This window comes from Ambystoma mexicanum, chromosome 11 (assembly GCF_040938575.1).
Source record: "Ambystoma mexicanum isolate Mex_15411 chromosome 11, UKY_AmexF1_1, whole genome shotgun sequence".
In the NCBI taxonomy this organism is placed as follows: Eukaryota; Metazoa; Chordata; class Amphibia; order Caudata; family Ambystomatidae; genus Ambystoma; species Ambystoma mexicanum.
Window position 1 is genome coordinate 55,230,385 of NC_090934.1, and position 1,153,433 is coordinate 56,383,817.

The window sequence follows — 1,153,433 nt, forward strand, 5'->3', positions numbered from 1 at the left end:
TAGGGAGGAGGCAGATTGTCATCAGGTGTGCTGCCCCAGGTGCTGTCAATTAGCCTGCCTCAGAACAGGGCAGGGCTGTATATAAGCAGCTGCCTCCAGGAGCACAGTGTCTTGCATCTTGAGATCTCCCCGCTCCTGTTTGCCTTGACCCGCTACTTTGTATGCTGTTCCTGTTGCTGCATTATCCTGTTTTGATCCAGTGCCCTTTCCGGGCTCCCTGCCTTGCAGCCGATCACGCTCTGCTGCCTTCTACCTACAGCCCTTATCCTCTGGGCTTCCTGCCTCGCAGCCTACTACAGTCCTCTGCAGCCCTCTACAGCCAGCGGCCCTGCTCCTCTGGGCTCACTCCTTGCTGCCCTGCTCTTCTGGGCTCCTTGCCTTGCAGCCTGCAATCCTCTGCTGTCTCCAAGCCCTTGTCCTCTGGGCTTCCTGCCCTGCAGCCTGCCTCTCTCCAGCTGCCTACAGTCCTTGTCCTCTGGGCTCCCTGCCCTACAGCCTGCAACCCTCTGCTGTCTCCAAGCCCTTGTCCTCTGGGCTCCCTAACTTCCAGCCTGGACCTCTTCGCTGCCTACAGCCCTTGTCCTCTGGGCTCCTTCCTTGCAGCCTGCTCCCTCCGCTGCCTACAGCCCGTGTCCTCTGGACTCCCTGCCTTGCGGCTTGCTACACTCCTTTGCAGTACAGCCTGTTTTACACTTAGCTGCCTACAGCCCTGCTCCTCTGGGCTCCCTACCTTGCGGCCCTATTCTTTTGGGCTCTCTGTCTGTTGCCTCCTACTAATCTCTCTCTGTCCTGTTCTTCTGGACTCCCTGCCTTGCAGCCTACTACAATCCTCCGCAGTCCACTACAGTTTGCCTGAACCTAGTCCCACTCTTGACTGCAGTCCTGCTTCCTACTTTGCAGCCCTTCTGTTTTCCTGACTGCTGCTCCCTTGTTCTCTTCCTTGAGTCCTCTGTACTCCACCTTAGGTTATCTACTTCAGTCTAACTGCCTTTCCTTCATTTCCTTCTGCTAGATTGCTCATTGACTTCCTTTTCGCTGGATATATCTGTTCTTGTCTTCTCATGTGTCTTATGTAATCCCTTTGTACAGAGCTTGCCTGTTGGTTTCCGGCAGGCAACCTCTGCCCCTTCCCTTGTCGCTTTTTCAGTGTTACAGACACCCACTGCTGTTGTTCCCAGCCATGAGCATACAGCGTGGGCCTGTGTTATAGCAATCTGTGCAGAAGGCTGGAGTTTCCTAAGGTTTCGTGGAACACTCTTTCCCATTTCAGCATACACCCCAAGAGGGAATCCAGTTTGTTTGTACCTTTGTATCTTTTGCCCCTTTTGGCTCACAGCTACAGTTTCCTACTCTTCTTTCTTGTTTAACTCCCTGCTGTGTGTGCTTATCTGCGACCTTACTTCGGCACAGCCACCCAAAATCTACCTGGGTACCCTGTGCCACTCTTGACAGAGTGCCATTCCTGACAGTTTCATATGGTGTCATAATCGGGTAGCTGTTTGTAAAACAGGAATGGGTGCCTCCTCCCTCTGTTCCCAGGTTTACCGGAGCATGTCTAAGAAATCTCTTGGTTCTCTACTGTAAAGTATTTCAAAAGGAGAGAAGCCAGTTGATGCCTGAGGGGACTTTCTCACTGCAAATAGGGCCATGGGGATGATACTATCCTTTCCATCCACATCCAACAGTTTTCTCAAAATCATCTTAAGGGTTTTGTTAAATCTCTTTACCAATCCATGCATTTGGGGGTCGTAATCTGATGTTCTTAAGGTGGAAATATGTAGTAGTTGACTTCACCTATGAGTTTGCTCATAAAATTGGATCCTTGATCTGTTAAAATTTCCTTGTGGACACCAACCTTAGAAACAAATGGTGGTAGGTGTTTTAAGATTTCCTGGGCTGCATTGTTCGCAATGGGGAACGTCTCTGGGTATCGGGTAGCGTAATCAACGATCACAAGAATATATTTCTTACCCAGTCTAGAGGTTTCCAATGGTCCAACGATATCCACCCCTATTCGGGAGAAAGGGATTTCTATGATCGATAAGGAGTCTATAGGGGCATGTAAGGGAATATAAATGCGCTGGTTTTCTGGCATTGTTCACATGTCTGAATAAAGTACTTTATGTCAGCGTGGATACCTGGCCAGTAGAATTTGACACTGATGTGAGCTTGGGTTTTCGACTGTCCTAAATGTCCCACTGTCAACTGAGAATGTGCAATCTCTAGTATGATCTTGCAATGGGTTTTGGTGAATACTAATTAAGTTTTACTTTGGCCTTCTCTGGAGGTATCCATTCTATATAGAAATCCCTGTTTCAGGAAGAAGAAAGGGTGCCTCTTTGCTTATCCTTCTCCCTTGGGGCTCACTTGTAAGAAAGCCTCTGCAGGTGCTGGATCATTTCGCTGGGCGAAGGCTAAATCAGGAAGTATGGTAGGTTCTTCTTCCCTCTTTGCCTCATTGATGGGTGGTTCATCATCCTCTCCAAAGCCTAAGCTACATCTCTCAGTGTCTTCTTCTGGTTCACTTTCTTCCTTAAAACAGGGAAATAGAGCCCTCTCAAGAATTCCCTTTGCACTTGTGTCCCCACAATGTATTTCAAATGGATTTTTGCCATCGTTCTGCAGGAGAACCTTTATGTCTCCCTGGAAGTCAGGATCTCTGACGCCCGCTGGGACATCCAGACCAAACTTCCAGTCTAGGCCAGTTTTGGGCCAATCTCTTATAACAACCCTCAGGGGGTATTAAGACCAAGTGTGTGGGAATCATCCCTCTTATCCCTGGAGGGATAGTAGCTTCCCTTGCCTTCCCTTCTGCCAGCTGGCTATAAAAATAAAGGCTTTTTCTCTTCTGCACCCGTCTTCTGCACAATTGTGTATGTCTGTCCATAAAAGGCTTGTATTGAGTTATGACTGAAAAAGTGACATCTTCAACAACTGTGCCTGTTATATCCTGTTTACATCATTATGTGTAGGCACATTATCGTTCAGTGTAGGAAGACAGACTAGACAGCCTGTAAGCACTATACCCGTTAAATCCTGTTTACATTATTCAATGTAGGTAGACACACCAGGCGGACAGATTGTTATAAATGTACCCCTTACATCCTGTTTATATCACTCAGCATAGGCAGACAAACCAGACAGACCGTACTCCCTGTGCTCATTATAGCCTGTTCACATCATTCATTGTAGCACACACACACCCCACGGACAGACTGTAGTCACTGTACCCATTATATCCTGTTTATATCACTCACCAGAGGCAGACACATCAGACAGACTGTACTTACTGTGCCCATTTTATCCTGTTAACATCATTCAGTGTAGGTACACACACCACACAAACAGACTGTAATTACAGTACCCGTTATATACCGTTTATACCACTCAGCATAGGCAGACACACCAGACAGAATGCAATCACTGTACCCATTATATACTGCTTACATCATTCAGTGTAGGCAGACATTCACCGCACAGACACTGTAATCACTGTACCCATTATATCCTGACTGTAACCACTGTACCCATTATATACTGTTTACATCATTCACTGTAGGCAGACACAGCAGACAGACTGTAATCACTGTACCCGTTATATCCTGTTTGTATCATTCTCTCAGTGTTGGCAGACACAGGCAGAGTGAAAACACCACACTCATTGGAGCATATGCTTAGTGATTGCACACAAGGAGAGACTCCAAACAATGCACACTGTAATTTGTGGGCAGACAAGCAGATTGTAAAACCAACACTATTCATATCACATTTGCTATTTGAGCAGCCATAGGTGGAGACACCATTGTAGCATTTGCTTAGTGTAGGCAGACTAGAAGCACTGAATATTTAAAGATATGCTTAGTTTAGGCAGACACACCAGACACACTGTAATCGCTGTACCCGTTATATACTGTTTAAATCATTCTCTTAGTGTAGGCAGACACAGGCAGACTGAAAACACTGAACTCGTTGTATAATGCTGTTGTTGCTGACTGGCAAAGCAAAAATCAAACCAATGCACTTTGTTTCATATGCTTAGTTTAGGCAGACACCACAGGCAGACCGTAATCACTGTGCCCCTTATATCCTGATTACATCATTCAGTGTAGAAAGACACACCAGACAGACTGTAATCACATTACACATTATATCATGTTTATATCATTCAGTGTAGGTGCCCCAACTACACAGACAGAATGTAATCACAGTACCTATTATTATTCAGTGTAGGCAGACACACCAAACAGACGGTAATCACAGTACCCGTTATATCCTATTTATGTCATTCAGTGTAGGTACGCACACCACACAGACAGACTGTAATCACAATACCCATTATTATTCTGTGTAGGCAGACACACCAGAAAGACTGCATTCACTGTACCTGTTATATCCTGTTTACATCATTCTCTCATTGTATGATGTTGCTGGTGCTGACTGGCGAAGCAAAACTCAAAACAGTGCCCTTTGATTCATATGCTTAGTTTAGGCAGACACACAGCAGAAAGATTGCAAATGTTGCACTCTCTGCCACCTGCTTAATGGAGGCAGTATAGGGGAGGCATGGTATCACAAGTATGACATGACACAATGGATACCATTTGTAAAACCTTTATTGAAATTGTTGGCGTTGTACAGCTGTCTGTGAGAGGGGAATAGTTGCCTTTTCTCTCTCTTGCCAGGTTTCCCAGAGTATTCCTAAGACATCTCTTGGTTCTCTAACGTAAAGTAATTCAAAAGGATAGAATCCGGTGGAGGCCTGAAGGGTCTTTCTTACTGCAAATAGAGCCCATGGGATCATGCGATCCAAGTCCTTCCCCTCCTCATCTACCAATGTTCTCAGAATCATTGAAAGGGTTTTGTTAAATCTCTCTATAAATCTGTCCATTTGGGGGTGGTAAATTGAGGTTCTTAAGGTGATAATGTGTATATCATTCTATTCCTTGACTTCACCATAGGTCTACTCATAAACGTGGATCCCTGATCTGTTAGAATTGCCTTGGGGCAACCAACCCTAGAAAGGAATGGTAGTAGGTGTTTTAAAATTTGCTGGGTTTTATTGTTCCGCATGGGGGAAACCTCTGGATACCGGGTCGTGTAATTAACAATTACGAGAATATATTCATTACCCAATCTAGAGTTTTACAACGGTCCAATGATATCCATCCCAGTTTGGGAGAAAGGGACTTCTATTATCGGTACGGCGTCTAGAGGGGCATGTAAGGGAACATGTGTGCTGGTTTTTGTGATGCTGGAAATGCATCGGAGGGACAGGGCCTCTGTATCCTTGTACTTAACTGCTTTTTATCGTGCGTGCTGTTGTGTTTTCCACGCAGGAGTTCATGGTGGACTCCTGGCGGTGCAGCTCTCTCTTTTGGTTTTGTGTACAGACCCATGGGATACCCTTATGACACGCTTGGGTGGGGTACAACCCTGCACCCCTAGTGTATGATTTTGGGCACCTGTGTGTGGCCCACAGAGCAGGGTATGGGCTGGTGGCAGCTCTGTGCTGAATTGACTGGTGCCCTGAGCGTCTTTCATTTTGAGATGCCCAGGCCCTGTCATTGGAGTCAGTAGATTCCTGATGGAAACAAGATGGCCCCCGTGGCCTCTTGCCTTCCGTCGCCTGTTACCTTGATCTTCCGGAAGTTCCGGGAAACCCTGACTCAGTCCCTTCCCCCTGACTGGCTGTTGGGTGGGAGTTCCATATATGGTAGTGTGGGGAAGTGCCGACCAAACTGGCTGCAGCCTTCCCAACGACCGTATGTTGTGGGTACACCTGTTTGTGGGACCTGGGTGAATGGAATGTGTGATGAAAATACTCTTGTTGTGAATGTCTGGTATCTGGTGTTTGACACAATGACTGAGACAGCCCTGCCTGAAACTGGTATGAATGCAGTGTGTAGTGTTGAATGGTGTGGTACTTGTCCGAATCCACATTCTGTGTTGTGAGTGTATGGATGGAGAAGAATGGCCTGAATGCACTGTGCGCCTGATTGGCTGAATGACTGCTGAATGCCCTTCTGAGCGATTGGTTGCCTGAGTGTGACCCAGCTGAAGGAATGAGAGATCAACTAGTATATTTGGGGGCCTCTCACTGCTAGAAATCATTCAGAAGCTGAAGAGAAACTGGAGTTGAAGCTGAAGCTTGACCTTGAAGCCCTGCTGGAAGAGAAGAATTGCTGTTGCTCTACTTCGCCGATCTGAAAGCGGTTGTCTCCAAGAACTGATCCAAGAGAGGACCTGGTAAGGAGACCTCTGCCCGAGCTATGAGGGACCATCGTGCACCAGCTGATCTTTGCCAAAGCTCCCTGGTAGACAGACCTACGAAAGGCTGCCGACCGGAGACAGGGACTGCCACGGAATCCCAAGGAGAAGCGCCCGGACTGTTGTCTGTCACCGTCGACGACCGCCGTCGCCGGTCAGAGCCGCAGTGCTCCCGTTGCCTAAGAACATTTGATCCAAGGACGCTCTCGTCTGCACCGTCGTCCAATTTGTCCCAACAGAGAAATTTGAGGCCGCCGACGCACCGAGGAGCATCCCCCAGTGGGTTTCCCACCACCTAAAGACCACAGAGACACCGGACGACTCAACGCCCTTGCTGAGCCACAGTTCTTCAAACTCTTTGGGGCCCTAAACTATTGACATTGAGGTGCCCCGCACGCCTCTTCCTTGCAGGATGTCTACGCTCCGTTGTCGATGAACACCGCTAGGAACGAAGCTGCCATTGACAGATGTTTGACGACCAGTGGCTCCTGCCTTAAAGGGAGTGCACTCAAGAAGGGCCGTCGATTTCCTAACGAGGAACTCTACTACACCAGGTATTTTGGGGTTGCTGAACTATTGGGAAGACTTTTGTGAACAATATATGGACTGGGCTTGTGATATATTGTTATTCTACAGGTTGCCCAGGTGGGGGGATCTCCACAGCGAACTGTGTCTAAACGGTAGGGGCCAGTATTCTGCCAATTATTCTAACCAACTGCTTTCCTCTTATATATATTGTTGGTTTCCTTTACAAACTGATTTGTGTGACATTTAACTGTACAGTTGATGCACTTTAAAGAGATCTAATAGTGATTGTGGTACACGTAGAACTGTATAGATTTGCCGTTGTAGATAACCGAGTACCCGACCCGTGACTCCTGCCTTAAACGGAGGGCACTCAAGCTCAAGAGGGGCCGTCGATTCCCCGACGAGGAACGCTACAACACCAAGGTACTTAGGGGTTGCAGAACTATTGGAAAGTCTAGTTGAACAATATATGGACTGGGCTTGTGATACATCTTTGCTTTATAGGTTGCCCAGGAGGGGGGATCGCCACACAGAACTGTGTCTAGGTATCGGGGCCAGTATTATGCCAAGTGTTCAACCAGCTTCCTTTCCTTCCTCTCTCTACTGCTGGTTTCCTCTTTATTCTGATCTGTGTGTCATTCTAACTGTATGTACTTTAATAAGATCTAATAACGTTAGTGGTACCACCTTAGACCTGTATATATTTACCATTGCTGATTTTCGGAGTACAAAGTGAGTTATCGTGATATTGCACAAAACTGTGAACATTAATTATATAAAGTCTGTGTTTTAACTAATACAGTGTGCTGACATTCCTTTCTGGATGCTTGGGGACTACACTGTACTTAAGAACCAGCCCGCCTCACCTCTTGAGAAGCTAGGCCCTGACTGCTCGTCCATTGCAACCAACAATAGAGAAACTTGGCTGGGGTCCTCTGTGCCTCTCCTCTACCATATAGAGAGCAGGAGTACAGACACCCCTCTCCAGTCTTTACAGTCTTCTGGCATATATCACATGTCTGAATGAAGTTCTTTATGTCAGCATGGATAACTGGCCAGTAGAATTTCCCACTGATGTGAGCTTGGGTTTTAGATTGTCCTAAATGTCCCCCTGTCAAATGAGAATCTGCAATCTCTAGCACAATCTTGCGATGGGTTTTGGGTATTACTAACTGAGTTTTACTTAAGCCTTCTCTGGAGGTTTCAATTCTATATGATAATCCCAGTTTCAGGAAGAAAAAGGGGCTACCCTTTTCTTGACCATCTCCCTCAGGAATCACTTGTAAGAAAGCCTCTGCATGTGCTGGACCATTTTGCTGGGCGTAGGCTGGATCGGGAAGGATGGAAGGTTCTTCTTCCCTTTTTTGCCTCAGTGATAGTTTCATCAGCCGCTCCAAAGCCTAAGCTACCTCTCTCAGTTTCTTCTGGTTCACGTTCTTCCTTAAAACAGGGAAATAGATCCTTCTTAAGAATTCCCTGTTCAATTTTGTCCCCACAGTGTATTTCAAATGGAATTTCGCCATGGTTCTGTGGGAGAACCGTTATGTCTCCCCGAAAGACTGGCTCTATGATGTCTGCTAGGACAGCTAGACCAAACTTCCAGCCAGGCCAGATTTTGGAGGCAATCTTATATAACAACCAGCAGGTGGTATTAGGACTTAGTCTGTGGAAATCATCCCTCTGTTCCCAGGAGGGATAGTGGCTTCTCTGCTGCTACAAATATCAAAGCCTATGGATTCTTTCGTGGCGGTAGAGGCGTCTGAGACTCTGTGACTAAGTTTCTGGAATTTTAGGGTCTTCCAATTTGTCTCAATTGAGTCATATCACGCTGCTGACACCATATGTAGGGGAGACATGGCATCACAAGTATGACACTGACACAATAGGTACAATTTGTAAAACCTTTATTGAAATTGTTGGGGTAGGACAAACTCCTAATTTACCCTATAACCAAAATGGGAGTAGTCTCGACTATCAAATAATAAATATTGCAGTCCTAGTGGAGTCTGTCAAATCAAAATGGCCTATGCTAACAAAACCTAATGCCTGCCCTTTCTCTTGTACAAAAAAGTGTAAAAAGGAGAAATGTATGCAAAAAGGAAAAATCGGTGTTCAAATGAATAAATATGGTTGAACCAGCTCTCCTCCTCTCGTTAGACCTCACAGAGTAAGGCTGTCCCTGGAGGTAAGGTGGCACACTGTGGCTCAGTTTGCAACACAATAAACAGTTCCAAAACGTGGATTAAAGCCTGTCTAGCCTTCCACATTAATGTCTCTTTTCTTAACTTCAAAAATAATGTTTATGTCGAGCTCTGACCTCACCATACAGTTCTCGTAGGTCCCCTTCTGTCGGGCACAGACTTCTCACCATACAGTTCTGCTAGGTGCCCCTCTGGCGGGCTAAAATCTCTCACGATAAACTTCAACACAAACTTGCAAGGGGGCTCCCTTCCCCAAGCATGTTTCACTTTGAGTCACCCTCTTTTGGCTTGGACCACTTTCGAATGTCTAAGACTTTCGAATGTATGTGGCTTTCTTTACAGACCACTGCAGGACCACTTCGACCCAAAGTTTACAGTTCAACTTTTACTTTCCTCTTTTCTATGAGTTAAACTTCCTCATTCCAGTTTTGCTATTCATTTGCTTTTTTGTTTCAAACAATTTACGTGTCACAGATACTTTTGAGGGGGCTACTTCCTATGCAGGACTACTCCGTTACTTACTATCTCTGATTTCGCACCTGTCTTTTACGTCAAAGTTCATTCACAGGTCTGACTTTCCTCGCATCTCATTCACACGCGTGCAGCCTTCTCCTGCGATAAAATGTTGCTGCTTCAAACTTTACCACACCGTTCTTTTAGGTTGCTTGCCTACTCACCGGCTGTGTGCGTCTCATCTTGGTCTTGCGATTCCCAATTCATGAGTCAAGGTTAGTACCTCAGGCTTGGTCTCAGCTCCCCAACTCTGGCGTTCACCCGGGAGGGTCGCGGGTTTCTTTGAAACACAATGTAGTCTTCACTTGTGGGATCTGGCCTTCTCTGCGTGTCTCTTGTGGCCTGTCGAGGCAATGACCTCCAGTAGGGAACTCTTGGGGTTTTCGACCCGCTGCTCTCATCCCTTGGTCCGTCGGTAAGCTACAGTAGGACTGCCTTTGTGAAGGGAAGTCGTGCTCGTACTCGTGTTCTGCCTTGCACAGATTGTGTCTTTGGGTTCTGCCTTTTATTTGTGTGAGGAGAGCTAATTGGTGTCAGGTGGATGCACTTAGAATAAAGTGCCTGACGTAATTAGAACCCTAAGCTTTTGCGTTGGCCCATATCCCTACAGTGATTAGATATGGACATCCAGCACAAGCCCGGCTCCCATCATGGAAATGCAGGTTACTTCTGTCAGTACTTTCCCCTTGATGACGAACCAAGCCCTCAGTAGCGTGTTGGTTCATATGTTGAGGCTGAGGGGGAGTGTGAAAAATTCGACAATCCGCATAGGGAGTGCACACTCGACTGGGCTTATTTGAAATATTATAATGAAAAGGAATGTTGAGTGATGTACCTCTGGAAAATGTGTGGGGCTAATCCGCACACATTTTCCTATGCTCGCTGGACAGCAAACACATAATCACGTGTACTCTGTGTGGACACAGCCTACAGGCACAGTCCTCCTGTCATGTTCAGCTGGAATGTGACAGCCATGGGTACATCAAAGCATCTCAAGTAGGGGGAAGGCAAAACCATTCTCCTGCCATGGCCAGCCTCATTAACTGACAAAGGCTCCAAGTATCCGCCCTACCCTTTGTCCGCCTTGATGGTGGTGGTGCTTACTGATGAGAGTTAATTGAAGCAGGCCTGTTAGAGGCTTGGTCGCAGAGGAAACCCAACACCTTTTTGATATGCATCTGTGTCAATCTGAAGTTAGCTAATGTCCAGTGAACTGTCATGTTTGGGAGAACTGTTTACAGTAGGCAGCCCCGGCAGGGGGAGTCCCTTTCAGATGGTAGAAGTATGTGATTTGATGGAGACAGAATATCTGTTCTCACCACAACTTAAAGGGAAACCTGCGCTTTGATCAGGAACCACAGAGAGCTCAATTAACCAGAGAGACCCTTTGATCCACAACAGACCGGAAAATGGGTGGGACTTAGTAGCCCATGTTTTTACGCCTTTACCTTTCCTGTTGCAAAGCACACTGGTTATCACCTCACGCATAATAGAAGATAGTTGGTGGGGACCCATGGTTGGTTCATTAATGTAGGCTTAGCCTGTACCAATCACTGGGGCCCATTTAGCTTTAAAAGAGTGCTGACCTTAGCAGATCGTCTGAAGACTATGCAAGGGGTTAGAAAAAGGACTCATTTGGACCCTCGCTGAAGGTACAGTCTGCCTTACAGATTCCGCTAGTAAAGGAAGGCCAGGATATCCAAGAGGGAAGCAAAATCCCTCCCCTAAACATCTCCCAGGGAACACAGGGAGATACAGAACTCAGAGGACCCGTTCAGCAGCTCCAGATCCAGTACCCAGCCAGCACACAGCGTGCTCTGCTAGGTTCTGCCAGTAAGCTTCCTAGGTGGGAAGTGCCAGAGAGTCTCTGAATAAAGGACAAGTCAAACACTCTCCTCAGCTTTGGGCCGTCCGCCTTAAAGTATGACACAAGCCCAGCGAATAGGCTAGGAGGACTTCCACAAGAAGTTTCAACCAGCGCCCATCTTTTAAAGGACATCTTGAAGGCAGTCGAGCCCCTCCAGCTGCAACCGACTGCACTGCTGACTGGTGTCACGCTGCAGTCGCTCACACCATCTGAGACGCATCAGCCAGTGCTTCAGACCCACCAACCAAAACTGAGATGATTCCTGACCCTGAGCCGCCGTGTAGGCCAGCCTGCAGCCATCCGTCCAGCCTCGTACGCGGAACAAACTGCTTACTGATACCCGAAGATGTCTCCCATCTTTAACTCTGTTGCAGAAGCTGCAAAGTGCCCTGAATCCGCCTCTGCACTGTCGAGCACCAGGAACTTCTACAAGCAAAAGGTAAATTGTGGTTCTGTCCCCCTGGTCCTTCTCCAAAGGCCTCTAGTGATATGTTACGACCCATTGCTCCCTGTGTGCTGAAACCAAGTATCCTTGATCTATTGAGATTAATTACTTTACCAACTACACTCTTGTCAGTATACAGAGTGCATCCCTTTTCCTTCTTGAAACGGTATGTCCGCTGCATTCCTTTACAGGGTGGGTTGTATTTTGTAGTGTGCTAGAACTGTCTGTTGTATAATAAAGTAGATATTGTTATACAACATTGACTGGACAGTCCCTTTTACCCTTGGGTAATAATTGTATTTTCACTGTGTTCCAACTAACCAGCGATCCACGACCTTGAGGAGATAAGCCTGCCGTTCCGTACGCGTTACCAAAATTGGACAAGGAGGTTTATAATGTACTTGTGTTTGAAATCTGTTTGGATCGCTTCTGGTGTACTAGAGGTGTAGGGCTGATTGATGGTTTAAAAAACGATATTCTTCCCTGGACCACTAGTTCCCCGGAAGTTGATTCGTAACAGTCTCCAGTGAGTCTCCTTTTCTCAACTGCCAAATCAAAGATCCTTGTTGCACACAGTGTAACATGTATTTATTTAAGAGAGAGAGACAAAGAAAATGAGAGAGGGGCGTGAGAGAGAGAGAGAGAGAGAGAGACACACAAACATGAAGTGAGTGAGAGAGAAAGAGAAAGAGAGAGAGGGAGAGAGGGATGGCTTCACTAATGGGAGCTGTCTGCAGGTTTCAATGGTGGGATTTTGCGGAGGAGAGCGTTTTGTGTTTCCCTATGAATGCGATTTGCCTTTTATGGTTTGCTAAATCTGGCTGCTTAATTGCTGCTGCTAGCGAAGCTGCTCGCCATTCTACTTCCTCCTGCTCCCTGGCGCCCCATTGTGATTCTGCTTCCAGGGGTGCCACTGATCTTGCTCCCATGCGCCCGCTGCAGTTCTGCTAGCCCTGGAGCTTTTTCACTCTGCTCTTGCCTTGGTACCCACTGCTGCCTGCTTCCTTATGCCTTCCCCCATCTTTAGACAATGTGAGTTATAGGACCAAACACTGCCCACTGTCCGCTGCTAGGAACACCAGCCCATTCCAGAGTGACTTAGTATGTATTTTTTTTTTTTTGTGTTTAATTGTGGTTAGACAATTTTTACAAGTAGAGCGACAATGAGTGTCCTGATTATGTCTCTGCGATCAGACTTCTGTGTTTTCTTCCTGTGGAGCTAAGGATTTAGCCTTTCCTTCTAGGTCTAAGCTCTGGAGGAATTTGGCTGTTGCTATAGTCAGGGATGTAGAGTTTCCGCTCATCATCCAATTCCACCAGTCTTCTTCGTTTATTGTGAGATGTTTGAGTCTGTGTGGTCGGAAGTAAATGGATCTGAATTTTGTTGTCCCTGGGCAAAGTAAGTGAAGGTGTCGCACTGTCTCGATGTTATTTGTGGTCGTACAGTAGCGGCAGATGTTATCCTTTGATTGTTTCCGGAGAAATAGGACTTCATTCGTTTTCAGAACGTTTAGATGGGCTATTAAGAAAGTTATGCCGAGTAATTTGTCTGGGAACTTCTTCAGGTACTTTCTAACCTCGTCCACATTTTGCGTGTTGACTATCAGGAGTACCGAAGATATGTACTCTCTTGCTTTTTCTAGAGTTTCGATCCAGTCCCAGATTTTCAATTTTTTTTTACTTTGTCAGGGATGCGTTCAAGATCCCATTCCAAGCATCCGATTTTTTCCACCAGCTCAAGTTGGCTTTTAAACCATGCGGCCATCATCCTGTTTTTCCCACTCGTCATTTCTTTATGGATGATGTCAAAAATTATTGGCCGAGGTTTTCTTAAGATTTTCTCCAGGAAAAGCATGCTGATCCTCTCGAATACAGACTTCACTGATGACAGACACAATTCCCCACTTATTACTGCCATGGGAGTCAAGGTTGGAAGTTTCAGTACATTGCGTCAAAATAGGCCTTTGAGTTTTACACAATGTGTGGGCGGGAGTTGAGCCATTGCCTCTGCGCCTTATGTTATTGCTGGTGTTGCTGGTGTTGCTTTCGCTTTGAAGAAGTTTATTACTGGTAGGAGTGAACATTTAGAAAACTTTCTTTCTAAAGTCGAGGCTTGGGCTGCAAGTGTTTTTGTCCTTGCAAAAAAGGTGCTCCTGCATGGTAATTTCAATTCTGCTTCGGGAGATTTTGACCCCCAGATAGGTGAAGCTTTCCACCGTTTCCAGTTTCTCTGAGTTTGTGAACCAGTGTGGTCTTCTTGTTGGTTTTATTGATTTTTTCGATGATCGTGAGCTTGGTTTTGTTTGTGTTGAGGTCGAGATCATTTTTTGTAACGCTCACCTGGTTCCCTCGGAGGCGCGGGTCTTGACTGGGCGGTGAAACCGTCTTCAATGTTAGGCGTAGGATTCGTTTGGCTCCCGGATTTGGCCCCTTTCTCACCGAAAGTTTGACCTGAAGGGTGAGGTGTCTGCAAGTGGAAAATCAAGATATTAGTGGCTGGAAGGTTGGGAGAAGTTCCAAGCCCCTCTCTCCATCTCTCCCCGTGGTACTTGGTTGATTGTTGTGCTCACCTTAAATAGGTGAATGCTGGGCTCTCCATCCTGCGTCTTGTGCAGGGGCGCTGGGTCCAGTTACTTCTCTGGATATGAGTTCAGCCTCTTGATTGCAGAGGGTAAGTTGAGAGCGATGCCGCCGTTTGCTGCACGAGCGTGACTTGTAAGTATTAAAGTTCCCTTCAGATTGCTCTCTTCAAATGTCTTATCTCCTTAATGTCTATGTCTTTTCCTTTTCAGATGCCGTCGGTGCCGAAGATGATGCTCCCCCAGGTTCGTGGCAGTGAGCGTAACAAGAAGATGGAGAATACGAAGGCACGTAAGTAGAAAGGCTGCTCTAGGGCTGTAGAATGCACCTTAATGTCTCTTTTGTCTTTGCAGTTGCCGGAATGCAGCGCAAGGAGAGTTGGAGCGAGTGTAACACAGGTAAGCAGTTTTGTAACTAAGCGTTACTAACCAATGTTCTTTGTCTTTGCAGGCCCGATGCCGGACGAGAAATGCAGAAAAAAAACGCCTTGGATGCTGCCGATGGATCGGGTAAGTTGAAGCGCTAACTTTGCCTTTGCCTAACCTGTGCCTTTTGTTTTGCAGGAGCTGCTAAAGACTGAAGATTGGTTCCCAGAAGGTAATTTTCGTATTCACAGGATCCAGAGCTGAAGATTCGCTGGAGCTGACACGGTGAGCGTCCTGCTGCAGATGCAGAATAACGCGAAGCACGTTGCACCAATCGGGTGTGGTTTAAATAGTCCATAGGAGTGCTTAGGTGTCTTCTTCCACAGCCTCGCCCAGGCAAAAAGAGTTCCTGCTTCCAGAAGGGTTCCAGCATCAATGATCCAGGGAGTGGTGCCTGCCCCACCCAGAAGGAAAAGTAGTCCCTGCCAGAAGAGAGTGAAACATCATCTTGCTGGTAAGTAAGCAGCATGGTCTGCTGCAGGTAGGTCCACCCAAGCACTTTCACACTTGTTATGAGCCCGGCGCTTCCTGTGCCGGGACGGGTCCATTCTATGAGCCTGGCACCACCGGTGCCAGGACAAGGTCCAAAAGGTCCCTATTGGGACTTGCTGGTGCCGATAGTATATGTTATGAGCCTGCTTCCAAGGGTGTTGGGTAGATCCTGACTCTTTGGAAGCAGTGGTCATGACATTTTTCTTTAAGTAGGCCGAGAGACGGTCTAGCTGGCGCTGTAGGCCGATAGCCGTTTGGTCCAAGAGAATTATATCGTCCGCGTAGAGGAGTCTTGTAACCTTGGACTCCCCTATTGTGGGAGGAAAGAAACGGGTGTCGTTTTCAGTGTCCACGATGTCGGCCACGTAAGCTTTGTACAGTGCTGGAGCCAAAGGGCAGCCCTGCTTAACCCCTCTGGCTGTATTTATTGGGGTTGGCAGCTGGCCAGCTGCGTTTAAACACATTGAGGTGTCGCTATACAGTGCTTTGATTGGTTCCAAAATTGAGAGTGGACATCTTGATTTTTCCAATTTGCCCCCCAATTTTTTTCTGTTTACGTGGTTGAATGCCTGGACCAGGTCTATTGAGGCTATGAATATTGTTGGGTGGCCTTCCGTCACTCTCGCCTTTAGGATGCTGATCAGCATGATGTTGATAGATGTGCCAAGGTTCTTTTCAAAGCCTGATTGGTACGGGGCTGCTGTTTTTGACTCCTTCTGCAAAACCGTCGCAAATAGCTGTTAGGCAGAATCCCGTGCAGTGCCCTTAGGGACCACTACACACAATTAAGGATACAGGTGGCAATACAAGTTTTACCTTTGGTACAAGCCTGTACTACTATGTTAAAGTGGTAGCAGTAGTGGAGCAGCCAGGCTTATCTCAAGAGTATATGAGCAGTAGCAGAGATTACACAGAGGGACCACAATTACCGTGACTCAAGCAAACACTGAGGTTTCAGGTAAAAAAATATAAGTACATTTATTTTTAAACCGGTTGTTATAAACACAACACTTCTATTAATTCAAAATCACACGTAAAATACACTACAACCAACCAATTCACTGTGGTACACTCTAACTCAAGGTAAGTATCCTATGTTTTAACAGACCGGTGTTGCGAAACAAAAGACGTTGCTGGGAATACACTTGCGATCACTTTTTGACAGTAATGACAGTTTGGTCTTACTAAAGAAACACGTATCCACAGCAAGAAATGTTACCAGGGCAAAAACACACTTAGCACCTGAGTTAACCATAGAGAGTTGGGGGCAAAAATCATAGGCAATACTTTTGTCAAGGCAGACAGAATCAGAGAACACCCGTTGACAGCAATTAAAGAGTCAATAGGCCGGTGCCATTGTCAAGTGGAACCGGGTTCCTGTTGTCGAGGATCACACAGTCGGACAGTTCACGATTCAACGTATCCAGGAGTACTTAGATATTGTCAACAGAGGAAGCAAAAGTTATAAGAAGGAGGGAAGACAAGGGCAAGCCTTGGAGATGAAGAAAAGGGATTCACCCTAATTTCTCAAGCAGAACACAGTACCTTATTCAATGAAGAGGCTGGTGCCACGGCAGTAGTTCCTGGTAGTTTCCTGCAGACCCACGGTTACTGGAGCTTCAGGACGAAGGAGGACGTTGGGAGGGGTCTGCACCACACAGGGATGAAGCCGGCAGCAGCGACGGTGAATAAAAAGTGCGCTCCTTAAAAACAGAAGAGGCTCTTCAGATGACTATCCGGACCACTACAGCTGTGTGCAGCGATTTCGACCAAGAAGAGGATCCTCTGGCTGTAGAAGGTGAGCTAGTTATCCCCACCAGGCTCAAGGGAAGAAGACTCCAGACTGGATCTTCTCTGGTCGTCGAAGGGTAGATAGCTCAGGACTGCAGCAGGACTTCAGTAGTTGCAGCAGCCGTCTTCTTCTCCGCTTCTCTTCGGTTCTGTGTAGTTCCAGTGGCGACTCTGACAACTCTAGCCCAAGAGACCTGCCTTTTATGCCAAAATCCCCCATTCACACAGCCTGGCTGTCAATCACGCAGCAGGGGGGTTGTCCAGCCCAGACAACCACCTCAGCCAATCATGGCAGAGTGCGACTTGGGTTTCCTAGGATACCCTGTGCAGGGGGTGACTACAACCCTCCCTCACATTCAGCCCACCTAGACACCCAGGCGCCTAGAGGAGGGCTTCTTGGCAGAAGTTCGCCAAAAGACAGTGAACAAAGAAGGCAAACCTGGTTTGCCGCGCAAAGTAAAACACAAGAAGGACTTTAACAAAAAGAAATGGTGAATAAACCCGACCGGAGCCGAAAGAAAAAGTATTTGGTCAAGCGGGTTTAAGTTCGAGGCTAATATAAAAGCCTAAAACAATACCATGTGTATAATTGCGGTAAAATAGTTAGGGTAGATACCACTGCCACCAGCCAAGTCGAAATATTAAAAGAGCGAAACATGCTCTAGGAGGTACAGATAAAAAGAGCTAAGGATTAACCCTTTCCAGTACTCCATGTAAGATGGGGTGTACAGGATCTGTGGTTAAATGACTAAGTAAAGTTAATGGCAACATTACCCTTTTCTGGGGGACAGTAGTCAGCCCCAGAAACGGAGTTGGTGGGAAGTCTAAAAGACAACCCTGTGTCACTGCACTGAAGGTGCTGTGTAACACACAAAAGAAGGGGGTTACTGAAGTGGCGTACTCCACAGTACACAATCACAAAATCAGATGAAATACACATGGCAAAACATAGGTAAGAGTGGGGGGAAAGCTCACACTCTTACCAAGTGAAAAAATAACTCCAGAAATCCAGCGAAGCTGCTGAGGGACTCACTAGGTAAGGGAAATTCTCCCTAACATAGCTTACCTATAACATCAAGTAAAGCCATTGGTCTGTCGTTTTTAAGGTCATTCTTTTGTCCCTTCTTGTAAATTGGGACTATGTTGGCCGTTTTCCGAGATCCAGGGATGTTTCTTGTGGCGAGGCATCTGTTAAAGATCTCTATGATCAGTACTGCCCAGTCTTCCGGGGCCTCCGTTAGGTGAATGTTAGAGATTCCATCAGGGCCCGAGGCTCTGGAGTTTTTTCAGCATCTTTATCTTTTTCAGAATGATTGATTTGTTGTATGTTATAACCCAGTCACAAGAGACGTGGCTTATCGCTTCGGGTTCACTGGGAGTTAGCTGTTTGAACAGGTTAGTATAGTGCGTCAACCACTTTTTATCGCTGACACTGTTTAGTATGGCTATGTCTGTGGATATTGTTGTGCTTTTGATTATGGACCAAAAGTCTTTGGAGTTTCTGCTACAGACTGCTCGTAGCATTGTCTCTGCGTCGTGTTGGTATGATTCCCATCGAGAAGTTTTTAACCAAGATTAGTAACTTTTTTTTTGTTCAACAGCAAAGGTTACGTTCTCTCGGGTAGGGTGTGTTTGAGCACGTTGTAAGGCTTTTCTTGAATTTGCTTTCCTTGTCCTTAGTTCCTCGCTGTATTTATGAAGATGTGGGTTTTCCGGGCCGCTTCTTATTGACCTGTGATGTAGGTGGAATGCACCGTGGGGGTCCAGTAGATGTTTAGTAGTAAGATAAGATCACACTTTGTACTCATAGGTGACCTCCGATTTTTTCCCATTCCAAGAGAGTTGCTTGGATGGTGGAAGATGATACCAGGCTGCGTACTATTCGCAAACTCCCTCCTGTACGGACTGCTGTTAGGAGGCCCGATGTCGGACGACCTTTCGTTCCTTTGTGTGCCGGGCAGAGTAGGGTCTCAAAGCCCTCTATACTCGGAGGAAGCTGAAGCCAGATTTCTTGTAGGCTTAAAAGGTCAAATTGGCCTATGTTAATCTCGCCGACCTGTGTGAGGTGAGTATGGCCTCTTGTATTCCATGATCCAATGGAGAGTCTTTGTTGTAAAATTTTACCCTTGGATAGTTCTCTTTTGGAACTGGTGGAGATTGTTGTTGGTTGCTATTTCCTAGTGTAACGCGCCAGTGCTGCTGGAATCCATGCCCACACTTTGAATCTTTGTCGGTGTTCTTTTGTTGCTCTGTTGTTTTATTGGCTAAAGTTGAGTTTTCCCTATTTTTTTCATTGCTGTTTGGCATGAGGCTTGGACCTGTCGTTTTCTCTCTGTGTCTCTTGTTTGGTTTCCCTTGCCCAGCACTTGTTGATTTTTCTAGTGGTTGGTTTTTCACGATCGATGTGGAGTTAATCAGATCTTTCCCACCATGTTCCTTAGACTCGTAAAGCCGATTTCTTGCAGCTTGCTTTGAGTTATGTGAGTCGTGTCCTCTCTATTCCGCCGTTGTTTAACGAAGATGGTATCACATCTTTTGAATTTCCCTGGCCGTCAGAAACAGTAGTTTCTTAACTGTTTGAGATGTGTTTATGGGCGAATTCTACCACCTTTATATCGTCACTTCGGATCCGATCTTCATTCATGATTATTGTCAAACAGCCTCAACTTGCTCTTCTGTTTCTCCTGTGTTTGATCGTTTTTCTAGCTTTAATGTTCTTGTTGATTGGCTCTTTTGTGTGAAGAGAGCTGAAGCTTGTGTTTGATTAGAGGCTGAGTGTGAAGGAGGACGGGGGTTTCTTTGGTTATATCGATTTCTTTTGTCAGGAGATTTTGCTTCAGAACTTTGGTCGCCATTGGTGTGGAGTAGGTAGGTTTCTCTATAATTCTCTTACTGGTGGAGTGATTTTCTCTGTATTTTCTATCGCTGTTAGGCGTACCTTCGTTGGGCTTTGAGCCGAATGGTCTACGAGTTGTTCCTCTTCTTGGACTTGCAGGATGATGTTCACTGTGTTTTTTTTCCCTGTTAGACTTGCCTTTGTTTAACTTCAGGCCTGACTGTCGGCGGAGCGTTCTCCTTTCTGGACTGATCCGGTTTCTTTCATGGCTTATTTCATTAATTTTTTTTGTTGCAATTTTAGTGCTGATGTGTGATCTCCTGATCGATTCTTCCTTGAGGCATGCGGTGGAGGTCCATCGTCCGCAAATGACACCTTCTTCTTTCTCACTATTTGAATGGGAATTTCTGATTCCGAGTTTTCTATGGAGTAGACACTGATATTAGATAAGTCAATCGTGTTGTCTCCGAGTTCTTCATGGGGCTCTTTTCTGTCGCACCTTGGGGACAGTGGATTCTCATGATTCAGAGATTTTTTTTCTAGATTGGTTATCCATTTTGTTAAGGTCTTGTTTGATTCGACGGTGTTCTCCGTTTGGTGCTTTCCATGTCGCGATTTTGGGTTGTTAGTTGCTGGAGTCGTTTTTTTATGATGCGTCAGTACAATTGGGTTACTGTCATTCTCCTTTGCTCCTTATGATGGGATTGGTTTTCTGTTAGTACCTCCTCGGTTCTGCTTAAAGTTATGTTTGTTCTGCTCCGAACTGTGATCTTTGTGACCGTGTTTTCCATCTGGTTTTTGGGTGTGATTCGAGGACTTGCGTTGTCGTGCCTTTCAGGCATTGAATTATAATTGCTCCTCTCTGGTTGTGCTTTGTGTAGTCTTGGCTTCTCTCTGTGGTTTCTCCTTCATATTGTTAATTTTCTTCTCTTGGGGTGTCTCCGAGTTCCTATGTTGAAGATTCACCCGAGTGTCCCACATGTTAGAATCCTTAATCTCCACCGCTTGGTCTTTCTCTTTGGTTCTTTCTAAATTGTGAACTTGGTGAGTTTGTGTTCCAGTAGTGACAGACTTTTTTTAAACTGGAAAACCTCTTGTCTCTGTTGATCCAGCAGAATAATGGGTGTTAGTGGTTTCTCAGTAATTGTGCCCTGTTCTCTTGTGTTCACCTTCCAGGCTTCTACGGCCATGATATAGCCATCCAAATGAGTCAGCTTGGAACTCATGGAGGCTATAATGGATGTGTGATCCTTTAATGTTTCATTCAGTGATTCGTATAGCTTTCCGAAGGGGGCCAACCCGTCCAAGTCTATGGTCACTGCAGCCATTATGGCGAAGATGTCACATTTTTTACCCAGCAAGTTTTTTTCAGTTGCCTTAGAGGTTTCTTTTTCCAATTTCCCTTTTGTTGGAGTAGAAAGAGAGGATTGAGATATGTCCATGGGAGAATCTTCTCTGAAGTGTGGCAGTGTCAGTTTAGGGCGATAATTCGCCTCTCTTTGTTTAGTGATTGTCACCTCGTTGTTGTTTGGAGTGACTTCTGCCGGTGCATCTTCGTTGCGACCTGCTGTGTGGAAAAATGTGGCCTCTGGTGTGGTGTCTTGTTTATGCAGGTCCTGATAGGCCATCCTGTTGTCGTGATCCTTAATGGCCGTGTTGCCGTTAAGATCTGTTGATTTTGTTGCTTGGGGGCCCCCTTGTGTCCCAGAGGAACAGTCAGGGCTTGAGAGTGAGAATTCTCACCTTAAGTAGTTGATGTCTTGGCTTGTCCTAAGTACCATCGTACTGGGGTGGGTAGTAACCCGCTTGCGGGTGTCTGTTCCATGTCTGTTTGCCTGAGGGTTTTCTCTCGCGGTGAAGGTTGGATTCCCTCAAGTATTTCTGCGTCTGATAATTCGAATTGATTAATGGATGGAGGTTTGCCTAATTTATTGAAAAACCTGCCCATTGGATTGTTTGTAAGAGACGAGTTTGAACTCCAGTTTCTAAGTTGGGTTTTCTTGACAGCCCTTTGGTATGGCGTTGTTGAAAAGTTTTATTGGTTTTGTCAGTCTGTGTCTTTGTGGGCTCTGTGCTTCAAGGATTTTGTGTGTTCTTGACCTGTAAAAGTTTCTTTCACTTTTTTGCCAAGAGGGTGAATGAGTTGATGTACTATTAATCTCCCTCGGAATGGTCTCACCCGCAGGCTTGTCTATGGCAGAGTTGGTCTACACTTTTACCCGGTTGTATTCTCTCAGCATGTTGAGATCGTCTGTATCTGGGTCATCGTGATCATCCGAGTTGATTATGGTTATGTTAAGTAGGTGGTTTTCTTTAAAGTTAGTTAAATCTAGGTGTGGGCTCGATAGTTCGCCCCTTGCTGTTACTGGGAGTACTTCGTTCTCAAAAGTTGGACAGGGATTAAATAATGGTTGCTCCATTTCGCTGTCATTAGTTGTTTCCTTTGAGTTTAAAAGGTTGTTAAGCACTTTCTCTTTATTGACATTCGGTATGTTTGTGCGCTGCTCAGTAAGAGGTTTTGCAGTGACTTTGGTGTGTTCTATAGTGGAGGGGGACGACAGGTCTGGACGCTGTTGGCCGACGTCCTCTCCCTTCGCTGTGATCACACCTTTATTCTCCACCGGAATAGAGCCTGGATGTTCCTCCGATGGCTCACAGAGCCAGCTTGCGAGGGGCGGGCTGTTACGATCTCCCATTCCTGCGTTAGCCGCCGCCCCCTCGGCGATCTTTGGATCCTCCGATTGGTCGCTCTCTGTTGCCGGAGAACCTCTCTCTTTCGAGCATGGTTCGTCGGAGGAGGAGGAGACCGAGAGTCCGGAGATGCGAGTCGAACCGCAAGTCTAATTGCCACCTCGAGGTAGGTTGTGTTTGTGTGGGGACATCAGGGGGGTATTGGAGGGAAGCACTTGATCGCCAGAGAGTCACTGTTCCGTTTAGGGTTGATGACTAGTAGCTCCGAAGAGTCAGATCTATTTCTGATGTCGCAGGTTAGATTCCGAAGGGATGAGGAGTTGGAAGGTTAACGAGAGTTGGGTTGAACATAGGGGGCTTTGTGATCTGGTCTTTCCAGGGGGTCATTCGTTGTGTAGCAGACACTTCTCAAGGGGTGGCCCCCATCCTCTAGTGTGTCCGATGCGTCTTCCAGTATGAGACCGTTCTTCGTGTTCCTGTTCTCGCTCACGATCACCTTCTCTCCCGATTCAGTCACGCTCTCTTTGGAATTAGTCTTGTCGGAGAAGGCTGCCATCCTGTCCAGCTGCCAGACTGCCAGACTGCACCTCCACGCAGCCTTCTGCAGCCGCACTGCACCCAAAAAGGGTTTTTAAACCCTCCGCCTACTATGAAAGGCAAAGAAAGACTGGGCTTCTCACAGCAGAAAAGAAAGAGAGCTTTCTGCCAGACTGCACCTCCTTGCAGCTCTCTAGGATGTATTCTCACAGCTACCTTACACTATCAGGATGTCAGCATGCCCACACAGGATGGTTTCTGTAACGGCACATCAAAGTCTCCACTTCTCTGCTACCTGCACTAGAAAGTTCCTCCTTCACACAATAGGCATAACTAAGCTACTTTTGTACATGGCATTTGAATAACCCTTACAAAAGACATCAAAGGAGAACGTTGCAGCCGTCCTAACCACCTTCCATGTTACAGTCGCGGTCATCACTCCTCCAAGCCACCCCTCTGGACACAGGCCCCTCAAGTGCGCTTGACATGAACCACCTAAAATCAGAACCGTTCACAGCCCCCTGTTTTTTCCGAATTGCATGCATCAACTGAACAGCAAAGGTAGCTTGCATGTTCCCATTTTCTGGACTAGCCAAACCCAGCCCCCCTCTGCTTCCGATCCACCCAGAGCACCCAGGGGTTGTGTAAATGTAGCTGAGCAGGGTATGAACCCCAATAACAGATCTACAAGGTCTTGAATGAGATGCACGTGCCTGCTAGCGCGAGGCGAGTACAATGCAGCGCCATGGGGTGCAGATCCTGGATAGCGGACATCTATAAATGAAGGGCCCATGCCAGCTGTAGTGTTCCCCTGGTGTCAATTTGAAAAAAGAAAAATTGTGCAACCAATTATTAAGCTTATCCCTGGCGACAGTACTTAAATTAAATGTCTTATTATTTGTTTAAATGTTGTCTGCATGAGTAATCCTCAAATCCATGTGTGGCTGCTAGACAGAAACTATTTAAACTGAAATAATGTGAGATATATATTTTTACTCCAATGCGACAACCTTATGAGTTAAATTGAGTTCGGTGAGTATTCAAGATGTAATATAGTAAAAAACAAGTTCAGAAAATATATAATAATCTTCACAATCCAATGCTGTTGTTCTGTTTAGTTGTTTATTGCAAATTCCACATGTTATTTTTCACTCTCAATTTCCAATGTCTATTTCGCATTCTCATTTCCAATGTCAATTTCACACTCTCTACACATGTTTCCCCATCGCTCTTTGCAATGGTTCTTCAGGAGAGTAGATTCTAATCAGGTTACCTTTTAAATAGAAAGAATATATATAAAAATAAGGAAAAAACCAATATCACCTTTGTGTTTTACAAATAAGTTTGATTCATATCATAATGGATATACAGTGCTTACATTACTCACCTAAATAAATCCTTCAAGAAAAACTTTTTTTAAGGTACTTTCACTTGTTCCAAATTTGTTCTGTGAATCAATCTTTATTTCTATTGACTGTTTAATTTTGTATAATAATTTATTTTGATCAGCTCACTGCTGCTGACTCCTTTCAAATTCTGTAGAGACAGAGAAGTCTTAACTAAATTATTTAAGTTAAACTGTCTAGTTTTCTATTTAGAAAGAATGGCTTTGGAGTCTAGTTTGATAACCACCAATTAGAGCTAAATATTCTCACCTGGTGTTATATGCGATCCAGGAAGGACTGGAAACCCAGGGTGAACATGGCAAATCTTGCATGCGAGCAGAATCCCCTATAGGGGCTGTGAATATTACAAAGGAGTGGGTGCACTGCACTGGAGTAGCGGGGGGCCAGGCAGCCCCTGCAGTGCAGGGGGACCCTCTGCCACATGTTATGGCAGGGGGCCCCCTGGGACTTCAAAAAGAAAAAGTTTATTTTTGAAGTCATTCTGCTTCATAAAGAAATTATTTCCATTACGATTCCATAATAGGCCTCAACGTCATGGAGTGGGGGGAACCCCAAGTCATAGGACCCACCCACCCCTCCCCATGAAATGGAGGCCTCCAGATCCTCTGCAAATGACAGGAACAAGCGTTTCTGGTTGCTGCGTGGATCTGAAGGCCTCATTCCCTGGACTAACAGATCCAAAAAGGTAAGAAAATGTATTTTGTTTAAATGTGTGTGTGTGCATGCAAGTTAGTGTGTGTACATATGTATATAATGTAATGAGTGTGAATGCATGATGTGTGGGGTGGCTGCCTGGGTGTGCATGTGAGTATATGGTGAAAGTGTGCAGATGTAAATGTATGGGTGCTGGGTGCGTGTAACTGTATGGCGAATGGTGTGTGTGCATCCTCATCCCAGTACTTGTGTATGTCATGTTATTTTAAAGGATATTTATGTCGTGCAGTACTGGAGTGGTCCCCTGGTGCTCTGGGGGATCTGAAAAGCAAGAGGGTAGGGTAAGTTAGGAGAAAAGAGTGGGAAAAAGCACAAGAGAGCTGTGATGTGCTGTTGACAGCTTCAGTTCCATTTACACGGTTCGCTGAGCCTATGTGTGATTTTTTTCAGTCGGTTGATATCATGTGCTGTTGTGCGAGGCTATATGTGGTTTGTTTCATTGTTGGGGCATTTTGCCTCCTACAAAAGTACTGGGATGAGTTAGAGGGATATGGCGGTAATGCCTGGCTTAGTTACCTGTAATCTTCACTATTCCTAGTCCCCCTCTTCCTCGTCCCAGTACTTACCTATGATGCAAGGTGCCTCATATGTAAGCAGTGGGATGAGGAAGAGGGACGTGGAGGTAATTCTGGGCACAGGAGCTGATTTTGTGGTTTGGGGTACGGGGCGGGAGGGAGAGGGGATGCATGTGTGAGGGTGTGAGTGTGGTGGGATTGTGTGCTAAATTGTAATGGTCATCCATGGTTGTGCGCTAAATTGTAATGGTCATCCATGTCCAGGCTAAGCAGGCATGATATGTGTTATTAGTGGCTAGACAGGCAATTTGGTACAGCCAGTCAAGTAATTTCTTACTTTGGTTTGACTTTTTTTTTTTTACTTGGCATCTCTGATAAAGCATTCCTGCTCAGTGTAATTACCTGGCTAGGCTGGCATTTGGGTGCTGCCAGCCTAGCCGTTTCTTACTCTGGCATTGTATATTTTTCTAGGCATCTGTGATAAAATGACCATGATACGCGTTATTGCTTTGAGAGCCATTTTGGTGTAACCAGTCTAGGCCTGTCTTAATGTGGCCTGGCATATTTTACTGTAATATGTTATTAGGTGTCTAGACTTGTCTACATTGTGCAGCCAGTTGGACATGTTTCCATTGTGTCATGGTATTTTTAATACCAAAACATTAAATGATTTAAAGCATCAACGTTCCTGTGCACTGTTGGTGACTTGCATGTATTGGATTTTTGGATTTGTGTAACCCTACAATACAATTTGAAACGCTTGGCCTTTTTACTCAATTTTTCTCAGAAAGTGTGCTGTATAATGCTTTAAAATACACATTTATATCTTTCTCCTAGTGAAGTGCACGGCAAGTGTGGTTGTCTAGGCTAGCCTAGAGCATGGCGCAACCCGTGATTTGTTGCCAAGCTGGGGTCTGGGAGCCCCCTCAGCATGGCTCGCACGGGGGGTCCCCAGAGTTTGTGCCATGCCACTAGCACTGATCTTTTTACTGACACCAGGGTTTCTTTTGGTAGACATGTTCTTAGTAGAGTGAGTGCACACAACCGGTGGGTTGTTTGCGCTATAATAGGGATGTTACTGTTAACACCATTGAAGGCCGCAGTTCTCATTGGGCTCGGTTTATTTTGGTTAATTTCGTATAATTTCCCCAGGTTATGTTCCAGTGCATGGAGTTACGGTTTAAGTTTGCTGTTCCTACACTGGCTTCCTACTAAATGTGAAACTGTGTTTTTGATGATCGCATGTTCTATTTCCTTTTTCTGTTAATTGTTTTGATGTTCGATTTGTGAAAAGTTCTTTGAACTATAACACAATTTAAAAAAAAAGGGAATGAGGTCAGGTTTTTAATCAGGCTACATCATTTAAGCCAATTGCATAGCGCCATAATACGCAAGGGTCGAACTTTCCGTAGTCGAGGGGCCTGACGTGAAACGTTGGCACCACACAAGGTGGACCAAAGACATTCTCAATATCTTGTGAGTCTAGGAACACACTCAACATGGGGGAAGATGCCCTACACGTAAGGTTAGTGCCACAGATGGCCTTCTGGTCTATACAGAGGCCTTATTACGAATTTGACGGAGCGGTAAAAAAAAAGGTGCAATCGATTTACTGCCAATTACACTGCACCGCTATCTTATGAGGGGGGAAATTATGTGCGGTAGAAACCTCCAGCACTTGGTGTGCCTTTCTCCTCCCTAGTACCCCCGAACAGTGGACGATTTACGATTCCCGTCTCGGGAGGATAGCTCAGGGGCAACGCGCTCGCCTTGGAAGCAAGACGACGCGGAGCAACACAGGTTCGATCCCCGGGTCCGCTCCTAGAAACCTCTGGGTATTAAGCGCGTTATAAATAACCTATCATATCATGTTATGGGTACTTATGCCGTGCACTGTCAACACCTGCGTTGTCCTATGGCGCTCACTGCAGCATTTACTGTTCTCAGTAAATCCTCCAAATCCCGAAGGAAGATTACCACCGTCCCGCTGCCACTCGTAGCACCTCCTGCCACGGTGCTGGTACTACCGCTGCCGCACAATCCCACCAGCGGTGAAGCCCCACAAGACACAATGGTCTCTGATAGAAACACCCCTAGCTGAACCCCACATTGGAGAATGGGCCCTTCCTCCGAATTTGCAGAAGACATAGCTCCCAACCTTTTTTGTCTTCAAGGCGGGTGAAAACACCCGATTTTCTTTTTGGCGGGTGAGAGGCCCATAGACGTGAATGGCCGCCTCAGGGACTTGGCGGGTGATTCATCTGCTTTCAAGGCGGGTGACACCCGCCAAAAGCGGGTGAGTTGAGAGCTATGAGAAGACCACCCAACATTCTTTTGAGTGCATTGTGACCAGTGGAGTAGCCATGCTGAAAATGTTGTGGGGGACATGACATCTGAAGAAAAGGTGACCCAGCCAAATGAATGGGGACAAAATGGTGTGCCATGAAAGTTGGGGGGGACAAACACCCCTGTCCCCCCCTAAAATTACGCCCATTATTGTGACAACTGCCTCCAAGGAATGTTCTAGTGGGTGGGTGTTACGTGGTACATTTCTGATTCTGCACTTTCTTTTGGTTCGAGATACATCACATCTGAAGCAGGAACACTGGCCTAATGATTTGACATAAGGACTGGCCTAAACATCTAACAGCCATGAAAGCAGATGTCGCAGAGCACAACCAGCCCAGCTAGCTGTGGAATGCCGCAGGCCTCGCAGAGACGGGCATGAACAGCCCTCCCTTCGAGAATGTACGCAGTTCGGATGCTGCTGGCTCAAGTCCCAAGGTTGATAAGAGCCTGACTTGCAAAGACAATCTGAAGTTACGAAATGTACTTGTTTGCCTTTTCTTCGGCGAAATGAACTATTGTTATGAATACGTACGGCTAATGGGAGGAGATTAATATGTAGCTTTGCATTGTACATAAGTATGAGCCAGGCCTGGGTGGGGGCAGAGTCGATGCAGCCCTCCAGAGCCTGGTGTGTGTGTTAACATTACAGCACTTTTACAACCCCACTTCTGGCTTTGTGGGTTATTTGTGTCCGTGTGCCAAGTGCCTGGAATGCCTGAGTGAGACGGTGCGAGGGAGCTGGATTTGCACTAGTATCGGGGAGAGCAGGACGAACGATTGTAACATATGGTGCCGAAACCCGGGAGCTCTTCTGTTCATCAAGTGCACAGAGATAACAGCAATACAACGGGTAAGTGAAAACATTTTCGCGGACCCTGTTGCATGTTGCGGTAGTGGAATTTGGGGAATTTGGAGTCTTCAGGGACTCTAGGAATAATACAAAGATAGGGCAGAGCATTCTTAGGCACCTGTAATACAGTCAGAGCACCGGGGCGTGGAGAGTGGGTGTAGGGTCGATGCTGTAGAGGGCACAGAGTGGGAGGTCTGTCTGAAGGTTGAGTAAAAGAGGAATAAAAAGAGGAATAAAACCTAGGGCAGAGCATTCTTAGGCACCTGTAATACAGTCAGAGCACCGGGGCGTGGAGAGTGGGTGTAGGGTCGATGCTGTAGAGGGCACAGAGTGGGAGGTCTGTCTGAAGGTTGAGTAAAAGAGGAATAAAAAGAGGAATAAAACCTAGGGCAGAGCATTCTTAGGCACCTGTAATACAGTCAGAGCACCGGGGCGTGGAGAGTGGGTGTAGGGTCGATGCTGTAGAGGGCACAGAGTGGGAGGTCTGTCTGAAGGTTGAGTAAAAGAGGAATAAAAGAGATTAAAGAATACAGATTACAGAATACAGTTTCAGTGGCAACATGGCAGATGCCGGTCCACTGACAAGGCAAGAGGCGGGTGAAGATCTGTCATATAAGTCGGGGGCAAGGGCTGTGCTGGAAAGGCTGAAGAGCATGTTGCACAATTGGGATGTGATCCCCCAGTCGGTACAAAGGAAGAAGGAGTTTGGGGCTGCCCACGAACATCAGTTACAAAGGGTGGTGAAGGGAATGGACAAGGGAGGAAGTGCTGAATCACAAGAAAAGGTAGAGAGTGATCAGAGACGCTCAGATTTTGAAGTAATGCTTACACAAAAGTTCATGATCGGCACAAGATGGCAGCTGCTAGTAGAGATAAGGAGGGTGGTTGAAGGGAATGTGGAGGAAAGGTTAAGATCCGCCAAGGGGTGGGCAGAGATTGTGAATGCAGCTGATGACGCATGGCTGAAAATGAAAAAAACAGTGTTAGTAAAGGAGGGGGAGGAGAGAGGACACACAGAGGGGCAGGAATGTGAGGTGCCAGCACCAGTGCCTTTGGGGGTTGGGGTGGATGACGCACAACGCTGTGGGGATGGCTCTATGTATTTCCGAGAAAGGGAAGGAAGTGGGGGAAGATACCGGAGGGAGGACATTTTGGAAGAGAGAGATGCAATGACTGATTTGGCAAACGGGGTCCTGACAAAATGGGGGAAGGCATGTCCAGACAAAGGGGCAATAAATAAACTGAATTTCAGAAGGACAGGTGACTGTGCAGTGTGCACCTTAGACAAGGAATTGAACAAGATGCTAGTGAAAGGTGTAGTGTCAAGCGAATACATGCCAGAGAATGTCAAATCACAACAAGACGCTTTCAGGGCATGTGCACCAGAGAAGCACATTGACAGGCCCACATATGAAGTTGGTGGTCAGTGTCAGCGTGACTTAATAGTGTTTGGGGGGGAAAGAGCAAAGCATGGTGAAGCACAATCAGTGGTGCTGCATCTGGGAAGAAAGATGGTAACTGCATCTGAGCGAGAGTGGCCCGTGGCACCTGACAATGATCCACAGCCAGAGCTAATGGCATCCATAGAAGATAAGGAGTGTCATTTGATGGAGGGGCCACAGCTTGAAGTGGTGGAGATTATCCTACAGAAGAGCAAGAAGCAGGATCAAAGGAAATGTGAGCGCCTCCTGGGTATTTGGAAAGCAGAGGATGAACTAATCATTCAGCTTCTCAATGCAGAGAAAGGGCAAGACAATGCATTTCAGTGCCCGACAGAGAGGGCCTGGGGGCCCACAGCAAAAGATGAGTGGCAGGAGCACATGGACATTTGTGTGGCTCAATGGAAGAACAAACAGAAAGAGGTGCCAAAGAAGGAGCAGTTCAAACAGATGGATGCGAAAGACACACAGTGGCAAGACTGGCTGTCATTTGTTCTCCATGGACTGCTGAGAGAGTTTTCAGCGACCAGGTATTCACCATGCAAGATGCTACTTGGGAAAAATATGACAAGCACTGACAAGTGGCTGCTGACACTGACTGCGGGTGCACCTAGGGAATGGGAGGTACTAGAGGGTTACTATCTATTGGAAAGTAAGGGAGAGTTTGACTTGGACAGTGCAAACAAACATGACAGGCACATGTATGTGGTGTTGCTGAATGTGAGAGTGACAGGGATGCTCAGAGCTGGAAAGGGCGGGACATGTAGTTATGTTTGTTTTTGGTGTTTTAGATGCACTATAGATTATGGCTGAGGTTAATAGGTGGCAGTGTTTATGCAATACAGTACAGTGAAGGGCTTTAGATGAGTAAAGACATAAATAAGCTGTCTTAGTTTGGTAATGTTTTTTTATTTTTCTGCTTCTTTATTGAGTAAGAATAGTTTTATTACAATGTGCTTATGTAGAAGTAGTGCCAGGGTTTTCGTTAGTGATTGATAGATAAAATAAGAAGAGATGAAAAAAAAGTGGGCACATGTTACGTGGTACATTTCTGATTCTGCACTTTCTTTTGGTTCGAGATACATCACATCTGAAGCAGGAACACTGGCCTAATGATTTGACATAAGGACTGGCCTAAACATCTAACAGCCATGAAAGCAGATGTCGCAGAGCACAACCAGCCCAGCTAGCTGTGGAATGCCGCAGGCCTCGCAGAGACGGGCATGAACAGCCCTCCCTTCGAGAATGTACACAGTTCGGATGCTGCTGGCTCAAGTCCCAAGGTTGATAAGAGCCTGACTTGCAAAGACAATCTGAAGTTACGAAATGTACTTGTTTGCCTTTTCTTCGGCGAAATGAACTATTGTTATGAATACGTACGGCTAATGGGAGGAGATTAATATGTAGCTTTGCATTGTACATAAGTATGAGCCAGGCCTGGGTGGGGGCAGAGTCGATGCAGCCCTCCAGAGCCTGGTGTGTGTGTTAACATTACAGCACTTTTACAACCCCACTTCTGGCTTTGTGGGTTATTTGTGTCCGTGTGCCAAGTGCCTGGAATGCCTGAGTGAGACGGTGCGAGGGAGCTGGATTTGCACTAGTATCGGGGAGAGCAGGACGAACGATTGTAACAGTGGGTGAAGCCAGCAGCAGCAGCAGCTCGGGGAGAGCTTTGCATAACAGGAAGTGTTTGTAAGAGGAGTAACTTGTGCAGACGTTTTCTAGCTGGAACCTCTTCAAGAGAGTGCAACATGTTGGAAGGCTGATATGAGGCGCATGCGCAGCAGCGCCGCCTGCCAGAGGGAAAGGGGTTTAAGGGGGAACGTCGAGAGGATGAGTGGCGCTTTCCTCAGCGGTTGCAGAATCAGTGCCACGTGGGCCTGCACAGGGCTCTTCGTTTATTTGTTTTAAGCCCAATCTTGGAGGTTTTTTTTAATATATGGCCGCTTTAAACCCAGTCAGCAGATTGGAAGAGCAGGGGCTTTGAGCTGTCTGGGCCGCAATCCTCCCTAGACTGAAAGTGTGTTTTTTCCATCTCTCGCTGAGGATGTCTGTAACTTTGAGCTGTTTACCCCCGGGACCTCCACGATTGCAACACTTTCCACCGCTTCTTTGTATGGGGGATGGGTGAGCAGAACAGGGCCATTGCACAGAGCAAAACGCGGGAGAATTCCGAAGGCAATGGACTAAGCAAAGAGGGGGGGGTCACAGTAAGAGAGCGCTGGAGCGCACTATTCAAAGATAGATATTCACAAGAGACCTCGCACCGCCATTACCCAGTGCAAGGGAGGGGACTGCAGTGCACAGGAAGACAGTCACCACAGTCCACGTCCATTGCCTAGTGCAAGGCACAGAACTGTCCCTGCTTCCGCACACATTTCTGGGACAGGCACAAGAGTGCACAGCCACTACCTAGTGCAAAGGAAAGGACTGACCGTGCACAAGGAGCACACCTCTCTAGGATAGACAGTCACAAGAGAGCACGGCGACAACCCAGTGCCAAGGAGAGGACTGACCGTGCACAAGGAGCACACCTCTCTAGGATAGACAGTCACAAGAGAGCACGGCGACTACCCAGTGCCAAAGAGAGGACTGACCGTGCACAAGGAGCACACGTCTCTAGGATAGACAGTCACAAGAGAGCACGGCGACTAGCCAGTGCCAAGGAGAGGACTGCCTGTGCACAAGGAGCACACTACTCTAGGATAGACAGTCACAAGAGAGCACAGCGACAACCCAGTGCAAGTGCAGGGACTGCCTGTGCACCAGCAGCGCACTGTTCTAGGATAGTCACACAAGAGCACTGCCATTACCCAGTGCATGGGAGTGCACTGTCCATGCCCCAGCAGAGCACTAGGAAAGACAGTCACCACAGTCCACATCCATTGCCTAGTGCAAGGCACGGAACTGTCCCTACTTCAGCACACATATCTGGGAGAGACAATCGCAAAAGAGCGCGGCCACTAACCAGTGCAAGGGAGGGGATTGCCGTGCACCAGGAGCATACTGTTCTAGGATAGCTAGTCACAAGAGAACACTGCCATTACCCAGTGAAAGGGAGGGGGCTGCACGTGCATCAGCAGCACACTGTTCTAGGATAGACAGTCACAGGAGAGCACTGATGCACACTATTCTAGGGGAGGCAGTAACAAGAGAGCACAGTGTAGTGGGGTGAAATATAAGTCTGATACTCAGGTAAGGGTAGTGAACTTCTCAACTAAGTTCCTGTGACAAGGCATATACGTCAGGTAAGTCCAAGGGTAAGTAAGTAGGAAGGTACATAGGAGACATCCACCGGACTCCACTCACACAGGCTGCTTCACTCCGACTGACATTCATAGACCTTGCAGGGGCACTCACACCACAACATTCCACAGGCAATCCTTCCACCAGGCATTCTCTCAAGGAAGCATCCATGCAGGACCAAGGCAGGGAACACACGACACAACACATGTCCCTCCTCAACAGAAACCAAATAAAGGAACCAAAAGAAGAGCAAGGGAAATACACAGGGAAATGCGATCACAGTATGAAACAAACAACACTCTGGCCACCTCCACTCCAAACTCTAATCCAAATCCCACTCACTCCATTCAGAAGAACAAGGAGGACCGCTCCCACCTACCAACAACCTACAATGAAGTCAAACAACCATACAAAATACTCACTGTCGCAGGTCTAACAACAGACACTCAGACAGAGGAACCAGCCCTTACTCTGAACACACCACCATGCCACACAGTCCCAAAACTGCACCTTTTTTCATACTGCTGCCAAGAACAAAGGTGCACTGAAACACAGCACACCCTTCATCTTCTAGTAATCTAAACCAGAACAAATAATCAATGCTCAAAATGCACAGAGCACCGGCATTCAATGCCCTGCATGGCAGGTGGAGAGGACTACCCCATAAGGTACCTGCGTCCAACTCCCCAAGGCACGGGCAGGAAACCCCCTCAAGTGCAGTGTCCAACACCCCAATATTAGTGCCATGGGTGGCAGAAAACACCTATAAAATGTGTGCCGGGTTCTAAAACCCCCAACATTGGCATGGGTGGCAAAACACCCCAATAAAAATGTGTGCTGGATTCCAAACCCCAATACTTATGGCACGGGTGGCAAAACACTGCAGAGGAGCAGCCAACTGCCCCTGCAGGAAGTCCTGCCCCCCTACTACCTGTATGCTGCAAGCCTGAAAATAAAGGTATCCACTAAAAATAAAACCTTCCAGATGTACTCCCGAAGAGATGACAATCTCTTGGAGGAGATCCCCGAAGGAATATGAAAAAAGAGAGAAAGAGAAGTTGGTGCCATCACAAGAAACGAGTGTAATGCACAAAGAAGACTGCCTGAAGAAGAGAATGTATGGACCTTGAAGTAACGAAGCAAGTAAACTTTCATATGCGAAACGAAGATTGCATGTGTGAAAAGCACTGTAGAAAATGCAAATCATTGTATAACTGTGCAGATGCAGCAAGGCAAGTAGACTACGTGATCATAGAAGCTGGCTATATGTAGTGAATAGACTGCACGTGAAGCCGCCATTATATAAGCTGGACATCAGTGTCACAATTTCAGTAAGTTCAAACCTATGAAGAGAAGGACTTGAAGATGCGTGGCAGCAGAGAATTAGCTGGGAGCATGGAAGAATCGAGAAGGGCTGTCTGGCCTGGTGTCAAGACTGAAGGCAGCCAAGAACGGTTATCTGCTCTTGAAGGCAGAGAACGTGAGAAACGGAATCATTCCTTGTTAAAGTACAAAGAAGGAACACAATGAGTGCCAAGTTTTATTCATTCAAAACAATTAAATGCTGCAAAATGGGCCAAATTGCAGTGTCCTGTCACGTGAGCCCAGGATGGAAATAGAGTCGGGCATGGAGTTCTAGAACTATGATAAGTGTGTGCTCACACGCCCTTATATTCCCAGAGATGAGAATACATTGCAAGGCCAAGTTCAGAGACAAACTGCATGGCAGAAGGCATGGGTGATGAGAGATGTTGGGCTAATTGGGCGGGGAGGTACAGTCAAGTCCACCTCCTGGCACCTGGGTCTAAGATCACATGCTGCTAAGTGAACTGAATGTTCCAGAAGGGCACAAGTGTGCCAACTAATTGTAGAGTGCCATATAATGAAGGACCTTATAGTTTGAGAGCCAATGGAGTACTGTGTTTTTAATAAAAGATGAAGATGACTTGCACTAGGGGAGGGCATGAGTTGTCCACCTGACTGTAGAGACCCAATCACAACCCAACCCCTTATAGAAAGTATAGATGTTCCCCTTGAGCCAACCACAAAGCCTGTAGGTTTTTCTTATTTACCACTTTGTATGACATCACGTATGATGAAGACATACTATAAAAGTATTGTTTTTTATGAAATGCTTTGAGAGAACGTTGTGCGATGTCCGTTGATGTCCATTGTAACTCCCTGTTTTAGATAATTGATAATACAACAGTAAAAGGACTTTGCCATCTTCCTGAGTTGGTCTGATTATTGGTGTAAGGAGTTAATCTGTTTCCCAACCACCTGCATGACACGCTACCTGACAAGGCCCCTAAGCTCATGTGGTAGCAGTGGTAGGGTGGTTCAGACCCATTGACCATCTAGCCGGAAGATCGAGGGCTTACTGTGGAGAGCGGCCGAATAGAAATCTTGCAAGACAAGCCGAGACGGTGGGCAGGGTTCCTCTTTGAAGAAATCCCTACCCAGTTTCTACATGCGCTCTGCGGACAAAAGGCAAAAGTGGTTGGTTGGAGGAGGAGACAATACCGAAGGCCTTGAGCCAAATGCCCGAATGGTAAGTAGACTGAGGGGAATTGCAAATTAAGGGAATGGGGTTGTGGTAATTTAAAAGTAACAGGAAATATTGTGTGGAGACAGAGATAGAAGCACCGAGAAGCCTGACCCAAGGTGGTCTAATAAAAGTTGTCTCACACTCTAGTGAGAGTCACTAGGCTACGTATGAACAGGTTCACATAAGGAGACGACTTAAATCCTGTGACAGGATATTTGATTAGGTGTGAGAAGAAAAAAAGTGATCCCAGACTATTTTTAGCAAATGTGTAAAGTCGACTAGTCTGTCTGTGTTATGTGTTGAGCTACAGGGTTGAAAAAGTGACAAAAGTTTTGAAGGAATTGAAACGAAGTTAAGGAGCTAAAAAGACTATCTAGGAAAGTGGCTGCTACCAATCCAGAGATAGACACAGATATTTGGAAAGATAGAGAAAAAAGGTGATACCGATGTTTATTAATGTGTAATGTTGATTAGTCTGCATATTGTTTGTTGAGTAAAAATATCAAAGAGCAATAGAAGTTGTGAAGTAATTGAAAAAAGTTGAGGAGCAATAGTGATTAATCCTAGCAAAGTGATTGGTACCAATCAAAAGGTAGAGGCAGCTAACTAAGAAATTAGAGGCTTGAGCGGCGAGTGATTTTGCACGCTCATATTTGTTATTTTAAAGGCATTGAAAAAGTGGTGATTTAAGCAAAAGTATAAAGGTTATTTCATAAATCTGGTAAATATTGACAGCCAATTGAGACTCGTCACAATGGGAGATACTCCCCTGATGCATTTATGTAAAACATTGCCAAAACACATGCCCAAGCGCAAACAGTATAGTGCGGAATGGGAGAAAGGCATGGCAGATAAGATGTTCATGCCGTGGCAACAAAGGGGATCACTGTCAAAAGCCGTATTGCAACACATGACCACATACTTTCACGCTGAGTACACGGGGAAGATATTGGAGAAAAAATTAGCGATTCGAGAGCTTTGGGAAATGTACCAGGGAGCAAAGGAAGATCCACCACCTGAGGAGTGAATGCTTAGCCAGTGTAAGGAAGAAGGTGTTGAGTCCTCAGCTCCCTTCACCTTACCTGTGGTAAATGGTCCTAGTGCAGAAAAAGTAGGGTTGTACCCTCTAAAGGAACCGAAAGCAGCGACGGGGTATAGTAATCCAAAATACGAACCGCCTGCTTATAGCAGTGACAATAGTCCAGAGGAGAATAAGAGAAAAGAGGAGATCTTTAAGATCATACAAAATAAAGAAGAGAAGAGTGTGCGATCAAACGCATCAACAGAATTAGAAAGAGAGATTAAGAGATGGAAAGGGGAAAAGGACAAAGCTGATGAGGTCACATTCATGCAGAATGAATGGATGGGAGGACGGATATTACTCAAGCTAGATGGGAAAAGCATTGAGGAAGTAAGGCAAAGAGAAGATAAGGACGAAGAGGATAGAAAAGAAAGAGAACGACAAAAGAGGTTGAAGGAAGATGAACACAAAAGAAAAAGCAAGGAATGACAAGACCAGATGTATCAGGAGGAGCACGAGAAAAAACAGGAGCGGGCAGAGGAGCAAAGATAGTATGACAATAGGCAGAGAGCAATAGAAGATAGGGATAGAAAAGAAAGGAAGAGAGAGGAGGAGGAAGCACAGAAATGACGGGACAAAGCAATACAGAGACGAAGAGAAGAGGAGGAAAGGCGAGCAGAAGTGAGGAGAAAAAATCAAAGACAAGAAGAGGAGAGCACTAGAAGGGAAGCGAGAAAACAAAGTGAATTTGATGAAGAGTTAGAACGAAGAAACACAGCGGAATTTTGAGATTAGCCTTGTTCATAAGGAACCAGTAGAGCCAAGCCCAGCAATACGATGGGACATAATAGAAGAGTTTCTTCCGTTAAAGGGAGCAACGTCAGGGGCATCTAGAGTAGCATTAGAAGAAGAAAACTTTGATATAGGAAGTATCGGAGACAGGATCGATAAAGCCTATTAAGGAAGGTAGCAAATCTGGAAGCCGAGTGAAGGGAGATCAGTCCCTAGTATTGTAATCACAAAGCGAAGAAGAAAATCCATTTAGCCTCGAGGATAGAGCTTAATCCTTAAGCAGACTGACCTTCGATAAAGGTGAATGAGACAAGAGTCACATAAGTTGGTGACTCGACATGTCAAGTGAGGAAAAATAACCCTTCCTTGGGGAAGAGGAAGGAAGCGCGAGTGCCCCTGAGGGAAGCCTGCAGACGGACAAAGAAGTAAGATGGTCCGATCTAAAGAAACCTAAGGATAGGACGCCAGATCCCAGAGAATATCCAGAGCGTCCCAGAGGACGATTGTATTAGTGAGAAGGGAGGATAATTTTACCACATTTAATGTCAGGGGTTGCCCAAGCAAGTACAGAGGAAAATGAAGAAACAAGTGGGAATGGAAGTGCCATTCCGTGGGCTGAGATACAGCTGACAATAGTGCATCACTGTCGTCTATTACAGGAGAAAAACAAGAAGAAAGACGAGGCTAGTAAAATTGAGGAAGCCAAGTTGGTTCAGAAGAATAGTTTTACAAAGGTAGCGGACGCCCCTCTCTCGCAAGAACAGACATGATAACCTGTTCAGTGGTTATTAACCACTTGAGAGTTCGCAGCCACTGCTTTTACTCACTGTACCTTTCACAGATGGGAAATATCCATTTGCATATCAGTCTTTGTCCTGCCCAGGGGCAGTCCAGCACCGAAATACAATGGCAATTCCAACCTGAACGAGAGTACCACCAGCAACCCCATACACGTGTTTCACCCTTGTTGGGGATCATCAGTGAGGTGAAGCTGATGCCTCTCTAAGCACAGTGAGAGGGAGACCACGTCTGGTTGCCCCCAGGAGACCTAGGGTTACCAATCCCAGGTTCCTTAAAAAATAGTTTTACAAAGGTAGCGGGCGCCCCTCTCTCGCAAGAACAGACATGATAACCTGTTCAGTGGTTATTAACCACTTGAGAGTTCGCAGCCACTGCTTTTACTCACTGTGCCTTTCACAGATGGGAAATATCCATTTGCATATCAGTCTTTGTCCTGCCCAGGGGCAGTCCAGCACCGAAATACAATGGCAATTCCAATCTGAACGAGAGTACCACCAGCAACCCCATACACGTGTTTCACCCTTGTTGGGGATCATCAGTGAGGTGAAGCTGATGCCTCTCTAAGCACAGTGAGAGGGAGACCACGTCTGGTTGCCCCCAGGAGACCTAGGGTTACCAATCCCAGGTTCCTTAAAAAATAGTTTTACAAAGGTAGCGGGCGCCCCTCTCTCGCAAGAACATACATGATAACCTGTTCAGTGGTTATTAACCACTTGAGAGTTCGCAGCCACTGCTTTTACTCACTGTGCCTTTCACAGATGGGAAATATCCATTTGCATATCAGTCTTTGTCCTGCCCAGGGGCAGTCCAGCACCGAAATACAATGGCAATTCCAATCTGAACGAGAGTACCACCAGCAACCCCATACACGTGTTTCACCCTTGTTGGGGATCATCAGTGAGGTGAAGCTGATGCCTCTCTAAGCACAGTGAGAGGGAGACCACGTCTGGTTGCCCCCAGGAGACCTAGGGTTACCAATCCCAGGTTCCTTAAAAAATAGTTTTACAAAGGTAGCGGGCGCCCCTCTCTCGCAAGAACAGACATGATAACCTGTTCAGTGGTTATTAACCACTTGAGAGTTCGCAGCCACTGCTTTTACTCACTGTGCCTTTCACAGATGGGAAATATCCATTTGCATATCAGTCTTTGTCCTGCCCAGGGGCAGTCCAGCACCGAAATACAATGGCAATTCCAATCTGAACGAGAGTACCACCAGCAACCCCATACACGTGTTTCACCCTTGTTGGGGATCATCAGTGAGGTGAAGCTGATGCCTCTCTAAGCACAGTGAGAGGGAGACCACGTCTGGTTGCCCCCAGGAGACCTAGGGTTACCAATCCCAGGTTCCTTAAAAAATAGTTTTACAAAGGTAGCGGGCGCCCCTCTCTCGCAAGAACAGACATGATAACCTGTTCAGTGGTTATTAACCACTTGAGAGTTCGCAGCCACTGCTTTTACTCACTGTGCCTTTCACAGATGGGAAATATCCATTTGCATATCAGTCTTTGTCCTGCCCAGGGGCAGTCCAGCACCGAAATACAATGGCAATTCCAATCTGAACGAGAGTACCACCAGCAACCCCATACACGTGTTTCACCCTTGTTGGGGATCATCAGTGAGGTGACGCTGATGCCTCTCTAAGCACAGTGAGAGGGAGACCACGTCTGGTTGCCCCCAGAAGACCTAGGGTTACCAATCCCAGGTTCCTTAAAAAATAGTTTTACAAAGGTAGCGGGAGCCCCTCTCTCGCAAGAACAGACATGATAACCTGTTCAGTGGTTACTAACCACTTGAGAGTTCGCAGCCACTGCTTTTACTCACTGTGCCTTTCACAGATGGGAAATATGCATTTGCATATCAGTCTTTGTCCTGCCCAGGGGCAGTCCAGCACCGAAATACAATGGCAATTCCAATCTGAACGAGAGTACCACCAGCAACCCCATACACGTGTTTCACCCTTGTTGGGGATCATCAGTGAGGTGAAGCTGATGCCTCTCTAAGCACAGTGAGAGGGAGACCACGTCTGGTTGCCCCCAGGAGACCTAGGGTTACCAATCCCAGGCTCCTTAAAAAATAGTTTTGTTCTGTCGAGAGAGGGGCGCCCGCTACCTTTGTAAACTAAATTTCAAGGAACCTGGGATTGGTAACCCTAGGTCTCCTGGGGGCAACCAGACGTGGTCTCCCTCTCACTGTGCTTCGAGAGGCATCAGCTTCACCTCACTGATGATCCCCAACAAGGGTGAAACACGTGTATGGGGTTGCTGGTGGTACTCTCGTTCAGGTTGGAATTGCCATTGCATTTCGGTGCTGGACTGCCCCTGGGTAGGACAAAGACTGATATGCAAATGGATATATTTCCCATCTGTGAAAGGCACAGTGAGTAAAAGCAGTGGCTGCGAACTCTCAAGTGGTTAATAACCACTGAACAGGTTATCAGGCCTTGTTCTGTCGAGAGAGGGGCGCCCGCTACCTTTGTAAACTAAATTTCAAGGAACCTGGGATTGGTAACCCTAGGTCTCCTGGGGGCAACCAGACGTGGTCTCCCTCTCACTGTGCTTAGAGAGGCATCAGCTTCACCTCACTGATGATCCTCAACAAGGGTGAAACACGTGTATGGGGTTGCTGGTGGTACTCTCGTTCAGGTTGGAATTGCCATTGCATTTTGGTGCTGGACTGCCCCTGGGTAGGACAAAGACTGATATGCAAATGGATATTTCCCATCTGTGAAAGGCACAGTGAGTAAAAGCAGTGGCTGCGAACTCTCAAGTGGTTAATAACCACTGAACAGGTTATCAGGCCTTGTTCTGTCGAGAGAGGGGCGACCGCTACCTTTGTAAACTAAATTTCAAGGAACCTGGGATTGGTAACCCTAGGTCTCCTGGGGGCAACCAGACGTGGTCTCCCTCTCACTGTGCTTAGAGAGGCATCAGCTTCACCTCACTGATGATCCCCAACAAGGGTGAAACACGTGTATGGGGTTGCTGGTGGTACTCTCGTTCAGGTTGGAATTGCCATTGCATTTCGGTGCTGGACTGCCCCTGGGTAGGACAAAGACTGATATGCAAATGGATATTTCCCATCTGTGAAAGGCACAGTGAGTAAAAGCAGTGGCTGCGAACTCTCAAGTGGTTAATAACCACTGAACAGGTTATCAGGCCTTGTTCTGTCGAGAGAGGGGCGCCCGCTACCTTTGTAAACTACATTTCAAGGAACCTGGGATTGGTAACCCTAGGTCTCCTGGGGGCAACAAGACGTGGTCTCCCTCTCACTGTGCTTAGAGAGGCATCAGCTTCACCTCACTGATGATCCCCAACAAGGGTGAAACACGTGTATGGGGTTGCTGGTGGTACTCTCGTCCAGGTTGGAATTGCCATTGCATTTCGGTGCTGGACTGCCCCTGGGTAGGACAAAGACTGATATGCAAATAGATATTTCCCATCTGTGAAAGGCACAGTGAGTAAAGGCAGTGGCTGCGAACTCTCAAGTGGTTAATAACCACTGAACAGGTTATCAGGCCTTGTTCTGTCGAGAGAGGGGCGCCCGCTACCTTTGTAAACTAAATTTCAAGGAACCTGGGATTGGTAACCCTAGGTCTCCTGGGGGCAACCAGACGTGGTCTCCCTCTCACTGTGCTTAGAGAGGCATCAGCTTCACCTCACTGATGATCCCCAACAAGGGTGAAACACGTGTATGGGGTTGCTGGTGGTACTCTCGTTCAGGTTGGAATTGCCATTGCATTTCGGTGCTGGACTGCCCCTGGGTAGGACAAAGACTGATATGCAAATGGGAATTTCCCATCTGTGAAAGGCACAGTGAGTAAAAGCAGTGGCTGCGAACTCTCAAGTGGTTAATAACCGCTGAACAGGTTATCAGGCCTTGTTCTGTCGAGAGAGGGGCGCCCGCTACCTTTGTAAACTAAATTTCAAGGAACCTGGGATTGGTAACCCTAGGTCTCCTGGGGGCAATCAGACGTGGTCTCCCTCTCACTGTGCTTAGAGAGGCATCAGCTTCACCTCACTGATGATCCCCAACAAGGGTGAAACACGTGTATGGGTTGCTGGTGGTACTCTCGTTCAGGTTGGAATTGCCATTGCATTTCGGTGCTGGACTGCCCCTGGGTAGGACAAAGACTGATATGCAAATGGATATTTCCCATCTGTGAAAGGCACAGTGAGTAAAAGCAGTGGCTGCGAACTCTCAAGTGGTTAATAACCACTGAACAGGTTATCAGGCCTTGTTCTGTCGAGAGAGGGGTGCCCGCTACCTTTGTAAACTAAATTTCAAGGAACCTGGGATTGGTAACCCTAGGTCTCCTGGGGGCAACCAGACGTGGTCTCCCTCTCACTGTGCTTAGAGAGGCATCAGCTTCACCTCACTGATGATCCCCAACAAGGGTGAAAAACGTGTATGGGGTTGCTGGTGGTACTCTCGTTCAGGTTGGAATTGCCATTGCATTTCGGTGCTGGACTGCCCCTGGGTAGGACAAAGACTGATATGCAAATGGATATTTCCCATCTGTGAAAGGCACAGTGAGTAAAAGCAGTGGCTGCGAACTCTCAAGTGGTTAATAACCACTGAACAGGTTATCAGGCCTTGTTCTGTCGAGAGAGGGGTGCCCGCTACCTTTGTAAACTAAATTTCAAGGAACCTGGGATTGGTAACCCTAGGTCTCCTGGGGGCAACCAGACGTGGACTCCCTCTCACTGTGCTTAGAGAGGCATCAGCTTCACCTCACTGATGATCCCCAACAAGGGTGAAACACGTGTATGGGGTTGCTGGTGGTACTCTCGTTCAGGTTGGAATTGCCATTGCATTTCGGTGCTGGACTGCCCCTGGGTAGGACAAAGACTGATATGCAAATGGATATTTCCCATCTGTGAAAGGCACAGTGAGTAAAAGCAGTGGCTGCGAACTCTCAAGTGGTTAATAACCACTGAACAGGTTATCAGGCCTTGTTCTGTCGAGAGAGGGGCGCCCGCTACCTTTGTAAACTTGGTTCAGAAGAAATTGACCAAATTTGCCATAGAAGGGGCGGTATTGGGCAAATAATCAACGCCCGATGGACCAAAGAGGGAATGGGTTCATGCCATAAGGCAGAGGTATGGGATATAGAGGAAGGGGTGAATTTCAAAACAATCAAGGTGGGTTTCAAAATGTGCAGAATGAGAATCAGAATGCGCAAGAAGGATTCAACCAAAGGAGATTAGTGAGGCTGACTTCCCCTGTATTTTGGACTTGTGGGATGAAAGGACACATTGCACGCATGTGTGGGAGCCAATGGAATGTACATAATGGCCCATTTTTAAGAGGGGTAGACAGCTTATCCTTCACCATATAACACGAAAACTAGGGAAGGGTTTTCCCAAGATCAGACAGTGTATCAGACACAAGCGCTGTGAATGCATCGAACACAGCAACCAGAGCAAGTGCAAATGAATCCACCACAAGGGCAGTCGCAACACGCCCCCATGCAGACACAACAGTATGCAAACACGGGACAATTATTGACACTTATAATAGGAGATGCCACTGTGGTAAGAGGAAATCCTTTCACAGGTATAGGGGAATGCATGTACCCACAATAGGACAGCTCACAGGGCGACTTGATGTGTTCAGGAGTATTGGCGAGGAACCAACGGTTGATGTGATGATAGGAGGCAAATCTTCTCTTTTTTTTAGTAGACACTGGGGCTACTCGTTCATGTACACAAGAGGGCAAATTTCCAATGTCGGGAAGTGTCATGAATGCTCAATGGTGCTCTGGAGCTACGAATTGAGTTCCTTTTACTGATGAATTACCAGTCTCTAAAGGAGAATGTGACATGTCTGTTCCATTGTTGTATTCACGACAGACATTATTTAACATTTTAGGAAGAGATTTGATGACAAAACGTAACAAGACCATTTCATTTACAGACGAGGGAATAGTGTGTTCCACTCTCGGAATACACTACTTAAATGTGGGCAAATTCATACTGGCGTTCACAGGGCACATGGCTTCTGCAAGGCATTCCAGTAGAGCAAGAGGTTTTTCTTTATGGGGTGAGTAGTCTACTAACATGGCTACCTGGTTTAGTGGGAAAGACTGTGAAGATACCTGACAAATTCTTGTTCATACCACAGATACCTATGGACGAAGAGGGGGACAGACTTTCCCTCTAGATTTAGAAGCAGCCATAGTACGAAGGAAAATGTTGATGCTCGAAGGAACGGATGATGAGGGTAGACCATGGCGGACAGTAACAGCTCTCGAAGAAGGGTGCAGGTTGACTGACATTACTGATGTTGATATGTTTAGAGAAGACCCAACAGACAATCAAGTAGTGTTCTTTATGAGCATTACATACTGGATAAGAATAGAGAAGACGGAAATCCCACAGCGAATGCAATAATGCGTCAGTTTCGGGCATTTTCTGAAGAGGTCTTGCAGAAAGTGCCCACCGTCCTTATGACATAGGATTATTAAAGGGATTAGGGGAAGTTAAAATAAAGCTGAAGCCAGTAGTGATTTTATCTCGAGCAAGACGGTACCCCATGTTTCGAGAGGCAGATGAGGGTATATTTCAGACTATGTGAGCACTAATGAAACAAGGTATTCTGGTGCCATCAGAATCGCTGTGCAACACTGCAGTGTGTCCTATCAAAAAATCAAAGGGAGGGTCATTGAAATTCATACAAGACATGAGACCTATTAACCAGATTGTAGAGGCTTAGTTTCTTTTAGTTCCTAACTCAGTGACAATACTATGCAGTATCCCAGTAGAAGCACGATATTTCACAGTGCTTGATTTGAAAAATGCATTTTTCTCAATCCTGTTGCACAAGGACTCACAAGACTTGACTTCATGTACGTTTCACCAAACTCGTCTAAAACACACTTGTTTACCCCAGAGGTACTTTGAGTCTCCATCAATCTTTAACAGGGTCCTATATATGGACCTAGGCAATGTCAATTTCAAAAGTGCGGTGATACAATACATAGATGACATTTTAATTTGTAGCACTACAGAAGATGAGTGCTGGCAGGACTCAATTCAGTTGATGACTATTTTAGCAGACAAAGGATCAACATAGACAAGGAGAAGCTCCAATATTGTGTTCTACGTAGGACAGTTGATTTCACATGAGGGCAAAAAGGTGACAACTGAAAGAGCTGAGGCAATTATGAAAACTGCAAACCACACATAGTAAAGCAGATGCAACAATTTTAGGGTCTATGCAATTATATTAGATCCTCAGTGTTTGGCTACAGTTCATATAAAAGACCACTTTTGCAGGCTTTAAAGAAAGCACAGGTGAACAAAGTATAAATAGAATGGACTGAGGAGATGGAGGAAGTGTTTCAGGAATTGAAGAAAGCAAATTGTAGAACCCCTGTTTTATGAATTGTCAATTGTGTGGAGGAATTTTATTTATTTTCTCACACAAATGGGACAGTCATGACAGCAGTGCTTACACAGATGACTACATTGGGGTACAAGCCTCTAGCGTATTATAGTGGGATTTAAAACCCAGTTATAAGAGGACACTTTCCTTGCGAACAGTCATTGGCAGCTGCCGCATTCGCAATTGAGAAGTCTACAAGTATTGTTATGGGCTGATCTATGACTCTCTTCGTGGAGCAAGCTCTGTTTGCCATTTTAGAGAAACCCAAAAGTACATTGACATCTCGGAGAGCCTCAGCCGTGGAAGATAGATTTTGAACCCAATGATCAAAATTGTCAGATGTAAAATAGTGAATCCTGCCACATTTGTATCTGAGCCAGTAACAGAAGGTGATCATGTGCATGACTGTGCAAATTATGTTGAATTTTATGAAATAAGTTGCGTGAAAGAAAATGCTTTGCCAGGAGGGGACATTCTCTTTATTGATGGTTCTTTGAAAATTGATCAGACTAGTGGAGAAAGACATCCTGGTGCAGCTGTAGTAAGGCATAGATTAAATGGGGAATTTGAGATAGTAGCAATTGCCAGGCTACCGTCTCACTTTTGAGTGTAAGCAGCAGAATTGGTAGCGCTTATTGTTGCGCTCGAGAAACACAAAGGGCAGGAAGTGATGGTATACAGTGACTTTGCCTATGTGACGTCAACCGTACACACAGGGCTAGCATGTTTGAAAAGGATGGGCTACTTCAGAGTGGACAGCAATTCAGTGCAGCACGCATCTTTCTTGGACAGGCTTATTAAGGCACTACAATTCGCAGTAGCCATAGCGGTCATTAAATGCGCCGCTCACACTAACCAAATAGATTATATTTTGTGCGGGAATCAAACTGTAGACGCAGAAGCCAAAAGGGTTGCGTATTCCCCAGATATCTCAAGCTTTGACATTCAAAATGTCAAAAAGAAAGTAGTCACGATTATGGTAATGCAAGAAGGGTTTAATCATTTGCCAAAAACCCAATTAATGAAGATTCAATGGAGTGCACCGCAGGAAGAGCAAGAGTTATGGAAATGAAGGGGGTGTTCTTTATCCCCCACAGAAGCATTATGCGACAGGATAGCACTCGAAAGCCGGTAATGCCAGTAGAATTGTTAAAGATAGACAGTCTTGCTGCAATGATTGCGGAAGACTGGTTCATTACATAATTTGTTAGAGCATATTCCTTTTTTTGTAGCGAATTGCATTGTGTGTCAAAGGTTTACGGCTGAGCATACACTGAGAATTGATAGAGGAGCAATACCTCAGCTGAATGGTCCTTTTCAGCATTTACATATTGATTATGTTGACATGCTGCAAGTATGTAATGGATACAGGTATCTTATAGTGGTGGTGTGTCCCTTCTCTAGGTGGATCGAGACGGTTCCGTGTACACACCCTGGTGCCACTTGCGCAGCAAAGGTTTTAGTACATGAAGTCTTCCCAAGATGGGGTGCGTGTGAAGCGCTGAGATCCGATAGTGGCCCACATTTTGTTAAGGAAGTGTTCGAACAGATATGCCTATTATTGAGTATTAAACACAAGTTTCTTCTGCTTATCACCTGCAAACACAGGATATGTGAGAGACTCAATGGTCTCCTTAAAGAAAATATTGCAACAATCAAGCTAACTTTGAATAAGGGATTGCTATGTTGTCTGCCATTAGCTTTATATGCAGTAAGGAATCAGCCTGGTTCAGAATACCACCTCCCCATGAACTAGTTAGTGGGAGGCTAATGAGAATGCCTCTTACACCTCTATCGATGAGTAGAAGTGATGCCCAGAGTACAGCAAAACTGTTAGATGATGCACTGCACAATTATTTGACATATATGACCTGAGCACCTCCCTCATTTCAGGTCAACTGCAGCGTCAGGGGGGGTCGGCCTCAGAACACAGATGAAAACAATCCAGCAAACAAATCTCCTGAATTTTTATCAGCACCTAAATTGTTTTCTGGTGACTCCGTTCTGATCAAAACCTTCACCCAAAAGTGGTTTCAGTGGCCCCATTATCATTGAGAATATAGCCCCCTCAGCAGTAAAAGTCCAAGGCAGGTGAGCTTGGCTTCACTTGAATGACATGAAATTGTACAACGGTGAGACCGCCCCTCCTCGATGACAGAGATGAAGGACGATAAACCAACCAGCTGATAATGCAAATTTTGCATTTTGGACTGTGACTCATTTGGACATTCCTTATAGATATTACAGTGGGAGTGCAAACCTTTGCTAAGAGTCACAGGAATCCTGAAAAAATTAATGTTTAGAAATTACATGCATATGTTAAAGTTATGCCTAAATGACAGTTCCTAGTTAAGATCTGGAAACAACAGCAATACCCTGATTCCTTTCTCACTGAGTATCTATTTGGTTAGCCCCATGGTCCTGACCGATGGGGATGAACACAGGCTCATATTTGCTGTTTTTGTATTTATCCTTCAAGCTTATCCTGCTCTTCTCAGAAGAAACGTTGATGTTTGCACTTTTTTCCAGGATCCTAAAAATAGCCCTGTGATTAGGAGGTTGTTCATTGTAATCATTGTGGGTATACTGTAACGCCAAAAGACATTGCAATTGCAGGAGTAAAATAGTGTTTCTTTCTCCTTAAATGATTACAGTAGAAATGAGGAATGATGAGGCAAACACAATTTTAGGGAATGAACAAGCACGACCAGGAGAACACTACTCTAGGATAGAAAGTCACAAGAGCATAGCCAGTACCCAGTGCAAGGGAGATGACTGCCCATGCACCAGGATCACACTACTCTATGATAGACAGTCACAAGAGAGCACTGATGCACAGTATTATAGCCACTACCCAGTGCAAGGCAGAAGACTGCCTGTGCACCAGGAGCACACTACTCTAGGATAGAAGGTCACAAGAGAGCTCTGCCATTACCCAGTGCATGGGAGGGCACTGTTCATGCACCAGTAGTGCACTAGGGAAGACAGCCACCACAGCCCACGTCCATTGCTTAGTGCAAGGGACAGAAGTGTCCCTGCTTCAGCACACATTTATGGGAGAGACAATCTCAAAAGAGGGCGGCCACTAACCAGTGCAGGGGAGAGGACTGCCCATGCACCAGGAGCTCACTGTTCTAGGATAGACAGTCACAAGAGAGTGCAGCCATTACCCAGTGAAAGGGAGGGGACTGCACATGCATCAGCAGCACACTATTCTAGGACAGTCACAAGAGAGCACTAATGCACACTATTCTGGGGGAGGCAGTCACAAGAGAGCATAGTGTAGCGGGGTGAAATGAAAGTCTGATACTCAGGTAAGGGTAGTGAACTTCTCAACTAAGTTCTAGTGACAAGGCATATACATCAGGTAAGTCCATGGGTAAGTGCGTATGAAGGTACATAGGAGACATCCACCGGCCTCCACTCGCACAGGCTGATTCACTCCAACTGACATTCATAGAACTTCCAGGGGCACTCACACCACAACATTCCACAGACATAAAACTCCACCAGGCATTCTCTTAAGGAAGCATTCATGCAGGTCCAAGGCAGGGAACACAAGACACAACCCATCTCCCTCCTCAACAGAAACCAAATAAAGGAACAAAAAGAAGAGCAAGGGAAATACACAGGGAAATGCGACCACAGTATAAAACCAACAACACTCTGGTCACCTCCACTCCAAACTCTAATCCAAATCCCAGGAGGACCGCTCCCATCTACCTACGACCTACAATGAAGTCAAACAACCGTACACAATACTCACTGTCTGTCGCAGGTCTAACAACAGACACTCAAACAGAGGAACCAGCCCTAACTCTGGACACGCCACCATAACACACAGTCCCAAAACTGTACCTTTATTCATACTGCTGCCAAGAACAAAGGTGCACTGAAATACAGCACACCCTTCAACTTATAGTATTTCAAACCAGAACAAATAATCAATGCTCAAAATGCACTGAGTACCGGCACCCACTCCGTGCATGGCAGGTGGAGAGGACTACCCCCTAAGGAACCGGCATCCAACTCCCCAAGGCACGGGCAGGAAACCCCCTCAAGTGCGGTATCCAACACCCCAATATTAGTGCTATGGGTGGCAAAACACCCCTATAAAATCATGTGCTGGTTTCCAAACCCCAATATCGATGGCATGGGTGGCAAAACACTGCAGAGGAGCAGCCAACTGCCCCTGCAGGGAGTCCTGCCCCCCAACTACCTATGTGCTGGAAGCCTGAAAAAAAAGGTATCCACTAAGAAAACCCTGCCAGATGTACTCCCGCAGGAATATGAAAAAGAGAGAAAGAGAAGTTGGTGACGTCACAAGAAACGAGCGGGACGCACAAAGAAGACTGGCTAAAGAAGAGAATGTATGGACCTTATAGAAACTGATGACGAAGTAAAGAATCAAGTAAACTTGCATGTTTTGAAATGAAGATTGCATGTGTGAAAAGCACTGTAGAAAATGCACATTGTTCCATAACTGTACAGATGCGGCAACGCAAGTAGACTAAGTGTTCATAGAAGCTGGCTATACGTAGTGAATACACTGCAGGTGAAGCCGCCATTATATAGAAGCTGGATATTGGTGTCACAATTTTAGTAAGTTCAAACCCATGAAGCCAAGGGCTGAAATCTGTGTCGCAGCAGAGAATTAGCTAGGAGCATGGAAGAATCGAGAAGGGCTGTCTGGCCTGGTGTCAAAAATGAAGGCAGCCAAGACAGGTTATCTATTCCTGAAGGCAGAGAACATGAGAAACTGAATCATTCCTTGTTAAGGTACAAAGAAAGAACACCATAAGTGCTAAGTTTTATTAATTCAATACAATTAAATAATGCAAAATGGGCCAAATTGCGGTCTCCCGTCATGTGAGCCCAGTATGGAAATAGAGTTGGGCACAAAGTTCTAGAACTATGATAAGCATGTGCTCACCATCCCTTATATTCCCAGAGATGAGAATACATTGCATGGCCAAGTTCAAAGACAATCTTCATGGCAGATGGCAGGGGTGACAAGAGATGTTGGACTAATTGGGTGGTGAGGTACAGCCAAGTCCACCTCCTGTCACCTGAGTCTGAGCTTGCATGTTGCTAAGTGAGCTGAATGTCCCAGAAGGGCACGAGCCTGCCAACCAATTGTAGAGGGCCATATAACAAAGGGCCTTATAGTTTGAGAGCCAATGGAGTACTGTGTTTTTAATAACTGACTTGCACCAGGGGTGGGCATGAGTTGTCCACCTGACTGTAGAGACCCAATCACAACCTGACCCCTTTTAGAAAGTATACTTAGATGTTCCCCTTGAGACAACCACAACTCCCCATAGGTTTTTCTTATTTGCCACATAGTATGATGTCACGTATGATGAGTTTTTACTATAAAAGTGTTGTTTTTTATGAAATGCTTTGAGAGAACTCTGTGTGATGTCTGTTGATGTCCGTTGTAACTCCCGGTTTTAGATAATTGATAATAAACAGTAAAAGTACATTGCCACCTTCCTGAGTTGGTCTCATTATTGGTGTAAGGAATGTGTCTGTTTTCCATCCACCTGCATGTGACGTTACCTAACAAGGGCCCTAAGCTCAACTCCCCTCTAAAACTTGTGACGGGCTCCAAAACCCAATACTTGTGGCATGGGTGACAGAATAACCCTATAAAACATGTGCTGCATTCTAAACCCCCAAAACTTGTGGCATGGGTGGCAGAACATCCCTATAAACGTATGCGGGGTTCCAAAACCCAATACTTGAGGCACGAATGGCAGAACACCCCTACAAAATGTGTGCCAGCTTCCAAACCTCAATACTTGTGGCACGGGTGGCAGAACACCCCTATAAAAAGTGTGCCAGCTCCCAATCCCCCAAAAATGGTTACAAGGCAAAACTTCCAGCATTCTCCAAATGCCCATCATGTGTATGTTACATCCATAACCCTCAACCATACACTCAGGGTGATAAATTGCAATCCAAAAATTGAAACTCTAAACATTTTGCAAAAATAATACCCTAACTTTAAAGTCCATAACGTACACGTTAGTCCTGTGGAACAAAACATAAGTGCAAGTTACATCTCTGTTAATTAATGCACTGTTGTCACAACTAATGATCATAAAACATTGCAACTGTTCTAAACAGAGGACACATCAACCACACCAAGAAACATTTCAACCACAACCAAACAAAAGAGAATTGAGCCAAACATTACCAGGCAGGACCCAAAACATATCACAGGTCTCATATCACATGCAATAACCAAGTCAGTATTCTCTGTTCTATACTGAAAGCTCTTGGAAAAACGCCAAAAAATCAGGATCAAGTTCATCCAAAACCATGAGATGTTTGCTCTCAGAATCCTCAAGGGTAGATCCACAACAGCTACAATATCCCCAAGTCTCCCTCCAATGAGCAGACGCCTCCTCTGATGCTGAACAGCATTCAGGGTACAAAACAAAATGCTTGCAATAGTACCTTTTTTTCGATCAATGTGAGTGCTCACTGTCTCACCATTGTCCATGCTCACCTCCTGAACTGCAATCTTGATCAGGCCATTGTGCCCCATAGCATTGAAACTCTCTTCTTGCTCAATCTCCTTCTCAGGGACCTCCCCGACAGCCATTCTCCTCTTTTTAGGAATTGGTGGGCAATGCCTGTCCTGCTCAAGCGAGCCTGCTGTGTCCACAAGACCGAAAAGCACAGATCCCTCATCACGATCATCAAACGCTCTTCTCCTTTCATTTTGTTCTTCGTTCTTCATGGTTCTTCGCTGGTTATTAGAGCAAAGAACCTCTCTATGGCGCTGATAATGTGGAGACGTTGTGGCGGTTGCAATGGTGGCCGATGTCATCACTCCACACAACGCTTTGTTAGGAGTGGAGCTCCTGCTACGCAACATTGCTGCTTTCATCAGCCTAACGAGAAAGGCACTATAAATACCTGCGGCACACCCAAAAGTCCACTAACGAAAGTACCACCGCAGGGAACCCTTGGATGTCCTCTTGGGCCGGCACCAGCACCGCAGATGAGCTTCTCCCTCCTCAAAAGAAACTAAGATAAAGGTACGTAAAGAAGCGCAAGGGAAATGCACAAGGAAATGCGACCAAAGTATATCCAACAACACTCTGGTCGGCTCCACTCCAAACTCCAAAATCCTCCCCATCCTCGTCGCCAGTGTAGCGGGGTGAAATTAGAGTGTGATACTCAGGTAAGGGAAGTAAACTTCTTTACAAAGTTCTAGTGGCAAGGTATATACATCAGGTAAGTCCAAGGGTAAGTAAGTAGGAATGTAAACAGGAAACAAGAGAGTGCCTGCACCAGTGCACTATTCTAGCAAAGACAGAAACAAGAGAGTGCCTGCACCATCGCACTATTCTAGCATAGACGGGCACAAGAGAGTGCCTGTCTCTCCTAGAACAGTGTGCTGGTTCAGGCACTGTTCTATCTCTTCCTCTGGGTAATCATGGTACTCTCTTGTGCCTTACTATGCTAGAGTATTGTGCTCCTGTAGAGACAAACCTCTCTCTTCGTCTTGGTAATGGTGGTACTCTCTTGTTCCTGTCTATTCTAGAATAGTGAGCAAAGCAAAAACATGAGACAGCGCCACAAGCAAGTTAAACTAGGACCCAAAAACAGTGGTATCAAGACACACACAAACAAGAGATAAAGGTCAGAAATAAAAAAATTACTCACAACTGCTCGAGGGTGCGGATGCCGACAAAAGGTAAGAGCCCCTCCATTAATTGGCCCCCCTCATTGCTAGCGAGCAGGCTTTCATGCCTTCGAACCCGCACAGTAGCCCTGCCTGCCCACGCGGCTCCCCCATCCCGGCTCTACAGAAATGACCGCCTATGCACAAGGATAACCCTCTCCTCAGCCGCTCTGCATGTCCCAACCACCCTCTGGTGGACCCCGGCCTGGCACTGCCACCCTGCCACTTCCTCCTTGCGCGTAACGCCGAGTAGGAATGAACTATGCCCCTCTGCAGGACGCCAGTCATCAGCACTAACCCTTATAAAATAACCCACCGACTCTATTATGGCCAATGACGTATTTGCAGCCGCTAACACCAATGCTGCTGTATCTGCAAGCGCCCTTAGCACAACCATCGCTGAGCATAGTATGGGCTCCACTATTGCTAATGCTACATGTACTGTGACGCCAAATGTATGCACAGACCCACTTGATATGTGTGCCCCCAGCACTGCCATTGCTGAACCAGGTATAGGCACCACTATTGCCAATGCTGAATGCACTGTGACGCCAAATGTATGCACAGACCCACTTGATGTGTGTGCCCCTAGCACTGTCCCAGGTGCCACCACCTATGCTTCCAGAACCACTACTGACCTGGCTGCCACCCCTATCACCCTAGCTTGTGTTACACACACCAACTCTCCCTTGGATTGTCCTCAGGCGGATGTTACTAACTACAAACCTACCACACCCACCCCCTCTAGCGCAGGGATTCCAAGCAAGCCTTCCACACTCAAGTGTGCCCTCATCAATGCGCGAGCCCTCCCGGCACACGCTCTAGATATCCATGGCCTTCTCTGCAAATCTAACCTCGACCTATTATTCATTAGCGAAACATGGCTCCACGAAGCCGCATGCCCAGCACTAGCCACTGCCCTGCCCGATGGATACACAATTTTCAGACAAGACCGGAAATCACAAAAAGGGGGGGTTGCATTGATAGCAAAGCAATCCATCCCCATCAGAAGAATCTATGGAGACCCGTCGCACAATTGCGACTACATGCTCATCAAAATCAACCCCTCACCGAGCTGCACCATTACCGTCCACGTTACCTACCGCCCACCAGGACCAGCGGGAGAATTCAAGGAAGGACTCCAACACGCCATCAGCAACAACCTCAAGAAATCCACCATGTCCATCCTCCTGGGTGATATGAACCTTGGTCTTAATGACCCCACAGACGGGAATGCTGGCGCCTTCAATAACGCCCTCACAACACTAGGATTCAAACAAGAAGTGCTAAAAAACCAACCCACAACAAAGGCCTCATCCTGGATTGGATCGCCCAACATAACTGTCAGGTATCGACTCCTATCATCTCTCCCATTCCATGGTCGGACCACTCCATTATCCACTTCAATCTCAACCATACCAGAACTCCTACCACCTCTCAAGAAATTCTGCCGCCCGCCCTCACCAGGAGCGCCAAGCAACTCACCAAGGAAAGACTACTTCCTTACCTCCAGGTTCCCGAACTCAAACACCCATTTACCAACAACCCAGACACCCTTGCATCAACCTACAACGCCATTATCACCAAGGCCATAGACATCATTACACCTCTTATACATCGGAAAGCCAATCCCACCAAAAAAAGTAACTCATGGATCACCCAGGATCTCTTGAAACTACGCTCACAAAACGATTGGCTCTCACAGCTTGGCAAACAAACCCTAATGACACCGCCAAACAAGCTTTTAAAAACATCGCCAAACAATACAAGTCCGCCATCATCACAGCCAAAGCCAACTCCTTTAATACCAGGATTGCCAACGCTAAATCAGGATCCAGAGAAATCTTCGCAATCTTCAGAGAATTGGGGACTCCCACTCCCCCCTCCAACCCTTGAATAAAGACAAAGATTGTTGTAACGGCATTCAAGAAGCCATGCTCAACAAGCTGAATACTCTCCAAGAAAAAATCATCAGTCTCCAAAAAGCCTTTTCGCAAGAACTATCTGACCTACACCAGAACACTCCATCTGCAATCCCAGCTTTCTCATTCCAGGAGATGACAGAAAAGGAAGTCCTAACCATACTCAACTCAGTCAAACCTTCCAACTGCAAAGGCGACTTGTGTCCGGCCCAGCTCATCAAGGACAGCGCTCCCGCATTGGCACCGTTCTTCACAGCCTTCATCAACGCTTTGTTCAAATCCAACCAAGTGCCATCCTGCCTCAAAGAAGCATGGGTCCGCCCACTGTTGAAAAAACCAACACTAGACCCCAAGATGGCAGGGAACTACAGGCCCATCACGACAGTTAAGATCCTTCTTAAGATTTTGGATAAAGCCGCATAACTCCAAGTACAGAATTACCTCGAAGCTCATCACCTGCTTGGTCTCCAGCAATCCGGCTTCCGCCCCAACTCTTGGTACAGAAACCACATTATTGAACCTTAAGAGCCAAATTGATGACCTCAGAGACTTAGGCAGACCAGCTCTTCTACTTCTACTGGACCTCTCCGCGGCTTTCGGCTTGGTCGACCATGACACCCTCTTTTACCACCTCTCTACAGCGGGCAACTTTTCACTAGATGCCAACGCCTGGATCGCAGCCTTCCTTAGGGGCAGAGAAATGAATGTCTTCTCTGACCTAGCCTGCGCCCAACCACATTTAATTAAGTGCGGTGTCCCGCAAGGGCCTTGCATATCTCCTACATTGTACAGCCTATTCACAAGGTCACTATTCAATTATCTCGATTCAATGGGCATCACATACACCAACTACGCGGACGATACACAAGTCATCATCCCTCTTACAGCCGACTACGAGGCCAACCAAAAAACCCTTAACTCCATCTACACCACCATCCAAACCTGGATGGCTGAAAACTGGCTTTGCCTCAACAGCGAAAAGACAGAACTACTTATCATCGGATCGCCAGTCACAATAAACAAAATGGGATCTCAATATGACACCTTCATCATCGACAACTGCCACATCTCGGTCTCCAAAGCAGTCAAAACCCTAGGAGTTTACCTGGACTCTAACCTCACCATGGATAGACAGGTGAATGCAATCTCCTCAGCAGCAGCCTACCACTCGAAACGTATCACTACCGCAAGGCCCTTCCTCTCGCAGCAAAACTCCCTCACTATCGCCAGAGCAATCACAGGTTCCCGCCTAGACTACTGCAATGCACTTCTACTACGCACCTCAGCTAAAAACATCAAAAATCTTCAAACGGTGCAGAACAATGCCCTCAGAGCAGCCACTGGAATCTCTAAAAGAGACCACATCTCAGCCACCAGGAAATCCGTCCATTGGCTTCCCATCAAGGAACGGATTCTCTTCAAATCACTGGCACTCACTCACAAATGTCGCCACGACACAGCACCTCGCTACCTTGCGCAAAGATTCTCTGGTCCCTCGTCAAACAGACCAACCAGATCCAGCCTTACCAACAGACTATCAATTCCAAAAAGCATTAAGACCAGAGCAGGTGGCGCTAGCTTCCCAGTCCTCGCAGCCACCAACTGGAACCTGTTACCCACCTCTATCAGAGGCATCGTGTCCCACCTGGGCTTCCGAAAAGCAATAAAAACTATTTTGTTTGTGTAAACCCCACTCTGACCTGGTACTGGATATACGCACTTCTCACCTGTCAGTGCTCACCTTGCCAACTGTATAACTTATGAAAGGCAACCTTCCATGTCCAGGCTATTGTTAGACACACTCTCTCTGTAACATTCACTGTCTATTGCATATTGCACTGTAACTAAGTCATTTTCTTGAAACAGCGCCCTGATGCCTCTGGGCTGTGTGGCGCTTTACAAATGCAAAAATAAGATAAATGAATCTCAAGAGTTAGTGTACCATATGAAAAAAAATGTGTTTAATGCTCAATAAATGCAAACGACAAAAATGCAGAACAACAGGTAAAAAAGAAAATCTTAATGTTAAGTGACAAGAAAACCACTGTGTAAGATTGAAGGAGAGTGAGACGGTGCCCGAACTGGAACACCAAAATATTTTCAAATAAAGTTACTGCCTCACATCAGAACTGGAGCAGCACCTCACCTGGTACAACCATTTTTTGCTTTAGGCCACTCTGACTGTGATTTTTAATGGACGGTCAGCGATAGGGTTAGTGCCTGCACCAGCACACTAGTCTAGTGTAGTGGGTAGTTATTGACTGGAGAGCATGTTCAAGCTCTGCCCGCCTGCCTTCCTCAGAAGAAACGAAATTACAAGGTAATAAAGGAAACATTTGAAACTGCACTTTAAATTCTCCTGGAAATGCAGCTGGCACAAAGGATAGTTAGTTTGCCCTACACAAGTAAGGAACAGATAAGGCATTATCTTGCACAGTTAGGATGTTTTAAAATAGAATAGATTAGGTGACAGGACAGTGTGTACACAAGCTAGGGACTCAATACACAAGTAGATAAGGTTGCTGCTCCCATAGGAAGAGAAATAATGTGACAGGCATGCACCAGGAAATCAGTAGATAGGAAAGCAAATGTGTCCTGCAGAGGATAGCAACGTGAAAAGCAGTTGCCATTTTAAACTGCACAAGCACAGCAGAGAATAAAGCCGGTACCTTTAAGAGGCCATGCAGCTAAGCACGCTGTTTGAAACAAATACATTTATTAAGGAAAAATGTGGTAGTGGCTGGGAATTATTGCCTCAAAGGAATGTCAAAAGCCGAGGACACCAAGTTTACATAACTGAACAAGACACGAGTATCTGGGCACTGAACATTCAACCATTAAGGTAAATCAGTTAAGACAACATATCAGACTATTTGAAGTCCATGGGACGAACTGAGCATCTCAGGAAATTTTCTAAGTAGCTAACAGATTAATGTCTCAAGACATTGGCTAAGCATGTGTTGGGAATGAGCCAGGGTCCTCACGCACCCCCAAGCACATTAGAACTAGGCAAGACCTCTAATACGTGGTACGGTAGATGCAGACTTCCCCTCCCTTCCCAGATATAATGCCGCTTGTGCTAAAAATGTTCCTCACTAGAGCCAAGCGCTGGCAGCACACGAAGTGACTCACCAGCTGTTTACTGTCCATCAAGGGTCCATGCTTTAAAAATGCAAATTAATAATAATAATAATAATAATAATAATAATAATAATATTATTAAATAAATGCAGGCTATGAATAGGGGATTTACATGCTCTGTACGACAAAATGCAGAAGGGGACAGATTATGAAAATAAGGTGTGAATGAGATGAGGGGGCCCAGATAACATTAGCAGGAGGAGTGAAATATGGACAGAATGAATGAAAATGAGTTATACAAATGTTTATTTCTTCCCTTGGGCTAGGTTTGTAAAAGTCTGCAGGGATGCAGTGTGTTTCTGTATAAGGCAACAAAATGTAGAGCAGGATGTTCTGACAGAAATCGCTGACAATGAAGAAAGGAAGGCTTTGGAGCATCCCTTGTATGGAAGCAGGGCGGATTGGGATGAACCCATAGCCCATATCCAGTGACGCCACTACAGCAAGATAGGCCTATATAAACTCCTGCCTGACACCACTTTGGCAGGTAAAAGGAATGGATGAGGGACAGGATAAGACCGTTCAGGCAGCAGAGTGCTTTGCTACCATCCTCATTTTTGTAAGATTAAACTTGTTATCCTTACAAGATAGACTTTTGGCCTTATTTCCCTAGAGTGGTGTATTTATTCTGGCGTGAGTGTAATTAAGGACACCCTTACAAGTGGTGACACCGACGTGACATCAGTTGTCCACCGTACTTTACAAAGACCCCAGTCTAGTCATCAGGAAGGAGTCATGCCCATCTACAGAGACTCGTCCCCTAAATCAAAAAACATGTGTTTCCTGAGTGGTTTTAGTAGGAGCCATTTTAAAAGAAATCCTCTCTACTTACTGAAGCAGGGCATGGATCCAGAAAGAAAGACAGGCCAGTAGTGGAACTTCCTACTGAGGAAACTCTTGTAAGAGATAACAACAAGAGGACATGTATGTATGACAGTATGTTGGTGTGAAATGATGAAGTAGGAGGTCAATACATTGAATAGGACTTTTGGTGATGTGTTATGGTATAGATTGAATAGATTTCAGGTTATGTGGTAAGGTATAGATTAGATGGGAGGTGGGTTAAGTAATGAAATTGTCACATATTTCTGGTTTTCTACTTTTTATATTGGAAAAAGGGAGCCTCAGCGTATAAAACAGAGAAGTAAGGGATAGGTTGAGAAGGTAGTACCACACAGTATTATTTTATGACGATAAAAGCAATGGGATCATCAGCATATTAAAAAAGCTGGGAAGGTGGTACTACGAGGACATGAGAAAAAAAGGAGTGGCTCTGTATAAGGAATGGGCCTGGATTTTAGTCAATTATTTACTTGCTGTCTTTTGTGGTTAAAAAAGGAAGGAAGGTGGATGAGTCGCGGTGTGTGTGTGTTTGTGAAAAAGTGGAAAAGAAGGAAGGGGGAAAAGTGGGTTGATCTGTATTTTTGTGTAAGAAGCAGCAGCGTATACAGCATAGCATTAAGGTCTAAGTGAAGCATTAGGGATGGGTGCAACATTATGGGGGAAGAAACCCCAATAAAACATGTGTATAGGGCACTGTATTGTGATAGGATAGACAAATATCATAAACCATAGGCTTTGGAAATAAAGGAACGGGAGATGTCCTGCTAGTGGCCAGAGCGGGGCTCCCATAACAGAAACAGGCTAGAAAAAATGTCCATCTTGTTAGCAGGAAAATATAAGGGGAAACAAATTACAAAAAAAGGAAAGACATTTTAGATCTCTGGTGATTATTCTAGGATACAATATGATATGATAAGTTATTTATAACGCACTTAATGCCCAGAGGTTTCTAAGCACGGATATGGAAGATCAGGAAGATAAAAAAGAGATCCAAAGTAAGGGGATATACCCTGTAATTCCTAATCCTGCATTAGGGCATGCAAATCCAGTCTATAAGACTCTGGTGGTAGAGAGTTTGTCAACAACAGGATTAGCAACCGGGGGGGGGGACTCAAGAACTTTTGCACCTCCACCTCCATATGACCCATCCACAAGCGCTGACATGCCTGTAGCATCAGTGTACACAGGGGGTTCACGAGCAGATACAAACAACAAGTTAAGATCATTGCGGGAAAGGTTAGTCAGGTTACAAGAATCTGAAGAAATGCCACCATAAATAATGGTACCGGTGCAGAAAATGGGGGATTGGAAGTCAGGTGATTGTTTTAGTTAGACTCAACCCTGGGGCAATAGGAAATGTTTGTTTTGAAAAAGATGATGGGAAGAGGGTTTGGACGATCCTGGGACAAGAAGTAGGACAAGCAAGGGAAAATGCAAGTGTAGATCAAGATGGCAGAAATAATGAAAGGGCAGGGCAAAAAGAGATCAAGGAGAGGAGGCAGTGAGAAACCCATACCGTCACAGGAGGCAGTGAGAAAGGATACACCAAGGAATAGACCAGATTTAATAGTGGTAGTACAAGATAAGAAGAATGCTAAAAAAAAGAGGTAGAAAACAGAATAGACATGCTGATCCCTCTTATACATATAGGAGTAGGGAAAACGCAGTATGTGCTATGACCTCAAATGGACAAAATAATTTTATTAAAACTCTCCCCCAGTTTAGAGCCGGAGCCAGAAATAGATCTATGAATTTGAGAAACAAACAACATGGGTAGCCTTAGCACTAGGAGACCTTTAGAGTTTACTGGTCGACATAGTTGGGGACCAGGCTGGGGACATACGGGCAAGTGCTGGGTGCCCTGGGGTAAGTCTTGCAGATAATGAACATGATGGAGCAGCCTTTAATGAAGTAAGGGCAAGGGTATGGGGTGCCCTACGAAAGATGTACCCAGATACCCCTGATTTGCATTCTTTAATGCAGTGCATGATGGGTGATGATGAGGACCCAGATAGGTTTATTGTTAAGTTACAGAAATGTGGAGAGTTGAGACAGGAGGGCAATGGGACCATTTTGTACAATTGTTTCTATTTTATCATGAAGAGGGGATTACAAAAAGAGGTCCAAAAGGCACTAGATAAAATTGTGGGAGTTGAAGCCAAAGGGTGGGCAGAGATACAAAGTATAATAGTCCACCATTGTAAGAGAATCAAGGAGTGGGACAGGTAGACAGCCCAGAAGCAGCAAACAGACGAGGCAAAACTAGTGGAAAAGAAACTAAATAAGGTTGTCATCCAAGCACCGATGACGGCACCGTCTCAGGGGAAAGGACAGGAGACAGTCAACAAATTGTGAATACCACATGTGTGGCACTATGGGGCGAAGAAGGAGAGGGACAATGGGGTGGGGAGGACAGTACCCCAACCCACAGTGGCATTATGAAAGAGCACCAAGGGGAAGAAGAGGATTTTGAGGAGCAAGAATAGAATGCTTTGGGGGGATAGGGCCCTGGGGAGGAGGACTGGGAACATCACAGTGCTGGTATCACGGGAGATGGGGGTATTTCGCAAGGGAATACAGGAACAGGCTGGAATGGGATTTAATTATAGGCCATCCCCTCCAGGACAAGTTTTCAAAGGGCCTCAAGGAATGGGAGACTAGCAATTTGGGGGAGGGAGTCAAAATCAGTTCCCTTATGGGGCTGACAGTCAAGGGCCACATGGGCAACCACTGCAGCAGGGTGGGGGAACACCGTTCAACAGGATGGCAGGGAGAAGAGGTGCCCCATTCCAAGGAGTTATAATGGGAGGGGGCAGCACTTTTCCATTCCCCGGGACAAATACATATTCTGATTAGGACAGCCCACTGAGAGCACTATCGTGTCCAATCCTATTCACAACCGCACACCCTGAAGAGGAGCCCTTGGTGGAGGCGGAAATAGGAAACATGCAATTTACATTTATGGTGGATTCAGGTGCAACTAAATTATGCATTATGGAGAGGAACTTTCCATTATCAGGTCAAACTCTTGACACATAGGAATTCTCTGGGGCTATTTCTACGGTTCCATACACTGAGGGGCTGGATATAAAAGTGGGTGGGAAGGTAGTACGAGCCACCTTGTTATATTCAGAGAGTTTGCTGTCAAATTGTTGGGTAGGGATCTGCTCAGTAAACTAAATGTAACGGCATCATTCACAGATCAAGGGGTAGTGTGTACCACTCCAGGGATGTGTGTGGCTCATGCAATGGTAATAATCAATGCAATGGCACAGGAGTTAGTAGTGCAAGGGGCTCCTGTGGACCCGGACATATTTGTCTATGGTATCAAGGTACTAGCAAAAGCAGTGCCTCAAATTGCAACAAAATGTGGCGAGTGCCCACAGACTTTATTTTCCGACCCATTGTGCCACACGAGATGGTGGCTGGGACAATATTGTCATTAGATTTGCAAGGACTTGTAGTGTCAGACAAAAGAGTAGTCCTGATTGGAACTGACCAGGACGAGTGCGATTGGCGCACAGTACTATGTGTAGATCTGACAGTACAATTCAAGGAAATAACTGATGAGGAGTTATTTCAGGATAGTGAGCAAAATGGGGAGATCATTTTGGAAATCTGCATCATGGTGCAGTATAGGAAGGTACAGTGCCCCTTATGGCAGTGGTGACCCTGTCTTTATTTTTTGAGGAGGACATGCGATATGTGTCAGCACAGTTATGGCCTATTAATCCATATGATGTTGGATTACTGAGAGATGTGACTTCAGAACAGATTACATTGAAGTCAGGAGCAGTACTCCCGAGGGTGCGACAGTACCCATTGTGAAGGGAAGCAGATGAAGGGATAAAAGGCAGTATAAAGGCTTTATTAGGGCAAGGGATTGTTGAGCCATCCACGTCCCCATGTAATACAGTCATATACCTATTCAAGAAAGCAACAGGTGGTAGTTGGAGGATGATCCAGGATCTACATCTTCTTAATGACATGGTGCAGAAGGAGTTTCCACGAGTTCCAAATCCAGCGACAATACTATGTAGCATTCCCAAGACAGCGATGTACTTCACAGTGGTGGATCTGAACAATGTGTTCTTCTCAATCCACTTCACCCTGATTCATGTTATCTCACTACATTTACACAAGGTCAACAGCGCTTTGAGCACACAAGATTGCCTCAAGGGTACTGAGAAAGTCGAAATATTTTCAATAGAGTACTTCATGCCAATATTCAGGTGCTTAGCACAATCATCCTGTATGTGAATGATCTGCTGGTATGTAGTGAAAATGAACATCAGTGCAGGAAGGATTCTAATGCATCTTTGCAATTGCTGGCTCATAAAGGGTACAAGGCAGATAAAAAGAAGCTACAATACTGCCAACAGAAGGTACTATACTTGGGGCAACTTATTTCTGCAAACAGGAATAAAATATGACCGGATAGGCCGGCGGCAGTACACGCCACCCCTAGGCCAAAGACTGTCAAGGAAATGCAGTGGTTTTTGGGTCTATGTAATTATTATAGGGCATGGATCCTAGACTACACAGCCTACACAAGGCTGCTGTTACAAAGTCTCTGAAGGACAGTAGACAAAAAAATGTAAATTGGAATGGACTGAAGAAATGAATAGACAATTTGAGGACTTGAAAGAAGCTATTTGTATGGCCCCTGTTTAAGCAAGTCCGGATTATACACAGGTGTTTTATTTATTTTCCCAGTCTGATGGACGACTCATGACAGCAGTATTGATAAAAAGAGCACAATGGGCCACCATAAGCCATTGGCTTATTATAGTGGAACGCTCGACTCAGTCATGCATGGACAGTTTGCATGTGAACAAGCATTCGCAGCGGCTGCATTTGCTATAGAGAAAAGTTCTACAATTGTCATGGGGTGCTCTGTTACCTTGTTTGTGGAACATTCACTATTCACCATTTTGGAAAGATCTAAATCGACCTTGACAACTCAGAGATCCTCTGCATATGAGATTATCATATCCAAACCTCATATTCATATAGTAAGGTGTAGGACGGTGAATCGCGTCACATTTTTGACAGAGGCATCCACTGATGATGACTTGAAAACGCATGACTGTGCTACATATGAGGTTGAACAGGAGGGTAAGTCAAAGGCTAGAGACAGTGCATTGACAGAATGAGACATACTGTATGTTGATGGGTCATCAACAATTGACTAGGAGATTGGACAGAGGCATACAGGGGCGGCAGTGGTGCACGGTAAAGGGTGGGGGAGCATGAAGTTCTGATCGTGAAAAGATTACCTGTGCATTATTCAGCTCAGGCAGCGGAACTTGTCACTCTCATCAAGGCATTGAGAGCTTGCAAAGCTCAATTGGTAGATAAAAAATATAATTAAGGAAGCAGACTGCAGTAGAGGATCCATGCCAGCGTGGTGTGTAGTGACACACCCCTGATTTTTCTTTTTTCATGTTTTCATTTTTTCTTGTTCTTTTATTTTATAGCCTTGATTTTTCAATTTTTGCAGGTCTAAAATCTGGTCGGCCCTGATGAGAAAAGGGTTTCAGGCAGATGGACTGATTGAGTACAGCAAAGAAACAATGTGTGCGCAAATATGATCCTAATACATCACAAATCTGGCATGGATTGCAACGATGGAGAAGCCAGTGCGAATACATAGAGACACGGACTGTGAACTTTTTTTTAGCAATGAAGGAACAGTTCCTGTTGGCGCAAACACACAGTGCAACCACACTCTTGTGATCCCTGATATGATGAAAAGGTACGGGAACAGTGATGGATTACTACTGTGTTTGTGGCCGACAAGCCTACTTGCATCTCCCACCATCTCCGGATGGGTCACTATCCCACGTCATTGAGGCGGTTCACTATCTAGATGTTCAAGTGAAGAAAGAAGGTGGAGTTCAGAACACGGATTGGCTATCGCTTGCCTTTGATTGGGTCCCGTCATGGCTGGGGGCAGCAGTAAAAATACTGATGCCTTTTATCGTATTCTTCTTGGTCCTCTTCTGCACGTGTCAATTGGGTCTACGATGATGTGTCAATATAGTTACTAATTGTGTAAAGATGATGGTGTCAATTGGGGGATCTAAAACACCTTGCGATACAATAAACAGCAAAACTCAAACTGATATTTCTGGTGTAGTAGAGATGTCGGTGGGGATGAGTTTGTTACGGAACCATGGTCCTCCTGCCCCACAAGGTGATTTAGAATTAGGCAAGACCTTTTTAGGCACTATAAGGGACTAGGGGGAGGAGGGGCACTGGGAAGGCTCTCTCATGCAGATATAATCATATACACAGATATGGGCAGGCACTGAAGAAGCACATGGGCAGACACTGAAGAAGGCAGTTACTGTTTAAATATAAACCACAATTAACTATTAGATGAATATATTTATGTCAGATCCTATGCATTGTAAAATCTTAGTACGGTAGAAGCAAACTTCCCCTGCCTTCCCGTAAATAATGCAGCTTGTGCAAAAAATTGACTACAGGCTTCCGCTGTGGTTTGTCACTAGAGCCAAGCACTGGCAGCACACAAAGTGACTCACCAGCTCTCTACTGTCCATCAAGGGTCCATGCAGGCTAAGAAAAGGGCATTTACATGCTCTGTACGACAAAATGCCAAAGGGGACAGATTATGAAAATAAGGTGTGAATGAGATTGCAGGGCCCAGATAACATTAGCAGGAGGAGTGAAATATGGACAGAATTAATTACAAATAATTATACAAATGTTTCATTTTTCCCTTGGGCTAGGCCTCAAGGTTTGTAAAAGTCTGCAGGGCTGCAGTGTGTTTCTATATAAGGCAACAAAATGCAGAGCAGTATGTTCTGACAGAAATCCCTGACACTGAAGAAAGGAAGGCTCTGGTGCATCCCTTGTATGGAAGCAGGATGGATTGGGATGGAGCCTTAGCCCACATCCAGTGACGCCACTGCAGCAAGATAGGCATATATAAACTCCTTCCTTGGACCACTTTGGCAGGAAAAAGGAATGGATGAGGGACAATAGAAGACCTTTCAGGCAGCAGAGTCCTTTGCTACGAACCTCATTTTTGTAAGTTTAAACTTGTTATCCTTACAAGATAGACTTTTGGCCTTATTTCCCTAGAGGAGTGTATTCATTCTGGTGTGAGCATAATTAGGACGTGGCTAAAAAGACAAAAAAATTGCTGCAATGAAATTGTAACGCTCACCTGATTCCCACGGAGGCGCTGGTCCCGGCTGAACTGTTATAGTCTCTTCAATTGAGAAGCGTAGAGCTCGGATGACTCTCTGGACTGGGCTTCCTCTTTTTGACCGTCTGGCTTGCAGGGTAAGGTTTCTGCAGGCGGAAGAAAAAAGGGTTAATGACCGTTTCGGCTGGACTTCCTCCTCACTAATCGCCAACTCTCCGAAAGTCCAATGTCCTGGTGAGCTCTCACCTTAGGCGTATAAATGCTGGGCTCTCCATCCTGCGACTTATGCAGGGGTTCGTAGGTTCCAGTTACGTCACTGGAGGTCCTCAAAGTCTTTTGTGGCCTTAGAAGTGGCACAGGTGCTGAGATGCCAAAAGGTGATGCCGCCGTTACTGCACGAGCGGATGCCAGTAGGTATAAAGAGTTTATAGTCTTGAAGAGATGGGCACCTTTAATGAAGTCTTTGCATTGTCTCTTTCAGGTGCCTGGATGCTGAGGGCGTGGTCACTGAGAGCGCGACACGTGCGGTTGTACGTAGGTATGGGAATTTCAATGACACCTCAATAATGTCCCTTGTTTTCTGTTTTCAGGTCTTGAGATGTTGCGGGCGTTGTTCGTCCGTTGCCGTTGCACGTGCGAAGCACGTGAGCATAATGATCTGTGACCTTATTATAGCACCTCTAACAATGTTCTTTTCTTATTTGCAGGTGTCGGGACCTTGCGGGCGTTTTACCAGTCGCGGATGCACGTGGGGAAACACGTAAGTGTTAGGCTTTCTTGCAGTCTTTAATGGCACTTAAATAATGTCTTTTCTTGTTTTCAGGTGCCGGGCTGCTGCGGTTGAAGAGATCGTAATACGCGCACAAAAGCAGGTAAGAAAAGTAAATGCGAACGCCTTCACCCGATTCCTACTTAACAATGTTCTTTGTCTTTACAGGTGCCGTTAGGCTGCTGAAGAGAAGGCCGCAAAGAATCCGTGAAAGCACAGATGGATCAGGTAAGCGAGCGCGGCTGCGAACGTGTTGCAACTTGCTAACCTTATGTTTCTTTTGCTTGCAGGTTCTGCCGGTGTCTGGATTCCTGGATGGTAAGTATAGTTCTCTTGTCTTTCTTCCACAGGTTGCTGAGCTGAAGCTGGAGATGTCACTGGAATGCTGGAGCTGACTCGGTGAGCGTCCTGCTGCAGATGCAGAATAATGCGAAGCACGTTTTCCCAATCGGGTGTGGTTTAAATAGTGTTGGAGTGACTGGGTGTCTTCTTCCTCAGCCTCGCCCAGGTAAAAGAGTTCCTGTGTTCCAGAGCTAAGGAGTGGCACCAGCCCCACCCAGGTAAGAAAGTAGTCCCAGTTCAGGGAATAGTTCCTCCCAGCAGAAGGCTGGGGACTTCATCCTGCCAGCATTTGCAAAGGTGAGTATGCAGCATGGTCTGCTACAGGTAGGTCCACCCAAGCACCTTTGCAAGAATTATGAGCCCGGCGCCCCTGGCGCCGGGACTGAGGTTCCTTATGAGCCTGGCACCAGAGGCGCCAGGACATGGTCCAAAGGGCCCCAATAGGGGCTTGCTGGAGCCGGGGACGAGGGTCGTGAGCCTGCTTCCGGGGATGCTGGGCTTGACTTGGCTTCTCGGGAGCAGTGCTCATGACAGAAATCTTAACATGGTAGAAGTAGCATGATTCATAATAACATGACTCATAATGCCCGCCCGTCCTGCGATTGGCCATAAGGGAACTGATTTTGACCCCCTTCCATGCTCCTGGTTCCCCTTTCCTCCTTCCTCTCGCCTCCCTGCCCGTCCCGTGATTGGCTATGTGCAGCCTGGCTTGGTTGGAGTTCGCCAGCGCTCCCTGCACACCTGATTTCTTCCTGGCATTGCAGGTGAGCGCGGCACTCCTGGGAGCCTCAGACCCTTGCCTCCATTTTTGTGTTTGCCCACCGGCCTGTGCCTTTGTCCACAATTCATTCTGTGCAGCTGGTTGCCCTTCCCTCCCTCGTCCCACCTCCCTGCCTGCCCCCGTCCCGTGATTGGCTTTGTGCAGCCTGGCTTGGTTGGAGTTCGCCAGCGCTCCCTGCACGCCTGATTTCATCCTGGTGTTGCAGGTGAGCGCAGCACTCCTGGGACCCTCGGCCCCTTGCCTCCATTTTTGTGTTTGCCCCCCGGCCCCTGCCTTTGTCCACAATTCCTCCCTTGCCCTTGGTTCCCCTTCCCTCCCTCCTCCCACCGCCCTGCCCACCCCCTCACCCAGATTGTATCTTCCAGCACTCTTAAGACACCTTCCCAAGGCAGCCCCCTGTCCGGCAGCCGCTTCGACTAATGGCCCCAAGGCAAAGGGTGGCTCCTATATTGGCAGCTCCAAGATGTGTCTGCGTGTGTCTGCAGGGGAAGCCAGTGAAGCCAGCAGCTAACAGACACCAACACAAACTGTTAGTGTGGCATGGTTGTGTTTTAGAGCAATTACTCTACTCCGGAATTCCCCTGCCACTCTACCTTACCTTTCCATAACATAGACTGCCATAAACTTACACCAGGCATACTTAGAAAGATCTGTGACTATCAGCCTGAATCTATTCATGACAGGATTGTAAAATGTTCCCTTTCATTGCATACTAACTTACCTGTCAATGTCAACAAATGCCACACCTGGACAGAATTGTGAACTTAGCCTGTGCCGCACTTAGATGGAATTGTGAACTTTAGCCTGCATCACATCTAGATAGAAATGTAAATTATAGCATGTGCCACACTTAGATGAAACTGTGAACCTTTGCCTGCACTTCACTTAGATGGAATTGTGAACTTTAGCCAGCATCACATCTAGATAGAATTGGGAATGCTAGCCTGCCCCACACTTAAATGGAATTGTGAACTTTAGCCAGCGCAACACTTAGGCAAAATTGTGAACTTTAGCCTGTGTCACATCTAGATAGAAATGTGAATGATAGCATGTGCCACACTTAGATGAAATCATGAACACTAGCCTATGTCGCATCTAGATAGAAATGTGAATGATAGCATAAGCCACACTTAGATGAAATTGTAAATGTTAACATGTGCCACACTTAGATGAAATCCTGAACTTTAGCCTGTGTCGCATCTAGATAGAATTGTGAATGTTAGCATGTTTCTCACTTAGATGGAATTATGAACTTTTGTCTGTGTCACAGCTAGATAGAAATGTAAATGATAGCATGTACCACACTTAGATTAAATTGTAAATGTTAATATGTGCCTCACTTAGATGGAATCATGAACACTAGCCTGTGTCGCATCTACATAGAAAAATTAATGTTAGCATGCTCCACACTTAGATGGAATTGTGAACACTAGCCTGCATCCCATCTCGATAGAATTGGTAATGCTAGTATGTGCCTCATTTAGATTAAATCACTAACTTTAGCCTGCGTCCATCTAGATAGAAATGTGAATGATAACATTTGCCACAATTAGATGGAATTGTGAACTTGAGCCTGTGCCACATCTAGATAGAAATGTGAAGGATAGCATGTGCCACATGTAGATGAAATTGTGAACGTTGGCATGTGCCACTCGTAGATGGAATCGTGAACTTTAGCCTGCGCCACACTTAGAAGAATTTGTGAACTTTAGCCTGCGTCACATCTAGATAGAAATGTGAATAGCATGTGCCACACGTAGATTAAATTGTGAACGTTAGCATGCGCCACTCTCAGATGAAATTATGAATGCTAGCCAGTACCGAATCTAGATAGAAATGCAAGGACATTCACGCCAACGGTGTTAACCGAGCTGAGGCTGCTAGCGGCACGTCGCTGCTCTCCTGCACTTTCCCGCTTGTTCCTACTGGCTCACCCCCCTTCCCTTTCAGAACCGCCAGAGCGCCAGGAGACAACTCGGATGGTGATGGTGCGCGGTGCAGGTGTCCAATAACATTAGCCTATGCCAGACCCACACAGAATTGTGATTGTTAGCAATGCTTCACCTTACTTAGAATTGTGGACATTAGCCTACGCCAGACCCACACAGAATGTGAATATTAGCAATGCTTCACCTTCTAAGAATTGTTGACATTAGCCTATGCCAGACCCACACAGAATTGTGAATGTTGGCTGTGCCTCTCCTGCTCAGAATTGTAGACATTAGCCACGCCAGACCCAGATAGGATTGTGAATGTTAGCTATTCCTCTCGTACCTAGAATTGTGAACATTTGCCTGATTGAGTAGACAAATCAGAAAATGGACGGAGTGGACTGAATGAATGGGGCGGAATGGAATGCGTGGAACCGGCTGTAACCGCCCACGCATTGTATCACAGTACACCTGTTTCCCATTTTGTAGCCATTTATCTGTATCCCCTATATGTGCTATCTATCTGTATCCCTATATATATCTGTATCCCATATCTACCTGTATCCACCATGTTGCTGTATATCTGTATGTCGCTATGTACGTCCGCACCGTCCTGCTCACGTGCCTGGTCTCAGGCACTTTTACTGATAACCACCATATCACACCACTACGCTTACTCTCTACTATACACCATCATTCAACTAGAACGCAGCTATACCCCTGATTATTCGGCCTAGCTGTTCACATACGAACACGACCCCATGAACACCTCATCACCCTAATAAAACGCAGCTAGCTGAGCACATTCCGGCCAGCTGTTCACATAGGCGTTCCTCGGGTCTAATGCAGCCAGAACCCAGTCTAGGTGTCCACCCACCAGACAGAACACATCCGACTGATTTCATCAGCACCACACCTATCGCTTGGTAGCAGCGATCATCCAACAACTTCACCAGCTGCATACATATCCCGTGCACCCACACACCTTACAACAGTCTCTCTCTCTACTGACTTGAACTACGGTTCCCAAGGGCGTTCAACCTACCAGCGCTTTGAGGTCATACCAATAGTATAGAAGTAACATAACATAACATAACATTTCATAATGCGCCAAGAACAGAATGCCACGTTTGCTATTGTAAGAGAAGGAAGGGCCAAACAACTGGAATTTGGTCAAGTTCAAAGTCCCTGAAACTCAGAGACATCATGTTGGAGATAACATGGGCTGTATTTTTTAAATTTAGAACAAAGGCGATACCCTTGTCCTCTCTTCCCATCTACATACAAATGTCATCATGCCGCCAGTTCACGGAGAGTGTGACCGCATGTTAACCGATAAGCATATGTAGTTTTCACTGCAGAAGTAATGTAGAGCTTACCAGTAATATCCAAGCACGATGAGGTTGTACATTTTATGGGATGTTTTATGGGTGGGACCTTAGAGAGTTACCCAAGCAGTAGGGTGGGACATATAGATACTATATGTAGCTTAGCAATCAGGACCAATGAGTAGTAGAGATCAAGAGTAGCAGACATCAAGATAACACATTTGCATTATGTAAACTGTGTGTTTCTGTTCAAACATGGAGAAGGATTTGAGAGAGAGAGCTTTGCTGTTGATCTTGTTATCTCCCCAGCTTTGCCAGCGAGAGGACTATTCATGCACGGAATGCATAACCCTAAACCAGAGCCCAGTGTTTTAGACCTGAGCGGAGCACCTCCATAACACATCACCCCAGCTCTCGCCCAGCTTTACTGGCTCACTGAATTGCCTTCAAAGGACGCTGCATTGTTTTCAAAGCCATCCACCACAAAACCCCATCACACCTTCACGGCAATCTCAAACCCATCCCCCACACAAATACCACCCAATCCCACAATTACGGCTTCACATTACACTATGCAAACTAACATGCACACAATGCAAGCATGTACCCCCTGGGCAAGCAGGTCATAGGACACCTTACCACTTCACATCCGAGCTGCACCCTCCATCACCACTTTCAGAAAGAGCCTCAAAACATACTTGTTTCCCCTCACATAACCCTGCGCCCGTCCCCTGCCACCACTTGTCTATGGTAATCTTTGTATCCTATCCTGAAAACATTTTAGAACTTCAGTTTCACCCACCACCAACCTTTTTAACCTTTGAACCTAATATGGCGCTCAGAGACCCTTTGGGTAGAGCCAGCACTGAACACAAATACAAATAAATTTAAATAACTCGAGCTAGAGAGCATCACACATGTACACATGCGCGCATTTGCTGCGCCCATGTTCCATGCTGCCAAACGAACCTGTGGCGTCGCAAGCAGATTCTGCAAAGTGATCCCCTTGTCAAGCATCACTCAACCCTCATCCCACGTCAGCTGTCAGGCACCCTGACCCCTGAGGCCTATGTACCCACTCCATCAAGCGCTGATTTCTGCTGCACGTGGGCCATCCTGCTGCAGGGCAGGCGGTGCTTGGGTGCGCGCACATCTCCTTCTGGACACGCCACGCTCTTCACATGCTCACGCCATCCCCTGATGCCCTCGCCACCAGTAGCTGCTTTGCTGCGGGTCTCATTTATTCATTGCACACACAGCGACCTTTAGCTGCCTTCATTAGCTCCTGGTTCCTTGTCTTTGCGGATGCAGGGTTGCCCTTTCTAGCCCCCCTTTTCTTCATGTGTTTTATTCTGAGGGCGACGGGGGCCTTGTTTTTACCAGAGAGAAATCTCCAGACATATTGCCTCTTGGACTGGAGAGCACTTGTAAAGTGTCGTCGTTTCCAGAGCGTGACACATCTCTGGCGAACCCCCACCTCCTCTGTGAATGTGTCCTGCCCAGGGCTGGTGCCCGCCGCTGCTGCATCCAGGGGCGAAGTCCTCACAAAGGGCAGCGGAGGGTGTGGTGTGTGCAAGGTTTCTCTGAATTGCCAGATTTTCGGTATGGAGTTTCTGCTTGTTTTTTTTTCACACTCACCAAGAGGGTCGCTTTGTGTAACACTGGTCTGGAAGAACGGGGTTGGCATAACGTTCTGCGGGGTCCAGACAAGCTCCCCCGCCCCCCGCACGTGTGTGCTCTGAGGACTACGGGCATGTGGCGCGTTATACAAAATAAAAAATAAGAATAATAAAAACGTGTCTTTTTTTATTTATTTTTATTTATAGTTACAAAGTAACTTTTACAAAAACTTGTAGTACCAGACAATACAAAAAGCACAATCATAACATAAACAATCTACTGCAATTTGTTTAAAACGTATAAAGAACAGTACAAAAAGAAAAAATAAATAATATATAAAAACCTAAAAAGATACAATTCATTCTAATAAAACCATTTTACGAAATATAGAATACACAAATTTCTGCGTCAGTATACAAATCGTCCAAACTCATTGTTTCTAGTTATTCCCAAAACATAGATTTCCCCTGGGAAACAAATACGGGACTGATCTCATGTTAGAATCACAGATGATTTCCATAGGGTTTTATAATTTGCAGCACATTTTCAGGAATCTTACAACCGCGATCTGTAGAGTCACTCTTTTCCCATTTAACATGTCTGACCATAGAGGCTCCAGATCGACACGCTCAGTGTTGGGCACAAACTTACTAATGATACGTTCTTCTCTAAGGCCATCACATATCGTCAACAAATGGCACAAGGATTCAACAATGTCTTTTTGTTTACAGAACTTACATGATGATTGTCCCTTAGGATTGCTATTTCTAATGTCCATAATCTCCCCCGTGTCCAGCACGTTGAATCGGAACCTCATAAATGTCTGCCCTCATTCTCGGTTCGGAAATTTAAGTAGATATGGAGCAGGCTCACCCATCTTTTTATGACTATTTACAATTTGGTAATAAAGTTTGGTCCTCTGTATCTCCTCTACAGTGAGGTTCCAGTCTGCATGTAGTAGCAATATTTTCACTTTCAGAGGATTTTTAATTAAAAGGTCTCTTGATACTCCCAAATTATCAAGTACATTGTTGACTTCCTCCATCAGATCCCTCAAGTATTTTGATGAATGAGCACCATTCTTGATGCCCCTTCCCAGAACATTATAAAGTGTGCGTTCATGGCTCGACAACAATTTTCGATATAGGCACAGTCTTCTCCATTCAAGGACACTCCTCAATGAATGAAGACCTAGCTCATACCGAATTGCCCCTATTGGAATGCATTTTGGAAGACATCTTACCATGGATCTCACTAACTTTGTTTCATACTTTCCGACCTCATTTCTGCACCAAGACGGTACGAGCTCCAATCCATAGCAGAACTGAGCTACTATTTTATTATTATACAGCCGAAGACTTTGTAGAAAGGAAAACCTACCATATTTCAGATCAATTTTACGAAGTTGGACGATCATATTTCCAACCTTAGCGTCCAAATAATCCCTTAGCTTTGCTTTTTTTTGTCTCCAAATACAGGGTATCCAAGATATCTAAAGGATGCACATATTGGACGTTTTTTATGGTTTAAAAACCACAAGCAAAGTTTAGGATTTTTCTTACTAGAAAGGCATAATATCACCGTCTTGGTGTGGTTAATTTTGAGGGCGTTTGTATGAATGTATTTATTGAAGGCTGATAGGAGTCGCTGAAGACCAATGGGAGTATGGTCATATAAGGTGACATCGCCAGCATATGCAGTCCATATTAACCTACTGCCTTCGATTTTAGGCGAAAACACCTTGAGATTTACAAAACTGTTACCGAAGTCAGAAAAGTAGAGGTTAAATAAGGTTGGAGCATATATGCACCCTTGCCTTAAACCATTAGTGACCAAAATTTCCTGAGATAGACTACCCTTGGCGCTGAGTCGTACTCTCAATCTAGAGTTCTCGTGCATACAGTGGAGGATTGATAACAGCGCAGGGGGCATTCCCAGAGAATCCAATTTGGCCCACAAAATTGATCTGTCTACAAGATCGAATGCAGCAGTCAGGTCAATTGAGGCCACATAAATAGGAGGGTTTCCAGAAATCCATGCAGAGTTTTGCAGAATGTTTATTATTAGACCTCCTGCATCAGTGCTTACACTCTTCCTGAAGCCTACTGATATGGCGATAGAATGTTAAATCTGTCAATCCAAGTCTGAATGTGCTCCAGGACAATGCCTGCAAAGATCTTTGAGTCGACATCTAGGAGGGCTACAGGCCTATAGCTGCCTGGGGAAGCCCTATCCCCTTTTTTGTATATGGGAATAATGTAGGACTTTTTCCAACTGATTGGAAGAATCCTCGTGAGCAGAACATCCTTAAATAAAAGGAATAACATGTTTGCCCATAGTGTTGCATTGCCCTTCATAACGTTATTACAAAGCTGATTTGGCCCCGGGGCCCTAGAGGATGAGCATTTGATAATTTTACTTTCGACATCTTCAACCCCAAAAGAGATGTTCCATGGGGGATTTACAATGTACGCTGGAGGTCTCCAAGTTCCAGTTGAAGTAGAGTATAAAGCTCCAAAGTGGCCTTGCCATTTCTCTGCATTTACACATGCAGTTAGTACTTTAGACTGTGCGTACCCGGACTTATTTATCAGGGTCCAGAACCTGCGTGAATTCGCTTCCCCAAGCGAGGCCAACATATCCACGGCGTCCGCCTGGTATAGTTGTGCACGCAAGCATCTGGCTTTCGTCTTCCATTTATTTTTTAGGCAATTAAATTCCCTCCACTCTATCTCAGTTTTAATTTGTTTATGAGAGCATAAGAAGCCGCGTATTTCACGACTTCGATCTTTTTTCAGACTTTGCATCTCGTCAGAAAACACATGTTTATGAGGCCCTTGTCTCCTTACAGCTAATTTATTGTTTTTTTTCCCAAGTTTGACTGAACCACGGATGAGATGTACCCCGAAGAGGAGTTGTGAGTGTATAGCAGTTTTTTATGACAAAAGATAGAGCAATCGAAATCCTCCAGAAAACACATATTTATTTTGTCTATGTTGGTTTTGTGCCAAACAATTCTATTATGTTGGGCATTAAGGAGTACCGGTACATCATAGGTGAAATCCTCCGCCATGCTTTCAGTTATCGCAATTGTAATGGTTAACATCTTATGATCGCTTTCCACAGAGTCGATCAAGGTAAACCCATCAATAAGTGGAAAGGTTTTAGTACAAGCGAAAATGTAGTCTATAGTAGAACTCCACTTGCCGCTTGACCATGTGGTGGTATCTCCTGTACCCGCCATTAAATTGTTTGCACATTGCATCCCACAGCGTTCGAGGAATAAAGGCCAAAGGGTCCCCTGTGCAACTTTCCGCGAGGGTCTCCCTACGTTTTTGCATACACTCTCAACTCCCATATGGCCCGCATCATCAGTACAGATTTCTGAGTTGAAGTCTCCACATATAATACAATACAGATCGGCCTCCAATTCGAGGCATTCCTCAATCGTGGAGTCAATCGGCTCAATAAAAGTCTTTATGTCCTGTCCTGGTTGCCAATATATATTAATAATTAGTAGGTGTTTCGAGGAGCACTTCCCATCCAACTTTATGAGCACCCCTATACAGCCACTGTTTATTTGAAAATTCTTAATAGTGTTGAGGTTAGAGTTGTTTTTGATGGCGATTAATAGGCCCCCCACAGGTCTACCCAATGGTGGTTTTGGGGCTAGTTCTTGAAAGGTCGTAAAGCCATCTAATGATATTACGTTCACTGCCCAAGTTTCTTGAATACATAGTATGGAGTAGTTGCGGAGCTCCGAACAAGCCTTAACCGAATATAGTAACGGGTGGGATCCTCTAGAATTCCATGACAACAGATTTAACTTAGGAGTACTTTAGGTGGAGTTTTTCAGTACTTGTATCTTCACCAAAGATTCCTTCAAGGATTCTGCCAACATTTTAAGTTCTGCCACTTCTTTTAGTACTTTCCCAGGAAGGGTGCTGGATCCATCTGTATTATTTTCATATGCTCTCAGAGGGTGTGTCGATTGGTCCCGATCCCAATGAGGTTCTACACCTTTGCTAAAATCAACTATATCGTACCCAAATCTTTGTAGGGCTGCTCCTTCAACTTCGTATGTTCGTATGTTACTCTTGAGTAGAAAACGATCCTCACACAGTCGTATCTTGTGGGATGGATAAAATCGACAAGCTTGATGTCCCCCGATGTTATTAGGGAGAGACGTGGAATTTTGTTAAACAGGGATAAGATTCTCCCTCGATGTAGTGAAGGAGGCCCTCCTACTGTAAGTACAAAGTTCAGCATTACGCTAGGGTCTGCTATGAACTTTGGTTCCCTCCAGTCTCTGTTATCCTCGGTCCAGACATTTTGGGACACAATCTTTGAATCTTCCCATTTCGATTGTGTATCGAATTTTCGATTCCTCCCGTCCCCCCCTCGGGTTACAGGCAGAATAGTCTGCCCGTTGTTGAGGACTCTTACACTTTCGCTTTCTTTATCCCGATTCCACAGATCACATTTTTCTTTAATTTTATCTTCAAATTCCTTTTCTCCAAAGCCAAAAAGACCACCCCCCTCACTAATCTTAGTCACTATAGCAGCGTTTGCCCGAGTCGTTATTGACTCTGCTTCCTGTATTGCTGCTGTATTAGAGACGTTGTACCGGACTTTCGGTACGGAGACCATTTCTTCATGGGGGGATAGGGCTTTAGTTGTTTCTATACCCAATACAATTTGTCACTCTCCTGTTTGTCTTCCTCATGCTCACGCTCCAATTGTGTCATAAGGGCCGGTAAAGGGGTGCCGTAGTTAGGGGGATGCTGGAGAAGTTTAAGTAGCGCTTCTTACACCAGTTTTTTTATGTCATCACTTGGAACCGTGGGGTGTACATTTACTTTACATCCCTACTGTCCCTATCTCTTGCAGCATCACTCCCCTCTTTCGGATCAAAGGTGCAGGCATTATCTGTCTCCTTAAGAAGCACCGCATTTAAGGATTGCCCCTTATCTGTTTCATCATTTACGCTCAAGGCCCTTTCTTTAATTTTTGTATTAAAGAATTGTTGAATACTTTGCATATCTTTGCTTACTTCAGTTTTAGTCGAGTTTGGTGTATTTTTTTACTCCGTTTTCTTCTTTTTATTAGTTTCACTTTTTTTGTTTGGAGGTATAATTTGTTCCTTTATGGTTCATAGCCTCTGAAAGTGCATTTGAAGCTTCCCCGAATTCGAGCCCCCGGAAATCCACCACGGGAGGTTGCAGGGGATTACCCTCCTCCATCTTGCCCGGGCTGCCTGGTGCTACCTTTACTTCAAGGGCCAACTTACTTTCCTCATTTAGTTGGGTGAAGTCAGGGATTCCCACTTCCCCCGATAGAGTGCAGATATCTTTGATATTTGAGATAGAATTTTTTATTTTAGTAGCAGGTTGATTTTGTGTTTTCTTGATTTGCATTTCTTTAGCTACACCCTCACTCCTTGCTCTTCTTTTGAGGGCCCTTGCTCTCATTTTCTTTTCTCTACGAGATATAACGTGCACAAAAGGACGGTCTGCCTCCACATTTGATTCTTTATTCTGGGAATGATTCAGTTCGTTATCCAAGGCAGCCTCCTCTGCCATTACTTTCAATAGTGCAGAGGGGCTGTCAAATGTATTCCTAGCACTTACGTCAAGGATAGTTGTTTCTAAGTTCCCACTAGATTCAGGTGTGCCAGCCCTAGTAGTTTCCACCAATTTTATTTTTTCTGAATTGATTAGTATAAGTCTCAGTAATTCCTGCATCTCTACCGACTTATTCTCTAACACTGGATACATTTTCCTAACTTCAGGAGTATCTTTAGTCAATTCTATGTTCTCCTTAGGCAGTTTACTATTTGTCCAAGGATTTGTGCATTTGTTTAATTCAGAATTCATGCCGTCTTTTTCCATCTCCTCTATTTGGGACCCTACCTCATATTTCGGCATTTGTTCTTTTAGGGGTTGCGGGGCAGAGTAGAGGCTTTGGGCATGTACAAATCCCTCCAGCCTACTGAGTTTTTCAGAACATTCCGACAACATATGTCTCAGTTCTTGTATGTCACTGTGGGTCCTTTCATGGCCCTTATCCAAAAGGTTCAGAATCCTAGTAAGAACAGGAAAGCATTCCAGTTTAGCTTTGTTCTCCTCCACCGAGGATTCATGACCTAACTCATTGGGAGTCAAGCCCATATATTCATAGTTTTGGGGAATCACAGGTAGGGTAGGGCTTGAAAATGAGTGGACACCTGGATTAGATGCCCCCATACTACCAGGACTAAACATATTGCTTACTTCTTTCATTGGATATTCATCTGGGCACAGAATCTCCTCCGGTCTACCCACCAGGGGTTTGTGGAGATGTACATTGTCGAGGCCTCCCCCCCCTTGCCCTTACCGGCGTTGAGGGGCCAATTGAGAGTCAATTTCGCCGAAACCACAGGGGCAAGGAGGGATGTATCCTGGTGTGGTGTAAGGGGAGAAGTATTATCCAAATTTAGTACAGACGGTCTTACTGGGGGCTCATGGCCACTTAAGACACGATTGTGTTTAGGAGCCTCAGTACCGCCTAAAGTATTGGAATCTTCCATAGGATCGCTAAGAGGGGCACCAATAAGAATTGGAAGCGGGGGGAAATCAATACTGCTCAAATCCCACTTTTCCGCCACCTCCTCTCTCAATTTATCCTTTAATTCACTTGTGCTCATTTTACCGTCCAATGATACGGATGTTAAGGAATTATGGGGGTTTAGTGAGTTTGGGAATACCAAGGTTCCACTGGCAATTGGTGTAGGTTTTTTCCCCTGTTTTGTATTTTTTTTTTTTGGGTCTCCACACAGCGTAGGTATCATCCCACTCCTTAGGATTCCTACCATGCTCTAGGGTGGACAGCACAGAGTAACCTTAAGTGCGGAGCTTAGTATCACTAATGATTTGATAGAGTACTCTTTAACTCACATATACTTAGATCAGATTGAAACTATCAACATCCATACATACATCCCTTTCATTCAATCCCAGCTACAGGTAATGCATCTTTAAAGATGCAAGAATGGCAAGAAAAGAAGTTTCGCTGCTGTCATAAAGTGCAGGTCACCTCTAAGAACCTAATCATAACTAGAGATGAGCGGAAAACAAGAGTGCACAATTTTACAAAGGACAGTGACACGGAAGTGAAATACACGCAAACAGCTCAGCACAGCGCTTTCACATGCAGCGCATGAACGACGTGTGCACTACCAACTGGGAATATATGACGATTTCACATTTGTACTTTTGGGAACATTGTAATACGCACAGGTCCCCATTAGACAATTTCTCTAGCAATATTTGTCAAAGTAAGCCAGACTAATGGGAGCTTTTGGCGTCCTAAACGTCTGCAATTCCAATTTGCCAAGACCCCTGAGCCCCGCACCGCCCACCGTGAACCGTAAACAGTGTACTTGCTGGGTGCGCGCGCGGGTGCGCTGGCAGAGGTGATCATATTAAAAAACGTATGTGCCTCGGAGGCGGGGCCAGCAGGTTAAGACCTTTGAGTGACAAAAGAAAAAAAGAGGGATTACACACTATTCACTAATATTCATTAGACACCCCCCACGCAACCCGTTGTTAGCAACGTGCATACTCAGACACCTTTTACTATTTCGATGGGCCAGGCAGTCCAGTGTTACTGTGAAGTACGTCCTCCCTATGGACAGACAGCAACACGGCCACTCCAATGCGAAGGTTCAGAGGACAGCGGCGCAGATCCCACGAAGTCCTCCCACACAGTAAACAGTACTTAGTGTACTTGTTGGGTGCGCGTCTTTTTGGAAGAAAAAGAGTCTCCTCACATTGAATACACAGGAGAGATCACTACTGGATTATCCGTTTGCATCGATCAGAATTGAAATCCGTATCTGAGCAATAATAACTAGTTCCCCAGGCTGTATTGAGTAGTAACGGCGCCCGCGGGCATCGAGGCGCTGTTACAGAAATTGATTTAGTTTTTATTTGCGTAATAGTATTATTTTTTTTGTCTTAGTTGCGTATTTATAAAGCACTTAAATACCCAGAGATGTCTAAGTGCGGACCCGGTGATCGAACCTGTGTTGCTTCATGTCGTCTTGCTTCCAAGGCGAACACGTTGCCACTGAGCTATCCTCCCGAGACATATTGAGGGCGTTTAACAAGGGTCTCCAGGCCGTTAGATCCCAACGGTTACTGTTGCTACTAGCGCACGGGTTAAAGTCCTCGGGTGCTAGAAGCCATTTTTCTTTGAAACAATGGATTGCGCAGTAAGCGAAGAACCCTGTGTTTCATAGCAATACTCCACAGCATGGCCTGAATCAAGTGCAGCTTGATGTGCGAGTGCTGTATGGGTGGGGTTAAAGAGGCCCCGCACTCCTCTCGTTCCCGGGCTCCTCCTCTTCCTCCTGACATGACGTCACCTTAAAGGGCCGCGTCTAACTTTAATTTCCCTCATAACAGGTGGGATGTCTGTGGCGTGTTTAGAGCTGTCAATGTGTTGCCTTATCGTTATATCTTGTAGGATGGAAGCTGTTGATGGCGTGGCAGGTGCCAGGGAATGATGGTACTGCGGGATCTGGCAGGCGAGCGATGCTGCCGCACTGCTTTGTGACTTGGAAGAGCGCTCTACTCTTCTCGGAAATTCCCACAATAGCTTTGGCTGTAGTGATGAGTGACCTGTATGCTCATTGGAGGCTTCTCAGGGTGATGAGGTCTTCTGGTCGGTGGGATTTTCTACAGAAGTCTTCTTTCTGCAAATGGCGAGCTTGCTTTTGAGAAGTTCCTCCGTGTACCAAAGCCCTGAGGGCTTATGTTTAGTGAGTCGAAATCACAGTAACTCAAAGGTGTTGGTGGCCTCAGGGTGAAGTTGAGTGTGCTAAGCTGGGCATCAACATTCTCCAAGGTGGTGGTCTCAGGATGAGGTTGAGTGTGCCAAGCTGCGCGTCCACATTCTCCAAGGTGTCAGACATGTCAGCCAAGGTGATGAAGTTTCATCCAGTAAAGAGTAAAGAAATCAAACAAGAATCCAACCAAACCACCTTTTGGAAGGTGTTCGTGGAAGCTGCAGGATTATTGTTACTTTCCATCTATTGGTTGATTTCTCGCTCTGCCCCATGGCCCAAGTAATTCATAAGTACCAGCTGGGCTGTCAGATCAATGACGATGATGTATACATTACTCTAAACATTGGAATTGTCAGGTGCAATCAGAACATCAACACATGCTGGCTGGATCACATTATTCATTGGAGGATGTGGAAGGGTTTTGAAGGATCCAAATGCGATATTCTTCTCTGGGGGAGGCAGCTGGAAACACCTTCCACTTAAATGTCTTATTACACGGGGTAACCCACCAGCCCAATCCCAGAAGGAAAGAAACTTTGGAGTTTTTTGAGATGCAGAGCCGGCCTTCACCCCTCGTGGTAATGCAGTTATCAATGGCTCCAATTTCCAATTATCGATGATAGGTAGAATTTGGCCACTTCTGCAAACAAAACATGGGTATGATCTGTCCAGTGGTGGCTTGGAAGAACTACTGCAGTCAGGTGCACTCAGGTCTTCCAAATGCATGGACTGACAGGCTCTAGAGACTGCAAAGCCAGGATGCTAACTCGCTCTTCGACCTGAACCAACGGGGCCATCAGACCAGTGTTAAACCCTGACACTTGCTCCAGCTGGAATATAGGGCTAGAGCTGAAACATGCATAAGGCCCGCTGAAGCAAATCCCCAGGAAACCTACAGAAACTGGCCTTGCATTATATATCAGACAGATATGTATCTACATCAATATCTCAGACCCTCTGGTAGGAAAACTCAAAAGACAAAAGCCCACCATAATGCCCTGACAGTCCAGGGACCAAGAGTTTAGGAGACTCTACAGCAGACATTGAGGGAATAAACAAATGACCTCAAGACCAAAATTCCCCGCCCTGCCAAATGATGCAAATTCCGGTTCAACAAAGAACTCATTGCTCTTCGACGAAACAAAAGAGCGCTGGAGCACTTACATAAAAAGTGTACAACTACAGACACGACAAAGGCATATTGTCATGATTCCTGCCCCTCATGTCCCCAGCCCTCCAAGATGTCAGGCTGGAGCCAGGCCACGATCACCTAAATGGCCCTCAAGGGCCTCTCGATTTCTCCAAAGACCCACTTGGAGTCAGACTTGGCGCTTGTGGCACCAGACTCACTCACTCCCATAGGATAACATTGGGGATTGGACTTGTAGTGCATTGATGGGGACAAGATGGATGCCCCCACATATTTCGGTTCCCAGAACTGCATGTGCGGTCTAGTGTTTTGGGTGTGGTTCAGCCCAGAGACACCTGGGATACCCAGAGACTATTTAAGCCACGGCCAGGCTGAGAAACATGCTTTGTGTTTTCTGCACCTTCAGCGTGACACTCACCGTGTTCGGATCGGTCTCTAGTAGGCCTGCATCTTTCTTCTGCGCTCAGCTCCTGCAAGAAAAAGAACACTGTTAGGGACAGCGTTATCTTGCGGTGCTTCTGCCCATCATTCATCGCTCCTTCTGTTCTGCGGGCATCTTCGGCGGTGTCATTCCCATCCCGGCACGCCACTTCCTAAAGAACAGAGAAAAGAACAGAAAAAAGGCATTAGTAAGCATTCAGCAAATCTTTGCTTATTTGTAAAGACTGTACGAGCTACAAACGCTTACCTGAATCCCAGCCGCTCTGGGGGAACTCTGTCTCCGGAACTTCTCATCCATCTGCAAGAGGGAAAAGACACTCCAGGTTAGCGTGGAAACATCTAGAGGCGCTGCATACCGTGCTTACTCACCGCATTTCTTCTTCATAACCGGCATCCACGCTGAAAACGCTGCGGCACCTAAAAGACACAGAAAAAGAACTCAGTTCAATACAAATACGAAAGGGTCGCATTGCGCATCGCGCTCTCACTCCCCTTCAGCGCTACTCATCTCAGCAGCATGTCGCCATCCCCGGATGCCGGCCATCATCTAAGGAAGGAAAGGAACGAAGTTAGAGAACTGTTCAAAAGACTCATTATACTTACCTCTCGGACTCTTGCCAGTGAAGTAACTAGGCAGCAACGAGCCCGCATCAATCAACGCGCCCCTGCGCTGAAAGCAGGACGGAGAGCACACTTTACAAAAAAACAAGGTGAGCTGTGGATCAAAGGGAAGGGTTGGACCCCGGGGAAGAAGGGGTTCACGCACACAGAGACAATAGGGAGTTAAGCTCTACCAATCCTGTGTTTCAGGCCCAGTCTCCAGTCGAGTAGACTCCAGAGAAGGGTTTGAGGTCGTAAGAGGTCAGAAAAGGCTGAGTGACATCCCCGTGGATACCAGGTGAGCGTTACAGAACACAAAGCCTCACATCAAAATCCACCTGGGCGTCATGGAAACGTCAGAAACCGACCAGTTAGCCCACATGTTGGGGCAGCTACGTTCCGAAGTACATGCAGCCAGGCATGAGACCAACACCCTGAGGAGAGAGCTGATAGTAGCCAAAGAACGCACTGATGATTTAAGCCAGCAACTTCTCCAGTCACAAACAGGGCATGCACCATTGCCGGGAAGCATGCCCTTGATGCTAGCGCCATCAGCCAATCCCGTTCAGAAAACCCTTCCCGGGGCAGTTGCCTTGGCCCCGCCCGAACGATTTACGGGGGATCCCAAGAGGTTTGCAACGTTCATGAACCAGTGCCGCCTGCACTTCCTTTGTAGACCAGGGGCCATTCCGAATGACCAATCACGGGTCGCTTTTGTGCTATCCTACCTGAGTGGTAGCGCCGCGGACTGATCTGTACCCTTTGTGGCCCAAGACGATCCTTTGCTGCATGACTTCAGGGGGTTTCAGCAGGAGATGGAAAAGCTGTTCGCCCGTCGTATTCATGGGCAGGCATTAGACAACGAACTTCTGTCCCTACGCCAAGGGAATCAAGACCTATTAACATACATAGCCATGTTCAATAGACTCCTAGTTGAAGCAGAATGGCCAGTGGAGAAGAGAACCTCGTTATTTCATCAGGGTTGCGGGGGGAGCTCAAGGATGTTCTCGCACAAGTAGTGAACCCCCCGAAAGACTGCTCAAAATTCATTGACCTTGTTGTTCAACTTGATTATAGGTTGCGGGAATGAAGAACAGATCAAACCAGACCGGACCCTTGCCTTATGTATGTGCGTTCAAAGGACAAAATTGCCCGCACAACGGAAGGTTCAGGAGAACCAATGCAAATCGGGGGGGTCAGATCCCCCTTGACTAAAGCCGAAAGGGATAACAGGAGACAGCAGCAGTTATGTCTGTACTGTGGAAGGTCAGGTCATTTATTTAAAGAGTGCCCTGTGAAGCCACCGAGGAGGACAGTAGGGGCCACGGACAAGGAAGATACCATCAACGAATCTGAAAACTCCCCAGCCCGGCAAGTGTAGGGGTCCACTTGTCGAGCGAAAAAAGTGAACTACAGACCTCCCATTTTGCACTATCTGTGGTCTTGATCAATCACCAACAACCATCTCGGATGCACGCAGTAAGAGCATACATTGACAGTGGAGCCTTTAATAATTACATCGACCAGGATCTTGCGGCATAGATGGGGCTTCCGTTATGCCCTAAATCAACCACCGACACTGTTACCACTGTCAACAGCACGGAAATAGCTTCTGGTCCAGTATCCCAATGCACTGCAGCTTTAACCCTTCTGTTCCAGGATGGACACCAAGAATCTATCGTTTTCGACCGCATAAAGGCACCACAGTTCCGGTTGATTTTGGGAATACCATGGTTGGTAGCTCACAATCCTCGAATAGATTGGCGAGCAAAAGAAATGGCCTTTCCTGAGACTTGCGCCCACACATGTTATCGCCAAGAGAAACAACCAATAGACACTAGAACCTCCACGCTTGCGACTGTGGCAATCGGCACCCTACCAAGTGAATACCAGGACTTTCAAGATGTCTTTCAGAAAGAACAGGCTAATACCCTGCCACCGCATAGACCATACGATTGCCAAATCAACCTGATTTCCGGCGCACAATTCCCTTGTGGGCAAATTTACGCACTCACGGAACCAGAAACCAGCACCTGAAGGCCCATCTTGACCAATACCTGGCCAACGGGTTCATCCGTCCCTCGAAGTCTCCAGCAGCCAGTCCTCTATTCTTCGTACCGGAAAAGGAGGGGGAACTTGAGAACGTGCATCGACTATCGCACACTGAAGCAGATTACCATAAAAAAACGCTACCCTCTGCCACTGATCCCTGAATTGCTTGATCAAGTCAAAGATGCCCAAATCTACAGAAAACTAGACCTGAAGGGGGCATATCACCTTGTTCGCGTAAAACAAGGGGACGAATGGAAAACCGCTTTTCGCACCAAATACGGCTTGTACGAATATCAAGTAATGCCCTTTGGCCTTTGCAACGCGCCTGCAGCATTTCAATACTTCATGAACGATGTCCTACGGGAATTGATTGATGTCTGTGCTCTAGTGTACATCGACGATATTCTAGTATATTCCGCATCAAAGCAGGACCATGTTAAACACGTCCGATCCGTATTGGAGAAACTCTGTCAACAACAGCTCTACGCCAAGCTCGAAAAGTGCTCATTCCACGACTTCGAGGTGGAATTCCTGGGCTTTATTCTCAGCCCGAATGGAATCCGAATGGATGTACACAAGGAAGATGCTATCCTGAACTGGCCATCCCCAAATTCATTCAAGGGGGTTCAAAGTATTCTGGGTTTTGCAAACTTCTACCGCTGGTTCATCCCAGGATTTTTTCAAATCGTGCATCCCATCACGTCATTGCTAAGGAAAAGCAACAAAAAGTTCCAGTGGACAACAGAAGCCGAGGAAGCTTTCCAGGAATTCAAAGCAAGATTCACATCTGCCCCAATCTTACGCCACCCTCGCCCTGATCTCCCATACCTGGTGGAAACGGATGCCTCAAGCATGGCTATGGGAGCCGTCCTCTCACAAAAGGACCCCGAAACGGGCCAGGTACACCCTGTTGCCTTCTGGTCGCGTTAATTCACACCCACTGAACTCAATTACTCTATCACAGACAAAGAACTCCTGGCCATTAAGTCAGCCTTTACGGCATGGTGGCACTACCTCTTGGGCGCCAGACACACAATCACCGTAATAACTGACCACCGGAACCTCCAGTACCTACAAATGGCAAAGGCCCAATCCTCATGACAACTACGTTGGGCTCTTTTTTTTGCTGGATATGACTACGTGATTACATTTTGACCAGGGGTGAAAAACGGGAAGGCCGATGCCCTTTCCCGTATGGGGGTGAAAGAGCAAGGGTATCAGACCCCTGACCCAATAGCAATCATCCCGAGTGACAAGCTCCTAGGAATCACAGCAACCATAACTCAGAAAGAATTACATTAAGAAATCCAAAACCTGATGAGTCCGGAGAAATTACAAGCGTGGAGTGCACAAGGAGAACATTACATGATAAAAGATCAGTTGCCCTACTTCAGGAATCGTTTATTCTTACCAAACCAAGAACTTCGAGAACAAGTCATGTCCGGTTATCATGATTCCTTGATCGAGGGCCACCCCGGAATCGCTAAAACCCTAGCCAAGGTAAAACGAAATTATTGGTGGCCCACGTGGCGTAAAGACATTATCCAATTCATCCTATCTTGTGGAGTGTGTGCTCAAAACAAGTCATCCAGCAGAAACCGGCTGGGCTATTACAACCATTGGAAATCCATCCAGCACCCTAGCACACGTTGTCCCTCGATTTTATTACTGACTTACCACCCAGTCAAGGGTTTAACACTATTCTTGTGGTTGTGGACCTATTTTCAAAAAGGGCACATTTCATTCCTCTTAAGGGGCTCCCAAATGCTTCTACTCTGGCAAAGGTATTTCTTGAAGGCATCTTACGGCTCCATGGGTTTCCTTCAGTTTTGGTTTCAGACTGAGGTACTCAATTTGTATCTAACTTCTGGAGAAAATGCTGCTCTATGGCCCAGATCGACATCCGGCTATCCACCAGTCACCATCCCCAAACGGATGGTCAAGCTGAGAGGACAAATCAGACGCTCGAGCAGTATCTGCGTTGCATGTTACACCAAGCTGAAGGAAGCTGGTTCGACCTGTTATGGATAGCTGAATATGCTTATAATAATTGCCTACACACCTGCACTGGGCAGACACCCTTTTATACCATGTATGGCAGGCACCCACGTACTTCTGAGTTGGACGTTCCTACAATCCTGGAAATGCCAGCAGTCAAAACCTTGCACACGACCATTTCTCAAACCTTTAAAAGGGCAGCTGAACACCTACTTCAAGCTAAGAATCGCCAAAAGAAGTTTTCTGATCAACACCGAGCAAAGGCCCCCAACTACCAAGTGGGAGACAAAGTCTGGCTGGCGTCTAAACACGTGTCCATTAAAGGAACCCGAAATTTCTGTCCAAGATACGTGGGTCCATTCACCGTCACCTCCGTGATAAATCCTGTGGCGGTCAGACTAGCTCTGCCATCAAACATGCAGATTCATCCTGTGTTCCAAGTATCTCTCCTTAAACCTGTTCAACCTGGGTCCCGGGTAGCAATGCCACCGCAGCCAGTAGTAGTCGCCGGGGAGCCAGAATTCGAAGTCAAGGACATCCTGGATTCAAAGTATGTCAGATCCAAATTATACTACTTAGTAGACTGGAAGGGGTAAGGTCCACAAGACAGGACATGGGAGCCTTGTGAGTACATCCATGCACCTCGCTTGCTTAGACGATTTCATCAAAACCATCCAAACAAACCAGGACCAGACAGAAGAGCCACCTTGAGAGGGGCCTTGGCGGGCAGTGGTGTCATGATTCCTGCCCCTCATGTCCCCAGCCCTCCAAGATGTCAGGCTGGAGCCAGACCACTATCACCTACATGGCCCTCAAGGGCCACTCCATCCCTCCAAAGACCCACTTGGAGTCAGACTTGGCGCTTGTGGCACCAGACTCACTCACTCCCATAGGATAACATTGGGGATTGGACTTGTAGTGCATTGATGGGGACAAGATGGACGTCCCCACATATTTCGTTTCCCAGAACTGCATGTGCAGTCTAGTCTTTTGGGTGTGGTTCAGCCTAGAGACACCTGGGATACCCAGAGACTATTTAAGCCACGCCCAGGCTGAGAAACATGCTTTGTGTTTTCTGCACCTGCAGCTTGACACTCACCGTGTTCGGATCGGTCTCCAGTAGGCCTGCATCTTTCTTCTGCGCTCAGCTCCTGCAAGAACAAGAACACCGTTAGGGACAGCCTTACCTTGCGGCGCTTCTGCCCATCATTCATCGCTCCTTTTGTTCTGCGGGTATCTTCGGCGGTGTCATTCCCATTCCGGCACGCCGTTTCCTAAGGAAAAGGGAAAAGAAGAGAAAAAAGGCATTAGTAAGCATTCAGCAAATCTTTGCTTATTTTTTAAGACTGTACGAGCTTCAAACGCTTACCTGAATCCCATCCGCTCTGGAGGAACTCTGTCTCCGGAACTTCTCATCCATCTGCAAGAGGGAAAAGACACTCCAGGTTATTGTGGAAACATCTAGAGGCGCTGCATACCGCGCTTACTCACTGCATTTCTTCTTCATAACCGGCATCCACGCTGAAAACGCTGCGGCACCTAAAAGACACAGAAAAAGAACTCAGTTCAATACAAATACGAAAGGGTGCATTGCGCATCACGCTCTCACTCACCTTCAGCGCTACTCATCTCAGCAGCATGTCGCCATCCCCGGACGCCGGCCATCATCTAAGGAAGGAAAGGAACGAAGTTAGAGAACTGTTCAAAAGACTCATTATACTTACCTGTTGAACTCTTGCCAGTGAAGTAACTAGGCAGCAACGAGCCCGCATCAATCAACGCGCCCCTGCGCTAAAAGCAGGACGGAGAGCACACTTTGCAAAAAAACAAGGTGAGCTGTGGATCAAAGGGAAGGGTTGGACCCCGGGGAAGAAGGGGTTCAAGCACACAGAGACAATAGGGAGTTAAACTCTACCAATCCTGTGTTTCAGGCCCAGTCTCCAGTCGAGTAGACTCCAGGGAAGGGTTTGAGGTCGTAAGAGGTCAGAACAGGCTGAGTGACGTCCCCGTGGATACCAGGTGAGTGTTACACATATCTTGAAGCCAACAAAATCTACAAAACAGCTGTTATTACCCACAAAGCTGCCTCTCTGAACTCCCGCATAAACAACGCTGCCTCAAACAGCAAATAATTATTCTCTATTCTTAGAGAATTAGAAGCCCTTACCTCCTCCATCACCTCTAGCAACTAAAGCAAAGTTTGGTGTAGAACCATCCAGAATGCAGTAGCGTCAAAAATCACTACACTACAAAACAAAATACAATCGAAAAGGAAATTACTGGCCCTCAAAAATATGCCCTCCCTGACACCCATCAACATGGCCTGTAAAACAGCTCCTCAATTCAACTTCACAACTGTCTCCCAAGACTTAATTCTGAATACTACGCTGAAGCCGACAAACTTCAAAGGTGATAGCTTTCCAGCTCGACTTGTCAAACTCCCACTCTAGCCCCCATCATCAGAAACCTCATTAATGCCTCATTTATCACTAACTTGGTCCCCGCTAGCATCAAAGAAGCATGGGTCACCCCACTCCTAAAGAAACCATCCTTGGAACCAGATACTCTGAGCAACTACAGACCCATTACTACGGTTCGCTTCCTCCTAAAAATAATTGACAAAATTGCCTACTCTCAAGCCCAACAATATCTAGAAAGCCACCAACTACTAGGAGCCAGACAGTCAGGCTTCCGGCCAAAGCACAGCACTGAAACGGCCCTACTGGACCTCAAAATCCAGATGGATCTCATAAGAGACTCTGGGAAACTATGCATCCTCCTACTACTGGAATTGTCTTCTGCTTTTGATTTGGTGCAACATGACAAACTATGCAACCGCTTCTGTCAAAAAAGTTCAACTTCTCCACAGATGCTACCTAATGGGTCGACTCATTCCTATCGGAACATACTTCTAGAGTCTCCATTGTCAAACAGTCCGCCGACCCTATTCCAGTACCTCTAGGAGTCCCTCAAGGTTCCTGTCTATCTCTCACTCTATATAACGCCTAGACCAAACTCCTATTCGCAGCACTCACTGCCATGGGAGTCAGCTGCACCAATTTTGCTCACATTACCCAGATCCTCATCCCCATCATGGGTGACTATGATCAAGACAACGCAAACATTGATAAAATATACCCCATCCTACAAAACTGGATGGCCACAAACAGCCTATGCCTCAATGATGATAAAACTGAGATACTCATTGTTGGCTCCCCCACCCGATTAAAAACCCTTCACCCTGATTATGTGACCATAACCATCAACGGAACACCCATCCCAGTGCTCAACCAGGTCAAAACGTTGGACGTCTTCTTAGACTCTAACCTTATCATGACCAGACACATTACCGGTGCAGCTACTGCCGGGGTCGTAATGATGCCCGATATCTCTCACATCAGGAGAGAAGCCCACTGGATTCCCATCCAAGCCAGAATCCATTTCAAAGCCCTCCTCATCACACATAAATGTATCACTAACGATGCCCCCGCTTACCTAAACAATAGCATCGGCCAAAAAAGGTCCGCCAGACCCCTCAGATCGGGTCACACACCTATTCACCCCAAGATTCAAGACCGCCAGCTTCCCAGTTGCTGCTCCCATGATTTGGAACGCCCTGCCTATGCATATCAGACACAAGCCCTCCCACCAGCGCTTTGAGAGCCTCATCAAAACATGGCTATTCAACAAATTCTAATCAGACCCAATATATCGTGTAAATCTGGACTGTTACTGTAACTTTGCTTGTCACAATTTAAATGTACTGTTTACTACCTAATCCTGTTCTGTACTGTAACATCCTCTGTAACCAGATAAACTCACCTATGTAACCCACGCAGTGATAGCCCTGGGTTTGGGTGTTTAATAAATGCAATAAATAAACAAACAAATAAATAAATAAATAAATACATAGCTGATCTTATACTCGGAAAGATGCTGAGGACCAAAGGTGTCAATGAAGCATTAGAGGAACAGCTGACATGATAGAGTGGTCAATGAGTGAATCAAACTGGGCAGGATTTTTATCACAACCCAATTAGTTATGAGTGGAAGGTTTCAATTTATTCTGAACCACTGGCACTGCTCTGGGCAACCTTCCAAACCACCGTTTTTTGGCCCATCTTCGCCATTGCAAAAGTGGTCCAGCCATATGCAAATCAGTCAGGTATTGCCACCAATTTGAGCACCCCTGGCCGAACTGCTAGGCCATGTCCCCTCTGCCCAGAAACACAGGAAACCCCAGACATGTTTCGGTCTTGTTGGGCCTCATCAGGTGCAGCTTGGGTTTGTAGGCTGCAGGATATCATTGATGACGCCCAACAAGGCTGCATATTTTTTGAGGATGCTTGTGGTCTCGTGCAGAAGGGATGTGGCCAAGCAATTCTGGCTGGACTGCACCTTTTGGGGTAGGACCAAGCCTGATTAGCATATGGTCTTTCCTCTTTGTAATGGCTTGACAGTCAAAGAACGATGGTCCAAGAGCAATGGCAGAAGTTAGGATTTATTCCAAACCTTCCAGCCATCTCCTCTTATGTTTTGCGTTTGTCACCGCTAGTGGGACAGGTCCCGTGCCTGCCTGGCCTAGAGACCGGAGGTATTCCTCACTGATGAGGCCCAACAAGACCGAAACATGTTTGTGGATGCATGTGGTCTCGTGCAGAAGGGATGTGACCGAGCAGTTTGGGCTGGACGTCCCCTTTTGGGTGGGACCAAGCCTGATTTGCATATGGTCTTTCCCCTTTTGTAATGGCTTGGCAGGTGAAGAACGATGGTCTGGACGGTTGCCCACAGCCACAGCAATGCCAGAGGTTAAGAATAATTCGAAACCTTCCGGCCGCCTTCACCTCTTTTGTTTTGCGTAGGATTTAATCACAGACACTGCAGCCAGAGCGACTGGTTGCACTCCATTTCCTCCTTTACCCCCATCTCTCGCTGACCCTTCGACCGCTTTTTCGCTTGCTATCATGTATGTTCTCATCACATCACTGCCGACCTCTGATAAGAAACTGGCATCACTACTGCTCTGTAATCAATGATAACGCTCCGGTGGGGACCCTGCTGCTTGAGGCAGCAGAGAGCAGAACTCCAGCTGCCACTGCAGCACTTCATTAAAGCTGTGGCAAGCGTTTCAAATTCCTTTCTTATAAAATCGCTGCCTGTGAGATTTTAGAGTCATTTTCTGATAAGGAACTGTTCATATTAGTATATTTATTTTATGCCTGGTTGCTATTGCTTATGTTAAAGCACAAAATAAACACTTTTTTAGATGCATTTTATTAAACTGCCTCACCTATTTTTCTGTAACATGTTAGAAGCTGCATATCTTTTTTTTAAAAATCCAGATTGATTATATGTATCAGCAGCTGGCAGGTATTAAAGGGGATGACAATGCATGGCCATTTGTTATAGGAAATAATATATCCCCCTACCGTAAGTGAAAAGAAAAGAATATTGAAAGTCATGCTTGTGCACACAAGGGCGGTGTCACATATTCCTGAAATAAATAAATATTTCTGGTTGACCACTTCAACCTCCAAAGGAACCTTAAGGACTTCCGGGACGTCTTCACTTCTACAGAAAACTCCCCAATTACTTCCGGGTGACCTATTCTCTGGATAAGCAGGGGGTGTGAAACATGTGGCTTCTCAGATGTTTTAGCATACAACTCCCGTGATCCTTCACTATTGACTAGGCTGGCTGGGGTTGATGGGATTTATAGTTCAAAACAACTAGAGAGTTAAAGGATTCAGGTCCCTGCTCTCGAGCAACTTTAGCAGTGAGGTTGAATGCATGACCTTTCATGGCATGTGTGGCTGAGACCCAGTGCAGAGACACCCCAGGTGCATTAAATATCTCATTGCCACCCCCAGCCATGAAGCGAGGATCTCCGACCCAATGACTCCTCTTTCACCATCTTCCATGACCAATGAAGGGGCTGCGCAGTCTCAGCATCGGACGAGAGACATTTCTCATTCTTGATGGTTGTGTCTGTACTTCTCATACTTGTCTCTTTGCATAGAACATTTCTGAACACATCCGAGCTGGTGATTGGCTCATTTAGGGACTGCAGAAGGAAAAGATTTAGGATTGAGTGCCAGGAACTCCACCTCTTTCCGTTCCTTCTGGAACTAGAATTGTGTGGCATACCCCATCTCAACATGCACCCAGTGAGTGAACAATAGCCCTTCCGCTGTCTGTCTTCTTCTTACTGGTAGATTTTATCCATCAGCAATGATCTTTGGATACCGAGGTTTGAGCCTCATTACTCCATCTTCTCGGATTGAGTGTTGAGTCTCATTACTCCATACTCTCGGGTTGAGTGTTGAACCTCATTACTCCATCCTCTCTACTGAGGCTTGAGCCTCATTATTCAATCCTCTCGGGTTGAGAGTTTGTAGTCGTGGGTAAGGATTCTTCTTGGTCTGTGTGGACTTGTCACAGTAGGGCTGAGTGTGTAGTCGTGGGTTAGGACTCTTCATGGTCTGTGTGGACTTGTCACATTAGGGCTGAGTGTGTAGTCGTGGGTAAGGATTCTTCTTGGTCTGTGTGGACCTGTCACAGTCGGGCTGAGTGTGTAGTCGTGGGTTAGGATTCTTCTTGGTCTGTGTGGACTTGTCACAGTAGGGCTGAGTGTGTAGTCGTGGGTTAGGACTCTTCATGGTCTGTGTGGACTTGTCACATTAGGGCTGAGTGTGTAGTCGTGGGTAAGGATTCTTCTTGGTCTGTGTGGACCTGTCACAGTTGGGCTGAGTGTGTAGTCGTGGGTTAGGATTCTTCTTGGTCTGTGTGGACTTGTCACAGTAGGGTTGAGTGTGTAGTCGTGGGTTAGGATTCTTCTTGGTCTGTGTGGACCTGTCACAGTCGGGCTGAGTGTGTAGTCGTGGGTTAAGATTCTTCATGGTCTGTGTGGACTTGTCACAGTCGGGCTGAGTGTATAGTCGTGGGTTAGGACTCTTCTTGGTCTGTGTGGACCTGTCACAGTCGGGCTGAGTGTGTAGTCGTGGGTTAGGACTCTTCATGGTCTGTGTGGACTTGTCACAGTAGGGCTGAGTGTGTAGTCGTGGGTTAGGATTCTTCTTGGTCTGTGTGGACCTGTCACAGTCGGGCTGAGTGTGTAGTCGTGGGTTAGGATTCTTCTTGGTCTGTGTGGACTTGTCACAGTAGGGTTGAGTGTGTAGTCGTGGGTTAGGATTCTTCTTGGTCTGTGTGGACCTGTCACAGTCGGGCTGAGTGTGTAGTCGTGGGTTAAGATTCTTCATGGTCTGTGTGGACTTGTCACAGTCGGGCTGAGTGTATAGTCGTGGGTTAGGACTCTTCTTGGTCTGTGTGGACTTGTCACAGTCGGGCTGAGTGTGTAGTCGTGGGTTAGGACTCTTCATGGTCTGTGTGGACTTGTCACAGTAGGGCTGAGTGTGTAGTCGTGGGTTAGGATTCTTCATGGTCTGTGTAGACTTGTCACAGTAGGGTTGAGAGTGTGTAGTTGTGGGTTAGGACTCTTCATGGTCTGTGTGGACTTGTCACAGTAGGGCTGAGTGTGTAGTCCTGGGTTAGGATTCTTCGTGGTCTGTGTGGACTTGTCACAGTAGGGCTGAGTGTGTAGTCATGGGTTAGGATTCTTCTTGGTCTGTGTGGACTTGTCACAATAGGGCTGAGGACATAGTCGTGGGTTAGGACTCTTCATGGTCTGTGTAGACCTGTCACAGTAGGGTTGAGAGTGTGTAGTTGTGGGTTAGAACTCTTCATGGTCTGTGTGGACTTGTCACAGTAGGGCTGAGTGTGTAGTTGTGGGTTAGGATTCTCAATGGTCTGTGTGGACGTGTCACAGTAGGGCTGAGTGTGTAGTCATGGGTTAGGATTCTTCATGGTCTGTGTGGACTTGTCACAGTAGGGCTGAGTGTGTAGTCGTGGGTTGGGATTCTCCATGGTCTGTGGACTTGTCACAGTAGTTCTCAGTGTGTAGTCATGGGTTAGGACTCTTCTTGGTCTGTGTGGACTTGTCACAGTAGGGCTGAGTGTGTAGTCATGGGTTAGGACTCTTCTTGGTCTGTGTGGACTTGTCACAGTAGGGCTGAGTGTGTAGTTGTGGGTTAGGATTCTTCATGGTCTGTGTGGACTTGTCACAGTAGGGCTGAGTGTGTAGTCGTGGGTTATGACTCCTCTTGGTCTGTGTGGACTTGTCACAGTAGGATGAGGGTGTAGTCATGGTTTGGATTTCTTCCTTGTCTGTGTGGACTTGTCACAGTAGGGCTGAGAGTGTAGTCATGGGTTAGAATTCTTCATGGTCTGTGTGGACTTGTCACAGTAGGGCTGAGTGCGTAGTCATGGGTATTCTTCTTGGTTTGTGTGGACTTGTCACAGTCAGGCTGATTATGTAGTTGTGGGTTAGGACTCTTCATGGTCTGTGTGTACTTGTCACAGTAGGGCTGAGTGTGTACTCCTGGGTTAGGACTTTTCTTGGTCTGTGTGGACTTGTCACAGTAGGGCTGAGGGTGTAGTCGTGGGTTAGTACTCTCCATGGTCTGTGTGGACTTGTCACAGTAGGGCTGAGTGTGTAGTCGTGGGTTAGGAGTCCTCTTGGTCTGTGTGGACTTGTCACAGTAGGGCTGAGTGTGTAGTCGTGGGTTGGGTTTCTTCTTGGTCTGTGTGGACTTGTCACAGTCGGGCTGAGTTTGTAGTCGTGGGTTAGGACTCTTCATGGTCTGTGTGGACTTGTCACAGTAGGGCTGAATGGGTAGTCGTGGGTTAGGACTCTTCATGGTCTGTGTGGACTTGTCACATTAGGGCTGAGTGTGTAGTCGTGGGTTAGACTTCTTCATGGTCTGTGTGGACTTGTCACAGTAGGGCTGAGTATGTAGTCGTGGGTTAGGACTCTTCATGGTCTGTGTGGACTTGTCACAGTAGGGCTGAGTATCTAGTTGTGGGTTAGGACTCTTCATGGTCTGTGTGGACTTGTCACAGTAGGGCTGAGTGTGTAGTCGTGGGTTAGGACTCTTCATGGTCTGTGTGGACTTGTCACAGTAGGGCTGAGTATCTAGTTGTGGGTTAGGACTCTTCATGGTCTGTGTGGACTTGTCACAGTAGGGCTGAGTATCTAGTTGTGGGTTAGGACTCTTCATGGTCTGTGTGGACTTGTCACAGTAGGGCTGAGTATGTAGTCATTGGTTACGTTTCTTCTTGGTCTGTGTGGACTTGTCACATTAAGGCTGGTTTCACAGGGTCTTCACTGTGATGAATTCACCCCTTTTATAGTAGTCAGGTCTGTCCACGTGGAAAATCCTCTGCCCCCATATTATAAGGGCTCTAAGCCAATAGCATTACAAAAGGTAACAGCATAAAACACTAAACAGAACAAAAACTTTCAATATTATTTTAAAAGGTCTACTTTTCTAAACAAATATGCTTATATACTGATTGGCAGGTAGACCGAAGTAGTCAGAACAATGAGGGATGTTAGGCTGCGAGCACAAAATAGAGAGTCCATCTTCAAACCTTTCAGGGAGAACGCAGAGTTTCAGAGTGACAGTTAACTAAACAGTTGTTTTTTTGTCTCTGTTTATCAACATCTACCTAATCCCTTGCTCATGCTCTTCTAAAATACCACAATCTTAAGTGAAATTAGCCAAGGAAGCAGTGCTGTATGTAATTGAGTTATGCACCAACTTTAATTCAGTCCTGAAGAAGCACCTTGAGTTGTGAAACATGTGTTGATTCATGCACAACTGTGCCCAATCTGCACGTATCACAGCAATGGGATGATGTGCATATAACGTGTTTGGAGTATAAATACGAATGACTGACCCAAGGAACATACATCTTAATATGAAAAACATTTATTTTCAGAGCTAAGGTCCAAACCTTTGCTCCAATTGTGTGCATATTTTGTTTGAATGCATTTATTTGGTTAAAGCATATTGAAGAGGCACTCCACAGGGGTGTCCCATAAGACTTTTGACAATGCTTGGTTAAACAACCATGAGATCGGTTGTGGGTGGTGAACTACATGCTGTAACGTGGTGTGGCATTTTGTAACGAATCAACATCCGGGGTATCAGTGGTCCAGGGATGAATATCAGTTTCTAAACCGTCAAGCAGCCCCACACCTCTAGTCCACCAGAAGGGATCCGAACAGATCGAGAAACACAAGCAAATTATAAACCTCCTTGTCCAATTTTGGTAGCGTGGACGGCACAGCAGGCTTATCTCTGCAAGGGTGTGGATCATTGGTTAGTTCTAACACAGCGAAAATACAATTATTACCAAATGATAAAAGGGACTGTTCAGTCAAGGTTGTATACACATATATACTTTATTATTATCACAACAGACAGTTCTAGCAACACTACAAAATACAACCCACCCTGTAAAAGAATGCAGAGGACAGACAGTTTCACGAAGGAAAGGGATGCACTCTGAATACTGACAATATGGTATTCAGTAAAGTAATGTATCCCAAAAGATCAATGATACTTGGCTTCAGCACAAAGGGAGCAATGGGTTGTAAAAAGGCCTTCGAAGAAGGACCAGGGGCACAGAAACACAATGTACACTGTGCTTGTAGAGGTTCTTGGTGCTCAACAGGGTCGAGTCGGTTTCAGGGAGCTTTTCAGCTTCTGCGACACAGTTCAAGACGGGAGGCAGCTGTAGGTATCTGACTTTAGGCAGTATGGCAACTGAGGCCGGACAGATGGCTGCAGGCTGGCCTACATGGCGGCTCTGTGTCAGGAATCGTTGTCTTTGTGCTGCTTGGTGGTACTGAAGACCTGGTCGAGGCATCTCAGATGACGTTAGCGACTGCAGCATGCCAACAGTCAGTGGTTCAGTCGGTTGCAGCTCGAGGGGCTCGACTGACTCGAAAATGTCCCTTAATGTAGACGCTGGTTGATGCACTCCATCTAGCTTCTTCACTTGGCTTGTGTCGTCCTTTAAGGAGGATGGCCTAAAGCTGAAGAGAGTGTTGCAGGAAACGGCCTTGTCCTTGGTTTGGTTCAGAGACTCTCTGGCCCTTCCCATCTAGGAAACTTGCTTGCAGAGCCTAGCAGTGCATGCTATGTGCTGGCTGGTTACCGGTTCTGGTGCTGCTGGAAGGGTCCTCTGGGTTCATTATCTCCCTCTGTTCCCTGGGGGATGTTTAGGAGAGGGAATCTTGACTCTCTCTTTGGAAATCCTGGCCTTCCTTCACTAGTGGAAGTTGTAAGGCAGACTGTACCTTCAGCCAGGGTCCAAATTAGTTCTTCTTGTTACTCCTTGCAAAGTCTTCAGATGATCTGCCAAAAGATGGGCTCAACCCTCTTTTAAAGGCAAATGTGCCCCAGTGATTGGTGTAGGCTAAGCCTACTGTACGGGTGTCTATTCCAGCCACTGGTTCCGTTGCTAGCCCGTTGCAGCTGGCTCGTCCCAAGTATGGCGAGTCGTGCAGAGCCATCCTTTGAATACCCTTGTGTGACACGCTGCTAGAGGGACAGTACACTGATGGTTGCCTTCCTGTGAGAAAGTGCATCTCCCACGTTGGGAACAGGCTTCTTAATAAAGCCTTAACTTACCTTCTCGCTCTTGCTTCTTTCTTCCTGGTGTCCCCTGGACAAATGGTGCTCCCAGCACCTACCTTAATGAACCAATCCTTGGTCCCCACCAACAATCTTCTGTTATGTGCGAGGTCATAACTAGAGTGCTTTGCAACAGGAAAGGTAAAGGGGTGAAAACATGTACTTCAAAGTCCCACACATCTTCCTGTCTGTTATGGATGAAAGGGTCTCTCTGGTTAATTGAGCTCAGCATGGTTTCTGATTAAAGGCAGGTCTCCCTTGGAGTTGTGGTGAGAACAGACTTTCTGTCTCCATCAAATGACATACTGCTTCCCTCTGAATGGTGTCATCCTGCGGAGATTGCCTACTGTAAACACATGTACCAGACGTGACAGCTCACTGTCATTGATACTAAGAGGTGACAAATGGCTTCAGGTTGACACAGATGCATATGAAAGGTGTTGGGGGTTCCTGTCTTTTGTTAGCACTGCGACCAGGGCTCTCATGGGCCTGCTTAAATTAACCCTCGGTATGCATCAATCACTGCCACCAGCAGGGCCACAAAGCACCGGACGGATCCATTGAGCCATTGTTATTTAATTAGGATGGCCATGGCAGGAGGAAGGTTTTGCTCTCTCCCTTTTGAGATGCCTTGATGTATTCCTGGGTGTCACAATCCAACTAAATGTGCCAGGGAGGACTGCGCCTGTAGACTGTGTCCACCCAGAGTAAACAGGTCTATGTGTATGTTCTGAAGTGAGCATAGGAAAATGTGTGTGGATTAGCCCCACACATTTTCCAGAGGTTGATCTACCATCATTCAATTTCATATAAAATTTCAAGAAAGCCCAGGTGAAGTGCACATCCACTGTGCAGATGGTTGAATTCCTCACATGCCCCCCACCCTGAACATGTGACCCACCACCCTACTGATGGTTTGGTACATGATCAAGGCGAAAGTACTGACTAATGCCATCTGTATTTCCAGCCTGGTTTGTACTGGATGTCCATATCTAAACCCTGTAGGGTTATGGCCCAACGCAGAAGCTTAGGGTTCTCCCCTTCCATGGCCATTAACCATCGAAGAGGCTGGTGGTCTGTCTGGATCGTAATGTGTGACCCAAAGATGTAGAGTTTCAGCATTTTATGGCCCACATGACCGGGTATGACTCTTTTTCAACAACATCCCAGTTCCTTTCCCTTTTTATTAATCGCCCTCTAATGTAGGCGACAGGTTGCACTACCCCTTCAGAGTTCAGCTGCACTAACACTGCTCCAATCCCAAAATCACAGTCGTCTGTCTGGATAATAAACTCCTGACCATAGTCTGGCACTTTCCGACCTGTGGCCCTGCACAATCCATCCTTTAAATCCTGAAAGGAGGTAAGGAGGTTTACAGGCAGGGTCCAAGTTGCCTTCTTCAGCATCATTCAGGGGCATGGCAATGGTCCCATACCCCTTGATGAACGACTGGTAGCTCCCGGTGAGACCTAGAAAGGCTCTCACCTGTGGCTCTGTGGTGGGGATGTCCGAATCCTTCACAGCCTGTACTTTCGCTTTGAGGGGTTGTTTCTTACCCCGCTGACCAGGTGGCCTAGATAAGTCACGGTGCCCTGTCTATCTGGCACTTTGTGGCCTTGATAGTCCGACCTGCATTCTGCAGTGCCTGAAGCACTTCTTTCAGGTGGGATAAGTGATCCTCCCACGTGTGGCTGAACACATCAATGTTGTCTAAATAGTTTTCCAGACTAGACAAAGGCTGGTTAACCATCTGCTGAAAAGTGTCAGTGGCATTCTTCAATCCGAAGGGCATCACAGTGAACTGATAATATCACTCTGGAGTTGAGAATGCCGACCTCTTTCTCACTCCATCTATCAAGCTGGCCTACTAGTACCCTGCCATGAGGTGAAAGGTACTCATGTACTTGGCAGCACCAAGCTTATGAATGAGCTCATCTACAAGAGGAATGGGGAGAGCATCTGTCTTCGTGACAGAATTGAGTGTCCTGTAATCCACACAAAAGTGAACTTCAGTCTTCCTACCAATGGACTAGCCCAGGGGCTGTGGGATGGCTCTATCACCTTTTTGGACAACATCTAGGAAAAATCCTCCTTGGTGGTGTCCCTGACTTTCTTAGATATCCAGTGAATTCTGCTCTTCACCGGCTTACTGTCTCCAGTGTCCACATCAGGGTGCACCAATCGGCACGACCAGGAGTCTGAAAAAACAGACCGGCTAACTGCTCCAGTAAATGGCTACAGTCTGTTGCTGTTCTGACAGGTCCTTTGCAAGGTTAACACCTTCAACTGACCCATTTGTGGCTTCCGTGTGCATGAGGTCTGGGAGGGGATCAGTCTCCTCCTCAGTCTCTCCGTCAGTCACTGATGCACTGATGCCATCACCAAGTCATCCCGGCTATAATGGGGTTTTAGCCGGTTAATGTGAAAGACCCTGCACATCTGTTTAGGTACTTTCACGTAAATGACATAATTCACTTCACTGACTTTTTCCAGCACACAGTACAGCCCAGTCCACTTTTTCTGAAGAGAACTGGGTTTGACAGGTTCCATAATCCACACCCACTTGACTGGAGAATAGTATGACACTGTGGCCGTCTGGTCGTGCCAGTGTTTCACCAGCTCTTGACTGGCCTTTAGGTTTCTCAGTGACTGTTCCATGTACTTTGCCCTGCTAGGCCTAAGGCCAAGTACATAGTCCATCACATCTCGTGTACGGAATGAGGGGTTGCCCTCCCATCCTTCTTTTACTAGATAGAGCAGACCTTGTACAGGGTGTCCAAACAGAAGCTCAAATGGGCTAAACCCTACTTGGTTTTGTGGCACCTCCCTGTAGGCGAACAGAAGGCATGGCAGGAGAATATTCCATTTTCTCCTCAGGCGCGCTTCCAAGCCACCTATAATGCCTTTCAGGGTCTTGTTGACCCGCTCAACAAGCCAATTTGTTTGTGGAAGGAAGGGTGTAGAGAACCGATGGGTGACTCCACACTCTTCCCACATAGCCTTCATATACGCTGATATTTAATTTGATCCCCTGTCAGAAACGGCTTCCTTAGGGAATCTGTACAGAGGAGCGGGGTTACACTAACGGGCCCATAGATCAGTGCACACCCTCTAGTACCTTTAAGACAAGATAGCTGCACCATGTGAGGACTGGGGTGCAGGATTCACTTACTCCAACACGACTCAATAATGAGGACTCAGTAATTTGGCAAAGGGAAGTCCGTTTAATGACAAGTACATCAAACAGGGAAGCAGTTAGGAATCAGCATTGCTTTGTGTGACTACCCGTCTAGCTCCGACTTCCCCGAACTTCAGTCGAACAGCAATAGTTATAGGCAAAACTCGTCATCACCTACGTCTAATTCTACAAAAACTCAAAACGCAATACAATTGGTTAGGAAAGGTAACCTAGGTATAGGTGCTATATCTGTATATGATAATAGGGCATGCGGATTGGATAACTCTTATCGGGTGGGCGTCTATGCCCATCCCACTACATCACATGTGATGACGTCACTACATGTACGACGTCTTATTGGTTCTACTATCTATAGGACTCCAGATAACTTGGTCCATTGTGATTGGGCAGGTTACACCCCTAGACATAAATCCCCATTTTAACTAGCGGCATGCAGAATGGACACCCATGTGCCTGGTGTCCCAAGTTACACCCTGCCTCCCTTCCATCAATCAGTATCTTAGGGCTATGTGTCAATTAGTTGGCTGGGTATGGCCTCAAAACTATAGCCTCTTATTGGGACAAGTTATGGCATCCTCGGGTCCTGGATGACATCAGGCGGTGGTACTTCTTTGCGCCTGGCTGGTGACGTGTTAGTTCACCATGAATCTGAGCCTCACCACCTGCATGGGCTCCCCTTATCTTGACCTTCAAGAGGCAGGCTGGTATGCTCTGAAGTTTGAGTCTTGTTAGCTGACTCTCTCCTCCCTTCCTCTGGATGACCTTGATTTCCTAGGCATGAGCCGCTCTTTGTTGAGTGTCGATTCCGCTCCCTCTCTTGCCTCTGGTTGGGTTACGAAACTTGGCCTGTCAGGCCTCTGGCAACCTGGGTACATTTCTGCTTTTACAAAATGGAGTCGCGCTTGTATAATGTGCCTTATTGAGGTAGATATATAGTTGGCGCTTGCCGCTCTAATCTTCTACTAACCATTGCAAGCAGTATTGTTTCTTTAGCCTCTTGCGTCCCAAGCCTATTTACACATGTTTAACAGGTCGGTTGCTTCCATCTTGTCTCGTAGCAATGTTTCCTCACGTTTTAACAGTGTCTCTTCTCTGTGTCCATTATATTTATTTTCGTAGTTACTCGCACTGGCGTGCTTGTCTTTGATAGCCGCTTTTGTTCATTCACGAGTCTGTTCAGGTCCTTGTGTCATTTCCACTGGCCTTCCATTAGGGCTCTTTGGGTCTCTTCATGGACCGTCTGTAGCTACTCTTCATTTCGTATTAGCGGCTGGGACGTCTGTCTGATGGGGTACCGTGTTGCCCAGGGTTGTCTGGTTATGGGCGTTTTAACAGGTATGGATCTTCTGATGTATACTGGGCAGAGTCCCAGTGCAGCTCTTTGTTGATTCATTTGCTCCTCATACGTCACATACCTTAGCGAGTATGCTCCTGGTACCTCAAACTGAGGGGATGGGGTGCAGGCCATATCCAGGACCTCCTCTACACTCCCCTCTCTGGTCGGTTCATCGACCACTTCTGCAGTCTCTTTTGCACTTATTTCCTTTGGTTCTTCAGTGTCATATTCATCGTCATCAGGGTTTGTACATGATGGTATGAATGTGTGAGTCTTTGGAGTCCATATTTTTATCACCCCTTTCAAACTCCCTGCTGTTTTCACATGTTCGTCTTTGTTCAATGTCATTAGCTGACAATGTCCATTTGGACTGCAGTAGATCCATTTCCATTCATATCTTCTTCGTTTCTTAGGATATGTGAACCTTGTTCCTTCTGGCACAAATTTGCTGGCCTTCACAAAGTCTCTTATTTCTTCATCAGTCAGGTCTCTGGGTTTCCACCCTGGCTCGACATCAACCATTATTTTCATCCCTATGGCTTTCTTCGCAGTTTTCTGGCACTGTGTAATGATTATCTTGATAACACAGAATCCTAGCAAACCCATTGCTAGTAAAGCTCCCAGAAACTTGAATATATCTGCCATCCATTGTGGGACCCATGAGAACAGGGCTCCAAACCAGCTGTCATCGTCCACTTCATCACTTTCATCGATCATTTGGTTTTTCAAGTTTGTCAACATACTTATGGCCTCTGTTAAGGTTCCGTTTTCTTCATCGTGTGATGGTATAAATGTGCAACATGATTCTACTATTTTTGCACAAACACCTCCATCCATTGCTGTGATCATGTCAAACACATATCTGTTTTGGAGGGTCATCAGTCTGATTGCTCTCAGCTCTTCTTAGATCGCGTTTAATCCTTTTATAGTGGTATTGATGGTCTACAATAACTCCCATCTGGTTATCTGCAACCATTTAGCATTCACTCCAATTTGGATGTGGGGCAGGAGTAGTGTTGTGAATACTGTTGAGGTGAGGCTGAATAGCCTGTGTTCGTATGGGATTGCATGGAATGCCTCTTCTGATTTGGTAGAAAAGTAGTTTTTTCTCTTCATCCTGGTACCAGTTCCACAGATCTCCTTCTTCTTAGATGAGCATTTGCTTTCGGGAAACTGTCCACCTTCAGGTCATTCTTAGGGATCACTAGCGCGGGAACGTGGATGTTCACCAGTGTGCATATGCCTCCCCAGTTTTTCAGCAGCCTTATGTATGCCTTGGATCCACACGCCCCGTAATGGTCCATAATAACTGCGGTTCCTTGTGTCAATCCTGGGGCTTCAAAGATTTGTCCGCAGTTTAGATTCTCTCCCATCTTCCTTGTGCCATTGTTTCTGAAGCATAGTTTCGGGCTCTCCAGTGGCACTATCTGCAGGGGTCCCCCTCTATCTTCGACCCATGTTAGTAACTTTTCTAGCTTTGGCCATAGGGTTTTGCACAGTTTTTGAGAGTTTTCTATTGCTTCCTTGCAGGCTCCAAGGACCATCGAAGCTCGGAAGATCACTACTCCTTCTTCCCATCCATTTGGGGAAACCACTTTTCCCCAGATCTGCATTTGGACTCTGTTCTTCCAGATGTGTGCCTCATCTGCAGTTTTTCCTTGAATGTTCAGTCTCGGGTTTGTCACCCATCGTGTTCCTGATCCTTTGACGTCATGATTCTCATATCGGATCACGTGATTCCTGGTGTGTGTCCTGTTTCTTGTTTTAATGTCCTGGACGTAGCCATCTTTGTCTGGGTAGTCCTTTTAGGTGGCCCATATCAGTGAAGCGTCTCTTCACATAAATTGCCCTCTGGCGTTGCACATTGCTACGTGTGACATACAGTGTGCTATGGGGACATCAATTTCTACAGCCATGAAGATTTCGGATTTGCCCATGCTGTACGGCAGGAGAGCAGAGACGAAGCATTCTCCTTCTGACTGGCTTCGTCCTACTTCCTTCATGTGCTGGTACCATATGTTGTTTCCGAGATGGGCTGTGCTGTCCAGGTAATCATTGAGTTCATTGATGTCTTCATGTGGGTTTCTCTTAATCCTCAATGTCCTTTTGTAGTTAGCTTATCACCACATCTCTAAATGCGTCTATATGACTCTTTCTTGTTGGAGGATTCTCGGGCATGCTTGTTAGCGGAGCGGGTTTCATTACCTGTATCGCTGTGGTAGGAGAAGGTTTTGCGTTTCTTTTCCTTTCCTTTTGTAATGTATCATCGAGGTTCTCTGGCCGCCATTGGCTCAGCAACTCCCCACGTGTGGCTGTGTCGTAGATCTGGTGCTTGTTAGCAGTGTTCGAGCAGGCGTGCTCGTTATTACAGTTTCTGTAGTTCTATTTTTCAGCTCCTCGTGCAGTTTCTTTGCTCTGACTATGAATGGGACCAAATAATCTAACAGCATTGCGTTTTCTCTGTGAGTACCTTTGTGGCTATTTCTGTTCTTTCGAGAGATTTTGCTATGCGCTCTCTCTTGGGTTTCTCACTTGACTTCTCTTGGTTACTTCCACTATTTTCTGGAACTGGTTGTTCGGCAGGCTGTCTCCCCTTCTCTGCAGCCTTCGTTGGAGGCCCTGTAGCCATTGAGACTTGCCCTTGTCTGTGTGCATCCTGTGTGTGGGTGCGTGCAGTGGTCAATGCAGCGTTTTCATTCATTCCGTGTTGACCCTGTCTCCAGCTTTTCTCTTCATTTGTTACCTAAAATGTCTGAATCACTGCTAATTACATTTAATTTCAGTTCGTTAATTTTACCATCAAGTTTTCTTGGGACTGGAATGACTATATAGGGTCTGGGTGCTTTCGTAGGCCCCAGACGTTCATTATCTGGTGGGTGTACTGAGATTGGAACACTTCGTGCATTAATAAAGAAGGCAGTTCTGATAGTTAATGATAGAAAGACAATGATGATTACTACGCATATACACATAATAGATTTGTAGGACATCTGGCAGCATTTCCTTCCAGGGAAGCAGAGGCGCCCCTGTGCTGGTGGTAAAACCAGGTTACTGTTCTGTGCCCCCATTTCAAACAGGTCCATAGTCAGTTATTTATTCCTCTTCTTGCACAGATCTCGTAGCTCAAGATTTCATTGCTATAAAAGTGACAAGTGCTTTACAAATGTCCCCCCTCTTGTGGGTGCGGTCGGTGATCTCTGGCTATGCAGTACAGTTCCTTTTGCTAGACTATGGAAAAGGGTTAGGCTTGCAATCTTGGTACATCACATTCATAATGCATATCTATAGTAGGTAAGGTCTCAGTGCACTCCTCGAATTTGCTTCGGTCCTGAGGACATGCTGGAACCAGTTCAATGCGAAGGAATGACAAGATGGAACTGCTAAAAATCACACAAAAATAAAATGTTGTAAAAACAAAAATAAAATTAAAATAAGAGTGAACATAAAAATAAAATAAAAATGTGGAAAAATAGAGGAAAAAGTAAAAAGAAAAATAGGACGGTGTAGTTATTTTCTCTACTCTCCTCGATCTGTCCTGTGGCGGAAAGTTGAAAAACTGTGTCTCTGTCCTCAGTTTGTCCCACAGCGAAAGTCTTAGTGGAATCTCCTGAGGTACTCTCACTGGAAGTTGGATAGCTCCACCTGGAGCATTATGCCATGGAGGAGTGTGTCCATGTGTGGGGCATTGGCCGGATCTTTCAGGAAGGTGATGACGTCAACATCTGCAGGCCTCACCACCATTTCCGGATAGTCTGTGACAAGTCTAAGCAGGACGCTGTGCGCCAGCCGGGTGTCTTCGGGTGATAGGGACATTTGTGCTGTTTTGGCTGGGTCCTGATCATTAGTTTTTCTTTTGATTTGCACAGTCTCTGCACTTTCCTGTTGCGTGGACTACCACGAGGTGATTTAATTTAGTCCACAGCTGGTTCAATTTAGCTAGGTTTCTTGGGTCTCTGATGAAAGTGCCTGTATCAGTTGTTCTACTGACAAGTCCTGGGCATTTCTCTATTATTTGAAAAAACAAATTAAATGTGAGTTCATCAATGTCTACTGGCGATGGAAGCATCTGTGTCCTTATCACCGTACTCGGGCAGTACAATGAAGGCTTCCGCGATGACAGTCAGTAGTTGCCAGATTATTTTCTTGTTGGCTGGATCTTGGACAAAGTCTGTGACACTGGTAACTCTCCCTACAAGCGATGGATATGTCTCTAGCACTAACTGAAAACAGGACAGCACATCTCTTGTAATATTCCTGTTGGGGGATGTCATATGTTCTGCAAAACAAAGTCTGGGTGTTGGTTGATTCAGGTGACTGTGTGATGTTCTTAACTTTTGCTCTTAGTTCATCAAAGTCTTGTTTACTTAAAATGCTTGGATATGGCTTGATTCAAAAGTTCGTATCATGTTGCAGTTTAGATGTGCGATTCTCTTCTTCACCGTTGCAATTACAATGCACAGAGTGTTCCTTATGTCCTTATCTCCCTTTGCTTGGAGAAACTGTCCAGTTTTATGCCACAACGTGCATCCGGGTTCTTTGTCTTGATTTTCCTGCTCATGCGTCCTTCTTCCTCGTTATAGCTTTCGTCTACATGTGCTGAGGTTCTTCCCCGTTGTCTGTGGTTTCTTCGTGGTTAGATACACTTGGGGGCTCTCTCCTATATAAGGTTTAATGTCATTTATGAAGATCCATGCCCTTCTGCCCTGGAGGTTGACAGTGGACAGGGTGCAGTCCTCTATGGTGAAATGGCCATTGAATCGTGGCTCATCCCACCTCTTCCTGGTAAAGTTCCTTACGAGCACATTGTCGCCAGGGAAGACGAGGGGCGCATGTCGACTTTGCGCGGTGTCTGCTTCAGCACTTGTTGATGTGTCTTGTGCTGCACTGTCCCCTGTTCGCCGTCGCTGCAGCTGGCCTGAAATGACAGAGGCGCTGGATGTCATACAGTTGAGGTACTCCTGCATCTCTGTTCCCAGAACCTCTCTAGTCGGCTGGGCATCACATCTAGCTCTATCTCGGGGGTAAGAGGGGTTCTCATCCTTTTGCCTGTGACTATCTTGTGCGGTGTGAGATGATGGTCGGAGCCTGGTCGGTTCCGAAGTGCATACAATGCCAGTGGTAGACAGTGCAACCATCCCTTTTTTAATGTGAGCTTCAACTTGGCTATCCTCTCCTTTAACAGGCCATTGCCGTTCACATATCCCATTCCCCTCCGGGTGATACGCTGACGAGAACTTGTACCAAGTGACAAGCTAATCTGTTCAAAAACTGAATTAACAAAGCGGGCCCCATTATCTGATCTCATTACCTCGCACACCCCCCATCTAGGGAACACTTCCCTCACCAGAAACTTGGCTGCACAGGTAGCGTCGGGGTGTGTACAGGGAATTGCTTCTATCCATCTAGAGAATGGATACACCACCACAATTAAATACCTGTACCCATTGCACACTTGAATCATATCGACATAATCGATGTGTAAGTGCTGAAATGGTCAATTTGGCCTGGGGATAACTCCTCTCACTACTTTTAATGCGTGCCCAGTGGTGAGTTTCTGGCAGATTATGCAGTTCACCATAAAAAATGCAACGTGCTCCGCTAAATTCGGTGTGAACCAGTCTTCTGCAAGCATTGCAGCTAGATTTTCTTTTGACATGTGGATGGGGTAGTGCAGTTGTTCTAATGCTACCTTTAGCAGGGCGGCAGGCATCACTGGTTTACCAGTGCTGTCTTGCCTCCACAACCCGTCAGAGGGCTTTAAGGAACACCCTTGACGCTTCCATAAATTGTTCTCCTCCTAAGGTACCTCCACTTGGAGTTCTATTAGCTGGATCTGCCCCATGTTACTATAAGCCTCAGGTGTGGTTCCTGCTACCATCATCCTCTCATGGGTACGTGCCACCTCCACGTCCATGATTGTTTCATTTTTGGATGCCATGCGCTTGGCTTCCGTGTCCGCTTCATGGTTTCCACATGACACGAAATCTGTCCCCTTGGTTTGGGCAGCGCATTTCACGACCGCTATGCCCACTGGGAGCTGTAGTGCTTTTATCAACCTGTCCAATAAGGCTGCGTGTTGCACTGGCGTGCCGTCCGCTCGAAGGTAGCCCCTCCTTTTCCAGCGCGCTAGACCTGCATGTACTGTGGACATCACATAGGCGGAGTCACTGTACACAGTTACTTCCTGGTCTGCATGATTTTCAATGGCGAGTATCAGTGCCAATAGTTATGCAGCTTGCGCAGAATAGTGAGAGGGTATTCACGCACTGATGAGTACTTAGAACTCTCCATTCGCTGGGTGTTTTACCACGGCCACGCCTGTATATCTTTGTCCATCTTCTTGATCGATTCTTGACGAACCGTCAATGAACACGATTTCGCCACCTGCCAGGGCATTTTCCTTTACCCTGGGGATTTCATCATAGAATTTCTCATAATTCGCACAGTCATGTATAGGTTCTCCCTCTGTGACTGGCTCTGCTATGAATGTGGCTGGGTTCACAGTTCTACATCGCACTATTTTGATCGATGGGTTAGAGATAATCACCTCATATGCGAATGACCTCTGAGATGTCAGCATGCCCTTTGGTTTTTCTAATATGGCGAATAACGAGTGCTCGACGTACAATGTCATGGAACACCCCATCACAATGGATGACTCCTTTTCAATGGCGAACGCGGCAGCAGCTACATTTTGTTTGCATGGGAAGTGGCCTTTCATGACCGGGTCCAAACTCCTGCTGTAATACGCTAGGGGCTTGTACCCCAGTGAGATTCGCTGAGCAAGTACTGCCGTCATAAAATTGCCATCGGTATGTGAGAACAGGTAGAATTCCTCTGCATAATTAGGAATCCCGAGCACTGGAGTCGCACAAATTGCCCCCTTAAGTTCTGCAAACCCCTTCTCCATTGCCTCAGTACATTCAATTTCTCCTTTTGTTGCCTGGGCCTTCTTCAAAGCCTGAAGCAAGGGCTTGGTATACGAGCTGTAGTCGAAAACCCATGCTCTGACATAATTGCACAGGCCTAAGAAGCTTTGCAATTGTTTTATCGTGAGTGGTTTAGCCGTGTTCATGATAGCTTCAGGCCTTTCTGGGGTTACCTTTTTCCCTTCGTGTGAGATTAGCTGGCCTATGTACAGCACCTCTCACTGACAGTATTGTAATTGTTCCTTATCAACTTTATATCCTTTCTCAGCCAGGATAGTCAGTAGCTGGACAGAGTCGCGCCTGCATTGTTCCTCGGTGATGCTGCAGATCAGAATGTCATCCACATACTGCAACACAACACTGTCTACTGCAATATTGCTTAGGTCCACCTGAAGGACTCTGTTGAAAATGGATGGAGACTCACAGTACCCCCGTGGCAAACTCATGCTTTTCAGGTGCATTTGTCTGAAAGTAAATGACGTCAGGTCTTGAGAGTCACGGTGCAACGGGATTGAGAAAAACACATTTTTCAAGTCAATCACTGTGAAATATTTTGCCTCAGTGGCTATGTTGCATAGGATTGTGCATGGATTAGGGACTAGAGGGAATTCGGCTTTAACTATATTGTTTAATGCTCTTAAATCTTGGATGAAACGCCAAGACCCTCCCTTTGATTTCTTGACATGGTAAATCACTGTTTTGCAAGGTGATTCTGACGTCACTAGAATGCCCTGCTCCATCATGGCGGAAATTGTCTTCGTGATTCCTTCATCTGCCTCTCTGGACATAGGACATTGTCGTGCTCTTGGTAAAATTGCTCCTGGTTTCAGTTTAATTTTCACTTCACCTGCCCCCCCACAGGAGGCCTACGTCATATGGCCCTGTAGTCCATACCGGGGCAGGCACTTGGGCCATGTGGTCATCAAAGTATTCTGGACGTATCAGCGCCAACATCATTCTCTGTGGCACCTCTCGTTTGATATTTTTTTTTTTTTAAATATAGTTTTTATTGACATTTTTTAAGGTTATTACAACAAACATATCATTTCAATTCGGTTCCATTCCCAGAAAAAAGTTCAGTCAATAATTTGTAAACATTTTAGTCCACCTTTTGTCATCTATTGCCATGCCCAAATCTTTTTCCCATTGTGTCCCTGCTGGCGGGGGATCCCTAGGTATCGAGAGCTAGAGGAGCTTGTACAAAAGGGATATGACCCCCCTGGAGCCCTGTGTGGAGATGATCATTTTCTCAAAGTCCGTGAGTTCCCTCCTGAGGGTGTCCCCCTAGGGTTCAGAGAGAACTCCCTTCAGTTGAAGGTAACGGAAAGGTGAAAGCTTGCCCAGCCCCAGGGCTGCCTCCAGATCAAGAAGGGGCATGAAGGAGCCGCCCAACCACAAATGGCATGCCCTAGCGAGGCCCGCCTCGTACCACCTCTGATACACGGCTGGCTCCGCCACTTTGGCCAGGAATGGTGGCGCCCAAATGCAACTCAACGGAGAGGGCCAGGTTGTGAGCCATCTGTAGTAACTCCCCTCCTTCCAGACAGACCACAGAACACCCAGTACTGGGTGGTCCAGAACCTGCCTGGGGATGTGTGTTCTAGGGACCCACAGCCACTCGTCGAGCGTGACCGGGGGCGAGTAGCCTATTATCCAGTGCCACCCATTGCTTTTCTGACCCTGGGTTGAAATGGTCGACCAAAATCCTCAGCTGGGAGGCCCTGTAGTATGTGTCAAAATCTGGGAATCCCACCCCTCCGTCTTCCTTGGGCCTCGTTAGGACGTCGTAGGAAATCCTATGTTTCTTTCCCGCCCAGAGGAACCTGAGCAGGGTGTGTTTCATTGACTGGAGGAACGCAGCGGGGACCTGAGTGGGGAACATCTGGAAGAGGAATAGGAATTTGAGAAGTACCACCATTTTGATCAGGTTGAGTCGTGGCATCCATGAGAACCCCGAGACCGCCCACCTCTCTACATCTCTCTTGACCTGTGTCCACAAAGGGGTGAAATTGCTCAGGAAGAGGTCCTTTGGGTCAGGTGTGATTTGAATTCCCAAGTGTCGGAACCCCTCTCTCTGCAATTGGAAGGGGAGACCCTCCACATACTCCTTCTCGGTGTCCGGTAGTCGACCCCCCATAAAAGCCACAGATTTGCCCATAACCTTGTACCCCGAGAGGCTCCCATAACGCTCCAGTGCCCGCAACACATGAGGGATCGTCTGTGACGGTTTAGTAACATAGAGGAGAGCGTCATCGGCGAACAAGCTGATCTTACAGTGGGAACCGCCCATCTGAACTCCAGAGATAGCCTCATTGTTACGCACCGAGATCGCCCAGGGCTCCATGACAAGAGCGTATATCAGGGGTATAGTGGACAACCCTGTCTCGTTCCTCGCCCTAGGGGAAAGGCCTCTGATTCCATCCCATTGGTGGCCCCCTGGCCATGGGGGCGTAATATAGTGCCGCCAACCATCCCAACCACCTCTGACCCATCCCTATTGCCGAGAGGACCTCCCCCATGAAGGCCCAACTAACCCGGTCAAAGGCCTTTTCTGCGTCCAGGGACAGCAGGAGGACCCCCTCATCCTGGGTTTGCCTTGAATGCAGCACATGGAGGGTTTTGCGCATGTTGTCTGAGGCTTATCTATTTAATATGAAGCCCGTCTGATCTGGGTGGACAAGGCGGGGCAAGCATTTCTCCAGGCGAGTGGCCAGGATCCTGGCAAAGATTTTAGCATCGAGGTTCAAGAGGGAGATGGGTCTATAGGCGCCGCACTCTGTCGGGTCTTTTCCTGGCTTGGGGATTACCGAGATGAGGGCCTGTAGGAATGTGGGGGGGGTCGTCTCTTTGTTGCGGATTTGGTTAAACAATTTGGCCAAGGGTTCCATCAGTATGGGCTGGAATTGTTTGTAGAAATCAGCCGTATATCCATCTCCCCCCGGGGCCTTCCCTGCTTTAAGTCTCTTGATAGCTGCCTCCACCTCCTCCACCGCTATATCTCGCTCCAAGCCCTGCAGTTCGGCCTCCGTTAAGTGGGGCAGCCGGTGTTCCTCCAGATAAGCCCGGATCTCCTCCAGCGATTCCCCCTCTTGTTTTGTGTACAGGTCCCTATAAAATTTTGCAAAGGAGCCCACTATCTCTGCCTTTTTATTGAGGACCGTACCCTCCCCATCTTTAATAGGCCCAACCCTTCTCTACAGTCTGCAACCCCTGGCTCTACGTGCCAGTAGGGCCCCACCCTATCCCCCTTTTCATAGTACCTTTGTCGCGTGTATCTCAGTTTCTTGACCACCTCCCCTATGAGGACCGTGTGTAGAGCCTGGCGCTTCTCACGCATTTCTGATAGGAGGGACTCCCTGTCAGCCCCCGCCTGGGTAAGCCTACCCCGCAGGCTCTTGAGTTCCGTCTGTATCTTGGCCTCAATGAGCCCTCTTTCCCGCTTACGCCTGGAACCCTTGGCTATGAGGAGACCACGAAAGGTGGCCTTCGCCACCTCCCACACTGTCACCATATCCGTCTCCCCATTGTCGTTTGTCTCAAAATACGCCTCCATTTCGCCTCTCAGGAAGTCCCTGAAGACCGGATCCCTCAGGAGCGTATCATTGCACCTCCACCGGCCTGACCTGGGGGACAGGGGGAGCGACCAGTCCGCCACAAGAAGCTCATGGTCAGACCACATTATTGCCTCAACCCTTGGGGCTGTAGCTACCCCACTCTCCTCTTTAGAAGTTAGAAGGAAATCAATTCTGGTGTAGGTGTGGTGTGGGGGGGAGAAGAATGTGTATCCCCCGGGCTCCGGGTGTGCCACTCGCCAGATGTCCTCCCAGTAATGTTCCCTCAGAAGGGTCTGGAACATTAGGTTATCTTTAGTTATCCCTTTCGGTTCCGTTGCCCCTGCCGTCCACCAGTCCAGCCCGGGGTCTATTATAAGATTGAAGTCTCCCCCCAGTATCATGGCCCCTTCAGCCCATTCATCCATTACCCCTAGGATCTGGGTTAGGAAACCTATCTGGCCTGAGTTGGGAGCGTAGAGGGTGGCCAGGGTTATGCGTTCCCCTTCGTAAGTACCTTTAATCCCCAGGAACCTCCCCCCAAAGCCTCTCTTGGTTTCTGTATTAGTAAGGTGGAATGTTTTGCTTAAGAGAATCCCCACCCCTTCCTTCTTCGAGCTTCTGTGGGAGGCCCAGAAGTTGGCTCCAATTTCCCTCCCCCTGATGGGTGATTCCTTCCCCTGTCTGTAATGGGTTTCTTGGAGGAACAGCACCATTAGCCGCTGTTTGCAGAACATATTACTGGTCAGTGAACTCTTGTTTTGAGAGTTGAGGCCCTTGACATTGAGTGTGCCTATCTTGCCTTCAACCATTGTCATCTAGGTAGTCCATCTCTAACTTCACCGTAGTGTAATGCTTGCGTGCGGCCTGCTGTAAAATAGAAGATTCTTGTTCGGACTGGCTAGTCCCCCCACCGCCCCGTAAACCCCTCTAGGTGTTACCGTTTTGACCTTGATGATGGTCGTTCTCCCCCCTCCCCCCTGTCCCTTACCCACTCCCCCTCCCTGCCTCCCCCCCATCTTGAGGCATTCGTCCATGTCACCCGATCTCCTTCGGGGACAGTCAACGAACCACCAAGGACACTACCCCAGCCCCGGGTAGTGTGAACATGTGGATAACCCATTCTCTTCAAATCAGAATGTACGTGTGTGAACCTTTAAACCAAACATGTGGGACATGACCTTGCTCTCGATGTCCCCCACCTACCCCCGTGTCCCCAGGCGCGGACCCGACGCACAGGTCCATCGAACAAGACAATAAACATTGTGGAAAGAAAAACAGTGAACAGACCCAAAACTCCCCACGGGCCTAGCTCGGCGCCAACGTGGCGCTCCTTCATGTGGCCCATAGACACCGGCCCTAGAGAGCCAGCGACATAGCCCCCAGCGACCGTGGTCACTGGGAAATCTCATGCTCAAGTGATGAAGTGGTGTTGCTGTCATTTCAGGTGGTCCTCAGAGGCCGATGATGGGTGCCTGGTTTTTTGGAACTTGCGTGCCCCCTTGACCTTGGTCTTGCCACTGGGTTGCCCCAGTCTGTCGGGGCCCCACAGTGGGTTCCTGGCCTCACCCCCTGAACCACCGGACGGGCCGGCACTGTCTCCCACCAGGTCACCAGTGGCCCGCAGAATGTCCTCCTCCGTCACCAGGTGGTGTCTTTCCCCCGACCACTCGAATGCCAAGTAGAAGGGGTGGCCCCAGCGATACCTGACCCCCTTACCCTGTAACCATCTGGTGAGGGCTCTGCATTTCTTTCTCATTGCGAGGGTGAGGGCTGAGAGGTCCTGGTAGATTGCCACCTTAGAGAATCCATATTGGATATCACCGAAGTTCCTCGCTTTCTCCAGGATCCTGGCTTTGTCCTTATAGTAATGCAGTCGGGCCAGCACTGACCTCGGGCCTCTACCTCCTCCGCCGGCTCGATGCACCCTGTCGAGTTTAATCTTGATGTCGGCCTCCGCCCCCATGACGACTCTTATGATATCGTGAACCTTGCCTTCCAGTGCCTGCGGGCTCTCCCCTTCGGACTCCACAAGGCCAAAAATGCGCAAGTTGTTCCTCCTTTCCCTGTTCTCCATGTCATCCACCTTGAACCGTAATTCCTCCTCCCTACGATGTACCTCTTGGAACCTGGCCTCCATTTGCGTCTCCAGGATCGCCGTGGAGAGCTGGTTGTTCTCGACTCCCTCCACGCGGTCTTCCAGGGTGGTGACTTTAGTGGTAAGGTCGGCCAACTTAGCACCCATGTCGGTCCGAATCCCACATTTCTCCTCCAAGATCATCTGGATGTGTCGGGAGGTGGCACTAATGGAGACCCGGCGGCCATTTTGTCCCCCCCGGCTGCAAACTGGTACTTAGAAAGGGCCTCCTTCCAACTCATGGGGCGCTGGTTGTGGCAGAGTATGGCAAGTCACTGCCGCCGGGCCCACGGCTGCGGTAGGACTCGTGTAGGGGGAGAAACCGGGAGAATCCAGAGCTATCCACGGTGGGGAGGTGCCCTCGGAGTGACTGTCTATGGATGTGCCAGCCGAATAACTCAGGGGTTTCAGCGCCAGTGGGAGAGCGGGTTTATCCCCCACCCGTGGTTAGGGAAACCATTGTATAGCTGGTCGTGGTAGTGGGGTCCCCTGTGGCAGGGTATGGGGGGGCCCTTTAGTCAAGCGGTGCTCATGGGGGCCAATTCATGAAGTCCTGGCCCTAGGGCCTCTCACCTGGAACGTGCCGTCTCCAGTGTCCCCCAGTCGGATGTAGTGTGGGCGCGCTCCCGCGACGGCCCGTGCTGGGGAGCTCTGGTGTGCGGTTTGGCAGGCCCGTTCAACCCCGTGGATGGGTAGAGTGCCCGGGCGATGTGGGTCCACGATCAGCTCCTCAGGTGTCTTCGTTCAATGTCGAGCGTGTCCTCACGTCGGCCCCGCACCGCCTCGCCGTGCCTGGGCGCGGGGTGCCAGTGGCCTCGGGGCGCGGCGGAACCTCTAGGGTCCCCTGCCCCCGACTTCTCCTTGCTCCAAGTGGGTACACCCCCCGCAGGCGGCTGCGGTGTTTCCCCGCTCCTATGCTCTGCTGCGGCCTTGGCGTGCCTTGGTGCGCACCGCCTGAGTGTTGCTCAGGACCACAGGGGGAGGGGCCGCGGAGACCTCGGGCAGCCGAACTTGGCCCTTGGGTGTCGTAGAAACTCCTGGTTTGGACCCCCTGGGGGGGGCAAGGGTTCACACGGCCTTTTTTGAGAGGCTTGTGAGGGATGGGCTCCTTCTTCCTGCTCAACTCCGCAAGTTTCCAGGGGCTGGGTGCGGAGCTATCGGCTCAGGCGGCCATCTTGCCTGCGCCCCCTGGTGGCCTCTCGTTTGATCATTTTGACCCAAAATATGAGACTTACTTCCACCCTTGTCTCTTCAAGGTCAGGGTGTTCTTCGAACAGATCGTTATCGGTGACGTCAGTTACTCAATACCCTTCTTCGATGGCGATAATAGCACACCATTGTCTGCCTTCGTCATCATATCCTTCGACCATTACCACTTTCTCTCGCACTGCGGCAGATTGTATAGTTAAGGGAAATACTTGTCCCTCCTCTTCGTGCATGGGTGTTCTGGGTCTGAATAGAAACTCATTAGGTGTCCTCATAGTTCTATCTGCGAGGCCTGGCAATCCCGCCATGAGCACTCGCACCCCATATGCGAAGACTTCTGGCTCTAACGGTATAGCTCTCATGGCTATGCGTCCTGAGTATGCTCATATCGTTTCGCACACGTTTGAATAATGCATTCCTGGAGTGGAGCATAATATACCGTTCTCGGTAAACGAGATTGTCATATTTAACTTAGTCATTAAGTCCCGACCCAGGATGTTTACTGGGGTCTGGCATGAATATAATAGGGGTACATTTATTTCACGCTCTCCCACAGAGACTGGGAGTGCGTCTGTAAAGGGAACTCTACTGTGAGCTCCCGTGAAACTCTGAGTATCTATGGCCTCGCCGGACAAGGAAAACTTGCCTTCTCGTATGCACGAGCGCGTCGCACCCGTGTCAACTAAGAAGGAATTTTCTTTACCCCCTATGATGACATTCACCCTAGGTTCCTTATTAGGGTCTGGTGTCACTGATAGGATAGAACACATCAGAGTCCCCCGTGAGCTGTCCTATTTCATATATAAGTTCATCCCACTGTATACTTGGTGATGTCCCCCAGCCCCAGGGTTGATGCCTCCTCCGGAGCTAGTGCCCTGTGACATTTGCGGTAGTGTCTGTTGGGATTGTCCCTGTGGTACGTTCCCCATGTGCAGGGGTTGAACCACTTGCGGTGCACCTTGCTGCAAACCTGCAGCCTGCTGCTGCACTGTGTGATTTTGTGCAGTGCCCTGCTGCGGGACGTTAGGCTGATTCATCATGCCTGCCCCCATCCCTTGGCTATTTTGCCACATGCCTTGGCTTCTGCACACATGTGCCACATGTCCTGTCATTCCACACAGCCAACACACTGGCGGTGGTCGGGCCATCTGTCCATCTGGCGTAGATGGACTGCCCATCTGCGCGTTCTGAAAGCCACTTTGAGTATTCTGAAAGCCTCCCTGGTTACCTTGAAACCCACCCTGATTACTCTGCCATCTTCGTCCTCCAAAACCCCTTCCCCTTGGATAAAATCCTGCGCTACCTTGGTTATTCTGGGATGGGTTTGCTACTGATTGCATGCTTGGTTCAGCTGGGCTTGTCAGCATGGCTCCCTCGAGAGCATACTTTGAGAGTTTCTTTTGCACCAGCTTTGCTTCCTCACCCTTACGAGTTCGCTCCTTCTTCCAGTTCTTTTCTTACAACAATCTGCAGTAGTGTGCAATTGTCAACTGTATTTCACCCATGGTTTTGCTTCTACTCCTACCAATTTTTTTGAGCTGCTTGTGCACCGTTTTAGGCAACCCGTGGCATAATATATGGTAGAATACAGTAATAGATTCCGTCCAAGACTCATGCGTTTCGAGCACCCACGCGTCTTGGAAATTCTGGATATAAATCAACGGATCCTCTGATTCTTTCATTTTCTGAGTCATTATAGCTCCCATATCTGAAGTGTCTGGATATAGCGTTTGCAGCGCTTTCCACACTGCTGCTCTACAATTATTAAATGGCGCTCCGTCATGGGAGGATTCGATTATGGTTAGCTAGGGTAGCCTGCCCATTTCCATACATCGTCTGCTCTTTCACCAAGTATGGCGATTAGGAGGCCCTTAATGTTCCCTATAGCTAAGGTGACACCCCTCGTCATTTTCTCTAACTCATGTATCCACTTCCCGGCTCCCGATGTCAGCATTGGAAGCTTATTTTTTAGGTTCTCTCGGTCCATGTGTGGCCATGTAATATATTGTGGCCTTGCTCCCCCTTTTCTAGCAACGGGAATTGGAATGTGCAGTCTTCCTTTTCCTTCCCCATAGCTCCTCTGTCTACCACTGGGGTAGAATTCCCACCATGCCGTCTTCCTGGCAATGCCCTTAATCTGTCTGCATAGGTAGGTGCTGACACCCCCCTCTGACCGTGGGGTGTTCCATCATGTCGATGGACTGCACAGCAGACTTTGGTGTCCTACTTGTGGACTCGCTAGCGTCTGACCATCGTACCCCTCGGTCCCCTGGGTGCCGTTTTTCGCACTGTCTCCCTTCCTCGAGTGCCACATCCTCCATTTCCCCACTTGAGTCAGATCCTAAATACTCCCAGTTTACACAACTCCTTGCATCTTCTTCGTTCTGCCCAATCTCCAGCCTGTCTACTGACAGTCCCCTGCTCCCACTATTTCGAGTGACATCCTCAGTGTCATATAGCTGAGTGCTCTCCAAGCGCTCATCTTTCCTTCCCCCATCGGATATCTGTTCTAGCCCCATCTCATCGTATATTTTATCAATCGTTTCCCCGATGCTTCTGGTGTCGAAGTCATCTTCAATATTTGTCCCACTTATACCCTATACCAAGTCGCTCGCAGGAAAGAATTCTTCTATTTCTTCCCATTCTACAACAGGATTGGGTTTTTTAACTTCCCGCTTAAAATATTCTAGATCTCGTGCCCTCTGTCTGCGCTTATGTTCCATTTCCTCATTTACTTCCTTGCGCTTCCTCGCTTCTTCTCTAGCCTTGTCTACTTCCCTCATCCTTTCGTTTCTACGTTCCTTTGCCCTTCTAATTTCCTCCTCTTCTCTTCTCTTCGCTCTCTTCTCATGTACCCTTTGCTCTTTTTCCATCCTTTGCTTAGTCTGTCTGTACTGGTCGTAGGCTGCCTCTTTTTTGCGATTGAGCTGTTTCTCTTGCTCTTCGTGATATAGCTGTTCTCGCTTCAGCCTATCCTTCCTTCTTGTCCTTTCATCCCTTACTTCCATCTCTTTTTCTCTTGCGTCTCATCTGACCTACCTCTTGGCCTTATATCATCACTTCCTTGTCCATCCAACTTCAGCAATATCTGACCTCCCATCCATTCGTCTTTCGCGAATGCTATCTCATCAATTCTACTTTCATTTCCCTTTCGTTTACTTGCCTCTCTCTCCGTATCAGGAGGTGCACAATTCTGTGCCCGATCTTTTCCTTCATCTTCGCATCTCTCCTTGTCCCTTGGGACCGCGGAGGAAATATTGTTTTCCCGTTCCCTTCGCTTATTGTCGGCACTACTGTATGTAGGCGACTCAAATGCGGGGTTGCTATACCCCGTGGCTGCCTTAAGTTCCCTTAGTGGGTAAAGCCCCTCTGTCTTACTCGCTTCAATTACTAGCTCAGGCGGGGCTGGTGGCGCGGTAGGCTTCTCACCCCCGTCCGTACATAGATTTAGTATCCAGTCTGTGGGTGGTTCTTCCACCTTCGTCTCTTCAAACATCTTCCACAATTCTAGAATAGCAAGACGTTTCTCTAGCTTCTTGTCTGTATATGTGGCATGTAGAAAAGTCGTCATATGTTGTAAGACGGCTTTAGATAAGGACCCATTCTGTTGCCAAGGCATAAACATCTTGTGGGCAGTACCCTTAACCCACTCTGTGCTATACTTTTTTAGTTTAGGAGCATGCTTAGGTAGTTGCATGCACAGATGCGCAAGTGGGGTGACCTCCTCCATTTTCGATTCCGCTACCAACAATATTTATACAGTTTGTTATCTTTCTACTGGTATGAGCGAGCACCAGATACGCAAGCTCCAAACCAATCTTTTCCCGCCAAAATGTTTGCTACCAATTAACTCAAAACCATCAATTAATTGGCGATTTCCTCTCAGTTTCAGAATCGCGTAAAACCAAATTTCATTTCGGACAATCAACGAAACAGTTCTATTACAATTGACGTACAACAGAACACATATGACAGACACTTGACATACTAGACAGACACCAGCTGGTCATACATATACCTGCCTTCTAATCAATAACCCGTCATGGAGTTTAAACAAACTCCTTTGATGCGTCTTTAAACGTCACCGTAGTCTAATTGTCCCTTATTACATGGGCTATGAGTTCACATTTCTTCTGACCGTTGTATTAAAGCGCAGGAACAAGGCGAATCCTTACGTTTTTATCTCAGGTGCCCCCCTGGTAATCCTTCATTTTTATCTCAGGTGTCCCCCTGGAACCCCTTGTTTTTTGCTCGGGTTTCTCCCCGGTATCCACTCTTTATCTCTTATGCTTGAGTCATTACCCCCTATATATATATATATATACAGTCTTCTCTACTTCTGACTATTTTAATTTTTTCTACGCCAACCACCGTTACCTTTTCCTTACTTGCTCTAATGCCAACAAGACATTTGCCAAAGTAACGGGTTTATTGTTTCACTCACCGCTCGCATCTTTTCCTCTCTGGAACTTCGGGATCACCGCCCCTTTCTCTTCCAGCCTTTTAAGGTTTTTTCATCCGATTGGCTGCCCGTGGGAATGAGAAGGGTTATGCTTGGAAAGGCGGGTTCCTTCAGACCCACTGCAGATTTTTTTATGGACTTACTCTATCATTGTCCACGGGGAGCTTCACAGTCTACTCAGCCGGAATGGTGAAACGACTTGTGATATTGCCGAAGGCCCAGAGCTACTTCGTGCCATCGGTCTATAGGTGTTTTATAACTATATTAATCAATAATCAATGGCCGAAACCATCCTCACGCTACCAAGTGTACAGAGGAGCGGTGTTACACTGACGGGTCCATAGATCAGTGTGAACCCTCTAGTACCTTTAAGACAAGATAGCTGCACCATGTGAGGACTGGGGGTGCAGGATTCACTTACTCCAACACGACTCAATAATGAGGACTCAGTAATTTGGCAAAGGGAAGTCCGTTTAATGACAAGTACATCAAACAGGGAAGCAGTTAGGAATCAGCATTGTTTCGACCACCCGTCTCGCTCCGATTTCCTTGAACTTCAGTCGAACAGCAATAGTTATAGGCAAAACTCGTCATCACTGACGTCTAATTCTACAAAAACTCGACATGCAATACAATTGGATAGGAAAGGTAACTTAAGTATAGGTGCTATATCTGTATATGATAATAGGGCATGCTGATTGGATAACTCTTATCGGGTGGGCATCTACGCCCATCCCACTACATCACATGTGATTGACGTCACTACATGTACGACGTCTTATTAGTTCTACTATCTATAAGACTCAAGATAACTTGGTCCATTGTGATTGGGCAGGTTACACCCCTGGACATGAATCCCTATTTTAATTAGCGGCATGCAGAATGGATACCCATGTGCCTGGTGTCCCAAGTTTCACCCTGCCTCCCTTCCATCAATCAGTATCTCACGGCTATGTGTCAATTAGTTCGCTGGGTATGGCCTCGAAACTGTAGCCTCTTATCGGGAAAAGTAATGGCATCCTCGGGTCCTGGATGACATCAGAAGGTGGTACTTCTTCGCGCCTGGCTGGTCACGTGTTAGTTCACCATGGATCTGCTTCAGTTTCCAGCTTTTATTGCATGTAATTCTGTTTCAGCCTCTCCACCTGCATGGGCCCACCTTATCTTGACCTTCATGGGGCAGGCTGGTATGCTCTGAAGTTTGAGTCTTGTTAGCTGACGCTCTCCTCCCTTCCTCTGGATGACCTCGATTTCCTAGGCATGAGACACTCTTTGTTGAGTTTTGATTCCGCTCCCTCTCTTGCCTCTGGCTGGGTTATGAAACTTGCCCTGTCAGGCCTCTGGCAACCAGGGTACATTTCTGCTTTTACAAAATGGAGTCACACTTGTATAATGTGCCTTATTGAGGTAGATATATAGTTGGCACTTGCCGCTCTAATCTGCTACTAAGCATTGCAAGTAGTGTCGTTTCTATAGCCTTGTGCGTTCCAAGCCTATTTGCACATGTTTAACAGGTCGGTTGCTTCCATCTTGTCTCGTAGCAACGTTTCCTCACATTTTAACATTGTCTCTTCTCTGTGTCCATTATATTTATTTTCGTAGTTACTCGCACTGGCGTGCTTGTCTTTGATAACCGCTTTTGTTCATTCACGAGTCCATTCAGGTCCTTGTGTCATTTCCACTGGCCTTCCAATAGGGCTCTTTGGGTCTCTTCATGGACCATCTGTAGGTACTCTTTGTTTCGCATCAGCGGCTGGTACGTGTCTGATGGGGTACCATGCTGCCCAGGGTTGCCTGGTTATGGGCGCTTCAACAGGTATAGATCTTCTGATGTATACTGGGCAGAGTCTCCTCATATGTCACATACCTTGGCGAGTACGATCCTGGTACCTCGAACTGAGGGGCTGGGGTGCAGGCCATATCCGGGACCTCCTCTACAAATCCAACACGGAACAATATCCCAAACTGAGCCTTCACAACCACAGCGGCTTTGATGCTCCTGAGAGGGATAGCCTGAGGGTATCTTGTGGCATGGTCTACCATCACCAAGATGTACCTTTTCCATGAGTTGGTTTGAGGATCCAAAGGACCCAGAAAATCCATGCCTATTCTCTCGAAAGGCTGCCCAACCACGGGTAGTGGAATTATGCGGGCCTTTATGGCACAACCTGATTTGCCAAAAACTTGACAAGTCAGGCAGGATCAGACAAATTCCTTAACCTTTAGGCTGAACTGCAGCCAGTAAAATTGTTTAGACAACCGGTCCGATCTCTTAGTCATTCCATGTGACCCGCTAAAGGAATTTGGTAAGCCAAATCCAAAAGGAACTTTCTGTGGAACTGGAGAATCGCCAACCTTCTGGTGCCTTCGCACTCAGAGTCTTTTGGCTCACTGTACCGGAGTCCATCCTCCCAGTACACTTTGAACAGTCCATGGGTCTCGCCCTTGGCCTGCTCCTCCACCTGCTTCTGCAGACTTGCCAGAGTGTCACACTCTTTCTGGGATGTGAAGTAGTCAGTCTGACCTGGGCCCCAAGCTGATGCAAACTCATCCAGCTTGGGCAGGCCCTTCAAATCTGTGCCCACCTCGTCCTCCACCTCAGGTTCCTGCACTGCACGAGGCAACTCTGAAGTCACTGTGTTCCCTGCTACCAATGGAGGGTACTCAGTGGCTACTGGCCCCTCTCCCTCAGAAGTAGGTGAATCAGCAGTCTGTGGAACTGCACTAACGGCTAACCGCCATGCCGGTCCTTCCAACAAGCCCTCTGGAAGCACTCCAGGCCCTAGGGCTTTCAGAGCATTCAATCTGGCATTCTCATTGGCCCTTGATCGTGTAGTCACTGCAACTATCTTGCGATCAGGAAGATCACTACCCAACAGACATGGGACAGGGATGGAGTCTTTCACCGCTACATGGCGCTGGGTCTTTTCACCTCGCCAGCTGAACTCTACTATCACCAAGTGGCACTTACTATTTCCGTAAAACATACTTACGCTGCAATCAGGCCCATCAATATAGTGGCCTGGCTGTACCCACTGCCGGGTGACAGCAGTGACGTTAGCTGCTGTGTCTCGGACCGCAAGAGTTTTGTGTCCATTGATATACATATGTTCTTGATAGAGTTGAGTATTATTGGGAACTGGGATCTCTTCTTGAGACCCGGCACCATTCCCACTCAGTGTAACCAACCCACATTCAGCCACTCCTTGACCTAGTGGGAAGTCCTCCTCTATGAGGCCCACACTAATAATGGCCTCTTCCATAAGTCCAACATTCACTATGGCTTTCTTGTGTAAGCCCTTGCAAGCAGGATCCCCTTTCCTATGGCCCAGCTCCTTACACACTCCTTTGGGTGGTGAGAACGCAGGTGCTCCAGTGTTAAGGGTGCCTGTGCTCTACTTTTCCGGTTTGCACGGCTGAACTAGAGTTTTGGGATTTCCCTTTGTTCTTTTGAGGAAATGATTTCTAATAGGATTGGGATGGACCTTTGTCCTTTCCATCCTTGTTTACTTTTTCGTCTGAAGATTTCTCTTCCGGTGTGGGTTAGCTCGCTTGAGCCTTTTTCTGGACTTGAGTACTCACAAACCTATCGTCAGCCTTTGCAAGCTCCCTAGGTTCTCTGATAGACTTGTCCACAACATGCTGATATAGGTCAACCTAACAATTCTTCAATACATGCTCACACACAATCGAATTGTACATTCCTTTAAATGTGTCAACTCTGTTACCAGCCACCCACCCGTTAGATATTTCAATGACAAGTGTGTGAACACTTCAAATGTCTTCCTGCTTTTCTTTCCAAGCTCTCTGAAGTTCTTGAGATACTGTTCTGGGGTTTCACAGAACTTCCTGAGGAGTTTTGCCTTCATGCTCTCATAAACGGGCCTTTCCTCAGGAGTTAACTAAAGAATTGCATCAGTCCCTGGTGTCGGTGAGTGGCTCATCAGGACTGCACCCCACAGTACCTCATCCCCTTCCTGTAGCTGGAAAGCGAGCTTGAGCGCTTCAAACCAGTGAACAATATCCGTGCCCACTTCATAGGCCTGTACTAAGTCTTTGGGGATGTGCCGTCGGGGCTTATCCCTGCACTATGGTTTGAGCCGCTACCGCTACTTTTGCTAGTGGTGGATCTGTTGGCCTCCTTCTTCTCTTCAAGCACCTGGTTGTACAGCTCTATGGTGACCTTGTCTGCCTGTTTCTGTTCCTCTAGTGCTAGTCTTCTTTCCTTGAGCAGGAGCTTTCTAACCGTTACCTCGTTAATAGCTGGAACAATTACTGAGCCACTTAGAGACTGTGCTGAGGCCTGGGGCTTGTGGGATGTTACACTAGCCCCTGTCCTCACTGGAACTCTTGAGTGTTGAGAAATCACACTTGCCCCCGACGGGATAGTTGGCGTTATAAACACCGCTCATGCTGTCTTCCTCGTCATATTTCACTTTCACCTCCAGAAGGTCTTTTCTGTTGAGGTACACAGGGCCTACCCGATCCCCTGGGGTTTTTCCCCCTACTGCCCTCAGTTCTACACAAGCTTGGAGGCTGGTCAGCAACTCAGGTTTATTAACATTAGTGCTGTGGGGAAGTCCCCTCTCTTGACATAGGACACAAAGGACATCCTTGTGCATGCCTTTTACAGTCTCCATATCAAGATCCATGATTATAACAAATACCTAGCAGTGTCTACATTTTGCCTGCAACAGTACTTGTAGAAGTTCTTGGTGCTCGACAGGGTCGAGTCGGTTTCGGGGCGCTTTGCAGCTCTGCGACAGAGTTCAAGACGGGAGACAGCTGCTGGTATCAGGCGGTAGGAAGTTTGGCGAGCGAGGCTGGACAGGCGGCAGCAGGTTGGTCTAAACGGCATCCGGGGTAAGGAATCATTGTGTCAGTGCTGGTTGGTTGGTCTGAAGCACTGGTCAAGGCGTCTCGGACGACATTAGCGACTTCGGCGGGACAACAGTCAGTGGTACAGTTGGTTGCAGCTCGAGGGGCTCGATTGATTCGAAAAAATGTTGAGCATATTGCCCTTTAAACGTGCATGCAATGGATGGGGATGCAGAACAACTCTGACCCCAAATAATAAATGGAAAAGGTGCTGATTTACTAACAATTATCTAAAACAGGGAGATCGAATGGACATCAACCAACGTTCGCTCGAGCTCTCAGTGAATTTCTCATTAAAAAATCCTTATATGAAAAAAATACATCAGACGTGACGTCATACTACGTGGCAAATAAGAAAAACCTACGAGGCATTGTGATACGTTCAAGGGGAACTTCTAAGTATACTTTCTATAATGTCTGGGATTGTGATTGGCTGTCTACTGTCAGGTGGACAATTTATGCCTACCTCTAAAACATGTCTTCTTCAACACTATTAAGTACACGGTATATCATTGGCTCTCAAACTATAAGAGCCTTCATTATACGGCCCTCTATAATTGGTTTGCACGCTCGTGCCATGTCTGGAACATTTGGTTCACTTAGCAGAACGTAAGCTCAGACCGAGGTGCCAGGAGGTGGACTTGATTTTACCTCCAAACCCAATTAGCCCAACATTTCTCATCACCCATGCCTTCTGCCATGAAGATTGTCTTTCAACTTGGCCTTGCAGAGTATTCTTGTCTCTGGGAATCTAAAGGAGTGTGAGCACGCACTATTGTTGTTCTGCTACAACACGCGCAACTCTATTTCCATCCTTGGCTCATGTGACAGGAGACCACGATTTGGTCTATTTTGCAGAATTACATGTCTTAAATGCATAAAACTTGGCACGCATGGTGTTCTTTCTTTGCACCGTAACAGGGGATGACTCAGCTTTGCACGTTCACTGCCTTCAAGAATAGATAATTGACAATGGCTGCTTCAGCTTTGATAGCAGGTCAAACAGCCTCGCCATTCGTTTCCACAATCTCAGCTTATTCTCGCTGCAACACAGTTTTCGCATTTTCTCTCCATGGGTCCTGGCTTACTAAATTCATGACACCGATGACCAGTTTCTATACAATGGCGGATTTGCCTTCAGTCTATTCACTACATTAGCCAGCTTCTAAGATTACTTCATCTATTTGCATTACAGCATCTGTACAGTTATTGAATGGCTTGCATTTTCTGCAGTGCTTCACACACGTGCAATCTTCTTTTCACATATGAAAGTTTACTCGATTCTTAACTCATCATCAGTTTCTGTAAGATCCATGCATTCTCTTCAATCAGTATTCTCAGGGCGTCACGCTCATCTTTCGTGATGCACCAGCTCCTCTTTTTGCTCCTTTTTATATTCCTTCAGGGAGTTCCTCTCTCAGATTAACATCTCTTCGGGGATACATTTGATAAGGCTGTCTGAGTGGGTACCTTCTTTCGAATACTTGCTGTGGTATGGTCACAACTGCTGGTGTTAAGCACAGCACAATCTCAGGCTTCCAACATATAGGAGGCAGGGGTGCGGGATTTCCTGCAGAGGCATGTAACTGCTCCTCTACAATGTCCTTTATGGCGGATGCTGGTTGATGCTTGTCAATGCACTCTTCCTAGCTTCTTCACTTGGCTTGTGTTGTCCTTTAAGGCAGACGGCCCAAAGCTGAGGAGAGTGTTGCAGGCAGCTGCCTTGTCCTTGGTTTGGTTCAGAGACTCTCTGGCGATTCCCACCTAGGAAGCTTGCTTGCAGAGTCTAGCAGGGCATGCTGTGTGCTGTCTGGGGAAAGGTTCTGGAGCTGCTGGAAGGTCCTCTGGATTCAGGATCTCCCCCTGTTCCCTGGGAGATGTTTAGGGAAGGGATCATGCTTCCCTCTTTGGAAATCTTGGCCTTCCTTCACTGGCGGAAGTTGTAAGGGTCCCCAGCAACAAATCACTCTTCGGTTATGCCTGACGTCATAACCAGAGTGATTTGAAACAGGAAAGGTATAGGGGGAAAATGGTATAATACTAAGCCCCACCCTTCTTCCTGTCTGTTGAGGATCAACGGGTCTCTCTGCTTAATTGAGCTCTCTGTGGTTCCTGATTAAAGGCAGGCCTCCCTTGAAGTTGTGGTGAGAACAGACTTTCTGTCTCCATCAAATCACACACTCCTACCTTATGAATGGGGTCCCCCTGCGGGGGTTGCCTACTGTAAACACATGTACCAGAAATGACAGCTCACTGTAATTGAAACTAAAAGGTGGGAGATAGCTTCAGGTTGACACAGATGCATGTCAAAGGTGTTGGGGTTTCTGGTCTTTTGTTAGCCCTGCGACCAGGACTCTTGGGGGCTTGCTTAAATTAACTCTCATCAGTATGTGTCACTGCCACCAGCAGGGCCAACAAAGATAGGGAGGGTCCATTGAGCCGTTGTTATTTAATTAGGCTGGCCATGGCAGGAGGAAGGTCTTTCCCTACCCCTTGTAACGCTCACCTGATTCCCACGGAGGCGCCGGTCTTGGCAGGATGGTGTCTGTGACTTGAAAAGTGAAGTGCAGGACTCGATTGGCTTCCGGGGCTGGGCCTCTTCGCACTGTGTGTCTAACTCGAAGAGTGAGATATCTGCAGGTGAAAGAATATGGGGCTAATGATCTGGGGTTGTCGGATGTCTCTCTCTCTTTCCCTTCCTCACTTTTCCGTGGAGCCCCAAGGTCAACGTGCTCACCTTAGATAGGTGAATGCTGGACTCTCCATCTGCGTCTGGTGCAGGGTGCCGTTGCCAGTTCCTTCACTGGGTGAAACGTAGGCCTCTTGACTTCAGAGGAGTGCTACCGTCGTTAACTGCACGAACGGTGAGTTTCCGGACACCTTTTAAGTCCTTACAGTCTTTAGGTGCGTGGGCACGTTAATATGGAACAGGGCTCTGTATAATGTCTCTTTCTATTTGTCTTGTAGGGCTCTTGAGGTAGAAGATGGTGTGAAGAGAGCCGAAGTTCGAGCCAGCGCCTTGGAATGAAGCGCTTGGAAATGCGTAAGTAAATGCCAGTTGCTTGCTTTTCAAAAGCTCTCTAACTGTCTCTTTTCTCTTGCAGCTGTGAGTTCGGGTGCTGAAGAGACGCTGGAAAACGCAGGAGTATTTGCAGGCGCACTATTGTGGCGGGCGCGATGGCGCGTAAGTAAAATACCTGTCTAATGTCTCTTCTTTTGTCTTTCAGGTGCAGGATTGCAGCGTTGAAGAAAACCGGAATTCGCGGAGTGCCGGTAAGTAATTCCTCACAGGAATAACTATGCTTTTGTCTTCACAGGCGGAGGAGCAGCGTGAAGAGATGGTAGCTGCCGATGGATCAGGTGAGGAAAGCGCTGCGCGTGAAGGTTGCCGTGCTAACCTGTTGTTTCTTGTCTTTGCAGGTGCTACTGAAGGCTGGATACAGGAATGGTAAGCGTTTGTTCTCGCAGGTTCAGGATCGGAAAGAAGAAAACTGGAACTGACACGGTGAGCGTTCTGCTGCAGATGCAGAATAACGCGAAGCACGTTTCATCAATCGGGTGTGGTTTAAATAGCCTAGGAGTGATGAGGCGTCTTCCTCCACGGCCTCGCCTAGGTAAGAAAAGAGTTCCTGTTACAGAAGAGTTCCAGTGTTGTATCGAGGGAGTGGAGCTTGCCCCACCCAGGTAAGAAAGTAGTCCCGGCTCACAGAGGATTCCTATGTGGCTGGTAAGTAAGCAGCATGGTCTGCTGCAGGTAAGTTCACCCAAGCATCTTCATACAAATTATGAGCCTGGCGCTTCCAGTGCCGAGACCAGTGACTTTGATGAGCCTGGTGCCACCGGCGCCAGGACAAGGTCCAAAAGGTCCCAGTGGGGACCGGCTGGTGCCTAGGATGAAGGTTAGGGGCCTGCTTCCAAGGACGTTGGGCTGGTCCTAGCTCCTTGGAAGCAGTGATCATGACAGCACCCCCCCTCAAGGCCCCTCCCAAGCGTGTCTTCTCCGGGGGTTTTGGCTTGTTGGGGTGATTCAGATGGAATTTCTTGACCAGACGAGGTGCGTGGACATGTTCTGAGGGTTCCCAAGACCTTTCCTGGGGGCCGTATCCTTTCCAATCAACCAGGTAATATAATTTAGATTTGGAGATTTTGGAGTCTAGGATGTTCTTTACTTCGAACTCAAGTTCTCCATCCACTAGAACAGGTTCTGGGAGTTCGGTCAATCGGGTTTCTGGTTGTACTAGTTTTAGTAGGGAGACATGGAATACTGGATGTATTTTCATATGCGAAGGCAATTCCAATTTGACAGCCACCGGATTAATTATGGCAGAGATGAGATAGGGTCCTAGGTATCTCGGGATGAAGGTACGGGGTCCTTTTAGAGGCAGGTGCTTAGTGGATAACCAGACCTGATCTCCCACTGCGTAGTGAGGGGCCTCTTTACGGTGTTGATCCGCTCCTTTCTTGTATAGAGCTTTAGCTCTTTGCAGATGGGCAGTGGCTTCTTTAAAAGCACGAGTGATCACCGAGTGCAAGTGATCCACAGCAGGTGTTTCGAATTCTTGGGGAGGATCCAGGTTAGAGGTCCTAGGATGGTTTCCGTATAATAGGAAGAAGGGAGTTTTCCCGGTTCCAGAATGGGTCGAATTGTTATAAGCGTATTCAGCGATCCAAAGGATATCCTTCCAAGGGTTTTCAGTTTGTTGGAGCATGCAACGTAAATATTGCTCCAGAGTTTGATTTGTCCTCTCGGTTTGTCCGTCAGTTTGGGGATGGTGACTGGTTGAAAGTCTCACATCAATTTGGGCTAAGCGACAGCAACTTCGCCAAAAGTGGGAGATGAATTGACTTCCCCTATCGGAGACCAAAACCGAGGGAAAACCGTGTAACCGAACGATGTTTTCTAAGAATTCTCGGGCTAACACTGAAGCTGAAGGTAGGCCCTTCACGGGAATGAAGTGAGCCATCTTGGAGAATAGATCCACGACTACTAAAATGGTATTATACCCTGAGCATGGAGGTAAGTCCGTGATGAAATCCATGGACAGGGTATGCCATGGACAGGGAGGGATGTCCAGTGGGTGTAAGAGGCCGGCAGGTTTCTCCTTCTGACTTTTATTCTGAGCACACACACCGCAGGAGATTACAAAGTCTCTAATATCCTTCTTCCATGATGGCCACCAGAAATGTCTTTTGACCTTTTCCATGGTTTTGGTAATGCCAGGGTGACCCTCCATTAATGAGTCGTGATAACAGGAGATTACCTGTTTTTGTATTTTCTCACAGGGCAAGTACAATCGTCCTCGGAAATATGGTAGGTCTTGCTCCACTGAGAAATCCTTCCCCTTGAATTGCCAGTCCTGTAATTCTGCCGGAGTTAGGAGTGATTTGACTGTGGTCTCGATGTCTTCAAGGGATTGAGCGCTGACCAAGCCCAAAATCCTTTGTTCTGGGATTATGGGTATTGGTTCAGGATTGGTCAAGTGTTCATCTATTCCCATCCGGGAGAGGGCATCTGCTTTTCTGTTTTTACTGCCTGGTCGATAAGTAATTATAAAGTCAAACTCAGCCAAAAACAGAGCCCAGCAGAGCTGCCTGGAAGACTGAGCTTTGGCCGTCTTCAGATATTGTAGGTTGCGGTGATCTGTCATTACGGTAACTGTGTGTCTGGCTCCCAAAAGATAATGCCGCCAGGCCTTAAAGGCCGATCTGATAGCTAAAAGTTCCTTGTCTGTAATTGAATAGTTGATCTCGGGAGCCGAGAATTTGCGGGACCAAAAGGCTACAGGATGTAATTGGTGTGTGACCGGATCTCTTTGTGATAAAACTGCCCCCATAGCAAGACTAGAAGCATCTGTTTCTACGATGTAGGGGAGTTCTGGGCGAGGATGTTTTAGAACAGGTGCAGAGATGAATTTAGCTTTTAAGTCCTGAAAAGCTTGTTGCGCCTCGGTAGACCACTCAAAACGTTTGTTTTTCTTTAACAGAGCGGTGATGGGCTGGACTATTCGAGAGAATTCAGGAATGAACCTGCGGTAAAAGTTAGCGAAGCCTAACATGCTTTGAACTCCTTTTACAGAGGTTGGTGAAGGCCACTTAATGATTGCATCGACTTTCTTTGAATCCATATGAACTCCGTTAGGCGACAATATGAATCCCAGGAACTCAACTTCAGTTACGTTGAAAACGCATTTTTCAAGCTTAGCAAAAAGGTTATGTTGACGTAATCTCTCGAGGACCTCTTTAACGTGTTTCCGATGTTCCTCTTCAGATGATGAATAGACGAGGATGTCATCAATGTAGACAACAACACACACATCTATGAGTTCTCTAAGGACATAATTCATAAAATACTGGAAGGCGGCAGGAGCGTTGCATAGTCCAAAGGGCATAACTTGATATTCAAACAGCCCATACTTGGTGCGGAAGGCCGTCTTCCATTCATCGCCCTCTTTTATTCGTACCAAGTGGTAGGCTCCTCTGAGATCCAACTTTGTATATATACATGCGTCTTTGACTTGGTCCAGGAGTTCAGGGTTCAAAGGTAACGGGTATCTGTTTTTAACGGTGATTCGATTCAGGGCGCGGTAATCTATACAAGTTCTAAGGTCCCCTTCCTTTTTCGGAACGAAGAACAAAGTCGAGGAAGCTGGAGATTTTGAAGGACGGATAAACCCGTTAGCTAGGTATTGGTCCAGATATTGTCTGAGGTGAAGATTCTCTGGCTCGGTGAGGGCATAAATCCTACTGCAAGGAGGAGTTGATCCGGGTATCAGATCTATTTGACAGTCGTAAGACCTATGAGGAGGCAGGATGTTAGCTTGGTCCTTCCGAAAGACGTCTTGGAATTCCTGGTATTCGGGAGGTAGTTTGGGAAGCTCAGAAGAGATTGCCGCCAGTGAAACATCAGGCCGAGGATAACAAGTGGAGATACATTCTGGAAACTGAACCGTCTTTGCTCGCCAATCGATCTGAGGATTGTGCTTCTCTAACCAAGGAATTCCCAGAATGATCTGGAACTGAGGGGCCTTGATCACATCGAACACAATTTTCTCCCGGTGTCCATCTTGGCTCACTAACGTCACTTCTTGGGTGGCGTGAGTTACTGGTCTGGAGGCTATCTCCGTGCCATCCACTGTAGTAATGACGTCTTTTACTGCCTTAGGGACAAGAGGTAGATTCATCCTTGATACCATTTCACGGTCCACATAATTACCGATTGCTCTGCTGTCGATGTAAGCTTCAATTGCATGCAAACGATCCGGACGTTCATGGCTAATGAGGACCATAGGCACCACGAAATGCGAGGTCACAGAACAGATTTTAACGCTCGGCAAGAGGACCTCTACACTTGTCGGGATAGGTCGTTTCCCTGCTCAGAATTTGTGGTACAGGTATCTGCGGCTCCTACAGCCTTCTTAGCTGGTTTCACTGGACAATTCGAAGAAAGTGCCCCGAGTTTCCGCAATAGAGGCATAATTGCAGCTGTCTTCTCCTTTCTCGCTCTTTTTGGGTTAAAGGTCCTTTCATGCCCCCTATTTGCATGGGTTTCACAGTGTCAGCTCCCCTAGTAGAGGTCTGCGGTTTAGAAAACACTCGGGTATCAAATTTGGAACGATCAGCCTTCCTGTTCTGTAGTCTGTGGTCCAATTGAACAACTAGGTCAATATAGTCTGAGCATTCTTGTGGAGGATTCACAACTTGAGCTAACACATCTTTGAGCTCTCCACGCAGGCCTCTGTAGAAAAGCGTTATTCTTTTATCCTCAGGCCATTGAGTTTCCACTATAAGTCTGTTGAATGATGCAATGTAAGTCAAGAGGTCTTGATTACCCTGTCGTAACGAAAGGAGTTCATTGTCCAAGGCCTGCCCTTGTGCATGTCTTGCGAACAGTTTCTCCATGCTGGACTGGAAGGCCTGGAAATCATGAAGAACCGGATTATCCTGAGTTACTAAAGGGATCGACCAGTCTGCGGCACTGCCACTGAGATAAGAAAGCACAAAAGCCACCTTGGCCTGATCTGTTGGGAAGGCAGCTGGTCTACATAAGAAGTGTAGGCGGCACTGGTTAATGAACACTGCAAATCTCTTTGGGTCACCAGAAAAGCGTTCGGGCGGAGCCAAGGGCACATTACCGGGTAGATTGATTTGCACTGGATTTGAGGAGGATGCTGAAGGATAATTTCCTCCTGGAGCGGGCAAAGGTGTTTGTCCTGCCTGCGTTTGTAGCAATTGTCTAGCGAGGTCCTCTGTTCGCTCCTTGGATATAATCAGCTCTCTTCTTAGAGTGTTTGTTTCCTGACGAGCTGCATGAACTTCTGCTCTTAGTTCCCCAAGCAACTGGGCCAATTGATCAGTATCCGAGGTTTCCATTGCGCCTGGGTAGGAGTTTTGCGGTGGGCTTCGTGTTCTGTAACGCTCACCTGATTCCAACGGAGGCGCCGGTCTTGGCAGGATGGTGTCTGTGACTCGAAAAGTGAAGTGCAGGACTCGATTGGCTTCCGGGGCTGGGCCTCTTCGCAGTGTGTGTCTAACTCGAAGAGTGAGATATCTGCAGGTGAAAGAATATGGGGTTAATGATCTGGGGTTGTCGGATGTCTCTCTCTCTTTCCCTTCCTCACTTTTCCGTGGAGCCCCAAGGTCAACGTGCTCACCTTAGATAGGTGAATGCTGGACTCTCCATCTGCGTCTGGTGCAGGGCGCCGTTGCCAGTTCCTTCACTGGGTGAAACGCAGGCCTCTTGACTTCAGAGGAGTGCTACCGTCGTTAACTGCACGAACGGTGAGTTTCCGGACACCTTTTAAGTCCTTACAGTCTTTAGGTGCGTGGGCACGTTAATATGGAACAGGGCTCTGTATAATGTCTCTTTCTATTTGTCTTGTAGGGCTCTTGAGGTAGAAGATGGTGTGAAGAGAGCCGAAGTTCGAGCCAGCGCCTTGGAATGAAACGCTTGGAAATGCGTAAGTAAATGCCAGTTGCTTGCTTTTCAAAAGCTCTCTAACTGTCTCTTTTCTCTTGCAGCTGTGAGTTCGGGTGCTGAAGAGACGCTGGAAAACGCCAGAGTATTTGCAGGCGCCCTATTGTGGCGGGCGCGATGGCGCGTAAGTAAAATACCTGTCTAATGTCTCTTCTTTTGTCTTTCAGGTGCAGGATTGCAGCGTTGAAGAAAACCGGAATTCGCGGAGTGCCGGTAAGTAATTCCCCACAGGAATAACTATGCTTTTGTCTTCACAGGCGGAGGAGCAGCGTGAAGAGATGGTAGCTGCCGATGGATCAGGTGAGGAAAGCGCTGCGCGTGAAGGTTGCCATGCTAACCTGTTGTTTCTTGTCTTTGCAGGTGCTACTGAAGGCTGGATACAGGAATGGTAAGCGTTTGTTCTCGCAGGTTCAGGATCGGAAAGAAGAAAACTGGAACTGACACGGTGAGCGTTCTGCTGCAGATGCAGAATAACGCGAAGCACGTTTCATCAATCGGGTGTGGTTTAAATAGCCTAGGAGTGATGAGGCATCTTCCTCCACATCCTCGCCTAGGTAAGAAAAGAGTTCCTGCTCCAGAAGAGTTCCAGTGTTGTATCCAGGGAGTGGAGCTTGCCCCACCCAGGTAAGAAAGTAGTCCCGGCTCACAGAGGATTCCTATGTGGCTGGTAAGTAAGCAACATGGTCTGCTGCAGGTAAGTCCACCCAAGCATCTTCATACAAATTATGAGCCTGGCGCTTCCAGTGCCGGGACCAGTGACTTTGATGAGCCTGGTGCCACCAGCGCCAGGACAAGGTCCAAAAAGTCCCAGTGGGGACCGGCTGGTGCCTAGGATGAAGCTTAGGGGCCTGCTTCCAAGGACGTTGGGCTGGTCCTAGCTCCTTGGAAGCAGTGATCATGACACCCTTTTGAGATGCCTTGATGTACTCCTGGGTGTCACATTCCAACTAAATTTGACAGGGAGGACTGTGCCTGTAGACTGTGTCCACATAGAGTGCACAGGTGTATGTGTATGTCGTGTAGTGAGCATAGGAAAATGTGTGCGGATTAGCCTCACACATTTTCCGAAGGTTGATCTACCATCATTCAAGTTCATATAAAATATCAAATAAAATATCAAAAAAGCCCCAGCGAGTGCACACCCACCGTGCGGATGGTCGAATTAGTCACACATATATAGAGTTCTTCGAGGACTCAACAGACTGCCACATAACTTGGAACTGGTGTGGTATTGATGGGAGGTCCATGAGATGGAGGAGGTGGGGGGCTCATATTAAGGTGGTAGATTTTGGTTAAATGAGCCGAATTGCTGCTATGAAGGAAGGGGAGCTCAGAATGAAGAACCACCGGCATGGCGTGTTGCTGCTTGGAATCTGGGGGCAGTGTGGCAGTGTTGGGTTAGATTGCGGAAGAAAAGGCAGTGGTTTAGAAACTAGAGTACTGTGGGAGGTGGAAGGCGATACCATTGGAGAATCTGAGCACGAGTGCAAGAACCTTGTCATTTCAATCAGTAGATCTATATTGTTGCATTAGAACAATAGTAACAGGCGTGAAAGCCAAGCGGCCTCATATACACACACACATGTTTTATGTCCAGTTAATAGAAGGTCAAGGGATGTTCAATTAGCTGGAAAGGTCCAATATGGCTGAACGCGTGACAGTGGGAGGATCGGCTTTGGTTAAGCAGAGATTTCTGCCTTAAGATAGCAGTGATCGATAGACTGAGTCTCTGAAAAAAAGCGTCCTGCAGATCAATTAACATTGTTACAGGACACCTGGCAGATCTCTGTTTAAAAGATAGCACTGCTTAATTGCAAAGGTCATGGGTTCCTGTGGGCTTAAGAGGTTCCGGAAATGCTTTCATTATTACAGGAAAAGAAGGGGAAAACAGCAATGAGGAATACAGGGAAAAGGCAGTATTGTTCATATAGACATATCTGACCTTAGCAGAGCATGTTGTTGCAACATGGGTAGAGGGTCCCCCACTGGCCCTCCCCCTACTACCTGGGCCATAATGCCTGCATGCGCATACAGGAACTTGGTGTACAAGAAATCCTGGTTTTAAGATAGAATCAAGCAGCAAACAGCTAAGGCTAGACAGATGACAGGTTAAGTGCTTGCCACTGGCATGGGCCAAGTCTGTACTACACAAATTTGAATCAAGGCGCTTCCACCAAGTCCTTCATCCTTCTGCTGTTTACAAATTGAGCCCTGTCGAATTGGTTCAAACTGGCAGGTATTATTGGAGTGATTGGAAGTGTGAAAAAGCAGGCAGACAGCACTTTATAAAATCCAGTATCATTATTATAATGACACATTTAAGGGAGTTTCAAATAATCAGAGAAAAGCACATATGTCCTGCATGCTTTCATCATAAACTGGGCATTTGTGCATCTTTGTACCAACACATTTGCTCATTCTCTTTGGCACTTTCGATATCCCACCCATTAAGGTGCAGAATGAGACATGTCTTCTTTGTTGACATAAAAAGGCTGCAGATTTATTTTCAAAACATAATAAACTCAAAACACTGCAAACAATCTTTGTGAAAATAGTTCTGAAGGTGCAGAGACTGCTCCGTGTCCAAAACTTGATTCCCCTTTTCACAATAGGACCAAGTTACGTTAACCCTTCTTGTCTGAGCCCCGCCTGCCGTTGCAGGTGTTACTGGGCTGGGGGATTGCCATTTATTCTGGGGAAGCTGAGCCCTCATTGCTACCACCAGTGCCCTGCCACTTAGATCCCCCCAAGAAGCGCTGGTCCCGAGAAGAGCAAAGACCCTGCCGGCTTTCCCATGGCTCATTCGGAGTCTGTCTCTTGCCACTGGTCGCCAAAACACTGTCACGCCAAAGGTGGTTTCACGGCCACTGCGGGTCCCCCTTTCCTACTTCATAATTCCAGTAGCTTCATGCACAAATTCCAGTAAAACAGATCCATGCCCGATGGTGACAAATGTTCTCCACCCTTCAAATAATATTTCAAATGGATCGGGGTGTGCCTGATCTGGGGGAAACCTCTGCCCCTGCAACATTTTACCATTGCCCCATCCAGTTTTCTCCTCGATTTTTCCACCACTGAATGACTCTCAGCGCCCCTCCATTCCGGTCTTAGAATGATCTCAGACCACAAGATCTCGGTCTCGCCCAACTGCGAGGATTCCTGCAACAAAAACATCATCTCCCTCATTAAAGCACCCCTCCCCAAGCTTGTCAAATCATTGCCATCTAAATGTATAATTAAGACTTCAGGCCTGTGCTGCTTCAGGTCCTTCGGTGCGGCGGGAGTCCTTCTGCTCGAGCTGGATTCTCCTGCAGCAGTAGACTGGCCAGTTTATATGCAGCCTGGCGCGCCCCCTCGTATTGTTGCGTTTCACAGGCTCTTCCTTGGGTTTGGTGCGCATCTTGCCCTTCAGGCTGTATTCAGCATACCTTCCCCCTTAACCAGGGCGAAGGGACGAGGACCCTGCCCAGGTTATTAGGGTGCCTCCTCCAACTTTCACGTCGTCACCGCCATGCTGGTACACAACAGGTGCCTTCTTCTAAGTTGCCTAACTGGAAGCACCAAGCTACTGTAGCCCCACGTGTCAGTGCCACAGCCACCCGGGCCACCTCTGGTCGGAGACAGTGTATTGAGTCCCACCCATTAGGTTCCTTGCTGCTTTGGTGCTACCAGGCGACCGCAACAGATACCGCCACAATCTCGAAGACCTTTCTAACTTTTGCTTTATGTGCACTAGCGCAGAATGAGGAGATCAAGCCCACGTAAAGGTGTTTCTACAAAGAGGATCAGAGGCAAACTTGGGATAAGGTGACTACAAAGGAGCATTCTTGGACTGGGTGGCGTATTCGGGGGCTGGGGGGGTGGCGGGGAAAGAATAGGAACAGAAATAAAGGGACAGGGACTGGGGGGAGCATTAATATTACTAACATTGAATTGAAGCCTGAGGCCAGCATTTACATTTTACACGTTACGTTGAGTAGCCCTGAGGGCAGAGTGCAGGAGGGGTGGGCTGTTAGGAGTTTGGGGGTCTCCTTCTATTGCTTGCAGGTGGAGTTTAAGCCCCGTTTAAAGGCCTGGGTGGGCAGATCTGTGTGTGTTTAGCAGTAGCAGAATGGAGAGGGGAGCGAAGGAGCAGAGGGGGGGGGGCTGGCTCTGTGGGGACACAGGCAGCATTACTGCACAGGCTCGTGAAATGCACTCAGAGGCAGAATGCAGCGAAAGTCCTTCTTTTTCACCAGCCTTCCCTTTCACCACTTTCCACGTGAAACCCATACTTTGGGTGTGGTGTACGTGGACGGAGTCAATTTAAGAGGTTATTCTCGTTTGCAAATATTATGCATTTTTCACCCTCTAATACATATGCTGGGCAAGCAAGACATGTTAGAACATGACCACATGTGCACATGTGAGAGGGGGACTCACCGCGCAGAGACTACTTGTTGGTCGTAAAGTGGGGAAAAGGACGAAAGACAGACATGTCAGGTAAGATGCATCTTGTCTGGTCGGAGCGCAGGTGATAAATATTCCCTGTCCGTTACAGACCAGGGGTGCTTGGGGGGTGGAAGGTACATTTGAGTAAGGCACGCGTCACTGCTTTTCCGTGCGTTCTCTCTATTTATGAACATCACATCTTTCCTAGACAGCAACAAGTCTCTGATTTATAGAGAAACAGGCAAAGTCTTCCCACACTTCTAGGCTTCGACAAAGGGAAATTCGGCCCCTGTATGTCCCAGGCCTAGTGAATTTCTGGAGGGCCTCTGCCCACCTGGTAAGAGCATAATTCAGCGCGCCCTGCGTCTGACAGAATTCCAAGCTGCTGCCTTCAAGATGGCCGACCTGTTGGGACAGGTCTGGGGAATTCTGTGGCCTCGAGCCCTCGAGGGGAGCTGCGAGCCACGACTGAAGGGAGAGGGCAACCCAAGGTGAGGGTCATTTGTAGTTGCCATCACTGTACTCTTTAAACGATAACAGTTTTTTAAAAAAAACAGTTAAGGCACATGGGAGATTTATTGTGGTAAAATACAGTTCGAAAGAAGGGCAGGAGAGAGGGTCTCGGTAGACTCGCCAGATCTGGGAGAGCGTAGAGTCAGTGTGTTATCGTTGTGGGGAATGGCAGTGTGATAGAGGAGAGCATGTGAGGGTTATGGAGTGTGATAGAAATTAGTGTGAGTGGAGAGGTAGTGTGACAGGCAGTGGCGTCACCAGGAATTAAATTTAGGAGGGGTATGTTGTGGGGGAAACCCTGGCCCACACTGCGTTGTTCCGTGAGCCCCAGGCCCCCGCTGTGGAAAGGGCTCACATGGAGACATACGCCAGGCTCGGGCTCCCCGGTCGCAATGTCGCAACTGGAAACGCCCCTTTTATTTATAGGGCATGCAGCGGAGTGCAGCGTCACTCCGCCGTGTGCCATTCCCTTAAAAGGGCAGCATCACCATCCTCCTTTTTCATGAGGACAACAAGTAACAAACCCCAACTGGGCATGACTACAATTAAACTCTACAACACACTAACCCCTTTAACCCAAAAGCCTAAATCGCCATTTATTCACAGCCACCCCCCACCCGAGCTGGGCGGGCCCATCCGGGTCGGACTCCATCATGGCTCCAATACAAAGTCACTGAAGCAAGCAGGTTTCCCTCGCCCTGTCCTCAGGGGGTACCTCCTGCTCGCCTCGGGGATGGGAGTCTCGCTGTCCGTTGGCATTCTCACTGGAGACCGAGGGAGGGGCTCCGAACCCCCACCCTCGTTGGGTATATCCGCAATATCCTAATCTCGGGGCACCTCGGCCCAGGGCTCCCCCAGTTTCGTGAAGAAGCTGACGTTCCTGTGACCGAGGCTCGGCCGTCTGACGCAGTGATGGAACACTTGACTGCTACCATGTCCAGCGGCTCTGGTTCATATGTTAGTGACAGTTTCCCGCGAGGGTGCCTGTTTCTTTTTAGCACCTCATCCCGGGCAAAAGTTGTTGAGGGCGGAGACCCCTCCTTTCATTCTCCTGCTCAGTCCGTAGTTGCCGCTCCAGCTCCACCCGTTGAGTGTCGATGACTCCAGGCTCCTTTTCCCCCACATCCAGCAGCATCCCTCTCGGGCACCGCTTGAACAGGGCTTCAGCTGGAGCAACCCCTGTTGAGGTATGCAGGGTTGTTCGATATACCCGCAAGAACTGGTAGAGGGCCAAGCACTGTCATTGACCTTGCGCAATCCAGAAGACCTTGTTTACTGTGCGCATCATCCTTTCAGCCTCTCCATTAGCCCTTGGCCACAGCAGTGTGACCTTCCTATGATGCACTCCATAGCCTTCCATCAGGGCAGCAAAGTGTTCACCTTGGAATGGAGCCCCATTGTCAGAACAGAGTACTGTAGGCAGACCATGAGCCACAAACACCTTCTCCATCGCCACCACCACATGTTCAAAGGCCACCAATTGGGTGAACTCCACCTCCGGATACCTGGAGTACTCATCCACCACCACCAGGAAATGCGTTCCCTGGGACGTGGACCCAAAGTCAGCGTGGACAACCTCCCAGGGAAGAGTGCCGCGGGGCATGGCTTCGATGGCAGGTTCCCTCTGGGTGGGCGACGTCGCTTGGCACCACACACAGGAAGCTACCTATTCGTCCACCCGTTTCTCAAGTTCAGGGAACCACACCTTCAGACGTAGCCGGGCCTTGGTCTTTGCAGCCCATTGATGGCCTTGGTGTGCCAGGCCGATCACCTCATGGACTTGAGCCTGCGAGACCACTATCCGATCTCCTCTCAGCAATAGTCCCTTCTCCGAGAACGACAATTCCTCCCACACTCTCCACAGCTGCTCGAGCACCACCTTTGCTTCCTGCGTGCGCCCAACCAGCCACTCCAGGACACTCTTCCACGACCCTTGCTGCAGTGCCGCTCTGAGGATGCAGAAACACTTGTCATTCGCAGCCGCCACTTCCAGTTCTTCGAGTGGCAGGGCATTTGGGGTGGACGCTTCAACCACCAGCTGTATATGATCACCGGCCTCTTCCGCACATGCGTCAGCCTCACTGTCCTGGAAATTCCTGGATGGTGAGAGAGGTAGTCGGCTGCATTGTTTGCACCCAGCCGATACACCTACGAGACCCCGTATTCCAGCAGGGCCAGCATCCACCTCTCAATCCTCGCTGGTGGTTATGAGGACGAGCCAGCCAGAATCAGCAGCAGGGGCTTGTGGTCCATCACAACGGTCACCGGCCTTCCCTGGATGTACAGCCGGAAATGCCTGCACCCCCAAGAAACGCCAGCACTTCTCGTTCTATCTGAGAATACCATTGCTCAGTCTCGGTCAGAGCCTTGCTGGCATAGGCCACGGGGCGGCCGCTGGAGTCATGTCCCACTTGCGTTAGTACTGCTCCCAGGTCAAATGGGCTGGCGTCCACAACGATTTCAGACTGCAGGCAGGGTCAAAGAAGGTAATCATATCTTTCTCTGTAAGGGTGCTTTTAATGTCCTTGAAAGCAGCCTGTTCCAACGGTCCCCACTGCCACGCAAGTCTCTTTTTTGGTGAGGGCGGCCCGTAGTGGCTCAGACCTGGATGCCAGATTTTTGATAAAGCGGCCACAATAAGTGACCATTCCCAGGAAGCTTCTCACCTCAGACACATTCTATGGAGGTCTTGCATCCTTTATGGAGGTCTCGCATCATTATGTCCTTTACTTTCCTGGGGTCTGGGGATACCCCTCCCTTGTTGAACATGAATCCAAAGAACTCTATGTTCGTTCTCAGGAACTCACATTTTCCGCGGTGGAGTGTCAGGCCCAATGATTTCAGCCTCTCAAAGGTTTTCGCCGGTCTCTGCAGGTGGGCCACTTCTGACTTGGCGAACACCAGGATGTCCTCACTGATGTTCAGCACACCCTCTAGGTCTGCCAGGGCCCCTCTGATAATGTTTTGAAATACCTCAGCCGCGGAGGAAACACCGAAGCTGAGTTGCTTGTACCGGCATACACCACGGTGGGTCGTGAAAGTCGTGATGTACCTCGACTCTGGATGCAGGAGGACATGGTGATATCTAGCCCTGAGGTCAAGCTTTGAAAAGAAGCAAGCTCCCTGCAGCTCTGCGATGATATCGTCAATAGTTGGTGTGAGATGACGTTCTCTCCTTATCGCCTTGTTGGGCAGCCTGATATCCACACAGATTCTTACCGAATCGGGTTGCTTGGGTTTCTTGGCAACCACAATTGGGGACACCCAGGTTGTTGGACCTTCCACCTCCTCGATGATGTCAAGGTTTACCAGGTTATCCAGCTCCTTGTCCACCAACTCCCTCAGATGGAAGCCTACAGTGTTTGAGGGTAATTGGCTGCACCGACTCATCGATGTGCAGTCTCACTGGATCACCAACCATGCAACCAATCCTTTGAAACAGGCCTGCATATTTCTCCAGCAGCGTTTGTATATCTTCCACATATGGAGTATGCAAAGCTCACCAGTCCGAGGGGTTCTGCCACCGCTTAATAAGGTGTTGGTATGGACGGGTGTTATGTAAAAACGTGCTTTGATCTTCGAGCTCCCATGTGCACCCGCGCCTCAAATGCACCGTCCAGGGAAATGGGATGTGAGCCCCCAAACGTGAAAATGCAAACTTTTGGGGTTAAGAGTCTGGAGGGGCAAGGCATGGCATCATAATGCTCACGGGCCATGACGTTGACTGATGCCCCAGTGTCCACCAGCACCGATACAGGAGAGTCATTAACAGCCATGATGCACCTCGGCTGTCTTCGGCCCTTGGACTGGAGGACGTCAATACTCGAGACGAAAAAGATATTTTCCTCTTCCTCCTTCTCATCAGGTTGGGTACTCTCCACACCGTGTTCCACCTGGGCAACATTGGGAGGGTGGGACTGTCTGAAGAAACCTGATCGCGCTGGGCCTCTTGGCATCATCACAGGCAGGGATGCTCTGCACACCCTTGCAAAGTGATCCATCACTCCACACCATCCGCACGGCCTCCCTGCAGCTGGGCACTCAACAGGGTGGGGCAGGTCATACCCGCACTTCTGGCATGTCTTTTCCGGCTTACTGGCCCTGTCGCAGAAGTTTCCAGCCGGTCTCCGGGCACCCCTGCCGCCAAGACCCACAGCATAGACCTCGTCTGACTTGGCCACGCGAGACCCCGCTTCCATCCTTGATGCACGCACCTCGGACATCTCCTGGCAGCGGCCCATCTCCAGAATGCGAGCAAGTGTGATCCCAGGTTCTTTCAGCACCTGTCTCCTCAACTTGCCTGAGGAGTACCCCTGAATGAGCTGATTTCTGACCATGTCATCGGTGTTGTCCCATGCACATGCCACTGACAGTCTCCTTAGACGACCATGAAAAGTGTTGAGAGCCTCGTCTTCTTTCTGTTTAGTGGACAACATGATGAACCGCTCGTAGTCCGCATTGGCCAGTGGAAGTAAATAGTTGTGCAGGGCTGTCTTTGCCGCGGCATAGGTGGTGTCTGTGGGCTGGAGGGTATCAAAAATCTCATGTACAGCCGGTCCTGCGGCATACAACAATGTGGCCAGCTTGCTGTCATCACTGGTTTCCATCGTTGACCGAAAGTACATGTCAAGGCAATCAATCCATCGCCTCCATCTAGGCCCCAGGCTGGATGGGGGCCAGACACATCAAACTCGGGTATGGGTGGGAGAGCTGCCGGGGCCCTCATCTGGGCCATTGATGGAGGTGGAGGTGGGAGTACTCTTTGTTGTTGGGCCACTGCCCGCACCCCGTCCTGGTTTGCTGGATTACTCATGGGTCAAAGCACACAAGCACCCCTTCAGCATTCCAAAAGGGGCCACAACTCACCCAGCTTGCATCTTCTCCTCACAGACACCTTGATCTTCCACCTTCCACACCAGGATCAAAGCCACACAGGCCTCCTTGATCTTCAAAACTCCCCACCTGTTTTGTACCAGCGCACACAGCACTCACCAGATTCCAGTAGGAAGAATAGTCCAGTGGCAAGTCACCAGATTGTCCAGCACAGAGGAGTGTCCAGAAATTGAGCCAGGGAGGCCTAGGGTAGAAGTCTCAGGACAGCCAGTCTCTCCTCAGTGCCTCACCTTCACTCTGTGATTTACACCTCGGAAATCGCCATAAATTGAATTTCCAATGACATGGTATGTCCATGTAGGAATAGCAATCCGCTCTTCAGATTTCCAAAAATTGTGCCTGGATGGCACTCACAGGCCCCTCCGGAGCTCTGTGAAACCTCTGTGTATGAGGGACAAAATGGCTGCCGCCGTGTGGTCCACACCCTCCCTCAAGCGTGGAACGAGAGAAATCCTTCCCTCGTTCAAACGAAAAATTATTTAAATTAATCACCGCCGGATCCGGGCATGTCTTTGGCCTCGTCGCCTCTGTTGTGGGGGAAACCCTGGCCCCCTCTGCGTTGTTCTGTGAGCCCCAGGCCCCCGCTGTGGAAAGGACTCACACAGAGACAGGCTTTGGCTCCCCAGTCACACTGTTGCCGCCGGGAACGCCCCTTTTATTTATTGGGCATGTGGCAGAGTGCAACGTCACTCCGCCGCATGCTATTCCCTTAAAGGGGGAACACCACAGAGTATACAGAGGGGGCCAAAAACAAAAGTAGGGGGGGTACAGATAAATGCTGGGGGGCCACCTATGAAAGGAAATGTGTGACATCACAAGCACTCCTGCAGAGGCATTTGTGCACACCAACCACGCACACCCCACTGCACCTTCCCTCCCATCAGAATGCAGGCACGAACCATTCAGTGACTAATGGCCCATCATTAGGAGTTTTGTAGGCTACATTCTGATTGGAGGGGCTTGTTTTAGCTGCACAGGGAACTGAACTGTTTTGATTGTTGTGCTTATAAGTCAAGCCGAGTGCTTATGAAGACTTATGACAGCCTCCGTTCACTATTTCTGCACAACGATACATCCTGTTGTTCAGCTCCTGTGTTGTGTTGCGTTGACAGTGCAGAGAATGCAGCCCAGCTGAGGTAGGGGGGCACAAGGGTGGGCCCAGGATTTCAGAGGGGGGGCCCAGGCCCCCCAGCTCCCTCCTAGCAACGCCACCGGAGAGGAAAGTCAATATAATAGAGTGTGATAGGAAAGCTGTTTGATGGGAGAGGAAATGTAGTAGGAAATGGGGCAAAGTAGAGGCAGTGTGAATAGAAAGCAGTGTGATAAGAGATGAAGTGTGATGTTAGAGGAAGTGCAACTAGAGAGACATTGTACTACTAGTGGAAGTGCAATGGGAAAGCAGTGTGATCGCAAAGGCAGTGAAATAGGAAACCGGAATAGAAGATACACTGCCATAGAGATGCAGTCTGATGGGAAGTGATGGAACAGGAAGGGATGGTACAGGAAGTGATGGAACAGGAAGTGTGCTGGGCAAGGCCTGTAATAGAAGAGAGTGTCATAGAAGTGCGAGTGCAATAGGAGAGACAATGTTGTAGGGGAGGGAGTGTGATAGGAGTAGTAGTGTGAAATGAGGAGTATATACACATGTGTGTAGTTGTGTATATGACATATGTATGCATGTATCTATCCAAATGCAGTATGGATGGCTGTGTTAATTGGTTGCATGCACACACTTTCACCACTAGATGGCAATTCATTTCACTATGGAAACAGACATGATGGGGCTGTCCAGGATTGGACTGTTTTACGCTGGATTAATCTAGTGCATGAGCTTTCATGTCTCTACAATACAGCAATTACCGCACAGCATTTCCACAGGGGTCGTTCTGTTGCTCGTTGACGTATCTCTCCATTGTTTTTCTGGGATCCTGGATTGCAGCCTTCCTTATGTTAGATGTGCCCCCCTCCTTGACGCCCTATTCTGCCCTTCACCATTGCCACCTTCATTGTTCTTAGGGGGGATTTCTGCCTTGGATTGACGTGTCTTCTGGTGCTATGTTGGCCTCCGGAGATGGTGACTTTCTCTTGAAGCTAGAGTGCTGTTTTGGGTGTGTCTGCTTTGTAAGGGGTGCAGGCTGTATTGAACATGATGCATGCTTAAAGGGGTACTCAGTGCATTCCCTCGACAATCGGCGGGAAGGTATGCAATTGATTTTTTTTTTTTGTCCTTGGTCCTTGATGAGGCGTGCTGCCGCATGTTGGACACCTTTCAGCCAGGCCAAGGTGGGATCTGGAACTCCTGCCAGAACGGTAGTACCACCATCCAGATTGGAGACAAACAGGGCTTAGGCAAGTGTTCTGAAACTCAGGACAGGGATGAAAGGTTTGAGTTTGTTGAGGAGTGCCAGCTGGTACCATGCTGTAGAGGAGCAGCTGAATGGCTCTGCAGGAAGTCCGCCCCTATTCTGCCTACATGAGACATGTGCAATTCCAGTACACTAAGCAAGCCCTACATGATGTATTCCCTAAGAGATGACGGTCTCCTGAGGGAGAACCATGAAGAAGTGTGAAGATTTGAAGGAAAGAGGCTGGTGACTTCCCAAGAGATGGTTGTGACACACTAAGAAGGATGACCAAAGAAGAAAAGGCATGGATCTTATGGAACCTGATGGCGAAGTAAAGAATTAAGAAGACGTTCATGTGCAGAATCAAGATTGCACGTGTGAGAAGCACTGCAGAACATGCAAGCCATTTTATAACTGTACAGATGCTGTAATGCAAGTAGGCTACGTAATCGTAAAGGCTGGCTACACATAGTGAATAGACTGCAGGCGGTGCTGCCAATATATACATGTGTATATAGAATCTGGATATTCGATGTCATAATTTTAGTAAGCTCAACCCAGGGAGAAAGAAGGATTGATAGCTGTGTGTGTGTGTCGCAGGAGAGAAATAAGCCGTAGCGTGAAGATGGACCAAAGGAAAACTGCTTGGCCTGGCATCAAAGGCTAGGGCAGCCAAAACTGGTTATCAGTCCTTGAAGAACAGTGGATGTTAGAACACTGAGGCATCCCTTGCTAAGTTGCAAAGAGAGAACACCATGAGTGCCAAATTCCTTTATTCAAGACAATTAAATGCTATAAAATGGGTAGATTCACAGTCTCTGATCATGAGCGATGAGAGATGTTAGGCTAATTGGGTGGGGAGGTACGGTCAGGTGTACTAGCTTATGTGCTGCTAGAGAATCGAATGCTCCAGAAGGGTGCAAGCATGCCAGCCAATTGTAGGAGGTCATATAACGTAGTTTGAGAGCCAATGGTGTTTATAATAACTGTTGAAGATGACTTGTACTAAGGGAGGGCATAAATTGCCCACCTGACTATAAAGACTCAATCACGATCCAATCCCTATCGAATGTATACTTAGATATTCCCCTTGAGCCTATCACAATCCCATGTAGGTTTTTCTTAGTTTGCCATGTAGTATGACGACACGTATGACAGGTTTTTGCTATAAAAGTATTGTATTTTATGAAAGGCTTTGACATCATGCTGTGCGACGTTCGGTTATGTCTTTTGTGCTCCCTGGTTTAGATAATTGATAATAAAACAGAGACATTTGCCAACTTCCTGAGTCAGTCTTATTGCTTGGTGTGAGAGTTATTCTCCATCCCATCTATCGTATGGTGTGTTCGCTCGATTAAAAGGACCATATGGGTTCAATGCTGCTTGGGTATTCTCTGCAATATGTACAGATGGTCTGAAAATCCCAAGTCTCAAGCAAAACAGACAGGCCGGGAAGTCCTGCACCCAATAACGGAATAGCCAAGGTAATTGACAAAAGACTGTTTCATAAAAAATCAGCATAAGCATAAAACAAGAACAAAACACCACAGGTCTCCACACTCTCATGGATTTTCACATCAATCCATAGCTTATTGCTAGAAAATATGGCATTGTTGACATTGCATTTACAAAAACGTACAGGAAGGTGGGATTGGTTAAGGGATTCGTCTACATATGGAATATATGCTTGTCAGTGTTTTCGTTGGATACCATCGTAATAGCAGTTTATTGGCTAATGCAACAGTGGCAAGATAGCATTATTGGAGAGTGAGAATTGGTTGTCTTTGGCCTCACCAATCTTTGATATTTGGCAGGTCATCAGCACATGAGCAAAAATAGTGGTGGGGGAGAGACAAAAAGGAACCACTTCTTTCAATTAAGTAAGACACCATCCCAGATTACCTAGATCACAAGCCATGACATCTAGCTTTGAACTTTTCCTCGTGCGGCATCTCTGTACTGAGACATTTTGGGGAGATGAGGCAGGTGCATATCTGTTTTTGGCACTAATGAATGGACACTGTCCTCTAGTTGTGAGTCACGTGTGAGGAGACCACGTTTTGAATTATTCTGCTCAGCTTTTACCATGAATTAGGCTCCCATTTATATATTATGGGTGCTACCACTCTCCTTGGCTTCCAAAGACTTAGTCATGCTACTCTTCATGCATTGTTAAGCTTTTAATTAGCTGGCACCTGGCACTCAAAATTGGTTTTACTTAATCTAAGAGAGATGCCTTACGCTTGAGAATGATTATCTTCCATTCTACTTTAGAGCTGGCCAAACTTCCTTTTCTGCAATATCCACGGAAGGGGGCTGCATAGCCACTGTCTGGCCTGTATGAGTCTGTGTTTCAGCCACTTCAGCAAATTGAATGTCCCTGCAGCTTCGAGGTGTCTCTGGATTCTAAATTCACTCTAACGTAGCAGCGCCGTCCATTTTCTCCACAGTGGCCACACGTTACTTGTACACTTCGGTGTCAAGCAACCTTTACATATATTCTTATCTGTCTGGCATTTCAATGTATGCCCTGATTATGATATGTTTCTCGAGTCTAGTGAATGCAGGTCACATTCTTCATGTCTAGGTGCGCGTTTGACCTAGTGCCCGTATATCTATCTTCATGGTGAGTGCATTCCTGCTTCTTGTCTCGTGCATCTACGTGTGTCAGTCTGGCGTGAGGTCACTTGCTCTCGTCATCTCTAATTACAGAAGGCTCATGTCTTCTTGAGCATTCAGATTAATCTCTGCTACGATAGTTCTAGGATAAGGTTGGTAGGGTGCCTTAGTGAAAAGCGTCTCTCGTACATGCAGTGTAGAGGTGGGAAAGCAGTTGATGCCATGAATGACATATTCCTGCCGGTCCTACAGTAATGAGGAGGGGGAAGGACAGATGTGATGAATGATGCGTTCATTTGCTTCTCGACAAATGTATGTTTTTAATGATAAGGCACAATCGATGGGAAAGCTGAGAGAGCTTGTCCTGGCTGACAGGTGACGTGGGAATCATTTAAGCTTTATTTCAATCAGTGTTAGGAGACCTATCTTCACTGGAAGAACAGGTTTATGTGGGATGGCGGAGTAAGGACTCTTACTAGGAGGTGCCATGATTGGAGCTATAGACTTTTATTTTATACACAAAGACAAACCTATCTTTCCCTATGTCAAGGGGGGTTCCCTTCCTGAACCTAGAAAATACATGGGTGCACATCAGGATGTCAGTGAAAAGTAAAGTATGTACCGTCCTCTGTCTCAAATCAACTACTCTGTCCCTGCCACTAGACAACATAAACCATGTTCAGTCAAATGCTCCAAACAACACCAGGAGAATGGCTCGCTACTCCTGGTCGCATGATCCACTTTTGCGTAGTTTCCACTGGTCTCGCTTGATATAGAGTAAGATTACACAATGTCCTAAGAACAGGGGAATGACTCCGTTCTCCTATTCAACATAGAAGAGTTTTTCAAACTGACTTTTGGTGATTTCTTCTGTAAACCCCACAATTGCTTCTCAGTTCTTCCCACAAACTTCTCAATGCCAATGTCGAGATTTTATTCCCATTTTTGGTAGTCTCTAGGTCTTCTTGAGGCAATCTATCTTTCACCAATTCTCTGTGAGTTTCACCATTGTAACAAAGGAGATGATTCCCGAGTCTTTCTTGACTCTTGGTGCCTTCTACGGTGCCCCTGTGATGAAGGAGATTACTACTGATGCCCTCTGGCTTGATACTCTGTCCTGTGTCAGCACTGTGATGAAGGAGATTGAGACACTCTTGCTTGAAAAGACATTTATTTCACCACTGTGACAAAGGAGATTACTCCTAATGAACTCTTGCTTGTTATAACTTTTGTTGTCACGACTGTGACAAAGGAGATTACTCATGAGACACCCTTGCTTGTCATGAATTTCTTTATCACCACTGTGACAATGAAGATTACTTTTTGATGCCCTCTTGCTTGATACTCTGTTCTTTGTCACCACTTTGATGAAGGTGATTGAGACACTATTGCTTGAAATGCCTTTTATTTCACCACTGCGATGAAGAAGATTAGTCCTAATGCACTCTTGCTTGTTATGACTTTTCTTGTCACGACTGTGATGAAGGAGATTACGCCTGAGACACTCTTGATTGTTATGACTTTCTTTGTCACCACTGTGATGAAGGAGATTACTCCCCAGACACCATTGCTTGTTATGACTTTCTTTGTCACCACTGTGATGAAGGAGATTACTCCTGATGTACTCTTTTTTGATACTGCATGGGAACTGCCCCAGAATCCATCCGACCTTCTTGCCATTCCCGGTGCCTGCTTCTGCTTGGGGATACAGCTCCGGTTCTTCCCAGGGTTGTGGGGGCTCAGTTCTGCGGTTCTCGTTCTCTGCACGGTTCCATGGCAGGTTTCGGCTGGTGGTCTCTGCATTTTCTCTGGCCCAAACGATTCACTTTTCTGTGGTCACGCAACCACAATGACTTTTGCAGTCTTGGTTTGAGACGACTTCCTGCCGTCACACTGGATCTTTGTCCCAAGAGTCCCAGCTTCAGCGTGCCTCCAATACTCCCGGTTTGAATATCCCAGGCTTACCTGGTGTTCTGCTGCTTTCCAGGATCTCTCTTCCCTTGTCTGACTTTGCTTTGCACTTTATATATGTGGCTGCGCCCGTGCGTAACTTGAACTCTAAGTTGCAATGTTTCGGCGGAAATCTTCATGTCTCTCAAAGGCCACCTTGTCACAGTATTTAGTGAAGTCTGCATGTTGTTAATTTAAATGTTTCCTTCACTCTGCCTCATCCCAGTATTCTCCACATTTGTGACAGCTGTGGCTTTAGCATTTAACATGGTATTTCTGTCATTTGGTGAGGAGGGAGGAGGCAACCAAGGTAAGGTATTTTGACATAGGGTGTCATGTGGGTGATTCTTAAAACTATAAGCATCCCACCGCTGCCACCAGAGTAAAGCACTGGAGGGGGGGCGTCTGTTCTCCTGCTCTCTATATGGCAGAGGAGAGGCACAGAGCACCCCAACCAAGATTCTCTATTCGGTAGCTATGGTTGAGCAAGCAAGGCTTAAGCTCTCGGGAGGTGATGCAGGCTGGTTATTAAGTACAGTGTAGTCCCCAAGCACTGACAAAGGAATGTCCACACACTATGTTAGTGAAAACACAGTCTTTATATAAATAAGGGTCACGTTATGTACACAATCACAATAACACACTTTGTGCTCTGACAATTCCAAAATGGTAAATATATACAGTTCTAGGTGGTACCACGATTACTCTGATTCCATTAAAATGCATCAACTGTACTTAGTTAAAATAGCATACTGTAGTAGAGGAGGTCCGAGTCATGGCCTGCACCCCATCCCCTCATTTCGAGGTACCAGGAGCATACTCGCCAAGGTATGTGACGTATGACAAGCAAATGAATCAACAAAGAGCTGCACTGGGACTCTGCCCTGTATACATCAGAAGTTCCATACCTGTTGAAGCGCACATAACAGACAACCCTGGTCAGCACGGTACCCTATCAGACAGCCGTACCAGCCGCTGATAGGAAACAAAGAGTACCTACAGACGGTCCATGAAGAGACCTAAAGAGCCCTAATGGAAGGCCAGTGGAAATGACACAAGGGCCTGAACATAATTGTGAATGAACAAAAGCGGCTATCGAAGACAAGCACGCCAGTGCGAGTAACTACGAAAATAAATGTAATGGACACAGAGAAGAGACAATGTTAAAACGTAAGGAAACATTGCTACGAGACAAGATGGAAGCAACCGACCAGTTAAACATGTCTAAATAGGCTTGGAACACAAGTGGCTAAAGAAACGATACTGCTTGCAATGCTTAGTAGAAGATTAGAGCGCAAGCGCCAACTATATATCTACCTCAATAAGACACATTATGCAAGTTCAACTCCATTTTGTAAAAGCAGAAATGTATCCAGGCTGCCAGAAGCCTGACAGGCCAAGTTTCGTAAACCAGCCAGAGGCAGGAGAAGGAGCGGAATCGAAACTCAACAAAGAGCGGCTCATGCCTAGGAAATCAAAGTCATCCAGAGGAAGGGAGTAGAGCGTCAGCTAACAAGACGCAAACTTCAGAGCATACCAGCCTGCCCCATGAAGGTCAAGTTAAGGGGGCCCATGCAGGTGGTGAGGCTGAAACAGAATTAAATGCAATAAAAGCTGGAAACTGAAGCAGATTCATGGTGAACTAACACGTGACCAGCCAGGCGCGAAGAAGTACCACCCCCTGATGTCATCCAGGACCCGAGGATGCCATAACTTTTCCCGATAAGATGCTGCAGTTTCGAGGCCATACCCAGCCAACTAATTGACACATAGCCCTAAGATATTGGTTGATGGAAAGGAGGCAGGGTGAAACTTGGGACAACGGGCACATGGGTGTCCATTCTGCATGCTGCTAATTAAAATGGGGATTTATGTCTAGGGGTATAACCTGCCCAATCACAATGGACCAAGTTTTCTGGAGTCCTATAGATAGTAGAACCAATAAGACGTTGTACCTGTAGTGACATCAATCACGTGTGATGTAGTGGGATGGGCGCAGACGCCCACCCGATTAGAGTTATCCAATCCGCATGCCCTATTATCATATACAGATATAGCACCTATACTTAAGTTACCTTTCCTAACCAATTGTATTGCATGTCAAGTTTTGGTAGAATTAGACGTCAGTGATGACGAGTTTTGCCTATAACTATTGCTGTTCGACTGAAGTTCGAGGAAGTTGGAGCGAGACTGGTGATCGCAATGCTGCTGATTTCCATTTGTTTCTCTGTTGGATGTACTTGTCACTAAACGGATGTCCCTTTGCCAAATTACTGAGTCCTCATTATTGAGTCGTGTTAGAGTAAGTGAATCCTGCACCCCCAGTCCTCACCTGGTGCAGCTATCTTGTCTTACAGGTACTAGAGGGTGCACACTGATCTATGGGCCCGTCAGTGAAACCCCACTCCTCAGTTCACTTGGTAGCAGAGGATGGTTTCGGCCATTGATTATTGATTAATATAGTGTTAAGAAACCTATAGACCGACGGCACAAAGTAACTCTGGGCCTTCGGCAATATCACGAGTCCTTTCGCCATTACGGCTGAGTAAACTGAGAAGCGCCCCGTGGACAATGATTGCCTCCACGGTCTCGTGGGACAAGGAGAGACGCGAAGATGAAGGAAAAGATTGGGCACGGAGTGTGCACCTCCTGATAAGGAGAGAGAGGGAAGTAAACGAAAGGGAAATGAAGTTAGAATTGATGAGATAGCATTCGTGAAAGACGAATGGATGGGAGGTCAGATATTGCTGAAATTGGATGGAAAAGGAAGGGATGATATAAGGCCAAGAGAGAGGTCAGATGAGATGCAAAGGAGAGAGAGAAAAGGAGATGGAAGTAAGGGATGAAAGGACAAGAAGGAAGGATAGGCTGAAGCGAGAACAATGATATCGCGAAGAGCAAGAAAAAAAGCTCGATCGCAACCAGAAGGCAGCCTATGACCAGTACAAACAGAATAAGCAAAGGTTGGAAGAAGAGCAAAGAGCATGTGAGAAGAAAGTGAAGAGAAGAGAAGATGAGGAAATCAGAAGAGCAAAGGAACGTAGAAACGAAAGGACGCAGGAAGTGGATAAGGCTAGAGAAGAAGCGAGGAAGCTCAAGGAAGTAAATGAGGAAATGGAACGTAAGCGCAGACAGAGGCCACGAGATCTAGAATATTTGGAGTGGGAAGTTAAAAAACCCAATCCTGTTGTAGAATGGGAAGACATAGAAAAATTCTTTCCTGCACACGACTCGGTGTAAGGAATAAGTGGGACAAATATTGAAGATGACTTTGACACCCGAAGTATCGGGGAGCAGATCGATAATATATATGATGAGATGGGGTTGGAACAAATATCCCAAGGTGGAAGGGAAGATGAACGCCTGGAGAGCACTCAGCTATATGAAGCTGAAGTAGTGGGAGCAGGGGACTGTCCCTAGACAGGCTGGCGATTGGGCAGAACGAAGAAGATGCAAGGAGCTGTGTAAACTGGGAGTATTCAGAATCTGACTCTGGTGGGGAAATGGAGGATATGGCACATGAGGAAGGGAGACGGTGCAGTAAACGGCTCCCAGGGGACCGAGGGGTGCGATGGTCAGATGCTAGCGAGTCAGCAATTATCACACTGAAGTCTGCCGTGCAGTCCGGCCGACATAAAGGAACACCCCATGGTCAGGGGGGGTCAGCACCTACCTATGCAGACAGATTAAGGGCATTGCCAGGAAGACGGCAAGGCAGGAATGCCACCCCAGCGGTAGACAGAGGAGCTATGGGGAAGGAAAAGGAAGACTGCGCATTAAAATTCCGTTGCTAGAATAGGGGGGAGCAAGACCACAATATATTCCATGGCCACACATGGACCGAGAGAACCTTAAAAATAAGCTTCCAATGCTGACATCGGGAGCCGGAAAGTGGATACATGAGTTAGAGAAAATGACGGGGGGTGTAACCTTAGCTATAGGAGACATTAAGGGACTCCTAATCGCCATACTTGGTGAAAGAGCAGACGATGTATGGAAACGGGCAGGCTACCCTTGGGTAACCATAATTGACACCTCCCATGAAGGAGCTCCATTTAATAATTGTAGAGCAGTGGTGTGGAAAGTGCTGTAAATGCTATATCCAGACACTTCAGATATGGGAGCTATAATGACTCGGAAAATGAAAGAGTCACAGGATCCGTTGATTTATATCCAGAATTTTCAAGATGCGTGGGTGCTCGAAACGCATGCGTCTTGGACAAAATCTATCCCTGTATTCTACCACATATTATGCCAGGGGTTGCTGAACCGGTGCAGAAGCAGCTCAAAAAATTGGTAGGAGTAGAAGCAAAACCATGGGCGAAATACAGTTGACAATTGCACACTACTGCAGACTGTTGCAAGAAAAGAACCGGAAGAAGGAGGCAACTCGTAAGGGTGTGGAAGCAAAGCTGGTGCAAAAGAAACTCTCAAAGTATGCTCTCGAGGGAGCTATGCTGACAAGCCCAGCTGAACCAATCATGCAATCAGTAGCTAACCCATCCCAGAATAACCAAGGTAGCGCAGGATTTTACCCGAGGGGAAGGGGTTTTGGAGGAAGAGGATGGCAGAGTAATCAGGATGGGTTTCGAGGTAACCAGGGAGGCTTTCAGAATAATCAAAGTGGCTTTCAGAACACGCAGATAGGAAGTCTAGCTACGCCAGATGGACAGATGGCTCGACCAACGCCAGTGTGTTGGCTGTGTGGAATGACAGGAGATGTGGCGTACGTGTGCAGAAGCCAAGGGATGGGGGCAGGCATGGTGAATCGGCCTGCCGTCCCGCAGCAGGGCAGTGCACAAAATCACACAGTGCAGCAGCAGGCGCCAGGCCTGCAGCAAGGTGCACAGCAAGTGGTTCAACCCTTGCACTTGGGGAACGTACCGCAGGGACAATCCCAGCAGGCACCACCGCAAATGTCTCAGGGCACTAGCTCCGGAGGGCGAGTCAACCCTGGGGCTGGGGGAAATCAGCAAGTATACAGTGAGCCGAACTTATATATGAAATCGGACAGCTCACGGCGGCCTCTGATGTGTTCTATCCTATCAGTGACACCAGACCCTAATAGGGAACCTAGGGTGAATGTCGTCATAGGGGGTAAAGAATATTCCTTCTTAGTTGACACGGGTGCGACATGCTCGTGCATACGAGAAGGCAAGTTTTCCTTGTCCGGCGTGGCCATAGATACTCAGAGTTTCACGGGAGCTCACAGTAGAGTTCAATTTACTGACACACTCCCAGTCTCTTTGGGAGAGCGCAAAATGAATTTACCCTTATAATATTCACGTCAGACCCCAGTAAACATCCAGGGTCGGGACTTAATGATTAAGTTGAATATGACAATCTCGTTTACCGAGAACGGTATAGTGTGCTCCACTCCAGGAATGCATTATTCTAACGTGTGCAAAATGATCAGAGCATACTCAGGACGCATAGCCATGAGGGCTATACCGTTAGAGCCAGAAGTCTTCGCATATGGGGTGCAGGTGCTAATGGCGGGATTGCCAGGCCTCGCAGATAGAACTATGAGGACACCTGATGAGTTCCTATTCAGACCCAGAATACCTATGCACGAATAGGAGGGACAAGTATTTCCCTTAATGATACAATCTGCCGCAGTGCGAGGGAATGTGGTATTGGTCGAAGGATATGATGACAAAGACAGACAATGGTGTGCGATTATCGCCATCGAAGAAGGGTATAGAGTAACTGACGTCACCAATGACGATCTGTCCGAAGAACACCCTGACCTAGAAGAGACAAGGGTGGAAGTAAGTCTCATATTTTGGGTTAAAATGATCAAACGGGAGGTGCCACAGAAAATGATGTTGGCGCTGATACGTCCAGAAAACTTTGATGACGACATGGCCCAAGTGCCTGCCGCGGTATGGACTACAGGGCCCTATGACGTAGGCCTCCTGAGGGGGGCAGGTGAAGTGAAAATTAAACTGAAACTAGGAGCAATTTTACCCACAGCACGACAATATCCTATGTCCAGAGAGGCAGATGAAGGAATCGCGATGAAAATTTACGCCATGATGTAGCAGGGCATACTAGTGACGTCAGAATCACCTTGCAACACAGTGATTTACCCTGTCAAGAAATGAAAGGGAGGGTCCTGGCATTTAATCCAAGATTTAAGAGCATTAAATGATTTAGTTGAAGCCGAATTCCCTCTATTCCATAATCCATCCACAATTCTATGCAACATACCCACTGAGGCAAAATATTTCAAAGTGATTGACTTGAAAAATGCGTTTTTCTCAATCCCGTTGCACCCTGACTCTCAAGACCTGACGTCATTTACTTTCAGACAAATGCACCTGAAAAGCACGAGGTTGCCACTGTAACGCTCACCTGGTATCCACGGGGACGTCACTCAGCCTGTTCTGACCTCTTACGACCTCAAACCCTTCCCTGGAGGCTATTCGACTGGAGACTGGGCCTTGTTTTCTTGGATAGTGTGCTCTCTGTCCTGCCTTCAGCGCAGGGGCGCGTTGTTTGATGTGGGCTCGTTGCTGCCTAGTTACTTCACTGGCAAGAGTCTGACAGGTAAGTATAATGAGTCTTTTGAACAGTTCTCTAACTTCGTTCCTTTTCTTCCTTAGATGATGGCTGGCGTCCGGTGATGGCGATGTGCTGCTGAGATGAGTAGCGCTGAAGGTGAGTGAGAGCGTGATGCGTGATGCACCCCTTTCGTATTTGCATTGAACTGAGTTCTTTTTCTGTGTCTTTTAGGTGACGGGACGTTTTCAGCGTGGATGTCGGTTATGAAGAACAAATGCGGTGAGTAAGTGCAGTATGCGGTGCCTCTAGATGTTTCCACGCTAACCTGGAGTGTCTTTTCCCTCTTGCAGATGGATGAGAAGTTCCAGAGACAGAGTTCCCCCAGAGCGGCTGGGATTCAGGTAAGCGTTTGAAGCTCGAACAGTATTTAAAAATAAGTGAAGATTTGCAGAATGCTTACTAATGCCTTTTTTCTGTTCTTTTCCCTTTTCCTTAGGAAGCGGCGTGCTGGAATGGGAATGACACCACCGAAGATGCCCGCAGAACAGAAGGAGCGATGACTGATGGGCAGAAGCGCTGCAAGGTAAGGCTGTTCCTAACGGTGTTCTTGTTCTTGCAGGAGCTGAGCGCAGAAGGAAGATGCAGGCCTACTGGAGACCGATCCGAACACGGTGAGTGTCACGCTGCAGGTGCAGAAAACGCAAAGCATGTTTCTCAGCCTGGGTGTGGCTTAGCTAGTCTCTGGGTATCCCAGGTGCCTCTGGGCTGAACCACACCTAAAAGACTAGAGCGCACATGCATTTCTGGGAACTGAAATATGTGGCGGCATCCATCTTGTCCCTATCAATGCACTACAAGTCCAATCCCCAATGTTCTCCTACGGGAGTGAGTGAGTCTGGTGCCACAGCGCCAAGTCTGACTCCAAGTGGGTCTTTGAAGGGATGGAGAGGCCCTTGAGGGCCATGTAGGTGATCGTGGCCTGGCTCCAGCCTGACATCTTGGAGGGCTGGGGACATGAGGGGCAGGAATCATGACAGCCACAGGGGTATTGTGAGTCTCCATCCATTTTCAACAGAGTCCTGCAGATGGACCTAAGCAATATTGCAGTAGACAGTGTTGTTTAGCAGTATGTGGATGACATTCTGATCTGCAGCATCACTGAGGAACAATGCAGGTGCGACTCTGTCCAGCTACTGACTATCCTGGCTAAGAAAGGATATAAAGGTGATAAGGAAAAGTTACAATACTGTCAGCAAGAGGTGCTGTACATAGGCCAGCTAATCTCACATCAAGGGAAAAAGGTAACCCCAGAAAGGGCTGAAGCTATCATGAACACGGCTAAACCACTCACGATAAAACAAATACAAAGCTTCTTAGGCCTGTGCAATTATGTCAGAGCATGGGTTTTCGACTACAGCTTGTATACCTCGCTCTTGCTTCAGGCTTTGAAGAAGGCCTAGGCAACAAAAGGAGAAATTGAATGGACTGAGGCAATGGAGAAGGGGTTTGCAAAACTTAAGGGGGCAATTTGTGTGGCCCCAGTTCTCGGGATTCCTAATTATGCAGAGGAATTCTACCTGTTCTCACATACCGATGGCAATTTTATGACAGCAGTACTCGCTCAGAGAACCTCACTGGGGTACAAGCCCCTAGCGTATTACAGCAGGAGTTTGGACCCGGTCATGAAAGGCCATTTCCCATGCGAACAAAATCTAGCTGCTGCCGCATTCGCCATTGGAAAGGCGTCATCCATTGTGATGGGGTGCTCCATGACATTGTACGTCGAGCACTCGTTATTCACCATATTAGAAAAAACAAAGGGCACTCTGACATCTCAGAGGGCATCCGCATATGAAGTGATTATCTCTAACCCATTGATCAAAATAGTGCAATGTAAAACTGTGAACCCAGCCACATTCATTGCTGAGCCAGCCACAGAGGGAGAACCTATACATGACTGTGCGAATTATGAGGAATTCTATGATGAAATCCCCAGGGTAAAGGAAAATGCCCTGGCAGGTGGCGAAATCGTGTTCATTGTCATTGACGGTCTATGTGACGTCCACAGTACATGCAGGTCTAGCATGCTGGAAAAGGAGGGGCTACCTCCGAGTGGACGGCACACCAATGCAACACGCAGCCTTATTGGACAGGTTGATAAAAGCACTACAGCTCCCAGTGGGAATAGCGGTTGTGAAATGCGCCACCCACACCAAGGGGACAGATTTCGAATGACGTGGAAATCATGAAGCGGACACGGAAGCCAAGCGCATGGCATCCAAAAATGAAATAATCATGGACGTGGAGGTCGCACGTACCCATGAGAGGATGATGGTAGCACGAGCCACACCTGAGGCCTATAGTAACATGGGGCAGACTCAGCTAATGGAACTCCAAGGGGAGGCACCTCAGGAGGAGAACAATTTGTGGAAGCCTCGATGGTGTTCCTTAAAGCCCTCTGACGGGTTGTGGAGGCAAGACAGCACTGGTAAACCAGTAATGCCTGTCGCCCTGCTAAAGGTAGCATTAGAACAACTGCACTACCCCATCCACATGTCAAAAGAAAATCTAGCTGCAACGCGCGCAGAAGACTGTTTCACGCTGAATTTAGCGGAGCACATTGCCTTTTTCATGGTGAACTGCATAATCTGCCAGCAATTCACCGCTGGGCACACATTAAAAGTAGTGAGAGGAGTTATCCCCAGGCAAAATGGACCATTTCAGCACTTACACATCGATTATGTCGATATGATTCAAGTGTGCAATGGGTACAGGTATTTAATTGTGGTGGTGTGTCCATTCTCTAGATGGATAGAAGCAGGTCCCTGTACACACCCCAATGCTACCTGCGCTGCCAAGTTTCTGGTGAGGGAAGTGTTCCCTAGATGGGGGGTGTGCGAAGTAATGAGATCAGATAATGTGGCCAACTTTGTAAATTCAGTTTTTGAACAGATTAGCTTGTTTCTTGGTATAAAGCACAAGTTCTCGTCAGCGTATCACCCGGAGGGGAATGGAATATGGGAACGGCTCAATGGCCTGTTAAAGGAGAGAATAGCCAAGTTGAAGCTCACATTAAAAAAGGGATGGTTGCACTGCCTACCACTGGCATTGTATGCACTTCGGAACCGACCAGGCTCTGACCATCATCTCACGCCGCACAAGATAGTCACAGGCAGAAGGATGAGGAACCTCTTTCCCCCGAGATAGAGCTAGATGTGATGCCCAGCCAACTAGAGAGGTTCTGGGAACAGAGATGCAGGAGTACCTTAACTGTATGACATCCAGCACCTCTTTTATTTCAGGCCAGCTGCAGCGATGGCGAAAAGGGGACAGCGCAGCACAAAACGCATCAGGAAGTGCTGAAGCAGACAGACACCGCACAAAGTGACAATGTGCTCGTAAGGAACTTTACCAGGAAGAGGTGGGATGAGCCACGATTCAATGGCCCTTTCATCGTAGAGGACTGCACCCCTTCCGCCATCAAGCTCCAGGGCAGAAGGGCATGGATCTTCATAAATGACATTAAACCTTATATAGGAGAGAGCCCCCAAGCTGCATCTAACCACGAAGAAACCACAGACAACAGGGAAGAACCTCTGCACGTGGAGACAAGATCCATGACGAGGAAGAAGGACGCATGAGCAGCGAAATAAAGCCGAAAAGAACTCAGTTTTAAAGTGTGGCTTTTAAAGAAGATATTTTCGCAAACCAGTGAAAGATAATAAAGGACATAAAACAAACACCCTGTGATCCTAGTTGAAGGGTAAAGAGAAGCACATCCAAAGCCACGACAACTTTGATCAAATTAACTTTTGAAAGCACGTCATGCCCAAGTAGTGCCAAGAATCAAGACTCTGATAGACTGCAAATAAAATATGTTCTGAAAGTGTAACAAAGTATCCTAAAGTAACCACTGTCAAGACTTTGTTCACAGAACTCATGGTATCTCCTAGCAGAAGCCTCAAGTGGGATGTGCTTACGTATTTTCAATTGGTGGTGCTGTCATACCCGTCACTCATAGGGAGAGAGACCAGTGTCACAGACTTTATTCAAGATCCTGCAAACAAGAAGGTAATTTGTCTTCTGCTTACTGTCATCGCGGCAGCCTTCGCCGAGCTACCCGAGCAGAGCAAAGAGGACACAAATGCTTCCACCACCAGTAGACATTGATGAACTCACATTTAATTTGTTCTTTCAAATAATCGAGAAATGCCCAGGACTTGTTGGGAGAACAACTGACACACGCACTTTCATCAGAGACCCAAGAAACCTAGCTAAAATGAACCAGCTGTGGACTAAACTATATCACCTCGTGGTAGTCCACACAACAGGAAGGTGCAGAGACTGTGCAAATCAAAAGAAAAACGAATGACCAGGACCCCGCCAACACAGGACAAATGTCCCTATCACCCGAAGACACCCGGCTGGCGCACAACGTCCTGCTTAGACTAGTCACAGACTATCCAGAGATGGTGGGAAGGCCTGCAGATGTTGATATCATCACCTTCCGTAGAGATCCGGCCAACGCCCCACACATGGGCACACTCCTCCACGGCATAATGCTCCAGGTGGAGCTATCAAACTTCCAGAGAGAGTACCTTAGGAGATTCCAGTAAGACTTTCTCTATGGGACAGATCGAGGATAGAGACACAGTCCTTCTACTACTCAGCCGCAGGACAGATCGAGCAGAGCAAAGACAAGAACTACACCATCCTATTTTTTCATTGTATTTTCCCTCTACTTTTCCTTATTTTTTTTATTTTTTTTATTTTTCATTTTTATTTTTAATTTTCATGTTCACTTTTATTTTTATTTTTACAACATTTTATTTTTGTGTGATTTTTAGCAGTTTCATCTTTTCATTCCTTCACATTGAACAGGTTCCAGCATGTCCTCAGGACCAAGGCAAAGTCGAGGAATGCACTGGGTTTTTACCTACTGTAAATATGTATTATGAATGTGATATACCAAAAGTTGCTAGCCTAACCCTTTTTCCATAGTCTGGCACAGGAACTGTACTGCATACCCAGAGATTACCGATTGCACCCGCAAGAGGGGGGACACATGAAAAAGCATTCGTCACTTTAATAGTAATGAACTCTTGAGCTACCAGATCAGTGCAAGAAGAGGAATAAATAACTGACTATGGACTTGTTTGAAATGGAGGCACAGAACAGTAACCTGGTTTTAACACCCCCCCGCTTCCCTGGAAGGAAATGCTGCCAGATGTCCTACAAGTCTATTGTGTGTATATGCGTAGTAATTATCATTGTCTTTCTATCGTTGACTATCAGAACTGTTTTCTTTATTGGTGCACAAAGTGTCCCAATCTCAGTGCACCCACCAGATAATGAGCGTCTGGGGCCTACGAAAGCTCCCAGGCCCTATATAGTCATCCCAGTCCCAAGAAAACCTGATGGTAAAGTTAACAAACTCAAATTAAATATAATTAGTGGGGTTCAGACACACCTGAGGTAACGAATGACGAGAAAAGCTGGAGACAGGGTCAGCACTGAATGAATGAAAACACGGCACTGACCACTGCACGCACCCACACACAGGATGCACACAGACAAGGGCAAGTGTCATTGGCTACAGGGCCTCCAACGAAGGCTGCAGAGAAGGGGAGACAACCTGCCGAACAATCAGTTCCAGAAAATAGTGGAAGTAACCAAGAGAAGTCAAGTGAGGAACCCAAGAGAGAGGGCATAGCAAAATCCCTCGAAAGAACAGAAATAGCCACAAAGGAACTCATAGAGAAAACACAAGCACTGATAGATTATTTGTTCTCTTTCATAGTCAGAGCAAAGAAATTGCACGAGGAGCTGAAAAATAGAATTACAGAGACTTTAATAATGAGCACGCCAGCTCGAACACTGCTAACAAGCACCAGATCTACGACACAGCCACATGTTGGGGAGTTAGTGAGCCAATGGCGGCCGGAGAACCTTGATAAAACATTACAAAAGGAAAGGAAAAGAAACGCAAAACCTTCTCCTACCACAGCGATACAGGTAGTGAAACCCGCTCCGCTAACAAGCATGCCCAAGAATCCTCCAACAAGAAAGAGTCATATAGACGCATTTAGAGATGTGGTTATAGCTAACTACAAAAGGACATTGAGGATTAAGAGAAACCCACATGAAGACAACAATGAACTCAATGATTACCTGGACAGCACAGCCCATCTCGGAAACAACATATGGTACCAGCACATGAAGGAAGTAGGACGAAGTGAGTCAGAAGGAGAATGCTTCGTCTGTGCTCTCCTGTCGTACAGCATGGGCAAATCCAAGATCTTCGTGGCTGTAGAAATTGATGTACCCACAGCACACTGTATGTCACATGTAGCAATGTGCAACACCAGAGGGCAATTTTTGGGAAGAGAAGCCTTGTTGGTATGGGCCAACGAAAAGGACTACCCGGACGAAGATGGCTACGTCCAGGACATTAAGACAAGAAACAGGGCGCACACAAGGAATCACGTGATCAGATACGAGAATCCTGATGTCAAAGGATCAGGAATACGATGGGTAATAAACCCAAGATTGAACGTTCAAGGAAAAACTGCAGAAGAGGCTCAAATCTGGAAGAACAGAGGCCAAATGCAGATTTGGGGAACAGTGGTCTTCCCAGATGGATGGGAAGAAGGAGTAGTAATCTGCCGAGCCTGGATGGTCCTTGGAGCATGCCGAGAAGCAATAGAGAATTCGCAGAGGTTATGCAAAGCTCTGTGGCCAAAACTGGTAAAGCTGCTAACATGGGTCGAAGACACAGGAGGACCCCTGCAGATAGTACCACTAGAAAGCCCAAAGCTATGCTTCCAAAATAATGGCACGAGGAAGATGGGAGAGAATGTAAACTGCAGACAAATCTTTGAAGCCCCAGGAATGACACAAGGAACTGCAGTTATAATGGACCATTATTGGGCGTGTGGATCCAAGGCATACATAAGGCTGCCGAAAAACTGGGGAGGCATATGCACACTAATAAACGCCCATGTTCCTGCGCTAGTGATCCCTAAGAATGACCTGAAGTTGGAAAGTTTCCTGAAAGCAGATGCTCATCTAAGAAGAAGGAGATCTGTGGAACTGGTATCCAGGATGAAGAGAGAAAATTACTTTTCTACCAAATCAGAAGAGGCATTCCATGCAATCCCATACGAACACAGGCTGTTCAGCCTCACCTCAACAGTGTTCACCACGATGCTCTTGCCACACATCCAAATTGGAGTGAATGCTAAATGGTTGCAGATAACCAGATGGTAGTTATTGCAGACCATCAATACCACCCTAAAAGATTTAACACGATCAAAGAAGAGCTGAGAGCAATCAGACTGATGACCCTCCAAAACAGATATGTGCTTGACATGATCACAGAAATGGATGGAGGTGTTTGTGCAAAACTCGGAGAAACATGTTGCACATTTATACCATCACACGATGAAGAAAACGGAACCTTAACAGAGGCCATAAGTATGTTGACAAACTTGAAGAACCAGATGATCGATGAAAGTGATGAAGTGGACGAGGACAGCTGGTTTGGAGCCCTGTTCTCATGGGTCCCACAATGGATGGCATATATATTCAAGTTTCTGGGAGCTTTACTAGCAATGGTACTGCTTTGATTCTGTGTTATCAAGATAATCATTACACAGTGGCAGAAAACTGTGAAGAAAGCCATAGGGATGAAAGTAATGGTTGAAGTCAAGCCGGGGTGGAAGCCGAGAGAACTGACTGATGAAGAAATAAGAAACGTTGTGAAGGCCAGTAAATTTGCACCAGAAGGAACAAAGATCACATATCCTAAGAAACAAAGAAGATATGAAGGAAAATGGATCTACTGCAGTCCAAATGAACAATGTCAGCTAATGACATGGAACAAAGACGAACATGTGAAAACAGCAGGGAGTGTGAAAGAGGTGATAAAAATATGGACTCCAAAGACTCACACATTCACACCATCATGTACAAACCTTCAAGATGATGAATATGACACAGAAGAATCAAAAGAAATAAATACATAAGAGGTTGTAGAAGTGGTCGATGAACCGACCAGAGGGGGAGTGTAGAGGAGGTCCCAGTCACCCCTTTTCGTGAGGTTAATGCTAGTTCTGTCCTTCCGCGTATTCTTCGCTGCCTTTCCTGACTCCTTGCCTCCCTTCTGTCTCGCTCTCCCCCTCTTCGCAGTTCGCTTACCTTTCTCTCTGCCTTTCACTCTGTATTGTCCGCTCTGCTTCCTTCCGACTTTACCGGTCCTCTACACTCCGGCTCTCTACCCATGCAGGGCTCTGATCTCTCCTTCCTTTCTCTGGGAACCTTACCCGCCCGCTTCTTGCGCTTCCTGTGCTCCGGTCTGTCTCTCTCTTCTGTCCTCTTACCGGAGCTTTGTGGGCTATTTTTTGTTGTCCCGCTCCAAGGGGCAAGGGGCAGTTCTTGTCCGCCAAGCAGTATCCGCCATACTGCTTCCACCACCCTGACAAGCATCCAAGAGGTTTCTTCTGCCTTTGGGGATTTTTCCTCTGTTTGGACTCCAGTGGGAAGGGGCCCCTCTTGCATGCCATCATCTGAAAGTCAGTAGAGTGGCTTTGAACTGAGGGAGTCCCTACCTCTACGAAAGAAGACACAAGAACAAGAAGAAAGGTGGGAAGAGAATCCAAGACTTCACTACAGTAACAGGTGAGGAGGAGAGGGAAGAAGGTCTCAGCGACGAACCTGATTTCTGTGTGGATCATTTTCCAAGTGCCAGACCTGATAGTCGTGACAGTTTGCAAAAAAGAAAGGATACCACAATGGCAACAGCGGAACAGCTACAGGAGGTAGTAAATGCTGTGCAAAGCTTAACCCAGGAAGTCCAGGATTTGAAGACTGAAAATGCTAATCTCCGACAGGCAGTAGCTGTTCGGGATCAACAACGCACAGAATTACCCCCAATGCCTCTAACATCTGGGAAATATGATGGATCCCCTCAAAAGTTTAAGGACTTCATGGAAGCCTGTATAATCCACTTTACTTTCTGCCCACAAACCTATCCTACTGATCAAGCCCGTATAGGTTTTCTGATCTCGAATCTTACCGGCAATGCACTGGCATGGGCCACTCCTTTGGTCACCAGCGCTAGCCCTTTACTACAGGATTATGGCGCCTTTACAGCACAATTTAAGTCTGCTTTTGAAAGACAGGAATCAGCTCAAGTAGCCAGTGAAGAACTACTGGACATAGGATAGGGCACCTCTGATCTACTTACCTACATTGCCCATTTCAAACGAGTCTCTGCAGAGACTGGTTGGCTGGACTCTGCTCAATATGCCATCTTTCGAAGAGGACTTAGAGAAGAGTTAAAAGATGAGCTGGCTTGTTCCCCAAGACCTGCTACCTTTGCCGACTTGTTGTCCACGGTTCTACAGATTGACTTTCGTCTCAGTGAGAGACGGTCCGAACGAAGAAAGAATCGGGACATCTCATTTTAGATGGAAACCCCTGGTCCGAGCCCCTCCTCACCTTCTTCTACCAAGGATGAACCAATGCAAATTGGGACCATGAGGGGACCCTTGAATGCCGAAGAGAGGAAGAGGAGAAAGGACAACAGCCTATGCATGTACTGCGGATTGATAAACATCTGCTTTGGGACTGTTCTCAAGTGCCTCCTCGCCGATCGGGAAACAACCTTCCTCGGAGCTAGAAGGGGCGAGTCTCTGAGGAAGACGTTCAAGCCCCTACGTTTCTCTGTCAGTTACCACTGCGGTGCCTTCAGATGACAATCGCCTCATGGTGGTGGGAATCCAGCTTCAGTCCAAGGAAAGGAAGATCGAGGAAGTAGCCATTGTCGACTGTGTTGCAGCTGGTCGTTTTATGGACATTTCTTGGGCTAAGAAGATGGGAATAGAAACACTGGAAAAGGAAGAAAACCAAAAGGTAGAGGGAGTGGATGGCAAACCTTTGTGTTCAGGCCTAATCACTCATTCCACTGCACCTTTGGTAATGACGGTGATGCATCATACGGAAACCATACAGTTCGACTTCATTATTGCTGCCCACTTCTCAGTCATCTTGGGTATTTCATGGCTCAGAAGACATAACCCCTCTATTGATTGGATGCAGAATCAGATAACCTTCACCTCAGACTACTGTAATCAGACATGCCTTCAGACTTTGAACTACACTACAGTTGACACTTCTATGTCCTCACCCAAAGCACGGACAACTCTGGGAATACATACCATTCCCACCTTCCTGCACAAATTCAACAAAGTATTCTGTGATGAATGACCACAAGCTCTACCACTGCACTGGCGAGAGGATTGCGCCATCGATCTAGTACCATAGGCATTAGTCCCATTTGGTCGGATGTTTTCTCGTTCCATCAAAGAGAAGGAGATCCTGCGGAAATACTTAGATGAAAATCTTCATAATGACCTCATACAACCTTCTCGCTCCCCAGCAGGGGCTTCATTGTTTTTTGTTCCCAAGAAGGACACCCATGAGCTTCACCCTTGTATTGACTACCGTGGCCTCAACCGTGTCACGGTGCGAGACAGATACCCCATTTCCCTCATAAAGGACATTCTGGAAGCAGTACAAGGAGCGGTGATATTTTCCAAGTTGGATCTCCGGAGAGTTTACCATCTCTTACGTGTCCGTGTGGGGGATGAATGGAAGACGGCTTTCCATACCCCGTACGGGCATTTTGAATACCGAGTCATGCCATTCGGCCTTGTTAACGCCCCGGCTGTCTTTCAGAGATTCATGGACCGTATATTTTCTGATCTCCTATATCACAACACAGTCATCTACCTTGACGATATTCTGGTCTATTCCGCCTCTGAGGTGGATCACCGAGAACATCTTTGTCAGGTAGTTCAATGCCTTAAAGAACACCATCTTCTAGTCAATCCCAACAAATGCATTTTTCAGGCACCCACAGTCCCATACTTGGGTTTCATACTGTCCAGCGCAGGCATTCAGATGGATCCTTGCAAGGTCACTTCAATCCTGGAGTGGCCTGTTCGTACGTCTGTAAAAGACATTCAGAGGTTCGTGGGGTTAAGCAATTTCTACCGGAAGTTCATTGCCTGGTTCTCCAAGATTGTGTTGCCCATCACTTCCCTGCTCAATAAGACTGCGGTTCCTTTCATTTGAACCGAGCAAGCCAATCAAGCCTTTGCAAGGCTTAAACACTCCTTTTGCTCTGCACCTGTTTTGCGACAGCCAGACCAGAACATACCCTTCGTGGTAGCGACTGATGCCTCAGCAGCAGCTTTGGGAGCTGTGCTTTGCAAGAACACAATGGCTTTGAACATCCGGTGGCCTACCTTTCAAAGACTCTGACGCCCAGTCAGAAGAACTATTCTGTTTTTGAAAAAGAACTGCTGGCCATAAAGATGGCATGTGAAGAGTGGCATCATCTACTCCAAGGGGCCACTCATCCTTTCATCATAAGAACCAACCACAAGAACTTAAGGGTGTCACAGCAGATGGAATGTGTCGATTCCCGGCAGGCCAGGTGGGCACATTTTTTTGGCCAATATAACTTTGCCATAACCTACTTGCCTGGAACCAAGAACGTTCTGGCGGATGCGCTCTCTCGAGGTCCGGTCCCGGGTGTCATTTTGGACTACTCACCCGAACACATGTTTGCCCCCAACCAGGTAATCAGTATGGTCTCGTTATTTCTACAAAGAGTCAAAAAGGCCACGATCCCCGATCCTTTCCTGCCCTCCCTAACCGCTCAGGACGCCATCACCATGAAAGATGGATTACTTTTTGTTAACCAACGACTGTTTCTTCCGAACTCCTCTACCAGACTGAAAGCCCTTCAATGGCGCCATGACAGACCAGTGGCAGATCACTGTGGGGACTCCAACACCATGGATTTACTCAAAAAACTGTTTTGGTGGCCTGGCATGCTGACAGAAGTCAAGAGTTATGTTCGTTCTTGCCTGGTATGTTGTAGATCCAAGTACAACACCCTGAAACCCATAGGTCTGTTACAACACGACCCTCTTCCAACCAGACCATGGGAGACCATCACGACAGATTTTATTGTGGAACTGCCACCCTCGGAGGGGTGCAGATGCATCATGGTAACCATAGACACTTTCACTAAAATGGCTCACTTTTGCCCCCTGCCTGGAATACCCACCGCGGCCGAAATGGCCACAATATTTATCCGAGATGTCTTTCGTCTTCATGGTCTCCCTACTAAGATTATATCAGACAGAGGTTGTCAGTATACCTCACACTTCTGGAAGACACTCTGCACCAAACTGGGTATTCAGTGGGCCTTGTCATCAGGGTTTCACCCTCAGACGAATGGCCACACAGAGAGACTGAACGCCTCTTTAGAACAATACCTCCAATGTTTTATAAATCATCAGCAAGACAACTGGGCGGCGTTGTTGCCCTTGGCTGAATTTTCCTATAATAATAGCAAACACAGTGCCACTTCTCTTAGTCCTTTTTTTGCTCCTATGGTATCCATCCTCAAGCCCTTTTACCAGGTGATCTACAAGCCACTTCCATCCCTTGGGTAGACGCCCTACTGACTGACATCACTGAAGCACACAAGACGGCTTACAAGAGTCTTGAAGACGCCCGCCTTCGTTACTGCACTCAGGCCAATCCCCATCGCCTCCATTCCCCCTTGTGGCAGAAGGGCACTAAGGTTTGGCTTTCGATGAAGTACCTGCCTCGATGGTTGTGGAGTTCCAAGCTGTCACCTAGTTTCTTGGGCCCGTATCCCATTTCGGAGCAGATCAGTTCTATTGCATATTGATTGGACCTACCTACTCATATGAAACACATTCACCTAGTGTTTCATTCATCATTACTTAAGGAATGTCTGACAAATCCTTATACCCGACCCTGCCCAAAGTCAAGGTCTCCACTTAGTATCCAGACCGAGGAGTATGAAGTGGCTTCTTTGCAGGACTCCAGATACAGAAGGGGCAGATTGGAATACCTCATTCATTGGAAGGGTTTCCCTCATACTGAGGACTCTTTGGAACCTCCATCCCACGTTCATGCACCTGTCCTAGTCCGGAGATTCCATCGTTCCCATCCCTGCAAGCCGGGTGGTCTCTCCTTGGGATGGGGGGGCATACTGTCACACGCGATTCTCCTGTCGCATTTGGCCTGCTAAGCGACTGTTTCACCGGTAGGGTTTTCCATCACGCTCCCGTTCTTCCAGGTGTGCAGGTCTAGTCATTCCAGCTATGCTCTTCCTTCCGCCTTTTAGCTCCTCCCCCTCCACTCTAGCGTTGCGTTGCAACTCACTGTTTACCCCTTTTTGTGAGGTTAACACTAGTTCTGTCCTTCCGCGTATTCTTCGCTGCCTTTCCTGACTCCTTGCCTCCCTTCTGTCTCGCTCTCCCCCTCTTCACAGTTTGCTTACCTTTCTCTCTGCCTTTCACTCTGTATTGTCCGCTCTGCTTCCTTCTGACTTTACCAGACCTCTACACTCCGGCTCTCTACCTGTGCTGGGCTCCGATATCTCCTACCTTTCTCCGGGAACCTTACCCGCCCACTTCTTGCGCTTCCTGTGCTCCGGTCTGTCTCTCTCTTCTATCCTCTTACCGGAGCTTTCCGGGCTACTTGTCTTTTCCTGCTCCAAGGGGGAAGGGGCAGTTCTTGTCCCGCTGTTCCTTTCTAGTGCTTCCCTTTGTATTTTGGACTCTCTCCATCGCAATTGAAGCCTATACTCACCCGAGGCCCGTTCTGCCTCCGAAGACTTCTTCTGCATCCGTTGCCTGCTGGGAGATCGTACTTCTATCACCATCCACCTTACTAGGTCCACCGCCCAGACAAGCATCCAAGAGGTTTTTTCTGCGTTTGGGCTTTTTCCTCTGTTTGGACTCCAGCGGGAAGGGGCCCCTCTTGCATGCCATCATCTGAAAGGCAGCACAGTGGCTTTGAACCGAGGGAAGCCCTATCTCTATGAAAGATGACACAAGAACAAGAAGAAAGGTGGGAAGAGAATCCAAGACTTCACTTCAGTAACAGGTGAGGAGGAGGAGGGGGGGGGGGAAGGTCTCAGTGACGAACCTGATTTCTGTGTGGATAATTTTCCAAGTGCCGGACCTGATAGTCGTGACACATATGAATCAAAACAGCAAAACAATATCAGCCATAGACTTAGGAGAAAAACAATTTGGTTAGACAATTGGCAGGATATTGGGCCCCTACCACTAGGCACAGTTCTGTATGAGGATCCCCTCAACTGGACAACCTGTAAATGAAGATATAACACAAGCCCAGTCCAGATATTGTCTATTAAGGTCTTATCTCCTTGTATAAAAGTTCTACTGCCCCAAAGTACCTGGTTTCGTAGGGTTCTTCGGTGAGTCGCTGACAGGCCCTTCTTGAACGCACTCCCTTTCAGGTAGGAGCTGCGGGTCGTCATGATTTGGTGAGGAAAAAGGTGAACGCTGTTTTCGGGGAAGCAGCTTCAATCCTCACAGTGCTCGTTGATGAAAGCTTGTGAACGTCCTGTGAAGAAGAGGCGTGCGGTGCACCTCGACGACGATATTTTGTTGCCGCACAGAGTCAATGAAGAACTTTGGCTCAGCAAGGGTGTTGGGTCGTCGGCATCTAGCGTCGGTGAATGGGACGTGACCACGGCTGGCTTCAGTAGCTTCGCCAGCATCTCTAAGGTCTTCGGGTGGCGGAAAACCCACCAGCGGATTCTCTTCAGTCGTCAGCGGACTTGACTTTCTCCAGCACGACGAAAGTGGTCAACGGTGATGAACAAGGGAGTCCTTGGATCAAAGGTTCTTAGGCAAAGGGAGCACTGCGGCTCCGGTCAGCAACGGCGGTCGCCGACAGTGGACTGCTGCCCGGTGCTTCTCTTCGTTCTCCTCGGCAGTCCCCTTTTCAGGTCGGCAGCCTTTCATAGGGCTGTCTACCAGTGAGCTTTGGCAAAGATCAGCTGGCGCACCATGGTCCCTCATAGCTCGGGAAGAGGTCTCCTAGCTAGGTCCTCTCTTGGATCAGTTCCTTGACAGTCACGCAGCTTTCAGATTAGTGAAGGACGGCAGCAACAGTTCTTCTTCTTCCAGTGGGCTTCAAGGTTAAGCATCAAGTATCAACTTCAGCTTCTGAACAATTTCTATCAGTGAGAGGCCCCCAGATATACTGTCGATCTCTCATTCACTCGGATGGGTCACACTCAGGCAATCAATCATTCAGAAGGAAATTCAAGCAGGCAGGCAGCCAATCAGGCACACAGTGCATTCAGGCCATTCCTCTCCATCCAGACACTCACAACAAGGAATGTGTATTGGGACAAGCACACAGCCATTCAACACTGCACACAGCATTTATACCAGTTTCGGGCAGGGCTGTCTCAGTTATTGTGTCAAACACCAGATACTAGACACACATAACATAGAAAGCGTATTCGTCAAACACTCCATTCACCCAGGTACCACCCCACAGCCGTACCCACAACATACAGTCATTGGGAAGGCTCCAGCCAGTCTGGCCTGGACTTCCCTACAATACCATATTTGGAACGTCCACCCAACAGCCAGTCAGGGGGAAGGGACAGAGACAGGGGTTCCTGGGACTTCGGGAAACAAGGTAGCATGTGATGGAAAGCACAAGGCCACATGTACCATATTGTCTCCTTCAGGAATCCACTTATTCCAATGACAGGGCCTGGGCATCCCAAAATGGAGGATGTTCAGGGCACCTGTCAATTCAGCACGGAGCTGCCACCAGCCCATACCCTGCACTGTGGGCCACATACAGGTGCCCAAAATCATACACTAGGAGTACAGGGTTGTACTCCCACCCATACGTGCCATATGGGTATCCCAAGGGTCTGTTCACCAAACCAAATACAGGAACAGCCACACCGCCAGGAGTCCCACGTGAACTCCTGCGAGGAAAACAAGTCATAACACGTGATACAAAGCAATAAAGGACAAGGATTCGGAGGCCCTGTCCCTCCGATGCATTTCCAGCATCACAGACATTCCCACATGATGTCACACGATGTTACCTCCAGTAGAGTCATCAGCTGTGTGATAGAGGGTAATTAACGTGTTAGGGTGATATTCCCACTTGCTGTCATACAGTGCATCCTTAAGCAGAGTCATCAGCTGCGTGATGGAGAGCCATTAACACCCCAGTGTGACATTCCCACATGATTTCACATGATGTTGCCTCCAGTAGAGTCATCAGCTGTGTGATAGAGGGCAATTAACGCGTTAGGGTGATATTCCCACTTGCTGTCATACACTGCATCCTTAAGCAGAGTCATCAGCTGTGTGATGGAAGGCCATTAACACATCAGTGTGACATTCCCACCTGCCTTCCCAGTATTACCTCAAGCAGAGAATACAAGCTGAGACCTAGAGGGTCATTAACACGTAGTTATATGTATTTGTATTTGTAGAGCATTTTTGCCAAAACACTTTGACAGTGAAATGAATAAATTAAATCATAACAAACGGTATAAAAGTTACAGTAAAAGAGTTACGAGTTAGTAGACTGCGGAAGACAGGGAAGATACAGTAACAGTGCCGGGGATAATGAATGACAACAGAGTTGCGAATTAGCAGACAGCAGAAGACATGGAAGATACAGTAACAGTGCTGGGGATTAGGAATGACAACAGAGTTGCGAGTTAACAGACAGCGGAAGGCATGGAAGATACAGTAACAGTGCCGGGGATTAGGAATGACAACAGAGTTGCGAGTTAGCAGACAGCGGAAGACATGGAAGATACAGTAATAGTGCCGGGGATTAGGAATGACAACAGAGTTGCGAGTTAGCAGACTGTGGAAGACATGGAAGATACAGTTACAATGCCGGGGATAATGAATAATAACATAGTTGGGAGTTAGCAGACTGCGGAAGACATGTTATGTTATGTTATGTTAACGGTACATATATAGCACACTGTCACCAACAGAATTGGTCCCCAGGCGCTCTGGAGGATCTGTAAATGAGAAGGTGGGATGGGTTAGTAAGGTGAAGAGGGCATAGGATAGTGGGAGGAGTGGTGTACCGTTGGCAGCTTCAACTCGGTAGACACCGGGTGCTGAGCTTTGGTGCGAGTATTGGATCGGTGTCAGTCTGAGTGTGCTGTTGGTGCGGCTTATGTTCTGTTGCAGTGTGGTGAAGTGTGTGCAGCTGGTTGTGCGAGAGATAGTTGTGTGAGTTTTTTTAAGTACGCAGAGAGTTCGAGTTTATATTGGTTAGTGGGTTTTGTGACATTTAACATGCAAGCATTCACAGTTCTTTCTAAGTGTGGCACTTGCTGCCCTACACAATTCAGTCTGAGTGTGGAACTCACCAACCCTAACAATACCATCCAGATACCGCACAAGCCAATGTTCATAATTCTATCCAAGTGTGGCACATGCCAACATTCTCAATTCCTTGTAAGTGTAATGCTTGGCAATTTTCGTAATTCCGGCTAGGTGTGGCACTCGCTAACATTCACAATCCTGTCTAGATACGGCGCAGGCTAATATTCTCAACTTTAAGTGTGTCATATGTTAACATTCACAATCCTGTCTAGATACAGCGCAGGCTAGTGTTCTCAATTCTAAGATGAAGATTTTGCCCTTCTGACATAACGCCGAGAATGCTCTACTCTAGATGAAGTGGAGGGGACAGTTAAGAGAAATGGTCGATGTCCCCCTCCGCTGTACAGCACCTCCCACTCAAATATAACCCCTTCCCTCAAAAAGTCCTATTAAATGCATCACCCGTGTTTGAGGCAAAGCCTTTTCTGAATGGGTGCGCCTTTTGGATCTTGTTCCGAGGTCAGCTTCCTGTGGACTGGCAGTCTTCAGGGGTAGGCATTAGCACCCCTGCAAAGGAACAAGAGCAATCCAAGGCTACCATCATGCTAGAAGTCACGAGGCCTAGCCTGCCTGGTAAGAATACACAACCCCTCCCACAGCGTGGGCTCACAGGTTGGTCTGGTAAATTGCTGTGGCTGCAATAATGAGAACGTACCCAGATACATCTCATTCAAATATTCTGCCACCAGGAATGAGGGTAGGGTTTGGGAACAGGTACACTGCAGCTGTCAAATTGGCACCTGTGACCTCTGAACCTGTTGTGCCACTGGAAGGGCCGATGCTGACATCAGGATACTGATGAACAAGTGCACACTATGCTTTCGCCATGGAGTGTATGAAAAGGGAATCCGATCAGATGTACCTTTCAGAGTTGTAAGGACCTGCATCATTTTTATTTTTAACCCATCTACACCCTTATCATAGTAATGTTGTGGGTGGTGATTTTGAAGCCCCATGTGCAGCAAGATCGAGACTCTGGGTAGATAAAAAGGGGCAAACTGAATTTATACCAGCGTGCACACAAAGTGAATCTGATCTGGAAGAAATTAAAAATCTAAAAATAGGTCAATTGAACGGCTGCCAATAGTAGTCACCATTGGAATACAATGAAAACATATTGGAGATTATTTTGAGGCAGAAACAAGACAGGCTCCACAGATTTACTAAATAAAAATAGCAGTTATTCAGATTATTAGTTGACATACCTGAATAATCTAGAAACACTTCAAGCAGTATGGGGCTTTATGTAGCAGTATGGGGCTTTATGTAGCAGTGTGGGGCTTTATGTAGCAGTATGGGGCTTTATGTAGCAGTGTGGGGCTTTATGTAGCAGTGTGGGGCTTCATGTAGCAGTATGGGGCTTTATGTAGCAGTGTGAGGCTTCATGTAGCAGTATGGGGCTTCATTTAGCAGTGTGGGGCTTCATGTAGCAGTGTGGGGCTTCATGTAGCAGTATGGGGCTTTATGTAGCAGTATGGGGCTTTATGTAGCGGTATGGGGGTTTATGTAGCAGTGTGGGGCTTTATGTAGCAGTGTGGGGCTTTATGTAGCAGTGTGGGGCTTCATGTAGCAGTATGGGGTTTCATTTAGCAGTGTGGGGCTTCATGTAGCAGTATGGGGCTTTATGTAGCGGTATGGGGGTTTATGTAGCAGTGTGGGGCTTTATGTAGCAGTGTGGGGCTTTATGTAGCAGTGTGGGGCTTCATGTAGCTGTATGGGGCTTTATGTAGCAGTGTGAGGCTTCATGTAGCAGTATGGGGCTTCATTTAGCAGTGTGGGGCTTCATGTAGCAGTATGGGGCTTTATGTAGCAGTATGGGGCTTTATGTAGCAGTATGGGGCTTTATGTAGCAGTGTGGGGCTTCATGTAGCAGTATGGGGCTTCATGTAGCAGTATGGGGCTTTATGTAGCAGTATGGGGCTTTATGTAGCAGTGTGGGGCTTCATGTAGCAGTATGGGGCTTTATGTAGCGGTATGGGGGTTTATGTAGCAGTGTGGGGCTTTATGTAGCAGTGTGGGGCTTTATGTAGCAGTGTGGGGCTTCATGTAGCAGTATGGGGCTTTATGTAGCAGTATGGGGCTTTATGTAGCAGTATGCGGCTTATGTAGCACACTAGCCTTCGTGCCCAGGAGCCATGAACTAATTTGACACGAGCTTGTGCCAAAACAAAGCTCGACATCTGTAGCATTAGTTCTGTGTTACAGGATCCATTGTTTGCGTGCTTATTTGAGAATACAGGTCTCATACCCAGTATGTTTTGTAAAGCTGGGATAGCCTTTAGTTGGGGGTTTCTGGTGGACGAGACTGCAGCAACAGGTCCCAGTAAACCCTTAGCTTTCTGTAGTTTAAGCCCCAGTGAATGTCTCCAAAATGTGCTCCAGGCTAATTGTACTGGGACACGCTTATGGAAACCTATTTCTCCTCTGATGGGTGCAGTGAGGTAACATATGGTTGTAGGCCCTGTGGGGTGAGAACAGTGTATTTTACTCATGTTTGATCTCAGTAGAGGGGCTCCCACACTCTAAACTGGTAACACTTGCTTTTCCATGGGCAGCCTCATTTAGTATATGCCCTTTGCAGGCATTGCTCCTTTGCTCCAGTCTAGCTTTGACTGTTGGTTTTGCATACGAGGGCACTGCAAATATAGTATCCATCTCCATGATTAATATGGCATGTAAACATTAAAACAGATGTGCGCTGACAAAACGCACACAGACTGCCGAACAACACATCTGTCACCATTATCGTAAAAAGAAAAGTTCACAACTTCTTAGGCCTCCCCCCCCCTTCTAAAGAAGGGTCTGTGGATTGACATTACAGCAGAGAAATAAAATGGAAAATGATTTTCAATAGCAGTGTCAGATTTCAAATGGATACAAATGAATGGATCCACAGAATGCATTTCAGAATATATTAATACCTTGTCCATAACTTCTGGCTCCGGATCTTCGATTGGATCAGCCCATTCGACAGTTACAACATTACCCCAGACTTTTACTTTGCCACTCATTAATCTACGACGAGCTTGAGCAGCAGTTTTGTGATCTTCATACTCGAGGAAGAAAAAGCCCCTATTATTTTTCTTGTCATCTGGCAGATGGTACAATATGACGTCTGTAAGACCTTCTGTCTATGAAAAATACAGTAACAGTGCCGGGGATTAGGAATGACAACAGAGTTGCGAGTTAGCAGACAGCGGAAGACATGGAAGATACAGTAACAGTGCCGGAGATAATGAATGACAACAGAGTGACGAGTTAACAGACTGCGGAAGACATGGAAGATACAGTAATAGTGCCGGGGATAATGAATGACAACAGAGTTGCGAGATAGGAGACAGCGGAAGACATGGAAGATACAGTAACAGTGCCGGAGATAATGAATGACAACAGAGTGACGAGTTAACAGACTGCAGAAGGCATGGAAGATACAGTAACAGTGCCAGGATAATGAATGACAACAGAGTGATGAGTTAGCAGACTGCGGAAGACATGGAAGATACAGTAACAGTGCCGGGGATAATGAATGACAACAGAGTTGCGAGTTAGCAGACGGCAGAAGACATGGAAGATACAGTAACAGTGCCGGAGATAATGAATGACAACAGAGTGACGAGTTAACAGACTGCGGAAGACATGGAAGATACAGTAATAGTGCCGGGGATAATGAATGACAACAGAGTTGCGAGATAGGAGACAGCGGAAGACATGGAAGATACAGTAACAGTGCCGGAGATAATGAATGACAACAGAGTGACGAGTTAACAGACTGCAGAAGGCATGGAAGATACAGTAACAGTGCCGGGATAATGAATGACAACAGAGTGATGAGTTAGCAGACTGCGGAAGACATGGAAGATACAGTAACAGTGCCGGGGATAATGAATGACAACAGAGTTACGAGTTAGCAGACGGCAGAAGACATGGAAGATACAGTAACAGTGCCGGAGATAATGAATGACAACAGAGTGACGAGTTAACAGACTGCGGAAGACATGGAAGATACAGTAATAGTGCCGGGGATAATGAATGACAACAGAGTTGCGAGATAGGAGACAGCGGAAGACATGGAAGATACAGTAACAGTGCCGGAGATAATGAATGACAACAGAGTGACGAGTTAACAGACTGCAGAAGGCATGGAAGATACAGTAACAGTGCCGGGATAATGAATGACAACAGAGTGATGAGTTAGCAGACTGCGGAAGACATGGAAGATACTGTAACAGTGCCAGGGATAATGAATGACAACAGAGTTGCGAGTTAGCAGACGGCAGAAGACATGGAAGATACAGTAACAGTGCCGGAGATAATGAATGACAACAGAGTGACGAGTTAACAGACTGCAGAAGGCATGGAAGATACAGTAACAGTGCCGGGATAATGAATGACAACAGAGTGACGAGTTAACAGACTGCGGAAGACATGGAAGATACAGTAACAGTGCCGGGATAATGAATGACAACAGAGTTGCGAGTTAGCAGACTGCGGAAGACATGGAAGATACAGTAACAGTGCCGGGCATAATGAATGACAACAGAGTTGTGAGTTAGCAGACGGCAGAAGACATGGAAGATACAGTAACAGTGCCGGAGATAATGAATGACAACAGAGTGACGAGTTAACAGACTGCGGAAGACATGGAAGATACAGTAACAGTGCCAGGGATAATGAATGACAACAGAGTTGCGAGTTAGCAGACGGCAGAAGACATGGAAGATACAGTAACAGTGCCGGGGATAATGAATCACACCAGAGTGACAAGTTAACAGACTGCAGAAGACAGGAATGATAGCGAGCTGAATGGGCAGTGGACGAGATGTGAAGGGAAAAGAGAGAGAAGGGTCGAAGATGACTCTGAGATTACGGGAAGAGGGTGAGAAGGAAAGGAGGTAAGAGGGAAGTAAATGCCAGAGGAGGGTGAATGTGGAGAAAGGGAAATAGAGGGGAAATAAAGGGCTTTGGTCTTAGCCAGCTTGAGATGTAGGAAGCCAGCAGCCATCCATGCCTTGACACCAGAGAGGCAGGAGGAGACACTGGTGGGAAGAGAAGAAGAGAGGGAAGAAGAGGAAACAAACATCTGCCCGTCATCTGCATATAAATGGCAAGGAAGACTATAAGAACTGATAAATGTAAAGCAAGGAATGGGATATAGTGAGAAACAAAGAGGGCCAAGGATAGAATCCTGCAGAACTCCAAAAAGAAGTGGACGAGCAGAAAAATGCTGATCCGTCCAGGAAACGGAGTAGAAGCCGTTGGAAAGATAGGCCTCAACCCATTTAAGGACAGGCCCAGACAGACCAAGAGAAGAGAGAGAGGAAAGAAGGATAGAGTGGTCGACAGCATCAAAGGCGGCAGCGGGATCCAAGATGATGAGAATTGAAGATAAGTCATTGTGATGAGTGGAAAGTCATGAGTTAGAGACTTGTAAAAGTGCAGTTTCAGTGCAGTGGGCAGGGCGGTCGCCAGAGTGTAGAGGGGGCAGAAGCGAGTGGAGGTGTAAGAAGGATGAGAGCTGAGAGTAGACAGCGCTTACTAGAAGCATGGATAGAAAAGGAAGACGGGACATAGGACAGCAATTGGACGGCAAGGAAGGATCAAGGGTATGCTTTTTAGTAGAGGGATAGGAACTGCGTGCTTGAATGAAGATGGAAAAATAGAGGAGGAAACAGAGAGATCAACAGGAGATGTTGGGTAAGGAAGCAAGATGGGGAGATGGAAGGAATCAGGGAGGAAGGAATGGGATTGAGTTGGGAAGCAGTAGGGTGAACCCAGGCTACACAAGAAGAAGTATCAGGGTCTGTACGGAGGGTAAAGGTAGAGAACGAGGAAAGGGAAGGACGAGGAGTGGGGGGGGGTGGAGGACCAAGAGGCCGGGTAAGGACAGGATGGTAGAGGAGGAGACACAGAAGAAGACGCGGGACTGGGGAGGGAGAGGGATGAGCACAAGGAAGGTGCAAAGGTTTGAGGTGAAAAATCTGCAAAACCAGCAGCCGAAAGGTTGGAGGAAAGAGCAGGGTCAGGAGGACGGACAGAAAGAATAGAGGTCAGCAGAGGGCGATGAGAGTAAGGGATGAGAAGCACTGTTTCCTGGCTGACAGGAAGTGAGAGCCGCAGGAAGAAGGGAGAGGAGTGAGAAGCAGAGAGTGTCTGGGATATTGGACTTGTTCCTCCGGCACTCAGGGAAAGCCCAGGCTGGGTCAGTGTGACATCCCAACCTGCTGTCACACACTGTTACTTCAGCTGTGTGATGGAGTCCCATTAACACGTCAGTGTGACACTCCCACCTGCTACCACAGTGTATTACCTCAAGCAGGGTCATCAGCTGTGTGACACAGTGCCATTAGTATGTCAGTGTGACACTCCCACCTGCTGTCACAGTCTTGCCTCAAGCAGGGCCATCAGCTGTGTGATGGAGGGCCATTAACACGTCCGTGTGACACTCCCACCTGCTGCCACACAGTGTTACCTCAAGCAGGGCCATCAGCTGTGTGACACAGTGCCATTAACACGTAAGTGTGACACTCCCACCAGATGTCACATTCTTACCTCCAGCAGAGCCATCAGCTGTGTGATGGAGGGCCATTAACACGTCAGTGTGACACTCCCACCTGCTGCCACACAGTGTTACCTCAAGCAGGGCCATCAGCTGTGTGACACAGTGCCATTAACACGTAAGTGTGACACTCCCACCGGATGTCACATTCTTACCTCCAGCAGAGCCATCAGCTGTGCGATGGAGGGCCATTAACACGTCAGTGTGACACTCCCACCTGCTGCCACACAGTGCTACCTTAAGCAGGGTCATCAGCTGTGTGACACAGTGCCATTAGTATGTCAGTGTGACACTCCCACCTGCTGTCACAGTCTTGCCTCAAGCAGGGCCATCAGCTGTGCGATGGAGGGCCATTTACACGTCAGTGTGACACTCCCACCTGCTGCCACACATTGTTACCTCAAGCAGGGTCATCAGCTGTATGACACAGTGCCATTTGTATGTCACGGTGACATTCTCACATACTGTCACACACTGTTAACTTGCAGTCATCAGCTGTGTGCCCTGCTGTCACAGTCTTACCTCCAGCAGCTCTGCTGGAGGCCCGTTAACACGTCAGTGTGACACGCCCACCTGCTGTCATAGTCTTAACTCAAGCAGAGCCATCAGCTGCGTGACGGAGGGCCGTCAACACGCCAGTGTGACACTGCCACCTGTCACAGTCTTACCTCCAGCAGATCTACTCTATAAATTAATCTGTAAAGGATGATCCGTTTCGTAAAACACTGCATTCCAACTTCTCTCAAGAGATAGATGCTTCTTAAGGTGGTTGTTGTGTGAATTTTAATTGATCAAAGGTTTCTAGTTTAGGGGAGAGGTGAGAGGTGAGTGCCTTGGCCACCGGGTGAATGAAGCATGTTGATCTGCCGGCTGGCCTTGAAACATGTAGAACACATGCAGTGTAACAGCGCTTAGAGCTTTCACGCGGCTGCATTTTCTCATAGATTGAAATTCAACTTGTGTTTATAAGTCAGACATATTTATCACTGAAAACTTCCTGCCCTGCGTTGATGGGTTTTTTTTTAGCATAAAGGGACCTTTTTTGGAAGCACGTTTGCAGTAAAATTACAACAGCCTCAATTATTCGTTCTATGGGTGAGAAATGCCCAGGACACAAATGAACACAATTGTAAATTTACTGAACAAAAATAAAACAAGTTACAAAATAAAAACATGTTCAAATACTGAAAACCACCAGTTGGTGTAAAGTACGGTATGTTTGCCTTTTTGTGGGACTGCCAGTTGTATTCACATAAATCATACCAATGCTGCTTGCAATATATGAGGTGATATGACATGTATAACGCACCTGTGCCCACGTGTTTCGAGGCTCGACAAGACAATGGGTCTGGGGGGTACAGAGAGAGGACAAAACAACGATCTTTCTAGGCCTTGTGTAAGTCAGATCGCGCAAGTGCAGGGAAGGGGAAGGGGAGATGTGCCACGGGGTGGGGGAGGGGGGAGAGAGAAGTGCAGGTAGTCAAAAGTGCCGCTAGGGGGTGGCTCGGTGCAGGTAAACAAGAAGTGCAGCCAACGGGTGGCTAATAAGTGCAGAGCGAGGGGACTGTAGGGTTACAGACACAGACCACAAGAGCAGGGGGCCCAAGAGGCAGTGTGGGGCGCAGCTGTACAGGCAGGAGCCTGGGCCCGAGTTCTGAGGGTGACCAGGAGACCAGTGCACGGGGCAGTCAGGTGCATCAGCAGGAGAGAGGAAGAGAGGACGCGGAAGCGAAGAGGAAGGTCTTGAGGTGCTTCCAGAACCAGAGGTGGTTCTGCTCAAGTTTCAGAGAGGTAGGGAGGCTCTGTGCTCCAACCTCACTGTAAATCACACGATGTAAAAGCATCCTATTTCCACTGGCTTCAGAAACTGGGCTCCCCTAGAAGTGATTCTGTGACACGTGAACTGTGCAAGATTCCTCATTCATGTGTGGCTCATTAGACTGTGGTGTTTGCTCGAGAATAATAATAATAATAATAATGTGCCTCTTACATGGTGCACATCACAGGCTGGGCCGCCCCTTAGCATGATCAATGTTCATGCACCGTCACGTGTGAGCGTTGTTGCCCTCCAACCACAAAGGTTTAATAACCAATGAAGTGATACATTACTTGGCTGCGTCTGGACTGTATGTGGAGTTCAGCCTGATTTAATCCTAGCACCCCCATCTGTCTTGGGGTGTGCATTTTAGGCAATGGGGAAGCCTGCCTAATCCTGATGCTAGCTACCTTCAACACATTGCTTTAATGTTCTGCCCTCTCTCCCACCATCCAGAATAATTTTTTGCCTGCTGAGGGAATTGGGTAGCTCCTCTACAGCGTATCCCCGCTACCAGCTGTTTGCCACTTACCCGTCCCCTCCCTGACAGGAGGGCATGGTCCAACTCAGTGTTGCTCCTTATATCAGCCTCAAAAGGATGAAATTATTTGCCGGCGCATCCAGTATACCATCTTGTGACCCTTGTGATCGTGTGACCCTCAGATTCCACACGACGCTACAGGTGCATTAACCAACTGAGGTACCATACCAATTATATTCAGATTATCTATTTTGTGGGTTTACCTTCTTCCGGATAAGTGAAAAATAAGGTTTGATGTATGTGAAAAGTAATTCAGGATGTGAAAGCAGATCAGAATCCAATGTAATGCAAAGCAATCCAGCTGGGTTGGTGTAGCGGGACTTTGGCGGTTGCCATGTCCTTCTTGTGCAAGAGGTCTGTCTTATGAACACGCCGTTATCTGTCGGATACACTATAACATTGAAAAGATCTATAGAGGGTATCATGGGCTGTCCCTACAGAGGCCCATTATTAGGATTTAATAATGCACACTCTTCTGTCCCTCACAATGTAATGGGGTTGGAGCCGCGACTATGTCTTGGAATACGGATCCAATACTGGTTATAAACGTGTATTGGAACCCGATCAGAACTTCTCAACGTTTGCTTTTCACACAGATCATGGACCTTTTGAGTGACTGGTATTCCACGGCCATATCCAATGGAGTGAGGCTATTTATTTATTTATTTCATTTGTATGGCACGCTCAAACCCTGAGGCATCTGGGCGCTAGCGGGCAATCTTAATTGTTCCTGCATGGAAGAGCCCCAGCCACCCTTCACAAGTGGCAAGCCATGACTTGGCTTAATGGCTGCATGGGACCTTTGCAGAGAAAATGGCAACATTAGCAGAGATTTTCCCAGTCAGCCATCTTGGCATCGGGAGCCCAGTTTTAGCGCCATTGGCTACATGTTCCTTTCGCATTAACTTTTTAATAGCGGTGGCACATTACACATTCAAACAAATGACAATAGTGACAGAGCCAAACTTACTTGCCTTGTCCCTCAATATGCTGAAACAACACTCCCTCACATGGGTGTAATTTTAGGGGTTGGGGCAAGGGCGTTTGCCCCTTTCAGCTTTTGTTGCCCACCATTATGTCCCACTCTTTTGGCAGGGGCCCCTTTCATTTAGCTGTCACGTCCCCCCCCAACATTTTCAGCAAAGTTACTCCACAGCGTCCCTCGCAGTCCCCTCGCTGAATAATTCTGTGGTTTATCACCCTGGAACTGGACGCCAATGGTCCTTGCGCTTGAACAAGACATTCAATGTGAAACTCTGCACTCTGACAACTACAACAAGCAAATTAAGAAAGTCGTCTGTCACACAAACTCCAATGAAAAACCAACTAAATGTTTAAATGTCCTAAAACAATGTATTCGACAACACAGAGTTTGTTGAGGGCAAACACTCACTACTGATGAGATAAATAAAAACTGAATGAAAATTCATAAAATGGAAATGCATACTAGAGATGGCAAATATTCCCATCAGGATGTGCTCGGAGTGAGCGCTTTACATCTCAGTGCGCCCGCTTTAATTTAAAAGTTATTTCTTGTGGGGGAACATCTTTTCATTTTTTTGCAGCATCGTAGCCTGCTGCATTCAATCACTTCTTGTTTTCTCCCTCCTTCTCACACACCCTGCCCAACCCTAATTTGGCATACTTCCCTACTTTAGTGAACCCAGCATGGTGCCACTGCCCTTGCAGCCCCCCCAGCAAATGGCCCTGAGACAAAGGGCAGCTCCTGCAGTAGCAGCTCCAGATTGTGTTTGCCAGGGTTCGCCAGTGGCGCCTGCAGCACAGCCATCAACCAGCAGTGGCTCACATGGTATGTGGGTTGGGGGAACAGCAATCACAGCTCCCTATTAAACGGTATTACTCCCATTAGCAAAATGCTTTGTCGCCCATACGCATGTTATCTATATCGTGCATGTAGGCCTTTGTCTTAGCCATTTCTGATAGTTAGGCCTCTATCCAGAATGGGTGTTATTTGTATTGCTGTTGTATTTTTGAGATTTATACTATTTTCCCTTGATATCACAGACCTGGCACTGGCCTTGTTTACCTCCTTCCTCTCTGACCAACCATCCCAGTTTCAATGGGGCCCTTTTCTCTCCTCTATCACACTCTCCACCTGTGGCGTCCCTCAGGGCTCTATTCCCTCACCATGGCTCTTCAAAATCTACCTTGCCCCACTAGCCCATTTGATCTCCGCCTTCTGTCCTAACTTCCAGTGTTAGGGACGACACTCAGTTCTCCTTCAAGCTTCCCTCCACTGCTTCCTCTCCTTCCTCTCTCATTCCAGACTGTCTGAGTTCTATACAGGCATAGTGTGCTGCTAACGATATCTGCCTTAATGCCAGTAAGTCTGAGATCCATCTCGTTGGGACCCCGGCTCCCTCTTTCCCTCCTACTCTCTGTCCACCGTACATGGCCCCCCACTCACCTGTGAGGCAAAAAACCTTGGTGTCTTCTTCGACTCCTCGCTCTCCTTCTCTCTACACATCACAGACCTGCCAAGAATGCCCAGTTCCAGCTGAACCTCCTCAGATGCATTCTCCCTTTCCACAGGTTCCCCCAGAAACTCAATGTCTCCAGAGCTCTGGTCCTCTCTGGGATGGACTACTGCAACTGCCTCTTCATCAATCTGCCTAAATCATCTGTTTGCCCCCTTCAACTAATCCAGAATAGGACTGCAAGCCTTATCCTGGGCCTCAAGCCCAGGGACCACATCTTTCCAGCCCTAGAATCTCTCCACTGTCTCCAAGTTGCTGTGAGGATCAAGTTCAAGACCCTCTGCATCATCCACAAGGCTTTCTGGGGCCTGGGGCCCTGCTACTTCATACTCTCTCTCCCTAAATACCTCCCTGCTAGAGTGCTCCAGTCTTCTACCCCCTACTCTAGGCAGATCAGTCACTTTTCCAAGCAGAGAGTGGGGGTGTGGGGGTAGATCCTTCTCTTTCGTAGGTGCCTCCTTCTGGAATGGCCTCTTCGTCCCTCTCAAACTTGAAACTTGAGCCAGATGTTCTTAAGTTCCGGAAGCTTCTCAAGACTCAAGACCTTCCTTTTCTTTTCTTGCTTCTCTCTCTCTCTCTTCTGCTAATATCCATCTCTGCCTCGTTTTGACTGGCTGCCTGGTTCTTTAAGATTCACACAGGGCACCAGGCCATCCACAACCAGTGTACCCCTGATTCCCCTAACTTGCACTTGCCCTACCGGAATCTCTACCCCTGCACTAGCCTGGCTGAGCCTGCACCCCTTGAGCCCATCCAACCCGTTCCTTGCACTTAGCTTGTGGACCTTCTTTGTCCTGCACTCTCTACAGTCACCAGGCACTTGTCCTCCTGGCCTCCCGTTACCACTTGCCTAGCCCTTGGGACCTTCTGCCTCCCCCCACCAAGCTATTGTGCGCTCACCACTCTGACCTGCACATCTTTTCCCTCCTGAGCATTAGCGCATTCCACTCTCCGGCACTCCCCCCTTCCTCATCCCCCATCCTCCACTCGCACTTCTTGTTACTGCACTTGCACGATGCGAATTAAAGAAGGCCTAGTAGGACCATTTTTGTTTTGTGCATCCCTGTTCCCTCTCCGTTTGTCTTGTTGCACCTTGAAACACCATTTGCTGTATAGACGCATTATAAATACCCAATGAATAAATGGGTTTAATGCTCTAGTCTGCAATAATTCTAAAGGTTATAATTAAGCAATATGCCCCGAGCGGCCAGGGCATTACCGAGTCAGGTAATGCCCCGTGGCCCATAGTTATAGGCCCGAGCGAAGCAAGATCTGCGCGACCAGGGAACTAAAAGCACGTTTTTCTGTCCCAAAAGGCTGCAGCTTTTCGGAACAGAAAGAATATAATAATAACGACCAAGAAAATAGCTGCCGGAAAAGGGAAAACAGAGTCCATTTTCCCTTTCCATGGCCATCAACGGGAGCGGACGCCCTGGGAACAGAATTGTTCCCAGCGCGTTCCGCTCCCGAAAGACGACAGAGAATAAGGTAAGTGGGGTTGGGAGGTAGAGGTGGGGGAGGGAAAAGCCCCCCCTGGCGGGGGGCGAAGGCAGCTTCTCAGCCGTGGGGAAGCTCGGAGCGGGGATGGCCCTGCTTTGAGCCTCCTCATTAGCCGAGGGGCTACCACGCCCCCCGCCGTTGACAAGGTGGCGGGACTCCCGGACGATAATCGAGGGATTCTCGGCCCGGGTAAAGACCTGGCGAGAGCCAATCAGAATGCGTGTTTTATTCTGCTTGACTCTCGCCGAGTACTAGTAAATTATATAGACTGTCCTCAAGCGTCAGTCAGCTTAATCCTATTTTGGAAGTAGTTTCGGGCAGGTTCTATTTGACAAAATTAGACTTCCAATTGGGCCCCAATACAATATGTGATATGAACACATTTTCATATTGTCAGAAGTGCTTTCAGCCCCAAGAAATAGAGGTAACTATTCTGAAGGCTAATAAATAAAAAGGCATGGGCCTAGACATTGTACTTAAACTCTCGTTAAAAGCAAATCCATCTTTATGGCCCATCATCCTGAGCAATTTCTTCCCTGATATAAAAATCAGACACTAGGCCTCATTAACAGTGTGGCGTTCTGGAAATAAGCTTACCGGCACCCTTGTTTCCTGACCACCACACTACGAGTCTGCCTGCCGGGGCTGCTGCGCCCAGCAGGTGTGACCCTGGCAGGCGCAGCGGCCCCGGCAGGCAGAGTTGCCATGGAAGCACTGGCACCGTCAGTGATACTGCCGGTGCTTCTGATTGCCCATTCCCATGGAGTCCTGTGGGACGTCATGGGAATGGGGACTTACACGATCTGCTGCCTGGCTTCCCGCTTCGCCAGGACTTGTAATATCCTGGTGGCACTGAGAATCTAGCCAGCAGATCCGGTGTTATGGGTCGGCGACAAACCGCCGGTCGCACCGTCGGTACCGCCGACCTCGTAATGAGTCATACTATCTTCCCAAAACCTGGCGCCAAAGCTTTGTTGTTCCCATTTACAAGAAAATCCCAAGAGAAAATCCGGAGAACTATTGCCTGATACCTCTGCTTGATTCCAGCAGAAAGATCTTCACCTCAGGGTTCTAGAGAAGTGGGCTTTAGATGATATTATAATTTCAAGATGCAAGACTGGCTTTAGAAAGAGCACTGGGTACACTTTGAATGGTCTCAGTGTTATCCTTCTGCAGCTTTGAGCTTGAGCAAAAGGAGGAGACCTGCTGCACATGGCCTGTGTCATCCTCTCATTGGCATTTGCTTGTGTTGGCAGAATCTGCCTTTGGAATAAACTATTGAAATGGGACATTCCAGGAGGCCTACTAAACATCTTAATCCTCCTTCACACAGATAGAATCGTCCAGGTGTGCCTTTTTAATGGATGGTAACATTACAAAGGAAATACCTACGACCTTAGGGCTTAGACAGGGATGTGCACTAGAGCCGTGTCTTTTCATGTATATGTTTTCCCTTGGCATACTGGAGGGTTGCATATGGGGACAATCTTAACATCTTCCCCAGTACTTGCCAGTAACCTTAATTCGAATTGAGTTGGGCCTCTAATCTCAAGAGTCCATTATACTTTATAAGGGATTGATGTTACTGTCTAAGATTTTGACTCTGCCGTCCAATTCATTATACGTCAACTTGAAGGCTGCATACTTGACCAGCGAGGTATCTCACCTAACAGAGATCTACGAGGACAGCCTGGTAGCTTTAGAAACTATAGGCTCTAACCTCGAAGATTGAATGCTTAATAAGCTCAAAGTCAACATATCTTTATGGAACAGGTGTGTCCGACATGAAAATGTACTAAAATATAAGGTGTACGCACTCTATAAATATATAATTAGCAGATTCAACACTTCACCAAGCACGCAAAAAAGGCCGAACGTGGCTGTGATGTAATATATAATCACATTTAAGAACTGAAGATCACATCTCCCTAAACGTACTGGGAATTGTCCCTACAAATTCATATGCAACATTATCCGAAATCACAAAATCTCTCAAGTATTAAATAATAAAATATGCATTGAGGTACTGACCCATCATCAAGACCAACTACCTACTATTTGAGGATATAGGATCGAATATACTGCATGCCTTGAAAAAGACCTGGCGTTGAAACACGGGTTGGCTGTCAATTCACCATAAATACCAACCAACAAGTCATATTCTTTGGATGTTTTTTGGGATATTTGATTCCTAGATGTATTGATTTAACATTTGTAGAGCGTGCCAAACCCGTGGGTATCGGGGCGCTGGACAGCAGGCAATACACATTACAAGATTTACCACAGGCCACACTGGAAGACATAGGCTTAACATATGTCAGATTAAACATAATTTACAGTCATGAAGTATTTCCAGATACAGTAAACCCGTAAGTATAAGCAGATACAGTCATCATCACTAATGCTTACATGCACAGTCTTATTCACATAAGTAATTAACAGATGTAGTAAGCAGAACTATTTACAGAAGCAGTATTATTGTAAAGTGAAGGTACTATAAGCATAGAGGCAATGTTTGACGAGTACTCTCCCTGAGGATGGCTACCGATTGGATGTGAAGAGCCAGGCCTTAAGTTTTCTACAAAATGAGGCATGCGAGGGGTCGGCTCTGATGTCTAAAGGTAGATAATTGCTCTGCAATGAATTTGGTTTCTTTGATATGATAGCGCCTTTCGATATTTGCTCACTGAACCCCGGACCTGGGGCCCTTTAAGAAGAGGTAGCAATACTTGGAGATGGATGGGGATGCAGAATTTACTCATACATCAATAATCAAACCGACTCAGGAAGTTGGCAAAACTTAGTACTGTTTCATTAACAAGTATCTAAAACAGGGAGTTACAACTGACATCAATGGATGTTCACTCGAATTCTCTCAACGTATCACATGAAAAAACACACATTTTCTTTGACCTATCTTCTTTTGTTAAGACAAATTAATTTAATTTTTTTAATAATGTTGTATTGTCAGTGCAAAATGTATAATTGATGAAGTTTTCAATTGTTCAAATGCGTGTGCTTTTGTAAACCTAATCACAATAACAAATTTGAAAATGAGAGTGAGTTTTTTTACAGCTGAGTGGCCTTTTTGCTCTTAAAATGGGATGCATGCAAGGCTTTGAATGAATCATGACAACCTTCATTGCTCTGGGAAGATGTACATGCCATTATTTTTTATCCAGTTTGCCCAATTACAGACGGGGGCCAGCTAATGTTGCAAATCAATCTTGGCCTGGCACTAATCTGCAGTATTTAAGGTTCCCAAAGCAATGCTCGTGGTTATGATTAATTTAAAACCTTGCATCCATCCCTTTTCATTTTTTTGTGGAAAGCAGAATATCATTAAACAAACAAGGCCTAGCCAATGTCACCCTCAAGCGTGTGCCAGTTGTAGAGGAGGTCCCAGACATAGCATACACCCCAGCCCCACAGTTTGAGGTACCAGGAACGGACTCCCCAAGGTACGTGACATACAAGGAGAAATTGAACCAACAGAGAGCTGCACTGAGCCTATGCCCAGTGTCCATCAGAAGAGCAATACCTGTTGAAGAGCTTTTAACCAGACAACCATGGGCAGCTCGGTACCCACTGAGACAACCGTACCAGCAGCTGACACGAAATGAAGACTACTTACAAACTATCCCCGAAGAGACCCAAAGAGTCTTAATTGAGGGCAAATGGTGATGACATAAGAGCCCAGACGAACGTACAGATGAACATAAACGACGAACGAAAGATGACACACAAGGGCGAAATACAAAGAATAACGATGTAATGGACGTATAAGAAGAAACAATGTTGATACATAAAGAGACGTAAGGAAACGTAGCTGTGAAGCAAGATGGAAGTCTTCAACCTGCTAACGCTTGTAAATAGGCTTGGAATGCACGAAGCTAAGAAAGCGGAGCTGCTTGCAATGCTTAGTAGAAGAATAGAGCGGCATGCGCCAATTATATATCTACCTCAATGAAGCACAGTATACAAGTGTGATTCCATTTTGTAAAAGCATAATTAAACCCAGGCAGCAAAGGGCTAACAAGGCTAAGATTCATATTCCAGCCAAAGCCAAAGGAAAGAGCGGTATCAAAACTCAGTATGAAGCAGCTCATGCCTGGGAATTCAAGGTCAACCTAAGGAAGGGAGGAGAGCGGCAACCTCGAAGAATCAAAACTTCAGAGCATACCAGCCAGCCATTGAAGGTCGAAATAAAGAGGCCCCAGGCAGGTGGCGCGGCTACGGGAGAATCAAATACACGAATACAAGGAAAATGAAGCAGATTCATGGTGAACAGACACGTGACCAGCCAAGGGTGAAGAGGTACCAATGTCTGATGTCACCCAGAACCCGAGGATGCCATAACTTCTCCTGATAAGAAACTACAGTTTCGAGGCCATCCTCAGCCAACTAATTGACACATTGCCCTAAAAGTACTGATTGATGGAAGGGAGGCAGGGTGAATCTAGGGGCACTCCGCATCTGTGTGTCCCTTCTGCATGCTGCTAATTAAAGTGGAGATTTATGCTTAGGGGTGTAACCTACCCAATCACAATGGACCAAATAATCTAGGGTCCTATAGCTTGTAGAACCAATAAGACGTTGTAGGTGTAGTGACGTCTATCACGAGTGATGTAGACGGATGGGTCCACCCGATAAGAGTTATCCAATCCTCACGCTCTGTTACCATATACAGATATAGCACCTATACTTAAGTTACCTTTTCCAACCAATAGAATTGCATGTCAAATTTATGAGTGTTACACGTCAATGATGACGAGAATTTACTATAACAGTTACTGTTTGCATGAAGAATGTGGAAGTTGAAGCGAGACAGATGATCGCAACACTGCTGATTTCCATTTGTTTCCCCGTTTTTTGTACTTGTCATTAAACGGACCTCCCTTTGCCAAACCATTGAGTTGTCCTTATTGAATTGTGTCAGAGTACGAGAATCCTGCACCCCCATCCTCCTCAAGGTGCAGCTATCTTGTCTTACAGGTACCCGAGGGTGAGCTCTGACCTATGGGCCCGTCAGAGGACACTCCGCCCTCCTGTACACTTGGCAGCAAGAGGATGGTTATGACCATCAAGTATTGATTAACTATTGATGAGACACCTATTGACTGACAGCACGAAGTAACTCTAGGCCTTCGGCAATATCACAAGTCCTTCGCCATTCGGCTGAGTAGACTGAGGACAATGACAGTGTAAGTCCATAAAATCTGCACTGGGTCTGAAGGAACCTGCCTTACAGAGCATAACGCTTCTCATTCCTAGTCGATCGGATGAAAAGACCGGAGAGGAGGTAACGAAGATCCAGAGAGTAACCATGCGAGCGGTGAGAGAACGAAAAAGATTCAATATTTTTGCAAACATTTTGTAGGCATTAGAACAAGTAAGGGAAAAGGTAACGGAGGGTGGCGGGAAATAAAATAATCAGAAGTAGAGAAGACTGTATATATATAAGGGGATAATGACTCATGTATAATAGAGAAAAACAGTGGTTACCGGGATAGATACCCGAGAGAAAAACAGTGGTTACCAGGAGGGCACCCGAGAGAAAACAGAGGTTACCGGGAGGACACCTGAGAGAAAACTGAGGATACCAGGAAGGACATCTGAGATAAAAAAGTAAGAGGATTCGCCTTGTTACTGCGCTTTAATATAGCGGTCAGAAGAAACGTGAATTTATAGTCCCACATAATAGGGAAAAATGAGGCTACTATGACGAATAAAGACGTCATAAAAGAGGTTTGTTTAAACTCCATGTCGGAGTATTGATTAGAAGGCAGAGATATATGTGTCCAGCTGGTGCCTGTCTGGTCTGTCAAGTGTCTGTCATGTGTGTTCTGTTATATGTCAAATGGAGAGAACTGTATCATTGATTGTTTGAAATGAAGTTTGGGTTTTACGCGATTCTGTAGCTGAGAGGGAATCGCACATGGATTGATGGTCTTTAATAAATTTATGATATAAAATTTGGAGGGAAACGATTGGATTGGAGCTTGCAGTATTTGGTGATCGCTCGTATTGGTGGGAGTATTGAAAGTGCATGATAATATTGTTGAAAACAGAATTCAAGCATGGAGGATATTACACCACTCGCCCACTTATGTAAGCAACTGCCTAAACATGCACCTAACCTTAAGAAATATAGTGCTGAGTGGGTTAAGGGTACCGCCCACAAGATGTTTATGCCTTGGCCACAGAACGGGTCCCTATCCAAAGCCGTCTTACAGCATATGACGACTTATCTTCATGCCACCTATACAGGTAAAAAACTAAAGAAACGCCTCGCTGTTCTAGAACTTTGGAAAATGTTCGAACAGCCAAAGGAGGAGGAGCCACATGGATATTAAACGTATGCACGGAGGGGGGTGAGACACCTACCGCGCCACCAGCCCCGCCTGAGCCCCGCCTGAGCCCCGCCTGAGCCAGAGATCGAGGGAAGTAAGTCAGAGGGACTCTACCCATTAAGAGAGCTTAAGGCAGCCACCGGGTATAGCAACCCCGCATATGAGTCACCTACTTATAGTAGTGACGAAATTAAAGGGAAGGATCAGGAAATTAATGTTACCTCCACTGTCCCGAGGGACAAGGAGAGACGCAATGGTGAAAGGACGGACCAGGCACAGATTGGTGCACCTCTCGAGAAAGTGAGAAAAGGAAAGAAGTGGAAAGGAAGTGAAGACAGAACTGATGAGATAGCATTCACAAAAGACGAATGGATGGGAGGACAGACAGTATTGAAACTCGATGGGAAAGGAGGTTAGGATGTGAGACAGAGAGAGAAGTCTGATGAGATACAAAGAAGGGAAAAAGAAAAGGAGAAGGAAATAAGGGACGAAAGGATAAAAAGGAAAGATAGGCTGAGGCGAGAACAGCTATATCGTGAAGAGCAAGAAAAACAGCTTGTTCGCAAACAGAAGGAATCCTATGACCAGTACAGACAGAATCAGCAAAGTTTGGAAGAAGAGCAAAGAGTACGTTAAAAAAGGATAAAGAGGCAAAAGGATGAGGAAGTTAGAAGGGTAAATGAATGTAGGAATGAAAGAAAAGGGGAAGAAGAAAGGACTAGAGAAGACACGAGGAGACGCAAGGAAGTTGACGATGATATAGAACGTATGCGTAGACAGAGGGCACGCGATCTTGAATATTTGGAGCAGGAAGTCAAAAAACCCAATCCTGTTGTAGAATGGGAAGATGTTGAAGAATTCTTTCCCACGTACAACTCAGTACCGGGCATGAGTGGGGCAAATATTGAAGATGACTTCGACACCAGAAGCATCGGGGAAACGATCGATAAAATATAGGATGAAATGGGATTGGAGCCAACATCCCACGGGGAAAGGGAAGATGAGTGCTTGGAGTTATATGATACAGAGGAGGTCACCCGAAGTAGTGGGAGCGGGAGATTGTCCCTGGACAAGCTAGAAATGAGTAAGAACACTGATGATGCAAGGAGTTGTGTGAATTCGGATCAATGTCCGACTCCGGAGGGGAAATGGAGGACGAGATGAATGAAGAAGGGAGACGGTGTGAGAAGCGGCTCCCAAGGGACAAAGGGGTACGATGGTCAGACGCCAGTGGGTCTGCATCTAGGGCATCAGAGTCTGCTCCGCAGCCTGGCCTACATCAAGGAACACCCCACGGTCAGAGGGGGGTGTCAGCATCTGCCTATGTAGACAGATTGAGGACATTGCCAGGTAGACGGCGATGTGGAAATGCTACTTCAGCAATAGACAGGAGAGCCATGGGGAAGGAGAAGGAAGACTCCACATTCCAATTCCCGCTGCTAGAAAAAGGGGGAATAAAACCACAATATATTCCATGGCCACACATGGATTGAGAGAACCTAAAAAACAAGCTTCCAATGCTGACATCGGGAGCCGGGAAGTGGATACACGAGTTAGAGAAAATGACAGGGGTGTCTCGTTAGCTGTAGGGGACATTAAGGGCCTACTAATCGCTATACTTGGTGAGAGAGCAGACGATGTGTGGACAAGAGCAGGGTACCCTGGCGAAACCATAATTAACACTACCCATGATGGAGCACCATTTAATAACTGTAGAGCAGTAGTGTGGAAAGCGCTACGAGTGTTGTACCCAGACACTTCCGATATGGGAGCTATAATTGTGAAAACAGAAAAAGAATATTGAGGCTGAGTACCCCAAAAAGGAAATACACCGAACACGGGTTACAAAGGAACATACAAAGTACTTTATTTTATACTGAATCCAGTTACAAAAACAGAGAAAAATCAGATAGCTATCGGCCCTCAGTACAACACAACGAACTCCAGCGTGGTTCAGTGTGTTCAGTGAGAGACGCTGTACATTAGAATGCATTTGCCTTTTATACATTTGGTGGGCGCGATGCCCAGCCCCACTTCGAGTTAATATTCCTTTTAATACATCACCGATCTAGGGTTCGTGCCAAGTCTCAAATAACCGCATATAACTGGTTTGCCTTTAATACATGTATCAACAAGCATATGCAATAACTGTGTATTCTAAAGTTTTCCATGCAGGCCTTCTTAAACATTAATACAATGTAGTTAAACAGATGTTCTTCGTTCAGTATTTGAATACATTGTCTCAACATATGCTCGTGGATTAGTTTCATTGCACAAGTAATCCTTCTGCACATAGGTCAACGAAGGACAAGGTCTCAGTTCACGACCTCAACAAGTGGCCTGCAGGCAAATTACACATTAGCTATGTACAGAGGTCAAGACGGCCATGTTGTATTCTGCAATGACATCGTCCACCATTTTAGCTCACAGGGTGACTTTTACAACACAAATCCTAAAATGGTGGTTTGACCTAAAATGGCGGCTTACATGGATTTAAGGTCAGGACCTTGCAACACAGATTTCTTCCGCAAGCGACTTTCGAGCAGCTTGGCGTAGGCCAATATTAAATATATTTATTACAATAGGAGGCACAATATACTTTCTATTTTGACAAACTCTCCTTTTGGCCTATGCCAAGTGCTAAAAACTACTTTGGATCTCCTTGCAAATAACTCCATGCATCATTGTCCATGCACCCTGAATCACTATCAGAAATATCTATTGCCATTAGGTCTTTTGCTAAAATATCCTTCAATATGTATTCTTTGTAAGTCTTATCTGGGGCATACACTTTATGTCCTATCGAACCTATCGCTCGTGCGCAACATCCCCCTAGTATCGAACCCATACCAGGCAGACACTGAATACAGCAACAAAGAAACAACAGTATTGCCAAAACAATCAATAAGACTGAAAGCACCTTCCAACCCCAAGAAGTCCCAGAACCAAGCGCTAAGATCCCAGTTTCCCTCGGGAACATGCACTTCGGAACTAAGGACGTGCAGATTCTGTATTGCCTTGAAGATAGTTGGGGAGGAATCTGGTACGAAAACACAGCAAGCGGACCCCACTAATTTGAATACTCCACCACGCTCAGCTAGAATGACATCTAATGCCCTTCGATTTTGAAGTGCTACTAATCTTATTGCCTTTTGTTCTAACGTCATTTTATAGAGTATGTCCGTGGTCCGGTTGATGTTTCTCCAGTACTCTCGCTAGTTTTCTGATATCTTCTGAATTCGCTATCTACCCCCAAAATGGCACAACTGATTTAGCTATATCTCCCAAAACTTGTGCTGGGTGTCGCCAGTCCCATCCCGCCGTGGACAAGCCTTCGAAACTTCTTTTGTACTAGCTATAAACACCCCAGGTAACAGGATCCCTAAATAACAGGTTCCCTGACAATCTCTGGGCAACCATGGGAATGCTACATTACTGCAGACAAAGTAGACAGGTTCGCCTACAAACAAAGGTCTGTTCTCCCCAGTCAAATTTGCAACGTTGACACAACCTAAAAAATTTCCCATTGACTGAGTTCAATTCCTCTGTATGCAGTTTGTCAGAAGGCCTAATAGAAGCAACATTTGGTTTACTCCTATTTGCAAAAAGGCGAGCATCCCAAGGGAGTCAAGACACGTTTCTCAAAACTATTCAAATTGGTGCCATCAAAGTTCCCTGAGATGCTATCATTCCATCGGCCAAAGAACAGTGCTCTAAGAGAAGCATAGCAGGCAGTTGTCAACGGTAAAGGATGAATATACCAACCTAGCCCCTGATCCCCGTGTTGTGGTAAATGTGAGCAGACCCAGCAGTTGGATTTATTAAAAATGGCATGTGTAGCATTCATGATAAGTAGCAGAGTGTTATTGTGGTACCTTCGTCTGTGCTGGGAATCCCGAGGGAATAACGTATGCAAATGTACAAAGGGAGTAGGAACAATGGGTGCACTTTCAGTAGGCAACAAAAGTTCTAAAGAGTGAGTTTCCTCGAGGTACCATAATCCTAAGGCAGCGACTATTAAAAAACCAAATATCATTATAAGAATACAGCAATACGTTTTCGGGTCCCAGGCATTTTGTCCATTGTCCCAATTCTTCTCCCCCTTATTTACAAATCCCATACGAGCGGTAGCGGTGGCGGGCATCGTAGTCTTCAGATGGAAACCCCAATGTTCGTTGCTGGCGACCCCCCGGTTGCGCGGCTTCTTAGTCCTTCCACAACACTTAGCCAACAGAATCCCCTTTCTCAAATTTGGGCAAAAGCAAGCCCTTGATGACTATTTTCCTTCTCCGAATGTACAGCCGAACCGTGCCGTAAGTCTATCTTCATGGTCGCAGGTTGTATCATACTTTTCCTGGTACTGATTGATCCGGAAACAATATGTCGTCACTTCCTGCTGGAAGCAATGTGTCGGAGGAAAGTGAAGGGGCTGAATTTAAAACAGCCGTTTCCGGGTGCAAAATTTGTGGAGAGTGTGGAGACAAAATGGCAGCTTGCCCAAGCCTCCTGGGCTCAAAGATATTCTCCGACACACTCTCAGTGCTGCTTACTGCTTTGGGATCATTGGTTGCAGTATCAGCAAGGGGTTCTGTTTCTTTTGTAGCGTGTGGCACAGGGCGAGGAAGTTTCTTGATGTGCGACGCGTGGATCCAGTTCTTTCGTCCAGCTACCCGCACCGCTGTCTGGGTGACCAACAGGACTAGGAATGGCCCACGCCAACGAGGCGCGAGGCAGGAGGTGCGCTCAAATTATTTGACGAGCACCCAACTCCCAGGCCGTATTCCGTGGCCCGGGCCCTTGTATCGCACAGGTAAAGCCTCTCGTACCTTGTGATAAATCAAATACAGGTTTTTAGTCAATTGGCTACAATAATCTGAAAGTAGTACATTCTTTAAAGTTTGACATTTTGGAAGGTTCCAAATATTGGTAGGTCTCCCCGTTACCACCTCTTAGACTCTTCCATTGTGGCATCAGCTTGGATATTCCGTACCGACCCGACACCTTAATCCATTACATAGGCATCTACAGTCTCCCTTGAAACATACATCTCCGTGAAGAGATCTGTGGCAGTTTGTCTAGCTATCTGATCAGCGAAAGCATTCCCTTTTCCAATATCATCTACAATCTTTCGATGTGCTGCACATTTCATAACTGCTAACTGAGTAGGGAGTGCAAACGCTGAGAGTAGTTGCACTATTAGGGAGCGATGTTGAATCTTGGTGCCATGCGAAGTTAGGAACCCTCTTTCTGACCAAAGTCTCCCAAAGTTGTGAACCACCCCAAAGGCATACTGACTATCAGTATATATATTTACTGCAAGCCCATCGCAAAGTTCACAAGCTCGGGTCAATGCTATAATCTCTGCGGCCTGTGCAGAATTATGCATGATTCTCTCAGTTTCCACAATCGTACTCAATGTAGTTATTGCATAAGTGGCTGTGGATGTACCATCCAGAAGTTTAAAGCAGGAGCCGTCACAAAACAGCTCTCCTTGCAGATTATCCAAAGGAGTATCTTTCAAATCGATTCTACCCTTTGTTTCTTGTTCGGTCGTATACAAACAATCATGTGACTCTTCATCGCCGCAAGTAGTATCTTGCGGAAAAGGTAGGAGTTCAGCCGGATTAAGGACACAACACCTCTTAATTTGAATGTGAGGAGCAAACAAGATCAATTCATATCTTGTCAACCGTGCAGAAGTGAGGTATTGCGTTTGAGTTCGGTTGAATAGAACATCTACAGAGTGAGGCACCATCAGGGTTAGATCATGGCCTAGGATCATTTCCTCACTCTGTTTTACAGACGCGGCAGCAGCAGCGACAGAGCGCAAACATCTTGGCAAAGCGCATGCTACAGGATCAAGGGCGGAAGAATAGTAACCGCACAGCCTATTCTTCCCTCCATGTTCCTGCGTTAATACAGCCAAAGCACATCCATCACATTCATGCACAAACAACACAAAGGCCTTTTCATAGTTTGGTGTACCCAAAACTCGTGCAGAGCATAATGCAGTCTTAAGCAAGTCAAACGACTGCTGGTGTACCGCGTTCCATGGCAATGGCGAAGAAATGCCCTTCTTTGTCAAAGCCACCATCGGTTTGATCACTAGTGAGAAATTCAGGATCCACAACCTACAGTAAGAAGCCATACCTATCAAGGCCCTAACTTCCTTCTGTGTATTTGGGACAGACATGCCAGAAATGTGTTTTATTCTTTCAGGTGTCAATCTTCTTCCCTCCTTTGACAGGAGATAGCCTAAATAGGCGACCTCCTGACAACAATATTGACATTTTTTAAGCGAAGCTTTGTGACCATGCTTAGCTAGATGGGTAAGCAATAACACAGTGCCCTCCTTACAGGCACTCTCAGAGTCAGCAGCTAGAAGCAAATCGTCAACGTACTGAAGCAAAGCACAGGTAGAGGGCAATTTAAGGGTATCAAGTTGTTCTTTCAAAGCCCTACTATAAATGCTAGGACTCTCTGTGTACCCTTGAGGTGCACGAGTAAATGTAAACGAGCATCCCCCTAGGGTGAACGCGAACAAATATCTACTATCCTTGTGTATAGGAATACTAAAGAACGCATACTTTAAGTCCACAACACTAAAGTAAGTAGCTGTAGCTGGAATCATGGTTAGGATTGTTGTTACATCAGGCACAATGGGAAATTGTTTTGCCACAACTTTATTAATGGCACGTAAATCAATTATAAAACAGAATGGAATTACATTATCGCCTTTCTTGAACACGGGTAAAATCAGACTATTACACAAACTTCCTGAAATTTCTTCAATCACACCGCGATGCACAAAATCGGAAACAATACATTTCAAAGCTCGCTCGCCCTCAACCGAAATCTTATACTGGGGAATGCGTGGCAGCTCAATTCCATGTTTCAAAACTATTTTAAGAGGCTCAATCTGTAAAACACCGACATCATTGTCGTCAACAGCCCACTAGCTCTCTGATACATCAATGAATTCTGGAGGCAAAGGTCTAGTCAAAAATTGCGAGGCAGAAAATTGCTGCGGTGAAATCGTCAAGCGCACTGCATCAGAAGAACAATAAATCACTGCATTTAATTCTTTTAACAAATTCAACCCCATCAAGTTCTCTCCGCAACCCGAAGTCAACAGAAATGGACACTGTTCCGTAAAGGGACCCAAATAAATAGGTACCGGCATAGAAACCGGACAAACAACTGGTGTACCGGAAAACCCTACAGAAACATTGGTTTGCCCTGACAGTGGAATGTTTGGAACCCGCGAATGATCAATGGAACACTTCTGTGCTCCAGTGTCTATCAAAAACTGATGTTTTCTATTTCCCACCACCATTTCAACGTAGGGACCTCTCTGATTGACGGGAATAGGTGTAGGTTCCAAACCCTGCTTCGGGCAATCCTAACGAAACAGAATATCATCAAACGGAAGCTCTTCAGATAAATATGCAGCAGAAGGATGATCAAATATATTCCTGGTGTCCGCACTCGGAGTCTGATTGTCCTGCGAAAAAGGTTGCTGAGGGTCCTGTGTAAACTGACCTCTACCAGGGCCCCCTACGCCGGGCGACCTCTGGATCGCCTACCCATATTACCAAATGTATTATTCGACCTTTGTTGAAGGACGGGGCATTGTACTCGCCAATGACCCTCTCGACGACAATAAGCACACTGGTTAATATTCACAGGACCCAAGGGCACATTCCCCTGCGGGACATACTGACCTCTAACCTCAGAACTACCCCATCTGTGGCCCCTAACAATTTGCTGCAATAGCACTTTAGTTTTTAAATCGCCTTTCCGTTTTTCAATCCTATCTTTTTCATTATTGACACGGTTCTCATAGTACTGAGCCACGTGCAGTACTTCTGATTGTGACTGGATGTCAGGCAGTAATCCATGTACAAATTCGTCCACAAATAATCTTTTCCCAGACTCTGTGCATAAGTCTTGTCCACTGAAATCCGAGAATACCTGTTTGAACCGATTAAAGAACTCGGTAGCACCTTCAGACTTTTCTTGGACACAGGCCGTAAGCTTGTCCCAAATAATTCTCTTTTCGGGAATTATGGTTTTTAATTTAGCAATGATGCTATCAGGCAGAGTTAATATCACCTGTTGCGGTCTTTCGCCAGCTGGCCTTTCCCCATCTATTCTGGTTATATTCGCCCATGTATCTCCCAACCAGGGTACATCGTCAATAGTTCTAACTTGTTTCCATAAATCTACGGGCAGGAGTACAGGAAACAACAAATCAATGTCACCTAATGTGAACACTGAGGACTGCAAAACGGATTCTATCTCTTTATAGAACCCTGTCGGATTTTTCCTAATATCGGGGATAGATTGCCTAATAGTATTCACTTCCGGTCTTGAGAACGGGACGTGAACAAACTGTGATACATAATGTGCAGGAATGTTCACAGCGACTATATTATTTACAGCATTGGCCGCAACCTCAACCTTCGGGACAAATGTCGGAGGAACCTCTCTCATAGGCAACTGAGAAATAGGTGACTCCGAACGCTTACTAAGCAACAGAGCCAAGTGGAGCCCTAAGGCAGTCGAAGAAGTGTCAAGTGAAAACGCTCTCTTATAAATGCTCAATAACTCTGTGGGACAACTAATCTTCCTTTTTACACATTCATCCTGCAGGTATTCTACCATTACCTGTATCACTTTCCTCTGCATTTCTAACGTATATTGACTATATGTGTCATATACCTCAACTCGAGTTATCGTTATGTCTGAAATCCATCTAATTGCGTCTTTCTTACAAATTCGCATTTCCTCCGATATCGGTTTACGACACGGAAGGAACCGTTTCTGTACATACATATTCTCCTCTTCATCATCCTCTTTCTGTAACTTTTCTAACTCCTTTCTATACCCAAATAACCTCTCGACATGCTCATTTACCTTCTCTACAGTGTCTCTAGAAAGCGCTAGAGTGTTTAGATACCTTAACCCTTGCGGAACTTCCACATTATTTAATCTTCCCCACATTATACATAACTGAATCCCTAAACCTTCAATAAAAATATTTTTCTCAGGAAAATTATCCGTATTACAAAGTGTGGCAAAAACACTAGCTTGATCATCCTTCTCCATACAATGCTTAGCCCATGCAATTCTTCTCCGGCGGTACAGTATTGCGAGTAACAACTTTTGTTCCTGTACCTCGATCGATTACAAGCGGCTCAAGACCACTTGGAAGAGAGGGAGCAGGCAAATTCGATGGAGGTACTATAACTGATTTGATAAAAAGAGGCAGAGGAGCAGGTGGAGGGACACAAACCGGAGGAATAGGAACAACAGGTTGAGCAGGAAGAGCAGGAATAACAGCAGGGTGACTTACAGCAATGGGAAGAGAAACATACGGAGGTGGCGCAGTGGCACCAGGCCTTCGTTCATTTAATATTTTGTCAATAAACTCATCAGAAATATGAAGATCTTTAGAAGGATAGACTTTCTGAATTCCAAGTGAGAAAGCCCTATCCATATTTTTAGTCGCCTCAGACTGTTTGTTTTCGGTATATAACAATGCTTTTTCAGCATTTGTTTTATGACGATGTGCATGTTTCTCTCTACCTTTAAGTTGTTGCAATGCTTCTTTTTTCCAATTCTGCAAAACATCAAACGCTGCAGGTCTAGCCTTTTTCTTTAACAAGACTGACTCCAAATATTCAATACGAGGGATCTCAAAACTACCATTGATTGGCCACTGTAGTTCGGAGGCATGTCTGGTTTGTCTGTGCCAAATATCATTAAATACTATACTTCCAATGCCATAATTACAATACATAGTACATGCCAGCGACCCCTCCTGTGGTGTGGGACGGCTAAATTCCAAAGATTGTCTATCACTGCGGAATAATGCCCTAAAGCAGGTAGACAATTTCCCAGGCATATCTTAAATTCTTGGTGTTACCTGGTCAATAATTGTGTCTGCAGATACAATGCGCCAAAATTCAAATTGTCAGGGTTAAATTAAGAATCGGGTCACGACTCACCTGACCAAACCTAAGGAGGACCAATCGGTACTTCTAAGAATCTTACCTAACTAATCTTACCTCGTGTATGGAGATTTCGGCAAATCTGCCCGCCTCGATAAGTGGACCCTCGTCAAGATGCCGTCTCGGACCACACGCTTATCGTCCAAGGATCAGGTCGTGCAGCGCTGCTGAGGTGTCGCGTCTCGTTCAGGGGGCCTCTTATGTCACACCGTCCGATCCTGGTCCGATAGCGTGCGTCAACCTTCAACAATCCGACATCAATCTTGAGGGTCCCTATTCGGGCGCCAACTGTGAAAACAGAAAAAGAATATCGAGGCTGAGTACCCCAAAAGGAAATACACCGAACACGGTTTACAAAGGAACATACAAAGTACTTTATTTTATACTGAATCCAGTTACAAAAACAGAGCAAAATCAGATGGCTATCGGCCCCCAGTACAACACAACGAACTCCAGCGTGGTTCAGTGTGTTCAGTGAGAGACGCTGTACATTAGAATGCGTTCGCTTTTTATACATTTGGTGGGCGCGATGCCCATCCCCACTTCGGGTTAATATTCCTTTTAATACATCACCGATCTAGGGTTCGTGCCAAGTCTCAAATAACCGCATATAACTGGTTTGCCTTTAATACATGTATCAACAAGCGTATGCAATAACTGTGTATTCTAAAGTTTTCCATGCAGGCCTTCTTAAACATTAATACAATGTAGTTAAACAGATGTTCTTCGTTCAGTATTTGAATACATTGTCTCAACATATGCTCGTGGATTAGTTTCATTGCACAAGTAGTCCTTCTACACATAGGTCAACGAAGGACAAGGTCTCAGTTCACGACCTCAACAAGTGGCCTGCAGGCAAATTACACATTAGCTATGTACAGAGGTCAAGACAGCCATGTTGTATTCTGCAATGAAATTGTCCACCATTTTAGCTCACAGGGTGACTTTTACACGACGAATCCTAAAATGGCGGTTTGACCTAAAATGGCAGTTTACATGGATTTAAGGTCAGGACCTTGCAACACAGATTTCTTCCGCAAGCGACTTTTGAGCAACTTGGCGTAGGCCAATATTAAATATATTTATTACAATAGGAGGCACGATATACTTTCTATTTCGACAAAATGACTCAAAAATGAAAGGGTCCGAAGATCTGTTGATTTATATCCAGAATTTTCAGGATGCGTGGGTGCTCAAAACGCATGAATCTTGGACAAAATCTATCCCTGTATTCTACCATATATTGTGCCAAGGGTTAACAGAACCAGTGCAAAAACAGCTCAAGAAATTGGTAGGAGTAGAAGCTAAACCATGTGCCGAAATACATTTGGCTATTGCACATTACTGTAGATTATTGCAAGAAAAGAATCGAAAAAAGGAGGCAACTCGTAAGGGTGCGGAAGCGAAGCTGGTGCAAAAGAAACTCTCAAAGTATGCTCTCGAAGGAGCTATGCTGACCAGCCTAGCTGAATCAAACGCACAACAGGCGACTAACACGTTGCAGAATAACCAGGGTAACGCAGTATTTTACCCCAGGGGAAGGGGATTCGGAGTAAGAGGATGGTAGAGTAATCAGAGAGGTTTCCAGAATAATCAAAGAGGCTTTCAAAACGTGCAGATGGGCAATCCATATATGTCATGTGGACAGAGATCCCGACCACCACCAGTATGTTGGCTGTGTTGTATGACAGGGCATGTGGCACGCGCATGCACAAGCGAAGCCAAGGCACGTGGCAAAATGGAAAAGGAATGGAAGTAGGCACGGTGAATCCGCCTACTATCCCACAACAGGGCAGTGCACAAAATCACACAGTACAGCAGCAAGCACCAGGCTTGCAGCAGGGTGCGCAACAAGGGGTTTAACCATTGAACATGGGGAACCCGCCACAAGGGCAATCCCAACAGGCACCACCACAAAAGTCTCAGGGCACAAACTCTGGAATGGGAGGCAACCCTGGGAATGGAGAAAATACACAAGCATACACCGGACCAAACTTATACATGAAATAGACCAGCTCACTGGGAACCCTGATGTGTTCTATCCTATCAGTGACACCAGATCCTAACAGGGAACCAAGGGTAAATGTCGTCATAGGGGGGAAAGAAAATTCCTTCTTAGTTGACACGGGTGCAATACGCTCGTGCATATGAGAAGGCAAGTTTTCCTTGTCCGGCCAGGCCATAGATACTCAGAATTTTACAGGAGCTCACAGCAGAGTTCCCTTTACGGACAATCTCCCAGTCTCCGTAGGAGATTGTGAGATGAATGTACCTTTGTTATATTCACGTCAGACCCCAGTAAACATTTTGGGTCGGGACTTAATGACAACGTTGAATTTGACTATATCGTTCACAGAGAAGGGCATAGTATGCTCCACACCAGGAATGCATTATTCAAACATGTGCGAAATGATTAGAGCATACTCCGGACATATAGCCATGAGAGCGATACCGTTAGAACCAGAAGCCTTCGCATATGGCATATGTGTGCTTATGGCGGGGTTGCCGGGTCCTGCAGGTAGGACCATGAGAACCCCTGACGAGTTTCTATTCAGACCAAGAATACCCATGCTTGAAGAAGGGGGACAAGTATTTCCCTTAACAATACATATTGCGGCAGTACGGGGGAAGGTAGAAATGGTCGAAGGGTTCGACGACGAAGGCAGACAATGGTGTGCATTTATAGCCATTGAAGAAGGGTATCAAGTGACTGACATCACCGATGACGATCTTTTCGAAGAACACCCTGACTTAGAAGAGATGAGGGTGGAAATAAGTCTCATATTCTGGGTCAAAATGATCAAACGAGAAGTACCACACAGAATGATGTTAGCATTGATCCGTCCCACATACTTTGATGACGATATGGCCCAGGTGCCTACCTCAGTATGGACTACAGGGCCCTATGATGTAGGCCTCCTTAAAGGGGCAGGGTAAGTGAAAATTAAACTAAAACCAGGAGCAATTTTACCAAGAGCACGACAATATCCCATGTCCAGAGAAGCGGATGAAGGGATCGCGAAGACAATCTCCGCCATGATGGATCAGGGCATCCTAGTGACATCAGAATCACCCTGTAATACAGTGATTTATCCCGACAAGAAATCAAAACTAGGATCTTGGTGTTTAAATCCAAGATTTAAGAGCATTAAATGATATTGTTGAAGCCGAGTTCCCTATAGTCCCTAATCCATCTACGGTCTTGTGTAACATACCGATCGAGGCGAAATACTTCACGGTGATTGATTTGAAAAATGCTTTTTTCTCAATCCCGTTACACCGCGACTCGCAAGATCTGACGTCATTTACATTCAGACATATGCGTCTAAAGAGCACGAGATTGCCACAGGGGTATTGTGAGTCCCCGTCCATTTTCAACAGAGTCCTGCAAATGGACCTAAGCAATATTGCAGTAGACAATGTTGTTTTGCAGTATGTGGATGACATTCTGATCTGCAGCAGCACTGAAGAGCAATGCAGGTACGATTCAGTCCAGCTACTGACCATATTGGCAGAGAAAGGATATAAGGTTGACAATGAATAGCTGCAATACCATCAACAAGAGGTGTTGTACATAGGCCAGGTAATTTCACATGAAGGAAAAAAGGGGACCCCAGAAAGGGCTGAAGCCATCATGAACACGGCTAAGCCACTCACGATAAAGCAAATGCAGAGCTTTTTAGGCCTCTGCAACTATGTTAGAGCATGGGTCTTCGACTACAGCTCATATACAAAGCCCTTACTCCAGGCCCTAAGAAGGCCCAAGTGACAAAGGAACAGATTGAACAGACTGAGGCAATGGACAAAGGGTTCACAGAACTCAAGAGAGCAATTTGCATGGCTCCAGTTCTCGGGATTCCTAATTATGTAGAGGAATTCTACCTGTTCCCTCACACAGATGGCAGAGTTATGATGGCAGTGCTCGCTCAAAAAACCTTGTTGGGGTACAAGCCCCTGGCATATTATAGTGGAAATCTGGACCCAGTGATTAGAGGCCAGTTCCCATGCGAACAAAGCTTAGCTGCCGCAGCATTTGCCATAGAGAAGGCGACAACCATTATAATGGGATGCTCCATGACGGTTTACGTCGAGCACTTATTATTCGCCATCTTGGAGAAACCAAAAGACACATTATCACAGAGGGATTCTGCCTATGAAGTGATTATATCTAATCCATTGATCAAAATAGTTTGATGTAAAACTGTAAACCCAGCTACGTTCATGGTTGAGCCAGTCACCGAACGCGACCCGATACATGATTGCGCAAACTATGAAGAATTCTATGATGAAATCCCCAGGGTGAAGAAAATGCCCTGGTGGGGGGTGAGATCATTTTCATTGACGCTTCTTCGAGAATCGACCAAGAAGATGGGCAAAGATACACAGGCGTTGCCGTAATGAAACACATAGCAAACAGAGAATTTCAAATACTCGTCAGTGCACGAATACCATCTCATTATTCAGCACAGGCGCAGAACTATTGGCGTTGATACTCGCCATTGAGAATCACGCAGATCAGGAAGTAACGGTGTACAGCGACTCTGCCTATGTGACGTCAACAGTGCATGCAGGTTTAGCGTGCTGGAAAAGAAGGGGTTACCTCCTAGCGGACGGCACACCAGTGCAGCATGCAGCCTTATTGGACAGGCTGATAAAGGCACTGCAGCCCCCAGTAGGTGTAGCGGTCGTGAAATGCGCTGCCCATACTCACGGGACAGATTTTGTGTCATGCGGAAATCAAGCAGCAGACACAGAAGCCAAGTGTCTGGCATCCAAGAATGAAATGATCATGGAAGTAGAAGTGGCACGCACCCATGAACGAATGATGGTAGCTCGAGCTACCCCAGAAGCCTACAGTAATATGGGGCAGATTCAACTGATGGAGATTCAAGGGGAAGCACCACAGAATGAAATAAACCTGTGGAAGCATCAAGGGTGTTCTTTAAACCCCTCAGATGGGTTGTGGTGGCAAAACAGCACTGGTAAACCAGTAATGCCTGTTGCCCTACTAAAAATAGCACTGGAACAACTACATTACCCATTTCACATGACAAAAGAAAATCTAGCTGCAACGCTCGCAGAAGACTGGTTATACCGAATTTAGCGGAGCATGTTGCATTCTTCATGGTGAACTGCATAATCTGCCAGCAATTCACCGCTGGGCACACATTAAAAGTAATGAGAGGAGTCATCCCCCGGCCAAATGGGCCTTTTCAGTACTTACATATTGATTATGTTGACATGATTCAAGTGTGTAACAGGTACAGGTATTTAATTGTAGTGGTGTGTCCATTCTCTAGATGGATAGAAGCAGGTCCCTGTACACACCCAGACTCAACCTGTGCTGCCAAATTCCTGGTGAGGGAAGTGTTCCCTAGATGGGGGGTGTGCGAGGTGATGAGATCAGACGATGGGGCTCATTTTGTAAACTCTGTCTTTGAGCAGATTAGTTTGCTGCTTTGTTAGAACTGATATAATATTGTTTCGTCCTCATCGTATATGTTGGCCTATGCCCAGTCGCTTTGTGAAGAAACCCATATTACAAGGTCGTGACCTCAAGTGAATCAAGCCTCCATTTTAGGTTAGAACCGCCATTTTAGTTTTTGTACAAAGTCACCCTGTAGTCTAAAATGGCCGTCTCGTGTGCTCTTGTTCTTGCCTTAACCTCTTCAACCTCTGTAGGAGGGTTAATGTCCAACCTGCCTTCAGGCTACATGTTAGGGTCATGTAGACCTTGTCCTTTGTTGACCTCAGGATCAGGGGATCACTTGAATTAGCAAATGTTAAACTACAAGTATACAAGAACAGTAATGCTATCCAAATACGATATGCAAAACATTTGTTTGACCTGTATTAAAATGATATGTAAAGAGTGTAATGTTAAATTAAAGAATAATAGAGTGTGTTAGTAAATGTATTCAAAAGTAACCCGCATGCACGAGATATGTAAATTAGGAAAGTGAACCTGGTGCGACCCTAGCCCAATGTATTATTAACTTGTAAGAGGCTGGACATCATTATAACAAACTGTATAAATATGCCGATGTCCAGCTAGCAAATTCTGCTCACTGCTCACATTGAACCCTGCTGGTGGTCTCTGTGATATATTGACAGCCAAATAGCTATTTGTGTACTCTGTGCAATACTGTTCAGTTTTGTAATAAAGATTCTGGGAATCTTTACAAGCCTGTGTCGGTGTATTTTCCTTTGCTTGGTGTAACAGCCGTAATATTGTATTTTTTTCTGATTCCACAGATGGCACTTGAACAGGGACCCTCAAGATTGACTTCGTCTCGTTGAAGGTTGGCTCGGCTATCGGACCGGGATCGGACGGTGCCAACAGAAACGGCCACTCTAGACGAGAAGCGAATTCCTCGACGAAACTGCACGATCCGATCCCTGAACGGTGAGCTGTAGCCCGAGACGACGTCTTGACGAGGGTCCATACATTCGAGGTGGGTAAATTTGCCGAAAATCACCAGACACGTGGGTCCTTAGCATTGTCCTTAGTAACCCGATCAGGCCTCCCAGTCCTTTGGTCAGGTGAATCGTGTCCCGATTCTTAATCTAACCCTGACAATTTGAATTTGGAGCATTGTACTCGCGAGCACAATTATTTAACCAGGTAACACCAGAACTTTGATATGTCTGGGAAATTGTCTGCCTGCTTTAGGGCATTATTCCGCAGCGACAGACAATCTTTGGAAGATAGCCGTCCCGCACCACAGGAGGGGTTGCCGGCATGTACTATGTACTGTAAGAAAGGCTTTGGTAGTATAGCATTTAATGACATTTGGCACAGACAGACATAATTCTAATCTCCGGTGGCCAACCAATGGTAGTTTTGAAATCCCTCGTATAGAATATTCAGAGTCTGTATTAGTAAAGAAAAAGGCTAGACCTGCAGCATTTGACGCATTGCACAGTTTGAAAACAGAAGCTTTGCAGCAACAAAAGAGTAGAGAGAAACATATGCGTAGACATATGACAAGTGTCGAAAAAGCACGGTTATATGATCAAAATAAACAATTGGAGTCGGTTAGGAACACGGACAGGGCGTTTCAATTAGGCATTCAAAAAATCTACCCTTCAAAATATTTTCATACGTCAGATGAATTGATTAATAAACTTTTGCATGAACGAAGGCCAGATGCCTCCGCGCCACCCCCGTATGTCCCTCCTCCCGGCGCTTTGCCCCTTCCCATTGTTATTCCCCCTCCTATAGTTCCTCCGGTCCTCCCTGTTGTTCATCCTGTTGTTCTTCCAGCCGTCGCTCCTTTGCCTGCCAACCTGCCTCCACCTGTTGATATTCAGAATGTGCCTACTCTTCCTCTTCCAAGTGATTCTGCATCGCTTGTAGTAGACCAGGGAGCGGGATCAAGGGTTGTGACTCGTAATACTGTGTCCCCAGAAAAAAAGAATGAATGGATCGCTTGGGCTAAACATTGTATGGAGAAGAGTGAACAAGCTGATGTTTTTTCCACACTCGAAAATTTAAAAGGTATTCCTGAGAAAAATGTTTTTATTGAAGGATTAGGGACTCATTTGAGTATAATATGGAATAGATTAAATGATGTAGATTTCCCACAGGGGTTACGGGATTTGAATGCCTTAGCGTTGTCCAGAGATACTGCGGAGAAGGTATATGAGCATGTTGAGAGGATTTTTGAGTATAGTAAGGAGTTGGAAGGGTTGCAGAATGAGGAAGCAGATGGTGATAGTTTAGGTATTATGTACTTACAGAAACGGTTTTCTCCTCGTCATGAATTAAAAGGTGAGGAAGCACGAATTTGTATAAAGGATGCGATAAGATGGATTTCAGATATGTCGATAACTCCAGATGAAGTATATGACACATATAGTCAGTATACATTAGAAATGCAAAAGAAGGTGATGAAGGTGATGGTAGAATACCTGCAGAATGAGTGTGTAAATAGGAAGATTTGTTGTCCCGCAGAATTGTTGAGTGTTTATAAGAGAGCTTTTTCGGTTGATACTTCTTCTACTGCTTTAGCGCTCGACTTGGCTCTGATGCTTAGTAAGCGTTCGGAGTTGCCTACATCTCAGTTGCCTATGAGAGAGGTTCCTCCAACATTTGTCCCAAAGGTTGAGATTCCGGCTAATGTTGCAACCGGTGCAGCTGCTCAAGATATTCCTGCACATTATGTGTCACAGTTTGTTCACGTCCCGTTTTCAAGACAGGAAATGAACACCATAAAGCAATCTATTCCCGATATAAGAAAGAATCCGACCGGGTTCTATAAAGAAATAGAGTCGGTCTTACAGTCGTCGGTATTCACCTTAAGTGATATTGACCTATAATTTCCCGTACTCCTGCCAGTCGATTAGTGGAAACGGATTAGGACTATAGATGACATACCTGGGTTGGGAGATACATGAGATAACATGGTTAGGCTAGATAGAGAAAGACCAGCTGGCGAACGCGACCGCCTCAAGTGATATTAACCTTGCCTGGTAGAAATATTGTAAAATTGAAAACTATGGTTCCTGAAAAAAGAATCATTTGGGACAAGCTTACGGCCTGTGTCCAAGGAAAGTCTGAGGGTGCTACCGATTTCTTCAATCGGTTCGAGCAGGTATTCTCAGATTTCAGTGGACAAGACTTAGGCACAGAGTCAGGGAAAAGGCTGTTTGTCGACAAATTTGTACGTGGATTGCTGTCTGACATCCAGTTACAGATTATGTCTTCTGAAAGCTCTTGGCAGGCGAAGTCTCAATCAGAAGTACTGCATATGGCTCAGTACTATGAAAATCGTGTAAATACTGAAAAGGAAAAACTTGAGAAAAAAAAGGGTGACCTGAAAACAAAAGTTTTATTACAACAGATTGTTAGAAGCCCTAGAGGGGGTAACCAATTTAGAGGTCAGTACATTCCACAGGGAAATGCGCCCTTGGCTCCGGTAACCATTAACCAGTGTGCCTATTGTCGGCAGGAAGGCCACTGGCACACACAAAATGTCCGATCTTGCAGCACAGGTCATTTGGGAACATGGGTAGATGATCCAGAGGTCGCCCAGGTGCCGGGGACCCTGGCAGAGGTCAGTTCGCACCAGAACCATGGCAACCTCCCTCACAAGATAAGCAAGTTTCGAATGTGGATAATAGAAACATTTTTGAAAACCCTTCAGTCGTGTATCTCTCTGAAGAGCTTCCTTTTGATAATATTCTGTTTCGCTAGGATTGCCCGAAGCAGGATTTGGAACCTACGCCTATTCCCGTTCATCAGAAAGGCCCCTATGTTGAGATGGCGGTGGGAAATAGGAAGCATCTATTTTTAGTAGAAACGGGAGCACAGAAATGTTTCATTGATCATTCACAGGTTATAAATATTCCCCTGTCAGGGCAGTCCAACGTTTCCGTAGGGTTTTCAGGCACACCTGTAGTTTGTCCGGTCTCTTTACCGGTACCGATAACACTGGGTCCCTTCACGGAACAGTGTCCATTTCTACTTACTACAAACTGTGGGGAGAACTTGCTGGGGCTAAATTTGTTGAAGGCATTGCATGCAGTAATATATTGTTCACCGGATGGAGTTCGGTTAACAATTTCACCTCAGCAATCACTCGCCTCTCAGTTTTTGACTCGACCTTTACCGCCAGAATTTAGTAATGTCCCAGAATGCTTATGGGCAATTGATGATAATGATGTGGGCATTCTTCAAATTGAACCTGTTAAAATTATTTTGAAACATGGAGTAAAATTGCCTCACATCCCGCAATATAAGATCTCAGTTGAAGGCGAACAGACTTTGATATGTACAGTTTCTGATTTTGTACATCATGGAGGAGATTACGGGTAGCCTATGTAACAGCCCCATTTTGCCAGTATACAAAAAAGGTAAAAAAGGTGATAATGCAATTCCCTTTCGTTTTATAATTGATTTACGTGCCATTAACAAAATTGTGGCTCCTCAATTTCCTATTGTACCTGATGTTACAACGATACTAACCATGATTCCAGCTTCTGCCACTCATTTTAGCGTTGTTGATCTTAAAAACGTGTTTTTCAGTATTCCCATACACAAGGATAGCAGGTATTTGTTCGCGTTTACCCTAGGTGGACGCTCGTTTATATTCACTCGCACACCACAAGGGTACACTGAGAGTCCAAGTATTTATAGTAGGGCATTGAAAGAGCAGCTTGATACTCTCGAGTTGCCTACTACTTGCACATTACTACAGTATGTAGATGACCTCCTCTTGGCTGCTAATTCTGAGAGCGTCTGTAAAGAAGGCAGCGTGTTGTTGCTTTGTCATCTAGCGAAACATGGCCACAAAGCTTCACTTAAAAAATTCCAATATTGTTGTCAGGAGGTGGCCTATTTAGGCTACCTCCTGTCAAAGGAGGGACGATGGTTGACACCTGAACGAATAAAGACTATTTCTGGCATGTCTGTCCCAAATACGCAGAAGGAAGTTAGAGCCCTGATAGGTATGGCTTCTTACTGTAGATTGTGGATCCCTAACTTTTCGTTAACGATTAAACCAATGCTGGCTTTGACAAAGAAGGGCATTTCTTTGCCATTGCCATGGACTTTGGAACACCAGACAGCATTTGATTTGCTGAAATCCACGCTGTGTTCAGTGCCGGTTTTAGGAACTCCGAATTATGACAAGGCCTTTGTATTGTTTGTGCATGAACGTGATGGATGTGCTTTGGCTGTATTAACGCAGGAGCATGGAGCGAAGAATAGGCCGTGCGGTTACTATTCCTCCGCCATTGATCCTGTAGCATGCGCTTTGCCAAGAGGTTTGTGTGCTGTTGCTGCTGCTGCTGCGTCTGTAAAACAGAGTGAGTGAATGGTCCTGGGTCATGCGTTAACCCTAATGGTACCTCACTCTGTAGGTATTTTATTGAATAGAACTCAAACGCAACACCTCACTTCTGCACGATTGGCAAGATATGAACTAATCTTGTTTGCCCCCCAAATTCAAATTCAGAGGTGTTGTGTATTAAATCCGTCTGAACTAATAATACCTGTCTCGCAAGATACTGTTGATGGTGACGAAACGTCATACGATTGCCTTTTTGTGACAGAACAAGAGACTAAGGGCAGAATTGATCTGAAAGACACGCCTTTGGATAGCCCACAAGGAGAGCTATTTTGTGATGGCTCTTGTTTTAAACTTCCAGACGGTACATCCACGGATGCTTATGCTGTCACTACTTTAAGCACGATTGTGGAAACTAAAAGAATTATGCATAATTCCGCGCAGGCCGCAGAAATTATAGCGTTAACTCGAGCTTGTTAAATTTCTGATGGGCTTACAGTAAATATATATACTGATAGTCAGTATGCTTTTGGGGTGGTCCACAATTTCGGTAGACTTTGGAAAGAACGAGGTTTCTTGACCTCGCATGGAACGAAAATCCAGCATGGCACTTTAATAGTGCGATTACTTTCAGCACTCACACTCCCTGTTCAGTTAGCTATTATCAAATGTTCAGCACATCAAAAGGTTATAGATGATATAGGAAAAGGAAATGCTTTCGCTGATCAGATAGCTAAACAAACTGCCACTGATTTTAGTTCAGAAATGTATGCTGTAAGAGAGACTGTAAATATTTGCACTTGGGTGAAAGTATTGATGCAGTAAAAGACATTCAAGCAGATGCTACCATAGAGGAAACTAAGAGATGGATCGAGGGTGCAGGGAGATTGGATGATGATGGGTGTTGGGTGGACAATATTGAAGGAAAATGGTTACTCCCTGACGCCAACATTACAATGATGGTTATTATGGCTCATGGTCCCACACATGTTTGGGCGCGTAAATTTACAAAAATGCTACACAGTGTATGGGCCAATGATAAGATTTTCAAAACCGCAGAGCGTTTTGTCCAAGGGTGCATGATCTGCTTGCAGCATAATGTAGGAAAAGGTACCTCGACTCCTAGAGGAAGTTTCGCTCCACCTTCTGTCCCGTTTGAGGTTATTCACTTTGATTTTATTGAAATGGAACGTTGTAACAATCTTAAATATGTATTGGTTGTCATTTGTGCCTTTAGTAAGTGTGTTGAGGCCTTCCCGGTTAGAGATGCAACGGCCATAACCACGGCAAAAAACTCTGTTGAAAGAGTGTTTTCCTAGGTTCGGGCTGCCGAGAGTCATCTGGTCAGATAATGGGCCACACGTTATCGCTACTGTAATCCTACAAATTTGCAAAGGATTACAGATTGACAAATGGTTCCATTCAGCCAGACATGCCCAAAGTGCCGGATTAGTGGAAAGACATAACAGCATTATAAAAAACAAACTCGTAAAACGTGTGCTGGCACCAAGCTAAAATGGGAACAACCCCTCAAACTAAGACTGGGCTCTCTCCCTTTGAGGTGGTAATGGGGAGACCTGCTAATATTTGGGGTTTGCCAAAAAGCAGTTCGCTGCGGGACATAGAAAATGTGCTTCTTTCAGATTACTGTAACCAGTTGACTAAAAATCTGTTTTCAATTTATCACCAGGTGTGAGAGGCATTACCTGTACACTACGAGGGTCCCGGTCACAGTCTATGACCGGGGGACTGGATCCTCATGAAGGTTTTTGAGAGGTTGTCTTGCCTTGCACCTCGGTGGAGGGGTCCCTGCCAAGTCCTGCTAGTCACTCAGACTGCCGCGCGGGTAGCGGGTCGTAAGAACTGAATTCATGCAACGCACACCAAACGGATCCCATAGCCCATGCCATACGATACAGAAGATACAGAATCCATTCCCACTGCTGTAAGTAGCATGCCTGAAACAGCAACAAGGGAGAATCGGAGAATCGGAGACCACTTTAGAATCCGCAAGGCCAGACAAAAAGGCCATCTTGTCTCCGCACTCCCCAACAGTGGAACTTCCAGATCAATCCTTTTCTGATCCCATTTCCGTTCATTCGCCACTTCCAGGAGGAAGTGACGACACTTTGTCCTCATCAGAAACTGTGAAATATAATTTGCGTCCAAGGAAGTAAACGTACAGCATGGTCTGACTGTGCGATTGGGAAAAAAATCATTTGAGGGCTTGTCTTTTGGCCCGATTGTACGGGAAGATTCTGTTGGCTAAGGGTTGTAGGAAAGACATTAAGAAGACGTGCAACTGGAGTCGCCAGCAAACAAACAATTGGTGTTTTTTTGGTTGAAGACTACAATGCCTGCACCCGCTACCGCTCGTACCGAACTTTTAGATAAAAATGTGACTAGCAGAGACAATAATCAAACATGTAAAGGGACCCCCAATGTGTATTGTTGCTTTTTTGTGATAATTACTGGATTTTTAGTAACTGTTCGTTTTGGGTTATGGTATCTGGAGGAAGCATATCTGTTAGAGGACTTTTTACCTATTGAAAATGTATCTGTTGTCCCCAATCCTTCCGTGCAATTGCATACTTTGTCGCCTAGAGATTCTTTGCATAGACGGAACTATCAGAATAATACCCTTTTGTTAATCATGAATGCCACTCATGCAATTTTTAATAGGACCAATTGTTGGATCTGTTCGCATTTACCGCAACATGGGGATAAGGGGCTAGGTTGGTATATTCATCCTTTACCTTTGACAACTGCCTGTTACGCTTCTCTTAGAGCACTATTTTTTTATCGATGGAATGACAGCATCTCAGGGAACTTTGATGGCACAAATTTAAATAACTTTGAAAAGCATGTTTTGATGCCCCTGGGTTGCTCGCTTTCTGCAAATAGAAGTAAGCCAAACGTTGCTTCTGTTAGGCCCTCTGATAGATTGTCCCGTCCTTTTCAGTCTTTAATCTCTTTCAAAATGGCTCCTGTAGGCAATAAGGATGCCACGCCTCTATCTTATTCTGTTAATCATAGCCCCGATTCAGTATCCTTCTGCATACAGAGGAATGGAACACGGTCAATGGGTAATTTTAGAAAGTGCGCCAACGTTACGAATTTGACTAGTGAAAACAGACCTCTGTACGTAGGCGAACCTGTCTATTTTGTTTGCGGTAATGTGGCATTTCCATGGTTGCCCAGGGATTGGCAAGGAACCTGCTATTTAGGGATTCTACTACCTGGGGATTGTATTGCTAGTACTGCAGATGTTTCGAAAACTCGTCCACAACGAGGTGTGAAAGGGGATACTCCAGCGCAGACTCTAGGAGATATCATGAAATCCTTTGTGCCATTTTTTGGGCAAATTACGAATTCAGAAGATATCAGGGGAAAAGCGAGAGTATTGGAGAGAACCATCAATCGGACCACTGACATACTCTATAATATGACGTTAGAACAGAAAGCGATAAGATTAGTGGCTCTTCAGAACCGGATGGCATTAGATGTCATTCTGGGCGAACGTGGAGGAGTATGTAAATTAGTGGGGTCCGCTTGCTGCATTTACGTACCAGATTCCTCTCTGACGATCTTTAGGGCTATCCAAAATCTACATGTTCTTAGTTCAGAAGTATGTGTTCCCGAGGGGAACTGGGAACTTAGTGCATGGTTTTGGGACCTCCTACGGTCATGGGGATGGAAGTTGTTCTCGGCCCTGCTGATTATCTTGGGAAGTTTTCTGTTTCTTTGCTGTTGTATACAGTGTCTCCCTGGTATATGCTCAGTATTAGGGGGATGTTGCGCGCAATCAACAAGTGTACTAGGGCATAAAATATACGCCCTAGAGAAGGTTTCCAAAGAGTATGTGTTAAAAGAAACTCTGGTGTCAGATCTAATGGCAATAGATATGTCGGACAATGATTCGGGATGTATAGATGTTGAAATGTGGAGTTAGTCGCAAAGTGATTGAAGGTAGTTTAGCGCTTGGCATAGGCCAAAAGGAGGGTTTGTTAGAACTGATATAATATTGTTTCGTCCTCATCGTATATCTTGGCCTATGCCCAGTCGCTTTGTGAAGAAACCCGTATTAGAAGGTCGTGACCTCAAGTGAATCAAGCCTCCATTTTAGGTTAGAACCGCCATTTTAGTTTTTGTACAAAGTCACCCTGTAGTCTAAAATGCCCGTCTCGTGTGCTCTTGTTCTTGCCTTAACCTCTTCAACCTCTGTAGAAGGGTTAATGTCCAACCTGCCTTCAGGCTACATGTTAGGGTCATGTAGACCTTGTCCTTTGTTGACCTCGGGATCTGGGGATTACTTGAATTAGCAAATGTTAAACTACAAGTATACAAGAACAGTAATGCTATCCAAATACGATATGCAAAACATTTGTTTGACCTGTATTAAAACGATACGTAAAGAGTGTAACGATAAATTAAAGAATAATACAGTGTGTTAGTAAATGTATTCAAAAGTAAACCGCATGCACGAGATATGTAAATTAGGAAAGTGAACCTCGCGCGACCCTAGCCCAATGTATTATTAACTTCTAAGAGGCTGGACATCATTATAACAAACTGTATAAATACGCTGATGTCCAGCTAGCAAATTCTGCTCACTGCTCACATTGAACCCTGCTGGTGATCTATGTGATATATTGACAGCCAAATAGCTATTTGTGTACTCTGTTCAATACTGTTCAGTTTTGTAATAAAGATTCTGGGAATCTTTACAAGCCTGTGTCAGTGTATTTTCCTTTGCTTGGTGTAACAGCCGTAATATTGTTTTTTTTGTATTCCACAGCTTGGTATAAAGCATAAGTTCTCATCGGCGTATCATAGGAAGGTAATGGTCGTTGTGAGAGGCTCAACGGCTTGCTAAAGGAAAGGATAGCCAAATTGAAGCTTACTCTAAAGAACGGATGGTTGCACTGCCTTCCACTGGCATTGTATGCTCTTCGGAACCAAACAGGCTCAGACCATCATCTGACGCCGCCCGAGGAAGAAGAATGAACACACCCCTTACCCCACGAAATAGAGCTAGATGTGATGCCCAGTCAACTCGAGTGGTCCTGAGAACCGAATTGTCGGAATACCTGAACTGCATGACATCATGCCTTCTTATTGTTTCAGACCAAGTACAGCGACAACGAAAAGGGTGCAGCACAACACGAGGCGCAGAAGGAGGTGCTGAAACAGACACAGTTCAAGGTCTATGTGCATCAATCATCTTCCCGGGTGATGCCGTGTTGGTAAAGAACCACACAAGAAAAAGGTGGGACGAGCCAAGATTCAACGGCCCTTTCATTTTCAAGGACTGCACTCCATCAGCAGTTAAATTACAAGGCAGGTGAGCATGGATCTTACTTAATGACATTAAACCCTATATCGGTGAGATCCCTCTAGCTGCACCCCACCACGAAGAAATCACAGACAACGGGGAAGAACCTCAGCACGTGCAGACGAGATCCATGACGAGGAAGAAGGAAGCATGAGCAGCAAAGCCAAGACAAAAGAACTCTGTTTGAAAATTGTTGCTTTAAACTGGACATTTCCGCTAAGCAAAAAAGGGATAAGGACATAATTGACACTCTGTGGATATAAGTTGCAGGGTGAAGAAGATAATTGCGCATCTAAGCCACAACACACAGATGATACGAACTTTTGAATCAAGCCATACTTAAGCATTGTTGAAAAACAAAACTCTGAGAGACTGTGAGCAAAGACTTTCCGTGTAAGATCATAAAACAGGTCCTGAAGCAACCAACACCAAGACTTTGCTTCGCAGAATTCATGGTATCTCCCAGCATAAAATTTCACATGGGATGTACTCACCTACTTGTAGTTAGTGGTATTATCATATCCGTCACTTATAGGGAGAGTAACCTGTGTCACAGACTTTGTTCGAGATCCTGCTAACAAGAAAGTAATCCGGCAACCATTGACTGTCATCGCGGAAGCCTTCACTGAGCTGCCCGAATACAATGATAAGGACACAAATGCTTCCACCACAAGTGATCATAGATGAAATCACGTACACGCTTATCTTTCATATCATAGAGGAGTGCCCAGGACTCGTCGGGAGAACCACGGACACACTCACGTACATTAGAGATCCAAGAAACACTGAACATTTGAACCAACTGTGGATCAAGCTCAACTACGTAGTGGCTATTCACACAGCAGGAAAGTGTAAAGACCGTTTATGTCAAAAGAAAGGCCTATGATCTAGAAACCAGCAAAGCAGGACAATGTCCCTGTCACCCGAGGACAGCCGGCTGGCTCACAATGTCCTCTTCCGTCTAGTCACTGACTATCCAGAAATAGTGGGGAGACCTGCCGAGGTTGACGTCATCACCTTCATCAGAGATCCAGCCAATGTTGCACACATGGGAACACTTCTCCATGGGATCATGCTCCAAGTGGAGCTGTCCAACTAATAACGAGAATATCTACAGAGATTCCAGTCAAACCTTTCCACCGAGGGACAGATCCAAGAGACAGAGACACAACACTGTTCCTCATCTTTCCGCCGAGGGACAGATCGAGGGGACAGAGACAAAGTTCTTCATCTTTCTGTCGTGGGACAGATCCAAAAGAGCAGAGACGAGAACTTCACCGTTTTGTTTTATTTATATTTTTGTTTTCATTTTTATTTTTATTTTTGTTTAATTTTGAGTGATACCACTTTTTCCATTTTTCTGCATTTGAACAGGTACCAGTATGTCCTCAGGACTGAAGCAGATTCGGGGAGTGCATTGAGAACTTACGTATTTTGAATATGCATAATGAATGTGATGTACCAAAGGTGTTAGTCTAATCTTTTTCTATAACCCAGTATGACAACTATTTCACATAACCAGAGACAATCGTTCACCACAAGAGGGGGACACTCGAGAAGCACTTGACACTTTATGATATAAATCTTTTGAGAAACAAGAACGGAGTAAGTGGAAAAAAAAAGAAACACTGACAATTGACTCATGATTGAAATGGGGGCCCAGAACAGTAACTTGGTCTTCCCACAAACAGAGGGGCACCCACGCTTCCCAGGAGGAAAATGCTGCAAGCTGTCGTACCGATCAATCATATGCATATGCATAGTAATTATAATTGTTTTTCTGTGATTAACAATCAGAACTGCATTTTTCATTGGTGGACGAAGTGTCCCAATTTCAGTGCATCCACCGGATAAGGTACGCATTAGTCCCACAAATGCCCCTAGACCCTATATAGTAATTCCAGTCCCAAGAAAATCTGATGGTAAAGTAAACAACCTAAAATGTAATGTAATTTGCAGTGATTCATACACACTCGAGGTAATGAATGAAGAGAAAAGCTGGAGACAGGGTCAGCGCGAAATGAATGAAAATGTAGCACTGACCACTACACGCACACAAACGCTGCATGCACACGAACAAGGGCAAGTATCAATGGCTCCAGAACCCCAAATGATGGCAACAGGAAGTACGAGACTGCCTACCAAACAATCGGTCCCAGAAAATAGTGGAAGTGACCAAGAAGAAGCAAGTGAAAGACCAACTAAGGAAGACATAACAAAAGCCCTCAAGAAGACGGAGGCTGCTACAAGAGAATTTACTGCAAAGACACATATGCTGATAGATCATTTATTCCCGTTTATAGCTAAAGCAAAGAAACTACACGAGGAGCTGAAAAATGAAACTACAGAGACTAGAGTGACAAGCATACCAGTTCCAACGAAAACGGCAAACACCAGGCCCACGATATGACCTTACGTTGAGCCGATGACAAACGGATGGTGGATGAAGGCACTCTATGAAAAAATACAAGAGGAGAAGAAAAGAAATGCAAAACCGCCTCTTATCACAGCGATACAGACAATGAAACCTGCTTCACCAACAAGCATGCCTGAGAGTCCTCTAGCAAGGAAAAGACACACCAACAAATTTGCAGATGTAGTTATGGCTAACTACAGAAAGACACTAAGAATTAAGAGAAGCCCACATGAAGATAACAATGAACTGAACGAGAACCTGGACAGCACAGCACATCTAGGAAATAACATTTGGTACCAACACATGAAAGAGGTCGGAAGAAGTGAGGCTGAAGGAGAATGCTACGTCTGTGCACTCCTACCATACAGCATGGGAAAATCCAAGATCTTCGTAGCTATAGAAATTGATGTCCCGACCGCACACTGTTTGTCACACGTAGAGGACAGTTTATGGGAAGAGATGCCTCATTGATATGGACAACAGAAACAGCATATCCTGATGAAGATGACTATATCCAGGACATTAAGACAAGAAACAGAGCCCATACCAGGAATCACGTGCTCAGGTATGCAAAGCCAGAAGCGCAAGGAGCAGGAACAAGATGGGAGATAAACCCGAGACTAAACGTCCAAGGAAAGACTCCAGAAGAAGACCAAATTTGGAAGAATAGAGGCCAGATGCAGATTTGGGGAACAGTGCTTTCTCCAAACGGATGGGAGAAAGGAGTAGTGATATGCTGAGCATGGATGGTCCTTGGAGCCTGCAAGGAAGCAAAGGAAAACTCACAAAAACTGTGCAAACCTTGATGGCCAAAGTTGGTGAAGTTGCTAATGTGGGTCGAAGACAGAGGAGGACCCCTGCAGATAGTGCCACTGGAAAGCCAAAATTGTGCTTCAAGAGCAGTGGTATGAGGAAGATGGGAGAAAATCAAAACTGCGAACGAATCTTTGAAGTTCCCGGAATGACTCAGGGAACCGCAGTAATTATGGACCATTACTGAGCATGTGAATACAAAGCATACATAAGGCTGCCGAACAACTGGGGAGGCATATGCACGATAGTGAACGTCCACGTTCCTGCAATAGTAATCCCGAAAAGTGACCTGACTATGGACAGTTTCCCGAAAGCACATGCTCACCTAAGGAAGAGGAAGTCTGCGGGACTGGTATCCCGAATGAAGAGGGAAAATTAATTTTCTGCCAAATTGGAAGAAGCATTTTATGCAATCCCATACGAACACAGGCTGTTTAGCCTCACCTCATCAGTATTCACAACAATACTCCACAACAATACTGCCACATATCCAAGTTGGAGTAAATACGAAATGGTTGCAGATAACCAGTGGGAGTTATTGCAGACCATCAACACCACCATAAAAGGATTCAACGCAATCAAAGAAGAATTGAGAGCAATCCAATTGATGACCCTCCAGAACAGATATGTACTAGACATGATCACAGCGATGGATGGGGGTGTTTGCGCAAACATTGGAGAATCATGTTGCACGTTTACACCTTCGCATGACGAAGAAAATGAAACTTTAACTGAAGCCATAAGTATGCTGACAAACCTGCAGAACCAGATGATCAATGAAACTGACGAGGTTGATGACAACAGCTGGTTTGGAACACTATTTCTACGGGTCCCACAATGGATGGCAGACATATTCAAAATTCTGGGAGCCCTGCTAGTAATGATACTACTAGGATTTTGTGTTATCAAGATAATTGTCACACAACGCCGGAAGACTGCGAAGAAAGCCATTGCAATGAAGATCGTGGTCGATGTCAAACCAGGATGGAAGCCCAGAGACCTGACTGATGAAGAAATCAGAGACTGTGTGAGGGCTCGTGAATTTGCGCCAGAAGGAACAAAGTTTGTGTATCCCAGAAAACGACGAAGGTACGAAGTGAAGTGGATCTATTGCAGCCCAAATGAACAATGTCAGCTCATGACATGGAACAAAGACGAACATGTAAAAACAGCAGGAAGTTTGAAAGGAGTAATAAAAACATGGACTCCAAAGATAAATACACACCATTGTGTAGAAACTCAGAAGAGGATGAACAAGAAGCAGAAAAGCGAAATAAGACAAACCCAAAGGAGGATGCAGAAGTGGTTGATGAACCGACCAGAGTGGGGAGTGTAGAGGATGTCGCAGACATAGCATACACCCCAGCCCCACAGTTTGAGGTACCAGGAACAGACTCGCCAAGGTACGTGACGTACGAGGAGCAATTGAACCAACAGAGAGCTGCACTGAGCCTATGCCCAGTGCCCATCAGAAGAGCAATACCTGTTGAATTGCCTATAACCAGACAACCATGGGCAGCTCAGTACCCACTGAGACAACTGTACCAGCAGTTGACACGAAAGGAAGACTACTTACAAACTATCCCGGAAGAGACCCAAAGAGTCTTAATGGAGGGCAAATGGTGATGACATAAGAGCCCAGACAGACGTACAGATGAACATACACGACGAACGAAAGATGACACACAAGGGCGAAATACAAAGAATAACGATGTAATGGTTGTATAAGAAGAAACGATGTTGATACATAAAGAGACGTAAGGAAACGTAGCTGTGAAGCAAGATGGAAGTCTTCAACCAGCTAACGCTTGTAAAAATAGGCTTGGAACGCACAAAGCTAAGAAACCGGAACTGCTTGCATTGCTTAGTAGAAGAATAGAGCGGCATGTGCCAATTATATATCTACATCAATGAAGCACAGTATACAACTGCGACTCCATTTTGTAAAAGCAGAATTAAACCCAGGCAGCAAAGGGCTAACAAGGCCAAGATTCATATTCCAGCTAAAGCCAAAGGAAAGAGTGGAATTGAAACTCAGTAAGAAGCAGCTCATGCCTGGGAATTTGAGGTCAACCTTAGGAAGGTAGGAGAGCGGCAGCCTCAGAGAATCGAAACTTCAGAGCATACCAGCCAGCCATTGAAGGTCGAGATAAAGGGGCCCCAGGCAGGTGGCGCGGCTACGGGAGAATCAAGTACACAAATACAAGGAAAATGAAGCAGATTCACGGTGAAGAGACACGTGACCAACCAAGGGCGAAGAGGTACCAACGTCTGATGTCACCCAGAACCCGAGGATGCCATAACTTTCTCAGATAAGAAGCTACAGTTTCGAGGCCATCCTCAGCCAACTAATTGACACATAGCCCTAAAAGTACTGATTGATGGATGGGAGGCAGGGTGAATCTAGGGGCACTCCGCATCTGGGTGTCCAGTCAAGTGGAGATTTATGCCTAGGGGTGTAACCCACCCAATCACAATGGACCAAATAATCTAGGGTCCCATAGCTTGTAGAACCAATAAGACGTCGTAGTCGTAGTGACGTCTATCATGAGTGATGTAGAGGGATAGGTGTAGCCGCCCACGCGATAAGAGTTATCCAATCCTCACGCCCTGTTACCATATACAGATCTAGCACCTATACTTAAGTTACTTTTTCCAACCAATAAGATTGCATGTCAAACTTATGAGTGTTACACGTCAATGATGACGAGAATTTACTATAAAAGTTACTGTTTGCATGAAGAATGTGGAAGTTGAAGCGAGACAGGCGATCGCATCACTGCTGATTTCCATTTGTTTCCCCATTTTTTGTAGTTGTCATTAAACAGACTTCCCTTTGCCAAACCTTTGAGTTGTCCTTATTGAATTGTGTCGGAGTACGAGAATCCTGCACCCCCATCCTCCTCAGGGTGCAGCTATCTTGTCCTATCTTGTCTTACAGGTACTCGAGGGTGAGTTTTGACCTATGGGCCCGTCAGAGGACGCTATGCCTCCTGTACACAGTAAAGTCACCTCCTGCGGTGCCACTTCTCATGACATCACCTGTCCCTCCTTCCTCTCAAACCCATGTTGGGGGCTGTGGCCGCCATTGTCCTCGTTTCGTGTGATATGAACAGTTATGATGGATTGAATTCAAGCCCTTTAAGAGCTGACCTCGTGAGGGAAATGAAGATATATTCCAAGAGGAACCACTGGATAGGCCACAGAGACTATATGGCTGACTCTGCCCCAACCCCATAGTTCCTTCGTGGACTCTGCCATGCCACGGGACGCTGGCTCGCCGTGGCTCAGGTCGGAAGTGAACACGGCCCAGCCCCCCTTCAGGACTTTGCAGAGACAGTTGGGGGATTACAATGGCTGTTGCTTTTAAACTCTCTCCTCCGGGGACTCCGCCGCCTCCGCCCGGCCGCCTGGATGCACTCCCTGCCCGGCCCATCCGTGATTTATGGAACAGGTTGCGCTCTCTCTTTTTATGGAAATTGCTGAATGTGGAACATTTATTTTCCACCAATGAACTTGAGGAATTGTCCCACCAAGAAATTTGAGGAGACAGCCAATGAGTGAGGTCGAGGCCGGGGTGGTGGAGAGGAGGAGTGGGGGGGCAGGCACTAGTTTCTGCAAGCAGCCCGGCCGGCACGGATTTCTCTGCCTGACTCCCGAGGAAGCCTGCGAGCTGGAGAGGGAGGCAGAGTCTGGCATTCCCGGCCCCCAGCCCCAGGCTCGGCTTCCTGCCCCAGCTGAGTCTGATTACATCTCTTGGCATTCCAGCGCCGTCTCCCGGCCCCCGAGTCATCCAGCGAGCAGGCTGAAGGCAGCTCAGACAGGACCAGCGCGGGGGCAGATCTGAGCGCATCGGAGGGGCACTGCCCACCTACCTACCACACCAGGGCCCGGCAGCGTCTAGAGCACCCCTCACTCCTGACCTCTGGGGTTAGGGCCCAGGAGGACTACGGAGAAGGGGGCACTGCCCCACAAGTCAAGGGCTGCTTCCACCTGGAGGAGAAGACACCAGTCCCTGTCCCCAGCATGCCCAGTGCCCATCTGTGACCAGTTGAACGGGCAGGAAGGTAAGAGCAGCACCACTTATACCCACAAGGTCTGAAGGCCCGGCCACTTCTGGCTGGGCTTCTGGGCACTCGCTGGGCAGAGCTTTTATGATGCTGGTAACTCTCGTGACGTCTGCCAGGGATGAGCTCATCCAGCAAGTTACTTAGGCTGCATGGGCACTCGTGACACACATGAAGGGCTACCCATTACTCTTGGGCACTTTTTAAAGAAATGAAGGGTTGCCTGTGGCTTCTTGGCACATATGACTGACACGAAGGGCTCTACACAGCTCCTTGGCATCTCCCACAGGAATGAAAGCCTGCCCGTGTCTTCTTGGCACTCCAGAAAGACATGCATGGCGCGTCATAGCTCCTGGCACACCTGGCAGAATGTACCGACTGCTCGTTGCTCCTGGGCACATCTTAACTACACGAAGGGTGTCATGATTAGCTGCGAGACCCACCTGACAGAAAGGGAACAATCCAGGCAACTCCTGGGCACATCTGGGAATACTCGGGCCCAAGTAGCTCGCGGGTTCATCTAGCTGCAGACTCTACGATAACCGCTGGGCACATCTGCCAGACTTCATGGTCTTCACATAACACCTGGGCACATCTGACAGAAATGAAGGGCTAGTCCTTGGTATATATGATAAAAAATGAAGGGGTCCCATTGGCCCCTGGGCACATCTGGGAATACTCGGGTTCGGGTAGCTCGCGGGTTCATCTAGCAGAACACTAAGATAACCGCTGGGCACATCTGGATGACTCCATGGTCTTCACATAACCTACGGGCACATCTGGCAGAAATGAAGGGCAGGTCCGTGGTGTATATGATAGAAATGAAGGGGTCCCCTTGGCCCCTGGGCACATGTGTGAGAAATGAAGGGCTGTACGTGACCCCTGGGCACACTGGGGGGCATTCTAAGGCTGCGGGTATCTCCTGTGCTCATCTAGCAGAACTCAGGGGCAGGGTTAACTCATCTGTATACCACTGGGAACATCTGGAAGAGAGCATGGTATTCAGGCAACATCTGGGTATATCTAGCAGGACTGGGCGACCACTGATAACGCGTGGGCATGGTTGACAGATTTCTTAGGATGTCAGTAACTCCTGTGACGTCTGCGGAGGTGCACAGATGCGGGTAATTCTCTGGCGCATCTGGCAGAGTTCTGAGGATGTCAGTAACTCCTGTGACATCTGGTAGCGATGCACGTAACTCTCTGGCACATCTGGCAGAGTTCTCAGGATGTCAGTAACTCCTGTGACATCTGGCAGAGGTTCATGGATGCAGGTAATTCTCTGGCACATCTGGCAGAGTTCTCAGGATGTCAGTAACTCCTGTGACATCTGGTAGCGATGCATGTAACTCTCTGGCACATCTGGCAGAGTTCTCAGGATGTCAGTAACCCCTGTGACATCTGGCAGAGGTTCATGGATGCAGGTAATTCTCTGGCACATCTGGCAGGGTTCTGAGGATGTCAGTAACTCCTGTGACATCTGGTAGCGATGCACGTAAGTCTCTGGCACATCTGGCAGAGTTCTCAGGATGTCAGTAACTCCTGTGACATCTGGTAGCGATGCAGGTACCTCTCTGGCACATCTGGCAGAGTTCTGGGGATTTCATAACTCCTGTGACATCTGGCAGAGGTTCATGGATGCAGGTAATTCTCTGGCACATCTGGCAGAGTTCTGAGGATGTCAGTAACTCCTGTGACATCTGGTAGCGATGCAGGTACCTCTCTGGCACATCTGGCAGAGTTCTGGGGATTTCATAACTCCTGTGACATCTGGCAGAGGTTCATGAATGCAGGTAATTCTCTGGCACATCTGGCAGAGTTCTGAGGATGTCAGTAACTCCTGTGACATCTGATAATGATGCAGGTAACTCTCTGGCACATCCGGCAGAGTTCTCAGGATGTCAGTAACTCCTGTGACATCTGGCAGAGTTCACGGATTAACTCTGGAACACCTGGCAGATGTCTGAGGATGTTAGTTACTCCTGTGACATCTGGAAAAGGTGCCCGGATGGAGGTAACTCTCTGGCACATCTGGCAAAGCTCTGGGGATATCAGTAACTCATGTGACATCTGGTAGAGATGGAGGTAACTTTCTGGCACGTCTGGCAGAGTTCTCATGGTGTCAGTAACTCCTGTGACATCTGGCAGATATGCAGGTAACTCTCTGGCACACCTCTTAAAGTTATCAGGGTATCAGTAACTCCTGTGAAAGCTGGCAGAGGTGCACGGATGCAAGCAATTCTCTGGCACATCTGGTAGAGTTCCCAGGCTGCAGGTAGACCGTGTGCAAATCTGCCAGAATGTGTAGGCTTCACGTGGCTCCTCGTCACATCTGGCAGATCCCTTTAGCTGACATCACCTCCTATGCACCCCAGATAATGTTCTTCAGCTTCCAGGCACTTGTTGGCACAACTAGAAGCGTTCCTAGGGTACTGATGATTGCTGCAACATCTGGAGGGCACTTAACCTCTATGTAAATCCTGGGGAAATGTGCCAGATTTCATCTGCTGCAGATAACTACTGGACCATCTAGCAGAACCCTTAGGTTGCAGGCACATCCTGGGGATATGTGCCAGATTCCATGTGCTGCAGATAACTGCTGGGCCATCTAGTAGAGCCCCTAGGTTGCAGATAAATCCTGGGGATATGTGCCAGATTCCATGTGCTGCAGATAACTGCCGGGCCATCTAGCAGGGCTCTTAGGTTGCAGGTAAATCCTGGGGATATGTGGCAGATTCCATGTGCTGCAGATAACTGCTGGGCCATCTAGCAGAGCCCTTAGGTTGCAGGTAAATCCTGGGGATATGCGCCAGATTCCATGTGCTGCAGATAACTGCTGGGCAATCTGGCAGAGCCCCTAGGTTGCAGGTTAATCCTGGGCATATCTGGTACAGATACTGATATGCATGTAACACCTGGCCGCTTCTGGCAGTGCACTTTGGTTATGGGTGCCTGGCAGTGTTATTTGGGTTTAAAACACTGCTCGTACACACCTGGCATAGTCTTCCAGGTACTACAAAGTCCTATGAGAACCTGTCAGTATTCCTTGGGTACGGGAGAGTCCTATGAGCACCTGGCCATACTCTTTGGGTACGGGAGAGTCCTATGAGCACCTGACCGTACTCTTTGGGTACGGGAAAGTCCTATGAGCACCTGGCTGTACTCTTTGGGTACGGGAGAGTCCTATGAGCACCTAGTAGTATTCTTTGGGAACAGGAAAGTCCTATGAGCACCTGGCCATATTATTTGGGTACGGGAACGTCCTATGAGCACCTGGCCGTACTCTTTGGTTATGGGAAAGTCCTATGAGCACCTGGCCGTACTCTTTGGGTACAGGAGAGTCCTATGAGCACCTGGCCATACTCTTTGGGTACGGGAGAGTCCTATGAGCACCTGGCCGTACTCTTTGGGAACGGGAGAGTCCTATGAGCACCTGGCCGTACTCTTTGGGTACAGGAGAGTCCTATGAGCACCTGGCCGTACTCTTTGGGTACGGGAGAGTCCTATGAGCACCTGGCCATACTCTTTGGGTACGGGAGAGTCCTATGAGCACCTGGCCGTACTCTTTGGGAACGGGAGAGTCCTATGAGCACCTGGCCGTACTCTTTGGGTACAGGAGAGTCCTATGAGCACCTGGCCGTACTCTTTGGGTACGGGAGAGTCCTATGAGCACCTGGCCATACTCTTTGGGTACGGGAGAGTCCTATGAGCACCTGGCCGTACTCTTTGGGTACGGGAAAGTCCTATGAGCACCTGGCAGTACTCTTTGGATACGGGAGAGTCCTATGAGCACCTAGTAGTATTCTTAGTCCTATGAACACCTGGTAGTATTCTTTGGGTACGGGAAAGTCCTATGAGCACCTGGCCATACTCTTTGGGTACGGGAGAGTCCTATGAGCACCTGGTCGTACTCTTTGGTATGGGAGAGTCCTCTGAGCGTCTGCCAGTATTCTTTGCTTACGGGTAGCTTCTGCAGGCTTCCCTCTGACTGTGTACCAAAGCCTGGTCCTCGAAAGTACAGGGCGACTTGCTACGCCCTGAGTACAGGCTGCCCTGCTCCTGCCACGGGGGGCTTCGTGGGTCTCGCGGATTGCGTGCACGGCAGTGTATGGCCTGTTCAACATTGCATGCCACCCTTTCATGGTGGGTGCCTTGGTGCCAGGCTGCCTCTCCATAGACACATTGAAAGGAGTTCTACGTGCCCACCTGTAGCCCAGCAGCATGCTGAAGCAAAGGGCACACGGATGGCATCAGTGCTACACTGATTATGTACAGAAAGCCCCTCTTCGTCACCTTGCATCAGGGACTGCGCCTAGCGCCTACACTGACAGAGAATGCAGCACACAAGTACCGGAGGAGCTACAGGACTTCGAGGCGCTGCGCCGTATGCCTTGCTGCTTCTCTAGGACCCAGAACAAGTACAGGCCTCGGCGGACGGGAGGGGGCAAGGGGGGGCAGCTGAACTGCCACCTCAACTCACTGCAAACAAGCAATTTGGCACAAGTTTGAAGAAATTGACCTTTCCTCGTCGTAGAGGTGGAGATGGGGGGGGGGATAAAACGTGGTTCATATCGCGCGTCAGTGGCGTGTCCTGACCCCTTGACCCTTGAGTCATAAGTGGAGCACTGACTTACGCAGGGGTGGCATGAAGTACGAGCACGCACACACATACTGATCACAGTTTAGGATAGTGGGATGGCACCTGGGGTGGCCAATCAGATTCCAGGGGCAGCACGTGCCACTCCAGGCCTCTCAGATGCGCTTAAAGTCATTCATAAAATCCTGCCCCGAACACGATATAACGAAGGCAACATGACCCCCGTGCTCTCCATGTCATTCAGGCGAAATATCCAGCCTCTGTGAAAGACCCCGGGAAGCTCTCTGTGCCCCCTACCCCCCCCCCCCCCCCCTTAGTGGGTGATCCTGCAGCGCCGAAGACTCCCACAGCCTGTGATAGCAGCTGGATCATGTTCGCATCGCATTGCATCCTGGGAAGGGAGTTACACTAGCAGGTCCAGACATACCTTCCAGGAGGGCCTCAGCCCATTCCATGATACAAGGCAGCCCAAGAGCGGCCACCCCCTCATCATTTCATCTAAATCCGATGGCCCACACCCAAAAGAGGTCACGGCTTCTCGCCCTCTGCACCTGTGCTATGGAATCAAACCCGCACCCCCCCCCCCCCCACCTCCCACCCACCAGTGGACCGCCAATCTGAAAACCTCCCCCATTTCAGGACATCCCTCAAGGATGTACTTTAAAGTGCCATTTTTCACTGAAACTCCACTTCAGTTTGGGGGGAAAGGTATCTGGGTTCACAGTGTGTGCTGTACACATGTCCAGCACACATGAGCGTCCTAGGAGAGGCCAGCACTCTGCGACTCAGCCAGCGGGAAGATGCGGGGGTCGAGCCCAAATGCAACATCTTCACATCCGTCCATGTGTCCAGACTTGGGTGGTGTAACCCCTAAACCTGGCATATATCCCAATCCTAAATGCGTTCAATTGTACGAGATATTGAAAGTGAGGCATGTGGGCGCGAAATGATCGGCTCAAGATCACACCGTGTTTTCCATGGTGGCAGCTGAGATTAGACCTCAGCTCTCCTCTCTGGGTCCACTCCGTGCGCCCGTGCACTTTACCCACGTTGCAGCAGGCCACACTGTTCCTGCTGGACAGACATCCATGTGAAAAAACGCTGACTGCGATTATTTTAGAACAAAAAAAATACGCTCCCAGTCTTGGTAACTTCAGAGCAGAGTGATGGAGTCTGTGGGCGAAAACCCGCAGAACGTCAATTCCGCCCCAATTCTGCTGAGTTGGCAGAAAGAGGGCCTGGCCCGTCCTTCCGTGAGAGCGCGCGCTGCCGCACATGGCTTTAATTGGGAATCTGATGAGGGATGAGGGGTGGGGGATGGGCACTGGATTCCCATCCACTAGTCATGTGGTAGGCAGGTCTACAGCCCCACCGCCATCTTTGATTCCTAGTGAAGAGATCTTGGGGTGCATGAGTGACACCCCACTGCCCCAGGGTCAGGGACACTTTCGCGTCGGGGTGCATGGGCTTCGGGGGGCCGGAGTGTTCCATGAAATTGGGGCGGCCTCTGCCTGATACGGGAAGGGCTGGATTTCCCCCCTAACTTTTTCCATAGGGTACAAACTTCCCTTTTCGGATGTTTCCCCTTTCAGACACCGCTCGGAAGCTCCATGTTCGCTTCTATTTATTTTGTTGTTTTTAAAGATGCCACCCTCTGGTTGAAACCACCTGAGCCTGCCACCATTCTGAATTTTTTTCCACATTAAAATCACCGATCATCCCCTCGCAGAGACCGGCTTCCTGCCGCCTCCGAAATCATGTGTTTTAGATGTGCTTGTTTGCCGGCCCTATGCTTTACAGATGTGTGCATATATGAGAACTTAACGCAACAAAACCCCTGAAATGCAGCTAAAGCCACCCTAACGTCACGCCCCCTGTTGCTCATTGAAGATAAAGTTTGACTGCAGAGACCTGACACCCAGGCATGCCATGAATGCATCGTTCTGAATTGCATTGCATGGACACTACCAATATGAAGACGATTCAAGTGTGTATAATACTGGCAACAAGGCAACAACATTCCCAACAACAACTACCACCCCCAACACCAACAACAACCACCACCCCCACCCCCATCCCGTAAAACAACTACCACCCGCCATCCCCAGCAACAACTACCACTCGAGGACCCCTGGATGCAGTCACGCATGGCCTCGGCATGCCCCAAATGTTCCAGTGCAATGATGCACGTTTCTGCCTGCCTCTGTTCGGTCCCAGGCGGCCTGGAGTGTTGGGGCAGGCACTGGCAGTGGTGTTTGCATTTGGACATGTTCCTCGTGCTGGGCATAACCCTGGCCTGATCGTCTGATGAGTCTCCCCTATAGCGCAGGGCACGGGTGGACATCACACTGGGACGGTGCTGTGTGCAGTGGTGAGAGGCTGTGCAGGGGTGAGGACTCGGGTGTAAAATTGCGGATGGGGGAGGTGGCTGGATGCAGGGGAGGCACCCTCGTACTGGTCTACATCCGTTCCTGCAGTGGCCTGCTGTGATTGCTGGCTGTCAGCCTCACCCTGACCCACCTGTGCGTCCGCAGTCGAGGCCGATGTGGCACTGTCCTGGAATCTTTTTATTGGTACAGATTGCACACCTGGGGTCTGTGTTGGCCCTGTGGGCTTGACCGACTGGGCGGCAGGAGTGTCTGTCGGTGGCCTGGTGCCTCTTCTTGGGTGGCAGACTCCCACTCCCTGAACTGCCTTGGCCTGGCTGCCAGTGGTTGTTGCTGGCGTCGTGGACGGTCCAGCCTCCTGGGACATTTCCTGTGTGTCTTGAGTTCCTATTAGGAAAAATTGACATGTGCGTTACCACATTGTTGCTGATGTACTTTGGAAAACAATATTCACTGTCCCTTGTGCTATGTCGTCATGGTATGTTTGGCCTCCTCGGGGGGCTGTCATCATCTGTCCGCCACTGTGCACATGGCATACACTGCGTATAAACGGCTAGGTGTGGGTTGGCCGGCTAGATTTAGAGGCGCATCAAAGGGATTAGTTGGCCATGGACTGTCCTGTGCAGTGGTGTGCCTGGATTGTTGGTGGCAGGTATCTGGTGGTGCAGTCAGGTGGGTGGAGTTCATTTGGTTGTGTGTGGGTAAGGTGGGAATGTTGTCAGATGTGTACGCCTCAGTGTGCCTGTGCATGGGCCAGGGACAAGTTGAATGGTTGCATGGTGGCTATTTTTACAAAGGTAGCGGGCGCCCCTCTCTCGCAAGAACAGACATGATAACCTGTTCAGTGGTTATTAACCACTTGAGAGTTCGCAGCCACTGCTTTTACTCACTGTGCCTTTCACAGATGGGAAATATCCATTTGCATATCAGTCTTTGTCCTGCCCAGGGGCAGTCCAGCACCGAAATACAATGGCAATTCCAATCTAAACGAGAGTACCACCAGCAACCCCATACACGTGTTTCACCCTTGTTGGGGATCATCAGTGAGGTGAAGCTGATGCCTCTCTAAGCACAGTGAGAGGGAGACCACGTCTGGTTGCCCCCAGGAGACCTAGGGTTACCAATCCCAGGTTCCTTAAAAAATAGTTTTACAAAGGTAGCGGGCGCCCCTCTCTCGCAAGAACAGACATGATAACCTGTTCAGTGGTTATTAACCACTTGAGAGTTCGCAGCCACTGCTTTTACTCACTGTGCCTTTCACAGATGGGAAATATCCATTTGCATATCAGTCTTTGTCCTGCCCAGGGGCAGTCCAGCACCGAAATACAATGGCAATTCCAATCTGAACGAGAGTACCACCAGCAACCCCATACACGTGTTTCACCCTTGTTGGGGATCATCAGTGAGGTGAAGCTGATGCCTCTCTAAGCACAGTGAGAGGGAGACCACGTCTGGTTGCCCCCAGGAGACCTAGGGTTACCAATCCCAGGTTCCTTAAAAAATAGTTTTACAAAGGTAGCGGGCGCCCCTCTCTCGCAAGAACAGACATGATAACCTGTTCAGTGGTTATTAACCACTTGAGAGTTCGCAGCCACTGCTTTTACTCACTGTGCCTTTCACAGATGGGAAATATCCATTTGCATATCAGTCTTTGTCCTGCCCAGGGGCAGTCCAGCACCGAAATACAATGGCAATTCCAATCTGAACGAGAGTACCACCAGCAACCCCATACACGTGTTTCACCCTTGTTGGGGATCATCAGTGAGGTGAAGCTGATGCCTCTCTAAGCACAGTGAGAGGGAGACCACGTCTGGTTGCCCCCAGGAGACCTAGGGTTACCAATCCCAGGTTCCTTAAAAAATAGTTTTACAAAGGTAGCGGGCGCCCCTCTCTCGCAAGAACAGACATGATAACCTGTTCAGTGGTTATTAACCACTTGAGAGTTCGCAGCCACTGCTTTTACTCACTGTGCCTTTCACAGATGGGAAATATCCATTTGCATATCAGTCTTTGTCCTGCCCAGGGGCAGTCCAGCACCGAAATACAATGGCAATTCCAATCTGAACGAGAGTACCACCAGCAACCCCATACACGTGTTTCACCCTTGTTGGGGATCATCAGTGAGGTGAAGCTGATGCCTCTCTAAGCACAGTGAGAGGGAGACCACGTCTGGTTGCCCCCAGGAGACCTAGGGTTACCAATCCCAGGTTCCTTAAAAAATAGTTTTACAAAGGTAGCGGGCGCCCCTCTCTCGCAAGAACAGACATGATAACCTGTTCAGTGGTTATTAACCACTTGAGAGTTCGCAGCCACTGCTTTTACTCACTGTGCCTTTCACAGATGGGAAATATCCATTTGCATATCAGTCTTTGTCCTGCCCAGGGGCAGTCCAGCACCGAAATACAATGGCAATTCCAATCTGAACGAGAGTACCACCAGCAACCCCATACACGTGTTTGGGGTTGCTGATGGTACTCTTGTTCAGAGAGGAATTGCCATAGCATTTCGGTGCTGGACTGCCCTTGTGGGCGGGACAAAGACTGATATGCAAATGGATATTTCCCATCTGTGAAGGTACAGTGAGCAAAAAGCAATGGCTGCGAACTCTCAATGTGGTTAATAACCACTGAACAGGTTATCATGCCTTGTTCTTTCGAGAGAGGGGCGCCTGCTACCTTTTTTATATTTTTGAAAGGAACTTGGGGTTGGTCACCTTAGGTTACCTGGGGGCAACCAGACGTGGACTCCCTGCTCTCTGTGCTTAGAGAGGCTCAGCTTCACCTCACTGATGATGCCCAACAAGGCTGAAACACGTGTATGGGGTTGCTGATGGTACTCTTGTTCAGAGAGGAATTGCCATAGCGTTTCGGTGCTGGACTGCCCTTGTGGGCGGGACAAAGACTGATATGCAAATGGATATTTCCCATCTGTGAAGGTACAGTGAGCAAAAAGCAATGGCTGCGAACTCTCAATGTGGTTAATAACCACTGAACAGGTTATCATGCCTTGTTCTTTCGAGAGAGGGGCGCCTGCTACCTTTTTTATATTTTTGAAAGGAACTTGGGGTTGGTCACCTTAGGTTACCTGGGGGCAACCAGACGTGGACTCCCTGCTCTCTGTGCTTAGAGAGGCTCAGCTTCACCTCACTGATGATGCCCAACAAGGCTGAAACACGTGTATGGGGTTGCTGATGGTACTCTTGTTCAGAGAGGAATTGCCATAGCATTTCGGTGCTGGACTGCCCTTGTGGGCGGGACAAAGACTGATATGCAAATGGATATTTCCCATCTGTGAAGGTACAGTGAGCAAAAAGCAATGGCTGCGAACTCTCAATGTGGTTAATAACCACTGAACAGGTTATCATGCCTTGTTCTTTCGAGAGAGGGGCGCCTGCTACCTTTTTTATATTTTTGAAAGGAACTTGGGGTTGGTCACCTTAGGTTACCTGGGGGCAACCAGACGTGGACTCCCTGCTCTCTGTGCTTAGAGAGGCTCAGCTTCACCTCACTGATGATGCCCAACAAGGCTGAAACACGTGTATGGGGTTGTTGATGGTACTCTTGTTCAGAGAGGAATTGCCATAGCATTTCGGTGCTGGACTGCCCTTGTGGGCGGGACAAAGACTGATATGCAAATGGATATTTCCCATCTGTGAAGGTACAGTGAGCAAAAAGCAATGGCTGCGAACTCTCAATGTGGTTAATAACCACTGAACCGGTTATCATGCCTTTTTCTTTTGAGAGAGGGGCGCCTGCTACCTTTTTTATATTTTTGAAAGGAACTTGGGGTTGGTCACCTTAGGTTACCTGGGGGCAACCAGACGTGGACTCCCTGCTCTCTGTGCTTAGAGAGGCTCAGCTTCACCTCACTGATGATGCCCAACAAGGCTGAAACACGTGTATGGGGTTGCTGATGGTACTCTTGTTCAGAGAGGAATTGCCATAGCATTTCGGTGCTGGACTGCCCTTGTGGGCGGGACAAAGACTGATATGCAAATGGATATTTCCCATCTGTGAAGGTACAGTGAGCAAAAAGCAATGGCTGCGAACTCTCAATGTGGTTAATAACCACTGAACCGGTTATCATGCCTTTTTCTTTCGAGAGAGGGGCGCCTGCTACCTTTTTTATATTTTTGAAAGGAACTTGGGGTTGGTCACCTTAGGTTACCTGGGGGCAACCAGACGTGGACTCCCTGCTCTCTGTGCTTAGAGAGGCTCAGCTTCACCTCACTGATGATGCCCAACAAGGCTGAAACACGTGTATGGGGTTGCTGATGGTACTCTTGTTCAGAGAGGAATTGCCATAGCATTTCGGTGCTGGACTGCCCTTGTGGGCGGGACAAAGACTGATATGCAAATGGATATTTCCCATCTGTGAAGGTACAGTGAGCAAAAAGCAATGGCTGCGAACTCTCAATGTGGTTAATAACCACTGAACAGGTTATCATACCTTGTTCTTTCGAGAGAGGGGCGCCTGCTACCTTTTTTATATTGCATGGTGGCTATGTTGACTGTGCATGGGTGGCATGTCAGGGCGGGGTCTGGTGGTCACTGGTTGCTGTCAATGGGGCCTGGAGCCTCACATGGATTGGGTTTGCTTTCTGGGGGTCACGCTGCTTGCTTGAATGGCAGTGTGGGTTTTCGAGCATGCCTGCAGGTGTGTGCAGTCATTGTTGCATGTTTCACTGTGGTACTCGCCAGATTCACCTTGGCTGCTGGCTTCTAGCTCTTCCGTGCCCATGCTCTCGATCCCGACCATGTGCAGTATCCCACTGACCATCTCCGCTCAGAGTGTCAGTAGCAGGGGTTCTACTGTGCCGCCTCCAGTGGCAGCAGTATCCCGGTGGTGATTGGAGATGAGGGTCCTGATCCCGGCCTTGAGGTCATTCCACCTCTTCTTCATGGCCTCTACATCACGTTGTACATGCCCTACGGCCACCACCTTGTCCCTGATTTCAGCCCATATGTTTTTCTTGCGGTGTTGGCTGGTCTTCCTCTGTAATGCCCCATATAGCTCATCAGAGTTGGCAACCACTTGCTCTGCCAACACCGTGAGCTCCTGCTCATTGAATGTGGGCTTCCACTGCCTCATATCGGGCACCCTGCCTTTGCCCTTTTTTGTGGACATGTTTGGCCTTAGCTGGGTGTCTGGATGGCACTCCTATCTTGAGATATTGGATGGATTGTGTTTTTCAAAAAGGCAGCTGTGGATCTTCCTTTTATAGCGATGACGAATTTCCGCCCGCATGATTAACGCAGGTGGAATTTCGACGGACTGCCATGGCGGTAATGGTAATTCTGCCATTTCTTGTCAGATTTCCCTTGTACCACAGAGTTTTAAGTGGTATCTCCGCTAGGCAGAATTAACGTTACCACCATGGTATGTGCACGTGTCCGCCAGGTTGTAGTTCAGTGCTGAATCCGCGGCTATGCATGGTGGTAACGTTAAATCTGCCTAACTCGTAATGAAACCCAGTGTCTTTTTTGTGTTGTAATTTTTATTATTTTACATTATTTGCGTCCAACCACAAGAGTAGCAGCAGTGACGTTATCGTTTGGGTTTCCGAATCTATCGGCACAGAGGAAGAACGCAACTGGAATGAAAACCACTGCAGACAGATGCCGCTACGTTAAAGTAAAAAAAAAAAATACTGTTCACGAAGAGATAGTTTGCACATTCTACAACAAAACTCCACTGTTATGCTGAATCATCTAGTGCAAGTCCACTGGATGACGTTGATGATGACTATTGGAAATCGCACGAACATCACAAAAGAAGAAATCCTTTCCTTGCGTAGATGGTGATCAGCACCACCTGCAGCACCTCCATGCACCAGTGCAACTTCATCACCAACTGCAAATGAAGCCTCAACTTCAGCAGCAGTGCCAAATGCAAAGCCTCCTACTTTACCCAGTGCTGATATTTCCATGATGCAAGTCATGTGTAGGCGATGCTTCTAATGGATATCCAAGGGAGGTGCTGCATTTAAGGAATGGGAGGGGTTAATCAATGAATACCAGATTACCTGTCGTCCTTTTTTTTAAGTGCCATTTTTTCCCCCCCTTTCAATGACCTATCACAAAGACTAGGAACATCAATAATGAGAAACCATCTAGTGCAAATGGTGGCTTTTATACTTTCTAAAATGAATTCCAAATAAAAAAAGAGGACTATATTTATTTGAATTTCCAGCCAGGGGCATCGAGGCACTGTTACGATAAGGTAGGTTAGTTACAGGGTACGGCGTTGCTTACTGATTACATTAGGCGTACCAATGTATTGACAGGACATGGAATTGCTTACTGGTTACTTTAGGAATAGCAATGATGTAGAAAGGTTATAGAGGTGATGATGAAGCATATAAGGTATACAATGTCGGATCGATCATGTTGCAAGAGTACATGAGGCGGGAGTAACAGGAGTTTTAATTAAACCGGCAACTTTTTATTTCCTTGTGGAATGGTACGCGGGATGAGATGTTTCTCAGACTCGGAGGAAGAGCGTTCCATTGAGTTGCTGCAATGAAGGGGACACTCCGGCCCGGGCTCTGAAGACTTTGGGTACAACGAGGAGGCTGGCAAAGGGGGTTCTTGTAGGTCTGTCGGTGGTGGGTCTCATGATTCTCTGTGCAAGATAGTCCGGTGGTGTGTGGTGAAGACACTAGCAAGTGAGAGAGAGTGCTCTGAAGAGAATACATTCTTTTACGGGTAGCCAGTATATATATTTATAAAACAACTAAAATGGATGACACATTTTCCCCACAAACTATCACAAACAGCTACACAAATAGACATGTAATAACAACCAATAACAAACAATGAAACTCACAGAAATCTATTTTTCCCCACCCACCATCTTTCATAGCCGCAGCCATTAGACTCGACTGCAGATCCTGCTTTTTATCTGCGGCTACAAGTACATTTTTTCAAACCCCAAATCAAACTAAGCCAACCTTCAAAACTCCAAATAAAATAAGAGAACACCTAACCAGCTCAAATAACAAACATAAATAATATTCTGTGCTGCATCATCCACATAACAATACTATTATTGCACAGAAAATGTATGTTTATAGACGCGGCTACAAATATAACCGCGTCTATGGGTAAAACCAATTTAATGGTGAAAAACATTGACGTGCATGCACACGTCCTATTCATAGACCCGATTATACAATATCCCTACCTGACCGTTTGCTGATAGCCACGGCTATTCGCAAAAACAATGGATTTAAAATTGTATTTGCACTCCACCAAACTCAAAACAAGTGTCCCCAACATGCCTACCATCCCCCTCCACTTCTCATGGTACTCCTCTACTCCCGTAGTCCCTTACAAACTCCAAAACACTCAATGCATCTAAATGCTACCCCATCCAAAATTTAAGATAGCCGCAACTACCACACGTCCACAAACACACGACGTGCCAAGTGGCATCATATAGCCACAGCTGCATGGGGGCAGGGGCTGCTATCTACCTGGGGATAGCAATGCCGGGCACTTGGTGGCTCCTGGATAGCCGTAAATAATTACAACAGCACCATCAACCAATTAGAAACTACAAAACACAGACATCATACAAACACTGCGCGTACAAACTAGCAATCATTTTCCTGGAAGCAGTGAAAGGCTGCAGATATCATGGCTGGCTTGAAAACTGTGTGGCCGATCGGAGACAGTTGACTGTTTTGGTTACTGGCTTTTTGTGAGAAACAAAATATTAGCATGAACCCAGGTTTGAGAGATTTCACACTAAAATATTTTGGATTGCGGGAAATGCATTGGTTTCAAGTTTTCCAAAAATTGTTCAGTCTGAAAAGGACACCCAGACATCATATTAATTCATTGTGGAGGCAATAATTTGGGGAATGTATGCAGTGTGTCCCTTTCTTGAATGATCAAATAAGACATGGCAAAACAAATTGAACTATTTCCTCACACCAGCTTCATGTTTTCCAATCTGATTCCGAGGCAAACATGGAGATGGACCACCAGATTTAATGGTAACATTGAGAAATCCCAGAGAACTGTTAATAAAGCAGTTTCAGCATTCAGGAGAGACCACAACCAATTATGGATTTCGAACAACAACGTACAATTCTACATGGACAATTTCTATAGACCTAACGGAGTACACCTAACTAATGAAGGAAATGCAGTGGTCCTTCAAAACATCAAAATAGCAGTTCAGATGTGCAAAAATACTACACTCAGTGCACCCCAAAACAGTCTTTTTTAAGGACAACTTGTGACATACAAATACATAAATACAATAACATAAAAAAGTTTATATTATACCCGTGGTTACATTTCATTGACTTTGATCATAGCCGCGTTTACTGAAATTTGCTAAAAAGCAGGCCTCACTTCAAGTTTTATACTACAATACAACTTAAAAGATCACTAAAGAATAACACTACTCATGTACTTATATAAAGTAGCTGACATTTTTTTTCTCCAAAGTCTCACATGTACAAAAGCCTGAAAACACACAGCCAAAATAAAAAAGAGTCCCAAATAACTACCAGATCATGCCAGTGATGTTTCACCCTGTCATCCCTACACCTATACAAACAACTTTAAAAAAAGAAATGAAACACTGACACCCCAAAATATGTAGTTGTGGTAACAGAACTACTCGTACCCGCGGCTATCTGTAGTCTTGTGTAACCTCGGATAAAGCCAAGAATATAGACAAAAAGGATTTTAAAAAAGAATGCTTTCCTGCCACCCCAGCACCTCAGCAAGTGCCCCCCTCACCTGTGCCTGCTCCCCCACTCCCCAGATGGCCTCCTCACCTCCACTGCCCTCCCCCTCTTCCCCATAACACACGCTGTTTCTGTGACGCAGTTTGCTTTCATACGTCGGCTATTCGTGGCTATAGACAAGGCTTCGGAAAGCTTTGTGTTACAAACTCAGTCCCTAGACACCCTCCAACTCCAAAATGTCCCTTGGTGCTCTCTAGCCTCCCCCCTGCCTCCGAACCACCTCTAGCCTGATGGCATTTCCATGTTTTTTTACCTTAAAATAGCTTTTATTCTGCATTTCAATTTCCCATATCCTCTGCTATAGCCACAGATATTGCTTGCATCGAAAGAAAAACAAGATGGCGGTCATTTTCATTTCTAAAAACCCAAAATATCACTATCAATTTTTGGGAAGGGGACACTCCCTTCTCCATCAAATATTTAAAACTATTGCGCCGAATAACCTCAAACCAAGCATGGATCGCGAGTTAACGCTTTGTGCCCAAATTGTGTCGTCCTGGTCCAAATCCGTCCAGCGGTTTTGGCTGTGCGCTTTGGCAACTATTTACCTTCTTTGTCTATGGGAAAATGAATGGCAAGTAGGCCACAACTTCGGAGAAAAAAAATGTTTTGTCTTCATAATACATTTCTTAGCGTTTTGACGTATCTTTACGAAACCTTGCAGTCTAGGGGGGAGGGGGGTTGTGGAGTTGCGAGTCACTAATCACTTTTGAAATTTCGGTCAATTCCGTTACTCAAATCAAAAGATATTAACAATAGAATTTAAAGGGGTTCTTATGGGACTCTGACTCTCCTTAACTATAGGGCAGCTGTCGCCACCCTATAATATAATATATATATATATATATATATATATATATATATATATATATGTATATATTCAGTGAAAAAACATTGCTAAAGGGTCGTTATGGTTACAAGTAAAACCAAAAAAGAAACAGAAGTTCACCAGTTATGGTAAGCTAAGCAACCATATCCCGTGACGCCATCATGCACTGCTAAGATTAACACCAAGGACATCAAAGATGACATCACTGATGACATCACATATCGAGGGCACTTGTTTTTGTTGAGTGACACTTGTAGGCCAGGTGTTTTTGTTCACTGACAGTGAGAATATGAAAATTCAAAAGGTGCTATATAGCTAAACATTAACCTTGTCATATGTTCTTAAAGTACTTTCCTTAGGGTTTGGTTTCAGCCCATGGTGCACATACACAGGCCAATAAGAAAGCCTCAAACACACAATTCATTTGTATACATAAATATGAACTTTAATGTTATTGACATTTTCTGGTGATGTTGTTTCTTTCTTCCTTACTTTAGTTTCTCTGTATGTGCCTCTGATTTGTATGTATTGTTTGTACTAACACAAGTGTGTAGTAAGTCTTGAATTGTTAGCTAGTTATTACATGTTTAACATTTCTCAAAACTCTGATAAGTTATCATTCATTATTTTACTATCCAAAATTACCAGATTGAAAATAATGTACTTCTATGGTGCATGCTGCAGCCATTGCCTATGTGTATGTATAATTAGGTTCCTGTATTTAAAATAACACTCCAATACAATGTTTTGTTTAGATGAGTACATTCTTTAGATCTCCCACTCACCACTGACATCTTATTACCAACATCATGCACACAATCCCTTAGAGGGACTTTTCATCAAAATTGATTTCATTTGTGATGTCATCTTTGATGTCCTGGGTGTTAGTCTTAGCAGTGCACGGTGGTGGCGCAAGATATGGTTCCTTATCTTACGGTAACTGGCAGATTTCTGGGGGGCTTTGGTTTACTTGTAAACTAAGGTTTTTCACTGAATGTTCTTCAGATCTGGAAAGTTTCACCTTAATACTGTTCCATTTCCCACCTTCTAGCAACACTTGTAAAACTTTTATGAACTTTTTGTAACTTTTTATACCGTTTTTTGTTCGCCGATGTGCACGAACGTCTGACGTCATCGCAGACTTTCCAGATGGTGTCACATTGCTAGGTGCGCGCGGTGTGATGACATGTTCGTAAACGCAAAACTGCATTTGTAGCTGATCTTGGAAGTTTCAAACTGAAAATGTACCATGGCACAGCTCCTAGACCTATATTTTCTGATTTTCCATCTACAATCCAGAAGGGAACACATACTTGGAAGAATATTACAACTGCTATTTAACCTCAGAAATGGCAACAGCCATGGCCTTTCCTCTTCCCCGGGAGCCACCACCAACACCACCACCACCAGCTGGAGGGCTTGACAACGGAAAAAGCGCAACCAAGCAGAAAAGAATCAAGAGAACTAGGAAGATGACATAGAAGAAATGCTTACCTCCGTCACCCACAGAGAAGCATGGGTGTGGCCACACTTTAGCACCGTTGGGTTCTGCCAAAGGCTAAGGCTACCAAGGTCAAATGCACTTAGTACACTTAGGGCCTCATTACACGGGAGGCGGTAACCATGGCACTATTAGCGCCATTGTTGCCGCCGGTATTTTACCGAGTCCACCATGGTGAATGGTGGAATTACCGACCCATTCCAAGGTGTGCGGGGCGGTAATTCCCCATTCACCATGGCACTTCCCCATTCCCATTTTTGCCCCCATAGGGCTCAATGGGAATGGGGAAGGCAGTAATTACGGTACCACAATTTGTGGTACCGTAATTACCTCCAAGGTCCCTTTGCGGGTCCCGTCCTTAATGGCTGGTAAAACCAGCCGTTAAGGTAGGGACCCGCGAAGGGACCTCATAGTAAGGCGGTAAGGGATTACCGGTACCGGTAATCCCTTACCGCCATCCGTGTAATGAGGCCCACAGTTGCGGACAACCTGGGCAGTACTCCTACGGGACCACCTCCATGCGCCGTCACATCAAATCTCACCATTGGGATGCTCTGAGAAAGGCTGTTCCTTTCTCAGGAAGTAATAGGCTGTCTTCCTCCACCTCATTGTCCTCAACTAATACTGCCACCACACAGACTACTGTGGGGCACACAATCCCACCAGCTACCGTGCAAGCCATAAAATAAACTATTGATCCACTTCTTTCCAAGACAACAGTACTCTGTATATACTGCAATACACCACTCTGCCAAGGTGAGCAGTTGCAAAGTACTTTCAAGGCAGTAATCAAGGAGCATGAGAAATACTGCCCCCTACCTTATATTTAAAACCTGTGCAACATATTCCCTTGTCCACCTGCCCCTCCATATCTGGGGTTGATGCCCATTCCCTCCTCTCCCTTCCCACCTGGCCTCTCCTACAAAAAATACAAATATAAATAAAAAAAACACCCGAAACAAGTTCTTTAGGAACCACCTACCACAGTTAAAAAAAAAACAATTTTCTGTCCCAAATACTTTTCTCTAGCATACAATAAGGACCATAATCCAAGGACCCTCATATCTATCTGAGATCTCCCTCCGCAGTCCCCTTTCCAGGCCATGAATCATTAAAAAACCATGATTGCACGTGCACACAATCGCACAAGGCACCCCTTCTACTTATTTTACTGTTATGTTTGGAAAACTCCCTCACTGCCTGCTTTTAAACATACACACATCTATCCACCAATTAGTTCAGAAACCTCTACATATAACCCCATCGACACATTAAACTTCCACACACCAACTGCCAGTTAAGAATGTTCTAGAAATCTTTTTCATCTGAATTTTCCTTGCTTATCCAAAACAATTGTACACACTGCTGCTATAAATGCACAAATGTATTGTGCAGTAAGAGAAGTGCATGAATGGAAAAAGGAGTAGGGATTGCCAAGAATTGATAGGGTCCCAGAAGGAAAGTGCCAAATGATGGCAAAGTGGAACGCCACTGCCTAACTGCTGGGGCAGAGTGGTCTCATGGGTAGAGTACACAGCCACCAGGCGGCACACTCGCAAGGGCAGTGCTAAAGGGATGGGCTTCACTAGTGTCCACTAGATATAGGGCCAGCAACCTGTCAGGTTCATGAGGGACCCGACCACCAGTTTCAGTGGCAGTGATATAAGTTACCAGGGAAAGGATTAAGTAAAACAGAGAAAGGAAAGCACAGGTTTTTAAAGTTTCCAAAACTTAAGGAAGTCCAGCTCAAGTACAAGACAAGCAGGAAGGCTGTTCCAAACAGAGGCACCGACCAAAGAGAGACACATGCCTCCTGCTCTCTGTTTCAAAAAGCATTTTGAACTGGATGATCTCCAAACAGCTCGTTAAGATGAGTAGCAGTACCCTCGAGATAGATGGGGATGCAGATTCATACTCTTGCATCAAATAATCAAGACAACTCAATAGTTCGGCAAAGTGAGTCTGTTTCATAAAACGGGGAGAACAATATACATCAGCAATCGCTCAATCTTCTTGCTTGCCTTACTTTTAGAAAAAACACAATATTTATGGCAAAAACTCGTCATTGCTGATGTACAACCTGCGTACGTACTAACGTCATTCAACGTGGAAAACTTAAAATCCTAACATGCAACGTGATTGGTTATAGGAAGGTAACTTAATATCGGTACTATATCTGTATATGGTTATGGGGAGAGAGGATTGGATGATCAATGTCAGGTGGGGCAATTAAGCCCTCCCTTCAAAATGGCCACTATGAACATCACTAAAAGTACAACGTCCAATTGGCTCTACTCACTATAGGACCCTAGATTACATGGTCCACTATGATTAGGTTGGCATCAACCTGTCAGGGTCCGGCTTGAACGAATTCCACAGGAGCTGATGCTGGCCCCACAGACCCTCACTAGGAGTTCACCTCTCAACCCTAAAGTAAAGCTGAGCTGAGAACCCCAAGAAAGGGAAAGGGGAATTTGGATAAAATAACAACGGAGCCACTGCAGCCCTGCAACCGTCTGGTAGGCTCTGGTATCTGTAGTAAACAAATACACTTAGTTACTTATACATTAGTGTAGACTTCTTATCTTAAATTATTTTGGAAACAACAACGACTTAGAGGTTAATTATCTGCATGGAGTATAGAACAATTGTAGTTCTTTAGAGTATATTGTCACTAGCCATACAAGTCTCTTTAGAATCCTAAGTAATGACTCTTGCAAGCAGTTCACTGACTTACATATTCTTGTTTGCTTCTTAAGAACATTAAACTCTATGAGATTTGAGTTTTAAATGCTTTTAAAAACAATGCAGTCTTTTCTAATGAAGTATTGAATTCATTTTGCGTGAAGGTTACTTAAATGAAACTCGTTAACTTTCTTGAATGCTGCTGCTCCTGCGTCTATGTGTGAATCTTTCCTTTTTTCAAGTGCAAAAGTTTTGGGATGAACACGCGAATTCACAAGGCGTGAAAATTGTCCTCACGCTGAAAAAAACACACGCGCACCGTATTAAAGAGAAAACACGTAAACGCGCTAAAAGCATACGCACCTTAAATAATTCACGTACGCGTGTAAAACATGCATGCGATGAAAAATCACACGCAACGTAAAACATGCATGCGATGAAAAATCACACGCAACGTAAAATTGGACTCGCGCTCTATCGCAACCAAACACCAGCTGTCGTACACAATGTCACTCATGCGAAAATTGTACACGCGCTAAAAACAACTAGCGCTCTGTAAAAATGGGCTTGCGCTCTATCGCTCTGCATATCCGCGCACTCCCATAACGACGTTGCTATAGTCACGAGGCCCAACGCGCGCGCTAAACAGTCTTGAAACACTTTCCATGTAATTTATAAACTCAAAACTTGCGCGCACAGTCTTTACACTTGTCTGCTTACTGTATTTAAACTGTACACTTCCCTCAGTTAATTTTAAAGTTTTTAACAATTTAACTTCTGATTAGAAAAGTGGAAATTCTCTGTGAAAATGTTTAAGCTTTAAAAAGAACGATCCCACCTGAGGTCTTCTTGTTCACTCTGGCTCAGCAAACGATTCTCTTACTTCTCTAGTAAATCTTCTGAACTCTGAAATGCCTTACTTAAGGAGCTTAACAAATGTAAAACCAGCCACTGAATTTCTTTTGATGAAAGGCAGTTTAGAATCTTGCTCACCACACAAGAATCAAACCCATTGTCCTTTCCACCAATCAGGCAAACCAAACATATCATTGTTCCTTTGACCAATCAGATTAAGTTTCTTTCTCTCCATCTTGACTTGGGCAAGCACAATGTTAATTCTATGTACAAACTCTTTCTGACTACTACTCAGCCAATTCTATGTACATACTCTTTCTGATTACTAATCCAGCCAGCCCTGACACAACCCCACTCATACCTTTCCACCTACGTCTAGCAGCACACAGAAAGAACAACCAGGTGCAGAGAAGCTCTTCTGCACCCCAACTTCCCACCAATTATGCTACAATCAATCATCACTTCAGTAGTCATGTGTCAATTACTTCTTTGTAGTTTGGCCTTGAGTCTGCTCTGTGCTCTGAGAACGTTTAAGAAGTATGGGCATGGCGAGGATCCATGCGTAGGTGTGAAATTCTCACTCTTCCAGCCTGTCTTTGTTACGTGATGGGACACCGTGAAATCAGCTTTTCTCTGTGCCTTTTTGTATATTTCATTTAATTCTACCAGTTCTCTGACGTCTGTGGCTTATTTTGACATTTCTGTTATCTTCTCTACTTAATTGTATCCAATGACGGCTTATTCCAGCCAGATAAGACCTTGGCTTCTTGGCATGGTCATCCTTAGCTGAGTTTTGCTCTCTCTCGAATCTCGATTTTCTTCCTGTGACACACTCCATTTGAGGCCTTTTGTAACCTTTGTTCAATTCTGCTCGTATGCATAGTGGGCTTTCATTGATACATAAAGTGCTTCTTGAGGTATATACTTGTAAACGTTGGCACTTACCGCAATTTATTGACTATTTAAGCATAAGCTAGCTTCACAATTTCTTTGCCCCTTGCAGTTACTTACATCTGTACACGTTTAAACTAACTAAATATCTTCATCATGTATGTGGCATAGGTTTCTTCATCTTGAGCCCACAATGTTACTTATCCATGGTATCTTCTCTATATTTTGCCTCTTGTCAGTATTCTCAGGTTCTTATACCTTCTATAGGTGTGTCAGTCGGATTTCTTATGATGTCACCATTCATCTTCCTTCATTATCTTCTTTGCTTCTTCGCATATTTTATTCAGACAACCATTATATTGTCTTGAATGTAGATATGGCCTTTTCAATGGATACCTTACTGTCCAGGTTTTCTTAGGTGTCAGTATATTAATAGGTGCTGTTATACTGATAGGCACTGGGCAGAGCCCATGTGCTGCGGCTCTGCTGATTTAACTGTTCTTCACACGTCACATACTATGGTGTGAACTCAATAGGCAATGGGAGGGGGGCAACTTGAGTGGGGGCGACACTTGACACTTCCTCTTCAATTTGACAAGCAGCGAATGGAGTTACAAGAGCGGAAGGCTTTAGCAGGGCAGTATTTAAGGTGAACAAGTTGGAGATATTGTAGTGCCTGGCCCCAGAAAGCTTTGTCAATGATACAGAAGATTTCAAATTTCATCTTTGCAACCACCAGGAGCCAATGTACACATTCCAGGGCTACAGCGATACGATCGCTGGCCTTCAGGCCAAGGATAAGATGTGCAGCCCTATTTTACATTTGCTGAAGGGGGCTAAGAAAACAAAGGGGGATGTTAAGGAAGAGGCTGTTGCAGTCTTCAGCCTACATAGCACCAGGGCTAGAGCCAATAATCTTCTGTGGGAAAGTGAGGAACGGTAGAATGCCTACAAGGAGATTTAGCTGAAAGTGGGATTTCTTTACAAGCTCCATATTATAACGACTAAAGGAAATAGAGAACATAAAGATGACCCCAAGGTATTTAGCCTCACAAGATGGTGCAAGTAAAGGGTCCAAAGAGGGCGACCAGAGGGAAGGAGAAAAATAGGGCACAAGTGTCACAATAAGAAGGATCTCTGTCTTACTGGCATTGAGACTGAGATTGCCGCACACAATGCCTTGATGGCAGTCAAACAATCAGGGATACAAAAAGAGGAGAAGAAATTAGCTGGGGTAAGATTAAGGAAAGCTGTGCGTCATCAACTTAACACTGGAAATTAGAAAAGAACATGGACAACAGATGAGCCATAGGGAAGAAACACATATTGAAGAGCCACAATCATAGGATAGAACCCTAGACAGTGAGGTGGTGGAGCACAAACGGCCCAGTTGCAGCTGGGAAGGGAGCTTAGTGAGAAAAACAAGTCAGCCAGTCCAGTGCCCGGTCCATGATGCTAAAGGTATCATGTAACCATTTAATGCGGATACAATGGTTGACCGTGGGAAAGGTGGAGAAGACATCAATGATCACTGTCCTTAATTGTACTACAATCATAAATACCATATAGACTTCAATTACATCATTCCACCATATTACAAATGCTATATACTCCCCCTACAGTACTTATATTACTATACACGTATTACTATAGTGTGTGTGCCCAGTGACTAGATTCTTGGGGACATGGCCTACTGAAGCAGCCCTGTAGTTATCTTTAAGTTGCTCAACTCAATGGAAGAGCAATTTTTGGGTGGCTTATAACTTTGCCCCCCCTGGATGAATCATGAAAAAACATTGAAAACAAGTATATTGCCCCATCAGAATGATTCTGCAATGTTTTGTGTGGTTTTGTCCGGGGGGGTGGCAAACTTCTGGGGTGTCCCAAATATTCAGGAAATCCTCATAGATGAAATAGAAACAAAATGTTGCTCATGCCTACAGCCCAAACCGTGGAAAAGGAATTTCCCCAAATGTGCGCTAGGAGTGGCAGCTTGGTCCTGAAAGCGTGCTTTTGTAAATTTGGTGTAAATCTGTCAAGCATTTTTTTTTTTAAATAGCACTAAATGTAGGTAAAAACTATTAGTGATATCTGGGTTTGGTTTGCGGGCCCACTTCCTTATTTGGGGTCCGCTGTCACGTCTGGGGCAATCAGGGGGTGACGGTCTGTCTGCGGACATCATACGCGCCTGCTAATTGGATGCTCAAAAGCGTGCGGTGCGTCAAGTTTTTGGATCGATCACCATGTTGGATCCATGGACAGCTGCCAGTGCCTGCGGATAGCTAAGTGGGGAAAAAGTCTGGAAAACACACTTGGAGTTATTTGGTTGTCGAAAGAGGGGCTAGAATATAGTTTATGTGGAGCTGTTTTTAAAGGTGAAAAAAGTGGGTGCAGGTGCAACCCAGTACGCGGACACCACGGTCATCTACTGACAGCACTGTGAACGAACATGTGAATGAACAGCTTGGAAAACCCATTTGGGGTTATTTGATGGCTGAACGAGGGCCTAGAAAGGGTGGGAGAGTGGAATAAAAATGACATGGAGCTCTTTTTATAGGTGAAAAGGGGGTTTGCATGTGCCGTCGAGTCCATGGTCAATTCTTACTCCATTATATGGATGATGGGGGTTCTGGGTGAATTTTGTTATTTGAAGGTCTATTGTACATCCTTGTTATATGGTATAATTCAATTGTGGTGGTTGCGGCCACTTGCAACACATAGTATAGTAATATGTGTATTGTAGATATAGGTACTTTAGGAGGAGTGTACAGTATTTGTAGTATGGTGGAATGATATCATTAAAGTCTATATGGTATTTATGATTGTAGCACAATTGAGGATAGTGTTCTTTCATGTGTCCCCCGCCTTTCACATGGTGAACCATTGTATTAAATGGTTACATGATACCTTTAGCATTATGGACCGGGCACTGGACTGGCTGATCTGTTTTTCTCACTAACGGCCCTTACCAGCTGCAACTGGGCTGTCTGTACTCCACCACCTCACTGTGTACCTGCAAAGTACCCCCCGGTTTTATTCTATGATTGTGGCTCTTCCATCTCTATTTCGTTCCTCTGGCTGACTTGATGGTCTTCTTCTTCTTCTCTCATTTCTAGTGTTATGTTAATGACACGCAGCTTTCCTTAAACTTCCATGAACTTATTTCTTCTCCACATTTTTTGTTATACCTGATTGTCCGCCATCCAAGCATTGTGTGCGGCTAACAATCTCTGTCTCAATGGCAGTAAAACAGAGATCTTTCTTATGGTAACACCTGTGCCCTGTTTTTCTCCTACCCTCTGGCTGCCGTCTTTGGGCCCTCTACTCTCACTATCCTGTGAGGCCAAAAATCATGGTGTCATTTTTAAGTACTCTCTCTGTTTTACTCCTTACATTTTCGAGCTTGTAAAGAAAGCCCATGCTTCTCGCTTGACCTCCTTACAGGCATTGTACCGTTCCTCTCCTTCCCCCAGAAGCTAAAGGTCTGTAGAGCCCTGGTCCTGTGTAGGCTGGAATACTGCAACAGCATCTTCCTTAACCTCCCCCTTTGTTGTTTTTGCTCCTTCCGGATAATCTAGAATATGGCTACAAGACTGGTTCTAGGTCAAAGGATCGACAGTAAAAGGGTCGAGAGGTCAAAGGATCGATACCAAAGGGTCGACAGGTCAAAGGATCGAATTTTCATTTTTTTTCCCACATTTTTTTGTGTTGCTAAAAACACTTTTTTTCCCCCCCAAAAAATAAACCCACTAATTCGATCCTTTGACCTGTCGACCCTTTGGTGTCGATTCTTTGACCTGTCGACCCTTTATATTCGATCCTTTGACTAGACACCTACAAGATTTATACTTGGCGTCAAGCCCAGGGATCGTATCGCTGCAGCCCTAAAATGTGTACAATGGCTTCTGCTAATTGCAAGGATGAAATTAGGGATCCTTCGTATAATTGACAAGGCTTTTTGAGGCCTGGGACTGCAATATGTCAAACTTTGATTGAGTAAAAACTGCCCTGCTAGAGCCCTCCGCTGCTGTAACTCCAATACTCTGCTTGTGAAATGCTTTTTGAAACTGAGAACAAGAGGCATGTCTCTCTCTCTTCGACCGGTGCCTCTGTTTGGAACAGCCTTCCTGCTCCTCTTATGCTTGAGCTGACTTCCTTAAGTTCCGGAATTTTTGGAGAACTCTGCTTTTGTGTTCCTATTCTGCTGACGTATACCACTGCCACTAATACTGGAGGTCTGGTCCCTCGTGAACCTCACAGGTTCCAGGCCCTATATCTAGTCGACACCAGTACATCCTCACCCTTCAGCAGTGCCCTTGCGGGTCTAACACGTGGTGGCTGTGTACCATACCTTTTGGACTCCTCCGCCACAGTATATAGCTAGTGGGGTCCCACCTTGGCATGTGTTGGCACTTTCCTCTAGGTTCCTATCAGCACTTGGTAATCCATACCCCTTTTTCCATTCATGCACTTGCTTTATTGCACATTGCATATGGTTATTTATAGTAGCAGTGTGTACAATCTTTTTGTATAAGCACAGAGAGTGCATATGCAAATGATTTGTTGAACATTTTTAATTGGCAGTTGGTGTGTGGAAGTTTAATATGTTGATCGGGTTAAATGTAGAGTTTTTTTAACTGATTGCTGGATTGATGTGGAAGTTTGTAAGCAGGCAATGAGGGAGTGTTACAAACACCAGAGTAAAAAGGGTAATAGGGCTGTCCTCTGCGACGGTGTGCACGTGCACTTCATGTTTTTTAATAACGAATGGCGTGGAGAGGGATGGGCAGAGATCGCGCATAATCATAAAGGATCATCATCCTTATTATATACTAGAGAAAAGTGTTTTGGACAGAACATTTCTCTGTGTTTTTTTCTTTTTCTCTGGTATATAATTGTCCAATATTTACGTTAGAATAGTATAAAAAGCTAATGGGAATGTTGGAGAATCTTATTGAGTCCAACAACTTTACTGAAAAATGTAAAGTAAATGGAGCCTATAAGCTTTTTTTTTTTTCTACTTCTATTTTTCAACTGTGAAAGCTGGTTCCTAAAGGAACCTTTTCTTGTGTTTTTTGATTTTGTATTTCTCTTTCTTTTTTTGTTGTTGCAGGAGAGGTTACGAAGTAAGGTGGGGGAGGGAAATAAGGGAAGGGACACCAACCACAGATAGGGAGGGGCAGGTGGACAGGGGAAAATGTTGGGCATGCGTAAAATCTAAGCTATGCAGCAGTGTTTCTCATGCTCCCTGATTACAGCCTCGAAAGCACTGCGGAATTGCTGCCCCCTGCAGAGTGTTGTGTTGCAGTATGTACAGAGTGCTGTTGTCTTGGAAAGATATGGCTCAAAAGCCTCTTTTAGGGCTTGCAAGGTAGCTGGTGGGATTTTGGTCCCCACCAAAGAAGTCTGTGTGGTGGCAGCATTGGTTGAGGAAGATGAGGTAGACAAAGACAGCCTTTTACTTCCTGAAAAAGCAACAGCCTTTCTGAGGGCATTCTGGTGCTTGGATTTGGTGCGGTGACGCAAGGAGGTTGTCCCATAGGAGTACTGGCAAGGTTGTCTGCTACTAGTTGCCCTCAGTGCATTTGACCTCAGTAGCTTTAGCCTTTGGTACACCCAATGGTGGTAAAGAACTGCCACACCCACGATTCTCTCTGGATGCTGGAGATAGGCATTTCATTCACCTCATTTTCCTGGTCCTTTTCATTTTTTTCTGCATTAGTGCGCTTTTTCCGTTGTCTAGGCCCTCCAGCTGGTGGTGGTGGTAGTGGCTCCTGGGGAGGGGAGATAATACCTGACGCCATTTTTGAAGATAAATAGCAGTTGGGCTAATATTCTTGCAAGTATGTGCTCTGTTTGCAAATAGATAATAAGTGTTTGAGTACAAATGGCTGTTGGAAGCCTTTGTGGTCAAGCATGATTCAACTAAAACTAAGCAAATAAAAAAAAAAAACATGCATATGACGAACTTGTAGTTGGTAGACGAAAACAATATAGAGCGGATCTCATATGTATAAAAAAGGACAACAGTAGAGAGAGAGATGAACTCCTGAGGAAGTGTCGGCAAACATATAAAAACTGGCTGCGTTCAACCCGCTACTTGAGACTACAAAGAGATGCTGAACAAATGCTAGCCGCAATATCCACAAATAATACAAGAAGTACGTGGGACCCACTTAACAACAGGGACCTCAACCAATCGGCAATAGGTGTCAACCAAGTCTCAGAAGAAAATTGGTTTCAGCACTACACTGCATTATATGCAGGGAAAAATGAGGAAAAAGTCACCAAGGTGAAGCCTGACGACATACCATGGGCCCTGGATTTTGATAGAGACGATATCCTAATCCTAATAAAAAAACTGAGTACTTCCAGGGCAGCAGGCCCAGACGGCATCTCTAATAAAATGCTGAAATAAAACTGTGAAGACTGGTCTGATCTAATATACATACTATTTCAACAAATAAAAAAAGCTAGACAAATACCAACCACGTGGACTGAGGCCTACATTGTACCGATTTACAAAAAAGGAGATCGGGGAAACCCCAGAAATTACAGGCCGATTGCGTTATTAGACTCAATTGGCAAGTTATTTGCGTCCCTTCTACTAAGGGACCTAAAAATATGGGCATCTCAGGCTAAAATCTTGGATGAAAGGCAAACAGCCTTCGTAAGTGGTGTTGGCACCGCCCTGAATCTATTCCTGATCAACCTGCTGAAGGCAAAGGCGCTAGAGGGGAAAAGAAACGATCTACTTGGCCTTTATAAACCTCGAACAAGCGTTTGATGGGATAAATAGAGAGCGCCTGTGGTCAAAAAATGAGAAACTGGGGTTGCCCTACGGATCTGCTAGAAGCAATTCAAGCCCTCTATACTGATACCTCAATTCAAATCCAAGCTACACCAAACGGAGGGCTATCTAAGAAGATCAAAACGTCACAGGGAACAAAACAGGGATGCATGTTAGCCCCTTTCCTCTTTGTCCTACATATGGCAGACATGAAGATCACCCAAGATCAGATCCGCGCCTTCCCTCTGAAGATAAATGGAACCGAGATACCATGGATGATATATGCAGATGACGCGGTATTTGTAGACCAGACACCAATAGGACTACAAAGATGGATCGAGGCCTTCAACAAATACTTAAAAGATAATGACATGAAGATCAATGTCAAAAAATCTATGATCCTAACCATGAAGTCATGTTGTGGAAGAAAAAGTGCAGGGAAAATCCAGACGTGGTCATTGGAAAAAGAAACATTGGAGGAGGTGGGAACTACAATGTATTTTGGTATAACGATAAAAACTGTAATGAACAGGCGCATTACGCATTAATCCGGGAAAAACTAACAACCCTGACTAACCAAGGAACATGTATACATCGTAGATATGGCAAATTTTCCTTGACGCCGATAGTAACTTTTTATAAGCAAAAAGTGGTGGCCGTAATCACGTATGGAGCAGAGGCACTATTAGCCTTAAAATGGGAAGTATGGAACATATGCAAGGGCTATTTTTGGCGAAAGATCTTGCGCCTTTAAAATTTGTTACCGCTAGAGCTCATAAGAACAGAGCTAAGGCTACAATCTGTGGCCTCAATTGCGCTATGGAAATCCTTATCCCTTTATAGAAAGTGTATCCTCAACAATCCGTGTCAGCCTTTTGAAATGTTAGCACAGACGGAGCTACCAAATGAAGACACAATGTTCCTCAACTGGAAAAAGAGATGCAAAGCAAGCTTGGAACAGGTAAATGTCTCGGAAGATACCCTGAAGTGCAACCCAGATAGAGCCAAAAGAATTATTCGGGAAAAGGACTGGGATGAAACACAGGAGAAAAGACTGAAAAGAAACCTGTGTTATAATATTATCTGGGAAAAAAAGGCTTAAATAGACTTCCACATTACCTGCTGAAATTCCCATCTAACCACTACAGAGACTTGTTGATGCGCTGCAGACTTAACATATGGCATTGCAGAGAGGTAAAATGGATAAGAAGGATCATTGAAAAAACAAAAGCTTACTGCAAGTTCTGTAAGAATAAAGACCAACTAGACTCTGTCAGGCACGTGATGCTAGCCTGCCCGAACTTGGAATCGAAAAGACAGGCTTATAGGGCAGTTATATTAGTAACATCACTGAGGAGACGGAAGAAGAATAGTGGGAGCGGCTACTGGCTGTTAAAAAGGTCAGTAGAACCTTAGACGCATTCAAATTTGTCGAATCCCTAAAATTGGACCATGAGGAAGTCAGTCCTGGACTGTGAGTCAACTCCAGCAGGCCGATTAGATTGAACAAACTAATATCGGCAAATCTTAACCTATTTTGAAGAACATTGGAGATGTCCATTTTATGATGATGAATTTGAAAATTGAGGAATGTTAAAGGTTTAAATTTGATTAACCAATAAAAAATAAATAAAAAAATAAGTAAGAATAGGTGTAGGAGTTGTGCAAAGGTACATTTTAGCTTGAAACTTCCTAGACCAGCTACAAATGCAGTTTCAAACTGTTTGCAAAGCACAGACCCATCGTGAAGCGCGCAGCCATTCGTGAATATGCCATTATGCCGTATGCACGGGCGTAGTTCCGTGACACTGTCCTGAAAGTCAGCAATGACGTCCAACATTAGCAAACGTCAGCAAACACAAACACAGTGGAAAAAGTTGGGAAAAGTTTACAGTAGTGTTGAAAATGTTGCTTGGAGATGGGGAATGGCACAGTTCTAACTTCAAACTTTCTACATCGGCCAAAAATGTTGCTATATTGGGGGGGTATAATATTAGGAAGTTGTAGCAAATTAGGGTGCAATGGTAAAAAGCCCATGAAAATCAGTGAAGAAATGTTGTTAAATGGACGTTATGGTTAAGCTGCACTAATAAAAACATATGCAATTCAATAAAGAATGTGTTAAAGGGCGTTATGGTTACAAGCAAAACCGAAAACCATCAGAAATTCACCAGTTATGGTAAGTTAAGCAACCATAACTCACACCACCACTGTACACTGCTAAGGCTAGCACCCCAGACGTCTAAGATGACATCACAAATTAAATCAATTTTGATGAAAAGTCCCTACAAGGGGTTGTGTTTACAATGTTGGTAGCATAATGTCAGGGGTGGTTAGCGCACCTATTATTAAGTAGTTGATGTATTAAATAATGTACTCATGTAAACAAAATGTTGTATAGCTGTGTTGTTGCTAATAGAGGAAGATAGTGATACCTGCCTTACCTTGCCCAATTCTCCATCTCTAGACACTGGGGTAAGCCTGGTGTTATTGTTCAGCGTACAGCGGCGCTGCATCATCTTTTCCAGAAAGAAAAAAAATATTTTATTTCTTTGAAATGCATTATTTACTGTGCTCGATTTCAAAAGCACCCTGAAGCTGCATTTCCTACATTTCCAGCTTCTTTTCACTCATTTTGCCATTTGAATATTGCCAATTGCATTGTGCTGGGGCATTCCAGGATGGCTGTACTTTTTTCCATCTAATCTTCAATCTTGGCCTGGCCCTTCTCCCCCCCTCCCATTGGTTGCAATTAGTCTTTAAGCCAATCATTGCAACCCGGAGGCAGGAGCCGGCCATTAACATCCAAAGCCCACATTGAAGGCCCGTGTCTGCTTCCAGAATGCTACATGAGTCTATTGACACAACCCAACCCTCCATGTGGTTGCTACCTCACATAGCTATGCAAATGGACTACCAAGACTCTCTTACTTCACTTACCATGGGTTAGTTCCCTGCTCTCTGATGACCCTTTTTCTCTTCTTGGGTCCTTTTACTTCCTTCTCTGCTTGTTCTCATAGTTCTCCTTGTTATGCTCTCGAATGCACTTGTTTCTGCTCTCACCCGTAACCTCTGATTCATACCTCAATTCTATACCTACTGTGCCTTTGCATTTTACTTTGAAAGTCAAACTTGGGTGTTGTTTTGCATTTAACTTTGAGAGTCAAACTTGGGTGTGTTTTGCATTTAACATTGGCCATTGATTGTAACCTGCTAGCCCAGTGACTGTTCCATACCGCTGTACTTGCATACTCCTCCCACTGCCTCCTCCCTCTTCCCACCCATGGTGTTATCTGTTTCTCCTATCTATTCCAACTGCTTCTCTATCAACTATATCCTTCCCTTCTCACTAAGTCTGGAAAGAACAAGTATAAAAAGGATATCTTGGCCTCCAACCCAGGTCTCCCCATCGCTGATACCTATTCCAGCGCCTCTTCCAGACAGACCCTCACCGACATCCTCTTTGTTGTTACTTCACAAGATCTATGGACCCCTCATATGATCTCTGTGCTCTGTCCTGTCTCCTCCTCTCCCATTAATGGTGGAATCCTCATGGAATTCTTCGACTCCTCCAAAGTCACCATTAATGTCTTCCTAAATGGCACTGTCATGGTCCAAGGGCCTCAGGCCAATCTTCTTCTCTTCGATAGGCGGTTCCCTTGCCTCATCAACTCCCTTTCATTTCCGGCTGTCCCCTCCTCTCTTCCATTAGCTACCTTGCCCTCTCTTCCCTCCTCCTCTGCCTCACTTTGGGCTCACTTGTGTATTAGCGCGATAGAAATAAAATATCAATTCAATTAAGGCTGGCAACCTTCTTCATCTTGCCACTCTCAACTCTCGCTCTGCTGTCAAACACTCCTCTGACATCGGCCACCTCCTTGACAAACAGGACCTTGTTGTCTTCGGTCTTATTGAGAAATGGTTCACGGCCAGCTTTGTCACAAGCTTTGGCACTCTCCTCTCTGATGGCTACAAGATCCTCTCTGCACCCAGATCCACACGGCCTGGAGGGGGTGTAGCCCTGATCTTTCCTGAGTGGATTCCTGCCACTATCATTCCACTCAGATTTACTCCTCTTTCGAATGCCTTGTCTGCAGGTTCTCTCTCTCTGCTAGCCACTCTCTTACTTTTCTCTCTGAGTGGGCTGACCTCTCCTCCTCCCTCCTGGCCTCAACCACTAAACTCCTCCTCCTTGGTGACCTCAACATCCATCTCGATTCTCCACGTTCCTCAACTGTGCTCTTTCGCGACCTCTGCGATTCCCTCTCCCTCTCTATCCTCCCCTCTGGCCCGACTCACTCTGCTGGACACACACTTGATGTCTTGATCTCCTCTGGTGTCCTCTGGTGTCCCTCTCTCTATCCCTCTGACCACTCCTCTCTCCTGGAGTGACCACAGCCTCCTCTCCTCTAATCTCTCCCTCTTTGCCCCCCAAGCCAAGCATACCCCAACATTGCCACCTACCTTCTCAGACATCCGGCCCATGAAGCATGTGTCAGTTGAGGCTTTCGCTGCCACCTTCTCTCCCCCCCTCTCCTGCTCTGGCTGACTCACACCCAGACACAGCACTGTCCCTTCTCTACTTTCTTCTATTTCTGATATTCTTGGTGCTCTTGCCCCTGTCATGAGGATCCGTTTAAAGTCCAAAGCCAAGTGCCATTCTTGGTATGACTCCGACCTAGCTACACTTAAACGTAAGTGCAGGGCGGCTGAGTGGAAAGGGAGGGCTTCTTGCTCATCCTCTAACAAACTGGCCTGTCGGCTGCTCCAAGGGCAATACTGACTCTCTGTCCTCACCAAGAAGAGAGTCCACATTCAAGCCCGTGTCTCTTCGGCATCTAATAACTCGGCCAAACTCTTTCAAATCTGCAAGGAGCTGGCCTATCCCGTGGCAGCCTCTTTCCCTTCACCTGCCTCCCGGACTCTTTGCAATGCCCTTGCCTCTCATTTTATCTCAAAAACCCAGGACATCCTGTCCACCCTCTCCTCCCTACCACCTCCAATCCCCTCTCTGTATGTGCTTGCTGACCCTCCTTCAACCACCCCCCACCCTCTTTCTCATCCTTTCCTCCAAATTGATACCCTCGCTCCGGCCCTTGCTGATTTTTGCAACCTCTCCTTTGCCTCAGGATCCTTCCCCTCCCTTCTGAAGCACTCCTGTGCATCCTCTTCTCAAGAAACACACAGCTGATCTGTAACGCTCACCTGATTCCCGTAGAGGCGCCGGTCTTGACTGGGCGTATACCGTATCTTCTAAGGTGATGTGTAACACACGGCTGGCTCTTTGGGCTGGACCCCTGTGCACTGCATGTCTGAATCGAAGGGTAAGGTGTCTGCAGATAGAAAATATGGGATTAATTAACTGGTTCTTGAATGTCTCTCTCTTCTTCCCTTTCTCTTCCCCTGTAGAACCCCAAAGGTTAACGCGCTCACCTTAGGTAAGTGAACGCCGTGCTCTCCATCTGCTTCGGAGCAGGGTGCTGAAACCAGTTTCTTCACTGGATAAGGGGAGCAGGCCTCTTGACTTCAGAGGACTGCTGTCCGTCGTTTACTTCACGAACGGTAAGTTTCGAGTAATTCAAATGTCTTTAAAAGTCTTTAGTAATGTTGTATCTTGTTTTGCAGGGTTCCGGCGATGGCGAATGAGGGGCTGAAGTGAGTTTTAAGATGGAGCCCGTGTGATGAATAGAAGCGCCTGGAAGCACGTAAGTAAGCGCTTGCTGCCTGCTTCACGACGCGCTCTAACTGTCTTTTTCCTTTGCAGGTACAAGTTCGGAGCGGCTGCAGGTTGCCGGAATACCCACTGGGTTAGATGTGAAAGGAGTAATTGCACGTGAGTATTAAAGTTCCCCAAAGTCTTTAAACGCACCTTGTTTTATCTTTCAGATGCGGGATGCAGCGCCGAAGGCCTCCGGAGCGTGCGAAGAATTGGTAAGCCTTTGTCTTTCAGATGCCGGAATGCAGCGCGAGGCGTTGGTGACAGCCGATGGATCAGGTAAGTGGAGAGCTGTCACTGAAGACCGTAATGCTAACCTGTTCTTTCTTGTCTTTATAGGTGTTGCTGAAGACTGGATTCAGGATGGTAAGCCTTTTTCCTTAGGCCCAGGATCAGATGCAGAAGACACGATGAGCGTTCTGCTGCAGAGGATGCAGAATAACGCAAAGCAAGATTCATCCATCGGGTGTGGTTTAAATAGCCTCCTGTAGTGCTTAGGTCTCTCCTTCCACAGCCACGCCTAGGAAAGAAAAGAGTTCCTGCTTTCCAGAAGAGTTCCAGGGTTCTGAACCTAGGGAGTGGCTCCTGCCCCACCCAACAGGAGAAGTAGTCCCAAACAGAAGAGGATCAGAGGCTCAACTGGCAGGTAAGTAAGCAGCATGGTCTGCCGCAGGTAAGTCCACCCAAGCATTATGAGCCCGGCGCTTCCAGCGCTGGGACTGGGCACATTTATGAGCCTGGCGCCACCGGCGCCAGGACAGGGTCCAAAAGGTCCCAATTGGGACCGGCTGGCGCTCGGAACCTGGGTTATGGGTCTGCTTCCAAGGGAGTTGGGCAAGTCCTGACCTCTTGGAAGCAGAGATCATGACAGTACCCCCCCTCAAGGCCCCTCCCAAACCGGGCTTCTCCGGGGGTTTGGGTTTGTCAGGAAATGTTCGATGAAATTTTTCGATTAGGCGAGGAGCGTGGACATATTCAGCAGGTTCCCAGGATCTCTCTTGGGGGCCGTAGCCTTTCCAGTCAATTAGGTAAAATAGTTTAGATTTGGAGATCTTGGAGTCCAGAATGCTTTTGACTTCAAACTCGAGTTCTCCATCAACTAGGATAGGTTTTGGAGATTTAGTTAGTCGGGTTTGAGGTTGCACGGGTTTTCATAGAGAGACGTGGAAGACCGGATGTATCTTCATGTGCGGGGGCAAGTCCAACTTGACCGCTACTGGGTTTACTATGGTAGTGATGGAATAGGGACCAAGGTATCTTGGGTTGAATGTACGTGGCCCTTTTAGAGGTAGATATTTGGTAGATAACCAGACTTGATCCCCTACTTGATATTGAGGGGCTTCCTTCCGATATTGATCTGCTCCTTTCTTGTATTGTTCTTTAGCCCTTTGAAGGTGAGAAACAACTTCCTTAAAGGCTTGGGTGACTGTAGCATGCAGGTAGTCTACTGCTGGTGTTTCAAGATCTTGGAGGGGATCCAACTCCGAGGTTCGAGGGTGACTGCCGTATAAAAGAAAAAACGGGGTTTTCCCAGTTCCCGAATGGACAGAGTTATTGTAAGCATATTCGGCTATCCAAAGGATGTCTTTCCAAGTTTTTTCAGTTTGTTGCAGCATGCAGCGTAAATACTGTTCCAGAGTTTGATTGGTCCTCTCGGTTTGTCCGTCGGTCTGAGGGTGGTGACTGGTCGATAGTCTCACATCAATTTGAGCCGACCGACAGCAACTTTGCCAAAAATGAGAAATAAATTGACTACCTCGATCCGATATTAGAACCGAAGGAAAACCGTGCAGTCGGACGATGTTTTCCAGAAATTCTCGGGCCAGAGTTGCTGCTGTTGGCAAGCCTTTGAGCGGAATGAAATGCGCCATCTTGGAGAATAAGTCCACGATTACTAGAATCGTATTGTATCCGGAGCATGGAGGTAGATCGGTGATGAAGTCCATAGAAAGCGTATGCCAAGGGCGAGGTGGGGTGTCAATAGGGCGTAAGAGGCCTGCTGGTCTTTCCTTTTGACTCTTGTTTTGGGCGCATACTCCACAGGACATTATAAAGTCTCTGATATCTTTTTTCCAAGACGGCCACCAGAAGTAGCGCTTGATCTTTTCTGAAGTCTTGGTCATACCGGGATGCCCTTCCATTAAAGAATCGTGATAACAAGAGATTACTTTTTTCTGTAAATCTGTGCTGGGCAGGTATAATCGTTCTTGGAAATACAATAAGTTGTCCTTTACTGCAAAGTCCTTTCCCTTTAAATGCCAATTCTGTATGTCTGCTGGAGTTACAAGTTGCCTGGCTTTATCCTTAACTTCCTCTATGGATTGTGTGGCGATTACACCCAGGATTCTTTGTTCGGGAATGATTGGTACAGGTTTAGGGTTGATCAAGTGTTCTTCCACTCCCATTCGAGAAAGGGCATCGGCTTTACCGTTTTTTGTACCAGGTCGATAGGTAATTATGAAGTCAAATTCGGCAAAGAATAATGCCCAACGGAGTTGTCTAGAGGATTGGGCTTTTGCAGTTTTCAAATATTGCAGGTTTCGGTGATCCGTAATCACAATAACGGTGTGTCGGGCCCCCAGCAGATAATGCCGCCAAGCCTTAAAAGCAGACTTGATAGCCAGAAGCTCCTTGTCAGTAATCGTGTAATTGATTTCAGGAGGCGAGAATTTGCGGGACCAAAATGCCACAGGATGCAACTGATTGGTTACCGGGTCCTTTTGTGATAGAACTGCCCCCATGGCAAGGCTTGAAGCATCAGTTTCCACGATGTAGGGGAGTTCGGGGCGAGGGTGTTTTAAGATTGGTGCAGAGATAAATGTAGTCTTCAAATCCTGGAAAGCTTGTTCCGCCTCGGTAGACCATTCAAAACGTTTGTTTTTCTTTAACAAGGCAGTGATGGGCTGGACTATTCGAGAGAATTCGGGGATAAACCTGCGGTAAAAGTTAGCGAAGCCTAACATGCTTTGCACACCTTTTACGGAGGATGGTGATGGCCATTTGAGAACTGCATCGACCTTCTTTGAATCCATACGCACTCCGCTAGGTGATAATATGAATCCCAAGAATTCAACTTCAGTTACGTTGAAAACACATTTTTCCAACTTAGCGAAAAGTTTGTGTTGACGCAATCTTTCGAGGACCATTTTTACATGTTTCCGATGTTCAGAATCCGATGAAGAATAAACGAGGATGTCGTCAATGTAAACAACAACACACACATCTATGAGCTCTCTGAGGACATCGTTCATAAAATATTGAAAGGTGGCCGGGGCATTGCAAAGTCCGAAGGGCATGACCTGATATTCAAATAGCCCATATTTGGTGCGGAAGGCCGTCTTCCATTCATCGCCCTCTTTTATTCGAACCAAATGGTAGGCTCCTCTAAGGTCCAACTTTGTATATATGCATGCTTTTCTGACCTGGTCCAGGAGTTCAGGGATCAAAGGTAACGGATATCTATTCTTGACGGTGATCTGGTTCAGGGAGCGATAATCTATACAAGTTCTAAGGTCTCCTTCCTTTTTTGGAACGAAGAACAAAGCTGAAGAAGCAGGGGACTTGGAAGGACGAATAAACCCATTTGCCAGGTATTGATCCAGGTATTGACGAAGGTGAAGGTTCTCAGGCTCGGTGAGGGCATAAATTCTACTACAAGGAGGAGTAGATCCAGGTATCAGGTCTATCTGGCAGTCATAAGACCTATGAGGAGGTAGAGAGTTAGCCTGATCCTTCCGGAAAACATCTTGGTATTCTTGGTATTCGGGAGGTAACCGAGGAGTCTCTGAAGAAGTGGCTGCCAGTGCAACACCAGGTGGAGGATGACAAGTAGAGACACATTCTGGAAACTGGACCGTTCTTGCTTGCCAATCGATCAGAGGATTGTGTTTCTCTAACCAAGGAATTCCTAGAATAACCTGAAACTGAGGGGCCTTGATCACATCAAACACGATCTTCTCATGGTGTCCATCTTGATTTACGAGCGTCACTTCTTGAGTGGTATGCGTTACTGGTCCGGAGGCTATCTCCGTTCCATCCACCGTAGTAATGACGTCCTTTACAGCCTTGGGACAAAGAGTTAGATTCATCCTCAAAACCATTTCATGATCCACATAATTGCCGATGGCACCGCTGTCGACGTAAGCTTCAATTGCATGTAATCGATCCGGATTATCAGGGCTAATGAGGACCATAGGTATCACGAAATGCGAGGTCACGGAACTGGTTTTCACGCTCGGCAAGAGGACCTCTATTCTTGTCGGGCGAGGTCGTTTCCCTGCTCAGAGTTTGTAACTTTGGTAAATGCAGCTCCTACTGCCTTCTTGGCAGGTTTCACCGGACAGTCTCGAAGAGAGTGCCCTGAGTTTCCGCAATAGAGGCATAATTGCAACTGTTTTCTCCTTTCCCGCTCCTTTTGTGTTAGAGGACCTTTCAGGCCCCCTATTTGCATGGGTTCCCCAGAGTCTACTCTTTTGGAAGGAGTTGGCGGTTTGGAAAATACTCGAGCATCAAACTTGGAACGATCGGCCTTCCTGTTCTGCAGTCTGTGATCTATTTGCACAACTAAATCTATATAGTCCGAACAATCTTGTGGGGGTTTCACTACTTGGGCTAACACATCTTTGAGCTCTCCACGTAGAACTCTATAAAACAGCGTAATCCTTTTGTCCTCAGGCCATTGAGTTTCCACTATCAGTCTGTTGAAAGATGCAATATAAGCCAAAAGGTCTTGATTACCTTGTCGCAACGAAAGAAGCTCATTGTCCAAAGCCTGCCCCTGTGAATGTCTTGCGAAAAGTTTTTCCATACTGAGCTGAAAAGCTTGAAAATCATGGAGGACCGGATCATCTTGATTTACTAGAGGGATCGACCAGTCTGCCGCATTGCCACTAAGGTACGAAAGCACGAAAGCTACTTTAGCTTGATCAGTTGGAAATGCTGCTGGCCGGCATAAGAAATGCAACCGGCACTGATTGATAAATACTGCAAACCTTTTTGGGTCACCAGAAAATCGTTCGGGCGTAGCCAGAGGTACATTCCCAGGTAGGTTGATCTGCACTGGATTCATAGAGGATGTAGAAGTAAGATTTCCCCCAGATGCGGGTAACGGGGTCTGTCCGGCTTGTGACTGTAGCAATTGTCTAGCGAGATCATCTGTTCGCTCCTTGGAAATAATCAGTTCGCTTCTTAGAGCGTTCGTTTCCTGACGGGCTGCATGCACTTCTGCCCTTAGTTCCCCAAGTAACTGGGCTAGCTGGTCGGTATCCGAGGTTTCCATAGCGCCTGGACGGGAGTTTTGTGGTAGGCTTTGCGTTCTGTAACGCTCACCTGATTCCCGTAGAGGCGCCGGTCTTGACTGGGCGTATACCGTATCTTCTAAGGTGATGTGTAACACACGGCTGGCTCTTTGGGCTGGACCCCTGTGCACTGTATGTCTGACTCGAAGGGTAAGGTGTCTGCAGATAGAAAATATGGGATTAATGAACTGGTTCTTGAATGTCTCTCTTTTCTTCCCTTTCTCTTCCCCTGTAGAACCCCAAAGGTTAACGCGCTCACCTTAGGTAAGTGAACGCCGTGCTCTCCATCTGCTTCGGAGCAGGGTGCTGAAACCAGTTTCTTCACTGGATAAGGGGAGCAGGCCTCTTGACTTCAGAGGACTGCTGTCCGTTGTTTACTTCACGAACGGTAAGTTTCGAGTAATTCAAATGTCTTTAAAAGTCTTTAGTAATGTTGTATCTTGTTTTGCAGGGTTCCGGCGATGGCGAATGAGGGGCTGAAGTGAGTTTTAAGATGGAGCCCGTGTGATGAATAGAAGCGCCTGGAAGCACGTAAGTAAGCGCTTGCTGCCTGCTTCACGACGCGCTCTAACTGTCTTTTTCCTTTGCAGGTACAAGTTCGGAGCGGCTGCAGGTTGCCGGAATACCCACTGGGTTAGATGTGAAAGGAGTAATTGCACGTGAGTATTAAAGTTCCCCAAAGTCTTTAAACGCACCTTGTTTTATCTTTCAGATGCGGGATGCAGCGCCGAAGGCCTCCGGAGCGTGCGAAGAATTGGTAAGCCTTTGTCTTTCAGATGCCGGAATGCATCGCGAGGCGTTGGTGACAGCCGATGGATCAGGTAAGTGGAGAGCTGTCACTGAAGACCGTAATGCTAACCTGTTCTTTCTTGTCTTTATAGGTGTTGCTGAAGACTGGATTCAGGATGGTAAGCCTTTTTCCTTAGGCCCAGGATCAGATGCAGAAGACACGATGAGCGTTCTGCTGCGGAGGATGCAGAATAATGCAAAGCAAGATTCATCCATCGGGTGTGGTTTAAATAGCCTCCTGTAGTGCTTAGGTCCCTCCTTCCACAGCCACGCCTAGGAAAGAAAAGAGTTCCTGCTTTCCAGAAGAGTTCCAGGGTTCTGAACCTAGGGAGTGGCTCCTGCCCCACCCAACAGGAAAAGTAGTCCCAAACAGAAGAGGATCAGAGGCTCAACTGGCAGGTAAGTAAGCAGCATGGTCTGCCGCAGGTAAGTCCACCCAAGCATTATGAGCCCGGCGCTTCCAGCGCTGGGACTGGGCACATTTATGAGCCTGGCGCCACCGGCGCCAGGACAGGGTCCAAAAGGTCCCAATTGGGACCGGATGGCGCTCGGAACCTGGGTTATGGGTCTGCTTCCAAGGGAGTTGGGCAAGTCCCGACCTCTTGGAAGCAGAGATCATGACATGATCCTTCTTGCTCCGGCTAACTATCACCCAATTTCCATTACTCCCTTTCTGGGTATACTCCTGGAAAAACGGGCCATCTCTCAGCTTAACCTTCGTTCCGATTCTGTTGGCTCTCTCCATGACGACCAGTCTGGCTTCAGAGCTTCCAGAAGCACGGAAACTACTCTCCTGAACATCCGTGAAGATCTGCTCTCCAACCTTGATTCTAACATTCACTCTGTCCTCATCCTACTTGATCTCTCTTCTGCCTTTCACACAGTCAACCATATCACCCTGCTCAACCATCTCTGTGATAACCTGGGTATCAATGATCAGGCTCTGGCCTGGCTGACCGCTTTCCTCTCTGACCAATCCTCCCAGGTCCAACTTGGGTCCTTCCTATCATCTGTCTCCCTCTCTACCTGTGGTGTTCCCCTGGGGTCTAACCTCTTGCCCTGGCTTTTCAACCAACACCTGGCAACTCTTGCCCACTGCATTGCCATTTTCTGCTCAAATGTCCAGTGCTACACTGATGACACTCAACTCATTTTCAGGCTACCCTCGGTCACCTCCTCTCTTTCTCTCATCTCTGATTGCCTAACTGCCATTCAAGTTTGGTGTGCCACCAATGATCTTTGTCTAAATGCCAACAAGACTGAGATCCTCCTCATCAGAACACCTTCACATCCTTTCCCCTCACTCTCTGGCTGGCCTCCCGTGGCCCTCCTACCCCTACCTGCGAGGCTAAGAACCTCAGGGTCATCTTTGGCTCTACACTTTCCTTCTCCGCCCACATCTCTGATGTCTTTAAAAAGTCAAACTTCCTACTGCACCTCCTCTGAAGTAGTCTGCCTTTCCTCTCCTTCCCCCAGAAGCTCATTGTCTCCCAAGCTCTGGTTCTCTCCAGGTTGGACTATTGCAACAGCCTCTTTCTAAATCTTCCTGCCTCTACTCTCCGCCCTTTACAACGTATCCAGAACAGGACTGCAAGACTTGTCCTTGGCCTCAAGCCCTGGGATTGTATCTCGCCAGCTCTAAAATCCCTTCATTGGCTCCCAGTGGATGCAAGGATTAAATGCAAAACCCTCTGCATTGTCCAGAAGGGTTTCTGGGGCCTGGGTCCAAAATAACTCCAACTATCCCTCCGTAAATACCTCCCCTCTCAAGCTCTTTGCTCCTCTGCCTGTAACTCCCTCAGGGTCAGTCGTTTTTCAAAGAAACGAGCTGGGGTTAGATCTCTGTATTCGGTTGGGGCCTCCCTTTGGAACAGCCTCCCTGCCACTCTGAAACTTGAGGAGAAATATCTCTGGTTCCGGAAGCACCTCAAGACCTTCCTCTTTGCTTCTGCCTTCACCCCCCCTCTCTCCTGCTGAGCTGTTTCTCTCTAGGCACTGTGCACCTGGCCACCCTCTGTCCTCAGGGACGAGTACCTGCTCACCCTGCCACCCTCCTGCACTGCCTTCGGGCCACCCCATTGCGCTGGGTTCTGCATCTGTACCCATACAGTCCCCCACCCCCTCTCTTTTCTTTCTGCACTTATCAGACATACCCTGTCTGCTGCCTTAAACACAGCACTTGCCACTTGTTGGCTGCACTACCACTGTTTATTGCCTTTATCATTTATTTATTTTTATTTATTAATTATTATTTATCTGTTTCTCCTGTGCTCCGTACTTTCCACTTCTCCACCCTTCCATGCACTTTCCCCTTTCCCCCTCCCATGCACTTGCACATTCTCAACGTCACTGGGCCTAGTAAAATCGTTGTTTTGTTCTCCCCTGTTCCCCTCCCTTGCCGCGCTCTGAAACTCTTCTGTACGAGTGCAATATAAATCAAATATTATATCATATCATATCACACACATAGGTAATGGCTGCAGCATGCACCATAGAAGTACAGTATGTTTAATTTGGCAATGTTGGCAACTAAAATAATGAATGCTACTTTAGCAGAGTGTTTAGTATGTTAAACATGGAATAAATAGAAATGATTCAAGACTTACTACATTCTTGTGTTAGCACAAACAATACATATGCACTATACATACGAATTAGAGGCACATACAGGGAAAGCAAAGTAAGCAAAAAAGAAACATCACCATAAAAAGTTCATCATTATGTATACAGGTGAATTGTGTGTTTGAAGCCTGCGTATTGCTCAGTATATTTGCACCATGATCTGATCCAAACCCTAACGAAAGTGGTTCAAAAACATACAAATAGGTTAATGTCTACGTGTATACCACCTTTTCAGTTTCATATTTTCACAGTCAGTAAACAAAACCACCTGGCCTACATATGCCAGTGACCAAAAACAAGTGGGCCAAATATGTGATGTCATCAGTGATGTGATCAATGACATTTGTGATGTCATCTTTGATGTCCGGGGTGCTAGACTTAGCAGTGCACGCTCGGGGCGTGAGTTATGGTTGCTTAGCTTTCCATAACTGGTGAATTTCTGGGGGTTTTCGATTTTACTTGTAACCATAACGTCAATTTAACAATGTTTTTTTATTGGATTTCATAGTTTGTTTTTTTTGTGCAACTTATCCATATCGTCCATTTAACAAAGTAACATGCATATACTGAAACCTCAACTTTATTCCAATCGAAAAGAATCCTCATGTTATCCTCCTTCGAAGGGTGAAAGGCTAGCTCATCTAAGTTGTCCTACCATGTGATGTGGTTTGCACAATATCACAGAGTGCATCAGGTGGCCGCTGGGATTTAACCCCGTAAGATGCACTATCCACACCTACCTGCAAGCTTTCCTTTCCAAACAGCTTTTTACATACCACCCACCCCCACTTCTCCCCTCCAGGTCCTCTGGCAGCTAGCGCCTTAAAATGGCTTTTCTTTCATTCTACTATCAAAGCTCCTGGCCTCTTGGCTGACTTCCATAATACGGGAAGGGGCACCCAGGCCCCATTTCAAGTACATGTGACCTAGAAGATGATGAGGGACTGGGCCATTGTCCTCTTGAGGCGGAAGCCCTCTGCCTCTTTGTGGGGGCAATGCAGGGCAACTCCTGTGATGGCCAGGGCAGCACTAGTGCATCCCCAGTACTGCCAGGTTCACTGGCCGTGGCACCGCGCCCTGCCTCGGGTGTAAATGTACCTTCATGTCTGGCCAAAGTGCACTCATGTGGGCCCTGGCTTCGCTAGCACCGTGCCATGTGCCAAGCATGGCACCCTACGGCTTATCAGTGGCTGTTCTAGTAAAGGAGCGAAGCTGGCACGCTGTGTAAGATACAACGCTTGGCTTGGCATGCAGTACTGTCCACACGCATTCAATGGGCCCCAACCATGCCATTATGAGAGGGTTAGGCCGCACCATGCCCCAGAGTGATGCATTTAAACCTCCGGTGGGTGCCACTCAAGGTGAGTGATACCTGATTACTCTCAGAGGGCGGAGGTTCTCGGCTGGCAGGGAGTCACACCCCCATCGCTTGGGGCTGAGCGCTCCTGTGAGAGCCTGTTTCAGTGGGCGAGGCACACCAGGAAAACGTTGCCAATGGAAACAGGAACGCCAGGCTTCGGATCACCTAGGGATAAAGTCATTTCACGTTTAGTATCAAGCCAGGATGCAATCAGGAATCCCATAAAACATTAACGACAGGCACAGTGATGCCAAGCAAGTGTTGCCTAGCAACAGAGACATGCCAAGCAAGGACGCAAAGCAACTACAGCCTAGCGAGTAATGTCAAGCAGGCATGCAAAGCAAGTACTGCATAGTGATAGATTAATGTCAAGCAAGGATGCAAAGCAAGTACAGACTAGCAATAGAGTAATGTCAAGCAGGGATGCAAAGCAAGTACTGCCTAGTGATAGACCATTGTAAAGCAGGGATGCAAAGCAAGTACAGCATAGCAACACAGTAATGCCAAGCAGGGATGTCAAGCAAGCACAGCCTAGTGATAGAATCATATCAAGCAAGGACGCAAAGCAACTACAGCCTAGCAACAGAGTAAAGCCAAGCAGGGATTAAAAGCAAGTACAGCCTAACAATAGAGACATGCCAATCATGGACACAAAGCAAGTCCAGCCTAGCAATAGAGTAATGTCAAGCAGGGATGAAAAGCAGGTATAACCTAGCAATAGAGACATGCCAAGCAAGGACGCAAAGCAAGTACAGCCTAGCAATAGAGTCATGTCAAGCAGGGATACAAAGGAAGTACAGCTTAGAAATAGAGACATGTCAAGTAAGGACACAAAGCAAGTAAAGCCTAGCAGTAGAGTAATGTCAAGTAGGGATGAAAAGCAAGTACAGCCTAGCAATAGAGTCATGTCAAGCAGGGAGGCAAAGCAAGTATTGCCTAGCAATAGAGTAATGTCATGCAGTGATGTAAAGCAAGTACAACCTGGTGAATGAGACATGTCAAGCAGGGATTAAAAGCAAGTACAGCCTAACAATAGAGACATGCCAATCATGGACACAAAGCAAGTCCAGCCTAGCAATAGAGTAATGTCAAGCAGGGATGAAAAACAGGTATAACCTAGCAATATAGACATGCCAAGCAAGGACGCAAAGCAAGTACAGCCTAGCAATAGAGTCATGTCAAGCAGGGATACAAAGGAAGTACAGCTTAGAAATAGAGACATGTCAAGTAAGGACACAAAGCAAGTAAAGCCTAGCAGTAGAGTAATGTCAAGTAGGGATGAAAAGCAAGTACAGCCTAGCAATAGAGTCATGTCAAGCAGGGAGGCAAAGCAAGTATTGCCTAGCAATAGAGTAATGTCATGCAGTGATGTAAAGCAAGTACAACCTGGTGATAGAGACATGCCAAGCAAGGATGCAAAGCAAGTACAGCCTAGCAATAGAGTAATGTCAAGCAGGCATGAAAATCAAGTACATCCTAGCAATAGTCGTGTCAAGCAGGGACATAAAGCAAGTACGGCCTAGCAAGCAGGGATGTACAGCAAGTACAGCCTAGCGATAGAGTCATGGCAAGCAGGGATACCAAGCAAGTGTTGCATAGCAATAGAGTTATGTCAGGCAGGGATGTAAAGCAAGTACAGCCTGGTGATAGTGTCATGCTAAGCAGGGATGCCAAGCAAGTACAGTCTAACAATAGAGCCATGCCAAGCAAGGACGCAAAGCAACTACAGCCTAGCAATAGAGTAATGTTGAGCAAGGTTGTAAAGCAAGTACTGCTTAGTGATAGATTATTGTAGATTATTGTCAAGCAAGGATGCAAAGCAAGTACTGCCTAGTGATAGATTCATGTCAAGCAGGGCTGCAAAGCAAGTACTGCCTAGTGATAGATTAATGTCAAGCAGGGATGCAAGGCAAGTACTGCCTAGCGACAGAGTCATGCCAAGCCGGGATGCCAAGCAAGTGTTGCCTAGCGACAGACACATTCCAAGCAAGGACGCAAAGCAAATACAGCCTAGCGATAGAGACATGTCAAGCAAGGATGCAAAGCAAGTACGGCCTAGTGATAGACTAATGTCAAGCAGGGATGCAAAGCAAGTACTGCCTAGTGATAGATTAATGTCAAGCAGGGATGCAAAGCAAGAACTGCCTAGTGACAGATACATTTCAAGCAGGGATGCAAAGCAAGTAGAGCCTAGCAATAGACTAATGTCAAGCAGGGATGAAAAGCAATTACAGCCTAACAATAGAGACATGCCAATCAAGGACGCAAAGCAAGTCCAGCCTAGCAATAGAGTAATGTCAAGCAGGGATGAAAAGCAGGTACAGGCTAGCAATAGAGACATGCCAAGCAAGGACGCAAAGCAAGTACAGCCTAGCAATAGAGTCATGTCAATCAGGGATGCAAAGCAAGTACAGCTTAGAAATAGAGACATCTCAAGCAAGGACGCAAAGCAAGTACAGCCTAGCAGTAGAGTAATGTCAAGTAGGGATGAAAAGAAAGTACAGACTAGCGATAGAGTCATATCAAGCAAAGAGGCAAAGCAAGTACTGCCTAGCAATAGAGTAATGTCATGCAGGGATGTAAAGCAAGTACAGCCTGGTGATAGAGACATGCCAAGCAAGGACACAAAGCAAGTACAGCCTAGCAACAGAGTAATGTCAAGCAGGCATGAAAATCAAGTACATCCTAGCAATAGTCATGTCAAGCAGGGACGTAAAGCAAGTACTGCCTAGCAAGCAGGGATGTACAGCAAGTACAGCCTTGCGATAGATTCGTGGCAAGCAGAGATGCCAAGCAAGTGTTGCATAGCAATAGAGTAATGACAAGCAGGGATGTAAAGCAAGTACAGCCTGGTGATAGTGTCATCCTAAGCAGGGATGCCAAGCAAGTACAGTCTAAAGATAGAGCAATGTTGAGCAAGGATGCAAAGAAAGTACTGCCTAGTGATAGATTATTGTCAAGCAAGGATGCACAGAAAGTACTGCCTAGTGATAGATAAATGTCAAGCAGCGATGCAAAGCAAATAGAGCCTAGCAATAGACTAATGTCAAGCAGGGATGTAAAGCAAGTACAGCCTTGCGATAGAGTAATGTCAAGCAGAGATGCAAAGCAAATATTGCATAGCAATAGAGACATGCCAAGCAAGGATGCAAAGCAACTACAGTCTAGCGATAGAGTCATGCCAAGCAAGGACGCAAAGCAACTACAGTCTAGCGATCAAGTCACGCCAAGCAAGGATGCAAAGCAAGGACTGCCTGGCGATAGAGTCATGTCAAGCAAGGACGCAAAGCAAGTCCAGCCTAACAATAGAGTCATGTCAAGCAAGGACGCAAAGCAACTACAGCCTAGCGATAGAGTAATGTCAAGCAGGGATTAAAAGCAAGTACAGCCTAACAATAGAGTAATACAAGCAGGGATGAAAAGCAGGTACAACCTAGCAATAGAGACATGCCAAGCAAGGACGCAAAGCAAGTACAGCCTAGCATTAGAGTCATGTCAAGCAGGGATGCAAAGGAAGTACAGCTTAGAAATAGAGACATGTCAAGCAAGGACACAAAGCAAATACAGCCTAGCAGTAGAGTAATGTCAAGTAGGGATGAAAAGAAAGTACAGCCTAGCGATAGAGTCATGTCAAGCAGGGAGGCAAAGCAAGTACTGCCTAGCAATAGAGTAATGTCATGCAAGGATGTAAAGCAAGTACAGCCTGGTGATAGAGACATGCCAAGCAAGGACGCAAAGCAAGTACAGCCTAGCAATAGAGTAATGTCAAGCAAGCATGAAAATCCAGTACATCCTATCAATACTCATGTCAAGCAGGCACGTAAAGTAAGTACTGCCTAGCAAGCAGGGATGTACAGCAAGTACAACCTTGCGATAGATTCATGGCAAGCAGAGATGCCAAGCAAGTGTTGCATAGCAATAGAGTAATGTCAAGCAGGGATGTAAAGCAAGTACAGCCTGGTGATAGTGTCATGCTAAGCAGGGATGCCAAGCAAGTACAGTCTAACGATAGAGCCATGCCAAGCAATGACACAAAGCAACTACAGCCTAGCAATAGAGTAATGTTGAGCAAGGTTGTAAAGCAAGTACTGCCTAGTGATAGATTCATGTCAAGCAGGGATGCAAAGCAAGTACTACCTAGTGATAGATTCATGTCAAGCAGGGATGCAAAGCAAGTACTGCCTAGTGATAGATTAATGTCAAGCAGTGATGCAAGGCAAATACTGCCTAGCGACAGAGTCATGCCAAGCAGGGATGCCCAGCATGTGTTGCCTAGCAACAGACACATTCCAAGCAAGGGCGCAAAGCAAATACAGCCTAGCGTAGAGACATGTCAAGCAAGGATGCAAAGCAAGTACAGTCTAGCGATAGAGTCATGTCAAGCAGGGATGCAAAGCAAGTACGGCCTAGTGATAGACTAATGTCAAGCTGGGATGCAAAGCAAGTACTGCTTAGTGATAGATTAATGTCAAGCAGGGATGCAAAGCAAGTACTGCCTAGTGACAGATACATTTCAAGCAGGGTTGCAAAGCAAGTAGAGCCTAGCAATAGACTAATGTCAAGCAGGGATGTAAAGCAAGTACAGCCTTGTGATAGAGTAATGTCAAGCATGGATGCAAAGCATATATTGCATAGCAATAGAGACATGCTAAGCAAGGATGCACAGAAACTACGGTCTAACGATAGAGTCATGCCAAGCAAGAATGCAAAGCAACTACAGTCTAGCGATTGAGTCACGCCAAGCAAGGATGCAAAGCAAAGACAGCCTAGCAATAGGGTCCTGTCAAGCAGGGATGCAAAGCAAGTACAGCCTAACAATAGAGTCATGTCAAGCAAGGACGTAAAGCAACTACAGCCTAGTGATAGAGTAATGTCAAGCAGGGATGAAAAGCAAGTACAGCTAGCGATAGAGTAATGTCAAGCAAGGATGCAAAGCAGGAACAGCCTAGCAATAGAGTAATGTCAAGCAGGGATTCAAAGCAAGTGCACCTAGCAACAGAGTAATGGCAAGAAGGGATGTACAGCAAGTACAGCCTTGCGATAGATTCATGGCAAGCAGAGATGCCAAGCAAGTGTTGCATTGCAATAGAGTAATGTCAAGTAGGGATGTAAAGCAAGTACAGCCTGGTGATAGTGTCATGCTAAGCAGGAATGCCAAGCAAGTACAGTCTAAAGATATAGCCATGCCAAGCAAGGACGCAAAGCTACTACAGCCTAGCAATAGAGTAATGTTGAGCAAGGTTGCAAAGCAAGTACTGCCTAGTGATAGATAAATGTCAAGCAGCGATGCAAAGCAAGTAGAGCCTAGCAATAGACTAATGTCAAGCAGGGATGTAAAGCAAGTACAGCCTTGCAGTAGAGTAATGTCAAGTAGGGATTAAAAGCAATTACAGCCTAACAATAGAGACATGCCAATCAAGGACGCAAAGCAAGTCCAGCCTAGCAATAGAGTCATGTCAAGCAGGGATGCAAAGCAAGTACAGCTTAGAAATAGTGACATGTCAAGCAAGGACACAAAGCAAGTACAGCCTAGCAGTAGAGTAATGTCAAGTAGGGATGAAAAGCAAGTACTGCCTAGCAATAGAGTAATGTCATGCAGGGATGTAAAGCAAGTACCGCCTGGTGATAGAGACATGCCAAGCAAGGACGCAAAGCAAGTACAGCCTAGCAATAGAGTAATGTCAAGCAGGCATGAAAATCAAGTACATCCTAGCAATAGTCATGTCAAGCAGAGACGTAAAGCAAGTAATGCCTAGCAAGCAGTGATGTACAGCAAGTACAGCCTAGCGATAGAGTCATGGCAAGCATGGATGCCAGGCAAGTGTTGCATAGCAATAGAGTAATGTCAAGCAGGGATGTAAAGCAAGTACAGCCTAGTGATAGTGTCATGCTAAGCAGGGATGCCAAGCAAGTACAGTCTATTGATAGAGCCATGCCAAGCAAGGACACAAAGCAACTACAGCCTAGCAATAGAGTAATGTTGAGCAAGGTTGTAAAGCAAGTTCTGCTTAGTGATAGATTATTGTAGATTATTGTCAAGCAAGGATGCAAAGCAAGTACTTCCTAGTGATAGATTCATGTCAAGCAGGGATGCAAGGCAAGTACTGCCTAGCGATAGAGTCATGCCAAGCAGGGATGCCAAGCAAATGTTGCCTAGCGACAGAGACATTCCAAGCAAGGACGCAAAGCAACTACAGCCTAGCGATAGAGACATGTCAAGCAAGGATGCAAAGCAAGTACAGCCTAGCGATAGAGTCATGTTAAGCAGGGATGCAAAGCAAGTACGGCCTAGTGATAGACTAATGTCAAGCAGGGATGCATTGCAAGTACTGCCTAGTTATAGATTAATGTAAAGCAGGGATACAAAGCAAGTACTGCCTAGTGACAGATACATTTCAAGCAGGGATGCAAAGCAAGTAGAGCCTAGCAATAGACTGTCAAGCAGGGATGTAAAGCAAGTACAGCCTTGCGATAGATTAATGTAAAGCAGGGATGCAAAACAAGTACTGCCTAGTGACAGATACATTTCAAGCAGTGATGCAAAGCAAGTAGAGCCTAGCAATAGACTAATGTCAAGCAGGGATGTAAAGCAAGTACAGCCTTGCGATAGAGTAATGTCAAGCAGGGATGCAAAGCATATATTGCATAGCAATAGAGACATGCTAAGCAAGAGTGCAAAGAAACTACAGTCTAGCGATAGAGTCATGCCAAGCAAGAACGCAAAGCAACTACAGTCTAGCGATCGAGTCACGCCAAGCAAGGATGCAAAGCAAAGACAGCCTAGCAATCGAGTCATGTCAAAGCAAGTACAGCCTTGCGATAGAGTAGTGTCAAGCAGGGATGCAAAGCATATATTGCATAGCAATAGAGACATGCTAAGCAAGGGTGCAAAGAAACTACAGTCTAGCGATAGAGTCATGCCAAGCAAGAACGCAAAGCAACTACAGTCTAGCGATCGAGTCACGCCAAGCAAGGATGCAAAGCAAAGACAACCTAGCAATCGAGTCATGTCAAGCAGGGATGCAATGCAAGTACAGCTAGCAATAGAGTAATGTCATGCAGGGATGTAAAGCAAGTACCGCCTGGTGATAGAGACATGCCAAGCAAGGACGCAAAGCAAGTACAGCCTAGCAATAGAGTAATGTCAAGCAGGCATGAAAATCAAGGACATCCTAGCAATAGTCATGACAAGCAGGGACGTAAAGCAAGTAATGCCTAGCAAGCAGTGATGTACAGCAAGTACAGCCTAGAGATAGAGTCATGGCAAGCAGGGATGCCAAGCAAGTGTTGCATAGCAATAGAGTAATGTCAAGCAGGGACGTAAAGCAAGTACAGCCTGGTGATAGTGTCATGCTAAGCAGGGATGCCAAGCAAGTACAGTCTATTGATAGAGCCATGCCAAGCAAGGACGCAAAGCAACTACAGCCTAGCAATAGAGTAATATTGAGCAAGGTTGTAAAGCAAGTTCTGCTTAGTGATAGATTATTGTAGATTATTGTCAAGCAAGTATGCAAAGCAAGTACTTCCTAGTGATAGATTAATGTCAAGCAGGGATGCAAAGCAAGTACTGCCTAGCGATAGAGTCATGCGAGCAGGGATGCCAAGCAAGTGTTGCCTAGCGACAGAGACATTCCAAGCAAGGACGCAAAGCAACTACAGCCTAGCGATAGAGACATGTCAAGCAAGGATGCAAAGCAAGTACAGCCTAGCGATAGAGTCATGTCAAGCAGGGATGCAAAGCAAGTACGGCCTAGTGATAGACTAATGTCAAGCAGGGATGCAAAGCAAGTACTGCCTAGTTATAGATTAATGTAAAGCAGGGATGCAAAGCAAGTACTGCCTAGTGACAGATACATTTCAAGCAGGGATGCAAAGCAAGTAGAGCCTAGCAATAGACTAATGTCAAGCAGGGATGTAAAGCAAGTACAGCCTTGCGATAGAGTAATGTCAAGCAGGGATGCAAAGCATATATTGCATAGCAATAGAGACATGCTAAGCAAGGGTGCAAAGAAACTACAGTCTAGCGATAGAGTCATGCCAAGCAAGAACGCAAATCAACTACAGTCTAGCGATCGAGTCACGCCAAGCAAGGATGCAAAGCAAAGACAGCCTAGCAATCGAGTCATGTCAAGCAGGGATGCAATGCAAGTACAGCTAGTGATAGAGTAATGTCAAGCAAGGATGCAAAGCAAGAACAGCCTAGCAATTGAGTCATGTCAAGCAGGGATTCAAAGCAAGTACTCCTAGCAACAGAGTAATGCCAAGAAGGGATGTAAAGCAAGTACAGCCTAGCAATAGAATCATGTCAAGCAAGCACGCAAAGCAACTACAGCTAGCGATAGAGTAATGTCAAGCAAGGATGCAAAGCAAGAACACCTAGCAACAGAGTAATGCCAAGAAGGGATGTAAAGCAAGTACAGCCTAACAATAGAGTCATGTCAAGCAAGGACGTAATGCAACTACAGCCTAGTGATAGAGTAATGTCAAGCAGGGATGAAAAGCAATTACAGCTAGCGATAGAGTAATGTCAAGCAAGGATGCAAAGCAAGAACAGCCTAGCAATAGAGTCATGTCAAGCAGGGATTCAAAGCAAGTACTCCTAGCAACAGAGTAATGCCAAGAAGGGATGTAAAGCAAGTACAGCCTAGCAATAGAATCATGTCAAGCAAGCACGCAAAGCAACTACAGCTAGCGATAGAGTAATGTCAAGCAAGGATGCAAAGCAAGAACACCTAGCAACAGAGTAATGCCAAGAAGGGATGTAAAGCAAGTACAGCCTAACAATAGAGTCATGTCAAGCAAGGACGTAATGCAACTACAGCCTAGTGATAGAGTAATGTCAAGCAGGGATGAAAAGCAATTACAGCTAGCGATCGAGTCACGCCAAGCAAGGATGCAAAGCAAAGACAGCCTAGCAATCGAGTCATGTCAAGCAGGGATGCAATGCAAGTACAGCTAGCAATAGAGTAATGTCATGCAGGGATGTAAAGCAAGTACCGCCTGGTGATAGAGACATGCCAAGCAAGGACACAAAGCAAGTACAGCCTAGCAATAGAGTAATGTCAAGCAGGCATGAAAATCAAGGACATCCTAGCAATAGTCATGTCAAGCAGGGACGTAAAGCAAGTAATGCCTAGCAAGCAGTGATGTACAGCAAGTACAGCCTAGCGATAGAGTCATGGCAAGCAGGGATGCCAGGCAAGTGTTGCATAGCAATAGAGTAATGTCAAGCAGGGATGTAAAGCAAGTACAGCCTGGTGATATTGTCATGCTAAGCAGGGATGCCAAGCAAGTACAGTCTATTGTTAGAGCCATGCCAAGCAAGGACACAAAGCAACTACAGCCTAGCAATAGAGTAATGTTGAGCAAGGTTGTAAAGCAAGTTCTGCTTAGTGATAGATTATTGTAGATTATTGTCAAGCAAGGATGCAAAGCAAGTACTTCCTAGTGATAGATTCATGTCAAGCAGGGATGCAAGGCAAGTACTGCCTAGCGATAGAGTCATGCCAAGCAGGGATGCCAAGCAAGTGTTGCCTAGCGACAGAGACATTCCAAGCAAGGACGCCAAGCAACTACAGCCTAGCGATAGAGACATGTCAAGCAAGGATGCAAAGCAAGTACAGCCTAGAGATAGAGTCATGTCAAGCAGGGATGCAAAGCAAGCACGGCCTAGTGATAGACTAATGTCAAGCAGGGATGCAAAGCAAGTACTGCCTAGTTATAGATTAATGTAAAGCAGGGATACAAAGCAAGTTCTGCCTAGTGACAGATACATTTCAAGCAGGGATGCAAAGCAAGTAGAGCCTAGCAATAGACTAATGTCAAGCAGGGATGTAAAGCAAGTACAGCCTTGCGATAGATTAATGTAAAGCAGGGATGCAAAACAAGTACTGCCTAGTGACAGATACATTTCAAGCAGTGATGCAAAGCAAGTAGAGCCTAGCAATAGACTAATGTCAAGCAGGGATGTAAAGCAAGTACAGCCTTGCGATAGAGTAATGTCAAGCAGGGATGGAAAGCATATATTGCATAGCAATAGAGACATGCTAATCAAGAGTGCAAAGAAACTACAGTCTAGCGATAGAGTCATGCCAAGCAAGAACGCAAAGCAACTACAGTCTAGCGATCGAGTCACGCCAAGCAAGGATGCAAAGCAAAGACAGCCTAGCAATCGAGTCATGTCAAAGCAAGTACAGCCTTGCGATAGAGTAGTGTCAAGCAGGGATGCAAAGCATATATTGCATAGCAATAGAGACATGCTAAGCAAGGGTGCAAAGAAACTACAGTCTAGCGATAGAGTCATGCCAAGCAAGAACGCAAAGCAACTACAGTCTAGCGATCGATTCACGCCAAGCAAGGATGCAAAGCAAAGACAGCCTAGCAATCGAGTCATGTCAAGCAGGGATGCAATGCAAGTACAGCTAGCAATAGAGTAATGTCATGCAGGGATGTAAAGCAAGTACCGCCTGGTGATAGAGACATGCCAAGCAAGGACGCAAAGCAAGTACAGCCTAGCAATAGAGTAATGTCAAGCAGGCATGAAAATCAAGGACATCCTAGCAATAGTCATGTCAAGCAGGAACGTAAAGCAAGTAATGCCTAGCAAGCAGTGATGTACAGCAAGTACAGCCTAGAGATAGAGTCATGGCAAGCAGGGATGCCAAGCAAGTGTTGCATAGCAATAGAGTAATGTCAAGCAGGGATGTAAAGCAAGTACAGCCTGGTGATAGTGTCATGCTAAGCAGGGATGCCAAGCAAGTACAGTCTATTGATAGAGCCATGCCAAGCAAGGACGCAAAGCAACTACAGCCTAGCAATAGAGTAATATTGAGCAAGGTTGTAAAGCAAGTTCTGCTTAGTGATAGATTATTGTAGATTATTGTCAAGCAAGGATGCAAAGCAAGTACTTCCTAGTGATAGATTCATGTCAAGCAGGGATGCAAAGCAAGTACTGCCTAGCGATAGAGTCATGCAAGCAGGGATGCCAAGCAAGTGTTGCCTAGCGACAGAGACATTCCAAGCAAGGACGCAAAGCAACTACAGCCTAGCGATAGAGACATGTCAAGCAAGGATGCAAAGCAAGTACAGCCTAGCGATAGAGTCATGTCAAGCAGGGATGCAAAGCAAGTACGGCCTAGTGATAGACTAATGTCAAGCAGGGATGCAAAGCAAGTACTGCCTAGTTATAGATTAATGTAAAGCAGGGATGTAAAGCAAGTACTGCCTAGTGACAGATACATTTCAAGCAGGGATGCAAAGCAAGTAGAGCCTAGCAATAGACTAATGTCAAGCAGGGATGTAAAGCAAGTACAGCCTTGCGATAGAGTAATGTCAAGCAGGGATGCAAAGCATATATTGCATAGCAATAGAGACATGCTAAGCAAGGGTGCAAAGAAACTACAGTCTAGCGATAGAGTCATGCCAAGCAAGAACGCAAAGCAACTACAGTCTAGCGATCGAGTCACGCCAAGCAAGGATGCAAAGCAAAGACAGCCTAGCAATCGAGTCATGTCAAGCAGGGATGCAATGCAAGTACAGCTAGTGATAGAGTAATGTCAAGCAAGGATGCAAAGCAAGAACAGCCTAGCAATTGAGTCATGTCAAGCAGGGATTCAAAGCAAGTACTCCTAGCAACAGAGTAATGCCAAGAAGGGATGTAAAGCAAGTACAGCCTAGCAATAGAATCATGTCAAGCAAGCACGCAAAGCAACTACAGCTAGCGATAGAGTAATGTCAAGCAAGGATGCAAAGCAAGAACACCTAGCAACAGAGTAATGCCAAGAAGGGATGTAAAGCAAGTACAGCCTAACAATAGAGTCATGTCAAGCAAGGACGTAATGCAACTACAGCCTAGTGATAGAGTAATGTCAAGCAGGGATGAAAAGCAATTACAGCTAGCGATAGAGTAATGTCAAGCAAGGATGCAAAGCAAGAACAGCCTAGCAATAGAGTCATGTCAAGCAGGGATTCAAAGCAAGTACTCCTAGCAACAGAGTAATGCCAAGAAGGGATGTAAAGCAAGTACAGCCTAGCAATAGAATCATGTCAAGCAAGCACGCAAAGCAACTACAACTAGCGATAGAGTAATGTCAAGCAAGGATGCAAAGCAAGAACACCTAGCAACAGAGTAATGCCAAGAAGGGATGTAAAGCAAGTACAGCCTAACAATAGAGTCATGTCAAGCAAGGACGTAATGCAACTACAGCCTAGTGATAGAGTAATGTCAAGCAGGGATGAAAAGCAATTACAGCTAGCGATCGAGTCACGCCAAGCAAGGATGCAAAGCAAAGACAGCCTAGCAATCGAGTCATGTCAAGCAGGGATGCAATGCAAGTACAGCTAGCAATAGAGTAATGTCATGCAGGGATGTAAAGCAAGTACCGCCTGGTGATAGAGACATGCCAAGCAAGGACACAAAGCAAGTACAGCCTAGCAATAGAGTAATGTCAAGCAGGCATGAAAATCAAGGACATCCTAGCAATAGTCATGTCAAGCAGGGACGTAAAGCAAGTAATGCCTAGCAAGCAGTGATGTACAGCAAGTACAGCCTAGCGATAGAGTCATGGCAAGCAGGGATGCCAGGCAAGTGTTGCATAGCAATAGAGTAATGTCAAGCAGGGATGTAAAGCAAGTACAGCCTGGTGATATTGTCATGCTAAGCAGGGATGCCAAGCAAGTACAGTCTATTGTTAGAGCCATGCCAAGCAAGGACACAAAGCAACTACAGCCTAGCAATAGAGTAATGTTGAGCAAGGTTGTAAAGCAACTTCTGCTTAGTGATAGATTATTGTAGATTATTGTCAAGCAAGGATGCAAAGCAAGTACTTCCTAGTGATAGATTCATGTCAAGCAGGGATGCAAGGCAAGTACTGCCTAGCGATAGAGTCATGCCAAGCAGGGATGCCAAGCAAGTGTTGCCTAGCGACAGAGACATTCCAAGCAAGGACGCAAAGCAACTACAGCCTAGCGATAGAGACATGTCAAGCAAGGATGCAAAGCAAGTACAGCCTAGCGATAGAGTCATGTCAAGCAGGGATGCAAAGCAAGTACGGCCTAGTGATAGACTAATGTCAAGCAGGGATGCAAAGCAAGTACTGCCTAGTTATAGATTAATGTAAAACAGGGATACAAAGCAAGTACTGCCTAGTGACAGATACATTTCAAGCAGGGATGCAAAGCAGTAGAGCCTAGCAATAGACTAATGTCAAGCAGGGATGTAAAGCAAGTACAGCCTTGCGATAGATTAATGTAAAGCAGGGATGCAAAACAAGTACTGCCTAGTGACAGATCCATTTCAAGCAGTGATGCAAAGCAAGTAGAGCCTAGCAATAGACTAATGTCAAGCAGGGATGTAAAGCAAGTACAGCCTTGCGATAGAGTAATGTCAAGCAGGGATGCAAAGCATATATTGCATAGCAATAGAGACATGCTAAGCAAGAGTGCAAAGAAACTACAGTCTAGCGATAGAGTCATGCCAAGCAAGAAGGCAAAGCAACTACAGTCTAGCGATCGAGTCACGCCAAGCAAGGATGCAAAGCAAAGACAGCCTAGCAATCGAGTCATGTCAAAGCAAGTACAGCCTTGCGATAGAGTAGTGTCAAGCAGGGATGCAAAGCATATATTGCATAGCAATAGAGACATGCTAAGCAAGGGTGCAAAGAAACTACAGTCTAGCGATAGAGTCATGCCAAGCAAGAACGCAAAGCAACTACAGTCTAGCGATCGAGTCACGCCAAGCAAGGATGCAAAGCAAAGACAGCCTAGCAATGGAGTCATGTCAAGCAGGGATGCAATGCAAGTACAGCTAGCAATAGAGTAATGTCATGCAGGGATGTAAAGCAAGTACCGCCTGGTGATAGAGACATGCCAAGCAAGGACGCAAAGCAAGTACAGCCTAGCAATAGAGTAATGTCAAGCAGGCATGAAAATCAAGGACATCCTAGCAATAGTCATGTCAAGCAGGGACGTAAAGCAAGTAATGCCTAGCAAGCAGTGATGTACAGCAAGTACAGCCTAGAGATAGAGTCATGGCAAGCAGGGATGCCAAGCAAGTGTTGCATAGCAATAGAGTAATGTCAAGCAGGGATGTAAAGCAAGTACAGCCTGGTGATAGTGTCATGCTAAGCAAGGATGCCAAGCAAGTACAGTCTATTGATAGAGCCATGCCAAGCAAGGACGCAAAGCAACTACAGCCTAGCAATAGAGTAATATTGAGCAAGGTTGTAAAGCAAGTTCTGCTTAGTGATAGATTATTGTAGATTATTGTCAAGCAAGGATGCAAAGCAAGTACTTCCTAGTGACAGATACATTTCAAGCAGGGATGCAAAGCAAGTAGAGCCTAGCAATAGACTAATGTCAAGCAGGGATGTAAAGCAAGTACAGCCTTGCGATAGAGTAATGTCAAGCAGGGATGCAAAGCATATATTGCATAGCAATAGAGACATGCTAAGCAAGGGTGCAAAGAAACTACAGTCTAGCGATAGAGTCATGCCAAGCAAGAACGCAAAGCAACTACAGTCTAGCGATCGAGTCACGCCAAGCAAGGATGCAAAGCAAAGACAGCCTAGCAATCGAGTCATGTCAAGCAGGGATGCAATGCAAGTACAGCTAGTGATAGAGTAATGTCAAGCAAGGATGCAAAGCAAGAACAGCCTAGCAATTGAGTCATGTCAAGCAGGGATTCAAAGCAAGTACTCCTAGCAACAGAGTAATGCCAAGAAGGGATGTAAAGCAAGTACAGCCTAGCAATAGAATCATGTCAAGCAAGCACGCAAAGCAACTACAGCTAGTGATAGAGCAATGTCAAGCAAGGATGCAAAGCAAGAACACCTAGCAACAGAGTAATGCCAAGAAGGGATGTAAAGCAAGTACAGCCTAACAATAGAGTCATGTCAAGCAAGGACGTAATGCAACTACAGCCTAGTGATAGAGTAATGTCAAGCAGGGATGAAAAGCAATTACAGCTGGCGATAGAGTAATGTCAAGCAAGGATGCAAAGCAAGAACAGCCTAGCAATAGAGTCATGTCAAGCAGGGATTCAAAGCAAGTACTCCTAGCAACAGAGTAATGCCAAGAAGGGATGTAAAGCAAGTACAGCCTAACAATAGAGTCATGTCAAGCAAGGACGTAATGCAACTACAGCCTAGTGATAGAGTAATGTCAAGCAGGGATGAAAAGCAATTACAGCTAGCGATAGAGTAATGTCAAGCAAGGATGCAAAGCAGGAACAGCCTAGCAATAGAGTCATGTCAAGCAGGGATTCAAAGGAAGGACTCCTAGCAACAGAGTAATGCCAAGAAGGGATGTAAAGCAAGTACAGCCTAGCAATAGAGTCATGTCAAGCAGGGATTCAAAGCAAGTACTCCTAGCAACAGAGTAATGCCAAGAAGGGATGTAAAGCAAGTACAGCCTAACAATAGAGTCATGTCAAGCAAGGACGTAATGCAACTACAGCCTAGTGATAGAGTAATGTCAAGCAGGGATGAAAAGCAACTACAGCCTAGCAATAGAGTCATGTCAAGCAGGGATTCAAAGCAAGTACACCTAGCAACAGAGTAATGCCAAGAAGGGATGTAAAGCAAGTACAGCCTAGCAAAAGAGGCATGCCAATCAAGGACGCAAAGCAGGTCCAGACTAGAAATAGAGTAATGTCAAGCAGGGATGAAACGTAAGTACAGCCTAGCAATAGAGACATGTCAAGCAAGGGCGCAATGCAAGTACAGGACTCAGAGGTGCATCTTGTTTCTGAGCCCAGGCAAAGCTCATTGTCTGTGCTGCAGCCCATCAAAGGCAGAGCAGGCTGTGGACGAGCTGGTGCACATGGTTCATTGACACCCAAGAGCAGAACCCAGACGGGGGACATTTTTGGAACATACACGGGTTTTGTATTTGGTTTTTGGAAATTCATATGGTGCCCGACTACGGCAAGCCGGAGGAGGATGCCAGTGTATTTGCAATGTGCTTAGCGAAGCAGCCATGGTTGCTGCACGATTCCACATGCAGTGCATTCCTGCATGTCTCTCAAGGGTTGGCCAAGGCCGCCCGCCACTCATGAGCAACTCTTGTAGGTTACACATTTAAATCTAGGGTTCCAGTTGTGATGCAAGGTGGAGTTTGTGCTGGGCATCGTTCACCATTTGCATGACCTCTCGGCATTGCCAGTGTTGTCTGTGGACGAGCTGCACTTCTCATGGGTTGGGCTCGCCTCAGAGTGAAAGCTCTGGGGGCATTGAGTTTGGGGGCAGGATGGTCAGGTTTTAGGGATTTCAGTGGCTGCTCAGGATCAGAGCGTCGCCTTCTTTCACTTGCTCTGTCCGATAACTTCGAGGCCTTCTTCGCCTCTTGGGTGCCAGCATGAGAAGGGTATCAGGTAATATAATCCCCACCAATAATATCGCCATATATAGGGTCGTCGGGAATGGCCATAGGCAATATTATAAGTGGGGATCATTTTTGGGGTAAATGGGAGCGAGGGTTGCGGGGGTGTCCCAGCTACCTTTAAAATAATATGGTGGCTGTGAGGGTGTCCCCCACAGGTTTAAGGGGTTAATATTGCCACAAAAATATGGCGCCATTCTTGTATGTTAATATTTTCGTGGGGATATTAACACATGGAGCCGTGAGAAGGTCAGGCTTGTATTATTCCTTACTTGAATTGAGGATGTGTGTGCAAGCCTAGTGAGTTTAAGTTTGTTAGGTCTTCTGGGTGGTCAGATAAGTATGGCAGGGAAGTGGCTTGTCCTCACGTAGGTTCTTAAGCTTTGAGTTTCTTTGAGCAAGGGGGTACTCTGTGGTGATGAGGTTTGAAGCCTTCGGTGTCTCCTGTGCGTGAACGTGGGAGACCTGGTGGTGTGTATCTTTGTGGCTCTGTTCTTGAATTTTTGGGATCTCCTGGGTAGGCATGGGAAATGTGGAGGTGAAGTTGGATGACCTCGTGGAGTTTCCTGTGGGGGCAGTGTTGCCTTTTCTTCAGCCCAGAGTGGTCAGACCTTGGTGCTTTAGGCAACTCCCGGATGGCGGTGTTGGTGTGAGTTTTTTTGTCACTTGGTTTCAGTGGCTCAGGCTGATCAGCTGTGAGCCTTCTTTGGATCCTGGGAGTCAGTGTGAGAAGGTCTGGTGTGTATCACTAGTTACTCGGGTTGTGGAGGTGTGTTGCAAGCTTATAATCCTGATTTTATGTTTGTCAGTTCACCTTGGTGGTCAGGTATGTATGGCAGCTTGTCCCCATATAGGTTCCTTCGGGAAGTAGCTTTGCCGTTCCCTCAAACCTCGCTGGGCATATAAATGGCAGGTAGTCTCAGAAGCTGGTCAGGCTTTGGGCGCTCTGCGACTTCAAGTTGTGAGCGTCAGTGTGACTTTTCTCATTTGTTTCAGCAGGGGGTCGTTTTTGGTGGTCAGGCATGGAGCCTTTGGTGATTTTTAGATGCCAGCATGGGAACTCTGCTTTGTTTATTTGGGGCTCTGGTTGTGAGCTTGTGTGACAGTACTATGTTCTTGAGTTTGTTGTGGGGACTCCTGGGAGGTGAGGAGAAATGTGAAGGTGAAGTTGGTTACCCTTGTGGAATTTCTTGGGAAGACCGGTGTGTTGCCATTTCCTCAATCCCCAGTATGCATACTGAGATTGGGTAGTTGGAACAGGGTGGCCAGGATTTGGTCTTCATAACACCATGGTGTCAATGTAGGTGCATTGGTGGGGTCTCCTGGCAGGTCAGGAGAAATATGGAGGTGTAGTGGGTTGGCCTCACTGTGAGGATTTCAACTATCTGCACGGTGGGTGTGCGCTCACCTGCTATTGATGCATGTTCCTCAGGTGAGGAGAGCAAGCTTACGGTTACTATACTAGTGATGCATGCTGGTCGGGCGAGGAGAGCAAGCTTACGGTTACTATACTAGTGATGCATGCTGGTCGGGCGAGGAGAGCAAGCTTACGGTTACTATACTAGTGATGCATGCTGGTTGGGGGAGGAAAGCAAGCTTACGGTTACTATACTAGTGATGCATGCTGGTCGGGCGAGGAGAGCAAGCTTACGGTTACTATACTAGTGATGCATGCTGGTCGGGCGAGGAGAGCAAGCTTACGGTTACTATACTAGTGATGCATGCTGGTTGGGGGAGGAAAGCAAGCTTACAGTTACTATACTAGTGATGCATGCTGGTCGGGTGAGGAGAGCAAGCTTACGGTTACTATACTATTGATGCATGCTGGTTGGGGGAGGAAAGCAAGCTTACGGTTACTATACTAGTGATGCATGCTGGTCAGGCGAGGAGAGCAAGCTTACGATTACTATACTATTGATGCATGCTGGTTGGGGGAGGAAAGCAAGCTTACGGTTACTGTGCTATTGATGCATGCTGGTCGGGCAAGGAGAGCAAGCTTACGGTTACTCGGCTATTGATGCTTGCTGGTCGGGTGAGGAGAGCAAGCTTACGGTTACTATACTAGTGATGCATGCTGGTCGGGCGAGGAGAGCAAGCTTACGGTTACTATACTAGTGATGCATGCTGGTCGGGCGAGGAGAGCAAGCTTACGATTACTCGGCTATTGATGCATGCTGGTCGGGCGAGGAGAGCAAGCTTACGGTTACTATACTATTGATGCATGCTGGTCGGGCGAGGAGAGCAAGCTTACGGTTACTATACTATTGATGCATGCTGGTCGGGCGAGGAGAGCAAGCTTACGGTTACTATACTATTGATGCATGCTGGTCGGGCGAGGAGAGCAAGCTTACGGTTACTATACTATTGATGCATGCTGGTCGGGCGAGGAGAGCAAGCTTACGGTTACTATACTATTGATGCATGCTGGTTGGGGGAGGAAAGCAAGCTTATGGTTACTATACTAGTGATGCATGCTGGTCAGGCGAGGAGAGCAAGCTTACAGTTACTATACTAGTGATGCATGCTGGTTGGTGAGGAGAGCAAGCTTACGGTTACTATACTAGTGATGCATGCTGGTCGGGCGAGGAGAGCAAGCTTACGGTTACTATACTAGTGATGCATGCTGGTTGGGGGAGGAAAGCAAGCTTACGGTTACTATACTATTGATGCATGCTGGTTGGGGGAGGAAAGCAAGCTTATGGTTACTATACTAGTGATGCATGCTGGTCAGGCGAGGAGAGCAAGCTTACAGTTACTATACTAGTGATGCATGCTGGTTGGTGAGGAGAGCAAGCTTACGGTTACTATACTAGTGATGCATGCTGGTTGGGGGAGGAAAGCAAGCTTATGGTTACTATACTAGTGATGCATGCTGGTTGGGGGAGGAAAGCAAGCTTATGGTTACTATACTAGTGATGCATGCTGGTCAGGCGAGGAGAGCAAGCTTACAGTTACTATACTAGTGATGCATGCTGGTTGGGGGAGGAAAGCAAGCTTATGGTTACTATACTAGTGATGCATGCTGGTCAGGCGAGGAGAGCAAGCTTACGGTTACTATATTAGCGATGCATGCTGGTCGGGCGAGGAGAGCAAGCTTGCGGTTACTGTGCTATTGATGCATGCTGGTCGGGCGAGGAGAGCAAGCTTACAGATACTATACTATTGATGCATGCTGGTTGGTGAGGAGAGCAAGCTTACGGTTACTATACTAGTGATGCATGCTGTTCGGGCGAGGAGAGCAAGCTTACGGTTACTATACTATTGATGCATGCTGGTTGGGGGAGGAAAGCAAGCTTACGGTTACTATACTAGTGATGCATGCTGGTCGGGCGAGGAGAGCAAGCTTACGGTTACTCGGCTATTGATGCATGCTGGTCGGGTGAGGAGAGCAAGCTTACAGTTACTATACTATTGATGCATGCTGGTTGGTGAGGAGAGCAAGCTTACGGTTACTATACTATTGATGCTTGCTGGTCGGGTGAGGAGAGCAAGCTTACAGTTACTATACTATTGATGCATGCTGGTCGGGTGAGGAGAGCAAGCTTACGGTTACTATACTAGTGATGCATGCTGGTCGGGCGAGGAGAGCAAGCTTACGGTTACTATACTATTGATGCATGCTGGTCGGGCGAGGAGAGCAAGCTTACGGTTACTGTGCTATTGATGCATGCTGGTCGGGTGAGGAGAGCAAGCTTACGGTTACTGTGCTATTGATGCATGCTGGTCGGGTGAGGAGAGCAAGCTTACAGTTACTATACTATTGATGCATGCTGGTCGGGCGAGGAGAGCAAGCTTACGGTTACTGTGCTATTGATGCATGCTGGTCGGGCGAGGAGAACAAGCTTACGGTTACTATATTAGTGATGCATGCTGGTCGGGCGAGGAGAGCAAGCTTACGGTTAGTTGGGTGTAACTGCGCTCTGAGTGTGAACAAGCTTCTAGGTGTTCTTTGTCTGGGCATCAGGTGAGAGTTTGTGTGGTGACCCAGTCGGGTACAAGCATCGACTTCAGGGTTGTGGTCAAGGATGTTGGGCATGGAATGCTTCAGTGTTCCAGTGGCATGGAGGGATGGGGTGTCTGTTAGAGTGGGAGGCTAGGGGGCTGGTTGATTTTTAATAGAGGGTTGCCAGATGCAATGCTGCAGATGTTCTTCCACCAATCGGGTCTACCGATGGGAATGCTGTTGTGATACTGCCCCTACAGGTACAGCTGGGCATTGCATCTTTTGTAGTAGTCCATGTTTTTAGTTGTCTGGCCTTCAAGGCCTTAGCTCTCTGGCCTGACGATCTGCCTCTTACACGGCGCGTCCTGGTCTGCTCTGCGCCTGCATGAGTGCATATTTGCCTGCTCAGGAAGGTCCTGCGTGTCTTGGAAGAGAAGTCAGTATTGTGCTGACTCTAGGACGCGTGACTTTCTAGCGTCTGGTGGAGAGCCAGGTCTTGAGTGCTTTCTGGAAGCTAAGGAGGTCCTGTCTCTTGCAGATTCACTTGAGTCTGGCCCAGGAAGGCTGCCTTGCTGAAAGTATGGCTTCTTAGTATCTGAGAGACCTGGTGGCTTGGCACCTGACCTAGTCTTATGAAACTCTGCAAGACATTGACACTTGGAAAATCTTCACTCTGACCGCTGCCCCTGGTCTGGGGTTTAAAGTGGAACTCCCTTGCCCAGCCCTTGTTATCCACATTGAGGGTACTTTTGCATCCTGTGAGTTACCACCCAGAAGCCGCCCCACTTCTTTAGTCAATTCAGCAGAGGGCTCTTGGGTCTAGCTTACTCTGTTTCACCCACAGTGCTTTGAGATCGCTCAACAGCAATGTAAGTGCTATGGAAACAGCCAACCTAACATTGCACAACCTAGGACCATGCGTCTGTATGTGAAGATGCTGCATACAGGGTTTTAGTGACTGTTATGGCCTTGTATCTGGTGGCTGAGTTATAGACAGCCACTGCTGTGACCCTAAGGCCGTCCAGATGCTGCTGTGGCTGAGGAAAGTCCCCACTGTAGGTCAGCAGCCCAGAGATGCATTCAATCTCATTGGGTGCATCCCTCGAGGGCACCCTCAGACCTCAGCTGAGGGGAGATAATGAGATGGGATGACTCTCCAATGCCTGCTCCCCAATCTCTCCGCTCAGTGAGAGTCGCTGAGGGGTGCAAGAGGGCCCAGGTGTTATGGGATTTTTATACTGCACACTGTCACCGCCTGCATGGTCCCTTGGTGCACTGGCGGATCTGTAAAGCAAGAGGGTGAGGTGTGGGAGTTCAGTTAGTAGGACGGAGCGAGTTAAGTGCAAGTGAGCTGTGATGTGCTGTTGGCAGCTTCAGTTTGGGTTTTCACCATTCGCTGGGCGTAGGTGTGAATTTTCAGTTGGTAGCCGACATGTGCTGTTGTGTGAGGCTATGTGTGGTTTGTTTTGTTGTTGTGGTGTAGTTCAGTGCGTGCGGTTTGTTATGCTGTAAAGTTATGGTTGTGTTTAGAGTTTGAGAGGTGTATGGCTCGGGAGGATAGCTCAGGGGCAACGTCTACGGAGCAACACAGGTTCGATCCCCAGGTCCGCACTTAGAAACCTCTGGGTATGAAGCGAGTTATAAATAAACAATCATATCTGCAGATGAAGAGGGATGAGTTTTTTAGTGGGGTTGGTTAGTGGCGATACTTTATCGCACCCCTCAGATTAGGCCGCTGTGGGCTGGAAGGCTGCCATCACTCAGCGCATAATAGAAGCCTCTGAATGATACCTGGCGAGCTTCTATAGAAGCTTGCGGCAGAAACTCAGCAAAGTCTGTTCAAAGAGGTTAAGGGACTAATTCACAGTAGCATTTTATAATGGCAAAAACCTATTGGAAAACGCCCTGTGAATTAGGCGCTAAATATGGTTCGCCAACACGTGAAATGGAGGATTACGTTTCACCAATTTCATAAATTTGGTAAAATTATATTTGGTCACTTAATTCCGCAAAAATGGCTTTTGTGGGTTTCAAAATATGCAAAATTGCAGGAAAAAAGTCAAGAAATGAACTGTTGCCAGATACTTTCTTAGAACGCTCTGCGCTAAGAAATCGACAATGGGAGTAAGAAAGAAAGAAAGAAAGAAAGAAAGAAAGAAAGAAAGAAAGAAAGAAAGAAAGAAAGAAAGAAAGAAAGAAAATCAACAATGGGAGTAAGAAAGAAAGCAAAAAAGAAAGAAAGAAAAGAAAGAAAAACGAAAGAAAGAAAATCGACAATGGGAGAAAGAAAGAAAGAAAGAAAGAAAGAAAGAAAGAAAGAAAGAAAGAAAGAATCGATAATGAAAGTTTATCTGCATTTTTCCCTGAAATAACGAAGTTGAAAACTCAAGTAACGAGTTTTAAACTGGAGACTTGCACTCATTTTGCTTAGATGAATAAGGGGTATGAAAATTAATTGAAAACTGTTTGCTAGTGTTTTTGAATTATTCTGTTGATAAAAATAAATCCGGCCCTTTTTCTTGTGCAATCATTTTCGGCAATTTCGCCAGTGGTGCATTCAGAGGAGAAATACATCAGAAGGTTCTCAATTTTGCAAAGTAAACAAATATATACATGTTCCCCATCTACTGTGGCAGAATGTGTATTGTGCACATCTGTGGTAACATTCGTCGTTTGCCTGATGCTGGGCACCCAGACCCATTTTGGGCAATGCTGCATGGGCATCCCACAACCGAGGCAGGGTAACTGCTGTTACCATCGGCAGCTGGGAGAGGGGCAGCCCCAACCTCCCTGTGCCTGCTCCTCTCCTCCCCCCAGCAACGGAGACACGCAGTCTCGGCAGCACAAAGCCACGGAAGGGTAAGGTGCGAACAGTCATCGCACCCTTCCTCCAAACAGCAAGGTGCTAAGCGGCATAAGGAAAACAACCGTCAGGCAGGACCCAGGTTCAAAAGAACTGCCCCCACCAGGGTCAGACAGTCGGCTATCCGCCGGGCGGGGGGGGGTGGGGGGGCTGTGACAACAGCAGCCCCACCACATACACAACAAAGACCCAGGACCTCCCTGGGTCCTATAAAGATGAGCAGCAAGCTCAGAGGAAACACAGAACCCTCTGATCAGAAGACTCACTGCCACCACTGCGAACCCCTTGGACCGCTACCCGCGGCCCATCACTGCGAAGACCCTGTGAAACCAGCCCTACTGTGACAAGACCACACAGACCAAGAAGAATACGAACCCACGACTACATACTCAACCCAAGAAGATGGAGTAATGAGGCTCAAGCTTCGGTATCCAAAAAATCACCGCTGATGGATAAAAATCTATCAGCAAGAAGAAGAAGAAGCGCTCGGGTCAGAGTAAACACAGTCTGTCTGTGGACCCTGAACGGGGACCCAAGCAAACAGGAGGTTCACTGTTTACTCCGTGTCTTCCAAATCTTCTTGCTTCTTTACCACAGAACCCGCCCACCCTACAAAAAGGGGAGAGGAACAAAAAGAAGTACAAGGTACTGTACGGTGCCCACAACAAGTCGTGGGACACAAGAAGGCGGCACGGGTCCGAGGGGGTAACCTCAGGACCCGGTGCCCAAAAGTATGATACCATCATGATATGTGATATTGTGTATTTGCCATAACTCATATCTGTACAATAAAATCCTACGGCCTTTTATTGCCAACACTTGACACAAGTTGTGAGCCTATCATTACGGGAGAGGGTTTGGGGTTCGGCCAATACTAATGCATGCATATGGGTTCAGCAGTTATGGATGAGCTGTGAACAAACTTCCAAAACTCGGTGTGAGCTGCTGCTTATCAGCCAAGGCGTGGCCTTCAACAACCTGCTCACAATGGAGAGAACAGCACTCAATATTCACACAGAAACACCCTTCCATTTCAGAATTGAGTAGGGCACACACACAGCCCACCACACACACAGTCCCCCCTGCGCCGGCCAGTTATACATTGAGAAGAGCTGCTTCCCCACAGGACAATTGTTGGCTACAACAAACCAATTCAGCAGAACATTGTGAAAATAACAGATAAGTGCTCACCCACTAGCGAAATGTAACACACACGGCTAATCCACCAGCGAATCGAGCAGGTGCCAGACATGTCTGCATCATGCAGACATGCACACATCCCCCAGAGAACTGAACACGCCACAGACCCATCACCAACCACCGAGGCTGTTGCATTACTCAGACACTCTGACCTCCACCAGAGAATTGTGCATGGCACACGCACACACCCATAGTACATCCTCCACCAGAACGTTGTGCATAAGAAATACGCACGCCCTGCCAACCGAGGAGTGCGCGCAACACAAGGAGATGTTCTCCCACTAAGGAAGGTGCGTAACGCAAACACAAATGGCACCCCCGCCCCCCCCCCCCCCCCCCACAGCAGAGAGACTAGATTCGCAGGAGCCTTGCATAATGACCCAATCCCATTGGAAAAGGTTCTGTGAATCAGGCCCCCTAAACCCATTCACCAGAGAATTTCGCATAACAGCCCCACCACGCACGACACTTGTAACCAGGCTGCCAGGCTGGGCAGACATTTTACAAATTCAAAACGCAGACACACACACACACCAATTCTCTGCTGCCACAGTGGCAAGGAACCACGCAAGTGGCATGAGAACCTTTAACATTGCATCACACATATACAGACTGCCAGTACACTAGGCACGTGCACTTCACACACGTGGATTGCGCAACAGACGCCGCCTTCCCCTTGGCAAGCCTTAGGGAGCGGCGCCGCCGCTTGCAGTGGCTTCATTCTGAGGCCCCCCCCCCCCTCCCCAAGGCCATGAGCCGCCCGGGCTGACAAGGGCACCTCTGTGGAAGGGGCAGGCGGGCGGGAGGGAGATACTCGACATTATCTCACGCCGGGTTATCTCGCTTTTAATGAATGTTATCCTGGGAGCACAAACTTCGCCGACTCGTCGCCTCGGTGGGTACATTATCTAGAAAGGGGTCTCTCCAGGTCTGAGGTCTAAATGGAGCCGTCACTCGTTGAAACGCAATGAATGCAGAAGGCGCTCTGGGCGAGCAGCGCTGGAGTGAAGGCCCGCCACCCTGGAGGGTAATTAGCTGGCATTAGGGATGTTGCAAGCAGTTCTAGCCGAGGACTCTGAGCCCTGAGCCTCCCCTTCGATGCTGGCCTTGATGGAGGGCCCCGGGCTCCCCCGCTCCCACCTTCCGCATTCTCGGACGCTCCATCTGAGGAGGAGAATGCAGCGCATTGCGTGGGGGCGCAGGCGCAAGCTCTCTCATACACACTCATGCAAACGCACCACATGCATCGCACACACACAGGCATGCACGCGCGCACACAGTGCCCGAGTCATGGTATTAAGTGCGTGTAAAAGGGGGATTTACCTGACATTCTTCCCTCAAATCCCCATTCGCCAAACAGGGATTTGCGGCCAGAATGGCACGCAAATCCCCGTATTGCACGCAAATAAATCCATGAATCAGCGCAGATGCCCCCATACATAGATACAGACACGACACGTGCAAACACACAGGCACACACACACGCACAGCCACTGACGCATTCACACAGATATGCACAGATAAACATACACAGATGCAAACACACTCACCCAAGTACACAGACATGAACGCACGCACAGATACAGGCATGCACATGTGCAAACAAAACACAGACACATACATGCACATATGCACACACAGACACACATGCAAACACAGAAAGCAAGGGTGTAGGAAGCTGTGATGTTATATCATGTTATGCTGAGCTCTGCTATATTGTGCTAGTGGGATCTAGAACACACACAGCACTGCCCTTTGCATGGTCTCCATTCGCTGTGATGGACCTGCGGAAGAGCAGGGAGGGGTTCAGGTACTGGACAGGGAGTGAGGAGGCAGGGTCCGGGTGCTGTTGATGGATGATTGACAAGATGAGGAAAGTTGAGGGAGAGAAGGGTGAGCTATGGGGTGATTGGAGAGATGGGTGGGGTATTGCTAGATGAGTGGCAAGAAGGGTGAGTGTCAAGAAGGGGGAGTGTGTGCAGACTAGGTGGAGAGAAGAGTGAGCTATTGGGTGATTGGAGAGATGGGTGGGGTATTGCTAGATGGGTGGGGAAAAGGCAGAGTGTCAAGAAGGGTGAGTGATTGCAGACTAGGTGAAGAGAAGTGTGGGCTGTTGGGTGATTGGAGAGATGGGTGGGGTATTGCTAGATGGGTGGGGAAAAGGCAGAGTGTCAAGAAGGGTGAGTGATTGCAGACTAGGTGAAGAGAAGTGTGGGCTGTTGGGTGATTGGAGAGATGGGTGGGGTATTGCTAGATGGGTGGGGAAAAGGCAGAGTGTCAAGAAGGGTGAGTGATTGCAGACTAGGCGAAGAGAAGTGTGGGCTGTTGGGGGATTGGAGAGATGGGTGGGGTATTGCTAGATGAGTGGCAAGAAGGGTGAGTGTCAAGAAGGGTGAGTGATTGCAGACTAGGTGAAGAGAAGTGTGGGCTGTTGGGTGATTGGAGAGATGGGTGGGGTATTGCTAGATGGGTGGGGAAAAGGCAGAGTGTCAAGAAGGGTGAGTGATTGCAGACTAGGCGAAGAGAAGTGTGGGCTGTTGGGGGTTTGGAGAGATGGGTGAGGTATTGCTAGATGGGTGGGGAAAAGGCTGAGTGTCAAGAAGGGTGAGTGATTGCAGACTAGGCGAAGAGAAGTGTGGGCTGTTGGGGGATTGGAGAGATGGGTGGGGTATTGCTAGATGAGTGGCAAGAAGGCAGAGTGTCAAGAAGGGTGAGTGATTGCAGACTAGGTGAAGAGAAGTGTGGGCTGTTGGGGGTTTGGAGAGATGGGTGAGGTATTGCTAGATGGGTGGGGAAAAGGTAGAGTGTCAAGAAGGGTGAGTGATTGCAGACTAGGCGAAGAGAAGTGTGGGCTGTTGGGGGATTGGAGAGATGGGTGGGGTATTGCTAGATGAGTGGCAAGAAGGCTGAGTGTCAAGAAGGGTGAGTGATTGCAGACTAGGTGAAGAGAAGTGTGGGCTGTTGGGGGATTGGAGAGATGGGTGGGGTATTGCTAGATGGGTGGGGAAAAGGCAGAGTGTCAAGAAGGGTGAGTGATTGCAGACTAGGTGAAGAGAAGTGTGGGCTGTTGGGGGATTGGAGAGATGGGTGGGGTATTGCTAGATGAGTGGCAAGAAGGCAGAGTGTCAAGAAGGGTGAGTGATTGCAGACTAGGTGAAGAGAAGTGTGGGCTGTTGGGGGATTGGAGAGATGGGTGGGGTATTGCTAGATGGGTGGGGAAAAGGCAGAGTGTCAAGAAGGGTGAGTGATTGCAGACTAGGTGAAGAGAAGTGTGGGCTGTTGGGGGATTGGAGAGATGCGCGAGGTATTGCTAGATGGGCGGGGAGAAGGCAGAGTGTCAAGAAGGGGGAGTGTGTGCAGACTAGGTGAAGAGAAGTGTGGGCTGTTGGGGGATTGGAGAGATGGGCGAGGTATTGCTAGATGGGCGGGGAGAAGGCCCAGTGATTTCTGTAGTGTTTATGAATGGTTGAAGAGAAGGGTGAACTTCACTGAATACGGTGAGTGATTACTTGGTTGGTGAAGAGGGGTGAGCCACTGCAGGATGGGGGAACCATTTCTGGAGGAGTGGGGAGAAGCATGATCGATATATTTGAGATTTAGGGCCTCATTACACAGAAGGCGGTAATGGTTAACGGCCACCGTTAATGGTAACGGTGGCCGTTAACCATTACCGCCTTACTACGAGGTCCCTTAGCGGGTTGGTGCTTTAACACCTGCTTTTTGCAGGCGTTAAAAACCAACCCGCTAAGGGACCTCGGAGCTAATTACGGCACCGCAAAATTGCGGTGCCGTAATTAGCGCCTTCCCCATTCCCATAGAGCCCTATGGGGCAGAAATGGGAATGGGGAAGGGCAATGGCGGAAGGGGGATTTACCGCCCCTCCAACCTTGGAATGGGGCGGTAAATCCCCTTTCCGCCAAGGCGGTGCCGGTAATATACTGGCATGGTCCAGGGTGCTAATAGCGCCATGGCTCACCACCTTCCGTGTAATGAGGCCCTTAATGTTGGATGGTTGTTGAAAGTGGTAAGGGATTCTTTGAAGTCTTAATAGAGGTGGGAGAGATTTCTGAGCAGTGGGATACAGGCCGAAGGGAATGGTGGATGACTGGGGCCTGAGGGAGGAAATACTGTGGGGGTAATGGAAGGGACAGCCAGGGACATGAGAGCAGGATGGGAGGGTTAACATGCTATTGAGGTTAGGAGTGAGCCAAAGGATGCTGGCCAGATGGTGAAAGTTATGAGCACTTTTTAGGAGGATCAAAGAGAGGGCTAGTTGAAAGAAGAAAGAGAAGTTGAGGGGTGCTAGATAGAAGTAATTGGAGGGATGATGTCTCCTTGGCTGGTGGGAATGAACAGTGGCAGAATTCATGGTGATGCATAGTGGCTCTGGCAGGGTCCAAAGTGGAGAAAAGTTGAGATTTTTGAGAGAGTGTCCATTGAGAGGCTCTGATTGGACAACACAACTGCCAGTTTGTGATAAACTCTCTGAGACCCTTGATTAGAGAAGAGTACCTCCCTTGAAATAAGCAAGCAAAGCAAAGCGACACTCAGGTGCGATGATATAAATGATAAACTCAAATCTTCATAAGAGCTACGGAAATAAATACATTTTACGGCAAATTGTGATCAATTACAGAGTGTGCCGCTGCATGCATGGTGAGGTGGGGCATTGGTGGCGTGGGATAATGCACAGTGGCAAATCAGCTATGTTGGCATATATTGAGCACGCTGACCCTCTGACACCTGGCTTCTCTTCCTTCCTAGGTGCTGCGGCAGCAGGTATCGGGTGCCGGGCCCACCTCAGGCACCATGTGGTTCGCGTGGGCCTTGATGCTGTGTCTGCTTGGATCCTGCAGTGCGGGCGCGCTGCACACCTTACGGGCAGGTAGGTTGCAGCTCATTTCCTGAACATGTCTTCCCTCTTCCTCATCCTACACCTTCAGCAGCATATCCCAATCATGTCACGCTCCTGCTTTCTGTGGCCACCTGCTTATCTAGCGATGTGGGCACAATATGGGGAGACCTAACCAGTCGTTTGCTTGCGCTGCCACGTCCCACTGCAACCTCACTGCTACAGTCCTGAGGCTACCAAGAACTAAACTTCACTTCACCACAGAGAGTGAAAGACGGCTTAGAGCATTGCCAATAACAGAGGTGTCTATTACTCAACGAAATAGAGCTCATTTCATCAATGTGATAAGGATGAAATGCAGAGATGGCCTTCCCAGAATCCTGACATATACATGCTGTTGCACAAAGATCTCTGGAAAGATACGTGTCATACTTGTCATCAACATGTGTGATCCCGGCTGAGGATGCGATACCCTGCATATTGGCAAGCATCAGATGTAGATATTGGGTACCTGGGATCAATATGGCTAAAAAAGGAACCACACCTCTGTGCTCTGTCCACTGTGTGGTGCTAGACGCAAACCACAATGCGCATGCCCAGGCTTTAGCCACACCCGACACGTCGCATAATCAACTGACCTGCAGTGTTGCCACTGAATGACGTGACGCGTGGTGGCATACTGTGCAGTGCTCAAGCTTTGTTGTGCGCACTTGCCAACCAGATCCTTGGTAGTGTAGAGGATTGGACACTCAAGTTTGATAACAGAGAGCAGCTTCGAGAGCTGGGTTGGGATCTCTCCACTACTGCGCTTTTTTCTTTTTTGTTTACATTTTTTTGCCAAAGTGGGCAATGTAAAAATGGGCACTGTAAAGACATCTCAAAAATAAAACATTGATCTGGGATTAGTCATTCCACACTGGTAGTGAGCACGTGTTTCCTAAAGCAGGGCCCCAGGACGATCAGTCGGTCTGAAGTTGCTGTCTCTGGGGCAGGTTGCTTTACTGTGTTGTTTGTTCTGTTGATAAGCTCATGTATGCTTCAATGTACTTCCTAACCAGTGCATTGTAGTCTAAAGAGTCCTATATTGACTTTAAGAAGTGGGAGCTATGTCGTGCGCTGGATTTCAATCTCTGAGCCAATGCTCTCCCTTTATTTCTTTTTAAATGTAAACTGCTATGACCTAAATGTCCTACATTAAAAACACACAGTTTGATTGACATGTGTGTGTTGATTTAAAAATAGGTTTCAAACGGCAATAAGTGACATTTTGAAAATAATTTAAGGAAGTGAGCATTGGTCTGCTCCAGGGGGACTGAGCTTCAGCACTCGCTGAGACCGATAACCAGCACTTTGAGATAATCACACATCAGTTTAGTTGCTGATAGTTTACTATGAATTGTCACCCATGGAATTTTGGGAACCCAATCAGATTGTGGAGGGCGAGGACATAATCTGCAGCACAAAGCCTGCATTACTCGCCCCTCTATTGCCGTGCCAATGTCCGCCATCTTTATTGTTGTCCATCGCCGACACCTCGTTCCTGCAGCTGCTACATCTGCCTTCCTCACTTCCTGTTTCGATACTTTTCCTAGTCGCAGCCCCGCCCAGAGCGTGCCCCTCCATCACCCAGCTCCTGAAGGCTCACCCTCTTGCTGTTTGCGCAGGCAGTCTAATGTCGTGCCACACGCGTGCCCACCGCATTGCTCCTTAACTTGCTCGCATTGCATTTGCTGATCAGCACTCACTCTCCCTCTGGACCTGAGGCTCCCCAATAATACCCTTGTTTCCCTCGGGCCATTACTTCAGGTCTGCTGGCCATCACCACACTGGACCGCCCTTCACAGATTCTACGTTCGCTTTATTGTTATTGATGTGGGGGGGGGGGGGGAATCATCAAAGTCCCTTCATGAATGCAATCGGATGTGCTGTCACCCCATGTGTGCTGACAAACTGTGCTGTTCATCTACCCATGTACTTGCATTATAGCCAGAGTATTGGTAGCAAGAGGTTTGAACACTTTACCTGGGAAAGGGTAGAGCCATGGGAGCTGGGTTTGAACCTTGCCACCAGTTCTCTTCTTTTAGTGTTGGTCCTATTTCTTCCAGTAGGGCGTGCATATGATGCTTATCCATATCTAACATACACACATATCTCACCAGGCAGCTGTTTTAGGTCTTTAGAGATAAGGTGGCGCGCTTGTCATACTCCATGTGGGGTGGCCCTGTGAGCGAAGGCTGGAGACTTTCGGACGGTGCCTCGCTAGGAAGGTCACACCTACTTTAGGCATTGCTGTACCTGCAAGGGCGCACTCTCCCATAGCTGTGCTCAAAGCTGGCCACTGCCTGCGATGAGGCGGAGCGGCTTTGGGACCCGAACAGAAGGTGCAATGGATCAGCAATGATAGTACACGCCAGGAGCTTTGATATATGTGAGGGGGGAACACAGATCAGAACAGCAGAAGCCAGGTACTCTTCTGTGGGGATCACGGCTTGCAGACCCCACGCCACCAGGCAACTCTCAGTGAGAGGCAATGGGGTGAGGTCAGCAGATCACTTGGGACACCAGGGTGGGATTAAGATGCTAAAAAAAGCAAGGGGAATTAGTGAGGCCTACATCTGGTCAGTGGAAGGATGCAGTCATGGAAAGATGCAGCCATGATCACCCAAGCCCTTCATGATAGCTGTGAGGGAGAATGAGGGACAGAGAGGCAATCTGGACAGACTAGCAGTGAGGGAGAATGAGGGAGAGAGAAGCAATCTGAACAGTGGAAGGATGCACCCATGATCACCCAAGCCCGTCATGATAGCTGTGAGGGAGAATGAGGGACAGAGAGGCAATCTGGACAGACTAGCAGTGAGGGAGAATGAGGGAGAGAGAAGCAATCTGAACAGTGGAAGGATGCACCCATGATCACCCAAGCCCGTCATGATAGCTGTGAGGGAGAATGAGGGACAGAGAGGCAATCTGTACAGGCTAGCTGTGAGGGAGAATGAGGGACAGAGAATCAATCTGAACAGTGGAAGGATGCACCCATGATCACCCAAGCCCTTCATGATAGCTGTGAGGGAGAATGAGGCACAGAGAGGCAATCTGGACAGGCTAGCAGTGAGGGAGAATGAGGGAGAGAGAAGCAATCTGAACAGTGGAAGGATGCACCCATGATCACCCAAGCCCTTCATGATAGCTGTGAGGGAGAATAGGGGACAGAGAGGCAATCTGGACAGGATAGCAGTGAGGGAGAATGAGGGAGAGAGAAGCAATCTGAACAGTGGAAGGATGCAAGCCCGTCATGATAGCTGTGAGGGAGAATGAGGGAAAGAGAGGCAATCTGGACAGGCTAGCTGTAAGGGAGAATGAGGGACAGCGAATCAATCTGAACAGTCTAGCTGTGAGTGAGAATGAGGAACAGAGAGGCAATCTGAACAGGCTAGCTGTGAGGGAGAATGAGGGACAGAGAGACAATCTAAACAGCCTGGCTGTGAGGGAGAATGAGGGACAGAGAGGCAAGCTGAACAGGCTAGCTGTGAGGGAGAATGAGGGACAGAGAGGCAATCTGAGCAGGCTAGCTGTGGGGGAGGATGAGGGACAGAGAGGAAATCTGAACAGGCTAGCTGTGAGGGAGAATGAGGGACAGAGAGGCAATCTGAACAGGCTAGCTGTGAGGGAGAATGAGGGACAGAGAGGTAATCTGAACAGGCTAGCTGTGAGGGAGAATGAGGGACAGAGAGGCAATCTGAGCAGGCTAGCTGTGTGGGAGAATGAGGGACAGAGAGGCAATCTGAGCAGGCTAGCTGTGTGGGAGAATGAGGGACAGAGAGGCAATCTGAGCAGGCTAGCTGTGAGGGAGAATGAGGGACAGAGAGGCAATCTGATCAGGCTAGCTGTGTGGGAGAATGAGGGACAGAGAGGCAATCTGAGCAGGCTAGCTGTGAGGGAGAAGGAGGTACAGAGAGGCAATCTGAGCAGGCTAGCTGTGTGGGAGAATGAGGGACAGAGAGGCAATCTGAGCAGGCTAGCTGTGTGGGAGAATGAAGGACAGAGAGGCAATCTGAGCAGGCTAGCTGTGAGGGAGATTGGGGGACAGAGGGGCAATCTGAACAGGCTACTGCTGGATGAAAGTGGAAAGCAGGCGGCAAGATGAAAAAGAGAGAAACTCAAGAGATCAGTAAAGTCTAAGTGACCTCCTCGCACCTTACAGCGTACACCTTAACAGTCAGATCGCGACTTTCCTCATCAAGGGGCGACTTATCAAGGAACAGAGGCTGCAGAACTCCCCATCTACTCAATAAATACGTTTGGGGCAATCATGGGCGTAATTTTAGGGGGGCACGGGGGTGTTTGTCTCCCCAACTTTCATGGACGCCATTTTGTCTCCATTCATTTGGCTGGGGCACCTTTTCTTCAGATGTCATGCCCCCCCCCCCCAACATTGTCAGCAAAGTTACTCCACTGGGAGCAATCGATTTGATGTGAGCATAGTTAAATAGCAAACCACATTAGCTAAGCTTTAATAATGATATTAAAACAGAGATTTCATGTCGTATACCTTTAGTCCTGGCATTTTAAAGACATGCCATTTGCATTCCTGTACACATTAAGAATGCATGATTGCCAGCACCCCTCCCAGGGGGGGTTTGTTCCCAACGGGGGTGTACTTGGCACACTTCTCTTTAAGCTCTGCCCCTTGATCTCTGTAAACGAACCTCTTCATTTGCCTTCACCTATCACCTGTTTGCAAGTGGCATCCAAATCCTTTTTTTTCTATGCCCCACACCCCTGAACTATCCTTCGATACACCTGTCTCCCCCCCCCCCCCATGTATGACACTTCACTGCCTTATTCACAGCCCTTTCACGAGGAAAGCCGTATAGCGTTTTTCTTTCCCTCTCCCTCCTAACCCTATGCCCCCAGTGTTGGCAACAGTGGACTTTTGTTGACTCCGCCCCCGAGGTCAGGTGAAACCCATTGAATATTGCGTTTAGTTGTGCATTTTTTTTTCTGTCTTCTTTTTCACAAGCACTGACTTCGTATGTGCATGAGTTTTTAAATGTATTTCGGTTACATGTGCATAGTCCCTGATGTAAACTGCATTGAAATTGAATGCTTAACCCTTGCTTTCTACGCTTGTGCTCTGCCAACTTGATTACTGCTCCAGCCAGTATATGGGCGATCTAATCAGGGACTTCATTTAGGGGTCACCGACCCCTGAGGGCTCCCTTGCTACCCATGTGGTCTCCCTTCCTACCCCTACATTTCTTTTTGTTTGTAAAGGTATTTTTTGTTTTTTACAAATTGACACTCTTGGTCTGTGGACAATGCCATGTAGCTCTGTTTCTGGACTGGCTGGCTTTCTTGTTCAGGCTTCTTAAAAAAACAGGGGGTTCCACACAAGTGTAACACTTTGAGCAGTGACCCTAAATAAGAAAGAATAGGAATAACAAATAATTTGTCTTTCTCAAATTCTATACAATAATTGCTAGACTCATTAAGGGTTTAGTTCAAGCACCCTCCAGTCTGTTTAAGTCTGTTCTTAAACACCTCAAATTCACAATGCAGACACAAACTTCCAAAAAGCATTTAGAGTAGAATAAGCATCCATTCCGCACTATGTATTTTGCTTTTCGCAAGTTGCAGTTATAGCATTTTTTTTTGCCGATACATATGCTGATCTATTCTTGTATGAAATGTTTATCACGTTACAGTGATATTGTAACAATTTCTTTGATAGTGTACTTTGGAACAATGCTGTGTGATGGCACTTCCTGTTTTGTCAAGGGGTAAAAGGTTGTGTTCCATTGCTTCCTGTGATGTCACTTCGGGGTGGGGTCCAATGACATCACTTCCTATGATGTCATCAGAGGGTCAAGGGTCATGGGATTTCACTTTCGCTACCCCTGACGTTTTGGTGAAATGACGTCCCTGGGGATCTTCTCTTCTCCTTCATCCTCTCAACAGAATCCTCAACCTTGAAACGCAGGCTCAGTAACCTCTCGTTTTATAATCCCGCCTCAATTGGCTGCCTGCATGTGGCATGGCTCTTCATGCAGCCCGTCTCTCTCCTATTCACCCTCATTCTATTTGGGCAGCCCCCCAAGCCTCACCCTGGCGCACTCTGTGCCCCCTTCTTTCCCACCTGCACCCAGCACTCTCAAGCCTGGCACACTCGTCCATTTCCCATCCCCCAGTCTTCTGCAGCCCCATTCTCCTTCACCCTTCTTGATCCCAACAACTGGGACCCTCTAAACCCTCACCTTCCAACCAATCCCCACACCACTGTCAATGGTAAAAAACAGAGCCGTCTTAACAGGTGGGCAACCGGGCCCCCATCCTCTGAGGACCCACACCTGGCACAGTGATGCAAACAAGCCAGAGCACCTTTATTTAACGGAACATAAGCAACACTTCATGATGTTGTGTAGTGTGATGCTGAGACTATAAGTCTAATGCCTGGCACTTATATATAACAATCACAATCGTGCCTGCTCAATTAATCCTATAAAGCCCCCTGCGTTCACTGTAGCATAACACACAGTTGTTGCATTCCCTACAACACAAATTGTGTAGCGTTGTCCCTTCACTTTGTGGAATGTATTCTCCTGCCTTAACCGGAGTTGACATGCATGTTGATACGTGTATGGTTAAGAAGCTATCTCAGTGTGTTAAGCACCTGCTGGAGAGATATATGTTTACTTGTCAGATCAGAGAACTACCACATCTTGGCAAGGCTGACTCAGCTTTTCCTCTCTCTGAGGTTGATCAACTTGAGTGCATACACTTTGGTGACTGGAGCACCTACTGTACTACAAAACAATGCACCTGTACCAATGTACCTTCACTAACAGAGCATGAGTATGGTGCAAACGAGGCATCTACAGAGTGTGCAGCCTGGCCTGGCATTGTGATATATCTACCGACTTCCCAGAGCACAGTGCCCTAGGGTGGTGATGTGGTGAGGCAGCCACAGTGCAGAGTGTCAGAGAACCAAAGTTTATAGCTTGACAATACTGTGTTTCTGCTGTGCAATCAATCTTAAGTGAAATGTTTCGCACATGTGAAATTGCATTAGTGCAAGTGCAAATGACATTTCCACTAGTTCAATGTAATTGTGCATGTACAAATGCCATTTGTGCTGCGTGGTTTTTTTTGGTAATTTGATGGCAGGTGCAATTTGTTTTGCCCACCTGCTACTCTTCCTTTCCATGTCAGTCATTTGAGTGAGAGGGGGCGTGTACAGGGAAGAGACCAACCCAATGTCAGATTTCTCTGGCATGCCTACGTTCAGATCCGCTTACATGACACACAACACAGCATGTCAAATGCTCTCCTTTACATCAGGAATTCCAAGTAGCAAGTCTGTTCCAAACAATGACTATAAGCCGGTGAACATGTTGCTCATTTTTATTTTGTTGTGTGTATTTAAGACTTTGAAAAACAGCACTAACACCAGATGTGATTTCTTAAGGTCACCTCCATACACGATGGAGAAAGCGAAGCTCCAATCATGCTACTTCTGTGTAACATGTTTCTATATGGATTCCTTTTATAATGTTGCCATGTCTGTGTATCGTGCTATGTTATGGGGTGTTGCCATGCTTTTATGCTGCACCAGATCGCCACTGTCGTAGTTTCAGGCCGCATAGGATTGTCTAAGGTATGGCGTACTCTGCCCCTTGCACCGGTATCCAGACCGTATTCTGTGGGAATTGAATGCTATGAACCCAGGGAGGGATGTGGGGGGTGGGGAGGGGCAATGTTTTGTGAAATCATGAGCTCTGGTCAGCCCTGTTAGATGAACCATAGTTCAGAGAAAGGGAGGAGGCGGTTATGTCTTAAAGTGTTGTGATAACTGGATTGTGTTTCCAAGTCAGATCCTGAGGCTTAAGTTAGTACACAATGTGGCATTGGTGCACGACTGACTTGCAAGTGTGCTTGGGCGATCCTGCACGTTTGGTGGCTGATCTGACTGGGGAAGCTCTATAAGTTCCACCCCAGGTATAACTCCAGAATGCTAATTCTGAGACTGGCAAGACTGGCACAAGAGTGGCATAGTTAGGAAAAGACTGTGGTTAAATGTGGCTGCTGCTGGTGGCAGGAGGTAAGGGACTGGAGTGGTCAAACTAGTATGGTAGAAATGAAAAAGCCTGGCACCTTGATGCCAACAGGGTGGTATTAAGAGTTGTTTCTCTGCCATTTTAGACCTTGTTTATCTCACGGTGGGTGTGTGACTAGACACATTAGGCAGGGAGCGAGAGGGCCCGATGCCGTTTACTCTGTCTCCGGTGACAGGCTGGCACAGTTCTCTCCTCTCACGCTACCAGGAACGACTGTGACACGCCTGGCTGCTTGCATTTGACATGTGCACTTTCCAAGTCAGTGATGTACATTCTCATGGCACACATGCGCAGAGTTATAAGAAGGGTCTTTATCATGTGACGCTGAATATTCCCAGTCACTTAATAACAAAGGTGTGATTTAAAAGAGTACATTAATGATAACAACTAAGACTAGGCAACCTGTTCTAAAAGGCCCACCCTTGATATTGAGACGTTGCTAGTGTTTCTCCTTAAACAATGCTTTATCAAGGCTTAGTTACGGAAACTGATCCTTTCCCTTAAGCAAGGCTTTATCAAGACTTTATTAAGGAAACTGCTCCTTTCCCTTAAACGCGGCTTTATCAAGGGTTTATTAAGGAAACTGCTCCTTTCCCTTAAACACGGCTTTATCAAGGGTTTATTAAGGAAACAGATCCTTTCCCTTAAGCAAGGCTTTATCAAGACTCTATTATGGAAACTGCTGCTTTCCCTTAAGCAAGGCTTTATCAAGGCTTCGTTAAGGAAACTGCTCCTTTTCCTTCACCAAGGCTTTATCAAGGCTTAGTTAAAGAACCTGCTCCTTTCCCTTAAGCAAGGCTTTATCAAGACTTTATTACGGAAACTGATCCTTTCCCTTAAGCAAGGCTTTATCAAGACTTTATTAAGGAAACTGCTCCTTTCCCTTAAACAAGGCTTTATGAAGGGTTTATTAAGGAAACTGCTCCTTTCCCTTAAACATGGCTTTATCAAGACTTTATATTACGGAAACTGCTCCTTTCCCTTAAACAAGGCTTTATTAAGGAAACTGCTCCTTAACTGTAACCAAGGCTTTATCAATGCTTAGTTACCAAAACTGTTCCTTTTCCTTCAACAGGGCTTTATCAAGGCTTAGTTAAGGAAACTGATCCTTTTCCCCGAACAAGGCTTTATCAAGAATTAGTTAAGGAAACAAACTGCTCCTTTTCCCTAAACAAGGTTTTATCAAGGATTAGTTAAGGAAACTGCTCCTTTTCCTTAAACAAGGCTTAGTTGAGAAACTGCTCATTTTTCCTTGAACAAGACGTTATCAGGACTTATTGAAGGGAACTGCTCCTTTTCCTTAAATAAGGCTTTATCAAGACTTAGTTAAGGAAACTGATCCTTTCCCTAAACAAGGCTTTATCGAGGCTTAGTGACGGAAACTGCTCCTTTTCCTTGAACAAGGCTTTATCAAGGCTTAGTTAAAGAAACTGTTCCTACCCTTTAAACAGGGCTTTATCAAGGCTTCATTAAGGAAACTGCTCCTTTCCCTTAAACAAGGCCTGCTCCCCCCTGCAGAGTGGTGTGTTGCAGTATATACATAGACAGCCTCTTTTATCGCTTGCAAGGCAGCTGGTGGGATTTTGTGTCCCACAGAAGTAGGCTGTGTGGTTACAGTATTGGTTGAGGAAGATGAGGTGAAGGAAGACAGCCTACTACTTGCTAAGCAAGGAACAGCTTTTCTGAGATCATTGTAGTGGTTGGATTTGGTGTGGCAGCGTATGGAGTTGGTCCCGTAGGAGTACTGTCTATGTAATCCGCGACTGAGTACAACTTGCACTCAGTGCATTTCAGTTTGGCAGCATGGGCCTTTGGTACATTCCCAACAGCGGTAAAGACCTGCCACGCCCATGATTCTCTCTTGGTGCTAGAGGTAGGCACTTCCTCTACCTCAACTTCTTAGTCCTCATCATTGCGTTTTGAAGTACTGTGCTTTTTTGGTGTGTTGATCCTCCAGCTGGTGGTGGTGGTGGTGGTGGCTCTTGGGGAGGAGGAATGGCAATAGCTGATGCCATTTTTAAGATAAATAGCAGTTTTGCTAATATTCTTCCACTTATGTGCTGTGTGCTAGATTGTTAATGGATAATGAGTATTAGTAGGTGTAGGAGCTTTGCAAGGGTACATTTTGAGCTTCAAAGTTCCTAGATGAGCTCAAAAATGCAGTTCCAAACTGTTTGCGAAGTACGAACAAGTACAGGAAGTGTGGATGCGTTTGTTGACAGGTCATCAAGCTGCGTACGAGCGCGTGGTCACGTAACACTATCCGAAAAAGTCAGCAATGACATCAGATGTTTGCGAACGCTGATGAACACAAAAACAGTGGAAAAAGTTGCAAAAAGTGTGTAAAGCGTAAATAACAATGCTAGAAAGTGTGGAATAGCAGAATTTAAGGGGAAACTTTGTAAATTGGACAGAAATGTTGCTATATTTGGGTAACTATGATATTACTAAGTTGTAGGAAATTAGCATGCACTGGTAAAAACCCATTAAATTTGCTAAATAAAACGTTATTAAAGGGGCATTATTGTTAAGTTGCACTAATAAAAACCTATGAAATTCACTGAAATAACTTTGTTAAAGGGGCGTAATGGTTCCAAGTAAAACCAAACAGCCCCAGAAATTCACCAGTTATGGTAAGCTAAGCGCCCATAACTTGTGCCACCACTGTGCACTGCTAAGACTAACACCCAGGCCATGACAGATGACATCACAAATGTTATTGATGACATCACTGATGACATCACATATTAAATTAATTTTAATAAACACCCCCTAGAAGGGTTTGAGATTATTATGTTGGAAACAAAATGTTAGGGGTGATTGGGAGACCTATCATGAACCACTTAATGTATTAAAGAATGCACTCGTGTAAACAAATCATTATATTCTAATGTTGTCAGTAGAGGAACCTAATTATACATACACATTGGCAATGGCTGCAGCATGCGCCGTAGAAGTACACTCGTTTTTTTTTATCTGGTCATTTCCAATAGTGAAATAATAAATGCAAATTTATGAGAGTTTTAATTAATGTTAAAGTTGGAATAAATAGGTAACAATTGAAAACTTATCACACCCTTGTGTAAGTAGAAATAATACATACAAAAACACACAATGCATACAAATCAGAGGCACATACAGGGAAACTAAAGTAAGGAAGAAAGAAACAACATCACCAAAAAATGACAATAGCATTAGAGTTAATCATCATGTGCACATATACATTGTATGTTTGAGGCCTGCTTATTGCCCCATGTATGTGCACTATGAGCTCAGATTAAACTCTAAGGAAAGTACTTTAAAAACATATTAAAAAAATATATATATATATATAACCTTTAAAATTTGGGAAATTCTCTTTGTCAGTAAACACAAAAAAAAATGGAAAATTATGTCAGTAAACAAAAACAAGTGGCCCAGATATGTGATGTCATCAGTGATGTCATCAATGACATTTGTGATGTCATCTTTAATGTCCTGGGTGTTAGTCTTAGCAGTGCACGGTGGTGGCGTGAGTTATGGTTGCTTAGCTTAATATAACTAGTGAATCTATAGGGGTTTTCAGTTTTACTTGTAATCAAAACGTTCCTTTAACAAAGTGCTTTCAGTGAATTTCATAGGTATGTATTAGTGAAACTTAACCATTCCTCCAATCCGTGGTAGGCTGTATAACGCCTGCAGGAGTCCTTCACCTCAAAGCACTTCATGGGCACCGGCGTGGCTGTAAGAGAGGCAGCTCTTGCTCCAGCAGCAGGTCACCCCCACTGTCCTATGGGTATGTTTAGGGAGCAGAGCTTGCCTTTGACTTGGAGCACTCCATCTTCACCTCACTGGTAGGGTGCTTCTTGCACTCCAAGATTGAATCAAAGAAGGAGCTGGAGATCCCCCTCTTTTATAGGCAAAAGTCCACAGGTGATTGGCTAAAATCAAGCTTGCTTTAAGTTACGGAGAGGAACAAGATGGTGAATTGTGCAAATGGGATTACCACAATAAATGATCTCAGGCCTAAATAACCAGACAAACTCAAAGAATATGGCAAAATACTACTTTATCATCAGTTCAATAAAGTAGGGAACCCTGGTGAACAGATTGTAGCTCACACACTCTCAATGCTTTTTGGTTACACAAAAGGTTGTATAACTCAACATACGTGAGCTATGACATCATACTGCGTGGCTAACAGTAAAAACCTACTGAGTGGAGGGATTGATTAAGGGAAACATTTACATATAGATTGCGTAAGTGTTAGTATCATCACTGGATGCCTCTTATCTGGTATGCAGGCCTTGAACCACCCTAACTACATAAAATACAGATAACGTAATAGCAGCAGCTGATAGGCCCGGGCAACCATGTATGATATGGTTATTAGCAGCACGTAAGTAATGAAACTTATGTGCAAGGGAACAATGTCAGACAACTGCCTTTCTTAGCTAATTAGCCTAACATCTCTCATCAGTTAGGCCCTAAGCCAAAGCTTCTTCTCTGTAGTTGACCTTGCTGACTCTTCTCTTCCTTAGAACTTTAAAGGGAGTGAAGGTACTTTGCTATCTTCACCTGGAGCTTTATGAATAGGTCTTGTCTTCTGGTGCTTATACTACGTGAGAGGAGACCATGTTTTTTGTCCATTATGTCCTTCTTTTTAATGCTATTTGATTCAATTATATTGGGTGCTATAACCCTCCTTGGCCTCTGGAGACTTGATTGCTCATTCTGCATGTGCTTTCTGCATCTTTAATTGAACAATACTTGGGACTCGCAATTGTTCACTCCTTTACTTAATCTAAGAGAAATATATGCTGCAAACATAGTTTATCCTCTTCAACTCCTTTTGAGCCACTTACTTGCTCTTGTTGTGGCATCCTTGATTCTGAGCCAAGAAAATACCTTTGTTATTGCACAAATTTGTATTCCTGCCTGACAGCATTACGGCCTTGGGTTCCCTTCTCGAGGCTTCTTTCTTACTATTATACAAGGCTGACACCCATTTTCTTAGCATGGCTGCTTTACTTGCGTACTATTTCCTACTTTAGCAAGCTCCTATATATCTCATCTACCTTGCTTTTCTGCATATATACATTTATTACATCTCTTGTCAGTTTTCTTATTGTATATATTTTCTTCTTCACTTCAATCATATCTTCATTCTTTAGATATCCATGCATCGCGTTCAGGGCATCCACGTATCTTCTCTCTTTAGTGGCGTCACATCTGCCAGACTTTAATTATAGTTCTTCTATGTCCAGTGGTGTCAGAAGACTTCCTTCTACCGCATCAGTTTGAGGGTACATTCGATATGGTTGTCTGAGAGCATAACGTCTCTCATACCTTGGATGTGGTATTGGGATGATACCAGGTGTGCTTTCTCATTGTTCTTCCATTATGTCAGATGTGAGGGAATGGGGTCTATAAATGACATGTACATCTGCCTCTCTACAGAATCTATCCCCAACTGTACTGAGATCCCTTTGGCTAAAATAACCGCCCCAACCCCTTCTCAGATCTATAGTATCAAAGGTCCTTTGGAATACAACAACCTGGGAAAGAGTGATCATTTTGTGTAGGGTGTGCCCGTTGACCCCTGCTTACCAGGACAGGTCTTGCTGAGGGGCTATCCTGCCGGAGGTAGGTGTTTCCAGACCTCACAAAAGATCAAAAGAGGGGCACGGTCTTTGATTTTCTTGTCCTGGCTTCTTGATTTGAAAACCTGAGGTCAGGAACTGCTGTCGTAAGCAGCACTGGAGCATGCGGCTTGACGGCCAGGTGTTTGTGGTTCCTTTCCTCTAACCGCCTGCTTCCATGGAGTGCCGTGTCTCCTACACTCGAGTTGCGGTGCAGCGCTCGGAGTCTGGGCTTGGTTTGGCTGAGGTACAGGCGAAGGAGCCGAAGGAGACTGCGTCTTCGGCACAGGAGATGCAGTCTTTTTGACGGGGACGAAGAACTTGATCGATCTATGGTATCCCCGATGCCAAGTATGGAGTCTAGAATGAAGGTCGAGGGGTTATCAGGAAGAGCACACTGATGCACCGGTGGACGCCGTAGAGGATAATCTGAAAATATTACGAATATACCCACATCTGTGGCAGTGCCAGTACACCCCCCAAGTAAAAGGGCAGAGATTGTTTCTTTAGGGCATCTCCCGCAGCCACCAACGGGTCACCCAAGGACGGGTGGAGAACTAAATGTGCAACTTGAGCCAGAGAAATGATGCTCTATTATTCGGGAGTTAAATCAATGCAGAAGCTTTGTGGACTTTTGTGCCTGGATGAATACTATTGCTACATCTGCTGCCAGTTCCTGCCGGATAAGGTAGACCATTTTTCTCAAGTGGTTCAGAAACCTGACTCGGTGGATCAGCACAGCCAGGCGGAGTTTGGGTTTTCTGTGTGCTCTCCATCTGAAAAACAATCTTCCAAAAAACAAGAGACTACATTTGTCTACCTGCATTGCCAGACTGCCTTTGGGGTGAATGTGAGCTCCCCATCTGGGGGGGATCCTTTTAAATCAGAAGGGGCTGAATCTATCTCCACAGTGCCCTCATCCATCCCTCCTGCAGGAGCTGCACTCCCTTCACCGCGCCGCCCAGATCGCTTTGTAAGAAAGTCTTGCTGTTCTTAGGACCTGCGTGTAGGCAAACCCATATGCTCACGATGGAGGATAAAACTCTAGAATTTCTGATGGACAAAGGGAACTTCATAATCACCAACGTGGAGAAACCGCCAGGGCATGAGTCCAAGGAAGCGTCAAGAAACAAAATGCTGGCGTGCCTTTGCCATGCGCCTTGAAACACAATTCTGCTGTTTAGTGCCCATTACAAATAACCAATAATAAAAATACACTGGCGCGAGGATTATCAGAACGTCAGACTTTAAGATCCTTCATAGAATTGAGCTGGATAGAAGTGTACGCAAGAAAACAGAGATTGCATGTGGTGGGAGTGTGGGAGGGGTAGCAACCTCCCACACTTTCTTGAGTTGATTTTTTTCTGATAGATCACCTAATTTGAAATTGATCATTGATTCTATGTAATAGCTAGCTCATTAGATGTGCTGACTGATTTGCTGTTTTTTTGTTTTTGTTTCTTCGCCTCTGTACTTTTTTTGTAGTTATGCGTTATACGTAATACATAAATTAAACACATTTAAATAAAGATGCTCTTGTCCTGCCTGCTGGCAGAGACAGGCGGTCTGACCTGAATCACAGATGCAGGGAACAGGTGCAGGCTATGCTTTTATCATGGAGCGTACTGAAAGTGGGGGGTTAGGAGGGTCTGTTTAGCAGGCCAGTCTTTCTGAGATGAAATGACCAGCATCATTTAATTAATTAATACGAATCAAAAAAAGCCAGGGCTTCTACACCCTTGCCAAATGTCAATTCCTCACAGTGATCACTCCATCGGATCATCTGTGGTATCTGCTTGGCACACCGGGGTGTAGCCACGTCGACAGCCTCGTCTTCTGCACCGCCATTTAGAAGGGATGTCATGCATCGCGCCACGTGGGGTCCTTCCACGCCACCATCTTGGATTGTTACCAGTCGACTCTACAGAGCACGCGCTGGGAAGGCGGCAGGCGCTCTCAGCGTTCACCCGCAGCGTCGCGTGGTAGCTGAAAAGGACATTTTAATTGCTACCAGGCCCCCTCCCTAGAGGAATGAGATGGCAGACCCAGAGCTTGCGTGGCACTCTCTAGAGAATACAATTAAAAACAAATATCATCAAAGGGGTCGTCTCTTTGGGGCTCCAGTTAGCCAAGCAAGCCTTCTCTCAAGAGGAGGGATAATACTGGCACCCCCTTGATTCAGTTCCTGTTTTTTTCTCTTTTCTGCTATAGATGCTTCTGACCTCAAAGCACCCTGATCATCCCCATGTGTCAGGGCCACGGGCTTCTCGCTCCTTCACAACTGGATCACAACTGGAAGGTATCCGTGGAGCCAGAGAAAACATGGAGCTTATTTTTCCCCAAAATGCGTGCATTGTGTAATCTTGAAACAAAGATACCCTACGCTGTTGTTTAATAGAGGTAAATCACTTTGCAGTAAATTACTGTGCCAAAATGACCGTGCATCGGTAAAATAGGTAACTGTATGTTGAGGGGTACAGGGTGTAGGGGTTTGGGTCAGTGTTGGGGAGGTGGTGGGCAGAGGGGGTATGTGGGCCATTAAAAGAATCAAATGGAAGGCCACGAGGTCATTTCAGCGATGCAAAATACCATGAAGTCCTTTACTTCAATGAGACCAACAGTACACGCCCGGTCACTTTCCCTAGGTGTAGCTCTCAGTTGTGTAGAGCCAGCAGTTCACGCCCGATCACCTTCCCTAGGTGTAGCTCTCAATTGTGTAGAGCCAACAGTACACGCCCGATCACCTTCCCTAGGTGTAGCTCTCAGTTGTGTAGAGCCAGCAGTACACGCCCAGTCACCTTCCCTAGGTGTAGCTCTCAGTTGTGTAGGGCCAGCAGTACACGCCCGATCACCTTCCCTAGGTGTAGCTCTCAGTTGTGTAGAGCCAACAGTACACGCCCAGTCACCTTCCCTAGGTGTAGCTCTCAGTTGTGTAGAGCCAACAGTACATGCCCAATCACCTTCCCTAGGTGTAGCTCTCAGTTGTGTAGAGCCAGCAGTTCACGCCCAATCACCTTCCCTAGGTGTAGCTCTCAATTGTGTAGAGCCAGCAGTACACGCCCGATCACCTTCCCTAGGTGTAGCTCTCAGTTGTGTAGGGCCAGCAGTACACGCCCGATCACCTTCCCTAGGTGTAGCTCTCAGTTGTGTAGAGCCAACAGTACACGCCCAGTCACCTTCCCTAGGTGTAGCTCTCAGTTGTGTAGGGCCAGCAGTACACACCCGATCACCTTCCCTAGGTGTAGCTCTCAGTTGTGTAGAGCCAACAGTACACGCCCGGTCACCTTCCCTAGGTGTAGCTCTCAGTTGTGTAGGGGCAACAGTACATGCCACGATCACTTCCCTAGGTGTAGCTCTCAGTTGTGTAGCGCCAACAGTACACGCCTGGTCACCTTCCCTAGGTGTAGCTCTCAGTTGTGTAGAGCCAACAGTACACGCCCGGTCACCTTCCCTAGGTGTAGCTCTCAGTTGTGTAGCGCCAACAGTACACGCCCGGTCACCTTCCCTAGGTGTAGCTAGCTCTCAGTTGTAAATAAAAAGGAAGCAGCGAGGACATGGCATGGCACCCACATGCCCTTAAAAGTAGCAGAGGAGGCCCCTGGGTCAGGCCTGCATTCATAAAGTATTCTTTCTGCATTGCTCGCTGGTCTCTTGGTCACACAAACAGAAACACTGAACACCAAGGTGAACATACAGCCCGAGGGGCAGAGGTTAACACGCGCTGCCGAATATTGACTAAAGGTGTGTGTGGTCTCATAAACGCTGTGTGTGCATGTGTCAACGTGTAGTCGACTCCCGTGCATGTGCATGTGTGATCTGTGAGTGCACTTGTGAATCTGTGCCCGTGCATTTATGATATGATATGGCATTTATAACACGCCTATACACAAGTGTTTCAAGGCGCGACGAGGCACGGAAGGGGGAACAGAGGGAAGACAAACAACGATCCTACTACTAGACCAGGTGTCATTCAGATTGCGCAAGTGCATGTGAAGGGGACGGAGGAGAAGTGCGGGGGGGGGAGAGGACAGTGCAGTATATGGGATAAGAAAATAAATAAACAATGGGTAAAAGTATGGCCAGCAGGTGGTAAGTGCAAGGGTAAGTGCAGCCGTCAAGGTGTCAAGTGCTGGTAGTGGGACTGTTGGGATACAGAAAACTGTCCCCTAGTGCAGGGGTTGCCAGGAAGGCAGTGCAGGAGTCCGACTGGCGGGGGAGGGGACCTTGGCCCGAGATCAGAGGGTGGCCAGGTAACCAGTGCAGTTTCAGTGTTAGCCAGGAAGTGCGCAAGGGAGAGGTGGAGAAAAAGCAGATGGAAAGAGAAAGGTTTTGAGGTGCTTACGGAACCGAAGATGATTCTCCTCAAGTTTCAGGGAGGCTTTTCCAGAGGGAGGCCCCAGCCGAAGAAAGAGATCTACCACCTACTCGTTCCTTGGAGAAGCGACTGACCCTGAGGGAGTTTGAGGCAGATGAGCAAAGAGCTTGAGAAGGAAAGTATTTAGGAAGAGAAAGTTGAAGGTATTGAGGCCTGAGGCCCCAGAAGGCCTTGTGGACAATGCAGAGGGTTTTGAACTTAATCCTCGCAGCCACTGGGAGACAATGCAGAGATTTCAGTCCTGGAGAGATATGATCCCTAGGCTTGAGGCCAAGGACAAATCTCGCAGTCCTGTTCTGGATGAGTTGCAGAGGGCGGAGAGTAGAGGCAGGCAGATTTAGATAGAGGCTGTTCCAGTAGTCCAGCCTAGAGAGAAACAGATCTCTGGAGACATTGAGCTTCTGGGGGAAAGAGAGGAAAGGAAGAATACCTCTGAGGAGGTGCAGCTGGTAGTGTGACTTCTTAGAGACGTCAGAGATGTGAGGGGAGAAGGAGAGTGTAGAGTCGAAGATGAACCCGAGGTTTTTAGCCTTGCAGGTGGGAGCAGGAAGAGGGCCAACAGAGGCCGGCCAGAGAGCGACAGAAAAGGAGTGAGCGGGTGTGCCGATGAGGAGAATCTCAGTCTTACTGGCATTAAGGCAGAGGTCATTGGCGGCACACCACTGCGGGATAGCAGGCAGTCAGTCAGAGATGACTGAAGTAGAGGAGGGGGCATCTGTGAGTGCACTTGATAAATCTGTGCCCGTACATTTGTAATCAGAATCTGTGCATGCCCGTTTGTGGGAATTTGACCGTGTGTGATCTCTGTGTGCACGTGAGTCTATTCATGTCTTGGGCAGTGTGGTGGATTGGGATCTTGGCTAGCAGAGCACAGCAGAGCAGGAGCTTCTGTGCATCTCATTGGCTGGAAAGGATGCAATAGCAGTTAATAGCTGCACCGTCTGCGAGAGCCGGATATGGTATCCCTGAACAGCTTCTGTCTCCTCTCTCCAGCTTCCCTCTTCCCTTCGCTGTGGTGGGTGGGCTGGCGTAGATGGGGCCCTTTCATCCCGATGACCCGGGGTCAAGAGGGCGTGGCCACGTCTGCGCACAGGGCATCCTCTTGGCCTGGTGGTGCCTGGTGACGCATGCAGGCGCATAGCGGCACGTGGCGGGATGCACGTGGCAGGGGCCTCGAGGAACAGAGGCCTCTGCAGTGGAACTGCTCAAGAGGTCATGGGTTCGGCTCCTTTGAGGGATCTCCCGCGAGATCCAGCCGGATCCACACTCCACGAGCTGAGGCGCGTCCACTGGGGGTTTAGGGAAGGGATGGCAGACAGATGCTGATAGGATAACCGGGTGCGTGAGGACAGTCTCTCGCGCGGCGCTTTACACGCCCTGGAGAGTACAGGCCTCAGCTGTGTTCTTCCACCATCCCCCAACACTTGGGGCGAGGGGGGAGGGGTGGAGGAGGGCGAGCTAGACAGCAGATAGCTAGCTAAGGCCACGTCACCACCGTATGTGTCGTCATTGTGCAACGTGCTCTTAGTGAGAACATCAGCACTGCAGAGAGCCCACGTGAAGGCGTGTGACCGACCACCGTGGTACCTCCCTCCCTGGCTTTTGAAATTGTCTCCGCTGATTGGAGTACAGTGTGTGAGTGATGCACTTTAAGTCTATAGGAGGTTAGTGAGTGATGCTCTCTGGCTGTACAAGACACTGAGCGGGGGGTGCTCTCTGGCTGTATAGGCACTGAGCGGGGGGTGCTCTCAGGATCTATATACGGTGGGTAATGCTCTCTTGCCCAATTCAGCACGCAGTGAGTGATGTTCTCTGGACAATAAAGCGAGTCTATAAGGTGCTGGGTGGGCGATGCTCTCTGTGTCTATAAGGTGCCGTGTGAGCGATGCTCTCTGTGTCTATAAGGTGCTGGGTGAGTGATGCTCTCTGTGTCTATAAGGTGCTGGGTGAGTGATGCTCTCTGTGTCTATAAGGTGCTGGGTGAGTAATGCTCTCTGTGTCTATAAGGTTCTGGGTGAGTGATGTTCTCTGTGTCTATAAGGTGCTGGGTGAGTGATGCTCTCTGTGTCTATAAGGTGCTGGGTGAGTGATGCTCTCTGTGTCTATAAGGTGCTGGGTGAGTAATGCTCTCTGTGTCTATAAGGTTCTGGGTGAGTGATGTTCTCTGTGTCTATAAGGTGCTGGGTGAGTGATGCTCTCTGTGTCTATAAGGTGCTGGGTGAGTAATGCTCTCTGTGTCTATAAGGTTCTGGGTGAGTAATGCTCTCTGTGTCTATAAGGTTCTGGGTGACTGATTCTCTCTGTGTCTATAAGGTGCTGGGTGAGTGATGCTCTCTGTGTCTATAAGGTTCTGGGTGACTGATTCTCTCTGTGTCTATAAGGTTCTGGGTGGGCGATGCTCTCTGTGTCTATAAGGTGCCGTGTGAGCGATGCTCTCTGTGTCTATAAGGTTCTGGGTGGGCGATGCTTTCTGTGTCTATAAGGTTCTGGGTGAGTGATGCTCTCTGTGTCTATAAGGTGCTGGGTGAGTGATGCTTTCTGTGTCTATAAGGTTCTGGGTGAGTGATGCTTTCTGTGTCTATAAGGTGCTGGGTGAGTGATGCTTTCTGTGTCTATAAGGTTCTGGGTGAGTGATGCTCTCTGTGTCTATAAGGTTCTGGGTGAGTGATGCTCTCTGTGTCTATAAGGTTCTGGGTGAGTGATGCTCTCTGTGTCTATAAGGTGCTGGGTGAGCGATGCTCTCTGTGTCTATAAGGTTCTGGGTGGGCGATGCTCTCTGTGTCTATAAGGTGCCGTGTGAGCGATGCTCTCTGTGTCTATAAGGTGCCGGGTGGGCGATGCTTTCTGTGTCTATAAGGTGCTGGGTGGGCGATGCTCTCTGTGTCTATAAGGTGCTGGGTGAGTAATGCTTTCTGTGTCTATAAGGTGCTGGGTGAGTGATGCTCTCTGTGTCTATAAGGTGCTGGGTGGGCGATGCTCTCTGTGTCTATAAGGTGCTGGGTGAGTGATGCTCTCTGTGTCTATAAGGTGCTGGGTGAGTGATGCTCTCTGTTTCTATAAGGTGCTGGGTGAGTGATGCTCTCTGTGTCTATAAGGTTCTGGGTGAGTGATGCTCTCTGTGTCTATAAGGTGCTGGGTGAGTGATGCTCTCGGTGTCTGGGTGAGTAATGCTCTCTGTGTCTATAAGGTTCTGGGTGAGTGATGCTCTCTGTGTCTATAAGGTGAGTGATGCTCTCTGTGTCTATAAGGTTCTGGGTGAGTGATGCTCTCTGTGTCTATAAGGTTCTGGGTGAGTGATGCTCTCGGTGTCTGGGTGATTGATGCTCTCTGTGTCTATAAGGTTCTGGGTGAGTGATGCTCTCTGTGTCTATAAGATGCTGGATGAGTGATGCTCTCTGTGTCTATAAGATGCTGGATGAGTGATGCTCTCTGTGTCTATAAGGAGCTGGGTGAGTAATGCTCTCTGTGTCTATAAGGTGCTGGGCGAGTAATGCTCTCTGTGTCTATAAGGTTCTGGGTGACTGATTCTCTCTGTGTCTATAAGGTGCTGGGTGAGTAATGTTCTCTGTGTCTATAAGGTGCTGGGCGAGTAATGCTCTCTGTGTCTATAAGGTTCTGGGTGACTGATTCTCTCTGTGTCTATAAGGTGCTGGGTGAGTAATGCTCTCTGTGTCTATAAGGTTCTGGGTGAGTAATGCTCTCTGTGTCTATAAGGTGCTGGGCGAGTAATGCTCTCTGTGTCTATAAGGTGCTGGGTGAGTAATGCTCTCTGTGTCTATAAGGTGCTGGGTGAGTAATGCTCTCTGTGTCTATAAGGTGCTGGGTGAGTAATGCTCTCTGTGTCTATAAGGTGCTGGGCGAGTAATGCTCTCTGTGTCTATAAGGTTCTGGGTGAGTGATGCTCTCTGTGTCTATAAGGTGAGTGATGCTCTCTGTGTCTATAAGGTTCTGGGTGAGTAATGCTCTCTGTGTCTATAAGGTGCTGGGTGAGTGATGCTCTCTGTGTCTATAAGGTGCTGGGCGAGTAATGCTCTCTGTGTCTATAAGGTTCTGGGTGAGTAATGCTCTCTGTGTCTATAAGGTGCTGGGCGAGTAATGCTCTCTGTGTCTATAAGGTGCTGGGCGAGTAATGCTCTCTGTGTCTATAAGGTTCTGGGTGAGTAATGCTCTCTGTGTCTATAAGGTGCTGGGCGAGTAATGCTCTCTGTGTCTATAAGGTTCTGGGTGAGTAATGCTCTCTGTGTCTATAAGGTGCTGGGCGAGTAATGCTCTCTGTGTCTATAAGGTTCTGGGTGAGTAATGCTCTCTGTGTCTATAAGGTGCTGGGTGAGTGATGCTCTCTGTGTCTATAAGGTGCTGGGCGAGTAATGCTCTCTGTGTCTATAAGGTTCTGGGTGAGTAATGCTCTCTGTGTCTATAAGGTGCTGGGCAAGTAATGCTCTCTGTGTCTATAAGGTTCTGGGTGAGTAATGCTCTCTGTGTCTATAAGGTGCTGGGTGAGTGATGCTCTCTGTGTCTATAAGGTGCTGGGCGAGTAATGCTCTCTGTGTCTATAAGGTTCTGGGTGAGTAATGCTCTCTGTGTCTATAAGGTGCTGGGCGAGTAATGCTCTCTGTGTCTATAAGGTTCTGGGTGAGTAATGCTCTCTGTGTCTATAAGGTGCTGGGTGAGTGATGCTCTCTGTGTCTATAAGGTGCTGGGCGAGTAATGCTCTCTGTGTCTATAAGGTTCTGGGTGAGTAATGTTCTCTGTGTCTATAAGGTGCTGGGCGAGTAATGCTCTCTGTGTCTATAAGGTTCTGGGTGACTGATTCTCTCTGTGTCTATAAGGTGCTGGGTGAGTAATGCTCTCTGTGTCTATAAGGTTCTGGGTGAGTAATGCTCTCTGTGTCTATAAGGTGCTGGGCGAGTAATGCTCTCTGTGTCTATAAGGTGCTGGGTGAGTAATGCTCTCTGTGTCTATAAGGTGCTGGGTGAGTAATGCTCTCTGTGTCTATAAGGTGCTGGGTGAGTAATGCTCTCTGTGTCTATAAGGTGCTGGGCGAGTAATGCTCTCTGTGTCTATAAGGTTCTGGGTGAGTGATGCTCTCTGTGTCTATAAGGTGAGTGATGCTCTCTGTGTCTATAAGGTTCTGGGTGAGTAATGCTCTCTGTGTCTATAAGGTGCTGGGTGAGTGATGCTCTCTGTGTCTATAAGGTGCTGGGCGAGTAATGCTCTCTGTGTCTATAAGGTGCTGGGTGAGTGATGCTCTCGGTGTCTGGGTGAGTAATGCTCTCTGTGTCTATAAGGTTCTGGGTGAGTGATGCTCTCTGTGTCTATAAGGTGAGTGATGCTCTCTGTGTCTATAAGGTTCTGGGTGAGTAATGCTCTCTGTGTCTATAAGGTGCTGGGTGAGTGATGCTCTCTGTGTCTATAAGGTGCTGGGCGAGTAATGCTCTCTGTGTCTATAAGGTTCTGGGTGAGTAATGCTCTCTGTGTCTATAAGATGCTGGATGAGTAATGCTCTCTGTGTCTATAAGGTTCTGGGTGAGTGATGCTCTCTGTGTCTATAAGGTGCTGGGTGAGTAATGCTTTCTGTGTCTATAAGGTTCTGGGTGACTGATTCTCTCTGTGTCTATAAGGTGCTGGGTGAGTAATGCTCTCTGTGTCTATAAGGTGCTGGGCGAGTAATGCTCTCTGTGTCTATAAGATGCTGGATGAGTAATGCTCTCTGTGTCTATAAGGTGCTGGGTGAGTGATGCTCTCGGTGTCTGGGTGAGTAATGCTCTCTGTGTCTATAAGGTTCTGGGTGACTGATTCTCTCTGTGTCTATAAGGTGCTGGGTGAGTAATGCTCTCTGTGTCTATAAGGTGCTGGGCGAGTAATGCTCTCTGTGTCTATAAGGTTCTGGGTGACTGATTCTCTCTGTGTCTATAAGGTGCTGGGTGAGTGATGCTCTCTGTGTCTATAAGGTGCTGGGCGAGTAATGCTCTCTGTGTCTATAAGGTGCTGGGCGAGTAATGCTCTCTGTGTCTATAAGATGCTGGGTGAGTGATGCTCTCTGTGTCTATAAGGTGAGTGATGCTCTCTGTGTTTATAAGGTTCTGGGTGAGTGATGCTCTCTGTGTCTATAAGGTTCTGGGTGAGTGATGCTCTCGGTGTCTGGGTGATTGATGCTCTCTGTGTCTATAAGGTTCTGGGTGAGTGATGCTCTCTGTGTCTATAAGATGCTGGATGAGTGATGCTCTCTGTGTCTATAAGGTGCTGGGTGAGTAATGCTCTCTGTGTCTATAAGGTTCTGGGTGACTGATTCTCTCTGTGTCTATAAGGTGCTGGGTGAGTAATGCTCTCTGTGTCTATAAGGTGCTGGGTGAGTAATGCTCTCTGTGTCTATAAGGTGCTGGGCGAGTAATGCTCTCTGTGTCTATAAGGTTCTGGGTGACTGATTCTCTCTGTGTCTATAAGGTGCTGGGTGAGTGATGCTCTCTGTGTCTATAAGGTGCTGGGCGAGTAATGCTCTCTGTGTCTATAAGGTGCTGGGCGAGTAATGCTCTCTGTGTCTATAAGATGCTGGGTGAGTGATGCTCTCTGTGTCTATAAGGTGAGTGATGCTCTCTGTGTCTATAAGGTTCTGGGTGAGTGATGCTCTCTGTGTCTATAAGGTTCTGGGTGAGTGATGCTCTCGGTGTCTGGGTGATTGATGCTCTCTGTGTCTATAAGGTTCTGGGTGAGTGATGCTCTCTGTGTCTATAAGATGCTGGATGAGTGATGCTCTCTGTGTCTATAAGGTGCTGGGCGAGTAATGCTCTCTGTGTCTATAAGATGCTGGGTGAGTGATGCTCTCTGTGTCTATAAGGTGCTGGGTGAGTAATGCTCTCTGTGTCTATAAGGTGCTGGGTGAGTAATGCTCTCTGTGTCTATAAGGTGCTGGGCGAGTAATGCTCTCTGTGTCTATAAGGTGCTGGGCGAGTAATGCTCTCTGTGTCTATAAGGTGATGGGTGAGTAATGCTCTCTGTGTCTATAAGGTGCTGGGCGAGTAATGCTCTCTGTGTCTATAAGGTGCTGGGTGAGTAATGCTCTCTGTGTCTATAAGATGCTGGGTGAGTGATGCTCTCTGTGTCTATAAGGTGCTGGGTGAGTGATGCTCTCTGTGTCTATAAGGTGCTGGGTGAGTGATGCTCTCTGTGTCTATAAGGTGCTGGATGAGTAATGCTCTCTGTGTCTATAAGGTGCTGGGTGAGTGATGCTCTCTGTGTCTATAAGGTGAGTGATTCTCTCTGTGTCTATAAGGTGCTGGGTGAGTGATTCTCTCTGTGTCTATAAGGTGCTGGGTGAGTAATGCTCTCTGTGTCTATAAGATGCTGGGCGAGTAATGCTCTCTGTGTCTATAAGGTGAGTGATTCTCTCTGTGTCTATAAGGTTCTGGGTGAGTGATTCTCTCTGTGTCTATAAGGTGCTGGGTGAGTAATGCTCTCTGTGTCTATAAGATGCTGGGCGAGTAATGCTCTCTGTGTCTATAAGGTGCTGGGCGAGTAATGCTCTCTGTGTCTATAAGGTGCTGGGTGAGTGATGCTCTCTGTGTCTATAAGGTGCTGGGTGAGTGATGCTCTCTGTGTCTATAAGGTGCTGGGCGAGTAATGCTCTCTGTGTCTATAAGGTGCTGGGTGAGTGATGCTCTCTGTGTCTATAAGGTGCTGGGTGAGTGATGCTCTCTGTGTCTATAAGGTGCTGGGTGAGTGATGCTCTCTGTGTCTATAAGGTGCTGGGTGAGTGATGCTCTCTGTGTCTATAAGGTGCTGGATGAGTAATGCTCTCTGTGTCTATAAGGTGCTGGGTGAGTGATGCTCTCTGTGTCTATAAGGTGAGTGATTCTCTCTGTGTCTATAAGGTGCTGGGTGAGTGATTCTCTCTGTGTCTATAAGGTGCTGGGTGAGTAATGCTCTCTGTGTCTATAAGATGCTGGGCGAGTAATGCTCTCTGTGTCTATAAGGTGAGTGATTCTCTCTGTGTCTATAAGGTTCTGGGTGAGTGATTCTCTCTGTGTCTATAAGGTGCTGGGTGAGTAATGCTCTCTGTGTCTATAAGATGCTGGGCGAGTAATGCTCTCTGTGTCTATAAGGTGCTGGGCGAGTAATGCTCTCTGTGTCTATAAGGTGCTGGGTGAGTGATGCTCTCTGTGTCTATAAGGTGCTGGGTGAGTGATGCTCTCTGTGTCTATAAGGTGCTGGGTGAGTAATGCTCTCTGTGTCTATAAGGTGCTGGGTGAGTGATGCTCTCTGTGTCTATAAGGTGCTGGGTGAGTGATGCTCTCTGTGTCTATAAGGTGCTGGGTGAGTGATGCTCTCTGTGTCTATAAGGTGCTGGGCGAGTAATGCTCTCTGTGTCTATAAGGTGCTGGGTGAGTGATGCTCTCTGTGTCTATAAGGTGCTGGGTGAGTAATGCTCTCTGTGTCTATAAGATGCTGGGCGAGTAATGCTCTCTGTGTCTATAAGATGCTGGGCGAGTAATGCTCTCTGTGTCTATAAGGTGCTGGGCGAGTAATGCTCTCTGTGTCTATAAGGTGCTGGGTGAGTGATGCTCTCTGTGTCTATAAGGTGCTGGGTGAGTAATGCTCTCTGTGTCTATAAGATGCTGGGCGAGTAATGCTCTCTGTGTCTATAAGGTGCTGGGCGAGTAATGCTCTCTGTGTCTATAAGGTGCTGGGCGAGTGATGCTCTCTGTGTCTATAAGGTGCTGGGTGAGTGATGCTCTCTGTGTCTATAAGGTGCTGGGCGAGTAATGCTCTCTGTGTCTATAAGGTGCTGGGTGAGTGATGCTCTCTGTGTCTATAAGGTGCTGGGTGAGTGATGCTCTCTGTGTCTATAAGGTGCTGGGCGAGTAATGCTCTCTGTGTCTATAAGGTGCTGGGTGAGTGATGCTCTCTGTGTCTATAAGGTGCTGGGTGAGTGATGCTCTCTGTGTCTATAAGGTGCTGGGTGAGTGATGCTCTCTGTGTCTATAAGGTGCTGGGTGAGTAATGCTCTCTGTGTCTATAAGATGCTGGGCGAGTAATGCTCTCTGTGTCTATAAGGTGCTGGGCGAGTAATGCTCTCTGTGTCTATAAGGTGCTGGGTGAGTGATGCTCTCTGTGTCTATAAGGTGCTGGGTGAGTGATGCTCTCTGTGTCTATAAGGTGCTGGGCGAGTAATGCTCTCTGTGTCTATAAGGTGCTGGGTGAGTGATGCTCTCTGTGTCTATAAGGTGCTGGGTGAGTGATGCTCTCTGTGTCTATAAGGTGCTGGGCGAGTAATGCTCTCTGTGTCTATAAGGTGCTGGGTGAGTGATGCTCTCTGTGTCTATAAGGTGCTGGGTGAGTGATGCTCTCTGTGTCTATAAGGTGCTGGGTGAGTGATGCTCTCTGTGTCTATAAGGTGCTGGGTGAGTGATGCTCTCTGTGTCTATAAGGTGCTGGGTGAGTGATGCTCTCTGTGTCTATAAGGTGCTGGGCGAGTAATGCTCTCTGTGTCTATAAGGTGCTGGGTGAGTGATGCTCTCTGTGTCTATAAGGTGCTGGGTGAGTGATGCTCTCTGTGTCTATAAGGTGCTGGGTGAGTGATGCTCTCTGTGTCTATAAGGTGCTGGGCGAGTAATGCTCTCTGTGTCTATAAGGTGCTGGGTGAGTGATGCTCTCTGTGTCTATAAGGTGCTGGGTGAGTGATGCTCTCTGTGTCTATAAGGTGCTGGGTGAGTGATGCTCTCTGTGTCTATAAGGTGCTGGGTGAGTGATGCTCTCTGTGTCTATAAGGTGAGTGATGCTCTCTGTGTCTATAAGGTGCTGGGCGAGTAATGCTCTCTGTGTCTATAAGGTGCTGGGTGAGTGATGCTCTCTGTGTCTATAAGGTGCTGGGTGAGTGATGCTCTCTGTGTCTATAAGGTGATGGGTGAGTGATGCTCTCTGTGTCTATAAGGTGCTGGGTGAGTGATGCTCTCTGTGTCTATAAGGTGCTGGGCGAGTAATGCTCTCTGTGTCTATAAGGTGCTGGGTGAGTGATGCTCTCTGTGTCTATAAGGTGCTGGGTGAGTGATGCTCTCTGTGTCTATAAGGTGCTGGGCGAGTAATGCTCTCTGTGTCTATAAGGTGCTGGGTGAGTGATGCTCTCTGTGTCTATAAGGTGCTGGGTGAGTGATGCTCTCTGTGTCTATAAGGTGCTGGGTGAGTGATGCTCTCTGTGTCTATAAGGTGCTGGGTGAGTGATGCTCTCTGTGTCTATAAGGTGCTGGGTGAGTGATGCTCTCTGTGTCTATAAGGTGCTGGGTGAGTGATGCTCTCTGTGTCTATAAGGTGCTGGGCGAGTAATGCTCTCTGTGTCTATAAGGTGCTGGGTGAGTGATGCTCTCTGTGTCTATAAGGTGCTGGGTGAGTGATGCTCTCTGTGTCTATAAGGTGCTGGGTGAGTGATGCTCTCTGTGTCTATAAGGTGCTGGGCGAGTAATGCTCTCTGTGTCTATAAGGTGCTGGGTGAGTGATGCTCTCTGTGTCTATAAGGTGCTGGGTGAGTGATGCTCTCTGTGTCTATAAGGTGCTGGGTGAGTGATGCTCTCTGTGTCTATAAGGTGCTGGGTGAGTGATGCTCTCTGTGTCTATAAGGTGAGTGATGCTCTCTGTGTCTATAAGGTGCTGGGCGAGTAATGCTCTCTGTGTCTATAAGGTGCTGGGTGAGTGATGCTCTCTGTGTCTATAAGGTGCTGGGTGAGTGATGCTCTCTGTGTCTATAAGGTGATGGGTGAGTGATGCTCTCTGTGTCTATAAGGTGCTGGGTGAGTGATGCTCTCTGTGTCTATAAGGTGCTGGGTGAGTGATGCTCTCTGTGTCTATAAGGTGATGGGTGAGTGATGCTCTCTGTGTCTATAAGGTGCTGGGTGAGTGATGCTCTCTGTGTCTATAAGGTGCTGGGTGAGTGATGCTCTCTGTGTCTATAAGATGCTGGGTGAGTGATGCTCTCTGTGTCTATAAGGTGCTGGGTGAGTGATGCTCTCTGTGTCTATAAGGTGCTGGGTGAGTGATGCTCTCTGTGTCTATAAGGTGCTGGGTGAGTGATGCTCTCTGTGTCTATAAGATGCTGGGTGAGTGATGCTCTCTGTGTCTATAAGGTGCTGGGTGAGTGATGCTCTCTGTGTCTATAAGGTGCTGGGTGAGTGATGCTCTCTGTGTCTATAGGGTGCTGGGTGAGTGATGCTCTCTGTGTCTATAAGGTGCTGGGCGAGTAATGCTCTCTGTGTCTATAAGGTGCTGGGCGAGTGATGCTCTCTGTGTCTATAAGGTGCTGGGCGAGTGATGCTCTCTGTGTCTATAAGGTGCTGGGTGAGTGATGCTCTCTGTGTCTATAAGGTGCTGGGCGAGTAATGCTCTCTGTGTCTATAAGGTGCTGGGTGAGTGATGCTCTCTGTGTCTATAAGGTGCTGGGTGAGTGATGCTCTCTGTGTCTATAAGGTGCTGGGTGAGTGATGCTCTCTGTGTCTATAAGGTGCTGGGTGAGTGATGCTCTCTGTGTCTATAAGGTGCTGGGTGAGTGATGCTCTCTGTGTCTATAAGGTGCTGGGTGAGTGATGCTCTCTGTGTCTATAAGGTGATGGGTGAGTGATGCTCTCTGTGTCTATAAGGTGCTGGGTGAGTGATGCTCTCTGTGTCTATAAGGTGCTGGGTGAGTGATGCTCTCTGTGTCTATAAGGTGAGTGATGCTCTCTGTGTCTATAAGGTGCTGGGCGAGTAATGCTCTCTGTGTCTATAAGGTGCTGGGTGAGTGATGCTCTCTGTGTCTATAAGGTGCTGGGTGAGTGATGCTCTCTGTGTCTATAAGGTAATGGGTGAGTGATGCTCTCTGTGTCTATAAGGTGCTGGGTGAGTGATGCTCTCTGTGTCTATAAGGTGCTGGGTGAGTGATGCTCTCTGTGTCTATAAGGTGATGGGTGAGTGATGCTCTCTGTGTCTATAAGGTGCTGGGTGAGTGATGCTCTCTGTGTCTATAAGGTGCTGGGTGAGTGATGCTCTCTGTGTCTATAAGATGCTGGGTGAGTGATGCTCTCTGTGTCTATAAGGTGCTGGGTGAGTGATGCTCTCTGTGTCTATAAGGTGCTGGGTGAGTGATGCTCTCTGTGTCTATAAGGTGCTGGGTGAGTGATGCTCTCTGTGTCTATAAGATGCTGGGTGAGTGATGCTCTCTGTGTCTATAAGGTGCTGGGTGAGTGATGCTCTCTGTGTCTATAAGGTGCTGGGTGAGTGATGCTCTCTGTGTCTATAAGGTGCTGGGTGAGTGATGCTCTCTGTGTCTATAAGGTGCTGGGCGAGTAATGCTCTCTGTGTCTATAAGGTGCTGGGTGAGTGATGCTCTCTGTGTCTATAAGGTGCTGGGTGAGTGATGCTCTCTGTGTCTATAAGGTGCTGGGTGAGTGATGCTCTCTGTGTCTATAAGGTGCTGGGCGAGTAATGCTCTCTGTTTCTATAAGGTGCTGGGTGAGTGATGCTCTCTGTGTCTATAAGGTGCTGGGTGAGTGATGCTCTCTGTGTCTATAAGGTGCTGGGTGAGTGATGCTCTCTGTGTCTATAAGGTGCTGGGTGAGTGATGCTCTCTGTGTCTATAAGGTGAGTGATGCTCTCTGTGTCTATAAGGTGCTGGGCGAGTAATGCTCTCTGTGTCTATAAGGTGCTGGGTGAGTGATGCTCTCTGTGTCTATAAGGTGCTGGGTGAGTGATGCTCTCTGTGTCTATAAGGTGATGGGTGAGTGATGCTCTCTGTGTCTATAAGGTGCTGGGTGAGTGATGCTCTCTGTGTCTATAAGGTGCTGGGTGAGTGATGCTCTCTGTGTCTATAAGGTGCTGGGTGAGTGATGCTCTCTGTGTCTATAAGGTTCTGGGCGAGTGAATATATTTTTGCCACCAAACCTGCGGAACAGGTGCTGTTTATGGTGGTCGAAGTTCTGTGCCTGGCACGTGATGCTACCTACCCTGAGGTCTACCGCCTGCCTAACGCAACCATTTGCCATCTCTCCGCTGCAAGACCTGTCCTTGACTTGCCTCCTAGATTCTAAGGTTGGGAATGCGCCTCTCCCCCGCCCACATCTCTTTCCCAGCGCTCAGAGCTCAATGCCAGTTCTGGGGGCAACACATCTGCCAGGCCCGGTGCCCAGGGAGGAATCTCCCTTCTGCTTAAGCCTGTCCGGGGGATCTGTCTCCTTTTCTATGAGACCCCAGTGGGAATCCCACCAGGGGGCATACGTTGCAGCTCTTTACGCCTCCTATTATAGACGTTTTATGATGATTTTCTGCTGAAACAGGAAGACCTCTTGGCTGTGTTCTTGGCAGCTTCCTTTCGCCCTCTCTTGGGAGTCCTCTAGGCCCTCATGCCTGGAGGTGGTGAGAGTCATTCCCAGCCTAGTGACTGCCACTTTATAGTCTGTTACACCTCAAATGAAATTTCAACACCAATTGTAACCCTGTTTGACCTCATGCCCCCTCTCTCTCTCTCTCTTTCTGTCTCAGTCTCTTATTCTCTCTCTCTGTTGCTCTCTTTCTGGCACTCCCTCTTTGTGTGTTTCTGTAAGCGTGTTCCTCTCTCTTTCCCCTCCCACGTCTCTCCCTTTCTCCCACTCTCGCCATCTCTCTCCCTCCCTGCCTCGCCCCGTGTCTCGTGCTCTTTCCTTCTCTCTGTCCCTCTCTTTCTATCTCTTCTCTTTTTCTTCCCCTCCTTTTCTCTCGCACCCTCCATTCTCTTCCCTTCTCTGCCTTACCCCCGCCGCCCTCTAGCCATCTCGCTCTCTTCTGCCTCTCTCTATTTTTCTTCCCCCATTTGTCTCTCTCTTTCTCTCGTACTCTCCCATCTCGCACCCTCTCTGCCTTACTCCCGCACCCCTCTCTCCATCTCACTCTCTCCCTCTCTCTTCTGCCTCTCTGTTTCTTTCCCCCATTTCTCTCTCTCTTTCTCTCGTACTCTCGCCATCTCTCGTCTCCCTGACTCACTCTGTCTCTCGTGCTCCATTTATTTCTCTCTCTCTCTCCCTCTTTCTCTTTTTCTTTCCCCCATGCATCTCTCTCTCCTATCTCGTACTGTCCCATGTCTCCCCCTCTCTGCCTCCCCCCCCTTGCCCCTCCTCCCAGTGCTTGCTTGGCTGGCCTCCTGGAGATGCAAGTGTTGCCAAAACCTGCAAATGAAATCACACACTTTGCCATTCATGTGTACACTGGGCGCGGGCTTCCGGCGGTGTTGCTGCATTTTCCATTTTTTTCTGCAGCCGCTGAGGTTTCTCGTTTGCAGGACTTGGGGTTTCTGCTCGTCTTTGGGGTTTGAAACCCTTGCCCCTTCTGGAGAATTCTCCACAGTCGTGTTTCCTTATTTGCTCATGTTTGGGGCAGTGCAGGAGGAATTGGGCATCGGTTTACACACGCTCGAGGTCAGACTTGCTCTGCGCGATACCCCCCCCCCACTCTCTCTTACACACACTCACACACTCATAAGCACATGTCTCTTTCTCTCCCCTCTTCCCTCCCTCTTCCTCTCCCTCTTCCTATATATCGCTCGTTCTTTCTTTCTCTCCATACACGGTCTCTAAATATCTCAATGCATCCTCCTCACTCTCTTTCTCTCCCTCCTTTTGCTCTCTTCACCCCCTCTCTCTCCCACACCCTCTGTCTCTCTAGACACAAGCTCAATATGACTGTCTCTCTTCCTGCTCTAATACCCCACCCCCCTGTGCCTCAACCTCCTCTACACGTTCTATTCTCTGTGACCCCTTCTGATTCCTTTTTTCTTTTCCCCCTTGCACCCCAGCTGTCTACCCTCCATTCTCACAGATGGAATCTACCTCCACCCCACAGATCCCCTAAAGATCCCCCTGACTGCACCCCTTATAGACCTCTGCTGAGAGGCCGGGCCACTGTTTGTAGCATCAGGGCACTGCTCCAGTGAGTACTGGTCCGTTTGGTGTCAAAAACATCCAGGCTGTTCAGAGAAAAAGTCTGGTTTCACTTTGCAAGTTACACAAATAAGTGTGCATTCATTTGCTGCCAATACTGTCTTAATCCATTACACTCTGCACAGCATGAGAAGCAACCCAAAAACCTCCACCAGAAAACACAACGCTTGAATTCAAACAAGTATATATTGTTTCATTAAATGCTGAAAGAAGATCTCACGCATAAGCTTCTGCCTAACCCAGGCAGCAAAAAAGACAATGGACTTGACAAACTTAATCAGAAAACATATGGAAACAATTTATTTCTAGAAAAGCAGAAAAACATATTTTCAACGAACATACCGTAATGAAGCAACTTAAAAAGGGTTACGTAAAGCCTGCTTCCCCTACGGCTGGTCCTCTGCTGCCGACTCAAATGCTTAACTTGTGTTCTTATGTGATTAACAATAATTGTTATAGATAAGATTTGAAACTAATGTCGGGTCTCGCTGGAGTAGGTGGAGGGAAAGACACGAACCACCATAGTGTGCACAAAGAAGGAAAAAAACCTCCCGGAGACTTGTGCCAAATGGAAGTAACTTGGAGATGGTCACAAATATCCAACTGCCCTTACTGATGACAAGTGCTACATGCCAGAAAATAATCGTGTGGTTTATGATTTATACTTTTGTCTAATGACTATGAATACATGCAACATGATATGAATGTGTTAGCACTATGCACGTAACGCTGTGTCGTTTTATTTGATTTTGATGCATTTTTTTTTTCATTTTCCTGTTTTACTGATTTCATTTGTACCAATTGCTGGCGTAAGAATGTTACCTTGCCCTGATTTGAGAAAGGCTAACCAGCCGAAACACGTGTCATCAGTAAGGGCAGCTGTGACAATTAAAATCTCCAAGTTACTTCCATTTGGAGCAAATCTCAGGGAGATTTTTTTCGTTCTTTAAAAAGGGATACATTAAAGGGATTAAAGCAAAAGGAAAGGAAAAAAGACTGAATAATGATGACTCCTTGCCAGAATACCAATTGCGGGAAAGATACAAAGTCAATAGAAAATGAAGACGAAAACGAATGTACTGAAAGGTTGGAATGTTCAGGCTTACCAGCATGGTAGAAGTGCCGCATGGTAGAAGTGCCACATGGTAGAAGTGCTGCATGGTAGAAGTGCCACATGGTGAAGTGCCGCATGGTAGAAGTGCCGCATGGTAGAAGTGCCACATGGTAGAAGTGCTGCATGGTAGAAGTGCCACATGGTGAAGTGCCGCATGGTAGAAGTGCCACATGGTAGAAGTGCTACATGTTAGACCTTGATTTTGCTCAATGATCTTGAAAGCCTTGCACATCAACGACACATGATTTGCAGACGGCTTTTCACATTCACACAAATGCAGTGTGTGCGCATTTAGTACATTCTGTTTCGTCTTCATTTTCTGTCGAATTTGTATTTCCCACAGTTGGTGTTCTGGCAACGTTCCATCACTATTTCACTCTTGCCTTTTGCTTTAATCCCTTTTTCTAATATGTCACTTTTTAAGTTATTTATACCTACTTCGGTTCATTACAATATGTTTGTTGAAAATATTGCTATGCTTTGCTAGAAATGGATTGTTCACGTGTTTTGTGTTTAAGTTTGTCAAGTCCATTGTCTTTTTTGCTGCCTGGGTTATGCAGAAGCTTATGCATGAGACTCGCCTGGGTTATGCAGAAGCTTATGCATGAGGCTCGCCTGGGTTATGCAGAAGCTTATGCAGAAGCTTATGGATGAGACTCGCCTGGGTTATGCAGAAGCTTATGCATGAGGCTCGCCTGGGTTATGCAGAAGCTTATGCATGAGACTCGCTTGGGTAATGCAGAAGCTTATGCATGAGGCTCGCCTGGGTTATGCAGAAGCTTATGCATGAGGCTCGCCTGTGTATGCAGAAGCTTATGCATGAGACTCGCCTGGGTTATTCAGAAGCGTATGCATGAGACTCGCCTGGGTTATGCAGAAGCTTATGCAGAAGCTTATGGATGAGACTCGCCTGGGTTATGCAGAAGCTTATGCATGAGGCTCGCCTGGGTTATGCAGAAGCTTATGCATGAGACTCGCTTGGGTAATGCAGAAGCTTATGCATGAGGCTCGCCTGGGTTATGCAGAAGCTTATGCATGAGGCTCGTCTGGGTATGCAGAAGCTTATGCATGAGACTCGCCTGGGTTATTCAGAAGCGTATGCATGAGACTCGCCTGGGTTATGCAGGAGCTTATGCATGAGGCTCGCCTGGGTTATGCAGAAGCTTATGCATGAGGCACGCTTGGGTTATGCAGAAGCTTATGCATGAGAGTTGCCTGGGTTATGCAGAAGCTTATGCATGAGGCTCACCTGGGTTATGCAGAAGCTTATACATGAGGCTCGCCTGGGTTATGCAGAAGCTTATGCATGAGTTCGGCTGGGTTATGCAGAAGCTTATGCATGAGGCTCGCCTGGGTTATGCAGAAGTTTATGCATGAGACTCTCCTTGGTTATGCAGAAGCTTATACATGAGGCTCGCATGGGTTATGCAGAAGCTTATGCATGAGGCTCGCCTGGGTTATGCAGAAGCTTATGCCTGAGACTCGCCTGGGTTATGCAGAAGCTTATGCATGAGGCTCGCCTGGGTTATGCAGGAGCTTATGCATGAGGCTCGCCTGGGTTATGCAGAAGCTTATGCATGAGGCACGCTTGGGTTATGCAGAAGCTTATGCATGAGAGTTGCCTGGGTTATGCAGAAGCTTATGCATGAGGCTCACCTGGGTTATGCAGAAGCTTATACATGAGGCTCGCCTGGGTTATGCAGAAGCTTATGCATGAGTTCGGCTGGGTTATGCAGAAGCTTATGCATGAGGCTCGCCTGGGTTATGCAGAAGTTTATGCATGAGACTCTCCTTGGTTATGCAGAAGCTTATGGATGAGACTCTCCTGGGTTATGCAGAAGCTTATGCATGAGGCTCGCCTGCGTTATGCAGAAGCTTATGCATGAGGCTCGCCTGGGTTATGCAGAAGCTTATGCATGAGACTCTTCTTTGAGCACTTAATGAACAAAAAAAATATCCATGTTTGAATTCAAGTGTTTTGTTTTGCGGTGGACGCTTTTGCGTTACTGTTTAGTTTGGATTACCCCAACTTTCACTGAGATATGGGGTTGCCCTTTGGTTTAGACAAAAAGCATGAGAGACTGTACTCTCTTCCTGTCACCCTATTTCCTCCCTGCCCCACTGTATCCTCACTACCTGTCACCGTGAATCCTCATTGCCCGTCTTTCCTGTCGCAGTACATCCATATTGCCTGTCCCACTGTACCCTTACTGCCTGTCACCCTGTATCCTCCCTGTTCCACTGTACCCTCACTGCCTGTCACCCTGTATCTTCCCTGTCCCACTCTACCCTCACTGCCTGTCACCCTGTATCTTCCCTGTCCCACTCTACCCTCACTGCCTGTCACTCTGTATCCTCCCTGTTCCACTGTACCCTTACTGCCTGTCACCCTGTATCTTCCCTGTCCCACTGTACCCTCACTGCCTGTCATCCTGTATCCTTCCTGTTCCACTGTACCCTCACTGCCTGTCACCCTGTATCTTCCCTGTCCCACTGTACCCTCACTGCCTGTCACCCTGTATCCTCCCTGTTCCACTGTACCCTCACTGCCTGTCACCCTGTATCTTCCCTGTCCCACTCTACCCTCACTGCCTGTCATCCTGTATCTTCCCTGTCTCCCTCTACATCCATATTGCCTGTCCCACTGTACCCTTACTGCCTGTCACCCTGTATCCTCCCTGTTCCACTGTACCCTCACTGCCTGTCACCCTGTATCTTCCCTGTCCCACTCTACCCTCACTGCCTGTCACCCTGTATCTTCCCTGTCCCACTCTACCCTCACTGCCTGTCACTCTGTATCCTCCCTGTTCCACTGTACCCTTAACTGCCTGTCACCCTGTATCTTCCCTGTCCCACTGTACCCTCACTGCCTGTCATCCTGTATCCTCCCTGTTCCACTGTACCCTCACTGCCTGTCACCCTGTATCTTCCCTGTCCCACTGTACCCTCACTGCCTGTCATGTATCCTCCCTGTTCCACTGTACCCTCACTGCCTGTCACCCTGTATCTTCCCTGTCCCACTCTACCCTCACTGCCTGTCATCCTGTATCTTCCCTGTCTCCCTCTACCCTCACTGCCTGTCATCCTGTATCTTCCCTGTCCCACTGTACCCTAACTGCCTGTCATCCTGTATCTTCCCTGTCCCACTGTACTCTCACTGCCTGTCGTCCTGTATCCTCCCTGCCCCCCTCTACCCTCACTGCCTGTCACCCTGTATCTTCCCTGTCCCACTGTACCCTAACTGCCTGTCATCCTGTATCTTCCCTGTCCCACTGTACCCTTACTGCCTGTCACCCTGTATCCTCCCTGCCCCACTGTATCCTCACTACCTGTCACAGTGAATCCTCATTGCCCGTCTTTCCTGTCGCAGTACATCCATATTGCCTGTCCCACTGTACCCTTACTGCCTGTCACCCTGTATCTTCCCTGTCCCACTCTACCCTCACTGCCTGTCCTCCTGTATCCTCCCTGTTCCACTGTACCCTTACTGCCTGTCACCCTGTATCCTCCCTGCTCCACTGTACCCTCACTGCCTGTCACCCTGCATCTTCCCTGTCCCACTCTACCCTCACTGCCTGTCACCCAATATCTTCCCTGTCCCACTGTACCCTCACTGCCTGTCACCCTGTACCCACCCTGTTCCACTGTACCCTCACTGCCTGCCACCCTGTATCTTCCCTGTCCCACTCTACCCTCACTGCCTGTCACCCTGTATCCTCCCTGTTCCACTGTACCCTCACTGCCTGTCACCCTGTACCCTCCCTGTTCCACTGTACCCTCACTGCCTGCCACCCTGTATCTTCCCTGTCCCACTCTACCCTTACTGCCTGTCACCCTGTATCTTCCCTGTCCCCCTCTACCCTCACTGCCTGTCACCTTGTATCCTCTATGTTCCACTGTACCCTTACTGCCTGTCACCCTGTATCTTCCCTGTCCCCCTCTACCCTCACTGCCTGTCACCTTGTATCCTCCCTGTTCCACTGTACCCTTACTGCCTGTCACCCTGTATCTTCCCTGTCCCGCTGTACCCTCACTGCCTGTCACCCTGTATCCTCCCTGTTCCACTGTACCCTCACTGCCTGTCACCCTGTATCTTCCCTGTCCCACTCTACCCTCACTGCCTGTCATCCTGTATCTTCCCTGTCCCCCTCTACCCTCACTGCCTGTCACCCTGTATCTTCCCTGTCCCACTCTACCCTCACTGCCTGTCACCTTGTATCCTCCCTGTCCCACTGTACCCTCACTGCCTGTCACTCTGTATCCTCCCTGTTCCACTGTACCCTTACTGCCTGTCACCCTGTATCTTCCCTGTTCCACTGTACCCTCACTGCCTGTCACCCTGTACCCTCCCTGTGCCACTGTACCCTCACTGCCTGTCACCCTGTATCTTCCCTGTCCCCCTCTACCCTCACTGCCTGTCACCTTGTATCCTCCCTGTCCCACTGTACCCTCACTGCCTGTCACTCTGTATCCTCCCTGTTCCACTGTACCCTCACTGCCTGTCATCCTGTATCTTCCCTGTCCCACTGTACCCTCACTGCCTGCCACCTGGTATCCTCTCTGTCCCACTGTATTCTCACTGCCTGTCACCCCGAATCCTCATCGTCCGTGTTTCCTGTAACAGTACACCCATATTCTCGGGAGGATAGCTCAAGGGCAGTGTGCTCGCCTTGCAGGCAAGACGACACGGAGCAGCACAGGTTCGATCCGCGGGTCCACGCTTAGAAACCTCTGGGTATTCAGCGCATTATAAATAACCCATCATATCATATCATATCATATCATCTTGCCTGTCCCACTGTACCCTCACTGCCTGTCATCCTGTATCCTCCCTGTTCCACTGTACCCTTACTGCCTGTCACCCTGTATCCTCCCTGTTCCACTGTACCCTCACTGCCTGCCACCCTGTATCCTCCCTGTTCCACTGTACCCTCACTGCCTGTCACCCTGCATCTTCCCTGTCCCACTCTACCCTCACTGCCTGTCACCCTGTATCTTCCCTGTTCCACTGTACCCTCACTGCCTGTCACCCTGTACCCTCCCTGTTCCACTGTACCCTCACTGCCTGCCACCCTGTATCTTCCCTGTCCCACTCTACCCTCACTGCCTGTCACCCTGTATCTTCCCTGTCCCCCTCTACCCTCACTGCCTGTCACCCTGTATCTTCCCTGTCCCCCTCTACCCTCACTGCCTGTCACCTTGTATCCTCCCTGTTCCACTGTACCCTTACTGCCTGTCACCCTGTATCTTCCCTGTCCCCCTCTACCCTCACTGCCTGTCACCTTGTATCCTCCCTGTTCCACTGTACCCTTACTGCCTGTCACCCTGTATCTTCCCTGTCCCCCTCTACCCTCACTGCCTGTCACCTTGTATCCTCCCTGTTCCACTGTACCCTTACTGCCTGTCACCCTGTATCTTCCCTGTCCCACTGTACCCTCACTGCCTGTCACCCTGTATCCTCCCTGTTCCACTGTACCCTCACTGCCTGTCACCCTGTATCTTCCCTGTCCCACTCTACCCTCACTGCCTGTCATCCTGTATCTTCCTTTTCCCCCTCTACCCTCACTGCCTGTCACCCTGTATCTTCCCTGTCCCACTCTACCCTCACTGCCTGTCACCTTGTATCCTCCCTGTCCCACTGTACCCTCACTGCCTGTCACTCTGTATCCTCCCTGTTCCACTGTACCCTTACTGCCTGTCACCCTGTATCTTCCCTGTTCCACTGTACCCTCACTGCCTGTCACCCTGTATCCTCCCTGTTCCACTGTACCCTCACTGCCTGTCACCCTGTATCTTCCCTGTCCCACTCTACCCTCACTGCCTGTCATCCTGTATCTTTCCTGTCCGCCTCTACCCTCACTGCCTGTCACCCTGTATCCTCCCTGTTCCACTGTACCCTCACTGCCTGTCACCCTGTATCCTCCCTGTTCCACTGTACCCTCACTGCCTGTCATCCTGTATCTTCCCTGTCCCACTGTACCCTCACTGCCTGCCACCTGGTATCCTCTCTGTCCCACTGTATTCTCACTGCCTGTCACCCCGAATCCTCATCGTCCGTGTTTCCTGTAACAGTACACCCATATTCTCGAGAGGATAGCTCAAGGGCAGTGTGCTCGCCTTGCAGGCAATTCGACACGGAGCAGCACAGGTTCGATCCGCGGGTCCGCGCTTAGAAACCTCTGGGTATTAAGCGCATTATAAATAACCCATCATATCATATCATATCATATCATCTTCCCTGTCCCACTGTACCCTCACTTCCTGTCATCTGTATCTGCCCTGTCCCACCGTACCCTCACTGCCTGTCATCCTGTATCTTTTCTGTCCCCCTGTCCCCTCACTGCCTGTCTTCCTGTATCCTCCCTGTCCCACTGCGTCCTCACTGCCTGTTACCGTGAATCCTCATTGCCAGTCTTTCCTGTCGCAGTACATCCATATTGCCTGTCACACTATATTCTCCTTGTCTGTCAACCTGTATCCTGATTGCTTGTCACAATATATCCTCTTTGCATGTCACACTATATCCTCATTCCATACCACATTGTATCCTCAGTGCCTGGCCCACTGTACCACCATTGCCTCTCAACCTGTATCCTCATTGCCTGTCATTTTATAGCCATATGTCCTGTCACACTATATCCTCACTGCCTGTTACCCTGTATCCTCATTGCCTGTCACAGACTATCCTCAGTGACTGTCACACTGTATCCTCATTTCCTGCCACATTATATCCTCACTGCCTAGCACACGGTATCCTCACTTCTTGTCTCCTTTTATACTCATTGCCTGGAACACATTATCCTCACTGCGCGTCACCCTGTACACTCATCACCTGTCTTGCTTGTCACACTTTATCATCACTGCCTGTCACACTGTGTCATCATTGTGTGTCACAATGTATACTCACTGCCTTTCATACTATAGCCTCACTGCCTATCACATTGCATCCTCACTTCCTGTCACATTGCATCTTCATTGCCTGTCTCACTGTAGCCTCCTTGCATGCCACAGTTTCCTCATTGCTTGACACACTCTACCCTCATTGCCTCTCACACGGTATCTTCATTGCCTGTAATGCGGTATCCTCAATGCCTATCACATTGTATCCTCATTGCTCACACCCTGCATCCTCATTGTCTGTCACCAGATCTGGGGCATTAGTGAGGAATTATTACATAGCATCTTTACAAAAAAATAAATAAAAAATAAACTTGTTTTAGGGGCGCAGTGCAAACCTAACTCTGGGGCCTTTCGGGCTAGTTAAGTGACCCTGGGTGGAATTGATTGCATTGCAATGTACATATCCGGTGACGTTACAGAAGGTTATAACCAGAAAGGCAGGTATCCTGCGGCCCACAGGAAACTCGGGACTTAAGAAGCATATCCTGAAAGCAATAGTGCCCATGGGAAACATGTCAAGGTGCAATTCTAGAAACATGTGTCGTCATGTAATACATAGTAGATCAAATGCATGATGTAGACCGCAGAGCAGCAATATGAACCAAAAGACAGAAATAAGGAGCACTGCAAACATACTCTTGCCACAGAACTAAAATGCACGTCATTACATTGAAAAACCAAAGAAATGAATCGGAAGATGAAGAACGCGAAGTAAAAATGATTTTCCGCACAGTAGGAAATTACATCAAATGTAATTCCCCAGAGAGGGGAGGACTTGGGTCATCTGTAATATACGCCGATGACCTGTTCATATTGGACCACTCTTTCACAGGCTTGCTCAGTTCTCTGGAAGCTCTGGGCAGAGATGACAGAGAGAATTATCTCGAGATAAATTATTCTACATCTAAAACAATGCTTTATAATTCTCGGAAGATTAGTCAAGTCATCGAGTATGTTCCTAGTTATAGTTACCTGGGAATAGAACTGGGCTTAACGGGCCGTTATAGCGAATCGCTCTCCATAAAATCTAGGAGAGCGCGGCAGTTGACTAACCTGTTTTCTAACTTTGACGGACAGACGTCCGGATACAGCTGGGCCGGTATCGGGAAGCTGTATATGCAGTGTTTCTGCCCGGCTATACTTTACTGACTGGAAGCCTTAGTCCTCCCCTATTTATGACTGGTTAAATGTGCTGGAGAGTCGATTCTAGAAGCAATACTCAAGTTCCCCAGGCCAATATCTATGCAGGTACTAAGATTGGAGTTGGGTTTGACATCACTTAAGACAATGGCCTTGAAGCATAGAGGTGACCTATACTTAAAATCGCAGTTCTTTTCCCTTTGGCCCTGTCCTGACTACCGTGTAGGTTATCAGGGAAAATAAGCTAAAATGAAGGGTGCACATTTTGTTTCTGTAAAGGAAGCAGTGTTTCGAACTATTAATAGGTCACCTCGGGCGTGTACTAGTGAGGAAAAGTAGGACTATTATAAGCTCAAAAGGTCTTTTAGCAACAAAATTCTACTTTAGGATTTGAACCTCAACTTCTCTCACTTTAAAAACTTGAATTCGTACTCAATGGTGGGGCGACTCTCTTAGTCATTCTTATAAACTCAAAAATATTTGTTGGAATGCCCTGATTCAAAAGTCAGAAGATTCACTCTGTACCAACCAGTTGCCGGTCCTTTCAATCTAGTTGATAGCCATCAAAGTGTGCATTCCCACAGATTCCTGAGACTCCTAGCTATGTAATGACTAGGTGTCCAAAATGAGGAAACGTGTATATGTCCAACTTGGGAAAATGTGTCTGCATCTATAATGAAATCAAGAGGAAACATTTCTGGTTTCATGGTATGAACTCTGGCTTGTTACATTTGCTGATTACATCATATCAAATCTGGGCAATAGTAGAAACATCTCGGACTTTAGAATCTCCTCGAGTGCAAGTATGTGTTGGTGTATTCTGTTGCTTGTTATTTTACTGGAAGATATGTGTGTATTATTAATTTTGTTTCAGTTTTGAATATTTTATATGGTTTTTATTTTGTCTTAAGGAATGATATGTGAAAAGTTCGAAATGAGCTAAACAGTTAAAAATCAATTGTAAAAAAAAAAATGTAAAAAGAAAGGCAGGTATCCTGTAGCCCACAAGAAACTCAGGAATTAAAAAGCATATACTGAAAACAACAGTGCCCGTGGGTAAAATGTAAATGCACAATTCTAGAACAATGTATAATCATATATCAGAAATATAATCCAAAAGTTGTATCCAAATGTAGATATTGTGCTAAATGTGTACTGAGTATGTTCGTTATTGAATGGACTAGAAAAAACATTATTTATAGAAATGCCAAGAGATGTTTCTAAATAACACTATGTCATCATAGACCGTAACTTGGACACAAACCTTCAGCTGACATATGTTTCGTACTGTATCCCGATGTTTCCGTTGATGTAATTTACTTTGTGGATATTACTTCGAAAATACTTTGAATTTTATATGCATTTGTGGGATATGGTGTTAAAGGGGTGTGTGGAGGGGGTTAAGGTGGGGGAGGTAGTGAAAGAGAAGGGGGCATGGGGGAGGTCTCACCCCACACTTTTTTTTCTATACTATCATAGTGCATTACATCGAAGTAATGTAATTCTTTGATAGACCATGGAGACCATTGGAGAAGGAGCCTTCTGGCCACCATCCCCCGGACCAGAAGGACGTTGCTGAAGGAATACCGCCACCTGCCTCTCTGTCCTATGATCTGCAGGTTCTACGATCAGGTCCTGGAAGCTGTGGTGCCCAAGCCTTCAAGATGAGATGGGCCAAATGGACTCATACGGACCAGTCATGACTTCTCATCAGGAGTGCTCCTCCAAGCGGGGAGCACGGTGGCCAGAATGCAGGAAGATATTATGTACAACGTTGCACAACGGTTGAATTGGGATTCTGTCGACGAGTGGGAGAGTCAGAAATATGTTCAACGTTGGGAAGTCCGCGGGTATTGCCAAGAACCGATATGTTAAAGGCCAGCACCAGTCTGATTTATGGCAACATCTGTCGTGCATTTGTTTTCCGTCGCTCGTAGGAGAGAAAGAGAGAATTTAATAACCAAGAAGACTGAGAGCAACCTCCGAAATCACTTTGTTTTGCAGCCCCTGCTGCTGCCTCCTGACCTCCTTCCAGCCCATCCTTTATGAGAATTCTCAAGTGCAATGGCCCTCTGCTGGACACTCCACGGATTTTATGGATTATTCCCCTTGATTGGTTGCCATTCCCAACAAAACAACTGTGGCGTGCGGACAACTGCTGCTATATTTTTAGTATAATTCACTCATGTAAGATATAAAAGATCAAGGATGTCTGTGGAAATCAGCTGGAAGAATACACATTCACCACTGGTTGGAAGAGCAGTTGGAGATGCAGTTGGAGATGCACAGAGAGGCGGTGCTCGCGTGTTAGATGGATGACAAAAAAGAGGAACGTTTATCAAAAACAATCGGTTACAGTTCTCAGTGCCCACCATAAGACCTCTGAGGTCCAGAGGAACAACCAGCCACCTGATCTGGCTTCCCCCCAAAACTCATGAGTTCTGGGGGAAAGTGACTAAAAGAGTCAGCCTCCCCCTGGAGAGCAACATCCACAGGCAGCCTTCCAGTTTTATATGCGCCCTGCGGAGTCTACCCCAGCCAATGAAAGCCTGGATCTTCAGTGGTGTGATAGAGATGCCCATGAACACTAGGGGGGCACTCTGACATTGAATGTTGTGTAGTTAGATCCTGCACTGAAAGACTTTGGTGATCGCCGCTTGGCATACTATGGCCCTCTTCTTTCTAGTTCATTGCCTTAGCCCCTTCCAATAAATGTCCATCTTACTTGGGACCCACCCTCTGTCTACTGCATGTGCCTCCATGCACTTCTTCCTGTAGTTCTTGGTGCTCCCTGATTCTGTTTTGGTTGCACCACTTCGGGAGTTAGTTGTCATAATCCAATCCAGCAAAACGAAAGAGTTGATGGCTGGAAGGCTTAGAATTAATTTTAACCTCTGGCATCACTCTGGGCAACCCTTCAGACTATCGTTCTTCACCTGCCAAGACATTACAAAAGAGGAAAGTCCATAGGCAAATCAGGCTTTGTCCCACCCCCAAATGGCCAGTCCTGTGGCAACTGCATTGTCAAATACCTTTTGCACGAGACCACAAGCATCCTCAGACATGTTTTGGCCTTGTTGTGTATCATCAGTGAGGAGTAGCTTGCGTCTCTAGGCCCAGCAGGCACAGGACCGACGTCTGGGCATACCCGTCCCACTCGGGGTGACAAAGCAAAACAAAGAGGTCATGGCTGGAGGTTTTAGAATTAATTTTAACCTCTGGCATCACTCTGGGCAACCCTTCAGACTATCGATCTTCACCTGCCAAGCCATTACAAAAGGGAAAAGACCATATGCAAATCAGGCTTGGTCCCACCCCAAATGGCCAGTCCTGTGGCAACTGCATGGTCAGATCCCTTTTGCACGAGACCACAAGCATCCTCAGACATGTTTTGGCCTTGTTGTGTATCATCAGTGAGGAGTAGCTTCCGTCTCTAGGCCCAGCAGGCACAGGACCCATGCCTGGGGATACCCGTCCCACTCGGGGTGACAAAGCAAAACAAAGAGTTGATGGCTGGAAGTTTTAGAATTAATCTTAAACCTCTGGCAATTTCTCGGGGCAACCCTCCAGATGACTGTACTTTGCCTGCCTAGCCATTACAGAAAGGGGGCGGAACATATGCAAATCAGGCTTGCTCCCACGCCAAACCATTCATATTTCCGAGCTCGCCTGACGTGGATTCGGGCAGCTGTAACTTGCATATGCTGCACTGTTCACGCCTCTCTCTGCCATCACTAATACATAGTTTGAACATATATAAAACGGAAGACCTCAGTACACGGTGTCCGCTGGTGGTGTAACCAGGGAAAAGAAGTCACTGCACGCTGATAATAACGACCACTGGCCTTCTCCAGGGCTCGAAAAAGAGGGGAGCTGGGAGCCATTCAGCTCCTACTTGTAGCCGCGAAGAGCTTGCTTAGGTGGCCACCAACAGCCTCCGGAGCTACTTTTGGCTCCCCAGGCCAACAAATGCCAAACAAACACAACTAAGTGAATTTACAATCTACAAATACACCTTACGACACATCTATTTGGCATTTAAAACATAAGCAGTCATGAATTATGGACACAGTGATATGTTTGCACCTTATGCAGAAGGGAGATTTGTGGAACGCTATGTACTAGCTCCTTGTTCCCCAGTGGTAGCTCCTGGTCACTGGTTAATGTTGGATACCCAGGAGCTGTTTTTGAGCTCCTGCTTATCCAGTCCCAATGTCGAGCCCGGCTTCTCCTTCCCGCATAAGCGCATAGGGCTGGATATACATATACTCGGGAACCGCAGCAAGGGGCTTATTTATGACTCTTATTATGCACAGAAAGGACTTAGAAAGGGAGGGAAGGCATGACAGCCTCTGAACCGCCGTGCCCGTGTCTACATTAGTGTTGGGTGCAAGGTACTCATTGAAAGCACAATTCAGCATGGCCCGCCTAGGAGGTCTGTCCTGTTAAATTGATGGACATACACATCTTCCCCTGCCAAAGAATTAGCAATAAGCGTGGCAACACTTCAGCTTGCGATGCTGCTGTCTCAAAGTTCTGACAATGCATAACAATACTGGGGCCTCTGGGTGCTCACTGTTCTAAGACACACATATTCTGCACAACTTAGTAAGAAGCACACATCTTATTTTAGCTCACATGAGTGATGTGCTTGGCATCCTGGAATGTGTCAATCAGAGACACATTTTCCTTTCATTCGCAGATCTGTCTCATGCCGCGCTGAATACCTCAGTCTCCTGGCACTAAACGTGCGGCACTCACACTTGGAATTCACCCCTCCTGTGCCCAGGTATCTGGTCGTCAAACATGCCGTGGCTTGACCCCGGATTTTTTCCCAGGTCTTCTGAAAATCCACGTCAAACAGAGCTTCAGGCTTTAGGCAGGAATTCCGAGTAGCAGGCCGAGCTTTTAACTGCCCCCTCAGAGGCATTCTTCCCTTCAGTCATGGCTCTTTGGCAAGGGTGGGCATTTGATCTCTGGTTCTCGTTCAGGAGATAAAGTGGCATTGTCGGATTCATCGGGGACAATGATGAGGGCGTGCCTCCAAAATCTTACAGGTGGGGGAGGTGATATATGGCGTACTTAGGTCTCCTACCTCCTTTATTGACACGATAGGGCAAGGCCAGCCTGGCACAGACAGAGAGGGAATGGGGAAGCAAATACTGACTGGCAGAACACGGCCACAATGCTCAGAATACCGGGACTCCAGAAAGAACAAACCCGACTCTATAAGAAGAAATTAGCACAACCTCAGTGACAGATTTGCCTGTACCTGCACAGAAAACAACAATGGAATAGGGAGAACTGGTCTGCAGCTATGTGCACTACAAGGCTACGAAAACAGTAAGTGGTTTTCTCACTTTTACCTTAATTTGCAACGTCTGTTTTACATCAACAAAAATGAACGCTCGTTGTTTTTGTTCTTCTTTAAACCATGCAGCCATGAACAGGGTGAACATCTCTTCGCTTTCTTTCTTCGACTTGGAATGTTTTTACAGGCATGACTGGAAATGAACACAGGTTCTCTATGTTTTCCCAACCCACGTAGCTCGTGCAGCTGCTGCCTCCAAACAAGGCTAGAACTAGCCTGCAAGCCCTCGCCCAAAGATGTGGAAAACCCACAGACGCGCAGCAGGCCTTGGGATACAGGGCACTGACAAACCTAGGGGAATTGTAAGCCCAAAGTCCCTTTTCAGGGCCAAAAAGGGGTTTCCACCAACATGACACTTGATTTACAACCAGCAGGACTCCTGTCCTGGCCTCCCCCCTCAGACCCCAAATCACTGGGAACAAACTCACCCACGATCCTGTGCAGGAGCAGAGAACACACATTGAGAGCTATATTTCTAGGTAAGCTATCTTCAAGCACACCCTTTTATGGAGAAAGTAAGCTTATTTGGTCTATATTTCCCACTGGAAAAAGGGCAACACATTGCTTACATGAAGACTAAACAGTTCCAAAGCCAAAGCAAATGGTGTAAAATATCCAAACCAGCACCACACAGCACTACAGAAACAGTGGGCAGGACTCAATACAATGAAATGAGCGACATCTAGTGGTGATTAGAGGTACAGCACCAGAACCACAGGAATGAATCACCCAATGGGGGGTCTATGTAAAAGTATGAGCAACAGCACCTATTAACAGACAGAGGTTGCTGCACCAGGGTTAAGCAAAGCACATACATCATAGCAGAGGCATAGTAAGGGCAGGTGAAGAGGGAAAGAAGGGGGATCTGTAGGGGCAAGACCAGGCCAGACAGTAGAGAACCCAGGTAGGGTGGCAAAGGAGTGGGGTATGCCCAGGGCCTGGCGGACCCTCCTAAGCGTAGCTAACTGGAGGCTAGGAATACTCCCCCATGGAGCAGGGTGATCACACAAAGTTAGGGACCACAGCACCTGCGCGGATCCCTACAGTGGCAGCAAACTAGCTCACAGAAGCACTCTGGGCCGGCCATGTGGCAGGCATCCAGCATCAGTGGGGCAGGCCTCAGGCAGGCCTGACAGCAGCAGTGGGGCAGGCCTCAGGCAGGCCTGACAGCAGCACACAGGCTGGTGCAGAATCTCTCCAGAAGATCTCAAGCATCCCAAGCTCGGGTGCTGAGGGGTAAAAATAGCCCTGGGGGTCACAGCAAGTGGATGCGGTGGCAGGGGGCTACCGGGGCAGTCACCCTAACTAGAAAGAGGTAGCAACAGCTGATATATACATAATAAAGTGACAACTGAAGGATGGGCATTAAAACATCAACTCTAATATTAAAAGGACACAAATGAACAACTAGAGAAATTCATCAACACTTAATTGTCCATAAATTAAATAAATAAATGCAGGTTCGTGTAACTGACATCCTGTAATTAGGCACAGGTGGTGTTTCTCTTCCTGAGGAGGGGTGTGTACTGGAACCGTCCTACGTCACAGGATAGGGAGAGTAGGAAATAAGTAACATTTGCCAACTATCACAACTGAAAAGTCTGGCAAACAAGATGTGACGGATGGGCTGAGCATAAAAGCTGGTGCACTGGAAAACGCCACCCATTGAAAGCAATGCAGGCCATTGAACATAACGACAGTCCGTAAAACATACTGGCTGTATATAGAGATTAATGTAATGTAAAAGCACATTTTACATGAATGTTTTTGCTTTTGACCCCAAATCATATTTGCAATACATATTCTGTATGCCTTTTGTATGGTCCCCCTGCACCCAAGGATCTATAAGTCAAACGATGCATATGGGTGACTGTCCCAAAATCCACCTCTTCGGGGTCTGGGGCTAACAGGTCGTTGTCCTGGGGTCCAGGCACAATTCTTAGCACTGGTCTCTTTTTTGGGGTGTTATAAACGTGAGCTCCAAACTACTGCATGTTTTGTGGCATCCAGCTTGGAAAGATGCCCACATGGGAATAAATGATTGGTGAGATTTAAGCCACCTCCCCCTTTAGGTCGCCAATCTGACCATGTTGGCAAACTCCCTGCAACAGTTTTCTCAGCAATGTGTCAAGATTGAAGTGCCAACACAGTGGGTGTGGCATAACTAAATGTCCTGCCATAGGTCCTACCAATATCTTGTACCTCTTGTTAAACAGTGAGGGCCCTCTCAACTGCTCCTTCCTACATCAATGGAGCCTTTGCTTAGACAATAAGCGTGACCACTACATTCCAGCCACGAGGCAGGGGACATCATTCTATTCTCGGTCCCCTTTGAATCAATGCCAGTGGTTGTGTTTATTGGTTATATAAAGCAGCCAGGCACACACACACGCGCGCATACACACAGTGGCATACATACGTACAATGTTTATGGCACTCGAACTGAGGGAGTTACCATGTATTGAGAGGAGTTATGTCGAGAAAAGCCACGTTTTCAGGCATTAGCATAATTGACATAAAAAACATTTCACCTAAAACATTTGATAGAATTTTCTCGATCTTTTTTGGGTCTAATTTAATTAATTATATATATGGGGGTGGGTAAGGGTATAGATTAGGTTGAGGGGAAGTGGAGCGAGGGCGAGGGGAGGGCGGGTAGGGTCTTCCCTTGCATTTCAGTCCGAAAAAAAGGTCAAATGAATTTGATCAAATGTGATTAGGTCATAAGCCTGCACTAAATCTTTGGGACGTGGTGCTGGGGTTTATTCCTGGCACCCTGTTCCGCTCCACTACGGCTGCTTTCGCTAGAGATGAATCTGTTGGCCTTCTTCTCTTTGAGCGCCAGCTTGCGCGGCTCTATGGTGACCTTGTTCCACTCTTTCTGTTCCTCTAGCGCTAGTCTCCTCTCCTCCAGCAGGAGCTTTCTAGCTGCTACATTGTATACCACCGGAACAATTACTGCGCCACTTATCGGCTGTGCTGAGGCCTGGGACCTGCTGGATGCCGCACTGGCCCCTGATCTCACCGACACTCGGGAGTGTTGGGAAACCACACTTGCCCCAGAGACATGGTTGGCAAGAAACACTATTCATGCTGTCTTCCTCATCGTCTTCTACTACCCCTCCCGGAAGGTCTACTTCATACCGGTACACAGGGCCGAGCCCGTACCCTGGGGTCTTCTCCCCAAGTGCCCTTGGTTCTACCCAAGCTTGTAGGCTGGTCAGTAGCTCAGGTTTATTAACCTTAGTGCTGTGGGGAAGTCCCCTCTCTTGCCATAGGATATGCCAAACTTACTTACTCATGACTTTCACAGTCTCTATGTCAAGATCCATGATTATTACACAATACCTAGCAGTGTCTAAACGTTGCCTGCAACAGTACTTTTATCATTGGGTGTCTTAGCTGTACACAAGGCTCCAACTATATCCCACCTTGCCACCAATGTGACAAATCGACGTCCGGGGAAACAGTGGTCCAGAGGTAAACCATCAATCAGTCCCACACCTCTAGTTCACTAAAGAGATCAGAAGAGATTGGAACAAAAAAAACCAAAAAAAAGTTATAAACTTCATTGTCCAATTTTGGTAACGTGAACAGAATGGCAGGCTTATCTCTGAAAGGTTGTGGATCGTTGGTTATTTGCAACACAGCGAAAATACAATTATTACACAATGATAAAAGGGACTGTCCAGTCAATGTCGTATCAAAAATATCTACTTTATTTATAACACGACAGACAGTTCTAGCAACACTATGAAATACAACCCACCCTGTAAAGGAATGCAGAGAACAGACAGTTTCAAAGAGGAAAAAGGGATGCCGTATGAATACTGACAGGAGGGTAGTCAGTATGGTTAATAATGACAACAGTTTACGATTTCTTGGCTTCAGCACAAAGGGAGCAATGGGTTTTAATATGTCTCTAGGGGGCTTCTGGGATTGGCCAGGGGGACAAAACCACAATGTAACTTGGGCTGTCGATGTGCTTAGTGCCCGACATGGTCAAGTTAGCTTCATCAAAGTGCTATTCAGGCTTCTGTGACAGAGTTCAAGATGGGAGTCAGTTGCGGGTTTCAGGCAGCACGATTGTTCAGCGAGTGAAGCTTGATGAACAGCTGCTGGCTGGCCTACATGGCGGCTCAGGGTCAGGAATCAGTGTCTCAGTGTTGATCGGCGGTTCAAAGAACTGGTCGAGTTGTCTCGGATGTCCTTAAGTGACTGCAGCATAATCATGGTCATTGTTGCAGTGGGTTTCAGCTCTAGGAACTGGACTGGCTTGAAAATGTCATGTAAGGCAGACGTTGGTAGATGCTCGTCGAGGCACTTCTCCCATTTCTTCAATGAGCTTGTGTCATCCTTTAAGGTGGATGGCTCCAAGCTCAGGAGTGTGTTGCAGGCAGCTGCCTTGTCTTTGGTTGTAGGTTCAGAGACCTTCAGGCGCTTCCCACCTAGGAAGCTTGCAGCAGAGCCTAACAGGGCACACTTTGTGCTGGCTGGGTACTGGTTCTGGAGCTGCTGGAGGGTCCTGTGTGGTCTTTATCCCTTTTTCACTGGCAGAAGATGTAAGGCAGATTGTATCTTCATCCAGGGTCAAATGATGAGTTCTTCTTGCTGGTCCCTGAAAAGTCTTCAGATGTTGTGCCAAAAGAGGAGTTTAGCCTGGTGTAAGCTAAGTCTACCTTAATGAATCAATTCTGGGGTCTCTACCTACAATCTCCTGTATGCATGATGTCAACACCAGAGTGCTTTGCAAAAGGAAACGTAAAGGGGTGAAAACGTGATACGAGGTCCCATCCATTTTCCTGTCTGTTGTTGATCAAAGAGTCTCTTTGGTTAATGGATCTCTCTGTGGTTCCTGATTAAAGCGGCAGGTCTACCTTGAAGCTGCAGTGAGACCAGACTCACTGGCTCCTTCAAACCACATTTTCATACCTGATTAATGGGGTCTCCCTACCGGGGAGTCCTACTGTAAACACGCAGTCCCAGACATGAACATTCACTATCAATGGTACTGGGGGCAGGAGCTAACTTCAAGTTGCCACACACAGCTACATATTAAATGTTGTTGGGTTTTCCTGTCTCCCTGGTTAGCCTCTGCAGCCAGGCAACATGTGGGTTTGTTTAAAGTACACTCTATCTGTATGTTAATCACTTCCACCAGATGCAGGGCCTAACAAAAGAGTAGGGCGGATCGATGGAACCTTTGTTGCTTAATCAGGTTGGCCAGGCAGTGGGAAGCTTGGTCTTCCCCCTTCCTGGAGAGGACATAGTGTACTGCCTATCATATTCCAACTAAATATGGCAGGGCGGACTGTGCCTGTAGGCTGTTTCCACAAACTATGCATTTGTTGTGGTGTGAGCATAGGAAAATGTGTGTGGATTAACCCAACACACATTTTCCTGAGGTTGGTCTACCATCATTCCATTTAATTGAACATTTAAAAAAAGCTCAGGTGAGCACACACCAACCATGCGGATGGCCGAATTCCTCACACTGGGGGACATTAGATGAAAAAGATGGGGTGGGCAGATGAGAATGCTTGAATCATGAAATGTCCCAGTGTAGAAGAGCTGTTCTTCTAGCACATCTGTATCCATCACTGAGGGCCATCTTGTGTGCTAGATAAACTGGCCGGCCTAACACGACTAGACCATAGTTAATTCAGTATATCTTGAACAATGCTCTAGACTCAGCAGTGGTCTTTACATATGTTTGGCCTGGGCCCCCATGTGCAAAATGTGGGTAGGCTGGGACCACCCCCAAAAATGCCAAATGGACAGTAAGTCCAAATGGTTATGTATTATCTTGTGCTGTCACTGCACCCTGCTCCCAGTATAGTCCCTCGACTCCCCCACCTGCTCCCATCACAGTCTCTGGACTCCCTCATCCCACTTCTGGCCCAGTCCCTGGGCTCCTCCCATCCCACCACAGACCCCGAGCTCTCCTCACTGTGCTCCCACCAACGTCCCTGGGCTCTCCCCATCCTCCTCCCACCACTATCCCATGGCTCCCCCCATCCTGCTCCCACCACGGCCCTGGGCTCCCCTCATCCTACTCCAAACACTATCCCATGGCTCCCCCATCCTGCTCCCACCACGGCCCTGGGCTCCCCCCATCCTACTCCAAACATTATCCCATGGCTCCCCCATCCTGCTCCCACCAAAGTCCCTGGGCTCCCCCCACCCAGCTCCCACCACTATCCCATGGCTCCCCATCCTGCTCCCACCACAGTCCATGGGCTCCCCCCACTCTTCTCCCAGCACAATCCTAGGGCCAGTGACAGCTGCTGAATTTTTTAGGTGGAGGGGCATAAATATTTCCCCCAGATATATCATAGCGACCAAGCCTAGTGAAGGAGCCTGAACCGATCAAGGAGTGTTCAGGGGTTCTTCTCCTGGGAAATGTGTTAAAATAATGGGTTAAAATGCTGCATTTTAGAACAGACTTTTTAAATTAACCCTGTTTACCACTCTTATGTCCCATCTCTAAACTGCACAGCTTATTAACAAGTCTTTCAAGAGCAAGGGTCACCATGTGAGGCGGTAGAAGGAAAGAAGTTGCAGCGTGTTTACACATCTCTTTGTAGGTGTCAGGGTGGATGTTTCCTTATTCAGGCTCACTTGTTTTGGACCTGCAATGACGTCCTCTCTCAGTATCTGTGCACTCACAGTTGGGCTGTCAAGCACCTAGCATTAGACCGGTCACTACCATTTCAATATAGAAAGGGTACCTTCACTGTAGGGCTAATACACATGCGTTTCCTGTGTCAGGCATACTCGCCTGCCTCACTCTTGAAATGACAGAGGTAGTTCAACATTTTAGTGATGGTGCCCTGTCCTGAGTGAGGGCCTCCATTTCACACCTCACCCACTGCCATCAGCACTTTTATGCATTGCAGTGGTAGCATTCCTCTCTGATTTGATGGCACTTGCATTTGTAATGTTGCAGTAGTTGTTATGTATAGGTTGTACTTGTGTCAGTCCCACCGAGGATTGCCTTTCCGTATTGCAGTAGTGGTGTCCTGTGTGAGGTGGACTTGCATCATTCTTGCGCTGAAGGACGCATTTCAATATTTTAATACAGGTGGTTTGTCCTGGTTGAGCTGCTTGTTTTCATCCTGCTGTGTGAGTCGCCTTTTAGTATTGCAGTGCTGGTGTGATGGTGGCTTGTTCAATCCTTCAGTGATGATCGCTATTCAGTATTTTATTGCCCATGTCATGGTCTGGATGAGGCATCTGTGGGGCCCTCCCGTGTTTTGAGGTGCACTTGTTTTAGTCCCGCATCCATTGCCACCTTTCAATTTTGCAATGCTGGTGTCCTGTGTGAGTGAAACGGATTGCAGTCATGTTGTTGGTGTCACCCTCGAGCATTGCCGTCATGGTGTCCTGTCTGGTACAAGGCACACTTGTCTCCGTCCCCCCAGTGGAGGTGTCCTCTCTGGTGTGACTTGACATCATTTGTTTTCAGTTAAAGCCACCTAATGAATAGTGGGGTGCCTGAGCAGGTTTCCCCTTTGAAATCTCTGTTGCAGAAATTAAAGTTGCACCTAATTGTGATCAACAGTGCTCCCTGATTTCCAATGGAAAAAGCCCCACTAAACCTATTGTCAATATATGACACCTAGAGAGCAAGTACCCTGTGCTAAGAAATGAACGCCTGGCACCATACGGCTTCTTATCATTCACCCTATATATCAAACAACATTCTGAAGTGGCTGCCGGCGACATCAAGGTACAATATAAAACTCCTGATATTTGAGCTGAATGAATAATTCAATAAATGTCTCTCTCTTTTCTATACAATGCGCTAAGACGCAGTCTTTACAAACCTAAGCTGACATGATTAAACACGTAGTGATAAAGCCCACAGTGTTGGGTTTTGGTGTGGAAAGGAGATAGGCCTTTGCAGGCACTACCTTAACAGTGGTGTCTGTCCATAAGATGGCGACAGCTGGCGAATCGTGCGAGTACCTGAGCATATGCATGCCAGTGGTTGGCAGTGGTTGGCAAACTAATAGCTATAAAAGAGCCAACAGTGGTTTTGCCAGAGCTGTTTTGTTTGGCATTTTTTGTGACAAAAAAAATTATTAAAGCAGATTTACATTTTTTTTTTAAAGCTTTGAAAAAATGTCAGCCCCAGAATTTAAAAATGTTTGATCAAGCATATGAAAGTGGGTATCCCTTAGCTTGCTCAGCGATTGCCCTGTTTTTATGGTGCTCCTCAAATCGTAACTCACTTAACTATGTCATAGTTTAACAGAACATGCTAGATCCAATGGCCAATAGTGTAGAGAACTACAGTACTGTATGTTGTGGTCATTATACTATGGGCCTCATCACGAGCTGGGCGGTATCCCGGCTAAAAGCGTTCACGCCACCCGGTAGAATCTAGACAGAAAGAAATGTAGTGTAATGATAGCCATATGCAGATAAATGGTACTATTACACACGGTATTCATTGCAAGCTGAAGACCAGAGTGTTTTTAGTCTAGAATCTCGAGTCCAGATTCTGCAACCCCCTGGACATGACGCCGCGGCCCCCGGGGTTTGTGCCCCACAGTTTGAATATCGCTAGTGGAGCAGGAGCCAATGATGAGTGATTAATATGGGGCTTGTGTGGCCAAACTTACGCATGCCCGAAATAAGGCAGACGGCTGCACGGAGAACCGACTTTAGAGCGGCCAAGGATGCAGTAGGAGAGCCCACAAAGACAACAGTGCCACTGTCCACAAGAAGAAAATGACTACAGCGAGGGCGGCTAAGTGAAGTCTGAGGGAGAAATAAAGGGTTTCATCTTTTGAAGGGATGTCTGAAAAAAATAGGCGTGTAATTTAAGTTAACTTTAGAATCAAGAGCGAAACCAAGAGACTTGACTTAACAGAAGTCACCAGGGAGGTAAAGATGACGAAAGAGGTTAATGGAACCGGCCACTCTGGAAGGAGTCCACAGGAGGAAGAGTGAAAGGAAGCCAAAAGAAATGTGATCTTCGAGGCATTGAGTTTAAGTGAAAAATCAGACATCCAGTCCTCAATGGCACCAAAACAGTCCCTCGGGTTGGTATCTTGCTTGCCGACAAGTTAGATTTGTGTGTTGCTAGAAAACTGGTAAGCACAGCGACGTATTATGGACCTCAGGTCTCCCAGCAGGTACATGTAGATATTGAATAACGTGGGAGCTAGGAATGAGCCCTGGGGGACACCTCACTGCATGGGATTTAAGGTAGACCTTGTTGATCTGAACTGATCAAACTGTACGATAAATCAGAAAGTGGGAGATCCAGTCCAGGACCGACCTGTGCAAACCCACACATGCAGATGAGATGTCAATCAAAACCTGTGACTTATCAAATGAGAGATCTAGAAGAACCAGAAGCCAGCACGCGCAGCCAGCACGCGCAGCCGGCATGAGCAGCACACCCTCCTCCACCTGAAGGGTATCGGTCTTAGTGCTACACCAGGGACAGTAGCCAGATGGACAGGACCACAGTAAAGAGTGATTGGATAAGTGTTGGGAAAGCTGAACTGGGACTCATTTCCCAAAAAGGGCAATGTGGCGGTAGGGCGAGAGTTGGCACTCTTTGGTGAATCCAGCCCAGGTGTTTGTTAGTACTGAAGGACTCGAGCCTGCTTTAAAGAATTAGGGAAAACTCCCTGAGAGAGAAGCATTATCCAAGGCACGCATCGAGAAAAAACATTAGTCACGTGGGCAGAATGGGGGAGGGAGGAGGCGTCAGATTGCAATGTACCCTTCATAGAAGACAGTAGATTGGGAACGAAACAAGGGGTCACATTAAAGGCGGCAGAACAATTAGATATGTTCGTTTTAAAAGCAAAATCCTTTTGCGATCTTATCCGTGAAATAGGTTTTAAACTCGTTTACTTGATCAGTAAGAAACAATATGGTCTTAGAAGAGGGATTATCATATTGCCTAATCATCCCACATACATATTAATAACATATTATCAGACAGGAGCTGGAGAGATTGAGAAAGAACGAGAAAGAGAGAAACTGAGGCCACACTGAGGGAAAGAGAAAGAGACAGAGGGAAAGAGCGAGGGGGGAGAGAGAGAAACTATGACAGAGAGAGAGAGGGGAGGATAGAGAGAGAGAGAGAGAGAGAGAGAGAGGGGGTAGAAAGAGATAGAGAGTGAGGGAGAGAGAGAGGGAGGCAGGGAGGGAGAGAGAGAGAGGGGGGAGGCAGGGGAAGGAGGGGGAGAGAGAGTGGGGGGCAGAACGAGAGAAAGAGAGTGAGGGAGAGAGGGAGGCAGGGAGGGAGAGAGAGGGAGAGAGAGATGGGGAGGGAGAGAAGGAGAGAGAGGGAGGGAGAGAGAGAAAGGGAGGGGGAGAGAGAATGAGAGGGCAGAAAGAGAAAGAGATAGAGAGTGAGGGAGAAAGAAAGAGAGGCAGGGAAAGAGGGAGAACGCGAGAGAGGGAGGGAGAGAGAGAGGGAGGGGGAGAGAGAGGGGGCAGAAAGAGAAGGAGATAGAGAGTGAGGGAGAGACAAAGAGAGGGAGGCAGAGAGGGAGGAAGGGGGAGAGAGAGGGAGGGAGGAGGAGCGAGGGTGAGGGGGAAGAGAGAGAGAGAGAGAAAGAGGGAGAGAGAGAGAGAGAGAGAGAGGGCAGAAAAAGAAAGAGATAGAGAGTGAGGCAGAGAGAAAGAGTGGGAGGCAGGGATGGAGGGAGAGAATGCGGGAGGGTGAGAGAGAGGGAGAGAGAGGGAGGGGGAGATAGAGAGAGAGGGGGACAGAAGGAGAAAGAGATAGAGAGTGAGGGAGAGAGAAAGAGAGGGAGGCAGGGAGGGAAGGAGAGAGAGGGAAAGGGAGAGTGAGAGAGGGAGGGGGGAGAGAGAGAAAGAGGGAGAGAAAAAGAGGAAGGACAGAAAGCGAAAGAGATAGTGAGGGAGAGAGAAAGAGATGGAGGTAAGGGGAAGGGTAGAGAGGGGGAGGGGGAGAGAGTGAGAGGGAGGGGAAGAAAGAGAAGTAGATAGAGCGTGAGGGAGAGAGAAAGAGATGAAGGCAGGGAAGGAGGGAGAGAGGGAGGGAGGGAGAGGGAGAGAGAGAGATGGGGGAGATAGAGGGGGGAGAAAGAGAAAGAGAAAGAGATAGTGTAGCAGTTAGGGTTCTTTATATATATGTAGGGACCAGACTAGAGGCAGATATATATATATATATATATATATATATATATATATATATATATATATATATATATATATATATATATATATATATATATATATAAAGAAGTTAACTTTATTTGTTAAAGGGAAGTTATGGGAAGAGGGTAGGAGCACAAGGTATAAACATCTTCCTTCATCTCTCTCCCATCCTGTGTGTCCCAACCGTCTCCACTGGAACCTTGATGTAGTGTAGGTTCCAGTCACCAGGCAACATTCCGATACTTGCATCTGTGCACCAATACAAGCAGCCTACTACAGATAGAGAGTGAGGGAGAGAGAAAGAGGGAGGCAGGGAGGGAGGGAGAAAGAGAGAGAGGGAGTGAGGCAGAGAGTGAGAGAGGGAGCGGGAGAGAGAGAGGGGGGCAGAAAGAGAAGGAGATAGAGAGTGTGGGAGAGACAAAGAGGGGGAGGCAGAGAGGGAGGAAGAGGGATGAGGGAGAGGGGGTGGGAGGGAAAGAGAAAGAGAGAGGGGGCATAAAGAGAATGAGATAGAGAGTGAGGGAGAGAGAAAGAGAGGGAGAGAGAGAGGGAGGGTGGGAGAGAGAGAGAGGCGGTGAGATAGAGATAGAGGGGTAGAAAGAGATAGTGAGGGAGAGAGAAAGAGAGGGAGATAGGGAGGGAGGGAAAGAGGGAAGGAGGGAGGGAGGGAAAGAGAGAGAGAAGGAGAGAGAGAGAGGGGGCAGAAAGAGAAAGGGATAGTGAGGGAGAGAGAAAGAGATGGAGACAGGGAGGGAGGGAAAGAGGGAAAGAGGGTGGGAGGGAGGGAAGGAGAGAGAGGGGGGGGAGAGAGAGAGAGGGGCAGAAAGAGAACGAGCTTGAGAGTGAGGGAGAGAGAAAGAGAGGGAGGCAGGAAGGGAGGTAGGGAGAGGGGGAGGGAGGGGGAAAGAGAGAGTGAGAGGGCAGACAAAGAAACAGATAGAGAGTGAGGGAGAGGGAAAGAGATGGAGGCAGGGGGAGACAGTGGGACGGAGGGGTGAGAGAGAGAGGGGCGGCAGAAAGAGAACTAGCTAGAGAGTGAGGGAGAGAGAAGACAGGGAGGGAGTGAGAGAGAGGAAGAGAGATGGAGAGAGAGAGGGGGAGTGGGAGAGAGAGAGAGGGCAGCAAGAGAAAGAGAGTGAGGGCAAGAGAAAGAGGGGGGTGTGGGGAGGGAGAAAGAGGGAAGGAGGGAGGGCGAGAGAGAGAGGGGGGAGAGAGGGAGGGGAGAGAGAGAGTGGGAGGGAGAGAGAGGGGAAGGGAGGGGGAGAGAGAGAGGGAGCAAAAAGAGAAAGAGTTAGAGAGTGAGGGGGAAAGAAAGAGGGAGGGAGGGAGGGATAGAGAGGGAGGGAGGGAGAGAGAGAGAGAGGGGAGCCGAAAGAGAGAGATAGAGAGTGGGGGAGAGAGAAAGAGAGGGAGGCAGGGAGGGAGGGAGGGAGAGAGAAAGAGAAAGGGGGAGGGGAGGGAAAGAGAGCGAGAAGGAAGGAGAAAGAGAGTGAGGGAGAGGGCGAGCTATCCAGAGAGGGGCCGCCCCCAGCCCTCCCGAGTCCACACCGAGGCTTTGAGCAGCGTGGCGCGGGGCCCAGCAGGGCTTCGCGGGAGATGGCGCACGGACGCTACTGTAATGTCTGCGCTGAGATTCTTTGAAGATTCATATAGGGTTGCAGAACTCTTGTAAACAACAGATGGGTTCGTGAATCATTTGCGTGTTGCAACAATTGTGATGTAAGTGGGGGCCCACGGAGGGGGCCGCGGAGGATGGCGAGGACAAGTTGGGAAACATAGAGGAGCAGAGAAACTGAGGGCTGGGATGATGAGGCAAACTTTCAAACACAGGGAGGATGCGAGCAAGAAAGAGAAAAACATAATGTGTGTGAAGCGAAGTGAAGAGAGTGAGAGAAAGAGAGAACACGCGGGGGAGAGAGAGAGAGAGCAAGAAACAGGGGGGACTCGGGTAGAGACACAGAGGGAGAGAAAACGGGTGAAAGTGAATGAAGGAAAGTAGGTTCAAGAAAAGAAAAAAATAAACAGAATGACAGAGGAAGATCCCACAGACGCTGAATAAGAAAGAGAAAGATGGAGAGAACAAGATAGAACCAAAGGAGTGAAAGTGTGAAAAAGACAGAAAAAGTGCAAGAGAGAGAGAGAGAGGAGATATACAGAAATATAGTGAATGGCTAGACTAACAAATAGGAGAGAAACATGAGAAAGTGGCAGAACGTGTGACGCTAACAAAGACTGGGTAGAGGTGTCACGCAAAAGTGTAAACATGAGAGAAAAGAAGAAGGTCACAGGAGCAAAGAGAGTGAAAGGGAGAAAGAGGCAGAAAGAGACCTGCCTGGGACACTGAAACAGACGATAGAACGAAAGGGGTTGAGGGGTGGGTAGATTGAGGTTTCAGTACCACTCTATAGGCAAAATGTGTTCATAAAAACATATCATTCCCCTAGTTTGCTTACGTATGTTTATGTGAGAATAGAAAGAATATCAGTTTACAGTATTCCTAGCTAGCACAAGATTGCCAGTCTCCAGCATGGCCACTTAGTACATCAATACCCGTTTACATTATGGCCAGTTACACATCAATGCCATCCCTCAGCATGCCCACCTAGTACATCAATACCAGTTTACATTATGGCGAGCTAGCTCATCATTGCCATCCCTCAGCATGCCCACTTAGTACATCAATACCAGTTTACATTATGGCCAGTTAGCACATCATTGCCACCCCTCAGCATGACCACCTAGTACATCAATACCAGTTTACATTATGGCCAGTTAGCACATCATTGCCACCCCTCAGCATGACCACCTAGTACATCAATACTAGTTTACATTATTGTCAGTTAGCACATCACTGCCATTCCTCAGAATGACCACCAAGTACATCAATAACAGTTTACATTATGGCCAGTTGGCACATCATTGCCATCCCTCAGCATGACCACCTAGTACATCAATACTAGTTTACATTATGGCCAGTTAGCACATCATTGCATTCCTCAGCATGACCACCTAGTACATCAATACCAGTTTACATTGTGGCCAGTTAGCACATCATTGCCATCCCTCAGCATGACCACCTAGTACATCAATACTAGTTTACATTATGGCCAGTTAGCACATCATTGCCATTCCTCAGCATGACCACCTAGTACATCAATACCAGTTTACATTATGGCCAGTTAGCACATCATTGCCACCCCTGAGCATGCTCACTTAGTACATCAGTACCAGTTTACATTATGGCCAGTTAGCACATCATTGCCATCCCTCAGTATGTCCACTTAGTGCAATAATACCAATTTACATTATGAACAGTTTTCATAATATCTTTGGCTAAGTTGGCACATCATGCCCAATTCCAGTATACTGGCTGTTTTGATAATAATCCATTTCAGGTAAGCATTGGCGTTACTAGAAAGTAGTATTGGAGGGGCAAACCGGGGGTCACAAATACAACAAGGGGGCTGTGGCACTTCAAACAAGGGTCAACAGGCCAAACTGGTTAAAATATCTATATTTTAGAAAGCTGGTTAAAACTATTGTGACATTAAGCATGTTCAGTTTAAGACAATACAAGTTTTGCATCAAGTTAATAAACATCCTATAAAGCAAACATTCCATATGCACTCAGCAAGACAGTGCTTTCTGTTAACTTAAGGAGACATCCCTCCCAGCACAGCTTCAACAAATGTGTGCTTAGAGGTGCGATTTAGCTGAAGTGACATCGCTTCTAGCTCAGCTTTAAATAATAGCCAGTCAAAAAGGCGCAGTTTTACAGAAGAGATATCACTCATACTCCAGTTTCAAATGGTAGTCAAGGACAGTCTGTCTAACACATGAAATATCACCTGCGGTCACAAGGGGAAGGAGGGCTCCCATGGCTCTTTAGAAATGGCTGCAGGAATTTCCCTTTTCCCCCATTGAATCGTCTACAGTTTTCAGTTTCTGAATGTACACATCAGTGGCGGGTGGTGATTTTTTTTATTGGAGGGGCATTCATATTTCACCCAAATATGCCAGAGTGACCAAGTTTAGCAAGGGATTTTGAACCAATAAAGAGGGGTTTTTGGGGTATCCCCAAAAATATTTTTTAAAAAAAATAATGGTGTAAAAAGGTGCATTTTGCAGCTCCAATTTTAGAACAAATAAGTAAAAAGCCAAAGTTTAAAATTGGTTTTGTAGGGTAACCTATGGAAAAATCCAACAGATGCAAGTCACCAACAGTGCAGAGGCGCGTTTCCCAACACATTTTCATGATGCCTTTTCGCACAGTATGTGCCAGTATAAAACATTTCACACAGGCTGTGCCCATACATGTTCATGCTGGCTTCACCAACACATGCCAGTATTCCAAAATAAGAACATATTCATGTTTTGTTTGCGCATAATGCCAGTAATGATACTATAAGAAAACATGTCCATGCTTCTTGTGCCAATGTATGACAGTATCGCCACATAAGAACATGCTTCAGTTGTCTGTACTATTAAAAATGCCATGCCACAGTATTAAAATATGTACAAACTTATCATGCTTGCTTTATCAAAGATGCCCAATACAAAATGTCATACCGCAATAAGGAATTGCTAGACTGACTGTGCCAAAATACCAGTCTAGCCATGCAATAACACTTATCATGCTTTTGCAAAGATGCCTAATATATAATGTCATGCCACAGTAAAAATCGGCTAGACTTGCTGCACCAAAATACCAGACTAGCTACATAATAACACTTATGAAATGTCTGCCTATAATTACCAATGATTTAGCAAGTAACATCTGGGTTAAACATTACACAAATGTATAAATAAAATCCCTATCGGAACCTTTAATAAAGATAGAATCTGGAACCATGGATTGGGACATAAAAATACACGCACATGAGATTGGTGAAGCCTTAATGCAGCTAAAAAATTTGCGCGCCCCGGGGCCAGATCTAATCACAAACGTTATGCTAAAACAAAACGTTCTAGAGTGGTCAGTTTTCATCGAGACCTTATTCAATCGAATAGCGACAACTAAACAAATACCAGCATCATGGTTAAAGGCCGTTGTGGTCCCGATCTACAAGAAGGGCGATCGGGATGATCCAAACAACTATCGACCGATCGCCCTCCTAGACACCATAGGTAAGGTCTGTGGATCCTTCTTGAGGAAGAAGCTCGTAAAATGGGCAAATACATCAAAAATTGTTGATCCTAGACAAACAGGATTTCCCTCTGGTGTTGGAGTCGATGTCAATTTCTGTCTACTAAGTATTTTAAAAATGGAAACCATCAAGGCAGGTCAACCAACGGCTGTCTCTAGCATTCACAGATATGAAACAGGCCTTTGATGGCATAAGTCGCCTCAAGTTATGGCTTTAACTAATGGCATGGGGATGCCCCGCAACCTTACTCGAACCAATAATAGCTCTTCACACCAACACAACAATTTGTGTTAGGCTCAATAACAGCGGAGAAATGTCTGAGCCTATCATAACAGAAAAAGGAGTAAAACAAGGGTGCCATCCTGGTCTCCGAACTCTTCAAATTGTTCATTGCCGATCTACCAATCCAACTAAATGAGGCCAACTCATTTCCTCCAAAATTGAATAAAACGCCAATATCTTGCATAACATATGCCAAAGACATAGTACTATTAGATCAGACTCAAGTTGGGCTGCAACGGCAGCTAAGTAAACTGTTTGAATACTTGACCAACAATGAACTCGAAATAAACACGACTAAAACGAAGATAATGGCAATCGGCCCTAAAGGAAACAAGAAAGATCATGCTTTTCGATGGAAAATCAACGGCGAAATGATAGAAAAGGTAGCTTCAATAAAATATCTAGGCATTCAATCCAACAACTCTATTTGTGAAGGACCGTGGATTGATGATCTAAAAAAACGGATGAAGAAGTTGGCACTGCAAGGAGCAAAAATAGAGAAAGAATACGGAAAATTCTCGTTGGAACCTGTCCTACTTTTCTATGTTAAAAAAGTAGTGCCAACAATAACATTTGGTGCCGAGGGCGGGTGGAATATCCCTGAATCAACCTGGCACTTACTGGAGGGCCTTTTTGGCGTAGAGTGTTGAATTTACTTAGACATGTTCCATTGATTGCTCTGAGGCACGAATTATCATTGAACTCACTACATTCAAAGTCACATGGAAATCATTTACAACATAGAGGAGAGGAAAAAGATCTTAATGCCTCCAATTCCAGCATATGAGATTTTCAAGTTGAAAACTGGAAATCAAATGGCCCTACTAAAAGAATGGTATATAAAACTAAATGACATTTTAGCAGCAGCGCCCATAAAAGAATCGGAACTACAGCTAACACCACAAATTGCAAAAAAAAAGTTTGAGCAGTGAAGCTGGATTGTCAACAAGGAAAAACGAGATAAACTGAAGTCATTAGGAACTATACAGTCCAGTGAATATAAACTTAATGTGCCACCAAGATTCTTGACACGGTGTCCTTCAAAACATCATCGTACGCAGTTCCTGAGATTGAAACTAAACGCATTAAGTACCAAAGAAACATTATGGCGAAGGAAAGATAAAACAACACAAGACGGCACCTGCAGGTTCTGAAACCTTGTCATTGAAACAAGCAAACACTTAATAAGAGAGTGCACTGAAACCTTTAAATAGCATAAAATTCCTTTGGAAACATTTGCCCCATTGAACAATGGCATTGAAGGGTGGTGGAAACACCTTTTAGAGGGCCAACATGTAAAATTAGTCTGCGCGGTAGTAGACTATCTGGACATGTTGTTGAAAGAACAACCAGTGAAACTGAATACAAAAATTGACACATAGCACAATGCAAAAAACTGAAGAAACAATGGGTATAATGAACTACTGACAAAATGGAAAATTGTAACAAAAGTTTAATATAATTTTGTATAAAACTGAAAGTTTTACAATAAAAAAAATATAACACTTATCAGGCTTGCTTTATCAAAGATGCCCAATACAAAATTGCATACCACATTAAGGAATGACTAGACTGGCTGCACAAAAATGCCAGTCTAGCCATGTAATAATACTTATCATGCTTTTTAATTTATTAATTTAATATATTTCTAACATGCTGGAACAAGGCTTTCAGGCATAGAAGCACAGAGATAGAGCACAAGCGACAATTAACATAAAAGGCAGGGGTTACACAATTTAAATCATCAGGCGAGAACCTATAGGAAGTCAGATCTGGGGCAAGGCATTCCAAAGACGTGGAGCTGCTACAAAAGAAAAAAAAAACATCCTTCTAGTACCAGAGAAAGCTTGGCTATGGGAGTTTGTAGTAAGCCTGAGTTATTGATGGCAGACTTTGCCTGGCGGGAAGCCATGCCAGCTGCTTGGCCAAATACGCAGGACTTTTCCCAAAGAGACAAGCATGGGTGGTGCACAATGTACGGAACAGACTCCGTTTTTGAATAGGAAACATTGACATTGACACATGATCCAATCTCCGTAGGCCAGTGACCACTCGGACCACATTATTTTGTACAACCTGCAGGTGGTTGAGCTCACCTTTACCCATGCCCTGAAGAAGGCTGGAACAATAGTCACGACGGAAACCTATTATTGCACGGGCTAAGGTGGCACTATCAGCTGAGTGCAGGAATGGTCTGATTTGCACAAGCAGCTTAACGTAACATGATGACCAACAAACAAGGCTGCAGATTTGCACTTTGATCGTAAGCCTTTGATAAATTAAAACACCCAGGGTTTTTACTATAGGTAGGTTAGCCAGATCACATCATGCAACCTGAAAGGAGCAGTAGGCCGCGTCCATTTTACGTAAATTGTGCGCTATGCCAACAATCATGATTTTGGTCTAAGTGTTGTTAAGAGCTCGACTATTTTCCAGCATCCACCGATGAATCAGGTTGAAGGTGTTCGTTACGATCAGCGTGTCTGACACATGATTGCCAGTGAGAGGAATAAGACAATGGGTGTCATCCACATAGTTTGCGTACATAAGATGTGAAACAACGTCAGGGACACACAAGACCCTTGTGGTACCCCACACACTAACACATAGCCCTCGGCCATGACATCTACATGGTAGACTCTGGCCCTTTGGTTGATAGAAATGAGAGATCCCAGCTAGATGCCTCTCTGGAGAAGGTGGCCGAGTCTTGCAATCTAGCAGCAAGGATAGCATGGTTTGTTTGTTTGTTTATTTATTTGGTATGGCGCGCAAAACCCAGAGGTAACAGGTGCATAGGGTCAAACGTCCCCGTAAGGTCTAAGAACATCAAAAGAGCGGGTTTGCCCTTATCAGAGTGCTGCAGGATGGTTGCTTTAAGATCCAGGAGGGTGGGTCCAGTGCAGTGGTTGCTTCTAAAGCCATATTGTTTAAGTCCTAAGATGTTATGAAGGCTTAGGAAGTTTTGAATTTGCTGGTGATCCACCTTGTCCAAAATCTTCAATAAGAATGGGGAGTTTGTTAAGGGGTGATAATTACATGCCAAATCTGAGTAAGGCAACGTTTATTTTTTTTTTTAAAGGGGCGAGACGCATGCCTGTTTGATGACTGTTGGAAACATATTCTCCCTAAACGACAGAGTGACACATTTAGTAATCAGCTGAACAAGTGATACCACACAGGCCTTCACAATAGCAGCCGTGCAGACACCGCCTTTGATGTTCGTTGGCTTGATCTTCGTCAGGATAGCGAGAGGATCAGCTGTAGCTACCTTTGAGAACTTAAAGAGAGGTCGAAGAATGTCTGATTTTCACACGTGCATTGAGGGGGTTGCCTTTTAGGGAGCCCAAATAGTTAGCAATTGTTAGGCAGAATCCTGTGCAGTGCCCTTAGGGACCACTGCACAAAACTAAAACTACAAGTGGCAATACAAGTTCACCTTTGGTACAAGCCCGTGCTACACAGAAAGAGTGGTAGCAATGGCTGAGCAGCCAGACTTATCTCAAGAGCAAATGAGCAGTAGTAGAGATTACACAAAGGACCACAATTACTGTGACTCAGGCAAACACTGACTCAAGATTTCAGGTAAAAAAATATAAGTACATTTATTTTTAAACCATCTGTTCACAAAACACTTCTAGTAAAATAAAACCACACTTCAAATATACTTCACACAACCAATTCCCCTTGTGCAGAACAATTCAAGGTAAGTACCTTAGGATTTCACAGACCGGTGTTGGGAAACAAAGACGTTACCGGGAGTACATATGCAATCACTTTGACAGTAATGACAGTTCGTTCTTACTAAAGATAAGCGTACCCACGGGAAGAAATGTAACCGTAGTCAAACACACTTAGCACATGAATTCACACAAGAAAATTGGGGATAAAAATCATAGGCAATACTTTTGTCAAGGCAGATAGAATCAGAGGGCACCTTCTAACCAGTAGATAAAAGTCAATAGGCCTGCGCCAGTGTCAAGTGTAACAGGGGTCCTGTTGCCGAGGATCACACGGTTAGTACAGTTCACGATTCGAGATTGCCAGGAGTACTTAGATATTGTCACGAAAGGAGGCAAAAGTTATTAGAGGGAAGGAAGAACAGGACAAGCCTTTGGCTGAGGAAGAAGGGTTCACCCCAATTCCTCGAAGTCAGACACAGTACCTTATTCGGTGAAGAAAGCTGGTGCCACGGCAGGTGTTCCTGGTAGTTCCTGCAGACTCACGGTTCCTGGAGCTTCAGTCATGGAGACAAGAAGGAGGACGTCTGGAGCGATCTGCACTACCCAGGGATGAAGCCAGCAGCAGCGAAGCAACGATGAATAAAAGGTGCGCTCCTTTAAAACAGGAGAGGCTCTTCAGATGGCTATCCGGACCACTACAGCTATGTGCAGCGATTTCGACCACAAAGAGGGTCCTCTGGCTGTGGAAGATGAGCTGGTTGATCCCACCATGCTCAAGGGAAGAAGACTCCAGACTGGATCTTCTCTGTCGTTGAAGGGTAAATAGCTCAGGACTGCAGCAGGGCTTCACCAGGACTCGGGAGTTGCAACACCAGTCTTCTTCTCCGCTTCTCTTCGGTTCCTTGCAGTTCCAGTGGCGACTCTGTCTTCCAGCCCAAGAGTCCTGCCTTTTATGCCAAAATCCCCCATTCACAAAGCCTGGCTGTCAATCACTCAGCAGGGGGGTTGTCTGGCCCGGACAACCACCTCAGCCAATCGACACAAAGTGCGACTTGGGTCTCCAAGGTGACCCTGTGCAGGGGGTGACTGAACCTCTCCCTCACATCCAGCCCACCTAAACACCCAGACGCCAAAGGAGGGCTTCTGGACAGAAACCCGCCAAAGGTCGGCGAACAAATAAGGCAAACCTGGTTTGGCGCGAAAAGTAAAACACAAGAAGGCCATAAACAAAAAGAAATGGCGACTAAACCCGACTGGAGCCCAAATAAAAAGTATTTGGTCAAGCGGGTTAAAGTTCGAGGCTAATATAATTAGCCAAAAATGGTAACACGTTTATATAGTATAATCACTGTAGAAAAGTTAGGGTAGATACCACTGCCACCAGCCAAGTCTAAATGTCAAGAGAGCAAAACAAAGCGCAAAGAGGCACAGACAAAAAGGGGTAGGAATTAACCCTTTCCAATACTCCTTTTTAAAAAAAAAAATTATTTAGCATTTTTAAAGCGCTCACACAGCCCACAGGCATCGAGGCGTGTTTTTTTAGTTGCGTAATTGTTTTTTTTTTGTCTTAGTTGCATATTTATAACACGCTTAAACACCCAGAGGTTTCTAAGCCCGGATGCAGGGATCAAACCTTTATTGCTTCGTGTCGTCTTGCTTCCAAGGTGCGCACGTTGCTGTTAAGCTATCCTCCTGGGAGATGGACCCAGTACACCCCATTTAACATGGGGTGTAGTGGGTCTATAGTTAAAAGCGACTATGTTAAGTTAATGGCAACTTTACATGTTTCTGGGGGACAGTAGTTAGCCCCAGAAAAATGGAGTCAGTGGGAAGTCTCAAAGACACCCCTGTGTCACTGCACTGAAGGTGCTGTGTAACACACACAAATGTGGGGTTCATGGAGTGGTGTGGCTCCAGAATCCAAGATCACACAAGTAGAAATACACATGGCAAAACACATGTAAGAGTGGGGAAAAAGGCTCACACTCTTACCAAGTGGAAAAAATAAACCCCTGAAATCCAGCAAAGCTGCTGAGGGACTCACTATGTGAGGGAAATTAGCCATAAATGAGAATTCTCCCTAACAGCAATGTCACCCTTGATCTTCTCAATCATATGCATCATGAAGTTCTGAATGTTGGTACACCAATGAATGTCTTTCAAGACTGTGAAAACGGTAGACCAGGGCTCTTCTAGCTCTCTTAAGATCTCAACTATTTTAAGAGTTCCTAATTATTAGAAGAAGCCCCTTTAATTCTTCTTTCGTATGAGTTTCTTGGCAGAGCAGATGGAATTTTTATGTGCCTTGACTGTCACTGTGTAACTAGTTTTATAGTCCACATTTTTCTGGCATTTAATATTTTGAACTTCTGGGGTTTACCATGTTTTAGATGGTTGAGACTTCACTGTTCTTAGTTTTAGTGGTGCAAGACTGTTAACATCATGAGTCATCATCTCCTCGTAGGCCATGGCCAACTCGGTAGAAGAATCATAGCTGGAAAGATTATTCACTACAGGGACAAAGAAGAAAGGCATAGCATACGGAGTAAGTTTGCACAAGTTGCGGCACAATACCGTAGCAGGGGGGTCTCTTGCTTTCTTAGATGGCAGAATCTGTGGTAGTTTATCAAAGATGCCCAATACAAAATGGCATACCACAATAAGAAATGGCTAGACTGGCTGCACATAAATGCTTGTCAATCTACATGAAAACACTTATGCTTGCTTTATCAGAGATGCCCAATAGAAAATGCCATGCCACAGTAAGAACTGGCTACACTGGATGTATTAAAATGCCAGTCTAACTACATCATAACAATAGTCATGCTTGCTTTATCAAAGATGTCCAATGCAAACTGGCATACCACAATAAGGAATGACTAGACTGGCTGCACCAAAATGCCAGTCTACAGGCAATAACATGTGTCATACTTGCTTTATCAAAGATGCCTAATATGAAATGGCATACCACAATTTGAAATGGCTAGACTGCCATCACCAAAAATGCAAGTCAATCTACATAATAACACTTAAGATTGCTTCATTAAAGATGCCCAATAGAAAATAACACGCTACAGTAAGAAATGGCTAGACTGGCTGCATTCAAATGCTAGTTTAGCTACGTAATACCACTTATCATGTTTGCTTTATCATAGATGGCAGTAAAAAATGCCATGCCGGACCTTTAGCTCCCCAACTCCTTGCACACACACAATGTGATTATGTGGCATGCAACATGCTGAGGTCCCAAATGGCAGGCATGGTATTTTCTTTTACAAGGCATCTATCACAGATACCTAGTAAATAAATCTACCATGTCTGTCCATTCGGCCTACCAATGCCTTGAACTGATTTTAGCCAGTGTGGGGGGTGGAACAACCCCCCTCCCATTAAAATCATCCTGACAGCCCAACACAAACACACTTGCTCACACAATTGCACAGTCGCACGTGCACCAATAATCATACACTCATTCATTACAGACAACACAAGTATATATGCATACATAAGTTGACATACCTTGTGCCCTTGTCTTGAAGTTTCCTCCCGGTGCTCCAGCTCCTGCATAACACAAACAGGAATCAGGAAGCAACGAGCGCATCATGGTTCATGCACATGCGTGCAAGAGCCGGAGTGCTGATGATGAAGGGCCCTGCTCCGTTTGTATGTGTGGGGATATCCAAATATGCAGTTCCCCAGCAAGCATCCCATGTGGGCTATGTAAGGTTGGGGAAGCAACATGCTCCGGCTTTGCATGGCCCATTGGACATGAGCGGCTGCGGAACAGAACTGTCAAACAGAAACGTTTGACTGTTCAAGCCAGCATAGGAGCTCTCACACAGCTACAAATAACAGCAGAGTGAGTGCTCAAAGTGTGCACTGGGCTGGCTTCACCATAATGGGCAAGAATGGCTGTGGGTTGGTGTCACCTTGCTGTTTGTGGAAGAGCCACCACTGGCAACACCCTCAATGAATCTATGCATAGGGCCATTGTGCCTGGAGAGTAAATACTGCCTACTTTGCCTACTTTGAAGCTATGTACATGAACTGCACTGTTGGTAACACAGTGATTTTGAGCGCATTAATGGATCCATAGACATGCCCTACAGTGAAAGGATATCAGTGTAGCTCAGCAGGTTGAGTGACCGTTGCTTAGATGTTATATATTTAAAACCGTCTGTAAATAGTATGACTTTTTACAATGTATTATATAAAAACAGGTGCTATAAAATGTGTTAGTATTACACACAAGGGAAAAAACTCAAAAGGGGACAAATGAGTAGTAAACTGAATACACAGAGGGGAGTCCCCCAAATGAACCACTTAGAACAATGATTCCATAGCCAGTTTTCTTTTTTTAATTTTGACCTGGCCACACTTATAGGGCTTCTGATTAGCCTCAAAAACAGCACACAGATATGTTTAGACAATTATTTATAATGTATTAAGTAGGCCATGGCTTTACAACATTCACCATAAAACACGTATTAAACATGTTTATAATTTTACAGATAAAACAAGCACAATAGAAGAATAACATTGAAGAAATTCATAAATTCACACTTGTTATCTATCCACCAAGTCTAACACTTTACATATGACAATACATTATTTGCATTCATATTATTCACTGCACGTTTTGTAAACAACATGTCAGAACTAACAGGAACAAATCCCTGAACTGGTAGGTAGGTGACAACGTGAAATGAATGCGCGCACGGACTGGTGGCACACTTGGGACTATGCACTTTAGAAAAGACACTATGAAGTCCTATCTTGCTAGCCCTGTAATTTTGGGCTTACTGCACAAAAACACCCAGACTCGCTTGTAGTGGAAAAGGTCGCTTTAATGTGACAAGCCAAAGCTCACAAATAACCGCTATCCTGGCTCCCTGGCCTTACAGACTAACACAAAATGTTTTAACAACCAAACCAATTTAATAATTAAACACTTTCAGTTCCCCCAACAATTAAATAATTAAATCAGTTCCACTTCCTCCCTACCTATCCCTTGGTCGCTACCATCTCCTAACCATCTTCTCAAGGCATCCCGCTTTCTCCTCAGGGCCATGCCCCACCATCTTCAATACCTGTTCCCCCGGGGTAGCCCTTTTGTGCAAACAGCACCAGCCCCATTATTTCCCACGCTATTACCCCATTGCGCTTCACTCTCCCCTCATCTAAAGGGGCCATGCCCCGGAAACCCACAACCTCAGTATCCTTGAACTCCCCTCTACACAAAACTCCTCCTCCTATGACCTGCAGCCAGGCTGACCTGCCACATCAGCAATGGAAACTTTACATCATAACTTCTCCAACTAATGTCCCAGCCTGTCACAAGAAAACTGCCAACCAAAGCCCCACCCCACCCCCCACCACCCCAGCCCTTCAACTCTAAGCATAAGAACCCATGAACCTCTTGAGAGGGAAAACAACCGCAAAATGTGCACCCTTGCCGTCCTAGAAAAGAGGGTGGGCGGGTGGGGACAAACGCTCGTCCTAACCGTCGCCTGCTTCAGTTCCCTCCCTACCCCCTTAAATACCCTTGTGGGCACGCTATGGTCAGGCCAGCTCGTGAAAATCAAAAGTTGGCATCCATGAACCCACAGTTTAATTTTCTAAAAACTGCTGCCAGCACAACAGGAGCCTTTATTTGTGATTAAGCAGTTTGACAAACATATACCAGCTTTAGAAATATATCCTGTAATAAAACACAAAGGAATGGGCAAAAAAAAAAAAAAAAGGATTTTTGTGTGGTAGTCGGACAAAAAAAGAAACACATTTTAAAGAAAACTAGTGAATGTAAGTTTAAGAAGCATGTTTCAGTTTGGAAATGTTGTTTGTTTTTTTTCTACACAAGAGTAAGCTGCACATTTTGAAAACAATAGCCTTCCCAGCCTGTGGGTAGCCTGCTTTTAGCAGTGATGGCCCCGCCCCAGTGATAATTGTGGCCCATTGATTTCCATGGGGTCCCTTTTGCCAGAAATAACCCAGAAAAAGGCACTATTAGCTATGTCTTTATTACCATTAGCATAATAAAACTGTGTAAACACAAAAACAATCAAAACCACTTTGCATAGTTAAGAAGCCCTTTTTGGATTATGGTACTGAACCAATTCTCAGATCAAACAACTGTCAAAAAAGAAAAAAACACTGGGTGAGGCCATCCAGTTTGAATGATCTGCTGACCAAATTTAACATATTTAGAACCTCTAATTAACCAACAACATTGTAGAGAAGGGGCCAAGTACCCCCACCTCAAGCACCACTCCCATGTTGCCTATATGTGGGCAGCCAGAGTGTGAGACACGTGCAGTACAAGTTAAAATACCAATACCAAGGAGAATCCTGGAAGCAAGGTTCCCATTGAGAAAACTATACCGGAATACGTGACAGTATGATGGCCATTTGAATGAAATCCCAAAGGAAGTGTGAAAGCTGAGCAAAAGGGAAGATTGGTGACACCAAATGAAGCAAGGCTAACGCACCCAGAAGAGAAGAGATGCAGAGGCAAGAGAACATAGACATTCTATCGGCGTTAAGAAAGTCTCGAAGATAAGCAACATTTCAGGCTCGAGATGAAGATGCTTATGCTACAGAAATAATGATGCTATTAAGTCCTTTTACACGTGTACAGATGCAAGAAATGCAAGCAGACAAAGTATTCTTAAGGCCAGCTAAGTAAATAGATTGTGGTATGCACCAAACATACGTATAGGAACAAATGAACTAAGGCCGATTTCACTATGCACTTTAGCAGCGCTAGAACCAGAAAAAGAAGGCTTTTCCAGTGTGTCGCAGCTGAAAAGTATTTGAATTGTAGGAGTGAATCAAAGAGAGGCGATGCCGGATCAGCACTAAGAAGTCAAGGCCGCTCTGGGCCTGAATAATCAGACAGTAGTTACAAACGTGTGAAAAGAACAAAATCCTGTTCAGAAGAGAGGCAGTCACGTGGACGAGTGACTATAGATAATCATGACATGCTACACCAACTCCAGGAGACAGAGTATGCTGTACTCCCTTGTATTCTCCAGAGCAAAGAACGTTTCCAAGGCCACGTTCAAAGCGTTAATTGAAGAGTAGACTGCAAGGATGATGCTAGATGACATACTAATTGGTGGGAAGCTATGGTCAAGACCAGCCTACCAGCACCTGGGGGCCAGCCTGCGTGCTGCTGGCGTATGTGGAAAAGTACAGTGAGGTACAAGGGTGCCAACCAATTATAGAGGACCACATAATAGGGAGCCCTATAGTTTATGTAACCAATGGGACGGCATGTATTTGATGACGTTCATAGTTACCTCTATGAGGGGAGGGCTTAGCTTCCCCACTTGATGTTAGAGACTCAATCACTTTCCCAGACAAGTATGGAATGCATGACCTAGATGTTCCATTTTAACCAATAACTTTCCCAAGTAGGTTTTTGTAGTTTGCAACGCAGGATGAAGTCAATGATGATGAGTGTTTACTATATAACCTGCATTTTTATGAAACTTGCTGAGTGAGAAGATCCCGTCGATGCTCATTGTAACTCCCTGTTTTAGACAATTACTAATAAAACAGGTGTGATTTGTCAACTTCCTGAGTTAGTTTGATTATTGATGTTTGAGCATCTTCTGCATTCCCATCCATCTCAAAGTATTGCTACCTCGTCTTAATGAGTGCACAGAGCAGCATATCTAACAGCGGTTTCGACAAAACCTTCAGAAAGAGATACAGGCATCAAAAGGAGTCCTGTATTTTAGAAAGGCCAATACCAAACTAAATGCATATAACAAGGTCAATGCCTAGAGCTCAAATTCACTCATCTGCTCAGATGCAACCAATCTGTATGTCGCATTCGTAAAACAGCATAACGTGGGAAGCTGTGCACTTTTGAAAAACCTGCAGGGAGTGGTGTGACCACCCCAATCGCCAAAACCTGGGGGCAGAAAAAAACAAGTGTAATTATATCCTGTGTTGGAGGAATCTTACTTTGTGACCAATGTTATAAATTCAAATGATTGTGGTAAAGAGTGACCGCCATGCAACGCTTACATTAACTGATTTTAGTCACGAGGCAACACAGTGTCCAGCAATATAATATCCAACACGACGCAAGGTTTGGCGTGCCGTCTTCCTCTCCGTAAAACCGGAACTCCCTAAGGCTGCCATGGTTATAGCCACTACTGGTCTAACCACTAGACCTTCAAGCTACTATTCGCAAGACCTGCTTGGCATCCATATCGAATCACGCCATAAACAGAAACACAGTGTTGCGCAAAACTGCATCGCAAGTGAAGTCAATACAAACCACCATATTAGAGTGATAGGCTGATGGTGAAATATAATGGTGTGTATCATAATAGACGAGGGGTTTTACACATCCCATGAAATAATAAATACCTAACTGTGAATGCCTGGCGCAATGAATTTAAGCCAAGAGGACAGACCGGCGCAGGTCCTAGTTAAGACCATTCTCAAGACCCTCCTTTTCTCTTCCTCCTTCCTTCTCCCCCCTCACTTGCTAACTCCACCTGCTGCTGTGACTGGTTCCTGTGTCCCTCATGAGTCCTACTGCGGCCAGGCCCTTCTTCACCAGACATCCCCAGCAGCCCTTTACCAGCACTTGCCCTCGGGCAGCCTTTCCTGACTAGCCTACTGAACCCGGCCCACCACTGTCCTGGCACTATTTGAATCACACCCATGTTTCCCCTGGCACTTGCCCTCCTGGGCTCCCGTTATCACTTGCCCAGCCACATTAGCTTCCTCCTTTCAGCACTTCTCCCTCTCCCCCTCTCCCTATACCATCCCTTTGTCCTGATCTGCCCCCTAACCCTGCACTTGCAGGAGCCGAATGTCACAAGGCCTAGTAGGACAATTATTGTTGATTTCTCTTCCGTCCCCACTCCCCTCTCTTGTTGTGTTGCGCATAGAAACACTTTTGCTGTGTAGGTGCCTTACAAATTTTCTATAAATAAATAAATAAATAAATAAATAAATATATATGTGCACGAACATTGTGTCGAGGTTTGTTACAGGTCATTGCAAAAATGAGGCCGGTCTGGCTTTAGTTGGCCAATGACCATCCATTTGATGTCACCTTCTCTGCGATTCTCTTGTAGAAAGTGCTGTACAAGTGGTGCTGATAAGGTGCCACTGGGGATGCGTGACCGGTCCTAATGGACATCTTTTGTGTGGTCAGGCCAATATATAAAAGAGCACACTGGCCCTACATAACAAGAATCACATTTGAGGAATTAGATTTTGTGAAATTATTCAAATCCCACTGAAAGTCCCTGTGTATAAGGACTGTGCTTTTAGGTTTATAGGACACACCCCACAATTACCACATGGGTAGCGCCCCACGCCAGGGCCCAGACATCAACCCAATGAGGCCTCCAAGATATCATTACGGGTATGGCGAGGTGGGAAAAAAGTGACCGTAACGGAATTACCACCAATTTTCACGCTGTCCCATACTGCGACTTTGGCACTAGAGTGGGGGATTTACTTGGTGGCGTGCTCTACTGGATGGTATCAGCCCTTACCTTTCCTCAGGACTTTACGTCAGTCTCATGGGCAGTTACTGGCCATTACAGCCTGCCACATTGGGCTTTTAATAGGAAAGCATGCTCCATGTTTACAAATACAACATATTGTCAGTTTGACAAACCCAATCAACGCGCGATTCAATAGCCAAGGGCAGTGCTGGATTTATACTCCAACCAGAAATCCAGGGTGCGAAATATCCAGTTTGCCCATCAATTGACAAATACATTATAATCCAATTTAAATAAACCCGAAACATTCGAAGTTTGAACTATCTCTGTATATTCCCAGTTTGACCAGTCCAAGTAAACTCACAGTTTCCCCATTGCAGTCTGTGTGGTTTCCAGTATGCCCCCAGATTGCACCATTGCAGTCTGTGTGATTTCCAGTATGCCCCCAGATTGAACCATTGCAGTCTGTGCGGTTTCCAGTAGGCCCCCAGATTGAACCATTGCAGTCTGTGTGATTTCCAGTATGCCCCCAGATTGAACCATTGCAGTCTGTGTAGTTTCCAGTATGCCCCCAGATTGCTAATCCTAATCGACTCCCTGTTTCACATTCCTAGTCTTTACAATAAGACTATATTCTTAAATTGGCATGCCATTATATTACCAGGTTGATACGCCCAGTATAAACCCAGTTTGCCTATCACTAGTTTAATGAATGCAACATGCTCATACTTGAAACTAGCCAGCACTGCCCCAGTGTGTGACTTTACTTTAGACAAGTGCAATAGACTCCCACTTTGACATTCCCAGCATATTTCCCATATTCCCAGCATATTGCCAATATAGCGGCTAATGAGGTACTCTACCACACCTACAATTGTACCGCTTCCAAATCAAATGTGATACCACCTGTGCCCACCACCGAAAATGAGCCCCCCAGTGTAGAATCTGTGATGTGCAACCATGCCCACCACCCCACCCACTCTCCTCACAAACCCCCCCCCAGCCATCACTGAACCCCATCTTAAAGGAGCCATGATTAACGCTAGATCTATCAATGCCCACGCTCTAGACATCCATGACCTCCTAACCACCCATGACCTCGATCTGCTCATGATCTCAGAAACATGGCTACAAGAGGCCTCCGGCCCGGCGCTCGCACTCGCACTACCCCCTGGATATCCCATCACTAGACAAGATCGCCTCTCTAAAGGTGGAGGTGTAGCAATTATTGCCAAGACCACCTCTCTATTAGAAAGGTAGAAAAATCCTTGCACAACAACAGTGACTACCTTCAAGTCAAAATCAACCTCTCTCCCCACTGTACCATTGCTGTTCACACTGTCTACCACCCTCCAGGCCCAACAGGAGACTTCCAAGACTCTCACATCGGCTTCTCTCTGACAACCTTAAAAAACACTTGAAAGCCATTCTCCTTGGGGATGTCAACCTAGGCCTCCTGGATAGCAAGGACTTAGCAGGCAAATCCCTTGATTCAGCCCTCAAGGTTCTAGGCTACAAGAACACCGTCTTTAGCCCAACTCACACCCAGGGCAGAACTCTCGTCTGGATCGCGCAGCATAACTGCTCACTCATCATCACTGGAAACACTCCCACCCCGTGGTCTGACCACCATATCATCACCTTTAGCATTCTCATCACCAGCCCCTCCATCCCGGCACCCCAACCCCTGCCACCCTGCCTCGCAAGAAGCTCCCGCAGCTCACTAAGGAAAGGCTACTGCCCTTCCTCCAAGGCCCAGCCTTCAGGCCTTCTTTCTCCACAGACCAGAAACACTTGCAACAGCCTATGATGCTGCCATCAAAGCAGCTATCAACTCCATTGCCCCTCGCAAACCCCGCAAATCCAAACCCACCACCCACTCCAACTCCTGGTTCACCCCGGACCTCCTTGCACTCCGCAACGAAAAAAGGCTGCTCTTACACAGTGGCAAACGTCTCACTCTGACAAAGACAAGATGACCTTTAAAGCCTGCTCCACTAAATATAAAAAGGCAATCACCCAAGCAAAGGCCAAATCTTTTGAATCCATAATATCTGAAGCCCAATCTAGCACAAAATAAATCTTTGCCATTTTCAGGGAGCTAGAGACACCTACCCCCGTCCCCGAGAACTTCACCAAAGACAAAGCTTGGTGTGATGATATACAAACAGCCATGCTAACTAAATTGAGCCTTCTCGAACACAAAATACTAGCCACTAAACAAGCCCTACCCAATACACATATCCCTGTCCCACCACCAGCCCCGGACCCCCCCCAACCCTTTTCCTTCAAACCCATTCAGGAAAAAGACATCATCAACATAATGAGGACCATCAAACCCTCTAACTGCAAAGGTGATGCATGCCCAGCCACCATTGTCAAGGACTGCACTGAAGCGCTAGCTCCCTTCCTTACAGCCTTTGTAAATGCCTCCTTTGCCACAAGGAAAGTCCCCACCTCCCTCAAGGAAGCCTGGGTCTGCCCTCTCTTAAAAAAAAAAACTCTCAATCCCACCTCCCCCAACAACTATAGACCTATCACCACTGTCCCATTCCTCCTCAAAACACTGGACAATGCAGCCTACCAGCAGGTTCAACACTTCATTGAAGAGAACAAACTCCTAGGACTCTGCCAATCTGGTTTCTGCCCCAGACACGGGACTGAAACCGCCCTACATGACCTGAAAAACCAGGTGGACGATGCCGGATACATGGGCAAACCAGCACTTCAATTACTTCTTGACCTATCCGCGGCTTTCGACCTCGTGGATCACGACGTCTGATGCCACCACCTCTCCTCATCTGCCAAATTCTCCCCTGACGCCACAGCATGGATCACCTCCTTCTTACAAGACAGAACCATGCAAGTATTCTCAGATCTAGCCTCCGTCTCACCAGCCATCATACCCTCTGGTGTGCCCCAAGGCTCCTGCCTTTCACCCACCCTCTACAACATCTTCACACAACCCCTTTTCCTCATCCTCGACGCTATGGGCATTTCCTACACTAAGTACGCCGATGACACACAGATCCTCCTAACCCTCACCGGTAACTATGACACTGACTCAACTCAACAACCTCTACAACACCATCCAAGCCTGGATGGCAGACAATGGACTATGCCTCAACTCCAACAAGACTGAACTCCTCCTGGTAGGCTCACCCGACACACTAAAAAATCTAGACTCCCAATTCAGTCATTTCACCATCGACTCCATCAAAATACCTGTCCTAGAATCAGTCAAAACTCTTAGAGTCTACTTGGACTCCAACCTATCCATGGATAGACAAGTCAACGCAATAGCCTCCGCAGCTGCATATCACGCTAATCTTATGAACGCAGTCAGGCCCTTTCTCTCCAAAGAGAACTGCACAAACATAGCCAGAGCCATCACTGGGTCTAGGCTTGACTACTGCAATGTACTCTTTATAGGCACCTCCAATAAAAACCTAGAGAGGCTACAAGTCATACAGAATAGTGCTTTCCGGGCAGCCCAAGGCATTGCCACAAGAGAACACATCTCGGAGGCCAGAAAACTAGCCCACTGGCTCTCAATAAAGGAAAAGATTGTCTTCAAAGCTCTGACACTGACCCACAAGTGCATTCACCTCACTGCTTCTGCTTACCTCTCTCAAAGGATCCGCCCCGTCTCCTCTACAAGGCCAACCAGATCACCATATACCAACATGCTCTCTGTGCCACTAGTAGAAAGAGCCAGAGCGGGCGGATCCAGCTTCCCATATCTCGCACCCACTCACTGGAACGCCCTACCTCCCACAATCTGAGGTGAGGCCTCCCTCAGCGCCTTCCGCAAAGCTATGAAAACCATCCTCTTCACATAAGGTGCGTCGCATCAGTTGAATACCTATCATATGACCCACTGCATAAGCTGTAATGTAATGACCAATTGTACCAGTCGGAATATCAGTATTATGCCTGTTAGTATTCATAATGTTCCATTGAATGCTACTATTCCTGTGCCCTTGTAACTAAGCTCTTGCAAGTAACAGCGCTTCAATGACCTTGGGCTGCTTGCGCGCTAAATAAATATAAATATAAATAAATAAATAAAATGAATAATTAAATTCCCAATTTGAAAGTCTAAGAACAGCCCCAGCTTGCCCAATCCCAGTATACTGTTAGAAAACCCCAGTATGCAGCACAGAGAATTCCCAAGGTCCTCTGCTGTGGGAGAAACACTGCTTTTTGCAGCTCAGACTGGAAACGCACAGTACAGATCCCTGCCCACCAGGGAACACGAGGGAAAGAAGTGTGATGAGGCCCAGGACGCCACACAGTGGATTTACACATACCTGTAGGCAAAAAAGAGCACAATTAGCACTGCTGTTGGTGCCTAAAAACCGGAGAAATAGAATGGGGGTCATTACAACCCAGGCGCTAATTGCGCCAACTTTACCACCATGGAGTAAACTATGTTTACACCATGGTGGATGGCGGATTTACCGCCCCATTCCAAGGTGAGTGGGGCGGTAAATCCCCATTTCCCATTTTCCCTTCCCCATTCCCATTTTTGCCCCATAGGGCATAATGGGAGTGGGGAAGGCGCTAATTACGCCACCGTAAATTACGGTGGCGTAATTAGCATCATGGCAGGTTAGCGCCATGGATTTTAACGGCCGCTAAAAGCAGCCGTTAAAATCAGAATAGGCGTTAAGGGTTAACAACGGCGTTAACCCTTAACGCCTGGGTCGTAATGAGACCCAATGTGTGTGAGAGAGAGAGAAGGAGAAACAGAGTGCTCATTGGAGGCCGCTGATATGGAAAGAGGCAGCGCTAGAGTACTGGGCGGCCTCTGGCACACGCATTGGGAAGTGATGTCACGGGAAATGAAAGGTCAAATTAAATATATTATTTATACTGTGCAGCGCTATATGCAAATGTCATTCAAATTTCACAATTGAACAAAGTGCAGAGAACAAATACGCATTATCCAAGAGAACAGAAGTTTCCTATTACATTGATGGCTTTTAGATCTAAGAATCTTTAACAGCCGCAGAACGTCATTGTACAACATTTTAGTTATAGATGGCGAGCTATTCGTTTGGTCTTGTGACTTAGGCCCCCATTCTCAACCTGGTGTTAAGTACCGAAAAGGTTGTTAAAAAGGTTAAAGACCTTTTCAGTACTTAAGAACTATTCTGAAGGTGGTGAATTTTCCAAAGTCGGAAGGAGTGTGCCACTTTCGGAATACATGTTGTTGCTAGGATGGGTTGGAAACCAACCTTGCAACTGCCACATTCGTTACCTAGCTTTTTGGAAGGGTATTCTTGTGGCACTCCTCCAGTTTAATATGTGCGCTAAAATGGCGCACATATACGGTACCATTTTGGTGCTTATATTGGAGGAGTGCCACAAGAAGCCTTGTTTGGCGTGTATGAAAGTGTTCATATACACCACTATACACCCGTGTGGTGTATATGAACACCTTCATATACACCAAAGCAAGCAGCTTCAACGTTGTATTCTGAAACGTTGAAGCTGCTTGCTTTGTTGTGTATGAAAGTGTTCATATACACCCTGCACTGGCACCGGCCTCTTTTGGCACTCCTCAGTCCAAGGACACCAAAATGGTACCGTATATGTGTGCTATTTTAGCGCACATATTAAACTGGAGGGATGCCACAAGAATACCCTTCAAAAAAGCCAGGTTATGAATGTGACGGTTGGTTTCCAACCCATCCTAGCAACCGCTACATGTATTTCGAAAGTGGCGCATTCCTACCGACGTCGGAAGAATGCGCCATCTTCAGAATAGGTCTTTAGTACCGAGAAAGTTGTTAACCCTTTTAACTACCTTTTCGGTACTTAATGCCAGGATGAGAATCGGGGCCTGAGTGGGCACTATCCGCCCACGTAGTCTCTCGACTTGTGCCCTGGAAACAGGCATTTTTAATGCAGTCCCCCGCTGTTCACAGACCCTCCCCTCTCTTTATTACTATGGTATTTAATGAGCATGGACCTAGCATTGAGGAGCAGTGCAACGCTTTACAGAGCTATATGCCAGTACAGATACACAACAGAGCGCTTTACAGAGGTCACAACAGTACAGATGCATAACGGAGTACTTTACAGAGGTCACAACAGTACAGATGCATAACGGAGTACTTTACAGAGGTCACAACAGTACAGATGTATAACAGAGCACTTTACAGAGGTGTACAACAGTACTGATGCATAACAGAGCACTTTACAGAGGTGTACAACAGTACAGATGCATAACTGAGTACTTTACAGAGTTATACAACAGTACAGATGCATAACAGAGTACTTTACAGAGGTATACAACAGTACAGATGCATAACGGAGCGCTTTACAGAGGTGTACAACAGTACTGATGCATAACAGAGCGCTTTACAGAGGTCACAACAGTACAGATGCATAACGGAGTACTTTACAGAGGTCACAACAGTACAGATGCATAACGGAGTACTTTACAGAGGTCACAACAGTACAGATGCATAACAGAGCACTTTACAGAGGTGTACAACAGTGCCGATGCATAACAGAGCACTTTACAGAGGTGTACAACAGTACGGATGAGTAACAGAGTACTTTCCAGAGGTATACAACAGTACAGATGCATGACGGAGTACTTTACAGAGGTATACAACAGTACAGATGCATAATGGAGTACTTTACAGAGGTGTACAACAGTACCGATGCATAACAGAGCGCTTTTCAGAGGTGTACAACAGTACCGATGCATAACAGAGTGCTTTTCAGAGGTCACAACAGTACAGATGCATAACAGAGGACTTTACAGAGGTATACAACAGTACAGATGCATAACGGAGTGCTTTACAGAGGTATACAACAGTACAGATGCATGATGGACCACTTTTTAGGGGTGTAGAACAGTACAGATATGCAACGGAGCGCTTTACAGAGGTATACACAGTACAGATGCATAACAGAGCACATTACAGAGGTATAGAACAGTACAGATACACAACAGACCATTTTACAGAGGTATACAACAGGAGGGATGCATTTAGGTGTGCTTTACAGGGGTATACACTATTACAGATACGGAACAGGAGTGCTCTACAGAGGTATACAACAGTACAGATGCAGAACAGAGCATTTTACAGAGGTATACAACAGGAGAGATGCATTTTGGAGTGCTTTACAGAGGTTACAACATTACAGGTGAATAATGGTGCGCTTTTCAGAGGTAACAACAGAACAGATATACAGCAGGGGTAGGATAAAGACGGGCACAGTGGAGGGGTACAGCTGCACAGGGTGGTGAGGACGGGTAGCATCTAGAGAGGGAGGTTGCACGAGGGGCGATGTGCTGGCCTGGGTGTTGAGGAGGAGAAACTCCTTGAAAAGGTGGGTCTTGAGTTCTTTCTGTCAGTAGCCAAAAGGTCCTATACTTCTACGCATAAGCAGCCGGAACAACAGGTTCTACAATATAACACCTGACAACCTCCCAACTGAGTACAAATGGTGAAGCGGAGTGTGAGCTACGCCTCAGAGAGGAGTGCCTAAAATAGCTACTGGTGTCCTTCCTAGTAAGGACTCTGGGGGGTGCAGTGTGCATACAGGCATTACATTTCTACCAGTCACATAGGAGCAAGCACAAAAGACAGTGAACAAGGAGTGGTGCTCCTGATGCTGTGGAATACAACTCCCATCAGTCCTAGCCAGCCTGGTCGATGGTGAGGGATCCTGGGAGTTACAGTCCAAAGCACCCGATGTGCTAATCATGGTTGACCCCTGTTCCTAATCCCTTGGAAAGGATTCAAGGTGAGAGTAAAATAAACCTGTTGGGCCCAAGAATACTTCTAGAAGTTGGAAAAGACTTCCGGAGTAAATGGAGTCCCATGCTTATTAGTGCTTCATGAGCTTACCTGCTTCCATGTCTCAATGGATAACCCAGTAAACCATTCCCCCCCCCCCCCTGGCACTTCTCCCACTCCCTCTTCCCTGAACTTGCAGGATATGAATGACACAAGGCCTATTAAGATCGTTATTTTGTCCTCCCTTTGTTTTCCCCTCCATGTCTTGTCACACCTAGAAACACTTGTGTACAGGCGCGTTATAAATGCCACATCACATCATATCATATCATATCATATCACTGCAATCCAGGTGCAGAGACAGATAAACAGGGGAGGGGCCTGCAATACCCAGGGTACAGAGCCTGTGAATGTGGCAGGCTGGGGGAGTTCTCCAGTGCTGAGGGAAAGTACGTTAACTCAGCTGTAGAAGGTTAGTTCTGAAAACGTGTAAAGAAGTCGAGGTGGGGGAAAGTGTAGGTGGAGCTATAGAGAAGTGTTGCAAGAGCAGAGTAAGACTGATGATGTGCAAGGTGCAGTTCTGTAGCCAGGATGTCACTCTAGGGTGCGCATGCACCGTATCCGCCTGGGAGTAGGGCATGGGTCCACCGTAAACTAAGGGGGACATATTTATTTAAATGAAGTGTTTATTTCTGTACAGAGGCGTTGCTAGGTTGGGGCTGGGAAGGTGATAGCCCTGGGTCTTTTGATTGTAGCCTCGGATAGAAGCACAGCGGCTGCAACCTAAAGGCTAGCTAGCCCTGAGACCCGACAATCCCGACATTAGCGTAGCCCCGGATCTTTTCCAGACCTAGCAACACCCCTGCTTCTGTGTACACCCACAAGCGAGCCGACGTTTAAACTTGGGAAGGCCATTTTAACAGCATTATAATGTACATTTTTCCCAACTAATTGGTACTTATCTTATCGACTGTGTAAGAATGAAAATCAAGAAGGACCCATGCAGAATTTGAGCCACTGCGTGCACAGCCCGCAAAGATCTAAGGTGATCTATGCATATCTGAGCCTGGCCCAATGAGATGAGCCCCAACCATTCAAGGCACCCCTCCCCAGCCCTCTCCGCTGTACTCTCTCTGTATTCTACCGCCTTTTAGTATGATGTGATATGATGTGGCATTTATAACACGCCTGCACACAAGTGTTTCTAGGCGCGAATACTGAGATCCACTGCTTGGCAGCTCGGTTAGTGCTAGCTAAATAATTATTAAGGCACTTGTTCTCTTCTGCGGCACAACAGTGATATGCACGTGCAATCGCTGTAGAGTGTGAGCGTTCTAAAGCTGGTATTGCAGACTAATCACTGTTCCCTTTTCTAATCCACCGACTTCACTCACAGGAAACACTCAAATCATGGTCCGAATGCCCTGCCATTCTTATTAGGTCAATCAGACTTTCTGCATAGTTTTTTTTTTTTTAATGCAGGACTTCAAGTCCCAGAATGCAATGTGGTGTGAGCCTAAAAGCCAAGACTGGTTGATTATTTCGCACCTGCATGGGATAACTTGAGATCTTGCCCAATGAACTCTACTACTTTCAAGACTTGGACACACCCCAGAAGAGCCGGCGTTTTTTTGAACTCGTAATGTAGATAGATAATGGTTATGCATAAGGTGCAACATATTTGAAGGTCCATTAAAAAAGTTGACCATGTTTTTGTGCATAAACAAACAAATATGCACTGTCATCAGCTTTCATGAAAGGGCTATGACCAGAAGGGCAGGCTTGGCTCTGCTACAATCAGGATGGCCTTTGCCCCTCATGCCCTACAGTGTCTATGGCACTGGGTAGGTGACTCCGGTAGACTAGTGGCATCTAGCAATACGCCGTAAGGAGTGCCAGGAATGTGAGGAAAGCAAGCCAGTGGCATTTATAAGGACTTTTGAGTGCCCTAACCACTAATAATAATAATAATGCATCCTGGCTTTACAACTGACTCTGTGGATGACCTTGGACAGTTCATCTTCCTTACATATTTTTTTCATCTAACAGTGATCAGTCCTCTTTGTTTCCACTCCGTAACCCTTGCGGGTACATAACCTGTTAGTAAGTACACACAGTGCAAATAGCAGGAGGTTTGAGGGGAAGAGTTTGTAGAGCGCGGTGGTGGAAGAAAAGTAAAAATGAACATGGGTTTTAATCGTAGGTGATAGTGAGGGAAGTCAGTGAGGTGGGGTTAGGGAGCATCTGTTCACGGTACGTGCTCTATTGAGCCGTACGCTATGAGTTGCACGCCCCAGAGTATAAACTATGTGCTCCATTGGGCCTTATGCTATGAGTTGCACGCTCCACAGTATGACCTACATGCTCTATTGGGCCTTATGCTATGAGTTGCACGCTCCACAGTATCAGCTAAATGCACTATTGGGCCTTAGGCTATGAGTTGCACGCTCCACGGTATGAGCTACGTGCTCTATTGGACCTTATGGTGTGAGTTGCACGCTCCATAGTATGAGCTAAGCGCTCTATTGGACCTTATGCTATGAGTTGCACGCTCCACAGTATGAGCTAAGCGCTCTATTGGACCTTATGCTATGAGTTGCACGCTCCACAGTATGAGCTACGCATGCTTTTGGGCCTTATGCTATGAGTTGCATGCTCCACAGTATGAGCTACGTGCTCTACTGTGTCTTACGCTATGAGTTGCACGCTCCACGGTATGAGTAACGTGCTCTATTGGACCTTACGCTATGACTTGCACGCTCCACAGTATGAGCTACATATGCTTTTGGGCCTTATGCTATGAGTTGCATGCTCCACAGTATGAGCTACGTGCTCTACTGTGTCTTACGCTATGAGTTGCACGCTCCACGGTATGAGTAACGTGCTCTATTGTACCTTACGCTATGACTTGCACGCTCCACAGTATGAGCTACATATGCTTTTGGGCCTTATGCTATGAGTTGCATGCTCCACAGTATCTGCTACATGCACTATTGGGCTTTATGCTATAAGTTGCATGCTCCACAGTATGAGCTACGTGCTCTATTGGACCTTACGCTATGACTTGCACGCTCCACAGTATGAGTTACGTGCTCTATTGGACCTTACGGTATGAGTTGCACACTCCACAGTATGAGCTACGTGTTCTGTTGGACCTTACGCTATGACTTGCACGCTCCACAGTATGAGTTACGTGCTCTATTGGACCTTACGGTATGAGTTGCACGCTCCACAGTATGAGCTATGTGCTCTATTGGGCCTTGCGCTATGGGTTGCACACTCCACGGTATGAGCTATGTGCTCTATTGGGCTTTACTGAAGGGCACGTGGTTTGTGTATTCATTTCTGGATGGGGGACTGGGCCCTTCTATATGAAGGGATTGGCCCCTATGACTTTGACACCTGCACTTTGGTTGCATGATGGCCTGAGTTTCTAAGTTGGAGAATCCTGGTGCATGGTGGGGTACAACCCCAGCGAGAATCTTGTGCCCTGGACCCATAAGGCCATGCGCTTGACACAGAGGTCTTTGAGCGTAATCATGGACTCCACTTGGAGCCAGTGGGGTGAGCTTACAGCGGGTTCAAAATGCACCTCATATTTCCCTCTCTGAAGTTTATTGCGTCACTCTATGCGCAGGTGAGTGTAAAGTACACTCAGGAAGTCCACCGGGGGTGTTGCTAGGCCTGGAAAAGATCTGGGGCTATGCTCATGGCGGGAAACAGGGCTAGCTAACCTTTTGGTTGTAGCTCCTGAGAATCTATCCAGGGCTACAAGCAAAAGACCCAGGGCTATAGCCCCCTAAGCCCCCCTCTAGCAACGCCTCTACGCCTGGACCAGAGATCAGGTGAGCTCCACTTGGTAGTTGGTTATGAAGACTGGTGGCAGACTCTGGAGTTTGGGTGGCTTGAAGGGATCACACTTTACCACTATGTTTTTGGGAGGAGGGAACTCCTTAAGATCAGGGCAATATGTTCACTCTAAGACGGCGGCCGTTGCCCGGGTTGTTGGCACTTGTTTACAGTATCCCATTGTATCCGGCACCGCCCCAGTGCCAGAATCCCTGCTATAATTTAACGAAAGGTAGCTTTCCTCGATCGGGCAGTGCATGAGTTCCAAGCAGTCTGTGCAGCTCGCTGTATCCCTAATGAAGGCATCACTAATGCACATCTGGCACTGCAGGGGGCATTACAGCCTGTAACCTGTTCCAAGCGACGCGCGTAAATGTTGAGTTAACGGAGTAACTAGGAGGGTCAGTGGGTTGCGTCCTGGATCTGGAAGATCCGATTGGCCTGGCCGTGACTCGTGCTATTAACAGACCCCTGAAGCTGTCCTGTTACCCATTTCTATAGTGTTTTGGAGTTAATGTGGAATGTTCGATAACGCTTTGGGATCGATGACGAGTTTCCTCAGCAGATTAGTGATACTTGCATGTTTCAATGTGTTTGGAAGCATGTTCCTGATGGAAGAAGCAATCATAAGTTCTGTAACGTCAACCCTGAGAGTTGGGAAGAACCCCAAGATGCGTGTTGCTAGAGACAGCTCTGCTGACTCATCAAAGGCTTGACATTTGGTTGGTATTTTATGATATGATATGATATGGCATTTATAACACACCTATACACAAGTGTTTCAAGGCGCGAAGACCTATCCACATTCATGGCTGTGTGTAATCGCTGCATGTACCGGAGCAGAGCTATAAGGATGGTACAGCGATGAATTCTTTAGACTTGACACAGCCAACAACATGTTGTTGGGTAACACAATGTACTTTTCAGTTCTACTGGAATTAATCCGTTCAAGGATGGTGGTGAATCTTCTTAGGCTCATATATGATGTTCAATACACTTTGATTCATAGATAATGTTGAATACTCTTAGGTTCTTGGCCGCTTTTGAATACAGTTGGGTTAATGGCCGATGTTGGAATCTCCTAATTTCATGGACAATGTTGAATACTCAGGTTCTTAGATGAATACTCTCCGGTTCATAGACAAAGTCAAATACGCTTCGGTTTGTGGACATTTCATGGATGATGTTGCACACACTTGGGTTCATGGATATTGTTGAATACTCTTGGGTTCATGGACGATGTTGAATCCTCTTCAGATTACGGGCCATGTTGAATACTCTTGGGTTCACGGCTGATTTTGGATACTCCTCATTTCATGGACATTGTTGAATAGTCAGGTTCATGGATGATGTTGAATGTGCTTTGGTTTATGGACATTCAATGGACGATGTTGGTTGAACACGCTTTTTCATTGATTAAGCCTCTGAGTTTTCTTTTATATCACTCTTTATGCCGGAGACCAGTCTCTAAGCGTGGGATCAGGTTTTGAACCATGGGGTACAAAACACGATCCTGCGATGCTCTGAATTGTCTTCCTTCTAAGACAAATACATTGCCCCTGACCTATCATCCTGCCCCAATTGATGTTGCTGAACACACTTGGGTTCATGAGTGAGGCTGAATACTCTTGAGTTCATGGACGATGTTGAATTCTATTAGGTTCCTGGACATCTCAGAGATGATGATGAGCACTCTGGGTTCATGGATGTTGTTGAGCACCCTTGGGCTCATGGATGATGTTGAACAAACTTGGGTTCATGGATGGTGTTGAACACTCTTGGGTTCATGGACGATGTTGAATACTATTAGGTTCCTGGACATCTCATAAATGATGATGAGCACTCTGGGTTCATGGATGGTGTTGAACACACTTGGGTTCATGGATGAAGCTGAATACTCTTGGGTTCATGGACGATGTTGAACACTCTTGGGTTCATGGACGATATTGAACACTCTTGGGTTCATGGACAATGTTGAATGCTATTAGGTTCCTGGAAATCTCATAGATGATGATGAGCACTCTGGGGTTCATGGATGGTGTTGAACACACTTGGGTTCATGGATGAAGCTGAATACTCTTGGGTTCATGGACGATGTTGAACACTCTTGGGTTCATGGACGATATTGAACACTCTTGGGTTCATGGACGATGTTGAATGCTATTAGGTTCCTGGAAATCTCATAGATGATGAGGAGCACTCTGGGGTTCATGGATGGTGTTGAACACATTTGGGTTTATAGATGATGATGAGCACTCTTGGGCTCATGGATGGTGTTGAACACACTTGGGTTTATAGATGATGATGAGCACTCTTGGGTTCATGGATGGTGTTGAACACACTTGGGTTCAAAGATGATGATGAGTATTCTTGGGTTCATCGATGATGTTGAACACTCTTGAGTTCATGGACGATGTTGAATGCTATTAGCTTCCTGGACATCTCATAGATGATGATGAGCACTCTTTGGTTCATGGATGGTGTTGAATCCTCCTCGGTTTATGGATGATGTTGAACACTCTTGGGTTCATGGACGATGTTGAATACTATTAGGTTCCTGGACATCTCATAAATGATGAGGAGCACTCTGGGTTTATGGATGGTGTTGAACACACTTGGGTTCATGGACGATGTTGAATGATATTAGCTTCCTGGACATCTCATAGATGATGAGGAGCACTCTGGGTTCATGGATGGTGTTGAACACACTTGGGTTCATGGACGATGTTGAATGCTATTAGCTTCCTGGACATCTCATAGATGATGATGAGTACTCTTGGCTTCATGGATGATGTTGAATCCTCCTCGGTTTATGGACGATGCTGAGCAGTCTTGGCTTCATGGATGATGTTGAATCCTCCTCGGTTTATGGACGATGCTGAGTACTCTTGGCTTCATGGATGATGTTGAATGCTCTTCTACTTTAGCTGCTTCACTCATATGATCAGAGTTGTATGTCCTTTTTGTCCACCTGGAGGCCTTAGAATAGATCTGAAGGTGGAATTTGTCTTGAGCAAGGTCGACACAGCATTGGACTGACACTATTGGCACTTAAAATTACAGTCCATGCAGTTAGAAATGCCCAATTGTACCAGTGATTGGGGACTTTCATCTGTTTCCATTGTATTCTTCAGAGCAGGTATTTCTGTCGAAAGCATTCGGTGTAAAGCTTGTGAGATATCCTCTGGGTTCATTGCAGAGCTTACTGCAGGTGCTACAGTCCCAACCTCCAGATCTTCCTTGACTCACTGACTGCTGAAAAGTGGAATGTTGGGATACTTTTAACAATTTCTCAGTGATCCAGGGTCCAGTCTAAAGTTTTCAGGGACTTGTGCAATCTTGTGTCTCTGCAAGTTTCCCATGCCACTCGCTGGCCTTTGGTAGTATTGACCGTGCCAATGAAATTGGAGAGACTGGTGGCAGCTGGCAAAGCCAGAGGCAACCCTCCTAAAAGGATTCAAGGATATCTGACACCTCGGAAGACAACATTGTCTGGCAGATCCTGACTTCTGGGATCTTCCTGATCCCTCCGTGCTGTGGAAGGTCTATGCTGCCCCTGTCTTTGCCAAGCCGGCCACACGAGTGTGCCCCCAATCATATGCTGTGGACGCTCGGCTTTGATCCTGGTCTACTCCAACTACTGCTGCTCCCCTCCTCTGCTCAAGTTCCCCAAGACCATCAGAAGCTGGATGCAGGGCAGTCTCTTTCCCCGGAACAGAGTAAAGACTGATTGCCACGAGGTAAACTGAAATTCCAGCACTAGTGACGGAACCATATACTCAGCCAATCAAAGTGTGCAGTCTTGGTGTCCCTCTGTAGCGAGGCATGAATCTTGAAGCTCTGTTCCGGAACTATATGTACTGATGGGCTCCATCAAGACGCCGGGTGCCTCTGGTGCCTCGCCAGACACTCCACCCCCTATCATCCGTGCAGCGTTCAATGCAAGGCGAGACTACCTCAATGAGCTGTACTCTGGCTCACCGGGGGAATTAACTCAAACTCTAGAGTGCACAGGATGTGGAAGGCAGACTTACCTCTGGACACATAAAGTCTGACCATGTCTCACAGGCCAGGACTTCCAAGCGCTGGCTCCCAGTGGATGCCTTAATCAACTATAAGCTGAACTGGCTGGCCTTCAAGTGCCCACCCCCGGTGGCAGATCTGCAATGGAAGACACGTCCCTCTGAAATGCCAGGCCACCCACGACCCTTCCTCAGGCTCTGAAGCAGAGGCCTGTGGCACCTCTCTTGGTCCTAGAGACCCTGTTAAGATAACCCTCATTGCATAAGTATGACCAATGGTCCCTAATGATCACTGCACGAGGTGGGTCTGATTGGACGGGTCTACTCCGGGCACTGGCGATCATGCCCACTCCCCCCCCCCCCCATGCACATTCCTCCCTCATGACGTCCGATAGACGGGGTCGTTTTAATGGCGTATTCTTTCCTTCTTTTTGTATGTGGGCCCGGGGCTGGAACACGCAGAGAATCTATTCTCGGCCCTCTCGCATGTTTCTCCGACCACACGTTTTCTCGGCACTGAACACAGATTCCCATTGTGTGCTGGGATTCCGATCTCCTGAATAATATCGACTGCAGTGGGATGCTAAATCGGGGGGGGAGGGGTGGGGTATTCTCATCAGGGGTCATGGCCTAAATGTGTGTGTACTTAGGCCACGCTCCCTAACAAGAGCCCCCCCCTCCAATGGGGGCCACCAGGTGGGCGCACCAAAGGTGTGACACCAGTGTGCCCCAGCTCTCACAGGCAGCCCTTTCATTCAAGGGGCCGCGTGGTTAAAAACCAGGGCTCCTTGAATGAAACGACTGCCTGCTGCATGATGACTCTGTACTCGGGAACAGGAGGAGGACTAGGCTGCCCAGTCACTCCTTTGGTTTCCAAGTAAAGAGTCATCACACATCATGGAGCTTCGTTTAAATGTCTTCAGGTTGCATGGGGACCCTTTACTCGGAAACAAAAGGAGAGACTGGGCCTCCAGCCCTCCTTCTGTTTCGGAGTTCAAAGTCATCTGGCAGCCGTGTAGCGGAAGCCATGGTTACACTGGCTGTCTGCAGATGTCAGTAGCTTCGAAGTGCTGACACCTGCAGGCACTCTGTGAAACTGTGCAGCGCAGCGGCTACACGGCTGCCTGAGGGGTCGGCATGGTTGGGCAGTTGGGGTGGACTCCAGCTTGGGAGCTGTTTCTAGAGACTGCCAGAGCTTGGCACTGCTAGCCCCGGCTCACTTAAAGCCCTGATTGACGCCATAAAAACATGATAACCTTTCATCAAAGCATCTACATCTTTAAAAACCCAGAGCCCACCTTTGACCTCTAACCCAGTGGTCTTCACACTTTTTCATACCGAGCCCATCCCTAGAGTAAAAATATTGTTCCTGGCCCCTCACTCCCTCACCTAGGAGTTGGCCCCACCAGAGGGCCCAAAGGATGTCCACGGGAAGGACCAGGCTCTTTGAAATATAAGCATATTTTCTACTGCTTATATTTTCTATTAAAAGCAGTCACATGTATTCATATTAAATCAGACATCTTAATCCTTTTTTAAAGGTGTGATTACTCAGCTTCAGAGCACCACGCACAAACAAGCCATGTTTCAACAGGCAGACACTTTCAGTAAGATGGAAAAACTGAACACAGAATCAGCCAAAGCCTCAGATATGTTTTACACGTGTCCATACTGGTATATATGTCTTGCAATTTACAGATATGTTTATATTAGGATGAGTTTTGTGACCAATTAAAACCCCAGAATTGAACTTCCACTCAAAAGTGTTTCTTACTGAATTACTGTGACATGTTTCAAATGTAAAATTGTAGACATTCTTATGTTCCCATAATGCTCTTTGATTTTATGCAAATCGCCTGGATAGGTTCCATGAAGAGATACTATATTGCATGACCTGGCCTGTGTCCACGTCCCTCGCCTCGGCCCAGCACCTCCTTCCCATGGACCCGCCCCTCAAAGGATGAGAGGAGTTCCCCCAGTAAATATGTTCCATTTCCGGCACTGGGCAGTTATAGGGGACCCCTTCTCTTTTGTGGGTAAAACAGTAAACATATCACAGTGGCACTGCTCCATACGGGAGGGGTGAAACAGTGAGTGCAGTGGAACCTCTCTGCTCGCATGTGGGAGTAGTTCCCCCCACCCCCTCAACTCTCCTGTCTGTAGTTCCTGCGAGCGCAGGGAGTAGCACAGCGCCAGGCATATAGTGCAAGCCCCCCACCCAGTGTGTCTCAGTCTATCTGGGCGCTTTGCCGCTGTTCTCTTCAGATACCGGATGATTAAGCACTGATGGACACACAACAAAGGCCCTCCAGGTTCTGCTGCAGGAATGAGTTCCAGACGCCTGGCTTGGCTCCTGAATTGATGTTGGACCTAGGCCTCAGCTCCTCAAAGTGAGAGATCTGTGTTCTAGGAGCACTAGTCTGTTATTGAATCTACTTGGGATGACACACCAGGGCACAGAACCAACGTCAGGCCTCTCCCGGTGCCTGAGAGAGACCTTCCGTACCTTCTGGTGTACTTAGACTACTGTATACCTTACCTGGACCACTCAGAGAGGATACGACACTTCCATGGTGGAAACGGACGGCATCATGATGGCAAAGGACTGCTCTGTGATGGGAAGCGATTGCTCCATGATTGTTAGGACCTGCTGCAGGATGGTAGGAGGCCGTTTCTTGATGACAAGGAACGACTCCGCGATGGCAAGGGGCTTCTCTAGGATATCGTGGGAGTACTCCATCAAGGTGGTATAATCCCCATGAAGATACCAGATTGCTTTGTGATAGCCCTGGACTGCTCCATGATGGTGAGAGTTGCCTCCATGATGGCATCTCATTGCTCCGTGATGGCATCCGACTCCTCTCTGATGTTGTAGGGCTGCTCCATGGTGCCATCAGAGTCCGCTCTGATGGGTTAGGACTGCTCTGTGATGGTATCAGACTGCTCTCTAATGGGTTAGGACTGCTCCATGATGTTATCAGCGTCCTCGCTGATGGATTTGGAGTGTTCTATGATGATATCAGAGTGTACTCTGATGGTTAGGGGTGCTCCATGATGGTGTCAGAGTCCTCTCTGATGGGTTTGAGGTGCTCCATGATCATATCACAGTGTACTCTGATTGTGTAGGTCTGCTTCATGCTGGTATCAGAGTCTTCTCAGATAGAGTAAGACTGCTCCATGCTGGTATCAGAGCCCTCTCCAATGGGTTTGGAGTGCCACATGATGGCATCCGAGTCCTCTACTATGGCTTTGAAGTGCCCCATTATGATATCAGAGTGTACTCTGATGGTTAGGGGTGCTCCATGATGGTGTCAGAGTCCTCTCTGATGGGTTTGGGGTGCTCCATGATCATATCACAGTGTACTCTGATTGTGTAGGTCTGCTTCATGGTGGTATCAGAGTCTTCTCAGATAGTGTAAAACTGCTCCATGCTGGTATCAGAGCCCTCTCCAATGGGTTTGGAGTGCCACATGATGGCATCCGAGTCCTCTACTATGGCTTTGAAGTGCCCCATTATGATATCAGAGTGTACTCTGATGGTTAGGGGTGCTCCATGATGGTGTCAGAGTCCTCTCTGATGGGTTTGGGGTGCTCCATGATCATATCACAGTGTACTCTGATTGTGTAGGTCTGCTTCATGGTGGTATCAGAGTCTTCTCAGATAGTGTAAAACTGCTCCATGCTGGTATCAGAGTTCTCTGTGATGGGTTTGGAGTGCCACATGATGGCATCCGAGTCCTCTATGATGGCTTTGAAGTGCCCCATTATGATATCAGAGTGTACGCTGGTGGTTAGGGCTGCTCCATGATGGTGTCAGAGTCCTCTCTGATTGGTGTGGAGTGCCACATGATGAGATCAGACTATTCTGCGATTGTGTAGGACTGCTCCATGATGGCATCAGAGTCTTCTCTGATGGGTTTGAACTTCTCCATGATGGTGTCAGAGTCCTCTCCGATGGGTTAGGAGTGCTACATGATGATATAAGACTACTCTAGGATTGTGTAGGGCTGCTCCATGATGGCATCAGAGTCCTCTCTGATGGGTGTGTATGGCTCCATGATGGTATGGGAGTCCTCTCTGATGGATTCAGACTGCTCCGTGATGATTTCAGGGTCCTCTCTGATGGATTTGACGTGCTCCATGATATCAGAGTGTGCTCTGATTGTGTAGGACTGCTCCATAATGGTATCACAGTCCTCTCTGATGGAATTGGAATGCCACATGATGATATCAGAGTGTGCTCTGATTGTGTAGGACTGCTCCATGATGGTATCAGAGTCCTCTCTGATGGAATTGGAATGCCACATGATGATATCAGAGTGTACTCTGATTGTGTAGGACTGCTCCATGATGGTGAGTCCTCCCTGGTGGGTTTGCACTTCTCTATGAGGATTTCAGTGTCCTCTCTGATGGGTTTGGAGTGCTTCATGATGATATCAACGTGTACTCTGATTGTCTAGGATGGTTCCATGATGGTATCAGAGTCCTCTCTGATGGGTTTGGACTGCTCCATGATGGTATCACAGTCCTCGCTCATCTGTTGCAAGTGCTCCATGATGATATCAGAGTGTACTCTGATTGTGTAGGACTGCTCCATAAAGGTGTCAGAGTCCTCTCTGATGGGGTTGGATTGCTCCATGATGGTATTGGAGTCCTCTCTGGTGGGTTTGAAGTGCTACATGATCATATCAGAGTGTACTCCGATTGCGTAGGACTGGTTCATGATGGGACTAGAGTCCCCCCTGGTGGGTTTGGACGTCTCTATGAGGATGTCAGTGCCCTCTCTGATGGGTTTGGAGTGCTTCTTGATGATATCAGAGTGTACTCTGATTGTGTAGGACCGCTTCATGATGGTGTCAGAGTCCTCTCTGATTGGTTTGGAGTACCACATGATGATATCATACTGGTCTCAGATTGTGTAAAACTTCTCCATGATGGTATCAGAGTCCTCACTAATGGATTTGGACTGCTCCATGAAGATATGATATGATATGATATGGAATTCATAACGCTCAATGATGGTTTCAGAGTCCTCTCTGATTGGTTAGGAGTGCCACATGATGATTTCAGACTGCTCTCAGACTGTGTAGGACTGTTCCATGGTGGTTTCAGAATCCTCTCTGATGGATTTGGAGTGCCACACGTTTAAGAACTGATGCCTAGCAAGGTTTGGTCTAAATAATGGCGGTACTTCTGCTCTTTCTCTGCCATGTTAGTGTTCTTCGCATCTTGCACGCCGTCATTCATCATTACCTGCCTTTGTATACTGCAGCCCCTCCCTACCTGCCCATCTCTATACTACTTATGTACCCCTGTCTGGGCATTCTGCAACCTTTCCCTGCTTCTATGAATTCACACTACTCCTCGCCCTTCTTGTGTCGCACAACCTATTCTACTCTTATGGCGGCTACAAGATCATTCATGTTTTACTAGCAATTCACTGAACCTTTTTCAGTTTATTCTTTCGTTCATGATTGGGGACGAATGGGAGCGGTGCCAGACCCAGTGTGACTCTCATCTCCAGCATCACACTTTGGCAGCCTCTCGTCTCTGTTAGGTTTAAGAAGGAGGTTAGGGTTAGCATTAGAGTTAAAGCTACAGTTTAGGTTAGTCCTCAGACCAGGGTTTGGTTAGGGCTAATTTTAGGTTTAAGGATGAGGTTAGGCCAACAATTTGGATTAGTCCTAAGACTAGGGTTTGGTTAGGGTTCATTTACTGTTTACGAATGGGGTAAGGGTTAGCATTAGGGTTAGAGCTACATCTTGCGTTAGTCCTAAGATTAGGACTTAGTTCGGGCTAATTTTAGGTTCCAGGATGAGGTTAAGGCTAACATTTGGGTTAGTCCTAAGATTTGAGTTTGGGAAAGGTTATTTATAGGTTTAAGGATGAGGTTAGGGCTACAGTTTGGTTTAGTCCTAAATTAATGGTTTGCTTAGGGTTATATCTTAGGTTTAAGAATGAGGTCAGGGTTAAGGCTACAGTTTGGTGCAATCCTAATACTCGAGTTTGGTTATAGTTAATTTTAGGTTTAACAATGACGTTAGACATAGGGTTAATGATTAGGGTAATCTTAGAGTTAGAGTTTAAGTATAAGGTTAAGGTTAGGGTTAGGGTTAGGTATAGGGTTAGCCTTAAGTATAGGGTTAGAGTTTGCTGGGTTAGAAATTGTTCGATTTTACTCATACTGCAGCCATGTATATTCAAAGCTGGCATTCTGCAGAAGGTGTGTAAGCCAAGACCAGAGTGGTTCTCCTGTGGTGTGTAGTCCATCAAGACAGTGGGGAGGAACCGCCACTCAACTCTGGCAAAGCATCAACAAGCACTAAATGTATACACAGAAATGTGTAATCTGCAATGGCTGTCACACTTCTACCATTTGGAGTTCCGAGGGTGGAATTCCCTTGGAGACGCTCACCACTTCATCAGTTTAAAATTCAAAATATGTAGTTAGGGTGTACACGTAAACGTGTTGCCTGTGGTCTGGTCATCCCCTGGTGTGAGATTCCATTAGAGTGAATCATGCAGTTGAGACTGTGTTGGCGGGTGTCTCTTTGGCGCCCCGTTAGTGACTTGTCCGCATATTGCACTCAAAGTCCCAGCAAGCACCTCTTTCTGGAGAGAGGAACAGTCAGAAATTGATAACTGAACAGGTAGTAACTGCTCTTTCTCTTTCTCTTCAGGTCACCAGTGTCCTAGTTTGCAGCAGGACGGACTGAAGGTGGACCAGACCCTGGGCAATGTGTCAGGTATGCTTCCATGTGGGGAACAGAGGGAGAGGGGGTGCCCGGTGAAAATATGTCAATGCATGACCTACGTCTCACAGAATCTTCTACACATAATCTTTGTTGGAACACTGACAATCCCTGTACACACCCTCACTGCACAGACAATCTTCTCAAACCTCAACATTAGATGTTTTTACACTGACATCCCAATATTGAAAGCTCTTCAGAAGTGACCCCCCCCCACCCATTCCAACTGCCTTCGGTTATTTCCACCCCCCCACACCAGGGACCCTTTGGACATCCAAGGTCCTGGAGAAGGTGGTCACTGGGCACCTCCATGATATTCTAGCGTCTGCACATATCCTGGATTGAAACAATTATTCATTATTCTCCCCACCCAGAGCGCTTTCAGTGTTAATGGTGCAACACTGCTGCAAAGTTGTGCTTACTTTCAGGCTCACACTGTTAGACCTGAAAACTTACAGATGTGCTCTCACAGAACAACCCATAGCTCATGAAACAGGGAAGCTAAATACAGAAACAGCCACCGCTCTACATACATGTTGCAGCTGTCCAAACTGGTAAATATGTCCTGAAATTCACAGACATTGTATTGTTAGGGTGAGTATTGTGACCAAAGTAAATAGCAAAGACCAACTTCCATTGTTTCCTCAAAAGGGTTACTTGCTAAATCACTAGAAGACGTGCTTAAAATGTTGAATTATGGGCTGTTTTATGTTCCCATAATGCTCTTTTCTTTTATGCAAATTGCCAAGATTGAGTTCTGTGAAGAGATATTGTGTTGTGTGACCGGTTCTGGGGCCCCTCCGATCAGTCCCTCCCTTTCCTCGCCCGCCTCTCCAAGGAGGAGAGGGTTCCCCCAGTAAATGTTTCCCATTTCCAGCATTGATGGCATTCCCAGCCAATGCGAGGAGAGACACCGTTCATCTCTTCCTTATCAACTCACCACTTGATTATATTAACCCCTATGCTGCTAGTGTCCCCGTTTGCTAGCTTCAGCTTCTCCCGTTAGGGCAGGATGCTGCAGTGCAGCAGGTCTGTGGTCTCTGGAAATTAGACTCCACCTCTTTGTCAAATCATCAACTACACAGGTTCCCTGTGCACAGGTGAGTGCAGTTGAAGACGCGCTGTTTGCTCTTGAAGCATCTGCACCACCTGACCCCAGTGGTCCAATACTATTGGTCTAATTGGGTTTGTACTGCTCCACCCCCATAATTTCAGGTTTTTGCTCAGTGATGTCATTTCACCAAAATGCCAAGGGTAGCGGAAGTGACATCCCATGACCCTTGACCTCTGATGACATCCCATGAAGTGATGCCATTTGATCCTGCCCCCAAGTGACATCATGGGTAGTAATGGCACACGACCTTCAGCTGCGTCTAACAGGTTCCTAGTGACTGTTTCAACAGTCAAGGTTTCGACTGACAAAGGTTCTGACACAAAAGTGTCAAAAAAAAAGTTTCACATTTTTTTTTAAATTATTTTTTATGGGGGTTCGCCCCCTTAAACTCCTGTTTTTCGTTTTTTTAAACACTTATTTAACTATACTAAATTAAAATGAACCCTTTAATATTAAAAAAAATGCATTCAAAACTTTTATTTTCGGTACTTTTGTTTCTGAACTTTTGTTATTCGAAACTATTGATAGGAAACTTTGCCTGGACACTGTCTAACACCTGTGTTTCATTTCAGTCACATATAAGAACCGAGGCATAGAGGGAGGCGTGATTTGTCCATGATCACATGTTTCGGAAAAGTCATTTTCTAGATTCGACATGGGGCCTATATATAAAACATATATAATGCAGTACTTGTAACAGGGTAACCAAAATCCCTAACGCAGGCCAAATACACAGACTCGTGGTCTGTGGCATGGATGTGTTAAACAAGCCAAAAAAGCACTGACCTGGGGAGGTGTGTGCTGTCTGTTTACCCAGGACCAAAATGCTGCACAAGCAAATCCTCAAAATTAAATCATTGACCAGGATTTAGTATCAAACTAAATTCTCTGGTTATAAATGAATCTATGAGTCAGCTATCACTACGATCGAAGAGACCTATTGTGTGGCAGTAAGCTGAGGCCATCTGTCGCTGTGTGCATTTATCTTTAAGTTATGTGACAGGCAATCCCCTACAACCCAGAGCCGACCTAAACACCTTAATGTCCTAGGCTTTGATACAGGACTCTTCTTCAAACTTTTTTTAGCAGGGTGAGTTGTGGGGCTGCACTTCCCTCGAGAATGGGGCTCAATGCATTCACGATGATTTTCAGAGCTCTATGAGCGAGATGTGTTATTAGATGACCCTCCTCCCACAGGACCGGCCCATGAATGAAACTTCTACAAAGCCCTTTCCAAGGAGTTTGAATGGGAAGGGGTGATTCACTAAAGCGCTTATTTTCTTAAACAGTGTTGCACCAAAGCAGGGTCCTGGTCGGGTTTGCAGCCCCTCTCAACCATTCACATCACACTTGAATGCGTTCAAGCTGAGCTGAGCCCAATCAGTGGCGTAGCACAACATTTGGGGGCCCCCAGATAGCTATGTCGAGGGCCACTCCCTTCCCCCGAGCTCCTTAACAAAGCACAGGGCACGCCACACCCACGTGTGCGCAATGGCCATGATGATTATGCCCCTGCAGGGGCATGCACTACTCCAAGTGAAAGAAATACATATGTTTTTAATCAAAGCTTAAATGTTTTACCTAGCGTAGAAAGGGGTGGCGCATGGTCCCCAAATATACCAGCCACCAGTGGTGGCTGGTGAGTTGTTTTATTGGGGGGTGTAAATATTTGCCACACATATGCGATTGCGACCGAGCGTAGCGAGGGGTACCCACACTAAAAAAAACGGGTTTGGAGGGATAAGGGGATTAACCCCCCTCCTATGAGAAAATGTTTAGAATAATGGGTTAAAATGGTGCATTACACAGCATACTTTCTGTGAAAATTTGGGTAAAAGGTCAGACAGTTTGCAATTGGTTTTGTAGGGTGTAGGGTAACTCATGAAAAAAGTACAATAGATGCAAGTCACCAAAAGTGCACAAGTGCATTTCCCAATGCATTATCATGCCGGTCCCTGCAATATCTGCAAGTATAAAAAACATTTGTATGCTGGCTGTGCCCATACATTTCCATTCTGACTCCAGCAACATATGCTAGTATTCCCATATAAGAACATGCTCATGTTTGCTTTAAAATGTTTCTATAGTATCATTACTGGCACTAGGCAGAAAGCTGGCTCTGGCAATATATGCCAGCACTCCGATGTAAGAAAAAACACCTGTTGGTTTGGCCATTAAAACCGACATTAAACAATAAGAAAACATTTCCAAACTGGTTCCAAAGTAAGCTAGTCTAGACCCATAAGAACACTTATCCTTGCTTAATCATAGATGCTCAGTTAATGAAAAGCCATGCTACAGTAAGAAACATATAGGCCGCTACACCAAAACATCAGTCTAGTGAGGTAATACTAATTATCATGCTTGCTTTATCAAAGTTGCTGAGTAATACATGTCATGCCACAGTAAGCAATGGCTAGACTGACTGCACCAAAATGCCAGTCTAGCCAGGTAATGCATATGAACTTGGCTTTGCCCGAAAATGCCAGTAACACATGCAAAGTCAATAATGGATGTGTCAAAAATGCTCTAGTGATCCTCAGTCTCCCCGGCCCGGACCTTACACACACACACACACACACACACACACACACACACACACACACACACACACACACACACACACACACACACACACACACACACACACACACACACACACACACACACACACACACACACACACACACACACACACACACACACACACACACACACACACACACACACACACACACACACACACACACACACACACACACACACACACACACACACACACACACACACACACACACACACACACACACACACACACACACACACACACACACACACACACACACACACACACACACACACACACACACACACACACACACACACACACACACACACACACACACACACACACACACACACACACACACACGCATCCCCCTTGACCCACACATACATCTCCTCTCACATTCATTCACACTGCATTCTCCACACAGGCACACACACACCCAGAACATTCAAACACACACACTGCAACATGTCATCTCATTCTCCACCACTCACTGACCCATAGCCCATACATACTTCTGACACACACGTTACAAATGCAAAATACACATCACATAAAAAAAAAAAGTCTTACCTGTTTTTCCAAATTTGGTCCGTCACCCTCAACTCCTCCATGCTGCTCATAAACAGGACCCAGGAAGCTTCCTGGTTCCTGTATATGAACCCCGAGTAAGCCGGAGTTTAAGGGGTTGGAGCTGAACATGGTATGTGACACGTGCCACATGTCACGGTCAGCTCCAACCCCTACTGAGCGCTTCCTTTTTGGGCTGCAAGCCAGGGGTGTTGCTAGGTCTGGAAAAGACCAGGGCTACGCTGATGTCAGAACTTTTGGGACTGGGGGCTAGCTAGTCTTTTGACTGTAGCTCCGGAGATTCTATCCGGGCTACAACCAAAAGATCAGGGGCTATAGCCCCCTTATCCCCCCCCTAGCAACGCCTCTGCTGCAAGCCCCAGCCTAGCCTTCACCCTGATGGATGAGGACTGGGTTGCCCTCCGGTCCTGCAGACCTGATGTGGCGCCCCTCCACCCCTGCTATTCCAGTGCCCAGGAGCTTCCAGTTAAATGATTATCATTTCTTTTTTAATCCAAGGGTAGCAAGTCAGACCACAGGTATTGCGCCTGCGACTCCTGGCGACCCCCAAATGACATCCCTGCTTTTGCTCCTGGTACCCCGCTGATCTGCTATGCTCTCTCAGTGACAGGCTGCCAAAGATCTGCTCTGTGGCCGGCACGTACACAAGGGTCGGGCAATCCTTTAAAACAGGGTTTGTTGGTAATGCCTTTTCATTTGCATGAATGCATGTGATTGGACATGTGATGGGGCTTTGCCAAACAAAGGGCAACACACAGAGCCTTGTATTTAGCAAATGAGTGCCTTCTTTCAAGTAAGACAATTCACGTCTGCTTCTCTGACATGCAAAAAAGGTTTGCTTTTAAGTGAATATTGACATTTTCTTAACATTATCCATAACAAGCTCTGAGATTTGCCAAACATGTACTATATGCAGGTGACCACATCACAGAATTGCCTTTGTTGTGGTGCCTGTAAGTGCTGAGAGTATAGTGGTGTCAGGGTGAGGAAAAAGAAGCTGCAATGGGGCTCACTTGGCTAAACAGTTCTATGAGGATGTACACATATTGCACGATTGTTTTTAAATGATGTCTGCACTTGCAAGTTAATTCTTTAACACAGTGTGATTGCAGTACTTGAAAGCCAAACATTAATTGTGCGCACCAATTAGAGGTCGGAACCAATGTTGGCAAGAGCCTGCATTGCAGAGGAGCGTAAAAGCCAGGCCTCACTGCTTAAGCAAAGTGTGTGATCCTGGGCACATAACTTGATCTCACTGTGATGTGATGCATCTGTAAGAATAGGACTCTCTAAAAGTGCTTCAATTCAGACTTTTAAAAAAGGACCCATTTACAAGTTCGGGATCTTCTGAGGACCACCTAAGGGTCAGCACACATGTTATCTATGAAACCAGAGGCACCAGAAGCTTTTCAGCTTCAGCTCAAGCCCCTCGCTTCTGAAAGACATTCACGTGGGAGACCCGTCTTCGCCAAACTCACTCAGTTTTTCTGGAATATTCTTGTTATTTGGGCACTTTGTGTTCCCATTTGGTTGTTCCCTGGTTCTCATGTGCATGTTATAAAAACCCTAATCACATGCAATGCGCTGGTATTTCCTGCCCCCAACAATGCAAGCACTGTACTGACGATCCCTGCCAATATAGCACGAAAGGCACCGACAATCCACGCACACTGCACTGTGAAGGAGTGGACCTCCTGCACTGGCAGTGCTTCTAACAGCATCTGCACTGGGAAGGCGTACAAACTCCTGCTCTGGCAACGCTTGTATTGCCACACACACTGCACTGGGAAGGCGTGCAAATTCCTGCTCTGGCAATGCATGCACCACCACCCACACTGCACTGGGAAGGCGTGCAAACTCCTGCACTGGCAATGCTTGCATCACCACCCACACTGCACTGGGAAGGCATGTGTCCTCCTGCACTGGCAATGCTTGTAATATCACCCACACTTCACTGTCAAGGCATGCAAACTCCTCATTGACAATGCTTGCATTACCACCCACACTGCACTGGGAAGGAGTGGAACCTCCTCCACTGGCAGTGCTTCTAACAGCATCCACACTGCACTGCCAAAGCATGCTAACTCCTGCACTGGCAATGCTTGCATCACCACACACACACTGCACTGGGAAGGCATACAAACTCCTGCTCTGGCAATGCTTGCATCACCACGCACACTGCACTGGGAAGGAGTGGAACCTCCTGCACTGGCAGTGCTTCTAACAGAATCCACACTGCACTGCCAAAGCATGCTAACTCCTGCACTGGCAATGCTTGCATCACCACCCACACTGCACTGGGAAGGCATGCAAATTCCTGCTCTGGCAATGCTTGCACCACCACCCACACTGCACTGGGAAGGCATGCACACTCCTGCACTGGCAATGCTTGCATCACCACCCACAATGCACTGGGAAGGCATGTGTCCTCCTGCACAGGCAATGCTTGTAACACCACGCACACTACACTGGGAAAGCACCTAACCTCTTGCACTGGAAATGCTTGTGACATCACACATACTGGACAGGGAAGGTCGAAATGTCACCCACAGTGCATTAAGGCGCAATACAGCTTGACACCCTCCTTCCATAAGCACCCCCCTACCCTCAGCTCATTGAAGCCTCCTCTATCCCTGATAGGAGGCTTCTTGTGTCTGATCTCTCCCTCATTGGATCTCTCCCGCAGAAGCTCACTGTCTCCAGAGTCCTGGTTCTCTCTAGGCTGGACTACTGGCACAGCCTCTTTCTTAATCTGCCTGCCTCTACTCTTTGCGCTTTACCCCTAATTCCATAAAAGGACTGCAAGACATATCCTTGGCCTCAAGCCCAGGGATCATATCCCTGTGGCTGGAAGGATCAATTTCTAGACCCTCTGCGTCACCCACAAGGCTTTCTGGGGCCAGGGACCACACTACATCCAGCTTTCTCTTCCTAAGCATCTTCCTTCACGAGCCCTCGGCTCATCCAACTCCAACTCTCTGAGGGTCAGACACTTCTCCCGGCAGAGAGTGGGGGGTAGATCTCTCTCCTCAGCTGGGGCCTCACTCTGGAGCAGCCTCCCTGCCTCTCTCAAACTTGAGCAGGGCCACCTAAGGTTCCGGAAGCAACTCAAGACCTTCCTTTTCGCTTCTGCTTTCTCTCTCCCTCTCCCCTGCTGATGCCCATATGTGCTGCCCATTCTGATTACCTAGTCTCCCACTGAACCTACAGGACCAGGCTCCTGCACAACCAGTTGCCCTTGCGGTGCGTCTGGGCCTCCCAACCACTTAGGGACTGTATCTGCAACCCTACAGTCCCCTGACAACCTGCACTTATGAGCCACTTCCCTGGCAGCACTTACGCGTTCCATTGCTCTCCCCCCCAGCACTTCTCTCCCTCCCACGCCCTCGCACTTGCGCGATCTGAATCACACAAGGCCTAGTAAGATCGTTGTTTTGTCCTCCTTCTGTCCTCCCCTCCTTGTCTTGTCGCGCCTAGAAACACTTGTGTACAGGCGCGTTATAAATGACTTGTCATATCATATCATGGCTGCTCTTGCTTTCTTCCATGCAGGGTTTAACCTTATTCGGAGATTCTCCCTCATGAAACTTCCCTCCATAAAGAAGATCCGTAACCCAAAGGGGCCGGTCATCCTGCGCCTGGGGAGCACGCCGCTTGTGAAGCCCACGGAGTGAGTACTACATCACCTGTTGGCCTGTGTGAGGTTGGGGAGTGCATATTAATGTGCAGGCGCTTATCATCAGCAGTTCTGAGTAGCAGCACGTGGTGATCGTGTTAGATCAGAGCTTGAGAAGTGCCAGAGCATCAGGGCTACTATGAAGACAGCATGTCACACTTCACTCATGTTTAGTGCAGGGCCCGAAGGAATGTCTGCTCTCATTATCCCCACCTTGAAATCTTTGCACTGGCTCCTAATGGAGAAAATATTTGTCTGCAACACTCGTTGTTTGACGCACAGAGCGTGGCCCTTTCTGGGGGCAAGAAAAGTGATGGCTTACGGTCGCACTGTTGCTTGCAGGGCACTGGGGCAGCTTTTCGCTGTCAAGGACAGTAACATCCTATCTCGCACTGGTGGAGTTCTACCATTCCTCGTCTTTTGGGGTTTTGAATTTCAAGCAGGAAGAATAAAAGAGGGCGGTTCAAGGTCTCCTATAGAGACCTGTCAAATAACTTCTTAACACGTCTCTGTTTTCAGCTGAGCATTTACAATGGGAAGAGAATAGTGGTAGGGCCTGCAGGCACAGCAAAGAGCGGGGATGGGCAATTAGCGGTGTGTGTGTGGCAAGTGTGAATGGCAAATGAGAGAGGCGCAATTCAAGCTGCAAAATCTGAAAAAAATGACTACAAGCAGATGATCGACTATCATGCATTGTCTTTCACTGTCTGTCTTTAAGCCTTGAAGGTATAGTTGCGAAACACAGTGGATACTTTTTCGACACCTTTATTTTCATGCGGTTGCTCATAGTTTTCCATTCAGGATGAGGAAAATAAAGCTGCAATCATACTCTTTTCACTTAACAGGCCTGTATGAAGATGTATATATGTTTAAGTTTGTTTATTATGGGATTGCTGTTCTGCTTGTGGCCTGAGCTATAATACGGAGCATTATTTCATAATCCAGAACTTATCAAATAGTTACATCTTCTAGAGCTGGGAAGGCATGCGGCCTAGTGCCTTGAATCCCAGCTTTAGCTCTTCACTAATCACTGGACTTTGCCAAAATAGGCAGCCCCTACAAGTGGGTCCGTTCTTAATGTACGCTATTTAAAAAAGGCATAATTCTTCGTTTACCGGACTACAGTGTTACCCCACAAATTATATCAGTGGTCGTTCATATATTGCACATCACAGTTATTTGTCTCTTGGCTTTGTAGTGGCATCTGCTGGCAATGCCACTTCCCATGGTCCCCTCAAGTATCAAAGACTGATGCCACTTCTTGTATTGTCTTTTTCTGTGACATCACTTCCGATGATGTCAATACATATGTAAATATGGGGTTCTCTAGGTGTTTGCTGCATGCGACCCTGGAATTACTCTGTCCATCTCAGGGAAGAAATCTAACCAGGCCGGGCCCTGTATTTATAGCAATCCTACACTCTCATCATGTTCAGCTGTGCATTCCTTGTGAGAAACGGAAAAAAGGCTATCTGCCCTCACACAAGAAATCCTTTGTGAAAACACATGCTTGTGCATAAAGGCTTCCATTTTAGTTTATGGTATTAAGCAAAGAAGCCAGAGACTGCACGGGGAGAAAGAGGTTTGGAAGAGGGGTTGGCAAGCGAACATTGAAGGGACACTATCTAAAGAGGGGGTGAAATGGCAGTAATTATGGCATTGCAGTTGGCAAGTGGGCACATTTCCATTTCTGTGTGCATTTTGGGGGATCATTAAATGTCTAGTTGTCTTTGAAAATCATTGTTTCTAGTATTTGAATCCAACTGAAAGCAACCAAGACTACATCTCCCAGAAAGCATTGATTTGCTAAGGGGCTGTAAATAAGTATCCTGATGGCAAGGAGTCATCTAACCACCCTATGGTGGGAACTGGGACACAGAAAAAGCAAAGGTTTGCTCGAGTTTGGGGAAAAGCTAGACTTGTTTTTTTGTTGCTACTCTGCAGGTTTTAGGCAATGGACTTGCACAATCTAGGGGTTTGAATGAGGTTAGTGGATGAGAGCCGAGTTAGATTAGAACACTGGTAAGGTGCTTTGTCATTAATCTTTGGTTATATATGTTTCAGGGTACATGTGTGGCATGTACTGAGAAAAACGTGATAGATGCGGGTAGAAAACAGGTAGTGACAACAGGCTCAGACTGGCCTATATGGCAGCAGGGAATGCCAGAACCAAAAATTCAAAATGCTAATGTGGGACAGTTTTTTAGGTCAGAGTGGGACACATTTTTGCCCAATGTGGGCCCGTTTCATAAGTGACCAACTTCACTATGCGCCTAGTAGTTTTGACTATTGTTGCCGAATAAACATTCTTTAAATTGCACGTTTTGCAACACATTTCACCGACCCCCCCCCCGGTACTATTCAAGCAGTCTGTCACAAAAGGCAGGAATTGCCTTTTGTATCTGTGGGTACGTTGCCGTTGATGCCTGGCACAATTGTATGCCCCAGTCCAACCCTGGTGACAAAACCCACAATGTGTGCTTGTACACAGTGAACGTTTGCCTTTGTTGGAACATGTTCACCAAACAAAGAAACGTGTGTTGTTTCCAAATGCGAGTGTGCCCCGAGGATATTGTTAATACTCACAGTCACTGTTGCTAATTGTGAGAGGAGCGTCAGTAAATTACAACATATGAAAACATATCTGCAGCCTTCCATGGCGTAAGGCAAATTGCTGGCGTTTGTCATATTTTTATTTGAGAGTAAAATGATTTATTACACGGTATCAGCGAACACAGTACATCTGGAAACACGTTCTACTCTAGGTAGGTGTGGTGTGCATAGACAATGAACATATACATGAGATAATAAACATTGCTGTCTCCTTTGCTGTGCTCACTTATCACTGTTAAGGCCTTTGTTTAGAAGTTGAGAAATCCGTCTTTTGTTTCTATTGTAATGATGTCATGATGCTGGGTGTGTAGCTGGGCTAGCTAGGTGATGTTGGCTGCAGCATGTGGCCTGACTCTAGCCGCGCGACTTGAGTGTTGGGACTGGCTGAGATACGAACTCACCCCTGTGTGGTGGCCCGCCTCCGGTCACCGGGGCGGGCCACGGGTCGTGTCGGACCCTGCAGCGCCAGGATCACCAGGGCACTGATATCAGGGCCGAGGTTCACCCCAGCAATGGCGGCCTAGGCACTGGAGGCACCCAGGCAATGCCACAAACCAGGCCGCGTCCATGCGGTCCTTGGACCCCTTAACAAAGACACAGACACAAGTTGCTGCTTCCAGGGCCTCTGCTGCACTGGGACCAACACACAGCATCCTGCCTGCTTGCTCTACTACTGAGAAATTGAAAACAAAAATACTAAAAATATTTGCCTGCCGGGGCAGTGTCTGCCTGACTTCCGGTCCCGTCTCTGGGCTGGGGTGTGGCACAGGATATTGCGGCACGTGACTCCCAGTCATCCCTCCTTTCATCTCTCCCTCCCGCACTCCATTGAAAGGTTGGGGTCATCAAAGCCTGCCCCCTCAAAACAGACGTTTTGTCCAATGCTGATAAACCACCATCATGGAATATGGCGGCCCCTGCCTGCTCCCCGGGCGCACCTATGAGTTTCCCATCTCTCTTAGCACTTCCGCCCGCTGCTGCCGGTGCGTGCCCCGCCAGCATCAATGCTGCAGCCAGCCCGAGGGCGGCCCCAGCACCATGATTGGTCGAAAGGGATGGTGGAAACGCAAGGGTCCTTTGTTGTTGGGGGTACATAGGAAGAATGCGGTCTTTTGCTGTGCGAGGGGTGGCCGCAGACCAAGCAGGGATCTTTTTTGTGATGTCAGCTATGGGTTTAGTGGGGAGTTCCGTATTTGAATGTGCCAGACTCTTGCACTGCGTTCCCCTTTGTCCACTCTGGCTCCGCCGCGCCCGCGAGTTCCCCGGATTCCCTGCATATAGTTGGAACTCAGTTCAGTGCCGGAGGTGGCTTTTGGTGCAGGGTAGGGAGGAAAGCTCCGGAAGTTGCACCAAGATTCTAAATGATTCATGGGTGAGCCCCCTCATGATGGGGGTGGGGGTGAATACTTTCAGTGGAAGGTCCTAAATCAGTGTGAATGATTGTGCGTGGAAAGGGACCCCAAGAGAAGGAAGGGGTTTCGAGAGTTACGGGGATTTGCAACAAGGCTAATACCGGGGGGTTGGGGTTTGGGGGGGGGGTTTGCCTAATGCTCCTCCAGCTCCTGATACTGCTCTTATCTCTTCCCTCTCTGCTGATGACCGAGCATCTTACTTTCTCTCCAAAGTCACTGTTCTCCGCGCTGCCATCGCACATTCAATGTCTTCCCAATCTTTCTCTTCCCTACCTTCTCCTTGGCTTTCCTGCTCCCCCTTCTTTCAATGCCTCTTCTGAATCTGAGGTTGCGGTATTCATGGCTACGCACATCCCACTCTGCCCCTCTTGATCCCCCTCCTTTGTCTCTCGTTTTCAAAGTCTATCCCCTCCTTCCCTTCCTTACTTCCCTGTTTAACTTGTCAGTCCAACGCTCTGCGTTTCCTTCTTCCTTCAAAAACGTCACAATCATTCCTATTCTCCAAAAACCTTCCTTGGACTCTTCTCTTCCTGCAAATTATCAACCTATATCTCTTTCTCTTTCTACCTAACTCGCTAAACTTCTGGGACGTGTAGTTTATTCTCAAGTCTCTTCTTGAATCGCATCTAACTCTTTGCTTCCTCTTTTTCAATCTGGCTTCCATCTCCACCATTCCACTGAGACGGCGTTACTCTACGTCTGTGACTCTCTCCTCTCTGCTCGCTATGCTAAGCATTGTACACTGCCAATCCTTCTTGACTTGTCGGCAGCTTGCGACACTGCCGATAACTCTCTCTGGCTTACTTCTCTCTCGTCTCTTGCGTTCTCCGGTTCTGTGCTTAGCTGGTTTGCATCTTATCTGATGGCACCTGCTGCATCACCTGTGCCGGTATCAATTCTCTCTCTTTCCCGCTACATCACAGTGTTCCTCAAGGTTTGGTCCTGGGTCCCCTTTTACTTTCTCTTCACTTGTGCTCTTGCTTCTATCATCTCCTATTTCGGGGTGTCCCACCACTTCTACGCTGACTACACCCAGCTCGTAACCTGGTAGTCTACCTTGATTCTCCTCTTCCCTCTCTTCCCTTCACTTGTCATACTTCCTCGCTCTCTCTCTGCTGTCATGCTCATCTGTTAAATATACGCAAAGCCAGGCCTTTTGTTTCCTTCCAGGTTGCTAAGCTCCTTGTCTTCTCTCTAATGTCTTCACCCTCTTTCTATTGCTCCACCTTGCATTTTGGTCTTCCTTTCTGCCACCTTAGTCCTCGTAAATCTATCTATAACTCCTCAATCCATCTTCTATTCTCTGTTTCTCCTTGCAAGGCAGTTACCCCTGCTGTCTCTAGTCTTAGCTGGCTGTTCGTTCATTTTTCGTCTTAAATAACATTTTCTCTGCCTTGTTTTCAAGTCCTTTTGCAATCTCTCCCCTCCTTATCTGTCTTCTCCTGTTTCAATCTACTCCCCTTGTCGCTTTCCCTGCTATCAATCCTTGTTCCTCCTAGCGGCACTTCATTCTCCTTGTACCTAGAGTACAAGTCTAGCCCTAGTTGGAAAAAGTCAGCCCTTGCTGTCTGCAGCATCCACGGATGTGACGCAGCTTTGTGCAAATCCATCTGCTGCCATGTGCCTCTAACTTGGCCGTCCATGTCTTCTCGACCTGACTTGTGTTCCCCAGCACAACCATTTCTCCAAGTTTCTAGTTCAACTTTCTATTCTACTCTGATGCTGGTAACATATTTCAGGTTCACTTCTGTTTTTATTGGTATGCCTCCAGAAAGCAATCCTTTTACTTCCAGACCTACCTTTACTCACAATTACGACAATCCTATTTACCCTCCACGTTCTACTAACGCTGCAGTCATTGATCTTGGTTTATGGAACGCAAGATCAGCCTGCAACAAGTCCTCTGCCGTACTGGACCTCGTCCTAAAACACAATTTACACATTCTCTGTATCACAGAAACATGGATTCCTCCGTACAACACTACAGTCCTTGCCTCTCTGACCACCTTGCAGACTTCGTTTTGCCATGTTCCCCGTCCCATTGCTCGTGGAGGCGGTATTAGCGTCCTCTATCAATCTTCTTTCTCACTTATTTCTTCGTCTTTGGTTTTCCCTACTTACTTGTATTTGAATTCTCTTGTATCTTTTCAAAACTCTATCCAATTTCTTTTCTTTTATCTACTGACCTCCTGGCCCTGTTGGATCTTTTTCTGATGACATTGATCATTTTCTTTCCTATATTCTTCCTACCTCCACCCCTTTAATTCTGTTGCATCATTTCAATTTTCACCTTTCGTCGACACACTCCACTCTCCCTTTTCTCTCAATTCTTGACTCTCACTTTCTCCACCCCCCTCTCTAATCCTCTATCCCATGCTTCTAGTTCCTGTCTTGATCTTATCTTTACTTCATCCTTTTTGCCTTCACCTGTGTCCTCTCGCCCAGTCTATCTTTCTGATCACTATCTTCTTTCTGTGTCATTGTTTCCTCAAGTTTCCTCGCATTCATCTGCTTTCTCTCCCATGTCATCATTTTATCTGTGATTTACGTAACTTTAACTCCTCACTCTTTACCTCCGCTTGTACTTCTGTCCTTCCTCCACATTCCTCTTTCTCATTCCTAACACCTGGTGAGCCCGCTTCTTCCATCTCCTCATCTCTTTCTTCCTCACTTGACTCGCTTTACTCCTTATTGCCTTTCCCTACGACTCACTACGCCTTCTTAACCATGGCTTTCCTCTCATCTCTGTTCCATGCGCCGTTCTCTCTATGTCATCTTGAAAGATGCTGTCTCAAGACCAAATCTAGAGTGGATCATTCCTCATGCTTTTCCTATCATGTTGTCTATAACAACTGTTTATCCTCTGCTTAGCATCTCTACTTTTCTGATCTCCTGCTCACTCAGTCTGCCCACCCTAGGAGACCTTTTCAAATTCTTTCTCAGCTTCTTACTCCTCCTACCCTTGATTACTCTGTTAATTCTACTTTGTCAGCCTCTGACTTTGCCCAATTCTTCTCCTCTAAGGTAGCTTCTCTTCCCAATGACATTGAATCTTTCATTTCGTCTGAAGTTGCGACTTCTTTTACCAGTTTCCTCCACCTCCATTTCTTGTTTTCAACCTATCTCTTATGCTGATACTTCTCTTCTACTGGCCAAAGCCCACCCTACTCCCTCTCCTTCTTACCCAATACCGTCTGCACTCATTCTTAAAGTTTACCCTCCATGAATGTCTTACCTTACCTCCTTCTTCAATATCTGTCCCTCAAATTCCACTTTCCCTGTGTCTTTTAAGCATGCCACCATTATGCCAATTTTAAAGAAACCTACCGTTGACTTATTAATTGTTTCAAATGTTCGTCCTATTTCCGTGCTACCACATCTTTCTAAATTACTTGAACGGTTGGTTTACTCTCAAGTCTCTACCTTTGTCTCGAACTCTTGCTATTCTTCTTATATTGCGCTAGTACTGCTATTCTTCCTTGCACTAGTACTGCAACCCTCTATCATCTAACCTAGTGCCTGTACAACCTTAAGTGCTTCGGAGCGCTACTGCCTTCGCCCACGATTGACTGTGCCTGCTATATGCCTCACAGCACCATCGCGCACTTTCTTGCCTCATATGTCGTGTACTTTATAACTGAAATTGAGCCTGCTTGCCCGCACTTGCTGCTAGCGTATCTGCATCTACGCATCTGCACCGCCTAGATTTGTTGGGCCTACACTTGCTGCCAGTGCATATGCACTGCCTAATTTCGCCATGCATTAATTGAATCTGTGACTATCTGCCGACACCTGTTGCTAGTACATCTGCATGGCCTATAATTGGTGTGCCTTCTAAGTGACACAGATACCGCTCTGCCCACATTTGTGACTAACTCAGTGTCCTATTGCTCCTGCCTGTGCACCTACACTACGTCCACACTGTGTCAGCTCATTCAAAAAGTACATCCCAGCCACATATGCAGCAACTGATGATTGCCAACCTCCAACCAGGCCACCCACCACCAACAAAATGTTCCTACCAGGCATCTACTCATTACTGTTGAGAATTATTCTCCACCTTATCAATTCCTCATGCCTGCCTAGGTCCACCCTGAGCTTGGCCACCACTGGCACCACTCCACCACCCCCCATAGAGCCCTACGCCACAAACATGCTGCCCCAACTCTCCCTACCATGGAGCTTTTCCGAAAGAAACACCAGATTACGTTCCAGATTAACTAAACTGCACAAGCCTTGAGCCAGGGACTCGACCCAGTCCAAACTGACTAACCGTTCCACTACCATTAGCACCTGTGCCAACCTTACGTTGGGAAGACCCAAGTCCAGCCCACCTAACACCACGCCCAAACATAAAACTCACAATACAGCTACCATCCCCACCCCCACTAAGACTACTGCCGCACCCATAAAAGGCGCCCTCATTAACGCACGCTCTATAATAGCCCATGCTACAGATATAGCGGACCTCATTCTAGCAGAAGACCTAGACTTCTTAGCCATAACGGAGTACTGGCTACACTCAGCCACAGGACCAGCCCTCTCGTTAGCCATCCCCGACGACTACACCATCCTCTGAGCAGACAGAACAGAATCTAGAGGCGGTGGCCTTGCCATAATTGCCAAAACACATCTCAACATTAGACTTGACTCTGCTACCCACCTCTCATCCTGCGAATCACTCACAGCTAAGCTGCCTACCACCAACTCCCAAACGATAACCATCCATCTACTCTACTGACCTCCCAGACTCTTAGGATCCTTCGAGGAAGACCTTAGCACCATCCTCACCAACAACCTAAAAAACTCCTCCCAGAGCCTCCTCCTAGGAGACTTCAACCTAGGCTTTAAAGACCCCAAAGACCACCAGGCTACCCTTATCAACAATACTATTTCCGAATTAGGCTTCACCCAAAAAGTATCTAACCCCACCCATAATAAGGGAGAACCCTCGACTGGGTAGCAGACTACAACTGTGCAGCCTCCATCACCAATAACTCCCCTCAACCTTGGTCCAACCACCATCTCCTCTCCTTCACCCTTGAAGCCTTGAGCCCCATCACCAACAATCTGCTAGCCTCAGCCATCCCTACGAGAAGTAAGAAAAACATCACAGTGGAAAAATTGATCCCTCTCATCCTCCCTACACTTAACCAACTCCCTGCCACCTCCAACCCGTACGACCTTGTAGATGGTTATAATAAAAGCATGCGCACAGCCTTAGACACCATTGCACCATTAAAACTAAGAAAATGTAAACCGAAAAAGCATCTGAATCACTGGTTCTCTTATCACCTTAAAACCCTCAGACAAGAAAAACGCAAAAAGGAACAAGCCTGGAGACAATCTCCCACAGACCATAACAAATTATTGCTCAACAAAATATCGTCCAACTACAAAAAAGAGTTTATAGCTGCCAAACAAGAGTCCTACAACCAGAGAATTGCACAATCCAACTCCAGTACCAAAGAGCTGTTCACGATCATTAAAGAACTGTGCTAATTCCAGACACTTGCGTGAAGGACAAACAATGGTGTACCAGCGTCCAAAATGCCCTAAACAATAAAGTGACAGGCCTTCAAACTAAAATTAAAAATTAGAAAGGAACCCACTCGGGAGTCCGCAGCCATACTTTAGGTCACTGAACCTTTCACAGTAGGGAAATGTCCATTTGCATATCAGACTTGGTCCCACCCACATGGGCAGTCCAGCACTGACATGCCATGGCAATTCTCTTCTGAACAAGAGTACCAAGAGCAACGCCTTACACGTGTTTCAGCCTTGTTGGGCCTCATCAGTGAGGTGGAGCTGTGCCTCTCTGAGCACAGTGAGCAAGGTTCCACGTCTGCCATGGCATTATGTTGCTGGACTGTCCATGTGGACGGGACAAAGACTGATATGCAAATGGTTATTCCTCCTCTGTGAAAGGTACAGTGAGCTAAAGTGTGGCTGCGGACTTTCGAGTGGGTACCTTCCCAAAGAACAGCTCAATTGGCCTTGTTCGTTCTCGTAGAGGGGCACCTATGACTAATTTCTGGTTATCTTTTCATACTCAACTTAGATTTAATTTTCTCTGTCTTGTCTTTAAATGCCTCTATGATCTTGCTCCCAACTATCTCTCTGTTCTGGTATCAGTCTATACCCCTTCTCGTTCTCTCCATTTCTCTTCTCAATTTCTCTTGATGGCACCTTGACCGCCTTGTGCTCAATCTCATTTCCGTACATTCAAGCTTCTAGCTCCTCTTCACTGGAACACTCTTCCTTACTCCCTTCATTCTATTTCTGTCTATTCTTTATTTCGTAACTCACTGAACTCTCATTGATTGATTGTTTCTCTGTATTTTTTTGCCTACTCATTTTATTGTATCGTTCCCTGTTCTCTGTATAGCGCCTTGGTTTAAGGCACTTTATAAAACATAAATAAATACAAATACAAATAGAGTGGCTCTCGCTGGTCCTCGCTTCCGGCCCTTCTACACAGGAGGGGGCTACCACTTGCCCTTCGTCCCCTTCTTAACCTGTGTTTTGTGCACGCTTTCGTGATCACATGCTTTCCTCCTGAATTAGACTCATTCATCATGATCATATGTCATTTGCTGTACTGTGTGTTTGAAAACAAAATGTGTTCACTGCTTTGGCAGACAGCGCTCTATAAATTGAAAATAAATACAAAAAAAACACAAATAGCATGCAAAATTGCACTTTTCATGGTGCAATGTTTTCTGCACTATTAGTGATAATACCGTTCAAAATAGCATTTTCAGCAGTGCAAAGTTTCTGGAATCTGGCCCCAGAAGGTGAGGCACGCAAGCCAGCACTTGCACTCACCTGAAGTTAAAAGATGCACGCTTCGGCCAGTGAGTGGTGTGAGAGTGTGCAGACAGAGCATGCAAGCCATGGCACTTTACCTGAAAGATGCCCGGATTAATGGAACACTCAAGAGCCGCACAGTGGCGAGATTGTGCTTTATAGTGGCGCTCAGAATGTGCGCTGGTGATCGGGCGGAAGAGGGGGGATTTGTAACACCCATCGCCCTTCCACTTCCCCCGGAGACCCTTACATCTGAGATCGTCCCCTCAGAACTCAGACTAGCCCGGAGCTGTGTAAAGGGCAGATGGCCGCCATTATTGCTACTGTGGTCAGTGCCATTGTATGAAATTGCCTTCCAGTATCTCACTTTCTGGAGATGTGTAGCATGGATGGGCTGAGCATACTTTATTGGAGTGGACACTACCCTGGCCTTGAGATTTTTAAGAGTAGCCCCTTTTTTGGATGCTAACTAGTCCTTCCCTTTTGAAGTGCATTCAGCCTTCTTTTGTACCTCGCCATTGTGAGAGGATTTAGGGTGCAGTGAGCGTTTATAAAGTCATATGGCGAATGGGGTGCCCGCTTCCATTGCATTCACTGCCTGAAGGTCTGACAAACCTTGATTGGAGTGATCACTCCTCTGGCCTTCTTCTCCTGGAGTCTGGCTCTTCCCCTGGCCATCTTACCCTGCTGGCTGGAACACCTTGAAAGCGGTGGACCCTCCCCCTGGCAGCCTTCTTCCAGACTCTAGCTCCCCTTGAATGGGGTGGACTCTCCCCCTGGCCCCCTTCCCTTGTAGGCTGCACACCCACAATTAGGTGAACTCTTCTGGCGCTCTTCCCCTGGAAGCTGATTCACCTTGAATGGGGTGAACCCTTCCCTGAACCTCTTCTCCCAGAGACTGCCTCCCCTTGTATTGGGTGGACTCTCAATGTGGGACTCTTCTCCTGGAGACTGAATGTCCTTGAATAGAGTGTACTCTTAATGTAGCCCTCTTCTTCTGGAGACTGGCTCAACTTGAATGGGGTGGTCTATTTCCCTGGCCTTCTTTTCCTGGAGGTTGGCACTGGCCCTCCTCTCCTGAAGTCTGGCACCCCTTGAATGGGGAACACTTTTCCCCTGGCCCTTTTCTCCTAGGTGCTGCTTCCACTTGTATGGCATTGACTCTTCCCCTTGCCCTCTTCTCCCAAAGGCTAGCTGCCCTTGAATGGTGTGGACTCTTCCCCTGGCCCCCTTATTCTAAAGTTTGCCTCCCCTTGAATTTAGTGGACTCTTCTCGTGGAGACTGGCTCCCCTCGAATGGAATGGACCTTTCCACTGGCCGTTATCTCCTGGAGTCTGGCTCCCCTTGAATGGGGTGGACTCTTCCACTGGCCCGTCTCTCCGGGAGTCTGGCTCCTCTTGAATGGGATGGACTCTTCCATCCATCTGCCCTCTTCTCCCAGACGCTGGCTCCCCTTGAATGGATTGGACTCTTCTTCTGGAAACTGGCTCTCCTTAAATGAAGTGGGCTCTTCAACCGATTCTCTTTTCTTGGAGGCTGGCTCACCTTGCATGGGGTGGGCTCTTCCCCTTGCCCTCACCTCGTAGAGGCTGGTTTGCCTTGAATGGGGTGGACTCTTCCACTTGCCCTCCTCTCCTGGAGTATGACTCCCCTTGAATGGAGTGGACTCTTCCACTTGCCCTCCTCTCCTGGAGTATGACTCCCCTTGAATGGAGTGGACTCTTCCACTTGCCCTCCTCTCCTGGAGTATGACTCCCCTTGAATGGAGTGGACTCTTCCACTTGCCGTCCTCTCCTGGAGTATGACTCCCCTTGAATGGAGTGGACTCTTCCACTTGCCCTCCTCTCCTGGAGTATGACTCCCCTTGAATGGGGTGGACTCTTCTCCTTACCGTTGTATCAGGGGTCCTCCGATCCCACTGTATAGAAATCGTAATCAAAAAGGAGCACACACTGGGCAAGAAGCAGCGCAGTTTATTACAGCTGAGCGAGCAGAAATCAAACAGAACAGTGGACAGGAACTGATTGATGAGAGCTGACATCTGGGCAAAGAGCTAGCATTCGTTTTATGCTACAAAATACAATGGTCAAGATACTAAGAAACACTTGCAATTCAGTATGTTCATATTTTCGTTGTTTCCCAAGAATCTAATTGGCTAGGCTACGTCATATCCTTAATGCTAAGCGTTTGTAAGTGAAATGTGATTGGAGCAAACAGATCAACAGTATCCCAACTCATTGCCTCCCCATGTGGCGCCACATTGCTTCTCACCACTCCCAGGGACAGTTTGCAATTAGTAGAATAATATTTGAGCCGACCGCCGGAACTTTATAAAACTGCAATTGGTCAGCACCATTGGGAACGGAACACAAGACACCCTGCTTCTGATGAGAAGGGAGACATTTACACGATACCTGTTGGATAACAGCTGTCACAACCTTGTGGTGGATACTTTGAAGGCTGGCCACCTCCCAGGGACACAGAGACTTACCAGTTGATTGGTCCTTCCAGGCACGCTACTCCATTCAGTGTTCCTTTCCCATAGCCACCCGCTGATAGGCACTTGTGGCCATGTGAACGGGTGACTGGCTCAGGTCCACTTCCCATCTACCCACGTGTGCTCGTAGGATTGGCTTGCCGCCCTGTCATTTCATCACCCAGTGTTGTCTTGGCTGCTTCAGTCTGACCAGGATGCGCAGCTCAAGCTCCTTCCGATGCCACCCTGGCCCGTCGTAGGTTGATCATGTGTTCAGTGCAGGTTTCCCGGCAAAGCCCTGCCTGGGGGCATGCCTGCTAAATGTGTTTATCTGGGACTTTCCAATATATAAAAATATCATACAAGAGTTCCCCGGGCCTATGTTATGCTATGTTATATAAACTTGTAGAGCGCACGTTTGTCCAAAGGCATCATGGCGCTAGTATGGCATGCACATTGTGTCCCTAGCTCTCTCATTTCCCTGCAAGACTTTCTTTCATGGTGTGACTGCAGTTCATTGGTTCACCTGTGTCTTCCTCCCCCCTGGGAGTTGCCCCATCCCCTCTTGTTTACTCCCGCAGGTGGTAGGTGCGCCCCTATCTTGCACTGAATAAGCACCTTTAATATGCCATCTTCTCCGAGATGCTGGCTCCTCTTCAATGGGGTGGACTCTTCCCCTTGCCCTCTTTTGGTTGAGGCTGGCTCACCTTGCATGGGGTTGACTCTTCCACTGGCCCTCCTCCCCTGGAGTATGGCTCCTCTTGAATACGGGTGGACTCTTCCCCTGGCCCTCTTATCCTGGAGTCTGCCTCCTTTGGAAGGGAGTGGACTCTTCTCCTGGAGAAGGGCCCCACTTCAATGGAGTGGCCTCTCCTACTGACCCTCTTTTAACGGCTGGCTCACCTTGCATGGAATGGACTTCTCCACTTTCCCATTCGCCTGGAGTCGGGCTCCCCTTGGATGGGCTGGACTCTTCCTCTGGCCCTTTACTCCCAGACGCTGCCTCCCCTTGAATGGAGGGGAATCTTCTCCTGGAGGATGGCTCCCCTTGAATGGGGTGTACCGTTCCTGTAACCCTCTTCAGCTGGAGTCTGGCTCCCCTTGAATGGGGTGCTTCTCATGGCCCTCTTCTGTTAGAGACGGTCCCACCTTGAATGGGGTGGCATCGTCCCCTGGCCCTCTCAGGAGGCTGCTTTGAACCGGGTCGGTGCCACTCACGTACCTTTAAAGATGCTGGGATCCAGAGCTGCTTGGAGAGCTGAATGGCATTGCATAGATGGTTGGAGGTGGCGTGTGTTGGTTGAGGGGTCTCATTGGGTGCAGCCTCACATAGCCCAGTTTGCACACATTCATGGTTTTTCAAGCTTGTTGCCAAACGTAAAGGGGTGGTTAGGGACAAAAGACTCAGAAGCCTCAAGGTGCTTCTCGAAGTTGCTTTATTCTGGTTTCACGTCAGAGGTCAGAGGTTACAGGTTCAAGATGGGGAGACAGTAGAGAGAGGCACAGACACAGAGCACACATCTCATTCAGCTCCTAGGTATCAACAGACTCCAATGGAACATTTACTGATGCCGTCTCCTAGGCAACCACTGAACATTCCATGCAGCTCCTTCAGCACTCATTGATGGGATGCAACAGATATTTTATTTTAGCTCTATGTTTGTTTGCACTTTTTGCTAGACTCTCACAGGCCTGCCAAGGCTCTGCCCCTTTCCCTACCCTCATTGCTCCGCCCCTTCCTCTGCAATCCTAGACTATTTTTCCATTTACCACACTGACACTACCAATCAAATTAATTCAAAGGCACACACACTTCAAATAAAACTACAGAACTACAGGGGGAAACCAAGGGCCTCATTCTAACCTTTCGGGTATCCTGGTGGTAAACCCGCCGGGATACCGGCAAAGGCTATCACGTTTCCGGCACTCAGTCGGTAGCACAGCTAGCGTATTCCTAGTGCCAGAGTGAAGGTTTTAAGCCCCATTCATGGAGTCTGATAGGACTCCATGAGGGGAGTTGACACCATTACCGGTAATGACGGCTTATTTTGCCGGTGGGGACCTGTCTTACCTCCAGAACTCAGGTTCCCCACCGGCAAACCTGTTGTCGACTGTTTCAGTAAAGTGCCGGTACACATCAATACTGGAGTTATTTTACCGGACCAGCTGACCAGGAATGAGGCCCAATGTTCGGTCAAGCTTCGGCATCTGGGACTCTGCAGTAAATTCCCAGCAGATGCAATCATTGACAACTAAGGCTTGCACAGGATGTTCACATTTCAGCAAATCTCAATGCCAGAAGCATATACATGAAGAGGATGGCAAGGGCCAAGGTGCATACTGTACCCCTCAAACACTTGGTTTAAAGGCACACAATACCATTTAAATACTCTATAGAAGAAAACATACTGTACCACTTAAATACTCTGCAGAAAAGCATCCTGCACCACATAAATACTCTGTCGGAAAGCATACTGTACCTCCTAAACACTCTCTGGAAAACCATTCTGTACCCTTTAATACGCTAAGGAAAAGCATACTGTACCCCTTCAAAACTCTATAGAAAAAAATATACTCTACCACTTAAATACTCTAAAGAAAAGCATACTGTACCCCTTAAATACTGAATAGAAAATACATTTTGTACCCTTTAAATACTCTAAAGAAAAGCTTACAATGCCCCTAAAATACTGTATAGAAAAACATTCTGTACCACTTAAATGTGTTGTAGAAAAGCATGTTGTACCGCTAAAACACTCTATAGAAAATAATGCTGTACCCAGCCCTACAGATAAGGGGTGTATCGGCCACTTTTACGCCCTAAAAATAGGCAAATACTCCTGAAAAATAAAAATAGGGAGTAACAGTACTCCCAACAAAAAAAGGAAGCAGACATGTAGGATCTTGTGCCCCTGCTTGCACACACATGCAGCTCCATTGATATGTTTGGACCAGTAGTGCACATAGTACAATAGAAAGAAACTACTATAAATGCCTGATCAGACGAAGTAAACATGCATCTTTTAAGGTGCCTGAATAACTGGGTTCAAAGAAATAATTATTACAAAAACATTTCAGTTTTCCACTTAAATTATTTTTACTTGCTTATAAAAGATACTCTCATTGGGAATTTGACTTCGATTTTTACTCCCTAAAAATCATTTTACTCTCAACAAGATAGGGAGTAAAATACTCCCACTTCCAAATCTTATCTGAAGCGCTGGCTGTACCCTTTAAATACTCTAAAGAAAAACATACTGTACCACTTAAATACTTTGTAGAAATGAATACTGTACACATTAAATACTCTGTTGAAAAACATTCTGTACCCTTTAAATACTCTAAAGAAAGGCATACTGTACTCCTTCAATACTCTATAGAAAAAACATTGTATACCCTTTAAATACTCTGAAGTAAAGCATACCGTACCATTTAAATATTCTAAAGAGAAGCATACTGTACCCCTTAAATACTCCATAGAAAAACATGATGTACCCTTTAAATACTCTAAAGAAAATCATACAATACCCCTTAAATACTCTATAGCAAAACATTATGTACCACTTAAATGTTCTGTAGAAAGGCATTCTGTTCAACTTAAACACTATATAGAAAACAATACGTGTACCCTTTAAATACTCTAAATACAATCATACTGTACCCCTTTAATACTCTATAGAAAACAAGTATGTACCACTTAAATGTTCTGTAGAAAGCATACTGTACCCCTTAAATACTCTCTCGAAAACCATTCTGTACCCTTTAAATACTCTAAAGAAAAGCATACTGTACCCCTAAAAACACATTCTATACCCTTGAAATACTCTAAATAAAAGCATACTGTACCCCTTAAACACTCTATAGAAAACAATTATGTACCCTTTAAACACTCTAAAGAAAAGAATACTGTACCACTTAAATTCTTTGTAGCAATGAATACTCTACACCTTAAATACTCTGTAGAAAAACATTCGGTATCCTTTAAATACTTTAAAGAAAAGCATACTCTACCCCTTATATTTTTTTTATTGTATATGGTTATGAAATAACCTTTCACAATCAACAAATTCATCTTGTCGCAAACACTTATACAGTTTTTCCTCAATTCAGGTTAAATTCCAATAAGAACTATTTCCAGAACATTAAAAAAAAAAAATTGAAATACATATCCTTTTCTTTAAATGTAACCAATTACAATTTTTTTGAAAAACCCAACCCAAAGGAAGATGCTAAGAGAAGGAGGAGGATGAAGCGGAGGATAAATGAAAGAGAGGAAAGGAGAAAGGGAGAGGTGGAGGAGGAGGCGGGTAGAGACAGATAATGAACCAAGCAAGATATAGAACTAGATGGCATTCAGACTTCCACATTTTTTGAGTCATAAGTTTTGCCGATTGCCAGAAGACAAGTTGACCCTTCTTACCGAGGGCTTAAAGCCCCAACTTGCAGCTCTCCGGCATTTTTATCACTGCTATTGAGACTGTCCTTCTATCAATATTTCCCATAGTTGATTTTGTGCCCAATATGTTGTCTCGGATACATATTTGCCAAATAATTGCTGTCTAGCCCATCTAGTTCCTTCACACTCCATCATTAGATGTTTGATTGGTTTTCTGGATTTCTACACATATAACAAAGGTTTACAGCCAATTCCACCATTCCTCTTTTTGCTAACACTTTGCCAGTATGTAGTAAATTCAATCTCAACCTTAGGAATTTGCTCCTAATTCTCCAGTTGGGAAATTTAATCAAGTATTTGCTTAGAAAACCCAACTTTCGATCCATTTTTTGTAGGGGGTTGGGGTGGGACCCTGGTCTTACTTTTCCAATAGTCTGTATCCAATCCCTTTCCTCCCATTTCCTTTTTGCCTTTGTTTGGTTCTCTTGCAGCAACTCGGACTCTATATCTGCCTCTGCAAGTAATTCTTTCACCATTAAATTTAATTAACCCAGAAGTTTTGATCTACCCCCCTCTGCGTGCTTCCTCATGTCTGTATACAGTGAGTTGTCCTGAGCTGTCACAATTTGCTGTTGAAATGTTATCAGTTTCCAACCAGCTTGGCATTTTAAGGATCTGAGGCCCAGCTCGAATCTAAGATTGTCCATCGCCAGCAGGGGTGTTGCTAGGTCTTGAAATAATCCGGGGCTACGCTAATGTCAGGATTGTCAAGACTCGGGGCTAGCTAGCCTTTTGGTTGTAGGCCCTGAAATTTTATCCGGGGCTACAACCAAAAGACCTGGGGCTATAGCCCCCTCAGCCCCCCCCCCTAGAAACGCCTCTGATCGCCAGGCTCATTGGCAAACCCAAAGCCTTTTTCCACAATAGGCCTTCCCATTTCTGCCACGCGGTATTCCATAACAGGGATTTTGCTTCAAGACCGGATAGCAGAAATAGAATTACTTTTTCCTGATAGAATTTCAGTACGGGGATGATGGAAAATTACACATACTTACACAGAATCTTCCTCATCTGTGCTGCAAGGGGTTTATTTTCAATTCGATGTCCAACTCCACCTTGCAAATTGCCGGGTACGCATAGATTTTGTATCCCAATTAAACCAGGTCCTCCACCCTTGTTTTTACCCGCCGCCTTGACCAAATGGGGAAGGCAATTTTTTTATTTATTTTTTGCCTGAAGACCATTATCTTGGATTTATTTGGATTTAGAGAGAGTCCATTTTCAGCCGCATAATGGTGCAGCCCATTGAGTAGACGTTGTAACCCAATGGCCGTTCTATCTAGGACCACCACATCGTCTGCATAGGCAAGCCAGTGAATTTTTGTCCCATTTAACACTGAATTCGCCAATGCAAATGGCGCTAGGTAGTCCCCCGTGTCTGTTGTATACATGTTGAAGAAAAAGGGGGCCCCTAGGCACCCCTGCCTAACCCCTCAGTTCACTCTGACTGGTTTGGTCATGTGCCCCTCTGCATCCAATCTCACTCTGATCTCATTCTCTCTGTGAAACTCAATGAGCATCCCATCCCCAACAGACCTCCACCCCTTAAATACTCCATAGAAAAAACATTCTGTACCCTTAAAATGCCCTGCAGAAGAGCACCCTAAATTTCTTAAATGCACTATATATATATATATATATATATATATATTTCTTTTTTAGAATTGTCAGTCGGGAAAGAAAGCCAGCTCTGAAAACGTAAAGGAGGAAACCCAGTACAGACCTTAAAAGGGAATCAACTGCCCCCGCCCCAACCCCCTTTTTCTCTCAAGGAACCCCACAAGTAATGAGGCCGCTAATAAGCTGGAAAAGGGGTATCAATCTTCTAATAGGGTGCTTCTCTTACCTCCTGTACACGATATCCTCCTGAATGTTGAAAGTGTGAATCCTATTCCCACCCCCATCTCACCCTCCCACCCACCCCCTATGGATTCATGGATTTCTGCCGAGTTCTTCCCATGGGAATTTCCTCAGGTCAAGTGCTTCACCAAGAAGTGAAGTGAGCATAACCGGTTTTCATGCATGTTGAAAGGAGGAGTCATCATTGTCTCCGCCAACGGCACCCAGGGTATAGGGTCTCGCAAATAAACCATCTATTGGTCCTTGTTTCCCGCCATTGTCCACGCATCCTTAGGCCTCACAGCCTTGGCACTGCTTCCAGGACTCTGGCATCTGTCTTCTTGCCCTCCGTGCGGCCCATGTGCGGCCCCCGTGCAGACCCGTGCAGCCCCAGGTTAAGGGGCTTTCGGATGAGTGACCTGGCTTATGTATTTAGGAAGGAGAGGAGGTGTTTGGGGGTGAAGGTGACGTGTGCCTCTGGCCAATGGGGGAGCTCGCATCCCGTTACCTGGCGTTTAGATCGCCAGTCTGATCCTAGTCTTGTCCTATACGCCGCCCCTCCCCCCTCCACAGGCATCCCTCCTCTACTCCAGGGTGAGAACAAGCAGTAGCTGACATCATTGCCAACACCCCACGCTCAGAACACACCCCTATGGCGTCACAATCACTCTGACGTCACAATCAGTTTCACCTGCCTCAGCTCTAGAACCTGCAAAACAGACCCTTTGACTCTGCTGTAATGTCCCGGCAGCGCCTCGGCCCAGGAGCGGGGTTCCCCAGACTCTATTCCTGCAGCCCCTCACCCCCCCTCTCTTCAACTCCCCCGACTCATTGCACAGTACTCCTCCTCGCCTCGATCCGGCCAACTACCCATCTGTGCCAGTCTCCTTCAGACTTCGACGTCAGTTCCTTCTCCCGCTTGCCCTGGATGTGGCATCACACACCGTGCTGGGGGTGTGACTCGTGAGTGATGTCCAGCCCCAGGCCCTGGTGTGACCACTCATTGGTTCAGACACACTTACCCCCTTTCCCTGGAGCTCCTGGCGCCTCCCATCGCTGCTCAAAGGCTGCAGGCTTTTCTTCTCCCCTGTGCCCCTCTTTGGGGAAGCGGACCCTCTTCTCTCCTTTCTCCTTGGACCTCTTGGAGCCTGACACCCCACTGGAAGCCACCCACTGCTGGCTTTCAGCATCCTCTGGCCGAAGCTTGGCTCCACCGGCATCGCAGGAGTTAAAGATCCAGGTATGCAACTCAAACCACATTAGAGAACGATATCACATATCTTGGTTTTTCCTTTATTTAATTTCTTTTTTTATAAAAATATGAGTATCAATCCATGACAACAGTTTGGGGTTTATAATAGCGCCCCACTTGCTGTTAAAGTTGCATTTGCACACTCACCCCTCCCTTCCTCCTCGCGGCTGCCAAGGGGAAGAGAAATTGTCAAGAAGGTTTTCTGTGGTGTTTCTCCCCTTCCACCTGTGGGCATGGCATGGCATGGGGAGAGTGTGCGCATGCGCTGTTTCCACCGCACTGGCAGGCATGCAGGAGCCGCCGCCTGCAGCCTCAGCCTCTAGGACTGCCCCCGGGGGCACGGGCGCCCAGCCCCGAGGGGGTGCCAGGGAGGAGGGTGGGGCATCTGCCTCCCTCGGCAGTCTTTTCATCGAAAAATCGTTAATTGAAAGATTTTTCAATGAAAAATGTTAATTGAAATAATTTTTCATCGAAAAACATCTTTCAATTCATATTTTTTATCGAAAATGTATGTATGTATATTTGGTTGAGTTAAAGGGTTACATTCGGAAAACGGGTTTTGGGGGTCTCCCCAGTTAAAAAAATAATTATTTTGGAATGTTTGGGGTGGTTTAAAGGGCGGAAAACAGCAATTAAAAAAAAAACACATTCGTGATAGAGGGTTTCGATGAAAAGTGGTATTAAACTACATTAGGTGAAAAAAAATCGTTGAAAGAAATTCGATTGGAACATCTCTTCAATGAAAATAAATTGATGGAAAGACATGTAGGGCTTGCCATGCTGCTAGCGTGATCGAGTCATGGCGCTAGCATCCCTCGTCATCCATATGAACACCAAGCCCCCCTATAAAGTGGCGATCGTGCCCGAGTGGTATTACTCTGCCTGATCCGGCCAGTGAAGTGGGGGAAACAGCCCGCGGCTATTGCTGAGGCAGTACCAGAGGGGACAGTGCCAGAGGGGACAGTGCCAGAGGGGGCAGTACCAGAGGGGACAGTGCCAGAGGGGACAGTGCCAGAGGGGGCAGTACCAGAGGGGGCAGTGCCAGAGGGGGCAGTACCAGAGGGGGCATTGCAGAGCGGGAAGTACCACAGGGGACAGTGCCAGAGTGGGCAGTACCAGAGGGGACAGTGCCAGAGGGGGCAGTACCAGAGGGGGCAGTGCCAGAGGGGACAGTGCCAGAGGGAGCAGTGTCAGAGGGGGCAGTACGAGAGGTGGCAGTACCACAGGGGACAGTGCCAGAGTGGACAGTGCCAGAGGGGGCAGTACCAGAAGGGGCAGTGCCAGAGGGGGCAGTGCCAGAGGGGGCACCAGGTGGGACGGTCTGGCCGGGGTTTTACCGCACAGGTGGAGGAGGTGAACGGTCATGGTGCTTCTACCTTGTCATGTGGCCCCCTAAATCCTTATTTAAACCCAAACTGTGTGTCATTTTGAACTAATGACGAGGGTAGCAGACCCCGTTGGAGGTCACCTTCCCTTGGGGGTCACCTTCCCTCCCTGCCAGCGCTTTACCATTCAGTGCCAGGGCAGCCAGCCCTTTGGGAGGTTAATAGGGACCGTGGCAGGGCATGGATGGGAGTGGGTGGGATGTGCAACACAAGTGGGTGTCCTGGACTGATTTTCATTGTGTTTTCTATAGAGTCAAAACCTGTTTTGACTTTAGTTTACATGTAAGTGACGTGAGGGAAGGAGGGGTGAGGGGGTTGGGAGGTTTTCCCATTGCAAGCTCTAGAAACTCCTGAAAAGGTGCTGTTCTGTTTTTTCTTTCGTTCTGAACCCAGATATGAACACTGATCAGTGGTCGAAGAGTAAGAAAATACGTAGTGGAACTATGGTCCCTGGTGGCCTGCTCCCACTCCCCACTAACGCCATCACCACACCCCCTGCCACGCGCAGTCGAAACTCCCAAACAAACACACCTGTTGTGAATCTCCGGTGCGGTGCACTGAAGAGCAAGTTTCACCTTCTTCCTACAGTTTTATTTTAAAACGAAACCATTCCGGAATGGTTTCTTTTTAAAATAAAAATATAGGAACAATAAAATCATTAATATGATATGATAGTTTATTTATATAGCGCCTATAAACAATATGTTTCAAAGCGCTTCAAGGCATGGGAGGGAACAAGGGAAAATACAATGACATTCTTACAGGCCATGAACAGTAAGGATGTGAAATTAACTTTCGAACTCGGCTTGACGACATTTCAGATGGTGCTGCAGGGGGAGAACATGTAAGGGGAGGGGGGAGGAGAAAGACGAGTTTGTTATCACCCTAGGTCCAGGGATAATTCTAATAGAGTAAGTGCATAGAAGAAAGTAACAAAGGAGGGGAGGAGATAGGAAAAGGGGGAAGGGAGAGGAGTAGAGAACAGAGAGTAAGCAGTCAAAAAGAGTGGAGAAGCAGGAGGGGAGAGTGAATACAATTGCAGAAGTCAGTAGTAACACATAATGTTGCAAGCCTGGATACAAGATGAAGATGGAAACAGCATGATTCAGGGCCACCATGAGTGCAAAGGAAGTCCAGCATGAGAGTTGAGAAAGAGTGACGCACCGTGAATCAATGAAGTCCATAGAAGTCAGATCCAGCATTGGCCACAAGACAGTGATGATGAAACCAGAATGTATCAGGACAGACTCCTGCAGAAGTAGGCAGGAGGGGGACGGAGGGGGACGGAGGGGGAACAAGGTAGAAGAATCAAGCAAAACAGGCAACACCTTTTAAAAAAGTAGAGGTGCACCGCTCCCGCCCTTTTCGACCACTGACATTGATGCTGTTGAACTGTCTGTTTCTCCTTCTCCCATCTTTAGAGAACACCAATAGCACTGAGACCTTTACGATGTCCCAAAAATATGAAATGTAAGGGAAGAAGAGAAAGTTGTGACTTTTTAATACAGCACCACAGTTTTGTCAAATCGACCCCTTTTCCTCTCCAGGTCGACAATGCCTGACGTTTGTGCTGGCAACGCGCAGGATCGCAATAGCATGAAAGGACTGTCAGGACCCCAAGTACGACAAGCGGCTGGAAGATCTTAAGGAGTGGGCTCTGGCGGAAACTGGAGGTGTGGATGAAAACCAGAGATAGGGCAGAGGGGATAAAGGATGAGTCTGGCGGTAGCCATGCCAGAAATACTGGCTGGCTGCCGCCAGACCGGTAATGCCATTCCGCCTCTGTGATTATCGGAATCACTGTGGCATTACAACCCCGGTGACCCGGTAATTCTAGAGGCGGAATTCTGTAAACCCCCATTCCTATGGAGTCCTACATGACTCCATGGGGATGGGGACAATGGAAACACTGGTTCCGTTTATGACGGAGAAAGTGCTTCCATGTCCGCCTGCAGGCGGGTGGTGTTATTTCAGCCAGGTCAGACCTGGCGCGAGTGACACTTCCAGCCTGCAGGGCTCGGAATCAGCCGGTCCGGTACCACGGTGGCGGCGGATTTACCACCACCGTTGTTTCCGGACCGGCTGACTTGTAATGAGGCCCGATGTGTTTATGGCATGCAGTGCCCTGACAAACTTGTTGTTTTGGCCTGAAGAACCCACGCCAGACTCCTGTTTAGTTATCCACCTTTCAGGTAGGCTGGGGCAACATTGAACCCACCATGAATTCTACCGAGCGACGCAGAGAATAAACTCCATCAGACCAGAGGACAGAATCCACGCCACTTCTACGAAACCAAGAAACCAGCCAGGACATACGGCTACGTATCACACTCCATGCTTATGGAAGATAGTCGTAAGCAAGGCCACCCGCCCGTAGGCATCTGCAAGTCGCTGTATGCTGTGATTATGGAATTGAGACACAAAGACAACCAGAGCAGGGCATGGTACTATTTGGAGAGGAGGGGCTGAGGGGAGTTCGAATTAGTGACCATTATTTTGAGGATCCAAGGGTGGAAGGGAAGGGACCATTTGGGAGGTGGGGGTGAGGGGAGCTGGAGGGACACAGCTCATTGTTGGCAGAGTGCGCCCGGCTCTACACAGTCAAGATGTTTGAACAGACATGACGCTTTCTATTATTAAGAAACAAAATAATAAAATATGATTGAAAAAATGGTTGATAATGACTGGACGTGAACAATCAATGAATAGGAATGGAAAATGGGCAAACATTAATGTCAAAATGATACACAGAGCCAAGGAATAAGACATCGAGTTTCATCCAGTTCTTTTAACAACACAAGAATGAAAGGAATATGAGATTCTCTGCCTAAAATGGAGCCCTTGGAGCAAAACAGGCTCCTCCTAGAAGCCACTGCGCACCCACCCACGAGTGGGAAAGCAGCACATTGGTTTACTGCTTAACAGCTCCACAGTGGCCGAAAAGAAGAGATTTGCTTTAAACAGCCCATCAAGTAAATATAAGCTTTAACTGCAGAAAAAGAACAGCTCCCAAACTATGAAAATGGATGGTTGTAAAAAGTAGTGCAAGTGTTACAGTAACACATATTAGCAGTAGGAACCTGTCCCTGTTAGCTCCTGCTCACTTCGACCTCTAGCTACACCGGAGCGTGCACAACAGTTTCACTCACTGATTCTCAATAGAAGAAATGCAATGGCTTGTTGAAATCAATGCTTGGGTTTTCTTTGGGTAGCGTGGCCGAACCCAAGGCAGAACTACTCAAGAGATACTGAGAGATGCAGTAAATATTACCTTAATGAAATAACACCACCAGGATACAGTTATGGTATAAAGAATGCAACACCCAAGTAGATCTAGTGACCATGTTTTACTTTCATTGGGGAGATGACTTAGGACCCCCGCAGTCAAGCAGGTCCATGATGGGGCTACTATTCACATACCTTTCCCTTGCCCAATGCCTTTTTTATACATTTGTATGGCAGGAATCGCGCGGAACCCCCCCTCATCATATTACACAGAGGAAGGTGATTCAGAACAGTCACTCTAAAGGGATTCCAAAAATGTGCAACGTATTCTAAACAGATGTAAAATAAAGGCCAGGAAATGTCCAAATACAGCCCCTTTAGCAGAGCAAGATTCTGTGCCGAAAGTGGCTGGGATGGGGTGAGCTTCCATCCTGGCAAAGGTTGGAGTCTTCCAAAAAATATTAGAGTATCCTCGAGAAAAGGGTTAGAGTACAGTTGCAGGAAAAGGTGTACACGGCAGAAAAGTGTTTGTGTAGCTTGCAAAGATAAAATTAGAGTACCTTGCAGAAAAAGATCAGTGTATCTTGAAGGAAAGCACCTTGTAGAAAGAACATTTGAGCACCTTACAGAAAAAAGATTGAAATACTTTGCTGGAAAGGTTTAGAGTACTTTGCAGGAAAGACTTGCAGACCTTACAGGGAAGGATTAGAGTACATTGCAGGAAAGGATTAGAGTACAGTTGCAGGAAAAGGTAAGAATTCCGTTTAAGAAAAGATTAGCAGACCTTCCAAAATACTCCTAGAGTTTCTTGTAGGAAAGGATTAGAATAATGTCCAGGGAAGTGTGACGAATCAACTTCTGGGGCACAAGTGGTCCGGGGATGAATATCCGCTTCTAACCCATCAATCAGCCCCATACCTCTAGTACACCAAAAGAGATCCGAACAGAGTGGAAACACAAGTAAATTATAAACCTCCTTGTCCAATGTTGGTACATGGACGGAACAGCAGACTTATCTCTACAAGGTCGTGGATCGTTGATTAGTTGCAACACAGCGAACATATAATTATTTCCCAATGATAAAAGGCACTGTCCAGTCAAGGTTGTATAAATATATCTACTTTATTATTATCACAACAGTTCTAGCAACACTAAAAAATACAACCAACCCTGTAAAGGAACACAGAGGACAGGCAGTTTCACAAAGGAAAGGGAAAAGGTGTTGAAAGAAGGGGGATACTGCGTATCACCCGTCGGTGTCCCACTCCCCAAGGGCCCCCCCATCCAGGTGTTCCTCCCTCACTAATACACCCCCAGGAGCTGGATCTAAAAGCGATGGCTGTGTCCTGGCCACCTGGATGACAGATCCCAGAGAAGTAGTTAGGGAGACCCCTCCAGGTTCTTCACATACCCTTCCTCCATGCGATGTAGGCACATTTGTTTCACAGGGGAACTGGGAAAGAAAATCTACATTTCCCTGGTCATTTCCTTTTCTGTGTTTTACAGTATAACAATAGAGTTATAGGTCTAGAAACCATTGCATGACGCAAGGGTTGGAGTCATTGCATTGGCTAATCCAAACTAGCAGTGAATGGTCTGTAACAAGTGTGAACTTTCATCCCAATAAGTAGTAATTAAGATGGATAATGGCCCACTTGATGGCCAGGGCCTTCAATTCCAAAAGAGTTTTTTTTTTTTTTCATATGGGAACAACTTGCGGCTGGTGAATAGTATGGGATGTTCCAATACATTGCAAACCTGGGACAGGACAGCTCCTAACCCTGTAAGGGAGGCATCTGTCTGTAAGACAAACTCCTTAGAGAAGCCGATTGCCTTTAGGATTGGGTTCTGACACAGTGTCTGCTTCAAGGTATTATAACATATCTTATCCTCGTCATTCCAATGAATTTTCTGGGCTTCGGCATTCTTAAGTTTATCTGTCAGCCGGGCTGTTTTGTCTGAAAAGTTAGGGATCAACCTTCGGTAGTATCCTATTAACCCGAGAAAAGCTATGAGATCTCTTTTGGTCTTGGGAATTGGAGTATCTAAGACTGCTTTTGTTGGGGTTGTACATTCCTGTTCCCTGTGAAGAAGCCGAGATATTTTACGGCTGTTTGGGCCAATCTGCACTTAGCTGGATTAGCAGTTAGACCTGCATTTCTGAGGACTTTCATGATGGTATAAAGATGGAAGGGATGGCCCTCCCAAGTTTTACTATAAATGACAATATTGTTAATATAAGCTCCACAGAACTCAGAATAGGGTTGTAGGATTTGATCCATGAGGCGTTGCAAAGTGGCTGGCACACTGTGTAGACCGAAAGGGAGGACTTTAAATTAATAATCCTAGCAGCATTGAATAGGCTGTCTTCTCCTTATCTTGTCCATATACAGGAACTTGCCAGTACCCCTTAGTTAAGTCTAAGGGGTACTGGAAAGGGTCGAAAGAAAGGTGGGGGCTCTGAGTTTATCAATTAGATAGGCAATCGAGGGCATGGTATAGGCATCAAAATCTGATATGGCATTAACTTGACGTAAGTCTATACAGAATCTCCAGGAATGGTCAGGTTTAGTGACCAACATGATAGGAGAGGACCATGGACTTGAGGAGGGCTCAATAATGTTGGCTTTTAACATTTTGTTGTATCACAACGGATGGGTAACCCCTAAACCATGGAACTGGGGAGCAACAAAGTAGCACGAAAAAACCCCAGGAGGGGAAAAGGGTTCACATGGAAAAGTACTGTATTAGTTGGAGTACTCAATTATAAAAAATATAGAGGCAAAGAAGAGGAGGAAGCTCAGACATAGATATTCACATTTTAATTTTTAATTTATTATCATTATAAAATCGCATAATATATAAACATCAAAACAACAATAAAATGGAACAATTAATTTTTGTATAAAATTGTTATCAAATCTCATGCCTCGAAATATTCAGACACAATTAAGCTACCACAATTCATAACCTTGTATTAATCAAGGTAAAAACATCGCTGTCTCATTTATAAGTTTCATTCAAAAAAATGGAATTGCTGTAAACACAATTAATAATTGGATAAAGTGCTAATTGCAAACGAATGCTAAATACCAACAAGGAAATAAAGTGCTGGATGCAAAAAAAGTGCTAAGTGCCAAAGGCACTTTTTATTAATTGTGTTTACAGCAATTCCATTTTTTTGAATGAAACTTATAAATGAGACAGCGATGTTTTTACCTTGATTAATACAAGGTTATGAATTGTGGTAGCTTAATTGTGTCTGAATATTTCGAGGCATGAGATTTGATAACAATTTTATACAAAAATTAATTGTTCCATTTTATTGTTGTTTTGATGTTTATATATTATGCGATTTTATAATGATAATAAATTAAAAATTAAAATGTGAATATCTATGTCTGAGCTTCCTCCTCTTCTTTGCCTCTATATTTTTTATAATTGAGTACTCCAACTAATACAGTACTTTTCCATGTGAACCCTTTTCCCCTCCTGGGGTTTTTTCGTGCTGCTTTTAACATTTTGTTGCCTTCCTCAATCACTACCTGTTAACGGGCTTCCAGGAGTCGATATGGTTTTAACTGTACCACTATACATTTAGGTGTTCTAATATAGTGGTATGTAACTTTTTACTCTTCCTGGTTTTTCTGAGAATACATTGGGGAATTAAATGATTACGTCTTTTAGATCTTGTTGGTGTTGAGTAGATAACTCAGAAATAATTAAATCAAAGTTATCTATGTCTTCTGGAACCAGACAAGTTGGCACTTTGGCATGCATGGCTGACGGGTTCTCTTTCCACTCATTCAAGAGATTTACATGATATAATTGTATTTTCTGTTTTCTATCCAGCTGGGCTACTTTATAAGTACTGGTTCCTGTTTGTACTACTATCGCATAAGGTCAGTGCCATTTGGAGACAAGCGTGTTCACTGAGGTTGGTAAGAGGACCAGTACGTTCTGTTCTGTGGAAAATGATCTTAAATTCACTTTTTTGTCGTAAGCAGTCTTTTGTTGGCTCTGGGCTTTTTCCATATGAGTACAAATTAAGTCTCGGACTAATTTAATATGTTCTCGTATTCTGGTGGTGGTTTGCAAGATGGGAATAGGGGCCCCTCACGTTCTTCCCAGGTTTCCCAAAGCATATCCAGGACATCTCTCTGCTCTCTTCTAAAGAGCAACTCAAAGGGAGATAAGCCTGTGGAAGCTTGTGGGGTTTTCCTCACTGTAAATAGTGTCCATGGGATCATTTGGTCCCAGTCTTTCCCGTGCTTGTCTACCAGTTTTCATAGAATTCGTTTTAGGGTTTTATTGAATCTTTCTACCAAGCCATCGGTCTGGGGATGGCATACATAAATTCACAAGGTGGTAATGTTGAGTATCTCTTTGACTTCGGCCATAAGCGTACTCATAAAATTCGAGCCCTAGGCCGTTAGTATTTCCTTGGGAAAACCTACCTTGGCGATATATGGTAGAAGATGTTTAATGATCTGCTGGGTAGTATTATTTCACATTGGGAATGCCTTGGGATATTGGGTTGCATAATCCATGATCACCAGGACATATTTGTTACCTAATCTGGATGTTTCAATTGGTCCAATATGTCCATACCAATTCTTGAAAGGGGGATTTCTATGATCAGCAATGGGTTGAGAGGGGCAGGTGATGGGATGTGCGTGCTTGTCTTTTGACATATTTCGCACATCTGGATGAAAGGTTTTACATCGGCATGGATACCTGGCCAGTAAAACTTTCCACTAATATGTGCCTGTGTTTTAAATTGTCCTAAATGCTCTCTGGTAAGATGGGAATGCGCGATTTCCAGTACAACCATTCAGTGACTTTTCTGTATTACCAATTATGTTTTTACCATACCTTCTGGGGAGGTTTATCTTCTGTAGGGAAATCCTTGTTCTATAAAGAAAAAGGGACTCCTCTTCTCTATCCTTCTTCTTCCGGAATTGCCTGTAAAAATGCTTCAGCGAGAGCTGGATAATGTTTCTGGGCAAATGCTGGGTCGGGATAGATGGTGGATTCTTCTCCCTTCCTTTCTTCGATGTTAATCAATTTATCAGCTTCCTCAAAGCCTAAGTTACCTCTTTCTGTTTTGTCTGGTTCCCCTTCTTTAAACTGAGGAAGTAAAGCTCTTTCCAAAATGCCCTGGGCAATTTGATCCCCCCGACGTACCTCAAAAGGGATCTCACCATGGTTTTATAAGAGAACCTTCATATCTCCCTGAAAGTCGGGATCAATAATGCCTGCTAAGATGTCTATCCCAAACTTCCATGCTAAGCCAGCTTTTGGGGCCAGTCAAATGTAACAACCTAGAGGGGGCATCAAAAGCAAGTCTGTAGCAATCATTCCTCTTTTCCCAGGGGGAATAATAGCTTCCCTACTGCTACAGATATCAAGCCCGATTATTCCTTGGTGGCGATAGATGGGCTAGAGGCTCTCTGAGTACGTTTTTGAAATTGTAGGGTTCCCCAATTATGTCAATTGAGTCACATACCACCACTGACACCATATGTTAGGAACTCATGGAGGCAACAGTAAAGACAGACACAAGTGATCACAGTTCAAAGGTGTTTATTAAACTGCAAAAAGCATGGTGGAAAAATGCCTAACCTAAATCTAAGATGGGAGAAAGCTTCGACCATCAAATTAAAAATAAAGCAGTCCTTGTGGTGTCTTGTCAAAGTAAAAATGCCTATAATAAAAAAACAATTGCTACATCCTTACAACTAGTTATAGGAAGAGTGTGGAATAGAGTTTTTAATTAAGAAAGAATTGTTCACAAATAATAAGTCAGGATGTGATTGCCGAGGGCCTTCCTTCGCCACGTTTTGAGCATGGGACAAAGTGGATCTCATGAGCACAGCACACACTCGAGCCTTCCCAGCATGAGTCAACAGCTCTGTACCAGCTATCAGGTTCTTCGATGGCCAAGTCTCTTTTCAATAAAAGTCTCTTGCCTTTGAAGACCTGATGTATTCAATTTTACAAACAAACAAAAAGTTCCTCTTCTAATGTACATTGGGGTGATGCCTTTCCACCCCCTGGTTCTCCCTCTGCCAGGTTCGGATCCTAATGCCAAGGGGGACAATCCACTTCCCCTGGTCTTTCAATCCTTCTTGCACTCACAAACCTTAATGTCTTTTCAAACATTTTACTTTGGACATCCCTCCATTGGTTCATTCCCGTCAACACACTATTCATGGGACTTCAGACTTCGTCCCTTCTTGTTAGCATCCCTCTGCAGGGTTCACTCTTGTCAACTTTTTTTCAACGCAATTTTCATGTACTAATTTCACCATGCAGGATTCATTTCCCTTAGCTGTCACAAACATCTGCCAGACAAAGACTTTTGACGGAACATAGGATTTTATAAGACCCCTGTATGACCACTTTGACCTCTCGTTGCCTCTTCCCAAGGCCTTCTGGTTATGGTAGTCCCTACCATTGGGTAATCGCCCAGAGGTTTCTGCGTGAACACCCAAATGGTGCCAGATGCCTCTGTTGCTGGTTTCCCCCCTCCTTTATCAATTGTTTCTTTAAACCTTTCAAAGTTCAAATTAGCCATTGGCTACTTTTCGTTCAACACAGTTTGGTGTTTTATCGACTCTCCTCTGGACTCACCGGCTGTGATGACCCACTGGGCTATCTCTCTCTCTGTAGTCAAAGTTGGTACCTCTGAGACAAGTCTCTCCCGGCTTGGAACTCAGCAGAGTAGGGTCTTGTGTACTGCAGACAGGGAAAGGTTGCTTCTCTCCTTGTCACTCTCTCGGTATGTGCCATTTTCCTCTTGAACTGCCATGCTGGATTAGCTCTTACTTCTTGCGGTCTGCCTTGCTCATCCTGTGCTCTCATTCTCCACCTTTTATCCCTGCAGGGAAGGTAAAGGGCTGCCAGATGTGTGTGGTTCTGGTCAATTGCATGCCTTTGCCTGACCCTTGTATTGGGACATGTCAGGTAAACGGCTCTGATGTTAGTCTGTTGTCTTTCATTTTGTGTGAAAGTGTTCATGTTGGGAAAGGGGGGGGGGCATTTACTTGGAATATCCTATGTGGTAGGATGGGGAAAAGGTGTTGAAAGAAGGGGGATATCAAGTCTCACCCACCGGTGTCCCACTCCCACTCCCACTCCCCAAGGACCTCCCATCCAGGTGATCCTCTCTCAATGGTGCACCCCCAGGAACTGGATCCAGTAGCAATGGCCGTGTCCTGGCCACCTGGATGACAGATTCCTGGGGACTAGATAGGGAGACACCTTCAGGCGTCTCACAGACCCCTACAGCTCTGATAAACTGGACAATAAACACAAAGAACAGAGCAAAGACAGGCTACATCGCTCGCTACCTCTCCAGATACGAGTGCATGGTAAGCAAAAATGTCCCCAACCCGGTGTACACCATGGATGATGCCCCAACCAGAATCAGGGACAAGTGAGAATCCATCACCTTCTACACGCCCTACATCACCAAAAACTGGAACAACGAATGGGCACCTACACAATTTACCACCCGGAACAAGCCGAAACAAAACAACCAACCCTGCCCTAAACCTTATCAATCTACTCAACGAAGACACTGGTCACCAAAGAACCACACCGCCCAACAGGCTCAACAAGGAAAAACCCACCAGCAACGGCATCTCAACTGACAACACATTGGGCCAAACAAACAATACAAACAACAAGCAAAAAGGAAAATCAAATAAACTACACTGCAGCCTCCTCAACGTTAGAGCCATGGCAAAACACTCAATAGAAATCCATGACTTTCTAAGCAAAGGAGGCACAGACATGCTCTTTCTCACAGAAACCTGTTTATCAGGCAACTATAAAATCATTGCGAATGGAGCAATACTGAAAAATTATAAACTAATACACTCCAACAGAGAAAATCAAAGAGGAGCCGGAATCGCAATCATACACAAAGAACAGATCTGAGCATCTCAACTCATCACAACTGATGCAGAAGACTTTGAATCCCTCCTCATCAAGACAGAACTCCACAATCAAACCAACATAGTATTCCTCATGATCTACAGACCATTTTCTTACAAGCCAAAACTAGCGGACGTGGACGCCATGCTATCAACACACCACGGCAACCAAGTCATACTGGGAGACTTTAACATGTGGTTTGAAAAATAATATAATTTCACAGCAAGCTCAGTCTGTGCACTCCTGGAAACTCTGCATTTCAAACAAATAGTAAATGTATCCACCCACGACGCTGGACACACCCTGGATGTAATTTTCTGCAGGGAAGGACTATGCGCATCCATGCCACCTACACCAATGGTATGGAGCGACCACTACTTAATACCATTCTTCATCGCATACCATATCTGCCTACCGGCCGGGAAGGGCCGTCTCCATGCCAGCAAGAAAAGAAACTGGAAGAACCTGGATCTGGAGGCCATAACAAACCTTCTAGACTCAACCGTCCCAAGCGAAACAACACCCACCAAAACAACCATAGACACAGCAGAAAACACGTTCAACAATTGGATCACCAAGGCCCTTGGCCAACTGGCACCAGCAAAAACATTCAAAGCAACACCCCAAAAACTGCCAGAAAAATGGTTCACAGAAGAACTGAAAGAACAAAAAAAAATCAATCACAAAATGGAAAACAATGTAGAACAATGCACTCAACAAGACAAAAAAACGTCAAAGACAACTTAAATATACAAATCACCTGTCCTCAAAGCAAAAATGCTCTACTAAGCTACAAGGATAGATTCGGCACACATTCCACAGAAAGAACTCTTCAAAATCATCAAAGAGACGACAAAAAAACGTTCTTCCTGCAAGAATTCCATCACCCCAACATAAGCACTTTGTGATAACATCACCAACCACCTAGCAGCATAAATAGACACAATCCATGAAACCATCAACCTAGCTCGAGGAAATACAACCATGACTGCCGGACCACAAGCATTGGGCGAGACGCAGATTTTATCAAAACTCTCCTGCTTAGAACCAATCACTGAAGAAAACTTTGCCACACTGATCAAGGACATCAACCTTGCAGGATCCCCAAGGGAGCCCTGCCCCCCTGACATCTTCATAGGAATCCTCAACCACAGGACCTCAGCGATACACTACCGGAACCTAATTAATCTATCACTCAAAAGAGGAATAGTACTGGCTTCCTTCAAATCAGCATACATTAATCCACTGATAAAAAAGGAATCAGAAAGCTCAGAAGACGTGAGCAACTACAGACCGATATCCGACCTACCCAACCGAACAAGGATCGTGGAGAACGACGTCTACAAAATTCGTCTTAAATATGTTGAAACAGAAGGAATACTTGACCGGTCACAAGTTGGCAACAGACCAATGGGAGGAACAGAATCAGCACTCCTATCGATATGGGATGACCTGAAAATAAACACAGATGGTGATACCCAATCGACCCTCATACTATTGGACTTATCAGCAGCTTTTGACACAATCGGGTCACGCATCACAAATAAAAAGACTGATGGAATGTGGCATACAGGGATCAGCAATAAAGTGGCTTACTTCATTCCTAACTAACTGAACTGAAAGAACCTACCTACCACCATTCACCTCAAACACAAAAAATATATCCTGCACAGTCCCACAGGGATACAGCCCCTCTCCTCTGCTTTTCAACATCTACACGTGCCCACTAATAAAAATCATTCAAACCCACAGACTTACAGCCTATAACAACGCAGACGACAAACAACTGATTGTGAAAACAAACAGAACCCAGGAACAAAATAACAGCTTCAACAACTGCCTCACAGACATTGCCAATTGGATGACAATGAACAAACCTTAAACTGAACCCGGCAATAATGGAAATAAAAATGCTGTCACCCGCAGGATTAAACGGGGAGGCACCCACAACTGGACTGTCCGATCGGCATGGGAACGCAACCAGAGACTACCGACGTAGTAAACTACCTAGGAATACTCATGGACAATGGACCATGCCTGGAACTGCAAATCATTGCAATGACCAAAAAATGCTTCTTCATCCTAAGAATACTTAGAGGATTACTCCCATACCTCTCCTGTCCTCGCAGAACCCTCACAATCATATCCCTGATACTCACAAGAATTGACTATGCAAAGAGCCTGTACCGAGGAATGCCGGAAACACTTACCAAGAAACTCCAAAGGGTGCAAAATACAGCAGCCACGATCCTATTAAGACAAAACAGAAGAGACCACATCACTCCAGCATTGAAAAGTCTACATTGCTTACCTGTAAAAAAAAACACATCAAATTCAAAGCACGCCCCCGTTCCACCACTGATAGTAATTTAGGACTCAGAGCTAGATTAGCTAAAATGTATGAGCCCCTCGCACGTTCTATGCCCACCTTACAGAGACTAAGAACCACGATTGCCCGGCACAGCTTACCTACCCTTAAACTTAACTCATCCCAGAACTCCAACCTCATACCTCCACACAGTCCCTCCAATCAGGGTAATCCTGAACTAACTGAAGATCACCCTCAAATCACAATTACCAAAACCACTGCGAGTCCCCAAATCAAGGGAGCTCTAATCAACGCTAGATTGTTAGTAGCTCACGCAACAGAAATTGCAGACTTGATCCTCAAAGAAGACCTCAACCTCCTTGCTATTACGAGACTTGGTTACATCCTGCAGCTGGCACAATGCTCATGCTTGCAGTCCCAGATAATTATTACATCTTGAGACAGGACCAACCCAACTCCAGAGGAGGGGGTATTGCTATTATACACAAACGTAGTCTAACCATGAGAACTGTCACTACTATCAAAGTCCTCTCTTGCGAACTACTCTCTGTTAAAGTCTCTCTTACCAATTCTCAAACTCTTAACATCCACCTGATATATCGTCCCCCAGGCCCAATAGGTACTTTCGATGAAGACATTAACACTATACTATCCAGCACCCTTAAATGTTCCACCCAAGTACTCACCCTTGGGAACTTCAATATGGGCTACAATGACCCGGAAGACCAAACTGCCAATACTACACTTAATACCTTCTCCGAATTAGGATTTACCCAAAGATGTATGTAACCTACACATGCCAAAGGCAGAAAACTCGATTTGGTGGCTGACTATAACTGTCTAGCTAACATCACCGACATCTCACCATTAGCCTGGACTGACCACCATTCAATATCGTTCATGCTCTCTACCGTCAGTCCTCCACCCTTGCCTTTCAGTAGGGCCCCACCCACACTCACCAGAAACAAGAAAAGTATCACTGTGGAGAGACTTATCCCGAACTTACACCCCACACTCAACACACTCTCTCACAACCTGGATCCGGAGACCTTGGTTGAAGAATACAATACAATAAAATCATATCCACCTCACTGGATTTAATCGCTCCCCTCAAACTTAGACCAAGCAAGCCCAAAATGCATCTGAACAAATGGTACACACCATTCCGAAAAAATTTAAGACAGCAAAAAAGAAACTGCGAAGCCACTTGGAAAAATCACCCTTCAGTAGCTAATAAATCTAAACTTACTAAACTAGCGCCCCTTTACAAAAAAGAAATCTACCGTGCCAAACAATCCTCCTTTGACTCCCGTATATCCCAACCAAAATCAAACATGAAGGAACTATTCTCTATCCTTAAAGAAGTAGAAACCCCTATTGCACCACCAGATACTTGTACTAAAGATAAAAATTGGTGTTCAGAAATTCCAAATGCCTTAGCCAATAAGATTGCTACTTTACAAAATAAAATTTCATGCGAAAAAGCCTCCTTGAATGACCCTCCCACTTCCAAATCGCCTGAGAAGCTTACTTTAAGGGAAACTACCCACTTCAATTTATCTAAAGTCACCACACTTGAAGTAGAAAAAATCATCTTGTCACTAAAACCGTCCAATTGTCAGGGCGATTTGTGCCCTGCACAACTCATTAAAGATGCTGCCCGTGACCTCTCAACTTTCATCACAAAATTAATCAACGTCTCCTTCTCCACTGGCTCTATCCCCACCAACTTAAAACAATCCTGGGTACTTCCACTACTAAAAAAGCCCACACTTGACCCAGCCACGCCTACAAACTATAGACCCATAACGACCGTACCATTTCTTCTAAAAAATACTGGATAAGGTCGCTTACGTGCAAATACAGAAGTACCTGCAAGAACATCACCTACTACGAGCTAGGCAATCAGGCTTCCGTCCTCAACATGGGACTGAGGCTGCCCTCATTGACCTTAAAGCACAGATCGAGAAGCTTAGAGACAATGGCCAAGCCGCCTTACGCCTCCTCCTAGACCTCTCAGCAGCATTTGACCTGGTCGATCACTCTGTCTTATGCACACGCCTACACACATCAGCTCACTTTTCTGTTGAGGCCATCACATGGATTAGATCTTTTCTCAACAGCAGAACTGTGAGAGTTTTTTCACCCACAGCTGCAGCAGACCCCACACCCATCACCTGCGGCGTGCCACAGGGCTCTTGTGTCACCCCCACTTTGTACAACATATTTACCAAGCCCCTTTTCGATGATTTGGATCATCTCGGTATCACCTACACTAATTACGCAGATAATGCCCAGATCCTCCTTCCGCTTTCTGGAGATTATGGGAAGGTTTTGGCCTTGGTAAATAGAGTGTACATCATCATCCAGGCATGGATGACCACTCATGGACTATGCCTGAATGATGATAAAACAGAACTGATAATTCTAGGTACTACCGCCAGCCTAAAGAATTTGGGTCCAGCCTATTGTTCTTTCATGATCGATGGCAATAGTATTAAAGTGGGACAAGAGGTCAAAACCGTAGGCTTTTATTTGGACTCCACCTTCTCCTTCAACAGACAGGTGAACTCCCTACCCTCATCATCGGCCTACACCTGTAAATTGATCCGTGCAGCCAAACCCTTTCTGTCCGACACTAGCTGCTTGACCCTCGCTAGAGCCCTCATACTGTCCCGCCTGGACTACTGTAACGCTCTCTATCTTGGATCCTCCAAAGCCACCACCAGTAAACTTCAAACTCTCCAGAACAACGCCCTTAGAGCGGCACTGGGCAACTCCAGAAGAGAGCATATCACAGTATACTGCCAACAGAATAACTGGCTTTCTGTTAATGACAATATCCTCCTAAAAACTGCCTCACTCACCCACAAATCCCTCAATAACGCTGCCTCCATCTATTTAATCGACATATTCCATAGACAGACCTCACTGAGACCCACAAGAACAGCATATAAAGACTGCCTTTCTGTCCCCAATTTTAAACGTTCCACTATAGGGGGCAACAGCTTCCCAGTGAAAGCAGCTAAACTGTGGAACTCTTTACCGCCAACCCTCAGAATGGACTCCCACTATCATAACTTCCGATCTAAGGTTGTTTAATGGTTGAAAACGTAGGCCTCCCAACATAGCCAGGTGCCTAGTCTTTCATACGCCTGTAGACTGTACTGCCTATTGCCTGTAATTATTGTTCCCGACTTGTATATATGTATATATTCTGATATTACTGTGTGTTATATATTCTTGCTGTTGTAATTAAGCTTCGCAATTTCATGTAAATGCTGCGCACTGTTGCCTGAGGGTATGCTCGCGCATTACAAATAATAAAACAAACAAACAAACTCTGAATCGCCCACAAAGCCTTGCACAGACAAGGAGCGGAATTCCTCCAAGACAAGATTAGTCCGTATAGTTAAGGGAGGGAACTAAGATCCAGCAACAACCAACAAATTGAGGCAAAATTCTATGAAAAAAGGACATTCGGTGTGACAGTGTTCTCACGTGTAATTGCTAACATCTGGAACACCATGCCCAAAGAAATTAGAACCACAAAAGACCACATGACCTTCAGGAAACAACTCAAAACCTGGCTGTTCAACAGACAATGACAACCTCGAAGGGACACTGGCAATAATAACATCACAGACAAACAACTAGAGAGGAGACGAGATTGGCCAATGAACCACAACCAAGAACCTGGCTAGGTACCATCAAGCGTCAACCAAGGAGCTGCACCAGAGGCTCCAACAAACCGACAAACTTACTAACCCATTTCCCTTTCCTGCTCCTCCAACATACCTGGCACCACTACACCAGACCTTCCTGATTAAAGCAGCAGGTTTCCCACGAAGCTGCAGCGAGACCAGACTTTCTGGCTCCGTCAAACCACATACTTGTGCCTTCTGAATTGGGTCCCCTACAGAGATGATTACTGTAAACACGCAGTCCCAGACATGACATTTCACTGTCAATAGATACTGAGGGTGGGAGCTATCTTCAGGTTGACAAACGGCATATGAAAGGGTGTTGGTGATTCCTGTCTCCTTTGTTAGCCTCTGCAGCCAGGTCCCATGCCTGTTTGAATTAAACTCTGACTAGTATGTGAATGATGCCACCAGCTGCTAGGGCTCAACGAAAGGAAAGGGATGATCCATGGAGCCTTAGTTATTTAATTAGGATGGTCATGTCAGGGGTAAGGGTTGGCCTTCCCCCTTCTGGAGATGCAGTGTGTACTCCACCTGACAGATCCTAACTAAATATGACATGGGGGCAGCACCTGTAGGCTGTGTCCACACAGATTACACAGGTCTATGCGTATGTCATGCAGTGAGCATAGGAAAATGTGTGTGGAGCGGATTAACCCGAAACATTTTCCAGAGGTTGATTTGCCATCATTCAATTTCATCTCAAATTTTAAAAAGCCTAGATGAGTGCACACCCACAATGCGGATGGTCGTATTCCTCACTGCAGGACCAGACACACAAGCACAAACACAGGCTCAAATACACACACACACACAAAGACACACACACACACACACAGACACACAGACACACACACACACGCACAGACACACACATACGCACAGGCACACACACCCACAGACACACACACACCCCCCTCCACATCAAGCATTCTCAGTGTGACATGTTCCCAGCAAGTGGAATTCTGCAGCAGATGCCCACCTCACATACCCTGATGAATGTCCAACTTGCAATACAAGTATTCATCAGTGACAGTCGCAATATATCGGGCAAAGGAGAATTGGATGAAATAGTAAAAGCAGAGACTCAGCTTTTATGAGATGTGCAAAGAGAGATGACAACAGGTTAGTAATTTCACTCCCTGGCTGGCTCCCTTTATCTCTCCTCCACTCCCTGATCCTTAACTAGACCTGGGCACATCCGGTATTAGCCCAGAGGGGCGAGTACTAGCCTGCTTGATATTATTAGTATTATTATTAGTATTATTATTATTAAATCTGGACCCTTTCTTTTCTGCTAACATCTAAAAAGACCACTAAATGAATTTCTCCTTAAACCTTTTGAACACGTAGATGGGTGGCGCTTTGCTTAATTTTCTGCAACTATGTCAGAACTTCCCTGAACACTAATCCTCTTTCTATTTTTTAACCCATAAAGAAACAAGTTAATTAATTCAGCTGTATTTCGGTGATTAGCATAAACGCCAGCATGTTAAAAACAAATACATAAAAACACATCAAGCTCGACATATGGTGAAAACCAGTCACAAGGATTTACAGGATAAAAACACAATTTAAACACCATTTTCCATAGCCTTCAAATGGTTATAAGGGCACAATAGCATTCCAAAGCGCCAGTGCGCCAGAGGTGCATGCTAGTTTGAGTTGGGCTACATCCTTACATTCAGTCAATGGAAAAGTCGCAAGGCTATTGCCCAGTCCTTTTGGGTAAGCCCACCTGTAGGGCTCAAGCCCATTCTAGAACCATTGGACGGAGAATATGCCTGGAGAGAAGTCCCTTTTACTAGAGCGTGTCACAAACCGCTCCGGCGATTCAATTTCATGTGGCATCAGGATGACGAGGGATGCCTTCAATAACAATGATTAGCCCCATGAAACGCCGACCAATGCTTGCAACATTGGGGATTTCACAGATGTGTACCTCCTTTGCCAGGCCCTAATCCAGAACCCAACCTGTGCTGTAAGTGGCAAGGCGGTCTTTCGCTGCCAGGCATAGCGTTACAGTCTCCGTAGTGGTGGTGATTGCGCTCTGTGCAAAAAGCGGTTTCAGGGATCCTCTCCTCCGGTCAGCATATCTAGGGTACAGAAGCAGAACGTTCACAGTGTCTTCCCTAGCGCTTGAACCGGGGGGCCGGGGGGCAGAGCGGGCTGAGATTAGCATTGCACCTGGACCTCGTGGCAGCTAAGGGCAGTATGCCCAGGCGGGCCTTTACAGAGAGAGCCCTCATCACCTCAGGATACTTTAGGTCCAGGTAGTCTTCATAGCCCTGATTCTGCTTCATGGCCCAGTATCCTGAACATTGGGATGAGATCTGCACTCTCCTTTCAATTTCAAGTTCATTGTCGAAAAGAAGGGTAAGACTCTGCCAAGCACTATTAGTACGCCTACCCTATGCCATCAAACTAAATTACTAACGTATTTTAGTAAAGTCTCCTTTGAACCTCTGAGGTGCGCTAACTCTCAGCAAAGTCTTTTCGCATATTTCCTTTCCTACGTTGACATAAAGCATCCTCTTGTCTAGCGTGGGACTGGTTTGAGAGTGGTACCCTGCTATATATATGATATGGGGTTCACACTACTCCCCAGTGCCAGGAAGGGTGTTCAGAATGGGGTCGTGATTACTGGCTTCTATGTGATAATGTCACCAGGAAAAGGTTGTCAGCGAGTTGTTTATTTTTCCTGATCTCTGAGAAGCCTTCCCCTCTATGACTCGTATTATTTAGTATTTCAAACTCCAATCCTAGAATATTTGGGGAAAGTGTGTGATTTCCTATAGGGTGCAAATTTGGGTAACTGTCGCCCCCTGATGACCTTTTCCTTGGTGAAAATCTCACCAGATGCTGTTTATTGTGTAGTAGAGTGTTAGGTTCTGAAATGCCCAATGTTCCCAGGAGCTGCTGAGCCCCACAGACCCTCAGCGATGGTAAGGCTGGCAGTGAATGCTACAGCTGCATACAGAACCCCCCGTGGGAAAAGGGGAATGGGACAACCTTTTTTTTTTTAAAAAAACACAGCCTTTTCTTCTCCGACTTCCTGACTTGTTATAGAGATATGCAGCACGGCAGAGAGAACAGGGAAAATAAACTATGAACTCAGATAACTTAACCTGTCTACAAGTTGTTCTTAGTTCCCAAACTCCCTCTTCCCAGATCTTCTAGTACCACTGAATGGTTCATGTCCTTTTATTGTGGAAATAACAGTGACGTACAATTACAATGTGGAGTTAATATTGCATGAACAAACATTGAAATGCCTTTTACAGTGCACATTGTAAAAATACCTTTTTTCAGGGGGAGGCGGGGCCTGAACTCCTCTTAACTCTCCTACTCCGAAACTTTTCTTGTCTGCCTCCCCTTTATCCCAATGTTAACCTAAATCTGTTTTTTACACCCAAAACCCACCCCTATCATAACCTTTTCTGTTCTTTATTTCGATATTTTTTCTGCTTTTAGGTATTTGTTACCCACTCTGTTATCTCTTGCAATATTTTTTCATTCATTGTAAATTCATTCTTTAATATTTCCTGCAATATTATCACTGGATACCCGTGTGAATCTCCTCGAAAGCCTGGAGGTACGAGGACACCTTGTTTTGCCTTTTTCTTCCTCCAGAAGAACTGTCTGTCTATTGTGTATTATGTTCTGTGAGTTTAATGTGCATATAAATTCATTATAAATATATACTAAACTTATTTGCAATTATAATTCCAACTTGCCAGTAGTTGGTAAATAAGGTAAAATACAACACCTTTCTTATTCCTAAGAATGCATTCTTTGGAACTAGGGTGAAGTTCCTTTGGGTTTGAGGTTGTATTTTGTGTATGACCAGTGTCCTTTTCTGTAGCTCTCCTGTTTACGCAGAGCTTAAATCTCCTTCTTGCGCTCCGTAACAATGTCTTCCCCGCCGGGCGACCAAACTATACAAGAGCTTAAAATGCATGCTCCGGCTATCTGCTGGATTGGCGCTCACTTCTCTCCAGCGCCAGCGAGTAGTGCCACCAGAAAGTTTCTCACTTTGGTCCACGAGCTGGAGAAGATACACAGCGGATATACACAAGCAAGCAGCGGAGCAAGCATCCTGCTTGTAGTGCGCAAACTCACATGAGACGTCGAGGAAGTTGCCCGCTACGACGCGCCGTTCCCTGATAAACCGAACGTCGACTCCGCTACTGCACTCTTATAGCAAGGCAGCTCAAAAGTAAATAAACGGCCATATCATACAAGCAGCAAAAAATATTTTTTAGAGTGTTGTCTTTCGGAGAAATGATGAGCATATATCAGTTCACTTCAATTTCCCATCAAGCTGCGATCCCTCTGTATGCTTCTGAAATTGTCCTACGACGGTGACTCTCCTGTACTGTAACGATTCTTAATCACTGAGATTTTCATTAGTGACTTGTCATAAGGGGCCTTCTTCAAGAGCCCCAAGGAAAAAGGACCTGCTTGTAGAAATACTACAAGGGAAGGCAGATTAGAAGAATCACTCATAGGTTTTCCGTCCTGCCCCACTCTTCCAGTTCCTATAACTCTGGACTCGTATCGCCATTGGTTTGGGAACTAGAGTCCCCACTTACAGAGGGTGAATGGAAGGTTCTAATTTACTCCACAATCAACCTCCAAACCACTTTCCTTGGCACTATCTTCCCGATTTACTAAATCACTTGCTTCCACTACCGGTGAAACATCCCCCTACGCTTTGTACTGGGACTGAGTGCCTAATTCATGGAACTTTTAGCGTGGTGCCAAGTCACTTTGCAGTGCCAACAAACACCATGCTTCACAGAGCAGTGCAAAGTGTCTTTTTGAAGTGCAAAGTCACTTTGCACTGCAAAAGTACTCTTTGCACCGTGATGCAGGCCCATTGAGCGCACTGCAAAGAGTACTTTCGCACTGCAAAAATGCACTTCGCAGAGCTCTGGATTCAGGGTCTTTGTTGGCGGTGCAAACTCACTTTGCACCGCGCTCTAGAAGCTCCATAAATTAGGCCCTACATCGTTGCAGGACCTGACAGGAGTGAAAAAAGCATGCTTAAAAATGTTATGCATGCGTGTTACTCTACTCCACACCCTCATTCATTTGCATGGAGGAGAGGGGGCATGGAACGTAATGACTTTTTCCGCCACCCCCATCCTTTTTGGGCCAGCATAATGTTTTCATGCTGGCACAAATGCTGTAGCTGTCTATGAAATCTGACGGATCTTTACGTCAGCGGAAACAAAGCAGATGCCATAGGAATCCCTTGTACACACTGTCGGCCATATGTAAATGGAAGGCGGCCTTTGCTCAGTTTGCACTGCAAAGTGCAAAAGTGGGTGTAAGGGCAGTTATGCCTAAATTGTACTGATAGTTTTAGTACGCTGTAGTGCAAGTGAGTAGACCTGCAGAGAGGGCTCCTGTTTGTACCTAAATGCACAGTAACAGGTTCCCTCTGTGCAATGTAAGCTTTGGAGGCAAATAACCTCGCTGTGCTGGAAAGACTGTTTACTCTTTTCTGAATTTCCGTGTGATTCATGACGCTTGCAGAGAGCCTTGCGCACACTTCTGACGCTGCACCGTGCAGCTAGCGGAGCTGGAATCCTTTCTTCTGCCTTTGCGCTTTCTGCAACTGTATCGACGCAGGCGATAGCTTCACGCAGGGGTGTTGCTAGGTCTGGAAAAGACCCGGGGCTACACTAATGTCGGGACTCTCAGGACTTGGGGCTAGCTAGCCTTTTGGTTGAAAACCCTTCAAACCTAAACTTTGACGCGGCTTTGAGTACATTTTCAAAGGGGGCTTGTCTTCCTAACAACATCGATTAGCTCAGAACTTGTCCCACCAAGAATCCTTTATAAAAATTGTGCACAGCTCAGAAGAGGCGAGCGGCCTAAACGTCCAGGTCTTTAGGCGAAGGACCGAGGACCTGCTCCATGACCATCTAAGGACGGAAGGCAGTTATAAGTTTGGCACTTGGACACTTCTCAGTTCATACATCCCCACTCTTACTTTTCTGGTAACCATGTATTACTAACAGCGCCTGCAGCATAACTTTTAAAGTAATAACAAGTGTCCATATAGCCGGCTTATTCCCTGTGGCTTAAAAGGCTGCAGGGTAATTCTATGCCTAAGCAATCAGCATCTAATCAGTTGTACTTCATGACTGTCAATAATGCAAATCACCTCTGGTTAAATGCTGCCCTCCTTCCATCTCGGGGCCGCACAAATGCAAAAGAGGGTCCTGCAGAGGCGGGTCGCCTTTAAATACCTGGAGAGGGGCCAGCCCCCTACTGGATGCCTTCTTCTCTTCCGGCTGCAGCCACCCCCTTCCGATTCTCCGGGCCTTAGTTTGTTTGCGCGGGCTTCTGCTCTTTCCTTTGTTCAGCCTCCAGGGCTGCGGCCACGGTTAAGCTTGTGCCTCCTCCAGGGTCGGCTCCGCCTCCCACGTCGCCATCGCTATTGAACTCTTGTCTCGGGAGGAAATCTCAGCGGCAACGTGCTTGCCTTGGAAGCAAGACGACACGGAGCAACACAGGTTCGTTCCCTGGGTCTGCACTTAGAAACCTCTGGGTATTAAGCGCGTTATAAATAACCTATCATATCATATCTAAGCAGAGTTCGAGAGTGCTTGTCTGAAAGGTCTCATGCACACTAAGCCTGGATGACCTTTACAGCCATCTTGCAATGGGCCATGCCCAACTTCTTGGAAAGAAAACCTAGACTAAGAAAATTGCCTTAGGTAGCTTCCCATGCAAGCAGTCACACTATTCAGGCCCAACCCATAAAGATATTCTAATGCTGTGGCCCTGGGCATGAGTGAGCAAGACCCACCCACCTTATGCATAACGGCCCGCCTAGTGCCCTTCGCGGACCGAAGGACCTGGCACAGGGTGGGCTATATCCAGCCTGCCCATCATCGCCCGATGCCCAGCGTATCCTACCACTGTTCAGAGCAGTGTGGCATTACCCTGCATAACCAGGGCTTTAGGGTGCAGTGGACCCCACCAGGCTTGCTTGCTGGGCTGTTCCACTCTCTTCCTGTAGAGCGACGGTCACATTGTGCTTTAGTAGTCTTCATTCCACCCACTGGTGGAAATGGCAAAAAATTGGTGGGGGATCCCACAAGGGCCGGGGTGGGGGCGGCGTTTAAGGGGGCAGTGCCCGAGGAGACGGGATGAAGGGGCGGAACTGGCAGTTGACCTCCGATCAAAGGAAATGTCCAAAATAATAATAATTTTCCAAACTATATATCAATTCCACTTTAAACCACTTCCATGGCACTGGCGATGAGTTACTTCACTATGCCGATAATAGTTTTGACCAGTGTTGCTCAGTAAGTATTCTTTAAAATGCACAATTTGCATCCCATTTTTTTTTTTTTAAACTCCCCCTTGGCTACTTTTCAAACACAGTAATTTCTCTTTGCCATAAGCAACGTTGTCCTCTACTTGAACCACACCCGGCACAGCTCCTGCAGCTCCCCTCTGAAAGCAATTGGGTGGCTGCATCGTGTGTGATGTTAATAGCGGTATTTATTTATGCAATGTTTGCTAATACAGGTATCCGACAAACATTGCATGAATAAATAAATAAATAAACCGGTTCCATGTATCCGACAAACATGAAATAAATAAATAAACCGGGTTGTGGCTGAGGACTGTAACTTCCTCTTGTGAGAGTTTGCATGGGGTCACGAGAGGAAGCTGCAGCTTACTTGGGGGCACTTTTTCTTCTCTTTCTTATTCTTACTTTTTTTTCTCCCCAGCGCAGATCTGGGGTTTGGGGCGGCTGACTCTGGCCGGTTCCCGAGATCCGGCTACTCATCTGGTGCTGGGTCTCGGATCCGGCGACAGCCGGCCCAATGACCAGCACTGATTCCACCGCATCAACCTTCATCCTGAACTAGCGGCGGGCTAGTGTGGCGTGTGTCTCGCCGCTCAGAGTTGGCGCCTGAAACAGGCAGAAGCCAAGTAAGTCACGTGTTTCGTCCGCCTTCCAGGACGCTGTGCACTTCTGTGTGCGCTCCTTGGCGCCTGGCCTAGACCGGAGAAATTAAAGACCAGATTTATGGCATTTCAAAGCTCGGTTTCCTCAGGATGTCGCAGACGAATGTCAGTGCTTCATGTCTCCCGGCGGCTGACGTGCAGATGAGTCAGAAGGAGGCCAGGGGGGAGGCTCGAGCAAGCGGACCCCCACTCTGCACTCGTTTGTTCTGGAACACTCACAAATTAAGTAAAAAATATACTTTGAATCGGGTTCCAGCTGGACCTAGGAAATCTGGCAAAGCGCTCCCTTTACTGTCTGAGAGAGATCTCTATGCGTTGTCCTTTCCGTGACTTAGGAAGTTAGATCCATGCTTCAAGGAGTGTCCAAAACTTCCATCAATCTTAGACAGCTCAGCCCTTTCTGTTTCCACCAGTGCCCATCACTGATCCCAGCCCTTCCAGTGCCCCTCATCAGCCTCCATGCCTTGCATGGCCCATCACTGATCCCAGCCCTTCCAGTGTCCCTCATCAGCCTCCAGTCCTTGCATGGTCCATCAGTGATCCCAGCCCTTCCAGTGTCGATCATCAGCTTCCAGGCCTTGCATGGTCCATCACCAGTCCCAGCCCTTCCAGTGTCGATCGTCAGCTTCCAGGCCTTGCACGGCCCATCACTGGTCCCAGCCCTTCCAGTGTCCATCGTTAGCCTCCAGTCCTTGCATGGTCCATCAATGTTCCCAGCCCTTCCAGTGTCCATCGTCAGCTTCCGAGCCTTGCTTGGTCCATCAATGGTCCCAGCCCTTCCAGTGTCGATCGTCAGCTTCCAGGCCTTGCGTGGTCCATCAATGGTCCCAGCCCTTCCAGTGTCGATCTTCAGCTTCCAGGCCTTGCGTGGTCCATCAATGGTCCCAGCCCTTCCAGTGTCGATCGTCAGCTTCCAGGCCTTGCATGGTCCATCAATGGTCCCAGCCCTTCCAGTGTCGATCGTCAGCTTCCAAGCCTTGCATGGTCCATCAATGGTCCCAGCCCTTCCAGTGTCGATCGTCAGCTTCCAAGCCTTGCATGGTCCATCACTGATCCCAGCCCTTCCAGTGTCGATCGTCAGCCTCCAGGCCTTGCATGGTCCATCACTGATCCCAGCCCTTCCAGTGTCGATCGTCAGCCTCCAGGCCTTGCATGGTCCATCACTGATCCCAGCCCTTCCAGTGTCGATCGTCAGCCTCCAGGCCTTGCATGGTCCATCACTGATCCCAGCCCTTCCAGTGTCGATCGTCAGCTTCCAAGCCTTGCATGGTCCATCACTGATCCCAGCCCTTCCAGTGTCGATCGTCAGCCTCCAGGCCTTGCATGGTCCATCACTGATCCCAGCCCTTCCAGTGTCGATCGTCAGCCTCCAGGCCTTGCGTGGTCCATCAATGGTCCCAGCCCTTCCAGTGTCGATCGTCAGCTTCCAAGTCTTGCATGGTCAATCAATGGTCCCAGCCCTTCCAGTGTCCCTCATCAGCCTCCATGCCTTCCATGGTCCATCACTGGTCCCAGCCCTTCCAGTGTCGATCGTCAGCCTCCAGGCCTTGCATGGTCAATCAATGGTCCCAGCCCTTCCAGTCTCCCTCATCAGCCTCCATGCCTTCCATGGTCCATCACTGGTCCCAGCCCTTCCAGTGTCTGTCGTCAGCCTCCAATCCTTGCATGGCCCATCACTGGTCCCAGCCCTTCCAGTGTCTGTCGTCAGCCTCCAGTCCTTGCATGGCCCATCACTGGTCCCAGCCCTTCCAGTGTCTGTCGTCAGCCTCCAGACCTTGCATGGCCCATCACTGGTCCCAGCCCTTCCAGTGTCCATCGTCAGCCTCCAGTCCTTGCATGGTCCATCAATGTTCCCAGCCCTTCCAGTGTCCATCGTCAGCCTCCAGTCCTTGCATGGTCCATCAATGTTCCCAGCCCTTCCAGTGTCTATCGTCAGCCTCCACTCCTTGCATGGTCCATCACCGGTCCCTGCCCTTCGAGTGTCCATCATCAGCTTCCAGGCATTGCATGGTCCATCACCGGTCCCAGCCCTTCCAGTGTCTATCGTCAGCCTCCAGTCCTTGCATGGTCCATCAATGGTCCCAGCCCTTCCAGTGTCTATCGTCAGCCTCTGGCCTTGCATGGTCCATCACCAGTCCCAGCCCTTCCAGTGTCCATCCTCAGCTTCCAGACCTTGCATGGTCCAGCACCGGTCCTAGTCCTTCCAGTGTCCATCGTCAGCCTCCAGGCCTTGCATGGTCCATCACCGGTCCCAGCCCTTCCAGTGTCGATCGTCAGCCTCCAGTCCTTGCATGGTCCATCAGTGATCCCAGCCCTTCCAGTGTCGATCATCAGCTTCCAGGCCTTGCATGGTCCATCACCAGTCCCAGCCCTTCCAGTGTCAATCGTCAGCTTCCAGGCCTTGCGTGGTCCATCACCGGTCCCAGCCCTTCCAGTGTCGATCGTCAGCTTCCAGGCCTTGCGTGGTCCATCACCGGTCCCAGCCCTTCCAGTGTCTGTCGTCAGCCTCCAGTCCTTTCATGGCCCATCACTGGTCCCAGCCCTTCCAGTGTCCATCGTCAGCCTCCAGTCCTTGCATGGTCCATCAATGTTCCCAGCCCTTCCAGTGTCCATCGTCAGCCTCCAGTCCTTGCATGGTCCATCAATGGTCCCAGCCCTTCCAGTGTCTATCGTCAGCCTCTGGCCTTGCATGGTCCATCACCCGTCCCAGTCCTTCCAGTGTCCATGGTCAGCTTCCAAGCCTTGCATGGTCCATCAATGGTCCCAGCCCTTCCAGTGTCGATCGTCAGCTTCCAAGCCTTGCATGGTCCATCACTGATCCCAGCCCTTCCAGTGTCGATCGTCAGCCTCCAGGCCTTGCATGGTCCATCACTGATCCCAGCCCTTCCAGTGTCGATCGTCAGCCTCCAGGCCTTGCATGGTCCGTCACTGATCCCAGCCCTTCCAGTGTCGATCGTCAGCCTCCAGGCCTTGCATGGTCCATCACTGATCCCAGCCCTTCCAGTGTCGATCGTCTGCCTCCAGGCCTTGCGTGGTCCATCAATGGTCCCAGCCCTTCCAGTGTCGATCGTCAGCTTCCAAGCCTTGCATGGTCCATCACTGATCCCAGCCCTTCCAGTGTCGATCGTCAGCCTCCAGGCCTTGCATGGTCCATCACTGATCCCAGCCCTTCCAGTGTCGATCGTCAGCCTCCAGGCCTTGCGTGGTCCATCAATGGTCCCAGCCCTTCCAGTGTCGATCGTCAGCTTCCAAGTCTTGCATGGTCAATCAATGGTCCCAGCCCTTCCAGTGTCCCTCATCAGCCTCCATGCCTTCCATGGTCCATCACTGGTCCCAGCCCTTCCAGTGTCGATCGTCAGCCTCCAGGCCTTGCATGGTCAATCAATGGTCCCAGCCCTTCCAGTCTCCCTCATCAGCCTCCATGCCTTCCATGGTCCATCACTGGTCCCAGCCCTTCCAGTGTCTGTCGTCAGCCTCCAGTCCTTGCATGGCCCATCACTGGTCCCAGCCCTTCCAGTGTCTGTCGTCAGCCTCCAGTCCTTGCATGGCCCATCACTGGTCCCAGCCCTTCCAGTGTCTGTCGTCAGCCTCCAGTCCTTGCATGGCCCATCACTGGTCCCAGCCCTTCCAGTGTCCATCGTCAGCCTCCAGTCCTTGCATGGTCCATCAATGTTCCCAGCCCTTCCAGTGTCCATCGTCAGCCTCCAGTCCTTGCATGGTCCATCAATGTTCCCAGCCCTTCCAGTGTCTATCGTCAGCCTCCACTCCTTGCGTGGTCCATCACCGGTCCCTGCCCTTCGAGTGTCCATCATCAGCTTCCAGGCATTGCATGGTCCATCACCGGTCCCAGCCCTTCCAGTGTCTATCGTCAGCCTCCAGTCCTTGCATGGTCCATCAATGGTCCCAGCCCTTCCAGTGTCTATCGTCAGCCTCTGGCCTTGCATGGTCCATCACCAGTCCCAGCCCTTCCAGTGTCCATCCTCAGCTTCCAGACCTTGCATGGTCCAGCACCGGTCCTAGTCCTTCCAGTGTCCATCGTCAGCCTCCAGGCCTTGCATGGTCCATCACCGGTCCCAGCCCTTCCAGTGTCGATCGTCAGCCTCCAGTCCTTGCATGGTCCATCCGTGATCCCAGCCCTTCCAGTGTCGATCGTCAGCTTCCAAGCCTTGCATGGTCCATCAATGGTCCCAGCCCTTCCAGTGTCGATCGTCAGCTTCCAAGCCTTGCATGGTCCATCACTGATCCCAGCCCTTCCAGTGTCGATCGTCAGCCTCCAGGCCTTGCATGGTCCATCACTGATCCCAGCCCTTCCAGTGTCGATCGTCAGCCTCCAGGCCTTGCATGGTCCATAACTGATCCCAGCCCTTCCAGTGTCGATCGTCAGCCTCCAGGCCTTGCATGGTCCATCACTGATCCCAGCCCTTCCAGTGTCGATCGTCAGCCTCCAGGCCTTGCGTGGTCCATCAATGCTCCCAGCCCTTCCAGTGTCGATCGTCAGCTTCCAAGCCTTGCATGGTCCATCACTGATCCCAGCCCTTCCAGTGTCGATCGTCAGCCTCCAGGCCTTGCATGGTCCATCACTGATCCCAGCCCTTCCAGTGTCGATCGTCAGCCTCCAGGCCTTGCGTGGTCCATCAATGGTCCCAGCCCTTCCAGTGTCGATCGTCAGCTTCCAAGTCTTGCATGGTCAATCAATGGTCCCAGCCCTTCCAGTGTCCCTCATCAGCCTCCATGCCTTCCATGGTCCATCACTGGTCCCAGCCCTTCCAGTGTCGATCGTCAGCCTCCAGGCCTTGCATGGTCAATCAATGGTCCCAGCCCTTCCAGTCTCCCTCATCAGCCTCCAGGCATTGCATGGTCCATCACCGGTCCCAGCCCTTCCAGTGTCTATCGTCAGCCTCCAGTCCTTGCATGGTCCATCAATGGTCCCAGCCCTTCCAGTGTCTATCGTCAGCCTCTGGCCTTGCATGGTCCATCACCAGTCCCAGCCCTTCCAGTCTCCCTCATCAGCCTCCATGCCTTCCATGGTCCATCACTGGTCCCAGCCCTTCCAGTGTCTGTCGTCAGCCTCCAGTCCTTGCATGGCCCATCACTGGTCCCAGCCCTTCCAGTGTCTGTCGTCAGCCTCCAGTCCTTGCATGGCCCATCACTGGTCCCAGCCCTTCCAGTGTCTGTCGTCAGCCTCCAGTCCTTGCATGGCCCATCACTGGTCCCAGCCCTTCCAGTGTCCATCGTCAGCCTCCAGTCCTTGCATGGTCCATCAATGTTCCCAGCCCTTCCAGTGTCCATCGTCAGCCTCCAGTCCTTGCATGGTCCATCAATGTTCCCAGCCCTTCCAGTGTCTATCGTCAGCCTCCACTCCTTGCGTGGTCCATCACCGGTCCCTGCCCTTCGAGTGTCCATCATCAGCTTCCAGGCATTGCATGGTCCATCACCGGTCCCAGCCCTTCCAGTGTCTATCGTCAGCCTCCAGTCCTTGCATGGTCCATCAATGGTCCCAGCCCTTCCAGTGTCTATCGTCAGCCTCTGGCCTTGCATGGTCCATCACCAGTCCCAGCCCTTCCAGTGTCCATCCTCAGCTTCCAGACCTTGCATGGTCCAGCACCGGTCCTAGTCCTTCCAGTGTCCATCGTCAGCCTCCAGGCCTTGCATGGTCCATCACCGGTCCCAGCCCTTCCAGTGTCGATCGTCAGCCTCCAGTCCTTGCATGGTCCATCCGTGATCCCAGCCCTTCCAGTGTCGATCGTCAGCTTCCAAGCCTTGCATGGTCCATCAATGGTCCCAGCCCTTCCAGTGTCGATCGTCAGCTTCCAAGCCTTGCATGGTCCATCACTGATCCCAGCCCTTCCAGTGTCGATCGTCAGCCTCCAGGCCTTGCATGGTCCATCACTGATCCCAGCCCTTCCAGTGTCGATCGTCAGCCTCCAGGCCTTGCATGGTCCATCACTGATCCCAGCCCTTCCAGTGTCGATCGTCAGCCTCCAGGCCTTGCATGGTCCATCACTGATCCCAGCCCTTCCAGTGTCGATCGTCAGCCTCCAGGCCTTGCGTGGTCCATCAATGCTCCCAGCCCTTCCAGTGTCGATCGTCAGCTTCCAAGCCTTGCATGGTCCATCACTGATCCCAGCCCTTCCAGTGTCGATCGTCAGCCTCCAGGCCTTGCATGGTCCATCACTGATCCCAGCCCTTCCAGTGTCGATCGTCAGCCTCCAGGCCTTGCGTGGTCCATCAATGGTCCCAGCCCTTCCAGTGTCGATCGTCAGCTTCCAAGTCTTGCATGGTCAATCAATGGTCCCAGCCCTTCCAGTGTCCCTCATCAGCCTCCATGCCTTCCATGGTCCATCACTGGTCCCAGCCCTTCCAGTGTCGATCGTCAGCCTCCAGGCCTTGCATGGTCAATCAATGGTCCCAGCCCTTCCAGTCTCCCTCATCAGCCTCCATGCCTTCCATGGTCCATCACTGGTCCCAGCCCTTCCAGTGTCTGTCGTCAGCCTCCAGTCCTTGCATGGCCCATCACTGGTCCCAGCCCTTCCAGTGTCTGTCGTCAGCCTCCAGTCCTTGCATGGCCCATCACTGGTCCCAGCCCTTCCAGTGTCTGTCGTCAGCCTCCAGTCCTTGCATGGCCCATCACTGGTCCGAGCCCTTCCAGTGTCCATCGTCAGCCTCCAGTCCTTGCATGGTCCATCAATGTTCCCAGCCCTTCCAGTGTCCATCGTCAGCCTCCAGTCCTTGCATGGTCCATCAATGTTCACAGCCCTTCCAGTGTCTATCGTCAGCCTCCACTCCTTGCATGGTCCATCACCGGTCCCTGCCCTTCGAGTGTCCATCATCAGCTTCCAGGCATTGCATGGTCCATCACCGGTCCCAGCCCTTCCAGTGTCTATCGTCAGCCTCCAGTCCTTGCATGGTCCATCAATGGTCCCAGCCCTTCCAGTGTCTATCGTCAGCCTCTGGCCTTGCATGGTCCATCACCAGTCCCAGCCCTTCCAGTGTCCATCCTCAGCTTCCAGACCTTGCATGGTCCAGCACCGGTCCTAGTCCTTCCAGTGTCCATCGTCAGCCTCCAGGCCTTGCATGGTCCATCACCGGTCCCAGCCCTTCCAGTGTCGATCGTCAGCCTCCAGTCCTTGCATGGTCCATCAGTGATCCCAGCCCTTCCAGTGTCGATCATCAGCTTCCAGGCCTTGCATGGTCCATCACCAGTCCCAGCCCTTCCAGTGTCAATCGTCAGCTTCCAGGCCTTGCGTGGTCCATCACCGGTCCCAGCCCTTCCAGTGTCGATTGTCAGCTTCCAGGCCTTGCGTGGTCCATCACCGGTCCCAGCCCTTCCAGTGTCTGTCGTCAGCCTCCAGTCCTTTCATGGCCCATCACTGGTCCCAGCCCTTCCAGTGTCCATCGTCAGCCTCCAGTCCTTGCATGGTCCATCAATGTTCCCAGCCCTTCCAGTGTCCATCGTCAGCCTCCAGTCCTTGCATGGTCCATCAATGGTCCCAGCCCTTCCAGTGTCTATCGTCAGCCTCTGGCCTTGCATGGTCCATCACCAGTCCCAGCCCTTCCAGTGTCCATCCTCAGCTTCCAGACCTTGCATGGTCCATCACCGGTCCCAGTCCTTCCAGTGTCCATCGTCAGCTTCCAAGCCTTGCATGGTGCATCAATGGTCCCAGCCCTTCCAGTGTCGATCGTCAGCTTCCAAGCCTTGCATGGTCCATCACTGATCCCAGCCCTTCCAGTGTCGATCGTCAGCCTCCAGGCCTTGCATGGTCCATCACTGATCCCAGCCCTTCCAGTGTCGATCGTCAGCCTCCAGGCCTTGCATGGTCCATCACTGATCCCAGTCCTTCCAGTGTCGATCGTCAGCCTCCAGGCCTTGCATGGTCAATCAATGGTCCCAGCCCTTCCAGTCTCCCTCATCAGCCTCCATGCCTTCCATGGTCCATCACTGGTCCCAGCCCTTCCAGTGTCTGTCGTCAGCCTCCAGTCCTTGCATGGCCCATCACTGGTCCCAGCCCTTCCAGTGTCTGTCGTCAGCCTCCAGTCCTTGCATGGCCCATCACTGGTCCCAGCCCTTCCAGTGTCTGTCGTCAGCCTCCAGTCCTTGCATGGCCCATCACTGGTCCGAGCCCTTCCAGTGTCCATCGTCAGCCTCCAGTCCTTGCATGGTCCATCAATGTTCCCAGCCCTTCCAGTGTCCATCGTCAGCCTCCAGTCCTTGCATGGTCCATCAATGTTCACAGCCCTTCCAGTGTCTATCGTCAGCCTCCACTCCTTGCATGGTCCATCACCGGTCCCTGCCCTTCGAGTGTCCATCATCAGCTTCCAGGCATTGCATGGTCCATCACCGGTCCCAGCCCTTCCAGTGTCTATCGTCAGCCTCCAGTCCTTGCATGGTCCATCAATGGTCCCAGCCCTTCCAGTGTCTATCGTCAGCCTCTGGCCTTGCATGGTCCATCACCAGTCCCAGCCCTTCCAGTGTCCATCCTCAGCTTCCAGACCTTGCATGGTCCAGCACCGGTCCTAGTCCTTCCAGTGTCCATCGTCAGCCTCCAGGCCTTGCATGGTCCATCACCGGTCCCAGCCCTTCCAGTGTCGATCGTCAGCCTCCAGTCCTTGCATGGTCCATCAGTGATCCCAGCCCTTCCAGTGTCGATCATCAGCTTCCAGGCCTTGCATGGTCCATCACCAGTCCCAGCCCTTCCAGTGTCAATCGTCAGCTTCCAGGCCTTGCGTGGTCCATCACCGGTCCCAGCCCTTCCAGTGTCGATCGTCAGCTTCCAGGCCTTGCGTGGTCCATCACCGGTCCCAGCCCTTCCAGTGTCTGTCGTCAGCCTCCAGTCCTTTCATGGCCCATCACTGGTCCCAGCCCTTCCAGTGTCCATCGTCAGCCTCCAGTCCTTGCATGGTCCATCAATGTTCCCAGCCCTTCCAGTGTCCATCGTCAGCCTCCAGTCCTTGCATGGTCCATCAATGGTCCCAGCCCTTCCAGTGTCTATCGTCAGCCTCTGGCCTTGCATGGTCCATCACCAGTCCCAGCCCTTCCAGTGTCCATCCTCAGCTTCCAGACCTTGCATGGTCCATCACCGGTCCCAGTCCTTCCAGTGTCCATCGTCAGCTTCCAAGCCTTGCATGGTGCATCAATGGTCCCAGCCCTTCCAGTGTCGATCGTCAGCTTCCAAGCCTTGCATGGTCCATCACTGATCCCAGCCCTTCCAGTGTCGATCGTCAGCCTCCAGGCCTTGCATGGTCCATCACTGATCCCAGCCCTTCCAGTGTCGATCGTCAGCCTCCAGGCCTTGCATGGTCCATCACTGATCCCAGCCCTTTCAGTGTCGATCATCAGCCTCCAGGCCTTGCATGGTCCATCACTGATCCCAGCCCTTCCAGTGTCGATCGTCAGCCTCCAGGCCTTGCGTGGTCCATCAATGGTCCCAGCCCTTCCAGAGTCGATCGTCAGCTTCCAAGCCTTGCATGGTCCATCACTGATCCCAGCCCTTCCAGTGTCGATCGTCAGCCTCCAGGCCTTGCATGGTCCATCACTGATCCCAGTCCTTCCAGTGTCGATCGTCAGCCTCCAGGCCTTGCGTGGTCCATCAATGGTCCCAGCCCTTCCAGTGTCGATCGTCAGCTTCCAAGTCTTGCATGGTCAATCAATGGTCCCAGCCCTTCCAGTGTCCCTCATCAGCTTCCATGCCTTCCATGTTCCATCACTGGTCCCAGCCCTTCCAGTGTCGATCGTCAGCCTCCAGGCCTTGCATGGTCAATCAATGGTCCCAGCCCTTCCAGTCTCCCTCATCAGCCTCCATGCCTTCCATGGTCCATCACTGGTCCCAGCCCTTCCAGTGTCTGTCGTCAGCCTCCAGTCCTTGCATGGCCCATCACTGGTCCCAGCCCTTCCAGTGTCTGTCATCAGCCTCCAGTCCTTGCATGGCCCATCACTGGTCCCAGCCCTTCCAGTGTCTGTCGTCAGCCTCCAGTCCTTGCATGGCCCATCACTGGTCCCAGCCCTTCCAGTGTCCATCGTCAGCCTCCAGTCCTTGCATGGTCCATCAATGTTCCCAGCCCTTCCAGTGTCCATCGTCAGCCTCCAGTCCTTGCATGGTCCATCAATGTTCCCAGCCCTTCCAGTGTCTATCGTCAGCCTCCACTCCTTGCGTGGTCCATCACCGGTCCCTGCCCTTCGAGAGTCCATCATCAGCTTCCAGGCATTGCATGGTCCATCACCGGTCCCAGCCCTTCCAGTGTCTAGCGTCAGCCTCCAGACCTTGCATGGTCCATCAATGGTCCCAGCCCTTCCAGTGTCTATCGTCAGCCTCTGGCCTTGCATGGTCCATCACCAGTCCCAGCCCTTCCAGTGTCCATCCTCAGCTTCCAGACCTTGCATGGTCCAGCACCGGTCCTAGTCCTTCCAGTGTCCAGCGTCAGCCTCCAGGCCTTGCATGGTCCATCACCGGTCCCAGCCCTTCCAGTGTCGATCGTCAGCCTCCAGTCCTTGCATGGTCCATCAGTGATCCCAGCCCTTCCAGTGTCGATCATCAGCTTCCAGGCCTTGCATGGTCCATCACCAGTCCCAGCCCTTCCAGTGTCAATCGTCAGCTTCCAGGCCTTGCGTGGTCCATCACCGGTCCCAGCCCTTCCAGTGTCGATCGTCAGCTTCCAGGCCTTGCGTGGTCCATCACCGGTCCCAGCCCTTCCAGTGTCTGTCGTCAGCCTACAGTCCTTTCATGGCCCATCACTGGTCCCAGCCCTTCCAGTGTCCATCGTCAGCCTCCAGTCCTTGCATGGTCCATCAATGTTCCCAGCCCTTCCAGTGTCCATCGTCAGCCTCCAGTCCTTGCATGGTCCATCAATGGTCCCAGCCCTTCCAGTGTCTATCGTCATCCTCTGGCCATGCATGGTCCATCACCAGTCCCAGCTCTTCCAGTGTCCATCCTCAGCTTCCAGGCCTTGCATGGTCCATCACCGGTCCCAGTCCTTCCAGTGTCCATCGTCAGCCTCCAGGCCTTGCATGGTCCATCACCGGTCCCAGCCCTTCCAGTGTCGATCGTCAGCCTCCAGTCCTTGCATGGTCCATCAGTGATCCCAGCCCTTCCAGTGTCGATCGTCAGCTTCCAGGCCTTGCATGGTCCATCACCGGTCCTAGCCCTTCCAGTGTCGATCGTCAGCTTCCAGGCCTTGCGTGGTCCATCACCGGTCCCATCCCTTCCAGTGTCGATCGTCAGCTTCCAGGCCTTGCATGGTCCATCACCGGTCCCAGCCCTTCCAGTGTCTGTCGTCAGCCTCCAGTCCTTGCATGGTCCATCAATGTTCCCAGCCCTTCCAGTGTCGATCGTCAGCTTCCAGGCCTTGCATGGTCCAGCACCGGTCCCAGCCCTTCCAGTGTCGATCGTCAGCTTCCAGGCCTTGCATGGCCCATCACTGGTCCCAGCCCTTCCAGTGTCGATCGTCAGCTTCCAGGCCTTGCATGGCCCATCACTGGTCCCAGCCCTTCCAGCGTCCATCGTTAGCCTCCAGTCCTTGCATGGTCCATCAATGTTCCCAGCCCTTCCAGTGTCGATCGTCAGCTTCCAAGCCTTGCATGGTCCATCAATGGTCCCAGCCCTTCCAGTGTCGATCGTCAGCTTCCAGGCCTTGCATGGTCCATCACCAGTCCCAGCCCTTCCAGTGTCGATCGTCAGCTTCCAGGCCTTGCATGGTCCATCAATGGTCCCAGCCCTTCCAGTGTCGATCATCAGCTTCCAAGCCTTGCATGGTCCATCAATGGTCCCAGCCCTACCAGTGTCGATCTTCAGCTTCCAGGCCTTGCGTGTTCCATCAATGGTCCCAGCCCTTCCAGTGTCGATCGTCAGCTTCCAAGCCTTGCATGGTCCATCAATGGTCCCAGCCTTTCCAGTGTCGATCGTCAGCTTCCAAGCCTTGCATGGTCCATCAATGGTCCCAGCCCTTCCAGTGTCGATCGTCAGCTTCCAAGCCTTGCATGGTCCATCACTGATCCCAGCCCTTCCAGTGTCGATCGTCAGCCTCCAGGCCTTGCATGGTCCATCACTGATCCCAGCCCTTCCAGTGTCGATCGTCAGCCTCCAGGCCTTGCGTGGTCCATCAATGGTCCCAGCCCTTCCAGTGTCAATCGTCAGCTTCCAAGTCTTGCATGGTCAATCAATGGTCCCAGCCCTTCCAGTGTCCCTCATCAGCCTCCATGCCTTCCATGGTCCATCACTGGTCCCAGCCCTTCCAGTGTCGATCGTCAGCCTCCAGGCCTTGCATGGTCAATCAATGGTCCCAGCCCTTCCAGTGTCCCTCATCAGCCTCCATGCCTTCCATGGTCCATCACTGGTCCGAGCCCTTCCAGTGTCTGTCGTCAGCCTCCAGTCCTTGCATGGCCCATCACTGGTCCCAGCCCTTCCAGTGTCTGTCGTCAGCCTCCAGTCCTTGCATGGCCCATCACTGGTCCCAGCCCTTCCAGTGTCTGTCGTCAGCCTCCAGTCCTTGCATGGCCCATCACTGGTCCCAGCCCTTCCAGTGTCCATCGTCAGCCTCCAGTCCTTGCATGGTCCATCAATGTTCCCAGCCCTTCCAGTGTCCATCGTCAGCCTCCAGTCCTTGCATGGTCCATCATTGTTCCAAGCCCTTCCAGTGTCTATCGTCAGCCTCCACTCCTTGCGTGGTCCATCACCGGTCCCTGCCCTTCGAGTGTCCATCATCAGCTTCCAGGCATTGCATGGTCCATCACCGGTCCCAGCCCTTCCAGTGTCTATCGTCAGCCTCCAGTCCTTGCATGGTCCATCAATGGTCCCAGCCCTTCCAGTGTCTATCGTCAGCCTCTGGCCTTGCATGGTCCATCACCAGTCCCAGCCCTTCCAGTGTCCATCCTCAGCTTCCAGACCTTGCATGGTCCATCACCGGTCCCAGCCCTTCCAGTGTCAATCGTCAGCTTCCAGGCCTTGCGTGGTCCATCACCGGTCCCAGCCCTTCCAGTGTCGATCGTCAGCTTCCAGGCCTTGCGTGGTCCATCACCGGTCCCAGCCCTTCCAGTGTCTGTCGTAAGCCTCCAGTCCTTGCATGGCCCATCACTGGTCCCAGCCCTTCCAGTGTCCATCGTCACCCTCCAGTCCTTGCATGGTCCATCAATGTTCCCAGCCCTTCCAGTGTCCATCGTCAGCCTCCAGTCCTTGCATGGTCCATCAGTGATCCCAGCCCTTCCAGTGTCGATCGTCAGCTTCCAGGCCTTGCATGGTCCATCACCGGTCCCAGCCCTTCCAGTGTCGATCGTCAGCTTCCAGGCCTTGCGTGGTCCATCACCGGTCCCAGCCCTTCCAGTATCTGTCGTCAGCCTCCAGTCCTTTCATGGCCCATCACTGGTCCCAGCCCTTCCAGTGTCCATCGTCAGCCTCCAGTCCTTGCATGGTCCATCAATGTTCCCAGCCCTTCCAGTGTCCATCGTCAGCCTCCAGTCCTTGCATGGTCCATCAATGGTCCCAGCCCTTCCAGTGTCTATCGTCAGCCTCTGGCCATGCATGGTCCATCACCAGTCCCAGCCCTTCCAGTGTCCATCCTCAGCTTCCAGGCCTTGCATGGTCCATCACCGGTCCCAGTCCTTCCAGTGTCCATCGTCAGCCTCCAGGCCTTCCATGGTCCATCACCGGTCCCAGCCCTTCCAGTGTCGATCGTCAGCCTCCAGTCCTTGCATGGTCCATCAGTGATCCCAGCCCTTCCAGTGTCGATCATCAGCTTCCAGGCCTTGCATGGTCCATCACCAGTCCCAGCCCTTCCAGTGTCAATCGTCAGCTTCCAGGCCTTGCGTGGTCCATCACCGGTCCCAGCCCTTCCAGTGTCGATCGTCAGCTTCCAGGCCTTGCGTGGTCCATCACCGGTCCCAGCCCTTCCAGTGTCTGTCGTCAGCCTCCAGTCCTTTCATGGCCCATCACTGGTCCCAGCCCTTCCAGTGTCCATCGTCAGCCTCCAGTCCGTGCATGGTTCACCAATGTTCCCAGCCCTTCCAGTGTCCATCGTCCGCCTCCAGTCCTTGCATGGTCCATCAATGGTCCCAGCCCTTCCAGTGTCTATCGTCAGCCTCTGGCCATGCATGGTCCATCACCAGTCCCAGCCCTTCCAGTGTCCATCCTCAGCTTCCAGGCCTTGCATGGTCCATCACCGGTCCCAGTCCTTCCAGTGTCCATCGTCAGCCTCCAGGCCTTGCATGGTCCATCACCGGTCCCAGCCCTTCCAGTGTCGATCGTCAGCCTCCAGTCCTTGCATGGTCCATCAGTGATCCCAGCCCTTCCAGTGTCGATCGTCAGCTTCCAGGCCTTGCATGGTCCATCACCGGTCCCAGCCCTTCCAGTGTCGATCGTCAGCTTCCAGGCCTTGCGTGGTCCATCACCGGTCCCATCCCTTCCAGTGTCGATCGTCAGCTTCCAGGCCTTGCATGGTCCATCACCGGTCCCAGCCCTTCCAGTGTCTGTCGTCAGCCTCCAGTCCTTGCATGGTCCATCAATGTTCCCAGCCCTTCCAGTGTCGATCGTCAGCTTCCAGGCCTTGCATGGTCCAGCACCGGTCCTAGCCCTTCCAGTGTCGATCGTCAGCTTCCAGGCCTTGCATGGCCCATCACTGGTCCCAGCCCTTCCAGTGTCGATCGTCAGCTTCCAGGCCTTGCATGGCCCATCACTGGTCCCAGCCCTTCCAGTGTCCATCGTTAGCCTCCAGTCCTTGCATGGTCCATCAATGTTCCCAGCCCTTCCAGTGTCGATCGTCAGCTTCCAAGCCTTGCATGGTCCATCAATGGTCCCAGCCCTTCCAGTGTCGATCGTCAGCTTCCAGGCCTTGCATGGTCCATCACCAGTCCCAGCCCTTCCAGTGTCGATCGTCAGCTTCCAGGCCTTGCATGGTCCATCAATGGTCCCAGCCCTTCCAGTGTCGATCATCAGCTTCCAAGCCTTGCATGGTCCATCAATGGTCCCAGCCCTACCAGTGTCGATCTTCAGCTTCCAGGCCTTGCGTGTTCCATCAATGGTCCCAGCCCTTCCAGTGTCGATCGTCAGCTTCCAAGCCTTGCATGGTCCATCAATGGTCCCAGCCTTTCCAGTGTCGATCGTCAGCTTCCAAGCCTTGCATGGTCCATCAATGGTACCAGCCCTTCCAGTGTCGATCGTCAGCTTCCAAGCCTTGCATGGTCCATCACTGATCCCAGCCCTTCCAGTGTCGATCGTCAGCCTCCAGGCCTTGCATGGTCCATCACTGATCCCAGCCCTTCCAGTGTCGATCGTCAGCCTCCAGGCCTTGCGTGGTCCATCAATGGTCCCAGCCCTTCCAGTGTCAATCGTCAGCTTCCAAGTCTTGCATGGTCAATCAATGGTCCCAGCCCTTCCAGTGTCCCTCATCAGCCTCCATGCCTTCCATGGTCCATCACTGGTCCCAGCCCTTCCAGTGTCGATCGTCAGCCTCCAGGCCTTGCATGGTCAATCAATGGTCCCAGCCCTTCCAGTGTCCCTCATCAGCCTCCATGCCTTCCATGGTCCATCACTGGTCCGAGCCCTTCCAGTGTCTGTCGTCAGCCTCCAGTCCTTGCATGGCCCATCACTGGTCCCAGCCCTTCCAGTGTCTGTCGTCAGCCTCCAGTCCTTGCATGGCCCATCACTGGTCCCAGCCCTTCCAGTGTCTGTCGTCAGCCTCCAGTCCTTGCATGGCCCATCACTGGTCCCAGCCCTTCCAGTGTCCATCGTCAGCCTCCAGTCCTTGCATGGTCCATCAATGTTCCCAGCCCTTCCAGTGTCCATCGTCAGCCTCCAGTCCTTGCATGGTCCATCAATGTTCCAAGCTCTTCCAGTGTCTATCGTCAGCCTCCACTCCTTGCTTGGTCCATCACCGGTCCCTGCCCTTCAAGTGTCCATCATCAGCTTCCAGGCATTGCATGGTCCATCACCGGTCCCAGCCCTTCCAGTGTCTATCGTCAGCCTCCAGTCCTTGCATGGTCCATCACCAGTCCCAGCCCTTCCAGTGTCCATCCTCAGCTTCCAGACCTTGCATGGTCCATCACCGGTCCCAGCCCTTCCAGTGTCAATCGTCAGCTTCCAGGCCTTGCGTGGTCCATCACCGGTCCCAGCCCTTCCAGTGTCGATCGTCAGCTTCCAGGCCTTGCGTGGTCCATCACCGGTCCCAGCCCTTCCAGTGTCTGTCGTAAGCCTCCAGTCCTTGCATGGCCCATCACTGGTCCCAGCCCTTCCAGTGTCCATCGTCACCCTCCAGTCCTTGCATGGTCCATCAATGTTCCCAGCCCTTCCAGTGTCCATCGTCAGCCTCCAGTCCTTGCATGGTCCATCAGTGATCCCAGCCCTTCCAGTGTCGATCGTCAGCTTCCAGGCCTTGCATGGTCCATCACCGGTCCCAGCCCTTCCAGTGTCGATCGTCAGCTTCCAGGCCTTGCGTGGTCCATCACCGGTCCCAGCCCTTCCAGTGTCTATCGTCAGCTTCCAGGCCTTGTGTGGTCCATCACCGGTCCCAGCCCTTCCAGTATCTGTCATCAGCCTCCAGTCCTTGCATGGCCCATCACTGGTCCCAGCCCTCGTCCCAGCCCTTGCAGTGTTGATCGTCAGCCTCCAGGCCTTGCCTGGTCCATCACTGATCCCAGCCCTTCCAGTTTTGATCGTCAGCCTCCAGGCCTTGCGTAGTCCATCACTGATCCCAGCCCTTCCAGTGTCGATTGTCAGCCTTCAGGCCTTGCGTGGTCCATCACCGGTCCCATCCCCTCCAGTGTCGATCGTCAGCCTCCAGGCCTTGCATCGTCCATCACCGATCCCAGCCCTTCCAGTGTCGATCGTCAGCCTCCAGGCCTTGCGTGGTCCATCACCGATCCCAGCCCTTCCAGTGTCGATCGTCAGCCCACAGGCCTTGCATGGTCCATCACCGGTCCCAGCCCTTCCAGTGTCAATCGTCAGCTTCCAGGCCTTGCGTGGTCCATCACCGGTCCCAGCCCTTCCAGTGTCGATCGTCAGCTTCCAGGCCTTGCGTGGTCCATCACCGGTCCCAGCCCTTCCAGTGTCTGTCGTCAGCCTCCAGTCCTTGCATGGCCCATCACTGGTCCCAGCCCTTCCAGTGTCCATCCTCACCCTCCAGTCCTTGCATGGTCCATCAATGTTCCCAGCCCTTCCAGTGTCCATCGTCAGCCTCCAGTCCTTGCATGGTCCATCAGTGATCCCAGCCCTTCCAGTGTCCATCGTCAGCTTCCAGGCCTTGCATGGTCCATCACCGGTCCCAGCCCTTCCAGTGTCGATCGTCAGCTTCCAGGCCTTGCGTGGTCCATCACCGGTCCCAGCCCTTCCAGTGTCGATCGTCAGCTTCCAGGCCTTGCGTGGTCTATCACCGGTCCCAGCCCTTCCAGTATCTGTCGTCAGCCTCCAGTCCTTGCATGGCCCATCACTGGTCCCAGCCCTCGTCCCAGCCCTTGCAGTGTTGATCGTCAGCCTCCAGGCCTTGCCTGGTCCCTCACTGATCCCAGCCCTTCCAGTTTTGATCGTCAGCCTCCAGGCCTTGCGTGGTCCATCACTGATCCCAACCCTTCCAGTGTCGATCGTCAGCCTTCAGGCCTTGCGTGGTCCATCACTGGTCCCATCCCCTCCAGTGTCGATCGTCAGCCTCCAGGCCTTGCATCGTCCATCACCGATCCCAGCCCTTCCAGTGTCGATCGTCAGCCTCCAGGCCTTGCGTGGTCCATCACCGATCCCATCCCTTCCAGTGTCGATCGTCAGCCTCCAGGCCTTGCGCGGTGCATCACCGATCCCAGCCCTTCCAGTGTCGATCGTCAGCCCACAGGCCTTGCGTGGTCCATCACCGATCCCAGCCCTTCCAGTGTCGATCGTCAGCCTCCAGTCCTTGAGTGGTCCATCACCGATCCCAGCCCTTCCAGTGTCGATCGTCAGCCTCCAGGCCTTGCGTGGTCCATCACCGATCCCAGCCCTTCCAGTGTCGATCGTCAGCCTCCAGTCCTTGAGTGGTCCATCACCGATCCCAGCCCTTCCAGTGTCGATCGTCAGCCTCCAGGCCTTGCGTGGTCCATCACCGATTCCAGCCCTTCCAATGTTGATCGTCAGCCTCCAGTCCTTGCGTGGTCCATCACCGGTCCCAGCCCTTGCAGTGTTGATCGTCAACCTCCAGTCCTTGCGTGGTCCATCACCGGTCCCAGCCCTTGCAGTGTCGATCGTCAACCTCCAGGCCTTGCCTGGTCCATCTCCGGTCCCAGCCCTTGCAGTGTCGATCGTCAACCTCCAGGCCTTGCCTGGTCCATCACTGATCCCAGCCCTTCCAGTTTTGATCGTCAGCCTCCAGGCCTTGCGTGGTCCATCACTGATCCCAGCCCTTCCAGTGTCGATCGTCAGCCTTCAGGCCTTGCGTGGTCCATCACCGGTCCCAGCCCTTCCAGTGTCGATCGTCAGCCTCCAGTCCTTGCGTGGTCCATCACTGATCCCATCCCCTCAAGTGTCGATCGTCAGCCTCCAGGCCTTGCATCGTCCATCACCGATCCCAGCCCTTTCAGTGTCGATCGTCAGCCTCCAGGCCTTGCGTGGTCCATCACCGGTCCCAGCCCTTCCAGTGTCGATCGTCAGCCTCCAGTCCTTGCGTGGTCCATCACCGGTCCCAGCCCTTCCAGTGTCGATCGTCAGCCTCCAGTCCTTGCGTGGTCCATCTCCGATCCCAGCCCTTCCAGTGTCGATCGTCAGCCTCCAGGCCTTGCATGGTCCATCACCGGTCCCAGCCCTTCCAGTGTTGATCGTCAGCCTCTAGGCCTTGCATGGTCCATCACCGGTCCCAGCCCTTCCAGTGTCGATCGTCCGCCTCCAGTCCTTGCATGGTCCATCTTCGGTCCCAGCCCTTCCAGTGTCGATCGTCAGCATGCTCCATCACCGGTCCCAGCCCTTCCAGTGTCGATCATCAGCATCCAGTCCTTGCGTGGTCCATCTCCGATCCCAGCCCTTCCAGTGTCGATCGTCAGCCTCTAGGCCTTGCATGGTCCATCACCGGTCCCAGCCCTTCCAGTGTCGATCGTCAGCATTCAGGCCTTGCGTGGTCCATCTCTGATCCCAGCCCTTCCAGTGTCGATCGTCAGCCTCCAGTCCTTGCATGGTCCATCACCGATCCCAGCCCTTCCAGTGTCGATCGTCAGCCTCCAGGCCTTGCATGGTCCATCACCGGTCCCAGCCCTTCCAGTGTCGATCGTCCGCCTCTAGGCCTTGCATGGTCCATCACCAGTCCCAGCCCTTCCAGTGTCGATCGTCAGCATTCAGGCCTTGCGTGGTCCATCTCTGATCCCAGCCCTTCCAGTGTCGATCGTCAGCCTCCAGTCCTTGCATGGTCCATCACCGATCCCAGCCCTTCCAGTGTCGATCGTCAGCCTCTAGGCCTTGCATGGTCCATCACCGGTCCCAGCCCTTCCAGTGTTGATCGTCAGCCTCCAGGCCTTGCATGGTCCATCTCCGGTCCCAGCCCTTCCAGTGTCGATCGTCAGCCTCCAGGCCTTGCATGGTCCATCACCGGTCCCAGCCCTTCCAGTGTCGATCGTCAGCATCCAGGCCTTGCATGGTCCATCTCCGGTCCCAGCCCTTCCAGTGTCGATCGTCAGCCTCCAGGCCTTGCATGGTCCATCACCGGTCCCAGCCCTTCCAGTGTCCATTGTCAGCCTCAAGTCATTCCATGCTCCATCAGCAGTTTCAACTCATCTAGTGTCCATCATTGGTTCTAGTCTTTCCAATGCCCATCATCAGCCTCACGTCCTTCGATTGTCCGGTAATGGCCCCAGCCCTAGGTCTAGGGGGTCATGCCAGACTAGGGCACCAGGCAAACAGGCAAACAGGGAGGGAAGGCACGCCCTTGGCCTGTGCCCTTCGCCGGCTGCCCGGGCCAAGCTGTCTTGTGATTTCCTCTTAAAGAGCTATGTTTGTGTTCACCTGACCCGGTTGAGCACCAATCTGGACGCAAGGGAGCAGGCTGAGGGTGGGATCGAGGAGGGCCGAAGGGGAAAGTGGGCGGGTTTGGAAGGAAACACGAAAGTGATGGATGGGGCTGAGGGGCTGGGGAAGCAGGTGCCTACCCCAGACCACATGACACATTGCCAAGTCATGCCCTTTCACCAGCACATACCCAACAGTGGCACTAGCGCTTCATTTTTAGTTTTGGCCATTGACGAAACTATCGCATTGAAGTAATTCTAGGGAGAAATGGCATATGAGGAGGGACACATAGCTTATAGATGTTGTTTTATTTGCCCTCCCATTGGCTGCCCATGCATATACTAATTCCCATGGACATTCCCACCTACTTTCTGCCACTCCCCACCCCAAACACATCCCCCTGGGATCTCTTTGAGGTAGCTTTATCAAGCCTTACTATCAAACTTTAGGCTCACAGTGCCTGACCGTGTTTTTTTCCAAAGCAGTCTTCTGACAGTTATGGACTTGATTGGAGATGTAAAAGTGCTACTGGTCTAATACAAATGTCTTGTGTGTCCTTCACTGCAGTCCTGTTAAAAACAAGCTTTGGCAAATGCAACGGTTTTGCTTTGTGCATAAGTATTAGGCATTTGCCAGGCACTGTGATTATTTGCACAAGGTACTTGCACCATTTTGCAGCTGCTACCATTGATGGGCAGTTAATACCACGAGGGCAGTGCTTGGCAAGTGCCTTTCCCAGGCCTATGCAAAAGCCCAAACTGTTGGCATTGCCAATGTTTTTTTTTTCAATGTAGGGTTGACCCATGCTGAGATAAATCCATGGATTGTGTCACTTAATCCAATGTTTTTGTTTCAAATGCCCAGATTCCGTTCCTCTGGGGCACACTGCTACCCTGCCATTGGACGGAGTTTTTGCCAGAAGGCTGCTAAGATGAATATTCAGAGCCCCGCATAGAGTCTGCTGACCAGGGTGGCAGTCGGCACTCTTCTCTTCCCTTCTGCTGTGCTGCCACCCTGGCTCCACAGACCCCAATACATCAATCATGGGCAGCTAGAGTGGCATCTGGCTCTGCGGAGAAGTCTGCACGCTCGAGATGTCTCTCTTTGCAAAATGCTGGTCGCATTTGGAAGGAGACCAAGTGAAGCATTAGGAGGGTGGGGTAGGATGGTGGATGCCCGCTTTTTGTAAAGGTTTTGTGTAAATGCATCAGCCGTTCTGCTTTAGTTTAAGTCAAACATTCCAGAAGAGAGTATGCATGGAAAATGCAACTTTGGGGGCACCCCCTAATTTCATAAAAATCATCCAAAGGAATTCCGAATTTTAGAATCGGGGTATATTTTTCCGTGCAATGTTTTTCGCAGTTTCGTCAAACAGCACCAAAGTTGTGAATCTGTGAATCTGTGAAGCTGTGAATCTGTGAATTCCTCCTGTGGGGAGCCCAACTTAACCATAGACGCAGAGTTGCCAGGGCTGACGATGTAACATAGATGTGCATGTTTGTTGGGGGTTTGTACAAGTAGACTCTGGAAGACTAAACATTTCATTTCATTTTTAATTCATTTGTATAGCGCTAACAACGGGCATCAGAGCGCTGGAGATGGCATGCGGTGGGGGGCAAGGGACAATAAAAGTGCCAACGGACATATGAACTGCACACGCGCCAGAAGAGGCCCGGCCCCCTACCCTGCAGGGCATGGAGGCTGGCTGCTTTTTCCTGCCGTCACTCTTATTGCGGTCTGTGTGCTCCGATGTAACCCCATCTAAACATACAAAGAGCCCCCTGAAGTCACAGACTAAGCGGCATGTGAGGGAGGTCAGGGGGTCCAAGGGTCGTGGGTGGCCCCAGCACAGGCTCTTTCGTCCTCTGGTGTTCTCCTACGGTCTAAACCGTGCCTTTTTCTGTCACAGCAGCATGCAGCAAAATCAGAAAGCGCAGGAAAGCAGCCAAGGACATTTGAGCGCTATATAAAACACTATTATAAACCAATAATAGACTCCAGGTGAAGTGCATAGTCCGGGTAGCTGTGCAGATAGCCAGAGTTGTATTAATCAGAGGAACGGCTCGTTAGATCTCGGCTCTGCAGGGGTGGGGAGACGTATAACTATGAAACAGATACATGGGAGGGTGTGAAAACCCTCTAAACCACGCCTCCCCACCCCCTCCCCTGAAAACGACGCCTGGCTCCAGTTTCTTCAAAGGCTATTCCCGCAACCTCCACCTTCTGTTCTTCCCAGTACTTTCCATTAACCCTTTCTGTGTCCTGCCAGCCCGCCCACTTATTCTGCAGAGGACTCCATCCTGACCACAAGGCAAGGAGTGTAAAAGGGGAAAGGATTGACTGGGTCAGTGTTGGAAGAGGTGAGGCAAATGGGGGCAAGTGGAATGGGGCAGTGGTTGTGTGGAGGGGAAGGGGAAGAGTGGTGGGGCTTTTGTGTGTATCCACTGGATAAGGTTCGCAGGGGAGAGGATTAGGTCTTCCGGTAATGCTCTCCAGACAGGCAGCCGGGTGAAGGGAGCCTGGGATGGGTGGGCGAGAATTTACATCTTTTTCGGAACTACTGTTGCACACGTGTGTCCTCGCAATGGAAGATGTGAAAAGGATGGATCTCGAGAAGGCGAAATCGACCAATGCTGCCTCCTTCCTCCCATAGTTCTCAATGCCTCCTTCCAGTGTCCTCACACTGCCACGGTTTTATAACACGGCACCCTCCAGCCAGGGACTCCTTCCCCGACAATGAATGTGGCGTACAATAAAGTGCTTTTTACTTTTAATAAACCACAGGTTGTTTTCTGTTTGAGTAGGCCTCCAACCCGTCTCGCACCCAACCTCCACAAACACCCCGTGTCACAATGGACCAGGATTCAGGCCGGCGTGTATCTATAAGATATTTATTAATTTATTTTTTAATGAAAAAGGAAAATCAAACAATTTCACAGCCACTGTTGTGGTAACACAATGCACTAATCTCGACAAAACAATTAGGTTAAGATTTACTGTTACAATTCTCAAAATCTTTAATGGCAACACAGAAAAAGAGCAAGTTTAGAAAAAGATAATGATTTAGCACTCCCCCCTGCAACACTCACCCCCAAACATTAGCTAACTTGATTCCTTTGAATGGAAGGCAGTGGCAAGGAGTAGGGATAGAGAGATAACATTGGATTTGGAGTACAGCCCACCACTTCCAGATGGGAAGTTCACAAAGAAAGTGAAAACCTGTTTTGGGAGCAAATTGGCAGAATTGGATTTTGATTATTACTCACATGGCTATGGGACAGAATGAAAGGAAATTTGTGTCGCTACACTTGAGGAGATAGGGAAGCTTAGAGACTACTAATCAGCACACCAGGGCAATGCTGAAATAAAGTAGGAAAATTGTTTTTTGGATGGAAAAAAATGCAAAAAAAGGAAAATACAGTGGCAAATGGAAATTCGTTTTACACTGGATTTTAAAATGACAGGCAGCTCAGGGAAGGGGTATAGCTCAGAATAGGAAAAGCGGTTTTCAATGACAAGGACAGGGACACATATCATCAGATAGATATGTAGGCAAAAGGGATTGCTCTCAATGGGACAACAGTTTGGGGTTTTAATAGGACAGGTGCAAATAGGAATTTGTGGGATAATGCACACAATAAACGGGTAAATTCAGTCTTCAGTTACAAGGGGACTAATTCTTTTGAAGCAACACTTTGACTATAGTTATTAAAGAAAGACATCGGGGACAAGGGGGTTAATGTCAATTTCTAACCAACTTGTACCATGAATTTCAATGGGGGAATTAATAGATTTACTTAAGAATATGCTAGGGATTTACACAGACACTGAGAAGTTTACCAAAGGGAATATGCTAACATACACAGTCTAAACACAGTTTCTTCTATGGGAAGGTGATTGAATTACACTAGCAACGTGGGGTTTTCAATGGGGTTTTAAATGGGTGCAATGCTACAAAAAGGGAGTGCTTATGCAATTTAGGGATGTGGTTATTTGCTACTTACAAAGTAAGCCTTAGTTTGGGATTCTGGAGAGCCAGCTGGATCTCAGGACACTCCGGACAGCTAGGCAAGAAGTCTGGTCACTGCACTCTCAAAGATAGTATGGTTCAGCAGCCTCGTCTCCATCCTCCGTCTCCTGTCTCCCCGAAGGTTTGTGTCCTCTGAATTAGTACAGTCCTCTTGATATAGCACAAATGACATCACTCACTTTACAATTTAGGGGGAGTACTCTATAATTATTCCTACCCCTCGGATAAGACAGTTTACCATTCCTCTCTCCGGCCCCTGGCATGATTTGTTCAAGGGAAGAGAGCACCATCTGTCTATGTGCATTTATTACCCTTACATACAAGCCCCTGACATATGCATTAGATATGCGGTTTGAGTGAGTCATAGGGAATTAGGTAAGCCGATCGCCAACTCTGTACGAGGTAGCATGGCCCTTTGGCACATTTTTGTCATTTTCATAACATGTATACCAGTTATGACTCTGCAAATTATTAAGCAAGTTCCTAATTTCACCTTCCATCTTTCCATCAAATCTCATACTTGTCACATCTTCCAAGCAGCCAGCAACTAGTCTAAACTGGCCCTTTCAGTCCCCAAAGTCCTAGGAAAATGCACTTTAGATCTTGCAAGCCACCTGGAAATTACATGAAAACATAGCATAAAATTAAATTATTTCTCATTCTAATTGCTGCAAAAATGCCTAAAATGGAATCAGTCTTTTAATGTCAATTGGGAGGATCTGTCACCCTCTGTGTGAGGGGTGCTTTATCCCCCACAGCCGGTGACCTAAGACTTTTATGACCCCCTTTGAAGTTGTCAGTTAGTTCTTGGTAGTGGGTGCAGGGGGAACTCACACCTCCCAGTCAGGTTTTTAGCCACACTTGCTTTTCTTGAAATCCCTGATCCCCTGCCTTCAAGTCTGGCAGAGCAGGGAACTATAATGCCCTCAGTACATCACATGTCATTGCAGGCTGATTTGTGGGATGTTTCAACCCACTAGTCCAGGCCCTGCAACATTACTGTGCATTGCTTGCAGCAGAAACATCAGAATGGCCGCCGGAAAGCATGCTGTTCGCTAAAAATCACCAGAAAGTGCACAGTAAAAATCTGAAAAATTGGCCACCATCCACTTTTGCCTATGACAGTGCTAACACAGGAGACCACTGCCAAAACCCATCATTTGGCTGCCCACAGAGCAGAATCATTGCAAAAGAAACACAGAGCTGTTTTAAAAAATCCGTTTTTTCCTGGCTGTCAAATTTGCAAAAATCATGCTCACCAACCACCCAAAAAGATCCAACCTCCTTGTTGGGTGGTGAACATCATTCTACTTCAAGAATCCACATAAATATAATGTCAGCAGGAGTATATGTCATCAGAACAAAGTCCACTTTTGAAGATGGTTGCTGGAATAAATCTGTCAAAAATGGGTGTAATACCATTACTCACCTCTGTCAGAAGCTGGCGATTTAAAAAACCTGTCATGTGTAAAATTGCAAATTGAACTCAAACTATGCCACAGAAAGACGCTATCAGAAGCCTAAGAGGTGGATACAATTCAAAACAAACTATATTTTAAAAGGGCTTGAAGTAAGAAATTGGTTGATGTATTTGTTAAAAATGTAAGTTATATTTTAGGACAAGACAATTTCAGACATTGTGTTTAAAAGTTAAGGTTTCCCACACTGAGCTTCAAAGACATTCCAGACCTTCTACCCAACAAAAGAATCCTTCTCCCTGCTCTCTGCTCTCTGCTAAGAAACTGGCAGGCTGGTGTGAAAGGAACTAGGTGGGGCACTCTGGCATGTTGCTCTGAGTGGAGACAATGGAGTCCTTGAGCTGAATGGAAATGCTAATTTGGGTGTGACTGACAACAACTGCTCTGGCAGGAAGACAAGCCATGTGACTCTCTGACTCAGCCTAGATCTTGAGGGCGGACCAGACTGGAAATGTGGATTGAAACTGTAGTAAATATATGTTTAAGGAAAAGACTTACAACAAATTGTACAGAACTGACAAAAATATGGAACTTAGAGATTATTAAATAAAAAATGTGCTTACAGTTTAAAACTAATCAGGAATCTGTGCGACATTCAGAGACTGAACCACGGAAATGTTCATATTCTAGCTCTGGTGATTATACTAGGAACATGAAAAATTACAGGAATATGCCCAGAGAGTATGTGCATGTACGGGTAAAATATTGTACAGATCTGAAAATGTGTAACTGCCCAAAAGTGCGAAAAACTGTCATTTGGGAACCAAAACTCGTAGGAACCTAAGACTTTGACAGAGACGTACCTTAGTCAATTTATCCTGCAAATATGTATTATGAACAAGTTGTGCATATTGTAAATATGTTTTTTATGAAAAATAATATATGCTGTACAGAGACAAAGGGGAGGTTATCTCCCTAAGCCATAAATATGACACATGATGACACATGATGACACACTGTTCCTTCCTCCAATCAGGAGAGGGGAAATTCTCTGACCTAATAGATCCTTAGAGGGTTGGGCATAGACAATCAGCCTCCCCATCCACTTTGGAAAATGATAAATAGGGACTGTTGAGGACCCACAGACACACACTTTTTCCCTCATCAACTGATCCACTGGCGAAGCATCCTGTAGGAAGATCCAGACTCCAGAACCAGACTCCAGATCCAGACTCTAGAACCAGACTCTAGAACCCTGAAGCAGAGGCCTAATAAAAAAAAAGCTGAACCCTTTTCAGCAGGCCATTAAAAATCTTGCAAACCTGATTTAACCCCTAAACTTCCACAGGGCCTAACCTAACTGATCCAACAGCCTGGCTGAGCTGTCACTGCTACTGGCCAAGAACCATGCTAGAACCCAAGATCCAGATCAATCCAGCAGAGCTGTAACCCAGAACCCGTCAGACCCAGTCCAGAGGCCGCGCAGACCAGAGTGTCTTGCTGAGAGCAGAGTCCAGGTGCCCTGAAGCCTGTCTGGTGGCAAGTGAAGTCCAAACCATTGACCAGATCTTTGACGGTCCCATTCCATTCCAAAGCCATAGTTGTAAGTATTTAGTGTAGAACTGTCCATAACCAACCTCTTAGTATTAAGTAGCCAAATCCAACCATTCCAACCTATCCATAACTGCATTATTGAATCTCTTTTGTCTATCCTAAATTCTTCTCTGCTCCAGCATAATCATTGATAATTGTAGTGATAATCATCTTGGCGCTAATATATATTTCCTGGAGAAAGGCAATAGTCTGAGCTGACATGTAGTTTGCGGCTCCATAGACTCTTTAGTGTTAAGAAATCTTTATTCCAAATCTTCAACAGCACATCTTTCATTTTGAAATCTTGACTTTTTGAGAAAAGTCAACCTCTATTAAAACCTCTGTAACTTTGGACCATATGTGCTAGGAACTAGATTTAAATGTTATTTTGAAGCTAACATCCTCAGCTTTCAAACAAACCCATAGTTTTTCCATAATTGTGTTTCCCGCATGCAGAAAAGTTGCTGCGATTTCGCATTTGGCTCAATTTCACCACGTGTAAAAATAGCTGTTTCTTGCTTTCAACTTCTGAATTTCGTTTTCCATCTGCTAATCATTCAACAATCATTGCTAGTGTTTCCCTGAACTTATCCAAAGCAACCCTCACTTGTTCTGAATTCAATTTAGCGAATTAAAATCATGTTTAGCATTTTTCCCATTCAATTCAAACCACATTGAAAAGCAATTGACCTGTTTTAAAATCATACCTGTTCTCTCTAAGCTTGCTGGGGGAATTGGGATTGAACTGCATTGTTGATTGTTATTCCTGAAACCTGTGTGCCCTCATTCCATCTCTTCATATTGCATAATGGGGGAGGGATTGAGTAATATCAGGGGGAAAGAGTGATCACATTGCCTCTGATTGAGTTAATATCAAGTTTATTTCTGTGTTGCATTCCTTCCTATCATTGCAATTTCTTGAACCCATACAAAGTATTCTCTGCTACATTATTCTTCCTATTCCTACTCCTAATTGATTAAAGAGATTGTTGATATTGTCATATTACCCATTGCCGATCATTGTTCATATTCATAAGTGTGATATTCAGATATTATCCATATTTATAAAAGTGTGATATATATATATTGTTCAATTCTTCAAATAAATCTTTTAATTTGCAAAACAAACCTATTTCTTGGTTCAGTGAGACTGGAGGGATTCAAAGAGAGGGGGGTACATCATCCAGAATTAAAAGAACTTTTGACATAAAAATATATAAATAAGCGTTTCCATTGCGCATACTAGGCATTGACTTAGTTGGAGTGCTGGATTGAAATCACTTACATATTCACTAGTAGGTGCAACTTACAGTGGGAAGCGGGGCTTTCAATTGAGAAGTTTCCTGCCTGAGCCCAAAAACCGTTTTTTTTCCAGTATTATGAGCCCCGTCGAAGGTCATTGAGTCTTGTGGGTGGAAACATAATGTACATTGCTTAGTCAACCACCCCTACACAACATATTTCCCTGCCATATCTGTGCGAGTAGAGCTATCCTTTCACAGTGGCCTTTTAAAGTCATTTTTCTTTTTCACACGCGTGCAAGTCATTTTTTTCTGTTTGCAGTGTTTCAAGGGCTGCTGTTCAAATGAAATGGAAAGCAAAAGCTGTGTCGGGTTGTAATGTTGAAATCCATGCCCCTCATGTGAATTAAAAGTAACGCAAGGCCGTTTTTGGATGCAGTGCATAACTTCTTGCCATTCAGGTGAAACAAAAGCAACAAAGGGCCGTTTTGAATGCAGTGCATAACTTCATGTCTTTCAGGTGAAACAAAAGCAACGCAGGGCCGTTTTTGTGATGCAGTGCATAACTTCATGTCATTAAGGTGAAACAAAAAAACCAACACAAGGCCGTTTTTTAATGCAGTGCATAACGTCAAGCCATTCAGGTGAAACAAAAGCAATGCAGGGCCATTTTTTGGGATGCCGTGCATAACGTCATGTCATTCAGGTTAAATAAAACAAAACAGGGCCATTTTTGGGTTGCATTATTCCAATGCTTGTGACTCACGTGACAGGGAAAGCAAAGCACTACTGTTTTTGGTGACAGGGTTTAAATGCGTTGTTTCAGGTGGATGGTATTTCTGTTTAGGGCCTTAAATGCACCCCACAACACCATCCTCTAAACTTCTTCAACAAATCACTCTGGCTCCCAATAGCCCCCATCCTCCCAGATGTTTCCCCAGATCCTACATCTGCCCCTCCTTGCCGTGTTTTTGGATGGATTTTCTGAGCCCGTCTCAGATGTTCCCTTCCTTATTTCAGCAGAGCTCCTTGCAAAAGTGGCTCATCCACAATGGTGCACCTGTGTGTTGGTGATCAAGGGCAGTACTCAAGAGATGGCACCACATCATCATGACTTGGGCTTCCAAAACTAAAGGGCGCAACAACACTGTGACATATGGACGCCTGCCCCTACCCATATTTTCTTTATGATCACCCACTAATGTATTAAGGAGACAGTGTGCTCTGATCACTCATAAAGACGGGCAGACAGGGCGAAGCAGCTACATGGATGGGTGTCAATCTATTGAAAAATGGCATATCACACACTTCACAATCCTGGGGTTCAGTGGTTTCCTACAAAGCTGGAGAGCGTTTCCCCCACGGATCTCCCCCAAATTGCATCCACACCGAATACCTTGATATTTCAGATTCTAGAGGCTACCAGGTGGCTTGTGTGAAGTAGGTTGTGGGTGGGGGGTGTAGCGAACTACCACTTTGAACGCGTGTCTACCTTTCATTTGCACATCTCTCTGCATGGGTGGTCGGAGATGTGATCCAGTGGCTCTCCTGTTCAGACATAAGATTTAAGCCTGGCTTCTCAAAGAGTTCATTTAACCCTTTGTTCCTCAATTGCCTTTTCTTCTGCTGCTTAGTGATAGCCTAATTGTTAGTATTAGTCAATGCTCTGAATACGAACATTTATATTTAAGCCTCGGTTAGGAACAGGATGCCCCTAATGGATTTAGGGTTCTGGGAGAAAAGAGATCTTTCCAGGGCCTTCTCAATCCTTGAACCCGAGCCTCCTTGCAGATCTGAGTTGTGGGGCGGGGAATGGGGTTTTTCGACATCTTTCTGTCAGTTTCACTCTGTTCCTCTCTCTTCTCAGGCAAGTTTTTCCTCATGGGCTGCCCGATGAGTTCACGCTGGTCCTCACTCTGATGCTGAAGAAACAGACAAGCAAAGACAACTGGTACATCTTCCAGATCAGCGACCAGGAGGGATACCCGCAGGTAAACACAGGCCAGCGCTGGCTGCTGCCGTGCATCACGCAGCCTGCCTCTGTGGACTGCTGCAGTGCACCACACAGCCTGCCTCTGTGGGGTGCTAATGCCTGCATCTGTTGGGTGCTACTACCTGCCTCTGTGGGGTGCTGCTGCTGCTGCAGTGCACCGCGCCCCCACCCCCCAGTTCCTGGACTGCTGCATGGGCTCTTTCACTACTAGCATTTCTACCAAACAGCCCCTATTAGAACACAAGTTTGTGGTTTTGCATGAGACGTTCAAGTACTTTATTTTCTCATTGTCATCATTTGTTTTGCATCTGTTGGCAGAAGTAGTTATGAGGGGTAGGGGTAAAGTTATTGCATCAGTCTCAGGTGGGTACTCCTGGTTAATTTTCTATGGCCATATTGCAGCAGAATCTCTGCCACTCACTGTCTTGGGTTCAAAGTTCAAAGTCTAAGTCGTGGTACTGTGTGTGCGAGAGAGAGAGAGAGAGTTTGTGTGTGTTTGTGTGTGTGTGTGTGTCTTAAATGGTTCATGTTGGCGCATACACTGTGCCTGTAGTGTGTACTTGTGGCAAGTGCTTCCTTGTGAACAGGGCAGCCACCTGAGTCAAGTGACTGCTATGGCTGTTTTGTACATGATGGCGGTGCAGGAACTGGAGATACTTGTTCAACCAGGAGTGTAAGTTCCTCGTGGGTACCGATAAGGGGACACTGCTATGAGTGGATGGTGTGATGAGGCAGATGTATCGGCTGTGAGAGTGTGTGTGTTATTGGGTTATTGGGCTATCAGTGGCGGTGAAGTTATTTAGTGAATTAAGAGTGGTAGTGAGTTGGGGCGTTTATGGTAGCATGAGTTCGTGCAAACAATACTGAGTGCAGAGTGAATAGTGGTTGTGATTGTTGGCAGGAAGGTATCTGAGCCTGCCCTGTGTGAGGTAGATTCTGCGCGGGTGGCCTGGACATGCGCCGTGAATGTCCCCTTGCCTAAGGTCGCTCGATTCGTTATGTTTTATTTGATATGTATGGTTTTCCATTAAACTATTTGATATGCCTTACAAGATGCAGTATGCAACAAGGATGAGACCTTGAATGCAGAAGGGCAATGGCACTGCAAACACTCTGAGCTCTCCTCTGAGTGCTGCAAACACTCTGAGCACTCCTCTGAGTGCTGCACATACTCTGAGCTCACCTCTGAGTGTGGCACATACTCTGAGCTCACCTCTGAGTGCTGCAAACACAGTGAGCTCTCCTCTGAGTGCTGCAAACACTCTGAGCTCACCTCGCAGTGCTGCAAACACAGTGAGCTCTCCTCTGAGTGCTGCAAACACTCTGTGCTCTCCTCTGAGTGCTGCAAACACTCTGTGCTCTCCTCTGAGTGCTGCAAACACTGTGAGCTCTCCTCTGAGTACTGCAAACACTCTGTGCTCACCTCTGAGTGCTGCAAACACTCTGAGCTCTCCTCTGAGTGCTGCAAACACTCGGAGCTCTCCTCTGAGTGCTGCAAACACTCTGAGCACTCCTCTGAGTGCTGCACATACTCTGAGCTCACCTCTGAGTGCTGCAAACACTCTGAGCTCACCTCTGAGTGCTGCAAACACTCTGAGCTCTCCTCTGAGTGCTGCAAACACTCTGAACTCACCTCTGAGTGCTGCACACACTCTGAGCTCACCTCTGAGTGCTGCAAACACTCTGAGCTCTCCTCTGAGTGCTGCAAACACTCTGAGCTCACCTCTGAGTGCTGCAAACACTCTGAGCTCACCTCTGAGTGCTGCAAACACTCTGAGGCTCATGTATTTGTTGACACGGTTTACTTGTAAATGCTTTGCATGTTTTGACTCCGTATGCTACTTAATTTTTTGCGCTTTTTCTTGTTGTCTTCTTATGTAGTCTGATAGATTGTTCAGTTGTTGCTGATTGTGTCACACCAAATGACGTGTCCAGCATGCTGTCGCTTCCTAGCTAGCTCTGCGCGATCTGAACCCAAGAGCAAAACCAAAATACCAATAATGCCAGAGGTATGGTGGGGGAGGAGGGGTCCTCTCGCTGAGAGCAACACCTGCCAATGATTACTTGCCAAATCATTCCGCCAGCACGATCACAGCAAATTGCCATAGTTCATATGATCACATTCTGGCCTAAAAGCGTGGTGCTAGAACATACAAGTGTCTTCGTGCCAATCAGTGTTGGATTAACACTGCCAAGCTAGAGCAGAAGGACGTCTCATTATTCTTAGGGAAAACAGCGACCGTCCCATGTGCCCTGACTCTCCGCAAGGCCGATATCTTCCTGATTTTCCTGTGACTCTCATAAAAGTGCCTACGTTTATGGTTTTCCTGTGCACCCTATAAAACTCAGTGAGTTTGTAACTTACCTGTGACTATGAGAACCATCTTACACAGCCTGCACTTCCTGCAACTCTTATAAAGCCTGAAGGGCCATGGTTTTCTTCTCACTTCCCTGGGAGACTGCAACTCCCTGGCTGGCCTGTCACATCTTCTCAGTTTCCCTGTGCCTCACTTTATAATATACTACTTAAATTATTCTTGATTACTAACCAGTTGAATAAACAAGGATCCAACACTTCACATGTCATGCAATTGGAGCCTTTGTCAGTTTGCCCTCAAGGAGGTTTATGAAAACCAGCCTCGCCTATAAGTGCCATTGCTCCTGGACACACCATGAATTAGTTGCATCTTTTAGAGAAGCATGTGATGCCATGACTTAGATTTAACAGGTATCACAAAAGACTGATCGACTTCCGGGGCACCAGTGCTCCAGGGCTGAATATCTGTTTCTAAACCATCAATCAGCCCCGCACCTGTAGTACACCAGAAAGGATCCAAAAAGATTGGAAACACAAGCAAATTATAAACGCCCTTGTCCAATTTTGGCAACGTGGACGAAATGTCAGGCGTATCTCCACAAGGTCGTGGATCGTTGGTTAGTTGCAACACAGTGAAAATACAATTATTACCCAATGATAAAAGGGACTGTCCCGTCAAGGCTGTATACAAATATCTACTTTATTATTAGCACAACAGACAGTTCTAGCAACACTCCAAAATACAACCCACCCTGTAAAGGAACAGAGAGGGCAGACAGTTTCATGATGGAAAGGGATGCACTCTGGGTACTGAACTGAGGGTAGTCGGTAAAGCAATCAGTCTTAACTGTTCAAGGTTATTTAATTATTATTTATTTATTTATTCACATTTGTTTAGCGCACAAGCAGCTCAGAGGGCATCGTGGCGCTTGTTACAGATATGAGCATGACTTGTAGTACGTACAGTGAAGTCATTACTTAGTTGCAAAAGAAGAAATAGTAGCTACAGGAGAGGAGGAGAAGGGAGGAGAGGAGGAGGAAAGAGTAGGCGGCACGAAAGGAAGAGAAATTAGTTGAACAAAGTGGTTTTCAGTTTTTTTCGGAAGGCAGTGAGAGAGGTTTCTGCTCTGAGCGTGCTAGGTAGTGCGTTCCATAGCTAAGGAGCAATGTAGGGGAAACTTATTCCACCTGCTCTGGCTCGTTTGATGCGTGGGACCCTTAGTTGGTTGGTGTGGCATTGCCTAGTTGGTCTGGCGGAGTGAGATCTGACTAGAGTGTCAGACAGGTATGAGGGTGCAGACAGGTTGATACATTTGTGTGCGGTGGTAAGTATTTTGAATGTAATGTGCTCTTTGACAGGTAGCCAGTGTGCTGCCTTTCTGGCGTGCGCGATATGGTCCCTTTTAGGTATATTGAGGGCTGCTCTTAGTGCATTATTCTGTGTAGTTTGGAGTTTATTGAGATTGGCGTTGGAGGTGCCAGCCAATAGCGCATTACAATAATCTAGTTTGGCTCCAATGGTGGCTCTGGCGATAGAAAGGCAGTTTATCTTTGGTTAAGAAGGGTTTGATGGCATTAATGAGCTTAGTGCTCAGGGCGGAGGCAGAAACAATGGAATTGACTTGCTTGTCCATGGAGAGTGAGGTGTTGATGTGGATTCCTAGTATTTTAACAGAAGGAATAACTGGGATGACACAATTGTCTATGCAGAAATTGGTGTACAGTGGGTCGAGATTCGTGAGAGTAGATTTTTGACCCAGGATGAGAATTTCAGTCTTATCTCCATTAAGACATAGGCCGTTCGTGGCCATCCATGCTTGGATGGTGGCGTATATATTTTGGAGGGTGGCTGCCTCCTGACATGGTAAAGTCCTGTGAGCGGGAGGAGCACTTGGGTATCGTCAGCGTAGTTAGTGTATGTGATCCCAAGTGCATCCAGTTTATCAAAGAGAGGTTTGGTAAAAAGATTATAGAGAGTAGGAGCCGTACATGAGCCCTGAGGGACTCCATGCCTGATGGTGGTAGGCTCTGCGTTAGCTATGTTGGAAAACACTTTCATCACTCTACCTTCGCGGAAGGAGGTGATCCAGTTTGTGGCTTGTTTGGAGAAATGTGCGGCCTGAGTGAGATGGTTCGTGAGGATGGCATGATCGACTAATTCAAATGCCGCCGAGAGGTCTAGGAGGAGCAGAAGGGCCGGCTTGCCTTTGTCTAGAGTTAGGGTATTTTTGGTTCTTCAGATCTAGTAAAGCGGTTTCAGTGCCGTGACCTTTGCGGAATCCGGACTGCCTTTTACCTAGGACAGAGTTGTTTTCCAGGTAGGACTGTATCTGCATGTGTGCAGCTTTATCTAAGATTTTCAGAAGAAATGGGACCGTTGTAATGGGCCGGTAGTTGTTAGGTTGGGCAGGGTCCAGGGTTGGTTTCTTTAAGAGCGGGCGCACCCACGCCTCTTTAAGGCTGTCTGGGACTTTGCCCGTCTTGAGAGAGGTGTTAATGAATGCTGTGATGATCGGTGCGAGGGGTTCCAGCACCAAGGGAGCAAGGGGTCGTAAATGTCCCTAGGGGCCTTTGGAGAAAGACTGGGGGACAAAACCACAATATACCCAGTGCTTGAGATGATCTTGATACTCGACAGCGTCTAGTCAGTTCCAGGACACTTTGCAGCTCCTGTGACAGAGTTCAAAATGGGAGACAGCTGCGGGTATCAGGCGGCAGGCAGTTCGGCAAGCGAGGCTGGACGGATGGCTGCTGGATGGCCTACACAGTTGCTCGGGGTGAAGAATCGCTGTCTCTTTACTGGTTGGCAGATCTGGATTGCTGATTGCGGTGTCATGGATGGTTTTAGTGACTGCAGCATGACAACAGCCAGTGGTGCAGACGGTCGCAGTTTGCGGGCTCGACTGTCTCCAAAATGTCCTTAAAAGATGGATGCTGGTTGATGCTTGTTGTGATACTCCTATTAGCTTCTTCCCTGGGTATGTGTCATTCTTTAAGGTGGACGGCTCAAGCTGAGGAGAGCATTTGCAGCCAACAGCCTTGTCCTTTGATCAGAGACTCTCTGGCACTTCCCACCTACAAAGCTTGCTGGGATAACCTAGCAGGGCACGCTGTGTGCTACCTGGATGTTGGCTCTGGAGCTGCTGGATGGGTCCTCTGAGGTTGGTATCTCCCTCTGTTCCCTGGGAGATGTTTAGGGGAATGATCTTGCTTCCCTCATGGAAATTCTGCCCTTCCTTCACTGGCGGAAGCTGTAAGGCAAACTGTACCTTCAGCCAAGGTCCAAATGATTCCTTCTTCTTACTCCTTTCGAAGTTATCAGATGATCTGCCAAAAGAGGTGTCACAAGTCTCTCCCCTTCTCACCTGCTTTTGTTGTTTGCTTGTGACCTTCTGTGATGTCTTCTTTCTCATGGTCCGGGATTTGTACAAACCCGAGCGCTGGTCCTCAGATTCCAGCGTGAGGTTTGCAAATCAACTTCTGGGAACGGTCAGAAGTCCTGGACGGATACCAGAAAGGAATGATGCTCGCACTCGAAGGCACGGAACCCCGTGACTCAAGTGCGGAAGATAATCCAGGAAGTTCGGAGGTAAGGTAGAGGAATGGGAGGAAGGAAGGGGAACTCAAGGAACCAGGAACCAGGAATCAGAAGAAAGCCCCGAGCGAACTCCAGCAACACACGTCCAACTACAGCAAGCGGTAGCGGTGAGACGCGCAGAGCCGCGGGGGTGTGTCTGTTTTGTAGAGCGTACAGCATGGAGCGTAGAGACTGGCCAGCAGCATTCCGTTTCAAGCGGCCATGTTGGAAGGATCACTGTATTCAATCCCATATGGGTCAGGGACCAGGAAGTCCAGAAGGGATGCAGATGACGGTTCATGACGGCATGGCTCCTCTGAAGCCCAGCTCCTCTGGGTTTGCCGGGATGGATAAGATGGTATCTTCGAACCAGCCTGGGGGCATTCATGTTTGACATGGGTTCCCAGGTTCGTTCACTGGGAGGGTGTCGTTTCCATTCGACCAAATACTGTAGTTGACCACGTCGGTACCTAGAGTCACAGATTCTGGAAACCTCGTATTCGAGTTGGTCATTGACAATCACTGGGGTAGATTTTGGAGCTGTTCGAGATGACGGAAGATATGGTTTTAACAGTGAGGTGTGGAAGACTGGATGGATCCTTTTCCATGATTCTGGTAGTTGGAGTCGAAAGGCTACTGGATTGACTATTTCTTGTATAGAAAAGGGCCCGTAATGCCTGGGAGCCAATTTATTTGGGCGCAGATGTTGGGGAAGGAGCTTCGAGGATAACCAGACTTTATCGCCTACTGAGTAGGAAGGTCCAGGTCTTCTTTTGGAGTCAGCATAATGTTTAACGTCTCTTCAGGCCTTTTCTAAGTGTTCCTTTGCTTCTTTGTGTACAGTAATAAGGGTTTCAATCCAGGAATCAACCGCAGGAACTGGGGTAGGGTGTGAGAGAACGGATGGTAGAACTGAAGGATGAAATCCTTGACTACAGAAGAAAGGACTGGTTTTGATAGCTGAATGATCCGAATTGTTATAAGCGAATTTGGCCACAGGTATTAAGAGAGACCAATCATCTTGGACCTTGGTAGTGAAGCAACAAAGGTATTGTTCCAGAGTTTGGTTTACACGTTCAGTGGCTCCATTGGTCTGTGGGTGATAACCTGAAGACAAGGAGGTTGGATTCCCAGTATACAACATAATTGCTTCCAGAACTGAGATATGTACTGGGCTCCTCGGTCAGAAATGATCTTGGAGGGTAGTCCATGAAGCCAGAATATGTGTTCCAGGAAGATTCCAGCAAGTTCAGATGAGGATGGCAGTTTGTATAAAGGTGTAAAATGGGCCATATGAGTAAACAAATCAATAGTAACCATGATAGTTGTGTAGCCCCTGGAAGATGGTAGTTCCACGATAAAATTGTGGCGATGATTTCCCAGGGTCTTGTTGGTGTTGCTGGTTGGAGCAGGAGACCTGCCTGTTTCTTATTATCATGTTTGTTCTGATTGCAGACTGAACATGTCTGGATATGGATCCTGATATCATCCTTCATCTTCGGCCACCAAAACTGTCTTTGTATTAGATGGAGGGTGTTGGTGATGCCACATTGTCCTGAGTGAAAAGGATCCTGACATAGGCTTGTGATCTCTTGTCTCAGTCCAGGAGTGGGAATGACCAAGCGATTGTCCTTGAAGAGCTATCCGTCCTTTGTTTTGAGATTCCATTGATTGTTTCTCTTGAACACCTTCCAGGTTTCAGAGGATTGAGTTTGAATTCGAATATTCTCCAGGAGCGTAACTGCTTGGGCAACAAATATTGTGTGGGGAAACATCTTACGAAAGGTCCCATCTTCAAGGGGTTCGTAATCAGGACATCTGGATAAGGCATCGGCTATTATGTTGTTTGTTCCAGGGACATGATGGATTTGAAACTGGCATTGAGCAAAAAAGAAGGCCCAACGGGCTTGACGACTGTTTCTACATTCTAGGGATTGTAGGACTTGAAGATTCCGATGGTGCGTGCAAACTTGCACTGGGTGTTTGGCTCCCAGGAGGAGATGACGCCAGTCAGCGAAGGCTTGACGGGTGGCTAGTAATTCCTTTTCCAGAACGGAGTACTGAGTTTCACTGAGAGTCAAGGTGCGAGAAAGATAGGCGATGGGGTGTTCTAACTTGTCACCCAATTCTTGTTTTAGGACGGCCCCAACGGCGTAGTTGGAAGCATCAGTTTCAACAAGAAAGGGTGATCAATGTTGGGTTGAGCTAGGATGGGGGCTTGTGTGAACTCGGACTTCAACCGTTGGAACGCCGTATCTTGGGCTGAGGTCCATAGGAAGGGGGTATCCTTCTTTAACAATGTAACAATAGGATGCACTATCTCCGGAAAAGCTGGTATAAATTTTCGATAGAAATTAGCAAGCCCCAGGAAGGATTGAATTTGTTTTACGGTAGTTGGAACGGTTCAGGACAAAATGGAGTCTACCTTCGAGGAGTCCATTTCAATTCCTTTTGGGCTTAGAACGAATCCAAGGTAGTGAACAGTTGATACATGGAAAAGGCACTTCTCGGGCTTGGCCAGGAGCTTATGTTCATGTAGACGTTGTAAGACTGCCTTCACGTGCTCTTCATGTTTTAGATGGTCCTTAGAGTATATCAGTATGTCGTCCAGATATACAATGACGAAGATGAACAGCATATCAGAGAACACTCGGTCCATAAAACGTTGGAAGACCGCTGGGGCCTTAGCAAGTCCTAAGGGCATAACCAGGTATTCTAAATGGCCAAAGGGGGTTCTAAAGGCTGTTTTCCATTTGTCACCTTCCTTTATATGAATAAGATGGTAGGCACCCCTTAGGTCTAGTTTTGTGAAGACTACTGCACCTCTGACTGCTTCCAGGATATCCGAGATGAGAGGCAATGGGTAGCGGTCCTTGAGAGTGCACTGGTTAAGGCCACGGTAATCTAGGCATGGTCTGAGCTCTTTGGTGTCTTTCTTGGGAACGAAAAATAACAAAGCACCCGCTGGGGATTTAGATGGTCGTATGGTGCCATTTTCCAACTTAGTATCCAGGTATTCACAGAGGGCCCTTTTTTCAGGTTCTGATAAAATAAACATCCTCCCGAAGGGAATCACTGCTGATGGTTCAGTATCGATGGCGCAATCCTCTGGTCTGTGAGGGGTGAGAGCTTGAACTATCGCGGTCGAAAATACATCAGTGAAGGCCTGATAGGCCCTGGGAATACAGATGATGTTAGAGACGGTGACTTGATTTTGCTGACTCTCTTGCGAGTCTTCAGAAGACTTTGGTAAGGAATCTAGGGATAAGCAGTGAGATATACAGTGTTCAGAACCAAGGATCAAGGAGCCTGCTGCCAAATTGATGTAGGGGTTATGCTCTTGTAACCAGGGCATTCCTAGGACCATCGGATAATGGTCTGATTTTATAATGTCAAATTTGATCCTCTCTTGATGGTGGTTTATAGAGAGTAGGATCTCTTTAGTCTGAAGGGTTATGGGTCCTGAAGACAGAGGTCTCCCATCAATAGCCTCTACAGGTTGCATACTCCCTTGAGTTTCATGTGGAATGTTGTGAGTAGTGACCAAATCATGATCTATGAATATGCCCATGGCTCCGCAATCCACTAATGCCAGGATGGGGTAAGATTCGTTCTTGGGAGGTGATAAAAAGGCCTGTAGAAGCACAAGATTAACAGGAGAGTTCAAGATTGGAATTGATGTGGAGCAGACATCTCTCTCCGTAACTGTGCTCCATCAAGGATAGGGAGCAGGCATTTCCCGAACGCCGTGGAGGAGCAATAGGGCATTCTCTCACAAGGTGTTTATCGGAGGCGCAATACATGCACAGACCAGTGTGAATCCGTTGCATCCTTTCTTGTGGGGTAATGGGTCCACGGAAGGCCCCCAGTTGCATGGGTTCTGGGACCGGGGTTGGAGAAACTGTGGGCTCAGGTCTAGACGGATGGTCTGTGGCAGCCTTTTGGAAAGGCGATTTAGACTTCTTCTTCTCCGCTCTTCTTTCCTGGATTCGGAAGTCTATTTGCAAGGAAAGGTCCATGAGAGACTGGAAGGAGCTTGGGCGAGCTACCCTAGCTAACTCGTCCTTTATTTCTTCATTCAGACCTCTTCGGAAGAGGGTGAAGCTGGCTTCTTGAGACCACTCTGCTTCCTTCACGGGTTGTTTAAAACGGGTCACATAGGTAAGCATATCCTGGGATCCTTTTTGAAATTCGAGTAGTCGTTCTTGAGCGCTGTAAACCTGCTCTGGGCGATCAAACATGGCCTTTAGAGCTTCCACAAACCCATCATAATCATCCAGGAGGGCGTCGCCCGAATTGACTAGGGGGGTTGCCCAGGTCAAGGAATTTCCCGTGAGGTGTGAGATCATAAAGCCCACCTTTGCATTAGGAGTGGAAAAGTAGTAGGGTTTGAAGGCGAAGTGCACTATACATGAATCAAGGAAAGCACAGAGAGCCTTTGAAGAGCCATCATATTTATCCACTACTCCTCCTAATAACACGCTTTCCTTAGTTGCAGAGTCACGTGACAAGACTAGCTGTTTTAATGCAGCATTCTCAGCCTTAAGATTCTGGACCTCCGTGGTTAGTTCCTGCATGCCTCGCATGAGGTCTTGAACAGCGGCTTCCATCCCTCTATCTGTATCATTTTTTAGGCATCTCAATCTGTCACAAGTCTCTCCCCTTCTCACCTGCTTTTGTTGTTTGCTTGCGACCTTCTGTGATGTCTTCTTTCTCTTTTTTATTATACTTACCCTGTTCAGCACTTCCCCCTCTCCCCTTCCCCTTGCACTTTTTCCCTTCCCCCTACCCCTGCACTTGCGGGATCTGAATGACACCTGGCCTACTAGGATCGTTGTCTGTCTTCCCCCCTGTTCCCCCCTCCCTGCCTCGTCGCGCCTTGAAACACTTGTGTATAGACGCGTTACAAATGCCATATCATATCATATCACGGTCCGGGATTTGTACAAACTGGAGCGCTGGTCCTCGGATTCCAGCGTGAGGTTCACAATTCAAATTCCGGGAACGTTCAGAAGTCCAGGACGGATACCAGGAAGGAATGATGCTCGCACTCGGAGGCACGGAATGCCGTGACTCGAGCGCGAAAGAAAATCCAGGAAGTTCGGAGGTAAGGTAGAGGAATGGGAGGAAGGAAGGGGAACTCAAGGAACCAGGAATCAGAAGAAAGCCCCGAGCGAACTCCAGCAACACACGTCCAACTACAGCAAGCGGTAGCATTGAGACGCGCAGAGCCGCGGTGGCGTGTCTGTTTTGTAGAGCGTACAGCGTGGAGCGTAGAGACTGGCCAGCAGCATTCTGTTTCAAGCGCCCATGTTGGAAGGATCACTGTATTCAATCCCCTATGGGTCAGGGACCAGGAAGTCCAGAAGGGACGCATATGATGGTTCATGACAAGAGGGGCTCAACCCTCTCTTAAAGCCAAATGGGCCCCAGTGATTGGTGCAGGCTACGCCTACCTTAATCAACTAATCCTGGGTCCCTACCAACAAACTTCTGCTATGCGTGAGGTCATAACCAGAGTGCTTTGCTACAGGAAAGGTAAGGGGTGACAACATATACTACTAAGTCCCACCCATCTTCCTGTCTGTTGTAGATCAACAAGTCATTGAGCTCTCTGTGGCTCCCGATCAAAGCGCAGGTCTCCCTTGAAGTTTGTGGCGAGAAGAGACTTTCTGTCTCCATCAAATCACATACTTCTGTCCCCTGAAAGGGGGTCCGTTCGCAGGGGTTGCCTACTGTAAAATGTTGTCCCAGACATGACATTCACTGCCCTTCATACAGAGTGGGGGGGCTAGCTTCAAGCTGACACATTGCATTTCAAAAAGGTGTTTGGGTTTCCTGCCCTTTGTTAGTTCTGTGACCAGGCCTCTTTGCAAGCCTGCTTCAAATAACTCTCATAGGTATGCGCTGCCACCACACAGAACTACAATGGGCAGGGTTTATCCATGGCACCTTTGATATTTTAATTAGGATGGCCACGGCAGGAAGAAGGTGTTGCCTTCACCCTTCCTGAGATACGTTGATGCACTCGTGGCTGACACATACCAGCTGAACATGACAGGGGGCTGTGCCTGTAGGCTGTGTTCACCCAGAGCACACGTTGTGAGCATAGGAAAATGTGTGCCGTTTAGTCCGACACATTTTCCAAGGTAGATCTCCCATCATTCAATTCCTTGAAAAAGCATCAAAAAAGCCCAGGTGAGTGCACACCCACTGTGTGGATGGTTGAATTCCTCACGACCATCACTGCTCACCTTTTTTTTCCCTGGAACTGGCTGTGTGGGCCTGGTCTGCCTGTAGCTCTTTGACCTATCGGTGACACCATAACTTATCAGAAACCATTACTGATGCCTTTGGTGTAATAGCTTGCCTGTAGTATTTCACAGTGTCTGCAATGTCAAAACTCACATGCAAGTTGCACTGATATCTGTGATGTTATGGCTTGGTTCTAAGACCTAGAGAAGTCTGTGACTTCATGGTGTTCAGTAAATTTCCTGAAAGTTGCAACAGACACTCTACCTTTTCTTTTGAGACATGCTTGTGACTTCATTGTTTTTGCCTGCCATTTGGGTCCTCAATGTCCTTCTTTCGAGTGTGGCATCACTCTATACTCTTGTAAGGTCCTGTATATCCTTTAATCTGCAGGAGCTGCTTAACCCCTCAGACCCCGCAGTCGACCATTGCACAGCAGGTAATTTACTGCTGCTCTTTTCTCACCCTACAGGGAAAAGGGAATGGGATAAAACAATAAACAACACAGGAATCTCTCATCTTTTCACCTGGCACTACCTGCAGATTGGGAGGGGATGAACAACAAGATATTGACAGATCCATTACCTGATAACTACTGAATGCTAACACGTTTCACAATCTCATTCAGTACCATCTTACTCTCATTACCTGTGTTCTCCTCAGTCATTTCTAACAGGAGGGTAATTGCCCAAAAAAAGGAAGAGAAAAATGCTAATTATTTTGTATTGATCTTAGTAACCAAAGAATCTAAGAAATATTTAAAACATGTGTACTATATTCAGGATTGCACTACTTCCCGAGTTGGTGCTTTCAATTTAAAGTACATGGTCTCCAAATCACTTTCTAGTTTCTATTCAGAGGGACAAGATTATGGACCAAGCCGTGTACTAGCTCACTTCTGCTCAGTCCCGCATTGATCCGCTGCACTTTTAGTAACTAATTGATGAGCCTGAAAAGCACTGACAAACAAAGGGGTGCTCCGGAGTGGACAAGCGATGATGTGTGAGATGTTTCTGTGGGTCCTTTTCTCTAATACTCTCCATGGATGGAAAGCATGCGCGATGAAAAAACAAACTGCAGCTCTCTACAGCAAGGCACCTGTGAATCAAAGGTAACCGAGAAGTCTTTGTTCCCCATGTGATAATGTTGTGAGAGACTGGTCTGCCGGATCTCGTGGCTGCTGTGCATGCAACTGCCCGTGCGGCAGTATTGAACATGCAGCTGTGCAGAGGAAAACACGCACCCGGCCGTTCCTTCAGTGACACTTAGAGACTGGCTTATCCCCCATGTAAATAGTTATCTGCTTTATGCATAGTTGAACACCTTATGTATGTGGTGATTGAAGTCACAGTGAAGCAACTGTGATTAACCTCCTTCCTGTCAAGAGTGAGACCATTATAGCTGTAACCATCCTGAGGCCCAGTGTCATTTTTACGGCCACAACAGATTACCTTCCAAAAAAATATGCAACAAAGGAAGTTCCACTGAAAAGCCACCCGGGAGTGTGGGTCTGAAAGATAACACAGTACCAAAACACACTTGGTTTCATTGTTTATTCTCTTAAACAGACAAAGGCACGCTCCCACAATAGTGCTCCACTCAGAATGACCCTTGCACATTTATTTTCTGGCCACAGTTAGAGTAGAAATCTGTTTATGTATTTGATTGTTTTTTTTATAACACCCCTAATACCAAACATGAGTTCAGTTTCTAAGTGCAGATCAGGGATTCGAACAGCTGTTGCTCTGCATGGTCTTGCTTGCCCCAGTGCTATCCTCTGTATACCTAACTATAAACACTGAACTGAACTAGAACCCACAATACTAATGTCTTAGCAGGAGCTCTCATCCTCAGGACCTTGACGTACAGAATCTTCGAAGAAGGCAGTTTCAAATGCCTTTCACGTTCCTTCCTGTCCCCATCACCAGCTCCTTCAGAATTCTGATCTGAACCTCCATCTTGAGTTGGTCTATTTTCTAGTGCCTGCACGAGACATTAAGGAAACAATCTTCCCAAAGCATGGTGTCACTTCCCAGCACATGTTCCCTATAGCTCTAGCAGTGCACTAAGGAGAGACCTGACAGCTCTGTGTGCTTACTTGTGTTCTGTACTCTGTGTTTGGTTGCTATGCCTCAAACTCATAAATGCATTTGTTTTCTATTCTCAGATGTCGCTGGGGCTCAACGGGGAGGACAGGAGCTTAGAATTCCAAGCTAAAGGCCAGGACCAAGATGTTGTGGGCTGTATCTTCACCGGACAGGGTGTCTCATCCTTATTTGACTTGAGTTGGCACAAGATTGTGCTCAGCGTGCAGGACCACACAATATCCATCCATATTGACTGCAGTTACATCTCAACCAAACCCATTTTGAGCAAGCAGAGTATGGTGGTCACTGGGCATACCATTATCGGCCTGGACTCTACACAGGGCACTCCTGTCCATGTAAGTTGCATCTCGTGTGTGTGTTTGTGTGTGTGTGTGTGTGTGTGTGTGTGTGTGAGGGGGCGGCGGCTAGTTTCGGTTCCCTTCTCGTTATGTGGTAGGCTGTGAAGCTCTCACTCACATGTAGGTTAGTGCTTTCCACAGTTCACCAAGGAGCAGGAGAGTTCTACCATTCTCATAACATCTGGACAGCTCTGGCCCTCTCTTACATGAGTAGACTTGCTTTTGTCTGCCTCTGACCAGCAGTAGTGAAACTGTTCAGCACTCACCAGTGGAGGGCACGGTTTATCCCCTCTCTCACCCTGAGTGGCTGGGCCCTGTCCATGTTACCATCCATCTAGAATACCCTGCCCATTTCTTGCAATGTAGTGGATTTGCTACTGCTTGCTCAAGAGCGGGCGCATTGACCCCTTGACCTGTTTATTTATCATAACATTGTCTGATGTCTCTCTTCTTCTTTCCCAGTTTGATGTCCAGCAAATCCACATCTATTGTGACCCTTCAGTGGCCATGCAGGAAGCCTGCTGCGAGATCTCTATCGGAGGGGTAAGTAGGCTCATTTGTTTGGTCAGGGCTGGGATAGTCCTGTCCTCTCTCTCTTCTCCCCCTGCTCCCTCTACTTCCTGATCTTACCCTGGCCCTTCTATGGCCACCTCTCCTCCCTCCTTCTCCGCCTTTCCCCTGTTCTTCCCAGACAAGGTTTCCAGACAGGTCTGATCTATGAAAGTCTCATCAAAACAGGTTCACCCCATTCCTCCAAGACCATCAAGGACCAAATTGGCACGCTGGCCCCTGCTCTGGCTGACTTCTGAAACCACTCAATTGCCCCTGAAGCACTCCCTTGTGCAACCCTCTTCTTAAGAAACCCTCTGCGGACCCGTCCTGTCTGGCTAACTATCGCCCAATGTCCATCCCTCCTTTCCTGGGCAAACTCCTGGAAAAGCTGGCCATCTCCCAGCTTAACCTTCAAACTGAATCTATTGGTTGTCTCCATGACCATCAGTCTGGCTTCAGAGCTTCTAAAAGCACGGAAACTGCTCTCCTGAACATATGTGCAGACCTGCTCTCCAACCTTGATTCCAATCTCCCCTCTGTCCTCATCTTACTCGATCTCTCTTCTGCCTTTGACATGGTCAACCATGCCATCCTGCTCAATCGACTCCGTGATAACCTGGGTATCACGATCAGGCACTGGCCTGGCTGACCTCGTTCCTCTCTGATCGAGCTTCCCAGGTCCAAATTGGGTCCTTCCTTTCCTCTATCTCACTCTCTACCTGTGGTGTTCCACATGGGTCTAACCTCTCTCACTGGCTGTTCAAGCAATACCTGGTACCTCTCGCCGACTGCATTGTCGCTCTCTGCTCCAACTTTCAGTGCTGTGTGGATGACACTCAGCTCGTTTTCAGGCTCCCTTCAGCCACTTCTTCTCCATCTCTCATCTCTGACTGTCTGCTATCCAGGAGTGGTGTGCTGCCAACTATCTCTACCGTAATGCCAGTAAGGCAGAGATTCTCCTCATCTGCACACTTGCTCTCTCATTTCCTGTCACTATCTGGCTGGCCTCCCTTGGCCCTCTTCCTGCTCCCACCTGTGAGGCTAAGAACTTCAGGGTCATCTTCAACTCCACACTCTCCTTTTCTCCTTACATCTTTGAAGTCTCTAAGAAGTCAAATTACCAACTGCACCTCCTCAGAGGTATTCTTCCTTTCCTCTTCTTCCCCAGAAATTCACTGTCTCTAGCACTCTGGTTCTCTCTAGGCTAGACTATCGCAACAGCCTCTTCCGAAATCGGCCTGCATCTACTCTCCACCCTCTGCAACTCATCCAGAACAGGACTGTGAGACTTGTCCTTTGCCTCGGGCCAATGGATTGCATCTCTCCAGCACTGAAATCTCTGCTTTGGTGCTCAGTGGCTGCAAGGATTAAGTTCAAGACCCTCTGCATTGTCCACAAGGCATTCTGGGGCCTGTGTCCTCCATACCTCCAACTCTCTCTTTGTAAATACCTTCCTATTCGAGCTCTTCGCTCCTCCACCTCCGACTCCCTCAGGGTCACTCGCTTCTCCAAGCAACGAGTTAGTGGTATATCTCTTTCCTCGGCTGGGTCCTCCCTCTGGAACAGCCTCCCTGCCTCTCTGAAACTTGAGGAGAACCATCTCCAGTTCCGAAAGCACCTCAAGACCTTCCTCTTTGCTTCTGCCTTCTCTCTTCCTCTCCCCTGCTGATTTCCTGTCTGATACTGCACTGGTCACCTGGCTACCCTCTGATTTCAGGCCCATGTCGCTGCCCGCCCAGTTGCACACCCGCACTGCCTCCTGGCAAACCTTGCACTTGGATCTGTATCTGTAACCCTACAGTCCCTCTACCCGCACTTTGGACACCTGCTGTCTGCACTTACCATTGCACCTGCCACCTGCTGGCCACACTTCTTGTTATTATTTTGATCCATGTACAGCACGGCCTCTGGCACTTCTCCCCTGTACTTGTGCAATCTCAATGTCACTTGGCCTAGTAAGATCGTTGTCTCTGTACTCCCTCTGTTCCCCCTTCCTTGCCTCGTCGTGCCTTGAAACACTTGGGTATAGGCGCGTTACAAATGCCATATCATATCATATTATATCATTTGTTGAAATAATTGAAAGTGGTTGTGCTTGCATACCCACATAGACCAACGATGAACAACCTTTTGAAACATGTCACTTGCATCCAAAGCACACTTTATTACAAACCACACATTGCACTTGTGCACTTTAAAGAGTTGCAAGTACGGGAATGGTATGACCCCGCTCGATGAACAAAATGTTATGTTAAATGTTATATGTATGTGAAATTGTATGAATTCCTTGGCAACATGTTTTGTGTTCATGTGTATTATGAGATATTGAAAGAAAAATGCATTGGAAAAATATTTTTTAACGTAACACGATAAGTAAGGCTCAGTGCAGCATTTATTTCACATCTGCACTTATGCTATAAGTGACGCAGTGTCTGGACACAAGAGGGAGGGGTCGCTACATACTCATTTATTGTTTTCTGTCTACAATTCCACGTCTTTTGGGTATAAGCCCTCCAGTAATAAAACATGAGGGTACGAGCCTTGTTTTCTCAGTGGGTAGGGAGGCCGCCTCTGGGTGTGATGCGTTGATAGGCTAATTCAGTGAGCCAATAGCAGAGCAGCAAGCTCATGTTCGGTAGCTGCACTTCAGCCACTGAATGACGCAGCAGCACTGATGACCGGACTTGTTGCAATCATGCCTTTGGCTGACCCCAGTCATACAGTCCTGTGACTGGCCTCTTTAGTGTCTCCCTGAACATTATTTGGCGTCTTCGCCTGTGTTTCTTGTCTCTTTGCGGTCATTTCAATGGCTACGATGCCAATTCTTCAGCGACATTACTGTTTCCGTGATGGGCATTAATGTGACTGCCTTGACGTCTGTGCTTCAGTGACTGGCATCAATGTGTATGTTTCTGTGACAGGCTTCACATTACATGCATCTGGCCTTCAAACCTGGCCATGGGAGAAGCTTTATAAAAAGTGTGATACTGGAGTGCTCAGCTCACACCTACTAGTGAATACTTTATGTCACCCAATGTATTACACATGTTTAAAATTCTTCTTTTTCAAAAATCTGTTTAGTGTCAACCAGATGCCTCCAAAACCCGGCGGGACGCGGAGGACGGCGAGCACGCGCCGAGCAGCAACTTGGTCGAGTTCCACCTCCAGCCGGATGGGAAGGTAAGTACTGCTGCCTGTGATTGGAATAGAGTCTGGGGGGGGGCCCAGGTAGGTCTCCACTAGGAATGTTCTCGCTTAGACACACGACATGGGGCAGTTTACTGCGTGTATGTGGCCGGGGCGGTGAGTGCATTTTTAAAGTTTTGCGCAAGATGAGATTTGGGGTAAAATTCAGCTCGTAGAATCTGTGGGGAAAAAAATCATTTTTGGGGGAGTTGCATGTAACTCTTGAAAATGTGGGATTTTACACTTTAAGGTTCTCAATGTCACTGGGACTAGTAAGGTCGTTATTTTGTCCTCCCTTAATAATAATAATAATTTAGCACTTATATAGTGCTACGAACCCTCAGGTGTCTGAGCGCTGCTTATTATTACCCATGGTGTGTGGTGCTCATTTGTCGACCTCGGAAGGATAAAAGCCTGAGTTTGGCCCCGCCGGGATTCGAACCTGTGTCAGCAGGCTCTGCACAGATGTCAAAGCGAGCGCATTACTCATTGTGCAATCAAAGCGGCCTTGTTCCCATCCATTGCCTCCTCGCGCTCTGAACGACTTGTGCATGAGTGCGATACAAATAAAACATATCATATGAGTATATGTTTAGTAAATTCACTTAAGTGCTACAAAACATCAGGTGACATGTGTCGGGAGAGGGGTGACCGATATGAGGGTGAAGATGGGGTAATAGACATGGGCAAGAGAGAGAAATAACAAGACAAAGGGGGCATTGACATTTGCTGCATTTACAGGTATGTAATTTAAAGGGAAAGGGACATTGTTGACAGGTGTGTGGCGTGTTACCTCTACACTGACTGCTGTATGATGCCCAGACCGTGCCAAAGTGGCACCTGTGGGGCAGTGGCAGATTTAAGGCAAAGGGCCCCGTGGGCAGCACGTGATAAAGGGCCCAAGATGGGTTGGTCATAGAGGCAGATGTTAGGGTGGGCGAAGTTAATTGTGATCACGAGTGCGGAATGGCAAACTTTAGGAACAAAAGCAATTTTTTATAATGTTGGCTTTATTGCGGGAATGTGTTAATGTATTCACGTCTAACCCATGATGTGTTTGGTCTACTTGGAATAAACTGGGAGGTGAAATGGAAAAACAGCAAATGGCCATCATCTTAAGTGATGCCTTTTGTTTAAAGTTCCTTCTGGGCATGGAAGGGTTGTGTATTTGCCCCGCCACCCATTGACACCCAGAGTAGAAATTCTCACCAGGGGGAAAGGCCTGGCTATGGGGAGGCAACTGCTGCTCAGGTGGAGATAATGGGCCCTTGTAAATGGTGGGAGACCACCAACTGCCTATTCACAATAGGGCACATTGCAAACCTGTTAGTTATGCATTTCTTTGGCATCACTTGAGACAAAAGCCCCCCCCCCCCCCCCGCATTCATTAAGAGCAGTTAGGGCACTTCTATGGATAGTGAACTTGGCAGCCCCTCCACTTTAATGGATTCATTGCTCAGTCAGTGTTCACACAGAACACACGGGGCCCCATGAGCGCTGCTGCCTCTGCCTGACTGTGAAAACAAATGGGAAGGAAGGGAATGGGGGGAGGGGCCCGCTCGCCGTTTGTCTGCCTAGCGACCGCTAAATCCGCCCCTGCTGTGGGGCACGCAGTTACTTCGCCAGAAACAGATGGAGGCTAGGGACTTTGTAGAGTTTTTGATTCTTTCAAATACTAACTACAGTGGATCTGAGTGTGCAAAGTGGGGCCACCCTTCGCTTTAGAGAAGGTGTCTCAAAGAGACGTTTTGGCAAATCCCAGCAGCATTGGGGGCCGCCCTCGTTTAGAAGAGACCTACAATGAAGTGTTGGGCTGTTGTTGAAGACCACAAGTGGCATCACTCCAATAGGGGATACATGAGACAATGCATGTCATTACATTTATTTACGTATGTATTTATTTGCCCAGCGGCGCACATGAACATAAAAGACACAATTAAAAATAACAGGACAAATATTCAGAACATGTAGATCCAGAATCCAAGAAAGAAAAACCTTATGAAAACCTTATGAAAAAAGGCGTGTTTACAACAGGCGTTTGAACTGATCCAGGCAGCGATTGGTAACATCTTAAATTAGAAGGTAATTCCTTCCAAAGAGCGGGGCTGAGTAGACGAAGGCCACATGCCGTACCCGCTGCAAACTGAAGCGAGAAGACCTCACAATCCTACGTTCTGGAAGCCAACAATCTCAGTCTTTCAGATACCTCAGACTGACACCATCGTGGTGCTTATGGGTCATCACTGAAGTCCTAAAGGGGATGCGGGATGTGACCGGGAGCCAATGGAGAAGCCTCCATGCGTCGGAGACATGGTCCTTATGAGCCAGACCCTGTACGACTCGGAAAGCGCCGTTCTGGACTGTCTGCAATCTGGTTAGATTTCCTTGATTAAAGGGAAATCCCTTGCCCTTCAATAATTCCTTGCCAGTGACCTTCTCCTTCAATAATTCCTTGCCAGTGACCTTCTCCTTCAATAATTCCTTGCCAGCGACCTTGTCCTTCAACAATTCCTTGCCAGTGACCTTTTCCTTCAATAATTCCTTGCCAGTGACCTTTTCCTTCAATAATTCCTTGCTAGCGACCTTGTTCTTCAATAATTCCTTGCCAGTGAGGATTTCTGCAAAATACATTTGGCAGCAAAGTTCTTCTGCCCAGCAGGTCATTGTCTCGTGCAATCCTTATTTGAAGAAAAACAGGAGCGTGCAAACTTCAGAAAGAAGTCAGGTCATATCTTTCTGATTACAGAAAGACATGATCTGACTTCTTTCTAAAGTCAGACTAGTGAATGCGCTCAAGACTGGAGCTAGAGGGGCACACAGGAGGACTGCCTGGTGCCTGTGTCCTGCACTGCTGCAGTCTGCGGCTGCTGCAGTGGCACAGAGCGAGTGGGACATGGACACCTGTGTGCCGTGTGGTGTGCTACAACTCAGCACTGTCCTTGTCCTGGCAGCAGGTTAACTCCTGTTCGGCACACTCATTGTTAATAAGGGTGAGAACGGGAGGTGTCCTGCTGCCACGAGGACGATGAATTATTGTGCCCAGCCACAAGCTTGCCTCTCCCAACTGGCCACAGGGCATAATGCAAGCCTTTCCCCAACTTTTCACGAAAGAATGAAAGTGGCATAAGGACTCTAGGATGGCCACCGACCATCACATGCACTTAGGGCTTTGGAAAACAGTCCTTCCTTTATGTTGAGGGTTGCCACAATGAATTGTAGTGCCAAGGCTGTCATGGGGAAAAAGGCAGTGGTGTGGAAGACAAGAATGATTTTCGGTGAGTTTCAAGGTCAAAAGGTGGCAGCGAGAGGCTGTGGGCTGAACTGAAGAAACCCAGCATAGCCTCTGGAATCCTGAGAGCCATCAGGAACCATGGCCAAACTTTTCAAAATATACAAGGAGCTGGCCAATCTTGCTGCAGTCTCTACCTCTCCTGTTCCCTCTCAAGCCCTCTGCACAGACTTAGCCTCTCATTTCACTACTAAAACTCAGGACATCCTGTCCCTCCTCTGTTTCTGTACCTCCTCTTCCTCCTCCTCTGCCACTCTTGGCCCGTCTTAGGCCGCCTCTCCTCCTCCTTTCTCATCCTTTCCCCTGTTCACCCCTGACAATGTTTCTAGACAAGTCTGATTTATGAAAGTCTCGTCAAAGCAAGTTCTCCCCTGCTCTTCCAGAACCATCAAGGACCACATCGACACCCTTGCTCCAGCCTTGGCCTATTTTTGCAATCACTCTTTTCCCACTGGAACTTTCCCCTCCCCCTTTAAGCACTCTCTTGTGCACCCCCTTCTAAAGAAGCCCTCAGCTGATCCTTCCACTCCGGGCTAACTATCACCCGATCTCCATCACTCATTTCCTGGGCAAACTCTTGGAAAGGCTGGCCATCTCCCAGCTTAATATACATACTGAATCTGTTGGTTGCCTCCATAACCACCAGCCTGGCATCATAAATGCCAGAAGTGCATAAACTGCTCTCCTGAACAGGCCTGAAGACTTGCTCTACAATCATGACTCTGATCTCCCCTCTGTCCTCATTCTCCTCGATCTAACCTCTGTTTTTGACACGGTCAACCATGCCATCCTGCTGAATCACCTGTGTGACAACCTTGTATTACTGATAAGGCCCTTCCCATGTTGACCTCCTTTCTCATCAACCGTTCCCCTCAGGTCCAACTGGGGTCTTTCCTCTCTTCTATCTCTCTCTCTACTTGTGGTGTTCCTCAGGGGTCTAACATCTCTCCCTGGCTCTTCAACCACTACCTGGCAGCTCTTGCCCACTGCATCGCTACTTTCTGCTCCAATTTTTAATGTTATGCGGACAACACTCCGCTCTCTTTCAGGCTCCCCTCAGACCTCTTCTCCTTCTCTCATACCAGACTGCCTGGCCACAATTCTGGAATGGTGTGCCCCCAATGATCTCTGCCTTAATGCCAGTAAGACTGAGATCCTTCTCAGTGGGAAACCTGCTCCCTCTTTCTTCTCTCTCGCTGGCCACCCACTCTGGGCCGTCTTCCTGTTCCTTCTTGTGAGGCTAAGAACCTTGGTGTCAGCTTTGACTCCACCCTCTCGCTCTCTCCTCACACGTCTGACATCTCTAAGAAGTCAAACTATCAGCTGCACCTCCTCAGAGGTATTCTTCCTTTTCTCACTTTCTCCCAGAAGCTCACTGTCTCCAGAGCTATGGTCCTCTCTAGGCTGGACTATTGCAACAGCCTCTTTCTATATCTTCCTGCCTCTACTCTTCGACTTTTACAACTTATCCATAACAGGACTGCGAGACTGACTTGTCCCTGGCGTCAAGCCCAGGGATTGTATCTCTCCAGCTCTGAAATCTCTTCACTGGCTCCCAGTGGCTGCGAGGATCAAGTTCAAGGCCCTCTGCATCATCCACAGGGCTTTCTGGGGCCTGGGACTGCTCTACCTCCAACTTTCTCTTCCAAAACATCCTGCTTCTCGAGCTCTCCTCTCATCCACCTCCTACTCTCTAAGGGTCAGACACTCCTCCCAGCAGAGAGTTTGGTGCAGATCACTCTCCTCAGCTGGGGCTTCCCTCTGGAACAGCCTGCCTGCCTCTCTCCAACTTGAGCAGAACCACCTCTGGTGCCGGAAGCAACTCAAGACCTCCCTTTTCACTACTGCTTTCTCTCCCCTGCTGCTCCACACACTGGTCACCCGGTCACCCTCTAAACGCGGGCTCAGCCTTTTGGAAGTCCAGTTGCCCTTGCACTGTCTCTGGGCTCCCCAGCACTTAAGGGTTTGTATCTGCACTCCTACAGTCCCTTCTCTCTGCACTTATGAGCCACCCGCCGGCTACACTTGTGAGTTAACTGCACTTCCCCCTTCTGCTCCTCCCTGGCACTTCTCCCCTTCCCTTTTCCACGCACTTGCAGGATCTGAATGACACATGGTCTAGTAAGATGGTTATTTTGTGCTCCCTTGTTTCCCCCTCCTTGTCTTGTCGCGCCCATAAACCCTTGTGTACGGGCGCGTTATAAATGCCACATCATATCATATCATGGCCATATTAGCAAATATAGCCCGGGAGAACTGGATCCGGATTGGCTCTCAGGTTTCTGGCATCACACTCACTGGGCTCATACATAGCTCTCAACTTACACGCTCCTGGCGGGTGTCACCCACCTTGGAAATAGTTCAATAACCTGCCAAGCCCCTTACCCACCCATATAAATCGTCTCCAAAATCGTGTGCTCTCACCCGCATTGGGGTCCTCAAAGTTTGAGAGGTATGCTAATATTTAAGCATTATTGCCTGGCCAATGTGGGGTGTTATTTGCCCAAAAGTCCGCCTCACAAGGAAGGGTGCAGAGGGAGGATGAAGGGATCACAATATTCCTTGATATATCAAAGGATCACTATGTGATGGTCTTTAGTCTTTAAACCTAGTTTCCTGGGCCGCCTCTTAAAAAGACATCCCAGGAAACGCTGCCGACATCACTGAATACCGGAATAGGAAGCGGCCTGGAAGAGGGAATTCACTGGTGTGGGGGAGCCGGTAGGTTTTGGAGAGACCGGAACGGTCCCATGGTTGTTTTGTATGTCTGTGTGTGGATAGAGGTTCGGGGCACTGTTTGCAGCTGGGAATGGGGACTTGGGGGGGGGGGGGGGTAGGGTTAGCAGCAAAAAGCGTTTAGGGGGAGAAACCAGCCCAGTGTGATAACAATCCCGACCTCTGGGGAACAGGTTAAAGTGTGGGGGGCAGTGGGACGGGCCCATGCTTGCTTTAACCAGGTAGGGTGGGGAGTGGGGGCAGCGTGAGGGAGTGGCAGAAAGAGGAGTTTGGGTCGAACCCTCCTTTGCCCTGTTTGTTTGAATATTCGGCCCTTTGGAGCCCGCACTGCCGGAAAACTTGAGCCGACGGTTAGAAAAAGCGCACATTTGCACTGGGAAACATATAACAAATCAACTGCGCTCTCTGGAATGATTTGTTGAAGAATAATACGTATTGCATTGCATTATTTCCAATAAGGTTACCCTTTTATCTCTCAATTAATCAAGTGCTTGAGAAAAACTAAAAGACGAGTTGGGACTTGTATTTGAATTACTACGTCTTTAAAACACATGTTTGAAAGAGAGGAATTTTGCATTGCATGTGTGAGATTTCCCAGGCTCCTCTCTGAACAGTGAACCTGCCATTTGGGGGCAAGGGGGTGTCCGTTTGCACTGAGAGTGGGATCTGTGTCTGCCACTCACTCTGTCGTGAGCACCAGCCTTCATTTCCCTGGGGCTGAGGAGTCCCACAGAATCACACAGGAATGACCCTACTTCTGCTGGACTTGTGTTGTTGTCTTGGCCTCTCCGGAAGTTGCTGCTGGCCCAGTTATTTGAATCATCCGTCCAGGTCCCGTGCTCTTGGGATAGCATGCGGTGTTTCAGTACCAGTTTCCACCGGTGGGGGCGTCGTGTGCTGCCACCCTTCGGTGCTCTTCCTCGGGAACCCACGGCCACCTCTCCTCTAATTTGCAATGAGCTCTGCGCACAGCTTTTCTCGGATCCCTGGAGGAGAAGTGCTTGGCTGGAGAACACACGCCCCGTTGATTTCAAAGGAAAGTACCCGTCGCTTTTTCCAGCCGCAGCTCGGAAGAGGAGGGGCGGAGACTCAGTATACTGGCTGCGCTCTGCAGCTGGACCACAGCTGGACTTCCAGAAGTCTGGGCTACTTAAGAGGAGGGCAGGGAGGGGGATCCTGGGATCCGCTTGGCGGAGCCTGCCCACAATTGACACCCGTGTTAGAATGAAGAGTGGGTTTCTCTGGCAAAGGGCTGTGGGTAGTGGGGTCTTGAGGAAAGAAGGGCCTTTTCTTGGGAACCCAGGGCTGGAAAGACGTACAGGGAACTGCAGCGATGTCCCGAGGGGCCCTCTGCGCCATGGCCTTCTTTTGTGTGGGTACCCTGGTTTTTGAATTTTTTGACCCTCTCTGCCATGCAACCTGCTCCTCACAGAGATAAATCGGCTTTTACTTAAATATGTGAACCCATTTTATCCACATTTCCTTAAAGGACACCCCCCCCCCACCTGCCCCCCACAAGCCCTACTTAACGGGGGCTGGTTTGCACAGTGCAATATTCCCAGAGCCAACTTTGCTTCCCAGATTCCCTGCAAAACTGCGACCATCCTAAGCAGGATTGCCAGGCATGGGATTGTACCCCTCTTCCCCACACTGCCTCCAGATCCCTACTGGCAGCCCAGGGCCGCAGGAGGGGGGGTACCAGATGGCACAGTGCCCCAGGGATGTGTGATGGGGCAGCCAGGGCTACGCGTCTGAGAGCTCCACACATTAATGCTGGCATGTGTTACCCCACAACAGCAGGCAAGTAGCTCTCTCCGGTTTGTACCTCACTACCCACTCTGCCCGAGCCCGCCTGGCTAGTAGGGACACCCGGTCTGCCACTGGCGACCGCCACTGTATCTCACTTCCTTTACAGTGATTCAATCGACCACACTTAGTTTGTGGTCTTGTTGATTGACTCCTGAGAGTCGACTTTTAATTTATTTTCTTTTATATATGTGCGGGTGTGTGGTGTGTGTACCCATGCCATTATTCTCCCAACCAATCAGATAAGCCCAACATTCCACCATCTTAGCTTGGGAAGCCTGTAATGTTTAACCTATTGAAAACACCCTCCTATTCTATGAGTCACCACAGGCCATCTCCACCTACCTGGCCACCTACACCTGCCAACCCAGACAAAGCACAAGGGTGGGGAAAGGGCAAGGAGGTGTGGTGGAACCCCCATTAAACAGTTTTTAATTACACAAAACGTACAAAACCGCAAACTATATATGCTCGATATGATCACATAGAAGCGTTTCAGATTCAAAGGGCATTAGTGGGGGTGCTTCTGGATTTGAACCCTGCGGCGTGGCTGTTATCTCATTCCGATTCGGATATTATACCGGGCACCAATCTAGCATTCCTGGGAACTTGCATCTGCCCCCTCCAATGGGAGTCTGTGCGGGGCAGTAGGGGGCGCTATATCTCTAAGGCTACCTTATAAACTAAGTGAAAGACGGGCAGTGAAGTAACTCATTCCCGGCATTCCACTACTAGCATTGGCACTGCCACCTTCTTAAGCTTGGACCATCCCGCTTGACTCTGGGGCTGCAAGGGAGCAGCCTTTGGGCGTGGTGCATTGGTGATCCCGCCACCCTCACCCCGGCGCACTGCACCACCCTTGTTTCTCCCCTTTCTGCCACCTTTCCCCTTGCGTCTTCTTATGTTTTTTTTGTTGCTATGTTCCCCTTTTCCCCCCGTTTCCTCCTATGTTTATTGTCTCTCTTCCGCACATACCCCAGTGGTTTGAAGCACTTCTTTCTGCGCGCATTCCTGTATAAACCTCCAAAATTAACAAGTACGCGAGCTAAGTGGGCTTAAGAGTGCCAGTTAAAAGTGCACTGTTCAAAAAGCAGGTGAATATCTGGGCACTGGGAGTCAATCATTTTTAAAGAGATGTGGGTCTGTTTTTGTTTTCTGTAGGGTCTCAGGAGGTCCTCATGGAAGCCAAAGGTGATAGTATGGGGGGGAGGAAAGGTAAGCTGGGATCATGGAGAGATCGGCTGACTTTTGCCAAGATCTCGCCTTGAGGTTTGCTTGATGGATTCGCGGCAGGAGTCAAAGCCTCCAGTTTTGACTGCAGAGGCCTAATCGCGAGATTTGGTGTTGCAAAGTTAACCTCTAAATGTGGTGGCGGATGAAAGTATTGTGCTTTGGTGGAAGGACTCTAACCCTATGCTTGTATGGTGGACTTCAACCTCAGGCTTCGGCGGCAGGGCAGTGACCCTGAACATTGGTGGCAGTTTTGAACTTCAGGCTGTGGTGGCAGGCCTCTAACCATGAGGTTTGCTGTAGATGTCAACCTCACGCTTTGGTGGCAGGACTGTGACCCTTTGCATTGGTGGCAGGTTTGAACTTCAGGCTGTGGTGGCAGGGCTCTAACCATGAGCTTTGGTAATAGATATCAACCTCAGGCATTGGTGGCAGGACTGGGACCCTGAGCATTGGTGGCAGCTTTGAACTTCAGGCTGTGGTGTCAGACTTCATCCTCAAGCTTCTGTGGTGATACACTAACTCTACGCTTTGTTCACAGTTTTCTAAACCTGAACATTAGTTGCAGATTCGACCTCGGAGCTTTGGAATTTTACTTTAGTTAATTTGTACAGTGCTTTCAGCAAATCACTGTACACAAAGGGGACACAACAGAACCATGAAACAATAAGTAACACAGCCATGAGTACTAGTGATCCAGATTAAGACGTAAGTGGAAGTGGAGAAGATCTGATGTGAAGAAGAAGGGAGTTCCGCTGTTTGGGGACAGAAGCAAAAAAGAGGTGAAACAGGAGCAGGCACGGGGGGGGGGGGTTGGGAACAGTGAGTAGGAACTGGGGTTCAGAGCAAAGAGAACAGGAAGGAACAGACAGTGCTCAATGAGAAGATGTCGACTAGAGCAAGGCCATGAGTGCATTTAAAGACAATACAGAGAAAGTGGAAGAGTAGACGAGAATCCAATTACATCCAGGATAGAGAACGTAGGGAAGGCGAGACTGAGGGTTGGGGACCGGTTTGCAGAGAGTACGGAGAGATAATGATGGACTGCAGGGCAGTTAAGGTGATGGGCAGATAATCCAACAAGAAGAGAAGAACAGTAGACAGGCTGGAGGAAGGCAAGAACAGATATGAGTCATTTGGAAACAAGACAAGTCAAGAAAGGATGACTTTTGCATTTATTATAGAGTTGGAAGCAAGAGGAACGGGCAAGGTTGAAAATATGATAAGAGAAAGAGAGGGAGGAGTCAAAGAACACACCTAAATTGCAGTCAATAGTGGAAATGGGAGAGTGGAGGGGGAAAGTAAATGGAGGAGGGAGTAAGAGGGAGTGGGCAGTAGCAGAGGGAGAAAATAGAATCTTACTTTTCTGAGGCTTTTAAGTGTAGAAAATGAGAGTGCGCCAGGTATGTACAGCACCGAGGCAGGAGGTGATGGTAGAGTGTGAAGAATCAGAAAAGGAAGAGAAAGAAACACACATTGGGGCATCAGTGTACAAATAGGATGAACAGCCAAAGGAAGAAGCAATGCCAGAGATAAGTGGTATGAAGAGCAAAAAAAGAGAGGACCTAGAACCAAACCCTGGGGGACCCCATATAGGAAGGGTAGGGGAACGTTTTCTAGCCCAGAGGATTGCAAAGGAGTGATTGTTGAGATCAGAGCAGATAATACAGTGCCAGAGAAACCAAGTGAGCAGTAGGTGGAAAGAAGGCTATGGGGATCCACGGTGACAACAGCAGCCAATGTATCAAAAAGGATAAGGATTGAAAATTGTTGAAAGCACTGATCAGAGAGTAATGAATTGGAGACACTGAGAATGGCAGTTTCTGTTGAGTGTTTTGGGCAGAAAGATTGTTACTCAGGAAGAAGACAATTAACTTCAAGATATGGCGAGACTTGGGCACAGACAACCGTTCAGATATCTTAGATGAGAAGGCCGAGAGGGAGATGGGGAGGTAGTTGGCAGGCAGAGAGGAACCAAGGGAGGGTGTTTGTTTTAAGAATAGGAAATATAACAGCATTCTTAAAATCAGAAATAAAAGTAGCTGAGGGATGAGAAGAGTTAATGAGAGAGGTGAGAAATCTCTTTGGTGGCAGGGCTCTAACACCGATTAAAGCATGGGTGGCAGATTCGCACTTCTGGCTTTGATGGCTGGACTCTAACCATGAATTTGGGGCACAGATTTCAGCCTGTGGTTTGGGGCCAGGAGTCAAACACTGGGCACAGGTGGCAGATTTGAAATAAGGACATTGAAGGCAGGTCTTTAACCGTGAGCTTTTGTGGCTGATATAGAGTTTGGTGACATGACTCTAAGCTTAAGCATTAGTGTCAGATGCCAACCTCGGGCTGTGGTGGCAGGACTTCAACTGGGATGTTTGTTGGCAGATTTTAAATCGGGCTTTGGGAGGAGGAGTGCCACCCTGAGCCTTAGTGGCAGATGTCAAGCTTGGCCTTGGTGGCAGGGGTGACCCTGAGCTTTAGTGTCAGATTTCAAGCTTGGCCTTGGTGGCAGGGGTAATCCTGAGCTTTAGTGGCAGATTTCAAACTTGGCCTTGGTGGCAGGGGTAATCTTACGCTTTAGTGGCAGATTTCAAGCTTGGCCTTGGTGGCAGGAGTAATACTGAGCCTTAGTGGCAGATTTCAAGCTTGGCCTTGGTGGCAGGGGTGACCCTGAGCTTTAGTGGCAGATTTCAAACTTGGCCTTGGTGGCAGTGGTAATCCTGAGCTTTAGTGGCAGATTTCAAGATTGGCCTTGGTGGCAGGGGTGACCCTGAGCTTTAGTAGCAAATTTCAAGCTTGGCCTTGGTGGCAGGGGTAATCCTGAGTTTTAGTGGCAGATTTCAAGCTTGGCCTTGATGGCAGGGGTAATCCTAAATTTTAGTTGCAGATATCAAGCTTGGCATTGGTGGCAGGGGTGATCCTGAGCTTTAGTGGCAGATTTCAAGCTTGGCCTTGGTGGCAGGGGTAATCCTGAGCTTTAGTGGCAGATTTCAAGTTTAGCCTTGGTGGCAGGGGTAATCCTGAGCTTTAGTGGCCGATTTCAAGTGTGGCCTTGGTGGCAGGGGTGACCCTGAGCTATAGTGGCAGATTTCAAGTTTGGCCTTGGTGGCAGGGGTAATCCTGAGCTTTAGTGGCAGATTTCAAACTTGGCCTTGGTGGCAGGGGTAATCCTGAGCTTTAGTGGCAGATTTCAAACTTGGCCTTGGTGGCAGGGGTGACTCTGAGCTATAGTGGCAGATTTCAAGCTTGGCCTTGGTGGCAGGGGTAATCCTGAGCTTTAGTGGCAGATTTCATACTTGGCCTTGGTGGCAGGGGTAATCCTGAGCTTTAGTGGCAGATTTCAAACGTGGCCTTGGTGGCAGAGGTAATCCTTGGGTTTAGTAGCAGATTTCAAGCGTTGCCTTGGTGGCAGGGGTAATACTGAGCTTTACTGGCAGATTTCAAGCTTGGCCTTGGTGGCAGGGGTGACCCTGAGCTTTAGTGGCAGATTTCAAACTTGGCCTTGGTGGCAGTGGTAATCCTGAGCTTTAGTGGCAGATTTCAAGATTGGCCTTGGTGGCAGGGGTAATCTTACGCTTTAGTGGCAGATTTCAAGCTTGGCCTTGGTGGCAGGAGTAATCCTGAGCCTTAGTGGCAGATTTCAAGCTTGGCCTTGGTGGCAGGGGTGACCCTGAGCTTTAGTGGCAGATTTCAAACTTGGCCTTGGTGGCAGTGGTAATCCTGAGCTTTAGTGGCAGATTTCAAGATTGGCCTTGGTGGCAGGGGTGACCCTGAGCTTTAGTGGCAAATTGCAAGCTTGGCCTTGGTGGCAGGGGTAATCCTGAGCTTTAGTGGCAGATTTCAAGCATGGCCTTGATGGCAGGGGTAATCCTAAATTGTAGTTGCATATATCAAGCTTGGCATTGGTGGCAGGGGTGATCCTGAGCTTTAGTGGCAGATTTCAAGCTTGGCCTTGGTGGCAGGGGTAATCCTGAGCTTTAGTGGCAGATTTCAAGTTTAGCCTTGGTGGCAGGGGTAATCCTGAGCTTTAGTGGCCCATTTCAAGTGTGGCCTTGGTGGCAGGGGTGACCCTGAGCTATAGTGGCAGATTTCAAGTTTGGCCTTGGTGGCAGGGGTAATCCTGAGCTTTACTGGCAGATTTCAAACTTGGCCTTGGTGGCAGGGGTAATCCTGAGCTTTAGTGGCAGATTTCAAACTTGGCCTTGGTGGCAGGGGTGACTCTGAGCTATAGTGGCAGATTTCAAGCTTGGCCTTGGTGGCAGGGGTAATCCTGAGCTTTAGTGGCAGATTTCATACTTGGCCTTGGTGACAGGGGTAATCCTGAGCTTTAGTGGCAGATTTCAAACGTGGCCTTGGTGGCAGAGGTAATCCTTGGGTTTAGTAGCAGATTTCAAGCGTTGCCTTGGTGGCAGGGGTAATACTGAGCTTTACTGGCAGATTTCAAGCTTGGCCTTGGTGGCAGGGGTAATGCTGAGCTTTAGTGGCAGATTTCAAACTTGGCCTTGGTGGCAGGTGTAATCCTGAGCTTTAGTGGCAGATTTCAAGCTTGGCCTTGGTGGCCTGGGTGACCCTGAGCTTTAGCGGCAGATTTCAAACTTGACCTTGGTGGCAGGTTTAATCCTGAGCTTTAGTGGCAGATTTCAAGCGTGGCCTTGGTGGCAGGGGTAATCCTGAGCTTTAGTGGTAGATTTCAAGCTTTTTCAAGCTTGGACTTGGTGGCAGGGGTGACCCTGAGCTTTAGTGGTAGATTTCAAGCTTGGCCTTGGTGGCAGGGGTGACCCGGAGCTTTAGTGGTAGATGTCAAGCTTGGCCTTGGTGGCAGGGGTGACCCGGAGCTTTATTGGTAGATGTCAAGCTTGGCCTTGGTGTCAGGGGTGACCCTGAGCTTTAGTGGTAGATTTCAAGCTTGGCCTTGGTGGCAGGGGTGAACCTGAGCTTTAGTGGTAGATGTCAAGCTTAGCCTTGGTGCCAGGGGTGACCGTGAGCTTTAGTGGTAGATTTCAAGCTTGGCCTTGGTGGCAGGGGTGACCCTGAGCTTTAGTGGTAGATTTCAAGCTTGGCCTCGGTGGCAGGGGTGACCCTGAGCTTTAGTGGTAGATGTCAAGCTTGGCCTCGGTGCCAGGGGTGACCCTGAGCTTTAGTGGTAGATTCCAAGCTTGGCCTCGGTGGCAGGGGTGACCCTGAGCTTTAGTGGTAGATTCCAAGCTTGGCCTCGGTGGCAGGGGTGACCCTGAGCTTTAGTGGTAGATTTCAAGCTTGTCCTCGGTGGCAGGGGTGACCCTGAGCTTTAGTGGTAGATTTCAAGCTTGGCCTTAGTGGAAGGAGTGGGACCCTGAGCTTTAGTGTTAGATTTCAAGCTTGACCTCAGTGGAAGGAGTGGGACCCATAGCTTTAGTGGTAGATTTCAAGCTTGGACTTAGTGGAAGGAGTGGGACCCAGAGCTTTAGTGGTAGATGTCAAGCTTGGACTTAGTGGAAGGAGTGGGACCCAGAGCTTTAGTGGTAGATGTCAAGCTTGGACTTAGTGGAAGGAGTGGGACCCAGAGCTTTAGTGGTAGATTTCAAGCTTGGACTCGGTGGCAGGGTGACCCTGAGCTTTAGTGGTAGATTTCAAGCTTGGCTTTAGTGGAAGGAGTGGGACCCAGAGCTTTGATGGCCATAATCTATCATTTTGATTTGGTGGATAGAGTTTAACCTCCAGATAAGGCGGCTCAGCTGCAACTTGGACTTCTCTGGAAACTGCAAAACAATGACCGGTAGAGCTACGAGTACGACCTAATCGCAAGCTTTGGAGGCAGGAGTTTATATTTGAGCTTTGGAGGCTGTGATTAAGCCTCACACTTGGGAGGCCGTGGGTCCATGCTTTTCCTTGACTGTGTGCATTGTCCCAGCTTTCTCTGTCGGGTATTAGCACTGCATGAGAGATATCACAGGGCTGTGTTCAGTTCTCTGCACTGGCACTGAACCCAGATGTGTTCCTTTATCTATTTGCAGAAGTCCACTGTCTCTCCACGCCTGCAGGGAGCGCCTGACAATGATGTAAGTATGATGTGCTGCGTTTTCTTGCTCAGATCTGTCAATGCAAGTGGAATTGGTGAACCTTTGCTCCTAATTGCATTTCTTTTCATTCCCCCATTAGCATCTCATTAGAAATATTATATTATTAGCATCTCATTAGAAATATTATATTATTATTTTATATATTTTATATACGTTTTGCAGACACTTATTGTTAAGGTGTGTGTTATGGGAAATGCAATGAGCAGAAAACCCAGTTTGCATTGCCTGCTCAGAAGGGTTTCATGCGCGAATCACTATCACAGACACATTTTAAATGTACAATTCTCTGGTCAGTCTTATCTTAAAAGAACGCTATTTGATTTTATCCAAGTGACACATTGGTGCCATTTGTCTCCCCCCCCCTTTCCCGTAGGTAAGGTAATGACAGAATGAGGATGATTAAGGGGGAGGGGGACTCTATAAAGCTCAGAGTAATTGATTTACACTATGCAGACTGGATGAAAACAATGCACACCTGAGGCCATGCTGAGTGACCCATGGTGCATGTTTGCGGAGCTCAGGGTGCATTGTGTGGGTCACGCAGTGTCCCCTTTAGGTCACACACGTCACTATTTCGCTGCATCGCTGTTAGGGCCACGCCCAACCTTCAGCTACACCCTCGATTTCGCATCCCACTTAAAACTCGGTGTACATTTGCATGATTGTGGTGGAGTGCATGGGGTGGCGATCTATGTGGTTGATCATTAACCAAATTTACTGCAACCACCTTTTGTTTAACTCTTGTTGGTCGAAAATGTTACTTTGCTTTGCTTTTACTAACGAGGTTCACCTGTGCCTTGTATTTCCCCTAATCCCGAGTCCATCCCTTCCCACCCCATACCACCCCTCTATTTACATACACATTTACATATGTTGGTCCTACGACCAACAAGAGTCGAAAAAAAGGTGCTCGAGCTAACTAAGGTTGATGAAACCATGCACTACTGATGGGGAGAGTGTGGGTGCCTGCGTGCGTGTGTGTGTACAGCGCGTCACGGGAAAGTGGGAGTGTTTAGTGGTGTGAGTATGTGTGTGCCTCTCTCTCTCTCTCACACACACACACACACACACACACTGCTGTGCTCCATCGGCAGGCCCCACCCCACCTCTCTTTCCCGGTGCTGTTCAGTGTGGCGCTGCTCCAGCTGGCAGCACACAGTGTCTGGCGTGGCAGGAGATTTGCCCAGGAGCTGGGTTTCCAGTCCCTGGTGTACCCGGGCCTTTCTCTTTAGGAATCCATCTCGGCCTCTTGGCCGCCGCATCCCCAGCAGTGTCTCATGGGCCCTCCTGCTCACTCGTCTAGCACAGCGCTCAGGGCGCCAAGCAGTGTTCGGCCTCAAGAAAGAGTGAGCGAGGGGAAAGGATAGGCTTTGAAGTACTGTCATGCGCACCCTCCCCTCCTCATCACTCTCCTCATTTGCCCTATGGCCCACCCATCTTCTCCTGCTCCATCCCCCTCTCTATCACTGCTTTCTAGTTCACAGTATCTATTTATGTAATTTATTTTACATTTGTATAGCGCACAAGGCAGCCCCTAGGCATCGCGGCGCTGTTATTAATAGTTGCACTTAGTTACAGGAAAAGTACATTAGATTATGCATTTAGGTGAGGCGGTCCATTGCATTGTGCTTTCATGATGGCTCGATTAGGTAGCTGTGGTATGGAGTGCTTATGTGAAGGGTAGTGTTTTGACCGCTTTTCTGAAGGCTAGGTAGGAGTTTTCGCCTCGGAGTGTAGGTGGCAGTGTGTTCCATTGAGTAGCTGCTAGACAGGGGAAGCTGATGCCACCAGCTCGAACGCTCTTAAATGTGGGCACTGTGAGCATGTGCGCATAGAGAGCTCCAGTAGGTCTGGATGTAAGGATGGGGTGCACTTTCTCAGAGAGGTAGGTGGGAGCGGTTTGGTGAATACATTTGTGAGTCAGTGCAAGGGCTTTGAAGATGACCCTTTCTTTGATAGGAAGCCAGTGGGCTTCTGTTCTGACATCTGTGATGTGCTGTCTTTTAGGGATGCCTAGGGCTGCTCGTAGGGCATTATTTTGAATCACCTGTAGCTTAGTCAGGTGTTTTGTGGAGGTACCTAGGAAGAGGACATTGCAGTAGTCCAATCTTGATCCAGTAATGGCTCGTGTGATGGTAATGGAGTTTTCTTTAGTTAGGAATGGTCTGGCTGCTGTCATGGGTTTGACGTGATAGGCTGCCGCAGAAGCGATGGCATTGACCTGCATTGTCATTGATAGTTTAGAGTCAAGGTCGACTCCCAGAGTTTTTACAGTGCTGGCAACAGGGATTTTGATATTATCGATGCTGAAGTGGCTGAACTTGAGGTCTAGGTTCCTGAGTGTATCGCTGGTGCCAACTAGGAGTAGCTCAGTTTTGTCTGAGTTCGGGCATAGTCCATTTACATGTCAAACAAACAAGGTCCACAACAAACTACCTGCTAATGTTGTATTTGGCTGAGTCCTCTCCCAACAAGCCCCTAAAAAATAGGACATCTCATTGCTCGTTTAACGACTGCACCATAGTCCATTTACAGCCATACAAGTTTGGATTGTGTTGTAACTGTCAAGCAGTATGTTACTGGCTCTTAAATAGCACAGCTTCTGCCATTGGTATGGTCTTGCGTGGGAAGTTAGTTGAAGCAGAGTAAGGTAAGGAGCAGGTCCGGCTGAAGATGTGTGGGGGCTAATTTCAACATGATGGTTGGTGTCCCACTGCGCAGGGACGTCATTTCACCAAAATGCCAGTGGTAGCGGAAGTGACATCACACAACCCTTGACCCCTGATGACATCACAGGAAGTGGTGTCATTTGACCCCACCCCAAACTGATATTGCGGGAAGCGGTGGAACACAACCTTTCACCCGTTGACAAAACAGGAAGTGGCATCACATTGCATTGTACACTACGAAAAAAAAGGTTACAATATCATTATAATGTGATGTACATTTCATACAAGAATGGATCGCCATATGTATCATTAAGATCAGTGTGTATAGGCCCATATTACCAAATTACTGTGAATGCAAGCAGACGTCCATGACCAAATGATAATGATGTGTTATTATATAGCACTGACCCTTAAACGCTTTATATAGAGCACATATACACCCAATATCACCCAACCTGTGCTGGTGATCATTTATCGACCTCAGAAGGATGAAAGGCTGAGTTGAGGTGGTTAAGAGCAGACTAAATCAGTGAGTCACCCCTGAAGTGTGCCTGAAATAAACCTTTCATGAGTCTAGCAATTATTGTATAGAATTTCAGAAAGACACATTATTTGGTATTCCTATTCTTTCAGTCAGTGCTGAAAGTCTTAGAATTGTGGCACTCCTGTTCTTATTTTTCATTTTTCTAAGGGGCCTGAACAAGAAAGCCAGCCACTGCAGCAGTACATAGCCACATGGGGCTTGCCACAGCCCAGGAGCTTGCATTACAACGTTTTAATTATTTTTTAGAGGTCGCCTGGGAGATCACATAGGTCGCAAGGGAGACCTCAGAGGTCACATTTGCAATCTCTGGCGACTCCTAAGGAGTCGTCCCTCCCCTGTGGAGAGCAAAAACAGTCTGATGCACCCGTTGGGTACTTACATTACGATGACGGCAAAGATAAGGTTAATAGCCACCGATTAGCACAAGATGGCCAGCCAGCAAGGAGCCAGTGGCTGAAACACTAAATGCCCACTGAATAGCTCTAAAACTATCTTTGTTAGTAAGGGGATGATGTGGAGGAACCAGTGTTAGACGGCAATGAGGTGATAACACTTCTGTTTAACTCATGGGAAAAGAAAACGCAGCTTGTAATGTGAGTGCTGCAAAGCGCACATTTGAAGCCACAGAACGAAAATAGAGAAATCAATATATTTTGCTTGTTACAAGACTGGTAACTGGCAACATGGGGGCAGTTTCTGGGGCCCCCTGCAGCTCTAGGTCCCTTTCATTTGAAAAAGTTGGAAGGCTCTGACGCGTCCCTGGTAAGGCGTCATGGTGGATAACGCTGCAGTGTTGATGCGTGATGGTTGGAAGGAACAGGACTCTATGCGTGGGTTTGGGAAGTATAGTGCCGGGATGTCAATAGAGTTTTTCTGTTTTTTCCATTAAAATAGCCGCAGCTAACCCCATGATGGCAGTCTAATGAAAAAACAAAACTTTTAGTTAATTCCAAACATTGGATGTGTGCTTTGCAGCATGCATGATGCAGGCTGCATTTGGTGGTGCCTTTAGGCCTTCACCTCCCTCTGGCCTCTTGCAGTATCAAGCAGGGTTTGTTGTACCTGCTTGCCTTGTTACTCCGGAATAGCTTTACAGTGGGCATTCTGTTTCGCGATAATCTGTATACCTTTATGTCCCCATTATAAATTCTGATAATCCCAGCTGTGGGCAAAAGATCTCCCAAACATCACCTTAAAATGGTTCCTCATAAGCCCTGACACATCTTCAGAAGGCCCTGATGGTGAGGGGCGGGTAGATTTGGTAAGAAGTGTGAGTTCTTGTGGTGACCCAGCGGGTTCATGTTTTGAGGTTGTGAACATTGGTGTTTGTGGTGGAGTGTTTCATGTGGTGCAGAGGAATGGGGTGTCGGTTATGGTCACAGGCTGGATGGTTAGCTGGCAGAACTGGATTTGTTGCCAGGTGGTGCCAAGGGGCGCTGCCTCAGGTGCCTACCACTTACCTGGTCTACCAGTGCATGATAAATGACCTAAAGTACAACAATTGCAGAGTGGCAAACATGCTCTTGTACTGGAAAACGGGCACCAGTACTTGTCTGCAGCGTGTGCTTGGCTAGTCAGTTGCCATTACCCGGCACATGTGTGGTCCCCTCATGCATGGCGGAGTGATGATGTGGAGGGAATATCTGTGAGACATCAGTGGGCATTTGGAAGGGAGGCCACAATTGAATACACATTGTGGGTCCTGAGTTTGTGCCCTGACATATGATGGCCTGACAAAGCACAGTGTGGCAAGTACTACTATGGGCACGTTTAACTCGTGTTCCCTGGTGGCAAAGTGATTATTCTCCTTCACTCTGTAGTGCTTATCAAGCTTACCTCGAAAGCATTTAAGTCGACACATTCTGGGTCGGGCAGTTGCAGCAGTCTTGTGTACATTTTCTGCCCATCATGACCCACACAGTGAGACAGTAGCAAATCCTTTCTGTCAGCTGCAAAAAGACTGGCTAATACACTGTCTAGGAACACAGAATTGTTGATTTATAACGCGCTTAATACCGAAGAGGTTTCTAAGTGCAGACCCGGGATTCAAAACGGTCTTGCTCTGCCTAAGTGCAGACCCAGGATTCGAACCTGTGTTCCTCTGCATCATCTGGATTTCAAGATGAGCGCGTTGCCACCGAGCTATACTACCCGAACGGAGAAATTACAAAGCTGAGGAGGATTTGAGCATTTTTTAAGGAAGAGGGTGGGGAGGTTTTCCTGAATACTTCAGTAGTTCAAGAGGGGACATGGGTGGAGTGCTGTGAAGTGGATGAAAACCAAATGAAAGTTGTTGAGCTTGTGAGCTGAGTCTGGCCCAGGGACAAGATGAGTGAAGAGCTCAAAGGATTGCATAGGGTGAAGAATGAATTGGGCATGGGAGGAAGGTTTTTAGCGGGGGGTTGGGGGGCAGGGGATTCTGTTTCCTGAAGGAAAGAAAGGGAGGATACTGGAAATTAAACATGAGGGTCATTTGTGTTTGAGCAAGACCAAGTCATTCATTAGAGAGGATTAGTGGTGCCATGGTATTGACGAAGATATAGAGAAGATGTTGAGAGACTGTGAGGAGTGTGGTGCTAGAGAAGATGTTCAGAGGATGCAAGGAGTGTGGTGCTAGAGAAGAAGTTCAGAGGATGCGAGGAGTGTGGTGCTAGAGAAGATGTTCAGAGGATGCGAGGAGTGTGGTGCTAGAGAAGATGTTCAGAGGATGCGAGCAGTGTGGTGCTAGAGAAGATGTTCTGAGAATGCTAGGAGTGTGGTGCTAGAGAAGAAGTTCAGAGGATGCGAGGAGTGTGGTGCTAGAGAAGATGTTCAGAGGATGCAAGGAGTGTGGTGCTAGAGAAGAAGTTCAGAGGATGCGAGGAGTGTGGTGCTAGAGAAGATGTTCAGAGGATGCAAGGAGGGTGGTGCTAGAGAAGATATTCAGAGGATGCGAGGAGTGTGGTGCTAGAGAAGAAGTTTAGAGGATGCGAGGAGTGTGATGCTAGAGAAGATATTCAGAGGATGTGAGCAGTGTGGTGCTAGAGAAGAAGTTCAGAGGATGCGAGGAGTGTGGTGCTAGAGAAGATGTTCAGAGGATGCAAGGAGTGTGGTGCTAGAGAAGAAGTTCAGAGGATGCGAGGAGTGTGGTGCTAGAGAAGATGTTCAGAGGATGCAAGGAGTGTGGTGCTAGAGAAGATATTCAGAGGATGCGAGGAGTGTGGTGCTAGAGAAGAAGTTCAGAGGATGCGAGGAGTGTGGTGCTAGAGAAGATGTTCAGAGGATGCAAGGAGTGTGGTGCTAGAGAAGAAGTTCAGAGGATGCGAGGAGTGTGGTGCTAGAGAAGATGTTCAGAGGATGCAAGGAGTGTGGTGCTAGAGAAGAAGTTCAGAGGATGCGAGGAGTGTGGTGCTAGAGAAGATGTTCAGAGGATGCGAGGAGTGTGGTGCTAGAGAAGAAGTTCAGCGGATGCGAGGAGTGTGCTAGAGAAGAGGATCAGAGGAGTGTGGTGCTAGAGAAGATGTTGAGAGACTGTGAGGAGTGTGGTGCTAGAGAAGATGTTCAGAGGTTGCGAGCAGTGTGGTGCTAGAGAAGATGATGTTCAGAGGATGCGAAGACTGTGGTGCTAGAGAAGAAGTTCAGAGGATGAGAGGAGTGTGGTGCTAGAGAAGATGTTCCGAGGATGCGGGGAGTGTGGTGCTACAGAAGATGTTCAGAGGATGAGAGGAGTGTGGTGCTAGAGAAGATGTTCAGAGGATGCGAGCAGTGTGGTGCTAGAGAAGATGTTCCGAGGATGCGAGGAGTGTGGTGCTAGAGAAGATGTTCAGAGGATGCAAGCAGTGTGGTGCTAGAGAAGATGTTCAGAGGATGTGAGGAGTGTGGTGCTAGAGAAGATGTTCAGAGGATGCGAGCAGTGTGGTGCGAGAGAAGATGTTCAGAGGATGCGAGGAGTGTGATGCTAGAGAAGATTTTCAGAGGATGCCAGCAGTGTGGTGCTAGAGAAGATGTTCAGAGGATGTGAGCAGTGTGGTGCTAGAGAGGATGTTCAGAGGATGCGAGGAGTGTGGTGCTAGAGAAAATGTTCAGAGGTTGTGAGGAGTGTGGTGCTAGAGAAGATGGTCGGAGGATGCGAGGAGTGTGGTGCTAGAGAAGAAGTTCAGAGGATGTGAGGAGTGTGGTGCTAGAGAAGATGTCCAGAGGATGTCAGGAGTGTGGTACTAGAGAAGCTGTTCAGAGGATGCAAGGAGTGTGGTGCTAGAGAAGATGTTCAGAGGATGTGAGCAGTGTGGTGCTATAGAAGATGTTCACAGGATGCGAGGAGTGTGGTGCTAGAGAAGAAGTTCAGAGGATGAGAGGAGTGTGGTGCTAGAGAAGATGTTCAGAGGATGTGAGGAGTGTGGTGCTAGAGAAGATGTTCAGAGGATGTGAGCAGTGTGGTGCTAGAGAAGATGTTCTGAGAATGCTAGGAGTGTGGTGCGAGAGAAGATGTTCAGAGGATGAGAGGAGTGTGGTGCTAGAGAAGTTGTTCAGAGGATGAGAGGAGTGTGGTGCGAGAGAAGATGTTCAGAGGATGGGAGGAGTGTGATGCTAGAGAAGATTTTCAGAGGATGCCAGCAGTGTGGTGCTAGAGAAGATGTTCAGAGGATGTGAGCAGTGTGGTGCTAGAGAGGATGTTCAGAGGATGCGAGGAGTGTGGTGCTAGAGAAAATGTTCAGAGGTTGTGAGGAGTGTGGTGCTAGAGAAGATGGTCGGAGGATGCGAGGAGTGTGGTGCTAGAGAAGAAGTTCAGAGGATGTGAGGAGTGTGGTGCTAGAGAAGATGTCCAGAGGATGTCAGGAGTGTGGTACTAGAGAAGCTGTTCAGAGGATGCAAGGAGTGTGGAGGGCAGCCTGTGCATGGAGCGCTGTACAGAGTGTGGGCAGCCTGTGCATGGAGCGCTGTACAGAGTGTGGGCAGCCTGTGCATGGAGCGCTGTACAGAGTGTGGGCAGCCTGTGCATGGAGCGCTGTGCAGAGTGTGGGCAGCCTGTGCATGGAGCGCTGTGCAGAGTGTGGGTAGCCTGTGCATGGAGAGCTGTGCAGAGTGTGGGTAGCCTGTGCATGGAGCGCTGTACAGAGTGTGGGCAGCCTGTGCATGGAGCGCTGTACAGAGTGTGGGTAGCCTGTGCATGGAGCGCTGTGTAGAGTGTGGGTAGCCTGTGCATGGAGCGCTGTGCAGAGTGTGGGTAGCCTGTGCATGGAGAGCTGTGCAGAGTGTGGGCAGCCTGTGCATGGAGAGCTGTGCAGAGTGTGGGCAGCCTGTGCATGGAGCGCTGTACAGAGTGTGGGTAGCCTGTGCATGGAGAGCTGTGCAGAGTGTGGGTAGCCTGTGCATGGAGAGCTGTGCAGAGTGTGGGTAGCCTTTGCATGGAGCGCTGTGCAGAGTGTGGGTAGCCTGTGCATGGAGAGCTGTGCAGAGTGTGGGTAGTCAACGCTTGGGATGGCATCTTTTAACAGTAGCACAGTACTGTGAAGTGCTGTACAGGGTGGTAGCCTGTGCATGGGCTGGCATCTTTTAACAGTAGCGCAGTACTGTTGAGCGATGTACAGAATGTGGGTAGCCAGCGTTTGGAAGGGCATCTTTTAACAGTAGCACAGTACTTTGGAGCAATGTGCAGAGTGTGGGCAGCCATCGTTTGGAATGCCATCTTTTAACAGTAGCACAGTACTGTGGAGCGCTGTACAGAGTGTGGGTGGCCAGCGTTTGGAATGGCATCTTTTTACAGTACTACAGTACTGTGGAGCGCTGTACAGAGTGTGGGTAGCCAGCGTTTGGAATGGCATCTTTTAACAGCACAGTACTGTGGAGCGCTGTACAGAGTGTGGATAGCCAGCCTTTGCAATGTCATCTTTTAACAGTAGCACAGTACTGTTGAGCGATGTACAGAATGTGGGTAGCCAGCGTTTGGAAGGGCATCTTTTAACAGTAGCACAGTACTCTGGAGCAATGTGCAGAGTGTGGGCAGCCATCGTTTGGAATGCCATCTTTTAACAGTAGCACAGTACTGTGGAGCGGTGTCCGGTCAAATGTTCGAATGCATTTGATCGAATGACAAAATGCTCGAGACAATTTGACCGAAAACGAAAAGGTTGATTTTTTTTTTTTTTAAGTATATATTATTTTTTTGCTCTAGTATAGTTAAAAAAGAGTATGGGTGGCCGGACTTTGGCCTGGCAACTTTTAACAGTAGCACAGTACAGTGGAGCGCTGTACAGAGTGTGGGTAGCCAACGTTTGGAAAGGCATCTTTTAACAGTAGCACAGTACTGCGGAGCACTGTACAGAGTGTGGGTAACCAGCATTTGGAATGGCATCTTTTAACAGTAGCACAGTACTGTGGAGCGATGTACAGAGTGTGGGCAGCCAGCGTTTGGAAAGCCATCTTTTAACAGTAGCACAGTACTGTGGAGCGATGTACAGGGTGTGGGTAGCCTGTGCATGGGCTGGCATCTTTTAACAGTAACGCAGTACTTTGGAGCTCTGTCCAGAGTGTGGATAGCCAGCGTTTGGAAAGGCATCTTTTAACAGTAGCACAGTACTGTGGAGCACTGTACAGAGTGTGGGTAACCAACATTTGGAATGGCATCTTTTAACAGTAGCACAGTACTGTGGAGCGATGTACAGAGTGTGGGCAGCCAGCGTTTGGAAGGCCATCTTTTAACAGTAGCACAGTACTGTGGAGCGCTGTACAGGGTGGTAGCCTGTGCATTCGCTGGCATCTTTTAACAGTAGCGCAGTACTTTGGAGCTCTGTACAGAGTGTGGGTAGCCAGCATTTGGAATGGCATCTTTTAACAGTAGCACAGTACTGTGGAGCGCTGTATATAGTGTGGGTGGCAAGCGTTTGGAATGGCATCTTTTAACAGTAGCACAGTACTGTGGAGTGCTATACAGAGTATGGGTGGCCGGACTTTGGTCTGGCATCATTTAACAGTAGCTCAGTACTGTGGAGCGATGAACAGAGTGTGGGCAGCCAGCGTTTGGAATGCCATCTTTTAACAATAGCACAGTACTGTGGAGCGATGTACAGGGTGTGGGTAGCCTGTGAATGGGCTGGCATCTTTTAACAGTAGCACAGTACTGTGGAGCGCTTTACAGAGTGTGGGGAGCCAGCGTTTGGAATGGCATCTTTTAACAGTAGCACAGTACTGTGAGTCTGGAATGGTTGTGGCGTATACGCTCTGTCAGTGACTGCACATGGTCCCCGCTATGACCTCCAGAGCGTCCATCGGTCCGGTAAAGTGTATTTATAGTAATTGAGAGAGGAGCAGAGCGGCCTGCAGCCCAGTACGTGCCTCACAACTAGTCCACATCTTGCACAGCAATTTGCGGTGTGCTATTGTGGCACGTTCGGGGTGCCACCAGGAGAACCACCAATAGCCGCCATTTCTGGTAGGTGCTGCCCACCACAGAGAGGGTTGGGCACCAGAGTTTGACAACAATTTAATGTGATATGCCGGTAATGCCCTATGGGTAGTGTGGGCAAGAACAGGGGTGGTAGTGGTGGTCTGGGCTGCATGCCTTGAAAAGACTGACAACCTTACTTGGCATGCACACCTTACATCATACACTCCGATTTTCTGGGCCTTGCCAGGAAATCAATGACACTTGTTTACCCAAACACACTATAAGGTCTGTGAAAAGTGAGCAAACAGCTGCTTTAACTACACTATTGGTGCATGGAGGAATAAAGGGCTATGACACCCAGTGACATTTGCACAAAACTTGTACAGGCACACCAGCTAAGGCGAAGCCCAACAATATCCTTTATGTGTACCTTCACATCCGAATTGTGAACCCCCTGTGCCCTGGCCTTTAGACCTTGGTGGAGCTCTTAGGTATCGTGGTGCTGGGGCTGGAGTTCAACGCATAGCCGCTTCCACTTCCTAGCGCAGCATGGCAGATCCCACAATGGTGTGGCATGCAACGGGTTGCAAGTGGCTGCGGCAGCATGCATGGGCGCCAATGTTTTGAGGTGCTGAGGTTACGAGGGTACCTAGAGCCTCTCCTAAGAGCAGTGCTGACCCCTGAGTAGCCAGTGGGAGGGGAATGTATGCACAGTCTCTTGGCGGTGACCGCTACTGCGACGAGTAGAAGTTAATATCTTCCCAGTCAAAGTTCTGGAGGTAAAAGCTATTATCAATCACAAGCCAGGACCCATCAATGAACAATTCTTCTCTAGAACAAGCTCAGGTCAAGGCCTGCAGCCATCTTTACCAATAGTAAAGTTAAAGGTAGACTTTCCAAGACTAAAAAGGTTTGTCCACTTTGGTTGGCAAAAGGGTTGGGCCGAGATGTTCCACTCTCACGGTTCTCCCTTAAGCCCATGAGAGCCATGGAAGACATTGTGACATTGTGAACCTGTGTTACTTTTTATGTTTGCCAAACCTGGAATGGAAGACATTGGGCCTCATTACAACCTGCCAGTCCGGGACCGTGCAAAATCCGCGACGGCGGTAAAAACGTTTCCGTGACCGCAAGGGTGCGGAAAAACCGTCCGATTACACGCTGTCGGTCGCGCGCACCACACGGACTCGGAAACGTTGTTACCGCCGTCACGGAAAACCCCACGGAAATGGAAATAACGAAGCCACAAGTGGCGCAAAACCCGTTTCCGCCTCCGCCGCTACGGACACGGAACCGGAAATACCATGATCGCCAAAACAGGAAACAGAGAGGCGGCCACCATATAAAAGCAGAAGCCATCCAGAGCCAGCACAAGCACAATCCTAACTCTGAGGAGCCAAAAGGGACCACCAGCATGTCTGCCAGGATTCCTGCTCAGAGGCAGCGCAAACAGCGCTTCAGCGAGGCGGAGCTAACCGTCTTGGTGGAGCACATTGTGGACAATGCCGAGATGCTGTTCAGCGCCGACCAACGGCGTGCCACACAGCAGCGGAGGAAGGAGGTGTGGGCCGAAGCTGCACGCAAGTGCACCGCCGTGGGCGTGGCAGTGAGGAGCGTGAAGGACTGCCACAAGCGTTGGGACGACCTGAGGCTGAGGGTACGCAGCCTCATTTCCACGCACCGCCAACGCAGCAGCGGGACAGGCGGAGGACCCCCTTCCCCACTGAGGCTGCAAGCATGGGAGGAGCGTTGCAGCAGCGTCCTCCACCTAGAGGGAATCCATGGGATTGGGCAGGCTGAGGCAGGAGTGAGCCCACCTGCAGATGGCGGTAAGTGCCTAAACATGAATGCCACTTGTAAATATGCAGTTGTGAGTACTGGACCAAAGGACCCATTAACAACCCCCCCCCCCCCAGGCAGTGCATGTGTGGGCCAAAGGACCCATTAACAACCCCCCCCCCCCAGGCAGTGCATGTGTGGGCCAAAGGACCCATCATGATCCTTATGGCAACCAATATCACTGAATGCAGACACCAGCAATCAGATGCATGTGACTAACACCATTTAATGTACAGTCTCAATGACGCATGTGATGCACCCATCAGCCACCAGAACAACACTAATTGCATGCCCTTTGTGTCCCCACAGCCGTATCAAGTGACAGTGATACAGCACAACAGGCCAGACAATCAGCATCGGCAAGTACAACAGCCACCGCCACCACACAGGAGGATGCTGCTGGCAGTTCTGCATCTCTGGCCACATCAACAGCCACTACAGATGTGCGGCACACCACCACCACCAACATCCCCACTGTCTCCACACTGGCTGAGACCAGACAGGTGCCACGGGAACCTTACATGGCCACCCAACTTCACGCAGAAGGCAGCAGCACTGCAGAGGGGGCGGCCTGCAGTGACAACAGTGCCCCGCAAGAGCACTCGGAAACGGGGCCACAGGGGGAGATGCCCACATTGGAAGACCTGGGCTCCTTCCATGAGCTGGGGTTCAGCCCCACTTCACTGGGGAGTCCCATGAGGTCCCCCACCCCATCCATGGCCGAACTGAATGCCCGCATGCAGCGGATGGAGGACCAGCAGGCCACCCTCACCCAGCTGGTGGAGAGGCAGCTAGAGGAATCCAGGCTGCAGAGGGAGAGCTACAGCGCCTCAGTGCGTCGCCTGTCGAGGTCCATTGGACGCTTTGCGAGCACCATCGTGACCCTAGCACGCCATGTGCGGGAGGGCAACGACAACACCTCCAGGCTTGTAGAGGCCATGTTGGTTGGCCAACAGGCAAATCTGGCACGGATGCCCTCAATCCCTGATTCTGGACAGTCAATCACCACCACCCCATCCAGCTCCACTACTGCCAGTCCGAGGAGGCGCTCGAGTAGGCTAACGGGTCCCTCGGGCAAGGTTGCACAGAAGCGCACACGGAAGTGATGGCATATGTGTGGGGCAGTGCAGGACACATGTGGACTACAAGGGTGTGAGAGGGGTGGGCACGTGTGGGTGTTGGGGTGGTAGTTTTGGGTGTTTGGACAATGGGCTCTGGGTGGGGGTGGGCACGTTAGGGTGGTGGTTGGCCCCGGGTGTACAGCTTCCCTAACCAATGCACTTCTTCCCTGTTGTTATTACATCAATACATCACCATGTAAAATCAAGTCAACCTTGTGTGGACAGTGATCATTTATTTAGCAAAGCAACTATTGATTCATAGTCGTCACCATGTCTGTGCATTTATGTCAATGTGCTGTGAGTCAAAAGTAGATGCGAATCAGGGCATCCCGTGCCCTCTGGCCATCATGTGGTCCCCCAGGGGGAGGCGGTGCCATCCCATCGCCATCTCCATCTCCATCTCCATCCCCATCTCCATCCCCATCTCCATCCCCATCTCCATCCCCATCCCCATCTTCCTCATCTGCGTCTGGTGGCATTGGGATATTCCTGCGCAGGCATATGTTGTGCAGCATGGCACATACGAGCGTGATTTTGCCCGTCTTGACTGGGCTGTACAGCAGTGATCCCCCAGATCTGCTGAGACAGCGAAAACGGGCCTTCAGCAGTCCAAATGTCCTCTCAATCACTCCACGTGTGCGGATATGTGCCCTATTGTATGCCTCTTCATGCCTGTTCCTTGGTCTCCGTACAGGTGTCATCATCCATGGCGTGAGTGCATATCCCGCATCACCTAAATGGAATGTAGATGGGGGAACATGTCAGTGTTTGTGGCATCATGTCCTCATCTGCTGCTGTGCATTCTTGTATCATCATTCATTCATGCATATGTACCATGCAGTGTCTGGAGGTATGTTTTGGCCATCACGAGGTATGTCGCTGACTGCATATGCCCCTAACTTCCATGTTTACTGTGCCCTGCGGGTGACAATTTATTGTGTGCATGTCATGGTGCTGTGCTGTCCACACATGGCAGAGTGACTCCACTGTACGGAAGGACTAAATACATATATGGCTCTCGTGCTTTTCGGGGCAGTGTTTGAATTGAGGGTGGGTGTCTGCAGTGGCACAGGGTTCATGGGACAGTGACGGGATTGGCTGTGGCAGCGTGTGCACGGGCACATTGTGGTGCCCTGTCATGTCTTCCTTCATGATGTTCGCCATCCGCCGTGTTTTTGGTAGATGGAAGGGGGGTGATGCATGTGCGGGCACACAGCGGCACACTCACAATGCTCATTGGCCTATACACACACACACCACTCCGACAGGGTTGTAGCATCGTCAGCTGTACTCACCCAATAGCCATGTGCTTTGTCCGGCATAGCGTTCCATGTACCGTGGCAACGTGGAATTCCGCAGTACCATCGAGTCATGTGATGAGCCTGGGAAACGTGCACAGCAGTGTGTAATCAGTAGCATGGCATCACAAACCATCTGGACATTCAAAGAGTGATACTGTTTCCTGTTGCGGAACACCGCCTCAATTGCATGTGGTACTGTGAGTTCGACGTGGGTGCAGTCAACTGCGCCTATGCAATTCGGCATGCCTGCAATGGCATGGAAGGCCAACTTGGTGGCAATGACCTCGGGGAGGGTGCGGGGTAGGGCGATGTGTTCCGACACATGGCGCAACAGGGCATCCAGTACCTGTACCAGGACTTTTGAGAAACACGGTTGTGATATGCCGTGCAGCTCACCAACCGTGTGTTGGTAGGTGCCGGTGCCAAGGAAATGCAGGACTGAGACAACCTTCAAGAGGGGGGGGATGGCGGTGGGGGTGTCAATTTGGCTGCTGATGTTGTCCTCAATCATGGCGGTGATGTGCAGGATTGTTGCACGGTCCAGCCGGTATAGGGTGTGGATCTGTCCTGGGGTGAGGTTCCAGGGTGTGGCCCTGATGCGTGGTATTGGTGGCTGGCGGCGGGGTCGGGCTGGCTGGCCAATGGGGTTTGCCATAGCTGCGGGGTTGGCTGGTTGCCGCCTGCGCCTCCTCCGCCTACGCCTCCTCCTCTGCGCCATTACTGCCACCATGTGCACTACTGCCTGTTGGTTGAGTAGGCCCAATCCCAGTGCTACTAGACCTGCTGCCTGCATGGTGCTGTGTTGTGTTGGGCTGGGTGTGGCCCTTTTGTAGGCTCCCAGTGGCCTGCTAGGTCCAGCTGGGCTTATTTGGTGCACCTGTGCCCAGATTCAGTTCAGCAAGCAGTGTATAACGCCATGTTCGCGGTGGCGGCGGTTCCGCCACCGTGATCACGGTTTTTCCGCGATTTTTTCGCCGGAATTTCCGTGTCCGCGCGAGTTGTGATGCTCACGGTGTTTCGTGTTGCCGGTAACGGAGGGGTTTCCGTGCAGACGGACTTAAGGGGTACCCTATTTCCGCGGTGGCGGTTTAGGGTGGTGCTATTACCGGGGCCGCGGGTCATGATTGCGCGGACATGGTAACGGTGCCGGTATGGTTTTACCGGCAGTGTAATTTCCGGACCGGAGTACTTGTAATGAGGCCCATTGTCTTCCATTCCAGGTTTGGCAAACATAAAAAGTAACACTGTTTCACGATATCTCCTGGAATGCAAGCAACTGGTTGTAAGTTGCGTAGACAGTGTGTCCAAGAAGGCTGGGCTATCCTTGGAGTGGTCCTACACGGAACGGGAGAGCTGGGAAGGTGGGCTGCTGCTTTCCCCTGAAGGTACCAAGGATTTCCTGAGGCCACTGGCCATGTTGTAGAGGGTGGAGGTGCCATCTTCCGCCGCTCATCCTGCACCTACTCTATCCTAGCTTTCTAACTTCTAGAGGAGTGTATGCACGCCTTCCCCTCCTGGGAGGCTGCTCCCCGGTGCACACCTTGGTCCTGGGGGTAGGATTGTGCCTACTCTATCCTAGCTTTCTAACTTCTAGAGGAGTGTATGAACGCCTTCCCCTCCTGGGAGGCTTCTCCCCCATGCACTACTTGGTCCTTGGGGGTAGGATTGTGCCTACTCTATCCTAGCTTTCTAACTTCTAGAGGAGTGTATGCACGCCTTCCCCTCCTGGGAGGCAGCTCCCGGTGCACACCTTGGTCCTGGGGGTAGGATTGTGCCTACTCTATCCTAGCTTTCTAACTTCTAGAGGAGTGTATGCACGTCTTCCCCTCCTGGGAGGCCGCTCCCCAGTGCACACCGTCGTCCAGGGGGTAGGATTGTGCCTACTCTATCCTAGCTTTCTAACTTCTAGAGGAGTGTATGCACGCCTTCCCCTCCTGGGAGGCAGCTCCCCGGTGCACACCTTGGTCCTGGGGTAGGATTGTGCCTACTCCATCCTAGCTTTCTAACATCTAGAGGAGTGTATGCATGCCTTCCACTCCTGGGAGGCCGCTCCCCGGTGCACACCTTGGTCCTGGGGGTAGGATTGTGCCTACTCTATCCTAGCTTTCTAACTTCTAGAGGAGTGTATGCCCGCCTTCCCCTCCTGGGAGGCAGCTCCCCGGTGCACACCTTGGTCCTGGGGTTAGGATTGTGCCTACTCTATCCTAGCTTTCTAACTTGTAGAGGAGTGTATGCCCGCCTTCCACTCCTGGGAGGCAGCTCCCCGGTGCACACCTTGGTCCTGGGGGTAGGATTGAGCCTACTCTATCCTAGCTTTCTAACTTCTAGAGGAGTGTATACACACCTTCCCCTCCTGGGAGGCATCTCCCCGGTGCACACCTTGGTCCTGGGGGTAGGATTGTGTCTACTCTATCCTAGCTTTCTAACTTCTAGAGGAGTGTATGCACGCCTTTGCCTCCTGGGAGGATTCTCCGTGGTGCACACCTTGGTCCTGGGGGGTAGGATTGTGCCTACTCTATCCTAGCTTTCTAATTTCTAGAGGAGTGTATGCACGCCTTCCCCTCCTGGGAGGCAGCTCCCCGGTGCACACCTTGGTCCAAGAGGGTAGGATTGTGCGTACTCTATCCTAGCTTTCTAACTTCTAGAGGAGTGTATGCATGCCTTCCCCTCCTGTGAGGCAGCTCCCCTGTGCACACCTTGGTCCTAGGGGGTAGGATTGTGCGTACTCTATCCTAGCTTTCTAACTTCTAGAGGAGTGTATGCATGCCTTCCCCTCCTGGGAGGCCACTCCCCGGTGCACACCGTGGTCCTGGGGGTAGGATTGTGCGTACTCTATCCTAGCTTTCTAACTTCTAGAGGAGTGTATGCATCACTTCCCCTCCTGGGAGGAAGCTCCCCGGTACACACCTTGGTCCTGGGGGTAGGATTGTGCCTACTCTATCCTAGCTTTCTAACTTCTAGAGGAGTGTATGCACACCTTCCCCTCCTGGGAGGCTGTTCCCCGGTGCACACCGTGGTCCTGGGGGTAGGATTGTGACTACTCTATCCTAAATTTCTAACCTCTAGAGGAGTGTATGCACACCTTCCCCTCCTGGGAGGCAACTCCCCGGTGCAAACCGTGGTCCTGGGGGTAGGATTGTGCCTACTCTATCCTAGCTTTCTAACTTCTAGAGGAGTGTATGCAGGCCTTCCCCTCCTGGGAGGCTTCTCCCCCATGCACACCTTGGTCCTGGGGTAGGATTGTGCCTACTCTATCCTAGCTTTCTAACTTCTAGAGGAGTGTATGCACACCTTCCCCTACTGCGAGGCCACTCTCTGGTGCATACCTTGGTCCTAGAGGGTAGGATTGTGCCTACTCTATCCTAGCTTTCTAACTTCTAGAGGAGTGTATGCACGCCTTCCCCTCCTGGGAGGCCACTCCCCGGTGCACACCGTGGTACTGGGGGTAGGATTGTGCCTACTCTATCCTAGCTTTCTAATTTCTAGAGGAGTGTATGCACGCCTTCCCCTCCTGGGAGGCAGCTCCCCGGTGCACACCTTGGTCCAGGAGGGTAGGATTGTGCGTACTCTATCCTAGCTTTCTAACTTCTAGACTAGTGTATGCATGCCTTCCCCTCCTGTGAGGCAGCTCCCCTGTGCACACCTTGGTCCTAGGGGGTAGGATTGTGCGTACTCTATCCTAGCTTTCTAACTTCTAGAGGAGTGTATGCATGCCTTCCCCTCCTGGGAGGCCACTCCCCGGTGCACACCGTGATCCTGGGGGTAGGATTGTGCCTACTCTATCCTAGCTTTCTAACTTCTAGAGGAGTGTATGCACACCTTCCCCTCCTGGGAGGAAGCTCCCCGGTGCACACCTTGGTCCTGGGTGTAGGATTGTGGCTACTCTATCCTAGCTTTCTAACTTCGAGAGGAGTGTATGCACGCCTTCCCCTCCTGGGAAGCTGCTCCCCGGTGCACACCGTGGTCCTGGGGGTAGGATTGTGCCTACTCTATCATAGCTTTCTAACTTCTAGAGGAGTGTATGCATCACTTCCCCTCCTGGGAGGCCACTCCCCGGTGCACACCTTGGTCCTGGGGGTAGGATTGTGCCTACTCTATCCTAGCTTTCTAACTTCTAGAGGAGTGTATGCACACCTTCCCCTCCTGGGAGGCTGTTCCCCGGTGCACACCGTGGTCCTGGGGGTAGGATTGTGACTACTCTATCCTAGCTTTCTAACCTCTAGAGGAGTGTATGCACACCTTCCCCTCCTGGGAGGCAACTCCCCGGTGCACACTGTGGTCCTGGGGGTAGGATTGTTCCTACTCTATCCTAGCTTTCTAACTTCTAGAGGAGTGTATGCAGGCCTTCCCCTCCTGGGAGGCTTCTCCCCCATGCACACCTTGGTCCTGGGGTAGGATTGTGCCTACTCTATCCTAGCTTTCTAACTTCTAGAGGAGTGTATGCACACCTTCCCCTACTGCGAGGCCACTCCCTGGTGCACACCTTGGTCCTAGAGGGTAGGATTGTGCCTACTCTATCCTAGCTTTCTAACTTCTAGAGGAGTGTATGCACGCCTTCCCCTCCTGGGAGGCCACTCCCCGGTGCACATCGTGGTCCTGGGGGTAGGATTGTGCCTACTCTATCCTAGCTTTCTAACTTCTAGAGGAGTGTATGCACACCTTCCCCTCCTGGGAGGCTGTTCCCGGTGCACACCTTGGTCCTGGGGGTAGGATTGTGACTACTCTATCCTAGCTTTCTAACTTCTAGAGGAGTGTATGCACACCTTCCCCTCCTGGGAGGAAGCTCCCCGGTGCACACCTTGGTCCTGGGGGTAGGATTGTGCCTACTCTATCCTAGCTTTCTAACTTCTAGAGGAGTGTATCCACACGTTCCCCTCCTGGGAGGCAGCTCCCCGGTGCACACCTTGGTCCTGGGGGTAGGATTGTGCCTACTGTATCCTAGCTTTCTAACTTCTAGAGAGAGGAGTGTATGCACGCCTTCCCCTCCTGGGAGGCAGCTCCCCGGTGCACACCTTGGTCCTAGGGGGAAGGATTGTGGCTACTCTATCCCAGCTTTCTAACTTCTAGAGGAGTGTATGCACGCCTTTCCCTCCTGGGAGGAAGCTCCCCGGTGCACACCTTGATCCTGGGGGTAGGATTGTGCCTACTCTATCCTAGCTTTCTAACTTCTAGAGGAGTGTATGCACGCCTTCCCCTCCTGGGAGGCAGCTCCCCGGTGCACACCTTGGTCCTGGGGTAGGATTGTGCCTACTCTATCCTAGCTTTCTAACTTCTAGAGGAGTGTATGCACGCCTTCCCCTCCTGGGAGGCTTCTCCCCCATGCACACCTTGGTCCTGGGGTAGGATTGTGCCTACTCTATCCTAGCTTTCTAACTTCTAGAGGAGTGTATGCACGCCTTCCCCTCCTGGGAGGAAGCTCCCCGGTGCACACCTTGGTCCTGGGGGTAGGATTGTGCCTACTCTATCCTAGCTTTCTAACTTCTAGACTAGTGTATGCATGCCTTCCCCTCCTGTGAGGCAGCTCCCCTGTGCACACCTTGGTCCTAGGGGGTAGGATTGTGCGTACTCTATCCTAGCTTTCTAACTTCTAGAGGAGTGTATGCATGCCTTCCCCTCCTGGGAGGCCACTCCCCGGTGCACACCGTGATCCTGGGGGTAGGATTGTGCCTACTCTATCCTAGCTTTCTAACTTCTAGAGGAGTGTATGCACACCTTCCCCTCCTGAGAGGAAGCTCCCCGGTGCACACCTTGGTCCTGGGTGTAGGATTGTGGCTACTCTATCCTAGCTTTCTAACTTCGAGAGGAGTGTATGCACGCCTTCCCCTCCTGGGAAGCTGCTCCCCGGTGCACACCGTGGTCCTGGGGGTAGGATTGTGCCTACTCTATCATAGCTTTCTAACTTCTAGAGGAGTGTATGCATCACTTCCCCTCCTGGGAGGCCACTCCCCGGTGCACACCTTGGTCCTGGGGGTAGGATTGTGCCTACTCTATCCTAGCTTTCTAACTTCTAGAGGAGTGTATGCACACCTTCCCCTCCTGGGAGGCTGTTCCCCGGTGCACACCGTGGTCCTGGGGGTAGGATTGTGACTACTCTATCCTAGCTTTCTAACCTCTAGAGGAGTGTATGCACACCTTCCCCTCCTGGGAGGCAACTCCCCGGTGCACACTGTGGTCCTGGGGGTAGGATTGTTCCTACTCTATCCTAGCTTTCTAACTTCTAGAGGAGTGTATGCAGGCCTTCCCCTCCTGGGAGGCTTCTCCCCCATGCACACCTTGGTCCTGGGGTAGGATTGTGCCTACTCTATCCTAGCTTTCTAACTTCTAGAGGAGTGTATGCACACCTTCCCCTACTGCGAGGCCACTCCCTGGTGCACACCTTGGTCCTAGAGGGTAGGATTGTGCCTACTCTATCCTAGCTTTCTAACTTCTAGAGGAGTGTATGCACGCCTTCCCCTCCTGGGAGGCCACTCCCCGGTGCACATCGTGGTCCTGGGGGTAGGATTGTGCCTACTCTATCCTAGCTTTCTAACTTCTAGAGGAGTGTATGCACACCTTCCCCTCCTGGGAGGCTGTTCCCGGTGCACACCTTGGTCCTGGGGGTAGGATTGTGACTACTCTATCCTAGCTTTCTAACTTCTAGAGGAGTGTATGCACACCTTCCCCTCCTGGGAGGAAGCTCCCCGGTGCACACCTTGGTCCTGGGGGTAGGATTGTGCCTACTCTATCCTAGCTTTCTAACTTCTAGAGGAGTGTATCCACACGTTCCCCTCCTGGGAGGCAGCTCCCCGGTGCACACCTTGGTCCTGGGGGTAGGATTGTGCCTACTGTATCCTAGCTTTCTAACTTCTAGAGAGAGGAGTGTATGCACGCCTTCCCCTCCTGGGAGGCAGCTCCCCGGTGCACACCTTGGTCCTAGGGGGAAGGATTGTGGCTACTCTATCCCAGCTTTCTAACTTCTAGAGGAGTGTATGCACGCCTTTCCCTCCTGGGAGGAAGCTCCCCGGTGCACACCTTGATCCTGGGGGTAGGATTGTGCCTACTCTATCCTAGCTTTCTAACTTCTAGAGGAGTGTATGCACGCCTTCCCCTCCTGGGAGGCAGCTCCCCGGTGCACACCTTGGTCCTGGGGTAGGATTGTGCCTACTCTATCCTAGCTTTCTAACTTCTAGAGGAGTGTATGCACGCCTTCCCCTCCTGGGAGGCTTCTCCCCCATGCACACCTTGGTCCTGGGGTAGGATTGTGCCTACTCTATCCTAGCTTTCTAACTTCTAGAGGAGTGTATGCACGCCTTCCCCTCCTGGGAGGAAGCTCCCCGGTGCACACCTTGGTCCTGGGGGTAGGATTGTGCCTACTCTATCCTAGCTTTCTAACTTTTAGAGGAGTGTATGCACGCCTTCCCCTCCTGGGAGGCAGCTCCCCGGTGGACACCTTGGTCCTGGGGGGTAGGATTGTGCCTACTCTATCCTAGCTTTCTAACTTCTAGAGGAGTGTATGCACGCCTTCCCCTCCTGGGAGGAAGCTCCCCAGTGCACACCTTGGTCCTGGGGGTAGGATTGTGGCTACTCTATCCCAGCTTTCTAACTTCTAAAGAAGTGTATGCACGCCTTCCCCAGCTGGGAGGCAGCTCCCCGGTGCACACCTTGGTCCTGGCGGTAGGATTATGGCTACTCTTTCCCAGTTTTCTAACTTCTAGAGGAGTGTATGCACGCCTTCCCCTCCTGGGAGGCAGCTCCCCGGTGCACACCTTGGTCCTGGGGGTAGGATTGTATCTACTCTATCCCAGCTTTCTAACTTCTAGAGGAGAGTATGCACGCCTTCCCCTCCTGGGAGGCAGCTCCCCGGTGCACACCTTGGTCCTGGGGGTTGGATTGTACCTACTCTATCCCAGCTTTCTAACTTCTAGAGGAGTGTATGCACGCCTTCCCCTACTGGGAGGCAGCTCCCCGGTGCACACCTTGGTCCTGCGGGTAGGATTGTGCCTACTCTATCCTAGCTTTCTAAATTCTAGAGGAGTGTATGCACGCCTTCCCCTACTGGGAGGAAGTTCCCCGGTGCACACCTTGGTCCTGGGGGTAGGATTGTATCTACTCTACCCTAGCTTTCTAACTTCTAGAGGAGTGTATGCACGCCTTTCCCTCCTGGGAGGAAGCTCCCCGGTGCACACCTTGGTCCCGGGGGGTAGGATTGTATCTACTCTATCCTAGCTTTCTAACTTCTAGAGGAGTGTATGCACACCTTCCCCTCCTGGGAGGCAGCTCCCTGGTGCACACCTTGGCCCTGGGGTGTAGGATTGTGCCTACTCTATCCCTGCTTTCTAACATCTAGAGGAGTGTATGCACGCCTTCCCCTCCTGGGAGGCCGCTCCCCAGTGCACACCGTGGTCCTGGGGGTAGGATTGTGCCTACTCTATCCTAGCTTTCTAACTTCTAGAGGAGTGTATGCACACCTTCCCCTCCTGGGAGGCTGTTCCCCGGTGCACACCATGGTCCTGGGGGTAGGATTGTGACTACTCTATCCTAGCTTTCTAACCTCTAGAGGAGTGTATGCACACCTTCCCCTCCTGGGAGGCAACTCCCCGGTGCACACTGTGGTCCTGGGGGTAGGATTGTTCCTACTCTATCCTAGCTTTCTAACTTCTAGAGGAGTGTATGCAGGCCTTCCCCTCCTGGGAGGCTTCTCCCCCATGCACACCTTGGTCCTGGGGTAGGATTGTGCCTACTCTATCCTAGCTTTCTAACTTCTAGAGGAGTGTATGCACACCTTCCCCTACTGCGAGGCCACTCCCTGGTGCACACCTTGGTCCTAGAGGGTAGGATTGTGCCTACTCTATCCTAGCTTTCTAACTTCTAGAGGAGTGTATGCACGCCTTCCCCTCCTGGGAGGCCACTCCCCGGTGCACATCGTGGTCCTGGGGGTAGGATTGTGCCTACTCTATCCTAGCTTTCTAACTTCTAGAGGAGTGTATGCACACCTTCCCCTCCTGGGAGGCTGTTCCCGGTGCACACCTTGGTCCTGGGGGTAGGATTGTGACTACTCTATCCTAGCTTTCTAACTTCTAGAGGAGTGTATGCACACCTTCCCCTCATGGGAGGAAGCTCCCCGGTGCACACCTTGGTCCTGGGGGTAGGATTGTGCCTACTCTATCCTAGCTTTCTAACTTCTAGAGGAGTGTATCCACACGTTCCCCTCCTGGGAGGCAGCTCCCCGGTGCACACCTTGGTCCTGGGGGTAGGATTGTGCCTACTCTATCCTAGCTTTCTAACTTCTAGAGAGAGGAGTGTATGCACGCCTTCCCCTCCTGGGAGGCAGCTCCCCGGTGCACACCTTGGTCCTAGGGGGAAGGATTGTGGCTACTCTATCCCAGCTTTCTAACTTCTAGAGGAGTGTATGCACGCCTTTCCCTCCTGGGAGGAAGCTCCCCGGTGCACACCTTGATCCTGGGGGTAGGATTGTGCCTACTCTATCCTAGCTTTCTAACTTCTAGAGGAGTGTATGCACGCCTTCCCCTCCTGGGAGGCAGCTCCCCGGTGCACACCTTGGTCCTGGGGTAGGATTGTGCCTACTCTATCCTAGCTTTCTAACTTCTAGAGGAGTGTATGCACGCCTTCCCCTCCTGGGAGGCTTCTCCCCCATGCACACCTTGGTCCTGGGGTAGGATTGTGCCTACTCTATCCTAGCTTTCTAACTTCTAGAGGAGTGTATGCACGCCTTCCCCTCCTGGGAGGAAGCTCCCCGGTGCACACCTTGGTCCTGGGGGTAGGATTGTGCCTACTCTATCCTAGCTTTCTAACTTTTAGAGGAGTGTATGCACGCCTTCCCCTCCTGGGAGGCAGCTCCCCGGTGGACACCTTGGTCCTGGGGGGTAGGATTGTGCCTACTCTATCCTAGCTTTCTAACTTCTAGAGGAGTGTATGCACGCCTTCCCCTCCTGGGAGGAAGCTCCCCAGTGCACACCTTGGTCCTGGGGGTAGGATTGTGCCTACTCTATCCCAGCTTTCTAACTTCTAAAGAAGTGTATGCATGCCTTCCCCAGCTGGGAGGCAGCTCCCCGGTGCACACCTTGGTCCTGGCGGTAGGATTATGGCTACTCTTTCCCAGTTTTCTAACTTCTAGAGGAGTGTATGCACGCCTTCCCCTCCTGGGAGGCAGCTCCCCGGTGCACACCTTGGTCCTGGGGGTAGGATTGTATCTACTCTATCCCAGCTTTCTAACTTCTAGAGGAGAGTATGCACGCCTTCCCCTCCTGGGAGGCAGCTCCCTGGTGCACACCTTGGCCCTGGGGTGTAGGATTGTGCCTACTCTATCCCTGCTTTCTAACATCTAGAGGAGTGTATGCATCACTTCCCCTCCTGGGAGGCCACTCCCCGGTGCACACCTTGGTCCTGGGGGTAGGATTGTGCCTACTCTATCCTAGCTTTCTAACTTCTAGAGGAGTGTATGCACACCTTCCCCTCCTGGGAGGCTGTTCCCCGGTGCACACTGTGGTCCTGGGGGTAGGATTGTGACTACTCTATCCTAGCTTTCTAACCTCTAGAGGAGTGTATGCACACCTTCCCCTCCTGGGAGGCAACTCCCCGGTGCACACTGTGGTCCTGGGGGTAGGATTGTTCCTACTCTATCCTAGCTTTCTAACTTCTAGAGGAGTGTATGCAGGCCTTCCCCTCCTGGGAGGCTTCTCCCCCATGCACACCTTGGTCCTGGGGTAGGATTGTGCCTACTCTATCCTAGCTTTCTAACTTCTAGAGGAGTGTATGCACACCTTCCCCTACTGCGAGGCCACTCCCTGGTGCACACCTTGGTCCTAGAGGGTAGGATTGTGCCTACTCTATCCTAGCTTTCTAACTTCTAGAGGAGTGTATGCACGCCTTCCCCTCCTGGGAGGCCACTCCCCGGTGCACATCGTGGTCCTGGGGGTAGGATTGTGCCTACTCTATCCTAGCTTTCTAACTTCTAGAGGAGTGTATGCACACCTTCCCCTCCTGGGAGGCTGTTCCCGGTGCACACCTTGGTCCTGGGGGTAGGATTGTGACTACTCTATCCTAGCTTTCTAACTTCTAGAGGAGTGTATGCACACCTTCCCCTCCTGGGAGGAAGCTCCCCGGTGCACACCTTGGTCCTGGGGGTAGGATTGTGCCTACTCTATCCTAGCTTTCTAACTTCTAGAGGAGTGTATCCACACGTTCCCCTCCTGGGAGGCAGCTCCCCGGTGCACACCTTGGTCCTGGGGGTAGGATTGTGCCTACTCTATCCTAGCTTTCTAACTTCTAGAGAGAGGAGTGTATGCACGCCTTCCCCTCCTGGGAGGCAGCTCCCCGGTGCACACCTTGGTCCTAGGGGGAAGGATTGTGGCTACTCTATCCCAGCTTTCTAACTTCTAGAGGAGTGTATGCACGCCTTCCCCTCCTGGGAGGCAGCCCCCCGGTGCACACCTTGGTCCTGGGGTAGGATTGTGCCTACTCTATCCTAGCTTTCTAACTTCTAGAGGAGTGTATGCACGCCTTCCCCTCCTGGGAGGCTTCTCCCCCATGCACACCTTGGTCCTGGGGTAGGATTGTGCCTACTCTATCCTAGCTTTCTAACTTCTAGAGGAGTGTATGCACGCCTTCCCCTCCTGGGAGGAAGCTCCCCGGTGCACACCTTGGTCCTGGGGGTAGGATTGTGCCTACTCTATCCTAGCTTTCTAACTTTTAGAGGAGTGTATGCACGCCTTCCCCTCCTGGGAGGCAGCTCCCCGGTGGACACCTTGGTCCTGGGGGGTAGGATTGTGCCTACTCTATCCTAGCTTTCTAACTTCTAGAGGAGTGTATGCACGCCTTCCCCTCCTGGGAGGAAGCTCCCCAGTGCACACCTTGGTCCTGGGGGTAGAATTGTGCCTACTCTATCCCAGCTTTCTAACTTCTAAAGAAGTGTATGCACGCCTTCCCCAGCTGGGAGGCAGCTCCCCGGTGCACACCTTGGTCCTGGCGGTAGGATTATGGCTACTCTTTCCCAGTTTTCTAACTTCTAGAGGAGTGTATGCACGCCTTCCCCTCCTGGGAGGCAGCTCCCCGGTGCACACCTTGGTCCTGGGGGTAGGATTGTATCTACTCTATCCCAGCTTTCTAACTTCTAGAGGAGAGTATGCACGCCTTCCCCTCCTGGGAGGCAGCTCCCCGGTGCACACCTTGGTCCTGGGGGTTGGATTGTACCTACTCTATCCCAGCTTTCTAACTTCTAGAGGAGTGTATGCACGCCTTCCCCTACTGGGAGGCAGCTCCCCGGTGCACACCTTGGTCCTGCGGGTAGGATTGTGCCTACTCTATCCTAGCTTTCTAAATTCTAGAGGAGTGTATGCACGCCTTCCCCTACTGGGAGGAAGTTCCCCGGTGCACACCTTGGTCCTGGGGGTAGGATTGTATCTACTCTACCCTAGCTTTCTAACTTCTAGAGGAGTGTATGCACGCCTTTCCCTCCTGGGAGGAAGCTCCCCGGTGCACACCTTGGTCCCGGGGGGTAGGATTGTATCTACTCTATCCTAGCTTTCTAACTTCTAGAGGAGTGTATGCACACCTTCCCCTCCTGGGAGGCAGCTCCCTGGTGCACACCTTGGCCCTGGGGTGTAGGATTGTGCCTACTCTATCCCTGCTTTCTAACATCTAGAGGAGTGTATGCACGCCTTCCCCTCCTGGGAGGCCGCTCCCCAGTGCACACCGTGGTCCTGGGGGTAGGATTGTGCCTACTCTTTCCTAGCTTTCTAACTTCTAGAGGAGTGTTTACACACCGCCCCCACCCCCCCCCCCCCCCACCCCTCCCGCTCTCCCCTCGTGCACAGCATCTCACCCCCTAGACACAAGCACTGGCTCTCCACGAAGACATCACATTCTCGTGTTGATTGCATGAAAGAAAGATGTTGAAAGGGGTAACTATGACAACAATTAACACAAGGAGAGGCGCCGAGGGAGCCAGAGAGGGGTCAAAATCAATTAACTCGCAGCCATTTTATCAAAGCGATGTCTTTTATCTCACTAGCACAAAAATGGATTTTTCTTGTTTCCGGGACATTGTACAATTAAGCAGGCCCCAGTCAATGATTACTTCTGATGGTCTTGAAATGTTGGCAGGGACGCTGCATTTTCTGCACATTAGCATTCAATCAGGACCGGGTGAGTATGTGGCTTAGGTGGGGGAGCGGGGCGAGGACGAACACGCATTACCATCATCGTCGGTTACGAGTGGATCTGTGCAAGTTGCTGCCATGCACTTCATTCCTTGCCTGTTTTCTCATATTATCTTATAAACAGGCACGGGAACATGAGAAACTACGCGCATGTTTCAGCCTTGTTGGGCCTCATCAGGGATCTGCACGTTTGTTCCCTCATGGAACAAAAATGAACCAAATCCGGAAGCACCCTCTCTCAGGGAAAAAACAAAAATTGACTTGGTATTGCAGAAATCGGAGAAGTCCACCTCGCTACACATAGACTCACGAGCTACGCCTGAATGATGGCATCCAATCAGGCTGAAATATGTCCAGGGCTGCTTGTGGTCCCATGCAGAGGGAATATGAGCCGGCGGTTCGGGCTGGACGTTCTGTTTTGGGGTGGAACTACTCCTGACTTTTTTATGAATCCTAAGTTTCCTGACTGGAAAAGAATGGACTGGAAACCCACCCAGAGAAAATGCCAGAGGTTATGATTCTTTCAAAGCTTTCCATCTATCACTTTTTGTATTACTCGGTGGGTACATTGCCCATGACAAGCAACACGGCAGCCCGCCCCCGGCATTAATATAGCAAAGGGTATATCTTCAGAATAACTAAGGATGCCTGCTTCCAATATGGAAACGCCAATGTTTGAGCTTCAATGGTAGCGCATAATATTTCGGAATATTGTAAAACCAGCATCTTTGAATGTTGTAATATATGTCAGACATGTTGCGCGCTTTCCAGTGTCCATCAGAGTAATTTATAGAGTTTCATAGCACAAGGTTGGGTGTTGCAGTAAAGTGAGAGAGGACCAGAAGCCACAAAGAAAAGCGTCAGGTGCGGGGGGGGGGGGGGGTGGGGGCGTTGCACTGCAAAGTGCTGCTTTCCTCTTATTCTGGGGTTTGATATGTGTGTCTCTCCATATATACCAGACTACAACTCCCATGACCCCTCACCATTGGCTAAGGTGGCCAGTACTGATGGGATGTGTAGTCCAAAAGATCTGGAGAGCCAAAGGTCGCAGACCCAGCTCTAATTTAACAGTGTACAAGTCATTTTGGACATTTGGAGTCCCGTCCGAGTTGAAATAAAGTAGCTTCGCGTGGGTGCCCCGCTCACTTTTCATCATGCTTACATCATACGTGCCACAGGATCCTCTAATAAGAAGACCCAGCTAACCGCCATTGTGTTCAGACAACTCAGTGAAGTAAAGAAAACTGAATTCTACAACACCTTGAACAACATCACAAAATAGAACAAATTGTGCGCACCCGATAAAACATTTCCATCACAATGTACTAAGTTTATCCCCGTTTTTATTGCCATTAACCAATAATAGACCCCACATATTTAAAAAAAATCGCTTCCCACTCCTTCCACTCTGTCCACTTTCCATGGGGATCTTCTGATGAGCAATTCGACTGCAAATCACCAGCCAGATTTATCTTCAATATGTCAGTACACATCATATCTTCCACTAGAATTGATGACAGCTATTGTAAAAAAAAGCTTACAGGGTCTTCTCTGCTGGGTTCCAATAAAGGTTAATTACAAGTTTGCTTTGACGCAACCCTCCTTCTACATCATTAACTTTTGTTTTCCGAGAATCCCTGGATGTTTGGAGGAGATCACTTTGACATTTCTAAATACAGAATTCCTTGGTGCTAACAGTAAGCCACCAGTTGGCCGATCTCCGGGACCTTTGCGCATATTGCTGCGTGATTGCAAAACTATGCATATTTAAACCTGAAGTCGGCCATGTCTCCTGATCATAACAAAATAAAATGTGCAAAAAAGTCAGTCCTAGCATCGCTACACATGAACCTTCAAAAGCGCCTATTAATCCTATATAGCTAGAGATCAGGACGACTATCACCCATCTTTTTCTTTCAAACTCCCGTTGCAAAATACGCAATAACCAGGACAACTCATCGGCCCCCTTTGGACCAGTTGAACCAATTAACTTTGTTGCTTCAACATTAATGTTCCAACCACCCTGGGCATAATCCATTCTTTCCCCTAAGACTAGCGAGTCTCCGAGCTTGCAAACAGGGAGTTGACCTATGTCGTTTTTATCAAGAAATGGTCCAACCTTTATGATCTTGATAGAAGTCGCATCCTGAACCCCAGCGTGCGCTAACTTCTCCCAAGAGTATATGATATGATATGGCATTTATGACGCCATATCATATTCACAATCAGTGCAGATCTCAAACGGACCTCCACAAAATTGGTGCGAGCATCATCAGGAAAAAAGACATATTCTATATCATCACTAGATAGCGGGGGTAGAGCAGGAATCTCATCAAACATTTTTAGAATAGTCGATTGGTTCAGTATAACATTCCTATCCAGAATCGACAGAGCCTCAACAAATATTGAGTTTTTGATTAGTGGTTCTACTGAACGATTACCAATATCCATAGGGAATTTAGGATTAGGTGCCATGGGTAATGATTGACTAAACATTCCCTCAGATACCCCGACCACAGATTTGTTTGGGTCCACAGATAAAAGCTGGCTTATTACTCTCTCAGGGGCTTTTCATCCAGCTTAACATAGGCAGGTCAAAGGCACTTGCAGATCTTTTCTGCAGGTATCTCTTAAACTTTGCCAAATACCAGCCGAACAGGTGGCATCCATTTTATTACTCTTAGTTCCCTCAATTGGAACAACATTACAACATCCCTCCATTTGCATACATACATCCACCATTTTTTACCATTATATCCTACCTTTAGAACACCCTTCCAAACCCCCTCCGACTGCGTGAAACATTCTGGGCCTTTTTCAGCTGTGGCCCGGTTACCCTTCTCAATAATTTTCTCAATACGCTGTGTGTCTGGTAGCCTTTTTATATTGGAGAATTCATCAGAAGTAAGTAAAGCCGTTTGAGCTACTCCCTGACCACCATTAGCATCTTGTATTTGGGAGCTCCAGCAAACCAGTAAACCCTCTATTTGCACAGCCAAATCACTTCCTTTCTGACTTTTAAGCACAGGACATTTCCTTACCATATTAAAAATTGTCTCTAAATGCTGAGGATACACAGCGGACAGAACACCGAGTGAGGCTACTTCTGATTGACAGCTTCTTTTGCGAATCGCAAAGACCATATCATCAGCCTTTAGTTCTAGCAGTAACGGAACGTGTAATCTCTACACTGAGACAGAACCTGACAACAATGGCTCGAGCAGAGACTCCATTGCTTTATCTGAATCCTTCTCTGTAAGGTGGAGATTTCTCAAAAATGTCCTAGAACATTCCTGGCGTTTTCTTTTCTTCCATGTTTAGTCTTTTTTAATGCCTTTTTGGTAAGGGAGGACTGTCAATCCCTTCACCTTTTGCGCATTACAATTCTCTAAACCACTCACCAAGTTCAAAGGCTGTGAAGAGTTACAAGGAAGATTTTTAGAAGTAGAAGCAGACAATTTATCACTTTGTTCTGATCCAAATCCAACCCCTTTATACTGGGATTGAGTGGAACACCTGGGTTTATATAAATTCACTGTCGTGATACCATTAATTGGAACGTTAGACACTTGATTAGCCACACTGCGGGAAACGAAACCTGATCAACAGGAAACAAAAGCTGATCAACAGAAAACAAAACGTGATTAACAGGAAACAAAACGTGATCAACAGGAAAAAAAGCTGATCAACAGGAAACAAAAGCCGATTAACAGGAAACAAATGCTGATCTAAAGGAAATGGTCAACAGGAAAACAAATCTGATCTACAGGAAACAAAACCTGATCAATAGGAAACAAAACATGAGCAACAGGAAACAAAAGCTGATCAACAGGAAACAAAAGCTGATCAGCAGGAAACAAAAGCTGATCAACAGGAAACAGGAAACAGAAGCTGATCAACAGGAAACAAAACCTGATCAATAGGAAACAAAACCTGATTAACAGGAAACAAATGCTGATCAAAAGGAAATGGTCAACAGGAAAAACACATGAGCAACAGTAAACAAAAGCAGATTAACAGGAAACAAAAGCTGATCAACAGGAAACAAAAGCTGATCAACAGGAAACAAAAAATTGATCAACAACTACAAGATCTTTATCACATATTTTGGTCATTGCTTTGAAACCAGAAGAGGAAAGAGCAACTGATGGCATTTACGAGCTTAGCTCATTACTTTCCGTCACAGAATCTATTTTTCATCTCTTCTATAAGATCTCTCAATATTTGTAGCAAAATTTTAATTTCGCTCATATAACTACTGTTATTTGCAGCCTTGACCCACTTGATAGAAAATAACAGACACCATGCAAATTGACATGGTTTAATTCAAGCAGAAAACCCTGGGAAGATTGGGGACGCACCAGGAACACCAGTGAGGCAGACTGACGAACTATGAAAATACAATGCATAATACATGGAAGAATGGACGATAGAGCGGTTAACAGGCAAAGAGGAAATAGCAAAACAATCACATCAAGGAAGTCCCCACGTAACAGAACAAGCCAACGAACTAAAGGACACGGCTTATCATTTTCACTGCAGCTTAAAGGAGGAGCCTTAAACATGTTGGGCTCACTCTCTTGTCCAGATGTGTCTACCTCAAGATAGACATTTCTGGGAAGAGAGTGAGACCACCTCCCCCCCCCAACCTCAGAATTCCCTGCCACAATGCATTTATCCTCATTGTCTTTCAACCCCTTGGTCAAGGTTTAGACGATTACTTTTGATGAAGCGAGATTAAAGACCCAAACATTATGTGTCAATGCACCCCTTACAATACCCTTACCCACAAAATCTCAGAACATATAAATCTAACCTTTCTCAAGGGGGTAGTCTCCTATCTTTCCAAGCAAGCTGTTATCTGCCTACTATCTTCGGCCGATCACGAGGTTCTAGCTCAGGGGTCTGCAACCTGTGGCCATCCAGATGTGTTGAGCTATGAGTCACGTGATCCCAGACCATTGACAATGCTGGCATGGGATGATGGCAGTTGAAGTCCAAAACACCTGGAGAGCGGAAGGTTGCAGACTAGCAAAATACAGATACATCTCAAATCCCCAGCCCCCATATTATGAGACCAGTGTAGGGGAATGCAGAGAGCTACCACATACGCCATGATTAGCCGCAGTTTCAAGTCCATATGATCAGATGCACAGACTGCAGAACTGATCTGCCCTACGCCCCCTGCTGATAGCGCCGGGGCATCTGCATAGACTTGACCTATTTTGGAACTGGTCCTACAGCCACTGCATCAGACACTAATAGGAGGAATTTTAGACTGACTTAGACCCGAAGAAACCTGTGACAAAGAAACCAGCCCACCTTCTAGAAACGGCTAGAACTACAGGATGTTCCCAACGAAAGTATATTCATGACCCCACCCTGCAAGCTCTGACCACTGACCACTTAAACTCTGACTCCTGCCAAGCTGTGACCGCTGACACCCTCAAGCTCTAGCCACTGACTATCCCACACCCGCAAGCTCTGACTGCTGAATCCTAAACACCCACAAGCTGTGACCGCAGACTCACCCACACCCGCAAGCTCTGACTGCTGAATCCTAAACACCCACAAGCTGTGACCGCAGACTCACCCACACCCGCAAGCTCTGACTGCTGAATCCTAAACACCCGCAAGCTCTGACCGCTGACTCTCCCACACCCGCAAGCTCTGACCGCAGACTCTCCACCACCTGCAAGCTCTGACTGCTGAATCCTAAACACCCGCAAGCTCTGACTGCAGACTCTCCACCACCTGCAAGCTCTGACCGCTGAATCCTAAACACCCGCAAGCTCTGACTGCAGACTCTCCACCACCTGCAAGCTCTGACTGCTGAATCCTAAACACCCACAAGCTCTGACTGCAGACTCTCCACCACCCGCAAGCTCTGACTGCAGACTCTCCACCACCTGCAAGCTCTGACTGCAGACTCTGCACCACCCGCAAGCTCTGACTGCAGACTCTCCACCACCTGCAAGCTCTGACTGCAGACTCTCCACCACCCGCAAGCTCTGACTGCAGACTCTCCACCACCCGCAAGCTCTGACTGCAGAATCCTAAACACCCGCAAGCTCTGACTGCAGACTCTCCACCACCCGCAAGCTCTGACTGCAGAATCCTAAACACCCGCAAGCTCTGACCGCAGACTCTCCACCCCCCGCAAGCTCTGACTGCAGAATCCTAAACACCTGCAAGCTCTGACCGCAGACTCTCCACCACCTGCAAGCTCTGACTGCAGACTCTCCACCACCTGCAAGCTCTGACTGCAGACTCTCCACCACCTGCAAGCTCTGACCGCAGACTCTCCACCACCTGCAAGCTCTGACCGCAGACTCTCCACAACCTGCAAGCTCTGACTGCTGAATCCTAAACACCCGCAAGCTCTGACCGCAGACTCTCCACCACCTGCAAGCTCTGACTGGAGACTCTCCACCACCCACAAGCTCTGACTGCAGAATCCTAAACACCCGCAAGCTCTGACCGCAGACTCTCCACCACCTGCAAGCTCTGACTGCTGAATCCTAAACACCCGCAAGCTCTGACTGCAGACTCTCCACCACCCGCAAGCTCTGACTGAAGAATCCTAAACACCCGCAAGCTCTGACCGCAGACTCTCCACCACCCACAAGCTCTGACTGCAGACTCTCCACCACCTGCAAGCTCTGACCGCTGAATCCTAAACACCCGCAAGGTCTGACTGCAGACTCTCCACCACCCGCAAGCTCTGACCGCTGAATCCTAAACACCCGCAAGCTCTGACTGCAGACTCTCCACCACCTGCAAGCTCTGACTGCTGAATCCTAAACACCCACAAGCTCTGACTGCAGACTCTCCACCACCCGCAAGCTCTGACTGCAGACTCTCCACTACCTGCAAGCTCTGACTGCAGACTCTCCACCACCCGCAAGCTCTGACTGCAGACTCTCCACCACCTGCAAGCTCTGACTGCAGACTCTCCACCACCCGCAAGCTCTGACTGCAGACTCTCCACCACCCGCAAGCTCTGACTGCAGAATCCTAAACACCCGCAAGCTCTGACTGCAGACTCTCCACCACCCACCCGCAAGCTCTGACTGCAGAATCCTAAACACCCGCAAGCTCTGACCGCAGACTCTCCACCACCCGCAAGCTCTGACTGCAGAATCCTAAACACCTGCAAGCTCTGACCGCAGACTCTCCACCACCTGCAAGCTCTGACTGCAGAATCTCCACCACCTGCAAGCTCTGACTGCAGACTCTCCACCACCTGCAAGCTCTGACCGCAGACTCTCCACCACCTGCAAGCTCTGACCGCAGACTCTCCACAACCTGCAAGCTCTGACTGCTGAATCCTAAACACCCGCAAGCTCTGACCGCAGACTCTCCACCACCTGCAAGCTCTGACTGGAGACTCTCCACCACCCGCAAGCTCTGACTGCAGAATCCTAAACACCCGCAAGCTCTGACCGCAGACTCTCCACCACCTGCAAGCTCTGACTGCTGAATCCTAAACACCCGTAAGCTCTGACTGCAGACTCTCCACCACCCGCAAGCTCTGACTGAAGAATCCTAAACACCCGCAAGCTCTGACCGCAGACTCTCCACCACCCACAAGCTCTGACTGCAGACTCTCCACCACCTGCAAGCTCTGACCGCTGAATCCTAAACACCTGCAAGCTCTGACTGCAGACTCTCCACCACCCGCAAGCTCTGACTGCAGACTCTCCACCACCTGCAAGCTCTGACTGCTGAATCCTAAACACCCACAAGCTCTGACTGCAGACTCTCCACCACCTGCAAGCTCTGACCGCTGAATCCTAAACACCTGCAAGCTCTGACGGCAGACTCTCCACCACCTGCAAGCTCTGACTGCTGAATCCTAAACACCCACAAGCTCTGACTGCAGACTCTCCACCACCCGCAAGCTCTGACTGCAGACGCTCCACCACCTGCAAGCTCTGACTGCTGAATCCTAAACACCCACAAGCTCTGACTGCAGACTCTCCACCACCCGCAAGCTCTGACTGCAGACTCTCCACCACCTGCAAGCTCTGACTGCAGAATCCTAAACACCCGCAAGCTCTGACCGCAGACTCTCCACCACCCGCAAGCTCTGACCGCTGAATCCTAAACACCCGCAAGCTCTGACTGCAGACTCTCCACCACCCGCAAGCTCTGACTGCAGAATCCTAAACACCCGCAAGCTCTGACCGCAGACTCTCCACCACCTGCAAGCTCTGACTGCTGAATCCTAAACACCCGCAAGCTCTGACCGCAGACTCTCCACCACCTGCAAGCTCTGACTGCTGAATCCTAAACACCCGCAAGCTCTGACTGCAGACTCTCCACCACCCGCAAGCTCTGACTGCAGAATCCTAAACACCCGCAAGCTCTGACCGCAGACTCTCCACCACCTGCAAACTCTGACCGCAGACTCTCCACCACCTGCAAGCTCTGACAGCAGACTCTCCACCACCTGCAAGCTCTGACTGCAGACTCTCCACCACCCGCAAGCTCTGACTGCTGAATCCTAAACACCCGCAAGCTCTGACCACAGACTCTCCACCACCTGCAAGCTCTGACTGCTGAATCCTAAACACCCGCAAGCTCTGACTGCAGACTCTCCACCACCCGCAAGCTCTGACTGCAGAATCCTAAACACCCGCAAGCTCTGACCGCAGACTCTCCACCACCTGCAAGCTCTGACCGCAGACTCTCCACCACCTGCAAGCTCTGACCGCAGACTCTCCACCACCTGCAAGCTCTGACTGCTGACTCCTAAACACCCGCAAGCTCTGACCGCAGACTCTCCACCACCTGCAAGCTCTGACTGCAGACTCTCCACCACCCGCAAGCTCTGACTGCAGAATCCTAAACACCCGCAAGCTCTGACCGCAGACTCTCCACCACCTGCAAGCTATGACTGCAGAATCCTAAACACCCGCAAGCTCTGACCGCAGACTCTCCACCACCTGCAAGCTCTGACTGCAGAATCCTAAACACCTGCAAGCTCTGACTGCAGACTCTCCACCACCCGCAAGCTCTGACTGCAGAATCCTAAACACCCGCAAGCTCTGACCGCAGACTCTCCACCACCCGCAAGCTCTGACTGCAGAATCCTAAACACCCGCAAGCTCTGACCGCAGACTCTCCACCACCTGCGAGCTCTGACTCCTGAATCCTAAACACCCGCAAGCTCTGACAGCAGACTCTCCACCACCTGCAAGCTCTGACTGCTGAATCCTAAACTCCCACAAGCTCTGACCGCTGACTCTCCCACACCCACAAGCTCTGACCGCTGACTCTCCCACACCCGCAAGCTCTGACTCTCCCACACCCGCAAGCTCTGACTCTCCCACACCCGCAAGCGCTGACTCTCCCACACCCGCAAGCTCTGACCGCTGACTCTCCCACACCCGCAAGCTCTGACTCTCCCACACCCGCAAGCTCTGACTGCGGACACTCCCATACCACAAAGTTCTGACTACTGGTTCCTCTAGACCCACAAGCTCGAACTCCTTCTCCCCCCCACCTAGTTGCTGACTTCCCTTCACCCAAGTTCTGAACACTGACGTCCCTCACGCTGCACACATCGAGCAGACACAACAAGCACACAGTGTTAACACAAACACGATATGTATGCTGCACTTTCATGGATGATTCCCAACCAGGTGCTGAAGGCAAGGCGCATACCGCAGAGAGCAGGCATGGCTGACTGCACACAGGGAGTGCCTCTGACAGCTGTATTTCACAGCATGTCAAACAAGAGACATCCAGGAATCCGACAAGTGGCCGCAGTGCCTCGGGCAAGTGAGGGCAAGGACACGCAGAATGACACGGCACTGAGGAATCCTGCACTGCACGCAACCCGTGCACACTCGAGCACACACAGCCACACTATCACACACACACGCACTGAAGTATTCATGCATATAGAGCCATGAACTCTTGCATACACATGTATTGAGGGTCATTAACTCACACATACACAGAGCCAATCTACCGCACACATGAAAACAGACACACAGAGACATACAGGCGTATGAACATACACAAGTGCCTGGCAATTGTAGGCACACAAACTCACATACACTAAAACAAACAGACACGCGCACGCAGGAGTACTGACACATGCTAAAAGAAACATAGCTGAGCACTCATATATGCGGAAATAGGCATATTTTCTGATGCTCACGCTGAAAAAACATACGTGCAGACAAAAGTGTGCACACTAAAACATACAGCTACAAATTGCATGTATTACTCCATGCACACTCAAAACCAATGCAAGCATTAGAACCTAGATACATTTGCATATAAAGCATACATTCATAGTCAAATATACATGCATACTGGTACACAGAAGAAGCATACATGTAGAGAAAAACACGGCAAACAAACATCTGAACACACAAAATCACACCAACCTTGAAAAATAGACCCTCGAAGCTAGAGGACACTCTCCACCGTCTAGTCCCTGATACCCATTCCCCTTGCCTCTTCCCCACCTGCCCCCCTTCCCCCTCCATGAAGCTAGACCCCCCGCTATCTCCTGTCCCTGTCAACCATTGCCTGTTTAACACCTCTCTCGCCAACATGGGGGCAATTAGAATAAAATTTCAGGGGAGGGCTCAACCCTTCAACTGTTGGGAGAGAGGGCTAACTTCAGAGGCTGTGGGGGAAGGGCACCCTTGTTTGGGGGCATCTAACTTCTTTATGCCTTCTAATGAGACTAGTCTAGTGCCGCTTCAATGTTAAAAGCAGTTAACTCTCTCCTTCAACTCTGAAGCAGAGGCATTGCTAGGGGGCGGCTGAGAGGGCTATAGTCGCGGGTCTATGGGTTGTAGCCCCGGATAGAAACTCAGGGGGTACAACCAAAAGGCTAGCTAGTCCCGGGTCCTGACATTCGCGTAGCCCCGGATCTTTTCCAGACCGAGCAACACCCCTGGAGGCGAAGACGGGGGGGGGGGGGGGGGCTGGGGTCCTGCAGGCCACGTTGCTCCGTTGCTAGGGTCACTATTCGCGGTGGCATGCATTTTAAGGGCCTCTCTTGCTAAATTGTGAAAACTAAAGAAATACTACACGTTCTGCTCTTCACAGATGGGTAGAAAGAGATTTGTAATAGCACTGGGCCATTTCTCTGCTGGTCCTGTGGTTAAAAATAATAAGACTCCGTGAAAAATCTATCATGCTTAGTTTCAGTTTCAACTCACTCTTCTTTGCTTGTTTTTACACACACACTTCGGGGTTACACCTGGTGTGGCCCAGTATACAGCTCCACGGACAGGCCTGGGCACTCTGACACTTTTGTGGGGGTTATTTGCACCAGTACACAAGCATATTAACATAACATAACACACACAAACACAGAAACAGTAAGGTTATCTAAAGAGGCACAGAAACTAACAAGAAACGTGCCAGCGAACACTGCAACACACGTGGTAATGCATGCACTCTCTGAAACATACGGCACACTGACTTACATGCTGCATACCACCACACACTACATTATTCATACAACGCACAAACACACACACACACACAAATGAAAACTTATAAAAGACACACATTCATAGAAACACAGGTGCACATGTGCACACACTAAAGATGCAGTACTATACAACAGAGGAACACAAGGCACACTCATCCAAACGCAAAGGCTACAACACACTGAACATAAGTGCCAGGAGGATAGCCGGAGGATAGCTCAGGGGCAACGCACCTTGGAAGCAAGACAAGGCAGAGCAACACAGGTTTGAATCCTGGTCTCGCGCTTAGAAACTGTTCTCTGGTATTAAGCGAGTTATAAAAGAACAATTATAATTATACCTGCTAACAACCCTGCAAGCAGGCACTCACACACACACACACACACACACACACACAAATGTAGTTAAACAGAGCCATCCACTGGTAGACAGAGATGCGTCCGTGCAGAGCGGCACACTCCCACCCACAGGCAGAAACAGAAGAGTTCCTGAGCACCGCCACACCCAGGTCTAAGGCATGCCGCACTAGCCCCAGCTGGCATGCTGCCTCTTGCACTCCTTAACCTGGCTGACGATGCCCCGGGGCTGTGCATGATGCCATGCGAGGCAGTTTACAAAGAAAGCAGAGGACAGGTTCGGAGGGCAGGAGCCCAGCCCTAACCCTGCCTCAGTAAACATGTCTTGCTCATGGCATGGGCCCGGCCCATGCCACATGAGTGGGAATCAGGAGGCCTCATTCCTTCACTCCATACCCACTTCCCAGGTGCCTCAGATGCTGCCGGGTAATTTCCCAGTCAGGGTGGAGGAACCTGTTACTGACGTAAGAGAACTGGCACTTTCTGCAAACTGCATGCCACGCCACACCACACCACCTACTGAAGAGAAATGCCTACCAGGCCTGCCCTATTTCTCCACCCCGCCCCCAGGTACTGAGTACGGATGACTGCCAAGATTGGATTGAATGTCCTGCGTTCCCGACAGTCAAAATGGCTGATGAGTTCCAGCAATCCAATTGGCTGGAAAGTAAGGCATCCAGGCCAGTCAGTGCACATGGAGCCCTCCCGTGCCGATTTGGCCAAAAGGTCCAGCACAACCTGACTGGCCAGAGAGATGCAGCCTCATTGAGTTTGGGGAATGCCATCTCTCCCAATCAAGTGGAGGGACTGGTGGTGGACAATGTGTCTTCCAGTTGGGGTGGAATCCATGCCCGGTCCACTCTATGGACACTGTCAGGTTGGTCTTGCCTGATCCGCAGGAGCTGATGAATCCCACAGACCCCTCCAAGCGATTCCAACTCAAACTCTTTTTCTAGAGTTGAGTTAGTAAACCCCAGGGAAAGGGGTAGTGGATGAAATAACAACGAAGACAGTTGCTTCCTTGGATGGCTCTGGTCTGAGAGATCTGCATTTAGGACAAGAAATAACAGGATTAAATCATTCCATAGCTAAAATGACCTTAAAATGCTTCATTACATTTTTCCCTTTCCTATCACACCTTCTCTAATAGCTCGGAGATGAATTTGTAGTGAAACTCGTTTTTGTTCTTTTTCTCTTCTTATTCTCTGAACACTCCCCTTTTCTTTCTCTTTGAAGCACTCTTCTTAAGAAAATCTTTATTCAGATCCCTAACCCTGAACTATTCATAAAACAAACTAGTTTACAATTGTAGAGTCTTTAAACTATTCTTCATCTAATTCATTCTTATCCCACCCAGGAGGAGGGCTCAACTCACTTCCTGGAAATCCTTGAGAAGATACTGTGACGAGGAAGATGCCGCTCCTTCAGCCCTCCCCAGTGTCGGTCTTCGGACGTTATGCGCATGTGTGATGATGAGCTGCAGTCTCGTATCCAAGTATCTAGTCGTTGCAGGGAACCGACATCAGCGAAGTCGACGCACGCGCGAATGCAAGTAATGAATCCTAAAGAGCTATCGCTTCGACATCCGTGCTATTCCTGACCTGTGCTATCCTCGACCGGCGCAAAGCCTCATTGGACTTGCCCGTGGCACAGCCTCAAACGTTTAATGAAGTCCAATACAAGTAATGAATCCTAACGAGGTCTCCGTATGTTTCGCTCTGACATCCGTGCTATTTCTGACCCGCGCTATCCTCGACTGGCGCAAAGCCTCATTGGACTTGCCCGTGGCACAGCCTCAAACGTTTAATGAAGTCCAATGCGAGTACCGAATCCTAACAAGCTCTCTGTATGTTTCGCTCTGACATCCGTGCTATTTCCGACCTGCGCTATCCTCGACTGGCGCAAAGCCTCATTGGACTTGCCCGTGGCACAGCCTCAAACGTTTAATGAAGTCCAATGCGCGTAACGAATCCTAACAAGCTCTCCGTATGTTTCGCTCTGACATCCGTGCTATTTCTGACCCGCGCTATCCTCGACCGGCGCAAAGCCTCATTGGACTTGCCCGCGGCACAGCCTCAAACGTTTAATGAAGTCTCTGTGAATGTACACACCAGTTCAGAAATTAACGAGTGCTGACAGTTCTAACTCTGTAAGAGTTGTAGAGTGTGTAGATCCTTTACTGTCCTACTCTGCGCTGCTGCAACCTTGGCAAAGTCTTTTGGAAAAACAAGTATTTACACAAAATGTCAGTATTTTAACTACCGCCACATAACATGCCATAAAATATTTACATGAATACTTCTTAGATAAATAAACTCGAGCTCTGCTCTACTCTAAAAAGCTGTGCTGCTACCTGAGAATTTCTAGCTGTTTTCTCCTCTCTTATTTCTGCTTACTCCTTTAGTCTTCTGCTGGTACAAAGGTTCTTGGGGCCTACATTAAGGGGGCAACTAGAAGCACAACCTGTCTCTGGAAATGCTCTGATGAAAGGCAGTTGGAGATTGTTCTGAACACCATTCTAGCCAATCAGCTCCTTCTTCACTGTTCTGCCATCTTAGTTTGGGATTCCTGTACAACTAGTGTTAAGGAAAGCAAGACAGCATACATCGCCCCCAACATCACCCACTAACACCTATTCTTAGACAAACATCCCCCATCATGTGTATAGTCATCGGACACCTACACCTGCAAACCCTGACAGATGCTGTCCCTCGCCTCCGTGACATGGATGGAGCTGTTTTACTTGTAAGAAATAGAAGCCATGTCTGAGCCACTTGATTTTTAAGATCCTGTTTCATATTTTTTGCTAGGTTTTGGAATAGAACATTGGTGGTTACAGGGTCAAGCTCTGAGGTACTAATTAAGCTAGCCAACCACTGATATGTGCTCTGTTGAGAAGGCTGTGATGAGGCCTACATCATGATTAGACTAACACTGAGGGCTTTTTGATCATAAGACTTAAATTGAGGTGTCCATGATAATGGGGCACACACACTGATGATTAGACTCACACCAGGAGCGTTAAACATACACTGAGAACTCCTTGATAACTGAGCTTACGCCATTGGCCTACACATAATTGTGCTCACAGTGAGACCTCCACGATACTTAGACTTACACCAAGGCCTTTATGATGATTGCCATTGCACAGAGGCCATCACCTCGATTACATATACGCCAAGGGTATCATGTTCATTAGACTTATCCTGATGTCTCTTTTTTTGTATTGTGTTACTGCCGTGCTATAGGGCTTTTCACAAAACATAAGTAGATAGAGTAAAAATAGGACAATAAAATCTATAACAATCAATAACAAACATTAATATTCATCGGAAATTTAAAATTAGATGCAAAGAAAGAGAAATAAAATACTTTATTTTAGTACATTAAAACCCAATTTTTCCAAGGTCTTTAAAACAGCAATAGTTAAATATCTTTCATGACCCGCTATTAGTCTTTCCCAGAATGCATTTGTGGAAATCCAAATTTGATCATCGACAAACCCAACAAAATATTTTTCTCGAACTTCTCTAGTGCCTTCACAGATAATAAGAAGGAGATGTAAGTTCTGTGTAAGAATTCCATTGTGTAGAGAACAGGTTGCTGTTTTAGAGGTGATATTGTCATATATCGATTGAATCTCCCCTGTTCTTATTAAATTTAGTCTCACTCTGAGGAATTTGGTTCTCATATGGGAACTTGGTAAACAGGCAAGGTAGTTCGGTCAATCACCACTTGGTTTATCAAAAATGGGCAGTGAACAGAATGTTGATCGCTCTCGCATCTGTTCTAAGGTGAATATCCTGTCTTTGCGCAGTAGGGCACGTTTAACAGCAGTGGGATTTTGGAAACAATCATCTATAGATCGATCACATTGCTCCAGCATTTGTTTCGCCTGATTGGATAAATCCTGTGGAAAGAGGCTAGTTCCGCTTTGAAGCTCTACTGCTATGTCTATGTAAAGAGAATCTTTACTGGGAGACCACAGTGACCTGCAGAGTTTTGATATTTTCCATGCGGGATGTGAGTATAGGGAGTGAAGCCCTAATTCGTACCTCAAGGATGCAATAAGGTAGCTTGATGGAACATGGAGAATTGTTTTCCAAATTCTGCCTTCTAAACGCATTCTGTTGAGTGTATAAGAGAAGGGTACTGTATCAAGGCCATAGAGTAGGGAAGGGATAACTTTGGCCTTATAGAATTTGATCATCAGAGATATAGAACATTTGCAGAAAGTATAGTAGATCTTTTTCATCTGCGCTACCTTATTGCATCCTAATTCGTACCTCAAGGATGCAATAAGGTAGCTTGATGGAACATGGAGAATTGTTTTCCAAATTCTGCCCTCTAAACGCATTCTGTTGAGTGTATAAGAGAAGGGTACTGTATCAAGGCCATAGAGTAGGGAAGGGATAACTTTGGCCTTATAGAATTTGATCATCAGAGATATAGAACATTTGCAGAAAGTATAGTAGATCTTTTTCATCTGAGCTACAAGCAGGATTGTTTTAAGCTCAAGATTTTGGTCCTATAACATTTTGGTGTGAACTGAGCACAGTTTTATGCCTAAATAGATAGGTACCGTGGCCACAGGCACAGTTTGATCTTGGACCGACCACTTGAACTTACTGGGAGTCTTATGGGTTCTCCTAAATGACATGATTTTTGTTTTTGATGGATTCACCATTAAATCATTTGCTTCTGCATATGAATCGAAGACGGAAATAAGACGTTGTAACCCTCTAGGAGAATAATCAAGCAAGACACCATCATCAGCATAAGCGATCCAATCCAGTGACTGTTTACCAATTCTAGGACTTGCTAATGGTTGGTGTTCTAGTGCTTTGTTTACATCAGCTAGATAGAGGTTAAAGAGGCACGCAGTAAGGATACATCCTTGCCTTATCCCTCTTTCAGTCGGTACCTCTCCAGACAAGTCCCCCTGGGAATTTAATCTAACTCGAAGGGTTGTATTTGTGTGCGGGCCTCTTAGGATGGCCAGGAGGCTGCTCAGAACACCCCAAAGTTGTAATTTTGCCCAGACAAGCTCTCTATTGGTGGTATCAAAAGCTCCGGAGAGATCCAACCAAGCTCCATAGCTGCTGATTGTGTGAGGAGTGACATGAATAGACCATTTAGAAAGGTGGAAAGGCCTTTTCTGAGACCTATCTGCAATTTGGATAGAATGTACTTAGTCATCCAGTCTACCCGATGTTTTAATGCGACTGCTGCTAATATCTTGCCATCTGCATCCAAAAGGATGATCAAGCGATTCTTGGCAGGATCAGCCTGATTGCCCTTTTTGTTGATAGGTATCACGATAGCCGACTTCCATGAACGAGGAAGCGTGGAGGATTTCAATACTCTGGTGAATACCACCTTCAAAAAGGAGGCACAGAGATCAGGATTTAATTTTAATAATGCGTTGGAAAGGCCATTTGGGTCTGATGCTCTAGAAGATGAAGACTTGTTTATGAGATGTACTATCATCTCTTCATCATAAGGCATTTTCCATTCTATGTCTAGACTGCTGGATTGGAATGAGAGGATGTCTCTTTATGAGTAGACTTAACCGAAGCGGTTATGATGATTAGACCCACGCCAATTTCTTGTCATGATGATTAGGCTTGTCATGATGATTATTTTGACTCACGCCAAATTCTGTTCATGATGATTAGGCTTGTCATGATGATTAGAAGTATGCCAATGTCTTGTCATGATGATTAGACTTGTCATGATGATTAGACTTACGCCACTTTTTTTGTCATGATGATTAGATTTACCTCAATGTCTTGGTGATGGGTAGACTTGTATTTTCCTCCATTCTGACCAATATTTTCAATTCCTCTTTCAGGGAGCAAGCCTTTCCTGACTGTCTCAAGCACGGTCCGATTTGTTCATTGATTAAAAAAATGTGAACCTGGATCTAGCAAACCGAGCCAAATATGGGCCTATTGCCAATCTTCTACTCCTAGAATCCTAAAGCAGAATCTGGATCTAGCAAACCGAGCCAAATATAGGCCTATTGCCAATCTTCTACTCCAAGAATCCTAAAGCAGAATCTGGATCTAGCAAACCGAGCCAAATATAGGCCTATTGCCAATCTTCTACTCCTAGATTCCTAAAGCAGAATCTGGATCTAGAAAACCGAGCCAAATATAGGCCTATTGCCAATCTTCTACTCCTAGAATCCTAAAGCAGAATCTGGATCTAGCAAACCGAGCCAAACTTCTACTGATGGCCAAACTACTAGAATCCTTTGCCATCACCACTCAGATACAAAACGTTTTATTGATCAATAAACAAATCAATTGCAATTGTTCTGCATTCTTATCTGTTCACGGGTCCAAATCTGTGCTTTTTTCCATCGGGAATACACCTCTCAAAGCAGCTGACCAGGGTTGGTGTCCCTTCGTCTGCTTGCTGCACCTCTCTGCGGCTATCAATACAGCGGATCACGGCATTTGGATCAAAAGCTTATCACTGTGGTTCACACAGGCGGCTATCCCATCGACTGGTTATTTTCCTTCTTGACTGGGAGATCCCAAAAGGTGGTTCTCGACTCTTGTTGTGTGGCTATTTCTGAAAGACTGTATGGGGTGCCCCAGGGATCACCCTTACTTTTAACCTTTACACATGCCCTCGTCATAACATAATTCAAGCATATGATATGAAATATCTGTCATATGCTGACACAAAGCTCATTCTTAAGTTCGAGCGCTATTGGGCACAAGCTACTTATCCCCTGCCTTACCGCCTTCCCACACCGGAGATGCAGACATTAATAATTGCTGAATGAGTCCAAACCTAAGGTCTTACTCCATTGTTCCCCCAGGAACTGCAGAACAGATCACCCCTGAGACTCGGCTATTACGTATTCTGTCTGGAGATCCCATATCAATTACCTGGTAAGACATCTAGGGGTCCTCATGGACATCAGTATTTCTCTCCTACCCGCATTATATAAATTAGGCAGACTTACTGCCTCCTGATGGGAAGTCCCAGTCGGATTCTGCCCATTCTCCCTAAGAAGGATGGGGAAGTATTGATGGGAGCCATGACCTGACTATGCTCTTTGCTGGACTGCCAGAACTGTCTATTCATAACCTACGGGCCATTCAAAATGCAGCGACGAGGCTTGTCGCCGGTCTCAGCCAATGTGATATCTCACAAGTAAGAAGACCTTTGTTCAAGTGACTGTGTCTCATTGTTAAGTGTCTATGGGGACAAGCGTCATCCTATCTCAACTCTTTGAGTCATCGGTACGGTCCTTCTCGTGACCTAAGACCGGTCAACAGAAACCTTCTCACTGTTACCCAATAGTGTTTCGTCTCCCGTGGAGATTGCTGTTTCTCTACCTAGGATCCCAAACCTTGGAACAGCCTGCCTGATAACATGAGACAGGAGCCTTGGCATCATTGTAAGTCTTTTCTGTTTCCTTCTTAAGTTCTAGGTCTCACCTTATATGTCATGTGTCACAGCACTGACGAACAGCGCCAAGTGGCGATTAAGTGCACAATGCGTGCTATATGAACCGTCCTGCTGTCTCCCTCACTCTAGGCTCACACCAAACCCTTCATGTGCTTCTGAAGAGGAGGATTCTGCAAATGGCCACACAACCAAGGAAAGGGACCACCCATTCCAAGCAGCAAGCCCACAGCCTCTCCAGGGGATCCTAGCTCTGCCTTTTTTCTTAAATCCTTTGTGGGTAATATCTCTGCATGGGTTTCAGATCTCATAACTCTAACCTTCACCTATCCGGGGCTCCTAATGGCTCTTACAGCCCACACTTGAGCTCAAGCTCACAGAAAATAAACAAGATATCTTGTTCATGGTTGCCTTTCCTGGACTCCAATAACATTCTGGATGTGCCTTTTTGCAGTTCAGAAATGCATGCCACGGTTAGTGATCTCTGCACCACCACGGACCACAGAACGCGTGCATTCCTCATCACACAAGCAGTGTGCTCACTGTTCAGAGTCCTGGCCACACCATTGGATCAGCAGAGGTGGTCAGAGTGCCCAAAGAGTTGCTAGTGTGGGAAACAGCTTTAAAATCTAACACAAATATGAGAGTGATTGGGGGGTCTTTTCAGCCACCCCTCCATCACTGTCCTCTGGGAACCTAAGGGGTGGTTCAAAGTCTCAGGGTTTACAAAATGTATAATTGGCCTTACTTTGCAATTTTCAGGTAAAACTCCATCTGAGCCATTAGGTTTTATATATAATTTCCAGTCTTATATAGCCTGGCATGTCACTCGAGAGAAACAGCAACCTCGACATCCGGCCTGGAGAGCGTTGAAGGATGGATTGCTTCCGGTGTGTTCCCTTTGAATAACTTGAGAACTAGAACACGTGACAATGGTCTTCAAGGCTAGCTCCAAAAACGAAGCATCACTGGTTCGAGTTTCTGGACCTTTTCTTGGACTAAGTGCACATGTTATGCTGAGATGAAATACTACATGAGCTTTTGAAGTTGTGAAGACATTCTTCATTGTGTGAGGAGATGGAAACAGCAAAGAGAGTTTTACCACCGAGGCTTGAATGCATGGAATGCAGCGCTGTGATCGTCTCATCTGGGAGCTATAAATCTAAACTACAAAACCGTTTGCTTTCAGACAAAGCAGATAAAATATGTACTGTTTAAAAAAAGAAAGAACGTGCACCTTTTCTTAGTTAAAGCAGGTCAGTCTTTAGTGTGCTTTCACACATGAGAGGAATGCTTAAAAAAACATAGGGCGTAGGGATTTTGAAAGTATGTATATTTCTGTTAAAGGCAAATAAAGAATTAAGAGAAAATAAGGGCACACTACCCAGACGCTGTAATGTGTGGCCAGAGCAACTTCTCCAGCATAGTGGCAGTGTGGGGAAAAGGGATCGGTTGCGCGGCCAGGAGAATGTTTTCCAAGATTTCCATCCACGCGCATTACTGAAAGGATTGTAACTAGGTATTTTGAGGGTTGGTTACTGCAAATGTTGGTTAATGAAATGTACCAAAGTTCTCCTTTTGCTTGAAATAAAATACGATCCGTACTTCTTTCGTGGTGATAGGATATAGGTGTCATTGAAAATAGCTGGGGTACCCGGTATTGATCGTGTCCTGATGGAGTGGTGTCTAATGTGCCCTGGAAGATGTTGCTCTTGTCCTGTGGTCGGCAAGTCTTGCTTCAGTTTGCTCTGGTGTCTCATGTGCCCTGGAGGATGTTGCTCTTGTCAGCAAGTCTTGCTTCAGTTTGCTCTGGTGTCTCATGTGCCCTGGAGGATGTTGCTCTAGTCCTCTTGTCAGCAAGTCATGCTTCAGTTTGCTCTGGGGTCTCGTGTGCCCTGGAGGATGTTGCTTTTGTCCTCTTGTCGGCAAGTCTTGCTTCAGTTTGCTCTGGTGTCTCGTGTGCCCTGGAGGATGTTGCTCTTGTCCTCATGTCAGCAAGTCTTGCTTCAGTTTGCTCTGGTGTCTCGTGCGCCCTGGAGGATGTTGCTCTTGTCCTCTTGTCGGCAAGTCTTGCTTCAGTTTGCTCAGGTGCCTCATGCGCCCTGGAGGATGTTGCTCTTGTCCTCTTGTCGGCAAGTCTTGCTTCAGTTTGCTCTGGTGTCTCATGCGCCCTGGAGGATGCTGGTCTTGTCCTCATGTCGGCAAGTCTTGCTTCAGTTTGCTCTGGTGACTCATATGCCCTGGAGGATGTTGCTCCTGTCCTCATGTCGGCAAGTCTTGCTTCAGTTTGTTCTGGTGTCTCATATGCCCTGGAGGATGTTGCTCCTGTCCTCATGTCGGCAAGTCTTGCTTCAGTTTGTTCTGGTGTCTCATGTGCCCTGGAGGATGTTGCTCTTGTCCTCATGTCGGCAAGTCTTGCTTCAGTTTGCGCTGGTGTCTTGTGCCCTGGAGGATGTTGCTCTTGTCCTCATGTCAGCACGTCTTGCTTCAGTTTTCTCTGGTGTCTCATGTGCCCTGGAGGATGTTGCTCTTGTCCTCTTGTCGGCAAGTCTTGCTTCAGTTTGCTCTGGTGTCTCATGTGCCCTGGAGGATGTTGCTCTTGTCCTCTTGTCGGCAAGTCTTGCTTCAGTTTGCTCTGGTGTCTCGTGTTCCCTGGAGGATGTTGCTCTTGTCCTCATGTCAGCAAGTCTTGCTTCAGTTTGCTCTGGTGTCTCATTTGCCCTAGAGGATGTTGCTCTTGTCCTCTTGTCGGCAAGTCTTGCTTCAGTTTGCTCTGGTGTCTCGTGTGCCCTGGAGGATGTTGCTCTTGTCCTCATGTCAGCAAGTCTTGCTTCAGTTTGCTCTGGTGTCTCGTGTGCCCTGGAGGATGTTGCTCTTGTCCTCTTGTTGGCAAGTCTTGCTTCAGTTTGCTCTGGTGTCTCGTGTGCCCTGGAGGATGTTGCTCTTGTCCTCTTGTTGGCAAGTCTTGCTTCAGTTTGCTCTGGTGTCTCCTGTGCCCTGGAGGATGTTGCTCTCGTCCTCTTGTCGGCAAGTCTTGCTTCAGTTTGCGCTGGTGCCTCATGTGCCCTGGAGGATGTTGCTCTTGTCAACAAGTCTTGCTTCAGTTTGTTCTGGTGCCTCATGTGCCCTGCAGGATGTTGCTCTTGTCCTCTTGTCGGCAAGTTATGCTTCAGTTTGCTCTGGTTTCTTATGTGCCCTGGAGGATATTGCTCTTGTCCTCTTGTCGGCAAGTCTTGCTTCAGTTTGCTCTGGTGTCTCATTTGCCCTAGAGGATGTTGCTCTTGTCCTCTTGTCGGCAAGTCTTGCTTCAGTTTGCTCTGGTGTCTCGTGTTCCCTGGAGGATGTTGCTCTTGTCCTCATGTCAGCAAGTCTTGCTTCAGTTTGCTCTGGTGTCTCGTGTGCCCTGGAGGATGTTGCTCTTGTACTCTTGTTGGCAAGTCTTGCTTCAGTTTGCTCTGGTGTCTCGTGTGCCCTGGAGGATGTTACTCTTGTCCTCATGTCAGCAAGTCTTGGTTCAATTTGCTCTGGTGTCTCGTGTGCCCTGGAGGATGTTACTCTTGTCCTCATGTCAGCAAGTCTTCCTTCAGTTTGCTCTGGTGTCTCGTGTGCCCTGGAGGATGTTGCTCTCGTCCTCTTGTCGGCAAGTCTTGGTTCAATTTGATCTGGTGTCTCGTGTGCCCTGGAGGATGTTGCTCTCGTCCTCATGTCTGCAAGTCTTGCTTCAGTTTGCTCTGGTGTCTCATGTGTCCTGGAGGATGTTGCTCTTGTCCTCTGGTCGGCAAATCATGCTGTTGTTTGTTGTGTTTCAGAAGCTTTTGATATTGATTTTCGCTTTGCATCCGATGGAACTTTTCCAAGTGATGTTAGTTTTTTGTGCGGCGTGTTTCAGTCACTGAATGGCTTCAGCACATTTTAGAAAATGTCTAAGAAAGATTGATTAATTGTGCTCTCTTCTCGTGAATGAACTTAAGTAAACTGTAACCTTGCCATTTCCCATATTTGGAGTGGTGTGATCAAAAGAAAATGTGCATACTTTTTTGTTTATTCCCATTAAAACTGCTTTAATTAAACAGTTTTGAACTGTATACAGTAGTAATACATTTTAAAGGAATACCCAACATATCGAACATTTTCCTTTAGACACTTTTCCAAATGTTGCCTCCTTCAAGTACCTACTGTAGTGAATCGGGGTGAGTATCAGTAAATGAAGGTGTCTACGGAGTAAATTTTTTGCATCCAAACATAGACCACAATCTTGCCGCAGACAAAACAGGAATCCATGAAGAATTTGGTAGCAGTGGGTTCAACGGTGTGGATTTGTATAGCCGGACAAACATACACACACGCGTACATACATTCAGCTTTATATGTAAAGATAAATTCAAATATTTCTCGATATTGATTCTGCATATCAGTTGTCAAATCAAAGATTTGCTTCTTCATTACTTCATGAAAATTTCCGATCTGGGCCTCTGAACTGGATAATGCAGTCCACAACGTATTTCCCGAATGGCGTTCCGCATGGAAAGCCTGCCCGGAACTGCAGATAATGCTCTCAGACAATCCAGGAAGACACCCACATCTTTGACGATATATTGAATGAAATTTGTTAAAATCATAGCAGCACATGTGTTTGTTTAGTATAACCTCCTGATGATCCACATCAACTATCTGATGAAACACACACGTGTAGAGAGAATTCATCATTTGGAAGGAAATGTATGATCCAGTAACACATATGCACTATAAACACTGGAAATTGGAAATGTTCATGAATGAATAAAGAAGGAAATCTTTTATTTGACAACACGTGTGAAGAATCAATATTGAGAAATATTTCAATTTAATTTCAATAAAACCTGTAACCGATCACCGAGAAAGAAGTACGGCTCTTATTTTTTTTTTTTTTAAATGGAGAACTTTGGTAGATTGGTAGATTTCACTGTCAGGCACAGTAACCAACCCCTTCAATACTTAGTTACAATTATTATGAGTATTGGGCAGACACAATATTAGGGTTGTGAATCAGCAACAGCTTTCAACCCCAATATTTGAGATTGTCACCGAGCAGATTAATGCATGTCTGTAAATATTTGTGCAATTCCTAAAAGGATGAAGGCATATTAGTATGTGATCTGAAACCTCTGTGTAGTTGCACACGGCACAGAAGCTATATAGGACTTGACCCATTTTCCATCCTCAAACCTTTGTGCTGTCCAGGTTGTAATCCTGGGTCACTGAACAGTCTTCTCCCCATGATTCCCTTGGTCCAGAGGTACAGCCCTAAGCACAGCTTTCTCTCTGACTACCCCATTCCCTACAGAATACCTCCTAGTAAAGCTCACCTTGTGCCAAGGAGTCACTGAATTGGAAACAATGTTCCCTTAACACCATCTTGTCCATGCTCTGAATCGATTATTGTGAGCCCCAAAAACACACACATCCTTCCCCTTTCCCCCCACGGCCTCTGAAAACCCATGTCACATCAGCAAACCCTTTCTTCTGATGATGTTGTATCGTCCAGGATACAGTGGGGTGGAAGGATGTTTGACACTGCCACTTGTTTCTTCACAGGATGAAGCAACGCGCCTCAAGACGATGTGCTGAGTTCTCAGCACTCCTTGGCTCCCCATATGTTTTCAACTCCCACAAATCATAGCCTGACTATTTAATGCTAAGGGACTATGTGAGTTATAGTCTAAAACCTCTGGGGAGACAAAGATTACAGACCCTTGACCTAGGTGTACTCTTGTATTCCATGCTAAGCCGTTGCATGGTGTGCTGAGTCATAGTGTGAACTCCCCAGCCACTACACACGATGCAGAGTCATTGGAAAGAGTAGGTAAGCAAGTGTCCTCCCAAGCCCCTGTGTGAAGTCACTGTATGTCCTGGTCAGACTCGGAGAGAAACTAAGGAGACTTTGGGTAACATGCTGAGTCATTGTGCATGGACCCTCCCAGATCTTCTCGTTCTTTTTGCATCTTTTAAGATGGCCACCACCGTCGCTGCTCACATTATGCAAACCCCTGCTATCCCTTGGATGGAGGCTTGTCGCCCTCCCCTGCCTCTACCCACCCTTGGAAAGACCCAATTCCTTTTAACTTTGTCAAGTCTTTGCCACTATGTTCTCAACACCCTATGTCTGGTCTGGATTCTTTCATCCATTGATGTCATCACCTCTGGACAAGCTTATCCACGTGACACCTGGCAGTGCCAAATAGTATCCTCCGACCACAGGCGCCGACCACAGGCGCCCATCCACTGCCCCCTTGCATTTGTAACCAGAGACATTTGCACTTTTCTGCTGCTAAGTGTTCTTCCCAAATGAGACTGCACACTTTGTCAAGACTGCAAGAGATGAACTAGGACTGGCTTCTAAGCCTTGTACAGGAACTGCACTGCTGCGAATGCAGGGGCTTTCAGCAGGAATCAAGCAGCCACCTGCAATTCTGAATAAAGTTGATTGGCAGTTTTCGAAAGCAGAAAGCTGCAAGGTAGCACAGCGGGTTAAGTAACTGTTGCTGAGATATTATATGTTGAGCTCAGCTTATGAATCCTTCAGGCTTCTCTTGAACTCCTTCCATAAAATGAGCTCTATAATACACCTTTCCCACCTGGCGAGGGATAGAGCTCAGTTGTCTGTTGAGTTGGGGAGAGGGTGCTGTGGCAGAGGGAGGAGTGTGGGAGGGGTTGCTACCCCCCCTTTTCTTGTCTTATTTCCTCTCTCACCCATGGCCTTGTTCCCCCATCTCTTATAGGGCTCTGGTCTCACACACTCATGAACAGCCGCCTTTGGATCCGGGGATTCTGTCCAATTTCCATCCCATCTTTTCCCGCCCAACATCTAGAACAGGCCCTCACTGCTCTGTTCTCGCAGTTTGTTGTGGCATCGGGGCTCCTTACAGTCTCTGATGATATTCAGCTGGCCCATGACTCAGGTGCAGTGATTACATTGATAAAGTTGGATCGCTTCACAGACTTTGATACTGTTGACCAATTCCTCCTTCCTAGGCGCTGTGACAACTTTGGTGTCAGAGGCAGTGCTCTTTCTTGGTTCACATCTTTTCTTATCGCCCACTTCTGGATAGTCACCATATCACCATGTTCTACTTCTCCTCATTCTCTCACTGTGGTGTCCCCCAGGGACCTTCTTCTCACCCTGTTCTTCTCAATCTGTATGTCCAGCCTCTTGCTACTCTGACTGTTTACTTTGGGTCCATCGCCTACACTGACGCCCATGACACCCAGTTCCACGTCCTACTCATCGAGGAGCTTGGTTATTGATCTTCCTGGTCCAATCCTGTTTGTTGGCAGAGGCAACTCTTTCGAACTCAACTCCAGCAAATCAGAGTTCAAAGTCTTTGGGGGCTCTCCTGATATCTGGAACTCCTATAGATGGCCCCTTTATAGGGTTTTCCCCACATCCAGTTAAATCTGTCAAGACCCTTGGAGTCATATTGAGCTATGATCTCTCGCTTGTTCCTCTGATGAAGCATCTCTCTTCTCCTTCTTGCCATGTGTATCTAGGGCTTCTTCATCAGGTACTCATCCTCTCCGGCCACATCTCTGCTGCTTCTCCTCTTTGGGTATGTCTACATCATTTCCATTTTTTCTTTGTTGGCCTTCCAACCGTTCTACTCCGCTGACCTAGGCTGCTTCGGAATGCTGCTGTTCGTTCAGTCGTTGCGGCACTGCTCACATCACACCTTACTCAGCCCAGACTTCAATTGCTCCCCATACAAACAGAGGGTGCAAGTGAAGATCCGCTGTATTATTTGCCAGTGCCTTTCTAGCTATGGTTTTGCCTTGTTGTCTTCACGTCTCCTCCCTTACTTCACCAGATGGTGCATGCATCACTCTTGCCTGTCTGCTCACGGTGCATCGTAACCTCCCCACTCTCTGGATATTCATCCTCACTTTTCATTGTAGGTACATTCCCACCTACCTACCATTCCTCTGGGCGTTCACTTTTTCCATCTCCTTTGCAATAGTATCTCACTGTTGCCTACTTCTTAACCTTCCTCACTCTCTGTCCCCATGGGACTCACCACCAGGAAACCCCATTGTGGTGAATGTGCACTCAATAAATTATGCTAGAGCTGAGTGCCTCACCAAGCCAGCGGATGGCAATGACCTCATAAAACATTGAATGAGATGCTAGGTCATTGCATGACCTCCTCCCCATAGCCAATGGATGATGAACGTCTGGGCCAGTGGATGACATACTATGCCTCTGATTGACCTCATAAAACACTGCATGGGTTGCTAGTTCACCGGATGACCTCCTGTCGTGAGTCACATGATGCTGACTCACTGAACCAGTGGATGAGATGCTAAGCAACTGATTGACCTCCTAAAACACTGCAGGAGTTGCTAGGTCACTGGATGACCTCCTGTCCTGTGTCACTGGTTGATGAACTCCAGAGCCACTGGATTGACTTACTAAATCACTGCATGAGATTGTAGGGCATTGGCTAACCCCCTGCCTTGTGTCACTGGATAATGACCTCTGTGGCCACTGCATGAATTGCTAAGTCGCTCTAGAGGAGCAGATGGATACGTCATCCATAGTTCCCGCTCCCTCACCTCCATCGTATCAGAACAGCAGGAGAAGAGCCCGATGTGAGACACCAGGTATTGTCCCAATACCACTTAGAGTGTATGAGAGATGATTGCAACTGAGACAACCGTATTGAATGTGCCCCCACACTCAACGGGTGGAACGATGTTTGCAGACACCATTGGACATCAAAGAGTTATAAGTGAAATTGGACATGGGCAGAGTAATGTTATGAAGAAAAGACACGAAGACGCATATAAATGATATGCAAATGCTTAAAGGATGCAGATGTAACTGGAGTGATAAGAGAAACATGTCATCATAGACGGAGACATCATATACACCAAAGAAATAAGTGAGGAGAGATGAAGTGAATGTACATATGCATAAACACAAGGTAGCTGAGATATATAGAAGTTTGCTGCAGAAGAAAACACAGCGTGGCTAAGGCGGCCATGAGAAAAAAATGGGCACTGGACTCATGTTAAAACCAATCAAGCTATTTCACAGACAGACCAGGGATGCAGAGTTGGGCGACGCTAGAAAAACAGCTTTGTATGAGGCATAAAGAGGAGTCTGTTGGCCTGGGATCAAGGAGGCCACATCAAGGAATCACTGCAAGGCACAAGGGGAGTCAAACGGGATAAGACATGTACGTAAGACATATTTCTCTTAGATTAAGCAAAGACGAAAACAATTGCAAGCGTCAAGTATTGGAGAATCAAAGATGCGAAAAGCCTATGCAAGGTGGAATGAGCAAGTCTCCAGAGACCAAGAGGAGTAATGACTCCCAGCTTAAATAAATCAAATATTAGTCAATAAAATGTCAAAATTTACAAAATTGTGCTCTCCTCACACGTGACTCAGAAGTTGAAAACAAGGGTTATTCATTAAGCTCCAGGCAAAGATAATGGTCTACCTACACTCCCATATATGTCCCAGAGAAGAGAGCAGGCTGCAAGGTTAACTACAAAGGAGAAGCCTTGGCTCAGGGCCTGACCGATGAGAGATACGGGACTATTTGGGTAAGTGGGTAGTAGTGTGCCTGAGTTTAATTTTGTTTATGTGCTGTTAACGAGCCGAATGCCCAAGGTTGGACGAGAGAGCCAATCACTCATGAGCGCCTATGTGATGATGGACTATACATTGTTGCAGAAGCCAATCAGCTGCTGTTATTCTGGTATTATCTGTATTGTACGTATTTCGAAGGTGGTTCAAGGCGTGCCTACTAGATAAGGGGCATCCAGTGATATTATTAATATTTATATGATATATAGGCATATTTGTTCCCTTAACCAATCACTATATGCCATCGGTTTTACAGTCTACCACGTAGGATTACGTCATAGCTGACATGCATTGAGTTATAAAACCTTTGTGTAATCAAAATTGAAGTGTGAGTGTGTGGACCCTAGTTTGTTGTTCGCCAGATTGTCCTACTTTATTTGAGCTGACAATAAAGTAGAACTTTGTCATATTCTTTGAGTCTGTCTGGTTATTTGGGTCGTAGATCATTATTGGTAATTCCACCGAGCACATGAGAGGCTTCAAGGTGCTAGAGCACATCACTGCTGGACTTCATGAAACACAGAATAAGATTCTAGGTCACTGGATGACCTCCTGTGCACTGGATGACGACCCTCCTAGCCATTGGATGACTTCCTGGGCCACTAAACAATCTTCAGAGCTAATGAATGACCTCTCATGACACCGAATGACCCTCAAAGCCCCTCCCCCCCAAGCCATTAGATAATGCCCTGGGCCCCTAGATGACACCTTGAGCCACTACATGCCTCTATAAAACCAATGGAGGACCTACAACTGTTAAATGATTTCATGGGCCACTGGAGGGCTTCCTGTAGCCACCCGATGGCCCCCTTAAGTAGTTTATTATACCCAATCTATCTATCTATCTATCTATCTATCTATCTATCTATCTATCTATCTATCTCTATCTATCTATCTATCTATCTATCTACCAGCATTTGTATAGCGCAACAAAATCACCAAACGCATCAAGGCACTGACAGATGCAGGTAGACAAGCACAGACTCTACGTAGATTGAAACAAATAGATGACTTTTAAGTCTGGCCCTAAAAAGATCAAAGACCGAAGTGCATCGCCCAAAGGCAGGCGAAGGGCATTCCAGAGTTTCGAGCCAGCTACAGAAAAGGCCCTGCCACCACATCAATCTAAACGATAGGATAGAACTGCCATTGAGAAGGTAGAGGTAGAACTCAGTATCCGTCATGGGTGGCAGGGCAAGACTTTTTCCTGCAATGCTCGGTAACTAAATCCGCAAGGAACTGGTGAGCAATTGAAGACCCTGCCGAGCTGCTGTAACGGGATGACCATCGGGAATACTCGTGGCTGGACGAAATGCTGAGTTCTGCAATATCTGCAGTCGGTTAAGATGGTAGACAGGTTGGGCCAATAGGGTGGCTTTACAGTAGTCCAAACTACCGTTAATAGAAGCCGCTATGACCGGTGCATGAAAGCAATCTGGGATGAAAGGTAATGCCTTGTTTAGTTGCTTCAGTTTAAAAAAAGGCTGCACTGCACACGGCCCTGATCTGGGCTTCTGCAGAAAGCAAGGATGACATCTTTAGGCCCAACATTATTACCGTATTAACGGGAACTGGTAAAGGGCCCAACGAGGGCGGCCAAAAATCATCCATCCAGAGAACAGAAGCTTCAGGGGGGCCACAACTAAGACCCCCGTTTTCTCCCCATTGAGTTATAGCCAATTTGAGGCCCTCCACCCTCTCACAGCTACAAGACAATCGTGAATCTTAATACTGTTCTCCCACGATCAAGACCGATTTGAAACAGAAGCTGTGTGTCGTCAGCATAAGAAACCAACCGGAAGCTGTGGCAGTGTATAAGCTGGTCCAAGGGTTGTATGTAAATATTAAAAAGCAATGGGGGAAGTGCAGAGCCCTGAGGGACTCCACAGACAGCCGGAGTAGGGGAAGAGCGAAAAGGGTAAAGAGAGACTGATTGGGTACGAGAAGAAAGAAAGTCTTGGAACCAATCCAAGACCAAACCAGAAATACCAATATCGTGCAGCCTGCACAAGAGAATGGCGTGATCAATGGTATCAAATACTATTTAATAAACTCAGACCTGCTATGCCACCTTGACCCCTCTACAGGCAAGATAATCCAGCACCAATACAAACACTGACTCCGTGCCCATAAGGCTACTGAATCCTGGTTGGTAGGTGTCTAGAATAAGGTGATCTTCTAGAAAGGACCCAACCTGGGGAGGTACAATTGCCTCGAGTAATTTCATACATTTAGGAAGCAAGGTAGTACCAGGCCAGGACATGTTCCAACGGTGCGGGAATTTGGCCATATGTGAGGGAAGAATTAATTGCCGCAGCTAAAGTGTCATCCAACATCACGGCAATATATTTAAAGTGAGCGCGAGGGATATGATCTAGTGGTGAAGCGGATTTAAGGCGCGTCAAGGCATCAATTGCTTCCACAGAATTGATCAAGATGGGGTGTCAGTTTCTCCCAGTAGCGATGTCCTAACAGAAGGGCAAGAACCACCTTGTTGCTCCAATCATAGCTCGGATAGACTCCATTTTGTTTATTAAGTTATCAGGCCAGTGTTGTGACGCCAGTCCATGGTGCCAATCCAGGAAGGAGCGAGTCTTTCACAGTGGCTCGGAGGTATTGACCGCTGAATGGATGTCTGTAGCCAAATAGGTACGTGCAGCCAATTTTACCGCACTATGATACAGAGTTTGTTGTTTCTTAAATAGTCATTTATTTATTTATTTATACATGTGTTTCAGCGTGCCAAGCCCGTGGGCATCTGGGTGCTGGTTGCATAGAGGGGAAAAAATGAAGGGGGGCAAGAGGAAAGTTTGCTAAACAGCAGTGTTTTGGGGTGTTTTCTGAAGATATTGTAGGGCTTCGATCTCAGGTCTGATGGACCTGGGTAATTCATTTTTGCGGTCAGTCATAGTATTTTTTTACCATTTCCCCTTGCTGTGCAAACGCAAAAGCCTCACCGCCTGTCCAATTTCCTTTGAATGTTTTGAGCAAGTCGCCTCGCGTGGGATTAGGTAGTGATCCCACCAGTTCACAGTCTGGCCAGGGGGAGATATAAACAAGATGGCATCCAAGCTATGTCCCTTACAATGGGCGGGGCCAGAAACCAAGGACTCCAGTCACTGTTTGGCTGTCACCAGTGATGCAGCGCTGCCATGCTGGTAAGGCTGACGGCCGGGTTGGTTTATGCGTCTACCTACTGAAACAACTGGGAGAAAAAATGCAGCCGGTAAGATAGCCCAGCGGGTTGAGCGCTCACTGCTGCGATCTGTGTGTTACATTGCAGGTCGCAGGATCGTAACCGGCAAGGCCAGCTCTGCCTTTCCTTCTTCCAAGGTTGATAAATGAGAACCAACGTAGGACGGGCGATATTGCATGCATGTTTTTTCTATGTAAAGCGCTTCGGCGTACGCGCTATAGAAATAACACATTATTAACTTTATTGTTACGTTGCTTTTAATGAGTCTTCATAACTGAGTGGCGCGATGCCCGCTGGGTACAGGCACAGTCTGCTTCTAAGAGGAAAGGCACATAGAAAAATAAATAAATACACACCTCCCACACAGAACCCGTGGGTGGCATTTCACACTGCGGTCTTCCAAAGTGGGATATCTTATACCTTTGGGTAAGCTGTAGGGGGTAGACCCTAAGCACTTGGATGGGACTGGGCATGGGGGCGGGGCGGGGGGTCATCCAGTAAGAATGAAAGAGTCGTAATCCGTTGGTCTCGGCGGAGGCACTGAGGAATGGCGGTCTAAATTGAGGCTGGCTTTTATAACCAGGCGATGGGTGGTCGCATCGTCCTAGGATGCCGACTTTATTTACACATCTTTTCTACTAGAAAGCTGTCTTTAGCGGAGCAGCACTGCCACCTGCTGGGCAGGATCTACATTCAGGCGGGAAAGCGCAATTGGAGCTCAGCACTGGAGCTCAGTCTCTTCTTGAGTACCGACAGCACACACTCACTCACTCACTCACTGAGTGTTTGCAGCACGGTCTAACCCCACGAAACCCGGAAAATAAACAATTCGAGCTTGATCTAGAACATCCATGTATTAGGCAACTGCTGACTAAGAACCTTTTTAGAAGGATTGAAACATATTGAAAAATTCAACAGAAAATGAATGAAGATTAAGCAAATTCATTAACTGAGAGCCTGAAATCGATTCTGAGAATTGTCATTTAAAATATGAGGATTCTGAAATGGTGGTCAAGGTGAGAGCAGCTTGAGTCCTCAGCTCCTGGCCTCCTCCCTGAAGCTGCTTTATTGTTGATATGATTTCCAAGAAAAAGATCTCAGAACCTGATAATCCTTCTTCAAAACAAAAACAGACCACAGTGATGGATGAGGACGACCCGAGTGTCCAGGATTTATACAAGTTGATGCGCCAAGTGGCCATGGACATGGCTGAAGTTAAGACAACCATGGCAGAACTGAATGGAAAGGTTTCCCATTTGGATACAAGGGTGACTGGTCTGGAAAAGAAAGCCTCTGAAATGGGATCAGAAATTACTGGGAGCTATAGAGCTTACAAGAATTTGAAGACTGATGTACAAGAGGGGAAAAATCACCGCCTGGAGATGGATTTGAGACTGCGTGAGAGGAATTTGCGGCTGGTTGGTGTAGCGGAGCACTCAGATCCTACAGGTGAAAAGTTATTGCCATTGATATTGCAGATCTTTAAAGAGTGCTATGGTGTGGACGCTTTGGAAAGTGAAATTGACAATGTCTATCGTATTGGTAAACTTCCTGGCCTGAAGCCTAGACACATTTTGGTGTCATTTACTCTGGCGAGAATTAAGGAGTCCTTGTTGGAGGCAGCAAGGGGCAAGGTGTCTGTCAACTTTAAAGGGAAACCAATTTATCTGTTTCCTGATTATCCCAAGATGGTGATGGAGGCAAGGAAGCTGTTTAAAGGGGTGAAAGAGCGTGCGAAATCCCTTCAAGTGAAGGCTTTTTTAAACAGATTTAATAATTTAACACTGATCTTGCCTGGAGGCAGCAAGACCACTTCGGATCCCCAGGAAGCCCTTTCATGGCTGGACAAACTTGGTGTTCATGATAATAACATTGCTGAGTGAACTTCTTTATTTTTACATTTATTTTAATTTATTTTTGGTCACTTACTATGGGTTAAAATGGCGCCCATCTATCGCCACAGTTGCTCTTTTCCGTTACAAACGAATTCGTATGATGCGCGTGCCGAGAAGTGGATTCCCCGTGCTGCGAGTAAAGCACCATCCGAGGCTCCGGTCAGCTGATCTGACGTAGCGCTGTCTTCTTCCCGACGTCGCGGGGGATCTACTTCCTGGTTCCGGGTGCTGCCGTGTTTTCCTCTCTCCGGCGCTGGTCGAGGCTGCAGACGGCTTTCGGTCGGATCTATGCTAGTTCGCAGTGGAAGGTCTGACTCCCAGCGATTGATTGGTGCTAAATGAGCAGCGGGACGACCTAGACCGACATCATCCGGTCTCGCAGGGAGGTGAGCTTCTTTAGCTGTCTCTTTTGCTCCTGGCTGTCACTTTGGTCAGAAGGCCGGAGAGATCGGTCGGCGCACATATCCCAGGAAGGATCGCCTGGATGATTTGCAAGAACAAGGGTACTGTGAACATCACAGCGTGGCGCAGCTGGCACCAAGAAGACACTTGTTCGCTTGCTCTAAGGTGTTCTATTTTGTCCCTGCCTTATGTGCTGGTGTTAACAGGATATACGTATAGGGTGTTGTTGATGTTCTGGGGGGGTTGACGATGGGTCTAGGTTTCATAGGGGTTGCAATCTCTGTTGTTGTGGGCCGTCATTTGCATGCTCTTTTCTTATGCTTTCGGGCAGGGTTTTAGTTTTTGTGTCCATTGTTTGGTATATGGGCTCTTTAAATAGGTCCCCCTTGTTTCCTCCTTTTTTCAGCCATCTGTGTGTTTGTCGTTGTTTGTAGGATTTACATGGTTGATATCTATTCTTTGTTGATCTGATTAGAATGCTGCTTTTTACCGGATTTTATGGGGTTGGATTGATTGATGTTTATGCATATTAATTATTCATGACTTTGATTATTAATGATAGAGGATTTGACGGATTGATGGCTACCTTGGATTTGGGAGGGGTGCTGGGATGTTGGTTTGATCTCCTGTGCTTCTTCTGCATTGGCGTCCTTTTTCTGTTGCAGAGGGTTTGGGGTTTTTCTTCCTTTTTTTTTGTTTTATGTTATTGTTTTCATTTTCTTTAGTTCTTTGACATCGCTTGATTCTTATGTTATGTCAACTGCTGGGGACTCTCATCTTAAGTTCTCCTCCTGGAATGTAAATGGATTGAATAATCCCCTCAAAAGGCAAAAAGTTATGAATAGTTTAAAAGATATGCAGTGTGATGTCTACTTTTTGCAAGAAACTCATCTTTTGCTGGAGGATATTGGGGTCTTGCGTAAAGGTTGGTTGGGTGAGGTTGCTGTTTCGTGCTATTCCTCTAAGTCCAGGGGGGTAGCTATTCTCTTACGGAAGGGTTCTCCTGTCAGGATTCTGAAGACCACTTGTGATCGGGAGGGGCGGGCGGTGGCTGTGTTGGTGGAAATTCAGGGTGTCCTGCATGTGCTCTGTAATGTCTATGCTCCCTCAGTGGACTGTGGCACTTTCTTTGGGGAAGTGTCACAGTTGATGCTCGATTTGGGTTCAGCTAATATCATTTTGGGTGGGGATTTCAATTTAGTGATTGATTCCTCCATGGATAGCACTGGACGCTCTGCTGTACAGAGGAGGGATGGGCATTTTGGTTCTTTTCGGACACTACTTGAGGACTTTGATCTTAAGGATTGTTGGAGGCTACACCACCCAGACTCCAAAGAATACACATTCTATTCGGGTGCACATGACACCTATTCAAGGATTGATATGTTTTTTACTGCTGGGGATGCGACTGCCAGACTTTTGAACAGCCGACTTGGCTGTATTGCTGTCACCGACCACGCGCCTATCTTTTTGGGCCTGTCCTTGAATTTTGTGCGATGCAGGACTTTTCAATGGAAGATGAACACTTCTATATTGCATGATGAGTCTGCTTTAGAAAAGATTAGACTGGAAGCTGAATATTTTGTGACTGAAAATTCTTCTGATGTTATTAGTAAAAGAGTCATTTGGGAGGCATTTAAGTGTACGATGAGGGGCATTGCTCTGGGTTTATCCTGTAGCAGGAGGAATAGAATGTCTAAGATGCAGAGAGACACCGAGGCTCGAATTGCAGAGGTGATGGGTGAATTGGTTCATGATCCGAATGATGTTGCAAAACGAATGGAGTTGAAGCAGTTGAAGAGGGATCTGAATGATGCTTTGGGCGCAAAAGCTGAGAAGGATTTATATAGGATAAAAAGCGCTTACTTTGAGAAAGGAGAGAAATGTGACAGGTGGCTGGCCTATAGATTAAGGCAACAGATTTCGGAGGGTGCCATTAATTCTATAAAGGGGACTGATGGGGTGGTTACTTTTGATCCTTGCGAGATTAATGAAGTTTTTAAGGACTTCTACATGAAGTTGTATGAGAATGAGGCTGGTGTCACTGGCGATAGTGCATGCTTCTTGGACAGTTTGACTATTCCTAAAGTCTCGGATGATGACATGAATAGTTTGAGTCAGCCAATCAGTATTGATGAAATTAGGATTGCTATTGCGAGTTTGAATTCTGGGAAAACACCTGGTCCTGATGGTCTGCCGGCTGAATTCTATAAGGCTCTTCCGGAGGCGGTGTTGGGACTTCTAAGGGACATGTATGTTGAATCCAGGGAGGTGGGGGTTCTTCCAGAGTCTACTAACCATGCTACCATCTCTGTGTTCCTTAAGAAGGGTAAGGATTGTGCTCTACCTTCAAGTTACAGGCCGATAAGCTTAATAAATACTGATAACAAAATTTTGGCCAAGGTTCTTGCGTTACGCATTGAGGACTTGATTCAGAAACTTGTTCACTCAGATCAGTCGGGGTTTATAAAAAATCGTAGAACCTCCAGCAACGTTCGGAATCTTTTACTGACCATGACTACGGCCCGAGATCTGGACGATGATGTGGCTGTGTTTTCCTTGGATGCTGAGAAGGCTTTTGATCGTATTAACTGGCAATACATGTTTGCTGTGATGAGGCTAATGAATTTGGGTGATGGGTTTATCTCTTGGGTCTCGCTTTTGTATGCTCGCCCCACGGCTAATGTTAAGACGAACGGTTTACTATCCGGTACTTTTACTCTAGGGCGTGGCACAAGGCAGGGTTGTCCGTTTTCACCTTTATTGTTTGTGTTGGCTATTGAGCCTCTTGCAATTGCTCTACGGAATGATTTGACCTTGGAGGGTGTACCATTTCATGGAGTTATGCAAAAAACTTGGTTTTACGCGGATGACCTTCTATTGGTTTTAAGGAATTTGGAAGTCTCTTTACCTGCATTGATGGCGATTTTGGATCGGTTCCATACTGCGTCTGGTTATTTGATTAACTGGTTGAAATCAGAGGCTTTACCTATTACAAGTAGTTGTATTAAATCTGTGGTGACGGGATTTGGATTCCAATGGTGCACTCAAAAAATGAAATATTTGGGGATTTGGCTTACTCCGATTGTGCATGATATGGTGGAGACAAATTTGGGGGAGGCTTGTCGTGATCTAAAGTCATCCTTGCTACGATGGTCGGCTTTGCGTCTGTCGTTATGGGGCAAGGTAAACGCTTTGAAAATGGTGGCGGCCCCCAAAATAAACTACATTCTGGGTATGCTTCCTCTGAAGATTAGCGCAAGTTACTGGAGATTGATTGATGTTTCTATGCAAACCTTCCTTTGGGATGGGAAACCACCGATGCTTAAGTTGTGGAAGCTTCAGCTCCCTGCTGACAGAGGGGGTCTCGGGGTCCCCAACTTTAGGGCATATCATCTTGCCTTCTCTTGTCAATTTTTGATTCCTTTCCTGGATGTGTCTCCGGGTGAATGGGCAGTGGCGGAGGTGGGTGCTATGGGTCCTCTTGCACCAAGAGCGATACTTACGTCAGTCAGCAATAGGGGCAGGACGCTTCCTTTGACTGGATTTTTGCGAGATGTGTGGAGAGACGTTCATGAAATGTGTGGTTCATCGGCTCAGAGATCTCCTTCGGCATCGATTTGGTTTAATAAATCCATCACTGAGGCTGGTAAGCCTATTTTTTGGCCGGAATGGTTTCTTGGTGGTGTCCAATGGGTAAGAGACATTTACAGAGACGGAAAATTCATTAGTTTTGATCTTTTATGTGCTGATTTTGATATTGAACATGTATCCTTGGCGGATTACAGAAAATTAAAAAGGTGCGTTGGTGAGATTGATGTGTGTGAACTTGAAACTTTGGAGAATTTGGCGGTGGATTCTCGGTCGGTGGCGAGCAGATTATATCGCAGAATGGTTGCAAGCTATAAAGATAATACTGGATTGGTGGAGGAATGGAGCAGGCGTTTAGGTTACGAGATTACTATTGATATGTGGAATGAGATGTGTGCGAATGTACAGCTTTGCTCAATCAATCTGTGTGAACGTTCAAGGCAAATTAAAGTTCTTAACAGGGTGTTTTGGTGTCCGGAGAAGCTCAGGAAGAGGGGCATGATTGATTCTGATGCGTGCTGGTGCTGTGGTTTGGATGTTGGGACTCTTGAACATATGCTCTGGGATTGTGTCAGGGTACGGAACTTCTGGCATGAGGTTTGCAATATGTGCTTGCGAGTCCTGGGTTGCACGATTGATCTGGACTTTAAGACGATGGTTTTGGGATGTGGTGAATTGCTTGAAGATCTTTCGGTGTCAGAAAAGAAATTTTTGTTTAGGGGAGCTTCAGTGTCTAAAAGACTGATCTTGAGGGGTTGGAAATCCCGGATTCCTCCAGCTGCAGAAAGTTGGATTGATGAGATGATTTCACTGGCAAATATTGAGAGGGTAATATACAGGCGATTGAGGAAATTGCATATACATGCTAAGGTGTGGGATTCATTCTTAGACCTGTATTAGCTAGTGGCCTATTTGTGTACTTTCATTGGCCTAAGAGTTAAGTATGTTACAGGGTGTTTTTTTTTTTTTTTTTTTTTTTTTTTTTTTCTTTTTTCTTCTTTTTTCTCCTTCCCGTTTTTCGTGCATTGTATTTGCTATGTGATTGTTGTATTCCTGTGTTGGTTAAATTGTAAATAAATATTTAAAAAAAAAAAATTTAAAATATTTTTATATGCCTTCTGAGTTTATTGCAAAAAAATATGTTTGCATGAAAATGTTACTACTAAACATTCCATGACTTGAATCGATGGTTCGGCGGAGTTGCGCATGCGCACGGGCATGTCTTGAGAGTGAGTTGCATTCTGGGAATGCAGGCCGGAGCATCGAGTGGTGTGCAGTGCAGCATTTAGATGCACAAGGCACTGGAAGTAGCAGACTCGAGATCATGTAACACTGCACTTTAATAGTCATGGCTGTGGGGCCGTGTACGCTGCCCACTGCCCACTCTACCCACTGCTGCTTCCTCCTTGAACACTGCAACAGTAACATCAGCTTCTGTGCGCTGAGTCCTCCAGGGTCCACTTCTGCCCCACTGCACACGGACTCTCCGCGCCTAGCTCTGCCTCTGCTGCACACTGTGTAGTTTGCCCCCAGAACATTGCTTGCTCCACCCACAGGACCCTGCCCACAGACCTGTCTCATTACTCTGCTGCCTCCCTCGTGCAGTGGGCTCCTCCACACGGCCCACTACACCCACGGTTGCATCGCGTAGCAGGACCCCACTTCACCCATACCTTGTGTGCACTGTTCTCCTCACTGTTCCCTGCACTCGAACCCATATAAAGGCAACACTTGCTGCCTCCTCTCCAGAGGTACAGCATGGTTTTGGATCCACCCCACAGATTGACTTACACGTTGACTCCCCTAGCCCCCCTTGCACCCGGCCCTACTGCAAGGGTCCGACTCGTCCCTAACATTGTCTATGGCTGGCACCAATAGAAACGTGGCTCACAGTTGCAAATGGCTATTCATTCCTTTTGTGAAAGGCTGTTGGAATAGTCCCCAAGGGGGAGATTTGTTGATACAATGTGATGCAAATTGTGCATTTTAACAACACTGGTCAAAACCATTAGCCGCAAAGTGAAGTAACTCATCAAACTAACCCACATTGGCCAAAAAAAGTGTCCCACTTTGACCAAACAAAACTGCCCCACACCAGCATTGTGCATTTTTGAACCCCATGGGCCTATTGCCCTAAAGGCCAGTCCGAGCCTGTCTACTGCACATCACTGCATCCTAAGCCCCTCCACCTTCCAGCAGACCGACTTGTACACTGCTGCTTCCAATGCACACTGATGCGCCAGGAGACTGACTTCTTGCACACCACTGACCTCCCTACACAGTGTCCCGCTACACACTGCTGCTTCCCATAAACCCTGATGCTCCAGGAGAATGACTTCTTGCACACCACTGACCCCGCTGCACACTGCTGCTTCCCATGCACCCTGATGCTCCAGGAGACTGACTTCTTGCACACCACTGACCTCCCTACACAGTGACCCGCTGTGCACTGCTGCTTCCCATGCACCCTGAAGCTCCGGGAGACTGACTTCTTGCACACCACTGACCTCCCTGCACAGTGACCCCACTGCACACCGCTGCTTCCCATACACCCTGATGCCCCAGGAGACTGACTTCTTGCACACCACTGACCTCCCTGCACACTGACCCCACTGCACGACGCTGCTTCCCATACACCCTGATGCCCCAGGAGACTGACATCTTGCATACCACTGACCTCCCTGCACACTGACCCCACTGCACACCGCTGCTTCCCATACACCCTGATGCTCCAGGAGAATGACTTCTTGCACACCACTGACCCCGCTGCACACTGCTGCTTCCCATGCACCCTGATGCTCCAGGAGACTGACTTCTTGCACACCACTGACCTCCCTACACAGTGACCCGATGTGCACTGCTGCTTCCCATGCACCCTGAAGCTCCGGGAGACTGACTTCTTGCACACCACTGACCTCCCTGCACAGTGACCCCACTGCACACCGCTGCTTCCCATACACCCTGATGCCCCAGGAGACTGACTTCTTGCACACCACTGACCTCCCTGCACACTGACCCCACTGCACGACGCTGCTTCCCATACACCCTGATGCCCCAGGAGACTGACATCTTGCACACCACAGACCTCCCTGCACACTGCTGCTTCCCATGCACCCTGATGCTCCAGGAGAAGGACTTCTTGCACACCACTGACCTCCCAGCACAGTGACCCCACTGTACACTGGTGCTTCCCATAAACCCTGATGCTCCAGGAGAATGACTTCTTGCACACCACTGACCTCCCTGCACAGTGACCCCACTGTACACTGCTGCTTCCAATGCACCCTGATGCTCCAGGAGAATGACTTCTTGCACACCACTGACCCCGCTGCACACTGCTGCTTCCAATGCACCCTGATGCTCCAGGAGAATGACTTCTTGCACACCACTGACCTCCCTACACAGTGTCCCGCTGAACAATGCTGCTTCCCATGCACCCTGATGCTCCAAGAGAATGACTTCTTGCACACCACTGACCTCCCTGCACACTGACCGCGCTGCACACTGCTGCTTCCCATGCACCCTGATGCTCCAGGAGACTGACTTCTTGCACACCACTGACCTCCCTGCACAGTGACCCCACTGCACACTGCTGCTTCCTATACACCCTGAAGCTCCGGGAGACTGACTTCTTGCACACCACTGAACTCCCTGTACACTGACCCCACTGCACACTGCTGCTTCCCATGCACACTGCTGCTTCTCATGCACCCTGATGCTCCAGGATACTGACTTCTTGCACACCACTGACCTCCCTGCACACTGACCCCACTGCACACTGCTGCTTCCCATGCACACTGCTGCTTCCAATGCACCCTGATGCTCCAGGAGACTGACTTCTTGCACACCACTGACCTCCCTACACAGTGTCCCGCTGTGCACGGCTGCTTCCCATGCACCCTGAAGCTCCGGGAGACTGATTCTTGCACACCACTGACCTCCCTGCACAGTGACCCCACTGCACACCGCTGCTTCCCATACACCCTGATGCCCCAGGAGACTGACTTCTTGCACACCACTGACCTCCCTGCACAGTGACCCCACTGCACACTGCTGCTTCCAATGCACCCTGAAGCTGCGGAAGACTGACTTCTTGCACACCACTGACCTCCCTGCACACTGACCCCGCTGCACACTGCTGCTACCCATGCACCCTGATGCTCCAGGAGAATGACTTCTTGCACACCACTGACCTCCCTGCACACTGACCCCGCTGCACACTGCTGCTTCCCATGCACCCTGATGCTCCAGGAGACTGACGTCTTGCACACCATTGACCTCCCTGCACAGTGACCCCACTGCACACGGCTGCTTCCTATACACCCTGAAGCTCCGGGAGACTGACTTCTTGCACACCACTGACCTCCCTGCACAGTGACCCCACTGTACACTGCTGCTTCCCATGCACCCTGGTGCTCCAGAAGAATGACTTCCTGCACACCACTGACCTCCCTGCACACTGACCCCACTGCACACTGCTGCTTCCCATGCACACTGCTTCTTCCCATGCACCCTGATGCTCAAGGACACTGATCCTTGCACACCACTGACCTCCCAGCACAGTGACCCCACTGTACACTGCTGCTTCCAATACACCCTGATGCTCCAGGCGACTGACTTCTTGCACACCACTGACCTCCCTACACAGTGTCCCGCTGTGCACTGCTGCTTCCCATGCACCCTGAAGCTCCGGGAGACTGACTTCTTGCACACCACTGACCTCCCTGCACAGTGACCCCACTGCACACCGCTGCTTCCCATACACCCTGATGCCCCAGGAGACTGACTTCTTGCACACCACTGACCTCCCTGCACAGTGACCCCACTGCACACTGCTGCTTCCAATGCACCCTGATGCTCCAGGAGACTGACTTCTTGCATACCACTGACCTCCCTACACAGTGACCCGCTGTGCACTGCTGCTTCCCATGTACCCTGAAGCTCCGGGAGACTGACTTCTTGCACACCACTGACCTCCCTGCACAGTGACCCACTGCACACTGCTGCTTCCAATGCACCCTGAAGCTCCGGGAGACTGACTTCTTGCACACCACTGACCTCCTTGCACACAGACCCCACTGCACACTGCTGCTTCCAATGCACCCTGATGCTCCAGGAGACTGACTTCTTGCACACCACTGACCTCCCAGCACAGTGACCCCACTGAACACTGCTGCTTCCAATGCACCCTGATGCTCCAGGAGACTGACTTCTTGCACACCACTGACCTCCCTACACAGTGACCCGCTGTGCACTGCTGCTTCCCATGTACCCTGAAGCTCCGGGAGACTGACTTCTTGCACACCACTTACCTCCCAGCACAGTGACCCCACTGTACACTGCTGCTTCCAATGCACCCTGATGCTCCAGGAGACTGACTTCTTGCACACCACTGACCTCCCCCTACACAGTGACCCGCTGTGCACTGCTGCTTCCCATGTACCCTGAAGCTCCAGGAGACTGACATCTTGCACACCACTGACCTCCCAGCACAGTGACCCCACTGTACACTGCTGCTTCCAATGCACCCTGATGCTCCAGGAGACTGACTTCTTGCACACCACAGACCTCCCTACACAGTGACCCGCTGTGCACTGCTGCTTCCCATGTACCCTGAAGCTCCGGGAGACTGACTTCTTGCACACCACTGACCTCCCTGCACACTGACCCCACTGCACACTGCTGCTTCCCATGCACACTGCTGCTTCCCATGCACCCTGATGCTCAAGGACACTGATCCTTGCACACCACTGACCTCCCAGCACAGTGACCCCACTGTACACTACTGCTTCCAATACACCCTGATGCTCCAGGCGACTGACTTCTTGCACACCACTGACCTCCCTACACAGTGTCCCGCTGTGCACTGCTGCTTCCCATGCACCCTGAAGCTCCGGGAGACTGACTTCTTGCACACCACTGACCTCCCTGCACAGTGACCCCACTGCACACCGCTGCTTCCCATACACCCTGATGCCCCAGGAGACTGACTTTTTGCACACCACTGACCTCCCTGCACAGTGACCCCACTGCACACTGCTGCTTCCAATGCACCCTGATGCTCCAGGAGACTGACTTCTTGCATACCACTGACCTCCCTACACAGTGACCCGCTGTGCACTGCTGCTTCCCATGTACCCTGAAGCTCCGGGAGACTGACTTCTTGCACACCACTGACCTCCCTGCACAGTGACCCCACTGTACACTGCTGCTTCCAATGCACCCTGATGCTACAGGAGACTGACTTCTTGCACACCACTGACCTCCCTACACAGTGACCCGCTGTGCACTGCTGCTTCCCATGTACCCTGAAGTTCCGGGAGACTGACTTCTTGCACACCACTGACCTCCCTGCACAGTGACCCACTGCACACGGCTGCTTCCAATGCACCCTGAAGCTCCGGGAGACTGACTTCTTGCACACCACTGACCTCCTTGCACACAGACCCCACTGCACACTGCTGCTTCCAATGCACCCTGATGCTCCAGGAGACTGACTTCTTGCACACCACTGACCTCCCAGCACAGTGACCCCACTGTACACTGCTGCTTCCAATGCACCCTGATGCTCCAGGAGACTGACTTCTTGCACACCACTGACCTCCCTACACAGTGACCCACTGTGCACTGCTGCTTCCCATGTACCCTGAAGCTCCGGGAGACTGACTTCTTGCACACCACTTACCTCCCAGCACAGTGACCCCACTGTACACTGCTGCTTCCAATGTACCCTGATGCTCCAGGAGACTGACTTCTTGCACACCACTGACCTCCCTACACAGTGACCCGCTGTGCACTGCTGCTTCCCATGTACCCTGAAGCTCCGGGAGACTGACTTCTTGCACACCACTGACCTCCCAGCACAGTGACCCCACTGTACACTGCTGCTTCCAATGCACCCTGATGCTCCAGGAGACTGACTTCTTGCACACGACAGACCTCCCTACACAGTGACGCGCTGTGCACTGCTGCTTCCCATGTACCCTGAAGCTCCGGGAGACTGACTTCTTGCACACCACTGACCTCCCTGCACAGGGACCCCACTGCACACCGCTGCTTCCCATACACCCTGATGCTCCAGGAGACGGACTTCTTGCACACTACTGACCTCCCTGCACAGTGACCCACTGCACACTGCTGCTTCCAATGCACCCTGAAGCTCCGGGAGACTGACTTCTTGCACACCACTGACCTCCTTGCACACAGACCCCACTGCACACTGCTGCTTCCAATGCACCCTGAAGCTCCGGGAGACTGACTTCTTTCACGCCACTGACCTCCCTGCACAGTGACCCCCCTGCACACTGCTGCTTCCTATACACCCTGATGCTCCGGGAGACTGATTTATTGCACACCACTGACCTCCCTGCACACAGACCCCACTGCACACTGCTGCTCCCCATGCACCCTGATGCTCCGGGAGACTGACTTCTTGCACACAACTGACCTCCTTGCACACTGACCCCACTGCACAATGCTGCTTCCCATACACCCTGCTGCTCCAGGAGACTGACCTCCCTGCACAGTGACCCCAGTGCACACTGCTGTTCCCCATGCACCCTGATGCTCCGAAAGACTGACTTCTTGCACACCACTGACCTCCTTGCACATTGACCCCACTGCACACTGCTGCTCCCATGCACCCTGATGCTCCAGCAGACTGAACTCGCTCCACACTGACCTCTTATGCACCACACGTAGTCCAACCTGCACACTGGCCTATTGCACAATGTTTCCTCCCATGCACACCGACACCCCCTAACACACCTGTCTGTTACTAACTCCCTGGATACACTGACACCAGCAGACTGAGCTGTTGCACACCTTTGCCTACCCTGTACAATGACCTCGTGCTAACGTCCATTAAATGTTTCGTGATAATGGCATCTTCTTTTCTTTGCAGTGCCCAACCTGTCCCCACCAGCTGCTTGAGGCTAATGTAAGTACAGCTGCTTCTGATCTCCACACCTCGGGGCGTGCCTGGGGTGCTGGCTGCACCACACAGGGTTATCTGCATACCTTGAGTGTTGTTCACCACCTTAACCTGCAGCCGAAGTTGACACAAGTGGAGCAGTTGCCTGTAGCAACCGTCCAGCCCAGGGTTACCATCCCAGCACCTTCCACCCACCTCGTGCCAGTGCAGCTCCTTGCTCTCTGACACAGCCACTCCACCTGCTGCTTTCCACTGCTCCCGAGTACCACCTCCTTGTGCACCGTTGCTCCCACGCTCCCTAGGGGGCCAATTCAATGCAACTCCATCCACCCTAGGGTACCCCCTACCGTTCCCTGTTATATCCCTTGCCAGGTGTCTACATCTCTGCTATTCCCCCCTTCCCCAAAAAGCTACTTGCTGGGTCTCCTATCCCTAGAAAGCTACCACTCTGCTGTTTCAACCCTCACCAAGTTGCCCCCCACCTGCCCTGTCCACCATTCCATGAGTACTACTTCCCTACCCACCGCTGCTCCCAAGCCTCCAGGGGGCATTGCTCCCCTACTTCATCTCGCACCGCCTCGGGGGTGTCCCATTAGCTGGGATTCACCCCCTAGTTCCAGTTCCTTGACCCCCCTTATTTCCACCCTCCCGATGCACTACTTTCGTGTTCACCTCTTTATCTACCCACATTGGGGCACCAACTCCTAGTTGTCTGTTCAACCCTCCATGGGTGTTGCCGCCCTGCTCACCCGGAAGTACTCCCCAGGACGCTCACATGGTAATAGCTCAGAGTTAAGGCTGAAGTGTATCACTTCACACCGGAAAGAGATCTGCACATTTGCCGGTTTCAGACCCCCCCCCCCCATAGACCATTTCTGAAGCATATCTTGTGGGCAGGTGGGAGGAGAAGGCGAGTTGTGTATGCTTCCACCAGCACTGCGTGTTGGGCGGATGTAGGCGCAGGGTGGGAAAAACGAGAGCACTCTGGGAAGTGAAACCAAGCGACAGCCCTGACCGGTTGTGGTGGCATCTCAGCATTGTTGTGGGTCAGGCATATGAGTGTAGGTGACAATAGCTGGATGGGGGCCGGGGAGGTCACATTCCTGCCAAGTCTTCCCATGGGAACAGCCTCACACCATCCACCCTGATCAATTGCCTTCCTTGCATCTCAGCACAGCTGTAGGCGAGTCATGCAGAGGCATAGCAAGCGATCAGTGTATGTCCGCTGTTGGGGGGGGGGGGCTTCTGGGGGACCACCTTCCACTGTGTTCCATGACCAGTGGCCAAGTGAGGGTAGTGGGGGTGAGAGCCTTCTTGAGAGATCAGACTATTGCACCAGCCTCACATCCCAGCACAGCTGTGGGTCAGACCATTAGGGATGTGGGCTGGAGTGGAGTGGGGGTGCACGGCTGTGGGGAGACCCCACACCAGCCTGTGCGTAGTATGTTTTCTTGAGGAAGAGGGTGCGCTGATTGGGTGCTGTTCAGTAAGTCTCAATAGGCTGTGCCCAGCGCGCTTCGCCTACTGGGTAGAGTAAGGAGTTATGGTTGGGTAGGGGGTAAAGCAGTGGGTAAGTATGCGGTCCTGTGGCAACATTACTATACAAGGGGGTGAGGCCAGGGTTCAGGGAACCAGACACAATGCCAAAGAATTAATGTAGAGTTAAACACATTTAGTAAAAAACGTGGTTTTAAATAGTTAGTTGCCCCCGGGGCTTACATTGCAGTCAACCAGAAAGCTTGGAAAGTGGGGTTAGTCTATCTGCGTGAGCATCCTGTCCAAACATTCTTTAGGCTACTGTGACTTGCGACCCTCTCAACCTGTCTCCCGTACCGCTCACAACTAAACTATAACACTGCACCAAAGCTCAGCATCTGGTGTATACCGAGTTGAAGCTGCCAACAGAACACCACTCCTCTCACTATCCTACTCCCTCTTCACTTTACTAACCCACCCCCACCTTATCATTTACAGATCTGCCAGAGCACCTGGGGACCAATTCCGTTGGTGACGGTGCGCGGTACAAATACTTTAAACATGTAACACAACACATAAAATGCTCTCTCCTCTTTCCCTTGCCCCCTTGCACTCTCTTCTTTCTCTGGATGTCATGGAATTGGAGAAGGGGCTCCTCCTATAGTTTTTTTAGCCATTTCCATGGCGGCCATCTTTTTTGTAGTTTTTTTTCTTCCCTTGTGGAAAAAGTTTTGCACTCACTGCATGAACATTTTTAGCACCCCCCCCCCCCCCCCCACCAAAGGAACCATTGGCACTCTTGCCATTTCACAAGAATGGGATGGGTGCCAATGCGAATAATGCCTTGGCAGGCTATGCTGGGCAGCAATGGCCACCATCGCCCAAGTTAAAGGCCCTTGTTTTGCTTTCTCATGTTAACTTAGCCAGTGGCCTGTTACTGCCTGGTCCACCCGCCACACAATAGGGCATTCCCTAATTAATACACTTTATTTTTCGGGTGATTTTCAAAGGGTGGTTATAATGGGGTCGTCCACTAACCCATTTTCCCACATTTTATAATAATGCAATGGAAGCGTTAGTGGTGGAGGTTGACATTTTGACATACCATAACAACATAGTCAGACACTGAGGCTCTCCACATGTATTACTCTGAATTCTCGTCTGGGGTATTTAGACATTGTGCTGACCTTTTGTACGTGCAGCCCATAGGGGTGAGATAAAGATCCACTCTACCTCAAGACGCTCAGGGACTGCGATAAGGGCATGTCAAGATTGTGAGGCTAAGGGGCTGGGATAAAGGGCCTGTCTATCTTGTGAGGCTCAGGGGCTAAGTGGTCTGTCTATGTCATGAGGATTAGGGGCTAGGATAAAGGTCCCGTTTAGCTTGTGTGACTGAGGAGCTAAAGGTCTGTGTGCCTTAATGACGGCCAGGAGCTGGTAAAAATAGCTAAAGGGTCTGACTAGCTCATAGGGCTCAGGGGCTGTTATAAACGGCCTGTCCAACTCATGAAGCCCAGGGTCTTATATACAAGTCCCCTAAAGCGTGTGAGCCTCAGGGGCTGGGAACAAGGTCCCATCTACCGTGTGAGGCTCAGGGGCTGTGATAAAGGTCCTGTCTAGATTGTGAGGCTCTGGGGCTGGGATTGAGGGCCATCTAGCTTGTGAGGCTCTGGGGCTGGGATAAAGGGCCTGTCTAGCTTGTGAGGCTGAGGGTCTGGGATAAAGGGCCTATCTAGCTTGTGATGCTCAGGGGATGGGATAAAGGGGCATTCTAGCTGGTGAGGTGGAGGGGCTGGGATAAAGGGCCCATCTAGCTTGTGAGGCTCAGGAGCTGGGATAAGGGGTCCGTCTAGCTTGTGAGGCTCAGGGGCTGGGATAAAGAGCCCATCTACCTTGTGAGGATGAGGATCTGGGATAAAGGGCCCATCTAGCTTGTGAGGCTCAGGGACTGGGATAAAGGGCCCATCTAGCTTGTGAGGCTCAGGGGCTGGGATAAAGGGCCTGTCTAGCTTTTAATGCTCAGGGTCTGGGATAAAGGGCACGTCTAGCTGGTGAGGCTCAGGGGCTGGGATAAAGAGCCAGTCTAGCTTGTGAGGCTCAGTGACTGCGATAAGGGCCCGTCAAGCTTGTGAGGGTCAGGGGCTGGGACAAAGGGCATGTCAAGCTTGTGAAGCTCAGGGCCTGGGATAAAGGGCCCCTCTATCTTGTGAGGCTCAGGGACTGGGATAAAGGGCCCGTCTAGCTTTTGAGGCTCAAGGGCTGGGATAAGGGGCTGGGCTAAAGGTCCTGTCTAGCTTGTGAGGCTCATGGGCTGGGATAAAGGGCTCGTCTAGGTTGTGAAGCTCAGGGACTGGGAAAAGGGCTGTCTAGCTTGTGAGGCTGAGGATCACATGTCTAGTTTATGAGACACAGGTGCTATGACAATGGGCCAATCTGGCTTGTGTGGCTAAAGGGATAAAGAGCCCATCTATCTCATAAGGCACATGGACTGCGATAAAGGGCACGTTAAGTTTGTGAGGCTCAGGGGCTAGAATAAAATGCCCGCCTAATTGGAGAGGCTGAGGAGCTGGGATAAAGGACATGATAGCTCATGAGTCTCAGGTGCTGGGATAAAGGGCCCACCTAGCTTGAGTATACTGCAGGGTTAAGTGGCCTGTCTATGTCGTGAGGATAAGGGGCTGGGATAAAGGGCCTGTTTAGCTTGTGTGGCTGAAGAGCTAAATGTATGTGCACCTTAATGACGCTCAGGAGCTGGTAAAAGTATCTAAAGGGTCTGACTAGCTCATAGAGCTCAGGGGCTGTTATAAAGGGCCTGTCCAACTCATGAGGCCCAGGGGCTGGTATGAAAGTCCCCTCCAGCTTGTGAGGCTCAGGAACTGTGATAAAGGGCTTGTCTAGCTTGTGAGGCTCAGGGGCTGGGATAAAGGGCCTGCCTAACTTGTGAGGCTGAGGAATCTGAGATAAAAGGCCCGTCTAGTTTGTGAGGCTCAGCGGCTGAGATAAAGGGCCCATCTAGCTTGTGCATCTCAGAGGCTGAGAAAAAAAGGCCCACCTGTCTTGTGAGGCTCAGGGGCTGGGATAAAGGACATTTCTAGCTCATGAGGACCATGTGCTGCTATAAAGGGCCTGTTTAGCATGTGTGGCTGTGTGGTTAAAGGGTCTATGTAGCCCATGATGCTCATGAGCTGGTACAAGTGGGCCAGTCTAGCTCACGGTGGTTAGGAGAGGTGATAACGGGTCTGTATAGCATTTGGGGTTCAGGGGCTGTCATTTAGGTTCAGTCCATATCGTGAGGCCCAGGGGAAGTGGTAAAAGGTCCATGCATCTCACAAGGGCCAAGGGCTGGGATAAAGAGCCTGTCTAGGATACATTTTAATGCAGGCTGCTCACCTTCCAGTAACAGTTTCCCTTTAGACCATCCCTGTGTTACCATTCTCCTCCCTTGTTTACAGGAGGTGGGGACTGCCCATGTCCCACCCGACGAATTCTGAGGTTTCTCTGGGGCGGGGCACTTGGAGGGGAGGGTGGCAGCATTCTTCTGCAGGGCCCACGCTGCTCCCTTGAACCTCACCCCCTCAGTGCTACCAGTGTCGTCCAGACCTGTCGGTGAGCTAGTGTGGAAGGAATGTCATGCAGGGCAGGCACGAGCTTTCCACTGCCTCCTCAGAGCAGACGTCTCGCGCCTGCCTCCGGGGGTCGTCGGTAAGGCGCAGCCCGTCTGGGGCAATCGTGCCTTTTAGAGCAGGTGCGCACACACATTATTTCCGACATCTACTCATCGCCAGCATCCACACAGTGTGTTCTTTCTGCACTAGTGTGTTCAGCTGTGGCAGTACTCTCCACACTGGTGATACACTCTCCTACCTCTTCCAAGCTTGGGGACCTTCTCTCTCTCTCCTCACTTATCCTGCATCCTCAACCTGCCCCTGACCTCCCCTACGGACTGTTACACCTTGCTCCTGTGCCCCCACTTCTCCTAAAGTGCACTGTCCCATTATTTTGCTTTGTATACTCTTTTCTCAATGGATCCTCTCTTATCTTCCAGGATTACAATCTTGACGTCAACTCTTGCTCTCTCCTGAACCTTTCCCTCTCGCCCTCTCTCAGCTTCCTTATGTGTTTTACATTTGCTTTGCTCAGTTCTTTCACCCCAAAGCGTTTTACACTAATTATAGAAAGTTTACAGTTAAACAAGGAAGATGAAGGCATGACCACAGAGTGGGCAGTCGCACCTTTGAGCGTTCTTATGCGCAGAATGGGATTACCATAATGATCTCGGACCCAAATAACAGGACCGACTCAGAGAATATGGCAAAATACTACTTTATTATCAGTTGAATGAAGTAGGGAATCCTGGCGAACAACGAATCGTAGCCCACACACTCTCTGCGATATTTTGGTTATTCAAAGGCTTTATACTTGGATGTACGTCACTGATAACATCATCCTACGTGGCAATTAGTGAAATGTATCTGGTAGAGGGATTGGTTAAGGGTGCATATCTACTTATGCTCTATATAAGTGCTAGTAACATGATTGGCTGCCCCTCATCTGGCAGGCATACCTTGAATCTCCCTTGAACTACGTATGATGCAGACTATGGCAGTATAACAACAGCGGATTGGCTCCTGCAACAAAGTATACTCACTATAGGCCCTTATGATTTTTTGGCCTTCTCTCCCAACCTTGGACATTCGGCTCTTTAACAGCACATAAGCAAAACGAAACTCAGGTGCAGAGAACAATGTCAGACTACTACCCACTTGCCCAATTAGTCCATCATCTCTCATCAGTCCGGCCCCAAGCCAAGGCTTCTCTTTGTAGTTGTCCTTGCAGCTTGTTCTCTTCTCTGGGACGGAGTGTAGGTGCAGTGCTATCTTCAGTTCGAGCCTAATGAATAGCCCCTGTTTTCGCGTTTTGAATCACGTTTGAGGAGACCACAATTTTGTCCATTTCGTCCTTTTATTTGATGCTATTTGATTCAATTATTCTGGATGCTATTTCTCCTCTTGGCCTCTGGAGACTTGGCTGTTCCGTCTCACATAGGCTTCCTGCATCTTTAATTGTTCAGTGCTTGGCACTTGCAGATGTTTTCTTCTGTGTTTAATATAAGAGAAATATGTCTTAAGTACATGGTTTATCATTTTGACTCCCCTTGTGCCTTGCAATTATTCCTTGAGGTGACATTCTTGATCCCAGGCCAAAAGACATGATTTGTTTTTCGCACAAAGCTTTTTTCCAGCGCTTTTCAGCTCTGCACCCTTGACCAGTTTCTGAAGTAACTTCTGGTCATTCTTAGCACGAGCCCGACGTCCATCTTTTCAACACGGATGCCTTACCTGTGTTATATTTACCACTGTAGCAAGCTTCTGTGTGACTTATCTACCTTGCATTTCTGCGTATATACATTTACTACTCATCTGGTTACTTATCTTCTTTCAATACATGGTTTCTTTTCACTCAAGTACATGGTCATTTTGCTTCTTCAATTACACTTTTATTCGTGAAATATTTGCATATCATTTCAATGTGTCCTTACATCTTCTCTTTATGATGTCACTATACCATGGTCTGATGTCTCCTATAGCTCTTCTATGTCCAGAGGGGTCCACCACATCAGTACTTTCCCTATGGTTGTCTGAGTGCATAATGTCTCTCGTCTTTTCAATGCAGTATTGGGACGATACCTGGTGTCACAGTGCGTGCTCTTTTGCTACCATTCCAATATGACGGAGGTGAGGGGGCAGGCACTAGAGATGGTGTGTACTTCTTCCTCTCTACAGATGGAAGGTAGAATCTCTACAGATTCTACAAGCAAACATGCAACATTAACTCTGTTGCAAGGCTAGGTGACATGTAAGTGCCTAGATCTAGCGCCTAGATACCTATGGGCTAAGTGTGCTGCTATAAATGCAAAAAATAAATATAAATAAGTGCAAATAGAGTATTGATCGTGGATAGTCAGATATGAGATGGGAGAGTATTGCATGATTTGGGAGCAGGTAAAGGGACAGAATTTGAAGGCGTGCAAGCCATGAGAGTATTCCAAAGAGATAACGAGACGCAGAGTGTAGCACAAGAGGGTGTTGGTAAGGTTGATGAGATTGGATAGTGAAGGATAAGAAACATGCAAGGTACGGGTAAACATGAGAAGTTTGGTAATCTGACAATAACCTGCATTGAAGAATTCAGAGTAGTTTGAAGAAAGTGGATCGCCTGGACTACATCAGTAGTCTGCATCCTTTGGTTCTGCAGATGTTTTGGACTACAAATCCCATCAGCTATAGACAGCTTTGTCAATGAGGGATCTTGTGAGGTTTCATCAGAATTATTTGAAGAGCTGCAGGTTGCAGACTCCTGTGTTGGAGGACCAACAAAGGGCGCTGACCTGCAGTTAAGATCGGAACCAAAAAAGAGTGTGACGAACAACTTTAAAATAAGAAACATGACCATATTACCGAGTTCTTTTCATATTAAAAATCTGACTGTGACAAGACTGGCAAAACCTGGGCAATTTGTTCCTAGAAATGAAGCAGTTGATTAAATTGAACTTAACATTCCGAGTAGCTATGGAGAGTGGAGTATAAAAAGACGGGATGGATGTGAAGAGAAGAGGTGTCCGGGTATGAAGCATCAGGAAGGAACCACCATTTTGAATGCAGAAATCTTGGAACCGGTCAAGCTTCACCATCATTTGAACAAGAAGATAATTTGGTTAGAAGTTTACAGGTGAAAGAGGTACATCTGCGAATGCCCCAGGCATAAATGAGACTGGTAGCTGCAAAAAGAAATGATATCTGCCAAAGGGATAGTAGATAGAGAACTAAAAACAGAGGACCCAGGACATGGTCCTGAGGAATGCCAGAGGGGAGCGAAACAGGTAGAGATAAACAACCATTCATGGTGACTGAAATAGAATGGGGAAAAAAGACAAGAGAGAGACAAGGTACAGAGATCTTTTGGACGAACTAGAGGATGGTGTGATCAACAGTGCCAAAGGCGTCATGTAATTCTAAGAGGTCAAGAAGAAAGGTTGTTTGGCATTTTGAGCTGGGGGAGAAAATCGAGCAACACAAAGGAGAGCTAGTGCTCCCCTACAGCATGCTAGCCTTGTTCAGCCTACACCCCTCTCTTACAGCCATATCTCTCTTAGGTGATCCACATTCTCACCCTCTCTTGTGCCCCATTTAAATCACCTCTGCTGTATCGATATAATCTGGCATCTGCCTCTGTTTAGTTTTTTCCACTGACCTTCCACTGGGAAAAACACAAAGTCCATTCATATTGGGCACAGACATAACATATTTCTAATCTTCTCTGTCCTTCCAAGACTTTCCCAATACCAGTTCTGGCTGAGACATTCTCCCACAATCCCCCACATGCTGCCCTAGGTTACACCAAGACCCCTTTCCGATGGGCTCAGAGGTCCACCTATGAACTTTCTCATGCTTTTCTAGGATACAACAAAACTCCTTCCAGGTGAGCTCAGACCTGCACAGAGGTTCCTTTACATGCGTTCACAGGCTAGACCCCTTCCAGGTGGGCTCAGACATCCACCATCGATCCTTTGCATCTTCCCTAGGATGTAACAAGACCCCTTCCAAGCAGGTTCAGATGCCAACCAGCGTTCCTTGACATGCTCCTGCAGGCTACACCAAGACCCTTCCAGGGCGTCTCAGATGTTCACCTAAGATCCCTCACATGCTCTCCCAGGCTACACCAAGACCCCTTCCGGGTGGGCTCAGATGTTCACCTAAGATCCTTCACAGCCTCTCCCAGGCTACACCAAGACCCCTTCCGGGTGGGCTCAGATGTTCACCTAAGATCCTTCACAGCCTCTCCCAGGCTACACCAAGACCCCTTCCGGGTGGGCTCAGATGTTCACCTAAGATCCTTCACAGCCTCTCCCAGGCTACACCAAGACCCCTTCCGGGTGGGCTCAGATGTTCAACTAAGATCCCTCACCTGCTCCCCCAGGTTACACCTAAGAACCCTCCCATGCTCCTGCAGGCTACACCAAGACCCCTTCGAGGTGGGCATTGACGTGCATCCATAGTTTTCTAACCTCCAACCAATGGGTGTGTCAGACTGAGGGGGCCTCTAGGTCCCCGTCTAATCTCCAGAGGAGATCTGGTGTGATCCACATATGGGAAACATGGAAACCTTAAGTGTGCGTAAGCACCAGACATAATTAAACATAGCTGCTAAATATGACAGGGAACAAAGACGATCCCTGGGGGACGCCACATAGCAGTGGAGAAAGGAGATATGATAGATGTTATGAACACTCTCTGCTGAAGGCAACCACTTGAGGGCCATCCCATCAATGCCCGCTTTAGTAAAACGATGGATCAGACAAGGGTGGTCCATGGTGTTGAAGGTCACTGATAGGCCAACTAATATGAGGGCCGCCATCCGTCTCAAAGACGATACACCACTGACACTATGACCAAGTCAACGCCTCTTGAATGTCAGACGCCTGCTTCTTAGCAATTTAAATGACATAACGCTTGTTTTAATAAATCAACTATTTGCCCAGTGCTGGCTTTCTCACAACTTTTAGCACCAATTGGCAGACGAGACATGGAATGGAACCTGGGGATCCAGGAAGGGTTTTATTCAATTAAAGCTTCACATCTGCTTTTTTAAGATCTTAAGAAATTAATTCAGCTATGAACAAAATATTTATCAAAATACAAATTTGAGACGCAGTAGGTGCCCCTTAGAACTTAATATCTTAAGTGGGGGGTGTAGGAGGGAAGGACCGAGAGGGCACCCTTGTTTAAACACGTTCCCCGGGGTTGACTTGACCTCTGCGATTGCCAGCAGGGAGACACTGGTTGAAAGGGGCGTTCGGTGCTCTTCTGCGATTACCTCAGAATATCTGCAAAACAAATGGACAATTCCGTGCATGGTTCCAATCCATGGAGCAGCAGCCTGAGTGGCAAATGGCGCATCACACGCTCGCCAGGGCTAACCCAAGCCCCCCACCCCCTCAGAGGTGGACTCAGACGTCCACACGCATCACGCGCTGTCCTGGGCTAAGCCCAACACATATGACATCCACATGCATCGTATGCTGTCCTTGGATGAAACCAGCCCCTCCACCCCCTCAGAAGAGGACTCAGATATTGGCCATCACACGCTGTCCTGGGCTAACCCAAGCCCCCCACCCTCTCAGGGGTGGACTCAGATATTGGTGGGCATCACACGCTGTCCTGGGCTAACCCAAGCCCCCCACCCTCTCAGGGGTGGACTCAGATATTGGTGGGCATCACACGCTGTCCTGGGCTAACCCAAGCCCCCCACCCTCTCAGAGGTGGACTCAGATATTGGTGGGCATCACACGCTGTCCTGGGCTAACCCAAGCCCCCCACCCTCTCAGAGGTGGACTCAGATATTGGTGGGCATCACACGCTGTCCTGGGCTAACCCAAGCCCCTCACCCCCTCAGAGGTGGACTCAGATATTGGCCATCACACGCTGTCCTGGGCTAACCCAAGCCCCCCACCATCTCAGAGGTGGACTCAGATATTGGTGGGCATCACACGCTGTCCTGGGCTAACCCAAGCCCCTCACCCCCTCAGAGGTGGATTCAGATATTGGTGGGCATCACACGCTGTCCTGGGCTAACCCAAGCCCCTCACCCCCTCAGAGGTGTACTCAGATATTGGTGGGCATCACACGCTGTCCTGGGCTAACCCAAGCCCCTCACCCCCTCAGAGGTGGACTCAGATATTGGTGGGCATCACACGCTGTCCTGGGCTAACCCAAGCCCCCACCCTCTCAGAGGTGGACTCAGATATTGGTGGGCGTCACATGCTCTCCTGTGCTGAACTGGACAGGTTCTTCATGCCAGCCTAGTTTTCTGCCATGCCAGAGATTATACCCACCCCCAGATAAGGGAAGAGTTGTGCTCACACCCATGACTTCCTCTAATCTTGTGACCCCTTTTGTTTCTGTGTCTCTGCAGGTAACTCTGGGGCCCCCAGGACCAAGGGTAAGTGTTAGAGAGTCCTGTTCTGCTGGCATTGCTTTCAAGGTGGACCCCAAGCCTGAGTCTTATTACTCCTGACCCTCATGCATGCCCATCAGTGTGTAGATGATGACAGCCAGGATATGCTTTTGTGACAGGAGCAGTGTGCAACTTCACAAATGTTGTGTTATATAAGACCAAGTGTGAGGCTTAATGGTGATGTTTCTCATGTCGGTTCAAGATTGTATTTATTATATAGAATGGAATATGTGTGCTTGTCGCTGTGTCTGTCTGTGTAGCCTGCATTGGTCTTCAATGTGTTGTGATTTCTCTGAGTGCTGTACAGTTATACCGTGAATGGTGTGCCCACCGCTCTCACCCTCTGTCCCTTTGCCATCATACAGGGCCTGAAGGGAGAGAGAGGGTCAGCTGGTAGCTATGGACCGAAGGGCGAGAAGGGGAACCGGGTGAGTAGTGATAATGGCCCTCACAAGCCAGCCGTGCTCGGCCTGTGCTGCCGCAGACGCAGCACACGGGTGTCTTCAGTGGTGGGACATGGGGAGTGGCTTTGGATCAACCTGGGGCGATGACTTTTCGAACCCAGTGTCTCCTCACAATGGGACAATCCCATGAAAGGGATTCTTCATAACATCCACATCCTGAGAGCCCTCTATCCACTCACACCAAAACAGTCCTCACCCAGAACAGGCCCTTTGGCTCTCTTCTGCATTGGTGAAAGTCCACCTTCTGCAAACCTCTCCTTCTGACACAGACCCAGGGTGATGGACAGCAGTCCACCTTCTACAACCTCTCTTTCTACTACAAACCTCTCATTCTAACACAGACCCAGGGTGATGGACCTCAGTCCACCTTCTACAAACCTCTCCTTCTGACACATGCCCATGGTGATGACCTCAGTCCACCTTCTACAAACCTCTCCATCTGACACAGACCCATGGTGATGGACCTCAGCCCACCTTCTACAAACCTCTCCTTCCGACACAGACCTGGGGTGATGGACCACAGCCCACCTTCTGCAAACCTCTCCTTCTGACACAGGCCCAGGGTGATGACCTCAGCCCACCTTCTGCAAACCTCTCCTTCTGACACAGACCCAGGGTGATGGACAGCAGCCCACCTTCTACAAACCTCTCCTTCCGACACAGACCGAAGGTGATGGACCTTAGCCCACCTTATACAAAACTCTCCTTCTGACACAGGCCAAGGGTGATGACCTCAGCCTACCTTCTGCAAACCTCTCCTTCTGACACAGACCCAGGGTGATGGACAGCAGCCCACATTCTGCAAACCTCTCCTTCCGACACAGACCCAGGGTGATGGACCACAGCCCACCTTCTACAAACCTCCACTTCTGACACAGACCCATGGTGATGGACCTCAGCGTACCTTCTACAAACCTCTCCTTCTGACACAGACCCAGGGTGATGGACCACAGCCCACCTTATACAAACCTCTCCTTCCGACACAGACCCTGTGTGATGGACCTCAGCCTACCTTCTACAAACCTCTCCTTCTGACACAGACCCAGGGTGATGGATCTCAGCCCACCTTCTACAAACCTCTCCTTCTGACACAGACCCAGGGTGATGGACCTCAGCCTACCTTCTACAAACCTTTCCTTCTGACACAGACCCAGGGTGATGGATCTCAGCCCACCTTCTACAAACCTCTCCTTCTGACACAGACTCAGGGTGATAGATCTCAGCCCACTCTCTGCAAACCTCTCCTTCTGACACAGGCTAAGGGTGATGACCTCAGGCCACCTTCTACAAACCTCTCCTTCTGACACAGACCCAGGGTTATGGACCTCAGCCCATCTTCGACAAACCTCTCCTTCTGACACAGACCCAGGGTGATAGATCTCAGCCCACTTTCTGCAAACCTCTCCTTCTGACACAGGCTAAGGGTGATGACCTCAGGCCACCTTCTACAAACCTCTCCATCTGACACAGACCCATGGTGATGGACCTCAGCCCACCTTCTACAAACCTCTCCTTCCGACACAGACCTGGGGTGATGGACCACAGCCCACCTTCTGCAAACCTCTCCTTCTGACACAGGCCCAGAGTGATGACCTCAGCCCACCTTCTGCAAACCTCTCCTTCTGACACAGACCCAGGGTGATGGACAGCAGCCCACCTTCTACAAACCTCTCCTTCCGACACAGACCGAAGGTGATGGACCTTAGCCCACCTTCTACAAAACTCTCCTTCTGACACAGGCCAAGGGTGATGACCTCAGCCCACCTTCTGCAAACCTCTCCTTCTGACACAGACCCAGGGTGATGGACAGCAGCCCACATTCTGCAAACCTCTCCTTCCGACACAGACCCAGGGTGATGGACCACAGCCCACCTTCTATAAACCTCCACTTCTGACACAGACCCATGGTGATGGACCTCAGCGTACCTTCTACAAACCTCTCCTTCTGACACAGACCCAGGGTGATGGACCACAGCCCACCTTCTACAAACCTCTCCTTCCGACACAGACCCAGGGTGATGGACCTCAGCCTACCTTCTACAAACCTCTCCTTCTGACACAGACCCAGGGTGATGGATCTCAGCCCACCTTCTACAAACCTCTCCTTCTGACACAGACCCAGGGTGATGGACCTCAGCCTACCTTCTACAAACCTTTCCTTCTGACACAGACCCAGGGTGATGGATCTCAGCCCACCTTCTACAAACCTCTCCTTCTGACACAGACCCAGGGTGATAGATCTCAGCCCACTTTCTGCAAACCTCTCCTTCTGACACAGGCTAAGGGTGATGACCTCAGGCCACCTTCTGCAAACCTCTCCTTCTGACACAGACCCAGGGTGATGGACCTCAGCCCACCTTCGACAAACCTCTCCTTCTGACACAGACCCAGGGTGAGGGACCTCAGCCCACCTTGTGCAAACCTCTCCTTCTGACACAGACCCCGGGTGATGGACCTCAGCCCACCTTCTGCAAACCTCTCCTTCTGACACAGAACCAGGTTGAGGGACCTCAGCCCACCTTGTGCAAACCTCTCCTTCCGACACACCTGGTGTGATGGACCACAACCCACCTTCTGCAAACCTCTCCTTCTGACACAGACCTGGGGTGCTGGACAGCAGCCCACCTTCTGCAAACCTCTCCTTCTGACACAGACCCGGGGTAAGGGACCTCAGCCCACCTTCTACGAACCTCTCCTTCTGACACAGACCCGGGGTGATGGACATCAGCCCACCTTCTACAAACCTCTCCTTTTGACACAGACCCGGGGTGATGGACCTCAGCCCACCTTCTACAAACCTCTCCTTCTGACACAGACCCGGGGTGATGGACCTCAGCCCACCTTCTGCAAACCTCTCCTTCTTACACAGACCCGGGGTGATGGACCTCAGCTCACCTTCTGCAAACCTCTCCTTCTGACACAGACCCAGGGTGATGGACCTCAGCCCACCTTCTACAAACCTCTCCTTCTGACACAGACCCGGGGTGATGGACCTCAGCTCACCTTCTACAGACTTCTCCTTCTGACACAGACCCGGGGTGATGGACCCCAGCCCACCTTCTGCAAACCTCTCCTTCTGACACAGACCCGCGGTGATGGACCTCAGCCTACCTTCTGCAAACCTCACCTTCTGACACAGACCCGGGGTGATGGACAGCAGCCCACCTTCTACAAACCTCTCCTTCCGACACAGACCCAGGGTGATGGACCTTAGCCCACCTTCTACAAACCTCTCCTTCTGACACAGGCCCAGGGTGATGACCTCAGCCCACCTTCTGCAAACATCTCCTTCTGACACAAACCCAGGGTGATGGACCCCAGCCTACCTTCTACAAACCTCTCCTTCTGACACAGACCCATGGCGATGGACCTCAGCCCACCATCTACAAACCTCTCCTTCTGACACAGACCCAGGGTGATGGACCACAGCCCACCTTCTACAAACCTCTCCTTCTGACACAGACCCAGGATGATGGACCTCAGCCCACCGTCTACAAACCTCTCCTTCTGACACAGACCCAGGATGATGGACCTCAGCCTACATTCTGAAAACCTCTCCTTCTGACACAGACCCGGGGTGCTGGACAGCAGCCCACCTTCTACAAACCTCTCCTTCTGACACAGACCCGGGGTGATGGACCTCAGCCCACCTTCTGCAAACCTCTCCTCTCCTTCTGACACAGACCCAGGGTGATGGACCTCAGCCCACCTTCTACAAACCTCTCTTTCTGACACAGACCCGGGGTGATGGACCTCAGCCCACCTTCTACAAACCTCTCCTTCTGACACAGACCCAGGATGATGGACCTCAGCCCACCGTCTACAAACCTCTCCTTCTGACACAGATTCAGGGTGATGGACCCCAGCCCACCTTCTACAAACCTCTCCTTCTGACACAGACCCAGGGTGATGGACCTCAGGCCACCTTCTACAAACCTGTCCTTCTGACACAGACCCAGGGTGATGGACCCCAGCCCACCTTCTACAAACCTCTCCTTCTGAAACAGACCCAGGGTGATGGACACCAGCCCACCTTCTACAAACCTCTCCTTCTGACACAGACCAGGGGTGCTGGATAGCAGCCCACCTTCTAAAAACCTCTGCTTCTGACACAGACCCGGGGTGATGGGCCTCAGCCCACCTTCTGCAAACCTCTCATCTCCTTCTGACACAGACCCAGGGTGATGGACCTCAGCCCACCTTCTACAAACCTCTCCTTCTGACACAGACCCATGGTGATAACCTCAGGCCACCTTCTGCAAACCTCTCCTTCTGACGCAGACCTGGGGTGATGGACCACAGCCCACCTTCTACAAACCTCTCCTTCTGACACAGACCCGGAGTGATGAACCTCAGCCCACCTTCTACAAACCTCTACTTCTGACACAGACCCAGGGGGATGGACCTCAGCCCAGCTTTTACAAACCTCTCCTTCTGACACAGACCCGGGTTGATGGACAGCAGCCCACCTTCTACAAACCTCTCCTCTGACACAGACCCAAGGTGATGGATACCAGCCCACCTTCTACAAACCTCCCCTTCTGACACTGACCCAGGGTGATGACCTCAGCCCACCCACTGCAAACCTCTACTTCTGACACAGACCAATGGTGATGGACCTCAGCCCACCTTCTGCAAACCTCTCCTTCTGACACAGACCCAGGGTGATGGACAGCAGCCCACCTTCTACAAACCTCTCCTTCCGACACAGACCCAGGGTGATGGACCTTAGCCCATCTTCTACAAACCTCTCCTCTGACACAGACCCAGGGTGATGGATACCAGCCCACCTTCTACAAACCTCCCCTTCTGACACAGACCCAGGATGATGACCTCAGCCCACCTTCTGCAAACCTCTCCTTCTGACACAGACCAATGGTGATGGACCTCAGCCCACCTTCTGCAAACCTCTCCTTCTGACACAGACCCAGGGTGATGGACAGCAGCCCACCTTCTACAAACCTCTCCTTCTGACACAGGCCCAGGGTTATGGCCTCAGCCCACCTTCTACAAACCTCTCCTTCTGACACAGGCCCAGGGGAATGGACCCCAGCCCACCTTCTGCAAACCTCTCCTTCTGACACAGACCCGGGGTGATGGACCTCAGCCCATCTTCTACAAACTTCTCCTTCTGACACAGACTCAGGGTGATGGACCCCAGCCCACCTTCTACAAACCTCTCCTCTGACACAGACCCAGGGTGATGGATACCAGCCCACCTTATACAAACCTCCCCTTCTGACACAGACTCAGGGTGATGGACCCCAGCCCACCTTCTACATCCTCTCCTTCTGACACAGACGCAGGGCGATGGACCTCAGCCTACCTTCTACAAACTTCTCCTTCTGACACAGACCCAGGGTGATGGACCCCAGCCCACCTTCTACAAACCTCTCCTCTGACACAGACCCAGGGTGATGGATACCAGCCCACCTTCTACAAACCTCCCCTTCTGACACAGACTCAGGGTGATGGACCCCAGCCCACCTTCTACATCCTCTCCTTCTGACACAGACCCAGGGCGATGGACCTCAGCCTACCTTCTACAAACTTCTCCTTCTGACACAGACTCAGGGTGATGGATCCCAGCCCACCTTCTACATCCTCTCCTTCTGACACAGACCCAGGGCGATGGACCTCAGCCTACCTTCTACAAACTTCTCCTTCTGACACAGACTCAGGGTGATGGATCCCAGCCTACCATCACTGCATTTCACTGCTACAGCACTGGTACTATGAGTTCTCACCACACCGCCAATACTGCATCACAATGCACCATCAATTGTACTGTGAGTTCTCACCACACTGACACTACTAGATTCCACTGATCCAGCACTGTCACTGTGAGTTCTCACCACACTGACACTACTAGATCCCACTGATCCAGCACTGCCACTATGAGTTCTCACGATTCCGCCTGCACTGCACCACAGCGCACACACACTGGCATTATGAGCTCTCTATCCATAGTGGCCTCACTGCATCACACTGCACCGGCACCGCCACTACACGTGTTTTCAGCACACCGACCTCGCAGGATCACACTACACTGCACTACCGCACCAGCACTCGTGTTTTTGAGGTCTCCCCACTCGGCCATCATTGCAAAGCATTGTTACTCCAGTGCTGTCACCCCCCACTCTGAAGGGGACAGGGGAGTCTGCAGCCAGATTGAGGGGTTCCCCAGACGAATACAGTTCTCTAAGCTGCCATTTGTTTCCTCAGGGTGTAGACTGTGTCCGGATCTCCGAGGAGGCGCCGCTTCAGGTGAGCCATGCCAGGGTGTGCCGTGTGTGTGTGTCTGTTGTGCTGTGCCTCTGAGACCTTCCAAGGGGTGCAAGGTGAATGTTTTGGGTTTCAGGTGGGCTGGCTGCCGTCGCAGATGCGTGCTAAAGGCGGCCCGAGCCTTACTGTGAGTGTCGCTTGTGTTCTCTGCATAGGAGACACCGTAGATACATGGGCAGTGATCTTAATGTTGGCAAGGCCTTGCGTTGTCTCATTCTGTGTCCGGGAGTTCCTTGTGCGTGCTTACTTCACCTCTGATGGTGTGTTGTTCTGTATGGGACTCTACATGGCTGATGTTTAGTTCACCTCTGTTGGTGTGGTGTTCTGTATGGGACTCTACATGGCTGATGTTTAGTTCACCTCTGTTGGTGTGGTGTTCTGTATGGGACTCTACATGGCTGATGTTTAGGTCGCATCTGGTGGTGTGTTGTTCTGCATGGGACACTGTGTAGTTTCTGCTTTTTGTTGTTGGGTTGTCTGCTGAAGCCGAGCGTAGCCATCGAATGAAGTCCTCAGATATTAACCTTTTCATGACTTTCCTTCTGTCTGATAGTGTGCAGCTGGTGACCCCGGAGAGAAGGGAGAGCGGGGCGACCCTGTGAGTAGAAATGTTACTCTTAATGCTCCCTGTCTGGATTATCATTCTTTTCCGGCCCCTGTGACTAGCAATGTTACTCTTAATGCTCCCTGTCTGGATTATCATTCTTTTCCGGCCCGTGTGACTAGGAATGTTACTCTGCTCCCTCAAACTAAAACCTCCTCTAACCTTGTCCATAGCTGGCCAAGCTTAGATGGTCACCAATGTACCTTTCATTGTGCATCCTTGTCCTTACCTGCCCTCTTCCTTCATGTGTTATTGCTCAGTGTGTGCTCCACAGAGACAACTGAAAGTTATCAAATCTTTGGAAAATCTTCGGATCAATTATGCGCATAATGACATGGGGTGGTGCTTTTGCACTGTCCCCAGTCTCTGATGTCCCAAAGCATAATGATGATTGTGAATGCTTTCCTTCCAGGGGCTGAAAGGATCTTCCGGGCCTGAGGGACCTGGGGGGCAGAAGGTAAGGACGTCTTCTGTGTAACTCAAGGGAATTGGGTGCAGAGACTAGTTTCTGCCCAGCGTGGCAGAGAGCAGTGATATGGGCAGATGGCATGGATAACCCCTCCCCGCGTGGAAGAGAGGCCATGTGGGGTAAAGAGGGACAGAGCTTTGGTCCTCACCTAGCACTCATCCAAGCACTTACGTGATGCTATGCCATCAATGTATTATACCGTGCCATTCACCTTCCTAGCTGGCACCTTGTCACAGAAAGTGGCATATTGTGTTCCCGCCCGGTGTGACCAGACCGTAGTCTGTGGGGGGGAAAAGGGCAAAAGGTGGTGAAGTGGGAATAGGAAAGGCATGCACTCGAAAGGGTCCGGTAGAGGGAATATGATTGTGTAAGTAATGTTATGTTAAGTTAAACCATTATAAAGCGCAAAGTCTCACCCCACGGGGCATCATGGCGCTAAGGCAGAACTACACAAAGACAGAATGAAAAAGTGCAAAGATTAGGCTGCAAAAAGCCAGGTTGTCACAGCCCGCCTGAAGCTGAGATGATCCTCAGTAAGTCCAAGAGGCCTGGCCAGACATTGTCACGGGGAAGAGGGGCAAAATAAGGCCTATTTTGGTAATGAGCATTTTCTAGTGATGGCAGTTTCTTTCACCTTGGGGGTTGGGGAAAGTATTAGATTGGCTGGAAGCATGGATCTGGGATGGCTTCTAGCTGTGCTTAGGCGAGCCATTGAAGTGTGCTGCCAGAATTGTCCGATAGCATTTACAGGTTCCCCCTGGAAACCCCTGGCAGATGATCAGGACTGACAGCCACTGTCACAAGTGTCACAGTCAAGACCTGGTTGTGTACCAAAAGGTGAATGTGGGGAGCACGGGGCGGGGGGATAAGGTATAGGGAAAAATATTACATCAGCCCTCCATGTGCCAGACATTCATGGCCGCTTAGGGTGGGCAAATTCACTAATGCGAGCTGTATGTGGAGCCTGGGCAGAATAGCCTATCGCCTTGAGCAGTATGGGGGGAATAGCCCTCAGCCGTGAGGAGCATGGAAATAATAGCCTACAGTCAAGATTAGCATCAGGAGAGTAGCCTATAGTCTTGAGGAGTACGGGGAGAGTAGCCTATAGTCCTGAGAGACATGTAAAGAAAAAAAAAACCTATAGTCTTGTGGAGCATGGGGAGAGTAGCCCTCAGTCTTGAGGAGCATTGGGAGAATAAATAGTGTTCAGTCTTGAGGAGCCTGGAGAGAATAGCCTATAGTCTTGTGGAGCATGGGGAGAGTAGCCTATAGTCTTGAGGAGTACAGGGAGAGTAGCCTATAGTCCCGAGGGACATGTGAAAATAAAACCTATGGGCCTCATTACGACCCTGGCGGAACGGGTTAACGGGTGCCGCAAAAGGATGCGGACCCGTTAAACCCGTTCTGCCACATTACGAGGTCCCCTCGCGGGACATGGTAAGCACGGCCTGGTAAAACCAAAACGTTACGGACCCAAATACCTCATCACCTCGTATCGTAGTTATACAATCGTGCTACCCAAACACCACCCACTCTAGCACAAGGAAGTTTAGTTTCATTATGAGAGTAAGTCACCTCTTCCTCAGCCTCGGGCTCCAATGTATCGCGTTCTCCGTGCGATTCCTCCTAGATAGTAGCAAATGTTCTCTATCTCCCCATGGAAAATGTATCAACTCACTTGATGTTGAAATTCTACCGGGGGACCTTTTAAATGTCTCTTCCTCAAAGAGATCCCCAATTTCAAAACTATAGGTTATTCCTGCCATGCTTCCCAAGAATACAGGTTATTCTCCATGTGCTCCTCTAGATTATAGGCTACTCTCCCCATGCTTCCCTAGACTGTAGGATATTCTTCTCATGTTCCTCAAGACTATTGGCTACTCTCCCCCTACATCTGAAGGCTATAGGCCTATGCGGACTATGCCCCTCAAGACTATAGGCTATTCCATCCATGCTCCTCACAACTACATGCTATTTTCCCATGCTCCTCAAGACTATATGCTGCTCTCCCGATGCTCCTCAAGTCTATATGCTGCTCTCCCCATGCTCCCCAAGACTATTGACTATTCTCCCCCTGCTCCTCAAGACTGCAGGCTATTCTCCCCATGCTCCTCAAGACTATAGGCTATTCCATCCATGCTCCTCACAACTACATGCTATTTCCCCATGCTCCTTAAGACTATATGCTGCTCTCCCCATGCTCCTCAAGTCTATATGCTGCTCTCCACATGCTCCTCAAGACTATAGACTATTCTTCCCCTGCTCCTTAAGACTGCAGGCTATTCTCCCCATGCTCCTCAAGACTATAGGCTATTCCATCCATGCTCCTCACAACTACATGCTATTTCCCCATGCTCCTCAAGACTATATGCTGCTCTCCCCATGCTCCTCAAGTCTATATGCTGCTCTCCACATGCTCCTCAAGACTAAAGACTATTCTTCCCCTGCTTCTTAAGACTGCAGGCTATTCTCCCCATGCCCCTCAAGACTATAGGCTATTCCATCCATGCTCTGCACAACTACATGCTATTTCCCCATGCTCCTCAAGACTATATGCTGATCTCCCCATGCTCCTCAAGACTATAGACTATTCTCTCCAGGCTCCTCAAGACTGAACACTATTCTCCCCATGCTCCTCAAGACTGAGGGCTACCCTCCCCATGGGCCTCATTACGACCTCGGCGGTAGCCATGCCGCTATTGGCGGCATGGCTGCCGCCGAAATCGCGTCTGGGTCCGGGTTCCCGGAATGAGGAATTCCCGGGCCATTCCGAGTTCGGAGGGCCCGGTAATTCCTCCTTCCAAGAACCCGGACCCGGACCTTCCCCATTCCCATTTCAGCCCCCATAGGGCTGAATGGGAATGGGAGAGGGAGCAAACAACGGGCCGATTACGAGTGGCCCGTTGTTTGCTCCCTCTTCCCCTCGCGGGACCCGGTAAGCACGCCTGGTTTGTGAGGAACATGAGGAGAATATCCTACAGTCTAGGGAAGCATGGGGAGAGTAGCCTATAATCTAGAGGAGCACATGGAGAATAACCTGTATTCTTCGGAAGCATGGCGGGAATAACCTATAGATTTGAAATTGGGGATCTCTTTGAGGAAGAGACATTTAAAAGGTCCCCCGGTAGAATTTCAACATCAAGTGAGTTGATACATTTTCCATGGGGAGATAGAAAAGTTGCTACTATCTAGGAGGAGAACGCGATACATTGGTTTCCGAGGCTACCTAATGTAGCCTCGGAGAATGACCGATTTAAGGGAAGAGGTGACTTGCTCTCATAATGAAACCAAACTTCCCTGTGCTAGAGTGGGTGGTGTAACGTCTTCATGGGCTGATCTAGTAATATAGTGCAAGATGCACACACAGCGCCTTAATGCAGAATAACTGAACGATTCCCAACATTGACTGGATGTAACCTACTTTAAGTAATAAGTAACGATTACAATGTAACTAAACTCAACTGGAGTATTTACAGCAAAGAAGCCTTGTACTCCACGAAGAAGAGCAAGGAGTGCCATGTACCCCGTTATCAACTGAGTATCACTCTAGCGCCAAAATCACAAAGGCGAGAATCAGACCACGCGAGAACATACAGAAAGAAGGTAAATATTAAGGAGGGTTACCTGAGTCAACGATGGGCCATCACTTAGCAACAAAGCCACCAATGGGAGCAGAGACAGGGTGGAGAACCCAGCTGGACAAAACCGAGAAGGGGCCAGAACTTTTATGATGGAATCCCAGAACACAGTGGATCACAGCCCTGGGATAGAATGCCTGTGGGTGAAAATACAAGTTAGGTAGATCACTAGAATGTGCAGATCACTGTGCTGATCATTGTAATAAGTTAGTAGATCCTTCTGCCAGTGAGGGGTTCTTATAAGACAGTCCTCTTGTCTTGGCGAGGTTTAGAATGGGTTCTGGTAAGAACCGAGTCACCTAGGCGACGGCTCAGAGATCATATTGTTGAATGTGTCATTTAGATTGGACTCCTAAGAATAAATGAGAAATCTCGTCGCTTCATGTTTAGAGTGATTTACTAACCCCAATCGAATATTCGACACGCAGAGAACAGCATCTATGCTTGACAGCCCGGTACTTACTGGCCTAACACCTACATAAATTATCTGTACATGATCCCCCACAGGTTAACAGCCCAGAGCCCCAGGCTGAGCTTACCACCAGCTTATATCTATGTGCTCACCAGACACAGTAAGGGAACATACCCACACCACGCACAACTCCATTGGCCCAACCTGGCCGTGTCATCATACCCCACTTTACATATACACCGCAGTATACATACACTCCCCCCGTCGCCCTCCTTAGATTCCCATTACAGCCAACCCACAATTTGATCCACTGCACTGCCACGACCACAATGCATCAAGCATCATTTCCTTTACAGAGCACTATGTTGTCATCAAGGGGGCCTTTCCCATAGGATAGTCCCTGAACCTATCAGAAGTGAGCACGCATCTGACTACTCACGAGAACCCTCTCTCACTATTTATACTGCCTTCAAAGATGGTGGCCGGCATCGAAAGATCGATGTGACCTCCCATCTTTATGCCGAGGCCCTACTGGCCTTTCAGGTAAGTGCGTGCGCAGTATCACCTACTCAGCTGCCCTCTCGGCCCATCTATATCCCACATTTCCCTCATACTGCAGGAATTGTGCCAACAGGCCTTTTTATTTCATTTTCTGGCCAGACTATTGACTGCAGCGTTAACACAGGCATCAGCCTGCCTCTACCATGCCCCCACAGCTTGCCCAATACGCAGGCCTGTCGCTGCCTCTTACTTACTGCACAGAGACTTCTCAAGGCGCTTGTCATGTATGGAGAAATAAGCACACAGTTCATTTATTTTTACAGCTGCATGCTCTCCATTACTCACCACCCACCAATCACGCCTCGGGTAACCCCCACCACCTCTCTCACATGTGTTGCCTCGACCCGTTGGCCCTAACAGCCCTCACCTTTGCCTGGGCATACACGGTATACTCATTGTATCCTGAATACTTGTGCAGACATTGCAGCAGCCGCTGCAACGTTGCGCTACACCAATCCCGACCGTTCTCTGGAATCACCCTCGGCAACTCCTGACCGTACTCTCTGAGCACCCATGTCCTGATTCTCTGCCACAGGCCCTGTTGCCCTCTCAGCACACGCTCATACAGCACCACATCTTCCCTCAATAGCTCCCTGGCGCACCCCCAATCGAATATTCGACACGCAGAGAACAGCATCTATGCTTGACAGCCTGGTACTTACTGGCCTAACACCTTTATAAATTATCTGTACATGTTCCCCCACAGGTTAACAGGCCAGAGCCCCAGGCTGAGCTTACCACCAGCTTATATCTATGTGCTCACCACACACGGTAAGGGAACATACCCACACCACACACAACTCCATTGGCCCAGCCTGGCCGGGTCTTCAGACCCCACTTCACTAACATAGCCTCTTTTCTTCCTTTCACCCTTTCCTTGGTGCTACCCTTCATTTGACTTGTGCATTTTCTGCTCCCACTTCTATAACCATGCCAACATCCATTATACTGTAACGACTTGCAATTTCATGCATTGTCTCACCCATCTCATCTGATGTACATTCTGTCCACTTAATGTCACCGCAATCACAACTACCAATGCAATGCAATCAACATGCCTAAACATGCCTCATGCATCAAAACGGCGTTCCTATATTCATGTCACACTATCACCAACCCTCACACCCTGAACACTTTTCACCTCCATCCAAATCACATCAGGTCACCCCACTCAGGTGTTTGCTTATTACTACAAATGTTCACTTTACCTTGTATTCTCACCAAAGCCTTGAAAAAGACCCATGTTGGGTTGAAACACGTGTCGGCTTAAGTGTCTTAATAAATCACCCTAAATATCAAGTGACGAGAATTCTCATTTATTCTTAAGAGTCCAATCTAAATTACACAGTCAACAATAAGATTACTGAGCCGGAGCCCGGGTGACTCAGTTCTTTCCCAAACCCACCCTGTGGGTGAACACAGTAGTTCTCAGCCCAGGAATAGAATCCCTGTGGGTGAACACAGGGGATCACAGCCCAGGAATAGAATCCCTCTGGGTGAACACAGGGGATCACAGCCCAGGAATAGAATCCCTCTGGGTGAACACAGGGGATCACAGCCCAGGAATAGAATCCCTGTGGGTGAACACAGGGGATCACAGCCCAGGAATAGAATCCATGTGGGTGAACACAGGGGATCACAGCCCAGGAATATAATCCATGTGGGTGAACACAGGGGATCACAGCCCAGGAATAGAATCCCTCTGGGTGAATACAGTGGATCACAGCCAGGTTCCCTGTGGGTGAGCGCAGTGGGTCACAACGCAGGAATAGACCCACTGTGGGTGCCTGGTTGTTGTCTATGAGAAAACAGCAATGTGGATAACTCAGGTGAGAAATCACAGTTTGAAAGACCCTAGGAGGGGAACCAGGTGCAGAGCAAAAGAATGGGGCGGAACTAAGGAGCGAGAGTCAATGTTGAACGGGGACACTTGGAAATCGAACACAGCCTAATAAAGCATTGTTATGGAAAAGTGAAGTCAAGCACGACTTATGGTGCATTGAGGGGATAGCAAGGAGCCAAATAGCGAAATAACAAAGTCTATGGAAAAATCATAACATCGGCACATGGGGATTAGCGCAACAGAGTAAAAGCGTATGTATGGCCTAGTATATCATCTCGCCCTATACTGAGCAATTCCACAATGAGAACATCAAGGGCTCACACCACACGAGTGACATCTCCCATCCAGCACAGTTAGAAACCAGTTAAATAGGTCAGCAGATTGACACCCCTTACCTGGATGAATAGCTTGGTGTGGAGGGACCCAGGTGCTAGCGACGCCGCAACCAATCCCACAGGCGTCATGACCTGTCCCACTGCGGCTGCCCGGGAAAGGATGCGCGGTGCCCCATCCCATAGGGAGGGCTAGTTCACTTGGCCATGATCTGGGGGAATGGAGGGCAGTGGGCACGTCTGGGAGTGATATCACACCGGGCCAGGGGCTTGTCTATGCCTTGGAAGCTCTGGACGCCCGTGAGCTGCAACTCAAGTAGACCTCCCTCAATGCTGGACCACCAATCAAAGAGGCAGAGGATTGGGTCATCGAGTCACCGAACAGCACCATCCAGTCCGGTCCTCAGAATCACCAAATGCTCTAGATTTGCTCCCCCTGAAATGCCTTACATTTTATGGAGTACTTTCCAGGGTGGCTATCTTGAAAACCAGACTGGCCTTCCATATTTAATATCTGGGTGGGCCCTGCAAGCAATGCACTCAGCAAGGTGGGGTGCAGACCAGCAACCGACCTGATTCACTATCTGAACACTTCTCCAAACCCAGCTTTTGCAAAACCTCATAGGGCTGAATGCGGGATTGCACTCTAACAAATCAATGAAGCCTGGAATGGCTTTGCGGTGGTGGGAGTTTCATGGAACGGCAAACCTCACCTTGCCTCCTCTCGCCCCTGCCCAAGGTATTCCTGTGGCCATTTTGACTCCAGCGGGTCGCAGTGGCGTTTTTCTTTTTCTCTTGTGGGTTTTCCTCTACGCCCACTGTGATGTGATTGAGTGGGAAGTACCCGCTGTCTATGCTGAGACTGTGGGAAGCGCGGCATTAGCTTTCCAGGTAGGGCGGCAGTGTGGGACAGAGGACACACTGAGCAGTGAGAAGACGTGTGCTTGTCTTTGTGTGTATGTACTTGCCCATCTGTGTTCATTTATTCCCAGAGTGCACATGTGTTTTTGTTTTATTTTCATAGGGAGAGAAAGGTGACAAAGGAGATGGTGGCGTAAAGGGGGCATCCGGTTACCCAGGACGTGATGTAAGCACCATGAAACCACCAGTCCCACTGACCAGATGAATGCTTTCTGCCTCCTTCCCAATAACACTGCCACATTATAGTGGCCAGGAGCCTTCTTGAGACCCCTGCCGGGCCCTCTAGAGCGATACGTCCCAGAATGCCTAGCCATTGGAACCAGCGCCTGACTCTTCCTGGCCTGATCTTGAAGGCGACCCTGGCCTGATCCTCCTTTGTTCGTTTTGCCTTCCCTCCTGTGGGTCTCGGTGTTTTTGACAGTCACAGGTCCCTCATATGTGGACTGAGGTTGTGGGGACTTGCCAGAGAAGCCGATGTCTAGGGCCTGCACGGACAGCATTGCATCCTTTCCTTGAAAGAGATGTTAAGCTCGTTCATTAATTGAGTTTCCTGTTTAGAGTTGCACAGAGAGGTCCTCTGGCAGCATGCCATCCCACTGTGTGGTGGTCAACTCGCTCTACCTTATCCCACTGCACAAGGCCAACGCCAAGCTCCCAACCACTCAATCTCATCTTGTCTGTTCTCTCTTTCCCTTTTCACCTCACATTCTCTTGCTTTTTCCTCTCTCATCCCTTCCCCCCAAGGCGGATAGACCTGCGGAGAAGCAGGTCGGTGTACCTGACAAGTGTGGCCTGAGAGGTGGTCAAATCTGTGCCATCCACTCACCATGAAGAACCAGTCTGTCTATGACTCACGTGCCTTTCTTTTTCACTCTTTCTCTCTTTCTCTCTAGCATCTCTTTGTCTACCTCCAATTTTCCCTGTTTTCCTATATGGGGCCCAAGAGGTTTGAAAGGTCTGCACCCTTGGATTCATTTAGCCGCCATCTTTGTTTAATAGGGGATTGGCTCCCCATGATGCTTGGGGGCACTTTCCTCTTGCAGACTGGAGCTTCCCATGGGCAGGCTTGTCTCAGTGAGTTGCAGGTTCTATCGTAAAGTTGACAGACTCAGGAACCTTTAAGCACCAACTTTGACCCCTTCTCTTCTTTCTTTGGACAGGGGCGGCCGGGGGAGATCTGCATCGTGGGACCCAAGGGAAACAAGGTAAGTACCGTAAGCCTGGGTGGGTTCTCGGGGGTGGGTGGTACTGTTGGGCTTAATGAGGCTATATTCATGGTGTGCCATGCAGATGGTTTTTTTTCTGCTACAAACTTGGTGGGCTCTATGCGTTGCAGCTAAAAAGCTATTACATGGCTCGTCAGTACCCACTTGTGATCACCGTGTAAATGTTGAATGTGGCATGCATGTTTGTGATGCGGCGTGTTTGAAGGGGAAGGTTGAGAATTTGGTTGTGGTGAGTTGGAGTGGACATGGCACGTTGGGAACACCGACACATCAATTCCTCACTGTATCAAAGGAGAAATGACCACCAGGCTGCTGGCACGTGACTGCTGCCCTGTGCCCAATCAGAAACTGAATACGCTACAGCGGGGTCTGCCATGGGCATAAGAAGGCCCACAGATTTTTTTTTTTTCAATGAAAGGCTAGACAGGAATACAAGCATTGGCAGAGCCTCTATTGGGTTTTGCAGTTCCTCACTGCATTTTACACGTATGTTCTAATACTCCTTATATTCTGCCACAGTCACCACTGTAGTGGTCTTGCGGCACCAAGGCTTCTCGGTAGAGTGGAAAGTGCACGTCTGGGGCGAAGGAGTGGAAAAGGCAATAGGAGGAGAGAACAGGGGAAGGGGGCAGATTTTAGACTAACACGAGATGTCTGTAATGTCAGGTGACGCAGGGCTGAAAGGAGGCAGTGGTGTTTGTGATCATTTGACTGTGGGTGGTGTCAGTGCAGAAGGCTGGCCTTGTTCAAAGTAGCATGACATTAATTTGGCACAACATAAGAAACTATAACTTAATATAACATGACGTCACACAATGTACTGTCATATGCTAGTGTAACAAAGCCGGCATTGGGTCTATAAGAATAGGGGTGGTGATAAATAAATAAACAACCAAATACAAATTAAAAATAAGTGAAAATGACATAAATCCAAGAAACGCTGCTTGGTCATGTCGTGGGAATAATCCATCACGGACTCTTCGGGTGGATTGGTGGATCTCTTTAATAGCAGTCAGCAAAGCCAGCATACACAGACCAATCAGCAACCGTATAACAGAAGGAGATTTGGCACAGCACCCCCTCCCCCCGCCCTCCCTCGGTGCACTCTGCTTTTATACAGAAGAGTACACATGCATTTCAATGGAGGAGGCGGTTCAGGCATTGCATGAGTGTTTCGGGTGGCTGTTTGGAGTTTCTCTGCATACAAGTCACAGGCAGACACTGCGTTCTCACGCCTGGCAGAGCTCAGTCTAGATACTAGCGGAAGACATTCTAAGATACACAAACAATGCCTGCTGTGCATGCTACTTCCATGGTTCTGGGTGAGACGTCTCGCTTAATGCTGGTACTTCCACGGTTCTGGGTGAGACGTCTCGCTTAATGCTGGTACGTCCACGGTTCTGGGCGAGATGTCTCGCTTACTGCTGCTACTTCCATGGTTCTGGGTGAGACGTCCCGCTTAATGCTTGTACTTCCACGGTTCTGGGCGAGACGTCTCGCTTACTGCTGCTACTTCCACGGTTCTGGGTGAGACGTTCCGCTTAATGCTTGTACTTCCACGGTTCTGGGCGAGATGTCTTGCTTACTGCTGCTACTTCCATGGTTCTGGGTGAGATGTCCCGCTTAATGCTTGTACTTCCACGGTTCTGGGCGAGACATCTTGCTTACTGCTGCTACTTCCACGGTTCTGGGTGAGACGTCCCACTTAATGCTTGTACTTCCACGGTTCTGGGCGAGATGTCTTGCTTACTGCTGCTACTTCCACGGTTCTGGGTGAGACGTCCCGCTTAATGCTTGTACTTCCACGGTTCTGGGCGAGACATCTCGCTTACTGCTGCTACTTCCACGGTTCTGGGTGAGATGTCTCGCTTACTGCTGCTAGTTCCATGGTTCTGGGAGAGACGTCTTGCTTACTGCTGCTACTTCCACGGTTCTGGGAGAGACGTCTCGCTTACTGCTGCTACTTCCACGGTTCTGGGTGAGACGTCTCGCTTACTGCTGCTACTTCCATGGTTCTGGGTGAGACGTCTCGCTTAATGCTGCTACTTCCACGGTTCTGGGAGAGAAGTCTCGCTTACTGCTGCTACCTCCACGGTTCTGGGTGAGACGTCTCGCTTACTGCTGCTAGTTCCATGGTTCTGGGAGAGACGTCTTGCTTACTGCTGCTACTTCCACGGTTCTGGGAGAGACGTCTCGCTTACTGCTGCTACTTCCATGGTTCTGGGTGAGACGTCCCGCTTAATGCTTGTACTTCCACGGTTCTGGGCGAGACATCTCGCTTACTGCTGCTACCTCCACGGTTCTGGGTGAGACGTCTCGCTTACTGCTGCTAGTTCCATGGTTCTGGGAGAGACGTCTTGCTTACTGCTGCTACTTCCACGGTTCTGGGAGAGACGTCTCGCTTACTGCTGCTACTTCCACGGTTCTGGGTGAGACGTCTCGCTTACTGCTGCTACTTCCATGGTTCTGGGTGAGACGTCTCGCTTAATGCTGCTACTTCCACGGTTCTGGGAGAGAAGTCTCGCTTACTGCTGCTACCTCCACGGTTCTGGGTGAGACGTCTTGCTTACCGCTGCTAGTTCCACGGTTCTGGGAGAGACGTCTTGCTTACCGCTGCTAGTTCCATGGTTCTGGGTGAGACGTCTCGCTTACTGCTGCTGCTTCCACGGTTCTGGGTGAGACGTCTCGCTTACCGCTGCTAGTTCCACGGTTCTGGGAGAGACGTCTTGCTTACCGCTGCTAGTTCCATGGTTCTGGGTGAGACGTCTCGCTTACTGCTGCTGCTTCCACGGTTCTGGGAGAGACGTCTCGCTTACTGCTGCTACTTCCGCCTGCTGGAGCTGCATCTCCGGACAAGGCTGCTCTGTAAAACGATGCACCAAACTGGAAATTGATCAGAAACGAGGGCTGTAGAAGCAGCCAATCTTATGCAGCGGAAGTTGAAGCGTAGCTGCAGGCAAGAAGTTTGCGCTACAATATAGGACGCTTGCGTTTTGGCAATAAGGCACTGTTAGACATGGCAGTCGGCGAGTAACACACATGGATAGTGGTGTAACTGGATAGTGGAAGAGTGCGGTGACTTTACCATTTCCCATTCTCCCCCCCACACGCACAAGATACAAAGTGTGAACGCAGAATTACAAAATTAAAAACACTTGGGTAGAACAGGGTTACTTACTGTGCAATGAAAGTGGAAGTCCATCGTGACTCTATGGGGGAGGGGAGAGCACCCCCAGAAAAGGAATGTAAAGGTGAGGCTTAAAAAGCAAAACTGAATTTTAACATTTTGGAAAACATGTATTTGCGGACAAAACACATACATCTTAAAAGGCCAGCGTTCAATACACACGCACAGACTCACATGCACACACGCAGAAACGCATGCACGCCCACACCCTCCCCCCACAAACACACACGCCGTGCTCCAGCTGCACCCTTTTAGATGTTTCGGTATGATCGCTGCAGTGATGCTGGGAAAATGAGAATGAACCTTTGAGCATTTATATTAAAGTCCAACTAAAACAGCAGGCCAGCTGAAGGGCCGATCATCCTGTCCTGGGACTATGATTAGGCGCGCTACACGCCTCTGCTGGCTGATTAAATACTTCTATCCATGTATGTTATCAGCTGAGGCACAGAGTCTACCGATTAGACCCACTGCTGCAGAGCCCCATAACATGCTTTTGATCACAGCACCATCTGCTATGACATCCTCATTAATGTTAAAACACACTTTCAAGCCCCAACTACCCAGGGTCTTAACCAGTGTCCATCAGAACACGGTAAACTCTAGAAAATAATATTAGTACAGGCAGGGGAGTTGCTAGGTCTGGAAAAGACCCGGGCTACGCTGATGTCGGAACTGTTGGGACTGGGGGTTAGCTAGTCTTTTGGCTGTAGCTCCTGAGATTCTATCCGGGGCTACAACCAAAAGATCAGGGGCTATAGCCCCTTTAGCCCCCTCCCCACTCCCCCTAGCAACGCCCCTGAGTACAGGGCTAAAAGTAGGGCAGTACACGTGTGAAACAAAAGACAGACGCCGGATACATGAGGCCATGCGTAGGAAGGGATATTCTGCTTGGTGAATGTCGTTTGCAGCAAGAGGAGAATATTGTTCGGTACCAAGACCCAGAACCAGTTTATCAGTCATTCTGGGGCAATCCATGTGAATATGCCAGTTATAAGTGATGAAAGAAGGATCCAATAGCGTGAATGCAATATGCTCATTTCTGCCTGAGTAACATCTGAGCAGTATTCATGATTTACCATTAAGCTCTGGGGCAGCCCAAGCAGCTGCCTGGCTCCTCCGCTGTCTGCAGGTCTCATGCTTAAGAACAGAGCTTAAGTTCCATGCATACCTCAAAACCTACAACCTTGAAACACTTTGTATAGGCGCGTTGTAAATGTCAAATCATAACCAATCAAGACCCTCACTTGCGAAATGTCAAACTACCAAATGCAGCATATGCAGCGTGGGGAGGGGGGTGATTACATCATGTCTAATGCCCGCGGAAAGTCATTTACATCACATTTTATACTCTCAGAATCCAGGCCCCTTACATATTCCCCATGCAGCCTTTAATTCGTTCTCCCCCTTTTTTTAAAAACAATATTTACAACCCAACTGGCACCACAATCCCCAGTGAGATGGATGGAAAGAGCGAGAAAGACAGAGAGAGGGAATTAGCAAAAGCTAAAGGGGGCATAAGGAGCGGGGAAGCAAAGAAAACATTGAAGAAGCAGCGCAGGGAGTGAGACACAGAGACCTAACTGTGACTGTTTATAGAAACTGTGACAGACGGACTAGAACCGAGACAGGCCTCGGATGGGAGACTAGGACTAGTATCCGAGACTGGCCTAGGATGGGAGACTAGGACTAGAACTGAAACTAGTCTAGAATTGGAGATTAGGACTAGTATCCAAGACTGGCCTAGGATGGGAGACTAGGACTAGTATCTGAGACTGGCCTAGGATGGGAGACTAGGACTAGAACTGAAACTGGTCTAGAATTGGAGATTAGGACTAGTATCCAAGACTGGCCTAGAATGGGAGACTAGGACTAGTATCTGAGACTGGTGTAGGATGGGAGACCAGGACTAGAACCGAGACTGAAAGACTTGCAGAGTGGGCTAGGACGAGGGGCAGTGATGAGGGACAAAGAGGGACTGTGACCGAGACTCCTTACATTACCTGGCTATAGTTCTTTGCTTCTCAGCATGTTGGCAGAAGTAAGCATGCTGAGAGGCAGGACACAACAAATAACCATCTGTGATGAAGCGAAAACCTGCCACTGGCCCTGCAGTTTCTATACAGGGCCAGTGCACAGCAAGTAGAGCGCTCGCTTTGACATCTGTGCAGAGCCTGCTGGATGCAGGTTCTAATCCCGGCGGGCCAAACTCAGCCTTTCATCCTTCTGAGGTCGATAAATGAGCACCACACACCGTGGGTAATAATAAGCAGCGCTCAGATGCCTGTGGGTTCATAGCGCTATATAAATGCTAAATGATTGTTATTATTAATATTATTATTATTATGCCTTCCAAGTAGTCTGCTGCTCCACACCCATTGCGTTTCGCTCCTGGCTATATCATTCATTGTGCCACAGGGTGGCACTGAATCGCCTCCATATGTGCTAAAACAAAAAATGTTCTGAGGGTCTGAGGGGCAGTGAGCAAGACTTCTTTTCCAAGTGCCGACCACCACTGTCATGGGCATTTGGCCTCTCATGATTAGTTTTGTATGAAGCGGTCACCGCCTAATCCTCGCAACTTGGTAACTGCTTCCAAATGAAACATGCTGTGAGGCGGGGGGGGGCGTGGGGGATTGGGTCCTGGCTGAAACCCTCAGCTGCTTTGCTTTCGTTGCTCACGACACCCTGACCCTATTACACACCCACCTTGCCGCCTTGTAATGTCGATGTTATTCCAAAATTGATGAGAATATGTTGTTGTGTCGTCCTTAAACACTGTCATGCATTCTAATGCCCTTTGTACTCATTTTATGAAACAACCACACATAGGACACAACCCCCAATATGTTGCTTCTTGGAGTAATGGTGTAAATGATAATGATTTGTTATTGACATAGCGCCTTAAGCCAAAGCGCTTTACAGAGAACATATTTACATACATTTATCATCCCAACCGAAGTTGGTACTCATTTGTTGACCTCAGAAGGATGAAAGGCTGAGTTAGCCTTGACGGAATTCGAACGTGCGACCAGCAGATCACACATAGATCACAGCAGTGAGCACTCAACCCGCTGAGCTGTCTTACCGGCTGTAAGCTAAAAATAGAAGGGCTTCACTAGAGAAGATGTAACCATTGAAAAGCAATCACCATCAATTGATTAATGAGTCTGAGGTTTTAACAAAAGCTTGAAGATGAAGAAATGGGGCTGAAATGAAAAAATAAAGAATGAAAGGAAAGAGACAAGAAAGAGAAAAAAAACAGAGTAAGAAAAGGCAGCACTGAAAGGGTTCTTCTGAAACCATTTATCATCTGATATGATAGTTTATTTGTATTGCGCTTATACACATGTGAATTTAGTTTCAGCTTTTTTATTAAAAGGCTCTGGGTAAAGTTACATTTTTATAGGGCCAATAAAACATCTCAAGCTACTTCTCGTTTATGGTTATTTGTGGCAATTCTAATTTTCCCGGCATGGGTGTAATTGTTACCGGGCCTGGGCGAGTCGGCTGGGAGTATTTTCCGAAGCTAGTGTCACATGCAAGGAACATGTAGCAAGAGAGCGTGGGGGTCCTTAGAGCACCTGATCCGTGCATGCCCCCATCTTCTAGGGGACTACCGCAATGTGTCGTCGCTCTTACGTTCGTACAGCGCTCCAATGCTCCCTAGCTAAATTAACGCTATTTAAATATACGTACAAGCATGTGTGAGAGCCGTGTGGCGTAATATGTAAATATGTTAATGTTAATGTTAATGTTAAAGGATATTTGTACCGCGCACTATCACCACCGGAGTGGTCCCCTGGCGCTCTGGCGGCTCTGAAAGAGGGAGGGGGGTTGTGTTAGTGGGAATAAGCTGGAAAAGTGCAAGAGATCAGTGATATGCTGATGGCAGCCTCAGCCCGGTGGGTCCGTCGGCAGGGCTTGGGGTGTTTTACAGTCGGTAGTCGTCGTGTGCTGTTGTGCAAGTCTATGTGGGGTTTGTTTTGTTGTTGCAGTGTGGTGAAGTTAGTGCGGATTGCTGCGTTTTAGGATTGTGGTTGTGTTTGATTAGAGTTTGAGAAGTGTGTGCAGAGGGATGAAATTGTTAGTGGATTGGTTAGTTGGCATTGCTGTCCTTGCAGTTATGTCTATGTCTGATGTTTGCTATCATTCACTATTCCATCGTTGCTAATTTTCAATATTCTGTCTAGATGTGAGGCAGGCTAGTGATCACGATTCCAATCAAGTGTTGCACTTACCATCATTCACAGTTTCATCCAAGTGTGGGGCATGCTAACATTCACATCTCTATCCAGATATATATGTAAAGTGGTCCGTTGCTTCCCGGAGCTGGGTCCGTGCTCAATAATAATAATTAATACATTTGCAACCAATGCCGAGCAGACCAGACCTGTAAATGACCTTTGCTTTGAAGGGGAGAACACACAGGGTTTTTCACAGCTGTATGCTAATTCACTTCCCTGCCATAATTCAGGTATTAGCCTACTTATTCCAAAAACATTCAACCTTTTACTTTAGAGCACATTTTTTTGATCGTTTTCTTTGTTGAAATTAGGTCAAATTTAATTAAATATATTTATAGGGTGGGGTAACGGAATAGGAGGGTTGGGGGGTTGCAGTGGGTCTCCCTCCGCATTCTCAACCAAAAAATGACCAAAATAAATTCAGTCAAATGTGAAAAGGTCAAATATTTTCGACCAAGTAGACCTAAACCATAATTCATAGTTGCTGTGAGCGGCACATATAGAAACGTAGGTAATATAATGTGAAGTGGTCTTGCATAGCGCCCTTCTGCCATTTTTTGGGCACTACGTGGACCTGCAAAGATGAAGAGTGGGCACCGATAGTGGGGTTGAGGGATAAACAGGAGCGAACCCTGTGGTGATGGTGAGTGCGGACCGGAAGTACTCGAGCTCGGGACCCCGGTCTGGCTGGTTATGGCGTGTAGCAGTGACACCTGTGTTGATGCTTCCTACGGAAGGTAAAACACAAGATCTGCTGTACAGCCTCGACAGCGGGGAAGCGACTGATTTGTAGGGGTGGAGATATGTGGTGGGGTAAATATGTAGCGGGCCATGCAGAGGGCTCTCAGCATCTTCACCAAATACATGTGATAGGAGTGGTTCCAGCAAGACAGCGGCATGTGTGCATGGGGTTTTGTGTGTGCATTGTAATGCAGAAAGGTGTATCGATTAGTTGGGGAATGGAGAGTGGTTGAGGGTGCTTGAGGACTCATGGTATTTGTGTTCGAGGCTAGGTTGCACCAATAGTGTTCTAGTCTTCCTATTGGGATAAGGTGTTCTCATTTATTTGGGTTCCATTATATGATCGTTGTGTGGAGTCAGTCTGATGTGGGTGGGAGTTGAGGAGGTGGACCCAACTGAACGTGATTTCCAAGTGCCCTCGATTAAGCATTGCGTATTTGCCGCACGCGTTGGTTATGTTGACCCGAAGGGTTCCATCTTTGTTTTATCAAGTTTGCTGCTCTCTCCAGACATGGGGCCTGATTCATGGAACTGTGCACAGGAATCCTGCAAGGGCTGCGCACCGAGAAGGACACTGCACAAGCCTGCGCTCAGAGTAACAAATGTGCGCCCTGCGTATTCATGGAATTGTTTGCGCAAAGTGACCGTATTCGCAAGTCGCTGTCGGAACGCCACGATACACCCACACACCAAGCATAAACAGCCAGATCAGCTACTTTTGCGCGCTCCCCAGGCATGAATGCACGCACCCTTCACACAGTGCACGTGGCCCCCCACAAGCACACCTGCATCTCAGGGACCGAGCACACGGTCCCCTGTAACTGTTCCCAGCAACCCGACAACCTGCGTATAAAACATTGTAACTCGGTCTACACTTGGAAAATCTGTGTGCGAACCCACGTAAACCATTCCTGCACCCCGCTACACTGCTTCGTTCACCCCCAAGTTACATAAGAACCCTGGTTGAGTACACGCCCCCTGAAATCCAACATGCAACCTCACCTCTGTGCTACCAATCTTACGTGCAAGTGTACTTACGCCTGCCTTCGGGTTGCAGATTTTATGAAGGACTTGCGTGGACATTTCCCGGCTGAGAGGTTACGCCATTGATTCAATGAATACGTATCATGCCACGTAATAGTGGGCGTGCAAGGGACGGCCTGTAGGCCATCCCTCGGAACGCCCGCTTTTTCGCATGTTCTTCCCCTTTTTGGTGTTCTGCCCCCTTCCCAGCCCTCTGCGCAAGCCACACCTACACTCTGTGTGGAATCTTGAGCAAGGCCCTCGATGGCTCGCACAGACGTGCCAAGCCAGCACGAACTACACGCAAGTCCAGGAAAAGTACCGTACATTTGATTCCATGAACCGACGAATGCGGATTTGCATGCAGTTGCACGCGCAAGTACCATATTTTACATGCAAATAGTTCCATGGATGGGGCCCATGGTGTCCAGGCTCGTCCTGGCTTTCATCTTGGTGCTCCAGGCTTTGGGATTTGCCTTGCGGAGCTGCTTGGTCTGAGTGGTCCCGTCAGGCTTAGGTGTCCACGCCTTGGCTGGAAAGTGGATTGAAGAGGTCTGATCAGTCTGGTCCTTGGTGGTGGGGTGCTAGTTTGTTGCAGTGTTCTGCTTTATCTGTAATCATTTGTTGTGGAATGCAAGTGAAAGCCCATTGGGCCATATGCCCTCAGAACAGTCAGTTAGTAAAGCATCTCTCCATATCCGGGCAGTTATTTTAATACCCCTTTTGTTTTTTTTCCAGGGAGACCCCGGCTACGTTGGACCTGAGGGGCTTGCGGGAGAACCTGGCAAGCCTGGAATACCAGGATTACCTGGTATTGGATTTCCCGGGAAACCGGTGAGTCAATGCATGCCATGTGCATGTTAGTTGCAGATATCAACCCTGCTACCTGGTCAGACCCTCCACCAGCAGCTATTCTGTACTGCCAGTCTCCCTAGTCACCGCTTTGCTGCACTGTCAGACTCCCGGTGTGAAACCCTGACGTTCTTGCAGATTCTCTGTCTGCAGCCATGCTGTACTGGCAGACACCCTGCCTGCAGCCCTGTTGTGCTGTAAGACTCCCTGCCTGCAGCCCTGCTGTACTGTCAGACTCCCTGCCTGCAGCCATGCTGTACTGTTTGTCACACTCCCTTTCTCAAGCCATGCTGTACCAATGTAGCACTGCTAGACTTCCTGTGTGCAGTTAGGCTGTACTGCAGACTCCTTCCCAGTAGTTATGCTGCACTGTCAAACTGTTAATCTTCAGCCAACCTGCGTGCAGCCTTTCTATAGTGTCAGACTCCTTATCCGAATCCATCATTTGCTGTCAGAAACCCCTCTGCAGTCACGCTATGCAATTAGACTTCCTCGCTGCACCCTTTATGTACGGTTTTACTCCCTGTCTGCATCCATACTGTACTGTTAGACTCCCTGTTTTCCTGTGTGGAGCCCTGCTGTACGGTCAGACTCCTTGGCTGCAGCCATGCTTTACAGTCGGACTCCTTGATTGGAGCACTGTTGTACTGTCATGCTCCCTGTCTGCAGCTTTTCTATAGTGTTAGACTCTTGTCCGAAACCATTAACTACAGCCAGACAACCCCCTGCAGCCATGCCATACAGTTGGACGTCCTCTTTGCAGTCCTGATATAATGTCAGACTCCCTGACTGCAGCGCTGCTGTGCTGTCAGACTCCCTGCCTGGAGCCCTGCTCTGCTGTCAGACTAAATGCCTGCAGCCCTGCTGTACCATCAGACTCCTTGCCTGCAGCCCTGCTGAGCTGTTAGACTCCCTGCCTGCAGCCCAGCTGTACTGTCAGACTCCCTGCCTGCAGCCCTGCAGTGCTGTCAGACTCCCTGCCTGCAGCTCTGCTCTACCTGCATGGAGCTTTGCTGGACTGTCAGACTCCCTGCCTGGAGCCCTGCTGTGCAGTCAGACTCCTGCTGTACTGTCAGACTCCCTCTCTGCAGCCCTGCTGTACTGTCAGACTCCCTGTCTACAGCCCTGCTGTACTGTCAGACTCCCTCTCTGTAGCCCTGCTGTACTGTCAGACTCCCTCCCTGCAGTCCTGCTGTGATTTCAGACTCCTTGCCTGGAGCCCAGCTGTGCTGTCAGACTCCCTCTCTGCAGCCCTGCTGTACTGTCAGACTCCCTCCCTGCAGCCCTGCTGTGCTGTCAGACTCCCTGCCTGCAGCCCTGCTCTACCTGCATGGAGCTTTGCTGGACTGTCAGACTCCCTCCCTGGAGCCCTGCTGTGCAGTCAGACTCCCTGTCTACAGCCCTGCTGTACTGTCAGACTCCCTCTCTGCAGCCCTGCTGTACTGTCAGACTCCCTGCCTGCACCCCTGCTGTGCGGTCCGACTCCCTGCATGGAGCCCTGCTGTGCTGTCAGACTCCCTGCCTCGAGCCCTGCTGTGCAGTCAGACTCCCGGTCTACAGCCCTGCTGTACTGTAAGACTCCCTCCCTGCAGTCCTGCTGTGATTTCAGACTCCTTGCCTGGAGCCCAGCTGTGCTGTCAGACTCCCTCTCTGCAGCCCTGCTGTACTGTCAGACTCCCTCCCTGCAGCCCTGCTGTGCTGTCAGACTCCCTGCCTGCAGCCCTGCTCTACCTGCATGGAGCTTTGCTGGACTGTCAGACTCCCTGCCTGGAGCCCTGCTGTGCAGTCAGACTCCCTGTCTACAGCCCTGCTGTACTGTCAGACTCCCTCTCTGCAGCCCTGCTGTACTGTCAGACTCCCTGCCTGCACCCCTGCTGTGCGGTCCGACTCCCTGCATGGAGCCCTGCTGTGCTGTCAGACTCCCTGCCTCGAGCCCTGCTGTGCAGTCAGACTCCCCGTCTACAGCCCTGCTGTACTATCAGACTCCCTCTCTTCAGCCCGGCTATGCTGTCAGACTCCCTCCCTGCAGTCCTGCTGTGATTTCAGACTCCTTGCCTGGAGCCCAGCTGTGCTGTCAGACTCCCTCTCTGCAACCCTGCTGTACTGTCAGACTCCCTCCCTGCAGTCCTGCTGTGATTTCAGACTCCTTGCCTGGAGCACAGGTGTGCTGCCAGACTTCCGGCCTGCACCCCTGCTGTGCGGTCCGACTCCCTGCATGGAGCCCTGCTGTGCTGTCAGACTCCCTACCTCGAGCCCGGCTGTGCTGTCAGACTCCCTGCCTGCAGCCCTGCTGTACTGTAAGACTCCCTCCCTGCAGCCCTGCTCTACCTGCATGCAGCCTTTCTGGACTGCAAGACCCTTTGCCCATCAGGACCTGCTATTGGTCTCTTTGTCTCATTCTTACGCCATGATTGTATAGCCAACGCCGCAATTCTATTGGGGCGTTGGTCACTTTGGAGTTGCCTACATGCTCTGCGCATACATGTTCCATGGGTAATCCATGCACAAACCATTTGGGATGGCATTGGTCAGCTGATGTCCTGTGACCCTGCCCAGGTATTGATGACTGTCTGTCTACTCCATGTGAATAATCTTTATAAACAGATGCCTCTGCATTTCCTTTCAGGGCACCCCCGGCGGCCCCCCAGGTCCTCCAGGAGAAGTTGTAAGTGACCCAAGAATGCTCTCTCTGGGCTCTGGGATGGGTGCTGGGATGGGTGCTGAAGTCTATTTTCTATTTCTTGCATCCAAGTGGGAGGGGGGCTGTTCGCTGTATGCACAGTATACGGGGAGGGGTCATTTACCAAGTTGCCCAGTGGGTGACACCGGGGCAGAGGGGGTCTCGAGGTTGGGTCTGCACCAGGCTGGCCCAGTGTTGGGTGAAGCGCATGTTGACTTCTGAGTTTAAGGTTTTACGATGGATGGTTGAGGGGGGTGGGTCCTAACATCCTTCATGATTCGCGGGAAATAATGGCTGCATGTACTGTTCGGTGGGGTGTGGCGCCACCATGCTGTGGTCCTGTGACCCTTGGCCTCTGTGTGATTTCTAGGAGGTGAGAAGGGCACTGCTCCCTGTGGTCCTGTCTGTCTACTAGGGAGACCTGGGACCCAGAGCTGGTGGTAGAAGCAGTCAATGCATTGAAAAGATCCTCCGGCCTGAGAGTGGGTAGGGAACGAACGCTCCTAGAATTCATTGTGTCAAAAGTGGGGGCTGGGAGGGGGAGAGCCAGGAGGCTGTGCTTTTGTTCCAGATAACGTTAGGTTCCAGGTACTGCAATGCGATGGAAGATGACGTGGCGGTCAACATGTTGGCTGTACCTCTGGGAGAGCCAGAGTGAATTTTTGGTCACTCCTCATAATATGACATTAAAGGTCTCCTAAAATGAGTGACCCTATAGTTCTTGCTTAGGACTTACTATGAGAGGAGCAGCGCATGAAGGGCACAGGCCTGTGGCCTGTTATTGGTAACTCACCCCCTTGGCGCTGCCAGGGCACCGCCTCCCATTGCCTAATGTGCGCAGCTTGGTCCTTACATGGACAAATCATACAACATAGTAATGTATTTATTTATTTATTTAATGCACATCTACTTTGCGCAGTTGGATCCCTCGGTCTACTGCCGTAAACCGGTGGTTACTTTTTTATGATTTAGATGAAGGAGAGGGGGGTAATAGTGGGAACAGTGACTGGGGGCTGCGCGTAGAGAAAACGTAAGACATCTACAGTATATGTAGAGAGTCGGCTATTGAAGCTGTCGGGGTACACAGGACCTGCCACAAGACAGAAGAGGAGATCAGTGGAGTGGGGTTGGGTGGAGAAAAGAGAAAGTGTCAGGGCTGATTCGAATGCAGGGATTGTGGTAGAATGTGGGATCACAGTGACAAGCGAATTCAGTGAAATTCAGAGGAAATCGTCTCGGGAGGATAGTTCAGGGGCAACGTGCTCGCTTTGGAAGCAAGACGACGTAGAGCAACACAGGTTCGAATCCAAGGTCAGCGCTTGGAAACCTCTCTGTATTAACCGTGAAACCTCTCTGTATTAACCGTGTTATAAATAACCAATCATAAACAAAGAAGGCGAAGGAGCAAAAGTGGATGGTAACACAGGGGAGAGTGGGGAGTAGAGTGATTGAGTCGAGCAGTGGAGTAAAGGATAAGGAGGAGCGGGTGATCGAGTTCACTAGGTAAGCTGGTGGGCAAGGTCGTGGCTAGATTTACAGACTAATAGTTAAGAGTTTGTAGAGAGCACAAGCAGCCAATGTAACATTTTTTGGTTGTTGAGGAAACAAAGCGGCCGCGAGGGAAACCCAGAAGTAGTCTCGGGCAATAGTCAAAATGTATGAGTATGTGGGTCAAGATCATTGTTTTTAGGTGGTTCGTTAGAGGATGGTGAAACACAAAGGTAGGCACACGCCCCATTAACAACCTCAACCACTGGGACTAAATGTCATGAAGTATTACAAACGTGTGCTTAAGGTCTTTTTATACAGAAGACTTAAAGTCCACAAAATAAACATGCATCCAACAATTGGTGAACAATCCCCTCGACACAAAATTCAATGCATGTGTGAATGATTCACTCAATACATAATTGTAAGAAATGACACGACGTGTTTACATAAATCACAACACTTAAAGGCCTTTTCCAATAGGAAAAGTTACAAAGTGAAAAGCAACAACAAGTAAAACACAAACCGCAGAATCCTAAAATATATCATTAAGAATTCATGAATGGAACAGAAACAACTCAAAGTGTGTTATTCCATGCCATAGACTAAACAGTCCGTCTGACCATCAAAGCGGCAGTCCACCAGACGAGACACAACGACTCAATATGTCTCTCCTATAGCGAGCTCATGTAGGTAGGGGCGTTTCCTAGTCAACCCTACTCCAGTTTCAACCATATCCCTGTATCGGGCTGCTATTCCTCAGGACTGGTCCAATGTTTTCTTGTTTTCAAAGGAGTTTTTTTTTTCTTTTTTAGGCGTCTTCCTGTTGTCCAATAAATTCAAAACACACGGGAAGGACAGTGTGTTCTGGGGATTCCTGTTATGAACTTATAATGACATAAACTAAAATCCCAATTGTTTTAGAATATTCCCTATTTCAAGGTTGGCCGGTTAATATCGTGCCTCGGGAATTAAACGTGAGAAGAGCTACCAAAAACAGTAATAATATATAACATTTGCTGGTCCAAAAATGTGTCTGCTTAGTAGCAAATCATCTAAACTGTGGCCTTCTCGGTGTCAGAAACAGACCAAAAAGGAATTATAGTGTGAAGAAAAAAAATAATTAAATAATAATATTCTTGTACACTCCACACAATTTCCTCCCAGGGCTCACACAGATCTATGACAACCACACAAGGATGGTTCATTTAGGACTAAATTTCCATGGCCCTACAGCACGAATAAATTGGAATTTTACTGCGTGCCGCGGGGGAAGAGCCCTATTTGATATAGACAACTGTAAGTGTGTACAAGAATATTATTATTTCATATTTGTTCTTCTCACTAAAATTCCTTTTTGGTAATACTTCTTGTTGGACGATGGTACTTTTTTTGATATCAAGAAGGTTGAGCCGTGCAGCAGTCGTAGTGGATGTGATAAATTGGTGAGATCGCTGTCGAAGAGGACCGCAAGTGTATATGCTTTGGGGGATGAGTGTAGGGGGAAAGGAAATGGAAAGTGTAAGGAGGACGGGAGGAGCATGTGGGGTAGGGAGTAAGATTGCTTAAGTTTTTAAGAAATTGAGCAGTAGACAGCGAAGTGCCATCAATTAGGGGATAGCTGAGAAGCAGCGGGACACATGATGGCAGAAGTCAGAGCTTAAGGTGAGAACGGAAAAGACAACCTGGGTATCGCAAGCGAGGGAGAAGATGAATTAACCCAGAGAGGGGGGTGCCTAGGGTTTAGTGGGCCCCGGTCAGAATCCTGGGTGACACCCTCTGGGCGAGATCAGAGATGTTTGTGTTCTAGGAGATGGGGTGGGGGGTGATATTTATTAAAGGTAAGATACCTAGGACAGAACCCTGAGGGACACCCACTGCGAGAGATGCATTTCTTCACATTGTCACATTTACTTTGTCTGCATTGACTTTGCAAGACATTTACTTTGTCATTGCAGGGGAGGTCCTCCTTTATCCCGCTTCTTTTCCTACCTCATATTCTTCCCCCTCTGCTACCCCTTGACCCCACACGTAACCATACGCTATCCCTAACGACATCCATTACCATCTTCACAACGTGAAGATGAGGACAGAGTGAATCCAGGACATTGTAAATGTCCGGCGAAGTGAATGTATGACAAAGGCAGTGTATGTGGCAATGTAAATGGGGGATACCACTGGGCGGTGGGGAGATCAGAGGGGTTCACGGTCCAGTAGATGGAATATGGTTGGCATGAAAGGTAGAGGGCCTAGGACACATTTCTGGGGGACACCCACTGGGAGGTGGCCGAGATCAGGAGTGCTTCCATTCCAGGAGAGGGAGAATGATATGCATGAACGGGAAAAGGCCCCTTGCCAAGTGCCGAGTCTTGGATGCAAAGCCAAGAAAGTGATGGAAGGAGGGAGGGGCACTGCCTAAGGTGAAGTGAGACTTCTGCCACACAGGGCATTGGTGATCTACACCTGGCACTGATCTAGGCCTAGCACTGATCTACACCTGGCACTGATCTAGGTCTGGCACTGATCTAGGCCTGGCACTGATCTAGGCCTGGCATTGATCTATGCCTAGCACTGATCTACACCTGGCACTGATCTAGGCCTGGCACTGATCTAGGCCTGGCACTGATCTACACCTGGCACTGATCTATGCCTGGCACTGATCTACACCTGGCACTGATCTAGGCCTGGCACTGATCTAGGCCTGGCACTGATCTACACCTGGCACTGATCTAGGCATGGCACTGATCTACACCTGGCACTGATCTACACCTGGCACTGATCTAGGCCTGGCACTGATCTACACCTGGCACTGATCTAGGCCTGGAACTGATCTAGGCCTGGCACTGATCTACGCCTGGCACTGATCTAGGCCTGGCACTGATCTAGGCCTGGCACTGATCTATGCCTAGCACTGATCTACACCCCGCACTGATCTAGGCCTGGCACTGATCTAGGCCTAGCACTGATCTACACCTGGCACTGATCTAGGCCTGGCACTGATCTACGCCTGGCACTGATCTACACCTGGCACTAATCTAGGCCTGGCACTGATCTACACCTGGCACTGATCTAGGCCTGGCACTGATCTAGGCCTGGCACTGATCTATGCCTAGCACTGATCTACACCCCGCACTGATCTAGGCCTGGCACTGATCTAGGCCTGGCACTGATCTACACCTGGCACTGATCTAGGCCTGGCACTGATCTACGCCTGGCACTGATCTAGGCCTGGCACTGATCTAGGCCTGGCATTGATCTAGGCCTGGCACTGATCTAGGCCTGGCACTGATCTTGGCACTGATCTACGCCTGGCACTGATCTACACCTGGCACTGATCTAGGCCTGGCACTGATCTACACCTGGCACTGATCTACGCCTGCCACTGATCTACACTTGGCACTGATCTAGGACTGGCACTGATCTAGGCCTGGCACTGATCTAGGCCTGGCACTGATCTACGCCTGCCACTGGGCAGCAGATGAGGGTCCTAACCTCTCGCATCGCTGCATATCTCCATTCCAAAGCCCGGCAGGGATAGGACCCTGTCAGGAGCCCCCTGTCAGAAGCCCCCTGGAAGAAGCCCTCAGTAGTTGGCACACAGCATTTCCGATTGGCTTCTCTTGTTGTTTCTTACATTTCCCTTGTTTGCTATTCTAGGGGGCTCCGGGAACCCCTGGACCTGAGGGCCCTACCGGGAAACCTGTAAGTACTTTACTGAATTGTACTAAATTCCGTGATTTCTCATTCGCTGAACGGCCCAAGCCTGAGCTCTTCTTTCTCTAAGCCACTCTCCAAGCCCTCGAAGGGCCCAGTAAAGAAATCCATGTCCCCACGCTTAGGGCTGCGACGATCTGCCCTCTATACTCACTATTCTGAGTTATAGACCCATTAATCCCTCTGGAAGTCCGACCCCCAGTACTGGATCTGTGGCACACTGTGATTGCAACAAAAGCTGTCTGTAATTCTGGCTTCAGAAATACTGAACTTTCATTTTATTTTTATTTTCCAAGGGCAAACCGGGCTTCACCGGCTCGAAAGGAGACAAGGTAACGTGCTCTCAGGTGGAGGTTCAATGCTGGCCTCTGCCTGGGGTGTTGGCATCTTCCTCAGTCTCCCTTTACTGGATGGCGCAGCTTGATGACCTGGCCTGTCATTCCTCTCTGGCTTCAGCACCCGCTCCGTGTCCCCCCTTTTCTATGCTTAGTCTCTCCTGTTCTAGCCTCCTTTGTCTCGTTGGTTATGTCATCACCCTTCTCATTGGAGCTTCTAGCTCCTGTGGGCTCATCTCTCACCTTCACTCATGCTCTCTTATGTTACCTTCTCGTGACCATCTTCTGCCCTTGGTCCCTCCTCTCTCTTGTTGCTTTTTCACCCTGTGCTATGTGGCTCCTTCTCTCCTCTGTTGGAGCCACTCACCACCTGTTGCTTTAGCCTCTCATCTTTTGTTTACGAGGGCTGTTTGCACCTTTCTCCTTTCCTCCTGCCCATATGCACTCTATGATTCGCTGAATCCTCTCTTGTTTTGGCTTTTCTTAGTTATTCTTCCCTCTGCTCTTAGTGATTCCTCGTAACCCTGGGACCCTCCACTTACTCGTTTTTCTTGACACCTCTCGCGTGATTTAATCTCCCCTCCTGTTCAGCCTCTCTGTGTCCTCAGTGATTCTTCTCTTGTGTCACATCCTCTTCCTTCTTAGTTCCTCTGCTCTCTCTGCCCTCACTGAATCATCTCTTCTGTTGGCTCCTCTCCCCTATTGGTTTGCTCGGTGTCCCTGGTGATTCCTCTCTTGTGTCACATACTCTTCCTTCTTAGTTCCTCTGCCCTCACTGAATCCTCTCTTATGTTGGCTCCTCTCCCCTCATGTTCAGCCTCTCTGTGTCCTCAGTGATTCCTCTCTTGTGTCAGATCCTCTTTCTTCTTAGTTTCTCTGCTCTCTCTCCCTTCACTGAATCCTCTCTTGTGTTTTCTCCACTCCCCTCCTGTTCAGCCTCTCTGTGTCCTCAGTGAGTCCTCTCTTGTGTCAGATCCTCTTTCTTCTTAGTTTCTCTTCTCTCTCTCCCTTCACTGAATCCTCTTTTTTGTTGGCTCCTCTCCTCTCCTGGTTCCTCCTATCTCCATTCTCACTGAGTCATCTCTTCTGTCAGTTCATCTTTGCTCTTGTTTAGTCTGCTTTCTGCTTTTGTTGATTTATTAATGTCTCTCTTGTGTTCTCCCCTCTGCCTTCTTGGTTACTCTTCTCTATGTGATTGCTCTCTTGTGTCAGTACCTCGTCTCTCTTTGCCCCTCCTCTTTCTCTGAACTCTCCCGTGTATCATTTAATTTTCTTTCCATGCCCCTCCCCTCTCTGTTCTCAATGATCCATCTCTTCTGTCAGATCTTCTTGCTCCTTGGTTCCTTCTTCCTCTCGGCACTCACTAAATCATCTTTTTGTTGGCCTCCTCTTCGAACTCCTGGGCTTCTCCCCCTATTGAGTCATTCTCTCTCTGCCATTGGCTCCTCTTGTTTGCATCTTCTCTCTCCTGTTGCGCCTCCACTCTCTCTTTTTGTTTACTATTTCTTCTGTTGGCTCTGCTTCTCTTTTGTTGTCATCGTCTTTCTGCTGCTGTCTCCTCTTGTTATCTTTCCTCTTGCTTCATCATCCATCTCTTCTTACTGGCAACCTGTTCTAGTAACTCCTCTTCTCTCTTGTTGACTCCTCTCTCTTCTGCTGTTGATTCCTTCTCTTTGGAGCTATTTTCTCTTTCATGAAGTCGCCTCTACTGCTCTTGTTGTCTGTCCTTCTGCATATGTGGTCCCTTACTCGGCTCTTTTTGTCTCCTCCTTTGCGCTTGTTGACTCCTCTGCTCTTGTTGCTCTTGTTGGCTCCTCCTCTGCTCCTGTTGGCGACTCCTCTGCTCTTCTGCCACACTCCTGTGTTCTTGGGATTGCCTCCTCTTCCCAGTTGTCACCATTTTATCAACTCTTCATTATGGCTTCCTTTATCGTTTGCTCATCGTGCTTGCTTCCACTCTCTCCTGTTGCCTCCTCCTTTCTCTGACCTTTTTGACTCTTTCTCCTTGGTAACTTCTCACTCTTGTGTAAGAACTACCAGTTCCATAATTCCCTGGAAGTAGAGCCTGGAAGCCAACAGTCTGGTGACGTGATGGTTCTGTGGGAACCCAATGGCCAGACACCATCTTAAAATGTGCAAAGGCTAGTTTTACTGTAAAAACATGCTCTGTATGTCAGTTTTCCAACATGAAACACACAATATATTACTTTATTATGAAAAATGTAAAAAAAAAGAGTTACCATTCTATTCAAAATAAATGAAGGCTGCATAACAATTTGCACTGATGTTATCTGTATGACCGATATTCAGTGACTGCACATGGCTTAATGTGTGATCTATAACCTTTTGACAGGTAGACAGAAGTGGTATTAAAGTTTGGGGAATGTCCTCAGAGGTTTAACCTGTGGTTTCTGGTATGCCTTGTTTAGTTGATCATGGGATGTTCTGGAGGTGGGCGTTCCTTTTCACAGCTGGACCCCTTCTCTTTCCTTCTTGTCCACCTCTGCACTTTTAAGTTCCTTTCTTGTCTAGAGTGATTCGTGGGCCAGGAGTCCCTCTATCCTCTCTACACCTCTTCGCCTGCTTCTTGTTCTCCATCTAATCTCTTTCTTCTTCCCTTCAGGGAGACCCATGCGAGGTGTGTCCAACCATGCCCACCAGCATTGAAAATGCTATTGGTCTCCCCGGACAAACTGGACCCAGAGGAGAGCCTGGACCTCCGGGGATCGGGAAGCCTGGAAACCCGGTAGGTCCATGAGTTACACTGGATACATTGATTTTGTGCATTGGTGATTTGTAATACAGATGGTTCTGGGGCCCTCGGGAACATTTCATAATTATTGGCCAATTTTCAGCGATTTCATCAAGATTTTGTGCCAAAGAACTCCACAACTGTGAGGGAAGACTCTGGGCGAGTGGTGGGGGTTTAATGTGATATATAACTTAGACACTTGAAGTCTAAGGCACTTCAGGGAAGTGTTACACTTTGAAACCCAGTTCCGCCATAGCCATTCTCCAAGCGCTTCTGCACTTCTGAGGAGCCTCACACCTGAGAGTCACCCTGGTTCTATTTAGAACATTACCGTTTGGTCCAGAATCCACAGCTGTGACCCTGGGAATGGATGGATGGGTGCACCTTGGTCCAGAATCCATGGCCATGACCCCTGGGGATGGATACATGGGTGGACCATGGACCAGAATCCACGACCGTGATCCCTGCAGTTGGATAGATGGATGGGTAGACCTTGGTCCAGAATCCATGACCATGACCCCTGGGGATGGATCAATGGGTGGACCTTGGTCAAGAATCTACGACCCCTGGGTATGGATTCATGGGTGGACCATTGTCTAGAATCCACGACCGTGATCCCTGCAGGTGGATGGATGGATGGGTAGACCTTGGTACAGAATCCATGACCGTGATCCCTGCGGGTGAACGGATGGATGGGTAGACCTTGGTCCAGAATCCATGACCCCTGGGATGGATGAATGGGTGGACCTTGGTCCAGAATACACGACCCTTGGGTATGGATTAATGGGTGGACCATGGTCCAGAATCCACGACCGTGATCCCTGTAGGTGGATGGATGGATGGGTAGATCTTGGTCCAGGATCCATGACCATGACACCTGGGGATGGATTAATGGGTGGACCTTGGTCAAGAATCCACGACCCCTGGGTATGGATTCATGGGTGGACCATGGTCTAGAATCCACGACCGTGATCCCTGCAGGTGGATGGATGGATGGGTAGACCTTGGTACAGAATCCATGACCGTGATCCCTGCGGGTGAACGGATGAATGGGTGGACCTTGGTCCAGAATCCACGACCCTTGCGTATGGATTAATGGGTGGACCATGGTCCAGAATCCACGACTGTGATCCCTGTAGGTGGATGGATGGATGGGTAGATCTTGGTCCAGGATCCATGACCATGACCCCTGGGGATGGATTAATGGGTGGACCTTGGTCCATAATCCATGACCATGACCCCTGGGGATGGATAAATGGGTGGACCATGGTCTAGAATCTACGACCGTGATCCCTGCAGGTGGATGGATGGATGGATGGGTAGACCTTGGTACAGAATCCATGACCGTGATCCCTGCGGGTGAACGGATGGATGGGTAGACCTTGAGCCAGAATCCATGACCCCTGGGGATGGATGAATGGGTGGACTTTGGTCCAGAATCCACGACCCTTGGGTATGGATTAATGCGTGGACCATGGTCCAGAATCCACGACCGTGATCCCTGCAGGTGGATGGATGGATGGGTAGATCTTGGTCCAGGATCCATGACCATAACCCCTGGGGATGGATTAATGGGTGGACCTTGGTCCAGAATCCATGACCGTTGGGGATGGATAAATGGGTGCACCTTGGTCCAGAATCCATGACCCCTGAGGATGGATGCATTGGTGGACCTTGGTCCAGAATCCATGACCATGACCCCTGGGGATGGATGGATGGGTGCACCTTGGTCCAGAATCCATGACACCTGGGGATGGATGCATGGGTGGACCTTGGTCCATAATCAATAACCATGACCCCTGAGGATGGATTAATGGGTGAACCTTGGTCCAGAATCCACGACCCCTGGGTATGGATTCATGGGTAGACCTTGGTCCAGAATCCATGACCATGACCACAGGAGAAGGATGAATGAGTGGACCTTGGTCCAGAATCCATGACCCCTGTGGAAGGATGCATTGATGGACCTTGGTCCAGAATCCATGACCATGACCCCTGGAGATGGATGAATGGTGGACCATGGCCCAGAATGCACGACTGTGATCCCTGCAGGTGGATGGGTGCACCTTGGTCCAGAATCCATGACCCCTGGGGATGGATGCATTGGTGGACCTTGGTCCAGAATCCATGACTGTGACCCCTTTGGATGGATTGATGGTTGGATGGATGGATGGACATTTTCCAGAATCCATTGCCATGACCCCTAGAGATGGATGCTTGGGTGGACCTTGGTCCAGAATCCATGACTGTGACCCTGCGGATAGGTGGGTCGGCCTTGGTCCAGAATCCATGACTGTGACCCCTGGGGATATGTGGGTGGGCCTTGGTCCCGAATTCATGACTGTGACCCCTGGGGATAGGTGGGTGGGCCTTGGTCCAGAATCCATGACTGTGACCCCTGGGGATAGGTGGGTGGGCCTTGGTCCAGAATCCAAGACTGTGACCCCTGGGGATAGGTGGGTGGGCCTTGGTCCAGAATCCATGACTGGGACCCCTGGGGATAGGTGGGTGGACCTTTGTCGAGAATCCATGACCGTGACCCCTGGGGGTACGTGCATGGACCTGGATATATCACCCTGCGCTTTCTGTTTGGAACCCTTCCTCCAGTAATTCAATGGAACATCTGGGCAGAGGAAGCGTCTGCAAGCAGCGGCTCGGGCTTCGCCTCTCGGTAGCGGTTCCCCTTTTTTAATAATGCTGAGCCTCAGTTCGGGATCCACAGACTCGGGGGTTCATTGGGGCCCTATTCCTTCTCTCATGCTTCGTTCTTTTCTCCCCCACAGGGTAAAGACGGGATCCGTGGACCCAAGGGTGATCAGGTGAGTGCTTCATGCCTCTTCTCCAGCTTGTTGGGTAGCGAACCCTTGCCATATCATCTGGAACTCCGACCTCCTCTCGGCTGTCATCGTATGAGCGTGCGTGAGATGCACACCCGCGTGTTCTCACGCAGCTTCTTGTGTCCCCCTGCTCTGCTGAGAGGAGGAGCTGAAAGATCTCGCCCTGGCCCACAGGGGTCTCATGTATGATGGGGCATGTTATTCTTATAGTAGAAATCGAGGTCCCCTGGCCAGCAGACAGACACCCTCTGGACGCTTCTTTCACCATTAAATGGACGCAGTGACTTTGCAAGCAATTGTGGGGAAGGGTATGTTGTGGTTTGCATTGTTTCGGGAGGATAGCTCAGGGGAAACGTGCTTGCCTTGGAAGGAAATCGACATGGAGCAACACAGGTTCGATCCCCAGGTGTGCCCTTAGAAAACTCTGGGTTTTAAGTGAAATGGTATCATGTAGCGGCTACTCTTTACACCCTGGGCTACCTGTCCTTCCACCTTCTCGAGAAACATTGCTTTCTCAGGTCGTCCTGAATCTGGAATCTAGGCCTGAGTGCTGGCTAAAGTCTTTTAGTGCCTTAGGGAAGGAACGTATGATTGAAATGCACTGGGCTGAGAACTTCGGTGTGGGGTATGGCCAACATTAAGGAGGCTGCCTCAGCAGGGGGGGCAAATGGGGTCCTCATTATTAAGGGGAGAGGTGACCTGCAGACTATTCAGCCACGTGGAGACCTAACAGCAACTCCAGACAGGGCACCAACCAGTTTTGGGGGTGGCATGATGGTTGCGGGTGTAACTGCTACTTTAAAGAGCTTGGGAGATACCCAAGAGAGGGGAACGTCAAGGGGAAATGCTGGTGGCAGAAGCTGCAAATGGAAGAGAGATCCAGGGAGGGGAGGCAAAGGGAATGGAGAATGAAGGCTCATCGGGGTGCCATGGGATGATTATTGATCACAGGTGTATAGGGTCAGTGTTATATGTGTGCAGGGGCCACTTCTGGGGTGGGGGGTCTCTGGCCATTCTTGTGGGGCCATGGGAAAGTCCTACAGGGAAAGTCATCGCTCTGACAGCTTGCTCTGGAGACCTCTCTGAAGTAGATATAGCCCAGTTGGGGAGGGGGTGCTAAGTGCTGAGTGTGTTGCAGGCCAGGTCGTGGCTTGGCCTGGTCAGAGCTGTGCCTGAGGCTTTATGGAAAGCAGCTCTGGGGTCTCTTGCAGGGCGAGTGAAGACACCCTACAGCCAGGACCAGTATCCAGGGCAAAGGAGGCTGGGGTGGAGGGGGGGAGAGGGTTGACATGCCTAAGAGGTACATATGTGATGCACTCAGGTCTCTGCTACCCAGGCTCCCCGGGGCCATGGACACTGCTCACCAATCTTTTGTTATTTCAATTTTAGGGATCACACGGTGTGGACGGAATTAAAGGGGAGAAGGTAAGAGGAGAACTCTGTAAATATGGAGCCCAATAGGAAATGTGATGAAATGCCCCTGGGAAGTGGGTGTGATATGGCTCAGCGTGCAGGTTCCAGCACAGACAGGGACTAGCCCCAAGAAACTCTCTCCGACCTCCACACAAAGGCAGGGGTCTGGACTGTGCTGCCCTCTGTGGGGAACCCCAGTATTTTATGATAAGCACTGCTGCCACACACACATATTATTCACACTCCCCCTGCACTGGACATTAGTAAACAAAATAATTAAAGAATGCAATATATGATAACTTATGCACCTACAAAATCTTGGCAGCCTTGATAAAGACCAGTATGGTCGAAACACGTGTTGGCACCACATGTTAAACAATGCAAATCAAACCACAATAGTTTACTGGATTAAACTCATCAGGAAATTGATTGAACTAAACAAGAAAACCCCAAGAAAAACCAACACATTTTGTGGACTCTACCTACCTATTCAGTTGAGTGGAAATAATAAGAAGCTTTTTTGCACACTAAATTGCAGCACAAGCGCCATTGGAGTAGAAACTAAACCAGGATACACAGGACAGGCACCACGAGCACGGACCTTCCAGCTTCTACCTCCCGGCCGCTAGTGCACCAGAGATCTGAGATCCAGAGCACAGCAACCCATATTTCCGAGTGCTCAACCAACCCCCAATAAATCACACATATTGCAGTGGCCTCATTCTGACAGGCTCACGCCTAGAGTGACTCCATGACAGTCCCCTCACTCAGTGCCAGCTGTTCACATAGTCACCGTTGACAGAGCGTAAGCCACTCCTAAGAACCACTCACTGTTAGAGGGACTCCCCTGAAATCCACCTGTCACAAGCACCCACAGACAGATCCCTTTCGCCGGTCCCTGCATGTTAGGGTGACAAGTGATGAGTACCTGGAAGTCATGTGTGTTCTTGTGTTTTTTTCAGGGTGACGCCTGTGATTCCTGCGCACCCCTTTCTCCGGGGGTTGCGGGCCAGCAGAGGCTACCACCGGGTCCAAAAGGAGAGCCAGGTTTGGGCCTACCTGGCATCCCGGTGAGTGCCCCCAATTCCCTAGTCCTTGGTGTCTGTCGCCGTGTCTTGTATTTGCAGTTTTTTGTGTCATGTTTTGCTCGTAGTATGTATCTGTTTTCCTTCCATTTTGGCAAGAGTTTGAACAAACGGGTGTTGGGTACATGCGTGCGCCAACATTCACGTGAAACCGGGTTTTTCAATCCATTTTATGCACCAAAGACATTTCTGGAAAGTCAGCAATAGCTTCCCTCTGCTTTCTGGCCCCTGACCTCGTAACCTTGCCTTTGAACCTACTCGGACAGCACTTCTCTGCTGACAGGTGCGACCAGCTCCAGCGCCCACTGCAGCTTCTAGGCACAGGCACTAGATCAGGACCTGGGTGGCCCCTGACCACAAGACATAAAGGGCGGCATATTATTCATATATTGTGAGACTCTGCTTCTTATCGACTCTCGCATTATTCGCTTAAATCAGGAACAAGGGTAGCGCTTTCTGGCCCCCTTTCATGGGTGCTAAGAGCAGGCTGGCTCAGAAAGGGTCTCTCCTCTAAAAGCAAGCTGGCTCTGAAGGGGCGCAGCCAGGCACTGATGGCAGCAGGCAACACTTGCGCAGACATGTTTCTGACTCCGTTGCACCTGACTGGGCGGATGTGCCGTAGAATGTACGCATGTATGTTTTCAGTCCAGGTGCGCGTGTTACCTTACTGTGGGCTTATAACAGGAAGTGTTGAGTCACGTCAATGTCATCCTGCCCTTCTGTTACGTCATTACGCTTTATGTCACCCTACCCTAGAATTTGCGTGGTTTCTTGGCACTATGGGTTTGAAAAAAGCGGGACTGGATGAGATTAGTGAGAAAGAGAGAACATGCAGGATAGCTCTGCTGTTGTGTTAATGTGCGCACTTCTAAGTGGCCTGTGTCCGGGGGGAGCCTCGGGAGCTGATAGTGCGAGGAGGCCTGGTCGGGACTGCGATGTACACATTGGGTGCAGAAGTGCAGAACTCCAATGTGTGCTGTCTTTTGGAGGGGGTGGTCCATCGCAGAGTTTGGGTGGCCGAGCTGTTTTGCATATTGTGTCCAGGGATGCAGAATGGGAGAGTAGTAAGCGGAGTCTTTGATGGGTCTTCACCTGGCCTACCCGTGCTGGTAAACTGCATGTCGGATAGGGCCATTGCATAGAGAGGTCCTGATGCACACTGGCTTCTGCTGGCATCCCTGCCAGCCTGCAGCACCGGGTCCAGATGCATGGTTCCAGTAGTGGCTCATCGGTAGTACTATACATTTATTCATTGGGCTGCTTCCCAAATAAGTCTTCAACTTTCACCTTAATTGCAATCCTGTATTGGTCGTAGGGGAGCGGCAAGCGGCCCACTGCGTGTGTGCTTGTACATGTGTGTAAGCATGCACGTCGGCATGTGTGTATGCATATGTTGTGTGCATGCACTTGTGTGTGTGACACATCTGTGTATTTGCTCACACACACACACACACACGCCTTTGTGGGATGTACTTTTCCGGCTATGAATGCATTTGCACGTGTGCATGCATGCACACGTGTGTGTGTGTACTTGCTCTGACATGTGCACAGTACATCATGTGGATCTCTTTCTTTACTTCACAGGGCAGATCTGGTTCTCCAGGGCTGGCAGGTCCCAAGGGAGACAAGGTGAGACATCAATGAATGGATCCTAGCGCCATCATGTCCGGCACTTTCCTCCAGTGTGGCGTAGGTTGGCACCTGGTGGCATGGGCCGGCGGCGGGTCTCTGACCTTAACTGAACATGTACTGTCCCTCCCAGGCTGAAGATGTGAACTTGTGTTTGGTCCCTGCACCAGGTGCCCCCGGGCCTTCACTGCCCCCTCTCTGCACCACAACCCCCCACTGCTACAGTTACCCTCTAGGCGGGGTACATTTCAAGCTCACAGCACACCCTGACTCTGTTCTTTTATTTCCAGGGAGATCTAGGAGACAGCGGACCTGCTGGCATACCGGTAAGTACTACGCCTTGACTTTCTGTCTCAATGAAACACCGGGAAATGGCCAGTCAGGGGGCAAGGGTCACCACTTCTCTGCGTCCATCTTGCAGTGACAGCACTCAGGTGTGTGGCTGTGGTAAGGGCTTCCGGCCTGTGCAACGTCGGTCACAGAGGGCTGTTTCTAAGGGTTTAAAAACGTGACGTCGATATTAACTGAATCGTGGTCTTATCTCATAACTCTCCTCATGGTTTTTGTAATACTTAGAGCGGCCAAGGCGAGCATTTCCTTGAAGTTTCTCATGCAAGATGTCTTCCATCACTGGACACAGGGAACCTCCACTGTGGGCTTTCTCTGGTCTCCAGAGGGATCTCCGTCGCCTCTACGGCCACTTCCTGTGCACACCCACAGTGCACACTTCTGCCAATTGCGCTCTGTCCACCTGTGCAAAGACTGCCCCCATAATACACACACGACCCACCTGTCCTGTGATCTGAACTCTGCGATACACCCCATCCACCTCCCGAGAGGCCACTCCCATAATGAACAGCCTCCCCACTGATCACCCCATAATGCACTCACTGCCCACCTCCTCTGAGACCAACCCCAAAATGTGCTCACTGCCCACCTCCACAAGAGCTATTTCCTCTGCCTTTTAATTCCTCGCCCCTCAGAACTACCCTTCTAGAGGTTTTGTGCTCTGTTGGAGCGCCCAGACCCCCACCTGCTCGTCTCCATGCACCCGATGCTGTTGCCAATCTCTCAGCACGGCAGGGGCACTGCTGCTATTGCAGGACCTCTGTAGGAATGTAACCTGTAAGAAGAAGGCATGGCTCGCTTATGGAGACGAGGGGCCTGGCAAAGGCCACGTGAAAAAGGGTGCATCGTTAGCCTGTTTGCCAGGTTCACCCTCCTCTCCCTTTGGCATGGCCTCTGGAAAGATGGCACCCAGCTACACCATCTGTACACGCCACTCGGGCACGCGACGCCTCACATTCTGCTATGCTCGTCGTGGTGTGCCCCTCTCCTCTGCTCCCTGCTCCTCCCCTGTATGATCCTGGGTGGCGACACACCTCCTCCCTCACTTGGCCTAAGTGTCCTCGACTCCCTTCCTTCTGCTGAACCCTGGATGCCCCCAACCCCTCCTTCCGTGGCTACGCATGTAAGCAATCCTCTTTCCCTGGCTGGGCCCCGATGTCCTCGCCCATCTTCCTGGGCTGGCCCTGGGCACAGCCACCCACTCCTCCGCACCCGCTCGTCCACTGACTTGTCCTGGGTGCCCCCTACTCCTGCTCCCTCCTCTTCACCTGGCTGCTCCTGGTACCAGCACTCGCCCCTCCCCTAGCTGCTGGAAGGTGCCCCCCCCACCCGCTCCTCCCCTAGCTGAGCCTCGTTGTCTGCACCTCCTCCTATCCTGGCTGGTCCTGGGTACCCCCACCCTTTCTCCTGACTGGTCCTCGGAACCCCCAGCCTCTCTCCCCCTGGCTGGGTCTCACTTTCCCCGACCCCTCTTTCCCTGGCTGGTCCTGGGTGCCCCATCATTCCATCCCACTTTTCCCCTGACTAGTATTGGGTGTTTCTGCATCATGTTCCTCTGGTTGATCCTAGTTGCCCCCACCCCCACTGATGCCACACTTCTCCATAAAATGTCCTTCCATACCCCCTATTCCATGAATCCTTTCCTATGCCTGTGTTGCGCTCTAACCCATCCACAGTGACTCCCCTCTGCCCTCCAGATTGTAATTGTGATTGGTTATTTATAGCGCACTTAATACCCAGAGGTTGCTAAGCGTGGACCGCGGGGATCGAACCTGTGTTGCCCCGCTTCGTATTGCTTCCAAGCCGAGCGTGTTGCCCCTCAGCTATCCTCCCGGCCAAGATTATAAAAACACACAGTAATGGGACTGCCTCGGTCATTCCCTGTCCTATATAAAATCATTTCTCTGCTTTATACAATAAAATATTAATACTTACATTTCCAAGATGCGTTAATGTGGGTCAGGATTACTCTTTCACTGTAGTTTATTTTAATTGTGCTGTAACACATCAAATTACAGCACAATCTCATGGAAGTACGGGAGAGAATGGCACACGGGAAGGTTGTGGGTGGCAAAAAATGAAGACTATACACTTATAATCAGCCCTACAGATAAGGGGTGTATCAGCCACTTTTACTCTGTAAAAATAGGCAAATACTACCAAAAATAAAAATAGGGATTAAAAATACTCCCACCAAAAATAGGAACCCGGCACATAGGAGGCTGTCCCCTGTTTTCATCCACACAGCTCTGTGGATACGCTTGGACCTAGGAACCCGGCACACTGGAGGCTGTCCCCTGTTTTCATCCACACAGCTCCGTGGATACGCTTGGACCTAGGAACCCGGCACATAGGAGGCTGTCCCCTGTTTTCATCCACACAGCTCCGTGGATGCGCTTGGACCTAGGAACCCGGCACACTGGAGGCTGACCCCTGTTTTCATCCACACAGCTCCGTGGATACGCCTGGACCTAGGAACCCGGCACATAGGAGGCTGTCCCCTGTTTTCATCCACACAGCTCTGTGGATATGCTTGGACCTAGGAACCCGGTACATAGGAGGCTGTCCCCTGTTTTCATCCACACAGCTCAGTGAATACACTTGAACCTAGGAACCCGGCACACTGGAGGCTGTCCCGTTTTCATCCACACAGCTCTGTGGATATGCTTGGACCTAGGAACCCGGCACATAGGAGGCTGTCACCTGTTTTCATACACACAGCTCTGTGGATACGCTTGGACCTAGGAACCCGGTACATAGGAGGCTGTCCCCTGTTTTCATCCACACAGCTCACTGGATACGCTTGAACCTAGGAACCCGGCACACTGGAGGCTGTCCCCTGTTTTCATCCACACAGCTCTGTGGATACGCTTGGACTTAGGAACCCGGCACATAGGAGGCTGTCCCCTGTTTTCATCCACACAGCTCCATGGATACTCTTGGACCTAGGAACCCGGCACATAGGTGTCTGTCCCCTCTTTTCATCCACACAGCTCCGTGGATACGCTTGGACCTAGGAACCTGGTACATAGGAGGCTGTCCCCTGTTTTCATCCACACAGCTCTGTGGATACACTTGGGCCTAGGAACCCAGCACACTGGAGGCTGTCCCCTGTTTTCATCCACACAGATCCGTGGATACGCTTGGACCTTGGAACCCGGCACACTGGAGGCTGTCCCCAGTTTTCATCCACACAGCTCCGTGGATACACTTGGACCTAGGAACCCGGCACATAGGAGGCTGTCCCCTGTTTTCATCCACACAGCTCCGTGGATACGGTTGGACCTAGGAACCCGGCACATAGGAGGCTGTACCCTGTTTTCATCCACACAGCTCCGTGGATACACTTGGACCTAGGAACCCGGCACATAGGAGGCTGTCCCCGGTTTTCATCCACACAGCTCTGTGGATGCGCTTTAACCTAGGGACCCGGCACATTGGAGGCTGTCCCCTGTTTTCATCCACACAGCTCTGTGGATGTGCTTTGATCTAGGAACCCGGCACATAGGAGGCTGTCCCCTGTTTTCATCCACACAGCTCCGTGGATACGGTTCGACCTAGGAACCCGGCACATAGGAGGCTGTCCCCTGTTTTCATCCACACAGCTCCGTGGATATTGGACCTAGGAACCCGGCACACAGGAGGCTGTCCCCTGTTTTCATCCACACAGCTCCGTGGATGCGCTTTGACCTAGGGACCCGGCACACAGGAGGCTGTCCCCTGTTTTCATCCACACAGCTCCGTGGATGCGCTTTGACCTAGGGACCCGGCACATTGGAGGCTGTCCCCTGTTTTATCCACACAGCTCCGTGGATGCGCTTTGACCTAGGGACCCGGCACATTGGAGGCTGTCCCCTGTTTTCATCCACACAGCTCTGTGGATACACTTGGACCTAGGAACCCGGCACATAGGAGGCTGTCCCCTGTTTTCATCCACACAGCTCCGTGGATACGGTTGGACCTAGGAACCCGGCACATAGGAGGCTGTACCCTGTTTTCATCCACACAGCTCCGTGGATACACTTGGACCTAGGAACCCGGCACATAGGAGGCTGTCCCCGGTTTTCATCCACACAGCTCTGTGGATGCGCTTTAACCTAGGGACCCGGCACATTGGAGGCTGTCCACTGTTTTCATCCACACAGCTCTGTGGATGTGCTTTGATCTAGGAACCCGGCACATAGGAGGCTGTCCCCTGTTTTCATCCACACAGCTCCGTGGATACGGTTCGACCTAGGAACCCGGCACATAGGAGGCTGTCCCCTGTTTTCATCCACACAGCTCCGTGGATATTGGACCTAGGAACCCGGCACACAGGAGGCTGTCCCCTGTTTTCATCCACACAGCTCCGTGGATGCGCTTTGACCTAGGGACCCGGCACACAGGAGGCTGTCCCCTGTTTTCATCCACACAGCTCCGTGGATGCGCTTTGACCTAGGGACCCGGCACATTGGTGGCTGTCCCCTGTTTTATCCACACAGCTCCGTGGATGCGCTTTGACCTAGGGACCCGGCACATTGGAGGCTGTCCCCTGTTTTCATCCACACAGCTCTGTGGATACACTTGGACCTAGGAACCCGGCACATAGGAGGCTGTCCCCTGTTTTCATCCACACAGCTCCGTGGATACGGTTGGACCTAGGAACCCGGCACATAGGAGGCTGTACCCTGTTTTCATCCACACAGCTCCGTGGATACACTTGGACCTAGGAACCCGGCACATAGGAGGCTGTCCCCGGTTTTCATCCACACAGCTCTGTGGATGCGCTTTAACCTAGGGACCCGGCACATTGGAGGCTGTCCCCTGTTTTCATCCACACAGCTCTGTGGATGTGCTTTGATCTAGGAACCCGGCACATAGGAGGCTGTCCCCTGTTTTCATCCACACAGCTCCGTGGATACGGTTCGACCTAGGAACCCGGCACATAGGAGGCTGTCCCCTGTTTTCATCCACACAGCTCCGTGGATACGGTTCGACCTAGGAACCCGGCACATAGGAGGCTGTCCCCTGTTTTCATCCACACAGCTCCATGGATATTGGACCTAGGAACCCGGCACACAGGAGGCTGTCCCCTGTTTTCATCCACACAGCTCCGTGGATGCGCTTTGACCTAGGGACCCGGCACACAGGAGGCTGTCCCCTGTTTTCATCCACACAGCTCCGTGGATGCGCTTTGACCTAGGGACCCGGCACATTGGAGGCTGTCCCCTGTTTTATCCACACAGCTCCGTGGATGCGCTTTGACCTAGGGACCCGGCACATTGGAGGCTGTCCCCTGTTTTCATCCACACAGCTCCTGTTCCAAATGGGACTTACTTTTCTTACTCCTTAAATATCATTTTACTCTTAACTTTAAAAAATAAGGAGTAAAATACTATCACTCCAAAATCTTATCTGGAGCACTGCTTATAATCAATGGCAATGCAAGAGCAGCTGGTGCATTCACAAGTACACCCCAAAACATGCAGATGCCAAGGTCGCCTGGGGTCCCAATAAGTCATGATTTGGTTGCTGCAAATGTGAACCAAATAATCACCTCTACCCCTTCCCAAGCTCCCCCCCCCCACAGCACGATTGAGCCACCAAGCGTTTGCTGTATTCTTTGATCGCCCGCCATGGTCTTATCTTATGCCCTGATTTCAAGAGATGCGTGGTTCCAGCTTTTGGCCCCCACAGCCAAGGAGAGACCACCAGGCCAGGCCCTTCAGTATACCAGAAGGTGGGCAGGCCTCAAGGTTCCTCTTGTCTTGGGATTATCAAACACAATTCCCTTGGCCTTAGCCACCAGGTAGAGTGATGTTCCCCACTGGGTTGGCACTTGAAAGGGGGGACCCCTAGTTTAGGTTTCCCAGACACAAGATCTCTGTTTTCTCAGCATTCGGATACAGCTTGTGATCCCTGATCCAATCTAGGATCTTTAAAAGAAAGTAGCGATGATGGAATTTTCTGGCTCCCAGGGTGGAATAACCAGTCATATCTAAGAAGGACACCTGGGGGTGGATGGTAGGTGGGGCGTGGGGGTGATTCAGTGAGACCTTCTAGTGGTTTGCCATACTCATTAACCAGCAAAGTAAGTTTATTGACCCCTGTGTGACCCCACAAACTTAGTGTGCAAAGTAAGACGCAACCCCCCCCTGTCTTCGCTTGAGTGGCTGGGCCATGAGGGCACTTTGCACTTAATTCAGCACTTTGCGCTTTAGTCCTCTACTGGGACACACTCTCTTTCTTATCTCGGCGTGCCCAGCTGTTTCACAGGCCCCAGGGAAGTGCGATGGGATAAGACCCATTGCCCTGCTCTGGTCTCTTTCCTCGATGATTCTCTTCTCACAGAGTGGGCGCCTCTCCATGCTCCCACGAGGCTGAAATCCTGATTGCTTAGAATGGAGCAGGTGATCACGCCTGCTAAACCTCATTAGCTGGGTCACCGCCGTCTTCTCAATGATTACCCCCAGGAGAGGGAGTACCTGCAATCACGTGATCTCTGTTCACTTTCCCCAGGAAAGGTATGTCCACGGCCTATTTGAAGGCGCTGGGCAGCAGGTGTGTGTTGCCGAATGCTGGGTTGGGTTGGAGTCGCACCACTTCCCTCCATAAGGCCAGCAGGACACTCAGCAATGTCCAGGCGATCCTTGAGCTTCCAAGTGACAGGAATGTACATGTCACCCACTTCACGTGTGTGCTATCCTAGAGACCGTCCCACCCCCCCCCCCATACCTAAAACAGGTTGCATATGTCACAGTAGTTGTTCAGCTTTATAGCTGTTACATGTTTGCATGCTGTACATATGCTGCCACCTAGCGGCTGTTACCAGGAATAATCACCCCCTTCCCCCCATCAAATTATCAAATGCAGGCTTTGGCCATTAAGGAGACCCCTCCCTGATGTCCTGATGTGGAACAGCTTTACGAAATTATATATATATTTAAATTGTTTCTCTGACACATATAACTTTCGGGGAAAGGGCCACAAGTTAAAGGTACACAGAGTAGCATTCTGTGTAGAGCTTCCCCAGGCCTGCTGATGTAGCAAGCATGACCCCGGCCCACTCTGATTCGATGGCCGTGAGAAGGTGGACAGAAGAGGGTTCAAGATGAGTGACGCTGTTCGGGTAGAACTGAGCGCTGCTCCTAGATAGAAAACCGAAAGGCACATGTGGCCAGGGGTGCCAGGTGCTCTAGGGCCCTTGGAAAAGCAATATCTAGCAATGTTAATACCCGTTCAATGCCACGGCACTAACATTTGGGCAGCTGCCCCCTTCCGCCTGGGAGATTTATACATTGACTCCCCTGGCATGGGTCGCCTGTGCCCTGAAGCTCCTGCCTTGACCACCGTGTAGCAGCGCCGGACATTGCCCCACAACCAATTTTACAACAGTTGTTGCAAAACTGAAGAAAACAGTTGAAGAAAATGCATTTAAATTACCCCCATTAGCATGTCATTGCCCCCCCCCCAGCACACACCTCTATGCAGCCCCTCTTCTAATCAACCACCGTTGGCACCTCTTAAGGGACGTGCCCAGGACTCTAGCCGCACACACACCTCTCCCATTGCCCCATTGCCAGCAAACACTGCTGCACCTTCATACGCAGATGCCGAGCAGGGCTTTTTGTCTGCTTGGGAATGGGTTTGTGTCCCAAGCAGTCTATGAAATAAATGACCGAAGTGCAGCACCTGCAAAATAGCACAGTGAGACGTGCGGCACCTGCAAGATAGCACAGTGAGATGTGCGGCACCTGCAAGATAGCACTGTGAGATGTGCCACACCTACAAGATAGCACAGTGAGATGTGCAGCACCTGCAAGATAGCACAGTGAGATGTGCAGCTCCTGCATGATAGCACAGTGAGATGTGCAGCTCCTGCATGATAGCACAGTGAGATGTGCGGCACCTGCAAGATAGCACAGTGAGATGTGCTGCACCTGCAAGATAGCACAGTGAGATGTGCGGCACCTGCAAGATAGCACAGTGAGATGTGCCACACCTACAAGATAGCACAGTGAGATGTGCAGCACCTGCAAGATAACACAGTGAGATGTGCAGCACCTGCATGATAGCACAGTGAGATGTGCAGCACCTGCAAGATAGCACAGTGAGACGTGCGGCACCTGCAAGATAGCACAGTGAGATGTGTGGCACCTGCAAGATAGCACTGTGAGATGTGCCACACCTACAAGATAGCACAGTGAGATGTGCAGCACCTGCAAGATAGCACAGTGAGATGTGTGGCACCTGCAAGATAGCACAGTGAGATGTGCTGCACCTGCAAGATAGCACAGTGAGATGTGCGGCACCTGCAAGATAGCACAGTGAGATGTGCCACACCTACAAGATAGCACAGTGAGATGTGCAGCACCTGCAAGATAGCACAGTGAGATGTGCAGCTCCAGCATGATAGCACAGTGAGATGTGCAGCACCTGCAAGATAGCACAGTGAGATGTGCAGCTCCTACATGATAGCACAGTGAGATGTGCAGCACCTGCAAGATAGCACAGTGAGATGTGCAGCTCCTGCATGATAGCACAGTGAGATGTGCAGCACCTGCAAGATAGCACAGTGAGGTGTGCAGCACCTGCAAGATAGCACTGTGAGATGTGCAGCTCCTGCAAGATAGCACAGTGAGATGTGCAGCACCTGCAAGATAGCACAGTGAGATGTTACTCTGGCTTGATATCAGCAAGGCTCAGCTTCGAATGCCCGGTGGAGGTCGAGGGGGCGGTATGAAACACAGCAAAAACAAATGTTTCACCCTGGAACGAGACACAGATGACGGATGGCCCCGAAAAGTAAGGAAAGGTTGCACCCTTTCGTTTCCACCCACTTTGACCTCTCCGTTTCCTTTAGTCTTGAAAGTATAGTAGAAAAATATGTTTTTTTGGTTGACTTCAATGTACAGTCTGGTACTTCCAGGTTTCCATCGATAATGCTAAAATCATATTCTTATTCCTCAACATATTTCTAGAATAGTTTTTTATAGGCGTTGTCAGGTTGGGGTAGCGCCCGCAGCCAGGTTCCTGGCCAGTCTATCACTCAACTGTAGCACCATCCATGCCCATATCCTTTCCCATTCAGCACACCTTGCTCACGCCCGTGGTGGGTGCCTATAGAAAGAGATCCCCATTTCCAGCACTGACAGTGGCAGAAGGTTATTTCTGTGGCCAATTGTGGCACAGGACAGAGTAGTGGGCCTGTCGCTGACAAGTCAAGTCCGGGTTAATAGCCCATTCTATTTGTAGTTCCGGCTTTTAGGTGGCGCTGAAAGCGCTTCCTATAAATCTGAAACTATTGTCATTGAAATAAGAGCTTTAATATGAGAGCTTGAAATAGGGGCTTTGGATGCAGTTCAGTTGGCATATGAGGATGGATATTATGTAATTTGGCCATGTGTCCCACCCATTTGACGCCTATCGGCAAGTGAAATATAAAGGGGGTTCCTCCCATTCCCCCATATCTCCTCCCACAACACACCTCTTTTTGCACTCAGGCAGATAGTCTACTGTTTGGTGCATTTGTCAGCCATTTTTACTTCCAAAATGGCGGCCACCATATGATAATTGATATTGATTTTGATGTTTTGGTTCTATCGCGCTCGTACACAACTGTTTCAAAGCGCGATAATGTTATTTTAATGTAATGTGACTTGATTGATTCTTTAAAATATATTTACTGTAGCTTTCAAGTTATGTTGCACATCTTACAGTATTGTTTATTAAAACGAAACAAGGTACTGTAATAGTTTCGTTTGAGTTTAAAATTGTTGTGAAATTGTACATATAGTGGCTTGTGGTGGATTGGTTTAGGGTTTTTGATGTAGGGAGCACCTGATTGGCTGTGCAGTTAGTGCTGTGATTGGATGTGCAGTGTATGTTTGTTTGTCCAAGTAAGCCATTTTGTTTCTTGGAAGCCATAGCTGAAAGCTATGTGTTTTGTTTGCCTTTTTGTTAATTTGTGTTGGTGGCTATAAGCCACTGCCGACATTGAATTTCTTTTTACTAAAGTTAGAAATAGGTGCTGGCGGTGTATTAATGTTAACCCGCCGCCGGCAACTGATTGCAATGTTAGTGAAACAAATTTAATGTCAGTGGCTTGGCTTTCCCGATGCCGCTGACTTTTACTCTTGTAAGAGGATTCAATTCAGCACTACAGCCAAGTTAGCGCCTAGTCTAAAATACTGAATGAAAACCCTTATTGATATATCTTTAGGTCCAGTTCATGCGTTCTGGATGACTACCCTTGTATAACACCCCTCTCTTGGAATCCCCCTGACCCCACTGAGCCAAGGAGTAGTTCTGTTTTGCAAGTTTAAAAGGTTTATTTGATAAATTAGACAATAGATATATATATCACACTTTATAATAAATTAATAATTGGGTCTCACACTTAATCTGATATGATAAAGATTAACAACGGAGAATCTGGCACTAGCACACTTCTTTATAATGACTAATGAGTTGACATGAAATGGATAAGGTAGCACACTGGTAAATAGGAACAAAGTATAATGTGGTAGAGGATGCTTTAGTAATTCAAATGGATGTAAGGTTGAATAAAAATGCAATACAGAAAATACTCAATATGATTTCAACAGACAATGTAATCACTTTCCTCTGGCAATCCCTTCCCCCCCTTTTTATGTAATGCAAGGAATGGAAGGAAGCACACAGTTCTCAGAAATGCAATCAACTGTAATTCAGTTCACCCCAGCAAGCTTAAACAACAGAAAACAGATAGGAGTTTTGAAATCACAGGCCCAAACTGCTTTGATATGTGCTGGCAATGAATGAGAAATATGCTAAATTTGCTTTTAATTCCCCTTTAGAGGTTCAGGATGAGTGGTATCTAGTTAATATTAGTCCAGGCTCACACTAGCAATGATGCCGGAATGATTATCAGGTCAAACGAATTTCTAGCAAATGGAAATCAGCATCAGCAGTTTTTTTACATGTGAAGAAATTGCAAATCGCGGCAAAATTCGCGGGTGCGTGTTCCGCGATTGCGGTAAAACTATAAGGAGTAGGAATGTGGTTCTAGGTTCCTAGGAAAGCCACGATTCTAAGCTATCAGAGGAAAGTTACGGCAAGTCTCTAGCCCAAACGGTTGCGGAGATATGAGCAATTTAATAAAGGTCGTTTTTGGTTTTGTAAATTTTAAACGCACACTTTTTCAAAATGACAAGTGACAAATTTTTCAGCTAGAATGACAGGTGACAGCTAGGAGGCAGTTCTACTTAGATTAAATAGATTGAATTAGATGAATTTAAACTAAGAGATTGGTTCTACACAGTTCTGCTGGGTACTCACACTATATTCTTGAATTAAATGGGCCCCGTCACGGATCTGGTCAGGGTTTTAGACTGGGCTCTGGTCTCTCTCTGGGCACAGGACTGCTTTCTCTCTGGGTCTGGTCTCTGCTCTGGATAGATTGATGAATTTGAAGTCTGGATCTCTGGATGTTGTATGGTCCGGCAAAGTGCGCTGCAGCAAATGGGATTGAAGGTCCCTACCTAAGTTTCAGTGGTCCATTTATATGTTCTCCAAGTGGGTGTGTGTGTCGCATCACTAGCCTTGCCCCTCTCCACTTTCCATTGGTCCAGCTTTCATCCCTTACTTGATTGGGGGAATGAAATGAAGTGTCATCATGATGAGGTCTGTTTATGATACAGAGAACCCACCCCTTTCAACTTTATACACAATCTATATCTGACCTAAAAACATATTTGCACAGGTACACATTTGATTAAAATCACATATACATGGTGTGGCTGAATTTAGCCATGTCTCTGTCCAAATGGGTTCATCCTCGGAGCTTGCATTCAAAAACGGCCACTTCTAGCACTTATTCATGTGCTGCACAACATTGGATCTTCATTAAATTTCATACAACTGTTCCTCACATATCTACCCATATACCAATGCATTTTCGTTTGTCTAGCTGAAACAGGGAGTCTGTAATATTAATAAACAATGGGGTTTTGCCCCAGAACATCACACAAATTCGAATTTGGCCTTGAATGAAAGGTACATTTTCTTAATTACAGCTCTCAAAGTTATACATTTCTGTCATTTGATTACAAAGAGTTATCAGTGTTTTTGTAAAATATATATATTCCTTTCAATTCAATCCTCAGAGTGTTGAGGTCCGCCTCCAAGACTTGGGTGGGTCAGTCCTCTGGGCAGGCAGGGCTTTGTTGACATTAAACATTTCAGAATTAACATATTCCTTTCAGAGGAAAGGGTCCTTTGTGTGGTCTCTGGGAAGCTCCCAGCCAGTCTGCCTTCTATCAATCAAGAGGTCATGTGAGATTCTAACTCCTGGTGTGATGCTTCTGGAGGTGAGAGGGTTTCCCAGGCTTCAGGCCTCTGGGAACAGCATGTGGCTAATTTTTTAATTAAAATGCAGCCTTTGAAGTCAGCTGAGTCAAATCCCTTTGTCAGCAAACTGCACTCAGTTCTCCAGTCAAAGTTTAGACCGCTAGTGCCGCCTAGAGGATTTTGTTGGCACTGCATGCAACTTTGGGATTTTCTTGGATTAATGCATTCAGACCTTTCTGTACACTGGTGGGTGGCAAGTTAGGTAACCATTTTGGTGTGCGCACAACTGCGCAGCTCTCCTGGATTTTGGGATGAAATGATGGGCGGCGACAGCGCATCCCCATCTTTACCCACTCCAATGATTTATTTTTGTTCTGGGGCAAAATGATGGGCAGCGACAGCTTAATCCCCACATTCACCCCGTCTAATGATTCCACATGGGTCAAAACCCTCCACAAGCCCCCCCGCCCGACTGCGCTTTGACTTGAGTCGAGGGGGAGTCGGTTGCAAGGGAGGTTTTGAACCCTGGCGCTGGTATGTCCACATTATCTTCTTCCAATTCTGTAGATGGCACAGTTCAGCATCTTCCTCTCTATCCGGTCAGATCGATCAGTTCTCCTCGCCGGTCCTGATGGGAATATTGGGCGGTCCACTGGGCCCATTGCGTCTCTGCCTCCGGTCTCCGGATCGTCCTTCTTGGTCATCCTTCATGGTTTCATCTCTCCTAGGATGATAAAGCAAAAGCGGCAATATCTACTCATAGGCGATTTTTTTCCACCACTGTTGAGATAGTGGGGAGGCATATGCATTTCATCATAACGAAATATTACATTCTTATTTTGAAAAAAAAACAGTATCACTAGAGACAGTTTCATGTAAATCACAATATTTTAGAGACTAAATGTGGTATGTTTTATGATTGGAACTGAATTAGTCTGATACAGTACCCGCTAGGATTCCAGAGGATTCCTCCAGTTGTTGCAGAGTGTGCCTGGGATGGCAACATTTCAACTGGTTTATGTGGACCCACTTGTCTTCCCCCTCTGCCGAACCGCCTTTGGGGATGCGGATCTTGTAGGCCACAGGGGAGATCTTATCGACGATCTCAAAGGGTCCCTTCCATGTAGGCAAAAATTTGCGCTGCTTGGCCTGGTTCCTTTGGAAGTTGTATAGATAGACCCGGTCTCCCACCTGATATTCCTTCCTGGAAGTTTTCAGGTCATAATGGGTCTTCATGCTATCAGCCGATCTTTCTAGATTCCGCTGAGCATAAGCAAAAGCATGTTGGAGGTGTTTCCTTAAATTCTCTACATACTCATGGGTAGTGGAGGCATTTATCAGTGTCTGCTCTTGGGTCCTATAGAGCAAATGCTGAGGAAGCACCATCTTGCGCCCAGTCATCAACTCAAATGGTGACATTTTGGTTGCAGATGAAGGGGTAGATCTGATGGCCATTAGGACCAGAGGTAATCGGATATCCCAACTTGGCCCAGAATCTGCCACAAACTTCTTTAATATGCTCACAATTGTCCGGTTATATCTCTCCACTGCCCCAGAAGAAGCTGGTCTGTAAGCAATGTGCAGCTTTCTCTTGACCCCCAGTATCTCCCACATCTTTGTCATTACTTCACTGGTGAAGTGGCTACCTCTGTCTGACTCAATCCTTTGAGGTAGACCAAAACGGGAAAAGATGTGGTTAATCATCAAGGCAGCTGCAGTTTCTGCCTTGCAATTTGGGGCTGGGAGACATTCCACCCACTTGGTAAACAAGCATGTCACGGTCAACATGTACTTATTCCCCCTAGCCGAGCGAATCACAGGGCCTACAAAGTCGATTTGTAAATCTGACCATGGCAGTGTCATCCCCCGCTTTTGTAAAGGCGCCCGGTGTGTGAGTGATGATGGCTGAAATTGTGCACACACAAGACAACCCTTCAGGTACTGGTCGAGGTCCTGCCCCATGTGTGGCCAGTATGCAACCTCTCTTAAGATTTCCAATGTTGTGTGAAACCCCCTATGACCGGCGGTGGCCGCATCATGGGCGTGACTTAACATCAGGCTTCGGAATGAGGTAGGAACCACCCACTGATCATGGCCAGCTTTGGATTTCCTTACCAACAAACCGTCTTGGATCCGGAACATTTTTGGACATTTCATCAACACTCTTAGGTCCTCTTTCCCAATGTAATCGGTATCCGTCAGGGGAAAGTTCTCAGGGTCCTCAAGGTGCTGGTAAAATTTACCAATTATTGGATCCCCCTTCTGAGCGGTGATCAAATCAGCATCAGGGGTCTCCTTACTCCATTGTGCCATTGAGAGGTCGTTGTGAGCATTTGTCTGGGACCTAGTGATGGCAGTGACCTGGATTTCCCCCAACAGGGACTCAATCTCAATTAGATCCCCTTGGATGGCCCCGGTTTTGGCCAGCTGATCAGCTAAGTCATTTCCAGTTTTGTCTGGTCCCTCTACTTTGGAATGACCCTTGATCTTCTTCCAATAGATGGTCATCTCATTCGAGTTGACCAGATCATCAATGTTTTGGATCAACTTCCCATGTTTCAAGGGTTTGTTGTTAGCACATAACATGCCTCTGGTTTTCCAATTCACCAGGTGCTCCACGAACCCGTTCCGTACATAATCCGAATCTGTGATTATGACCAGTTCGTGGAGTTGATGCTGGACAGCAGTGAGGATGGCCTGATGCACAGCCATCAATTCTGCCACCTGACTACTTCGGGGACCAATTTTGTATCCAGCGGAGGGTTCTGGGGACTCATTCACCCATGCATTCCCTACGCCGGCCACCAGTTCTTTCTCCCCGTTGTTGTCGACATGGTAAGAGCATCCATCCACATACACAGTGGGCATTCCCTCACACTTGTCTTCTTCAAAGACTTTGTGGGGGGAATTAAGGTATGCCTCCATGTTGTCCTTTATTTTTAGACTTTCGTCCTCGAGACAGTTTTCTCTGGCACAATCATGCAAGTCAGCCAGACCTTGCGCGAGGGGACTCTTCTTGTTTTGGCCATATCTGACCTCCACAGGAAAGCCTTGCATTGACAGAATCCAGGAAGTAATTCGGGAATTACTCACATTTCCGGCCCGGATTCTGTCACTTTGGAGATATTGCAGAGGCTGGTGTGGAGTCTCCACTATGATGTGTTCCCCCTGGATAAACGGGCGGTAATTCTTCAATGCCCACACCGTTGCCAGGAGTGCCTTCTCACAATCGTTGAATTTTTCCTCCACGGAGGATAAAGTTTTGCTCGCATAGGAGATTACTTTATTGACCTTGTCATGCTTTTGATATAATACTGCCGTCAAGCACGTATTAGAGAACCCCGTCTCCAGGAAGAACTCCTTGTTTCTGACAGGGTAAGCTAGGCAAGGCGCTTGTGAGAGGCTTCTTTTGAGTTGTTTTACTGCCTCGGCTTGTTCTGGACCCCATTCCCACTTGACCCCCCCCTTCAGGAGATGAATCAGGGGTCTGGTGATCTCTGCGTAGCCCTCAATGAACTTTCTGCTGTAATTAGTCAGTCCAAGGAGGCTCCTTAGTTCCCGCAGAGTTGTGGGGTCTTTCAGGTTCTGAAGTGCTTCCACTTTCTTTTCCTGGGGACAGAGACCATGAGGAGTAATCTCATGCCCCAAGAAATTAACACGGGTTCTACACCATTGTGCTTTCTGAAAGGAAAGTTTTGCTCCGGCGGCCCTCAACTGTGTCAGAACATAACGGATCTCCACTATGTGTTCCTCCACAGATGAACTTTTAATGAGGACATCATCTACATAAGCCAGGTTACCCCTTGCACCCAAGTCGGGCATGGCCTTGTGTAGAAAAATGTTGAATTCATTGCCGGAGTTGAGGTATCCGAAGGGAGTCCGGGTCCATGTGTACTGCTGGCCCCCAAAGGTAAAAGCCAGCTTGTATTGGTCCTCCCTACTGACAGGCACAGTCCAGTATCCATTGGTCAGGTCTATTGCAGTGAATATCTGTGACCCCTGGATCTGGGCTAGCCCTTGGTCAATGTAGGGCAGAGGCCATCGGGAAGTATGGACCCGTTTGTTGAGCTCCCTGAGGTCGGCGCAGAGTCTCCACTGGCCGTTTGGCTTCAATATTCCCAGCACCGGATTATTGAAGGTGCTGTGGACTGGACGGATTATTCCCCGGGACTCAAGGTTCTTAATTATTTCAGTAAGGGACTCCATTGATGCGAGAGGCAAGCGATATTGCTTCACAAACACAGGAGTCATGCCAGGGTCCGTGGGGATTGTTGTGGTGTGGATGTCGGTGCGACCACAGTCATATGAGTCTACCGCAAAGAGATCTTGGAAGTCCAAGAAAACTTGTTTCAACTTTTGCTTTTGTTCCAGAGTCACACAGGCATCAGCTAGGTTGACTCTCTCTTCCACCATCTGCCTGAAGCCTGGAAAGACTTCTGGTTTGGCTATCTCCGCGGCCTCCTCCAGCTGGGTGGAGAAGTCCCTGGTCAGAGTGCTGATTTGGACCGGAGGCTTCAGGTGGGAAAGGCAGCCCTCATGGACTTGAAAAATCACCTCATCCCTCCTGAAGTCACAAGTCACATCTTCCTTACCATAGGGGCAGGAAGTGTACACCAGGAAGTTCCCCCCATGCCGGGTGAAAATCCTGTCTGGTGTTGCGTTGTCATCACTGTCACTGTCAAAACAGTCCTTGGGGATGGGTCCTAACAGTTCATTTACAAGATCAATGGAGAAATGTCGGTCATCAACCGCCATTCCAATAATGGTGCCTGCGGCTAGAGTAATACTCTTTAAGTCGCTGTTATCCACCTCTATTAGAATGGGGTCATGTTCTATGTTGACTAATGGAGTCGGGTTTACCCCCAACCCTTGCTGTTGGAGAGAAGCATTTAGATGTATGTAAGCATCAGGGTTTTTCAACTCTTGTCCCCTTTTAACTTTCACTTCCAGGGAGAATTGTCGGGTCCTTTCTGGGATGGTGACTTCCTCTTTAACCTGAATTTCAACTGCATAAGGTAGCAATTGAGCTGACCTAAATGCTTTTTCTGGATCATCAAAGCCCATGGGATTATCCGCTAATCGGGACCAAGCTTTGAAGTTTATTAGGTCCAAACTAATGGCAAAGCGATTGAGAATGTCACTGCCTAAGTAAAAGGCGGCAGTGACGTCTCGCACGACCCAACAATTATGGACTATGCTCTTGTTGCCAATGGAGATTTTGAGCATACACCTGCTTGGCAGGAGATGTTTTGAATTGGGTGCTTCCAGGTCCATTTCCCATTTGTCTATCAGCTTGAAGGTGGGAATGGCTGGATCTTTTGGGAGTTGGCGGAACATGGCTTCGCTGATGAAGCTCTTACCGTTGTTCACACACACTCGAGCGAGAACAGAGTCCTTCCCATCATTTAACTGAACAGGAATGAACAACTGCTCTCCAATTTGCTGAATATCAGCCAGGCTCTGAGCTGATTTCACATCTTTCTGGACTATAGGAGTGGGAGTTTCAGATTGTGGATTAGTATAGAATTTCAGAGTGTTTCCTTCCAGCGTGGAATACCACTTTAGACTGGAAGGAAGGTTGATTTTCAGAAATAGAGAGGACCCCCCATCACCGGTCTGTTGTCCTACTGCTATTACTGTCACGTCTGGAATTTGGTTGTTCTGGAAGTGAAATTCTACTTGGTCAGATTTTTGTTCAACCATGTGGCATGTGCCGTTTAAACTAACATGGTTGACACTCTGTTTTAATTTTATTGGTCGGCTAGTCTGGGTCCAGAGGACCTTGTTTACGCAATCTATTAGGGGTGACAACCTTCTCAGGAGGTCATTCCCTAGTAAACAAGGGGTGCCCTCTGGAGTCACAACTATGACCGGGTGTTTCAACTTATGTCGCCCAATTTTAATGTCCAAGTCGGCCGTCCCCTCGACGGGAATTTCCTTCCCGTCAAAGTTCTGCAGTTGTCCAGGAAGAGAGGTGAGAGGAATTTGGTAATTCTCTCCCCTTCCTGCATTCAGTTCGTCAAAGGCCCTTCTGGACAGAAGGGTAGCTTGAGATCCAGTGTCCACCAGCGCTGAGATTGTACCCTGCCCCTGTACTTGTACCGGGGCATAATATCTTCCCTCCTTCTCCTCAAGGGGGCACAGATAATGTACATTTTTGGACAACTGGTGGGCTAATTTTCTGGTTTTGGACATCGCTAGCGAAGGGATTTGGGCAGAATCTTGTGGAGAGCCTTGGGAATCTGAAAGAAAAATTTTGCAACTGGAGATCAGAGCCATTGTGGGTTCCCCTGGCTCCGTTTCTGGGCCGCCCCCCCCTTTTTGGAGGCAGTCCCCAGGATGGGTTTGAACCAGGGGATTTTCTTGCTGTTGGTTCTGGGATGAGATGGTGGGCGGCGGTAGCTCAGTCTCCACATCTCCCCAGTCTGGATTTGCATCCCTAGGGACCCATTTTTCTTTGGGAGGAGTTCCCCCCTCTCTGAAGGAGAAGATCCTTTTCCCAGGATCCCCTGAGGATCCCTCTCCCTCAAATTGGAAGATCTGTACCTCCTCCTCAAACTGAGTCTGTTTGGGTCTTTTGTTTCTCCTACCCCCCCTCTGCTCCTTAGGAGGCAGACTTTCAGGGGCAAGAGATTTTGTTTCCGGTTCCTGGGTTTCCAGGGGCTGTTTACAAGTGAGGAAGGAATCTTCCTCCAAGGCTTTACACCCCCCTTCCCTTTGTGCCTCCTCCCTGGGAACCGGTGAGTTATCGGGGTGCTGCCCCCGTCATTGTTCTGGAGCACCAGGTCCAGAGTTGGGTGCGTTCTGCGCCGGCGTGCTGATCTGAGGGTTCTGCTGTGCCCTCAGTATATGACCCATATCCCGCGCCATGTTTTGAACCTGGCGCTCTAACTGGGAAACCCGCTCAGGCTGATACGGGGCCCTGTTTTCTCCCCTGGGCTGATCCCGGGAAGGGTAGCTGTCCCTCCTCTGGTAGTACCCCGGGTTGGGAAGATTTGGGTACCCCTCCACCCTTGGCCTCCCCTCTCCCGGATTCAGTGGTCTGGGCTCAGGGAATTGAGGAAAGAAGGATGGATGATTTTGGGGTTGGACGTCGGGTGGATATCTGGGAAAAAAGTTCTGCCCAGGGTTTGGTAAATTTCTGCCCTCCTGTGGGAAGTTTGGAGGGAAGTTCCCTGGGTTAGGTGCTTGGCTGGATCCCCCCCCTTGGGCTGGAGGAGTCCACACATAACCCAGGATGGGTCTGTTACCTTTGTAGCGAGGACTTACATAGTCAGGAGAGCGAGGGACCCCATTTGTGGGGCTGCCTCCCTGGCTCCCTGTCTGTGACTGGCCCGAGGACCTTCTGGGCCTAGCATTATTCGGTGCAGGTAGGTTTTTAGGCCCCCCCATCTCCAAATCCAAAACGGGGGTGACCTTTACCTCTGCCACCTTGGCAGCAGCAGGGGTGCTGTTGGCTTTGGGGTTTTTCTGGGCATTGCTTTTATTTTCTATGGGCTTCTGCACCTCATAGATGCGGGTAGCCTGTTCAATGACCCAGTCTAAAGATCTTTTCTCGTGAAAATCCCTCACGAGCTGGGTCATGATATATTTGGGCAAGGCATGGAAAAACGTGTTGATAAAGTCACGGCTATCCGTGCGCACCCTTCTTGTGGTCTGTGCAAAAGCCCGCTTTAACTCCTGCACAAATTCTTGTGGGGCCTGATCCTCCCCACATTGCAAATTGTAGGCTGCCTTGCGAGCCTCTTGAGGATTTCTGTGAACAGAAAAATGTTTCAGGATGGCCGCCTTATAGGTGGACCATCTTAAATGATTTTGGTCCTCCAGCCCCGCAAAGAAACTGGAGTATTCCGGGGAGAAGGTCCACTTTACGTATTGAATGCAGCTTTGGCTGTCCTTCAAATGGAAAGTCTCCATCATTTGTTCAAACAACTCTAAGTGCTCCCAAACAGAATACTTAGAGTTCTTATGGTAAGGCGTGATGACGCTCCTGATCGCCTTAATCTGCTTTAAGGGGTCCTTAAGCAAGGCTCTTTTTGCCTTATTGGCCTTTTTGGTTCGGGTAACCCTTGTCCATTCTTCGTCGGACTCAGAGGCACTGCTCCCAGAGGTTCCCGTCTGTTCTTCCAGGTTTTCCCGGATTCTGCGAGCCTGGGAATGGCTGGCAGAATGTGGGGACCTGGTCTCCTGTGTCCTGCGCAGTTCAGAGGAGTCTTCAAATTCCTCCTTGCTGCCAGGATTTGATGGGTACCCCCTCCACTGACCTAACTGGGCAGAGGTTTTCAGGATGCCCTTAATGGGCCTACTCTCCTGGGGTTCCCCACTGAACTGTATTGTACTTGGGTGCCCATACCCGGATGCCCACCCCTCCATTCCTGAGTGGTACTGGCCTATGAGCCCCATACTCTTAGCTGGATAGTAATCTGCCACCCCTGTGGCCCTGTGCTCATGTGCGCCAGGGGACATGGGGGTGGTAGAGTCCAGGGACTGGGGAAGATGAAGGCCCCTGGTGTTAGGGCTCCTGCGGTTATGGTCAGGAGTCTCTCTTTCCCAGCGGACCTCATCTCTATCCGCCCCTGCTCCCTGTTGCAATGCAAGAGCCTGCATTTGTGCTTTCAGTTCCTCTGTTAAGGCCTTACTCGACTCTATCAGTCTCTCCTGCATCGCTACCTGCTGTTGGAGCCTATCATTGTGCTGGCAGAGAGCTTCATTTTCCCTCTGTGCTTCCTGGTTGGTCCTGGAGAACTGGGCCAGTCTTTGCTGCAGGAGGGTTACCTCCTGAGCTGTGTCCCTATTGGCCTGCTCCTTTCTTGCTAGAGCATCCTCCACCCTTCTGGTGTGCTCTACCAAGTTCTGGTTTTCTTTTTGGAGGTCACCCAGCCCCTGGTGGGCCAGGTGATTTTCTTCCATTTCCCTTTTTAAATGGCAGACTTCCTGGCCTAAGGCGTCTCTTTCCTGACTAAGAGCCTGCATTTGTGCCGCCAGGTCGTCCCTTTGCCGTTGAAAGGCACCAGATTTCTGGCGCTCCTCATCAAACTCCGCCTGGGTATCCAGGTCTTTCAGAATTAGTTTGTTGCTCTCTGCCTTCACTCTATCTAGGTGGCCTTGCAGGGTGACTACCTGCTCAGCACATACCCTGTTGAAGTCTAGCTGTTGCTCCAGCTTTTTCTGGCTTTGCAGTAGGGAGTCCAAACCTTCTTGGTGTTCCTTCTGCAAGGCCAGAAATCTGGTATCCTGTTCTAACTTTTCCTTTTGCAGCACATCCATATCCTCCTTTATTTTAGTGATGTACAGTCTGCTGTCATTTTCTGACTCCTGGCTCCTCTGCAGCCTCTGCTCAGAAGAGACCAGGTCAGATTGGACCTTCTCTAACACCTTCTGTTGCCTATTTGCCAGATTTTGGCTTTCAGCACATCTATCCTGCATGTCTCCCATATATAGGTACAGGTATGCTGCTATCCTGGCAATCTTATTGTGTTCCTCTTTGGCTTTAGGAGCCATATATAGTTCACTCAGGGCCATATGTAATGGACCCTGATCTCTCCATAGGTCTGACCCTGTTTCCGTGACCTGTTGCATGATGGCCTGCAACCAGACTGTTTGGTCCTGGTGAGTCCACTCACCTCTCACAAATAACTTATGTAAGAAGTGCTCTCTGGCTATTTTCATGTCTACTAAGGCCGTCATTCTAGAGATTGGTCTCTGTCCTGACTTACAGAAGTTAGTAATTTATTTTTGCAGAACAGAACTTTTCTTGGAGTGTCCCTTTTGAGGAATGCTTCACAGCGTAATGCAGCGTGGTGATCCGACTGGATGTATGTATCCCGTCAGTTAGCACACTGTATTAATCTGCACAAATGGTAAATCTAACCCAACGTCTCGGCTCGAGCCCCCAATTTGTAAGAGGATTCAATTCAGCACTACAGCCAAGTTAGCGCCTAGTCTAAAATACTGAATGAAAACCCTTATTGATATATCTTTAGGTCCAGTTCATGCGTTCTGGATGACTACCCTTGTATAACACCCCTCTCTTGGAATCCCCCTGACCCCACTGAGCCAAGGAGTAGTTCTGTTTTGCAAGTTTAAAAGGTTTATTTGATAAATTAGACAATAGATATATATATCACACTTTATAATAAATTAATAATTGGGTCTCACACTTAATCTGATATGATAAAGATTAACAACGGAGAATCTGGCACTAGCACACTTCTTTATAATGACTAATGAGTTGACATGAAATGGATAAGGTAGCACACTGGTAAATAGGAACAAAGTATAATGTGGTAGAGGATGCTTTAGTAATTCAAATGGATGTAAGGTTGAATAAAAATGCAATACAGAAAATACTCAATATGATTTCAACAGACAATGTAATCACTTTTCTCTGGCAATCCCTTCCCCCCCTTTTTATGTAATGCAAGGAATGGAAGGAAGCACACAGTTCTCAGAAATGCAATCAACTGTAATTCAGTTCACCCCAGCAAGCTTAAACAACAGAAAACAGATAGGAGTTTTGAAATCACAGGCCCAAACTGCTTTGATATGTGCTGGCAATGAATGAGAAATATGCTAAATTTGCTTTTAATTCCCCTTTAGAGGTTCAGGATGAGTGGTATCTAGTTAATATTAGTCCAGGCTCACACTAGCAATGATGCCGGAATGATTATCAGGTCAAACGAATTTCTAGCAAATGGAAATCAGCATCAGCAGTTTTTTTACATGTGAAGAAATTGCAAATCGCGGCAAAATTCGCGGGTGCGTGTTCCGCGATTGCGGTAAAACTATAAGGAGTAGGAATGTGGTTCTAGGTTCCTAGGACAGCCACGATTCTAAGCTATCAGAGGAAAGTTACGGCAAGTCTCTAGCCCAAACGGTTGCGGAGATATGAGCAATTTAATAAAGGTCGTTTTTGGTTTTGTAAATTTTAAACGCACACTTTTTCAAAATGACAAGTGACAAATTTTTCAGCTAGAATGACAGGTGACAGCTAGGAGGCAGTTCTACTTAGATTAAATAGATTGAATTAGATGAATTTAAACTAAGAGATTGGTTCTACACAGTTCTGCTGGGTGCTCACACTATATTCTTGAATTAAATGGGCCCCGTCACGGATCTGGTCAGGGTTTTAGACTGGGCTCTGGTCTCTCTCTGGGCACAGGACTGCTTTCTCTCTGGGTCTGGTCTCTGCTCTGGATAGATTGATGAATTTGAAGTCTGGATCTCTGGATGTTGTATGGTCCGGCAAAGTGCGCTGCAGCAAATGGGATTGAAGGTCCCTACCTAAGTTTCAGTGGTCCATTTATATGTTCTCCAAGTGGGTGTGTGTGTCGCATCACTAGCCTTGCCCCTCTCCACTTTCCATTGGTCCAGCTTTCATCCCTTACTTGATTGGGGCAATGAAATGAAGTGTCATCATGATGAGGTCTGTTTATGATACAGAGAACCCACCCCTTTCAACTTTATACACAATCTATATCTGACCTAAAAACATATTTGCACAGGTACACATTTGATTAAAATCACATATACATGGTGTGGCTGAATTTAGCCATGTCTCTGTCCAAATGGGTTCATCCTCGGAGCTTGCATTCAAAAACGGCCACTTCTAGCACTTATTCATGTGCTGCACAACATTGGATCTTCATTAAATTTCATACAACTGTTCCTCACATATCTACCCATATACCAATGCATTTTCGTTTGTCTAGCTGAAACAGGGAGTCTGTAATATTAATAAACAATGGGGTTTTGCCCCAGAACATCACACAAATTCGAATTTGGCCTTGAATGAAAGGTACATTTTCTTAATTACAGCTCTCAAAGTTATACATTTCTGTCATTTGATTACAAAGAGTTATCAGTGTTTTTGTAAAATATATATATTCCTTTCAATTCAATCCTCAGAGTGTTGAGGTCCGCCTCCAAGACTTGGGTGGGTCAGTCCTCTGGGCAGGCAGGGCTTTGTTGACATTAAACATTTCAGAATTAACATATTCCTTTCAGAGGAAAGGGTCCTTTGTGTGGTCTCTGGGAAGCTCCCAGCCAGTCTGCCTTCTATCAATCAAGAGGTCATGTGAGATTCTAACTCCTGGTGTGATGCTTCTGGAGGTGAGAGGGTTTCCCAGGCTTCAGGCCTCTGGGAACAGCATGTGGCTAATTTTTTAATTAAAATGCAGCCTTTGAAGTCAGCTGAGTCAAATCCCTTTGTCAGCAAACTGCACTCAGTTCTCCAGTCAAAGTTTAGACCGCTAGTGCCGCCTAGAGGATTTTGTTGGCACTGCATGCAACTTTGGGATTTTCTTGGATTAATGCATTCAGACCTTTCTGTACACTGGTGGGTGGCAAGTTAGGTAACCATTTTGGTGTGCGCACAACTGCGCAGCTCTCCTGGATTTTGGGATGAAATGATGGGCGGCGACAGCGCATCCCCATCTTTACCCACTCCAATGATTTATTTTTGTTCTGGGGCAAAATGATGGGCAGCGACAGCTTAATCCCCACATTCACCCCGTCTAATGATTCCACATGGGTCAAAACCCTCCACACTCTGTTTTCACTAATGTTGCAAATATGTCCCAACGGCGGATTAATGCTGTTAACCCGCCACCGCCGAGACCTCTGAGCAATCCTACACAAAGGACCTCCTAGAAAATAACGTCTTGTTTGCTATGCGAGGGCGTTGCCCTAGTTTGCACACTTCACGCATGCTCGATATGTAATGGCTCTAATGTACTCTACTGTCCTGCCACCTTTGGTCCCTCGAAACCAATGACACTACACACAAGCATAGGCAATGCCAGCAGCTTGGTCTTTTGTGTGGGCATGGGAAAGGCACTTGCTGGGCAGTGTTTATTCCCTTGTGCAATTGTAACAGATCTCCATGCTGTATTCTGAAGACGTGACATGCTAAATCTTGCACGCAGCATTCTCTGGAGAGAAAAAATAAATGTCTAATTATGACAGTGACGTTTGTCGGAATAACACTAACAATACCATTACAGCTGAATGGCACTCTAGTGAAAGAGTGGTGATAATAGTGGACAGTTAAGCAACATAGTTCAATGGCCTATATTTGACCTTAACTTGATAAAGTGTCCAAACCTCCATGGCGATAAGACGGTAGCCACCATCACCTGGCACCTTACTTTGAACTCATGAAGTGAGAATATATATGTCTCCTTTGGAGCATGGGGAAACCCGGCTTTCTGTGGCTTCCTGTTTGTTGAGATTCAATGGCCCTTCCTACACTTTGTAAACAGACATTTAGAGCCATCATCCTTTATCTGTTGAATTCACTGGCAGTCTGGCATCTTGAGATCATTATTTGAGTATTTCTAAAAAATGAGACCCCTAGATTCTTTTATTTTATGCCTGACCCTCTATTCTGCGACCGCAGTGGCAGGCACTCAAATAAAGGTAGTGTGTCTTTAATTATTTTATTTATTTATTTATTTATTTGCTCACTTATTTATATAGTGCTCCTAAACCAAAGGCATGCTACAGGATCTTGTTACTGCCATCAATAGGACACCCCCTGAGTTTTGCATGCGAACTCCTGTGTGTCCCCTACCCAACCAGATAATTCCTCGAAAGGCCATTGAGTCCAGCCCCTCACCAACCCCATTGGCAGATCCTGGGTTGCTCATCAGCATGTTTTCTTTGCATTCTGGGGCTTGTCATGCACTAATCAGAACGACAGAACTACAATGACCAGAATGCACATATAAAACCAGGACTCGATTGCCTATTTGTGTCTGGGCTCGGAATAGTTCAGCGCTCTACGGTGATGCAGCGGTGACAGGCACTGTGCCCACCTTTTGTTTCCACTGCTTCTTTATGTCATGGTAAACAGATGGGGCAGCCTCTTCTTGCAGAGTCTGGTCAGGGTGAGATGCAGGCAGACTGTTGCTGGAGGAAGACACCCAGAACATTTGCAATTCCCAGTCATTTATACCAGGATATGCCAATACGTACGGCCCCTTTCAGCTGTTGCCCTGGCACTGAGGGATGGTCTTCAACATGTTGAAGGAATCACGCAATATTTGATTGACGCTTTCCCAGCAGTACAGGTCGGGTGAGGCTTGCCTTACAAGAGAAACATCGCTGCTTCTTCAGTCTGTTCATTCCATGCCACATTGTAGGCTTGCATGATCATCAGGCAGACATGTATGATCGCTTTGAGGAGAGGCAGAGTCCTGGCATGGCCGCCCAGCATCCATGGTAAACATCAGAGGTTCTCTGCTGTTGCTCTCATTCATTCGAAAGCATGACTAACAGCCAGTTTGAGACAGGCTGACATGTATGATCCCTGTGAGGAGGAGCAGGCATGCCATGCCATCCCAGCTTGTGTGGGGGTGGGGGTTGGGGGTATGGTGACCAGACGTCCCGGTTTTCCCGGGACAATCCCGGGAAATCGCCATCCGTCCCGGAGTCCCGGATGTTTTTTAATTTTATAAATCCTGTCCTGGGTTTGCAAGGGTGGGTGGCTACGGTTCCTGTATTTGCTGGGACCCGATTTTGAAATCCCGAAATCGGGCCTGGCGCGACTCTTCCTGCACGAATCGGGGCGTGAAATGGTGGCTGCTTTTCACGTCCCCATTTCCTCCTCCTTTTCCTCCCTGTCCGCTTGTCAGGCTGAGAGGTTCTGTGTCCGCGGAAGCTGCTGATCCCCCGACAATCCCCCTGAAATGTAATTCCCAGAACTAGATTTCAATTCAGCTCTGTTAACTACACCCCAAAGGGAAAGGGGGAAGTGGATAACAAAACAACACCAGGCAGACTGCGTCAAGGCTAATCAGAGCTGAACCTGCAGAGGATATGAGAAAAGCAGATACAATTCCTTTATTTACTTACTAACCTTATGAATGGGAAAATATTAAATCCTTAACTAAAAATTAAGAATCATACCTGGTTCTTTTCTTGAAATTTCTTAGAGAAGTTTGTAAGAAGCTGAAAATCTCTCTTACTTGAGACTCATGAAGTTTATAGCAACTTCTTACTTGAGGCCATTCTGGAAAGTTTAGTTCATTGTCTCTTTTCCAAAACGCACTGATATCCAGTTAGATTGTCTCATATAGATTCTTTCTTATTTTTCTTTCAAAACTGTTCAAACTATTTACACTTCTGTTGAGTTTTTTAATCCTTGAAGAATACACGTGTTACCCTCACATGCGGGTTATGTCCATACAGATGAGCTTCTCGTTGAAATCTTCCTGGATTGAAGAACACGCGCAAAAAGTTCACCTACGAACGTATACACGCAAAAAAATAGGACACGCGCTAGAAACCACATGTGCGACAATAATCTCACGCGGTTCTTAGATTATCGCGTCAGAAAACACCCGCGCTCTTTAGTTCACACGCGACAAAAAGTTTCTCGCGCCTAGGAGCACAAGCGCTATTGAAAACACACGCACATAATACACACGCGATTCCTAGATCCACGCGCTACGGAACACCCGCGCTGAAAAAACACACGCGCACTTGAATACGCACGCGATTCTTAGATCCTCACGCTACGGAACTCCCGTGCTGGGAAACACACGCGCACTTGAAGTCGCACGCGATTAACAGATTCTCGCGCTACGGAACTCCCGCGCTGGAAAACACACGCGCACTTGAAGTTGCACGCGACAGACAGATTCTCGCGCTACCGTGCTGGGAAACACACGCGCACTTGAAGTCGCACGCGACCAACAGATTCTCGCACTACAGCGCTGGGAAACACACGTGCACTTGAAGTCGCACGCGACCAACAGATTCTCGCGCTACCGCGCTGGGAAACACACGCGCACTTGAAGTCGCACGCGACCAACAGATTCTCGCGCTACCGCGCTGGAAAACACACGCGCACTTTTAAAGTTCAATAGTACTAGTACAAAAAATAACTTTTCTCAAATGTTTTCAACGAAAATGTCATTGGGGAAGAACAGAGTTACTGTACTAATAAAGTCACTTATCTCCTGAGCGGATTCATAAAGATCTTCTGAGTCTCCTGTCTTCAAAAACGAATTCCTGTCCACTGATGTCTTCTCCCGGAACCCCCAAGAAAGTAGCCGCTCAACTGCTAACACCTGAAGGATAAAATCCACCAGGCCCAAGTCTAAAGCAGGAGCAGCCACTAAACACGTCCTCTCAGATGGGGTTTTGATGATGAAAGGCACAGAGTGACAGTTTAGAATGTTCATTGTTGTTCTGCATTGTCTTCCAACCAATCAGAGCTGACACTGTGAGACTCCATTTTGCCTTGGGTCAGAACCAGGATTCTGAATCAGCAAGTTAAGGCCAAACCAACTATAATAGAAAACTTCCCACCCACACAAGGCTAATCTGAAAAGGATAATTAAAGTGAAATAAGGAGAAGGAAACTTGAATGAGGAAAAAGATAGCCTGAATAGGGGAAGGAACCTGACAGTACCCCCCTCCTAATGCCCAGTCTCTGGGCCTACCTTATGTGGATTTTTTGCATGAAACTTAGCAACTAATCGGGGGGCATGTACATCAACTGAATCTTCCCATGATCGTTCCTCTGGTCCATATCCCTCCCAATCAATTAAATACTGCAACCTTCCCTTCACTTTCCTGGAATCCAAAATTTGTTTAACCACAAATTCCTCAGATGAATCCTCCAAAATCACAGGGGAAGGTGGTGTTCTAAATCTAGTTCCTGAACAAACTGGTTTAAGAAGACTAACATGGAAAGTAGGATGTACCTTCAATTGCTTGGGTAATTTCAATCGTACTGCCACAGGATTGATGATTCTCTCTACCTCAAAAGGGCCTACAAATCGTGGACTGAACTTATTCTTTCCCTTAATTTTCAGGTATCGTGTAGAAAGCCAAACTAAGTCTCCCACCTTATATTCAGGACCAGCCTTCCTTCTCAAATCTGCACACCTTTTATATTTCAACTTGTTTTCTCCCAGTACCTTTTTTGCTCTATCCAAGTTATTTTTCATTAACAACAAACGATCTTCCACTCTAGTATTCCCTGAATCCTCCAACACCTCAAAACTCAGAAAGCGAGGATGAAACCCCCGACCCAAAAAGAAAGGGGACATAGAAGTAGCATCTTTACCACAATTGTTGTAAGAGAATTCGGCCAACCACACCAAATCCACCCATTCCTCTGTAGCTTGTAAATAACACCTTAAAAACTTCTCCAATTCTTGATTTACTCTCTCCACTTGTCCATTACTTTCCGGATGATACCCAGAAGTCAAACTAACTTCCACTCCAAGTTTCTTACAGAAAGCCCTCCAGAATTTTGAAATAAATTGAGATCCCCTGTCAGAGATAACTTGACTTGGGAGTCCATGTAGTCTAACTATACCTTGCAAAAAACTATGAGCCAGTTTTTCCACGGTAACCTCTCCCTCCATTGGTAAAAAATGTGCTTCTTTCGTAAGAAGATCGACCACAACAAGAATGGTAGTACAACCTTTATCTTGAGGGAGATCAACTATGAAATCCATAGAAATAGTGTGCCAAGGACGAGGAGGAACAGGCAACGGCTCCAATAAACCATGCGGCTTCCCAACTTGACTTTTTGCTTGTGCACAGACTACACAAGTTTTAACAAAGTTCAATGTGTCTTGGCGAATATTTTCCCACCAGAAATTTCTTCGAACCAATTCCAGAGTTTTTCGGAAACCAGGATGTCCAGATAAAATGGATTCATGACAATTTCTCAAAACCTTTTCTCTTAACTTTTCAGTAGGTACATAAAGCTTGTTATCAAAATAAGGTAGATTGTCTTTCAAACTTCTGGCTGGATCCAGTCTCACCCACTCCTCCATCTTCTGCAAAGACATATTCTGACGAACTTCATTCAAGAAATCCATTTCTTTAATGGCTCCGGCTAACAAAAAACGTTCTGGAGCAATTATAGGTTCTGGTTCTAGAATCTCTCTCTCCTCACTTCCAGGAAATTGGCGGGATAACGCATCAGCCTTTTTGTTCTGACTACCGGGCTTAAAAGTCACAATGAAATCATAATCGGCAAAGAATAAGGACCAACGAAGTTGTCGTGGAGACAAAGTTCTTGCAGATTTTAAAAACAATACATTTCGATGATCAGTAAGGACTGTTACTGTATGTCTTGCTCCTTTTAGAAAATGTCTCCATTCTTCAAAAGCAGACTTTATTGCTAATAGTTCACGATCAGCAATTGTGTAGTTCACTTCAGCAGCAGAAAACTTCCTAGAAAAAAAAGCAACTGGATGTATTTGACCAGTAGTTTCATTTCTTTGAGAAAGCACCACCCCCAACGCCAAATTTGAAGCGTCCGCCTCCACAAAAAAAGGTTTAGAGAGATCAGGATGAATTAGAATTGGACTAGAAGTAAATCTTTGTTTTAACTCTTGAAAAGCTTTTTCTGCTTCAAGGTCCCAGTCAAATTTCACTCCTTTTTTTAAAAGTCTCGTTATAGGAACAACCAGCCGAGAAAAACCTTCTATAAATCTCCTATAAAAATTGGCAAACCCTAAGAAACTTTGTATTTCCTTAACCTTAGTAGGAGAGGGCCATTCAAGAACTGCTTGCACCTTTTTAGGATTCATTTCTAAACCCTTAGGTGAAATTATAAAACCTAAAAACTCCACAGAATCTGTATGGAATTGACTTTTTTCCAATTTGGCAAACAAATGGTTTTCTCACAGCTTTTGTAAGACTAAGCGTACATGTTTCTGATGTTGATCCAGGTCAGAAGAGAAAATCAAAATATCATCAATATACACCACAACAAAAATATCCAGGTATTCTCTAAAAACTTCATCAATGAAAAATTGGAAAGCCGCTGGAGCATTACATAGACCGAATGGCATAACTTGATATTCAAACAGCCCAAACCTGGTCTTAAACGCTGTTTTCCATTCGTCCCCCTCCTGCACACGTACAAGATGATAAGCTCCTCTCAAATCTAATTTAGAGAAAATATTTGCTCCTTGTATTTGATTAAGCATTTCCGAGATGAGAGGACGAGGATACCGGTTCTTAATAGTGACTTTGTTGACTGCTCGATAATCTATGCAAGTCCGAAGTGTGCCATCCGGTTTTGGTACAAAAAATAAAGGAGAGGCCGCCGGTGACTTAGAATGACGAATAAACCCTTTGGCCAAATTTTCCGACAAATATTCTTTTAAATAATCATTCTCTTTCTCAGTAAGAGCATATACCCTACTACTAGGCAACATTGTTCCTGGCTCCAGTTCAATTTTACAATCAAAGGGCCTATGAGGTGGTAATTCTCCTGCCACTTTCTCATCAAATACGTCCCAAAAATCTTTGTAACACTGGGGAAGATGACCCACTACAGCTCCCACATCATGACATCCAATTCCAGTCTCAGCCAGAAAACTTGACACAGAATTACTTTGTTTTACATCTTCCCCTAAGAGACTTCCTGCAAAGCAATTCTCCTTACAAAACTCTGACTGCATGTCAATTGTCCTAGCACTCCAATCAATCAGGGGATTATGGAGAGTAAGCCAAGGCATACCCAAGATGATTTTCAACAAAGGAGCATCAATTAACTCAAATGAAATTATCTCTTTGTGACCTCCTGATAACTCCAAAGTTAAAGAACCAGTCCTATGAGTAATTGGCCCCGAAGATAGATACGTACCATCAACAGCCCTAGCCTGCTCTACAACCTCCTTCTGAATAATTGGAATTCCCAAAGATTTTGCCAACCCCCAATCCATAAAATTTCCAGTGGCACCAGAGTCAATTATTACGGGACCATTTCCCTTACATTCCAACTCAAAAAATAAGGATACATTTACGGTTATATGGGGAACCGCTGTCTGCACCGTATTGGCGATCTGTTGTACCTTGACTGCTGAGGAAGGAGTCTTCTTGGGAGTGTACGGACAGTTTCCTAAAAAGTGCCCACCTCTTCCACAATATAAACACAGATTGTTTTCTCTCCTCCTAGTCTTTTCTTCCACTGTTAAAGGACCTCTGATTCTAGAAGATGGATTGTTTCCTTTGGATCTACTCTCTACTTTAGGTTTATCTACTCTAACTAGAGACTTGACATCACTCCCACAATGATGCCTCTCTGCCTTCCTTTCACTCAAACGAAAGTCCAATTGAATAACCAAATCAATCAGACCTTCACAAGTAGAAGGGCGTTCAACTACTCCAGACAATGCATCTTTTAACTCATCTCTAAGGCCCCGATAAAACAACGAAGCCTGTTTAACCTCGGGCCACTTGCTTTCTAACACAAGGGATTTAAATTGTGTTATATAAGCAACCAAGTCTCTATTTCCTTGCTTTAGTTCTAAAAGTTCACCATCCACTTCCAGAGATAACTGTCTTCTATCAAACATCTTTCGGAATGTCTCTAAAAAACTAGTGTAGTTTCCTAAAACCGCACTCTTTTGACTCACCAACAACCCAGCCCAAGCAGATGCCTCCCCAGAAAGATAGGACAACATAAAAGTTATCTTAGAAGCATCCGATGGAAATAATTCTGGTCTGCTCATAAAATGTAATTCACATTGTGTCAAAAACACCCTAAACCTCTTATGATCCCCATGATAACGTTCTGGAGGCGCCAAAGGAACTGGCATAATTAAACTCCTTACCCCTTCTGTCACTGGAGGCGCCCGTTGTATTGGTGGTAAATGATCTTCATCTTCTCTTTCTAACTCTGGTGGAGAACCAGCGCCCCCTGAAACCTCATCCTCTCTCCTTACACCCCTCTGTTGAATTTGTGTAACTTTAACACTCAAGTCATCCACCTTTTGACTAAGTAATGCATTTTCATCCCGAGATATTTTCAACTCCTCCCGTAACTCCCTGATCAAAGATCCTAACATCTCCATGGATTCGTCGGGGTTCATGACAGCTCGGGCGGACTAAATTATTGGCCTTTCATTCTGTCAGGCTGAGAGGTCCTGTGTCCGCGGAAGCTGCTGAACCCCCGACAATCCCCCTGAAATGTAATTCCCAGAACTAGATTTCAATTCAGCTCTGTTAACTACACCCCAAAGGGAAAGGGGGAAGTGGATAACAAAACAACACCAGGCAGACTGCGTCAAGGCTAATCAGAGCTGAACCTGCAGAGGATACAAGAAAAGCATATACAATTCCTTTATTTACTTACTAACCTTATGAATGGGAAAATATGAAATCCTTAACTAAAAATTAAGAATCATACCTGGTTCTTCTCTTGAAATTTCTTAGAGAAGTTTGTAAGAAGCTGAAAATCTCTCTTACTTGAGACTCATGAAGTTTATAGCAACTTCTTACTTGAGGCCATTCTGGAAAGTTTAGTTCATTGTCTCTTTTCCAAAACGCACTGATATCCAGTTAGATTGTCTCATATAGATTCTTTCTTATTTTTCTTTCAAAGCTGTTCAAACTATTTACACTTCTGTTGAGTTTTTTAATCCTTGAAGAATACACGTGTTACCCTCACATGCGGGTTATGTCCATACAGATGAGCTTCTCGTTGAAATCTTCCTGGATTGAAGAACGCACGCAAAAAGTTCACCCACGAACGTATACACGCAAAAAAATAGGACACGCGCTAGAAACCACACGTGCGACAATAATCTCACGCGGTTCTTAGATTATCGCGTCAGAAAACACACGCGCTCTTTAGTTCACACGCGACAAAAAGTTTCTCGCGCCTAGGAGCACAAGCGCTATTGAAAACACGCGCACATAATACACACACGATTCCTAGATCCAAGCGCTACGGAACACCCGCGCTGAAAAAACACACGCGCACTTGAATACGCACGCGATTCTTAGATCCTCACGCTACGGAACTCCCGTGCTGGGAAACACACGCGCACTTGAAGTCGCACGCGATTAATAGATCCTCGCGCTACGGAACTCCCACGCTGGAAAACACACGCGCACTTGAAGTTGCACGCGACCAACAGATTCTCGCACTACAGCGCTGGGAAACACACGCGCACTTGAAGTCCCACGCGACCAACAGATTCTCGCACTACAGCGCTGGGAAACACACGCGCACTTGAAGTCGCACGCGACCAACAGATTCTCGCGCTACCGCGCTGGGAAACACACGCGCACTTGAAGTCGCACGCGACCAACAGATTCTCGCGCTACCGCGCTGGAAAACACACGCGCACTTTTAAAGTTCAATAGTAATAGTACAAAAAATAACTTTTCTCAAATGTTTTCAACGAAAATGTCATTGGGGAAGAACAGAGTTACTGTACTAATAAAGTCACTTATCTCCTGAGCGGATTCATAAAGATCTTCTGAGTCTCCTGTCTTCAAAAACGAATTCCTGTCCACTGATGTCTTCTCCCGGAACCCCCAAGAAAGTAGCCGCTCAACTGCTAACACCTGAAGGATAAAATCCACCAGGCCCAAGTCTAAAGCAGGAGCAGCCACTAAACACGTCCTCTCAGATGGGGTTTTGATGATGAAAGGCAGAGTGACAGTTTAGAATGTTCATTGTTGTTCTGCATTGTCTTCCAACCAATCAGAGCTGACACTGTGAGACTCCATTTTGCCTTGGGTCAGAACCAGGATTCTGAATCAGCAAGTTAAGGCCAAACCAACTATAATGGAAAACTTCCCACCCACACAAGGCTAATCTGAAAAGGATAATTAAAGTGAAATAAGGAGAAGGAAACTTGAATGAGGAAAAAGATAGCCTGAATAGGGGAAGGAACCTGACACCGCTCTCCTCCAATGAGAGAAGAGTGCCTGCACCCCCTCTCTGCCCCCCGCAACAGCCAGCGACATAGAACTAGGACTACAGTTGTATTTGTGTTTATATTAGTCCTACTTCTGTATCTATGGCCTGTCCAGTTTTTTTTTTTTTTCTTTTTTTTTTTTATCTGGTCACCCTAGCTGGGGGAGGGGGACTTATAAAGCTGACGCTCCGCTCAGTGCATGCTCAGGGGAACGGATGGGCCCCCAAAGTCAATCGTCACAATTGACTCATCAAGTAATCTCCAAACATGCATCACAGCATGTCAATAACATGAAAAGTGCTTAAAACAAGCAATGGCAAGCCCAAATGGTTGGGTGTTTGTGTGGGCATGGGAATGGATACTTACCAGGCACAGGCGTAGTGGTATAAACTGGCCATTGATGTTTGCGTGCGGCGTATGGTGCGAGTACCTGGGCATCTAATAGCACTGCCTGACAAATGCCTAATACTTACACACAAGCCAAAACTGATGGCTCTGCCAATGCTTGTTTTCTGCTGCCAGGTAGCAAAGCTCTTGTGCTAGAGGTCTGTAAGTGCGCAACACCCTAGGGTGCAAGCAGCTTCTGTGCTCGCGGTTCACAAACTTGGCAACGAATAGTGTGTGCCATCTCCGTAAGGATCTACTTGAGAATGCGTTCCTTTATAAATAGTTCTTTATGTGCACTGTTGCCTCAGTAAAGTCACAATCATAAACGTTGCCATGGTAATAACGTCGCCAGAGCAAACACTCTCCAAGCCAACTTGTCGTTTTCAAAGTCAATAAGCCCTCTCACAAGCTCTAGGAATGCACTTATTGACCATTTAAATTCCTTTCCTGGCATTTCCGGATGTCGGTGCTGGATGGTGTTTTAAAAAAGAAATGTGCCTCAGAGATATTTTTCCCTGCTTACATTTTTACCATGGCAAACTTTTTTTGCAGCATTATTGCGAGAGATTTTGTGTTTGCAACATTTTCACGAGATACCCTCCATAGAACCCTACCAGGTGGACAGGCATCAGTGATACCCTCCAGAGAACTCTACCAGGTGGTCTGGCATCAGAGATACCCTCCAGATAACCCTACCAGGTGGTCTGGCATCAGGGATATCCCCAGAGAACCCTACCAGCTGGTCTGACATCAGGGATACCCTCAAGCGAACCCTACCAGGTGGTCTGGCATCAGAAATACCCTACTGAGAATCCTACCAGGTGGTCTGGCATCAGGGATACTCTCCAGAGAACCCTACCAGGTGGTCTGGCATCAGGGATACCCTCCAGAGAACCCTACCAGGTGGTCTGACATTAGTGATACCCTCCAGAGAACCCTACCAGGTGGTCTGGCATCAGAGATACCCTCCAGATAACCCTACCAGGTGGTCTGGCATCAGGGTTATCCCCAGAGAACCCTACCAGCTGGTCTGACATCAGGGATACCCTCAAGTGAACCCTACCAGGTGGTCTGGCATCAGAAATACCCTACTGAGAATCCTACCAGGTGGTCTGGCATCAGGGATACTCTCCAGAGAACCCTACCAGGTGGTCTGACATTAGTGATACCCTCCAGAGAACCCTACCAGGTGGTCTGACATTAGTGATACCCTCCAGAGAACCCTACCAGGTGGTCTGGCATCAGGGATACTCTCCAGAGAACCCTACCAGGTGGTCTCGCATCAGGGATACTCCCAGAGAACCCTACCAGCTGGTCTGACATCAGCGATACCCTCCAGAGAACCCTATCAGGTGGTCTGGCATCAGGAATACACTCCAGAGAACATTACCAGGTGGTCAGGCATCAGGGATACTCTCCAGAGAACTCTACCAGGTGGTCTGGCAACAGGGATACCCACAGAGAACCCTACCAGCTGGTCTGACATCAGCGATACTCTTCATAGAACCTTACCAGGTGGTCTGGCATCAGGGATACCTTCCAGAGAACCCTACCAGGTGGTCAGGCATCAGAGATACTCTCCAGAGAACCCTACCAGGTGGTCTGGCATCAGAGATACCCTCTAGAGAACCCTACCAGGTGGTCTGGCATCAGGGATACCCCCAAAGAACCCTACCAGCTGGTCTGACATCAGGGATACCCTTCAGCGAACCCTACCAGGTGGTCTGGCATCAGAAATACCCTACTGAGAACCCTACCAGCTGGTCAGGCATCAGGGATACTCTCCAGAGAACCCTACCAGGTGGTCTGGCATCAGAGATACCCTCCAGAGAACCCTACCAGATGGTCAGGCAACATGGATACCCTTCAGCAAACCCTACCAGGTGGTCTGGCATCAGAAATACCCTACAGAGAACCCTACCAGGTGGTCTGGCATCAGAAATATCCTACAGAGAACCCTACCAGGTGGTCTGACATCAGGGCCCTCAGATATCCCTACAAGGTGGCCTGGCATCAGAGATACCCTCCTCCAGAGAACCCTACCAGATGGTCTGGCATCAGGAATACCCCCAGAGAACCCTACCAGGTGGTCTTAGAGCAGCGATACCCTCCAGAGAACCCTACCAGGTTGTCTGCCATCAGGCTGGTGGTACTGGCCGGTGAAACTTCTGTGAGCTCAGTTACAGTGCTTTAAGTCGGATAAGAAATCGAGGGGTTTTGGGGGACCACGGGCAAGCCATGATGCACTTTTTTAAGGGTGGGGCCTAAAAAAGGTCTGGCACGTCCACGAATCCCAAAGGCCTACGTAATTAAGAGTGACCCAACAGTCCCAATCGAGTTCTCATGCATGCTATGAAAGGGAGTACATGCTACTTTAATACATATATTAAATAATATAAGTGCACTTGAAAAGACCAAAATACAAATATTTGTATATAAAATAGAACTTCAAATGAAATTGGGTCACTGCACCGTACAATCCCATTGATCGTTTGAAAGAAATCCATGATTCAATGATTCTTAGGTTCTAATTAACATCATTGTAATGTCCATTATTTAATATAATGTGTTGCATTAAGGAAAACGGTTAAAGAAGCCGAATTCAAAATGTATTTAACTGATGTTGTAATTATATTCATATCTGATAGTGTCATCTACTGGTCGAGAACCTGTAGTGCCACTCAGCTTCGTATTTGTATTACTGCAGGAGGAGAGATCTGGTCTGGAAAGTCAGTCCGGAAAAAAACTGCAGAGCCACGGCTCAAGGTCCATATTTGGAGACTGCTGGGGCTGAGACCTGGCTAGCCCTGGCCCACTCAAAGCCCTGCTTAGTTGCCTCATCCTACCCTTACCAAACATTCCTTTGTGAGCACCACTTTGGTTTTATGACAGGAACACGAGGCTGGCATTTGGGAACAGCGAGTGCAGTGTCAGCGGAAGAGGCAATGACGGGGGCGTGACATCATGGTACTGAATATGTTATGTTATGTTTTGGTATTTTGTATTTGTATAGCACCTTATATACCGTTGGTATGATCTCAAAGCGCTGTGGGTTGAAGGCCCTTGGGGACCGTGGTCCAGGTCAGTGGAGAGAATTGGGTACTATATAGTGCTTGGGTGCACTCGGTATGTGTGCAGCCAGTGCATTTTGTGTTGAGGTGTTCGCATTCTAATGCTCGGTGCAGTGCAGTGCTTGTGAGAGATCAGTGTAATGTATGCAGCAAGGTAGATGGCTTCCGTGTCTGCATTCTGGCGGCCTTGGGGCCTGTGTAAGAGATAATGGGCCTCATTACAGGTTTGGAGGCAGCCATGCCCTTAGTAAGGGCATGGCTGCCTCCAAACTCGGGTCCGTGGTCTCTGAATGGGGAAATATCAGGCCATTCCGACTTCGGAGGGCCCAGTATTTCCGCATTCAGGGAACCCGGACCCGGACCATCCCCATTCCCATTTGAGCCCTCATAGGGCTCAATGGGAATGGGGAGCATGCTAACAACGGGCCGTTAATGACGGGCCCATTGTTAGCATGCTGGTCTCCTCGCGGGACCCGCAAAGGACGCCTGGTCTGACCAGACGTCCAGAGCAGGTCCCGCGAGGGGACCTCGTAATGAGGCGGTACGGGGTTAATGGCACCGGCACCTTTACCGGAACCGTTAACCCCTTACCGCCTCACTTGTAATGAGGCCCAATGTGTGCAGCTGGGCCTATTTGTTGGTGGGGCCCACTGCGTTCTAACATACTTTAAAGTGTTACAAAAGTAGCATAGGTATGCCGGTAGCTAGGCCCTACTTGATCGAGGGGTATAGCTGCGTTCTTTTGTTTGTTGGTGTAAAGTGGAGAGTGAGCATATTGGTCGGAGTGAGCGTCTCTGCTTGCTGGTAGGAGGCCCTGGTTCCTGGTTACTTTCTGGAACCCGAAGAGCCGGCTGTGTCTGTCCTGGTGGTTTCCTGTAGTGGATCTCCAGGAGAGATGCTCTGGCTGGTACGGTGTATGTTGTGTTTGCTCGCTCGGAGGGTCCTTGTTTTCGAGGCTCTGTTGTGGGCGTCAGAAGGCCCATTTTCTGGGGCCTTGGTCATGGTTAATGGCGGGTGGCTGGGTAACTCCTGACACGTTTGTGCCTGCAGGTGTGGAATTATATTGCAACAACGTACTCCCATCGAAAGAAAAATATAAGATACAAGGAGTAGGGAAAAATGGTTGGTATCTTTCTTTACTGAGGCCCTCACTAAATAGAGGCACGCATGGGCAGGCTGCTCTGTACAGCAAACTTTAAGGTTGCAGTTTTCCCCAGTGGCCTTAGTTCCATACTAGAGGCGTACACTCTACTCTCAACAGCGCAAGGAATCCCCAGTCCTTTCAGTGAGTCATGGCCCCAGGTAAGTGCAGTGCCCCCCCCCCACACCCATCCCGATTGTGACAGCACCTTCTTCCTCACAGAGTAGAGTGGACAGAAGGAGTGTCAGGGGGAGATGACAACATATGCTGGGCGCCGCCTCACTGCAGTTTTCTGTTTCTTTGCAGGGAAGTCAAGGGGAGGCTGGACTACCAGGGCCAGAGGGAGTGAAAGGAGAGAAGGTAAGTGTGGGTCCTGAAACATGAGTGCTCACTCCCCCTCCCAACCATCCTAGTATCCTCTTTCTCGTTCCATCACCTCTGCATAGTTATAGTGGGGTAGTTTAGCATTTGGTAGTAGCAGAAGTATTAGAGTGGCAGTACTATTAACAGTAGTGGTATTAATAGTATCAAAGTAGTTGCAGAAACAGCAGTCATCATATATTAGTAGTACTAGAAAAGCTAGTAGCAGCAGCAGTATTAACAGTACCCCCAGTACTGCCAGCAGTAGTTGCAGTGGAAGTAGTAGCATCAACAGTAGTAATAGTAATCCCAGTAGTAGCAGCAGTAGTAACAGTAGTAGTAACAGCCGCAGTATTAATAGTAGCCTCTGTACTACCAGCAGACATGGGGCCTCATTACGACCTTGGCGGAGGACCATGGTGCAATTAGCACCATGGTCCATGGCGGAAATGAGAAAATTCCGCCATGGGGGTTGGCGGACTTACCGCCCCATTCCGACCTTGGCGGGGCGGTAAGTCCCCAATCCCCATTTTACCCTTCCCCATTCCCATTCTTGCCCCATAGGGCATAATGGGAGTGGGGAAGGCGTTAATTACGCCACCGTAAATTACGGTGGCGTAATTAACACCAAGTTCCCTTAGCGCCATGGTTTTTAACGCCTGCAAAAAGCAGGCGTTAAAATCACCATGGCGCTGAGGGAACTCGTAATTGGCGGTAAGGGGTCGGCACAGTTAACGCTGGCGTAAACCCCTTACCGCCAAGGTCGTAATGAGGCCCATGGTATTAGTAATAGCAGAAGTAGTTGCAGTGGAAGTAGTAGCATCAACAATAGTAATAGTAATCACAGTAGTAGCAGCAGTAGTAGTAACATTTGTAGTAGTAGATACAGTAGCAGCAGCAGTCCTAATAGTACCCTCTGTACTGCTAGCAATAGCTGTATTGGTAATAGCAGAAGTAGTTGCAGTGGAAGTAGTAGCATCAACAGTAGTACTGGTAATTACATTAGTAGCAGCAGTAGTTACAGTAGTAGTAGATGTAGCAACAGCAGTAGTATTAATAGTACACTCTGTACTGCCATCATGGCATTAATTATAGCAGACATAGCTTCAGTTGAAGTAGTAGCATCAACAGTAGTAATAGTAATCACAGTAGTAGCAGCAGTAGTAACAGTAGTAGTAGCAGCAGCAGTATTAATAGTAGCCTCTGTACTACCAGCAGACATGGTATTAGTAATAGCAGAAGTAGTTGCAGTGGAAGTGGTAGCATCAACAGTAGTAATGGTAATCACAGTAGTAGCAGCAGCAGTAACAGTAGTAGTAGATGTAGTAGCAGCAGTAGTATTAATAGTACCCTCTGTACTGCCATCATGGCATTAGTTATAGCAGACGTAGCTGAAGTGGAAGTAGTAGCATCAACAGTAGTAATAGTAATCACAGTAGTAGCAGAAGTAGTAACATTAGTAGTAACAGCAGCAGCAGCAGTATTAATAGTACCCTCTGTCCTGCCAGCAGCAGTGGTATTATAGTAGCAGAAGTAATTGCAGTAGAGGTAGTAATCACAGGAGTAGCAGCATTAGTTTAGCTGCAGAAGTATTAATAGTAATCACAGCATTAGCAGCAGTAGTAGTAGATGGAGAAGCAGCAGCAATATTAACAGTACCCTTCAGTATTAATAGTAATCACAGTAGTAGAAGCAATAGTAGTAGATGTAGTAGCAGCAGCAGTATTAATAGTATCCTACGCACTGCCAGAAGTAGTGGTCTTAGAAATAGCAGACGTAGTGGCAGGGAAAGTAGTCGCATCAACAGTAGTAATAGTAATCACAGTAGTAGCAGCAGTGGTAATAGTAGTAGCAGCAGCAGTATTAATAGTAATCACAGTAGTAGCAGCAGTAGTAACAGTAGTAGTAGCAGCAGCAGTATTAATAGTACCCTCTGTACTACCAGCAGACATGGTATTAGTAATATCAGACGTATTTGCAGTGGAAGTAGTAGCATCAACAGTAGTAATGGTAATCACAGTAGTAGCAACAGTAGTAACAGTAGTAGTAGATGTAGTATCAGCAGTAGTATTAATATTAACCTCTGTACTGCCATCATGGTATTAATTATAGCAGACGTAGCTGAAGTGGAAGTAGTAGCATCAACAGTAGTAATATTAATCACAGTAATAGCAGCAGTAGTAACATTAGTAGTAGCAGCAGAAGCAGTATTAATAGTACCCTCTGTCCTGCCAGCAGTAGTGGTATTATAGTAGCAGAAGTAATTGCAGTGCAGGTAGTAGCAACAACAGTAGTAATAGTAATCACAGTAGTAGCAGCATTAGTTTAGCAGCAGAAGTATTAATAGTAATCACAGGATTAGCAGCAGTAGTAGTAGATGGAGCAGCAGCAGCAGTATTAACAGTACTCTTCGTACTGCCAGAAGTAGTGGTATTAGAAATAGCAGAAGAAGTTGCAGTGGAAGTAACAGCATCAACAGTAGTAACTGTAATCACAGTAGTAGCAGCAGTGATAATAGTAGTAGCATCAACAGTAGTAATAGTAATCACAGCCGTAGCATCAGTAGTAACAGTAGTAGTAGCAGCAGCAGTATTAATAGTACCATCCATACTTTCAGCAGACGTGGTATTAGTAATAGCAGAAGTAGTTGCAGTGGAAGTAGTAGCATCAACAGTAGTACTGGTAATTACATTAGTAGCAGCAGTAGTAACAGGAGTAGTATTCATAGTACCCTCCGTACTGTCAGCTATCATGGTATTAGTAATAGCAGAAGTAGTTGCAGTGGAAGTAGTAGCATCAACAGTAGTAATAGTAATCACAGTAGTAGCAGCAGTAGTAACATTAGTAGTAGCAGCAGCAGCAGCAGTATTAATAGTACCCTCTGTCCTGCCAGCAGCAGTGGTATTATAGTAGCAGAAGTAATTGCAGTGGAGGTAGTAGCAACAACAGTAGAAATAGTAATCATAGGAGTAGCAGCATTAGTTTAGCAGCAGAAGTATTAATAGTAAACACAGCCTTAGCAGCAGTAGTAGTAGATGGAGAAGCAGCAGCAGTATTAACAGTACCCTTCATACTGCCAGAGGTAGTGGTATTAGAAAGAGCAGAAGAAGTTGCAGTGGAACTAGTAGCATCAACAGTAGTAATAGTAATCACAGTAGTAGCAGCAGTGGTAATAATATTAGCAGCAGCAGTATTAATAGTAATCACAGTAGTAGAAGCAATAGTAGTAGATGTAGTAGCAGCAGCAGTATTAATAGTATCCTACGCACTGCCAGAAGTAGTGGTCTTAGAAATAGCAGAAGTAGTGGCAGGGAAAGTAGTAACATCAATAGTAGTAATGGTAATCAAAGTAGTAGCAGCAGTGGTAATAGTAGTAGCAGCAGCAGTATTAATAGTAATCACAGTAGTAGCAGCAGTAGTAACAGTAGTAGTAGCAGCAGCGGTATTAATTTTACCCTCTGTACTACCAGCAGACATGGTATTAGTAATAGCAGACGTATTTGCAGTGGAAGTTGTAGCATCAACAGTAGTAATGGTAATCACAGTAGTAGCAACAGTAGTAACAGTAGTATTAGATGTAGTAGCAGCAGTAGTATTAATATTAACCTCTGTACTGCCATCATGGTATTAATTATAGCAGACGTAGCTGAAGTGGAAGTAGTAGCATCAACAGTAGTAATAGTAATCACAGTAATAGCAGCAGTAGTAACATTAGTAGTAGCAGCAGCAGCAGTATTAATAGTACCCTCTGTCCTGCCAGCAGTAGTGGTATTATAGTAGCAGAAGTAATTGCAGTGCAGGTAGTAGCAACAACAGTAGTAATAGTAATCACAGTAGTAGCAGCATTAGTTTAGCAGCAGAAGTATTAATAGTAATCACAGGATTAGCAGCAGTAGTAGTAGATGGAGCAGCAGCAGCAGTATTAACAGTACTCTTCGTACTGCCAGAAGTAGTGGTATTAGAAATAGCAGAAGAAGTTGCAGTGGAAGTAATAGCATCAACAGTAGTAACTGTAATCACAGTAGTAACAGCAGTGATAATAGTAGTAGCAGCAGCAGTATTAACAGTAATCACAGTAGTAGCAGCAGTAGTAACAGTAGTAGTAGCAGCAGCAGTATTAATAGTACCCTCTGTACTACCAGCAGACATGGTATTAGTAATAGCAGACATATTTGCAGTGGAAGTTGTAGCATCAACAGTAGTAATGGTAATCACAGTAGTAGCAACAGTAGTAACAGTAGTATTAGATGTAGTAGCAGCAGTAGTATTAATATTAACCTCTGTACTGCCATCATGGTATTAATTATAGCAGACATAGCTGAAGTGGAAGTAGTAGCATCAACAGTAGTAATAGTAATCACAGTAATAGCAGCAGTAGTAACATTAGTAGTAGCAGCAGCAGCAGTATTAATAGTACCCTCTGTCCTGCCAGCAGTAGTGGTATTATAGTAGCAGAAGTAATTGCAGTGCAGGTAGTAGCAACAACAGTAGTAATAGTAATCACAGTAGTAGCAGCAGTGGTAATGGTAGTAGCAGCAGCAGTATTAATAGTAATCACAGTAGTAGAAGCAGTAGTAGTAGTAGATGTAGTAGCAGCAGCAGTATTAATAGTATCCTACACACTGCCAGAAGTAGTGGTATTAGAAATAGCAGAAGTAGTTGCAGGGAAAGTAGTAGCATCAACAGTAGTAATAGTAATCAAAGTAGTAGCAACAGTGCTAATTAAATAGTAGTAGCAGCAGCAGTATTAATAGTAATCACAGTAGTAGCAGCAGTAGTAACAGTAGTAGTAGCAACAGCAGTATTAACAGTACCCTCTGTACTACCAGCAGACATGGTATTAGTAATAGCAGAAGTAGTTGCAGTGGAAGTAGTATCAGCAGCAGTATTAATAGTAATCACAGTAGTAGAAGCATTAGTAGTAGTATATGTAGTAGCAGCAGCAGTATTAATAGTACCCTCAGTACTGCTAGCAATAGCTGTATTAGTAATAGCAGAAGTAGTTGCAGTGGAAGTAATAGCATCAACAGTAGTTATAGTAATCACAGTAGTAGCAGCAGTAGTAACAGTAGTAGTAGATGTAGTAGCAGCAGCAGTATTAATAGAACCCTCCGTATTGCCACCAGCTATCATAGGTATTAGTTATAGCAGAAGTGGTTGCAGTGGAAGTAGTTGCATAAACAGTAGTAATAGTAATCACAGTAGTAGCAGCAGTAGTAACAGTAGTAGTAGCAGCAGCAGTATTAATAGAACCCTCTGTACTACCAGCAGACATGGTATTAGTAATAGCAGAAGTAGTTGCAGTGGAAGTAGTAGCATCAACAGTAGTAATAGTAATCACAGTAGTAGCAGCCGTAGTAACATCAGTAGTAGCAGCAGCAGTATTAATAGTACCCTCTGTCCTGCCAGCAGTAGTGGTATTATAGTAGCAGAAGTAATTGCAGTGGAGGTAGTAGCAACAACAGTAGTAATAGTAATCACAGCAGTAGCAGCATTAGTTTAGCAGCAGAAGTATTAATAGTAATCACAGCATTAGCAGCAGTAGTAGTAGATGGAGCAGCAGCAGCAGTATTAACAGTACCCTTCGTACTGCCAGAAGTAGTGGTATTAAAAATAGCAGAAGAAGTTGCAGTGGAAGTAGTAGCATCAACAGTAGCAATAGTAATCACAGTAGTAGCAGCAGTGGTAATGGTAGTAGCAGCAGCAGTATTAATAGTAATCACAGTAGTAGAAGCAGTAGTAGTAGTAGATGTAGTAGCAGCAGCAGTATTAATAGTATCCTACGCACTGCCAGAAGTAGTGGTATTAGAAATAGCAGAAGTAGTTGCAGGGAAAGTAGTAGCATCAACAGTAGTAATAGTAATCAAAGTAGTAGCAACAGTGCTAATTAAATAGTAGTAGCAGCAGCAGTATTAATAGTAATCACAGTAGTAGCAGCAGTAGTAACAGTAGTAGTAGCAACAGCAGTATTAACAGTAGCCTCTGTACTACCAGCAGACATGGTATTAGTAATAGCAGAAGTAGTTGCAGTGGAAGTAGTATCAGCAGCAGTATTAATAGTAATCACAGTAGTAGAAGCATTAGTAGTAGTATATGTAGTAGCAGCAGCAGTATTAATAGTACCCTCAGTACTGCTAGCAATAGCTGTATTAGTAATAGCAGAAGTAGTTGCAGTGGAAGTAATAGCATCAACAGTAGTTATAGTAATCACAGTAGTAGCAGCAGTAGTAACAGTAGTAGTAGATGTAGTAGCAGCAGCAGTATTAATAGAACCCTCCGTATTGCCACCAGCTATCATAGGTATTAGTTATAGCAGAAGTAGTTGCAGTGGAAGTAGTTGCATAAACAGTAGTAATAGTAATCACAGTAGTAGCAGCAGTAGTAACAGTAGTAGTAACAGCAGCAGTATTAATAGAACCCTCTCTACTACCAGCAGACATGGTATTAGTAATAGCAGAAGTAGTTGCAGTGGAAGTAGTAGCATCAACAGTAGTAATAGTAATCACAGTAGTAGCAGCCATAGTAACATCAGTAGTAGCAGCAGCAGTATTAATAGTACCCTCTGTCCTGCCAGCAGTAGTGGTATTATAGTAGCAGAAGTAATTGCAGTGGAGGTAGTAGCAACAACAGTAGTAATAGTAATCACAGCAGTAGCAGCATTAGTTTAGCAGCAGAAGTATTAATAGTAATCACAGCATTAGCAGCAGTAGTAGTAGATGGAGCAGCAGCAGCAGTATTAACAGTACCCTTCGTACTGCCAGAAGTAGTGGTATTAAAAATAGCAGAAGAAGTTGCAGTGGAAGTAGTAGCATCAACAGTAGCAATAGTAATCACAGTAGTAGCAGCAGTGGTAATGGTAGTAGCAGCAGCAGTATTAATAGTAATCACAGTAGTAGAAGCAGTAGTAGTAGTAGTAGATGTAGTAGCAGCAGCAGTATTATTAGTATCCTACGCACTGCCAGAAGTAGTGGTATTAGAAATAGCAGAAGTAGTTGCAGGGAAAGTAGTAGCATCAACAGTAGTAATAGTAATCAAAGTAGTAGCAACAGTGCTAATTAAATAGTAGTAGCAGCAGCAGTATTAATAGTAATCACAGTAGTAGCAGCAGTAGTAACAGTAGTAGTAGCAACAGCAGTATTAACAGTAGCCTCTGTACTACCAGCAGACATGGTATTAGTAATAGCAGAAGTAGTTGCAGTGGAAGTAGTATCAGCAGCAGTATTAATAGTAATCACAGTAGTAGAAGCATTAGTAGTAGTATATGTAGTAGCAGCAGCAGTATTAATAGTACCCTCAGTACTGCTAGCAATAGCTGCATTAGTAATAGCAGAAGTAGTTGCAGTGGAAGTAATAGCATCAACAGTAGTTATAGTAATCACAGTAGTAGCAGCAGTAGTAACAGTAGTAGTAGATGTAGTAGCAGCAGCAGTATTAATAGAACCCTCCGTATTGCCACCAGCTATCATAGGTATTAGTTATAGCAGAAGTAGTTGCAGTGGAAGTAGTTGCATAAACAGTAGTAATAGTAATCACAGTAGTAGCAGCAGTAGTAACAGTAGTAGTAGCAGCAGCAGTATTAATAGAACCCTCTGTACTACCAGCAGACATGGTATTAGTAATAGCAGAAGTAGTTGCAGTGGAAGTAGTAGCATCAACAGTAGTAATAGTAATCACAGTAGTAGCAGCCGTAGTAACATCAGTAGTAGCAGCAGCAGTATTAATAGTACCCTCTGTCCTGCCAGCAGTAGTGGTATTATAGTAGCAGAAGTAATTGCAGTGGAGGTAGTAGCAACAACAGTAGTAATAGTAATCACAGCAGTAGCAGCATTAGTTTAGCAGCAGAAGTATTAATAGTAATCACAGCATTAGCAGCAGTAGTAGTAGATGGAGCAGCAGCAGCAGTATTAACAGTACCCTTCGTACTGCCAGAAGTAGTGGTATTAAAAATAGCAGAAGAAGTTGCAGTGGAAGTAGTAGCATCAACAGTAGCAATAGTAATCACAGTAGTAGCAGCAGTGGTAATGGTAGTAGCAGCAGCAGTATTAATAGTAATCACAGTAGTAGAAGCAGTAGTAGTAGTAGATGTAGTAGCAGCAGCAGTATTAATAGTATCCTACGCACTGCCAGAAGTAGTGGTATTAGAAATAGCAGAAGTAGTTGCAGGGAAAGTAGTAGCATCAACAGTAGTAATAGTAATCAAAGTAGTAGCAACAGTGCTAATTAAATAGTAGTAGCAGCAGCAGTATTAATAGTAATCACAGTAGTAGCAGCAGTAGTAACAGTAGTAGTAGCAACAGCAGTATTAACAGTAGCCTCTGTACTACCAGCAGACATGGTATTAGTAATAGCAGAAGTAGTTGCAGTGGAAGTAGTATCAGCAGCAGTATTAACAGTAATCACAGTAGTAGAAGCATTAGTAGTAGTATATGTAGTAGCAGCAGCAGTATTAATAGTACCCTCAGTACTGCTAGCAATAGCTGTATTAGTAATAGCAGAAGTAGTTGCAGTGGAAGTAATAGCATCAACAGTAGTTATAGTAATCACAGTAGTAGCAGCAGTAGTAACAGTAGTAGTAGATGTAGTAGCAGCGACAGTATTAATAGAACCCTCCGTATTGCCACCAGCTATCATAGGTATTAGTTATAGCAGAAGTAGTTGCAGTGGAAGTAGTTGCATAAACAGTAGTAATAGTAATCACAGTAGTAGCAGCAGTAGTAACAGTAGTAGTAGCAGCAGCAGTATTAATAGAACCCTCTGTACTACCAGCAGACATGGTATTAGTAATAGCAGAAGTAGTTGCAGTGGAAGTAGTAGCATCAACAGTAGTAATAGTAATCACAGTAGTAGCAGCCGTAGTAACATCAGTAGTAGCAGCAGCAGTATTAATAGTACCCTCTGTCCTGCCAGCAGTAGTGGTATTATAGTAGCAGAAGTAATTGCAGTGGAGGTAGTAGCAACAACAGTAGTAATAGTAATCACAGCAGTAGCAGCATTAGTTTAGCAGCAGAAGTATTAATAGTAATCACAGCATTAGCAGCAGTAGTAGTAGATGGAGCAGCAGCAGCAGTATTAACAGTACCCTTCGTACTGCCAGAAGTAGTGGTATTAAAAATAGCAGAAGAAGTTGCAGTGGAAGTAGTAGCATCAACAGTAGCAATAGTAATCACAGTAGTAGCAGCAGTGGTAATGGTAGTAGCAGCAGCAGTATTAATAGTAATCACAGTAGTAGAAGCAGTAGTAGTAGTAGATGTAGTAGCAGCAGCAGTATTAATAGTATCCTACGCACTGCCAGAAGTAGTGGTATTAGAAATAGCAGAAGTAGTTGCAGGGAAAGTAGTAGCATCAACAGTAGTAATAGTAATCAAAGTAGTACCAACAGTGCTAATTAAATAGTAGTAGCAGCAGCAGTATTAATAGTAATCACAGTAGTAGCAGCAGTAGTAACAGTAGTAGTAGCAACAGCAGTATTAACAGTACCCTCTGTACTACCAGCAGACATGGTATTAGTAATAGCAGAAGTAGTTGCAGTGGAAGTAGTATCAGCAGCAGTATTAATAGTAATCACAGTAGTAGAAGCATTAGTAGTAGTATATGTAGTAGCAGCAGCAGTATTAATAGTACCCTCAGTACTGCCAGAAGTAGTGGTATAGAAATAGCAAAAGTAGTTGCAGTGAAAGTAGTAGCATCAACAATAGTAATCGAAATCACAGTAGTAGCAGCAGTAGTAACAGTAGTAGTCATCGTGGTAACAGCAGCAGTATTAATAGTACCCTCCATACTGCCAGCAGTATTGGTATTAGTAATAGCAGAAATACCTGCAGTGGAAGTAGTAGTAGCAACAGTAGTAATTGTAATCACAGCAGTAGCAGCAGTAGTAACATTAGTAGTAGATGTATTAGCAGCAGCAGTATTAATTGTACCCTCGGTACTATCAGCAGTAGTGGTATTAGTAATTGCAGAAATACCTGCAGTGGAAATAATAGTATCAACAGTAGTAACAGTAATCACAATAGTAGTACTGCCAGCAGTAGTGGTATTGGTAGTAGTTGCAGTGGTGGCATCAACAGTTATAATAGTAACAGCTGCACTAGTATACAAGGGGTAGTTGTAGAAACAGTATCGGTGGCAGTGGTACTGGGGCACTATTCCTTGAACCAATAGTAAAGGCAGTATTACTGCTCTGTCTCATGCGCTATGCTTCTGCCCTCCTGCTAGTATTAACACAATCTCCTGTCTTTTAGGGAGACTCCTGTGGGCAGTGTGCAGGACTGATAGTGAACACCAGCGGTGCAGACCGGGAGGTGCTCGTGGCAGGGCCTGGACTGCAAGGGGAAAAAGGTGAACCCGGATTGGACGGCAATCCAGTGAGTAACGCATACCCTGATGCACGATGGGAAGTCTATTCTGCAGCAACACATGGGATGGGAGGTGCAAGCAAGGAAGATGGTCCACATCCCGCCCATGTCAAGTTCATAGCCTGGGCTTGTATCTGGGCACCTCCCGCGAAGAGCCACAGCTGTGGAACACTGTGCATGTGATTAGTCAGTGTCAGTACCCTGATACTCGGATATGGCCAACTTCATGTTGGCCCAGTACTCTGGCATTGATACTTTCCATGATGTCCTGTCCCCCAGTTACTGCAGTGTCTATATCACTTAGAAGGGGCGCCGTGTCCCGTCCCAAGTTCCCCGGTAGGTAGACTGTAGATTTTACTTTTCTCCACCAATGCATGTGGCGTTATGCACCTGCACTGGCATACTAGCCGGTGCAACGACACCCCAATACACAGGGATGGACGGTTTCCAGAAGACCCTTGTATGCATGCATTGCAAATATCTCATGTGGGCAGATACGGACAGTTGCCCCTGGCCTATCATTGCAAATACCTGCAATACCCACACTGCAGTGTGGGCAGCTGCTTCTAGTTCCACCATAGCCAGTGAGCAGATGAGATATCGGGCATTTCCGCAATACTGCAACATGCAGATACTGACAGTTTACACAGCACCCAGTGTTAAGATAGTCCAAGTTTCCATCTTGCCCTGCGCACGGGGAGTTCCAGTTCTTGCAGTTTACACAGCACCCAGTGGTCTGTTTCCATCGTGCCCAAGGGGAAAAGGTTTACACACTTCTGTTTTCTTTGCTGGCTGTGCTGGATGTGAGGTGGCGTTTCTATAACGATCGCAGTACAGTGATGTCTGTGTAGTGGGTGTTATACCCTTAAGTTTCCTCTGCTGCCTGTATTGGATGTCAGGTGGGCGTTATATGCTTAAGTTTCCTCTGCTGCCTGTGCCGGATGTGAGGTGGGGGTTATACCCTTCCGTTTCCTCTGCTGCCTGTGCTGTATGTGAGGTGGGGGTTATACCCTTCAGTTCCCTGTGCTGGATGTGAGGTGGGGGTTATACCCTTCCGTTTCCTCTGCTGCCTGAGCTGGATGTGAGGTGGGGGTTATACCCTTCACTTTCCAGTGCTGGATGTGAGGTGGGGATTATACCCTTCAGTTTCCTCTGCTGCCTGTGCCGGATGTGAGGTGGGGGTTATACCCTTCAGTTTCCTCTGCTGCCTGTGTTGGATGTCGGGTAGGGGTTATACCCTTCAGTTTCCTGTGCTGCATGTCAGGTGGGTGTTATACCCTTTCTATAATAATTGCAGTGCAGTGATGCCTGTGTGGTGGGGATTATACCCTTCAGTTTCCTGTGCTGTCTGTGCTGGATGGGAGGTGGGGGTTGTACCCTGCCGTTTTTTGCGCAGCCTGAGCTGGACATGAGGTGAGGGTTATACCCTTCAGTTTCCTGTGCTGACTGAGCTGGATGTGAGGTGGGGGTTATACCCTTCACTTTCTAGTGCTGGATGTGAGGTGGGGGTTATACCCTTCAGTTTCCTGTGCCACCTGAGCTGGATATGAGGTGGGGGTTAGACCCTTCCGTTTCCTGTGCTGCCTGTGCTGGATGTGAGGTGGGGGTTATACCCTTCAGTTACCATTGCTGCCTGTGCTGGATGTGAGGTGGGGGTTAGACCCTTCAGTTTCCTGTGTGGCCTGAGCTGGATGTGAGGTGGGGGTTATACCCTTCAGTTTCATGTGACGCCTGAGCTGGATGTGAGGTGGGGGTTATACCCTTCAGTTTTCTGTACTGCCTGAGCTGGATGTGAGGTGGGGGTTATACCCTTCAGTTTCCTGTGCTGCCTGAGCTTTATCTTAGGTGGGGGTTATACCCTTCAGTTTCCTGTGCTGTCTGAGCTGGATGTTAGGTGGGAGTTATACCCTTGAGCTTCCTGTGCTGCCTGAGCTGGATGTTAGGTGGGAGTTATACCCTTCGGTTTCCTGTGTGGCCTGAGCTAGATGTGAGGTGGGGATTATACCCTTCAGTTTCCTGTGCTGCCTGTGCTGGATGTGAGGTGGGGGTTATGCCCTTCAGTTTCCTGTGTGGCCTAAGCTGGATGTGAGGTGGGGGTTATACCCTTCAGTTACCATTGCTGCCTGTGCTGGATGTGAGGTGGGGGTTAGACCCTTCAGTTTCCTGTGTGGCCTGAGCTGGATGTGAGGTGGGGGTTATATCCTTCAGTTTCATGTGCCGCCTGAGCTGGATGTGAGGTGGGGGTTATACCCTTGAGTTTTCTGTACTGCCTGAGCTGGATGTGAGGTGGGGGTTATACCCTTCAGTTTCCTGTGCTGCCTGAGCTGTATGTTAGGTGGGGGTTATACCCTTCAGTTTCCTGTGCTGCCTGAGCTGGATGTTAGGTGGGAGTTATACCCTTTAGCTTCCTGTGCTGCCTGAGCTGGATGTTAGGTGGGGGTTATACCCTTCAGTTTCCTGTGTGGCCTGAGCTGGATGTGAGGTGGGGATTATACCCTTCAGTTTTCTGTGCTGCCTGTGCTGGATGTGAGGTGGGTGTTATACCCTTCAGTTTCCTGTATGGCCTGAGCTGGATGTGAGGTGGGGGTTATACCCTTCAGTTTCCTGTGCTGCCTGTGCTGGATGTGAGGTAGGGGTTATACCCTTCAGTTTCCTGTGTGGCCTGAGCTGGATGTGAGGTGGGGATTATACCCTTCAGTTTCCTGTGCTGCCTGTGCTGGATGTGAGGTGGGTGTTATACCCTTCAGTTTCCTGTGTGGCCTGAGCTGGATGTGAGGTGGGGGTTATACCCTTCAGTTTCCTGTGCTGCCTGTGCTGGATGTGAGGTGGGTGTTATACCCTTTAGTTTCCTGTGTGGCCTGAGCTGGATGTGAGGTGGGGGTTATACCCTTCAGTTTCCTGTGTGGCCTAAGCTGGATGTGAGGTGGGGGTTATACCCTTCCGTTTCCTGAGCTGATTGTGCTGGATGTGAGGTGGGGGTTATACCCTTCAGTTCCCTGAGCTGCCTGTGCTGGATGTGAGGTGGGGTTTATTCCCTTCCGTTTCTGTCCAGCCTGAGCTGGATGTGAGGTTGGGGTTATACCCTTCAGTTCCCTGATCTGCCTGTGCTGGATGTGAGGTGGGGTTTATTCCCTTCCGTTTCCTGTGTGGCCTGAACTGGATGTGAGGTGGGGGTTATACCCTTCAGTTTCCTGTGCTGCCTAAGCTGGGTGTGAGGTGGGGGTTATACCCTTCAGTTTCCTGTGCTGCCTGAGCTGGGTGTGAGGTGGGGGTTATACCCTTCAGTTTCATGTGTGGCCTGAGCTGGATGTGAGGTGGGGGTTATACACTTCAGTTTCCTGTGTGGTCTGAGCTGGATTTGAGTTGGGCGTTGTACCCTTGAGTTTCCTGTGTGGCCTGTGCTGGATGTGAGGTTGTGATTATACCCTTCAGTTTCCTGTACTACCTGAGCTGGTTGTGAGGTGGGGGGCTATACCCTTCAGTTTCCTGTGCTGCCTGTGCTGGATGTTAGGTGGGGGTTATACCCTTCAGTTTCCTGTCCAGCCTGAGCTGGATATGAAGTGGGGGTTATACCCTAAAGTTTCCTGTGCTGCCTGAGCTAGATGTGAGGTGGAGGTTTTACCCTTCAGTTTCCTGTGCTGGATGTAAGGTGGGGGTTATACCCTTCAGTTTCCTGAGGTGGGGGTTATGACCTTCAGTTTCCTGTGCACCTGTTTGCATTACTGTATAATGGATGGTATGTTCCAAGCCTGTTGTTTATAAGTCTCTGTGTGCAGCAAGCACTAGAAAGATACTGACTGTACACTTGCTTCTTTTCATCCTTTTCTGTGTTTAGGGCAGACCTGGGTCATCTGGATCAAAGGGCCAGAAGGTGAGACACCTTTGGCATCACTGATGTAGAGCGTGCAGAGCGTGGCGTAATCCTAGGCCGCTTGCGCCGCGACTCCTTAAGTGCTATCGGGCAATACGTTTGCCCTGAATTCCCCAAAGAAATCCTTGCAGGCTCCGTACATGTCCCCAGTTACAATGAGCTTGCCGAAGCGCAAGGGGTCCTTACCGGGTGTAATGCCCTTACTTAACCTGAGTGTACTGTGACATCGCACCTGTGGAAGGGCGATTGCGGAACATGGCCGTTACAGCCCAAAACCCTCGTTGAGGCCCTCGCGTCTGGCAGGGCGTTACTGGCCAGGTCAGCTCCCCCAACTATATGGTTTTCTGCTCATTATCATCAAACCTGGCATCATACCCAGTCATCCTAAATTCTGGATTCATGGCCCATTATCATCAAACCTGGCATCATACCCAGTCATCCTAATTTCTGGATTCATGGCCCATAATCATCAGATCTGATCTTCTGCACATTATCATCAAATCTGTTGTCATGCCCAGTCCTTATCTTTGGTTTTATGGCCCATTGTCATCGGATCTGTTTTAATCCACCCCCCCCCCCCCCACACCCCTCCAGCTCCTATTGTGATCTATTTGGCTAGTGTGGCTGTATTGCTTTCTCAGTGCACTCTGAATTTGTCCTTCCAGGGAAGTGCTGGGGACCCTGGCGATGCAGGCATTCCAGGCACAGCGGGGGTACCTGGGCTGGCAGGTGAACCAGGCATGAGTGGCCCGTCCGGCATCAAGGGAGAGAAGGTAATATGCCCTCTGAGCTGAGGGTGGACGCTTCAGGCTGTTGAGTATTAAAGACAGACGGTTTATCCTAGGGGTGTTTGCGTCTATAGGTGGAAGCTCTGCAAAGCCTGTATGACGGGGGGGGGGGGGGGGGCGGGTAAGATGGCCGTGGGAGGTACACCTGTGACAAGAATCGCTCTTTGCACACACACTCTGAAAACAGTAGCCTCCTTCGCTGAACCCTCTGGATTGTGCCAGGAAAAATGTTGTTTCTAAGCTTGTCTTGTGCAGGAAGGGCTATCAGGAAACCAACATATCTCCCAGCAGGCAGTGCGCCTGAACGGGTGGTAGGTCAGGGAAACTCCAAGCGTAGGAATAAATAGTGGGCGAGCCTGCTTTCATTTGGTTGCCATTGATGTCCACTCTTTTCCCTAAGCTTGGAGTATCCTTACTTCGAAGAAAATCACATTAATACTGCCCTTCATCTGACTCACTTTCAGCGGGTCACAGCATAGATTCCTGCATTCTACGTGAAAATCCTGAGGGCAGAAAGTTCCCTAAAGAAGGACCAGTCCTGACCCAAAACGCATCCCTCTCCAATTCTCGTCATTGCAGGATGGCTGCATTCAAACTATAAAGTGCATTCATGTGTCAGGTGCAGAAATCCACAGAAGCTGCTGCTCGCCACAGACCCACTAGAGCGTTGCGCCTGCAGCTAGGGAATGGGATAAAACAAAAAAAACTCACAGACTCTTCCTCTCAGGCTGTTTCCAGAAATCTGCAGAGGAGTAGGAATCTGCATAGGGGTGGGAATCTGCATAGGGGTGGGAATCTGCAGAGGGTAGGGAATCTGCAGAGGGTTAGGGAATCTGCAGAGGAGTAGGGAATCTGCAAAGGGGTAGGAATCTGCATAGGGGTGGGAATCTGCAGAGGGTAGGGAATCTGCAGAGGGTTAGGGAATCTGCAGAGGAGTAGGGAATCTGCAGAGGGGTGGGAGTGTGCATAGGGGTGGGAATCTGCAGAGGAGTAGGGAATCTGCAGAGGGGTGGGAATCTGCATAGGGGTGGGAATCTGCAGAGGGGTAGGGAATCTGCAGAGGGTTAGTTAGTTTGTTTGTTTGTTTGTTTGTTTGTTTATTTTATTTATATAGCGCTGCAGACCTGGGAGTAAATGGGCGCTGGTACAGGTTACAAAGCACAATACATTGTAATTAACAGTGATCCTTTTTAGCAAGGGTTATATACAGAAAGTACAGACAGTGGCAATGAAGGCATCCATTAATGACATAAGTGATACATGTGCAGTAAATACAGATAGTGGCTGTGTCTAACATACTGATTGACTTTTTGCCAATAGCCACCCAATGGCAAGTTTCCTGAAGGACTGGAAAGATTTCGCCGACTTAATGTTTAGTGGCAAGGAGTTCCAGCGTTGGGAGGCGAGGACAGTGAAGCTCGAGCCTCTGGCTCTTTTAGAGATAAATCTGGGTACCATGAGGTATAGGGTGTTGGAAGATCTAGTAGTTCTGATGGACTGCTTCCAGGTGAATTTGCTGGTAAGGTAGGGGGGGCTAGGTGGTTGAGGGCTTTGTATGTGAGGCAGAGAGTTTTTAGGTCGATTTTTTGTTGAATGGTAAGCCATTTGCATGTGATTCTAATGTCCGAGATATGCTCTCGCCTAGGAATGTTTAGTGCTGCTCGTAGCGCATTGTTTTGAATGACTTGGAGTTTACTAATTATAGCTTGGTTGGCACCTAAGTAGAGGCTGTTGCAGTAGTCTAACTTAGACTGTATGAGGGCTCTCGCTAGTGTGAGGCAGCTGTTAGTGAATCTGCAGAGGAGTAAGGAATCTGCAGAGGGGTGGGAATGTGCATAGGGGTGGGAATCTGCAGAGGAGTAGGGAATCTGCAGAGGGGTGAGAATCTGCATAGGGGTGGGAATCTGCAGAGGGTTATGGAATCTGCAGAGGGGTGGGAATATGTAGAGGAATAGAGACTGCAGAGGAGTAAGGAATCTGTAGAGGAGTAGGGAATCTGTAGAGGAGAAGGGAATCTGCAGAGGAGAAGGGAATCTGCAGAGGAGTAGGGAATCTGTAGAGGAGTGGGAATCTGCAGAGGAGTAGGGAATCTGCAGAGGAGTAGGGAATCTGTAGAGGAGTAGGGAATCTGTAGAAGAGCAGAACATATGCAGATGAGTAGTGAATCTGCGCAGGGGTGCAAATCTGCAGAGGGGTAGGGGATCTGCAGAGGAGTGCTAATCTGCAAAGGGTGGGAATCTGAAGAGGAGTAGGGAATCTGCAGAGCAGTAGGACATCTGCAGAGGGGTGGGAATCTGCAGAGGGGTAGGTAATGTGCATAGGAGTGGGAATATGCATAGGAGTAGGAATGTGTATAGGGGTGGGAATCCGCAGAGGAGTAGGGAATCTTCAGAGGGGTGGGAATCTGCATAGGGGTGGGAATCTGCAGAGGGGTGGGAATATGTAGAGGAATAGAGACTGCAGACGAGTAAGGAATCTGCAGAGGGGTAGGAATCTGCAGAGGGGTAGGGAATCTGCAGAGGAGTAGGAATCTGCAGAGGAGTAGACATCTGCAGAGGAGTAGGGAATCTGCAGAGGAGTAGGGAATCTGTAGATGAGCAGAACATATGCAGATGAGTAGGGAATCTGTGCAGGGTGGGAATCTGCAGAGGATTAGGGAATCTGCAGAGGAGTAGGGAATCTGCAGAGGAGTAGGAATCTGCAGAGGAGTAGGGAATCTGCAGAGGAGTGGGAATCTGCACAGGGGTGGGAATCTGAAGAGGAGTCAGAATCTGCAGAGGAGTAGGGAATCTGCAGAGCAGTAGGACATCTGCAGAGGGGTGGGAATCTGCAGAAGGGTAGGTAATGTGCATAGGAGTGGGAATGTGCATAGGAGTAGGAATGTGCATGGGGTGGGAATCTGCAGAGGAGTAGGGAATCTGCAGGGGGTAGGGAATCTGCATTGGGGTGGGAATCTGCAGAGGGGTAGGGAATCTGCAGAGGGGTAGAAATCTGTAGAGGAGTAGACACTCTGCAGAGGAGTAGAATATCTGCAGAGGAGTAGGGAATCTGCAGAGGAGTAGGGAATCTGCCGAGGAGTAGGAATCTGCAGAGGAGTAGGGAATCTGCAGAGGAGTGGGAATCTGCGCAGGGGTGGGAATCTGAAGAGGAGTCAGAATCTGCAGAGGAGTAGGGAATCTGCAGAGGGATGGGAATCTGCAGAGGGGTAGGGAATGTGCATAGGAGTGGGAATGTGCATAAGAGTAGGAATGTGCGGAGGGTTGGGAATCTGCAGAGGAGTGAGAATATGTAGAGGAGTAGAGAATTGGCAGAGGAGTAAGGAATCTGCAGAGGGATGGGAATCTGCAAGGGGTTGGAATCAGTAGAGGGGTGGGGAATCTGCAGAGGAGTGAGAATCTGCAGAGGGGGAGGAAAATGGAACAAGAAGAAAATAAATACAAGTCAATTGAGTTCTTATCTGTAAGCACTCTCCCAGTCTTCCAAATTAGCCTCCCATCCAAACTATTCCCTTAATAATCTGATGCACCTGTGTTCCTTCTTCTATCAGTTTGAGGGATTTCTTCACTTCCGTTTTCATTCCAGAAGGTCGAACACCTACCTCTTTTGACATTTACTGAATCTTGTAGCATTGAGAACATAAAACCATTTGCAGTGCATATATTTTCTACCATTTTATGACTTTTTCCAGTCTACTAAGTATGTACACTTTTTTATTAGCATTCATGATAAGTGTTAACTACTCAGGACCAATATATATACACGTCTCTTTCATAGACAGCGCTTCGTTTATGCTGCTGCCAGAACTACCTTGGTTGATGGAAGCCTGGGTGTGCACTCCTGCAGAGAAGCGACCGTTGCACGCTCCAGATCGTGCATTGCCGGTATTGGCAGACGCACAAGCCCATCGCGCTTGCGCTCACTACTCGCCACTCTCCCTTTGGTCTGGCACGTAGCGTCTTTTGTTACCTTAATGCAGGGGTGCACAGCTGATTTTATCAGAGGCCCGAATGCACCTTACATGCTGCCTATTGGGGGCTGAAATGTAAATGTGTGATGGTCGGTAGGCGGGGTGGTAGGCAGGGCGAGGGCTTGGCAGGACGGTTTTTCAACCCCTTATTTTTAATAAACACATTGAAAAATAAAAAGGTGTACCAGTCTTCATTTGTATTTCAAACTTAAATTCTGTACTACACTATTTGCATTTTTATCATTTATTTCTTTCCTAAGGACATATTGGCAATAGTAGACAAAGTAGGAAAATCATTCAGGAGAAAAACACTGCGCTCAAACATTTCACACATTAGGCTGCTTTAGATTTGCAACGCACACGCTCTGTCATTTTGCACAGCTTCTGGCGCGGCTGTAAGTGAGCAATGAACCGTGAGGATTAGGAAATGCTGTTTCTTTTTTTAAGTGGGAGAAGAACAGTGCAGCAGACATACTTGATCAGTGAGAAACATTGCAGCGTTTCTCAGATGTCAGTTTTGGGGATCTGACGCTCCAGTGATGCTGTGCCACCTCTCAGAATAGCATTGAGATGGTGGTCAGTGAGCCTTGGCCTTAGACTGGCTTAATGAAATTTCAACTGAGAGAAAACCTGCTCACAAATGTAGGTACTGCCAAACATGGACACCCTCTTTAATGCTTCCCGGGACAGATTGGGAAATTGAGCTGTGTTCAGAGACTGGTAAAAGGCTAATGAAGGCATCTCTGTGTGTTTATTTTTGAGGGCACTATAGCATTCAAATTCAATCCCTTCCAGTTGAAGTTCAGGTGGCACGTTTTCAACATCAGCAGAGAAAGGGTCTGCAAAAAGTTTAAAAGAGGCTCGCTGGGATTTAAATTGTGAGAACCGATTCCCAAAAACAAGTTGCAATTCAGCTAGGACCTTCCCATGCCAATGCCATCCAACATACCACTCATGGGCGAAAGCCTCTGCACATGCGGGGAAGTGTACCAACAGCCCTTATTCCAGTTGGGCTGTCAGAAGTCTTAACTTTATTTCAAAAGCACAAACTGCCTCAAACCGATCAGAGATTAGATTTCAAGCTTCCTTGCAGCTATACATTTAAGTCTTTCAAATGGACCCATCAGGTCAGTCAGAAAGGCAAAGTCAGCTACCCATTCAATATCTTGTATGACAGAATCGTCCATTCCCTTTTTATCAAGGAATGCTTCAATTTCCTGTCGTATGATATGATATGATATGATATGGCATTTGTAACGCGCCTATACACAAGTGTTTCAAGGCGCGACGAGGCAGGGCGGGGGGAACAAGGGGAAGACAAACAATGATCCTACTAGGCCAGGTGTCATTCAGACCGTGCAAGTGCAGGGAGAGGGGGAAGGGAAAAGTGCAAGGGGATGGGGAGGGGGGAAGTGCAGTACAAGTAAGTAGAATAAAGTAAATAAATAGGGCCAGCTGGTGGCAAGTGCAAGGTAAGTGCAGACAAGTGCTGGGAAAGGGGGGGGCTGTAGGGATACAGAAACAGTCCCTCAGTGCAGGGGTTGCCAGGGAGGCAGTGCAAGAGGAGAGTAGCTGGGCCCAGGACCGAGGTCGGTGAGAGTGGCCCAGTTGCAGATTAGGTGCAGATTCAGTCGCAAATTTAGCAGGGGAGAGGGAGAGAGAAAGCAGAAGCGAAGAGGAAGGTTTTGAGGTGCTTCCTGAACCGGAGATGGTTCTCCTCAAGTTTCAGGGAGGCAGGAAGGCTGTTCCAGAGGGAGGCCCCTGCCATGGCGAGAGATCTACCCCCAGCTCGTTGCTTCGAGAAGCGGCTGACCCTGAGGGAGTTGGAGATGGATGAGCGAAGGGCTCGGGAAGGAAGATATTTAGGAAGAGAGAGTTGAAGGTATTTAGGCCCCAGGCCCCAGAAGGCCTTGTGGACAATGCAGAGGGTTTTGAACTTAATCCTCGCAGCCACTGGGAGTCAGTGTAGAGATTTCAGTCCTGGAGAGATACGGTCCCTGGGCTTGAGGCCAAGGACAAGTCTCGCAGTTCTGTTCTGGATGATTTGCAGGGGGCGGAGAGTGGAGGCAGGCAGATTAAGATAGAGGCTGTTACAGTAGTCCAGCTTCGAGAGAACCAGGGCTCGGGAGACAGTGAGCTTCTGGGGGAAGGAGAGGAAGGGAAGAGTACCTCTGAGGAGGTGCAGCTGGTAGTGTGACTTCTTAGAGACTTCAGATATATGAGGAGAGAAGGAGAGTGTGGAGTCGAAGATGACCCCGAGGTTTTTTGCCTTGCAGGTAGGAGCAGGAGGAGGGCCAAGCGAGGCTGGCCAGAGAGCTACAGGGAAGGAGGGAGTGGGTGTGCCGATGAGTAGAATCTCAGTCTTACTAGCATTAAGGCAGAGGTCATTGGCGGCACACCATTCCGGGATGGCAGCAAAGCAAAGAATTGCTTCAGAACGTTTCCACGACTAAGCCATCGAACATCAGTGTGATATAAAACATCTCCATAATCTGTCTTTGTCTCTTCTAAAAATGTCTAAAACAGCCTGTGGTTTTAAGAGTGTGCACAGATAAAATAACTGTTTTCACAATGAAGTCCTGGACTTCTGTGAATTGCAGATGTTTTGCACATAATGCCTCCTGATGTCTAATGCATTGATATTTTTTTTAATGGACAGACTACTCACCCAGGGGTCTTTTTAAGCAGCCATTAAAACCATTTCCCCCTCCATTCATGGCTGGGCCTATCAGTGGTCCCACCTACCAGATTATTCCATGGCAAATTTAAATCATTGATGAGTTTTTGAAAAGCATTAGAAATGTTAACACCAGTAGTTCTGCCATGCGAAGATACCAGTGAAGCCAGTTTCTGAAATACGTTGAATTCATTATTGACCTTACAAATAAAAATGAACAGCTGGGCTCTGTCACTCGCATCTCTGCTCTCATGAAGGGCAGCTGAACAGAATTGTATGTCCTTATGTTGCATTTTCATTTGGCTGTAACAATTGGCAGCAATGTCTACAATATGCCGCTGGATACTCATACGTGAAAGGGGAACATTCATAAAAGCATCTTTCTTTTCTTAACACACTGCCCCGCGAAACTCCATCAGGCAGTCGTTTACAGAATCCCCACCTGTGAAGGCTGTACTGACATTGCAATAAACTACGCAAACTGTAACTAGCTAAGGGGGCAAATTCTGATAATTATTTTCTGCTTAACAACACCTTTTTGCTTAGTCTGTTGTGTTTTTAGCTGCCCTGCTTTCTTTATTCTTATTCCCCCTGCACATCCTTATATTGTGAATGTTTTGTTTCGCAATAGTGGCGGATATTATATTAATTGGGGACTGCAAATGCTTGCGGCAAATAAGGCATGAGTACACATCAGGTGTGGACTCATTGAAAAAAAACTTCCCAGTCCACTCAATTTTAAACTGACGGTGCTCCTGGTCAAATTTCCTTTTTTTTTAATGGCACTGGACATTGGCAGGGACATCTTTAGAGCACAAACTCTGATGCAATGCACACTGTGGCCTGTGCGCAGAGATAGAGTACCAAGGGTAAACGGCAGATCAAGGGTATTTCCAGCAAGATAGGATCTCCACTGTTATGCCCCCACTACCACGGACCAGGTATTTAATATATAAAAATCATATACTTTTTAGACAAGCCTAGAAATGACAAAAGAACAAGATCAGACCGAAATATACCCTCACTGCAATACCTTTTCATGAACTTACTGATGGATACTTGCTTCAAGAAAAGCACGCTGCATAGCATACCAAACGGCTACGTAATAAAGTAAGGTGGTGTGATGAATCAACCATCAATCAGCCCCACACCTCTAGTGCACCAGAAGGGATCCAAACAGATTGGAAACACAAGTAAATTATAAACCTCCTTGTACAATTTTGGTAATGTGGACGGAACGGCAGGCATATCTCGGCAAGTTCGTGTATCGTTGGTTAGTTGCATTACAGCAAAAATACAATTATTACCCAAAGATAAAAGGGATTGTCCAGTCAAAGTTGTATACAAATATCTACTATATCATTATTACAACAGACAGTTCTAGCACCCTACAAAATACAACCTATCCTGTAAAGGAACACAGAGGACAGACAGTCTCTGAAGGAAAGGGATGCACTCTGGATACTGACAGAAGGGTAGTCAGTAAAGCAATGAGTCTTAACTGTTCAAGGTTATTTGGTTTCTGCACCAAGGGAGCAAGTGGTTGTAAATGTCACCAGGGGCCTTCAAAGAAGGACCAGAGGGACAGAACCACAATGTACCTAGTGCTTGAGATGATCTTGATGCAAGTTGGTTGCAGGACGCTTCCCAGCACCTGCAACAGAGTTCAAGACGGGCAACATCTGCGGGTATCAGGCGGCAGGCAGTTATGCAAGTGAGGCTGGACTGACAGCTGCAGGCTGGCCTACACAGCAGCTCATGGTCAAGAATTGTTGTTTCTGTGCTGGTTGGCAGATCTGGAATGTTGGTTGAGGCGTCTTGGACGGCTTTCGTGACTGCATCATGACAACAGTCAGTGGTGAAGCTGGTCACGGTTCGAGGGCTCCACTGCCTCAAAAATGTGCTTAAAAGATGGACATTAGTTGATCTTTGTTGTGGTACTCCTTTTAGCTTCTTCTCTGGGGATGTGTTGTCCTTTATGGCTGACAGCCCAAGCTGAGGAGAGTGTTTGCAGGCCACGGCCTTGTCCATTGGTCAGAGGCTCTCTGGCCCTTCCCACCTTGTAGGCTTGCTGTCAGAACCTAGCAAGACATGCTGTGTACTGGCTAGATACCAGTTCTGGAGCTGCTGGACGGGTCCTCTGCATTTGCTATCTCCATCTGTTCCCTGGGAGATGTTTAGGGGCGGGATATTGCTTCTGTCTTAGAAATCTTGGCATTCCTTCACTGCCGGAAGCTTTAAGGCAGTCTGTACCTTCAGCCACGGTCCAAAAGGTCAGTCTTTTTACTCCTTTCAAAGTTGTTGGATGACCTGTGAAAAGAGGGGGCCAACCCTCTTTTAAAGCCAAATGGGTCCAGTGATTGGTGCAGGCTAAATGTCAAGCTGAGTCTTGAGTTCAAGTCAGCAGAAACTGCAGAACCCCAGCAGATCCTCAAAAGCGGTACGCACTCAACTACCAAGAATGCACAGCTGAGCGCCAAAACCCTCCAGGGGAAAGGGGGAGTGGACAAAATAAAAAATCTGATTCCTTTCAGCTTTCTCTCGAAAATCTGCAGAGGGAAGAAAGGAGACAACACAGTTGATTAACAACAGCCTCTCCTCTTTACTATGTCAACATCCAGATTACAATATTAACTAACTACCTGGTTCTCTGTAATCTGCCTAGAGGAACCTCTGCTTTAGCTCAGGAAACACATCTCTCCTGGTGTGTGTTAATTAATTTTGTTTGCTTCCCTAAACAATCTTTTCTGAAATGCACTCCAAAAGTTGAACTTTCTATTCCTTATCTGTTAATTAAATTTCACACCATGAGGTGCGCTCTTAGCTTCTTACTCAACCTATGTATTAAGCATTGACTATGAAAAATATGCTAACTTCTTTTTACAATCTCTCACTTGCATTGTTGTTGTCTTTCCTCTATACTTTGACATGTTTGTTCTTGCAGCTGTGTAAACGGTCTTTTCGCAGCTCTTAGACATGCTCTTATTTGCAGTTGTGTGAATTGACTTCTCTGACACTTTAAGAAATGTTTGTATTTGCCACAGTGTAAAATGTCCGGGAACAAGGTGTGTTTTTTCCCAGTGCTCTGCCTTACATGCCGTCAGCTTTTTTTCTCTCTCCAACGCTGGCAAAACCTAAAGCAGTCTGCGTGCTACCCACACTCTTGTCTAATCTCCAGGGACTTGAAAAAGTCGACATGCACAATGCCGAGGCCAGGACATTTACAGTCTTCTCTCACTAGGGAAGTGAACTGCACTGAACGCGCAATAAAAAGAATCTCCTTCGTTCCGAGAAATCAAGTCTGCACGGCTTTACTCAACCGACATGAACTAAGTAGTTCCTATTGGAAACTATGCTAGTCGCATAACTTTGAAAGATTTCGCTCAGAAGGACCTCAGACGCTCCAGCGTTCTTTTGAAATGGAATGTGGAGCATCAGGCCTCTGAAAAGAAACTCTGGTTCACTTCGAAGTGAATCCATCATTTAAAACTTAAAAACTCAGTAAGATAAATATGCCGACATAACGTGAGAACATAAACAAACCTCTTTCCTCTTTAAAACATTAACCTTCGGATCCCAAACCTTTTTAGAATGTTTATTTTCTTTTGCTAAAGGCAAGTCTTCTGACAGTTCTTTACATAACATGAATAACCGAGAGATTCCAACATACTTTAATGCCCAAGAATAAGAGAACCTTGACAAAGGGGAAAACAAACAGTGGGCAAAACGTGGTGTAAATGGGCTAACACTGGAGGAAACTCTGACACTAAGCCTACCTTAATGAAGCAATCCTGGCTCTCCAACAACCATCTTCTGCTATGCGTGATAACCAGAGTGCTTTGCAACAGGAAAGGTAAGGAGTGACAATATGTACTACTAAGTCCCACCCATCTTCCTGTCAGTTGTGAATTAAAGTGTCTCTCTGGTTAATTGAGCTTTCTATGGCTCCTGATCAAAGCACTGGTCTCCCTTGAAGTTTGTAGCAAGAACAGACGTTCTGTCTCCATCAAATCACATACTTCTTCCCACTGGAAGGGGTTTCCCTGCACGGGTTGCCTACTGTAAACAGTTGACCCAGGCATGATATTCACTGCCCTTCATATAGAGGGTAGGAGCTAGCTTGAAGCTGGCACATTGCATATCAAAGAGGTGTTGGGGTTTCCTGCCCTTTATTAGTTCTGTGACCAGGCCTCTTCGCAGTCCTGCTTCAATGTACTCTCATCAGTATGTGCTGCCACCACACAGAACTGCAATGGCAGGGCCAATCCATGGGCCCTTATATTTAATTAGGCTGGACATGGCAGGAGGAAGGTGTTGCCTTCCCCTTCTTGAGATGCGTTGATCTACCCGTGGCTGTCAAATTCCAGCTGAACATGACAGGAGGACTGTGTCTGTAGGCTGCCTCCCCCAGAGTACACTTGACCATGTGTTTGTTTTACGGCGAGCATAGGAAAATGTGTGTGGATTTGTCCCAAACATTTTCCGAGGTTGATCTCCCATCATTCAATTTCTTTAAAAAATATTTTAAAAAAGCCCAGGCAAGTGCACACTCCCTGTGCAGATGGTCGAATTCCTCACAGGTGGTGAATGCAGGGATGACTGAAGAAAACAGCATTCCCATCCCTGTTTTGGTGGGGTGGGCGGGGGGGGGGTATTTTAGGTCCTGGAGACTGGCTAGACCACAGTAACCCCTTTTTTTGCAACTGAAGAACATATACTTTTTGAACACTGGGTTTTTTATTGCCTTTTCTCCCTCTGTTTCAATCCTGCATTCTTTCTACAGGGGTGGGTTTTTGTTGTCTTTTCTATTTAGTTATTGCATATTGTCTGTTTAATTAAATGATATATATTTTATTGACCCTTGATTGGACATTCCATTATTTTGGACTGTTATACTTTGCTGTTTGGGTTGGCCATGCTCTTGGGATTATGGCCTTCGTTGGCTCCGTATTCCACAAAAGGTGAAGAAGGTACATCACTTAACTGTGCCTCTTTTAGTTTTATGATTGGGTTCATGCTTGGAGTGTGACGGATGCGTAGGTGGTTTAGCCCCCCCAAGCAAAGATTATGCCTCATGACCCCCACTGCAAACATTATGCCCCATGGCCCCACCCCCAAGCAACAACGATGCTTCATTACCCCCACACTTAAGAAAAAACTATGCCCTATGACCCCCACAGAAAACACAGGCCCATGACCACCACCCCAAGCAAACACTATGCCCAACGACCCCCACTGCAAACACTATGCCCCATGGCCCCACCCCCAAGAAAGAATGGTGCTTCATTACCCCCACACCTAAGAAAACACTATGCCCTATGACCCCCACAGCAGACACAGACCCCATGACCACCACCCCAAGCAAACACTATGCCCAATGACCCAAACTGCAAACACCTTTAGCCCAGAATGATTGTACTCTTGCTTGTTATCCATCGTTACCACACAGCAAGCGCATTGGCAACACGATTCGCACTTGCTCCATACATCCAGGGCTTCTTCAGGGCAGACCTGTCATCGAAGTTGCTGTCTCCAAAGTGGTCCACTGTGTATTCAATGACGGGAGGAAATTTTACAAGCAAAAGTTTCACAGCGCTGTGAAGCAGGTGGATGTAACCTGCTGCCGGACTACTGTGTGGGTGCCACTTACTGCTGTTTTGCACCCCCACGCCACCATCTTTGTTTTAAAAAATATTGCAAGTGTTGGCATTGTTGGTTTTATCATTTAAATACTGTCAAAGGTCCTGACACCATGATTCCGTCCCAACTACAGGGTGACTCGTGTGATGTTTGCCCGACCACTCTTGAGGGGATCACTGACGTTATCGGAATACCAGGAAAGCCCGGAGCCAAAGGGGACCAGGGACCGGCGGGAATTGGGCAGCCAGGAAAACCGGTAAGTTTCACCATTTTTCTTAATACAAAAGTAAAGTGTAGGGTCACTCTGGCTAATGCCCTATGGTAACCCCAATAATATTTGGGGGAATAATTGGAAATCTGTTGTCATATAAATGGTCTCACTCCTTAACTCACTCACTCGCTCATGTCTGTGCTAGATGGCTATAACATTCTAGCAATTGACGGAACTTGGAAGTCAAAGTGAAAGATCTGCGCTGCCCATTGCCAGACCTCAAGGATCCGAAGCCCTTGGCATTATCCCAGATGGTGCCAGACCATTGGGCAAAGAGGGCAAGCAGGTTCTGGCAAGTCTTTCTTACACTTGGTCTTACACAAATTGACAGTCTCTGATGAGCGCCAAATCGCTGCCTACACAGAGTGTTAGGGACATGACAGATGGCAATGACAGGCCCTCACTGGACCACATTGGTCTTGGAGATGTTGGCAAATACCAGATTTCTAATCTAGATGGGTAAGGCCTGACCGCAGGACACCCAGTCCTCTGGGATACCCTCAGCAGGAACATACCACTGTGCTCGCAAGACATTGCATCATACTAGGCAGGGAGTGACAATGGAACTCATTTGGTCACTATGACCATGTCTGCACCCTGGAGCTCCCATGACTTTGTGCGATGTTGGACGGGGATTGACTTTAGGAGTTGCCGGCCTTGGGGCACACTAGTCATGGCTAGACCTTGGGAATGCCAAGCCTTTGGGTCACACTGAACAGAAGCTGGTCTTGGCAGACAGATGACTCTGGGACATACTGGGAGGGACAAAGCTTGGATTGCAGATGGTTAAGGGTCAGGCTAGGAAAGGACTAAACTTGGTTCGCAGCTGGTTCTGAGTCAGGCTGTGAAGGGACTAAGCTTGGATTGCAGATGGTTCTGGGTCAGGCTGTGAAGGGACTAAGCTTGAATCGCAGATGGTTCCTGGTCAGGCTGGGAAGGGAATAACCTTGGATCGCAGGTGGTTTTGGGTTAGGCTGGGAAGGGACTGAACTTGGATTACAGATGGTTCTGGGTTATGCTGGGATAGGACTAAGCTTGGATCGCAGGTGGTTCTGAGTCAGGCTGGAAAGGGACTAAGCTTCGATCGCAGATGGTTCTGAGTCAGGCTGGGAAGGGACTAAGCTTGGATCGCAGATAGTTCAGGGTCAGGCTGGGAAAGGACTAAGCATGGATGGCAGATGGTTCTGGGTCAAGCTGCGAAGGGACTAAGCGTAGATTGCAGATGATTCTGTGTCAGGCTGGTAAGGGTATGACCTTGGTTTGTAGATGGCTCTGGGTCAGGCTGGGAAGGGTCTAAGCTTGAATTGCAGATGGTTCTGCATTAGGCTGGGAAGGGACTAAGCTTGGATCGCAGATGGTGCTGGGTCAGTCTGGAAAGGGACTAAGCTTGGATCACAGATTATTCTTTGTCAGGCTAGGAAGGGTCTAAGCTTGGATCACAGATGGTTCTGGGTCGGGCTGGGAAGGGACTAAGCTTGGATCACAGATGTCTCTGGGTCAGGCTGGGAAGCGACTAAGCTTGGATCACAGGTGGCTCTGGGTCAGGCTGGGAAGGGACTAAGCCTGGATTTCAGATAGTTCTGGGTCAGGCTGGGAAGGGACTAAGCCTGGATTGCCGGTGGTTCTGGGTCAGGATGGGAAGAGACTAAGCTTGGATCACACATGGCTCTGGGTCAGGCTGGGAAGGGACTAAGCCTGGATTGCAGATGGTTCTGGGTCAGGCTCGGAAGGGACTAACTTTGGATTGCAGATGGTTCCGGGTCAGCCTGGGAAGGGACTAAACTTGGATTGCAGATGGTTCTGGGTCAGGCTGGGAAGAACTAAGCTTGGATTACAGATGGTTCTGGGTCAGGCTGGGAAGGCACTAAGCTTGGATCACAGGTGGTTCTGGGTCAGGCTAGGAAGGGACTAAAATTGGATTGCAGATGGTTCTGGGTCAGGCTGGGAAGGGACTAAACCTGGATCACAGATGGTTCTGGGTCAGGCTGGGAAGGGACTAAGCTTGGATCAAAGATGGTCTGGGCCAGGCTGGGAAGGGACTAAGCTTGGATCACAGGTGGTTCTGGGTCATGCTGGGAAGGGACTAAGCTTGGATTGCAGATGATTCTGGGTCAGGCTGGGAAGGGGCTTACATTGGATTGCAGATGGTTCCGGGTCAGGCTGGGAAGGGACTAAACTTGGATCACAGATGGTTCTTGGTCAGGCTGGGAAGGGACTACGCTTGGATCACAGGTGGTTCTGGGTCAGGCTGGGAAGGGACTAAGCTTAGATTGCAGATGGCTCTGGGTCAGGCTGAGAAGGGACTAAGCTTGGATCACAGATGGTTCTGGGCAAGTGTGGGAAGGGTCTAAGCTTGGATCGCAGATGGTTCTGGGATAGGCTGAGAAGGGACTAAGCTTGGATCGCAGATGGTTCTGGGTCAGTGTGGAAGCGACTAAACTTGGATTGCAGATGGTTCTGGGTCAGGCTAGGAAGGGACTAAACTTGGATCACAGATGGTTCTTGGTCAGGCTGGGAAGGGACTGCGCTTGGATCACAGGTGGTTCTGGGTCAGGCTGGGAAGGGAGTAAGCTTGGACTGCAGGTGCTTCTGGGTCAGGCTGGGAAGGGACTGAGCTTAGATTGCAGATGGTTCTGGGTCAGGATGAGAAGGGACTAAGCTTGGATCACAGGTGGTTCTGGGTCAAGCTGGAAAGGGACTAAGCTTGGATTGCAGGTGGTTCTGGGTCAGGCTGGGAAAGGACTAAGCTTAGATTGCAGATGGTTCTGTGTTAGGCTGAGAAGGGACTAAGCTTGGATCGCAGATGGTTCTCGGTCAGTGTGGGAAGGGAATAAGCTTGGATTGCAGATGGTTCTGGGTCAGGCTGGGAAGGGACTACGCTTGGTTCACAGGTGGTTCTGGGTCAGGCTGGGAAGGGACTAAGCCTGGATTGCCGGTGGTTCTGGGTCAGGATGGGAAGAGACTAAGCTTGGATCACACATGGCTCTGGGTCAGGCTGGGAAGGGACTAAGCCTGGATTGCAGATGGTTCTGGGTCAGGCTCGGAAGGGACTAACTTTGGATTGCAGATGGTTCCGGGTCAGCCTGGGAAGGGACTAAACTTGGATTGCAGATGGTTCTGGGTCAGGCTGGGAAGAACTAAGCTTGGATTACAGATGGTTCTGGGTCAGGCTGGGAAGGCACTAAGCTTGGATCACAGGTGGTTCTGGGTCAGGCTAGGAAGGGACTAAAATAGATTGCAGATGGTTCTGGGTCAGGCTGGGAAGGGACTAAACCTGGATCACAGATGGTTCTGGGTCAGGCTGGGAAGGGACTAAGCTTGGATCAAAGATGGTCTGGGCCAGGCTGGGAAGGGACTAAGCTTGGATCACAGGTGGTTCTGGGTCATGCTGGGAAGGGACTAAGCTTGGATTGCAGATGATTCTGGGTCAGGCTGGGAAGGGGCTTACATTGGATTGCAGATGGTTCCGGGTCAGGCTGGGAAGGGACTAAACTTGGATCACAGATGGTTCTTGGTCAGGCTGGGAAGGGACTACGCTTGGATCACAGGTGGTTCTGGGTCAGGCTGGGAAGGGACTAAGCTTAGATTGCAGATGGCTCTGGGTCAGGCTGAGAAGGGACTAAGCTTGGATCACAGATGGTTCTGGGCAAGTGTGGGAAGGGTCTAAGCTTGGATCGCAGATGGTTCTGGGATAGGCTGAGAAGGGACTAAGCTTGGATCGCAGATGGTTCTGGGTCAGTGTGGAAGCGACTAAACTTGGATTGCAGATGGTTCTGGGTCAGGCTAGGAAGGGACTAAACTTGGATCACAGATGGTTCTTGGTCAGGCTGGGAAGGGACTGCGCTTGGATCACAGGTGGTTCTGGGTCAGGCTGGGAAGGGAGTAAGCTTGGACTGCAGGTGCTTCTGGGTCAGGCTGGGAAGGGACTGAGCTTAGATTGCAGATGGTTCTGGGTCAGGATGAGAAGGGACTAAGCTTGGATCACAGGTGGTTCTGGGTCAAGCTGGAAAGGGACTAAGCTTGGATTGCAGGTGGTTCTGGGTCAGGCTGGGAAAGGACTAAGCTTAGATTGCAGATGGTTCTGTGTTAGGCTGAGAAGGGACTAAGCTTGGATCGCAGATGGTTCTCGGTCAGTGTGGGAAGGGAATAAGCTTGGATTGCAGATGGTTCTGGGTCAGGCTGGGAAGGGACTATGCTTGGTTCACAGGTGGTTCTGGGTCAGGCTGGGAAGGGACTAAGCTTGGATTGCAGGTGGTTCTGGGTCAGGCTGGGAAGGGACTAAGCTTAGATTGCAGATGGTTCTGGGTCAGGCTGAGAAGGGACTAAGCTTGGATCGCAGATGGTTCTGGGCCAGTGTGGGAAGGGTCTAAGCTTGGATCACAGATGGTTCTGGGTTAGGCTGAGAAGGGACTAAGCTTGGATCGCAATTGGTTCTGGGCCAGTGTGGGAAGGGACTAAGCTTGGATCGCAGATGGTTTTAGGTTAGGCTGGGAATAGACTAAGCTTGGATTGTAGATGGTTCTGGGTCAGGCTGGGAAGGGACTAAGTGTGAATCGAAGATGGTTCTGGGTCAGGCTGGGAAGGTGCAAGGAGTTGTGCTGCGGCAAGCACAGGAGCATTTCGGCACCGGGCCGGGCCCCCATAAGATATCATGTTTCTAGGGCAGAATGATTGTCCGCTGGCGGAGTTGCCCTCGCCGGATGCTTCTGGCTGCCTTTTAGTAGACCTGGCCCTGGGAAGAGATGTGAATTGGGAGTCATCTGCTCTGAGATTTTGGTCTCTGGGGTCTTATGGTCACAGTGAAGATGATCCTAGTGAAAGGATGCTGGTGTCACACCGGGTAATGCCAGACCCAAGAATAGAGGCGGCTTGGCTACAATTGTCATTTTTGGGTCACAGATCTCGTAAAATGGTGGTCAAACTGATCGGTTGCTCATCCATGTCTCTGAGTTCCCACTCACTGGTGATAATTCTTGGATTTCATGGATCATTAACTATTTCAACACTTTTGGAACTCTTTCAGGGTCAGCCGGGGCTCCCGGGTATCCAAGGCCCCCAGGGGATGAAGGGAACACAGGTGAGTACTTTGGGTTCACCCTGCTGTGCATTTAGCAGATTTTGGTTCTCTCGATTTGTTCTGGTTTTTGGTAACATGTCTCTGTTTTTAGGGAGATCCAGGCCCTGCAGGAGTCGGAGCAGAGGGACAAAAGGTTGGTGCCAGGTTGAATGTTTCCAGCATGCCTTTCTCTGAATCATGTGGCTCCCCTCACAGCTCATAGTGATGGTGGCAGACTGGTTCAACTCCCAGATGTGTTTTCTTCCCATCAGGTCAAAAGGTTCATTAGCTTTCAAAAGCTTCTCAGTGATTATAAATCCATCTTTCTCTCCTCCACTCTAGCTGTGAAGCTTTCCAAATTACTCAACAGTAACTCCATAATGGCCTCATGCAACTAATTATGCATAGTGCCCCCTGCATAAGGGTGTTGACATCAACTAATTGGACCTTCTGGAGTCCCCCTTGGACCTGCATCACTTATCACCACAGCTTGCACAGCTGGATTCAAACCTTTGCACAGCTGGATTGGACTATCCCCACCAGAAATCTCCACAAGATAGGGTGCAACCTCACCACCAAAGCCATGACCACTGCTCCCCTTTGTACCCCGCATCCCGCGCTGTCCAGGGTGGGGCCTGCGGGGCCATCATTCAGGGTCTGAGCGCCATGAATCTGCAATGCCCTGTCCCACCACTTTCAGAAAACTGTTGTAGACCCATCCCTGCTTCCAAGCATTCCATCCAACGGATGACATCGTCGCGACTCGACTCCCGGACCCCATTCCTCTACATCAAACCCCACACGCTACATTCATGACCACCCAGCCCCTGCACACCACAACACACCACCATGTAAAGGAGAGGATCATTATTGTTTTATAACATTAAAGCAATCATTAGCAGTACTTTGATAAATGTAAAACGACTAAAATTACCCTCAAATGAGCATTCAGATTGACTCCTGTGGGCAGCCATTTTAGAATTCATCTTCGCTATGTTGCAGAAACTGTTACAGAGTAACAATAACAGATTGATTATCAGAAGTCTGGCATTGTGCAGCTGGAGCTACACCCTGCCTGAATGTAAACAGCGGCCCACATTGTGTCACTGCACCATACAGCAGACCAGGGCGGCTTGACATGAGCTTTTTCCGTGCGGTAGGGGATATTGTATTCCTTAGAATACATCCCTGGCCCCTCCTTAATGGAATGGAAGAGATCTTCCAGCTCCTGCTACACGTCATCATACATCCAATGCAGGAAAAGCAGCTTAAAGTGTATCTAGAATACATGTTCATGTTGTGCCCTAAAACAAGTAATAACCCATAGATATTTACTATCTTTTGTTACATTCTAGTAGTGAACAACGAGAAAAATACTATCCTAATACGTTCCTTATCAGTTAATGGCTGTATAGTGTCACAGAAAACATTTTTCAAGGCTTAAATTAAGTGCTGCAGTGAGAGCCGGACGTTCTGGAGTCGCAGTGACGCATCATAACTCATTACAGTGCAGTAGTGATGTCATTGTCTTACTACAGGTCAGTAGTGACATCACCAGACGCTAAGACCAGTCTTTAGTGACTTGTGTATGTGCAGGCTGCCATGTATTTTAAATGCGCAATGTGCTTTCAAGTCTGCAAAGCGCTTGTTATTGGTCCTCTCCCACTGGAGTCCTGCATGTCCCACGAGGTGACGTCATTAGCATCTAAGTCTTCACTGGAGCAGGAACTTTTCTATGTTTTGAATAATATATTGACATGTTTTCATGTGCTGTACAAAAGGTGTCCAGGTTTCTGGTGGGGCCTGAACCTTGCAGAAAGCTGGCTGATTAGGGCCCCTCGTCACTGCCACCAGGGGGCCCCATTGACTGAGTAACTGGCTGCTCTGCAGAGGGCAGGTTGGGGTGCAGGGGAGGAGGGGCGCCGGCACGTGCATTGGTGGCCAGGTGGTGGGGGCTACATTGAAACATCAGGTGGAAACCAATGAAGATGGAAAGTAAGCGAAGTGGTGGCCCCGCCAGGATTAAACGCACTCCACAGTCACCACTTACCAATGGATAATTCATTAAGCCTGCCAAAATTATCAATATATATTTTTTTTCTCCTTTAATGCATTGTGCATATATAAGCCTGAAAATATGATGTTTTATTTCTGGTGCAATGTGCAATAACAAGCATAACTATCAATTCAACGCACAGTGGGGTAAGGAGTTGGCTCCTTGATCAGTTAATACATGGGTCGTAAACTTGGCCTTGCCAGATGTTTTAGACTTCAACTCCCTTCAACCCTAGCCAGCATAGTCAATGGTGGGGGGGTCATGGGAGTTGTAGTTCAAACCATAGGGAGCTGCGCAGTTTGCAGACCCCTGAGTCAATGCATGCGTCTGTGTCACAACATAGAAAATCAAGTGTCTGCTGCGAGTCGCCTGAGCCTCTGACGCCACAATCTTTCTCTTTGCCTCTTTCAGGGCGAAAGCGGGGCGCGTGGCTTGGTTGGGAGCCCGGTGAGTATCTTCCATGAAATGGACGAGGGATGGGGGGTGAGTATGCGGCAGGAGTATGTGGAGCATTTCAGAGCGCAAAGATGCGGGCTGGGCATTGGTTTCACGCAGTCGCTTTCACCCACCTGCGTGCCCCTGGAAGACAAGTCAGAGGTTGTAGGTCCAGTGTGCAGTGCTTTAAGTGTGATAGGAAATCCAGAGGGGGCGCTCCTGCGTTACACAGCAATATTCGAGGGTAGAGCCTGAAAAGGGTCTCGCGCTGCCTCAGGAACCCAATTACCAAAGGAACCTATCAAGCGTAGAGGTCACATTTAATAAAATAAGTCACCCAGTGAACCAGAACACGTGGTCATTCCTGCAATGAATCAAGTAAAACACATTTTAAGAGGTGCATTAAAATAGAATAAATGTGCCGTGAAAAAATCGACCAAAGTAATGATATTCAAATATAAAATCGAAATTAAATCAAACTAGGTCAGTGCACCCTGCAATCCCACAGTTCTTTTGAAGGAAGGCCATGATTCTTTTATGTATTAGATCAATGAAAACATAATGATCATGAGACTTTAATTAAATGGGTTACAAGGAGAAAAACATATTCTCTATATTGGAATTTCCCTCCCAGGTTCGATAATAAGTAGCTCCAGGTGTGTGTAACTGGCATGCATTGGTGAAGAGCAGTACTATCGGTCACCCCTTAAATTACATGACTGCAAGAAGAAATCAGAAGTCAGTTTGGGGGCGCCCCTGGTAGAGCTCCGGGTCAAGGTCCATATTTGGATACAAGACAGCCCCGGCCAGCCCATTAGCCTCCCCCGAAAGTTAGGATTGTCAGAACTTGTACTTTGACATTGCCAACAATTCCTGTTGTAGTCAGCAGAGCTCTCTCCTCCCAGTAAAAGAAAGCCTTCATCCAAGAATGGTAAACAAAGGTGCACTGACGACAGGAAATGGCGGGAGCCGGTGCAGGAACAGGACCTTGACCTCCTAGGAAACAAGAGCTGTGAAGCCTTGAGCACAGGAGTCACGGATGCATGGTAGATGCTCTCTAGTGATATAAGGATAGGAGGGGAGTGGGACCAGGTAGACCTGAGCAATGGATCCTTGCACGCAGGAGTCATGGATGAACAGTAGCTGCATTCTAGTGATACAAGAATGAGAGAGGAGTGGGACCAGGTAGACATGAGCAATGGAACCTTGCACACAGGAGTCATGGATGAACGGTAGATGGATTCTAATGATAAAAGAATAAGAGAGGAGTGGAACCAGGTAGACATGAGCAATGGAACCTTGCACACAGGAACCTTGCACACAGGAGTCATGGATGAAAGGTAGATGGATTCTAGTGATATAAGAATAAGAGGGGTGTGGGACCACGTAGACATGAGCAATGGAACCTTGCACACAGGAGTCATGGATGAATGGTAGATGGATTCTAGTGATATAAGAATAAGAGAGGGGTGGAACCAGGTAGACATGAGCAATGGAATCTTACACACAAGAGTCATGGATGAACGGTAGATACATTCTAGTGATGTAAGACTAAGAGAGGAGTTTGAACAAGTAGAAATGAGCAATGGAACCTTATACACAGGAATCATAGATGAAGGTTAGATGCATTGGCGGGATTTGATGGTGGGTAGAGGAGTGGGGCCAAGTAGACATGACTAATAGAGTCTTGCAAACAGGCGTCATGAATGAAGGGTAGATGCATTCTAGTGATATAAGGATAGAAGGGGTGCAGGACCAAGCAGACATGAGCAATGGAACCTTGCATGCAGGAGTCATGGATGAACGGTAGTTACAGTCCAGGAATATGAGGGTGGTGAGAGCAGTTGGGCCAAATAGACATGAGCAATGGAACCTTGCACACAGGAGTCATGGGAGAAGGTTAGGTACATGTGTGGGATATGTGGGTGGGGAGAGCAGTGGGGCAAAGTAGACATGAGCAATGGAACCTTGCACACAAGAGTAATGGATGAAGGTTAGATGCATTTGTGGGATATGAGGGGGGAGAGCACTGGGGCCAAGCAGACATGAGCAATGGAGTCTTGCATACAGGCATCATGGATGAAGGGTAGATGTATTCTAGTGATATAAGGATAGGAGTGGTGCAGGACCAAGTAGACATGAGCAATGAAACCTTACACAGAGTCATTGGTGAAGGTTAGATGCATTCCAGGAATATGAGGGTGGGGAGAACAGTAGGGGGGGGGGGGGGCTGTGACAAATCAACTTTCTTGGTACCAGTGGTCAAGGGGTAAATATCAGTTTCTAAATCATCAATCAACCCCGCACCTCTAGTACACCAGAAGGGATCCAAACAAATTGCAATACTAGTAAATTATAAAACCTCCATGTCCAATTTTCGGTAATTTGGATGGAACGGCAGGTTTATCTCTGCAAGGTCGTGGATCGTTGGTTAGTTGCAACACAGTGAAAATACAATTATTACCCAATGATAAAAGGGACTGTCCAATCAAGGTTCTCTACACATATCTACTTTTAAATTACTACAACAGACAGTTCTAGCACACTACAATTACAACCCACAATGGAAAGCAACATACAGGACAGACATTTTCACAAAGGAAAGGGATGCCCTCTGGATACTCACAGGAGGGTAGTTGGTAAAGTAATCAGTATTTTAGTTCAAGATAATTTGGTTTCAACATCAAAGGGGCAAAGGGTCGTAACTATCTCTAGGGGCAAGCAGAGAAGGACCAGGGGGGCAGAACCACAATGTACCTGGTGCTGAAGAAGTTCTTGCTGCTCGACAGCATCAAGGTGGTTCCAGGGCACTTTGCAGCCCATGGGACAGAGTTAGTAGTGGGAGACAGCTGTTGGTACCAGACGGCAGGCATTTCGTCAAGCAAGGCTGGACGGATGTCTGCAGTCTGTCTGGCATGGCGGCTCGACGCCAGGAATCATTGTCCCTGTGCTGGTTGAGGCATCTTAGATGGCTCTGGTGACTGCAGCGTGACCACAGTCAGCGGTGCAGCCGAATGCGGTTCGAGGACTCGACTGTCTCAAAATTGTCCTTGAAAAGATGGACACTGGATGATGTTTGTGTGGCACTCCTCCTAGCTTCTTCACAGGGCTTGAGTCCTTTCAAGGCAGACGGCCAAAAGCTTAGGAGGGTGTTAGCAGGCAACAGCCTTGTCCTTTGTCCAGAGACTCTCCGGCACTTCCCACCCAGTAAGCTTGCTATCAGAACCTAGCAGGGAACACTGTGTGCTGGCTGGGTACTGGGTCTGGAGCTTCTGGACGGGTCCTCTGAATCTGGTACCGCACTCTGTTCCCTGGGAGATGTTTAGGGGAGGGATCTTGCTTCCCTCTTGGAACTCCTGTCTTTCCTTCACTGGAGGAAGATGTAAGGTAGACTGTACCTTCAGCTCGGGTACAAATTAGTTCTTCTTCTTACTATTTGTGAAGTCTTCAGATTATCTGATCAGTGAGGGGCTCAGCCCTCTTTTCAACCCAAACAAGCCCCAGTGATTGGTGCAGGCTAAGCCCACCTTAATGAACCAATCCTGGGTCTCCATGAACAATCTTCAGTGATGCTTCAGGTCAGAATCAGAGTGTTTGGCAACAGACAGGAGAAGGATGACAACATATACTTCTAAGCCACACCCATCTTCCTGTCTGCTGTACATCAAAGTGTCTCCCTAATTAACTGAGCCCTATGCAGTGCTTGGTCACAACATGGGCTTCCTTTGAAGTAGGGGGTTGCAGGCAGTCGCTCGTCTCCTACAATTCGCATTCTTCCCTGCTCTGAAAACAGTGGTTCCAGACAGGACATTGACTGCCCTTTCATACCAAGGAGGAGTGTTAGTACCAAGTTGACACATTGCATTACAAAGAGGTGTTGGTTTCCGGTCTCTATTGTCACTTCCTGCACCCAGGCCTTCCCTGAGGCCTGCTAATTCACATGCTTCAGTATTTGCCACCACCAGTAAGGTGCAAGAATGGAGATGCAAGTCCATGGGGCCTTGAAATGCTAATCAGACTGCCCCCAGCTAGAGGCTTTAGATGTACCCACAGCTGTCAGATATCAGCTACACATGACAGGGAAGGACGGCGCTGGTAATCTGTATCCTCCCAGAGTATATGACTATTTTTCTGCTGTGTGCGGTGAGTGTGGGAAATATGTGCAGGAATGGCCCCACTTATTTTACGGAGGTTGATCTCCCATCATTCATTCTATTTAAATAAACAAAAATCAAAATGACCGGCGAGCGCACTCTCCCTGTGCGGAAGGTCGAATTCCTTGCAGGGGCCAAGTAGACATGAGCAATGGAGTCTTGCATACAGGCATCATGGATGAAGGATAGATGCATTGTAAGGCTAAGAGAGTGGGCAGAGGAGTGGACGGGAATGTAGAACTGGGATGGCAGGTACTGAAAATGGCAAAGTCACAGATGGGCAAGGATAGAGGGTGGGTGGGTGAAGAAAAATGCTGAGGAGGGAATGAGGATTTTATGGCAGAGGGAAAGTTAGCAGGGAAGGTGCATGAAAGGTGATGTCAGGATGAAAGGTGTTCGTCGTGTGGGTTTATAAAGTGAATATGGCAGAGTTGTAGGGAAGAGAAGATCTGAGAAACAAGCTGGCAGCGAAGGAAACGGGATGAGTGAATAGTGGGTGCATAAGCGGTGCTGACCCTGCGACACTGGCCTACACTCGAGGCTTTCCATAACCCACTGCCTCACAGACTGAACACAAGGTGGAACATGAAAGCTATGTCCAAATAGACTGGAGGCCAGTCATGATATAAGGTGTGTGCAAGAGGCACAATGGATTGAGATAACAGTAGACAGAATAGCAGGGCCCTCTGCCACAAATGCATCCACTAACACTTTGCTTTCCTTCCGAAGGGCCCCCCTGGACCGTCCGGTACTCCTGGATTCATGGGACTGAAAGGAGAGAAGGTGAGTACTCTGCCCTTTGCATTCTTCACCCATGTGCCAGTCATGAAGTTCCATTTTGCTTTGAAGCAGTTTTTGATTTCATTTGTCGCTTCTAAGCGCTAGTGAGAATTTGACACCTACCTACACATTTCGTTCTGCTCCTGCTAATGTAAGCTGTCCATTGGTAGTGTGGCCCACGCGTTGCAAACTTCTGTTTCCAATAGTAATAGAATTCTAGATAAAGTAATTGTTGTTTGTTTGACAGTGCAAATAAATGGTGGGAGGGTGTGGAGGACTTGGTGTGGATGGCATCGTTTCTGAGTCTCGCCTTATTCCAGCGCTTAGAGACCATGCCTGCTAGAGGCAAGGTTCACCTCACTTTATTTGCCTGCCATCTTTCAGTATCCTTGCCTATATGTGTCAGACTTTATGCACCGTTGACCTATGGGACTAGCGGCAAAACTGACATTTAAGATTTTGTTTGGTTTGTGCCTGAAGTTGGTTGGTGTGCGCGGTGTCCCCTCTTATGCACAGTTAGTTTTCCTCTGTGTCCTTCTGAGCAGCTGCCAGGTTCTGCTCTTAGGCCAGCTTCGAGATTGTTCCAGAGCATTGGGCCTTGTATTGAGAGACACCTGACACACACACTTTGCTGAAGAACCTTTGGTTAGCAGAACATCTGCAGTTTGACTTGTAGGTTCTTGGACGGGGTGGGAGGCAGCAGTGGCTTCTTCAGGGAACCCAGGCAACATGTTATTTCTTTGTTTATTGTTTTTATTGAGCCTGTTGAAGGCATGTCAAGTGCAAAAAATGACCGACACCAAAGGATGCACAATGTTGGTCATTAATAAAAAAAACAATCCTCGCTAATCCACTATGAAACCATACAGCACAGCAGAACTTGGATGAAAACTGAAACATACTGATTAGCTAATATATATCTCACCCCGTTACTCGAAGAGTCCTTGAGGATGATATATTTTTTAACATTTTAGTTTTATTGTATTATAGTCAAAAGAAGACTCTTCACAAATACATAAAGCTTCAACAGCATAAGCATTAAGAGAAATACAAATAAAAAATAAGAAAGAGAAAATAGAGAAATACATGCATATACAAATTCTTCCCTAAATTGCTCATTTAACTCAACTCAACCACATTAATTACTCTAACTTTGCATTTTGTTAAAACCTAAAAACATTTAAACATCTAAGTACCTCCAGTGCCACATTTAATTCCTTCCCCCGATGCCAATCTCTCCCAGGATGGTATCATTATTTGGGCTTGATCCCAAGTTGCACACCACCATGTGACCTCTTCTGGGTGGTATGGGGGATGGGAAAGAAAGAGAATGACGTGCAATGACCAGGGATAGTAGCCTACTGTCCTAGGGTGCCCTTCAAGCCTGCTTGGAAGTAAGGGTACAGCTCCCAAGTGGAACTATTTTGCCAATTTGAACACCTGCATATGTTATGCTAACTGAGCTCTGGCATCTGCGCGGGGTGTCTCCTGTCACCCAACGCCACCACCTTTCAGGTAATCGATAAACAACATGTTCGCTACTGTACCGATTTTGGCAAATAGAACTCTCTATAAACATTTTCTATGTGCCATATGTACAACATTCATAAACACCTGATACAACCCTGCTAAGAAATAAATAGCCTTTTGAGAAAGTATGCAAGGACAATGTGGAATATTTCATAGAACATTGATTGGTTTTTCTGGACAAGCATTAAAGGAAGTTTGGGAGAGAAGGGTTTCTTTCTTTCTACATGATATGATAGGTTATTTATAATGCAATTAATACCCAGAGGTTTCTAAGCGCAACCCGGGGATCAAACCTGTTTTGCTCAGCATCGTGTTGCTTCCAAGGCGACCACATTGCCCCTGAGCTATCCTCCTGAGGAGAGTAAAAAGCCAGAAAATAAAATACTATGGTGTCTGGTGGGATAAGCTTTTGAGACACTACATGAACTGAAAGTAAAATGAGATCAAGAAATTGGTCAATTCTACAATAGACTCATTGTCAGGCTGAGAGGTCCTGTGTCCGCGGAAGCTGCTGAACCCCCGACAATCCCCCTGAAATGTAATTCTCAGAACTAGGTTTCAATTCAGCTCTGCAAACTACACCCCAAAGGGAAATGGGGAAGTGGATAACAAAACAACACCAGGCTGACTGCGTCAAGGCTAACCAAAGCTGAACCTGCAGAGGATATAAGAAAAGCAGATACAAATCCTTTTATTACTTACTCAACCTTAAGAGTGGAAATACTTTAAATCCTTAACTAATAAGTAAGAATCATACCTGGTTCTTCTCTTGAAATTTCTTAGAGAAGCTTGAAAAGAAGCTGAAAATCTCTCTTACTTGAGACTCTTGAAATTCACAGCAACTTCTTAATTAGAGCAAACCTGGAAGGTTTTGCTCTTTGCCTTTTTTCCAAAAATTCACTAGTTGTCCAGTTAAATAGTCTTTATCTTTACTTTCTTTTTCTTTCAAACTTTTCTTTTGTTTTCAAACTTTTTACAATTCAATAAAGTTTGTGAATTCTTGAAGAAACACGTGCAAAACACACACGCGGATAATTTCAATTCAGAAGATTTGCATGTTTAAAACTTCCTGCGTTGAAGAACACGCGCACTGTAAGGAAAGTCCACGTGCAGAAAAACACACATGCATGTAAAAACACACGAAACAGAATTCACGCGCAAAAGAGTTCACACGCGGTCGAGTACACGCGATAAAACACACGCGCAGGAAACCACACGCGCAATTGAGGTCTTGCGCTGAAGCACACGCGCTTGAAAACACACGCGCTATAGAGTTCTCACGCGGCAAACAGATCCTCGCACTTGGAAGCACACGCGCTACGAAAAACACACGCGCTATAGAGTTCTCACGCGGCAAACAGATCCTCGCGCTTTGAAGCACACGCGCTACGAAAAACACACGCGCTATAGAGTTCTCACGCGGCAAACAGATCCTCGCGCTGGGACGCACACGCGCTAAGAAAACACACGCGCTATCGAGTTCTCACGCGGCAAACAGATCCTCACGCTGGGAAGCACACACGCTAAGAAAACACACGCGCTATAGAGTTCTAACGCGGCGAGCCAATTCTCGCGCTACGAATCACACGCGCTGGAAAACACTCGCTCGCGCAAAAGTTCAAAAATATAAATTCTAAGGTTAAATTTTATGAGTTCTCACTTAAATGTCATTAAGATAAACAGAGCTGCAGTTTTAAAACAAAGTCACTTATCTCCAGCACAATTTCTTAAAGATCTTCAGAGTTTCCTGTCTTCAAAACGAATTCCTGACAGCTGATAGCTTCTCCTGAAACCCCCAAGAAAGTAGCCGCTCAACTGCTAACGCCTGAAGGAATAAAATCCACCAGGCCCAAGTCTAAAGCAGGAGCAGCCACTATACACGTCCTCTCAGCTGGGGTTTTGATGATGAAAGGCAAAGAGTGACAGTTTAGAATGTTCATTGTTGTTCAGCAGTGTTTTCCAACCAATCAGAGCTGTCACTGTGAAACTCCATTTTGCCTTGGGTCAGAACCAGGATTCTGAATCAGGAAGTTAAGGCCAAACCAACTACATTAGAAAACTTTCCACCCACACAAGGCTAATCTAAAAAGGATAATAAAAGAGAAATAATGGGAAAGAAACTTGAATAAGGGAAAATAGTCTGAATAGGGGAAGGAAACCTGACACTCATGCAGCGGTGGGAAAAATGTCAATTTCACGTCAAAGGAATTAGATCATTGGAAGGCAAGTGCCACATTTCCGGTGTCAGAGAGTTGTGATTCCTGTAAAAAGGGGGATTTGAGAGGAGTTTAGGAAACGCTATAGTTGGAAGATGACCAAGAAAGGTTAGAAAGATAAAATCCTTAACAGTCTGGAAATTACATAGTTGAGAACAGAGGAAACAAACCGTAAAGGCCGAGATACTGGGCCAGGGAAAGCAAAACATATATTTGTACTCTACAGAGAAGGGAAATCACCCATTCTGTATGACCGCCCAGCAGAATTAAACAGCTATTTTGGGTGAAAACTGTGAGTGGTTAGGTAACAAGTGTTTATCAAGAATATCAGAGAAGGGTGATTTGATCTGGCAATGGAAGAGCCAGGATAATTATAACACTAAGACCTGGCTGAGACTATAGCGCCAGAACGCTCCAACTACCCGACCAAACCATTCACCCATAACTTACACCATTCAGCTCGGAGGTGGACATATATATTAGAAGGGTTGACCAAGAAGCTAGGACCTCATGATTAGGCTGGTCAGCGCAGGAAATGGGCCGACGAGCAGGCAGCTTTCAGAAGACCCTGCAGCACTGCCAAGTCTTCTGCAAGCAGTCTGCTCGATAACGCGCAGGTTGCTTGTGCACGTTACTACTCTGATTTGTCTTGAAGCCGTCTTCTCACATGCTAGAAGGAACTTTTCAACAAACAGACACTTTCAGTAGACTCGGCATGGGCAACTGAATACAGAAACAGCCGAAACCTCACATACATGCTGCAGCTGTCCAGACTGGTATATATGTCCTGTAATGTAGAGACATGTTTTCCTGTGGCTCCCGGTACAAGACAGAATAACCCTCAGATCTCTTATCATCATCCATAAGGGTCTTTTAAATTTAACAAACACCATTCTGCCAGACCAACCTGAACCTTGTACTCGCATTGCCTCTCCATTTCCAAATTAAAAAAGCAGGTGGCTCTAGCTTCCCGGTCCTAGTGGCCAAACAATGGAACGCTTTACCCCTCAACCTCAGAACAGAATCATAGTTCTGGACCTTCAGAGCCAATACCAAGACTTGGCTCGCCAATAAGAACTGTTTAACGTCTGTTTAATACATCTCTACTGTATCCCACGTTGTACTATACCTCATTATGTATCAACCTTGCGACCATATTGTAACCCTGGTCCTCCACACTAATAGTTTTTTTTTGTTCTCTTGCCATTGTCCCTGTTTTCTATGAAAATGCTTGTAACCTGTTGAACTTGCTTTAAGTCTCTGGCGCCCAGTTACCTCAGGGTTCAGCTCACAGTATAAATAAAGAAACTAAACTAAACTAGTGTTACCAATTTAAACTGCAGAGTCCAACTTCCAGTATTCACTCAAAAGGGTTTATTACTAATCACAATAAGATGTTTAAAATGTAAACTTCTAGACATAACATAATATACTTATGTTCCGATAATGCTGTTTGCTTTTATGGAAATCACCAGGATTGGTTTCTAGGAAGAGATACTATACTGTGTGACCTGGCCTGGGATGACGCTCCTTGACCCGACCCCCTCATTTCCACAGCCCCGCCCAGGAGGAGAGGGTTCCCCCAGTACATTTGTCCCATTTCCAGCCCTGGAGTGCCTTGTGAAAAGGTTGGTGTGCAAATAAGAACATACATGAAGGTGAAGACATACCTAGAGTTGTGTGAAAAGGCCACAGGTGAAACTTTGCAAAGATGCAGAGAAAACAAATGGGCATTGAATCTACAACACACCAGAGAGCTTTTAGAAAATAGGGTTTCTTTCTAGTTTACAGGGTGTGGGTAGCCAATATTTTGGTTGCAGTCCTCTGTCTGATTTGCGGTTTGTGTGTCGGTCTGTGCATCCATCAGAATTAGTCCATGGTCAGTTATTGTGGAACAAGCCACATTTTGAGAGCTTTGTGGAATTGGACTATCTGTTTTCAAGGAAGACCCAGTGGCTCAGTGGGGCAGGCCACAACCCACTTTTTCTCATAGAAACCGAACTGGGCTGGATGAAGACGAGCAACGGCATTCAATGGTTACCAAAATACAGACTGCCTCGACCAACATGGGGACATTTAGGACATGTTGCGATGCAAGAGTGCATTTGAATGAAGGGGGCATGGAAGGAAGGGTGGACGGCCGTGTACTGTCCCCAAACTGGAAATACTGGCCCCAATGAGCGTGTGATCCCCACAAGCGCAGCGGGTGAGGGCAGGAATCTGGAAATGCTTGCAAAGGGGCCTGATGGGAACTGACTGGAAGCACAAGCCATTTTAAGCTGTGGAAACGCAAGCCCTATGGGTCATTCCACCCAAACAAATATGTATACATAAACAATATGCAGAAACTTGTTTTGTGTTGGCAACCAATAGGCCGTGGATTTTTATTAAACATACTAATAAAACATAATAAATTGAGCAGAGGGGGGCAGTGTACAGGTGTGCATGGAGAGACTTCCACCACTGTGGTGGGCACGTTGGAAGTGTAGATGTGTGCATGGAGAGACTTCCACAACTGTGGTGGGCACGGTGGAAGTGTAGAGGTGTGCATGGAGAGACTTCCACTACTGTGGTGGGCACGGTGGAAGTGTAGAGGTGTGCATGGAGAGACTTCCGCCACTGTGGTGGGCACGGGGTAAGTGTAGAGGTGTGCATGGAGAGACTTCCACCACTGTGGTGGGCACGGTGGAAGTGTAGAGGTGTGCATGGAGAGACTTCCGCCACTGTGGTGGGCACGGGGGAAGTGTAGAGGTGTGCATGGAGAGACTTCCGCCACTGTAGTGAGCACGGGGGAAGTGTAGAGGTGTGCATGGAGAGACTTCCGCCACTGTAGTGAGCACGGGGGAAGTGTAGAGGTGTGCATGGAGAGACTTCCGCCACTGTGGTGAGCACGGGGGAAGTGTAGAGGTGTGCATGGAGAGACCTCTGCCACTGTGGTGAGCACGGGGGAAGTGTAGAGGTGTGCATGGAGAGACTTCCGCCACTGTGGTGAGCACGGGGGAAGTGTAGAGGTGTGCATGGAGAGACTTCCGCCACTGTGGTGGGCACGGGGGAAGTGTAGAGGTGTGCATGGAGAGACTTCCGCCACTGTAGTGAGCACGGGGGAAGTGTAGAGGTGTGCATGGAGAGTCTTCCGCCACTGTGGTGGGCACGGGGGAAGTGTAGAGGTGTGCATGGAGAGACTTCCGCCACTGTGGTGGGCACGGGGGAAGTGTAGAGGTGTGCATGGAGAGACTTCCGCCACTGTGGTGGGCACGGGGGATGTGTAGAGGTGTGCATGGAGAGACTTCCGCCACTGTGGTGGGCACGGGGGAAGTGTAGAGGTGTGCATGGAGAGACTTCCGCCACTGTGGTGGGCACGGGGGAAGTGTAGAGGTGTGCATGGAGAGACTTCCGCCACTGTGGTGGGCACGGGGGAAGTGTAGAGGTGTGCATGGAGAGACTTCCACCACTGTAGTGAGCACGGGGGAAGTGTCGAGGTGTGCATGGAGAGACTTCCGCCACTGTGGTGAGCATGGGGGAAGTGTAGAGGTGTGCATGGAGAGACTTCCGCCACTGTGGTGGGCACGGTGGAAGTGTAGAGGTGTGCATGGACAGACTTCCGCCACTGTAGTGAGCACGGGGGAAGTGTAGAGGTGTGCATGGAGAGACTTCCGCCACTTTAGTGAGCACGGGGGAAGTGTAGAGGTGTGCATGGAGAGACTTCCACTACTGTGGTGGGCACGGGGGAAGTGTAGAGGTGTGCATGGAGAGACTTCTGCTGTTGTAGTGAGCATGGGGGGAAGTGTAGAGGTCTGCATTGAGAGACTTCCACCACTGTAGTGAGCATGGGTGAAGTGTCGAGGTGTGCATGGAGAGACTTCCGCCACTGTGGTGAGCATGGGGGAAGTGTAGAGGTGTGCATGGAGAGACTTCCGCCACTGTGGTGGGCACGGTGGAAGTGTAGAGGTGTGCATGGAGAGACTTCCGCCACTGTAGTGAGCACGGGGGAAGTGTAGAGGTGTGCATGGAGAGACTTCCGCCACTTTAGTGAGCACGGGGGAAGTGTAGAGGTGTGCATGGAGAGACTTCCACTACTGTGGTGGGCACGGGGGAAGTGTAGAGGTGTGCATGGAGAGACTTCCGCCACTGTAGTGAGCACGGGGGAAGTGTCGAGGTGTGCATGGAGAGACTTCCGCCACTGTGGTGAGCATGGGGGAAGTGTAGAGGTGTGCATGGAGAGACTTCCGCCACTGTGGTGGGCACGGTGGAAGTGTAGAGGTGTGCATGGACAGACTTCCGCCACTGTAGTGAGCACGGGGGAAGTGTAGAGGTGTGCATGGAGAGACTTCCGCCACTTTAGTGAGCACGGGGGAAGTGTAGAGGTGTGCATGGAGAGACTTCCACTACTGTGGTGGGCACGGGGGAAGTGTAGAGGTGTGCATGGAGAGACTTCTGCTGTTGTAGTGAGCATGGGGGGAAGTGTAGAGGTCTGCATTGAGAGACTTCCACCACTGTAGTGAGCATGGGTGAAGTGTCGAGGTGTGCATGGAGAGACTTCCGCCACTGTGGTGAGCATGGGGGAAGTGTAGAGGTGTGCATGGAGAGACTTCCGCCACTGTGGTGGGCACGGTGGAAGTGTAGAGGTGTGCATGGAGAGACTTCCGCCACTGTAGTGAGCACGGGGGAAGTGTAGAGGTGTGCATGGAGAGACTTCCGCCACTTTAGTGAGCACGGGGGAAGTGTAGAGGTGTGCATGGAGAGACTTCCACTACTGTGGTGGGCACGGGGGAAGTGTAGAGGTGTGCATGGAGAGACTTCCGCCACTGTAGTGAGCATGGGGGAAGTGTAGAGGTGTGCATGGAAAGACTTCCACCACTGTGGTGGGCACGGGGGAAGTGTACAGGTGTGCATGGAGAGACTTCCGCCACTGTAGTGAGCACAGGGGAAGTGTAGAGGTGTGCATGGAGAGACTTCCGCCACTGTGGTGAGCATGGGGGAAGTGTAGAGGTGTGCATGGAGAGACTTCCGCCACTGTGGTGAGCACGGGGGAAGTGTAGAGGTGTGCATGGAGAGACTTCCGCCACTGTGGTGGGCACGGGGGAAGTGTAGAGGTGTGCATGGAGAGACTTCCGCCACTGTAGTGAGCACGGGGGAAGTGTAGAGGTGTGCATGGAGAGTCTTCCGCCACTGTGGTGGGCACGGGGGAAGTGTAGAGGTGTGCATGGAGAGACTTCCGCCACTGTGGTGGGCACGGGGGAAGTGTAGAGGTGTGCATGGAGAGACTTCTGCCACTGTGGTGGGCACGGGGGAAGTGTAGAGGTGTGCATGGAGAGACTTCCGCCACTGTGGTGGGCACGGTGGAAGTGTAGAGGTGTGCATGGAGAGACATCCGCCACTGTGGTGGGCACGGGGGAAGTGTAGAGGTGTGCATGGAGAGACTTCCGCCACTGTGGTGGGCACGGGGGAAGTGTAGAGGTGTGCATGGAGAGACTTCCGCCACTGTGGTGGGCACGGGGGAAGTGTAGAGGTGTGCATGGAGAGACTTCCACCACTGTGGTGGGCACGGTGGAAGTGTAGAGGTGTGCATGGAGAGACATCCGCCACTGTGGTGGGCACGGGGGAAGTGTAGAGGTGTGCATGGAGAGACTTCCGCCACTGTGGTGAGCACGGGGAAAGTGTAGAGGTGTGCATGGAGAGACTTCCGCCACTGTAGTGAGCACGGGGGAAGTGTAGAGGTGTGCATGGAGAGACTTCCGCCACTGTAGTGGGCACGGGGGAAGTGTAGAGGTGTGCATGGAGAGACTTCCACCACTGTGGTGGGCACGGGGAAAGTGTAGAGGTGTGCATGGAGAGACTTCCGCCACTGTAGTGGGCACGGGGGAAGTGTAGAGGTGTGCATGGAGAGACTTCTGCTGTTGTAATGAGCATGGGGGAAGTGTAGAGGTGTGCATGGAGAGACTTCCCCCACTGTAGTGAGCATGGGGGAAGTGTCGAGGTGTGCATGGAGAGACTTCTGCTGTTGTAGTGAGCACGGGGGAAGTGTACAGGTGTGCATGGAGAGACTTTCACCACTGTAGTGAGCATGGGGAAGTGTAGAGGTGTGCATGGAGAGACCTGCTCTTGTAGTGAGCACGAGGGCAGTGTAAAGGTGTGCCTGGAGAGACTTCTGCTCTTATAGTGAGCACAGGGGAAGTGTAGCAGTGTGCCTGGGGTGGGGCTTCTGCCACTGTAGTGAGCACGGGGAAGTGTAGAAGTGTGCATGGAGAGACTTCCGCCACTGTAGTGAGCAGAGGGAGCAGTGTACAGGTGTGCCTGGAGAGACTTCTGCCACTGTAGTGAGCATGGGGGAAGTGTAGAGGTGTGCATGGAGAGACTTCCGCCACTGTAGTGAGCATGGGGAAGTTTAGAGGTGTGCATGGAGAGACTTCTGCTGTTGTAGTGAGCATGGGGGAAGTGTAGAGGTGTGCATGGAGAGACTTCCACCACTGTAGTGAGCATGGGGGAAGTGTCGAGGTGTGCATGGAGAGACTTCCACCACTGTGGTGGGCACTGTGGAAGTGTAGAGGTGTGCATGGAGAGACCTGCTCTTGTAGTGAGCACGAGGGCAGTGTAAAGGTGTGCCTGGAGAGACTTCTGCTCTTATAGTGAGCACAGGGGAAGTGTAGCAGTGTGCCTGGGGTGGGGCTTCTGCCACTGTAGTGAGCACGGGGAAGTGTAGAAGTGTGCATGGAGAGACTTCCGCCACTGTAGTGAGCAGAGGGAGCAGTGTACAGGTGTGCCTGGAGAGACTTCTGCCACTGTAGTGAGCATGGGGGAAGTGTAGAGGTGTGCATGGAGAGACTTCCGCCACTGTAGTGAGCATGGGGAAGTTTAGAGGTGTGCATGGAGAGACTTCTGCTGTTGTAGTGAGCATGGGGGAAGTGTAGAGGTGTGCATGGAGAGACTTCCACCACTGTAGTGAGCATGGGGGAAGTGTCGAGGTGTGCATGGAGAGACTTCCACCACTGTGGTGGGCACTGTGGAAGTGTAGAGGTGTGCATGGAGAGACTTCCGCCACTGTAGTGAGCACGGGGGAAGTGTAGCAGTGTGCATGGAGAGACTTCCGCCACTGTGGTGAGCATGGGGGAAGTGTAGAGGTGTGCATGGAGAGACTTCCGCCACTGTGGTGGGCATGGGGGAAGTGTAGAGGTGTGCATGGAGAGACTTCCGCCACTGTGGTGGGCACGGGGGAAGTGTAGAGGTGTGCATGGAGAGACTTCCGCCACTGTAGTGAGCACGGGGGAAGTGTAGAGGTGAGCATGGAGAGACTTCCGCCACTGTAGTGAGCATGGGGGAAGTTTAGAGGTGTGCATGGAGAGACTTCTGCTGTTGTAGTGAGCATGGGGGAAGTGTAGAGGTGTGCATGGAGAGACTTCCACCACTGTAGTGAGCATGGGGGAAGTGTCGAGGTGTGCATGGAGAGACTTCTGCTGTTGTAGTGAGCACGGGGGAAGTGTAGAGATGTGCATGGAGAGATTTTCACCACTGTAGTGAGCACGGGGAAGTGTACATATGTGTCTGGAGAGACTTCTGCTCTCATAGTGAGCACAGGGGAAGTGTAGAGGTTTGCATGGAGAGACTTCCGCCACTGTAGTGAGCATGGGGGAAGTGTCGAGGTGTGCATGGAGAGACTTCTGCTGTTGTAGTGAGCACGGGGGAAGTGTAAAGGTGTCCATGGAGAGACTTTCACCACTGTAGTGAGCATGGGGAAGTGTAGAGGTGTGCATGGAGAGACCTGCTCTTGTAGTGAGCATGGGGGAAGTGTAGAAGTGTGCATGGAGAGACTTCCGCCACTGTACTGAGGAGAGGGGGCAGTGTACAGGTGTGCCTGGAGAGACTTCTGCTCTCATAGTGAGCACAGGGGAAGTGTCGCAGTGTGCCTGGGGGGAAGAGTAAAGGCGTGTCAGGAGAGGTGTGTAGCAATATTGAACACAGGGGTTTGGGGGGCTGTGCCTGCAGAGACTTCAAAGAGCTAGTCATATAGCCTTGCATGTTGGGCATTGACTGAATGCCTGCTTTCAGGACAGATTGGGACTGTCTCGAGGGTAATGGGGCAATGCCAACAAAGTCCTGTGCCCCTGATATGAGCCCTTCTCAGAGAGAGATCCGAGCCTAAGTTAAACACCATGCACTGTACACACCCTTCCCCCAGAACCACAGGGGGCGATATGACTGATGTGAAGTTATGTTAAGTTTCTGGGCCTCCAGGCGTGGCTTGTGCAGGTTACGTGGCGCCTGTGTACGTTGCTACTGGGGTGGAAGCAGGACAGTCTGTGCTTTTCGAGTGCCTGCTCTTTGCTGTCTTACCTATGTACCTTGCTACTGTACAGGTGGGGATTGTGGAAGCAGGACAGTCTGTGCTTTTCGAGTGTCTGCTCTTTGCTGTCTTACCTATGTACCTTGCTACTGTACAGGTGGGGATTGTGGAAGCAGGACGGTCTGTGCTTTTCGAGTGCCTGCTCTTTGCTGTCTTACCTATGTAGCTTGCTACTGTACAGGTGGGGATTGTGGAAGCAGGACAGTCTGTGCTTTTCGAGTGCCTGCTCTTTGCTGTCTTACCTATGTACCTTGCTACTGTACAGGTGGGGATTGTGGAAGCAGGACAGTCTGTGCTTTTCGAGTACCTGCTCTTTGCTGTCTTACCTATGTACCTTGCTACTGTACAGGTGGGGATTGTGGAAGCAGGACAGTTTGTGCTTTTCTATTGTCTGCTCTTTGCTGTCTTACCTATGTACGTTGCTACTGTACAGGTGGGGATTGTGGAAGCAGGACAGTCTGTGCTTTTCGAGTGTCTGCTCTTTGCTGTCTTACCGATGTACCTTGCTACTGTACAGGTGGGGATTGTGGAAGCAGGACGGTCTGTGCTTTTCGAGTGCCTGCTCTTTGCTGTCTTACCTATGTACCTTGCTACTGTACAGGTGGGGGTTGTGGAAGCAGGACAGTCTGTGCTTTTCGAGTGCCTGCTCTTTGCTGTCTTACCTATGTACCTTGCTACTGTACAGGTGGGGGTTGTGGAAGCAGGACAGTTGTGCTTTTCGAGTGCCTGCTCTTTGCTGTCTTACCTATGTACCTTGCTACTGTACAGGTGGGGATTGTGGAAGCAGGACAGTCTGTGCTTTTCGAGTGCCTGCTCTTTGCTGTCTTACCTATGTACCTTGCTACTGTACAGGTGGGGGTTGTGGAAGCAGGACAGTCTGTGCTTTTCGAGTGCCTGCTCTTTGCTGTCTTACCTATGTACCTTGCTACTGTACAGGTGGGGATTGTGGAAGCAGGACAGTCTGTGCTTTTCGAGTGTCTGCTCTTTGCTGTCTTACCGACGATCTCTCTCTGTTCTTAGGGCTCCGCTGGGCAAAGAGGTGCACTTGGACCTCCCGGGCCCCCTGGTCCCCGGGGCCCGAGCATCAGCGGTACTCCAGTAAGTCAACTGTTTTTTTTTTCTCTAGGGGTTTGGAAGGTCACACCTGTGACTGATTGATAATGTCAATGATTTGCAATATCGTATCGTGATAAAGAGTGAACAGCGGCTCATTTGTCCACAGTGGACAGGAAACAGCACCTAAAGGATGTCCTGCCATTACTGGTTCACGAGGCGCTTTTCTTCTTGGAGCTGGGAAATGGAGAGGGGAATAAACTCACCATGCTGCTTACTCTGCCAACTGCAAAGACGGGCACGGTGGCAGTGCCATCGATCTGCAGGCCCACACCTGCTTCTAAAACGGGTCTCTGGCGTTAGCCTAAGCCTTGGCTGTCCAGCAAAACACCCGCCCCGACAGGCACGCATTTGGTAGGTTGGCAAAGAGGAGCAAGCAGTCCCTTTCCCGGGGGGGTCGAGTCGTGTGGCTTAGTGTCCCTTAATCGACTTAAGAGAGCTTAATTCTGGTCACAGAATCCCACGACACCCACTTGGATGATTGTGAGCAAGTAACTTTATCTCACAGCATTTCAGGTCTATCATCCGATAGTATTGGAGCTAACGAGCATGCTTACCATATACAAATGTTCATTGATAAAGCTGGCCAGATAGGTCTTGTAGTCCACCATTTATAAAATCCACAGAATACTGTGATCTGATCTTCAATAACAAGGCTTTCTATTCCCAAAATCGCTGATGCATATTTATCAGCCATGAAAGATTGACCCAACCTTGCCAAGATGTTCACCAGAGGCCTGTAATTCATACACAGATCCCTGCAATGAGTGCTCAACCCACTGAACTCTCGTTCTGGCCGGAGTCACACTTAGACATGAGGGAGCCATGTTGGGATCAGGCGGCTGACATGACAGCTGCCTGACCCCAAGATGGTGGGTCCCCTATCTAAAGCCTTGACACGTGGAGCCATGAGGCAGCACCAATCCAGGCAAACATTATCCAATACAGCAAGGCCAGAGGAGGGCCCATTGGCTACCACCAAGGCACATGTTCCCCCTGCCAGTAGGACGCAAGTGACCCCAGGCCACGCCCCATTTTTCATATCCCAAAATGAGCACACGTATAAAAGAGGGCAGTAGGAGTCCAACATTAAGGGAGCTTAGTGAAAAGTTGGTCATGAGGACATGTGCGCAGAAACCTAGGAGAGAACCTAGGAGAGAAGGAAGCATCAGGGAGAGGGAAGCAGAAGAGGGCAAGAGCAGAGGAGAGGAGGAGTGGGTGAATACGAGGGTGAGGATGTGTTGGAAGAGGGATAGTGAAGGACGAAGGAGAGGGGAAATCCGAGGAGATTGGAGGAGAGCCATATCCTGAAGGTGTCATCAGATCTAGGGAGAGGGTGGAGACAGGGTCCAGAAGAGAAAACTAGCATTGCACAAGCCAAGAGTGCCACGTGCTGGAAGCGATGCTGAAAGGCAAATGGTGAAACAAGTGAGTGCTGTCCTGGGGTTTTGACATGAGCCCAGAGGATGGTGGGGTCAAAAGCGTAAAGAACCCGAGAGAAAGAACGAGAAGAGAAATGCATAGGCCAGCTGAGAGACGCAATCCATTGGCTCACCACGGCTAAAGAATCCCCGCTCATTGAGATCCCGAGCCAGGTGGCTCTCTGAGGATGCAGACCAGGATGGCTCACTGAATCCTGGAACCTGTGAACTACCTTTGGCTGGGGGCGGGGGCGAGAACTAATAACCACTGCCCAAAAATCAGGGACAGACAGGAAAGATGTCAACGGCCATCATGACGCCAGGTGACTTAAGGCCAAGAGGGCTAACATGCACAGAAGTGTCCTGGGGGGTTCCAAGAGAACTGCGAGTGACTTTGTGGGTGGCCCCTCGGGATGGCCACGCCTGGCTACAGCCTGTTGGGCACTAGGGCACATGGAGTTAGGAGCACAGTCCTTTTCTCCCCTTCACCCTCCCTTACATCTCTGGCTTAGGTTTCCCCTGGACCTTCTGCTCTGCTCATTGGAGAGCCGGTGGCATGCTTAATAATCCTGGAGTGTAAACCGCCCACTCGTTTCAAGTCTTGTGTTGATCTCTCAGTGGCTGGCACTGCCACCTAGGTAAGGTGGTAAGATACACCCATGGGGCACTTTGCAGACACTGCAGGGTGGCCGGGGTGAGAGTGCTAGACTTCTCGACTGCTAATCATTCACAGTGACATCTCTTCTACTGCACTCTCCCCCTTCAGGGTCGTGATGGGCAGCAAGGACACCCTGGCATTCCTGGACTGAACGGAGAAACAGTAAGTACATCAGGGGCCTGCCTATGGCCCAATGTGGGCATGAGTCGCTTCACTGAAGTCTGTCTCTTTAGCATGTGTTCCACTCCTTCTCACACACCTAGTCTGTCTCCTGCTCATTCATCAAAGCGCTTCCCATGCTCGTATGCTCTCCCCTTCTATCTGCCACCTTTCTTCTTTCTCTTCTTTCTTCATTCTTCTGCCATTTCCAGACCCCTTCTTCCATCCCTTCCTTCCTTCCTTCCTTCCTTCCTTCCTTTCTTTCTTTCTTTCTTTCTTTCTTTCTTTCTTTCTTTCTTTCTTTCTTTCTTTCTTTCTTTCTTTCTTTCTTTCTTTCATTCTTTCTTTCTTTCATTTTTTCTTCTTTCTTTCTCTCTTTCTCTTTCTTTATTTCCTGTTCCTTCTGATCTTACTGTCTTTATTTCCTTGTCCTTTCTTCCTCCACTTCTTCCTTCTTCCTATCTTGATTACTTCCTATCTTTATCCTCTCTCCTTCTTCATTCCTGTTTTTTTTTATTTTTCTTCTCTCTTCCTTCCTGTTCTACTTTCTTCATTTCTTTCTTTCATCTGCTTCTTTTTTCCTGTTTCTTTCTTACTTCCATTGTTTTTCTTTTGTATTTCTTTATCTTTTCTTTCTTTATTCTTCCTTTCTCACATTCTTCCTGCTTTTGGAGGCTTTCCTTTTGCCATCCTGTTCCTTCCTTTCCGATGTGTCTCCAATGTCCTTTCTTTTTTTGACTTCGTATCTTTATCCTTTTCTTTCTTTGAATATTGAAATTATGCTTTTGTTTAAAACAGGGTGAAAAGGGAGCGCGAGGAGACAAAGTGAGTTTCTGTTTATTTCTTCTATGATGAATGTTGGAATGGCCTAGCGTGTGTGAGAAGCAGGTTCACCATAATCTTCCCTGAAAGTCACTCCCAGGCAAGATTTACAGGTGTGGTGCTCAGCTCTGGGCTTTCTAAAAGGGTGTAAAGGATGTGCCAGTGGTTGGTGGTTTCTGCCCGGGGTATCAGAGGTATGGGCTGGACTGAGGTGTCTGCCAGGGATATTAGAGGCTTGGGTGTGGGCTGAGGTGTCTGCCGGGGATATTAGAGGCTTGGGTGTGGGCTGAGGTGTCTGCCGGGGATATTAGAGACTTGGGTGTGGGCTGAGGTGTCTGCCAGGGATATTAGAGGCTTGGGTGTGGGCTTAGGTGTCTGCCAGGGATATTAGAGGCTTGGATGTGGGCTGAGGTGTCTGCCGGGGATATTAGAGGCTTGGGTGTGGGCTGAGGTGTCTGCCGGGGATATTAGAGGCTTGGGTGTGGGCTGAGGTGTCTGCCGGGGATATTAGAGGCTTGGGTGTGGGCTGAGGTGTCTGCCGGGGATATTAGAGACTTGGGTGTGGGCTGAGGTGTCTGCCAGGGATATTAGAGGCTTGGGTGTGGGCTTAGGTGTCTGCCAGGGATATTAGAGGCTTGGATGTGGGCTGAGGTGTCTGCCGGGGATATTAGAGGTTAGGGTGTGGGCTGAGGTGTCTGCCAGGGATATTAGAGGTGAGGGTGTGGACTGTGGTATCAGCCAGGGATATTAGAGGTGTGTGTGGTGGCCTAGGATTCTTCCAGTGGTTCAGAGGTGCGTGTGTGGACTGAGGTGGACTGAGGTGTCTGTCAAGGTTATTTGATGCGTGAGTGTGGCGGAGGCATCTGCCGGGGATATTAGAGGCTTGGGTGTGGGCTGAGGTGTCTGCCGGGGACATTAGAGGTGACGGTGTTGGCTGATGTGTCTGCCAGCGATATTAGAGGTGAGGGTGTGGATTGTGGTTTCTGCCAGGGATATTAGAAGTGTGTGGGGGCCTAAGATTCTGCCAGTGGTTTAGAGGTGTGTGCGCGTGTGTGTGTGTGGACGGAGGTGTCTGCCAGGGGTATTAGAAGTGTGGGTGTTGGCCTAGGTTTCTGCCCGGGGTTTTATACTTATTGGCGTGGACTGAGATGTCTGCCAGGGAATGTAGAGGTTAGGGTGCGGCCTGAGGTGTATGCCAGGGATGTTAGAGGTTAGGGTGCGGCCTGTGGTGTCTGCCGGGGATGTTAGAGACTTGGGTGTGGATTGTGGTTTCTGCCAGGGATGTTAAAGGTGTGTGTGGTGGCCTAGGATTCTGCCAGTGGTTTGGAGGGGTGTGCAGTTAAAAAGTCGAAACACATAATGTCGAGAAAAAAATTTCGACATTTTTGTTTTCGAATGTTTTATTTTTTATATGTTTTTTTGGGGTTCTGTAAGTAAAAAAAAGGGGTAAAACCAAAAAATAAAAAAAAATAAAAATAGAGGGGTTCGTCCCCCATTTCGAACAAAAAACAAAAAAAGACATTTGAAATTCTTTTTTTCTACTTTTTTTTTCGACATTATGTCTTTCGGCATAATTTAATTCGAATTAATCACTATAAACCGTTTGGAGGTGTGTGCGCGTGTGTGTGGAAGGAGGTGTCTGCCAGGGATATCATGAGTGCGGATGGTGGCCTCGGTTTCTTCCAGGGGTTAAATAGTTGCTTTTGACCATATATGTGTGTGGGCCTAACAGGTGCAGCAGAGATGGTATCCTGGATATACTCATCTCTCAAAGGTAACTAATATGTCTGCATGTAAACGCAGTGTCAGGAAGAGCACGTATGTCAGCATGGGCAACAGTCATTGCCAAGGGCGCCAGAGGCCTCTGTGCGGCTATGAGGTGCAGTAACCGGCAGTGCTACTGTGTTCCTGTTCCCCCTGGAACCGGGGAGCTGGGAGTGGCTCTTACAGTCTGTTCCGGGCAGCGCCAGCGCGTGCAGCAAAGAGTGCGTCATTGAAGTGCTTCCTCTGCACCGGCTCCATTGTGTGATAACAGACACGCAGGGTCCTCGGATGAGTGCAACCTCATGGCCACAGATGAACTAATGCACTTGTGTTTCTTCTAGGGGGACCGTGGGGAGTGCTCCTGCCAGCAGCCCCCATGGGTGGACACCAGCTTCAATGGAATGCCTGTAAGTAGCTGCTCCCCTCTTGGGTACCCTCTGCTTTGCTAGTGTGCTGAGGATGTGTGGCCCTTGAGAGAGCCTTCTCTTGGGCCGGGTGCTTTGGGTCCCCTGTGCTCTGGGCGCTGGTCTCATCACTAAACCGTGGCTACCTCTTTTGGCTTCGCAGGGTGCGCCTGGAGGAGGGACTGAAAGCTCATGGCAGCTGGGCCTGCAGGTTGGTGCTCCTCCTGCCCAGCTACACTGCCCTCCGTGCTTTACTCCTCCTGGGTCTTTGCCTCTGTTCCCCCTCAATTTCACTCCCGCTTTCCATTTTTCTCAGCAGTGACTCTTTCTCCCCCTTTCTCTTTTTTTCTAGTCTCCATCGCCTGTCTCTTTTCCTATTCTACTACAGCTTTCATCTTCTTGCCAGTGTTGTGTATCGCATTCTCCAGTGTTCAGCCTTCTCTCTTTGTACTCTCTCTCTCTCACCCCTTCACGTTATTAGCCTCCACTCTTTGTTGAACCCAGGTCCCTTTCCTCTTCCCCTCGTCTTCCAGGCCTCCGCTTCTCCACCCAATCCGCTCGTTCCCTCGATCATACAGTGCCTCCCACTCTAGTCCTATTTAGTCCCCAACATCCCTTCGCCTGGTTTCCCCTCTCTGCTCCTCACATTCTCCCACCAAAAACTATTCACTGATGTTAGGGGTCTGATCCCACTGCCTGTCTAGGGAGGTTCCCACTGCCTTCAATCCAATAGGGCGCAGCCTTACTGAGAACACAGGCATCCAATAGGGCACCGCCTTACTTAGAGCACAGGCATCCAATAGGGCGCAGCCTTACTGAGAACACAGGCATCCAATAGGGCACCGCCTTACTTAGAGCACAGGCATCCAATAGGGCGCAGCCTTACTGAGAACACAGGCATCCAATAGGGCACCGCCTTACTTAGAGCACAGGCATCCAATAGGGCACAGCCTTACTGAGAGCACAGGCTTCTAATATGGCACAGCCTTACCGAGAACACAGGCATTCAATAGGGCACAGCCTTACTGAGAGCACAGGCTTCTAATATGGCACAGCCTTACTGAGAACACAGGCATTGCCTAAACCGGATTACACACATTATACATATTTCTCATCATATGTCTACATAGGTCTGCTTTGGCCATGCGTGGCTAAGTGGAGATATGGGAGCAGGGCTGGAGCTTGAGTGACAGTCGGGCACTAAGAAGCCCCCCTTCTTTATAATTTCAACCGTCATTTGCAAAGTTATTTTTAAGGGGTAAAACTTCCACAATAAATCTTGCTGTAATAGAATACAGCGGTCGGACGCCCAACAATCAAAGACAATTTGCAAAATCTCGTTTAAATAACTTTTATCTGGGATACAGTGGTAGTCCTCAGTGGTATGCATCTCTAGATTACCTTTATTTGACATGCATTGGTGGTCCTCACCCTTGTGAATCTCTGATTACCTTTATTTGAGATGCACTGGTGGTCCTCACCCTTGTGAATCTCTAGATTACCTTTATTTGAGATGCATTGGTGGTCCTCACCCTTGTGAATCTCTGATTACGTTTATTTGACATGCATTGCTGGTCCTCACTCTTGTTCATCTCTAGATTACCTTTATTTGAGATACATAGGTGGTCCTCACCCTTGTGAATCTCTGATTACCTTTGTTTGACATGCATTGCTGGTCCTCACACTTGTTCATCTCTAGATTACCTTTGTTTGAGATGCATTGGTGGTTCTCACTGTTGTGCATCTCTAGATCACCTGTATTTGACATGTGTAGGTGTTCCTAAACCTTGTGTCTCTTTAGATGACCTTCATTTGATATGCATATCTCTGCATTGCATTGGTGGTCATCTTCCTTGTGCATATCTAGATTACCTGTATTTGACATGTGTTAGTGTACTTCTCCCTTGTGCATTTTTATATTACCTTTTTTGACATGAATTGATGGCCCTCACCCTTATGCATACATCTCTGTATTACCTTTATTTGATATGGATTGGTGGTCCTCTCCCTTATGCATCTCTTGATTACGTTTCTTTGACATGTGTTGGTGGTCCTCTCCCTTATGCATCTCTTGATTACGTTTCTTTGACATGTGTTGGTGGTCGTCACCCTTGTGCCTCTCTAGATTACCCGTATTTGTCATGCATTGGCAGTCCTCACCCTTGTGTATCTCTAGATTACTTTTATTGACATGCATTGGTGGGCCTCACCCATGCGCATTTATAGATTAGCTTTGACATGTGTCAGTTGACTTCACCCTTGTGAATTTCTAGATTATCTGTATTTGACATGCATTTGGGTTCCTCTCCCTTGTGCATCTCTAGAATACCTGTATTTCATATGCATTGGTGGTCCTCTCCCTTGTGCATCTCTAGATTACCTTTATTTGACATGCATTGGTGGTCCTCTCCCCTGTGCATCTCTAGATCACCTGTATTTCATATGCATTGGTGGTCCTCTCCCTTGTGCATCTCTAGATTACCTTAATTTGACATGCATTGGTGGTCCTCTCCCTTGTGCATCTCTAGATGACCTTATTTGACATGCATTGATGGTCCCCATCCTTGTGAATGTCTAGATTACCTGTATTTCACATGCATTGCCGGTCCTCTCCCTTGTGCATCTCTAGATTACCTTAATTTGATATGCATTGGTGGTCCTCTCCCTTGTGCATCTCTAGATTACCTTTATTTGACATGCCTTGGTGGTCCTCTCCCCTGTGCATCTCTAGATCACCTGTATTTCATATGCATTGGTGGTCCTCTCCCTTGTGCATCTCTAGATTACCTTAATTTGACATGCATTGGTGGTCCTCTCCCTTGTGCATCTCTAGATGACCTTATTTGACATGCATTGATGGTCCCCATCCTTGTGAATGTCTAGATTACCTGTATTTCACATGCATTGCCGGTCCTCTCCCTCGGGCATCTCTAGATTACCTTAATTTGACATGCATTGGTGGTCCTCTCCCTTGTGCATCTCTGGATGACCTGTATTTGACATGCATTGGTGGTCCCCATCCTTGTGAATGTCTAGATTACCTGTATTTCACATGCATTGGCAGTCCTCGCCCTTGGGCATCTCTAGATTAACTTAATTTGACATGCATTGGTGGTCCTCTCCCTTGTGCATCTCTAGATGACCTGTATTTGACATGCATTGGTGGTCCCCATCCTTGTGAATGTCTAGATTACCTGTATTTCACATGCATTGGCGGTCCTCTCCCTTGCGCATCTCTAGATTACCTTATTTTGACATGCATTGGTGGTCCTCTCCCTTGTGCATCTCTAGATGACCTGTATTTGACATGCATTGGTGGTCCCCATCCTTGTGAATGTCTAGATTACCTGTATTTGACATGCATTGGCAGTCCTCTCCCTTGGGCATCTCTAGATTACCTGTACTTGACATGCATTGGTGGACCTCTCCCCTGTGTAGCTCTAGATACCTTTATTTGACATGCATTGGTGGTCCTCTCCCCTGTGCATCTCTAGATTACCTGTATTTCACATGCATTGGTGGTCCTCTCCCTTGTGCATCTCTAGATTACCTTAATTTGACATGCATTGGTGGTCCTCTCCCTTGTGCATCGCTAGATGACCTGTATTTGACATGCATTGGTGGTCCCCATCCTTGTGAATGTCTAGATTACCTGTATTTCACATGCATTGGTAGTCCTCTCCCCTGTGCATCTCTAGATTACCTGTATTTAACATGCATTGGTGGTCCTCTCTCTTGTGAATTTCCAGATTACCTTTATTCGACATGCATTGGTGGTCCTCTCCCCTGTGTAGCTCTAGATACCTTTATTTGACATGCATTGGTGGTCCTCTCCCCTGTGCATCTCTAGATTACCTGTATTTCACATGCATTGGTGGTCCTCTCCCTTGTGCATCTCTAGATTACCTTAATTTGACATGCATTGGTGGTCCTCTCCCTTGTGCATCTCTAGATGACCTGTATTTGACATGCATTGGTGGTCCCCATCCTTGTGAATGTCTAGATTACCTGTATTTCACATGCAATGGTAGTCCTCTCCCTTGGGCATCTCTAGATTACCTGTATTTGACATGCATTGGTAGTCCTCTCCCTTGTGCATATCTAGATTACCTTTATTTGACATGCATTGGTGGTTCTCTCCCTTCTGCATCTCTAGATTACCTTTATTTGACATGCATTGGTGGTCCTCACCCATGTGCATTTCTAGATTACCTGTATTTCGCATGCATTGGCAGTCCTCTCCCTTGGGCATCTCTAGATTACCTGTATTTGACATGCATTGGTGGTCCTCTCCCTTGTGCATCTCTATATTACCTTTATTTGACATGCATTGGTGGTTCTCACCGTTCTGCATCTCTAGCTTACCTTTATTTGACATGCAGTGGTGGTCCTCACCCTTGTGAATTTCTTGATTACCTGTATTTCACATGCATTGGCAGTCCTCTCACTTGGACATCTCTAGATGACCTGTATTTGACATGCATTGGTGGTCCTCTCCCTTGTGCATCTCTAGATTACCTTTATTTGACATGCATTGGTGGTCCTCTCCCTTGTGCATCTCTAGATTACCTTAATTTGACATGCATTGGTGGTCCTCTCCCTTGTGCATCTCTAGATTACCTTTATTTGACATGCATTGGTGGTCCTCTCCCTTCTGCATCTCTAGATTACCTTTATTCGACATGCATTGGTGGTCCTCTCCCCTGTGTAGCTCTAGATACCATTATTTGACATGCATTGGTGGTCCTCTTCCCTGTGCATCTCTAGATTACCTGTATTTCACATGCATTGGTGGTCCTCTCCCTTGTGCATCTCTAGATTACCTTAATTTGACATGCATTGGTGGTCCTCTCCCTTGTGCATCTCTAGATGACCTGTATTTGACATGCATTGGTGGTCCCCATCCTTGTGAATGTCTAGATTACCTGTATTTCACATGCATTGGTGGTCCTCTCCCCTGTGCATCTCTAGATTACCTTAATTTGACATGCATTGGTGGTCCTCTCCCTTGTGCATCTCTAGATTACCTGTATTTGACATGCATTGGTGGTTCTCTCCCTTCTGCATCTCTAGATTACCTGTATTTGACATGCATTGATGGTCCTCTCCCTTGTGCATCTCTAGATGACCTTCATTTGACATGCATTGATGGGCTTCACAGCTGTTCTTCTCTAGATTACTGGTATCTGACATACAGTTATCACTCCCACAGATATAGTATTCAATATTATATTTGTAGGATGTACAGTGGTCTCCATTCCCCTTTTGCTCCCCTAGATTACCCTTATCTGGCATGCAGTGGTGGTCCTCATCTTTATGCCCTAATACATTACCTTTATCTGGCATGCGGTGGTGGTCACCACCCTTATGCCCCTCTATATTACCTTCTCTGCACCCTTATGCCTCTCCAGAGTACCTTTATCTGATACACTATAGTATTGCATCTCTAGATTACACAGAGCTGGCATACAGTGGTGGTCACCACCTTGTGCCCTTATAGTTTACCATTAGTTGACAGATGGTGTTTAGATCAGAAGCACTTTACAACATGGTCAATATAGAGATTGGAGTAATCCATTGAAAAGGTGCTTACATTCATGAAGTCCTGTAATGGGGTGTTCCACTATCGGTCGTATAATGGGGACAGAACAGATGGACAGCCAGATGTGAATAAAGGAATATTTACCCAGTAGCGCCTAGAAGGCCATGAGCAAGCAAGCACTGTTTACTCACAAACATAAGCCTGTGTTCCAAGGACATTGATGACTCCTAGCAACAGTCCACCCTCAGCTTCCTTCCTGCCTCTTCCCTCAACCCCTCGCTGCAACCTTGGCCCCAGTTATTAAAAATTCCCCCAAAAGGTATCTGATCACCAGCTCCTCCGATCCGGCTCCTTATTTTCCTGCTACCATGGAAACTGAAGAGGGGCTCTCTTGAATTGAGATTCTTTTTTACTTTGAGGACGAATACAGATCACATGCTCCCTCCCTCCCCCCCACGGCACATTTCCTCCCTTAAAAATTGCCATTCTCAAGCCTCCAGCTGGCATGCTATACCGATGAGCAATGGCATGTACTCCACAGTTGAAGCCTTCACCTTGCTTGGGGCAAAATGGCAGGTTAATGTAAAACCAGAAGTTAAGGGCTGAAAGGTTTTTAATAAATCATAACCACAGGTTCAGCTCTGGGCAACGCTCCAGGCCATCAAGTTTCAGCCTGCCAAGGAATTACAGAAGGGGGAAAAACCCTATGCAAATCACACACATCCCCAGACATGTTTCAGCCTCATTGGGCATCATCACTGAGGAATAGCTTGGCTGTCTAGGCCCAGCAGGCTGAGGACCAATGTCTGGGCATACCCGTCCCACTTGGGGTGACCTATGCAAAACAAAAGAGGTGATGGCTGGAAGGTTTGGAATTAACCCTAACCTCTGGCATTGCTCTGTGGAACCCTCCAAACCTTGGTTCTCCAGCCTGCAATGACATTTGAGAAGGGGAAAGGTCATATGCAAATCAGGCTTGGTCCCACCCTTTAGAGGGCAGTCCAGCCTGAACTGCTTGGTCACATCCCTTCTGCAGGACACCACAAGCATCCCCAGACATGTTTCGGCCTCTTTTGAAGTTACCAGTGAGGAATAGCTTGGGTTTCTAGGCACCCAACAAGGCCAAAACATGTCTGGGGATGCTTGTGGTCTCGTGCAGAATGGATATCACCTAGCAGTTCGGGCTGGACTGACCCTTTTGATGTGGGACTAAGCCTGATTTTCATATTCCCCTTCTGTAAAGCTTGGCAGTCTGAAGAACGATGGTCTGGAGGGTTGCCCAGAGCAATGCCAGAGGTAAGGATTGACTCCAAACTGTCCTGCCATCACCTCGTAGGTTTAGTTTAGTTTATTTAGTTTAGTTTATTTACTTATATAGCACACCTAACCCAAGGGTATCTGGGCGCTTTTACTTACATACCTGGTATGTTACAGGACACAATACAGATGGGAAATGTACATGTTACAATAACAGGCAGGTTCCATAATTACAGTAGGTTTAAATGCAATGGTTTGCATCGCAGGTTAATGTGCCAGTGCCCTTTATCAACATGGCGGCATTGTGCGCTGCAGAAAGGTCGAGCTGCCGCCTCCATTTTAAAAGGTAGAATAAAACAACTGAGGCACTAGAACTCCATATTAATTGCATGTATGTGGCTGATCCCAGAGTCAGCAGGGTCCCACTGACATGCATTCTTCTGCCTCTCCTCCCACTCCACTATCGTTCATCCTTCTGCTTCTTGCTATTTACCCCCCTCTCTTGCAATTCATGGTATCCACGTGTCTATCTGTTTCTTTCCTTCCTCTTTGGTCACTTTCTCCCGCCTTTCCCCCTCTCTTCACTCCTACTTCCATTCCCCCTCCCTCCTACCTGTTCTCTACCTTTGTTCGCCTCCATATTCCTTTCCCCAGTGTCTCCCACTTTGCTTTCTCTCTCTGTTGTTTCCTCGTCTCCCCCACGACCTTTCCCCATCAACAACTCTAAACTCTTCCACTCTCCTTCTGTCAAACCTCAAGAGGTTCAGGTTCCAAGCTCCTCGGGGTGCAGTTCCACTTTTGGACCTCTTGTTCGCCCCTCCTTTACATTCCCTCTGCTCTCTGGCCTTCCAAGCTCCTTGCAGGAGCCCTGGAAGCTGGACCACTTGGACCTCCCACAGCCTTTTGCTCATGAATGTTCTCATGTTTCTCATCTGTAGGGTCCTCCTGGCCCTCCTGGCCCCCCAGGCCCGCCTGGACTCCCTGGCCACCAGGTAAGCACATTTTTCCATTGCCTGTTGAGATTGTCATTTGTTAACTTGACATTCAAACTTCTAAGCCGTGCCCTGTGGTGGGGTCTGTGTTTCTATGGAGACCAGTCAACACTCCCTGGAAAGAAACTGTGGCCGGCCCCCCTTACAAACGACCATGCTTTGCACTCCAAAGTACCTGTGAGCACTATGCTTGCTCTGCATATTGCCAGAATGCACACGGTATTATCATTAGCACCTGGGCAAAGAGGTGGGTGGGGTGTACCTGTCAACCGGTTAATATTTGTTCACTGGGATCCTATCATTTTCTTGCAATTTTCAATTTGATGTCACCTCTTAGAAGACTCTTGTTTTTTTTATTTTTGTTGTTTTTCGTAACGCATTCTGTAGATGTTGAAAGGACATGTGATTAAATTAGCTCTGACTTAGGTAACTGCAAGTGAGGCTGTCTGTAGAGGTGCACGTGGGACCACAAGGAGGGCTATTAACACCAGGCTCGCATTCAGACTGTAAACTAGGAGGGCCACCGCCGCCTTCCCCCGGCCCCCAACCTGGCTTGTATGCCCAAAACAGCAGATGAGATATTTAGGACGGCATAACATATATAAGTGCAAAATGTATGTAATGATAGAGCCCAGCACATAACCGAGAGTGTGTGTGCATTTGTGCGCATGCGTGTGTGCTGGTGCATGTGTGCGCATGCGTGTGTGTGTGTGTGTGTGTGTGTGTGCATGCATTTGCATGAATGTGTAGTTGGGGCATTTTTCTGGTTTCTCATTACCATACTTATTCTACATACAATGCCAAAACTGAGTTCCAGATCCGGTTGCATGCTGCCATCCAGTCACTTAGTCTATGTGATTCCCTCCAGTGATGCCGGCCCTTCTTCCTGCCTCAACTTTAACACCCTTTTACTTCCAAGATCTGCCAATCAGAACTTTGGTTGCGTCTAGAGCCCGTGGCAGACATTTTCTCACCTGTCTTGTGCCAAAGTCTTAGGGCCTCATTACACGGTAGGCGGTAAGGGTTTACCGGTACCGGTAAGGGCACCGGTACCGGTAAACCCTTAACGCCTTACTACGAGGTCCCTTTGCGGGACCCGACCTTAACGGCTGGTGTAGACCAGCCGTTAAAGTTGGGACCCGCAAAGGGACCTTGGTGCTAATTATGGTACCGCAATTTGTGGTACCGTAATTAGCCCCTTCCCCATTCCCATTGAGCTCTATGGGGCAAAAATGGGAATGGGAAGGGCCATGGAGAAAGGGGGAATTACCGCCCGCCAAACTTGGAATAGGGTGGTAATTCCCCTTTTCTCATGGTGGTACCGGTAGGGTACCGGCGGCAACCATGGTGCTAATAGCACCATGGTTTACCGCATTCCGTGTAATGAGGCCCTCAATCTGTTAAATCGTTTGGGTAGAAGGTATGGCCACTGACCATTCCAATTTTTGCAAGCATAACCGCCAGTTTTCTGCAGGAGCCGAGCATTCACCAAAGGCATGCACATGACTCGCTGCAAACACCACCCTCCACATTTCTGCAAAAGCCAGGCATTCACCAAAGGCATGCACATGACTCGCTGCAAACACCACCCTCCACATTTCTGCAAAAGCCAGGCATTCACCAAGGCATGCACATGACTCGCTGCAAACACCACCCTCCACATTTCTGCACGAGCCGGGCATTCCCCAAAGGTATGCTCATGACTCACTGCAAACACCACTCTCCACATTTCTGCAAGAGCTGGGCATTCACCACATGACACACTGCAAGTGCCACCGCCACATTTCTGCAAGAGCTGAGCATTCACCAAAGGCATGCTCATGACGCACTGCAAACACCACCCTCCACATTTCTGCACGAGCCGGGCATTCACCAAAGGCATGCTCATGACGCACTGCAAACACCACCCTCCACATTTCTGCAAGAGCTGGGCATTCACCAAAGGCATGTACATGACACACTGCAAGTGCCACCGCCACATTTCTGCAAGAGCTGAGCATTCACCAAAGGCATGCTCATAACTCACTGCAAACACCACCCTCCACATTTCTGCAAGAGCCGGCCATTCACCAAAGGCATGCACATGACTCGCTCCAAGCACCACCCTCCACATTTCTGCAAGAGCCGGGCATTCCCCAAAGGTATGCTCATGACTCACTGCAAACACCACTCTCCACATTTCTGCAAGAGCTGGGCATTCACCAAAGGCATGCACATGACACACTGCAAGTGCCACCGCCACATTTCTGCAAGAGCCGGGAATTTACCTAAAGCATGCACATGACTCACTGCAAACACCACTCTCCACATTTCTGCAAGAGCTGGGCATTCACCAAAGGCATGTACATGACACACTGCAAGTGCCACCGCCACATTTCTGCAAGAGCTGAGCATTCACCAAAGGCATGCTCATGACGCACTGCAAACACCACCCTCCACATTTCTGCAAGAGCTGGGCATTCACCAAAGGCATGTACATGACACACTGCAAGTGCCACCGCCACATTTCTGCAAGAGCTGAGCATTCACCAAAGGCATGCTCATAACTCACTGCAAACACCACCCGCCACATTGCTGCAAGAGCTGGCCATTCACCAAAGGCATGCGCATGACTCGCTCCAAACGCCACCCGCCACATTTCTGCAATAGCCAGGCATTCACCAAAGGCATGCACATGACTCGCTCCAAGGAGCTGCATCTCCAGCTTGACAGACTATCCTTCAGTTTCAACCTCAACATCTTGGCTGGCATTACCTATAACCCCAAGAAGATTTTGGGTTGGGGCTGATGAGGCCACAACTTGACACCAGGGAACTCCATCTGCCATGGGCAGCGTGAAGTGCTGCTCATGTTGCCAGTCCTGAATCGTCTTGGTTCTCAGCATCCAGGACCCATATCACATCTCTGTAGAGTGACACTGCGCGCTGGCTGGTCACACCACATTGCTAATCAGAGCCAACATGCTTTATTTGGTTGTTCAGGGGGTACATTTCTGACATGGAGTTTTGAGATATAAGAGCGCCTTGCAGTGCTGGACTCAAGTTTTCAAATAAGCCCATTGAAAAAGCTGGGAGAAGTGCCTCAACAAGCATCTACCGACGTCCGTCTTAAAGGACATTTTCGACTCATTCGAGTTCATTCCTGCTGCAAACCACTGCAAGGCTGACCGTTGCTAAGACGCAGTCGCTTAAAGACATCTCGACCAGTGCTTCAGACCCAACGAACAGCACAGAGACAACGATTCCCGACCCCAACCCACCATGTAGGCCAGCCTGCAGCCGTTCGTCCAACTTCGCGCACCGAATGGTCTTGTTGCCTGATACCTGCAGCTGACCCCTGTCTTGAACTCTGCCACTGAAGCCTGCAAAGTGCCCCGAAGCCAACTCGACCCTGCTAGTACTGTTGCGATAATAATAAAATAGATATGTTTATACATCCTTGACTGTACAGTGCCTTTTATCATTGGGTAACAATTGTATTTTCGCTGTGCTGCAACTAACCAATGATCCACAACCTTTGGGAAATAAGCCTGCTGTTCTGTCCATGTTACTAAAATTGGACAAGGAGGTTTATAATTTGCTTGTGTTTCCAATCTGTTTGGACCCCTTCTAGTGCACCAGAGGTGTGGGGCTGATTGATGGTTTAGAAGTTGATGTGTCGCACTTCTCATGTGTAATATTAACTCTGATCAAGGAGCTCTCCAAGTATCAAAGAATGCAAAACCTTTTTATCTTAAAATATCTGGAAATGCACAATAAAGTGTAGGCAGAAGAAGGGGTAATTTATGGGGGAATGTAATAAGCAAATAGGAAATATTGGGTAACTTTACAGTAAGGCCACCACTGGCTCCCCAGATGTTTATGACTCCACCTCCTATCGGAGCTACCCAGCATAGTAAATGTAGGGGAGTCATGGGGGTCGTAGCAGATTGCGGACCTCCGCAACAGGGCAGAAGTGCCCATGGCGGCATTAAGCATTATTTTAAAGAAGCCAGTGGGAGTAGGTGGAACATGGCTAGCATTCATTGTGCTGCACTTGCCTCTCGTTTTGTATTTTAATGGACATTGCCAACCCCTGCTGGCAGCCGAAGGATTGTTTGCTGGTCCTCTCTCTGCGGACGGGTTGTGATTCGAGCGGATTGGTCGATTTGCTGTGCAACAAGCATGCGCCGCTTAGCCACCAGATCCGCTGATGCGCTACTCGTAACTGTTTTGTAGATGATACATGCAGTCTGGAACAGTTTCCTGTCCTGGAGTCGAAGCCAATTTGGAGTGCAGAGGATGGGGCTGATTGTTTTCAAATTTCTGCACATCTGTAATAAGACTTGCTGCTAAGTGCTGGACTGCTTTTAGCAGAGCCAAGTGAGTGGCTGGGAGCCCGGCCAGGAGGCCATTTCCGCCATCATTGTGTTTCCTCACACAGGGATGGTCTTAGCTCTCTTATGCTAACTATGGGGGTCGGCGCATGCCCACAAAAGCTTGTTTGAAAAATAGGGCAGTGGGGGGAGTGCCAACACAGCCCTGGAACAGAAGCACTTTTTGGAGACGGCTGGGGTTCAACCCCAGCCAGCTCTGGCCCACTTAAAGCCATGAGTAGGTTTAAGCATGTGAGGTTGAACTGGAGCAAGAAAGATCAAACGGATCGCAGAATTCAGTACACGAGTGTTAACTGATAAGGATAACCTGCAAGAGATCCAGCCACTCCACACATGTGGGGTAAAGAGAAGAAGGAAAGCCTTGTGGGGAGCAGTGGAGAAGCTCATCTCCCAATAAAGGCTGAAAAGGAGGAGTTCCCGGAAAAGCACATGCTCTCTCCGGAAAGGCGGGAAGGCTGAAGAATAGCACCTGTGTGCGTGCAGCAGATCTAAGCATGATTGCATGACCACAGACAAGGTGATTACATGACATCATGCTTTACCTAGTGTTGCAAAATGAACTCCTCTTCTTTCTGTGTGAGAAGAGGTGTGATGCAGTGTTAGGGCAGTTCAAATCAGACAAACTCCCAGTGTCTGTTGTTGGACTGATTATACCCAGGTGGGAAATGCATAAGCTTTTGAAGCAGCAAAGACTTCTTCTTCAGGTTTTGGTGTCACGATAAAATGAGGTATTATTAGGTATTGTTATTATTATGATCGAATCATTAATGGTACTCAGTTTATCAACCTCAGAAGGGGGATAGGTGGGCCGGCCAGGCTGTTGATTCAACCCTGCGGTGCGGGCGAGACTCAGATACCTGGTGCAAGAGCTTAACTCACTAGGCTATCTTACTGGCCGATGGATCATAACCGGCGTCTAGGTTGCGGGGAAACCAGCAGCACTTGGCAACGTGAGGTCATGGAATCTGACAAGGGCGTAGACAGGGTAGGGCCTGAGTGGGCAAGGCACACCGCATATCTGTAACTGCCCACTTTGCAGTGCTGTGGGGGCATTTACAGGTGTTATTGTCACTGTGGCGGATCCAATTACATCAGCTCCAGGCCCCACTAGTTATGCAATCCTGGCCACGCCTCTGTGGAGTCATTTTCCTGGGAAATGTGGGACGTCTGGAATAGCAGATCTGCAAGAATGCACCGAGACAGGGCGCCTAGGGGGTTTATAAGCATGGCCCTGGCTTCAGGGCGCTGCAACTGTGGCCCTCCCCCAAATAGCCATCAGAATCTCACATGGAGCCCGCTGTTAACGCTGGTATTCGTAGTGCTGCAATGCTTGGCTAAGAGCAGAGCCCAAGTGGCACAGCGCCAGCCTGGCCGGGAGGTGCTTTGGCACAGGGATTCCCTGAGGTTGGATTCCAGATCAAATCTGTTAGACAGATGAGATGTCTAGAAAGCCCAGAGCGGAACTCCCGGATTCCACAACGTCTGCAATGCTCGGCTCACGCAGGCGAACACATGCGTGGGTCCAAGTTCAGAGACTCCATGAACCGGGTCTGGCAGAACCCAGCAGATCTGCAGAGAATGCGTGCTGGCGGCTGAAACATGGGCACTGGTCCAGTCTGTTCACAGGTTGCCTCCCTGTTTGGACTCAGAAGCTCCGCCCTGTATCTCTCCCGCTCCACTATGGAGCACTACATGGCGCCGGCAGAGGGCTTCTGCACAGACTGCTAGTCAACAATTGATATTGATATTTTATTTATATCGCGCTCGTACACAAGTGTTTCAGAGCGCGATAAGGCAAGGGAGGGGAACAGGGGAGAACAAAACAACGATCTTACTAGGCCCAGTGACATTGAGAACGTGCAAGTGCATGGGAGAGGGAAAAAGTGCATGGAAGGAGGGAGAAAAGGAGAGTGCGGAGCAAAGGAGAAACCGATAAATAATAATAAATAAATAATAAAGGCAACAAACAGTGGTAGTGCAGCCAGCAATTGGCAAGTGGTGGATTTAAGGCAGCAGACCGGGTAGGTCTGATAAGAGCAGGAAGAAAAAAGGGGGGGGCTGAATGGGTACAGATACAGACCCCAGTGCAAGGGGTGGCCCAGAGGCAGTGCGGGAGAGTGACAGGGTGAGCAGGTACCTGGGCCCAGAGGAGAGAGGGTGGCCAGGTGCACGGTGCCCAGAGAACGATCAGCTGGGGAGAGGGGGAGTGAAGGCAGAAGCAAAGAGGAAGGTCTTGAGGTGCTTCCGGAACCAGAGATGGTTCTCCTCAAGTTTTAGAGTGGAAGGGAGGCTGTTCCAGAGGGAGGGCCCAGCCGAAGACAGAGATCTACCCCCAGCTCGTTTCTTTGAAAAACAACTGAACCTGATGGAGTTAGAGGTAGAGGGGCAAAGAGCTTGAGAGGAGAGATATTTCCGGAGGGATAGTGGAAGGTATTTTAACAAGTGGCCTGAAAGTCAAGTATTTGTAATGCATAACTGCAAACAGAATTGCTTCTAGGCGTGAGCAAGGGAAAATAATAATAATCGAATGAGGCGGGGTGGCAGTTCAGAGAAGAAGAACATTTCGATCCCTTGTATAGCTCCCTGAAGCTCAACAGGTTGTTGTTCTTCAGATCCCCGATGGAAACAATCTCACAGACTAGGGTGCAATGATGCGACTGCAGTTAGAAGGATAGACCTTTAAGGGTACAGTTGGGAGGTTGTGGAGCGGCGGGATAGGGGGGATTTCAGGTTAGACAGGGAATGGCCAGCCCACTCTTAGATACCTGTGAGTTTCCCACGATCTGACCTTCCGAACCGCACCGTTGGGTCCATGGCTCCTCCTCAGCGACTCCCTCCCTTGCCTTCTCCTGCAGGGAGAGGGGAAGCCAAGAAATCCCCAGAAGACCCCATATAATACAGCAGACCCCACCACGCCTTGCAAACCCGAGCTGCACGCAGCGTGCAATGATGACGCGCTTCCGGTACACATTGACCCCCTCTATTTCCAAGCCGTGTCTTTTACAGTCACTCAGGAAAGGACTAGAGCACTGATTGGATGGGCCGGAAGTTGCATCTCTTGTCCCCATGGCCACCTCCTATAGAAATCCACGCTTCTTCACATGTGCCTCCATTACGTTTTCTTCTGTCAAACAGAAAATGGAGTTGGAACGTGTGACAACATGTTCTTTTTTTCATGTAATCCTGTAATCGGGGGATGATCTAGCCCCCTCCCTCCCCCTATACCTCAGGAATGTTTCTTTTTTTCCTATTGTGACTGATAAAACTTTCACAAATTCTAATTTTCATGGGTAAGATTTGGGCCAGGCTCCAACGATCGGTCAGTTTGTTCATTTTTCTTGCTGCTTAAATTCATGAAACATCCCAGCTGGTTGGCAGTGTATGAATCATGGCTTATGGTAAACAACAGGGGCAGTCCAGGGGCGAAGGGAAGTTCAGCTGGTCTGAAGGTCGATGGCCTGGCGCAGTCTCATTACCACTGGCAATGTCCAGCGGCATCTTAGACCGGTTGCGCGTGGTTCCTGGACCCCGGAGAGTTGTTCCATGCTTTCCTTGTTGCTTCCTAAGTAGCAGTTTAGCCCTGAGCTTGCTGTGCAGCTACATAAACAGATTTTCATGAATAATGCACTAAGTTTAAAGTATGCAGAAGCCTTGAGGGGAGGCCTGTGTAATGCTGAAATAATGGGGTGATCTGATCTCACTATTTGCCGCGATCAATGCCATGTGGTCTTTCGAGCAAACCTTGAGAACATCGTGGGACACGCGGAAGCATTATACATGACTTATCATATCATATTAAAGCATTTCGTCCATCATGATAGGACAAGGCCAGAAATTGAACTGCGATTGCCGAATCCCTACTGAGGCTGCCGGTCTTCATTTGCGAAGCAGCCGCATCTGATTGCAAAGGTGTGATGCGGAACGAGGCGAGAAGGAGCCCTAAAGATTCAGTAAATGGACTGAGACCGGGCAGATGTTGGTCAGGCCCAAGTGTGACAGCCTCCAAGAAAGAAGACGCAGTGGCAGGAGCCTGCACTCAGTTCACCACCCATTCAAGACCCAGCTTTGCGGGCTTCACGTTCGGCAGCCATCCCAATGTAACAGACACAGGCGATTTCCGTGAGGAGACCACCTGGTTCAAGGCCCATTCCTTCATGGTCAGATAACCTAGTCACTGTCAAGTGAATGGTGGACGTGGAAGTGTTGAGACAAGAAAAGCCGTTGCTCCATCTCTGGGTCAATAGTGTTGTGACCACAGGATGACACAGAGACTGGTATCGTAGAGCTATCGTCTCTCGTAGAACTATCGTCTCTCAATAGCCCAGAGCAAGCATGATAGATATATTTGTAAGAATGCGTGCTTCTTCTACTGCCCATTTAGTATTTTAGGATATCTTTCAACACCAGATAACCATGTTCTGTCTCGCCATGTCATGCCATGGACGCCCCTAGGATCAGGATTGGGCGCCTCTCTCTTTGGTTCTTCTACAGTGTTTCGGATCTCAGAGATTTCTGCTTTAAGAAACATCTTTGCAGTATGTTGTTCAGATCCTCCAGATGTCAGAGGTCACTCACTGTGTCTTTCCCCGTATGAGTAGCTCCCCTGCCACCATCTCCTGTAGCTCCTATGAATTAGGTGAACACCCACTCCATCATCAATCGCTGGCAGACATTCAACCATACATGATGAAGAAGCAACCTACCTTCATCCTGTGTTGTTTGATTTGGAAAGTTCCTTTCCTGATGTGTCCTTACAATGCCTGTGACATGCATGTCTGAAGAGACAGCTCAGTGGGTTTGATATCAGAGTTTTCCTCCTGGATATTAAGCGTTGCATTCTCAGTCACCCAGGAGAGGTTGTTGAAGTGCTTAGAGAGAGCACCACAGCAATGTCCTACCTAAAGAAGCAGGAGAAAACCCAACTTCCTTGAACAGAGGCTAGCACAGGGGCAACGCGATGGACTTGGAAACAAGACCACACCGCGCACCAGGGGTTTGAATCTCGGATCCGCGCTTCAAAACCAAACTCAGGTACAGTATTAGGCGCGTTATAAAAAAACAAAAAACTAAATAAAATTGTTTAAATTCATAGATAGATGTATACTTGTACTAATGAACCCATTCACTCTCCTCCTACAAGGGTAGGAAATGTTACATGGGTGCATGCTGACAGAGTGATATGATATGGCATTTGTAACGCGCCTATACACAAGTGTTTCAAGGTGTGACGAGGCAAGGGAGGGGAACAAAGGGAGGACAGACAACAAGGTGTCATTCAGATCGTCAAGACTTTGGTAGCAAGACTTTAATAAGGCATCAAGTGAACCTCGGTAATAATTACCACATTACTATATGAGGATGGGCAGGTGCACAAGATAGCTGGAATGTAGGTAACCCGGAGGCGTTGTTGGAAGAGCCAAGTCTTCAGTTCTGGGAGCAGTCTAGATTGCTACTGGGATGGAGTTCCAGAGGAGTTCAGCACAGCACGAGTCTCTTCTTTATGTCCATTGATGATGCTGTTGGCTATTGGCTGGGTTCCACAAGCACGAGGACATCCTCAGAATGGATCCTGCTTACATATACTATTTGCATGCTCCTCGGTGTTTGTAAGCCTGACATATTACATGTTACCACTGCACATCTGCAGTCTCCCCTCACCCTAGGTCAGGTGCACTCCAAACCCGTTACAACTTGAGAAATGTCGCAATTACGGACCCTGCCATAGGAGCAGATGCAGCCAACCAACACGGCACTGTGAAACTTGGGACTTTGTTAGAGCGCGGGGAGCAGAACGTTCAAGGGGCTAGTCCCCCGCCCCTTTTTAATGATATTATAACTGTCGAAGGAGTGCCTGCAAATATTTACGTCACCAATGTCGGCACAAAGATAACCAAAGTTAGTCCACCTCTCTGAAAGCCCCAACACCTCCTTCCGAAATGGCCACGCTCGTGGGAACATCCAAAAAACTAAAACTTCCGGGGCAGTAAAAACGAAGAGTGGGGATCGAATGATGGATGACGTGGGGCCAAAAGAAGCAATGGAAATCCCCAAAGGTGCCCAAATCATAGACCACGTCGTAGAAAATACCAGTGTGGCAGAGTTTTGTGGAACCCACCACACAATCTGCGCTCCCTCTTGTTTTACAGTCATTGGTGCGTCTCCATGACAGTATTCGGCATGAGACAATGAAACATGAAACTTACCTGTTGAAGATGCTGATCCGTATGTCCACTTGGAGCATCTCTTTCTTAAGGCTCGTGAAATGTCTCCACAGTGGAATCGAAGGAAAATTGATTCTGACAATCGACAGAGAGACGTTTGCGATGCACCCAATCTAGAGTGAAACTTTGAGCTACATGCCAGTTTGGGCGATTCCGCGGAATCTTGTGTACCATCCTATAGCGAAGGCGTGCAATGTATTGATTTGAGTAATTTATCAATTGCCACTGATGCTGCAAACGACCATCACATTTTCACTGATGAGCCACTACAAGAGGGGCACTTCATGTCAAACCATCTCCAAAATCAAGATCAGTCAAATTTCACCCAATCGAAACTCACTCACCTTGATCCCTTGTTGGAAAGCTGGAAAATAAGTTAAGGCATGGCTTCTAAGAAGGAGGAACTCAAGGAAGTTCTTAATGGTGCTTAACATGCATCGAAACAACATTACGGTTCTCACCATAGAGGTTGCATTTGCAACCTCTAAAAATCCTTCTGAGCCCTCTATTAGAAACCTTGAAAGGAAAGAATTAACTAAAAACTAAAAACAATAAGAAACCAAAGAAATTATTGGCGATCCACAACCTGCGACGGGAAGAGTCGCCACCTAAAAAAGTAACGTAAAACATCTCCTCAATATTAGCTTTTCTGAAAAGGATACGGGCAAAGTTATTGAAGAAGGCATGCCCAGTCCACCACAAATGACCAGTCTGGTAAATCCAACTACTTATTCGATTGAAGAGGCTGAAACAGTTAAAGTATCTGGTCGAGCTACGTCACCTTCAAAAATCCAATTGCCCTTAAATAAAATCTCTAGAGCGAAAGGTATGTTCAATGGGTTACCAAGTCCAACATCAAATGGTGTGCTCCGGTCGCGCGGTCTGAGTGAAGAAATCAAAACATGAATTCCAACTATATCTCAGATGCTCATCAGCCCACTAGCGTCACCTCATCCTGGACACTGGGGCTGGAATGTTTCTTTGGAGAACCTGATTCTACAATCCTTAACAGATCTATGTTACTTTCTATGTTTGCATCGGTTCCTGCACTGTGTGTAATATATGTGACAAATTAACTTCCGGGGCACCAGTGGTCCAAGGATGGATAACGGTTTCTAAACCATCAATCAGCCCCACACCTCTAGTACACCAGAAGGGAACCGAACAGATAGGAAACACAAGCAAATTATAAACGCCCTTGTCCAATTTTGGTAACGTGGACGGAACAGCTGTCTTATCTCTGCAAGGTTGTGTATCGTCGGTTAATTGCAACACAAAGAAAATACAATTATTACCCAATGATAAAAGGGACTGTCCAGTCAAGGTTGTATTAAAAATATCGACTTCATTAGTACTATAACAGACAGTTCTAGGACGCTACAAAATACAACCCACCCTGTAAAGGAACACAGAGGACAGACAGCTTCACAAAGGAAAGGGATGCACTCGGGATACTGACAGGAGAGTAGTTTCCATTTTTAGTATGAGGAGTGTTGTTGGAGTAACAGTAGTTCTTTATTTCTCTGATGATTTGACAAACCTTGTTAGTTAATGGCGCTGGTGGGTGGCTTTTTAACCAATTGTTGTAGCCATGAGTTAGATAGATCTTGGATATTGAAATGATGGAGCAAAGATCCTGACTTGTTGTCCGCAGTGAAGGTATTAATGTTGTAATATACAAGAAACCAAAAAACCTAGCAACTGGCTAGGTACAGGTGAGAGGGGAGCCAACGCGCTTTTCGACCATAGTCTTTATCAAGGCAGAACAGTGATAGCTGATCTTGTATAGGGTTGTAGCGCCTGGTGATTGCCTCCCAAATCTTCTGGGCGATGGGCTGGTTAGCCAATCTGAAGAGGGCAAATGGTGCTCCATGCTGCAGTGTTCCGACCTTGGTTTCATGTGTATTACAAGATTAAAACCTTCACTGTTGACAAGTCTAGATCTTTGCTCCATCATTTCAATATCCAAGATCTAACTAACTCATGGCTACAACAATTGGTTAAAAATCCACCCGCCAGCGCCATTAACTAACAAGGATTGTCAAATCATCTGATAATTTACCCACTGGGAACATTGGAGTTTTGGTTCCCAGACAAACCATGTACCAGGAAGCAGGAGGTACCACAGCAACCAACTAATCTTACCAATTAGTGCAGGGGCCCGTTTGCCCTTAAACTCCAACCAATTGAACCTTCTTTATTTCTACTTTAAGTGCCTACCCTCAGCAGATGTCGGAGTACTGCTGCCTTTGTTACACGGTGGTATGTTGAGGGTCACGCTGTGTTTTCTGCATGAGAGGCGTTCGGGTTGTCTGGCTGGTACATGGAGAGACACTACTCTTCCACGGTGCCACAGTGGGCTGATAGAAAAACACCACTTTTTTGTAGCGCAATAGTGGCCCCAGACGAACATGTGGACATCTGCATTGCCATCGACTGGGAGAGTTTGTAATGACCATGCCACTACTCCTGCAGCTGGTCCGATGCTAGGAGCTCCCCCAAAGAGAGACGTTCTTTCTTAGAAAGGCGTCTGCCTTTTCTGTAGAGGATAGACTTGGAAAATCATTTGTGATGTGTTTCAGGTGATCCATAAACTGGGAACTAGTATAGAAGGAAAGACAGTGCAGGTCAAACTACCTCTTGACTGTGGACAAAGTTGTCAGTTTAGCCAATGACTCTGAGTAAAGAGGAAAGATTACAGTAGCCGCGCTGACCAGTGCGATGGTTTCATTCACAGCACTGAAGGAGCTTGCTAGTTCAGCAAGTCAAATTCCTTTATAGCTCAGACATATAAAGATCACTTCTTTCAGACAATTAGTTAGGCAATTAGTTTAGAGAGGGATCAGTATAGGAGTTCCTGATTCAGGCAATAAGTATATTAAGCACACGTCGATGCACAGACCTCACAGTACTGCGCTACAGTTAAAAGATGGCTGCCCAAATGTCAGATACCCATGCTCCGTATGGCGCTCTGATGCCCTCGAGCTAGGTTTGCCCTCCTTTAAACAATAAAATATCAAAAATATATATATTTTCCTGATTTAGGCAATGAGTATGAGGATATTGTGTAACCTTTGAGGTGTAGACGGTGATGTGAGAATTAGCTATTGACACTAAGCTAGACATTTACCGGAGAGATCTATATTCAGGAATTAAGGTTTCCTAATATCTTGGACGCTGAGCAGGTTTAAGGAATACTTCGGAGTCATAAGTCTTGAGGAGAGAAGACACAAGAACATAAACCCACATTTACCCCTCCCGGCTGTTGAGTTGAGGTAATTATGTTCATTTCCTCTTTCCCATGTTGCCCTGAGAATGTACCAAGACCCTCTGAGTTTTCATTGCATTATATCCCAATCCACATTTCCCCTAGCCCTGCCAGCCCTACATGGTTAAGTTTGAACTGGTGAATCGTTGTGAGTTAGGGGATGTGTAGGGCAAGCTGTGGATCCTAAAGTGCCTCTGCATGATTAGTCAGTGTCCACCCCTAACTAGATACCCTCCTTCAGACAGATGGTGCTGGCTCTCATTAGTCATCCTTCCTTCCTCACTTCCTAGAGGCTTCGTAGATTTATGCCTCCACTCTGTCCTTACAGTAATCTTTATAGGATCTCTTTAAAAACTGGTCAAGGGAAGATCTTGTAGCATTGGTGAAATATCCTGAAAACATGGAGTGGATTTTGCTCTTGAGGACAGGCCTCATAGATACTTGTTTAGCCAACATCTCTATTACAAGATTCCAGGCAAGCCCTTTTTTGAAGGCAATATGTTGCAAAATGAAAAAGACAAGATTGAATATGTATATAAATACATATAGGAGTCCACAGGGCAGAGATTCTCGCTATTACTCCCCATGCCTTCTGGTATATGAGCGCTCTGGAAGGTAGGCCTACCGTGGTCACCTCCCTTTCGGTCAAGCTGCTCTGTGAAGTCTACAAGCTTGAAGCCTGGTGTCACTGTCTCCACCATCACACATTATCCTCATTGACACTCTCTTACAACAGTCCAGGAATCTACCGGAAGGATCCTAAGCTAATATAGGTCTCTTATCTTGGGAGATTATGAGCATTCCCACATCGTCTCTGGTTCCACTCCATGATCTATCACCTTAAATGAAATGGCTTCATTTGGGTCAGAAGAGGAGCGTATGCCGGTGTGCACTGTAAGGGAGTCACGGTATGAAAGTAAGACAGACACAAGTGATCGCAGTTCAAGGGTGTTTATTGAACTTTATCAGGGGTGTGAAAAATGCCAATCCAATCCTAAGTCTAAAATGGGAGCAAGCTACCTCCATCAAATAATAATAATACAGTCCTAGTGGAGTCTAGTCAAATAAAAAGGGCCTATACTAAAAAAAAGCTATTGCAAATCCTTACCGCTATGCTACAATAGTGTGGGGATAATGTTCACAAAAAGAAAGAAGTGTTCACAAAATGATAAGTCAGGATGTTTAGGCCGTGGGCCTCCCGTCCCCATGCTTTTAGCACGTGACAGGCGGGTCACTCGAGCACAGCACACTCTTGGGCTTCTCCGGCACGGGGTCACAGTTCCGTTTACCAACATCAGGGCCTTCTGTGCCAAAGTCTATTTTATTCAAAGTCTCTTGCCTCAGAGGGCCTGATGTACCAGAAAGCAAAAAAAAGAAAAGTTCCTTTCCAAATATTCAAGTTTGGGGATTCACTCTTCACCTTGGATCCCCCTCAGCCGGGCTCACATCCTATTTTCACAATTAGCTTCCCTCAGTTGGATTCAGACCAACTTTGTCCGCAGGCATCCCTCAGTCAGGTACACATTTGCCACAGCAATATCTTCTCAGGTGTGTTACTCTTCACTGTGGATCCCCCTCTTCCGGGCTCAGACCACTTTCTTACAATTAGACTCCTTATCCGGGCTCAGACCAATCCTCATTCATAGGCACCCCTCATTTGGGTTCACCCTTGCCACAACAATATCTTCTCGGTTGAGTTACTGTTCACCCACGATCCCCCTCTTCCGGGCACAGACCCCTTCTCTAAAATTGGTCCCCCTCAGCCGTGCTCAGACCAATTCCAGTTTGCAGACAATCGAAGACTTTCAAATGTGCACAGGATTCAACTTAACCGGCTGAAGGACCACTACGATTTCACAGTTCAATAATTTTTAGTTCTCTCAGGGGGGGTACCAAAAAGGAGGCCTTTGAGTGGGCACCCACTTGACGCCGACCCACTCTGTATCTGGTACCTATTTCGGTTTCGTAAAGTTCAATTGTATATTAGTTCTCTTTCTTCATACAATGTTGCCGCTTGCAACCTTCAGTATAATACAGTCCAGTCTGCTATCAGTATCTCCAACTCACCGGCTTTGCTGAACTCGCTGGCGTTGCTTATCTCTCGGAGTCAAGGACAGTACAACGGTGGCAATCGCATCTCTCCGCCTTGGCTATCAGTGCAGGAGGGCCCTGTGAACCTCTGACACACACTACACCATTCGGCAGCTGCAATTCCTGGTCTTATGTTTCTTTTACTTGAAGCTTCTTGAAAGTTGCAGTCCTTTGTTGAAAAGGGCAAGGGTTCCCTCCTTGTCTTCTTCTCTGATCTTGCTGCCTTTCTCCTCGGTTTAAACTGCCATCTCGGAATTGCTGCTTCCTCGTGCATTTTACCTTGCTCAGAGTGTGCTCTTGTGCTCTGCCTTTTATCCGTGTGGGGGAGTGTGAAAGAAGTCAGGTGTGTGTAATTATCAGTAATTGCCTGACTCTGCCTGACCCTTGTGTTGGGTGGGACATGCCTGGTATACAGCTCTCGTGTTGTCGCTCACAATGAACTGTCCGTGAGAAAGTGTTTGTGTCGGGAAAGGGGGGGGTTGAGTTTCTAGGTATCCTACCTGGTAGGATCGGGAAAAGGTGTTATAAGGAAGGGGATACCACGTCTCACCCTTCGGTGACCCACTTCCACTCCCTGAAGATCCCCCTCCAGGTGATACTCCCACACTGGTCACCCCCAGGAACTGGATCCATTAAGTGATGGCCCTGTTTTGGCCACCAGGATGACAGATCCCCGGGACTAGTGGGTGAGACATCTTCAGGATTTTCACAGTACGCATGGGTGTTTCTAATGGACTACAAGAGATCTTCACACACATACACACACAACATGACACTTGTAACCCAGTGGAATAGGTGTTAGATATCTTCCCTGGGATCAACTAGAACACCAACAGGTTATCAATCTGCTAACCTTCATACAAGGTGGACCTACGTAAATCAGGTGAGTAGCTTCTTCCAAGTGCCTATCTGTCATTTGTATCTTACAACCCATGTGTCTCCCTCAACCAGCATGCAACTCACAACACTGCGCATCCTGCACCTGCTGCTTCCACCACAACACCACACAACCAAAGTCAATCCCAAGCAACCCTCCCTGCACTGCATGCAAGACACTGTGACATGCACCTCCCCTCTCACCGCTTGCATGTAAAATAACACAGACTATGCAGAGCAATACTAGAGCACAGGAGAGGGGACCCGGCCGAGAAGAAAGGGGAATTGTGATTGGAAAGTGGGGAGACAGCGGACTAGAGCTGTGTAGAAGAATTTATATCTCCCAGGTTTCTCATTGGCTTTAGGGTATTCCAGGACACAATGGCATGCCAGGACAACCTGGGGCACCAGGAGATTTGGTAGGTACAAGACAGGTTTGATGTCTGTCTGTCAGCCCGTCTTTCCACCCGTCGCTCCAGTGTCTGTGCTTGCTTCCACCCCTGCCCTGGCCCGCGAGCAGCAAGCTCTCTTAGGCGCTATAGAAGCACCTTTAATAAAGGAATAGATTGGGCGAAACAACTGAGTTCCTGTAATCTCTGGGCATGTGAGGTCCTCTCCCCTCCCCTGCTACTCGCCATGCTTCTGACTGCTTCTTCAGAGTGTTTGCACCTGATAGAGGGTTCCTCACAGCCTCAGAAAGGCTCTTTGGGGTTATGGTGAACCAGGTTACCCCATGTCTGCTTTCTTTTTCAGGGTCCTTTGGCCGCTGTGGGTACCATCGACATCCTGAAGGTAAGATCTCATGCTGGGTGATGGGCATCATTGTAAATTCAATATAAAGGGGCTGGGGTGGTACCATTGGGTCTCCGGTATACACGCATTTCGTCGACCACTTTTTCATCGTGGGACTTTTCATCGCCGACCCTTTCATCGCCAGCCCTTTTTTTTGTTTACATTTTTTTTAGGGGGGGTGTTTGTGCGGGTTAGGGTATGATTATTTAAGTAAGGGGGTGTTTGGGGGGGCACAGCCCCCCCATAAATAAAAATAATAAAAATGTTGGCGAAGAAAGGGTCGGCGATGAAAAGTCCCACGATGAAAAAGTGGTCGACGAAATAACGTACAACGTGGATCTCCAAGGTCCAGCAGATAGATGAGGAGGGGTGCAAACAGCGGGGACTAAGTACCCTGCATGCCCACTCAGACCTTGTGTCCCAGTATCATCAGATGCCTTTGACATTTGCTGTGACTCATAATGTAGTCATCTCCTGGCGCCTGTATTTGAGATTTCAATTCTTTGCAACATCACTGGACGGTGCACCTTGTTCTGTGCTGCTTGTACAGCAGTATTAGCATAATTGACCTAAAAACATTGGACCTAAAACATTTGATCGAATTTTTGGGACTTTTTTATCTGTGAAATATAATTATATATATATATATATATATATGGGGTGGGTAAGGGTATAGATTAGGTTGAGGGGAAATCGGGGTGGGGGGCCGGGTTGCGCGGGGTCTGCCTCCGCATTTGAGACTGAAAAACAGGTCAAATAAATTTGATCAAATGTGATTAGGTCAAATGTTTTAGGTCAAATAGACCCAAACCCGTACAGCGGAGGCGGCGCCTGTACCACCGGCAATAGAAGAGAACCATGTCCTGTGTACCTAGGCCTGTTCTGCTGCATGCAGCCTCATATGTAACATCCTCTGAGGCCCCATATAGCAGTGCATGCAATGGCACGTGCTGCTCCATTGAACAGGTGTCTGCCATGGTCTGCGCTGCCCCATACAGGTGTCTGCCAGCTCTAGCCTTCCTCATTACAGCAGTGTATCCCATAGACAGTACTACGGTGCCAGGTCTTATCTGGACCAGCGTATTCACAATGCCAAAGGAGGGCGGGACTATTTCCCGCTGTCGCTCAAGACTGGCAACTCACTTTTGCTGTTCAATGTTTTCCTAGAATATCTGTGGCGACTGTGCACTCCCACCAAATGGCAACGTGAAAGGAGAGAAGGGGGACAGGGGTCGGCCCGGAGTACCTGGCATGGAGAACTGCGAGAAGGTGTGTACTGGGGATCTGTCGGGGGGATTGCGTAGGGTAAGACTCCATTACTATTATCCCAGGGTGGGCATAGAATGATCTAGCGGCACGTGGGACATGTTTAGAGAAACCTTTGTCAAGTGCCTACAGTCTAGGTGAGCCATCCCTCAAGGCTGTGAGTCCAGTGAGTTCCTTTGCCTGTATTGACCAGGGTCATGGGATGAGGGCGGTGGAAGATCTGGGGTTCTTCTTCAGGGGGGGGTGCTGTGTGAGTGATTGTGGCCTCAGCTGAATGAGGTCTACATATCTCTGTGCCGGTCGGTGTAGGAGTGGTGGTGGTGGTGACCAGCGCGGCTAAATGGTAATGAAATCCATCGAAATGTATTCAATCAATATGCTTTTCGATGGAAAAGCATTTCGATGGATACATTTCGATGGATAGTAATTCGATGTAAATGTATTCAATGGAAAGACCTGACATAGTTAATGATGAATACATGGTAAATGACGGATGCTGGAACTGCCAGTGATGATGATTACAGTGGTAGTGATGTTGGTGATAGTCAGTATGGTTATGGTGTTGGTGGCGAGGGAGGTCATGATGCTTGTGGCTGACTGTACACTCTGATTTTTCCAGTGCCTTTCCCAGTTCCACAGTCCACAGGAGGCCCAGGTGAGTAGGACACACAGAATCATGTCTCCCATCTGGTTCGAACTGGCATGGCGCCACTTCACTGTGTGCCACACTGCATGGCCATTTGATGTCCACACAACACTTCCCACCATTTAGGCCCCCGCAGGACTTTCCTCACTAGTTCTGCCGCCTGATCTTTGTGATCTGAACTGCTTCTATCCTGACCTGCTTCCCAAAGGTGGTGAGACTAGAACTCCTGGTGGTTCACAACCAGAGCCAGGACAAGAGGGTAACTTGGTTATTATGGCCTTTGCTCACTGCACTGACCACAAAAGTGATGGGTGGAAGGTTTCGAATGAATCTAAACCACTGGCAATTGCTCTGGGCAACCTTCCACACCACCGTTTTTTAGCAAGTCTGCGCCATTGCATAAGGGGACCAGCCGTGTGCAAATCAGTCAGCAGCTGCCGCCACCGAAGGTAGCAGCCCAGCCCGAACTGCTAGGCTGCTGACTGATTTGCACATGGCTGGTCCCCTTTTGCAATGGCGCAGACTTGCTAAAAAACGGTGGTGTGGAAGGTTGCCCAGAGCAATTGCCAGTGGTTTAGATTCATTCGAAACCTTCCACCCATCACTTTTGTGGTCAGTTTGTTTCTCCTTGTGAGAGAGGGTATACCCAGACGTGGGTCCCTTGCTCGCTGCGCCACAGGGAACCAGGCTGCACCTCACTGAGGAGGTCCAACAAGGCCGAAACATGTCTGGGGTTGCTTGGTTTTCTGTGCAGAGGGGACCTGGCCTAGCAGTTCGGGCTGGGCTGCTACCTTTGGTGGCGGCAGCTGCTGACTGATTTGCACATGGCTGGTCCCCTTTTGCAATGGCGCAGACGGGCTAAAAAACGGTGGTGTGGAAGGTTGCCCAGAGCAATTGCCAGTGGTTTAGATTCATTCGAAACCTTCCACCCATCACTTTTGTGGTCACTTTGCTCACTGCAAGCACCCTCAAGGTTAACTGATTAATTACTTCCAGGAAGAAGGGTCATGCGCTCACCAAAAGGTCACACTAGGATTCTAACAACAGCCCAACCTCTCCTCTGTGCCATTGAGTTATAGTGTTTCTGCAACACTGAAATGAAGTCCATTGCCCACGACCTCCGTCCTCCCTAGATCTTAACCCATCCCCTCCTTCTCTCACACTCCTGCTGTGGAACTTTACTTCCAACGACATTGTCCGAATTTCCCCTTTCTCTCCTACTCCATCCTATAACAATTCAGTAATCCTTATTCCAGCCTTTTTTGTCAAGCTGTGTGATACAAACAATGCAAAATTCCCACATTTATTTTCTCAGGTAGGTGTCTCTATGACCTTTGCTAGCACAGCTCACAGATCCACATATGACTTAGTACCAAACCACCAGCTTCAAAATCAACCTGCTCTCTTGGCGCTATTCACTAGATCCACTTGGCGCTATTCCCTAGACACAGCCAGCTGCTTCCTTGCCATCATCTGGTGCCACCAGGATCTACACTAATCCACGAGTTTATACAGCAGCCTGCTCTCTTGGCGCTATTCCCTAGACCTAGCCAGCAGCGTCCTTGCCATCAGGATCTACACTAATGCACACGTTTATACATCAGCCTGCTCTCTTGGCACTAGTCCCTAGACCCCGCCAGCAGCTTCCTTGCCATCATCCGATGCCATCAGGATCTACACTAATGCACAAGTTTATACATCAGCCTGCTCTCTTGGCACTAGTCCCTAGACCCCGCCAGCAGCTTCCTTGCCATCATCTGGTGCCACCAGGATCTACACTAATGCACAAGTTTATACATCAGCCTGCTCTCTTGGCGCTATTCCCTAGACCTAGCCAGCAGCGTCCTTGCCATCAGGATCTACACTAATGCACACGTTTATACATCAGCCTGCTCTCTTGGCACTAGTCCCTAGACCCCGCCAGCAGCTTCCTTGCCATCATCTGGTGCCACCAGGATCTACACTAATGCACAAGTTTATACATCAGCCTGCTCTCTTGGCGCTAGTCCCTAGACCCCGCCAGCAGCTTCCTTGCCATCAGCTGGTGCCACCAGGATCTACACTAATCCACGAGTTTATACATCAGCCTGCTCTCTTGGCGCTATTCCCTAGACCCCGCCAGCAGCTTCCTTGCCATCAGCTGGTGCCACCAGGATCTACACTAATGCACGAGTTTATGCATCAGCCTGCTCCCTTGGCGCTGTTCCCTAGACCCAGCCAGCTGCTTCCTTGCCATCATCCGGTGCCATCAGGATCTACACTAATGCACGAGTTTATACATCAGCCTGCTCTCTTGGCACTAGTATCTACACCCAGCCAGCTGCTTCCTTGCCATCATCCGATGCCATCAGGATCTACACTAATGCACGAGTTTATACATCAGCCTGCTCTCTTGGCGCTAGTCCCTAGACCCCGCCAGCAGATTCCTTGCCATCATCTGGTGCCACCAGGATCTACACTAATGCACAAGTTTATACATCAGCCTGCTCTCTTGGCGCTAGTCCCTAGACCCCGCCAGCAGCTTCCTTGCCATCAGCTGGTGCCACCAGGATCTACACTAATCCACAAGTTTATACATCAGCCTGCTCTCTTGGCGCTAATCCCTAGACCCAGCCGGTCAAATAAACATGGACCAATGGTGTTGCAGTCTCTTTGGTGGGCAGTGGCATCTTGAAAAAACAGAGCTGTTCGTGTATAAACACGGTCCTCCTTGCTCTGTGTCTGATTTGTGTACATGGTAAATGATTGCCATTCACAGACAGACCCTGGGCCTAAAATACCATGGACACAAATCAGAGACAGAACAACTCTGTTTATTCATGATTCCAAGGCCCACCGAAGAGACCGCTACACCATTGGTCCATGTTTATGTGAATTGCCACACTAGCACATGATCATGTTTTAGGGGTGAGCACACATGATGTCAACAATAATGCCCTCTTGGCTCCCTAAGTCTTCATACAAACCCACGTCTATAAGTACCCTCTAACACACCGCCTGCCTGACACACCCTGTTGCAGAAACACATGTGTTGAAACGCACATTCATGTGAAAGGTAATGAGTAGTGCAGACCCTCAGGAACAGGTGCTCTCCCCTCTCAATTAAGGTTCATATTAAACATCTACTAGGGATGTTTCTGGGGGCTGCTGAGGGCCTTATTTACAGGTTCCCAGCTTCTTTGCTCCCTCTTAATGAGCCCTGGGAGGAAGGCGTCTACTCCCTGCTATCCAGATGCTGAGCCGTCTGCCTCTTCCAGCCACTCTGCCTGAAAGCACAGTCCCTCTCATGCCTTGTTTGCTAAACATCTGGCTGGTCCTCATTACACCGTTCCAGGATACTTTCACACCTGGCCTTGTGGGAAGAAGTCGCCTAGGGGGCTGAAGGGCTCTGTTTGTTCCTGTTATCCGCAACCCCCCACTCTCTGCTTTTGTTTTCAGGGCGACAGCGTTGAAACCGAGCCTGGATGTGCGGGTGGCACTGGGCTCCCTGGAGATCAAGGCTTGCCTGGGCACAAAGGAGAAATGGTGAGTAAATTCAGCAGGTAGGGTCCCACTACCACATTCAAATCATAGGCCTGGTGAAAGTAGATGCACAGCCTTGTAGACTACCCAGGAAGTGACATCACAGAAGTGACATCACAGAATCTATTCCCCTAAAAAATAAAGATCACAGGAAGTGTAAAAATTAAGTGTACAAGATATAAAACAACTTCAAAATCTACCACACGCATGTACAAGAGATGGCAACTTACGTTTTCAGATTCTAGTAAACCCTGATTTATGTCCCTGTCCTCACTTCCTGTGCTATGGAATGTCTGTCCATAGGTTACTTGCCAGCTTCCGGTCATGGCGGAGGTGCACGAAAGTGCCTGTGTGTTCAATTCCGAGGGTGCTAGACTGTCAGCAGAGGACTCTTCTGGAGGAGGAGAGGACCTCTAGAGCATCGATAAGAGCTTGGGAAAGTGTCTCAAAGGAAGAACTGAGCCATGATCATGCCTGGCCCATCTCGCGAGAAGCCCGAACGCGAGAGAGCGTGCAAAGCTCTTTGCACGTACTTTGCCGCCACAGCCCACCATGTTTAAATCCTTCCCTAGGTGACTCCTGCCCCACTTCATGACCTATGCTGCCCCGAGAAGCAGGAGTAGAAGTGATATGAGCTCAACAGTGGCACAACACAATGTACAGCCTGCTATGTGTCCACGATTGTGGCTCCAGCGGTACCCTTAATAACAGACATCCATGCGGTGTTTGACAATGTGTGGCAAGGTGCAATGTGTCAGGAGCCTGGAGATAGGTCAAGGTAGAGGGAGGGGAAAGTAGACTTCCCCATGAAAGGGAGTTTATTCCAATCCTGTCAATCCTGCCCTGCAGTAATGAATTAAAGTCAGGTTTATTCAGGTAGTAATCTCAGTGGTTACGCCTTCCATGCCGTGTGGCTGCGGCAATGTTTGAATGACGACCTTTGCACTGATTTGGAATTCTGTCTCTTCTTATTTCTAGGGTCCTCCTGGGATGCGTGGATATCCCGGACCTCCAGGTCAAGCTGTAAGTATCGGCTTCATAGCGGGACAAGGGGCTTGTCTCATTAGTGGACACCAGATATGGCCCCTCCCTCTCTCTGCCATTGGTGCGGTTCTTCATCTGTCCCTTCCTTCAATCGTTGTCTCCTCTTTTGTTCCCCGTTTGCCCTCACGGGGTAAAAGAGTAGTCCAATTGGCCATCCTCCTGAGCGCACACACCTCCTCTAATCCACCTCCACAATAGCATGGTTGGTAAATGTCTACAATATGACTTCCTGTTTCTTCCCCCAGGGTCCTCCAGGTTTTACGGGCGCACCTGGCTCTACCGGACTACCTGTAAGAATCGCCGACCGCACGTGCTCTGTGGGCTTGTGTCAGTGTCGCTTGTATCACTCTTGTGTTGTCTTCATCTCATCCGGTGCCGTTCCGTCTTTTTAACCGGTTGCCATGGTAGTCATGGGAGGGTTCTATGTACTTTTACGGAATAATTGTCATTGAATATTTTTATTTTACTGCCAATTTCTATACTGATTATTTTTGGGTTAAACAATGCAAGGGGAGAGCCCCCTCACCCTCCCAGCCCTCCTCTGAGCCCACACCGTCTACCCGTACCAATGTGTCTCTCCCAACGGTTTATCCCACCCCCCTATAGCATTTTTGGCAAACAAATTTGTAAAAGAATACCAGTAAAAATGGCTCCAGTGAAACATATTCTCTAAAAAGACTGGGTACCGTTTAGGAGTATCCTCCTCGCAGTCCCACCTCAGATATTGAAAGAGGGTTCCTACAAGCTTTTTTACACCACATTGTCGATCAACTTTTGAGCAATTCAATCTAGGATGAGTTTATGGGAAAATAAAAATGATTACAGTGAATAATGAGAAGAATTGTCCATAGAACCTTAGAAGAAAACGAAAGAAAGGCGAGCGGGGCTGAATTCCCCCCACCACTGGAATCTGTCGGGACCCCACTGCATACCGGCAGGTCCGTGCAGTGAGATTTGATATCATTGCATGGATTTAACAAATGTGTTTCAACCAAGTCAAAGCGATTTCTTCTCTATCTGTTTTGGGGCTATATGATTGCTGTGGACTGCTTCTAGGAAAGGTTCAGACTTAGATAACGAAGTTGGTAGCAGATGGTGGCACAGCCAGAGTAGGGATGGCTTCCCAGTGCTGGTGCAGTAGCCCAGCATCCAATTGCCACATCTCTGGTCAGATCATTGCCTTGGCATTAACTTGATGGCACCAGGAATTGAGAGTCAACCTTCTCATTAGATTTATAATGTTCAAGACAGCCTGGAGTTAGACCTGACTCCACTAGCTAACTCAACTGCAGAGGGCATGCTCTCTAGACGGGCTTGCCTCTTTCCTGCTAAACTTCCTTTGAGCAAGGAAGCCGCCACCATGGAGCACCCTCTTAAGAAGAGGTCTAACCGCTATGCTAGGGCATTCAGTTCTAAGTCCTCAGTTATAGCACATGGAACACCTTCAGATGGGCCCTTTCTGGTGTACGTGACCTGCCAGGCCAGGCTTCTCTTGTTACAGATGCTCTTGGTAACGCAAATGCCCCTGACCTTCAAGCTTCTCTTTCAGCAAATGGTCAAAGGCTTGGGTGTCTCAAGGTGAGATCAACATGCGGGCCTATGCTCCAGCTGATCAGTGCGTCTGTGATGGCCGGTCGGAATATCCTGAGCTGAGGCCGCCTCCGTAATTTTGCTGATGACCACCATGCAGACATTGAGAGGAATTCTGTTTCTGGCTTTGAAGATGAGTAAGCAGCGTTGCAGCAACTGCAATGAAATTAGGATCTCACCCAGACCACCTTTTTTCAGCACAAACAAGTATGGCACGCAGATGACTTTCTAATCCAAAAAATACAAGAGAAGGATTCAGACCTTTTCATAGAAGAGCACTGCCTGTCCTTCAAACAATGCAACTCTGCAATAGCACAAGTCAGTGCTTGTGACCCCCACACCTCGCCCCAAGTGCTATTGTTTTCATCTCCTTCCATCCTCTCTAGTTATCAAGCTTTACAATTTTCCATTTGTTACAAGACAATATATGTCTTTAAATCTCAGCATCCGAACATGAGGAAGAAGAGTTTGCTGCAAGCATACTTTTTCTTTGACCACAGTGCAGCACGCTTCCAAGATGGTGTCCTCACTTCTTGGGGAGGGCGTTTAAACCATGAAGGACTTCATGCTGCCAGAGGAAGGCAGAGTGCCCAGGTTCTTAAGCCAATAGATGATGATAATTTTAGATGTTCTTAAGGTCCTCAAAGAGGGATGTTTGATTGCTTTATCCTCTAAGGATGGCTTGAGGGTTAATACAGTGCATCTGAACACATTTCCCAGGTCTAATAATTAATTCCAGATCATACAAGATCAAGGATTTTGCTCTTGTTATTTTATTGCCCACTAGAAATCGGTGTTGCTCAAGAAGAATATAGACTTTTACAAGCTGAACTCATATTCTTTGTGAATGGAATGGCTCCACAAAACGGACTGGTGTACATTTTGGTTACAATTATGATCTAATTTCCTTAAGTGGTTGCTTGGTAGGTAAAATGTGATTTTCGGTGAGGGAATTTTCAAAACCTTTAGCCAATTAGGCCATTTCAATAGCTAGATTGTTTGTGTACTTAAGATGTGTGTCTATTTGACATAATTTGAAGAGTTTCTGCATCCTCCTGTTCAGGTTCCCTCACTCTTTTGGGTTCTTATCCTGGCTCCGGCTTCTATCATGCACAGGAATTCGGATCCTATGGCACCATGTGGCACAGATCTCTTCTTGAGTCTGGAAAATCGGCCTGTTTCCTGGATGGAGAGGCTCTTTACACAGCTGATGATGAGGAACAATCTCACAGGAGATTGTTCTACTTGTTGTTTCCCGGGTTCTGAGGCTGAACCTAGAAGGAGCTTCAGCCGAACCCTCAGAAGGACATCTCTCCATCGTACACAGTTGACTTTCTCTGTGAGAATGAAGTGGCAATACCCGCCGCCGCCTCGCCGGAACCTTACATCTCGCAAGGTTATGAGATTAGTGGTGAACTCATTCCACATGAGATGCGACTGCATAATGCACTGCCTCAGTGCCCATGCCCATCACACAATCATGCAGTGTGTCCACATGGGCAGCCTCTCATGCTTTTTGTAAACATTACTCCTCACCTACAAAAAACATTCTCTTTTTGGTCAGAAAGTTCTTTGAAACTTATTTGCTTTAAGTTTGACCGGCATTTACTGCCTCCTCCTTGTGCTTCTGGTGCCATATTCTGCTCTAGCCCAACTGGGAAGAGGGGAGCGCAGGATGAAAGTAAGGACAGAGTAGCGTCAGGCTGATGTAGCTGCTCCTAGTCCGACCAGACCTTCATCTCGCTAGCATTGCTGACTCGCGGACACTGATTTGCCACACTCTGGGCATCGCATTATCCCAGATGTCCACCTCACCGGCCAAGGAGCTACATGTACTTATTTAAAGTCACATGGTGTTTGGAGACACATTGCAGAAACTAGCAGGGAAGCTGAAGGGCTGTTTACATTGCGATGATACATGTAAGGGAGTGAATGAGACCCGGCCTATCATCTGCTGTCCATTCTCCCATTCTTTACTCCAGGACTCATAGACCAAGGTCCAATCTTCCATCCAGTATTCAAGCTCCTCATTTTCATCCATCCTGAAGACAGTGCAGATAAAGCCTGAGAAAAGGAGCACAGGCAGGATGGGTGCAACTGGGCTGTATTGGCTGACAGTGGGATTGGGGAGGAAGTTGAGAAAGTAACTTGTGGGGGTTACTGACGAATGCAGGGATTGGATCCAGCAATAATGGACTGCACCCCAACTGAAGATAAAGAGATCGGAGCATCATTGTGGTGAAAATAACACAGGTGAAGAAGGAATTGTACGAAGTCCAATCTCAGCCTAAGCATAAAAATGAAATAATATCAGACATTGAATATAATACGGGGAAGATTGGTCGAAAAATCATTTTGTGGATTAGGCGAAGGTAAATTTAGGGATAGCATGAAGCTGTATCCAGTTTGCATCAGCTTCACGCCCTTTGCACCTCGTGACCGTCTTTTGGTCTTTGTGTTTCTTAAAGGGCTTTATAGAACTTTCCAACAAAGTAGTTGTAATTTTCATATTCCTCTTTCTGAACTTTTTATTAAGAATGAAACATGTAACTGTTGATCTTCAATTGGTTCCAAATTCCTAAGGTGGCAGATGGGCCGCTGTTTGTTTCAAAGTTGTACGGAACATGGCTGCCTTGATACCTTTTCCAGGTCAAGTTTCTACCTACTGTTCATTTGAATCTATTAAAGCCTGGTTTTCATGCAGGCCTAGTGGGGAGGGGGTGTGAGCTGGTTGGGGGGCTCAGAAGTAATAGACACTAACCGTCAACATGCTCACAGCGGGAGACGGTGCCTTAGTCTCTTCAGATCAGCTCAGCCCAGCGACACAATCCCAGCCTCTTTTGGCAGAGTTGTAAGACATCACCTACCATTGCTTTAAGGCTAGCGCTAGGTCTTTCTCTAAGCAGGGACTTTCATGAATGCAAAGGATTGGTGCTACATACAGAGTGAAGAGGACATTAGTGAATGCTGTTAGAGCTCTGCTCCACATCACTGTTTTGGAAATTATTGCAGGCTATTTTGTTTTCTCAGTCTCTCCCTAGGACTTAATTGATTGGCTATACGGTTGGTTGTTACTTGTGGTTTGTGGGGGCTCCATTCACAGAGAAGCAGCCTGCTCTTATCTTCCTCTGCACAAGCACACTTATTTTTTTTTTTTTTTATATATATATATATAGTATGATATAGTTTAATAACAAAACTTTTCATACTTTAAATACAGTCAGATTAAAGTACATTTCCAATCATCACAAGCTTAACAACAATCGTTACAAAACATAATTATCACAAGCATAAAAAAAATCATTTAAAAACACAATTTCCACCTACAAACAAGTAAGATAAACAAAAGCTTTGCAGCAATACACAATGGGGTAGAGGGGTTAGATAGCAAGCATTGCCATAAGTACATGAAGACTTCCTCTTCACTTGTGTCGGGAATAGTAAATTTACAAAACATAATTTGACGATGATCAGACAACTTGTGGCATTTAGTAACCAAGTGTTCTAAGGTCTCAACCTCATTGGGGCGTAGCCTGCAAAGTCTTTCTGGTTTGGGCACCTTTCCTCTTGCCCCAAGAATATCTAATGTTGGAAATAGATCCAGCTTATTTTTAAGTGACATATTCAGATAGTATCTGGATGGGTGTGTCATCAAAAAGGATTGCATACCATTCAGTGCCTTCAAGCCATACCGAAAATTGGCTGAGATAGTATATACCATTACATTTTCTCTTTTCCAGATCCAGTTAGTAAGGAACACCTTTTTCGTAACTTTTAGAGGAAAACAAAGCAATTAATTAGCTGATGAGCCCACATAATTCTAAGCGCTTATACACTGCCCACTATCCCCCTGAAAAACAGAACCAGTGGCTAGTCACCAAAAAAACAAAAAAGGAGTTCTCTGGAGGATCCAAAAAACAGTGAAACAAGCACAAATGAGCCCGACCTTTCCTTGAGGACGTGCCTAGGATATGGTGAATTGCCGGAAGAGGGACACCATTTGGTAATCCTAAAATCCTTCTCCATATCTTTCCCTCAACCTGCTCCCAGGTTCCCATAATCAAGTAGGCCCCAGCCCCAAAAATCAATTTCAGGACTAAATTCTGCATCCTTATGCATACATATATACTGGGGCCTCCTGTATCCTTGTAGCGAAAAAGACAAAATACAGGAGCTGTAAGATACTTCAATTAATAAGGGATAAAAGATGAAAGGGAATCAACATCACTGATCAGAAATATGTTTTATTAGTTGTTAAACATGGGAGGTGAGGCCTTGTCATTCAGATGCCGGATGAATGTAAAATAAAGCCACGGTATATGTGTCACGCCTCCCGTACCGCTGCACTGCTGGAACCAAAGGTCTTTTCTCAGACTTTTTTCAATGGTTGGAACATGTGTTCATGTCTCTCAGTAGGGCTGCACCTGTAATATAGCTGCATCGTCCCCTTCCTCTGGTCAGTAAGTCTGTAAATACCACAGTTTGGCAGCTATAGGAAGTAGTTGGCAAAGAACGAAGGCGAATGCTGGGGGGATAGTTTTTATAGATGTAGAGGGGGTTTCAGCACCTATTTCCACATTTCTCTATCCTAACCCGTTCCCAAGGTATTGAGCGTGCTATACTAATTCCTTACTCTATCAAGATTATATGAGCTGTCCCTTCCCATAAGACCTCTCTTGAGTTTGCCTACGGCGAGGCCTCGGCAGAGCTGTGATCACCCATTCAGTCCCCGGAGCAGGCACCAATCAATGTTACACCATCTTTCACTGCTGACTAGCTTTGCACCAACCTGTGTGTTTTGGATCCACCAAACTGTCCCTTTGAATGTGGCTTGTGTGTCCCTCTCGCTAAACGTCTGTCTTGGTGTCCAGGTCTCCTCGCTTCCCACCCTCTGTGAGCTTGCCATGGTGAGTGGGATGTGTGTCCGCGCTGCTGTGTCTCCTGCTGCCGGTGCAAGGATGGTGTTGTCTTTACTTTGGATCATCAGATTCAGAAAAGCATTGATTTTTACCTACAAAATCCAATTCATCCAGAAATCAGAGTTCCTATTCCATGGCGTGTCTCAGGGTTTGACCACTCATCCTGAAGTTGTGCCAATCCGTTTCAATTTTCTACAAAATAGACTCTATGCTAATTTACATATATACTTTCTGCAAATTTACATTTGCACAAACCCTCTATTCTAAAAAAAGAAGACTGATGGGCCTCTTACAGATTTTACATTCATGTGGCGAGGTTCCATTTTTATTTCCCCAATTGAAACAATAATAGGATGATTGGAGATATCTCGTTTTCCAGCTGTTTTTCAAATCCCTAAAATGATATTTTTGATTATAGAGTATTTATTGCTCTGGGTGGAGTAAAAACCTGCAATGACTTTGATCAAAAAGGCAGCACATTATCTAGGGTCTGGGAAAACATGTGTTGTGCTGTAGCCAATTTGTCAGGACCACAGGTTCTGCTGGTTTTTTTCGACAATTTGGTTTTTAATATCAATTTGTAATCATAAATCATGCAGATATAAGATATCCCGGGAGGTTTGGGTTGATGTTTGGAACTGTTTTTGATGATCCAGTGCTTTACATGCTGAGGGTGGGCAACCGGAAGGTTAAAGAAGATGTTTGTAGAATGTGTCTCTCATCGATGTTGTATGACCATAAATATGCCTTGAAGATGCCTCCATTGACTGATGGAACAGGCTAAGTTTCGGCTCAAAGTGTATGATTTTGAAGACGGTGTCAATGTTAGAGGGCACCCAGCTGTTGAAGGGTCATCTGACAAGGCAAGCGGTGGCCTCCCGTGTTACCCATTAAACGGGTGGCTACGTGGTTACTGCTCTAGGGTGTTTGAACTCAGGTCTTTCTCTGTATTTATTGTGCAGGCCTGCACAGTAAATATATCAAAGCGTGTCCTTAGCTGCCCGGTCCCTCCCCAACCCTCTTCCTCGAAGTAGGATCCTCCCCCTTCACCGCTCACCCCATGTCTCAAGCAACCACAAAGTGGGTTTCCACCCCCTTCGAACCCTGTCCATACGATCAGCTTCTCTGACACCCACCCACACCCACCCACCCTTTACCTTGATCTCCAGTCACAGCACTGCTTATGACATCCCTGGCCCCGTCCTCCTAAAAGCCCCCTTTACTGCTAACGATCCGCTCACTGCCCTGCCCTGTACACACACCCACAGGGCTTTAAGTGGGCCAGGGCTAGCTGTAGCTGAAATCCGGCAGGCTCAGAAATACGGTTCTGATGCTGGGCCTTGCTGGGGCTCACTACTATCCCTTGGCAGCCCCGGCTGCCAAAGAACAAGGCTTTTTTATTTTTTATCTTGAAGCTCCCGCTAATGAGCAAGAGCTTCAGGTGTATGAAAAAAAATCTTTAATCCATAATGTTTGTGCCAGAACCTGCGAGACAACCCTTCTATCAAGAGATGGCCGTGGGCCGGTGCCACCATTATCGAAGGAAAGGGGTGGCAGCTGGAAGCTAAGCCCCTTTTATTCTAAAGCCTGAAGCTCCCTCTTGTTCACGGGAGCCTCAGGCTTTAGGAAAAAAGGACTCGCTTCCAGCGGTCTCACCTTTTCAGCCTTAATGGTTTCGCTGTCGGTCTCCAGGAATGAGACCTGGCGAGGGAACGCGCCACCATTAAGGCTGAAAAGGAGAGGCGCTGTCCACGGCCAGGCAAGCCGTTAGTAAATAAATGCAGAGATCAGCACCCTCTCACTGGCTGACTGGGTGCCTGTAGACCATTAAGCCGGGCCTCATCAAGGGGGTGTAGCCTAACGAGTCAGCAGGCAACACCCCCCCACCATTAGGCCACGCCCTCTGATGACGCCGCTCATTTTCAAGTGTCACTTAAGGCTCTGCACACCCTCCTGCACCTCACCCCGCTGCCTGATACTTTGCCATGATGCAAGTGCGGGGTGGTGAAGACCTGCGTTGCTTTCGCAGCACGGCAAAGATATGCCACCTTCGCTGGTACACTTACTGCAAAGGCACAAAACCAGACACTTACTAAATCGGACTGAAAACCACAATAACTGCACATGAATCCTGAAGTATGGTTCAGACCTATACATGCTGCTGTGAACCAATATTGCGTTGGTGGAAATGACTTCTAAGGACTCTTTCAGCCAATTATGCCCCTAAACTGAACGAAATGACACAACGTGCACTAAGCAAATCACCACGTTGGTTTAGAGGCCACTAATTCCTCCAAGAGATACAGCAGGGATCCATTCAGTAAGAACTGTGAGACCATCTCAGCTGAAAAGTCTATCTATTTTGCAAGGCAATGAGCTGCTGAGTGTCTGCATTACCATTAGGGTTGACATTAGGCAGGAAGCTCCCCAGGGTCCTGCTCCTTGCCCTCTCACTGTCAATGCAGACACGAAGGCCAAGACACAGCCTGCATTGTACTTTGAAAGGTTACTTTGGCGATTGGGGGACTTCTGCAGGACCAGCAGGATATTGTGCTGCGAATCCCCCACTTCTCCTGCCTGCAGCACCTATGACCGACACACATAATCACTGCTCTAGTTTCCAGCAGGCGGACCGGCCCCACTCAGATGACACCCCCACCGAACAAATCCAGAATGCAACCCATGTCTATCCTTTTCAGAGACATGCACCCCCACTGCCAAAAGTCCTCTGTTTCCCGCCACGACAATTGGGAACGCCAGCAGGAGCGGTACTACAGTCACAGTCATGATGCTTGCTCCACTCAGGCACAGCCGTCAACATACATGGTACTCAATTCCAATTTGCCATTCTGTCTCCCTGATATCAACTTTTGTGGGTTTACCTGTGTTAATACTGCCAAATCGAATGACCATTACAGTATTAGCTAAGTAAGCGGTAATCAAAATGTCCGCAGGATCCTGAGTCATGTGGAACCTTCACTTTTCCCCCATTTTGTAGTGCCATAGCAATCCTTGAGGAAATACCACATTACCTCATGTAGTAATTTCTCACACAGAACTGCTTATGTGTGGAGTAACTATCCTTTAGGAGAAAGCAGGCACAAATGAGCAGTTTTGTTAGTGAATGGTTATTTGTGTGTTTATACTTTATTAACAATGTTAACACATGAAATATTCCAAAGCAACAAAACACGAAATTATACCACATATTATAAAATGCATCAATCAAGCTAGTTGTTATACACGTTTTCACCCAGAAGCTCAAGAATCATTATTAAAATATGAATCGTTAGTGTTGTCATCAATCGAGCCCAATAATTCTCACTATCCAGGGTGTTAGCGTTATTAACACATTTACGAAAGGCAGAAGTCCACATATTAGAGGTAGATGAACAAACAATTAACAGATGTTTAAGGGATCCCAAAGGACCCTGCCTTGCCACAAAATCGGCAGATCCAATTGTACATAGCAATGCCTCAAATCGGTCCCCACCTTCACAGCGACCCTAAAGAATTATATCAGAAGCAAATATAAATATAGCGATACCGGGATCTGGAAATTTGGTCAAATGTTGAGGAAGAGTGTTGGTCTATGGATCATGGCAAATTCAGAGTGAGACTTCTTTCTTAAAATAAGGTCCTAATCACAATACCATTCTGTCATTTTAAGTTTCTTACAGGCACTCATCAGATTATCCAAAAGATTTTGTTTATTAGAATCCATGTCCGCAAGGACTAGATCACAAACCTGCACAAAGTTGTCAAGAGGATGACAAGATTTATTCGTCAATGCTAAATTGAGATCTACGAACATAAAATCTATAGGTGGATCTAATAGATTTTGATATAGTCTCAGTTTTGACAAACCTATGTAGAATTTCCAAAATAATAAGCCAAATTCATACCTTATTGAAACCAAGGTCCGAGAGGCAGGGAGTCCCAATAGGGTTTTCCAAAACATACCTGCCGTACTATTTAGGCGTTTCCATTTAACTGACAATAGCTCCGTATGATATAGGATTGAAGGAACCCCCTTACCGATATAGGCTCTTAATTCTCAAAGAGGGATTGAGTCACCAATAAGGACTCAATCTCACGAAGGTGAAGCCTTTTTATTTGCCTCATTTTCCAGGCTCTGATGCAGCTGTAAAAATTTGTTCTCAATCGCCTTGAGTGCATGATCCAAAAAAGGAGCAACAGTGCACTTATGTCCACAGTGTTTTAGAGCCTCCGATAATATCCAAGAATTTGACACTTCAGATGTAGCGGCCAATTCCAAAGCTTTCTGTGTCACGGCCATAATCCTCCTCCCTGAAACAAGAGTCCCAGCAGTCGCAGTTGGTAGCCAAACTTGTAATTTGGTGGAGGGATTAAACATGTAGTACTTGGAAATACTGCATATTTATCCATAATTGACAGACTTTCGTCGCCCCTCCTTCGTTTACATCACCGAGGTCCAGGGTAATAATTACATACAATCTGCATGCAGAGGACGATAAGAAACAACTTCTACGAATGCGAAACAGAAAGGGGTCTCTCAGAAGCCCCCCAGCACTTCTACATTTACAGATTTGGTGCATTTTAGATGAAAGGACGCACACGCTTTCAGTACATTCCTTCAGTCCCTCGTCTATTTCTACCCCTGGAGCCATTTTGCAAGGTCATAAGAAAATATGTCAAATATTTTCTTTTTTGCTTTGGGTTTGGGTGCTTGGAATATCTACTCTAGAGAAGGGAGATGAACAATTCCAACTCTTCAACAAAAGCCACACTTTTACCTTAAATGGCCATTTCAAATAGTACGAAGATAAAACCACCCTGTGCTCCCAAAAATGTTAAAGTTATTCTGTGGACAAGGTTATATGAACACTGAGTGTTCGGCTCAATCTTCCTAGTTTTCATCATTAAGTCCTATGTCTACCTCGCTGATTTTGCCAAGTTAGAGTAGACTATCATGACGTCATTCAACAGTTGTCATCTGCCAAGTTATTGCTTCTATCAGCAGGGAAAGCAACACCTTAACTATGGAATTTGACCCACAAAACGCAAAAAGTAAAATTTTGAACTAGGATTAGAAAATTGAGACTCACTTCGATGGACATCAGAGACGCAGAGCCCAGCGTTATAGGGCCGCCACCTCTCCAGACTGGAAGAGGCCAAGAAGTAGAATGCAGCTGCCCCTGTGTCATACTATTGCCCTGACTAGAGAACATTGCACAGTTCATTTAAAGGCAAATCAAGACTGAAACTCCATTGCACCACCAGGGATTTCTCACCCAAGACTCAAGCTGCCCCATTCTTTGCTTTACAGCACCGCACCCACTGCAAAGGATTCCATTAACCCCCTCAGCCATCCCCACTACCCACCCAGCTCTGGTGCAACAGCTCCACAAAACCCTCATCTATCCCCTCTACCCACCCAACTCTGGTACAGCAGCTTCAGTAACCTCCTCATCTATCCCCTCTACCCACCCAACTATGGTGCAGCAGCTCCAGTAACCTCCTCAGCTATCCCCTCTACCCACCCAACTCTGGTGCAGCAGCTCCAGTAACCTCCTCAGCTATCCCCTCTACCCACCCAGCTCTGGTACAGCAGCTTCAGTAACCTCCTCAGCTATCCCCGCTACCCACACAGCTCTGGTGCAGCAGCTCCACAAAACCCTCATCTATCCCCTCTACCCACCCAGCTCTGGTGCAGCAGCTCCAGTAACCCCCTCAGCTATCCCCTTAACCCACCCAGCTCTGCTGCAGCAGCTCCAGTAACCCCCTCAGCTTTCCCCACTACCCACCCAGCTCTGGCGCAGCAGCTCCACGAAACACTCATCTATCCCCTCTACCCACACAGCTCTGGTGCAGCAGCTCCACAAAACCCTCATATATCCACTCTACCCACCCAGCTCTGGTACAGCAGCTCCAGTAACCCCCTCAGCTATCCCCTTAACCCACCCAGCTCTGCTGCAGCAACTCCAGTAACCCCCTCAGCTATCCCCACTACCCACCCAGCTCTGGTGCAGCAGCTCCACGAAACACTCCTCTATCCCCTCTACCCACACAGCTCTGGTGCAGCAGCTCCACTAAATCCTCATATATCCACTCTACCCACCCAGCTCTGGTGCAGCAGCTCCACGAAACCCTTATCTATCCCCTCTACCCACCCAGCTCTGGTGCAACAGCTCCACAAAACCCTCATCTATCTCCTCTACCCACCCAGCTCTGGTGCAACAGCTCCACAAAACCCTCATCTATCTCCTCTACCCACCCAGCTCTGGTGCAACAGCTCCACGAAACCCTCATCTATCCCTTCTACCCATGCACCTCTGGTGCAACAGCTCCACGAAACCCTCATCTATCCCCTCTACCCACCCAGCTCTGGTACAGCAGCTCCAGTAACCTCCTCAGCTATCCCCTCTACCCACCCAGCTCTGGTGCAGCAGCTCCAGTAACCCCCTCAGCTATCCCCTTAACCCACCCAGCTCTGCTGCAGCAGCTCCAGTAACCCCCTCAGCTATCCCCACTACCCACCCAGCTCTGGTGCAGCAGCTCCACGAAACCCTCATATGTCCACTCTACCCACCCAGCTCTAGTGCAGCAGCTCCACGAAACCCTTATCTATCCACTCTACCCACCCAGCTCTGGTGCAACAGCTCCACAAAACCCTCATCTATCTCCTCTACACACCTAGCTCTGGTGCAACAGCTCCACGAAACCTTCATCTATCCCCTTTACCCACCCAGCTCTGGTGCAACAGTTCCACGAAACCCTCATCTATCCCCTCTACCCACCCAGCACTGGTAGAGCAACTCAAGTAACCTCCTCATTGATCCAATCTACCGAACGAGCTCTGGTGCAGCAGCTCCAGTAACCCCCTCAGCTATCCCCACTACCCACACAGCTCGGCTGCAGCATCTCCATTAACCCCCTCAGCTATCCCCACCCAGCTCTGGTGCAACAGCTCAAGTAACCTCCTCAGCTATCCTCTTAACCCACCCAGCTCTGCTGCAGCACTCCATTAACCCCCTTAGCTATCCAATCTATCCTCCCAGCTCTGGTGCAGCAGCTTCATTAACCCCACCAACTATCCCCTATACTCACCCACATCTGGGGCAGAAGCCCTATTAACCCCCCTCATCTATTCCCTCAATCGACCCAGCTCTGATGCAGCAGTGCCATTAACCCCCTCATCTATCCCGTCTAGCTGTCTACCTCTGGTGCAGTAGCTCTTAACCTTCTCAGCTAGCACCTCTATCCACCCAGCTCTGGTATAGCAGCTCAATTAACCCCCTCGGCTATCCCCTCTCCCCATACAATTCTAGTGCACCATCTGAATAAAACCACCCCAGCTATCTCCTCTATCCATCCACTTCTGGTGCAGAGGATTCATTAACTCACTCCGCTATTCCATCTACCCACCGAATTCGTGTGCAGCAAATGCATTGACCCCCTCAGCCATCCCCTCTATCCAACTACCTCTTGTGCAGCAGTGCCATTAACTACCTCGTCCATCACCTCTATACATCCACTTCTGGTGCAGCGCATGCATTAACCCCCTGGGCAATCCACTGTATTCATCCACCTCTGGTGAAGCAACACCATTAACTACCTCAGCTATCTCCTCCTACCAACGACCTCTGGTTAAGCTGCACCATTAACCCCCTCAGCTGCACCCTCTATCCACCCATCTCTTCTGCAGCACCATTACCTCCCTCAGCTATCCATTCTATTCATCTTTGGTGCAGCAGCTCCAGTAACTCCCTCTGCCATTCTCTCTATCCATCCACCTCTTGTTCAGCAGTGCCATTAACCCCCTCCACTACTCCCTCCATTCATCCAGATCTGGTGCAGCAGCAACATTAACCCCCTCTGCTATCCCTTCTCATCACCCACCTCAGGTGCAGCGGCCCATTAACTCCCTACACTCTCCCCTCCATCCATCCACCTCTGGTGCAGCAGCAACATCAACCCCCTCAGCTGCCCCCTCTATCCTCCACCTCGTGTGCATAAGTGCCATTAACTCCCTCTGCTATTCTCTCTATCCTTCCACCTCTGGGGTAGCAAATGCATTAACTCCCTCAGCTGACCTCTCTAGCCATCCTCCTCTTGTGCAGCAGTGCCATTAACTCCCTCCACTACCCCCTCCATCCATCCACCTCTGGCGCAGCACTCCATTAACTACCGCAGCTATGCCAGGGCGGAAGTGAGTGCTGAGTGGGGCACTGGCTGGGGAAGCCCTGGACACAGTGTACACGAGGTGCCATGGGTAGGCAGTGAGGGGAAGCATCACACAGCAGCGAATGCTCAGTAGGGCATTGCTTGAGACCCTTAAGCAAATCTGAGAACTGCTCAGTTCCCATCTGCCTCTGCAATGGGAGGAAGGCGCCGAGTTTCTAGGGACTAATGACCGGTTATGAGGACACATTCGTGTGCCTTTTCCATTGAATGTTCCCTATTCTGTTTAACCCCCATCTCTCTTTAAAGGGTCTTCAAGGAGAGCGGGGTCTACCAGGAGAAAAAGGAGGGCCGGTAAGTTTTGTATGATAACGTGAGTTGGCACTCAGGTATGCCCTCTGCGATGGAAGAGTCAGTGAGTGAGTGAAGGTGTGAGTAAGGGGCAAGAAGTGAGTGAGTCAACCTTCGTGTAAACAGCCCTCAGTAAAATGACTCGCCACTTGGCAGTTGGGAGACCTTAAGATGGAGACGTGTGGCTGGTGAATGGTTCAAGGTTCAAGGCCCTTCTGTACACACATAGGGCCTGATTCACAGAAGCATTTTATAATGGCGCAGTCCCATAGGAAAATGTTCTGTGAATCAGGCCCATAGTCTGAACTCACAGCCACTCCTGCTTCCATAGACACTCAGTGGTAATATTCCAGTTCTGGAGTTTATTGTAACAGTGTGATTGAGAGCGATGTAAACCCTAGGCACGCTATTGTGCTCTGGAACACATGACACAAGACATGCTTTTCACATGAAAGTCAATATCTTCCTTACGCGTGCAGTCTAGAACCCTGCGCGCCGTGGCGCGGGCTGGCACTGTGAAGTTGCTGTGCTTTAGTCCCTGTCTTGCCATGAAGGTCTCCTGTCTTACAACAACTGTATGATTTTTTCTAGGGTGCACCTGGTCTTCCTGGATACCCTGGGGAGATGGGACCACCGGGACTTCCGGTAAGTTCATGAGGAATTACTTAATGTACATGATTTTGAGGCTACGGGGAACATTGGTAATAACTTTTGGGAGAAGCTAAACCTGTTTGATTGGATCAGAGACTACACTCACTGTAGGCCTCCCAGACAGCAGCAATCTGATGTAGCCGTGTGGAATTGAATAAAAGAAGACCTTACACAATAGGTTAAGGTGAGAAGATGGAGGAACTACCTGTATTTTTTTCCCGTATTGTATCAACCTTTGACCTGCCTGTAACCACCGGTCGACCTGCACTTATTATTTGTTGTAATCCTTTGTATTTGTATTTGTTTTATTTATAAAGCGCAGCCAGGCCAATAGGCATCCGGGCGCATCATTTTAAATACAGGTTGCAGAACGTTACAGTTACATACATTAGATAAAGGACGATACATACGTGTTGCAGATACATAAGTAATACAGTTACATACATTTGTATGCCTGTAACACTCTCTTAAATTCTGGCGCCCAGGTACCCCAGGTTTTGTTGCGCGTTACAAATAAATAAACTAAACTGAACTAGTTCTAAGGCACAGAGCCAGTGGGATAACAGTGTTTTCCTTCTCTCGATATAGGGGATTAAGGGAGAACGCGGATATGCTGGGCCTGCAGGAGAGAAAGGTGAATCGGTAAGTCGTCCCTCGGGCGAGCACCTCACCCCTTCAGCCTACTGCAAGCGGGGTTCTATGTCTCAAGCAAGCCATTATAAAAAGAGGTTTGCCTGCTTTGCTCACTGTCTGTTGCCTCGTAAGTGATTATACTACCCAAATGCCCTGCTATATCTGCGTGAACATGTAATACTCATCTGGACATTAGCTGCAATCAGGGGAGGTTTCTAGCCTCGTTAGACACCCAGAGGGGCAAAGAAAGAAGGAAAAGAGGTTCCAAGGGCTTGAGGCTTCATCAGATGAACTTCCGGTCGAGTCCTGAGTTGCACGCTCTTCTCAGCAAGGCTATTGAAGCACTAGTGGGTTGGATAGACAATAGCTCAGAACAAGGCCAGAGTTCCAGGCAGTCTGCCTCATTGGTGTTGCTCTACCTGGAAGAAAATCACAGCTCAAAATGTGATGAGTCAAGGATGTCACATGATTCTCTTGGGGTCAAGAGTCTTCTGTGTAAGCAGGGGGTGCTGGATTGTCTTAGGTTTTGCCTCTTGCACACTCTCCTGGGTCTATTGGATCTAGACTAAGCAGCCTTGAAGGTGTGTACACATTCTGTGCATTGAATTGCAAGAAAACAATGATTGGCTTGATTGGCGATGGCAGAGGGTGGTTATTTTTAGTGCTGTATGTTCTGAATGGATGACTCTACACTCTAGTGTCTAGTCTTGTAGTGGGTGCTATCTGTGGCATGCTAGATCTGAGAGGCCTGGGCAGAGTGTAGTCTTTTAGAGGGCTATCCATTCTCAATGCATCAAAGATCAGGCAAATGGCAGTGTAGCGTGGTATATAGCCCAATAACGTCACTTAGCATGATTTTCGAAGATGGGCCTAGCGGCGTCCGATCTTATTGGATCACTATCTCTGTTCTGCCCAGGGTTCAAGATTGTATGGAGTTAGACAGTACTTCTATTAGATTCTGCTTGGCATAGCTGCTATCGTGGGCATTCGTTGGACTAGACATTGCTTTCTGGACTCGTTGGGGATCAGTACATTTGGGTATAGTGGTGCACCGTCTGACCAAGATGGTGGATTCAAGACTGTCAGAGACTTGGCAAAGTTGGGTGTAGTTGGGCAGGGTCTGTTCTAGATGGTGGATTCTAGACTGGCAGAGACTTCACATAGTCAGGTGCAATGTGGCCCTGTCTTTGTTCTAGATTAATGGTGCTGGACCAGGTTTGGTAGAGCTTAGTCTGTTCTATCCATGCTTCTATACTGGGTGAGCCAGAACAGTCTCATGTCCAGTGGGGTGCTACCTATTATGTTTGGGGGCTCTAGACTGGCAGAAACTTGGCAGAGTTAGGTGTAGTAGGGCACTCTCTCTGTTGCAGATAAACAGTGCTAGACCAGATTAATCGTGACAGAGCTTAGTCTGTTGTGTAATCAATGCTTCTATACTGGTTGAACCAGAGCAGCTTCATGTCAAGTTGGGTGCTACCTATTATGCTTGGGATTTGACCAGATTAATCTTGACATAGTCTGTTCTTTATGCAAGATTCTAAACTTTATGAACCATGGCAGCATGATGTCCACTGGGTTCTACCTGTCATGCATGAAGGGTTCTAGACTGGCAGAGTTGGGTATGGTAAGGCACTGCCTGTTCTAAATTAAAGATGCTAGATGAGCTAAATCTTCACTGCGGTTAGTCTGCTGTGTATCCATGATTCTAAACTGTCCAGTGGGGTGCTACCTGCTATGCTTCCCGGGTTCTAGACTGAATGAGCCAGGATGGCATCTTGTCCAGTGGGGTTCTACCAGCTATGCTTGCAGGGTTCTAGACTGGACTAGCCAGGATGGCGTCATGTCCAGTGGGGTGATGCCTGCTATGCATCCAGCGTTCTAGACTGAAGGAGCCAGGATGGCATCATATCCAGTGGGGTGCTACCAGCTATGCTTGCAGGGTTCTAGACTGGAGGAGCCAGGATGGCGTCATGTCCAGTTGGGTGCTACCTGCTATGCTTGCAGGGTTCTAGACTGGATGCCTCATGGCTTGGCAGCGCCTGGCCCCGGGCTCCATTATTTGTTCTGGACTGAGTCTGCTAGACTGGACCTGTCTTGGTAGAGTCTAGCTTGGTGGAGGCCAAGGGATCTAGACCGGATATGCCTAGTTCACGTATTGCCTGTTCTATGTTCCCCATGTTAAATGTCTTCCCTTGATGTCTTTTTAGGGCCCACCTGGTTCTCCGGGTTTCCCGGGTGCGGTCGGACCATCGGTAAGTACACCCCTTCTGCTACTTTCTGTGGTGTGTGGCGCGCTCTGTGATTGGAGATCGAATGTTGGTGCCCTTAATCTGCCTTCCACGTTGTCTAGCACCCTTGCCAAAAAATGAGAGAGGCAAGCATGGACCGGTGCCACCTGGAGCTGTAAAGCTCTGTGCCCACTCTGCACACTTACCTGGGGCACTCAACCGCCCAGTCTCCAAGCAACCGGCTCAGACCAGAATCCAAACCTGTCATTAATGGCAGTGGGTCTAGTGGATGGAGGGACGTAAAAAGCCTTTAAAAGCTTTTTCCATGTTTGTCTTCTTGGAAATCATTTCGAAGACTTGGGCTAAGCTCCAGCACGTACTAAAACTTTCACAAGAATAATTTATTTTGTACATTTTCATAGCTCACAAACCGCAGTGCATTTTCCAGGGTTGCTATTACACAGACTGCGCTCCGAAAACACGAGCAGCCTGGCATCTCTGATGCCTCGGGGCACAGGCAGATCCTATATTCTCTTTACCCTCTGTACCTCTACACTACCCACGGCCCATAGATGCAGGGCAAATGACCAAGCCTCGAGAAACTCGCCCTGCTGCAAGGGTGTGTTCTCATGACGCTGAGTGGGAGACTTGAGTTCACATTGAAGAACACAACTGAAGGCCAGACCCAAAGGCGTGTGATAGCAGCAGAACCTGATAGAAAAAAACATGAAATCACCTTAAGCGGCCCTGTGATTACTCAAGGTGTATCTTATTGCAGGAATACCGTCAGCGGTAAACGCCACCTCCACCAGTGGACTCTTGCAAATCCACCCAATTCAGAGTTTACTACTGGTGGCGGTAGCATTGCTGCTGTATAACCGGCGGCGGTATTCCAGCAGCATTACCTCGGCCACTATGACCTTAAGTAGTATAATTGTGTATCTTTTTGTCCTACCTGTTCCCTCCTTCAATATGTAGATTGAAATGGGTCATGTCCACTATCGGTGCAAATTCTAGGGGTATTTGGCAAACACCGCCAGAATAACTGTTACAGCCGGACTCATATTGACCCCCTTAGTCTTTTTTTTCGCTAGCAATTGTTTTTCCAAATCTGTTTTCGTTTACTACATAGGAGAATGTTGGGGTCACGTGGGGGTGGCACTTAGCATGCTTCCGCAGACTCAGCCTTTACAGAATTTCGATTATTCATCATTTGTTTTTGATCCATTGAAGTTTCGGGTTTTCTGGGAAGGGGACATTATACATCAGCCCTATAGAGTGCATAGTCCTAATTATTTATTTTATTTCTTGTATGGCGCCACATGCCCGTGGGCCTCATGGCCCATATAGGCGTGGGCCTATAGTGCCCTAGTCTTCTATTTAGGAGGCTATCTCTACTTTTTTTGGGGGGAGGAGCCTGGACAAACATGTTGGGGCAGAGGGAGATCAATGCAAGCCCATGTGGACACTCTGCCCATTGGTGTAATTGACAGGAGAGATCCTTAGAAGGTTCATTGATCAGTTACTCCTTCCTGGGGTCATATCCCCCATTGCAGGCCAGGCACTGCAAAGAGTCCTCTAAGGGGTATGCTTGGAACACGTCAAGGAGATGGACGCCTACCGTCGCCAGGGACTACGGGACCCAAAGTCCCAACGCCACCCCTAACTCCACTCTGTCTTCTCATCCTTAGGGATCCAGGGGCGAACGAGGCGCAACAGGGAACAGCGGCGAAAAGGGAGACCAGGTAAGCGGAGCTCGTTGCCACGCATGGAGGCATGGCAAGGTGTCCAGGCTGTGCCCTTCTGCACCCGCAGAGAAAGGCCTTGGCGTGGCTGGGGGGCTTCTGAGTGGATGTTGCACGCACTGAAGGCTCCAAAGTACACGTGGGCATTTCCTTTGGCAGCAGAATGATGAGGGAACCAAGGGGCATGTGTGGTTATGCCTGAGGGTGTGGCGGGACCATGGCCATCTATTGTTCTTCTAAGAACCTTCACACGAGTATAGAGGCAATGGTCACAGAACCTGGTCCCCATGGCGTGGGGTGCTGGAATCGGAGCGTTACTAGGTTCAACCCTCTGCTCGAGAGTGGGTGTTCATGGCACCTGGCATTTGGTTGGGCGCTTCTGTTCAATGCATATGGGTATTTGGAATGTATGTAGGCGAGTGTTGGCGAGTGCTGCATCAGTCGGGTAGTCCGAAAGACGGTTGCTTGGTAGTTTACAAGCAGTAGTTGAGCACTGAAACAGTTTAATGTAGGGTGTTGTAGTAGAGTGCAGTAGGTATTGAAGCAGGAGATGGTACAGGATATTGGCAAGCTACAACCGGTTCGTCACAATGAACAGTACAGAGCTTTGGAAGGATGCAGCTAGGTGTTAAAATTACTTCCGTGGCAGGGGAAGATAGATGCCGTGGCAGGGAAAGTCAGGTGGCTTGGCTGGGGAAGTGAGGTGTCTTGGCAGGGGAAGTCAGGTGCCTTGGCAGGGGAAGATAGATGCCGTGGCAGGGAAAGTCAGGTGGCTTGGCTGGGGAAGTGAGGTGTCTTGGCAGGGGAAGTCAGGTGCCTTGGCTGGGGAAGATAGATGCCGTGGCAGGGAAAGTCAGGTGGCTTGGCTGGGGAAGTGAGGTGTCTTGGCAGGGGAAGTCAGGTGCCTTGGCAGGGGAAGTCAGGTGCCTTGGCTGGGGAAGATAGGTGCCTTGGCAGGGGAAGTCAGGTGCCTTGGCTGGGGAAGATAGATGCCGTGGCAGGGAAAGTCAGGTGGCTTGGCTGGGGAAGTCAGGTGCCTTGGCAGGGGAAGTCAGGTGCCTTGGCTGGGGAAGATAGGTGGCTTGGCAGGGGAAGTCAGGTGCCTTGTCTGGGGTAGTCAGGTGCCTTGGCTGGGGAGGTTAGGTGCCTTGGCTGGGGAAGATAGATGCCGTGGCAGGGGAAGTCAGGTGCCTTGGCAGGGGAAGTCAGGTGCCTTGGCTGGGGAAGTCAGGTGCCTTGGCTGGGGTAGTCAGGTGCTTTGATTGTGAAAGTCAGGTGCCTTGGCTGGGGAAGTCAGGTGCCTTGGCTGGGGAAGATAGGTTGCTTGGCCAGGGAATTCAGGTGCCTTGGCGGGGGAAGTCAGGCGCCTTGGTCGGGCAAGATAGGTGCCTTGGCTGGGGAAGTCAGGTGCCTTGGCTGGGGAAGTCAGGTATTAAATTTGGTTGAACTTGATATTTAGGCACGGTGTATGGAGACGGGTAGAGTAAAATGTTCGCCTCGGTGCAGCTATGCATTACAATGGGTACAGTAGGGAATTTTGGCAGTGTGCATATGTTCTGAAGTAGGGTATAGTAGGCAGAATGTAGTCTGTTACTATGGCACGGAGGTAGTTGGGTAGTATGGCAGGAGCTAGTTGGGTAGTATGGCAGCAGCTAGTTTGGTATTATGGCAGGAGGTAATTGGGTACTATGGCAGGAAGTAGTTGGGTACCATGGCAGGAAGTAGTTGGGTACCAAGGCAGGAGGTAGTTAGGTTCTATGACAGGAGCTTATTGGGTACTATGATATTGATATTGATATTTTATTGATATCAAGCTTGTACACAAGTGTTTCAGAGTGTGACAAGGCAAAGGAGGGGAACAAGGGAGAACAAAACAACGATCTTACTAGGCCCAGTGACATTGAGAACATGCAAGTGCATGCGAGAGGGGCAGGGGAAAAGTACATGGAAGGGGGGAGAAGTGGAAAGTGCGAAGCAAAGGAGAGACAGATAAATAATAATAAAAAAATAATAAAGGCAACAAACAGTGGTAGTGCAGCCAGCAATTGGCAAGTGCTGGGTTTAAGGCAGCAGACAGGGTAGGTCTGATAAGTGCAGGAAGAAAAAGGGGGGGCTGTATGGGTACAGATACAGACCCCAGTGCAAGGGGTGGACCGGAGGCAGTGCGGGAGGGTGGCAGGGTGAGCAGGTACCTGTGCCAGGATGACAGAGGGTGGCCAGGTGGATGGTGCCAAGAGAGAACAGATCAGCAGGGGAGAGGGGGAGCGAAGGCAGAAGAAAAGAGGAAGGTCTTGAGGTGCTTCCGGAACCAGAGATGGTTCTCCTGAAGTTTTAAAGTGGCAGGGAGGTTGTTTCAGATGGAGGCCCCAGCCGAAGACAGCTTGTTTCTTTGAAAAACGATTGACCCCAAGGGAGTTAGAGGTAGAGGAGCAAAGAGCTCGAGAGGGGAGGTATTTGTGGAGGGATAGCTGAAGGTATTTTGGACCCAAGCCCCAGAAAGCCTTGAGGCAGGAGGTAGTTGGGTACTATGGCAGGGAGGTAGTCAGGTATTATGGGAGGTGGTAGTCGGGTACTATGGCAGGGAGGAAGTTGGGTACTATGGCAGGAGGTAGTTGGGTACTATGGTAGGAGGTAGTTGGGTACTATGGCAGGGAGGTAGTCCGGTATTATGGGAGGAGGTAGTCGGTTACTATGGCAGGGAGTAAATTGGGTACTAGGGCAATAGAAAGTTGGGTACTATGGCAGGGAGGTAGTCTGGTACTATGGCAGGGAGGTAGTCTGGTACTATAGCAGGAAGTTTGTTGGGTGCTATGGCAGGAGGTAGTTGGGTACTATGGCAGAAGGTAGTTGGGTACTATGGCAGGGTGGTAGTCAGGTATTATGGGAGGAGGTAGTCAGGTACTATGGCAGGGAGGAACTTGAGTACTAGGGCATTAGGAAGTTGAGTACTATGGCAGGAGGTAGTTGGTTACTATGGCAGGGAGGTAGTTGCATACTATAGCCGGGAGATAGTTGGGTGCTATGGCAGGAAGGTAGTAAGGTACTATGGCAGGAAGTAATTGGGTACTATGGCAGGGAGAAAGTTGTGTACTATCGCAGGAGGTAGTTGGGTAATATGGCAGGAGGTAGTAGGGTACTATGACAGGAGGTAGTCAGGTACAATGGCAGGAAAGTAGATGGGTACTATGGCAGGAAGTATTCAGGTACTATGGCAGGGAGGTTGTTGGGTACTATGGCAGGGAGGTAGCCGGGTACTATGGCAGGGAGGTAGTCGGGAACTATGGCAGGAGGAAGTCGGGTACAATGGCAGGAGGTAGTCAGGTACTGTGTCAGGGAGGAAGTTGGGTACTGTGGCAGGAGGTAGTTGGGTACTATGGCAGGGAGGAAATCGGGTACAATGGCAGGAGGTAATCGGGATTTAGGTACTATGGCAGTTGGTTGTTGGGTACTATGGCAGGGAGTTAGTTGGGTACTATGGCAGGGGGTAGTTGGGTTCTATGGCAGGGAAGTGGTTGGGTACTATGGTAGGGAGGTAGTTGGGTACTATGGCAGGGAGGTATTTGTGTACTATGGCAGGAAGGTAGATGGGTACTAAGGCAGAAGGTATTTGGGTACTATGGCAGGGAGGTAGTTGGGTTCTATGGCCGGCAGGTAGTTGGGTTCTATGGTGGGTGATATGATATGATATGATATGATATGATAGTTTATTTATATAGCGCCTATACACAATGTGTTTCAAAGCACTTCAAGGCAAGGGAGGGAACAAGGGAAAATACAATGACATTCTTACAGGCCATGAACAGTAAGGAGGTGAAATTAACTATTGTACTCGGCCCGACGACATTTCAGATAGTGCAAGAGCTAAGACATAGATAAGGAAGGGAGGGGGAGAGTGGGAAGGAAATGGAAACAGACAGGCGACTACCGTACTAGGCCTGACGACATTTCTGGTAGAGCCGGAGAAAAACAAGAGGTGAGGGAGAGGGGTGCAGAAAGGTAGGGGAGGAACAAAACAAGCGACTATCATACTAGGCCTGACAACATTTCAGATAGTGCTGGAGGGGTGGTGGGGAGGAAAAAACCAGTAAGGGGGAGGGAGGAGACAGACGAGGTTGCTATCATACTAGGTCCAGGGACAATTCTGATAGAGTAAGTGCTTAGAAGAAAGTAAGGGGAGGAGATAGGAAAAGGGAGAAAGGGGGAGGAGGAGAGAACAGAGAGTAAGCAGTCAAAAAGAGTGGAGAAGCAAGAGGGGAGAGCGAATACAATTACAGAAGTCAGTAGTATGTATAATAGCACAATAACTCACTTTGTACTCGGTTATCTATAATGGCAAATCTATACAGTTCTACATGGTACCACAATTACTATTAGATCTCATTAAAGTGCATCAACTGTACAGTTAAATGTCACACAAATCAGTTTGTAAAGGAAACCAACAATAGCTATAAGAGGAAAGCAGTTGGTTTGAACAATTGGCAGAATACTGGCCCCTACCACTAGACACAGTTCTGTGTGGAGATCCCCCCACCTGGGCAACCTGTAAAATAAAGATATATCACAAGCCCAGTCCATATATTGTTCTAGAAGTTTTATTTCCTTCTAAAATATTTCTATTACTAGGGTGGGTAGTTGGATTCTATGGCAGGGAGGTAGTTGTGTTCTATGGCAGGAAGGTAGTTCGGTTCTATGGCAGGGAGGTAGTTGGGTTATGTGGCAACATGTAGCTGGGTTCTGTGGCGGGAGGTAGTTGGGTACTATGTTAATGTTAATGTTAAAGGATATTTGTACCGCGCACTATCACCACCGGAGTGGTCCCCTGGCGCTCTGGCGGCTCTGAAAAAAGGGAGGTGGGAGTGAGTTAGTGGGAGTGAGCAGAATAAGTGCAAGATAACAGTGATGGTGCTGTGGGCAGCCTCAGCCCAATGGGTCAGATGGCTGAGCTTGGAGTGTTTTACGGTCGGTGGTCGTCATGTGCTGTTGTGCAAGTCTATGGGGGTCATTACAACCAAGGCGGTAATTACGCCAACTTTACCACCATGGTATAAACTACGTTTACGCCATGGTGGTTGGCGGATTTACCGCCCCATTCCAAGGTGAGTGGGGCGGTAAATCCCCATTTCCCATTTTCCCTTCCCCATTCCCATTTTTGCCCCATAGGGCATAATGGGAGTGGGGAAGGCGCTAATTACGCCACCGTAAATTACGGTGGCGTAATTAGCAACATGTCGGGTTAGCGCCATGGATTTTAACGGCTGCTAAAAGCAGCCGTTAAAATCGGAATCAGGCATTAAGGGTTAACGACGGCGTTAACCCTTAACGCCTGAGTTGTAATGAGGCCCTATGTGCGGTTTGTTTTGTTGTTGCAGTGTAGTGAAGTTTGTGCGGTTTGCTGTGTTTAAGGCTTGTGGTTGTGATTGGTTCGAGTTTGAGAGGTGTATGCAGAGGAGTGAAGTTGTTAGTAGGTTGGTTATTGATTCATGATTGCACGCTTGGTCCAGGCTTGGCAGGAGAGTCGTATATCAATCGTCGAATTACATTTTTATCTAGATGTAACGCAGGCTACATTGAGGAATCCATCTAAGTGGGCCATATGCTAACATTTGCAATTCTATCTAGATGCGACGCAGGCTAAGCTTAGGAATTCCCTCTATGTGTGCACATGCTAACATTTGCAATTCTATCTAGATGCGATGCATGCTAACGATTATTACACCTGTCTAAGGTGACATAGGCTGATCTTGACCGTTCTCTATAGGTTAGTTAACATTGGCACTAGTTAACATTGGCTTTGCTGACCTACCAATGATATATAGAGTGCTATATAAATGCTGAGTAGCAAACATAACAGTATGTTAGTGCGTAGTGCAGTGCAACATTTATAGTCCAGCCAAAAGTGTGTTTCGGTCAGTGGTCACTAATCTCTTTAGTATGCATGTTGTAATTCTATGGCAGTCAATGTTATGGTAAAGTATAGTGGCGAGGACTTTCTGGAGCAGACTGATTGCTCTATCCCCCACCTCTGCCACACTTACAGTTTTGTTGGTGTCTGTTGGCTGCTGGCTTCCTTTGCTTTCCCTGCAGACACCGGCAGACACATCTTGGAGCCGCCAGTGCAGAAGCCGCCCTTTGCCGTGGGGCCCTTAGCCGCAGAGCTGCCTTGGTTGGTTCAGTTAAGACCAGACAGTCAGCCAATCACAGGGGAGGGAGGTCCAGCAGGCGGGCAGAGGGAGGGGAAGGGGAAGCGTGGAGAATGGGAAAGGGATCCATACAAGGGTTTCTGGGGCTGCATGGCCACGAGGTGGCAAGAGTGGAATGGAGGGTCCCTGCAGCTCACCTGAGGTCGCCTTGCTGGTAATGGTGTTCTCTCACGGTGAAGCTGCAGGCCAAGACACAGTGCAAGGCCTGATTGGCCAATCACAGGGGAGGGAGGTCCGGGAGGCGGGCAGATGGATTGGAAGGGGAAGCCGTGGAGAACGGGAAAGGGATCGATACGAAGGGTTCTGGGGTTGCATGGCCAGGAGGTGGCAAGAGTGGAATGGAGGGTCCCTGCAGCTCACCTAGGGTCGCCTTGCTGGTAATGGCGTTCTCCAACGGTGAAGCTGCAGGCCCAGACACAGTGCAAAGCCCGATTGACCAATCACAGGGGAGGGAGGTCCGGGAGGCGGGCAGATGGAGGGGAAGCCGTGGAGAACGGGAACGGGAAAGGGATCCATACGAGGGGGTCTGGGGCTGCATGGCCACGAGGTGGCAAGAGTGGAATGGAGAGTCCCTGCAGCTCACTTGGGATTGCCTTGCTGGTAATGGCCTATGGCAGGAGATAGTCTGGTACTATAACACAGAGGTTCTCGGTTTCTATGGCAGGGAGGTAGTTGGGGTCTATGGCAGGGAAGTAGTCGGGTTCTGTGGCGGTGATGGTAGTTGGGTTCTATGGCGGGGAGGTCGTCAGCTTCTGTGGTGGGGAGGTAGTCGGGTTCTATGGCAGGAAGGTAGTTTGGTTCTATGGCAGGAAGGTAGTTGGGTTTTATGGCGGGAGGTAGTTGGGTTCTATGGCAGGGAGGTAGTCGAATTCTATGGCAGGGAGGTAGTTGGGTTCTATGTCATGGAGGTAGTCAGGTTCTGTGGCGGGGAGGAAGTTGGGTTTTGTGCCAGGAATGTAGTTGGGTTGTATGGCAGGCAGGTAGTGGGTTCTATGGCAGGGGAGTAGTTGGGTTCTATGGCAGGGAGGTAGTTGGGTTTTATGGCAGGGAGGTAGTTGGGTTCTATGTTGGGGAGGTAGTTGGGTTCTATGGTGGGGAGGTAGTCAGGGTCTATGGCAGGAGGTATTTGGTTTCTATGGCAGGGAGGTAGTTAGGTTCTCTGGCAGGGAGGTAGCTGGGTTCTGTGCCCGGGAGGTATTCAGGTTCTATATTAGGAAGGTAGTTGGGTTCTATGGTGGGGAGGCATTTGGGTTCTATGGCAGGGAGGTAGTTGGGTTCTATTGCAGGGAGGTAGTTGGGTTCTATGGGGAGGAGGTAGTCGGGTTCTGTGCCTGGGAGGTAGTCGGGCTCTATGGCAAGAAGGTAGTTGGGTTGTATGGCAGGAAGGCAGCCAGGTTCTATGGCAGGGTGGTAATCAGGTTCTATGGTGGGGAAGTAGTTGGGTTTTGTGGCTGGGAGGTAGTTGGGTCCTATGGCAGGAAGATAGTTGGGTTCTATGTTGGGGAGGTAGTCAGGTTCTATGGCATAAAGGTATTTGGGTTCTATGGTACGGACGCAGTTGGGTTCTATGTTGGGGAGGTAGTTGAGTTCTATGGTGGGGAGGTAGTTGGGTTCCATGACAGGGTTGTAGTCAGGTTCTATGGCGGGGAGATAATTGGTTTCTATGGCAGGGAGGTAGTTGAGTTCTGTGGTGGGGAGGTAGTCAGGTTCTATGGCACAAAGGTAGTTGGGTTCTATGGTGGGGAGGTAGTTGGGTTCTATGACAGATAGGTAGTTGGGTTCTATGGTTGGGAGGTAGTCAGGTTCTATGACAGGGAGGTAGTCAGGTTCTATGGCATGAGGTAGTTGTGTTCTATGGTGGGGAGGCAGTTGGGTTCTGTGGCAGGAAGGCAGTTGGGTTCTATGGCAGGGAGGTAGCTGGGTTCTATGGCAGGGAGGTAGTCTGGTTCTATGGCAGGGAGGTAATCGGGTTCTATGGTGGGGAGGCAGTTGGGTTCTATGGCAGGGAGGTAGTCGGGTTCTATGGTGCAGAGGTAGTCAGGTTCTATGGCAGGAAGGCAGTTGGGTTCTATGTCAGGGAGGTAGTCGGGTTCTATGGCAGGGAGGTAGTCTGGTTCTATGGCAGGGAGGTAGTTGGGTTTTTTGGTGGGGAGGTAGTTGGGTTCTATGGTAGGGAGGTAGTTGGGTTCTATGGCAGGGGTAGTTGGGTTCTATGGCAGGAGGCATTTGGGTTATATGGCAGCGGGTAGTTGGCGTCTATAGCAGGGAGGTAGTTGGAGTCTCTGGTGGGAAGGTAGTTGGGTTCTATGGCTGGGAGGTAGTTGGTTTCTATGGCAGGGGTAGTTGGGTTCTATGGCGGGGAGGTAGTTGGGTTCTATGGCAGGAGGTAGTTGGCTTCTATAGCGGGTAGGTAGTTGGGTTCTGTGGTGAGAAGGTAGTTGGGTTCTATGGCAGGGAGGTAGTTGGGTTCTATGGTAGAGGTAGTTGGGTTCTATGGCAGGGAGGTAGTTGGGTTCTGTGGCAGGAAGGTAGTTGGGTTTTATGGCGGGGTAGTTGGGTTCTATGGTGTGGAGATAGTTGGGTTCTGTGGCGGGAAGGTAGATGGGTTCTATGGTAGGAAGGTAGTTGGGTTTGATGGCAGGGTAGTTGGGTTCTATGGCATGGAGATAGTTGGCTTCTATGGCGGAGAGGTCGTTGGGTTCTATGGAGTGGAGATAGTTGTGTTCTATGGCGTGTAGGTAGTTGGGTTCTATGGCAGGGAGGTAGTTGGGTTCTATGGTAGAGGTAGTTGGGTTCTATGGCAGGGAGGTAGTTGGGTTCTGTGGCAGGAAGGTAGTTGGGTTTTATGGCGGGGTAGTTGGGTTCTATGGTGTGGAGATAGTTGGGTTCTGTGGCGGGAAGGTAGATGGGTTCTATGGTAGGAAGGTAGTTGGGTTTGATGGCAGGGTAGTTGGGTTCTATGGCATGGAGATAGTTGGCTTCTATGGCGGAGAGGTCGTTGGGTTCTATGGAGTGGAGATAGTTGTGTTCTATGGCGTGTAGGTAGTTGGGTTCTATGGCAGGGAGGTAGTTGGGTACTATGGCAGGAGGTAGTCAGGTTCTATGGTGGTGATGGTTGTTGGGTTCTATGGCAGGAAGTTTGTTGGGTTCTAGGGTGGGAGGTGGTTGAGTTCTATGGTGGTCAGGTCGTCAGGTTCTATGGCAGGGAGGTAGTCAGGTTCTATGGCACGAAGGTAGTCAGGTCTTGTGGTGGGTAGGTAGTTGGCTTCTATAGCAGGGAAGTAGTTGGGTTCTGTGGTGGGAAGGTAGTTGGGTTCTATGGCAGGGAGGTAGTTGGGTACTATGGCAGGAGGTAGTTGGGTTCTATGACAGGGGTAGTTGGGTTCAATGGCGGGGAGGTATTGGGTTCTGTGGCGGGAAGGTAGTGGGTTTTATGGCGGGGTAGTTGGATTCTATGGTGTGGAGATATTTGAGTTCTTTGGCACGGAGGTCATTGGGTTCTGTGGCAGGGAGGTAGTTGGGTACTATGGCAGGAGGTAATCGGCTGATGTGGTAGTTGTATAGCTTTGTATAGCGTCACATGATCATTTCTACAGCCTTTCATGGTCATGGACTGTGTGCAGGGGTGGGTGAAGCCCTGACCACGGGCTGCCACCTGGCCGCCGTGCTAGACTTTGACACTGAGTTAAGGTGTCCGAGTCCACCTGACCGATGATCAGACACTCGTGAGGATTGAGCCAAAGTAAAGCCTGGATTCCCTCAGGAAATCGCTGCTGGGTGGGCCAACGCCATTTTATGCCGCGCCAGGGGCGTTGCTGGGGGCGGCTAAGGGGGCTATAGCCCCTGATCTTTTGGTTGTAGCCCCGGATAGAATCTCAGGAGCTACAGCCAAAAGACTAGCTGGCCCCGAGTCCCAACAGTATCCTGACATCAGCATAGCCCAGGGTCTTTTCCAGACCTAGCAACTCCCCTGTGCCGAGCCTATAGTCGCCAAGGAGCCCATCGAGGCAGGGTGCGAGTGGGGTTTTCATCCGGCTTTAGTTCTCTCTTGCAATGGATGTCGACTGGGCATTTTGGGGGGCATCGGTGTGGGATCCAGGAGGGCAAGATCCACCATTCCCCAAAATGGTGGTCTACAATACTTGTGTAGCTGGAGTTGGGCTGCTTGTTAACTAGTCTTTTGCCATGCGGTTCGCAGGAGAGAGTTGAGCGCATTGGGACTTTACAGTATATATGACAAGTTATTAAGATCCAGAGTGCAGTTGGCTTTCTTGCTAATGTGCAGTCGTGTAGCCACACTGCCGTAGTGTGCGCATATTGGTGTGGTGTAGTTGGGCATTGCAATGGGGCGTTTTTGACAGCCTGCAGTTGGCAATGGTGGCAGGATTCATCTGAACATTTCTGTACAGTGTAGTTGGCTTTCATGGTGGAGTGGAGTTGTGTAGGTGGGTGTAGGCAGCGTTTGCTGGGTGTAATATGACTTAGTTGTAAATGTTGGCAGGGCACAGTTGTTTTTTCTGACAGGGTGCAGTTCCGCATTCTGCATAGTGTAGTGTAGTCTTCGCAATGTGCATTGGTTATGTGGATATAATGGTTGCATTTTGATGTGGGTGGCTGTTCCGGTATGGTCCTGTTTGTGCAACAGGCGTGTGTTGGAAATGCGGACAGTGTGTCTCTGGAAATGTATGCAGGGATGTGTTTGGCATGTTTGAAGTGTAGTTTGCCTTCAGAGTGAGGTGTAATTGTGGAGCAGAGTCTGGTTGGAATTTGGCATAGACTTTGTTATGATGTAGTGTAGTGGAGTTTTTTAGTAGCATGTAGTTATGTAATTTGCACGGGACCTTCAGTGTTTTTGTTGTATTTTCAGAGGGGACGTCTCTCGGCTTGTTCTGTCCCTAACAGTACCTCATATCTTTGCACCACTTTTCTAATACCGCACTGTGTTCCCGAAGGTGTACTAACCAATGGACTTATGATTCCAGGGATTCCAAGGAGAGCCAGGATTCCCAGGAACACCTGTAAGTATTCCTACACCTCGGGTCCTTTTCTTTAATGCAGAAGAGGTTGTGTGTATTTGGTCTGGTTGGACAGCACAGTGCCCTCAACAGTTATGTACCACTTTGGTGCACCCGGCGGCCACCACAGAACAAACACTAGAAGCACAAGTGTGGAGCACATTGTGGATAAGGGCTAAAGACAGGGCAGCTCTGGCGAAGACTGGTCTTCCCCTCTCCAGCAAAACAAAAGAGGTGATGGCGGGAAGGTTTAGAAATAATCATAACCTCTGGCATTGCTCTGGGCATCCCTCCCGATCGATCATCGTTCTTCACCTGCCAAGCCACTACAAAAGGGGAAAGACCATATGCAAATCATGCTTGGTCCCATGCCAATAGGGGCAGTGCAGCCCGAATTGCTTGATCACATCCCTTCTGAACGAGACCACAAACATCCCCAGACAAGTTTCGCCTCGTTGGGCCTAATCAGAGAGGAATAGCTTGGGTCTCTAGGCCCAGCAGGCTAAGGACCCATGTCTGAGCATGCGCGTCCTACTCAGGGTGACTTATGGAAAACAAAAGAGGTGATGGCAGGAAGGTTTAGAATTAATCTTAACCTCTGGCATTGCTCTGGGCAACCCTCATCGGTCTTCACCTGACAGGTCATTACAAAAAGGAAAGGACCATATGCAAATCAGGCTTGGTCCCACTTCCAAAGGGCCAGTCCAGCCTGAACTGCTAGGTCGCATCTCTTCTGCGCGAGAACACAAGCATCCCCAGGCATGTTTCGGCCATGTTGGGCCTCATCAGTGAGGAGTAGCTTGGGTATGTAGACTCCTCCACACTAGAAAACCTATTTGTGTTCTCGTGTGGTGAGGGTGGTGAAGGTTGATAGCATGAGAGGTCCCACAATGCACTCTGCTTTTCATATGCGCTCCACCATGCTGCTTCCTGCTTCCACTGACTTCATTGTGCGACATCTCCTCTTTCCCATCCGGCTAGAGCTTCCCACGCCTTCTCGGAGTCAGAATTGAGTTCAGAAGTCATTATGCATCCTAACACATCAGCACAATTAAGCACCAGGTTAGTGCTGACGCTCACCACAGCCCACCACCTCTTGGACACCGTGGATGCCAGTACCTTTTTCCCCTGAGTGCTTTCCACTGGTTTATTTGTGATTGCATCGAATGCTTTAGCATCTAAAAAAAAGCAACGAAAAAAAAACATTGAATGCATATTTTTATTTTTATTTTAATGAGGGGGCCCAGAAACCCCCATTTTTTACCCCTTAGAACCCATTATAATTAAAATAAAACCTTTACCTTTGAAAAAAATGCATTCAATGCTTTTTTTGGATGCATTTTTTTGCGATGCTTTGGCATTCAATAATACTTTGTATTCGATGCAATGACTGGATACCCTTTCCACTCTGATATGAAGTGGATGCACAAGTGATTCTTACCTTCATAGGCTGGCTCCACCCACACAACCCTTCTGGGTTGCCCTTACCTCCCCATTTCCCCCTACAGTACAGTATTCCCTCCACCCCCTGTTTTGTAAACATTTTTGTTAACACATTTCATTTTCATAAACATGTTCCAAACATGTATTTCGTTAATATGTTTTTGTTAAACTCGCATGAGCCTATTGAAAGAAAAGAAAAACAGAGCAGCCTGTCAGCAGGGAAGGCCTTCCAGACCCATCCTCTTTGCCTGTCTGCAGGGAAGGCCTTCCAGGCACATCCTCTTTTCATCTCTGCAATGAAGGCACCCTGGAACATCCTCTTTGCCTGTCTACAGGGAAGGTCCCTAGGCACTTTCTCTTTGCCTATCTACAGGGAAGGCCCTCCAGGCCCATGCTCTTTGCCTGTCTGCAGGGAAGGTCCCCAGGCACATCCTCTTTGTCTGTCTGCAGAGAAGGCCTCCAGGCCCATCCTCTTTGCCTGTCTGCAGGGAAGGCCCTCCAGGCCCATCCTCTTTTCATCTCTTCAATGAAGGCCCCCAGGCACATCCTCTTTGCCTGTCTGCAGTGAAGGCCCCGGGCCCATCCTCTTTCCATCTCTGCAATGAAGGCCCCCAGACATATCCTCTTTTCCTGTCTACAGGGAAGGCCCTCCAGGCCAATCCTCTTTTCCTGTCTGCAGGGAAGGCCCCCGGGCCCATCCTCTTTTCATCTCTGCAATGAAGGCCCCCAGACATATCCTCTTTGCCTGTCTACAGGGAAGGTCCTCCAGGCCTATCCTCATTGCGTGTCTGCAGGGAAGGTCCCCGGGCCCACCCTCTTTGCCTGTCTACAGGGAAGGTCCCCGGGCCCACCCTCTTTGCCTGTCTACAGGGAAGGTCCTCCAGGCCTATCCTCATTGCGTGTCTGCAGGGAAGGTCCCCGTGCCCACCCTCTTTGCCTGTCTACAGGGAAGGTCCCCAGGCCCACCCTCTTTGTCTGTCTGCAGCGAAGCTTTTCCCCAGATCCATCCTCTTTGCCTGTCTGAAGGGAAGGTCCTCCAGGCCCACACTCTTTGCCTGTCTGCAGGGACGGACCTCCAGGCCCACCCTCATTGCCTGTCTGCAGGGTAGCTCCCCCCCCCCAGGTGCCAGTGGGACTGAGATCTGTGTCCACTCAGCCCCTTCACCGTCCCGCTTTCCTCACCACCTGCAGCCCACAACTGAAGACAGCAGCCCTAGTGCATATCTGGAAGGTTTTGTGTTGTGCCACTGGAAGACAGGTGTATTACTTTATTATACCACCCTTGGTAGCTGTCTCGTACCACCCTTGTCAGCTCCATCATGCCACTTAATGTTTTACTAGATCAGTTGGCTACACCTTTGTGGGGATGTAGTGTGTTTTTAATTGTAATTGAATACACAACAAGATGTCATTTTGTAACATATCTTTCCCTTCACAAATAAGTTGTGTTTCTTTTAATGTGTCACTGTTATTCCATTCCAGGGACCACCAGGTTTCCCAGGAAAAGCTGGTGTACCAGGACCCCCAGGCCCTGCGGCCGAGAAGGTGAGTAGTGCAGTGTGGAGCCACTGGGCAGAAGTAGGGGAGCAGGGGGAGCACAGAGTGCAGTGCTGACCCCAGCTGATGAGTTGTGGTATAGGGGCCAATAATACACTGAAAGGCCTGCCTGTGTGTCACGTGGTATTGAGGTGCAAGTCATATATATATATTTTTTTAAACCAACCTGAAGGTTTGCCCCTGATATAGATAGCGGTAAGGTCTCCGCTTACCTGGCCTGTAGAGATCAGTGATGTACCCTCTAACCCCCACAGCAGTGCACAGACTGAGGACTTTGTAATCTACTTCAGACTGGGCACCCCCCGAGGGAAAGGGGAATTGGACAACATAACAAGCTCCCAGTCTTCAGCCCAACCCTTGGACTCTGCTCTCTAGGTTCCTTCCTTGGGTGTCGGCTGATCTGTGAAAACACAAACACACCTCCTCGTGTCTGTTCGGCAATCTTCAGCCCTCCTTCTCTACCCTGCTTTACCTAGTTGCCCCCTCTTTTAGCTCAAAGTCTGATTTGGTTCCACCAGTGTTTCTTCTCTGTAAGCTCTGAAGGCTGACTTGAGAGAACCAAGTACTATTGCTGCCCTCAGTACAGCACAGTAGCACTAGGATGGTTCATAAAGAAGAGTCTTTCTTTACAAGAGTCTATTCCCCAAGACACGTCTGCTGCTCCTTGCAATCTTCTTTCAGTCGTGTCTTTTCCTCTATTTTTCTTCCGCTGCTTAAAACTATATGCATTGAGTCATTACCTCACGTTTGGCATCTGCTGCCTTTCTTCGCCTTCTGAGTCAGCGGCCTTTATCATTTGCTTTTCATTTCATTTGTCATTTTATTTTTAATATACATTTAGCCGAACCAGCTTTGTATATACAATAAACAGCATATCCAAATCCTTATGAACAGCAAGCAATAAATAAACATACATACAATAAAATCTACCACAGTGACTGTTGAAATTCACAGAAATGCAATTGATCAGAGATAAAATAGACTTAGTGACAATGCGTCTAGTATTTCTAAACATTTAAGGTAACATTTTACCATGTTATATATACAATTAATGTTGTTACCCTCTAGGAACATGTCCTACATAAGTTCTATATCGCCACAGTTGATCTTGTTGTCGTAGGACTTTAGATATCTGTTGCGTTGTTCATTTAAGCTCACACAGCAAATGAGGTTGTCTTTTCAGATTCAATTCCTTGACATCCACATAGGCGACACATTCGCGCTTCTCTGTTAAGACCAATTTGGAGCCCTTGATTTCATGCAGGGGGTAATACTGAACTTCAGCAGCAGGTATTGCCACAACGCAAAACTATCAGGATATGATATGATATGATATGATAAGGCATTTGTAACGCGCCTATACACAAGTGTTTCAAGGCGCGACGAGGCAGGGGGGGGAACAAGGGGAGACAGACAACGATCTTACTAGGCCAGGTGTCATTCAGATCGCGCAAGTGCAAGGGTAGAGGGTAAGGGAAAAGTGCATGGGGGAAAGGGAGAGGGGAAAGTGCAGTACAGGGTTAAAAGCATACAGCATACAGGATAAATAACAAGGGCCAGCTGGTGGCAAGTGCGAGGTAAGTGCAGACAAGTGCTGGGAAGGGGGGCTGTATGGATACAGACACAGTCCCGTAGTGCAGGGGTTGCCGTGGAGGCAGTGCAGGGGAGAGTGGCTGGGCCGAGAACGGTGAATGGCCCAGTTGCAGATTCAGTGCAGTTTCAGTAGTATTAGCAGGGGAGAGGGGGAGAGAAAGCGGAGGCAAAGAGGAAGGTTTTGAGGTGCTTCCGGAACCGGAGGTGGTTCTCCTCAAGTTTCAGGGAGGTAGGAAGGTTGTTCCAGAGGGAGGCCCCTGCAGTGGAAAGAGATCTGCCCCCAACTCGTTGTTTGGAGAAGCGGCTGACCCTGAGGGAGTTGGAGGCGGATGAGCGAAGAGCTCGAGAAGGAAGATATTTAGGAAGAGAGAGTTGAAGGTATTTTGGCCCAAGGCCCCAGACGGCCTTGTGGACAATGCAGAGGGTTTTAAACTTGATCCTCGCAGTCACTGGGAGCCAGTGTAGTGATTTCAGTCCTGGAGAGATACGGTCCCTGGGCTTGAGGCCAAGGACAAGTCTTGCAGTCCTGTTCTGGATGAGTTGCAAAGGGCGGTGAGTAGAGGCGGGCAGATTAAGATAGAGGCTGTTGCAGTAGTCCAGCTTAGAGAGAACCAGGGCTCTAGAGACAGTGAGCTTCTGGGGGAAGGAGAGGAAAGGAAGGATACCTCTGAGGAGGTGTAGCTGGTAGTGTGACTTCTTAGATACGTCGGATATGTGAGGAGAGAAGGAGAGTGTGGAGTCGAAGATGACCCCAAGGTTTTTTGCCTTGCAGGTAGGAGTAGGAAGAGGGCCCAGAGAGGCCGGCCAGAGAGCAGCAGGGAAGGAGGGAGTGGGAGTGCCGATGAGTAGAATCTCAGTCTTACTGGCATTAAGGCAGAGGTCGTTGGCGGCACACCATTCCTGGATAGCAGAAAGACAGTCAGAGATGAGGGAAGGAGAAGAGGAGGCCGAGGGTAGCCTGAAAATGAGTTGGGTGTCATCCGCATAGCACTGAAAGTAGGGGCAGAGAGCGGCGATGTGGTGGGCGAGAAGTGCCAGATACTGGTTGAACAGCCAGGGAGAGAGGTTAGATCCCTGGGGGACACCACAGGTAGAGAAGAAGATGTCAGAGAGGAAAGACCCCAGTTGGACCTGGGAGGGTCGATTTGAGAGGAAAGAGGTCAGCCACGTCAGAGCCTGACCACTGATACCGAGGTTATCACGGAGACGGTTGAGCAGGATGGTATGGTTGACAGTATCAAAGGCAGAAGAGAGATCAAGCAAAATGAGAACACATGGAATGTTAGAGTCAAGGTTCGAGAGCAGGTCCTCACGGATGTTCAGGAGAGCAGTTTCCGTGCTTCTGGCAGCTCTGAAGCCAGACTGATGGTCATGAAGACTACCAACACATTCAGCATGGAGAGCTATTGTATAGCTAGGGACCTGCTCGCGGGCCAGCAGGTACTGGATAAAGGGGCCACTATTAACTTTGGTTGCTAGCTGTATGAGGTCAGCCTCATGCCCATATATACAGAGCCTATGTTACAACCATGATTTAAGGGCAAAGAGACTATTTCTGGTGGCCTAGTGGTCTTGGCCTAGTAACCAGGTTGTACTTTCTAGTTTTAGATTACTCAAAGTTCCAAGATGATCTGAATTATCTAGCTTCGTGTAAGCTTTGAAGACATCAACCATAGTGGTAGCATTATCAAGTCGTTTTATGTTCTCATAGCACATAACCATCCTGTAGCTGTAATCAACGACTATACCTTTCTGTTCAAATTCTAGTCTGAGATATTCAATAGACAGTTTGCGTTTTTGATTCCAGGTTGTTTAAGCGTGTCAAGAAGTTCACACCCCATGCTTCAACACCATATAACATACAGGGTACGGTTTATGTCCTGTACAACAATAATATCGTGTAGATTGACCTGGCCATCTGCCTTCCAATAAATGCACTTATCGAATAGGTGAATCTCAGGCAGTTTAATACATTTGTATCTCAATGGTGCTTCGATGTAAAATAGATACATGATAAGGTCATACGTTGTTTCCACCTATCAATAGAATTCCTTTGTGTTCCTGTCCTGGTGACCTGTATTCAAATATGTCTAAAATTAGGGGGAGTTCCAAAATAATACATAATTCCTGATAATGGTCCATAATATAATATTCCTCTTACCTTTAAAATGTCTTGGCAGAGCATCCACGGTGCACCAGGCTCGCAGTCATGCGCTTGCCTGTGTGTCCCTGCTCATTTTAATACCCATATGGCACCGACAGTCAGAACGCAATGACGTCATCAGCGTGATGACGTCATTACGTGCTGGCAGCCATTTTGGGTTGGTACTGCATTTGTTACTGTTCCACTAAATGAATTCTTTCTTGTATATTTAATGAATCATGTAGATAACATCTACTGGTGACCTCATATAATTAAATTATTGACATATGTATAACTTTGTGAACACCATCACATTTTTAACAAACATCGGTTCATGCGTCTATAATGTATGGTGGTCCTGTTAGTGAAATATATATAGTACAGTTACACAGTTGTTGAACCATCAAGGTAGTTCTACTGTTGGTGTATCTCACATTCATTGTTTCTGAATACAACTGGCAATAGGGTTTGCATTCTCTTTTTGTAACTTAACCATGGTAAGGAATAGTCATTAGACATATTAGGATGACACATAGCATGTACATTTTTAAAGTCCTTTTTCTTTTCCTTTAGCTAGTTCCTTAGGTAGCGACGAGCAGTCTGTTTATTGCAATGTCCTGATACATTTGTCTATTGTATAGATGTTATAATCGACTGGGTATTCATTGAGTGTGGGTTTAAAGCTGTTCATTTATAGAAAACATACAAAGGTTGGAATCTTCATTCATCCCTCCTGGATATAGGGAATTACATTTTTCTATCCAGTATGTGTCTTTTTGATCCAGAAGTTTGGTAATGTTGCGACCATTGTCTCTCTTTTCAATGGTCTCTAGAATTAGAAATTTCATTTGTGAAATTTGATGTTTGACTTCTATGAAGTGGCGTATAACTGGAGATTTAAAATTTCCGGTCGGATATTAGAATGGTGTTCATTCCACCGAACCTTCACTCTCCCGGTGGACTGTCCCATGTAATATTTCCCACAAGGGCATTTAATGCTGTAGATGATGTTCGAAGTGTCGCATGTTGCATATTTTTCAAGAAATATTTTTTTTGCCTGTGTTTCGGTGGAATATCACATCTCCCTTTTGGACCATACTACAGTTGGTGCATTTCAGAAATGGGTAGGTTCAACACTTTCTTGGTTTATTAGGAAGTTTATTTCTGTCGCATCTTACCAGCATGTCGTTCACGTTTCTGCTATGTGTATATGCAAATACTGGTGGTGTAGTGTCCAATCTTCCCAAAGTCCTGTCTTCAGATAGAAAAAAATGGCAATGCTTGTTGACAGTTTTTTTTTTTTTTTTATTTGGTTATTTTGTGTTGAATATGTGGTTACATATATGAGAGATGGTTGTGTTTCCCTTTTCTCTTTCTGTGATATTGTCGTTCTACTGATGTTGTCCATCTTGAGTAGAGAACTATTTATTTATGCATCCTGATATCCTCTCTGCTTAAATCTATTTGCCATATCTTTGAGTAATCTGGTACATTCAGTTTCGTCTTGTACAATTTTCTTTACTAGACTCTTGATAGTGTTGGGTGGATGGAAACTAAGTCTGTGGAGTAGGTTGTTAAGATCACTGGGTTTTCGATACAGAGTGGTGGTCAGTTTGTTGTCTATGTATTTGACAGTAACATCCAAATGTCTACTTTTTCTCGGCTCTTGGTTGTGGTAAATTGGAATCGGTCATGTATGTTATTAAGGTAGTCTTCAAATAATTTAAATTCTTCCTCGGTACCTTTCCATATGCCAAAGATATTGTCGGTATATCCTCCCCAATAGCCAATGTAATTCCGCCAAATAGAATCTTTTGTAATATGAACTGTTTCAAATATGTACATAAATACGTTTGTGTAGCTAGAGAAATTAACATGAATTGCCATTTAGATCCCTGCTGGATCTACCAATGTTCTTTTCACATAGAAGAACCAAATAACTTAAAGCATCCTGCAATTTCTGTGGTTAGCAGATCATTTGACTTAGCTCTTATTTTCATGCTAAAAGAGGGTCCCTTACAGGCTTCTGAAGCCCTTCCTTGGGAGCTGCGGTTACTGCAACTGTCCTTGTAGACTTGACACGATGAAAGGCAGTTTACAACCCCTGTGAAGGTTTCAAAAAGTCACAAGTTGAAGTTGCCCCTCAGCCAATTACTGAAGAATTCTGTCCTCACCATCTAGGAATGGGATAATCCCATTGTCCTGAAGATCTCTAGTTAACGAATGCAATCTGTGGTCTTCACACTAACTTCCAACATCCCATGCACACCACATAATCTCAACACACAGTCCTTCCCTGCCTCACATCCTCCTATTCCTGGGCATGGACCTGACATTCCTAGGCAAGGACCTGATATTCCTGGGCAAGGAGCTGACATTCCTGGACAAGGACCTGATATTCCTGGGCAAGGACCTGACATTCCTGGGCAAGGACCTGACATTCCTGGGCAAGGACCGGACATTACTGGGCAAGGACCTAATATTCCTGGACAAGGACCTAATATTCCTGGGCAAGGACTTGACATTCCAGGGCAAAGACCGGACATTCCAGGGCAAGGACCTGACATTCCTGGGCAAGGCCCTGATATTGCTGGGCAAGGAGCTGGCATTCCTGGGCAAGGACTTGATATTCTTGGGCAAGGACCGGACATTCCTGGGCAAGGACCTAATATTCCTGGACAAGGACCTAATATTCCTAGGCAAGGACCTGACATTCATGGGCAAGGACCTGGCATTCCAGGGCAAGGACCTAATATTCCTAGGCAAGGACCTGACATTCATGGGCAAGGACCTGACATTCCAGGGCAAGGACCTGACATTCCTGGGCAAGGACCTGACATTCCAGGGCAAGGACCTGACATTCCTGGGCAAGGACCTGACATTCCAGGGCAAGGACCTGACATTCCAGGGCAAGGACCTGACATTCCTGGGCAAGGACCTAATATTCCTAGGCAAGGACCTGACATTCATGGGCAAGGACCTAATATTCCTAGGCAAGGACCTGACATTCATGGACAAGGACCTAATATTCCTAGGCAAGGACCTGACATTCATGGACAAGGACCTAATATTCCTAGGCAAGGACCTGACATTCATGGGCAAGGACCTGATATTCCTAGGCAAGGACCTGACATTCATGGATAAGGACCTGACATTCCTGGGCAAGGACCTAATATTCCTAGGCAAGGACCTGATATTCTTGGGCAAGGACCTAATATTCCTAGGCAAGGACCTGACATTCCTGAGCAAGGACCTGACATTCCAGGGCAAGGACCTGACATTCCTGGGCAAGGACCTAATATTCCCAGGCAAGGACCTGACATTCCTGGGCAAGGACCTAATATTCCTAGGCAAGGACCTGACATTCATGGGCAAGGACCTAATATTCCTAGGCAAGGACCTGACATTCATGGGCAAGGACCTAATATTCCTAGGCAAGGACCTGACATTCATGGGCAAGGACCTGATATTCCTAGGCAAGGACCTGACATTCATGGGCAAGGACCTGACATTCCAGGGCAAGGACCTGATATTCCTGGGCAAGGACCTGACATTCATGGGCAAGGACCTGATATTCCTAGGCAAGGACCTGATATTCATGGGCAAGGACCTAATATTCCTAGGCAAGGACCTGACATTCATGGGCAAGGACCTGATATTCCTAGGCAAGGACCTGACATTCCTGGGCAAGGACCTAATATTCCTAGGCAAGGACCTGACATTCATGGCCAAGGACCTAATATTCCTAGGCAAGGACCTGACATTCATGGGCAAGGACCTAATATTCCTAGGCAAGGACCTGATATTCTTGGGCAAGGGCCTAATATTCCTAGGCAAGGACCTGACATTCCTGGGCAAGGACCTGACATTCCAGGGCAAGGACCTGACATTCCTGGGCAAGGACCTAATATTCCTAGGCAAGGACCTGGCATTCCTGGGCAAGGACCTAATATTCCTAGGCAAGGACCTGACATTCATGGGCAAGGAGCTAATATTCCTAGGCAAGGACCTGACATTCATGGGCAAGGACCTAATATTCCTAGGCAAGGACCTGACATTCATGGGCAAGGACCTGATATTCCTAGGCAAGGACCTGACATTCATGGGCAAGGACCTGACATTCCTGGGCAAGGACCTGACATTCCTGGGCAAGGACCTGACATTCCTGGCCAAGGACCTGATATTCCTGGACAAGGACCTGACATTCCTGGGCAAGGACCTGACAATTGCACAGTAAGAGGCCACCTTGACAGCCAGGCCATGCTTCCATATTCATTGAGCAACTCTCCCACCGAGGCTGCCAATGAACCCTGCTAATACCTACAGAACTGTCTTATCTGCGGTCTTAAAGTCACAACAACAGACTTAACACTTCTGGGGGAAAGGAAAAGTGGATACAAAAATCAAAATGCCAGCTCACGGCATGCTGCTCTGCGCCCAGTATTCTGTAGATTCAGACTCTGGTGAGGATCTACAACAGGTACAGGAAAGGACAAATGGCATTAGTGCTACTGCCCTTTTCTTATCTGATCTAAGTTCTAGAATCTTCTTTCCTATGCCTCTTTTCCCCTTTACCTGGTTGTCTCCTCTTAAGTGTACAGAGGCTTTTATTTGCTCGGTTCTGGGTAACACATCTTTTCTTTCTCTTATTGAAGAACTCTTGACTTGAAGTAACTCTATTCCGAAATAAGGACTTGCAGTAATTCAAATATTTGCACATGCAGAGTGTGTGTGTTTTCCTCTTTTACATTGCATATTTCATCACAGTCTTTTCAGCGCTACCTGCACTGAGATCCAGAAATTATTCACAGTGCTCCCTGTGCTATCTTTACATAAGTCTCCTCAGTTTCACTGAGGTACCGCACACTCGCGGTTCGCTTAGTGTATTTAGCTTTCTTCCTGATAGCTTCACTGTGCCTCCGCGCAGTACCGATGCAAGCCGCGCTTTCTCTCTATCACGCCCTTCACGTGCAATAGGGTTCTTTATTTTAATGTTACCAACTAGTGCTTGCTGCAGCGGCAAGGCCGCGCCTCCCCGCTACTCGACACCGGTACGTTCCGTAGTTCTGTGCTCTCGAGCCACTTACGGTACTCAGAAAATTAATGCGCAAGCAGGCACTGTTTAACCATGAACATCTGGATGTTAACACTGTACATTTATAATCTGAACCGATTTGTTTTTACTCATACACTCTTTCTAGGCGAACTATGTACAAAGGTCCAAATAACTTTCTATTCTAAAAGCATTTACAGTCTCACTTATCTCCTTTCAGATGCATTGGTTTATCTGGTTGGTTCTTGGAATCTTCTGGCTTGGCTTTTTCTTGTTCTCAAAATTGTCAGTCGTGCAGCTCAAGCACACTCTGGTCTCACTAGTCCTGGATGAAAGACAATTTAGAATCTTTCTCAAGTTTCCACACTACCTCGCCATTGCCTTTCTACCAATCAGTATTGAGAAGCATTGCCAGCACCTTGGAAAGGAAAAGGTCCGGAATCTCAGTTAAGTAAAGAAATGTTGCTTGTCCATACTCACTCACATATCTGCTCACTCATATATCTGCTCACTCACATATCTGCTGACTCACATATCTGCTGACTCACATATCTCTTCACTCTTGTGTGAAAAACACCCCCCTCTCGCCTGTCTATTGAAGTACTTTCCCTGTTGGACCATGATAGCTATTCTTCCACATCCATTGAGTAACTCTCCTTAGTGTATAACAACTAGCATAACCAGGTATGCTTCCACATTAATTGAGTAACTCTCCTTAGTCTATGACAATCGGCATGCCCAGGTATGCTTCCACATCCATTGAGTAACTATCCACAGTGTATAACAACCGGCATGCCTGGGTATCCTTCCACGTCCATTGAGTAACTCTCCTTAGTGTATATTAACCAGAATGCCTGGGTATGCTTCCACATCCATTGAGTAACTCTCCTTAGTGTATAACATCCGGCATCCCCGGGTATGCTTCCACATTCATTGAGTAATTCTCATTAGTGTATGACAATCGGCATGCCAGAGTATCCAGCCACACCCATTGAGTAACTCTCCCTAGCGTATAACAAACCGTATCCTTCCACATCCATTGAACAACTCTCCCTAGTGTGTAACAACCAGCATGCCCAGTCGCTTCCTTATCCATTGAATAGCTCTCCTTAGTGTATAACAACCAGCATGGTTCTATGTGATAATTTCATGGTGGAATTGAATGTGGTGCAAAAAAAACAAAGTTGAAATGTTTGAATTTTGAATACCCTTATCCCCGCTACCCACCACCAATATACCCCTTACAATTATTCCAAAATATCCCCACTTACCTGCCTTCACTTCGCTGCATCAAGCTTCTCCCTGCAAAATCAGTTCAATCTCCCAATTATGAATGGGAAATGACGCTGTAGGGTCCCTTTCTTTTAACTTAAATAAAATACATTATTTCCCGCTGCAACCCCTGAACCCATAATGTTTAACAAGGGTAGCGGGACACCCTCCTCGCAACCTCTGCTACCCTTTTTCAATATTATGGCATTTCAGTATTTTTGTCTAGCCTGAATTCATTTTTTTAAAAACATTTATTGTTTTTTGTATTCAGTATTTGTGGACAATTCCACTGGCATACCTGGGTATGCATCCACATCCATTAAGTAACTTTCCTTAGTGTATAACAATCGGCATGCCCAGGTTGCTTCCACATCCATTCAGTAACTCACCTTAGTTTATAACAACTGGCATCCACAGGTATCGTTCCATACCCATTGAGTAACTCTCCTTAGTGCATAACAACTGGCATGCACATGTATCCTTCCATATCCATTCAGTAACTCTCTTTAGTGTATAACAACGGCATGCCTGGGTATGCGTCAACATTCATTGTGTAACTCCTTAGTGTATAACTGTCAGGCTGGTAATATCCACATCCAACGCAGGAGCTGCTGAGTCCCACGATCTCACTAAGATGTCTAGCTCACAACTAAACTGAACAGCTGAGTACTAGACACCCCTTGGGGGGAAGGGGGAAAAGTGGATAAAATAACAAATCAGACACTGGATCTTCTATCTTCATCCGGTCTCTGCATGAATGAAAATTGTTAAGCATCAAATAATATTACAAAACTAAACAACTATTATTTTATGAATATCAACAATCCTACCTGAATACCCTCTGCAAAAAGCCCAGAGGATGATAATTATTTCTATATATTTCTTTTAGTTTTGAAATAACTCCAACTCTTTTACCCTAAAAGCAAACTTTGGTGGTCATGTTTCATAACTGTGCTGCTGAAAACCAATGAACTGAATGTCATTACAAGTGACTAAACTGATGGAGGTTCCTTGTGGAAATAAATGAACTTGAAGAAAAGAAAATGTGTTTCCAAACAATGTCAATAAAACTGTGAACACAAACTCCAGAATGTCTCAAGAAGATGAGTCTTTTGAATGAAGCACACTTGAAAAAATTGTTGAAAACACAGAAATAATCTTTTGTTTTCCTTAAAATGATACTATTTCCTTAATCAGTTCATTCCATTTCATTTACCTCTCTTTATGGAAATAGTTCAACAACCAAAGGAAATACCATTTAATGTTGAGTGCAGTTTTAAAGTAAAGTTATTCCTCAAAAACGTCTTTGCATGTAATGAGATGCATTTGGAAGATTCCTCATATAATATGGTAAACAAGTCATATATTTTCCTCTTTGTTAAAAATACCTTGGCTCAAAAATAAATATCCTTCTTTGTGCTGCTTTTAGAAAACAAGGTTGCCTGTGCAGTCATTAACTTTAATAGCCTTTAAATATCATGTTTTCATGACTTAATCTCTGATGAATGAGTTTGCCATGTAAAAACACTGGCTTCACAACACAACGTCTTTTAATCCTTGCACGTCAGAGGAGAAAATAACAGAAGATATGGCTAACTTTGGCAGTTCATTTAGATTAATTACATAAAAAGTACTTAGCTTATTTTTTGCTTTAGAAGACCTCTCAGCGTTTTCTTCCACAGGGAAAATTAATTTCTTTAGAGTAGATGTAACTTGAATGAGTTGTTTCTTTTTCTTTTAGTGTTGAAGATATTTTCTTAAGAGTTTTCCAAGGCCCAAAACATAGGAGATAAACAGAAACATGACCAGCTCAGGAAACTAAACTAATGAAAGGCAGTTTAGAATGTTGGGAGTCACACCATTGTCAACCTGCCACCCAATCAGAACTCCTGCCTCTGCCCTCCATCTTGGCTTGGGGTATTTGCAGTACTCTGAATATGGAAGTTAAGGCCCAACCATTTTAACAGTGAAAGGACTATATTTAGTTTTTAAACCTAACAATAAAATAAACAAAGAACATAAGGATAATAATTCTTTAATTACCACCTATTTACTATGGAACCTGACAATAACAACCAGCATGCCCGGGTATCCTTCCACATCTATTGAGTAACTCTCCTTAGTGTATGACAACCGTCATGCCCGGGTATCCTTCCACATCCATTGAGTACCTCCCCTTAGTGTATGCAATCAGCCTGCCCAGGTATGCTTCCAGAACCATTGAGTAACTCTCCTTAATGTATAACAACTGGCACGCAAGGGCATCTTTCCACATCCATTGAGTACTTTTGCTTAGTGTATAACAACCAGCATTCCCAGGTATCTTTCCAAATCAAATCCATTGAGTATCTCTTCTTAGTGTATAACAACCAGAATGCCTGGGTATCCTTCCACATCCATTGAGTAACTGTCCTTAGTTTATATGAACCGGCATGCCCAGATATGCTTCCTTATCCCTTGAGTAACTCTCCTTAGTGTTTAACAACTGGCAGGCACAAGTATGCTTCCACATCCATTGAGTAACTCTCCTTAGTGTATAACAACCGGCATTCCCGGGTACCTTCCACACCCATTGAGTAACTATCCTTAATGTATAACAACCGGCATGCCCAGGTAGTCTTACACAACCATTGTGTAAAGACAGTTGTTGATCAAATGTTCTTGAGAGATCTGTGGGGCTCAGCATCTCCTGCAGACGCAGGCTTCGGGACCGGACAATACCAACCGCCATGCCCAGGTATGTTTCCACATCCATTGAGTAACTCTCCTTAGTGTATAACGTCCACCATCCCCAGGTATGCTTCCACCTCCTTTGAGTAACTCTCCTAAGTGTACAACCAGCATGCTCAGGTATCCTTCCTTATCCATTGAGTAGCTCTCCTTAGTGTATATCAATTGGCATGCCCGTGTATGCTTCCTTATCCACTGAGTAATTCTCCTTAGTGTATATCAACCAGCAGTCCCAGGTATGGTTCTACATCCATTGAGTAACTCTCCTTAGTGTATAACAATGAGCATTCCCCGGTATAATTCCACCTCAATTGAGTAACTCTCCTTAATGTATAACAACTGGCATGACCAGGTATCCTTACACATCCATTTAGTAACTCTCCTTAGTGTATAACAACCTGCACGCCCAGGTATGCTTCCACATTCTTTGAGTAACTCTCCTTAGTGTATAACAATCAGCATGCCTGGGTATGCTTCCTTATCCATTGATTAACTCTCCTTAGTGTGTAACATCCTGCATGCCCAGGTATCCTTTCACTTTCATTGAGTAACTCTACTTGGTGTATCCATTGAGTAACTATCCTTATTGTATAACAATTGTCATGGCCAGGTATGCTTCCAAATTTATTGAGTAACTATCCTTAGAGTATAACAACCAGCCTGCCTGGGCATGTGTCATGACCAAACTTCGAGCCAACGCAGGAGCTGCTGAGCCCCACAGACCCTCCAAGGCATAGCGCACTCAACTAATCCAAAATCCAGTTGAGCCTGTGACACCCCAGGGGGAAATGGGAAGTGGACAAAATAAAAAACTCAGACACAGGATCTTCGAACTCCTTCCAGTATCTGCAGGGATGAAAGATTCATTCAAATTAATGCAACCCTGCAAACATTCTCCCTGGAGCTCTACTTACTAACATACAAATGACACTATGACACTTTACCTTAAAACTCCTCTGCCGATGCTTAGAGGATTGTGTTCATGAATTATCTTGTCACTCTCATGTCACTTTAATTTCCCAGTTTAATTATGAGCTGAAAATGTGCTACTGCTAACCCCAACTCTGCCCTTACACTCAGATTTGCAAGCAAGCACCCACTGTCTTTTCAGCTGGAAAAAAAGTGTTCTGGTTAGCTGTTGAAACAACCATTTACTGAGTCGTCTCAAAAAAAGAAATGCAGTTCTCCTGTCTTGGAATGCTCAAGGTAATAGTGTTCTATGAGGACAGAGGCTATCACATTGTAAACTCTTTGCCACAAGAGTTGAATCTTTCAAATAAACACAATAGGTTCAACTGGCACTGAAAATAAAATGTCCCAAGTTAATCAAAAGCTGATATGCCAAATAAACTCTCAAGTTTGCCTCTGTTTCCAGAGAGCATCAAGTATTTAAGCGCTCCCTGGAAAATGAGGACTTGGAAAGAACGTCCTCACTTCAGATTGCGAATATTGAACAGGAAATGTGCAAAGGAAAGAAAACCTTCTGAAGTCTAAGCTGAGTCTGCGCTCTTCAAGTTTCTCTCTTAAAAAACATATAGGAAGTTTGGTTCCTGCTCACATAAGTTGCTGCAGCTGACCATTGTTGACTTCTGTCGCCGCACACCCGTGCTTCCATTAACAACTTAATCACAAGAGAAATCGGCTCGTCAGTTCTTTGTACAGTCTCTGCGCTATCAGAAACTGACAGCTATTAATTCTGAAAGCCAGTGCCGAGCGAAAACAAAGGGAAACAAAAAACGCTTACCTCGCTGTTCCCAAAGGGAATTTCTCACCTCACCTCGGAACTAATGTAGCAGGGAGACAGCGCGACCTGGAATCCTCTTCACGGAAAGCTCTGAAGAAACACAGCACAGCTGCAGACGTCACACGTAACAGGAGTGGAGCTTCTGGCAAGGTAAACAAACTACGTTAGAGGACATTCGAGCGATTCTCTCTAACAACACGTGCACACATGCACACGGAAAAAGTCAAAAACTTTTAACCCATTAGGGATCAGGGAACGACTCCAACCTTTTAACTTGGCATTGAAAGCCTTTCTCCTTAGTATATAACAACCAGCATGCCTGGGTATGCTTCCATATCCATTGAGTAACTCTCCTTAGTGTATAACAACCAGCATGCCTGGGTATGCTTCCATATCCATTGAGTAACTCTCCTTAGTGTATAACAACCAGCATGCCTGGGTATGCTTCCATATCCATTGAGTAACTCTCCTTAGTGTATAACAACCAGCATGCCTGGGTATGCTTCCATATCCATTGAGTAACTCTCCTTAGTGTATAACAACCAGCATGCCTGGGTATGCTTCCATATCCATTGAGTAACTCTCCTTAGTGTATAAGATCCCTCATGTTCAGTGTCCTTCCACTTTCATTGAGTAGCTCTACTTGGTGTATCCATTGAGTAACTCTCCTTAGTGTATTACAATCGGCATGCCCACGTATGCTTCCACATTCATTCGTAACTCTCCTTAGTGTATAACAACCAGCATGCGTGGGTATGCTTCCATATCCATTGAGTAACTCTCCTAAAGGCATAACATCCTGCATTCCCAGGTATCTGTTCACTTTCATTGAGTAACCCTACTTGGTGTATCCATTGAGTAACTCTCCTAAGTGTATTACAATCGGCATGCCCACGTATGCTTTCACATTCATTCGTAACTCTCCTTAGTGTATAACAACCAGCATGCGTGGGTATGCTTCCATATCCATTGAGTAACTCTCCTAAAGGCATAACATCCTGCATTCCCAGGTATCTGTTCACTTTCATTGAGTAACCCTACTTGGTGTATCCATTGAGTAACTCTCCTAAGTGTATTACAATCGGAATGTGCAGGTATGTGTCCACATTCATTTCGTAACTCTCCTCAGGGTATAACAATCGGCATGCCCACGTATGCTTCCACATCTATTAAGTGACTCTCCTTAGTGTATCCATTGAGTAACTCTCCTTAGTGTATAACAACTTGCATGCCCAGGTATTCTTCCACTTCCATTGAGTAACTCTCCTTAGTGTATAAAAATCGTCATGCCCAGCCATGCTTCCATATCCATTGAGCAACTCTGCTTAGTGTATAACATCCGGCAAACCCAGGTGTCCTTCCATTTTCATTTTGTAACTCTCCTTAGTGTATAACAGTCGGCAACCCTAGGTATGATTATTTTATTTTTCATTTTATTTTGTATATTTCGTGAAGTGCAAACTTTGCCATCAGAGGCTGAAAGGGTACTGCACAAAATGACATGTGCAAAATGTATTTAAATATAAAATGATCAAACCTAATTTTGCAAAACTCCTTACTGTCATGTGATTGAAGCGGTCTGCGATAGTGCACCCCTGCCATCTTGGTGACTACGCTTCCCGTGTATCTGAAGAAAGGAGTGGGTGAATTCTTTGCTATTGGGATAGAGATGATGGCAGATAGGAACCTTGTAGTATTTTTTTGTTTATAGCGGTTTCATGCCGGACTCTAAGCGCGGGACTGGGTATTGAGCCCATACTGCTGGTCGCTGTTTTCTTTCCAAGACGAGTGCACCGCCCCTAAGCTATGCTCCCGGCCCTATTGATGTGTGCAGATCAGAAGTGCCTGAATCCTGGGTGCCACTGTGATCCTGCGTGGTCTGTTGTAGTTAAACTTAGGTGTGTGTTAGATCCAGAACGTAGTGTGCAAGGTCAATTAAATTGATGTCAGCATTGCAAGACTGGTTTAGCAACTGGCATGAGGTCCGAGGAGTGTGTGGTAGGAGCAGGAACATTGCTCTGTCAGTGTGGTATTGTGCATGCAGATGACTCGGTGTGTGATGGTTGACTGTGTGGTTGTAGTGTGAGGTGGTGGTACAATACTGGAGACTGTTAGTGGGGTGGGAGAGTAGTGGTATACTGAATGGTACATTTACTATTCTGCCGAATGCTGAATAGTTGGCATAAGTATTCGACCAGAGCAAATAGTGAGCCAAATAGTAATTTACTACTAGAAATAGTGAGCCAAATAGTAACTTACTATATATATATATATATATATATATATATATATATATATATATATATATATATATATATATATATATAACAGAAAGGGAGGAAAAAACGAATCGCACTCCCGCAGGCACAAAAACAGATGCCAGGTTCCATAAAGGTTCGGAAAAAACAACAGACACAGTATATATATATATATATATATATATATATATATATATATATATATATATATATATATATATATATATATAAAACAGAAAGGGAGGAAAAAACGAATCGCACTCCCGCAGGCACAAAAACAGATGCCAGGTTCCATAAAGGTTCGGAAAAAACAACAGACACAGTATAAGAATTACTGATGTCTTTAATGTTTTATCAAATTAAAAAACAAAAGCATCGTGCAGAGAACAAATGCACGACACATAGCAGCACAAATGTTCCTTTTGAAACATAAACAGAGGAGCATTGCATTAATTGGTCCTGCGAAATTAATCAGATGGAAGGAAATCGATAAAGCTGTACCATATATAAAAAATAAATATAAATAAAATGCCACCCATCAATGAGCGATGCACCAGTAATTTTGAATATATATAAATAGCATTACACAAGTGTGTAGGAAGATGCCCACCGCCCCTAGAAGGAACAATAGACAAGCATTGGCAACGGCAACAATTCTGGCTTTTGTGTATGCATGGGAAAAGCACTTGCCAGGCACTGCTCTAGCGGCATTAACTGGCTATTGATTGATGTAGGTGCAACATGGTGTGAGTACCTAGGCATATATAGGCAGTGCCTAGTGCCTTATCTGTTTTCTTTCTTGGTGATTCAGTACTTTCTCTTTTAAAAGGAAAATGTTGTATAATAAGAACGTGTCTAAATTAAGTTTGAATAGTTGTTTTTGATATATGTCTGTTGGTTTTGATTCTTGCAATTGAAGTAAATCTGTTTTTGATGTTTTGTGAAAAGTCACATTTTATCTATGTTGTATTTTGACTATATCACAATAAAATTTAAAATAAATTTAAATAAAGGCACTGCATAGCAAGCCAAAAGCGGTGGCTTTGCCAATGCTTGTTTTAACAGGACTTGAGTGAAGGACATGGAAAGCGCTTATAAATAGATCACAGCTGTAACTAAGCTTTAGAAGGGGAGCTTTATTAGTGCTTGCGTTCATTGCCTAATAAGACATTTGGTAGGGAACCGGGCCTGCGTGCGAGTTATCAGTCGAAAATGTTCCATTACAACTCCAATTACTTAAACATTTACATATTAGACATGGCACTGCTAATAACAAAGAAACAACGTATAAAAGTAATTTCCCGGTCTTTCCAAATCAATCCCTGCTCCATCAAGTAACAGCTGAAGCCCACTTAGAGAAATAGTGTTCCATGCCTTGTGTGCTAAGAGCACAGTAGCTGCATGTTCGTCTCTCCTTTTGTTCTGCAGGGTGGGCCCTAAAGGAGACATTATGGGCACTGCGGGCGGTGGAGACAGAACAAGAAAGGGGGCCTTTCTGGGAGATGAAACGCTGATGCCTGAAGCCTTTCACTGGGTAGCTCTCTATGTCTTCAATACAAATGTACATTTCCACAAGCAAAGGTGTGATTATATAGACACGCACACACACCACGCTTGGCTACGGTAATTCCGCATAATGTGGCGAACCTATACACAATAAAGGTTATGTATTGCAAAAGATTCATAAAGCCCAGAGGCTGCATTTTATAGTGTGAGTTCCCCCAAGATACAGCTTCTACACTCTGCCTCTAGATATAATGCATGTCCGCAGGGTTTATTTTAAGTCCCCATTTGATGTATACACACCTGAGCCCACATCTCTCTCCTTCTACCACACCTCCGGCTTGAAGCCTAGCATGTGACAACAAGAGCAGTGTCATCCACGCACACACAGGGTTAGAAAGGGCAGCACAAAGAGAGATTGCGCCCATCCACAGTGACAGGGCACAAGAGGGGAGCATTATTCAGAGAGAAAGATCAGAAGACTTGATGATTTTCTTCTTGGGGTGCTGGGGAGGGGCATCCTTTTGCACACAGGGAAGTAAGTGCGCATTCCTCGTCACACAGTGAGATAGTGGTAGTGTCGCTGAGTTACACTGATAGGGACAGAGAGCTTCTTTATTTGCTCACGAAAGAGGCACACAAGTCTCACAGAGGGAGGAAAGAGGAATGTGCACCTATTCACAGATGGAGGGAAGAGAGCGGCATTATGCACACTGGGGCGGGGGTGTAGAGCCTCTCTGTTCACCCTGGATGCAATGTAAATGGGTCAGGCATACAGTAAAGCTACTTCTTCAATTTTAGCAGCCTGTTGGAACTTCAGATGGGAAATAGAGCAGTTCTATTCACACAAGAGGAGAACAGAAGGTTGCTTTTGTACAGTACAACATTGGCTCGAGTAAGTATTCCAGTAAGTTTTTGGCCAAAGCCGAATAGCTGATTTTCAGCTGAAAGTCGGCCGAATACTTACTCAAAGCTGAAGTTCGGTACACTCCCATATGAGAGTGGACTGCATTAGTAAGGATGCCCGTACTTGGGGTATCAAGGCTGGAGGGAGCCTTTTTAGTTCCAGCACGTTGTTCCGGTGGCATAGCAGTTTTGTTGACCTGTCGCCCATCACGATGAAAAAGATATTCCCCTGTGGCTCCATTTAATAGGGGGTACACGGTGACTGTCCCAAGTGAGTGTTCGAGTGTTCGGATGAAGCGCTGTGCTACCACCATAGCTAAATAAGATGAACCCTAAAGTTCTGCATGTAACTCTTCAGGCTGGTGGAGTTTGAAGCAACATGGATCAAATAACATCTGCTTCTGGAGCCAACCCTTGTGTATCCTTAAGAACGGGATTAACATGCCTACCCTTCCTTACCTCGACCCATGAGCTGGGCGCTACTTAATTCATGAACATAGAAAAACAATAAATAACAACATATTTGTACAAAAAGAACTGCAAAAATCGAGAAATTATGCAGCATTTATTCCGAAATACACATATTAGCATATATTTACAACAGTACAGAGAAAATAAATAACAATATATAGTGAAAGACAAGATTAAAGAAGTGTCCAAAGTTTAGTTCTGTCAGTGAAGAACCAAAATGTGGTACTTTAAACTAGGAAACATAATTGTTGTCAATCAAAAAATGGTGGGATAATGAGTTACTATGACGTTCGGCGTGATCTGATGGAACCGCCTTCTTCAGGACCACGTATGAATCGAAGGTGTTTCAAAGTAAGTCTTTGCTGCCCAACCCTTCTCCTTAAATCATCTTCCTTTAATTATTTCATCCCTGTCATTATAGGATATGCAAATCCTTCTTGAAGAGAAGTAGTTGAAATGGAGGTTCATTTGAATTTATAAAGACATCTCAGCTGTGTCCATTTTTACACCAGGGGTCTGCAGCCTGCAGCTCTCCTGATATTTGGAACTATGACTCCCATGATCCCTCACCATTGACAATGCCGGCTAGAACTGATGGTAGTCACAGTCCAAAACATCTGAAAAGCCAAATCTTGCAGTCTCCTATGCTATGCACTGTCCTTAGCACTGGCGCTCAAACAATTTAAAGATTAATGGGCTATAGACGTTGCTTTGCCCTCGCTGTGCACGCTGTTATGTGGAGTTTAACTCCGCCGATAGCTGTCATGTGTGTTTTTTCCTAATGGATTTATTCTACGAAATTCACACTTCTGAAGTCCAGCTTTTGAACATATTAAAATGTAGCTCCCCCATCCTGAATTGCCAACTTCCTAATTTTGGTCTGTATGCACAATATTTTTCAGGACTAAAAGGTCCATTTGACAAGTGCTGTAATTAAAGAAAGTAAAGCATTACCGAAGTAGCATTTGGTGCTAAGTAGATAAAGAACTAAGATGAAAAGCTGGTAACATGGTTATCACTCACATAGGACTCAAATTACGTCAACGAAGGCATCAGTAAGTCTCTTATCTTAGAAAAAAGATACTGTTGCCGCTTAATTTAGGATCATATTTAATACAACTTAGACATAGTGCGTCTAATTCCCAATCCTAAACATAACCCTAGTGCCACATAACACCTTGCTGACCCATCAACCTGGAAAACAAAATTATAACAAGTATTCATGTCTTCATTAAACCTCAAACTAAAGTTCAAATGCATGCACACCAGTTCATGAATTCATTCAGGCCTACAGGAATGACAGTACCTAAAGTAAATGTCCAATAACTCTGTTTGCCACACTTATTGTTCCCGTTACCTTTTCCTGTAGGGAATCCTGATGGCTAGAGATATAGGAACTTTAATTTGAGTAACATTGAATTCATTTTATCGAAATGAAGAGCAACACTTTGTTTTTTGTTCTTGATATCACTTTTAAGCTCAAGTTTACGTCTGTTCTGCACAATAGCTTAACATGTGGGAACTTTAGGGAAAATGCATACATAATTGATTGATTGATTGATTGATTGATTGATAGTTTATTTATAATCCACCTATACACACGTGTTTCAAGGAGCAACCAGGCATGGAGGAGGAACACAGAAGAAAACAAAACACACAATCTTACTAGGCCTAGTATCATTCATATCGTGCAAGTGCACAGACAATAAGTGAATGGGAGCGGAGGGGGGAGAAGTGCACCCAGTCGAACAGTGCCCTGAGTTAAATGCAGGAAGGCAGGGCCTCCAATGGGAACATGCCCAGGAAGTGCAGGAAGGCCAGGTGGCAGTGCAGGAGGGCCCAGAGCAAGTGCTAGGGAGTTAGCGTGGGGTGCAGGGGTAGGTGTCCTATATGACTCAGAGGAGCATCAGGCAGCCGGTCAATGTAACAGCAGGAGGAAGGGAGGGATAGCAGAGGGAAGGCAGACAAAAAAGGAAGGTGGGGAAAGGATAGCAGGGGAGAGGCAGAGAGAAGGAATAGGATAAAAGGAAGGTATTGACGAGCTTCTGGAACTTAAGGAGGTCTGGCTCAAGGCGGAGAGTGGCAGGGAGGCCATTTCAGAGGGATGCACCTGCAGAGGAAAGAGATCTTCCACCCATTCTCTGCTTGGAGAAGCGGCTCACCCATAGAGAATTGTAGGTAGATGAGCGTTGGCTCTGGAAGAAAGGTACTTAGGAAAACATTGTTGGAAAAAGTGCGGGCCTCAGCCCCAGAGGCCTTGTGGACAATGCAGAGTGTCTTTAACTTGATCCTTGCAGCCACCGGGAGCCAGTGTAGCGATTTCAGAGCCGGTGAGATGTGGTCCCTGGTCTTGAGGCCAATCATAAGTCTTGCAACCCTATTTTGGATGTGTTGCAGAGGGCAGAGGGTAGAGTTAGGTAGATTGAGAAAGAGGCTTTTGCAATAGTCAAGCCTGAGAGAACCAGGGCTCTGGAGACAGTGAGCTTCTTGGGGAAGGTAATAAAAGGTAGAATACCGATGAGGAGGTGCAGTTGGAAATGGGACTTTTTAGAGACGTCCGTGATGTGTGGAGAGAAGGAGAGAGTGGAGTCACAGGTGACCCTCAGGTTTCATGCCTCACAAGAGGGTCAAGGGAGCCAGACAGAGTGAAAGGGGAAAGGCTGGAACAGGGATCCCAATGAGAAGGATCTATATCTTATTGACATTAAGGCAGAGATCATTAGAGACACACCATGCCTGATTAATGGAAAGACAGTCAAGGATGAACAAGGAGAATGAGGAGGCTGAAGGCAGCCTGAAAGACAGCTATGTGTCATCCACATAGCACTGAAAGACAAAAAGGTAAAGATCATTCGGGCCAAGGGAGCGAGATAGACATTGAAGAACCGGGGCGAGAGGATAGATCCCTGGGGAACACCACATCAAGAGAGTGTGATGGCAGACAGGAGGGACCCAAGTTCAACCTGGGAAGGTCGGTCCAAGAGGAAAGAGGATAGCCACACCAGAGCTTGATCTGTGATGGCCAGGGTATCTCGGAGACGGGTAATCAGGATGATTTGGTTCACCATGTCAAAGGCAGAAGAAAGGTCAAGGAGGATGGGGACAGATGGAGAGTTAGAATCAAGGTTGGCGAGCAGGCCTTCACGGATGTTCAGGAGAGCAGTTTCAATGCATCTGGCTGCTTTGAAGCAAGACTGATGATCATGGAGACAACCAACAAATTCACTGTGGAGGGTTAGTTTCTCCACGAGTTTTCCCAGGAAAGAAGTAATAGAAATTGGGTGATAGTTTGCCAGGGTGGAGCAGTCGGCAGAAGGCTTTTTGAGAAAGGGGTGCACAAGGGCGTGCTTGAGAGGAGAGGGGAACACTCCAGTGATGAAGGAATGGTTGCAGAGATTGACCAAGGTTGGATCGAGAGAGTCAATATTGCCCTTAATGGTTCTGGAGGGGCAGGGAGATACCTGTTTGGATGAGACTTTCATAGACCGGACTGTCTGGAAACCTCATCAGGTGTGACAAGAGAGAGTGAGGAGTGGAGAAGGGGTGGTCAAGAAGGGCCTGAGAGAGGTAGAGGGAGGGAGGGGATCAGATGAGATAGAGCACAGGGTTTCCTGAGTTTTTGTGGTGAAAAAAGAGGCCAGGGCCGAGCAGAGGGCCTGGGAGGGAGTGGTAGAGGAAGATACTGCAGTGGGATGGGCCAGCTCTTTGCAGATTTGAAACAGTTTGGCCATGTTGTTAGTTGCCGCAGGCTTGGATGTAGACTGTATTTATTACAGAGGATAGAGAATCTATATTGCCTTTTAAGTAGGCGGCAGGCAAGTTTGTCAGAGGGTGAACCTGAAGCTCCCCATTTTCGTTCAGCTGCTCCGCACTTGCAACCAGGTCGGAGTCATACCAAGAATTGCACTTTGTGGCAGGCTTCATCCGGATCCTCATGACAGGGGCAAGGATGTCAAGAATGTTAGAGATGGAAAGGTGAAAGTTGGAAAGGGCTGTGTCAGGATGGTAGTCAGCTGCAGGAGTAGGTGAAGGCAAAGGCTGCCACTGGCACTCTCTTCATGGGCTGGATGACTGTGACCGATGGTGGCAGTGCTGGGTGGGCCATTGCCAGGGGAACAGGAAGTTTCAAGTGAGAAGAGAGAAGAAAGTGGTCAGTCCAAGAGAGAGGAGTAGTGAGAGTGTTAGAGAGAGGGATGTCAGAGGTTATGAGAGCATCCAAGGTGTGTCCAGCATAGTGGGTCAGACCAGAGGGTAGAATGGAAAGGAAGAGAGAGTCACAAAGGTTGCAGAAAAGCCATGAGGAATCAGGATAGTCCAGGTGAATGTTGAGATCCCCAAGGAGGAGAGGCTGGGAGGTAGAGGAGAGGAGAGAAGATGTGGGGTCAGCCCATTCAGAGAGGAAGAGTATGACCTGGCCGTAGAAGGTGACCAGGGTCAGAAAGGCTCCAGGAGAAACAGAGGGTATGCAGACCAGGCATTCAAATGATGGGTAGGCTTGAGTAGGAATGATGGAGACAGGAATCCACTCAGGAAAGATCAGGGCCACACCACCTCTGGGCCTGTTGGGCCTAGACTCAGAGAAGATCTTGTACCCCTCAGGGGGAAGGGTGTCAAAACTCGTGACAGAGCTGGCCTTATACCATGCCTCGGTAAGGGCGAGGTCATCTAGATTCAGCAGTTCAAGGCGGTGGCAGATGTCAGAGGAGTGTTTGACAGCAGAGCCACAGTTCAGAGTAGCCGTGTGGAGCAGGTTGCCACTTCTGAAAGGCTTCCGGGGAGGGGTAGAGGGGACAGGGAGGTAAAGGGAGGAGGAGGCAGAGCAGCCAAGGAAGACGTGGATGGTAGAGGGGCTGGAGAAGTAGCGGCCAAGTGAGGTTAAGTAGCCAGGAGAAAGGCCAAATGCAAGAGAGCCAGAGGGTCAGCAGACAAGGGATGCAAGGAAGTCAGGAGAGCCAAGGCTGGCAAGGGACCCAGAGTAGAGGAGGGAGGGGATGGCAGGGGAGCCATGGAGGTGGGTGGCAAGGGAACCAGAGTAGCAGAGGGAGAGGATGGCAGGGGGGCCAAAGTAGCAGAGGGAGGGGGTGACAAGGAAACCATGGAGGTAGGTGGAAAGGGAGCCAGAGTAGCAGATGGAGGGGATGGCAAGGGATCCAGGGAGGATTATGGCAAGGGAGCCAGGGTGGGGGAAGTTGATGAGGCTAGGGAGGCGCCTATCGAAAAGTAGAAGGTTGGGCTGAGGCCCTTGTACCGGGAATATACCATTTAGATAGACAGAACTGATGACTCTGGAGGAATGGATGGAAGCTAAGAGGACCTCCCAGCCTGTGCCACCATTAATAGGTGAGGAAGAGTAAGGAGATATGTAGAGCGACCATATGTAGGGTCCATATGTTGGGTGAAGGAACAACAAAGAGTATGTCAGTGAGAGTCTCTCTGGCGGAAGCACTGACATAGGTATCAGCGATGGGAAGGCCTGGGTTAGAGACCAGTGTGTCCTTCCTAAGCTTCTTCCTACCAGACTTAGTCAGAGGAGAAGGATAGGAGATAGAGAAGCAATTGGAGAAGATGCGGGAAATGGAGAACACCATAGTGGGTGGGCAAGGGCGTAGAAGAAGCACTTTGCAAAGGTGAGCAGCTGAGGTGCAACAGAATGGTACGATGGGAGGTGGGAGGGAGAAGAGAGAACACAGGGAGAAACACAGGGATACACAAGTACAGGAACAGGCTAAGAAAAGTAGGTTACAGTGAGGTAACCATTCTAGAACAGGTTACAGTAGGGTAACAGTAGGGTAAAAATTCTAGAACAGAATACAGAGAACAACAGAAAAACACAGGCAATGAGTACGAACAGTGGGAAGAACAGTAGGTTATGGTAGGGAAACCACTTCTGCAACAGAGTAAAGAAAAAAAACAGAAAGAACACAGGCAATGACTACCAACAGTTATCAGAGCCCAAGGGGGAGAGCTGGGAGCCAGAGTGGCGGAACCTAGAGAAGAGGAGAAAGGCCTATTTAGAAAAGCAAACCATGAGAACAGAGCCGTGGCACAGCACAAACTGTAGGGGAAAGTAGTTTCAGGGGTCCCCAGGCATTCACCTATAAGGAGAAAGCAGGAGATCTGAGAGAACTGCAAGAAAACTGTAGTGGGAGTGAAGAAAACAGAGTATGACTATCCTGCAGAAAGGGCAGACTAGTGGATGGGTGGGAAACAGTGCAAGGTAAGAAAACTCATTGAAAAGGAAAGTACGCGTGAGGTAGGGCAGTTTAGTAGGAAGCAGTAATGGCTGCGCCCCCCACCCGCACCTTTCCGACCTAGTGTTTGCTGCTGGTCGACGGCTGCACTGCATGCTTCCACTGTTCAATTCTGCGACCCATTACAACCCCTCTGTCGCCAAACACCTGCATCGCTCAACATCACAGCCTTGTCCTGCGAGGGATTTTCTGCAGAGGATCCGATCCTCGGTTCGTAAAGGCTCGGAAGCATGGAAGTCGTGTTGCGGTCTACATGTCATTGGGCAGCGTCTCCGGCGTACCTGCATAGCTCAACACAGCGGCCTTGTCCTACGAGGGCTTTAGACAAGTCTAAGACGAGTTTTTTTTGGGTAATATTTGCTGCTTGTTTAAGGATTTCAAATTAAATCAGTTTTCATGATGTTGCTGCAACACAAACAAGTCAAGCATTGAAATGTACCTTTCTTCTGTGTTCTTAAACATTGCGAGAATCTGCTACAGAGAAAAACATCTGCTCTCGATAAGATGTAGCTTGTAATGGGCCATGCGATTTGTAGTATCATGGAAAAAAGCTAAAGGAGAGCTACAGGTGGATTGAAACTCCACGGAAATTGCCCAATAATGCTCCCAAGAAAGGTTTGGCTAGAGAGTTGATGGAAATGATTTTTCCCTGCACTGGGGAGGTTAGATTTCTTCAGTAAGATGGATATTAAGCACATTTTCATTTGAAACAGGACCATTCCACAGGAAAAAGTATAATGTAAAGTGTGGGCCATTACATTGGAGGAAACATTTGCAATATTTAAGGCGGTTTGACAAGAGCATCAAGGTATGTTCCAATGAAGCAAGCAGTGAGGGAAAAGTTGGCTCGGACTAGTTGGGTACCATCCGAGGGGGGGCGGAATTTGAAAAGGTAGCTTGTACATTTATACAGACAGGGCCTCCTCTTGGAATATCATAGCAGTACTTGTATTTGTGTTTTATACAGCGGGAACCTAGAGCGGGAGCAAGGCAGTACTATTCATGTTTTAGAGAAAACAATATGCATACATTTACAAGATCATCCCAGAGCGGTGTAATCCGGGGACCCAGGAATTACCTAAAAGCAGCGTCTTAAATTCTTCTCTGAACTGCAGGAGCATTGAAGTGCTCCCGATTGCAACCAATCGTTTCAGTATCTTTAAAATACTGACTAATGCTACCGCTCTTTACATTCTGATACCACAACCTACGCTAGTGTATAAGAGCACTTCCCTACCAGACATGCTACATAGAGATACAATGACCCACCCGAGTGTATAAGAACCCTTCCCCTACAGGCATGCGCCATACAGATACCATGACCCACCCCAGTGTATAAGAACCCTTCTCTTCCAGGCATGTTCCACACAGGCCCACCCTAGTGTATAAGAGCCCCGTCCTTCTAGGCATGCCCCATACAGATACCATGGCCCACCCTAGTGTTTAAGAAAGAACCCTTCCCTTCCAGTCAAGTTCAATACAGATACCATGACCCATCCTAGTTTATAAAAGCCCTTCCCTTCCAGGCAGGCTCAATACAGATATCTTGCCCCCCCCCCCTAGTTTATAAGAACCTTTTCATTCCAAGAGGACTCCAGTAAACAAACTAGTGTATAAGAACCATTCCCTTCCAGGCATGCTCCATACAGACACCATGGCCCACGCTAGTGTACAAGAACCCTTCCCTTCCAGGCATGCTCCATACAGACACCATGGCCCACGCTAGTGTACAAGAACCCTTCCCTTCCAGGCATGCTCCACACAGACACCATGGCCCACCCTGGTGTATAAGAACCCTTCCCTTACAGGCATGCTCCATACAGACACCATGGCCCACCCTAGTGTATAAGAACCCTTCCCTTCCAGGCATGCTCCACACAGACACCATGGCCCACCCTAGTGTACAAGAACCCTTCCCTTCCAGGCATGCTCCACACAGATACCATGGTCCACCCTACTGTATAAGAACCCTTCCCTTCTAGGCATGCTCCATACAGATACCATGGCCCACCCGAGTGTACAAGAACCTTTCCCTTCTAGGCATGCTCCATACAGATACCATGGCCCACCCTAGTGTATAAGAACCCTTCCCATCCAGGCATGCTCCATACAGATACCAAGGGCCACCCTACTGTACAAGAACCCTTCCCTTCCAGGCATGCTCCATACAGATACTGTGACCCAACCTAGTGTGTAAGAGCCCCATCCTTCTAGGACTGCCCCATACAGATAACATGGCCCACCCTAGTGTATAAGAGCCCTTTCCTTCTAGGCATACTCCATACAGATACCCTGGTCCATCACAGTGTATAAGAACCCTTCCCCCACAGGCATGCTCCATACAGATACCATGGTCCACACTAGTGTATAAGAACCTTTCCCTTCCAGGCACGCTCTATACATATACCATGTCCCACCCTAGTGTATAAGAACCCTTCCCCCTCAAGCCTGCTCCATATAGATACCATGGCCCACCCTAGTGTATAAGAACCCTTACCCCTCAGACATGCTCCATACAGATACCCTGCCCCACCCTAGTGTATAAGAGCCCTCCCCTTCCAGGCATGCTCTATACAGATACCATGGCCCACCCTAGTGTATACAAGCCCTTCCCCCTCAGGCATGCTCCATACAGATACCATAACCCACCCTAGTGTATAAGAGCCCTTCCCTTCCAGGCATGCTCCATACAGATACTATGGCCCACCCTAGTGTATAAGAACCCTTCCCCCTCAGGCATCCATACAGATACCATGGCCCCCACTAGAGTATAAGAGCCCTTCCCTTCCACAGATATTCCGTATAGTGCTATGACGAGTGAACTTTCGGTGTAAGATCATGTGACTAGTGTGCAGATTAAAGGCTGGCTGTGTGCAGGTGTCAGAGAGGTGTGTCCCTGTTCATGTTTTCTGCTACACAGTCGTCCTCTGTAGAGACCCTTGCATTGGGTGGCATACACAGTGTTCAGCTCTGAACTTGTAGGACCCTTTGAATATGTTTAGCTTGTTCTGAGATACCAGCATGGGTGACAGATATTGTTCATGTGTGTTGGCATGTCCTCTTGTGTCATGTGCAGTGTCATGTACAGTGTGACACTGCATAGGTATGATTCAAGGTGGCAATTTGGATCTGCCACTCTAAAAATAAGGGGAGTTGGTGGGGTTGGACCCATCTTGGACCTGCCCAAATTAGATGGCATTTTTGTAGGTGCAGATGGTGACCTTGGGCTGGATTTTGAGTTTGGTGCGAAGAGGTCTGCCTTGCCCTGGCACTCTGGTTGCCTGGTTAAATGGCAGGCAGGGCTACCTCCAGGTATATATGATATGATGTGATTTGGTACAGCTAGCGAGCCTGTACACACGTGTTTCTAGGTGCCACAAGACAAGGGATGGGGAAAGACGGGAAACAGGACAACAATCCTACTAGGCCTTGTGTCATTCGGATTGTGCAAGTGTGACAACAAAAGCGCAAAGAGGGAGAAGGGGAAGTGCAGGGGAGAGGGGAGCGGAAAGTGCAGCCAGGGCAGAGAGTCACTGGGTAAGTGCATCAAAGGCCGTAGAAGTTACAGTCACAGCCCCTAAGTGCACAGCAGGCCCGGGGGCAGTGCAAGAAGAATGGTCATAGTGGGGCCTGATACCCAGTGAGACTCTTGAGGGTACCCAGGGACCAGTCAGGGGAGGCAGACAGGAAGATTAGCAATGAAGAGGGATAGAGATGGCAGAGAAAAGGAAATGTCTTGACCAGCTTCTGGAACTTCAGGTGGTCCGGCTCAAGTATGAGAGAGGCGGGGAGGCCATCTACTCCCCACTCTCAGCTTGGAGAAACGTCTGACCCTTAGTGAGCTCGAGGTAGTAGAGCGAAGGGCTCTAGAAGGAAGGTATTTCTGGAGAGGGCTCTGGCCCTAGAAAGTCTTCTGGATGATGCAAAGGGTCTTAACCTTGATCCTTGCAGCCACCGGGAGCCAATACAGAGATTTCAGGGCTGGAGAGATGTGGGCCCTGGGCTTGAGGCCAAGGATAGGTCTTGCAATCCTGTTCTGGATTAATTGAAGGGGGCAAAGAATAGAGTTGAGAAAGAGGCTGTTGCAGTAGTCTAGCCTGGAGAGAGTGGAGTCAAAGATGACCCCAAGGTTTTTTGCCTCAAAGGAGGGTGAAAGTAGAGGGCCAAGGAGGGTGGCCATAGTGCGAGAGGGAAAGCGTGAGCAGGAGCCCCAATGAGCAAAATCTCTCTCTTACTGGCATTGAGGCAGAGATCATTGGAAGTGGACCATTTCTGAATCGCGGATAGACAGTCAGGAATGAGCGAGAAAGGAGAGGAGGCTGAGGGAAGCCTGAAACAGAGCCGTGTTTCATCTGCATAACACTGGAAGTTGGAAAAGAATGCAGAAATCAGGTGGGCCAAAGGGGCCAAGTATACATTGAAGAGCCAGGGTGTGAGGATAGAGCCTTGGGGGACACCACAAGTGGAGAGAGAGTTGGTGGAGAGAAAGGACCCAAGTTGGACCTGGAAGGTTGGTCCAAGAGGAAGGAGGTCAGCCTCTCCAGAGCCTGATCCATGATGCCCAGGTTCTCACAGAGACAGTTAATCAGGATTGCGTGATTGACCGTATCAAAGGCACAGGAGAGGTCAAGGAGGATGAGGACAGCGGGAGAGCTGGAGTAAAGGTTAGAGAGCAGACTTCACAGGTGTTCAGAAGAGCAGTTTCTGTGCCTCTGGCTGCTCTAAAGCAAGACTGGTGTTCGTGTAGACAACCAACAGATTCAGTGTGGAGAGTAAGCTCAGAGATGGGCAGGTTTTCCAAGCGTTTGCTCAGGAAAGGAGTGATGGTGATTGGGTGATAGTTTGCCAGACAGGAAGGATCGGAAGAAGGCTTTTTTAGAGGGGTTGCACAAAGGGTGCTTGAGGAGGGTGCTTTAGGAGTGAGGGATCCAGTGGTGAAAGCGTGATTACAGAAATCGGCCAAGGCTGGAGCGAGGGACGCAATGTGGTCCTTGATAGTTCTGGAGGAGCAGAGGAGCACCTGTTTGGAAGATACTTTCATAGATCCGACTTCTCTAGAAATATCATCAGGTGTTATCAGAGAGAGGGAGGACAGAAGGAGGGGAGGGGCAGATGCAGCCAAAGGGGGGCCTGAGAGAGGTAGAGGGAGAGAGACAGAGGAAGGTCAAAATGAGGACAGGCTGTCCTGAGTTTTACTGGTGAAATGAGAGGCCAGAGCCGAGTAGATGGCCTCGTAGGGATCAGGAGAGGTGGAGACTGTAGTAGGATTGGCCACTTCCTTGCAGATTTTAAAGAGTTTGGCTATGCTGTTAGAGGCCAGAGAGACACGGACTTCAATATGGACCCTCTTTTTGGAGCAGATGGGGAGTCTGTATTGTCTTTGGAGCAGGCAGCAGACCAGTTTATCAGCGGAGGTGCCCGATACCCTCCACTTCCACTCAGCTACCCTGCACTTGTGTTTCACGGCGGACAAGTTGGAATCATACCAACACTTGCACTTGGAGGTAGGCTTCAGGTGGATCCTCATGACAGGGGCAAGGATGTCCACAGTGTTGGAGATAGAAAGATGCAGGTTGGCGAGGGCTGTGTCAGAGTGGCAGTCAGCCGCAGGAGTAGTAGGAGCAGAGAAAGTGGAGGCAAAGGCAGCCACTGACACTCGCTTCATGGGCCGAATGACAGAGAAGGCAGGTGGCAGTGCTGGGGTGGGATTTGCCTGAGGGACAGGAAGCTTCAGTTGGCAGAAGTGCAGAAAGTGATCAGTCCACGAGCAAAGAGTAATGAGAGGGTTAGAGAGGCGGGTGTCTGAGGAGAAGAGAACATTCAAGATGCGTCTGGCAGAGTGTGTCGGGCCAGAGGGTAGAATGGGAGAGAGAGTTCAAATGTTGAGGAAGAGCCCAGAGGAGAGGTCAGAGGCATTCGGGTTGATGTTGAGATCTTTGAGGAGGAGACTTTCAGAGGAGGAGACAAGAAGAGAAGAGGTGAGTAACGTCCATTCTCAGAGGAAGAGTGCGACCTGGAAAGGTGGCCTGTAGATGGTGGCCTAAGTTAGAGAGAGGCCAGGAGAGATAGAGAACCTGCAGACCAGGCATTCAAAGCAGGAATAGGCCTGCGTGGGAATAGCAGTAGCAGAAACCCATTCAGGATAGACTGGGCCACTCCACCTCCTGACCGATTGCTTCAGGGCTTGGAGAGGATCGTATAGCCCTCTGGGAGGAAAGTGACAAGGCTCCTGACAGAGCTGGCCATGAACCACATTTTGGTGAGAGCGAGGACATCAAGGTCAAGGTCTTTGAGGAAGTGGCAGATGTCAGAGGGGTGTTTGACAGCAGAGCGAGAGTTGAGAGTAGCTATGTGGAGCAGGTTTGCCACTTTTGAAAGACTTCTGGGGTGGGTATAGGAAAGGAGTACATCCTGCGGAAGTGGCAGAGGGCCCCAAGGGTGGGCAGATGCAGTAACCGTAGGTGGCATAGTGGCCAGAGAGGAGGAGGAGGGTGTGTCCGAGAAGAGGCAGCGGAGGAGGAAGGAGCTTGCAAAGAGGCCAGAGAGCAGGTAGGAGGAGTGGCAAGAGAAGGGAGGAAGTTGATAAGATGCGGGAGATGCCTATATGGAGGGAGGAGATTGGGCTGATAGCCCTGGACCATGATGGTACCATTTTGATAAACATTAATGATGGCTATGGCGTAGTCGAAGGAGGCCAAGAGGACCTCCCATCGGATGCCACCATTAATGAGAGAGGAGGAAAAAGGAGAGAGAACAGAGACCATATGAGCGGTCCATAGGTCTGGAGAGGGAACGCCAAATAGATGTCGGTGAAAGTCTGTCCGTAGGAAGCACTGATGAAGGTATGAACGATGGGCAGGCCTGGGTTGGAGACCAGGATAACCCTCTTGAACTTTTTCCTTCCAGACTTAGTGAGACAGCTGGGATAGGAGATAGAGTAGCAGTTTGAAAAGATGAGAGAAATTGGGAGCACCATAGAGGGTGCAAGGAGAAAAAGGAGGGAGTGAAAGAGTGGTGAGCAGTAAGGTGTGCAGAGACAGAACAAGTAAAAAAACAGAGGTTTAAGTTGAAGAACGTGCACTGCGAAAACACCTGATTCAACTGTCCCAGAAAGCGGGAAAAAGGCCTCGTTTTGAATACAACAGCAATGCAGAAAACATCCATATTTGACTTTCCTAGAGGGATGTGAGTAGTGGCTAAACAATACATTTCAACTAGATGCGTATGGGTGGTGAGATAAGAGAAATAAGAGTAATTAGAGGGGTGGGTCAGTTTATTGGAGTGCAGTCATTGCTGCCCCCCTGTCCACACCGCACTTTCTTTGTCAGTCAATGCACGTTGACGGCTGCAGGCATCCTGCTTCCCCAGATGACACCAGCAGACACAATCTGGAGCTGCTTCTGAGGGAGCTGCCCTTTGCCTTGGGGCCCTTCGCCGCAAGGGCTGCAACAGGCAGTGGGGCTGCCCTACTAAAACCCAAGGTCCAACCTTGAAGCTGTTTTTCTGTGAGGTTCCAATACATCTGAACTTCAAAACTGCAATGTTCAGCCAGTGGGTCTGCACCACTGTTCTCATGTGAGGCTGTTCCTGGTATGGGTAAAGGTGGAGTGGCTACAATACATGGCTGCATTAAGGTGGGTTAAACGGGTTGGAAGTTGGGTAGAGTGTCTGCTGCCTCCTCAGAGATGACAGAAGTCTTCCTGGCATTACCCCTCCTCTGGAGCTGGGTATTGCTTCGATTTTACAGCCCCAGGGAGATGGCTGCTAGCACGCCAGGCAAGGCAGCTCTCCCCTCTGCACCAGCCAGTGAAAATGATGGGCTTATGACTGAGGCTGTAAGGCAGGTGGGGAACCCCACTCCAGCAGTGCCCAAAAGAACACTCTCCTAGATGAGGGTGCCAGTGGACCACCACTTGCTGGAGGTAGGCGATACTTCTGCCCTCATTAAAAGGTGAGCTCAAGCCCACAAGCTTTTCACCTCTGCTGGGTGCTCTTGGTAGCTGTTGAATGCTGTTGCAGAGTCCTTCCATCCTAGTGGCTTTGCTGCCCTCTGCTGGTTATTGAATATATCACTTCTTTCACAATGGGCTCTATGAAGATCCTACATTCATACATTCCCAATCGAGCGTGTGCACAGCCACCCTCACCATAAGACCTTGATAACATTCCTCACCATAAGACCTGGATCCAATTCTGTGCAGGGCTGCACAGTGCGAGAACCCCAGTTGGGAGTGGTTGAATTTGCAGCCCTTTTAATCGCACCTCTTAGTTGCATGGGTAGCCAAATCACAATATATAATCCAGTGTAACATATATTGTAATGTTAGGGTGAGTGTTCTGAAAAATAAAATGAGCCCAGGCCCTATGTGCCTAATGTACTAGGGGATTCACGCATAAAACCTTTGTATCCCAGACATATTTGTCAAACATCAGTGGTCATTCTTATGTTCCCAATATGCTCTTTTATTTTATGAAAATCAGGCTGGGACCCTCACTGGTGCTATTTGTCTCACATCCCCTTTTTTTTAATAGTATTTCAATTGCAATCATACCAGACTGTGAATATTGGAATGTTAATCTGGCTGTATGTCAAACGTGTGAATTGTGACTTCCTGAAAAAGAGTCTTTTTGTGTTTTTCTTAATGGTGCTCCCATCCCCGATGCTTCCCTTTGACCCTATGCCTACTTTTTCTTCTCTTCTTTTTTTACACCTGTTTTTTAGATTTCACACTTTCACTTACCTTTGAACATCAACAATAAATATAACTATGGCCGGTATGGAAAGTTGTCAGAGTGTGGTCAGGAAATTTGGACTCATGAATTTTTAAATTGTCTGATTTCATTGTAAAGGTTACATAGTTAGTTAGGTTTTGAGAATGTGTCTTACTCAGTAAGGTTAGTGTAATGTTCCTATGACTACATTATATCCTGGAAGCTTTTGCAAATAAATAATAATAATAATACCAGCCCTCACCCCAGCAAGATATGTGTTTTTGTCTCTGGTGGTAGAACTGTCAAAAATGTCTGGCATTGCTATGGCAAATGTGTACCCGACTGCTTGACTCTCACCCACATAGAGAAAGTGACATAGAGTTAAAGAGAGAGAGGGAGAGAGTGAGATAGACAAAGAGAGAGAAAGCGAGAGAGAGAGAGAGAGAGAGAGAGAGAGGGGGAGAAAAAGGGGGGAGATAGAGAGGGAGGGGGAGAGAGAGGGAGAGGGAGAAAGAGATGGAGAGACAGAGAGAGAGAGAGAAAGAAAGAGGGGGATATAGTGGGAGGGAGAGAGACAGAGAGAGAGAGCGAGGGAGAGAGAGAAAGAGAGAGAGAGAGAGAGAGAGAGAGAGCAATAGAGAGAAAGAGAGAGAGAGAGAAAGAGAGAGAGGGGGAGAGAGAGGGAGAGTTAGAGGGAGAGAGAGAGAGAAAGAGGGGGAGACAGAGAGGGAGGGAGAGAGAGAGAGAGAATGATAGAGAGAAAGTGAGAGAAAGAGAGAGTGGGAGAGAGAGGGGGAGAGAGAGAAAGAGAGTGGGAGAGAGAGGGGGAGAGAGAAAGAGAGTGGGAGAGAGAGGGGGAGAGAGAGAAAGAGAGTGGGAGAGAGAGGGGGAGAGAGAGAAAGAGAGAGATAAAGAGAGAGAGAAAGAGGGGGAGATATAGGGAGGGGGAGAGTGAGGGAGAGAAAGAGAGAGAGGGAAAGTGAGAGAGAGAGAGAGAGAGAGAGAGAGAGAGAGTGGGAGAGGGATAGAGAGAGAGAAGGGGAGCGAGGGAGCGAGAGAGAGAGAGAAGGGGAGATAGAGAGGGAGGGAGAGAGAGAGGGAGAGAGAGAGTGGGAGAGGGATAGAGAGAGAGAAGGGGAGCGAGGGAGCGAGAGAGAGGAAGGTGGATAGAGAGAAAGAGAGGAAGAAATGGAGAGGAAAAAGAGAGCGAGAGCGCTCAGAGGGAAAGGTATAACTGTTGAGGGTAATATAATAGGTAGTACAGTGTACACGTGATTGTGTGTGCAAGTTGAACAATATTTCTTTATCGACACACAAACAGGGAACGGGGCTAGGGAATACTGGGTGATCAGCGCGATGTAGTGCTGCGCACTCACAGGTCTCCACAGCTAGAGGGACAGGTGCTTATACATTGCAGGGTTTCAGTGAGACCAGGGTCACAGTATCAAGCAGCCTTGAGCAGGGTCACAGTATCAAGCAGCCTTGAGCAGGGTCACAGTATCAAGCAGCCTTGAGCAGGGTCACAGTATCAAGCAGCCTTGACCAGGGTCACATTATCAAGCAGCCTTGACCAGGGTCACAGTATCAAGCAGCCTTGAGCAGGGTCACAGTATCAAGCAGCCTTGAGCAGGGTCACAGTATCAAGCAGCCTTGACCAGGGTCACATTATCAAGCAGCCTTGAGCAGGGTCACAGTATCAAGCAGCCTTGAGCAGGGTCACAGTATCAAGCAGCCTTGACCAGGGTCACAGTATCAAGCAGCCTTGAGCAGGGTCACAGTATCAAGCAGCCTTGAGCAGGGTCACAGTATCAAGCAGCCTTGACCAGGGTCACAGTATCAAGCAGCCTTTGCGTGATCCAGTAGCTCCCCCTAAAATGTCAGCCTCGATCCTCAGATCTGCCATCTGTTCTTCACGTCCTTCTAGTTTGGGGGAGAGGACTGAAACCTAAGTCTACCGAGGGGCAGCAGTGACTCTGGGCTTAGTGCTGAATCTGGGGGAGTGGACCAGAGTGGGTTACACCCTGGCCTTGGGGACTAGCGTACTAGGTGTATGAGAAGGTACTCACCACGCTGGACACAGGTAAAAACACATTTCTTTTGCCACCTTTTCAATTGAATTCTGTTGGTTCTGAAGTATTTTTGCCCACAGTTAAAACATTATGCTGTTCTAATCTAGAAACTTCTGCGAAGGCTTTCTTAAGAAAGTAGATTTTAGGATAATATTGAACCTGAAATGGCTTTTCTCCAGTCGTTTTGATGTCTGTTGTGTTGTAATGTGTTTTCTTCCTGCCTTGTCTTCTATGCAGGGGTGTTGATAGGTCTGGAAAAGATCCGGGGCTAGGCTAATGTTGGGACTGTCAGGACTGGGGGCTAGCTCGCCTTTTGGCTGTAGCTCCTGAGATTCTATCCGGGGCTATAACCAAAATACCCAGGGCTATACCCCCCTGATCCCCACCCCACCCCCAGCAAGGCCCCTGTTTCTCTGTATGTCTGATGAGGTCACGAGGTTCTTCGGGTGGAAGGTGATATGAGTGCCGACTGCTGAGTGTTCTATGTGTGAGTTGGAGAGAGTCTGGCTGTGAGAGAGGGGTGCTGGTGGGTCTCCCCTCACCATGCCTGAGTCTTGTGGCCTGTAAGCTTTGGGGCTGACCTCTCCTGACCTGTAACGAATGAAGAAGCTTTCATTGTGTGCTGCTGCTCCTGGTGACCTGTGGGTACAGACACTACACAACACGTAGCTCATTCCGCTGAATGGGGCCTTGACAGCGAACGTGTTTCCATCATGTTGTGACCTTTGGACCTTGGGTAGAGTTAGCAGGTTGCCCTCCTGGAGACCTATGGGGTCTGTTTGGACCATAGGGTGTAAGTAAGTGCTGTGCTCCTATCTCTATTGTCTGAGCGTGGGTGATGTCAGAGTGAGTGGTGCCATGAGTGGAGTGGAGTGGAGTGTGTCTGTCTGCTCTTAGAAAGCTTGCCACAGGGGTCCCACTGGAGTAAAAAGGAAGGCGAAGCCTTGGTGGTGGGCACCAGTTGGTCCTTCTCGCTTTTTTGGACTTTTTACGGCTCCAGAGAAATATATGTACAACACTGACAACGACTTATTCCGAGGAGAGGCCAGGAAGTGGTGATGAGAGAAGCCATCAGAGAGCCCACTGGCCCCCAGTAACTATCCCACCACTGAGAGCGGCTACAGGAAAGGGGGTAGGCCGTGGATTCAATCGCTCAGCAGAAATATTAGGTAACAGGACCTGGCACCGAGGGAGGCCTGCAACAGTAGAAGGCTGCTCACACTATGATGCTCAGAGAAGCAGACACAAGTGTGGGCGACTAGGACTGCTCTGGTTCATTGTGGTCGAGTCCACCCGCCAGTGAAGGCATAAAGCCAGGGGTATGTTATGAAATATGCCCTGCAAAGTACATGGTCCAAGCAACGAGCATCGCTGGTCCTGAGGAATGTTTTCTTTTTACTAAGCGTTGAACAATAAAAGTGTACACAATTCTTGTTCCCTCCATGTGTGGCCCCTTCCATGAACATTTCTGCTAAATCAGTAGTATTTCTCTTGGTCGCTATGTTATCCCTGCAGTTGTGTTGCAAACAAAGCCCAATTGACCCTGTATCAGTTACCAGTGCTGCGCAGGATGAAGCCTTTTTTTCTGGCTGTCTCCTTTCGGTCTGTTGTGAAATCTCCAATTCTATCCCTTACAGAGGATGTCAATGTCATCTCTGGTGGCTTTCCATAGACACCTCAGACAGCCTAGATACCTGCACGTGCTAGGCCGCTTCACTTGGTGAATCCAACTTCAAAGCGCTTTGGCTTCCTTTTGAAGCTCAGATTTTGCTTAAATTTGTCCATATGACCTATCAAGCCATTGATTTAGGCCACCCTCTGCGGGCACTGGTCCCCTGGCCACCCACTGAACTCGGCCATGCTCCTGCATGTCCAGTTGCACTTGCGCTGCCTCTGGGATCGCCAGCATTTTAGCTGCAACCCTACAGTCCCTTCTCTCTGCACTTATGAGCCACCGTCCGGCAGCACTGGTGCCCTGGCCACCCACTGAACTCGAGTCTCGGCTCCTCCATGTCCAGTTGCCCTGGCACTGCCTTGGGGCTCCCAGCACTTAAGTGTCTGTATCTGGAACCCTATAGTCCCTTCTCGCTGCACCTATGGGCCACCCTCCGGAAGCACTGGTGCCCTGTCCACCCACTAAACTCAGGCCCAGGCACCTGCATGTCCAGTTGCCCTGGCACTGCCTCAGGGCTCCCCAGCTCTCGAGGGTCTGTATCTGTAACCCTACAGTCCCTTCTCTCTGCACTTATGGGCCATCCTCCGGCAGCACTTATTGAATTATCTGCACTTCTCCACCCCCACCCCCCGACACTTCTCCCCTCTCTCTTCCCCTGCACTTGCACGATCTGAATGACGCAAAGCCTAGTAAGATTGTTATTTTGTCCTCCTTCTGTTTCCCGCTCCTTGTTTTGTTGCCCCTAGAAACACTCGTGTACAGGCGTGTTATAAATGACTTATCATATCATATCACCCTTCTTATCTGGCTTTAAAACCTGAGATCCCCAGAGTTTGCAAGGTTCAGACTAGAAACAGGTGTTCCCCTGTGTGGATCCACGCTTCTGGAATAGCCTCCCTATCACTTTGCGGCCAGCTCCCACCTTGACGTTCTTTCGGAAGGCGCTACAACGCTTTTTCCCAAATAATCAACGATACTCCGAAAGCAATTTCTCTATGTCTACTGGGATTTTGTTCACTTTACATTTGTTAAATGAATGTGTGTAGATTGTGTATTGTGGAGAAAAGGGACATTTGTATCTATTTGTTTGTTATTTAGAGTTGGTGGATTGTGTTTTAAAACCATTCTTGTAAACGGGTTAGAAAATGACCTGTAAATCAGATGCGCACTCTGTAAATGTTCTTTTTTATATCACGTTTTATTATTTTGAAACTGTAACATCTCACAACAAAATAAAATGAAACATAACACAATCGGGTGATTTTCAAATTGCATGTGGATACTAAAAGATTTACATTCAGAAAATAACAGGGATGTCGTGGATAGGGTGAGGCTGACGGGAGCCCAGTTATACCCTCCGTCTTTGAACCTCTCCATCCCATGTCCCCCAAATGTTCTCACTTTGTCCCAGGCAACCTTCGGTATTGTAGCCTCTCTTCTCTAGGGCCATGCACATGTCCATTTCAGCGATCCATTTACTCAGTCGGGGGCATTCTACCCCCCCCCCCCCATATGGAAGCAATAGTCCTTTTCATCAGGCCAACAGCAGTGGATAGAAATAACTTTTCATATTTACTAAAAGTGGTTTCTACCCAAATCCCAGGAGTAAACGTGATCTGATTTCCATTTGCACTAAGAAGTGGTTCTTTCAGTGTTGCACCCAGAAGCGTGTTTACATGACAATGAAAACTTTCATGCACTGGACGTGGACGAGTTCTTCAAATGTACCAAGAAAGAGAGTAGGAGTTTCCTCAGTCAGAAGCCTTGCTCGTGCTCCTCTGTAGAGCAGCCATAGGAACAAAGCCGACATGGACTACCTTGAGTCGACTGATTGCTTCGACCATTGTCAATTCCAATGAAATGGCTGAAGGTCCACTTCCAGGAGTCATCCAGCGGTGCCCCCCCCCCCGCCCCCCCCCACAGGAATGATGACTTCCTGGGCTGAGGCAACAGGAGTTTCTATCTATCATGAAACACTTGCCTGTGTATAGGCACATTATAAATAAGCATTGGCTCCTTGCCAGTAGAATTCGGATCAAGAATACTTCATACTAGCTCCTTGTGCACTTAAGACTTTAAATAACGTCTACGGGTGTGCATTGTGTCTGTGTACTTGAGTCCCACTTCTGCAGTTATTTCGTAATACACCTTGCAATGTTCTCCATACAGTAACAACTGTGACGAGTAGGGTGAGAGGAGGGTGAGTGCAGATTGCAGAGGGTAATCATTACTCTTCAGCCCAGTCCTTATGTCCACCATGCTCTTCCCCTCCTCCCACTCCTTGCCTGGGTTCATTAGTAATCCTTACCTAACGGCTGGGGGTTGGGAGAAGATGATGGGCAGTGCTTTATAACCCTGAGTGCGGCTCATGTTCAAATAGGTTAAGTTTGTCCATGAATGCAAAATGCCAACACATCCTAAGGACTGTGACGAGTTGTGAGGGACTGTGAGTAAGGAAGGTTTCGGCCATTTCAAACCTCAGGGGGTGCATTGCTGGTCTCTTACCTCATGTGTAAAGTGGGGTTCTCTGATGGCACCAGAGATCATGTATGTATGTTGAGGGGCTGTCTGCCGTTGACCCGTTGCAGTGCTGCTGGAGATGTTGGGTTGTGAGGGTCACGATACGGGTTGGTTGGTGACACCAAGGTGCGGGTTTGGCCGAGTCTCTCGTACTGTTCTGGCTGGGTGGTCTTTGTGGGTCTTTGGTGTTTCCACAGGTCAGATCCTTGGATGGCAGAGCACGAGGACAGCATGGCAAGGATTCCCTTAATGTCATTTCATTATTTCCCTTCTCTATTCTACAGGGCTCCGAGGGCATGCGCGGATCACCAGGACTATCCGGACCCCCCGGACCTCCAGGCCAACCTGGCATACAGGTAAATAGACCCATATATTCGGAAACCTATCTCTTGGTGCCCCGTCACAGGTCCTTAAAAGGAGACATAGGATCACTGTCTGATCTTGTCCAAGTCACGCCACCTCCCTGAAACGTTGTCAGCCAGTGGAAATACCCTTATAGTCATGGAACTAAAACACAAGTTTTCATACCTCCATCACCTGCCAGGCCAGAAGCGGCTGCACCGTGGAAGTATCTGCGATGGAGCGCTGCACTGGGTTCTGGTAAAGGTAGCTTGAAACATTTTCATTGTATTTCTGTGTTGCGCTGCCTCTCCCCCCCCCCCCCCCCCCGGCCTCTGGTGCTCACTGAAGGTCACGCCGGTCTCCTCGGTCTCTCAGTAATGGAAGCACCAATGGTGATTTGTAGCCAGATCTCTTAGTAATGGAAGCACCAATGGTGATTTGTAGGCAGATGACCTGGCAACATCGAGAGCAGCGATTGGACGGAACTCTTACTGCTCGACACATACATTTACAAAAAGGTCCTCACCTCAAAAAGCAATATATAATTCTAGACTCCCCACATGCAACTCATTTTGAAATATGTTTCACTGAAATCTTTCCAGTCATGTCTTTTATTCTCGTACACTTAAAACTGCTGAAGAAAGGGGATTTAATTTAAATTGTTCTCATTGAACTGGACTAGGGAAAAGTAAAGAGGTCAGGTAAGAGTCAGCTGAGCCTGGCAAGATTTCTCATTATATTCATAATTATGTATTATCTTATGGGAAAGGGTTTTATTAAATGCACTGACCCCACTGAAGTAGCTTCCTAGCGCTTAGAAGCAGTGACTGCACATAGGATTGCATCAGTGGTTCATGAGGCAAAGTTGATGTTTCAGTGTTATGAGTCTCAGTGCATCTAAAAGGGGCATAGGAAGGGGGGAGGGGGCCACAACACTAAGACACATAATGAAAAGCTACAACCCCCAATTATCTTCTGCTTTGTTTCGGGGTCAGAGAAAAGATGGGAAATTGAGGATCTCAAAGCATGCACAGGTTAATATGTGTAAAGATTTCTGTTACATAACAATGGGACCCGAGTCACACCAGTCTCTGTGTGCGGTGCACACAGATTTGCACCTTATCCTGACCTCAGTGGCCAACTATTGGCAGAACCGGAGAGGTGCAGTTATATGAGCCAAGCAGCATCTGAGCCATAGCTTGTTCAGTCTCTATAGTCATCTTAACAGGAACATGTGTAAGCCCAGCTACACATTGCTGGAATGGTGCAACACAGAAAGTTCCAAGGGGAATAACTACTTGAACCTGATTGGGAAAATTGAGGTGAGGGAAGAATAGTCTCAAGGTGAAGAAATCCCTTCTTGAAACTGCTCGGCCCTGTGGCTTATTAGAAAGGCCCCTCCAGCAGGACACAGAGATTCCTTTAAAGGACTTTACGCCTACCACAAGCTCATCCAGATGGGTGATAGCAGCAGATCACAGTGCCAAGCCGTAACATGTGGAGTCCCTCAAGGTTGCATCCTCCCACCAGCCATCTTCAACCTCTACGTGGAGCTCTTCACCGTCCAAGACATGAAGAACCATCAAAACCTTAATGACACCTGAGTTGTCTGAAGATCACATCAGGTACCCGGATATCTCCTGACACGGACACTGCTTCACCATCATATAAGATTGAATGTGTAATGCTTACGCGAAACTCGAAAGGCAGAACTGATCCTTCTTGGCAACGGCATGAAACAAGACGCAATGCTCACCTGGATCAATGACTTGAAAAATAATGGGTGCAGCACCCTGCCTCATCAACCACACAGATAACCAGGACAGTGCACCAACTGCAACGTCGCCTTCGAGCCTCACATCACCATGGAAACCCATGCTTTCAACAATTCTCCCTCCAGAAATCCAGTCTTACCTTCCTGGAGAGCACTTCTGGTCCGTTCGATAAGGACTAGTCATTGCTCATCTGGATGGACAGAACACCTTCATGGCAGACGCCCCAGGCAACACTGTGCTCCCCTGAAAGAGAATCCTTCTTGCAACAGCTTGCCTCATCAAAGGTCTCAGGAAGTGCCCCCATATTATGCCTACCATGAGGGAACAACGTTGAACGCCTCTCCAGCCGGCGTGGATGATGCCAGATGGCAAATCAGGAAATGCAAAAGTGAAAAGAGCTAGAAGCAAGGAAGCTTTGAGAAGATGGAATACAGTTTTGCCCTACCCCAGACCTCTCCAGGAAAGGGATGGCAATGTATATCTTCAAAGAACATCTCACGGACCAATAATCTGCAGAACCTCCCCAACCCAGACTGGTCCTGTCTCCCCCTCTCTTGCCTGCAACTCTCTGTATCCACTCTCCATGACCTCACAAGTGCCCCCTTAATAGACAATCCTCCAAATTTTTTCCATGTTATTGTTCCCCTTTTCTGCATCCCCTTTATTCACATGCCCCACTGTTTCCACACATGTTTTCTATATATACTAATGGGCATCTACGAGTAAAAGGCCTTGTCTGTCTATGCCTAGAATGTAGAGCACGCATACAGGTGCCCTGTGTGTATACCTGGAGCTCCCTGTGTGCATGTGAACTTCACCTCTCTCCACTTCACACTCTGCGTGTGCAGAAGGTCCTCACATGTCTCCCCTTCTCTGTCTCCGCAGGGCCCCCCTGGCATCGAAGGGCTTGATGGAAAAGACGGAAAACCAGGGCTCCGGGTGAGTACTCCTGGAAGATACCTGGAAAGTCTAGGTGACCGCTGTGTGACACCTCCGACATCATCTGTGCTCCACGCCACCACTTACCCGCAGCTGTGGGCCGGCAGAGTGACCCCCAGATTCCCCAAAGAGGGCCTTTCTGAGAGTTCAGGCCTCATGGGGGCACACTAGCGCCACCTCTCTGCTCATGGCTGCCATCAGATCAAGGCTTGCTTAGCTGGGCTTACTTGCAAGGTCCTAATCAACTTGTGTTTGTCTCTTTCAGGGCGAGTCAGGCCCCCCTGGGAGTCCAGGAATTAAGGGTCACACAGTAAGTCACGGTTGTACTTTCTGAGTGCGTGAGCGGCAAGTGGGGGTGGAGATATGTAGATGAAAGCTTGCTGTGTAGCTATATGGACTGGTTTGTACAAGAGTGATGGTGATGGAAGTGCTATGTGTTTAGTTAGGTAGGGACAAAGCAAGCCCCCATGTACTGGTGATCTGATCCGCAGGGAGTTGGCAGCCTTTTGTCTCTTCGCTAATCAGGCCATGTGATGTAGAGGCCTCTCATTTTTGTTGTGTGCCTATCACCTGCCACTCCTTCACACATACCATCACAGCCGTGCAAAAGGTTATAGACATTTGTGAAATGTCTCTTGGTAGACCATGAATGAAGTCCAGTCCTGATGCCAAGATGAAACTCGTCTGCTGGAATTTTGAATATTACTTAATAAATGCTGTTGCGCCACTAGCATTCGTCCCTGGTGCGCCACCGCTCCTGCCCCAGCTCTTAGCAATGGGTCTTTAAATATCTTAATTTGGAGAGCCTCTGGTGTAGAATATCAGACTGTGGATACTTTTAATGTGCAAGTGTTTTTCAAATATCAAACAATCAAATGGTTCATCTCCTTAAATATCCTATTGGCGTTTATAATTTTTACCCCTGGTTGGAATTCAGCTTTATTTTCTTTTTTCAAGTATTTTACTTTTCATCTTATTGAACAGGTTATTTGCTTTTTTCTCCCAGGCTTTTCCTTTTAGTTCCTAAGGCTGAAAGGTCTGATTTTTTTCAGGATTTTCAGGATTTTTCGTTTCTCCCTGAAACCATCTTCTTTTGCTTAAATAGTCTGTGACCATTCCTTGGGGGCGGGGGGGCTTCGGAATTCACTGTACCTAAGAACCAGCCTGCAACTCCTCCCTTGAGTCTCTTGCTCGCCCAACATTACCAGTTGAGAACCGTGGCTCGGGTGCCTCTGTGCCGCTACCCACACCATATGCTGGGTAGTATTATAGAGGCCCCAACTCTACTCTCTGTGAGTTGCAGCAATTACATTATATCAGCGCTCTGCGCTTGCAGCTCTCCGTGCCGTTCTTTTATTTAAGGCTGGAATCCTTAGTAGGAAACCAAGCACTGATTGAGTGTTACAGGGAGTTCTGAGATTTCTTTGTTGAAACTGAAGCAGGGGAACTTCTACCTCATAGACCCCATGACTGGAAAATCGATTTAGTGGCTGGAACATTCTTGCCATGTAGTAAAGTCTATGTTCTTGCAGAAAAAGAGAAGGGTTTTCTTAGAGAATATCTCACAGAAAATGTAGCCAAGGGTTTTATCAGACAATCTCAGTCCCCAGCATCATCCCCGCTGTTTTTTGTCCCTAAGAAGGATTGCACTCTGAGAATGTTTATTGATTACCATGCAACATAAAAAAAATCGGTATTCTCTTTCAAAACTTTCAGTGATGTTGTACCTTATTCTTGGAGCAGTAATTTTCACTAAATTAGATTTACGTGGGGGCTTATCATCTGGTTAGTGTTAGACAGGGGATGAGTGGGAGACTGCTTTCAGGACAGGATTTGGGTTATGTGAATATCAGGTCACGCCTTTCAGTCTTTCTAATGCCCCAGCGGCCTTCCAGGTATTAATTAATTAACTTCTCAGAGAATATTTGGGCATCTTTGTGATCGTGCATATCTAGAACAACACCGGGTTCATGACAGACAAGTGCTCCGTAAACACAGGGGAAAGTATCTCTTTGCTTAATTAGACAAGAGCCAATTTTCCACAGAAACCTTCTTTTTTTTAACGATTTATTGGTTTCACAGTTATACAACCAAATGTAATACAAAACTAAACCTTTAACATTAAATCAAATCACTCCCACTCTCATAAATCCCTATCAATATCAAGACCACATCCTCCTTTCAAAACAAAAACACCTCCTCGATCCCCTGATAAGCAAGAGATCTAGCTACTCACTCAATCGCCAGACAGAACAAACTCCAGCATTTTCATAGCCGCAATTACCATTCGAGTCTGGTCACCAGTGTGTACCCATTTCCACCAATCAGAACAACAGTTGAGTTCCTTAGATTTGTGATTCACCACCCCCCAGGCCCTGAGGTTTAGAGATGGTTTCCAGGAAGATACAAGCAGTCAAGGAGTGAGCGTCTCCAACTAGAGTGAAAGGGGTACAAAGCTTCCTGGGCTTCACGCATGTTATTGAAGTCTATTTTAGCACTTTCCATCCTTATGCGTGGTACAGCTATGCTATGAGCTCATTTGCTATGGATCCATCTATGCAATTGGAGGAAACATGTGAAGGAATTGCACATATGTGTAGCTTATATCCCCAATCGATTTGCTTCACAAGTCACTTGCAGATTTGCTAAGCCTGTCTCTTGTTGAGGTTTGTTAAACAACTTTCTGGTGGCTGTTTGTGGCTGGTACGGAATGAGAGTACAGGTATTAACTACTGGGTGGCAGGTTCAAGGAGCAGAGTGGGGTGGCCCATGAGTGTTACTGTCGGAATCTAAAACTTTTTGCAGCCAAATTCTCCATTAGAAGGTCCGTTTAGTTACGGTGACCTGTGGGATAATTCAATAACTCTAACAGCAGTTTCCACTTCTTTGAAATCAACCACTTGAGAACCTCACTCACAAACACCTCCTGGATCATTTGAAATCCTCTGGCAGGTCTCTTGGCATCTTCTGGAAGGTCTCTTGAAGTCCTCTTGTAGGCCTCTTGAAGTACTCTGGCAGGCCTCCTGAGGGCCTCTGGCAGGTATGTTGAAATCCTCTGGCAGGTCTCTTGAAGTATTCTAGCAGATCTCTTGAAGTCTGCTGGAAGGTCCCTTGAAGTCCTCTGGCAGGCCTCTTGAAGTCTATTGGCAGGTCTAAAGAGGTCCTCTGACATGTCTCTTAAGGTCCTCTGACATGTCTCTTGAAGTCCTCTAGCAGGCCTCTTGAGGTCCTCTGGCATGTCTCTTGAGGTCCTCTGGCATGTCTCTTGAAGTCCTCTGGCAGGTCTGTTTAGGTCCTCTGGCATGTCTCTTGAGGTCCTCTGGCATGTCTCTTGAGGTCCTCTGGCAGGTCTCTTGAAGTCCTCTGGCATGTTTCTTGAGGTCCTCTGGCAGGTCTCTTGAAGTCCTCTGGCAGGTCACACGCGTGTTTGGGACAGGTGGATGGCAACTGAAGTTGAACAGCAAGATAATTGATTGCTGACAACAGTTAGCTAAAGGGTGAGGATTCTGTCAGGCTCAGTGAATAGTGTCTCTGTTCCTTCCTGTAGGGATTTAAAGGGAAAGCAGGACACCCCGGACTTCCCGGAATGAAGGTAAGTGAGCCGCTCCATAGATTAACTTTCACCATTCCTTGCAACCAGGATGTCTGGGAGGAGGCTTGTGCCGGAGACTGACCCAAAATCTGTGTATCGGGTGGTCTTGGTTTTGCAATTGTGCACACTCTCATATAGTTTCCAAACACCATCAATATTATGGTGGGTTTAAAAAATGCAACCAAGAACCTTTCTAACATACAATGTGAGTGTACAATATGGCATTTCAGTTACACGTGTCATACACATGTCACAATACCACAAAAAAGAATTCTGCAAACATTATGGTCAGAGCCATGGAGCAAAGTACTATGGGTATACAGACATTAAATCAAATAATTGTATTTTTGCTCTACGTGAGATACATGGCATTGCCCTGTAGGGCAACGCTGTTTTATAGAAGGTCTTACACAGACCTAGAGATCAGCCCCCCACCCCCCTCATTGAGTCTTGGGTCCAAACCCTTGCACCGATTTCTCCAACTTCCTGCAGTTTAAGCTTCACTCGTGTTTCCTGTCAAATTACCCCCCAGCCCCCAGTAGTAGACGTGAGGGTCGATGAGCCGGCATGTCATTCGTTTCTGGTTCTTGTAACAGTTGCTTAATCCACAGTGGGCTCCAAAGGGTTAAGGCTTTAAAAGGGCCTTGGTCTCCAGAATAGGTGATGGGGTGAAACCTGAGTTATTCCCCCTACATGGGAGCCCCATGAACTGTGGATCCTCTAAGTAGCATGAAAGCATGTGGGGGGGGGTTGGGGTGGGGGCAAGTTCCCAAAGATAACTGCCCTGTATTTTCTTACAGGGGGACTGTGGCCCACCAGGCCCACCTGGAACCGCAGGCCGGCCAGGACCGGAGGTAAGCGCCTCCTAAAATAGGGGTGGGGGGGTGGAGGAGAGTGGTAGGGGGGGGTGGTGTGTGTGTGTGTGTGAGTGCGTGCGTGCGCGTGTGCGTGTGCGTGTGCGTGTGTGTAAAGAAACTGCTGACTTGTTGCCTTTTCTTTCTGTCCGGTAGGGCGACTCAGGTCCAATGGGTCCCCAGGGGCGGATTGGGCCCCCTGGCCATGTGGTAAGTTCAAGGTGTTGTGTCTGTCTCTAGAACCTTCCCTCTATCTCCCTCTGTCTAAAAGGGCTGTGTCTGTCATGGGCCGGGTGTTCTTTGTTCAACAGACCTTGTATGTAGGGAACGCTGAAGCATCCTGGCCGATGCTGCCTACACAGCATCTGCAGAGCCAGTATCCACCAGGAGGAGGCGCTGTAGGAAGTGGTGAAGGACTAGGGGCCTTCCACTGGAAGCCATTATGAGAATGGCTGAAGGTGTGCTGTGAGTGGGAACTAGGTGCTGTGCTGGGTCTAGATCATTTGATATTGCCAGGCGTCCTTAGGGGGAGAGTAAGCTCCCCACTCTTATCAAATGCTGGCCCTCTTAGGGTTCAAATCTGCCATATCCTTCTTCCTGGTGACTCTCATTTCTCTTCCAGGGTCCCGCTGGGAGCCCAGGCCAGCCCGGACAGATGGGACCACCCGGACCGGTGAGTACACAGCATAGTGTGCTGTAGGTTCAGCCATCACACTCCACTTCTCTAGGCCTTTCACTGTCCACACAGAAAGAATGAATGCACGCTCCACTAGAGGTGATGAAGCCAATGACAGCATCTGGTTGGCTCGAGTCATCATCATTACAAAACTTTATCTGGCACAAGCCTTAAAAGTGCCTCACATTTAAAACAACTGTAAGACATAAATACTTTAATAAAAGACGTTTAATAGGAGTGCAGACTTATGGTTAGGCCTCTGGCCCCTATATAAATCGATTTCTCAGCCTTAGTGCAATACACATATAGCTCTGCAGTGCTACAGAGACTGTCAGCTCTGCAGCATCTAATAACCATTGAAAGCCAACCTAATGGCTATGATACCTGCATGCCTAAACAGGGGCACAAGGGCCTTCTGCCTCATCTTCATGTATAGCTTGCATAGCAGCATAAAGGGTTAGTATCCTCCGCTGCTTGTGGCAGGCAGACCCTTGGAGAGAGGCGTGTATTCTCCAGTTGAATACCTTACCACATGGCAAAAAGCCCAACCCAAAGCGCGTTATAAGGGACCGACCATGGCAAGAAGCCATCTGGTCTAAAGAATCCATCCTTTGGCCTCGGATAGAAATAATGTCATTCTTCCTGTCCGAGTGTTTTGGCAGTTCATTTTCCCTCCTCTCTGTGTGCCATTGTCTCGGGAGGATAGCTCAGGGGCAACGTGCTCGCCTTGGAAGCAAAACTACACAGAGCAACATAGATTTGATCCCTGGGTCTGCGCTTAGAAACCTCTGGGTATTAAGTGAGTTATAAATAACCTATCATATCCATATACATTTTAATGTCCCAGTAATCAGCCCAGCATCGCTTTTGGGAATAATACTTGGGTTTATAAACAGTTCTCCTGCGTCGCTTTCGGCCTTAAGCACATAGTTCAGCCAGGGCATCCTATGTGGGTTTCCTCTCGCCATAAAATGCCTCAAAATGTTATGGGACAAAACAGCTTCGGGGCTAGTCCATAGTGTTAACCCCATGCCTAGCTCTTCATCTCAACTCATCACTTATAAAGGGGTGGTTCCGTTCCGAGCACATGGCAAACAGCAAGGCCGAGCGTGCGAGATTGAGGAGGTGTGCAATAAAGGCGTCCTCCTTTAATTGGAATAAATGGGTGTCCTAAAATCCCCAAAGCTCGGCACCATACATTGCTATCGCACAAGGTTTTTCAGGTTTGTTACAATAGACTGGTAACCTAAAGAGTTAGCAGTATTATTAATGGCCCCACATATCTGACCCACAGATTCTGCTTGTTTAGATAAGTGGTCCCTCTCCTGCCATTTATTTGTAAATACCACACCCAGATAACTAAACTGGTCCCCCTGCTCAAGTTTAATGTCATTCTGCATTAAGGAAGCGGGTGATCTCCTCCCCTGCCCCCCCAGCCGTCATCACCTCGGACTTAGTGGCATTAACTTTTAGGTCCCTTGGGCCCATGAATTCAGAACATTTGCTAATACGGTCCTGCAGTGCTCTTAGCGTCCGAGCTCGTAAGACCGCATCATCTGTGTAACTTGGTACTAGAGGGTGAACGCTGCCAATCAGGGGAACGTCGGCGAGCGTAGTCTTCATCTCAGACTCTAACACGTTAGGGTAGAGGTTAAACAGGAGTGGCGCCAAAACACACTCCTGTTTCACACCCCTACCTATGTTAAAGTACTGTGTGCACTCGCCGACGGGTCCAATATGGATAGCCACCTGAGTATCAAAGTGTAAAAGTTTTGTTACTGCTAAAATAGGTGGGGGTAGTTTTATTCCTTGTAGGACCGCCCAGAGCCTGGCCCTGTTAACCATATCAAAGGCAGTCAAGAGATCCATAATAGTCAAGAAAATTCAAACTTCATGTAGTAATAATATTTTGCCAGTAGGAAAAATAGGCCTAAGAGTTTGCTCTCTCGTGCCCAAACCAGAGCAGACTCCTCCTTGAGAGTCAACTAAAATCCGTTCTGCTGAGGCATACTCGTTAAGCCTTGTACAAGAGCTTGCTGACTGTGTCCAGTAGAGAAATTGGGCGGTATGATTTGGGAACCGGCCAATCACCCTTTGTGTGGATTGCCATAATAAGGGACTTTCTCCAGCTCACAGGGATTTGGCCTGTGGCCGAAATGAGATTCAAGACATTAAGTGAAAAGGGAGCCCAGAGGTCTAAATTAAACTTAAAAAGGTCCGCCGGAATCGTGTCAGGGCCAGGGCTTTTGAGTGTTGCTTGTGTGGTGATGACTTCACAGAGTTCTTTCAGTGAAAACTCCACTTGTGAACCATGCTTGTTAAAACAAATATCAGATGACTGGTTGGGACCAAATTCCCTATCTATGCCTTTCGTTGAGTGTGCCTCTTGGAAGTGCTCTGTCCAAGCCTGAGACCTAACACTGAGATCACAAGGTGACTCTAGAGGCTTATTCAGCGAGCGCGACCAGAATTCGCAGGAATTATTCAAGGGTACGACCCCTTCTGTTTCATGCGGCTTCTTTTCTGCCCAGATCTTCTTTGCCAGTGTTTTTATGAGCAAGTCTCTTTAATGTCACCTCAGTTAGACTATATCAGGTCATATATCTGCTCCTGGCTCGGCTCTAGGTCACGTGTGACACGAGAGCCAAGCCAAGCCGAGCATTCAGGGCTCTATCCCCTCTGCCCTCACTTTCCAGAGGCTGCTTATGCTGATTGCTGTGTCTAATACGCCTCTGAGGAGGCTGACTCTGCTTTCTACAGGGTGGGTCTTCTGAACATTGTATAGCTTTCACTTGGAAGGTCCAATTAGCATTTATATTTATTGTATGCCTGGGTGGAAAGTTGACAGGGTAAGTGCTTGCCCTTGCCATAGAGCCAGCCTGCAGTTTGCAAGTTTGAATCCCAGCAGGGCCCACTCAGACCATCACGATTCAAAGGGTGATACATTGAGCATCACTCATTGGTGATAAAAACAGCTATTATTACAGCGCTTAGTATCTGGAGGAATCAGGCATTAAGAACTACATGCCAATATGATATTATTAGTCCCCTGGATGTGTGCTTCAGCCAATCAGGTTGCTAAAAGCACAGTCTATGGTTTCCAGTACAAGCCCCCCTTCCAAACACGTTCCAAGCAAGCTGCTGCCCTCTCTCGCCGAATGCTCCCTTACCCCGCTACAACTGCATTAAATTAAAAAAATGTAAAACATACATTCATTAGAGATTTCTGCTTGAATTACATTTGCCGGGCTGTTAGTCTTTCTTCGGTCTTCATTACATTTCTTTAATGAAGACTGAAAAGGGGTTTGCATGGCCCGTCAAGCACCGCTGAAGTAGAAATCTCTGCAGCAGATACAATTTGTCATCCATAGCATCCACGGCAATACGCCTAACTATAGCGATGCGCTAAAAAGCGATAATTGCCCACAGGGTGACCTGTCTACCGTATGCATGACACATACCATCATGTTCTGATGTACTTAGGAGAAATGTGAGCTTAAGTGAAGTGACTCTGAAACCCTGACATTTGTCAGTGAGTGGCAGATGTCCTAGAATTGAGTGGGAGCAGCCTGGCCTGTTTGGGAACTGAAGCAGGTCTCCAGCTTGGCCCATGTGTAACGTAAGGAGATCTTACAGTCCGGTTTCTTTTCGTAGCTTTTTTGCATCACCATCCAAAAATGAAACTAAAAGTCCCAGAATACAAAGGAAAAAATTAGGACTGCATGAACTATTCATCCCACAGATGAAATAATGATACCATCACCATCAAATGGAAATTATACGTTTATTTGTAGGTGCTGTGGGGTTGTAGCTACTCATTTTGTTTGGAATATTTGGACAGCCTAGCCTCAGTGTGATGGGTCTTGAGACTCATCACACTTCTTGCTATTATCCTGTATAGGGTGAACATATGTTTTGTGTACCCTATCACTTTGAACTGCATAAGCAGAGTTCATCCAATAGCACCCTTGTCTTTGAGATATGGGGCTGCTTGTTCAGTGAAATATACTGGAATTTTGTAAACTGGGACGTTAACAGGAATGTCCAACTAGGAGCTTACTGGGAATTCCAGATGGGAAGCTAATTGGGAATCTCATGGCATGTCATGATATAACACAGCATGACATTATATCATGATATGACTTGACAAATTACCTCATTAAGTATATCATATCGTGATACGGAATATGACATGGTGTAGCGCAACATGACATATCATAACAGATCATGTCATGACATATCCCAAAATGAGGAGGCATGACATCACATGACATATAACAGGTCTTCATGTCATGCCATGGAATATCACAACATGACATATGTTTGTTTGTTTATTTACTTATAATGCGCACCAGACCCGAGGGTATCCGTGCGCAGCAGAAAAGACAGTGCGAGGCTTAAGTTGCAATATTACAGAAATGTACAATTATATACAGGTTACATGCAGGCAAGATATACATTGCTCCAGAAGATCAAATGCCAATTAATTTACATATATACAGGTGCTAGTTGGTATCCGAGGCTCTTCAGAGGTCCATGGGTGACAACTAGGTAATATCTAAGATATCTACTTGGGAGTTACTGTAGTGGATATGTGCTGGTAGACTAGATGTCAGCAACTTTCAAGAGCTTTATATATTCTAGTTTGAATTTTCGAAAGGGCTGCTCCACTCGTAGAGTGTGGGGTAAGGAGTTCCCGAGTTGGACTGCCTCCCCCAATCTTAGCCAACCCGAATCTAGGTATGATAAGGCAGTTGGCATTCAGTGTTCGTGTGGGTCTAGTGGCAATGTTCAAGGCTTTGTGAACAAGTGATGAAGTTTTTAGGTGGATTTTATTTTGGGTAGACAGCCAGTTATTTTGGCGTCTGATATTGGATATATGCACTCTTTTGGGCACACCCATAGCAGCTTGCAGGGTGTTGTATTTAAGAATTTGTAATTTCTGAATGATGGATTTATTAGAACCTATGTAAAGGGCATTACAATAATCGAGCCGGGATAGAATCAAGGCTCTGGCTAATATAATACAATTGTTATCTGATAGAAAGTGTTTTCCTGCTCTGATAAGCTTGCAAGCGTAAGCAGTGGCGGATGCCGAGGTCTTCACCTGTTTGTCGAATGAAAGGGTGGAGTCCAAGTAGAAGCCCAGTGCCTTCGCTTCTTTGGACACCTTGATGATGTTACCATCAATCTCAAATGAGCAGTAGTCTTGTCCTAGTTTGTGTAGGTTGGAATTAGTTCCCAGGATGATGAGTTCTGTTTTATCATCATTCAGGCATAGTCCATGGGTAGCCATCCATGCCTGGATGATGATATACACCCTATTCACCAAGGCCAAATCCTTATTATAATCCCCAGAAAGAGGGAGGAGAATCTGGGTATCATCTGCGTAATTAGTGTAGGTGATACCAAGATGGTCCAGATCATCAAAAAGGGGCTTGGTAAATATGTTGTATAGAGTAGGGGAGACGCAGGAGCCCTGCTGGACTCCGCATAGGATGGGGATAGGGTCGGCTGCTGCTGACGGGGAGAGCACCCTCATCGTCCTGTCGCTGAGGAAAGACTCAATCCATGTTCTGGCCTCGATCGAGAAATGTGCGGCTGAATCTAGATGGCTGCATAGGACCTTGTGGTCCACGAGGTCGAATGCAGCTGAGAGATCCAACAGCAGGAGCAGTGCCATTTTGCCTTTATCACGTAGGTCATCTATTTGTGCCTTTAGGTCAATGAGAGCAGTCTCAGTGCCATGTTGGGGCTGGAATCCTGATTGTCGTGCTCGTAGAAGCTTATGTTGTTCCAGGAATTTGTTTATCTGGGTATAAGCTATCTTACCCAAGATTTTGAGGAGGAAAGGTACGGTCGTAATTGGACGGTAGTTTGTAGGAATGAGAGGGTCTAAAGTTGGCTTTTTAAGCAAAGGTAATACCCAAGATTTTTTTTCAAATTGGTTGGACGATGCCTGATGCGAAGGAGGCGTTGACCAGTTTTGAGATAAAAGGGGAGAGATCTCTAACAGCGTCTTTTATGAGCTGGGCAGGACAGGCGTCACCCTGGCAGTTGGAAGGTTTAAGAGTGAGGATAACTTTCTCCAACTCAAGAACAGAAGTTTTGGAGAATGTGAAACGTGGAGCTGGGTCCTGATCCTTAGGAGGTGAGGCTGTGTTTTGCGTTGATGGTCTGGGGTGGTTGGCTAAGTAAAGCTTTTTTCTTTGATATTTTTTTTTGGAGCATGGTTATTTTGTTGGAGAGTGCTTGTTGGATGTCAGAGCACCAGGTTTTGTCTTTGGTGCATGTGTCCAAGATGGGAGGGTGGGGGACTCTAGTTCTTTGAGGATGGTGAACAGTTCCCTCATATTTGAATTGGCATTTGAGATACGCTTGTTGTAAGAGTTTTGTTTAGCCAGTTAGATTTCTTTTTTATAACGGGAGGAGACCTCCATGAGTTTGTTTTTGTGGTCTTTCGAAGGGGTTATTCTCCATGCTGTTTCACGGCTTCTTTTGAGAAGTCGTAGATCTTTTAGTTCTGGAGAAAACCATTTATTAAGATGAGTTTTAGGTTTACTTGATCTAAGTTTTAAAGGGGCAATGCTGTCAAGGGTGGTAAGCATAATTTTGTTATACTCATTAACAAGTGTCTCAGGGTCCATTTGATCCGCTAGTTAGTTAAGTGTAGGTAGGATTGCGGGGATCACTTTCTCCTTGGTGATGTTCTTTTTATTTCTAGTGAGACATGGTATGGCCATGATGGGAGCTGGTGAGGATGGTCTAGAGGTGGATAGGTCGAAGGACACAAAGAAATGGTCAGTCCAAGGTTGTTGGATGATGGATTTGATGTTAGCGATGCAATTGTACTCTGCTAACCAGTCAAGGGTTCTCCCTTTGATATGAGTGGGTTCGAGCATTTTTTGAATTAGGCCCAAATCAGACAGAGTATTGGCGATGATGATTGCATTTTTGTCGAGGGGGTCGTTGAAGCCCAGGTTGAAGTCCCCTAGGAAAAGCAATTGTGAAGACAATTTTAGGTTGTTGGAGAGTAGATTATAGATATCCTCTTCGAATGTCCCAATGGGTCCGGGAGGTCTGTAGATAAGGTGGATGGATAGAGTTTGGGAATTAGCTAGAGGAAGTTTGATGGAAAGCGCTTCGCAGGATTCACACACTGTGGTTGGTGTGGTTCTCATGCCTAGGCAAATTTTAGCGATGATGGCAATGCCACCACCACGCAAATTTGTTCTGTCTTGTCTCAGAATGGTGTAACCAGCTGGGATAGCTAGGGAGAGCAAGGGTCCTGCAGCGTCATGCAGCCAGAATTCTGTGATAGCTAGAAAGTCCAGTTTCTCGGCTGAGATTAGGTCGTGAATATCCGTGGCGTGTGCTGTCAGGGATCTGGCATTAATCAAACCGCCTATAAGGGGCGGGGGCGTTGTGGTAGGTTGGGTCGGTTCCGTTTTAAAGGGAATCGATATCAGCTTGCAGGTTTTGGTTTGTGGAATGCTTATATTATGGTAGACAATCTTATATTAGTAGGTGGTAGGGTTCTGGGCAATGGTTCATGCAGTTGACCAGAACATGATGTGTTTCGCATGTCATGGTGTGATATGTGTAAACTGGGGGGATACCAGGTTGATAAAGTTTGCACCTTGGACTACTTTTGTGGTAGGACTGAGTTACTGCTGGTAGAACTAAAGAAATACCATAACACAGTTTTGCACAAAGAATAACAACCAAGGGCCAACTTTAGATGTTTAAGTGGTCATGTCAAAGAACACAGTGATTCAAAACAAATACATGATACAACATAAATACACAATGACTACTACAAGTTAGAAACAAAAGCAATGCTAAGCAGAGTAGAAGAACACAGGTGGATTACACAAGCAATGAAAAGCACAGTCTATCAAAGTAGCCTTTACTCATTCCACGCGTGGCACTGTAGGAAGCGTTATACTAAAAAGATGTACTCAAGAAAAAAGCCACCATCTCTTCTGTTCGCAGGACACCTAAGGGAGGTCGAGCGACGTGCATGTTTTGGCAAAATCATAGGAACCGTTATGCCAACCCCGCCCCCCCCCCCCCCCGTCCCTCAATTCATCAGGACAAAAAAAATGAACTCATTAGGTGACCATGAACAGTGAATAATTAAATAATGTTATTACTATCAGGAGTGTTTAATGATGGGCCTGCCTTAAAGTTTGACGCGTGATTACTTGCCAGAAGGGGTGTTTATGGATGAGTGTCGCTAGCGAGGTAATTTCTGAAAGTACATAATTATGAATAAAGGATGATAAACTAGATTCCAATAAATGCTCAGATTGGGGGCAACATGTGAACTGGCATATATCAGTGGAATAAAGCAATTACGCCAGAGTAAGGCGTACCTAGATATTTATGCAGAGCTGTCCTTGTACATGAGGTGGTTCACGTGGGCCAGGGAATGGTAGGTGCAGTCTTTTGCTTGAGCTCCTGCAATTACAGAAGTACGCAGAGAAGGCTGAGTACTGTACGATTCCTGCTGCCAAAAATGGAACACCGTTTTCTAAAGATCAGGCAGTTTGCGCCCTGATGCCTGCAGGCTTCCGGTGCACTATAAGTGCAAATAACAATAACAGTAATGGAAGGTGGAGATTCGCCATAATCTTCCCATTTCACATTGGGCCCAGTCATTCTAGAGGAGAGGGTAAATTAATAAAATCCTGTTACTGCCCACTTTCATCAAAGTGAATATATTCAGCAGGAAAGCACTACATAGTAACTGTTCCAGCCCTTCGTTGTGCATCGCTGAGCGAGGACAACTATGCGCTGCCCCATTTGGAAAATGTCTCATTAATGTCTAGCGGGCGGCCATCTTTGAATGGGTTGCATAGTATAACTGTAACATGCTAATGTATCTATTACGGTCTGATTATCAAGACAGTGTCATCAACAATAAAATGCACAGAGGGCCTAAATTAGGATGCAGACTCTTTAAGAGCGGACAACATCATAATTAAATTCACATGGTTGGCACATGGTTTATTATGATTCAAAAGGGCCAATCATATTTGAACAACAATGCTTGAAGTTACCAGATCTCGCGATAAACCAGGCGTAGCCATTCAAACTGATCATTAAGACCCACAAAGTGGTCTGCATGGTGAAAATCCATTGCCTTCCTTTGCTCATCACTGGGTGTTCCAAATTCTGGTACAATTCAGTATCGCATATTTTGTCCACTTCCCGCCCCAGCATGTATCCCTACTATCTGTCTTGTCATTATAAGGCTGGAGCGGGGGTTCTGCCAGCAGGTGGCATTTTACGCAGGAACCTTTTCCTATACTTCTAATGGAGTCTTACCCAACTACCTTGGTCCGCAGGGGAACTGTAGTCCATAAATAACAACCTCGGCCCATAACATTAGTAAAGCTGGATACCGCCAGAGAGAGAGAACATATGGAGATGTTGCACTTTTTGTGAATTCACGCACTCAGCATGTGCCACACATGTGATGGCCTGATACCGGAGGAAGCCGGCCTCTACACAGCCCTCCCGTCCCTTGAAATTAGTTTAAGTACAACCCCATGTGATATGGGGGGGTGAAAGGGCAAGGTTTAAGCGAAGCACACCCAGAAGCACCACAGCCGGTGTTCACTGGAGCGGAGTAGACACTGCAAGGCCCATCGGGTCTGGAAGCAGGGGATTTTGCCTCACATGGAAACCACGTTGAGCCCAGCAGTGTCTTCTTTTACCAGCATCAGCTGTCAGGGAAACCCAAGAGACCCACCTACCGCAGTCAGACTGGTGTCCAGTACTGCTGGCAGAAGACCCACTGTCTTACAAACCTCAAAACCAGCCCTCACCATCAGTACTGGGGTGCTGCATGCTGGCCTCCAGGCTTTATCCGGAGTTTTGCATTTTATGTTTGTACACAGATACTCGAAATCCATTTCGTGTTTAGTTGAGGTTTAAGAGCTTAGCTTTGCCATTAGACATGGTGGAGTTGCCCTTTTCTGTGTCCCCTAGTTCTTCCTAAAGCTTTGTACTTACCCCTCGTGCTCTAGTAATGTTCCAGACCATGAGTCTCCAGCCAAACCTAGCTGCTATGTTACTAGAGGTTGTTGTGAAGCCCACATCCTCCAAACCTCAGACCCGTAGCGCCGGGGCAGAGGTCTACAACCTTCGGGGCTGCAGGTGGGCTTGACTACAACTCCCATGATCTCTCGCCATGCGCTTTGCAGGTAGTGATGATGGAAGCTGTAGTCCAACACATGCAGGCAGACATAGGCGCAAGACCCCCGTGCTAGGGGCATTACACGCACTCCTCCCCAGAATGCTGGATGCTGATCGACCACCCACTGGGCGTTTGATAACAGTACAAGAGGCCAGGAATACTTCCCCCGCGCCCACTGGATAATGTCCTTACTGCCTTTTAATGAGGTGTCATTTCGCCTGAAATCTTTAGTCTCAGAATCCAAGCAAAATCTCCGGGTACATTTAAAATCTGATGGCAATTTTGGGGCCGCATTACATTTTGACTATGTGCTAAAGATGGACAAATCTTAAAGGTGCTCCATATTCATAAACACATGTAACCCTATGTTTGGATCAACGTGGCGATTTAGTGGATAATCCGGAAGGTGGTTGGGGGGGGGGGGGGGGGTGATGGGGGGGTCTTCTTTAATGAACAGCTTCAAGGACGCGGAGTAACGAGGTCAAGTGAAAAATGTTGGAGGGAGCACGAGCCCTGTGCTAGTAAATCTGTCTGGGATTTTACCAAAATGGAATAGATCATCTGCTCTGTATATAGAATAATTTGCTGAAACGTAAATGCATTGACACTGTAGTGAACGCATGTGTCATATTCTGCTTGCATTGCTTGTGGGGGGCTATGATCTGAGAACGAGTCCCCTGCAGTTCGTTGCATCTTTCACTCTTTACAATAAGCAGAAAGTCTTGTCTTACGATTTGCTTTCCAGAGTTCCAGTGTTGCCTTCGGCAGTGAGAGAAACACACTATGTAAATCCCCCAAAGAGTTTGTCCGGTTTTCGCATTCCAAACTAGAATTGAAATCCAAACTATTAACCAATGCTGCCACCTGGCGGCATATTTGCCTCTCTGCAAAACCAATAGATCCATTTCATGCGTTGACTCTTGGAGATTTTGTGACACATTTGACCGTACTGTGATCCCACGATTCCCACCAGGGGTCTGGGAGGAGTCTGACAGATGTCTGACGTCCTGCGCTCGCGGTGGTGGTTATTTCTCCCTCGTTGGCCCGCACACATACTTTCGCAAAGTATTCCATTCTCCACGTGTACACTTAACGTTTCCATTTCCCGATGCCTCTACCCTCCAGCCTTTACCCCCTCCCACCACCGCTGAGGGCACGCTTCAATGTGTTGGGCGCCCACTGTTAAAGGCTCCCGTGCCACGTGCAGGTCGCACTGTGGTTGACGGGGCCCACTCCGCATCCCCTCTTCAGTTCTGACCCCTCGTCGTGTGCCCACCAGTCTGATGCGTCCATGTCCCCAGTGCGGCTGCTGTCCTAACCCTGTACTCACCGCCTACCTCAGACCCTCTGTTTCTATTCCAGGCGACGACTGGTGAAAAGGGACCGCCAGGAGAACGAGGCCTCCCCGGGCTGCCTGGAGGACTCGGAGGGCCCGGACACCCAGGACCACCTGTAAGCACCTGGAACAGTGGGTAGAGGGAAGGCGAGGATGGATGCTCATATGACGTGTACTACATTGTTCTAGCAATTGTAGAACACCAGGGCCCATGGCTGAGTTGTGGCTGTGCCAGCGTGATGTGTGTTTGAGGGGCACTTGTGTGCGAGTGAGTGACTGTGGTCGAGGTGCGCGGTGGCTGTGTGGGCAGGGTTTGTGTTTGCTCTAATGTTTGTATGTGCAAGATGCAAATGTACAGGTGTGCTAGGTGCGTGTGCTTTATCTGTGAAAGTAGCGTGAGTCATAGGCATGGCTGTATGTGGATGGTCGGTACCTCCATAGCGGGAGGGGGGCGGAGGGGGAGACAGCGTGCACACAGGCCACTCTTCCTTTGTGACCTTGGTCCTCACGTCCTTGCTCTGCTTTCTTCGCAGGGAGAGATGGGGTCAGACGGAGCTGTGGGAAAGGAGGTTTGTGTTTGTGGGTAAACTGTGCCCTGTACCTGCACCGCTGCTGCGTGCCTCACGCATGAGCCATGAAGGGTGCCCTCTGTGACATGGATCCTCATGGACACGTCGTCTTTTCTTTCATACGCGTTTCCTCCCCTCTGCTTCTTTATCCATCTCTGCGCGCCCTTTTTTCCTCCTATCTCCAGGCTTACCCCTCCCTTTTATCTTTATTCGCCCCCTATTCCCATCTCCTGGTCCTCTGTGTTCTTCTTCCTTCAGTCTCTGCTTTGTCTGTCTCTGAGCTTTGTCCCTTCTTTTCTCGTCCCTTTCACTCCCTCCCTGGCCATCAGTCTGAGGAGCTCCACGATACTTAATGACATGGCTGCTTTGCTCTTTCCTTGCTTCTCTCTAGGGTCCTGCAGGAAAACCAGGAATTCCGGGTGCCCCCGGGAGCAAGGTGAGTGACAGGCACAGAGGAGGGCATCTCAGCCTCTCACCCACTCATGGGCACCCCCACACCCCAAGGCGAAGACTCTACAAGAGGGTCTTGAAATCCAAGGTCAGAGGAGGATAAGAACTAGGTTCTGCCATCCCACTCGTTTATGGGGCGAGAACCACCTGCATATTACTAATATTATAGTATTTATTGAGCGTGGACCTAGCGTCGAGAAGCAACGGAGCGCTTTACAGAGGTGTGCAACAGCACAGATACATAACGGACAGCTTTACATAGGTGTACAACAGCACAGTTGCATAAGGGAGCACTTTTCAGAGGTAGCAACAGAACAGATGCATAATGGAGCACTTGACAGAATGCTGTACAGAGGCATACAACCATACAGATGCGTAACAGAGCGCTTTTCAGAGGTAGCAACAGAACAGATGCATAACAGAGTGCTTTACAGAGGTATACACGAGTACAGATGCATAATGGAGCACTTGACAGAGCGCTGTACAGAGGTATACAATAGTACAGATACATAACGGAGCGCTTTACAGAGGTATACAACAGTACAGATGCATAATGGAGCACTTGACAGAACACTGTACAGAGGTAGCAACAGAACAGATGCATAACAGAGCGCTTTACAGAGGTATACAACAGTACAGATGCATAATGGAGCACTTGACGGAGCGCTCTACAGAGGTATACAACAGTACAGATGCATAACGGAGTGCTTTACAGAGGTGTACAACAGCACAGTTGCATTTACAGAGGTATACAACCATACAGATGCGTAACAGAGCGCGTTTCAGAGGTAGCAACAGAACAGATGCATAACAGAGCGCATTACAGAGGTGTACAACAGCACAGTTGCATAACAGAGCGCTTTACAGATGTATACAACCATACAGATGCATAACGGAGCGCTTTTCAGAAGTAGCAACCGAACAGACGCACAACAGAGTTCTTTACAGAGGTATACAACAGTACAGATGCATAAAAGAGCACTTTACAAAGGTATACAACAGTACAGATAAAGTGTACAGAGTTATACAACAGTACAGATGCATAATGAAGTGCTTTACAGAGGTATACAACAGTACAGATGCATAACGGAGCACTTTACAGAGGTATACAACAGTACAGATGCATAATGGAGCACTTTACAGAGGTATACAACAGTACAGATGGATAACGGAGCGCTTTACAGAGGTATACAACCGTACAGATGAATAACAGAGTGCTTTTCAGAAGTAGCAACAGAACAGATGCATAACGTGGCGCTTTACAGAGGTATACAATCATACAGATGCATAACAGAGCGCTTTACAGAGGTATATAACCGTACAGATGCATAACAGAGCACTTAGCAGAGCACTTTACAGAGGTATACAACAGTACAGATGCATAACGGAGCGCTTTACAGAGGTATACAACAGTACAGATGCGCTTTACAGAGGTATACAACAGTACAGATGTATAACGGAGCACTTTACAGAGGTGCACAACAGCACAGATGCGCTTTACAGAGGTATACAACCATACAGATGCATAACGGAGCGCTTTACAGAGGTATACAACAGTACAGATGCGCTTTACAGAGGTATACAAACGTACAGATGCATAATGGAGCACTTTACAGAGGTATACAACAGTACAGTTGCATAACGGAGCGCTTTGCAGAGGTATACAACAGTACAGATGCATAACGGAGAACTTAACAGAGAACTTTACAGAGGTATACAACAATACAGATGCATAATGGAGTGTTTTACAGGGGTATATAACTGTACAGATGCATAACAGAGTGCTTTACAGAGGTGTACAACAGCACAGTTGCATAATGGAATGCTTTACAGAGGTATACAACCATACAGATGGATAACGGAGCGCTTTACAGAGGTATACAACCGTACAGATGAATAACGGAACGCTTTTCAGAAGTAGCAATAGAACAGATGCATAACGTGGTGCTTTACAGAGGTATACAATCATACAGATGCATAACAGAGCGCTTTACAGAGGTATACAACCGTACAGATGCATAACAGAGCACTTAGCAGTGCACTTTACAGAGGTATACAACAGTACATATGCATAACGAGGCGCTTAACAGAGGTATACAACCGTACAGATGCATAACGGAGCACTTTACAGAGGTATACAACAGTACAGATGCATAACGGAGTGCTTTTCAGAGGTAATAACAGAACAGATATACAGTGGGGGTGGGATACAGAGGGGCCCAGATTCCTGTGCAGTCTAGTTATGCTTGTGATATCTTGTGTTCAAAGCTACAGCCATCCTACTGACTGCATCCGAGCGTGTGCTTGGTAAAATGTGCATGGGGCCTAGATATCCTGGGGAGGAGGCTAGGAAGCCTGGGCCCTCATCAGAGGCCCTTTCACGTGCAGCTGTTTCCTGTCCACTTGCAGGACTCCGGTAGAGCACACAGACCCAAACAAGTTATTCAGACCCACGATGAAAAGGAAATGACTGAACTAAAATGGAGTTAAAATGACCAACACTTAGTGACAATAGGACTTGTTCAAAGATGAGGGTGATTGAAGGGGGCGTTTAGAGTTCAGATCCCTTGAGGGAAGAATGCAAACACACAGCATAACTTTTTTCTGTGTATTTTCAGGAGCAGGGACCTGCCGGCATTGCCTTTCCGCTTTAGCAGCTTGCCAGGCAAAGTAATGCGAGGCCCCTGAATGTGCTGCCTCTAATCGAAAAACTTAGACTGTGCAGCACCACAAAGCAAGGACCTATTTTTACATCTGCAGTCTCCTCCACAATTGGACTGGATGCACTGTTTTTAGGGCCAATGTTCTGCAGATGCCACCACAGGCAAATGACTAAAATTGCTTTACTGTAGAACCAAGCCTGACCCCCCTCCTGATGGAGGACCCAGCTCAAGTTGGTTCAAGAAGTACAAAAACATGAAATCGCCTCAATAAATGCACACAAAATGTAACAGGGTTAGTGGCCAATACTAAAGGAAACCAGAACCTCAATGAAATCCTAAGGGCCTAAGTGGCTGTCATATCCCCACGCCCAGCCAGATGCTGAGCGTTCCTTCTATTTCAGAACGCAAGCCTTTAAATGTAGCACAACGAGTTACACTAGAGCTCCAAGCAACACTGAGCTGTCTCCAGACTTATGGACCCCGGCCTGTGCTTGCCTAGTCCTTATAGACATGGTGTGGTCAGCAATTTCCGCATGTCAGGCAGCCTTTAATTTTCATTGTGAACACTGCTTATCATGCATGGTAAGCAGTGTTGACAATTAAAATTAAACGCTTCCTCGGATGCAAGCATGTCGAGCAGTGCTTCAGTTTAATTGTACATGCTGTCTGCCATACAATCATGGCAGGCAGCATGTACGATAGATCCCTATGGAGTACGCCTGCTTTATGCTGGTACATAAAGCTGGCGGACCCCATAGGGATCTTTAGCATTTGCACCAGCATGAAATCCATGCCAGTACAAATGCTGGAGCATTAGTGTCGCAGACAGCAAGGAAGTTGACGGAAAGGCAAGATGCGTTCCGCCCCTCATCTCCTCCATATACATGATTGAAAATGTGGCGTGCAGTGAATGGCAGGTGCTAAAGCCTTACTCAAGGCTGTTACGCCTTCCATTAACATTACGCCCCAATCCAACATGAGCTCCTAAGGCTAGACTTTGCGGAATGTTACAGCTTATATGTAAAATAGATACCATGTGCCCCTCTTTGCCTCCTGACATACCAAAAATCATGAATACCTACATGATTTATAATCCCTGATTTGAACCCCCCTCTTCTTCACTGATGCTGCTACACTAATACAGACCACTTTTTTCTCTGCCTTTTTGGTAAAACGTTCAGTTTTGGTTGCCGTAGAAAGGTCTGTTCCAATTTACATCTTTGCCATGCAAACTCCCCCACCTCCAAACCTTGGTACACCATCTTGCCCTGGTAGTTGGGCACAGGAAGGCAACGCCAGCTTTTGACATTAAAGAGGAAGAGGGCAAATGTCCTCCCGTGGGTAAAATAAGAAAATTATTCCAAGGAGGCAATAAATACTTTGCATTCTCCTGCCAGTTCTATTTGCGGAACCCCCACCAGAACCCTAGAGCCTCTGGTTATATGATATGGGTAGTCCAGTGGGTTGCAGCACTTTTTCCAATACCGGTTGTTGTTTTAACTAAGTATGCTTTTTTTCAGGGTGATCCGGGAACTCCAGGGGACAAGGGAGAGCCGGGTGAAAGAGGTCGCAGCGGCACCCCGGGAGGATCTGGGAAGAGTGGATCCATGGGGCCCGCAGGACCACCAGGCCCTTCCGGAGAAAGAGGACCATCTGGTTCCCAAGGGCCACCAGGGAATCCGGGTATGCCGGGAGTCCCTGGGTCAATGGTAAGGAAAGCATTACTGATGGGTTGAAAAACATTGCTAGAGACGTTCTCAAGCGTAAATGCATGTGCAGTAAATAGATAACTCTTGTTCCACAGCATACTGCAGACCTCACACATTTTGAAATATCGCACCAGAACTGTAGGGTGAGTTCCTTAGTTCACATGCTCGACCTTCGAGAAATTCACTTGCCACACGGTGAGGGACGACGACATACTTAGCAGTGTTTTCTGTAAAATGGTCCATGTCACTATTAACACACTTGATACAAGGTTTGTTTGCAGTAAATGTCGAAGAAAAGTTTCAAACATCCCCATACTCACTAGCAAAGTCGAGTACAATACAAATAGTACTCTCCCTCCATCAAATCCCCTCACCAACACAAGTGTGCTAGTAGATCTTGCGAGGCCTGAACTGTGTTCCATCTTTGATTCTTTATAATCTGCCCACTTGCCCTCAGGATCCAAGGATCATTCCTTGTGCCTAGGTTAGAGGAAGTTTGTAGGAGATTAAGACAATGGGTGCCACAATGCCATAATTAGCCAATGGTATATTAATTCTGGTTGGCATAGCTCCATGTCAGTGTGACACCTAATGACATATGTCATGCTCGCCAAAGCCGAGAAAGCATGAAAAGAGATTGGAATCTCCCAGCTTAACAGCCAGGAATTTTTCAAGGAAAATGACTCTGCAGAGGTGTGCTCTAGGACCTTGAAGCATCTCACCTGCTCAATGGAACTGCCAATAATGATCTCAGACCCAAATAACCAGACAGACTCACAGACTATATGGCAAAGTAAAACTTTATTATTAGCTCAAATGAAGTAGGGCAATCTGGCGCACAATGAAATGTAGTCCACGCACTTGCACTTAAATTTCGATTTTCAAAAAGCTTTATACCTGAACATGCGTCATCTATGACGTCATCCTACATAGCAAACCATAAAACCTATTGAAGGGAGGGATTGGTTAAGGGAACATATATACCTATATATCATATACGTTTTAGTTATATCACTGGATGCCCCTTATCTAATAGGCAAGCCTAGACCCACCTCTTAATACGTCTAATATTGTTTATAGCAGCGTAACAACAACGGGTTGGTGCAACATTGTATGGCATGCCGCTACATAATGTCTCATGATTGGTTGGCATTCTTTCTGAACTTTTGACATTCGGCTCACGAGCAGCACGTGAACAGAATGAAACACAGGTGCGGAGAACAACGTCAGACCAGTGCCCTCATTTGTCAATGAGCCTACCATCTCTCATCAGTTAGGCCATGAGCCAAAGCTTCTCCTTTGTAATTGACCTTGCTGACTGTTGTCTTCTCTGGGACCTTTAAGGGAGTCAGGGTACATCTCTCTCTTCGTCTGAGGATTAATGAATATACCTTGTTTTCGAGTCTTGCATCACGTGCGAGTAGACCTCGAATTTGTCCATTTCGATCAGTTATTTACTGCTATTTGATTTAATTATATTGGGTGCTGTTACTCCTCTTGGCTTCTGGAGACTTGGTTGTTCCGTCATACATGTGCTTTTCTTGACCCTTGAGTGTCCAATACTTGGCACTTGCAGTTGTTTTCACTTCTGCTTAATCTAAGAGAAATGTGCCCTTCGTTCATAGCTTATCCTGGTTTGTACTTTCCAATTCTTGTCAATCTTAGTCTTAGCAAAACAGATATTCTTTGTTCCTCGCATTGAGCTGTTTTCTGCAGCGTTTCTGATCCACGTCCCTGGTATGTCTCTGAGGTAGTTTTGACACGATTCGAAGTCCATCTTCTCATCATGGCCGCTTTATGCAAGTTGTAGTTTCTACTGTAATAAGCTTCTATGTAACTCATCTACCTTGTGTTTGTGCGTATATACATTCACTACTCGTCTGGTTACGTATCTTCTTTGTATATATGGTTTCTTCGTCTCTGCATACATGTTTCTCTTGTTATGTCAGTTACATTATCATTCCTTAAATATTTGCATATCGTTTCGGTATGTCTTAGTATCTTTATGATGTCACTTTACTCTGACCTGACGTCCTTTACAGCTCTTCTATGTCCAATGTTGTGTGCCGACATCCTTCCACCACATCAGTGGGAGGGTACATTTGATACAGTTGTCTGAGTGCATAACGTCTCTCATATCTTCAATGCGGTATTGGAATGATACCTGGTGTCATGCACAGAGTCTTCCTGCTTTGCTTCCAAAATGATGGAGGTGAGGGGGAGGGCACTAGAGACAACATCATCTGCTCCTCCACAGAGGAAAGAATCCATCCACCTTAGCAAAGGTTGTTCACCGTTTTTCTCACGCCCGTGGAGGCAAATTATCTCAGATGTGAATATAACTGAGTTCCTTTAGCACACAGTGCAAGGAACCCATTTGATCTTACATCTGTGTTATCTGGTTGTTGAGAAGTTGATCTTAGATAAAGGTCTTATAGTGCTGCATAGGGAAAGAATTTCTCTCTGAGGTTACGTCAGTGGTATGCGTCATTGGAAAGTGTTAACAAAAGTGCTGCTTTAACACATTTAAAATAGGCTCGATACCCAAGTGCAGGCTAGTTTTGGACCCTCCACAAGAATATTAGGGAAATCTAGCTAGATGTGGAATCTGTTTGGACCCTACACAACCTTCAATTCAAACAAACCAGTGAGCTAGCAATCCTCTTTTAGTGTTATTGTGTGTTTATCTCGCTTTGTTTTTGTTACAAAGTTGATGGTCGTGCAGAGTATGGGCTATCCCTCTGTCCCCAAGTATCAAACTGACAACCACGGTAACACCTGTCAGAATGACAATTAGAGCCAAAGGTGATAGTCCGTGGAGTCAGGACGCGGAAACAACCGGAAGAACCCCTGGAGCGCTGCAAAGGAAAGAATATGGTTAGATTATGGTACAATGTGCAATTATCAATGGGTAATCTCTGAATCACTATAGTACCTGTGAGTGTGGGGTTTGATGACTCGTGGTGTGTATAGTGCGTCCTGGTAGACTATCACCTGGGGAATGGACCGAGGTCCCAAGGGAGCACGTGATCTGGATGATTTAGAGTTCGAGGTCAAAACAAGAGTTCCAATACTTGAGAAGGGCTAAACAAGGCAGTCCGTAAAGCAGAACAAGGTTGGCAGCAGTTGATCCAAGAAAATAATCCAAAGTTCCAAAACAGGCAAGGGTTAGGCAAAGAGCAGTCCGAAGTACAAGGCCGTGGTCGAAGGAAGAAATCTTGAACGAATGCAGAAGCGTCACGTGATCCAAGGAAGCAGCTGTGAAGCAACGCTTTCTGTAATTGGGCTCCTTTTATACGGAATGAGGAACACGTGACCACGTTCACGTGACGAAAAGTACCAAAGCGTTGCCGTGCTGAAATCACGTGATCTTTGCCGTGCTGTGTCGAACCATTCGCCGTCGTGGATGTGATCGTTTATGATGCAGAAGCCTCCATCTTACTTGCCACAAACGTGAAGGACGATACACTCCCGTGGTGTTGAGTATGCCATGTGCCCTACTATGTGTGACTTGCCGGGGCGATGAGGTACCCCTGAGTGTGGATCTGGAGGAGCGGGTCTTCTGTGTGAGAGGCGGTGTGAGAGGCGGTGTGACAGAATCCCCCCTCAAAGGCCCACGACCTCGTGGGCTAGCCGGGTTATCCTTATGGAACTGCGACACCAAAAGCGGCGCCTGAACGTCATGGGAAGAAACCCAAGAACGGTCCTCCGGACCATAACCCAGCCAGTCAACCAGATACTGCAGGCAACCCCTATGGTAACGGGACCCAAGGATGGCACTGACCTCAAAAACGTCCTGAGAAGACACAGAGACAGGGGCAGGAGGAACAAGGACACGAGTGGAAGCATGATAGGGCTTGAGGAGGGAGACATGGAAGACTGGATGGATCCTCCAGGAACGTGGAACGGACAAGCGCATGGCCACTGGATTCAGGATTTTCTGGATCCGATAAGGACCCACAAAGCGGGGCAGCAATTTGCGACAACCAGGGATGCGTAAGTGTCTGGTCGACAACCACACCCGATCACCCACCCGATACACCGGTGCCTCAACCCGTTTCCGGTCCGCCTTGCCCTTCATTGCGGACTGTGCTTCGCGGAGATGGACCAAGGTTTGCGCATGCACCCCAGCTAGATCACGTACACAGGCATTGGCAGCGGGAGTGGCGGATGTGAAATCAGGGAGCGGTAGGACTCGTGGGTGTTGCCCATACATTGAATAGAAGGGAGAAAACCCAGTAGCTGAATGGCGAGAATTGTTATATGCGAACTCAGCAAGATGGAGCAGCTTATACCAAGAGTCCTGAAACTGAAGGGACAAACAACGCAGGTATTGCTCTAAGGCTTGATTAACCCTTTCAGTTTGCCCATCGCTCTCAGGATGGTAAGCCGAAGAGAAACGAGCATCAATACCCAGGAGTTTGGTAAGAGCCCGCCAGAAGTAAGATGTGAACTGAGATCCCCGATCCGATACTATGACTTGTGGTAGCCCAAAAAGACAAAATACTGCCTTGAAAAACAAGCGTGCCAGTGTTGGAGCCGATGGTATGCCTGCACACGGAATGAAACGGGCCATTTTAGTATAGGAATCGACAATAACCCATATAGTGTCATACCCTTGCTTACGGGGTAAATCAGTGATTAGGTCCATCGAGATGGTGTGCCATGGCCTGGGAGGTATAGGTAATGGTAGAAGTAACCCTAATGGACGTCCTCTGCGTGTTTTGCACTGTGCACAAATCGAACATGTGTTTACATGATTTTCTACATCTCTTCTCATGGCTGGCCACCAGCACCAGCGTTGTAGTAATTCAAGGGTGCGTTGCTGCCCGGGATGGCCATTTATGGCTGCATCATGAGACCAAGCAAGCGCTTGATTTCTTACATCGCAAGTAGGAAGAAATAACTTGCCCTGGACAAACGGCAGCCCGTCCTGAAGTGTAATGTCCCATTCAGCGAGTGCATGAGGATGTTGAGCAACCCATTGTCTGATAGTAGTGAGCATGGTTGGTGGAGGTGTACACATACAAATAACATGGCCCTTTCCTAATAATGTATCTGGATATGAGGCTAGTGATTCCCCACCGGGAGATCGAGACAATGCGTCAGCCTTGCCGTGGTTGGGACCTGGTCGGTGTTTGACCACAAAGTCAAAAGCAGCGAAAAACAAATGCCAACGTACTTGCCGGCTATTGACACATTTTAAAGAAGCTAGATCTTGTAGGTTTTTATGATCGGTATAGACCACTGTCTGATGCTTGGCCCCCAGAAGATGATGACGCCAGGTCTGAAGGGCGTCTTTAATGGCCAGTAGTTCTTTCTCGGTTACCGTGTAATGGGTTTCGGCAGCCGAGAATTTCCGAGAATGATAGGCCACTGGGTGTAGAACACCCGTGGCAGGGCATGGCTGGGACAACACAGCGCCTAAAGCAAATGATGAGGCATCTGCCTCCAGGACATAGGGTAAGTCAGAATCGGGGTGTTGCAAAACTGGAGCAGAAGCAAACCTGGATTTAAGAGCCTCGAACGCCTTTTGGTGCGTAGGGGTCCAATTGTAAGGAACCTGCGGACTGGTCAAAGCAGTCAAAGGAGAAACAATGGAGGAAAAGCCTGCGATGAATCGCCGATAAAAATTGGCGAACCCAAGGAATGACTGAAGTTGTTTAATGTTCACTGGGACTGGCCATTGCAGGACCGCACGAACTTTGGACTGGTTCATGGATAAACCCCCGGGAGAGATGAAGAACCCCAAGAATTCCACTTCCTTTGAATGGAAAATGCATTTTTCTGGTTTGGCGAACAGAGCGTGCGCTTTCAAACGAGAAAGAACCTCTTTGACATGGCAGATATGTTCCTCCAACGAGGATGAGTAAATCAAAATATCGTCCAAATATACCACCACGAACGTATCCAAAATGTCAGAGAATACGTCGTTGATAAAACGTTGGAAAGTTGCTGGAGCATTACAGAGCCCGAAGGGCATTACAGTATACTCAAATAATCCCTGCTTGGAACAAAAAGCCGTCTTCCACTCATCCCCAGGCCTCATACGGATTAGATTGTAAGCCCCTCTTAAATCCAACTTGGTGAAAACAGAAGCCTTTGTTAACCGGTCCAATAATGTGGAGATGAGTGGTAGAGGGTATCTGTTCTTGATAGTAACGGCATTCAATTTCCTGTAATCTATACATGGCCGTAGATCACCTTCCTTTTTGGGCACAAAGAATATCGGGCTGGCAGCCGGGGAACTCGAGGGACGAATGTGACCCAATTCTAAAGCCTGCCGGATGTATTCCTTGAGGGCCTTTTCTTCAGGTTGTGACAACGAGTAGATTTTACCCCTGGGTATAGGGGCGTCTGGAATCAGATCAATCGGACAGTCGTACGGTCTGTGTGGGGGTAAACCCTCCGCCGTACCCTTATCAAAAACCATATGGAATTCGTGGTATTCTGCAGGAACATGAGTCAATGTGGCCCCCACGGTATGTGAATGCACAATGTCAGTTGTACTGTCATCTATTTGAGTAGAGGCCATGGCACCCAGAATTGCGGCAGGAGAGGAAAGAGAGTCGTTTTCTACAAGACAAAACTGCTGACACACTGCTGACTCGAACGTGACTAGTCCTGTCCCCCAATTGATCAAGGGATTATGTTGCCTTAACCAAGGTATTCCCACTATCATGCCAAATTGTGGTGTAGTGATAAGATCAAAAGACATTACTTCTCTATGGTTGTTCTGAATCAATACTTCTAAGGGAGCGGTCTGAAATTGGATGGGACCAGAAGACAAGGATGTGCCATCAACCGCATGTACTGGTTCCGGATGTTCTTTTCTGACCAGAGGTAAATTGAGACGATTAGCTAAATCTATATCAATGTAACATCCAGTGGCCCCAGAATCAATGACAATATGAACCATATGCGTAATCTCCCTAGTGGGTTTCAGAAGGGCATGAACTACTATCGGTCTGACAGGGCCAAAGGCGGGTTCAGAAGGATTTGAAGACAGACTCGCCGGTGCCCTCTGAATCAGGGGCGAGTCTTCAGAAAACCCGGTGTTTTGTTCTTAGGACGTCGAGGGCATTCCCTTACATAATGTCCATTTAACCCACAATAAAAACAGGCATTATCCGCCCTCCGACGTTCTCGTTCGTTTGGTGTTATTGGGCTTCGAATACCGCCTATTTGCATGGGTTCAGGGGGGGCAGAAGAGGCCTGACCAGACAGACTGGTAAACGCGGTTTCTGACCTTCTTTCGGATCTTCTTGCGTCGATCTGTAAAGCAAGATCCACCAGTTCTGAGAACACCGAAGGAAGGGCAGGAACCACAGAAAGCGCATCCTTCATGGAGTCGCATAAGCCACGATAGAATACAATCGCCTTTTTCTCTTCTGGCCAAGAAGTCTCCGCGGCTAGTTGGTTAAATCGCGCTATGTATTCAATCAGTGATAATTTACCCTGTTTTAAGTCTAATAGTTCCAGATCCCTTGATTGAGCCTTATAGCGTGTATCAAAAACTTTGGCCATTTCGGTTGTGAGGAGCTCGAAATCATACAAGGCAGGATGATTGTTTTCCAACATAGGATTTGCCCAGGTGGCCGCTACCCCAGATAGATGAGACAACAGAAATGCAGCCTTTGTGACTGAGTCAGGGAAAGCCAGGGGTCTGCACAAGAAATGAAGTTTGCATTGATTAATGAAAGTACGATATTTTCGAGGATCCCCCTGGAAACGTTCTGGAGCAGCAAGGGGCACAGGTGCCGGGAGTAACACAGGGGTGGGTGTTGGTGTTGGGACCGAGGATGATTGATCTGAAGGAACAGTATCCCCGAATTCGGTATCTGGTGGCAATGGGTATCGTGTACTTTGTAAGGCGTCAAGCCGGTTATGTATAGCGGACGTGGCGGCGGCCATGTCAGTCCTGAGGGACGTCATTGCCTGAATCAGAGCGGTCACGGGGTCCCCGGTGGAGGGATTCATACTCTATACGACCAAAAGGCTTCACAGTCTGTTACAAAGTTGATGGTCGTGCAGAGTATGGGCTATCCCTCTGTCCCCAAGTATCAAACTGACAACCACGGTAACACCTGTCAGAATGACAATTAGAGCCAAAGGTGATAGTCCGTGGAGTCAGGACGCGGAAACAACCGGAAGAACCCCTGGAGCGCTGCAAAGGAAAGAATATGGTTAGATTATGGTACAATGTGCAATTATCAATGGGTAATCTCTGAATCACTATAGTACCTGTGAGTGTGGGGTTTGATGACTCGTGGTGTGTATAGTGCGTCCTGGTAGACTATCACCTGGGGAATGGACCGAGGTCCCAAGGGAGCACGTGATCTGGATGATTTAGAGTTCGAGGTCAAAACAAGAGTTCCAATACTTGAGAAGGGCTAAACAAGGCAGTCCGTAAAGCAGAACAAGGTTGGCAGCAGTTGATCCAAGAAAATAATCCAAAGTTCCAAAACAGGCAAGGGTTAGGCAAAGAGCAGTCCGAAGTACAAGGCCGTGGTCGAAGGAAGAAATCTTGAACGAATGCAGAAGCGTCACGTGATCCAAGGAAGCAGCTGTGAAGCAACGCTTTCTGTAATTGGGCTCCTTTTATACGGAATGAGGAACACGTGACCACGTTCACGTGACGAAAAGTACCAAAGCGTTGCCGTGCTGAAATCACGTGATCTTTGCCGTGCTGTGTCGAACCATTCGCCGTCGTGGATGTGATCGTTTATGATGCAGAAGCCTCCATCTTACTTGCCACAAACGTGAAGGACGATACACTCCCGTGGTGTTGAGTATGCCATGTGCCCTACTATGTGTGACTTGCCGGGGCGATGAGGTACCCCTGAGTGTGGATCTGGAGGAGCGGGTCTTCTGTGTGAGAGGCGGTGTGAGAGGCGGTGTGACAGTTTTACACAGACACAGACTCCTTTGCTTGCATGCTCCATAGGAATCCTGTCCCAGTATTGAATATTGGGAGCATCCATTTGGGGGACCCTGGAACCATTTTGGATGATTTGCCATACCTTTTAGGAGCCACATATTGAAAAGGCTGCTATCTCATAATTCCCGACGTCAATTGAGGATGATAAAATTGCCCTCCAAAATGTATGAGACACGGGCCTTCCTAGGATACTTTTCCAAAACCTGCCAATATGCACTCAGGGTGTGTTTTCTCTACAAAAGTAACTAAACTATACTTTACACCATGCATTAGTATATTAAAAATCATCATCAATGAATTGTAACCAAAGTAATTTGACATAACAAAGAAGTGATTAATGGTTCAATTTACAGGTAAAACACTTTGCATCTTCATAAATTCAAGCCTGATATATTTTGCATTTGAGAAATCCCTTTAAATATTGGAGAAAGCTAGAAATTGAATAAGTAGTTTATTGGTGAGGTTATTTATGCTAAGCTAGAGGTAGCAAGAAATGGGCTAGTAATTCCCTTACATATGCAGTTGCAGTATCAAATAATTCTGTACGGCTGTGATAGTGACAGAAAACGGGCTTAGGAAACGGTGACAAATCCTTGGACCTCGTCCCTGCTCCCTAGAAGGTGCCCCTTCCCATGAGGCCAGGAAAGTGAGGCCACTACCCGATAATCCCTTTGGGGGTGTTACTCAGTGGGAGGACCTCGTGGGACTAGGGGCGACTATCCAGTGAGAACGCATTAGACTATGACCCAAAATACCTCCCCCACCAACCCCATACCTGATTGCCCTGTGTATATATGTCAAGTAGAGAATACACAAAGTACTGGGATGAAGAAGATCACAGCCTACCCTAGGGAGATTACTAGAATAGGTACTGGGATGAGGATCAGGTGTGGAGCCATAAAGAGCACACCCAACAACTACACTGAACATTCTAGTTATTCCTGAAGGCTGATTGACCCAAAAAGAGTAGAAAGGGAAGAAGGACTTGAGACGAGGAGAGAAGCCCACCCTGAAAGAACCGCGGGCGTGGGGAATGCTTGCCTGCACCACATAAATAAGAGGCTGTTGAAAAGATTTCCAGGCAGGCAGAAAGGTTCGCAAACAGTCCCACATGGAAGGACCTTATGGCAGAGAGAATCCAAGGACGTCCAGGCGAGGACAGCCAAGATACAGTGTGGTCGAAGGAAGACGCAACACAAAGGGACTGCAAGGGCTGCCGAGCTGCAGCAGCGCATCGGAAGACCTGAGACCCCCATGGAAGTTGAGAGCAGAGCTTGAGGAAACCTGTATCCAATCCAACGGGACAAAAGCAACAGAAACCCTGAAGGTCCCAGGGATAACGTCGAGATTGTAAAGGGTACCAGGAGGTACTGTCACCTGCTGGAACTACCATACAGGGGCACAGTGAAAGAACCTGGAGGAAGAACCACGTTCCCAAACCCCACACCAGAAAGAGAAGAGACACAGGTCTGGGACTCACACCCTTATAGGAATAGCATCACAATCACTCTTCCTCATCGCAGTACTTGCTAGGAAGTGAACCACATCTGCCAACACGGGTCTGGGACCCGTACAATCATAGGAAGAGCTTCCCAACCACTCTTCCTTGTCACAGTAATTGGCAAGGAAGTAAAGCAAGTCTTCCAACACAGGTCTGGTACCCGCACCCTCATAGGTAGAGCATCACAAGCACTCTTCCTCATCACAGTCCCTGGCAAGAAAGTCAACCAGATCTACCAACACGGGTCTGGGACCCGCACCCTCATAGGTAGAGCATCACAAGCACTCTTCCTCATCACAGTCCCTGGCAAGAAAGTAAACCAGATCTACCAACACGGGTCTGGGACCCGCACCCTCATAGGTAGAGCATCACAAGCACTCTTCCTCATCACAGTCCCTGGCAAGAAAGTAAACCAGATCTACCAACACGGGTCTGGGACCCACACCCTCATAGGTAGAGCATCACAAGCACTTTTTCTCATCACAGTCCCTGGCCAGAAAGTAAACCAGATCTACCAACACGGGTCTGGGACCCGCACCCTCATAGGTAGAGCATCACAAGCACTCTTCCTCATCACATTCCCTGGCAAGAAAGTTGACCAGATCTACCAACACGGGTCTGGGACCCGCACCCTCATAGGTAGGGCATCACAAGCACTCTTCCTCATCACAGTCCCTGGCAAGAAAGTAAACCAGATCTACCAACACGGGTCTGGGACCCGCACCCTCATAGGTAGAGCATCACAAGCACTCTTCCTCATCACAGTCCCTGGCAAGAAAGTAAACCAGATCTACCAACACGGGTCTGGGACCTGCACCCTCATAGGTAGAGCATCACAAGCACTCTTTCTCATCACAGTCCCTGGCCAGAAAGTAAACCAGATCTACCAACACGGGTCTGTGACCCGCACCCTCATAGGTAGAGCATCACAAGCACTCTTCCTCTTCACAGTCCCTGGCAAGAAAGTAAACCAGATCTACCAACAAGGGTCTGTGACCCGCACCCTCATAGGTAGAGCATCACAAGCACTCTTCCTCTTCACAGTCCCTGGCAAGAAAGTAAACCAGATCTACCAACACGGGTCTGGGACCCGCACCCTCATAGGTAGAGCATCACAAGCACTCTTCCTCATCACAGTCCCTGGCAAGAAAGTAAACCAGATCTACCAACACGGGTCTGGGACCCGCACCCTCATAGGTAGAGCATCACAAGCACTCTTCCTCATCACAGTCCCTGGCAAGAAAGTAAACCAGATCTACCAACACGGGTCTGGGACCGACATCCAAGATAAGAAGCCAGAGAAAGGCCAGGGGAAAGGAGACACCCCCCCTCCAACTGTTGGAAACTGCAGCAAGAAACCTGAGAAAGGCCAGGACATGGGAGACATTCCCCCAACTGTGTTGAACTATAATGAGAAGTCTGAGATAGATCAGGGGAAGGGAGTCTTCCCCCCTGACCCTATGAGACTGTGAAACCTTCATAGTGAAGAAACAACTGTGGGCTAGAAGGAATATTATCATTTGCACTGGAACTTTACTCTTTGAGTTGAACTGAGAACTTTAACGTTGTTAACATCTCAACCTGGAACTTTGTTTTGATACTTTCAAAAGGGATCGAGGCCTGGGGAAGTGAGTCATTTCTCCAGGTAAAGGTCCCACCTACAGTTGGAGTTGTGATCCATTTTCCAGAAGCAGGGAGCCATTATTCCAAGCCAAGAAGATCCATTACCTTTTTGGTATAGTTATAAGGACGGTGGGCTTTTAGTTCACATTGTCACCCTGACTGAAGCCTTAGTACTTTTGGTTGGGGTAAGGAAAGAGTTAGAATTTGGTAAAGGAAGGTTTTCACTTTTATTTATCCCATAATACAAATTTATGCCAATAACCATGCCACCTGTGTGTCAGTCTCCTCCTTCTGCACTCTTACAAAACTCTTATAGTCAAAATGATTATGATCGCCATAGCTACATTTATAGACCCACTTGACCTATATTGGGTTCGGGAAATGTAGGGAGGCTAGGTTTCTAAATGTATGTGCAGATAATCTTATCATAGATGGTGATTGCAATGAAATAGTTGATCCAGCATTAGATTGGAAATAAAAAGCTACATTAATGAAAACTAAGTGTCATAAGGAATTTTTACACCGGATAATTCAATTAGAATTGAATGAATTATGGTGATTTTGTAAGTGTGATGATAAAACACTTTGTTTTTTTCACCTCCACACAAATGAACCTTTTGGATGGTTTTTATTTTCTCTATTAATTCTTTGTTGTCCCTTATATATGGCTCGTATTTGGGAGCCTTGATTATTACTGGTCCTTCTCCTTCAGTAACTCTATTAGATATACCAGAAAAAGGTCTTGAAAATAATTGATACAGATTCAATGATGCCCTTTTGACTGGTGAAATATTTATTAACCATTATCAAGAATGGCATTAAATAATTATTTTACAATTATTCATTTTAAGGAAACTTCAATACCAAGTACATTGACACTTTTAAAGTAACTTTGAGGGATCAATACCTTTAATTCAGAGTTAAATAGAAAGTAAAGTATTTAAACTAAAAAAGGTTTAATATTGTTTTCAGTAATCCTGTCTTTTATTTAACAGTGAAACAGATCAGATTTACGCACTTGGTTAGTGGTAGAGCGTGTAGTGTTTTATACACAATTAAAGCAAATTAGTTTCGAGGATCATGTATGTCTTGATCGTTAGTACTTTCATATTTAAAAACTCAACAGCAAACAAGAAAGTGATAACAGTTCATTGTGTGGGTAGTGAGAATATTTCTAATAAGAAAGGAATTGTGGAGATGTTCTCTCTTTTCTAGAAATCCTAATGCACACCTAGACACGTGACAGATTGTGAAGAAATTGAAATCTTTCTTAACAAAGTGACCTATCCCATACTACACAACATGGATCACTCTTCATGTCAAACACACGTACACTCTTCAAAATATTCAGAGTAACAAATCATCTTCTGGAAAAGTGCAACACACCTTCTAGTCCAAACAATCTTCATTTATGTGTTTTATAAATATTCAAATTATTTGTCCTACGACCGACTTCAAATATTTGACAGTTGAATTGGTAAGGACTGCACATCGGCCCTTTTCCGCACTCTGATCCTTGGACCAACTGTAAATCTGGAAAGGGTAAAAAATAATCTGTAATTTTCACGCATTAGTATGGATTATGACATGTCTTTGGTAAGGCACTTGCAGATAGATTTGAAAAATGCATTCCTTATTTTGATTTAAAAAATGCTCAAACTGGATATGCTCAGGGAAGAAGTAGCAGGGACAAGATCTGCGGGGATGACTAGCACTGATGCCTTTGAACAATGACATTCTTTTTTTAAAAGCTTTTAGCTTTGCATGTCATCCCCCAAAATGTAGATTATTGTTAACTGTCATATACACTTCTCCTGCTGCCATAATGTTAGCTAATAAAGCCCTTTAACTGGCTTCCTTTCTATGAAGCTGTACTCATCACAGGTGTCTCATTTCTCCTTCATTTTTAACTTGGCCCATAAACCATCCATGAAGATGCTTATACATCACACAGATATTACTGGTGGTAGAATCTATTACATGAAACAGAAAGCCTCAGCATATGCTGATACTATATGGGTTTATTTTATCTGACCAAGCAACATCGCTTAAATCAGGGGTCTGCAGCCTCTGGTCTCCAGATGTTCTGTGCTAGGACTCGCACGATTCCTGATCATGGACTATGCTGGCAAGGACCGATGAGAGTTTTAGTGCTAAACATCTGGTGAGCCAAATGTTGCAGATGCCTGTCCTAGACATTCCATTGAGAGAATTGATGGACAGTGTATGTTTATTTAAAATTTAAACTGGAGTAAGAAACATCAAGAATTCCACAATACAATAGCTTGTACTGTCAACTCACATTCTTTCTTTATCCAAACCACCTATTTTGTTGTAAACATATTTACAGAGTGGCCATCTCATGTTGGTATGATGAAGCAATTTTCAATTTTTAAACATTTTGGATCATCTCTGTAATTTTAATCCTATGGATTCATATCAATTCAGAAGCAGCATTTAGACAATTGATCATAAAATAGATTGATTTACTTGTTTACCCATTATGTGACTGACATCTTAAATTAGTGTGGAAGTATTTCCATGCAATGTTATCCTTTTTCTTCAAACTGTGTTTACTACATGTTTATAGGTTCCATACAGATCCTATGAATAACTTATTTTTCTTCAGCCTAGTACTTACTCGGTTGTTCGCCCGCGTGCGCACGTTTGTGTGTGTGTACATAATTACAAGACACAATGATATTGGTCACGAGTCACTAATATTGTAATTGTAATATGACATCCTTATCAATTGTAGGTTGCTAAAGTTTGATAGTGTTGTGGGTTTGTTTTAGAATAACAATGGCAATACACTAATATGTCCAAAATATGTTACAGAGTGAAAGCAACATAAAATGAAGTGTTATTAAACTTGCCCTGATGAACACTCAAACTGGCTGTTTGAGCTGAAACATGCTAGAGTGCAGATCTATTTGTTAGGACAGCATTGCCTTTCATCGGTTATCTTCAGTAAACCACAGAAAGTATTTAATGTGCCTCAGCTCTTTTTAGTGCATTAAGCACTGCCCCGGGCAGATTCTCAGCACTAAGGGGGGGCATGAGGGATTCCCAAAATATGCCACTTTTGTTGAGATCTTCGCTTGATTTTCCAAAGGCGATTTAGAAGATTTTACAAAAGGCATCACATTGTCCTTTAGAAAAGTAACCTGTTTCTCGTTGTCTTCTGTAGGCAGATGCTGTGAACTACGATGAAATTAAGAGATTTATACGGCAGGAGTTGATCAAAGTCTTGGATGGTAAGCCATGTCCAGGGTTACACTTCCCTCAATATCACAGGGATTCATTACACTTTGAGTTGATCCTAGTTTACCATCCTTTCCTCACTGAACACTGTCCTTGCTCCCCTCATCAGAGCGCATGGCCTATTACACCCGGATGCAGTCCCCGGTGGAAGTGGCTTCTAGCCCAGGAAGACCGGGGCCACCAGGCAAGGACGGGACACCAGGCCGGGCGGGCCCCCCAGGAAACCCTGGGCTGCCGGGGCAGATTGGAAGGGAAGGGCGTCAAGGAGTTCCAGGAATGAGAGGTTAGTTCTGTCCGTAGGCACTTCAAGGAATGAGCTCAGTTAAAGATATTTGGCAGTGACGTCATAGCTGATTGGGTTAAACATTATATTCGCGCAGTCAAAGACTGGACCATGAATGACACAGGTGAATTGTGTGCACAGGAAAAACTAAATGTGTTGTGCGCTTTGCCACCATCAGAGGTGTCGAGGCAACGTGGTGGCCAGGAAATGAGGTCACACCCAATGCTTATGAAACTCAATGAGTTTTGCAGAGCTGTTGCAAGAGCAGCAAATACATGGTTTGTGGTCCCCTACCACTGAAGCCTGTAGCTGATTGCCAGTCGTGCGGTGGGCAATGGGTGTCACGTGTTTGGTACAGGCTATCTCAGTAGTGGTCCAGGGGGGCTGCATTTCCCTTCTGATGACTGTCGCATGTTGGAGGGCACTGTGGGAATGTCAGATCCCTGGCATAGTGAGCACCCTCAGTGCAGGCTTCCTGTGCCATGCCACGAGAGTGGGCCTTGTGACACAACCCATCCATGGCCAAGTCATGTGGCAATCACTGGCACATTGTGACTCCACGCAGTCTAACCACTTTCAGAAAATGGGCATATGTTGTCAGAAGAATGCCAGCTGTAGATGCCAGCCCGCTGGCACCTCGTGCAGGATAGATTACACTTAGGTGAAAGGTCATGCATGGTATCTGGTCTTTTCATCGAATGTAATACCATCGAATGCCTTTCCATCGTAAAAATTGCAGCGAAAAAAAAGCATTGAATGCATGATTTTTGAAGGTAAAGGGTTTAGTTTGATTTTAATGGGTTTTAAAGGGTAAAAAAGAGGGGGTTGGACTGGAGGGTGACCTTCCCTGTGCAACCTTCCAAAATATAGTGCTCCTTTATTTCATCAGTCTCTCTCTCTCGATGCATTGCATGCATGCTATTCCTCCGTCTCTTCCACTCCCCCCCCCCCCGACACACCAATTGTACAAGCTTTCTATGCCCCGTCTTCCATTGTCTTCTTTCCTCCTGCCTGAATCCCACCCCTGCACTTTCCAGATTGACACGGTTCTGTTTCTGTCTTGGTGTAATGTGCCCCCTTCTTTCCTGTTTATCCAGGTGAACCAGGCGCAAAAGGCGAAAGGGGAAACAACGGTGTCGGCGTCATGGGAGACGTGGGCCCACCGGGTGGACCAGGTACGGGGCTCTGCTCTGTGATTGGTTGCAAGTGAAGGCCTTGGTCAAATGCCTTTGTGTGAATCGGGCGTTTGCATTAATATCGACATTTCATGACCGTGTTTGCTGCTGATGAAAGACCTTTGAATCACTAACACGAACTCAAAGGCGTCTTTGGCAATTGCCGGCTTGGGTCTGGTTGTGACTGTACACTGTGGAAGGCCACAGAACCAGAGTTATGTGCCCTCCCTCTCTCCCCCTGCTAACACCAACACACACTGGCAATGCCAGCAGTTTTGTCTATTGTGTGGGCATGGGAAAGACATGTGCCAGTCACTGCCGGATGGTTGTAACTGCCCAGTGATGGTAGCAGCTGCAAGGTAGCACGAGTACCTGGGCATGCAACAGCAGTGCACATGCCAAAACTGCGGGCTTTGCCAATGCTTGTTTTCAACAGGACTTCAGTGAAGGGCACGCATGCTAGATATTTATCAAGTGGCTTATAGCACACTTGGTTAAGGCATTTATATTATACCGATAGAGTTCCAACTAAGCCATCACCTCTCAGAATCCACTTTGAAATAACACTGGCCAGCACTTCCAGTGGAAAGTTTGATGGTAAGGTTGGGGAAAGCTAGCTCAAAGATATCCCAGGAGAATGCATTTTGGGAGGGGCGGGAAGCGGGTGTGAATAGCCGTAGGGATTAGCACGGCATTGCACAGTCAATTAGTGGGTAGAAAATCACAGAACACCTACAAGCTTTGTGTCCCTCATCTGTCATCTCCCTTCCGGCTGTACTCCAATGCTATAGTTTTGGCTTATAGGTGGTGCTGGTAGCCAACCATAAAAATGACAATGACAGAAAACAATGACTAAAAAGGTTTGCCTTGCTTCTAAAATAGTGTCGCCCAGGCCATCGAGTCACCTTTCCAGGTGCGCTGCGACCACAATAGCAAGTTTCAGTCACATGCCTTTTCTCTGTTTCATGGAATTACGGTGTCACTTTTTGTTCCCCCAAGGGACCGCACAGTGATGTGCAGCCGCACTGTCTCATTTTCGCTGCTAATTACATTTTGTCCACTAGAGGATAGCAAAGTAAAGGAGATGGGGGACTGTCATATATTCCCCTTTTTCCGCATCTGGGGTGCTCGGTTTTATATTTCTGGCGACAAACCTTCTTTGAATACATGTCTTGGTGTATTGGACCTCCTTCTGAAGTGCTGTCTTAACATGGGAGCATGGGCAGGACCATGAGATAGAGTGACCAGATGAAAAAAAAAAAGACAGGTCACAGAAATAGAAGAAGGACTAAAGTAAATACACAGACAACTTTAGTCCTGCCTCTATGTCGCTGGCCTGTTACAGGGGGTGGAGAGGGGGTGTGCTAACAGGCACACTCCTCTCATTGGAGGAGAGCGCCAGGGAGCTAAAGAGGGCAGAAATGGGGGTGGAAAATGCATTTCACGCCCCCAATTGCGCCAGAGCCTAATTTCGGGATTTCAAAATTGGGTCCCGGGAAAAAAAAGGGACTGTAGCCGAAACCCATGATGGGGTTTATAAAATAAAAAATCTCCTGGGACCCCGAGACGGTGGGTGATTTCCCCAGACTGTCCTGGGAGAACAAGGACATCTGGTCACCCTAGCATGAGGGCATATCTGTAGGTTCATGGGGGTGAGGGCGGGACCCAGGCAACAGGCCCTGTCCCAAGAAGGGACTACATGAGTTCTTCCCTGTGGCCTTGCTCTGGCCACAGTGATGCAGGATGCTCTGGGGGGAAGGGGTCTGCCTTAAGTGTGGGTGGGGTGCGTGCATTCTTTTAGATGGGAGATATGCCTTTTGAGCAGTGATTTAAGTAGGATAAGAAATCAAGGGGGTTCTACCTTTTCGTAAAGCAATATTTGGGGGTGGGGTCTAACAATTGCATGGCATGAACCCAGGAGCGCAATGAAACCTAAATTTCAGGGCCGGGGGGCTAACTGGTGATGGGAGGGGCAACTTCAGAAAATGGGCGAGACAAACTTGGAGGTTCTGACCCCACTGCTCTACCCCCAATGCCCGGTGTGGGGACCAACTATCAAATGGTACATTTTAAAGCGCAATTTTCAGAGCAGCTCCCTTTAAATATTGGGAGGGGCGCTATCTGTAGAAACTATAGGGGAGGATTAAACGTACGTGTGTGGGGGCATCTAACTTCTTCACGCATTCTAAGGAGGCTATTCTAGTGCAGCTTCAATGTTACAAGCAGTTAACCCTCTCCTTTAAGTCTGAAAGCACCCACTTAAGTACTGCTATGAGCATGAGTTGTCTCCTGTCACCCTAACCTTCCAGTCACTCCAGTGGCATGGAAGTACTAACCCCACATCACAATTTCCATTGCCCAACCATGTATACATATGAATTCAGGCACCTACAATGAAATGCTTTACATAACCAAGGTTTCCACAAAGCACTTCAAGGGATCGGCCCACAGCTTATCTGCATTTCATAACATATCCCCAAACCCATTGAAGAAGATCATCACTCAAGTCTCGGGTGCTTCCGACTGGCACCCGCCTGTCAGTGCTGTCACTCCTGATGCACACCACAATGCCTTTCATGTCCATACAAAGGTTACATTAGATTGCAAAACCACACCGCCTTCGAATAAAAACAGGTTGCAAATGAGGAGGCAAGTTCAAGTAGAGTCGGTGCTGCATCCGGTGACAAGAAAGTTGTTTATTCATGTTAAAAGTGCTGTATTCAGAAGGACTCTTCTCCAGTTAAGGGAAGCACGGCACGCACCGATAACTATAGCTCCCAGGGATTACAAACCTCTCTGTTTTCAAGGGAGTGTTGCCTTCAGCTGTCTCTGCGTGTCATTTAGCAGACCCTGTGCACTCCTAACCAGTGGCGCAACACCACTGAACAGATCGGGCCATAGCGCCCCCTGGCTGAGACCAGCAGAGCTGTGGCCGGACAAAACAGGACACCAAAGTTAAATAGCTTTGCAGTTAACAAAGGCCCTGCACGGAAGCCCCGCTGCTCAGCTCACATTTCAGGGAGGCGGGGGGTGGGATGGAGCCTGATTTGCTCAATGACATTGCACGCCTACACAGACCCCAGAATCCCGAGGAGGGTGAGAACCTCTAAAATACTCGGCGCACATGCAAATATACACGGGGCCTAGCGGACGCGGTGGAGGTTTTGAAACCCAGAAGGAAAGGAACTACAATTTATTTTAAAGCCCGTATTAAGCATAGTTAATGAGCAGTGAAAATGAAATCTGCTAAAATAATGATACTGAAATCTAAATTTGACATCAAATCAAAATATTTGAACGCACGTTCCATTGCCTCAATACCTATGAGGAAAATGCATGATTTGTATGTAAATAGTTTATGAAATCATTCTTAAGAGGAAGACTTTAATATATTATTTGTTGTAAAAAAAAATGTTGTATTCTCTGCATCCTACGTTTCCTTCTGTGCTAGAAAACACATACATTAATTTCCAGGTGATTCCAAACTTGGCTGACACTGACATCTACTGGGAAAGAGCAATATTGGCACACATTATTATCCATTTACTTTACGCACAGGTCCAGGGCAATTTGCGAGGACTGCTGAGACTGAGCTCCAGCTAGACCCAGTCCACTTAAAACTCTGCTAATATTTTCTTCTTGATGATGCAGTAAACATGAGCAGATTCTTATGATTATTGGTAGGATGTTCCAGTTTTTAGGTGCAAAGAGACATCTAACCTGAAATGGCTGGTGCTACATGTGGGCTAGCAGGCATGTATAGTAGACAGGGGCAGAGCTGGTTCAAAATATTGGGGTGCTGTAAGGGCGGTTTTAAAAGGGGGGTTACGAATAGGGTCATGAATGATTGTCCGCTGCCCCCCAGGCGCCAGATGTCTTCCACAGTAGCGCCTTTGCTTAAACATGCACAGGGTTGCATCAATGTGTGCCCGCTGACCCTGGCAACCCTCTATTTTCATTTGCACTCACTCTCCAGCCGACCGGCTTAAGAAAAAGGGTGGAACGAAAGAGAAGCGTAAGGGCTAGTTTTGCTAAGTCATTTGCTCTGGGAATCAAACAGGGCCCCTTCTTGATTCACACGTGTGGTGACATCACAGCAGGTGATGTCATAGGAAGTGACATCACAGTGATTTCTCCTCAATCATGGGGCCCGAACTTGCAAAAAGTAAAACCACAACTAAGGACTTTATGGAAATTGGAATGAATGCTTAAAACAGAAGTGTTTAGGGATTTCTGCTCCTTTACTGTGCTCAGAGAGTCTGGCCAGGTGTGCAAAATGTGACAGAATATGCTGGAGGCAAAGATGGCTAAGGCATGCATTTAAGCACCTGCACATGTGTGTTACATGTGTGTTACGTGCTTTTTACTTTATATGCATGCTGCAACACACGTTAGCTTCAGGGGTGCAACTGTCCTTTGTAAACATGTGCATTTGTTCTGCTGCTCCCAAAATCTCACATCTACCATGAAACATTGTTATTAATTAAACACTGTTTGCACCCGAGAGGAAATACCATTGTGTTGGGTGCACTTTACCAAGGCTTTCAAAATCATCTTTAGATAATCAGTTAATTAAACAACTAACATCAATGGAAGGTCATTTCTGATCAGCGCTGCAGCAGCAAAACCCACTCCATACATCAAGAGACAGGCACGTCTCCTTTGTAACTATTGCAAGTGTGGGCCTCACATTCCAACAGCAAATGACTGGAATCAGTGGCATTCTTTGGAAACACCCACGAGAAATACGTGAGGGCCTCCGTGCCCTTTTGCGCGCTGTGCAGAGACCTCAGACATCCTCTGAGACCCGCGCGGAGCAGATGTGGCCTGTCTGAAGTCCAGACATCCTTGGGCATGGCCTGGCAGCAGTAGGTCGATAGACCTTGATGATACCATATCATATCATACCATCCTGCCACAGAGCAGAGGGCGACAGGGGACAGGATCATTGCTGCTAAGGCAGGAGGAAAAGAGGCCTGGAGCAGGTACAAGGCACATGGGAGGCCCTGAGCTGGGCACAGGTGTGCACAGTTTTCTGAAGTGGGGCGGGGGGGCTTTGCCAGCAGCTGGATTAAGGTCAGGCTGCAGAGAGGGCCCACCGAACGAATGTTCAAGGCTCCATATTAATCAAGGCCATGGCGCACCTGCTGGCAGGAAGGGGTCATTTTATGTAACACTAGTGAGAACGCTTTTGCAGTAGTCCAGCAGGCTGAGGACCAATTGTTCCTGGAGGCCGGCTCAGGCTGAGGGAGCAGCCATGAGAAGCTGTGACTTGGTCAGTCCCTGTCCTGGGTGGAGAAAGCAGTGGAGAAGGTGTAATGAAGGAAGTGGACCACCATCTTTTGGGGGCATTAGCAGGTGAGTGTCATTTTTGGAAGAAAAGTCAACGGGCAGAGGAAGTTCTGGGCTCAGCTGATGGTTGCAGGAAATTATCCTGAGTAGTGTCCAATGGCAGTTCCTCAGTGGTGGCGGAAGCGGAGAAAGGTTTGGCTGTTAGCATGAAGGAGGTCCATGGAGAGGCTGAATGTGGTGAGAATGGAGGCAGTGAAGAGGGATGAGACGTCAGCAAGATAGCGGGAGACATTGATGAGACGATAGTGTATTGTGAACTATGTGGAACAGCATGGTCAAAGGCTGGGGGATAGATCGGAGGGGGGATGGGGGGGCAATGCATATTCCATTCAACATGGGCTCGATCCCTGCTCCAGCACTTAGAAGCTGGAGGAGTCTGTCCTTAAGTGCAATATAAATTCCACGCTAAAATAAAATAAAGAAATGCAGCACAAAGGTCAAAGAAGGTCAGGCGAGTGTAGAAGGGTAGGCCCAAAACATGATACAATAAAAACTCAAAAGGAGAGTGAATGCACGTTTCCAGAAAGGGAATTTATTACATGGAAACAGCCAGGGGGAGAGGGGGTTTAGTCATCTTAGTAAAGCTGAAAACTGACAACTCCACCTCATATTCAACAAAGTTACAGCTTTTATACACAAAACTAGATCATTTACATAATTACACATAACAGCTACATCATCCCGCAATCCCCCATTGGCTAAACACTATACAAAGAACCCTAACACCCCATATTCTCTAAGCCCATTGGAAACATTGACTTTACACAATCCCCTTTTGAGGTGGTCTTATTACATAGTGAGTCATGGCATTCTGAAATATTATTGGTCTGTTATCTCAAACAATTTTCAACAGTTGACTCGCCCCATTTGTCAGAGAAATGTTAGCCCAGTTTCTGATGTGCATAGCCTCGATAAGTTCCCATCAAAAAGGGGGAGGATTGAAGACAGTGGCCATTCCTTCGCACAAGAGCCTCCTCACTACCCCAGACCACTGGAGCCCCAAACTGCTCCTCAGCATTCCTTCGCAACACCTCATGCGACTTCCATCTTAAATCATATGGCCTCCCTAGCACGTATCCTGCTTATCCTCCTGGGAACCCAAATAGAGTCTTAAAACACTGGTCAAGCTCTGCCTTCGAGCATCCATTTCATGTATTTATTGACTAACCCCAATCCGACGCTCTCAAACAAACCAGACCTGCTGGGCATTCAATAACAAGGCTTCGTGTTCCCAGGAAGTTTGTCTCTCACATCTACACATCCCTTTTACCATAATAACAAACCTAATGGCAGTCCATTCCATCCTTGCCTCCAGGAACCATTTGTCCTGCTATCGCCATCTGACTGATTTGTTCTGCTTCCTCCCCCTCTCCTGACCTTGGTCATCCAAATGCTTGCGGAGGGTAGAAAACTAAACCCATTCAATCCACAAACTCTGTAACCTAAGGCTCTAACTACAATGAGGCTTCAATCTCCGAAAAGGCTTCATGTAAAGCCGGCAGACCTTCTTGACACCATGGTACTCTAACTACATATTTATCCTAAGTCATTGTAAGTCCCCATGTGTCCACTTGACAAGTTTCCTGAACCCCCTGCAGATGCCCTCTCTACCGAAATTGCCCTTCGCCCGCATTTAGAGCCAAAACAATGTAATTCTCTCGCTTACAAACACTGAGCTCTTCGCAGCTCAATTCTATGCGCTACAAAGTTATACCCCACACAATGACATTGCGAATCCATTTTGCTTGTTATGTTGCTACATGATGCAAACTGAAATGTATTAAAAACTAAATACAAAGTAGCATATACACCCAATCTCCAAACTACACAGAACACACACTAACTGCAACATGACTGTGTTTAAATGAGCTGCTTCGTTGGACTAATACAACGTATGTAGCGTAAACCTCTTTCCCCTATGGGGACGGTGTGTGTGCAGGGTCGGATTGGCCCCGCGGCCTTTCGGCCCGTGGCCAGGCTGAAATCGTCCCTGGGGGGGTGCCTGGGCCTGTTTCAAAGGAAAAAAAATGATTTTTTTTTTCTTAACATTTTCTTTTTTTTTTTTTTTAATCCTTTCATCCTTCTTAAGTCGATAAATGAGTATCAACACAGGTTGGGTGATATTGTATGCATATTTATTCTATAAAAACGAGCTTAAGCGTAAGTGCTATACAATAACATATTATCATTTGGTCTTGGACGTCTGCTTGCATTCACAGTAATTTGACAATATTGATCTATACACACAGATATTAATGATTCATATGGTGATCCATTCTTGTATGTAATGTATATCACATTAGTGATATCATAACCATGTGTTTCGTAGTCTACTTAGGAACAATGCTATTTGATGCCACTTCCTGTTTTGTCAAGGTGTGAAAGGTCGTGTTTCATCGCTTCCCGGGGTGTCACTTTGGGGTGGGGTCAAATGACATCACTTCCGGTGATGTCATCAGAGGTAAAGGGTCGTGAGGGGAGGGGTGGGCCACTTTTCTGAGGCGAGGGGTGGACCACTTGTTTTTGGGTGACCGGGCCCATTTCTTGTCCCAGTCCGACCCTGTGTTTGTGCATCCCAACAAGAATCAAACGGTTGTTGTGGCTCTCGCATATCCCTCTCAAATTGTTGCAGTGTTTCCTTTTCCCTTCTGTATTGTTTCCACCCAGGCAGCAGATGCAGCAATTCCCTGAAGTACGGCCTGGTCCTATTTCACCCTTTTCTCACACATGTGTACGGATGCTAAGAAACAAAACAGGGGCTCCCCATCTCTCTGGATGGAAGAATAGCTTAGACCATCCAATCATAGGCTCCATCTAATGTCTTCCCATACATTTGCACAGGTATTGCCTTGGGAGACACCAGTAGACTAATTGGGCTTTAGCCCCACCCCCGAAATTCTGGGCCATACCTCAAGGGACCTGCCGACCTTCTGAGCGTCATGAGTAGGACTCAATGCAGAGGATGAGCAATGCCTGCCTCTGAACATTTACTTTCATTTTGTTCTCAGCATTGCCTTTCTTAGGTGTGAATTGTTAGGCAACTGGCACTGCAATGGGCCTTTCCAACTGAAAGACACCCGCACCACCTTACAGCTCCATTTAACTTGCAATCTGTGTCTGCTTCCAAGTGTGTACAGAAGAAATTCTCTCGTTTAAAGGTTAGTTTACACCCATGATGTCCTCTCTTGACATGCAAAAAAAGATTTTATGATGTGGACATGAAATCATGCATTACAACATGCTGGAGGTTGGTGACTTAACCTTTTTACACCATTTATTTTAGAGTGGGGACCATCTTTATTATGACATAGCATAACAAGCATTATTAAAATGTATACATAAAAGTTGTACGTCTGCTTTTTTCCCCTGCATCATATTTTTATAAATGTATATGGGGGAGAGTAATGCCGATTCCACAACCCTCCCCTCCCCGTCATACAAAGCCACAAGTGCTTATGTCGCCGTGACATTTTCATGCTAGCATAAATGCCGTGGTATTTGACTGCTTTTTACACCAGCTAAAAACAGGCAGATTCCAAAACGAATCCATTGCAGACACTGCCAGCTGAGCATAAATAGGAAGTGACATGTACCCATTTGCATTACAACGTAAACAAACTAAGGCGAGCGGCTGATTGCTAATACACAAAAGAGGTCGGGGGATTAGACTGTAGGACCAAAAGAGCCCCCTCACTTTAGGAAAAGCTAAATAATATAAACTAAAGAAAAGGTCCACAGTGTCGTATCACTAGGTCACGTGTCCAAACCTGCTTAGTGGGAGGTGTAGATGAGGGAAAACACACTAGTTCTCATATCTTTACTCGATTATACTCTGCAATGGAGCACATCACAGTGAACTGTGAATACAGAGACGGTATACATTTAGCCAAATATTCAAATATCAATTTTATTAAACCTTCAATGGTAAAAAATACCTCATAAAAATGCCAACATGGCATAATTCATCTAATACGAATCTTTAACACAATCCATAAAAACATTTTTTACATATATATATATTTTTTGAAAAAAAGTTTGTTAAGAAATGTACGACCAACGCACACCAGTGACAACTTAAGTATACCGGTGTCAGGCTGAGAGGTCCTGTGTCCGTGGAAGCTGCTGAACCCCCGACCATCCCCCTGAAGTGTAATTCTCAGAACCAGAAATACAACTCAGCTCTGTTAACTACACCCCTAAGGGATAACATAAAAACACCAGGCTGACTGCGTCAAGACTAACCGAAACTGAACCTGCAGAGAATACAAGAAAACAGATGAAAATCCTCTCATTACTTACTTAACTTCAATGATTAGAATTGCCTTTAAATCCATAACTAATAAGTTAAGAATCATACCTGGTTCTTCTCCTAAAACTTCTTAGAGAAGTTTGCAGAAGTAGCTGAAAATCTTTCTTACTTGAGTCGCTTGAAATTTACAGCAACTTCTTTTTCATGGCAAACCTGAGAAGTCTTGCTCTTGCCTTTTCAAAGTTGACAAATTGTTCCAGTAAGATTGTCTTTAGTAATGTCTTTGTTTTATTCTTTTCTTAAGTTCCAAACTGTTTACAATACAATTGGGTACGTAGATTCTTGAAGAAACGCGCGCAAAGATGCACACGCGCTGAAGAACAAACGCGCTGAAATCGCACGCGATGAAGAGTCCAGGTGTTGAGGCGCACCTGCGCTGGAGAATACCTGCGCTAAAATCACATGCGCTGAAAAGTCCACGTGTTGAGGGCACCCACGCTGAAGAACACACGTGCTAAAATCCCACGCGCTGAAGAGTACACGCACTGCAGAGTTCCTGCGCTAAAACACACACGCTTGAAAATGCACGCACAGCAGAGTTCACGCGCAGAAGGATTCTCACGCTAGGAAACACACGCGCTGGTAAACACACGCGCAGTAGAGTTCTCGTGCGGACAAGTTCTCGTGCCAAGGAATTCTCGCGATAGGAATCTCACGTGCATAACACACTCGTGCTTTTTATATTCACGCGCAGACGAATTCTCGCGCTAAGCAACACATGCACTGGTTACACACGAGCAGTAGAGTTCTTGCGCAGACAAAATCTCGCGCCGAGGAATTCTCGCGATAAAAAGCTCACGCGCATAACACACATTAAACCTCGCGCTTACTTTCAAACGAACACCAAAGTTTGCGCACTTAAATCAAAGTTAAAGGCTCCAAGAAAACATTTTACGAATTCTCTCTCAAACGACTTCAAGATGAAGGCAAAGCAGTAGAATTAAAATCTCAAAAGATAGTCACTTATCTCCAAAATGATTTCTAAATATCTTCGGGGTTTCCTGTCTTCTGATCACTTTCCTGGTAAACAAAGATCTTCTCCTGACACCCTCTAGAGAGTAGCCGCTCAACTGCTAGCGCCTGAAGGATAAAATCCACCAGGCCCAAGACTAAAGCAGGAGCAGCCACTAGACACGTCCTCTCAGCTGGGTGTTAGATGATGAAAGGCAAAGAGTGACAGTTTAGAATGTTCATTGTTGTTCTGCAGGGTTCTCTAGCCAATCAGAGCAGTCACTGAGAAACTCCATCTTGCCTTGGGTCAGAATCAGGATTCTGTATTAAGAAGTTAAGGCCAAACCAACTACAATAGAAAACTTCCCACCCACATAAGGCCAATCTAAAAGGGATAATAATAATAATATTAAAGAGATAAATGAAAAGAAACCTGACAACCGGGAAGAAAAAGGTGTACCACCCAAGTCCTACACAGACACAACGTAAAGGGTTATAACATAAACAAAAATAACTAGATCTATTTATTCATTCTAAATCAACCACAATACTGGGGTTTGAAGAGAAATAGCACAACTAGATTAGCTAATAGATTCCACACTCTTTCGCTCCCATTCAACCCAACATGTTTCATTCCTCACTCATTCCATACATCCACAGTCAGGGGAAATTCATCAGGGGTATGTACTTAAAAGCACGATGTGCCAAGTTTGGTCGTCTGTCAGGGCAGAACTGTGCTCACCGCCTCACAACTTAATTAGTTCAACAGACACATTTTTACCCTAAATCTATTGGGCAAAAGACCACATTAGAAACTACATGGACGATGGCTTAACCAAACAACCCAAAACCAGTAGTTAACTGTTACTGAAAATGTCGGTTTGCAATCAACTCGGGATAAATTGTTTCTGAATCCCTCACAAATACAGGTAATTCCTGTTGTTGTGATGAAATGCAAATTAACCTCCCACGAGGGCGAAGGACACGTGACACCTGTAGAAAGACAAGGAGATAGAGAGACTAATCAATAAGGTCCCTCACTCATAGGACTGTCACATTACAATGTCTAAGGAGCTGATCAATGCTCCAAACGTGTCTACTCATCAGGACTGTTCAGACAAAGGCAGGCCTCCTTATGATGGAGGAATAGCAAGCCTTCACATAGAAAAGGGCACACTTTAAAATAACCTACTCCCCTCAGGACATCAATTCGTATATTGGTTTATAAAATGCCCTAAAAAGTGCAAGCAAGAGGTGAAGAGAAGAAAGGAAAAAGGAGAAAGAGAGGCAGAAGTCCCTTGACGGGCGACCTATATCAGGTTAAATACGACTAGATTGTAAAAAGTGCTTGCCAGGTGGTAGCTTACACAGTAGTTCGACACAGCAAAGGTTTTTGTAGGGTGTCTAGCAGATTAGAGCTCTCACTGCATTGGTTCTAGAGGATTCCACTATAATGTACTAACAACCACCTGTTGGAAAATATAAACGTGGGGGAAAGAATATGGCAGGCACTGTTAGCAAGGTTACAGTAACAATTGCACCTCAGGGGGTTTAAAACCACACACGTGTCACACATAATTACCTTATGTTGGTGACGTGATGCATTACATCAAACATATGCTGCATTTACCAAGATTGCTGCCATGGTTCGTCACCCGAACGAATGTATCTACACGGGTAGAGAAATATATATATATATATATATATATATATATATATATATATATATATATATATATATATATATATATATATATATATATATATATATATATTACATGGCCACGGTAGTGGCCATGTAGTTATGGTTAAGTTGCTGTTTCCATAGGAAGAGCACTTTTTGGGCGGCTTATAACTTCGCTCTCCCTGGACGGATCCTCACCAAACTTTGCAAAAAAAGTAGTTGGCCCACTCTGAATTTTTTTGCAAAGTTTGGTGAGGATTCGTCCAGGGGGGGCAAAGTAATAGGGGGGTCCCAAAACCTTTTTTTTTTCCCATAGACATAATGGGAAAAAACTTTGCTCACGCCTACAGCCCAAACCGCTGGACGGATTTACACCAAATTAGCGGCAGGAGCGGCGGCTTGGTCCCAAAAGCGTGCTTTGCTTTATTTGGTGTAAATCCGTCCAGTAGTTTTAAAAAAAAATGACAAAAATGTAAGTGAAAAACATTTGTGATATCTGTGTTCGCTTCGCGGACACACTTCCCTGTTCGCTCCGTGGACAGGACGGTGATTGGGCCAGCAGCTTGCGTGATGTCCGCGGACATCTGACGTGCTCTCTCATTGGATGCGTGGAAGCGTGCAGTGCGTCTGGCTTCAGAGACGCCCGCCATCTTTGTTCCTCGCATGAGAGGCTTTGTATCCCGCCTGCACAGTAAGTCCCCCACCCCCGCTCATGCACGTGTCTGTCTCCTGTTCCTCCCACCTCTTGCCCCGTGTGTCTTTCTCCCTTACGCCCACCCCCCGCTCATGTCCGTGTTGTCTTTCCCCACCCGCCGCCTGCTCATGTCCGTGTTGTCTCTCCCCACCCGCCGCCTGCTCATGTCCGTGTTGTCTCTCCCCACCTGCCGCCCGCTCATGTCCGTGTTGTCTCTCCCCACCCGCCGCCCGCTCATGTCCGTGTTGTCTCTCCCCACCCGCCGCCCACCCCCGCTCATGTCCGTGTTGTTTCTCCCCACCCGCCGCCCGCTCATGTCCGTGTTGTCTCTCCCCACCCGCCGCCCACCCCCGCTCATGTCCGTATGTCTCTCCCCCTCCCTCCCGCCCACCCCGCTCATGCCCCGTGTGTCTCTCCCCCTCCCGCCCACCCCCTGCTCATGCCCCGTGTGTCTCTCCCCCTCCCGCCCACCCCCGCTCATGCCCCGTGTGTCTCTCCCCCTCCCGCCCACCCCCCGCTCATGCCCCGTGTGTCTCTCCCCCTCCCGCCTACCCCCCGCTCATGCCCCGTGTGTCTCTCCCCCTCCCGCCCACCCCCCGCTCATGCCCCGTGTGTCTCTCCCCCTCCCGCCCACCCCCCGCTCATGCCTCGTGTGTCTCTACCCCCGGCCACCCCCCGCTCATGCCTCGTGTGTCTCTTCCCCTCCCGCCCACCCCCCGTTCATGCCTCGTGTGTCTCTCCCCCTCCCGCCCACACCCCGCTCATGCCTCGTGTGTCTCTCCCCCTCCCGCCCACCCCCCGCTCATGCCTCGTGTGTCTGTCTCCCTCCCCCCACCCCCGCTCTTGCCCTGTGTGTATGTCTCCCTCCCCCCCACCCCCGCTCTTGCCCCGTGTGTCTGTCTCCCTCCCCCCCACCCCCACTCTTGCCCCGTGTGTCTGTCCCCCTCCCGCCCACCCCCGCTCTTGCCCCGTGTGTCTTTCCCGCTCTTGCCCTGTGTGTTTTCCCGCTCCCGCCCACCCCCGCTCTTGCCCCGTGTGTCTTCCCCCTCCCGCCCACCCCCGCTCTTGCCCCGTATGTCTTCCCCCTCCCGCCCACCCCCGCTCTTGCCCCGTGTGTCTTCCCCCTCCCGCCCACCCCTGCTCTTGCCCCGTGTGTCTTCCCCCCCGCCCACCCCTGCTCTTGCCCCGTGTGTCTTCCCCCTCCCGCCCACCCCCGCTCTTGCCCCGTGTGTCTTTCCCCTCCCGCCCACCCCCGCTCTTGCCCCGTTTGTCTTTCCCCTCCCGCCCACCCCCGCTCTTGCCCCGTGTGTCTTTCCCCTCCCGCCCACCCCCGCTCTTGCCCCGTGTGTCTTCCCCCTCCCGCCCACCCCTGCTCTTGCCCCGTGTGTCTTCCCCCCCGCCCACCCCTGCTCTTGCCCCGTGTGTCTTCCCCCTCCCGCCCACCCCCGCTCTTGCCCCGTGTGTCTTTCCCCTCCCGCCGACCCCCGCTCTTGCCCCGTGTGTCTTTCCCCTCCCGCCCACCCCCGCTCTTGCCCCGTGTGTCTTTCCCCTCCTGCCCACCCCCGCTCTTGCCCCGTGTGTCTTTCCCCTCCCGCCCACCCCCGCTCTTGCCCCGTGTGTCTTTCCCCTCCCGCCCACCCCCGCTCTTGCCCCGTGTGTCTTTCCCCTCCCGCCCACCCCCGCTCTTGCCCCGTGTGTCTTTCCCCTCCCGCCCACCCCCGCTCTTGCCCCGTGTGTCTTTCCCCTCCCGCCCACCCCCGCTCTTGCCCCGTGTGTCTTTCCCCTCGCGCCCACCCCCGCTCTTGCCCCGTGTGTCTTTCCCCTCCCGCCCACCCCCGCTCTTGCCCCGTGTGTCTTTCCCCTCCCGCCCACCCCCGCTCTTGCCCCGTGCGTCTTTCCCCCTCCCGCCCACCCCCGCTCTTGCCCCGTGTCTCTCTCCTGTTGCCCCCCACCCCCCGCTCCTGCCCCGTGTCTCTCTCTTTTGTTCCCCCCCACCCCCTGCCCCGTGTCTGTCTCCTGTACCCCCCCCGCTCATGCTCGTGTCTGTCTCCTGTACCCCCCCACCCCCCCGCTCATGCCCCGTGTCTGTCTCCTGTTGCCCCCCCTGCTCATGCCCCGTGTCTGTCTCCTGTGCCCCCACCCCCCGCTCATGCCCCGTGTCTGTCTCCTGTACCCCCCCACCCCCCCGCTCATGCCCCATGTCTGTCTCCTGTTGCCCCCCTGCTCATGCCCCATGTCTGTCTCCTGTTCCCCCCACCCGCTCATGTCCCGTGTCTCTCTCCTGTTGGCCCCACCCCCCGCTCATGCCCCGTGACTGTCTCCTGTACCCCCCCACCCCCCCGCTCAAGCCCCGTGTCTCTTCTGTTGCCCCCCACCCCCTGCTCATGCCCCGTGTCTGCCTCCTGTACCCCCTCCCACCCCCTGCTCATGCCCCATGTCTCTCTCCTGTTGCCCCCCACTACCCTGCTCATGCCCCGTGTCTGTCTTCTGTACCCCTCACCCCCTGCTCATGCCCCGTGTCTGTCTTCTGTAACCCCCACCCCCCGCTCATGCCCCGTGTCTGTCTCCTCTTGCTCCCACCCATGCCCCGTGTCTGTCTCCTGTACCCCCCCACTCCGCGCTCATGCCCGTGTCTGTCTCCTGTTGCCTCCCACCCCCTCGCTCATGCCCCGTGTCTGTCTCCTGTTCTCCCCACCCCCCGCTCATGCCCCGTGTCTGTCTCCTGTTCCTCCCACCCCCCCTCATGCCCTGTGTCTGTCTCTTGTTGCCCCCCACCCCCCGCTCATGCCCCGTGTCTGTCTCCTGTTCTCCCCACCCCCCGCTCATGCTCCGTGTCTGTCTCCTGTTCCCCCCCACCCCCCGCTCATGCCCCGTGTCTGTCTCCTGTGTCTCCTGTTGCCCCCCACCCCCCGCTCATGCCCCATGTCTGTCTCCTGTTGCCCCCCACCCCCCGCTCATGCCCCGTGTCTGTCTCCTGTTGCCCCCCACCCTCCGCTCATGCCCCGTGTCTGTCTCCTGTTGCCCGCCACCCCCCGCTCATGCCCCGTGTCTGTCTCCTGTTGCCCCCCACCCCCCGCTCATGCCCTGTCTGTCTCCTGTTGCCCCCACCCCCCGCTCATGCCCCGTGTCTGTCTCTGTTGTTCCCCCCACCCCCGCTCATGACCCGTGTCTGTCTCCTGTTGCCCCCACCACCCGCTCATGCCCCGTGTCTCTCTCCTGTTGCCCCCCATGCTCTGTGTCTGTCTCCTGTACCCCCCCACCCCCGCTCTTGCCCCGTGTGTCTGTCTCCCTCCCGCCCACCCCCGCTCTTGCCCCGTGTGTCTGTCTCCCTCCCGCCCACCCCCGCTCTTGCCCTATGTGTCTGTCTCCCTCCCGCCCACCCCCGCTCTTGCCCCGTGTGTCTGTCTCCCTCCCGCCCACCCCCGCTCTTGCCCTGTGTGTCTGTCTCCCTCCCGCCCACCCCCGCTCATGCCCCGTGTCTCTCTGTTGTTCCCCACCCCTTGCTCATGCCCCGTGTCTCTCTCCTGTTGCCCCCCACCGCCCGCTCATGCCCCGTGTCTGTCTCCTGTTGCCCCCCACCCCCCGCTCCTGCCCCGTGTCTCTCTCTTTTGTTCCCCCCACCCCCTGCTCATGCCCCGTGTCTCTCTCCTGTTGCCCCCCACCCCCTGCTCATGCCCCGTGTCTGTCTCCTGTACCCCCCCCGCTCATGCTCGTGTCTGTCTCCTGTACCCCCCACCCCCCGCTCATGCCCCGTGTCTGTCTCCTGTTGCCCCCCCTGCTCATGCCCCGTGTCTGTCTCCTGTACCCCACCACCCCCCGCTCATGCCCCGTGTCTGTCTTCTGTACCCCCCCACCACCTCCTCTCATGCCCCATGTCTGTCTCCTGTTCCCCCCACCCGCTCATGTCCCGTGTCTCTCTCCTGTTGCCCCCACCCCCGCTCATGCCCCGTGTCTGTCTCCTGTTGCCCCCCACCCCCCTCTCATGCCCCGTGTCTGTCTCCTGTTTTCCCCACCCCCCGCACATGCCCGTGTCTGTCTCCTGTTCCCCCACCCCCTGCTCATGCCCCGTGTCTGTCTCCTGTTGCCCTCACCCCCCGCTCATGCCCCGTGTCTGTCTCCTGTTGCCCCCCACCCCCCGCTCCTGCCCTGTGTCTCTCTCCTGTTGCCCCCCACCCCCCACTCATGCCCCGTGTCTGTCTCTTTTGTTCCCCCCACCCCCCGCTCATGCCCTGTGTCTGTCTCCTGTTCCCCCCACCCCCTGCTCATGCCCCGTGTCTCTCTCCTGTTGCCCCCCACCCCCCTGCTCATGCCCCGTGTCTGTCTCCTGTACCCCCCACCCCCCGCTCATGCTCGTGTCTGTCTCCTGTACCCCCCACCCCCCGCTCATGCTCGTGTCTGTCTCCTGTACCCCCCACGCCCCCGCTCATGCCCCATGTCTGTCTCCTGTTGCCCCCCCTGCTCATACCCCATGTCTGTCTCCTGTTCCCCCCACCCGCTCATGTCCCGTGTCTCTCTCCTGTTGCCCCCCACCCCCCGCTCATTCCCCGTGTCTGTCTCCTGTACCCCCGCTCATGTCCCGTGTCTCTCTCCTGTTGCCCCCCACTACCCCGCTCATGCCCCGTGTCTGTCTTCTGTACCCCCCACCCCCCGCTCATGCCCTGTGTCTGTCTCCTGTTCCCCCACCCCCTGCTCTTGCCCCGTGTCTGTCTCCTCTTGCTCCCACCCATGCCCCGTGTCTGTCTCCTGTTGCCCCCCACCCCCTGCTCATGCCCCGTGTCTGTCTCCTGTTGCCCCCCACCCCCTGCTCATGCCCCGTGTCTCCCTCGTGTTCCCCCACCCCCGCTCATGCCCCGTGTTTCCCTCGTGTTAACCCCCCGCCCCCTGCTCATGCTCTGTGTCTCCCTCGTGTTCCCCCCCACCCACTGCTCATGCCCCTTGTCTCTCTCCTTTCCTCCCCACCCCCGCTCATGTCCCGTATGTGCCCTGTACCCCCCCGCTCATGCCCTGTGTCTCCCTCGTGTTCCTCCCCACCCCCTGCTCATACCCCGTGTCTCCCTCATGTTCCTCCCCACCCGCTGCTCATGCCCCGTGTCTCTCTCCTGTTGTCCCCCACAACCCCGCTCATGCCCCGTGTCTGTCTCCTGTTGCCCCCACCCGCTCGCTCATGCCCCGTGTCTGTCTCCTGTTCTCCCCACCCCCGCTCATGCCCCGTGTCTGTCTCCTGTTCCTCCCACCCCCGCTCATGCCCTGTGGCTGTCTCCTGTTGCCCCCCACTCCCCGCTCATGCCCCGTGTCTGTCTCCTGGTCTCCCCACCCCCCGCTCATGCTCCGTGTCTGTCTCCTGTTCCCCCCCACCCCCCGCTCATGCCCTGTGTCTGTCTCCTGTTGCCCCCACCCCCTGCTCATGCCCTGTGTCTCCCCCATGTTCCTCCCCACCCGCTGCTCATGCCCCGTGTCTCTCTCGTGTTCCCCCCACCACCGCTCGTGCCCCTTGTCTCTCTCCTTTCCTCACCACCCCCGCTCATGTCCCGTATGTGCCCTGTACCCCCGCGCTCATGCCATGTGTCTCCCTCGTGTTTCTCCCCACCCCCTGCTCATACCCCGTGTCTCTCTCGTGTTCCCCCCACCACCGCTCATGCCCTGTGTTTCCTTCCTTTTCCCCCCACCCCCTGCTCATGCCCCGTTTGTACCCTGTTCCCTCTCACCTCCCGCTCATGGCCATGTGTCTCCCCTGTGCCCCCCCAACCCCGCTCATGCGCCGTTGTGTTCTTTATACACCCCGCCTTCCCTTTCCATGGTGGCCATCTTGGTAAAAGATTTTCCTTCCTACACCGGGACGCCGCAGGCGTCCCGGCGTAGGAAGGAAAATGTTTTTGTTTTTTTTACCATCCGGCATTCCCACTTTGAGGACATAAGATGTTAGTGGTCTTCATCTATTGAAAAGGATGTTATGGTCACGTTGTACTAATAAAAACCTTTAAAATTTAGTAAAAAGAAAATGTTACAGGGACGTTATGGTTAAGTTGCACTACTAAAAACCTATGAAATTCAGTGAAAAAACGTTGTCAAAGGAACGTTATGGTTCCAAGTAAAACCGAAAAACCCTTGAAATTCGCCAGTTATGGTAAGCTAAGCAACCATAACTCGCGCCACCATCGGTTTTACTTGGAACATAACGTTCTTTTGACAACGTTTTTTCACTGAATTTCATAGGTTTTTAGTAGCGCAACTTTACCATAACGTCCCTTTAACAAAGTTTTTTCATTGAAAATATATATATATATATATATATATATATATATATATATATATATATATATATATATATAAGCAAAATCAAGTCAGGTCTTAATTAAATTGCATAGTTGTAAAAAAGCGGCCCTGTATCTCGTGCAGCGGTCCTTTGTACATTGCAAAAAATGGACCGTCCCCCGCGTCCTGGTTTAGAATAAACAGCCTGATTAAACATTAAAAAACAACAGGCTGGCCGACCACTCGATCCAGATTCCTACGGCTTTGTAACACCAACTAGTGAGAGCTCATACCTGCCATAAGCGGCTTCCAATACGACCGTAGGCTAAGCGGCTTCCAATACGACCGTAGGCTAAACCATTCTCTTAATAAGTCACAGCCCTACTTAACGAATTGGGAACATTACTGTCACCTCTAACTCATCAGCCGGCTTTAGTCATTAGAGATAAAAGCACAGTTAACCCAGGCATTCCCCGAATAAGACTAACTACGGCATTAGCATATAAACTGCATAGCTCATGAGAGGAGGAGGAGGAGGAGGAGGAGGAGGAGGAAGAGGAAGAAGAGGAGGAGGAGGAGGAGGAAGAGGAAGAGGAAGAGGAGGAGGAGGAGGAGGAGGAGGAGAAGGAGAAGGAGAAGGAGAAGGAGGAGAAGGAGGAGGAGGAGGAGGAGGAGGAGCCACAGAACAGCACAGAGCTTGTATGTTTATAAAGGCGAAGCACTAATTAAACTTCGTGCCTCTCTTGATTAGATGCAGCTGCTACAGCCGCCATTTCCCAACGGCAGCTAGACCCCACGGTATGCTGGGACATGCAGTCCTCATTGCTCACTGGATATACCGCCAGGTGAACAATATCCAAAACGGGAAAAAAATAGAGAAGCAGCCTCCAGTCCATCACCAGCTAAAAACAGGCAGATTCCAAACTAATCCATTGCAGACACCCCCAGCTGTGCATAAATAGGAAGTGACATTTACGCCATTTGCATTACAACGTAAACAAACTAAGGCGTACGGGTGATTGCCCCTGCATTCACTCCTTTGTTTTTCACTTCACGGTGCAAATGACTATATTGCGTGCAGCGGACTTGTTTGCACGTAAGGGCAAATATAACCTGTCCCCTCCTTGCAATTTACATTTTTAAGAAAAAGGACCCCCTGTATTTATGTATGTGCTAATATCATAGTGCTGTGGTATAGGAGATTTATCAGGCTATCATTTTGCATTCTGGGACTTGTAGTTTCCCTTTCTGGATGTGGAAAACAAACGTGCAAGGGCATTTTTTCTGTGGGATTTGTGTATTTTCCAAGTATGCATTATAAGACAGTATTAATGTAGTCCTTGAAAGGCTGATGCTAAATAAATGTACCAAGTAGAGCTTGCAAGGTATTTTGGTCAAGGGCCCAATTGGAAGAGGGGGTTCAAATCCCAGGTTCAGCGATTAAACAAAGTGCGTAATCCCACTGCGATTTAACTGCAGAAAATGTAGTCCTTAGAAGTGATTACGTTAAAAAAAAGGCTGCCTTACAGTCGGGAAGCGTTCATGGGTCTCATTACGGGTTTGGTGGTGCAGTAAAAAAGTGGTGGTGATTCTGTTACCACCAATTTCTTTGGTGGTAACAGAATTACCAATGCTATTACTGCATCGACGGATTTCGAGTTTGATGGAAAAGTGGAGGATTCACCTCCAGCAAAAAGCTAGAGGCCAGTCCCCCACTTTTCCTGCACAAAACAGTGGATTTACTGTTATTCTGCCAAAAACCTTATGGCGTCTCATGGGCTCCATAATGGGGACTAACACCAGCTCACCCCCATTTGTAATCCTGTTTTAAACCCACAGGAGCAAGTAGTGGTAACAGTAACCGATTCCGGCAGAATTACCAGCGAATTACCACCACACTGGGAATGAGGCGCACACTGTTGTCTTCTTGTGCTCCACCATTAGTGCCCCTAAGACCGCCACCACGAATTGCACTCTTGTTGCAGTGACCATCCCTCCGTTCCCATGTGACTTAATTTGACAGGCAGACATATGGTCTCAGTGGCTAGTCACTGCACCAGAGATGAAAGCATAGGAGACTGGCATTCATTTCCTTCCCTCTTGCTGCCAGTCTCTAAAGTTGCCTGTGCCATTCAGAATACGTCTGCACATTAGAATGAGTGAAGGTGGTTACTGTGCCCAGTTACGCTATGTTACTGGGTCTTGCGTAACTCCCCTTTTCGCGCTACCGGTTAGTCTAGGAGACTAACACAGGACAGGGCAAGGAAGCTTTGTTGCAAAGTTGATGTGTGCAGATCTCAGAATATAAGCCTGTCTGTGATGGGGAAGTTTAAGCTATTTCGTGACTTGTCTACAATAGCAGTTAATTTGCGCTCTAGATTGCTACTGTAAATTGTTTGTGTGGTTGATTGTGGTATCCATCAGAGTGGTGTTTAAGGAATGAAAGAATTGTGTTTTTGTAGATGTGGTGTATTAGTGTGGACTGTAGGGACATCTAGTGTAGACATGTGTCTTCAGTTGGTGTCCATGTTTCCATTGTGTGACCTTTTTGCTGGTGGAGTTGTGTGTCGAGATGTGTCGTTAGGGTAGGGGATGCTATGCCAGGTGGCACTATTCCGAGGCAGAAATTCAGGAACCACAGTATCTACTGAGTTACCTGCGACCTCCCTCCTGACTAACCATTGACACCTCAAAGAGACTGAAACTGTAGCGCTGCTCAGTCTTATCCGGGATTATGGTGCAGTGCAGCTCGATATGCACCCCGAACTACCAGCTGACAAATCCAACCATGAACCACAACCACAGCAATACCATGCACCCCAACACAACCACGGCAATACCATGCACCACAACACAACCACGGAAATAACATGCACCACAACACAACCACAGCAATACCATGCACCACAACACAACCACGGAAATAACATGCACCACAACACAACCACAGCAATACCATGCACCACAACGCAACCACAGCAATACCATGCACCACAACACAACCACAGCAATGCCATGCACCACAACACAACCACGACAATACCATGGACCACAACACAACCACGGAAATAACATGCACCACAACACAACCACAGCAATACCATACACCACAACACAACCACGACAATACCATGCACCACAACATAATGCTGGCAGTTACCATCAAAATGTGTGTTTTGTATTTAAAGCATATCATGTTTTTAGGAAATGTGACTGCCAACTGCACCATTGGTTGATCATTTAACACTAGTTCCCCAAACATACCTTTGGACAATGGGAATGGGGCACCATACAAGTAAATTTACCCCGCCCACACAGAGTCACTCAAAGTGGCCACTTCCTTACCATTTACTGCATTATCCGCCCCCCCCCACACTCTTCCCCAAAGTAACGGTCCTGTGGTACCGCTGGGTGACACAGAGTGTTGGCCACTTTCGCGTCTAGGAGGTTCCAGAAGCTGTACCTGGCTTAGGAGCCACACATCATTGTCATTCGGTAAACATAAACACAGGCTTTAGACAAGTAATTCGCCTAGTCCCTTAAATGCTACCTATGATGTTACACTGCCATCTATTGGTAAAAAAAAATATAAGCTGCCTTTCTCTGGAACGGCTTCTATAACCACAATGGTCATAAACACGCATTGTTCAAGTTCTTCAGTTGATTGGTCACTAATTTTAGGAGAAAACAAAACCTTCTGTCAGGAACAAAATTCTTTCTGGTCTTAAGATAGTGCTCTGTTGTGAAAGTTGTGGTGTCACGTGCCCCGACAGGAAAGGTCACGTGACACAGGAAGAGGAGGGGGAAAATAAAGGTATCACCGGAACTGGTGGTTTCGCGCCAGTCCGGGTTTATGCAGCCCAATAGAGAGTCGCGTATCATTGCTGCGCTGCGCCCTGCATGCTCCGCTAGCGAGGCGGCCTCTGCCGAAGGCCGCGATCACTCTCCTGCCGCCGCCTGCTCCATCGGCGGCTGCCGACTTCACACTGGCGACGAGGCGGTTGTGGCCCGCACGCCTCCCGGCATCGGAGGGAGCCGCTGCGTCCACGGACCCACGAAAACGCTGCGGAAGCCGGTAAGCGTTGTCCCCGGCTCCGCCCACGCTCAATGCCTGCCGGCAGCGCCTACAACCGCGCGTGCATCGCGCTCTAGAAAATATCAACAATAGAAGAAAAAATAAAAAAACCTGCTATGCCAGCACCCCTGGAGAGCCACTGCACGATCTGTCACACGCGGCCCGCGCGTATCACACGCGGCCTGCCCAAAACTGCAGCGCTCCACGTGGGGCCGCGTGCCACCACACCAGGCACCCCAGCGGCCACGACAACCTCACCAGCTACACTCAGCCACCAAAATCACCCAATAGAGCAGCATGTCGAGCCCAAACACCAGCCCGACAAGAATCAGCACCGGGTCATCATCATCAAGGAGAAGCATCACTGAGGAGCGCAGCGATCCCACACTGACAACTTTCATGCCACCGTTTGACCCTTTCACCAGCGGAGCTGCCATCAGGTGGGAAATATGGCTGCAACAATTTGAGATGCACCTGGAAGCCAGAGACATCGGCACACCCAAAAAGATGCGCACCTTCCTTTTGCTCAACGTAGGGTCAGCGGCTCTGCGCCTTTTCAACGCCCTACCAAACCGCGGGAGCGATATTGACTACACAGCGGCGAGAGCTGCGCTCACCAACATGTTTAAGCCTGACCTCAATCCGGACTATGAGCGGTTCCATTTCTGTATGGCAAGACAACGCGAGAAAGAGACGGTGGACAAATTCCACGCTCGCCTTCGCCAAATGGCCGTAGGCTGTGAATTCCCGGACGAAGAATTCGCCATTCGCCTCCAAATCATCAATGGGATCTCCTCTGAAAAACTAAGAAGGGCAATTCTATCAGAGAAGAACATGCGACTATCGCGCATTCTCGAGACAGCGCGTCTCCGTGAACAGACAGAGGACCAAGTAGCAGTAATGGAAGCTGCCATCCAGAGACTACCGCTAGACAGCCCCGGACCCGCAGAAGACGTAGCAGCTATCTCCGAACAACAAAACACACGCCCGAAACAGAACCAGAGGCCTCGCCCGCCACAAGGACGAGATCAGGCCTGCAAATGGTGCGGAGGCCCATGGCATAAAGGCGAATCTTTCCCCGCCTGGGGGTCCACATGCAGAAAATGCAATTGCCTTAACCACTACGCAGCTGTCTGCCTGAATCCGCCGAACAGGAATGACAAAGACCCAGGCTCACGCCCGGCACAAGATCAACGTAGAAAATTCGCACCTAGAGAACATCCCCGCCAACAAGCGAGGAGAGGTAAAGCGAGAGCAGTCGATGAGTCCCAAAGATCCCCGAGCTCGAGCGACAGCGACGACAGCGACAGCAGCTCATCCCCCGACAGACGGAACAAAGGGAGGAAGAAGAAGGGGAGAAGACAGGTACACCGCGTACACTTAATATCGGCAGTCAAATCAGGCCGATCACGCCAGAAGAAGAGACCATCGTGCACAGTCCTCTCCAACGGAGAGCCACTCAAAGTAATAATTGACACCGGCGCGACAGTAAACGTCATGCCCGTAACGGCATTTAACAGACTTCAACCAAAACCAGAACTCCACAAGAAGAAAGTCAGGCTATATGCCTATGGATCAAAAAAAAAACTCCCAGTGCAGGGATCGTTTAAATCTGACTTTGCTCACAACAACACAAACTGCCGCGCACGGATCTATGTCGTAGATGCCGGTTGCGAAACCTTATTGAGCTGTAGAACAGCGGAGAAACTGAAGCTGATACACTTCGCATTCAGCGTTCGACACAACGAACTTAGCAACATCCTAGGTCGTCACAAGAAACTATTTCAGGGCATCGGATGCCTAAAAGGGAGGTCTATCAAACTACACATAGACCCTACCGTTGAACCCAAGGCGGTGCGCCACCGGCGGATCCCATTTCACCTGAGAACGGCGGTAGAGAAAGATCTATCCAAACTCGAAGACGCAGGAATCATCGAGAGAACATCAGGCCCGACCCCGTGGGTCTCGCCAATGGTGGTAGCCCAGAAACCGAAACAGCCGAACGCAGTGAGAATATGCATCGACATGAGGCTCCCCAACGTAGCCATTGGCCGAGAACGCCACTTAACTCCCACCATTGATGAGCTCATCGTGGATCTCACAGGGGCGAAAGTATTCAGCAAGCTCGATCTCCGGTCAGGATACCACCAGCTAAGACTATCCAAAGAATCACGATATATCACCACGTTTTCGTCCCACCTCGGCCTCATGAGGTACAAGCGGCTGAATTTTGGAATATCATCCGCCGCAGAGGTTTTCCAGCATGAGATCCGCAAAGTCATCACAGGGCTGGCAGGTACCACCAACATCAGCGATGACATCCTTGTATACGCCGCAGACAAGGACGAGCACCACCAACGACTGGCAGCAGTCCTGAAAAGACTCGAGGAAGCGGGTTTGACGCTCAATGCAGAGAAATGTGAATTCGACAAGGACGAACTATGCTTCTTCGGCTACATCTTCAGCGCAGCAGGTGTATCCCCTGACCCATCCAAGGTACAAGACATAAAAGATTTCAAGCCTCCCCAGTCTGCCGCGGAGCTGCGAAGTTTCATGGGGATGGCAACATACTGCGCGCGCTTCATCCCTGATCTCGCCAGCATCGCGAGCCCTCTCAGGGAACTGACCAAGAAAGACCAAAGATGGGAGTGGACCGAAGTCCACCAACAGGCATTCCAACAGATCAAAGACGCCATGTCTGCCACCACGACCATGGCGTTCTTCAACGTGGAACGGCAAACTGAACTCCTTGTAGATGCCAGCCCCGTGGGCCTAGGAGCTGTGCTGACCCAAACAGACAGCGAAGGCAGAGTGTTCCCCATCGCATTTGCCAGCAGGGCCCTCACGAAGCCAGAACAAAACTATGCCCACATAGAAAAGGAAGCCCTAGCGATACTGTGGGGGTGCCGCCACTTCAAGGTGTACCTATTAGGAAAACAGGCAAAAGTCTTCTCCGACCACAAGCCCCTGATACCGATATTCAGGGGTTCTGCTCCACACCCTGCGGCCCGCATAGAGAAGTGGATGCTGCAACTGCAGCCGTACAACATTGAGGTAGAATATCGGCCAGGTTCAGACAACCCGGCAGACTATCTGTCCCGCCATCCACGACCCGCTACCGACAGCGAACAGCATCATGCAAGAGAAACGGACGAACACGTCTGTCATGTGGTAGCATGCGCTAGACCGCGAGCCCTGACACTGCAGGAAATAATACAAGAGACAAAAGAAGACATAATTCTACAATACACTACCTCGGCCATTCAATCAGGAAGCTGGAAGAACTATCTCATGTCGACATCCCACCGCACCATACCAGCTCAAACCAAACTCAGAGCACTGTTTGGGATCAGGCGCGAACTCTCGATAGCACCAGAAGGAGTGCTTCTGAAAGGTCACCGCATCATACTACCAGAGTCCCTCGAAGAGAGAGCACTCAAACTAGCTCACAGCGGACATCAAGGGATTGTCAAGTCCTCGGCGTACCTCAAGTCCCGGATGTGGATGCCAAACATGCACCAAAGAATCACTGAGCTAGTAGAGTCATGCGCAGCCTGCCAAGCGTCCAGGAGACCGGAGAACCCTGAACCGATCTACAGTGTCCCACGGAGCTGCAAGCGATGGGACGCGGTCAGCATGGACCACTGCACCATTGCAGGCGAAGGATACTTGCTCGTAGTGATAGATGAATTCAGCAGATACCCCGAGGTAGAACATGTGTCACCCACCAACGCTGAAACCACCATCCTCACGCTGGAGAAAATATTCGCCACGCATGGGATCCCAAGGAAAGTGAAAAGTGACAATGGACCATCATTCACCAGCCAGGAGCTGCGGGAATTCTTCAAAGAAGTAAATGTGAAACATCAGCGAATTACCCCACGATGGCCCCAGGCAAACGGTGACGCGGAACGCTTCATGGGGTCGCTGAACAAAGTTATCAGAATTGCCAAAGAGCAAAAGCACCCCTGGCTGAAAGCAGTATACCGGTTTCTGAGAACGCACCGGCAAACCCCACACTCAGCCACTGGAATCAGCCCAGCAGCCCTTATGTTTGGAGTACCAATACAGGCAGAACTCCCAATACATCCACACTGGGTTGCACCAGAGCTAGACATCCCGGAAATAGACGCAAGAAGGAAGAGGCACAACGAGCAAGAAAGCATCGCCAGACGCGCGTGCCACCGAGAACTAAACCCAGGGGACACAGTCCTCGTCAAGAACCGGGCACAGCCAAAGAAGATGTCCCTAAACTTTGAGGTTCGTCCGTGGACAGTTCAAACCACCAACCACAGCATGGTCACTGCCACCCGAGGAGGGGAAACTGTGACCCGGAACATATCCCACTTCAGGAAAGTACCCCCGGAGATGTGGGAGGAACACCCCCTATCCCCGAAGGAAAAGACCGCTGGCATGCCCCAAAGACCCATACCGTCGAGCAGTGAAAATGCGCCGGAAGAGTCAGACGGACCGCACCCACCAGAGACGGAGATGGGGGAAAAGACCGCCATAGACATCTCGCCCAAAGGACGGAGCACCCGCTACAGCCTGAGGGAGAAGCCCAAGCCGTCATCTCGCCTCCAAGGGTATGTCGTAGACGGGGTATATCATAAAGGAACTGGCAAAAGAGACAGCAATCCAAGCTAAAATGTATTTCCATTGTTGTCTGTGAATTTACCTCCAATTTGGGGAGGAATGTGGTGTCACGTGCCCCAACAGCAAAGGTCACGTGACACAGGAAGAGGAGGGGGAAAATAAAGGTATCACCGGAACTGGCGGTTTCGCGCCAGTCCGGGTTTATGCAGCCCAATAGAGAGTCGCGTATCATTGCTGCGCTGCGCCCTGCATGCTCCGCGAGCAAGGCGGCCTCTGCCGAAGGCCGCGATCACTCTCCTGCCGCCGCCTGCTCCAACGGCGGCTGCCGACTTCACAAAAGTGTTCCTGAGGGTCCGATTCTGAGCTCGTGATACAAGTAGTGTTGAAAGCCGACATTCCCCACCTCCAGTTTCCAGCACCACCAATCTGAGGCGGGTGGAAGTATTGGGCGGGGGTAGGGGGAGGGAGATGCCATGCTTTCCAGCAGCAAAAGCTGCTAAAATCTCCCGTTGTGCAATAAACATGTGCTCCAGTGGCAGAACGAGAAATTCTTTAAAGACTGCACACTTTTCTAATTTGTGATAGTGTCCTTAAGCCGTCAGCAATTTAGAAAAGTGGTGCTACCGTCTGTGAAATGCTCTTTTTAGACAAAAAAGGGTGCAGTGGCGGAAAATGTCACCTTGGAGGTATTGTAGCTTATCTCCTTTATTTACGTACAAAGCCAGTGCTTTTGAAAGGAGAATTCCCTCACAGTTCCTGCCCTACTTTCATCCTGGTTGGTAAGACAGTTGTCAAACAGCAAATCAGGCACATGCAAAAGTGGTGGCTTTGAAGCCAGTATGATACATTATCACTTTAACAGAATATGATGCTTTTAAGGAAAGTGTTCTTCCTTCAGAGAACACCACTTTCCTATGTTTGCATGCACCTCAGAACCGGGACCTCAGTGTCTTAAATGTCACCCTTTGTTATGTTATGGCCATATGTTATACGTTGCTGGCCAGTAGACCAGCAGGGTGTTCCTGGTGCCTGCGGCCCACCTGCATCTTCTGGAGAGCCTGGCTTGTGTCGGGCAAAAAGACTAGTTAAGGAAAGTTTGACCTTATTCTGATTCCTTACAAACTCTAAATACATACAACCCTTAGAACGTTCTGTGCGGAAACATCCTCTACGTCATGTACCACCATATCTTTCCTGACACCGTTCCTGGCCTAGTTGGGACCTGATAGTAGTCTCGACTTTTATCAAATGTACTCTCATGATACCAGGGCCTTTTAATGGACTAAGAGTCTTCAATTATTTATTTATTGTTGCCTTCAGTCTACCGCTGCTCTAATCACAATGGTGGGCAATGCAGAGGCTTCATAGTGCCCATCTCTGCAAAGGCACGTTTCCTGGGGTAGGCAACTGCCCAGTGTGCAGAGCTTAAGCACCTCGTGAGAGGGGTTGGTGGGAGTTACAGGAAAAGGCCCACCTAGACTGCTGCCTCTGTGCTTGCTGGTGGTCAAAAGATAAGCATTCCATGATAAGAACTGAACATGGGGCATTTTATCAGTTACCAGACCAAATCTACACATTCTTCCAAGAGAATTAACATGCCACACAGAAAAAGTTGTAAAATATGTTCTTTATTTTCATGTCTTTTTATTGAACACACCAACACGTTTATTTGTTTATATTACTTTGTAGTTACATATGGCTCATGCCTGAGAAAGTTGGCTGTCATTTTCTTGCCTAAGTGGTCTAGTGGCTGCTTTGGGACATGGACTAAATGCATCTGCTCAGCATCAAAGAAGTTTTAATTTTCTTATCATGCCAACCACTGCCAGATGACATCTCAATGTGACTTGGCACCTTCATTAGGAAAGCCGGGTTCATTGTGTCACCGTGCAGACAGTAGTCTGTGGCAAGGCAGTACAGTGATATGTTTGCAGCAATGATTTGTGTGCTGCCCAAGTCAACACCCAGTTTGTTAAGGTTTAGGAGTCTATGTGCTGCTCTATGTATACAGCACATATGGCTGTTTTGTCTGATGTGCCCCATGTCCATACAATAGCACAGTGGACCATTTTGTGTATGTGGCTCTGACGAGTGTGCCATACTGTACCCATACTTAAATACATAAAGCAATCAAAGAAGTTGCCTCAAATCGTACATCCACTTGGCCAAACGCCCTTTCTACACTGCCACACCATGATGTTCACTAGCTGCAGGCCAGCACTAATAAGAGATGAGAAGGCCGGCTCTGTTAGATAAAGCATGGGCCTGCTCTTTTTTGCAGAAATAACTACTCAGGCCTGTGCAATGGTGACAAGGTAGTGGCTGAGGAACTGTGGACCCTATAACACGTATCATTTTATTACTCTTCAGGATAACATTTGTAAGAAGTACAATCCTTTCTGTACATTTTCCACTCTTTAGCGGTGTGTCTTTTTTAGGGTATCCATTCCTGTCTAAAGATCTAATTCCCGAAAGATATTTCTGTATTGGGGGCTGGGCATGCTCAGGCTGAGTCCCAGCCCCTCCTCATCTAAAATTCTCCAGAAACAAGAAGCAAAAGAGCCATTATGTCCCATTTCAGTGACTGATGTTGCAGCCAATTTATCCTCACCTCCAAAAACTTAAGATGTCCGAATGAGTATGTATGGTTCATGGTTATAAACGTGTTAATGTTAGGGTGAGTGTTGTGAAGAGTGATGTGAGCACCAAGCAATGTGTCTGTTACGTCTTCACTGATTCACACATACAACCCTTTTATCACAGACTTGCTTATCAAATATATCAAATATAGAGATCTCTGATCATTGTTATGGTCCCAAAATGATCTGTGATTTAATGCAAAGCAGACAGGAACACTCATTGGTGCTATTTATCCCCTTTACCTCTCTGATATGGATATTTTGAGAGAGTACAATAGGAGTGTACCAGACTGTCCACATTGGAATGATAACCTTCAAACAGAAAATATTTCCCATGGTTAGTTTAGTGTTACCCCTTGTGAAATACAAGTGAGATGGTTTCACGTTAGATTTCCTCTGTAAACTACTTGAATTACAATGTAATGAAACCAGCTTCATTCGTTTAGCAATGATTTATCCCACGGAATTAATGAAATTACACCCTGTGTCAGTCATACACTGCTCGAATCAAAGCAGCTTCACAAGCGGGCACCCTGCAGTCAACTGTGGCCAATAAGAGCTTGATGATATGGGACTGCCCAACAGAGAACTTTAAGACAGTAAATTGGGAAAAGAAGGTTCATGTGTAGTATTTCATTGTTGCTTCCACCAAGATTGCACCTTCCAAAGGTAAGTGCAGCCACTTGAGCGCCTTCTGTCCCCTTGCATCGGGTCACATCTTTGGGAATATAGACAAGATACTCTTAGGTCCCGTCCCCTTCCCACCATACCTTTGGCACGTCCCACAGAACAGGGACGTCTCTGGTGCCTGTTGGCAAGTAGCAGAAACTAGAAACTTCCAGTGCTCTCTGGAACATGGTTTTTCCTCCCCCACACACCAGCAGGTGAAGATTTCTCTGTACATTCATAAATGGTACCAATTACTAATCTCTTTGTCAGATAACAACAAGGGTACAGTCATTATAAAGTGAGACAGAAATGTGCATTTCCTTTGTCGACAGCAGTACCCAGCAGCTACCCTGGCTCTGCACTGCCTTCCACCATAACTCATCCAACTCTTCACTAAACATCATAACTTTTTTTACTTTGTCTCTTCAGGACCACAGGGGCCACCAGGTTATGGCAAGATGGGGCCCCCCGGGCCAATGGGCCAGCAAGGTATCCCTGGCGTCCCCGGCCCACCTGGATCTTCTGGGCAGCCTGGCAAGACTGGACGATGCAACCCATCCGACTGTTTCGGCATGATGCCCATGCAGGACTACTCACCTAAAAACATGAAGGGGCCCGGCCGATGAAAGGGGCCACACAAGGAGACTGTCTGCAAGGGGCCCCACTGAGTCCCATACACCTTTGTCCGCTGGACTGAGCGGGATCATCCTTGTTTTGCTGTTAATATTTGTACTTTTGTTATTTTTTGTACATTTTTGTACTCCCCATGGAATTCCATTTTTGTGTTTGTGTTATCCCTCCCTTCCCCTCCCCCACAGTAGGACCCAATGTATTGCCAGCTGTGGTCTCAAAATGACATTTCAAGATGGTGCTTGTTCTTAACACATTGTGTAGCGCTGTGCCGAGGGACACGTCCTGCGGTGGGCTCTGTCGCCGGTGGAGGTGGCTTGTATCCAATGGGAGGCACGCTGTATGTGCAGGAAGTATGAGATGTCGCCACAACCAGCCCCTTGATTTTGAAAAGTTAGCTCTTTGTACTTGCTTCCATACTCATGTGGTGGGACCAAAGGTTGGTTAAGTGGACTTTCTCAGAACCTAGAAAGTTAGGGTAGTTACGGCGCGCAGACGCTTAACAGTCCAAAGAAACTGCACTCAACCCACGGCATCGCCTCACGGGTCACTTATATGCCGTGTGCTATAAAATAAGGTTATTGGATTTTTTTGGGTGAAAATCAGGGACATGTCTGTTTTAAAAAGTATGTTTGATGGGTCGCTCTGTAAAAATGTGTAGGCGATGATATGTTTTAGTGAAATGTAGGTAAATTAGAAGAGGCAAATGTGTGCTGTTACACAGACACACGTCCATGGGCACACGTGCAAACACTTAGGGGCGCATATAGAAATGCCTATGTTTCGCCGTGTACACATAGGCATGTATACAGGTCATGTGTTGACTGATAGAGTTGACAGCAAACTGTGTGAAATACCCAGAAAATCATTTTAAACATCCCCAAAACCCAGGAAACTATCAGAGACCCCTTAAGAATCGAGTGTGGTCTATCGGAAAACGAATTCAAGTTTGAATCCAGGGGCTATCTCCAGGCTTTACCCATCATAACAGCAGCCAACGACTTGGGTCTGTCAGGGGATCCACTGGATCATTGAGAATCTCTAGGGACCAACAGTGATCCTCTGACAGTCACGTGATCTTTTAGAAACCTGCAGATAATCCCGCAAACTATAAAAAAGCAGCCAGGGAGCCCGAGGCAATCCAGCAGCCCTTCAGGGGAGCTGAAGGAAAGAATGCAATCTTCAAGGGCCCTGCAGGACTCCAGCAAAGCTACAACCCATCACCCCAACACCCAGGAGGGTCCTGGAGACTAAAGGCAATCTCTTCTAGTTTGGTTAAACACTTGAAGAGAATCCAACTTGTTATAAAGCCAAATATTGGTAAGTATAGGTACTATATAGATACAATTGCATTCTCCAATCGATAGGTCAGGGACAAGGGTAAACATTGTACCAATCACCCCCGCTCAGAGGGTCAGACAGTGCGGGTAACGACCCGCCAGCCCGAGCCAAGGTAGCTTAGATTGCCTGAGTGCCCTTCACCGGGTGCAAATATGGTGTCACCTTCAAATCTTTGAAGATGAGTAAGAACGTTTTTACAGATTATGAATCTTGTAGATTCACAGGCGCCGGAGTGTGCTCTTACAGAGGGAAGTGACTCAAAGTGCCGACAACTCACACCCCGCAGACACAGGAGCAGAAGGACAGCTACTGGCCTTAGCAAAAGAGGAGGTCCTTCCGATAGCTATGAAAGGTGGGACGATTTCACAGGCGGGGTAGAGACGGGGTTTGGCCCAAATATGCGAAATGGTTTGGCATCAATAGGACTCCGTGTGGATTTTGGTGGAATTACCATGAGCAGTAATTCCACCGGGGAAGTTCCACTGATTATTTCTTCCTTTCAGTGGAGGATTCACCTCCAGCATAATTTTGCAGGTAAAACCTCTGCTTAAGAGGCAACTGAATTAATACCAGTTTTTTTAACTCACTGCCGAACTCGTGATGTGGCCCATTGTATTGTCTCTTAATATTCTAACAACAGAGAAAGTCCCAAAATAATCTCCAGAGAAATAGTAAACGGCTAGTACTGCACAGAACACAAATACTACATATACTCCTAAATACAGGTAAAATCCACCGGGCAAATCTGTTCACAGTCGCAAAGCACTTCATTCCCAATTTGGACGTTTTGTCCTCTGAGTGCAGTGGGCATTGACATTTTAGGACAAGATCTAAGGTCCCCACCTATTCAGGGACACTTCTCAGAGCTATGGTGAACCAAAAGCAAAGAAGTAAGTGCGCTGTGCTTCCGGTTGTACGACAGGTTGCGCTCCTTGCCATGTGACAGGTTGCGCCCCTTGCCATGTGGCAGGTTGCGCTCCTTGCCATGTGACAGGTTGCGCTCCTTGCCATATGACAGGTTGCGCTCCTTGCCATGTGACAGGTTGCGCCCTCTGCCATGTGGCAGGTTGCGCTCCTTGCCATGTGACAGGTTGCGCCCCTTGCCATGTGACAGGTTGTGCTCCTTACCATAGAACAGGTTGCGCTCCTTGCCATAGGACAGGTTGCGCTCCTTGCCATAGGACAGGTTGCGCCCCATGCCATGTGGCAGGTTGCGCTCCTTGCCATAGGACAGGTTGCGCTCCTTGCCATAGGACAGGTTGCGCTCCTTGCCATAGGACAGGTTGCGCCCCTTGCCATGTGGCAGGTTGCGCTCTTTGTTGTGTAGTAGTTTTTAGGATGCTAATGTTGACATTCACACTTCTTGCTTTGCTCGATGAGGAGTGAAGGTCTATATTGCTAGTGTGCTCATCATACCCCAAGCTCACGTGCCGGCAAAGGATCCCAAATATTCCTCTGTAGAAGACGCAAACCAGGTTTTAGAGTTTGTTGATATATGTTCCTTGGTTTCCCCTTTTAAAATGGCTGGAGTTTCATATCTTTTGCTGAGTCTTCTCTGCCTACTCGCAACCTCTTCCTAAGGAGGCCTTCATTTGGACTATATTGCTCTTGGCAAGTGGAAGTGGCATAGCGGGTGAGCTCACGGGTAACCAACCTGGGGAATTGTAGTGCCCTCTCTTGCCCAAGCACATGGATAAAGCAAACATTTTAGGAGCCCACCCCAACAATGTGACAACAGAAGCCAGAAGGAGGTTGGACTATCTGTTGTTGTGGCGGCTAGGTTAGGACCGAAGCACAGCGAAGGAAGCAATCTGGTCCAAATGGTGCAAGGTGTCGCATCCTGATGACATGGCTCAGAGCGTCGACTCACTGATAGTAGCAATGGAGAAGTCATTCGATATTTTACAGCAATTTCACTGATCTTTTTTATGTTTAAATAAAGGTTCACATTACATTTGTACTTTCTTGGATCAAGGTTGTATTTTTGTTCAGGTGCCCAGTAGACCATGGCGGCTGCCTCCCTCTGGTATTAGCCTATTTGACCTAAAACAATTGACCTAATGACCAATTTTATCAATTTTGCATGAGTGATTTGTCCTTCGGGCCAATTTGGTCGCATATATTGCAAAATACCACTCCCAATGTTTGATAGTTAGCAATTTCGGTGGTGCGGGGGTGTCCCCCGCTTCCTTAAAATTGGAGGCGAGGTACAAAATAAATGTATGTGTGTCACAAATGTCTTCATGGACTCGCACCCCCCTATCTTGAACAAAGGATTCACAAACAAACAGCGTCCAGACCCTCCAGAGCCGCCTATGCCAACCGCATCCTGACTCCTCACACGCGTAGAGTGCGTGCTGGGGGCTCGAGCTTCCCATCAATGGCAGCCTCTCTCTGGAACAACCTCCCAAATGAGATAAGATCAATCGAATCCCATGCTGCCTTCCGCAAGGCATTAAAAACTAGGCTTTTTGTCTAGAGGGCTTCCCCATGTATGATCCCTGACATATGCTCCCGCACTGAATGGTACATTGTATAATACTGTTATGTAACTGTACCAACCAAAGCTAACGTTATATACCTTTGGGCCGCTTATTGTAACCCTCAAGCAAGCCTTCTTCAGTATCCTTGACAGCGCCTCTATGCCCGTGGGCTGCAGCGTGCTCTACAAATGCAAAATAAATAAATAAATAAAAATTAGGCCACGAGCAGATAAATTGTGGTCAGTTTGCCGCAATCAGAAAGAATTTGGTCAAACACACCCAAACCCTCCATCCCACTCCTGTACATCACTCGCAACCCGTTCTGCCATCAGTGGAAAGACTGTGAGGGGACAGTGTTGGTAAAAGGGCAATATATGTTAGTGTTTTCATGTACACGGCAATATTGTTAACGCAGCCAAAAGGCTCTCTTTATCTAGATGGGAATGGGGACCCATCGAGTTCTAGATGGGAATGGGGACCACGGAAGCACCGGCACCGTTAACAACGGTGCCGGTGCTTTCATGAAAACTCTGCGGGTGGGTGCCATTCTGCCGGCAGGTCTGACCTGCCGGGTGGGACGGCAACCGCCCGAGAGATGTAATATGCCTGTCCGGAAACAACTGTGCCGGTAAGTTTACCGGCACCGTTGTTTCCAGACGGGCATATTTCTAATGAAGCCCAATTTCATTTTGAAGTATTAGGGCTCCCATTAACCCCATGATGTGTGTGTGTGTGAGTGTATGGTGAACGGGTGCACACTTAAAAGTATAGGTGGCTGCCTGTGTGAGTGTATGGTGAAAGGGTGCACACTTAAATGTATGGGTGGGTGCCTAGGTGTGTGTGCCTGTATGGTGAAAGGGTGCACACTTAAATGTACGGATGGCTGCCTGGTTGTGAATGTATGGTGAAAGGGTGCACACATAAATGTATGGATGGCTGCCTGGGTGTGCCAGTATGGTGAAATAATGCACACTTAAATGTATGGATGGCTGGGTGTGTGTATATGGTGATTGGTGTGTGTGTTTGCGTTCAGGGGGGCAACAAAACCTACATTTCGGGGTGGCTAACCCTTCAATTGTTAGGAGAGACGCTAACTTCATAGGCGGTGGGGGAGGGGCAAACTTATTTGTTTGGGGGCATCTCATTTCTTTACTCATTTTAATGAGACTATTCTAGTGTATCTTCAATGTTACAAGCAGTTAACTCTCTCCTTTAAGGGTGAAAGCACCCACTTATAGACTGCTGTGAGAATGAGTGGTCTCCTGTTCCCTCTCTACCCTTCCAATCACTCCCCTGGCATGCAAGTATTAAACCCACATCACGATTTCAATTGCATAAAACATTTGGCATTTGAAAGCATGTGATAACTGTGAAATGCTTTATGTTAGTATTAGCTGGGCTCTTGTTAACAGGGAAACCCAGGTGTTATTTAACATCTGTGCCCTTTTCTGTCTGGCAACTGCTTTAAAGGTCAGCCAGGTCGAATCAACAAACATAGCCCAAAGTTTCAGGGGGAGTTCTGAATCCCAGTCAACTCAATGGTGTTGCACCAATACTTGTGTTTAATGCCTTGATTTCTTATTGGTAATCATCATCACTCCTAGCCCTATTCTTCCTCGTCCCAGTGGTGTGTATGAGAAAGTAGGCACTCTGCCTCATACACAAGTACTTGGATGAGGTAAAGGTACATGGAGGTAATGCCTGATTTAGCTACCTGTACTCTTCATTACTCCTAGTCCCACTCTTCCGCATCCCAGTACTTACCTATGAGGCAAAGAGCCTCATACGTAAGCTCTGGGACAAGGAAGAGTGACATGGAGGTAATTCTGGGACAAGGAGCTGATTTTGGAGGTTGGGGTAGGGGTGGTAGCGAGAGCGAATGTGTGGGGGGGGGGCAGGATTGTGCAACAAATCATAATGCTGTCCATGTCCAGGCTAAGCAGGCATGATATGTGGTATTAGTGGCTAGAGAGGCATGTTGGTGCAGCCAGTCTAGTCATTCCTCAGTTTGTCATGACTTTTTTTAACTGGGCATTTCTGATAAAGCAGTCCTGCTAAGTGAATTACCTGGCTAGACTGCCATTTGGGTGCTGCCAGTCTAGCCATTTCTTATTGCAGCATTGTATATTTTTCTGGGCATCTGTGATAAAATGATATGATATAAGTAATTTATAACGCAATGGTACGCAAGTGTTTCTAGGCGCGACAAGAAAAGGGAGGGAAGATAGAGGGAGGACAAGACAAACGATCTTACTAAGCCTTGTGTCGTTCAGATCATGCAAGTGCGAGAACGAGAAGTGCAAGGGGAAAGGGAGGAGGGAAGTGCAAGGGAGAGGGGAGGGAAAAACAGGGCAGCAATGCTCAGAGTAAGTGCAGCCAGGGCAGTGTGGCTCTGGGTATTGCAAGGCGAACAAGGGACTGTAGGGTTACAGTTACAGCCCCTAAGTGCTTGGTAGGCCCAGAGGCAGTGCAAGGTTGACTGATCAAGAAAGAATCTGGACTCTGTGAGACTCTGAGGGTAGCCAAGCAACCAGTTGGTACAGCGGACAGGTAGGTCAGGTAGGCCAGCAGGGGAGGGAGAGAGAGAAATCAGAGGAGAAGAGGAAAGTTTTGAGCTGCTTCCGGAACTTCATGTGGTCCAGCTGTTTGAGAGGGGCAGGGAGGCTATTCCAGAGGGAGGCACCTGCAGAGGAGAGAGATCTACCCCCACTCTCTGCCTGGAGAAGTGTCTAACCCTTAGAGAGTTGTAGGTAGCTTAGCGAAAGGCTTGAGAAGGAAGATATTTTGGAAGAGAGCGTTGGATGTAGTGCGGACCCCAGGCCCAGAAAGCCTTGTGGACAATGCAAAGGGTGTTGAACTTGATCCTTGCAGCAACTGGGAGCCAGTGGAGAGATTTCAGGGCTGGAGAGATACGATCACTGGGCTTGAGGCCAAGGATAAGTCTTGCACTCCTGTTCTGGATTAGTTGCAGAGGGTGGAAAGTAGAGGAAGGCAGATTGAGAAAGAGGCTGTTGCACTAGGCCAGCCTAGAAGGAACCAGGGCTCTGGAGACCGTGAGCTTCTGAGGGAAAATGAGAAAGGGAAGAGTTCCTTTGAGGATCAGCAGCTGGTAGTGGGACATTTCGGCGACGTCTGAGATGTGAGGAGAGAAAGAGAAAGAGAGAGTGGATTCAAAGATGACACCAAGGTTGTTTGCCTCACAGGAAGGTCCCAAGGCGGGCAGCCAGAGAGACAGGGAAATCAGGGAAAGGAGTCCAAATGAGAAGGATTGCCATCTTACTGACATTAAGGCAGAGATCGTTGGAGGCACACCAATCCTGAATCGTGGATAGACAGTCAGGAACGAGCAAGAGAGTAGAGGAGTCTGAGGAGAGCCTGAAGGAAAGCAGAGTGTCAGCCGCATAGCACTGAAAGTTAGAGGAGAAGGTAGAGTTCAGGTGGGCCAAAGGGGCCAAGTAGAGGTTGAAAAACCATGGTGAGAGGATGGAGCGGAGAGAAAGGGACCATGTTGGTCCTGGGAGGGGCTGTCCAAGAGGAAGGAGGTCAGCCACTCAAGGGCCTGATCCGTGATGTCCAGGTTCTCATGGAGTCTTTTGATAAGGATTGTTCAGCAGGATGGCGTGGTTGACCGTGTCGAAAGCAGAGGAAATATCAAGGAGGATAAGGACAGAAGGAATGCTGGAATCAAGGTTAGGGAGCAGATCTTTACAGGTGTTCAGGAGAGCAGTTTCCGTGCCTCTGGCAGCTCTGAAGCCAGACTGAAGGTCATGGAGACAACCACCAGATTCTGTGTGGAGAGTAAGCTGGGAGATGGCCAGCTTTTCCAACAGTTTGGCCATGAAAGGGGTGATGGAGATTGGGCGCTAGTTTGCCGGGCAGGCAGGATCAGCAGATGTCTTCTTGAGGAGTGGGTGCATAAGGGAGTGGTTAAGGGGAGAGGGGAACGTTCCAGTGGCAAAAGAGTGATTACAGAAATCAGCCAAGGCTAGAACGAGGGTGTCAATATGGTCCTTGATGGTTTGGAGGAGCAGGGAAGCACCTGTTTGGATGACACTTTCATAGATCAGACTTGTCTAGAAACCTCTCTCAGGTGTTGTCAGAGAGAAAGAGGAGAAAGGAGGAAGAGAGGTAGAGATGGCCAAAGGGGGGGGGGGCTGAGAGAGGAAGAGGTAGCGGAAGAGGAGATGAAGGACAGGAGTTTTAGCAGAGTTGTGAGATGACAGAGGGCCTGGGAGGGAACAGGAGAGGTAAAGACTGCAACAGGATTCATCAGTTCCTTGCAGATTTTAAAGAGTTTGGCTGTGTTGTTAGAGGCCACAGGCTTGAATGTGTGTTCTCTTCTTGATGAGTGTTAATGCTTCCACTGACATTTTGACGCAACCAGTCTAGGTATGTCTAAATGTGGCCTGACATGCTTTACTGTAACAATATTAAGTGTCTACACTGGTTTACATTGTGTAGCCAGTTGGACATGTTTTCAATGTGGCATGGCATTTTTAATAGCAAAGTATTAATGTACCTGTGCACTGTTGGTGACTTGCATCTATTGTATTGGTGTTACCCTACAAAACAATATCAAACACTCTGGCTTTTTAGGCAATTTTTCTCAGAAAGTGTGCTGTATATCGCAATAAAACACATATTTATATCTTTCTCCTAGTGCAGTGTGTGGCATATGCCTTCAGCAGCACGTTTGTGCGTATTTCGCAAGCGTGATAATCTATGCCGGCCCAGAGTTTGGCGCGACCAGTGATTTGTTGCTGAGTTGGGGGGGCCCCATCAGCATGGCTCGCAGGGGGGCCCCCACATTTTGTGTTACGCCACTGATAGAACGTGTCTGCTGGTCGACACACACTCACTTCCTTTCTTAAACAATAGCAACTATTTTGTGTTTGGACCCAAGCTGCACAAGTTGCACCCCTGGGCCCACAAAGGTCTGCAGACACTTTGTACCAATTGCAGCATTTTGTATTTTTCTATTTCGATAGGAGTCCACAAAATATGTAGAAAATAGTATAAATATTACAGTTCCGTTTGGGTATAACTGCACATCGTTTCCCAATTGCCACAAGTATTTCAGTATATACGATAATTCTACAAAATTCATGAAAGAATTTACCCATAAATTATCTATACAATAATATCGGCTTATCAAAACACAAAATATTCCAATAGCCGTGGATATTGCCATTTGAAATATGGGCAAATTCCTCTTAATTAAAAACGGATTTCCGGATAGGAGTAGATGGTGAAGCGATCCTCGCTGAGCCAATTGCTAAGATACGATCAAGATCAAGGGTAACCTGCGGACAGATTGGCAAGGAAGCGCGTGCCGTACACCGCGCCCCTCCTTAATCATGAAAACGCCAACGCAAAAATGCTAATGACTTTATGCATTTAAAACACATTTAACAAATCTGTAAATAGTCAATGGGCCTAATTACAGGTCCGGTGGCAACCGTGCAGGTAAAACTATAGCCCTGTGTCTTTTGACTGTAGCCCCGGATAGAAGCTCAGGGGTTACAACCAAAAAGACAAGCTAGCCCCCAGTCCCGACAATCCCAAAATTAGCATAGCCCTGGATCTTTTCCAGCCCTAGCAACACCCCTGGCCAGACCCGTAAACAGTTACCAGCGCCTGGCTTGCTGGTACCTCCGGAGAACTATAATCCTGGCGACCGGAAAGTCAGGCACCATTAAAATGTTGGTCCCCATTCCCATAGAGTCCCAAAGGACTCTATGGGAATGGGGACCACGGAAACACTGGCATTGGTAATAACGGTGCCAGTGCTTACATGAAACTCTGTGGGTGGGCAGCCGCCCGGCAGCCTTGTACTTTGCCGGTCCGGAAACAATGGTGCTGGTAACTTTACCGGCACTGTTGTTTCCGGACCGGCAAGTTTGGAATTAATTGTTTTTCTAAATGTTATGGTCTATGGTTTTTGCCAGCTAGAGCCCACCATACTGTATTTCTTACATGGCAAGCTGGGCATACGCACTGCTTAGGTTATAATCAATTATTTTGATTGGAAATAGGATGGATCTATATACCGTAGGCACTGTGAACAAAGCAAACATTCTCAAGATTTGCACAATTGGATGGTGGCCTCAGATTCATTTGCAAAATGGATGTCTCTGGGTGCATCCGGCATGCATTGAGGGGCGAGTACGCAAGGGGCGCGTGCCCATGGTGGGAGTGGGGGCTCTGAATCGCATTGATCCAAAAGTTAAAACCTCAAATGGCAATTCATGAACTGCGGTCCAGGTGTACTTTGATCAAACAGACTCCCAAGCGTCCAGGAGATCAGTACTTGCCACTGAAACTCTGCAACCGAAATTCGGAATCAATATAGCAAAAAATATTCCTATATGGCAATGAATATGAATTGACGAACACTACCAGGCTGACCGTCCCCGCCCCTTCTTCCTATGGCCATCAGCGGTCCTGTGTCAGGTCCTAACTAGGAGAATCCCTCAGGAAATGCTCAAAGAAGCCCATGGATGTGGAGATTACAGCACTTTGGTTCCCCCTGTTCCACCCACATGACGCAGAGGAAAGGAGAATGGGACCAGACTAATAAATCCCAGACTCGTTGGCTTCTTCTGAGAGCTGCAAAGAGAGAAGATTTTATCAGCAATTGATACACTGATGGAACTTTATCTGCTGGCGCCCCCACTACCTCCCCCTCTAGGGTCCGGAGGTGACCTTCCAGAGGAAGATGCATGCTTCCCATCTCCCTTGCAAAGTACTTAGTCTGCGCTGGCGTCTTTTCCTATTATTAGGATTCCCTGTCTGCTTTTGAACTTCCAAATGGTCTCAAGTCGAGTTCTTGAGTTTTCCCTCCAGGAATTCAGAAGTCTATTTCCAAATCCATACCCAAATTATTGGCCTTAGAACGTAGTGGTCTTTGGTACTCAAAACTATTTCTTCATTAAATCCTGTTTTTATCTTTTTCCCCTCAATTCTCACCAGATAGCTCTAATTCCCTATAAATCTCACCGCCTATCACCAAATAATCCAAGGTGTGTTTCCACAGAACTCTGCACAAATGGATAGAGAAAGTGTCATATATCCCTGTCCCAAAAATGTGGGCCCCTGAGCACATCATAATAGGGTTTTACAAAATGAGATTTAAACAGAAAAGTCAATAGGATACATTCGGTCACTTCTATTAACAATGAAAGTCCCAACAGTACTTCCGCCGACCTTGGAAAGCATTGTCTTCCAGCACCGTTGGAGAACCGTAGAATTGCAGTCAGCCTAACCACATGACATAACCCACCGCCTTTGGCAGATTTCTCCATCCTACATAATGCTGCCTGATCTGACATCTAATGTCCATGTGACCCTCGTTTCAGTTCTCAAGCAGCGTGGTACTGTAACAGTTTGCCAAAGGACCGGGGTTTCGCACAACCAAATCACTGCTTTGCAGAGTATGCAAGGCCCATCGAACCCTTCCCTGGCAAAGAGGGAGGACTCAGCCATGGGGCAAATTAGAACTGTCCTTTATTTTTCAAACAGGTTTCTTACAGGGAACATTAGAATCTCTGGCATTCACAGCTCCTGGGCCTGTGTAACTAGCTTTTATCCTGTCGTGACATCACAATCTCCAACCCTCCCCAAAAAAACTAAGAACCAAACCCAATCAGGTAGCTCGGGTATTAGTACCTATAGGGATCCCTTATATGAGTTATTCAATTGGTCTTCCCATGTCAGGTGGGTTCGCCTGAGACATCCCCAAAAACTATCTATTTCATTGTTGCAGGGTTACAGGATGACCATTGGTCCATGCATCCTCGCACACCACCCCAGGATCTGAGCGTCTTTATTGGCTGGAGTGAGCCTCCCCAGGCCTGGGGCCCTGGTCTGCTCAGAGCACTTAGTGTACCCTTTCAAGGTAATCAGAAAGACTGTGTGTCACCATTGTTGCCATTGATATAGCCGCCTAGCCTGGGAGAGTGCATGCCAGTTGCAATGTTCGGTGGAACAGCTCCTCTTCCCACTGTGGGTAAATGACCATTGTTCGGCTCAGGCACGTCAAGTGGGTAACGACCACAAAACAGAGCTTTTTCAGTCTGTAATTAGTGAAGATTTTATTCTGTTATTTTGCAGGTGACTCCATGCCCCGGGACTCAGGAATTTACAACCGACCCTTGTCCAAGGCTGCGAGCACTGGCTCTGTGCTTCACGCTCTAGGGTCTGCATCTTCTTCCCTATCTTGAGGCCTGTGGTTACATGTGAATTCACTACAGTCATCCTATGATTTCCCTATATATTGTATTATTTTCTTTAGAGGTTAGTAGTACTCAATCCCTTCCAGGTTCCTTATACGTCCCTGTAGCTCCATATGGTTAGTTGCAATAAAGCGGTTGCAAGCTTGCTCCGTGTGAATTTTGCTCTGTTGTGTTTCTGCATTTGGCTAGTGAAAAGGAAAGGATTCTGACAGTGTGTATATGTATCTGTCCTCTATCTACAGAACAGTGTGTGTATGTTCTTTGTGTATGCAGGTGTGTGTCTATGTATCTTTGTGCAGGAATGCGAGTTTACTTTGTGACTAATGTTGCTGTTGTGTTGTCACTACTGGCATCAGCACAGCTGGACATTATTGTTGGTCAACCTGGTCTAGAGATGAGGCACTTGTATCCACGAAGCGATCAGCTGGGTAGGGTTTTAACGGTTGTCTAAATGAGTATCTGTTCCCATGGGTGTGATACATTGGTCCACCTGTTGACCAAACAGCGACTGGTATCTCTCGTTTCTCATCCTTTCGGCTGTCGTGTGCATAGGGGACACAAGTGCCATTCTGGGGACCCTCTCTTCAATCCCCCTCTGTCGACCACTTCTCCAAACGTATTCACCTTTGCCCTGAGGAGCCAGATCTTCTTCACTCCTCCTAGGTGTCCATAGAATCTTGCATGGTCATCTAAACTCCATGTCACATAACAGCAGTCTCCTGCAGGGTTGCACCACACCCATTTCCCCCAATATTCTACCATGAATACACTCATTCATGGTAGAAAGATCAGAATGATGAGATATGTAAGTCAGAACACTGCATGGGTGTACATGACTTTGATGAACAGCTTTGCATGAACACCAATAACGAATATGATTATTGTTTAGGGCACACATTCAGCGCACACTGGACGCGGATGTCATACAGCCTATATGAACTTACCTTAAAAAAGTGCATCCACCAGGATGCCACAAAACTAATAAACAAATCATTGGAACAATGATCCTTCTAATTTACATGATCTGATGTAACCCTCAGCAGTCTGGCACTGCAGTTTGCCAACTAGCCCTTCTCTCACACCATGCCCAGCAGTGCATCAATGGGTAGCTCTGAAAAACAAAAAAGAGGCATAGGGTCAATCTTAAACCATGACTTGCCTATTCATGTGTCACAATGTCAGGGTTGTGACAAACCAAAACAACCTTTTTTCAAAACCCTAGGAATCCCACGACCAATACAGGAATCCCTTGGATCTCTACCAAATACGGGAGACCGGGATAAGCACAAGACCACCCAGACATCATAATTCTGTCTGGTTTGGAAGTTAATACTCAACTAATGTTGGTGTTACACTGATATCTTTAAGAAATGGGGCTCTGGGGGATGTGGGAACGCTACGGGGTGACAGTTTGAATCCTCCAATTGCAATAGCAATAGTAATGGTTTTCACCATACCCACAGATGCAATGGAGAACAATGCTAATATGCATAAAAAAAGCAATTACGTACCTACCGGGACTATACCAAATAAGTCTTAATACTTTTTCCTAGGTAGATATGGTGACTCACCTCCATATCCATCGGGTATGCTGATCTGATACAGACAGAACAAAACAGCTTGGTCCTGAAGAAGATAACACATCAGAAGTCATTGAAACCGGTCGACCATTACACTGCACGATATCCCGAAGAACACGTGGGATACGGAACAGAAGCAATGTCATCATAATGGAGAACAGCCTTTCTCAATAAACAGGAAAAGCTGTCTAGGAAATCTGAATCCATTAGCGGTTCACAGAAGTAATATTAACAAATGTACTCTTCACCCTGGGGGTGTTTCTAGCATTACCTTCTATACTAAGCCCCCCCCTAGAAGGTTTTTTATTAATATTCTTTATGGTTTCCCTTAACCAAGAACATTGTCTACACCCTAGTGCTAACACACTTCTTTGAAGGTCAATTAAACTATTTAGGGCCAAGGTGCCCCTTTTGGAAATAGCTCCTCCCAGAAATGTTGCTCCAGCATGTGAGACATTGCTCTTTTTTACCAGTAAGAATCACAATAATGGACCCATGGGATCAGAGCTCACCCTCAAGTACTTTAAGACGTGATAGCTTCACCTTGAGGGGGATGGGGTGCAGGACTCTCTTACTCCAACACCAATCAATAAGGACAACTCAATGGTTTGGCAAAAGGAAGTCTGTTTAATGACAAGTACAAAAAACGGGGAAACAATGGAAATCAACAGTGATGCGATCGCCTGTCTCGCTTCAACTCCCACAATCTTCATTCAAACAGCAATTCTTATAGGCAATATTCGTCATCGTTGACGTGTAACACTCGAACGTTTGTCATGCAAGTCTATTGGTTGGAAAATGTAACTTAAGTATAGGTACTATAACTGTATATTGTAACGGGGTGTGAGGATTGGATAACTCTTATCGGGTGGGTGTCTACGCCCATCCCTCTACATCGTGCTAGACATCACTACAAGTACGACATCTTATTGGTTCTACTAGGTATAGGAACCTAGATAACTTGGTCCATTGTGATTGCGTGGATTACACCCCTAGCATTAACCTCTACTTTAATTAGCAGCATGCAGAATGGACACCCAGATGCGGTGTGCCCCAGGATTCACCCTGCCTCCCTTCCATCAATCAGTACTTTAGGGCTATATGCCAATGAGTTGGCTGAGGATGGCCTCGAAACTGTAGCTTCTTATCAGGAAAAGTTATGGCATCCTCTGGTTTGGGTAACAGCAGACGTTGGAACCTCTTTGCGCCTGGCTGGTCACGTGTTACTTCACTGTGAATCTGCTTCATTTTCCCTCTATTTGTGTATTTGATTCTTCCTTTAGCCTTGCCACCTGCCTGGGCCTCTTTATCTCCACCTTCACGGGGCAGGCTGCTATGCTCTTAAGTTTTGTTTCTTCGAAGTTGCCGCTCTCCTCCCTTCCTGGAGTTGACTTCGAATTCCCAGGCATGAGCTGCTTCTTGCTGGGTTTCGATTCCGCTGTTTCTTCTAGCTTAGCTGAAGTATGAATTTTGGCCTGTTTGGCCCCTACTATCCTGGGCTTAATTTCTGCTTTTTGTAAAATGGAGTCGCACTTGTATAATGTGCTTCATTGAGGTATATATATAGTTGGCGCTTGCCGCTCTATTCTTCTACTAAGCATAGCAAGCCGTACTATTTTCTTAGCTTCTTGCGTTCCAAGCCTATTTACAGGCGTTAGCTAGTTGCATATTTTCATCCTTCTATATGGTTACGTTTCTTTATATGTCAACATAATTTCTTCTTCTAAGTCCATTACATCATTATTCCTTATATTTTGTCTTTGCGTGTCATCCTTGCTTGTGGTTTCGCTCATCAGTACGTCTGTCCGGGCCTTTGTGTCATCACCATGGTTCCTAAAAGTGTTTGTTTGTGTGCCAAGTACGGGATGAGAGAGCAGACATAGCAGCTCTTTCTAGTGGTTTGTTGACCTACATTTGTCATGTGCTTGTACCACATGTTATTGGATATGCAGTATCGGTGAGATATGAATCAACGCCTCCTACATCTAGCTCAACACTGCGTCTACTTCTCCTTGCTGGCCTGGCAGTACTTACCTCCCGACTTGACATGGTAGCCACACCTGCCGGAATTGGGGTTGTGTTAGTAGGGGTCACAACTTTATTTTCTATGACAAAAGACATTCGCCACAAAATAAGGGCAAAAATAACAAGCGAAAAGAGGACACAAGTCAGGATTATAACACTTTTAATAATGGCATTCATTACTTTTCCACTTCGGAATCTTGTGTAGCCTTGAAGATATTGATGAACCGCCTGGAATGCACTCCAAATTTTTTTTTTTGTTGTTAGTACTTATTATATTAAGCTCAGTGGTTGCGATGTTGTTCTACTGCAATAAAGAATAACTGTTCCCACACAATGCGTATTCTAGGGTCACGAAGAACTTCAAGTACGGACGGATTTCCTCGATGAAGTCATGGGTGTGTTTGGGACAAAGAGGCCAGGAAAACACAGAAGAATAAACTGGGAGAGTGCCTTCTTGCACGGTTGTATCTCCTAACAAAGACGACAAATTGGCCTTGGAAGGTCGTGGGGTGAGGGTCTTTGGGAAGCATGGGTCAATGGAGGGATAACAGTGGCAACTTTCACGATGAATGCTGTCAGTGTGCGAAAAGAAAACTAATAAACAAACAGTGTGTCCTCACTCTGGATGTGTAGGAAGTCCTTTCACTATCTCTCCCGCTCAGGAGCAAGTAATTATGGGTTGGCCTCTGCTCGGCTGTGATGTTCCTTGGTGATCCTTTTTTACTTCCTTTTGTGGAACGTTGGCCCTTTCAATGTCATTGCTGGGAGAGGCCACTGCTCGAGAGGGCTTGATGTCTTCACAGCTCAATCTGTTATTTCCTCGATCTGATGGGGACCCGTGAATCTGGGTTTAAACCAAGTCCTAGAGATGTCACGCAAAAGGTCCGGGTCCCCCGGATAAAGTTGTGGTGGTTTCAGTCGTTCCTCGTTTGTTTCAATATTGTTGCCTTCATCTTTTCCTTTTGGCCTCTGCCGTTGTGCCAGCAGTTGGCGAGAAAAAAAAGGAGGCACTAGCCATAAAGGCACGGTGTAATCATTAATTTCTTGTCCCAATACATTGACACTTTTTCAGCATCTATCAGAGCCCTAGTGGGAGGAGTCCGGGGAGTCTCTTGCGCCACCTGGCTACCACCTTGTATGGGGTTAAAAGGTGGTCGAACAATGGTTTGTTGCACAAAACGAATAAGGCTTAGTGCAAACAATACAGCCACCTGTTGAGGCGCTCACATACCTTGTTCGCTTGTGGGTAGTAAACACAGGAGAATTTGTGTTGGATTCCTAGCAAAGTTGTGATGTGATGAAACATCTTTTGGTGAAGTAAGGGCTATTGACAGACAAAAGGACCTCACAAACACCCCATTTTGGGAACATTTCTCTGACCAGGAATTTTGATGCTCGCAAGGCATCAGGATGGGAACATGGGCCCGCTTTGATCCATCAGGAAAATGGGCATACAACCACTATAACGTAGCTGTAACCTTGACATACTTGGAGCATGTCTACATAGGCGACTATAAGGTGTTGAAATGGACCCAGTGGGCAAGGTATGGCTCCTCTCACTACACTTAGAGTATGGCCTGCTGTAAATTGCTTGCAGACACGGCAGTTAGTCATACATTGTGCCACATGCTCTGCCAGGTTGGGACAGAACCAATCTTCACCAATGTGAGTAGCAAGTACATCCTTCCCAATGTGGGTAGGATGATGTAGTTATGTCAGTGCTGTGTGCAACAATGATAATGGCATCACTACCTCCCCTGTGTGTTCCTGCCGCCATAGGGTGTCTGTCAGAGATATGGAACACCCTTTCTCAGCCATAACTCCTTTTCCTCCTTTTGTGCAGCTCCCTGCAACTCCATCATTTGCTTCACTTGTAATGTATTATACCTATCCTTCAACACCATTGTTCGTGCATAGTTGCGTGCCTGGGATGGGGTGTCCATCTCTGAGATGTCATCAAAATATGCTGCTCATTTTACTTCCGTATCTGCTGCCTCGTTGCCCCTGGAGATGGGATCCTCCCCCCTTGTGTGGGCTTGGCACTTTGTGACTGCTATGCTCATTGGAAATTGGAGTGCTTCTATCAGTCTGCCCAATAAGAGCGTGTGCTGCACCGGTGACCTGTCAGCACATCAGAAGCCCCTCCTTAGCCAGCGTGACAGCCTAGAATACACTGTAGACGTCACGTAGGCTGAATCTGAATATATTGTCACTTTTATTGCTTCACTCCAGTGCTAGTATTAGGGCGAATAGATCAGCAGCTTGTGCTGAAAAATGTGACGGTAAGCGTGAGCTTACTCCCACCTCGCTTGTCCCATTCTTCTGTATCCTCACTACTGCTGTTCCAATATGTCTTTCCCCTGTGGTCTGGTCTATTGTTGATGACCCATCAAAATAAAGCTCTCCTCTCAAATTCAAGTGTTTTCTTACCCTTGGGAAGTCATCATGGATTTCTATGTGTGTGGTGCACTCATGTACATAGTCATCCTCCTCTATGGGCTCGGCAATAAATGCAGCTGTGTTTACAAGTCAGCACCTCACTACTTTGATAGCTGGATTCGATAATATCACGTCATATCCCAAAGCCCTTTGTGTAGTCAGTGTACTTTTGGGGTGCTCCAGTATTGCAAAGAGAGCATACTCCACAAGAAGAGTGATGCTGCATCCATCCCAAGGTAATACTTGCTGATTGCTCCACTGCAAATGCAACAGCAGCTAGTTTGTGCTGGCTAGAGTAGTGTCCTCTCATGACTGGGTCTAGTTTCCCGCTGTAATATGCTAATGTTGTGTGACCCATGGTGGTTTTCTGCATCAGTACATCGGTAATTACTACACCGTTGGAATGAGAGAATAAGTAAAACCTGTCCTGATAGTCGGGGATCCCCAATAAAGGATCTGTGCATACTGATGTTCTCAGCTCTTCAAATGCCTCTGACATTTCTTCTGTTCACTCTCTTTGTGCTTCTTTCAGTGTGCTTAAAAAGGGTCTTGTGTATGTGTTGTAGTCGAATACCCATTTTATAAAGTAATTTCTGATGCCTGAAAACGGTTGCATTTGTCTTATGGTCATGGGTTTTGGTGTCTTGAAAATTGCCACTGCTCTTTCTTATGTCACTTTCTGCCGCTCTTTCGGTATCAGTTACCCAATATATAATTCTGGCAATATTGCAATTTGGCTTTGTCTAGCTGGTTTCCCTTTTCTGCGAACACAGTCAACATGTGCACAGAGTCATTTCTACATTGTGTTTCAGTTCTGCTACAGATCAAGATGTCATCTATGTACTGTATACCAACACGTTCTACTGTACATTCCCTAAGTCCATCTGAAAAACCCTATTGAATATAGAAGTGGACTCGCAGTACGTTTGTGGGAGCCTAGTGTGTTTCCATTTTGTATTTCAATATAGGAAAGAAGTTAAATCTTGTGAGTCTGGGTGGAGTGGTATAGAGAAGAAGGCATTCTTCAAATTAATAACCATGAAGTGGGTAGCTTCCGTAGCAATGCTACACAAAATTTTGGTGCATTCGGAACTAGAGGGAATTCCGCCTCGACAATATGGTTCAAAGGGTGCAAATCCTGTATAAAATGCCACAACCCCCCTGTTGCCTTTTTCACAGGGTATACTGCCATATTGCACCGTAACTCTGATGGTATTAGAATGCGTTTCTTAACTAGGGCCGCAATGGTCTTGCAAATGCCTTCATCTACCTCCCTCGACCAAGGGTATTGCTTGGCACTTGGTAGAATGGCTCTGGGCTTAAGCTTTATCTTCACTTCTCCTATTCCTTTCAGAAGTCCCACGTCATAGGGATTTGTAGTCCATAAAACACTGAGGACCTTGGCCAGTTCTTTCTCGAAAAATTATGGTGGTGCTTGTAGCATCATCGCCATTCTCTGTGGTACTTCTCTGTAGTGTATTTTCACCCATTATGTAATGCTAATGTCGAACACCATCTCATGATCCGAGCGATTGTCTTTGAACAATTCTTTGTCAGTTAGGTAGTCAACCTGTACCCTTCTCCCACAGCAATCACTGTCCTCCATACTCATCTGGTGTCATCTGTCCCATGTAATGTTATCCTGTCTTCCCTCGCTATTACTGCCTCTAGTTCTAGTAAGATTACTGTCCCCCCTGGCTCATCCAATGGTAGTTCTGGTCTGAATATGTATTCATTTGGAAGGCGCCATAGTTTTCCCTGAATCTTCGGGAGCCATGCTTTTATTACTTCTGCTCCATACTGGAATAGTTCTTCATCTGCTGGCCCTCCACCTCTGAACTCTGCGTCGGCAAAAGGCTTGAATAATTTCCTCACGTTTAGGAGGTGAATCCCAGGAGTTGAACACACTATCCCTTCGTCAGTGAATGAGATGGGCATGTTAAGTTTTCTCATAATGTCTCTTCCCATTATGTTTATGGGTGTCTGTCGGGAATACAACAAAGGTTCAGCTAAGTCATGCTCCCCTATAGAAAGTGTAAGATTGTCTGTGAAAGGAACCAAATCCTTTGTCCCAGAAAATTCCTGTGCTTTCATGGCGTTGCCTGACATTCAATACCTCCCCTCCTGGAAGCAGGATCTAGTTGCCCCAGTGTCTACAAGAAAGGAGAAAGTCTTGTCATGTATTGTCACCCCTGTACGTGGTTCCTCTGCTGGGTTGGGTGTAATCGATAGGATGGAGCACATCAGGTCTGTCTGTGGGCTGTCCCAGTGTGGATACAATGACATTCCGTTCCTTGTGAATGCGTTGCCCCCCTCCACAGTCACCCCTCCAAATTTCCAAAAGGGAGTCATTCCCATGGATTCTGTGCGTGTCATTGTTCTGTCACTTTGCTGTGCTGTGTATAGTGACTGCGTATCATTCTCTATCTGCAGTGTATGTGGTGCCTGCGAGTATGGCTGTGCGGGTGGCTGCATCTAGGGTTTTTTGTGCCATGGGTTGGTATGCCTGCAGTTGTGCATCTAATGTCTGCACTTATCGTTGTGTTTAGGCCTTAGCATAGCACTAGGTCTGTTCTCCCTGATATGTGGGCTGGTATTGCATCCCCCCATGCTATTGTATTCCCCTCCTCCTTATACACACCCTGGAAATGTGTCCTATCTGACCACATACCCAGCACTGGGGCAGTCCTCCCATTGGCTCCTGATACCCTCCTGAAAATCTATCTTGTCTGTGCTGCATCTGATGCCCATACCCTCGGCCCCTAGGTGGCCCCCCTGTTCCTCTGAACCCGTGATACGCGTCACCCTGCCCTGTGAAACCTCCCCCTGTGGGCAGCAGTCTGCACTGCACATGTGGGGCACCTTGTCCTTCCATGCTTGTTAACATGGCCCCTTCCTGTAGGCGGTTTCAACCCAGCACTCCAGCTAAGTCAATGCCTAGTATGGGATGCCCAATGCAAACCCTTATTTATATATTTGTATGTCTAAAGTTATTTTATTCCTGAATGATGTACCCTTATATAACGCCCCTCTCTTTGAATTCCCCCGGCCTCACTGAGCCAAGAAGTAGGTTTGTTTTGCAAATTAAAAGATTTATTTGAAGAATTGAACAATATATATATCACACTTTTATAAATATGAATAATATCTGAATATCACACTTATGAATATTTATGCAATGATCAGCAATGGGTAATATTACAATATCAACAATCTCTTTAATCAATTAGGAGTAGGAATAGGAAGAATAATGTAGCAGAGAATAACTTTGTATGGTTCAAGGAAATGCAATGATAGGAAAGAATACAGCACAGAAATAAAACTTGATATGACTTCAATCAAAAGACAATATGATCACTCTTTCCCCTGTGACTACTCACTCCCCCCACTATGCAATATTAAGAGATGGAGTGAGAGCACACAGGTTTCAGGAATAACAATCAACAATTGCAGTTTCAATCCAGCTTAGAGAGAGCAGGATGGTTTAAACAGGTCAAATGCTTTTGACTGTAATATGAAGTGAGGGGAAAAAATGCTAAAATGATTTTAATTCACTAAATAGGATTCAGAACTAGTGAGAGTTGCTTTGGATTGGGTCAGGTATACACTAGCAATAATTGTTGAATGATTAGCAGATGGAAAACGAAATTCAGAAGTTAAAGGCAAGAAATAGCTGTTTTTACATGTGGTGAAATTGAGCCAATAGCAATAATTGTTGAATGATTAGCAGATGGTAAACGAAATTCAAAAGTTAAAGGCAAGAAATAGCTGTTTTTACATGTGGCAAAATTGAGCCAAATGCAAAATCGCGGCTAACTTTTCAGCGCATGAAAAAAAACGCGATTACAAACTATAAGGAGTTCTTAGTTTGTTTGAAAGCTGAGCATGATAGCTTCAAAATGACATTTACATTTCTTTCCTAGCTCGTACGGTTCATAAGTTACAGAGGTTTTAGGAAAGGTAGATTTTTCTCAAAAAGGTCAAGATTTCAAAATGAAAGCTGTGCTGTTGAAGATTTGGAACAAAGATTTCTTAACACTAGGGAGTCTATGGAGATGCAAACTACACGGACAGCACAGCCACCTATCCAGAGGCGCCTCCGGATGGTTTCTATCTGCCTGAGATGATTGCCTTTCTCCAGAAAATATAATATGCTGGACTGATCTGGATCTTGGGTTCTTGCAAGGGTTCTTGGCCAGAGCAGCAAAACAGCTCAGCCAGGCTGGTGGATTAGTTGGGTTAGGCCCCATGGAAGTTTAGGGGTTAAATCAGGTTGCAAGATTTTGAAGGCCCGCTCAGAAGGGTTCAGCTTTTTTGGGTTGGGCCTTTGCTTCAGGGTTCTGGAGTCTGGATCTTCCTATGAGCTTTGGTTCACAAATGACAATTTTTCGCGCTTTTGGGCGGTTACTCAGTACCATTTTACACATACATGCACATACCATCTGGGCATATTCCTGGAAATTTTCATGTTCCTAACATAATCACAATTGCTAGAATATGAACTTTTTCATGGTTCAGTCTCTGAATGTCGCAGAATTTCCAGAGTAGTTTCTACTTGTGAGCAATATTTTCATTTTAATAATCTCTAAATTCCATATTTTTGTCAGTTCGGTACAATATTTTATAAGTCTTTCCCACAAACATACAGTTACTTCAGTTTCAAATCCACATTTTCAGTCTGGCCCGCCTCCAAGGCTTGGCTGAGCCAGAGAGTCACATGGGCTTGTCTTCCTGGGCAGTTGGTGTCAGTTCACACACAAATTAGCATTTTCTTTCAGTTCAAGGAACCCATTGTCTCTTTCCCAGAGCAGCAGAGGAAGTCTCCTCCCCTTCTCATTAGCACCCCCATGAGATATTCTCTCCTTTTGGTGGGAATAAACAGGGTGGTGTGTTCTCAGTGGTGGGAAACCTTTTTGAAGTTTTAGCTGAACCACGTTACCTCATAGTCAATTGTGACATTGTTCCTTGTGAAAAATTACAGTTACAAATTTAAAATAAGGACCCTCCATGAAAGGACTTTCATTGATTGTCGCAAGCAGCTGACGTAGCATTTTGTAGCTTTGTCAGTGCAGCTTGACGATCCCTTGACGTTTTATGTTTCTGTAGGGTCCTTTTTTCAAAAATCAAAGCTCGTAGCTCGAGCTGTGACTCCTGGGACTACGACTGCAGGTGCGGTTGTCCAACGGGTGTGCGGACCTCAAGCTCAACAAAGGCAGCTCAGCGAAGGCAACAGCGGCCGCGGCACCAGTACCTGGGTCGGTATTTGTGTGTGTGTGGGTGTGTGTGTGTGTGTAATCGCGTGTAATCGCGAGCACAGTTACAGTAAATTACTAAGAGCAACTTCTTAGTACCGGTGGCTTTGGGGCGTCTGAGCAGCCCGGCCCCAGAGCATTTAAGAGCAGCTCCCCCCCTGAGAGTCTAGCCTCCCCACGGTACTGCGGTACTGAGAGCACCTATCAGCCGGAATAGGCCAGGCTGTGGAGTCCTCGCTAGAGGAGGACCACAGCTGTGTGCAGGAGGAGGTGGTTGACCCACAGGAGAGGTACCAAAGGTATGGCTTTGTGATTGTTGAGTCCTCTGGCGATTGGCCCTAACTCAATAATTTTGAGCGGCACACACACACCTATATACCTGGGGGCATTTTTTTTTCTCAATAAAGTCAAACATGTGAGAAGTCCTCAGAAGTGCTCAGAAGTATAGAAGCTACTTGTGGTAGTTGTGGTAGTGGCTTGTTTTACAGGCTCTGTTTGAGAATCCATCGAACTATTGATTTGAGGGCTCCCTGTATTACTTATGAACAAATTACCCCCCAATTGAAAGGACCCTGGGGGAGTCGTGTTTTAATACCTGATTTAGAGAAAGTGGTGACTGTGGGACTTAGTCCTTTGAGCCACTGTTCTGTGATTTTTAACTACTCTCAGTACGGGCCGGTACCAAAGTTGGACCTTATAAATACCAACATAGTAAGAGGACAGTGAAACTAGGGGCCATAATGTATGATCTGCGAAGTTCAACCCAAGGTCCCCAAGTCAATCGGGACGATTATTCCAAGACAAAGGTAGTCTCAAAATCCTTAGACTGTCCTGATAAGAGGGCTTCACGTTTCTTCAAACCCTATAAGACAGGGGGAGGTATTTTTGTCCCTCCTCCCAGTATCTATCCAGCTAATAATCACCTACAGGATCAGAGCTGCAAAAAACCTCTGCTGATTTAACTCTCAGGGGATCAGAGTCTACTCCTTCAAGTCATCCTATTCGGGCACTCTTTCAAGGCACCCTGGATTATGAGCTAAGAGCAATGAAAATGAGAAAGGTGATTTCGAACCAGCTAACAAAATCAAAAGTTCAATCTATGAGTAACCTGATGAATGTGTTACCTACTGAAGAAGTAGTGCGAATGCAGTGTGGGGTCTCTCAATTGCCGTTAATTGACAATCTCTGTGAATTAAGAGATGAAGATCTGCTGGAGCTAGAAGTGATGGAATCACTGAAAGGTCCTGTAGATCTAAATGCAGAGGATGAAGATCAAGGACAATCGCCCACTAAGAACCCTGCTTTATCTAATTTTGCTAATTCTACAAAATCTCTGCAAGCAACTTTAAATATGGACCAAAGCAATAAATCCCAGGAGTTGGCTCAGCCAACGATAATGGCCCTAAATGTTGTTCTAACTTTGTTAGTAAATGTTTTTGAAGATCTTAAGATGGAAGTTCAGCAGCATACGGGTATTCTGTAGGAGGTCACTAAAGAATTGGAGATAAATGACTCAACCATGACTGCCCTGAAATCGGCAATCAATGAGTCAATGGGGGTAGCTGTGAAGGAGATCCAAGAAGAAGTTAAGGAGCAATCTCTTGAAATCAATCAGATAACAGCTGTTTGTGCTGATTTACTTATGGTGTCAGTGATCAACTCAGAGAAACGTGATCCTAGTGATAGAAGCCCTGTGAACCAAAAGAAAGATGCTAGTTCTAAAAGGACTACAGAATCCTTTCTGCAAGATGCCCCAATATCAGCTTCGGTTATGGAAGAGTTTCTGAGGCTGGCAGTTGTGCTGGACAATGACCCTGACCAACTGATTAATATATCCTCATCTGAATCTGAGTGTGTTGCTTCTAGGAAGAAGAAAGTAAATGGAAGAACCAGCGGAAAAGAAAAAGGCAATACTTGAAGCTCCATCGGTGGCTACTACTCAAGGAAACAGTAAAAAGAATCGTACGGCATCAAGGGCTACCAAATTCCTCAAAAATGTATAAGATGGTCTGAAAAAAGACGCAATTAAGCAGAAGGAAAGTCTCCCTACAAGAGGTCAAGGAAAAAAGCTGGAGAAGACTAAATCAAAGAGCCAGATATTAAGGACTTGGTGGACAAAAATGTAACTGTGGAAAAATTAATGGTGGGGATCCAAACAGACAAAATTGAGCCGCCAAAAAAAATTGCTCCTATATTTCTTCTAGCAAAATGTAAAACTCAGCTCATTGAGCTGTCGCTAAAAATTGCTCTGATTTTTTTAAAAAAAGTAAAAAGTAGTCCCTCCGTAAACCCAGTGGGGAATCAGGGCGTGAACACTGGAGGAGGGGCGGAAATTACAGGGGCAATTGTAAACCTTGAGGACGGAGGACCGATGAATAAAAACCCTGAAATATCCCCTGCTGGGGATCACGGAGTGTTGAACTCAGAAAGGAAGAATGGAAATAATTCTAGCGAAGGCACTTATGATCCCAGTAAGAAGATGAGAGGCTCGCAGAGCCTTTCGTACGTTGACACAAAACTAAAAGACCACAGAGTCTTTCTCTTAAGAAAATCTCCAAGCTCCCAAAACACAATCCCATTGAACCTAGCTACAATTCTGCGGGAAATGAAGATGATTCCAGCCCTTAAATATTTTACTACTGCAGACATTGATGTGGTGAGTTTTCCCTTTGGACCTGACACAAATACCGCAGAGGTTACCCTGAAATCAAGACTGGGTACTGATTTGATCTTGGGTGAGTCAATGGCTTGGGACAAGAGAGGGTTTACGATCTCCCAGATATGCACAACTTTAATAAAGCCGAGCCAAGGTTTTCTAGACATCCAAAATCAGAAGATTGAAACTAGCAACACAGAAAGAATCTTCTCTAATTCTTTGAATATGTGGGAAATGGTCCCAGAGATCATCTCTGAGGTATTCCGTAAAATGGGTGTTCCCCAGCAGAGACTCTAGGGAAGGCTCAAATTACTGTACTGTCATGGAACACCAGAGGGTATGCATCTTTTTCCCAGGAAGAAAAGAAATCGCAAATATTCAAATCAGCTGAACTAATACTATTTCAAGGGACTTGGTTAACTGGTGTAGTTGGGTTCAATGGTTTCTCTATATTTCAGCAACTAGCTTGAGGCTCAGAAGGGGGTAGGCCCATAGGGGGTTTGTTTGTGGCATGTAGCAATGAGGTTTTTTAGAATTCAAAGATTATATGGAGAAATAGAGATGGTATCCTTGTGGTAAGAGTGAAGAGGAGAGGGATTATTGAGGGGAATACTTGGCTTATTATAAATGTTTACTGGAACCCCAGTGCCATCCTTCTGACAGATTTTCTGCTTAATCTCTCGAATGCTTTGGTAGACTGTTTGCAGCAATATCCTGCCGATGATCTTATTATTGCTGGTGACTTTAATTCCCAGTGTGTCTCTACAACTGACCCTATTTCAGGAAAAATCTGCCGGAAAACCTCAAATGGGAAGATTTGGACAGACTTTATGCATGAATGGGGCCTCCAAATGTTAAATGGTAATGTAAGGGGGGACATCCCCAGTGCCCCATCCTAGAACAGAGGTACTGCTTTCTCGACCATCGATTATCTCTTTGCCTCGCAAAGCATTTTTGAGTCTTGCTCAAGCTTTCAAGTGGGGAAAGGGAATATAGATGACCATCAAATCCTGAGAGCACTTTTATTGTTTGAAGGGGCTCGAGAGGTACTATTTTGTGAACAGGCCCTTACAAAGAATAGAGCAGGAAATATTGTTAGGAGTTTTCATAGGGGGGGATGATCTAAACTCTGAACTGCGAGGCTGGGTCAACCATTCTTCAGATCAACAACTGTCAAATTTCTGTAATCCGGATGAGTTTTCTCTCTTTATCTCTAATTGGACTCCTGTCAATTCTAATGTCCAGAAACCTCATAGGATTCACAAGCATACTCCTAACAATGAAATTGTAAAAAGGAAGAAGGAGCTTAGACAGCAAAGAACGAAGCTAAAGAATTCCTGTATAGATATGGTTCAATTTAAGGAGGGCATGAGAATTCTTAGGAACAACTATAGAAATTGGTACATGGCTCATAGGTATCTTATATGGCAACAAGATGGAGAAAGAATGTTATCTGCTCTCTCGGGGGGGAAATTCAAGAAATGTTTGGACAATGGTAGGGGGAGTAGAGGTAAATAGGAATCAAAGAATGGATGCCATTATTCAAGAACAAGTCTGGTCTGAGCATTTTGCCAATCTATACGACTCACCTAATGCCATAATTGGGGAGAGGAACACATTGATTAAGTGGTCCTTAGACTTTACAGCCATGGATCTGGAAATGTTGATAAGGAAATCATCAACTTCCAGAGCGGGAGGACCGAATGGATTAAGTAATTCAATCCTTAAAAAAGACCCCTCCCTATGGGCTGGCATCCTAAAGAAGCTCTTTGATAATATAATCTGTCAGAAAAGTTTCCCGGACTCATGGAAAAATTCCTTAATTATACCAATCTATATAAAGGGGGATAGATTGCTAGCGGCCAATTATCGTCCAATTTCCCTTTTAGAGGCAGACAGTAACATTTTTACAAGGCTCATTTTAGGGGAAATGGAATCATGGGCAAAAAAAATGGGTATCATCCCAAGACAACAATCGGGTTTCAGGAAGGGCTTATCTACTTCTCTAAATGGGTTGGTTCTGAGTACCCTGATTTCCCCGTCTATCCAAGGAGGGGGCCCACCACTTTTTGGCGCTTGGTTAGATCTCTCCCAAGCCTTTGATATGATAGACAGGGAACTTCTTTGGAAAACATTAGACAAATGGGGTCAGCCACCTACTCTTTTGTCAATACTGAGAGAATTACATCATAACAATTCCATGCAGGTGAGGCTTGGTAGATCAGGCCTTCTGACAAATCTGATTGGTGTAAAGACAGGGGTTCGTCAAGGCTGTCTACTAGCTCCCCTTTTGTTTATCTTGTTTATGGCAGATTTGGCTGAGGCAATGAAGGGAATAGGTTTAATATCTCCGCTAGTAGGAAAAACAAAAATTAATTGGTTGGCATATGCGGATGATGTCGTAGTTCTTGATCACTCCCAAGTAGGACTCCAACGTCTTTTGTTTGCCTTAGAAAACTATGCCCGAAATAATAACCTTATAATTAATCCACTTAAGTCCAAGATAATCAGATGTAAACACCCGAAAACGATAGTTAAGCAGTATGTCTGGACTTTGGATCAACTACTAATTGAGGTAGTTTCAGAGTTAACGTACTTGGGAGCTTCAATCAGCTCCTTCCCAACGAAAGGCAACTTGGTGCGCTTGTTGGAATTGAAAGTTGTAAAATTGGGAGCACAAATGAAAAAAATTAAATCCTAATTTTGCAAATTTTCTATTCTCACCTAGGTGAATTTCTATATAGGGAAAGTTATCCCGATTCTTCTGTTTGGTCTTGACTATAACATCTTAGCAATGGACCTGGAATGGGATACCTGGGAAGCCAGGTTAGGGAAACGTACCCTGGGACTCCCGGATTGTGTTCCAATAGTCTCTCTTCTTTATGAATTGGGACTGCTGTCTCTTAGATCATGGCTTCAGTGGAAGTGGCTAACTTTATAAAGATCAACTCTAGATGCTCCTAAAAACTTACTTTTGAGGAAATTGCAGGTGAATTAAACCAGGGGAAAAATCTATTCTTGGCTAAGTTCAAGCAAAGATGCCTGGAAATTTTAGAGAGAGCGGATTGTGATTCAACCTTATTGCTCCAAAATCCAGACAGAGTAAAACGAAAGATGAAACAAAGAGACTGGTTTGATACGATTGACAGCATGAAGAGTATGAAAAGATCTGCCTCATTTTCTGTGGTCGATAAGCCTCTCTCTTTGGTTCCTGCTTACCTAAAAATAACACCTGATCTAAGTTTTGGATCATCTCTTTTTAGATTTCGTCTAAATCTACTCCCTAACCAAGAGATTTTGGCCACTAGAGATAGAGAAGGGAAAATTGAAGCACATTGTGATAAGTGCTCAATAAAGGGCCCTCATTACGACCCAGGCGTTAAGGGGTTAACGGCGCCATAAAAGGTGGCGATGCCGTTAAACCCTTAACGCCTGATTACGAGGTCCCTTTGCGGGTGGCACTTTAACGCCTGCTTTTAGCAGGCGTTAAAAAACCAACCCGCAAAGGGACCTTGGTGCTAAATACGTTGCCGCAATTTGCGGCACCGTACTTAACGCCTTCCCCATTCCCATTGAGCCCTATGGGGCAAAAATGGGAATGGGGAAGGGCCATGGCGGCATGGGGAATTACCGCCCGGCCAACCTCGGAAGGGGGCAGTAATTCCCCATTCCGCCATGGCGGAGTCGGTAAGTTACCGGCATGGACCATGGTGCTATTAGCACCATGGTCCAACGCCTGGGTCGTAATGAGGGCTTTGGTCTTGCAGTCCCTAAAGCATTTATTATCTAGCTGTCAGGGTACTTGGAATATGAGGGTCAGAAGATTTAGCAGGTTTGTCCATCCTGGCTCGATTCTGATGCGTTCTAGGGGAGATTATCCTCTTGCCATGAATCTGCTCTCTCCATGGAACTTGTTAGAGCTCTAAGAGAAATTAATTTAATCGGTGATCTAGTCTCGCCTATGTATGAATTAAAATCCTAGTAACTGGTGTCATTCTGGCCAAATTTACTATGGAGGGTCCTTAATGGATTCTGTGTAATTAACCTGTGTTTTATATTGGAGAACTCTCTTTTGTGAAACTTGGATCTACAGATTGATTGGTTTCTAGGGGAGAACAGTCTGTTTCCTGTTCCTTCTTCTTTTTTATAGTGTGTGTTTAGTTTGTTATTGCATTTTTCTTTTCTTTTTAAGATGAACATTTTTATTGAAGTTGATTTTGAAAATTGTATGAAGAATTTTTCTTCTATTTATTTTTTGTATTGTTGGAAATGTGTTAAAAGTGAAATGTTGGCTATTGCACAATAAAATTAAAAAAATTAAAATAAAAATAAAATAAAATAAGCACACATATCTATCTTCAATTCCAGTCTTTTTCAACATGAAAATCAATGTGTGGCACCCTATATTGCATTTGATGGAAGTCCCATGTTTGGCATATATAGCTTTTGAGACACAAGTTTCACATGACAGATTTAGAGATCGCCAGCATCTGACAGAGGCGAGTAACAGTATTGCATCCATTTTTGACATATTTATTTCCAGCAAGTATCTTTAAAGTGGATTTTGTTCTGATAAAATATACTTCTGCTGACATTATATTTATTTGGATTCTTGAAGTAGAATGATGTTCAACAACCAACAAGGAGGTTGGATCTTTTGTGTGGTTTGTGAACCATGATTTTTGCAAATTTGAGAACCAAGAAAAACGGATTTCCACACAGCTCTGTGTTTCTTTTGCAGTCATTTTGCTCTGTGGGCAGCCAATGGCGGGTTTTGGCAGTGGACTCCTTTGTTACCACTGACATAGGCATAAGTGGTTGGCGGCCTATTTTTCAGATTTTTCCTGCACACTTCTGGGTGATTTTAGTGAGCAGAATGCTTTCCAGTGGCCATTCTGATGTTCCTGATGCAAGCAATGCACAGGAATGTTGCAGGGACTGGACTAGTGGTGTAAAAACATCCCACATTCCATTGTATATTTTGACAACTTCTTCTGCACTGACTTTGCCTCTTCCTGCTTCCTTTCCTAGTGCTTCTTTCTCGCATTTTCTTGCATTAGTCTACAATAGTTTACTATAGTGAGTTGAATTTTGGACCATGATTTGGCCTCAATCCCCACTAACGTCTTGAGCTGCCTTTGCACCTGCTCCTGCAGTCATTGATAGAGTATATGAGAGAATAATCCCACTGTCTTGCCCCATGGCTCTCGCGTTTCAAGCCTCCATTTCTCTTGAATAGCTTGAATAGCTTGAATGTACTGCAAGGGGTCTTCACCTTCCCCGAATTTTGTGTTTGTAATCAAGTTAATATCTCAGGTGTCTGCGTACTGTACACATAAAGCACGCCACATGGCCACTCGGCCACTCTGCAGATGTTAAATGGCAAATTGTTGTGCGCTTTGCTCTGGGTGGTTACTCCTGGGTAGCCGTCCCTTTTCCGTACGTTGTTGGCAACTCGCCAAAAGTAAACTTTTCATATCCCCCACCACTAGTGCTGTGCTTGCTGTTAACTTACACCTCAAGTTGTCTTTGTCAATCTGTTGCCATGGAATGTATTGCGGTTGCCACCATCCCTTCTCCAACAATTGGCATTGCATCAGTCCGGTCTTTCCACCGTGTCTCCCAGTGTTTTTGGTGATGGTGAATGACTGAACCAATTCTCCCCTCCTCCGTGCTGGAAGGTCGCTGAGACTCTTAGTATATGGAGTAACGTTATCTGCGCTGCACGATACAGCCCTATAGCGATGTGCTCTCTCATCCTTGTCACTCCGTAGTCCACCCATGTCCTTGGGTGCTTCCCAGATTGTATCTCAGTCCGGACTCTTCTGTATAGACCTATGGGCAGGTCCCCCTACTTCCTTATACTAACGCCCTACTAAGTCATGGTCTGACCTGGTATCTCCACCCTCACCGTCAATATTATCTTTTCAGCTTAGTCTTCTTAATACTGGGCTTTTGTGCTGCCCTTATTCTATGTCAATCATGCTTCCGCACTCCCCCCTCATTGAAGGAGGACCCGATATTGCTTGTGAATGGCAGCGTGGCTGCCCTACTGTATCTCCTGCCTCGGTCTCGCTCTCCTTGCTTCTCTCCCTCTTCATTATCACAAGAACGTACTAAAGCCAACTTTAATCGCACTTCCCTCACAGCGAACTCATCCTCTTCTCTGCGCTGTCGCTCTCTAAGGAGACGTTCCACTTCCAACATCATCTTCTCCGTCTTTATCTTTAATTTCTTTTCCCTCTCTTCTTCTGCCCTTTTTCTTGCTACATCATCAAGCTCTCTCTGTCTCTGCATCTCTCGCTGCTCACGCTCTTGTGATTCTGCCTTCTGTTTCACCCTTCATACTATTTTGTGCTCCTCATTTTCATCCTTCTCTCATCTCTTTACTTCTTCCATTATCGCTGCCTATTCCCTTGCTCTATTCATTTCCTTACAACCCAAGTGCTTTCTTATTTGGACCTCCCGTGTCTCAAGTTATCATCCCTTCTAGTTTGAGCAATATTTGTCTGCCTACCCACTAGTTCGACACTATATTTTCTGGTCCTTCCTGTCCCCTTTCCATCACCATGTTGCTCCCTTTTATGCTTGCCTGGATCTCACAAAACTCTCTTTTCTTTCCTCCTGCTCTTTCAGCTCCCTCGCCTACTTGTCCGGTCTCGTTCTGTCCTTCCCTCTTGATGTATGCTGGCTGTGCCAATATTGGATTTGTATACCCTGCCACTGCCCTTAATTCTCTCGCTGGATATAATCCCTGGGTGTCAAGGACGCCGACGGCCTTGAACTCGTAGTGTAGCCATGGAGACCTTCAAGATAATACGTTCCTTGGGTGAGAGAAAACCAGAACACACCAAGAAAGGTATTAACCAGAAGATGGAGACCAGGAGAGATTGAGAACCCCAGGAGGATGGTTGTCTGATGCCTCGATGCTAGTTGTAGTGAGATGCCTCGATACAGAAAGTAGAGAGATTCCTCGATACAGGTGGTAGAGAGGTGATATCCCTGCGGGGGCAAAATGGGGGGTTGCCAAATCACATAGAATAACCTCCTATTATGACTACTATAGCAGAGGACTAACATGTTGCAATCAGTTTAAGGGACGAGGACAATCAGATGTTGACACCAGACATTCAATTCCCCTGATACTACAGAAACCATGTGAAATAACTTCCAAGAATAGCACAAGGACAGAAACCGTAAATAAAGCAAGTAGATGGATGAAGGACTTACCATTGAACACGGCGTGGACTGAAGGCTTCTCTGGTCCCAGTAGGTATCCTAACCCGACGACAGGGATCGCCTAGCCCTGAGGTGACAGGTCTCTGGTTCAAATTGCCACCGGACCCGACGGCACGAGGACGCTTGTATCTGAGGTGGCGAGTCTCAAGTCCCAAGCGCCACCAGATACGACAGAACGAGGACGTCTAATAAAGGTAAGTGCAACGGGGACCAGAGGACGTAGGGATTCCTGGGGGTATGGAGAAAGCCGTTGAGGAAGAAAGAAGTCCAGTGTCAATCAGCAGGCAGAAAAAATCACAGACGAGTCCAAGGGTCGGTCTGTAATCCAGGTGAGTAGCAAAGTTCTGTCTTCTAGGTGAGTAGCGGGGTTCTGTACTCCAAGTGAATTGCGAGGTATGCTGTTCATCCAAGGGACAGAGGTCAAGGAAACAAGGTGAGATAGAAGAAATGGAGAGGAGACCTAGAGAGAGCAAGTGAGTATCTCTAGAAGACTAGCCCAAAAACACCTAAGCAGGTCAGGAACAAACAAGACAATCCAAGGTAATGGAAAAGGGGTCAACACACATACTAGTCCATTACCATGAGCTGACACGGGCAGAAGCGGGGGCAGTCCAGGAGTGTAACCAAGGTCGGGTAACCAAAGCAGAATTCTAAACAATTAAGGGTAATCCGGCAGAGTCTGTGAGGCAAAGCAAAGGTCGAGGAGCACAATAATCCAAAATGCAAGAGCCCAAAACACCAGAATTGACTCGTAATTAGGAGCACCATGGTAAGGTCCTGCGCTTCCTTATACGAACTTGGTCGCGTGATTTTACGTGACGTTGCACGTGACTGAAGTGTTGCCGATGCCGTCCCAGTTGCCAAGGCAACTTGCAACGTTTGGCAAAACACGTACTAGCCGTGAGGAAAAATCGTTTTGCTATTGATGTTGCAAAACGCTGATACAGAGAGCACGTAGGAGACCCAGAGAACCTTCTGGTAACAGGACTGGGAGAAACGTGAGTCGGTGAAACACTGTGTTTCCTAACAGTTCCCTTCCCCAAAGAATGCCTCCCTCTCCTGGAGGCCCAGAACCATGCCACCAATCGAGGAGCATGTACATGAGCTACTGGTTCCCAGGTCCTGTCTTCTGTGCCATATCCCTTCCAATCGACAAGATATTGCCTCTGCCTCTGGATACTCTAGTATCCAGGATCTGATGAACCTCATATTCGTTTGTACCCTGCACAACAACGGGGGAAGGGCAAACCGGTAAACGAGTATAGGGGAGACATAGCTTCATCAAAGACGCATGGAATACGGGATGAATCTTCCTCCGTTCTGGCAGCTGTAAACGGACCACCACTGGGTTCAAGACCTCTGTGACTAAGTAAGGGCCAACAAAACGGGGCAAAAGAGCCCTGCGACCAGGCATTTTTAGATGCTTAGTAGAAAGCCAGACATGAGAACCCACTTGGTAACAAGGAGCCAGAGAGCGGTTCCGATCCGAAAATGCCTTTGCCGCAGACTGAGCATCCTTTAAGTGATGTTTGATACCATCACTTACCTTGACCATGACAAGAGAAAGCAGCGGGAACCGCATTGGGAGAGACAGGGGACATAGGAAGAGAACGTGGGTGGTACCCATACAATGCGAAGAAAGGAGAAGTTCGGGTGGAGGTGTGTAGGGTGTTGTTATAGGCAAACTCGGCCATGCCAAGGACAGAGAGCCAAGTGTCAAGATGTTGCAAAGTGAGGCAGCGCAGGTATTGTTCCATAGTGGAATTCAGATGTTCAGTCTGGCCATCCGTCTGCAGATGATAGGAAGAAGAATACCGATCGTCCACCCCCAAAGCGGTATTCACAGCCCTCCAGAACCTGGAAGTAAATTGAGACCCCCTCTCAGATACTACGATAGAAGGACGACCGAATGAATGTAAGACATTCTGCAAGAACAAATCCGCCAACACAGGAGCGGAGGGTAATTTCTTACAGGGCACAAAGCGGGCCATTTTAGTAAAGTAATCTATAACGATCCATAACATATCATAACCCTTCACTGGAGGGAGATCGACCACAAAGTCCATTGACCAAGGTATATCCGGAATCGGCAATGGCTGCAGAAAGCCCATGGGTTTGTAGCAGGACCCCTTCGCCTGGGAGCAGACAGAGCAGGACAAAATATACGATCGGACGGTTTTCTTCATGGCTGGCCACCAACACCACCTAGTAAGAAGATCGAGAGTTTTCCGTATGCCCGGATGAACAGCCACACAGGAATCATGACACCAGCTCAACGCCCATTCACGGGACTGTTCTTCTGGTAAATATACCCGACCCTGGACATAAAGTAGACCATGTACCAGGTCCAAGTTGTACTCACGTATCTCCAGAGGGTCAGAACGAACCCAGTTCTGTAGTCTGGTTTTAAGTGATGTCTGTAACACACACCCACAGACCACCTGGGTGGGGAATACCAACTCATTATTTCGAGTTGTTAAAGGGTCTGAGACATGAAGACGAGAGAGAGCAACAGCATTAGAGTGTTGTGAACCGGGACGATAGGTGATGTTGAAACTGTAGGCCAAGAAGAACTCATGCCATTGAGCATGTCGGGCCATGGTGCTTTTTACAGAGCGCAGGGCTACCAGATTCCTGTGGTCCGTATAGACTTGCATAGGCAAAGTGCTACCCAATAGATGATGTCGCCAAATAAGGAATGCATCACGCACTGCCAATAGCTCCTTCTCCGTGACTGAGTAGTTTCTTTCATAAGAAGTACGTTTCCGGGAATTAAACGCCACCGGATGAAGGGCCCCCGAGTCGCGACACGCCTGAGAAAGAATAGCTCCGACATCAACATCCGAGGCATCCGCCTCCACCACAAAGGGGAGGGCAGGATCTGGGTGTTGCAGGACAGGGGCAGTGGTGAAGGTTTTCTTTAATACGTCAAATGCTTGTTGTGCTTCAGAGTTCCAGCAAAAACGCATCTTGCTGCTCGTTAAAGTGGTCAAACGCACTACAATGGAAGAAAAAGAGCGTATGAAATGCCTGTAAAAATTCGAGAAACCTAAAAATGATTGTAAAGATTTTAGGTCAGTTGGTACGGGCCAAGTTTAAACAGCCTTGATCTTGGAGTCACTCATGCAAATACCCCGGTTAGTGATGACATAACCTAAGAACTCTACTGATGTTACGTGGAACACTCACGTCTCAAGCTTTGCATATAAATGGTTATCCCGTAGGCGCTGTAGAACCGATGAGACATGTTGAATGTGTTCCCTGAGATTAGGGGAGTAGATCAGGATATCATCCAAATAAATGACCACAAAGACATCCATCATGTCCTTAAAGACATTGTTGATAAAGTGCTGGAATGTGGCCGGGGCATTGCAGAGGCCAAACGGCATTACACAATATTCATAAAGCCCATATCCTGTCTTAAAAGCTGTCTTCCATTCGTCACCTTGACGGATTGTCACAAGGTTGTTGCACCCCGTGAATCGAGTTTTGTGAATATCTGCGAAGATCCCAACTGGTCGAGGGGAACGGAGATGAGAGGCAAAGGGTACTGATTCCGGATAGTGGTGGCATTCAAACCCCGGTAGTCTATGCAGGGCCTCAAATCTCCTTCTCTCTTAGGCACAAAGAACATCGGTGATGCTTCAGGAGATCTAGAGGGCGGGATAAAACCAGATGCGAGGGATTTGTCAATGTATTCTTTCAGCAATGAGTCTTCTTTCCTTGTCAGGGAATAGACCCCCCCGACAGGTATTTTAGCCCCTGGCATGAGATCAATGGGGCAATCATAGGGCCTATGAGGGGGTTAGACCTCCGCACCCTTGGAATCAAAGGCATCACGATAGGCTATGTACTCTGGTGGTAACAAGATGGTCGAAACCGCCCCCACGGTGCCGTCCGACATGAGTAAGGATCGTGAAGGAGCGATAGGAGCAGAGACAGAGGATAAACAAAACTCTTCACAATGATTTGAAGTGAAAACCACCTCCCCCGATTGCCAGTCAATATAAGGATTGTGCAACGTCAGCCATGGTAACCCTAAAATGACCCGAAACTGGGTTGCAGCAATGACATCAAAAAAGATAGATTCAGAGTGACCAATACTAGTGGTCATGGTTAAGGATACATTTCTCTCCGTAACTAGCACAGATATTAACATAGAACCATCAACTGCATTAACACTCTCTGGTTCGTCTTTGGTGAGTAGTGGAATACCCAAAGAAAGAGCATACTGAGTATCGATATAATTTCCCATTGCCCCAGAGTCAATCACTGCTTTCAATGACCAAGTAGAGGAACCAGGAATCTCTAAGTGGACTGGGATTGAAAAGAACATGGAAACAACAGGGTCCTTATTTGTAGAGCTTGGCAATAAGACCCCTTCTATTGCCGTGCTTTCGCGTTTCCCGGTTTCTTTGGTTTGCGCGGGCAAAGCCGTAAGATATGATCAGGAGCCCCGCAATAAAAACACAGGTTTTCCTTTCTCCGTCTCTCTCGTTCTTCAGGGGACAATGGCCCCCTAACCGCACCAATTTGCATAGGTTCTGAGGTACTAATGGTAGATGCCGGAATGGGTACCGGAAGTTGACTCCTACATTCCCCCTTTCTTTCAGAACGTCTGGCGTCTATTTGGAGTACCCGATCCAAGTGATCAGGAAATGCAGTGGGGAGAACTGGCACCGTAGCTAGAATATCTTTCAAGGTATCCAATAGCCCTTTGTAGAACAAAGAGAATTTCTTCTCCTCGGGCCAGCTGGTTTCTGCCGCAAGCTGATTGAACTTGGCCAGATAGGAAAAGAAAGAAGTGTGCCTTGTGTGAGGTTCAAGAATTCTAAATCCGTAGCCTGTGACTTGTATCGGGTGTCAAAGACTCGACTCATGGCAGTTAATAAAGCATCACAGTCATACAACATGTGGCTGCCTTCTTCCAGCAACGGAATGGCCCAAGCGGCTGCTGTGCCCCCCAAATGGGATAATACAAATGCGGCCTTAGTGGTGGAATCCGGAAATGAGTTTGGAAGACACAAAAAGTGTAGTCTACACTGATTAACAAACGTCCTAAACACCCGGGGGTCACCTGTAAAGCTGATCAGTTTAAGGGACGAGGACAATCAGATGTTGACACCAGACATTCAATTCCCCTGAAACTACAGAAACCATGTGAAATAACTTCCAAGAATAGCACAAGGACAGAAACCGTAAATAAAGCAAGTAGATGGATGAAGGACTTACCATTGAACACGGCGTGGACTGAAGGCACCTCTGGTCCCAGTAGGTATCCTAACCCAACGACAGGGATCACCTAGCCTGAGGTGAGAGGTCTCTAGTTAAAATTGCCACCGGACCCGACGGCACGAGGACGCCTGTATCTGAGGTGGCGAGTCTCAAGGCCAAAGCGCCACCGGACACGACGGAACGAGGACGCCTAATAAAAGGTGAGTGCAACGGGGACCAGAGGACGTAGGGATTCCTGGGGGTATGGAGAAAGCTGTGGATGAAGAAAGAAGTCCAGTGTCAATCAGCAGGCTGAAAGAATCTCAGACGAGTCCAAGGGTCGGTCTGTAATCCAGGTGAGTAGCAAGGTTCTGTCTTCTAGGTGAGTAGCAGGTTTCTCTACTCCAAGTGAATTGCGAGGTATGCCGTTCATCCAAAAACTAGGTCAAGGAAACAAAGTGAGCTAGAAGGAATGGAGAGGAGACCTAGAGAGAGCAAGGGAGTATCTCTAGAAGACTAGTCCAAAAACACCTAAGCAGGTCAGGAACGAACAAGACAATGCAAGATAACGGAAAAGGGGTCCACACACATACTAGTCCATTACCATGAGCCGACACGGGCAGAAGCGGGGGCAGTCCAGGAGCGTAACCAAGGTCGGGTAACCAAAGCAGAATTCTAAACAATTAAGGGTAATCCAGCAAAGTCTGTGAGGCAAAGCAAAGGTCGAGGAGCACAATAATCCAAAATGCAAGAGCCCAAAACACCAGAATTGACTCGTAATTAGGAGCGCCGTGGTAAGGTCCTGCGCTTCCTTATACGAACTTGGTTGCATGATTTTACGTGACGTTGCACGTGACTGAAGTGTTGCCGATGCCGTCCCAGTTGCCAAGGCAACTTGCAACGTTCGGCGCAACGCGTCCTAGCCGTGAAGAAAACCTGTTTTGCTATTGTTGCAAAACGCTGATACAGAGAGCACGTAGTAGACCCAGGGAACCTTCTGGTAACAGGACTGGGAGAAACGCGAGTCGCGGAAACACAGTGTTTCTGTTACGCTCACCTGGCTCCCACAGGGGTGACGGTCGGAACTGGATAGCTGCGGCCTCCACCAACGTGAATTGTAGTGCAGAGATGACTGACTGGACTGGCCTGCTCAATTTCATCTGCTTGACCCGTAGGAGAAAAGGAATTAGCCACCCGTGGATTTAGTGAGCACACCCCCACCGTTTTCCCACTAATCACCTCCGATATTCCCTTTCACCAGTCTCACCTTATGGTTTTGAATGATGAGCTCTCCATCCTGCGTGGCGTGCAGGGGCGCGTAGATAAACAGTTACTTCACTGGTCCGAAGGAATTGGGTGAGTTCTAGATGAATATTGACTCCGAGGTAAGTGGCGAGGAGCCGTAAGTATTTGGTTCTTAAGAGTTCAAAATGTCTGTTATTCACTCTTGTCCGATTCCTTCCTTTGTCTTGCAGCTTGATTCGAGAGGAGGTTGTCCCGTAGCAGCTGATTGCGTTTAGGTAAGAGTCTGTGTTACCCAACACTGTCTGGTAGAAAATGCCAGTGCTTAACCTGTTGCTTTCTCTCTCCTTACAGGTGCAGCGTACGACGATGTGGCGTGTAGAAGAATAATATCTCCGGCGGTAACTCGGTAAGTCTATAGTGATAATAGAAAATGTCTTTGTTGGTTTTTCTCGGCTCACCTTATTGTCTTTCTTCGTCCCCTTAGGTGCCGGGAGTTCGGCGAAGAATGATGGAGCAGAGCCGGGTCGAGGAGGTGCTGTGAAGACTGGTAAGTATAGCGCGGCGCTGTAGCTGGCGGTGCGACGCGCATAAAATAAAGTCTTTTTCCTTGTTCGGATGCGCGAAGGATCCAGGATCAGATGAAGAATGAAGGTAATGTTCTTGCTCTAACCTTTTATTCTTATTTCCCTTCTTTCTAGGAGCTCCGGATTCGAGGCGGGCGTGGCAGAAGACTGGATGCAGGACTGACAGGCACGGTGATTGTTACGCTGCAGGATGCAGAATAACGCAAAGTGTGTGCTGCTCATCGGGCGTGGTTTAAATAGCCTGCAAAGTAGTCCCAGGTAAGAAGTTCTCCAAGACCACACCCGAGTAAAAAATAGTCCCTGAAACAAATTAGTTCCTTCCAGGCCTCACGTTGGCTTGGATTCTTTGCAGCATGGTCTGCATGTTTCTTCATATGAGCCTGGCGCCTCTGGCGCCAGGACTGATCCCATATAGGAGCCTCGCGCCTACGGCGCCAGGACTGAACCCAGATAGCCCCTAGCCGGGGTGGCTGGGTTTTCAATAGGTGTCTGGATGCCTGCTCCCTGGACTGATGGACTTGGTCTGGATGTCCGGGGGTAGGCATCATGACAGTTTCCTAACACCGGGCCCCCGCTCAGTGTTCTGGATGAGCAGGCGTAGGGGCAGAGGGTTTTTCGCCAGCGGCAACTGTTGGTTCTGCAAACAGTGATGCCGCCGCCACATCCCCTTCATCGTCCTGGAACATTTTCCACAGTTTGATTATAGGCATTTGTGTATTTAGTTTCTTCCCCTTGTAGACCCTGTGTATATGCACGTGTAATGGTTGCTGCTTACATTTGGAGAAGCTCCCAACGTTTGGCCATGGTTTAGGCAGTTTACTATCTGTGCTTCATGTCCATTCAACGCTATATTTATATTTACAAATTCTGTCCTTATATCGCAGAAGGGACCTGCACATGTGCTGTAGGGCTGTGTCCCCCACATTGCTGCCACAGCTGCCTCAATACAATACATTTCATACTTAATTGACCCAAGTCAGGACTTTTTGACACTTCCAATGTTATCAAACAAATGCACTTTACATTATGTTAACCTCAAATGTTCAAATAGCAATTCAATCCACAAAATCACAATCCTCTCCAGCTCTCAACCGATATCCTGGGAGTGCTCCACGCCCTTCTACACCCCCTTCTCTGGCACACCCACCAATCTTGCGCATGCGCCTTCCGCGCACCACCTCAAAACATCACAACTCCGTCAATCCTTGGTCGTCAAAAATGTTCTGCACCTCCTCATGCTCTGAGTCCTATACACACACCTCACTGATGATGTCATCTCTATAATGCATAAGCAAAAGAAACAGGATCGCTGATACCCACCCACTCACAACATTGACAGAACCAGTTCCCAATGACACAGAGACTCTGACAAATGCAACAAAGATATATCCACAGCCGTCTTCCTGCCTCCTAACAGGGAATACCAATACTTCACCTGCTCAATCTGTACCTACAGCAACGCCTTGTAGATAAAACACATCCACAAGACTTAACCAGACGGACACCCTCCGTAATTCAAGCTAGCTTCATTTTCTAAGCCCTGTGAACGGGAATACCGTCATCCATGACCCAGCGACAACGCCCAACCCACACAAAATCGAATATCTACATAACTACTGTCATCCATACCCTTGAGTCAATTGTCTAGGCCAACTGCTGCACCTGGTCACCTCAAGATTGAATGTTCCCTAAGCACAAACAATTAACATCCACTTCTGCGTATTACCACCCAATACTCAACACCACCCCACAACCAACATCTGTTCACCACTTCCCCTATTTGCTGTTTGGCTGAGTCTATACTTACACTCCATGATCCGAGGATCATTCCACCCTTCTGTTCTGCTGGGCGTCCCATGGACAACGGGCAGGACTTTTTCCAAGGTGGTTCCTGACGGCCTCTTCATGGGGTGCACCTTCTGTGTGATTCTCGTTCTCAGCGGGTCACCTCACTGCCCTGCAGGCATTGTGACATAAGAGACTGCTCCGTGCCCATCGAACGTAGCGAACCGTCCTCAGCTATCACTTTGTAACAGTATGCCAGAGGACCGGAGTTTCGCACCCCAAAATGACTGTTTAGCAGAGTACCAAAGGCCCATCAAACCGTTCCCTCCCCTGGAGCAAATTAGCACTGTCCTTTATTTTCCAAACAGACAGGGATCATACAGGAAACATCAGAATCTCTGGCATTCACAGCTCCTGGGCCTGTGTCACTAGCGTTTATCCCGAAGTGACATCACAATCTCCAACCCTCCCATAAAACATAAGAAACACACCCATTGAGTAGCTTGGGTAATAGTACCTGTAGAGATCCCCTATATGAGTTAACCAATTGGTCTTCCCATGTCAGGTGGGTTCACCTGAGACTTCCCCAAAAACTATCTATGACATTGATGCAGGGTTGCTTGACGACCATTGGCTCTTGCATCCTCGCACACCACCCCAGGATCTGAGCGTCTTTATTGACTTGAGTGGGTCTCCCCAGGCCAGGGACCCTGGTCTGCTCACAGCGCTTAGTGTACCTGTTCAAGGTAATCAGAAATACTGTTTGTCCCCATTGTTGCCACTGATATAGCCACCTAGCCTGGGAGAGTGCATGCCATTTGCAATGTTCAGTGGACAACACATGTATCAATCTTGTCTGCTTCGCTGGAAACAGCTCCTCTTCCCACCCTGGGTAAATGGCCATTGTTCGGCTCGGCTGTGTCACGTTTGAGGACCACAAAATTGAGCTTTTTCAGTCTGCAATTAGTGAAGATTTTATTCTGTTATTCTGCAGGTGACTCCCTGCTCCGGGCATCAGGAATTTACAACCGACCCTTGTCAAAGGCTGCGAGCACTGGCTCTGTGCTTTACGCTCTAGGGTCTGCATCTTCTTCCCTATTTTGAGGCCTGTGGCTTCATGTGAATTCATTACAGTCATTCTATGATTTCTCTATATATTGTATTATTTTCTTTAGAGGTTAGTAGTACTCAAGCCTTTCCAGGATCCTTATACGTCCATCTAGCTCCATACAGTTAGTTGCAATAAAGCAGTTGCAAGCTTGCTCCATGTGAATTTGTCTCTCCTGTGTTTCTGCATTTCGGCCTTTCGGCTAGTGAAAAGGAAAGGATTCTGAGAGTATGTATATGTTTCTGTCCTCTATCTACAGAACGGTGTGTGTATGTTCTTCGTGTATGCATGTGTGTGTGTTTGCGTAACTTCGTGCAGGAATGCAAGTTTACTTCGTGACTAAGATTGCTATGTTGTGTTGTCACTAGTGACATCAGCACAGCTGGACATTATCGTTAGTCATCCTGGTCCAGTGATGATAAACCTGTATCCAGCAAGACATCAGCTGAATAGGGTTTAAACGGTTGTCTAAGAGAATATCTGTTCCCATACATGGAATACAGTGGTCCACCTGGGGGTTGGCCAAACAGTGAATGGCATCTCTCGTTTCTCATCCTTTGGGCTGTCATGCGCATAGGGGATGCGAGGACCATTCCAGGCACCCTCTCGTCAGTACGTCTTCAGAGATGGTGGTGAACCAGGAACACGGCATACCTGTGCCAAGGACAGAGCGTGATGTAAAATACGATCTAGTCTCTCTGAAACTAGTGCAGAGTGGCTGAGTGGAAGTGGCGGGCATCAGGCACATCATCTGACAGGCTGGCCTGCTGCCTGCTCCAAGGGCATTGCAGACTCTCCTTCCGCTCGAAGAAGAGGGCCCATTTCCAAGCCTGCATCTCTGGGGCCACTAACAACTCTGGCGAACTGTTTAAAATCTGCAAGGATCTCGCCAATCCTGATGCAGTCTCCACTTCTCCCCTCCCTTCACAGACCCGCTCTACTTCACTGGCCTCTCACTTCTTAAACAAAACTCAGGACATCCTGTCCTCACTCCCCCTTTCTACCCTCCCTCCTCCCTTCCCAACTCTCGGTCCTCCCTTGGCCTCCCATGCCACCCCTTTCCCCTCTTTTACTATGCTCTTTCTCACCCATAGGACCGTATGAGGTCTCTAAACAAGTCCTTGCTATGAAAGTCTCTTCCAAACAGTTGCTCCTTTGCTCCTCCAGAACTATCAGGGAAAACATAGCCTCCCTTGCGCCAGACTTGGACAATTTCTGTAATTGCTCCTTTGCCACTGGCTCCTTACCGCTACTCAAGCACTCCCTTGTGCATCCTCTCCTCAAAATGCCCGCTGCTGACCCCTCCTGCCCTGCTGACTACTGTCCTATCTCTATCTCTTTCTCGCATTTTCTTGCATTAGTCTACAATAGTTTACTATAGTGAGTTGAATTTTGGACCATGATTTGGCCTCAATCCCCACTAACGTCTTGAGCTGCCTTTGCACCTGCTCCTGCAGTCATTGATAGAGTATATGAGAGAATAATCCCACTGTCTTGCCCCATGGCTCTCGCGTTTCAAGCCTCCATTTCTCTTGAATAGCTTGAATAGCTTGAATGTACTGCAAGGGGTCTTCACCTTCCCCGAATTTTGTGTTTGTAATCAAGTTAATATCTCAGGTGTCTGCGTACTGTACATATAAAGCATGCCACATGGCCACTCGGCCACTCTGCAGATGTTAAATGGCAAATTGTTGTGCGCTTTGCTCTGGGTGGTTACTCCTGGGTAGCCGTCCCTTTTCCGTACGTTGTTGGCAACTCGCCAAAAGTAAACTTTTCATATCCCCCACCACTAGTGCTGTGCTTGCTGTTAACTTACACCTCAAGTTGTCTTTGTCAATCTGTTGCCATGGAATGTATTGCGGTTGCCACCATCCCTTCTCCAACAATTGGCATTGCATCAGTCCGGTCTTTCCACCGTGTCTCCCAGTGTTTTTGGTGATGGTGAATGACTGAACCAATTCTCCCCTCCTCCGTGCTGGAAGGTCGCTGAGACTCTTAGTATATGGAGTAACGTTATCTGCGCTGCATGATACAGCCCTATAGCGATGTGCTCTCTCATCCTTGTCACTCCGTAGTCCACCCATGTCCTTGGGTGCTTCCCAGATTGTATCTCAGTCCGGACTCTTCTGTATAGACCTATGGGCAGGTCCCCCTACTTCCTTATACTAACGCCCTACTAAGTCATGGTCTGACCTGGTATCTCCACCCTCACCGTCAATATTATCTTTGCAGCTTAGTCTTCTTAATACTGGGCTTTTGTGCTGCCCTTATTCTATGTCAATCATGCTTCCGCACTCCCCCCTCATTGAAGGAGGACCCGATATTGCTTGTGAATGGCAGCGTGGCTGCCCTACTGTATCTCCTGCCTCGGTCTCGCTCTCCTTGCTTCTCTCCCTCTTCATTATCACAAGAACGTACTAAAGCCAACTTTAATCGCACTTCCCTCACAGCGAACTCATCCTCTTCTCTGCGCTGTCGCTCTCTAAGGAGACGTTCCACTTCCAACATCATCTTCTCCGTCTTTATCTTTAATTTCTTTTCCCTCTCTTCTTCTGCCCTTTTTCTTGCTACATCATCAAGCTCTCTCTGTCTCTGCATCTCTCGCTGCTCACGCTCTTGTGATTCTGCCTTCTGTTTCACCCTTCATACTATTTTGTGCTCCTCATTTTCATCCTTCTCTCATCTCTTTACTTCTTCCATTATCGCTGCCTATTCCCTTGCTCTATTCATTTCCTTACAACCCAAGTGCTTTCTTATTTGGACCTCCCGTGTCTCAAGTTATCATCCCGTCTAGTTTGAGCAATATTTGTCTGCCTACCCACTAGTTCGACACTATATTTTCTGGTCCTTCCTGTCCCCTTTCCATCACCATGTTGCTCCCTTTTATGCTTGCCTGGATCTCACAAAACTCTCTTTTTTTTCCTCCTGCTCTTTCAGCTCCCTCGCCTACTTGTCCGGTCTCGTTCTGTCCTTCCCTCTTGATGTATGCTGGCTGTGCCAATATTGGATTTGTATACCCTGCCACTGCCCTTAATTCTCTCGCTGGATATAATCCCTGGGTGTCAAGGACGCCGACGGCCTTGAACTCATAGTGTAGCCATGGAGACCTTCAAGATAATACGTTCCTTGGGTGAGAGAAAACCAGAACACACCAAGAAAGGTATTAACCAGAAGATGGAGACCAGGAGAGATTGAGAACCCCAGGAGGATGGTTGTCTGATGCCTCGATGCTAGTTGTAGTGAGATGCCTCGATACAGAAAGTAGAGAGATTCCTCGATACAGGTGGTAGAGAGGTGATATCCCTGCGGGGGCAAAATGGGGGGTTGCCAAATCACATAGAATAACCTCCTATTATGACTACTATAGCAGAGGACTAACATGTTGCAATCAGTTTAAGGGACGAGGACAATCAGATGTTGACACCAGACATTCAATTCCCCTGATACTACAGAAACCATGTGAAATAACTTCCAAGAATAGCACAAGGACAGAAACCGTAAATAAAGCAAGTAGATGGATGAAGGACTTACCATTGAACACGGCGTGGACTGAAGGCTTCTCTGGTCCCAGTAGGTATCCTAACCCGACGACAGGGATCGCCTAGCCCTGAGGTGACAGGTCTCTGGTTCAAATTGCCACCGGACCCGACGGCACGAGGACGCTTGTATCTGAGGTGGCGAGTCTTAAGTCCCAAGCGCCACCAGATACGACAGAACGAGGACGTCTAATAAAGGTAAGTGCAACGGGGACCAGAGGACGTAGGGATTCCTGGGGGTATGGAGAAAGCCGTTGAGGAAGAAAGAAGTCCAGTGTCAATCAGCAGGCAGAAAAAATCACAGACGAGTCCAAGGGTCGGTCTGTAATCCAGGTGAGTAGCAAAGTTCTGTCTTCTAGGTGAGTAGCGGGGTTCTGTACTCCAAGTGAATTGTGAGGTATGCTGTTCATCCAAGGGACAGAGGTCAAGGAAACAAGGTGAGATAGAAGAAATGGAGAGGAGACCTAGAGAGAGCAAGTGAGTATCTCTAGAAGACTAGCCCAAAAACACCTAAGCAGGTCAGGAACAAACAAGACAATCCAAGGTAATGGAAAAGGGGTCAACACACATACTAGTCCATTACCATGAGCTGACACGGGCAGAAGCGGGGGCAGTCCAGGAGTGTAACCAAGGTCGGGTAACCAAAGCAGAATTCTAAACAATTAAGGGTAATCCGGCAGAGTCTGTGAGGCAAAGCAAAGGTCGAGGAGCACAATAATCCAAAATGCAAGAGCCCAAAACACCAGAATTGACTCGTAATTAGGAGCACCATGGTAAGGTCCTGCGCTTCCTTATACGAACTTGGTTGCGTGATTTTACGTGACGTTGCACGTGACTGAAGTGTTGCCGATGCCGTCCCAGTTGCCAAGGCAACTTGCAACGTTTGGCAAAACACGTACTAGCCGTGAGGAAAAATCGTTTTGCTATTGATGTTGCAAAACGCTGATACAGAGAGCACGTAGGAGACCCAGAGAACCTTCTGGTAACAGGACTGGGAGAAACGTGAGTCGGTGAAACACTGTGTTTCCTAACAGTTCCCTTCCTCAAAGAATGCCTCCCTCTCCTGGAGGCCCAGAACCATGCCACCAATCGAGGAGCATGTACATGAGCTACTGGTTCCCAGGTCCTGTCTTCCGTGCCATATCCCTTCCAATCGACAAGATATTGCCTCTGCCTATGGATACTCTAGTATCCAGGATCTGATGAACCTCATATTCGTTTGTACCCTGCACAACAACAGGGGAAGGGCAAACCGGTAAACGAGTATAGGGGAGACATAGCTTCATCAAAGACGCATGGAATACGGGATGAATCTTCCACCGTTCTGGCAGCTGTAAACGGACCACCACTGGGTTCAAGACCTCTGTGACTAAGTAAGGGCCAACAAAACGGGGCAAAAGAGCCCTGCGACCAGGCATTTTTAGATGCTTAGTAGAAAGCCAGACATGAGAACCCACTTGGTAACAAGGAGCCAGAGAGCGGTTCCGATCCGAAAATGCCTTTGCCGCAGACTGAGCATCCTTTAAGTGATGTTTGATACCATCACTTACCTTGACCATGACAAGAGAAAGCAGCGGGAACCGCATTGGGAGAGACAGGGGACATAGGAAGAGAACGTGGGTGGTACCCATACAATGCGAAGAAAGGAGAAGTTCGGGTGGAGGTGTGTAGGGTGTTGTTATAGGCAAACTCGGCCATGCCAAGGACAGAGAGCCAAGTGTCAAGATGTTGCAAAGTGAGGCAGCGCAGGTATTGTTCCATAGTGGAATTCAGATGTTCAGTCTGGCCATCCGTCTGCAGATGATAGGAAGAAGAATACCGATCGTCCACCCCCAAAGCGGTAGTCACAGCCCTCCAGAACCTGGAAGTAAATTGAGACCCCCTCTCAGATACTACGATAGAAGGACGACCGAATGAATGTAAGACATTCTGCAAGAACAAATCCGCCAACACAGGAGCGGAGGGTAATTTATTACAGGGCACAAAGCGGGCCATTTTAGTAAAGTAATCTATAACGATCCATAACATATCATAACCCTTCACTGGAGGGAGATCGACCACAAAGTCCATTGACCAAGGTATATCCGGAATCGGCAATGGCTGCAGAAAGCCCATGGGTTTGTAGCAGGACCCCTTCGCCTGGGAGCAGACAGAGCAGGACAAAATATACGATCGGACGGTTTTCTTCATGGCTGGCCACCAACACCACCTAGTAAGAAGATCGAGAGTTTTCCGTATGCCCGGATGAACAGCCACACAGGAATCATGACACCAGCTCAACGCCCATTCACGGGACTGTTCTTCTGGTAAATATACCCGACCCTGGACATAAAGTAGACCATGTACCAGGTCCAAGTTGTACTCACGTATCTCCAGAGGGTCAGAACGAACCCAGTTCTGTAGTCTGGTTTTAAGTGATGTCTGTAACACACACCCACAGACCACCTGGGTGGGGAATACCAACTCATTATTTCGAGTTGTTAAAGGGTCTGAGACATGAAGACGAGAGAGAGCAACAGCATTAGAGTGTTGTGAACCGGGACGATAGGTGATGTTGAAACTGTAGGCCAAGAAGAACTCATGCCATTGAGCATGTCGGGCCATGGTGCTTTTTACAGAGCGCAGGGCTACCAGATTCCTGTGGTCCGTATAGACTTGCATAGGCAAAGTGCTACCCAATAGATGATGTCGCCAAATAAGGAATGCATCACGCACTGCCAATAGCTCCTTCTCCGTGACTGAGTAGTTTCTTTCATAAGAAGTACGTTTCCGGGAATTAAACGCCACCGGATGAAGGGCCCCCGAGTCGCGACACGCCTGAGAAAGAATAGCTCCGACATCAACATCCGAGGCATCCGCCTCCACCACAAAGGGGAGGGCAGGATCTGGGTGTTGCAGGACAGGGGCAGTGGTGAAGGTTTTCTTTAATACGTCAAATGCTTGTTGTGCTTCAGAGTTCCAGCAAAAACGCATCTTGCTGCTCGTTAAAGTGGTCAAACGCACTACAATGGAAGAAAAAGAGCGTATGAAATGCCTGTAAAAATTCGAGAAACCTAAAAATGATTGTAAAGATTTTAGGTCAGTTGGTACGGGCCAAGTTTAAACAGCCTTGATCTTGGAGTCACTCATGCAAATACCCCGGTTAGTGATGACATAACCTAAGAACTCTACTGATGTTACGTGGAACACGCACGTCTCAAGCTTTGCATATAAATGGTTATCCCGTAGGCGCTGTAGAACCGATGAGACATGTTGAATGTGTTCCCTGAGATTAGGGGAGTAGATCAGGATATCATCCAAATAAATGACCACAAAGACATCCATCATGTCCTTAAAGACATTGTTGATAAAGTGCTGGAATGTGGCTGGGGCATTGCAGAGGCCAAACGGCATTACACAATATTCATAAAGCCCATATCCTGTCTTAAAAGCTGTCTTCCATTCGTCACCTTGACGGATTGTCACAAGGTTGTTGCACCCCGTGAATCGAGTTTTGTGAATATCTGCGAAGATCCCAACTGGTCGAGGGGAACGGAGATGAGAGGCAAAGGGTACTGATTCCGGATAGTGGTGGCATTCAAACCCCGGTAGTCTATGCAGGGCCTCAAATCTCCTTCTCTCTTAGGCACAAAGAACATCGGTGATGCTTCAGGAGATCTAGAGGGCGGGATAAAACCAGATGCGAGGGATTTGTCAATGTATTCTTTCAGCAATGAGTCTTCTTTCCTTGTCAGGGAATAGACCCCCCCGACAGGTATTTTAGCCCCTGGCATGAGATCAATGGGGCAATCATAGGGCCTATGAGGGGGTTAGACCTCCGCACCCTTGGAATCAAAGGCATCACGATAGGCTATGTACTCTGGTGGTAACAAGATGGTCGAAACCGCCCCCACGGTGCCGTCCGACATGAGTAAGGATCGTGAAGGAGCGATAGGAGCAGAGACAGAGGATAAACAAAACTCTTCACAATGATTTGAAGTGAAAACCACCTCCCCCGATTGCCAGTCAATATAAGGATTGTGCAACGTCAGCCATGGTAACCCTAAAATGACCCGAAACTGGGTTGCAGCAATGACATCAAAAAAGATAGATTCAGAGTGACCGATACTAGTGGTCATGGTTAAGGATACATTTCTCTCCGTAACTAGCACAGATATTAACATAGAACCATCAACTGCATTAACACTCTCTGGTTCGTCTTTGGTGAGTAGTGGAATACCCAAAGAAAGAGCATACTGAGTATCGATATAATTTCCCATTGCCCCAGAGTCAATCACTGCTTTCAATGACCAAGTAGAGGAACCAGGAATCTCTAAGTGGACTGGGATTGAAAAGAACATGGAAACAACAGGGTCCTTGTTTGTAGAGCTCGGCAATAAGACCCCTTCTATTGCCGTGCTTTCGCGTTTCCCGGTTTCTTTGGTTTGCGCGGGCAAAGCCGTAAGATATGATCAGGAGCCCCGCAATAAAAACACAGGTTTTCCTTTCTCCGTCTCTCTCGTTCTTCAGGGGACAATGGCCCCCTAACCGCACCAATTTGCATAGGTTCTGAGGTACTAATGGTAGATGCCGGAATGGGTACCGGAAGTTGACTCCTACATTCCCCCTTTCTTTCAGAACGTCTGGCGTCTATTTGGAGTACCCGATCCAAGTGATCAGGAAATGCAGTGGGGAGAACTGGCACCGTAGCTAGAATATCTTTCAAGGTATCCAATAGCCCTTTGTAGAACAAAGAGAATTTCTTCTCCTCGGGCCAGCTGGTTTCTGCCGCAAGCTGATTGAACTTGGCCAGATAGGAAAAGAAAGAAGTGTGCCTTGTGTGAGGTTCAAGAATTCTAAATCCGTAGCCTGTGACTTGTATCGGGTGTCAAAGACTCGACTCATGGCAGTTAATAAAGCATCACAGTCATACAACATGTGGCTGCCTTCTTCCAGCAACGGAATGGCCCAAGCGGCTGCTGTGCCCCCCAAATGGGATAATACAAATGCGGCCTTAGTGGTGGAATCCGGAAATGAGTTTGGAAGACACAAAAAGTGTAGTCTACACTGATTAACAAACGTCCTAAACACCCGGGGGTCACCTGTAAAGCTGATCAGTTTAAGGGACGAGGACAATCAGATGTTGACACCAGACATTCAATTCCCCTGAAACTACAGAAACCATGTGAAATAACTTCCAAGAATAGCACAAGGACAGAAACCGTAAATAAAGCAAGTAGATGGATGAAGGACTTACCATTGAACACGGCGTGGACTGAAGGCACCTCTGGTCCCAGTAGGTATCCTAACCCGACGACAGGGATCACCTAGCCTGAGGTGAGAGGTCTCTAGTTAAAATTGCCACCGGACCCGACGGCACGAGGACGCCTGTATCTGAGGTGGCGAGTCTCAAGGCCAAAGCGCCACCGGACACGACGGAACGAGGACGCCTAATAAAAGGTGAGTGCAACGGGGACCAGAGGACGTAGGGATTCCTGGGGGTATGGAGAAAGCTGTGGATGAAGAAAGAAGTCCAGTGTCAATCAGCAGGCTGAAAGAATCTCAGACGAGTCCAAGGGTCGGTCTGTAATCCAGGTGAGTAGCAAGGTTCTGTCTTCTAGGTGAGTAGCAGGTTTCTCTACTCCAAGTGAATTGCGAGGTATGCCGTTCATCCAAAAACTAGGTCAAGGAAACAAAGTGAGCTAGAAGGAATGGAGAGGAGACCTAGAGAGAGCAAGGGAGTATCTCTAGAAGACTAGTCCAAAAACACCTAAGCAGGTCAGGAACGAACAAGACAATGCAAGATAACGGAAAAGGGGTCCACACACATACTAGTCCATTACCATGAGCCGACACGGGCAGAAGCGGGGGCAGTCCAGGAGCGTAACCAAGGTCGGGTAACCAAAGCAGAATTCTAAACAATTAAGGGTAATCCAGCAAAGTCTGTGAGGCAAAGCAAAGGTCGAGGAGCACAATAATCCAAAATGCAAGAGCCCAAAACACCAGAATTGACTCGTAATTAGGAGCGCCGTGGTAAGGTCCTGCGCTTCCTTATACGAACTTGGTTGCATGATTTTACGTGACGTTGCACGTGACTGAAGTGTTGCCGATGCCGTCCCAGTTGCCAAGGCAACTTGCAACGTTCGGCGCAACGCGTCCTAGCCGTGAAGAAAACCTGTTTTGCTATTGTTGCAAAACGCTGATACAGAGAGCACGTAGTAGACCCAGGGAACCTTCTGGTAACAGGACTGGGAGAAACGCGAGTCGCGGAAACACAGTGTTTCTGTTACGCTCACCTGGCTCCCACAGGGGTGACGGTCGGAACTGGATAGCTGCGGCCTCCACCAACGTGAATTGTAGTGCAGAGATGACTGACTGGACTGGCCTGCTCAATTTCATCTGCTTGACCCGTAGGAGAAAAGGAATTAGCCACCCGTGGATTTAGTGAGCACACCCCCACCGTTTTCCCACTAATCACCTCCGATATTCCCTTTCACCAGTCTCACCTTATGGTTTTGAATGATGAGCTCTCCATCCTGCGTGGCGTGCAGGGGCGCGTAGATAAACAGTTACTTCACTGGTCCGAAGGAATTGGGTGAGTTCTAGATGAATATTGACTCCGAGGTAAGTGGCGAGGAGCCGTAAGTATTTGGTTCTTAAGAGTTCAAAATGTCTGTTATTCACTCTTGTCCGATTCCTTCCTTTGTCTTGCAGCTTGATTCGAGAGGAGGTTGTCCCGTAGCAGCTGATTGCGTTTAGGTAAGAGTCTGTGTTACCCAACACTGTCTGGTAGAAAATGCCAGTGCTTAACCTGTTGCTTTCTCTCTCCTTACAGGTGCAGCGTACGACGATGTGGCGTGTAGAAGAATAATATCTCCGGCGGTAACTCGGTAAGTCTATAGTGATAATAGAAAATGTCTTTGTTGGTTTTCTCGGCTCACCTTATTGTCTTTCTTCGTCCCCTTAGGTGCCGGGAGTTCGGCGAAGAATGATGGAGCAGAGCCGGGTCGAGGAGGTGCTGTGAAGACTGGTAAGTATAGCGCGGCGCTGTAGCTGGCGGTGCGACGCGCATAAAATAAAGTCTTTTTCCTTGTTCGGATGCGCGAAGGATCCAGGATCAGATGAAGAATGAAGGTAATGTTCTTGCTCTAACCTTTTCTTCTTATTTCCCTTCTTTCTAGGAGCTCCGGATTCGAGGCGGGCGTGGCAGAAGACTGGATGCAGGACTGACAGGCACGGTGATTGTTACGCTGCAGGATGCAGAATAACGCAAAGTGTGTGCTGCTCATCGGGCGTGGTTTAAATAGCCTGCAAAGTAGTCCCAGGTAAGAAGTTCTCCAAGACCACACCCGAGTAAAAAATAGTCCCTGAAACAAATTAGTTCCTTCCAGGCCTCACGTTGGCTTGGATTCTTTGCAGCATGGTCTGCATGTTTCTTCATATGAGCCTGGCGCCTCTGGCGCCAGGACTGATCCCATATAGGAGCCTCGCGCCTACGGCGCCAGGACTGAACCCAGATAGCCCCTAGCCGGGGTGGCTGGGTTTTCAATAGGTGTCTGGATGCCTGCTCCCTGGACTGATGGACTTGGTCTGGATGTCCGGGGGTAGGCATCATGACAGTTTCCTAACACCGGGCCCCCGCTCAGTGTTCTGGATGAGCAGGCGTAGGGGCAGAGGGTTTTTCGCCAGCGGCAACTGTTGGTTCTGCAAACAGTGATGCCGCCGCCACATCCCCTTCATCGTCCTGGAACATTTTCCACAGTTTGATTATAGGCATTTGTGTATTTAGTTTCTTCCCCTTGTAGACCCTGTGTATATGCACGTGTAATGGTTGCTGCTTACATTTGGAGAAGCTCCCAACGTTTGGCCATGGTTTAGGCAGTTTACTATCTGTGCTTCATGTCCATTCAACGCTATATTTATATTTACAAATTCTGTCCTTATATCGCAGAAGGGACCTGCACATGTGCTGTAGGGCTGTGTCCCCCACATTGCTGCCACAGCTGCCTCAATACAATACATTTCATACTTAATTGACCCAAGTCAGGACTTTTTGACACTTCCAATGTTATCAAACAAATGCACTTTACATTATGTTAACCTCAAATGTTCAAATAGCAATTCAATCCACAAAATCACAATCCTCTCCAGCTCTCAACCGATATCCTGGGAGTGCTCCACGCCCTTCTACACCCCCTTCTCTGGCACACCCACCAATCTTGCGCATGCGCCTTCCGCGCACCACCTCAAAACATCACAACTCCGTCAATCCTTGGTCGTCAAAAATGTTCTGCACCTCCTCATGCTCTGAGTCCTATACACACACCTCACTGATGATGTCATCTCTATAATGCATAAGCAAAAGAAACAGGATCGCTGATACCCACCCACTCACAACATTGACAGAACCAGTTCCCAATGACACAGAGACTCTGACAAATGCAACAAAGATATATCCACAGCCGTCTTCCTGCCTCCTAACAGGGAATACCAATACTTCACCTGCTCAATCTGTACCTACAGCAACGCCTTGTAGATAAAACACATCCACAAGACTTAACCAGAAGGACACCCTCCGTAATTCAAGCTAGCTTCATTTTCTAAGCCCTGTGAACGGGAATACCGTCATCCATGACCCAGCGACAACGCCCAACCCACACAAAATCTAATATCTACATAACTACTGTCATCCATACCCTTGAGTCAATTGTCTAGGCCAACTGCTGCACCTGGTCACCTCAAGATTGAATGTTCCCTAAGCACAAACAATTAACATCCACTTCTGCGTATTACCACCCAATACTCAACACCACCCCACAACCAACATCTGTTCACCACTTCCCCTATTTGCTGTTTGGCTGAGTCTATACTTACACTCCATGATCCGAGGATCATTCCACCCTTCTGTTCTGCTGGGCGTCCCATGGACAACGGGCAGGACTTTTTCCAAGGTGGTTCCTGACGGCCTCTTCATGGGGTGCACCTTCTGTGTGATTCTCGTTCTCAGCGGGTCACCTCACTGCCCTGCAGGCATTGTGACATAAGAGACTGCTCCGTGCCCATCGAACGTAGCGAACCGTCCTCAGCTATCACTTTGTAACAGTATGCCAGAGGACCGGAGTTTCGCACCCCAAAATGACTGTTTAGCAGAGTACCAAAGGCCCATCAAACCGTTCCCTCCCCTGGAGCAAATTAGCACTGTCCTTTATTTTCCAAACAGACAGGGATCATACAGGAAACATCAGAATCTCTGGCATTCACAGCTCCTGGGCCTGTGTCACTAGCGTTTATCCCGAAGTGACATCACAATCTCCAACCCTCCCATAAAACATAAGAAACACACCCATTGAGTAGCTTGGGTAATAGTACCTGTAGAGATCCCCTATATGAGTTAACCAATTGGTCTTCCCATGTCAGGTGGGTTCACCTGAGACTTCCCCAAAAACTATCTATGACATTGATGCAGGGTTGCTTGACGACCATTGGCTCTTGCATCCTCGCACACCACCCCAGGATCTGAGCGTCTTTATTGACTTGAGTGGGTCTCCCCAGGCCAGGGACCCTGGTCTGCTCACAGCGCTTAGTGTACCTGTTCAAGGTAATCAGAAATACTGTTTGTCCCCATTGTTGCCACTGATATAGCCACCTAGCCTGGGAGAGTGCATGCCATTTGCAATGTTCAGTGGACAACACATGTATCAATCTTGTCTGCTTCGCTGGAAACAGCTCCTCTTCCCACCCTGGGTAAATGGCCATTGTTCGGCTCGGCTGTGTCACGTTTGAGGACCACAAAATTGAGCTTTTTCAGTCTGCAATTAGTGAAGATTTTATTCTGTTATTCTGCAGGTGACTCCCTGCTCCGGGCATCAGGAATTTACAACCGACCCTTGTCAAAGGCTGCGAGCACTGGCTCTGTGCTTCACGCTCTAGGGTCTGCATCTTCTTCCCTATTTTGAGGCCTGTGGCTTCATGTGAATTCATTACAGTCATTCTATGATTTCTCTATATATTGTATTATTTTCTTTAGAGGTTAGTAGTACTCAAGCCTTTCCAGGATCCTTATACGTCCATCTAGCTCCATACAGTTAGTTGCAATAAAGCAGTTGCAAGCTTGCTCCATGTGAATTTGTCTCTCCTGTGTTTCTGCATTTCGGCCTTTCGGCTAGTGAAAAGGAAAGGATTCTGAGAGTATGTATATGTTTCTGTCCTCTATCTACAGAACGGTGTGTGTATGTTCTTCGTGTATGCATGTGTGTGTGTTTGCGTAACTTCGTGCAGGAATGCAAGTTTACTTCGTGACTAAGATTGCTATGTTGTGTTGTCACTAGTGACATCAGCACAGCTGGACATTATCGTTAGTCATCCTGGTCCAGTGATGATAAACCTGTATCCAGCAAGACATCAGCTGAATAGGGTTTAAACGGTTGTCTAAGAGAATATCTGTTCCCATACATGGAATACAGTGGTCCACCTGGGGGTTGGCCAAACAGTGAATGGCATCTCTCGTTTCTCATCCTTTGGGCTGTCATGCGCATAGGGGATGCGAGGACCATTCCAGGCACCCTCTCGTCAGTACGTCTTCAGAGATGGTGGTGAACCAGGAACACGGCATACCTGTGCCAAGGACAGAGCGTGATGTAAAATACGATCTAGTCTCTCTGAAACTAGTGCAGAGTGGCTGAGTGGAAGTGGCGGGCATCAGGCACATCATCTGACAGGCTGGCCTGCTGCCTGCTCCAAGGGCATTGCAGACTCTCCTTCCGCTCGAAGAAGAGGGCCCATTTCCAAGCCTGCATCTCTGGGGCCACTAACAACTCTGGCGAACTGTTTAAAATCTGCAAGGATCTCGCCAATCCTGATGCAGTCTCCACTTCTCCCCTCCCTTCACAGACCCGCTCTACTTCACTGGCCTCTCACTTCTTAAACAAAACTCAGGACATCCTGTCCTCACTCCCCCTTTCTACCCTCCCTCCTCCCTTCCCAACTCTCGGTCCTCCCTTGGCCTCCCATGCCACCCCTTTCCCCTCTTTTACTATGCTCTTTCTCACCCATAGGACCGTATGAGGTCTCTAAACAAGTCCTTGCTATGAAAGTCTCTTCCAAACAGTTGCTCCTTTGCTCCTCCAGAACTATCAGGGAAAACATAGCCTCCCTTGCGCCAGACTTGGACAATTTCTGTAATTGCTCCTTTGCCACTGGCTCCTTACCGCTACTCAAGCACTCCCTTGTGCATCCTCTCCTCAAAATGCCCGCTGCTGACCCCTCCTGCCCTGCTGACTACTGTCCTATCTCTATCTCTTTCTCGCATTTTCTTGCATTAGTCTACAATAGTTTACTATAGTGAGTTGAATTTTGGACCATGATTTGGCCTCAATCCCCACTAACGTCTTGAGCTGCCTTTGCACCTGCTCCTGCAGTCATTGATAGAGTATATGAGAGAATAATCCCACTGTCTTGCCCCATGGCTCTCGCGTTTCAAGCCTCCATTTCTCTTGAATAGCTTGAATAGCTTGAATGTACTGCAAGGGGTCTTCACCTTCCCCGAATTTTGTGTTTGTAATCAAGTTAATATCTCAGGTGTCTGCGTACTGTACATATAAAGCACGCCACATGGCCACTCGGCCACTCTGCAGATGTTAAATGGCAAATTGTTGTGCGCTTTGCTCTGGGTGGTTACTCCTGGGTAGCCGTCCCTTTTCCGTACGTTGTTGGCAACTCGCCAAAAGTAAACTTTTCATATCCCCCACCACTAGTGCTGTGCTTGCTGTTAACTTACACCTCAAGTTGTCTTTGTCAATCTGTTGCCATGGAATGTATTGCGGTTGCCACCATCCCTTCTCCAACAATTGGCATTGCATCAGTCCGGTCTTTCCACCGTGTCTCCCAGTGTTTTTGGTGATGGTGAATGACTGAACCAATTCTCCCCTCCTCCGTGCTGGAAGGTCGCTGAGACTCTTAGTATATGGAGTAACGTTATCTGCGCTGCACGATACAGCCCTATAGCGATGTGCTCTCTCATCCTTGTCACTCCGTAGTCCACCCATGTCCTTGGGTGCTTCCCAGATTGTATCTCAGTCCGGACTCTTCTGTATAGACCTATGGGCAGGTCCCCCTACTTCCTTATACTAACGCCCTACTAAGTCATGGTCTGACCTGGTATCTCCACCCTCATCGTCAATATTATCTTTGCAGCTTAGTCTTCTTAATACTGGGCTTTTGTGCTGCCCTTATTCTATGTCAATCATGCTTCCGCACTCCCCCCTCATTGAAGGAGGACCCGATATTGCTTGTGAATGGCAGCGTGGCTGCCCTACTGTATCTCCTGCCTCGGTCTCGCTCTCCTTGCTTCTCTCCCTCTTCATTATCACAAGAACGTACTAAAGCCAACTTTAATCGCACTTCCCTCACAGCGAACTCATCCTCTTCTCTGCGCTGTCGCTCTCTAAGGAGACGTTCCACTTCCAACATCATCTTCTCCGTCTTTATCTTTAATTTCTTTTCCCTCTCTTCTTCTGCCCTTTTTCTTGCTACATCATCAAGCTCTCTCTGTCTCTGCATCTCTCGCTGCTCACGCTCTTGTGATTCTGCCTTCTGTTTCACCCTTCATACTATTTTGTGCTCCTCATTTTCATCCTTCTCTCATCTCTTTACTTCTTCCATTATCGCTGCCTATTCCCTTGCTCTATTCATTTCCTTACAACCCAAGTGCTTTCTTATTTGGACCTCCCGTGTCTCAAGTTATCATCCCGTCTAGTTTGAGCAATATTTGTCTGCCTACCCACTAGTTCGACACTATATTTTCTGGTCCTTCCTGTCCCCTTTCCATCACCATGTTGCTCCCTTTTATGCTTGCCTGGATCTCACAAAACTCTCTTTTTTTTCCTCCTGCTCTTTCAGCTCCCTCGCCTACTTGTCCGGTCTCGTTCTGTCCTTCCCTCTTGATGTATGCTGGCTGTGCCAATATTGGATTTGTATACCCTGCCACTGCCCTTAATTCTCTCGCTGGATATAATCCCTGGGTGTCAAGGACGCCGACGGCCTTGAACTCATAGTGTAGCCATGGAGACCTTCAAGATAATACGTTCCTTGGGTGAGAGAAAACCAGAACACACCAAGAAAGGTATTAACCAGAAGATGGAGACCAGGAGAGATTGAGAACCCCAGGAGGATGGTTGTCTGATGCCTCGATGCTAGTTGTAGTGAGATGCCTCGATACAGAAAGTAGAGAGATTCCTCGATACAGGTGGTAGAGAGGTGATATCCCTGCGGGGGCAAAATGGGGGGTTGCCAAATCACATAGAATAACCTCCTATTATGACTACTATAGCAGAGGACTAACATGTTGCAATCAGTTTAAGGGACGAGGACAATCAGATGTTGACACCAGACATTCAATTCCCCTGATACTACAGAAACCATGTGAAATAACTTCCAAGAATAGCACAAGGACAGAAACCGTAAATAAAGCAAGTAGATGGATGAAGGACTTACCATTGAACACGGCGTGGACTGAAGGCTTCTCTGGTCCCAGTAGGTATCCTAACCCGACGACAGGGATCGCCTAGCCCTGAGGTGACAGGTCTCTGGTTCAAATTGCCACCGGACCCGACGGCACGAGGACGATTGTATCTGAGGTGGCGAGTCTTAAGTCCCAAGCGCCACCAGATACGACAGAACGAGGACGTCTAATAAAGGTAAGTGCAACGGGGACCAGAGGACGTAGGGATTCCTGGGGGTATGGAGAAAGCCGTTGAGGAAGAAAGAAGTCCAGTGTCAATCAGCAGGCAGAAAAAATCACAGACGAGTCCAAGGGTCGGTCTGTAATCCAGGTGAGTAGCAAAGTTCTGTCTTCTAGGTGAGTAGCGGGGTTCTGTACTCCAAGTGAATTGTGAGGTATGCTGTTCATCCAAGGGACAGAGGTCAAGGAAACAAGGTGAGATAGAAGAAATGGAGAGGAGACCTAGAGAGAGCAAGTGAGTATCTCTAGAAGACTAGCCCAAAAACACCTAAGCAGGTCAGGAACAAACAAGACAATCCAAGGTAATGGAAAAGGGGTCAACACACATACTAGTCCATTACCATGAGCTGACACGGGCAGAAGCGGGGGCAGTCCAGGAGTGTAACCAAGGTCGGGTAACCAAAGCAGAATTCTAAACAATTAAGGGTAATCCGGCAGAGTCTGTGAGGCAAAGCAAAGGTCGAGGAGCACAATAATCCAAAATGCAAGAGCCCAAAACACCAGAATTGACTCGTAATTAGGAGCACCATGGTAAGGTCCTGCGCTTCCTTATACGAACTTGGTCGCGTGATTTTACGTGACGTTGCACGTGACTGAAGTGTTGCCGATGCCGTCCCAGTTGCCAAGGCAACTTGCAACGTTTGGCAAAACACGTACTAGCCGTGAGGAAAAATCGTTTTGCTATTGATGTTGCAAAACGCTGATACAGAGAGCACGTAGGAGACCCAGAGAACCTTCTGGTAACAGGACTGGGAGAAACGTGAGTCGGTGAAACACTGTGTTTCCTAACAGTTCCCTTCCTCAAAGAATGCCTCCCTCTCCTGGAGGCCCAGAACCATGCCACCAATCGAGGAGCATGTACATGAGCTACTGGTTCCCAGGTCCTGTCTTCCGTGCCATATCCCTTCCAATCGACAAGATATTGCCTCTGCCTCTGGATACTCTAGTATCCAGGATCTGATGAACCTCATATTCGTTTGTACCCTGCACAACAACAGGGGAAGGGCAAACCGGTAAACGAGTATAGGGGAGACATAGCTTCATCAAAGACGCATGGAATACGGGATGAATCTTCCACCGTTCTGGCAGCTGTAAACGGACCACCACTGGGTTCAAGACCTCTGTGACTAAGTAAGGGCCAACAAAACGGGGCAAAAGAGCCCTGCGACCAGGCATTTTTAGATGCTTAGTAGAAAGCCAGACATGAGAACCCACTTGGTAACAAGGAGCCAGAGAGCGGTTCCGATCCGAAAATGCCTTTGCCGCAGACTGAGCATCCTTTAAGTGATGTTTGATACCATCACTTACCTTGACCATGACAAGAGAAAGCAGCGGGAACCGCATTGGGAGAGACAGGGGACATAGGAAGAGAACGTGGGTGGTACCCATACAATGCGAAGAAAGGAGAAGTTCGGGTGGAGGTGTGTAGGGTGTTGTTATAGGCAAACTCGGCCATGCCAAGGACAGAGAGCCAAGTGTCAAGATGTTGCAAAGTGAGGCAGCGCAGGTATTGTTCCATAGTGGAATTCAGATGTTCAGTCTGGCCATCCGTCTGCAGATGATAGGAAGAAGAATACCGATCGTCCACCCCCAAAGCGGTAGTCACAGCCCTCCAGAACCTGGAAGTAAATTGAGACCCCCTCTCAGATACTACGATAGAAGGACGACCGAATGAATGTAAGACATTCTGCAAGAACAAATCCGCCAACACAGGAGCGGAGGGTAATTTATTACAGGGCACAAAGCGGGCCATTTTAGTAAAGTAATCTATAACGATCCATAACATATCATAACCCTTCACTGGAGGGAGATCGACCACAAAGTCCATTGACCAAGGTATATCCGGAATCGGCAATGGCTGCAGAAAGCCCATGGGTTTGTAGCAGGACCCCTTCGCCTGGGAGCAGACAGAGCAGGACAAAATATACGATCGGACGGTTTTCTTCATGGCTGGCCACCAACACCACCTAGTAAGAAGATCGAGAGTTTTCCGTATGCCCGGATGAACAGCCACACAGGAATCATGACACCAGCTCAACGCCCATTCACGGGACTGTTCTTCTGGTAAATATACCCGACCCTGGACATAAAGTAGACCATGTACCAGGTCCAAGTTGTACTCACGTATCTCCAGAGGGTCAGAACGAACCCAGTTCTGTAGTCTGGTTTTAAGTGATGTCTGTAACACACACCCACAGACCACCTGGGTGGGGAATACCAACTCATTATTTCGAGTTGTTAAAGGGTCTGAGACATGAAGACGAGAGAGAGCAACAGCATTAGAGTGTTGTGAACCGGGACGATAGGTGATGTTGAAACTGTAGGCCAAGAAGAACTCATGCCATTGAGCATGTCGGGCCATGGTGCTTTTTACAGAGCGCAGGGCTACCAGATTCCTGTGGTCCGTATAGACTTGCATAGGCAAAGTGCTACCCAATAGATGATGTCGCCAAATAAGGAATGCATCACGCACTGCCAATAGCTCCTTCTCCGTGACTGAGTAGTTTCTTTCATAAGAAGTACGTTTCCGGGAATTAAACGCCACCGGATGAAGGGCCCCCGAGTCGCGACACGCCTGAGAAAGAATAGCTCCGACATCAACATCCGAGGCATCCGCCTCCACCACAAAGGGGAGGGCAGGATCTGGGTGTTGCAGGACAGGGGCAGTGGTGAAGGTTTTCTTTAATACGTCAAATGCTTGTTGTGCTTCAGAGTTCCAGCAAAAACGCATCTTGCTGCTCGTTAAAGTGGTCAAACGCACTACAATGGAAGAAAAAGAGCGTATGAAATGCCTGTAAAAATTCGAGAAACCTAAAAATGATTGTAAAGATTTTAGGTCAGTTGGTACGGGCCAAGTTTAAACAGCCTTGATCTTGGAGTCACTCATGCAAATACCCCGGTTAGTGATGACATAACCTAAGAACTCTACTGATGTTACGTGGAACACGCACGTCTCAAGCTTTGCATATAAATGGTTATCCCGTAGGCGCTGTAGAACCGATGAGACATGTTGAATGTGTTCCCTGAGATTAGGGGAGTAGATCAGGATATCATCCAAATAAATGACCACAAAGACATCCATCATGTCCTTAAAGACATTGTTGATAAAGTGCTGGAATGTGGCTGGGGCATTGCAGAGGCCAAACGGCATTACACAATATTCATAAAGCCCATATCCTGTCTTAAAAGCTGTCTTCCATTCATCACCTTGACGGATTGTCACAAGGTTGTTGCACCCCGTGAATCGAGTTTTGTGAATATCTGCGAAGATCCCAACTGGTCGAGGGGAACGGAGATGAGAGGCAAAGGGTACTGATTCCGGATAGTGGTGGCATTCAAACCCTGGTAGTCTATGCAGGGCCTCAAATCTCCTTCTCTCTTAGGCACAAAGAACATCGGTGATGCTTCAGGAGATCTAGAGGGCGGGATAAAACCAGATGCGAGGGATTTGTCAATGTATTCTTTCAGCAATGAGTCTTCTTTCCTTGTCAGGGAATAGACCCCCCCGACAGGTATTTTAGCCCCTGGCATGAGATCAATGGGGCAATCATAGGGCCTATGAGGGGGTTAGACCTCCGCACCCTTGGAATCAAAGGCATCACGATAGGCTATGTACTCTGGTGGTAACAAGATGGTCGAAACCGCCCCCACGGTGCCGTCCGACATGAGTAAGGATCGTGAAGGAGCGATAGGAGCAGAGACAGAGGATAAACAAAACTCTTCACAATGATTTGAAGTGAAAACCACCTCCCCCGATTGCCAGTCAATATAAGGATTGTGCAACGTCAGCCATGGTAACCCTAAAATGACCCGAAACTGGGTTGCAGCAATGACATCAAAAAAGATAGATTCAGAGTGACCGATACTAGTGGTCATGGTTAAGGATACATTTCTCTCCGTAACTAGCACAGATATTAACATAGAACCATCAACTGCATTAACACTCTCTGGTTCGTCTTTGGTGAGTAGTGGAATACCCAAAGAAAGAGCATACTGAGTATCGATATAATTTCCCATTGCCCCAGAGTCAATCACTGCTTTCAATGACCAAGTAGAGGAACCAGGAATCTCTAAGTGGACTGGGATTGAAAAGAACATGGAAACAACAGGGTCCTTGTTTGTAGAGCTCGGCAATAAGACCCCTTCTATTGCCGTGCTTTCGCGTTTCCCGGTTTCTTTGGTTTGCGCGGGCAAAGCCGTAAGATATGATCAGGAGCCCCGCAATAAAAACACAGGTTTTCCTTTCTCCGTCTCTCTCGTTCTTCAGGGGACAATGGCCCCCTAACCGCACCAATTTGCATAGGTTCTGAGGTACTAATGGTAGATGCCGGAATGGGTACCGGAAGTTGACTCCTACATTCCCCCTTTCTTTCAGAACGTCTGGCGTCTATTTGGAGTACCCGATCCAAGTGATCAGGAAATGCAGTGGGGAGAACTGGCACCGTAGCTAGAATATCTTTCAAGGTATCCAATAGCCCTTTGTAGAACAAAGAGAATTTCTTCTCCTCGGGCCAGCTGGTTTCTGCCGCAAGCTGATTGAACTTGGCCAGATAGGAAAAGAAAGAAGTGTGCCTTGTGTGAGGTTCAAGAATTCTAAATCCGTAGCCTGTGACTTGTATCGGGTGTCAAAGACTCGACTCATGGCAGTTAATAAAGCATCACAGTCATACAACATGTGGCTGCCTTCTTCCAGCAACGGAATGGCCCAAGCGGCTGCTGTGCCCCCCAAATGGGATAATACAAATGCGGCCTTAGTGGTGGAATCCGGAAATGAGTTTGGAAGACACAAAAAGTGTAGTCTACACTGATTAACAAACGTCCTAAACACCCGGGGGTCACCTGTAAAGCTGATCAGTTTAAGGGACGAGGACAATCAGATGTTGACACCAGACATTCAATTCCCCTGAAACTACAGAAACCATGTGAAATAACTTCCAAGAATAGCACAAGGACAGAAACCGTAAATAAAGCAAGTAGATGGATGAAGGACTTACCATTGAACACGGCGTGGACTGAAGGCACCTCTGGTCCCAGTAGGTATCCTAACCCGACGACAGGGATCACCTAGCCTGAGGTGAGAGGTCTCTAGTTAAAATTGCCACCGGACCCGACGGCACGAGGACGCCTGTATCTGAGGTGGCGAGTCTCAAGGCCAAAGCGCCACCGGACACGACGGAACGAGGACGCCTAATAAAAGGTGAGTGCAACGGGGACCAGAGGACGTAGGGATTCCTGGGGGTATGGAGAAAGCTGTGGATGAAGAAAGAAGTCCAGTGTCAATCAGCAGGCTGAAAGAATCTCAGACGAGTCCAAGGGTCGGTCTGTAATCCAGGTGAGTAGCAAGGTTCTGTCTTCTAGGTGAGTAGCAGGTTTCTCTACTCCAAGTGAATTGCGAGGTATGCCGTTCATCCAAAAACTAGGTCAAGGAAACAAAGTGAGCTAGAAGGAATGGAGAGGAGACCTAGAGAGAGCAAGGGAGTATCTCTAGAAGACTAGTCCAAAAACACCTAAGCAGGTCAGGAACGAACAAGACAATGCAAGATAACGGAAAAGGGGTCCACACACATACTAGTCCATTACCATGAGCCGACACGGGCAGAAGCGGGGGCAGTCCAGGAGCGTAACCAAGGTCGGGTAACCAAAGCAGAATTCTAAACAATTAAGGGTAATCCAGCAAAGTCTGTGAGGCAAAGCAAAGGTCGAGGAGCACAATAATCCAAAATGCAAGAGCCCAAAACACCAGAATTGACTCGTAATTAGGAGCGCCGTGGTAAGGTCCTGCGCTTCCTTATATGAACTTGGTTGCATGATTTTACGTGACGTTGCACGTGACTGAAGTGTTGCCGATGCCGTCCCAGTTGCCAAGGCAACTTGCAACGTTCGGCGCAACGCGTCCTAGCCGTGAAGAAAACCTGTTTTGCTATTGTTGCAAAACGCTGATACAGAGAGCACGTAGTAGACCCAGGGAACCTTCTGGTAACAGGACTGGGAGAAACGCGAGTCGCGGAAACACAGTGTTTCTGTTACGCTCACCTGGCTCCCACAGGGGTGACGGTCGGAACTGGATAGCTGCGGCCTCCACCAACGTGAATTGTAGTGCAGAGATGACTGACTGGACTGGCCTGCTCAATTTCATCTGCTTGACCCGTAGGAGAAAAGGAATTAGCCACCCGTGGATTTAGTGAGCACACCCCCACCGTTTTCCCACTAATCACCTCCGATATTCCCTTTCACCAGTCTCACCTTATGGTTTTGAATGATGAGCTCTCCATCCTGCGTGGCGTGCAGGGGCGCGTAGATAAACAGTTACTTCACTGGTCCGAAGGAATTGGGTGAGTTCTAGATGAATATTGACTCCGAGGTAAGTGGCGAGGAGCCGTAAGTATTTGGTTCTTAAGAGTTCAAAATGTCTGTTATTCACTCTTGTCCGATTCCTTCCTTTGTCTTGCAGCTTGATTCGAGAGGAGGTTGTCCCGTAGCAGCTGATTGCGTTTAGGTAAGAGTCTGTGTTACCCAACACTGTCTGGTAGAAAATGCCAGTGCTTAACCTGTTGCTTTCTCTCTCCTTACAGGTGCAGCGTACGACGATGTGGCGTGTAGAAGAATAATATCTCCGGCGGTAACTCGGTAAGTCTATAGTGATAATAGAAAATGTCTTTGTTGGTTTTCTCGGCTCACCTTATTGTCTTTCTTCGTCCCCTTAGGTGCCGGGAGTTCGGCGAAGAATGATGGAGCAGAGCCGGGTCGAGGAGGTGCTGTGAAGACTGGTAAGTATAGCGCGGCGCTGTAGCTGGCGGTGCGACGCGCATAAAATAAAGTATTTTTCCTTGTTCGGATGCGCGAAGGATCCAGGATCAGATGAAGAATGAAGGTAATGTTCTTGCTCTAACCTTTTCTTCTTATTTCCCTTCTTTCTAGGAGCTCCGGATTCGAGGCGGGCGTGGCAGAAGACTGGATGCAGGACTGACAGGCACGGTGATTGTTACGCTGCAGGATGCAGAATAACGCAAAGTGTGTGCTGCTCATCGGGCGTGGTTTAAATAGCCTGCAAAGTAGTCCCAGGTAAGAAGTTCTCCAAGACCACACCCGAGTAAAAAATAGTCCCTGAAACAAATTAGTTCCTTCCAGGCCTCACGTTGGCTTGGATTCTTTGCAGCATGGTCTGCATGTTTCTTCATATGAGCCTGGCGCCTCTGGCGCCAGGACTGATCCCATATAGGAGCCTCGCGCCTACGGCGCCAGGACTGAACCCAGATAGCCCCTAGCCGGGGTGGCTGGGTTTTCAATAGGTGTCTGGATGCCTGCTCCCTGGACTGATGGACTTGGTCTGGATGTCCGGGGGTAGGCATCATGACAGTTTCCTAACACCGGGCCCCCGCTCAGTGTTCTGGATGAGCAGGCGTAGGGGCAGAGGGTTTTTCGCCAGCGGCAACTGTTGGTTCTGCAAACAGTGATGCCGCCGCCACATCCCCTTCATCGTCCTGGAACATTTTCCACAGTTTGATTATAGGCATTTGTGTATTTAGTTTCTTCCCCTTGTAGACCCTGTGTATATGCACGTGTAATGGTTGCTGCTTACATTTGGAGAAGCTCCCAACGTTTGGCCATGGTTTAGGCAGTTTACTATCTGTGCTTCATGTCCATTCAACGCTATATTTATATTTACAAATTCTGTCCTTATATCGCAGAAGGGACCTGCACATGTGCTGTAGGGCTGTGTCCCCCACATTGCTGCCACAGCTGCCTCAATACAATACATTTCATACTTAATTGACCCAAGTCAGGACTTTTTGACACTTCCAATGTTATCAAACAAATGCACTTTACATTATGTTAACCTCAAATGTTCAAATAGCAATTCAATCCACAAAATCACAATCCTCTCCAGCTCTCAACCGATATCCTGGGAGTGCTCCACGCCCTTCTACACCCCCTTCTCTGGCACACCCACCAATCTTGCGCATGCGCCTTCCACGCACCACCTCAAAACATCACAACTCCGTCAATCCTTGGTCGTCAAAAATGTTCTGCACCTCCTCATGCTCTGAGTCCTATACACACACCTCACTGATGATGTCATCTCTATAATGCATAAGCAAAAGAAACAGGATCGCTGATACCCACCCACTCACAACATTGACAGAACCAGTTCCCAATGACACAGAGACTCTGACAAATGCAACAAAGATATATCCACAGCCGTCTTCCTGCCTCCTAACAGGGAATACCAATACTTCACCTGCTCAATCTGTACCTACAGCAACGCCTTGTAGATAAAACACATCCACAAGACTTAACCAGAAGGACACCCTCCGTAATTCAAGCTAGCTTCATTTTCTAAGCCCTGTGAACGGGAATACCGTCATCCATGACCCAGCGACAACGCCCAACCCACACAAAATCTAATATCTACATAACTACTGTCATCCATACCCTTGAGTCAATTGTCTAGGCCAACTGCTGCACCTGGTCACCTCAAGATTGAATGTTCCCTAAGCACAAACAATTAACATCCACTTCTGCGTATTACCACCCAATACTCAACACCACCCCACAACCAACATCTGTTCACCACTTCCCCTATTTGCTGTTTGGCTGAGTCTATACTTACACTCCATGATCCGAGGATCATTCCACCCTTCTGTTCTGCTGGGCGTCCCATGGACAACGGGCAGGACTTTTTCCAAGGTGGTTCCTGACGGCCTCTTCATGGGGTGCACCTTCTGTGTGATTCTCGTTCTCAGCGGGTCACCTCACTGCCCTGCAGGCATTGTGACATAAGAGACTGCTCCGTGCCCATCGAACGTAGCGAACCGTCCTCAGCTATCACTTTGTAACAGTATGCCAGAGGACCGGAGTTTCGCACCCCAAAATGACTGTTTAGCAGAGTACCAAAGGCCCATCAAACCGTTCCCTCCCCTGGAGCAAATTAGCACTGTCCTTTATTTTCCAAACAGACAGGGATCATACAGGAAACATCAGAATCTCTGGCATTCACAGCTCCTGGGCCTGTGTCACTAGCGTTTATCCCGAAGTGACATCACAATCTCCAACCCTCCCATAAAACATAAGAAACACACCCATTGAGTAGCTTGGGTAATAGTACCTGTAGAGATCCCCTATATGAGTTAACCAATTGGTCTTCCCATGTCAGGTGGGTTCACCTGAGACTTCCCCAAAAACTATCTATGACATTGATGCAGGGTTGCTTGACGACCATTGGCTCTTGCATCCTCGCACACCACCCCAGGATCTGAGCGTCTTTATTGACTTGAGTGGGTCTCCCCAGGCCAGGGACCCTGGTCTGCTCACAGCGCTTAGTGTACCTGTTCAAGGTAATCAGAAATACTGTTTGTCCCCATTGTTGCCACTGATATAGCCACCTAGCCTGGGAGAGTGCATGCCATTTGCAATGTTCAGTGGACAACACATGTATCAATCTTGTCTGCTTCGCTGGAAACAGCTCCTCTTCCCACCCTGGGTAAATGGCCATTGTTCGGCTCGGCTGTGTCACGTTTGAGGACCACAAAATTGAGCTTTTTCAGTCTGCAATTAGTGAAGATTTTATTCTGTTATTCTGCAGGTGACTCCCTGCTCCGGGCATCAGGAATTTACAACCGACCCTTGTCAAAGGCTGCGAGCACTGGCTCTGTGCTTCACGCTCTAGGGTCTGCATCTTCTTCCCTATTTTGAGGCCTGTGGCTTCATGTGAATTCATTACAGTCATTCTATGATTTCTCTATATATTGTATTATTTTCTTTAGAGGTTAGTAGTACTCAAGCCTTTCCAGGATCCTTATACGTCCATCTAGCTCCATACAGTTAGTTGCAATAAAGCAGTTGCAAGCTTGTTCCATGTGAATTTGTCTCTCCTGTGTTTCTGCATTTCGGCCTTTCGGCTAGTGAAAAGGAAAGGATTCTGAGAGTATGTATATGTTTCTGTCCTCTATCTACAGAACGGTGTGTGTATGTTCTTCGTGTATGCATGTGTGTGTGTTTGCGTAACTTCGTGCAGGAATGCAAGTTTACTTCGTGACTAAGATTGCTATGTTGTGTTGTCACTAGTGACATCAGCACAGCTGGACATTATCGTTAGTCATCCTGGTCCAGTGATGATAAACCTGTATCCAGCAAGACATCAGCTGAATAGGGTTTAAACGGTTGTCTAAGAGAATATCTGTTCCCATACATGGAATACAGTGGTCCACCTGGGGGTTGGCCAAACAGTGAATGGCATCTCTCGTTTCTCATCCTTTGGGCTGTCATGCGCATAGGGGATGCGAGGACCATTCCAGGCACCCTCTCGTCAGTACGTCTTCAGAGATGGTGGTGAACCAGGAACACGGCATACCTGTGCCAAGGACAGAGCATGATGTAAAATACGATCTAGTCTCTCTGAAACTAGTGCAGAGTGGCTGAGTGGAAGTGGCGGGCATCAGGCACATCATCTGACAGGCTGGCCTGCTGCCTGCTCCAAGGGCATTGCAGACTCTCCTTCCGCTCGAAGAAGAGGGCCCATTTCCAAGCCTGCATCTCTGGGGCCACTAACAACTCTGGCGAACTGTTTAAAATCTGCAAGGATCTCGCCAATCCTGATGCAGTCTCCACTTCTCCCCTCCCTTCACAGACCCGCTCTACTTCACTGGCCTCTCACTTCTTAAACAAAACTCAGGACATCCTGTCCTCACTCCCCCTTTCTACCCTCCCTCCTCCCTTCCCAACTCTCGGTCCTCCCTTGGCCTCCCATGCCACCCCTTTCCCCTCTTTTACTATGCTCTTTCTCACCCATAGGACCGTATGAGGTCTCTAAACAAGTCCTTGCTATGAAAGTCTCTTCCAAACAGTTGCTCCTTTGCTCCTCCAGAACTATCAGGGAAAACATAGCCTCCCTTGCGCCAGACTTGGACAATTTCTGTAATTGCTCCTTTGCCACTGGCTCCTTACCGCTACTCAAGCACTCCCTTGTGCATCCTCTCCTCAAAATGCCCGCTGCTGACCCCTCCTGCCCTGCTGACTACTGTCCTATCTCTATCTCTTTCTCGCATTTTCTTGCATTAGTCTACAATAGTTTACTATAGTGAGTTGAATTTTGGACCATGATTTGGCCTCAATCCCCACTAACGTCTTGAGCTGCCTTTGCACCTGCTCCTGCAGTCATTGATAGAGTATATGAGAGAATAATCCCACTGTCTTGCCCCATGGCTCTCGCGTTTCAAGCCTCCATTTCTCTTGAATAGCTTGAATAGCTTGAATGTACTGCAAGGGGTCTTCACCTTCCCCGAATTTTGTGTTTGTAATCAAGTTAATATCTCAGGTGTCTGCGTACTGTACATATAAAGCACGCCACATGGCCACTCGGCCACTCTGCAGATGTTAAATGGCAAATTGTTGTGCGCTTTGCTCTGGGTGGTTACTCCTGGGTAGCCGTCCCTTTTCCGTACGTTGTTGGCAACTCGCCAAAAGTAAACTTTTCATATCCCCCACCACTAGTGCTGTGCTTGCTGTTAACTTACACCTCAAGTTGTCTTTGTCAATCTGTTGCCATGGAATGTATTGCGGTTGCCACCATCCCTTCTCCAACAATTGGCATTGCATCAGTCCGGTCTTTCCACCGTGTCTCCCAGTGTTTTTGGTGATGGTGAATGACTGAACCAATTCTCCCCTCCTCCGTGCTGGAAGGTCGCTGAGACTCTTAGTATATGGAGTAACGTTATCTGCGCTGCACGATACAGCCCTATAGCGATGTGCTCTCTCATCCTTGTCACTCCGTAGTCCACCCATGTCCTTGGGTGCTTCCCAGATTGTATCTCAGTCCGGACTCTTCTGTATAGACCTATGGGCAGGTCCCCCTACTTCCTTATACTAACGCCCTACTAAGTCATGGTCTGACCTGGTATCTCCACCCTCATCGTCAATATTATCTTTGCAGCTTAGTCTTCTTAATACTGGGCTTTTGTGCTGCCCTTATTCTATGTCAATCATGCTTCCGCACTCCCCCCTCATTGAAGGAGGACCCGATATTGCTTGTGAATGGCAGCGTGGCTGCCCTACTGTATCTCCTGCCTCGGTCTCGCTCTCCTTGCTTCTCTCCCTCTTCATTATCACAAGAACGTACTAAAGCCAACTTTAATCGCACTTCCCTCACAGCGAACTCATCCTCTTCTCTGCGCTGCCGCTCTCTAAGGAGACGTTCCACTTCCAACATCATCTTCTCCGTCTTTATCTTTAATTTCTTTTCCCTCTCTTCTTCTGCCCTTTTTCTTGCTACATCATCAAGCTCTCTCTGTCTCTGCATCTCTCGCTGCTCACGCTCTTGTGATTCTGCCTTCTGTTTCACCCTTCATACTATTTTGTGCTCCTCATTTTCATCCTTCTCTCATCTCTTTACTTCTTCCATTATCGCTGCCTATTCCCTTGCTCTATTCATTTCCTTACAACCCAAGTGCTTTCTTATTTGGACCTCCCGTGTCTCAAGTTATCATCCCGTCTAGTTTGAGCAATATTTGTCTGCCTACCCACTAGTTCGACACTATATTTTCTGGTCCTTCCTGTCCCCTTTCCATCACCATGTTGCTCCCTTTTATGCTTGCCTGGATCTCACAAAACTCTCTTTTTTTTCCTCCTGCTCTTTCAGCTCCCTCGCCTACTTGTCCGGTCTCGTTCTGTCCTTCCCTCTTGATGTATGCTGGCTGTGCCAATATTGGATTTGTATACCCTGCCACTGCCCTTAATTCTCTCGCTGGATATAATCCCTGGGTGTCAAGGACGCCGACGGCCTTGAACTCATAGTGTAGCCATGGAGACCTTCAAGATAATACGTTCCTTGGGTGAGAGAAAACCAGAACACACCAAGAAAGGTATTAACCAGAAGATGGAGACCAGGAGAGATTGAGAACCCCAGGAGGATGGTTGTCTGATGCCTCGATGCTAGTTGTAGTGAGATGCCTCGATACAGAAAGTAGAGAGATTCCTCGATACAGGTGGTAGAGAGGTGATATCCCTGCGGGGGCAAAATGGGGGGTTGCCAAATCACATAGAATAACCTCCTATTATGACTACTATAGCAGAGGACTAACATGTTGCAATCAGTTTAAGGGACGAGGACAATCAGATGTTGACACCAGACATTCAATTCCCCTGATACTACAGAAACCATGTGAAATAACTTCCAAGAATAGCACAAGGACAGAAACCGTAAATAAAGCAAGTAGATGGATGAAGGACTTACCATTGAACACGGCGTGGACTGAAGGCTTCTCTGGTCCCAGTAGGTATCCTAACCCGACGACAGGGATCGCCTAGCCCTGAGGTGACAGGTCTCTGGTTCAAATTGCCACCGGACCCGACGGCACGAGGACGCTTGTATCTGAGGTGGCGAGTCTTAAGTCCCAAGCGCCACCAGATACGACAGAACGAGGACGTCTAATAAAGGTAAGTGCAACGGGGACCAGAGGACGTAGGGATTCCTGGGGGTATGGAGAAAGCCGTTGAGGAAGAAAGAAGTCCAGTGTCAATCAGCAGGCAGAAAAAATCACAGACGAGTCCAAGGGTCGGTCTGTAATCCAGGTGAGTAGCAAAGTTCTGTCTTCTAGGTGAGTAGCGGGGTTCTGTACTCCAAGTGAATTGTGAGGTATGCTGTTCATCCAAGGGACAGAGGTCAAGGAAACAAGGTGAGATAGAAGAAATGGAGAGGAGACCTAGAGAGAGCAAGTGAGTATCTCTAGAAGACTAGCCCAAAAACACCTAAGCAGGTCAGGAACAAACAAGACAATCCAAGGTAATGGAAAAGGGGTCAACACACATACTAGTCCATTACCATGAGCTGACACGGGCAGAAGCGGGGGCAGTCCAGGAGTGTAACCAAGGTCGGGTAACCAAAGCAGAATTCTAAACAATTAAGGGTAATCCGGCAGAGTCTGTGAGGCAAAGCAAAGGTCGAGGAGCACAATAATCCAAAATGCAAGAGCCCAAAACACCAGAATTGACTCGTAATTAGGAGCACCATGGTAAGGTCCTGCGCTTCCTTATACGAACTTGGTCGCGTGATTTTACGTGACGTTGCACGTGACTGAAGTGTTGCCGATGCCGTCCCAGTTGCCAAGGCAACTTGCAACGTTTGGCAAAACACGTACTAGCCGTGAGGAAAAATCGTTTTGCTATTGATGTTGCAAAACGCTGATACAGAGAGCACGTAGGAGACCCAGAGAACCTTCTGGTAACAGGACTGGGAGAAACGTGAGTCGGTGAAACACTGTGTTTCCTAACAGTTCCCTTCCTCAAAGAATGCCTCCCTCTCCTGGAGGCCCAGAACCATGCCACCAATCGAGGAGCATGTACATGAGCTACTGGTTCCCAGGTCCTGTCTTCCGTGCCATATCCCTTCCAATCGACAAGATATTGCCTCTGCCTCTGGATACTCTAGTATCCAGGATCTGATGAACCTCATATTCGTTTGTACCCTGCACAACAACAGGGGAAGGGCAAACCGGTAAACGAGTATAGGGGAGACATAGCTTCATCAAAGACGCATGGAATACGGGATGAATCTTCCACCGTTCTGGCAGCTGTAAACGGACCACCACTGGGTTCAAGACCTCTGTGACTAAGTAAGGGCCAACAAAACGGGGCAAAAGAGCCCTGCGACCAGGCATTTTTAGATGCTTAGTAGAAAGCCAGACATGAGAACCCACTTGGTAACAAGGAGCCAGAGAGCGGTTCCGATCCGAAAATGCCTTTGCCGCAGACTGAGCATCCTTTAAGTGATGTTTGATACCATCACTTACCTTGACCATGACAAGAGAAAGCAGCGGGAACCGCATTGGGAGAGACAGGGGACATAGGAAGAGAACGTGGGTGGTACCCATACAATGCGAAGAAAGGAGAAGTTCGGGTGGAGGTGTGTAGGGTGTTGTTATAGGCAAACTCGGCCATGCCAAGGACAGAGAGCCAAGTGTCAAGATGTTGCAAAGTGAGGCAGCGCAGGTATTGTTCCATAGTGGAATTCAGATGTTCAGTCTGGCCATCCGTCTGCAGATGATAGGAAGAAGAATACCGATCGTCCACCCCCAAAGCGGTAGTCACAGCCCTCCAGAACCTGGAAGTAAATTGAGACCCCCTCTCAGATACTACGATAGAAGGACGACCGAATGAATGTAAGACATTCTGCAAGAACAAATCCGCCAACACAGGAGCGGAGGGTAATTTCTTACAGGGCACAAAGCGGGCCATTTTAGTAAAGTAATCTATAACGATCCATAACATATCATAACCCTTCACTGGAGGGAGATCGACCACAAAGTCCATTGACCAAGGTATATCCGGAATCGGCAATGGCTGCAGAAAGCCCATGGGTTTGTAGCAGGACCCCTTCGCCTGGGAGCAGACAGAGCAGGACAAAATATACGATCGGACGGTTTTCTTCATGGCTGGCCACCAACACCACCTAGTAAGAAGATCGAGAGTTTTCCGTATGCCCGGATGAACAGCCACACAGGAATCATGACACCAGCTCAACGCCCATTCACGGGACTGTTCTTCTGGTAAATATACCCGACCCTGGACATAAAGTAGACCATGTACCAGGTCCAAGTTGTACTCACGTATCTCCAGAGGGTCAGAACGAACCCAGTTCTGTAGTCTGGTTTTAAGTGATGTCTGTAACACACACCCACAGACCACCTGGGTGGGGAATACCAACTCATTATTTCGAGTTGTTAAAGGGTCTGAGACATGAAGACGAGAGAGAGCAACAGCATTAGAGTGTTGTGAACCGGGACGATAGGTGATGTTGAAACTGTAGGCCAAGAAGAACTCATGCCATTGAGCATGTCGGGCCATGGTGCTTTTTACAGAGCGCAGGGCTACCAGATTCCTGTGGTCCGTATAGACTTGCATAGGCAAAGTGCTACCCAATAGATGATGTCGCCAAATAAGGAATGCATCACGCACTGCCAATAGCTCCTTCTCCGTGACTGAGTAGTTTCTTTCATAAGAAGTACGTTTCCGGGAATTAAACGCCACCGGATGAAGGGCCCCCGAGTCGCGACACGCCTGAGAAAGAATAGCTCCGACATCAACATCCGAGGCATCCGCCTCCACCACAAAGGGGAGGGCAGGATCTGGGTGTTGCAGGACAGGGGCAGTGGTGAAGGTTTTCTTTAATACGTCAAATGCTTGTTGTGCTTCAGAGTTCCAGCAAAAACGCATCTTGCTGCTCGTTAAAGTGGTCAAACGCACTACAATGGAAGAAAAAGAGCGTATGAAATGCCTGTAAAAATTCGAGAAACCTAAAAATGATTGTAAAGATTTTAGGTCAGTTGGTACGGGCCAAGTTTAAACAGCCTTGATCTTGGAGTCACTCATGCAAATACCCCGGTTAGTGATGACATAACCTAAGAACTCTACTGATGTTACGTGGAACACGCACGTCTCAAGCTTTGCATATAAATGGTTATCCCGTAGGCGCTGTAGAACCGATGAGACATGTTGAATGTGTTCCCTGAGATTAGGGGAGTAGATCAGGATATCATCCAAATAAATGACCACAAAGACATCCATCATGTCCTTAAAGACATTGTTGATAAAGTGCTGGAATGTGGCTGGGGCATTGCAGAGGCCAAACGGCATTACACAATATTCATAAAGCCCATATCCTGTCTTAAAAGCTGTCTTCCATTCGTCACCTTGACGGATTGTCACAAGGTTGTTGCACCCCGTGAATCGAGTTTTGTGAATATCTGCGAAGATCCCAACTGGTCGAGGGGAACGGAGATGAGAGGCAAAGGGTACTGATTCCGGATAGTGGTGGCATTCAAACCCCGGTAGTCTATGCAGGGCCTCAAATCTCCTTCTCTCTTAGGCACAAAGAACATCGGTGATGCTTCAGGAGATCTAGAGGGCGGGATAAAACCAGATGCGAGGGATTTGTCAATGTATTCTTTCAGCAATGAGTCTTCTTTCCTTGTCAGGGAATAGACCCCCCCGACAGGTATTTTAGCCCCTGGCATGAGATCAATGGGGCAATCATAGGGCCTATGAGGGGGTTAGACCTCCGCACCCTTGGAATCAAAGGCATCACGATAGGCTATGTACTCTGGTGGTAACAAGATGGTCGAAACCGCCCCCACGGTGCCGTCCGACATGAGTAAGGATCGTGAAGGAGCGATAGGAGCAGAGACAGAGGATAAACAAAACTCTTCACAATGATTTGAAGTGAAAACCACCTCCCCCGATTGCCAGTCAATATAAGGATTGTGCAACGGCAGCCATGGTAACCCTAAAATGACCCGAAACTGGGTTGCAGCAATGACATCAAAAAAGATAGATTCAGAGTGACTGATACTAGTGGTCATGGTTAAGGATACATTTCTCTCCGTAACTAGCACAGATATTAACATAGAACCATCAACTGCATTAACACTCTCTGGTTCGTCTTTGGTGAGTAGTGGAATACCCAAAGAAAGAGCATACTGAGTATCGATATAATTTCCCATTGCCCCAGAGTCAATCACTGCTTTCAATGACCAAGTAGAGGAACCAGGAATCTCTAAGTGGACTGGGATTGAAAAGAACATGGAACAACAGGGTCCTTGTTTGTAGAGCTCGGCAACAAGACCCCTTCTATTGCCGTGCTTTCGCGTTTCCCGGTTTCTTTGGTTTGCGCGGGCAAAGCCGTAAGATATGATCAGGAGCCCCGCAATAAAAACACAGGTTTTCCATTCTCCGTCTCTCTCGTTCTTCAGGGGACAATGGCCCCCTAACCGCACCAATTTGCATAGGTTCTGAGGTACTAATGGTAGATGCCGGAATGGGTACCGGAAGTTGACTCCTACATTCCCCCTTTCTTTCAGAACGTCTGGCGTCTATTTGGAGTACCCGATCCAAGTGATCAGGAAATGCAGTGGGGAGAACTGGCACCGTAGCTAGAATATCTTTCAAGGTATCCAATAGCCCTTTGTAGAACAAAGAGGATTTCTTCTCCTCGGGCCAGCCGGTTTCTGCCGCAAGCTGATTGAACTTGGCCAGATAGGAAAAGAAAGAAGTGTGCCTTGTGTGAGGTTCAAGAATTCTAAATCCGTAGCCTGTGACTTGTATCGGGTGTCAAAGACTCGACTCATGGCAGTTAATAAAGCATCACAGTCATACAACATGTGGCTGCCTTCTTCCAGCAACGGAATGGCCCAAGCGGCTGCTGTGCCCCCCAAATGGGATAATACAAATGCGGCCTTAGTGGTGGAATCCGGAAATGAGTTTGGAAGACACAAAAAGTGTAGTCTACACTGATTAACAAACGTCCTAAACACCCGGGGGTCACCTGTAAAGCTGATCAGTTTAAGGGACGAGGACAATCAGATGTTGACACCAGACATTCAATTCCCCTGAAACTACAGAAACCATGTGAAATAACTTCCAAGAATAGCACAAGGACAGAAACCGTAAATAAAGCAAGTAGATGGATGAAGGACTTACCATTGAACACGGCGTGGACTGAAGGCACCTCTGGTCCCAGTAGGTATCCTAACCCGACGACAGGGATCACCTAGCCTGAGGTGAGAGGTCTCTAGTTAAAATTGCCACCGGACCCGACGGCACGAGGACGCCTGTATCTGAGGTGGCGAGTCTCAAGGCCAAAGCGCCACCGGACACGACGGAACGAGGACGCCTAATAAAAGGTGAGTGCAACGGGGACCAGAGGACGTAGGGATTCCTGGGGGTATGGAGAAAGCTGTGGATGAAGAAAGAAGTCCAGTGTCAATCAGCAGGCTGAAATAATCTCAGACGAGTCCAAGGGTCGGTCTGTAATCCAGGTGAGTAGCAAGGTTCTGTCTTCTAGGTGAGTAGCAGGTTTCTCTACTCCAAGTGAATTGCGAGGTATGCCGTCCATCCAAAAACTAGGTCAAGGAAACAAAGTGAGCTAGAAGGAATGGAGAGGAGACCTAGAGAGAGCAAGGGAGTATCTCTAGAAGACTAGTCCAAAAACACCTAAGCAGGTCAGGAACGAACAAGACAATGCAAGATAACGGAAAAGGGGTCCACACACATACTAGTCCATTACCATGAGCCGACACGGGCAGAAGCGGGGGCAGTCCAGGAGCGTAACCAAGGTCGGGTAACCAAAGCAGAATTCTAAACAATTAAGGGTAATCCAGCAAAGTCTGTGAGGCAAAGCAAAGGTCGAGGAGCACAATAATCCAAAATGCAAGAGCCCAAAACACCAGAATTGACTCGTAATTAGGAGCGCCGTGGTAAGGTCCTGCGCTTCCTTATACGAACTTGGTTGCATGATTTTACGTGACGTTGCACGTGACTGAAGTGTTGCCGATGCCGTCCCAGTTGCCAAGGCAACTTGCAACGTTCGGCGCAACGCGTCCTAGCCGTGAGGAAAACCTGTTTTGCTATTGTTGCAAAACGCTGATACAGAGAGCACGTAGTAGACCCAGGGAACCTTCTGGTAACAGGACTGGGAGAAACGCGAGTCGCGGAAACACAGTGTTTCTGTTACGCTCACCTGGCTCCCACAGGGGTGACGGTCGGAACTGGATAGCTGCGGCCTCCACCAACGTGAATTGTAGTGCAGAGATGAATGACTGGACTGGCCTGCTCAATTTCATCTGCTTGACCCGTAGGAGAAAAGGAATTAGCCACCCGTGGATTTAGTGAGCACACCCCCACCGTTTTCCCACTAATCACCTCCGATATTCCCTTTCACCAGTCTCACCTTATGGTTTTGAATGATGAGCTCTCCATCCTGCGTGGCGTGCAGGGGCGCGTAGATAAACAGTTACTTCACTGGTCCGAAGGAATTGGGTGAGTTCTAGATGAATATTGACTCCGAGGTAAGTGGCGAGGAGCCGTAAGTATTTGGTTCTTAAGAGTTCAAAATGTCTGTTATTCACTCTTGTCCGATTCCTTCCTTTGTCTTGCAGCTTGATTCGAGAGGAGGTTGTCCCGTAGCAGCTGATTGCGTTTAGGTAAGAGTCTGTGTTACCCAACACTGTCTGGTAGAAAATGCCAGTGCTTAACCTGTTGCTTTCTCTCTCCTTACAGGTGCAGCGTACGACGATGTGGCGTGTAGAAGAATAATATCTCCGGCGGTAACTCGGTAAGTCTATAGTGATAATAGAAAATGTCTTTGTTGGTTTTCTCGGCTCACCTTATTGTCTTTCTTCGTCCCCTTAGGTGCCGGGAGTTCGGCGAAGAATGATGGAGCAGAGCCGGGTCGAGGAGGTGCTGTGAAGACTGGTAAGTATAGCGCGGCGCTGTAGCTGGCGGTGCGACGCGCATAAAATAAAGTCTTTTTCCTTGTTCGGATGCGCGAAGGATCCAGGATCAGATGAAGAATGAAGGTAATGTTCTTGCTCTAACCTTTTCTTCTTATTTCCCTTCTTTCTAGGAGCTCCGGATTCGAGGCGGGCGTGGCAGAAGACTGGATGCAGGACTGACAGGCACGGTGATTGTTACGCTGCAGGATGCAGAATAACGCAAAGTGTGTGCTGCTCATCGGGCGTGGTTTAAATAGCCTGCAAAGTAGTCCCAGGTAAGAAGTTCTCCAAGACCACACCCGAGTAAAAAATAGTCCCTGAAACAAATTAGTTCCTTCCAGGCCTCACGTTGGCTTGGATTCTTTGCAGCATGGTCTGCATGTTTCTTCATATGAGCCTGGCGCCTCTGGCGCCAGGACTGATCCCATATAGGAGCCTCGCGCCTACGGCGCCAGGACTGAACCCAGATAGCCCCTAGCCGGGGTGGCTGGGTTTTCAATAGGTGTCTGGATGCCTGCTCCCTGGACTGATGGACTTGGTCTGGATGTCCGGGGGTAGGCATCATGACAGTTTCCTAACACCGGGCCCCCGCTCAGTGTTCTGGATGAGCAGGCGTAGGGGCAGAGGGTTTTTCGCCAGCGGCAACTGTTGGTTCTGCAAACAGTGATGCCGCCGCCACATCCCCTTCATCGTCCTGGAACATTTTCCACAGTTTGATTATAGGCATTTGTGTATTTAGTTTCTTCCCCTTGTAGACCCTGTGTATATGCACGTGTAATGGTTGCTGCTTACATTTGGAGAAGCTCCCAACGTTTGGCCATGGTTTAGGCAGTTTACTATCTGTGCTTCATGTCCATTCAACGCTATATTTATATTTACAAATTCTGTCCTTATATCGCAGAAGGGACCTGCACATGTGCTGTAGGGCTGTGTCCCCCACATTGCTGCCACAGCTGCCTCAATACAATACATTTCATACTTAATTGACCCAAGTCAGGACTTTTTGACACTTCCAATGTTATCAAACAAATGCACTTTACATTATGTTAACCTCAAATGTTCAAATAGCAATTCAATCCACAAAATCACAATCCTCTCCAGCTCTCAACCGATATCCTGGGAGTGCTCCACGCCCTTCTACACCCCCTTCTCTGGCACACCCACCAATCTTGCGCATGCGCCTTCCGCGCACCACCTCAAAACATCACAACTCCGTCAATCCTTGGTCGTCAAAAATGTTCTGCACCTCCTCATGCTCTGAGTCCTATACACACACCTCACTGATGATGTCATCTCTATAATGCATAAGCAAAAGAAACAGGATCGCTGATACCCACCCACTCACAACATTGACAGAACCAGTTCCCAATGACACAGAGACTCTGACAAATGCAACAAAGATATATCCACAGCCGTCTTCCTGCCTCCTAACAGGGAATACCAATACTTCACCTGCTCAATCTGTACCTACAGCAACGCCTTGTAGATAAAACACATCCACAAGACTTAACCAGAAGGACACCCTCCGTAATTCAAGCTAGCTTCATTTTCTAAGCCCTGTGAACGGGAATACCGTCATCCATGACCCAGCGACAACGCCCAACCCACACAAAATCTAGTATCTACATAACTACTGTCATCCATACCCTTGAGTCAATTGTCTAGGCCAACTGCTGCACCTGGTCACCTCAAGATTGAATGTTCCCTAAGCACAAACAATTAACATCCACTTCTGCGTATTACCACCCAATACTCAACACCACCCCACAACCAACATCTGTTCACCACTTCCCCTATTTGCTGTTTGGCTGAGTCTATACTTACACTCCATGATCCGCGGATCACTCCGCCCTTCTGGTCTGCTGGGCGTCCCATGGACAACGGGCAGGACTTTTTCCAAGGTGGTTCCTGACGGCCTCTTCATGGGGTGCACCTTCTGTGTGATTCTCGTTCTCAGCGGGTCACCTCACTGCCCTGCAGGCATTGTGACATAAGAGACTGCTCCGTGCCCATCGAACGTAGCGAACCGTCCTCAGCTATCACTTTGTAACAGTATGCCAGAGGACCGGAGTTTCGCACCCCAAAATGACTGTTTAGCAGAGTACCAAAGGCCCATCAAACCGTTCCCTCCCCTGGAGCAAATTAGCACTGTCCTTTATTTTCCAAACAGACAGGGATCATACAGGAAACATCAGAATCTCTGGCATTCACAGCTCCTGGGCCTGTGTCACTAGCGTTTATCCCGAAGTGACATCACAATCTCCAACCCTCCCATAAAACATAAGAAACACACCCATTGAGTAGCTTGGGTAATAGTACCTGTAGAGATCCCCTATATGAGTTAACCAATTGGTCTTCCCATGTCAGGTGGGTTCACCTGAGACTTCCCCAAAAACTATCTATGACATTGATGCAGGGTTGCTTGACGACCATTGGCTCTTGCATCCTCGCACACCACCCCAGGATCTGAGCGTCTTTATTGACTTGAGTGGGTCTCCCCAGGCCAGGGACCCTGGTCTGCTCACAGCGCTTAGTGTACCTGTTCAAGGTAATCAGAAATACTGTTTGTCCCCATTGTTGCCACTGATATAGCCACCTAGCCTGGGAGAGTGCATGCCATTTGCAATGTTCAGTGGACAACACATGTATCAATCTTGTCTGCTTCGCTGGAAACAGCTCCTCTTCCCACCCTGGGTAAATGGCCATTGTTCGGCTCGGCTGTGTCACGTTTGAGGACCACAAAATTGAGCTTTTTCAGTCTGCAATTAGTGAAGATTTTATTCTGTTATTCTGCAGGTGACTCCCTGCTCCGGGCATCAGGAATTTACAACCGACCCTTGTCAAAGGCTGCGAGCACTGGCTCTGTGCTTCACGCTCTAGGGTCTGCATCTTCTTCCCTATTTTGAGGCCTGTGGCTTCATGTGAATTCATTACAGTCATTCTATGATTTCTCTATATATTGTATTATTTTCTTTAGAGGTTAGTAGTACTCAAGCCTTTCCAGGATCCTTATACGTCCATCTAGCTCCATACAGTTAGTTGCAATAAAGCAGTTGCAAGCTTGCTCCATGTGAATTTGCCTCTCCTGTGTTTCTGCATTTCGGCCTTTCGGCTAGTGAAAAGGAAAGGATTCTGAGAGTATGTATATGTTTCTGTCCTCTATCTACAGAACGGTGTGTGTATGTTCTTCGTGTATGCATGTGTGTGTGTTTGCGTAACTTCGTGCAGGAATGCAAGTTTACTTCGTGACTAAGATTGCTATGTTGTGTTGTCACTAGTGACATCAGCACAGCTGGACATTATCGTTAGTCATCCTGGTCCAGTGATGATAAACCTGTATCCAGCAAGACATCAGCTGAATAGGGTTTAAACGGTTGTCTAAGAGAATATCTGTTCCCATACATGGAATACAGTGGTCCACCTGGGGGTTGGCCAAACAGTGAATGGCATCTCTCGTTTCTCATCCTTTGGGCTGTCATGCGCATAGGGGATGCGAGGACCATTCCAGGCACCCTCTCGTCAGTACGTCTTCAGAGATGGTGGTGAACCAGGAACACGGCATACCTGTGCCAAGGACAGAGCGTGATGTAAAATACGATCTAGTCTCTCTGAAACTAGTGCAGAGTGGCTGAGTGGAAGTGGCGGGCATCAGGCACATCATCTGACAGGCTGGCCTGCTGCCTGCTCCAAGGGCATTGCAGACTCTCCTTCCGCTCGAAGAAGAGGGCCCATTTCCAAGCCTGCATCTCTGGGGCCACTAACAACTCTGGCGAACTGTTTAAAATCTGCAAGGATCTCGCCAATCCTGATGCAGTCTCCACTTCTCCCCTCCCTTCACAGACCCGCTCTACTTCACTGGCCTCTCACTTCTTAAACAAAACTCAGGACATCCTGTCCTCACTCCCCCTTTCTACCCTCCCTCCTCCCTTCCCAACTCTCAGTCCTCCCTTGGCCTCCCATGCCACCCCTTTCCCCTCTTTTACTATGCTCTTTCTCACCCATAGGACCGTATGAGGTCTCTAAACAAGTCCTTGCTATGAAAGTCTCTTCCAAACAGTTGCTCCTTTGCTCCTCCAGAACTATCAGGGAAAACATAGCCTCCCTTGCGCCAGACTTGGACAATTTCTGTAATTGCTCCTTTGCCACTGGCTCCTTACCGCTACTCAAGCACTCCCTTGTGCATCCTCTCCTCAAAATGCCCGCTGCTGACCCCTCCTGCCCTGCTGACTACTGTCCTATCTCTATTACCCCCTTCCTGGGAAAACTCCTGGAGAAGCAGACCTCCTCCCAACTAATCCAACAAACTGAATATGTTGGTTATCTCCACGACCACCAGTCTGGCTTCAGAGCAGCCAAAGGCATGGAAACTGCTCTTCTGAACACCCATGTAGACTTGCTCTCAAATCACGACTCGTTCCTCTGCGACCATCCTTCCCATGTTACTATCACACTCTCTACTGCAGCATCCCTCAAGGCTCTATCCTCTCACTGTGGCTCGTCAATGTCTACCTTGCCACTCTGGCCCATCTGATCTCCTCCTGCTCTCCTCACTTCCAGTGTTATGCAGACAACATGCAGCTCTCCTTCAAACATCACTCTCATTCCTCCTCTTCTTCCACTCATGCCTGACTGTCTGACTGCTATTCACTAATGATCTCTGCCTTAATGTCCGTAAGACGGAGATCCTTCTCATTGGGACCCCAGCTCCTTTCCTCCTATTCTCTGGCTGCCCTCTATGGGCCCCCTCCCCTCACCCTCTTGTGAGGTAAAAAACTTGGTGTCGACCTTTGACTCCCCTCTCTCCTTCTCTCCTCACATTGTGGACCTTGCCAAGAAGGCCACTATCAGCTGCACCTCCTCAGGGGCATTCTTCTTTTCCTCACCTTCCCCGAGAAACTCAATGTCTCCAGAGCTCTGGTCCTCTCTAGGCTGTACTACTGCAACAGCCTCTTCCTTAATCTTCCTTTAGTTTCCATTTGCCCTTTCAACTGATCCAGAATAGGACGGCAAGACTTATTCTTGGCCTCAAGCCCAGGGAACACATCTCTCTAGCCCTGAAAGCTCTCCACTGGCTCCTGGTTGCTGCTAGGATCAAGCTCAAGACCCTCTGTATCATCCACAGGGCTTTCTGGGGCCGGGACCCTGCTACATCCAACTCTTGATTCCTAAATAGCAAACTGCTGGTGCCCTTCGGTCTTCTAGCTTACACTCTCTGAAGATCAGCCACTTTGCTGAGCAGAGAGTGGGATAGATCTCTCTCCTCCACAGGAGCCTCCCTCTGGAATGTTCTTCCTGCCTCTCTCATGCTTGAGCCGGATCTCCTTACATTAAAGAAGCTCCTCTAGACCCTCCTTTTCTCTTTTTCCTTGCCTCTCCCCCTCCCCTGTTAACACCCCCCCTGCCTTAGTGACTGATTGCCTGGTTCCCTCTAAGTTCTACGGGACTCCACCCCCCTCAACCCAGTCCTCCTCCCCCTCCTCTCACTTTGTTACTTTTGACAGCAATCACTGACGGATCAGGATACAATAATATACACCAGTTCACTTGTATATCGAATTCCACACTAACCTGGGCAGTCAGCAATTCCCAAGGAAGATAGTGGATGAGGAAGAGAAAGATCCCCCGTGACAATCCTGCCCCTCCCTCTCGGAAGAAAAAAACCACCAGATAGGCAGAAAGCACGACCCTCAGGGAAACCCTCCTGGGGGGAAAAAGCCTGTATCTCCGCAGGATTCTGGGCTGGTCGATGTTGGATGCTGTTCTTTGGTACTTGGACACTCAAGGGCGATGAAGACTTCTCTAAGAAGGGGAGACAGAACAGGTAAGTAATACCTATAGCAAGGTACCAAGGACAGAGTTAGAAAGAAAGAGCAGAGCACTTACTCAGAAAGTCTTAACGGGTGCCAACTAAAATGCTGGCATTGAAACTGACACTTGGGGGCTCACGGATCTGTGTCCTGAAGCGTTAGATAGAGAGTGGTTCTACAAAATAGAAAGGATTGTAAGAACAGTAACCAATGCTAATTGTGACAACGGAGGGCAGTGTCGGAGAGCATGAAAAGGTAAGACTCACTTTCTGAAAGTAGATGAGTGAAATCGCTTTCCCTATTTGAGAGTTGAATGGATTAGAATAACTGCAAGGTTCACCCGAAGCGAACGAAGATGGAGAGAGAGTTTCTGCACAGAGAGAGTGCGGATGTAACGCTAATCCCCAATGTTATCCTATGGGAATGAGTGAGTCTGGTGCCACAAGCACCAAGTCTGACTCCAAGTGGGTCTTTGGAGGGATGGAGATGCCCTTGACGGCAATGTAGGTGATTGTGGCCTGGCTCCAGCCTGACATCTTGGAGGGCTGGGGACATGAGGGGCATGAATCATGACAGCACCCCCCCCCCCAAGAGCTCAAGGTGGCTCTTCTGTCTGGTCCTCCTTTGTTTGGATGGAGGTGTATGGATGTACTCACAAGGCTCCCATGTCCTGTCTTCTGGACCATACCCCTTCCAGTTTACTAAGTAGTATAATTTGGATCTGACGTACTTTGAATCCAGGATGTCATTGACTTCGAATTCTGGCTCCCCGGCGACTACTACTGGCTGCGGTGGTGTTGCTACCCGGGTCCCAGGTTGAACAGGTTTAAGGAGAGACACGTGGAACACAGGATGAATGTGCATGTTTGACGGCAGAGCTAGTCTGACCGCCACAGGATTTATCACGGAGGTGACGGTGAATGGACCCAGGTATCTTGGACGGAAATTTCGAGTTCCTTTAATGGACACGTGTTTAGACGCCAGCCAGACTTCGTCTCCCACTTGTTAGTTGGGGGCCTTTGCTCGGTGTTGATCAGCAAACGTCCTTTGGTGATTCTTAGCTTGAAGTAGGTGTTCAACTGCCCTTTTAAAGGATTTGCGAAAATCCTGGGATGAACCAGCGGTAGAAGTTTGCAAAACCCAGCATACTTTGAACCCCCTTGAATGAATTTGAGGATGGCCAGTTCAGGATAGCATCAACCTTGTGTACATCCATTCGGATTCAATTCGTGCTGAGAATAAAGCCCAGAAATTCCACCTCGGAGACATGGAATTAGCACTTTTCGAGCTTGGTGTAGAGCTGGTGTTGACGGAGTTTCTCCAATATGGATCGGACGTGTTTAACGTGGTCCTGCTTTGATGCGGAATATACTAGAGTATCGTCGATGTACACTAGAGCACAGACATCAATCAATTCCCATAGGACATCGTTCATGAAGTATTGAAATGCTGTAGGCGCATTGCAAAGGCCAAAGGGCATTACTTGATATTCATACAAGCCGTATTTGGTGCGAAAAGCGGTTTTCCATTCGCCCCCCTGTTTTACGCGAACAAGGTAATATGCCCCCCTCAGGTCTAGTTTTGGGTAGATTTGGGCATCTTTGACTTGATCAAGCAATTTAGGGATCAGTGGCAGGGGGTAACGTTTTTTTTACGGTAATCTGGTTCAGTGCGCGATAGTCGATGCACGTTCTCAAGTCCCCCTCCTTTTTCAGTACGAAGAATAGAGGACTGGCTGCTGGAGACTTCGAGGGACGGATGAACCCGTTGGCCAGGTATTGGTCAAGATAGGCCTTCAGGTGCTGGTTTTCTGGTTCCGTGAGTGCGTAAATTCGCCCACAAAGGATTTGTGCGCCGGGTATCAGGTCGATTTGGCAATCGTATGGTCTATTCGGTGGCAGGGTATTAGCCTGTTCTTTATGAAAGACATCTTGAAAGTCCTGGTATTCAATTGGTAGGGTGCCGATTGCCACAGTCGCAAGCATGGAGGTTCTGCTGTCTATTGGTTGTTTCTCTTGGTGATAACATGTGCGGGCGCAAGTCTCGGGAAAGGCAAATTCTTTTGCTTGCCAATCGTTCGAGGATTGTGAGCTACCAACCATGGCATTCCCAAAATCAACCGGAACTGTGGTGCCTTAATGAGGTCAAAAACAATAGATTTTTGGTGTCCATCGTGGCACAGAAGGGTTAAAGCTGCAGTGCATTGGGATACTGGACCTGAAGCTATTTCTGTGCCGTCGACAGTGGTATCAGTGTCGGTGGTTGATTTAGGGCGTAACGGAAGCCCCATCTTTGCAGCAAGATCCTGGTCAATGTAATTCCCAACAGCTCCACTGTCAATGTACGCTCTTACTGCGTGCATCCGAGATGGTTGTTGATGATTGATCAAGACCACAGATAGTGCAAAATGGGAGGTCTGTAGTTCACTTTCTTTGCTCGACAAGTGGACCCCTACACTTGCCGGGCTGGGGAGTTTTCCGATTCCTTGATGGTATCTTCCTTGTCCGTGGCCCCTACCGTCCTCATCGGTGGGTCCACAGGGCACTCTTTAAGGAAATGACCTGACCTTCCACAGTACAGACATAACTGCTGCTGTCTCCTTTTATCCCTTTCCGCTCTATTCAAGGGGGATCTGACCCCCCCGATTTGCATTGGTTCTCCTGAACCTTCCGTTGTGCGGGCAATATTGTCCTTTGAACGCACATACATAGGGCGAGGGTCCGGTCTGGTTCGATCTGCTCTGCAGTCTTTCGGGGGGTTCACTACTTGTGCGAGAACATCCTTGAGCTCTCCTCGCAACCCCCGATGAAATAACGTGGTTCTCTTCTCCACTGGCCATTCTGCTTCAACTACGAGTCTATTGAACGTGGCTATGTATGTTAATAGGTCTTGATTCTCTTGGCATAGGGACAGAGGTTTGTTGTCTAATGCCTGCCCATGAGTACGACGGGCGAACAGCTTTTCCATCTCCTGCTGAAAGCCCCTGAAGTCATGTAGCAAAGGATCATCTTGGGCACAAAGGGTACAGACCAGTCCGCGGCGCTACCGCTCAGGTAGGATAGCACAAAAGCGACCTGTGATTGGTCATTCGGAAAGGCCCCTGGTCTACAAAGGAAGTGCAGGCGGCACTGGTTCATGAACGTTGCAAACCTCTTGGGATCCCCCGTAAATCATTCGGGCGGGGCCAAGGGAACTGCCCCAGGAAGGGTTATCTGAATGGGATTGGCTGATGGTGCTGGCATCGAGGGCATGCTTCCCGGCAATGGTGCATGCCCTGCTTGTGACTGGAGAAGTTGCCGGCTTAAATCATCCGTGCGTTCTTTGGCTACTATCAGCTCTCTCCTCATGGTGTTGGTCTCCTGCCTGCTGCATGTACTTCGGAACGTAGCTGCCCCAACATGTGGGCTACCTAGTCGGTTTCTGACGTTTCCATGATGCCCAGGTGAATTTTGATCTGAGGCTTTGCCTTCTGTAACGCTCACCTGGTATCCACGGGGACGTCACTCAGCCTGTTCTGACCTCTTACGACCTCAAACCCTTCCCTGGAGTCTACTCGACTGGAGACTGGGCCTGAAACACAGGATTGGTAGAGTTTAACTCCCTATTGTCTCTGTGTGCTTGAACCCCTTCTTCCCTGGGGCCCAACCCTTCCCTTTAATCCACAGCTCACCTTGTTTTCTTGGAAAGTGTGCTCTCCATCCTGCTTTCAGCGCAGTGGCACTTTGATTGATGCGGGCTCGTTGCTGCCTAGTTACTTCTCTGGCAAGAGTCTGACAGGTAAGTATAATGAGTCTTTTGAACAGTTCTCTAACTTCGTTCCTTTCCTTCCTTAGATGATGGCCGGCGTCCGGGGATGGCGACGTGCTGCTGAGATGAGTGGCACTGAAGGTGAGAGCGCGATGTGCAATGCAACCCTTTCGTATTTGTATTGAACTGAGTTCTTTTTCTGTGTTTTTTAGGTGCTGTGACGTTTTCAGCGTGGATGCCGGTTATGAAGTAGAAATGCGGTGAGTAAGCGCGGTATGCGCCGCCTCTAGATGTTTCCACACTAACCTGGAGTGTCTTTTCCCTCTTGCAGATGGATGAGAAGTTCCGGAGACATAGTTCCCCCAGAGCGGCTGGGATTCAGGTAATCGTTTGAAGCTCGTACAGCCTTTAAAAATAAGCAAAGATTTGCTGAATGCTTACTAATGCCTTTTTTCTGTTCTTTTCCCTTTTCCTTAGGAAGCGGCGTGCCGGGATGGGAATGACACCGCATGCAAGGTAAGGCTGTTCCTAACGGTGTTCTTGTTCTTGCAGGAGCTGGGCGCAGAAGAAAGATGCAGGCCTACTGGAGACCGATTCGAACACAGTGAGTGTCACGCTGCAGGTGCAGAAAACGCAAAGCATTTTTCTCAGACTGGGCGTGGCTTAAATAGTCTCTGGGTATCCCAGGTTTCTCTGGGCTGAACCACACCCAAAAGACTAGAGTGCACATGCAGTTCTGTGAACCGAAAAATGGGGGGACATCCATCTTGTCCCCATCAATACACTACAAGTCCAATCCCCAATGTTATCCCATGGGAGTGAGTGAGTCTGGTGCCGCAAGTGCCAAGTCTGACTCAAAATGGTTCTTTGGAGGGATGGAGAGGCCCTTGAGGGCCATGTAGGTGATCGTGCCCTGGCTCCAGCCTGACATCTTGGAGGACTGGGGACATGAGGGGCAGGAATCATGACAGCGGAGGTGGGAATCTGCAATACGAGTAATAGGAGGACAAAAGAGATTAAGAGAACGGAAAGTCTCAAGCATGAACGGACAAAGCTAAATTCCTAGAAGCAAACTTACAAAGCGTCGGTAAGAGCAGTAGCGACGCATTTGCTTGCTGCACTTCCTTCCGTATATGAAGTCACGTGATCTGCCGACAACGTTCCTTGCGTACGTGAAACAACAAGACCGCAGTTCTTAGCACGAGAAAATAGGACGCCGGCCATCTTGGGAGTTCTACTCCTGATAGGCGCACATAATCGCTTGCGCTGCCACAATGACCAACGTCGGAAATGTGTAACAGTATGTCCCCTCCTCAGGGGGGGAACCCGGTTTTCCCGGGTGAAGCCGAAAAAATCTTCTCACCAGATTGGGAGCATGAACCCCAGAAGCTGACTCCCATGTTCTTTCAGAAGGAGAATATCCTTTCCAGTCTATTAAGAAATGAAGACGACCTCTCCGGTACCTTGAGTCACAAATGTTGGCAACTTCATATCCAGGTCCGACCTGCGTAATCACAGGCGGTGGACGGGTCATAGTTGTCTGTAGAAAACGATCTTTAACAGACAACTTAATCTGTGAAACATGAAAAACGAGATGTATACGAGACCAGGAAGGGGCTAATGGCAGTCAAACTGCTGCTGCTCCCACCAGAGATATCACCTTGAAGGGACCAAAGTATCGGGATTATAGCTTCGAAGGAACTAAATGTCTAGGAAGGAACCTGGAAGCCAACCAGACCAAATCTCCCACGTTAAGTGTAGGTATTTCTCGGCGGTGGCGATCCGCATAGAGTTTAGCTCGGTCTTGGGCAGCTTGAAGGGATAGACCAGCAAGCTGATGGCCCTTCTGTATGTCAAAGATGAGACTGTCCACTCCCGGGCAGTAGGAGGAAGAGAGAGTTATTGAGGGTATAAATGAGGGATGATATCCGTAAGAACAATAGAAGGAAGTAGTCTTTAGAGCTGAAAGTTTGGCATTGTTATAGGTGAATTCTGCCAGCGGGAGCAAGTCTAGCCAATTATCCTGGGCTGCGGAAACAAAACACCGTAAATACCCCTCTAATGTTTGATTCAGGCGGTCTGTCTGCCCGTTGGTTTGAGGATGATAGCCCGAGCTAAGTGATCTTTTAATTCCCAGCTCAAGACAAATGTTCTTCCAATAACGGGAGGTGTATTGCAGGCCTCTATCAGACATGATGGTTGTCTGGAAGGCCGTGTCGGGAAAATATTTCAGAGATGAATATTTTGGACATCTGAGCGGCCCCTGGAAGTTTGGATAGTGGTGTAAAATTGGCCAATTTGGTGAAATAATCTATGGTCACCATAAGGGTGGTATGTTGAGAGGAGGCAGGGAGATCCACTATGAAATCTGTAGATATCACTTGCCAAGGTTTGTCAGGAACGGGCATGCAGGATAAAAGACCATATGGCGGAACCCGAAGGATTTTGGACTGTTGACAAACTACACATGCTGACATAGCACGTCGGATCTTACATTTGGCCACCAAAAATGACGTGTGATTAAATCGAGAGTGTTTTGATAACCTCAATGACCCTCAGCTCTGGAATCATGGCACATTTGAAGAACTTCTTTAGGAAGAGAAGGGGTCAGGACCAGGACTTGTTCCATGTAGAAATAGTATCCTTGATTCATGGTAAGTTGATGGGAGACTGCGAGATCCTCACAGAACTGCCTATTCTGGGAAGTTTCCTGCTTAAGTGCGTGAAGGAAGTCGGTAACCATTAAATTTAGCTCTCGGGAATAATCGTTCAGGAGTAAATCTGTGAGTAGGAGAGTATTTGCGAGAGAGAGTGTCAGCTCGTAGATTTTGATTCCCAGGAAGGAAGGTAAATTTAATTTGAAATGACAGAAAGAAATGCGCCCATCGTGCCTGTCGACTATTCGTAGTGTAAGCTTGCTGCAGTACTTTGAGGTTTTGGTGATCCGTACGTACCTCCACTGGAAAGGTTGAACCCAGTAATAGATGTCTCCACTCCTCAAAGGCTCTTTTTATGGCTAATAGTTCCTTTTCTAGGACAGAATAATTTTCCTCTGATGGATTAAAGGTCTTTGACAGGTAAGACACCGGTTTCTCTTCTCCCTGTTCCGTCTTTTGGAGAAGAACGGCACCTAAGGCATGATGAGAGGCATCCGTCTCAACAATAAATGGTCGAGACTGATCTGGAGTTGACAGGATTTCAGCAAATGTGAATAGACGTTTTAGTTTCTCGAATGCTTCTTGCGCTAGCCCATCCCAGGAAAATGGGACTCCCTTCTTTAGTAATCTGGTGATTGGAAGAATGGTTTTAGAAAAGCATCAAATGAATTTGCGATAGAAATTCACAAATCCCAAAAATCGCTGCATCTCTTTTACGGACGTCGGAGAAGGCCAGTCCAATACGGCCGACACCTTCTTGGGATCCATGGATATTCCTTGTGCTGATAATACAAAACCCAGATAAGTAACTTGTTCTCGATGGAATACACACTGTTCTGCCTTACAGTACAGTTGGTTCGCCTGAAGACGATTTAAAACAAGGTTGACATGTCGGATGTGTTCTTCTTTGTTCGTGGAAAATAGCAGAATATCATCTAAATAGATTATTACAAAATGTAGAAGGATGTCCGAAAACAGGTGGTCCATAAAGCGTTGAAAAATTGCTGGTGCATTAACCAGACTAAATGGCATGACGTGATACTCGTAGTGTCCAAACAGCGTCTGAAAGGTGGTCTTCCACTCATCTCCAGGAGAGATTCTGATAAGGTGATAAGCACCTCGGAGATCCAGCTTGGTGTAGAAAGATGCCCCCTGAACCGCTTCTAAAATGTTGGGAATCAAAGGCATTGAGTATTTGTCAGGAATAGTAATATTATTAAGGCCTCGGTAGTCGATACATGGTCTCAGTTCTTCCGAGTCTTTCTTTGGGACAAAAAATAATGAAGCAAATGCTGGAGATTTAGATTCGGTTATAAGTCCATTCTGAAGATTGGAATGAATGTATTCTTTAAGGGCAGTCTTTTCTCGCTGAGACAGAACATACATACGTCCAAATGGGATTGGCTGATCTGGGAGTATGTCTATATGACAATCATCCCTCCGATGATGAGGTAGATTAGGGAACTCAGGAGTTGAAAACACTGATAGATATTGTTGGTGGCAATCAGGTATTCTACCGATATGACTGATAGAAGGAACCCCCATAGGGCTCACCACTTCGGTTGGAATCTGTACTCCTACAGAAGCCTGAGACAGACAATGAGCTACGCAAAATTCAGAGCCCAAGAAGAGAGTGCCCGCTGTACAATGATGAAAGGATTATGAGTACTTAACCACAGAAGGCCTAAAATAACAGGAAAATGGGCAGTCTTTATAAGATCAAAAACTAAAGTCTCCTTATGCGATGCAATCATGCATATTACAGGAGTGGTCTGCTCTCTAATTGGTCCTGAGCTCAAAGGGGTACCGTCAACCCCCTGAATTGGAGTGACACGCGATTTGGCTATTCTGGCAAACCCCTTCTTTGTCGCCCACTTATCGTACAGAAAATGACCCGCAGCCCCACAATCAATCAACGCAGGAATACCCTGTAAGACTACATCCGGCAGGAGAATTGTCAGGGAAAGTACAAGCATGGGTTGCTCAACAGGGTTTGTGTCTAAGGAAAGCTCAATCTTATCTGGGGAACACTGTCTGTAAACGCCTACCGTGGTTCCCCCTACGGCAGGGACTTGGCATTCACCCGGCACCGGAAAACGTGCCTGATGAGGTGGGACCACAGGACAATCCCGAAGGAGATGAGAGGAAGAACCACAATACATACATAAACCTAAAGTCTTCCGCCTTTCTCTCTCACTGCTAGAAAAGGGACCTCTCAGCGACCCTATTTGCATGGGTTCTTCTGCCGGTACCGGCTTAGTAGTGGTAGATAGTCAATCCGTGTGAGGTTGGATTCCCTTCCCCTTCTTCCTCTCGTGAGAACGTTCCTGAAGTAGATAGTCTATCTGCATAGTGAGAGTAATCATGTCTGCCAGATTTGCCGGACGAGGAACTTTAGAGACCTCATCCTTGAGTTCCTCTGAAAGTCCTCGTCGAAATAAAGTAAGAAGCCTGTCATCTGGCCATCCCGTTTCGGAGGACAATTGTTTGAAGTGGGTAATATAGGACATGAGGTCTTTGGTGCCTTGTTTTAAATCAAGAAGCTTCTCCTGGGTAGCTACAGAAATTTCCTGTCGGCTGAACATTGATTTCAGACTATTGGTAAAGGCAGGATAGGAATCAAGGATAGCATTACCTGAAGAAACTAAAGGGGTAGCCCAGGCCAAGGTTGGACCAGATATCAGAAAGCCAACCTTATCCTTATCTGTCGGAAAAAAGCGGGACTTTAAAGTAAATTGTACAGTGCAACTATCAAGAAATTCCTTCAATTTGTGAAGATCTCTGTCAAATTTGCCAGTGTGTAAAGTAGACAGAGGTGTTTCTGAAAACGCACAAGCTACTTGCTGCCTTAACTGAGCGTTGTCTTGTTTAAGGGTCTGCATTTTTAAAGACATAGGGCCTCATTACGACCCAGGCGGTAAGGGATTACCGGTACCGGTAAGGGCACTGGTGCCGGTAATCCCTTAGCGCCCGATTTCGAGGTCCCTTCGCGGGTCCCTACCATAATGGCTGGTTTCACAGCTGGGACCTTGGAGGTAATTACGGTACTGCAATTTTCGGTACCGTAATTACCGCCTTCCCCATTCCCATTGAGCCCTATGGGGCAAAAATGGGAATGGGGAAGGGCCAATGGTGAATGGGGAATTACCGCCCCTCCAACCTTGGAATGGGGCGGTAATTCCGCCATTCACCATGGCGGATTCTAGCGTCAACCATGGCGCTAAATGGCGCCATTGGTTAATGCCTGGGTCGTAATGACCCCCATAGACTGCATGGCAGCCATGAGTTGTTGCATCTGCTGCTCCATTGTGAATGCTGTCTGCCCTGGTACTACTAATATCTTTTCAAGGGCATCACTAACTGTTACTTTTGACAGCAATAACTGACGGATCAGGATACAATAATATTCACCAGTTCACTTGTATATCGAATTCCGCACTAACCTGGGCAGTCAGCAATTCCCAAGGAAGACAGTGGATGAGGAAGAGAAAGATCCCCCGTGACAATCCTGCCCCTCCCTCTCGGAAGAAAAATACCACCAGAGAGGAAGAAGGCACGACCCTCAGAGAAACCCTCCTAGGGGAAAAAACCCTGTATCTCTGCAGGATTCCGGGCTGGTCAATGTTGGATGCTGTTCTTTGGTACTTGGACACTCAAGGGCGATGAAGACTTCTCTAACAAGGGGAGACAGAACAGGTAAGTAATACCTATAGCAAGGTACCAAGGACAGAGTTAGAAAGAAAGAGCAGAGCACTTACTCATAAAGTCTTAAAGGGTGCCAACTAAAATGCATGCGTTGAACCTGACGCTTGAGGGCTCTCGGATCTGTGTCCTGAAGCGTTGGATAGAGAGTGGTTCTACAAAATAGAAAAGATTGTAAGAACAATAACCAATGGTAATTGTGACAATGGAGGGCAGTGTCGGAGGGCGTGAAAAGGTAAGACTCACTTTCTGAAAGTAGATGAGTGAAATCGCTCTCCCTATTTGAGAGTTGAAGGGATTAGAATAACTCGAAGGTTCACCCGAAGCGAACGAAGATGGAGAGAGAGTTTCTGCACTGAGAGAGTGCGGAGGTGGGAATCTGCAATACGAGTAATAGGAGGACAAAAGAGATTAAGAGAAAGGAAAGAATCAAGCATGAATGGACAAAGCTAAATTCCTAGAAGCGAACTTACGAAGCATCGGTAAGAGCTGTAGCGACGCATTTGCTTGCTGCACTTCCTTCCGTATATGAAGTCACGTGATCTTCCGACAACGTTCCTTGCAAACGTGAAACAACAGGACCGCAGTTCTCAGCACGAGAAAATAGGACGCCGGCCATCTTGGAAGTACTACTCCTGATAGGCGCACATAATCGCTAGCGCTGCCACAATGACCAACGTCGGAAATGTGTAACACACTTAGCATGCAGATCCTCTCTCCCTTCATCCCGTGCAATCCCTCGCACTTGCCCTCATGGCCTCCCCTCAGCACTTTCCCAGCCATTGTGGCTTCTTCCCCTCACCCCATCCAGCACCCCTCAATTTTTTCTCTTGCACTCTTTATCCTGCACTGCCCCTCCTTCCCCATCACGTCGAGCTGACCGGCACACCTCCACCCCTCTCCATCGCACTTCTTATTCTGCAGTTGCATGATTCTAATTTCATGCAGACTAGTAGGACCATTTCTGTTGTTATCTTTCTCCCTTATTCCCCCACCCTTTTTTTGCCTTGTGGCGCCTTGAAACATCATTTGTTGTATAGGTGCCTTACAAATACACAATAAAAAACAAATAAAATAAATTATGGGCTTTCATGCGCGTGCCAACCAGTCGGCTTTCTATCGCTGCTGCCTCCTTTAACATGGCTGTGGATAGCAAGGCCTGGCTTTGCTCTGTCCATCACTCATGTACGTCTATGGCTCATGCAGATTCAGAACACCATCAGCTTCGGCAAACTAACTATAAATAAATTACTAAGGTCCTGATTCACAAAGATTTGTACTGGAGGAAATTAGGAGATGCCTGTGAGCATATGAGATTTTCTCCTACCTTATTCCTGATTCATAAAGCCTAAAATGTGGTATATTGCAAGCTGGAGCATATCTGAGAATCTCATGTGAAAATGTGATTCACAAAGATTTTCTCAAGGGTGTCTCATGCAAAAGAAAGCCCTGTATTTTCTACAGTTGCAGTGTTTGTAAATCAAGTATGAGGTACTAGGAGCAAATCTGAGATGCCCAGGGGTTATGATATGATATATGTCATTTATAACGCGCCTGTACACAAATGTTTCTAGACGTGACAAGCCAAGGTAGGGTAGACATGGGAGGACAAAACAAACGATCTTACTAGGCCTTGTGTCATTCAGATTGTGCAAGTGCAAGGGGGAGGGAAAAGGAGAATTGCCTGGAGTGGCTCAAGTAAGTGCAGAGGTAAGTGCAGGGAGACTGTAGGGTTGCAGATACAGTCCCGAAGTGGGTGGGAGGCCCGGAGGCAGTACAAGGGCTACTGGTTGTATAGGAGACAGGTGCCTGCGAGGTTCAGTGGGTGGCCAGGTAACCAGTTAGCTAAGCAGACGGGAGCATCATCAGGGCGTAGAGAGAGAGAAAGCGGAAGCGAAGAGGAAGGTCTCGAGTTGCTTCTGGAACCTTAGGTGATCCTGCTCAAGTTTGAGAGAGGCAGGGAGGCTGCTCCAGAAGGAAGCCCCAGCCGAGGACAGAGATCTACCCCCCACTCTCTGCCTGGAGAAACATCTGACCCTCAGAGAGTTGAAGGTGGATGAGTGGAGTGCTCGGGAACGAAGATGCTTAGGAAGAAAGTGTTGAATGTAGTGTGGTCCCCAGCCCCAAAATGCCTTGTGGTCGATGCAGAGGGTCTTGAACTTGATCCTTGCAGCCATAGGGAGCCAGTGGAAGGATTTCAGGGCTGGAGAGATACGATCCCTGGACTTGAGGCCAAGGACAAGTCTCGCAGTCCTGTTCTGGATTAGTTGCAAATGGCGAAGAGTAGAGGCAGGCAGATTTAAAAAGAGCCTGTTGCAGTAGTCCAGCCTAGTGAGAACCAGGGCCCTGGAGTCAATGAGCTTCTGGAAGAAAGTGAGAAAGGGAAGAATACCTCTGAGGAGGCGCAGCTGGTAGTGGGCCTTCTAAGAGATGTCAGCGATGTGAGCAGAGAAGGAGAGGGTGGAGTGGTAAATAACCCTGAGGTTCTTTGCCTCACTGGAAGGTGCGGTAGAGGGCCCAGTGTGGACAGCCAGCGTGAAAGAGGGAAAGCGGGAGCAGGGATCCCAATGAGAAGGATCTTAGTCTTACTGGCATTAAGACAGAGATCGTTGAAGGCACAAAATCCTGAATTACGGATAGACAGTAGGAGTGAGAGAGCAGAAGAGGCTGACTGGAGCTTGAAGGAGAGCTGAACATCATCTGCATAACACTGAAAGTTAGACCAGAAGGTAGAGATCAGGTGGGCCAAAGGAGCCAAGTAGTGGATGAAGAGCCAGGGAGAGAGATTTGACCCCTGGGGAACACCACATGTAGAGCTAGAGATAGAGATAGAAGAGAGGAACGTCCCAGCGTGGTGTTCTCTGGGTTTGCTCTAGTTTTAAGCGCTCTGTGGCTGATCCTAAAAGCATTTCTATATTTGCTCCAGTGAGAATCTTTGCAAGTAAGGTCCTAAGTCTTCTAAATTGGGCAGGTACTTTAATTATCTTTTGCAAGTCTTTTTAGGATAGGTTCTGCTTCTCGATTTAATTACACTCTGTTGCAGCCAGTGTTTGCTATAGTGTCACTGGAATGAAGTTGCAATTAAAACATCACCTGTGCAAGTCTCCAGGTTAGACACCTTTGCCCAGCTATGAAGGCAGCATTCTCTTAGAGAGACTGCGCTACACCGTAAAAACATTGTTTCTGAATAGTGCGTGCTTGGGAGCACAGGCGAGTCTGGGAATGTGTTGCACTCCTCACCAAATGCCAAAAGCCCTGGTTTGAAAGCAGATAATGTAAATCCACAGGTGCTTTGGAATGCTGGTAGAAACCTGGGAATGCACAGTGTCTCTTTGCACCAGCTTCTCTTCCCCGCTCCCTAGCCACAATACTTCAGGTTATTAGAGTTGATGCTTGGGCAAGTGGTCCGGAATCACAATACAATGCCCCAACAGGAAACAGGAACCAGTCACTTTTTAATGTGGTAGCTCGGGATATTATTCCCAGCGTGCCGGCATCATTTGAATGGAGCTGTGGGAGAGGAGCCTGTTCAGAGGCTCAACAGCTGATGAAAGGCAGTTATAGAATGCCGCCCTAATTCCTATTCTGCCGGGTTTATAGGTCACAGCCTTTCCGCCCCCTTCTTGACCTTGTCCTCCATCTTGGAATGGGGAAGGTCAGACATCCTACAAGGAAATGATTATCAAAGAATACAATCCTTAGTTAAAGTACCAAACATACAAACTCATCACAGACACAAGGCCCACCAGTCTCTTAATCTCAACTGCTGCGCTCTCTCAAAATCTTCTGCCACACAAGTAGCCCAAAGAAGTGAATCATTCCTGCAAGCATGTGGGCTGAACTAATTTGGAAACAGACAGCCTGAATGTGTCTGTGATGAGCGGGCCTAGGCATGTCGGTGCTCAGAGGGCCTGTCTGTGCTCAGCGAGCCTGTCTGTGCTCAGCGGGCCTGTCTGTGCTCAGCGGGCCTGTCTGTGCTCAGCGGACCTGTCTGTACTCTGAAGGCCTGTCTGTACTCAGAAGGCCTGCCGGTGCTCAGCGGGCCTGTCGGTGGTGAGCGGGCCTGCGCCACTTGACTTTCTCCATTTGGTACTCACTGGAAAAAGGCTACTCACCAGATGATCTCATGTCTCAGGACTGTTCCCACCAGCCCTTGTGCCCCAACATCTCTGTGCCTTTCACAGTGCCTCTGTGCTCACTGAGCCAGTCATATCTATGCTTGCTACAGCTCCTTTCCTGAGTGCTGTTTGGAATTTGAAACAAAGCCACAAAAGGCAGCTGCCAATGAAGATATCAAATGAACAGACACACACCAAGGAAAGACTGTGTAGAAGAGATGTATGGCAGGCAAGACCCCTTGATGAATGGATAGAAACAGAGACAAAAGAAGGGGACTATTCTTAAATTCAAGCCCATGAAGTTCTGCAACAAGAGGCCAGAAGAGGGCATACTTTGAAGAGAGATCTGGCAGACTGCCCACTAACAAGGATACCAGTGAGATATGGACTGAAGAGCTATCAGAAGGAAGAAACACAAGATCACAAGCAGAGATATTAGCCAGAGCTCCTGGGCAAACACAATCAAGAAAGAACATTCCAGGATGAAGTAAAAAACAGGAGAGACAAAGATAAAAAGCACAGATTAAACTAGGAGATGCTTCAAGGGTAGCTACAATTACTGCCATTTTTAAATTGTACTCTGTTCATTGGAGTTCTATGTATCTGTGCTGTGCCTTGTTTTGGTGTTAGCACAGTATTGTGTGCTTTAAACAAGCTCATTTTACTATTTTATAAACTTTTGCACTGATTCAATGTCATTGCATTTTAATTTAGTAGCCCGGTTTTAGCATTTTATATTGGTACCTTTTCTGCTACCTTTGCCGCTGATACGCGCCTCCTGAAACTTCCTAGATTCGACATTCTCAGTCCTTGCTAGAAATGCTTGGGAACTACATTTCCTAGCGTTTCCTGTAGTTTTCACACCTATATCTAATTGGTCAGGCGCGTCAGGGGCCGGCCGGTCTGGGCCTGTCCGTGACGCCCAGATACTGGCACTGCACTCCTGAACCTTCCTTTCAGTAAGTGTTGGCGTTCGATTCTCATTTTGTTCTTCCGCTTGATGCCACACGCGCACAGAAAGTGAAACTGGCTGCGCAGCCTAAGGCGCTTATGCAGTCTGTGGGTAGCCGCACTGCGGCACTATTGGCACAGATGAGGAGTGATTTTAATCTAAATATGCTCCCTATCCTCTGGGCTCCCGAAGCCCCGATTTCAGTTAATACTGTGGATAATCCGCTTCGTGGGCTAGCTAATGTCAATGACTTAGGCAATGTATAATCTTGTGCTTCAAGCTGATTGGATTCACTATTGAAGTTAAGGCACTTGGAGTCCAGGCTGTCAGCCTGACCTACCCTTACCCCATGCCTGAGGTGGAGGCCACTGTCCTTCCCTCCTCTACAGGAATCACATTTGGTGCTCCTGTAGAGATTTCCTTAGTGTCCCTTGGGACCTGGGACCAGTACGCAGAAGTACTGGCGACAATCCCACAGAACACCCGTAGGTTTTTGAGAAGTGTCCTCTTGAATGGCCAGCCTTCTGCTGGCTTGAGAGACACTGGGGCAAGAATGACAGTGGTGGATAGGACCCTGCTCAAGCCAGAGGACTATGTAGGTGATTGGAGACAAGACAGCGAAGCTTCCTTTCCTGGTTCAGGACAACGTGCCTGCGAACAGTTTCTTAGGAAATTATTTGGTAGAAATAGAGATGATCTCGGATGGTCTACCCATGGCTGCTGCGGCGGTCACTCGATCACAGGTCACACCGGGTCCGGTTGCGAGTTTGGTTCCCTCACTGATGGGGAAACCCAAGGCACAACGAAGAAGGAAGAGCAAGAAGGCCACCTCTGCGGAAGGGACCCCTTCTCTTCCTGCTGCTCCTGCAGCACCCATTGGGATCCATGCTCTGCACGGGCTGGGTCCAGTGGAAAACGCAAACTCCACTCCTGATGGAGAAGAGGCAGAAGACCTTTCAGTGGGAGAGGTGCTCATCCCGGAGGACCAACCCGAACTTCAATTCCTATTGGCTGATGCGGGACCCTCACGGGCGGACTTCTGTAAGTGTCAGAGAGAGTGCCACTCTCTCGAGGATCTGAGGAAACAGGCCCTGTCCAAGGAACAGGGAGAAGTGCCTAGGACCTTCCGGATATATTGGGAGGGTGAGCTCCTTGTTAGTGAGCCCACTAAGCCTGAACCTGGTGCCCTCAAGAGGTTGGTGGTACCACAGGTTTACATGCCCTTCCTACTGCAGTTGGTGCATGAGGTGCCCTTGGCTGGTCATCTTGGGACCAAGAAGACAAAACAAAGGCTCTCTGCCCATTTCTACTGGCCCCGGATGTGAGTAGAAGTGGAGTTCCAATACAGGACCTGCCCAACTTGTCAGTTGTCTGGCAAGACTAGAGGCAGTGTCATTGCCTCACTGCAGCCATTGCCAGTGGTTGGCATACCATTTGAGAGGGTGGGCATCGACATTGTCGGTCCCCTTGACCCTCCCACTTCAGGGGGATATCGGTTCATCCTGGTTGGTCATGCCACCAGGTACCCTGAGGCTATACTCCTTTGGACTTTTATGGCCATGGTGGTTGCCAGGGCTCTCCTGGGCATTTTCACTGTGTTGGATTCCCTAAGGAGGTTGTCTCTGACAGAGGATCCAACTTCATGTCTAGTTACATGAAAACCATGTGGAAAGAGTGTGGGGTAACCTACAAGTTCTCCACCTCTTACCATCCCCAGACCAATGGTCTGGTTGAGAGATTTAACAGAACTCTCAAGGGCATGATAGGTGCTTTGGAAGAGCCCCTAAGGAAGAAATGGGATCTCCTCCTGCCATGCCTGCTATTCGCTTACACAGAGGTACCTCAAGAGTGTGTTTGTATGAGCCCCTTTGATTTACTCTTTGGACATCCTGTGAGGGGGCCCCTTGCCTTGAGCCGAGAAGGTTTGGAAGCCACCCCTCGAGGTCCTGTTAAGCAAGTGGGGGACTATGTGTTAGGCCTCAGATGGAGGATGACACAAATGATGGGTCAGGCGACAGCAAATCTCAAGGCCAGCCAGGAATTGAACAAGTAAAGGCATGACCTTAAAGCCTCGCAAGTGGATTGGATTCCAGGACAAGAGATCCTTGTGATGGAGCCTACCAAGCCTAGGGCTTTGGCAGATAAGTGGACTGGATCCTTCAGGATCATCTGCAAGATGGGAAAAGTCAACTATCTGGTTGACATAGGAGTCCCTGGGGTAGCCCCTCAGGTATTCCATGTTAACAGACTCAAGCCTTTCCATAGGTGAGCTAAAGACTCATGTCTCTTCCTGGCTTGCGAGCAAGAAGAGGATGAGAGTGAGCCCCTTCCTAATTTGCTGCATAGCAACCCTCGGGATGGCTCAGTGGAGGGAGTGCATCTCTCTCCAGATCTGATGACAGAGCAGTAGAGGGCCTGCAGGGCTGTCCTCCGGCAGTATGCTTCTCTGTTCTCTCTGTTCTCACTACACCGTGGTGCAGGCACAAAATTGACACTGGTGACAGTGTGCCTGTCAAAAGCAGGTGCTACCGCATGTCAGATACAGTTAAGAACCACATCCAGGCTGAGGTCGCCAAGATGTTGGATCTGGGTGTTATTGAACCCTCAACCAGTCCCTAGTCCAGTCCAGTGGACCTTGTCCCCAAGGCAAGGTCCCAGGCAGGTACCAAGGATTGGAGGTACTGTGTGGACTACAGAGAGGGCAATGCCATCACCAAAACTGACGCGCACCCATTGCCCAGGTTTGGTGAGCTCGTGGACACCATAGGTGCTGCCAAATTTGTGAGCACCTTCGACCTTACCTAAGGCTATTGGCAAATAGCTCTGATGGACCATGTCAAGGAAAAGACTGCATTCTCAACACCTGAGGGGCTCTACCTGTTTAGAGTCATGCCTTTTGGGTTGGAAAATGCACCTGCCACTTTCCAACATTTAGTCAATCACGCACCCAGTGGGCTAGAGGCCTTTTGTGTGGCCTACTTAGATGACATTGCTGTCTACAGTTCCACTTGGAAGGAGCATTTCACTCACTTGGATAAAGTGTTGCAGGCGTTGAAAAGGGTAAACCTCACTATCAAGGCCACCAATTGCCAGATAGATTGGGGGAAAGTCACATATTTTGGTCATGAGGTAGGAGGGGGTCAAATCCAACCTCTCCTCAGTAAAGTACAGGATGTACATGACTCGAGGACTCCCACTACTCAAACCCAGGCGAGACCCTTTCTGTGCCTCGCTAGGTATTATCGCAACCTCATGGCGGTCTATGAGAGCATAGCTGCCCCTCTGACAGCTCTGACTTCGCCCAAACAACTGAGGAAGGTTAATTGGACAGAAGACTGTCAGAGCGCCTTTGTTGGCTTGAAAGAAAGTCTGTAGGGCACCTGTGTTGTGTGCGCCTGATTACAGCAAGCCTTTTATCGTCCAGACAGATGCCTGCGACACCGGAATTGGACTTGTCTTGTCCCAGTTAGATGACAAAGGAAGGGAACATCCGATCATAGTCATCAGTAGACAACTCAAGGGTAGAGAACTTAGGTGGGCTACTGTTGAAAAGGAACGTTTCAGTATAGTTTGGAGCTTTAGGCGTTTTAGGCCTTACCTTACAGGGTCTACCTTCAGGGTCCAAACAGACCATAAGCCCCTGAAGTGGCTTATGCAGATGAAGGGTGAAAACCTGAAATTGCTCAGATGGTCCATTAGCCTGCAAGGGAAAGACTTCACCATAGAGCATAGACCAGGGAAGAGTCATGATAATGTTGATGGTCTTTCCAGAAGGTATGTTGACCGTCTGGATGAGAGCATCAATCTCGTGTGAGATTAGACGCCCTAACCTCTGTCTGGGGGGGTGACTGTGATGCTGGAAATGCATCGGAGGGACAGGGCCTCGTATCCTTGTCCTTTACTGCTTTTTATCATATGTTCTGTCGTGTTTTCCGCACAGGAGTTCATGTGGGACTGGCGGTGCGGCTCTTCCTGTATTTGGTTTGGTGTACAGACCCTTGGAATACCCTTATGGCACCCATGGGTGGGAGTACAACCCTGTACTCCTAGTGTATGTTTTTGGGCATCTGTGTGTGGCCCACAGAGCATGGTATGGGCTGGTGGCATCTCTGTGCCAAATTGACAGGTGCCCTGTGCATCCTCCATTTTGGCATGCCCAGGCCCTGTCATTGAAATCAGTGGATATCTGATAGGAAACAAGATGGCCCCTGTGGCCTCTTGCTTTCTATCGCCTATTACCTTACTTTTCCAGATGTCCCGGGAAGCCCTGACTCTGTCCCTCCCCCTGACTGGCTGTTGGGTGGAAGTTCCATATATGGTATTGTGGGGAGGTCCAGGCCAGACTGGTTGGAGCCTTCCCAATGACTGTATGTTGTGGTTACGCCCATGGGGTGGGACCTGGGTGAATGGAGTTTGTGACGAATACGCATTCTGTGTTATGGGTGTCTAGTATCTGGTGTTTGACACAATGACTGAGACAGCCCTGCCCGAAACTGGTATGAATGCAGTGTGTAGTGCTGAATGGCAGAGTGCTTGTCCGAATCCACATTCTGTGTTGTGAGTGTCTGGATGGAGAGGAATGGCCTGAATGCACTGTGCACCTGATTGGCTGCCTGACTGCCTGAATACCCTTCTGATTGATTGGTTGCCTGAGTGTGACCCAGCAGAGTGAATGTGAGATCAACAGTATATCTGGGGTACTCTCCCTGCTAGAAATCGTTCAGAAGCTGAAGTTGAAATTGATGCTTTACTTTGAAGCCCACTAAAAGAAGAATTGCTGCTGCTGTCCTTCACTAATCTGAAAGCTGCTGTGCTTTCAAGGAACTGACCCAGAGAGGTCCTGGTAAGGGACCCTCTTCCCGAGCTACGAGGGACCATCGTGCACCAGCTGATCTTTGCCAAAGCTCCCTGGTAGACAGACCTACGAAAGGCTGCCGACTGGAGACGGGGACCACTGCGGAACCATGAAGAGAAGCGCCCAGACGTTGAAGTCCATCACCGTCGACGACCGCCATTGCCGACCGAAGCCGCAGTGCTCCTTTGCCTAAGAACATTGAAACAAGGACTCCCTTGCTCATCCTCGTCGAACGCTTTCATCCTGCTGGAGAAAGTCAAGGCTGCCAACGACCGAGGAGAATCTGCCGGTGGGTTACATGTCACCCGAAGACCTCAGAGACGCCGGACGACTCGACGGGCCAAAGTTCTTCAGTAACACTTTTCGTCAACTTACACTCGTCGTCGAGGAGCACTACACACCTCAGCTTGCAGGACGTTTTCGACCGAGAGTGAACGAGCACCACAAGAACCGAAGCTGTGGCTGCAACAACAGTGTTTACCCTTTCTTCTTGTGGGTTCTCGACAATCCGTGGCTCCTGCTTTTAAGGGAGCCGCTCAAGAAAGATCTGTCGACGACACGACGTCGAACACTGCTATTCCAGGTACATTACGTTTGTAGAACTCTTTAGAAGGAAATAAGACTCTTTTGAATGATATATGGACTGGGCTGGTACGATATATCTTTATTTACAGGTTACCCAGGTGGGGGGATCCTCATACAGAACTGTGCCTGGTGGTAGGGGCTCAGTATTCTGCCAGTTGTTCCAACCAACTGTTTTCCTCCAATGTCTATTGTTGGTTCTCTTTATTACTTGATGTGTGTGACACTTAAACTAAGTATAGTTGATGCACTTTAATGAAATCTGATAGTAATTGTGGTACCACGTAGAACTGTATACATATTTGCATTGTAGATTAACTGAGCACAAAGTGAGTTATTGTGTATATAACCTTCAACCTTAATTATATAAAGACTGTGTTTTCAATAATACAGTGTGTGGATATTCCTTTGTGGGTGCTTGGGGGCTACACTGTACTTAAGAAACAGCCAGCATCACCTCCTGAGAAGCTAGGCCTTGATTGCTCGACCACAATACCAATAATAGAGAATCTTACCTGGAGTCCTCTTTGCCTCTCCTCTGCCATATAGAGAGCAGGAGTACAGACAGCCCCCTCCAGTCTTTTACACAAACCTCGAATCAGAGCTATAAAATACCCTACCTCTTCTGATACATCATGCACTAAATCTGGAAAACAAACACAACATTTGGCGTGCATGCAATAGAAGAAACATATGGTTGCTCTAAGACAATCTGCCACATTTAAACAGGATAGTCAAGTACCATAAGGCTCTGACAGTTGACAAATTACTTACAAGTTGAGTCAAGACTAGACAAGGCAAAAAAACATTAGTAATGAAAAAAGTTAAGGTCAAGGTATCCCAGTTTTTACAACTTTATTATATTCCCAGTTTGTCCAAGTGCTTAAGTCGCAGACTGGTGTAAGGAATGCATGGTATCAATAGTAAGACAGACACAAGTGATCACAGTTCAAGGGTGTTTATTGAACTTCAACAAGGGTATGATAAATGCCTATTTAATCCTAAATCTATAGATGGGATCAAGCTACAACCATCAAATAATAGAAGACGCTGTCCTTGTCATGACAAAATAAAGATGGCCTATACAAAAATAAACTTTTGCCAAACCTTTATATAACAAACACTGTGTGGGATATTGCCATGTATAAATGATATGTGTTCAAGAAATAATAAGTCTGAATGATTGAGTAAATGTGTTCTCCTTCCCCACGTTTTCAGGCACGGGACAAAGTGTCTCATTGGAGCTCAGAACACACTTTGGAGCCTCTGCATACAGTTCAAATCAATGGGGCTATTTCTCAACGTTAACACAACTCTCTTTGTCTCACAATACTGTTTACAATGGGTCTCCCTTTGTTGGGCTCAGACCTTCTTCAATTATTCGCTTGTGTCAAAGACTTTCTCACATGACCACTTTGACTTTATTCCTGACTTTCTAATGGTTTCTGGTATCTGTAGTTCTCATACAAAGTTCACTTTCACTTTGGTTCCTCTCAACCGGGGTTACAGTATTCAACATTCACAATTTCTATGGCTTGCTGAGTCGGGCGTGAGCCTTTTAACATTACTTCTCTCTCTCTTCAATCGAATCATAGTTCAAAACACTTCTTAACGAGACTTTTGACTGGGTGGTTTCCCTTCACCTGACCACTCAGTTGTTTTGTACCCTTCTTCTTTCTCATTGCTGCTTGGCCTTGCTCAGTCTTTCTCAGTCTTTCAGGGTCTCCATCGACAGGGCTCAGACCTTTCTTCAAAAGTTCACAAGGGGTCTCCCTCTATGGCACTGGACCCCTCTCAAGGTTCACAAAGGGCCTACATCTCCCGGGCTCTGAACCTTCTTCAAAAATCATAAGGGTCTCCCTCTGGTGCCCTCAGACCCCTCTCAAGGTTCACAAAGGGCCTCCCTTTGCCAGGCTCGGACCCCTCTTAGGGTTCACAAAGGGCCTCCCTCTGCCGGGCTCGGATCCTTCTCCCAAAGGTTTTCTTGAAAGGTTCACAAGGGTCTCCCTCTGCAGGGCTCAGACCCTTCTTCAAAAGTTCTCAAGGGGTCTCCCTCTGCCACGCTCAGACCCCTCTGAAGGTTCACAAAGGGCCTCCCTCTACTGGGCTCAGGTGCTCCTTCAAACGTTCACAAGGGTCTCCCTCTGACCAGGTGGGGGATTAGCATTGATCTTCCCTGAGTGTATCCCTGTGTCTGTCATTCCCACTCAGTCCTACTCATCCTTTGAGTGCCTGATCTGCAGGCTGTCCCTCTCTCCAAGCTCTTCACTGCTGCTGTCCACCTTCTATCGGCCACCTGGTCAGCCCTCCCTCTTCCTTTCGTAATGGGATGACCTGGTCTCCTCTCTCCTTTCCTCCTCTTCTCATCTCCTCCTACTGGTTGATCCCATCATCCATCACAACTCACCTGGTTCCTTAAAACCTTTATGCAACCTTTGTGACTCTCTGTTTCTTTCCATCTTACCATCTGGCCCAACGCACAGCGCTGGCCACACCTTGGATGCTCTCTTCTCAACTGACATTCTGCTATCTATCCCTCTCACTACTTCTCTCTCCTGGACTGATCATTTTCTCCTCTCTTCTCACTTGAAGCTCTCTTCTCCCCTTGCATAGGTAAGCCCGTCACTGCCTCCCGTCTACAAGGTCATCCGACCCATGAAAAGAGTCTCAGTATCTGCCTTTGCCTCCAGCTATTATGCTCCTTCCACTCCTGCGACTGATTCCCACCCTGCCACAGCCCTCTCAAACTTTAACCTCTCTGTTTCCAATACTCTTTATATTCTTGCCTCTGTCATGAGGGTACGACTGAAGCCTACCAAAAAGTGCAACTCTTGGTATGGCTCCAAATCAGCTTCCGTTAAACACAAGAGCAGAGCAGTCAAATGGAAATGGGATTCCTCTGGAGCACCCTCTGACAAACTGGCCTGCCGCCTCCTCCAAAGGCAGCATAGACTCTGCATATGCTCCCAGAAAAGAGTCTTTATACAAGCCCGCATCTCTGCGGTATCCAATAATATGGACACACTTTTGCAAGGAATTAGCCAACCCTACCTCAGCCTCCTCCACCATTGCACCCACCTAGGCATTTTGCTCGGCCCTGGCTGCACACTAACCCCAAAAACAGTGGATATCCTATCTTCCTTCTCTTCCTCACCACCTCATGTAGCAACATCTCTTGAACCACCCTTGGCCACCTCCACCCCTCCCCTTCTTCTCCCTTCTGTCTCCCCTGTCACACCTGAGGAGGTTACTAGACAAGTCTGGTCTATGAAAGCCTCCTCCAAACAGGTGGACCCCTGTACCTCCAAAATCATCAAGGACAACATTGACTCTCACGCTCCAGCCTTGGCTGACCTCTGCAACCTATCCTTTGCCACTGGAGTTTTCCCCACCACTGCTCTTAAGCACTCCCTTGTGCACCTTCTCCTGGAAAACTAGTGCCCGATCTCTATCACTCCTTTCCTTGGAAAACTCCTGGAGAAGTTTGCTATTTCCCAGCTTACCCTCTGCACTGAATCTGTTGGCTCCTTCCACGACCACCAGTCTGGTTTTAGACCATCAGAGGCATGGAAACTGCTCTTCTAAACACCCGTGAAGATTGCTCTCAAATCTTGGTTCTAACTCTCCCTCTGTCCTCATTCTACTTGACCTCTCCTCTGCCTTCGATACGGTGAACTACAACACACTCATCGCACGTCTCTGTGATACCCTGGTCATCACTGATCAGGCCCTGGCATGGCTAACCTCATTTCACTCCTACAGCCCATCCCAGGTGGAACTGGGGTCTTTCCACTCCCCTATCACTCCCTCTACTTATGTTTTCCCCCAGGGATCTGACCTACCCCCCTAGATTTTCAATGGCTACATGGCTCTCCTGCCCCGTATGATAGCCACCTTCACCTCCAACGTTCAGTGTTACACGGATGACACACAGCTCTCCTTCAGGCTACCATCGGCCTCTTCCTCTTCCTCACTAATACCTGACTGTCTGGCCGCAATTCAGTCGTGGTGTGCTCTAAACGACCTCTGAACAGCATCGACAATAGAATCACTCACCTGCGACAGCAATGAGGGTTTCATGTACGTTTCAGCACCAGAGGCTTAGGCTTCCTCAAAGGTGTACTCAGAGACACCACTGGCCAGGATGGTCTGTAGCACCAGTGGATTCCCATGGGCTACCACACCACGTCCTCCACCACTGCATCCAGTGCCTCATCACCTGCACCTGCTCTTGGGGCACCGCACCCTGTCAGACCCGCTCCTTGACAACGAGGTTCGCTGGCGCCCATGCCGGAATTTGACATGTCTGGCCCTCCATCGAAGTTAGGCTACAAGTGGCTCTTGTGGGTCAAGAAGTTGGAGATGTATTTCAGGGCCACTGGTGAGACCAAAGATGATGCAAAGGTAGCCATCTTTCTGTATGCTGCTGGTTCCGAGGTACATTAAATATATGAATCACAGAACCCCCAGGCTGCCACGTACCAGGCTGCCAAAGATGCCCTCAAAGAATATTTTCTTCCCCTAGCCAACCAGGTCTTTGACCGCTTTGTGATGTGTGGGGAGAAGCAGCATGAAGATGAGTCTCTGGACAATTTCTGTGGGAGATTGCAGCACCTGGCAAGCACGTGTCAGTGGGAAAATGAGGAAGGGATGGTGAGAAATCAGTTTATCTAAGGGTGCAGTTTAGGCAAACTGCGACGCCAAGTGCTCCGAGAGCCAGGGCTCACTCTGACTCAGATTTTGGACATGGGGAAAGCATATGAGTTGGCGGACAGTCGTGCCTCCAAAATGGATGCAGCAGTCAAGCCGGAAGAAGTGAAGAAGCGTAAGCCATCGGGCGCAATGCAAACTTGGCGCTGCAGCGGCCAAGGTTGACTCCAAAGAAATTTGAGCCTACGCAGAAGGGTGATGTGCCCCAACAATGTCAGAGGTGTGGGATGTGCCGGGCGGCTAACCCAGTGGCGGTCTCGAGGGGCCAAAGTAGAGCAAACAGTGGTGGCCCGCGCAAGCAGAAGAGCGTAGCTGCTGTCGAGCAAGATCTCAAGGAGCTAGACATTGCGGAGGAGGAGGAAGAAGAGGAAGAAGTTTTCTTCATCTCGAACATTGATGCCATCGCAAAGAAGCAACGACAGCTCATGTGCGAGGTTGACATCTGTGAGACTCTTACCCCGGTCCGCCTAGACACAGGTGCATCTGCGCATGTGATGGCCTTGCGACATTACGAGGCACTGCCAGGACCGCCGACGTTGGCCAAGTCGAAGGTCAAAATATATTCATTTGGGGGGCATAATCTGCTTCCCTTTCGAGGGGTTTTCACCACGTCTGTCAGGCATGCCAATCGATCCATCAAGGCTAAGTTTTTTGTCACTGATATAAACCCACACTCTCTGCTCAGCTGCACAGCGTCGGAAGCCCTGGATAGAGTGCACTTCACGCTATCCGGTTACCATGGCCTCACCGAGCGGTTTGCAGGACTGTTTGAGGGCGTGGGCAAGATAAAGGGAGAATGGATACGTCTGCATATCGATGAATCCGTGAGGCCTACAGCACTCAAACACTGACGCATTCCCTTTCATCGAAGGGAGAAGGTGGAACAAGAACTTTAGAGCCCCGTTAACCTGGACATCATCGAGAGGGTGGATGGCCCTACCCTGTGGGCGTCTCCCATAGTCATGGCAACAAAGCCCAAACAGCCTGGGGCCGTGCGCATCTGCGTGGATATGAGGTTGCCCAACCTGGCCATCAAAAGGGAGCGACACCTGACGCTAACTCTGGATAACGTGGTGGGGGAGCTGCAGAGTGCCAAGGTGTTCTCCAAGCTAGACCTGTGCTCAGGTTATCACCAGCTCGAACTGCATCCAGACTCTTGTTATATCACCACCTTTACCACTCACAATGGCCTGTATCGATACAAGAGGCTCAGTTTTGGAATCTCCTCTGAAGCAGAAGTATTTCAAAATGTGATCAGGGGTGCTTCGGCCAGTCTAGCAGGAGTGATCCACCTGAGTGATGACATCCTGGTGTATGCCTCCACAGAAAGGGAACATCTAGCTTGGCTGGAGAAAGTGCTGGAGAGGATTTGCGACTTGGGGTTAGCCCGGAGCAACGATATTCTCAGATAGAGAGGGAAGCACTGGCCATTCTGTGGGGCTTTAAGCACTTTCGGCTCTACATACTGGGAAAGCCTGTCTCGGTTGTCACAGACCACAAGCCCTTGATTCCCATCATGTCGGGGGCATCCTCCAAACCACCGCTGAGGATTGAGAGGTGGATGCTGGCCCTCATGGAATATGGGGTAAAGCTGCATTATAGGTCTGGCACAAACAACATGGCTGATTACCTGTCCCGCCATCCAAGGGGCAGTGGAGCACAGACTGAACAGTTCGGAGGGAACTGTGCCGTGGTGGTGAGACACGTGGTCGAAGCGGCCATTACCATCGTGCTTACATTCGAGGAGGTGGTGGAAGCCTCGGGTGAGGATGAGTGTTTCCAGCTGGTTCACTCGGCTATGGGCAGTGGGGACTGGAAGGGGCTCCTGGCAGACCTGTCCAGAAAAGGTACTGAGGAAGAGCGTGACCTGCGGGCTCTATGGTGAGTGGGTCATGAACTATCGCCGTCCGAAGAAGGGCTACTGTTGAGGGGAAGGCAGATTATGGTTCCCTGAGCAATGGCGGGCTGTGTAATTGAACTAGCTCACAGCTGCCACCAGGGCACAGCCAAGACCAAAGCACGCCTGAGAACCAAGGTCTGATTCCCCGACCTGGAGAAAAGAGTGGATGATCACATACAACAATGTGTCTGGTGTCAAGCAGCCGCTCCAGTATCCAGGGAGCCATGCATTGAGTCAATGGACAGGAGCGACCAGCCCTGGGGGACGGTGCATGTAGACTTTGGGTCCACCGGGAGAGGCATGCACTTCCTTGTTGCAATGGATCAGTGGTCCCGTCACCCAGAGGTGGAACTGGTCGAGTCCACGTCCAGCAATCACACCATTCAGGCGCTGGAGAAGATCTTCACCACACAAGGGTTTCCGAAAAGAACTGTGTTTGGACTAAGGTCTCCCATTCCAGAGCCGCCAGTTTGCTGCGTTTATAGAGGAGTGTGGCATCACCCACCGGATGGTCACCCTGGGGTACCCGCATGCCAACGGGGGAAGTGGAACGATTTATGCAAACCCTCAATAAGGTGTTTCGGATCACCCAAGGCCAAGGGAGGGAACTGAGGAGAAATCTGTACCAGTTCCTCTGGGAGTATTGAGCCACACCTCACCAATCCAAAGGGAGGGGCTCCAGCCGAAGCATTGTTCAGCCGGTGCCCACGTGGCCTCTTGCCAGAGCTGGGAGGTCGAGCCCCTGTGGTCATCGATAACCAGGAGACCCTGGAGGCAAGAAGGGAGCGCAGCAAATGTGAGAACATCTGGAGAAATCTCAGGTCAGTGAACATCGAAGTAGGGTACATCGTCCTCGTACGTAACCGGTATCCAGAAGGGAAACTGTCAATAGCCTATGGGGGTGACTTGCGTAGAAGGCTCCATGGTGATGGCGTCGGACCAGAAAGGAACAGTTACCAGGTACTCTAGCTTCTTTAAGAAGATTGACATCAGGGACAGCCCTGCTGGGCTTCGGGTGGTGGGGTGCCAGCTCAGCTCTCCAGTGCAGCGCCCAAATTGGAAGAGGACCCAGGGGATCCCGTGTCGGGCGAGCCTCCCCAGGAGGCGAGCCGAGAGGAGAGGCAATACCCCCTCAAGGAAGGACAGCGATGCCCTGCCGGTTTCAAGGATTATATTCTAGACCCCAGTGCCTAAAGGGCCCAGAGAGACGGTAACGGCCCAACCCGGGCCTCTGTCAAGTTGTGTGTGATAATCTCACTGTATGTGTCACGTTGACATTTCTCTGTTAGTTCACTGTGTGATGTAGTTTTGTTTCTTATGAAATAGGAGGGATGTTACGATGTGATGTGCGCATGCACAGGCCGCAACGAGGCCGCGCATGCGCCGTTGAATAAAGGGAGCCCGTGCCTGCAGTTGCGGCTGGGACTCCGTTGAGAGCAGACCTGTCTTGAGTATTCCTACGAGGAACGGGGGACGGGGGCCTCGATACGGAGGGGCACCCGGGGCCAATCCACTATTTAACACTAACATTCGGAGGCTGGGGAGAGAATATCACATTGGCGTTGAGGTCATCTGAATCCACGTGCACTCTGTGTAACATGCTTCATCAGCTGTTCTACACTGCAGCTACCGGCTCATCTAATCTACGAAGCACCACCAGTGGCCACGCATGGTACTGCAGGAAGACGAGAAGTAGGCCATAACACGTGTCCTACATGAGGTGAGAATATGAAGGAGAGGCTCCATATCACTAACAATAAGGCCACCGTGCCGCTGAGCAGCACGCAGCACGCAGCAAGTGCATTAGGGATACACACACACACCAGCACTCATGGCAAGCCCACAGAGTAGGCTGACTCGAGAAGGAAGCAGCAGAGGCTTTAGAAGGGCCACCACCAGGACCAGATACCACACATAAAACATGCCCAAGACTGTTTGACCCTTATGCCAGAGGAGCAGCCTTGCGCTGGAAAATTTGGCTCCAACAATTTGAACTGAACATGCAAACTAGGGATGATATGGAGGCGAAGAAACTGCACACCCTGCTATTACTCAACATTGGCACCCTAGCACCAAGACTGCCTAACAGAGGAGCAGCAGATTATTACAACGCAGAGAAGGCAGCACTGAACAACAAATTTAAACTTGAGTTGAACTATGATTATAAAAAGATTCCAGTTTTGCAAGTCCCATCAAAGGGCAATGGAAAACATCAACAATTTCCATGCACGCCTCAGGGAAATGGTTCTCGGATGTGAATTCCCGGATAAAGAGTTTGCCGTCCGCCAACAGGTTATCAATGGAATCTCTGCAGATAACTGCGCAGGGCTGTACTCTCAGAGAAGAACGCCTCCCTGTATCGCATCCTGGCCATGGGCAGACTATGAGACCGCACCAATGACCAGGTTACAATCATGGAATCTGCCATGCAACAGCTTCCACTTGACATCGTCCAGAAGGAGGAAGAAATAGCATCAGCCAGAGAAAGGCCAGATAAGTGACAACTCACCAATTGAACATCCGGACAGACGCCAGGATGACGAGACTCATACAAGTGGTGCAGAGGACCCTGGCATCGAGGAGAGCCCTGCCCTGTCGCAAATGCAAGAGACTGAACCATTTTGCAGCTGACTGCCTCAATCCACCTCCTCATAAGGGAAGCGAACAACCAGAGGCACCAGGTGCCAGATGTAAAGAGAGAAGCAAGGCAAGGGTGGTAGCCAATGTGAGAAGACCACCCAGCAGCAGTGACGCTGATGACACCTCAGAAGAAGAGGCATCCCCGAAAAGGCAACAACGGGTATGAATGAAGAAGGGGGAACGTGTCCATATGATATCTGCCATCAAGCCCCAGAAAAACAAACGCAGAGGGAAATAGTCCAGATGACCCTCCTGTGTCATCTTAACCGATGAGACCCCCACCAAAATTATAATCGATACTGAAGCGACAGTGAACGTCATACCTCTGCTGAAGTTCAAGAAAATCAAACCATCGCCTCGACTCAGAGACAGGAAGGTGCAGCTATTTGCATACAGATACAAAAAGCCGCTACCAGTGACGGGCTCATTCTGCTCAGACCTCACCCACAATGGTACACCATGACGAGCCAGGATATATGTGGTAGTCGTATGGTTTGGAGAAACTCCTTAGCTGCTGTACAGCCAAAACGCTGAGGCTAGTGCATTCCACATCAACACACCTGACATTGACAACCTTCTAGCAAAACACAACAAGGTGTTCCAAGGCATATGGTACCTTAAAGGGAGAACAGTCAAATTACACATTGATCTAACGATCGGACCTAAAGCTGTGAGACTTTGCCGGGTCCCCTTTCACCTGAGCAAAGTAGTGGAAAAAGAACTGGAAAAGCTGGAAACACAAAGAATAATCAAGAAGACCTCAGGACCAACACCATGGGTATCCCTCATGGCCGTTGCTCAAAAAAACAACCAAACGCAGTCAGGATCTGCATTGACATGCGGCTACCTAATGTAGCCATCGATGTGAACGACATGTGACCCCAATGATTGATGATCTAATAGTGGATCTAACAGGGGAGAAGATTTTCAGCAAATTAAACTTACGCTCAGGATATCATCAAATACGCCTAGCCAGAGAATCATGCTATATCACAATATTTTCATCCCGCCTTGGCCTCAGGAGATACCGGAGGCTGAACTTTGGGAACTCTTCAGCCGCTGAGGTATTTCAAAATGAGATCCAAAAAGTCTTGAATGGCCAGGCAGGCAGCACAAACCTCAGAAACAACATCCTAGTGTATGAGCAACCACAGAAGAACACCATGACTGGCTAGCAGCAGTTCTACAGTGCCTAGAGGAGTCTGGCCTCAACCTACATGCAGAGAAGTGTGAATTTGGCAAGAGCAAACTGACCTTCTTTGGATATGTTTTCAATGCGGAAGGAATATCGCAAGCCCCCACATCTGCATCGGAGATCAGAGGCTTCATGGGGATGGCTACATACTGTGCAGATTCATCCCAGACCTAGCCACCATCACAGCCCCCTTAAGAAGGCTAACCCAGAAGGAAACACAGTGGGAATAGTCCAAACAACACCAAGACGCATTCCAGCAGATCAATGACTACCTGACAAGCACCAGCGGGATGGCATTTTTCAACTCTAACCACGCCATCAAACTGTTGGTTGATGCTAGCCTAGTAGGACTAGGGGCTGTGCTGACACAAATCGATCAGGAGGGCACCATGTTCCCAGTCGCTTTTGCTGGCCGGGCGCTCACTAAGATTGAACACAATTATGCACGCATAGAAAAGGCAGCACTGGCCATTCTGTGGGAATGCTGCCACTTCCAAGTCTACACCCAAGGTCAACCGGCAAAGATATTCACAGACCATAAACCCTTAATACAAATCTTAAAGGGCTCGACCACACACCCTCCAGCACGCCTGGAAAAGTGGATGCTTCAGCTACAACCATTCAACATCGAAGTAATGTACCGAGCGGGTGCGGACAACCTTGCAGATTACTTGTCCTGCCACCCACGACCAGCCACCTCTCGAGAAACAGAACATGCCAAGCAAACAGAAGAACATGTGTGCCAAGTGGCAGCTTGTGCCCGCCCGAAGGCGATGACGCAGCATGAGATAGCCGAAGAGACCAATGCAGATGTCTCCCACCAGTGCACAAAACACATCATACTGTCTTGGGACTGGAAGAACGTCTTATCAGCTGTAGCCCATCGCACTGCGACAGCACAAGAGAAACTACAGGCCTCATTCGGTATCAATTTTGTAGAAAAACAGAGGGTGGTTGAGGCGCGCACTCTGGTTCCCAGTGTTAGATACCTGCTGCATTTCAAGTTTCTGTTCTCCTCCAAGCGCTTTCATGTCTCTAACAATCATCAGGGAGGCTGTCTTTTCAGGTGTTTCAAATTTGTCTCAATAGGTCTCAAGGACTTGTGGTAGCTGTAGTCTGTTTAAGGTAACCAGGAACCAACTCCCCTCCAAAAGCACAATTTTTTTCTGGTGTGGGGAGGGAAGAAACCAATGATGTGGCTCTCCTAGGTAGGGCATGGTGACCCCGGTGCCGCTGCTTCTAACCGCTGCCCCTAAAGCCCGGGACTTCTGAACACATTTTGTAGAAAAACAGAGGGTGGGTGAGGCGCGCACTCTGATTCCTAGTGTTAGATACTGTCTTGATATTGGGAAAATCTTCCTCGGGTCCAGCCCTTAGAGCAAAAATTACCCAATTCAGCCCAAAATACAGGTTCTATTGTGCCGAGCAGTGAACTCATGCTAGTGACAAATGACACCTTCAAAAAGTTTTAGTACTTATTCTAAAGAGTGAATTTCAGCAACATTTTGGGATTCAAGTTAGAGAAGATTACAAAACACAAACTTAGAGAAATACAAAATATAGAGAAACATAGAACTTAGAGAAACATAGAGAAACACAGTCTTACGCCCCTTCAATCAGCACTGGGAGACCCTGGCCCTCATAAGCTAGCTGTAACAAGCCCCGCTCAGAGGACAGCGCTGCAGGGTGCCGACAGAGCAACAGGTTCCGGACACTCGATTTTGCTCGAACCAAGTCCACAGATCGATCTCCCACCTGAGTCATGTGGGCATGCATTTTTATAATCTTGTGCTGCCAGTCCATGACGCACAGTTCTAGAACCTTCCCTGTGCAAAATATAGGCTTGCTCGTGGAAAAACCCAACTCTGTGAATTTCCACTATGCTCCTTTCTGTGCCCCTCCCTACTTGGAGCCCATCTGCGCGAAAGCTCAGGAATGTCTTATCAGTGCCTTCCCAGAGAAAGAGGATTAGTTTACATAGCCATGCAGGGCTACAGTTAGAAAGTCGAGATGAATTAAGCCTATGTGAGCAAGCTCTAAATGGCATGCACTCATAGCTTAGTGTTCATAGCGCTTAAGACTGGCTATCTAAGCGCTATATAGGTGCCATAATGTTCCAAACACTCCAATAATGTCTATTAGCTACAGAGCTGGGGCCTTTGCCCTGCCTGTCTATCTACAATGCATAATGTGACCTACCACCCCTACTAGGCCTGCATATTCCTTGTAGCTCACTACTGCATAATGTAAGTGCTACAACAGACTACTGTCAGCATTTTTGGCACATACTTTGAATAAACTATTGGCTTTCAGCGGCTAATGCTGTCATCTAAAGCCCTGATTGGCAAATTTGAAATTTTGTGTATCACTACACTCCACCCCTATTCAAAGTGTGTGTGACAATGCTGACTAATACCCATCAACATAGTATGTAGTGCAGTGATAAAGACCTTGGGGCTTTGCAAGAGGTTTAAGCAAACTATCTTCTAGCGGTTAGTCAGCGTGGAATGCAAGGTTAGTAAAAACACTACCTAAACAAAAATGTACACAAAGTGAACAGTGACATATGCCCTTGCCAAAACCTGGCCTACACAAACAATACCTAAATAATTATTGTATAACTGATTGTCAGTTAAAAAGCAGCATGCAGTTAGAATGTCAAGGCAATCCGGTGTAGTCTAATCTACAATGCACTATTGCATTTATGTATGGTTACCAATTCTAAACCTGGCAGCCTTTCACTCTAAGGGCCTACCTTCCCCCTGATCCCAGGGCATTCAGACGTGACTATGGGCTGTGTGATTAGACACTTCCCCCATGTATGTGGAACCCAACCAAAAACAATCTAATTTCATGAGCAAGGTGAACCCATGGGAACCAGGTTATCAAAATAAAAACAATTCTACTAATTTGCATTAAAGCATGGCATGTGTTATTCATGCAATCAGAAGCAAGCGATTTGATCCATATGTTTGCTGGTAACTGTAGCTCTGTGTGCCAGTGTGTTGAGGATGGTTAGTCCCACTCAGAGTGAAAAAGCCAACACCTGCTGATTAAACAATGTTTGCCATAAAATGCATCGTGTGTATTTAGCAGTCTTGTTGACCTGCCCTATGGCAGAAAAAATTTCTTCATACCTAAAATTCTGCCATCTCCAGTGATAGCCAATACTTGTAGCAGTGTTGGGCGTATCAATGGACCCTACTAGGCCAGAGGTTTTGTAGCAGAGCTGGCATCAGAACCCATAGTGGCTAGCTTATTGTGCACAGTTTCTATGTCAAAATCGTTTAAAGCTCCTGTTACCCCCCACTGCTCCCGCAATTAATGAATCTAGCTCCCTAGCTACATGCACTCTGGTGATGGGCCATAAACATTGACTCCATTTGTAGCAGCTTGGTAGTACTAAGGAAACATTGTCTCGTGATAAATCTATGTCTAAGTGTATCACTGTAATAATAGAGGTGTGCATTACCAGCCTACAATTTAAATGTTGCCTTACTACTGGAAAATCTAGCATGTTCACAGTTTCTACCTTGTGTGACTTGGAGAATACCCTTCTTCAAGTGGGATGCCTACCATATACAATATTAGTTTTAGCTACAAACACCATACTACCATCCGGCAGTGGCTGTTTCATCGTACCATTGTGTAAAATGCATTTAGTCAAATTATAGTCCATAAAATCTTGGCGAGAACACTCGCTGCAGTTCTTGGTCAGAAAAAACATAAAACAAACAAATTGTTGGATCCATTCACTGAAACATTTGGGCCTAGGATTTCATAAACACCAGTCATATGAGTCAGTGGCAAAAGATGCCCGACAATGTGCCAGGCCAGTACGCTAGCAATTCCATGTGGATACTCATTTGTAGCGCTTTTCCAAGGAATTATTCTACATGTCTACAATCAAAAGGTGACTCTTTGCATTAGTGTGCTGGAGACAGCTGTCCCCACAAAAACATGAAACTGGTTGGTTTAACAAAAACCGTGTCACACACTGTGTCATAGAATCAAATATCAAGTCTGTCATGGTTTCATTTACCCGCCTTAAGGCTGGCTGTAAATGTATCCAGTGTTTCAAAAGTTACCATCTCAAATTAGAGCTCACACACTTGGCAGCATTACTACAAATTAAGAACCTTAACCTACGCACAGCTGACTTTGGTGTGCGCACTCATTTTATCTCAAAATAAATTACGCTCCTGCTTGCATAATCCTGCTGCCCCATCAATTCATAAATAATTTTCCCACCTACGTGCAACGTAGAAGTTTTTTGTTTTTTTTTCAAAAATGCAAAGCATCTCTGGTTAAAGCAATTCAGTTGGAAGAGCAAAACATTTCGTTTTTTCAGATTCATCTAAAAAATGCATTAAAAAAACATTTTTCAATGTGTTAGCATTCAAGTGCTGTGTCACACAGCTGTTTGTGGTGCATGATGTCACAGTCCACAACTCATTGTCCTCAGTCCTTTAAACAAGAAAGGCAAAACATATCAACCAAGTTATTTCCAGCAACTGAATCATTTGAATGTGCAGCATCAAATGTTTGATAACTAGCCAAGTCTGCACCGTGCCAGTTCAGCAAAAGTTATTACTCTGTTGGACACCATTTGCAGGTTGTAGAACAAATGCCCTCATACGTCATGCATGTTAGCAGCATTGAGTGCGGTGCAGGACAGGTTCAAAGTTCACATATCATCTCGCAGTGACTCGCTTTCTCTGAGAATGCGTCTGCTTGACTGATCAGTGTCACCTGCAAATTGCACACATCTACCCCAATCATGGCACGCAACTGTCTTGGGTTTTGCCTAGGCAAAATACAAACAGAAATGTTAGGATTTCATCAAAAGTACAATGTCATTATTCTTCATGTTAGGATGTCATCAAAACTTAAATATCAGCGTTATCCACCCATTCCCTTAACACCACCCCCACCTTCAGAAGTCTCATCAGGTAACTACTGCAATTATTTGTCACCCTTCTGCATGTTACTGGGGGCTTATTTGCACTCAACCATACGCAGTGTAACTGCCTAAACATAAACTCATTTGTGCAATGCGATCATAGTTGGTCAATGGTACTTCAGACTGATCTGTGATTTTACAAAAGCCATATAATAAGTACCCAGGTCGCACTTCTCAATGGATCAATGCTTTCCTTTTTCACCAAAGGGATCACAAATGCCAGGCGCCAACTTGCTTCCAGTGTCTCATAATCTTGATTTAGGTTGCCCTGCTGGCATCACTCCATTTTTCAAAGGTAAAGTCTTTCAGTCCAATACCGCCTGCAGTTGCACAAGCAGCTTTGTTTATTTTTCTCCATACAGCTAGTGTCTTTCAAGCCTCTGGTTTTCCACTTGTCATTTTCCCAAAGGGTGTCTGCTGATTCTTGGGCCACCCCTTTGAGCGCAATAGTCTAAGTCAGTTTCTTTATTTGCTTCAACAAATCATTCATTCTTGCACTAAGCCGTGAGGCTTCTGGATCATGGCTAATGTGCAGTGTTCATGTTATACTCCAAAGCCCCGCTCTGCGTGTTGTCTCTTGCAAAACGGCTACCTTTGTCACTTTTGCTTCCATCTGGAACGCCATAATGTCTTTGTCAGTTACTCCAGCCCTGGCAATGTAGCTTGCATTTTTGCCAGCTGTGTATTTTCACTTCTTAAAGCACCTAGAGGTTTCTTCTCCAGTGCACAGCGCTTTACTTCAGTTCACATCACATGGAGTACTGGGATGCAGCTTGCATGGCAATGTCTCTTCACTTCACATCACATCACATGGCACATGGGGATGCAGCTTGCACGGCAATGTCTCTTGAAATGGGCAGCTGTCTTTTCTTAGCCCATTCACAGATGCACAGGTTCCCCAAATGTTCAGATGTGATGTGCCCATTCTGCATGCAGCATTTTCCTTCCCGTGTTGATACTGGGCAAATTCTTTACTTCTGATCAGCTCTGTTATTGCATGCCAATGTCAGAAAGCATGCGTACATCAGCATGTGTAAGGTAGATTGCGCTCTTTTTCATCTTCTGACTCACAGCAATTATTGCCTTCAGTTCTGTTTCAGCATTCTGTCTTTGCACCCCCCTCCTCAGTTTTTGCTCACACTGACGGTGTCTCTCACAGGCGATGGAATGCAGGAATGTCATTGTTTATCTTTCATGTGCACATGGCAGCGCCATACACATGCAGCAAGCTTATCTCTTTGCCTATAACTCTTAAACTGTGGCGGCTTCAATGGAAGGCACTCGTTTCAGACAGTTCATCCAGATTAACTGTTTCCTGCCTTCCTCCAACAGTTTTCTTTCTTTCGCGCACCTCGCCCAAGACAGTGCAAGTTATCTTCAAGGCACAAGCTCTGCACAGCAAGACTCTTATTTTCAAAGAGGCACTTTTTCTTGTCATCAGATTCTACTCCATGTAATTTTTACAAAATGTCAAAGCGTCTTTTAGCCTGTTTTGAACTGATCAATGTTCCATGTAAAGACATACATTATTTTATTTTCCTTGTAACCTTGTAGTTTGGCTTCACAAACTCACTCCAATGCAATGTGCTATCTTTCAAAAGAACCCGCAACCCACTAAATCTTTGTGCTGTCTTATCACACACAGATTTTTCATTCTGTTGTACCATTGCCAAATTAAAACCAATTATTTCAGTGCATTTAAAACATGTCATGTGTAGTGCTGCTCCCTGCACGTTTTTCCTACAAGAGCAACCCACACTCTATATTGCTTGTGGGCTGTTAATGTGTCAACAACATTTTTCACCATGTACCGCAGTCAACAGGTCACTATTTCCAAAACATACATCACTTATAACGCAACAGTACTTTAATCCATGGCATAGCGTGGGAACAGTCAAAAATACTCCAGGGGCAATTTAGGGGCAATTTAGAAAAATATAAATTGTCTTTTCCCCCCAACCATTGCAAACTGATTCTGCAATTCCAAATCAATACACAAAAATCGAAAATCCAAATACCATTCACTCACTTTCTTTTTTAAGTGAGTCTCTCACCCATTGTAAGCATGGCACAGCTAAAATGCAATGTAGCCATTTTAGTGTGTTTCCTTTAAACAGAATGCACCACCAGCACATGGAATTCACAGTTGCCCAAAAAACAAACCCTTTAGGCTCTCAACACAGATGTTACTCTTTCTCCTAAACACGGCTCATTCCCCACGTTATCTTCAGGAATGTCAACACTTCAAAATCATACATTTAAAAAGCAAACCTTCGCCTCCTTACATTAAAGCCCCCCACTCGCTAGCACACTGGGGCTGAATCAATGGTTGAATCTATTCACAATTTGCATGTCAAATCCTCGCAACTATTTTCCTGCCCTCATGACAGAATAGAGTTGAGAACTCCGTCTCACTTTGCATTTCAAATTGCAACTTTAAACTGGGGAGACCGCATGATAAAATTCTTTCCTAATTGAACATAAATCTTTCTTGACCATTCATCGGAGCGCATTAAACATAGCCATTTCCTGCTTGTTTATCGCCTTGTGCTCCCTGGCTTCATTCCCAAGCAAAAAGTCAGCCACGACTGATTTACTGAAGGGGAAAGTCTTAACCACACAAGCTATCGGCCACGGCAAGCCGACACAATGTTGCTGTCTTTTGAAGTCTCAGAGCTGCAGTGAGACCACCAAGGAAATGCGACAGCCTGCTCATCACTCTGCACTGTGTCCTCTCACACAATTTGTCATTTCACAGCAAGGCACTGCTCTGCACAAATCCCACCGCTGCCACCAAATGTCTTGATATTGGGAAAATCTTCCTCGGGACCAGCCCTTAGAGCAAAAATTACCCAATTCAGCCCAAAATACAGGTTCTATTGTGCCGAGCAGTGAACTCATGCTAGTGACAAATGACACCTTCAAAAAGTTTTAGTATTTATTCTAAACAGTGAATTTCAGCAACATTTTGGGATTCAAGTTAGAGAAGATTACAAAACACAAACTTAGAGAAATACAAAATATAGAGAAACATAGAACTTAGAGAAACATAAACACCGTCTTACGCCCCTTCAATCAGCACTGGGAGACATTGGCCCTCATAAGCTAGCTGTAACAAGCCCCGCTCAGAGGACAGCGCTGCAGGGTGCCGACAGAGCAACAGGTTCCGGACACTCGATTTTGCTCGAACCAAGTCCACAGATCGATCTCCCACCTGAGTCATGTGGGCATGCATTTTTATAATCTTGTGCTGTCAGTCCATGACGCATAGTTCTAGAACCTTCCCTGTGCAAAATATAGGCTTGCTCATGGAAAAACCCAACTCTGTGAATTTCCACTGTGCTCCTTTCCTGTGCCCCTCCCTACTTGGAGCCCATCTGCACGAAAGCTCAGGAATGTCTTATCAGTGCCTGCCCAGAGAAAGAGGATTAGTTTACATAGCCATGCAGGGCTACAGTTAGAAAGTCGAGATGAATTAAGCCTATGTGAGCAAGCTCTAAAGGGCATGCACTCATAGCTTAGTGTTCATAGCGCTTAAGATTGGCTATCTAAGCGCTATATAGGTGCCATAATGTTCCAAACACTCCAATAATGTCTATTAGCTACAGAGCTGGGGCCTTTGCCCTGCCTGTCTATCTACAATGCATAATGTGACCTACCACCCTTACTAGGCCTGCATATTCCTTGTAGCTCACTACTGCATAATGGAAGTGTTACAACAGACTACTGTCAGCATTTTTGGCACATACTTTGAATAAACTATTGGCTTTCAGCGGCTAATGCTGTCATCTAAAGCCCTGATTGGCAAATTTGCAATTTTGTGTATCACTACAGATACCTACAGCATTTCAAGTTGCTGTTCTCCTCCAAGCGCTTTCATGTCTCTAACAATCATCAGGGAGGCTGTCTTTTCAGGTGTTTCAAATTTGTCTCAATATGTCTCAAGGAATTGTGGTAGCTGTAGTCTGTTTAAGGTAACCAGGAACCAACTCCCCTCCAAAAGCACCATTTTTTCCTGGTGTGGGGAGGGGGGAAACCAATGATGTGGCTCTCCTAGGTAGGGCATTGTGACCCCAGTGCCGCTGCTTCTAACTGCTGCCCCTAAAGCCCAGGACTTCTGAACCAATTTTGTAGAAAAACAGAGGGTGGGTGAGGCGCGCACTCTGGTTCCCAGTGTTAGATACCTGCTGCATTTCAAATTGCTGTTCTCCTCCAAGCGCTTTCATGTCGATAACAATCATCAGTGAGGCTGTCTTTTCAGGTGTTTCAAATTTGTCTCAATAGATCTCAAGGAATTGTAGTAGCTGTGGTCTGTTTAAGGTAATAAGGAACCAAATCCCCTCCAAAAGCACAATTTTTTACTGGTGTGGGGAGGGGGGAAAACCAATGATGTGGCTCTCCTAGGTAGGGCATGGTGACCCCGGTGCCGCGGCTTCTAACCGCTGCCCCTAAAGTCCTGAACTTCTGAACCAATTTTGTAGAAAAACAGAGGGTGGGTGAAGCGCGCACTCTGGTTCCCAGTGTTAGATTCCTGCTGCATTTCAAGTTGCTGTTCTCCTCCAAGCGCTTTCATGTCTCTAACAATCATCAGGGAGGCTGTCTTTTCAGGTGTTTTAAATTTGTCTCAATAGGTCTCAAGGAATTGTAGTAGCTGTAGTCTGTTTAAGGTAACCAGGAACCAACTCCCCTCCAAAAGCACAATGTTTTCCTGGTGTGGGGAGGGGGGAAAACCAATGATGTGGCTCTCCTAGGTAGGGCATGGTGACTCCGGTGCTGCTGCTTCTAACCGCTGCCCCTAAAGCCCGGGACTTCTGAACCAATTTTGTAGAAAAACAGAGGGTTGGTGAGGCGCGCACTCTGGTTCCCAGTGTAAGATACCTACTGCATTTCAAGTTGCTGTTCTCCAAGCGCTTTCATGTCTCTAACAATCATCAGGGAGGCTGTCTTTTCAGGTGTTTCAAATTAGTCTCAATAGGTCTCAAGGAATTGTGGTAGCTGTAGTCTGTTTAAGGTAACCAGGAACCAACTCCCCTCCAAAAGCACCATTTTTCCTGGTGTGGGGGGGGGGGGAACCAATGATGTGGCTCTTCTAGGTAGGGCATGGTGACCCTGGTGCCGCTGCTTCTAACCGCTGCCCCTAAAGCCCGGGACTTCTGAACCAATTTTGTAGGAAAACAGAGGGTGGGAGTGGCGCGCATTCTGGTTCCCAGGCTTAGCATTTTTCAACTCTAACCACGCCACCAAACTGTTGGTTGATGCTAGCCTAGCAGGACTAGGGGTTGTGCTGACACAAATCGATCAGGAGGGCACCATGTTCCCAGTCGCTTTTGCTGGCCAGGCGCTCACTAAGATTGAACACAATTATGCACGCATAGAAAAGGCAGCACTGGCCATTCTGTGGGAATGCTGCCACTCCAAGTCTACACCCAAGGTCAACCGGCAAAGATATTCACAGACCATAAACCCTTAATACCAATCTTAAAGGGCTCGACCACACACCCTCCAGCACGCCTGGAAAAGTGGATGCTTCAGCTACAACCATTCAACATCGAAGTAATGTACCGAGCGGGTGCGGACAACATGCAGATTACTTGTCCTGCCACCCACGACCAGCCACCCCTCGAGAAACAGAACATGCCAAGGAAACAGAACATGTGTGCCAAGTGGTAGCTTGTGCCTGCCCGAAGGCGATGACGCAGCATGAGATAGCCGAAGAGACCAATGCAGATGTCTGCCTCCAGTGCACAAAACACACCATACTGTCTTGGGACTGGAAGAACGTTTTAGCATTTGTAGCCCATCGCACTGCGACAGCACAAGAGAAACTACAGGCCTCATTCGGCATCAGATGGTGTCAGAAGGGGTTGTGCTCAAGGGACACTGCATTGTCCTGCCAGGGGTGCTAGAAGAGAGAGGCCTGTGGCAAGCGCATGAGGGACACCAGGGCATCGTAAAGACTCAAGCGTATCTCAAGTCCCGAGTGTGGATGCCAAAAATACAGAGCACAGTAGTGGAACTGCTTGAGACCGGCACAGCATGCCAATCATCAAGGAGACAAATGACGCCAGAACCCATTGCAAATGCGCCCAGAAGCAACAAAAGATAGGAGTCAGTCAGTATGGACTTCTGTATCATTGCCGTAGAAGGCTACCTATTTGTCCTAAAAGACGAATTCAGCAGGTATCCGGAGGTCCAACACATTAAGTCCACAGACGCCCTATACGTTATAATGGCCCTAGAAAAAGTGTTTGCCATACATGGCATACCACAGAAATAAAGAGTGACAATGGGTCTCCTATTTCCAGCCGCGAACTACAGCCGTTCCTAAGAAAAGCCTCAGCATAGACCACCAACGGATCACCCCATGTTGGCCACAAGCAAACAGAGACGCTAAAAGGTTCACGGGGTCACTGAATAAGACCATAAGGATTGCAAAAGACCAACAACAACCGTGGCTGCCAGCCGTGTATCGATTCCTCAGGTCGCACAGGCAGACCCCCACATATCTACACGAGTCAGCCCAGCTGAACTGGTGTTTGGATTACCTATTCAAGCGGAACTGATGTTACCCTCAAATTGATCTGGGTACCCCCTTAACCCGAAACACCACTCATCGAAGAGGCATGAGGAAAACAGAACGAAAGGGAGAGCCACGCTCGTCGAACGCAGCACTGTGAACTCCAGGCTGGTGACACTTTGCTAGTCAGGAACCGCACATCGCCAAAGAAAATGACCCTGTCGTATGAGTCGCGCCCCTGTACAGTGCTCAACTCTGACCACAGCATGATAACGGCCAAGAGAGGGCAGGAAGTGGTAACACGTAACATTTCCCATTTCTGCAAGGTGTCATCATACTCTGGAAGGAACAACACCCACACATATATGAGGGAGCTGAAACACTGAATCAGCCTGAGGATCACCCCATTGGGAATGACAACACACCTTCGCAGAATGAGGCACTGCCACTACCTCACCTTGACGACGAAGCAAGAGAAAGCTGAGGAGAAGGAGAAAACACCTGGTATAGACTACGTGACAGACCACATCCATCAGCCCGACTGCAGAGGTTTGTCCGACATGGAGTGTACCACAAAAAACCCAGAGATGCCAGGACTCATTGAGTCCGAGAAAGACTTATGGACAGCCCCAAGTGAGTTGACAGACATTAATCAAGAAATCCTTATATCCTGCATGCTGTGTGGCGCACAGTGCACCCCGACCTCCCCGATAACATCCAGAGGCTGGGAAGGGAATATCACGTTTGTCCATCTCTAGCTCTTTTGCAACATTATATTTCAGAATCCCAATCACTCAGTTATTGGTAAATTTTGCTAAAATCAATAAAATGGTGGGAGGAAAAAAGTTTGCGATTTTCATATCGTCACTGCTTGATATGATATGGCATTTATAACGTGTCTATACACAAGTGTTTCAAGGCGCGACGAGGCAAGGGAGGGGAAACAGAGGGAAGACAGAGACAGCGATCCTACTAGGCCAGGTGATATTGAGATCGCGCAAGTGCAGGGCAGGAGGAATGGGAAAAGTGCGGGAGGCAAGGGGATGGGTCAGTGCAGTACATAGGATAACAGTAAAATAAATAGAGACAATAAATAATAAATAAAAGTGCAGCCAGCTGGAGGCGAGTGCACGGGTAAGTGCAGACATCAGGTGTCAAGTGCTAGCAGGGGCTGTATAGATACAGAAACAGTCCCCAAGTGCAAGGGCTGCAAGGGGGGCAGTGCAGGTCTGCAACTGGCGGGGAGGGGACCTGGGCCCAAGATCAGAGGGTAGCCAGGTAGCCAGTTTCAGATTCAGCCGGGAGATCAGCAGGGGAGAGGCGGAGAGAAAGCAGAAGCAAAGAGTAAGGTACTGAGGTGCTTCCGGAACCGGAGATGGTTCTCCTCAAGTTTCAGAAAGGAAGGTAGGCTGTTCCAGAGGGAGGGCCCAGCAGAAGAAAGAGATCTACCACCAACTCGCTGCTTGGAGAAGCGACTACCCCTGAGGGAGTTGGAGGCGGATGAGCGAAGAGCTTGAGTAGGAGGATATTTAGAAAGAGAGAGTTGAAGGTATTGACGCCCCAGAAGGCCTTTTGGACAATGCAGAGGGTTTTAAACTTAATCCTCGCCACCACTGGGAGCCGGTGCAGAGATTTCAGTCCTGGAGAGATACGATCCCTGGGCTTGAGGCCAAGGACAAGTCTTGCAGTCCTGTTTTGGATGAGTTGCAGAGGGTGGAGAGTAGAGGCAGGCAGATTAAGAAAGAGGCCGTTACAGTAGTCCAGCCTAGAGAGAACCAGAGCTCTGGAGACAGTGAGTTTCTGGGGGAAGGAGATGAAAGGAAGACAGCAATACTTTTCTAAACCTCCGGGTTTTCCTGAGAGACTCTGGGTTTTTAGCCTTGTCTCCGGGGAAGACCCTAGAGTCTCCGGGTTTTTGTGGGCGGGACCAAAAAGAATGCAGAGTGGAGCAAAATAAACGTACAATGCTGCTTTCAATCCGGTGTTGACAGCAGTATTACTGCGTTTATTTTGCTTAGGCTTTCATTCTTTTTGTCCAGTTTGCCGTATGTTTTAGTCTCCCTAAATTGAAGGGCTACTAAAACAAGGCAAACTGACCAAAAAGAATGAAAGCTTAAGCAAAATAAACTTGGTAATACTGCTTTCAATCCGGTGTCATTAATGACACCGGATTGAAAGCAGTGTTTAGCGTTCGTATCGATGGGCCACTAAAACATAATGCAAACTGGCCAAAATGAATGAAAGTGTATGCAACATAAACGCAGTAATACTGCTTTCAATCCGTTGTCATTAATGCACACATGCCAACCCTCCCGATTTAGGCTGGAGACTTCTGACTTTTCTGTGGGAAATTTGCTTTTTTTCACATTCTCCCGCTAAAGATAATTCCAGCGCCAATACATTCCAATGGGGAAAACTACGTCTCCCGATTTTCTCTCTCAAAACTCCCTCCTAGGTGCGTTGGAATGTTGGCATGTATGTTAATGACACCAGACTGAAAGCAGTATTCTGCGTTTCATATTTTTTCAGCTTTCATTCTTTTTGGCCAGTTTGCCAGGGCTCGGGTCGAGGTACACGCGGGGTGACTGAGTCCACCCACTTTTTTCTGAGGTTGGACTCTGTTACCCCCAGCTAAAGTGAGAAACATTGAAGGTCCTCTTTGAATTCATGCTGATCTCAGGGACTGAACCACAGTCATCAGGTGTGCATGCTGGATACCTCGCCACTACGCATACTTGCCAACATTCCAACGCACCTAGGAGGGATTTTTTGTGTAAGAAATCTGAGACGTTATATTCCCCATAGGAATACATTGGCACTGGAATTGTTTTAGGTGGGAGAACGCAGACATGCCAACATTCCAACTCACCTGGGCGGGAGATTTCTTCGTAGAAATCGGGAGTTGCACATTTTCCAATAGGGATGCATTGGGGCTAGAATTATTCTACGTGGGAGAACGTGAAAAATAGCAATATTTTTCACTGAAGAGTTGGGAGTCTCCCGCCTAAATCGGGAGGGTTGTTATGTATGACTAGGCTGATGAAAAACAACAAACAACTAAGGTGAAATGTCCAATTTTGGTACGTTAACGTTTGCAAAAACACTATTTGAAGAAAAAATCCTCTCTTGGAGTTGTGCGTGTATTGATTTTATGGAAAGCAAATGCCATTCATCCTATGCACTTTGCGTGATTATGAATGGCCAATTTAATAAAATGTATTGCATTCCACTGTAAAGTGCAGACTGCACATTTTGACATGTGGGCGGGGGTGTGCAAAGGAAGGGGCGGATTCTTGTGTGACTGTGGGCGGGGCAAAAATGGAAGGGTTTTTGATTTTCAAATGTAGGCGGGTATGAAGACATCCTTTATGCATATGGAAGACATATACTTAGCAGCATACGTACAAGAAACGGTGAGTAGCGTTCGCAGTTGAGCTGCGTGCGACTGTAAAATTGTTGATAACCCTGTCGCTATATACTTATACTATTACCAGCCTCTGTAAAGTACAGAGTCAGAGTTTATCTGGAGCGGCCATCTTGGGTATAGTGTCCTGATGTGTCCTCTTTCTATGCCCACTTCAGGTTTGAATTAAGCTGCGCATACGGGTTGTCCGCTTTCTATTTCCCCGGGTTGTGGCTTGTTATGGACCGCCTCGCGTTCGGTGTTCTGTGATGTCACCGAGCCACGCCAATGCCTCGTCCAATCAGATTCCCGCGCCGTTATGGGTGAGGCCCGTCAGAGCGCAGGGCGGAAGAGGCCTCACCCAGGAAGTGACGTCGTCTGTGTGGCCATGGCAGGGTACTACGGACAGCAGGTAAGGAGTGATTGGGTGGGTAGGAGTCAGAGGGGGGCTTGGGGCTTGGGGAGGGGCAGAGGGTGGGCACCTGACTCCGGAGACCGCAGCTGCCCCACTGGCCCGGGGGACGCTGCTCACGCCCACTGGATGCACTTATTCTTGGAAGGACAGTGCTGGCTTTGGGGAGCCCTCGCCCTCTGGCTCAGGGGGCCACTACCCGACCCCCTCAAACGCTCCCCATTGGTGCCAGCCACTGTGCCACCGCATGCAATGCTCCTCGCCACACCGCCGCTTCTCGCCCAACACCACGGCCACCTCCCTGCACACACCCACGCCTGCAGCAATCTAATGCCAGCCAGGTGCACATGCACAAGACACACGCTGATCAGTGCCGTACCTGCCTACACTTGAACATCAAAATTCCTGAGATGTATGCCCCGCCCACAGCCGCACGAGACGCCGCCCATTTGCACATGGCTCCACCCACCTGTCAAATACTTTAGCTGGTGCATCTAGCATGGCTAATAATATACAGTAACCAGACATCTTGTGATCTCCCTGGTGTGTATTGCTAGTATGATACTTTTAGTCCACTAATAATGGTGAACAATATGTGCAATGTTACACACCAGGCATGAAGAGACAAGGGAGATTATTACGGTGGAGTCGTTGCTTTCATTTTGCTTACTATAGCATTGAAAATCATTCATACAATGCTATAGTAAGCAAAATGAATGGGGCGCTGCAGCCGAAATAATACTGCTTTCAATCCAATGATATGGATTGAAAGCAGTATTATTTCGGCGGTCGGATTGAGGGAAAGGAAAGAAAAAGTCAGTGAATGCTGGCCGACAGCAGCGACCTCATATAGTAGTACAGGCAGTGGGCACATTTGTGCTGTTTCCTTGTCCCGCCCACTTCTCCACCCGATTGGCTACTGGCAGAAGCCAATCAGGTGGAAAATATGATGGGACCCGGAAAGAACGACAACATTCCTGAGATTGCAGGGTCTTTTCCGGACACCTGGAGAAATGCCTAAAATTGCGGAGTCTCTGGAAAAATTCCTGAGGTTAGGTAGGTATGATCAGTGCGGATGCAGTGCTCATCGCGGCCGCCTTTATAGCGTAGTACTTTAGTTGTGGCTGCGCATCAGAAGCTTTCTGCGCGGTTCCATATGTGCCATTTACGTTCATCCCCAAGCACTAGACGCATTTTAGAAACCTACACAGAACATACACGACCAACTCTAGTGCTATTATCCAGGCAGGGCACTGCCCTGTTAGATCTGTCCAGATGCCGCAGGCTTAGGGCTTAAAGACGTCAAACTTCCCAGTATGTATTCACACAAACCGAAGTCACTGCACAGGAAAGGCCTATGCAAGGAGCATCGTCAATCTCTGGTAATTGGCGCCACCGTTGGAAGTGACATTGGAAAAGTTTCCTTGGAGTAAACTGAGAAACAACTTTGCTGTGTGAAATTCATATATAGGGCCTCATTACAAGTATGGAGGCAGCCATGCCCTTACTAAGGGCATGGCTGCCTCCGTACCGTGTTTCTCCAATGAGGATTTACTGGGCTATTCCAACCATAGAGGACCCGGTAAATCCTCATTGGAAAAACCCATTCCCACTTGAGCCCCCATAGGGCTCAATGGGAATGGGGAGGGAGCTAATAACGGGCCCGTTATTAGCTCCCTGGTCACCTCGCGGGACCCGCTAAGGACGCCTGATTTTACCAGGCGTCCTTACCGGGTCCTGCAAGGGAACCTCGTAACAGGGCGTCCCGTAACTTCATTACGGGAGTGCCATGGCCGTAATGAGGCCCATAGTCTCTTATATATAAAGCAACTGCATTATCAAGTAAACCGTGAACGACTTTTAAAAAATTAACACAAGCTGTAAACTGCATCACTTGTGACTCCAGATAAGACACCTTGCAATTAAATGAAATGCGCAGAATCGCACAGTTTTGTTAAGTGGTTAAACGGGAATGTGGGCCAATTCAGCACTAGACCACACACCTTTTCACGTTTTTTTCATCTAAATATTTAAGTTTTTGGGTTGAGTGTCACGTGCTTAATGAATACTTTGTTAATGGCAATGTCATGAGAAGAACATGCATTATGTAATAAAGTGGACTTTCTGAAATAAAGTTTCGACATGACTTTATATTATAAGGTTTGTCATCAAGACAGATCATTATATCCCCAACCCATAAGCCTGGAAGTGTTTTAGTGTGGGAGAGGGAAGGGGGGCGGGGGAGCATGCAGGGTGACCCAGATGACCGTGATGACATGACAGTACCATATAGGAGGAGGCCAAACGAGATGTGAGGTGGAAAAACGTTCCCACAAGCTTTAGTGTAACAAGAGCTATGGTGCAAAAGAAAACCAAACATAACACAAATATTTTGGGGAACAGTATCAGGTGAGCGGGGGCCCTACTCCCAACTCGAGGCTGATCCCTGCCTCCCTTCATAGAAAAGCTTGTGACGTTGTGTGAACCAGCGTGTGAGCTGTGTATCTTCTTTGTATTTCAAATTGACCTTCATATTGTATTCCTTGTACACAAGATGCCTTCCTTTGCTTTTGTCACTGGCATTCTTGTTTTTATAAGTATTCTTGCAATAAACAGTCTTTCTTTGCTATGGCCTTGGCTCCTTTTCTTTGTACCTGTTCATTCCATGCGAGCTGGAGAGGCATGTGCACTTAACTGTTGTGTGCCATTACCTTGCTTTTAAGGGATATGTGCTCTTCTGATCCACTTGTGATGTGGCCCCTTGAGAGGCACTATTTATTTGTTGTATCCTCAGAGGTTGCTTCTAGAGCTTTGGATTGCCTCCAACTAGCTTGGAGTTCTTTTTGGGGCTTGTTTTTTCCTTGCGGGCGGCATCTTGCTTTTTCCCACTGTATGTAGGCATACCTTTTGCTCTCTGATCCACTTGGGATATGGCCCCTTGTGAGGCGCTATTAATTTTTTATCCTCAGAGGTGGGTTCTCGAGGTCCGCTTGCTTCAAATGCGCTTTTTGTTTTTTTGGGGCATTGTCTTCCCATGCCCCGTGGGGAAGCATTTTTCCTTTCCCCCTTATTTTTAAGGCATATGTTGGTATACCCTTTGCTCTATGATCCACTTGGGAAGATTAGCCCCTTGCGAGGCGTCCTTGATTTTTATCCTCAGCGGTGGATTCTTGAGCTTGGGTTCACACAACTGGAAACCAGTTTCTGTGGTTATACTCTGCTCCAGCTTGTCAACCTGTGTTTTGCTGTGGTTTATTATTGGACAGTGTTTGCCATTTGTCCTTTCTTTCTTAGGTTGTTCCTGGGTTTCTGTTTTCCCTCCCCTAGTACACAGTTTAACAACCTGCCCTTGCTGTTCAGCTATTACCTTCGAGTTATAAGATGTCTTTGTGAACCTCTCTCCTATTTGTTCACTGACCTATTTCTACTTGGCCCTTTTAGTGTTTAGGCTTCCTGATAAGCGGGGTTGGAGGGTAGTATTTATATAGTTTTGTTTTTTTACTTGGCTTGTCTGTGGGAGCCCTGTAGGGGTCAGGACAGAAACATATGCTGGGGCTACCTTGCCCACCTTAGTTATAGGCCAAAATTGGCCTGAGGCAAGGGATCCCCTCTTTGATCATCAAAGGCCCCTCACCTCCATGTCTGTCCAGATGGGAGGGGGGCCTTTGATGTGGGGTGCCGGGGGCAGTGACTACCTGCTCACCTGTCCCTGCCACCCCCCCTACTGTCTCAGGCACCCATATGTCTGGATCCCCGTTGTATTGGGGGGCCTGATGTCCCTCCCTGTCACCGGCATGCTAATGGGCAAGCACCTGTGAAGGTGCTGCCTGGCAAGAACCACAACAAACCCCACCTCCCCGCTTATGCCCCTGGGGTTTCCACCTCTGGAGGGCCCGTGTCTAGGTTCCTTCCTAGGCCAACTACTGAATACTAAAACACCAAGCATCACAGCATCTTTCCCCCAGCACTCCACAATCTACATTTCACATCCATCTTTTAGATCCATTCACATCTCCACCGATACATATTGTGTATCATTCTTTTCCAAACTCGCGCTCATCCTTGTCCATCCCTCTCCACTTTGGCCGCTCTTCCCAGGTTCCACACTTGACCTCCGTGCATTCTCACTGCACCCTTCATCACCTTTTTGGCTCGCACAAGATCACTGTACAATAAATCTCCTTTCTTTATCCTCGCCCACAAACCTTGGTGACTTCATGACCTCTCTATTTTGCTGATTGGGTGAGTTGATGCTAGAAGCCATCCTAGTGCTTTTCATCCAGCCACCTTTTTGAGTGGCTTCCTGTTTTGAGGGAGGATTCAGGAGAACGAATTTGGTGCCGGTGGGGTTAAACTTTAAATAGGCAATTTATATGCCTGTTTGAATGGCTACTAGGTACAACTGAAGGCGAGTAAGATCTTGTGAGCCATTGACCTTTAGGTACCGTTATGTAATGTTAATAGTTCTTTTACCACACACTGTTGCCACATGCGTGGACTCTTGGTGCTCTGGCGGATCTGCTACGCGAGGAGGGTTGCAGGGTTTGTTAGTGGGGTTGCCTTGGAGAAGAGCACAAGAACTTTGATGTACTGTCGGCAGCTTCAGTACCGCGTTTTGTGCCTCCAACCATTTCTTCTTAGTGCCATGCTTTTCTCAGGTGGGCTAAAAGAAAGGTATGGGTACCTTACACAATTAGACAAAATGTGGGTACCTTAGACAGGCTAAATGCCTATAGGTATGGTTTTTGGTAGTAAAAGTGCTGGGGTTTTACTGGAGTACAGTAATGGCTGTTCTCCCCGCCCACACCACATTTACTGTATCAGTTGCTGTAGTGGTCTGGTGTCCCAGACAAACAGAGTGGAGCTGGTTGGGTGGGAGTTGCCCTTTCTGGCCCTTAGCCGATGGCTGCCTGGGCAAAGGCAACCCAAAGGACTGGAGTGACAGGGGATACCAGGAATATCCAACTACTGTGACCTGGCCTGGATAGGAAATGTATTAGAACAACATCAAAGGTCAGAGTAGTGAAAGTGTTCAGGTGGTTGTTGTTGGAATAACGACAAAATCTACATACTCAAGCTAAATATAGAATCTGCATCTGTCACCATCTCAACAATCAATGAGGAGAAACAATTAAATTCAAACCTCTAGACAATCAAACAATTTAGTATTTTTTATTTATTCACATTTGTTAAATAAGTCTCTAGAAACAGTATTAATTTAGTAAAAAACATACAATAACATTGGTATCTACAATATTATTAACAAAAGTCCATATGGATCAATCCCTCAATTTCATTGTCGGATTGATCTGATACAACATTCTCATCCATAAATCACATCCAACCACACTGCAACCATACCACATACATACACAAGCCCAACAGCAAAATCATTCACAAAACAAACAATGATAAAACAATTTATCCTCAATAAAACATTCAACAATCTAAAACATCATAATACAATATCTGGTCCATTATTAATGTGGACCATCAATATAACACCTAAAAGCCAGTTCCTTGTAATTATGAACTTTACTGGCTCGGGTGGGCTTGACTTCTAATTTTGTTCATAAATAACAAAACAACCCCAACCCGACATGTTTCTTTCTGTATCACGTCCAGTAACCAGAAATTCTTCAGGGGCCTGGGCAAAGGCTCTCCTGGGGGAACACTGTTAAGAGGTGTATTTCTCTGAAGGAGCTGCCCTTCGGGGAGGTGAGGATGTGTACAGGCGGGAAAGGGGGCAGGGGTGAGGTCGCCCAAAAAAAGTCGGGTAACAAAGAAGAAATTGAGAAAAACAGAACAGGCAAGGGTGGAATTGATGAGCACAGATATTTGGGGCGGAGGGGCCTCACCTCACTGGTCCCAAAAGGGGGCTTAGGCTTCCTCTGAAGGAGCTGCCAATCGGGGTGGGGGTTTAGGGAAGAGTATAAGCAAGGAGTTCAGAGGGACAGAGGATACTTGCTTCTGTGGATTGTACCTGACGATCAACAGCTCCCTAGCTCCGGGCACCTTCCCCTCGACCCTCAAGACGGGTCAAATCCTCCCGCTTCTCACAACACTGAACACCAACAACCTCAGCAACTACCGCCCCATCACCCATCTTCCCTTCCTAGGTAAGATCCGTGAGAAAGCAGTAGCCATGCATCTTGTCCATCTTGTCCCACACACTGAACCAACAACCTCCTACAGTACTCCAAATCTGGGTTTAGATCTAGATGCCTCACAGAAACGATGGCCACCTGCGTCAAGCCCCTTGGGTTCAACGTCGACATGCACCAATTCTTCAAATATCAAATAACAAGGAAGACACAAACGGCTTGGCACCGACTTCTCTCCTGTTGAAAAAAAAATGTCAAACCTTTCATCTCAGAAAACAACTTCAGATCTGCTGCCCAAGCCTTGCTCCTCTACAATCTGGATGGTGGCTATGCCCTTTTGGAAGGACTTCCAGCAACTACGCCATTACGCCTGAGATGTGTCCTGCATGCTGCAGCACTACTCAATGACTCAGCAAATTCAACATCACCCCAACCCTCATCAATCTGCACCGGTTCCCGCTGCAATCCTGTACCATCTTTAAATCCTGCTGCATCTACGCTATGTTACTGACAAACTATCTTCGGAAGCATGCGATCCACCAAAAGTAAAGAAATGTGCACTTGAATTACGACTGTGGGAAGGAAAGAACCAGAAGACAGGCCTTCTCTCTACGCCCCAAGACTCTGAACCTCCTCACCATGAGCATCTGACTCTCCCCTCACTTGTACAGTTCAGGAAGGAGCTCAAGACCCTCCTCTTAAGGAATGGCTTCTCCCGAACACCTAGGTTCATACAGCGTACACTTTCCACCTAACCTTGGACTGGGCAGTCTCATCTCCACTGTTTTCTCCCCTGCTTACTTGTAGATCTATTGCCCTCCCTCTCCTGTTCCCCAATCCCTGGTTTCTCTGCTCCCTAACCTTGTTCTCCCCCCCCCCCCTTTGGTTGTAAAGTACCCTGTTGATTCCCATAGCTAGGTCTGTAATAATTGTGATGTTGGTCATCCGAGTGAGCCCAGCAGTACCATATAGTGATTAAACATAACCAGGAAGAGAATTCAACCCTGAGGGACTCCACGGGCTATGGGGAGGCCATTTGTGCACGTGTGAGCCCATCTGTGTAGCCTGGCCACATATGTAGAATATGAACATTTCAGGATGGTGCCACAGAATCCCATCATGGGTGCAAGAAGGATGAGTAGTGTATGATGGCCGAACACAGCTGGGAGCTTCTGGAGGCTCTCGCGCACAATCCCCTTTCACAATGATGTGAATGGAGTAGTCCACCATCTGGATGGTTGCTCTGTTTCAGTGCTGCATTTCGGGCAGAACCCTGATGGGTAATCTTGGCGCCGACCAACTACCTTCTACATGCCTTCCCAACTACATTGGAGGGTTAATATCGGCTAGTAGTTTCCTGTCTTCGGATCGAGGTTGAATTTATTTTTTCCACTGTGGGCCCTCTTTCTGGTTGGCGGGGAATGTACCCTTGTTTAAGGAGGCATTGACTATTGGCGCTACTGGTCATTTTATTTATGGCGTTAATCCCCTGTTTAATGGGCTGGCACACGGGTGGGGGCTAACGAGTTAACGGCCTGAGCGAAGTGAGGGAGGATAACGAGGGCTCTGGGCTGTTGCGCTCCCCTCACCCCGTTCCTGCCCTTGGAAGGGGGGGTTAAGACTTCTAGCACCCCGGGTTGCCAAAGCGGTGACCTCCTGGTGTGCTTAAAAAAGTATTTACCTTTGTTCAATGAAGGGAAGGCGTGGCTCCATACGGAGCCCCTTTCTGCGGGAGCCGGGGAGAATGAGCGGGTGATGCGGCGGCACACGCAGAATTATAAGTGTGAGGGGGGGGTGGGGAAGGGACGGAGGCTAGGGGAAAGATGACACTAGGGGGAGCCGGTCGTTAGGCGGCATGAACGCAGGCTTTCACTGGCGCTTCAAGTCAGCATTCCTAGCCACCTGACTGGCTGGCTGCCCCTGCCAGGGTGCTGCTATTTTTTATTTCAAGGATGGTGGACAGAAGGAAGTGGTTGGTTTTAAGGATGCAACTATGTATGAAAGATCCTCAGGTCAAAGGATTGAGAAGTGAGTCCAGGGTGTTGAACACCCCCCTGGGGAATATAGGCAAAGGAGGTGAGGTCTACGGATTTGGAGCTATCTGATGTTGGGTGTGATGGTATCGATTTGGCTGATAATTACTTTAATAACCCCTCACTTCTCTGGAGTCTCGTGTGGCGTGTTTGACCTCTGTGAGAAACGGCTTTGCTCCTGGGAGATGTAGCTGTAATGGTGGTGGTGTATAAGTAGCCTTTGCTTCGTAAATTGGGTGTTTGCCATGTGGAACGTGTGGCATTGAGGGATAGGAGTTCTGCCTGTTTGTGGGCCTCGTGTCATCCTCTCTCAAAAGCTCTAATGGATCAATTAATTAAATCTTTTGACATGGTTAATACTGGAGACCCTTCTCTAAGCGCGGGACTGGGATTCAAACTGATGTTGCTCTGTGTTGTTGCCCCTGAGCTATTCCCCCCCCCTTGCCCCCTTCAGCTATCATTTGATGGAGAGCGCTTGAGTGTACCAGAGGGTGGACTGTTTGGTTCTGGCATGCCCCCACCTTTTTCAGAGCAAAAGTATCTGCCAACTGCTTTGAGGTTTCTAACAGCAAAGTGATGTCTGCCGAGGTGGGGCAGTTCAGACACCCTCTAATCCAGTGACTCTACTGGAAAGTTTTTGAAGGATTGCCGTTCCACCATAGGGCATGTGTATATTGAACCTTGTGGGCTGTCGGAAGAGTATGATTAGGAGAATGGAAGGGCTGCAAAGTCCGTCCAGTTGAGGGTGATGGGGTCTGCACAGCTCAGTAGTTGGAAGAGGAGATGAGGTCTAAGGCCTTACCCCTGATGTGGGTGGGCAGTAGTATGGTTTTGGTAATGCCCAGTGTTGCCAAGGACAGGCATGTGTATCTGTTATTTTGGGTACTTTGAGTCCCATGGAGGTTTAAGTCACCAATGAAGATGGTCGCATGAGAGACTGAAGCTGTAGAAATGCTGTCCACAATCTTCTCTTGGAAAGTACCAGACCTGTGAGGTGAAAAGTGGATGAGTCTTTGTGTGATAGAGGTAACTGGTTGACTTTCCATTGAACCTAATGGGGATATTGTGTACCATTTGTGGATGACTGTCACACCTTCCAATGTTAATTTGCACCAGTCATGTTAGATGCTGTATCCATATGGGACAACGACATTGAAGACTTGAGAGGAGGTGGTGTCAGCCAGGTTTTGGTTACAATGGTAGAATGGCACTTGTTGGCTATGGTGGAGTCTGAAATGTCTGCTGCTTGTATGGTGGCTAGGTGGATGTTAAAAAGCATGCATTGCTCAATGGGAAAGGGTGAGCAATGATGAGGATTTGGAGATGGCTCACAACACTAGGTGTGCAGTCTGGATGAGGGCCTTTGCGTACATAGAGCGTTTTGGGATGTTGGGTTTGTGAGAGACAAATGGTTGTTTTACTAGTAGCGAGGTGCAGGGGGTCTGGTCTGGTCCTTGGGCCTGTTAAGACACCAACTGATGCCAGTGTCTTGGTAGGCCTTTTGTTCTGGGTGCCCAGGAATAAGGATGCCTAGTAGAGGCTGCATAATTAAAGCCCGGTGTGAGCAGGGTCACGCATGTTAGGCAGGAAGGGCTAGGTCACATGACCTTCTCTAACAGCATCTGCTGTTGGTGCCTGGATGTGCTCATGCAGCTGGTGTCCCTTTGTGGTTGTCAGCAGTAAATAGTGGACAGAAGACTGGGAGAGCGAGTTCACTTGACCTGCTCTGCTCCTGGTGACTGGATTGGTTTGTCTCTAGTGTCCCATAATGGAATCCTGAGGTGGGTGTGGTCAGCAGTGGATGGCATACAGAACGTGTTCATACTGGAGTCGCATGATGCTGACTTGGATACAGGGTTGCCAATGCAAATAGGAATTTCCCTCTCTTCGAAACACCTGGTTGAGAGACTGTGATGTAGGAGTCAAGAAGGGGGGGGGGGGGGCAGGTCTAAGTGGATGGGGCAGAGGTCACATGGCCTAGATCCACTTGCACTAACTGACCATCTGCAAAAGAGACTGGAAAGCAAGGTGTTGTTGGGAATGGAGTGCCAACAAATGTGCACCAAAAGATCAGCATGGGGTCAGGCAGTGGTCACGTGTTGTTACATCCACTTGCACTAGCTGAAGAACCGGAAAAGAGCTGGTAGTTATTGAGTAAGGAAAGAAAGGGGCAGTACTAAGAGAGCGCCAAAAAAGAGGCCGCCCTAAGGCTCCTTTGTGTGCTTTCCCAAATGACAGAATTAGTCACTGGTATTTCTGTATGCCAGCAGTTGCCCTGGCTAATGAAAAGGGCACCTGGTAGCTGTTGACCTCAAGTACCAATCCTGTGGCTTAACAAGATGGGCGTTGGACTAGACTGCTCCTAAATGGTCTAGAACTTGGAGTCCTGGTGGACCGCGAGCTCAGTGTGTACCCACAAGTCTGTACTTTCTTCACTTGCGCTAGATCAGGTGAATGCCATTCATCCTAATTTCAAAACTAATCGCTGATTACCTCAACGGCACTTGACATCCCAGACCCAGGATAGCTGTAGGAATGCTCTTAATACTGGACCATCGAGCCCACAGAACACCAGCATAACGAATGCTTCTCTGGATAGTGGACAAGAAAAGAATATGCTTCTGTGCTTTGCATCCACCATGTCTCCCAACGCTGCCGAGTGGAATTCATCCAAGGAAAATTCGCACCAATCCACTAACATCCATCCATCCATCAGCAACATACTCCCATTTCCAGATGAATCAGAAACTGCCTGGGAATCGCCACTTTATGTAACATAACAGCTGACCTCTGTGACTCATTTGTGGAGTTCGCACAATCCAGTGTCCACTAACCTTAAAGTCTAATTCTTCTCATTCGTCTTTATCCTTGCACCCTGCTGACCTAGTGCTCCTCGTGCGTACCTTTCCTCAACGATGAGCTGTGTCCCTTGCCCTGTGTACCTCGCGCTTGTGTGCGCACTTCAATCTGGGACTAGCCGCGTTTCCCTTTGCCTACGGACCTTGCACACTCGGGTGCATTTTCAAATTGGGATCAGCTCTTCTTTCCCTTTTGCCTACGGAGCTCGCGGGCTCTCCTTCTACTTGGAGGCAGCTGTTTCTCCCAAGGCTTTTGGACGTGCATTCTCCATTTGAATCAGCTGTTAGTGCTGTTGCCAAGCATGATACCAGCAGCTGCGCCTCACTTTTCGTCAGTAAGCCTAGTGGACCCTATTCTCTGCCACAGAAGGACCCCAACCCCCCCCCCCCCCCCCCGCCTCTGGTTAATGTGAACAATTGTAAAGGCCATATTTTGTAAAGAAAAGATGAAATGAAGTGAGAGCGCATTTCCTGTTTTGTGCATTTTAATTGCAGCCACATGTTTTGAGATGCACAAGTGCAGAAGCGCGTGTTTTTCGCTCAGCATATCGATGTTGTGTGCTCCTGATTTGCTCAGCACGAGAACCTTGTCCTCCTCCATTTGTAGTATCATGCAACCCATTCCAAAATGGCTGCATGATTCCTACTGCATCCTGTGCTGGCTGCCTTTGGACCCCGATGATTGGCTACCTCTGTATCTACTTCGCAGGAGGCATCCTGTGCTTCAAAGGCCCACTTCTAAGGTCCCTGTCTGCTACCGGAACGCTACATGAATAAACTACTGCTACCTGACCCTCCCTGGAGCTGCCATCTCCTTCAGCTATGAGACTGGACTACCAAGACTCTCTTACTTCACTCTATGTACTAGTTCCCTCCTTCTGCTACCCTTTCTCCTCCCTTCTTGTTCCTTCACTCTCCCTTCTGCCTGCTCCAACTGGGCTGCTTGTTTCGTCTCTAATCGCTCTTTTCAACACTCAGTAACTTATACCTCATTTCTTTTACCAATGGTGCCTTAGCATCTGCCTTTTGAAAGTCAAATGTGGGTGTATTTTTCATAAGTCATATTTAGTTTATTTTTTGTAATATTTTTTTCATGTAACTTTTTGCTCCGATTGTAAGCAGCTGGCCCAGTGACTGTTCCTTTACCGTTTTACTTTCATATTTCTCCTACTGCCTCCTCTCTCTACCTGCCCATGGCGTTATCTGTTCTCTTTCAACTATCCGTCACTTCTCACTAAGTCTGGTAAGAAGAAATTTACAAGAATATCCTGGCCTCTAACCCAGGTCTCCCCATTGCTGATGCCTCTGCCAGACAAACCCAAACTGACATCCTCTTTGTTGTTCCTTCACCAGATCTCTGGACTCCTCATATGATCTCATATGATCTCTGTCCTGTCTCCTCCTCTCCAATTAATGGTGGCACCCGCTGGGAAGTCCTCATGGATTCCTTTGACTCCTCCAGAGTCCTCATTAATGTATACCTAAATGGTGCAAGGCCCTCAGGCCAATCTCCTCTTCTTTGATAGGCGGTGCCCTTGTTATCAACTTCCTCTCTTTGCCAGCTGTCCCTTATTCTCCTCTTAGGCTACCTTGTCCTCGTTCACTTCCTCCTCTAACCCATCTCAAGCTCCATCCACACCTCTGTAGGGCATACCTCTTATTTGTGCCCCTCCCCGGAAGGTCTTTAAGGCTAGCAACCTTCTTCACTTTGCCACTTTCAACTCTCACTCTGCTGTCAAACACTCCTCTGACATCTGCAACTTCCTTGAAGAACTTGACATTGATTTCCTCGGTGTTAGAGACATTGTTCACGGCCAGCTCTGTGACGAGCTTTTGACACTCTACTCCCTGACGGCTACAAGATCCTTTCTGCCTCCAGATCCACCCGGCCCAGAGAGGGTGTAGTCCTGATCTTCCCTCAGTGGATTCCTGCCTCTATCATCCACACGCAGACTTACTCCTCTTTGGAATTCTCTCTCTCTCTTCTTCCCCCCCCCCCCCCCCCCCCACGTCCTTACTGTTGATATTCTCTACTGGCCCCCTGGTCAAATCACCTTTTTCTCTCCGAGTGGGGAGACCTATCCTCCTCCCTCCTAGGTGACCTCAACATCCATCTTGGTTCTCTCCGTTCCTCATCTGTGCTCTTTTGCGACCTGCGATTCTCTCTCCCTTGCTATCCTCCCCTCTGGCCCGACCCACTCTGCTGGTCACACACTTGAAGTCTTGATCTCCTCCGGCCTCCCCCTCTCACCACTCCTCTCTCCTGGAGTGATCACTGCCTCCTCTCATCTTTCCATCTCCTCCCCTCAAGCCAAGCCTACCCCAAGATTGCCACCCACCTTCTCGGACATCTGGCCCATGAAGCGTGTCAGTCGAGGCTTTCCCTGCCACCTTCACCCCTGGCTGCTTTACTCCTCTATTTCTGCTACTCTTGATGCTCTTGCCCCGTCGCGAGGATCCGTTTGAAGTCCAAAGCCAAGTACAATTCTTGGCATGACTTTGACCTAGCTACACTCAAACATAAGTGTAAGTGTGGCTGAGAGGAAATGGTGGGCTTCTTGCTCATCCTCCGACAAACTGGCCTGCCGCCTGCTCCAAAGTCAATACCGACTCTGTCTGCACCAAGAAGTCCACATTCAAGCCCTTGTTTTTGCGGCATCTAACAACTCGACCAAACTCTCTGTAAGGAGCTGGCCAACCCTACTACCGTCTCCACCACTCCTTTCGCCTCCCAGGCTCTTTGCAATGCCCTTGCCTCTCACTGTATCTCTAAAACCCAGAACATCTTGTCCACCCTCTCCTCCACTCCCCCCTCCTCTCCCCTCTCTGCTTACTGACCCTTGTTCAGCTACCGCCTCCCTCTTTTCTCCCCTGATGTGGTCGCTAGACAAGTCCGATCTATGAAGGCCTCATCAAAACAGGTCCATCCCTGTTCCTCTAAAACCATTACGTACTACATCGATACCCTTGCTCTGGCCCTGGCTGACTTGCTTCTGGATCTTTCCCCTCCCTCTGCAGCACTCCCTTGTGCATCCTCTCCTCGAGAAACCCTCTGTCAGGATTAGTCAGGCGAGTACAAAGGCAGCGAATATGGCAAGGGAAATGTGTACTAAATCACACAGTGAATAGCCTTGAATTAAACTACGTGTACACAGGAACCAAGACTCATGTATACTAAAACCCAGGATTGCAAATAGAGTGTGACAACAAAACCAATATATGAAAAGGGATGTGGGGTAAGCACCTGACCGCGAGGAAAGTCGGCAGGCGCCTTAACCCAATTGCTGTTACAGGTACTGACAGCGCAAAACCCACGTGGAGGGCAAGCAATGACAGGATCTGTGGACTAACACTCTTGAAGGTTTTAAATAAGGGAACTAAAGAACTGTACTCACGAGGACGAGATAAACCTCTTGAATGTCAGCTAGCCCACGAATCCTGTTGATGAAACTGGGACCCAGAAAGGCTATAACAGCAATGGGAGGAAAACTAAATACCTAAGTTGGAATAATGATTATAAATTAGTGAGGAAAACATAAGCATTCACACAGGAGCTAGCTACAACCACACACCACACCTAATAATCAAATGGGAAATAAATGCAGAAGTGCAATGGAAAACATGGAATGGATCACAATAGAAAGTAAGGATCAGGAGCAGGGAAAAACGAAATAACCAAGGCAAACCTCCCCCACTCCTCCAAGCAAAAGACAGGAAGCTAATCTAAAAGGAAAGCTAAGGCATAAAGGTTTACAGCAGCAAAGGACAAAGTCAAAGAAATATAGAACACAGACAAACTGGGCTGCTTCTAAAAGGGGAAAGCACTGAGAAATGCTGCCTGCAAACAGAGGAAGACTAAAAGGGGATCAAGGGAGCAGAAATCAATTAGCGCATGAATCCGAGATTCAGGGCGGAGGAACAAGAAAACAGGAACTAGGAACTAGGTACAATGGCAAGGAACAAGGAACCAGGGACTAGTCAAAACAGGAACACTGCAAACGATGACCAGCGCTGGACTGAAGTAAGACTGAGGCTTTTAAAGCTGCTAAAGGAGCACACGCCTCAGGTGTGCTGACTGCTGCACCTGCAGCCTATCCTCCACCCAACCTTGTCCTGCAAGGGTGGAGGTGGAGCAGTGGGCCAGGCATTCTGGGAAGCACAGTCATTTGGTTAAAGAAGCATGCTGGCTGCCAAAAACCTGGAATGGATCCGGAAGGGAAGTAGTTTGGAAAATAGGGATTTAGCGCTCCCAATTCATTACAGCACTGTGGCATTAGGTTCGGAGGAAATGTCCAGCAAGGAATAAGCCCCAAAACATGCCCCCAAGTGGCGGGAACGGGAGCGAAGGGAGCGAGTCGTGACACCCACAGCTGATCCTTCTTGTCTGGCTAACTATCGCCCAGTTTCCATTCCTCCCCTTTTGGGTAAACTCCTGGGAAAGCTGGCATCTCTCAGCTTAAGCTTCATTCTGATTCTGTTGGCTCTCTCCATGACCACCAATCTGGCTTCAGAGCTGGCAGAAGCACAAACTGCTTTCCTGAACATCAGTGAAGACCTCCTCTACAACCTTCTAACATTCCCTCTGTCGTCCTCCTACTTGAGTTCTCTTACCACCCCCTGCTCAACCATCTCTGTGGCAACCTGGGTATCACCGATCAGGCTCTGTCCTGGATGACCTCTTTCCTCTCTGATCGACCCACCCGGGTCCATCTTGGGTCCTTCCTATCATCTATCTTCCTCTCTTCCTGTGGTGTTTCTCAGGGGTCTAACCTCTCGCCCTGACTTTTCAACCAATATCTGGCAACCTTCACCAACTGCGTTTCCATTTTCTGCTCAAATCTCCAGTGCTATGCTGATGACGCCCAACTAATTTTCAGGCTTCCTTCAGCCACCGCCTCTCCTTCCATCATCTGATTGCCTAATCACTATTCAAAATTGATGTGCCTCCAATGATCTTTGTCTAAATGCCAACAGGACTGAGATCCTCCTCATTGGTACACCTCCAAGGCATTCTGGGCCTTGGTCCAAAATACCTTCAACTATACCCCTGTAAATACCTCCCCTCTCGAGTCCTTCGCTCCTCTACTTCTAACTCCCTCAGAATCAGTCGTTTTTCAAAGAAACGTGCCAGGGGTTGATCTGTCTTTGGCCGGGGCCTCCCTTTGGAACAGCCTCCCTGCCAACTTGAAACTTGAGGAGAGCCATCTCCAGTTCCGGAAGCACCTCAAACCTTACTCTTCGGCTCTTTCCCTCTCTTCTCCCCTGCTGATCTGTTCTCTCTCGGCACTGTGCTCCTGGCCACCTTCTGTCCTTTGCCACCCTCCTGCACTGCTTCCGGCCACCACTTGCACTGGGGTCTGTATATGTACCCATACAGTCCCCCACCCACTCTTCTACTGCACTTATCAGATATACCCTATCTGACTGTCCTAGCACTTGTCACGTGCTGACTGCACTACCACTGTTCGCCTTTATGTATTTCATTTTACTTATTAATATTCTGTTCTCTGCTGTTCTGTACTTTCCACTTCTCACCCCCGCCCCCCTTTTCCCTTTCCCATGCACTTGTGCGCTCTTAATGTCACTGGGCCTAGTAAGATCGTTGTTTTTGTCCTCCAATGTTCCCCTCCCTTTGCCTGGTCACACTAAAAACACGTGTGTATGAGCGCGATATAAAATTTCATTTCTTAACATAATGTTCCTCCCACCTAGACCCAACCAAGACCTGGTAAGAGCATCCAAAACCAACCCTCTGATATACAAACTTGGATTAATACGTTTAATACTTACTCTAGTGTGGCAGCCAATCGTGGTCTCCAAGGCTTGGAGTTGCATGACCGGGCACAAAGCGTTAAAGAATTGCTGTGTCGGCTCGCTCTTCCCTAACCCTAAACTTTTTCGTGACATGCCTCTCCTCACTCTAGCATAGCCATGTCTCCCTGTCATGTATTACTGCTATGGATTGCCCCCTGGCCAAAGGTTCTGTTTTGGAGTTTGCCCCAAGGAGTTTGATCCCAAGATAACCTGTACTCTTAATTGGTCTACAACCTTTGAGCTACAAATCTCATCCGACCCGAACTACGCAGTCCATGGTGACGTATTATGTGAGTCATTGCCCAAACATCTGTCGAGCCACATGTTATTGACCCCTGATCTGCAATGATTTTGGCATGGTGATAGATGAATTGTGAGGAACTCTTGAGTGTCCACGTTAATGTTGGACCTGAAATATCTGCCCTCATAAGGGAGTACAGTGATGCTTGCCCATAGGGATGTCGGCATTAGGTCGAGGTGGAGCCGTGAGGGATGCTGTTATCCACAACCCATGCAGGGTTGTTTGCTCTTTCGTGGTGGGGTCGCTGATAGTGCCTCTTTGTGTGTGTGTGTGTGTGTGTGTGTACGTACACATCTGGGTCCTGAATCATTTGTGGGTGTGCTTCATTAAGCTACTCCCACTGTTGTGTATGTGCCCAGAGGTGGCATTGTGAAGATTGCACTGTGTTGGCGGGGTGCTTTTGACTGTCTGCATCCTTTTCTAACCTGCTAAATGGCTCTTCTATCATCGCACCCAGCCCCCAATACCCACTAAAACCATAAACACTTAATTCCTCTCACCAGATTGTGTAACAGTCATCCAGGTCACTCATGCTCCCACTAGGGGCACACACACCTACTGGGTATTGATTGCTGAAGTGTCCTTGACACAGTGCCTTGAAACATACCTGCATTCTTACTTTTGACCTGCATGCATCAACGCAATAGCAAATCAGCCTTGTATTTTCCCTCTTCCCTACTAACGAAAACCATCTTTCAACCCAATAATCTAACGTACAACAAAATAAACGCCGTAATGGAATGAGTTTGCCTGCCTGTAGAACGTATTTAACAGGTAACTTGTAAAGAACATTCCTCAAAATCCTGTCAAACTGTAGACACGTAAACAGTTTAGAAAGCGGGGTGTGTCTTGTGAGAAGGCACAGCTTTGCGCAGTTTACTTGGGATTGTGGGGTTCTCCTGCAGAAATGAGACCACCATTGTTCTCCCCAAACATTAACGCTGCACTTATGGGACAGAGAGCAAAACGTGCCCTCTTAGCCAGTAAGAAATGCTGTGTGTATGTATATAATGTAGATGGCAAAACATTTAGATGGATGGCTAGTAGCTTGCACCTTGAATGACACATGCACAGGAGAATGTTTACTCCAATGATGGAGGCTGGTGGATATCGCAAGTGTGATGGGAGCTGCAGGGATTGAAATTAAGATTGGATATACAGGAGCTAAAATCGGATCCTGGGTATCAAGCATTAACCAGTCACCCTAAGCTACCACTGTGGAACCAGGAGCTAGTACATGGCCTTCCACAAATCGAACGGACTCATAAGACGCAAACCTATCACTTTGTCCATTATTTATGACCCATTATGCTTTAAATGTCGTATAGATGTGACCTAATGCTTATTTTTAGATTGTCACAAACGCAGAGTTTAATCCACATTAGATGTGTGTTTGGAATTGGTTGACTTGAGGAGCTAAAAGTAGCTCCTGGTAGCTCTTGTGGTGTGAAGCTAACCAGGCTGTTCTAGGTCACTAGCAGGGGCTATATGGGTACCAGCGCCCCTCAATTTCGAATTCTGCAGCTGTACCATCTCATAAGTATTCCGGCAGTGATGGAGGACTGTGTTGTCGCAGTTAGTGCTAGGCTGCTCATGCTTTGAAGCATTGACTAATGCAACCTGGGGGAATGCTGACAAAATAAGTAGGTGGCTTAGAAAGGTAGGCATTTTGTTTCTTTGCATTGATGGGAGGGTAGGGGGGCGTAGCAACGGTGATATTGGTGGTGGCAAGGCAGCAGCTTCTGGTAATTTACATCTTTTTTAAATACTTTATTTCTATATGTGCAGTCCGTGATCAGCCCATATTTTAGCCACGCCATGGCTTGAGCCTCGCCTGGCACGTCCACCCCTCGGTTGCATACTTGAGAAATAATAGCCAACTTCAACCACATCACCTTTCAATTATGGGGAAACCCCTTTCTGTTTACCTCTCTCCATCCACTTTGCTTCCGTAGCTAAATCTTTCCCACACCTTTACTGCTCATATATAAGGGACCAAGTTCTCTTGGCATGGAGTTATGTATTTATTTATTTATTTATTTCCATAGCGCACTTACAGCACTGGGGCATCGAGGCGCTGTTACATGAAATCTTGCAGGAAAGTGTAATTGAGTAGGTTACAGGTGACCGAATTGGTCTCTTGGGTACAAGTGCATAGAAATCGCTGCCCAGTACATGACTCAGCAACTTGTGTCTAATGAAGGTGGACTTGTATCCTTGCATCAACCGTCGCCATGTGTATGTCTTCACGGATCCTAGCTTTGCAAGGCAGATTGTTAGCCGTGAACTGCCCCGCCCTAGTTCAGCGTAATGCTATGTTTGTGGAAGTCTCCTTTCAGCAAAGCCCAATAGGTACCGCCCTTCTTGGCAACCTCATCTGGTGAACCTGCTGTTACTACAACTGATCTTGTGACTCGTCTGAGAAACGCAATCCCAAGCAGGCCATGTAAAGCTTCCAGTCTAGCCCATTCCTGATTTTGTAAAAGTAAGCACTACACTATGTAAGGCCATGTTTTATGTTGTATTGTATGCTTTTTGTTCACGGTAGTTTGCTTTCCCTAGAATATCCTTTTGACCTCGAAGTATTGTATTTGTCATTTATATAGAGCCTTTTCCCATTTTATGTGGTTTCAAAGGGCTTTACGGTAGGGACCGACGTTCTGGTATGGAGAAATTCTCAAAAAAGGCTTGGAATGTGTGTGTATTTGGCCGAGATTAAACATTAGGTGGGCAGGCTAGGCTCCAGTAAGCAACACAAGACCTCCGACATCGGGATGGGGGCTGAGGGTGGTGTCACGACAGCGTGCTAGTGCAAGAGACTCGATATGTGACCAGCGAGACAAAAATTGTCATCCCTCAGGACACCCCAAACCTTCACACACTTTAGATGCAATTGTATCCAATGGATAAAGAACAAAGATCACTAATACTTCTAACCCAACACCACACTGCCACTATCCTAGAATGAATGCTTATCTGCAAACTCTTTAAAATATCTGTAATGTACTATAGCTCTCTTGTAAAACTGCCCTTTGTACCTCACTGTAAGTGATATGTATAAGCAACCTGTAACCAAGCTTTGAATAACCATGCTGCTCATGCGCCCTCATACTCTCAGGTCTGGTGCGCAATATAAATGAATAAACTAAACTAAAACTATAGGTTGTTGCTATATTGTAATGGCTGCACTGTTGAGGCAAGCCTGTAAGGGGCGAAGCCATTAAATATCCTGCTAGACCGAATTTGTTGTAGTCTGAGCTCCATTGTAAAGTGTGTAGATGGGTAGCCATGCCTGCGGCAGATGTCCAGTGGTGCTTTTATACATACATTAAGATCAAATGGAGGTATCTTGATCTTGCTTTGTGATTCGTCTGTTTGAAAGACTAGCTACCCTCCTATGCTCTTCTATACATTGTAGACAGGCTAACCCCAAAGTCTTCTAAGCACCAATAGACCGGCTATCTTATACTGTCTTGGCAGATGGGCTGCCTTTTGATAATGGGTAGGCTACCTTTGTCGCCTTACTCTTATCTTTTTAAATTCCATAATAGGCTACCATCTGGCATCTTCTAGTGCAGCATCAAGGATACCTGCATATATCATTGTGTTATAATGGATAACTTATTAATTGCACTGGATGGGTTACCATTGTATCTTTTGAGCGCAATAGATAGCCTGGGAGGCGGCACCTTGTAATGTTGTTAGCCTAACAACATTACAAGGTGCCGCCTCTCCGATCCAAGTGCAATAGACAAACTATCCTTCACTCTTTCTTCTAAGCTTACTTACACAATTTAATTCTACGAGCAATGCATGTGGTAGCCTTCACAGTTCTTGATATGCAATACATTTGTTAATCTACACAATTTTTTCTATGCAATACATTTGGTAATCTACACAATTTCTTCTAGGCGTAGTACATGTGTTGACCTACCAAAAATCTTCTACCTCTTGAGTCTATCCAAGCAGTGGTCCAGAAATAATTTTGAAGTGTGAGTATTTTACTCCCTATTTTTTTAAGTTGGGAGTAAAATCATTTTTTAGGGAGTAAAAAGTCCGATTCCCAGTGGCAGTATTTTTAATAAGTGAGTACAAATTTTTTACCTGTAAAACTGAAATGTTGTATATTTCGCTTCAAGGTATTCATGCACATGAAAAGGTAACGGTTTGCCCCTTCAGATTAGGAAGTAATGGTAGTAGAGTTTGTTCCTGTGGCACTATGTCTACCAGTGGTCCAAACATATCCATGGGGCTGTGTGGATGGAAGCAGGGGCATTCTCTGATGTCTGTTTCCCATAATTTTATTTTTGTTTTTTTTAATTATTTTTTACTCCTTTTATTTTTAGGGGGTAAAGTGGCCAATACATCCATTATCTGTCGGGATGCATCTAAGTGTGACGCGTTACCTGTTCCCGACTTACAGCTAGGTGTAATACATTTCCTACTCCCCAATAGTCATACATTTACGGTATATAGTCATAAAATCGAAAAGAAAGTCGGGGAAAGAAAATTGAATTTCTTTTTTAATACGTTTTTTATTTGAAATGGGGGTTCCCCCAAACCCCCTTTTTAAATTTTATTTTTTTTGTTTTTACTTGCCGAACCCCCAAAAAATATATAAATACAAAAATAAAGAATTAGATTTTTTTTTCTCGAATTTAATGTAATTCGACATTTTATTTTCGATATTATGACTGACCACCTACATTTCCTACTCCCAATATTCATATAAGTGCAACGCCTTTCCTATTTCCAAAATCCACCCAAGTGCGACACATTTCCTACCACCAAACACCCAAAAACAGCTAAGAGCAAGTTTGTGTTCAGTCCCCTTGAAAGTAATCCCAGGAGCATTACTGGGTAAGGTTGGCCATGGTTAAGGGGGATAAGCAATTGGTAGCAGTGGTAGAAGGAAAATGGTGGTTGGTACAGCATGGCTTGGCCGGAGTATTGCTGGGGCCTGCAGCTGGGTTATTGGAACAGAATTGAAGGAGTTGTCTAGCAGTAGTCTTTTCTTGACATGCAGGAGGGTGTGCGTTGGGCATATAGTTATCCCCAACTCTAGGCACATGGGTAGGGAAATGCTGCATGCATGCCTTCTGTTTTGACGCAGGTCATTTGCCCTGGATCATGAGTCTGGGTAGGTTTACCACGCAAGCACACCGTAGGTTCACAAGGTTTATCGGTCAGGAGGAGTAGAGGTTGTAGACAGCACATTAGTCCAGAATTTATGGATTGCAGCACATGACCAAATTACATGATGAAAGGATGCACCTTCTCCATGGCACCTAGGGCATTCCCCAGTCGCCGAGTGGTCATACTTCATTCGGCTCATGAGGGAAATGTATGGTTGATGTAGTACTTTAAATTGTAACATTTTAAGCTTTGAGTTCAGTGACGCCAGTCGCGTGTAATTCCATATTGGAGACCCCATCTCCAATCAAGTCCCAGTGTCCCTTTTCCCACATCGCCTGTAGCAGGGGATTGTTTTTGAGTTATTCTATGCAGGGCGGAGATTAAGTGCTTGCACACCGGGAGACACAAGGATGGGCGAGTGTGGGGGCTCTTGTGGGAAATGGGGGGGGGGGGTCCCATCAACAGTTGTTGACATGCAGATGCAAATCTGCTCCCACCTTGGCCACAAACTGCTCCTCCGATTCACCATTCGGGTACCCATCACCCAGGAGATTAATCCCCAGCCGCTCCCAAACCTTTCTAATCCACCCACCACACGTCTGGTGCAATTCCCTGTTATTACTGTCTGTACATACCTATTCTGCAGTGTAGTTTCCTCCAGGCGTCTGCTGTGCACCTGACTGGATCAAACTTGCTGTCGTCCACTCTGTCTCGACAGAAGGAGGGACATTGATTCAATGTGGGTAGGTTTGGGGCACACGTCATCCAATGGGATGCAAAGTGAGCTTGCGCTGCCAAATGATAAAGTGCCCTGTCGGGTCCTGCCAACCCTCCCAGCTTGTCTGGGTGGACCATTATTTGCCAACTAACTCGTGGACTCTTAGGGGCCCAAGTTAAATGTATTAGCGTAATTTGGCGAAGGACTTCCCATTCTCAAATATTCTGGGAAAAATGCTGACATGTGGCCATGATTAGCATTTCTGCTAGGGATATTCTGCCATCCATATATGGACATGGGGGAGAGCGAGAGATCCACCTGTCCTCTTAATTGTTCAGGGAGGCCAGGAACTGAGGATGATTATCTGCTAGCAATAGAGTGGTCTCTCCTGCCCCAGATTCCCAAATATTTTACCCAATCTTTTACGGTCTCTTCCAATTTGTATCCCCCTATGTCCTTTTGGTTTGGTGGTCCTCTCATTCGGTGGGAACTGTGACAGGTGGGAAGAAGGAGTGGACTTCTGGTGGACATTTTAAGAATTATTTTATTCAAACAGTACGAAAAAGACCTCTTTCCCTATCACTTACGGGATTACCTGCCTATCTAAAGAAACTAATGGTGCTCGTCTGTTGCCAGGAAGTCCACAAAACATAAATCTGCTAGGTTGAAATCTAGTTCCACCTATCCCTACCCCCAATAAGAATAACTCAAAATTAAGGCCAAGAGAATCTCTTTCTCTCTCTTTCTCTCCCTGTTTCTCTTTCTCTTTTTTTTTTTTTTTCCGGTACTTGTTACAGAAATGTCTCTGATCAAAGAATGTACGTTGCTTATCACGATCTTCCTTCATCTCTTCTTGCTATTCCTTCATGACCTCCTGTAGCTCTTTATAAATACTCTTGTCCCCTCTTTAGGGTTCTGTTTTTAGGGTGGTTTTCCTTGTGGTACTCTATTGTATCCTTGGTTGTATATCTCTCCCAGTCTATAAACTCAACAGTTGCTAGGTATGGTGGGACTAGACTCTCCCCTTTGGCCCCCCCTGCTCTCTCCTGAAGTTTTTGGAATCTTTATTTATTTATTTTTTCTTTACTTGCAACCCCTTTTTTCTCTGTATGCTGAGCTCACACTCTCACACTCTCCCACTCTGCACTCTCTTCCCCTTCTTCCAGTATTTTATTTTGCGTGCGAATACATTTTTAGTGGGTTTTCACAGCCCCAGTCAACTTGTTTTTTGTTTGTATTTAGTCCTAATGACTGCGAGAAGTTTCTCTCTTCATATAATGTTGCCCCAGCGGCCTCCTACTTTTGTCGTTCTCCCCGGTACCACCTTGTAATGCAGGGGACAGTTGCAGACTGTGCAGTCGCTTGGTTAGCCAACTCCGTGGATTGGCTTCTCCGCGTTACTTTAGCCAGCATTCCGTTCTCCGTTTAGATGCAGACTGCTTCCGTCCACGGATGCTGTCGGCAGGCAGCTGATGACGCTCCTGGTTGCAATGGTCTCAGCACCATTTGCTGGGCTGCTTGCCTACCATGATATGTCTGTGATCACGTCACCACCTGGTATGGGACGTCACCATCTGGTATGGGACTCCTGTCCCCGCTCTGGTAGCCGCTTCTATGTTGCTTCTCTTGCCGGCCTTCCAGCGTCTCCAGTCAGGTTTCTTTGCCTCTTTTGAAGGTCACGGGCTCCACAGTTTGCCTTTGTTGCTCCTCTCCAAGGAGCAATCACGTGGGGCGCCTTCCCCTTCGTACCACACACTCTCCTCCTCTGTAATCCACTTGTTTCAGTTAAGTAACCGTCTTTCCTTAAAGAGACATCTGTTTTTCCTTTGCAGGATACGTTTTCTCCAGCATTTCCTGCAAAAGGACAGATCATTCTTCATTGCAGGCATTCCCACGTATGCCGAGATGATGTTTGGTCTAGGGAGTTCCTCGTGGGAACGTGTCCTTTTCTCCTAAGTCGAAGTGACTCCCAGTGAGCTCACCCTTTCCCAGCCCAGACACTAGGAAGGGTCTTGGTGGAGTGGGCTAAACTCAAAGGGGGTGGCTCCCTCTTGGGGAGAAGGGATGAAGACCCTCAATTTGTCATAGAACACTATGTACTTTATTCAATTGGCGCACAGCCCAGAGTATTCCCTGAACTGTACTACTTCATGGGTGAGAGGTGTAGGATTAACCGTAGGGTTCTTTATATGCAGGTAATGTTCTGCTGTACCTAGAGAAATAATCTCTCTGCGGACCGCCATTCCATGGGCACTGTTGACATGAGTGTATGATTTCTGATGGCCAAGGGTTCCATCACTATCGGAAAGGCGGCGGTGCCAAGGGGCACCCATGGCGTGTCCCCCTATGTAGTCTAAAGCTTGAGAGCTTGTGCCCGGGTGCATACCCTTGCAGCAGGCTCAGTGCACAGTGTTCGCAGGCAGTGCATAAAATATCCTGCCATGGCAATTTCCCCCAGTACCCCAAATAGAAATTGCCAAAAAAAGGATCAACGCCTGTACCCCACTAAACTGCTTGCCTCAACTTAGCAGTGACATGCACCCAAACCATTCTCAACATATAACACTCCAGGGTACTGCTGCCCGCGGGCGCCAGATCTAGGGCCGTGCTTAATACTGGACTATGGGGTAAGACCCCAGCGCTAAAGCCAGGTTACCCAATAAAAAGCATGGAACCATTACAGTCCTATGAAACGTTGATACATGACCTGCAAACCGCAAGCTGCCAGCCAGCACACACGTTTACCACTTCAGGTGTCCTCATCGGCAGAAGTCGCCCAAAGCTTTGAGGGGAAGATCATAGCATATTGTAGGTCCTTTTCTTGTAGTCTTTGCTTCACCACCAGGAAGGATTGTCGTGCCTTTTTGGGTGGTTGACATGGGGTAAAAAACTCTCGCCTCTTGGTAGTTTTTCAAGTTCCCTTGCTCTCCGGAGAATCCCACCCCTATCCGTGTAATTGAGCAAGCGTATGCCTCGTATTTGGCCAGGTGTAAGAGCCAGCGACCTGTGGGCCCTCTCCACCAGGAATTGCACAGATAATGGAGGGTCGTGAAGGACCTTTCTGATGAATGATTCCATGAACAGTTATATCCCGTGCAAGATTCCGGAAGGCCCACTACTAGGACATTCTTCCGACGGGACTTTTAGTTGTACCACCTTCACTTAAGTTTGCAAAGATTTTACAGGGTGGTCCGGAATTTTGATTGTGGCACTGATAAGAGTTTCTGTCTGCGTAATGTGTCTGTTCTTTCTCTATTCTGCGCTGCATAGTGTCCACCTTGAACACATGGTTGTCCAGTTTACTGTTAACTGAGTCAAAGCCAGACTTCATCTGTGCACGGATCAGAGTGAGTTATGGCGGAAGGGCCACAGGTTCATGGTCCAGATACTCTGCCAAAGAAGCAGTAGGCGAGGGCAATCCAGCATTCCCCCCAGTATCCTATCCATGAGGCATGCCTCCGATTTCCTCGAGCTGATTGAACTTTGACTGGGCTTTCTTCCAAATGGCAAATGGGGTTGGCGTATATTTCCTTGGTCCATGGCTGGACCACACGATGCTATTGCAGATACTAGGTAGCGCTGCTCAGTGGTGGCTCTCGCAGCCTGCTGGAGTCGTGGGGGGGGGGGGGGGTCGGCTGTGCCCAGGGCTTTTGCATCACCTGCGCGCTGCCCAGGACGGTGTACGGTTGCTCCAGCCTCTAGCTCCCTCTCTGCCACCCATAACACTGGGCTAAGCTGCTGGCAGAAGTGTGGCTGCTATAGCATAGCTTCCTTCGTGTCTGACGCAATCTCCGCCTGATTGCTTGTTCTACTTGTGTCCAATGTAGCACCCTCCATGGTCAGTGGCTGGGTGGCCAGGCCCCTTCCACCCCAATCGAGGCAGGTGACCGCAAGCTGCCCGGTGGCACCTTTGGGTTCCCGAGTCCACCGTACAGGGTGCCAGAACACCGGCCCTGCAGCGCGCTCCCGCTGCTCATCTCTCTGCACCCCCACCACGGCAGGGTTACACTCGCTTGTCCCACGCAAATCCACTTGCCTCGGCCTACAGGCTCCATGCGGGGCTGACTAGAGTGTATGCGAGACTGGCTTTATAGACCAGAGTATTGCCCACCAGTCTCGGACACTAAAAGACCTTCTTTTTTGCTTCTGCTTTCTCTCCTTTGCTGACCCACCTATCTGCTGCACTGACGGGTCGCCTGGTTACCCTCAGAACTCTTATGGGCACCAGGCTCCCCCACGACCTGCAAGCACCTACCCTGCCTCAGGGCCTCTGTGCACTTGGGGGTTGTCTGTAACCCGAGCCGGCACCCCCGGCTGTACTTACTCGGAGCAATCCTGCCCTGACTGCACACCTCACCCTCCTTTCCCTCCCCTTGGCACTTCTCCCCTCTCTCTCCCCCCCCCCCCCCCCCCCCTGCACGATCTGAATGACACTAGGCTTAGTAAGATAAATGGTTTTGTCCTCCCCGTGTCTCCCTACCTTGTCTTGTTGTGCCTAGAAACACTTGTGTGCAAGCACGTTATAAATGACTTGTATCATCATGTAAGAGGTTGCTGTTTGTAAGGAGCCAGGAGGCATGAGCTTGGTCAAGAAACATTAATTTCTGGTGGATAATGAAATCACTAATGCACTGTATATATTCCTTTAAATTGATTGGGGCATGTGTGACAGTACAGCTATATCACTAGTGCCCTTCCAGTAATTTCACCCGGCTTCAGTAGATGGGTGGTGGGGAGATATCGGTTTATTTGGCAGTGTTAATTGTCCACGTTGCCATGAATCCAGCCCATAGACACCTGGATGTTCTAGAAGACGTTTTGCCACAATGTGCCTCTTGCACATGTTTCTACACAGCTTGTGAAGTATTCTCTCCGGTAGTTTCTTGCTAACTTTCTCCTTTTTATTCTGTTCCTCAGGGTTATCCTGGATCTGCAGCTGGGCAAGCGCCTGGTGGCCCTCAGAGTGGCTACTATGGAGGGCAATATGGCGGGAGTGCACCGCAAGCTAACTCGTATGGAGGTTCAGCACCTGGTGGCCCCTATGGTGGGCAGCAGCAACCGGGTGGAGGAGCCTACGGGTACGCAACACCGGGGGGGCAGGCACCTGGTGCTCCTGGTGGACCTTATGGCGGCCAGGCCCCTGGTGGCCCATACGGCGCACCATCTACTAATCCATATGGGGCGCCTCAGCCGGGGCAGTATGGACAAGGTGCGCCCCCTGGTAAGCATTCAATATCCTCTGGAATTGTGCTGCTGTCCCTTCATGTCTTTTCCCTCCTTGGTCTCTGATTTCAAGCAGAGAGATTTGTTATGAAGCTCGTGAAACTGGAGGTTGGAAGTTAAGTTGGTTCACTTTTCAGGATGATGGCGATCTGCCTAGGCGTGTTAGTTTGAATTCCCAATGTGCAGTGCTAACTGTGTCTAAGAGCTGACACTTGAAGACTGATACCACATGATCACTCAGACTCTGTCCTGCGGTCGCTGGAAGTCTCAGCTAGAGGGGCAATGCTTGACTGAGGTGGTGTGCTTGTTTTAGCGGACAGAAGACCACATTCTATGATGAACCTTTCCATGTCTTTGCTTTGAAATGCAGAAAGGTTGATCCCTCCTGCAGTATCAATGGGTGGGGATGGGGGTGAAGGGTTTGGGATTGGACGGCCTGGGGAGCGGAAAGGTGTTATCCTGCATATTCCCACACTGCTTTTGAGCGCAGTAAGAAGCTATTTTTGAAGGGCCTTAATTGTAATGGTTGGTGGTTCGAGTGAGCAGATGTTTGCAGTTGTTGGAACGATCTGGCTTTACGCACCATTTGGTACATGGGCATGAAGGTGCCGGATTTGACTTGTTGTGACCAAAGAAGGTGCTGATCTTTACCCCATGTTAATCTTTCAATTCTCCTTTGCTTTTCAATTTGAGGTGATCTATGAACCCGACGTATGAGATCAGGTAACCTGTTCCTCAGCCATTTCCTAGGGTCTGTGCTCTGCGTTTGTTCAAAGGTCTTGGGATCAGCCTGTGTGATCTCCCAGGCCCCCTGAAATCCCATATTCTGTGGACGTTTTGCACATTGGGACTCTGTGCATGTCAATGCACCGGGCTGACTCGCCTGTAGGGTCGTGCTAGAAGAGTAATGAGAGCAAGGCTGCAATCTTGCGGTGCGTTGACGTGCCCCTGTGTGGGACTTGTTTGTCTTGTTGCCCTTTTTTAAGGGACTCCTCAAGTCTTCTTGGTCAGTAGGCACAGTATCAAGTCTTGAGATGGTGGAAACCTGCATATCCTGCAAACCTTTTATCAACTATTTAGAAAATGTGTTTTTGTTTAATGGTTGAAAAGGGGTACTAGTTAATATTTCACTGGACTACGCTGAAGAGATCGAAAAATAAATGGATCCTTGTTTCTGATGCACCTAAATCTTGGATCCTTTACTGACAGATTGGCTCAAAGACAACTAGATCGATATAACGATTGATTGCATTTATTCTGGTACTGCTTCCTTTGATCAATGCTGCCTGTACCCGAAGCTAAAGGTTGACTCTTTAAACTATAGATTGCAGGGCTTGAAATTGGGACTGGATAAGAAGGAGCTTAAAAACAGCTCCTGGGTATCCAAAAGTAACCAGTGACCAGGAGCTACCACTGGGGAACAAGAAGCTATTACATTGCATTCCACAAATCTACCTTCCACATAAGATGCAAACATATAATTGTGTCCATAATTCATGTCTCCTTATGTTTTAAATGTCATATACATGTGTCCTAAGATGTATTTATAGATTCTCCCAAATGTTAAATTCACTTAGTTGTGTTTTTTTGGCATAGGTTGGCCTGGGGAGCCAAAAGTAGCTCCTGAAGGCTGTTGGTGTCAACCTAACCAGGCTCTTCTAGGCTACAAGCAGGAACTAAATGGCTCCCAACTGCCCTCAATTTCGAACCCTGAGATTGCACTGTACGCTTCTTGGCAGGAACCCAGAGGCTTGCTTGCCACAGGTTACCTGTAAACCACTTTCCAGGTGTGGGTTGTAAAATCCTCGGAATTCGTTCTCATTACATTGTCCACTTATGAAGCTCACACCACAAACTAAATTGTTGCTTAAATATGTGTCGGCAGGGCACAGTGTGGGCGCAGTCCTCCCTGTGTTTTCAAGTAAAAAAAATAATATATATTTATAGCTGCCCGCTACAACAGTGCTGTGGCATGGGCATCGAACCCAGGTGGTGTGGCAGGCAGGCCAGACCTTTAGTCATAAGACAACGCCAATTTGGTTCACAATGCTGTAAACGGTCTTCTACTGATTGTGCTATACCCGACATGCTTTGTTATAGATTCATAGACCTAAAAGGTGCATGCCTTTTGATGCTTTGCCAGCGATGCTATAGGGCATTGCAGGGAAATCCGGTCTCTTGGAAAATGCTGATTTGTGCTTTATTCAGCTGAGAAAGAAACTAAAGTGAATGTGCATATTTCACTTTAGGATACACATACGTTCAGTTCCTGTGATGTCACTTCCCATTGCACATTTTGTTTTCTTGGGACTTGAGCTCTGGATGTTGGTATTTACCCTAGTCACTGGTGCTCGCTTGCTCCCTCTCCAGAGGGCAAAAGATTTGGTTGCCCTTTGATAAATGTCTACATCTACACAGATGTAGAAAGATGATGATGTTGTGGACCTGCTGTTATGCTTATGGAGATTATTTCCGTGGCAGATGCATCCGCTCGCGAGTGTGGCTTGCATTACGCTGCATGGGTCATTGGCATACTTACTTGTATAGTTTGGCTGGGGAGGTTAGGAGGGGCCATGGCAGGGTTGAGTTTCTGGATGCAGCGATGACTGCGCCAGCACTGCTCATATTCTCAGCATCCTTGGATCTGCTGCCTAGGCTACATTGATCGCTGCTCATGCCATGTCTTCTTCCCACAGGGAACATCCCTCAAGGCGTGGACCCTGAAGCTTACTCCTGGTTTCAAAGCGTGGACACTGATCGCAGCGGCTACATCTCGGTCAAAGAACTGAAGCAGGCGCTGGTGAACTCCAACTGGTCCTCGTTCAACGATGAGGCCCTCCAGATGATGATTAGTAAGTGTGTACACGGTGTGTGCCTGGCATACACCAATCCTAAAGCTCTGCCCACTTTTATTATTTGTGAATCTCTGCAGTGTGTAGCTTGTATACCCCGAATGGTCCTAAAACGCTGTCAATGATCATGCTTGATTTTGCACAGTGTGCGGTTGGCATACTGCTACCAATCATGAAGCTCTACCCATGAAGATTCGCTTGAGTCTGTGGAGGTGAGTGCATCCACCTTTTAGCCCCCTCTGGGTCTGGCCACAACCCCAAATTTTCCAAAATCTGAGTCCCCAGCCCCCCTCTGTCAGCCGACTGCCCCTGATCCCTCTTCCTGGTCGCGTCTCTCTTCCCGCCTCCTGGCCCGCCCACTCTGTCCTGATTGGTGTACTGTCCCACCATTACCGCCTCTCCCGGGGCGGCCCTCTGCCTGTGCAGCCCCTGCGGCTAAGGACCCGAGGCAAAGGACGGCTCCTACAAAGACGGCTCCAGGTTGTATCTGCAGGTATTCGCAGGAGAAGCAAGAAGCCAACAAAAAGCAAGTGTGGCAAGGGCGGGGACAGAAGCAATGACTTCACGCCATACCACCCTACCACTCAACCCTCGAAGCTAAACTATTGTAAAAATCTCCATACTGTGGTATAGTTGCATTTAATAAGTCTGCATAACAGCACATCAGTGGTATAGTTGCGTTTAGTAAGTCTGAACAAAAGCATAGCTGTGGTTTAATTGCATTTAGAAAGTCTGCATAACAGAATTCTGTGGTATAATTGCATTTGGAAGGTCTGCATAACGGCATGCCTATGGTATAATGGCATCTGGTAAGTCTGCATAACGGCATGTCAGTGGTATGGTTGCATCTGGTAAGTCTGCATAACAGCATATCAGTGGTATGGTTGCATTTGGTAGGTCTTCATAGCAGCATATCAGTGGTATAGTTGCTTTTGGAAAACGTGCCTAATAGCAGATCTATGGTAAAATTGCACTGGGAAAGTCTGAATAACAGCATACGTGTGGTATAGTTGCACTGGGAAAGTCTGAATAACAGCATACGTGTGGTATAGTTGCACTGGGAAAGTGTGCCTAAACGGCATGTCTGTGGTATAGTTGCATTTGGAAAACGTGCCTAATAGCAGATCTATGGTATAATTAAACTTAGAAAATCTGAAAAACAGCATACATATGGTATAGTTGCTCTTAGAAAGTCCGCCTAACAGCAGATCTGTGGTACAATTGCTTTGGAATCTCCGCCTAACAGCATATCTGTAGTATTGCTGCTTTTGAACCTCCAACTAACAGCAAATCTATCGTGTTATTACATTTAGAAAGTGTCCGTAAAAAGCGTATCTGTGATATAGTTGCATTTAAAAAGTCCGCTTAACAGCATATCTGTGGTATAGTTGCATTAAAAAGCGTGCCTAATAGCATATCTGTGCCTAATAGCATATCTCTGGTTTAGTTGCATTTAGAACGCCCACCTAAGTGCATAGCCGTGGTATAATTGCTTTTAGAAAATCCACCTAATAGCATATCTGTCGTGTAATTCCATCTAGAAAAGTGTACCTAAACTGCATATCTGTGATATACCTGCATTTGGAACGTGTCCCTAAGGGCATATCCCTGGTGTATGTGTTATGGTGTAGCTTTTATGAGGCATATATGTGTCAATTAAGATGTAGGTTCAAGATATAGAAATATAAGCAAGTTAAATGTTGTGTTCAATATCAATGGAAAGCAAGTCTTGCCATGGAAAGAATACAGCCCTGTCTATTCAATGTAGCCTGGAATGGAGGTATGTCATACTGTACGAGAACATTCCATCTTGCTATGATGCTGCTGTTTACTTTTGTTGGCATTCCAAGTGAATCTGTTGCTGCTTTCTTATGTGCCTGGTTGTAGTGTTATGCAGCTGGAGGTCCTTTCATTATAAATATAACTTAAAATAAACAGTTCCCTTAACTTGCGGTTGTCCGGATGTTCATACTTAACATTGGCGACGAGGATTTTCAAGAACCTGATGCAGAAGCAGAGTAAAGCTGAGTAGCAAAAGAAGAGACCACTGCCCCCAGCCAACCTAAAGCAAGTCAGGACCTCCTCTGCACACTAGTGAGCAGCCGTTCCGTTCTTTGAACGTTTGTAGTGGCCTGGTAAGTGGCTTCCCCTCTCATTTACTCTCTGCGCCATAGCACAATAAGCAAAGCAATAGACTGATTTGGAATGAGAAGTGTGGAGGGGTGAACATTGAGAACACATGTGATGACATGTAAGAAAAAGGGGGGAACCAGCCACAAGATAAAGCGACATTAAATAGACATATGTTCCATGTGGAGCGTCAGACATTGAAGAGATATATATATTTTGAGTTACATATAGGAGCAGGAAGATATTTCTAAGCAATAAGGAAGTGCATAGAAAAGGTTTTGGAAGCAGGCACGATGCAGACACAGCCAACAAACAGTACTGTCAGAAAAGGTACATTATTGCATTAGGGGTTTGAGCTGGTGGCTGCATCTTCAGAAACTCATCAGAAGGCAGCACCCGCAATATTGCCTTTATTGGGCTCAATTGAAACCTGAATTGACCTGGGACCTAAGACCTGAAGCAGAACATTGCCCTATGTGTTTGCTCAGGGAGAGGTGTTCTCAGTGATCACAGGCATCAGTCTATAGTGGAATAAATAGCTGCAACAGGAAACTTAAGTTGAGGAGTGGGAGAAGTTCTGCACCATAACAAGTGATAATTCACAAATAGCCCCATGGCTATGTCGAATCTTAGTGGCCCACCCATTTTTATGGCCACTCCAGGACCAATAAAAACCAAATGGGCACAGTGGAAGAAGGGTTTCATGCACTATTTGAAAGCAGCTGGCGGAAATTCGTTTTCCAATGACAGAAAACTTGCTCTTTTAATGCACCACTTAGGTTATGAAGGACAGAGAATTTTTGAGACTTTGCCACAGGTTGCAAGTGATGGTCAGGGAGACACCATCTCTGATTTGGAAAGTGCATTTGTGAAGTTGGATTTGCATTTCAACCCGAGGACAAGCACTATACTGGAAAGTTATACCTTTCGCATGAGAGTACAGGAGTCTGGTGAATCAGTTGAAGAATACATAACTGTACTCCGACAGTTGGCATCCTCATGCAAGTTTCTTGGAGCATGTAATGAGCATCTGCGTGACCAATTCATGACTCACTGCAACTCTGATCGCATATGTGAGGAGTTATGGCTCAAAGATGAGCCCACGTTGGATGAAGTAATAACCATTGCTAAAAGAGTTGAACATTCTTTGGCATGCATTGCTAAGCTGGCAAAGAGAGATACAAAAGAGGTGAAGCAAGAGACATTGAATGTGAATGAACACAATAAAAAGAAATTCAAAGATAAGGAAAAACAGTCTTATCGAGGAGGAACAGAGTCGAAGAACTACAGTCAGAAGGGAGAGAAAGGAGAACAAGATGAACGCTTGTGTTATCGCTGTGCCAGTAGTTCACACTTCGCTGCCTCAGTAGTTTGTCCTGGTAGAAGAGCAACCTGTTTGAAATGCAAGAGGAAGGGACATTTTGCAAATTGTTGCAAAAACTATCAACACACTCAAAAGAAAGTCCTATATGTTACTGAGGATGAGGGACAGAAGTCGTCTGATGATGAGAATGAATTTCCATTGAATAATGTTATTGTTAACACCATCACTGATGCCATTAATGATGTTGATGAAGTGGATAATGAAGAGGATGAGTGTGAGCGTCCTTATGCGACTGTTAAAGTGGATGCTAAAGAAGTATGGATGATGGCAGATTCAGGATCAGAAATAACACTCATGTCCAAGGAAATGTTTGAAAGAGTAGTGAAAGGGGATGTACGAGGACTTTTTAAACCTGATATTAAGCCTGGTGGCTACAATCAGGACCCCATTGATCTCTTAGGATATAGTAAGAATCGCTTTCAATTTAAAGACAGGGAATGTGAAGGGAAAATGTATGTAACCAAAAGAGGTCTTAACTCTACTGGGGTGGAGGGAACAAAAGAAATTGAAGATAAAGTTGGATCCCAATAGTCCTGAACAAATGTTGCAAGTGAATGAATCAATCATTAGTAAACACCCCAAAGTATTTAGAGAGGGCATTGGAAAGAGTAGAGGTATACAGCATCAAATCTTGTTAAGAAAAGGGATTATCCCTGTGGTTGCAAAATTGAGGCCAGTACCTTTGGCAATTGGAGAAGGAGTTAAAGAGGAGCTGGCGAAATTGTTGAAACTAGGTGTTGTTGAAAGAACAGGAGAGGTAGACTGGACTTCTCCACTAGTGGTAGGTAAGAAAAGCTCAGGTGAGCTCCGCTTGTGGGTAGACTTACGTCAACTTAATAAGTGTGTGTTGGTAGATCGCCATCCTCTACCTAATCTGTCAGAGATGCTTTCGAGAATTGGGCAAGGAAAGGTATTCTCGAAATTAGACATGGCTAATGCTTACCATCAAGTAGAATTGGAAGAACGATGCAGAAAGCTCACAACATTTGTCACCCGTGAGGGAGTTTTCCAGTTCAAACGCATGCCTTTTGGACTTGTATCTGCTGCTGCAGTTTTTCAAAAGGTTATGGACAGATTAGTTGGAAAAATCAGAGGTGTATATTGTTTTCAGGATGATGTTTTGATTTGTGGGAAGAGTGAAGAGGAACGCAGTAACACACTGCATAGAGTTTTGGAGATATTTGAAAAGAATGACATAGTGTTAAGGGAAGGAAAATGTAAGTTTGGTGTTTCTAAAGTTGAATATTTAGGCCATGAAATATCGGCAGATGGTGTAAAGCCAAAAGAGAGTTTGGTAAGTGCCATAAAAGATATCAAAAGCCCAGAGGTCAAAGCACAATTGAGATCATTCCTAGGGATGACTGAATTTTATCAAAAGTTTGTACACAACTATGCTAGTAAGGTGACTGAATTGAGAAAACTGCTGAAGAAAGGAAGTGAGTTTGTCTGGTCGTCCAAATGTGAGAGTGAATTTGTCAGATTGAAGAAGGAAATAGATTTAGCACAACCATTAGGACAGTTCGATACGTACCGACAGAGTAAAGTCACTGTTGATGCATCCGAAATGGGGATTGGTGCAGTGTTGTCTCAAGTGGATGATCAGGGAAAGGAAGAGATTATAGCACATGCATCTCGAAAGAGGAGCTGAATTTAGGTATTCTGGCCTTAAAAAAGAGGCTTTAGCCTGTTATTGGGCCATGAAGAAATTCAGAAATTTTATGAGGAACATGTTTCATGTTGTGCACTGATCATAAACCACTTAAAGAACTTTTAGAGAATAAAGGCCTAGATAAGGTATCCAGGAGGGTTGCCGGATGGATTACCCGCATGCAATGTCACGTTTTGTGGCTAAAGTAATTCCGGGTAAAGAAAACATACTAGCAGATGTTTGTCAAGGTTAAGGAAACAAGAGAATGAAAATGATTCATATGGAAATGGAAATTGTTTTCATTAATACTGAGGGCATAGTGTCCAAGGAAGAATGTTTGGAGGAAATGGACAAGGACGAGTGTTTAAAGTTGGTTATTGGTTATGTGGATTCGGGTGAATGGCCCAAGAAAACAGAATTGAAAGAAGATACCATCCCATTTTGGGAGGTCAGGAATGAACTAAGTGTGGTAGGTGTTATTTTATTCAGATGGGAGCGTGCTGTGGTTCCCAAAATGTTACGAAACAGAATTACTGATTTAGCTCATGTAGGACACATTGGCATTAGCAGAACAAAAAGTGTTTTACGTAACGATTATTGGTGGCCTGGATTTGATACGGACATAGAAAGAAGACTGGCTGACCTATGTGTACTAAGATTGGAAAAGGAGAAGTGGCTAGACAACAACCCCTTGTAGAGGTAGAAGTACCAGGTGGAGTTTGGAGAGATGTAGCAGTGGATATCCTGGGCCCAGTTGATTTAGGGAATGGAAGAGGAACATTTATATTTGTTCTAGTTGATCTATTTTCGTGCTGGTGTGAGTTTAGTAGGGGAGACCACCGGAGAGGCCTTAGTAAAGTAGTTACAGCAGATATTTGCTAGGGAAGGTGTCCCTGAAAGTATTCTGACTGACAATGGTCCTCAATTTGTTGGTGGATGTTTTGCAAAATATGTCAAAGAGGCTGAACACAAGAGGACTGCGTTATATCACCCGGAGACGAATGGGTGTGTGGAAAGAATGAATAGATGTATTAGGATGGCAACTGAAACAGGATGTGATAGAAAAGTTGCAATCCAAGACAGGATTTTTAGTCTGCGCATGTCACCTCATTCATTTACGGGAATAACCCCTTTCGAGTTAATGAGAGGACATAAACCAAACACGGTGGTCAGTCCACCATGGTTGGGAAGAAACAGAGAAAGTGATTATGTGGTAGATGGTGTGAGCAAAGATTTGAAAAAGAAAAAGAAGGAATGGGTAGCGTGTGAGAATGTAAGGAGAGGGAAGAAAACTTTGAGAATTGAATGTGGAGACATGGTGAGGATAAAGAAAGGGGTGTTGAAGAAGAAAGGAGAAGCGCTATAGTACAATACTGTAAAGGTAATTGCTGTGCTGCGTGGAGCGATGCGGGTAGTGGGAGGACAAGTGTGGAACTTGAATTGTGTTGCTTTTGTGGATGATGTTTTTGGAATAAAATAAAGGAGGGAGATGTGTTATGGTGTAGCTTTTATGAGATATATATATTTTATATGTCAATTAAGATGTAGGTTCAAGATATAGAAATATAAGAGTTAAATGTTGTGTTCAATAACAATGGAAAGCAAGTATTGCCATGGAAAGAATACAGCCCTGTCTATTCAATGTAGCCTGGAATGGAGGTATGTCATACTGTAAGAAAACATTCCATCTTGCTATGATGCTGCTGTTTACTTTTGTTGGCATTCCAAGTGAATCTGTTGCTGCTTTCTTATGTGCCTGGTTGTAGTGTTATGCAGCTGGAGGTCCTTTCATTATAAATATAACTTAAAATAAACAGTTCCTTTTAACTTGCGGTTGTCCGGATGTTCTTACTTAACAGTATTGCACATGGAAAGTCCGCCTAACTGCGTATCTGTGGTACATTTGCTTTTAGAAAGTCCAGCTAATAGCATATCTGTGTTTATTGTTGCATTTAGAAAGTTTGCCTAAACAGCGTACCTGTGGTACACCTTCATTTAGAAAGTGTCCTCAAAAGCATATCTGTGGTATATTGCACTTAGAAAAGCATGCCCGATAGCTTATGTGTGGTATAATTGCATTCAGAAAGTTTTCACAACCATGAGTCCACCCCTCCCACCAAGATCCGCAGAAAATGACCCCCTCGCATGCCTCCCAACCGCCCCTTCCCCTAGCTATCCTGCCCTCCACCACAACCCCCCACCCATCCCCTATCCAAACACCAAGCCAGAGGATCACGATGGCGAGCCAGCCATCCCAAGACCCCCGCTCATCCAATCCCCTCGACCCTCCTGCCTACTATTGTCATACCCGCCCCCCCGACTAACGGCCCGCCTAGCCTCCCAAGCACACACCGCCACCACCCACATCCCAGTGCCCTCAACTCCCATCATCCCCCCCTGCAACCCCCTCACCTTCCCCTCCCTAAAAACTGTACGCCTCGCCCTTGCAAGAACAATAGCTGCATCCCTTTCCCCCTCCGATCCTCCTACCCTCTCTCACACCGCCCGCAAAAAAGAAACGCTGAAGAGGAAACTTACCTGGTCTCCCTCAATCTCTCAGTACTCATCGCCATTCCTGTCTCGACCAACCTCCCAATCTCAACCGTCACCCCCCCCCCCCCCGCCTCGCCCTACCTGAAACCCCTCTCCTTGGATTCTCACTGACCACAACTGAAACTCCTACCCCACCTCAACCCACTTTCAAACCCTCCCACCCATTCACTGTGTCACCAGTCCAACCCCTCCCCACCCAATCCCACCAACTCAACTGCACGTCTACTCTTCCCAACGACCACCAACGCACGCCCCTTCTCACTCCCCTTTTCCCTTCCTCCCCCCCTCCCACGCCCTACCCCTGAGAATCCCTCACAATCCTCCTGTACCAAAGTATATTGCATCCTCTTTAACGCCCGTCTGTAGCAAAAAACAGACACCGCAACTTTGACTTCCTCGCCTCTGACAAACCGGACCTTGTCTTTATCAAAGAAACCTGGTTCTCTGACTACTTTGCGCCTATCGCCAACGAAGCGTTTCCCCCTGAATACTCCCTCATTCCTCTAAACCGTTCCTCTAGAGGTGGAGGAATAGCAATCGCCTTCAAGTCTCACTTTCACGCCTCAGTCGTCGACAACCAGCAATCCATTCCTTCTTGCGAATCACTCCTCGTAAAACTATCCCTCCCCCCCCCTTCGTTCTCCCACAGCTTCCTAATCATCTACAGACCCTGAGGCTACGACGGGCAATTCTCAAACAACCTCTGCGACTCTTTCGCCACCCTCCAACTAAACCACCCCACCCTCACTGTTCTCGGTGACTTCAACATATGGCCTGAGATCCCCAGCAACCCCATGACCCACTCTCTGGTTGACGGCCAAGACGCGATTAACCTCCATACCCACATAAACGGACCGACGCATTATAAAGGACACACCCTTGATGCCATCTTCTGCTCACACAACCTGATTCATCTAAACCCCCACACCACTATGATCTGGTCTGCTCACTTCATTATCTCCTTTGCGATTCGCTCACCCATCCCGCTCCCCTTACCTGAACCAGAACCTCTGAAACTACGCAAATGCTGGGAAAAACTAAAGATCGTTCCCGACCTAGCCAATGCTCTCCTTCGGTCCCCCCCCCGACCCGCCTACCCAACTAACAACTATCCTCCGACACCTTTGACTACTGCCTTAACTCGTCTCTAATCCCACTCACCCCCTCCTGTAAACATCAGCTCGCCAGGGCCAGTTTCCTAGGTGGTTCATACCAGAACTGAAGACCGCCAAAAAGCTTTATAAATCCCTAGAACGCAAATGGCGGAAAGACAATACAACCCTGAGCAGATTCACCTTGGCCCGGCACCACCGCCACTACAAGGCCGAAATCCGGAAAGCTAAAAAAGTCCACTACAATTCCCGAATCCTAAACTGTAAAAACCCAGCAAAGAACTTCACAAAATCATCGCCAAATTCACCAAATCTTCATGTACCTCTGCCCGTCCCACCCCCTCAGTCACTATGCGACTCGCTCTCTCTTCACTTTAACACCACAGCTCTTGAAAGAACAAACCTGCTAACCAACACATTTAGCTCTAATACACCCACCACACAATCCACCCGCCCTTCCTGCCACCCCGCCACCTGCGACCGCTAGCCTACCAACTTTCGACTCTTTCACTCCAATATCATCTGACTTCTCTGCCCGCAAACCATCCGGCTCCCCGCTCGACCCATGCCCAGCCACAACCCTCAAAGAAATGTTTACTTCTACCTGCGCAGGAGAACACCAAGAACCATCATAAACGACTCCATCTCCTCCAGAATTTTTCCCGACGCATTCATAACAGCGCATGTCAAACCTCTCCTAAAAATACATTAAAAAAAAAAACCTTCCCTCGATCCCAAGAACTACCGCCCCATCTCAAACGCCAGGTTCCTCGCCAAACTCATTGACCGAACCGCCCACTCCCAACTAAATGCCTTTGTCGAAGCCAACAATCTCCTTGACCCCGCTCAATCAGTTTTCAGAGCCCGACGCGGAACCGAAACCACCCTAACTTCATTCTGGGATGACCTTAAAAACACTGCTGATTCTGCGGGATGCGCCGCACTAATCCTTCTTGACCTATCCACCGCCTTAGATACAATCAACCACTCAATCCTCCTTGATCGCCTCCATTCCCTAGGAATCCGTGGAAACGCTCTCAAATGGTTAGCATCCTTCCTCGACAATAGGAACCAAATAACCCTACTCTCTACCTATGCTTCCCTCGCCCGACAGGTCAACACTGGAGTTCCACAAGAGCATGCTTGTCAGCCCTCCTGTTTAACCTCTATTTGTCCACCCTCCCACGAATAATCCGCTCCCACAATATCCTTTGCTACAGCTACGCAGATGACACACATCTGATCCTAAAACTCCTGAATTCAAATACCAACTGCCAACATGACCTCGCTTCCTGCCTCCTCAACGTAGATCAATGGATGACCAAAACCACCTCTTGCTAAACCCTTCCAAAACTGAAATAATGATATGTGGCAATAACAAACTTCTTCCGCACCCGCTACCCTGGCCATCTGCCATGGGCAAATCCCCCACACCCTCAAATTCAGTAAAAAACCTTGGATGCACCCTAGACTCAGACCTAACCCTCTGGCTCCAAGTGAACAATGTCTCCAAGTCCTGCCACTATCATCTTAAAACTCTTCGGCGCATTTTTCCATACCTCTCTTTTCCCAACAGACTCTCCGCAATCCAGTCTATTGTCATGTCAAGGCTGGACTACGCAAACCCCCTCTACCTCAGACTCCACACGTACCAACTAACTAAACTACAAAGAGCACAAAACGCAGCTGCCAAAATGCTACTCGCATCCCCCCAGCCCTTAAAACTCTGCACTGGCTTCCGATTGCCCGAAGGATGACCTTCAAAACCTTATGCATCTCTCACCGGACAATGCATAAAACAGGACCACAATATCTCCAAGACAAGCTAAAACCCTACCAACCTCCACGCACTCAAGATCAAGCTCGGCCAGCCTCCTAGTCATACCAAAAACCAACTCCTGTCCGGTTAGGTGGATCATCATTCTCAGCCCTGGCCCGACTCTGTGGAATGCACTTCCACCCCACATCCGACTTACCAAAGGCATCATATCTTTCCGCAAACTACTGAAAACATGGCTCTTCCCCTGAAACCGGCATGCAAGTCATACTAGATAACAGCAATCAATGGCCTTAGTCCAAAGCCGCCTTCTCATAAACGACAATCCAGCATCATGATCCGAGCGAGAAATCTAAAACTACTAAACTAAAAAAGATGAAGAAAGTAGAAAGTGAAGAAAAGGAATAAACTGAATGAAAGCAATGAAAGTGGATGAAACTAACGAAATGGATGAAAGTAATGAATTACATGTGACGAAAGAAGTAGACTAAAGGAATAAAGTAGACACGAGGAACGAAGTATACCTGAGGAATAAGCTGATCGAGAAGATGGAAATGATTGAGCACATGCTACAGATCGAGTGCACGGAACAGGTAGAGTGAAGGGAACAGATAGATGAATGACAGAGCGCATGGAATAAACGGAACAATTGAAATAAATTGCATGGATGTAGCGCACGACACGTGAAGCCGTGCAAAAGATGGATGGAATGCATAAGACGGGTGGGGTGCGTGGGACGGGTGGAAGAGCGCGTGGGGCAGAGGTGTGTATTGAGTGCACGGAACGGTTGGAGTGCACAGGTCGGTTAAACGATGGTTAGAGTGCACAGAATGGCCGGTGTGCATAGAATGGTTAGAGTACACAGAATGGCTTAAGAGCAGAAATGGTTGGAGCGCATAAAACTGAGTGAATGGAACGGTCGGAGTGCATGAATCTAACGGAGTGTGCTCGACCTCAAGCATCTAAGGTAAACCACCATATCACATCTACACGCTTACTCTCTTCTATGCATCATCACTCATCTATAACACAGCGATACTATGACACCATTCGGTATAGCTGTTCTCATACCATCACTTGCCTCATACTGCCCATCATCCTAACTAAACACAGCTGGTTATGCACCCTCCAGTTTAGGCGTTCTCCTCAGGCCTAAGGCAGCCAAATCGGTCTGGATAACAACCTGCCAGAACACACACATACTCTTAATCTCCCAACCACCACACCTACCGTTAAGAAGCAGCTATCTCACGAATGCCAGGCCTGCTGCACACCTATCCGGTGCTCACACGCACCTTATGACTCTACTGACTTGAACTTCGGTTCCCGAGGGCGTTCAACCTACCAGCGCCTTGGGATCATACCAATGGTACATAAGGCGCTATATAAATGCAAAATAACATAACATGGTACGCAATAGCCTTTCCATTTCTACATCTACGCAATGGGTGGTTAGCATACCTCTTCCAATCCCAAAGCTCTGTCCATGATGATTGGTGCGCGTTCTGTGGTGTTCTGGAATATCCCAATCACAAAGCTTTGCGCAATGCGGATGTTATGCTGTGTACAGGTTATTGTAACTTTACTGCCTTATTGCATAATGTGTGTCTCCTTCTCACGCTGTCTTTCCGCTACATCTGGAAGATCACTTCAACTTGTTCATAAATGTCTAACTCCTGATGTGACATCTGACGTACCCGCTTCATAACACCTTTTAATCATAAAGCCCAATTTCTAAGGTTTTGAATATAAATGTTTATTTTCAAATGTCTTCATGTTTGTGGTGAGTAGAAGTTGTGCATTTGTTTATTCTCTCACTGCCTTGTGCAGCCATCATCCTATAATGGTTGTGTTCATGTTGTGGGCCCTACAGGTTGATGCAAAGGAAATGTCCCAGCAGCTCCTCAGGTTCCTGTCGATTGTAGTAAGGGTATACGTTTGAAGACATTTTAGAGACTGTATGTGACTTTTTCTCCTATACAGTGTTCTATAGTGGCGAGTCTCGTGCTTGGTGTTCATTGTCACTGCCTGCCTCCGTTTCCTTGCTTTTTTCTTGGGTGAATGGGGGGGAGGATGCCTTTTTGCACCCTAAAAACTGTTTAATCTCTTCCTCATCTATACTCTGTGCCTTTTTATTTGTTAACAAGAGGAAATTAAAATTTTTAATACAGATTGGCGATGAGCAGGGAAAAGCACAGTTCTCACTTTATTCTTCCATGGCAATCGCTACACATGAACTTCTCTCAAAAGGTAGATGGATGGCAAATCGCCACTCAAGCATTTAAAATCTCACTAGCCTAGTCTTCATGAATGCTGGGTAAAGGAAGCACCAAACATGTCTGGGTAAACTCTAGATTACCATGCAGCTTCTTCGGCCCTGGTCATTCTCGGTAACACCTTTCGACGTGAGGGTGTGTTCATTCTCTTCCCTACCCAGGATTTACAGTAACTGGATACTGTGGTGACTTGGAGTGTGTTCGAGGGACTGGATTTGATCTGTTGCTGTTTTTTGTGAATGCCTGCGATTGTTGTGGTTCCGCTTTGGTTTTCTCTGCAGGATCCACTCAGTTTCTATTCTTGCATGGATTTCTGTCTCTGGTTGGACATTCTGCTCCGGCCCCTAATCTCTTAATTCCTCTTCCTGTGCAGACATGTTTGATAAGACCAAGAGTGGGCGCATGGACGTCTTTGGCTTTGCAGCCCTGTGGCGCTTCATCCAGCAGTGGCGGGCTTTGTTCCAGCAGTACGACCGTGACCGATCTGGCACGATCAGTGCCGCCGAGCTTCACCAAGGTGAGTTATGCTGCTGCAGAAAATACATGGTCTTCTGTGATTACACCAGTGTACAAATGAAGCATGCATACAATCCTTGTTTTAACCCAAACTTTGAGGTGTTGCTCTGCACGTTTTGAAGTTGGGAGTAAATGATTTAGAGTGGTATGGGGGAGCGTTCTTGGCTGGGTCAAAATCTGTAATACATGGGTAATTTTGTTGCAAATGCATGTATCGCTTTTGTGCCCAGTAATTGACAACTATATATTCCCCAAAAAACGTTTAATGATCAGTTGAGGTAAAAAAACTTCGCAATGAAACCCTGGAAATTAAGCTAAAGCCTCTTTTAACGTATGACCACAATTAACCTCACTAATACCACCATGTATGGTATCAATGACATCACTGGTACCATCACTAATATCATATGACGATTATTTTCTCATGACATCCGACATAAGATCACTCTATGTATTTGAACATAGTTAGACCAGAAATGCTCCTCTTGTGGTTCTTCCTTGAAGCAGTCTTCTGCGCCCACACATGCGCCATTACGGTCCAAAAGCAAAAGATCATCCATGCATATAAAACACGGACCACACGTTCCGAAAGCACACTCGCCTAAACAGACGCCGTTCCCAGTACTGCCCACACCACCGAGCGTGCTTCGACAAACGTGCAACTGTCAAAACGCCTGCATTCACACATTTCGTCGATCATACATCACCATAAATGTAACATTACACAGAAGCCTCTTCTCCTTTTATCTCCATCTTTAGGCTATAGCCTCCATCATACCCCTGAATAGGCTACATTCCCTGTTCACGTAACACCTACTTCAAATCCCTGTACTAAAGAGAAATTCTTGCAAACAGTGGACTAAGTGTCTTTATTTGTAAACGTTATGGAAAATGTCCTTTCAGAAAAACGGATACAAATAATGCAAGGAGTCCTCCAGGTTACGTGGTTACCCTTTTGCAGCCCCATGTTACCACTCTTTCACAAGACCATGTGCTTAATATAGGCCAGGACAATTTAGGTTGGGATAATACTGACTTTTATGGTGATGATAATTTTGAAGATGACCTATGATGATGATGGCCAATGCTTGATCCCCTCACACCTCAAACAGGGTGGAAGGTGGGTGGCTGTCTGGGCGGACAGAGTTCCACACTCTGATCTTCCGCACAAGTCAGCACCCTGTAGTAGCAGAGAAAAGAACCTAGTGCCGTACCACACCGTCATGCTGCACTGCTCAGCGTCTCACAAGCAGCCGCCTACGAAAGCCAAAATGTTTCAATAGAAAGACCTTAAAGTCTCTAGGACAAATCTCAAATCATACATCCAAAGAGGTGTTTTGATACATTGATTTACCCCAGAGCCTATCTCACTAAATTTAGACAATTTGAATATCGATATGAAAACATGGCGCAGTCCACCCCCATTCAGGCCACCTATAAAGGAGAGTTTATGCGAAGTAGAGGTAGACCTCGGGCTGCTGTCTCTAATGGCGCCATTGCCCAAAAACAATGATGTCCCAGTTCAGGTTCCTTCCCATGTTACCCCAGTAGGGGGTTGAAGATTGGTCTTGGGAGGATATCTCAGTGGTAACGTGCTCGCCTAGGAAGCGAAACGACACGGAGCAACACCACTTCGATCCCCGGGTCTGCGCTTAGAAACCGCTGGGTATTAAGCGTGTTATAAATAACCTATCACAATCACATTAAGCCGACTTATGGAGGGGACTCGACCGTGACAAAAGGGTACTCCATAGAGTTCCTTTCCAGACCTCATCCTCCAAGATAACATGTCTCAAGAACAGCTACAGATTATTCGGGAAGAAATCCAAACCCTTCTTCAAAAACTAGCAATAGCGTGTGTCCCTACTCACGAGGTAAATGGGGTATTTATTCAACTTCCTTGTTCCCAAAAAGGATGTGACTATTATGCGCCCTGTGTTAGACCTTCATCCAGCAAACGCGTATGTCAAACCCCATATGTTTCGAATGACCACGCATCAGGAAGTAATCTGCTCTAAAACGGGGGATTACATGACGATGTTGGATTTGAAATATGCATACTTTCATATTTCAATGTTGCCAGCTCACAGAAAATATTTTGAGTTCAAAGTTAGCACATAGTGCTTCCCTTCACCATTTCCTCAGTACCAAGGGTTTTCACCTAGGCACTTGCAGTGGTAGCTGCAAACCTGCGCAGGCAGTCCATTCAAGTGTACCTTTATCTCGGCGACTGGCTAATAACTGGAAAGACACCCCAAGAGCGTCATCAAAACCCCCAATAGACTATCAACCTACTCTTTAATCTATAGGAAAAGTTGCAACTGTGCCTGCACTTATTTGCGCCAAGATAAATTACTGGTGTATTTCTTTTTGCTATTAATGACAAATCCAAAAGTTCTGTTGTATTTGATAAGTTTTTTATTTTGAATTTTCAGCCCCTCTTGGATGATACGTGTTTCGGCGTACAACCTTTCGCCTTTTTCAAATCCGGCCCTTTAATGTGTCATTACGGTTCACACAAAGAATAATGTTCTTGTTGTAAATGAAGCACTTTTAGTCTTGGGCTCAATCCCACCTGAAAAATCTGATGCTCGCGATACAAGCGTCGGGTTTTCAAAAGGGGCTGAAAATTCAAAATAAAATAAACGTTATCAAATACAACGGAACTTTTGGATTTGTCATTCATAGCAAAAGGAAATGCACCAGTAATTTATCTTGGCACAAATAAGTGCAGGCACAGTTGCAACTTTTCCTACAGTTTACAAACGGAGTAGAGGAACTCAGTGTCTCCGTAGTGACCTACACTCATGCGACAAAGAACCAACCACAAAAGACAAAAACCCTAAAAAGGCTAATAATCACCAAGCAACCCCGATTTGGTTGCGAAGGTACAGGCCTATGATATCTCAAAGTTCCTCAATGTTAGGAATACTCTTTAATCTAGGCTTCTCAATCAACGAGGACAAATTTGTTCCAACAATATCTTGGGGCTCTGATCCAAACAAGACGCTTTTAGTGTTTGCTCCAGTAGGGTACAACATCTTCTTTAATTCCACATTATGGAACCAGTCCTCGAATAATCGTACGGAAGGCCAGCTGCCTACAGGAATGATGGCCTCCTGCATTTACATACTACCTCGTGCTGGGTTGCGCATGCATCGTATGCAAGAGTGGCTAGCGAAACCGTGGTCGCAAGCGAGCGGTCAGTCGAACGATCTAGTGGTAATTTTGCTGAATTTGGTTCAATCCCTGCAGTGGTGGACGAGAGAATCTTCTGCAAGGGAAATTGTTCACCACCCCTGCAGTACAATCTTACCACAGGCGCATCACTGTCAGGATGGGGAGCATATCTCCTCAATCACACTGTGCGCAGCAAGTGGACGCAATCACTAACAACGAAAAACATCAACTTTCTTGAGTTGATAGCATTGTTCAAAACCCTCCAAGCTTTTCAACACTTCAAGCGAGAACTGTCCTAGTCCTAACCGACAGCACAAACGTGGGTGGGTGGACGTGGGGGGTGGAGAGACACTCTCGCCAAGTCTGTGCTCAATAGCACAGAACATATGGAATTGGGCATTAAAACGCAACATGTTCCTCCCTGTCCAAACACGTACCAGGGGAACACAACTGTCTAGCTGATGTGTTAACCAGAGACTTGCAGCTTTGCACAAAGACATTCTACACAACAACGACGTCTTAAACTGGTTGACCACACAGTACAAGGCACAATGCCCATACTACATGACAAGGTACCCACAAGCGGGATCCAAGGGGAATGCTCTGTGGATGAACTGTCGGGTATATTTGCTGTTTGCTTATGCTTCCTGCCCCTCTCCTCCAACACCACTGCTCAACATGATTGTGCACCAGGAATAAGTAAAACTAATTCCAATAGCTCCATTGTGGGCACATCAACCATGGTTCTCTCAATGTCCATTTACTGACCAGTGAGACTTCCATGCCCACATAACATGCTGTCCCAACATCGGAGGTCAGTATATCATCCGTGCCCAAAAACTCTGAACCTGGCAGCTTGTCTCTTAGGTCAGAGGTAATCTAAACTTGCAACAAAGACGTATAGACATCCAGAAGGAGGCACAGAAACCTAATACCAGACATTGCTACTAAAATAAATGGAAACTGTTTGTTATCTGGTGCACAACTAGACACATCAATCCAGTATTGCTCGACCTCACACATTGTTCTGAATTTGCTTTACAATTTGGAAACCGGGTTGGTTTACAACTCCCTTAAAGTCCACTTGGCTGCACTGCGGAAAGTGCCAGTAGTTCACCCATTCATGGAATGGGCTAAAGCGTTACACCCACCGTTTTAAATCCCATCTTGGAGGTAGGTTTGAAATGTGGATGGGTCCCCCTTTTTGGGCCAATGCATGAAATCAGTCTTCAGCACCTCACTTGCAAGACTTCTTTTCTTGTTGCCATTACATCCATCTGAAGGATCGGTGAACTAGATGTGCTCTCAGTTCAAGAACCCTTTCTTACCATCCATAAAGTCAAGGTGGTGCTAAGAACGCTCACCTTTTTGTGCACCTAAATTTATTTCAAGGTTCCATGTTAACCAGTCCAAAGAACTTTGAACTTTCTTTCAAAATCCAACCAATTCAGCACAAGCCTCCATGCAGTAGATGTTAAGAGAGTTCTTATTTATTACCTTAACAAGACAAATCAGAAAAACTGATCAATTATTTGTCTCCATAACTAATGGAAGAGAAGGGGACCCTGCCTCTTAGGCGACGATCGCAAGATGGATGGTCAAATACATTCAAATGTGCTACTCCCTTTCTAACAAAACTCTGCCCTTCACATCCAAAGCACGCACTACCTGTGCTACCTTAGCTTCATTGCAAATGTACCTTGTAGATGTAATTTGCATGGCGACTACTTCCATACATACCTTGACACAGCATTATTGTCTGGATACTCATTCCAAACAAGATTCACAAGTGGGACAAGCAGTATTAAAACATCTATTTGCTGCTGTACCTTCAAACATCAACCACCTTGTCCAGGTACTGCTCGCTAGTCTATGCACAGCATGTGATTGTAAGCAGATCCACAAGCCTCAGAAGGCATACCTTACTCACCATAATTGTATTGTTGATGCTTGTATCTGCTTAAAATCACAAGCGCCCACCCTTCCTCCCCTCTTGGATTTGAAGGTGCTTAGACATCGAATGCCTTGCACTTACTCTTATGTACTCACACAAACACTTCATGCTCCCTCATGTCAGAAACAATCAATCGGAGGGACTTGGATGCGTGAAGTACTATGGGTATCACACTAGGGATAGTATTACGACGTCCCTTTTCGATTTTTTGATAACAAGTCATGCAATACTCTGCATGTACCACCAGTGGGCGACCTATGCAAAGCATGTGAATCTAAGCAGATGCAGGCATCAGAAATACGATTATGGTGAGGAATGTATGATGTATATTAATCTTAGGCCCTCAACACAATAGTAGGCCTCCTCGGAGTGTGGCAGACTGACCATTTGCTTGTCTGTTACGTTTGTCTTTATAGTACGAGAACGCATGTAGCTTAAAGCGCTGCCTGCAGCAGATGACATTTTCTCCTTATTGGTACCTACGCCCCGTTTTGGTGGCAGTTTGAGTCCAAATAGAGGTGAATGTGTCACAATGTATAGTTTCTTCATCTCTGCTGAACGTTGACTGCAGCTTGCTGTGTGATGGTATTGGTGCAGTTTCCCCTCCTTTGCAAGGATTTGTCCTGTATATTTGCATGTTCGTCTGTTTTTTTTTTTTTTTTTTGTATTTTTTTTTTTTATTGCAATGATTCTAAAGTGAGATGTGTGCTGCTTTGAACACCTGTGACGGCAAAGCTGCTTTTCAGCGTGTCGTTTGGGTGGGAGTTTGTCTGGTGCGGGTGTATTTTTATGATGTTTGTCGGTTTATTTTTTATAAAATCTGTGGCTGTTTCGATGGCTCATTTTAGTTCAGTGCAATTGTGACATCCAGGAACTGTTTGGTGTTTGCATAGTTTTTACAAGAAACTTCAAGGTGTCGTCTTGACTAGTTTTCCCGTTTTCTGGTCATGTGTGCCACGGGTTGATTTGTTTGATGTCTTCCCTCCTCTTCCCGATTAGAGCTAAGAAGAGTGCTGAGTGGGCGGGGGTTGTTCTATGTATTGAGTGTAAGTGTCTGGCTATAGCTACCATATTCTCTAATGCCAGCTGCGTGTGTGGTGCAGCTGCACAGGGCATCTGCTGTGCAACATCCTTTGCAGGTGTCGTTTTGCAATGCCATTAGTTGTGTGTGATATGAAGCGTATTAGGCACTTGCATCATTGGGTCTGAGCTGTGCCAGTTGTTGAGCAGGGTTTTGGTTGGGTGCAGGGGAATGTTTTATTAGGGCTTTCTGGCTGACACCCCCCCCCCCCCTTCATCAGCGATGTCATTGGCTAGTTTTCCATCGGCCTTTTTTTTTTCTTGTTCGGTTCATTTCTCATGACTTACCCAACATAGCTTGCAAAATCTTGCCTTTTGCCAATACGTTTTTTTCTGGGTTCGTCCAAAAAGGATCCTGTTAATTTTAGTTTTGATACCTTTTTTTTAATGGGACCAACAAATTGTGTTGGGCTATGCAGGAATTGATTTCGTTCATCACTAGCTGGGACGAGCAATACTTGAGCAGTGCTTGGACTACAGAGGTGCAAAGTTCATGCCATATTTGTTAAACGGGCACCGCTTTCACCCTTTCTCGTGGCAGTGATGAGGGTAGTCTTCTGCTAAAAGGTATTTATTTATCTGTAGCGGTAGGGGGAGTGGGAGTCGGGCCAGAGCCAGGGTGTCTGGCTTGGCTTTATAAGAGCCAACACCAGATGAGTCGGCAAAAAGGATGTTCTACCACCACGCCCCTCTCCCAACAGCACAAGACCGATACCTGGTACCCTCCTCCCACCCCAAACTCATACCTGGCGTCCTGACTCGTCTAGTAATCCATACCTGACGTTTTTTTGTTCTTGTTGCCCATACTGCAAGGTAAGGTGAACCTGATTTGCCCAGATCACTTATTGTAGTAAAGAGATGAAGCCAAGATTGGTGCCCAGTTTGCACTGATCAGTTGAACACATTTCTTCTCATCTGTGTGCCTTGAAAATACGACTTAAATGGAGCACATTGTATTCTGATAAAACAGACCAATAGTCTGCTTTCCTCCAAGAACGAAGAATGTGAAGAATGCAAAGTGATGTCATCAGAAAATAAAATGTCACCTTGATTTTGAAACTTGCTCCCTCAACAACAAAATAAGGCTGCAAGGTGTTTGTATTGAATGTTTGACACAGTAATGCTGCTTGGTATTCTGATGTGATGCAAAATTGCACACACCCTTTTATGTGGGTGTGTGTAAAACCAGCAGACCCCGTGGAAATAGTCCCAGTTTTCAGTTGTTTTGGAAGTAGTGCCTGGAAGTGTGGTGGGGACTCGCTCACCTGGTGCCTTGTTTCTGCCGACTCTCCGACTGATGAACTCCTAAGGCTGTATGGAGACGGTGAAGAGCAGTCTCCATCTAATACGCGAAACGCGTTAACGGACTTGAAAAGGACTCAATTTACCAAAGTAATTATTGCGTAAACTGTTTTCTGGACACGCTTCTTTGAAGCAGGCTGGGCTGCCTTTAGTGTGCTGGGCTGCTTTTAGTGGGCTGGGTTGGATGCTTTAGTAATTGTGATCGGGCAGATTCCAATCCCTGAGCCTTACGCACATTCTGATTTTTTTTTTTTCTTCTTTTTTTTCATTTTTTTTCCTCCCCACCCAGATTCATTGCATAGTCTAGCTCTGCGCCCCACCATCTGAGCATTGTACTAACACTTTGGTGCGCTCGCATCTCGCACGCACATCCAAGTGCCTTGACGTGTGATGTTGTAGTGTGAGGGTGAGTAGGTTAAGTCTGACGTCAGATAATAAATCTGACTATTGTTATTGGTGGTGAAATTGCGCTTTAAACCCTCTGTGTGCCATATTTTGATTACTTGATTAGACGGGGGCAAAATGGCCAGTGGCTTGAGAAGCGGGCGGTGCACTGATATGGTAAACTCGCAAAGTGCCATTCCCGACGCAGTCATTAGCCCTAACATGTCACACGAAAAGAGTTTCAATGATCTGACCATAAGTCCAAAGGGTAAGGAATGTATTAATGATGTTGAGGGGCACCAACTCCCTTCCAATACTGTTGGAACTATTGCAAAGAGTGATAAGAAGGGTGCAGTGGTGGCCAAGAAAATGCACCCCCCCCCCCCCCCCATATTGTTCTGGAGAGCCAATTGGCTAAGGATACCATCATTTTTACCAAGCCCGACTTTCCCTTACAGCAAATAACGAACTTGGAATTGATGGACTATCCCACTGCAATGGAAGGTGGACCAGGTCAACCAAGTACATCTGGCTTACCCACCTTCCCTGTTGCCAATCACGAGTCATCAATTGAAATAGCAGAGTTTGCTTTGAATTGTTTGCTTGTCAATCGGCCTGTTAACACCATTGATTCCACGCTCACGTGGACTTGCTGCATTGAGTCAAGGTAATATGAATATTGCCTTGGTGAAATACTGTAAAAATCCCTCTGAGGTAACGGAGGCAATTTCTTGTGAGACATTGAAACAAGCACTATCAAAATCACTTAATTCTCAGATTCCAGACGAATGGGCCAATAATAATTTTGCACATGCTAGTGCTTTCAATCCGATCCTTTCTTTCTCCAGTTTCTCAGGGGCCTCAAGATCCATATACATTTCCAGTGATCATTTGTATATTAGACCTGTTGGATAAGGGCCACGATGTGACACATTTGGAATTATGCGACATCAAACATTCCTTAATGACATACTGACCAAACTTGATCGCTTAGGTTTTGCAATCGCGTCCGGGCTTTAAGAAGTGCGAGGACTGTGGGTCCAAGATGTCGGTGAGTGACTCGCACGACGCCTGCCTCTGGTGCCTCGGGGAGGCCCATGACACGGATGATTGTGTCGACTGCCAGTCGCTTACGACCAAAGCCTTGCGGGAGCGCAAGAAGAAATTGTCGGTAGGTAAGGTGTCCAAGCCACGGAAGTCGAGGTCTGCGGGTCTTTGGACGGACGATTCGAGGGACGACTCTCCGCATAGTCGTCAGAAGTCCAGTGGGTCTCGGTCCTTGAGTAGGCCTCTTCGAGGCACTTCCGGAAGCGCCGTCATCGGTCGCCTTCCCCGTCCTCATCCGAGGACTCCGCCCGTCGGCGGGTTGAGGTCCCGCTCGGACGAGGGGAATCGTTCTCGTCATGCCCGTTCCAGGTCCCGGTCCTCGACGCGCTCGAGACCGTGTGCACCTGTGGTGTCTTCGAGGAAGACGTCGACGCCCGTTGCGCCGAGGTCTTCGACTGACTCTTTCGAGGCTGCGCCTCTGAAGAAGTCGTTGACGCCATCGGCACCCAGGCTGTCGAGGGAAACGCTCGGGGCTTCGCCCTCGAGGCCTGTGTCGAGCTGTCGGCGCCGCGTTCGGCGTCGACGCTGATTCACTCGACGCCTTTCGAGGCTGTTTCGACAGGGGTACCCCGGGACACAGTGAAACCCCCTAGAAAGGCTCTGGCCAAGGTCAAGCATGGCTTTGTTCCCCATTCTGTGCTCTTATCGCCATCTTGAGTACATTTCAGAGGTGGATGAGGGCTCTGATGATGGCATGGTTCCTGATACGGCGCCAGATGAGATTCTCTTGGGCCATAGCCAAATTGAGGACCTGCGTCAGTCCCTGCACGACGCCAGCGGTCTGGACACCTCTCCGGAGGTGGAGTTTTCTAGGCCTGAGCCTGGCACTCATGCCGACTCCTCAAACCGGCGCCTTATGTCTAGGGTCACTGAGTACTTGGGGTGGTCTGCTCCCCCAGGGGATGTTCTTCGGGATGACCTTATGGATATCCTCGACCAAGGTCCACCAACTGACCCGGTACTGCCGTTCCATATGGCTCTACAGAGGAGGGTGGCGGCGGCTTGGACTGCTCCGGAGAGTCTCCCGGCAGTGGGCAACTCTTTGCCGCGAAAATACCGCCCAGCCAGTAGCGACCTCTGCTACTTGACCAAGCACCCCACTCCGGAGAGTTTGATGGTAGAGGCGGCTACGGCCTCAGCAAAACAGGTGTCGTATCCTACCATCCCTCCTGATGGGGACGACAAGCATTTTGATGGTTGGGCGAAGAAAGTGTTTTCTTCAGGGGGTATGGCGATTCAGGCGTCCAACTCCATATGTGCCTTGTCATGCTTCACGCACACTCTGGAACTGTTTCCTTAGCGGCTGAATATATTCCCAAAGGGGACGAACGGGATGGTTTCCTTGCCATGGTTCAGGATGGCAAGGATGCCATGTGTGAGGCCGTTCAGTCGGGTTTGGACATGGCAGATTGCGTCAGCCGGTCCATGGCGGCGAGCACCGTAATACGCAGGTTTGCGTGGTTGCGAAAGTCAGGGTTTGCTCCTGATGTGCAGGCCCGGCTCCTCAACATGGCCTTTGACGGTGAACATCTTTTTGGCAGCAAGACTGACGAGAGCCTTGAGAGGTTGCAGACCTCCAAAGCTGCACCGAAGTCGTTGGGTGCTGCAGTTCGACAACCTCTGCCTTTTCGTCCTAGGGGACAGCAATGGAGGGGAGGTTCCTTTCGTTATTATTCATCCTTTGGTAAAGCGAGAGGAGCTGCCAGTCAAAGGGGCCACCGTAGGAGTGCCCGAGGTGGAAAACAAGGTACTCTAGGTGCCAAGGCCGCTCGGGCAGTTGCCTCTTTGCCCTCAGGCAACGCCGCAGCCGCTTCAGCTCACTCATGAGGCCATGGCCCATGGTTCGACGGTTGGGGGGAAGGCTGGCGCAGCATCTTGTAGATTGGCGTGCCATTACTTCAGATGTGTGGGTTCTGGAGATCATAGCCCACGGCTACTGTCTTCCTTTCTGGCAGAGGCCTCACGACAATCCACCGGGGAATCTCTCTTTGAAGAGTCCGGACCCGCTCCTTGCGCAGGAAATTCAATCCCTGCTGGAGAAAGGAGCCATAGAACTGGTGCCTGTAGCGGAGAGGAACAAGGGATGGTATTCCCCTTATTTTTTGATTTCCAAGAAAGACTGGGGATTGAGACCCATCATGGACTTGCACGGTTTGAACAAACTGCTCAGGAAGGACAAGTTCAAGATGGTTACTCTCTCCTCCAGGCCCTTCAACTTCAGGACTGGTTGGGGTCTCTCGACCTCAAGGACGCTTATTTTCATGTGTCGATCCATCCAAAGCACAAGAAGTACCTGAGGTTCGCGGTTGGCGACTCGCACTTTTAGTTTCGGGTCCTGCTGTTCGGATTGACCTCCGCCCGAGGGATCATCACCAAGCTCATGGTAGTGGTGTCAGCGCATCTCAGGAAAGGGGGATTCACGTCTATCCCTACCTGGATGTTTGGTTGATCAGGGTGCGCTCTCCCGAGCAAGTCCTGGATCATCTGTCGGTCACCTGCCACTCCCTCCACAGGCTGGGCTTCTCCCTCAACTTAAAGAAGGTCCCATTTGACACCAACTCCAGGCTCCAGTACATCGGAGCAGTGCTCGACACGTCCCTGGGGCAGTGTTTTCCTCCCCAAGTGAGGGCTCATCACATTCAGCAGATGGTGCACAAGTTTCAGCTTGCCCAGAGTCTCCCAGCGTTGGAGTTCTTGAAATTGCTCGGCCTCATGGCATCCTGCATTCTTCTGGTGCCAGAGGCCAGGTTGCGGATGAGATCTTTGCAATGGGCGCTCAAGCTCCAGTGGTCTCAGTCCTACAGCAGGATGTCGGACCCTGTTCAGGTGCCGTCCTCGGTCGCACAGGACCTTCTGTGGTGGGTCGTCGAAGGCAATCTGATGAAGGGGGCTCCTTTTTGGCTACCCTGGCCGGAGGTGACGATCGTGACGGATGCATCCCTCACGGGATGGGGAGCTCATGCCAACGAGTTGACAGTCAGCGGCTGTTGGTCTCCGTTGGAGTCCAGACTCCATATCAATCTGTTGGAGCTGAGGGCCGTCGGGCTTGCCCTGAAGGCTTTTTTGCCGACTGTGCGAGGAAAGAATGTCCTGACGGACAAAACAGTGGCCATGCACTACCTCAACAAAAAGCGGGGGGAGCGGGCAGGGTCACTTCCTCTGGGCAGGGAGGCGATGCAGCTCTGGTTCTGTGCAATCCAGCAGGAAGTTTCGATCTCGGCAGTTCATCTGGCCGGAGACAAAAACGAGACGGCGGATGCTCTGAGCAGCAGAGTGCGATCTCTCACAAGTGGGAGTTGGCTCAGGAGATTCTCCTGGAGATCTTCGCCCTTTGGGGGACCCCTCAAGTGGATCTCTTCGCCTCCAGTGTCAACCGGAAGTGCGAAAGGTTCTGCTCGCGGGAATTTCCTCCAAAAGGGGCCTTGGGAGACGCGTTTGTGGTGGAGTGGTCTTTCCCACTGCTGTACGCGTTTCCTCCAGTCCCCGTCATCCCGCAAGTGCTGCGGAGGTTACGAATGTTCGGTTCCCGGATGATCCTCATTGCTCCGGCGTGGGCCCGGAGGACGTGGTACCTGGACCTTCTCGACTTGTCCATCTGCCCTCCGCGTCGTCTTCCCTACCGGGACAGGGAGGGGGGCGGTTAGGTTCTCCATCCAGAGGTCAGATCCCTCAACATTCACGCTTGGTTTCTGAAAGGTTGGGGTATAAGGATTGGGACCTCCCTGTAGTTGTGATGGAGGTGTTGCTTTCGGCCAGAAGGCCTGCAACTAAGTCCCTGTACCGTTTCCGTTGGTGAAAGTTCTGCGACTGGTGCAGGGTTAAGAATGTGGATCCTTTTTCATGTGACATTCCTGTGGTTCTGTCTATTTTGCTTTCTTTAGCCCACAGGGGCTTGCAAGTGGGTACGGTTAAAGGTTACATGGCGGCCCTGTCCATATTTAAGCGCTCGTCTGAAGAGTGTTCTTATTGTAAAATTCCTTTAATTTCTCAGTTTCTAAAAGGGCTCACTAATGTGTTCCCTCCGTCACCTTTCCTGGTGCCCGGTTGGGATTTTAACCTTGTCCTCAAGTTTCTGATGGGTGTTCCGTTTGAGTCTTTGCATTCTTGCCCTTTGAGACTGTTAACTCTTAAAACTGTATTTTTGGTTGCGGTCACTTCCGCTCGCAGAGTGGGTGAGTTACAGGCACTTTCAGTTAAGCCACCCTTCACTGTATTTCATAAGGACAGGGTTGTCCTTAGAGTTCGTCCTTCCTTTCTTCCGAAGGTGGTGTCGGAATTTCATTTAGGCCAGAAGGTTGTTCTTCTGGCATTTCATCCTCCTCCACATCCTGGTAAGGAAGAGGAGAGGCTCCATAGGCTCGATCCTAGGAGAGCTTTAAGCTTTTATATTTCACGCATGTCCCAGGTCAGAGAGTGGACGATCATTGGTTACGCTGGAAAGCGTTTGGTACAAGCTGTGACTAAGCAGACTTTGTCTTGCTGGATTATTCTGGCTATTTCTGAGTGTTACCACTTGGCGGGTAAGGACCCACTGGTCAGCTTGCGCGCCCATTCTACCAGGGGTTTGGCTGCCTCTACTGCCCTACAGAGTGGTGTTCCTATTCGTAACATCTGTGACGCAGCCACCTGGGCTTCGGTCCATACTTTTGTACGTCACTACTCCCTCGATTCAATCCGTGGGCAGGATCTGGCCTTTGGCAAGGCGGTCCTTTGCTCTGCAATTTTATTGGGCATTCTAAATTTCTTTTGCTAAATTCTTTTCCCACCTCCTTGCATTGGTACTGCTTGGGGAGTCTCTCATAGATATGGAATACGTTGGAGGACCCAATCCCCTCGAAGAACAAGTTACTCTCTTATCTGGTAATGTTCTTTCGATGGGATGGTCCGACTACGTATTCCATATCGCTCCCTCCCTGCCCGCTACAGAATTTCTTATGCGATTGCAGCTTACTTTTCCGCAAGGCTTTGTGTGGTCAGACTGGCAGAAGACTGGTGCCACACGTTCTGGGGAAAAAACTACAACTGAGGCTACGGGCGTTGTGCGTCCTACTTAAAACATCCAGTGATGTCGGCCGTCGGAGGAGGTCCTCGAGGGTGGTGTATCGAGGTCATCGACGCAGGACGCATACACCGATATTTTCCAAAGCAGCACAGCTGTGGTGATTACTGTCATAGATATGGAATACGTGGTCGGACCATCCCATCGGAAGAACGTTACCAGGTAAGAGAGTAACTTGTTCATCGCTTCCTCCATCACCTGTGCAGTGACCTGGGTATTTCCCCATGACATTAAATCTCTATATGGAGCCCCTGGGAACCTTCATCCTCAACATCCATCAATATGTCAGTGATGAACAACTCTACCAGAAAATTGTCAGCCATCTACAACATCCACCAATGCAAGGCCTGCCTTGCCCGATCCCGCCCTGGACATACCAACATCCAACTGATCTCTCACCAATCACCACACACCACCCAATTATGTCTATCTGCTCACCATGTACCTGGAGGGCTTCAGTCTGCAATTGACCCTCTGTGCACATTCTGGATTTCACCTCGTAGTCCACCTTGCCCTCTAAATGCATACAGGGAAGGAAACCTGACTGCATACTGTCCACTATCTCCTACGGCGAGTTGGCGCTACTCTTGATGGAGGGTTAGAGCTCAAGGGGAATGGTGTGCTCCAGATGCTACCCAAAGTGCGCTCCCTCACATCCCCCTCTGAAGTTGGCTGCAGTGGGTTTCTCCAGCCACTCCCTCCTGCATGTAATAACACTTCATCATTGGCAGCACCCGTAAGCAGGCAGAGACCAGACTTCTTCGGTGAAGACTGCTGTGCTGCACAAAGCAATACTGGAACCTATCGTCACAATGGATGTGTGGCAGGTAACAGTTTCATCTCAAATAAAATGTTAGTGCAAATCCAACAAAGGGTTTATTCAAGACACTGAACAAGAAACCTATACAAAAAGTGTCAAAACATATATAATGCATGTTAATACAAGGCAAAGAAGCACATAATGCAAAAAAAGTGATTGCTTGACAACATGAAATATATACATGTCCCGTTCATTTCCAAATTGAAGCCTTTATACGAAACGGGTCAATATTAACCACTCCATCTCGGTGCATAGTTGAGATTGTCAACGATGGGTCTTGTTCTTCTGAAATCCACAGTTGGATTAAAACTTTTGTTTTTCTGGTTTGTATAACGGCTGACTCAATTAGGTCTTCAATTTGGAAATGAAATTAACTGGAAACGGATACTTCATGTTTTCTAGCCCCTCTTCTGTAGCTAAAACATCTTTACTATAATTCAAGCTTTTGTTTTGCATAATATGATCAAGCTTATGTTGGACTTTTTTGGTTGGGCATCATTTTAACTTTTGTTTGGATTCAATTGTGTGTCCACCAAGACTAGGTGTTGGCATTTATGACCAAGGTGGTCCCCTTCAGGTGTGAGAACACCTGATAAAGCTATGTTCTCCTGGGATTTGCACTTTTTCAACAGTGGCCACTTATTGTTTTTAGATTTAACCCGTAGGTGTTTGTCCATCTGGACCCTGTCTTATCAAACCAACACCTTTTGATCCAAGTCCAATGTATCACATCTTGGCATTCTAGCCTCTCCTGTAGAAAACCTCCCCCTTCCTAGCACCTTTACATCCACTGTACAGGCCTGGTCCTGAATGACCTGGTGCAGCAAATGCTCTGCTCACCTTCCTAATCATGTGAAACATCCTCCATACTGCTACCTGACAAACTATCCCCGCTCCTTCCTGTCACTACTTAACTCCTCCAAGGTCAGCATCCCCCCTCCCCCTTGAAGGCCCCACTGACTCATTCTGCAAGGCATGTGATGGACTATGATTATTGTTGTTTCCGATTGTGAACGTTTATTTATATCGACTGTCGCATTTTTAGCAATGCTTATTCCTTCATGAGTGATGTTGTTTTTCATTTATTTTATGGAGGGTCATACACTTAGCAAGCTGAGTTTGCACTGTAGTATGCGTTCTGGAAACATGTCTGATGTCTGAAGACCCTTTGTCGACACATGTCTAACCAGTGTTTTGAAATGCAAGAACTGTGGCTTGAATTTGGTAGGATTGGACAGATGGCTCTCTGCATACCTGCTCACTTTTTCGTTTTTCCTTTCTCTCCTAGCATTGGCCCAGATGGGCTACAACCTGAGCCCACAGTTTACACAGATCCTGATGGTCCGATACTGCTCGCGGTCGAGCAATCCCAGTGTCCAGTTGGACCGCTTCATTCAGATATGCACCCAGCTCCAGAGCATGACCGATGCCTTCCGGGAGAAGGACACTGCCATGGCGGGCAGCATTCGCCTCAGTTACGAGGACTTCCTAACAATGACCACTTCCCGATTGCTTTGATGTGCTTCCTGACCACACAAATGCGATACATTGAAATCCTGCAAGGGTTGCCATGGGAGCTGGCACCAGCGCCTTGTCTGACATCAGCTCTCTACCACAGAAGACTTAATAAAGTAACCTCTTCTTCAGAAATCATGACTGGGGGGACACACCGCCGTAGAGGTGCCTGGGGGATAGGGGGAGTGGGCGGTTGGGGAATATGCTACCTAATCACCCCTACCGCCTTGATTTCACAGCTTCGTCCTGCTTGATTATTTCACCACCAGGCAGCCCACTGTCTTTTCTAGTTCATCCATTGGTACTCTGCACAAGCCAGTGAAGGAATATCCATGAGATATTTGATCAGAACCGTAAATGCACAATCCGTACACACACTATTTTTTCTTTTTCCAAATTCCGTTGCTGCCTTTGACTGCATGGATACGTGTGTGTCCTGGATTATTGTAGGGCATTGTCGTGGGTCTTAGTATCCACACCACCCTGGTAGGTGGCTATTCCGTTGAACCTGCAAATCCTCCATTCACCAGCTACAGAAAGATACGCTGCATTGGAAGGATCCTAGAAGGAAGGCTGGAGCATGCATGGAACATGTGATTAATGATGCCGACTTCCAACATGCATATACTTGTTTTGCAAGGCTTAAAGGGCAATGTGCAACAAGGTTGCAGACTTCCCTCCCTGTAGGGCGTGTACTGGTTTATGAAAACATGCAGTATGTTCGTTTAGCGGCCCACCTTCCAACAGCTGCTTTTAGATATTCCTTCATAATAATTGGTTACCTACAGGGACATTCCTCGTTTTCCTGGTGCCCACGTTGGTATGCTCATACTTTCTTCTATGAATTATTGTTCCTTGTAAAAGGACTTGGACTTTGCAGATCTAAACTGGGCAACTTGTCTACAAGAAGGCAGTTGGTGGATGCAGCACTTCACATATTATTGCCAATATTTGTGTTTTGTAGGGGCCAAAGTTTTGTACGGGTGTATATTGACTCCAGGATGTGTAAAAGAATAAATGTTTTCTATATGCACATGCAGGATCCTTGTTTGTTTTTTGCTGTGTCTCTAAGTCCAGGGTGTCTGGATGGAGAGTGGGTGCAAATCGCTGGCTCACGGTAAGGCAATCCACATCCCTGGCATCCTAATGGTTACTTGCCGGTAATCCCATTGCTCTGAGACCTGCGCTTCCTTGAGCCAGTTCTTAGAATGAGGATCCTGCCTGGCAAGGCAGGAATCCCCTAGTAGGTAATTGCCTCCAGTCTGTCCCCTGAACGTGGCGACGCTGGCCCCTCTTCAGGGGAGGGCATTAGGGCCACAACCGCAAATGTCCTGCTCAATATTGAAACAACAGAGCTTCTCACTTGCCCCCATTGTTAGAGTGAGAGGTTCCATTGCTGGGAAGAGGAAGAGAAGGCTTCGTAATAATGCGATTACTAGTAAGTAATCAAAGCATTACATGCTGGTCCCTCTTCCTCATCCCTGTCCATACACTATGAGGACATAACCAGTACAAGTGGGAAGGTCAGAAGCCTTCTTAATGACCATTCTCACCCACCTAGCCAAGGTAGGTAGATCTGTGACAAATCAACTTCCGTTGCACCAATGGTCCAGAGATGAATATCGATTTCTAAACTATCAATCTGCCCCACATCTCAAGTACACCAACAGATTGGAAAGGCAACCAAATTATAAACCGCCATGTCCAATTTTGGTTACGTGAACGGAACGGCAGGCTTATCTCGGAAAGGTCATGGATTGTTGGTTAGTTGCGACACAGTGAAAACACAATTGTTACCCGGACCGTCCAGTCAAGGTTGTATTAAAAAGATCTACTTTATTATTATCCCAACAGACAGTTCTAGCACACTACGAAATGCAACCCACACTGTAAAGGAAGGCAGAGGACGGACAGTTTCAAAAAAGGAAAAAGGATGCACTTTGGATATAAACGAGAGAATGAGCGAGGTCATGGGGTACCTGGCTGATTAACGAAAGGTGCACACACTCCTACGGGGGTACAAATGACTCCTAACACAAATGTATCGGGACGCTTTAAAGTACCACAGTCTGATTTTAATGAAACTGTAGTTTGTGTGTTAGTAGATAAACTTGACTGATGTTTTACACAAGATACAACAGTATTTACAAATATATGGTTTAGTAACCAAATAGTGCATGGCAAATGCAGAATATTTGCAGCATCTTTTCAATGCTTGCACATCCATTGAGGGGTCCTTGGGAAGGAGACCAGTGGATTTAGTGAGGTGATAGCATGTAGCAATCAGCAAATATACATCTGGACAATGTAGAGTGGAACAAAGACAACATGGGACAATATAACAGTCAACAAGACAGTGTTTCGGCCAGAAAATGAGGTGAATTAAGCTCTGATCATCAGGACGGGATATTCCAAAGTGTGGAGTATCTTGTGGGGTCTGTAGAAATAAAACAGACGGGAAGTATTTAGGAGTGGGCACAAACGTAAGTATCTAGCACAGGTATAGGTTTAAGTACAAGAAGGACCGGTGCTTACCGGAACTTGGGTGTGCTGTGACTTCAGCGGGTGGCAGTGTCAGAAGTACACTGGAGGTTTTTTGAGGTCCTAGAAGTGGCCATTCCTGTGGGAGTAGGATTGACAGAAGAGCTGTGATTAGCCAAACGGAGTAGGAATGCACCTAGGGTTAAAACCGGTAAGTACCAAGCTTACCTTAGGGAAGCCTGTTGATGCCCATGGTAGGGTGGAGCAGGCTGGCGTGATGGGTACGCGAGGAAACTGCAAGCGGGGAGGCTGCGGAGAAAGAGACACCACAAGGGGCTTAAGGAAGCGCATCTTGGGACGGGATACGCCGTGCGGTTTACACAAAATCGGTGTGCGTGGGTGGTGGTCCATGACTAAAAAGGTGAAAGTGCCCCAGGTAGGAGTACGGGGAGTGACCCGCATCTGAGAACACAGACACCCGTGTGCAGTGTGTTCTGCACACTTATGTTTTTAAAAAAAAGGAGATACATGCAGTGAAATGGATGAATCTAGTTGTGGGTGAAAGGAGATGAAGGTGCCTCAAAAGGGAATATGGGGAGTGACCCCCGTTAAAAAGCACACAAGCACCAGTATGCCATGTAATCCGCATCCCTTTTTTTATAAGGAAAAGAAGAACAACGCGCGGTAAAATGGCGTGGCGCCCACAGCGGGATGGCGTGGTATAAGTCTGGCTCGGGGGGGGTGCTGGGCTGCCCTGAGAGGTGAGAACATGCAACAACCCGCTGGGTAAGAGGCATAGCGTGGCTGAAGTCTAGTAAACTCACCGGCAATGGCAGGAAGGAAGTGCTGCAAGGCAAAATGTCAGCGGTCGCGGTCACAGGATGTGTACTGCGTTCGCTCGGGAGCGGACTGGAGTGAAATAGGGATGGGCGGCTATGTTGGGGTCCGCGATGTAGAGGTGTCCCAAGGGGTGCCTGTATGCATGTAGCGCCGGGCTTCCGTGTGAGAACACAGGCAATGGTTGCTGGAAGCCGAGTGAACACAGGGAGTGGATGCGTTCATCCGAGGTTCTGTGTTGTAGTTATTAGGGTACCCATATGTTAGCGGTCGCGCGGAGGACGCCTCAGGATTCAGTGATGTTACTGATTGGATGATGCCACGGGTGGTAGTCTAATTGCTGGTTGGAGGAGGCAAACTTCTGATGGTGTGGTAAGTGACAGCGAGAGTTTATTTGGAAAAAGTCTCAGTTCCAAAAAGGTTCCATAATGTGGCGGTGGGACACAAAAGAGAACAGACTTTGGTTCAGTTGCTGGTGATATAATACAGGTCAGTAATTGCAAAACAGGTCAATGATTGCCAAAACATGGTTGCAAGCATCCTGATGTGTGTTTACACAGAATAAACATCAGGTGCTGTAAAAAACCAACAACGTATGTGCATTCAGGAATAGTCAGTTATAAGCACACTCCGTGGTTGAGCTTTGTGATATATAAATAAAGCAACCATGGATCAGTTAGCAGTGACACAAATGGAAGCCAAAATTGACATGACAAAATGGCAACACAGGCTCATATCTGGTTATGAAGGAGAGGAAGTAAGGCCGGAGTTATAGGAAGTGTTTCCATTCTACACAGATGTTTAGATCTGATCGGACAGAATTTAATCTGTGCACCCATTTTTGTTCCAGACGGGTTAGAATTCTGTCGACATCTCCTCTGACAGTGGCTGTGACCTTCTGTATCACCAGCCATATGAGGTCCATGTTTGTGTGGTTTTTCTTTACAAAATGGTCAACAAGGGGTTTGTCAGGGACTTTGTTTTTAATGCATGAGCAATGCTCGCAGATCCTGCTCTTTACGGGTCTCATGGTTTTGCCTACGTATATTAGTCCGCAGGGACAGGTAATGACCTAGATGACCTGCTTAGTGTTACAGTTGGTATGGTCTTGCAGGGGCAATTGAAGTCATTGTGGTAAAATATTTTGGTGGTTTCCGTAAATTGGCAGACAGTACATTTGCTGCCCCTGTAGTGACCTTGGACAGGTGGTAGATTCCATAGAGTATTGGTGGGCTTGGTAGGTTCAATGAAGGTGTGTACCAGGGATACCCTGATGTTCTGGTTTTTCTTAAAGGCAAACAAAGGTACTTTTTTGTAGTGATCCCTCGTTTTTGATGATAGACCAGTGTAGTTTAATGGTTTTCTTGATGAGGTCGCTGAGTGGGCTAAAGGTGGTAACACATACCAATCTATCAAGTACCTTTATGGGTGTTTTGGTGAGACATATGGTGCGGTCGGTGTTGGTAGCCCTCTTTTTTTTTGCATTTTTGATGGCTTTTTTAGGGTATCCTCTGTCGGCCAATCTTGTTTGGAGATCTGTTGCGTGTTTATCAAAAGTGGTGCGTTCAGTACAGTTTCTTCTGATGTGGAGGAATTGCCCATAAGGTAAATTGTATTTCATGCTTTCGGGGTGGTAGCTGTCATAATGGAGCAAGGTGTTCCTGTCCGTAACTTTGCGGAACAGTTCCGTGTGGAGACGATTCCCTGACCTGTAGATGTGTAGATCTAAAAAATCAATGGCATGAAAATCCCAGTGGATGGTGAATCTAATGTGCTGATTACATTGGTTAAGCCATCCGTGGAAGGCGATGAGGTCTTCAGAGTTGCCTTTCCAGATTAGTAGGACGTAATCTATGCATCTCTTCCATAACATGACATTCTGTTGGTAGGGATTGTGGGCAGACAAGATGTGTTCCGTTTCATAGTTGGCCATGTATAGGTTCGCTATGTCAGGAGCGAATGTGGCGCCCATACTGACACCTTTAATCTGTATATATAGTTGGTCCTTGAACAGAAAGAAGTTTTTGGTCATGGCCAATCTAACACATTCGAGAATGAATTCAGTGGGTACAGCCGTGCTGTTGGTTCTGGTGTCGGGGAAAAGTCGCAGTACTTCCAGGCTTTCTCGCTGGGGTATCAATGCGTATTAAGATTCCACATCTAAGGTCGCTAGGATGTAATCAGGTTTCATGGCAATCTCATTCAGCATGAGGATGGTGTCAGTACCATCATTGAGGTATGACTCCATTTTGAGGACAAATGGTTTGAGAAAAAAATCGGAATAGACCGATAGGGGTTCAAGTATTGAGTCACAAGCTGAGACAATGGGTCTTCCGGGAGGATTGGTGAGGTTCTTATGCTCCTTGGGTAGTATATAGAATGCTGGGATGCGGGGGTGGTTCTTGTTCAGAAATCGATGTTCCTCTTCGCAAATCCAGGACTCTTGAAGTATGTGGTTCGTCAGGCTCAAAATGTCTTCCTGCAGTTCCTTGCTTGGATCTCTTTGCAGGCGTGAATATGCGTTAGCGTCACTTAGTAGACGTAGGCATTCCGTGTCATATGTCGGTGGTGTTGGAGATGACAATCCCTCCGCCTTTGTCCGCCGGTTTGATCGTAATGGTTTGATTGTCTTTGAGTGAGGAGAGTGCCTTCCTTTCGTCTGGTGAGAGATTATCCGGGTAGTAATTCCTTTGTGATAGTCCTTTCCGAATTGCACTGGTCACCATTTTCTCATAGGTGTCAAATTCACAGGGGATGGTATGCGGCGGTGGCATGAAGGTGGATTTGATTTTTAAACCTGTGGTGTTTTCTTTGTTTTGCGGGTTGTTGGATCCGGCAGTGGAGTGTTCTGGTAAATATTTGGATACTGACAGGAGGTTAGTCTGTATAGTAAATAATCAGAAAAGCTCAAGGATACTTGGATTCAGCCTAAAGGGAGCAATTAGTCGTAAAAGAGGCCTTTGGAGAAAGACCAGGGTGACTGAACCACAATGTAGCTTGTGCTTATCAGTGGTGTTGGTGATTGAGAATGTTGAATCGGTTTCATGGTGCTTTGCAGCTTCTACAACAATTCAAGACTGTAGACCGCTGCGGGTAGCTCAGTGAGTGAAGCTGGACTGATGGCTTCAGGCTGGCCAACATGCTGTCCCGGGAAGGGGGGGGGGGGAGGGTACAGCGGGGGACAGCAGGAATCGTTGTCTCTTCTGGTGGTTCTGAAGCAGTGGTTGAGGCGTCTCGCATGGCTTTATGGGCGACTGCAGTGTAACAGTCGGCGCTGCATTGCAACTCAGGGGGGGTGGTCTCGAAAGTCCTTTAAGGCGGACACTGGTAGATTGTAGAGGCACTTCTCCTAGTGTCTTCACTGGACTTGTGTTGTGTAGGGGAGGATTGGTCCAAAAGACCCCCCTCGCCTACATCCCCTCCCCCGGTGAGGGCCATGGCTTGTCAGGGGTCCCCTCCTTACCACCAGGGCCCAGGTGGTGAATGGCTCACCTGCCGAAGACATTGACCAAACCTGCTGAATTTAGCTAGGCCCCGGAAACCATTTTGTCAAACAAAGATGGTGTGAGCCCGGCGCACCGCAGCGCGGCCCCCACCTTTGGAGAGTTTCAATTATCCCTGTGGCCGCAGCTCCCCCGTTCCCACGAACAAGACGGACATGAGCTAGTGTAAGATACCAACACTGTAACTTTTCACCTTCCGCAGTGAATCACTGCTCTCCCAGCATGACCCGGCCAGCAGAGCCTGGGTGGAAAGAGAACTGTAAAATGGTCCTTTGATAAAAGCAAAAGGTCCCAAACACTAATGACAAAACTACCTGCGACTATCTTCACAACCTTTTTGACTAAAAAACCTGTAAAATGTATAGAATGCGTGCTCATATGGCATTAGGAATAAAGCACCCACATCACTGCAGTTATGTACAAATAGTAAAAGCGCCCCGGGGGGGGGGGCGGGTTATTTGTTATGCGTATCATTGAAAAGATTACACCCCACGGTCCGGCGCCATAACCGAACTAATGCTGCTAGAGTGCAAAGAAAGACAAATGCAACCATATTGAGGGCTTGTGTAAAGGGTGCATGAAAAGGCACCCTTCATGTGTGTATGTCAAAGCCCATTATGTGCCACTGCTGTCAGTTGTAGTGGCGAGTCGTTTCTATGCGCTCCACCAACCTTACTACTACCTCACTTACTACAAATGTATAAGCATATAACAAAATATTGTAGTTGTTAAAACATAGTGTACAAGTAATGTGCTCGGATTGACTATATGAGAGGGATTAGCAATGTTAAAACGTGAGCTTTGGAATGACCCAATTAGTATTGTATATTATTTGAATTTTTATGCTATTTTCACCTAAAATCGGCAACACACGAGGAAGATACCTTTGTGAGCATATGCAAGGCCATTCCCCCTCCCAGAGAAGCCTGCCAGACGAGAAAGCAGAGGCCTGTGCCACGCTGCTCCACCTCCCCCAACTCGGCTGGAGCCGCTTCAAAGATTTGTAGTTCCCTCTGCAGCACCCAAGGCCACGGCCCGCCACCTGTATTATTTACAACCCAGCAGTAAACCTCAGCCTGAAAACACAAATCCAGAGGCGCCCTTTCTTAAGTCCCACGACCCACCGGCTCACCTTAGGTTAATGGCCCCTGTAAAATTAGGACACCCAATATTATGGCAACATTACAGCAACACATCCATAATGACTTCTAACAAGACATGATGACATGTACCGCCTGTCCCATGCCCTGAGACCCAACCCCGCAACCTATGGTACCCGGTCAACAGGACACTGGTAACCATGCACTGATGAATCGCCATCAAACCCCGCTCTAGGTGCATTCCTCCTGTGTTGCATTAACCTGTAGAATAACCTATTGGAAGATTTACTAAAGAAGATAATATTGCAAATGTCTGAATGACTGTGCTGTGCATGGCCTAGGGCAAAGAAGTCAGGAAAAGACATTTATCTCTGACACTGGCCACAGTGGCACAACGACACTGCCCAGATGAACCCAGCTGACCCGCCAGACCCAGCCCAACCCACGAGACTGACCAGTGACGTCCTCCAGCCGCGGCCAACCACATCACAGAAGCACCTATAGCTAGTCGTCGCCACCTAATCCCACTGAACTTGTGACCCCTATAGTATGTAGGTTCTGATGACGTTTTTTGTAAATATATACGCCTATCTTTGCTATTGTCAGAGCGCTCTCGGAGTTTGCAGAGTTCTTTGCATGCTCTATTCTGATTGATAAACTCCCATTTACGCTCACCCGCACTTTGTCTTGGCCTTATTCCCATCCTGGGAGAGTCCATTATCGTCTCTCATTGCGGGGAGGATCGTGCGGATTGGGGACGCTTGCCGTCAGTGGTGACCCCGAAAGCGTGATTATTTTTCTCCCAACATATCCCTACCGTCCCCTTTGGCACGAAAATCTCCGGTCGAAAAGGGATACACACGGTGCGCCGGCTCCGGGAGGCTGCCCGCCAACGGCGACCGGTACACTCAGAAGTGCGCACTCAACAGAGAGAGGGTACGGGATCCCGGTTGAAAAATCCCCTTTGAGTACCGCTCGCCGGAGCCGGGGCTGACTGTTGAGCGTACGGCAACACTGCCTGGACGGACCCAGTTTCGGAGACTCTCGGTTCAAGACGGGCACGTGAGTATTGAGTGCGAGCGATCATAAAGGAGTAGAGGAGGACATTTAGGACAGATAACGAGACGGGGGTAAAAAGGGGCACTTTGGGTCTACTAAGGACCATCTTAAACTTTCTTTGCTTTTTTCTTTGCATATGGCCATTAGGATTAAGAGGTGAATAAGAAGTGACGGGAACCTAGCTCCGCGAGGGGGTGGAAGGCGGCACCGCATAGTGCTATCTTGACTAGTACTGGGAATATATGAAGAAGTGGAAAATAAGATAAAGGTGTCTGGTAAAGGAAGACACGGAGACTATATTAGTGACTTCTATTCTTTTCTTTAGGTTTACGGGAAAAATAAAAGTGGGTTAGTACAAGTAAGTGTGACCAGACGAAGTATCATAAAGACAAGAGTAATGTGGTGAAGTGAGTGTGTACCTTTTTGGTTTGAGAGATAACATTGTCGAGATTACTGACGGTTTTGCTCTTGCACGTGCCCCCAAAGAGGATAGAATAGAGGCTGTGCGCAGCCGCTCTTATGGTGTGCAGGTGAAGGGAGAAAATACGCAGCGCCCCACGATTCAGTAAGGCATAAATACGCCAGCTCACATGGTGATACGTTTATATTGAGATATCAAGATATATAGAGATACATAAGTGTCAGGTGGGCACGAAGTATGGGGGCAGAAACACCCTTATCACATATTTGCAAGAACCTACCTGGGCACGCGGAACGGATTAAGAAATATCATGACCAATGGATCACAGAGTTGAAGGGGAGGGGTTACCTCAGATATGGCCCGAAGGGGGTTCATTTGACAAAGAGTGTCCTAGATATGGTAGCCACATGCATTTGTTTGAAATACAAGGGGAAGCAGTTGCATAATAGGAGAGAAATATTAGACCTTTGGAGGCTGTTTGAAGAGGTACCCCCGCCTAAAACAAGGGAATTAGATCCTGATCTACCACTGACAATCCACTAATGATACAAAAAGATGATGAAGTATTGCCAGAAGAAGAGCCACCGATAGGGGTAACTAGGTTGTACCCAATACTAAACAAACCAGTGCCCGCGGAGGGATACAGTGACCCAACTTATGTGCCCCCACCGACAACTACCACCACCCAAGGGCCAACAGCACCCCCGCCATACGAGAGTCCTAGGGAGCGAGCACAGGTGAGCACACCAAGGGTGGAAATTAACAGACGATCTAGAATCAAGGCTCTCTATAGCCAAAGATGAGCTCTCGAGGATAAAAAGCATGTGAGCGGACTGCACTTAATGCAGCTAGATCAGAGCAAACATCCAGAGCGCAGAGCGAGAGTAGAACATTTGAAGAAGGGTGGAAAAAGGCAAGATACTGTTTAGAATACAGGAAGAACCAACACGAATAATTGAACTAGAGGAAAGAGAGGGATGTACTGATAACGAAGAGAGGCCCATAGGAGGCAGAGAGGAGCTACTATGTGATATAAGGGATGATTTAGAAGAAAGCGAAAGGCTAAGCATGGCGATGGGAGGGGGAAGCGAAGGGTTGGATGGTGCATGCTCAATGAGAACGCTGGATGAGTGGACGGGGAGATTAAGGAACAGGTTGGGAAAAATGGCATTGTTAGGAAAATCAGGAATGAAGGTGAGTACGGATACAACAACGAAGGGGAAGTTGCAGCTCCCGCTAATACATAGGGGAGGAGGGAGGCCAAATTACATACCCTGGGCTCAGATGGATAAGGCCAATTTACTAAAGTTATTGCCCCTGCTATCAGGGGGGGCGAGCAAGTGGATATATGCTTTTGAGAAACACACAGCCAGGGTACCTCTAGCGATAGGGGACGTGAAAAGTTTGCTAGTATCAGCACTTGGGGATCAGGCTGATGGAGTATGAGTCAAAGCTGGCTTCCCGGGAGTAACGTTAGACTGCGATCGCCATGATGGTGCCTCTTTCAACACAGTGCGTGCAAGGGTATGGGATGCTTTGCGGGAAACGTTTCCGGATACCCCAGATTTGCAGTCAGTAATGCAATGTACAATGAATGACGGGGAAGATGCTATGGATTACATTTTTCGGGTCCAAGAGATGTGGAGAGCAGAAACGGGCACGCCCTGGTATCAATCAACATCATTGTTTTACTTTATTATAAAGAGGGGGCTCCCAAAAGAGGTGCAAAAGGTGCTTGACAAAATAGCAGGTATTGAAGCGAAAGTATGGCCTGAAATTCAGAGCATAATAGTGCACCACTGTAAGCGAATAAAAGAGAGGGAGAAGGAGGTGGCGCAGAGAAGATTGGCAGACGAAGCAAAATTAGTACAAAGTTGGTGAAGGTCGCAGTAGCGGTGCTCCCACACGGCAGGGAGGGAGATGAGGAAGAAGAGGGGCTGGTAGCAATACAAGGAAGGATGGCAACTAATTGGGCAGGAGCAGTTCAGCGGCAGTGGAACGAGCAGGAGCAGGGCGGAGGTCCGCAGTGGCAAGAGTGGGCCCCTCGAGGGGGACGAGGTGGGGTACAGGAGCCGAAGGGGAGGTGGACAAGGGTACGGGGGAATGGGAGGAAATGGATGGCAGGGTCCCAGAGGTGCGCAAGGGAGTTGTTGGAACGGCGGGAGGTGGGGACATTACTCTAGGGAGTGCAGAAGCAGACCAAACAGCGGATTTCCAGAGGTAGAACACTATGGCCATCCCCATCCGGGGAGCCCATATGGTCTCCCAATGGGACAACAACAAAGGAACTCAGGGCAGGGGCACAATGAGCAACAACAGGGACACCAATACAGAACACAGAATCACCCACAAAACAATGACACTATGCACTACACGCCAGACAACCCTTTTGCGACAACAGCAAACGGAGCCCCAGCACCAGCCCCCTATAGTGGCATGTCAGTGGTTTCAGGGAGTGTGTTCAACCAAGGGGGGGCAATGAGACACCCCGCATAGGACAGCCCACAGAGAACACTTGCGTGTCCTGTTCTATCTACCACCTACGATGCAGCAGAGGAACCATTGGTCGGGGCGCAGATAGGAGACCAGCAGTTCATATTCATGGTGGATTCGGGAGCGGAGAAATCATGTATTAGGGAGGGCCGGTTCCCGTTATCTAACCGGAAGCTAGAGACGCAGGGGTTCTCTGGGGCTGTAATTGACGTTCCTTACACAGAAGCATTGGATGTGGCTTGCCAGTGGACAAGAGAATGTTTATTGAAGGATTAAAGACACTGGCCCTCATAGTTCCTGAGCTGAAAATGATGGATTTCCTCTTGCGCCCAATAGTGCACCCTGACATAGCACCAGGATCAGTGGTATCATTAGACTTGCATGCTGTACAGGTATCTGCGAAAAGGATCTCTGTGATTGGAATGGACATAGACGGATGTGAGTGGCGCATAGTACTGTGTACCAATGCCAATATTGCCCTACGAGACTTAACTGATGAAGATCTCTTTTCGGATTTAGAAAGCGATGGCGAAATAATAATGGAAATAGCAATGCCCTGTGACATTTTGATTCAGGCTAGAGAGATTCCTGTCCAGTTGATGGCAGTGGTGGGAGCACCACCGTCATTTTTCGATGATGACATGAGACTAGTACCGAACAATTTGTGGACAGCAGGCCCCCATGACGTAGGGTTGTTGCATGGAGTACCACCAGTGATAATAAAGCTCAAACAAGGGGCTATTCTACCCCGAGTGAAACAATATCCATTGACCCGCGAAGCTGAAGAAGGGACAAAAGAGACAATAAATGCACTACTAGCACAAGGGATAATAGTGCCTTCAAACTCCCCATGTAACACATGTATTTACCCGATTAAAAAAGCAAAGGGAGGGGCTTGGAGGATGATCCAGGATTTACGCCCTCTAAATGATGTAATACAGAAAGAGTTCCCTTTAGTCCCGAACCCTGCATCAATATTATGCAGTATCCCAAAAACGGCATCACATTTCACAGTGGTCGATTTGAAAAACGCATTCTTCTCCATCCCTTTGGCAGAAGAAAGCAGATACCTGACAGCATTTACACTAGGGGGAAAGAGATATGAACATTGCAGATTACCACAGGGATACTGTAAGAGCCCAAGCATATTCAACCGCATACTACATGAAGATTTAGGCAACTTATCAGTTGAAAGCACAATCATTCAGTACGTAGACGATTTACTCGTCTGCGCACAGAATGAAGAGACATGCAGAAAAGATTCGGTAACACTCCTGATCCTGTTGGCAAATAAGGGGTATAAAGTAGACAAGGAAAAGCTACAATATTGTCAGACAGAAGTCCTATACTTGGGACAGCTAATATCAAAAGACGGAAAAAGAATAATCCCCGACAGTGTAGAAGCAATAAGATCAGTAAGAGAACCCACGACAGTGAAGGAGATGCAGAAATTCCTGGGAATGTGCAACTATTGTAGAGCATGGATATTAGATTATGCAGCATACACCAGACCCTTACTGCAAGCGCTCAAGGAGGCCCAACAAGAGAACAAGAAAATAGAATGGTCAGAAGAAATGAGCGCCTCATTCAAATCATTAAAAGAGTTGATTTTGAGTGCTCCAGTACTCGCTAACCCTGATTATGAACACTAATTTTACCTGTTTCACACTGCAAGGGGACACTCATGACAGCTGTACTGACACAAAAGACGTCCCTAGGACACAAACCATTGGCTTACTATAGTGGCACCTTGGATGCTGTGATGCAAGGACATTTCGCGTGCAAGCAATCGCTCGCTGCAGCCGCGTTCGCAATTGAGAAAAGTGCCACAATAGTAATGGGATGCCCTGTCACATTGTTTGTGGAGCATTCATTATTTGCAATACTTGAGAGATCAAAAAGTACACCGACCACACAGCGAGCAACTGCCTATGAAATAATATTGTCCAGCGCCAATATCCATGTGGTACGATGCAGGACAGTGAATCCGGCAACATTCATTACAGAAGCATGCACACTAGAGGACATACAGGAACACGATTGTTCAACTTACACAGGGGAAAGAGGGGAAGACACAGTAGTGTGTGAGAATGCCCTAAGCGAGGGGGAAGTATACTTTGTAGACGGGTCAGCATCGATTGACATGGACACAGGAGAAAAACATGTGGGTTTGGCAGTGGTGAGATTAGAAGACTGTGAGCATGAGACACTAGTGCAGTACCGCCTCCCATCACATTTCTCGGCACAAGCAGCAGAACTCATTGCCCTAATAGAAGCATTACATGCAGCAAAAGGGTGCGCAGTGACAATTTACACAGATTCAGATTACATGACGACAACAGTGCATGGAGGTCTGGCCAGATGGGGGCACAGGGGGTTCCGACGAGCAGATGGGACTCCAGTGCAAAATGCAGAATTGCTGAAGGAGTTAATTGAGGCCCTACGAGATCCCACAGTGGTAGCAATAGTGAAGTGCCAAGCACATACGTCCAACACAGACGTTGTGTCATTGGGAAACGCGGCAGCGGACGCTGCCGCCAAAGAAGCCTCATACTTTGAGAAATATGAAGCAGGTGAGTGCATGCTTCAGCACAAGACAAACGAGGAGCTTCCAGAAGGGTACAATACAATGCCTATATCACAAATACTAGAGTTACAGGAAGGAGCAAGTGAAGATGAAAAGATGATGTGGGTGAAGCGAGGGTGCAGCCAATCAGCAACAGACTTACTCTGGCGACAAAATAACTCAGGAAAAGTGGTAATGCCAGTAAAGTTATTAGAAATAGCGTTTCAACAACTGCACTTCACAGCACACAACACGAAACAACACATTGCAGCAGAGATACAAGAAGAATGGTTCGTACCCTGTCTTCAGGAGCACATATCTAGGTTGACAATGGAGTGCACAACATGCCAGATATACAGCTCAGGAATGACATTACGTACACTCAGGGGAACAATTCCAAAACCGATTGGGCCATTCAGAGAACTACACATTGACTACGCAGACATGGGAGAAAGGCCCATGTGCACGACCTGATGCTAAAAGCGCCGCAAAGTTCCTAGTGAGGGAAGTATTCCCGTGCTGGGGAATTTGTGACGTGATTCGCTCAGACAACGGCACTCACTTTGTGAACGAGCTCTTCAAAGAAGTAACGACATTGTTGGGAATAAAACATAAATTGTGCTCGATTTATCATCCGCAAAGTAATGGCTTAGTAGAAAAAATGAACGGCCTGTTAAAAGGAGGATTATCGTAAATTATGCTTCTCATTAAAGAAGAACTGGATTTACTGTTTGCCCCTTGCGTTGTTTGAGCTGAGAAATCAGCCAAGCAAGGACCACCATTTGTCCCCGCACGAAATCGTGACCGGGAGACGAATGCACACAGCACACTCCCCACTGCGCGAACACTCAGATGTGCATAGAAGCGCTGCGATATTGGGAGATGAGTTCACAGACTACTTGAAAAAGCTAACCAGGGCAGCGCGCGCAATATCAAAGCAGCTCTCCCCACCATTCACAAGAGAAGAGGGGAACACAACAGGGTCCGTTACGGAACCTGAAACACAGGTACAACTGATGCCGGGTGAATTCATCTATGTCCGGAGCTTTGTGCGCCGGTGGAATGCACCACGGTTCCATGGCTCATACGAAGTGCTGTTTTGCACAGCTACGGCTGTAAAAGTGAAGGGCCTTAAATACTGGATACATTTGACGGACGTAAGAAGGGCATATAATAATGTGCAGGAAGAGATGGATGAGGGGGCACAGACAACAGCAAACAATGCAAATGAAAATAATGAGTGATGTGTGGCGGAAATGTACCTGAGTGAGAGAGTTGTTGACGAGAATAATTACATTTAAGAGTATCTAAAAAAATAAAAATAAAATACAAATATTTTTTGGGACTTATATGTAAATACTAATATAATAAAAATGTATAGTGTCTGCTCCCTTGTCTGTACATCCCCCAACCCTACTGCCCTACCCACTTCCATTCCCCTTCCATGATATCTTGGCACTGGTAGTGCCAACAAAATGTTTACATGCATGCACTTAATGCACTTTTATATCTCAAACAGGAGCTACCATGGCATCTAACGGGCAGCCTGCAACGGATAGATTTATTAGATATAGAGAATTGTTAGCTGAGAGATGTAGATATTCGTATGAGTGTGGATTATCTGTGTGCATTACGTTGTTTTTTACAATTATGTTTTGCCTGGTTTCGTATTGGTTCATAGCGTTCATCTCTATCGAGATGAACGAGGGGGGAGGGATTAACAGCACTAATGTGACTAATGCAACAGCAATTGCAAATACTAAAGAAGGTGATTTTTTGGTATGGGATGGAACTAAACTTGTATGGGGATATTACACGACACCATCCAATGCTGTCATCTCGAAAAATGAAGGTCTGCAGGGAAAAATGCAAAACAACACAGTGTCCCCGCCGAAAATATCTAATTACAATGCCCGCAGTCTAAATGATCGAAACCCCTCCGCCATATCCTGGTTGTATAACACCCCCACCAGTCAGCCTGCCCCCGTAACCAAAACCACACTGTTAGATAACATAAAGGAAGAAAATGAAAAAATGACAGCAACATACGAGATATTATATGATGATTGGACAAAGGGGGGCGGGAAGGAAAAGGGGGGGCCCACTTTGTCCATCGCCCATGAAGCCGGGAAATACATTAGGCAAAGAAATAACAGACGGAAAAGGGAGGCGGGGAGGAGGAATTATGACGAATATTATGGGTTAGGATTAGACAAGATGGAAGATCCACGACACCCCCACCAGACAAATAAATGGTATGCGGACATGAGTGCAACAGCTAAGCAAACAACAAATGAGAGCTGTTATGTCTGCTCCCTCATTCCCCATGCTTCAGGCACGCCCAAAGTATTGTTACCCAAAGAGTTGCCTATTGTAGATGCCCAGTGTCTCCTTCATCTCACGTTGTGCAGAATTAAGAACACCTTCCAGGCACATGAAGTAACTTTCAGAATGCTGCAGAACGAGAGAACCTGCTATCCAAAGACAGTAGGAGTGGTATGTCTGGAAGAGCCGTTTTTTATAATACAAGGGACACTTTTTTCAGACAACAAGTGGAAGGACGAAGAAGTAATGTGTAAGGCTGAAGCACTGAGGGGTGTGGCACCAGAGAAACTGCAATGGATAGAAGAAACATGCACACCAGTATGGAAGGAACACATCTCAAAACTAACTTGGGTAACGGCCATTGAAAAACCCTTCAAGCTGCAGAAGGAAATAGACTATGAACTGTTTTTTAAAGGAGAGGGGAAAGCCTCCATGGGGGCAAACAAGAACTGTAACAAGACCCTCACCATCCCAGATCTAAGAAAAGGGACAGCGGCCCTCATGGACACGTATTGGGTAAGTGATATGATATGACATTTGTAACGCGCCTATACACAAGTGTTTCAACCAGGAATACCTGCAATCATGGCGTGGCAGCTGCTCGATGGCCACTCTGCACTCAGCACTAATGGTAATACCGGAAAGCCACATTGATGGGAGCAAAAAGATGCGGGAAAACACCCAACAGGGTGCGGCCCAGCCAACTGCAGAGCAACAAGTATATGTCCTGTCTTCCGCGAAAAAGGAAGAGGTGCTGTCCCGAAAAAAACGATCATCGAACTATATATCAAAGGCATCATCAGAATTGCTGGCACAGATCCCGGATAGGTATCGATTATTCAGCTCTGCAGAAACATTCTTTGCCTCACTCATCCCAAGTATCCAGGCGCGAGCAAATGCAAAGTGGCTCCAAATCACACGTTGGGAGCTGATCCAGCTGGCAAATGACACTGAAGAAGGGTTCAACGTAATACAAGTGGAACTAAGAGCATTACGGCTGATTACCATGCAAAACAGGTATGTCCTGGACCTGTTGACAGTGATGGATGGAGGTGTTTGCCGAAAAATCGGAAGTGCCTGCTGCACTTTCGTACCTTCTGAAGACGCAGACAACGGCTCCCTGTCCCATGTGATCGAAGCAGTACATAACTTAGGAGAAAGAATGAGAATGGAAGGTGGAGCAGAAGAAAGCACGTGGTTCGACAATATCTTCTCCTGGGTTCCATCGTGGCTGGGAATGACTGTGAAATTTTTGATGCCGGCTGTGGTGTTCCTCCTCTTTATTTTTTGCCTGTGCCAGGTGGGTCTTCGATGTTGTGCTAACGCAGTACCGAATGGTGCAATGATGATGGTGACAATGGGCAACACCCGCGGTACAATACAAGCTATGCAGGAAGTACAGGTACAAACAGATACAGATGACACACCGAGATATCAGCTAGTGCCTAGGTATCACGACAAGGATATAGTAGATAAATTGTGGCATACTACCATTAAAGAGCCCCGCATACTAGAATGGTATGGGTAGACTTGGAAGCGGGGAGCAGATGTATATACCTGACTTGTACCCCAGATGAATATGCTAGGAGAGGTGAGAGCCTGAGGGGGGTGTGCAGAGCATGGATGCCCATAAAAGGCACACCTGCATGGGATGAGGCAGTAATTGACGAGGAAGAGTGCAGGAGATTGGAGGATTTAAAGAATTTGTTACTTAAGTAACGAAAGGGGGGAAATGTAGGGGAGGATTGGTCCAAAAGACCCCCCTCGCCTACATCCCCTCCCCCGGTGAGGGCCATGGCTTGTCAGGGGTCCCCTCCTTACCACCAGGGCCCAGGTGGTGAATGGCTCACCTGCCGAAGACATTGACCAAACCTGCTGAATTTAGCTAGGCCCCGGAAACCATTTTGTCAAACAAAGATGGTGTGAGCCCGGCGCACCGCAGCGCGGCCCCCACCTTTGGAGAGTTTCAATTATCCCTGTGGCCGCAGCTCCCTGGCAGATCCGCTGTGAGCTCGTTCCCACGAACAAGACGGACATGAGCTAGTGTAAGATACCAACACTGTAACATTTCACCTTCCGCAGTGAATCACTGCTCCCAGCATGACCCGGCCAGCAGAGCCTGGGTGGAAAGAGAACTGTAAAATGGTCCTTTGATAAAAGCAAAATTTCCCAAACACTAATGACAAAACTACCTGCGACGGAAACATTCTCTCCACAACCTTTTTGACTAAAAAACCGGTAAAATGTATAGATATGGCAGAATGCGTGCTCATATGGCATTAGGAATAAAGCACCCACATCACTGCAGTTATGTACAAATAGTAAAAGCGTCCCGGGGGGGGGGTTATTTGTTATGCGTATCATTGAAAAGATTACACCCCACGGTCCCGCGCCATAACCGAACTAATGCTGCTAGAGTGCAAAGAAAGACAAATGCAACCATATTGAAGGCTCGTGTAAAGGGTGCATGAAAATGCACCCTTCATGTGTGTATGTCAAAGCCCATTATGTGCCACTGCCGTCAGTTGTAGTGGCGAGTCGTTTCTATGCGCTCCACCAACCTTACTACTACCTCACTTACTACGAATGTATAAGCATATAACAAAATGTTGTAGTTGTTAAAACATAGTGTACAAATAATGTGCTCGGACTGGCTATATGAGAGGCATTAGCAATGTTAAAACGTGAGCTTTGGAATGACCCAATTAGTATTGTATATTATTTGAATGTTTATGCTATTTTCACCTAAAATCGGCAACACACGAGGAAGATACTTTTGTGAGCATATGCAAGGCCATTCCTCCTCCCTCCTAGCGAAGCCTGCCAGACGAGAAAGCAGAGGCCTGTGCCACGCTGCTCCACCTCCCCCAACTCGGCTGGAGCCGCTTCAAAGATTTGTAGTTCCCTCTGCAGCACCCAAGGCCACGGCCCGCCACCTGTATTATTTACAACCCAGCAGTAAACCTCAGCCTGAAAACATAAATCCAGAGGCGCCCTTTCTTAAGCCCCACGACCCACCAGCTCACCTTAGGTTAATGGCCCCTGTAAAATTAGGACACCCAATATTATGGCAACATTACAGCAACACATCCATAATGACTTCTAACAAGACATGATGACATGTACCGCCTGTCCCATGCCCTGAGACCCAACCCCACGACCTATGGTACCCGGTCAACAGGACACTGGTAACCATGCACTGATGAATCGCCATCAAACCCCGCTCTAGGTGCATTCCTCCTGTGTTGCATTAACCTGTAGAATAACCTATTGGAAGATTTACTAAAGAAGATAATATTGCAAATGACTGAATGACTGCGGTGTGCATGGCCTAGGGCAAATAAGTCAGGAAAAGACATTCATCTCTGACACTGGCCACAGTGGCACGACGACACCGCCCGGATGAACCCAGCTGACCCGCCAGGCCCAGCCCAACCCACGAGACTGACCAGTGACGTCCTCCAGCCGCGGCCAACCACATCACAGAAGCACCTATAGCTAGTCGTCGCCACCCAATCCCACTGAACTTGTGCCCCCTATAGTATGTAGGTTCTGATGACGTTTTATGTAAATATATACGCCTGTCTTTGCTATTGTCAGACAGAGCGCTCTCGGAGTTTGCAGAGTTTTTGCATGCCCTATTCTGATTGATAAACTCCCATTTACGCTCACCGCTCTTTGTCTTGGCCTTATTCCCATCCTGGGAGTTTCCATTATCGTCTCTCATTGCTGGGAGGATCGTGCTGATTGGGGACGCTTGCCGTCAGTTGTCCTTTAAGGCAGACAGCCGACAGCTGAGGAGTGTGCAGCCCTGTCCTTAGTTTAGGGTTCAGTCTCTCTCTGGCTATTCCCATCTAGGAAGATTGCTACAGGGCACACTGTGCTGGCTGAGTACCAGTGGTTTTCCAACTGCTGTAGGGTCCTCTGTATTCAGTATCTTCCACTGTTCCCTGCTAGCTGTTGAGGGGAGGGATTTTGCTTCCCTCCTGGAGGTCCTGGCCTTCCTTCAATGGCAGAATATGTAAGGCAGACTGTTCTGACCAGAAGAGCCGGCTGTCCCAATGGAAGTGATAGGAGGACGGAGGGAGGTAGGGACCAGGCACAGCAGGAGGGGCAACCAAGGCTTACTTGGCAAAGCTGGAGCAATCGGAATTAACGGAGCCATGTCTCCTGGCCCGTAACATTCACTTGTGAAGGAATGGGAAGGGGGCAAAGACACTGCGACGATGCAGCGTCTGTGCTCAGTGCAAGAGGATACCAGACCCTCGACATCCAGCTCTGAAGGAAAGTGCCCCCAACAGGAGACAAATAAGTAGACGAATGGGGGTCCTGAATCTGTTGCCAATTGACCTAAGGACCGGATATTCAGGTAGTCTTCTGCCTAGGATGGAAACACCCTGCTCCAGGTTTCTGCCCCCATTCTCCACCCTCGGCATACATGTGGCCTGAAGAGACAGATTGGCCATGCTCCAATCTTGGCGTCCACCTGCTGGAGAGAGTGAGACCTGGTGCGGCCCTACTGATTTATGTGCACCGTGGTCACCTGATTGTGTGGACATGAACAGCCTTCCCTGTGAGATTGGGGGTTCAGTGCACAGAGCAACGTCCCAATGATTGACCTTTCAGCCCTGGACCACTTCCCATTCAATGGCCAAGGAAAAACCCCCACACACCCCCCAGTGTTGCACTGCACTCTGTTTGACTGGCATCTGTTGTAACGATCGGAAGTTGGCAGGGCAATCCAACAGGAAGCCCTGAAGGAGGTGGTACTACTCCAACATCTTCCTGATATTAGGAGACACCTGATCAACCTGGAATAGTCCAATGAAGTCCCTTGACAATTTGCCAGGAGGTGTAACACCAATGATCTCAGTGGAACCTGACCCAGGGCACCACAATGGACATTGCTGCTATGTCTGCCTGTATTCAACCACTGAAGAGTTGAGGCTGCATCCATGCCCAATGGTTTCTCAGTCTGTTCTGGATCATTGGCGCCCTGTGGAGGGGTAGTGAGACCATTTCTTCCAGTGTTGGCAGAGGCCCTATAATACCCATCACTTGATGTGGGCCAATAGGGACTTAAGCAGATTCAATGACCACCTGAAACTCTATAAGGCTGTACACAATCGTGTTCCTGAGGGCAAGTGATGGGTGAGAATCAGCTAGTCGTCGGGCTGGAGGCAGATGCCCTGGACATGGAGAAGGGCAACCAAAGGTGCCAGAACCCATGTAAAGACCTTGGGGGCTGAGCAGAGACTGAAAGGTAACATTCAAAACTGGAAATGGTTGTCCTCGCGGCAAACTTGGGATGTGCTCGGAAGGGGATGTGGAAATAGGCATTTGTGATCTATAGATGAGAGGATATTGCCCTTTGACACACAGGATGAGGCCTTGAAGAGTCTACATTTTGAAGGGTATCTTTGTGATGTGCTGCTTCATGTTCTTGAGGTCGGTTATCGGCTACTACTCTCCCGAGGGCATTGTCACTTGAAACAGAATGGAGTAGTCCCCAAGTCCCTGCTCCTGTCTGGGCAGTGTCTGAATAGCACCCTTTAACAACAGTTTCCGAACACCCTCCCGGAGGGCATTCTTCCTCACTGTGTCCCTTGGACAAGGATTACCCATTAGCTCAGAATTCAGAGACAGTGAGAGCTGAATTGGTTGACATAACCCTATGTCCCGGACCTGGGCATCTCCAGATTCCCTTTCCCACAATAGAGGGTCATTTTATTTTTCTTGCCCACATCCAGCTTTGCCAGAGGACCCTGTGCACCTTCTGAGACTCGCTCCCTGCACCTACAACACCCATGACTCTACCTTCAAGTGTGGAAGACGTGTGGAAGACATCTGGAGCACTGTTTAGCTCACAGAGGGACATGTGGCACTGCCTCAGTCACTCCCTGGGCATCCAACCTGTCTATCTGCAGCCAAGGGTCATTGACCAACAATATCCTGCTTGCACATTCACACCTTCCCGTCCTCTGCATTGGCTCACTTCAGAAATTCAGATCTTCAAAACAAACATGCGCCGTGACCCTACAGAAATTCCTTTGCAACCATAATTTCTGCACTAAGACTCTGCCAAATCTTCCTACTTGGCAAAACCCAGTCTCCTCCCTTGCCAATCGCCCCTGCAACTTTCATCTACCTTCCAATCTTGGCTCACGCCTCCCAATCCAGTATCCATAGCCTCCTACTTTTTGTGTTAATTACGTTGTTCTCTAAAATGTGCGACTCCGCCCTCCTTTCTCTCCCCCTACCTCTTCTACTCTGCTACTTCCACCTACCGCTCCTGTTGAATTAGCAACTATCTTGTGCTCCTTTTGCTACCCAAATGATCAGACTTGGTCTCAATCACTTGCCCTTAACTTTCTGAGCCCTTTAACCTCTCTTCTGGACTCTCCCTGCATCCTTCAAGTCTGCAACGGTCTTGGCCCTATTGAAGCACTGTTTTTCTCCTTTCTGTTAAGTCCTTGAGTGGGAGGTCTTTGACTGGGACACCAAGTACTGTGTGAATAATAGCAATCAACTCCATTCTGCCTTTGGTGGCAAACTCTCCCTTTCCACGTTCTCTCTATTACCACCCTCACACTCTTCTATACTCGCCCTTTGGACCTTGCTTTTGACACTGTTGTCCACACCTCTCTCTTCAGGACCTTGGGTTTCACAAACCTGCTCTTGCCTGGATCGCCTCATACCTGGAAGGTACATCCTTTAATAATATCTTGGAACTTGCGAAACTTTGACCCACCATCCCTCTCCCTTTTGCCCCCCCCCCCCGCCCCAGGATCAGTCCTTGGACCTCTGCTCTACTCTCTATACTTCTGCCCTAGGAAGACGCATCTCATCCTTTGGCTTTCGCCATTACCTTTTGTTCTGATGATGCTCATAGTGTTCTCCTTCAGCCCAGCCATCTGGGAATGGATTATGAACTGTCTCACTGCAAACACTGGATGCATCGCGCTGAACTCTTAAACAATGGAAGTCCTCTTTATCCTGGCTTCCAAATTATCAACCTCACCGTCCCGTACCTTCTCTGTGCCTCTTCTCTGCTATCGCTACCTTTTTGAACCCACTGCCCATAATGATCAAAGCCTGCCCAACTGTTGCTCTCTTCAAAGCTTGACTTGAACTTCACTGACCTGCTGAAGATGGCGCTCCCCCTGACCTTTTCCTACCTACTTAACACCACCACTGTTTTCAGTAAGGCTTTAATAGTGTCGTTTTGCGAATTTAAACAGTACTCTCACTTGCCCACTTAAGTTACTGTTATCTTTTTTTGGTAAGTCATCTGTTTTCTTATATATTCTCTTTTGGCCCTGGTTTATTACATCCTGCTTAACTGGCTCACCACTTAGCTTCATGCTATTGTACAGGCAGCCTTTGTAGGAATTCCTCTGCCTTCTGAATGTGTTATTGTAAGTCGTTTCTGATCAAAATTGATATCTCTGTTCTTCAAATAAATACAGAGCTCAAAGGCTGGACTTGAGCACCCCGTCCCCCCACACTAGAGGGGAGTGGGGCCTGAGCTCCCTTAGTTGAGAAGTAGCAGAAGCAGCTGGGGAGTGACCTTAGTCTTGGTGGATTTAACACTCCTTTGCCACAAAATTCGGCCTCTATATAGAACCTCTTGGAGTCTGAGAAGTAGCTCTAGACGTGTACCCTATACAGTACCTTGGGTTGGGCTTGCTTCTGTTTGGGTTCCAACAGGGCAGTGCCTTCTATGGCTTGCTTGACCAATTCATTAATTTGGGAGCGGCAATCTTTTGGCCCAGGAAGGAAAGTGGCCTTCTGTGACACTTCCCTGTTCCTTCGCTTTAGCCACTATTGCCACCTGGCTGAGACCTTGCCCATGGCCATGCCAGAGGAAATGTCTGTGCCAGCGTCGTTTCATTTTCTAAAGTTTCAAGCAGAACCTTGTAATCTTGACCGGGCATGAGCAAGCATCTGGGACTGGGCAATGTGACCCGAGAGCCCCCTTCAGCGCAGTCGCTACCTGCTGACCCACCACGTAGGAAGGTGCAGCATCGACAGTCTTCATGTAAGTCGGCCCAGCAAAGGGGGCGGGCGGAGGCAGAAGTGAATCCATCTTGCGAACATGAGGGAATTGCTGACCAAGCCCATGATGGGGCAAGCACAGTTTGGACCACCCGCTTGAATTAGACCCTTTCTTGGGCTCCTTGGAGTCCCGGGTGATGAAATTCTGGATACTCTGTAAAGCAGGTAGGCCAGATTTAGGAACCAATCCCATCGACCGAAGGCGCCTCAACTGGAACCTCCTCTGGTATCCGTGCTGCTTTAATATCCTGCCATGAGTGCAGGTTATGCAGCAGGTGTGTGGGACCTCTTCCACAATCTCTCTTGACAAGGATTTGCCTATCACTGCATTGTCGGGCAATCCTGATTGGCCCAGGGGTGTGTGTTCAGCTAAGGAAGGTCTTGCTGCGTGGCAGGTTCTCGGGAGCGGCAGGCCTCCTTGCATCCACTGTTAGCATGCCCCTGAGTGCTGCTGCCAAGATCGGGGGTGAATGAGTACCCATGTGAATAGCCCTCCTGGAGCTCCTTCGTGATGGGGTCCTGGAACGATGATCAGGACTGAGATCTATGACCCCTCCTAAAGGAGGGGGCGGGGGGGTAGAACGCCTCTACTTCATTACAGAACCCAGAGCTCTGGTACAGCAAACCATCTCTTAGGAGGTTTTGCCTTCAGAAAAGATTGGTCATCCCACCTACATACTGCTCCTGAGATGTTGTTGCTTCCACTCCCTCGGTCTGCTGAGTGGTGTTAAGGCCCATAGCCGCTTCCGCCTGGCCATGGTTTCTGACCGGGCCCTCGGCGGGGGCTGACATCCCAGCCACTGGGCAAAGAGCAGGTCAGCGGCAGAAGCCCATCGCGAGTTCCCCCAACTTTGGGAATGAGGAGGAAATGACCTTCTTACCTGCAGGAAATTCTGCCCGTCTTTACGAGGATGCTCATTATTTTTTTAATTTCAAATTCACACAATTTATTTTCTCAAGAATTTTACCCAGAATGAGTCACTGAACGGGCCTCGCCTCCGACCTGTATTGGGCTTGTGTAAAGCGCTTGCTGTGAAAGAAATCACTTCTAGGCGTGATGAGGAGAATGCGACCTTACTGCCACTTCCTGTAATCTAGTGAGATCACTTGGGCAGCAGGGAAAAGATGGGATTCCAGGGTCTTCAATGCGAGGATAGCTTCTGTCTTCCAAATGTCGTCTGTACCACTTCCAGAGCTTGGCTACTAAGCTGTACAGTTGCCTGCAGCCCTACTCGGAAAGTTGTAGCATCGTTCCACTTTATATGCGAGTGTTTCTTTTGCATTGGCTGGGTACCTCGGAGAGGTCCCTCCCATTGGACTCTGAGCACTTTGAAGGGAACTCTTCACCTGATGACAGCCATCCTCTAAAGTCCCCTAACCATAGACTGTTCAATGTGTTTGGGTGGGGCGGTTCTCTTCAGTTAGTTCAGGTCTCGGTAACTTTTATCTGTTTCTATTTTAAAGAAACACCTGGCAACACGAGATTAATGCTTCAATGACCAGGCTGTGTCCAGGTGG

The 1,153,433-nt window shown here is 47.6% G+C and overlaps 2 protein-coding genes across 9 annotated transcripts; both read left to right on the forward strand.

The window, feature by feature from the left end:
• Nucleotides 1-229,909: 229,909 nt before the first annotated feature.
• Nucleotides 229,910-936,678, forward strand: COL16A1 (collagen type XVI alpha 1 chain). 8 transcript variants are annotated; one of them, XM_069622515.1, is made up of 73 exons: nt 229,910-230,365; nt 304,599-304,719; nt 404,311-404,376; nt 412,209-412,326; nt 489,860-489,983; nt 504,299-504,574; nt 505,040-505,120; nt 508,211-508,309; nt 517,308-517,361; nt 523,368-523,412; nt 597,295-597,330; nt 608,773-608,799; nt 609,180-609,242; nt 615,504-615,545; nt 616,117-616,161; nt 616,580-616,624; nt 624,447-624,509; nt 625,504-625,548; nt 635,506-635,601; nt 638,246-638,284; nt 643,445-643,489; nt 643,798-643,833; nt 646,460-646,582; nt 649,372-649,407; nt 650,815-650,850; nt 651,801-651,908; nt 653,508-653,552; nt 653,843-653,878; nt 693,809-693,862; nt 704,104-704,226; nt 708,053-708,088; nt 708,754-708,861; nt 721,294-721,416; nt 726,455-726,508; nt 726,600-726,641; nt 728,955-728,990; nt 733,862-733,915; nt 747,017-747,094; nt 749,297-749,350; nt 750,146-750,172; nt 752,275-752,340; nt 752,501-752,548; nt 760,075-760,128; nt 777,325-777,378; nt 777,713-777,751; nt 778,919-779,020; nt 779,637-779,672; nt 783,102-783,188; nt 784,164-784,208; nt 784,475-784,519; nt 799,214-799,258; nt 799,847-799,900; nt 800,495-800,548; nt 802,747-802,791; nt 804,459-804,512; nt 815,695-815,730; nt 818,653-818,715; nt 859,912-859,983; nt 862,630-862,683; nt 862,949-862,993; nt 866,231-866,275; nt 867,076-867,129; nt 867,286-867,339; nt 867,752-867,802; nt 879,375-879,464; nt 879,882-879,917; nt 880,309-880,353; nt 884,551-884,739; nt 899,995-900,061; nt 900,178-900,351; nt 901,449-901,526; nt 933,177-935,688; nt 935,785-936,678. In XM_069622515.1, exons 2-72 carry the CDS (start codon nt 304,644-304,646, stop codon nt 933,371-933,373), a joined length of 4,872 nt encoding a protein of 1,623 aa, XP_069478616.1. In that variant the 5' UTR covers nt 229,910-230,365; nt 304,599-304,643; the 3' UTR covers nt 933,374-935,688; nt 935,785-936,678. The 8 variants fall into 8 exon arrangements, with proteins under 8 accessions (XP_069478616.1, XP_069478618.1, XP_069478621.1 ...); XM_069622517.1 differs by lacking the exons at nt 784,475-784,519; nt 935,785-936,678 and having other exon boundaries at nt 933,177-935,029; XM_069622520.1 differs by lacking the exons at nt 777,325-777,378; nt 935,785-936,678 and having other exon boundaries at nt 933,177-935,029.
• Nucleotides 936,679-1,066,040: 129,362 nt separating this feature from the next.
• Nucleotides 1,066,041-1,128,105, forward strand: PEF1 (penta-EF-hand domain containing 1). Its single transcript, XM_069622523.1, has 5 exons — nt 1,066,041-1,066,236; nt 1,094,118-1,094,421; nt 1,097,120-1,097,275; nt 1,110,529-1,110,672; nt 1,126,846-1,128,105. The coding sequence occupies exons 1-5, from the start codon at nt 1,066,144-1,066,146 to the stop codon at nt 1,127,073-1,127,075; spliced, it is 927 nt and encodes a 308-aa protein (XP_069478624.1). The 5' UTR covers nt 1,066,041-1,066,143; the 3' UTR covers nt 1,127,076-1,128,105.
• Nucleotides 1,128,106-1,153,433: the final 25,328 nt, after the last annotated feature.

Bases quoted from the DNA above. Each gene is read 5' to 3' on its own strand.
- COL16A1 (XM_069622515.1), top strand. From the start codon at position 304,644: ATGTGGTTCGCGTGGGCCTTGATGCTGTGTCTGCTTGGATCCTGCAGT. The intron at 784,520-799,213 runs GTAAGAATCGCC...CTCTCTTTAAAG, and splicing joins CTGGCTCTACCGGACTACCT to GGTCTTCAAGGAGAGCGGGG. The intron at 901,527-933,176 runs GTACGGGGCTCT...TTGTCTCTTCAG, and splicing joins GGGCCCACCGGGTGGACCAG to GACCACAGGGGCCACCAGGT.
- PEF1 (XM_069622523.1), top strand. From the start codon at position 1,066,144: ATGGGTGAGGCCCGTCAGAGCGCAGGGCGGAAGAGGCCTCACCCAGGA. The intron at 1,066,237-1,094,117 runs GTAAGGAGTGAT...TCTGTTCCTCAG, and splicing joins CAGGGTACTACGGACAGCAG to GGTTATCCTGGATCTGCAGC. The intron at 1,110,673-1,126,845 runs GTGAGTTATGCT...TTTCTCTCCTAG, and splicing joins TGCCGCCGAGCTTCACCAAG to CATTGGCCCAGATGGGCTAC.